Raw genomic sequence first — 1,153,433 nt, forward strand, 5'->3', positions numbered from 1 at the left:
GTGGCGTATGATGCGGGTCCTAGATTGACCAGGGCAGGTGCTCCTCTGTCTGCAGTCACATGCGCTTGGTCGACCATGATGGTGGGGTGTTGTGGCAGAGGTCCTCGCGATGGCACTGTCTGTCGTCGCGTCTTCCTAGCCTCCTCGGGCGTGGGCGTGGTCGTGGTCCAGCCGTGGGTGGGTTGATGTGGATGTTCCAGTGTGCGTTAGGTCTGCGCACAGATTTGCTGTTCGTGCTCTGCGGTGGTCTGTCCCTGTGTAGTGTGGTCAATGCGGTGTCTCTTCTTCTGCTTCGGGTGTTGGGCACCCTTTCCTTGGGCCTCTGCATGCACGTACTGTGGTGCCTGAGGCTTCACAGGTTGGTAAGGGCTATTTGGCAGTATATTTGTTGTCTCTTGTTTGCCATGCCCTGGGCCATGTGCTCCGGCCAGTTCAGCTGATGGGTTGGAGTGTGGGCTGTTGGTAACGCGACTTGGGCCCTGCTGGAGGCTTTACGTGAGTGGGGTCAGGTGTAGAGCCGTGGTGTCACTCTGCTGGTCTGTGTTGGCAATTGCAGGTGGGTGTCCCTCGTGATTGATGTGCTGTCTCTATGATTGGTGCCATGCCACTCTGCTGGACTGTGGGGGCTGTGGTCTGGTGGCACAGTGAGTGGTGCTGTGCCACTCTGCTGGTCCATGTGGTTGAGGGGCCACTGTGGTGGTAATTGCTGGTGGGTTCCCCCCGTTGATTGGATCTCATCTTTACCATGCAGGCCTGTGGCTTGTGGCTCTGCTGTCCTGTGTGGCGGAGGGGGCCTCAGGAGTGTCACGTGTTTTCCGTCATGTTGCAAACTTAATAATGAAACATTCCTTTTTCAGTGGCGCTCATGCGAGCATGTAGGGTGTGTGTGCTACAGCGGTTGTTGCAGGTCTGTGTGCTCGTTGCTGCCCTTCGGTGATGCGTAGTCGGGCTGGCGGTTCTTGCCATGCAGCGGTGGGGTAGGGGCATGGGGTCTCTTACCGCTGCATGCCTGATGCCTGCCTGTGAAGCCGCGATGGTCCTCTCTTGTTGACTGGGCTTCTCCGGTCTTCCTGACAGACTGCCGGCTCCTCATCTGCTGGGGTCACCTCTTCCGCGTTTGCTCCTTCACTGCTGCCAAGGTCACGGGCACCCTTTCTGTGGGTTTCCTAGTCTTCTCTTCTGCTGGACACACCGGTGCTTCTGCTGGGCACACCGGTGCTCCGGCTCCCTCCACTCGTGTGCACTGGGCCGCTCTTCCTCGCAAGGTCCTTCCTCTTCTTCCTCCACAGCTGGACCTCTTCTGTCCGTCGCTCTACGGAGTCTTCCCTGCTGTACTGCCGCAGGTTTCTCGACACTCTTCAGCACTGGGTGACGTCTCTGCTGCTGGGTGCACAGGCCCACTGTCCTGTAGGGGTACGTCCCCTACACTGCTGGCGCTGTTCACCCGACGGGATATCTCTGCTCGCTGACTTTCTTCAGTGGGTACACCTTTCTTGGCACAACATGGTGTACTTTGGCCTCGTCGCCAGTTGTTGGCCTTCCCTCAGGGCGAAACACGCTCTCTCAATGACACTGTTGGAGCCAACACATGTTTCACCTTCCCTTTATTGCTCTTCCTTCCAACTGCCGTTTTCCTTCTCCTGCCCCTCCCCTTCCCCTTTCTTCCCGCTCCCTCCCACTGTTCTGTGTCTTCCTCTCCTTAAAGGGGCTCTGCCATTTATTCACTCGCAACACATACTACAGACTGTAGAATTATTAGAAACGACATCATGGTGCAGACACACATGATGAAATTATATAATTTACCAGCATTGTCTGCCTTTCCAAGATGGTTCCTGTGAAACTACAGCTTTCGGTAAGAAACAATTGCCAAATGAACATTAGTCTGTCCATAATGGAGCAGCTTGCCCCCTATCAAATTTGTAAAACATTGTAGAAATAATGGCAGTGTCTTGCAAACGTTTATTGTGTTGCTTTTCCTTACCTTATGATGATGTGGTATAATATAGGATGGCATTGGATAAAAGGGTCTAAAGCACACAGGGCCTCATTACGACCCAGGCGTTAAACCATGGCGCTAATAGAGCCATGGTTGATGCCGGATTCCGCCATGTTGAATGGCGGAATTACCGCCCCATTCCAAGGTTGCCGGGGCGGTAATTCCCCATTCATCATTGGCCCTTCCCCAATCCCATTTTTGCCCCATAGGGCTCAATGGGAATGGGGAAGGCGGTAATTACGGTACCACAAATTGCGGTACCGTAATTACCTCCAAGGTCCCTTTGCGGGTCCAATCCTTAACGGCTGGTAAAACCAGCCGTTAAGGTGGGAACCCGCAAAGGGACCTCGTAATTAGGCGGTAAGTGGTTAACAGCGCTACCACCTTTTACGGCGCCGTTAACCCCTTACCGCCTGGGTCGTAATGAGGCCCACTGTCAGTAGAGTAAAAATTATGATCAACTCCGACAGACTTTGTAGTACCTAGTGGAAAATAACACATTATCATCCTACAGGAGACAGGAACCAGGCTGTGTGTGTAATAGGCCAGATTGTGTGTGTTCTCTCATAATGTAATGTTCACCATGTATTTGTATTTGTATTTTGTATTTATTTGAAGAGTGTGGATGTCGATTTCGATCATAAATGACTTACAATAACACATTTACAGATGATGAAGGCATTCCCTGGAAACGTACCAGTGAAATGGCAGGAAGATGAGAAAAATGGTGAGCCACCTTATGAGGGTGTGCATGAAAAGGAACGTAGAACAAGGACAAAGCAAAACAAAAACACCATTACCATAGAGAAGCAAGTGCTGCAAACTAAAGAGGAGCACTGCAAAAATATGCACAATTTACATTATTACTCAGCACTGGAGGGAGTGGTGGGTCCAGGTAGGGAAAATGAGTATGAGGGTGCAGGAGAACCCTGTTTGACCAATAGGTGAATTTTAAGCTGAACTTTAAAGAGATTCATGGTCAGGCTGGCTTTTGTTGTGATGAGCAGCTGGTTCCATTGAAGCTGGGTAGGCAGGAGAAAAGAGTGAAATGCCAGAGTAGACACTGTGTGAGACAGTGAAGTTCAGTGCAGAGAAGCAGTGGAAGGACCAAGATGGTGAGTTGTGTTAGATATATTTTGGGGTTATATCTAGTACTTTGTGATATTTTTCTATGGTGGTACTTTTAATAGTCCTTGGAAATATATTGTGGTAAACATGTTGGTGTATTATTTATAGTGGTGAGACTGATTTCAGAATACTGCCTAATAATTATTTTTACTTGGGTCACTACAACAAACAAATACTAGACCTAATACACTCAGAATAGATAGCTCATTCCCATCTGTGGTATCTTATGTACAATAACACATTATGCCCTTTTGGCTGTATTTCAAAATATGTGAATCATGCAAATACTCTCTGAGTAAAACAATTCACTGCAACCACACACACACATGTAACACATCTGAAAGGCTCAGCTCCCATGAGTAATTTACCTTGTTTTTGCCATATGTGTTAAAAAAGTGAATTACCGCCTGTGTCAAAATAGGTTTACCACCTGTTGGCCCTCAGACTATGTGTTTACAATAATCTGGCCACATAATAAAATGCTAGTCCAATTCGTTTTCTCTTTTAACTTGTTCTTTATCATAAAATAGAATTATGCAAGTTACACAGAATGGCATGTACACCCACGTTATAATTCACAAAGTGAGCAACATTTTCTGCAGTGACTTTGAACACTCTATCTGTGCCAAGTTCTTCTAAATCAACCTTGGCTTTGTAAAACCTGGCAAGACAAATACCCTTTAAAAAAACAGCAAGGTTTTGAGAAGTCTGAACACAGAATAACATTATATTTAAATTTGAATCTCTAATGCAGCACCTAAAATTAACTGAACTATTTGAGCTAAGCTAAATTACCACTCACTCCACTCACCCCTAAATTAACTTGATAATTACCAGATTAAGCAGGCGATATTCCCCAACTCAGCTTGGCAGTGTTCCAGGGTCAATACAATAGGATTCTCAAGATTTCACAGTATCGCCAGTCAGGGAAGAAATAGCTTCAGCCTTAGCCCAGCAGACCAGCCCTCTACTCCTTCGTCAGTTAATGCCAGGAGAGGAATGCCTCTCTACTCTGCCTCAAAACCCTTTTTTATTAAACACTTTTCAGTCACAAGGACCTCCCCATGTCCAGTTCATCCAATGAAAGAAATCACGCAATTTGCCTTTCTCATTGTGCTGACTGCATTGCTGAAGAGAAAAATGAAACATTTCTCTTGCGCTCTTTGCTCTAAAATATTGCCATGTTTTTAATAGAATGGATCTTCACATTCCTCAGCTTAAAACACTGCGCAGATTCAGCCGGCACGTTTAAAGTTCATTTTCTTTCCCATTTTCAAAGCATTATGTCTTTTCATCAGTCTGCATTCAGTTTATTTCATGAGCTAATTGCACTAAATGTTATTATGGCAATCTGTTACATGTTAAATGGGGTTGATTAATTAGCATGTTAGATTTAGGTTAGTAGTATATTAAGTGCACCTCAGTTCATTGAAATGGCATCCTGAAGCATGTGCTCTGTGCATTGGCATCTATTTAATTCTGCCTGAGACTCACACTCTTGAGTCCAGCAATGAGTTTCACACCCTTGGCCACAGTTGAAGTTCAAACCCTCGCTAAAATGTGAATGTGAAATGCAGAGTGTAAATGTATGATATTAAAGGAAATATTTGGTCCTCATTGGTGGTGGTTTAGAAGCCTACTGTCTAGAGAGACATGAAACAAGTCCCAACAAAGAAGTGTTTGCTAAAATGTTATGTTATAGAATATTGAAAACAAATCAGAAACGACCCGGCACTATCTATAGAGGACTGGGACTTGGTTATGATGAAAGGTTGACATGCTATGTATTTTATTTGTGTTATTGTTCATTTATAACGTGTTTCTAAGCGCTGGATCGGGATTCAAACCTGTCTTGCACTCCATTGTCTTATTTTCATGACAACCACTTGCCCCGGGGCTATCCTTCCTCAGGCTAGGCATTTAAGTTGGCACAGTGATAATACAAAAGATAGGGCCTCATTTCGAGTTTGGAGGTAGCCATGGAGCTATTAACTCAATGGCTGCCTCCAAACCGGGCTCCTTTACCGGGTTCCTGCAATGGGGACTTACTGGGTCATTCTGACATAGGAGGACCCGGTAAGTCCTCCTTGCAGGAACCATTCCCCATTCCCATTTGAGCCCCCATAGTGCTCAACGGGAATGAGGATGGAGGTAACAACGGGCACATTATAAGTGTCCCATTGTTACCTCCCTCTTCCCCTCGCGGGACCCGGAAAAGTCGTCTGGTTTTACCAGACGTCTGGTCCGGGTCCCACTAAGGAAACCTCGTAATACGTGCTCCCGGAATGAAGGGAGCCGGTGCCGTACCGGCCCCCCTTCATTCTGGGAGCGCAAGGGTCGTAATGAGGCACTATGTGTTTGGTAAAATGGAAATGGCTGACTGTGCCATATCTATAATGTCAAGAATTTTATGATTTTAGTGATCATGCATTGGTGACTGTTTATTTAAAAATGAATTGAGTTTATGTATGTCAAATGCAAATTAGGGATTTTGAGGTAAACCTTAGAATGAATGCAATTAAATAGACGGATAAGACCCCGAAAACAATGAGCAACCAAGTGACAGAGAAATAACATTCCTTTTTTCTCAATTGTAAAGATGCCTGTCCAAATCAAATGGTTGACTGGATTACACTATTATCATCTGCTGCTATGGCGATAACCGATAGGCGTTTATTCGTAGATGTAGAAGATCCAGGTATCCAGGCCCAGTTGGTTTGTTCAATGCTGTCTGATAGGGCTGCCGCACTCTTGGGCTGCAGCCTTACCCATGGCTCCTGTTGCCACTCTTGTCTACTCATGTTGTTCTCTGCATGCTATCTTGCTCTTTGCATTTGCTGCCTCACCCGGACCCTGCCACCTCCCTGTGGGCTCCCCAGTGACTTTCCATGCCTCCCGCTGGTTCTCTGTCTCATCTTGGAATCCAGTGATCTGCAAACACCTTTGAAACGTCTATGCCCCCCCCCATAGCCTGTCAGAACTCCACACTGTCCCTGTGCCACAAAAATACAGGGGTACAATAATGTGGCATAGGGAGGTCACCCAAGGGGTCCATGAGTGTTTACTCTTCTGGGGCTTGCTTGGGGAGCACCATGTGTCTCCTCAGCAGCACTATAATCATGGCTGCTGCACCTAATACACAAGAACCAAAAAATAACCCAGGCACGCAGTAAAAGCATAATACAGTACTTGACACTGTCCTTGCGAGAGACCCTGAGATTTGGGCAGAAATATTCAACTTTATATTCAATAACCTCATTAAGGAAGGGAATGTACAGGACTCTTGGAGGAAAGCTCTACTGCTTCCTGCATATAAAAAAAACATTCTTGCATTGGCCCGATGAACTTTAGGGTACTGTTGTTATTGGATATGTCTAGTAAGCTGTTTGCTGCCCACCTGTTAAAAGAAGTTCAACATTGAGCAGACAAAGAAAATATACAAAGTGATTGCCAAGCTGGATTTAGGGCTCAGTGTTCCATGGTACATAGCATCTTAACACTTAATGATCTGATTAAAGCATCCCATATGCACAAAACTCTGCCACTATTAATGCATGATATAGATTTTAAGGCAGCATTTCATTAAGTTGTGAGGCCTGTTAGAGATCTTTTTGGGATATAGTTAGTATCTCATAGTTTTTTGTGGTATTTTGGTATGGTGGTATTTTTCTTATCTCTTGGCAATATATTATGGTAAACATGTTGGGGTATTCTTGTAGTGGTGAGACTAATTTCAGAACACTGCCTACTAATTATTTCACCAGGCTCACTAACGGTAAACAAGTGCTGGACTTAGTGCTCTCTGAATAATTAGCTCATGCTCTCCTGTGATATTTTATCTACAATATCACTCTTATGCCGTTTCGGCTGTGCTTCAAAATACATGTATTATTTCACAACACCAAATAGTTATACTCACACACATTCCTAGCACTTCTGAAAACTCAACTGCCAAGAAAAAACATGTCTTTTATGTTTTACCACCTGCTGGACCTCTGTCTATGTGTTAACAATAATTCAGACACATAATAAAAATGCTAGTCCAATTTGTTTTTCTCTTTTATGGCTTTATAAAATGTAACAATTCAGAAAATGAACAAAAAGTAGCATTATGATGTACTCCTTTACAGTGACTTATATTTAAACATGGATAAAATTAGTTTCATTAGAGAGCTCGCACACATTAAATAGTTTTTCTAATAATGCACTTCAGTTACAGATTTGTTGCTGACAGGCCAGCGCACAGTCTGCTAAGGAAACCTTGAATATTTCTCTCACAATCCTTGGAAGTTAGGAGCCTGTTATTTTACCAAAAGCTCACTTCTTGTGCCTTGAAACACTTGTGTTTAGGCGCATTATAAATGCCATATCATATCATATCATATCATAAAGGGGAATACACATAAAATATAGATTGTGAATTACTTTAAAAAAACAAACATATTTCTATCACACAACCTGTAAGCATTTCTCACATATACTAAACGCTCCAGAGTTACTGTTATAATTACCTAAATCTGTTGGTGATCCCTGCCATGCATGGATCACACAAAACTGTAATCCAACCCCCGGGCTATGTGAGGGGGAGGTCCCTCCTCACTGCTCGGGAGTTGGATTACCTTCAGTTTCACGTCGGCGTGCATGAAACTGAAACTGCATGAAACTGAAAGCCATTTTCGGCAGCCGCAGTGAAAAGAGAAGGTGAGTGTCCACCTTTCTCTCCCTCGATCTCTGGCTGTATTTCAAGCCAGAGGTCGAGGGAGGTTTCGTTGGAAACGGGAGATTTGAAAGCATATCCCCAGGGAAGGGGATAAAAAAAATAATAAACACACGAAAAATGAAGGGTGAGGGTCTACTAGCCACCAGGTATTTTTGTGTACATGAAAGAGGGGTGGCCCTTCCCCCCCCACCCCAAGTGGAAAGGGTGGGCACCCCTTGTAGTACTCCCTGGGGGAAAATTTCTGCCCCAGGGAGGTGTACATGAGGTGCTCCCTCATCCAATTGGTGGGGGGAGAGGCCCACCAGGAAAGTGTGGGGAAGGCCCCCCAAAGGATGGGGCCTGCATGTTAGGGCTTCCTGGCCCCCATCTTCCCCTAGGGATGGGACCTAAAAAAACAAATAAAAATAAAAACATGGTTTGTTTTGTGGGAGTGACACACCACTAGACCACCAGGGATTTTTTTATGGAAAGGGGGTGTTCCCCCCACCCAAAATGGACTGGGGGCCATGTCAAGCAGCCCCCCCTGGGGGCAGTTATCTGCTCCTAGGAAGGGACATCTGAACTCAGGGAGGGCTGCATGAGATGCCCCCCTCTTATCCACCCCCAGGGATGCCCCATTCCATTTGGTGTGGGGGGAGAGAGTCACCTCCCTTTACCTTACAAAATTCCCCAGCGGTTTAGGATGACGTTGGTCTTACCATAATACAGTACTTTAGCCTTACAGTATAGTGCCTAAAAAACATACTATTCAGTAAGTGCAACATACAGGATCTCTCATCTTTTGCAGAGTACAAGCATGCGCTCAACAAATCCTGGCTACTACACAGAAATAAGCATACTAACTACATATACATACTGGACTCATGCTGCAGCCAGTTGCCCATGTTTTTATGGCCCACAGTGTGAATTACCCATAAATGTACATAAACATAAAATTGAAAAGGATGCTAGTGACAGAGACATCAAGTATGATATGATATGATAGGATATGGCATTTATAACGTACCTATACACAGGTTTTTCACGGCGCGATGAGGCAAGGGAGGGGGAATAGAGGGAAGACAGAGATAATAATCTAACTAGGCCAGGTGACATTGAGATCGCTCAAGTACATGGGAAGGGGGAAGGAGAAAAGTGTGGGAGGCAAAGGGGTGGGGGGTGCAGTACATGGGATCAACATAAAAAAATTAATAGAATTAAAAAAGCAATAAGCAATAATTGTGGCCAGCTGGAGGCAAGTGCAGGGGTAAGGGCAGACATAAGGTGTCAAGTGATGGTAGGGGACTGTAGGGATACAGAAAACAGTCCCCAAGTGCAGGAGTTGCCAGGAAGGCAGTGAAGGTGTGCAACTGGCATGGGAGGGGACCTGGGCCCGAGATCAGAGGGTGGCCAGGTGACCAGTGCAGTTTCAGTTTCAGCCAGGAGTTCAGCAGGGGAGTGGAGGGGAGAAAGCAGAACAAAAGAGGAAGGTTTTGAGGTGCTTCTCGAACTGGAGATGGTTCTCCTCAAGTTTCAGGGAGGCAGGGAGGCTGTTCCAGAGGGAGGCCCCAGCCAAAGAAAGAGATCTACCATCAACTCTTTGCTTGGAGAAGCGACTGACCATGAGGGAGTTGGAGGCGGAGGAGCAAAGAGCTTGAAAAGGAAGATAGAGAGAGTTGAAGGTATTGAGGCCCCAAGCCCCAGAAGGCCTTGTGGACAATGCAGAGGGTTTTGAACTTAATCCTTGCAACCACTGGGAGCCAGTGTGGAGATTTCAGTCCTGGAGAGATACGATCCCAGGGCTTGAGGCCGAGGACAAGTCTTGCAGTCCTATTCTGGATGAGTTGCAGAGGGCGGAGAGTAGAAGCAGGCAGATTAAGAAAGAGGCTGTTGCAGTAGTCCTGCCTAGAGAGAATCAGAGCTCTGGAGACAGTGAGCTTCTGGGGGAAAGAGAGGAAAGAAAGAATACCTCTGAGGAGGTGCAGCTGGTAGTGTGACTTCTTAGAGATGTCAGAGATGTGAGGAAAGAAGGAGAGTAAAGAGTTGAAGATAACCCCAAGGTTTTTAGCCTCACAGGTGGGAGCAGGACGAGGGCCAAGACAGACCGCCAGAGAGTGATGGGAAAGGAGGGAGCAGGTGTGCTGTTGAGGAGAATCTCAGTCTCACTGGCATTAAGGCAGAAATCATTGGTGGCACACCACTCCTGGATAGCAGACAGACAGTCAGAGATGAGAGAAGGAGAGGAAGTGGTGGAAGGGAGCCTGAAAATGAGTTGAGTGTCATCCACATAGCATTGAAAGTTGGTGCAGAGAGCGGCATTGCAGTGGCCAAGAAGTGCCAGGTATTGGTTGAACAGCCGGGGTGAGAGGTTAGATCCCTGGGGAACACCACAGGTAGAGCTAGAGATAGAGGAGTAGAATGACCCAAGTTGGACCAGGGAGGGTCAATTGGAGAGAAAAGAGGTCAGCCAAGCCAGGGCCTGATCGGTGATACCCAGATTATCATGGAGACGGTTGAGCAGGATGGCATGGTTCACTGTGTCCAAGGCTGAAGAGAGATCAAGTAAAATGAGGACACAGGGGGTGTTGGAATCGAGGTTGGAGAGCAGGTTACATGGATGTTCAGGAGAGCAGTTTCTGTGCTTATGGCAGCTATGTAGTCAGACTGATGGTCATGGAGACAACTGACAGATTCAGTGTGGAGATTAAGCTGGGAGATGGCCAGCTTTTCCAGGAGTTTGCCCAGAAAGGAGTGATGGAGATTGGGCGATAGTTGGACAGGCAGGATGAGTCGGCAAAGGGTTTTTTAAGAGGCGGGTGCACAAGTGAGTGCTTCAGGGAGGAAGGGAAGACACCATTGGTGAAGGAGCGGTTGCAGAAGTCAGCCAGAGCAAGGGCCAAGGTGTCAATGTGGTCCTTGATGGTTTTGGAGGAACAGGGGTGAACCTGTTTTTGCGAGACTTTCATAGATCGGACTTGTCTAGAAACCTCATCTTGGGAGAACAGGGGAAAGGCAGAGAAGGATGGAGGAGAGGTGGCCGAAAAAGGGCCAGAGGAAGAGCAGGGTGTAAAAGGGGCCGGGGGAGAGGAAGAGAGAGAGGACAGGATGTCCTAAGTTTTAGAGATGGAATGAGAAGCCAGGGCCGTGCAGAGGGCTGGGAGGGGACGGGACAGGAGAGTTTTAGACTGCAGCAGGATTGGCCAGCTCCTTGCAGATTTTAAAGAGTTTGGGCAAGTTGTAAGATGCTGCAGAGACGCAGACTTGGATGTGTGCGCTCTCTTCTTGGTGCAGACAGAGAGCCGGTATTGCCTTTGGAGCCGACAGCAGGCCACTTTGTCAGAGGGTGTACCAGAAGCATGCCATTTCCTCTAAGCAACCCTGCACTTGCATTAAAGGGTGCCAAGGTCTGAGTCATATCAGGAGATACACTTGGCTTTGGGCTTCAAGCGGATCCTCATGACAGAGGTAAGAACATCAGGATTATCAGATAAAGGAGAATGGAGCACGGAGCAGTACTATTAGCAATTGATCTATGTCACGCAATATGTATGTTCTTACCCAGTTGATTGGTGAGCAGCAGCCAAGAAACCTTGCTCTCAAATTTATTACAAAGCAAGGTAGATGTAATTTAGAGCTGAAGTCATCCCCATCTTGCAGAGCGCTCAGCATCTGAATGCCTATGTGCTGAAATGGATGCGTAACACCCTCCTTGTGGCCAGCAAATGAATGCACTAAGGCTTGGGCAGCATTGAGTGGCAAGGCACCACCCAGTGATTAAATGAGAAACAGCATCACAAAAGGTTGCGTTTGGCCAGTGTCACTGACGAATTAGGGCCAAATAATTACAAAAAGAGGTGCCCTATGCAGGCTTTTAAGACAATCAAGACAATAAGATTTTAACTCAATGACATGTACTATTTGGGCATTGAAGATCGAGTTAAAGTCGGACCTATTATAATCTGCATTGTGTTTGATAGTATATAGCATCTATTACTATATAGACATTTTTAGTACTTTAATCCACCTTTGTACTCTCGGGTGAGTGGGAGCAGGTACTCTCCAGGCTGCTCCACAGCGCTTCTTGAACATACAAAAGGCTTTTAGGCTATTACATATGTCATGCAATAGAAACAGTTTGCTTTGGGCTTGTAGTCCCATCTTTGGTCTACCGTAATTTTTGCACATGGTTTTCTGTGCCTTTCTAATTGTTTTAGTATTATGAGAAGCCTGAGGTCTTCTGAAGATATGCTGACATTCATCTTTGGTTGCATTCAATTATTGGTGAATGGTCCTTGGACTTTGCTGATTTTGGGTGTTATTACAAGGTGGGTGTTATCCCGGCAGTAAATCTGCCGGGATATTGCCCAGTGCACTTAGCGTTACCACAACTTGGTCTGACGCTATAAGCGCCGGATCACAAGTTGCGGTGGCAGGGTAAGTCCAGCACAGAGTTTGAGGCAAATGATTTGAGGTTTTCCCAAACTCGGAATTGGGCCCTTTGTTCCTTGATGAGGGATTATTTTAGTAGAACTAATGTATAAGATTGTTATTTATTTTCCTCAACCATTCAGTGCTCAGTTCCTCTTCTTTTGCTGAGCAACAGTAATATTTTAGGGGGTGCACTTGTGTAGTCCATTTAGATTTAGGGTTCATTTTGCATGCATTTAGGAAACAGACACAACTCTCAATGCTGGTTACGTTTTTGCAATTCTTCCTGTGCTGGGATTAGATTGGAATTAATATCCTTTCTTTTTTCTGATTTTCTGTGTGTCACCTTGTCTGTGCAGAGAGAAATTCTGTCATTCTGTGTAGTGGACACAATATAACATTTTATTTTTTATTGGACTTGACAAAGACCCTTCTTTCCCTTGGGTTATTCTTGCTGGAATTCATAGTTGTTGGTTCAAATATATCTAATATGCATCAGTAGAATAAAACATAATGTTGTCAATCTATGCAACTGCAAATTGGATCTCTCTATCCATAGTAAATATTTGATGGACACTTATATGTGCTGTCAATGGGAAGCTCATCCACCAAGACCTCTGCCTGCTAATGCTCATCTGAAATTAGCAAGAATTCCTTTACATTCAAAAACATATTCATGATGCTCTGCTTATTTAAGACACAATCTGCATGTATGATATTGTTATGATATTTTATTTGTATTGCGCTCATACACAAGTGTTTCAGAGCACGGTGAGGCAAGGGAGGAGAAAAAGGGAGAACAAAACAACAATCTTACTAGGCCCAGTGACATTGAGAACATGCAAGTGCAGGGGAGATGGAGGGGGGGAAAGTGCAGGGGGGAAGGGAGAAGTGAAAAGTGCTGAGCAAAGGATAAAAAAAAATAAGTGGTAGTGCAGCCATCAAGTGGCAAGTGCTCGGTTTAAGGCACAGACAGGGGGTGTCTGATAAGTGCCGAAAAAAAGTGGGGACTATAGGGTTACAGATACAGACCAAAGTGCAAGAATTGCCAGGAGGCAGTGCGGGTGCGTGGCAGGGTGAGCAGGTACCTGGGCCTGAAATCAGAGGGTAACCAGGTGCACAGTGCTGAGGCAGCACAGATCAGCAGGGGAGAGGAGGAGAGAAGGCAGAAGCACAGAGGAAGGTCTTGAGGTGCTTCCAGAACCAGAGATGGTTCTCCTCAAGTTTCCTCATGTAATCTGTTCTGTCTTCTTAATGGGTAAGAAAATCAATAAACAAGGTGAGACTTGTCTTGTCTTGTTCTAAGGGCGTTGGATTGCTGTTGTGAATGGCACTGCACATGACAACCACAACAGGGACGACATGACCTTACAGCTAGACACAAGAGATCTGAGCATCCACAGTTTTTTAAAAAAGGAATAGGAGGTTGAACCCTCTGTTTCCCAACAAGTCGCATATATCCTTTACTATGCTGTTGTAGCCTTCTTTACACACCACATTTTCCACACACTGTGACTTCCCACACCATCAGGGTTTCCTCTTCCCCACAATGATCCCTCTATTCACACCATCCTCACAAGAAAAAAAGAAAAAAACAGATCTTCTTCTCACCCCTTCCTACCCTAACCTATACACTTACCCCACAGCCCACCTATTATGCATTACACATATACCATTTCCCCAACTTTTTTCAGTGAAATATATTCAGTGATATCTCATTACATGGAAATGGCATTCGAAGAAATCTATGCTAACATGGCAACCCACCTTAACATAATAAAATACAAACTGTGTGAGACAGATCCAAGGTATTCACCTCTTCAACCCAAGGGGGAGCCTAGGATTGTGAGAGTAGGGATGTGAGCCTGCTGCCCAAAACCATCCCTAGGGGTTTCGGCAATCAGGATCTCGCTGGGGGTGACTGCCCCTTAGTACACACTATCTCCCAGTTAAACATAGATGTGACATCTCCCTTAACCCGAATATCTCAAATGTTATCAACCTGCAAGGTAGTGAACGATTCTGGTAATGTAATGAGATCGTTTTCCATGTCTGATACTGGTGCTGAAACCTCTTTGAAGTTGGAACCACAACTGAATTGGTCTCTCATTGTAGGGATCTGCCTATAAAGGAGAGAAACTGTAACTGTAGACGGAGACCAGCTGACCTAGAGTTAATCAGCTGGGGGGAGACATGCAGAGCATATACCGCTACTATCATGCACAGCCAGCACTACCTGGAGGTGGTACCACAGAGTACGCATGGTGGCTGAGCAGCCCACAGAAATTCGCTGTTCCCAGGTGCACTGACTTAACCAGGTGCTTCACTTGCATCCTGAGAGACATCGACATAGTGAAAAGAAGAAGCACTGCTGAGCCAGCAGGAAGGTTTCTACCGGAGGAAGCTAGAGTAAGAGACACCAGTAAGCCCATGAAAAGGCTGAGGCTAATGAAAAACTGAGAGAGCAACTCTAGCAAGCTCACAAGAAGGCTGCTGCCAGAGAAACCTGAGAAAGAGGCACTGGTACGCACACAAAAAGGCTGCCGCCACAGAAAACCAGAGAAAGAGAGACCAACCACCCCACGAGAAGGCTGCCATCAGAGAAGACCAGAGAGTGAGAGTTTGGTGAGTCCACGAGAAGGCTGTCACTAGAAAGACCTAGAGAAAACCCCAGCGAGCCTATGATGCAGCAGTGCCACCAAGAAGACTCCAGCCGGAGAACACCAGAAAGCAGCCCTATGCAAGGGCATCCGCCGCCACCAGAGCCACCAAGCTTCCCTGGAGAGAGTACCATGGAGCATCAGTTACGTGATTTGAGCACCAGAAAGGGAGGTGGGCAAGCAAGCTCTGCAACGATCACAGGGAAATAAAAGTCAGTGAAATGTAATGGAGGTGAACCGTATGAGAGTGCTAGCCACCAACCCCATAAAAACCAAGGCAAAGATATTGACAAGATGGAGAGTAAACCTTAGGAAATACCTGAGCTGGGTTTAAACAAAGGGGCTAGAGGGTCCAGTAAAGTGTTAAAGCCACCAAGCAAAGAAATGAATGATGAGGTTTAGAAGGATGTCCAAAAAGAGAAAGTTGAACATAGTAAAAGCACTAACTACAATCCTGGGAAGAGGCGTAGTTGCCCTCGAAAGGGGGCTGTGAAAATATATCCCAAGTATGTTGGGGGAGAATGAGAAAAGTAATTTTGTTTCTGCTTCAGTGAAACATTTAAGTTAATGTAGAACTGAAATGATAATCAGTTCAATGTATACCATTTGGGCAGGGAATCATGTTTTTATAAACTGTCGCAAAACTGAGTGATTTTTGTGTAAGACACTTTTGCAAAGGCCAAAAACAGAGAACTGTCATGAACATGTCTTTTCAAGAAGTGACAAGCAAGGAGGGAGAATCTACAAGATCCTAACCCTAACAGGCATTTCCTTTATTCATTTTCATTAGTTTAGGTAGGGCTAGTTAGTTATATTAGGTTTTGGACTGAGGACACACTTGTATGTTGATTTAAGATCCTGACGAACACTTCAGGTTTTCCAGTTGTAGGCAGTGAACCTTACGATAGAAGTAGGGCCAGATTCCTGTGCTCTGACTTTTATTTCCAGCACACAATATGTTTTAGACTGACAAATAAATTGACACAATGAAATATGTCTAAGGGTGTTAATTAGAGTTGTCAGCTTGGGAATGTTATGTTATGTTCAAGGTTCTTGTACTGCAAACGGTTGACACCTGCATGGTATCTTGGTTCTCTGGTCTATCTGTAAAGCAAGGGGGCATGGGGTGCGATAAGTTAGTAGGACTGAGTGGGAGAAAAGAGCAAGAGAGCTGGGATGAGCTGTTGGCAGCTTCAGTTTGGTTTACACTGTTCGGGGAGCGTAGATGTGTTTTTCAATTAGTAGCCACCATGTGCTGTTGGGTGAGGTTATGTGTGGTTTGTTTCATTGTTGTGGTGTAGTGAAGTGCCTATGGTTAGTTGTGCTGTAGAGGCATGCTTGTGTTTAGTTCAGAGTTTGAGGGGTGTATGCAGAAGGATGAGATTTTTAGTAGGGTTGGTTCGTTTGTGGTAGTACCTTATAATACCCCCTCCTTTTTTAACTGCCTGCAGCAAATATACCTTCCCCTGATGTCCATTATGGTTTGCTAAAATTGCCACTCCTATGTTGTGTGCAATGGTGTGGGTCCTCAATAGGGCTATTCAGTGGCAGCACCAACTCTACCCCGAGTGTTCAGACCAGCTGCCACCCACGTCCCTTTCCCCCAGCCCACCACCAAGTGCAGCAACCACCACGCCCAAGGGCCCCCAATGGGGAGGGCGGTGCTCCCTGTGCTCCAATGGCTCTACTGTGCAACAGTTCCGAGTTTGTGATACCTCTCTCCCCTTTTTCATCTAAGGCCCTCTATCTGTGGTGCGATTAAATCAGACCCATCTCTTTCCCCTGTTTCCGGTTTGACCTTTGATGGGGACAGGTAAACCTGGGTCTCCCTTTCATTCAGACCCCTCGTTACTACCCTCCACTTTACTCCAGTATGGCCTTCTCTCCAGTCCTTTTCAGTTTGTTCATTTCAGAGGGCGTTGTTGTTGTTCATTCGGGTTTGTCCCGTTCAGAGTTGAAGAACCAGGTTTCTAGAATTTTTCTGAATTCTTGCTGAAATTTAGATGGTCCTTCATGGGATAAACATCTATGGAACAATCTGAGCTAAAAGTGCAGCGTGGGTAAAATATGATCCAAATAAATGTAATACTCTCCATCAATTTATGCAAAATCAGAATGGATATGCACTGAAATATCACGTAATTGATGTTTAACATATTGAAACCAAATATTTACTGAAAACAAAAATAGCTAATGCATATAAGATTTTGCTTTTCTGCGGCCATTTGAAAGAGGACTATAATACAATGTGCAACTTGTATTTTAATATTTCACTACTGTACAAGGAATTGATCAAGAGAATGTGCATGCAATGCATTTAGTTAAATCTGTGGTTGGCCTGCATTTCATTAGATTGTCATTACCCACAAAAAAGGATACAAATTGCGTATTTGTCTTTTACATGTAACATCGAAATTGTCAAATTTGTCTGAACTCCAAACTGTATTTTTATGCAAGGGTCTGTGTTTTGTAAACCAGAATGTACACAATCATTATTTATTACTTTGATTTGATTAATAGACAAAATTTACTAAGGACAAAGGCCTGTGCTCAAAACTTTAAAAAAACAAGCCAAAATGTAATTCTAAAATCAGTGGGTGCATGGTCATAGTTTTGCAAGTTTATCTTGGAACCCCATCTCCCCCCGGTAAGTGATTGATTAATGCACTGTCAGTCAACAATTGTTACTTAAAAAGCATATGTTTACACAGTCTACATTGACCCTAACCTCCAACATTGCAGAGTTATAAGGTCCAATGTATGATGTTTGTCTGTTCCATTACATCAGGCTATTACTATGATAATATGTTAAAAAACAGCAGATGATTCTGTTGATAAAAGCTAAATTCTACATTAAAATGTGCTGCACAAACACATGTATGTAAAAGTGTCCCTAAGAAATAGATTTTCTGCAATAACATTAAAAACCATTTATCTGATTTAAAAAATACAAATATATGAATTCAGTAGAACATTGTGGGCTGCATGCATATAAAAAGGATGTCTCCGGTTTCAGAATATTCTTGTGTATCTGATTATATAATTAGTATTAACCTGACATGTCCACATGACTTTCACATGTACATAAATGGAGCTCTATGAAAAATGTGTATTTCAGTCCAATGTGATGGTTATTTCTTGAGTGGAGGGTTACCTCTTACCTTACACATCCACATAGACACAGACACAGTGAGGAAGATCCTGGTGGGTCTGAGTAAGTGAGGGTATCCTATCACAGACTCTGTCCAATTCAAAATTGCTGTGTCAAATGATGGTGCATGAGTTGAGTTTGCTGGGTATTTAAACTTAAATGTATATGGAGGAGGGAATATTTTGGAAAGGCAGACAAGGAAGAGAGCCGGCTTGATAGGAGACAAACAGATTAGGTCCACTTGGCAATAGGTGAGGGAAATCTTCCTTAACAGGGTAATTTCCAAATGAGACTGAATGCTGAAGCCTTTCCCAAAATAAAACAAGATTACTTGTGAAGGATTTTGGGAGCAGATGCACAGCCAAGCTGGCTTGACCTGTTCTGGGCCTTTGACAAACCAAAAGTGAGTACACTACATGTAGAACATTTAACAAATGTCTAAGGATTTTTTAAATCCCACATACAATTAAATGTATTCTGGGGGAACTATGTCACTGAAAGGTGAAATAGAATTTCTGATTGATAACTAACATTGAAACCATGGTTATTTTTGCCGTAATAAGGCTTTTATCCAGCAATTTGGCAGCCCAATAGGCCCTAGACATCCCAAATGGAAATATATAATAACAAGCCTTTGTGATTGGTGTCTGCCATAGTCAATAAAGTAATTGAAATCTATTCCTTAATGAACACATTGAACTGGGCTGTTAAGAGAGTGAACCTGATTCCTTTAGAATAATGAGAAAGTTAAGCTCTACTGACCCAGCATTTCAAAGAGTAAATAGAATTCCGAACACTATCCTTTAAAATAACTGTTACCAAGCCAATCCCACAAAAATAATTTTGTATCTATGCCCAATTTAGGAACTAATAATGTGTCACAGATAGTGTCCAACATTTTAGATCTGAATTAGTCGTAAAACAAGACAACACATGTTGAGCCAATATTCTTCTCTATTGCCAAAACTTGTTGAAGGTTACCAGGAAAACGAAGTGACTTTATTTGTTGTGTAGAGAAACCATGCATTTGTATGTTTCTCTGCATGGGTGTTTGTGAAAATGATAATGAAACCTTAGTAATACAAAAACAGGACGTTTGCATTTTCTTCTCTGTAGCCAAGTTGCCTGCATTCATGCATAACACTGTGGGTAACTTCCCCTGAATAGAAAGTTAGGGAAGCACCATTAATATCTTTATTGTTTCATTAAAATAGGATATTTAAATAACAGCCTGTTTCTTGGCCTAGATTGGGAGGTGGGATTGTCGTGGTGAGAGTTTTAGATCATGGATATTTCTCCATAAAAATAATCACTAGAAAAGTTAACATAATCTATAGATTAAAGACACAGCAACAATGAGTACGCTTCTTGACAGTTGTAAGGGATAATTTCACTGATGTCAATACATAAATGCATTGTGTAACACAGGTTGTGCCCAAGTTCAAAGATATGCATGAAGTTGAATTGTTGTGTTGAATTGATCGTCCCTGAGGAATAACATCAATAAGCATACAGTTGGAGTTTTGGAATGAGACAGATATAGGCAAACTGATAATTGTGCTGTATTTGTCTGGAAATGTATATTGATATGTAGGACATATCTAATATAAATGGAACCTAGTTTATTGAACCAAACACGGCGTGCTTGGCTTGTACCTTCCTATGCTGTTAAAACCTCTCGAAAGTTACAGGGAGGCAGATGTTAGAATGAGACACTTTTATTCTGCACAGACCTGTTGCACCACAATGATGAAAAATGTACATAATTACGACAGAAATCCAACCATGTACTTCAACATTTACTAAATTGTATTGTGCAATGCTTTTCATCTCTGTAATGTGCTAACCCATTAGTTTATAAAGCAGAAGGTTACTACATGCACTGTGTTTTCTCCATAATGCCAACTCGTAGATATTGTTTTAATGCATTTAGTCCTTTTGAAATCTGTCCGCTTCTAATGTGAAAAGATGAATAGAATTGTACTCGATTTATAGAGGAATGATATCAATATTGATTAACTTACATAGCAGATTTTCAAATGCACAGAAGATAAATTGCCATTATATAGTTATATAACACACAGTCCCTTTACAGACAAATACAGTTCAGAATGCATGGAGTTTGAAGCCTGCTTGCCTAGGATAAAAGGTCATGGGTCAGCCATATGGCAAATGTAGGCTACCCATCAATCATTAGAGGAATCCATTTGGCAGGGCTGCACACACAGGTATGCATACTTATCTTTGAAAAATAGAGATAAATAGAGCTAAAATACATTCTGCCAAAATTCATTTCATGGCCTTCTTCAGGTTTGTGGTTGAATCCTGCTTTTCACTGAACAACAGATCAACGAAATGAACTTCTTGCCAGGCTTCAACCTTCAGCTTCTAGCAGACCAATAAAGTACCATCTGTTCATGTTTGTTTTCATGGATTGGAAACCAATCCAGATTAAATGTAATAATTAAATTTAAATGGCACTCCAATGTACACAAAACAACCAGTTAAGCTGCAGAAAAATTCCCAATAAACAATATGACCCTAACAAATGTGGTTGTTTGAGAAAGGGAAGACAGTTTTGCACTCATTGGAGCACACCACACAGTATAAGTCTAAACAGGACATATTAATACATATCCATTAATGATATGTATTTTTATTTTGAATATTTGTATGAATGCACATAACCCACAGGCATCTAGGTCCTGGGTGAGATAGGGCGAGGTGGGGGTGGAGGGAGGTAGAAGAGTAGATGATCATAGCTTAGTTGAAGAGGTGAGTTTTGAGGCCTTTCCTGAAGACATGGTAGGAGTGCTCAATCCACAGATGAGGAGGGAGATCATTCTAGAGGGCAGGTGCACATGTAGTGAAGCTTGCGCCACCCGCTCTTTTCCTGTTAACGCGGGGTGTGATCAGTCGGTGTGTGTAGGCAAGTTTGGTAGGTCTGGACGACAAATGTTTTTTGATGGTGTTAGAGATGTATTGTGGTGACTCATTGAAGATGCATTTGTAGGTGATTGAAAGCGTCTTGAATATAATTCTGGCTTTGACTGGGAACCAATGGGCTGATTTTCTGGCCTCAGAAATGTGGCCCCATCTTTCAATGTCAAGTGCCACTTGCAGAGCATTGTTTTGGATATTCTTTGAAGTTGGTGAATAGTATCGGTCTGCGGACTCGAACCCTGTTTCCTTGTATTGGTTTCTATTGGTTTAGATGAATTTCTAATTACACCAGGCTATGTGGGTGTGGATGCATGGCTACATGGGGGCCAGTGTTCATCAACCGGTCTGTAATTTGAGGCTAGTGGGTTTGAGTTTCTATAATAAATATAATAATAATAATAATATTAATAATAATAACTTTGCATTTATATGGCGCTACAAACCCGCAGGTATCTGAGCGCTGCTAATTATTACCCACGGTGTGTGGTTCTCATTTATCGACCTCGGAAGGATGAAAGGCTGAGTTTGTCCCTGCCGGGATTGGAACCTGCGTCTGCGGGCCCTGCACTGCTGTGCCACTTGACCAGCCAGGCTTGGGCTCTATGGTAGCCCAAGCATATTGAGAGTATGCAAATCTGCTGCATATAGTTTTTCATCAATGATTTACTACTGCACACTAGTTAGTGACAAAAACTCATTGTTTTTATTTCAATCTAATCAGTGTATAAACATGAGTAGTTCATATCAGTTGCGTTCAATTTATAGCAGTTTGTGCCAACATAACACTGTTAGGAGGCACATGCGTTGGTTTTGCCCTTTCTTGGGGTTTTTCAAAGAACTAATACATTGGTTTAATACATTGTGTATTTGCCATAGGTATAGTGCTGTATGTACATGGTGTAGAAGTTTGCCATTAACATACCCGGATATTAGTTCCACAATCTTGTGTTCTTGAATTTTTTGATTGATCGTATTTCTGTGGTTCTGACGAGTTAGATGAGAGAGGAGAATCGGGTTAGTCTATCTTAGAGGTTGGGTGTACGGAAGGTAACACCAACCAGTAATTTCAACTGTATTCAGTTGGTCCGAACTATGTCATTGCTTATCTTCACAATTTTGGTAAGTGGTTCACAGTTGTGTGGTCTTGTTAGAGTTGAACATACGGCAACGTTTTGCAGTCCATGTTCGGTCAATTTGTCTGAGTTCTGTTTGTAGGCAGCGTTTATATCGTCCCCTAGTTTTGAAAGCACAATTTTCTTGTGATTTTATTGAAATAATATCTTTTTATGTACCAGAGTTGGATCTCAATCCACCAAGTGCGGCTAGCTGCGCATTGTGGTGTGATTAGTAGTGCCTGTTACCTGCACATATCTTGTAGGAATACAATCCACGGCAAATTCGTTTTTTGGTTTGTCAGGTTTGACCTTATGATTTGAGTTTTAGCCCAATTTATAGGTACAGCTTGTTATATAAATATGGTTCCTCATTGTGCTCCCTCGAGTATTTATTCTTGAGAGATTTTCCTACATTGTTGGAAATTCGTATATTTTCATATTGTATTAGTGGCCATATCCATGTGTGATTGACAGTGCATTACTGTGTGGCTGTCAGATTCCATAATGTTCATATCCCCTGAGAGAAGCATTCCCGTAGCAACCAGCAGTTGAGATGTGCAGTATTTTTAGCTTTCTTAGCTTTGAGAGGGGCTACGTGGTTGATGGATGAGCCTAGCAGAGAGTTGTAGTGATCCACCAGGGTGGATATATATGAAGTTGGAGGGACAGGTTGGCGAAGAATGGGCGCAAGACGGTCGCAGGTGATGTTGCGAGAGTTGAGTGTCATAATAGTAGCAGAGTTGGCAGCTGGTTTGGAGGGTGCTGCTGGTGTGGTGACAGTGAATGTGATGGTATGGTGGTCGGACCATTGACATGGAAGAGAAGAGAGAACGTTGATGTTGGTGTTGTGGTCAACAATCCAGTCAATGGTGCGGCCGTGAGCGTGGGAGGGCAATGTGATGTTTTGGGAGCAATCCAGGGCAAGTTGTGAGTTGGCGATAGTATTGGCATCGTGGTCTGCTGGGTCACTGAAGCCCAGGTTGATGTTGCATAGGAGTAGAAGTTGAGAGGACGGCTTGAGGTTGGAGGAGATGAGTTGGATGAGGTCATCTTCGAAGGTGAGGGCTGGACCCGGAGGCTGGTAGATGAGGTGGATGGTGGTGGAGGAAGTGTGTGAGCAAGTGAGTTTGGCTGAGAAGAGTTGACAGTTGGGCGGGGCGCTGGAGTTGATAGCATGGAGTGGGAGAAAGTCTTTGTAGATGAGGCCAACTCCCGTCCCTTTTTTGGGTTATCTGTCGCTACATAGCATAGCCCGGAGGGATTGCTATGGACAGGATGGAGCCGGAGGTGGGTTTGAGCCATGTTTCAGTGAGAGCTAGGAGGTAGTGGTTATGTACATAATTTAATAACGTTGTCATTTTTCATGCAACAGGGGTGTGTTACTTATCACTGAATCCTGGTATGTTTGGTGATTCCCAAAATGTACACCAGCATAGTGCGATGGGTTCAGAACAGAACATATGGGGGAAATGGAACTGGGTCCAAATCTAACAAGAGCCTCCACTTGTCAAAAAACACACAGAGCCCACAAATTAACCTAGAGGTTAATGTGTGATGATGGTCAATCTCCAAAGGCGTTTTCTTAAAATCACAACCATGCATTTGCCCACATTTCTTTAAATGTGTATGCCAAAGGTCAGCACCTTAAAACTACTTCGTCCACGCCCTTCTGAAATAACTAGTGACTCAATTAGTCTGTGATTTTCAGGACTCCGGATCACAGTAATGGATTGTCACCCAAGTGACATGATTTTATGAAGTACAGAACCCAACAAACCCCAAAAACAAATAAAATAACCCCAAACAAGAGCCTGACCCAGCTCTTATAAAAATGCTGAGCAATACTGAAGAAGAGCGTTAGTCCTTGTACTCTGGTTCTAGGCCTAACCTGGGTTACAAATATACTCCTTCCCCGAAGAGAATAACGAGGACCCAGGATCAGGTTTCCAGGTGATCCCAAACCAGAATTTCTCTTTGCTAAGAATCCCATCTCCTAAATATAATTAAGAAGACATATTTTCTCCTGCTATGTTCCAGATAACAGAACCCATAACTAGGATGAGAGGTGGCCAATCAATATCTACCAGTACAGTTTTTGGAAGTACCAAAATTACACCCTTAGAAGAGACATTTACATTCCAAGGGAGGACAAATATAAGAAAATACCATCCCACACCCAAGCTTGTGGTGAAAGGATTTCCCAACTGAAGCAACAAGTAGAAATACCATTAGAGAACATTAGCAAAATTATGAGGTCCCAGCACGGAAATCACAATTCTAATGCTCTTAGGGACACTGTCTAAACTGAATCCACAAGTGAGAGTGGACAATAACAGCAGAAAAACATTTCAAATAAAAAGGCACAGGTATAAGAGGAAAAGGGAGCAGTGTAGGAAAGATATGCCAAGTATTAGCAGTAGATTTTTTTATACTTTGTAAAAATACTCATGAATTTGCTGAAAAAGTGTAAAAAGCCAATAGTAAAAAACAAGACAGTGAATTTCAGTGAAGTGAACAATGTGACAATTACATTTGAGTATTGCTGGAGCGAGAACCAGAAATGTCCTTTTTCAAATATAGATTTCTACCTCCAAATTAACAATGAATCAAACTTAAAAAAAGAGTAACGAAAAATGTACATCTCAGCTGACATTACGCTTTCCAATCCTCTAACTACCCCCCTCTCCTTGTCTGACCACTCTCTCCTCTTCTCTCATCTGCAGCTCCCTGGGCCGCTGGCGATGCCACTGCATGCACTGCCAGTCTCCTGCCCCATCAATCGACCGATGAAGCGTGTGTCAGTCGCTGCATTTGCCGCCACCTTCATTCCTCCTCCCACCCCTGCTATTAACTCTCATTCCAACTCAGCACTTGCTAATCTCCATCTCTCCATCTACAACACTATTGACATCTTTGCCCCAGTAATGAGGACCTGCATGAAGCCTGCCTCCAAGTGCAACTCTTAGTAAGACTCCGACTTGGCCGCTCTGAAACGCAAGTGCAGAGTTGCTGAGTGGAAGTGGCAGGTGTCAAGCACATCCTCCAACAAACTGGCCTTCTGCCTGCTCCAAAGGCAATATCAACTCTCCATCCACTCCAAGAAGAGGGCTCATGTCTAAGCCGGCATTTCGGGGGCCACCAATAACACGGCTGAACGTTTCAAAATCTGCAAGGAACTTGCCAATCCTACTGCAGTCTCCTCTTCTCCCATTCAATCCCAGGCCCTCTGCACTGCACTGGCCTTCCACCTCTCCGCCAAAACTCAGGATATCCTGTCCTCACTCTCCTCTAGTCCTCTAACTACCACCCGTCGCCTCTCTTCCTCCCTTGGCCTCCCTGCCCCCATTCTCTCCTCCATTGCACTGGACTAAGTCTCTAGAGTAGCCCACTCTATGAAAGTCTCCACGAAACAGGTGCTCCCCTGCTCTTCCAGAATTACCAAGGACAACACATACTCTCTTGCCCCTGCCTTGGCTGACTTCTGTAACCATTCTTTGCCACTGGGTCTTTCCCACAACCCCTCAAGCACTCCATTGTGCACTCTCTCCTAAAAAAGCTGTCTGCAGACCCTTCTTCCCGGCTAACTATTGCCCTATCTCCATCACCGCTTTCCTGGACAAGTTGGTCTTCCCCCAACTGGCCCATCACACTGAATCTGCTGGTTGTCTCCATGATCACCAGTCTGGCTTCAGAGTATCCAGAGGCAAGGAAACTGTTCTCCTGAATACCCATGAAGACCTGCTCTTAAATCGTGATTCCAACTCTCCCTCCGTTCAGATCCTTCTCGATCTTTCCTCTGCCTTTGACATGGTAGGCATAACGGACCAGGCACTGGCCTAACTGACCTTCTTCTTTTCTAACTGACCTTCCCAAGTGCAATTGGGCCCTTTCCTCTCCACCACCTCAAACTCTACCTGCGGCGTCCATCAGGGCTCTATCTTATCAATGTGGCTCTTCAATATCTATCCTGCCCTCTGGCCCATTTGGTCTCCACCTTCTCTCCTCACTTTCAGTGTTATGCCGATGACACACAGCTCTCCTTTAAGCTTCCCTCCTCTACCTTCTCGTCTTCCTCTCACATACCTGACTGCCTGACAGCTATCCAGGCATGGTGTTCTGCTAATGATCTCTGCCTTAATGCCGGTAATACTGAGATCCTACTCATTGCGATAGATGCTCCCTGCCCCGCCACTCTCTAACCCCCTCCTTGGGCCCCCTTCCCTCTTGTGAGGCAAAAAACCTTGGGGTCATCTTTGACTCCTCTCTCTCTTTCTCCCCTCACATCTCAGACCTTGGCAAGAACTCCAAATTTCAGCTCCACCTCCTCAGAGGCATTCTCCCTTTCCTCACCTTTCCCCAGAAGCTCAATGTCTCCAGAGCTCTGGTTCTCTCTAGGCTGTACTACTATAACACCCTCTTCCTCAACCTGCCTCTTTCCATCCTTTGCCCTCTTCAACTAATCCAGAAAAGGGCTACAAGACATCTCCTTGACCTCAAGCCCCGGGACCGCATCTCTCCAGCCCTAAAATCTCTCCACTGTCTCCCGGTGGCAGCAAGCACCAAATTCAAGACCCTCTGCCTCATCCACCAGGCTTTCTGGGGCCTGGGACTCCACCACATCCAACTGGCGCTCCCTAAATACCTCCCCTCAAAATCTCTGTAGATCAGATGTTTCTCCAAGCAGAGAGGGGGCTAGATCTCTTTCTTCGTCAAGAGCGTCCCTCTGGAACGGCCTTCCTGCCCCCTTCCGACTTGAGCCGGATCTCCTTAAGTTACGTAAACTTCTCAAGACTTTCCTTTTCTCCTCCTCCTTCTGCCTCCCTTGCTAACATCCCCCTGCCGCTGTGACTGGCGCCTGGTTCCTTATGTGTCTTGTAAGGGCCAAGCCCTCCTCGTCCACTCTTCCCCAGCATCCCTAACCTGCACTTGTCCTGGGGCACCCTTCCCCGACTAGCCTGAATCTGGTCCCCCATTCCTCTTGCACTTGCCTGATGTGGTATCCTCTTTACAGAGCGATATGTAAACTCCCAAAAAGAAATGGATACACAGAAAGATCTGCTAGATCACAGGACGAGGGTTCATATAAGTGCATCTGTGCAACTTTACAATATTTTGAAAGACTGAACCTTCATTGGAATGTTTACTATTTAAACCCACCGAAAAACCTGTAAAATGAGAGCAATCTTGCTATCTTACTTCCAAGTGACTTTTTATATGTTTATTGGAGAAATGTTTTTAATGAGAGATATATTTATTGAGAACCTAAAGACAATGGCCCTCATTACGACCCTGGCGGAATTCGGAAAACGATGGCGGAAATGCAATACCGCCATCGAATAGCGCTCGGTGCGACTATGACCCGTCACCGCAAAGTACGATGCCATTAGCGACACCGTAGTGAACGCCAACGCTAACTGCACCAAGCACACGCGCGCGCGCCTTGCCAAACCGTAAACACCACCATGGCGCAACGGTACGCCAATTCCGACCCCAGCGGACATGTACCTAACGCCATCAAGCATGGCGGAATGCACCATTCCGCCATGGTGAGAAGTACGGCATCGCGAATCAACCGTAAACGGCCCCACTGACTGCCCGTACACCGCTCCCTGCCCACAAAGTACAACTCCCCGTAGGTGCAACGAAGCCACAATGCAACCAGTGAAATGCACAAGTCACCCATGCATGCCAACGAACAAATGAACCTCAAGAGGGGCCAATGGGAGCTGCAGGGCACAGATGGCACGAATACAGAAGCCATCCCAATGGACATGACCACAGTCCCCCACCAAGAAACGCACGCAAACACAGGCACCTGTGACCAGCAATATTCAGAAAATCACAACATTCCACCAGTCCACCTGGCTGACCGGCATCTGTCACACAAAACCCAATCCCCCGCCCCTGAGCATGACAACATTCAAACTGTCATATTGGCAGCCCCCATCCCTGACCTCACGGGCTTCGTAGGCAAACGCGCCCAGTACAGGACCACGCAACAAAACTCCGAAGCTGGAACCCAATGCAGATCCCCTCACAATACATCGCTCCCCAAATAGGAATATGCCACATCATTTGCAAAGAAGAACGCTACACGGCCCATATCAGAATAGAATTTTAATGCACATCAATATCACCAAGCCCATACAGCCATCAGGCCATGAACTCCAAAACACATTTCACCATTGTGGGCTGCATCCGCAAGAAATGACCAGCCACTACTTGTGTGACGCCCTGTTCCCTCATGGTACACAGAGCCACATTCACGTACGAAAAGGCAACATGGAAGCGCACAGAACCGCAGGGCCGTCCCAATGGGGAGGCACTAGTCCAGCTGAAAGGCCGAAATGTTGCTCCGAGCCACCAGTACTGCGTAAGGGCATGTGGCCCATTGGCGATCGTCCCATAAGATCGTAATGCTGCTCCACTGATTAACACGAAGCAGCAGGTGTCGGGAGTAAAAGCCATCTGCAGGAGTGGCATACAGATGGCAGTGGCAAAAGGGGAGGAGATACCTGTCAACCAAAAGAAAAGAAACAGAATAGAATGGCCATCAGAACTACATTCGAACAACTCACTTCAATGATCACACTAGATCCACAGCCATATGCATGCAAGCCCACTCCAAAGGATCATCACCACCCCAAAACCACTTGCGAATCATAACTATCTATATCGAGGTGAAAACACCATCACAAACGAGTGTACCTGTGCATGCGTCTGTGAAAACAGAATCCTTCAGATGGGATTGGTAACGTGCATGGACACAAGTGTCTGAAGGCGCGTCGAGACAGGGAGGGCTCAACAAGGCCAGATAGACGATGGTCCCACTATGGCAGCCCTGCATCACATAGCGCAGGGGGGGCGGACAGATCCCAAGAAGCCCTGTACATGGCAAACTCTGTATCAAATCACCTGCCCATGCATCCATTCATCATTCCCTCATCCCGTAATGAAAACGCCTGAATATTTACTCACATAACATTAGAAATATCCATTGAGTCTGTGCGTTATGCAGCCTGCAAAATCCACAGTGCCCCAGCACGTAATTCCAGTCTAGTGAAGTAACATGTATTTGGGAACGTCCTGCCTTATCGTCCACTACGCAATTGCGCATCCCATACTATTCATATCAATCATAGCATTCTCGCCATGGCCCCTGTCCCAAGGACATTGAACAATAGAACGTTATATTTGCAGTCAGACCTGTGGGCATCTCCTCGCCTGCAGCTGAAAACCGAAAGCGCCGCCCTTCGAATTCCTCATTTGCAACATCACGTCGAAGAGGCATCTGTGGCCGTTTGAAAACACTAATTAATCCATCGAGTGCGGCTGTGTGTGAAAATGGCAACTGCCTTCACCCACGAATGGGACGCCCCGCCCGTCGTTGCAACTCGGTACAGTGATGAATGAGGGCCCACCGTTACTCGAGTACTACGTTCCACTGACCCTTCACAACTCTGTTCGCGACTGCACAGATAGTATGTGAAACAATGGGACCACAGCAGAATGAACATATCAACCAATGTTACACGGCCATCGGGTACAAATACAAGATTGCAATAGCAAGATGCCATTCCACGAATTGCAGCGTTGTGCGCGGGACGTGCTCGGCCAAAGGGGAGAGCAGTTTGCACAGGTGGAATGAATCACCACAGGTGGAGGCCATTCAGCCTGAAAACACATAAATTGCACACCCAGTCTCCTCCCACAACCACACCCACTCCGAAATGCTACCGGCAGGACTCGCGATGTTGGCCCTGGGGGACCTGATAGCACTGCAAGTACTCCAACTCCAAGAAGAAGACGAACACCAACTACAACCGGCCGCACGGAGGAGACGCAGGAGGAGGAGGAGGCCAAGGCAGGGCCAGCAAGGGCCGCCAGCACAGCCACTACCACCACGCAGGCAGCCCGCAATCCCACGCCTCCGAGCACATCCGTTCAACCTCACTGATGAGCAGATCCACACCCTCTACCGTCTGGACCGGGACACCATAACCGCCATTGTGGACATGACACAGGCTGACCTTGTCAGCATGATAGATAGCCCAACCGCCATCCCACCCCTACTGAAGGTGGTGTCTGTACTCCACTTCCTGGCCACAGGCACCTACCAGCACACAGTCGGACAGTTGCATGGCATTTCACAGCCACTGTTCTCACGGACACTATTGCAAGTGCTCGATGCCCTCCTGAAGCACGCAGACGACTACATCTCTCTACCACGCTCGGAGCAGGAAATTACGAACACAAAAGTGGGATTCCATGCACTTGCCGGCATACCGGGTTGCATTGGTGCCATCGACTGCACCCATGTGGAATTGGTCGTCCCACATGCCATGGAGGCCCAGTACCGCAACCGAAAACAATTTCATTCTCTGAATGTACAAATGGTGTGTGACTCCAACAGGATCATTACACATTGTTGTGCCCGATTCCCTGGATCAACCCATGATTCTATGGTCTTGAGGAACTCTACAATACCACGCTACATGGAGCGACACGCAGGGAACAGATCCTGGCTACTCGGTGAGTCTCATTTCATGCATGATGATGTGGGGTATGTGATGCGGCAATGACCTGGCAGGAAGGGGGGGGGGTGCGTACGTAGCAATGGCATTCCACATAATTCATTTATCGTCCACATACAGGTGATGCCGGATATCCACTGAAGAGATGGCTCCTCACACCAGTCCGGAACCCACAGAACCAGCATGAGGAGGACTACAACCATGCCCACTCACGTACCCGTGTAGTCATAGAACAGGCATTCGGCCTACTGAAGACTCGTTTCCGCTGCCTCAGCAGGTCTGGCGGGGCACTCCTGTACCGCCATGAGAAGGTTGCAAAGATGGTGATGGCATGTGTCATGCTCCACAACATGTGCGTACGTAGAAATGTGCCCATGCCCCCTGACGCAGAACTGCAAGCACCTGAAGATGGTCATGATGAGGGTGGGGATGTGGCAGCACCTCAGGGAGTCTGCGAGGCACCGGAGGCCCGTGACATTCGTCAGCATCTCATTGATGTATGCTTCTAGCACTCACGCCTGGTGGCTGATACATGGACACGGGACTCGTGGCACTGTGTGTGTCTGGGACATGCACAATATGGACTGTACGCCTATGATGGCCTAGTACACAAAGATCAATGTCCACACATCTCATTGGTTGATCATGCACTTTTTATGGCATATGTGATATCATGTTGTACACCCTATCGACCCGCCACCCAAGTGAGCCCAACACACCCCCTCCACCCTCTCACCTCCCCCCCGAACACCAGTGTCCAAAGATGCTCATCGTCAGTGGGCAGTCGCTATTGCAAGCCCCCTCTGCGGGTATCAGGGGCACCCCTGCCTGTGGAGCGCAGGTTCCTCCCAGATCTACGTTGGGGGCTGCCCTGGACGGAACTTGCAACGGATGATGTCTCTGCCTGCTCACGTCCATGCATGTCCCTAAGGGTTTGCGAGAGCTCAGTGAGCACACGGCGCACTGCGGCAAGTTCGGCACATACGTCTTTGGACGTCGCATGCAGTTCCCCCCTCAGGCTCTCGGTGCTTCTCTCCATTTGGACTCTCAGGCTCTCGGTGCTACTCTCCATTTGTGCCCTTAGTGTCTCTGTACCTCTCTCCATTTCTGCCCTAAGTGTCTCAGTTGATGTTTCTATGTCTGCCTTAGTGCCCCCACATTCATCGGCATGGTCCTTGAGGAGCGTGGCCAGTTGCTGCTGTTGCACTATTAACTGGTCGAGGGACTGTTGCCTCTGCTGGGCCATGGCCATTTGCGGGGGTGTCACAGAGGGGCTGTTGTCCTCATGTTGCCCTGCCACAGGGCTTGTGGGGGATGGCCAGTCGTCGTCTTGTGGGTGCCCCTGCGTGGTATCCTCATGTAGTACGGGATGGGACAGACAGGGGGATTGGGACAGGTCATGGATGGATCTGACTTCGACATCCCCGTCTTCTGTGTCGGAGCATGCTGCCATCAATGGGGTGTCACCTATGGTGCTGCTGCCACCGGAGGCAGTGCCTTCTGTGGCATCCGTTGGGGGGACCTGTGGTGGTGGTGTTGTGGGCATGCTGGCTGCTGGGGTGCCTGTTGATGTTCCCTCCTGTGTGCTGCCACCTGATTTGTGCTGCTGCCGTGTCTTGATGCGTGCAGCTGAGGTGGAGGGTCTTTGGCCGTTGGTCTTGGCCCTCTTTGCAGGTGTGCTGGTAGGGGTGTCCTGCAGCTCGTCGTTTGGATCGGACCCTGTGGTGGAGTAAAGGAGGGCGAGGGTTATTGGTGGGTCTGTGGGAATTGGAATGGCATTGTATCACATGCATTGGGGTGGTACCTGAGGGTGATTTGGGTCGGGGCCTTGGAGGTGCTTCCATTTGTGTGTGGAGTGAGGGTGCAGTTGTTTGGCAGCCTGCAGTTAGGGTGTGCCTGCTGCACGTGTAGTGCGTGTTTTAGGGGTTTTTAATTATTTATGTATTTATTGTGGGTTTTAACGTGCGTTATCAGGACGATGTGTGTGGACGTTCTCCTGGACATGTGTTTCTGTTGCACTATGGGGACACATGGTGCTTCACATGGATGGACTTTGTGGTTTTGGCATTGTTTCATTAGGCCCACCTACCTGATTCTTCGGATGTCTGCACTCCTTTCTCCATCCCTCCGACTCCCTCTATGCTCTCCATTCCGATGGTGGAGGCACAGATTTCTTCCCAGGGGGTCAGCTTGATGGGTGATTCCGACCCTCCCCCGGTGGCTGTGGCAATGTTGCGGTTGGCAGAGAGTATGCTGCGGACGCGTATCCGCAGGTCGTCCCATCGCTTACGGCATTGCTGTGGGGTGCGGGGTGCGGTCCCCACCGCACTTACCCGCTGTGCCACCAGAGCCCATATGGCCTTCTTGTTTGCGAGTGCCGTCCTGGTCATTTGCGTGGAGAAGACGACGGCAGCATTCTCCTGGAGGGTCTCTGTTAGCACGGTGAGTTCCTCACGGGAGAAGTGGACCTGCCGCTTGCGGTCGCACGCTTTCTTCGCTACTTTTCCCATTTTTCTTGGTTTCGCTAGGGTGGATGACGGGTTGGGTTGTGTCTCAGGGTAGTGATTTTAGTGGTTGTGTGGTTTTAGTGGTTTTATAGGTGTACGGCGGGTTGTTTCCCGTTCCGGGCCCGTGTTTTAACTTCCGTTTCCGTATATTTCCGGTCACCGTACTTTACGGTAGGCGCACACTGCGGTGTCCGCTGTGATGGGTGGCGGTATTGCACCTAGGGCGCCGTACGGCGGCGGTGTGGGCCGTTTTGGGTTCATTTCCGCCATCGCAGACTTTGCACTTCCGCCATGCCGTGGTGCTCGTGCCCGATGGGTCGGAATGGGCCGCACTTTGCTCCTTCTTGCAATGGCGGAAACGCTATTTACGCTGTGGCGGTCCGGTCAGTCACTTTCCGCCAGGGTCGTAATGAGGGCCAATGTCATTCAGCTACGCAGATGGAAAATTGTACTTACTGCTTTATGGTTAAGAACCAAGTTGGCGTTTACATCTTTCAGTCAATCAAGGTTGCTTTGCTAACACATTTGTCTGTAGTTGTATCCGTACAATTAAACCCATGGCCGAGAAAGGTGTTAGTTTTATGTTCTATAAAACTGAATTTCATGGAGCACATTTTATGGGCCTTTGCATGGTTCTATGTCTATTCATCTGGTGTTTTCTTTTCGCACCACTTTTTGCCGAAAAAAATCTTTGACATTTTTCCCCCTCCCCTATTATTTATTACCTTAACCCCCCCCACCCCCCCCCGAACCCTCTAACGCTTATCTCTCCCCCTCCCACTCGCCAAATTTTGTTAGGATTTCTTTAGGCAGAAAACATTCAGCAAAAGTGCCGCAAGAAAAAAAACGACCAATGAATGAACGTCGCACCCGTTGTGCATATAAGGATTTGCATATAAAACGTTCTGATTGGGTGACAGCTCCATGTGTTCAATCGTTGTGGAGATTGTGGGTCAGTAAAGCTGTTTGTTGATCTGAGGCAAGATTATGAACCTATTGGCCTATTTGTCAAGTCTTGCCGTTGTTTTGTTTTTCTTTCTTTTCGTTCCTCAGAGATGTATTGCTCATGTTTGATCACCTTTGCCCACGTGGCCTTTGTTCAGGTTAGGTTGTACTCTCTTATTCATCACTCATTCGCACCAGGGAAGGGGACTTAGCCAATCAGGCGGCTGAAAACGTTCCTGGAAGCTGCAAGTTTCCCCTCAGCTTCCAATCACCTGACCCCCTTCCCTGAGTATCACCATGCTTTTTTAGTCCCCCTGGGATCCACGTCATCCCTAACCCTTCCCTCCGACTTGCTTGCAGGCCGAGGTCCGGCTGCCATGCTTTTCCCTTTTTTTGCCAGGCTACCTCAACAGAAACAGAAAAGGGACGTGGTCTCTTTCGTATTTAACTTGGAGGTGGGCATCTTTTTCTGACTGATAATTGGGTCTGAGCAAGACATGCACAGCCTGTCTCCTGTCATAAAATTATTTAAACTGATCACATCCTGGACAAATAGCTATCACCCCGCTTCATGGGACATATACGTACAATAATGGCCCTGAGCCCTCACCAAAGCCCTTGTATCGGTTGGGCTTACTTTGGTGCAGGCAATTACTGTCCTGTTTTCTTCCCATAAGTGGGGCGATTGCTATATTTCTTGCTTGTAGAAACCCACCAGAGACCAACATATAAACTGTATAGGGCAATGACATACATGCTAAAAAAGAATAAGGATATGATCAGCCCTTTGCAGAGTTTCTAATTGCATTGGTTGGGAGGAGATGCATTCATCCCTACATGTCAGGCATGCCAAAGCACTGGAGCAAATATTTCAACCCTGAAATGTTTTCACTTGCTCACCCTTCCAAGGACACTTGTCACTGTAGGATCAGATCGTGTATTTCATTAAATGTGACAGAAAGACACACATGCATGACTTATTTCATTGACAGAAGAAGGAAGTTCCCCCATACATCTAAAATTGATGCATTGGTTCCATGACCGTGGTGGTATGAGAACCGCACGCAGAATATCTTGTTTCGACCAATGGTCATTGGTGTGATGTTGCCATATTTGCCATCAACCTGCAACTTTCCAGGTGTTTTGGACTTTAACTGCTATGCTCCCTCTTTATTGACTGTTCTGACTATGGATGATGACAAATGCAGTCCAAAGCATCGGGAGAGAGGACCGCGGCAGACCCATCTTATATGGCATACATTTCTTTGTTGGTCCATAACTGTACTTAATGTTAGTGTCCAGTGGGTATTTGCGTTTCTGGTCTTGTACACACATACATCGATAAAGATTCTTGGAGGTATGTGCTTAACAGAGATACATGCAAAATGAAATGATTTCTTGACTGGAAGGGCAGGTAGAGATAGGCGGCTGAGTTCCTGCATGCGTGGATTGGTGTCTGAGTGAGTAGGTCGATGGATTGATGGATGAGTTGGAAGGATGAATGGAGTCTTGGGAGGATAGCTCATGGGCAACATGCCCGCAACGATGCAGAGCAGCAGGTTCGATCCCTGGGTCCACCTTAAAAACATCTGGCCATTAAGCACGTTATAAATAACCTATCATATCATATCAATGAGTGACAGAGACAGCAAAAGAAAGTCAAGCCATAAAATGGACCGCAGACACATTTTGTTGCACATATTTTGAAGGCGGGTTTTAATATGCGATCATTCTTCTGAAACAAAAATTCAACTGCAAAATGTTAAATCTAATAATTGCAGAACTGGATTGAATTAGTCATGTGCCATTAATACGTACAATGAAGTCATCAGCTTTTAACAGGGTTTATCTGTCCATCAAAAAAAGACCAAAAACACATGCGGAATAGTGTACTGAGCTTTAATCTAGAGAAGAGATTAAAATCAAAGTTAATCAAAGTATACGATTATCACATGAATGGTTGAAAGCTTTGTACAAAGATATATACGAAAATGTGCATGTTCTTTATTTTGGCTTCATCTAGTGGAGGTACAGCACTACAGCCTTTATTGACGAAGAACCCCTTCACAGATATTTCCGCCTCTGAGAAATGCTCTGCAATAGTCAAAGCTAAAACAACTCTTTGCCCTTGCTTCTCGCTTTTCAAAGCCATTAAAAGGCACCCAAGCTGAACATAATTAGGTTGAACCTTTCAACCTCTAACAAAGATAAACGTTTTAAAAAAAAAAAAAAAAAAAAAAGACTGATGCAGTTTGTAGATACCAGCAGCGGTCCACTCAGCGTTGTATTGATCACCCCAGGTGCACATAATTCACTGCGGCCTAGGCCTCCAACCGTTGTCAGCTTCTATGCTCTCAAGTTCACATCTGCACGTGCTTCCCCCCGCCCTATCCCCCAGGGCCTCGGGGAGGGAAAGACGCAGCAGGTACTAAAACCTGCACGGACATCCACCCGACAGCAGGAAGAGTGCCCGAGGCACGGGTGACTGGCTCTGCACCTCCTTGGAGGCAACTCTTCATGATTTCATTTAGTTTTAACTTTCTCCCCTCGTGAGCCCACAGGAGTAGAGGGGGAGGTCTGGTTTTACTGACAATATGGGCCTGTCTGTTAAGCCTGGCCTGTGGCTTGGAAATTAGTTGTGCACATCTGTCTCAGCCATGCTACTAATATCCCAGGCAGCCGAGTAGCCTGTGAATTAACGACATGATGAGGCGCGGTGTCGCCTCTGTGTGCTGTCGAGCTAAATGGAGTACTGGAAATGAGTACACCTGGATTAATACTGGCAGGTAGGTGGCCGAAGCACATGTCTGCGTGTAAATGGCAGAAGGCACTGATGCATTTGCACATTGTGTGTGCCAAACATACACAGAGTAGATTTGGAATATATGTGCAGCAGACGAACATAATTCTTTCTTGGGTTGATAAAACAACTTTGCTGAAACGAATTCATTCAAATTGTTGTCACTGAAAATCCAGTCTGATCGAGGGGAGTTGCAAGGAATGCATATAAGCTATGTTAAATATGGCAGGATACACTGGAAAGAAATTTGAGAATTTGTTTGGCCATTCTGAAAACCTGACTGGATTAAAATGATCTGGCGGGTCGAAGAGTAGAGCCCTAGGATGACACGGCCCTGCAAGTAATCCATCATTGTGGCTGATGTCTAGGTTTATAACGGGAGCTTTAATGCTTAACTAATGCTCACGCTGTTGGGTTTGGGCTCAATAAACAATGTTAGCAGAGTGAACAGTTATGAATTAGTCTAATTAGTCTAATAGTAATTAGCCAATGATTTACAGTATTTATTCAGACGCAAATCACTTAAGTGTGTTTAGTAGCTGTTTGGTGTTTTTAAGTCTGACTTCAGTTGCACCCAAGAGTGGGCAATTTGTTCAAATTGCATCATAATTCCTCTGCTGTCAAATATAAAACGAGCATCTGGCCGAGAGGGTGAGGGGGTGAGGGGGTGGGGGGCTGCTTCCTTTACTGGTGCGCCACTATTTATAGCAAGAGGCCTAGACAGAACAACATAGGCTACAAGGACTAAGTGGAGTCAGCTCACTCCGAGTAGATCCAGAGGAGTGTATCTATTACTGTGACTTGAAAGCTACTGAGCTCACCCAATGCCAGCCATGGTACTGACTTTCTCAGACTTACAGTCTCCATTTTCTTCCCGAGAAGTAGCTGAAAAAGAAAATAGTTTCTGTTTTGCGGGATCATAGCCACTTTTCACTCAGTTGCTTAGTGAGGGAGATCACAGAGGGTTTGCAGCACTTTAGCTTCCCATACAAAAATATCCTATTGAAATTTCGTATTCTTTTTCTCAAAATCCCACTAGTTTCTGGCATGTTCTCAGAAGTAACGTACATCAATCTCGTGAAACATGTTGTGTGGGTTTTCAGAAAAGGTTTCAGACATGACGTGGGCTCCATCTTTGTGATCACGATCACAATCTTCTGCGTTGTCCAATAAAACCCAAGCGGTCCGATGGCAAAGGATGTTCAGCAGAGGGCATCTCTTACATTCCCTTATGGCTTTTCACCAACGTCACTTGTACTGTACAGCACACAGAAAGCACGCAGGATTGCAAGCATGACTACATGAAATGGTGCCATTGGTTAAAAATCAAAGTAAGTGATATTATCAAAGCCCAAATACATACAATCAGAATTTTGCAGGTTTTTTTTAAAAAAAAGATTAAAATGTAAAGTTTTACATCACCAACAAGTACAGATTGCAAACGACAAAAGGCACATACATTGTATGTGATAAAGTTCCATACTAGCTGTTACTTTTTCACAGATTCAAAAGTCTGCTTAAATACCTCCATTCTACAAAGTGAATTTACATTTAAAGTACAAAAAGTGCAAATACTATGGTTGTCTGGTTGCCTGTCGACCAGGCTGTTTTCCAAATCTCGAAGGTCGGTCTCTGATTGGTAGGTCATTCAGCCTTGCTTCTTAGGAAGCCTCTGAAAGAGAACAATCAAAAAAATGGCCTCAGTCATGCCAATGTTCTTCTTAAATTCACGTTGAGCACACACGAAATCTGCATCGTCAAAGCAACATATTCGTAACATTAATAATAATATTAATAATAATAATAATAACACCACATTTTTATATAGTGCTCCATGCGGGTTTGCACCTATGCGTTGTGGACACCTTTTAAGAGCGTGCAATTTAACAGTACTCTAAGAACACTTAACATGTCTGCGGCTGCATGCACATTTAAGGCAGTTCCTGTGTCCATGATTTTGGGATTAATTTTCAGTAAGGCAAAACGGTGATTTGTTACAGAGGCCTTGTTTGTAGCAAAAATGTGCACGCACGTGAATGTGCAGGTGTGTTCACCTATGATGATTGCTACAAAGAAGGGTTTATATACATGGGCTAACCTTCACTTTCTCACCTCGCTCTATTCTGTTCTTGTGATTGATAGAGGCTGGGGCATTGCAAACGTGTCCCACTTTTACTTCAATGGTATTGGGGTGGTCTGAATGTCATGGCAGCTAAAGTAGTCTTTGCATTTTCTCAGGGACCATGAACTGTAGACAAATAAAGAACTTGATCATTCCCGATCTGAACGTGGATCATATTCGGAAGTTTCACAGAAATCACTAATGTTACAGAGGTTGACTGCCTCCAGAATCTTACAACTTTGAGATGCAATAACAACCTCCAAATGTTTCCAGGAGCACGCATGCTACTTGATGTCTGTATTGGGTGATTATATGATTACTGGGCTCTTAACTAGATGGAAATCGCAATGACCTGGGTGTATTATCTCCTCCTAGGCATAGAGGGCGCTGCTGTTGGTGCCCCTGGGGGGCTGGTTGGGAAGCTTGCATTTAGCTCTGCTGACACATCTCCTAGGCTAGTGCGTGTAGAGCTGCCTCTAGAGTATGTAAACAATAAAAAAGTAACACAACATTCGCGTCATTGGAGTGCCTGAAGTGCCCCCTACATCTCTCATCGCATGAGCCTTTGTACGCTCGAATAGAGAACTCTCCCACCCCCTGAAACTTATGGAAAAATATACACAAAACACACCATCAAAATTCTGTAACAAGAACAATGGAAACATCATAGTCAATCTCCTGAAATTTCAACTTAGAGACCACCTAAGTATTCTTTCGAGGGGTCGTTTCCACTGGAGGCACATGTATTACTCATACATGTAATGGCAGATAATATCTCGAAGGTAAACAGCAGATGGGCAGTTAAACAAGTAACAGACTTTATGTGGGCCCAATATCTAGCTCCAATCATCAGAGCACTTCAAAGTGACCGAGAATTGCTGCCCCAAATTCCTACAGAGCTTGCCAGAGACCCATGCATTCATCCAGAAGGTACCGTCACGTCAGGGATGGTTGCTCATGTGTGGGCACACTGAGCGGGGGTTGAAATGCAGCGATTCTTAGCTTGAAAAAGAGACCATTGATTACATTAGCAATGCTAAAAAAGACGAGAGGGGAATTATGTAATATATCTCTCCTACACAGCGAATGGATTGCTATTAAAGAATGTGATGTTCTGCTACATTCCTCTCTGTGACCACTCCCATGCTCCCATGCTCCCATGCTTCCATGCGCTCCCATGCTCCCATGCTCCCATGCTGTCTTTGGGTGATAAAAAAGGAAAAGGAAAATACAAAGTGGAATGTAAATAATTTGTGGTAATACAACATATGTTATATATTTTAATGCGACCTTAAATGTGCATTTCATATTTCAGTAAATGTGCACCGATACCTTAGTAATCATGTCAACGCTCCCCAACTTTCACTATTAGAAACTTTCATTTTCTATTTTGACATCTCCCATTCACAGCCACTTTTATTCTATTCTGGGGTGCAGACTGGTACTAATTAGCGATTTGAAACTGATAAAGAAGCTTAGCAGTTGGTCCAACACTCTATTGTAAAAGCTGAGGTGGAGGAGACAGAAAATGGGAAGGCAGAAGGCCCCTGAGAGGATGCGTGGTGATGGATGTGAATGGAGAAAGTCAGGGCAGTACACTCGCTCCCTGAAATGAAACAGGGATGGCGATCTGTGGGTGGAGAGCAACTTGTGTATGCCTGGTGTGTGAGGGAATGGGACCGGACCCTCATTCAAGCAGCCAATGGCCTTAACCCGAATCGTGAGAATGCAAGTGGAAAGCCAATGCAGACGATGTGAAGGAAATTACATTCTAAGGTGAAATGTCAGTGGACTCAATGGGGATAGGAAGACACAGAACAAGATACATTTCCACAAGAACTCTCTCCATTTGCGTGCCAGCGTGGCAGATGCAAGTGGAGAAACTTTCACAATGTGTGGATACTCTGCATAACACAAGGTCATCTATGGGCGCCCATGGCTGTACCCATGCAAATTCGCTCTTTGTGAAGCAGTGTGGATGACAGCTGCATAAAGTGGGTGCCCTCAGACAGGCACTACGAGATGTTAAAAGTATTCAACAGGAGTGGACTCGCCAAAGTCTTAGGCCATACTTTCCTTCCTCAGTGACGGATCTACCACGTGCAGGCAACTTCCTGGGAATTGCTGAATATTGTGTGGAGTCTGTTCAGGCTGCTTGAAGCACTTCCCAGCATGGAATAGAATGCTCATGTTTTACAGAAGCCTTTCCAATTTTTCTTATATTTTCACAATCATGAAATAGGTGTAAATATTTTTAACAAATGCATTTGCAATAACAATTCCTAAGTGCCAAGGACGAGATATCTCGTCCTTGGGATTACCTCCCTGTTGCCAAGGACGAGATAGCTCGTCCTTGGCACTTAAGGGGTTAATGGAGGAGAATACGTTAGAAGGCATTGAATGGCGAAATACCGAAATCACCAAAAAAGGCCTTGGCACTGGGGGAGATGAGGGAAACCATGGCAGTTAAAAGGCACCTGTCCCCAAAAATGCAGGTTTTGCTGGGGGGGATTCAATCTCTTGCTGAGGATTGAGAGCTGGTTATATCGACCTTAAATACTCCTCTTTGAAGTGTAGTATCTGAACAAAAAGCGGGTAACAACCACATGTTATTAATATTATTAACACAGGAAATACACCGATGCGTGACTGATATTGTTGTAGTAATAATATGTCTTTGATTTCAAAATGCACATTATATGTCATAAAATAGCATCTTCAATACGTAGATGATCGACCGCGGCAGATCCATCTGGGACGGTAGTCTGCAGCATGTGGCTCTACAGATGTGTTGAGCTATAACTCCGGTCAGCCCTAAACAACAGTGAAGGATGATGAGCCGGGTAGGCCAGAACATCTGGATAGCTGCTGGACACAGACTCCTGATGTGTTACAAGGCGCGTGCAGACAGCGATGATGGGTGCTTTCCTGAGGGGATCTGTAGCAGAAACTAGGCAAGACTCTGTTATCTGACTGCGACTGCATTCCACTATGAAGGGGCTCTGGGGATCGCTGCTAATGTACTTTCCTGGATGTTCTCGTTGACAGTGCACCACTAAAATCCCACGAGAATGGCAGACTTGAGGCAACCTGGAACATGGTGGTGGGTGTTTCATGTTTGAGTGTTCTGTATTGCAATGCAGTGGCCACAGTGCAGTTGAATGTGTGTGGGAAAATGGCAGATAACTCTGAGATGTTCATTCATTTCTAAATGTTGGACAGGCAACCATCTTTGGGCGAGTTAGTGCTGTGGCTCATTTGTTTAAGTATTTCTATCTCTTCCATCGATAGTTGGCTCAAAGTAGGTTTATCATGGATGTTGACGGCGTGGTGATGCCTTTGCAGCTTGTTATAAGGGTGGTACAGAGGAGAACGCTACTTGTTATGATCTCCTTTCATCTGGACCAACGCTGGAACCGCTGCTGATGTTTTAGCATTGGGGCATCTCCCGCTCGTGCAAGTGCATTATGGTTAGAGAGAGTTGGGGCAGTCTGTCAACCGGCATTTCTCTCAATCCCTCTAGAGGCCATATGTAAAGGAAAAGCTCAGTGCACATAACATGTGGCAGGCCACACATGCTGGAATACTATTCCTGTACACATCTCCTGCCTATCCCACTGACCTATGGGAAGAAGGTAGGCGCAGGGTACTATTGTAACTAGAGATGTGTTGGAACGCAGAACGTTGGGAAATACTTGATTTTTGGGTTAATTCCCTAAAAATACCCCAGGGCCTGCCTAAAGTTGTACGTTTTAGACATAGTCCATATTTAGCACAATAATATCACATGTTTATATTGCACTTCATATCACATATCTCACACTTCTGCCATGTAATATTGCTCAATTGAATTGCACTCAATGTATCGACCTGGGTAGGGTGAAGGACCAAGGTGTTCTTGCCAGGTTGCAGACGTGCACCCAGAAGGCTGAAGATATCTGTGCTTAGAGCCTACCTTGCTGAGCTATATTGCTGATGTGTGCAACCACATTCTGTTTGAACGTTGTACACTAGCAATGCTATCATCTGTGATTATCTGCACTCTAAGAGAGAATACTCTGCAGAAAAGCCATGTAGATGGAAGTGCAATGTAAGGGACAAGTACTTATAGCTGTGATCACGATTGTGCATGGAATGGATCTTTTAACTTCAGTCTATGCTCTCGGTGCAGTTGTGCGTAAGCATTTATTTATTTATTTGTATTTCTATAGCCGAGTACAGCCCAAAGACATCGAGGCGCTGTTGCATGATATTGTCTTGTTTACAAAAGAATATCTGGTTCATGGTAGTCGCTCAAGGGTTACATAGAGCATAAACTTCGTAGTCGTTACAGCATGAGGAGGCTGCATGTATATACACGCATGCACTGGTTGCAAGAAAGGCAGTTTGCGCAATAAAACTTGATTATAAGAATTGTTACAAGTAAACAATGCAACTCCACAGCTTCTGACAGTATCCAGGTCTGGGAAATGCGCAAAGCAGGACATGTTATGCTTCGCACGTGTACGACTTCAGTAATTGCTGTTGTATAATTAAACCGTCCCTTTGAACTGCCTGCCAGGGTAATTGTTTTCAGATTGTCCTGGTTTGAGTGCAAGTGATTTGTTAGCGTGCATGGTTTGCAGATTGTGGGAGGGGATCTTCAAATCATGAACACTTGTGCAGAGCAAATTGAAAACATGCAGCAACGTAAATCTTGAAGAAGTGGAACGTCTTTTAATATAGCCTCGCTCTGTGTGCACGCTGGTCATCAAAATAGCTATTTGTTTCACTATAAAACCTTCTGTTTCCCTGCGTCCTGAATGTGTATGTGTATAGTGCATGCCGGCAAGGTACACAGTTAGGAAATAGGTGTGCATGTGTTGTGCATGCTGCCATATGGCACGGGGTACAGAGATGTTTCCAGTACACACTTCCTCAAGGTTCGTGCAGGAACCCGGATGTGAACTTCGGACTCCTGGACCCCAGCCTGGCGCCTTAACCACTTCGCCACATGCTTCTCCTTGGGAGACAGTACACGGTAGAGTACTCAGTTGCATTCTGAATGAGCACTCTGCTAGGACTTCATCATATTCGTTTCTTTTCTGATACCTCTGTAGGAATACAGCAAGTGGCAACCCCAATATGTTCCATATTTATTAAGTGCAGACACCTTGTTTCTGCCTTGTGACGACCTTCTCTGCCCACTGCTCCCATTCCCTTTCTCCCTAACCCTATGAAATTGTCCTCCAAAATATTTTCCCTTATCAGAATGTTTCCATGGAAACTTGTTTTACTTTCATTATCTATGCCACTTTTACAGGATTTCCGAACTACAAAGTATAGTTGAAGCACACTGAAAGGGGCCAGTCAGGTAGCTAGAAGAACGACAAACATGGCGCCTGAGAGAGAGAAAGAGAGATCAGAGAGATTATAACTGAATATCACACCCCCCGACTACTCCAGGTTCCCTTCAGCTCTTTTGGGTGAACCACGAATTTCTAATATACATGACCAGAGCCAAGCACTCGTTGTTCGAATTTAGGTATCTTTATATCCAACCTCCCACTGAAAGCAGGCTGGATAATGCACGGCATGGAGCTCAGCGTTCCATATTTGCTCCACCTCCATCTCCATCATCAGGTCAATATGGATTCGGATATAAAGAGAGAGAGGGGGAGGGAGCACATGGGAGAATGAGAGAAAAAGACAGACAGAGGGCCAGAACCAGAGCTGGGGAGAGGGCTAGTTAAAGAGGGAGTGGGAAGAGATGAGAGCCAGAGAAAGAGAGAGGGAGAGAGTGACAGAGAGAACAAGAGATAGTGGGCCTCATTACGACCCTGGCGCTAAGGGGTCTGCGCCAGCGTTAGCTGCGCGGACCCCTTACCGCCAACTACGAGTTCCTGGAGCGCCATGGTCATTTTTCCGCCCGCTTTTTGCGGGCGGAAAAATCCATGGCGCTCTGGGACCTTGGTGTTAATTACGCCACCGTATTTTACGGTGGCGTAATTAACTCCTTCCCCACTCCCATTGAGCCCTATGGGGCCGAAATGGGAATGGGGAAGGGTAAATGGGTCAATGGGGACTTACCGCCCCGCCGACCTCGGAATGGGGCGGTAAGTCCGCCATCCGCCATGGCGTAAAGGGACTTTGCGCCATGGCCGGAAAGTCCGTCGATGGCGGAAAAAATCCGCCAGGGTCGTAATGAGGGCCAGTGAAAGAGAGAGAGAGAGGAGGATACTGGCACTACGCGAAACAACATTAATGATACAGAGAGTTAAAGGGGTATAGAAAGAACTAGAGAGAAATAGGGAGTATGATAAGCGATCAGAGGGGTGTTAGAGAAAATCGAGGAAAAACAGACAGATTTGGAGGCAGGCAGGTAGGCAGAAGACTGACAAACATGGCACGTGAGAGAGAGAAAGAGTAAGCTGAGAGTGTGCGTGAAAGGAACTAAAAGGGTTCGAATGTTGGCATTGTTCTAGTTCATCAACAGACACGTTTGCCATCCAAAGCAAGACGCCGAACTGTGCAGTGGGACTCTGTTCCAATGAAGGTTAAATGCATGAGCAGTAGTTGCCGATGGCATTACGGCCAGAAGCAAACTACTAGAGATTTAGGAAACTGCTTAAAACCTCACTGTTCCAATGAGTAATATTGCCCCTTTCCCAAGTATCCAATCTAACTCAAGGAGGGGAATGATGTGTTTTTGATTTTCTTCGTTCCCGTGCCCTGATGCCTGCGGTCTACCGGCGCAAAATAAGCAAACACATAATATAACATAACAAAACTATTATGTTTCCTGTTTTATTTTTTAGATAAACTGCTTATCAGATAACGTGCTCCTATTTCATGGTATATTGTCGCTTGGCACTACAGCTAGAGATCAGTGGCGGCTGCTATGATAGGGCGGCCGGGCGCCGCCCCCCCAAAAAAAGAGAGAAGCTAAAAGAGATTCAGTCAGAGAACTTCTCTGATTGAATCTCTTTTAGCTTTAGTACTGCTGCATTTCCTTTGCCAACAGCGCGGGGGCGCTGTGGCAAGGAAACAATAGTGTGTTAGGTCGGCCCAGCGCCGGGGTCCCAATTTAGTATATATTTTTTCTATAGTAGGGTGCGTGGAGCTTGTAGCTCCACGCACCCTACGTAGCCCCTTTCATTAGAAGCCTGGCGAGGCGCTTCAGGGGTGGCCCCGCCAGTCTGAAATTTGCGCAAACAGCGCACTTATTCCCTCCCCTGCCATGGATACAGTAATATCATTGGCTGGCAAACAGCCAATGATAGTACTGTATCTATGAGTCAGACTACTGGCGGCGCAGGGTGTGTGCGTGCGCCTGCGCCGCCTTCACACCCTGTTGACTGTTTCTGTTTCCAGCCGCGGTACGTCGAGTCAACATCAACAAGTTGTGGTGCTGCCCAGTGAAGTGACCAGGTGCTGCGGTAAGTACCCCCATTTCTTCTCTGGGCCCGGGGACTGGGAGTGTTACTTACACTCCCCTCCCAGAGCCCAAACTATGTGGTCCACCACATGGCCCAGGCCCAGGGCCGAGTCAACACTGAACGACGTGTAGGTCAGGGCCTACACGTCGTTCAGTGTTGCTGCCATGCTGACTGCCGTCAACTTGGGCGAGCCTTGGTGGTAGCGGGCCGCCCGCCTGGGCCTAGCCTTGTTTTGTTTACCCCCGGTCCGTGCGTGGCCCAAGGGCCTTGCCTTGGGCCACGCCGGACCGGTACGCAAGGCTGCAGGCAGGCGTGCGCTGCTGCTGCGGCTGCCCATACTGCAGCCGGGGGCAGCCGCGACCACTCCCGCATCTGCGAATAGTGCCGTTTTATATTTTAGGCATTTTTCCACAAACAATGCCGAAAATATAAAACGGCCGGTAAACGGCACAAGTCAACAGGGAGAGCCCTGGCAGGGAGAGGGCCTCTCCCTGCCAGCCAGGCTCTCCCTGGTGACTTGTGCCATTTTATATTTTTGGCATTTTTTTGTCGAAAAATGCCGAAAATATAAAACGGCACAATTAGCAGATGCGCCGGGAGTGGTCGGGGGCAGCGGCTGCATACAACCACAAACGCGTCTGTGATGTATTGAAAACACAATACATTGAAGTGCATGTATTTTAGACACAGTAAAATACTATTTAACTTATGCCAGCCCTAAGCAACGGAATGCAAACTATTTTCTTTGTGAAACGTTTAACTACTCTAAGCATGAAGATGTTAGTTGTTACAACGTAAGTATCGCATATAAAATAAAATAACACGCAGTGTTCATTTTCCCGGGCTGTTGACGTGTTATTGGCGCGTGGTACCATCCTCAGCCGGAGCTTTACGTTATCTAAAATTAGTATGGCAAACGAAAGACTGGGGATTTGATCTCTCCATGCCGGCAGCTGCGCGATGGGACGACACTGCCACCTCGTCTCTTCCTCCAGGGAACATCTGGCTGTGTTGGAAACACGTCGCTAGTTCTCCCCAGTAAATGCAGATGACAGAAGATCTTCCGTGAGGTATGCTGCTACGTGCCATGTCAGGAAGCTGGGTATCTAGAAGCCCTCGCAAAAGCTGGATGCCACGGGCCTGTAATCACGTGGTGCCATATGTGTCCACTTTTTACATCTGAACAAGGCATTCTGCTCTATCTCTTTCAATAGCGGGACTCTCCATCTGAACCAAAGCACCCCATTTCCAAGTGTGTACTGCTGCCCAGCCTGCCTGGCACCCCTGAAGCAGCATGGGTGGGTGGGAGAAACACTGGCCCACCGCCACCTCTATGGCCCCACTAACGGAAACGGTGTGGGCTGAGGGCTCTGCAGGCTCCGAGGGCCAATGTATAAAGTGTGCCTCACATTACCAGGCAGTGAAAGCCACTGTGCTTTTACTTTCAGCACCCATGAAAGGGAGATTTAAGGGGAGCGATTTAGTAGTGAAGTGGTGATGCCTGTCCATTGCCAATTACCTCTCCCCTAATGGGCACACAATGGCACCTGCCATCCAACCTTAAGCTAGATAATAATTTGTTATTTATATAGCGCCTTAAGCCAAAGGGCTTTACAGAGAACATATGTACATACATTTATCATCCCACCCGAAGTTGGTGCTCATTTATCGACCTCGGAAGGATGAAAGGCTGAGTTGGCCTTGCCGGGATTCGTACCTGCGACCTGCTGATCACACATAGATCGCAGCAGCGAGCGCTCAACCCGCTGAGCTATCTTACCGACAAATGGTCAACCCTCATAACAACTTTGAGAAAGTGCCATGTTGTGCACAACTGGTGTCAACTGATTTTGGTAGAAATAAACCACAACTTGAGTACAAGTTCACCTTTTCAAAACGGTGTTGAGCGATTGGAAGCAAAATAATGTAAGCAAGAGAACAAGCAGGATAACGGGGGGGTGGGGGGCATACCGCCAGAGACTCTGCTGGCATGTGTTTCATTCGGGTTTATCACCAATAATGACTCGAGGTGTGGTCAGATACCCCTCTGCATAGCTGAGTTGGCTCTGCAGCCTTAATTCTACAAGCAAAATCCCATTATCATCCAGGAGAGCGGCAGTGCACATCTGCTCCCCCTTTCCTCATGATAAATTTACTCCCTCTGGCACTGCGGGAAGGGCATCGCTGACTGATGCTCAATCCGTCCAAATCAAAGCTGTTTAAAGTGCTCACATCCATAGTGCCACATGCCACCTCTTCTCACATCTCATTCCCGTTGGGCATCATTTCACCTGCCGCCGCAATCGTCCATCCTTGGGGTCCAGCTGGACAGCGAGATGTGCCTCTCCACAATCATGACTAATGCCAACAATGCAGCCACCTCCCGCTACTCATCGTGCGCAATGTCTGTCCCGTCTCACCTTCCACTGATCCAAACCTCAATGTTGAGCAACTACCCAAAGGAGTTAATCGGACGAATTCTTGATTTAGGGGCCTACAAAAAAGTCACCATATATCCCCTCATTCCCTTCGAATGCCTGACCTCCTTTGCACCAGATTCAGTCCTGTGTGTCTGTCTGTGTGTGTGCTGTGCATGGACACGCCCGTCCCTTGTAGTATGTATGCAGCACTGCAGCAGTGACATTGGGATCCTAGGGTGAGGCTCGAAATGTGGCCTTAGTAGATAAAAGGGCAAACGGTTTTGTTAAGTTTAACTCTGGGTATAACTTAACGAGACTACAAGGGAAAACCTTCGTTTTATTGTAGAGACTGAGAGCCCCCAAGTGGGTGCACTCTCCATAACGGTCAGCAATACACTCTTGACACTGTTTCCCGAACTCCCAGGAGTTCAAGAACGGCATCAGGATCATTACAGGATTCCATCACAACTGGTAATTTAAATGATTCATATAGTTCTATTTCTGCTTCAACGCGTCCTTTAATTTCTTTCTGCAGGGATGGCAGAGAGCTTACTGAGTCCAAATCTATAGCACTTGTCACCATGCTGTCTCAGCAAGTCTCCAATGGTTGCTTTCTTTCTTAAGGAGAAACTAATGGCGCCTCCTGGCTTGCCATGGTGTGGCGCTAGATGCAGGCCGCCCTGCTGCCCCTGTGCGAGTGAATGGTGGTGTACGCTTACGTGCTAACGTTCCGCAATGCACTTCATGGGCATGGCGTTGGAAATGAAGTGGTTTGGGCAAAGGCCTTTAAAGTAATTTGAATCCAACCTCAGCGAACGCCTTTTTCAATAGCCTTTATTTCACTGTGTAGCTTTCTTAAAAAAAAAAAAATCATATATGCTGTCAAAGCGTATGTACAATTAGGGCAGAAATACCCTTTGCTGGAAGTTAGCCCAGGACAAGTCTACTGCCATGAATGTTAGAGGTACTCTGTTAACCCTTTAGTGCTAAGGACAAGTACACTTGCATAGAGCTCAGCATTTTCTACAAAAAAACGCTTTGTTGTTTTGGTATGATTCCTTATTTTTTTTAAACAAAGCAAATGCTAATAATTAGGCGAACTAAGACCCATGAGGGGGCCAACCCTACCCCCTGCCAGCTCATGCTGTGTGTGATAGCTCTCTATTTCGGGCTGATAACTTCTGGTCCTGCCTGTCGTTTTGACTTTTGCAAAGGTGTGGATGTATACCTTTATAACTGCAGCCATGATACCATTCCCCGTTGACCCAAGTGGGAACAGTACCACTTGGCCCTTTACAGTTGCAATACTGTGCTACAACTTATTTATGTATTTCATTTGTATAGCGCGCAAACAGCCCGCAGGCATCGAGGCGCTGTTGCAAGTACATGTGATTTGTGATGCATTCATACAAACATTATTGCATTAGGTTACATGTATAGTATATGTAGGTACGAAAGAGCCCCGACGATGCAGTTAAAGATTAGCATTAGCAGAAAAGCTAATCAACTGCACATCAAACACAAATGGCCTTGTCACATACACTTTTTCAAGACTCACTAATTCAATGCTAACACACAAATCAAACATGCTATGTGTCCCGTGACCAGATATGTGCAATGTTGTTACTGGGGTATATAATATAGAGCCGTAAAGATGATATTGTTTCTAATTTTCTATTTCACAATGCTTTTTGAAGTCTGGGTTCATGCCCTCGAAGCCATTCTGCAAAAACACTGTCTTTGGGCTGCCAATACTGTCCAATACAGCATTTATAGTTTCCTTAGATGTCTGTGCATTCGTGACCAAGCATGTGCACAGCCACTCACCCTCTTGGCCTCATAATTAATAAAATGTCCTGTTCAGCATGCATCAGTTCAGCAACAGAAATAAATAATACCCAATTTGAAATGATACTGAAGTTGCAAATGGCAGAGGACTTCTGTGCCCATATTAGGGGGGCTTTATAAGGAAGTGCCTTGCTGCTGCAGGCACGCAGCTCGTTATGCATGAGGAGATGGCATCTGCAATCCCAAACAAGTCAATGACAAATAAGCTGGCATCACGGGAATGACATAGACAGCGCTGGAACTTCACGTGTGTGTGTTTAGTACCAGCTATTATCAATACAAGCTGCTGTAAAATACACCATCACACTTGCACACGTAAGAATAGTGTACCGCCATTAATATGTAAAACCGAATGCTTTTTTCATATTTCGGTGGTTTTTTGGACAGTAAATTGCACATTTTGTAGGCCATTTTTCCCAAAATTTCGTGGGGGAAGAACCCCCCCCGCTCCCCCCCTGGGGGGTGGGCTCGCGCGCTGCGCTCGCCCGCTACTAAATTCGCCCTGGGAAATTTACGCCCCACCAGCTTTCAAACTCACCAGCTGCCACTGCTAGAGATGGCTATAATGATGAATTAACAAGTCAAGTAAACGCGTTTCCCCTTTACAAAATAAAGTCTGAAAAAAAGTACTTGACATATTGTGTGGACTAGTTTAAAATGAGCGGGCCTGATTTCCCAAATGTTTTGCATCATGCAAAGTGATGTTGTGCGGCACGCAAATCTGTATGTGACACAGTGCGGTGACACAGTGCCCCTTGAGCCCTACCCATGCACATTGCGCTCCCTGGTGTTAGCACCACATTATCGCAAAGGAAGGGCCAGGGTGGAAAATGGAGCAGAATATACACAAAGCCTCATTATATCAGAAAAAAGAGCAGTGACACGGATGTAGGGGTCGGAGGCATCAAGAAAACTCCCAAACACACCTATCAAAGTGCACAACAAACCTAATTCACGAACAATCTAGCACTCTTGTGCAAACCTAAAACACCCTCAAACATACCGTCTATTCGGAGCAGGGCAAAGTATAAATGCACCATGCAAGCACAGCCAACTAAGCATTGCTCACATCTGTGCCTCCAGAAACCTTCAAAAACCGCACCACCATTTTTGAAATGGCAGATGAGGAGGCCTATGGCACCTACAGATTTCCCCAACACATCATCCTGAACATGGCCAGGAAGTGAGAGGCTAACTTGACACAACACACCATGTGTTTGCATGCTGTACCTCTGCATGTGAAGGTGTTAGCAGCCAATCACCTTTTGGCCACTGGTTCATTCCCTCAGGCCACAGCTATTGCAGGGGGCATATCCCAACTCACACAATCCTGGTGAATGTACCAGGTGTTGGAGTGACTATTGCACATCTGCATGAGGATAGGACATGCCCCACACCCTGCAGACAAGGCAGAGTGGCACAGGAATTCTACGTCTTGGCATAGTTCTATCTGGTCATCAGAGCCATTGACTGCATGGAAGTGGTTTTGCAACCCTGCATAGAAACGAATCACAAATATAGAAATCACAAACATTGCCACTACCTCGATTTGCAGGTTATTTGCAGTGCAAATGGAAACATAATGAATGTTGATGTCAATGTTCCCAGATGCACCCAAGATAGCTACATCCTCTGTCATTCCCCTGTCTTTCATGCTCTGATATCTGGAACCTTTGTTAACATGTGGTGTCTTGGTGAGTATGACTGATCACACACATCCAACCACACACACACAAATGAGCATATGCAAAACATCCACCACCAATAGGAACAAGGCAAACTAATATTGAACTCTTACCCATTTACTGGGGATAGACCATTCCCACGATTTCTCCTGACCATGCCACTCTTCAAGAATCCATCTAACCCAGGTTAGACGTACTACAAGGCTGCACACAATGCCGCAAGGAGCACAGTTGAGGGCACCTTGGGAGTGCTCAAATCTTATTTCTGCTGCCTTGATTACTCAATTGGTGTTTTGCTATACAAACCACCAGTGGTATGCAAAATCATACTGGTGTGCTGTGTTCTGCACAACATAGCAACATGTCATGGCATATATGTGAAGGTGCAGGAAGGTTTGCAGCCCAATCCACGTGCTCCACCCATACCCCAAGTGGAGCAAAGGGCGCAGTGGGAGGCCACCCACAATCATGTGGTCCAACCATTTTCTGCATGAGCGACACCCAGTGTTGTGAACACACCCCAAACCCCCATTCTTCAATGTATTTCAATGATGAAAGCGGGCATGACCTGCCTGCCCAAGATAACCCCCTGGCAGTGCCTTTTTTGGAGTGGCAATGAGCGTGGGCGCAATGACAGAAACAACAGACTGCAAGCTCTTCTGTCTCTACATTCCACGAACATTCACGAACACATACAGGACACCCATAACACACCACTCACAAGACCACTACCTATTCACAAAGTATCGACAGCATGCAGTGCCATCATCCTATAATACAAATCCCCACAAATAGCAACAAAACTAACCTGCATGCACATTCCTAAGATACCCACACAAATCAGTTAATGACACAGTGCAACCAACATTTGAAGTACTCACCCACCACAACACCAGGAAATACAGCCCATTAACGGAGAAGAGAGTACACATAACTGTGCATTACAGTGGCAGAACAGTTTATTCATGACTGTGAGAGTTCATAAAGTACACAGCTGTTGCAAAAGGACAACATGTACACCCCTATGAGAGGCTTCACAGCACACTCTCTGTGACAGGATGTGTGCACTGCAGCTGACTGATCATGGTAAAGCCAGTGCCATGGAATATCACATTTACTAGGAGAATCATAAAACCAGAAATGCTTGACAGAGAGGCATGTAACAACTCTCCAATGGTAACCATGCACTGATGGATGCTCTCCTTCAATGCCGTCATGCTCTAGTGCATGCCCTCCTGATGCATGGTGTGCCTCAATTCCACCATGTTCTGCTGCATGTCCTCCCTCAATTGTAATTGGTTATTTGTAACATGCTTAATACCCAGAGTTGTCTAAGTGCGGACCCGGGGATGCTCCGCGTCGTCTTGCATCCAAGGTGAGCATGTTGCCCCTGAGCTATCCTCCCAAAACTATGAAGGATCTTGCTGTGTAGCTTTCCAATGGCTGTTACCACTGCATGGCACAACTGGATGATATTCCCTGACACTTCCTCCGGTATCTGTCCCTGTCTGCTCACAGGTAGCAAATCCTGGGCCTGACATCTACTCTGGCTCCTCTTTCGCTGTCCCACCAAAGGCCTGTTTGTATGTGCTTTTTCTCCGGGTGGAGGTGGAGATCCTTACAGAAGCAGGTGAGGTAGCATCCATGGATGGACTGAAGTGGGAGGTGCAGGCCTCGCACCCTGCCATGGTGCCAAGTGGATGATAGGCTGTGGTGGTCCAACAGTCATTCCAGGACAGTGCTTGGATGGGTTGCTCTCTCTGCAGCCTATCATCTTTGTGGAGGGAGAACCATTGGCTGCAACGCATTGCCAAGCACCAAGAGTTGTTGAGTCAGAAAAGTTGTGACATTCAGACAAAGCTGACCAGGAGGGCACAACAGATCTGTAACATCGCCCTTGCAAGGCAGGAGACCAGACTAAGGGTGGGTATGCATGTGGTAATTCTGTTTGCACAGATAAGCCAGCAGGAGGAGAGGTGGGCAGCCCAGGCTATAGCATGTGTGGCTTCCATTGCCAGGTCCAGGGATGGGGTGGAAGATACCTTGGTCCATGCTCAGGCTTCTATCAGGGAGGAGTCTTTCGGGGCTGACCAAGACATTGAGGCCCTATAGATCCTCCACATGGAGAGGGAGGCCCAACAACAGGTGGTCAATGTGCAGGTGGAGTTGGTCTTAGCCCAGGCATTGGCAGAACTAGCGAAGGAGAAGGACATTTAGTATTTGCATATAGTAGTGTGTGATTATTTATGAATTGGGAATTGTTGGGTCATTTTTCATTTTGACATGGGTCCTTTTGTTTTGTACATATGTTTAGATGTTTTCATTTCTTCTGTGTTTTTACGTGACATTACTAAATGTTCTATGACAATCCATGGTGTTGCATTATTAATATTATTATTATTGGAGAATGTGGTGAATGTGGTTGCTTGATGTTCAATGTGTATCTGAGTGGGTTAGGTACCATGCAGCTATGTGTTTGGCACCTAATCTCGATGTCCCAATGTCTATGGTCCGAGTGTCACAAGGCTAAATGCAATACACTGTGCATCAATGGGGTAATTTACATGTTCCTACACGTTAAGTGCCCATGGCAATGTCATTATGTATTCGGGTATCATAGCCACTGTATGTAGATGGTCACTGATTGGTGTTGGAAGGTGACATATTCTCAGCAACACATAACTTGCATTGCTCCTTCCAATGTTTGCTAGATATAAAGGCGGGTTGTTCCTGTAAGTGGTTGATGTGTGGGTGAGGAGGTGATGTGGGGCCTGAGATGGTTGGAACATTTCCTCTAATTATTTTAATTTCTTTGATTAATGATGTTGGTGCTTGCTTCAGGAAGCTACAGAGCATTTATTTGATCATATATACAGATCTGCTCATGGAAAGGAGAAGTTTGTAAGGGATCAATATAAGGGTGTGGGGAAGTTACGTTGTCAGAGTGCAAGCGAATATGCAGCAAGGAATGCACATTCAACTAGGTGAAGTAGCCAGGGGATGAGCTTGGCCAATGTCAGGTACGATCGGGAGTAAAGGACGGCCGAAGGTAGGTATTGTGGAGGAGCCAGTCCCTGTAGATAATGGTATTGGGTTCATTCCTGAGAGGTAGAAGTGTTGTTGTGAGCCAGATGTTGCTGGTGAGGATGTGCCAGGGTCTGTGGAATATTAATCTGCACATGTCTTTTTTTCTGTTCGATGCATAGGTAATCTGCAAGGTTGCTTGGGACTTGAGCGAGACAGCCTTATAGATGTTGCATGCTACTTTGAAGGTGAGATGTTTATTAGTTGCGAGCCAATAGAGTTCAATGAGTTTTTTTTAGCTGTGTTAGATTTAGCAGTCCTTTGATGAATAAGGCTTGCAACATGTAGGGCAGCTTTCTGGTGGGTCAGGGTGGTGTCCATATGGGGTTTCAACAAGGCGTAGACCTCATTCAGGTAGGACCGGACCAAGGTTTGGAAAGCAGGTCTTATGTATTTTGCTGGGATGAGAACATTGTCTTTCATTATGGATGCATGTGGTAGGTTCCAAGTTGCTTGCTAGGTGCACCTTGAAGGAGGGGTGTTTGCCATTGTGGAAGCTAAGGGTCTTTGTGCAGGTGGACTGCTGGTGCAAGTGGCTGTAGGTCATGTGACCTCTACCCCACCCACCTGGCAGCCATGCCCCTTGCTTTCCTTTTTTAAATTTTAGGTCACTACCATTCCTCTCCCATGCATCCTAAGGGTGGGGTAGACATAAAGGCTACTTAATGTGAACACTAGTCTCGACCAGGAGAAACCCCAACCAACATTAGGTGTGCACCCTGTAATAAGTTCAACAACCCTCTCTCTGCATCCATCCCAGACACAATCATTAGTGATGCCGCTGCTCACAAGTAAAATCATGGACATGGCCTCACTGACAGCTCACACATGTTACCATATAACTAATCAGCACTACAACTTCCCCCAGTATATGAGGAGAGATTCTCCTCGATGTGCACTGAACAACCTAATAGGCATCATATATGGCTACATTGAACCTCACACATGAGTATTACACCTTGCACACAACTGGAACTTGTATGTCATCCACCTGCACTCATGGGCTAGGGATCCTCACCCAAAAAAACAGATAACTATAAAGATACATCCATAGAATATGGTAAGAGGCATTGCCATCCTTTGCTATGGTTCATGCACATATACCATAATGGATGTCAACACCATTGGCTCTTTGTTAGAACTCTCCAGCCACTCCCACCTTTCAGCAACAGACACATTCAGCTTGAACAATATGTCAATCGCACTGGAGACTTCACAGAGTTACGCATCACAATGTCTCTCACCTCCCCAAAAGCTGTTATCTCAGTGTCTTCAATATTCCCGTCAATCATTGAAAAACTTAGTTGAAGGAAAGTCTCCAGTGCATTCTCAAAACTCTGAACCAAACAAAGTACAACACACAGCCAACACACATAAACATTTCTATCCCCCTTCCTTATAATGAACACCCAATACATGCACTGTCATTGGTGTCCAATCATACTGTACTTGAGAGTGAATCTGACAATTGACTTTCAGATTAGTCACATCACCCCAGGCAAGCACATCACAATCAAGACAGTAAACAATGACTTCAGATCATTCAGCCACTTCCCAGTGTTAGGTGCTAGGGTAGACCTCAGCAACATCCTCCTTGCATGGGCAGATGCCAGTGAAATTACTATTATTGCAACTCACTTATCCAAATACTATACAACAAACTTGTTTACAACATGAACCACAATGCACCTGCATGCCACCACACCCTCTAGCCTTGTTCTTTCACAGCCTGTTTCACTGAAGACATCAATCTCTAAAATTGAGACATCATTGGAGAACGAGTTCCTTGGGAAGTTTCCTGTGCCATATACATGCAGGGGGAACTCAGTTAAGTGTATGCCACACACAGGGGACTGATTAACAGTTCCAAGGTCAAGAAACAAAGCAACAACATAGACAAGGAGAGCAAGAAGGCAGATTCCTCTTGGAGCCATGATCCATTGCATGATTGTGGTCATATGCTGCACAACAGGGGGCACAAAGTTAAGGTGGACTTGCTTGAAATGTGAGTGCCACATTTCAGGGGTTTTGTTGTGTTAAGTCTGATCACCTTAACTCTCTCTTAACCAAGGTTTTGTCACTGAATTTCAAAGGTTGTGTTACTATGTTTTTTCATGTTAAATCTAATTACCTTAACTGTCTCTTAACTAAAATGTTCATGCTATAGTTTCTTTGGGGCCCACTAGCCATGACCTTTGGCCATGGCCAGTGGCCACTGCGCTTGTTGCACCAGCCAGTTTCTTTGGGGCCCACTAGCCATGGTCCTCGGCCCCATCCAGTGGCAACGGCTTTCAGTGTGGCCATTGTATATGTTCCACCAAATACATTTGTTTGGAGTTCACTAGCAATGACCTTGGGCCTTGTTCACTGTACATGTTGCACCAAACGGTTTCTTTGGGGCCCACTAGCCATTGCCCTCATCCATGGCCAGTGGCCACAGTCGACAGTCGACATGTTGCAGATTCCTTTGGGCCCACACGCCATAGCCTTCGGCCTTGGCCACTGTACTTGTTTTAGCAACCAGTGTCTTTGTGGCCCTCGGCCATGATGAGTGGCCATGCCATTTGGCCATGGCCACCGTACATGTTGCACTAATACATTTCTTTGGGGCCCATGCACCAATATGTTTCTTTGGGGCCAGCTAGCCATGGCTTCAGCCATGGCCACTGTACATGTTCCACCAATGATTTCTTCCAAAAGACCCATTGCCACTGTTTAGTAGCTGTGATCTCTGAATGTTCATTTTTTTTCTCCACTCCTTAGTCCAGTGGTATTACCCCGGTATTCATTGATAATGGGATAAACGAGTGGCAATTGCTGTGGTAATACCCCAGTATTCCCTAGATAAGGTGAAAAATGCTTGAAAATCCAAAATCCCTTCACAATCCTCACAGGCACTCATCATGTACCCCACTCCTCCTTCCTTGCTCCACCCACTCACCACAACTGCTTCTCTCACCAGCCCTCTACCATTACGTGTAACACATTTTCTTTTCTGAACGCACCATGCATTATTACTGAGATTCCCTCTGTATTCCCCCAATAAGTCAAACATGGCTGACCTGTAACTGGCTCCCCAGACCACCCCCAACTCCCGAACTTCACATGGTGCCCTCTTTCTCCCTCCCTACCTCTAGTCTGAGGTGATTGCATCCTTTCTCCTCCCATAAATAGCTTTTTGAGCACTTTTTGTTTTTGTATTCCCCAAGTATTTACGTGGTAATCGTTTGCACCGAGCAAAAAATAAATGGCGGCTTTCTATTTCTGAAAAGTCTCTCTGCTACAAAGCATCATGGGAGATATGGCTATTTTTTGGGGAACAGAGGCACACCCTTCCATGTTGAATATTTTTAAACTGCTTGACGGATTTACCCCAAACCTGTCCCTGAAATCGAGTCAATGCTTTGTGCCCAAATTGTTTCTTATCTGGTCCAAATCTGCCCAGCGGTTTTTGCGCTTCAGCCTTCCCAAAATAGGATTTTTTTCTTGATGGGGGAAAATGAATAAAAATTGGCCGAAAACAGCATTTGTACATTCTTCATAACTTTCTAATTATTAAACAAATCTCTCCCAAAATGTCCAGACTCGTGGAGGGGGGGCTCCTAATTGGTGTATGGGTTAATGCAGGAATGTTCTTTAGGACAATTTGAAGAGTGTAAGTGAGTAGAGTAGAATTCCGTACAAGTAAATTTCAAAAGCAATGCACCGATGGACAGACTCACCTGCTTGTTGGAAGCGCCGTCTGCAGTGTTTCTTGGTGCTGGCAGAGAAAAGTAAACAGAGCATGAAAATTGTGATACAGGATCATTTTACTTGCAGAATGGATAATACACATGACCCCGGCAACTGGATATCCCTCGGTAAAAGAGTTCTGTTCAAATTAATGATACAACAAAAGTATAACCTTTGGGTGTATAGTGTTTATAGCTCACAAAGCCATTGTACACATATCATGCATACTTTTTATTTGACTCATGGCACGTGCCCGTAATCATTTTCACATAAATTCAGCATACACTTTGTAGTGTAAGGGAAGTCAATTCCTGGGGAAAGTAACATTGCGTACGTATTTTATTACACAATTGTGCATTCCCAGGTAGCATTAAACAGCCAGAGTCCTGTGCCAGCAGGTGGTCGCTCATTGGGAAGTCTTTCTCGCTACCTACCCTGCCCCCAACCAGAGCCGTTGCTAGGGGGGCTAAGGGTGCTATAGCCCTGGGTCTTTTGGTTTTAGCCCCAGATAGAAGCTCAGTGGTTTCAACCAAAAAGCTATCTAGCCCCAAGTCCTGACATTCCTCACATTACCATAGCCCCAGATCTTTTCAGACCTACCAACACCCCTTTCCCAACCCACACTTGAGCACACCTATCCTCGGTAACACCTTTGGCACCTCCCGCATCAGAGTTGCAAGACCAGGGAGGCCCCTCTAGAATTAAGAAACAAATTAAGATGAGGCGTATCGGGCAGTTCCTTCAGTAAATTCATCTGACCATTCCTGTGCATCTTTCTAACATAGTTGACATTTCTTTGCTTACTCTCTGACACTTACACCATGAATGTATGAATCCTGAAAGTATGTACACTGCATTTGATGTGGCACATCTCTGACTTGCATACACAAAGGCAGTGCTCCATTTTACGTACAACTGACACAAACATACATCCTTTATACCAATGAAGATAAAGGATTTTTCCAGGCACACTTCGTGATTTACACACTGAATAAGGCCTACACATAACCGAACACCAATTTGCACTCAACATGCACCAAACTGGGTTGGCATCAACCCCAGTGGGAATGGTGCTGGGCCATGTGCACACACTACAAATAAGACACAACAAACAAGCATCTTAATCCCGTAAAGAACTCAGGCAGACGTGGTCTGTACCTAAAGCTTACTTGCCCACCGGTGTCGTCAGCAACTGCCTATGACATGTTTCATAAAAATATGGAAAGAGGAGCCAGCAAATATGAGCTTGGGAACGGGTGCCGGGATGAGTCCACTGTGTCTGCTAATTGCGTGTGGTTCACCAAACTGTGATATATTACATTTGTGACCAACCACAATACATATTGGCTTTCTGTAGCTCTGTGGGTGAAATGAGGTGTATAGAAAAGATAGACCAAATGTTCCTATGAAAAATCTGTGTATCTAAATGTGGAGCATTAAAACGAGAGTCACAAAACGGTGAAAACAATGCAACAAACAATGCTCGTATACAACTTCGCACATGTGCAAGGGTGACATACATCAGAGACTTGGAAACACGTTTTTAAAATATCAATTTCCCCAAAGTTTGACACCACCTTATATAAATACTTTAAAAAAAAGCTTTGTCTCCCCAAATTATTTATTTTCATTCTCAGATTAATCCCTACCTTCTTTGTGAATCAACTCCATTTGTGAGAGACTTGTGTGGTAGGAACACAATGTCGGGGCTTGGAAATGTGTTGTGGACAACTTGGTAAAGGTTTTTCACAAGAAGCCATTTTATTAAATTAAAGTGGTTTGATAAACGCTTCACTATCGCTAACCTAACGAGGACTTCCCCGGCCTATAAAGTAAACGAAAGGAAAACCCTCCAGCAAAAGGAATCTGTCCCTCACACTTATACATACATCAAACTCACAAAGGAAATATATGGGAGGATTGCTCAGCAGCAACGTGCTTGCCTTGCAAACGAGATGACATGGAGCAACACAGGTTCGATCCCCAGGTCTGCGCTTAGAAACCTCTGGGTATTAAGAGCGTTATAAATAACCTATCATATCATATCATATCAATTCAAATGTAACAGAGATAACAGTTACATTCTGCACAGACTTATCAACTGCATATCCTTGAATCCTGTTTCGGCGCCACTTCCACAGATTCAAAGCAGGACGTTTACTCAAAAGTTCTAATAAGCAAATTCCACTTTGTAACCAAGTTTGATTCATAAGGTTCTTCTTGTATCAGAATTCTCTCATTTGCACTTTAGCCAACAGTTCAGTTAGATGATGAGTCGTTAGCTCTTCAGTTACAGCAAAAGTTCAATACAGCTTCTTCTTCTCGAGAAACAAAATACTTCTTTATTTCTTCTGCATCAACAACAACGTTTTGTCAGGATGATGCCACAGTCCTTCATGAAACACTTGAGCCATCTTGCTACTTCTTCTTAAGAAACAAAACACTTCTAAATTCTTCATGGATCAACAGCAAAGTTTTGTCAGGATGTTTCTAAAGCGAATTCACAAAACACTTTAAGAACCTTGCCTCTTCTTCGTTACAACTACCAGTCACAAGATAGTATTTAAATGATCTCTTCCTGGTCCACAAACCTGCGAGGACTACCACTAGAATATCCCTATCCTGGTTTACTCTCCAGCCACGACCATTCTTAACTTTAAAATACATAAAAATCCACAACCTTTTCTGGGAAGACATGTGACACATTGGTGCTGCTTATTCGACCGTTGTATTTGCCACATGCAGTGCAGGTTACACTTCTATTCTCATTGATATTCTCTTTCAGGTGGGCGTCTCTCCTGCCACTCTTGATTTCCCACTTTTACACCAAGTAAATGCTGACAATGTTTCTTTAGCACAATTGCCCTTCTTTGTCTTTAGCAATGCTTTTTTGTATCTTGTTCAGCTATTGTCTCTTCCTCACTCTGGGCACAATGGTTATAATCTCCCTGTAACAATGTTCTCTGTTTGTTTAGCCAGTACGATCTATTTGTTGTTTGTAGTCTTCACCCCTCTTTACTTTGGCAATGATGGCTGTAATTGGCTGGCTTCAATAATGTCCTATCTTTACTTTGGCAATGGGGTTTATATTTTAACCTGCTTAAGTACTGCCCTCTCTTAGTCTTGGCAACAGTATTGGTGCAGGTAGTGTTGATTATAACCATTCCTTGCTTGTCTGCTTAACAGGTTCTGCTTATGCCAACAGGACTTCCTTGTATTAGTTTGGTATTCAAAATTGCTTTCTGTGGCCAGTGGTCGATCACGGAGCATACTGGGGTTACCTATTAATGGAAAAACTCACTGGTTTCAGGCAAACATTTCCACTCCTTGCCACGCTTCAATCTGCTTCTTCTTCTGCTGTCTCTCACATGGCAGCCTGCTTCGGTTTTCCTTCTTCCTGCACAGACCAGAAAAAGAGCTTCCTCTGCTCCCAGCTCATTCTGTGGCTCACTTGCCACCATGAGACGGTGCGCAGATTGGAGAGCCTCTCTTTCCAGGGGGGAATGTTTACTGCCATGCTGCTTCCTGCGACACAGCTTCTGCATTCAAGGCCCTGAGCTTCAGAGATCCTCTCAGGACCGGCACCCACATTAACAAAAGTGGCATCTCTGGTGTCCCTCTTCGTCCTTTCCTGCAATTGCTGCTGGTGACTTTTACAACACCTCCATGCTGTTCTAATGACCTGCACCTGGTGGGTGGGGGGGCTTATATATTTTAAAGTCCAGCTTAGGTGTGGGTCATTAGAACCACTAGATTGCACTTTGAAGTCTAAAGCCTATAAGCCCCTCTTCCTCGTCCCATTATCTAGGGCATTGTGGGACTTGAAGTCCCCAATGTCCTGGTTATTTTTTTCTTCACAGCTGGAAACCTCAACTTCATTATTTTCACACTGTTTAACATATAAATCTCTAGGGAAGTGTTTTATGTATTTCAATGTTTGATTCAGACTCAAGGAAGAATTATATTCATTAGAATTCAGAGTATTAATGTTTTGGTTTCCAGAGGTGTTATTTCTCTAGTAATCATCAGAGATTTCACTAATCTCAATGTGGGTAGCTTTGCAAAAGAAAATCCTACTCTGACAATAATCCATTAAATATTCTGGCATTATAGAAATCTCCTTTTCTGAAGAAGACAGATATGACATCTCCACTAACAGAATACTTCCATCCCCCTGGGGTTGTCCTCCCAGGTGATCCACCCAGCTAGTACCACCCCCAGGGTTATGATCAGATCGTAGATAAGATCGTGGCTGCCTTCCTCTGGCCACCTGGGAGGAAACTTTAGATAAGGGCTTTGTTAGGATTCATCGCATTCCCTTCCCTTAAAGACGTGACCTCCCGGTTCTGGTTATTTAGCTACCTCTGAACCATCAACATTCCTCTGTCTGTCACCACTCACAGGTTGTTTAGTGTTAATACAAGACAGGCCCGACCTCAGGGGTCCCGTGAACACTGCCCCTGTCTCAGAACTGAGTCTGTATCAGACTTACTTCACTTCTTCATGAAATAGAATGAGGCCAATCTGGCCTGGACATCTAACGCTAGCCACAGGTGTGTTCTTATAGCTGCCACCGGAGATGTCAAAGGGAGCTCTAGATGCCTTCTCAACGAATACCTCTCCATTGCTCACAACACTACAATGTCTTCTAACCTTGAATCCGTAGCAACACACAGGGTGACATAATTGCCTCCATATAAAACCCATGGATGGAGTCAAATGTACAGTGTGTAGCCAACAAACTCTTCCCTATACCATGTCTGATAAAGGTGAATATTCTAGGATGGTTTGCTTGGAAAGGGTCATCATGGCTCAGGGTTTCACTTACATAGATATTTTCACTAAAAAAACTTTGTTAAGGGGACGTTATGGTTAAGTTGCCCAACCAAAAACCTGTGCGCTTCACTAAAAAACCTATTCAAACGTGCCATTATGGTTCAAAGTAAAACCGAAAAACCCCTGAAATTCGCCAGTTATGGTAGGCTAAGCAACCATAACTGGCCACACCATTGTGCACTGCTAACACTAACACCCAGGACATCAAAGATGACATCACAAATGTCATTGATGGTCCCCTCATTTTTAAAAAAAGTCAGCGGACAGTCATGGGGCACACAAAAATGGAGGGTGCAAGCAAAGCAAAACCAATGTACTTTTCGCTGGGAGTAATTGGTGGCTCTAAGTATGCTTCAAAAACTGCAAGGTGTAAAAAATGGATTACCAAATAGGTTACTATGATTCCAAAAAAAGTTGCAATGCATGTTGTACATTGCGAAGAAAAATGTGATTGCCAGCATATGTGAGATCAGCTCCATTTCTGCGAAATATGAAAGAGCTGCGAAACAAAATGTTTTCATTGTGAATGAGGACATGCCAACATCTCTTAGAAATGCACAAACAGCCTTATTCACATTGTGCCGTGTTTTCCCCATTTGTGGGCCAAATGCAGATGAACGCAGCCACTTTTGTCTTTGAGCAATACATGATAAAAGTATATTGCAATTTGGTAACATGTCCATGACTTGCGCAAGTCCTTCCTTCATTGCAAATTGCAAAGAAATGCCAGAAACATGGCCTAAACTATTGCTGCCACAATGAATGATAAATATATAAGGATGATGCTCTGTCTGTAAAGTAATGCAGAGAGGTACCAAGTCCAACCTCCTCATTCCGCGCATGCCATGCCAGTGCACATCCACATGAGGAAATCCAAGATCTGCAGATATACCGCAACTTTCTGCATGCACCTTCAGCCAATGTATCCACGAGTCTTCCATAATCTTTTGTCGAGCACACAGAGCCATGGCTGTCTGGTCTCCTGTCAGGGAAAAGACATTCTGACTAAATATCTCCGTACAAAACACACCCACTGACCTTCACTGACCAATCCCTACCTTCCCACATTCTCATTTGCATGCGTCTCCACCCCATAATCCCCTTTGGTAAAAGGCAGCGCCTGCAAACTACCGCCATGTTCGCGGACACGTACTGCACAAGAGCGTGCCAACTGTACATTTAAATAGTATTCCCCTTTTCCCCTTGAAGGAGGGCTCTGAAAAGAACCGTTGTTTTTTTTTTTTGGGGCAGATGCCTTACAGACACCTGCTATTTTTCTTTTTTTGTGCTATTTTTTGTTCTTATTTTACTCCTACAACCATTACAGAACCTTCTCCAAAGCAAGCCTCACATTCCAAAAGAACATGGCATTTCCCAAAGAAGATAACGCAACACCATCTGGTTCGAAATAAGCCACATTACTGGGTACAATGTTCTCATGGCTGCAAAAAAACATACCAGCACGTAACATAAAAGCACACATGCCACGATTAATGTTACACCTCCCAATACGTTGATCAGGACATAAAATAGAACTATTGCCGCATTTTCCTCTAGGCAGTAACGCAGAAAAAAATTGGAAAGATGTTCATAACTCCTTCAACCAACTGTTCCAAATCTTTCAACAAAGTATGTGAACTCACGTAGCCCAAATGGCAAGCACCGTAGTGCAAAAGTACCACATGAGGACTGGTCATCGTTCGAATCTCAGTGAAAACTTGGAGAAGTGCCGCAACATTGCGATCAGTCTCAGTACTCCAAACCACCTCCACTCCTCTCACATGAAAATGGTGTGCCACATGCCTACTTTCGGCATACAGCTGTAAACCTTGGACACAAATGTCTCCAAGGAACAAAACCCTGACCCTCTGCGCATCTGCCATCTTCAGTATACGCACCATCTTTCACCACAAAGGAACAATGTGAACATCTGATTGGCTGATGGCCACAGTCCCTTTTCCATGTTCCATCTGCTGTAGATACCTGTATGTGACACGCCCTACCCGCGGACAAGCGGTGTCTACGTGCGACATGTAACTCTTAGCCAGTCCTTCTACCCTTTCCACATCACTCGCGATTCCATTTCCTCATTGGACACAGCTAAGCAGTCAATCAACCATCCACCAATCACATTAACCAGCCCTACATCTAACTCCGTCATCAAAATTTTGCTCTTCAAATGTACTACTGATCACTGTGAATGCAAGTCGCATATCATTGCAAAGCACCTACTTCAAAAACTACTGTGCAAGTGTCGTGGATTTCTACATACAGCTCCATCCATGCACATATGCATGCGTATAAACCACAGGTATGCATATTTTACTCAGAGAACATGTGCAACCCTTATGATTTCATTTAAACAAATTATTCCAACTAAATCTGCATAGGCAATACATACCAACACTCGCCCTTCAAGTACAAGATGTCTGATTTTTCATTAACAAACTGCACTACTTCTTACTGTCTTCCGCAAAACTTATACATACATTAGAACCCTCCCTTTTTAGTGGGAAACTCGATTTGCCATTAGAAAATGGCACAATTTTTTACTGTGTACCGTCTACATAAATGCTACTTCCAATATGATCGTATGAGAAAAAGTAAAAGCTCCCGATTGCTGTGGTGACATCTCCCTTCGAGGGTCTCCCAATTTTTTCAAAATCGTCTTACAATCTGAAAGTACAGATTTTTTCCCCATTTACTATACTAACCTATCGCTTACAAAGCTCTCTGCCATAGATAACACAGCTTAAAAGAAACAAGACATTTGCGTAACCTAAAAAGTGTACGCAGTTCTGAAGCACGTGCAACTGCCATACTGCAAGTAACATAGAAAGTCAGCACATAGTGCAGTGAAAAGCACACATCCACTGTGTTCAAATGTCAAAGAATACTGCAACGAAAAATACAACATTAATGTGTACTCTAACATCACAGCTTTAAACACACACAGTTACTAACTTCTTCTTTTTACAATTGCAGGCAAGCCTACTGTCTTGAAAATCAACAGCATCTACACTGCAAACGACATATCCGAAGAAACCTGGTCATTCTTCAAAAAAAGTAAGTACAGTACGACCTTTATAATCTAGCTATTTCTCAAACAGACTGTGTTGGTTATGTATTTAGTTTGTGCACCAAAGCAAACAGTGATTTCTGAACCATTCTACCCACAAATCGCCATTTACTAAACAAAGATTAACAGGCAGAATGACTCACAAATCCCCACATGTTTGGAACTCAAATAACATGCAGATCCCTTAGAATGTTATCACTAGAAAACAAATAGCTGTTTCAATTTTATGCCACTACGTTCACTATTAATGCTTCTCCTCCCCACTAGGCCAATACACATTCACACACCACCACAAAGTGCTTACCAAAAGCAAGTTTGTACAGGAACGCAGAAGTAGAGCCAATAAAAATAAAAGTTTCCAACCTAAGCATCCATCTGTAGCAGAGTTTCTAGAGAACGTTGGAACGAAACAGCTATTACATTCGTTTACCAAAACAAGGCAAGCCTCAACTACCAAACTTTACCTCCTCCAACAAAATGTGGCACAAAGCACAAAACTCTTCACAAAAAATCGGCTACCAGTACCGCTAACAATGCTCCTATTAATCCTGATTTAGTAACAAGAACCTGAGTAAAAAAAATATTTTAGCAAAAATGTTTTGCCACAGAGTCCTTCAGAATCTAATAAGAAGAGGACCGAAATCATCCACACCCCTTAAAACCTACCGTAGAAAAATAATCCTACAAGCTCTCATGGACAGTGCAATCATTCTCAAAAGGAAGTTTGTTTATATTGGTGTTAAATTTGTACCATAGCAAATGAAGGTTTTTTTTAATCCGACAATGACTTTTTTCTCCCAGACCCAAGGATTTCAAAAACAAACACAGAAACTGAGCACAATGCACAGTACACTGGTTTGTAAACTAAGTATGAAGGTAAAAAAAAGCTAAACTGTCTATTATACAATGTAAGAAGTCTTCATAAAATGCAAACACTAACATGCTTTTTTCTTTTATCACAGAAATTAAAAAAGGCTAGGTGCTCCAAGTACTGCAGTCATGTAAAACATATGTGGATTCTGCACAAATTAAACAGTAAGTATAATTATAGGCATTTCATACATATGCGAATCAACACGGCTAATCTATGGCAGTAATATGGTACAGTGACTATAGGCTAGACCTAGCATCTTTGATGTATAAACCACCACCTACACCCTTCAGGCAAGCAACCCACACTATAGGTCCTACCTTCTTCTAATTTCACTACTTTTAAGGTTAGTTTTGCGTGCGTGGTCTGCAGCCATACAACCAAGACAGTACAACATGCCCACAAACACACCACCATACCACGGCCATGTTAACTTATACCCTCACTCCCTATCACTGCAGACTTGGGTGCATGGCTTTTGGCCATGCACCCCAGACTCTGGGTCCTAGGCAGAAACAGCAAAGCATATCGCAACCATTGTGCCTTCTAATTTCACTACTTATAAAGTTGGTTTTGGTAGCATGGTCTTAGGCCATGCTCACAAAACGCTACGCCCCCCCCACAACCACCTGACTGATGTTTCATAGTACGAGTGTACCTATGCCTGTTATATACTGCAGTAGTTGTGGTCACAAGCTACAGACTTGGGTGTAAGGCCATAGATTTTTCAAAGTATGGCTATGCAGTGTATGAAATCCATAGTGGCTTACAACCGCAGTCCTTATAACTTTGTTTTGGTGCATCAGCTTTGGGCATGCACCAAACACTCTAAGTCCTCACCACAACTACCACACCATATCACGGCCATTGTGCCTTGTAACAAAACTTCAGCCATGCAGCTAAGTCTGTACACACTCTCCACAACCATTTGACCCATAAGCAATACTACAATTGTATGAATTTCTATAATATGCTGCGGTGGTTGTGGCCATGCATCCAAGACTCTAAGCCCTGGCCACAATCAGCACAGCATATTACACCCATGGTCACTTACACATGAGTGACACACCCATACAATGAAACATTATAACTGTAGCTTGTACTCAATGTGTACCCAGGACTCTAGGACCTGCCCACGCCTACCAGATTCATAATCGAATGTGTGGCTGAGATGTATGACTGTGATATCCTGCACTGCTTGTGGGCACGGTCTACACTCTTCAGTGTATGGCGTACAGCCTGGAGCCATGCACCCAAAACTGAACGTGCTGGCCACAACTACTGCACTATGTAAATTCTATGTTGGTTTATAACTTTAGAGTTGATAAGTGTGTTCTCAGGTGCATGGCCTTCGACCATGCACCAAAAACTGCTGATCCTCCCCACAACCACCTCAGTGATGTGCGGTAGTACAGGTGCAGTGATAGTTGTAGTATGCTTCAGTGGTTCTGGCCAGAGGCTAGACTCCTACCTGTATATCCATACATATTACAATTTATGGGTGTGCAGGGGCTTATACCTCCAGTGCTTATAACTTTGTTCTTAGGTGCATGGCCTGTGGCCATGCAGCCAAGACTGTACACACTCCCCACAACTATCTAATCGATAATCAATATTACAGGTGTATCCATGGGTGTGACATGCTGCGGTAGTTGTAGTATACTTCAGTGGTTCTGGCCAGAGGCTAGACTCCGACCTGTATATCCATACATATTACAATTTATGGGTGTGCAGGGGCTTCTACCTCCAATGCCTATAACTTTGCTCTTAGGTGCATGGCCTGTGGCCAAGCAGCCAAGACTGTACACACTCCCCACAATCATCTAATCGATAATCAATACTACAGGTATATCCATGGGTGTGACATGCTGCAGTGGTTGTGGCTAGGGCCTACAGTCTTGAAAGTATGGACTTCGGCCTACGGCCTATGGCCATGCATCCAAGACTCTAGGCCCTGGCCACAACCACCGCAGCATGCCACACCCTTGGCGGCGTACTAATCAATAGCACACCCATAGGAACAAATAACATAATAACAACATGTTCTCAATTGAAATGTTTGCTAACACCACGCGTGTCCTTAGAACGGTTTCAAGGTGCCTGTGCTCAGGACGGACTGAAACCCTCATTTTGTGTACACGCAAACATTCCAAACAAGGCGTGCATAGAGAATACAATATATACACCTACTGCTTGAACAAATACATGTTTTCACCTATCTCTCACAGTGTGAACCACCCCAAGCACTATTACACAGCAAATTAGGTTTCGAAATAGCATGTTGCCGCTGGTCGCCGCTGCGCTGTCAGCGGATCCAAGATGTCGGGCGCAGCCAAACAATTTGACGCACAACACGTCTCACTGCAGCCAATCCACAGAGATGTTGCATGTCCGCGGTCATAACGGCAGCACCTTAGCCAATCGGTATCTTGTCTGCGGAGCGAACAGGGAAGTGTGACCGCGGAGCAGACATAGATATCACAAATTTTTTGAGGCCTACTTTTTGATAATTTTAAAGAAAAGTACTGCATGAATTGTCACCAAATTTACAAAAGCACGCATTCGAGACCAAGCCCATGCCCCTGCTTCAAATTTGGTTAAAATCCGTCCAGCGGTTTGGCCTGTAGCCGTGCGCAAAGTTTTTCCCCCATTCAGTCTATGGGGAAAAAAAGACGGTTTGGGACCCCCCATGTAACCTTTCCCCCCCTGGACGAATCCTCACCAAACTTTGCAAAAAAATTCAGAGTGGCCCATATACCTTTTTTTTGCGAAGTTTGGTGAGGGTACATCCAGGGAGAGCGAAGTTATAAGCTGCCCAAAAAGTGCTCTTCCTATGGAAACAGCAACTTAACCATAACTACACGGCCACTACCGTGGCCACGTAATGAAGTGGGTTCTTGCAGCAATCTTCTTCAGGTTTTACCAACTTACACATCAGGACAATGCAAGTAAATAATCACAGTATCCTCTGCATACAATCTCCACTTATTGGGTCTAACCCAACTGCGGTAAGCACAGGCCTCCGAATAAATCAGGGATACCATTGAGATCCAGACTGAAAAGGAGAGGTGCCATTGGAAAGCCCTTATTTAATTTGCATGAGGTAATAATCTTCTTTGCTAATCGACTGTGCTCTCATTTTTCGACTTATCATTGTGTATACTCATGTAGGATCCAGATTAGTTGTATTGAGACAGAAGGTAGTAAGAGCGTCTATAGCTTTCTTCACAGTTTAAACCGCTTACTCAATAGGAAAATGACATAGAAGAGGACAAATCAACAGCACTGTGACTCCCCCAATTCCTTGAGCATATCGCCAGCTACACCAATATATAGAAGTAATGCAGAATGGACATATCATATCAGCTCTAAAGCCACGTGGCAGGATAGCAGCTTACTTGCCTCAACAGCACATTACATTAGATGTAGCAGTAACCATTTGGCAAACACTGACAAGGAGATCTTGCCTAAGAATCCATCCAGTCTCATCCCTTGATTTCTACTTATATATTAAATGCCTAGGGTCACTAGAGAGCCCTTTCCAATTACAGGCAAGTTTGCAAACTGGTGAGCGAATGTATTTCCACCACCATGGGTTTGTCTTCAAGATATCATGATTGCAATGCTTTTATGAAATGTGTTCCACATGCCAAGATACATTTCAGCTTGAAAGTTAACTTCTTCTTGTGCTGATTCTCAATTGATTTCTCAATTGCATGGCTGCGGTGCCAATCTGTATGTGTTTGGTCTAGAGTGGTCATGAGAGAATTCGCTTTTCTCACCCTGGAACAAGGCATTTCCTATACAATGGTTTGCATTGCATTGATCATCCTAACAATTAAACTACAGACAATCACCAGAGTTTGCATGTGGCACTGCTTGTGGCTATTCAAATATGGTGAGTTGCTATCCTCCAGGGTGTACTCAACCACTTTTGAAATGCACATTGGAGAGAACAGGGGAGAGAACTTGTGCAATGGCTTTCCCATTCGGCATTCATTGACAGGCTCCAGATGTTGGTGACCTCTCATGCTTTAACTTATACTCTTGCTTCTGATCTACCACAATAGGTAATGTGCATTATGGTAATGCACTGGAGTCCAGATTGTGCTGGTGCAGATGTTCTATTGTTCTCTGGAGAGAGGCCACATTATAGACTAATCTCTGGACAAAAAACGATCAAAATGTGAACAGGTGAAGAGCTATTGATGTCCTCGACGTAACCCTGGAAGCAGAGGCTTTGCTAAGGGGGGCATTAAGGGGCTATAGCCCCGGGTCTTTTGGTTGTAGCCCCGGATAAAATTTCAGGGTCTACAACCAAAAGGCTAGCAAACCCCGAGTCCTGACAATCCCGACATTAGTATAGCCCCAGATCTTGTCCAGACCTAGCAACACCCCTGCCTGGAAGACAACATACATGTTCCCTCATCTCTGACCAGACATGTATTCATGGCCAAGGCAGAGGTTTGAACTCTGTGACCCCTTACAGTTAGGTAAGGAAAGGCAAAGTAACCCAGGCCTAAAGCTAGAACTCTGCAGACCAGAGTAAATATGTGACATGCTGTCCTATTTGATATATCTGATGATAAGGCTGTCATATGTGGGGAAGGGGGAAAGGTACGCCCAGTCAAGCAGTTGCCTGGGTTAAGTGGGTGGCTTCACTTTAAGTGGGTGACTTCACTTTGATGTCTCTTCAACTTAAAAACGATGTCAGTGCGTATTTACACACAGAAACACAGGCGTGCAAAGGCATTCATCTAAGCATGCACACATATAAGGACACACACATCTGATTGTTTGTGGGCACACAAACACACACACACACACACACACGTGTGAGCACGCTCACACACACACACGAGCATGAGTGCCTGGCTAAATACATACTGACCCAGACAAAGCTTTAAAAAAGTGAAGGAGAGCAAGACATGCTATCATGTTTTAATTGGTTGCTACTGATTTTAAGTATTTATTTTGCAGGATATTCCATCTTTCTCCCTGGACTTGTTGTACTGTGGCGACGCCTGTTTCGGTCTGCACACACAAGGTGGACATTCTTTCCAGAAAAGTGCATCTTATTTATTGGTTTGTTTTGCATGTTTATACTTGTCTAGCTTTATTTAAGGCATTGCAAGAAGCTGAGCCAAAAAACATGTCTAGAATTAGCTAATGCACGAGATATTATTATAAATGAGACACTTTGTTTAAACATTTCATTGCAACCTGCACCTTTCATTTATTTTCTATTTCTCCAGACAGGAGCTATTTGAGCACAGAGTTACGGTAACGTTGAAGAACTGGACTTGTTCCCAGTAAATACATAATGTTTGTTCTGTGAATGTTGTCATCTGTTCAATTAATGCTAGAAACTAGTGCATATATTGTACCGGGTTCTCCCCCACACCGCCAAAGAGTCTCTGCAGTGTAGGGTGTGAGCTCATTAATTGAAGGTGCTGCGATTATCAATAATGAAACATTGTAACTGAATACAATTAACAACTGATCTTCGCTAATCAAAAAATACAAAAATCAGTCAGATAGGGGAATGCGACTTTTTAGGTTTTTATTCTGAGTTTGTTGTTCTCATTAAGTGGGTAATTCATAGAATTCAGCGCACAAGTGGCGCACGCGGCTGGCGCACAGTGTGCGCGTGCGAATCCCTGCGGCAGCCGCGTGCGCTAAAATCCATTTCCGCGCACAGCGTATTCATGGATTCCAGCCACCAAAACCAGCCGTGGCGCACAGTGGCGCAGCGACCCTGCAGCAGCGCCAGTTACGCACCCAAGAACGCCTCTCGCGCAGGGAAAAGCCAACAATATACCCAATCCAGCGCAAATGGCTGAGCTAACCCTGTACCAGCACGGCAAGCGGGCTACGTGTATCAGTGTGGTGCGCGGGAAGTACCTCACGCGATTGGCCCCGTGCGAGCAGGGTATGCGTATTTCAGGGGTGCGCGGGAAGTTCCACACGTGATTTCCGCAGGGTACGCGTATCTCAGGGGTGCGCGGGAAGTGCCACACGCGATTTCAGCAGGGTACGTGTATTTCGGGGTGCGGGGCGAATTTCACACGCGATCTCAGCAGGGTACGTGCATTTCAGGGGTGCGCGGGAATTTCCACACGCGATTGGGCCTGTGCGAGCAGGGTACGCGTATCTCAGGGGTGCGCGGGAAGTGCCACACGCGATTGCAGCAGGGTACGTGTATTTCAGTGGTGCGTGGGAATTTCCACACGCGATTTCAGCAGGGTACGTGTAGTTCGGGGTGCGGGGCAAGTTTCACACACAATCTCAGCAGGGTATGTGTATTTCAGGGGTGCGTTGGAATTTCCACACGCGAATGGGCCCGTGCGAGCAGGGTACGTGTATCTCAGGGGTGCGCGGGAAGTGCCACACGTGATTTCAGCAGGGTACGTGTATTTCAGGGGTGCGCGGGAAATTCCACACGTGATTGGGCCCGTGCGAGCACGGTACGTGTATCTCAGGAGTGCGCAGGAAGTGCCACACGCGATTGCAGCAGGGTACGTGTATTTCAGGGGTGCGCAGGAATTTCCATACGCGATTTCATCATGGTACGTGTATTTTGGGGTGCGGGGGAAGTTTCACACGCAACATCAGCAGGGCACGTGTATTTCAGGGGTGCGCGGGAAGTTCCACACGCAATCTCATCAGGGTACGTGTATTTCGTGGTGCGGGGGAAGTTTCACACGCGACATCAGCAGGGTAGGTGTATTCCAGGGGTGCGCGGGAAGTTCCACATGCGATTCCATCAGGGTACGTGTATTCCAGGGGTGCGCGGGAAGTTCCACACGCAATTGGGCCAGTGCGAGCAGGGTACGCGCATTTCAGGGGTGCGCGGGAAGTTCCACACGCGATTCCATCAGGGTACGTGTATTACAGGGGTGCGCGAGGAGCACCACACGTGAATTGCACGTGTGGGTCCTCCCAGGTGTTCCCTCTACACCCTCCACGGCCCCTGCAGGTGGCTCACACCACGCCAGGGGCCTACCCTGCACATGTCCTGCAGGCACACCATCCACCATGGCCATGACCCCCAGCCAACCCACATGTCAACTTGCACTACTGCCCACCAACGCATGTCCCCCTGCACCCCCAGCCACCAGGGGCACCCTCCACCAGGCCCCCACCCATGTCTCCCACCACCCCCACCCCCCAGCCACCAGGGGCAGCCTCCACCAGGCCCCCACCCATGTCTCCCAGCACCCCCACCCCCCAGCCACCATGGTAGCCTCCACCAGGCCCCCACCCATGTCTCCCAACCCCCCACCCCCCAGCAGTGCAGGGGCAGCCTCCACCAGGCCCCCACCCATGTCTCCCAGCACCCCCACCCCCCAGCCACCGGGGACAGCCTCCACCAGGCCCCCACTCATGTCTCCCACCACCCCCACCCCCCAGCCACCAGGGGCAGCCTCCACCAGGCCCCCACCCATGTCTCCCACCACCCCCACCCCCCAGCAGTGCAGGGGCAGGTTCCACCAGGCCCCCACCCATGTCTCCCAGCACCCCCACCCCCCAGCCACCAGCGGCAGCCTCCACCAGCCCCCCACCCATGTCTCCCACCACCCCCACCCCCCCAGCAGTGCAGGGGCAGCATCCACCAGGCCCCCACCTATGTCTCCCAGCACCCCACCCCCCAGCCACCAGGGGCAGCCTCCACCAGGCCCCCACCCATGTCACCCACCACCCCACCCCCCAGCAGTGCAGGGGCAGCCTCCACCAGGCCCCCACCCATGTCTCCCATCACCCCCACTCCCCAGCCACCAGGGGCAGCCTCCACCAGGCCCCCACCCATGTCTCCCACCACCCACCCCCCCAGCAGTGCAGGGGCAGCCTCCACCAGGCCCCCACCCATGCCACCCAGCAACCCACCCCCCAGCAGTGCAGGGGCATCCACCACCAGGCCCCACCCATGTCTCCCAGCACCCCCACCCCCCAGCCACCAGGGGCAGCCTCCACCAGGCCCCCACCCATGTCTCCCACCACCCCCACCCCCAGCACTGTGGGGCACCTGCCAGCAGGCCCCCACCGATGTCCAACTCATGTTCCCCACCACCCCACCACCCAGCCACCAGGGGCAGCCTCCACCAGGCCCGCACCCATGTCTCCCACCGCCCCCACCCCCCAGCAGTGCAGAGGCACCCACCACCAGGCCCCCACGCATGTCTCCCACCACCCCCACCCCCCAGCAGTGCAGGGGCAGCCTCCACCAAGCCCCCACCCATGTCTCCCACCACCCCCACCCCCCAGCCACCAGGGGCACCCTCCACCAGGCCCCCACCCATGTCTCCCACCACCCCCACCCCCAAGCCACTAGGGACACCCACCACCAGGCCCCCACCCATGTCTCCCAGCACCCCCACCCCCCAGCCACCAGGGGCAGCCTCCACCAGGCCCCCACCCATGTCTCCCACCACCCCCACCCCCCAGCCACCAGGGGCACCCTCCAGCAGGCCCCCACCCATGTCTCCCACCCCCCGCACCTCCCCCAGCACTGTGGGGCACCTGCCAGCAGGCCCCCACCCATGTCCAACTCATGTTCCCCACCACCCCCACCCCCTAGCACTGTGGGACACCTGCCAGCAGGCCCCCACCCATGTCCAACTCATGTTCCCCACCACCCCCACCCCACTCAGCACTGTGGGGCACCTGCCAGCAGGCCCCCACCCATGTGCAACTCATGTTCCCCAGCCAACATGTCATCACAATCTAGATCCCTGGTCCCTATGGTCAGCCTCCAAATGCAAAACACCCACCCGAGTATTTCATCCACCCACTCAGAATTTGCAATTACATCACAGAACACCAATTGCAAGTTCCGAAACAAACACATTTCCCTCACATACACCCAATGGGTGTCAGTGAATCTCAAAACACATATCATGAAATGCATGAAACCAATGAGATACCACACATTGAAGTTCACCAAAAAAAATATGTATTAAAGGAAACATAAATAGAATCAAAAATGAAGAAACAGAAATGTGAATGTACAAAAATTAAAAGAAGCATGTCCGTGAAAAAAAGCAAAACCAAAAATAAAATTCCAAAGTAATGTTGTCCAAAGTCAATGTCCACAAAACAAAATCCAATGGGAAATAAAAAAGAAAGCCATTGCTCCATGGTTAAAATGTGAAAAAAATACAATCCAACAGGGAACTATGTACATGGGAACAAGCCAGGGTCCATTATCCCAACAAAAGAAAGGAAACCTATCTACCTACACTAACTAATAAAATAAACTATATACAAAAATGTGGCCAATGTCCGAAAGGTCCAAATAAAATCAAAACAAAAATGAAACCTAACACTACCTACATAACTATGTACAAGGGCAGCGGGCTAGTTTCACGGCTCACTTGTGGATGTCCCGGGCCAGGGCATCATCGAACTCCTCCTCAATGTCCCAGAGGCGGTCCTCCTCCATGGCCCCGAGGGTCTGCAGGGCCGTCGACGTGTCCACCTCCAAACCCCTGTGGATTGCCTCGAGGCACTCGGCCCGCCTCAGGGCCCTCCGCATGGAGTTCTCTGCCCTGACCATTGTGAGCCGTGCCTCTTCCGCCCGCTGCCGCTCCGCATCTATGGCGTGGCCCAACCGCTGCCACACGTTAGACACTCTTTGTCCTGGGTCCTCCTGCCCTCCGGCCGATGCCTGCCCCTCCGATGTTGAAGGCCCCGAGCCTTCATGGCTCCCACCACATTGCTGCTGCTGCTGTGCCTCTGCCCGTGCACTGCCTCCTGCTGCCTGCACATCCTCCGCCAGCTGGGGTGCAGTCGTAGATATGGCCACCCCTGCTTGACGTCCGACTCCTGACTGTGGCAGGGATGCCTCCTCCACCAGCCTGGCCGCACCGTCAAAGGCAGCTCCACAGGGCACCCAGGTGACTGATGGGTGGGAAGATGGCACGGAGGACGACTGGCGCGTAGGGGGTCGAGTTGAAGAGGGGGTCGTAGCAAGCCCCATCAGACGGAGGAATCCGGCCTGGGTGACCTGTCCCAGCAGGCTGACGTGGTCAACGAGCCATTTGAGATGACATGCAGTCTCCTCATGAAAAGACTGCAGGTCACCTCGCATGGCCCGTTGACGCAACGCCACACAAGCCAGGACAGGCTCAACCCAGACCCGGATAGCCACGTCCGCAGGCAGAGGAAGGCCGGTTGACGTGAGCTCATCCCCTGCCTGAAAACGGGTCTGGACGTAGGCATCCCTGCTGGTGCAAGATGATGCAGGGACAGGATTGCACATAGGCACCTCCGCGGCGGCCTGTGCTGCCTCCTGTCCCTGGTCCTGCACTGCACCACTAGCACCAGTGGGATCCCCACCTCCAGACCCCGTCTCTGGTGCTTGCACGGCCTCCTCCTCCACCAAACCCCCCACCAACCTGGATGACTCCGTGCCATCTTCCCCTGTTGGGCCCTGTGGGGTCCCAGCTGCCCCTTCTGCTGCCGAGGAGTCCATCTCCAACCTCCGCCTCTTGGACCTCCCCCCGGCAGCTGGGGCCTGGGATGCGGCACCGGACTCCTCACTCCCCGATGAGATCACAACATGGGAGGGGAGCCGGGCCTTGCGTCTCCGGCTGGCGGTGGGATCCACATACCGCTGTCACATGCATCCATGTTGCATCACTGTTGCACCCTTGTCAAATACACACACATGTACACAGTGCTGATACATGCAGCCGAAAACAACATACATGCGTGACATCACGGACATGTCTACTTACATACACATTCATCCAAACATGTGTGCCCACACAACTGCATTTGGCATGCAAGCCTACACACACAAGCACCATCCATGTCTCACACATTCCAGCCCTCGCATGTTTTAGCCCCACGGCCCTGTACACCACCACCCATACTCGACCCCATACAAACAGATGTGCAACCTGCACACTACTGAATAATCACCACACGCACTGCTCACAATCAGGATGCATGTACACTCACCGCTCGACTCCAGACGGGTCTGCCTCTCAAGGACCTGGACGTGGAGCGCTGGGGATATGCGTTCCAGGACCCTCATCTGTTCTTCCGACAAGTGGCCCCGGCGCCCATTGGCATCCGCTGCCTTCAAGAGGTGCCGGGCCTTGTTCAGGGTCCTGGACCTGAAGTCCTCCCAGCCTTTCTTGACATGTTGTAAGTCGCGGACTGCCACCCCCTCCGCGTTGATGGCAGTCACGATGTCAGTCCAGATCCGAGTCCGTCCTTCCTTGTCGGCGCGGGAACTTCCGAAGAGGGCATCATACTGCCCCAGGACTTGCTCCACCAGGACACCAACTTCGGTGGCACTGTCGCTGGTGCCCCTCTGCCTCTCTGGCCGGTGGTTGTCAGTGGTCTCAGATGGTGTTTGCCCCGACATAACAACCCCAGAGGCAGGAGTGGGTGGGCAACTGGGTCCTGGGGCTGGGATGTGGAGCAATGGAATCCCAGTCGGGAGTCTTCGGTTCCAGCAGGGGTGGTCACAGCAACAGCACCCCTGGCTGATGTGCAGGCAGCAAATGGCAGGGCACGTGGGCAGCAGGCAGTCAGGCAGCAGAAGATGGCAGGTGGGAGCGTGCTCGGGGCTCTGGGGGGCAGTAGTTTGGCCTTCTGGGCAGGAGCGTGGTCTTCCCTGTGCTTACGCGTGGCCAGCTTGATATGGAGTGATTTGGCACGTGAAAAATCTGCACGTCAGCGTGTAATTCGAGGAAAGGCCCTTAGCGCGTAAGCGCATCTGCACGCATACGCATTTTCATTGGACAGAAGGCCCCTCAAGCGCAAGCGCCCCTGTGACGTGATGCGTACAGACGTGCATGGGCATTTGAGCGCACGTGAAAAACTGCACGTCCGCGTGTAATACGAGGAAAGGGCCCATGCGCGTAAGCGCGCGTGAAAAACTGCAAGTCCGCGTGCAATACGAGGAAAGGGCCCATGAGCGTAAGCGCGCGTGGAAAACTGCACGTCTGCGTGTAATACGAGGAAAGGGCCCATGCACGTAAGTGACGTGACGCGCGCGTGTGTTTTCCTCAGCACGGGTTAAAGGTGAGCGGGCCCAGCAGTTCGCTGTACGTGCCTTTCGTGGAGAACGACATGTGTTGCTGCTTCCTGTTGTTTCGCGCGCCATCACAACTTCACAGCTATCAAGGACGTATCTCTTCTTTTGGCGGGGGTATTGGCTACGCGTCTTTTTCTGCATCGCGCTAGTCAGACGGTGAGTCGCACACGCTCTTTTTCCCACTGCAGGTGCCCCTGTGTATCGCACCCATTTTCGATGTCATAGTAGCCTGCGTGTCCCACGCATATGCGTTATTCGTGTTACTGGGTGCCACCGCGTACTGCGGGAGGTTGAATCCACGCACGTAGGCTGCAGGGTTGCGTGCACGGTTTTACTGCAGTTTTGGGGTGCCTGAGCGTTGCGTGACCCGTCACCACATCACCGGGGTCACATACAGCCTTGCAGGTGCAGGGGGGCTGTTAACATCTTGCTTCCCACCCCCTTCACCCCAATTGCCCAGGTCAATTGTGGTGTACACCTCCCATTGGCACCACTCCATCTGTGCCAGCACTACTACATCTGTGCCATGGTTGGGAGGCCACCAAAGGTGAGGGGCGCCTCAGCTGGGCGTTCTCCTCGTGGCGGGCGTGGTCGAGGCCGTGGCCGTGGTGACCAGGGAGTAGGGGGACTCCAGGGTGTCCAGGGCAGCCACAGAGGGGGAAGAGGCAGGGGTGCGCCACTTGAGCACAATGTTGTGCCATGTGTCGGTGCAGCCATGCCACCACCCCCTGTGGTTCCGGGGGATGCAGCTCCTGCATCTGGCACTGGCACCCGTATGACCCGGCAGTCCGTTCCATCGACTGCCACGGGCCCAAGGGTAGTGGTAGCTGCAGGTGCAGCTGTGGACACCGCCACCCAGGCTCAGGGTCTGCCAGCGCAGGCTGTGTTGGCACTTGAAGAGCCCTTGGTAGATCTCCAACAGGCCAGGGGGGAAACCATAGGGGCACGCCGGGCTGCTCAGACCAAGACACGTGTCCCTGGGGCAGTCATGTCATCTGCTGCCCCGAACAGCCCGGTGTTGGCAAGTGCAGGGGCAGATGCACCCAACAGCACCCCGGTTGTGAGTCTGCCAACCAGGACCATTGCGGTCAATGACCCTGCCACAGCTGATGTTGCTGCGCAGGGTCCATTAGTGGGCACCCATATGCCACTGACACAAGTCAGGCCTTTGGCCATCCCTCCACCTGCCACTCCCTTGGCTCAATCCACCGAACCCACTGGCCATACTGGTCAGGGCGGCATTAGCCAGCCAGGGTCTGCGCCACAGTCCAAGAGGAGGAAGGTTGCACCTGCGGCACATGCTGGGACCCCACACACAGCCACGACCTCCTGCAAGTCGAGGAAGAAGCCTTTCTGTAAGCAGGAACTGGACTTCCTTGTGGACTACGTGCGGGGCCACAGCCGTGACATGCTAGTGGGTGCCAATAATCAGACTACGGCTGCCCAACGTGACACCCACTGGAAGCATGTTGCGGAACATGTCAGTTCATTCGGCCATGAGGTGCGCATGGCGCAGGAGTGCAAAAAGCGTTGGAATGACATCAAGCGCAGCACTAAGGCTAAGCGTGCCTCAAATTACAACTTGACTCTGGTGACTGGCGGTGGGCCTGCACCAGAGGAGGAAGAATTCACTCCGCAGGAGGCTCTCGTTGCGGAATTCATACCACCTGAATTGGTCGAAGGAGTGGGAGAGATGCTGGACTTTGATGCCCAGTCCAGTGAGTGTTGATGCGTCTTTGTTGAGGACGTGTGTGTTTCACTTGTGGGATGTGTTGTGCATGATTGCTGCTACATGTGACGTGTACATGGTTCTGAGGTGTAAGTAATGCAATGCTACCGTCATGCATGTCTCCTCTGCCTGCATGCGGGACTCCATGTGGGCATGCTCCCTTGCCCCTCATCCGCCACTCTGCACCCCAGTTCCACCTTTGCACTGGTCTGCTTCAATCTTGCCAATGTGTAGTTTCTTGTTCATGTGTCCTGTGTAGATGCTAACTTCCAGCGTAGAAACTGCCAGACATATGCCGTGTGGTACAGCCTTAGTACTCGATGCAGGGTATCTCACTTGTACTGTGCATGGGTCAGATGTCCCGCAGGGACATGAGTGCCCATTCATGCTCCATGTGCATTGCACGCATGCCCCTATGTGTCCTTGACTGGATGATCACTGTTATATGAGTTCTTGGTTACATACATTGCCTGCCATCTCATCGTCCTCCCCATGTCAACTGTGGCTCAGTCCTGCGTTGCACACATGTTTAGGCTCTGACAATCTGTGCGGCTCACAGGCCTCAGCCTGTTCAATGGCCAATGACTCTGTCCAACTCTTGTTGTGTCTTCTTCACACGTGGGCGGCCTCCGGAGTTTTCATCATGTGTCCTGCCCACTGTCCCAGCATCATTTGCAGTGTTGATCCACTCTGGGTGTCCTTATGATGTCCCAGAGGCAGCAAGCAGAGGAGAGGTTTGCACAGCTTGAGCGTACCATCTCGGCTGAGCTACAGGCTTGCCGGGAGGTGCAGCGGTTGACCAGCCAGGCCTTGCAGGAGGAACTCCGTGTTACACGTGCTACCTTGCAAGAGGAAGCACGTGTATCACGTGAGGTTCTGCATGCAGACCTATGTCACATCGCCACACAGAACCAGGCTCACCCGTCCGGCAGACTTGCTGCCGACGAGGGGCAAGCTGCGGCTAGGCGTGGCCAGGCTACTGTGCCACGTCCTCCTTTACAGGATGAGCCAGACTCGGATGACCATCTATCTCCCACATAGGTCGGGCTGTGCAGGCGTTGAGCCCATGGAGGATTTTTTTTTGGCTCAGCATCATCGCATGTGGATGTTGAGCAGCAACCTGTACCTCCCCCCTCCTGGGTGCCTCCCCTCCCCCCCCGGGTCGTATGTGGCCATTTTTGATTTTTCTTTTAGTTTAGTTAGTTAAGTTTCTGTTTGATAGTTAGTTTAAATAGGTAATGTAGGTTTTCCATTGTTAGTGTAATTAGTTAATAGTTGAGTTAGTTTAAAATTGCTAGTCTATTGTGCTTTCATGTGACGGTGCGGTGCTTTGTGGCTTTTGAAGGCATCCACTGTCTGTTCCAGCTGGGCCCTTCATGGTTGTCACATATGCCACTCCTGCCTCCCTTATCCATGGGCTCGCAAGGATAGTTCGGTGTTACAGAATATTACACAAGGGCTTTGGACTGTCATATCTGTGGCATGTCTGGTGCTGTGTGACTTGTGTTGACACCCCTAGTGGGGATGATTTAGGTGTGATTGTCCACTGTTCAGCTTTTGCTAGATGGGGTGTGTCATGATTAATGTGTACATTGATTGCTATGAATTGTGTAGTATGTTTCATACCTTTCCTGTACACGTGCTTGTTGCAATTCATGCTGTGGATAGTATTCCACACTTTGGAGGTGAAAGACGGACTGATGGTGTGATTTGTGATGTGACTCTCTGACATGGTCAAGTAATGAGATGCCTGATGAGACACACGCAGATGACTTTGAAGCATTAATCATGTGTTTCATGCCCTTTCTGAAGGGGGATGAGCCTCCAGAGCACCTTTGCCAGCAGACATGGCCCATTGGACGACGGAATTCTGGACCCGTTTGTTGGTGCCCACATGCACATGTGTGCACAAGCAGAGGCACAGTGATTGCAGACCCACATCCTAGAACTGCTGACATGTTCCAAGGAACTCCAGGCAAGGTGAGCATCACAGGGGGGCCACGACACAGCAAAGCTTGCACCAGGCGAGTTGCACATGCAGGCTTAGTCACAGCACTGAGGGTGAGCTTAGACGAATATTGGTGTTGAAGCACACAATGCAGCTCAAATGTGTTTGTGGACTGATGGCTGTTGATAGTAGGGTTGTCTGGGACACATGCAGGAGCAGTGGCACATACCCTCCGGTGCACCAAGGTCCATTGAGACACTTGTATCAACCATGTAGCCTTCCGAGACATGGAAAGGGGCAGCTCACAGGGACATACAGCAAGGGACATACTCGGGTGCAGTGCATGTCTTTTCCACGTACTTCATGATAAATGCACTGCCAACTTTGTTTCGGTCATGGTGGTACGCAACTTGCTCTGTAGTCATGGCTTGCTATATGGGTCTGTCTGCTTACCCAGGGAACATTGCATGTTGTGTGAATTGTGACACATTGGTGTTCCATTTGCCACACACCCACCAGCGGCTGACTTACTGCATTGACTGTGTATGACCCATCACAGGGGTGATGTTATATATGGGTATGAAGCATCGACCACAGATTGTCTGTTTGTAGAGTAGTTTGTTGCTATGGGGCATGTTTGGTGTTGTGTTTTTGTGTAATTGGTACATACAGGTTGTTGACTGTGGCTCTCTTTGCAGAATTGCAGTGCTCCTGTAACCAGACCTGAGAGTGCGCAGGCAGGAAGCACTCAAAACCAGAGATAAGTGTCTTGTTGTTTTTCTTTCGAACTGCTCTGCATAGGCTTGCTGGGGAGTGTACTGATGCATGGATGTATGTGTGGTTCAATTTGGTATGTTTTTTCTCCCTAATCACCCGTGATCCTATGCAATTTTGAAACCTGTACCCTCTACCCGGTGTTCCTGCTTCCCATACCTATCCAAGCAACGTTCCTTGACCCTCTTTCCCCACTGGGGTTGCGGATGCCTGTGTAAGCCCCGAACTTGCAGGTGCCAAAACCCTAGAGAGGGTGGTTGGTTCGTACCACTCCTGAGCCTGGACTACAGAAGGCCATGACAATGATGTCCAAGTTTGTTTGGATTGTGTATGTGTTCATGCAGGTTGTACATTTTCGTGCATTCCCTAGTTTCATGTGTCATTCCTCCTCCCCTCTCCTGCAACTCATTCCAGTCATCCAGTGTGTCAACACCTGTCCCGACTGCATATCCCTCAACCTCCTTCCCCACCAGGGTCTCAGGGGCCTGTGTGAGTTTGACCTTGCAGGCACCCGGGACATGGTGGGGGTGGTTGTTTCGTGACACTCCCGTGCCTGTACAGGGGACCTGTGACAGTACACATCCATTCATGGTGCATCATCCTATGCCCTGTACCACACATGTCTCACATCCTGTCGTGACATTGTTTTGCTGTGCTACCTTGGTTGTTGCATCATTGTGGTAGTACTTGGCCTTTGTGAGGTAATGCTACGTCAAGTCATCTACTAAAGGGTGTTCGGGTTCGCGTGTGCGCGTGCGAATCCCTGCGGCAGCCGCGTGCGCTAAAATCCATTTCCGCGCACAGCGTATTCATGGATTCCAGCCACCAAAACCAGCCGTGGCGCACAGTGGCGCAGCGACCCTGCAGCAGCGCCAGTTACGCACCCAAGAACGCCTCTCGCGCAGGGAAAAGCCATCAATATACCCAATCCAGCGCAAATGGCTGCGCTAACCCTGTACCAGCACGGCAAGCGGGCTACGTGTATCAGTGTGGTGCGCGGGAAGTACCTCACGCGATTGGCCCCGTGCGAGCAGGGTATGCGTATTTCAGGGGTGCGCGGGAAGTTCCACACGTGATTTCCGCAGGGTACGCGTATCTCAGGGGTGCGCGGGAAGTGCCACACGCGATTTCAGCAGGGTACGTGTATTTCGGGGTGCGGGGCAAGTTTCACACGCGATCTCAGCAGGGTACGTGCATTTCAGGGGTGCGCGGGAATTTCCACACGCGATTGGGCCTGTGCGAGCAGGGTACGCGTATCTCAGGGGTGCGCGGGAAGTGCCACACGCGATTGCAGCAGGGTACGTGTATTTCAGTGGTGCGTGGGAATTTCCACACGCGATTTCAGCAGGGTACGTGTAGTTCGGGGTGCGGGGCAAGTTTCACACACAATCTCAGCAGGGTATGTGTATTTCAGGGGTGCGTTGGAATTTCCACACGCGAATGGGCCCGTGCGAGCAGAGTACGCGTATCTCAGGGGTGCGCGGGAAGTGCCACACGTGATTTCAGCAGGGTACGTGTATTTCAGGGGTGCGCGGGAAATTCCACACGTGATTGGGCCCGTGCGAGCACGGTACGTGTATCTCAGGAGTGCGCAGGAAGTGCCACACGCGATTGCAGCAGGGTACGTGTATTTCAGGGGTGCGCAGGAATTTCCATACGCGATTTCATCATGGTACGTGTATTTTGGGGTGCGGGGGAAGTTTCACACGCAACATCAGCAGGGCACGTGTATTTCAGGGGTGCGCGGGAAGTTCCACACGCAATCTCATCAGGGTACGTGTATTTCGTGGTGCGGGGGAAGTTTCACACGCGACATCAGCAGGGTACGTGTATTCCAGGGGTGCGCGGGAAGTTCCACATGCGATTCCATCAGGGTACGTGTATTCCAGGGGTGCGCGGGAAGTTCCACACGCAATTGGGCCAGTGCGAGCAGGGTACGCGCATTTCAGGGGTGCGCGGGAAGTTCCACACGCGATTCCATCAGGGTACGTGTATTACAGGGGTGCGCGAGGAGCACCACACGTGAATTGCACGTGTGGGTCCTCCCAGGTGTTCCCTCTACACCCTCCACGGCCCCTGCAGGTGGCTCACACCACGCCAGGGGCCTACCCTGCACATGTCCTGCAGGCACACCATCCACCATGGCCATGACCCCAAGCCAACCCACATGTCAACTTGCACTACTGCCCACCAACGCATGTCCCCCTGCACCCCCAGCCCCCAGGGGCACCCTCCACCAGGCCCCCACCCATGTCTCCCACCACCCCCCAGCCACCAGGGGCAGCCTCCACCAGGCCCCCACCCATGTCTCCCAGCACCCCCACCCCCCAGCCACCATGGTAGCCTCCACCAGGCCCCCACCCATGTCTCCCAACCCCCCACCCCCCAGCAGTGCAGGGGCAGCCTCCACCAGGCCCCCACCCATGTCTCCCAGCACCCCCACCCCCCAGCCACCGGGGACAGCCTCCACCAGGCCCCCACTCATGTCTCCCACCACCCCCACCCCCCAGCCACCAGAGGCAGCCTCCACCAGGCCCCCACCCATGTCTCCCACCACCCCCACCCCCCAGCAGTGCAGGGGCAGGTTCCACCAGGCCCCCACCCATGTCTCCCAGCACCCCACCCCCCAGCCACCAGCGGCAGCCTCCACCAGCCCCCCACCCATGTCTCCCACCACCCCCACCCCCCCAGCAGTGCAGGGGCAGCATCCACCAGGCCCCCACCTATGTCTCCCAGCACCCCACCCCCCAGCCACCAGGGGCAGCCTCCACCAGGCCCCCACCCATGTCACCCACCACCCCACCCCCCAGCAGTGCAGGGGCAGCCTCCACCAGGCCCCCACCCATGTCTCCCAGCACCCCCACTCCCCAGCCACCAGGGGCAGCCTCCACCAGGCCCCCACCCATGTCTCCCACCACCCACCCCCCCAGCAGTGCAGGGGCAGCCTCCACCAGGCCCCCACCCATGCCACCCAGCAACCCACCCCCCAGCAGTGCAGGGGCATCCACCACCAGGCCCCACCCATGTCTCCCAGCACCCCCACCCCCCAGCCACCAGGGGCAGCCTCCACCAGGCCCCCACCCATGTCTCCCACCACCCCCACCCCCAGCACTGTGGGGCACCTGCCAGCAGGCCCCCACCGATGTCCAACTCATGTTCCCCACCACCCCACCACCCAGCCACCAGGGGCAGCCTCCACCAGGCCCGCACCCATGTCTCCCACCGCCCCCACCCCCCAGCAGTGCAGAGGCACCCACCACCAGGCCCCCACGCATGTCTCCCACCACCCCCACCCCCCAGCAGTGCAGGGGCAGCCTCCACCAGGCCCCCACCCATGTCTCCCACCACCCCCACCCCCCAGCCACCAGGGGCACCCTCCACCAGGCCCCCACCCATGTCTCCCACCACCCCCACCCCCAAGCCACTAGGGACACCCACCACCAGGCCCCCACCCATGTCTCCCAGCACCCCCACCCCCCAGCCACCAGGGGCAGCCTCCACCAGGCCCCCACCCATGTCTCCCACCACCCCCACCCCCCAGCCACCAGGGGCACCCTCCAGCAGGCCCCCACCCATGTCTCCCACCCCCCCGCACCTCCCCCAGCACTGTGGGGCACCTGCCAGCAGGCCCCCACCCATGTCCAACTCATGTTCCCCACCACCCCCACCCCCTAGCACTGTGGGACACCTGCCAGCAGGCCCCCACCCATGTCCAACTCATGTTCCCCACCACCCCCACCCCACTCAGCACTGTGGGGCACCTGCCAGCAGGCCCCCACCCATGTGCAACTCATGTTCCCCAGCCAACATGTCATCACAATCTAGATCCCTGGTCCCTATGGTCAGCCTCCAAATGCAAAACACCCACCCGAGTATTTCATCCACCCACTCAGAATTTGCAATTACATCACAGAACACCAATTGCAAGTTCCGAAACAAACACATTTCCCTCACATACACCCAATGGGTGTCAGTGAATCTCAAAACACATATCATGAAATGCATGAAACCAATGAGATACCACACATTGAAGTTCACCAAAAAAAATATGTATTAAAGGAAACATAAATAGAATCAAAAATGAAGAAACAGAAATGTGAATGTACAAAAATTAAAAGAAGCATGTCCGTGAAAAAAAGCAAAACCAAAAATAAAATTCCAAAGTAATGTTGTCCAAAGTCAATGTCCACAAAACAAAATCCAATGGGAAATAAAAAAGAAAGCCATTGCTCCATGGTTAAAATGTGAAAAAAAATACAATCCAACAGGGAACTATGTACATGGGAACAAGCCAGGGTCCATTATCCCAACAAAAGAAAGGAAACCTATCTACCTACACTAACTAATAAAATAAACTATATACAAAAATGTGGCCAATGTCCGAAAGGTCCAAATAAAATCAAAACAAAAATGAAACCTAACACTACCTACATAACTATGTACAAGGGCAGCGGGCTAGTTTCATGGCTCACTTGTGGATGTCCCGGGCCAGGGCATCATCGAACTCCTCCTCAATGTCCCAGAGGCGGTCCTCCTCCATGGCCCCGAGGGTCTGCAGGGCCGTCGACGTGTCCACCTCCAAACCCCTGTGGATTGCCTCGAGGCACTCGGCCCGCCTCAGGGCCCTCCGCATGGAGTTCTCTGCCCTGACCATTGTGAGCCGTGCCTCTTCCGCCCGCTGCCGCTCCGCATCTATGGCGTGGCCCAACCGCTGCCACATGGAAGACACTCTTTGTCCTGGGTCCTCCTGCCCTCCGGCCGATGCCTGCCCCTCCGATGTTGAAGGCCCCGAGCCTTCATGGCTCCCACCACATTGCTGCTGCTGCTGTGCCTCTGCCCGTGCACTGCCTCCTGCTGCCTGCACATCCTCCGCCAGCTGGGGTGCAGTCGTAGATATGGCCACCCCTGCTTGACGTCCGACTCCTGACTGTGGCAGGGATGCCTCCTCCACCAGCCTGGCCGCACCGTCAAAGGCAGCTCCACAGGGCACCCAGGTGACTGATGGGTGGGAAGATGGCACGGAGGACGACTGGCGCGTAGGGGGTCCAGTTGAAGAGGGGGTCGTAGCAAGCCCCATCAGACGGAGGAATCCGGCCTGGGTGACCTGTCCCAGCAGGCTGACGTGGTCAACGAGCCATTTGAGATGACATGCAGTCTCCTCATGAAAAGACTGCAGGTCACCTCGCATGGCCCGTTGACGCAACGCCACACAAGCCAGGACAGGCTCAACCCAGACCCGGATAGCCACGTCCGCAGGCAGAGGAAGGCCGGTTGACGTGAGCTCATCCCCTGCCTGAAAACGGGTCTGGACGTAGGCATCCCTGCTGGTGCAAGATGATGCAGGGACAGGATTGCACATAGGCACCTCCGCGGCGGCCTGTGCTGCCTCCTGTCCCTGGTCCTGCACTGCACCACTAGCACCAGTGGGATCCCCACCTCCAGACCCCGTCTCTGGTGCTTGCACGGCCTCCTCCTCCACCAAACCCCCCACCAACCTGGATGACTCCGTGCCATCTTCCCCTGTTGGGCCCTGTGGGGTCCCAGCTGCCCCTTCTGCTGCCGAGGAGTCCAACTCCAACCTCGGCCTCTTGGACCTCCCCCCGGCAGCTGGGGCCTGGGATGCGGCACCGGACTCCTCACTCCCCGATGAGATCACAACATGGGAGGGGAGCCGGGCCTTGCGTCTCCGGCTGGCGGTGGGATCCACATACCGCTGTCACATGCATCCATGTTGCATCACTGTTGCACCCTTGTCAAATACACACACATGCACATGTACACAGTGCTGATACATGCAGCCGAAAACAACATACATGCGTGACATCACGGACATGTCTACTTACATACACATTCATCCAAACATGTGTGCCCACACAACTGCATTTGGCATGCAAGCCTACACACACAAGCACCATCCATGTCTCACACATTCCAGCCCTCGCATGTTTTAGCCCCACGGCCCTGTACACCACCACCCATACTCGACCCCATACAAACAGATGTGCAACCTGCACACTACTGAATAATCACCACACGCACTGCTCACAATCAGGATGCATGTACACTCACCGCTCGACTCCAGACGGGTCTGCCTCTCAAGGACCTGGACGTGGAGCGCTGGGGATATGCGTTCCAGGACCCTCATCTGTTCTTCCGACAAGTGGCCCCGGCGCCCATTGGCATCCGCTGCCTTCAAGAGGTGCCGGGCCTTGTTCAGGGTCCTGGACCTGAAGTCCTCCCAGCCTTTCTTGACATGTTGTAAGTCGCGGACTGCCACCCCCTCCGCGTTGATGGCAGTCACGATGTCAGTCCAGATCCGAGTCCGTCCTTCCTTGTCGGCGCGGGAACTTCCGAAGAGGGCATCATACTGCCCCAGGACTTGCTCCACCAGGACACCAACTTCGGTGGCACTGTCGCTGGTGCCCCTCTGCCTCTCTGGCCGGTGGTTGTCAGTGGTCTCAGATGGTGTTTGCCCCGACATAACAACCCCAGAGGCAGGAGTGGGTGGGCAACTGGGTCCTGGGGCTGGGATGTGGAGCAATGGAATCCCAGTCGGGAGTCTTCGGTTCCAGCAGGGGTGGTCACAGCAACAGCACCCCTGGCTGATGTGCAGGCAGCAAATGGCAGGGCACGTGGGCAGCAGGCAGTCAGGCAGCAGCAGATGGCAGGTGGGAGCGTGCTCGGGGCTCTGGGGGGCAGTAGTTTGGCCTTCTGGGCAGGAGCGTGGTCTTCCCTGTGCTTACGCGTGGCCAGCTTGATATGGAGTGATTTGGCACGTGAAAAATCTGCACGTCAGCGTGTAATTCGAGGAAAGGCCCTTAGCGCGTAAGCGCATCTGCACGCATACGCATTTTCATTGGACAGAAGGCCCCTCAAGCGCAAGCGCCCCTGTGACGTGATGCGTACAGACGTGCATGGGCATTTGAGCGCACGTGAAAAACTGCACGTCCGCGTGTAATACGAGGAAAGGGCCCATGCGCGTAAGCGCGCGTGAAAAACTGCAAGTCCGCGTGCAATACGAGGAAAGGGCCCATGAGCGTAAGCGCGCGTGGAAAACTGCACGTCTGCGTGTAATACGAGGAAAGGGCCCATGCACGTAAGTGACGTGACGCGCGCGTGTGTTTTCCTCAGCACGGGTTAAAGGTGAGCGGGCCCAGCAGTTCGCTGTACGTGCCTTTCGTGGAGAACGACATGTGTTGCTGCTTCCTGTTGTTTCGCGCGCCATCACAACTTCACAGCTATCAAGGACGTATCTCTTCTTTTGGCGGGGGTATTGGCTACGCGTGTTTTTCTGCATCGCGCTAGTCAGACGGTGAGTCGCACACGCTCTTTTTCCCACTGCAGGTGCCCCTGTGTATCGCACCCATTTTCGATGTCATAGTAGCCTGCGTGTCCCACGCATATGCGTTATTCGTGTTACTGGGTGCCACCGCGTACTGCGGGAGGTTGAATCCACGCACGTAGGCTGCAGGGTTGCGTGCACGGTTTTACTGCAGTTTTGGGGTGCCTGAGCGTTGCGTGACCCGTCACCACATCACCGGGGTCACATACAGCCTTGCAGGTGCAGGGGGGCTGTTAACATCTTGCTTCCCACCCCCTTCACCCCAATTGCCCAGGTCAATTGTGGTGTACACCTCCCATTGGCACCACTCCATCTGTGCCAGCACTACTACATCTGTGCCATGGTTGGGAGGCCACCAAAGGTGAGGGGCGCCTCAGCTGGGCGTTCTCCTCGTGGCGGGCGTGGTCGAGGCCGTGGCCGTGCTGACCAGGGAGTAGGGGGACTCCAGGGTGTCCAGGGCAGCCACAGAGGGGGAAGAGGCAGGGGTGCGCCACTTGAGCACAATGTTGTGCCATGTGTCGGTGCAGCCATGCCACCACCCCCTGTGGTTCCGGGGGATGCAGCTCCTGCATCTGGCACTGGCACCCGTATGACCCGGCAGTCCGTTCCATCGACTGCCACGGGCCCAAGGGTAGTGGTAGCTGCAGGTGCAGCTGTGGACACCGCCACCCAGGCTCAGGGTCTGCCAGCGCAGGCTGTGTTGGCACTTGAAGAGCCCTTGGTAGATCTCCAACAGGCCAGGGGGGAAACCATAGGGGCACGCCTGGCTGCTCAGACCAAGACACGTGTCCCTGGGGCAGTCATGTCATCTGCTGCCCCGAACAGCCCGGTGTTGGCAAGTGCAGGGGCAGATGCACCCAACAGCACCCCGGTTGTGAGTCTGCCAACCAGGACCATTGCGGTCAATGACCCTGCCACAGCTGATGTTGCTGCGCAGGGTCCATTAGTGGGCACCCATATGCCACTGACACAAGTCAGGCCTTTGGCCATCCCTCCACCTGCCACTCCCTTGGCTCAATCCACCGAAAACACTGGCCATACTGGTCAGGGCGGCATTAGCCAGCCAGGGTCTGCGCCACAGTCCAAGAGGAGGAAGGTTGCACCTGCGGCACAGGCTGGGACCCCACACACAGCCACGACCTCCTGCAAGTCGAGGAAGAAGCCTTTCTGTAAGCAGGAACTGGACTTCCTTGTGGACTACGTGCGGGGCCACAGCCGTGACATGCTAGTGGGTGCCAATAATCAGACTACGGCTGCCCAACGTGACACCCACTGGAAGCATGTTGCGGAACATGTCAGTTCATTCGGCCATGAGGTGCGCACGGCGCAGGAGTGCAAAAAGCGTTGGAATGACATCAAGCGCAGCACTAAGGCTAAGCGTGCCTCAAATTACAACTTGACTCTGGTGACTGGCGGTGGGCCTGCACCAGAGGAGGAAGAACTCACTCCGCAGGAGGCTCTCGTTGCGGAATTCATACCACCTGAATTGGTCGAAGGAGTGGGAGAGATGCTGGACTTTGATGCCCAGTCCAGTGAGTGTTGATGCGTCTTTGTTGAGGACGTGTGTGTTTCACTTGTGGGATGTGTTGTGCATGATTGCTGCTACATGTGACGTGTACATGGTTCTGAGGTGTAAGTAATGCAATGCTACCGTCATGCATGTCTCCTCTGCCTGCATGCGGGACTCCATGTGGGCATGCTCCCTTGCCCCTCATCCGCCACTCTGCACCCCAGTTCCACCTTTGCACTGGTCTGCTTCAATCTTGCCAATGTGTAGTTTCTTGTTAATGTGTCCTGTGTAGATGCTAACTTCCAGCGTAGAAACTGCCAGACATATGCCGTGTGGTACAGCCTTAGTACTCGATGCAGGGTATCTCACTTGTACTGTGCATGGGTCAGATGTCCCGCAGGGACATGAGTGCCCATTCATGCTCCATGTGCATTGCACGCATGCCCCTATGTGTCCTTGACTGGATGATCACTGTAATATGAGTTCTTGGTTACATACATTGCCTGCCATCTCATCGGCCTCCCCATGTCAACTGTGGCTCAGTCCTGCGTTGCACACATGTTTAGGCTCTGACAATCTGTGCGGCTCACAGGCCTCAGCCTGTTCAATGGCCAATGACTCTGTCCAACTCTTGTTGTGTCTTCTTCACACGTGGGCGGCCTCCGGAGTTTTCATCATGTGTCCTGCCCACTGTCCCAGCATCATTTGCAGTGTTGATCCACTCTGGGTGTCCTTATGATGTCCCAGAGGCAGCAAGCAGAGGAGAGGTTTGCACAGCTTGAGCGTACCATCTCGGCTGAGCTACAGGCTTGCCGGGAGGTGCAGCGGTTGTCCAGCCAGGCCTTGCAGGAGGAACTCCGTGTTACACGTGCTACCTTGCAAGAGGAAGCACGTGTATCACGTGAGGTTCTGCATGCAGACCTATGTCACATCGCCACACAGAACCAGGCTCACCCGTCCGGCAGACTTGCTGCCGACGAGGGGCAAGCTGCGGCTAGGCGTGGCCAGGCTACTGTGCCACGTCCTCCTTTACAGGATGAGCCAGACTCGGACGACCATCTATCTCCCACATAGGTCGGGCTGTGCAGGCGTTGAGCCCATGGAGGATTTTTTTTTGGCTCAGCATCATCGCATGTGGATGTTGAGCAGCAACCTGTACCTCCCCCCTCCTGGGTGCCTCCCCTCCCCCCCGGGTCGTATGTGGCCATTTTTGATTTTTCTTTTAGTTTAGTTAGTTAAGTTTCTGTTTGATAGTTAGTTTAAATAGGTAATGTAGGTTTTCCATTGTTAGTGTAATTAGTTAATAGTTGAGTTAGTTTAAAATTGCTAGTCTATTGTGCTTTCATGTGACGGTGCGGTGCTTTGTGGCTTTTGAAGGCATCCACTGTCTGTTCCAGCTGGGCCCTTCATGGTTGTCACATATGCCACTCCTGCCTCCCTTATCCATGGGCTCGCAAGGATAGTTCGGTGTTACAGAATATTACACAAGGGCTTTGGACTGTCATATCTGTGGCATGTCTGGTGCTGTGTGACTTGTGTTGACACCCCTAGTGGGGATGATTTAGGTGTGATTGTCCACTGTTCAGCTTTTGCTAGATGGGGTGTGTCATGATTAATGTGTACATTGATTGCTATGAATTGTGTAGTATGTTTCATATCTTTCCTGTACACGTGCTTGTTGCAATTCATGCTGTGGATAGTATTCCACACTTTGGAGGTGAAAGACGGACTGATGGTGTGATTTGTGATGTGACTCTCTGACATGGTCAAGTAATGAGATGCCTGATGAGACACACACAGATGACTTTGAAGCATTAATCATGTGTTTCATGCCCTTTCTGAAGGGGGATGAGCCTCCAGAGCACCTTTGCCAGCAGACATGGCCCATTGGACGACGGAATTCTGGACCCGTTTGTTGGTGCCCACATGCACATGTGTGCACAAGCAGAGGCACAGTGATTGCAGACCCACATCCTAGAACTGCTGACATGTTCCAAGGAACTCCAGGCAAGGTGAGCATCACAGGGGGGCCACGACACAGCAAAGCTTGCACCAGGCGAGTTGCACATGCAGGCTTAGTCACAGCACTGAGGGTGAGCTTAGACGAATATTGGTGTTGAAGCACACAATGCAGCTCAAATGTGTTTGTGGACTGATGGCTGTTGATAGTAGGGTTGTCTGGGACACATGCAGGAGCAGTGGCACATACCCTCCGGTGCACCAAGGTCCATTGAGACACTTGTATCAACCATGTAGCCTTCCGAGACATGGAAAGGGGCAGCTCACAGGGACATACAGCAAGGGACATACTCGGGTGCAGTGCATGTCTTTTCCACGTACTTCATGATAAATGCACTGCCAACTTTGTTTCGGTCATGGTGGTACGCAACTTGCTCTGTAGTCATGGCTTGCTATATGGGTCTGTCTGCTTACCCAGGGAACATTGCATGTTGTGTGAATTGTGACACATTGGTGTTCCATTTGCCACACACCCACCAGCGGCTGACTTACTGCATTGACTGTGTATGACCCATCACAGGGGTGATGTTATATATGGGTATGAAGCATCGACCACAGATTGTCTGTTTGTAGAGTAGTTTGTTGCTATGGGGCATGTTTGGTGTTGTGTTTTTGTGTAATTGGTACATACAGGTTGTTGACTGTGGCTCTCTTTGCAGAATTGCAGTGCTCCTGTAACCAGACCTGAGAGTGCGCAGGCAGGAAGCACTCAAAACCAGAGATAAGTGTCTTGTTGTTTTTCTTTCGAACTGCTCTGCATAGGCTTGCTGGGGAGTGTACTGATGCATGGATGTATGTGTGGTTCAATTTGGTATGTTTTTTCTCCCTAATCACCCGTGATCCTATGCAATTTTGAAACTTGTACCCTCTACCCGGTGTTCCTGCTTCCCATACCTATCCAAGCAACGTTCCTTGACCCTCTTTCCCCACTGGGGTTGCGGATGCCTGTGTAAGCCCCGAACTTGCAGGTGCCAAAACCCTAGAGAGGGTGGTTGGTTCGTACCACTCCTGAGCCTGGACTACAGAAGGCCATGACAATGATGTCCAAGTTTGTTTGGATTGTGTATGTGTTCATGCAGGTTGTACATTTTCGTGCATTCCCTAGTTTCATGTGTCATTCCTCCTCCCCTCTCCTGCAACTCATTCCAGTCATCCAGTGTGTCAACACCTGTCCCGACTGCATATCCCTGAACCTCCTTCCCCACCAGGGTCTCAGGGGCCTGTGTGAGTTTGACCTTGCAGGCACCCGGGACATGGTGGGGGTGGTTGTTTCGTGACACTCCCGTGCCTGTACAGGGGACCTGTGACAGTACACATCCATTCATGGTGCATCATCCTATGCCCTGTACCACACATGTCTCACATCCTGTCGTGACATTGTTTTGCTGTGCTACCTTGGTTGTTGCATCATTGTGGTAGTACTTGGCCTTTGTGAGGTAATGCTACGTCAAGTCATCTACTAAAGGGTGTTCGGGTTCGTTTTTATGCCTTGGATTTTGTGATTTTGGAAATGAGTGTGGATTCTGAGGGTTCAGGCATCTTTTTACACACAAGGTGGGAGATGGTGACGAAGAGTAAAGGTGATCCTGTGGCCAGGTGGAATTGAGGGTTGGAGGCTCCATGACCCAGGTGCAGTTTTTCAGTGGGTCATGGTCATTTGTGAGGGAGGGGGGGGTTGTTGTTGATAGTTGCCTTGCCCTGCAGTGTGATGGGAACTCTGACATAGTAATGGTGGTATCCTATGTACATGTTGTGTTCTGCTGATCAATGCCTGTTCATGTGTTGTGTTTTCCTTTCAGGTGCGAGGGGATAGTTGTGGTTTGACATGCTGGGGTGTACACATGGTGGATGTTCACATGTGATGTGTAGGGAACACTGATGGTAACTTGAGTGCACATGCATATGTGTAGTGCATGTCCTTGCAGAACCACACACTTGCACTCTGATGCACTAAATGTACTCCCACCCTTGCATATCCACGTGTACACTGTTTGCCTTCTGGTGCCCACTGTGTCCCGGCAGCACATGTTCTGTGACCGATTATGGATCTAGTAAATGCCTAATTTGATGTTTGATGTGGTCTGTCACTTAGATGTGATGCTCAGGGTGTGCATCACACACAATGGCTGTTCACTGTGCTGTGCGCTGAGCAGTGTGATGCAGGAGTAGGACACTGCACACATGAGCTGCAGTGTTGATTTTGCAATGCATAATGTGCATGTAGACAGGCATTCATTGTTATGTTACGTCTACGACTGTTGTAATGCATTTGGAAATGACTTATTTTGGGTGGGAGATTTTGTTGGTCTGTTATTTCATCTGATTCTGGGTCAGGCATCATTGTCCGATGCCACTGTACATTTAGGACATGGCAATGTGTAGCTTATCGTTACTGTGTTGGTGTATGGGTATTGCTTGCCATGTCATGTTGATGTTTGGGAGGGTTTGAGTGACAGTGATGGCCATGGCCTGTTTTGCAGGTGTGTATGATGTACACCTTGCATGTCCGGGTCATCCGCTTCTCAGAGCAACTAGCTGGGGGTAGATTTCTCTCCGCAGCAGGGCCCTCCCCCTGGGACAGACTTCCTGCCTGACTTGAACTTGAGGGGAACCATCTCCAGTTCTGGAAGCACCTCAAGACCTTCCTCTTTGCTTCTGCTTACTCTCTCCCTCTCCCTGGCAGAATTCTTCACTGGAACTGCACAGGAGCTGCAACTGGGCCACTCTCACCGACCTCGGTCCCTGGCCCAGCCACTCTCCACTTGCACTGCCTCCCTGGCAACCCCTGCACTGCAGTACTGTCTCTCTATCCCTACAGCCCTCCCTTCCCAGCACTTGTCTGCACTTACCTTTGCAGTTGCCACCAGCCGACCTATGTATTATTTTTTTGGGCTACTTCCCCTGTACTGGACTCCCCCCCACCCTTCCCCTTGCACTTATCCCTTCCCCCTACCCCTGCACTTGCACGATCTCAATGACACCTGGCCTAGTAGTACCGTTGTCTGTCTTCCCTTGTTCCCCCCTCCCTGCCTCATTGCGCCTTGAAATACTTGTGTATGGCCCATATCATGTCATATGTCATATGTGTGCCTTTTGGTCACACAGGACAGCTTGTGTTTAAGTAGCTAGGGATGCAGACGATGTGGCACTTCCATGGCAACTATCTCAGGGTGGTAGGGTTGTGACAGTTGACTGTCTCTTTGTCATCATCGATTGTCACCTGGTATGTGCCAGGCCTGTGTGCACTCCGCAGGGGTGGGAGTTTAGGTGAAAAATGCGGCCACAAGCTGGGTCCCGGCTTCCTCGCCACATGCCCTGTCCCCTCCCATGGGCAGCGCCTGTGCCTGTGGTTGGGGATGTGGGGGCACCACCATGTCCACCGGGACGCCCTGCCTTGTTGCAACATTGTGCAGCACACATGCTGCCACAATGATCCTGCACACTACTGGTGGTGCATAGAGTAGTTGCCCACCAGAGCGGTCAAGGGAGCGGAAACGTGACTTGAGCACTCCGAATGTGCGCTCCACTATGCCCCTGGTTGCAATATGGGTGGCGTTGTATCTTACCTGGGGTGGTGTGGTGGGGTTCCGGATTGGCGTCATCATGTGGTTGCTCAGAGGGTAGGCACTGCCCCTGGGGAGGTGATAATAGTTGAGATTATTAGGGTTTGGATATTTGTCTGTGTGTGACTTGCATGCATGTGCAAGGGCATTTGTACTGACCTAGGAGCCATGTGTCGCCATGCTGTCCAGCTTCCAGGGCCCGGCTCAGGGCGGACATTCTGCATATGAAACTGTCATGGGTGAAGCCAGGGTAGTTTGCATAGACAGAGGTGATGATTCCCTTTGCATCACATACCACCTGTACATTGATGGAATGCCAGTGCTTGCGGTTGCGGTAGATGTGCTCAATGGCCCTAGGTGGACGTAGGGCCACATGGGTGCAATCTATGGCACCGAGCACTTTGGGGAAGTGTGCCACCCTGAAAAAATCCAGGACAACGGCCTGCCTTTCTGCGGGTGCTCTGGGCATGTATATGTGCCTGCGGACTGAGGGGCGCGCTGTGATGATTGCCAGTTCCTGGTGTAGGCAGCGTGACTGTGTGGCCTGTGAGACCCCCCCCCACTATGGCAGTGGTCCGCTGAAATGACCCAGTGGCCAAAAAATGCAGGACATTGAGCAGCTTCTCCAAGGGGCTCAATGTTTGGGAGCAAAGGGTGGGGGATGTGAGGTCATCTTCCCACTCCCTGACCAGGTCTAGGATGATATGGGGTGGAAACCTATACCTGCCGTAGACCTGGTCGTCAGGCATCCCAAAAAGGCTTGTCCGTGGTGCGAAAATGCGTGCCCTGGCTATTCTCCTCCTCCTGCGGTGTCCCACGATCAGTGCAACGACAAATGGGACATTCATCGTAGCTGTATATACGCGTTTGTTGTTTGCGCGCACTTTTATGCTCTGCGTGGGGACGCCTCCGCCTGCCTTCATGTGGGCGGACGCGTTGACGCCTGTGCACGTCTTTTGCCGTGCGCGGGTTTCCCGTATTCGGATACGTGGTAAGACTGTACGTCCGAGTGTCATCGCGTGTGATCGGAGGGGAGTGAGCGTACAAGCGATTGGCCTGGGTACGTGTATTTCGGGGTGCGTGGAAAGTTCCACACGTGATTAGCCTGGGTACGTGTGTTCCGGGGTGCCGGGAAGTTTCACACGCGATTGGTGGAAATCCCTGTGTGTTCTGTCATCCCGTGCAATGAGGGAAACACCCGCGCGCATCACGTCACAGACGCGCTCACGCGCTAAGGGCCTTTGGTCCAATGAAATCGCATATGCGTGCTGCCGTGCATACGCGCTAGGGGCCTTTCCTTGTATTACACGCGGACGTGCAGTTTTTCACGCGCGCTTATGCGCATGGGCCCTTTCCTCGTATTACACGCGGACGTGCAGTTTTTCACGCGCGCTGAAATGCCCATGCACGTCTGTACGCGTCACGTCACAGGGGCGCTTGCGCTTGAGGGGCCTTCTGTCCAATGAAAATGCGTATGCGTGCAGACGCGCTTACGCGCTAAGGGCCTTTCCTTGAATTACACGCTGACGTGAAGATTTTTCACGTGCCAAATCACTCCGTATCAAGCTGGCCACGCATAAGCACAGGGAAGACCACGCTCCTTCCCAGAAGGCCAAACTACTGCTCCCCAGAGCCCCGAGCACGCTCCCACCTGCCATCTGCTGCTGCCTGACTGCCTGCTGCCCACGTGCCCTGCCATTTGCTGCCTGCACATCAGCAAGGGGTGCTGTTGCTGTGACCACCCCTGCTGGAACCGAAGACTCCCGACTGGGATTCCATTGCTCCACATCCCAGCCCCAGGACCCAGTTGCCCACCCACTCCTGCCTCTGGGGTTATCATGTCGGGGCAAACACCATCTGAGACCACTGACAACCCCCGGCCAGAGAGGCAGAGGGGCACCAGCTTCAGTGCCACCGAAGTTGGTGTCCTGGTGGAGCAAGTCCTGGGGCAGTATGATGCCCTCTTCGGAAGTTCCTGCGTCGACGAGGAAGGACGGACTCGGATCTGGACTGACATCGTGACTGCCATCAACGCGGAGGGGGTGGCAGTCCGCGACTTACAACATGTCAAGACGTGCTGGGAGAACTTCAGGTCCAGGACCCTGAACAAGGCCCGGCGCCTCTTGAAGGCAGCGGATGCCAAGGGGCGCCGGGGCCACTTGTCGGAAGAACAAATGAGGGTCCTGGAATGCATATCCCCAGCGCTCCACGTCCAGGTCCTTGAGAGGCAGACCCGTCTGGAGTCGAGCGGTGAGTGTACATGCATCCTGATTGTGAGCAGTGCGTGTGGTGATTATTCAGTAGTGTGCAGGTTGCACATCTGTTTGTATGGGGTCGAGTATGGGTGGGGGTGTACAGGGCCGGGGGGCTAACACATGCGAGGGCTGGAATGTGTGAGACATGGATGGTGCTTGTGTGTGTAGGCTTGCATGCCAAATGCAGTTGTGTGGGCACACATGTTTGGATGAATGTTTATGTAAGTAGACATGTCCGTGATGTCACGCATGTATGTTGTTTTCAGCTGCATGTATCAGCACTGTGTACATGTGCATGTGTGTGTATTTGACAAGGGTGCAACAGTGATGCAACATGGATGCATGTGACAGCGGTATGTGGAAGCCTGATTGGCAGATGTGACATGGATGCCCGTCTGAACACTGCGACACTTGGCAGAGGTGTACACATGCATGCAAGTGTGGTGGTGTGTGTACATGTGTGGTGCACTTCCTGTGTTGCATGTGATGTCTGGCTCACCTTTGGCTGCTCATGCTGTTGTTTGTGTATGGATGGTGCTGGCAGTTGCGATATAGCTGTGGTATGGCTCATGTGTGCGAGTTGAAATGACATGTGTGTTGGGGATTGTGATGACATGTCTGAGGTTTGCCAATGCCACTCATGGACAACTGTCATGTGTGTATGTGCCCATTGTACAGTGCCCTGATGCCTGTGTTTTGTTTCTCCCTGTCTGCAGCGTCAACTGATGAAGAGGGCGGAGAAGGTGCTGTGGAGCACAGCGGCGGGGATCCCACCGCCAGCCGGAGACGCAAGGCCCGGCTCCCCTCCCATGTTGTGATCTCGTCGGGGAGTGAGGAGTCCGGTGACGCATCCCAGGCCGCAGCTGCCGGGGGGAGGTCCAAAAGGCGGAGTTTGGAGTTGGACTCCTCGGCAGCAGAAGGGGCAGCTGGGACCCCACAGGGCCCAACAGGGGAAGATGGCACGGAGTCATCCAGGTTGGTGGGGGGTTTGGTGGAGGAGGAGGCCGTGCAAGCACCAGAGACGGGGTCTGGAGGTGGGGATCCCACTGGTGCTAGTGGTGCAGTGCAGGACCAGGGACAGGAGGCAGCACAGGCTGCCGCGGAGGTGCCTGTGTGCAATCCTGTCCCTGATCCTGTCCCTGCATCATCTTGCACCAGCAGGGATGCCTACGTCCAGACCCGTTTTCAGGCAGGGGATGAGCTCACGTCAACTGGCCTTCCTCTGCCTGCGGACGTGGCTATCCGGGTCCGGGTTGAGCCTGTCCTGGCTGGTGTGGCGTTGTGTCAACGGGCCATGCGAGGTGACCTGCAGTCTTTTCATGAGGAGACTGCACGTCATCTCGAATGGCTCGTTGACCACATCAGCCTGCGGACAGGTCACCCAGGCCGGATTCTTCCGTCTGATGGGGCTTGCTACGACCCCCTCCTCAACTGGACCCTCTACGCGCCAGTCATCCTCCGTGCCATCTTCCCACCCATCAGTCACCTGGGTGACCTGTGGAGCTGCCTCTGACGGTGCGGCCAGGCCGGTGGAGGAGGCATCCCTGCCACAGTCGGGAGTCGGACGTCCAGCAGGGCTGGCCACATCTACGACTGCACCCCAGCTGGCGGAGGATGTGCAGGCAGCAGGAGGCAGTGCACGGGCAGAGGCACAGCAGCAGCAGCAACGTGGTGGGAGCCATGAAGGCTCGGGGCCTTCAACATCGGAGGGGCAGGCATCGGCCGGAGGGCAGGAGGACCCAGGACAGAGAGTGTCTTCCGTGTGGCAGCGGTTGGGCGACGCCATAGATGCGGAGCGGCAGCGAGAGGAAGAGGCACGGCTCACAATGGTCAGGGCGGAGAACTCCATGCGGAGGGCCCTGAGGCGGGCCGAGTGCCTCGAGGCAATCCGCAGGGGTTTGGAGGTGGACACGTTGACGGCCCTGCGGACCCTCGGGGCCATGGAGGAGGACTGCCTCCAGGACAATGAGGAGGAGTTCGATGATGCCCTGGCCCGGGACATCCATAAGTGAGCCGTGAAACTAGCCCGCTGCCCTTGTACATAGTTATGTAGGTAGTGTTAGGTTTCATTTTTGTTTTGATTTTATTTGGACCTTTCGGACATTGGCCACATTTTTGTATATAGTTTATTTTATTAGTTAGTGTAGGTAGATAGGTTTCCTTTCTTTTGTTGGGATAATGGACCCTGGCTTGTTCCCATGTACATAGTTCACTGTTGGATTGTATTTTTTTTCACATTTTGACCATGGAGCAATGGCTTTCTTTTTTATTTCCCATTGGATTTTGTTTTGTGGACATTGACTTTGGACAACATTACTTTGGAATTTTATTTTTGGTTTTGCTTTTTTTCACGGACATGCTTCTTTTAATTTTGTACTTCTGTACATTCACATTTCTGTTTGTGTGGTATCTCATTGGTTTCATGCATTTCATGATATGTGTTTTGAGATTCACTGACACCCATTGGGTGTATGTGAGGGAAATGTGTTTGTTTCGGAACTTGCAATTGGTGTTCTGTGATGTAATAGCAAATTATGAGTGGGTGGATGCAATACTCGGGTGGGTGTTTTGCATTTGGAGGCTGACCATAGGGACCAGGGATCTAGATTGTGATGACATGTTGGCTGGGGAACATGAGTTGCACATGGGTGGGGGCTTGCTGGCAGGTGCCCCACAGTGCTGGGGGGTGGCGGTGGTGGGGAACATGAGTTGGACATGGGTGGGGGCCTGCTGGCAGGTGCCCCACAGTGCTGGGGGGTGGGGGTGGTGGGAGACATGGCTGGGGGCCTGGTGGAGGCTGCACCTGGTGGTTTGGGGGTGGGGGTGCTGGGAGACATGGGTGGGGGCCTGGTGGAGGGTGCCCCTGGGGGCTGGGGGGTGGGGGTGGTGGGAGACATGGGTGGGGGCCTGGTGGAGGCTGCCCCTGGTGGCTGGGGGGGTGGGGGTGGTGGGAGACATGGGTGGGTGCCTGGTGGAGGCTGCCCCTGGTGACTGGGGGGTGGGGGTGGTGGGAGACATGGGTGGGGGCCTGGTGGAGGCTGCCCCTGCACTGCTGGGGGGTGGGGGTGGTGGGAGACATGGGTGGGGGCCTGGTGGAGGCTGCCTCTGCACTGCTGGGGGGTGGGGGTGCTGGGAGACATGGGTGGGGGCCTGGTGGTGGGTGCCCCTGCACTGCTGGGGGATTGGGGTGCTGGGAGACATGGGTGGGGGCCTGGTGGAGGCTGCCCCTGCACTGCTGGGGGGTGGGGGTGCTGGGAGACATGGGTGGGGGCCTGGTGGTGGGTGTCCCACAGTGCTGGGGGGTGGGGGTGGTGGGAGACATGGGTGGGGGCCTGGTGGAGGCTGCCCCTGCACTGCTGGGGGGTGGGGCTGGTGGGAGACATGGGTGGGGGCCTGGTGGAGGCTGCCCCTGCACTGCTGGGGGGTGGGGGTGCTGGGAGACATGGGTGGGGGCCTGCTGGTGGGTGCCCCTGCACTGCTGGGGGGTGGGGGTGCTGGGAGACATCGGTGGGGGCCTGGTGGAGGCTGCCCCTGGTGGCTGGGGGGTGGGGGTGCTGGGAGACATGGGTGGGGGCCTGGTGGTGGGTGCCCCTGCACTGCTAGGGGGTGGGGGGGTGGGAGACATGGGTGGGGGCCTGGTGGAGGCTTCCCCTGGTGGCTGGGGGGTGGGGGTGGTGGGGAACATGAGTTGGACATGGGTGGGGGCCTGCTGGCAGGAGCCTCACAGTGCTGGGGGGTGGGGGTGGTGGGAAACATGGGTGGGAGCCTGGTGGAGGCTGCTCCTGGTGACTGGGGGGTGGGGGTGGTGGGAGACATGGGTGGGGGCCTGGTGGAGGCTGCCCCTGCACTGCTGGGGGGGTGGGAGACATGGGTGGGGGCCTGGTGGAGGCTGCCCCTGGTGACTGGGGGGTGGGGATGGTGGGAGACATGGGTGGGGGCCTGGTGGAGGCTGCCCCTGCACTGCTGGGGGGTGGGGGTGGTGGGAGACATGGGTGGGGGCCTGGTGGAGGCTGCCCCAGCACTGCTGGGGGGTGGGGGTGCTGGGAGACATGGGTGGGGGACTGGTGGTGGGTGCTCCTGCACTGCTGGGGGGTGGGGGTGCTGGGAGACATGGGTGGGGGCCTGGTGGAGGCTGCCCCTGTAGTGCTGGGGGGTGGGGGTGCTGGGAGACATGGGTGGGGGCCTGGTGGTGGGTGTCCCACAGTGCTGGGGGGTGGGGGTGGTGGGAGACATGGGTGGGTGCCTGGTGGAGGCTGCCCCTGGTGACTGGGGGGAGGGGTGGTGGGAGACATGGGTGGGGGCCTGGTGGAGGCTGCCCCTGCACTGCTGGGGGGTTGGGCTGGTGGGAGACATGGGTGGGGGCCTGGTGGAGGCTGCCCCTGCACTGCTGGGGGGGTGGGAGACATGGGTGGGGGCCTGGTGGAGGCTGCCCCTGGTGGCTGGGGTGTGGGGGTGCTGGGAGACATGGGTGGGGGCCTGGTGGTGGGTGCCCCTGCACTGCTAGGAGGTGGGGGGGTGGGAGACATGGGTGGGGGCCTGGTGGAGGCTGCCCCTGGTGGCTGGGGGTGGGGGTGGTGGGGAACATGAGTTGGACATGGGTTCGGGCCTGCTGGCAGGTGCCTCACAGTGCTGGGGGGTGGGGGTGGTGGGAAACATGGGTGGGGGCCTAGTGGAGGCTGCCCCTGGTGACTGGGGGGTGGGGGTGGTGGGAGACATGGGTGGGGGCCTGGTGGAGGCTGCCCCTGCACTGCTGGGGGGGTGGGAGACATGGGTGGGGGCCTGGTGGAGGCTGCACCTGGTGGCTGGGGGGTGGGGGTGGTGGGGAACATGAGTTGGACATGGGTGGGGGCCTGCTGGCAGGTGCCCCACAGTGCTGGGGGTTGGGGGTGGTGGGAGACATGGGTGGGTGCCTGGTGGAGGTTGCCCCTGGTGACTGGGGGGTGGGGGTGGTGGGAGACATGGGTGGGGGCCTGGTGGAGGCTGCCCCTGCACTGCTGGGGGGTTGGGGTGGTGGGAGACATGGGTGGGGGCCTGGTGGAGGCTGCCCCTGCACTGCTGGGGGGTGGGGGTGCTGGGAGACATGGGTGGGGGCCTGGTGGTGGGTGCTCCTGCACTGCTGGGGGGTGGGGGTGCTGGGAGACATGGGTGGGGGCCTGGTGGAGGCTGCCCCTGTAGTGCTGGGGGGGTGGGGTTGCTGGGAGACATGGGTGGGGGCCTGGTGGTGGGTGCCCCACAGTGCTGGGGGGGTGGGGGTGGTGGGAGACATGGGTGGGTGCCTGGTGGAGGCTGCCCCTGGTGACTGGGGGGTGGGGTGGTGGGAGACATGGGTGGGGGCCTGGTGGAGGCTGCCCCTGCACTGCTGAGGGATGGGGGGGTGGGAGACATGGGGGGGTGCCTGGTGGAGGCTGCCCCTGGTGGCTGGGGGGTGGCGGTGCTGGGAGACATGGGTGGGGGCCTGGTGGAGGCTGCCCCTGGAGGCTGGGGGGTGGGGGTGGTGGGAGACATGGGTGGGGGCCTGGTGGAGGGTGCCCCTGGTGGCTGTGGGTGCAGGGGGACATGCGTTGGTGGGCAGTAGTGCAAGTTGACATGTGGGTTGGCTGGGGGGGCATGGCCATGGTGGATGGGGTGCCTGCAGGACATGTCTAGGGTAGGCCCCTGTGGTGTGAGCCACTTGCAGGGGCCGTGGAGGGTGTAGAGGGAACACCTGGGAGGACCCACACGTGCAATTCACGTGTGCTGCTCCCCGCGCACCCCTGTAATACATGTACCCTGATGAGATCGCGTGTGGAACTTCCCGCGCACCCCTGTAATACACGTACCCTAATGGAATTGCGTGTGGAACTTCCCGCGCACCCCTGGAATACACGTACCCTGCTGATGTTGCGTGGGATACTTCCCCCGCACCCCGAAATACATGTACCCTGATGAGATCGCGTGTGTAACTTCCCGCAAACCCCCTAAATACACGTACCCTGATGAGATCGCGTGTTTAACTACTCGCGCACCCCCGAAATACACGTACCCTGATGTGATCGTGTGTGTAACTTCCCGCACACCCCCGAAATACACGTACCCCGCTCAATCGCGTGTGTAACTTCCCGCGCACCCCCGAAATACACGTACCCTGCTCAATCGCTTGTGTAACTTCCCGCGCAACCCTGAAATACACGTACCCCGCTCAATCGCGTGTGTAACTTCCCGCGCACCCCCGAAATACACGTACCCCACTCAATCGCGTGTGTAACTTCCCGCGCACCCCCGAAATACAAGTACCCCGTTCAATCGCATGTGTAACTTCCCGCGCACCCCCGAAATACACGTACCCCGCTCAATCGTGTGTGTAACTTCCCGCGCACCCCCGAAATACACGTACCCCGCTCAATCACGTGTGTAACTTCCCGCGCACCCCCGAAATACACGTACCCCGCACAATCGCATGTGTAACTTCCCGCGCGCCCCCGAAATACACGTACCCCGCTCAATCGCGTGTAACTTTCCGCGCACCCCCGATGTACACGTACCGCGCTCAATCGCGTGTGTGACTTCCCGCGCACCCCCGAAATACACGTACCCCGCTTGATCGCGTGTGTTGCTTCCTGCGCACCCCCGAAATACACGTACCCCGCTCAATCGCGTGTGTAACTTCCCGCACACCCCCGAAATACACGTACCCCGCTCAATCGCGTGTGTAACTTCCCGCGCACCCCCGAAATACACATACCCCGCTCAATCGCGTGTGTAACTTCCCGCGCGCCCCCAAAATACACGTACCCCGCTCAATCGCGTGTAACTTTCCGTGCACCCCCGATGTACACGTACCCCGCTCAATCGCGTGTGTGACTTCCCGCGCACCCCCGCAATACACGTACCCCGCTCGCACAGGCCCAATTGCTGTATGTTGCCACTTTTGTGATGCGCTGGGACTCTACCGCCTGCCTTCGTGTGGCGGACGTGTTTCAGCTTGTGCGTGTCTTTGGCTGTGCGTGGCTTTGCCCTATTCGATTCCATGAATACGTGTGGTTCGAGTGCGTGTGGGCGTTCCGTCTGCTTCCCTGCAGTACATCCCCAGTTACGCCCTTATTTTCGAGCGTTGTTCCCCATTCCGCGCGTTACGCCCCGTGTCCCGCCCACTATCTGGTGTATGCGCCGAGGTTGTGCGCTTTCACTGTGCGCGTCGCGCACGCCTTTCGGGATGTTGCAGTGACTTGTGCGCCATGCACGGGTTTGGCGCACATCCCAAGGTGAACACGCGCAGGGACTGCCATGAATCGCACGCGTGCGCGTGCGACTGTTTGTTTGCGCTTGCGCCTGCTTGCGCGAAGATTTTCGGCGCACGTTTGTTCCATGAATCGGCCCCTAAATGTTCTCATATCCTCATTGCTGGTCTACAAAGTACAACGTTTTCTCAGATATGTAACTCCTGAAACTCAATTTACTTGCTCTAGACGCGCCTAACAAATGCACAATAAAATGAATACAAATAAAATAAATCAGCCGGTTGACTTTTTGCCTCTCCCTTCTTAATGCATACCGGGGGTGGTCCAAATAGTGTTGGACGTGGCCTAAGAGGGTGCAGGCATTTTGTGCTATGGCCACCAGCCCCAAATAACATGTAAACATTTTTATGGTGGGGACAGGCTAGAGAGACATTTGGAAACAACATCTTTTTTTCTGTGGTGAATAGTTGAAACACAGAAACATGTTCACTATTCATAAGCCATAACTCTTGGCTGTGTCAGTATTACACTATAGCCTAAAAAACAGGACGGAGGCTTGTTTTGAATAGCATACACAGCAAACTAAATCACTCTCAATTTTGACAGCTAATGTACAGCGAGGTTACATTATTTGACAAACGAATGCTTTCTTTCCAGTTTGCAAGTTAGGCACTTCTAGTTGGTGAAGCTATTTGTTATATGCAGAGATAGCTTGGCAAGTACATAAATCACAATATAAACCATCCTGGCAAAATAAAACTCATTATGAAAACAGATTGACTGAAAGGAGTATGATTATAGTTTAATTCTATCTGCCTTGAAGAGACTAAAATAAACACACGCTCACAGAAAATGAGAACACAAGTCTCTGCTGATAATAAAGAGACTGCACTTTCTGTCTTTGTAAAAGCAAACAAAACACAACAAAAACAGAAAAATGAGCTCTCAGAACCGTGGCTCAGAAGACTGCTCCCTTTCCACTGCCTGAGAGATACAGGTCTCTAAGGGCCTATCCTGTCTTTTTGCTCCTTGAACCACCATTTCATCCAAATATATTATTATTTTATGTTTATTTATTAATAATGCGTTATAGTTCGTACAAACCTTTCACATCAATTGTATTACAAAATCATCAATCACTACATAATACATGCAATACAATACATATGATAATACATTATTATTTCTTTTTGCTAAAAATGTCGGGGTCTTTTCCTCTACGTTCCCCATTACTCTGTTTTCACAGCTTCAAAGGCGTTTGTCCTTCTGATTTCCAGCAAGTTCCTGCTAATGACCTAGAACTGCTTCCAGCAGTGGTGTTGCAATCCGGAACCACCCATCTTGGTAGGTGTACTTTTACTTGAGCCCCTCTGGGGAAGAGTGGGTGCAAAGGGGCTATAGCCTTTAGACTGCACACTAAAAGGTTCTCTCTAGTTTCCTCAGCACCTGTACTAGACAGCAGCCCTGTCTAAATCCTTGAAAATTGCATGCATAAGAACTCTATGAGGTTCACCCATAGAAGATTTCTGAAGAAGATTCTGACCCTTGGATAGAATACACCTCCAGTTCGGTGAGGCGTGGTGCTGCTGAGTGGCTTGCACTAAACTATCATCATTCTCCGTGCATTTCCAGGGAGTCTGTTCAGAATAACTGCTTCTCAACATAGGAATCCTTAAACCCCTTCACTCTCCATTCACTGCAGAGCTGATGTTACCTCAAAGAAACAAAGAATATCCCTGTTTTGGACCTGTTATCTGTGGTTTACCAATAGCCCAACTCAAAACACTTCCTTCCCAGCCAAACATTCCTGGTTCTCTATCCAGTCACCCAACTACCCTCTCCTTCTTGGGTTGCACCGTTCCTTCACTGTCTTCATTTACCGATTTCATGTACATCATGCATCTTGACCTTGCTCCCTTCCTCCTTGTGCTCACTCTTATCCACCCCATCTCTCATAGCCTTTAGCCACAACTCTGTCTAAATGTGACTTTGCTCTCCCTGCGCATCATATTTCTCTCTACCTGCACCCACACCCCTCAAGACCAATGCTCCTGCTCCCCAGGATCACTAACCTCATCCCCTATCCCCTTCACCAACCACACAATGCCATATGTTCTCCTCCTACCAGGAGTTCACTTGGTATGTGGATTGCACAATCCCTCTGCAATAACTTTCCTTCATCATTGATCACTTCAACACCTATCATCCTCCCTCCTACTCCTGTTATGGGTGTGGCTCTCTTTCAACCCCCTTGCCCTCTCATCTCATCTCCTTCTGTGAATTTGAATGCATGCATCAAACGCATATTCCCCTCCAGCAAAGGGGGGAACACTGAGCAGACTAAACTGCATCTGTGCGCCAACCTTGGAAAAAGCAAGCATTGTTTAGATGATTGCAGTAGAAAGGATCCCAGGAAAAGATAGGTGTTAATTACAGAATCTCAAATCATATATACCTGCTTTTGGCACCACAACCACAGGAATGGACCGAGGACTACTAGAAGTACCTAGCACCCCTATATCCAACATTGTCTTAACCTCAATCATAATGTAAGATCTTACTTGGTCCGAACAACTACAACTCCTGGAAATGACAGGTCCACTAAATCTAGTGACACAGTCCTGCTCCCACCAAAGTATTACGCTTGTAATTAGGGAAACAAGGGGGATATTGCCTCAGCAAAGTTTTCATGAATGCTGTTGTAGAGTCAGCGGAGGGGAAACTAGCCCCCTCAATTAATTCATAAGAAGAGCTACCCTGGAACACATTAATTAGAGATTCAGGTGCCTCTCCCTCCCTTTGTGAAACCCAGAAAAGGGCTGGCTCCTATTTCATCTATGAAGATGTAATCCTTCCACCTACTCATAGGGAACCCATGGGAGCCTTTGTAGTATTCCAAGGTTCATTTAATAGTTTACATTACTGAGGCTTTCAACTTTGTGTGAGAGAAAAAGGTCCCACTGCCTTCTTTGGCGCTCCTTAAGGGCTGTAATCATACTGTGCCGAGTTGCAAAGAATATCTCCCTCAGACCAACCGAGTGTGGGGGATCTGTGGGTGACAACTGATAAGTCACCTCACCTTCCTTCCATAAGGCCTGCATATACTTGGATATGAAGTTGGTGCCTGAGACAGGCACATCTTCTTCTGGGAAACTACCCCTGGTAAGAGGGTCCAATAAAGCTAGAATGAATGGCTTGGCAGTCGTTTTCTGCTGACGATTATCATCAGGATATCTGGTGGTGTGATCAGCAACCACTACAATAATCTGATTGCCTGAGAATGTACACAGATTTAGAGGTGTAACTAAGTTAGGCCCCATCTCTTCAAAATATGCACCCACCACTGGTAGTGATGATTGTAGATTTTGAATCCCTCTTCCACTTTTGTCAGATTGCTGGCAAGAGGCGGAACCCCTACAGGGGTTTTCCACTAGGGCAGCTATCATGGGCCAGCAGGATTTCCAACCTCTTATAGTCTCCTCTAGTAGGCGTTGTGGGCTTACACACTAGTAACCCACCTTACTTCTGGATTGGTTGCTTCATAGGAGGTTCATCCTCCATAGACCTTTAAGTGATGATATATTCTGTTGGCACTTACTAATCTCTTCCATAGGTCCTTCTCTTCTGCGAGCAAGCTTGGTAGTCAGGAATCCCACAAGCATAGCGAGTTTATGACAAACACTCTTTTTCATCAGGTTCAGAGATTTGTCCAACTGCTTTAACCTCAGTTGTAGATATGTCAGGGAGAATACTTTCTTTCCCTCTTCTTTTATGATGTATCTCTCCTTTGGCCTTAGGCTTCCCCTTCAGCTTGCCCATAGACTTGACTAAGGCAGCATGATACTGAGAGCTACTGCTTGAAGGGACTGCAGAGTGTCTCACAGGACCTAGGTCCTGAAGTGTGATCTCTTACAGAACTCTTCTAGGATCCCTTCTCCTAAGACTGAGAGATGCCCTTCATTATTCACAGCTACAATGACATGCATTACTGGGAAGTTGGGAGAGGGATCTAAAGTTACCTGAATAGTCACCAGAGGAACTCTGATAAGAGCCTCTGGGTTTACCATTGAGGAACCTACCTGAGTTGGTCTGGGTCAGGTGTTCCAAATAGTAGAGCACTTAAAATTTCTTCTTGCACACTATCCTTCCCAAAGGTCTTTTGGGAAAGATCAGGTATAGGAGCAGAAGCTCCAGCAATGCTCTGTTCAAAGGAAACTAACTCTATCCAGATCCTTCATCATTGGGCAAGGTATCTAAAGAGAAGGATACCCCTTTAAGGGTCTCATCTTGTTCATGAGAAAAAGCCATATTCACAGATTGATCCCCAAGGTCGTACTTTTAGATTTGGGGTCCCCCTTCACATGGTCACCTGTTTCATAGGTTACACACAACCCACTGGATATGTGCATGCAGGGAGGCTTAGTGTGTCTACACTCATGCTTGGGATAGTTAGTGCCACTACCCTTTCCATGATCCTGTGATTTATTCCCCTTATGAAACATTTTGTGGACCTTCTGGGAAGAGGTTTTCTCAGTAGACCCACCCATTTTCTCCTTTTGATTCTTCTCCTCCACATGCTAACCTGAAGCATGATTGTCTTCATGGGACACTGTGTGGGAAACCCAAAGATAAGCAGCAATAGCTCGTTTCTCAGGATCTAACTCCTTAGAATCTGGCAAATGCTGCTTAAGCTCAGGCGAACAAGAGACAAACATATTTTCCAGCATGAGCAGGTTGCTAATCCCTTGAAAAGTTGTTACTTTATGGCCTTCTACACAGTCACTCAAGTTTTGTAAGGAATCTGTAACAAAAGTTACCCATGTATTATCTTTATTCTTATACTCTCTGAACCTCTTTAATTATTTGGCAGGAGTGTTCCCAAACATTAAGGGGAGAGCCTGCTTCAATATGTCAAAATCTGTTCTGAAGACTTTTGACATGCCCATAATAGCACTACGGCCAAAATGGGGTAGTCTGCTGAGCAAGCAAGAAATCTTGTCAGGCTCACCTACTTCCTGCACCTCACAAGCAGACTCAAAAGTTGTGTGCCAATCTATGGTGTCATTCTTTTCAACATTCATACTGAGCAGATCCTTAGGAAATCTAGTATGAGAAAGGTATGCTGAACCACTTCCTGAACCTCTGGAGGTGCATTGAGACCCTTGCAGTCTGGCCAGCTTCAATTGGGGATCCCTATCATTTTGTTTTTCAACCCAGCCAAACTCCATTTTAGCCATGTTAAAATCCAGCTCTTTCTGTCTCAGCCTGTGCATCTCTCTGTTAACCTCCCACATGACCTAAACTACTGAAGTTGTCAGGGAAACATTGGAAGACTTTGCTTCCTCTTCCTGTGAATTCTCAACAGTGGCAGTTGCCACAAGTCCATTGCTACTGCTGGGCGGCCCCACCCTAGCATCTACTGCATCACTATTAATAGGCAAAGGAACAATCCTAGACTTCTGGTGATCAAACAATCTCTGTACCAAACCAGCTTGGTTTCCAGAAGATAGCAATCCTCAGTCTATACACAATTATTTTAAGTTTTCTACTTTCAGTGCAGTAAGAGTAGACATAGCAAATGTTTCCATTAAAAAAAGAGTAGGCAACTGATATACTACTACTAAGTCCAAATCACAGTGTTCTCTGTAAACAGAATTAGGATACTGCACCAGCAGACAACATTGTGGTACCCAAGACCTTATCCTCACCACTGTAACACCAATTTCTTCAGATGGATTTCTAGAATCGGGCACGGTGGAGAGATTTTTGGAGGCCATCCTATTTATAGTGAACAAGGTAACTCCGAGAGGTTAGCCAAACCCAATAAATGGGAAAAAGGTAAAAAGACAAAAAAGCAAACATAGTTTCCAAGTACAGATAGTCTGAAGGATTGATCAGTTTCTGCATGCCATGACAAAATGAGCAAAAGGCCAGGGGGATGAAGATCAAGCTTTCACTTCCCTGTCAGAAGTCAGGACAAGTTCAGAAACAAAAGCAAAATATTTGGGGGTCCATAAAATATGGAGGGAAAGTTATTCAAAGAGAAACCTTTCCTAACAATAAGCGTTTAGATTTTTCTGGAATGATGAAAAGGAATCCTTTGTTTGAAGATCAATGGGGAGTGAGTTCCTTAAATGAGGACCCAAAACCGATATGTATCTGTCAGCTATGTGAACAAAGTAGGAAACAGCTGCTAGAAGATGTTTATTGGAGGATCCTAGTGATTGTGCAGGTCAGTAGGGTGCAAGTTTTGCCATGAGATAGGTGGGAGCAAGTCTGTCTAAGCATTTAAAAACAGGACAAAGAATCTTAAAAATAATTATCCGTTTTACCGGCAAACCAATGAATGGCCTTACGATGATGTGAAAAGATGATAATTTTTGGACCTCGAACAGAAGTCTCACAGTTGCACTTTATGCCCTTTGTAGCTGTGTACGCAGCTTTTCCAGGATCCCTGTAAGGATAGCATTGTAGTAATCCAGTTTGGAGTTTTTCTGAACTGACCTTCGCTTTGAATCCACCCGCCTTGAAATTAACTCACTTCTGTCTGACCACTCCCTCTACTCGCATCATGACCAGTCTAACCACTCTGGTGTGAGCTTTCTTGGCATTGTCTTCTCGCTACTTCACTCTCTTCCTCTGACCTCTCTGATCTCTCAACATCTGATCACTCGATTGTTCACTTTTAACATCTTGGCCCGACCACCCTGCACTCCTCTTAAATCTTCAAAGAGGAAATTCAAGCAAGCCTCCCTTGCCTCTTACTTTGATAAAATGAGGACCTCTTTTCTGGCTCTCCCCTATTATGTCGCTTCTATTGACTAGGATTCTTCTGACTTTCACTATGCACTTATGACTCCCTTTGACCAACACTATCATGCATGCATATTCACACCTTCCTGTTCCCTTGCCCAGCCCTGGATCACATCTGAGATCCAGACACTCAAACAAATCATGCGTTGTGACTAAAGATGCTAGCGCGAATCACAGACCCCAACCCTACACTGAGCCTATACATATTCCCTTTCTTTTCTCACCTTTGCCAAATTTGTATTCCATTTATTCATGCCATTATAAGCGCACAGAGGAAAATACTACAACACTCTATGCAACTAGCCGTAATGAGGTCCAATGTAAAGGCAGCGAATATAGAGCAACTTGAGTCGTCTACAACCATTTTGTTAACTCTTCAAATATCCATTTTAGCCTATTGAGAAAAGAGGAATGAAGGCATTTCTGATCATCTCCATGGTCACAGGAGAAATGCTCCTCTACATTTTTTACCACCCGCAGACCAAAAGCAATCAGTACTAACAAAACAAAAAAAAAACAGCACAGACACACATTAAAAATAATATACTTGTCTCAATTCGTGGGGTAAAACAGAGAAAGGGGGGGTCTATTCTGTGCGTTAAATAGAGTTTTAACAATATGCTAAGGTAATCAAGGAGATGTTTCTAATTTGCCACGATGCGTCTCGGATCGAACATTTTCAGAATGCAGAATAGTTTATAATTGTTCTGCTCCTGTTGAAACTTTGATATAAAATGGATCTGATCCAATTATTCTCAAAATCAAACACAAAAAGTGGTCTAGTGGTTATTCTGTCTCAATAACTTTAAACAGCTGAAGAGAGAAAAAAGACTTTTAATTGGCCTTTCAAGTCTTTCAGAAGAGGAGAAGAAGAAATGAGTAGCAACTTCCCAAATGAAAAGAAAACAAAACACATAGGGATCAGTGGTTGCTCATGAGCAAGATAACAATGTAAGGTCCTGCCATTGACCCATAAATGGTTGAGCGTGCCAAAGCAGGGTGCAGATCATTCGTTTCCATTGTTCTTAGATCATGGGACAGCTTGGTGCCTGAAATGTACCATCTGACCTTTATACAAGTGAATGGAGTGTACCTGTTAAGGAAATCTGTAAGGGACAGTGTTTTATTTCATGTGACAATTGAAAACCATGTGCATCGACTTATAAATGCTAAGTGTACATGCAGATAATTAAAAATAATGCATTCTACAAGTGGGGTGATTCAGAATTGGTTTGTATGGACAGACTTTGCGCCATTATTGAGCTTAATGTTGTGGACATGTGGCCGGATTGCAGGTCTCACCACCAGACACCATAGAAGCCTTTATGTGAGGACTCATTAATGGGGTCCCTCAGCTGGCTACCTAATGCAAAGAAGGCAATGCACTTATTTTACAAAATATACATACCTCGTCTTGATAAGTGTGGTGCTGAATCTATGTGCCTGCGGCCTGCCCATTGTTTACAATTGAGATCTGATTTTACCACTATTAATCCTGTAATGCACTCCCTGTTTATTGTAGTACTTACAGTTTGTGTGTTTACTATATCACAACCTGTGAAGCCTTTTTACTTTTCTTTAGTGAATGCATTGATCACATGATCACCTGGGTGTCACTGATCAGGCCCTGGCTTGGCTGACCTTGTTCCTCTCTGATCGACACTCCCAGGTCCAACTTGGGTCCTTCCTATCCGCTATCTCTGTCTCTACCTGTGGTGTTCCTCAGGGGTCTAACCTCTCTCCCTGGCCAATAACTGGCACTTCTTGCCCACCGCATTGCCGCTCTCTGCCCAAACTTTCAGTGCTATGCAGATGACACTAAACTCATTTTCAGGCTCACTTCCGCCACCTCTTCGCCTTCTCTCATTTCTGACTGTCTGCTATCCAGGAGTGGTGTGTGCCGCCAATGATCTCTGCCTTAATGCCAGTAAGACTGAGATTCTCCTCATCGGCACACTTGCTCCCTCCTTTCCTATTGCTCTCTGGCTGACCTCTCTTGGCCCTCTTCCTTCCTTCTCCCACCTGTTAGGCTAAAAACCTCCGGGTAATCTTCAACTCCACACTCTCCTCACATCTCTGACGTCTCTAAAAGTCACACTACCAGCTGCACCTCCTCAGAGGTATTCTCCTTTCCTCTCCTTCCCCCAAAAGCTCACTGTCTCCAGAGCTCTGGTTCTCTCTAGGCTGGACTACTGCAACAACCTCTTTCTAAATCTGCCTGCTTCTACTCGCCGCTTTCTGCAACTCATCCAAAATAGGAATGCGAGACGTGTCCTTGGCCTCAAGCTCAGGGATCGTATCTCTCCAGAACTGAAATCTCTGAACTGGCTCCTAGTGCCTGCGAGGATTACGTTCAAAACCCTCTGCATTGTCCACAAGGCCTTCTGTGGCCTGGGGCCTCAATACCTTCAACTTTCTCTTCCTAAATATCTTCCTTCCTGAGCTCTTTGCTCATCCGCCTCCAACTCCCTCAGGGTCAGTCGCTTCTCCAAGCAACGAGTTGGTGGTAGATTTCTTTCTTCGGCTGGGGCCACCCTCTGAAACAACCTCCCTGCCTCCCTGAAACTTGAGGAGAACCATCTCCAGTTCCAGAAGCACCTCAAGACCTTATTCTTTGCTAATGCTTTCTCTCCTCCTCTCCCCTGCTGAACTCCTGACTGAAACTGCACTAGTCACCTGGATATCCTCTGATTTCGGGCCCAGGCCCCTTCCCTCGCCAGCGGCACACCTGCACTTTCTCCCAGGCAAGCTCTGCACTTGGGGGCTGTTTCTGTATCCCTACAATCCCCCCAGCTCCTGACACTGATGTCTGCACTCATCTCTGCACTTGCCACAAGCTGGCCGCACTTTTACCTATTGTTTTAATTTATTCTATTTATTTTGTACTGTTGATCCTATGTGCTGCATTGCCGCCTCCCTCCTGCCCCCTGCACTTTTCCTTTCCCCCCTCCCCTGCACTTGCGCGATCTCAATGACACCTGGCCTAGTAAGATCGTTGTCTCTGTCTTCCCTCTGTTCCCCTCCCTTGCCTTGTCGCGCCTTGAAACACTTGTCTATAGGCGCGTTATAAATGCCATATCATATCATGAAATAACCAGAGTTGAAATACACATTTATAACCTTGAGTGCAAAGGTGTTTCAAAGGATAGCTCTGTCTGTTAAGAGATGCTGCACGAAAGATTTGGCCTATACTCTCGCTAAGCTTAATGAAAATGAGGATACCAAATGTGGTGATGGTAACAACTATTATGATTCAAAACAATATAATTGCACGAGAAAGTGCTGGTACTAAAAAGTAATATAGCATGAGCATGGTGCAGGTCTAGATTTCGGTCCCTTCAAATGTGCATTATAAAAACTGAGCAGGCACCCCCAATTAAAACACACAATGGGTGTCATTTTCTGCATTACATGGAGGCCTAAACGCAAAGAGTATTGCTTTTACACCTCCATTTAACATCCTGTCCCATTTTCTCTCTTGTTCAATGCTCAGGACGTCATCTCTGCTTTGCTTTCCACCTCCATTTTGGAGGAGCACCCATTTTTACCTGCATGAGATTTTCATTCAGGCGTACAACCAACAGATTCCAATGGAATACATCTTACATTTGGTAATTAGCAGGCAGATTCCATTGGAATCCATTATAAAACTCTGGTTGGGAAGCGTAATTTGAAGAAAGGTTTTTATTTCTCTTGAAGTGGAGAATAAAAGTGAAGAGTAAAAGCGATTTTACCTTGCTTTACTCTTCACATTTACTCTCTGCTTTGAGCGTGATCCAAAATTGCATGCTGTGGACCCAACAGCACGTAAGTGCAAACAAAGGCGACGACCCCCACTGTGTTAATTTGGAGAGGTGATTAGGAAGCCAAATTCAACACAGTGTACGCAAACTATCAATGCCTTGCCAGTGCACAATACTGTGATCCTGGACAGTTCATCTAATCTTACTGTATTGCACTGTCCTTTCTCCATGGAATATCTGTTCCTTCTCACATTATGGTGCCATTTTAGCCCATTGTTGGATGTTCTTTTCTTGTAGGCGTTTGAGAGTAAGGTATCTTAGACAGGCGCAAGCTGACTAAATATCACAGACATTTCCCCACACACATGTACCCTGTGCCTGTAACGCTCTGTAGCTCCTCTCTCCATGTCCTTCCAATTGTGACACTGACAGTCAATACTTGTCAGTTAGGAACCCTCAAAATTGACTTTACAGATCTTTTGGTCTACAATTCCTATCATCCCTATGCAGCAAAATCAATGATGAGGGATCATTACACTTTTAGTAAAATATGTCTTCGGAACAGCAGGTTCCTAACCCCTGTTCTAAGATTATTCATATAAGTTCACCCATTGACTCTATGCTTTCGTACATTACTCATTTGCTTCAGAGCTAATTTTGTGCTGTAAAAAGATAGCGCATACAGGCCTCCAGGAAAATTATTTTGAGGTCTGCTTATTTGACACAGGATGCATGCCATTAATAATCTGCCAGCATGTGCCACAAATTAAGCAGGCGAACTGATCACACAGTTTATTTTGTTGGTTAAATCTTTCATATACATTAGTCAAAACCAGATGAGCATTTTTTGGGCTCACGTACATTAGTACTCTGCTACTTGCAGACTTCCATTTAGGATGGTGAAAATAAATCTTCAATTATTATGGTTTTGCATAACATTATTCTATACTGATCTTTTTAATTGTGCATTATTGTTTTATCATGTTGTTTGTGTACTTTCCAAATAAACTCTAAAAAAACAGATTATTCATTTTAGTTCATAAAAGTTAAACATTTACAAAATAATTGTTCCTGTTTGTATGACAAGGTTCGGGAAACAATATTGTGCCAAAATGACTTCTACCCTGCAGGAGTACACGTGTGAGTAGAGGCTATAGTGCCCACTCAGCACTCACACTTCTACAAGCCAACACAATCATAAAGGTAAAACACGCACATTTAAGGAAGGGATACACCTCCTTTGCCTATTGTCATATTGTGTGTTGGGGAAGACTATACTCTCAAGAGTGGTGTGACTGTGGTTCAGTAGCATGCCAAACAACGAAGCATAACAGTCCACACAAGTGTTGCAAGTACCCACATCGAACTTCTAATGTTGTCCTTGAAATTACCGTTTTGTATTGTTCTCATTCCAGTACGTATGAAGGGGGTTATGGAAGTACATGGGAGTTCCCATGCTTATTTAAACCACTGACAGGGCAACATATGAAGCCATGGGCTGCAAACGTGAAAGGTTGTTATGTGGGCGCATGACCAGAGATTATTGGGTCCCCCATTTTTTTGGGATTTTGGTTGGATTGGGCCCAAAAAGATGGTTTTGCCCTAGGCCCCCAAATACCGAATGATTGCCATGCCAGGCAGATCCCTGATTCACAGAGAGATGCCCTCGGGAATGTGTCATTCACAGCCCCAGATTCCCTTCCACTTGGTCTCCCTATCGCCAGGCAGGCACACTGGTAACTAAAATGCAGACCGGGGCCTTTTCAGACAACAGCTTGCAATGATCTAGCCCAAATAGAAACGCTCTTGCTTGGATCTAATGTTTCTATTTATCCTTTGCATTACCATCTAAAAATGGTGCAAATCTAAAAATCTCATTAAGAGCCTTTCATTCCAATGAGCTTCCAAACCCCGCATGAGTGAATACTGTTTCTGGGGTCATTGCACATCTAGTTATCAAATGGACGCTCCACACTTCACTATGCATGGATGGATGGCTATTGGTCTGCTGCTCCTGCAGCTACTCCTTCTCCTGCACCCCAGCCCCTCTGAGCAGCACTGCTCCTTGTGCCTCCTGCAGCTACTCCTTCTCCTGCACCCCAGCCCCTCTGAGCAGCACTGCTCCTTGTGCCTCCTGCAGCTACTCCTTCTCCTGCACCCCAGCCCCTCTGAGCAGCACTGCTCCTTGTGCCTCCTGCAGCTACTCCTTCTCCTGCACCCCAGCCCCTCTGAGCAGCACTGCTCCTTGTGCCTCCTGCAGTTAGTCCTTTTTCTGCACTCGAGTCCCCTCGTTCAATCGCTGGACCTGCTTTCAGGGGCTTGCAGGGGATAGAATGCATGAACATTTGCGCCTTCCATTTCGCAGCCACTGTCTGTTATGAATCGCTGATTGGACTCAACTATGGTTTTGTTAATACCTTTCTCTCAAATCAAAGACAGATGTTGTGCTTTGGCATATGTTATTCCTAAATCTAAATCATACATGTACATTAAAGTTGATTACATGCACAAACTAATCCCTTCTCATTTTCATGTTCGTCCTTGGACAACAAGTGCACAATCTTGTGTAAATACATGTTAAGACTATTCCTTTATTTCTTGATTTCGCCATATCTCCACCTCAGACACCTTTTTCTCCTCAAACTCTTTTGGCATCCCGATCCTTCACAAAAAGCACAGCTCCCTCCCAGTACGAAGATGTATTGCACCACTTTTTCATCTACATCCACCCTGCCCACCTTTACATCAAGGTCATCCTAAAATCACAGCACATTCTTGAAAGACATTTTGAGGTAAATGTTTCAGTTCACCCCAAAAACTTCCTTTTCACCTTCTAACGGTGGTCAGTAGCCAGATGTGGTACACATCCCTTTCCAATATGCACCATCAATTCTGTGCTTATTTCGGGTCTGCAGGGCTCATTCCTACTTAAGGTAGTCAGCAAAGGTTAAAGCTGGTTCAATTGGCTCTAGAATTACAGCTATTGATTTCCTCTACTAATAAGTAGGGGTGTAAGCCCTGCTCTTAGAAGGCTGCTGTGGAGTCGACAGAAGAGAACATAAGTTATACATTCCAAAGCTCTTCTGCCACACTTACAGAGACACTCTTAAATTGGTAGGTTTCACCAAATCTTGGCTCTGTTGGTCCAGTCTAACATGGCGACATGTCAATTCGAACTTGGTAATGCAGTTCAATTTATTTTCAAAAAACTTGAATTTACTAAGGTCGCGTCTCTGTGGGCTGGTGGCTTAGCCAAGAAAAATACCACATGTAAGCATTAGTATAGAAGAGAAGACCCAGGATGAGACTGCACCCAGTTTCAAAAGAAGATTTAATATATAGAAATGTCCTTTTAGGAGGACACATGTTTCTGTCCCTTTATAGACCTTTCTCAAATCAGGGCTCGGTTTCTCTAGTTCCCCTTTAATTTAGTTTAGCAGAGATTGTCTGCTCTTCCAATTTCAGGTTAGATCCCTCTCACTATCTGTCTCGCGTTCGATCGCGTGTAACCTGAAGTCTGTGAGAGGGATCTAACACGAAATTGGAAGAGCAGAAAATGGGGGTCATTCCGAGGTTGGAGGTAAGGAATTACTGGCAACGGTAAGGGTGCCGATGCCGGTAATCCCTTACCTCCGTATTCCGAGGTCCCTTTGCGGGTCCTTCCTTACCTCGAGCTTTTAGCAGGAGTAAAGTACGGGACCCGCAAAGGTACTTCGGAGGTAATTACGGTACCGTAATTTACAGTGCCGTAATTACCTCCTTCCCCATTCCCATTGAGCCCTATGGGGCAGAAATGGGAATGGGGAAGGGCAAAAGGTGAATGGGGAATTACCGGTCCCTCCAACCCTGGAATGGACCGGTAATTACACCATTCACCATGCCTGATTTGGGACGGTTTCGGAGGCAACCATGAAGCTAATTACTCCATGGTTAGCTCCAAACCCGGAATGAGGCCCAATCTCTGCTAAACTAAATTAAAGGGGAACTAGAGAAACCGAGCCCTGATTTGAGAAAGGTCTATAAAGGGACTCTTAAATTGGTATTTTTGCTTCAGAAACTGGCCTAACCTGAACCTCCTATGTAGTTTCTAGTTTTATGAGTGCTGGGCCATTCCACATAGCACTCAGACCCCAGGGGAAACTAAGCCACTGAGTAAGCGCATACTAATTGTATTGTAACTGTTGTGGACTAAATAAGAACAGGCTCATTTAAATGGGAGGACAGTGGGCAAGGGAGGGCATGTGGGAGCAGGGAGGAAGGGGAGGGCCAACCAGGAGGAAGTTAGTTGTGAGAAGAGAGAGAATAAAGACAGTCAAATAATAACTGGGCTCCGTGTCGTTATTGAAAGACAGGAGGTTTGCCAAAACAGTAGCCACCCTTTGAATGGATGATGACAATTGTGGCTCTTTGTTTTATAGTTAGCATGTTGTTTTTTTTCAAGAAACCAGTGGGCATTCCACATATTTAAAAGACCCAGTTACAAAATATCAAGCCTCTGCTATCGTTAATTTTAATAAGGTCCTTATAGCTTTTCTATATAGGTTTGCCAGATGTATGCCCGATTGTCATAGTGGAAAGAATGACTTTACAGAGGTCACCATGTAAAAATTGAACCCCCATAAGGTCACTCTCTCCATTCCTCCCCACCTATCTCCTCTTTGGGGGGTGCATCCCAGAACCCCCAATTTTGCTGCATGACCCCCTCCCTGCTCCTACGAGTCGGCTAATATCCCACCACCTTACTCTTCTCACAATCCCTTGCTTGGACCCCAGCACTCAGGGAGAAGTCTGACATGCTTTAGTGCATCAACTACTGCAGTAAGTGTTGTCACAGGCTTTAGCAAAATTCTGGCCCAAAAAAGCAGAGGCATGTGGGCCTCTGGCGGTCAACAGGAAATAGGGCAGTCTCAACCTTTTTGACCACCGGTCGAGTACCTCTCCCCAATTCCAGCTCTTGAGGAAATACTTCTCTTGCAGTATGAGATCAAGGCACAGTTTACCCAAGAGCTGTGACATGTGGAATGTCTCTACAAAAACCTTCATGTGAGACGTTGAACAAGCCCTTAAAGGTTAACATGCACCTTTTCTAACGAACCACTGACGTATTGAGTTTTTCAACATAACCCTAAAGTTTGTTCATTGTGGAAGCCATTTGCTGCAAAGCATATGCCAAGAAAATCAAAACAGTAATTTCTGTCAACTGGCTACCCCCATGCTGGTATGTTCTTGTAAACACCTTAATGTATTTCTGATGATTAAAATAGAAGGTTGGAAAAGAGTTCTTACTATGGCGTTTGCTGGCTTGACCTTTATCCTCTTCTTTTGTCACTCCCAGGCATCCCATGAGCTCTTGAACAGATATGGATTTGTCATTGTTCACATCACAATATTCCACAAACTTCTTCACACACTTCTTTGGCTTTGATTTCTTTCGCAGTAGTCTCTTGAATGGCTTGATTTCTTTTTTGCCTATATCTCCATTAGAATTTTTATCCAGTTGCTTAAAGTACCAGTGGACCACTCGCTCCTCCAGGGTGTGGCTGGGGTCCGGCTCTGAAAGTCTTAAGTGAGAAAGAATAAGTATGAACACATGGGTGCACTTTATTTTAAAACCTGTTCCTTTATGTTATGAAATGGAGCACACTCACAAAGTACCTAAAATGACGATTTATGCTGATACCTAAGATTTTCTTATGCTTTCATATACACTTGGCCCTGGACTAATTAATCTTTATAGACCTTGCCTGAGGGCGTACCAGGAATTATTTATTTATTTTTGTATTTATTTATTTGAATTTATAAAGCGCACAAACGGCCCCCAGGCATTGTGGCGCTGTTACAGTATATTCACTTAGTTACAGCTTAAAATAGATACTTGAGAACCGGATTGCAAAAACAATATCATTTGTTCCATGGTTACGGGGGAACATCATTAGAGAACTCAGGTACAGTCTAGTTGAATACCTTGTTTTTTAGCGCCTTTCTGAATGCTGTGAGAAAGTTTTCCTTTCTTAGGCTGAGTGGGAGGGCGTTCCAAGCTTTAGGGTCTAACACTGGAAACTGGTGCCGCTGGCTTTGGCTCTATTGAATGCCGGGACTGAGAGTAAGTAGGAGTATTGGTCTAGTTTTGGTCTATGGGCAGGCGCCGGATGTATCCGTTCGGCTAGGCTGGAGGGGGCCGACTGGGAGAGGCATCTGTGTGTGATAGTGAAGGACTTGATAATTATGCACTCTTTGATCGGTAGCCAGTGGGCATCTTTTCTGGCCTGAGAGATGTGCTCTCTCCTAGGGATACTTAGAGCCGCTCTGAGAGCGTTGTTTTTCATGGTTTGCAATTTGTTGATGTTATAGGCAGCTTGCAATTATGGCAATTATGATCCCTGAAGAACAGGTTTAAGGCCCAAGCACAGCAAGGGCTTTAAACAAGGTCTTCAAGGCCCATAATTCATGGTACAGCCTGATCGGCATGGTCTTTCAAGCTATTATGTCCCTTTCGAAAAAAGGAAAAAAAAAGGCAATTTGCCTAGCGCTAGTTCCCAGCAACCAAATAAGAGGGGGGGGGGCAAGGCTTAGAACATTCCTGGCTATGACTGCCAAGTGTGGCCCAGCAAAAATTTCATCCAGTAAAGAGGACCATGGGCAGTGAATGGCAGCCACCCACACTAAGAAGGTAAGGAGTGGGGAGAGTCGGCAGGTGATTCCATGTGCTTGTAACGCATCTGTTATGTTTGGCCGGGGCGAGAATATGAGCGGTGCTGGCACAGGGACTCCATGTCCCCACCTTAAGCAGGTAAGGATCTGGGGGTGACAGAGGTGATTTAGGCTCCCGGGACTTGTCTGTCAGGTGCGGCCCAGGCAAGGAGGAGAGCCGCACTGACAGAATAGCTTTCAGCATGGCGCTCCAGTGAGATGGAGCCTGTGCTGCCAGCCATGCGGCACTGGCAGTATGGCGGTAAGTGCGGTTCTCCCTCTCAACCTGTTATGAAAGACGCTGCTCCACTGACAGCCATACCACCAGTGATACCATGATACCTTTGGGTGACCGTGCACTTTATAAGTTGTCATAACATAACATAACCAACAAGGCCATGGAATGGCGAGACCTTCCCTCACTGGCTAATCTCTGGGCTATATGGATTTTTCGGACAATGCTCATATATCCCCGAAATTGGGCAATGGAGGAGTGCCACACCACTTCCTTGGGACTAAATGCGTATTGTAATGGGATAGAAAACTAAAGAAATTCTTCACTTACTCTCAATTATTGTTCTGTGTGGTTAATTGCCAAGTGTTGTGAATTGGCTCTCTGTGAGGTGATTCTGGATTGCTTACATTGGTATTATAATTTATTGGGGATATTTACATCTGAAAACCAATTGATGAGGAGAGAAAGGGTCCTTTACATAGAATGGGAATATGCATCCTGAGATTTAGGCAGGCTTTTATTTTCTTTTCATAATTACGTAGGTCAGGTGGTTTACACAGTTACATGAATTGTGGGGTTCACAGTATATGAAAACAATTACTCATCCTGTAACCATCTTTCTGTTAGCAAAGAAAGTGAGTATCGCTCCCATGCTATACGTAGAATGTGTCTTTGGTGTAAAAGATATAGGGCCTCATTACACGGATGGCGGTGAACCATGGCGCTATTAGCGCCATGGTTCATGCCGGTAAAATACCAGCACCGCCTTGGTGGAAAGGTGAATTACCGCCCTATTCCAAGGTTGGCGGGGCGGTAATTCCGCCTTCCACCATTGCCCGTCCCCATTCCCATTTTTGCCCCATAGGGCTTCATGGGAATGGGGAAGGCGCTAATTACTTTTTGCGGTACCGTAATTAGCTCCTTGATCCCTTTGTGGGTTTTGTTTTTAACGCCTGCAAAAAGCAGGCTTTAAATTCCCCAACCCGCAAAGGGACCTTGTAGTAAGGCGTTAAGGATGTACCGGTACCGGTAAAATACCGGTACCGGTAAACCCTTACCGCCATCCGTGTAATGAGGCCCATAGACTTGTCGGAAAGCATATAACAGTGCTATATACATTAACAATTTGACTGGCAAAAGTGTTTTTTGCACTTGTGACTGGATCTTGCCCTCTCCCTGTTGCATTTGTCACAAAGGGCTGATCTTTCTTTCGATGATGTTTTGTTCTATTGAGGTAGTACTTGTATGCCTTATGTAGGCCAAGTAAATGGCGCGCCCTTTCACGCCTGTTCTTGAGGGTTTAAAAAAGGACGGTAGCTCTACAGACTCGTTGACATGACATTTAGAAATATATTTTGGTGAAAATCTAGGCTGTGATGTGAAAACCACAATTTTCTTGTGTTTAGAGACACAAGGTTCTGACACACACAATGCTTGACGTTCACTTATTCGTCTGATAGGTATGATGGTAATAAGTAGAGCAACCTTGTATGCAAAGTCTTTAAGTGAGGCTTTGTGAATTGGTTCAAAAGGTGGACTCATAGCTTAGATAGTACAATGTTTAGGTCCCAGCCTGTGGTGGGTGTGCCACTGATGGGTACATGCACTTTACCTCTTCCATAAAAGCTTTTACTATAGGAACTCTACAGCAAGATAACTTGTGTTTAGATGTTGTATACGCTGATAACACTGCTATATGCACTTTAAGTGAATTGTAAACTAGACCTGAGTCAAGTAGATGAAGGAGGTAAATTAGTATGCTTGTTGATGATAAATCAATTTGGACTGACTTGCTCTTTACTACACCAGATGACAAACCGTTTCCATTTATTGAAGTAGCAGTGCCTGGTGTCAGGTTTACGTGCCTCCTTTAGTATTTTGATACATGTGTAGATATTTGCAAATGACCAAATTCTTTGACCTCAGGAGCCACACTTCTAAGTTTGTTGTTTGAGGCTTTGGGTGTGTGATCTGTTGTTTTGATATTGAAGACTTATTGATGGCAGTGGTTGAAGTGTATGAAAATAAGTAGTGGAACTATGTTCCCTGCTGGCCTGCACCCACTCCCCACAAACCACATCGTCTCGTCCCCTCCCACACACAATACACACCACCAAACACTTGCGCCTGCTGTTTAAGGGAATGTTCAGTGCAGTGCACTGAAAGGGCAAGTTTCTACTTTTTCCTACACTTTTATTTTAAAACAAAACAATTCCTGAACAGTTTCTTTTTAAAATTAAAGTATAGGAGCTGTAAAAAGTAATTTAAAAAAGTAGAGGAGCACCGCTCCCGACCGCTCCCGCTCACTTCGACCACTGATTGATGGACATACTGACGTGTTCGGCATGTGGCTGTACCATGGCTGTCTCGCTGACATCAGTGCAATGAGAATTCTTGTCAGGTGTTCTGGGTGCAATTTGTATACCACTTTGCGCAGTAGTAGTGGCAGGGTAAAAGACTACTCAAATATCCTGCACATTGCCTAGAGACCAGTGTTGTCGGTAATGTGGGCATTTTGAATTGTGTGCTTTTGCGAAAACGTCTAATCTTGACTGGCCCCACTGAGCAAAGATCTGGTTCAGTGTACTGGTGTTTATTTATTACTCATGTTCCAGTATTATGACTCTGCTTAAGCTGTCCGCTAGGCAGTTGTGGTACCTGGAATATCTTGCACTTGAATGTGAATGTCTCACATGTGACACTACTGCTGCATGTTTTGCGTGACCTATGACAACTGGATTGAGTGTGTCCCTGCTTGTATGATGACATAAAACATGGCTGTTGTGTTGTGCGTATTGATGAGAATGGTCTTCCCCATTAATATCTTTTGAAAAGAGCTTAGTGCCATCTTGACTACTCGAAGCTCCAACACGTTTATGTGATGCGTCACCTGTTGTGCTTATGACAGCCCTTGTGTAGTGAGGTGTTCACAATGTGCTCTCAGCCAGTCATGAATGCATATGTTGTGATGGTTACCTGCAGTGGTGGGTCTGCAAAAGCTCTCCCTTTCAGCATGTTCGAATTTGTTCATCATTTTAGTCCAATCGCTAGTTCCTGCAAGCCCACCACTAGATTGTCCCACTCACCTGCTTCCTGAGACCAGTGCTTTGCAAGCCAGTGCTGTGTGGGGCACATGTTGAGTCTAGCATGGTACCATCATACTGAAGAGTTTCTTAACATAGCTGACTGTTATCTGATAACATATAACCAGGGAGTTGTGCTAGCAGTGCTTACACTATTTCCTGAGAGGGGTAAGCTATTGCTATTTATGTATCTAGCATTGCCTCTAGTAATTGCTTGTTTTGACTTGGATGTTGACTTGACTTACTTCCGTTGAGGATTTGTGTGTGCAGGAGGCATTGGAACGGTGCACTGGAATTCCCTTGCGGTGCCGGTGAACTGCTACTTTTACGACCACCTTAGTGAACACACGAGGTACGAGGTACTGGGGCAATACGAAAAAGGTGGTAACTTGAATTGAAAATGCCTTTTGTCTATTTTTGAAGTGGAGATGTGATATGATATGATATGGCATTTATAACGCTCCTATACACAAGTATGCAATGTGCTGTGTTGCCATATCTTCTCGCTTTTCTAGTAGGGGAATGATCTCCTAAAGAGACTTTGACATATTTGTTTGTTGTGCCTAGGTCTATAGCTCCTTGTTTTGTCTTTTTTGGGAACTAGAAAGTCTAGTCAGTACATTCCTTTGTTTACCTGGTTTTGAGGCATCTCCTCGATTGCTCCCTTAAGTAAACACCCTTGAATCAATTTGACATCATAATCCTTCTTGACTGTGGATAGAACACGCTTGTCTAATGTTATCCCAGCCCATGCGTGGGTGTATGGGATTATTAGACCGCAACTTGGGTGACATGAGAGGGTCATTGTTTTGTGGTGGTGGCTGCCCTTCTTGGGGTTTTCCCTCTTCTGTGACCTCTGCCATGCTTGTATTAATGGTGAGCCCCAGATGAAACTGAGGGTTGAGAAAACTCACTGCCATACCACATATTAACAGCTAATGGATATGTGTACTGTACTGCAGTTTGTGAGCACTGATGGGGATGAGAACTGCACTCGTTGGCTGAGGATCATCTAGCCAGAAAAAGTATATTTGATATTTGTTTGTGACCTTTGATGATTTCATACTCCTTTTTAGTGTATTCAAGTTCTTCTGGCACTGCTTTCCCAAACAGGTGGGATTCCCCTAGAGGCGTGTCCAGTAATGTTTCTTGTGTCTTGGGTCTGTGGCAAGAGTGCCTAAGCAATGCATGTATTCTAATTACAGTATTTCTGCTAGTAGACTTCCTGCAGTTGCAGATAAATCTAATGTATTCTTAATAACTGCATTTGCTGATGTCTTTCTCTTAGTATATATATTTATAGCCAATCTTACAGGCATCAAGACTCTTTTTAGGAGACCATCCATTTGATCACAGTGTAATCAATAATGGTATTTTTTTAAATTTAGGATAATACAGCTACAAAAATGAGCTTTTTATAGGACCATGAACCATTTTAGGTCAGTCATCCAGCAATATAATTCATAGTTTAACACAATAAACCAAATCTTATAAACACAACACATCATTATATACACAATAACCTTTAACTCCTGGATCCGTAGCCATGTGATCCTGCGCAATACAATAGATTCTTGTCCATGGCCATGCTCTCCTCATTGGCTTGTCAAAATGGTCAGTATTGAGTTTATCAACTCCCACATCTTCATCATATGATAAATAATTACAGTGTCATTATCCTCATAAAGTCTTAGCCAGAACCAATCGTAGCAACAGTTAGCTGGCACAGTCCTACCACAAGCCACTTTCATCCATCTACCAACTGCAATTAGACTGTCACATTCGGTCATGTGATGCTTTGTACTTTCCACTTTCACGTTTCCACACAATCTGCATGATCTATCCTTCTTTTCTATCCCTAATCTACTACCTTGGGCCTCCAATTTGGGAACTAAATTGAATTTAAGAAATAAATACTAATAAAAGAGAATTGCGACAAGCAAGAGGGTTGTTTACCCCGACTGGTGCGTTGATGGACATATTCACCACTAAGGGCTGTGCTAGCTAGATCTGTAATAATGATCTTGCCTTTTTCAATGCACGCATTGTAAGCAGTTGACGTGCAAACCTTGCTTCCAAGAGCATTTTCTTCCTCTCTATATCTGGGGGTGGAGAGGGAAATTCATTTGTAGCTACGGGTGTCCCACCCCTCTTACATGCTGTACAGACCACCAGGGAATCTTGAGTTAAATGGCCTTTAATATAGACTGGATCACTGGATGCAGGTTTATACCTTTTCTCTATTGTAAGTTGTACAGCCTTTGTAAGAACTGGTTTGACCAATGAAGGTGTAACCCTATTGTTGATGGATTGCAACAAAGGCATGTACTGAGCTGCATGCTTACATTCCTGCAGAATGTCTTCTGTACCATCAGTGCCTTCAGCGGATTCATTAGTTTCAATTCCCAATGTGCTTACTACCTTTAATAAAAGATTGTTGTAAATACAATGACCCTCTGTGGTCGGTGATGTTATGGATGGCTCCACCACATCTGGGAAAGGCAAAGGTGTTTCTTCGGGTTCAATGACTTATGGCTCATTTATGATCTCCTCTTTGTAAGGAAATCTCCTGATCTAACATAACGTCTTCTTTACCTATATTTTCCATCTGATTCTTTGTCTTTTTAATGGGTTGTGCACTGTCACCAAACTCTTGTTTTCTTTTAGAAGAAAAGGGTGTTTCTCTACTCATAAAAGAAGTATTTCTATTAATCATAGAATGCAACTGCTCCTTTCTTAATTGTTCTTCTTCAGCTGTGTATGGGCTCTGAAACAATGGGCTCTACATCCTCCCCAGAATCAGAAGGATGCGCTACACATTTATTTCTTTATTGTTTGTAAGAAAGTGCCCTCCCCTTCAGTTACAGTGGATGTATGTCAACTAGTCTGGTGTTTGTGTGTCTTGCCTGCATTCTGTGTTTCTTCCTCTTTGAACTGTCACTGGAGTGTTCTGAACTCAATTTCGTGTGACTAACATCCATTTTGAGTCTTGGCATCAATGCTGAATATGTTATGGTTGTTTTTTAACCACTGTCATCCATTTTGTTTTGACACCCTGCACCGAGGATGCAGTGCTCAATTTTGGACTCACTTTGCTTTGTGCTTTATTTTTAGCTGGACCAACTTTTGGATGCCATGTGTGTCTCTCTACATCTTGACACGAAGTCTGCTAGGGACCGAATATGAGGAAACATATTTTCTGTGTATTTATTGCTGTATAATGCTTGTTAATTCGTGTTGAGATCCTCCACCATAGAGGTTGACTCGCTCAGAAATGTTTCCATCTGCATAGCATGTACACCCCATATTTTTGTTCTGCGTTCTTTTAATGCTTTCACCCAAACGAGCTGACTAGATTGGCACCTTTCCTTATGATTCCTTGGTAGACACCTGTTGCACACATGGTGCTTGATTTACAAAAGCATTTTTCAATGGGAAAACTCAACTGAAAAGCCCTTTTTAAATAAGGTCCATAGTGTATGTCTTTCCAGGGAAGTGTAGTCTTACAGGAGAAACAGAGCATTGAAGGTGTATTCTCCATGGAATCCAAAAATTAAACAGGAGCATAAAACATTAATGATAAGTGAAGAATATCAACACATTTTACAAACTGCATTTTAAGTTTAGAAGGTTTGTTCCTTCAATCTGTTTGTTTACTGTTAGACTTTTGGTCTGGAGTCGATGGCTGTTGTTACCAAGACATGTCCAGCCTGACTGACTTGTTGAATGCCGGTGTTGTGCTGCGTGTCGAAGTCGAGCAAACAATATTTTCGGTTTTGAAATCGAGGGACTGCTATAAGTAATAACTTTTTTAAGAACTCTGCATTCAGCAGCAAACCAATGGCCCAAAACAAACACTCTGAGGACTTCAACGCGTCGGGATAATGAGAAGCCGTACACCTAGGGTAGGAATAATCTAACACGGACGCACCTGTTGATGCCCCCTTTTTCGAATTCAATACCAAAGACGAGATGTAACACTTAACACCAACCACTGAATGGTGGCCTATACAAAGCACGTGAACCAAATCAGGTTCAAAGCCTCATCTCATATATATAAACCCAAGAACAATCACCACCTTTTGAATACCTCTTAGTTACTCTCCACCTTAATCAACAAACAGAACCGAGAACCATCCACTCACACGTGGCTTTTGAAAAAGACTACTGCCCAAGACTTTGAAAATCACAAACGTTCACCTCCAACTGCAACTGACATAGTCAGTGGCTAAAATGTGCTCAGGTAATAGGCATGAGGCCAGCCCTCTAGACAAAGCCTTGAATGCCTCCTACATTTTACACTTAGAATGCTTCCAAGCGTACAGCGCTCAAGGTCATTCCAAAAGGCAACCCATAACAAAAGGCTCTGCAATCTCATTTGTCCCTCCCTCTACTCCCAACTAACCAACCCCGGCACACTCTCCTCTAGATGCGCCATAGCATGACAATGGCATCAGTGCACAGTACAAATCCTAATAACATAACATAACGTGTGCTGGGAATACTATGACATCAGGAATGGAATATGTGTGGCACCAGTCACGGGACAAAGAAAGACATGAATGAAGAAGGAACTTCACTTAATTCTTAAAAGTGTTGTGAGAGTTCAAGATTCGCATGAACACAGGATGATTCTGAAAAAGGTTGGTGCACCGAAGAAGGTTTGTCGCTTGGTCATCCCTTTACTTACCGTTGGCATGTTGAGTTTAGCTGAGTTAGCATTTTCCAGAGTTATAGTTTGGCTTCCATTAGTGAACTGCTATATTAATAGCAAGGGAGCTAGGATGCAAGGTGGGAGAACAATGAGCAAGTAATTCCCCTGTCGATGTAGGATAGGACACAGACTTAAATGGTAGAGGGTAAGGTTAGAGTCTCTGTACAAACACAGAGGCTGTGTACAGAGAGAGAGGGTCAGGTGGAGCCACACCTGGTGATATTTGGACCGAAACTGCCATCAAGCATTCTATCCCATGAACCGACACATTAAACATTTAAAACTGCAATTTTTACCAACCGGAAGAGGTGGCCAAAACCCTCTGCCGACTCATCCCAGATCTTGCTCCATTCCTAATTATGCCAAGCCAGAGGTTCCTAAACACTTTATTAGGGGGTTGCATTCACTCTTTACCGAAGTGTTGGACGCTAGAATCTAAAACATCTCTGCCATAAGCACTGGTGGAGGGATATTAAATCATTTTGCAGTTTCCCTAAGATGCAGTGCATCTCAACAGTCCTCTTGTCCATAATCCAGCCAGGAAGAGTGCAATATTAAGGCAATATATCCCGAGGAGGGGGGTCCTAGTTAGAAGCCCAAGTGAAGCAAAGATTTTAATGAATCCCCGGGGGCCTTACCCTACCAGTAATGACCCCCTACTTGGGTTATATGTCCATTAGTACCCCGGCACGTTGTACCGGGGTACTAAGAGCAATTTTTCTTGAGCTGAGAAACAGTGTTGTGACCGTTTCGCAACTCGAGAAAAAAAAGCCAAAAAAAATGCCTGCCAGGGGTTGGGAAGAAGGGACTACATGTAGTCCCTTCTCCCTTTCCATGACGGCCTTAACATTAATGAAAAAAAGTAAACAAACAAAATGACTGCCATGGAAGTGGCAAGTCCCTTTTCCATTTTCATGGCGGCCACTCATGGTAAAGAACTCTGGGACGCTGCAGCATCAGATCAGGTAAGGCCCGGGTGAGGGCCAATGAGCCTGCTTTTAACAAGCTCATTGACCTTCGCTGGGTACTAATTGAATATATGCAGGAGCTGTTTGACCACCATGTATCCACCACAATTCCTGATACAGAACGAGATATCATATTTAATTACGTCTCCTTTTTTGAGTACCTTGATTTGAAGAAATTGATCAAGTTTATTTTTTCTCACTGAGTTTAAGATGGAGATGCATCAACAGGTCATTCTTTTTTGAGGAAGATGGTTTTTCTATGTTTATTGGATATATATAAATGGTATCATCGCTTCAAGCTCTAGAACATGCATCATGGTTTTCTTCACTTCTCAATAAGTGAATACCCACTAATACTATTCCTTTCCTCCATCTTTTGTCTAATTTCCCTCTTCACAACCACCTATTTCATCTTCTGCTCATAATCTTGGTCTTTATCTTGATACTGATTTATTCCTTTCTCATCACATCTCTATTACTTCACATGCTTGTCGCTATTATCTGTTTAACATACGCAAATCTCGTCCTTTTGTTACGTTTGATGCCACCAAGGTTTTGTTTCTTCAATTATCTTTTCACGATTATTCTATTGCTCTGTCACACTCTTTGGACTTCTTGTCTCCTGCCTGGCCACTGTTTTCAATGCTTCTATTTGTCTTCTATACCTTCTTTCCCCCCGTGACTCAATTTCTTCGCCATTGTCTTCTCTTGGCTGGCTTTTGTTTCACTCTCATCCAAATTTAACTTTCCCTCTCTCGTCTTTAAATTTCTATATGGCCTTGCACCCTCTTATTTTCTTGTCTTGTCTCCTTTTATTCTCCTGCACATGTTCTTTGTTCTCAGTCTAACTTTCTATTATCAGTTCCTCGTCCCCGCGTACCCAATTATGATTTTGCTCTTTTACTTTTCTAGCTCCTTCTCACTGAAATGCTCTTCCCCAATCTCTTCATTCTATTACCTCTTTCTCCCTATTTTGTACTACTCTTAAGAACTATCTTCTTCACTTAGAATGACAACATGAATATCTTTTTGTAGTTTTTAACCCTGAATTCTATTGTACTGTAAAGTGCGTTTTCTGTTCAGCGCTTTGGCATAAAGTGCTATATAAGTCACAAATACAAAACAAGGTGGAATTCTAAGATCTTGGCAGTTGGCATCAAAACCACTGCTAGGGTCCCTACCAAGGACATTGCGCCCACTATCATTTTGATCCACAACAGTTCTCTGCCACTCCTACCCAAATAGATGTATGACCCATTGTCATTTCTTCTATCGAGAAGGCACCAGATGATGTGGGAGTGGCTATCAACATGCTTCAGGGGTATGGTCTATACCTGACCTGCAGGGAATCCTTCCTCCATCTTACTCAGAATCTCCTGTTCATTGAAGCAAGGTTTGCTTACGATCTGGTCATCATGATATTCCATGTACTAGGGCATTTAAGCTGCAGTCAAATACACCGAAGATATTGATAAGGACAGGTATCAGCTAGCATGTGACTGATGATACAGAGAGACATTGTATCCCATCTGTATCTCTTTCCGGCAGGCAACTCTTCAACTTCGGCTGAGAGTCTCACGTATTCTAATACATTGATAGCCCTGCCTGAATTCTCTAGAAGCACTTCTCCCAGTCTCTCCCTTGATCAAGGGATGCTCTAAATGGATAGTTGAACAGGAATGGCTCCTCAAAGGGTCACCACCTTCTCCCCAAATCTTATGGGATGGTGACAGTTGGGGGTGACAGTTTGGGGTGATTAGCAAATCTTTTGGACTCATATGGCAAAGGTCTGATAGGCATACAAGGAGTGGTTTCACTCCTCAAATGCGACAGGCTTTCTGCAGTCATCAAGTTGCGGTTTTTCTTTGTTTCTTCACTGAAGGGTCTAGCAGTGGAAATTTGAAATGATAGCAGGGCAGTAATGTCGTAAAATCTACAGAATGGAAGCGTAAATTCCCCTCGTAAATACTCTTGCAATCCGATTGAGTGACTGTTTGCAACACAACCTGATATCACGGTCAGCCCTTCAGATACCAGGAGTGGAGAATATCTCTCTCACTTCCCATTTCCCAAACTAGTGATTACTCTGTCAGAATGCACCTAAAACTGTCCATGGAAAATCTGTCTGCATTGCATTCTTCTGAATTCAAAACCCCTAGAAAAGACTAAGCTGTGGTCTTCATGATAGTCCACTACTGCACAATAATGAGTTGCTTTGCACTTATAAAGTCTCTGGTGGCAGAAACGGGATGGATTCTCCCACAGCGTCCATGTCCTGTGAAGAATACCTCACTCCTGGACTGGCGCCTTCTTTACCTCTACCTATCAGCCTACAAATTGAATGGTGGGGGCACATCGTAAGAGGCTTTCCAGGGATATAACAACTGTACAGCCTTCCAATGTTTAAGTGTACTCAAGGTAATGGGAATATTGTTGTTTCCTGGTATGAAAGGAAATCCCTCATTCCATTTCGGGCAGATAATTTCTATACTGTGCGTTGTTTCATGAAGGTGTCTCGTGTTTTCTTAGGCCTCTGTCACTGTTCTGCAGGTTCAATGACGTGCAATTTAAGCCTTACAAGAACTTTGTGCGCAGCAATCCAAGTAGAGCCGGCGTCCGCACCAAGGCGGAGAACGAAGGCTCTTTCCTGAGCCATCTTTACAGCCCTGCCGTGCCTGGAGCAGGAGCTCCCCCCTCGAGGCACACTGCTGGAGCAGTGCCCCCCTCATAGCTGGAGCCCATCTACAAAGAAGGAGGTGAGCCTGGGGTCCACCCTCCTCCCTCTACCCACCGGAGCGTGTCTGCTGCACATAACATGTGCGTTATCCCCACCGTGCCTTCCACCATATTGCTGTGCATTTCCTTTTGCTGATTGAAATGCCTCAGTGCTCGGAGGTGGCCTGACCACTCTAAGATGGCCGATCTGTAGAGCCCTCAGCCCCCTCACCCAAGCGATCCACTGATTGGCTGCCACACAGCCTATCAACTATGCCGACCATCGGCAGGCGCAAGCCGGCGTCCGCAAAAGGCGGAGAACGAAGGCTCTGTCCTGAGCCTGTCACGAGCCAAACAGAGCCCGGGGCCAGTCGCTATGCCCAATTGCCTGTACCAGGATCCAAATGTCCATCCATCAACCTAGCCAGTGATCTGGTAAGACTCCTAGATACTGTATCGTGAACACGGACTGCTATACCTAGTGCTACTACACTATCCTTATAATCCAAGAGCGCATTTGTTCTGCAGTGGTCCACTGTGCTTATCTCGATTGCTATCCACTTATGTATTGCATTACTCTGCCATAACCATCACCCATGTTAACCCAGCCTGTTCACACTTAACCTAAGAGCAGCTGCAATATTGGTTAGTGCCTACAGTAGTTATCAATTACACCAATACTAGTAGAATGCTGTGATACTGTGATTAATCATATCAACTGAATGCTACATGCATGACTGCTTGCCTGTAATTACTACTATTTTGTGATTGCTTCAGGGCTGTACCTTCAGCTTGCCTAAACTTTTGGTGAACCCTTCTGGTCTCCAGTACCTGCCTGCACATGCCATTCTAGCCTACCTGTGAATTTTACATTTTGGTGAACCCTTCTGGTCTCCAGTACCTGCCTGCACATGCCATTCTAGCCTACCTGTGAATTTTGCATTTTGGTGAACCCTTCTGGTCTCCAGCACCTGCCTGCACATGCCATTCTAGCCTACCTGTGAATTTTGCATTTTGGTGAACCCTTCTGGTCTCCAGCACCTGCCTGCACATGCCATTTTAGCCTACCTGTGAATTTTACATTTTGGTGAACCCTTCTGGTCTCCAGCACCTGCCTGCACATGCCATTCTAGCCTACCTGTGAATTTTGCATTTTGGTGAACCCTTCTGGTCTCCAGCACCTGCCTGCACTTGCCATTTTAGCCTACCTGTGAATTTTACATTTTGGTGAACCCTTCTGGTCTCCAGCACCTGCCTGCACATGCCATTCTAGCCTACCTGTGAATTTTGCATTTTGGTGAACCCTTCTGGTCTCCAGCACCTGCCTGCACATGCCTTTTTAGCCTCCCTGTGAATTTTAAATTTTGGTGAACCCTTCTGATCTACTGTACCTGGTTGCACATGCCACGTTGGCCTTACCTGTGAATTCTGCATTTAGGTGAACCCCCTCTGGTCTACTGTACTTGCTCGCTCATGCCATTTTTAGCCTCACCTGTGAATTCTGCATTTAGGTGAACCCATTTGGTCCACTGTTCCTGCTTGCACATGCCCTCTGCAACTGCTCATGTACCCACCTGCTAGACTAGCTGAACTACGACCTTGAGTCACTGATTGCATTTCCTCACCTTCCTTGCCAGACTAGCTGAACCACTGCCTTCTGATTACTATCTGCACATGTATTCACCTAGCAAACTGCACGTGGATTGCCATTGCCTGGTGGATTCCACCCCTGACCAGTGCAGAACCCCTCCATATACATCCCAGTGTTCCCTTACTCCATTGCACAGTCGGTTAGGACACTTGGCTCACAATATGCGGCCACTGTCATCTGCCAGCCACCCAATTCTTGCTACCATAGTAGGGTTCACCATTGCCACATTGCTCTGCACCCCCACCCACAGTACTGCTAAGTCTAACCACTGTTACGCCATCCCACTCTCTCTCACTATGTCCCTCAGCAACCCATACCTTAATGACCCTTCCCTATGGCTCCATCACTTTGCCACCAAACCCACACCCAATCAACCGGGCACGCTCCAAGTCAGGAATCTCAGACTGGGATCCAGATTGCCCCGTGCCCCTCGTACCACGAGCACCCAGCACACTCACAACACTCCCACTACACAGAATATACCACCACCCCCTTGTACCTCAAGGGCGCCCTCATCATTGCTAGATCTATCACAGCCCACGCGTTGGACATCTCCGACCTTATCACCACTCAAAACCTCGACTTCTTAGCCATTACGGAAATCTGGCTACATGCTGCCTCTGGCCCACTCCTTGCCCTCGCCATCCCCATCGGTTACTCTATCTCTAGAGCGGACCGTCAAACTACATCTAAAAGAGGTGGAGTCGCATTTATACACAGAAATAACATCACTCTCAGAACCATCCCCAACATTGAGCTCAGCTCCTCAGAATCCCTCTCTGTGAAACTCACCCTATCTCCTACCAACACTGCCACCATCCACCTTATCTATAGACCTCCAGGACCACTTGGCTCTTTCATAGATGAGATCACGGCCATTCTGACCGTGAATACCAAACCCAACTCGAAGGTATTGCTACTAGGCAACCTCAACTTGGGCCTTCTCGACACTAAGGATCACTTGGCCTCTGAAGTAGCTACCACATTAGCTAATTTAGGCTTCCAACAATCCATTGACGAACCCACCCATATTAATGGCAGGACGCTCGATTGGATTACCGACCTTAACTGTAACACAACCATAAGCTCCAACCACGCCTGCGCCTGGTCCGACCATCACATTATCATCTTCCACTTACCACCGACCAAACCCCACACTGCTCCTACCATAGCTTCAGCCATTCCCACTAGGAACAAAAAAGACATCACTAAGGATAAACTCCTCCCTCTCATCCTTCCCATCCTGAAAAAATGCGTGTCCCAACATAACGACCCCACAGCTCTAGTAGACATCTTCAATCAAACACTGCTCAAAGCCATTGACAATATAGCACCACTCAAACTACGGAAAGCCAAACAACAGGCCCACCTGAACTCTTGGTTCACACCGCAGCTAAGAATTCTACGAAAAGAAAAACGTAAGGCTGAATCACTTTGGAAGAGTCACCCTTGTGACCTTAACAAAGATCGCCTCATCATTACTACCCATAACTACAAAGAAGCGATTCTACAAGCCAAAAAGGAGACCTATAACCAACGCATCGTTCAAGCGAAATCCAACACTAAGGAATTATTTAAAATCCTTAAAGAATTGGAATCACTATCCCCGGCGCCTGACACCTGCACTAAAGACATCAAATGGTGCAATAACATCCAAAACGCCCTCCTCACCAAAATTACCACTTTGCAATCTAAAATTAACGCCAAACAAAATACCCTACTCTCCAACCCCCTCACCAAACCCTCCCATATTCCAACGGCCCCATTTACTCACACCCCTTTTAGTTTCACCCCACTCACCATCCTTGAGGTCGAAAACATCATTCGCAATCTAAAACCTTCCAACTGCCAAGGCGACTCCTGCCCAGCACCCATCATCAAGGAAGCAGCACACGACCTTGCTCCCTTTATAACTGCCTTCATTAACTCCTCTTTCCTAACAGGTATGGTACCTAACAACTTAGAGGACGCGTGGGTTATCCCCCTCCTAAAAGAACTGACACTAGACCCTGAAATACCAACTAACTATAGACCTATTACCACCATACCGTTCCTACTTAAAATACTCGACAGAGCAGCTTACTTGCAGATTCAGAATTACTTAGAAACTAATAACCTCCTTGGCTCAAGACAATCCGGCTTCAGACCTAAGCATAGGACTGAAACAGCTTTACTCGATCTCAAAACTCAAATTGATGACCTTAAAGACAACGGTAAATTGGCCCTTCTACTACTACTGGATCTATCAGCTGCCTTTGATTTGGTCAATCACCAAATACTATACAGGCATCTGAAGTCAGCGGCCCACTTCTCTGACAATGCATCCAATTGGATCAGGTCATTCCTTGACAATAGGCACATGAGAGTTTTCTCTCCTTCCGCATCGGCCGATCCCACACCAGTCCCGTGTGGAGTCCCGCAGGGTTCTTGCGTCTCCCCAACTCTTTACAATGTCTTCACCAAACCTTTATTTGACGTGCTTGACTATCTGGGTGTCACCTACACTAACTACGCTGATGACACCCAGATACTCATACCCATTACTGGTGACTACATTGCTGATTCCAAAGCCCTTAATGACATTTACCTTGTCATACAGGCGTGGATGGCCCAGCATGAACTGTGCCTCAACGATGACAAGACTGAGCTTCTCATCCTAGCCACACAACAGAGACTTAACAAACTAAGTCACCTGTTCGGCTCCTTCAACATTGATGGCAATCTGATTAAAGTATCCAAAGACACCAAAACTCTGGGTATATACTTGGACGCTTCCTTGACACTCACTAGACAAACCAATGCAGTGGCCTCCGCGTCTGCTTACACCTGCAAATTGATCTCAGGCTGCCGCCCTTTCCTCACGGCCCAGAACTGCATCACCTTGGCCAGGACCTTGTTCATGTCCAAATTGGACTACTGTAATGCATTGTACCAGGGCGCCAACCAGGGTAATATTAATAAACTCCAGATGACCCAAAATAATGCCATTAGAGCAGCCCTTATCATTCCCCGATCTGCCCACATCTCAGAAACCAGAAAGAACCTCAACTGGCTCTCAGTCGCCCAAAGGATCTCCTTGAAAGCACTGGCCCTCACCTACAAATGCATCAACCACCAGGCTCCCTCATACCTATCCTCGCGCTTCACTCATTATTCACCAGCACGAGCACTCAGATCTGTACAAAACCAAGGTCCTGCGATCCCCAGATTTAAGCTTCAATCTGCTGGAGGCGCCAGCTTCCCTGTCCTGGCAGCCAGGCTCTGGAACACCGTACCACTTCTGATCAGAACCCTACCTTCATTCAACCAATTCAAACACAAAGCCAAGCTTTGGTTAGTCACTTCCTACTAACAACTGCTCCTCCTTATTGAATGGGCCAGATGGGACCCTACTTGCACTGATGATCAATGTCTGATCTGTAACGCCTACTGTTTACTTGTTGCAATCGGTCAGGACTATTGTGATTATATGTAATGTACTGCTCCCTTACTTGTAAATATTATGTAATTGTTTGACTAAGATATGCGCCGGTTGCCCTTGGGCCTGGCCTGCGCTATATAAATAAAATAACTACAAAATAAATACAAATACAAATAGAGGGCTAGGCCTCCTCACCACGTTGAATGTTTGTGTTAGCTCGCCTGCCGACTATGGTCGTTCTTCATCCTTGAGATGTCCTGCTGATTTTGAGGATTCTTAAACTCCTTCCTTTAGAGAGCTATCTTAGATAGGGGGCATTGCAGAGCAGCCAACAAGATGTCTGCGCTCTGCTGAGCTTCAACACGGACCTTCACTTGCCTTATGCTACCAGCCCGAAAACCTATACACATTGCCCTGTAAACTTGAAACCTGTTCCTGCCATGTGGGTTTGAGTGCTCCCGAACACCCAACGAGCAAGCCAGACCAGGCCCCCCAGCTCCCTGCCCTGACAGCCTGCTGTGCAGGAGAGAGGCGGGGCACGTGTGGAGGATGAGGAGTGGCTCCTCGCTGCAGTGATGCATGGAGACTGTTCCTGCCCGAGAGCAGCAGACATTGCGATCCCCCGGGGTGTGTATCTCTGGTAAGACTGTGTCACCCCCACCCTCCCTCCCTACCTCCCGAGATCGTAACTACTAGTTGAGCGGGCTGCAAAGTACTCAGGAGCAGTGGAGAAGCCCCTTGAGGAGTGGAGGTGTTCTGATCAACCCGCGGGCGGGTTGGAGAAGTGTAGTGTCGCGCCGGCCCTTGAGGCGCTGAAGCATCCATTTTCTTCCGTTTGTGAAGCAGACTACCTTTTATCACCTTTAACCCTAGTGATCAGGGTCTTTCTCTTCTGGGGTGTCCTAGCATAGATGGACTAAAGTTTCAATTGTGCAGGTGGGGTGCTCTCTTTACACTGGTTTAGAGATGCTTAACATTACGAGTGACAGCCTCGTAGACGGTCCCTCCAAAATATTTGTTTATAGAGCAGCACATTGGGCCACACATAACCTTCATCTCTTTTAATAAACAGAGAGCGCAAAGTGTTTCTTGAACCTCTTTCAGGACAGGAATTTTATGCTCAGAATTCCTTAAAACATCTTGGTAAAGTGACATATATGTCCATAAACCATAAACATATGTGTATATGCTTGTTGCATATAATTGTTGCTGGCTTGTTCTGTCTTTTACATCCCAATGGAAGACATTGCTTTGGTTTTCCTTCACGTAATAGGAAAGCGCACCAAGAAGAGGAACAAGGTGAAATACTTATGATAAACCTTATTACTCCATGTACTAAAATTCCTCATCCCCATCATTATGCGTGTCCCACTCATCCCAGGGCAACTACCACCTTGGAGACTTGGGTAAGTACAAGGCATCAGGCTGTGCTGGAGGCTTCCTAGTGGATTCTTATTGGGAAGGATGTAGCTTATGCCTAAATCCTAAATTGAAGAATAAAGTGAGGAAAGTGTCCAATGGATATGCACAAGTGCCTGTTTAGCCTGGAGTCACACATTACTTAGAATGGGGCAAGGAAGGGTTGGACTCCAGGCAATGAGGGTATCTTACATAATTATTTCCCTTTTGTATCCTACCTATTCACTTAGATATTTATTTTGGTGATCAACCAATGGGCATGTCTATTTACTCATAGAAAAACATACGAAGCACATGTATCAAACCAAGAAACCACACCTTTTTAAACAGCATGATTGGTCAAACATGAACTATATACCCATGGGCTTCAGAATGAACTGGTAATGAAAAGGTCAAGAGCATATATGCAGAGTATTTAAAAAGGGGTAAGATCCATAGCGCCTTCTTGGATGAACTTTCAATAAAACTCAACAAATACATGCATTCACTGGCCTTTACAGTTGTGTGCCCTCCTTGAACTTGGAAGTGTTTGAATTATCCTGTAAAGGACGTCATTGGGAAGGAAGAGCATACCTGCTTGATGCAGACGATAGGTCGGACACCGCATGGACCATGTCTGTGGATAGCGCGTCCAGAACACTTGTCAGGAACTCGTGCTTCTTTGCCCCAGGACAGCCTAGAAACAATTCAGATATTGTGTCAGCAAAAAGACAAACTCACATAATTAGCAGCGCATTTGATTTGTCTACGCAGTTAGTTTGAATTTTCAAACAAGCAGGTGACATTGTTTTTAAAACCCCAAACCCCATGAAAGCAGTCCATCAATCGTCGTTATAGCACAATACAGGACACAAAGCACATTTCACGCTTGTAGTTTCCCATTAACACCATTATAACAGTGCTGTGAAGAAGTACACAGATTTAAGCTTCGCTCATTGAGAGGACTGGTGTCATCTGGCATCCCTGGAGTGAAGTCTGAAGAAAGTATCTGAATCTCTGGTCCTTCATCTATCAAAGCCCTCCTTGATCTCTCAAATGTTTAGATCGCTACATTGGCTGTCAGTCAAACAGAGGATTTAATTTCAAATGTTGTGCTTGGTCTTTGTATGTGTGCATGGTCCTTGCATGTTTGTATGGTCTTGAATCACCTTATCTTTCCGAGAGGATTCATGTTATACTCTTCGCCCTACCCAGAAACACCTGTTGGCTGTTGCTCCATCCTGCTTTATGCATCAAAGGGTTTATCTGTTCCATGCCCTCACCTATGGAACTCTCATCCTATTAGATTATGGATTCTTTCCTTTGTTCCGTAAAACACTTCAAACTATTTCTTACCCTTTTTTATTTTTATGCCGTAATAAATTCTTGCCAAGATGTGGTCTATTTCGCTCGGTTTTTGCACATTACAAATAAATAAATAAGTAAATAAATAACACAAATAAAATATATCAACAACAATTTAGAACATGTCAGTATTACATTTCTTATCACATTCAGCCTACAGTTCAACGGTTGTCACATGTTTCAATAAATGAACAGGTAGGACTGGGCATCAAAAGATGGCTTACAAATAGCCGGCATTTACCATTTGGTAGGTTAATGTCAAATGATACCAAAGAAATATGTTGGCCGTTTGAACAATTTAAACCCACCAGCGAACTGCAAAACACACTGCTGAGCCTCAGGGTTAAGTAGTCACGCACCACCTCGGTGAACACCAGCTGCCAGCGCGCCTTCCCACTCACATGTCTATTGCGCTTAGAAGATTTATGATGGTAGCCTGTTTACTGCCCTTAACAGATTGGTGAGGGGAGCATGCATACTGTGCTTGGAAGATGTATTGGGAAAGCTTGTCTATTGAACTTAAAATGCTCATGATGATAGCAACCAATGTTTCTGTTACTCAGATATGAGGGTGGCCTTGGCACTGCACTCTGAGGATTCGGGAGGGTGGTCTGTTTTGTGCCAAGAAGATGTATTGTGGCACCTACCTAGTGCGCCTAGAGGATTATAGCGGCAGCCTGTCCATTGCACGTGGAGGTGTCACAAGGGTTGTTTGTCTTACTGCACTTGGAGGATTCTTGAGGTGGTCAATGTTGAGGAAGATAATTGAGGATAGCCTTGCTGCTGTTCTTGAAGTGTCATGGGATAGCCTGTCTATTACACTTAGAAGGTTTCTAAGGTGAACCTGTCTATTATACAGAAGATCTGATAACAAAGCTACGTCTACGAGAAAGCTCCTTCCAAGCTTCAAGGTACAAACTCATGCACCACTTTGGTGGACACCTGCCGCAGGCAGGGCTAGCCACCCACATGCACTTGCTTCCATACCTCAGATAACACAATGTACAACACCTCTGCCATCAGAATGCAGCGACAACTTATGACAACAAATGTAGTCTAGCTGGACACATAATCGAGACTCTTGCACTTGTGCATTCTTCTGACCACCAGAGGACCCATCCAAATGGCTGACCTTCATGGGTAGCTTCACTGGAACTCGACCAGCCCCCCTGATTCCTTATCTTGCCCAAATGCACACACGCATTCCAATCCTCCGACAAAGCTCCCATATCTGGACTTTGGTCCCCAAGGGCGTTCCCAACACAAAGCGTGTTGAGGCCATACTAATGGGATACATGCGCTATATACATGACAAACTAATACGACAACTACTACTACTTCTTACTATTTTTTTCCCCAAATGTTTCACATGCTTGAAAGCGGATTCATGAAAAAAGCCTGCAGTTCGCGTTGCTACCCTCCCAATCTACTTCTGTGAACACATCCCAGGCGAGCGGAACTAAAAATATCCATCGTGGGGCTGCAGTAAATAAGATGTGAGATGAGAGGACATATATGAGAAGCACGCTGCACGCTCTTTTCTTACACGTCTTAGACACTTACAAACCTTCTTTCAAAATAAGCAACTGTGCAATAAAATAAACATGTCTAATTTGTTTGAAAGATGAAAAAAACATGTCTGCACGTCCTGCAATTAAATAAACAAATTCATGGAAAATTGCTCGGCTAGATCACATAGGTCCTTATGATTAATATCAGTATTATTAAAATCTCTTTTAAGAACTCGTTTTCTTACAGTGTCTTTGGATGACTTATAAGTGTTTACAGAAAGGTGATGCCAGCTAATATGAATGAAATCATGACTATGAAAAACAAAAGCTACATAAACATTTTCCTTCCAGCAGTAAAAGCAACATAGGGCATCAGGCTTAAACAGATACCCCCTGGTACTTTATACTTACTTGAACTAACAGGGTGACACAACTGTTTTGTGTAACAGCAACACAATGTTTGCCAAATACCTGCTAAAAAAGTGAGACAGCATTTGCAACTGCTTTAGGATTCCCAGCTTTATTGTAATGTGCTGCTTTCTAATGAGCCTCTGCCTCTTTTCCATACAAGACGTCGCCCTTTATGCCTAAAATAACCTGCCGCCTAATATGCAGTGTGTTGGTCTGTCGATAACAAGATGGAACCAATTTAACTGGTTGTGAATCTTTGTGTTATTTCCATTGCTCCGACTAGTTATATGGCGAATCACAGCAGTAAATACGATGGTCACCCACTCACAAATTCAGGTCCAACTAGTGATAGGGTAATTTAATATTTGCGTTTTTTTCATTACGTTTTGTTTCTTACATGTGAACAAAAAAAAACCTGAGTGATGACTACAAAACATATCAGTGAATGTGTGTCTTCTTTGCATTTATACTCACAATATTCATTGACGTTATACCTTTCAACATGTTTTTAAAACAGTAAGAAGCAGATTCCCATCAACCGTCCTCCATGCTCACTATTGTCCATCCAGGCAATCTTTGTGAGGGGAAATGTAGTATGCTAGTCTATGCCTGACCTGGTGCCATCTTTGTGAGGGGAAATTTATACTAGTCTATGCCTGACCTGGTGCCATCTTTGTGAGGGGAAATTTATACTAGTCTATGCCTGACCTGGTGCCATCTTTGTGAGGGGAAATGTAGTATGCTAGTCTATGCCTGACCTGGTGCCATCTTTGTGAGGGGAAATTTATACTAGTCTATGCCTGACCTGGTGCCATCTTTGTGAGGGGAAATGTAGTATGCTAGTCTATGCCTGACCTGGTGCCATCTTTGTGAGGGGAAATGTAGAATGCTAGTCTATGCCTGACCTGGTGCCATCTTTGCAAGGGGAAATGCATACTAGTCTATGCTTGATCTGGTGCCATCTGTGTGAGGGCAAATGTAGTATGCTAGACTATGCCTGACCTGGTGCCATCTTTGTGAGGGTTTCCAAGTTGCTTTCAAGTTACTATCTATCTGCATAGAGGCTGGCAAAAAACTCATCTGTAACTGCACATAAGTATTTCGTTTTTCTGAAATGTTGTCATCCAAATAAGGACACCCGTCTCCTTTACAAAGTAATTGCTTTCTAAGTTACCTGGAATTACCTACATGTCATTTGATTGGGTGGCATCTCCACTTAAAGTTGTAACTACTAATTCAACTTCTTCAATTGTATTCTACTTAGCGAAAGGTCCCTTGACATGTTTAGGGATTTGGGCGCGTTTGTGTGTTTTTGAAAGAAGGGTAGCGCAGGTGACACCAATAGTCTCAAGATCTACTACTCTTCTGTTCCTCTTCTCTTCACTACTTGCCAACTTCCCATTCTTTAATGAATTAAAAGGAGGCTGGGATTTTAATAGCATCTTGCTGGGTTACTCCAATTAGAACCACCTACCTCCTACTCCCTACAAGGTCTGTTTGCTTCCCTGTCAGAGTGAAAAGAAATGTAATGTGGCGTCTAAGAGATGTCCTCCTCCCTGTGTTAGACAAAGTACATTGTGACAATGGGAAGCTCTAGTCTTCATTGCTGCCTTTGTGGGTTTCAGGATGACCACATCTCTACATCATAAATCATTATTCGATTATGGGATGTAGGAGTCATTCACGAATGTTGCTGCAGGTTTTCCTAGAAAGCATGCGCCTGAATGACAATGCGTTTTTTAAGGGGTGTTTCCCATAGAAAAACGCTCTGTAGCTCTGTAAATCATGCCCTTTGTCTGCACAAGACCACGAGAGGAATTGTATGCAGCCTCGCCAGGAGGCTCTTCAGCAGCAAGCAAGTACTTAATCCCCCAGAAGGTGCTTGCATCTTCTCCAAACCTTGGATCCATCTTGAGGGCACGTCACTTACAGAGAATGATGGGCGCCTTCCAGAGAACAGCCTCTCTGAAGGTATTTCTGTGGTGAAAGTGCCTACATCGACCCGGGATGCTTAATTTCCTCAGTGTGACTGCGGGTGCTTGAAAAGAAGAGTGAACGTCAGAAAAACATGTGAAGCGTCGAAAAATCTTTTAGCAAAAATGCACCATCAGCAGCTGTTCAGACCATCAGTATCTGCCCGTCATACTTTTTGTGGCGGTATGGTGTATAGAAATTGGTAAATCTAGCAGTGTCAGTGACCTGTGTGCATACAAGAGATGTTGCGTCACATCCCCAGGCTTCTCAATGTGTTCAGCCCAGATTTCTCGACATTCTGATGTCCACCAAGGCCACACTGAGGAAAACTTGGAGGGAGGAAAGGAGATCTAATGGAACATTCTGGTTACGTCACTTGGGCCTGCGTTCACAATCATGTGTCTCGCCGGTGAACTGGCTGGTCAAACATCAAGGCAGGGGAGGGGTGCAGCAGGCAGCAATCCAAATCCTTGTAGTTTCACACTGTCCTCAGGAAGCATGGCAACTGGTTAATGTATTAGGAAGGGGTGGCATGCAGACCAGGCCAGCGGTTGGAAAATTGCAGCAACTTTAGAGGCACAGAGCAAGGTAGAAAAAATAGGCACAGAAGAAATGGGGTTATTCCCCAGGTCCTTGGGCAAGATGAAAACATTATGGTTCCACCAAGACTTGAGCGGCCAGAACCTACACAGCCACTGCCTGCAGCTTTCCAGCGCAACCTGTGTCTATCCTTTCGATTAGGTAGCTACTTTTCCGCCAGGCCTGGCCTCATCTCCACTTCATGGGGAAACTCCGCTAACAGCTGCTCACAGCAGAGAGCCATTGCCCAGCCGCCAGACATTCAAAGGTCTTTTCGCTGTTTGCTACGAGTTCTCGCCATCATCTGCCAGCACTACAGGTGGACTACTCTTTGTGGCTGAACAGCTTTGCAAAACTAACTTTCAGAAGTCGGCCAGCTCCTCCTACTCATCCTCGTCCCTGACTGAGATTTAATTGTACAGGTATATATCCCTCCCTACCGCCCCCCCCCCCTGCCTCCCGCAAGGTGGCAGCACACTGTGATGAATGACTTAATCTACGTCTATTACCCCGTCTTTATGTGGACCTAAGGTGCGAATACATATGGTGGCGTCCTGTAGCAAGAGGCTGTGACTTTGCATGTCTGAAAGTCAGGCCTAGCTCTGGTTCACCCACTAGATATAAATACAGATCTGAGGTAGTCACCTAATCGCCTGTGCCTCAACTCCATCCATTACATGTCAAATGAAAGCACAAGGTCCTCAAATAATTTAGTCTAAATGTGCATTTCTACCGGTACTAAAAGTGAAAGTTTAAGAATGGCGTGATATTCCTACCACAAATCAACTTGCAACAAAGCACTTCCCCAACTGTGATCTGCTGGTAAATTACTACCATTATTGACACTGCCAAATCTCTTTCATGCACCTGCCTTTTCTGCATGCATGATGGTGGTGGTGAATACTAGGTCTCACATACGGAGGAACATGGGCTTCAACACTGTGTCTTACTCAAGCTGAAAGGCTGCCCATCTCACATAATAAATGTAAAATAAAATAAATAAATAGTAGGCAGGGCAGCTGGCATTGAATGTGCTGACACTATGGCTGGAGCGTGGGATACAGCAGACTGCAATATTGGGGCCGGCACTTTGATGGCACAGAGGAAAGGTCATGGCTGCTGCATTCAAGCATGCTGAAGGTAGGGCCTGTGTTTGAAAGTGACATGACACAAGCTGTGGAAGGGGTTGTTTTCAAGGTCACAAGTTCCAGCTTGAGAGGAAAACAATCGCTCTAATATATTGACAGAAGGCCTAGTAAATGAATAGACGGCCGCAGAATTCTGTATTTCTTGAAGTTCCCCAATTACACAACGACTCACATTGCTTCTAACTTTAGCATCCTCAGCAGTGGAGTTAAGTCTGACGTAAGTAGGAACAGCAGTGCCATTAGGGATGATAGATTTTACATGCACCCACAGGTGTTGCTAGGTCTGGAAATGATCTGCGGCTACGCGACTGTTGGGACGGTCGGCAGTCGGGGCTAGCTAGCATTTTCATTGTAGCCCCTGAGCTTTTATCCAGGGCTACAACCAAAAGACCCAGGGCTATAGCCCCCTCAGCTCCCACCACTCCCCCAGTAATACCTTGACTTGCACCCATTCAGTGCAGGACCTGAAAAACATACACAGCAGCTTCCTATGCTGGGTCAACTACTCCCTCCTTGATGCCCTTCACAAGTTCAGCAGAAGCAACCAAACACAATCTCGGCAACAAATGAAAACAGGAGAACAGTTTATTTTCTTCATACTAGACTGAAAATTCATATGTAGCAGCAAGTGAAATGGGTGTCAGGCGTTTGTAGCAGAATAAACCCATCACAATGGAAAGATGGCACAAACACTTATGCCACCCCAGGTTCACTACTATTTAGGTGTCCCCTCCCACAGTGAGAAGCCAGGCGGTATGCGTGTAGACAAAATATGTCTTCTTCTGATGCTCTTCTCCTAGGAGCTGTCTAGGCAGACTCTGAGAGTTGCCTTATTTTCCAACCAGCTCTGGAGATATTCTGGTCTCCTATTTTGACCAACCAGGACAATTGAGACTATATACAGCACTCCATGGCTAGCCACACAGAGAAGAGCCTCTTTTCTTATATCACCCTGAGTGGGTGGGTGGCATGACTAGCTTTTCCCCGCTTGTTTTAGAGCTTTTCCTAAATCCAGCACGACCTGATTACTAATAAGGTCAGCACCCATGAATGCACGACACTACTGTTTTCCAGGTGACCCATAAGTTGGAACTGAGGTGATCTACAAGTTAGTAGTGCCTGCTTCCCAAATAATGATGTTTAAGTCTGAGTTTATACTTGATGCCGCGCTCAGGATACTCACAGCACTGTAAAATGTTGGCCTCTTTTTGGAAGCACTCACTCCAGAGGGAACCTTTCTTCTTGAGGTCATGAGAAGCCAGCTTCAGTGGTACTCAAAACTGAAAATAAATCTGCTCGACCGCACCTGCCGCAGTCTTTCCCTTCACCCCATTGCCTTTCACCACTTCTGCCTGACAACAGCCACCACTCCAAATGACCTTCAGAAGGCTGGACAGAGTGTCTATACAAACGAATTCACTATCATTTTAGATGATCCCGCGAGGAACGCTAAGCATTTCTTTTTGTCTCGTTATGCATTATGTTCCCCGGATGCTGACCTGGCAGATGGGAGATGCTGACCAGAACGGTGCGCATCTGAACATTTCAGACCGGAAAGTTTGAATTTGAGAGCATTTCCAGTGCAAACGTTGTGTCCTTTGTATGCAGTCCAACATGTATTGTGGCACAGGCAGATCTTCCCTCGCTGCCAATATCTAGGATATAAGAAACGATAATTGCGCAGATTTCTATGGCCATACATATATGCTTGTCCAAAGAAAGATAAGGTCATTGAGCCTCTTATCACTTATTTAACACCATCGGAATTGTTCTCAATGTCCCCATTATGAGATGTACTACGGCTATTATAACTGCCCTAAGCTCCATTTTGCTTCCTGTGGTAGTTTGCCTTTAAGAAACATGTCTATCTTGCTTTAAGGTAGAGAAAATAAGAACTACATGCTATCCAGATTTCAGACTTCCATATTTTAAGTTATCCTTTCCAGGTGGTATCACGCCAAATTCACATATTGAAATCCTATTTCAGAGCCCAAGTCCCACAAAAAGTCAGGGCCAAAAATGCTGGTTCAACAGGATCCCTGTGGTCTTAATTCATTCCTTTCATTTGAGAGTAGGCTGCTCGAAGGGCCGTTACTGCATCTGGCAAAACAGAACGCAAACGTCATGCATCACTTATGTGGAACACCGCCCATTGATCACTCGGAGCAGCTAGAGTTTGAGGGGACTGGCTGACACATAAAAAAGATTCCATTGCAAAATTACAGAAGCTTATATTTTGGAGATAGATTGCTTGAGCTTTGACTGCCAAGATTAAGATTTAGAATTTTCTGAAAAAGGGGTTTTACATGGTCTGTCACGATCCCACTCTCACGCAATGCGCGTCTTCAATATTCTATCATTAAGAGTCACTGTTTCCAGTGCATTCTGTGAGGGATACTCAGGCAGTTGCCAAAGAAATTTGATAATATAGTCAGATACATGCAATGCATGTTAATTTGATGCATAGCCCATGCAACCCATCAAACAACAACATGGGTAAGACATATGGCGAGACAGAGAAACCAAACCTAGCACGGAGCAGTGAGAACGAGGGGCAGGGTGGGTGGATGAATGGTGTTGAGGCGGACCTGAATTTTAGTGGCATCGGCTCATTTTGCAACCTGATAATCTGCTCCTTTACCTTGATGCTGGCGCTTTTGCATGTGTGTGCTCTAAATGCCGCGGCATGTCCGAACATCATTGACAGTGTATCAGTATTTCTTTCCATCGATGTAAAATAGTTTAATAAATTCACTTTTTTCTCAACAAAAAAAAGATGGAAAAAAGGGAATGGGAAATGGAATTTGTTTATTTAAAAAAGGAATTTGGTGAAATTCATCCTTTTAAAAACAAAATCCACAGAAAATCCCAAACCGTTACTTGCACTCTTATACTCTTGAAGAGGGGAGGGCTGGAGTAACATTATGACCTTTTGGTGATTCTAGTACGAGGAAGGAAAGGGGACACCCCGATGCTTGGTATGAAGAACTTGTGTCTGAAACTTGCTGAGAGCTCAGGCTATGTCGAGCACTTCTGTATAGCTTATGAAGTACCCAACAGCCCTGAGCTGTCTGTGGGCCGCGTCGCACCTGTCAGCCAGACCAACATATTTCCCACCAGCTCGATCTCTCTTGGGCACTTCAGGTCTGTTCCGTTGGTTCATGATGCTCCCTCATTTTGCGATTATGGCTGTCAGAAGCAGTGGGAACACAATATGGATGCCAAACCAGATGTCATTGAGTAGTTGACTTCCTGCCCCACTCAAACTCTTGGGTAGACATTCTTCCTTGCAGCCCCTCTATGTGGCATTGCATGCCCATACATGCCCAACCGAGGAGAAGTACCGGGAACTTTGGCAGGGTGTGGGGGGGGCAAACAGAAGGATTTGTGTTTTACAAAAACTAAGGCAGAGATAATTTATGGTGATGGTTTCAAAGGAGGATGATAGGTCTTGTCCATATTGCACGCAATTTGTCTATCATTTGCGGAGAGTAGGAATATATTAAAAGAATTATTGGAGTAATGAGACTAACAACTTAAAGTATGTGTCAAACAACCAAGGTGGCAGTAGACACTTGGAGCACCCCATTAATGGCAGTAGGCTTGAAACTGAATCCCCTACTTCACTCTTTAAGAAAGGAAGTATAACAGTTCAATGCCTGTCCTCTGACATCCATGCTTTCATTAGGGAGGGAATGGTCATCTGTGTCGTAAGCTACTCTACCATCTAAGAGGATAAGAATAGTGTAGTATTTTGGTAAAAGATTTTAGATTGTCCTGCATGGAACACATTGAGGTTTCGTTATTTGTCATAGAACAAGTCTAGTAAATCATTGTATTCTCTCAGTTGGATCATGATTACCTTCTCCAATATTTTAGCCAAACATTTGATGTTAGATATTGGTTGGGGGTTGTTGGATTTGTTAACATCTAGCAGTGTTTTTGAGGAAAGTGATGTGGCTTATTTGAAGGAACAATGGATTATTCCTATTGTGATGGAGACATTAGTTATGCTAGCTTTAGTCAAGGCTATTGAGGTTACAGACTCCATGAGTACATTTGTTTTGGTCTGGTAACCTTGTGCTTATAGTGCTGCAATGATGTTTGATATTCTGTTTCATATTGATTAGTTATGTTTTAACATCATTATAATCATTGTTTGTCAGCTGAAACGTGTTTCAACCCCTCCGGGTCTTTATCAAGGCTAGTATACTGGGGGTACACATGCAGTTCAAGTATTCTGGAGCCCACCAACCAGGGCACCTAAAGGAGAGCCTGAAGGAACTGACCAGATCTGCCCAACCAAGGGCCTCATAATGGGTATGAAAAAAAAAAAATGTAGCCCAGAATACTTACACAGCAGGTATACCTCCAGTATACTAGCCTTAATAAAGATCCTGAGCAGTCGAAACACGATATTCAAACATAACTAACCACTATTAAACGGAATATCAAGCGGCATTACTTCCCTATCAGTGCAAGGTTACTGGATCAAAACAAAATTTTACTATACTACGAGGTGTGGGCAACACCTCAACCACCGGCTATCTCGCAGCTCTATGAAACTAGCAGCACCCAAGAAACTCAAGTCGAGTCAAGATCTAGTGCCAAATAAACCCCTACTTCCAGACTCCATAAGGAGCCTAACAGGCCCTTCTTCTCCCGATGCTTTCATGCATTTCACTGTATCAACAACACTATTTGCGGTTACATGTTTAAAGTACGCGAGATAGGCTGTGTGCTCTAAGTCCTTGGCATAGTTCACTTTGGATGCTGGTTGACCGGTGGCGATGATCTTAAGGTTGTGGATTATGTTAGCAAAAAGGCCTGAAAGTTCAGGGTTTTGTGATCAAACATCTATAAAGGTTTGCTAGCAAGTGTCTGTGAGGGGATTATGTGTGTATTGGTCTGTGCAGGCTCACTCAGTTCTCAAACATTTTTAATCTGAGCATCTATTTAGTGCTAATGCTACTCTGCTGTGGAAGAACATTGGATTTGTATTTCTCTCTAACATGGTGTGTGTTACCCTCCTCATTGTTTTTAAAGGCAAGTTTATAGTCAGCAAATTAAGTTGTCCACTATTTATGTTCCACTTTTCTTGTGATAAAGCATCAAACAAGGAGAAACAAATTGTCTGTGTGGTCTGTTGAAATGTTTAAAATAAATAATGGAGCAAGTTTGAGAGTGTTGCTGCACTGCTAAAAAATGAAGGTGCTCTACCAGTTAAGAACCTGCAACCAACAAAATAGGGGGGAGAGAGGAATCCAGGTAAGGAGAGTGTGTTCTTTGATATCAGCTCTGGACATTTCAGTCCAATGATGTGACCAGATTCGTGACAGTGCCCAATCCACGGGTTTATTGAAATCCATACATGTCAGGAAGTGGCCGGTCACACTCTTCTTCATTATATTAATGTGGGTTGATAGTTATCATACTGAGAAGCATTCAGGCAAAGAAATGTGTGTGCATAGGGCTAACCACCACAATTGTGACGGTAACCAGTAGCATCTCTTTGCTGAAAGAGCTATTGCAGACTCAAGAAAACTGGACTGAACTGGAATAATACATGAGCAAACACATGCACACAAACACACACATGAACACATCATGGCATTTACAGCCGGGCGCAATGTCAAAGAATACATACCATAAAAAAGCAATGCCAATCACTGTCTATGAATACTAACTGTCTCGCTAATACTTATTTGTCTGTTTCTGTCGAGGTAACCGTGAATTTTCCACTTGTTCTTTCAAAAAAAAAAAAAACTTGAAATATTTCGCTGAGGAAGGATTTAGGCAGCCAAAACGTTATAGAGCATTGTCCAAACAAGTCAAACATGTTTTCTAAACTAGGCAAATAGCTGGGAATCCAGTAATGGTATCCATGTCACCTTGCACATGAACGTTATTGGGTTAAATGAGCTAACATCGAGAACACAGCTGCAAAGAAATGTCCTGCCACCTTATAGCCAAATAAATCCTTCCCTATTTGATCAGATGCGAGATCCTTTCTCTATGTCTTTAACAAGCTTTTGCATAGTAGTGATTGCAATGGAGCAGGTACATCCTTTCGGTGTGAAGTATGGTATGACGCCACACTCCTTGATCTTGACTTATTCTTTAAATGGCAGATATTAGAGGCGGTCTACCTTTGGCCGCAGACCTGTGTGCAGTAAAACACGAGCGGGAAAGAGAGTAGCAAAACAATTCTGGGGAAAGATATAGCGACGTAGACCAATGAAACACTGTAAACGCAGCATCAGAGGACCTAAGGGCACAGCTACACACGAGGGCCCTCATTACGACCCTGGCGGAAAGTGACTGACCGGACCGCCACAGCGTAAATAGCGTTTCCGCCATTGCACGATGGAGCAAAGTGCGGCCAATTCCGACCCATCGGGCACGAGCACCACGGCATGGCGGAAGTGCAAAGTCTGCGATGGTGGAAATGACCCCAAAACGGCCCACACCGCCGCCGTACGGCGCCCTAGGTGCAATACCGCCACCCATCATAGCGGACACCGCAGTGAGCGCCAACCGGAAAGTACGGTGACCGTAAATATACGGAAACGGAAGTAAAAACATGGGCCCGGAACGGGAAACAACACGCCGTACACCTATAAAACCACAAAATACACACAACCACTAAAAACACCACCCTGAGACACATCCCAACCCGTCATCCACCCTAGTGAAACCAAGAAAAATGGGAAAATTAGCGAAGAAAGCGTGCGACCGCAAGCGGCAGGTCCACTTCTCCCGTGAGGAACTCACCGTGCTTACAGAGACCCTCCAGGAGAATGCCGCCGCCGTCTTCTCCACGCAAATGACCAGGACGGCACTTGCGAACAAGAAGGCCATATGGGCCCTGGTGGCACAGCGGGTAAGTGCGGTGGGGACCGCACCCCGCAACCCACAGCAATGCAGGAAGCGGTGGGACGACCTGCGGATACGCGTCCGTAGCATACTTTCTGCCAAATGCAACATTGCCACAGCCACCGGGGGAGGATCGGAATCACCCATCAAGTTGACCCCCTGGGAAGAAATCTGTGCCTCCACCATTGGAATGGAGAGCATAGAGGGAGTCGGAGGGATGGAGAAAGGAGTGAAGACATCCGGAGAATCAGGTAGGTGGCCCAAATAAAACCATGCCAAATGCACAATGTCCAATCATGTGATTCACATGTGTCCACATAGCGCAACAGCAACACATGGCCAGGAGAACGTCCACACACATTGGCCTGATAGCGCACGTTAAAACTCACAATAAATACATAAATAATTAAAAACCCCAAAAACACCCACTACACGTGCAGCAGGCACACCCTAACTGCAGGCTGCCAAACAACTGCACCCTCACTCCACACACAAATGAAAGCACCTCCAAGGCCCCGACCCAAATCACCCTCAGGTACCACCCCAATGCATGTGATACATTGCCATTCCAATTCCCACAGACCCATTAATAACGCTCGCCCTCCTTTACTCCACCACAGGGTCCGATCCAAACGACGAGCTCCAGGACACCCCTACCAGCACACCTGCAAAGAGGGCCAAGACCGACGGCCAAAGACCCTCCACCTCAGCTGCACGCATCAAGACACGGCAGCAGCACATATCAAGTGGCAGCACACAGGAGGGAACATCAACAGGCACCCCAGCAGCCAGCATGCCCACAACAGCACCACCACAGGTCCCCCCAATGGATGCCACAGAAGGCACTGCCTCTGGTGGCAGCAGCACCATAGGTGACACCCCATTAATGGCAGCATGCTCCGACACAGAAGACGGGGATGTCGAAGCCAGATCCATCCATGACCTGTCCCAATCCCCCTGTCTGTTCCATCCCGTACACCATGAGGATACCACGCAGGGGCACCCACAAGACGACGACTGGCCATCCCCCACAAGCCCTGTGGCAGGGCAACATGAGGCGAACAGCCCCTCTGTGACACCACCGCAAATGGCCATGGCACAGCACAGGCAACAGTCCCTCGACCAGTTAATCGTGCAACAGCAGCAACTGGCCACGCTCCTCAAGGACCATGCCGATGGATGTGGGGGCACTAAGGCAGACATAGAAACATCAACTGAGACACTTAGGGCACAAATGGAGAGTAGCACCGAGAGCCTGAGAGTCCAAATGGAAAGTAGCACCGAGAGCCTGAGAGTCCAAATGGAGAGTAGCACCGAGAGCCTGAGAGTCCAAATGGAGAGAAGCACCGAGAGCCTCAGGGGGGAACTGCATGCGACGTCCAAAGACGTATGTGCCGAACTTGCCGCAGTGCGCCGTGTGCTCACTGAGCTCTCACAAACCCTTAGGGACATGCATGGACGTGAGCAGGCAGAGACATCATCCGTTGCAAGTTCCGTCCAGGGCAGCCCCCAACGTAGATCTGGGAGGAACCTGCGCTCCACAGGCAGGGGTGCCCCTGATACCCGCAGAGGGGGCTTGCAATAGCGACTGCCCACTGACAATGAGCATCTTTGGACACTGGTGTTCGGGGGGGAGGTAGGAGGGTGGAGGGGGGGTGTTGGGCTCACTTGGGTGGCGGGTCGATAGGGTGTTCAACATGATATCACATATGCCATAAACAATGCAAGATCAACCAATGAGATGTGTGGACAATGATCTTTGTGTACTAGGCCATCATAGGCGTACAGTCCATATTGTGCATGTACCAGACACACACAGTGCCACGAGTCCCGTGTCCATGTATCAGCCACCAGGCGTGAGTGCTAGAAGCATGCATCTATGAGATGCTGACGAATTTCATGGCCCTCCTGTGCCTCGCAGACTCCTTGAGGTGCTGCCACATCCCCACCCTCATCATGACCATCTTCAGGTGCTTGCAGTTCTGCGTCAGGGGGCATGGGCACATTTCTACGTACGCACATGTTGTGTAGCATGACACATGCCATCACCATCTTTGCAACCTTCTCATGGCGGTACAGGAGTGCCCCGCCAGACCTGCTAAGGCACCGGAAACGGGTCTTCAGTAGGCCGAATGCCTGTTCAATGACTACACGGGTACGTGAGTGGGCATGGTTGTAGTCCTCCTCATGCTGGTCCCGTGGGTTCCGGACTGGTGTGAGGAGCCATCTCTTCAGTGGATATCCGGCATCACCTGTATGTGGACGATAAACGAATTATGTGGAATGCCATTGCTACGTACGCACCCCCCCCCTTCCTGCCAGGTCATTGCCGCATCACATACCCCACATCGTCATGCATGAAATGAGACTCACCGAGTAGCCAGGATCTGTTCCCTGCGTGTCGCTCCATGTAGCGTGGTATTGTAGAGTTCCTCAAGATCATAGAATCATGGGTTGATCCAGGGAATCGGGCACAACAATGTGTAATGATCCTGTTGGAGTCACACACCATTTGTACATTCAGAGAATGAAATTGTTTTCGGTTGCGGTACTGGGCCTCCATGGCATGTGGGACGACCAATTCCACATGGGTGCAGTCGATGGCACCAAGGCAACCCGGTATGCCGCCAAGTGCATGGAATCCCACTTTTGTGTTGGTAATTTCCTGCTCCGAGCGTGGTAGAGAGATGTAGTCGTCTGCGTGCTGCAGGAGGGCATCGAGCACTTGCAATAGTGTCCGTGAGAACAGTGGCTGAGAAATGCCATGCAACTGTCCGACTGTGTGCTGGTCGGTGCCTGTGGCCAGGAAGTGGAGTACAGACACCACCTTCAGTAGGGGTGGGATGGCGGTTGGGCTATCTATCATGCTGACAAGGTCAGCCTGTGTCATGTCCACAATGGCGGCTATGGTGTCCCGGTCCAAACGGTAGAGGGTGTGGATCTGCTCATCAGTGAGGTTGAACGGATGTGCTCGGAGGCGTGGGATTGCGGGCTGCCTGCGTGGTGGTAGTGGCTGTGCTGGCGGCCCTTGCTGGCCCTGCCTTGCCCTCCTCCTCCTCCTGCGTCTCCTCCGTGCGGCCGGTTGTAGTTGGTGTTCGTCTTCTTCTTGGAGTTGGAGTACTTGCAGTGCTATCAGGTCCCCCAGGGCCAACATCGCGAGTCCTGCCGGTAGCATTTCGGAGTGGGTGTGGTTGTGGGAGGAGACTGGGTGTGCAATTTATGTGTTTTCAGGCTGTATGGCCTCCACCTGTGGTGATTCATTCCACCTGTGCAAGCTGCTCTCCCCTTTGGGCGAGCACGTCCCGCACACAACGCTGCAATTCGAGGAATGGCATCTTGCTATTACAATCATGTATTAGTACCTGATGGCCGTGTAACATTGGTTGATATGTACATTCGGCTATGGTCCCATTGTTTCACATACATTCTTTGCAGTCGCGAACAGACTTGTGAAGGGTCAGTGGAACGTAGTACTCGAGTAACGGTGGACCCTCATGCATCACTGCACCGAGGTTCACCGACGGGCGGGGCGTCCCATTTGTGAGTGAAGGCAGTTGCCATTTTCACACACAGCCGCACTAGATGGATTAATTTTTGATTTCAAGCGGCCACAGATGCCTTTTCGATGTGATGTTGCAAATGAGGAATTCGAAGGGCGGCGCTTTCGGTTTTCAGCTAGCGGCGAGGAGATGCCCACAGGTCTGACTGCAAATATAACGTTCTATTGTTCAATGTCCTTGGGACAGGAGCCATGGCGAGGATGCAATGATTGATATGAATAGTTTGGGATGCGCAATAGCGAAGTGGACGATGAGGCCGGACGTTCCCAAATACATGTTACTTCACAACACTGGAATTACGGGCTGGGGCACAGTGGATTTTGCAGGCTGCATAACGCACAGACTCAATGGAAATTTCACATGTCATGTGAGTATGGAAACAGGCGTTTTCATTCCGGGATGAGGGAATGATGTATGGATGCATGGACAGATGATTTGATACAGAGTTTGCCATGTACAGGGATTCTTGGAATCTATCCGCCTCCCCTGCGCTATGTGATGCAGGGCTGCCATAGTGGGACCATCGTCTATCTGGCCTTGTTGAGCCCTCCCTGTATCGACGCGCCTTCAGACACTTGTGTCTATGCACGTTACCAATCCCATCAGATGGATTCTGTTTTAACAGACGCATGCACAGGTACACTCGTTTGTGATAGTGTTTTCACCTCGATATAGATAGTTATGATTCGCAAGTGGTTTTTGGGTGGTGATGATCCTTTGGAGTGGGCTAGCATGCATATGGCTGTGGATTTAGTGTGATCATTGAAGTGAGTTGTTCGAATGTAGTTCTGATGGCCATTCTATTCTTTTTCTTTTCTTTTGGTTGACAGGTATCTCCTCCCCTTTTGCAACTGCCATCTGTATGCCACTCCTGCAGATGGGTTTTACTCCCGACACCTGCTGCTTCGTGTTAATCAGTGGAGCAGCATTACGATCTTATGGGATGATCGCCAATGGGCCACATGCCCTTACGCAGTACTAGTGGCTCGGAGCAACATTTCGGCCTTTCAGCTGGACTAGTGCCTCCCTATTGGGACGGCCCTGCGGTTCTAGGCGCTTCCATGTTGCCTTTTCGTACGAGAATGTAGCCCCTGTGTACCATGAAGGAACAGGGCGTCACACAAGAAGTAGCTGGTCATTTATTGCCGATGCAGCCCACAATGGTGAAATGTGTTTTGGAGTTCATGGCCTAATGGCTGTATGGGCTTGGTGAATTTGTTGTGCATTAAATTTCTATTCTGATATGGGCCGTGTAGCGTTCTTCTTTGCATGTGATGTGGCATATTCCTATTTGGGGAGCGATGTATTGTGAGGAGATCTGCATTGGGTTCCAGCTTCGGAGTATAGTTGCGTGGTACTGTGCTGGGCGCGTTTGCCTACGAAGCCCAGTGAGGTCAGGGGTGAGGGCTGCCAATATGACTGTTTGAATGATGTCATGCTCAGGGGCGGGGGATTAGGTTTTGTGTGACAGATGCCGGTCAGCCAGGTGGATTGGTGGAATGATGTGATTATCGGAATATTGCTGGTCACAGGTGCCTGTGTTTGCGTGCGTTTCTTGGTGGGAGACTGAGGTCATGTCCATTGGAATAGCTTCTGTATTCGTGCCATCTGTGCCCTGCAGCTCCCATTGGCCCCTCTTGTGATTCTTTTGTTCGTTGGCATGCATGGGTGACTTGTACATTTCACTGGTTGCATTGTGACTTCGTTGCACCTACGGGGAGTTGTACTATGTGGCCAGGGAGCGGTGTACAGGCACTCAGTGGGGCCGTTTACGGTTGATTCGCGATGCCGTACTTCTCACCATGGCGGAATGGTACTTTCCGCCGTGCTTGATGGCGTTAAGTACATGTCCGCTAGGGTCGGAATTCGCGTACCCTTGCGCCATGGTGCTAATTACGGTTTGGCATGGCGCGCGCGCGCGTACTTGGTGCAGTTAGCGTTGGCGTTCACTACGGTGTCGCTAATGGCATCGTACTTTACGGTGACGGGTCATAATCGCACCGAGCGCTATTCGATGGCGGTATTGCATTTCCGCCATCGTTTTTCGATTTCCGCCAGGGTCGTAATGAGGCCCGAGGTGATGTTATTGGTCCAGGGACATCACTAGGCCTCAGGACAAGAACAGATGAAAAAGTAGGTTATCATGTTTGTTGTGCGGTAAATCTGGCGTGTTGTGGATTGAAGATACCTTGGTATATTCAGTATGTTTGCACTGGAGCAAACGCACAGATGACCATGAGCAGCTCATGTGTGCACACGCTACCTTATGGCTGATTCACAGAGCATGGAGATGTCTGGGGAATCCTTGACATGGCCGTGTGCACACTTTTTATAAGTCACGTTTGCGTAAAAGGATCTCAAATGCATATCCTGATTAGATTCAGTCTTAGGCATTCGAAATCAGGCAAAAGGGAGCGGGTACACATTGCAGACGCTCAGGGGCATTGCTCAGTCTTAATTAAATAGAACAGTAATAGATTGTTTAGCATTAGTTCATATTGATGTGACCTTTAGACTCAGAGTTTCCTGCACTGGAAGCGGAGCCATCTTGGGAAACACACAGAACAGTTAACCAAATAATGGAGAAACACCAGGGGCTTCACCCCATTCATCATGGCAAAGAACACCCGCTTGTTGATGCTAGTTACTTGTCTCCTCCCTTGCTGATCGGGACAGAACTCTGCTGATTTTCTTTTCCATTTAAGAAATGGGGAATACAGCAAACTATAGTCATAAGATAGCCAGTAAAGCGCTCACCTCAAACCAATGGACCCGGCCTGTAGGACACCGTTTCAGATCCTGGCAAGGCCGGCATGACCATCCTGACATGCAAGTTTCAAAAATTGACATCCAAGAAAAATTGAATAAAAACGAATTCTACGGTCACAGTGTTTCTCCTAGTACTGGAGCTCACATGGTTAATTATTTTAACCCTTGCAGTCGACGTTCTGTTATGGTATCTGCTGCTAAAACTCACTAAATATAAAACCGATGGCATCATCCAGGAGACAGTTTATAAAGTGGGCTAAATGCTCGATGAACACACTAAACTACATTACTCTTTGGGACGGATTTACGGAATGTTTAGCGTGGTGTAAAGTGACTTTGCACCTGTGCAGAGTGACTTTGCACTGCCAACCAACACCCTGATTTACAGTACAGAGCAAAGTGTCGTTGTGCAGTGTAAAGTCACTTTGCACTGTTCTGTAAGTCACTTTGCGCTGAAAAGTACTGAAAAGTACTCTTTGCACTGCGCTAAATGAGCCCAATTCACGGCGCAAAGAGCACTTTGTCAGTGCAAAGTGTTCTGTAAATCACGGTGTTTGTCGCATAACTTTTTTTCTTTCTTTGGTTGAAACTAAATGAAAGGCTGGTTTGCTTGCATGCTTGCATTTCTCGCGCATCCTCCTGTCTCCATTATTGTGATCATCGATTACGCGTTAGCCATTGTTAGACATTTTGAAAAATGATGTGAACATATTTTTTTTAATGTGCAGTTCTCGTGAAAGTCTGTCATTTTCGCCGAAGCAACCAAAAGTCGCATTGTAACGATTCTTTACATTCCCGCTGCCTTTGTAAAGCTCAGATCATTTTGTATGCGCACATATCTTGCAAGGTCAAGTGCATTTTTGCTACCAAAAGTCATTAGTCAAGGCGCTACTTTAAAATACCGAATTTTCAAAAATGAGTGTTAAGTGAGCGCACATATCTTGCAAGGTCAAGTGCATTTTTGCCATCAACAGTCATTATTGAAAATGGCGAATTCCGAAAATGGGGGTTAAGTGACATGAGCGTAGTACATCATCGTACGCACTATCTATCTCAAAGGGGCATTGAACACTACACATGTTCTATAGTGCCTTGACATTAGAATGCGTCTTTGTACGCATCACGTTCCTCACAAACACATTGCTTAATGAAAACCAACAATGGAGTGCTTGTTCCAATTGCAAGGAAGTTCATCTGTGTCACAAAGAGCGGCCAGTGTGGCACAGTTTTCCATGGACACCTCAGGGAAAAATGTACATCAGGCTTTCCATGACATTAAGATCATGCCCCATGTGTCAGCATGCACAGTATCCTAATAATATATTGGCATTGGCCTTTAGAACATGACAAACGCAGCCTTCTGACACATCTATAGCTGTTTGTCTGAGTAACTGCTGGGGGTGGGCCTGCCCCCATTCAGGGAACAGCACAGGCATGGGAACCTTTGAGCATTGTATGCGCGGGCCTAGTCCTTGGAGGCAGAATGGACTGCAGCTGCGTAATTGTCTTCGATTTTTGTGCAGGTGGTGGTGGCACAAGAGTTGCTCCAACAGCCTCCCACAACTCCGACTGTTCTTCATACTTTTGCGCAGCTGGGACTAAAGTATCTTTATGAGCCTGACGTAGCTTCAAAGGTTGTTACTATCTTCAAAAACCTGCCTGCGTTTATTTAATGAATTCAAGTATTTTACTTTTCAGCTCATGAAGCCCTCATAATTAATAAATATGGCTCGTCTTATTGCTATGTTTAACTTTGTTGGTTTGTGTTTGTCTGGTGTTTAAGCAACTATAACTGTATCTAATCTTTTTATTGTCGATTATAATGTACACATATTGTTCATTGGCTCTTAATACTTGCTATATTTCTTATACCTTGTTATATTTTTTCCGTTGCCATTATGGTGTTTTTTTATGTATAAAATGTGAACTTTTCCCCCTAATTCTTATTGTTTTTTTACATGTGCCTACTGCGCTGGCTGGTGTGTCCATATTTGTATTTGTGTCCTTTACAAGGCATTACTTTTCTGACTTTTGTGCTAATTTATTTTACACTTGTCATTTTGAGTTCTGCGGAGAACTTTCCTCCTTTCTCAAGGTTTTGCTCCCATCACAAAAAGAGGATATGTACATAATAGAATACATTTATAAAATGGCGGGCACTGAATCCTGGAGCATTCACATGCCACACGATTTCACTGAAGCCAATAAGTAGTCAAATGCCATTTAATTTGGGGTTCATCAGCCTCTGCAAGCAGGTCACATTAGAGTGCAGAACAACCAGAGATAATCAGAGAAATTTCTATTGCTGTGTATTGCCACAATATTATATATATATTTAGTACCCCGGTGAGGGTCAACCAGAATGTAACAACCACTCTGATTGGCCCTCGCCCAGTCCATACCTTGCAGAGAATCCCTCGGCGGGGGTGTGTGGCAGCCCCTCAGCCAATGAGGAGGCTCGGATCACGGTAATCCCAGCTCTGAGCCTCCGCAGGGCTGGAGGCTGCTGTTCTCCCCCTGCTCTGAGCCTCCGCAGGGCTGGAGACTGCTATTCTCCCCCGCCGGGGATTCAGGTGAGTGTTTTGGTCACCCCCGCCCCCCAAACACCCAACAATCCCCTCCCTGCCCTCATAACCCAATTTACCTAGTTTTTTCGAGAGCGGGCGCACTGGGGATTCGGAACAGAAAAATATTACTATTAGTACCCTGGTCTTGTGGGCCAGGGTAGTAATAGCAATACGCGAAGTGAGGTCCTTAAAAAAAGGCCCCAGGGTATTATCTGACTTGGTAAAGGCCCTGCGCTCGAGGCCATATTGCTTAAATATTGTGTTTGCTCTTTACGGAAGTGGCATCATTACAGTTGTCCAGAATTCAGCATTCCAATTAGATATGAAAAGAATATCATTATGCATAGGGGAATTTTCGCATGTACAATATACCAGGGGTAAAATACAAAAGTAGAGTCCTGCATGAAAACTGACTCCAAATCAGGAAATGAGTCAGTGGACCGGACTCAGATATCACAAACAACACCAAACTTTGCAGAAGCGATCCGAGGGGGCCATATCCTTTTTTTGCAAAGTTTAGTGAGGATTCGTATGAGGGTCGAGGGGAAGTTATACGCCACCCAAAAAGTGTCTTTCTATGAGTTGCGCAACTTAACCATAATTAGATGGTGGCAACCGCAGGCCCTGTATTATATAGATATATATGTGGTAGCAGCCCTATAGTTATGAGGTGCTCAACTCATAGATAGAGCAAGAAGGAGGCAAAATTATAGTGGGGGGTCCCAACATTTTTGGAATCCTACTAGACACAAAGGAAAAAAAAATGAAATGTGCTTGCGTCTACAGCCCAAACCGCTGGATGGATTTGCACCAGAACTGCATGAGGAGCAGCAGCTTGGTCCAGAGAGAGTGCTTTTGCAAATTTGGTGCATATCTGTCCAGTAGTTTTTTTTAAAAAAATGGGCAAAAAAATAGGGGAACAAAATTAGTCAACCAAAACAAGCATTGACAGAGCTAGTTCATGCTTTTGTATAGGGATTTGCCAGGTATTCACCATATACCAGTTATTGCCATTGTTTGCTCTACAGTTCACTTCAAATACCAGCTATTGCCATAAAATGTCCAATTATTCACGCTATTGCCAGGTTTTGACACCAAATTCCCAGGTACTCACATCAATGTTCAGGATTGCCCTCACTCAAATGTGGAGGTATCGATTTAGTTGATAATAGAATTGCTTTGGATTCCCGGAACATGAGACCACAAACTAGAGGTCTTATGCTTTTTTTGTGCATTATTAGTTTCTTACAGCATGCCTGGGGAGACAGAAAACGTGTTTTTATGTCTTTTGCATTGTCATCGAGCCTCACCCTTGCAGCACCATGGCCCATGAATTGTACTGTACGCTTTCTCTCTCCTCTCCAATTTCTCTGACTGCTCTTACATCAAGAATGTGCATTCACACCTGAGCTACGTTAATCCAACCCCCTTAGGTAATGTATCACAGTTGACAATGGTTGCCAGTAGTTTCCATTCAACTTGCTAATGGAGGTTTGGTGGCTGTTCTCGTGTTAATAAAGCAGTTTCAGCATTCATGAGAGACCACAACCAATTATGGATTTCAAACAGCAACATACAGTTATACATGGCCAATTTCTATACACATGACTGACTACACCTAACTGATTAAGGAAATGTGACGTTCCTTCAAACATCAAAACAGTACTCCAGATGTGCTCACATACTACACTAAGTGTACCCCAAAACAGTATTTTTAAGGACTACTTATGACATAAATACACAATAAAATAAACAAAAACACATTTTTTTCATACCCGAGGTTACAGTTCATTGACTTTTATCATAACCGCGGTTACAAAATTTGGTTGAAAAGGGGGCTCACTTCAGGTTTTATACTACATTACAACTTAAAAGATCAATACAGTACAACACTTCTCATGCACTTATGTAAAGTAGCTCAAGAGAAAGAAAGCAGAGAATATTATATAACAGTAAACTAGGTAGGCAAACATTTTATAGCCACACAATATAATACCATAAGTGAGAATGCACAACCTAAAATACATTGTATGGGGCATCTAAAACTATAATACGATTGCTCCTTTTTATATTAATTTTGTCAAACTATTTTCTTCTCTTTTTCTCCATTCTCACATATACAAAAGCTTAAAAACACTCAGCCAAAATAAAAAAGACTCCCAATTACCTATCTACCTACCTATTCCCCACGTCACTATACCTATAAAAATAACTTTAAAAATAAAATAAAACACTGACATCCCAAAATATATAGCCACAGGCATCGAACTGCTCCTGCCCATGGATATCTGTAGTCCTTCATAGCCTCGAATATAGCCGCAAATATATGCGAAACAGCTGAAAAATAAAATCCTTTCCTACCCCCCAGGCCCTCAACAAGTGCCCCCTCATCTGTGCCAGCTTCCCTCACTCCCCAGATGGCCTCCTCACCTCCCCTGCCCTCTCCATTGCCCCCCACAACCAACGCTGTTTCTGTGACGCAGTTTGCTTTCAGATGTCTGCTATTTGTGGCTATAGCCTGAGGCCCACGGGCATGTGGTGCGTAACAAGAATTAAAATAAATAAATAAATAAATAAATATAATTGCCGAGGCTACAGATAGATTTGTGTTGCAAACTTGCATCGATAAAAACAAGATGCCGGTCGTTTCATTTCTAAAAACTCATGGTTTTGGGTAAATCGCCTAAATATCTCATCTATTTTTGGGACGGGCACCCCCTTCTCCATCAAATATTTAAAAAAATGACTGCACGGAATAAGCCCAAACCATGCACGGATTGCGAGTCAATGCTTCGTGCCAAGTTGTTTCAGACCTGGTCCGAATCCATCCAGCAGTTTAGGCTGTGCTCTTTGGCACACATTGACCTTGTTTGTCTATGGGAAAATGAATGGGAAGTAGGCTGCACCTTTGGAAAAAAAAATGTTTGAATGCTTAATATAATTCTCATTTCTTTATGAATCTTTACAAAACTTTACAGTCTTGGGTGCATAGGTTTTTAATAACTTTCAAAACTGTTATCAAATCCGTTATTCCAATCAAAAGTTATATCACTGCACTATTATTTATATATATATATATATATATATATATATATATATATATATATATATATATATATATATATATATATATATATGTATATATATATATAGAGAAAAAAGGAAGGTGAAAATGTATCTTCTTGACACTTGAAACAGATATGCAGAGGCAAAGGAACATATCTAACCTAGTTAAAAAAAAGAAAATGTTTCCCAAAGGCACTTTAAAATGGCTGAAACATAAAATGAGGCGAAGAATATAACATAAACAGTGTCATTGTCATAGACAGGGAGTGCCTATAGTAGCAATGGCTTCCTCATCTGGTGATTGTTCAGATATCAGTCATTTTAGGAGACTATTGTGGTCTCTGTCCATCTACCAGAAACCTGTGTTTTAGTATTGTACTGTACTCTATTAGCATTGAGGTATCGGGAAGCCGAGCTTTATACATTGACTACATGCATTATGCACATTAAACTGTAACAAATGGAGCGCCTGAACAATTTTCTTCATTTACAATTGTATTTAACATGATATCAAAGCTAGAATTGATTTTGCATTACTGCTTATTTGGGACAGGCATGCTTATTTAATGCACCATGACATTTCAAGATGTCTGAAATATGTCTGGTAGAAAGGTGTTTATGTACCATAGAATGCATGATGAACTACATAGGATCATAGAGACGTAACATTATACAAAATTCCTATTTCTGTGTTGTTTCCCTTGTACGTTATGAAGCGGTTTGCTAACCGCAAAAGGCGTCGTTGCTTGTCTTTCCCTGTCCACGGTATACTGAATAAACTATTTGTTGCCGTGGAACTCGTGGCTCTTTATTCCACGCAGAACAGAAGATTTTCTTCCATCCTGCTGCTCTGACGAGTGCAGTCCGCTAGCGTACCACGGTACATGGTTTTTTCATATATATATACATATATATATATACATATATATATATATATATATATATATATATATATATATATATATATATATATATATATATATATATATATATATATATTACATGGCCACGGTAGTGGCCATGTAGTTATGGTTAAGTTGCTGTTTCCATAGGAAGAGCACTTTTTGGGTGGCTTATAACTTCGCTCTCCCTGGACGGATCCTCACCACACTTTGCAATAAAAGTATTTGGGTCACTCTGAATTTTGTTGCAAAGTTTGGTGAGGATTCGTCCAGGGGGGGCAAAGTTATAGGGGGGGTCCCAAAACTTTTGTTTTTCCCATACACTGAATGGGAAAAATGGTTTGCTCGCGCCTACAGCCCAAACTGCTGGACGGATTTCCACCAAATTTGGACCAGGAGCAGCGGTTTGGTCCCGAAAGCGTGCTTTTGCAAATTTGGTGAAAATCTGTGCAGTAGTTTTTTTTAAAATGACCAAAAAGTAGGTAAAAAAAAATTAGTGATATCTGTGTTCGGTTCGCGGACACACTTCCCTGTTCGCTCCGCGGACAGTGTCCTGATTGGCCAATCGTCTTGCGTGATGTTCACGGACATGCAACGTGTTCGCTGATTGGACGGCATGGAGCGTGAAGCGCGTCAGATTTTTCGGTAGCGCCCGCCATCTTGGATTGGCGGACGTCAGCGGACAGCGCGGTGAAATTTTGTTCAAAATGTGTATTTTGTAGAGTGTGTTGGTGTGTAGGAGTGTTTGGGGAGGGTGAGAGTGTATGAGATAGGATGAAAGTTGTGTTTTTTATGTGTTAGACGTTCTTTTTGTATTCGATTTGTTTGCGGACATCACAGGTGTTCTGAAATGTTCTAAATAAACTGACTGGGGGGTGTTCTAAGGACTCAATATGTGTCCATTTTGTTCGCAAGCAAAGTGAAACTGTTCTAAGAACACTCGCGGTGTCCGGGGAGTGTTCGTAGGGGGTATCCTGAGGACGCTGTCCGTATTGTTCTCTGTCAAGTTGAATGTGTTCTAAAAACACCCGCGGTGTCCTGAAATGTTCGCAAATAAACAAAATGGGGGTGTTCTGAAGACGCTTCTAAGAACACTCGCGGTGTCCGGGGAGTGTTCGTAGGGGGTGTCCTGAGGATGCTGTCCGTATTGTTCTCTGTCAAGTTGAATGTGTCCTAAGAACACTTGCGGTGTCCTGAAATGTTCGCAAATAAACAAAATGGGGGTGTTCTGAAGACGCTTCTAAGAACACTCGCGGTGTCCGGGGAGTGTTCGTAGGGGGTGTCCTGAGGACGCTGTCCGTATTGTTCTCTGTCAAGTTGAATGTGTCCTAAGAACACTCGCGTTGTCCTGAAATGTTCGCAAATAAACAAGATGGTGGTGTTCTGAAGACGCTTCTAAGAACACTCCCGGTGTCCTGAATGTTCGTAGGGGGTGTCCTGAGGACGCTGTCCGTATTGTTCTCTGTCAAGTTGAATGTGTCCTAAGAACACTCACGGTGTCCTGAAATGTTCGCAAATAAACAAGATGGTGGTGTTCTGAAGACGCTTCTAAGAACACTCACGGTGTCCGGGGAGTGTTCGTAGGGGGTGTCCTGAGGACGATGTCCGTATTGTTCTCTGTCAAGTTGAATGTGTCCTAAGAACACTCGCGGTGTCCTGAAATGTTCGCAAATAAACAAGATGGTGGTGTTCTGAAGAAGCTTCTAAGAACACTCCCGGTGTCCTGGAATGTTCATAGGGGGTGTCCTGAGGACGCTGTCCGTATTGTTCTCTGTCAAGTTGAATGTGTCCTAAGAACACTCGCGGTGTCCTGAAATGTTCGCAAATAAACAAGATGGTGGTGTTCTGAAGACGCTTCTTAGAACACTTGCGGTGTCCGGGGAGTGTTCGTAGGGGGTGTCCTGAGGACGCTGTCCGTATTGTTCTCTGTCAAGTTGAATGTGTTCTAAGAACACCCGCGGTGTCCTGAAATGTTCGCAAATAAACAAAATGGGGGTGTTCTCAAGACATTTTTGAGAACACTCCCGGTGTCCTGGAATGTTCGTAGGGGGTGTCCTTAGGACGCTGTCCGTATTGTTCGTTGTTAAGTTGAAAGTGTTCTAAGAACTATCGCGTTGTTCTGAAATGTTCGTAGGGGGTGTCCTGAAAACGGTTTCCTTATTGTTCGCTGGCAAGTTCAAAGTGTTCTAAGAACACTCACATTGTTCGCGGACATTAAAAGTTTCCTATAGATCATAGTTGAAATGTTTGACTCTATGAATGTGATATGCTGCGGTGGTTGTTGCCAGGGCATAGAGTCTTGGGTGCATGGCCATTTGGCCATGCACCCAAGACTCTATGCCCTGGCAACAACCACCGCAGCATATCACATTCATATTTGCTTATAACTTTGGGTGAAAAACAAATGTATAAGGAACAAAGGTATTAGATACTATAGATGTGATATGCTGCTATGGTTGTCCTTATTATTGTATACTTACTGTTTGGTCTAGTAATGGGAGTCCATGTTTTTCTTCTTCATTTCTGTGATAAAAGAAAATAGCATGTTAGTATTAGTATTTTGTAATGACTTATTACATTGTATAAGCAATATACTTTTATTTTTTTTCCACCCTCATATTTAGTAGAGTACAAATCAGAGCACTGTGCAATTTGCTCAGTTTCTGTATTTGTTGCTAAAATCATTGGGTCTGTGGGAGAAAAAAAATCCATGTTGGATTAAAAAAAAAACCTTTTTCTGTTATGCTACAGTTTGTTTGTTTGTTTTCAGTGTTCACTTGTTGTTTCTGGCTAATGCTTTATACTTTGCTTTGTTGTATTTTTTTTGGAGCAGTAACAGATTCTTCATTTGTTTTGATATTATAAAATTTTGGAACAGTTAGATACCAATTGACGTATTCTAACTGTCTATTTTTTTAATATATTTTAGTGGTTTTGATTTATCTATTTCGATATTGTTAAATTTTGGGACAGTTAGATACCAATTGGCATATTCTAACTGTGTATTTTTTGGCCTAATTTAGTGGTATTCATTTATCTGATTAGTTGTTGTAGAATCTTTGAGCTGTTAGATAGCTTTTGGAGTATTCTAACAGTTTATATTATTTTAACACAAATTTATAATTTTGGGACAGTTAGATACCAATTGGCGTATTCTTACTGTGTATTTTTTGGTCTAATTTAGTGGTATTCATTTATCTGATTAGTTGTTGTAGAATCTTTGAGCAGTTAGATAGCTTTTGGAGTATTCTAACAGTTTATATTTTTTAACACAAATTTACTTAAAGGTTTAAATACAGTTTATTTATCAAATTTTGGTTTTAAGAACATCAAATAAGCGTTTGTAAGATTTGCTGGTAATCTCTACTTTAGAGTAATGGTACTATCATTACATTCAAACCATCCACATTTCTTTTTTATATATGCAGTGTAGTGCCCTGAATTGGTTGTGGCTCCTGCGTGGTAGATTATACCTATTGTTGTGAAGGTTTTCTTACCAAGTGATATTTGACCATGTGTGAATCCAGTCAGCTTGCAGTTGTTTTTGGTACCATCTGCATTGTAACGTAGAAGCATTAGTATTACGTATTTACTATGTGTTTGTATTACTAACGTGGAGCGATTATCTGAATTGCAGGTAGAGCATAATTTACCATGGTTTGCATTTTGTACAAGTTGCTGAAATGGAATGGATTCACAATTTGGTATTGATATATATATGAAGCATTCATTGGGGATTTCCTCTTGTGTCACATTGTTGCAGAGAGTGCATGTATGTTTCCACATGTATGAAATCTGAAAGATTTCATTTATAGGTATGTTTTTGTTTTCCAGTACTTGTAGTAAGTACATTAGAAATTCTTGTGGATCTTCCTGTGAGTTTATAGTGAATTTCACCATTCCAGCACAGTAGTCCAATTGTCGTCTTATTCCAAAAACACTATGGGGGTCATTACAACCCAGGCACTAATTGCACCAACTTTACCACCATGGTGTAAACTACGTTTACACCATGGTGGATGGCGGATTTACCGCCCCATTCCAAGGTGAGTGGGGTGGTAAATCCCCATTTCCCATTTTCCCTTCCCCATTCCCATTTTTGGCCCATAGGGCATAATGGGAGTGGGGAAGGTGCTAATTACGCCACCGTAAATTACGGTGGCGTAATTAGCATCATGGCAGGTTAGCGCCATGGATTTTAACGGCTGCTAAAAGCAGCCGTTAAAATCAGAATAGGCGTTAAGGGTTAACGACGGCGTTAACCCTTAACGCCTGGGTCGTAATGAGGCCCTATATGTGTTGTCAGGATTGTTTGCTGCATTTCTGTGAAGTACTAACATTTGCAAACACAATGGGTCTGTACTGTGTAAGTAAATGTTGTCAACAATTGGTGGTAATTGAAATAGAATATTCATTGCTACATTTGCATAGCAACTTACACCAACTATATTTGAGAATTTAAATGGTCCAGGTAGTTCTGTATCTAGCTGCTTTTTTTGGAGTTTGTCTTCCTTCTTTAAAGAAGTACCTGGTTTACTTTCTCTAATTGATTATTTTTTGTTTGTGGTACTTGATGAAGTATTCGTTTCTTTTACTCTCTTTGGAGGATGTGCAGTGACGTCCTGTTGCATTTCTGTTTGATTTAGTTTTCTTTTACAACGTTTTAGTTTTTGTGGAACAGAATATGTGTTTAGATGGGGAGTGTATAGTGAGCGAAGTCTATTATATTCTAAAATGCAAGGAATATCAGCGTTTACTTTACTTGCATCAAAGTTGATTAGAAATAGACCGTCAAGTGTACGTAAGAGTGATAGTGCTACGTAGCTCATGCCTTCTTTAAAGACTGTTACCAATATATATCATTGCTTTGTCTAGGGTAAGACCTTGTGATTTATGAATCGTGACTGCGTATGCAAGAGTTAGAGAAAATTGTTCTCTGCGTACATACATATCTTTGAAGAGAAGGAATCTAGCTGTTGAGCGTCCTATCCGTTTTACTTCTGAAAGTTTGCAAAGAGTATATTGACAAACTGAATTTTGTTGTCACATGGGTATGTTTGAAAGCCAACAACTGTACCCAGTGCTCCATTAACTAGTCCTTGGTCCACATCAAGGTTACGTTTAAGCATTACTCTGCAATTTAAGGATAATTGTAACATCTTTTCTAAGCCTGCTGTGTTTGAGATTGATTTTTCTAAATTATTTAGTCATGTTGTGGCTTGGTCACACATGGGTAGTGTCATACCATGTACATCTAGTTTGTCTGTGGTGCTAATTTCCATTATTGGTTGCATTTCTTTACTTAACATTATTTAATTGAATTTGAGACAGCTTGCAAGAGTTGGCATTAAGGCCATACAATTGACATTTTTTGTGGGCTAATTGTTCCATAACATCTGTAGCACATGCATTATCGCCATAAAGTGCATTATGTGCCGGGTTTTCAATGTTGCTTCTGCTTCTTTAGAAAGTATACCAACTCTCAAACTTTTTAAAATGTTGGCATAAGCTAGATCTGCAGATTGGCGCATGTATTCTGTTAATTCTCTGTATTGGAAATGTTGCCAAAGGTTGACATTTCCAATGCTGCCAACAGTCTTACGGCAGAGTTTGTGCCCTAATGTTTTAAAAATAGGTTCACCTTTTACTGGTGTTAATTGAAGCAGATCTCCAAAAACAATAATGTGTTTTCCTGCAAAGAGCTCTTCATAGTCTGTTTTGAGTACTTCTTGTAATCTAAGGTGAATCAAAGCTAACATCAGGTTGGAGACCATGCTCACTTCATCTATTAGTAGCATTTTCATTTGTTTCAATACTCTGCGTAATTCCATTGCAGCTTCTGCAGAAAGTTTGTAATAGTCTAATTTGTTCTGGAGTTCTACTGGTAATAGTAGTAATCGGTGTAATGTAACACCACCTATGTTGTAGGCAGCTAAACCTGTGGGGGCAGTGACAACAGCTGACAGTTTGTTGTTTGTCAATTGTTGAAGGAACTTACTAATGATTTTGATTAGGAATGTTTTGCCAGAACCAGCTTCACCACTGACGTACAGCAGTATAGGTTTATAATTATGGCAGGAACATTCTTTATTTTCATGTTTTACACCATGTGCAATTTGTTTTGTTACTTCTTGAAAAATGCTACTTTGCTCATTGTTTAGTTTTGATTGTAGTATAGTTAAGTCTTCCTTATCTTCAGACTGACACATGGTGTTTTCTACTTCTATCATAGCTAATTCTGCCTCATTTGTTATTAGTGGTTCTCCCAGTGGTTCTTGGCTTCCTGTTACAGAAGGTTGACTACTGTCAGGAGTATCCTTATATAGTTGGGCTTAGAGTTCTTCTTCATGTTGCTGTTCATTGTGCAACATTGTTTTGTACTGTGTAAAGTTTACATCAGTTATAGTGCTTTCATTTGCTTTGAAAGCATCCTCATATGAGTCATAGTTATCTAGTAATTGTTCTTCTTTTCTCCATGGTTTGAAGAGTTGTAGCAGGGACATGTAATATACTTCTTTATGTTGAGGAGTCTTCAATGACAATTTGATATGATTAATTAAATTTGGTTTAGTGAGTTTAACTAAGCTGCCTTCACAGTCTGTCACTCTATATTTAGCTTTTTTTTCATCACGTTTCATATTATTTTTGTATGTGTTGTTTTGGGCTAATTGGTATAGACACATGTTTTCCAAAGTATTACTTCTGTTTGGGTAGTATGTGTCCAATAAATTGTTTTTTAAAATGTCTTGGCTGTTGGGATCATGTTTGGCTATTGTTTCTATATCTTCATATGATTTTAGAACTCTTTTTCTAGATTTAGCTGGACCAAGACTTAGCCATACTATATTTTCAGATTTACCATACAATGAAGTACCAGTTAAACGATCAGCTGCTTCATAAGATCCACATTCTCTATGGGTGAGCATTTTTATGCCCAAGCTGTATAATTTCTGAGATACTGTTTTATCTGATGACAGGTCATTCCAGAGGTCTTGGAGCTCTGTCTTTTCTGCTTTAGTTAAGTATGCTGTGACATATCGTGCAACTGCAGTAGAATTGTCTGCAATGTACTGCACATATATGTTTGCATTCCATAAGTGGGCAATGATTGCATTATAATCATTGATATATTTTTCTTCTTCTTTTCTTTTTATGTAATATGTATTTTTAGGTGACTTACCTTTAACTCTATGTCTAACTGAAGACATGAGGTTGTTTACTTGACCTGTATTTGTAACTGGTCTAGGGAAACCAAATCGGCATTTGGTGTAGTATTTGCCTTTGTTTTTGTATTTGCGACGACAATATTTTCCACATTTGTGTCTTTGAAATTGTAAAATTTGTGCATGAAGATCACTATTTGTGGCTTCTGATGGAATTTCACAAGTGACATATTTTTCAATAAACTGTAAAACAGTGGCCTCACTGTCTTGACCAAATTTAGGAGCATCTTTAATCCATAAAAGCATGTGGATATGTGGTGCTCCTCTGGCCTGGTATTCTTTTCTCCAAAAGAAGTGTTGCACTTCTCCAAGGGGAGGAACAGTTTTATTACAAATAAAATATAGTAGCATAGCAATGAAGCGATGGTGAAAATATCTTGAAACATTAACAGGATCCAAAGAACAAAGTTCTCCAGGTGTTAGAATATCTATGTTTGTTTTGTTTTTATTTGATATGCGTAGGAAATCATGTAAATCTTCCCATGCATATTCTGCACAACTTAATGTAACAAACCAAGTGGGTGGGCCAAGGTTTCTGATCATACAACGTATATCTCCATGACGTCGAAACCAGTACTCTTTAGCACCACGCATATTTGCTAATAGATTTGTAATATTTGATTGTAAAACCTCATCCTTTTGTTGCACTTTCTCTAATAATTGTGTAGCTGTCATATTTTGAAAGTGTGATCCTGATTTTAATATGTGTGCAACTCCGTAACATAAAGTTGCTAGTTCACTTTCAAAGAGTAGGTGGAATATGTATTCCACATTTTGTCTAAATCTGGGATCTTCAGAATACATCCGTAATGAGCGGTATTCTGAAGCTGATATTTGAATAGGTCTATCATCATACCTTCCTCCTTTGCCAGTAGGAAAGAGTAGAGGAAAAGCACATGCTTCTATACTTTTTCCCCATATACTGATTGGCGATCCTTTTGTTTGACGCATTTGGTAAGTTTCCAGTACATCTTGTACGGTGTCATTACAGTGCAAAGGATGAATTGTATAATGGTCTAAAGTATTTGATATTGTAGCAGGATCTAGTAGCTCAAATTGACCAGCTTCTTGTGTCTCTTGAATTATTTCAGTTGTATCTTTCAAGTTTTCTTCAATATTAATTTCTTTGTAATATTCATTATTCTCTTTAAGATATTGGAAGGCTTGTCTAACTTTATATAAATCTACCAGCAGTTGCCATTTTTTGTCTTTTGTAGGTACTCCATTTACTAATATAATTAAAGATTGCTGCATTGGACGTTGCACTCCTAGAGTATGCACATTTTCTTTTAGATTTAATGGTAAATAAACTACTTTTCCACGAATGCCTTTTACCAATTCAGAGGGAGGTAATTTTGCTGTTTTTGGTTGAAGACGTATTATTGCTTGAAATGGGTGTACTGTTTGAATTATGATGCTCTCATATAAATTAAGTTGTTGTAGAGGTTTTGGTACTGGGTATAATTCCAAATTATTTGTGATAGAACGTGAAGGAGTTTGAATGTTGTCAAGTTTTGTAGTGCAATAACTGCAAAGTATTAAGGGCTCAGTTATTTCATATTTGTTTTCTGCTACAAGGTAGAGAGCTAATTCAAACCATTTAGAATCTTCATTGTCTTCTATTTTGTATGATAGGTCCACAGTTTTTGTGTTACTTTTATAAAAAATTCTACGGCAACATACACATACATGGTTTGGTACTTCAGCTGATGTACTTTTAAATTTTAGTATTTCTTTTTTGTATGTGCTTAGTAAAAGGTTGCCATGTTTAGAATTGTTGCTTAATTGGTTTAAAGCTATTACATTCTGTAAATGGCTTTCACTTCCAAAATTTTTTTTCTGCATATAGTGAATTTCTTCAAGTAGGTATTTTGCTGTACCATGTAGAAGGATGTTATTTAACTTTGCTAGTGCTAAAGCAGGACTTTTAGCATAGTACAGTTTATAGACTAGATTTCTTATAGTTGAATGATGTGTTGATATCCTTTTGATATCATGGAAAGTGGTTTTACAAGTAGGTCCTGTAATGCAGGCCAATGAATGTCCTTGTAGTCCTGTGTACTTGCGCACTGGACAGGTATCTATATTTTGCAGTAATTTAATTTTGATTTTGTCTTTGCTTTTTACATATTTATTGAGGAATTGGCGTAAAGATTTGAAACATTGTTTGGGAATGTTACACATTGACGTGCATGGCCATTTGTACACTAGACGTTCTGATTCAGTTGAATGGAGGGGTAATTCTAAGTTTTCAGGGCATATTTTTGTAAGAAGTACTTCTTGTTCCATTATGGTATTATTCACTTTTTCATAACCTCGACCACTGCTATGTATGGCAATTGTATTTGTTTGCTTTTGTTTGTACGCTTCTTCATTAAAATATGGTTCTGTGCTTGTAGTGTGATTCCATTCACCTCCGCTGATACCTAAGAAGTTCTTTCTGTTGATATTTCGGTTATTGAGAAGTCTTTTTTGTAATTTAGTTATTAGTTTTGTTAGTGGTTTCATTTTGTTTAGCAGTAAAATAAATAAATTTCTTTTGAGAAGAATTGCACTGTCCATCAATGCTTCTAAGATGAATTTCCTACGATAGGTTTTAAGCTTTGAACCTGATTTCTCTCCTGTTTTTATAAGATTTTGAAGGACTTTGTGACGGTATATTTTGGCTAAAATACTTTTCTTGGTATGCTTACTTTGCACTATATTAAAATTTGAAGAAGTAGTTTTATCTGTACTGATAGCTGATTTTCTGTTAATTGTTTTTTGGTTTGTTTTACATTTTGATAGAGGAAGCGAAGTTGCTGTACTTGAAACTTCTTGTGTTTCACTAAATGATTGTATTAGCTGTTTTGTTTCAACTTTTTTTACAAATTCTGCTAGAGATGGATGCTTATGTTGGACACCTTTATTTTCATTTGCTCTACTTTTGCGTTGCTTTCTACGGACTTGACTTTTGGTAGGCATTCTTTAGGGTCTGTTGAAAAAAATAAAGAAGATATGGGTTGGGGTGTTCTGGAATGTATGTGTGCTGTGTGCATGAGTGTTTGAGTAAGATGATAAAGATGTATGTAATGGTGTGTGATTGTGCATTGGGAACTAAAACTAGTAGGGATAGGTATTCTTGAATTTATGTGTTACTAAACTGGGGTTCAGATGACAAAAAAAAGTAAGCTAGTGGTGTGGAAAAGTACAAATAGTAAATCTAATGTATACAATTAAAACAGTTGTTTGTTCTATAATATGAAAATTGTAGTGGTTCAATTGGGTAATTTGTGTGTCCAAAAATAGAAATTTGTGGGCCATTCTGGCTGTAAATCGCTGTTTAAGACATGGACATTTTTGGACAAAATGGTACAAAATCTCTATTTTTAGAAACCGAAATAGCTCGTGTTAATGTTATAGTATATTTGATTAATAAGACAAATATTATGGTGATATTTTACTTACTTTTTTAAAAAATTAACAGGTAACTTCTTAGTTTTTCTTTCTTCTTCGAATTCGGCTGCTTCTTTTCAGGAAACTGGTCTTCACTGCAATTGTACAAGCTTCAAATTAGTAACTTTGTTTGTATTTATTTTTTAATTTAGATATTGATTTTTTTAATTATAATCCTCAGTGCCTTCTGTAAAACCATTAAACTAATTTATTTACATACGATACATTGCATCAGTTCAGTACATATGATATGTTCTTAATGAACAAATTGTATTGAATGACTAACTGTAGCAAAAAAAAAATATCTTTACTATGTCTTGTGAAATTTATAATATATTAGTGAATACCACTATTTCTCTAAGTAAACTGTTCTAAGTAATAGCGCCTCAATGTCATGTCTAATTTAAGGTAATTAAGTAAATAAATAAATAAAAACAAAAATTATGAAATTGTATAAGTATTTTTATAAAGGTTTAAACATAGATTGTGTTTGCATGCAATTTTGTTTGAATATATGTAGTCTATATATTTCATTTAAAAAATGTTAGTTTAACATGATTTGAGTGTGTGTATAAAGAAAGTAAATAGTATAAAGGTTTATACGTGTTTTTAGGAAATCGAAAAAAGTACAGTAAATTCATTTTACAGATTTTACAAGGTAAAAGTCTGTTTGAAAATGTGTTCATCTACTATACAGAAAATATGCATACCTGAAGTTTGTGTTCATGCATATGGATATGCATGGAGCTGCAAGTAGAAATCTTGAAGACTTGTACAGTATTTCTGGTAGATGCTGCTTGCCAATGATATGACACATGTACTCAGAGAGATTCAGAGTACATTTGCAGTGCTGATCTATGATGATGCAGTTAGATGTAGAGGTCTTGAATGTGATTGGTGCATGGTCATGTGATTTTTGAGGTACATCCAATGAGGGAATGGCAGAGAGAGTGTAGTGGAAATGGTAGAAGGGCTGTTCATATTACGATATGTCCGCGGACATGGCGGTAGTTCGCGGACATCGGGAGTTACATCCGGGGATTTTTGGGTTCAGAAGTCATGCAAATGAGAATAAGCACTGAAAGGGATTGGTCAGGAAAGTTTGGTGGGTGTGTTGTGCCAGGAGAGATTTTCTCAGATACTCTTTTTGCTGAGAGAACAAAAGATAGCTATGGCTGTGTGTTTCAGAAAACAGATTGTTTGGATTTTAGGAGATTCGTGGATACATTGGTTAAAGGTGCATGCAGAAAGCTGTGGAGTAGCTGTGGATCTTGGATTCCCACATGTGGAAGTACACTGGCATGGAGTACGTGGAATGAAGTGGTTGGACTTGCTACCTCTCTGTGCTAATTTGGAGACAGAGCAGCATCCAGACATAATTGTAATTCATTGTGGAGGGAACAGTTTAGGACATGTGACTGGAATTTGTATGCAATTTGCTATGAAAGAAGGACTTAGGAAGGTTATGGACATGTTTCCTAATTCTCAAGTGATATTTTCACGGATTGCGCAGAGACAAATGTGGCTTCGTTCTTCTTCATTTGGTCCACAAATGGAAAAAGCAAGGCGCAATGTTAATAAGGCTGTTTGTGCTTTTCTAAGAGATTTTGGCATGTCTTCTTTTCACAATGAAAATATTATGTTTTGTAGTACATACATTTTTCGCAGAGATGGAGTCCATCTTACTTATGCTGGCAATCAGATTTTTCTGAGAAATGTACAAAATGCATTGCGACCTTTTTTGGAATTACAACAACGATTTTGAAGTAGATGTTAAGCATTTACAATGTTTGCCTTACAAACACCACCCAAAGGCTCTTTTCAGAGCCACCACTTCTTTCCAGAGAAAATTACAATGTTTGTGATGGAGTAGCAACCCAATTTTTTTAATGTTCGCGAACTGTCCGCAGACTTCTAAAAAATACAAAGAGCCCTGCTTCATTTATTTTCACTTCTATTTTTTAACTGGGAAAGGCGGCTCTGAAAAGAGCCTTATTTTTTTTGATTTTTGTAATTTTGTATTTTTTTTGGTTTTTCAGACACAACACACTAGGAGAGGAGGGTAAAGGAGGGTAAAGGCGGGACACCAACCACAGGGATAAGAAAGGGCGAACTGAGAGAGGAAGATGTAGAGTGGGTTTTATTTGGGTAGTGAGCAGGTCTTCTCGTGCTCTGAGACGATAGTCTCAAAAGCACTCCGAAGTCGCTCCCCCCTGCAGAGTACTGTGTCACAGTACATACATACAACTGTGACCCTCGAAAGGTAAGGGTCATCAGCATTCTGTATGGCCTGTGAGGCAGCTTGAGGAAGATGCTGTCCCACAGAGGTGGTCCTTGTGGTGACAGGATCAGAAACAGAGGATGAAGTAGAGGAAATCAACCTGCTACGTTCTTCGCAAGGTACAACCCTGAAAATAGCCCCAGAGTGAAATGACCTCAGGTGTCGCTTCATAGTAGTGGTCCCAAAGCTGTACTTACCGTGCTTCCCGCGACTGAGTATCATTTTGCACTCATTGCAGGTAACATGGTTCGCACGAGCCTTAGGAACATTACCATGAATGGTAAATAACCGCCACACCCAAGACTCACGCCTAGTGCGGGTAGTAGGGTTTTCCTCTACCTCATTCTCATCATCCTCTTCTTCCTCCTCCGCATCCTCACTCCTGTTCCCCTCTTCAGGCCCTTGAGAGGTGGTGGTGGTGGACGGGGTGGGGGTGGTGCTGAAGCAGGTGCAGCACCAAGTGGCAGTTCAGCAGCCAAGGATGCCATCTTGATGATGGTGTAGTCTGCAGGTGGCAGCAAAAATCACTGTGTTCTGAAGAATAGCCAGAAACACAATGGGAATAAGCTCTTGGGCGTGGTCTTTTATAGGGGTGATTGTGCGCGGTTCGCGGACATGCGCACTGTCCGCGGACAGATCGAACACAAAAAAAGGATCGGAAAGTTTCAAAAGGTATATAGAAACTCAAGATTGCTATGTGGGACTTGTGCCATGGTGAGATTTTATTGAAAAATATTATGGATTAAATGAAAATGTACTTTTAAATTGTTCGGGGACACGAACAGTGTCCGCATTTCAGGAAACACGATGAGCGTGGGCGCGGTCATATGATCCGTTTGCGAACTAGTCCGCGAATGAAGCGGCTGTCCGCAGGACACCAAGTGCACGGAGATTGGTTAGCGCATGCGCATTGATGTCCTACGGACACTGTTCGGGTTCTGAAGTAATTAAAAGTGCGTCACACGTGAAACGAACATTTCAGGACACCGCGTGTGTTCTTAGAACAGTTTAAACTTGGTAGCGGACAGTAAGGACAGATATAGTGTTCTTCAGGACACGTGTAATTTCGTTTATGTACGAACATTTCAGGACACCAATTGTGTTCTTAGAACAGTTTCAATTGGGTAGCGAACACTACGAACAGGTATAGTGTTCTTCAGGACACCTCCATTTTCGTTTACGTACGAACATTTCAGGACACCGATAGCGTTCTTAGAACAGTTTGAACTTGCTAGCGAACAGTACCGGACAGGTATAGTGTTCTTTAGGACACTTTAATTTTTGTTTGTTTACGAACAATTCAGGACACCGCGTGTGTTCTTAGTACAGTTTCATGTTGCTAGCGAACACCACGAACAGTTGTACTGTTGTTCAGGACACATCATTTTCGTTTATTTACGAACATTTCAGGACACCAATTGTGTTCTTAGGACAGTTTTAAGTTGATAGCGAACATTACGGACAGATATAGTGTTCTTTAGAACACTTTAATTTTTGTTTCTTTACGAACATTTCAGGACACCATGTGTGTTCTTAGAACAGTTTCAACTTGCTAGCGAACAGTACGAACAGGTGTGGTGTTCTTCAGGACACCTCCATTTTCATTTATGTACGAACATTTCAGAACAGTCGCACTGTCCGCGGACACTTTTATTGTTTTAAAAAAAAAAAACGGAAACTATTCACAATACAATATAAAAATTAAACTTTATTTAACATATAGTAATAATTTATGACAGAGAAGGTGAGGCAGAAACATAAACAAAAACAGGAGAATTTGGGGTTTCAACATGATTGGTATTAGGTGAAGAAGGGATGGAAGTCTCATCAAAATGTTTTGGATTATGGAGAGGGTTTGGGGATAATTGACTGGGATATGGTGAGGAGGGACAAGTACATGTGGGGCAATGGTACGAGGTTTTTGGTTTGAAATGATTTTCTACAAAAGTTTTTAAATTATTAAAATTAGCCAACAATACATCCATTTTTTCTTCTATATTGTGAAGACTGTTATCCATAACAGGGTTTTCTGAAGTTTTTTCTATTTTGGTATGCTCTGTACAAAAAAATAATACATATGTTAAATGTATATAAAAAAATAATAAATAAATGGTTTATATTATAAAGTGTTTACCATTAGTTTCACTATCTTGTGACATTTCTTCATGTGGGAAATTGTCCTCTAGCCATTCCAGAGTACTAGACATTTCTGTGAGAAAAAAAGATAATATATTTTTTAATCTAATACAGAAAGTTTATAAATATATGAGTAAAATGAAGTACACTTACTATTTCTGGTAAGATAAGTCCTATGTATTCAGTGGGTCTGGTCTTGGTCTCAGTTCTGTTGTGTCTGTGAGGTAATTATGTTGGAAGCCAATTTATCTTCTTGTGGTATATTCCATTTCAGAACATATTGTATTTAAATGAATGGTTAGTGTGTTACATTTCTTATGTATTACTATATATAATGTGTTTGTGTGCTGCTTTTTGAATTTGTTTAATGTTCCTATATTATGATATAACAATCAAACATACCCCCCCCCCCACAGTTTTTAGGTAGTGGTACTGTTCTCCGAACATGTCCGCGAACATTAAATAAGTTCGCGGACATCAAGTTCATAAGAAGAGATCTAGTCAGTTCCATATGACATGTATATAAAGTCAAAGTCATTATTGTTAAGTTGTGCTACTAAAAAACTATGAAATTCAGTGAAAAAACTTTGTTAAAGGGACGTTATGGTTAAGTTGCGTTACTAAAAACCTATGAAATTCAGTGAAAAAAACTTTGTTAAAGGGACGTTATGGTTAAGTTGCGCTACTAAAAACCTATGAAATTCAGTGAAAAAACTTTGTTAAAGGGACGTTATGGTTCCAAGTAAAACCGAAAAACCCTTGAAATTCGCCAGTTATGGTAAGCTAAGCAACCATAACTCGCGCCACCACCGTGCACTGCTAAGACTAACACCCAGGACATCAAAGATGACATCACAAATGTCATTGATGACATCACTGATGACATCACATGTGTATGTACTTCTCATGAAATATGTGTACAAGGGATTCTTATTATGTTGCGAAAAAAGTGTCAAGAATCATTGCAAGAAATATACCCTAATAAGTGCCTTGAACGATGCATTGATATAAATAGCATCCTATTATGGGGTTCTATCTAGTATACTAAGCTACTCATACAGAAACATAACATTGTGTGCAGCGTACAAGATGAAGGTATGATATTCGTAATGTTAATATGTTGAATAATGAAATGATAATTGTTTTCTTAATAGATTTTTATGTACTGTGAAATATGTAATAAGTAGCTAATAAAACCCATGTATTACATAATTGCATTACTATAGACAAAACACAAAGACACAAGAACACATACCAATATGGGTATATACAGGGAAAGTGAAGTTAGCAAAAAAGCACAAGTAGTAGCAGAAACAATTCATAACTTAACTGATTAGTTTCATGCAAATAAATGATTGCTCTGTTTCAAAGCTGCTATTTACCCTATGTATATGTATCACTTGATGTGATTGGACCCTAAGGAAAGTAGTGTGAGTACAATGTATACAAATATGACCATATACAGGGAAAGTACAGCCATAAAAAAAAACAACAGAACTATCAGAAAGTGCTCATAAGTCTAGTGATTATCTTTATGCACAAAAAGGATTGCTGTCTTTCAAGCTTGTGTTTTCCCATATGTATATGTTTCATATGATGTGACTGTACTCTAAGGGAATTACTGTAAGAACCTACTAGAAGGATTCGTCTACAAATAAAATAAAATTCTTAGTTTCTGACTGTTACTGAAGAAAACCATGTGGCCTAGATATGTCAGCAAAAGAAAAAATAGTGAGCCAGACATCTGATGTCATCAGTGATGTCATCAATGACATTTGTGATGTCATCTTTGATGTCCGGGGTGTTAGTCTTAGCAGTGCACGGTGGTGGTGCGAGTTATAGTTGCTTAGCTTACCATAACTGGCGAATTTCTAGGGTTTTTCGGTTTTACTTGGAACCATAACGTCCCTTTAACAAAGTTTTTTCACTGAATTTCATAGGTTTTTAGTAGCGCAACTTAACCATAACGTCCCTTTAACAAGGGTTTTTTTCACTGAATATATATATATATATATATATATATATATATATATATATATATATATATATATTTTTTTTTTATAAATATATAGAAAAGGAAGGTGACATTATAATAATTGTGTGCCCTTCATTGAACAGTTGCAGCTCCATTTGGTCTTGAATTGTATTGGTGAACTATCCTTTGGGAGGTTATGTGTAAATGATGACAGGAAATATTGTATTATTACTGCATGTTTCAAATCTAGCTTGCTACATTTTATTATCTTCTTGACACTTCAGACAGATATGCGGAGGCAAAGGAACATATCTCACATAATTAAAAAAAAGGAAATGTTTCCCATAGGCACTGTAAAATGACTGAAACATAAAATGAGGCGAAGAAGATAACATAAACAGTGTCATTTTCATAGACATGGAGTGCCTATAGCACTAATGGCTTCCTCATCTGGTGATTGTTGCCTGATGGAAATGGCAGACAATCTGTAGAACACATTCCGAGAGTCCTGTTTTGGAGTCCATTACACAGCAGGCTGACTCTCATTCTGCACACGTCTCCTGGAGAATGAAACATACGTCAGCACGCCACATCTGTTCTCAGTGCAGTAACATCTCCTCTGCAGAGAAATATCAATCCTGTACCCTGCACAGAAGACTCTTTTTTAACATTCTGGTGAAAGCATCATCTTCAGCTCATCAGAACCTGCATCTAGTGCCAAAACATGACTGGAAATATGCGTGTAATACATGTTGGGAAAGGGTAATGATCTGGAAAGCAAGGGGAGGGGTGTGTGGGTTAAAGCTCCACAGCTACTGTGGTGTAGAGCCATCTGGAGAACCAATTCGACTTCACAGAGATATGATAAAAAACATTCCACCAGAGTTCTTCTCCTCTGAGGATGCAACTTCCTACAACTGGTTAACTTATCATTTCTCAGCAGCCAGAAAAACATCTATCACAAAACAGTCTGTGTGCCAGGGACACTGTAATAGAGAGGATCTGTCCATCACAGGGAATATTGCTGCATGGGAAAAGGTTTAGGACTAAATGCTGGCTTATGTTTAAATTATCTTTTCCACATACTTTTTCAATTGCGATTTGGATGTTTTTCCATCTTTACGGCAAGACAGCATTCTCTTACAGCAAATGAATTAGGTATTTGTGGTGTGCGGCTTTTATTTTGATGTATTGGTGTAGTGTGGGTGAATAGTGGGGGTTGGTGGTGAGATGTTATCAGATGTTATAATATTGGTACCTTGAACTCTTATGATATTTGGATCAGCGCAACATGGCAACAGAAAGAGACAATGGGCCTCATTACACGGATGGCGGTAAGGGATTACCAGCACTGGTAAGGGCACCGGTGCCGGTAATCCCTTACCGCCCTACTACGAGGTCCCTCAGTGGGTCCCGTCCTTAAGGTGTGGTCAGACCACACGTTAAGGACGGGACCCGCTGAGGGACTTCAGAGCAAATAACGGTACCGCTAATTGCGGTACCGTTATTAGCGCCTTCCCCATTCCCATTGAGCCCTATGGGGGCTCAAATGGGAATAGGGAAGGGCCATGTTGAATGGGGAATTACTGCCCCCACCAACCTTGGAATGGGGCGGTAATTCCGCCATTCACCATGCCGGACTCAGGCGGCAACCATGGCGCTACTAGTGCCATGGTTACCGCCATCCGTGTAATGAGGCCCAATGTTTGGCCGTGGGCACCAACGAGGCAATACAAGAGTGTGATAGTGTTATGAGAATGGCAGTGTGGCTGGGAGTCCTCTGAATGGCCAAGTTGGACTGTAGTTTGCACCCATTCAGAATGGGAGACCATTTACTATAAGGCAGCTGGTGGTCTCTTTAAATTAATATGCCGTTCATGGTGCAAGGCTGCTGGGAATGGATAATGCTACATATTGTGGGATTTATTGCAACATGTGCTCCTGGTACACAATTGTGCTGTGCCCAGTGCACTAGTAACATAATCACACTTGATAGGTGTGCCTTGTGCGGCATCCACTTCCACTGTGTACTTTGGGTTGGTGACGTAGTCCTGGCTCTAGAGGTAGTAAGTAAACTCTGATGGTACCCCCTGAATACAGTAATAATATGAAGCTTGCATACATGGGTTAATGACAAGTTTCTACAGTTTAATAGCACTGTAATAAGTAGTGAAACTGTCACCTCGGTGGAGGATGCGGCAGGTGGGAGCAGAGTGCATGTGACAAGGTTTTGCGCATGGGTTGGGTTGACAGCCAAGTGGGTATGGGTGAAAGAAGGTATTGTGCATGTATTGTTTTTTTTTTTTTCCTGAGTCGCTCAGTCAGTTAGATCATTCATATATTGCCTAGATTTGCTGATCAAACCTCTGCTAGAACAGATACCAAACATCTATGTGAACATATGCTGCTTCAACAGGCCTGACCGAGTTTTAGAGATGACTAGTCTGTGATCCTCCATAGAGCAAAGGTTCCATCCAGGGATATATATGCTGGGGTGCTATCTTGAAAGTAGGCAGGAGCAGCCCCATGAATGCGTTTGAAAAAGATGCAAGGATATTTAAGCTGAATTCTCTACTCTACTTAAAGCCACACCCGGTTCCTGTAAACATCTAGAATATGTTCACTTTTTCTACATCCAGAAACCAATTTGTTTTAAGTCACCTGGACTGGAGTCTGCTAATAAGTTTCATTGAAATACCCGAGGAGTGCATTGCAATAATCCAAGCCACTAGTCACTAAGGCTCCGACTACAACTTTACACTTGTCCATGAGCATGAATGGAGACATCCTATAAGGCACTTGATGATAGAAGAGTGTCCCTTTAAATGGCATTCAGAAACTGTATTTTCTTAGCATTTAACCTGGTATAACAGTTTTCCAAAAATCAGGGGGCGATGGAGTGGGAGGAGACGTTCCTTCTTAGTGTTGGCAGGACCGCTTCCATCTTCTCCTGGTTATTTACTATTCATAAATGTACGCTCAGATTTCAGGTTCGCCACAACTGCTGTAACATGATACAGTGAAGAGCTATGCTTTAACTTCAAAAAGTGCTGTTCCAGGAAGGTTAATATGGTTTTAAAAGGTAGTGGAACTGTGCATAATAAAAAATTAAAAGTAGTGGAACTTCGCTCTCGACTGTTCCTGCTCACTTCGATCTTTGACTACTTGAATTTGAACTTGCAAAGTACAGACATGCCCCATGCATGAGGCAAGGTAAGCCATCCAATTGACCACATTGAAGGAAGTGGATCCCTCCAAAGGGTGGAATGCATATGGAGATTGTCCCGTTGGCAAAGTCTCAGATGGCACAACATAAAAACCTACAATTAGCAGCAGGGTTGCAGGGTTGCAGGGTCATCTGAGGGAACGGATGCTGGTGATTTATTTATTTACCATTTGTTAGGCCCCTATGCAACACAATAGTGTTTCCAATGCAAGAGGGGAGGGAGCAAGGGGAGTAAATAATAATGGCAAAAACAAGACAGTAAATATATAATCGTGGTCCTACTATGCTTTGTGACATTCGGACGTGCAAGTGCAGTGTAGAGGGGCGGGGGTGGGGGAGGAAGCAAGGTATGGGCAAGTGCTGGTGAAGGCCAGGGAGGGAAGTGCCGAGAGGTACCAGGGGAGGAGGCCGCTGGGTAAGTACAAGGGCAGAGGAATCCCAAGGGTGGGATGCACAGCTGCCAAGTAGGGGGCCCAGCATATCTGTGCTGGAGGGGGAGGGTGCTGGTGTCAACTGGGCAGAGGCCTCGTAACCTGTGAGATTCATGAAGGTCCGGGCCACCAGTCTCAGCAGCAGTGGGGTGATTAGCAGGTGAGGGAAAGAAGGAAGAAGTATAGAAGAGCAGAGTTTTGAGAAGTTTCCAAAACTTAAGGAGGTCCGGCTCCAGTCGGCGAGGGGCAGGGAGGCTGTTCCAAAGAGAGGTACCAGCCGAGGAGAGAGAACTGCCCCCGGCTCTGCTTGGAGAAGAGTTTGACAAGCGTTCGACAAGCGTTTGATTGTGGACAAATTGTTCCAACCTTTTGGGGGACACATTGCCCTTCTTGTTTAATGCAGTGTCTGATTGCACCCCTTGGCCAGTGGCACGCCAGGGTCCATTAGACACTCCTGCCTCTTTCCTACCCTGCAACAGGAGCAATCAATCCAAGGCGTGCAATGTTAGCCCATTGGCAGGAGGTCTAATATGTGGGATTGTTAGGAGATGTTTCACTGTGACTACACAAGTTGCATTCATTTAATTCCATTAAAGATTTATTTTGGTCATAAAACCATAAAGGCAGTTCAAAAAATTTTTAAAAAATACAAAATATATTAAACATTATTAACACACATTATTTATAAAATATGATAAAAACAACTGAATATTATACAATGATTATGAGGGGAAAAAAGAAGCAAAACAAGTCTTAAGGAGAGTATGGCTCACAGCCTTAATGAAAAAAAAGAAAACAGCATCAATTACACAGAGCTTTAACAGAGGGGGGACTGCAAAATCTGAAATTGTTTTCACCCTGTTCTTGTATTGATTGTTCCTGCCCTCAGTAACCATTCTCTGTGTATATACCGAGATATTACAAATACAACACAAACACTTTGCGGGTTGCTTAGGTATAACAGTGCCTCACTTGTGTTGCAGATGCCCAAATTAATTACAATTGGTCTCAGATATCTGCGTCTTAGTATCAGGGTCTTATGGCAGATTAGCACAAAATGTAATACATCTTCTTTTTTGGTTTTTCACAGTGGGCATAAAGCAGACACCTGGGATTTCCAGAGATGTGTGAACCTCGCCACGGGGTACGTCCCTAATCCAAAACGAAAATATAAAGATTTTTCATAGGCCGAACTATTTACGTCAACATATGCTACACCAGCCTTAATCCGTTTCTAATATAGCCAGAGGCAGCAGACAATTTCAGAGCGTCACAGTTTAGATTGTTTGTTAATTTACTGTTGATGGCTGAGCTTACTGTCTTTCTTCCTACTGCCTGGCAGGAGGTCGGTTCTATCCAAAGGTTACTCAGATTAAGATTGAATAGACCGTTTTTTACATGGATAAGCCATTGCAACCCTCCAAACGTAAAAAAATGTAACAGCGCCTCCCGATAAGATATTAGACCTTCCAGGCTCCACAGTCTTATCCAGTATCTAACTGGGTCAAACTTCACCTTGATCATCACAGGTACAGCTCCTAATTCCAGATATATTAAGGAAGACGGCGAGTTTATGGGTAGAAGTAACATTTTTAAAAAATATAATTCGCTCACAAGATTGTAAATTGCTTAAATGTGTACAAGCCCATACCTCTGCCCCGTAAGCAGCTGCTTACCAAGATTGTTTCTGGGATAAATTAAGAGCTGGGGAGACTGCTACGCTGCCGTGGCGCACAAATAAATAATGAATTGATCCATTATATTTTTCCATGCTTATTTTTGATTTTGCTATTTTGTGGTTCCCATCTCCAAAATTCCTGGAATCTAATCCCCAAGTAGTTAAAGTAGTTTAGCCGCTCAAGCAGAGCTTTGCCAATTCTAAAGGAGACTGACCCTTGTCTGCATGAGCTAGGCAAGAAGGCCATGATCTTTGATTTTTCAACATTTATTTCCAATTTTAAATCTGAGCATTTAGTCTCAAATATTGATAAAGCCTTTTTTAAACCCGCTGGAGTTGGTGATAATATTACTGCATTGTCAGCGTAAAAAAGCACTAGATAAATTGCTAATTAATGAATGCACCACTAGCTATGGCTGTGGCCAGATACATCAATCACGTCTTAGCTAAAATGCTTTACAAATGAGTACAACTATCAAAAGCACAGGCATACATATTACATCATATTCTCTCAAATGGATATCTCAGTTGACCAAGGTATAATTCATCATAGAAATCACACACTCCCTATGATATCTTCAGTACAACACATATTTCACTCTCAATTCAGTTAAAATTAATGAAAGACACATACTAAGAACCCTCAACTAACTGAGAGACAATGGGCCTTAAGATCAGGCTATACACCCTGCCAACCCTGCCCCTGCACGCCCCTAATACTACAGTACAAGTCATCATTGAATTACAGATCACAGGATGGAAACTGTCCCCCACAATATATCCTTATCCTTCACTTCCAAGATCTCTAAATTGGGTAGGAGCACATCAGAATGTGCCATGCACAAATACATCAGTACTCTATGTGCACCTGCACGTGCGTTTAAAAGAAAGGGCATTGTGGCACTTGCCGGGAAAAAGGTCGTCATTCCAACCTAATGAATGCACTCCAAAAAACCGAATCTCCTACTAGGCTAGGCCGATTGCTAGCCGACGCTTGAGTCTCTCTACCAATTCACTCCTAACTCAAAACCTTGTAACTGACTACTCATCAATACCCCCACAAGTCACTCACTACTAAAGCACCCATAGCTTTAAATTTCATTTAACACGAGTATATGCTGTGGTTACTTCCAGACACATGTTGCAGATGTGTTTTTAAACCTTCTCGTCCATTGGAGAAATACGATGATATAGGACAGTTTATTAAAATCGATATCAACGGGAGGAGAGGAGGTAAGTACAGTGTGGAGAGAGAGATTATCCATACACCAAGTTTAATGGGCAAATGGAGTCAGGCCTGCTTGCAAGGGCAGGCCTCTGCCCATTGATCCTTGAAAAAAAAGAATAACCCAGTCCTCAGGGATGTCAAACATTAAGCATTGTAGAGATCATTTGGCGACTATAGTGTCCTCTGAATGGCAAATTCTAAGATGTAAAAGAACACATTAGCCCAGTGATGGCACCGAATTAAATGCAACAAGACGGTGCCATCCCTTTGAGCATTCAGTCCGACATGTTCAGAAGACATTCAGAAGATAATGGAACTTCTGAGTTGTATGAATATTCGCACTTGGCGGCGTCAGATATTTTCAAATTAAATGTTCTAACTCCTTAGAGCATGAGAATGTAACAGTCCTAAGAAAAGGAAAGGAGTCAAATGTTTGCTGCCACGACAATTGAAGAATTCATTCGTCAGGGTTTCACACTGAGAAAAAATGTTTTCTGGTGTGGCCATGTTGAAACTATTCCATTCCACAGCATGCATTTTACAAGCATTGCCACAGCCAGACGGTTGGGCTGTGGTATGGTGCAAGCATGTTATAAGATCATGTACACGGACACACTGCTAGAAGGAGCAGTGATATGCCATGGGGATGGAGATGCAGTGGAGTATTGTGGCGGGAAGGGTGCTTGAATGAATATGGACATGAGGCGTCATGAATACCTGAGAGCGAGGGAGAATGATAAATGAATGAATGATGAATGAATGATAAATGATGAATGATGAATGAAGAATGATGAATGAATAATAAATGAAGAATGATGAGTGGTTACTTGTAAGATACTGGAGGAAGTCATTTATATTTTAAGGATGAATGCATGAATGGATGAATGAACGTTTAAAGGCATGCGATAATGTTAGGTTTTTGAATGGACAAATGCATTCGTACATGTGATATGATTGAATGGTTTATTGAGTAAGCATGCAGAGATGGATGCATTAGTTTGAAGATGGGTGAAGTATGTGAATGTGCAAAGCATGCTGGAGTAAATGTGAAGACGAATGCAGATTGCTTGTGCAGTGACGATGCCTGTGTTTTGCCCATTCTCCCCAGCAGCATCACTTCCGTGTATCAGGTGTGTATGGATTGCAACGGAGTTCTGTTCCCAGGCAATATTGGGCATAACCACACTCCTGTGAGCATTGTCCCGGCATTGTGATAGAGTTGTGTTTTCCCTTAACCATTACGAATTCCCTTGCTCCAAGCTAGATTGCTGTCAGTATTTAGTGCAATGTCTGTATCTGTGTTGGTGCTAAAGTAGAGCATTAGGCTCCCCTTGCATTAGTGTTAGCAGTACAGTAACTCTGCTGTCCAAACTTGTTTCCTGCTTGTTCTTGTCTTTCTTTCTCTCGCTTTGCCTTCCTTTGTCCTGTATTTCCAGCCCATGACGTGAGTTTCCATGGCTCCAGTCATTGGCTCCACGACTTGGACATCTGTCATAGATACCCTTTCAGCCTTTCCCTGCCTCGTGAGACCTTTCATATTTTTAATTGGTATCAGTTTCAGTTAACTACCTATAGTTACCAAGTGAGGAGGAGCTTCTGCCAGTCAGTTGGTGCTTTACAACGCCTTGCGTGCATAGAGACAAACGTGGCTCTTTGCCCCCAAAGAGATGCTGGGCCATTGTGTAGAGCAGTGGCTGCAATGGTATTTAGTGCTCTAGCTGCAAGTTTGTGGTTTAGTCACATTCACTCAGCTCACAAGCAAATCATGTCTTCTTTGGTGGGTACTCCCACATGCTCTTCCTTTTTCCTCCTTTCACCTGTTCCGTTGACTTTTGTCTAGGCTCTTACCTCCTGATGTGTGTCTTGTTTTATGTTGATTCCTTGAACCTTTCTGTGAAGCTGCTTTTGTCATTGAGATATACTATTTGTATGTTTGTATCATCTTCCTAAGTGCATTACACTACTCATTCCACAGGCTATACCTGATAGCCGAAGTTAATGTAGGGCTGTTGAGGGGGGTTGGGATTAGTTAAAAAAGGATGGGAAGGGTGTGGAGAAAAAAGCTGCCAAAACAGAGGAAAAATGGGTGGCATTGAGAGCTGCTTCAATGCCTAGAGACTCTAGGGCTTTCTGGAAAATTGAGGCACTAACTGTGAAAGTGATCCCCTAGAATTTTCTATTTCTGAAGACAGATGGTTTGACCATTTTTCAAAACTATACAAAAAGGATAGAACTTCTTTTAATAGTAAGTTAGTTTCCCCGCTGGGCAGCCTGTGTGAGACATTGATTCTAATATTTTAGAATATACACTATGCAAAATATACACAGCCATCGGGAGACAGAAATCGGGCAAGGCCCCTGCCCCTGATAGGGTCCCGGTGGAACCAACTATGGGAGTACCATATTCTCTACTGTTAATTAATGCTGTTTTAAAATTGGAAAAGGTCCCAGCATCTTGGAAAGTCGCAGAAATAGTACCAATATAAAAAGAAGGGGCACTGGAAACTGTTGTCCAATCTACATATTGGATAGTAGTGGTAAGATTTATTTAAAAACTCTCTTATTAAAACTCCTGTGCATTGGTAGCACTTGGACTCTAAGCTATATGAGGCCTGGTAGAGTTGGGGCAACATAGAGGCATTAGGTTGTCCCTTTGGACTGTTCGTTTCTTTTGCAGTCCAGGTTAACACAGGATGCACACATTGCTCTGTGGCTTGCAGAGGGGGTTGCTGGAGGGGTGGCCTTGGGTCGCCTCACTCTATACTCCTGCTGGGTGCATGATTCTATAGCAAACGTAAGGAGGGGTCGCTCCTGGGCACACTAGCGTTCGGATCCCACAACTTGTCTGCAGCCTTCCCTAAAACATCGCTGCATAATCTCCCACTACTAAGCAATAGCCTGGACTGGCAGTGGGGTGTCTTCTCACTGGGCTGATTGCCTGTCACCCTTGGTCACTTGGTGGTGCAGGCGGTGCAGCGCAGGAGATCCCGACTGCCTGGTGACCCATAGGCCCACCATGACTAAAGCTCCTAAAACTGCGAAACAAGGGGATATCTCCACAATGCGGCAATCCGCAGGCAAGAGCAAGCGCTCTGAGATAGTGACTGCCGAGGTGCATGGGGTCGACCCTCTCCCAGCTATGCTTATGCAGATGTCGACCAAGTCTGACCTGCAGGATCTGCTGGCCGAGATTCGCAGAGAAATACATAAAAGTATCGAGGAACTCTCCAACAGGATCCTGGCATTAGGCAAAAGATAATTCTCAGAGACAGAGAATAGAGTCCCTGAGGTAGAGGACACCCTCTGCGAGCAGTCCTATGGGGTGGGAGAGTGAACTAATCGATTGGAGGCTTTGGAAGCCCGTTGTGAAGCCCTGGAGGATAAACAGGAGTATGGGGAAAATCGTTCCCACAGGAATAATATCTGAATTTGGGGCATCTCCTCAGTGGTCCGAGACGAAGACCTACCCACCTTTGTGGCTGATCTCTTCCAATCCATGTTTGAGCTGCCTCGGGACCAGGAGATTGAACTAGACAGGACCCACTGTACCAAATTGTGTGCTGCCTCGACCCAGGACAGGCCTGCTGATGTACTATCCCAGGTTCTCTTCTTTATACTTAAGGAACGAATAATGGCTGAAGCCAGTCCCTTGCCCTCCATATCCCTTCACAATATGTCACTCTCCCTGTATCAAGACTTGGCACTGACAACTCTGGCAAAGCAGAGGGCGTTGCGCCAGCTGACGGAGTGGATATGTGCAGGGAATGTGCCTTATAGGTGGGGGTTTTCCTACGGCACTCCATTTCACACTCCAGGGGAGGCACTTGGTGGTCAAAACACTGAAATAAACAAGCTTACTAAATCAAGGGGGTGCAAGTAGGGGAGGCCTGGTGGTTGAGCAGGACCTGAGTCATGGGGTTGACCCAGTGTCTTCTCAGAGATGGCGCAAGGTGGGCAGGGGGAGGCGGGTGAAAGGGCCAAGTAGAAAGACATGAATCCTCTGAGGTCTGGTGTGTTAACCCATTTGCTGTTTGGGGGGGGGGGCTCTTTTGGAGCTGCACCTGTTGGTGCATCCTTGGGGCCCAGGCTGGAAGGGGCTGTTGTTGGAATGCAGGGGCTGCACTGGAGGGAGAATATCTTGGGGAAAGAGCACTTTCCGCCCTCTAAGTTGGGTTCCTTACAAAGTTTCCAGATGTCTGGAATATTCTCATGTTTAAGCATGTTTTGGTGTTGGGGGGAAGGGGGAAATTTAGTTATAAATGTTTGCTATGGTCTGACAATTACTTTATGTGACTAATGTGTGGGCAATTCGTGCTGGGGTGATCAGTGTATGGCGCTTGGTTCTCTGTTGAAATGTTACTGAGTGAGGGGGCTGAAACTGAGGGGGAGGATCTGATACTAATGGCGACATGGAATGTGAAGGGTTTGAACTCCCCAGTAAAAGAAAATCAGTGTTGGGCAAATTGAGGGCTATGTCTCTCTCCATTGTGTTCCTGCAGGAGACCCACCTGTTTGTGCTGGATTGAGAAGTATATGAAAAATAGAGCATTACTGTGCCAGTTCATTGCCTCTGGGGGCGAGAAAAAATGAGGAGTTTTAGTGGGAGAACAGACTCTGATCTCTAAAACCAAGATCCTACAGAACCCGCAGGGGCGCTATGTGTGTGTAAAAGGCCTGTTGTGGGATTCGTTGATCACATTGGTGTCCCTATATGTCCCAAATGTTGGCCAAGAAGCATTTTTGGACAATGTCCTGCTCAAAGTTCTCCGGTTTGCTGAAGGACAGATCATATTGGGTGGGGACTTCAACCTGGTACCTAATCCCCTGGTGGACAAGACCCTGCCCCCCTACCAAGTTAGACTTTAAACATTCCACAGCCTTTGGCCGGTTCCTCCATGAATTGGGATTGGTAGATGCATGGCGATTGGCTCATGGGGAAGACAGGGATTTCTCTTTTTACTCACATGTTTATGGGGGTTTCTCTAGGCTGAATCTCATTCTCATTCCCAGTGTGTTCAAGGGGTGGAACTATGCACACCCACCCTGTCTGACCACGCACTAGTGTCTGTGTCTCTGGCAGTACTGGACAGGCCTGAGAGGCCCAGGTGCCTATCGAGGTTATACGACCCCGTGCTAAGAGACCCTGTGTTGACTAGAGAACTGGGGGTGGTTATCTCCTACTACTTTAAGGAGAATGAAAACTCTGGAGGGATGTTGTGTGCAATGCCACAAAGGCAGTGGGTAGGGGGAGATCATTAGCAAGTCTGCTGCATACACAAGGGCTAGGCAGTTGATCAGGGTGGGCTTATTGGGGGAGTTTGCTCGGGCTGAACAGGCACATAAGAGATTGGGGTCTCGGAAGGCATTACGCAAACTCAGGGTGGCACGGAGTAAACCTGAAGCACATCTAGCCAACAGGACAGCTCAGGCAATGCCAAACACTAAGCTGTTCTACTATGCTAAAGGGAATCGATCCAATCACCTCCTGGTGGCCAAGCTGCGTAAGCTCTAAAACTGGAACTCAGCCTTAGTCCTGCGGGATGAGCAAGGGGTGGTGCAGAGGGAAGAGGCTGATAAATTGAGGATTCTAGAGGCACATTTTAAGGACCTATTCAGGGTTGAGCTCCCCCTGGAGGAATCTCAGGCCCAATACATGAGATATGGGCACTATGCTGAGTATATCTGATGATGATCGGGAAGCCCTGGAGGCACCCATCTTGCCTGGGGAAGTAGAATGGGCATTCAAATCACTAAAGAACAAGGCTCCGGGGCCCGACGGATTCAAGGCTCCCTTTTATAAGGAATTCCGCAAACTCCTGGTTCCCCCTTCATTGATCTCTTCAACTCATTTGTGCCCATGGGAGCCTCTACAATGGTCCTGATCCGGGCAAGGATCCTTTTAGCTGCAATTCATATCGCCCCATTACTCTCACCAACATAGAGTCAAAACTTTTCTCAACAATTTTGGCCTGTTGTATAATGGAGGTCCTCCCTGACCTTATTGTCATGCACCGGCAGTGGAAATGCTGGAGCTGGTGGAGGGTGCGTTAGTATGGCTGGAATTGGAACCATATTTTGCAGTCTAGTCTTCCCCTAACATGGCCGCCGCCTCTATTTCTATGGACATTTCCTGTTGCTCAGCACGTTGTATCCGTCTCTTGGAAACTAGCGCTTCGCTTGTACTTCGCTCTTGTTGTACCAGACTTTGTAGCTCGCATTCTTACTAACTTGTTGCTTTTGTCTCTCTGTTTTCCTCTGTGCTTATTTAACTATCTTTCTGCCTTCTAGGACATTCATTCAGTTTTGGATTCATCGTATTATTTGTTTACTTTCAGTTTCTCTCTGTCTTGTTGTTCCGCGCATCGCGGTGCTGTCTGTTTGCCTTTCGCACCTTAGCGGTTATCTTTTTCCTCCTTACCTTAATTCCGCTTAGTTGTCTCCCTTGTTCACTCTCTCACTCGTAACTATGTTACGAGTCTTCTGACTTTACTTGGCACCTTGTCCGGCTTCCCTTAACAGTGCACCTTTCCTTACCGCTCCCTCTCGCTGCACTATCTTCTATCCTTCTTCCGCTCACTCTTTTCTTGCTCTTATTCTCTCTCTCTGTTCAATATTCTGTCCGCTGATCTTCTCCTTAATTTCTTACAGCTTCCTACTATCGATCTGCTTGTTGCTTTCTTGGCACTTCGGCGAGGGTTTATTTACCTATCTTATCTGTCTACTCTGTATCAATTTTCTTTAGTTGTTACTTCCTAGCTCCTTATTCTACCTTAGGTTTTTGGATTCTGGACTTACCTGGAGTTTATTAGGATTGCAAAGTCCATTGTTCAGTTGGGAACTCCCAGTTGTATTTTATACCAATAAGATCAAGAGGACTTATATGGACTTGTATGTTCAATTACCACGCTCCACAGTTTAGTGGGATTCTTCTGCTGTTCTCAACTTCCTTCAAGATTAAGGGGACTACTACTTACAAGTTCTACTGCCACGTTTAGCCTTAACAACCACAACAGGGTTTACCCACTGTACCAAATCGTGTGCTGCCTCGACCCAGGACAGGCCTGCTGATGTACTATCCCAGGTTCTCTTCTTTATACTTAAGGAACGAATAATGGCTGCAGCCAGTCCCTTGCTCTCCATATCTCTTCACAATATGTCACTCTCCCTGTATCAAGACTTGGCACTGACAACTCTGGCAAAGCAGAGGGCGTTGCACCAGCTGACGGAGTGGATATGTGCAGGGAATGTGCCTTATAGGTGGGGGTTTCCTACGGCACTCCATTTCACACTCCAGGGGAGGAACTTGGTGGTCAAAACACTGAAATAAACAAGCTTACTAAATCAAGGGGGGGGAAAGTCGGGGAGGTCTGGTGGTTGAGCAGGACCTGAGTCATGGGGTTGACCCAGTGTCTTCTCAGAGATGGCACAAGGTGGGCAGGCGGGTGAAAGGGCCAAGTAGAAAGACATGAATCCTCTGAGGTCTGGTGTGTTAACCCATTTGCTGTTGGGGGGGGGCTCTTTTGGAGCTGCGCCTGTTGGTGCATCCTTGGGGCCAAGGCTGGAAGGGGCTGTTGTTGGAATGCAGGGGCTGCACTGGGAGGGAGAATATCTTGGGGAAAGAGCACTTTCCGCCCTCTAAGTTGGGTTCCTTCCAAAGTTTCCAGATGTCTGGAATATTCTCATGTTTAAGCATGTTTGGGTGTTGGGGGGAAGGGGGAAATTTAGTTATAAATGTTTGCTATGGTCTGACAATTACTTTATGTGACTAATGTGTGGCCAATTCGTGCTGGGGTGATCAGTGTATGCGCTTGGTTCTCTGTGGAAATGTTACTGAGTGAGGGGGCTGAAACTGAGGGGGAGGATCTGATACTAATGGTGACATGGAATGTGAAGGGTTTGAACTCCCCAGTAAAAGAAAATCAGTGTTGGGCAAATTGAGGGCTATGTCCCTCTCCATTGTGTTCCTGCAGGAGACCCACCTGTTTGTGCTGGATTGAGAAGTATATGAAAAATAGAGCATTACTGTGCCAGTTCATTGCCTCTGGGGGCGAGAAAAAATGAGGAGTGGCAATTTTAGTGGGAGAACAGACTCTGATCTCTAAAACCAAGGTCCTACAGAACCCGCAGGGGCGCTATGTGTGTGTAAAAGGCCTGTTGTGGGATTCGTTGATCACATTGGTGTCCCTATATGTCCCAAATGTTGGCCAAGAAGCATTTTTGGACAATGTCCTGCTCAAAGTTCTCCGGTTTGGTGAAGGACAGATCATATTGGGTGGGGACTTCAACCTGGTACCTAATCCCCTGGTGGACAAGACCCTGCCCCCCTACCAAGTTAGACTTTAAACATTCCACAGCCTTTGGCCGGTTCCTCCATGAATTGGGATTGGTAGATGCATGGCGATTGGCTCATGGGGAAGACAGGGATTTCTCTTTTTACTCACATGTTTATGGGGGTTTCTCTAGGCTGAATCTCATTCTCGTTCCCAGTGTGTTCAAGGGGTGGAACTATGCACACCCACCCTGTCTGACCACGCACTAGTGTCTGCGTCTCTGGCAGTACTGGACAGGCCTGAGAGGCCCAGGTGCCTATCGAGGTTATACGACCCGGTGCTAAGAGACCCTGTGTTGACTAGAGAACTGGGGGTGGTTATCTCCTACTACTTTAAGGAGAATGAAAACTCTGGAGGGATGTTGTGTGCAATGCCACAAAGGCAGTGGTTAGGGGGAGATCATTAGCAAGTCTGCTGCATTCACAAGGGCTAGGCAGTTGATCAGGGTGGGCTTATTGGGGGAGTTTGCTCAGGCTGAACAGGCACATAAGAGATTGGGGTCTCGGAAGGCATTACGCAAACTCAGGGTGGCACGGAGTAAACCTGAAGCACATCTAGCCAACAGGACAGCTCAGGCAATGCCAAACACTAAGCAGTTCTACTATGCTAAAGGGAATCGATCCAATCACCTCCTGGTGGCCAAGCTGCGTAAACTCTAAAACTGGAACTCAGCCTTAGTCCTGCGGGATGAGCAAGGGGTGGTGCAGATGGAAGAGGCTGATAAATTGAGGATTCTAGAGGCACATTTTAAGGACCTATTCAGGGTTGAGCTCCCCCTGGAGGAATCTCAGGCCCAATACATGAGATATGGGCACTATGCTGAGTATATCTGATGATGATCGGGAAGCTCTGGAGGCACCCATCTAGCCTGGGGAAGTAGAATGGGCATTCAAATCCCTAAAGAACAAGGCTCCGGGGCCCGACCGATTCAAGGCTCCCTTTTATAAGGAATTCCGCAAACTCCTGGTTCCCCCCTTCATTGATCTCTTCAACTCATTTGTGCCCATGGGAGCCTCTACAATGGTCCTGATCCGGGCAAGGATCCTTTTAGCTGCAATTCATATCTCCCCATTATTCTCACCAACATAGAGTCAAAACTTTTCTCAACAATTTTGGCCTGTTGTATAATGGAGGTCCTCCCTGACCTTATTGTCATGCACCGGCAGTGGAAATGCTGGAGCTGGTGGAGGGTGCGTTAGTATGGCTGGAATTGGAACCATATTTTGCAGTCTAGTCTGCCCCTAACATGGCCGCCGCCTCTATTTCTATGGACATTTCCTGTTGCTCAGCACGTTGTATCCGTCTCTTGGAAACTAGCGCTTCGCTTGTACTTCGCTCTTGTTGTACCAGACTTTGTAGCTCGCATTCTTACTAACTTGTTGCTTTTGTCTCTCTGTTTTCCTCTGTGCTTATTTAACTATCTTTCTGCCTTCTAGGACATTCATTCAGTTTTGGATTCATCGTATCATTTGTTTACTTTCAGTTTCTCTCTCTCTTGTTGTTCCGCGCATCGCGGTGCTGTCTGTTTGCCTTTCGCACCTTAGCGGTTATCTTTTTCCTCCTTACCTTAATTCCGCTTAGTTGTCTCCCTTGTTCACTCTCTCACTCGTAACTACGTTACGAGTCTTCTGACTTTACTTGGCACCTTGTCCGGCTTCCCTTGACAGTGCACCTTTCCTTACCGCTCCCTCTCGCTGTACTATCTTCTATCCTTCTTCCGCTCACTCTTTTCTTGGTCTTATTCTCTCTCTCTGTTCAATATTCTATCCGCTGATCTTCTCCTTAATTTCTTACAGCTTCCTACTATCGATCTGCTTGTTGCTTTCTTGGCACTTCGGCGAGGGTTTATTTACCTATCTTATCTGTCTACTCTGTCTGTATCAATTTTCTTTAGTTGTTACTTCCTAGCTCCTTATTCTACCTTAGGTTTTTGGATTCTGGACTTACCTGGAGTTCGTTAGGATTGCAAAGTCCATTGTTCAGTTGGGAACTCCCAGTTGTATTTTATACCAATCAGATCAAGAGGACTTATATGGACTTGTATGTTCGATTACCACACTCCACAGTTTAGTGGGATTCTTCTGCTGTTCTCAACTTCCTTTAAGATTAAGGGGACTACTACTTACAAGTTCTACTGCCACGTTTAGCCTTAACAACCACAACAGGGTTTTTTTTGCCATCAAGGCTTTTTCCCTGGACTTTTGGGGCCTTGCTCCTCGGGGTTCCCCGCGACCTGGGAATCCAAACAGGTCGAGGTAGCCTCCGAAGGAGCTCACCCGTATTTACTTCAAAAAAAGGATAAGAGGCTCAAGGAGACTAAGAAGTCTCGAAGAAAGAAGGATTCTGAGACTTAAGAAAGCACCTTGGAAGAGTCAGGTGAGGAGGGGGCCACAGTGCGCACGATAACGTGCAGCGAGTCCTTAGCTTGTTGGAATTGGGGAAATGTTTGGATATAGATTTGAGCATAGGTGCACAGGACGCTGATGACATTGTGCTGAACACACGAACCCCATGTGGTCTAAAAAAAGAAATTAGCATTTCAGTTCTGAACAGCGAGTTAAGGAAGGAGGAGGAGCTACATTTGTCACCGGGCAAGGTGAGTGAGTGGGGGTCGGGCAGTGGTGAAGGAGAAGCCGGACCGTAGCTGCTATGTGTGGCCTGCCGTACATTCGATAAGGGGGCCGAGCTATCCACCACCCACCTTTATAATGAAGAGGGGGTGGGGTGCAGGGGATTCTCTTTGTCCGGGCTGTGTCTCTCAGGTGTGCCCAGGGCAGACTTGATAGTGCAGGAGGGGCTCTCATCCTGGCTCTCCTGTGATGAGGGGAAACACTGTACTGGGAGCCCTTCCTGGGCAGAGTTCTCAGCACCATGATCCCTCTCATTATGGGAGCGCTGTGCTAACAGACCTGACATTGGCAGGGTCTCGGCGTTGTGCTCCCTCTAAACTCTAGAGCCCAGCGCTGACAGATCAGACAGCTGTGGTGACTGGCTCCCCCTCTCAGTGGCTAATTTCTACGCCATTTATTGCATTTCCAAGCCATGCCGGCTCCTATGGGCTGGAAATTGGCGATGGGCGGCTGCCACGTCACTCCCCCAGGTTATAATACAGCATTTATAAATCAAACACTGTAACATTACTGGAACTGTTTGCGGATTGAAAAAATAGATTACATTCAGAATATTGTTTGAAACACAGGGAGGATTAGAACACGAGGAAAAATGAAATTCCAGATCTCATAGAAGTGAGCTGTGCGTTTAGTCTAATACTGGACGTATCAGATTCGTCGTATGTTCCTCTTTCAGCATGGAGTGTAGAGTTCACCAATGTTAAAGTAATGCAATTACTTTAGAACCAAGCCATTGAAAGAGGAATTAATTAACCAATGTGTATTATAGCTGCTGACCTGCAGCAGTTCATGATGCAAGTTTGTGCCGGCAGAGTAAAACATGTGGCATGGATCTGAGGGACGGTGTGAAGGTCGGCTTCCACTTCCTCCACCAGCCCCTAACTACAAATACAGTGAACTGCACAGACTGCATCTCCGCCTGCCGGAATGCTCGTGTGGGGAGACATGCTGGCATTCCAAGGGATTCTGCCTGTGTTTACATCTGTACAAAACCGGCCCTATCCTTAGGGGTTCAAATAAATGCGCTTAAGATTCGATCATCAAGAAAGGGAAGAGGTAACAGTTCTGAGAACTATTTTTATGTGAGTATTCTACGGACAACGAAAAGTGAGGTCTGCCATAATGTAGAGTTTGGTTTTCACTTCTCCCTTTTGACGGCCATTAATAGGCTGATCAGAAACACATTCCAGTATTCCGCTGACCCTTTCTGCTGGCCAAGCAGATGAAAAGTGTTGAGTGCTTATAAGTGTTCCAAATCTCTGAAGCAACAATGTCACAATCCAGAACTCAGTGTTAGAGTCTAGAAACAAAATCTCCAGCTTGCTTTGGTTCTGCGGGATTACACGAGTTAGGGCATTTTGGGCCTCATTATGAGGTTGCCGGTAAGCTGCCGGTAGCACAAGTGGCTTATCAACAATCTCGGCTCACCGGTTCTGCCGCCTGATATCCCGGTACTACTAGGATATTATGGGCGTAAATTCCCATAGGACTGCATGGGATGGGAACCACTGAAGCACCGGCACTGTTCTTAATGGTGCTGGTGATTAAATGAATTATCTGCAGGTAGGGGCCTGAACAGGCCTGCCAGTAGTTCACCGACTCTACCGGCAGACTCGGAGTATGCCGATCTGGAAAAAATGTGCCGGTAACCGTTGTTACCGGCACCTTTTTCCTGACAGGCATGCTCTTGATGAGGGCCCTTGTCCTTAATGATAGTAATCACTCGTACACATGACTTCCAGGTTCCAAGTGTGACTTTGCCTGCTCCAAAATGGCACGTATTAAAAAATAATGTGAAAAGAACGGCTCTATCAGATTGATTTGCAAGCAGCAACCTATCACTTTTTGTGCATATCTTGTTGCATTAAGTTTACACTTAAACTCACTTTGTAGAGGTATTTCTGTGCCACGTGATCAGAATGTGTACTCACTCTTTTGCATGTTTCAGGTTAGGCAACGAGATTCCAACGAGTACTCACCGCCCTGCCTATGTTTCACACTAGATAAAGGAAGGCCTTTTAAAAGAAATCCCTGTGATGAAATAGCTCTGCAACCCTTTGAAGCAACAACCTATCAAAGGGCAGGGCGCACTCACACAAAAGGCCCCATGCAAGTCACAGACCTCATGGTAATTAAGAGTTCACGTTGCAGCCGCATTTATAGGATTAGGCAAATACAATGGCAAGTTGCAAAGGTATCGAATAAAAGGGACATTGATTTACAAAGTTAAATTACCAAACAAGAGCTAACAACCTGGGAATCGTTCTGCGCTGTTCCCTTTGGCACAAGTCTGTGGTCTTTGGCTGCTCTGTTCGTCGACCTGCTTTTTTTGCTGTAGGTCTTTTTTATTGAAGGAATAAATAAATAGATCCGGTGCTGTATCTATTTGGTGCTTAAGCCGGAGATACATTACACGTCATTAGAACAGATTGTTCTGCGCATGGAACAGATTTGGCTTTTGACTTCAGGAATTCTGAGCCGAAGTTATTTTCAGGGACAGCTGCCACAGAATGCTGCTGATAGGGGGACTAGTCTCCTCAGTCTATGGGCTGCGTTCACAAAGCGTTTGCAAAGCTTGGCAGTGGTGGGCATGTTCTGAGAGACAAACATTTCACAATGCCAACTGCTTCCAAAAGGCAACATCAACATCTATGTTTTATAATTCATAAAACATGCATAGAGTGAAATCTGGAAAGTAAGATGTCCTCTTCATAGCCTACAAAGACGTTAAATAAGAAATATGGCCGCAAGTTAAGATTATTCCATTAACTGAAAGGTTATTTGAATGATTTTAGAATGTTTCTACAACCTAAAGTATTTTCGGTTTATGTGTTTGCTAAGAAAAATAAATATGAGATATGATGGAAAATATCCATGACTACGAAACTGCATTTTGTAATCCATTTTAGCACCCTGACGGGGAGAGCCAGCCAATCAGAAGGTTAGGAAAGCAGACTTGAACTGCCAGTGTTATCCCACTTTCCATGCCGCGTGACGTCTGGTTCCCACAACGCCATCTTCCACCACACTCTGTCCCCTTCCCACCCTCTATCCCCTCCCCCCAACACCTACTTACCTTATTTCAGTGTCGGGGCATGCCGCCGCCACATCCACTCCTTCCCCTTGCCTCCGTACAGAGCCCCGCCTTCCTTTTCCCTGGTGGCCATCTTGGAACAGTTTTTCCTTTGTACAACGGGATGCCACGCTGGTCCCGTGGTACGAAGGAAAATCTTTTTTTTTTAGCACCCCAGGTTACTGCTTTGGCAACCAGGGTTCTCATAGCCTTAATCCCCGTGCCAATGGCTAGAATGGGGGATAACGGCCCGGAGCCCTTGTTACCTACCCTTGCTACGCTCGGGCCGATAACTTGGGCTTCTGTGCTCTTAGGCCCTGTTCCAGCCATTGGAAAGGGGGATTAAAGCCACATTGAAGTTACCAAAAAAGAAAATCCAAGTAAATAAGGCAGTAAAGGCATATGTATAGGGGTGATGTCCCATAATAAGAAGGGAAAAGTCGTGTACAATGACATTTCATAATTCTGAAATTCGTAATGACCTGATTCGTAGCAAACAGATAGCTCTGTATTTTCACTCTAGCTGTCGAAATCATACATCTTTATTTAAGCCATGGGTAAATTGAAGCAAAATGTTTCTCACATACACTCTGTAATATTTAACTCTGTAAGTGGGAGGGTCAACCAAGAAAAAACGCAAATGCAACATAGTGTCCATTGTCCTTGGCGAAAATTCGGAGAATATGGTAGTAATTGCCTGTCAACATATTTATAGGCCAGGGAAATGCACCTTCGAAAAACAATTTGCATAGTGAAGTGTGAAACCTCCAAAGCAGTGCACCCACATCCTGCCAGCACCCTCAGTTGAAATCATCATAATGTCTCTATATCTGTCCATATTTTCTCATCTAATAATAGTCCAATCAAACATGCCAATCTGCCCTGCAAACTAATGTCCTCTTCTGATGCTGTCCCTAGGGAGCAAGTGTTGTGCCACCAATCTAGAGTTTCCCCAATTCTAATGGATTATGCAGAGGACTACACACTAATTCTACATCATTAGATATATTAAACCATTAAATTAACCATTGAAATAAACTAAAGCCAGCTAGAATCAAAGCTACCAACGTATACCAAGGGTTACATAATACTTAAAACATGTATTCATGTTCTCAATAACAGAATTCTAAAGTGCACAATCAAAAGAAGGCAAACCTCCTCATTTGTACTGCACCCAGAAATTGAAAGAACCCTGGTTAAACCATGGTATTACTGTACCTTAAAACCTTGTATTAATTAATGTACCTTACGTCCAACCTTATTTACTAAGTGAGATACTACTGTTCATGTTTTAAACACATTAGTAGTGGTTTACCGAGCGTTTTTCAAAGGAGGTTTCCCATTGAAAAAGGCGTTTGTAAATCAGACCTTAAGTCCCTTTGTCCCTTTAGTCCCTTTGCACTAACTACGTATGGTGACCTGTTTCAGCCCCATGTTCCTAGGGCCTTCCTCAGTGCTAATATGTATGCTTCTTTTGGCCAAGATTAATGTACAGCTCCTTTAGTGGAATATGAAAGTAATCTTGAACCCCATGGAATATATGTACCCAACTCAACACCATGATGGATACAAAATGTTGATTTTCCAAGGAATGTATACCTCCCTTTATTCTCAACATACGCACCAGCCCAACACAGTAGGGAACATTTCCAAGATGAGAATGGTATTTGGTGTCTCTGCACATAATCTTACATGCATTGAATCAGATTCAATCTAGTTACAGGTCCAAAAATCAATTGCTGTGTTTCCGTTCCCCATCTACCTAGGCAGAAGTCGTCAGTATGTTTAAGGAAGCATACATTATATAGCAAGGGCCTGCTAAAGGGCCCAATTCACACATGTGCCAAAGTAGAATTGCCTGAGGTGGACAATTATTTCTTTGAGAAATACCGTCCTAACTGCCTTCCATTTCACAGCCGTAGAGCCATCACATGTGGACTATATCAGCTGGCAAATGCCCAAAGACCAGGTTCAGCCATCGGAGTGAAGAAAAGACATGTTGCCCAGGCTCTAGGCATTTAAAGCCTCTATAACCCACAGTGTTGGCATGTAAGAAGGGGTGGACTGGCCTATAGAGAACTCTGTAGATGTGTCCAGTAGGCCTCGACACCCTAGGACTCTTTTGTGTGGTAACTTATTTTATTTACACATTTGCTGATAGGAAAAGGGTTGGACTTGCTGTAAAGGTGCAATATGGGCCACTTTGAACATTATTTCCAGGGCCTCTTGGTTCCCAGTCCAGCAATAGATATAAGGGTTTAGCAACTAGGCAAATGCCCTCGAAGTTCATTTTCTGGGCAGGTAAATTATATTTGCCCTCTGCATTCAAAGGGAAATAAGTATTAACATGTTACCCATACTGAAATCACCCCTATGACATTCCCACCATCGGAAAACACAAGAGGCCCAAATGAAAAAAGGTAGGTGGCTCCTTTCTACTTTTAAGTGAGAAGCTTGGGTAGCTCAGAAACACAAATGAGAGCGGTATGGAGGCTGGGGACAGAGGTAGAGCCCAGTTTCAGACTAGTGGTTTGGCAACACTCACAGGTTGCTCAGAAATGCAAAGAAATAACAGCGGTTATTGCCTGAATTCGGAGCAGCCCAATTGGTGGCAGTGCGCCTCCCATGTGGTGATAAAAAAGCATGCCCAGTAAAGTGCTTTAGCTAGAAAGAAGAAAAAAGAATGGTGGACTCCATGCACATTTGAAAACATGGGAGCAAAGTCAATTGAACTGCAACCTAGCAAGAATAAAACTAACAGCAACAATCTGCAATCTTGCATTTGACAAAATAAAAACAAAATACAGCGATAATCTTGGATAATGCACGTTGCCATGTCCTAGAAATGACCCTTCGGCTAATCTTCAATTGAAGTAAATGACTGGGAAGTGGACCAACAATAACAATATAATAAAAACCCATACATATGTTTGTCCCTGTATGTTTGTCCAATGCAGTAGCTTTGCCTTTTGTCACCACTAGAGGGAGCTTTTGCCTTAGTATATGTAGTAGTCGTACTGTGTCAATGAAAACCTGCACTTTGGCCCATGTACGCAGGCTCTTAAATATTATAGTAGTTCTGTCACTGCATTCATCGATGGAAAGTGAACATGTACTAACGTGTGAATGTAGTAGCATTATCCATCCTAACCTAGTTTGACATCCTCAACCATGTGACGCCAAAGTGTGCAGGTGGGAGCAGAGTGACTTGCCTTCATCCACGCCAAGCACACCCTGTCGATTTTCTGGCTGCACGCGCCCCCCTCCCCCTTCCCTCCACGCTCTCAGGTATAGTTGCTTCCCCAAGCTCTGACCGGACTGTAAGGTGATTTTCTGTATGGTACAAACCCCCAAAAATATACACAATTAGAAGATGCCTGAGTGTTACTAGCAGGCACTGCAAAATCCTTAGTCTAACATAGCTCTATTTTCATCTACATGCTGATGTTTACAGCAATACAGCGATTATCTCCAGAGACCATAATATGTGATTGCTGTGTTTTTGCTGTGTTTTTTCTCCTTCATCTGAGGGCAAATCCGACATGCCCTCCTGTGAAAACAGTGTTAATTAAATCAGTCAATGTGTCTGATGGTCCTTTGTAGTCCCGTGGGTAAATGACCTGATGATGACTGCTTTCAGGTGGTGCTAGGTGACCTCTTGCCTGAGCTGTGCAGTGGCATAACATCTGAAGTGGGATGCTTCAACGTGGCAATGGCTGAATGTCATTAGATAATAGGTAATGGTCATTACCAGCAAATATTTGTAACCCAAACCTATATGTGAACCCCCAAATGTCACCATTGTAAATATAATAGGGGCATTAAGATAGTTTACAGAGACTACATTGAGGTTTTCAGACAATTATTCAGAAACATATTTCTCTTATTTCAACGTAAGAGCTGCGTTGCAGGATTGAGGTCATTAGATAGATAGTAAAACCACTTCCCATGGCAACATTGTTCAAATGGTAAACTATTTGTGGCATCACTATTCCCCTCTATTAGTAACGTTCCAGTTTATTTTGATTGTTATCAATCAATCATAAAACATGCATGTTATAAAGACAAGATTAAAACATAATTACGATACATTAATTAGAAAAAAAAGAAAACTATACATCACAAATATGAAATATCTTAGTACAAAAAATTACATTACACTTGATCTGAAACAGCTAAAAGGGGTCTTCTTTGGACATAAATAGCTGTCCATTTTCTATTTTAATGACATACCTTTTGTAGAGGAGCAAGTAGACACATATATTCTAACTCCCGCCCCCTCACTGCAATCATAATGGAACAGCAGGAGAAGAGCTGCATATGGGATCCCCTGCGTTGTATCTATATCGCATTAAGTGTATGAGAGATCACAAGCATGCAGACAACCATACCGAATGTACCCTCGCACTGAAGGAGTGGAAGGATGTCTGCACGCACCAATGGATATTATGGAACACTGATTGACATCTGACAAGGGTAGAGTGATGTCATGAAGAAGATATACAAGGATATACTGAAACAATATGAAAATATTTAAGAGAGACAATGTAACTGAAGCAACAAGAGAAACATGTATGAAATGATAAAGTAATCATGTATGTAAAGAAAGATAAAGTAACCTGTAGAGCACTAAGTGTAACTATGCATTAACGCAAGATACATAGAAGATTGCTATTGAGGAAAATATAACGTGGCAAGGATTGCCGTGATAGGAAAATGGATGTCGGCTCGTGCAAAGATTCATTCCAACTACCTCAGAAATAGACCAGGGCTGCAGAGTCAGGAGATGCTGGAAAACAGCTTTGCGTGCAAACAAAGAGGAGTCTATGTTGGCCTGGGATCAAGGATGCTATTTCAAGGAATATCTGCAAAGCACAAAGGGAGGCAGACAGATAAGCTAGGAGCGTGAGACATATTTCCCTTAGATGAAAGAAGATGAAAACATGTGCAAGAGCCAAGTATTGGACAATTAACAGTGAATAAGGCTTATACAAGATGGAGTGAGCAAGTCTCTAGAGGCCAAAGGAGCAATAACACCCAGCATAATTTAATCGAATAAATAGGAGGTCGAAATGGACAGATTTGCAGTCTCCTGACATGTGATGCAGAAGTCGAAAACAAGGGCTATTCATTAAGCCACGATTGAAGATAGTGATGTGTTCATACTCCCTTGAATGTCCCAGAACACAGAGAAGACTGCAAGGTCAACTACAGATGGGAAACTTTGGCTTGTGGTCAAGCTTATGAGAGATGATGGACTCATTAGGAAAGCAGCGAGTAATCTGACATGACTCAATCACCTGGGTTTTGGTTTCCTTACGTGCTGCTAGCCGAGCTGAATGTCCATGGTTGGGTGGGAATGCCAACCAATCAGTAGGGCTATGGGGCAACCTGCTATACAATGTTGCATAGACCAATCCGCTGCCATTGTGTCTGCTATAATCAGTAGTATACATATTTAGAGGTAGTTAGAGATGTGTCTGACAGACAAGAGACAGCCAATCAAGTACTAACCCATATACATTCTATGCAAAGATATGTTAACCTAACCAATCCCTCCCGTCAATAGGTTTTACAGTTTTCCACGTAGAATGATTTCATTGATGACACATATTGGGGTATAAAACCTCTGTGTAATCAAGTTTGAGTGTGTGTGTGCAAGCATCAGTCCAATATCTGCCGGTGTACCTTGCTTTATTAAATTGAGAATAAAGTAGTACTTTGAGTCTGTTCATTTATTTGGTCTGAGATCTTTATTGGTAATTCCATCTAGCACACAAGATGCTTTGAGGTGCTAGAGCACACGTTAGTAAAAAGAACCACAGAGGGGTGGTCTAAATCGATTAAAGAAACTCCTTCTGAGTACAGGAATAATCGATTCCCAGTACACCTATATATATATATATATATACATATAGGGCAAATAAAAAGAAAATGGCCTGGGCAGTAGCACCTGGAGCATTTCAAGTGCCAAATGGGATTGCCACAATAAATGATCTCAGGTCCAAATAACCAGACGGACTCAAGGAAAATGTCAAATAACGACTTTATTATTAATTCAATAAAGTAGGGAAATCTGGTGAACAAACAGATTGCAGCTCACACACTCTCAATGCATTTCAGTTACACAAAAGGTTTTGTACCTTGACATACGTCAGCTATGACGTCATTTTACATGGCTAACATTAAAATCCTACTGGGTGGAGGGATTGGTAAAGGGAAACGTGTATACCTATAGTTTATATGAGTGTTAGTATCACCATTGGCTGCCCCTTATCTGGTAGGCACGCCTTGAACTACTTCCAACTACTTAAATACTGATAATAGCATAACCACAGCAGTGGATAGGCTTCTGGAACAATGTACGTTCCACCATTACATAGGCCCTCGTGACTGGTTAGCACTCTCTTACCCAATCTTGAACATTTGGCTCGTTAGCAGCACGTAAGCAATGAAACCAGGTGTAAGGGAACAACGTCAGGCAACTACCTTTCATAGCTAATTAGCCTACCATCTCTCATCAGTTAGGCTTCCTCTTTTTAGTTGACCTTGCTGACTGTTCTCTTTCTCAGAACTTTAAAGGTAGTGAAAGTACATTGCTATCTTTGTCTGGATCTTTGTGAATAGGCCTTGTCTTCCAATCCTCAACCACGTGTGAGGAGACCATGACTTTGTCCATTCTGCCCTTCGATTTAGTGCTATTTGATTAAATTATATTGGGTGCTGTTACTCTTCTTGGCCTCCGGAGACTTGTTAGCTCCATTCTGTATGAACTTTCTGCGTCTTTAATTGTTCAACACTTGGCATTCACAACTGTTCACTCCTTTACCTAATCTAAGATAAATATGTCCTGCGCATGTAGACTATATTCTTTGATTCATTTCAAGCCTTGCAGTTGCTTCTTGCTGTGGCATCCTTGATCTTGAGTCAAGCAAATACCTTTTGTTTTTACACAAATCTGTATTTCAGTACCTGTTAGATCTGCAGCCTTGTTGTTTCTCCTCTGTATTCATTCCAGGTTGATCACCTGAGTTCTCCCTGACCTACAGAAGGATCCAAGCCTCTTGCATGAAGAAACAGACTTGTAAAACTGTCAGAGACACTTTGGAAGGTTTTGGCACCCTTTGCCCTCTTCTGTCCCATAGGACCCTGCTTTCTTCCTTGATCAAGAAGGCTTGCCAAGGTGCTTCGTCCCTTTGGAGTAGTGGGACCAACTACTCTTGGTTCCCCTGCATACCTGCTGAACAAGCCCCTTTGGAAGTGTTCCTGGGCCATCCAGTGAACTGTCAAGTTCTACCTCAGAGTATTCTGCAGAACAGCCACCATCTTAAGTTGCAACCCAAGACCGGAAACATCACTTGCTTGTGGTTTTATGCAGTCTCTTGCAAAAATATGCAGGCCTAGCTCCTCTAGGTGCCAAATAAGGAGAGTGTGTAACGCTGCCCGCATCTCTGATTCCTGTGTTACTACCTGTTGGTGACAGTTGCTGTAGGTGCCTTGCTCATTGCTCTCCAGTGCCCTGAAGCCTGCTGCACCAGAAATGTCTCCATATCTCCTTCGGAAGCTGACAAAAGGCAACTATCCCTGGATGATTGTTCTCCTTCACAGACGTTGAGAGCCGGAGCGCTGCAAAACTGCATGACTCAAACCTTGACTAAACTGGCAAAGGTTGGTCTGGACATTACTGAGGGTCAGTGAGTACTTGCATCACTTACCGGTGGCCCCCAGGCACAACCGATCCTTTTTATGCACAAATATCCCCTAAAGGTATTCGATTTTGGCTGGGTTAACCTGCATTCCCTAGCTATTGCCACCTTTTGAAAACTGCTCTGCTCTCAACGGCAGATCCTACTCGAATAGTGGGAACATATTCTTCATTGCCTCAAGCCTCTTCCTGACTTGCTTCAACCCTCCCAAAAACACCCTCTTTTTGCATCACCTGCACAATTGTGCGCTTTTACGAACAAATTGTACTGTTGGGCCTAAGGCTCCCCACTTCTTAGGGTTTATCTCGAAAATTAGGGAACGACTCTGAAGAATTGTCTAATTCTCCTAGTGTGTTACCCTACCCTTCTCCTTACAGGTTGTGGCTGTGTTTTCCTCATTTGTCCCATTAGCAAACATATTGAATACAAGGTATCTTGTGTGGTAGCTGTTTTTGCATATCTGAAGTTTACTTTGTGTATTGGTCTGGATGACAATAAATGCATAGATATTTTTCATATACACTTTTCTAAGAGTAATTTGTGGTTCATTATCATGTGTGCTCATTGTGGGCTTTCGATCACTTTCACCCCTCATGAGATTTAGTCTTGACCGCCTGCCAAGCTACCTAGATTAGTCTGGCTTGACCAGAGGGTTCCCCTGTTTCACTAAACGGAGGGTGGTCTCCTAAACTCTGCCCACCAGTTTAGAAATCCATTTTAAAACCATCATTCTGAGGTGGGTGGAAATTGTAGAGGAGATATGTTGTGCTTTCCAGCAGCAAAAGTTGTGAAATTCACACGCTGTGAGGGAAGCCTGTCCTACAGTGACGTTGGGAGCATTTCTCAATAGACTGCTAGTTTTTTAGTTTAAGAATGTTTTCTTAAACTTTCATTAAACTAGAAAAGTGGAGCTGCAGTCTAATGCATTGCTTATAAAGGGAAAATGTATGTAGTGGAGTTTAAAGGCACTTCAAAGGTACCATATTTTTACTCCAATAGATTCCCCTGTAAATGTTTACTCCCTCTACCCATCCAGTGTACTCTTCTGGACGTAATTATATGCTGACCAGGTTTCAGGGTCAGGTTGGGTCTCGTGTTAATATAGTGAACAGATTTTACCAGCACGGGGGACGCTGACTGCCTTAACTCATCTCTCAGTTTGGAAACGATTGTTAAGATAACTGATTGTGGCGTGCCCTCTGGTGTCAAATCCAATACTACTGGATTGGACAGTCTCTGCTTCTTTCATGTTATATTTGACAATCATGTTGGTACCAGTGACCTTCCACACTGGATGTACCCACAGTACTACCCTTTGATACAGAGGTACCAGTATTGACCACATATTGTTTACATACAGCCATAATCCCCTAATGGTACCTGCCATATTCTCTGCCATAGGGACAGTAGAACAAATAAGTTAATTTGTCACAGAAGTAGATCTTGGTGCAGGACCATGTTCTGCAATAGGTACTGTAATATACAAATCCCCAATTCACTGGTCTCATGTATCAGAGTCAATCGAATCAGTCGAAGAACCAGTGCCTACAACATATGTTTTCTCCTTTGTAGTAATTACACACTTCAAACTAGCTTTATGCCATCAAACTAGAACGTCCTCTTCCAACATAAATCATGATGTGTGTGCACTCTGATTCTCCACTTGATTTCCCTATGCTCAGATTCATAGATTTTGTCATGCCATCAGAGAAACGCCTAATAATGTTCCACGATGTTGGGTGTCCTGACCCACGTTTGAGCTATCATGCTGCAACATTTGGGCTTAGAAAATCCAAGATGGCCAAAAAGCCCACAAGTGCGCCAAAATCCAGGAGAACCACGCAGTTTGCGCACACTAAAATGGTTGCCTAACTTGCCACCCACCAGTGCGAGCAGGATGGGCCGGGGTGCCATGAGTGAAATGTGTGCCAAAGGAAAAAACGCACTTTAAAATCACCTTTTGTTTCCCTGAATGCCAGCTCAAAATGCCTATTTTCAAACATTGCAACACATCCAAAAATCTCACTGAACACCAGCGGACATCTGGCAGAATGAAGCATACTAAATCTGGGAAGTTGAAGAGCCCCAAAACAATGTTCATAACAAGACTGGCTGAGCTCTGCAGGTCTGCAGCAGCCTAACTGAAACTGGATTTAAAACTACCAAAAATTGAAAATGTTTAAATTAACTGAGTGACCTACTTTTGAGTGTCACATAATTTGTCACTGTTGAAATGTCATAGTTTTGAACTTAGAATCAGCATTCTAGCTGCATATGTAAAAATTGTCTTGACTTAAACTGGGGAACAAAAAGTGACATTTTATCTGAAACCTGGCTTAATGAAACTGAATTCTGCCTGACATATACCCCCACAGGAGTTAAAACCTGCTCAGCCACTCTTCCCCTTGCCAAAAGGAGTTGTCACCTCTCTGATTAGATTAGGGGTGGAGCAGCTACAGGGAGTTGAACAAAGGTCTGTCCTGGGCCCAGGCAGATGGTTTATTAGGGTGGCCGTAAAATAGCTTCCTCTTGGCAGAGGCTGGGAGGGGCAGGGTCTCTGAGCTTGGCAGAAACTGGATAAACTGGTTTCTACACCATGTGACCTGAAAAGACACACCCCTGTTGGCCAGAATATGATTCTAAGAAAGGTGTATAACTCATGGTGCGGACTTGTCAAAATTATTTAAATGATACCATAATTCTTGTGAATTTCTGTGCACATTTTAAGACGCGTTGGGAATTTGTGTGATGTTCTGGGGCAAAACCCCGCTATTTATGGATACTACAGACTCTGTGTTTAAGCTAGAGACATGGGAATTTACTGGAGTATGTATGGACAGGCCGTGTATATGTGTATCTTTTTTAATGAAGAACCAAGGTTGCATAACCCAATAAAATCAAAAATGTTGCCGTTTCTGAATGCAAGCCCTCAGGAAGAGCAGATTTGGGACAGAGACTACCTCATGTGATAGGTAATATGTACATGCAATAACAAACCACTATGTATTTGAGAAATGTGTATTTTGATCAAATATAGATTTGTGGGCAAACTGACCAGGGGAGGATCCTCTGACCCATAAAACCTACAGCATCACTCTGACTCACAGTTCCTTCCCCAATCATGGGAGAGGGGAGAATTGGGCCAATGACAAGTTGAAAGAGGGGCTGGCTAGTGATGCTGCACACACACCCACTTTCAAAAGACATAAAAAGAGCCACTGGAAGCTAGAGAGGACATTCAATTCCATTTGCTGCAACACCCTCTGCCGGACCATACAACATCCCGAAGATACCAGATTCAACACTTAGACTTTAAAACTCCAAAGAACTTGATTCAGAACTCAAAGCAAGGGCCTAAACCCACAAACTGAGAACTCTTCTCAGTGGGCCTCAGCATCCAGCAAACCTAACAGCGGTAGCAGCATCCAGGAGCCGTGCAGATCAGCGCTGGGTCCAGAGAAAGCTGTGCAGAAAGATCCAGAAGCAGTGCTGTACCCAGATAAAGCAGAGCAGTATCCAGAACCAGAGGCCAGAGATCCAGAGTGACCCAGACCGCTGTTAGCAGAACCAGAGGGCTGACCCAGATCACTGTGAAGTGCCGAGACCAGAACCGGAGTCCAGTCCAAAACCTGACCAGATCCGTGGGGAGGCCGATTTCAAAATATATTGTGAGTACCTAGCAGAACTGTGCAGAACCAATCTCCTAGTTAAAAAAATATAATTCAATCTATTTTAAATCTAACCAGAACTGCCTCCTGTCACCTGACATTTGCAAAGCTGTCACCTGTCATTTTCTAGCTGCAAGCTGTAACCTGTCGCTTTGAACTTTTAAAATTTAAAATCCGAAAAACTACCTTTCTTTAATCGTCCGTATCTCTGGAACTCTGGAACTTGGTTTAACTTTCCTCTGAAAGCTTAGAATCTCAGCTTTCCAGCAAGCTTAGAACCGACTTGCTACTCCTCATACTTTTGCCGTAATCGTGATTCACGCATTCTCAAATTTTGCAGCGATTCGCGATTTGGTTAAAAATCCAGCCACGTGTGAAAACAGCAGCTTCCTTGCTTTCCTTTGCCAAAAATTCGTTTAACCTGCTAGTTACTCCTAGATCCTTGCTAAAGTGAGCCTGAACTCATCCCAAGTATATTTCACTCACCCTGAACCTCCTAAAAGGAATTAAAACCATTTTCAGCATATTCCTCACTTCATTGCCAGCACATATAAAAGCATTTTGGGCCTGTGTTTCAAACTTCTGTAGTCTAAGCTTGCTGGGGTGAACTGAATTACATTTGATTGCATTCTGAGAACTGTGTGCTTACCTTCCATTTCCTTGCATTGCATAAAGGGGGTGAGTGGATTGCCAGAGGAAAGTGATTACATTGTTTTGTTGAAATCATATTGAGTATTTTCTGTACTGCATTTTCATTCCACCTTGCATCCATTTGAAACCATAAAAGTATTGTTGCTATCTTATCCATCCTATAACCACTCATCATTGATTATAAAGCTAGTGCCAGACTATCCATTATTGATTACTGCTCAGATTAAGTGTGATATTCAATTATTAATTTATCATAAAGTGTGATATATATATATATATATATATATATATATATATATATATATATATATATATATATATATATATATATTGTTTAAATTCTCAAATAAACCTTTTTAACTTGCAAAACAGAACTACTTCTTGGCTCAGTGGGGTCAGGGGGATTCCAAGAGAGGGGTGTTATATAGGGGTAGTCATCCAGAACTCATGAACTGGACATAAAGATATATCAATAAGGGTTTCCATTCAGTATCCCAGACTAGGCATTGACTTAGCTGTAGTGTTGAATTGAATCCTCTTACAACGACCGCCACCAAACCCAAACGGTCCATGCCAACCATATGGTGAGGCTCTCCTATAATCTCCACAAAAGTATCTGAGAACAGCCGATTTTCTGCTGATGTGTAGCAGATACATCCTTGTTCTTAGACCTGGCCCACCATTGATTTTTCTTTATTGTCTTGATTCACCAAATAGCCATAGCTAAATCTATTATGAAACATTGAGCATTCCTTATCCATTGTTTCTGACCATCAGTACAATACCATTGGCCATCTCAACTTGGAACACAGCCAAACTGCCCTTGGGATTTAATTCCTTAGGATCTGAAGATGTCGAATTCCTATTCAGTAGCACTTTCTCAAACTCATTCTTCATCCTACCCTTCATACCATGATCACCTGGAATTTTCTTCACAACCTGCGCATTGTGGAGGAGGACTCGTTCTTTGTCTTACCCACCAGCAATGTCAACAACCATAAAGCTGTCTTCCTCTTTGTACTGCCCCAGATAACCCCACAATAACTAAACTATTTCTTATATGAAATGTGCTTAAAGTTTTAATGAATTAAACTAATTGCACAATAAAAAATAAATACAAAATAACTAAACAATATAAATGATATGACGTCAAGGTAGAGTTACAATAAGAGAATTACAAATCATTACAGCACAGCACAGCCTACCCTGTGTCACTGCCAACAAGGGAACAGATGTGCCTATTGACTATTGGTCCCTCACAATGCTTAGAGTACACTCGTTTGAGGCACACTATAAATGTATATAGATGTAAATGATAGATTACATGAGGTATGAGGTGTACCCTGCAGCATACACTCAAAGCCAAGTATGAAAGTACGTTCAGCACACGGCACAATCCACAATACAATGACCTCAACTACCTTTATAAGCACCTAATGGTCAACAGCATTTATTACAGGTATCAGGCAACAGCGTATTAACTTGTCAAACCATACCCAAACACAGTTACAAACCAACAAGATGGGGGCAAGGTGCGCAGGAAGCGTGTCACCAGGGTGCGAGCTGTGTAAGATCATTACTGTGTGCACCGCCACTCTGCCTGCAGTTCACGACTCTTTGGGTTTGTGATGCATCCGTGGGCAAGAGCAGGAATACTATACATCGTGTGTCACATGTCACACACCACACACATGATGTAGAGCTCAAGCTCCCTCTGACAATAGCATGCACGGGCCCCGGCCTAGCTCTACAGACCATGGATTGAGCAATGACCATGTGTGATGTGTGATTCATTTGCCTCCCTCTCCAGGAGTGCATGAGTAGTAAGGCTGCATTTTCTAATTAGAACATTACATCACTACGATAACTGCAATCAGTTATTCCAGTAAGTTGTGACATCATCATGCCTGCTGGTTCAGCCAGCGCTGAGCAGAATTCTAGCTTCGACTGCAACACGGAATTAAAGACGCAACTAGCTTTTGAAATTCCTTTCTTCTAAATGAAATCTCGATGGCATGTTACAGCCATCCATTGCTAAGGAACTGGTTATGGTGGTATTTATGTTTTGCAGTGCTGGAGTTTAACACAGCATCGCAAAACTGTACCTGCATTCTATCATTTGTTAAAAAGCAAAAGCCGTTTTTAGAGGCATTTTATAAAACTTTGTAAACCATTTTTTTGGCAAACCACTGAAAAGTGCATTTTAGTATTGTTTAAATTCAACATGATTACAGGTTGATCATGTATATTCACACCTGGAAGATCTCTTAAATTAGTTTAAGCAAGAGTCCAGTAATAAAGGCCTGGCGTGGTGCATGGTCATGCATTAAAAGCAAACAATTCACTAACAGTACACAGGAAGGGTCTTGAAAGTCACTGCTGTGAACCGTTACTTTAGTAAAGGAAAATGGCTGTCATTCCTTCATTTGCCTCAAAACTTCCAAATGACTTGCAATATCCTTGTAACATGTGGTGGGGGCAATGTATTCCATATATTATCCCAGTGATTGGAAAGCTATGCAATTTGATATGAATTCTTAGAGAAAAACGGATGTTATTCATGTTATATTGTGATTCAGGATTTTAATAAAATAATGTGGCCTCTTTGATGCCTGCAGGGTGGTTATCCCCGCAACCCTATATTTAATTGTTTTCTCACTAACTCATAGCAGCCAAGGAATCTTTTACCCTTAGAATACATTGTAAGTAAATTAAACGGGACCTAACTAGATGCTTGTGGTCCACTGACAAAAACGTTATGCTCTTTTGAAGTATGATTTGAATGTAGCATGACCTGCCTCATCAAGATGCAGAGTTAGACAGATGCTGTCACACTGTGCTGACTTGCAACTGATTTGTTTGGCGAAGCATACATGTTGCGGGTACTATGTCCATATACAATGTTCTGAGAAACACAGCCAACGTGCTTTGACCCTCCGTGTTCATGTTAAACAGAAAAAAGAAGAACCATATATACACCAACTAGCATGCCATTGGACAACATTAATTCATGCTTGAATGGTTCAGCAATGAATGCAATATATATATTCATAGATGTGCATTTATAACCTCATTCCAAATGTTTTTGACAATAATTGTATAACCACAGGAAACAAATGAACAAAGAAAAGGAAAGGAAGGGGAAAAAGGACAAGAAAAACATCAATAGAAAGAGCATAGCATTCGAATGTGTGTCATACCTATGACACACAGTCAACAATAGTATCTGACAAAATACCTGGGTCAGTGCTAGGTCCGCTCACCCACGTGAGCATGCCTCAGACAATTGTTATTAAGAGCCCATGTCACCTGTGCAAAACCCCTATAAAGTGAGCAAAAAGATCCTTATGGGTCAATTCCATTTTGCCAAAGTATAAAGTCCAGAACCAGTTGCCAGCCTACATCAGTGTTCATGCCGAATTAAGTGAAAAAGGTCACCGTCCCGTCACCAAAAACATCTCAGATTCCTACCAATATCTTTGCAATTTTGTAAATCAGTTGTGCATTTACAAAATTGCACATTTTCACTAACTGCTGCAGCCCTGCCTGAAGACCTGCTGTGGAGCTCCCGCTACACCCTTACATCCTGCTGCCTGAGAGCTCCCTTAGTCCCCTCTACACCAAGTTAGCATTTCTGTGGGGTGTTTTCTGCTGTGCAAATCTCAGTGAAATTGGGATTGGATTAAATGCATAAATAATGTTTGCATTTTTAATTCGAATTGACCTCCGAGGAATGCCACTTCTACCCTGATTTGGCCTGTGTGCTGCTGCTGCCACCTTGCATACTTTGCTTGCCCAGGGCATCTGGGCCCTGCAAAGATGGCCACCTTGCAGTGATGTCTCAGACCTCTGTTGCCCGCTGAGCCTGCTCCCCCTCCCAATTGGTTGGCTGGTGCTCTTCTACCAATCCCAGCAAATGGGAGGCAGGAGTCGGCCCGAGACACCTAAGACCCGCAACGAAGGCCCCTGTCTGCTCCCTGTCTTCCGACTGACCGGGTCTGTAGGGTCTTTGGGGATCTTCTCCAACACCCCCCACACACATGGAAGCCGAGGAAACCTTCTTGCTCCCTGGGCTTACGGTGAGAAATTAATCTCTGTACACTTTCCAGATGGCCAGCTCCTTTTACTAGCTACCCAAATCCTTCCACCTGCACTGGGTCTGGCTACCTCTCATCTGATCCTCATCTGATCTAGTCCTGCCAGTAACTGAATGTGTCAGTGTGTGGCAGAATGTGTCTATTCAATGTGTGCATGCTGCCCTGTTTAAAAATCGAATTTAGCCTGTCCAGTGTGCTGCATTTCACCTGCCCTGTTTAAATTTCGAATTTAGCCTGTCTGGTGTGCTGCATCTCACCTACCCTGTTTAAATTTCGAATTTAGCCTGTCTAGTGTGCTGCATCTCACCTACCCTGTTTAAAAGTCGAATTTAGCCTGTCTGTCCCCGCTGCGGTATGTATGTGCCTGTGTGCCTGAACTCTGTATCAAGTTTTCCCCCCTGTGCCCACTTGTATTTACTGCATCTTTGTGCCGCAGCCACCCTGCAATATGGGGTTAGGCTCCACGAATGTGCCCATCGAATTTGACTTTACTGCATCTTTGTGCCGCAGCCGTCCTGCAACTTGGGGTAGGCTCCAAAAATGCGCCCATCTGATTTGTCTTTACTGCATCTTTGAGTCACAGTCACCCTGAAAAATGGGGTTAGACTCATCAAATGTGCTCCTCTGATTTGACTTTACTGCATCTTTGTGTCGCAGCCACCTTTCAATATGGGGTTAGGCTGCATGAATGTGCCCACCTGGACTTTACTGCACCCTGTGACGTAGCCACCTTGCAACATGGGGCTAGGCTACTCCACTGTGCCCACCTGAACTCCATTGCAATTGTGTTATGCAATTACCTTCTCTTTGTTCCTGCCTGTCACCTAACTCTTGTAACTACCTTAATTTTACTTCTCTCTGTGATGTAATTATTCCTTTGCCTGTAACCATAAGCACTGTAACCAATCTTTTAAGAATAAGCGCCTAGATAACTCTGGGTTTGGTGCGCTATACAAAGGAATAAATAAATAAATAAATAGGCTTTTAGAAAATGGTCCATTTTCAACCAAGAATGACCTCAAGACCTAATAATGAAAGACACAAAATGGACCAAATTGTGATCACGTTGCATTAGTATACCTTGAGATAAAGCGTACGCAATACATGTTCCATGCGTACCAATACCTTCACAAATATATGGCTTCAAACATGTCCTTCCCTTTTACCGTGGGCATTGCATTCCTGATAGAGTTTGTTTTGTCAAAGCTGGGGATATTTAACTTAATGCCAATGCATTCTTTCAAATCCAAACTACATTCGAAGGCAATATGAATTGACTAAGAACATTATGATTGCCATTGCAATAAAAAACAGCTTCCACGTTTACTTTCATACTAACCGCCCACCTTCACAATGACTCCTTTTTCAACACTAACTTTAAAAAGACGTGTGCACCATTTGCTTTGGCCTTCTGCTTGATGCATTGCAATAAATAAATACATGAAGTGCTTGTAACAATTTAGAGCCAATCACAGGAGGTATAGTGCCTTTATTAAATGAAGTGGCATGCAATACATGTTAGGTGTATTTGTAAAATGAAAATATGTCTAGTAAGTAGCATTTTTAAATTATTCGGATATACATTTTAGACACATTGATATTTGAGACTCATTTACATCTCGTCTAGGCTTTAGAACACTGGAAGATACTCATGAGAGACGTCTTAGTTTTCTTCGTCCTGATGAAGGCTGTGGCATTCTTGGACTGAGCATAACCCTAAACAGCCCAGGAAGGCCGAAACACATGGTGTTGAACATCTTTTTGTCAATGTCCACAAACATTTGAAAATAGGCAACATCTAGTTTCTCAGACAGTACACATCTCATTATTTGGATGGGATAGGAGACCAAATAAATTTTCCCAAAACTCCCCCAAAGAAACTACACTCAGTCAGCCTAAAGAGGGACTATTGTCTTTTTGTCCTGTGCAATTTGTCAATAGTGTCAATTTGTGAATCTGTTCAATCACAGTTATTTGTCAACACTCATGTCAAAATGTGTTATCAAAAGGTTGAGAAGTGTTCATTCGATTATTCAGTACGAGTGCAGGGATATCATAATTATGTTCCACAAAAAATCTGTATTGTAATGATGTTTTATGACATCTAGAACGCAAAACAAACAAAATATATATTTTGAACTAAGTCAAAAAGTACAGACTGCATAATTATTCCAATCCGGAATTAGTGCCTATCTGAAGTGTACCTGATCACTTAGAATAGCTTTGAATGTTGCAGCACATGGGAGATCAGGGTCATTAAGAGGTACCCCATGTTTGGCACACCTCCCAACAATGTCATCTGGGTAGGGTGCTGACCCTAGTTCCCCACAAATGTGACATCAGTAAATTGTTGCATACATACGGTTTGGGGGTGCACCCAATGTTTGGGTATGCATGAAGTGGAGGCTATGTCGCCTATATGCTACAAGTCACATCTGTGAATCAGGGGTTGCAGTGATTCAGAGGGGTAAAAGGCTGAACTACAGCTGGATATTTAGCCCCTTTTTTATTGATTTACTTGAACAAACGCCTTTTCAGTGCCTGAACTTCTCAATGCTCCATCGTTGGTGCTATACCCAAAGGGCCAATTGCCCCACTTTAAGGGCTGCCATCTGCAAGAGGTTTACATGCATTGCATTTTTCTATCTGCATACTGTTCTCTACCCTAACATTTTGGAGTCTTTTGTGCCTTCCTTTCCTTCACAGTTTTGATCCTAGCAGAGTGCCATAATTCGTTCAGATTGTAATTTACTGCATTTGCACACTATTTTAATTATGCACTGTACTACGCCGATCAGTTTCTCTTTTGAAAAAGCTGGGATTGGGAAAGTAGAAATAAAATTAGGTCTTGGAACAGTATTATGATTAGAGCACGTGAGTCCTTTTGATGCTGAAATCTGTTGGAAAGGTTTGCATCACTTTGGCAGATATCTTTCACTGCAAATTGTGTTCTTTCTATAGGACTCTTAAGCTAAACATTTGAACAGAATCATTCAAGCTAAAAAAGAAAAACAATGGCAAAGGGAACAACCCCATGGACATGTTCCTTTCAGACACTTTCCTTAAACCCAAATGACATCCACAAGGCTGAGAAACGCAGACATGGTCATTGTGTTAAACATTAATTAAATAAATAAACAGATAATCAAATTACTTAATAAAGGAATTCACCTGATACTGCATTCTATGAGGGAAGTAACAGCCTACGCTGCTGGGAAAAGAGAGAGGTCTGGCAACACCACTGGCCTTGTCTTTATCATGTCATGATGATAAAAAAAGACATGTTTTTTATTTTATTTCTTTGTGCCTAATTGAAAATGAATAAATACTGCCTGTTTTGATTATGAACAATAACATGTTTTATTAAAGGTTGTACAATCTTTCAGTTTGATGGTGCTTTTATGTGGTTTTCTGAGTTGTGTTGAGTATGAGAGCAAATACTACTTGGGTGTCCCGCATATTATCCATTGCTCACCTAGTTGAACCTGTGGTCAATCAGTCTCGGTAGCTCAAATGTTAGCCATAGAACTAAAACAGGTAGAGTGCAGTGCATTGTCACCCAGGAAGCTGGAAGGGGCACACTCAATATAGAAATATACTTTATATGTTCAAGTTTCACAAAAAGTGTAGTGGGAATAATGAAGCAACACAAACTTTCTTGCATGAATTAGCTAATTGCAGTTCCTCACTGAGCTAGCATGGGTGACTTACTGCAACTCAAACACGACCTGGTAGACATTGAAGGTGAGTTGAGAACTATGCATGATACATTTGATGACTCAAAGGTGATTGATGCAAGTGATTCTTCTGGATCACAAGAGGTCAGAGATAACTCACTTCTGTTCAGTGCCGTTCAGTCTTTAGTGTTTTCAGGAAGTAGGCAGTGCTGGCTGACACAGCTCATGAATACTATGCTTCATGCAGGTCTGTGCCAGGCCCACAGCAGGACTCACAGGAAGCAATAATACTTTGAGCTGGTGCCTTGTACGTCACTGAAAGTGAGCACTGCGTAAGGTCTCTCTATGGTCAATGTGAAGAAAAGTGATGTTCACAAACCCAGACAGAGAGTAGCCATCACAGGAGGCCTTGGAAGTATGTTATCTGGCAGAGATTTCCCACAATTCTCCTTTTGGTGGCTACTTCATAAGCGTTACAGAATTTGTAAAAAGGCTTGATGCGATTCACATGGTTTCAATATATGCTAACAATGCAGCACGTGCTGTGTGTGATTTAGTATATTAGTACTAATATGTAGGATTGAGGGTAAACCAAGGGGGTTAGATTTGTGTGGTGTAGGCCATAAACATACTAACATCACGTCATGTGAATGGACAAAACAGCTTTGCTTGGGAAGGCTCAGTTCAGAAAATAGAAGCAGAAATTAAAGAATGAACAGCCTATTTTGCAAAGCAAAATGCGCAAAGTAACAAGATGATGAGGCCTTGGAAAATAAACATGGTCATTGTTCATACAGGAGCGCAGGAAGAGAGAAATGGGATATTTCATTTATTTTCCGAGTATAGGAAGAAACAATGGGCGGGGATACAGCTTGTCAAAAACCAGGGGACATTGGTGAACTAAGGAAGGGCTGGAAGATTCTCAAAGGCTCTGTCATGTGTTGAAGTTAGGATTGGCACAAGAAAGGGGCTGGAGTTTGAATGAGGTAACTGCTGACATCATTAGAAAGGTTGGTAAAAATGTTCAGGATACATATGAGATATACGAGAAAGGGATGGTTCTGGTGAAGGGTTTATAATGGGCTATCAGCTGTAAGGAGGTGATTTTTGCATTGGGCCTTTCTGCATGGCTTGTGGACCTAGTATTCTATATAGGGCTTTTTAGAATGGATCTTACCTGGGGCTGGGCTTGGAAAAAATCTGAGCAGGGCCCAGAGAACTTGTTTCTTGAATTTTGGAAGTGTTACAAGTAAACAAATTCACTGGGCCTGGAAGGGGCGTGAACATTGAGCTTAGCTGCCACTGCTGATTCCATCAAGTGAGAACACAGGGCTGTCTCATTTGGTAGCTGTGTTGCTCAAGGATAAGACTTCAGGACAAATCTTACTGGAACCTTGAACTGGGGACTGTGACCAAAGATGATATCTGATGGCAGCTGCTAGTGAGGGATCTCGATACTGTAAGTGTGGTTCTGCAAAGACTTTTGTCCCATATATTCTGTCTGCTGGAAGGTGGGGGCTGCCGCCGAGTGGAGCCCAGACTGCAGACAGGTCTGAACTGCTGGGTTCACCAAAGTCTCAAGTGACACACATTGAGTATGACAATGGACAAAATTAGCTGGAATCTCTTGCAGGGGTAATCTGGCATGGTGTCAAACGTACCCAGAAGGCATTATTCCGTTTGTTTCTAAGATACCCAGAGATACAGGAAATTGCCTACATCAAAATTTGTTATTGGGGTTGCTCTGCTATGCAGGAGAGTCCATTATATCTAATTTCATGCTAACCCAACCTTAGCTAAAGGGCAAGGAGTAAATGAGGATTGAAGCTATATTTATAATGCAGTCATAGTCAAAGTACTAGCTTGTGTCTAAGGGATGTGCTGAACTAAAAGTACAAAGTGTTTTTTGTTTTTATCTTTTAGTTTTCATGTATTCATTGCCAAAACTTGTTTCCAAAGTTTCTCCGCTCCCCACTGTATCAGTTTTGAGGTTTGATTGTCTTCATGTGCATTTTTCTCTGATAAATGAACATAAAAATGCCTAAGTGCAGAAAGGTGACGATGTGTGGTGGCTATTATTGTGTCTGGTTTGATTGCACAGCTGGTCCGATGTCCAATACATAATGCATAACTTTTCAGAATATGATGTTTGCCTGGCGCAGTATAAAACCTACTGGTGTCTAACCTAACCCATGGGAAAAGGAAAGTGGCAGGGAATATATCTAACACATCACTTTATACATATGAAAGCCACACAAACTGTGGGTTCTGCCACATTCACACTTTCAAGGGCATCTTCCTAGTCTTTCAGGAGTGTATTAGTAGTGGATTCCAGCCACCATTCGATCATCCAATTAGATATGATCCACGTCTGAACGTTCATGAGTATATGTATGGTAATATATGTGTCCCACTCACTCCTGCACTACAGAATTAACTGCTGTTTAACTCAGTATTCCATTCACCAAGAGGTTACCGGTAGTGGCACCCAAGGGACAGATCAGGCTGACTCTCTATTAGAATCATTCATAAACATGCTGCCTGCAGCAAGTGCACTACACATAGCCATCTGTGGATGAAGACTCACATAGAGGAAATTGTAGGTACCTAACTCTGCAAGATTTAAGATCTTGCAGATGCGCAGCCATAGTTGTGTCCCAATGAGCTCTTTGATGAGGTGTGAGGGGATGTGGGTTAATTTGCAAGACAAGAAAGAGTAACAAAATACAAGATCTTTGTCTCAGAGGTATAGTTTAGGACTTGTGGTAAAACGTGTAAGCTTAATGTCACTTAATTAGTAACATGATCATTTTTGTCAACATTTGGCCTCATTTCATCATCAGCAGTGCTCTCCCACGAATTAAAAACAAAACAAGCATGTGCAGTTATGGAGATATATGGTACATCATATGTAGCCAGGTTGCCTTGTTTGTTCTAAAGTGCAGGGATAAAGGAAGTATAGAAATTAACGTGAGATCCCTCTGATACATAGGTTTGGTGGCTTCAGTTACTTGTTCTTTCTGTGGGCCTTTTGCCACAGATTTGGAAAGCATTCGTGAAACTGCTTATTCATGCTACTCACTAACTATCCTTTCTCCAGTTTTTGGGAGTAATATTAAAATAAATGGAAGTTGTAATTAATAAGATTGCAACTAAATCCCAACATAAGTTATTCACCTATTTGCTTTGGCTAATAGTAACAGAGATTTGTTTTTTAAATAGCTGCAAGATTAACACAAGTAAGGGGCAGATTGCCCAGAAATCTGCCTAAATGTGAAATCCCATGTGAACTAGCGCTATTCTAATTGGGTAAGCGCAAATTATATGTTTCAGTCATAAATAATATTACCACATAGGCAGAGCCTCTGACACCAAAATCATAAGACAGTTAATGTCATAGAATACGTTTTGATAATCAAACAATGCAAAACAATAAAACACGGAAAAAATCAATTGTTTAGCCATTAATGTTTGCTTTTGCAAACAATTAGTGCCAAGGACGAGAATTCCCATCCTTTTTGCATAGACCTGCATAATAACCTGGCACTTAAGGTGCTAAACAACATGCTCTGCCCAGATATATATGAAGGGCCCGTTAGCCTAGCATGTTTGAAACTTGGATCAGCAATGCTGGTCTATACTGCTGAATGCTACATCTCTTAATACTGGTATAATCGTTTGCTTCTGGTTGTATAGACTTGGCAGGAAAATCAAAAAAGTATCGATATCCAAGTTTCAATATGAACTCAGAACTGTTGCTAGGTGGAGCAGATTAAAGAGTCGGCAAGGCTTTTTGTCATCAAAACAAACTGTGATTCCATTTGATAAGTGCCACTGATGACGAGGTGCTTGTGGGCAATCAATCAATTTAGTCACCTCAGCCGAGTCCCTTGATAAATAATAGTTCGTTTGCAATATAGATGTCACGTGTTGCTTAGCATCACAGGAAATGCTAGACTGTTCATGAAAGCAATGTAAAGCAGTTATGGATCTCAGATCATCCTGGAAATTAACCGTCTATGCATCCATCATCGGCCAAGATCATCCTGAAATTTCACCATCAATGCATCTAGCAGCGGCCTGGATTATCCTGAATATTAACCATCCATGCATCCATCATCGGCCAAGATCATCCTGAATATTCCCCATCAATGCATCCATCAGGGGCCAGGATCATCCTTAATATTCACCATCCATGCATCCATCAGGGGCCAGGATCATCCTGAATAATCACCATCCATGCATCCATCAGGGGCCAGGATCATCCTTAATATTCACCATCCATGCATCCATCAGGGGCCAAGCTCATCCTGGACATTCACCATCCATGCATCCAGCATGGATCAAAATGGTTTTTGCCCCATGATTTTTCTACAATCCAGCCCCTTGTATTTAAGTAAGTATTTATTGAGCTGGTCAGATAGCACAGCGCGTAACATGCTCACTTTGACATCCGTGCAGAGCATGTCGACACAGGTTTGAATCCCAGCAGGGCCAAACTCAGCCTTTCGTCCTTCCGAGGTCGATAAATGAGCACCACACGCTATGGATAATAATAAGCAGCGCTCAGATGCCTGAGGGTTTTGCAGCGCTATATAAATGCAAATTATTATTATTGTTATATGTTATAACTCTTTTTTTTAAAGATTAATGCTTGTCTAAATGGCTCGGTTTTTTTAGAGGTGATAAACCCATGAGCACGGAAACAAAGACGTATGCCACAAATCACATACAGTTTCTGCTGTACTGGAAGGAACCTGAACAAGTAGGCATTCACTATGCTCACCCTGAGCTAAAATGTCAATTGTACATACTAAAATCCTAAAAGAAAAATAAGGTCCATCATGGGTCCATGTTTTAGAGATGTTTGCCAGGAACTTTGCCATTGGGGCTAAAACCACATGAAGAAAGACCTGCAAACTAGTAGCAGATGATAGTGTTTTATTGGAAACACTTAACACGTTTTTTTCTGGTAGCTTCTGAGAGTTTCACAGGTGTAACCCCAAGAAGGGATTGTGCATGGAAAACCCATACTGGATCATCAAGGAAACATTTGTAAGCTTGTCCAATAAAAAGATATCTTGTTTGCTGACTTTCAACATATTCCAGGGTTAAATTCCCTGCACACAGCCAAATTCCTCACTGAGTAGATCTGCAAGCTAAGCTTGCGCACACAGCTTGGCGTTGACACAAATGTGCTGTACCAATATCAAATGCAGTAGACCGACCTTGTAGCTGGCGCCCTTTGTACAAGTCTTTTGTTTTGCTTGGATGAGCTCGGGCACTGGTTTCGCACTTTGGCTGTTCATATCTAGGATGAAAAACATGGTTGAGCAAATTGAGTTATATGCAGTGTTTCGAAAAATGCTAGGTTTCCATATTTATATTGAATGTATCGCATAGTCAGACATAAACGCGGGCAAACATTTGCATACATTAGACCCTAATCTTCCTGATGAGCACGAATGTATTGATAGCCCGCTTCCAGTCACACCTACAGGCATTACTTGTCAAACAGGGAGAATCGTGTGTCCATTTGATCAATTCAAATACACCCTCCCTAGGAGCAAGTGAGGCCATGCCCACCTGCAAGAAAATGGTTCTTTCACGAAGAGCCAAACAACGCATATCCCATTTATTTGAATGACATTGGAACGGTTGTTGTTGTAAAGTAAAGTCTATCACATAGGGCCTAATTTACAGCATGCGAAAGAGCATTGCTTGGATGGAAATAATAGTGTAGGGAGTCAATTCATGGAATGAAACGTGCACAGAACACTGGAGCTCAAAGAATAACTAGTAGTGCCCAGGACACCCTCAATATGCCCCAATCACAGGCAGAACATAGCAGTGTCAAACAACCTTTGTGCTGCACCCATGGAAAAATGTAATCAAGGATTACTTACCAGCAATCACCATTACTCCCACTCCACTCATGCGACTGACAAGTTCTTGTCCTGGCACCTCCACTGAACTGCGCCCTGCCCCCTAACAAAGCAGCACCCACAAACCCAGACTAAACTGCGCTGCGGCCCCCTAATTTAAGGCAGCACCCGCAAGTCTGCCCTCATCCCAGTCCCCCACATACCTGTGCCCCACCCGATCCCAAAGCGGCGCCCACAAATCTGCCCTCATCCCAGTTCACCCACTGACCTGTGCCCCAACCCTCAAACCCAAGGCGGCACCCAAAATTCTTCCTTTGTCCCAGTCCCCCCACTGACCTGTGCTCCAACCCCGAGTCCTAGGTGGCACCCAGAATTCTGCTCTCATCCCAGTACCCCCACTGACCTGTGGCCCAACCCTCAGACCAAGGCAGCAGCCACTATTCTGCCCTTGTCCCCGTCCCCCCACCGACCTGTGCCCCAACGCTCAGACCCAAGGCAGCACCCACTATTCCCCCCTTGTCCCAGTCCCCCCACTGACGTGTGCCCCAAACCCCAGATCCAAAGCAGCCCCCAAAAGTGTGCCCTTGTCCCAGTACAGTATGGAGCACCAACCCTTCTGTCCTGAGTCCTCCATGAAGTACACCTGCCAGACATCCACCTCCAAAGTGAACACATGGGAACAGTGCCAGTGAGTCCAGGACCGTACCTCTTTGTTAGCTCCCTGTTGGATCACACTCAACTACACATCAACAGCCAACCATATTATTACAGCAGGTAGATTTGTTCACTCGATGTCCATGTGACATAGTGCACATATGATGTGCGTAGCCTAGTGAACCAAAGTGAGGCCATGTCCCTCCTCAACATCCTCAATGTCACTGAGCCATACCTGTGAATGAAGTGTGAGCACATCCATATTGACAAGTAAGTGCCAAAGGGCACCAAAACATCAGTGGACCAGAAAGGAACAGAGCGTAGAATAACCTGAACCTCGAGTAGTGAATGGGTAGAGGTGAACGTGCTGTCACCAGATACAACAAACACTGAAACCTTGTGGCACATGTGAAAAGACACATGAAGAAATGAATACCCATCTCCATTGAGAACCCAAACACCATCATGAAACATCACCAAATGCTTCCCACATTGACATCATTAGGCACAATCAAAACGTCACTCAACCAACACTGACACACTTACACCAAATATGAAGAGCCCCTACACAAGGAATGACATCAGACAACCATCCCTTGACACCTCTAGCCGTCTGATGGTCCCACCCCTACATGTGAAACACATGGCCATGTCAAAGTCAAAGTCATGCCACCATGCCAACCACAAACAACCCACAGTATTATCCAACACCCAAGAACATAGTCACAAATGAAGTGCCATGTCAACCACAGCATACATGAAACACCCACACACAACAAGTACACAATTAGGCAACATGCCTATATTGCAAAGCACAGAAGTAGACAAGCAACAAACGCATATGAAAAGATGTGAAACACCTGACTCCCAAAACATGTCAACTTCCCACATCTACAATTCACCACATACGTTCATAGAACATGGTGAAACATACTAAACATCACAAGCACATGAAGTGTGCACACATGTCCCCCAACAAACAGCATAGTAACAACATGACCCACAGAGTGTGCACAAACCCACATGTATTTATTGGTCACTTGTTAGGTGCTTATACAGGAAGCAAATACAGTTTCCAAGTGCCCAAAGGGCAACACGGAGGGGACAGGGGATAAAAGACAATGTAATTACAACAACGATAATTAATTAAATACAAACCAAAAGATGCAGTGGGGAGGGGAGGATGAACCTACTATGCCTTGCGAGTGTTCAGAATGTGCAAGTGGAGCAAAGGGGAGAGGGTGTGAGATAGGTGCTGCGATGCTCAGGAGAGCAGCAGGTGAAGTGCTATGAAGTTCTATGAAGTGTAAGTGCAACTTCTAGTGGCGGAGGGTGAGCCGAGGCAAGTGCAGAGGACGGAAAGTAGCTGGGAAGATATGTGACATGACAGCCATAGGACATACTCACATACTCACAATGTTCACATGGACAAAGAGACAGCAAACAGTGTGGTTGAATCATGACATCAAAATGTATGTCCACACTGCGCTTGGGCCTTTAACTCCGTCGACATGCCGTATAACTCCCGGGACAGTCCTCAGCCTAGGTCTATAAAGCTTATCTAGAGTTGGGCCCTACATACATTTATTTGGCTATATTTATAAAAAGTTTTGATACATTTTTACAGAGCAGAAGATCTGAGATTTACAACCAAAAGGTGCTTCACTTTGAACAAATAACTTTAAAATATCAGATCCCCAAGATTCCAGGAGTTCCACCCCTTTATTTGAGATTATCCAGCTGAGATACTGTGCTTAAAGGACATATTCTTCTCTGCAGCAAGAAGAGTCCAGTGGGGCTTGTTGAGGAACGGAATTGTCTTTTCTGCATTAAAATGTAGGACCTATACGTATACCGCAAAGGGAACGCAATACCTCACTTTTACATGTATTTAGGGTCTGTGTTACACAAAGGGTTAATATCAATTCAATTGGGTACAATTAAAACAATGATCACACAAACATTATAGATGCATGTTTTGCAGTCCAGATTGACCAGAGGTACATGGAGTTGACAAGCTGGCATCCGAAACACAAAGACAACAAAATAAAACTAGGATGCCTCCACCCTCGACACCTCCCTCTAGGTTCTGTTTCCTTCCTTGTTCACATCACTGGAGAAGTCGCAGGAGAACATCAATTAATCTTTTATAGCTCCTATTTCCGGTATTCAAACAGGTTTTACTCTGCATTGTCTTGCTTCCAAGTCAAACGCATTTCCCCTGAGCTATTCTCCCGGCCTGGAGGATCGTAATACCGTATTGCACATGAGTGATGGCATAACAGGGACACACAGCTTTTAGAAACATTGTTGTGTTGGATTCAAATGCACAGCAGTATGTTTCCCTGCCACCCTTAGTTTCATCTTCAATACAATAGTAATGACTTATAATTAAGTGATCTGTCCTGGCCAGGCTGGTACAATCAGGTACCCTGCAACCCTAAGGGGATATAACCTCTATGGAATAGCAACCAAGGGAGTCTTTCAAAGTTGATCACCCGACTCTTTAGTTGGAGGACACATTACAGTAATGCAACCAGGGCACCGTTCGCCTTCTCAGGGGGAAAACACATGAGAGTGGGAGCTTCACAACTGTAGGGATAGACATACCTAAGGACAGCCCGGTTACTCGTCTGTAATGTGATTCCCGTTAAGCAAACAAACAATAATTGCAATGGGACGGGGTACAGCACAAAAAGGGTTACAGTATTGAGTGTAGATACAAGAGAGAGAACTGAAACAGATATCTGTGGCTTAGTCTCCACTTGCCTTGCCTCCTTTTTCGCAACTGATCACGTGGAGTGGTATCCACGAACATGATGGTTGGCATAGCACAGAATAACAGAATAGACCACAAGCTCCAAGGATAGGTCTAGCTGATCAAGGATAGAAGACGCTTTTCCTGCCAATACTTGGCACACACTCACATATTCACTCGAAGGGTTACAGACTGATACGCCTGCTCCACTGCTTGTAGATGTGAGCCCTATATCAGTAGCCCCCCGCCCCCCTTTATCCTAATATGGAACACAATGCGTTATTCCAGAGGTTCATTGGTCTCTCTGAGGGGCAGACCAGGTCACCTTCCCACCAGCTCCAGGATCAAATAAAATAACCCGACCCATACCAGTACACCACTAACATCTTATGGGTTCCCTTCCCCGACCATAAACATCTTCCGGGTATGTCACGCTGTGTCACTGTGCAGGTCGTTAAGGCTAATTCATGTTTGCTATATCGACCATATGTATTGTTTTTTTTTCTCCATTTTAGAAAATGTCACGATTTTGATAACACTTTAAAAGGTTACAAGTTTTGAATTGTAACTTCTCAAATCTACGCAAAAGTTCATTACAATACTCAAAAAATATAAAAATGTGAAAACGCAAAAAGTGAAGATTCACAGCAAATTGAAAAGATGTTTGTTTTAACTCTATCGCTATTAGTGGGATGTTTGAGCTTCTATTTCTTAAAAAAATAATTATCAATGGTGAGTGATTATATCAGGAATTTTTGTAAATTTTGCTTACAAAACATTTAAAAAATGAAAATTAATTTCATGGAATTGTCACCTGATTGCTCACAATTGTTATTCACTCAAATAGATTTTTGTTCAGCTTCTTAGTGTGATTTCTAAATTTGTTAAACATGTGTTCAAACCTGTTACATAATCCGAACAATGCATGCACATCGGTTTCCAAGTAGAGATAGTGAAATGCCATACAGTGAGAACCTGTGAACATCAAGATAACATATGCTGCCCGAAAGCCATTCCTGCGAGGAATCCTGGCAGCCTTCCAGAAAAAATGAATCTGTCCAAAGTGCTGGAATTACTATGAACACTGTTAGGGACTGTATGGTTTGGGTTTCCGTTCTTAATCCCACCTCTAGGGGACTCAAATAATCAGCGTTTCCTTGGCCTTGATGGAAATGGTAGTAACTGGACCCTGGCTATCCCTTTTCGCCTGCAGTGTGCACGCACATTGCAGTGTCGCAGGAAGACTGACACACAGACGGAGATAGAAAGGTTGATTTGCGTAACTCGTTGCACGTGTCGAGTCTTGAAGAAGTACTGTGTTTGCATCCGGAGTGCGGTCCTTTTAAGCTATGACAATCTTAATGCGCACACACCAACAGCCAACATGATAGATTATGACAGTTATGCCGTTAAAAGGTGGACTTTTAGGATTTGTATGAACCTATTCTAACATGCCACTGTAACGTCCTAAAAAACAAAAAAGAAATAACGGAACTTTTGTATAATTTAATTGTGTTTTTTTTATTTGTAATCATAAACTGATCTTGTCAAGTGCACAAACGAGCAAGAAAACACCATGTTTGTAATTTGTATAGCTTGCCTTGATGCCTGCGGAAGGTTAGTGCGCAACAATAAAGCCGTTGTCATGACACCTCCTCACACTCTCAAAATGATATACGAGTACAAGACGACTTCTTCCCCTGGAACGGGCGCCTTCCCGCTCTCACCAAAAGGCACTTTATGAAAGATTAGAAATGTGAGCGCAGCCTCGAGCACGTCAAGCGTGCAAAGAAATGAAATGGGCTGAACGCGTGGCCACGTATTCCACACAATTTGGGGATAAACGTGAACGACGACCACGAGTTTCTTTAAAATTAAAGCAACAACTTTTAAAATGATGGTGTGTTCTTCGGTCACAGTTTGGGGATCTGGGTGGTGGAAAGGGTTTGCTGAGAATTAAAATCCCCTATAGCCGCTGCATACATGGTGTGTAGCGTGCATTGTAGGCTATGCGGCCACTCACGCCATAATTGTCTGCTGTCATTACTTTCCACCACATCCCCCCCCCCCCCCCGCAGGATCCTGCAATGTTTGGAATAGCATGTTCTGTTACTGTTTTTGTAGGAATACTCCTTTTACATTTTTTGCATTAAGGAACTTGACAGTTATGAAAATGAAGGGAAGTTGCGCTACATTTTGGGAACTGTTTTTCTGTTCAAGCCCTTAGTGCATTAATCCGTGCATCTCTCAATTTGTCGTGTGTGCACATTTAAGGCGAAAATGACAAATCCAGCCCCACGAGGAGCCTGCAGTGTAGAATATTGAGCAAGCGAATTTGCGCAATGTGTGCAATGTGCAGAAACCATTAGGACCCCTGCCATGTGGCTTGACAACTGGGGCACATTGAGAAATATCAGCTGAACAGGAAAAGAAGAGGTTCATAAATATGCCATTTAGGAAAATATGCTGAGTTAAAAATAAAATGCATCCTGGGACATATTATGTGTCTCAAGTTATTGGCAAGAAGAAGGGAGTGGCATATAACAGTTCAGAACTATACCACCATCAAATCAGGAGAAACAATTGTGTGAAGAGGGAAACCATTTTATATAGCAAGCAAACAAACTGATGTGAATATGGTGATAATTCCGTTAGTTATCGGCCCGAGCGAAGTAATTTGTCCTTATTACAGATCTTTCAAGTATGGTAATATTGTGCCTCTCTTGGCGTTTTGCCTACTGAGAAGGTACATTTCTCAGCCCGCTAGAGTGGTGTTGTGTTTGTGAATTCCTTGTGGGTGACTCAGGCTTGAACATGATGCATTTTCAAATATGTTTCAAAGCCATTACAGCTCCTTGAGGTTGTGGATAATGTTGCATTTCCTTCATCCATCGGTGAGGGCTACTGCAGCAGGTTGCGCAGCATTCAGAGGGCCCTCCGTGTCATCTAGTATTCCTGTCACCATTCGGGTGGGAGATGAGCAGGGTCGGACAATTGTTGTGAAGCACGGGTCGGGGCTTAAAGATTTGACTTAGCGGAGGAGTGTAAGGTGTTTCTATGCTGTTTGGATTTTCATGGTTTTGAATGAGTGGTCACATTCAATGATAAAGCTGAGTGATTTTGCACTGGGTGAGAGATGAGGTGTGAATCCATCCATCTTCATGTCCCTCAAACACTTCTGGACTTGGGCATGTTTCTAGGAGAATTCATTTGGACCCTGTTGGGTTGAGCTTCGGGTAGGGTTTGACATTCATGCTTGGCTGAGGGGGAAGCAGTGCTTGATTTGACGGATGTCATTGATGCAATTGAGCTGTAGGTAAAGCTCAGTGTCATCTGTGTATTGGAGCATCTTGATGTCAGTTTTGGTGAGGAGTTCCCCCAGAGGTTTCATGAAGAGGACACAGATTTACAGGGGGGCATCTTATTCTACTCTTGATGTTACTGGACATCACTGGGTTCTATTGGGGCCCCTCTAGATAACTTGGGCTCTGTTGGCAAGGTAGGAGGACGACCACTAAAGGAATGTTTGGTCTATGTGCATGCATGTGGCATGGGCATTGATGTGAGGTTCATATGTAATGGTATTAAAGGCAGCAGTTAAGTTGAATAGGTTAGGTAAGTGACCCTTTGTCCAGGAGGTGGTCAAGATAATCTAGAACTTGGATTGTGTAGATCTCTGTGCTGAATCTTGCACAGTATCCTGATTGGTGGTCCTGTTGGAGATTCTGCATAGTGATCCTTTCATTCAAATGAATGGCAACTATCTTTTGAGCAAGCGGTGATGTGTGATTTGGTGAAAGATGGCCAGGGCATCCAAGTAGGTTTTGGGTTTTTCCAGCAGGAGTTTGGGTCTTTCCTGACAATTGTCCATCTGGGAAGGTGCCCTGTGTGGCAGATGCAATGATTATGTTGTGAAGCAGCAGTTTACATGTAATGACCTTCAGAATGGATGAGGGGAGGATGTCATCTTTTTAGGTGGTGTGTTTGAGAGCTGCAGCAGTGATGGTCAGAACATGTAGAGCAATGCACCAGAATTCTGAACATATTGATATGTTGTGAGCTGGTATGAGTGGGATGCCTGTGGACATTTGGGACTGAAATGTGTTGCTTTGGCCCTCTTGACTTTGACGGATTTGGGGCGGGCATTGCATTCATCCGTTTATTGGGGTATTGCAGGCTCGGACAGAGGGTTGGTGCAGTGTCTCATGACCGGAAAGATCATCTTGTTCTTGTTGGATGCTTACATAATGGTTGTTGTTCTAGTTTTCTTGGGCTGTGGTGAGGAATGTTCTGCATGCTGAACTAGAGGTCCCAGGGTGAGGAATTATTCTTGATGCTGGTATTTTCACCACAACATATCTTGTTTGCCCATAGGGTGCTAGTTGTTAATGGATTTCTGTGGCTTGGAAGCTGTGGAAAATGCATGTGTGTTGCTCAGAGGTTTCAGTGGAGTAGGCATATCAGCATTTTCTGTTAGAGAGTGGTCGAATGTATTGAGCTGGCCATTTACATTCTCCAAGAGGTTGGATGTGGAGATCAACATGATGAGCTTTTATTCCAGAGCATCCATGTGAATGGTCTTGAACCAGGGCATAGCATTTCAAACAAAAACAACACATAACATCACGCAGTAATAATTGGAGCAATCCCTCTGCTGAGTGCTTTATGAACGGGAAGCAGGAGTAGTGTGAAGGAAGTGCAATGTGATGAAAGCAATGGACAAACTGGGACATGAAATGGGAACACTACTGATAGACAATGAAATTATGCAAACATAACTACATACATACCTACACACAGGCTTTGCAGAAATATGATATGATATGATATGGCATTTATAACGCTCCTATACACAAGTGTGTCAATTAGTTGTACATGCAATGAATGGAGGACAGAGGTCAAAGGGGAGAGATGATGACATGGCTTTGGCGCAGTTATCCCTTCCAGGGAAAGAAGACAGACTTTTATGGCATATTTGAATGCACACACCGTGGTGATATTTTTGATAGCAGGGGAAGACAATTCGAGTGATGATGGACAGGAAAAAAAAGAGCAGAAGTGAGGGGCTGGGGAGGGAGGAGCAAGAACTTGAGTAGGGCCCTGGAATAAAGTGTATGGGATGGTAAGTAGCAAGTAATATAGGAACCCTTAGGTTTTGCCTACTTGGTCAGTCAAATTGTCAATTTTACCTTAAAAGGGTAACCATTTCTAAATGGGCATGCAGTGCTAAGGGCTCACTTGTAACAGTGATGAATTCGATTTTACGTTGTGACTGTTAAACTGCAGTACTCCTCAAGCAGGAGCTGGTGTTGATATTTATCAGGCACAGGGAATTAAATTGGTAGCCACCAGCACCTTGGTCATGCTATACTTTATTTACTGCTCAGCATAACAGTAAATGTTTGTCTTTCCTATGTTGGGGATGCTGGAACCAGTACTGGGTGTATGTACTCAGGGCCGGTGCAAGGATTTTTGCAAACCTTGCAATCACCTCATCCCAGATGTATCTTCATCACTTCACATGCATGTCTTGCCTGCCACGTGCAAAAGCAGTAGTTTCTCAATCATGGTTTAGATCACTTCAAAACATAGAACAATTAAATCACTCTCGTACACACACACATATATATATACATATAATATACAGGCTGGATTAGAAACGATGACCACATCAGGAAGGATTAGCAATACAAATAGGCAGAATCACTAAAAATGGATGATGTCAGTGGAATTCAAAATAATGATGTGCCTACATCACCTTCCCAAACTTCACTCGCCCGCCACCCACATACACACATACACACATGTGAGTGCCACTGTGAGGCAGTTTGCCGACTATTGTGAGCCACTGTAATAACAGATAGAAGGTGTCTATGTAAAGGTTGTTGGATGGTGGCTATTGCTTCCCTCCACTAATCCCACTGACTCTCTGGGAGCAACTGCAATTTGAAGGTGGAATTACCAGCGGCTTTACTTGCCGTATATCTGCCTCATCCCTGCATCCATTATGCCTCCACTCAAGGAAGCATCAGAAACTGCTGCTGGAGTTGGTGAAAGTGGGAGGATAGTTGTGGCTGACAGTAGATTTGAAAAACCACTGTAAGCTCCCTCACAACTTCCTTCCAGGTATCAGGAATGTTAGAGAAATACTCTTTACTTGACTGCATTTCCAGGCGAGTGGAAATAATTTCTTTGTCGATTCAGAGATGGAGAGAACAGTAGTGAGTTAGTAAATGCCATCCACAAGCAGGTGGTACACTACCCAAAGCACCATCTGCTGTTTCAGAGAATCCACCTAGTGAAAATTCTCTGATCAAGCTGATTACAGCCAATGGGCTGCCTTTAGGGCTGGATAAAGAAAATGTGGCAGTTACTTTCCCTCCAAGCCAGGCTACCGTAGTATGGAGTGAAGATGTGGTGAACGCTTTGCTTCTGCTAGGTTTTCTAAATAGAGTGTTTGGTGCGCTGTGCAGCTGGGGGTTTTAACCAATTTTACTTGCCCAATGTTCTTTGAAAGGTCCACTTACTCACAAACTGCCCAGAAAAGTTACCCCAGGCACTACTCGATTTGCAATCTTTAATTGTTTTTCATGAATGTACTAAATAGGTGCAGTCCAAACTTTATTCACACACAGAAAAGACAACATATGCCAAAGTTGAACCTTCCATGACATACAGAAAAGGTACAACATGGCTATCAGAGCAAGTGACTCTCACACAAAGAGCAGGAACCACATGGTGCAGCATTGAAAGCTTTAATTGCAAACTGGGCAGATACATCACGGTCAGCAACACAGCAAGTTACTATCACACAGCAAACAGGTACAGCATGGGATGTGAAACAGCAGGTCCAAATTGCAAGGCAGGCACCATAGGTCACAGTCTAGACGGCAGCTCTGTAAAGTTTCCAAATGTACAATCTTTCTTCAAACACAGCACTTGCAGTTACTGTATCAATAGGACCACACATTTCTCTCATGAACATAACAGGCATAGGGTTGAAAGGACCAGCACACGTGTTCATCAAAAAGGTACAACATAGACCAGCCTATTGCAAGCTTTCCTCAAAATCATTCTTGTACAGCATGGTCAAGTGGAAGTTGCCTCACACAAATGTCAATGCAAGCACCTCTCATAAACAAATACAGGTATAACGGGAAAGGGTCAGTGCGTGTTTCTCTCACAAGTGGGTGCACATAGACCATGGACAAGTCTATTATTTATTTTTTATTTATTTAGTTTGCATTTTTAAAGCGCTCACACAGCCCGTGGGCATCGAGGCACTGTTACAGGAATTGTTTGTTTATATTAGTTGCGTCATTGTTTTTTTTTTGTCTGAGTTGCTTATTTATAATGCGGTTAAACACCCAGAGGTTTCTAAGCACGATCCTGAGGATCAAACCTGTGTTGCTTCATGTCGTCTTGCTTCCAAGGCGCGAACGTTGCCGCTAAGTTATCCTCCCAGGATATTACATGTTTCCTTAACAAATGGATACATGGAAAACATGGATAGGGTCAAGCAAGCTTCTCTCACAAACAGATACAACATTGTCAGTGGCAGAGGAAGTACCATGAAACAGGTAATGGCACAGTATTTCAAGGCAAGTGTACGTTTCCCTCACAAATATGCAGGAGTAAAGCAACCGTTTGCAGAAAATGTTTGGTAGGTTTATAGCACAACAGGATCAGTGCAAGCTTCCTTCACACATTGGTACAGGTACAGCATGTGCAATGCCAGTCAAAGTTTTTCTTATAAACTAGTATGATTGCAGCATGGTCAGAAACAGGGCAAGCTCCCCCAACAGACAACTTGCACAGCATAGGCAGGGACAGTGCAAGTTTCTCTTGAAAAGAACAGGTCCAGTCTGGGCTCTAGGCCATGCAGCCTGCTAGCTCCCGTGCATGTGGAGAGCTCTTTTTACATATGATCCTCTACCCCAATAAGGAGCTCTTACCAGTGACCATGTGCTGGCCGGGGAGTGAGGCAGATGCTTCTCAGCTGTTGCTGGCACTGATGCACACACACACACACACTGATTAGAGACTCCCAAGCTCGCCCAGTATGCCCACTAACCAATCACAGGCTGTCCAAGGAGGTGGGCGGGGACAGCCAGGGAGCAAGTCCTAAGACTGCAGGGCAGGGCAGCATGGCTGGAGGTTACTTGGCATTTTAGGCACGCAAGTGCACTGTGGGTGAAGTTTCATCAGCAATCCTCTATGTTGAATAGCACCCGTAATGGCTTATTTGTGGCTCTGGCTGGGCTGTGCTTTTCAGTGACATCTATTGTGAGGGGCAGAACTTTTTTCCATCATCAAATCGATTGTGTGACCTTCCAAAATGTTCAATTTGTTTAATACTTCTCTCTGTAAATGGAATATTTGACGAGCATTTTAACTTCAGAAGACCCACATAATACTTTGGCAGGTTGGGTGCTATGCATTTACCCCAACATGCACATGGTTCCATGTGATTTAAACAAATCAAATAACAGAGAATGAATTAATAATGAACCTATAACAACAAAATATATCATTTTAAAAAAATATGTTGGGGGTTCCCTCCACGGCCCCTGTTTCCCCATGTTTGAAAACCCACCCCAACCTCCTCCCCACCCATTTTAACCCATTAACCCTAACCCATTTATATATATATTCACCCCAATATGTTTTTGTTGTTTTGGATTTGTTATGAATTTGTTCGTTATTTTGGATTTGTTTAAATCACTGTATACCCATGCACATATTCTCAGCCAGCATGCTTATCTTGCTTATAAGCCACCCAAAAAGCACTTTTTGGGTGGCTTATAACTTTGCTCCCCCTGTACGAATCCTTACCAAACTTTGCATAAAAAGAAGTATATGGGCCCCTCTGAATTTTTCGGACAAGTTTGGCGAGGTTTCATCAAGGCGGGGCAAAGTTGTAGGGGATTCCAAAATTTGTATTTTTTTAATAGAGGCAATGGAAAAACATTCTTGTTCACGTCTACACCCCAAACCTCTTGACGGAATTTCACCAAATTTGCAGCAGGAGCTGCAGCTTGTTCCCGAAAGCGTGCTTTTGTAAATTTTGTGTAAATCGTCCAGTATTTTTTTTTTAACAGCCCAAAAGTAGGTAAAAACAAAATAGTGATATCTGGGTTCGGGCCACAGATTCACTTCCCTGTTCGGTCTGCGCAACGGGCCTCTCATTGGTTCAGAAGGTGACGTGAGCTGCACGGACATCGGGCGTGCCTGCTGATTGGATGGAGGAAAGCGTGAAATGCGTCAGATTTTTGGAAACGCCCACCATGTTGAATTTGCAGACATCCGACGGCGTCCACGGACACTGCAGTAAAAGCCTATTAAAAAACAAAACTTTGTACTTGTCAAACTCATCAAACAGTCTCTGGGGAGGTAGGGAGGTGGGGAGTGATGAGGATGGGATGAGATATGGCCGTAAGAAGCCAAAAAAATCTTGTTTTTTACCCCTGAAGTCCACTGACAGCCTGGATTTTCAAATACAGTCCTGTGGTGTTCGCGAACACTTCAGATGTTCGGGGATACCTATGCCTATTTCTGCATTACTGGGTTGGTGAAAAGCAGTTTTTGGATGACTTATAACTTTGGCACCACTCAATGTAACTGCATGACATTTTAGAATGTTATTCTAGACCTGATTCTGAATGGTATTGGAAAGTATGGAGCTGTTTTGTCAAGAGGGAACAAAATTAGATGGGGGGTCTCAAAATATTGTAAAGGCTTATGAATGTGGTGCCATTTGACAAATCTGTATAAAAGTTTGCAAAACGATTTTATATCTATATATAAATGTGTTTGCAGAGTTTGGTGGGATTCTGCAAGAGGGGGCAAAATTAGAGGGGGTTCCCAAAATATTGTAAAGGCTTATAAATGTGGTGCCATTTGACAAATCCACACAAAAGTGTGGAAAAAAGATTGTAGATCTAGATATACATGTATTTGTAAAGTTTGGTGGGATTTCGTTCAGAGGGGGCAAAATTAGAGGGGGGTCTCAGCATTATTAGATGGCTTATAACTGTGTTACCATTGGACGAATGTGGAGAAATCTTTTCAGAAAAATTATAGACCCAACCCTGAATGTTTGTGTAAAGTCTGAATGGATTTTGTCAAGTGGGGACTAAGTTATATGACTATTGTATGTACATACATTATGACACTTTTGAAAAAATAAAACATGGGTAGATTTCCAGGAAACTCGTGTAAGGAGCATTGGCAAGGACCGTAAAGCATGGTTTTGCAAATGTGCCCGTGTTTTATTTTTTGACAAGTGTCACAATGTAGGTACAACAAATAGTGATATACCTTTGGTGACTGAGGTATAGCCTGTGGGCATGGGCAGTGGCCAGATTGTCTGGGTCATGGCATAAGGTAATGACCTGGACAATCTGGCTACTGGCCATGACAACGAGGGACGACAAATGGGATTAAAGTGGCCATGTCCACCTGGGACGGCTATGTGGTAAAGTTATTTGAAAGTGTGATAGGTTTGAAAGGGAAAACACAATGTGCTTGTGGTAATAGGGGCTCCTTCAGCAGGCTGCCATGGAAAAGGAAGGGTGGCTCTGTAGGGAGCCCCGCCTTCCCTTTCCATGGTGGCATCTTGGAAAAGGAGTTTCCTTCCTACAGCGGGATGCCACAGGCATCCCAGTTTAGGAAGAAAAATAAAAAAGTTTAGCACCTCGGTTCCCGCCTCGGGAACCCAGGGTGCTAATGGCTTTCATCCCCCATTACAGGGTCTGGAATGGAGGACAACGGCCCGGAGCCTCATTATCCGCCCTCGCTTTGCTTGTGCCGATAACTTGGCATGCCGGGCCGTTATCCCCCGTTCCAGTCTCTGGAACGGGAGATGAATGCCACATTATTTCCCATTAGCATAGAGCAAAAAGCTAATGGAAATGTTGGAAAATCTTATTGAGTCAATGTACTTGACTGAGAAATCTAAAGTAGATGGAGTCTATAAGATTTTTATTTTTAGTTCTATTTTTTAACTGTGAAAGGTGGTTCCTTAAGGAACCTATCTTTTATTGTTTTTTGATGTATTTTTCTTTGCAGGAAATGTTAGCATGTAAGGTGGGGAGGGACATCAGGGAAGAGACACCAAGCACTAATATGGAGGGGCAGGTGGACAAGGGAAGATGTTGCACAGGTAGGGGGCAGTATTTCTCATGCTCCTTGATTACAGCTTCAAAAGTACTTCCCTCATTTCACCCCACTTTTACTTTCTGACCTCTCCTGCAAAATAAAGACAAAAAAAAGACAAAATAAAAACCACCAAAAGAAAAGGTTCCTTTAGGAACTACCTTTCACAGTTAAAAAATAGAACTAAAAAAAATAATCGCATAGAGTCCATCTACTTCATTTGCATTTCTCATTAAAGTAGATTGACTCAATAAGATTCTCCAACATTCCCATCAGCATTTTGTGTTATGCTAATGGGAATAATGGACAATTGTATACTAGAGAAAAGTATAGAAGGACAGAAACACTTTTTTGTCCCAAATACTTTTCTCTAGTGTACAATAAAATTCATAATCGATGGGCCTTTATAACTATCCGCAAATCTCCACAGTCCCCTTTCCAGGCCATGGATCATTAAAAGACCTGGATGGCATGTGCACACCATCGCACAGGGCAGCCCTTCTACCCTTTTTAATGTTATATTTGTAACACTCCCTCAATTCCTGCTTTCAAAAACAATCACACATCCATCCACTAAACACTTCCAAAAACTGTACGTATAACTCTATCAACATATTAAGCTTCACAAACCAACTGCTACTACAAATCCTTTGCATCTGCATTTACCTTACTTATACAAAAAATGTGTACACAGTGCTTCTATAAATGCATATATGCATTGTGCAGTGATACAAGTGCATAAATAGAAGGGGTAGTAAGGATGGGCAACTTCTCATGAGAACCCAGGAGGAAAGTGCCAAAGGATGCCAAGGTGGGACGCCACTGGCTAACTACTGCAGCAGTGGAGTCCCAAGGGCGGGATGCATCTTAAGCGTAACTTCCCATTAATAATGTTTTTTCTGTCAATTTCATCATTTTTATAAGAGAAATATTTCATGCTTTTACATCACTGTACATAAGTTATGAATAATTCCTCTTTTCATTTATATGAAAGAACTATAAACCTCCTTTAAGAAACATATTTTTTGCAACACATACTTATGTCTGTCATTATCAGCAGCACATGCTGTGGATGCAAATAATCATTCAATTGCCTACGACATACGGCTCCAGCATGACCACAGCTGAACCAAACCACACCTATTATTCACTGCACCTACCCTGAACCGGACAATCGGGCCACTGCCCAGGGCCACAGGCTATACCTCAATCACAAAAGGTATATCACTATCTTTTCTACCAACATTAAGACAGTTTCCCAAAAATGTAACACAGACACATTTGCAAAACCATGCTTTCAGGTCCTTACCAATGCTCCTTACACACATTAGCAAAATGTACGTACATAAAATAGTCATATTACTTGACCCTCACTTGACAAAATCCATTCAGACTGTGCACATTCAAGGTTGGGTCTATAATCTTTCTGAAAACATTTGCCCACATTTGTCAAACAGCAACAACGTTAAAAGCCATCTAAAAATGTTGAGACCGTGTCTTATTGTACCCCATCTTGACAAAATCCCACCACACTTTGCAGAAATATTCACATGTAGCTGTAAAATCTTTTTGCAAACATATGTGCAAATCCATCAAATCGCACCACATTTATATGCTTTCAAATATTTTGCCCCCCTTCTAATTTTGTTCCCTCTTAACAAAACTGCACCGCACTTTCCAGAACCATTCACAGTCAGGTCTAGAAAAGTATTCCCAAGTTTCATGCAGTTTCATTGAGTGGGGTCAAAGGTATAAGCCATCCAAACCTGCAACGCAGAAATAAGCAAAGATGTCCCCGAACATCTCATATGTTCACGAACATCACAGGACTGCCCCGGACATCCAGACTGTTCACAGACATCAGAGTTAAAAAGCCACCCGGTTTTTGGAGTTGTCAGGGGCATATCCCATCCCATCCTCATCACCCTTCAGCTCCCCATGCATTGTTTCATTAGTTTGATAAGGGCAATGTTGTATTTATTAACATGTTTTCACTACAATGTTCGCAGACAGCGGTGGCTGTCCGCGAATCCAACATGGCAGGCTTTTCCAAAAATATAACGCGCCTCACGCTTTTCACCATCCAATCAGCGGGCATGTGCAATGTCTGCAGACATCACGCTGTCCTCTGGACCAATCGTAGGCTCGTCCATGGACCGAACAGGGAAGTGAGTTTGCAGACCGAACCCATATATCACTAATTTCTTTTACCTACATTTTGGTTGTTTTAAAAAAAACGACTGAACGAATTTACACCATAATTACAAAAGCACACTTTCGGGACCAAGCCGCGGCTCCTGCTGCAAATTTGGTGAAAATCTATGCAGTGGTTTGGGCTGTAGGAATGAGCAGATCTTTTTTCCCATTGCATCTATGGGAAAAATCACACATTTTGGGACCACCACTATAGGTTTGCCCCCCACAAAACCTCACCAAACTTTGCAGAATCAATCTGATGGGGCCATATACTTTTTTGCAAAGTTTTGTGAGGATTTGTCCAGGGAGGGCCAAAGTTATAAGCCGCCCAAAAGTGCTCTTCTTATGGGTTGAGCAACCTAACCATAACTACAGCCCTGCTAGCGCAGACCCTGTAATATATACACACACTGGCAAAGACAGCGAGACTTGACCAGTATGTTCCAGTATAGCTTTGAAAGGGCCAACGTATTTTAACTTTCAAATAGAGTGTGTGCCCAAAATAACGTTTTTGTAGTAGTTTTAAAGTTGCTTGAATAAATATACATTACTTCCGCTTGCGAGCAAACACTGCAACAAATCAATTGTGAAGTCAGAACTCTGAGTCAGCCCTTGCTTAAAAGTTGGATCTATCAGGTTGTTAATGCTAATACAAAAGTTTCAGGGTAAAGGTGTCACACGCACAGCACAGTTTGATCTATTCTGAGATTTGTTTGGTAAAGGTTTTAAACTCCTTCTTTCTGGACTTCATTGATACCCACCCTACCCCATCTCCCTCCTGCTACTACCTGCCTGCCCGGGCAGATCGTATGACACCAGAAATTCCAGGAGGGTTTTACTTGTGACTTACCTGGTGTCAGTGCCCTGGTCCTGACCACATTGTGTTATCAATATTTCTTCCTGCCAGGCCTCAGTGCTTTTATTTGAGCCAGACAATGTACTGTGCAGCTGAAACATGTGACAATAGCTAACAGCCCTACTACCACGTTAAACACGCATAGAAATGTGAGTACAGTAAATTGCAGGAGGACATTACGTAGGTACTTTAACTCTGATTGGCTTGCATCTCTTTTGCAATTCATGAAAGGAAAGGGAAACGCCTGCTTTAGGTGCCCCTTGCTGGCCAGCACACTGGGCAGCCGCCTAGCTTGCCTAGTGCTTGCACCGGCACTGTATATGCTGACGAAAGAGCAACACTATTCTGGTGAGGACAAATGAGAATGACATTAAGCAACCAAAATGCCCTTACACTTACTAAGTAGAGTTTTTTATCTCCCATTTGTAGCTGAACAGTCTCTGTGTGTTGAGTCACTTATGCATATGTTTCATTGGCAAAGGGCGTGTGGGAACAAGGAAAGAAAAGGTGCAACTGTAGGCGGTTTCCCAAATCTAAAATCTTCCTATATGTTCAAGTTGAATCTGTCTGGAATCAGACATTTCCAGTGTGCACATTTCATAAAGCTACGTCCTTCTTAAATAATAATATTAAATAAAACATGATGCTTTCCTTTTGCATTATTTCTACTGATGGGAAGAACATAGGCAGTACCAGGTTGTCCTGTATTTAGAATACCAAGATAATTTCCTTAAATACATATTAGGGATTCACAAAATAGATAACGTATTTACATAGTGTGTTTGCTACAAGTTGTCAGCGAGTCGCCACAAAGGCTAAACATCAGCCTTAGTCTTACATGCGTTCAATTACTAATGTGTTCCAGTTCAATTCATATGTGCAGAAGATATTTATGACATTTGTTTTTGGGAAAGCACATGTACCATCTTCAGATTCATGTGAATATGTATCTGGATAAAGGCTCTTTATGGTTCCAAAAACAAGACTGACATACTGTCTTCAAAGGTCCTTTATGTGTTCAAAATAATGTATAAATGATGTCATTAGCTTTGATACTGGGCCAAATCACCAATGTGGTAGCATCAGAGCACCTAGGCTTGCCATGGAGTGGTAAACTGTGGCCCCCGCCATGGCTATCTAGGCCTTAGTGTGCCGAAAGAAAGAACATGAGGAAGGGGAAGATAGGAGAATGGCAGAGTGGGAAATAGCAGCTATGAGCACAGGGAAAGAAAGGTGCAGCGGGGCACACATGGCTATTTCCCTGTGAGGTGGAGCCTGATTCTGCAAAAGGGAGGACGCAGATATGTTCTAAAGTGATGTGATCATTGTCTTGCGCTTCCAAGGCAGATTTGGAGAATTGTTAGTACACAAAGTAATGATGGATGCATGAGGGGCTCGAGAGTGTGCTTGGTGACTTATTTGCGCTGTCGAACTCTAGAATGTTAACTCTGTGACTGCCCAGCCTGAGCCAAGAGTGACATAGTTATGAATAAACTATGTCTAAAGGAGAATGTTGTTGTTAAGAGTCGGGAATGGAATGGAGTGGTCAAACTGGTACAGTGAAATTAAAAAGGCCTGGCCCCTTCATGTAAAAAGGTTAAACCTAGGCCATAATTCACAGAAACATGTTATAAGGGTGCAATCCCACAGGAAAACGCTCTGTGAATAAGTCCACGTCATGTCATGTTACACTTTATTTGACTTCATGGTGAGACAAGGTGGTGCTTTATTTGGAAGTATGCTATCAAATGATAGTAATACCTAGCCTTTTATAGTGAGAAAGTATAACCCATACCATAATAAATATTTAAGAATGTCAGACCATACTAAAGAAACTTTACACCAGTGCAATTACAATTGTGCACTGTTTTAGCACCAGGGTAAGAAATCCCGCAGTGAGAAAATCATATTATTTCAATGTTGGCACTGGGGTAATGTGTGCTCGCCCTAATGCAAATACTGTGGGAACTCGCACTTGCACCAGTTCTACGTTTCTGTAATAGGCCCCCTGATGTAATAGGTTTTGTATTTTAAGATATAACTCAAATCACCACTTGCATTGCACTCTGTTTCGCAGTTAAGTTTGAAAGTTTAAAACATACCAGTCGATATGCAAACAGCAGAGGATACGTTCCGGCAAAGACATTACACGTGTTTCTAGTTCATTTTTTAAAGAACACCAGGCATTTGGAAAAGTTCATTTGCATGGCAACAGTTCAAATCAAAGGTTATTATAAACTGGTCACCAGGCACTGGTCCGTGTGAAACGAGGTGGCATCTCAGTTTTATTTGAACTGAACAGGTGTCCATATTGGGGAAACATTGTCCCAATTTGAGCTAATTGGCACTCAAATCGCTGGTTTCTGCATAATTGGGGGCTGGGGGGTGATTACAAAAGCATGAAAGATGGCTGTCCTTTCGTTCGCTGGGGGGTCCCCCCCCCCGCAGACCTGAGGCAGATTGGCAGGTCAGTGTGGCGGAAGCTGCCCGGGCGCGCCTGCGATGCACCTGTTCCCTGAATGGAGAGAAGAACTTGTGCCCTCAGTGTTGCTAATCTGACACCTTTCAAGAGCAATAAAATTCACAATTAAGAAAGGTACCCTGAAAGTTATGCACATCTGAAGACGCTTAAAGCAAAGAATAGAAAAAAACCCCGGAAAAAACGGGTTGACATTGCATTTAAATGGAACCATCTTGGACATCTTTTGTTACTGAGAGTACAAGGCAAGAGAGGGATGGGTGCAGCTAAGGTGTAGGGGAACACGGTGATGCAATATATACGGTGCATTTGCAAAAACAATCTGCGTGTATTACATGCTTAATGACAATATCTATCTCAAAACACGTCATTGGCCTCATTAATACCGTTCAGGGCTCAGAATCGAGGAAAAGATCTTCAAGGAGAATGGCTCGATGGATATGTGCCACTTATTTGATATTTCATTGACGGCCACCATCTGACGAGCATATTCTTTTGAAATATGCGGAAAACACTATTATTTTAAAAAAGAACACAACGAAGAAGAAAAACAACAACAATCTTCTGCACCACAAAAAGAAAAGCAACAACAGAAAATGTAATAATGAGGTGCAACTGCAGACCATCTCGATAGGACTTTATGGGCAATGGCCTGTCAGAAAATTAGACCAATGGTCTTCAAACGATCAAAATTGAGGCATTCATTGTCAAGGCAAATGCGAGCATAATGTCTAGCGCACACAAGAAAAAGTTGCCTTTCAATCACCAGTGCCATAGCCAGGATTCTCTAGCAGCTGGGGCCTGACGCTAATGTAGTTGGGCCCACCGCAGTGACATTAACATCTGTAACATGCCCACACAGCCCTGTTCAGTTGGCATGCACAGATTGTGGGTGTATATTTCAAACCAATGGAAGGAACACAAACAACTCTCTATGTAAAAACAATTAGTGTACCCTCAGATATCAAGTCTTCAAAAAACCAACTAAACAAATATGGGCTGCATGCAGTGTATTCAATAAGCAACAGTGTTTCCTAAAACAACATTTTTAATTCATCTTTCCAACATAATTAGCACAAACATTATAAAACATATACGTGACATAGTGATGTACATAATAAAATTCTTCCACCTCACACAATCAAAGTCACACGATCATTGATCAAAAAAACAACAATGGCAACTTAACTTTCTTATTCCCCACTGTGTTTAAACAAGCCCCAGATTTTGGGTGGGCCTTGCCTGCTTAGGCCCCACCCTGTCTACGCCTCTGTCAATCACCAACAAATACGAAACAAGAACGTATGTATATAATCAAGGCACGGTTCTGGGCAACAAACGTTATTGTGCAGGGTTTTGACCCATGCTGAATCAATAGACTGAATAGACATGGGGATTAAGCCGTCGCTGCCCATTATCCTATCCCGGAACAAAAATAAATCAATAGACAGGGTAGATGTGGGGTTGATCTGTCGCCGCCCACATCCACGTCAGGATCTAGGAGAACCGCGCAGTTGCGCACACCAAGGTGGTCACCCAAGGTGCCACCCATTTTTGCCTATGTTGTGAGCTCAGAAGGGCACAGAGCCTAAAAACATTGTAAAAGGGGCAATGCTGATTGCCAAAAGCAACCCATAACTGGTGGGAATTCGTTTTCTTCAGGTCAAACATGGCTAATTTATGGGCACAAAATTATTTTACTGCAGAACTACACCAATGCCATTTGTTGAACCTGGACAATATACTTCCATGTAATATCTCTTGTTTGAAATGCTTGAATTCAAGACTGATCCAAAACAATTGCATGCAGTACCCGCTTTTGACTGAGGGCGGCACTAGCGGTCTAAACTCTGACAGGGAAACTGCATGTCAGGAGTTGCAGGAGAGGCCTTTACATCAAAGGCTGGGAGTTAATTAAAATCCTAACCACATGCTGTTCCCAGAAGACAATCTAATTTAATTAACAGGCCAAAGGCTGGGAAACCTCTCACCTCCAGAGATTCACACCAGGAGTTAGAATCTCACATGACCTCTTGATTGATAGAAGGCAGACTGGCTGGGAGTCTCCTGGAGACCACACAATAGGCTCTTGCACTTGAATAGAATATGTTGATTTTGACTGTTTCCTGTCAACAAAAGCCTGCCTGCCAGCAGAGGCATGGCCACTGACCCACCCAAGTCTTGGAGGCAGACTCCAACACTCTGAGAACTGAATTGAAAGCAAAATATATATTTTACAGAAACACTGATTACTCTTTGCAATGAAATGACAGGAATGTATAACTTTGAGAGCCTTAATTTAAAAAATGTACCTACGATTCGAGCCCAAACTCCAATTTGTGTGATGTTCTGGGGCAAAACCCCGCTATTTATTGACACCACAGACACTGTATTTAAGTTAGAGATATGGGAATTTACTGGAGTATGTATGGACAGGCCGTGTATATGTGTATAATTTTTAGTGAAAAACCAATATTGCAAACCAGTTAAAAAACGCAAAATGTTGCCATTTCTGGATGCAAGCTCTTAGAAACATCAGAGTTTGAACAGAGTATACCTCATGTGATACGTGATGGGTGCATGTAATTTCAAACCACTGTGTATCTATGAAATATGTCTTTAGGCCAAATATAGATCTGTGTGTAATTTGACAGGGGGTGTCCTTTCTGCAAGCCATTAAATGACATCATTCTGACACACAATCCTGCTCTCCAGTGAGAACGCAAAGAATTCTCCAACCTATCAGAACTCTGAAGGGGTTGGGCCTAGAAAGCTAGCCTCTCCACCCACTTTCAAAACAAATAAAAAGAGACTGCTGGGACAGGTAGAGACATTCAATTCCATTTGCTGCGGAGCATGCTGACCGACAACTTCACATCCAGAGATCCTACACTTAGACTTCCAAGCTATACAGAGACTACAGAACTTTGAACCAAGAAGGCCCACTGCAAGCAAAAGTATTTGTCAGCAGGCCCAAAAATCATTTGCAGACTATTCACAGCCAGACCCAGCTGTTGATTCTGGCCTGAAACCCTGTGCCAGAAAGATCCAGAAGCAGTGCTGTACTTAGAGAGAGCAGAGCAATATCCAGAACCAGAGGCCAGAGATCCAGAGTGACCCAGACCGCTGTTAGCAGAACCAGAGAGCTGACCCAGATCACTGTGAAGTGCCGAGACCAGAAGCAGAGTCCAGTCCAAAACCTGACCAGATCTGTGGCGAGGCCTATTTCAAAAATATATTGTGAGTACCTAGCAGAACTGTGCAGAACCAATCTCTTAGTTAAAATAATCTAATCCAAACTATTTTAATCTAACCAGAACTGCCTCCTAACTGTCACCTGTCATTTGTAAAGCTGCACCACTGTCATTTGTCAATTCTGCAGCTGCAAAGCTGTAACCTGTCGCTTTGAACTTTTAAAATTTAAAATCCGAAAAACAACCTTCACAAAATCGTTCATAACTCCGTAACCTTTTGGGCTAGGAACTTGGTTTAACTTTCCTCTGAAAGCTTAGAATCTTACCTTTCCAACAAGCCTAGAACCGACTTCCTTATCCTTTCTCCGCAATCACGATTCACGCATTCGCGAATTTTGCCACGATTTGCAATTTGGCCTGATTTCAGCCACCTGTAAAAATCAGCAGCTTTTGCCTGAACTGCTAAAATTTCGTTTGCCTCCTATGAACCATCCCTGAATCATTGCTAGAGTGAGCCTGAACTAATATTAACTAGATACCACTCACCCTGAACCTCCTGAAGGGAATTATAAGCATTTTCAGCATAACTCACCGCATTGTCACCATATTCAAAGCATTTTGCCTGTGTTTCAAAACTCCTATCTGTTGTATAAGCTTGCTGGGAATTGAACTGAATTCTATTTGATTGCATTCCTAAGAACTGTGTGCTCTCATCTTCATCTCCTTACACTGCATAAAGGGGGGTGAATCGTCCAAGAAAGTGATTACATTGTCTTTTGCTGAAATCCTATCAAGTTATTTTCTGTACTGCATTTTCATTCCACATTGCATCTATTTGAAACCATAAAAGTATTGTTGCTATCTTATCCATCCTATACCCACTCATCATTGATTATAAAGAAGTGTGCTAGTGCCAGACTATCCATTATTGATTACTGCTCAGATTAAGTGTGATATTCAATTATTAATTCATTATAAAAGTGTGATATATATATATATACTGTTACATTTTTTTTTCAAATAAACCTTTTCAACTTGCAAAACAGAACTACTTCTTGGCTCAGTGGGGTCAGGGGGATTCCAAGAGAGGGGTGTTATATAGGGGTAGTCATCCAGAACTCATGAACTGGACATAAAGATATATCAATAAGGGTTTCCATTCAGTATCCCAGACTAGGCATTGACTTAGCTGTAGTGTTGAATTGAATCCTCTTACAAATTGGGGGCTCGAGCCGGACGTTTGGGTTAGATCTATCACTTGTGCAGCTTAATACAGCGTGCTAACTGACGGGATACATACATCCAGTCGGATCACCATGCTGCATTGCGCTGTAAAGCACTCCTCAAAAGGGAAACTCTAAGGAAAAGGTCTGTTTTGCAAAAATAAAATACTAATTTCTGTAAGTCAGGACAGAGACCAATCTCTAGAATGACGACCTTAGTAGACATGAACATAGCCAGAGAGCACTTCTTACATAAGTTATTTGTGAGAGGTGAGTGGACTCACCAGGACCAAACGGTCTGGTTGCAGGCCATCACGCAACAGGTCACTGAAACAGGGTCAGATATATGGAGAGATCAGGGTCCCTTACATGTGGTCCTGAGTGAACTATACATGGCTCCTAAAGCTAAGGATGAACAAGACAAGATGGTTACATCGCGGCATATTTATATTTACATATGGGAGCCATGCAGGACAAATGTGCTGAAGGCCAAGATCTGGCGAGTAGGCAACTGCTGGCATTACAGAAGGCCCAATCTGATCTAGACTCTTCTGAGCAGAGGCTGCAGAGGAGCCAGGAGTCAGAAAATGATAGTAGGCAGTATATCATTAAAATAAAAGAGGACATGGATATACTGCAACAGGAAAATACCAGAATTCTGGCTTTGCAGAAGGAATGCCAAGACAGTTTGGACTCCCTACTGCAGAGCGAGAAAAAGCTGGAGCAACAGATCAATTTCAACAGGGCATGCACAGAGCAGGTAGCCACCCTGCAAATCCAACTAGACAGAGAGAAAGAGGAGAGCAATAAACTGATCCTGAAAGACCTGGATACCCAGGCAGAGTTTGATCAGGAGCGCCAGAAAGCTGGTGCCTTCCAAAGGCAAAGGGACGACCTGACGGCACAGATGCAGACTCTTAGTCAGGAAAGGGACACCTTAGGCCAGGAAGTCTGCCACTTAAAAAGAAAAATGGAAGAAAATCACCTGGCCCACCAGGGACTGGGTGACTTCCAAAAAGAACACCAGGACTTGCTAGAGCACACCAGGAGGGTGGAGGAGGCTCTGGAAAGACAGGAGCAGGCCAGTAGGGATGGGACTCAGGAGGTAACCCTCCTGCAGCAAAGACTGGCCCAGTGCTCCAGGACCAATCAGGAAACGCAGAGAGAGAATGAGGCTCTCTGCCAGCACAATGATAGGCTCCAACAACAGGTAGCGATGCAGGAGAGACTGATAGAGTCTAGTAAGGCCTTAACTGAGGAACTGAAAGCGCAGGCTCTTGCATTGCAACAGGGAGCAGGGGCGGATAGAGACCAGGTTTGCTGGGAAAGGGAAACTCCTGAGCATAACCTCAGGAGCCCTAGTACCAGAGGCCTTTATCTCTCTCAGTCCCTGGACTCTGCCACCCCCATGTCCCCTGGCGCACATGAGCACCGGGCCACAGGGATGGCAGATTCCTATCCAGCCAGAAGCATGGGGCTCATAGGCCAGTACCTCCCAGGAATGGATGGGCGGGCATCCGGGTATGGGCACCCAAGCACAGTGCAATTTAGTGGGGAACCCCAGGAGAATAGGCCCATTAAGGGCATCCTGAAAACTTCTGCCCAGTTAGGTCAGTGGGGGGGGGTACGCATCAAATCCTGGCAGCAAGTAGGAATCTGAAGACTCCTCTGAACGGCACAGGACACAGGAGACCAGGTCCCCACATTCTGCCAGCCATTCCCAGGCTCGCAGGATCCCGGAAAACCTGGAAGATCAGACAGGAACCTCTGGGAGCAGTGCCTCTGAGTCAGAGGATCAATGGACCAGGGTTACCCGAACCAAAAAGGCCAGTAAGGCAAAAAGGGCCTTGCTTAAGGACCCATTGAAACAGATTAAGGCAATCAGGAGTGTCATCACGCCTTATCATAAGAACGCCAAGTACTCTGTTTGGGAACACTTGGAGCTCTATGAGCAAATGATGGAGACTTTTCATTTGAAGGACAGCCAAAGCTGTATCCAATATGTAAAGTGGACATTCTCCCCAGAGTACTCCAGTTTCTTTGCGGGGCTGGAGGACCAAAATCATTCAAGGTGGTCCACCTATAAGGCGGCCATATTAAAACATTTTTCTGTTCACAGAAATACCCAAGAGGCTCGCAAGGCAGCCTACAATTTGCAGTGTGGGGAGGATCAGGCCCCACAAGAGTTTGTGCAAGAATTAAAGCGTGCTTTTGCGCAGACCACCAGAAGGGTGCGCACAGACAGCAGAGAATTTATCAATACTTTTTTCCATGCCTTGCCCAAATACATCATGACCCAGCTCGTGAGAGATTTTCACGAGAAAAGATCTTTAGACTGGGTCATTGAACAGGCTACCCGGATCTATGAGGTGCAGAAGCCCATAGAAAATAAAAATAATGCGCCCAAAAACCCCAAAACCAACAGCACCCCTGCTGCTGCCAAGGTGGCAGAGGTAAAGGTTGCCCCCGTTTTAGACTTGGAGATGGGGGGGCCTAAAAACCTACCTGCACCTAATAATCCTAAGCCCAGAAACCCCTCGGGCCAGTCACAGACAGGGAGTCGAGGAGGTAGTCCCACAAATGGGGTCCCCCGCTCTCCTGACTATGTAAGTTTCCGCTACAAGGGAAACCGACCAATCCTGGGTTATGTGTGGACTCCTCCAGCCCAAGGGGGGGATCCAGCCAAGCACCTGACCTGGGGAAATTCCCTCCTAACTTCCCCCAGGAGGGCAGAAATTCTCCAAATCCTGGGCAGAACTTTTTCCCCAGGTATCCACCCAATTTCCAGCCCCAAAATCATCCATCCTTCTTTCCCCAATTCCCTGAGCCCAGACAACCTAATCCGGGAGAGGGGAGGCCAAGGGTGGAGGGGTACCCAAATCTTCCTAACCAGGGGTACTACCAGAGAAGGGATATCTACCCTTCCCGGGATCAGCCCAGGGGAGAAAATAGAGCCCCGTATCAGCCTGAGCGGGTTTCACAACTTGAGCGCCAGGTCTAAAATATGGCACGAGATCTGAGTCACATACTGAGGGCACAACAGAACCCTCAGATGAGCATGCCACAGCAGAATGCTCCAAATCTGGACCTGGTGCTCCAGAACAATGACGGGGCAGCACCCCGATAACCCACCGGTTCCCAGGGAGGAGGCACAAGGGGAAGGGGGGTGTAAAGCCTTGAAGGAAGCTTCCTTCCCAACTTGTAAACAGCCCCTGGAAAACCAGGAACCGGAAACAAAATCTCCTGCCCCTGAATGCCTGCCTCCCAAGGAGCAGAGGGGGGGCAGGAGAAACAAAGTACCCAAACAGACCCACTTTGTGGAGGAGGTACAGGTCTTCCAATTTGAGGGAGAGGGATCCTCAGAAGATCCTGGGAAAAGGATCTTCTCCTTCAGAGATGGGGGGAACTCCTCCCAAAGAAAAATGGGTCCCAAAGGATGCCAATTCAGACTGGGGAGATATGGAGACTGAGCTACCGCCGCCCATCATCTCATCCCAGAACCCACAATACCGAAATCCCCTGGTTCAAACCCATCTTGATGACTGCCTCCAAAAAGGGGGGGGGCAGCCCAGAACCGGAACCAGGGGAACCCACAATGGCTCTGATCTCCAGTTGCCAACTTTTTCTTTCAGATTCCCAAGGTTCTCCAAAGAATTCTGCCCAAATCTCTTCGCTAGCAATGTCCAAAACCAGAAAGTTAGCCCACCAGTTGTCTAAAAATGTGCATGATCTGTGCCCCCTTGAGCAGAAGGAGGGAAGATACTATGCCCCGGTACAAGTACAGGGGCAGGGTACAATTTCGGCACTGGTGGACACTGGATCCCAAGCTACCCTTCTGTCCAAAAGGGCCTTTGATGAACTAAATGCCGGAAGGGGGGAGAATTACCATATTCCTCTCACCTCTCTTCCTGGACAACTGCAGAACTTTGACGGGAAGGAAATTCCCGTTGAGGGGACTGCAGACTTGGACATTAAAATTGGGCGACACAAGGTGAAACACCCGGTCATAGTAGCGACTCCAGAGGGCACCCCTTGTTTACTAGGGAATGACCTCCTGAGAAGGTTGTCACCCCTAATAGATTGTGTAAACAAGGTCCTCTGGACCCAGACTAGCCGACCAATAAAATTAAAACAGAGTGGCAACCATGTTAGTTTAAACCGCACCTGTCACATGGTTGAACAAAAATCTGTCCAAGTAGAATTTCACTTCCAGAACAACCAAACTCCAGACGTGAAAGTAATAGCAGTAGGACAACAGACTGGTGATGGGGGGTCCTCTCTATTTCTGAAAATCACCCTTCCTTCCAGTTTAAGGAGGTACTCCACACTGGAAGGAAACACCCTGAAATTCTTTACCAATCCACAATCAGAAACTCCCACTCCTATAGTCCAGAAAGATGTGAAATCAGCTCAGAGCCTGGCTGATATTCAGCAAATTGGAGAGCAGTTGTTCATCCCTGTTCAGTTAAATGATGGGAAGGACTCTGTTCTCGCTCGAGTGTGCGTGAACAACGGTAAGAGCTTCATCAGCGAAGCCATGTTCCGCCAACTCCCAAAAGATCCAGCCATTCCCACATTCAAACTGATAGACAAATGGGAAATGGACCTGGAAGCACCTAATTCCAAACATCTCCTGCCAAGCAGGTGTATGCTCAAAATCTCCATTGGCAACAAGAGCATAGTCCATAATTGTTGGGTCGTGCGAGACGTCACTGCCGCCTTTTACTTAGGCAGTGACATTCTCAATCGCTTTGCCATTAGTTTGGACCTAATAAACTTCAAAGCTTGGTCCCGATTAGCGGATAATCCCATGGGCTTTGATGATCCAGAAAAAGCATTTAGGTCAGCTCAATCGCTACCTTATGCAGTTTAAATTCAGATCAAAGAGGAAGTCACCATCCCAGAAAGGACCCGACAATTCTCCCTGGAAGTGAAAGTTAAAAGAGGACAACATTTGCAAAACTCTGATGCTTATATACATCTAAATGCTTCTCCCCAAAAGCAAGGGTTGGGGGTAAACCCAACTCCATTAGTCAACATAGAACATGACACCATTCTAATAGAGGTGGATAACAGCGACTTAAAGAGTATTACTCTAGCCGCAGGCACCATTATTGGAATGGCGGTTGATGACCGACATTTCTCCATTGATCTAGGAAATGAACTGTTAGGACCAATCCCCAAGGACTGTTTTGACAGTGACAGTGATGGCAAAACAACACCAGACAGGATTTTTACCCGGCATGGGGGGAACTTCCTGGTGTATACTTCCTGCTCCTATGGTAAGGAAGATGTGACTTGTGACTTCAGGAGGGATGAGGTGATTTTCCAGGTCCATGAGGGTTGCCTTTCCCACCTGAGGCCTCCAGTCCAAATCAGCACTCTGACCAGGGACTTCTCCACCGAGCTGCAGGAGGCCGCTGAGATAGCCAAACCAGAAGTCTTTCCAGGCTTCAGGCAGATGGTGGAAGAGAGAGTCAACCTAGCTGCTGTTGCCTATGTGACTCTGGAACAAAAGCAAAAGTTGAAACAAGTTTTCTTGGATTTCCAAGATCTCTTTGCGGTAGACTCATATGACTGTGGCCGCACCGACATCCACACAACAACAATCCCCACGGACCTTGGAATGACTCCAGTGTTTGTGAAGCAATATCGCTTGCCTCTCGCATCCATGGAGTCCCTTACTGAAATAATTAAGAACCTAGAGTCCCGGGGAATAATTCGTCCAATACACAGCACCTTCAATAACCCGGTGCTGGGAATATTGAAGCCAAACGGCCAGTGGAGACTCTGCGCCGACCTCAGGGAGCTCAACAAACGGGTCCATACTTCCCGATGGCCTGTGCCCTACATTGACCAAGGGCTGGCCCAGATTCAGGGGTCACAGGTATTCACTGCAATAGACCTGACCAATGGATACTGGACTGTGCCTGTCAGTAGGGAGGACCAATACAAGCTGGCTTTTACCTTTGGGGACCAGCAGTACACATGGACCCGGACTCCCTTCGGATACCTCAACTCCGGCAATGAATTCAACATTTTCCTACACAAGGCCATGCCCGACCTGGGTGCAAGGGGTAACCTGGCTTATGTAGATGATGTCCTCATAAAAAGTTCATCTGTGGAGGAACACATAGCGGAGATCCGTTATGTTCTGACCCAGTTGAGGGCCGCTGGAGCAAAACTTTCCTTTCAGAAAGCACATTGGTGTAGAACCCATGTTAATTTCTTGGGGCATGAGATTACTCCTCAGGGTCTCTGTCCCCAGGAAAATAAAGTGGAAGCACTTCAGAAAATGAAAGACCCCACAACTCTGCGGGAACTAAGGAGCCTCCTTGGACTGACTAATTACAGCAGAAAGTTCATTGAGGGCTATGCAGAGATCACCAGACCCCTGATTCATCTCCTGAAGGAAGGGGTCAAGTGGGAATGGGGTCCAGAACAAGCCGAGGCAGTAAGACAACTCAAAAGAAGCCTCTCACAAGCGCCTTGCCTAGCTTACCCTGTAAGAAACAAGGAGTTCTTCCTGGAGACCGGTTTCTCTAATACGTGCTTGACGGCAGTATTATACCAAAAGCATGACAAGGTCAATAAAGTAATCTCCTATGCGAGCAAAACTTTATCCTCTGTGGAGGAAAAATTCAACGATTGTGAGAAGACACTCCTGGCAACGGTGTGGGCATTGAAGAATTACCGCCCGTTTATCCATGGGGAACACATCATAGTGGAGACTCCACACCAACCTCTGCAATATCTACAAAGTGACAGAATCCGGGCCGGAAATGTAAGTAATTCCCGAATTACTTCCTGGATTCTGTCAATGCAAGGCTTTCCTGTGGAGGTCAGATATGGCCAAAACAAGAAGAGTCACCTCGCGCAAGGTCTGGCTGACTTGCATGATTGTGCCAGAGACAACTGTCTCGAGGACGAAAGTCTAAAAATCAAGGACAACACAGAGGCATACCTTAATTCCCCACACAAAGTCTTTGAAGAGGACAAGTGTGAGGGAATGCCCACTGTCTATGTGGATGAATACTCTTACCATGTTGACAATGACGGGGAGAAAGAACTGGTGGCTGGCGTAGGGAATGTATGGGTGAAGGAGTTCCCAGAACCCTCCGCTGGATACAAAATTGGTCCCCGAAGTAGTCAGGTGGCAGAATTGATGGCTGTGCATCAGGCCATCCTCACTGCTGTCCAGCATCAACTCCACGAACTGGTCATAATCACAGATTCGGATTATGTACGGAACGGGTTCGTGGAGCACCTGTTCAACTGGAAAACCAGAGGCATGTTATGCGCTAATAACAAACCCCTGAAACATGGGAAGTTAATCCAAAACATTGATGATCTGGTCACCTTGAATGGGATGACCATCTACTGGAAAAAGATCAAGGGTCATTCCAAAGTAGAGGGACCAGACAAAACTGGAAATGACTTAGCTGATCAGCTGGCGAAAACTGGGGCCATCCAAGGGGATCTAATTGAGATTGAGTCCCTGTTGGGGGAAATCGAGGTCACTGCTATCACTAGGTCCCAGACAAATGCTCACAATGATCTTTCAATTGCACAATGGAGTAAGGAGACCCCTGATGCTGATTTGATTACCACTCAGAAGGGGGATCCAATAATTGGTAAATTTTACCAACACATTGAGGACCTTGAGAACTTTCCCCTGACGGATACCGATTACAACGGGAAAGAGGACCTTAGAGTGTTGATAAAATTTCCAAAAATGTTCCGGATCCAAGACGGTTTGTTGGTAAGGAAATCCCAAGCTGGCCATGATCAGTGGGTGGTTCCTACCTCCTTCCGAAGCCTGATGTTAAGTCACGCCCATGATGCGGCTACCGCCGGTCATAGGGGGTTTCATACAACACTTGAAATCTTAAGAGAGGTTGCATACTGGCCACACATGGGGCAGGACCTCGACCAATACTTGAAGGGGTGTCTTGTGTGTGCACAATTTCAGCCATCATCCCTCACACACCGTGCGCCTCTCCAAAAGAGGGGGATGACCCTGCCATTGTCTGATTTACAAATCGACTTTGTAGGCCCCGTGATTCGCTCCGCTAGGGGGAATAAGTACATGTTGACTGTGACATGCTTGTTTACCAAGTGGGTGGAATGTCTCCCAGCCCCAAACTACAAGGCAGAAACGGCAGCTGCCTTGATGATTAACCACATCTTTTCCCGTTTTGGTCTACCTCAAAGGATTGAGCCAGACTGGGGTAGCCACTTCACCAGTGAAATAATGACAAAGATGTGGGAGATACTGGGGGTCAAGAGAAAGCTACACATTGCTTACAGGCCAACTTCTTCTGGAGCAATGGAACGCTACAACCGGACAATTGTGAGCATCTTAAAAAGGTTTTTGGCAGATTCTGGGCCAAGTTGGGATATCCGATTACCTCTGGTCCTAATGGCCATCAGATCTACCCCTTCATCTGCAACCAAAATGTCACCATTTGAGTTGATGACTGGACGCAAGATGGTGCTTCCTCAGCATTTGCTCTACAGAACCCAAGAGCGAACGTTGATAAATGCCTCCACAACGCATGAGTATGTGGAGAATTTAAGGAAACACCTTCAACATGCTTTTGCCTATGCTCAGCGGAATCTAGAAAGATCAGCCGAGAGTATGAAGACCCACTATGACCTGAACACTTCCAGGAAGGAATATCAGGTGGGGGACCGGGTCTATCTATACAATTTCCAAAGGAACCAGGCCAAACAGTGAACATTTTTGCCTACATGGAAGGGACCCTTTGAGATTATAGACAAGATCTCCCCTGTGGCCTACAAGATCCGCATCCCCAAAGGCGGTTTGGCAGAGGCGGAAGACAAGTGGGTCCACATAAACCAGTTGAAGTGTTGCCATCCCAGGCAAATTTTGCAGCAACTGGAGGAGTCCTCGGTAATCCCAGAGGGTACCGCTCCAGAGTAATTCAATTCCAACCCTAAAAGATCCTACATATAGCCTATCAAATTCTGTGTTTCTCAAGTTTATGTGTTCCTGTCTCTGAATTTAAAAAAATGTGCATGTTCATATCTGTTGAGTTCTAAAATATATATGCCACCCCACTATATCAATGGTGGGGGAGAAATGTCAATGAATAGGTATTGCCGCTCTTCCTTTGTCGTCCTAGGAGAAAGAAAACCTGGAGACTGGCCAAGGAGGACTATCTGGAGACCGGGAGCAGAGAACCGAGTGGCCCGTAGTACCGCCCAATCCTCCAATCAGGACCAGCAAGGAGAACTGATTGATCGACTGGAGGGAGAAAAAGATGCTGAAGCGTGCCATTTGCAGAATTGGAGAATTGGAAGAAGATAATGAGGACATACCAGTGCAAGGGCTAAAAGCCTCCATTGCACCCGACTTCCCCTCGATTTGGGTCAAAGTGTAGTCGGGTGGGGGGGATTTGTGCAGGGTCTTGACCCATGCTGAATCAATAGACTGGATAGACATGGGGATTAAGCCGTTGCTGCCCATTATCCTATCCCGGAATAAAAATAACTCAATAGACAGGGTAGATGTGGGGTTGAGCTGTCGCCGCCCACATCCACGCCAGGATCTAGGAGAACCGCGCAGTTGCGCACACCAAGGTGGTCACCCAAGGTGCCACCCATTTTTGCCTATGTTGTGAGCACAAAAGGGCACAGAGCCTAAAACCATTGTAAAAGGGGCAATGCTGATTGCCAAAAGCAACCCATAACTGGTGGGAATTCGTTTTCTTCAGGTCAAACATGGCTAATTTATGGGCACAAAATTATTTTACTGCAGGACTACAACAATTCCATTTGTTGAACCTGGACAATATACTTCCATGTAATATCTCTTGTTTGAAATGCTTGAATTCAAGACTGATCCAAAAAAATTGCATGCAGTACCCGCTTTTGACTGAGGGCTTCGCTAGCGGTCTAAACTCTGACAGGGAAACTGCATGTCAGGAGTTGCAGGAGAGGCCTTTACATCAAAGGCTGGGAGTTAATTAAAATCTTAACCACATGCTGTTCCCAGAAGACAATCTGATTTAATTAACAGGCCAAAGGCTGGTAAACCTCTCACCTCCAGAGATTCACACCAGGAGTTAGAATCTCAGATGACCTCTTGATTGATAGAAGGCAGACTGCCTGGAGCCTCCTGGAGACCACACAATAGGCTCTTGCACTTGAATAGAATATGTTGATTTTGACTGTTTCCTGTCAACAAAGGCCTGCCTGCCAGCAGAGGCATGGTCACTGACCCACCCAAGTCTTGGAGGCGGACTCCAACACTCTGAGAACTGAATTGAAAGCAAAATATATATTTTACAGAAACACTGATAACTCTTTGTAATCAAATGACAGGAATGTATTACTTTGAGAGTCTTAATTTAAAAAATGTACCTTCGATTCGAGCCCAAACTCCAATTTGTGTGATGTTCTGGGGCAAAACCCCGCTATTTATTGACACCACAGACACTGTATTTAAGCTAGAGATATGGGAATTTACTGGAGTATGTATGGACAGGGCGTGTATATGTGTATAATTTTTAATGAAAAACCAATATTGCAAAACCAGTTAAAAAACGCAAAATGTTGCCATTTCTGGATGCAAGCTCTTAGAAACATCAGAGTTTGAACAGAGTATACCTCATGTGATAAGTGATGGGTGCATGTAATTTCAAACCACTGTGTATCTATGAAATATGTCTTTAGGTCAAATATAGATCTGTGTGTAATTTGACAGGGGAGTGTCCTTTCTGCAAGCCATTAAATGACATCATTCTGACACACAATCCTGCTCTCCAGTGAGAACGCAAAGAATTCTCCAACCTATCAGAACTCTGAAGGGGTTGGGCCTAGGAAGCTAGCCTCTCCACCCACTTTCAAAACACATAAAAAGAGACTGCTGGGACAGGTAGAGACATTCAATTCCATTTGCTGCAGAGCATGCTGACCGACAACTTCACATCCAGAGATCCTACACTTAGACTTCCAAGCTAAACAGAGACTACACAACTTTGAACCAAGAAGGCCCACTGCAAGCAAAAATATTTGTCAGCAGGCCCAAAAATCATTTGCAGACTATTCACAGCCGGACCCAGCTGTTGATTCTGGCCTGAAACCCTGTGCCAGAAAGATCCAGAAGCAGTGCTGTACCCAGAGAAAGCAGAGCAGTATCCAGAACCAGAGGCCAGAGATCCAGAGTGACCCAGACCGCTGTTAGCAGAACCAGAGAGCTGACCCAGATCACTGTGAAGTGCTGAGACCAGAACCGAAGTCCAGTCCAAAACCTGACCAGATCCGTGGCGAGGCCTATTTCAAAAATATATTGTGAGTACCTAGCAGAACTGTGCAGAACCAATCTCTTAGTTCAAATAATCTAATCCAAACTATTTTAATCTAACCAGAACTGCCTCCTAACTGTCACCTGTCATTTGTAAAGCTGCACCACTGTCATTTGTCAATTCTGCAGCTGCAAAGCTGTAACCTGTCGCTTTGAACTTTTAAAATTTCAAATCCGAAAAACAACCTTCACAAAATCGTTCATAACTCCGTAACCGTTTGGGCTAGGAACTTGGTTTAACTTTCCTCTGAAAGCTTAGAATCTTACCTTTCCAACAAGCCTAGAACCGACTTCCTTATACTTTCTCCGCAATCACGATACACGCATTCGCGAATTTTGCCGCGATTTGGCCTGATTTCAGTCACCTGTAAAAATCAGCAGCTTTTGCCTGAACTGCTAAAATTTCGTTTGCCTCCTAAGAAAAATCCCTGAATCATTTCTAGAGTGAGCCTGAACTAATATTGACTAGATACCACTCACCCTGAACCTCTTGAAGGGAATTAAAAGCATTTTCAGCACATTTCTCACCGCATTGTCACCATATTCAAAGCATTTTGCCTGTGTTTCAAAACTCCTATCTGTTGTATAAGCTTGCTGGGAATTGAACTGAATTCTATTTGATTGCATTCCTAAGAACTGTGTGCTCTCATCTTCATCTCCTTACACTGCATAAAGGGGGGTGAATTGTCCAAGAAAGTGATTACATTGTCTTTTGCTGAAATCCTATCAAGTTATTTTCTGTACTGCATTTTCATTCCACATTGCATCTATTTGAAACCATAAAAGTATTGTTGCTATCTTATCCATCCTATACCCACTCATCATTGATTATAAAGAAGTGTGCTAGTGCCAGACTATCCATTATTGATTACTGCTCAGATTAAGTGTGATATTCAATTATTAATTCATTATAAAAGTGTGATATATATATATATATATATATATATATATACTGTTAATTTTTTTTTCAAATAAACCTTTTAAACTTGCAAAACAGAACTACTTCTTGGCTCAGTGGGGTCAAGGGGGATTCCAAGAGAGGGGTGTTATATAGGGGTAGTCATCCAGAACTCATGAACTGGACATAAAGATATATCAATAAGGGTTTCCATTCAGTATCCCAGACTAGGCATTGACTTAGCTGTAGTGTTGAATTGAATCATCTTACATTATGTTCACTCAGATGTTCCCATTTCAATTAATTCACGAGGATTTACCAGACAACTTATGGATTGCTACATATGTATTCCTTTCTGCGTGTTTGTTAAAGCTAAAAATAGTTTAGTGATGGTATTTCAGGATAATTGATACGCAAAATAGCAAAACACCAATATGGAGTAAGCAAAACAAGTGAAAGACATACTTCCGCCTAACATGCACATTGGTCAGGATAACAGCAGGAGCAAAGTGAGAGCTATGCTTAGGAGTGAGTTTGCTAGTAAACTGGCTGGGTTTAGGCAGTTGGATCAAAATCGTACTCAAGATCCTTCAGTTCCCCGAAGTAAAGGTCTTTTTGTTTTTGGTGCATATGCTGGCACTAGCTTCATTAAGTGGGACATCTTTGCTAAAATAAAGAGGACGCATGGGTGCTCAGAAGCAGGATCTGGTTCACATGGTAACTGGAAATGCTAAGGCATGAACATGTTGAATCAGAAAATGGTCACTTGGGTGTTTAAACCGATGCATGGGTGTTTTACAATGTTTCTCACAATCCAGAGTCGTGTTTGAAATCACATGCTTTCCTTCTCTACTGGCGTAGTGATCCTTTCTTTGCCTGCTCACCCATTGGTGTAACAGGGCCCCCTAAAGCCCACACAATTTAGGGGGCACTGGGGCAACTGGGGGCCCCTGTTTCTGGCCAGTCACACAGCAGGGACTGCAGGGGACCCTCCTTCTCTTGGCAGCCCCACAATTTACACAGGCTTCAACATTGTTCTAACGTGTTATTGGGCCATTTTGCAAAGGGAAATTGGGCTTGCTTCCATAAAAATGCAAGCCAGAATTTCCCTTAGCAAAGGTCCCAAAATACATACAAACCTACAAAAGTGATAAGAGGTGACAGGTTGAGCATCGACATAGTTTTTAACAGCGTGTTGGTGTCTTTTTCCCAAGGGAATAGAGGTTTGCATACATAAAAGTTTAAGTAAGCCCACATTCATTTAGAAATAGGCTCAATACATGTGCAAACCCACAACAAGGGTGAGATGGGTTACTATTTAACAGCAGGACAGTGCGAAGACCCTGAAGCAGCAGCATGTGAAGGTTAGTAAAATAAGTGTGTGTGTGTATGCATGATGCAATAGAAATAAAAGTGTATGTGCATGCATGCACTGTTAGAATGTATAACAAACTTTGTATGTGTAAGTGTGTCTGTGTGTGTGTGCATGCACTGTCCCTCTTGCTCTCTTCTTGCCCTGTCACACCCTCTCACATTCTCTCCTTGCACTGTCACACTATCTCACACTCTCTCCTTGTTCCTCCACACATCCTTCTTGTGCTGTCACACTCTCCTTGCACTGTCAAACTCTCCTTGTGCTGCCTCACTCCTTCAACCTACACTCACACGTTGCATGCACCTTTGCCCGCTCTTACAGACTCTCCTTTCACTGTCACTGTCTGTCCCTCTCCTTGCACTGTCACACTCTCTCTCCTTGCACTGTTTGTCTCTCTCACCGTGTACTGTCTCTCTTTCTTTCACCACAGAGTGTCACTCTCTCTTCTTGTACTGTCACTCTCTCTCTTTGCACTGCCACTTTTTCACACTTGTTGCACTGCCGTTTTCTCTTTCTCTCGTTTCACTATTTTTCTATTTCTCACTCTCTCACTTTTTGAACAGCCATACTCTCTCTGTGCTTCAACTTTTGCTCTCTCTGCATATATTTTATATCGCTTCCCTTGCAGTTTCGCTCAACCTCTCTTTTTACTGTCTCTTTCGCCTTGCAGTGTCTCCCTCTCTCTCCTTAAACGCCCCTTCTCTCTCTCCCCTTACACTCACTCTCTCCTTGCACTGTCTCTCTCTATCTCTCTATCCCCTTGCCCTGTCTCCCTCTCTCTCCTTGCAATGCAACACTCTATTACACTTTCTCCTTGCACTGTCACCCTCTACTACACTCTCTCCTTGCATTTTTACACTCTCCAACACTCCCACCTTCTGCTTTCACAATTCCACACTCCATCCATGAGCAGTCACATTCTTCCAAACTATCTCCTTGCACTGTCACATTTTCCCACACGTTATCCATATTCTGTAACACTCTCAGTCTGTGTGCTATCCTTCTCCCACACTCTCTCTCTCCATGCACTGCCATACTCTCACACACTCTGTTTCTGTGCACTGTCACTATACCTTTCTGCGAGTTTTCACACTTTCTCTATGTACATTGTAACACTCTCTGTGCACTGTCACACTCTGTCTATGTGTACTGTCACTCTTTCTCCATCTGTGCGCTGTCATAGCCTCTCTCTGTGCACTTTCACTCTCTTTTTCTGTGCTGTCACTCTCTCTCTCTCTGCGGGCACACTCTTTGTGCGCTTCCACACTATTTCTGTGTGTGTGCTTTGACACTCTCTCCAAGCACTGCCAAACTTCCTCTCTCCGTTTGCTGCCACACACTCACTGTGTGCTGCCACACTCTCTCGCCATGTACTGTCACACTCTCTATAGTGTTCTCACTATCTCCTTGTGCTTTCACTCTCTCATTTTCCTTGTGCTTTCACCTTCGCTTTTTCCCTGCACGTGTACCCTCTTGCATTCTCCTCCCATCTTCTCAAACTCTCACCTTTGCTTGCAGCGCTTACTCGTCTGTTAGCCTTGCTTTTTTACTCACCCACTCGCCGTTTTTTGCTCATATCTCCTCTAGCTCACCATCAATGGCACCCTCTCTCAATGGCTTCCTCCCTTGCCCTTCTTGTTATCTTGCACACCTGAATCCCTACTCAGACCCTCCCTTGAAACTTTGCACTTTTCTCCTTGAACATCGGCACACATCAATGCAAAGAACAGCAGTAAATGCAAAAACTATTCACATTGCAAATACTTGTTTAATCAGTATTTGTAATACAAATGTGTAATCCAAAAATTGAGTATGGAGTATGGAGAGAGGGGGAAACGCAAACATGTTAGTGGATGTATTTGTCATGTAGTGTTTGTGTGTGGGGTTTATCAGATTTTGTGGCAATGATGCTTCTGACAGGGGTTTTGTTTGGTTAAAGAACACACAGAGGCGCTTCTCTAGTCAGAGCATTTCATTGCTTCCAACTTACAGTTCATTAAGCAGTAAAGAGAATTTGATTTCATATGTGCATATTACTTTGTATTCTTTAAATGTTCACCTGATGTTTCATAAAGTAATTACCCCTGTTCAATAAAAACTGTAAAAGCAATAGTCTCACCATCAAAGTAGGCAAAACGAAATATATGTTTTTTTCACCCACCATATAAAAAACACCCAAATTATAGCTAGTCCTAGAGGGATATCTTATTGAACAAGTTAAATGATGCAATTATCTAGGTATAAAATGTATGGCTAGTGGCAACTAGAGTGGCCAACTAGATAAGGCTGACATTACCCTCGAAGGGAGTAGTGAAGTAATAATAACATGTGCCTGAAATCATGGTAATGTTGCACTTGCCCCTGCATTAAGCATCTATAATGTGGAGGTGAAGATGCAGACATCTATGGTGCTGAACTTTGGGACAATCAGAAATCATCCATATTGGCAACAACTGAAAATACTTTTTTAAAAAAAGATTTTGAGTTTGCCACTGAGTACCCCAAATACAATTCTACATTTAGAAACTGAAAGCGAACCCCATTTTACTTGGGCGCCCCTTAAATACAGGGGATCCATAATCCCCATAAACCAGAGTAAATGCACCCTTCTAGGGAATTAAAAGCCATGAATCTGTCTTGCAGATGATGACAAGACTTTAATCTTTACAGATCATGAGGATTGGGGAAATGCAGAGGACCCCGCCATTTCCAAGCCAGCATTCTGTCGTTGTCCTTCGCTGACTCCAAGATCCTGAAGACTGCTCTTGGGCCTGCAGCTTAAATACTCTTCACTTGGTCACTGGATACCCACAGAGCTCCTCCACTCTTATCCCTCTTGCCATACAAGGGATGCTGCAGAGGCTCCAGTGCAGCATGGTCATGTTTCATTTGGGACAATCTACATAACAGTATGCTGAATATGCAAGAATATTTTGTCGCTCTTTTTTAGCATAATTTACTATGTTATAAACATTCATACATAAACACATCTTCATGCCATTCTCTCAGCATTAAGTCCATAAAATTATATTTGATGTGGTCCAATAACTTCTACAGAAAAACACTTTTCTACTACTATGTCGGGCTGAGTCTCCATTGGCCTGTGATTGACAGGAACAGTTGGTCAGCCACTTCGTTCTCTCTTCAAGCCTGTAAGTAGTCTATATTTAGCACAGCCTGAAATCACTGTGTGCTTTGAGCAAGCCAAATACAATGTAACAGTTTTATAAATGAATTCAAATAATAGTTGGGATTGAAATATAACATGCAAATAACTATCTTTATTTAGTGACTGGCCACACCTCTGTGTGATTATTTTTGCATGAAAAAAGCTTTCCCAGTGCTATAGTGCTTAGAAGTCTTGACTAATTGTAAAGCACTTGAGGGGTGTAGGAAGGCGCTAGCCAAAGGCGCTCGCTCCTCCCCAACAAAATACACCGCAAATACATACAAGATGATGTTGAATTAAGGCCAGTACTATTCTGAGCACGAGCATGGTCCTCCCCTCAGCTAGAGAAGTACAGGAATGCCCTAGGAGACTTGCTAGCACAGAAGGGCGGGCAGAAGTTTCCTATGGTGCAAACATCTAAAAAATGCTTAGCTATCTCTAGGGCTACCTGGAATAGGACTGACAATATAACTAGCAACACAACTTTTAAAATCAGAGAAGCACATATTTCACTACTGATGATGAGAGCACAGGCATATTGTATCACTGGGACACTGCGATCAATGTATTGGAACATCAAACATGATCTCAGCTACGAGAAACATCTCGACTGGGTCCACTGCTCTCACACGATCGCTGTATATGAGATTTAGAATAAGCAACCTTTTGCTTACTTAACGTTTACTTGGCATATGATCCCATCAGCTGCTTGCCCGATGTGTTTCGATCCCCCTCATTTTCGTTTGCCCAGGGTACAACAAACTTAGAATTGCATATATCAAACCACTATTACATGAGTCCGACATTCGGCAGATTATTGATGCTATGCTCCTCTGTAAATCCACAGATAAATACATGCTCAGTGATCTTTCATCTTTACAGTGTCAAAATGTAAACAGAGAGCATGGATCATTAGGAGAACATTTTAATCGACTCAGCAATAGATTATGCTTCCCCTGAATTTATGTGACCCCTGTTTTAGTAAATTCTGGGTAATTCTTATATGCTGCACATTAGAAGTTTAGATGATTTGATTAATCGATTCATTTATTCATTGGACATTTGTAGTGTGCCTATACACCAGAAAGTGTTTCCAGGCGCGCCAAGACAAAAGGGAGGGGGGAACAGGGGAGGATAAACAACAAAAAATGATCCTACTAGGCTTTGTGACATTTGGATCGTGCAAGTGCAGTAAACAAAGTGCAGGGTAAGTACTCAGGGAGCCCATGGAGGGCAAGTGCACAAGGAGACAGGGGTAAGGGAAAAAAGTGTGAGGAATATGGGGGGTCCAGACTCAGTAGGCTAGTCAGGGAAAAGTGCCAGAAGGCCAGTGGGTTACTGCAGAAGACTGGTAGGAGGGACCTGGCAGCCATTTGTAACAGCAGGTGGCCATTAGCAGGGGAGGGGGAGAGGGAAGGAGGAGAAGAGGAACATCTTGAGGAGCTTCTGAAATTTAAGGAGATCCCGCTCCAGTATGAGAGGAGCAGGGAGGCCATTCCATAGGGAGGCTCCTGCCGAGGAAAGAGATCTAACCCCCACTCTCCTTGGAGAAATGTTTGACCTGCAGAGGGTTAGAGCTAGAGGACCAAAGCACTCTAGCAGGGAGGTATTTAGGGAGTGAAAGTTGGATATAGAGTAGTCCAAGGCCCCAGAAAGCCTTGTGGATTATGCAGGGGGTCTTGAATTTGATCCTTCCAGCCACTGGGAGCCAGTGGAGAGATTTAAGGGATGGAGAGATGTGGTCCCTGGACTTGAGGCCAAGGATAAGTCTTGCATTCCTATTCTGGATTAGTTAAAGAGGGCAGAGGGAGGAAAGAGACAGATTGAGGAAGAAGCTGTTGCAGTAGTCCCACCATTTTACCACAATAACCATAATAACACAAATTTAGGAATATCCCCTTCAGACAATATAGTTAAAAGTCCAGTCTGGAGAGACATTGAGTTTCTGGGAGAAGGTGAAGAAAGGGTGAATGCCTCTGAGGAGGTAGAGCTGAAAATGTGCCTTCCGGTCAAGGTCTGCAATATGAGGTGAGAAGGAGAGAGAGAGAGGAGTCGAAGATGACTCTGAGGATTTTTGCCTCACAAGAGGGTGAGGGGAGGGGGCCCAAGGAGGGCAGCTAGAGATTAGGGGGGAAGGAAGGGGCAGAAATTCCAATGAGAAGGATCTCAGTCGTAATTATCTATTTATTTAATGTATTGTGCATTTGCTAGGTGCTTATTCAAGTAAATTGTGTTTCAGTGTGCCTACATGGCAACAGGGAGGGAACATGGGATTGAAAAACAAAATTTATGTTGGGGGATAAAGACGAACCTACTATGCCTTGTGAGTATTCAGAACAAGCAAGTGCAGAGGGAGAAGAGGGGAAGAGGGAGTGGGGGTCAGTGCTGGGGTGTCCATGCTTGTGGGTGAGCAGCAGATGTAAGTGGCAAGTGTAGTAAGTGCAAGGAAGTGCTGAGCTGCAATAACCGGGTACGTGCAGGCCTACAAATGCATAGGCCAGTGAGTGCAGTAACAAGTGCTGTGTGTAAGCAGAAGCTAGAGCAATTGGGTGTGGGAGGCCAGAGCCCCGAGGACACATACGGCCTTGTTCACCAATCACAGCAACTATTAGGTTAGTAGAGGAGGGATGAAGGGAAGGAGGAAATGAAAAGGAAAGTCTTGAGGAGCTTCTGGAATTTAAGGAGGTCCGGCTCGAGACGAAGAGGAACGGGGGGCTGTTCCACAAGAGGGAGCCAGCAAATGCAAGAGATCGGCCTCCAGCCTCCAGCCCTCTGTTTAGCGAAACGCTTCACACACAGAAAGCTGGTTCCAGAGGAACCTAGAGGTCTAGAGGGATAATATTTAGTAGTAGCAAGCTGCAGATAGCTTGGTCCCTGGCCCCAGACAACCTTGTGGATGATGCAGAGAGATTTGAATTTAATCCATGCTGCAACCAGTAACCAGTGAAGAGTTTTTAGGGCAGCAGAGATGCGGTCCCTGGCCTTGAGGCCAAGGATAAGTCTTGCTGCTGTATTCTGGATTAGCTGGAGGGGTCATAAAGAGGAAGAGGGTAGATTCTAGAAAAGGCTGTTGCAGTAGTCAAGCCTAGAGAGGACCTGATCTCTGGTAACATTGAGCTTCTGGGGGAAAGTGAGAACATTGAGAATTCCTTTGAGAAGTAAGAGTTGAAAGTTGGACTTCTTGGAAATGTCCTGGATGTGAGGGAGGTAGGATAGAGAGGAGTGACTCCAAGGTTTATGGCTTCAGATGAAGGAGAAGGGGGAGAACCCATAGAGGATGGCCAGAGCGAGGGGAAGAAAGAGGGAGCAGGGATCCCAAAAGTGAGGATCTCAGTCTTGCTGGCATTGAGGCAGAGATCATTGAAAATGCACCAGGACTGGATGGCAGATAGGCAGTCCGGGATGATGGAAGAGGCAAGAGAGTCAGCAGGAAGTTTGAAGTGTCATCTGCATAGCACTGGAAAGTGGAGGAGAAGGAGGAAATTACGCATACCCGCAGAGCAAGGTAAGTGTTAAAGCGCCAGGGGGAGAAGTTGGAGCCCTGGGGGACACCACCAGTTGAGAAGGAGGTAGGAGAGGAGAAGGTTCCCATAATAACATGGGGAGGAAAATCAGTTAGGAAAGAGGTCAGCAGTCCAGAGCATCCAGAGCATCATGGAGACGATTTAAGAGTGTGGCATAATTGACAGTGTCGAATTCAGAGGACAGATCAAGGAGGATGAGAACGGAAGGAGAGCAGGAGTCGAGATTAGAGAGCAAGTCGTCACATGTTTTCAGCAGAGCAGTTTCTGTGCCTCAGGCTTCTCTGAAGTCAGACTGGTGGTCATGGAGACAGCCAACAGCTTCAGTGTGGTAGGTTAGTTGGGGGATGGCCAACTTCTCCAATAGTTTGCCCAAGAAGGAGGTAGTGGAAATAGGGTAGTAGTTAGCTTGCAGGAAGGGTCAGCACACAGAGTTTTTAATAGGGGGTGCACAAGGTTGTGGGAAGGAGCCAGTGGCACAAGAGTTGTTTTAGAACTCAGCCAAAGAGGGAGCGAGGGCGGCAATATTGTCTTTAAAAGTTCTAGAGGGGCATGGAAGCACCTGTTTGGGGGAGACTTTCAAAGAGCAAACAGTATTGGTGACCTCATCTGGTGCTATGGGTGGGAAGGAGGAGAGTAGGAGGGAAAGAGAGAGAGGGGCCAATAGAAGCCTGAGAGCAAGTGGAGGAAGGAGGGGAGAGGAGGGTGAGGACAGGATGTCCTGAGTTTTGGTTGTGAAGTGGGAGGCCAAGACCGTGCAGAGGAAATGGGAAGGAAGAGAAGTAGGGACTGTGGTAGGATTGGCAAGTTCCTTGCAGTTTTTGAAAATGTTCAGCCGTGTTGTTGATGGTCCCCGAGATGCGGGCTTGGATATGGGCCAACTTCCTGGACTGGACAGAGAGTCTGTAATGTCTTTGAAGCAGGCAGCAGGCCAGTTTGTCAGAGGATGTGCTTTTCAGCAAGGAGAGGTCGGAATCATACCAACTGTTGCACCTAGAGTCAGACTTCATGCGGATCCTCATGGCAGGGACAAGATTTGTCAAGGGTGTTGGAGATGGAGAGGTGAAGATTAGCAAGGGCTGAGTCAAAGTGAGTCAATAGCAGGGTTGGTGGGAATGAAATAGGTGGTAAAGGCAGAAACTGACACTTGTTTGATCGGGCGAATGACGGAGAAGGAGACTGGCAGTGCGGGCAGAGGCTTAGCTGGGGAGCCCTGGAGCTCCAGATGAGAGGAGAGGAGAGAATGATCAGTCCAAGAGAGATGTGTAGTGAGAGGGTTAGAGAGAGAGATGTCGCTGAGATGAGTGCATCCAAGGTGTGCCCAGCTGATTGGGTCAAACCAGAGGGAAGAATGGTGAGGGAGAAATAGTCACAGAGGTTGTGAAACTGTAAGGTGGCTACATCAGGGGAGACAATATAAATATTGAAGTCTCCAAGGAGGAAAAGCTTAGAGGTGGAAGTAGAAAGAGAAGGGGTGAGGTTGGTCCACTCCGTTAGGAAGAGGGAGACCGGCCCAGAGGGCCGATAGATGGTAGCGAGAGTGATCGAGAGGGTAGGAGAGATGCAAAGTTTGCAGATAAGACATTCAATGGAAGAGTAGGATTGAATGGGTATGATAGAGGCAGGGACCCATTCACAAGGCCCACTCTCCAGGCCGGTTGGTTCTACACTTGGAGAGGATATTGAACCACATCTCAGTGAGGGCGAGGACGTCAAGGTCAAAGTCTTCAAGGAGGTGACAGATGTCAGAAGAGTGTTTGACAGCAGAGCGAGAATTGAGGGTAGCTAAGTGAAGCTGGTTGCCACCTTTAAAGGTTTTCTGAGTAGGGGTACAGGGATGAGGGGGCGAGGAGGAAGGGGGTGGCAGATGGAGGAAAATGAAGAGAATAGAGGCAGTTAATGTGAGACAGAAGACGCCTGTCAAGAAGGAGGAGGTTGGGCTGAGAGCCCTGGGCCATGACAATTGCCATTCAAGTATACATTCATGATAAACCTGTATTATGAGTACTGTGACAAGAGCACTTCTCATTTACATGTGGCAGGAAAACTCTTAGTTTAGGATATTAGGGTTTACTTACCAGAAAATGTTCTTTCTTAATCCTCCTGTTACCAACTTCCACCTTAATTTGTTTGATAATAATCCTTTAAGCATCAACTTTCAAAATGCTCCTCTCTACATGGTTTCCTAACCTGTCAATCTACACAAGTCCTCCAAAGGTTCAAACTCCCAACTAGGTAGTGCTGCTTCCAAAAGGAGAGCATGGAGCACTTCATGTCCATCACCTGTCCTTTATAAATGGCAACAGAAATGATGCCACTACTAAACCAGGGGTGGTGGGTAGGGGAGATTAACCATTCCCCACCAGCAACTGAGTCCCAAGAGAAAAGCTAGAAACAAAGACACAGTGCTCTCACCGATTCAGACAAAGCATACATGTTTCACACTTATTATGGTTTGCCAATGCAGTGTAGTCTGAACCCGTATATATCATATATACCGAACATTACTTGACAATAAATAGACTTTCTGTTACTTATTTCCTGTTTAGAATCAAATGCCATCCATAAACTGTCATACACTTGTTGGTCCCGAGTAGCACACAGTGTTGATTTCCAAATTAAAAGGAGTTGACAACAGTGTTCTTATAAAACTACTGTACAGGTAATCATGATCTTTCATGCGTCGATGTCCTTTATTGTTTTGACACAACGTGAAGAGCATGGTCTGAGTAAAACGTTAGTGTGTGCTTCTCAGCTACCTTATAGGGAGACTGGGTGGGTGCATGTGTCTTTAAACAGATATTAGATTAAGAAAGACAATTACTGTGTAAGTAAGGTCTGCCTTCTGAGGCTTGTGAATCTCTTTAGATTCACATGCTTTTCAGAGACTAGCAAGTAGCTCCAGTTGAAGTTAGCGGGCGAACTGAAGATAAATTGAAAATAAATGCTTAAGTACCGCCTGTCTGACCTGTGTGCCTGATTTTGTTTGAGTTACTGCACAATAATGTTGTGTGAAAGTGTGCACTGAAAACAAAGTAGCTGCTTTGCAAATTCGGTTCAATGGGGCATTTACAATGGAAGCTAAAGTGGCTCTGCTGCTTCTTGTTGAGTAGCTCCAGACATGAAAGGAATAGGTTTGTATGCAATTGATTCACAGAGAATACAATCCTTCGTGCAGAGGTAGATTTAATGACTCGATACCTATCCCTTCCTGTTGCAAAAGAAATAAAGAACTGACTGGATTTACGCAGTGACTTTATTTTTATCTTGGTCATACATTCCTCCTTTGTGCAAGTCAAGTTTCTGAGGTGCCTTTTCTCCTCTTGTTTTGGGGTTTTGAAAGAAAACAGGTAATTCTGACTAATTTACATGAAAGTTTGAAAAGAATTCAGATGAAACGCGAGAGTGAATTCTAAATACAATCTTATGTTCATGAATTTAGACAAAAGGATTGCCAAAATTAGTGCTTGAAGTTTGCTTACCCTTCTTATTGATGTAAGGAAAGCTACCTTGTAAGTGAGATCATTTAGGGAAGCTTTGTGCGTATGTTCAAAGAAGGAACCCATTAGTCTATGTAAGACGGTATATAGACCCCAACCTTGTGGTGAGTGCGTCACAAAAGGATATATCTCTTTTACCTCTCCCATGAAAGCTTTGACCACTGGTACTTTCCACCAAGACAGCTTGTTTTACAAGTTGGTGTTTGTTCCTAGGGCTACTGTTAGGAAAGATTTCCCTTAGGTGCATTTATCTCTCCATCTTATTTTTACTTTGTTTTTATGGACCATGCAGCGTGTACTGCGTTTGGGCCAAGACTTTGGCCAGTGCCGAAAATGGCCATGCCATGAATTCTTTTGTTCTATCCTCTGGCCATTTTGTCCCTTTGCCTTACCCCAGGTCAAGTTACAATCTTGGGCCCAGCACAATGCAGTTTACTATCAATATTCTTCAACTCACCGGCTGTGCTGCTGAACTGTTGGAACTTTTTGTCTTGGGAGTCACAGACGGCACCACAGCGGCAAGAGCCTCTCCCCACTTCGACTATCAGCGCAGGAGGGCCCTGTGTGCCGTTGATACCTGTCAAACCACACGCCAGCTGGATTTCACGCTCTTATGATTCCCCTATCAGAGGCTTTGTGGGTCTGAGGTGAAAAGGGCAAGGACAATTCCTTCCTCATCGTCCCTCCAGGTCTCTCCACTTTTCTCCTCCATTTGAATTGCTGGTCCAGAATAGCTGCTACCTCATACGGTTTGCCTTGCTTGAAGTGTGATTTTGTGCTCAGCCTTTTATCCCTTACGAGAAGGGAAAAGGCTGTCAGGTGTGCGTAGTTTTTGTCAATTGCCTGGCTCTGCCTGACCCTTGTGTTGGGGCATGTCAGGTTAACGGCTCGGGTGTTAGTCCGTTGTCTGTCACGGTGTAGGAAAGTGTTTGTGTTGGAAAAGGTGTGGTAGAACTTCTAAAAATCCTATGGATTAGGATGGGGAAAAGGTGTTATAGGGAAGGGGTACCGTGTCTCACCCGTCGGTGTTGCACTTACACTCTCTGAGGACCCCTCATCCAGGTGATCCTCCCACACTGGTCCACCCCAAGGAACTGGATGAAATAGAGATGGCCGTGCCTGGACACCTGGATGACAGATCCCCAGGGACTAGCTGGTGAGACACCTTCAGGTTTCTCACATGGCACACATTGACAATTCAGAATGTGACCTCTGCTTTCCACTGGAAGTTATTCTTATACTGAATGTTCTTTGGGGAAGGTAAAAGTGGTTCATAAAATGTTTTCTTTTCATTGACAATGTCTACCTTATGCCATTGATGAACCCCTCTGTACTTTGTATGTGTTAACTACCACTCCCACAGTTAATGTTCCTGTTCCCACTTTAATTTCGAATACCATTCGACATCTACATGGTACTGCGACAGAAGAGCACCATTCCACATGAAATATCTAGGATTATTGGAAGTGTTATGTTTAATATTATTTATTTTCAAATCAGAGCAATGTTGGTTGAGCTGTCTGTTCTTAGGTGATTTTACAACAGTTAGAAGAGAGGGGTTTCTTGAGTACAAGAGCTTAATAAACTATATGTCCACAAATAAAACAATGGCTCTTCCCGATAGAGCCGAATGTGGGGGATGCATAAGGGAAATGTTGCCCTCTGTGTGTTGCAGGGTTTATTACTGCAGTTGAGCGATATTTCAAAACAGTTGAAATGCAAATAAAACTGGTTTTGGGATTCATATAGAGGCACCCATTTCCACACGCTTTATAGAGGAGATTAACAGGGTAATTCATAGACTTCAGCGCAAAAGCAGTGTACGCGAGCAGCGCAGAGAGGGAGCCAGCTGTGTGCGCTAAACAGCAGTCTGGCGCACTGCGTATTCATGGATTTCCCAAGGCATTTGGAGCCGTGGCACAGCGAACATCCCGCAACGCCAGTAATGCCCCCAAGAACGCCCCTTGCGCAAGGAAAAGCCATCGAAATCCCCAATACGGCGCAAAGGGCCGCGCTAACCCTGGACCAGTTTACAGGGCCGCTACACTGTAATCGCATGACAAATTACGCGTACCCCGCTCACAGCAACCAAAACACGTGGAAATGTACTCACACACCCCCTTGAATACGGGTAACCCGCTCATGGGAGCCATAACGCATGGAAATCTCGCTGCACACCCCCTTCCATATGCGTACCCCGCTCGTGGCTGCCAAAACACGTGGAAAACACGTACCCAGGCCAATCGCATGTGAAAATCCCTGTGCAACCCCGAAATACACGTACCCAGGCCAATCGTGTGTGAAAAACCAGGCGCACCCCTCCAAATACGTGTACCCCGCTTGCGTCAGGTAAATAGCGTGGGAAAAGTCCCCCCTGTGGTGTGTGCTGCCTGCGGGGCATGGGGAGGGTGGATGGGCTGCCTGCGCGTATTTCGGGGGTGCACAGGGATTTGCACACGCACATGGGCTACAGGGGTTGCGTATCTCTTTTTCTTGATTTTTTGGGGTACCTGAGCATTGCGTGACACCTCATTTCATCTAGGGGGCCACAGAATGGAACATTCATCGTAGCTGTAAATACGTGTTTGTTGTTTGCATGCAATTTCATGCTGCACAGGCCGCTTATGCCTGCTTCCTGCTGGCGTACGTGTTTATGGATTAGCGCGTCTTTTGTGGTGCACGGGTTTCCCCTGTTCGATTCCATTAATACATGTTGTTAGCGTGCGTGTGGGCATTGAGAGCGTTTACCTCCGGTACTTCCCCCGTAACGCCCATATTTTCACGCGTTGTTCCCCATTCTGCATGTTACGTCCCGTGTTCCGCCCACTTTTCTTGTGTGCGCTACACTTTGTGCACTTTCGCTGTGCGTGTCGCGCACAGCGTTTCATGACGCAAGCGCCCGTGTGCACCACCCACGGATTTGGCGCACATCCCAGGATTTACACACGCAGCGCATTCCATGAATTGACTAACGGCTGCGTGCACGCCTTTAGCACGCGTGCACTGCGATCTTCATGCTTGCGCTCCCCTTTTCGGCACACATTTATTCCATGAATTACCCTGTAAATAAATAAAGGCAATCAAAAAGAGATGTTTCCAATAAGCATATGTAAAGATAATAATAAATCAGAGGCCACTAAAGATTGAAGCATGACGGTAGAGCTTTTTTTCTGCCTTTGATTTCATTGAACAAAGGATACTCATATAATAACCCAAAAAGGTGGTAGACTTAAATCACAAAAAAAGTTAAACTTGAGCAACATGTTTCAGGTACATTTTTGCTCTAGAGCCCTTGAAGAAACTCCTTAATCTATGTCATTTTAAATGAATGTTGCAGAAAATGGGCTGATGCTAATTCCTAGGACGTTGTGCAACTGAAGCGCAAATGTTCCCTGTGCAGAGTGTCTACATGTGTTCATTAGCATGTGTGTTTCTATCTAATTATGTAGGTGTGTATGTATGAATGTATGGGATTTATAAAATGCAAACATAGCTGGGAATCAACAGATCAATTAAGCTCACATGTTAGATGTGCAATATAAAAATGGCCATGGTCCACATAACCATTCGGATGTTTTTCATTCACATTTTGCCAATAGTGAAGTTGCTCATATGTGCAGAAGGAACTATATAAATTGTATTAAAACTCAACTGAGATATGCTTGCACTATTATAGAGCAACTACTTGAAACACTTAAAGCAAATGCTATTTGGTGATGTGGAATAACCTATGCTTTTTTTTAATTTTTATAACATAATATTATGTGGGTAATTCTGTTTCTGAAATGAAGCTCTGCTAATCAGATCCTCCTTGAGTAATGTTCCATGCCAAAATTATAGCGCACACATGTGCCTTTGCTGAGACAGCTTACATGCATCCTCATCACCAGCCATGTAGTGGCAAAGATCAGGCTGAAAGGTCATGTGTGCAATCCTGGCAGCTGCTGGGATACAACGTTCCAGTAGGCAGAGATGTCTTTTTAATCTTGTGCACTTCTGGTCTAAATTATAACAAATGTATACCTTAGGTATTCTGGTGGTATATGAATCTGTACATGTAAGCAATGCCTGTTGTGGCACATTGACTACTAAGAGCACACAATTAACCAGCCACCGAAATGTGGTATCAAACTATTGTTAGCTCTCTGAGCAGGTACCAGGTATGGCAGGATTGTTGTATATTAGTTTCTAGCCTGACTGTCTCCACAGCTACTATGTAGAACAATGGCCAGGATGCTGTCATTTTGATTCTACTTCCCCCATGGCATAGGAACTTCCGCTAGGGGGTCACCTTGAAACCAGTGCTTTTAAGGCAGCACCGACATAACAAAGCCACACTCACATCACTGTGCTGACCGCTGGAGTCCTTTTGAAGTAAGAATGCAGGAGGTAGGCTGACAGAAGGGTCCCAAAATCTCGGTTTCTATTAGGGCTTTCTGCCTTTCTCTGTTGCCTCCAATTACTGCATGCAAGGTACTGTGGGTGTGATGTTCTAAGGCAAAGAGAAATTGTTCAAAGACCTGGATTGGGCCTTAAAAAGAAAATGGGAGCCCCTCATTCTTTGATTTATCTTTTGACCACCATCACGTGAAGAAGTAGTGTACACCGTTGGACATCTATTGGGAGTGCAGTATATTCCAAAGTCCTCTGCCATAGTGGTGAAGACAGAAGCCATCCAAGGCAGAGGAGAGCTCTGTCCCCTAACCATCCCAAGGGGACATTGGGCGTGTACTCTTGCCGGAATAGGGCCACCCTACTGGCTGCACTTGAACCAGGCTCCAGTTCACTGACGGTGAAGGATCCCCTGAAAACCCTGCCATGCACATGCAGTGGGTGTGCAGAACAGAAGGGCTCCCCCTGTCCCTGGAGAGAGCAGATTGGGCCTCCCATCAGCTCAGAAGTCAAGCAACAGATCTGTGTCGTAAGACCGCACTGAATCACATGTGAGCTTCACCAACCTGGGAATCACCTGCCCGGCCCAAGCTTTTCCGTACAACGTGCGGTTGCTGCTTGGACTGCAACCCATGTTGGAGGCAAACAACAAACTCACTAACCGGTGCAGAATCACGGCCTCAGGAAGCACTGGAAGCCGGGATAAATCCTGTCCATCCCACAAAGATAAGAATAAGCTATTATGAAGAGGCCCTGCAACCTTTTGCTCTACTTTGGACTAGAGTCCTCATCTGCCCTACCAAGCCTAGGCAATATTGAAGGTAGGTTTGTGGGAGTTATACTCGAAAACACCTGGTGAGCTACAAGTTGCAAACCACTGTTGTAATACATTCTTGAACATTTATATTGTGCCATGTAAGTGCCTGAACTTCCTTTCCCATCTAATCAGAGATTCATTCAACAACAGTCTGCATTTCTGTAAAGGGGTGCGTTATTGCTAGCATTTAATTTAATGGACTGCATTGTATTCTTTGTTTAAAGTGTATAATTTAATAGAACCTTGAATGGATATTGGGCCTCATTACGTGGTGGGCAGTAAGGGATTACTGCCACCGGTAAGGGCACCGGTGCCGGTAATCCCTTACCGCCCTACTACGAGTTCCCTATGTGGGTCCTTCCCTAACACCTGGTTTTACCAGGCGTTAAGGACGGGACCCGCAAAGGGATACTGGGGTCAATAACGGTACCGCAATTTGCCTTCCCCCTTCCCATTGAGCCCTATGGGGGCTCAAATGGGATTGGGGAATGGCTCTGGTGAATGGGGAATTACGGGTCCCTCCGACCTCGGAATGGACCGGTAATTGCTCCATCCACCAGAGCGGAGTTGGTACGATTTTGGAGGCAGCCATGCCGCTAATGGCGCCATGGCTACCTCCAACCTCGTAATGAGGCCCATTGTTTTGTATTTTAATATCATTTCTCTTAATTGGTTTGCTTTGCTACTGTCATCAACTCCCAAAGTCATTGGGCCTCATTACGACCCTGGCGCTTCGGAATGAAGGGGGCCGTTACAGGACCGGCCCCCTTCATTCCGTCAGGGCCGATTAGGAGGTTCCCTTTGCGGGACAAGGACCAGACGTCTTTTCCGGGTCCCGCGAGGGGAAGAGGGAGGTAACAACGGGACAATTGTAATGTGCCCATTGTTACCTCCTTCCCCATTCCCATTGAGCCCTATCGGGGCTCAAATGGGAATGGGGAATGGTTCCTGCAAGGAGGAATTACCGGGTCCTCCTATGTCGGAATGACCCGGTTGTTCCTCATTGCAGGAACCCGGTAATGGAGCCCGGTTTGGATCAGCCATGGAGCTACTAGCTCCATGGCTACCTCCGAACTCGTAATGAGGCCCATAGTCAGCCCAGGCCATGTTCTACCACACAAGGGGAAGGGCGTATAGCTTTCAGGCTGTGCCTGTTTCCCCCCTTATGATAGGGCTGCTGCTGGATTTGTAGTAGTGTGGGGCTGAGAAGGTGGGTTAGCCACTACTCATACCTATGCTACTGCAGAGCATACATCCTTTCACCACAGACATTTGTGTAAATAATGTGCAGCCGGAGAAGTATTGAAGTGGATACGGAAGGATTTAAGGAACTGCCCCAAGCAAAATAAAAGAAAGAATAAACAAATAAAACCAGATAGGCGATATGAACTAGACACGATTTTGTTGAAATGTAAATGTAACCAGACAACAAAATCGCCCAAAAATATGATAGATTTCTTCCAAAAAACCTTCATAAATCATTTGTCTCACACACATGTAAATCGAAACAAACGCGTACAACCGTGAAGGCAGACTATTAGCACGAGTAAGAAGGAATCACAATTTGGCCCATAAATACGTGTGTATGGGCCCAATACATAATTCTGTATTTTCCCAGGCAGCGAGCCCAACACACCAGTGCAGAACAGGAAGTCCGAGGATAACGTGTAAGTTGGGAGAACTAATTAATAATTGAAAGAAAAAGCAACCAAAAGCCAAGTGGGGGTATCGGATTAATGAGGCAAGCGGCAGCCTGCCAGAACCCGCATTAGTGCGCCCAGCTCAGGCCTCTCTTGAGTTCCCTGTTCTTAGCTGCTCCAAGAGGTCGTCCGTCCACTCTAGCATCCACATCACTGCCTGCCATTATCAGGGCCCCTTCTGTTCCCGTTTCTGCGAAAGGTGCCTTTCTGGCTCTTGGAACACACTCGCAGGAGCGTGACATTTCATTACGCCTCAGAGCAGCACTCGATTTCCACGGCCATTCGGGGGCTTGGGAACGTGTCAGTGGGCAAAGCAAACATGAACGAAAGGCATAACGTATCTGCGTAGCTGCATTTTCCGCTCTTTTCCGCTTCTGGGTGAACGGTGTCCGAGGGAATATTGCCGCTGCACCTGGCTAGGCTGGCATGTGGGCACAGCACTGCACTGTGTTTTGCTGCCCAGCTCTTAAGTTTCCGAAGTTTCACCACTGGAATGCAGGCGGGCCCTCCAATGCATAACTTGGCATCTGTGAGCTTGCTCACATAAACTGTTCCCAGACGCAAAAGAGAAAGGCCTTGTCTGGAAAATAAACTCAATTGTAAATGATCACTTCTTCAGGTAGTTAAACGTTTAACGTTTCACCGACTAGAAGCTCCTGGATGTATTTTTCCATTATGAATGCAAAGACTACCTTCCTCACATTTTATGAGGGGACTTATCAAATAGGGCGCCAATCTTGTCCAGATATTTGTGGTATAAGTTAAAATGCACACTAAATACCTGTTGGGTATGTTTGATTTCCTGCGATGAAACCCATATCACAAAGGCATTAATTACTCTGATATGTTCAAACTTTGACACAATGATTGCATCACTATTTAGTGAGCCACGTTACCATCTGCCGAAACATATGAAGCCATACACTGCATGTTAAGCAAATTGATTTCTTTACCTGATTTCTATCGAGTTCCCAATTGCAGCAGAGCGAGCAAGAGTGAGGGGAAAAGACACAAAATAATACTTCAGGTTTTTAGATGGCACGACATGGCAGATGCCTCCTCCTTCTGAGATCAAATAATTGGTGCTACTGTCACTTGATCTATTGAGCAGAAGGATCAAGCTCTGAACCCACCTTGACATGTTTTAAGCAGGCACTCTGCAGTATGAGCACGGACAAACATCTGACTGATGGATGTCACTAACGCAGCTATCTAACCCGCTTCAGTTTAAAAAAGGTTGAACGAAACAACAACATAGGAGAGGAGAAGAGATCAAGTGGGTGAATGAAAGCGAGCTAAGGAGAAATATGGTGAGAGAAAGTACATACAAACATGTACACATATGGGGAAAAGTTGGATAAGAGTAACGTTAATAATAGTTATAACTATTAAAGTTGATAAGAGTTAAATCAAAGTAAAGTAGAGACAATGAGCAGGCTTAGGAAGGAAAAAAAAGAAAGAAAGAAAGAAAGAAAGAAAGAGAGAAAGAAAGAATGGAAGGCCAGGAAATAAGAAAGAAAGAAAGAAAGAAAGAAAGAAAGAAAGAAAGAAAGAAAGAAAGAAAGAAAGAAAGAAAGAAAGAAAGAAAAAAAGAAAGAAAGAAAGAAAGAAAGAAAGAAAGAAAGAAAAAAAGAAAAGAAAGAAAGAAAGAAACAAAGAAAGAAACAGTTATGAAAGTAGCAGCCTGGGTAAAAAACACTGTGCAATAGCAAACATGGAGTGTTGTGGTGAAAGTGGCCTAGACATGTACAGCGAGCGACAATGATGTCATATATCTCATGTTTGTATCTAGAATTGCCATGTGTGTGACCAGATGTCAGCATACAATGTGGACCAGTCTTGGAGCCCTTACGCCCAGCCTTTTCTACCATTTGAGCAGCAGCTAGAACACATACGTATTAAGAATTGTATTTTTTGCCATAGGACCATATTCTTCCAATGCTAACAACTATTATATAGAAGAGGCTTCCTCTCAGTTGCGCTTGCAGTAATAGTAAATGTTTACACAAATAAGTTAGATACAATTTTAGAAGTGCATATTATTGATACATAATATACAATCACAGATATAATGAAATAGTTAAAGATGGAGTTCTTTGATCAACATATGCATTTTTCTTTTTGGAATCTATATTCTTTGGATATTATGGTTTGTTCTTGCTTGCACATTCCAGAATCGACAACAACAACCATGAGTGTGACCAAATTCCTGCAGTTAGAAGCAATTTTAAACTTTGAAACAAGTCATATTTCAGCTATTTTACACAACCGTGCATTAGTTTAAAAACTATATGCCAAGCATTAATTTCACACACACTTCACATTGTAAGATTGTTCACTACAAGGACAACATACTATTTCGTCTGCCAAACTCCACGTATAGTGATTTAAGTACTGATTAAGGAGTGTGTGGACTTGACACATTACACAGTAATAGTAGTAGTTAAAGTTTCTGCCACATTTGATAAAAGCAATGAAATGTTAACATACCAATAAACAAAATAACAGGAACACAATGTTAAAAAAACAAAAGCACAATAACATTATGTGGACTGAAGGCTTTAATACTGCAAGATTATTAAAAAGCATAACATTCACTAAAAAGGCATCATGTGTATGAGTGGGAAAAGCTTAGACTTGAAAGTGTTTCAACACTCAAAATCCTGTTTCCACTTCCTCTTACAATGATTAACTAGAGCAGATATTTTCACCAATTTCAAAACAGGAAATTCTAAAACAGGGCACGCATTAACCCACAAAAGTTTTCTCTTATCATTAACCCTTGATTTCCTCATTGTTAAAGCAATTTCTATAAACGATGACAATACATGCAATTTCGACTGATCATTCAAGTTCACAAGGTGACATATCCTCTCTATAGGTTCTAATGTTTGCTTCGCGAAGAATGTGAAAAAGCCAAAATCTTCCAACATAAGCATGGAAACTGTGCACTGTGAGGACCTCTCTTCCTAAACTTTCTTTGTTTTCCTTTTGCTTCAATAGGTGGAAGTCATTCAATCTCAAAAAGACAATGCATCTTCTATGAACAAAATTGGGAAATAGCTCCCAAAACTTTAACTTTAGCACTCTACCCATTTATTTGATGGCTTTATCATGCATTACAGTCGGCTTAGTTCCGTCTGCTTCCCAGTGGGCATCCAATTTGTCCAGAAGAACAGTGGCCTTGAGGATTTGCCCAGCCTGTGTAGGTATACAGGATGATTTTTCTCACCTTGGTTCGCCATGGAATCTTATTGGCATTTTAGTAAAGTAACACGGCCTCGTTTTAGGTACTATACGGGTGTAGAAGTACGAATCTGACACAGTAGTGAAAACATGGCCTGCCCTATTACTAGGAGGGGTTCAGCAAAACCTCTAAGGACTCTGTCAGGATGTCTTGTAACATAAAGGGCCCACCGTCCTGTGTTCAAATCTATTTCCGTCCCTTACACTAAACTAAATAAGGAAAACTGTGATTCTTCTTAATCCAAAAGAAGACTTTTCTCGTTCTAGATTTAGTGTTCAGTTCTTGCTGAAAATATTCAGTGACTGATTTTTTAAACACAATTTCCATGTATTAAGAGGGAGCCTCTTCCCTTGCTCTTTTCTTCAGTTCACAAATGTGATGTTAACTCTGGTTCACTCTGCTGCCAGAATTAACTGTAGACCTTCTTATCACAAAAATAGACTTTCCTTGTTTCTGGTGGGAAATGCCCTTGCCATTGTTTCTTTCTCAAACTGAGACTTGAAGTGTGTAGGCTTGACTGTAGAACTTATAATTCAAATAAATGTCTCTTCCTTTGGCAATGGGTCCTCAACCCCTTTGTTCAGCTACTTGTACCTCTCTTTCTTTCTCACATAATTCCCAGATCACTATGGGATATCTCAGGGTCTCCCTGACTTGTTCTACAACTTCGGTTTCCTCTTTGTGGGTCCTATACACCTTTATATTCTCTCAGGCTCTCCCCAACTTGCTACGGGCCCCGCCTCTTGACTGTTTGTGTTCTTGATCCCTGTGTTTGGCTTTTGTGAGCCTCGCACAACTTCATATGGGTCCCAGAACCTGGCGTGTTCCTCCGCGTCTCTCAATGTTCAACTGAACGGAACTGGTGTACTCTCCTGCCAGGCACTGTTCCACATAGGACGTTTTACAAAGTTCTTTCCAGCTTTTACAGTTTGTTATCCCTTTCTGTCTCCCAGTATATTGGCATGAATCTGTTTCACTAGTATCATGCCCGCTGCTTCCCATCAGCCAGCTGACACTTTCCTATCTTTGAGAATGCTGTTGTGATCTCCGGTCTGTCATGGAAGCAGTGCAGGACTTCTTCACTGCTGCAGTCGGCATCCAGTCCTAGGTGGCTGCACAGCGGTAAACCTTTGCTCACGTACCCCGCTGCATGTCTCTTTCTTGCTTCAGCTTCACCTGTTGGGTCTCTTCTGTCTCCGTCCCCGAACAGGCTCCGTCTCAACAGGACCTTTAACGACTCTCATGCTTGCTTGGTGGCATTTGTTTCCTTCTAGTTGGCTCTCCGGCCACAGAACCAGCGCCTGGTTCCTCAGTCCTCCAGGGCTGGCTTGCTCCGTCTCTGCTCTTGGGCTGGCTTCTTTTCGCACAAAGTCCTTCCTCAATTTTTATCTCCAAAGCAGTCTTCAACCGACTGCACCTTGTTCCGCGGTGGACTTTTGCCTCTTTGCTTGTTCTTCTTCGTGTCAGTGATCAGATTTACTCTAGCTAGATAAGCCTCACTCTTCCTCATCCCAGTATATTCTGTATGAATACAATCCTCTGTTCTACAGAGATACATAGAGTTGTGGGGTACCAGATGGTCCGAAGTGGGGTGAAAGAAAGGAGGGGACTCAAATGAAGGTGGTGAATACCCCAATCTCCCAAGGTGATCATCAGTGGTCCCATGGAGAACCACCCTTCCCATGAGATCCACCTGCTGAGTACCATCCCCAGGGGGACCATCTGACAGCAGCCTCACCTCCCTTGCCACATGGGAATGGGCTTCCCCCATAGAAGCAGTGACAATAACCTGGAATTCGTCACAGTGCTTATATAAAAATACATCCTTATCCCTCTAAAGTTTAACCCATGCTCTTGCAATAGCCAAGACAAATGTAAGCAGGTCCTTCTTCAGCTCGTTATGTGCCAATATATTTTCCACATAATTGCTAACCCTGAGTAAAATTTGAAAAAGCAATTTTCAAAAGAATGAACATGTTTAAATGATTATAGTCTCCAGATATATTTGCCATACAACCACTTGCCAACTTAACCTTAAAGTGGGAGGGACTAATTATGGCACTAGAAGCCTAATGTTTGTAGTTATTATACAAATCAATAACATACTCAGTAATTTTTCCAGAAGAGAATTTTTAAGCAAGGAATGTCAAAGCACAGGAAAATGTCTTAAGGCAGTATGATGATTTTTTTTAAATGTAACTGAAATATTAAGATGTTTGGATTTTACGAGCTCGGTTAATGGTATTGTATTTAATGTTCATTATAATTGCATTATAAATATGTTTTGATTTTATGTTGATCTTAAAATATGGGAGCCATTTTGGATTGTTTTCAAAATAACTTTTGTTTAGTTTATATATTTGAATTTGGGACTGTTGTACATTTTTGGCGAAACTTCGAAAAAATACAATTTCATTAGGAAATCTGAGCATTGGGTAAGTCCTTATACTAAGATAGGCATTGGCTGACCGCATCTACACTGAAGCTGAATGTATATTTCTAGTAGACTGCTTTGAAGGGTCACTGCTTCAAAATACAAGTTTACATGTCCCGCACTACCACAGTAGTGCAAATGTAGAATTGGATATGAAGGTTTAGCAGTTCTTTAGCATTTCCATTTAGGGCAGCTCAGGACATGGAGGATCCTAAAATTCCCTTGCTGTTCCTCTCACTGTTACTTCCCAGAATAAGTCAGACCCAACAGAGGTGAAGTGGGGTACAGGGGGGCGGTAATTCTGAGGCAATGCTATGATTCCCTTTCAGAATGGCCCTGTTTTCCCTCCATGCATACACACTGTGCTCACGCAAGTGCAGAAAAGAATTAGCCCAATGTGTTCATGATGCATAAACTTTCAAACAGTTTTTATTGCAAATCGTACTATTACGCAAACTATCTTCTTTTAATGGATTTTATTTTGTTTATTTAGACTGTGCAAATGCAGTTAGTAGTAAGAGAGGGACTAGACCATGTCAGAGCATGTTTCCTGCTACGGAGAGTATAAGTAGATTCTGTTTCCAAAATATATATTGGTCCTCATTGAATTTCCAATGTTTTCCTTGGAAATATGCGCGGAGCATGAAATGGTTATAGAAAGGTTTCAACACTGGTCTCTTGGTCCCAAAGCAGATTTAAATCATTAGGTTACACTGACCTAGTCAGAAAATACCATTTATCATTTCATAATGTGAACATACTGAGCATTATATTAATGCCCATTTTCTCACTATCAGTTAAAATATTGTGTCCTGGAGTAGATACATATGGAACATTGCATTCCTTACAAACGCTCGCTCTTCTCTCTCACTTTCCCTCCCTCTCTTTCCCCCTCTATCTCTTTCTGTCATTTTCTCTCTCTCCTCCGCCCTCTCTCTTTTTGTCTTCTTACTCTTTCTTTCTCTCACTCCTGTCCAGCATGCGGAAGACCCACAAGACTGTATTAATCCTATGCCAAAATACATTTCTGAATGTTATATGTATTGAAGGAAATAGGGACGAATAGGCATCGACAGACAATTATACAGGAAAAGATACATTGTGATATTTCAGAAAATAAGCCAAATAGAGGTTTTATGATAGGTGCGCTACAAAGGGTACTAAATGTCTAAAGGATTAATTAACAATACACTGGAAAAGGAAAATAAAAACACATACTAAAGCATCTAACCTTTTGTTGTGTATATCAGAGTACGGCCATGGCTAGTGGGCGCAAAAGAAAACTATTGGTACAACATATGCAGTGGGGGAAGGCCATGGCTAGTGCACCCTGAGGAAACTAAGATATAGCAAAACTTTTGAAATTCAGTGAAAAACAATCTGTTAAGAGAGAGTTGAGGTAATCAGATTTAATGCAGCGAAACCCCTGAAATTCAGCACTCGCATTTCAATCTTGTCCACCTTGGAGTCACAAGTATTACACAGTGATAGGGGTCAAGGGCTAGGAGGGGACCAGGGAGAACAAAGCAATTGAGGGGAATGGGGGGACCATGGAAAGAGGAGAGGGCAACTTGGTGAGTTGCATGTGAGTACAGGGAAGAGTTTGGGATTTTCGAGCATTCTCTGGGGAATATAGGGGAATTCCTCGGGAATGGGGAGAGAGTGAACAGTTATTTGACAGCTGCAGTGAACACATCTCCTAGGCAGGGGGTAATGGGTCTCTGTGGCCAAAGGCATGGCTAGTTGGCCCCAAAGAATCCTATTGGTACGGCATGTACAGAGTCCACGGCCAAAGGCCATGGCTAGAGGGCCCCGAAGAAACCTATTGGTGCAACATATACAAGTTGTTATGAAACTTGGTTTGTACTGGATTCGTCTTTGGTTAATGCCAAGTCTTAAAATATGTTGTGCTGCTCTTATCCATGTGATGGACTTAGAAGTGGGTAATGGACTCCCATGGCTTAAACATGTGAGAAGAATGTTATCTGATCTGAATGAGCATGAACTCTGGTCCTGTCCTGCTAATAAGGTTGCCCAGCGTAGAATCAAGGATGCCATCATAGTGTATAAAAGACAGAACATTATATGATAGGTTATTTATATCGTGCTTAATACCCAGAGGTTTCTAAGCGTGGACCTGGGGATCAAACCCGTGTTGGTCTGTGTTGTCTTGTTTCCAAGGCGAGCACGTTTCCCCTGAGGTACCCTCCCGAGACCATGCTATGGTAGATTCTTGCCACCATTTCAAGTTTGGCCTGGTTTATCTGGAAATCAAGTTGGAATTTGGAGTTGAAAGATATCTGGATTTATTTGAGCCCCTGTATGCAAGTATGTTGTACCTTGATTTTAGAATGGGCACCATCAGGCTGGCTTCTTTTATAGTGCCTTGAGATGCTGTTACTTGAGGATAATACCAAGAACTGTTGGTGTTCGAACTATTAGAGAAACACAAAAGTATTGTAAATTCACTAAGAACATGGCTACTGTACACCAGGCCCTACTGTTGAGATGGAAGGAGCATAAGTGGGCCCATGAGTAAATGGACAATTTTATATCATCACTTTGGGTGTGTAGGAATCACTCTTTATCACGGATTAGAAGTATGGGGGAACTGTTAAGCGGCTTCACTTCAACACTACAGCTAAGTCAATGGTCTGGGATGCTGAGGGAAACCATTATTGATATATTTTTAGGTCCAGTTCATGTACTCTGGATGACAACCCTTATATAACACCCCTCTCTTAGAATCCCCCTGACCCCACTGAGCCAAGAAGTAGGTCTGTTTTGCAAATTTAAAAGGTTTATTTGAGAAATATAACAATATATATCTATCACACTTTTATAATAAATTAATATTGGATATCACACTTAAAATATGACAGTGATCAACAATGGATAATGTTCTACTGGTAAACTGATTTGGTTACTTAGAAGTAGTATAGAGGATGAGGTAGCTGAAATGCTTTATGGTTTCAAGGAAATGCAAGGTGGAATAAATGCAGTACAGAAAATAAACTGATATGGTTTCACAAGAGATAATATGTTCACTTTTCCCCTGGTGGCAATTCACCCCACCCCCCCCCCTATATGCAATGCAAGGAGATGGAAGTAACACACACAGTCTTCAGGAATACAATCAAATACAATACGGAATTCAGTCCCCCCCCCCAGCAAGCTTAGACAACAGGTATGCTTTTTAAAACACGGGCAAGAGTGCTTTGTAATGTGGTGGCAAGGAAGTGAAAAATGCTAAAATTGCTTTTAATTCCCTATAGGAGGTTCAGGGTGAGTGGTAGACACTTTAAATCAGTTCAGGTCAGCCCTAACAATGGTTCAGGGATGGTTATTAAGTTGCAAACGAATTTTAGCAGTTCAGACAAAAGCGGCTATCTTTTTACAGAAGACGAAATCAGGACAAATCGCAAATCGTGGTAAATTTTGCGAGTGCATGAATCGCGATTGCGGTAAAAGTATAAGGAAGTTGGTTCGGGGCTTGTTGGAAAGCTTAGATTCTGAGCTTTCAGAGGCAAGTTAAATCTCGTTCCTAGGACAAACGGTTCCAGAGATACGGACGATTTAATAAAGGTAGATTTTCGGATTTAAAGTAAAACTCAAAATGACAGGTGACAGCTTGCAGCTTTAGAATGACAGTTCTACTTAGGTTAAAATAGTTTGGATGAGATTATTTTAAACTAAGAGATTGGTTTTGCACAGGGAGTACTCACACTATATTTTTGAAATAAGCCGTCAAGGTCTGGTCAGGTTGGACGGGACTTCCGGCGGGTGGTTCTGAACAGCGGTCTGGTCTCTGGTTCTGCTCTCAGCACTGCAGAGTTCTGGTCTCTCTGGATCTTTGGTCTCCCTGGATCTCTGGTCTCTCTGGATCTCTGTCTGGATGGGATGTCGGCCGTCAAAATGCTCAGCAGAAATGGAAAATGAATGTCTCTACCTGTCCAGCAGTCTCTTTTTATGTGTTTTAAAAAGTGGGTGGAGAGGCTAGCATCACTGAGCCTGCCCCTCTCTACTTGTCATTGGCCCAATTCTCCCCTCTCCCATGATTGGGGGAAGGAAATGGATTGTCATCATGATGAGGTCTGTTTATGGGTCAGAGGATCCTCCCCTGGTCAATTTGGCCACAAATCTATATTTGATTCAAATACATATTTCCCAGATACACAATTTGTTGAAATTACATGTACACATTATATATTCCTTATGGTCCATGCTTGTCCACCTCTGATCTTCCTGGGGGCTTGCATTCAAAAATGACAACATTTTGCGCTTTTTGCCTGGTTTACCAATAATAGACATTTACCAAAAATTACACAAATGTGCACCAGGGATATGGGTTACAGATGATAAAGTGTCAGATTTTTAACATGCATACATTTGGAATAACAACCTTTTTTTCCGCTACTATCCCCAGGAACATACCACAGGGTCCTAACACCTCTTAAAATGTGCACAGAAAAATCACAAGAATAATGATATTATTTATATAATTTTGACAGGTCCGTACTATGAATTATCCATCTTTTTAAAATTATGCCCTGGTAAAAAAGGTTGTTGGTTCCGACATCACATGGTGGAATAATTGGTTTATCCACTTCCCCCAAGCTCAGCTGGCTCTCACAGGCACTGCCCCTCCCATTTTCTCCCAAGAGGAAGCCATTTTACGACCCCCCGAATATAACATTTGCCTGAGCCAAAGAAGGCCCATTGTTCAGTTCCCTGCAGTCCCCAGCTGCCACTCCCCTTTCAATCAACAGAGCCATGTGATCTCCTTTTGGTGGGGCCAGAAGGATGCAGCCAGGCCTGGGAAGAGTTGTTGAGCCAGTTCAACTCCTGTCGGGGGTAGTTGTCAGGCAGAATTCTGCTAAATGTCACTTTAGTTCCCAGTTTTCTACATTCAAATCCAACTTACTTGCAGCTATTTTTTATATATACATTAAATAATTACTTCCTTCAAGTCATTTCAGAATATAGTTTTACATTGTATCCACCTCTTAGCAAGTCTTTCCTTGGCCTGGTTTCGGTTCATTTGTTCAGTTTTACACAAAAGTCTGGTGGTTTTAAAACGCCGGCTTTCTGATAGTGGTGAGTACCGGTATTGCATCCATTTTTGGGATCTGTCTTGAATTACTGCATTTCAATAGAGTGGTCTTTTGCTTGATAGTATAGGACTCTTGCTTAACATTGTTTTGATGGCATCCTTACAGTAGAGTGGTGATGTGGGACCCCCCACAAGAAGGTTGTATCTTTGGAGTGGTCTTGTGCCAACTGCGCAGTTCTCCTGGATTCTGGCGTGAATGTGGGTGGCGACAGCTCATCCCCACATCCACCCAGTCTATTGATTCAGCACGTGTCAAAACCCTTCACAGAACCATGTTTGCCCTTCAGGGCTGCATGCAAGTTTCTCTCCCTGGTAGGTGTTGGAGATTAAGGTTGCAAATGGGGCTGTGAGGATTTCCCCTCCCTTTCTCCTGATTGGCTATAATCATACAGCCATTTCCCACGTTTTTTAAAAACGTTGGGCCTGATTAATTGGAATGAATTTTCATTTTTAACCTATATTATGTGTATTATAACTGTGATGCTATTACATTTTTCTATTGGATTTTATTGTGTTTCTTTACTTGTCTTTTTACAACTGTGCTGTCTATAGTGTTTTAATGGGAATTGATAATTTTGATGCAAATGTACTGTATCCATGTATATTTTTTAACTGTAGTATTTTGTTCTATTTGTTTTAGTATCCTGATTGTGATGATTGACAAGCTACTTTTTAACTTAAATGGCTTTGTGCCAAATAAAGTTTAATATGATGATGATTATAGACAATGCCAACAGCCAAAGGCCATTGCTAGTGGGCTCTGAAGAAACCTATTGGTGCAACATGTACAATGTCTAAGGCTGAAAGCCATCACTAGTGGTCCCCGAAGAAACTATTTTTAACAGAACCCTTGAAATTGAGTTAAGGTGATCAGATTTATGGTGAAAAATAAATAGAAACGAAATGTTTGAAATTCAGTGGAAAAACGTTGGTTAAGAGAGAGTTAACTTTAATGCAACAAAACATCTGAAATGTAGCAATCACATTTCAAGCAAGTCCACCTTAACTATGCGTCCCCTGTTGCAGAGCGTGTGATCACAATGATGACATCACAGGTGACAACACTGATGACATCACTGTTCACTGAATATATAATAATTTAAATATATATAAAAACACAAATATATTCAAGGAAAAAACTTTAGATAAGGTGAAGTTCAGTTGAGCAGATTTAACGCAACATAACCCTTGAGTTTCAGCAGATGTGGGAAGTGATGTTCAGCTTAACTCGGCCCGGTCCTGTTTAAGTCCCCCATAATGCAATTTCCACCATAATGCCATTTTGTATGTTATTGTGAATCCCTTCTCTTATAATATGTATGTGTTCCTGGGCTTTGTAACAGGAACACACTTAGTGGCATCAGTGGGGAGCATATCACCTAGTCTCAGGTAGGGTGGGTAGTTGGGTGTGTTTGGATCTAGGTTTTAAAAAGGGACCATTCCTTGAAGAGGAGGGTCTTGAGTTCCTCTGTGAACAATACAAGTGAGGGGGAGAGTCTAATGTTGATGGGGAGGAGCATGAAAAGACGGCTTTCATGCCTTGGTTTGCAGACTTTTGCAAGGGGAGAAAATGGCATCTTAATGTGTGTATCAGAAGCCCACTGAAAATCAACTGGATCTTTATTTGATTGAAATGGGGGGATGCACTTGTTCAGTGAACATATATGTTCAGTGAACAAAAGCCCATATAGAATGACACTTGCCAGATGTGATGTATCTCTATATATAAATCTGAATGCATGTATGTCCGTATGTTTGGCCAGCTATACAAATCCACATCGTTGAACCTACATCTATCAAATTTTGCATGGATTCCTCTTTCATTTGGGGCAAGATTGTAGCCTATGTTTGGCAGTGGCGCCCCCAGAAATTTTTCATAGGGGTGGCCTGATGAGGCCACAGGAAATCTTGGGGTGGCACACCAAAATAAACACATAACTGAATTTCAGGAAATCTATTATACCAATGTACTATATAGTCCAGTTGAAATCTATGTATATTGCATATTGATATAATTCCATTTATTATTTAACAGTTAACTAATTAATGTATCTGATGCTCATAGACTATTACCAGCACAGTTAACATTTTGAGTTCCACAATCCTGTTTGTGCTATGTAAGGAATATGCCAAGCCTAACCTCCTAGCCAGAGGCTGTTTAAAAGGCCTGCATTGCGCTGTGGCAGGTTTTGTGTCAGCGAGTAGTCCAAACCCTCTCCTCTCCCTCTACTCTTGAGCACCCAGCTGACTTACTATTTGGGGTTCGGTGGTAGGGCCAGCAACGTATTACTCTTGTGTGAATTACCAACATTAAAAGTAATCAAATGTCCAGCAATACACTTTTCATACTAAAACAGCAAGCATTTACGCTTGCAGTTTTGTGCTTGTAGTGCTCATTAAACACAAGAACACATAGAGGATTTCTTCTCACGCAAAGATAATACACGAGCATTGAAAATAGTAGTCAAACAATAAGCACTAACTCAGAGCCATGCTGCCCTGATCGCACTTCCCCCTACCTTTCCCCTGAACTTCCCCCCTCTCCCTCCCCTCTGCACTTCTCTCTGTCACACTTGAATGATCCCAATGTCATAAGGCCGAGTAGGATCGTTTGTCTTGTCCCCCTCTGCCTTCTTCCCTTGTGGCACCTAGAAACACTTGTGTACAGGCCCGTTATAAATCTATTACTGGCATTAGGAGCAAAGAAAACATGAGTATGCCAGCACATATATGTATGGGCACAATCAGCACGAAAATACTTTGACACTGGCAGAATACTGGCATAGAGTGGGCAAAAGCATCATGAAAAGGCTGGTGTGCACTGTTGGTGACTTGGCATCTAGTGGATTTTTTCATGTCTTAACTGTACAGAACACATTGCGAACTGTGGTACTTTTTACCCAATTTTTCACATAACGTGTGCTGTAAAATGCACCATTTGAATCCATTATTTAAAATATTTCCTTATACCACCCCCAACCCCGCTTGCTGGGTTCGGGCTCCCTGGCTACGCATAGTTGCTCCTGCACATTTGGCCAGGGGGAGAACAAATCCCAATCCCTCTCTGGGCTCCCCTTAGGTTGGGCCCAACTACAATAGCATCAGGCCCCTCTTGTTAAATGACCCTGGCTATGTCAAAGGCTCATTATGTCTCTGTGCGCATGAAACAAATCCAAAACTAAGCGTAAAATAAACATGCACAGAATACTGCTCTAACTATATTCAAGCATGCACACAATCCCAAAATACAGCCCAGGAGACACCAACCTCTAAAAATCCATATGCTACAAGCAAAACACTCCACACACATACTAAATAATAACAACACTTGGTACCACTAATAGGCAATCCACATAGTTACTTCTCTTGTATTCACGCACAGCCCATCCAAAGACCATAGCGCAAAGACATGTGATATGCCACATGTGCAACTAGTCATCATGAATTCACTAAAGATAACACAAAAACATACAGGTGTTAAATTTTGTTACCTCACCAAAAGATATCCAAATCATGACAGCCTGCTGAAATGGAAAGAACTGTACACATGTATTAAGTTACAGGAACACCATTTTCAATGCAACAACAAAATAAAACCTCTACCTCTCGTGAACCAGAGACGTAAACCACTGGCCAGACCCTCCCCAATTGTTCCACTACTAAAAGCCTTTTGCGCACAACCTACATGCAGACGAGCTGAAGATGGAAACACGGAAATAAACACAGCCTGTTAGCCCGAGACAAAGCAGAAATTTGCGAATCAAGGCTCACGCTGTGTTTATTTCCAGCTGCGTGGGGTCCACTGACTGAGCATGTGCGATCAATCATCAATGGCCAATCGGGGGCCACCATCATACGTGGCTCTCTGACCCCGGGGCTGGGGGAGCTCATGTGGCGTTATCATCAAGCTATGGGGCAGCAACGTAGTGTTTGAGAAAAGTAAAAAAAAAACTGCAAATTCCAGAATGCATGTGTGATTAAAAACAGGTACGTGGAAAGTAGCGTCCACCTAACTGAGTGATCGGAACAAACATCATACACAAGTGGGGAATACTGCGCTTTACACATTTTGCAAAATCTAAATGTTGCATTTTTGATTTCCATCTTGAAAAAGTCATTCAAGTATTATTTTTTTGTTAATGAAAAGCTGGGCTGGCATCAATGCGGGTTTGCAATGCGGGTTTGCAATGCTGGTGCTCCTGTGGGAAAGAAAGAAGCCAGCCTTCCTTTTTATCAGGCGCAAACAACGACCCTCGCACCTTCATTCCCATCGTGCCTCCGCGTGGAATAGTACAGAACGACTCATTCACAAAAAACACCACCTGATGGCTTGGGCTCAGGGTCCACACGTAGAGGCCCGCATTTCCATTTCCAGTACCCTGAAAGACGTCAACAATTTTAGCAACACGGCCAGGGGACTTCTTCCACCATTCCAAAAATACAACCCACGCTACCCATTAACGCACCAAAACAGCCTCAGCTCTTTAGGCAGTCAACAGTTTAATGCTACAATCAGGGCTTTAAGTGGGGTAAGAAATCGAGGGGGGGCCCTCATTTGGGGGCGTGGCTTGTGGGGGGCGTGGCCTAAAAAGTACACAAATCGTAGGGAATACTCACAAATATATATAAATGTTATATATTTGTGTGCGTACCTTACTATGGTTTGTGTACTATGCAAGCCATCTTATCTAAACATAGAAATATGTAACATATTTCTACGTTTATAAAAGAGGGCTTGCAAAGTACACAAACCATAGTAAGATACGCACACAAATATATAACATGTATATATATTTGTGTGCATACCCTACGGTTTGCCTAGTTTTCAGGCCATCTTTTTTAAACATTTCAGGTTTATAAAAGATGGCTTGAAATTTGTACTTTCAAAGCCATCTTTTATAAACCTCGAAATATGTCGAGGAATCCTCAGGTTCGCCGAGGGTTAAAGACGCCTCAGCGACCTGGGGAAACAAAGGGACAGTAACTGCCTCTGGTGACCTCTCGCGCGAGGGGTCACCAGAGGCAGTTACTATGACTGACGGAAGTGGCAGCCAGTCACAGAGTCGCTGTGGCTGGCTGCCACTTCTGTCAGTTTGCCTTACCTCATTGCGGGCGCATCTCCCGTCGCGGATGCGGCCGCGACAGGATAATGCATCCCGCCAATGTTGCGGTAGGACGGGGGCCCCGGCAGGGCCCCGGCTCAGTCCCACCTTTTGGAGACTTCCGGGGCCCGCCCCCTTCAGGCCCCGGCCCACTTTAAGCACTGGCTACAATTCACACAACCGCGAGTGAGAAGACCTAGAAAGGCCACATTTGTTTTCTCGGAAGCCGCCCTGGCGTGTGCTTAAACTACTTAACAAAACGTCTAACGCACACCATAGTGCAGTCTGTGAAAAGGTCCTGCCTGTGCAGCAGCCGCATAGGGCCGTTCAGGACACTGCTAAACGGTCAAGTGACTTGATTCCTTGTACCATGCAGTATTTAACAAGCAATTTACCAAATCCAAGCAGGTTACCGAGAGCCAGACGTTTACTCCAAACAGACCGGACGCTGCAGTGCACGTGAGAAAGGGCAAACATGTTTGCAATTAAAATAGCTGTTTCAGGTTATGAAATTAATACTTTGGGGTGTCTTTATTCCTCGGTTACTAGACAGCTGAGAACTAGTGTAGTTGCTTGCCGGCCACAAAAGTTGTTCAATTACGCAGTTGTGTCCCTGCTTTTCCAGGAGGCTGGAGTCGAACCTGGTTCACAGCCCCATGGATAAAGCGGCGAGAAGCAGTCAGGCTTGCATAAGGCAATAGAGCCTTATGACCGGGCTTTTGATGTGCTGGGGAATATTTCTATGTCTGCCTGCCGGTGAGTGCGGGTGCTACAGGGGGGGGTGGGGGCGGGAGCGATGCAATGCCAGTCAGGGCGTGACCCCGAATACTACAGCACTTAGCACCTTTTCATCACTAAACCATCATTCGAAAAAATAGACACCCACATTTCTGGTCCTACTCCCAAAACTGCAACTCGTTTTCTCCGATTTCTCCGCAAAGGCGTGAGCACTGAATGCAGACGCAAACTGCGATTTTGAGAAGTGGTGTGCGGGTCGTTGCTTCAGGTGCAGTGACAGGTCACACAGTCGCACCCCACTCCCACATTGCTGGAGCTACCCACCATTACGCTGCCCTCCATTTTCGCCATTTTGATCATCGCCCTCACCTTCGTGTTTGCCTCCATGTTTGCCCCTGGGTGCCCACCCTTGTAATCCCGAGGCTGGCAGGTCCCGTCACTGCTCTGCCAATGCCTTCTTTCACATGTCTTGGTGGCGGCCGCGGCCAAAATTCTAATAAATAAATACTATTTTTTTCGCACTGAACTGGGCATCTTATCACTGCACAGTTCAGTGCCAACAAAAAAAGTACTTTTTTCCCCTTTTTCATGGGGTGGCCGATGGGGGGGGCCAGCATTTTTATAAGGGTGGCCATGGCCCCCCTTGGCCACCCCTTGGCGGCGCCCCTGATGTTTGGGTTCAAAAATGTACTCCGTAGACAGCCTCATTTACTGATTCTCACCCCGATTCACTACAGTAGGTGCTAGGAGGCTACATTTGCAAAAGTGTCTGAAGCTAAATGTTCGATATGTTGGTTATTCGTTCAAAATGTATTACTACTGTATACATTTTGAAAGTGTTTATTAAAGCATTTCTAAACGGAATTAAAAAACATAATTTGTATTTTTTTATCACGCCACTCCAAATATGGGAAATAGCAAGGTTACAATTCACAAGAACAGAGCACAATCAATCTTTCTTGGACATTTTCTCAAATGTGCTGAAGCCATTCAGTAACTGAAAAATGTGCACAAATAAAACAAACATCACTTGGAAAACCTCCATCTGATGCAAAATGAAAATCAATATCAAGAGCTTCTGAAACACAATAAATAGCATCACGCATTGCCGACCAGAGGACAAAACCAACTTTCCCCAGGGCAAATGAGTTGCCAGAGCAAATTTAAGCAAGCCTTGCTGACATGAGAACAACATCATCCAGGGCGCATGAAACACCAGAGCAAACTGAAGCAATACTTGCTCACAAGAGGACAAGAGCAACATCTTCCAGGGCACATGAGACACCACTCAGGCAGGACACGGGCAACGCCGGGTACCCCAGCTAGTATAGAAATCAACAAAAGGACATTCTTGCTATCACTTTCACTGAATACACTTATTTAATATGCATGTATTTATAGAACAAATGTTAGTTATTCAGTAATAGTCTTTCCTGAACCTGAATCTGTTTATAACTGTATCCCAAGCATATTCCACCAACAGGTTGTTAGTCTGTAGTATTATAACTTGTTTACTTCAAAAGTAAGCCTCGACAGGAAAGGTCCTGCCATACTTGCCCGATTCTACAAAGGCAGACATTTCATAATTCCCCTAGGCATCTATGCCCTTAGATAATTTGTTTAAAGTGTAAAACTGAGCACAGTGCGACTTTGAGGAACTTAATCTGGTGATTGTGTTAATGTAGAGTCATCTATACTCCACAAGAGAGAGCATGGGTGGGTGCATGTAATACTTATCAGATACAATATCCATAGAAATATTGCTGGTTAATGATGTTTGTCTCCTGGTGTTCATGAATCTGTTTGGATCCACATGCTATTCACAGACTAGTACACAGTACTTGTGATTAGAGGGAGAGTCTTACTCACCTGTGAATTTGTGAGAGGATGCAGAAGAGATTCATGGAGGCAGGAGATACCAGTCAGTGGTTATGCAATAGGTTTCATCAGGTGACACTTGAGAGGAGGAGCAGCAAGAGCAGAGAATCGATGCAAGCACTTTATTGAAGTCTCATACTTGCATAATTTTTGTTTTCTGTCAAAGACAGTAAAAAATATTCTGGGAGACAGAAGATACCCTTAATGTCCATCTCATGAAATAAGTGAAGGAGACACATTCCAACAGTTGTTAGTTGTTGAATGTCGAGGTAAGAGGAGATACCAGCTATTCTACATCTAAGGGCGTGTACATGAAACAGGTGCCACAAGAAACAATCCGTATCCAGCTTGTGCTTCACATTTGGGAGGGGCAGGAACAGTAGAAAGTCCATTAGAACAGACTATGCAAGAAACATTTGTGGGAGGATGTGACAGAAGTACAGGGATGTTGAAGACACCAGTCACAAGTCAATGGCCATTTCATAAAGTGGGTCTAAGAGGCATTTGCAATCATGTGAGGAGCAGAGAATCCTTGTGTGAAATTCACAGTTGTATGGTTTTTGTGTGAGGAAGTAGAATGCATTCTTGTGGCTACCAGTCAGGGTCCATCTCTTGAAGTGAGTAGATGGGAAACATTTCATCGTGTGAGGCTTGGGTGGAGGTGTAGGAGGAGCAGAGAATCCCTGAGAGCAGTTTATGGGAGGCTCTCAGATGCAAGGTTTTTGTGATAGGTAGCCGCAGAAATTCAGGGAAGTGGGAGATCAAATTCAGTATCCATTGCTTGAAGTGAGTGGATGAAACACAGATGTATGAGCAGAGGTTGCCTGAAGGTAGCTTGTGTGAGACTCACACTTGCATGATGTTCATGGGAGAAAAATGTAGTGATTCAGGCAGTCAGGAGTTTCCAGTCAGTGTCTGTTTCTTGAAGTGAGTGGATGAGATACATGCTGTCCGTGGATACTTTGTGGTATGGGCAGCAGGAACAGACAATCCACGAGGGCAGCTTGTTCAAGACACATTTTCTTATGAATATTGTGGGAAGAAGTAGCAGAAATTCATGAAGTTACCAGTCATTGTCAGTCCATTGAAGTGTGTGGCCGAGTTAAGGGACATCTGCTGAAAATTGGGAGGAAGAGAAGGAGGAGCAGAGAATGCCCCATAAGGCATTTGTGAGACTCTGCCTTTTGTGATTTTTGTGGGAGGAAGTAGCAGTGAATCAGGGAGGCAAGAGATACCAGTTGGTGCCCATCTTGTGAAGAGAGTGAATATGGCAAATGCCACTTTGGAGGAGGAGCAGAGAAGCAATAAATCCCTGAGAGGAGCTTGTGCAGCGCTCATGCTTAGAAGAGTTTTGTAAAAGGAAGTAGCAATAATTTAGGCAGTTGGGAGGTCCCAGTAAGGGTCTGTCTCTTAAGTTGTGTTCACAATGCACTTGCTATCAGATGAACTTGGGAGGAGAAGGAGGAAAAGCAGAGAATCTCTCTGGGCAGCTTGAGTCAGATCCATAATCAAATCATTTTATGGGAGGAAATAGCAGAGATTCTGGGTGGTGGGGAACAGTATGATGATGATGATGATGACATTGATGATGATCTAGACAAAGATTATCATCCATCAGAGTCCATGAATTAATGTTTTGCTTCTGGAAAGTAGTGATACTGAGGAGTAGAATAATGGCACCATAGAATCAGCAGCTGCATTAGGAATGGAAGATTTTTCATCCGTACAATCTCTTTGAGAAACCCCCTTCCTGTCACAGATCAGAAAGTACATCACATCATCACATGTCATTTCGAGTGCCAACACAAGTGCCAACACCATCATGCACAGAGGTGCCCAACCAGTGTGTTGTTAGCTCAGAATTTCAGTCAAAAGTGTGGCATGGCTTTGCAGAGAATGAACAGCAACCAGAATTGCCCACTTGCATACCCTGCGTGAATACAGCCTGCTGATGGAAGGCACAGACCAACCTGGGCACCACATATGCAGTCCCATACACCGGGTCACCATGCAGAGACATGGGAATTAGCCAAAAGATCGGAAGTGAATTGCTCCCAATAGCATGAGACACGCAGCATACAACCAAAAGTCCACATAACTTCCCCTGAAAATACAGCAGTTGTGCCATTTCTTGCGATACCAAGGCTTACTGTCTGCACGCTAGTGATGTATAACAGTATCTCTCATTATGTCAAGCAAGTATTGTGGAAGTGTTTGAGCATGGACAAAAATATCACAAGTCACATGACAGACAGTGCTCACAATTCTAACCCTGCTTTATTCTTAGCGATAGACAAATTGCCCTATTCTTTTGGGGAAAACCGCAGTATCAAGAAGCTTATGTAAAAAACAGATTACCGCTGGGAAGTTCTGAGCTGTCATTTTTCCTCTCATGAGGTGGTACTGACATTTTAAATTGAAGCTATTGTTATGGTGTGGCAGATCTGAAAGAAAGTCCTGGGTTAAAATATTCACTTCATCATGCTAATATGGCTTAGTGGTCAGATCATTGTCTACTGCACCATAACAGCACAATGGCTTGATAGTTCTTACTCTACCAGTCAAGAAGGATCCTGAAGTATTACAAAGGGGCAGCAGGTGTAAAATGTTAGGCACCTGGCAACTGTGTGTGTGCAGGGGTGCCAGGGCAGAAGCCACGGAGAGTTGACATTTGCGCAAAGGTGGAGGAACAGTTGCAAAAGCTTTGTAATTTGCATTTTGGTCCTTTCTGCCTTACTTTTCGGCAAAGCAATTAAGATCCTTTGCTTCGTACATGCCCTTCACCCCACAGTCACATGCTTCACTATCAATTGTCAGCCGGTGGAAGAAATGCATGCTCGGCACAGAAGCTCAGTTCATGTTGCACTGTGCAAACATTTACTGCGCGTGCCAATTGCAGGTGTACCAACAAAAATCCTAATGCGCAACCTGATGACCACATTGATGACACGTTGGAACTCTACTTTGCACATGCTGGATCAGCTGAGAGCAGTGGAATGCCATCAGAGATTACTTTATTACTCAGAGCATGGTTGATAGTCTGCCAGTGTCTACTGTTGTCTAATGCCTGTTCCAAGGTACAACCTTTCAATGTGGCACTGAATGTGCTGTCATCCATGACAATGCAACCCTCAGTGAGGCACTCCACTAGAGTACTGATTGAGCTGAACCTGTGCAACTTGAAGGGGGCCTGTGCCTTGGCAGGTAATGCAGTTGTTCCAGAGCTGGTGAGGGACCTGTTTGCACCCTGAGTTGGGCATTCACAGGCCATTTTGAAGCTGGTCTTCATTATGCATAGACCTTGCAAGGTACAAGAAACCACCTTTCATGCACATGTGACAGTGTTGGGGAGGCGGGGAAACAGCCAACATCATAAGGAGGAGAAGACATGGTGCAAATAGCAAGAATTCTTTTCTGCAGCACTTGCAACATCAATTAGAGAAATAAAGCAGGTAGCAGGAAGCACATTAATCATCCCAAATATTCCAACAACACTGGAAATTGGGAATATCAAGCTGAAGATTGTCAGCATCAGTGAACAGTACATTACTGATACCTTTTTAAAGCATTGCGAGAAATGCAAGCACAGTCTTTCAGAAGGGGAGTCTGTGGGACATCCTCCACAGTGATTCGGGAATCTTGAGAACAGAAATTCCTCAGGAACAGAATCGGTCAAGCAGCTGCAAAGATGCTTGATTCCTATCTACTGTACACCTTACCTGTGGGAACAGATAATGACCCAGTACAGTATTGGAAAAGCAAGAGGTCAGTCTGGCCAGAGGCACTTGTACAAGTTGCTATTGAATCGCTAAGCTGCACTCAGAAAGTGTGCCGTCCAAGAAGGTTTTTAGTGCGACTGGGTCTAAGGTTTTTAAAATCAGACAAAGCCTTTCAGTGCTGCATTTAGCAAAATTGATATTTATAAAAACACAATTTACTTGATGATGACAATGTGTTACCTGGTAGAATTCAGACACTGAAAGGTGGAGTGGGAATGTGCTGTGGTGTGTGCGGTTGGGAAACGGATAGCTGTAGTAGTCACTGAGGGGAACTGATCAATTTCTCACTTGCAGATGCCATTGCTTTTTTGTGGCAGTACTGTTTTTACGAACTACTATTTTCACAATCACAAACACCACTTGAAAAGTGGTTTGTGGATTACCCACAGAGCACGGTCATCCCTTTAAGTGCATGTTTTTCCCACCGAAAATAACTGCCAATTAAATTCACAAGCTCCCCCACAGAGAGTTCTATTCTCATGTATTGGGAATTGGCTTGAAAGGAAAGTCTCCCTCAGACACACATGTTCCTTCCTCCGCCCCATGCACAGCTACTTATGGGAGGGAAGGAAGATGCTGCACCCAGCTGAGAGGCAGCAGGCAAATCAAACACGTAGTGCCTGTATGGCTCATCACCTGATCGCATGCAATATGCTCAAATACAGCCAAGATTTGAAAGCTCAAATGTTATCATTTCGGTTATTTTTATGAGACTGTCAAAACAGGATACAATGAATGCTTTGAATGCTCGAGCAGTATTTTAGAAACATATGGGGCCAAAGCAAACAAGCCTAAGATGTTCCACAAGTCAAAAATAAGTCTTTAGGATTAGAAAGTACAAAATATTTCCTCGCATTCAGGTTATTCTAAAAATCGCTGAAGTACGCGTTTCAGTGCTTGTATAATACACATATCCCGCAGAGAAGTAGGGAGTGTGCATCAAGTGCTTGCACACGTGAAAGTAAGCTATTTTCGGTTTTGTTTAAAGGTCAGTGCAGCCCAAGAGCATGCACTCTGCAAAGTCATGGGCAATGTTACCATAACCTGGTTTCTACAGTTTACCTTTTGGCAGGAAAAGAAGCTGGCAGGGACTGGCAGATGCATGTGTGGTGTCACAAGCATGGGATCGTATCTCTCCAGCACTGAAATCTCGGCATTGGATTCCAGTGGTTGCAAGGATTAAGTTCAAGACCCTCTGCATTGTCCACAAGGCCTTCTCGGGCCTGGGTCCTCAATACCTCCAACTCTCTCTTCGTAAATACCTTCCTACTCAAGCTCTTCGCTCCTCCACCTCCCTCAGGGTCAGTCGCTCCTCCAAGCAATGAGTTGGTAGTAGATCTCTTTCTTCGTCTGGGGTCTCCCTCTGGAACAGCCTCCCTGCCTGCTTCTCTGAAACTCGAGGAGAACCATCTCCGGTTCCGGAAGCACCTCAAGACCTTCCTCTTTGCTTCTGCCTTCTCTCTTCCCTGCTGATACTGCACTAGTCACCTGGCTACCCTCTGATTTCGGGCCCACGTCCCTACCTGCCCAGTTGCACACCCGCACTGCTTCCTGACAACCCTTGCACTTGGGTTTGTATCTGTAACCCTACAGTCGCTCTACCTGCACTTTTGAACACCTGCCGTCTGCACTTACCCTTGACCTGCCACCTGCCGGCCACACTTCTTGTTATTGTTTTGATCTCATGTACAGCAATGCCCCCTTTCCCCTGGCACTTTTCCCCTCCCCTGCACTTGCACAATCTCAATGTCACTTGGCCTAGTAAGATCGTTGTCTCTGTCCTCCCTCTGTTCCCCCTTACTTGCCTCGTCGCGCCTTCAAACACTTGCGTATAGGCGCATTACAAATGTCATATCATATCACAGGGATATGTAAAAGCGTGGAAAACGGATGGAAGAAAAGAAGAGAACAGAACAAATGAAGGCGTTGCACGTGTAACGAAAGACTTGGAGCCTGATATACAAAACATTTTTCAATGGGATTTTCCCATTGAAAAGTGCTTTTGTAAATAATGCCCATGGCCTATATGATACCGGAGCATTTGTGCTATTGTCTGCAAACATGCCCATGATATTACTGCTACTATTTTACTTTTTGTGCAAAATCAGTTGTATCTGGTGTTTAGGTTTGTTCACTGCCAGATTGTTTTAACTCCCCAGATAAGGCAACCTAAAAAACATGAAAACATGCATATATATATTAACATCAACCAAACAGGCATAACAAGCTCCCTTACTACACCTAAATAAATTAGCAGCATTGTATAATGGAGTCACCATACAAATCTTGGCACTGCGACAATCCAACCAGCCTGCGTAGAATATGCCATTTGCCAGGTAGGTTCATTGCTAGCTATGGATGACTGCCATAACATATGGTTTCTCCCTATTCACAAGGGTCAAGAGCGTCCTGCCAACCTGCCGTCATGGAGGTGTAGTTGTACTGATGCAGGTGTCAAAAATTTCAGGGAAAATCTAAGATGTCTCCATTATATTTCAAAAATACTAATCATGGGCAAAGCAGAGAATACCGATCACGGGAGACGAGAAAGAGAGAAAAAACCTTTTATCCTCGTAGGTAATGTAAAGCATTCTTACATTTTGATTGTTTATTTAAAGTTTTAGAAAATATAATAACACATTTGAAATAAAGCAAGAGAGCAGGTGATGATATATGTTATGCTATTTGATATGTGTATAGTGCCTACTGCCATTGATATGGCTTTGAAGCGCTGCAGTGGATGAATGCCCTTCGGAAGAACGTAGTCTGTGCAAACAAGTAAATAAGAGGAGCAATACAAAGCGTGCAAACAGTAATTGGCATTTGGTGATAAGCAGAGATACTAGGTTAAATCATTTTAAATCAAGCAGCACATATTGTAAAGGCCTGGGGAAAACTGCTCTTTCAGTGACTGGGTGAAAGCTGGATGGAATTATTCATGGGACTCAGCAGTATTCTGTGGGTTGCAGTCTGAGAGGGGGCAAGGGTATTGTACATAGTCTATTAATCCCTAACTCAACTGTCTACAGATGAGGGCTCTGCTATACTTTACACGCAGAACACGTGCATCAATGGCTAACGTGCAGTCAACGTACAAATGACATGCACAATTGCCAGATAAGACAGATACCATCCTCTTGTCTGTCTCATCTCGGTATTGCAGTAAACGTGTGCTATATTGGATTCAAACATGGTGGTGGTAATGCAAAGTCACCTATAGAAAAAAATACCAAACTCCTCATGTGCCTTTCCCAGTCTCCAGGATGCCAGGTCCTATAGACAGAAACCACTAGCTAGCCCCCTCTCATTGACGCACCCACCTGAGTCCCTGGATCTCCATTTGTCGGCCTGGACGAGTCATACGTGCCTGATCCTTGGAAAGTGGGAGTTCCAACGAGGTAATCTGCTCCCCGATGCACCCTGCTATAGCTCTTGCAACTACACAAGCCAAATGCTAAGCAGTCCAAATAGAGACAAAGCGCAATTGACCTTGATGTCCCTCATCTGGCTTCAGTCATGACTTCTGGGGAATGATCATTCTTGACCACCTTGTCTGAGCTGAAGGAATTTCTCTTCTGCAAGCCTCTGGCATAACTATCCTGGAATGTCAGGATGAGGGGCCATCATACAGAACGTGGCGGCAAAGGCAGTAACTGTTGACTTGCCTTGGTAGCACAGACTACTCAGGCTTGCATGTGCAGCTGTTTCACATTATTTCAACCCAACGCTGCAAATGGAAATGTAGCTAAAAACAAGACAGAGGTGGACAGAAGTGCAACATGTACAGATCTCTGATCGCTCAGTTTAATGTTTCTTTGTGGTGCGTGTCTTATAAATGTTGCAATACCTTGTTGAGGTCCCTGGGATCGGACGTCCTGTGTCTACCAGAACACACCAGCAGTACCCGGTGGAAGGGTGGCACTGCACGGGTTTGTAGAGGCCCCCGTTGGCACACTCTGGAATGAATACGTTGTCTTTCTTGGGTTGTTTGGCTTCTTCCAGCGCAGTCTGGTGCTCTTGATCGCACGACGATGCTGCAAAACGATGATTAAACGTGCATCAATAGCATGAATTACATACGCCAATGGTACAACAATAATATGTGAATGGTTGATGAAAGAGTGCCCAATCATGTTCAGCCTCCTGAGCTTTTCAAATATATCACTGAAGGGAGCCCACCTTTTCTTCTCCTATGTAAACGCACTTATCCAGCCTTCCAGCCTCAAAAAGACGCCCCCAGTACAGGCGGTAAAAGCTGCACACCCCTTTAAACCAGTGCCGAGGTGGTGCCTGGCCTTTGCCAATCCCTTGCACAGGTAACCCCCGATGACTGGTTCCTATTATTGACAGCATGCTTCTGACTCCCCGCTTATTGGTCTACAACTATTGGCCCACTCTTAATTCCCACAAAAAGCCTGACTCCAGCGCCTTGAATGACGTCCTGCGGTCACCTTTCTAGAAGCGCATCTTTGTCCAGCTGTTTTCCCCAGCAGCCCGCCAAGAGGGAGGATAGCTTCCTACGTTGTGCGCTGATTGATTTTTATTTCGCACACTCGGATTACTTTCTCTATGATGGGTCCGTGTTTCGATCATTCTGTTGTTTCGCAAATGTTAAGATACGCTTAATTATTTCGTGTATCAAAGTGAGGAAGGCTCAAGTGTTGCATCGAAAGACAGCCACCAGAAACATAACACAGCCTTAAAAAAAGATATGGCATCTGTAGGATCCCAGTTGTTTCTTTTACAAAATCACACTTTTCATGTGGCTAACAGTTGTTTCCCCATCTTCGCTTTCTGTTACTCACACAATGTGCCTCATTAAAATACCACAATAAGAAAATGCTAATGGCATTACTTTTCTCAGCTCTTTTTTTTTTTTTGTTAAACTGAAAACCACTTATTATGAGCAGCAATTGCTTGGCACATTCTCAGCAAGGCACAAGCTTTCGCCACACACAGTGACATTACATGCAATCCTAACTCATAGCAGGGTGTACGCATTTTCAAACCAAGTGGAGTTTAAATACTACATGCGCTTAGCAGTGTGCAAATTATTATGCGCTATAAAATATGTTTCCAAAATCAATTTTAGTCCACGTCTATGAATGTATTTCTTCTTGAACACAAGGGACAACAAACATTAAAAAAAACCTTTTCAAATTCTTAGAGTGCTTATCATGATTCACACTTAATTCTTTTGATAATTAAGTACTTAAATATGAGGCCAAGCTCTAAAGCCTAACCAACCTTCTGTATTTTCCACTTTTAGTCAGACTTCTTTTAAGCTTTCTAGCTATAGAATTTGAATTTGTGATTTGTAAACACATTTTAATGCATGTTCTGGGCATTTAGGCATAATACTGAACTACAGGAGTGGGGACACCCCCGCATTCCCGGCAATCCCTGCTCTGCTTGTTCGGTATTATGGGCTTCGATCTTTTCTACCAGGCCGAATGCACACCAAGGGCCTGATTCATTGAAATGTTCAGAAATCCTGCAGGGGCCGCGCGCCGAGAAGGACACTGCGCAAGGATTAAAAAATGTACTGTGCAAAGTAACCATATTCGCAAGTTGCACCCAGAAAACCCCCAACACGCCCTCATGCAAATCAAAAACAGCCAGGTCAGCTACCTTTTCATGCTCCCACCGGCGTGAATAAACGCACCCTTCAAATAGTGTGTGGGGTACCCCGCAAGCAGGCCTGCATCTCTGGAACCCTGAGCAGGGTCCCCTGTAACTGTATCCGGCACCCTGACAACATGCGTATGAAAAATCGTAGCTCGGTTGAAATCTCAAAAAATCTGCATGTGAACCCCTGTAAACCATTCCTGCACCCCACTACACTGCATACGAGCACCCCTAAGTTGGATCAGAAACCCTGTTGCGTACACGCACCCGGAAATCTGACATGCAACCCACCTCCACGCTCTATGATTCCTATGCACAAGTGTACTTACACCTGCCTTCAGGTGGCGGATAGTATGAATGACTTGCATGGCCATTTCCTCGCAGAGAGGTTGCGTGCAGGCCGTCTCTCAGAACACCCACTTTTTAGCAAGCACTTCCCCATTTTTAGTGTTCCTCCCCTTCCCAGCCAGCTGTGCAAGCCATGCCCACGCTCTGAATGGAGTCATGCGCAAGGCCCTCTACGGCTCACAGAGATGTGCCAAGCCTGCAGGAACTTCACGCAAGTCCATGGAAAGTACAGCACATTTGATTCCATGAATCGATGAATGTGGATTTGCACGCAGTTTGGGGTGCAAGTACCCTATTTTCCACACAAATAATTCCATGAATCGAGCCCTTTCTTTCTCTGTATTTTGGGGTAAACCCATTTGCACAATGTCAATATTATAGAAACCCAAGACACCAGCCCTCCTGAGCCATTAGATTGGAGAATTACACGGACTGATTTCCAGCTTAAGTTGCTGTGTGGACAAAAGAGAGGTGCAGAGGTTCAGGACAGCAATCATTGGTATGTTGCTCTGTCTACTTAGTCACTTAGTTCAGTTGTAGATTTCAGAGGTGAAGTGACGTGGGGCAAGCCTGCATTTTAGAAGTTTAACTCTCAGCAGAGCTAATTCAGCCCTTCACCTTTCTGTGGTTGATAAATTGACTATCATTAAACTGGTTAATAAGACCAGTCCTTATTTCAGTGCTTTAAAGCGGGTGAAATCCAGCAGTGTGCGGTATATAGAAACCTGACATTGTTATTATTTAGCATTGACCAGGTCTAGTAGTTGCAATCCCTATGCCATAGGGCTGCCTTTAAATCTGAGATTGCTAGCTTTCCAGTATTAGCTCTAAGACATCTATCGCCTTATTCTGGCAGGAACTGCCAAACAAAGGATGGTCAAGAATTCTGTGATGTAAAAACGAATGGCAGTGGAGCCCAGTGGTCAATGTTCCAAACTCATGTCTCCACCTTGTAACTTGAATACATACTGACAATAAAAAATAAAAAATAATAATAAAAATAATAATGTAGTGGGTCTGTATAGAGTGCTTCAAGCCGGACTCCTCCCACATCTGAGCCCAGTCATAACAGCTGTTATTATTGTCCAATTGGATGAATATGTCTTTGTTCAAGTTAGATGAATATGTCTTTAAAAATGTAAGGTGGGTCTTAAATGCCTTAGGCAGGCCAGGGGAACGGAACCACAACCATAACCTTTTAGGCCTGTTCTTCAGGCACAATATTGTCGAGACAGACTTCTGTGTGCCTTACCACTGCGCAAGACAATGTTGAGACCAGTCAAGTCAGTGTTCCCAATGGCTCAAATGCGCATGAGAGACGACAAGATGATTGTTTCCAGCGGGTTCTAGTCAGCATTCCAAATCTGAGGGTCAATATCTATCAATAGGTCAAGTCAGCAGTTGGGATGAGTGAGACGATTGTTTCCACTGGGATGAGATGGCAAGTAAGACCGGCGAGTCCATTGCTTCAAGCAGGTCAAGTTTGCACCGAGACAGATCAAAGGGAATTTCACTATGGTTTGAAGTATGTAGAGTGACAAAGGCAGTTCTGGAATCGTGCAGTGGCTCACAATGACTCGAACATTGTTCAGTTGGTTCAAAGAGTGGATTGAGGCCTGAGAAAGGGCTCAAAGCTGTTTTCTTGTGCCATGTTTACTGGGGAACCCCGTCCAGGGTTTCCAGGGATAAGGGGAGTCTTTTTCCTGACCCTTCCAGCTAGAAAGGTTGCCAGAGAGCACCCCCATGGGCTATCACCTCCAGTGAGCAGAGTCCTGCTTGTTGCAGTGATCATGTAGCAGATAGGCCTTGTCCAAACATCAGTTCATCCAAAAAGTACATTTGCAATGAGGGAGCGAAGGGTCTTTGTCCCTACTTGGAGTCATTAGCTATACCTCTATGGAAGAGGATGCAGGTGCACACTATAACCAACAAAAGTTCAGATGACATCCTCTTCTTTTTTTTTTTCAAAACAAATATTTAAATTCCAGACATAACATAAATAATATCAATCAAAGTAACAATGTCTCACATTAATCAAAAAGAACAAAATGTACATAATAACATAAGCATCATAAAGAATTCATACCAGCAGAAAACCAACCCTAGCGAAACACATTCAACATATTGACATGAATATACAAAAGACAACACAAACACAAAGGACAACACAAACACAAAGGACAACACAAATGACACCACTAATGGAAAGGAGAAAAGGAGAAAGAGAAAGAGTAAGAAGGAAAAAAAAGGGAAGGGGAAGGAAACTATCAACCCCACCATGAATACCATTGCTATCAAAGCAACCCAATATCCGCATTAATCATAGAGAGCCAAAAACGGACCCCATAGCTTCATGAAATCCTCCTCTTTATCCTTATTATGAAATGGAACTTTATCATATTTTGCCAAAATATGCAACTCCGTCAACCATTCGTCAACATTTGTTTTTTTTCTTGTTTTCCAAATCCTGAGTATCAACTTAATCGCTATCATCATTATGGCCCTAACAATCCAACAAGAATGTCTCCTAGCGCTACCACATCTATCTTTACAGGAAAGTAAAATTATATTCACTGCTGATCTCCGCAAAACAATACCAAAAATCAAATCAATCCTATCAATCACTTCCTTCCAGAACGCCCGCACTCTCGGGCAATCCCACAGTAAATGCAATAAAGTGCCCCTATGAACATCACAACACCAACATAAATCAGTAGGTCGTAACCCCAGCTTAAACATCTTAACCGGTGTCCAATACAACTTCCCTACTACCTTCTGTCTAATTAAACGTAAACCCATATCGGGTCCCAAATCCAAAGTAACCCTTAAAATATTCCTCCAATCAACTTCAGAAATATCCTCCTGAACAACTTCCGACCAAATTTCTCTCAATCTTAACCATGCAAATTTCTCATTAATAGGCATACATTGCATATAAGTACGTGCGCAGTATTCCTGGCCCTCCAACAACTTACTATTCTCCATTTTTTTTCCAATAGAACCTTCAGCCATAACCATCCTTCTATTTATCACAGAAACCAAAGCCAAATATCTATTTCTCTCACTCAGCCTCAAGCTGTATCTATCTTGTAATTCCACAAAAGTCAACAACCGGTCTCCATCCATCACATCCGACATTCTCAGAATCCCCTTATTTATCCAACTTATCCAATTCAAACACTTATTATCTATCTGGATAATATCATTAAACCTTATAGAAGCATCAGGGCTGAAACCATAACGCTGATCATTTCCCTTAAACCACTCCCCCATCACCTTTATAGTTGCTACAATCGGTATAAGTTTCCTAAGTAAAATGGTGCACAAATGTCCCTTTCCATGCGCACCCAAATTGGCTCTTTTGCATTCCTTTCCCTATAGTAATATGAGCTTTTTTTAGTAAAAAGGCTTTGTAATATTTTGTTAAATCAGGGAATCGAAACCCCCCGTCTTCAACCTTTTGCATCAGCATGTATTTTGGAACCCAAGGTCTTTTTCCCGGATCCCACAAAAAAGAAGAAAAGAGTTTTTCAATTGGAATTAATTGTTTTTTATATAACAACAACGGGATAGATTGGATAACATATAAAAGCTTTGGTAAGAGGACCATTTTGATTGCATTAATCTTTGCCCATAAATTCAATTGCAATCTCTCCCATCTCTTAACCAGTAATGACATAATCGCGACTACCAAGTCCAAATTAAATTGCAGCAATTTCTTCAAATCTCCAATAATATGTATGCCTAAATATTTGACACCCCTCGGTGACCACTTACAATTCCACGAAAGGCAAAACATTACAATCACATCGGCTAAACAATGGAAAGATCTCAGTTTTGTCCCAATACACTTTATGTCCCGACAGCTCACCCACTTCCTGAAACATATTTTTTATTACATCACCACACACCTCAGGGTTTGACAGCATAAGAAGCATATCACCAGCATACGATAAAACTTTAACTTCAACTTTGTCAACCATAATTCCTTTAATAATCTCACATTGTCTAATATACGTAGCAAGTGGTTCTAACGCCAAATCAAACAAAAAAGGTGATAACGGACAACCTTGTCGCGTGCCCCTCAGTAAAGGAAATGATTCCGAAATTATCCCATTAACCAATACTTGGGCCCTAACATCTCTATGAATACACTCTACCATTTTCATGAAACTCGGGTCAAATCCCATTTTCATTAAAGTGTATTCCAGAAACTTCCAGTTAACCCTATCAAAGGCTTTTTCAGCATCAAAAAACCCAATAACGTCATTCGAGTTCTTTCCAAAACGTTCACCAACCACATTTAATACCGTTCTGATATTATCATAACCAGACCTCCCTGAAATAAAACCCACCTGAGACTCGTCAATCAAATTTCCCACACATAACCTCAACCTATTAGCCCTGATTGTAGTAAAAAATTTTAGATCTATGTTGAACATCGAAATAGGTCTATAGTTTCCACATTTAGTATGATCTTTATTGGGTTTTGGGATCATAACAATCAATGCTTCTTTCATCGATTCACACATCGTTCCTGATGCTATGAATTCATTATAGAGTTCACACAAAACTGGCGCTAATTGAACATCAAATTTTTTATAAAATTCCGAGACTATACCATCAGGACCCGGCGATTTCCCATCATTCATCTGAGATATGGCAGTACCAACTTCAGCAACGTCAATTGCAGAGTCAAGTAAAGTCTGCTTCTCTAAAGCCAGTTTTGAGAGCAAAATTTTCCCAAAAAATATTTCTAATCTATCCACCATAGGATCACTGTCTTCCCTATACAGCGTCTCGTAAAAATCTTTAAAATATTCACAAATATCCCTAATCCTATGTAATGTATTACCTCCAGCCGTGAAGAAACACAGGTATCTGTCACCAGTCCCTTAAGCTTACAAGCCAATAATTTTCCATTCCGATCACCCGATTCCCAAAACTTCTGTTTCGAATAAAAGATGATTCAACAGAGCTGTTGCTCTCACATAATTTTATTGACAATCATCCACAGTGGAATGGTCCCTGTGTAGTCCATTCCATGATGCTGTGTTTCAAGTCTTTTGTCTGGTCATGTCATCCCACAGTGTGTGGCCTTAATGAAGTGGGAAGGGGGCAAAGTAAGTGTGGGAGCCCTAGTAGATTCCAATATGGTGGGACCCATCTGTGGACTGGTACTCCTCTCCACTCAAGGCTCTCTCCTGTCATTCTGCATCAAGATGTCTCTAGTAATTAGAACCCCAAGTGATTTTCTTTGGCCCAGCAGAGCATGTCCTTTTAAGCACTGGGCCTCTGCCTGGCACCTTGGGGGCAGATAATGTTCTCCTGGAAGGTTACAAGTATTTCCAAGGGGAAATAAACAGCTTTTCCTGAGGCTGAGCCCGAATGGTCTGTTTCAGATGCAACTCAGTCCCAGACAGTGAATATTCTGAATGCCCTGACAGGAAGGTCAAAAGAAACCAAGCTGACAATAAAATGGCACGAAAACGTTTTGGTGAAAATAATTGTAGATTTTCACAGAGTCCACCATGGCAAAATGGGCATGGCTTATATTTGTATTATCTGCTCCCAGGCACTGAGTGCACCCACTTATATGATATGGATCAAGGCTGCCCACAATTAAGGCCAGTGCCTAGATCGTGGATCTTTTGGCTCCATCACACTGTTTGCAGAAAAGCACATATTACACTGTTACCGTTATGTAGCCAAACTATAGGGCAGCTGAGAGGTTCAGCAGAGTTACTGGTTTGCACTTTATATTTCAGCATGGGCATAATGAAGATGAGATCTTCTTGGCAGATCTCACTTTCAAAAATAGAATATCCAGCATCATATTATATTAATAAATCAAAACGCTCAGGATAATACTCCCGCACAGATGGCACACTGTCACATGAGAATGTCTCTAAACATAAGCAAAATAAAAACAGGTGATGGAGAAAAGACTTTGGGCCTCATTACACGGTAGGCGGTAACGGTTTACCGGTACCGGTATTTTACCGGTACCGGTAAACCCTTACCGCCTTACTACGAGGTCCCTTTGCGGGTTGGTACATTAACGCCTGCTTTTAGCAGGCGTAAAAAAACGAACCCGCAAAGGGACCGGGGTGCTAATTACGGTGCCGCAATTTGCAGTACCGTAATTAGCGCCTTCCCGATTCCCATTATGCCCTATGGGGCAAAAATGGCAATTGGGAAGGGCAATGGAGGAAGAAAGAATTACCGCCTTCCCAACCTTGGAATAGGGCAGTAATTCCCCTTTCCTCCAAGGCAGTACCGGTAAATTACCGGCATGAACCATGGCGCTAATAGCGCCATGGTTTACCGCCTACCGTGTAATGAGGCTCTTTATGTGTTCCAGAAACATCAAACACAAAGTAAAACTGTCAGTTGTGTTGTCTATATTATCCAGGCCAATGAGATGAGGCATTAAGTCAGGAGACGAGATGGTAGCACTTTGTGAACACTAAGGATTACACACAGGGCCATATTTGACTTCATGAAATTATCCTTTCGACATAAACAAATGGTGAGCGATAGAATATGGGCAAACAGCATGGGAGGGTAACTGAATGTAACATGTCTGGGTGAATCTGGGATATTATGTAGGAATGAAAGGACCTTATTACTGAAGATTCTTACTGGTGAAGGTGCAATTAGCAGAAGGTAGAAAAATTACCGGATGATATTACAGAAGAATTGCACTGCCACAAGTTCACTTAGTGTCAAATGTCTAGTCCTCTGGCCTGGTTCAATAATAATGCATTGAAATAATGTCTTTGCTCTTCAAAGACATTCTTTGGCCTAGGTATAATTGCTTTTGCACTGATGAACAGTTTTTATACTATGACCCATATTCATTTTTTGGTTGGGTTATTAGGTGGTGTTAAGTGCCACCTATAAGCTGAAACAGATGCATTGTAGTGCAGGTAGAAAGTGTGGTGGCATGTATTGTATTGTATTTGGTTATTTATATAGCGCCCTTTCTCCACTTGTGTGGCCTCAATGTGCTGTTTTCTCGGTTGGAACGCCCTTGGTGACCGTAGTTGATGTGGTGGGAAATTCTAGGGAGTTGTGTGCATGCTGCTGTTGCCATTCTAAGACTTGGGTGGCTGGCAAGGCTCGACTAAGCAGTCCCAAGAGAGGACAGACACGTGTGTGGGTGCTGTTGAGTGTTTGAGTTAGTTTTCTATTGTTGAGAGTCTATGTGAGGCCAGCTATACCGGGTTCCTTTTGGGTGATAGTCGCTGTATGCTAGTGGCAGAGATGTTGAGGTACGTCAGGTGTTTCAGTCTGGACGGCTATGTGTGATGCTAGAACAGATGTGCATTTGCATGTGAGGAGGGACACACAGCATGTGGGTGTTGTGTGCCTATTTACTCACCCATTGACTTTCCATGGCCATATTAAACCCTATAGCAATTTCCAACCCCTACATGCCTCTCCGTGCCCAAAACACATCCACCTGGGATCTCTTTGAGCTTGCTCTATCAAGCATTCACATCACCCATTAGCCTATCAGAATTATTCCTAAGAAGTCTGCTGAGAGTTAATGGCTTAACTGCAGCCGTAAATGGCTACTGATTTAACAAAAATGACTTAAACAAGTGTACCTTCAGCCATTTGATGTATCATCCATGTACTGAAGTCCTTTTAAAAACAAACAATGACAAAACCAATAGAGCTGACCAGGTACTGTCATTATATCCCCAGGCAATAACTCACTTTTTCAGTTGTTGCCATTTTATGACCATGTAGTACCATTATATCAATCCCTAGCAAATGCCTATCCCATATCAACACAACAGTCCAAACTGTTGGGGTTTTCAATGCCTGTTTAACATGAAGACATGGCCCTCATTACGAATCTGCCTGTAACACGCTGGTGCTACCGGCAGGTTAGCGGCAGACTTGACTTGTGTTTTCGACACCGGATATCCCGGTGCCACTGGTAAATTCGGGCTAGCTGTTCTTATACTAACATGACCCCATCATCCTAATAAAACACAGCTAGCTGAGCACATTCTGGCTAGCTTAGGCGTCTCCTCAGGCCTAACGCAGCCAGAACCAAGTCTGGGAGTCCACCCTCCAGATTGAACACATCCAACTGATTCCCTCAGCACCACATCTACCGCTATGAAGCAGCTATCATGCAACAACCACACCAGCTGCCCAACTGCACACATATCTGGTGCGCTCACGCACCATACCACACTCTCTCTCTCTCTACTGACTTGAACTGCGGTTCCTGTGGGCGTTCAACCTACCAGCGCTTTGAGGTCATACCAAGGATATATAAGGCGATATACAAATGGCAAGTAACATAACATAACATAACATATTAAAGGCGGCGGAGGAACAGTAAGTTCTGGGAATGGGAACACTGAAGCACCGGCACCGTTATTAACGGTGCCGGTGCTTAGTGAAAAATCTGCTGGTACGGGCCAGAACTTCCGGCATCCCCTACTGGCAGACTCGACGTGAGCCGGTCCGGAAAAGGTGCTGGTAACAACGTTTATTTCAGGACCGGCTCACTTATAATGAGGGCATATGTCTGTTTCATTTTTAATATTTTGTCTCAAAAAAGGGATGTATTACATTCAAAAAGAGGACCCTTACCCTAGAACAGAGAAAGTTATTCTAATACAGCAAATGGAGAAGCGGCCAGCTACTGCACACGCCACTTCTTTCCTCTGAGAGGGAAAACCAAGTTGCTTGAGCGCACAGCTTGGCCTAATGAAAGCCAGACAAGCAATCACTGGTCAGGTTGTAACCTACGTTTCCCCAGCGCTCTTTTAATGGCAGCGTAGCATATGGGTCGTCCCAGCGAATAAATAAAAAGTGTATAACGCTCTAGACAAGGCGCTTTTTTCTTAACTTTTTATTATTCCTGCGGTCAAGGTCTCTTAATGCCCCTTATGCTGCGTCTCGTGCTATTCACAGCTTATGAACTAGGGGGGGTTGGAGACTCCCGGGTCTCTGATTAATTGTGAAACACCCTCATGAGGTCAACCCTTTGTACTCAAAATAAATAACAGCTGCAGTCCTACTGACCAGATTTAGGAATTCTCTCTCCACATGTGCTCTGATAACGTTTAGCCAAAGGTTAACTTAAATCACTCCAACCGTTTTAAAAAAAATAAATATCAACAGTCTCTTTCATTGACTACTGTTTCTTCAGTTCGAAATATATTAGCCTTTCAGACCTAGGGGAAATAAAAAATAAGGTTTCTCAACCGCTGTGCACCGTAACATTCCTGGTTATTGCCTTGCAAGGAGGTGCGCACAGCTGGAATAGTCATTGCCTTGTCTGCAGCTAATGCTCGCTCGCGCACGGATTGTGACGCAGCCTTTATCCGCGCCACCTTCTCAGCCCATTCAAGTGTTAATGAATCATAACGGAACCACAGGTCATTAATAGGGTTATGCCGCAATAGTGATGATGCAGTATTTTGAAACCGCTTTTTAGAAACAGGTGTTCGTGTTAATGGCCGTCATCAAGAGCCCAGTTTAGCAGGTAAATTACTGCAGCATCAAATTTGCCAGCGACCTGTCCCAGCAACAGTTATGCTCGTGGACAGTAATGTAAGGGACGTCCATTGGTCGTGTATATCATATTTGTGTCACATATATATGCTGCAACGCTGCTCTAGACACAGTAGCAATATCCACATTGTCCCCTGGACAGGGTCTGCATCATGACATATTCACGCAGTCATGCACTGACCTGTGGTACACAACCATGGAGAAGGTATCAGTGTTGCGATGATGTGGCCAAGGAGCAAGTTGTCTCTCCGCCAGTAAGCCAGGGATTACGTAAGCCTGTCCAGAGCTCCCCGTATTCGCTGCAGCACCCCACTTAGTAACAATCGTATACATCTTCTGCTTCACTGATGTGAATTTGGGTATCATCTGCACACTTGTGATAACCAATGTTATGGGTTAAAATGGCACAGACCAAGGGAGCCATGTAAGGGTTGATAAAAACCTACGCATGCACTCTGCAGATAACGTAGCATTGTGTGAACATATTTTGCCTTTATGGGTGTGGGCTTCTGAAAGGCGCAAAAACCTATGACAAGGTTGTCCATCCAATCGCCGCCTCACTGACTAAGGAGTGAAGTAAAAATACTGCAACTTTTCCATTGATAACACCTCCATCCCCGTCTCCTCCCGAGTCAAAACATTAGGGTTCTACCTAGACTCCACTCTATCCATGACAAGGCAAGTTAGTGTCATAGCCTCTGCATCTGCCCATACAACCAAACTCATACCCGCAGTCTCACTTTTCTTATCCAACCAAAGCTACCTATCCATAGCTAGCGCTACAATAGGGGCCAGACTAGATTACTGCAACGTCCTCCTAGCAGGTACCTACATCAAAAACCTCAACCGTCTCCAAATTGTCCAAAAAACCCTCTTAGAGCAGCCCACAGAATCCCCAAAAGAGACCACATCTCACAGGCCAGAAGGGATGCCCACTGGCTTCCTATTAGAGAAAGGATCACATTCAAGACATTCACTATGACGCATAAATGCATTAACCTCTCAGCCCCAACATATCGCTCAGAAACCATCATTAGAGATACATCATCTCGCCCCAAAAGAACCAACCACACCAATAAAGTGTGCACCCCTCACATCCACAGAGCAAAAGCAGGAGGTATTGGCTTCCCACACATTGCCCCCAAACTATGGAACTCACTCCCAAACACACTCAGAGCAGAAACCTCACTCACAGCATTCCCCAAATCTCTCAAAACCACCTGATTCATCTAACACTGTCCCTCAACCCAGAAACCATATCTGTACCATATCAAAATGTACCATACATGTATATATGTATGTATATTGCAATTGCAACTAAGCTCAAATATCTGTAACAGTGCCACAATGCCCCCTGGCTGTTGGGCACTCTATAAATGCTAAATAATAAATAAATGAATAGTATCACATGGCTCTGATAAAACGTGTGACTGCAAAGATCATGTCCCACATCAGTTTCTTTAAGTAGTGGCGTTGGGCATTTATACCTAAGCATATTATATGCAGACAGAAGATGGGCATGGGCTTCATTACGAGTCTGGCGGTAGCCGTGCGGTGAAACCGGCAGGCTGCCACCGGACTGGTGAATTTTTCCAGTACCTGGCTCCACAGAAACACTAGGAAATTACGATACCGGTGTTACTTGAAGTCAGGTGCTGGAAAACTGTTAATCCCCATTCCCATTTGAGTCCTATGGGACTCAAATGGGAATGGGGATGACGGAAACACCAGCACCGTTAATAATGATGCTGGTGCTTACCAGAAAGTCTGAAGGCGGGGGCTGTCCCGCCCACCAGGTCAGACATGGCTGGTGGACGGCAGCCGCCCACAGACTCGGAGTGTGCCGGTCCGGTAACAACGGTGCCGGTAGCCTTACCGGCACCGTTGTTACCGGACCGGCATTCTCGTAATGAGGCCAATTATTAACTCTTGGCTACAACACCCAGCTGAGTGTAACCATTACAGGCCAGTAACAGGATGCCAGCTTCACACTAATCTGTAGCTACCGAAGAATAGAGGCACTGGCGTGTAAGGGGGTTTCACTTTTCTTTAGGATGGAAAAGACTTTTATGGGAACAGTTGCCACCTTAGGAATCCTGCAGGTATATCACATTTCTAAAGTTTGCCCCATCTTCTACATGCAGTTCTAGCCTAAGGAATGCAGTGTTGTTTCTTTCCAGCTAAGCTGGCCTAGTTTCTGTTGGCAGAGAAAAAGCAAATACAAATGTGTTCAGAACACCTAACTACACATTCTCCCATCTATGTATGTCTCCTGGCATAGGCTTAAGTGAGTGCAACACCAAGATGGAAAGCAAGAACTCAAAGTGAATGACGATTCACCAGATCACACTACCACCATTGGACAGGGGCATGGGTGTGTTTGAGCATGTTTGTTAGGGATATGAAGTGAAGGGCCATAGTAAGGTCATGTAGAGTGTTAGGATGATCAGGGTGGCCAAGCTCTATATTGGTCCCAATCTGACCATAAAGGATATAGAGGTCAAGACGAAGTTTAACTCAGTAAGATGTCTCCGACAGTCTCATGCCTGCTTCAGAGATTTGTGCGAAACCTGCAATGACAGGTTTGAATCCCAGCAGGCCTTAAATTGGATAATTATAGTACATTTACAAGTAAGAGGAATCCTGCATGACAGGCTGTATAACATGTAAGATTATATTCAATAGCAGAGGAATTATGTTTTGTTATATTATGTTATGTTATGTTATGTTATATGGCAGAATACCATGCCCTGCTGCATCTCCAGGTGCTGAAACAGATCCCAAAGAGAGGGGGCGGGTAGGTTTAGTGGACAGAGAGTGAAAAATGCACAGATGAATTTAGATGTTTATAAAGGGACATTGGGGATGGTTGAAGTTTAGAGACAAAGACCCTTTGTGAGAGAACACAAACAACCTTTCGATTATGCCTTCAGAAATAGGAAGAAGGCCATGCGGCAGGAAGTGAGAAGGATTTATCAAGGTGCTGATACTTTTGGAGAGAGAGAAGGTGTGGAGCTGAGGAGGATTAAGCAGTCTTATAAAAATTGGTTCAAATGCCACAAGATAAAAAATATAGTGAATTGAACCAAGAAATTATGAAGAATGTGATCTGTCATGACACTAAAAATATTTGGCGGGTGCTGAATAACAACAATATGTGTTAGGTATCTACTCAAACTACTTGTATTGCTGAACCCTCCTGGCTGAAACACTTCTCCAATCTTTTAACGGATGTAGATGCTTCTAGCACCCTAGGGTTGTCTCCTGCTCTGACATCATGGCCTCTGAATTTTGATCAGAAAGAGTTGTGTGATGTGATCTTAAAACTGAACAAGTCTATAGCGTGTGAGCCACATGGCCTCTTTAATGGGGTGTTCAAGGCAAATGCGCACTTGTGGTCTAAAATTGTGTTTCTTCTTTATTTACAGGTGGCAACGTCCTTGAATTGTCCTGAATCCTGGCAGAGTGGGATCATTGTGCCATTTTGTAAAAAGGGAGACACCGCCTCACCTTGTAGTTATAAGCCAAAAGCCCTGGTGGACTTCTCAGCGAAGATCTTGGCCAGTTTTGTATTGAAAGATCTAATCAGTTGGATGAACAATATTAAAAGATGGAGTGTTTTTCAAACTGGATTTAGAAAAAAAAGGGGCCCTTATTTAAATGGTTTGGTTTATACCCTTTGTTGCAATAATGCATGTTGTAGAAATGGGCCTCCCCTTTATTCTACCAGTTTAGATCTATATGCAGCATTCAATAGGGTAGACCACAGAATCCTATGGAGAAAACTAGTTAATTGGGGAATTGCACAAGATCTACTCATCATGTTGTTGATGTTTCTCTCTGAGAATAACTTAAACATTTGCTTAAGCTCAGAGGGCAAGCTGTCAAAGCAAGCAGTGGTTGATAGGGGCTTTCGACAGGGGTGTGTGCTTGCCCCAACCATTTTTGATTTGTATATTTCAGATCTCTATACGGTCTTGCAGGCAGCACCATTTTTCACTCCCAAATTAGAATACCTAAGAGCAGGTTGGTTGGCATATGCCATGGATTTGATTCTTATGGCTGTGTAGAGGTAGAGTCAAGTACCACCATCAAAAATTCCACCCTATGCTGCCTATATGTTGGGAACCGAATATTGCAACACGTGCAGTACCAATGAAGTTGCCTGTACTGCAGAAAATCCTGGAAATAAGGTATCCATTAAGAAAACCTTATATGCATTCACAAAGAAATAATTGCCTTTTGGACAGAGACCCGGATGAAGTGTGAAATGAGTAAAAGAGAGGACTGGTAATGTCATGCGGAGCAGAGCTGATGCATCCAGGCAGGATGAACAAGGTAAAGGAACGTAGACATTCTATAAGCTCTGAAGAGGAGGTGATAAAGATGAGCAACATTTCGGGCTCGAGGTGAAGATTCTCATGGTACAGAAACGCTGAATAAAATATAAATCAGTTTACACATGTACAGATGCAGTAACGCAAGTAGACAAAGTGATCTTGAGGTTGGCTACATAGTAAATAGTTTGCGGCGATGCGCGAACGTATATACATAGGAATGTATAGAACCTGGATGTTCCATGATGCACTTTGTCAAGGCCTGAAACCCAGTGATTGGAAACAGTTTTCACTTTGGTGCAGTTGGAAAATAACTGTTGGCAAAGGAGAAATTCAAAAAAGGCTTGGCTGGCCCAGCACCAAGAAGTTGAGGCCGCCGTGAGCCTGGTTGTCCATCCAGTAGTTACATGGAATTTGAGAAAGAAATAAACTTGTGTGTGAGGTGGATTGGAAAAACACTGAAGGCGTCAACAGTTCATCATTTAATAGAATTAAATGCTGCAAAAGGCTTGAAAATGCGGTCTACCAATCACATGGTCAGATCAAAATAAACATTGGGTCGAGCTATACTGAAACCAAGAAGATACTCCCTTTATTTCTCAGGCACAGAGAGCTTCTGCAAGGCCGAGTTCAAAGCCTTAATTGACTGGCAGACTGCAAGAGTGATATTAGATGTTGGGCTAATTTGGAGGGGAGGCATGATCACGCCAACCTTCCCTGCACCTGGAGTGATAGCCTGCGTGCTGCTAGCGTGTGGAATATTCCAGAATGGAACAAAGGAGCCAAACCAATGGTAGGGGTCCACGTAATAAAGAGCCCTATAGTTTGTATACCCAATAAAGTGTCGAGGATTATTATGACACAGAAGATGACTTGCCCTTGGGATGGGCTTAGTTGCCTACCTGACAGTAGAGACCAAGCACTTACCCATCAGTATGAAACATATAGATGTCCCCTGTAATCCTTTCACATCCCCAAGTAGGTTTTTGCAGTTTGCCACGTAGTGTGACGTTACCTATGATGAGTTTTGACCATAAAAGTTGTATTTTTTATAACATGCACTGAGAGAAATCGAGCAAACGTCCATTTGGGCTTTGTGTAGGAATGGGAAATGCACTTACCAAGCACTGCCTAGTGGTATTAACTGGGCAATGATGGTAGCGGGTGCAAAATGGTGCAAATGCCTGGGCATCTAATAGCATTGCCTGGCAAATACCTATGACCTATACACAAGCCAAAACTGTTGGCTTTGCCAATGCTCGGTTTAACAGGACTTCAGTGAAGGACATGCATAGTGCTTATAATTCGAGTGGCTGAAGGCAGACCTGATGAAAACATTTTTATTACACCAGAAATGGGTTTACAGCACCAATTAAGTCATTAGCTCTCAGAAGACTGCTTCGATAAACACTGGCAGGCACTTTGAGTGCAATGTTTAATGGCAAGGCTTGATTAAAGAGAGCTCAAAGAGTTCCCACGAGGAGGTGTTTTGGGTGGGGAGGGGCAGGAAGAACCGGGTGGGAATAGCCAGAGGGATTAGCATGGCCATGGAAAGTCAATATGTGGGCAAATAACCAAACAACACCTACAAGCTTTGTATCCCGCATCATATTCCATGTATGTATCCCTATCTATACTCTAATACAATCGTTTTGGCTTGTAGGTACTGCAAGCGCCACCTAATAGCCCAAACTAACTTGGGTAAGTATCCCGCATCCAAAGATGTGCGTATATTACTGTTACAAGTTGTTGTATAGCACACATCTGCCTTTGTGGCATAGACTCCTACCACCCGAGGTTGTCTCACAGCCCAGTCTTGCACTGGCCTGGGTTACCAGCTACCAGTGGTCTGATATTGCACAGTAAATCACATTTCATGCATACATTCCACTGATATGTATTCTAAGAATTGCATGCTTGTCTTACACAGACATAAACAAAACCTTGTACAATAAACTTCATAACATTGTAGTGGCACATGGTTCTATCCCTTAACCAGTTGTTTTAGTGGGATACAAAATCGAGGGTGTGGCTATAATAAGGGTTCTTGACTTAAACGATCATGGATATGGCAGGGGGGGGCAGCCTTTATTTCAATAGGAATATGTAGCTAAGAGGGGGGATGTGCACAGCGTGTGGATTACATCGTGGGCTGGATAGCAGAAAGCAAAATGGGGCCCGGAAGGTCGTGGAAACATGTAATTGTGGCAGTACTAGGCGTGGTAAACTGTACCGTTGTTTTGTGTTTTCTTGTAATGTGCATTATACATATCTATAAACTGAGGCACAGGTGGATGAAATGATTTACCCAGATTCACACAGTTGTTTCGCTCAAGTGTTGTAGCTGGGAATGGGATTATTACAAGTGAGTGCCGCGGGATGAAAGTGGCACTGTGAGAGGACAGCTACAGTGGAGATGGGGGCACTGGAAGAACCAGAGAGCGAGAGACCAGAGGAGTACAGGACCACGCAGGGGGGTGGGTGGAGGCTCAGTGTGGGATCCAGTGGCGAGATGAAGAGAGTGACACAGAACAGGGCTGCGCTGAACCCGATGTGAGAATGAGAACACATCAGGGAGACGGGTCACGGGACTGCCATTAACAAGTAAGGGTTGTCGCGGAAGAGATTAGGATGAGATAGGCCAATGGGAGGACGGGCTGCAGGCAGCCAATAAAGTTGGTATGAGCTGGAGACCGCAGTACAAACTACAAGAGCGAAGCAGGGGCAGGCACGGGGTGCTGGTGCAGAACAAGGGTATGGGGGCTGAACGCAGATAAGAAACGCCAACAGAAGAGACTGCGGATTGCGGGACAAGAAACTGCAACTGAGACTGGCACGGGAGGGATGGGAATGTTCGAGGCTGACAGGTGAGAGACTGCACCATGTAAGAGTAGCCTCAACTGACACGGGAGGACAGCAAGCAACAGAACTAAGGCCGAGATGGTCACTCACAGCAGAGCCCCAAATGGAGGGGTCAGAAATGAAGCAGCATAGACTATACCCCGTAGGGTAGGCTGAGAGAGGGCAGGGGGTGACAGATGAGGGACAGGCGGTGCAGGCAGTTGAATGTAGACAGATGGGAGGTACCAATCCCTGAACTGCCAGATTAAGTGACCCAAAATCACAGATGTGGATTTTGCTGGAGTGGGTAGGGTCAGACTGGGGCATAACATTGTCTTGTGTGTGTAGAGTCAGAAGCAGGGACGTGTGTTTCTATGAGTGGAACAGCTCGCTGGAAGAGTGTGCAGTGATCAAAACCTTGCCATAACATCCCCAACCTAGCCATAACCTCTCCCTGAACCTCATTCCGGTTTCCCTACACCCACCCTCTTCCTATCCAACCATCGTCACTCTAACCCTCCTTCCCTGCTGGGGTTGCAGAGCCCTGTTTAAGAGTTAGGTTGTAATGTAGCAGACACATGAACCCTCCATGAGTAGCATTTTCTGTAAAGTCGTGAATTGACGCGATTCACGGATGATGGTTTGAGTGCTACTTTTTTTGAGGCAAGGGGTGGCCCCCTTTTTTGAGGCGGGGGAGGGCCACTTTTTTGAGGCGAGGGGTGGGCCACCTTTTTTTGGGTGTCTGGGCCTATTTCTTGTCCCAGTCCGAACCTATGTGAAACTGAGACTATGTTTCAAAATTATAGAAGAGGGTGGAGATTCACTATTTTTTAGTCTTGGCGAGGTTGCACGCTCGAAGCAAGACCTGTATCTGAATGAATTCATTCTTTCCTGTGAACGTTTTTTGGAAGAGGCCAGGATATTGTCAAAGTACGCTCCCAGCAGTGGCAAATACAAAGTTGAGAAAGTGGGATTCATTCAAACCAGGGAACATGTACAAAACTTAAACTGTATAAAGAAGGTGGTAGATTTTCTCCTTTATGATGGCCTGTATACTGTACATTGCCAGGACCTATTTTTTAAAATGTAGATGTACATTTTTATAACTTTGGATGTCTTTGGCCTGCAAATTGGTCTTACAACTGAGAAGAAGATATGTAGTCTGTGTAAATTCGATGTCATGGAATCTCTTTGTCATTTAACTATTGACTGTAATTATTTGACATACAACAAAGATTAGTGTTTGTTGGACATTTTAGGCATTCACCATCAGCTGTTATATGGTATTTTGTTGGGGCTTTTGATGTAAGGGAATTAACTTTCTTTAATAATTACCCTTATCTTATTTGTTATAGGGTTTTAGACTTCTGGGGGATATGCCTGCTTTAACTGATTTCGTAGTAAGCATCCAGGATTGATTTTAATTAAAAGGAGTCATTTTTCTTTTCTTTTTTTTTTCTTTTAATAATGTGTTTCATATGTATGTATTTTTAATGCAATACCAGTAACTCTTTTAATATGTAAACTGTAAGAGGTTTTCTTCTTCAATAAGTTTGGATCTAACTTTTGAAAGGTTTGTCTTTTAAACCATAACACAATAAATAAAATGCACACTACCTTTGCTGTTTGTTGACGCTTGCACAGATATTTTAGAACTACTTTTAATTATACATCTAATGTGATAGGAAGTAGTCTAATAAACAACATATTTATTTATTTATTGACATTTGTAGAGCGTGCAGCAGCCCAGGGGCATCGTGGCGCTGGTTACACACATTTTTCTTAGTTACAGAATATTGTTCTTGGTTACAGTTATGGTACATTGTGATATTTATTTATTTGCAACATAGGACTTTGTGCAGATTAATAGTAGAAAATGGAGGCTCTGCCTTAGTTACTATGATCAAACTTTCATGATGTGTGATTGCATGCCCTAACATATTTGGTAGAAAACTTTTGTGTTCGAGAATTCCAGACAGGGTGTACACAATTCACTGGCACAGGAAGGCATTAACTGGATACTTGTGTTTTTATTTGTATCACATTAGACGTATTTGCTGGTGGGTTTACATTTTGTAAAATATGTTTAATGCTCAGAATCATGGGTGGATAAATGGTTTTTCATATGATTATTATTGAGTGCAGGGGAGTGGACTGGTGCTCATTTTGAAATCCTAAAGTGCAAATGGCAATGTCTGTTGCTTTTTGACAGTTTGCCCTGTCTGGCTGAACAGGGACACTGCTAGCATGTCAATGGTGGGCCTCTGATGCACCTATATTTCTATTTCTATTTTCTTGATGATGCGATAGCGACCCAGAGGTATCAAAGCACACATTGAAGGCATTCAAAGGAAAGAAAACGCTTCCCTTTTTCTCATAAAGACTGAGGTTCCCACAAGATGGTTCGCAGGACCTGAAAAAAACTCTAACCCATAAAATGGATTCAGCAGAGCAATAGGAAAATTCCAGAAGTTGGCAAAAACCTGCTCAAACCAGCATTTGGCAGTGCAGTCAGAGACAAATAAATGAAGCATATCTACAGACAATAAAACAACAAAACAATTAATGAATGGAAATTAACATATTAGGGAGAAACTTAGAAACTGACATTTTATGTTAGGTGCAGCAATATGTGCTCAAATTAAAGTCACAGGCTATGATGAAGCCCATCTTCCAAGATACAATCTCTCATTCCTATAAACAGTCTCACCAAACTATATAGGTGTATCCGACATGCCCAGCTGAAGTCTCAAATTCCCAACTACAATCATATTTTGTCCAGCTTCCTGGTTTCACTCTCTGGGTAATTGTGTGCTTCCATTCCAAGCTTACACACCCATCCATAGTGGTATTGTTTCACGCCCAACATCACTCTTATTCCCCCTGTCTACTCGTATCCAGGTAGCCTCGCCCAAATGATGGAGTTCAAGACTTTTTTCCTACTGACAATGTGCGGGACTAGTATTGTATGGAAGTCTTACCCAAGCAAGACATGGTCATCGACCTTCCATCAAACCTACCTTCTCCTCTAGGAATGACTTGTGGTTTTTCATCTCAGATATCTTCTCCGACCTGTACCTCCCTCTACCCAAAACGCTCTCCCATTGTAAGAGTCACCCACCGCCCAAGTCATGAATATCAAAGTAATGTGTAAAGCCTTTCCCAGTAAGGAGATCTCAAAACTAAGATTAATCCCTTGCACCTGCATTTTATTTGTACCCAACCCCAAAACAAAGTAGATAACAGATCATGTCACTCCCCTCCCCTTCTATTGCCGAAATTCTCCACGTTAGTCTCACTGACAGTCAACCTAATTCTATGGTCCAAAGGGAATTCAGCCCTCTGATATTGTCTCCCTCCTATTACTATGATGTTTTGTGAATGCCTACAAAATGTACCATATATGTTACAAAAACATCATTACTGACAACTTTATAAAGTGTTCTGACGCCTTTAAAAGGCAGTCTGTGATATAGGAAAACTTTCGAGACGAATACATAATATAAACCAGGAATACAAATTAACCACAGTCTACTACAACACAAGAAGTTGGAATTCAGATAGTTGGCGTGTATCACTGACTATTTATGTGAAGGAGTGGCAAATGGCGCCAAACAGCAGTGAGTCCGAAAAGGACGCCCTTCGCGACTTTTCCTTTGTCAGTCTTTTCAGACAGACTTTAAAATAGGATGGCGTGGGGTCGATAGAGCTCTTAAGACCTCACTCGACCACGAACAATGTGTGAACGGAATAACAAACCTAATAGAGGCAAATTAGCCGTTAGCCTGTTATAAGATCCCTGCAGATGCGAACAACAAAAGGCCCGAGAACGGCAACAGGCGGCCTGTACCAACCAATAACGAGCCTCTAATGATGAGCGAAAACTCAACGAGCAATACCCACTTTGCTGGACCGACATGAAAGGACTTTCGGAGACATAAAACATTTTAAGAGGGGCTTTCAAACGAAATACACCGGGGACTTCTCAAAGCCAGCTTGAAATGTTTTATGCCATGCTAATAAAAGAGGCAGCACTCGCAGCTGCTTTGTTGACGTTTCATTCGCCGTCTCTGAATGACCTGAGACGAATAACTCCTTCCTCCGCTCACGACTGAATAAGACGTTATTATCCACTTTCCACTTGATTTGATCCCGAAAACAAAGTGGCAGAATATGATATAGTTACTAAAATGCCAGTTGCATGTTTACGCCTACAATTGCAAGTGCAGACAGGTTACTAAAGTGCACGTAGCACATCACCCAGCACCAACCACAAGCAGAGAGCAGAACCAGCCGCCAGCTGCCGGCCTCACAACCTTCCACGCATTGCTAAACGGCAAACATGCAATGGCGCATACGATTATTTTACTGTTAAAGTGTTCGCTTGCCGCCTTACGGCCACGTTCTTTCACCGAGAACAACACTGTAGTTCAACAGCTTTTACGGCAGTAATTTAGAGGTATGCGGTTTAAGAAACATTTGTGAGAAATTAGTATGTACTGTGAATCGGCAACCATGTGAATCACATACCTTGCGAAACACTGTTTATCGTCGTGAAGATAAAAACAATAAGAACATGCCCTCTTAGTTGGATTTGTTAACACTGTCATGGGCAGGGCAGACGATCCCCCATCTGAATAAATGATGTACCACCCTCAATGCCATGCAACGGATATTGTCCATTACTCATGTCTGTCTGAGTGTCACATTACTCCCCATTTTCACCGTCACGTGTTCGTGTGTTATTGGGCACTATTTGCATTATATTAAACTTGCTGGAAAAACCTTGAGGTTATGTAATGCTGTCACTACATAATACGCAACTGAAGGTTGATTGGCCGGAAGATTTTGGATTAATCAGGACCTCTGACATTGCTCTAGGCAACCCTTCAGAGCATGGTTTCCAGGCTGCCATGCCATTACAGATGGAGGAAGGTCATATGCGCATCAGGCCTGGCGCCGTCCACAGAGGGGCAGTTCAGGCGAAACTGCCAGTAAACATCGCTCCACACAAGACCACAAACAACATCAAACATGTCAGGGTTGCCCAGATCACAAAGCATACCAGCCATCACCTTCAGTTTTGCTTTAAGTCACCCCAAGTGGGGCGGATATATCCCGAGCCTGCTGCTGGACTTAAAGAAAGATGCTTCCAGCTTCTACTGTTTCCCCCTTTTCTGCTTTGAAGCACAACTTTCATTTGACTTTCTTATTTTTACTTCGCTTTATTCTCTCACAATGTTCACTTTATTCCAGGCCCTTCATGTCCCTCTGATTAACTCCACCTTGGTTTCATTTGTACCCTACTGCTAACTATCTTGTTGTATTAGTGTAGTGCTTCATGTGTTAAATGATTACATGACTGTACAGGAATATACATTTTGCCAAACACAGAAATTCTGTGACATTGTTCACAATCAATTTACATTAACTGCAGAATGTCTTATTCCATTGCAGCAGAGTCATAGTTAGCATCATCTAGGGACTCAAGATAGTTTAGTTCTTTGCTATTAACTGTAAGCGGCAATGTCTCTTCATTGTGATTGTGAATGATCTGTTCCTGATAGTTCCTAAGGCAACACCAAAATCACAATGAAAGTATAATATCTGCCAATATAATGGCAATGGGCATCATGGTCCAATTAGAAGGGCCACATCAGATAATTCATGGATGTCAAGCAACAATTGGTTCAAATTCTCCAATCGATAACAATCACAATGGTCCAGTCAAGATTGATATTATACTTCAATACGATATCATATTTTGTCACTGCAGGCCAAATTACTATTGGACATGCAGTTAGTGTCAGGAGTGAAAATCCTATGTTGTACTTGACTTCATTTTTGGGGGGCACACGAATATCACTCAAAATGAAAATCAAATGTAACATTCGGTGTGAAACATTGACCAGGTTCTTCCTAACATACCTTGCCTGTGACTGTCATTATGTGTCTAGTCTTTATCTTCTCCAAACATTGAATTTGCTGAGGTCCTCTCAGCTATAGGGCCCAGTTCACGCCCAGACCAATCCATAGGTCTAGTTTCATTTGAGGCATCTTAGTACATAACAGTTTTTACTCCCTGGAATCTGTACCCCCCAAACATCCTGGTGAATGCTACAGTCACAGATACAGCCTGGCCGGATTCCAGGGGTCAACTTTAGATGTTGGAACCTATGTAACTTGAATGTGGCCGTACAAACTGAAAAAAAAACAGCCTCCCTCCTCAACAGGGCATCAGCAACTTGTATGTATACACGTTTGTCTCCATGGCCACATCTACGTCAGCAATCCGACATCTGTCCTCAGAGCCTCTAGCCACAGCTGCTGGAAGACATTATCTTGGATGGATCTGAGTTCTTTGTTCAGATAGTCTTCACTTTTTCAAGTCTATATCCTACTTGATCAACTTGCCAGAATCTGTGAAAAAATAAATGTGATTTCACAACTCTTGTGGATATGACCATCTGTTGAAATGTCTAGCGGTGTTATGGGGTGACAGCGTGCCATGTGTGTCCAGTATCCACTTCTCTAGAGTGGATGGCAGTCCCTCGTGGTCAATATAACTCATGGGGGCCAATCCAATGCCCATCCAGGCAATTCTTCCTCTTATACTACCCTATAAACAGCTAGTCTCCCCATTAAAAAGAACGACAAAATGTGGTTGGACATTTGGGAAGAGCCTCTTGGAGCTCCTGGTAAACAGAGCTGACCATTTTCACTAGCTTTTTACAACAGTTAAGTACTGGCGTAGTCTACAGCAAATGCATTGGTCTACCAGTGAGTATTTCAAATGGGCTTAGCCCTGTTACTCTGCTGCCAGGGCCCATCCTGCTCCTTGTTAGAGTGAATGGTAGCACATCTGGCCACTTCAAGGTGGTGCCTGCAAAGATCTTAGCTATTTTTCCCCTTAAGGATTCCATTCTAACATTCCACCAAAACATGGTTCCTTTTTTAGGGTACACCTCTAGCCATGTGGAGAAGACATGGACTATACTCAGTAAGTACTTAAGGTATGCCTATTTTCACATTTGAATAAAATCACACTTGAGCAGTGCAACTTGTGTCCAAAGGGAAGGGTGTGCCTCCTACTGTACAAAACTTGACTTTCTTGTACATTGATGCTGACATGTCAAGCACCTGCTCATTAATTGTTCAGCTATTTGTGGTAAAACTGGTTATATCCATTCTCTCTGTATTCTCATCACTATTCCCAGTTTGGGCATGTGTGCTATGCAAAGCAGCATTTATGCAAACTCTCTTTTCAATGCTTTGGGGACCTCCAAGTGTCATTTGAAAGATCACCAAAGAGTATCACTTTGAAGAGAACATTGTGTATTTCCCATGGCATTATTTTCTGTATCTGGTGCCTGTTTTGCAAATTTCCCAATGGTTCAAGTATTTCAAATGGTGGTTTTTCTGATTGCACTTGCTGCTGAGGCATTATTGTCTCTGCAACATATCAAGTAATTCCCTCTTGCTGCCCAAGCCGCATGTGCATTCCCTTTGCTGATGTGATCTCAAGAGTCCTATGTGTAGCACATTTCATGACCGCTATTTCTTATTCATTTTAAGAGTGCATATCCATGTCATGCAATTTGGATTGGGGTGCCTGCAGCAGTTAAACAACCCTTTTCCTTCCACAAACTACCGTAGACATGCATTGTCCTGAATCCATAACAGGAGTCTGTACAACTATTAAATTGCTTGCCTGCTACTATGATGCATTCCTGTGTTAATGGAACTAATTCTGCTATATCATCTGAATTCACACCCAGCAGTTGTTTACTTTCTAATACTTGAAAGGCGGTACATACTGCATGGGCAGAATACAGAGCCCCTTACATTTCTCATGCAATTTCTACATCCAATTACACTCACGGTTATTTGTAATTCTGCCAGCATTGTGTATGGCAATCATTTGTTCTAGGAATTGCTCAATTATATAAATTATGATATTGTCATGTATCCATATTGGCAAAACAATGGAAGAGGCAGTAACAAATATTTAGTACGAGAAGTGTGATCTAGTAAATATAGAAGCACCAACATGAAAAAAGTGAAAATATCAAAATTAATATTGTTTTTCTCTCTCTAATGAATCAATTCTGTTTCAACTGATGACACAAAAAAATATATCAATTCCTTTTGCATTACCATTTTGGAATACTTTCTGGATACTCTCTTCTCCCACCAAGTTGAAGAGTGCATTGTTAGTCAACTTTTTTCTTCTTAGGGTTTTCTTATAAACTGGCAGTTTCATACATTTAGCATGCTGGCACCTATGATGCTGAAAAAGTCACCTGTTGCTTCATCATTAAAATGAAACAGTTTATGGGCCTGATTCCCAAAATGTGTAGTGCTGGACAAAGTGACATTGTGCCCATTTTGCGTTTGATGGGCGTGGCACAAAGAACATTAGCGATTCAAAAAGCCCACTTAGCTCTGACAAAGTGCTTTTTGTACCCTGGATAAGCATACTGAACCTAAATGTATCAGCATCACAAGAACTCAATGGAAAAGCACACGCAATGGAGGACAGCGGGGCGGAATATGCAAGAAAGCAAATTAAATCATAATAGAGTGGAATTCCATGGGAGTGGTCCGAGAGGCCACAGGGAAAAAGAGCATACACCCCACCAAAGTGCAAACGTACCCTAATTCACAAAAACAATACTATCAGTGCAAAAAGTGGAAAGGGCCCGAAAGGGCCCACAAGTGTGCCCCTATCCAGAGCAGGGGCAAAGGACAAATACAGCATGCACACAGAGGCAAAGTTTATCTCAAGGCCACATGCTATGTTGCTGGCATGCATACTAGCACTCAAAGCCAGAAGGAGAAGAAGGAGGAGACTGAGGGCCTACCACATCAGGACAACTATCTTTGGAATGCCAGACAAGGAAGTGTACCACAAATACAGATACCCACCCTATGGCATAGTGGACGTGGTGAGAAAGTGGGAACCAGATTTAACATTCAACACCATGGGCCTCATTACAACTCAGGCGTTAAGGTTAACCCTTAACGCCTGATTCTGATTTTAACGCCTGCTTTTAGCAGGCGTTAAAATCCATGGCGCTAACCTGCCATGGTGCTAATTACGCCGCCGTAATTTACGGCGGCGTAATTAGCGCCTTCCCCACTCCCATTATGCCCTATGGGGCAAAAATGGGAATGGGGAAGGGAAAATGGGAAATGGGGATTTACCGCCCCACTCACCTTGGAATGGGGCGGTAAATCCGCCATCCACCATGGTGTAAACAGAGTTTACACCATGGTGGTAAAGTTGGTGCACTTAGCACCAAGGTTGTAATGAGGCCCCATGTGTTCATATGCCATACACTCATATGAAAGTGCTAGCAGCTCTGCATTTCGTTTATGACCAGCTCAATCCAGCGCAACATAGCCATCAAAGGGGGTGTATCACAACCCACACAATTCAGATGCCTACATGAGGTGCTGAAATGGATCATGGGTCATTTCCCCTCCACATAGCAATGCCCCAAACCATATAGGCAAGGCAAAGTGTAACATGGGGCCCCATGTGCTTAACAGGTAAAGAAAGTGTTGCTACAGCATCTCACTTATACAAGCCCCTCTGACGCTTAAAAACAATTCAGAAGTGTACTGTGATTCCTAAACTGGTCACTATATCAGTCTAATACTATTGGCATCATGCAAGCACCTGCAGTTTAACTTGGTATGGTCCCATCTATACATGTATACTTATATTCACTACTACTTCAGTCACCTAAACATTACTATTGACAGATTCACAGATTTCTGTGAATAAGCATTCCTTATTTCATATTGCTTATAACATGTTATTTTCTGTACGTAGAGATGTGGTAATACAATGAAGTACCATTCCAAACGTTTACAATATAGATATACATTATTACTTTAACAGAGATATCAATACATCGCAAAGCTTTATTTCAGAAAAAATATACATATTGTGTCAGACAATTCGAATATATTACACCATCATGAATATAAATAGAAACATTCTAACAAACATTCCCACTCGGCCCGATTGATTCAAGCTTTATCATTAGCTTCGACTCTAAACACATTTAGCACCATTCCTCATAGCGTAGCACACTAAAGGCTTACAAAGAATGGGTACACATCTAAGGGCGGGTCCACATAGAATATCATTTTCACTCTTAACAATGTAATGAGTACTCTTTTTCTTAAGGCACAATCTCTTACACAAACAATATCATAGAGACGTGAATCCAGAATTTCAGGATTGCACCCAAAACCAGTCCTCAAGTGCATTACTTGTCCACATTTACATATTGCAGCATTCACCGTACAATTAAATGAACATTTAGTTAATAAAATAAAGTGAATGTTGATTATTTCGTCATGTTCAATATCATGGAAGACCTGCCTGGGTTTGGAGTAGCAAATACAAACAGATCAATGTCTTTGACGGTTCATTTTCTTTGTGGTCTGTTTCACGTTATGGCCAAGACCATCAAGATTCAGCTATCAGCTGGAGAGGCCAACTTTAGCTAGTTTAGTTCAGATCTTACATATTTTAGCCAAATGATATAGTTACTAACTTATGGGCCAATTCATGGAGTTATTTCCGTGCAAAATCTGGAATTTGCTTGCCATTCAGCATGCAAAACCCCATTTGTTGATTCAGGGAATCGGCTTTGCAGCCCTTTTTCTTACTTCTGTGGACTTCCGAAGGCTTGGCACGTCTCTGCAAGTGGTCAAGGGCCTTGCGCAAGACATCACGCAGAGCGTGAGCGAGGCCTGCGCAAAGGGCAGAGCTGGGGGCAGAACTCGGAAAATAAGGAACAACAAGGGAAAAAGTGGCTGTTACGAGGGACGGGCCGCAGGCAGTACATAGCACGCCCGCAAATGTGCACGACAAAGCGTATTCATGGATGTTACCGTGCAGCCTCCCACCTACGAAATGCCCATGCAAATCCCTCCATGTCTCCTCCCGCCAAAGGCATACATAAGTACACTTGCACACAGCAATCACAGTGTAGATGTGGTTATGTGGTTTTGCAAGGCAGATTTAGGGGTGTGTGTACACAGCCGGGGATCTGATCCGACTTAGATGTGCGCGTACGCAGTGTAGTGTGGAGCAGGAACGGTTTACCTGGTTTTGCATGCAGATTTTCCACGTTGTACAAATGTTATGATACATCGTATGCATGTTGTCAGGATGCCGGTAACAGTTACGGGGGACCTTGCGCTGGGTCCTCGATTCGCAGGCATGCTTGCGGGGGACCCGACGCATTGTTTTAAGGGTGCATGTATTCGCACCCAGGGGAGCACGCAAAGGTAGCTGTACTGGCTGTTTTTGCTTTGCGTGCGGGCCTGGTAGTGTGAGGATGTGCGGTCGGGCATTTCATCAAAACGTGCGGTGCACATTTTTTATTCTGCATGCAGGATTACGCAGTATCATTCTCAGCGCGTGGCACTTGTGGGATTAATGCATTCTTTTCCATGAATCGGCCCCTTACTCTTTAAAAGTTCTTATAGCAGACTGCTCGGCAACTATGCGAGTGGGTTAGTGCAAATTCAGATGTTAATGCTTATGTTCACATTTCTATAACTTGTCGTTTTATGGCATGTTGTGTGTGACATAATTGATGATTTTGAATTCAAAGCTGCTTGAAAAAGACCATATTAAAGTCACTTTAAGGTTTTCTTAATTTTCACCAGAAGCCACTTAATCATTCTAAATGCAAGTATTCTGTCTTTTAGTGCATGCAAGTGTGTCGAGAGAGATCAGCTGTATGATGTGTTGGTGCTCTCAAACATGAATATGGCATAGTTCAAGTAGATTTTATCATTCGTCAGTCTGTTTATAATTTAGAATGTCTTTATTCATGATGCATAGTACTTGATTAGGGCTAGGTACACCGTTGCTGATTCCCAGGTGGGTTGGACATGGTGCTGCTTAGTAGCAAGCACGGCTGGTGTGCAGCCGGGGTCTACACACCATGGGCCAGATTTACAAAAGCGTTTAACAATGGGGCAATCCCTTTTGTAAATCAGGCTCCATACCTGCCATCGTTCGGGCAGCAGTGCTCAGAACCTGTATCATTTTGGAACTTGAGCATTCCCTCAGGTGCTGCATATACAACAGCCTGTAAGAGTGCAAGTGAATCACACAGCCGTATTCATTTGTCTCGAAACCTCTGCAGAGACCGGCTCTGCACTGTACATCAGTTCCAGATAAAGCAAACAATTACATATTTGGAAGCCGCTGCCCTTAGATTCAATCAGGGTGAAACAGGCAAACTACTTTTTGCAGGTGATGCACCATTAATGCACAAAGGCAACTTAATATATTTGACCATATGTCACTGCATGCCATACCACACAAGAGCTGAAAAGAAATCTAAAACGAGATGGACACAATAGAAGCTGTCATTCATTTAGACTACCTGTGGACAGTATACATGGCTCCTGAGCCTCCCTCCAGCCCCCAACACCAATACGTGAACAGTGAGTGGATCCTGAAAAAACATTACAGGGCCCTTCTAACCTTCGCTAAAGGTGTTGGCGGGCAAGAAATGGCATCTAGCATTTAAGCATGCAAAGCATGGACATTAACTATGGCGCTGCGTGGGGCAGAATCTTGGTGGCCTACGAAGGTGTATTCACAGGTTGAAGAGGAAAACACACTTTCCATGCGGCTGATTGGTGTTCCGGGAAGTACACCTACTCCTCTTATATTAATGGAGGGGGGATGTTTGGGGGTAGAATATGAGATTAGGTTGAAACCAGTCCTTTGCCTTACTTTCCTGTATGTATGGGAGCTCTGCTGGGCATCCTCAGCTCACCTGGTGTGACTAGGTGGCCCTAGATTATTCATGCGAGCCAGGCTACTTCTCCATTTGGCTTAGAAGCCCTCCTGCATAGACAGAGGTAAAGGAATTCTATAATGCATGCCATACGCACAGTCTTATTGCTCAGTATTCTGATCTCATTAGCACAGGAGTCAATCTGTATACCAAATGTCTTCCAGTCTGGAAGATTACCTTGATAGAAATGAGACTTTAAAAGAAGTGGCTCTACCTTAACTTTCCACTGAGATGTCTTCTCCGAGCCAGCCTGACCTTGAAGTGGCAAGAAGGATTGACAAACAACTGTACCTTTCCTTTGTATAACCCAGCCTGGGACTGCGGAACAATTTCTCTTAGTGTACACACTATATACCCTCACTAGAAAGACTTGGCTTAGACCAATTCTGACATATAGTGATGTCAGAACTGTGGTAATTGTGCAAGGTCTATCCAGAGCTTCTTAACTGGGCTGCGAGATCCTTGCTGTTTGCAACTATATTAGTAGAGCATTTCATTTAAGAAACAGGTATTTCTGGCTGGCTATGCAATTCCATCTATAATGTGTTGAACACATTGATTGTGTAGCTATGATGACGGGATGCAGAGTTCTACCAATATACTGTGTATATATGCTATCGGATGAGTACCTTTTTATTGGATTATATTTGACATTTCGAATGATTCCATTGTTTTGCATATGTGCAGTTTAATGGGTCAGTGAACCGCCCCTAAAATAATAAATGATGATGAGAACATTTCTGAAGGTGGCAGATAAAGTGCAGGGATGATGTATGGCTAATTAAAAAGGAGATATATATTTAGGCAATTGTTGAGTATTTACATGGATACCATGTACATATGAAAAGTTGTGTATCATCTGTGTATCATCTGTGCAGGACAGGTAGGGTAGTGAGTGAGGAAGGTATCAATGGGAAGGGGATAGCTCTTCACTGTCTATGAGGTGGGGGTTGAGCCTTCTCTTAAATAGCACAACTGAGTGAATTGCTTTGATGCCAGGGAGGGCATTCCAGTGATGAGGGCCCAGTAGAGAGAAGGAGTGGGAGTGCAAGGGTGCAGTCTGCTGGAAAGTGGCCGTCTAGGCATCAATATAAATGAAGACAAGGGGCCTTATTTGCAAAGACTGTTTCAATGGGATTGTGCCATTTGAAACCACCTTTGTTAACCAGGCCGAAGTTGTTCTAGATAGATTGTGGAGGCCGTTTGGGGTAAAGTTGAGTACTTTGTTGAAGGGAGTGAGGGCACGGAGAAGAATACCCAGGAATAGGCTGGAGCAGTGGTCAGGTTTGCTCTGGACTGGTTTTCAGATTCAAGATTTGAATGGGCAGCCCGAATACGACAATCACTTTCCCTTTCATTAAAGCAATGTATATAGCCATTGAAGAGCAAATGATACAATGTTCTGTTGACACAGCTGCACTACCTTCTGATAACATGGCCTATTGATACTAAAACTGAGATAGCGTGTGATGTCAGGCACTGACAAAGATACTACAAAGGTTGAATGCAATATGTCCATGTTTCGTCCGATTTGCGATGCATTCAAAACTTTTCATGAACAGTCCTGAACTATTTCCTCTCCCTTCTGGCAGCACATGAAACTTGACAAACCAAGTCAACATTAGTAATTGCACTTTGAATGGTCTGTCCCTTTGCCCAGTTACTCTAATTGGCCATGAAAACACAATTAGTCACAGCTGCCCTCCAGCGCCAAAGGCTTTGTTTTATTGAAACTGCAAGCTCTGTACACTTCTCAGCAGGTAAGTAATTGGCTCCCAGAGATGAGGCAGGGCGTATGTGAAGTATTGAGGCAGGCAGACCACACATTTGTAAAGCCGGGGTGGGTAAGCCTATTACACCCCTCCACCCCCGTGCTATTACAAGCATTGTTTTCTGAGAATCAAACATCTTTTGTTTTCTGTCAAGATCATTTTCAGTCAAGAAATTCCTTCTGTAAAGATGCGCTCTTAAGATGTTTCAATTGACCATCTTCTAGTTAACAATCATGCTTTAGAGCGATGACTTTTGCACAAGGCGCCCAGAGGCTCACTCCTTCAGCTAATGGATACCATGTTTCAGGTGCATCGTAGTGCAAGTGGTAGGCTTTCACAATCAATATCGAAGAGATTGCAGTCTTTTGGAACCTTTTAAACTGCAATAATTGTCCCTATAATATCTGGAACAAGGCTTTTGGTATGTTAGTGACACATGTAAGTGATATTAAGGATATATAGATGTTAGGCACTGGAAAATATGGGGATTTCAATCATGGCATATATAGTGCTGAAGACAGGGCCTCTATGCGAGTGAATGTTATTAACAAATGTTTAAAAATGTTGATGATGATAATGGTTATCAGGTTCCTGAGTCACATATCAATGTGGAATCTTGTAAGTGTTGGAGCCCAAACACAGAGGGCCTGGTTTACAGAAAAAGTGCTAAATTTGCACAAAAGTGTTTGCACGAATGATAAGATCACGTGGCGCCAATGCAATGCGCGAAGAAGCGATTTACAGAAATAAGTGCAGGCAGGGACCTACAATGCAAAGAAAAGAGGTTTGCACCAGACACAGCCACAACATGCCCCGAGTGCAAACCAAGGACCCAATGCAATGTGTCAATAGATGCAGTAAAAGAAATCCAATACTGCAGGATGATTACTCACAAGTAATCTCCATCACTTGCACTTATTCCAACCATTCACAGTCCTAGTAGTGTTACTAATCTGTGCCCGCCAAATGCAAATTGCAACTCCGCGCACTATTCCTATTCCCTGTACAGCATCCAATCTGCACCTCCCAAATGCAAATTGCACCTATGCCCACTATACATTGTAAGAGGATTCAATTCAGCACTACAGCTAAGTTAACGCCTAGTCTAGAAGACTGAATGAAAACCCTTATTGATATATCTTTAGGTCCAGTTCATGCGTTCTGGATGACTACCCTTATATAACACCCCTCTCTTGGAATCCCCTGACCCCACTGAGCCAAGAAGTAATTCTGTTTTGCAAGTTTAAACGGTTTATTTGATAAATTAAAATATATATCACACTTTTTAATAAATTAATAATTGAATATCACACTTAATCTGATATGGTAAATATTAACAACGGAGAATCTGGCACTAACACGCTTCTCTATAATCAATAAGGAGTTGACAAGAAATGGATAAGGTAGCACACTGGTAAATAGGTACAGAAGTATAATGTGGTAGAGGATGCTTTATGTAAGCTCAGGTGGATGCAATATTCAATGAATGCAGTACAGAAAATACTCAATATGATTTCAACCAAACAATGTAATCACTTTTCTCTGGCTATTCACTCCCCCCCTCTTTATGCAATGCAAGGGAATGGGAGGAAAGCACACAGTTCTCAGAAATGCAATCAATGTAATCAGTTCAATCCAGCAAGCTTAGACAACAGAAAACAGATAGGAGTTTTGAAAACACAGGCAAATGCTTTGATAGGTGCTAGCAATGAATGAGAAATATGCTGGAAATGCTGTTAATTCCCTTTTAGAGGTTCAGGATGAGTGGTATCTAGTTAATATTAGTCCAGGCTCACACTAGCAATGATGCAGGGATAGTTAGCAGGTTAAACGAATTTCTGGCAAATGGAAGGCAAAACTGCTGTCTTTTTACACGTGAAGAAATTTGCAAATCGCGGCAAAATTCGCGGATGCGTGTTCCGCGATTGCGGTAAAACTAAAAGGGGTAGGAATGCGGTTCTAGGTTCGTAGGAAAGCCACGATTCTAAGCTATCAAATAAAAGTTATTGCAAGTCTCTAGCCCAAACGGTCGCGGAGATATGAGCGATTTAATAAAGGTCGTTTTTGGGTTTGCAAATTTCAAAAGCTCAAAATGACAAGTGCAGCTTGCAACTAGAAATGACAGGTGACAGCTAGGAGGCAGTTCTACTTAGGTTAAATAGATTGAATTAGATGAATTTAAACTAAGAGATTGGTTCTACACAGTTCTGCTGGGTACTCACTCTATATTCTTGAGTGAAATGGGCCTCGCCATGGATCTGGTCAGGGTTTTGGACTGGGCTCGGGTCTCTCTCTGGGCACAGCACTGCTTTCTCTCTGGGTACAGCACTGCTTTCTCCCTCTGGTCTGGTCTCTAGTTCTGGATAGATTGAAGTCTCTAGTTTGGCTTTCTGGAGGTTGATGGAGGTAAGTATGGATTTTTCCGGCAGAGCTTTCAGCGGCAGATGAAAAATGAATCCCCTATCTGTCCTGTCTGTCTGCTTTTATGTGTTTAGAATGTGGGTGTGTTCTAGCATCACTGACCCTACCTCTCTCTCAGCTTCTAATTGGTCAAACTTCCATTTCTTACTTGATTGGGGGAATGAAATGAAGTGTCATCATGATGAGGTCTGTTTATGATACAGAGAACCCACCCCTGTCAACTTTACACACAATCTATATCTGACCTAAAAACATATTTGCACAGGTACACATTTGTTTAAAATTACATATACATGGTGTGGCTGAATTTAGCCATGTCTATGTCCAAATCTGCTCATTCTCGGAGCTTGCATTCAAAGAGTGTACATAATTGACTTTTTAACTGCTTTTCCAATTTCCGACATGGACCCAACTTTACATACATGTGTGCAGGGGGTAGGGACATTAACTGATGAAGTTTCAGATTTTTAACATGCACACATTTAGAGTAATATCCACTTTTCCGCTAAAACCCCCCTGAACATACCACCGGTTCCTACCACGTCTTAAACTGTGGGCAGAAAAATCACAAGAATTATGGTATCATTTATAAAATTTTCACATGTCCGCTCTATGAGTTATTCATCTTTTTAAAGTTATGTTCTGGCTCCAAAGGGGTGTGGTTTACCCTCAGCACAAGGTTGAATTTCTGGTTCTTTCCAGTTCTGCCAAGCCAGCTTGCTCTCACAGGCAGTGCTCCTCCCAGCTCCTGCCAAGAGGAAGCTACAATTTACGACTGTGGTAATAAAAACCTTTGCCTGAGTGAAGAGGGCTTTGTTCACCCTCTTGCAGAGCACAGATAATTCAATTATCAGATAGATGGCATATCCTTAGCCTGGGCAGCAAAAGGAAGGTTGGCCTGGGAACACAGTGGTGACTCAAGTTTCACTGCTGATGGGATCCGTTGCTAGGCAAAATCAAGTTCCTTAAGCCAGACCTTCAGCTAACTTTTTGTTGCTTTTAAAATAACTTGTAATTTTACACATGCAGCTAGACTGCTGATTCTAAGTGCAAAACTATGACATTTCAACAGTTACAAAGGCATGTGACACCAAACATAGGTCACTCATTTAATTTAACATTTTCGATTTTGGTGGTTTTAAATCCAGTTGCAGTTAGGCTTAAGCTGCTGACTCCATAGCATTTTTGTTATAAGCATTGTTTTTGGGCTCTTCATTTCCCAGATTTTGTAGGCACACAAAACTCCATTCTGCCAAATGTCTGCTGGTGTTCAGTGAATATTTTGCACATGTTGCAAGGTTTGAAATAGGCATTTTGCTTGCCTTCAGAAAAACACACAGAGTGGTTTTAAAACGCCGGCTTTTGGATAGTGGTGAGTACTGGTACTGCACTCATTTTTGGGATTTAAGAAATGAATTCCCCACACTTCTAGGTTGCATTTGGCAATCAGCATTGCCATTCCCAATGGTTTCAGACTACTGTGCGGGTAGTCCAATGGTGGTTTTAAAGCGCTTTGAAGCTAACCGGCGCTACTGTTTTTCCTTTGGCAACCCATTTCCCTCATGGCAACCCGGCCTTTCATTCTCGCACTGGTGGGTGGCAAGTGAGGCAACCATTTTGGTGGGCGCACAAACTGCGCAGCTTTCCTGGATTTCGGCGCACATGTGGGTTTTCCGCCATCTTGAATTTCCTAAGCCCACAGCACCAAATGTTGTAGCAGGATAGCTTAAACGTGGGTCAGGACACCCAACAACATACTCCCTGTACAGGCACCAATCTACACCCCACACACATAACACTGAACCCACACATCCCCCACAAACTTCAAGCACCCACAAGGAGCACCTCAAAACCTCTTGACTCCGCACCCACGCCTCTCCCTCAAATTGAAACATAGGACATATGGCTGACACATACATTTGTCTCTGGCCTGTCACCTTTGTCCCGCACTGTGTGAGGGCATAACAGTGGATGGGAAGTGTCCACCTAAGGTAGCGCCTGTGTGGTGCAGCTGTTGGACACCCCCCTGTGCCTGTACATGTGCACCAGGAAGGCACCAAGTCAACGACCCCCGAGGTGGCCTGGGCGCCCCCAGTGCAGGTGTCACCCAACGGCCCTTAGCCCAGAGCAAGGCTGAAGTGAGGCCGGAGGCTGTGTGACATGTGGCACCAGTGCTCTGGCAGGGGTCTATGAGGTGGACTGGGACACACTGGGTTGTCAGCCCTGAGCACCAGGCATCCACCAAATGGTACCAAAGGGCCATAGTGGAATGTGAATCTCCACAAAGCCCAGCAGTTTGAAGCACAGGCATGGTGAAGGCAGTCATGGTGGTAAATGGGTCCTAAACAGGGCTCCACAAGGCAGGCAGTGATGTCCCGGGTCTGCGCCACACAAGAACCCAGCCCTGTGGATACCATCCTACGATGCAGTGTGGCAGCTCACCCCTAACCCAGCTTTGGTCCTCAGGGGCCACAGCCCTCACAGGGGGGGAAAATAACACAGCGCCAAGCCCAGAGCCCTGGTCCTTGGGCAGCAGACTCATGTGACCCTGCCGATGAACCTCCAGGCCACCCAGTATGATGGGGAGCTGGGCCACCCCCACCAGGCCTCCCACTGGGCATGCATTGTTGTGTTGGAGCGACCTTCATGCTGCCTTTAGTTAGTCTATGGCGGATGCTGCCTGCAGCCGCCAGTTCTCCCACTGCCCTGGCACCTCTCGCCCCACCCAACCCTGTGGCCTCTCCACCAGGTGAGGGGGGCCACTTTCAGTGGAATTTTAATGGTAAATGCTTATTATCATGTCAATTACAATGTAAGTTGTGCGGAGTTCATGCGTCGGTAACAGATAATGGATGTGGCTCAATATGGGATGGTGTCCCCTGCTCTTTGTTTGACATTGTTTAATGGGTCATGTCCATGTTACTTTACTGGTTGATCTGTGTAGGCCAGTGGCCCTGTTATCTGTATTTATATGCTCGGGTAAGTGACTTGGGAAATGAAATATGTAATACTAAGGACTGTAGCCATGTTTTCAGGTTTTCATGTGAAGGATGTAGATGTAGGATATGAGTGTTTTTTGTGAATGAGTCACACACCATATGTCCTACCTGGACTGCCATTCTCAGGTTGTTGTTTATGGCACAACTGCAGTTGCCATGTTTCATCATCGAAGGCCATCAGGGATGTGGCTATGGTGTGACTTTCACACTGGATGTTATTCATGTGAAGTATGTCTAGACAAGCTGATTTTGTATGTGCTGGCTCCTCACCCTTTTGCCTGCTAACTGTATGGGTACTGCCTGTGGCTGCAGCCACAACCCCTCATGCATCTCTATTTGGTATGCCCGACATGCGGCTTTATTATGCAAGATGGAACATGCTAGTATGATTTTACAAGACACTGCTGGTGCATACAACAGTAGTCTACCTGAATGGTCCAGGCAGCGGAACTGTGATTTCAATACTCCAATTGTGCCCTCGATTATGCCTCTGGTGGAAATGTGGGATGCGTTGTAGCGGGCCTCCGTTGGTGTGGTGGGATTTCGGATAGGTATCATCAGGAATGCTGTTAGCGGGTAAGCACTGTCCCCAGTAAATGACGATCATCAAATATTGTTATGGTATATGATTTTATAGGGGTTTGAATTGGAAGTGACCCCCAATCAGTGTGTTTTTGGGTGTCTGCTGGTTGATACTCACCAATGAGCCACTTGTTGGCAAACGTTCCCGAGGCCAGTCCCTGATGGATAGGGGAATGACGTAATATGTAGCTATCGTGGGTGCATCCACAGTAGTTTGGGTTCACATGCATGATGTGACCCTTAGCATCACAGATAGCATGCACGTTCAGCGAATGCCAATTTTATTTCGGTTCCGATACATATGTTGTGTTCGAACTGGGCAACTGCATAGAATTCTTAAGCCGCTATTTGACTAGTTTGCCTGCACATTGCATGTCATGTATATGTGGCTGTGCACAGGTGCTATGATGCAACTTAGGACCTGTTTGAGGCAGCTGTGAAATAACCCTGACAACGACTGTGGTCCATTGGAATGTGCCAGTCCCAAGGAAGTGAAGGGCAGTTAGGACTTTTACCAAGGGTGGTACTGGCTGTGAGCACATGGTTGGGGACAGCAGGTCATTCTCCCACTTCCTGACCAATTCAAGGATAACATAGGGGGTAAGCGGTATGTGCAATATACTTCCTCAGCAGGCATGCCCAATATCATTGTGCATGTATAGTAGAATCTGGTCCTGCTCCTCCTTCTCCTCCTGCTTCCATGAAGCAGTACATATGCAGGCAATGCAGGAATGGGCGTAGTTTGTCTACGATTGCATGGCATTTTTTAAATTTAGGATTGCATGAAGCAGTCCTACTTTGCGGCTGGTCATGGATGGTGTCAAAATCGGAGTCCTTTATAGCCTGCACGGATGCGCAATTGAATCTGTAAATACAAGTCTGTTTGCACTTCATGGGGCGTGTTTGTATATTTGCATGGTGCTTCACTCCCCTGCCCACGCCCATGTTATCTGTCATTTCCCTACTTTAATGAGGACGTTTGCATATTTTGCCCCTTCTTTTACATTGCACTGGTCTTTCCCCCACACCTCGTGCAATGTACACAAACATTGCACACTGTGCGAGGGACCAGCGCAAAGTCAAATCTGTAAATCGGAGGATATCATTTTGCGTTGCGCAAAGTGCACTTTTTAGGCATAAAGTGCATTTGCGCTGCACAAAACGTTCTGTAAATCAGGCCCAGAATCTCATCACTGTAGTGATATATAAATGGGCCACCCATATAATAGGGATTTCATCCCCCCCCCTATCAAAAGCGCACAAGTGCAGAGGTGGGGGGGGGACCAGTGGAGTGGGAAAGTGCTGGAGAAAAGGTAGGAGAGGAAAAATAAGTGTGTGTGGGATGTCTCAACCCACTCATCCAAGCCCTGCAACATCACTAGGCATTGCTAGCAGCAGAAACATCATTATGGCCACTGGAAAGCATGCTGCTTGCTAGAAATCACCAGAAAATGCGCAGTGAAAACCTGAAAAATAGGCTGCCATCCACTTTTGCCTATCTTAGTGAGCACAGGAGATCAATGCCAAAAACCACCATTGGGCTACCCACAAAACAGCCTGAAACCACTTAGAAATAGCAATGCTGATTGAAAAAGAAATACAGAGCTGTTTGGGAATCACAAATCACCTAAAAGTTCCAACCTCTTTGTTGGGTGTTCCACATTACTCTACTGCAAGAATCCACATCAATACAATGTCAGCAAAAATCATATGTTCTCAGAACAAAATCCTATTTTAAAGATACTGATGGTAAGACAGCTGTCAAAATGGGTGTAGTACCATTACTCGCCTCTGTCAGGTTCAGCGATTTATAATTCTGACAGGAGACCTGTGTTTCAGAAGTTAAATATGCCAAAGAAGAGATTCCATTAAAATGCCATATAGAGGGCCATACATTGATTTAATGTGGAAAAAGACTTGATTTAAGATATGTTGCTTATTTTAAGTTTATAAATGTTATATTTTTTTACAAGGAAGTGTTACAATTGATCAGAAAGTAACTTGATGCAGTTAAAACTCCAAAAGGCTTGCTTCCCATGAGAAATGGCACCCTGGCCTGCTGCTCTCAGTCAAGACAATGGATTCTTTGGGATGCATAGAATATGCTGATTTGGGTGTGACTGGTCAAGAACTGCTCTGGGAGAAACAAGACATGTGACCCTCTGAGTGAGCCAGCTCTGGGGGCGGGGACAAAACATTGTGGATTCAAGTAGCCCAGCAAATATATGTTTTATAAAATTGTGTATAACAAATTTTACCAAGCTGACAAAAATGTACAACTTTGAGACGGTTAAAATGAAGAATTCACTCACAATTTAAGACTAAGCTGGACGCTCTGTGATGTTCTGAGATCAAACCCTGGAATTATTAATATCATAGCTGCAGTGTTGTTGCTATGAACATAAGAATTCACAGTAATATGCCCAGAGAGGAGCTGCATGCATGTATCAAATTTGGTGCAGAACCAATATTGGGAAACTCACCAAAAGCGCAAATAAGTTGTCATTTCGGAACTAAAGCTCGTAGGAACATGGGACTTGAACAGAGACATGCCTTAATTAATCTGTGATGTGTATATGTATTATGAACAACTTGTGTATCTGGGAAATATGTTTTTTGGGTAAAATTGATTTTCTCTGTAAAAGCAAAGGGGAGGGATTTCAGTTAAGCCATAAACATGACTCATTATGACACGCTGATCTTTTCTCCAGTCAGAGGACAGAGAATCCTCTAACCTATCAAATCCTTAGGGTGTTGGGCATAGAGAATCAGCCTACCCACCCACTTTGGAAACACATAAATAGGAACTGCTGAGACCCAGATAGAACACTCTTTTTTCCACTACTCACCGATTCCTGAGAAGCACTCTGCCAGACCAGATCCAGACAATATCCAGACAGAGACTCCAGACTCCAGATCTAGATCCAGAGACCAGAACTCTAGAACCCAAACTCTAGAACCTTGAAGCAGAGAGGCCTAAACCAAAAGCTGAACTCTTCTCAGCAGGCCTGTAGAATCTAGCAACCTGATTCTCACATTCAACAGCAGGGCTGAGCTGTTCTATTCTAGCCAAGAACCCTGTGCTAGAACCAAGGCCCAGGCCCAGAAAGCAGAGCTGTATCCAAGACCCGTCAGATACAGTTCAAGAGGCCGCAGACTGCCGTGCAGTGCTGAACGCAGAACCCAGAGGGCCTGCGACCTGGCCGGTGGCGAGAGTGAAGCCAAACCCCTTGACCAGATCTTTGACGAGGTGCATTCCATTCCAAAGCCTAAGAGTGAGTATCTAGTCTAGAACTGTCCATAACCAATCTCTTAGTTTAAAGTAATCCTCTTCCATCCATTTCAACCTGTCCAGAATGGCATTATAGAATCTTGTGTCCATCCTGTTGATTTCAAATCTGTAAAGCGCATCTGTCATTTCTGAAATCTTGACTTTATTTCTGAAAATCTACCTTCACAAAAACATCCGTAACTTATGAACCACACATCCAAGAAGCGAAATATAACTGTCATTTTAAAGCTAAGATCCTAAGCTTTCCAACAAATCCAAAAACGACTTTCATTACAGTTTTTTCCATAATCGCGATTTATGCAAACGGAAAAATTGCAGCGAATTGCAATTTGGCAATGTGGCTCAATTTCATTTTCTGTCAAAATAGCTGCTCCTTGTTCTCAATTGCTGAAATTCGTTTTCAATTTGATAATCATTCATGAATTATTGCTAGTGTTGACCTGAACCAATCTGAAGTAACTATCACTCATCCTGAATCTCTTCTAGTGAATTAAAATCAAATAAATAAAAGCATATTTTCACTTTCACTGCAATCACATTCAAAAGTATTTTTGCCTGTTTTAAAATCATTCCTGTGTCTCTCTAAGCTTGCTGGGGGAACTGGAAGTGAACTGCCTTCTTGATTGTATTCCTGAAACCTGTGTGCCCTCATTTCCATCTCTTCTTATTGCATACGGGGGGAGTGAGTAGTGACCATATTATCTTTTGATTGAAATCACATCAAGTTTATTTCTGTGTTGCATTCTTTCCCATTATTGCATTTCCTTGAATTACATAAAGTATTCTCTGCTACAGTATCCTCCATATTCAAACTCCTAGGTTATTAAAGAGAATGTTAATTTTGTAATATTACCCTTTGTTGATTACCGTCCATATTCATAAGTGTGCTATTCAGATATTATTTGGTTCATAAAGTGTGATATATATATTGTTTAATTCTTCAAATAAGCCTTTTAATTTGCAAAAGAAAACAACTTCTTGGCTCAGTGAGGTCAGGGGGATTCAAAGAGAGGGGCGTTATATAAGGGTTCATCATCCAGATTTAAAGAACTTTGACATATAAATATATAAATAAGGGCTTCCATTGGGCATCCCATCCTAAGCATTGACTTAGTTGGATTGCTGGATTGAAGTCACTTACATGTGGTGGAAGGGGTGGACAAGATACAGGTTAGTCTGGGAAGGGAGCCTGAGGGCAAGTGCTGGGGGAGGCTGGTAAAAAAACAGGGGGGCCTGGTTCCGGTATGTATCATAAGGGACCAGGCACCAGTCTCAGGTATAGACAGACATTAGCATGGGAGGGGGAGAGGGAAGAAGGAGGAGAAAAGGAAAGTCTTGAGGAGTTTCTAGAACTTAAGGAGATCCGGCTCAAGTCTGGGGGGGAGCATTCCAGAGGGAGGCTCTTGCCAAGGTGAGGGATCTACCTCCCACACACTGCTTGGAGAAACATCTGACCTGCAGAGAGTTGGAGCTAGAGGACTGAAGAACTCTAGCCGGGAGGTATTTAGGGAGAGAAAGCTGGATATAGAGAGGTTCCAGGCCCCAGACAGCTTTGTGGATGATGCAAAGGGTCTTGAATTTGATGCTTGCAGTTACGGGAAGCCATTGGAGAGATTTTAGGTCTGAAGAAATGCAGTCCCAGGACTTGAGGCCAAGGATAAGTCTTGCAGCCCTATTCTGGATTAGTTGAAGAGCACAAAGGGAAGAAAGAGGCAAATAGAGGAAGAGGCTGTTGCAGTAGTCCAGCCTAGAGAGAACCAGAGCACTGGAGAAATTGAGCTTCTGGGGGTAGGTGAGGAAAAGGAGAATGCTTCTGAGGAGGTGAAAGCTGATAGGTGGACTTCTCGGCAAGGTCCAAGATGTGCAGAGAAAAGGAGAGCGAGGAGTTAAAGATGACCCCGAAGTATTTTTCCTCACAAGTGAGTGAGGGGAGGGGACCCAAGGAAACTGGCCAGAGAGAGGGGAGGAAGCAGGGAGCAGGTGTCCCAATAAGAAGGATCTCTGTCTTACTCAAATTAAGGCAGAGACCGTTAGCAGAGGACCATGCCTGAATAGTAGTCATGCACTCGGGTATGAGGGAGGGGGTGGTAGAGGAAGGACGTTTATGGGAAAGCTGAGTGTCATCAGCGTAGCATTGGAATTGAGGAGAGAAGGTGGAGATCAGGTGGGCAAGGGTGGCAAGGTAGATGTTGAACAGCCATGGTGATAGGATAGAGCCCTGAGGGATGCCACAGGTAGAGAGTGAGATGGAGGAAAGGAAAGGGCCATATTTTACTTGGGAGGGATGGTTTAAAAGGAAGAAGGCAGCCATGCAAGTGCCCAGTCCGTGATGACAAGGGTATCACGAAGACGATTTATGAGGATGGCATGATTGACTGTGTCAAAGGCAGAGGAAAGATCAAGGAGGATCAGAACAGAGGGAGAGTTAGAGTAAAAGGTTAGAGAGCAGGTCTTTGCGGGTGTTCAGGAGGGTTCATAGTGATAATACCGAATAAAAAAATCTCAAAAACAAAAATCTCGAAAACAAAAGGCCGAAAAAAAAAATATCGAATTTTTTTTTCAATGCGTTTTTTTTCAAAATGGGGGGGGTTCCCCCCCAACCCCCCTTTTTTCATTTTTTTTTTATTTTACCCCTTTTTTTACTTACCTGACCCCAAAAACATATATAAATAAATAAATAAAAAATTCAATTTTTTTTTTTTCGAGATTTTTGTTTCGTGCTTTTTGTCATTCGAGATTTTGTTTTCGAGATTTTGACTGACCACCGTTCAGGAGAGCAGTTTCCATGCCTCTGGAAGCTCTGAAGCCAGACTGGTGGTCGGGAGGCAGCCAGCCATTTCAGTGTGGTGGGTTAGTTGTTGAATGACCAGCTTCTCCATAAGTTTATCCATAAAGACGGTGATAGATATAGGGGGATAGTTGGGTGGGAACGAAGGGTCTGCAGATGGATTTTTTAGAAGATGGTTCACAAGAGAATGCTTGAAGAGGAGTGGGAAAGAGCCAGTGGTGAAGCAGTGGTTACAGAAGTCAGCGAATTCATGGGCGAGAGAAGAGTTGTTGTCCTTGATAGTTCTGGAGGAGCAGGGGGGCACCTGATTGGAGGAGACTTTCATAGAGCGGACTACTCTAGAAACCTCCTCCGGTGCAATGGGTGAGAAGGAGACAAGAATAGGAGGGGGTATAGGGGAGCTAAAAGAGGCAAGGGAAGAGGGTGGAGAAGAGGTGGGAGGAGCCAGTGGCGAAGCAGTGGTTACAGAAGTCAGCGAATTCATGGGCGAGAGAAGAGTTGTTGTCCTTGATAGTTCTGGAGAAGCAGGGGGGGCACCTGATTGGAGGAGACTTTCATATAGCGACTACTCTAGAGACCTCCTCCGGTGCAATGGGTGAGAAGGAGACAAGAACAGGAGGGGGTATAGGGGAACTAAAAGAGGCAAGGGAAGAGGGTGGAGAAGAGGTGGGAGAAGATGACAATGAGGACAGGATGTCCTGAGTTTTGGTGGAGAAATGGGAGGCTATTGCAGTGCAAAGAGCTTGGGAGGGCAAGGGAGAAGAGGAAATCTCAGAAGGATGGGCCAGTTCCTTGCAGATGTTGATAAGTTCAGCTGTGTTGCTTGATCCCCCTGAGATGCAGGCTTGGACATGAGCCTTCTTCTTGGAGTGGATGGTGAGACAATATTGCCTTTGGAGCATGTGGCAGCCATTTTGTGAGAGGATGTACCTGAGGCCTGCCATTTCTGCTCGGGAGCTTTGCACTTGCGTTTCAAGGTTGCAAAGTTGGAGTCATTCCAAGAATTTCACTTGGAGGCAGGCATCATGCAGCTCCTCATGGCAGGGGCAAGGATATCCAGGGTATTAGTGATGGAGAGATGGCGGTTAGCCAGAGCAGATTCAGTGGGAGAGTCAGAAGTAGGGGAGGGAGGAGTGATGAAGGTGGCAGCAAATGCAGCGACTGACACGCTCTTTATTGGTCGAATGATGGAGAAGGAGGATGGCAGTGCAGGTAGTGCCATTATTTGTGGTCCGGGGAGCTCAAGATGGAAGGAGAGGAGCGAGTGGTTGGACCAGGAGAGAGAACTTGTAAGAGGGTTGGAGAGAAGGATGTCTGAAGTCTAGGTCTGAGGGGCCTGTAGATAGTAGCAAGGGAGAGGGTAGGAGAGAAAGACAACCTACAGATGAGGCATTCAAAGAAGGAATAGGATTGAGCGGGAATGATGGTGGCAGGAACCCACTCAGGGGAAATCAGGGCCACGCTGCCTCCAGACCTAGGATTGGAGAGGATCTTGTAGCCATAAGGGAGGAGGGTGTCAAAAGCAGTGACAGATCTGGCCTTGAACCCCATCTCAGTGAGAGCAAGGATGTCTAGGTCAAGGTCTTCAAAGAGCAGACAGGTGTAAGAGGTATGTTTGACAGCAGAGCGAGAGTTGAGGGTAGCTAAATGAAGCTAGTTGCCCCCTTTGAACGTGTTTTGCAGGTGGCAGGAAGGGGAGGGAGACTGAGGGGCGTAAGGAGTAGGGGGGAAGTTGAAGGGAGATGGTAAGTGCCTGTCAAGAAGTCAGAGGTTGGGCTGAGAGCCCTGGGCAATGATAGTGCCATTACGATAGACATTGGTGATGCACCTGGATGAAGATAAATGAGCCAAGAGCACTTCCATCGGGTAACACCATTAATGAGAGAAGACAGAGACCATAAGAGGAGGCCAAAGGTCAGGAGAAGGAACAGCAAAGAATATCAGTGACAATCTGCCTGGAGGAAGCATTGATTTAGGTGTCTGCTAGGGGGCAGACCGGGGTTGGAGACCATGAGTGCCTTCTTGAATTAAATATCTTCCTTCCCGACTTCAAGAGAGAGGGCGGCTAGGTGATGGAGAAACAGTTAGAATAGATAGGAGGAATGGAGAGAACCATAAGGAAGAGGGGGGATTGAGGGAGCACAGTGAAGGAGAGTGACAGAACTGCACTATGCACGAAAGAACTCACCAGGCATCCTAGCATCTAGGTTGGATGCACAGCTAGATCAGTGAGCAGTTTAGGGACATAACTAAATTTGAATTTCTAGTGAAGCACTAAAACACAGTTAAACCAATCAGTGAGCAGTTTTGGGGCACAGCTAAATTCAGGTTGCAGAGATAACAGAGTAAAGGAGGCAACAAGAAACAGTGCACACAGTTAGGGCAAACTGACTTCCGATCTGGAAGTAAGATAGGAGAGGCAGCACGATGACTATGAAAGTAGAGGAGGGGGTGCAATTGTGAGTGCAGTGTTATGACAGAAGGAGGAAAACAACAAGATGTAGAGATCAATAACACTGTGAAGAGGGTGCAGTCTTCCGCATGATGGTTCAGGTGAGGATTCCCAGATAAATGACAAGTGGTGCTGCATGGGAGATCATAGTCACCAGCATGGATGTTGCAGAGTTAGTGAGCAAGTCCTGAGGAATAGTGTCAATTCAACAGCACTGGACCTAGCCAAGCAAGGGAGAACAGTGCAGGTAAAAAGCCAGGCCATCAAAGGGAGTGTAGAACATAGATGTGTATGTGACAAAAAAGATTGAAGGCTTACCCTCTGAGCAAGATGGTAGTCATTATGGGGGTGTAGATGGGATCCGGGGGCAGGGAAGGTGGGCCCACATTGCCCCCAAGGCTCGGACAGTGTAGACCGTGGTCCTTTAGAAGAAGGCCTGTGAATGAGACGGTGCACCACCTTTCGGCTCCCTTGGTCGGTCAAGGAGTGGAAGGCAACCAATGAGGTGGAACGAAACAGGTTCAGGCTGCCCACAAAGAATATCAGGCAATTAAATAAATTGCTGCAACCATTTTAGAAAGATGTTAAGAGGAGGTTTAAGACTGACGTCAAAAAAAAGTCCCCCACTGGTTGCATTTTAGAAAGATAGCGAGCGTGTCGAGCTGGAGGGGCATCCGAAATGCAAAATAATGTTGTGAATTCAAAAAGCAATTTTGCTGCACTGCAAATGCATTAACAGCATCCATGGGTCAGATTGGCAGTCAGCGAGATTTCAGTGCAGCAGGAGTGTAGGTTGCTGCAAGCTCCTCGGTGGCAGCTCCAGGGAAAGTTGTTTTGGATTGTTCAGGTTACGTACATAGAATTTCTGGGTTTTTAGCGCCCAGAAAAAAGGACATCAAGCTCAAGTCATCAACGTGTACAGGAGAGGGACCATCAAAATTCACCTTTGCTTCTCCTTGGTCAGAGATCTCAACCTCTGTCCCTTCCATTTGTTTTCTCTAGCAATCTCATCAGCAGTTCCAACCCAGGTAACTTCAAGCAGCTTCCCAGGCAAGGTTAAATTCTGCAACAATCTTTCAGTATTTTCACCCAGATGATTTTAGGCAGCTCTCCCCTTTTCCATTATGCTTCCACTTTAAGAAGCAGTAGTCATACCCCAAATTATTACAAATAGGATGTGCAGTTTATATCAATCTGGATTGGGCCACTACAGTCCTTTCCTTCCCAAGGCCTAGCCTACTCTCTGTGGATAGGCTCCTGGAGTTTAACGTTAATTTGTGGAAAGTATCAGTCCACCCCTTTGAATTTACTTTTGAACACATGTCAGTTATGAACTGAAATATCTCCTACATGGCAGCGTGCTCTAATTTCTAAATAATTCTTACACTGTATACATATTTACATTACTCTCATAATGCCGCACTTGAATAAATGACTCCCGTTTCGGCATGAGGTTCCAGGTTCGAAAAGGGTTTTTTGTGATTTACACACAGATAACAAAAGTCAGTGTCACCAAATTGTACATGCAGTTAAATGATTCCATAAGCTACTAGCACTCCAGGTTTCTGCTTCATAACATTTTCTGGGGAGCTAGAAACACATTTTAGGTTGTAACTTGGTATCCAAAAATCAAATTTGAGGAGAGTTCTGGCAACAGAAAGGCTGTGTCCTCAGCTTTTTCAGTGATATTTAAATCATTTCATTGTGTGTCTATTGATTCCTGAGAAAATCAATAAACTCTGATTCTGCATACACTCATGTAACCACCTCTTAATTACTGCAAGTTATGTGCATATTTTTACTTCAGGTACATTAGGTTTAATTTATTCACTAAACAAGAGATCCGGTCCTCTCTTCTTCTATTGACTCTGGCCTGGTGTAAAACCATTAATCACTCTTGTGAAGTCAGAGGTCTGCCGGAGTGCCCTTATCTTTCAGGCCATATGGTTTATCCATTGTCCAATGTGAGGAACCTGAAAGCATCCTCCCTTCTTCTCCCTCATTGTCCGCTGCTCAAGTGGCCACGGAAATGCCTTCACTCTTGGATCCAGACCATGGGGGTGTATATGTGAGGGAGAATCACCTGGACGAAGGGAACTTGGGGAGTGAGAAGTGGATGTCTTTTGGTGAGACATGGTGTACCTCTGTCCCGTATCAAAATGAATCTTACATTCCCCCTGCCATTGTAGGCTATTATCAGTCTTTACCCTTTTCATCCACCCAAAACGTCTCACAGACATTTCACCTTAAGACTGGGATGAGGAAGAAACAACTGGGAGTTCTGCACACTTCCATTCATTCACACCACTTTGGTACTGAGACGAGGAAGAGAACTTTGGAGAAGTTCCATTGTAGCAGGCAGACATGTGCAAATAATAGGCCTAAACAAGGTCTGGGAATTGAAGTAAAGGACTTGCACCTGCAACCATTTAAGTCTCATGTGTATGAATTGGAAGACCACACAGCAGTCGAGGAGAGAAGGCTGGGAGAAAGACAGCCTGGTGAGAGGATGCGGCTTGCTGAAACGAAGTAGGCTTGAGAGGAACCGGCTGGAGTGAAGCTGTGCTGAGCATGAGTGCGAGAGAGACGCTGGGGTCAAGGCTGGACATTAGAGGGTCAGGAAGCAAGAGCTGGTAGCTTCCACTGTGGAAGAGCCGAGCAACACGCTGCAAAACCGAATGTCGAGCGCTGCTTGCTGTGGCTCCCACAAGGAAAAGACAGAGTGAGAAGAAGCCGTGAAATAGAACTGAGACAACCGGAGGAGCAGCAGTATACCGGTAAGTGTAAAGAAGAGCAAACTCATCCCGGGATGCTCCGGGGGCCGGAAGTAGGTATGTATGAATGCCGAATGAACTTAAATCTATTACAACTGCTATAGAAGATTAAACCATCGGTTGAATGTCGAACAAGCTGCAAAGTGGTAAAAGTACTTTTGAGAGTGTAATTATTGAATACAGAACTAACTGAAAGATATGATGAGCATATTTGAATACAGCATGAGACAAATGCAAGTGATGAGCACTTATGAATAAAGTGAAAACAAGGTGGTGCAAAAGGGTGAACACCACAGAGTGAGTTGTATGAAGAGACTGCCAAGGAGAATCTGAAATAAGTGTTGGCCAATGACACAGATACAGAGAGAGGGAACCTGTGTTGACAAAAACCTGAAGAATGCAGGAGCCTAACCAAGTACCTAGGATTATCAGTTGTGTAACCTGTAATGTGTGGACCATGTGGTCCGTCAACTGCACCTAGACCGAGTGAGCCCTATCTGAAAATAGCCAAGGAAAGCAAATGAAAAGAAGCTTGTATTTTGCAACAGTTGCTAAAGTAAATGATGATTGCAGAAAGCGAGCTACCTATGTGAACTATTGAAAAGCAGTATGATTAAAGAGTTGAATTGGAACTGTTTTGAAAGTTGACTAGAAACTGTGTTGGAAAGCCAGAAGATTTGAACTGGTTATAATTTTGGAAGCTGGAAGAGCTGACGTCTTGGGGAAGGGAACCCAGAGACTTTGTGATCTGTGTTGAACTCTTGGGGAAGAGAACCCCAAGGCTTTTTGGAACTGTTATGAACTTGGGTAATGGGAAGCTGAGCATAGGTCAGGAGCTAGAAGAAGCTCTGAACTTTATTTGAAATGCTATTTCTTTTGCTGCTGACATCCCTACACATTGTATATATTTGGTTGTGAGGGCACATTTAGGTTTTGCACACAGACAGACTTTTGAGTTGAACTTACTGATACAGACTATCCTTAGTTTTCTTTAGGTAGGGAAATCCCACTTCAGCATAGGGCAAGTTAGGCTTACTGCATCCTGACATTTAATAAAAAGAAACCATTAATTGAGAAAGTTGAAGCTGTTGTCTATGTGTTACTTCATGATGTCTTTACACCTCTCAGCATCTTGAGGCAGTTCTTCAACATGTCATTTGTCATTCAAGTCCAGGGCCACACCACTCATCAAATTTAAATACTTATTTTTCTTAAATGTTCCTTCCATTAAAGCGTTCTCTTTATCTATGGGGTTTTCTGCTAATCTCATAAAGTGTGCAGCCTGGCTCAACCTCTGCCCACTAATCATGGCTTCAAAAGGTCCAGGGCGGCGTTTCAACTTTGCATCTGGTGAGGGGGTGGAGGGGGCGAGGTGAACATGTCTTTGAATCTCCTCTGGACATATATTGTTGAGCTGAACACAACTCTTCTGGCACAGAAAAACTGCATTTTAATATTACATTTATATCACACATGAGGCCTTTAAATAGCTCACATCATGTCATCATTTAAATGATTCAGGCCAAGGAGTTTCAATGGTAAATAATTCCCTTTTACACATGCTGCATTTTAGAATCATCACCTTTAAAGAAAGGTATGTCACTTTATTTGAAAACAGCATTCTGATATGTGGCAGATGTGAGTAAAAGCCTGCCTTTTTGTCTGTCAGCTCACATTGAGAGTTCCAGGTTCTGCAATCTTGTTTAGGCCCATTTAATTATATTTCTCTGGAAACATCATTTTGATGTGGCAGTCATTTCTGAATGGTTTCAATGCTCGCTGTTTTAGGCCCAACATAGCCAAAAGCAGTTTTCTTTTTGTCTGGGCTGGATTTAAACCCCACATCAACCTCAATAACCCCAGTTTCCTCATCGGTCAGACTGGGTTTATCACATGTGAGTGGTCTCAATGCAGTATATGAGCTCCTTGATAATGGCATTCTTTGAACACACGAAGTAAATATTGTCCAGACTTGTAAGAAGTCTGACAACAAAAGATGAATAGTAATCATACAGCAGTGAAACAAATAACATATATTTCAGACACTTTTGCATTCAAAGTGAGGATATACGTATTATGCTATTTCGAGATACCAAAATATTTTGTTGTGATGGATTCGTGCACCAAATAAAGAGCAACGTAATGTAATATAGTAAGTAGTTGGAAACCTGAGAAGAGAAATATATCACGCCATAATGATGTGAGATGTGACAATGTAAACAAGATGCCAAAAGACAAAGTCCTTTTTTGTAAATAGTGGGGACATATTATCTTTGTTTATATATTTGCTATTAACTAAAATGAATCGCACATTAAACATTACTGGTCGTGATGCTTCCTATGTAACATAGTGTTTTTCAGGTTTTCAATATTTTATTTATTTTGTCACAAACCCATTTTCAATAGGATACTGTGGTGGATGAGAGATAGGGTGCAGACAGCTGGACAGTGTTGTGCAATAATCCAGATGTATTAAAGTAAAAGAAAATCTCTGAGCTAGCCCTTTTTCTATAGCAGAGATTCCCTATCGAATAAATGAAAAAAAAGGTATTTGTCATGACGTCATACAGAAATGTATTCTGTCCTCTGTCCAAACCTAAGTGTAGTGTCTTGTGTTTATTTGATTTCCCCTGGCACGAGATACTACAAGGGGACAGTGAAGGACTGAGAGAGATTGGAGTGCGAGGGAGAAGAGAGAACTCCAGCCTGGAACGTGAAGCGGTGGCAGTTGGCGGAAGAGCGAAGGACAGAGCTACAGATGACATTCATGTCCACTTTCTCCTTTTTGTATTTTACATATTAAGTTATATGCCGCCGCCATGCTGCCTGTCATCCGCACCATAGGGTTCCTGAGGAGCGATGCCCGCCAGCAGCTCGTGCAGAGAGCCAACGTCTCGTCCAAGCCCCCCAAGGAGATCGTGACCCCGGCACATCAAGCTGTGGCCCTCAGTGCCATGTTTCTCACTTTCCTGATTCCCTCCGGCTGGATCTTGGCCCACTTGGAGGACTACAAACACAAACCGGAGCAATAAACCATGATTCTTAAGCCAGTGTATCTGCAAGGAGCAGTGGAAAAGGACTTCACTTTGTGACCACTTATGCATATTTATAATTAAAATCTTAAACACCAAAAAAAAAAGAACAAAAAAAAAACATATTTAGTTATATTTATTTATCACAAAGTGTAGCCTAGAGTAATAAACAACCTACCTTTGAGCCCTGTGTCCGCCACTACTTCAATGGTGACGAGGATCTCAATCATTAACCGGCTGTCGAGAAGGATCTCCGGCCAGTAAGCAGGTAGGAACGGCAGCCACCCCAGCCCAACCGACGGGCACTCAGCGAAGGTGGGCCACAGCCCCTGTACTGTGCCGTTGCGCTGTGTCTCCTTGTTTCCGTCGGTGCACAACCCATCGACGGGTGTTCCCATACTTCAAATAACGCCACATCCCTGGCGATTAATATAATTGGGGCGTAACTAGTGCACCAGCAATATTGAAAGGAGCCGCGTACGGCTACTGTTTTCCCTCCGTGTCTGTTAGGGAGAATTCTCTGTTTAGGCTGAATTTCCTAACCTACTGAGTCCCCCAGCAGCTTTGCTGGATTTCTGGAGTTTTTTTTTTCATCCTGCCAAGAGTGAGACTCTTTTCCTCCCACTCTTGGACATGAATGTGGTTGATTCCTTTGAATGTCAATGTGTTCTATGGGCTATGGGGTCTTTTACTCCATAGGGTCTCATGTGTTTTGCTATGTGTGTTACACCGCACCCTCCGTGCCGTAACACTGGGGTGTCCTAGAGGATCCCCACCATAGACTCACTCCATACCCTGGGACTGACTACTGTCTCCCAGGGCATGTAAAGTCACCATTGGCTTTACTAGACCTAAATTTACTAACAGAACTAGTACAAACCATCCTATTGTGGACATACTGGTAGGGGTAATTCGATTACCCCTGGGTCTGTTGTTCGAGGGGGCACTGTCCCGTCCCCCCTCATTGAGTTTTGGCTGGTGGCAGTGGATACTACTTTTTATATTCGACCGCAAATATATTCCTATGGGATTCTTCCCAATGTTGGAGGCTAATACTTTTTCACATTAGTCTATAACATACCGCCGGTTTATTTGTCTTAAATAAATCCACCGGTTGGTATTTTTTGCCAGAACTCGGTTTTTAAAATGGCGTATGTGTTCGCCTCTGTAACCCTGAACCAAAGGTTGAGCCCTTTGTTCCACTTTTGGCGGTCTTCTGGACAGAAGCCCTCCAGAGTGGTGCCATTCTGTCTGGGTAACACAGGGGGTGTGGGAGGGGGTTTAGGCACCCTGGACTGAGTTGCCTTGCCAACTCAAGTCACACTCTGGTGTGATTGGCCCAAGTGGTGAGCCGCCCCGCTCACCACTTAGTGTGTTTGATTGACAGCAGGGCTGAATGAATGGGGGTTTTCTGCATAAAAGCAGGGCTTTTGGGACTGGATCTTCAGAAGTCACCACAGGACCTAAGAATCCGACGAGGGTAAAGCTGAGCCGACCTGCAACGACGACACCTCCGGTGGAGCCCTGCTGAACCGACTCACCACTTCCCAACGACAGAGGAAATCTCCCTGCCGGAGAGTCTTCTTCCCCTGACTGGTCGGAACAACCAGTCCCTTTGCTTTTTCTTCACTTCCAGGACGTCTAGTGGTCGAATTGCCCGTGCTGAGCACCCCGGCAACCGGATAGCCACTAACCACTGTACCGCTACCTGGGTGAGTGAAGGGTTGAAAAACTTAGAGGGATGGATTAAGCGTTACAAGGTGAACACTTATGAGGGTATGAAGAATCTTTTTATGTTGGAGTCTATTTATGATGCCTGTTCTCCTGAGCTCAGACAGCACTTGGCTGATTCAAGGGAATTGGATTCCAGGAAGCTAGCTAAGGCTGCTGACTTGTGGGTTGCCAACAGGGCTACTCACAAGGATTCAGTGGCCACTCAGAAAAAGGATGAGGGGAAGCAGCCACCCAAAGTGAATCCAGAGAATTCTAATACCTCCCATACCAAAGAGGGCCACAAACAACAACATAACCAGGGTAAGCCACCAGGGAAATCCCAGCAGACTAGTGTCCCTTCTGGCCACAAACCAGAAGGAGGTCAGAACAAGCCACCCTTCCAGAGAGCATTTGGAACATGCTATCTCTGTGGGGCAACTGACCATATCAAAGGAGATCCAAAATGTAAGGGTAAACCTACTGGGATCAGCACAGTCTCCTTAGCCTTCACTCCTGAGGAGGAAGTCCAAATGACTAGTGCTCACTTTGAAGTCTTTGCTGAAGAACCTTGGGTTCTTCAAGCAAGTGTATCAGTAGAGTCAATGGATCTGGTTAGTAATCAGAATAGGAGTGTGTATGACTCTATACCAGAAAACTCTAAATGTTATTATGTGGACAGTGTTCTTGTCAATGGCCAGGATACTCGTGCCAGGCGAGACTCTGGGGCCAGCAGAACAGTAGTGGATGAAAGCTTTTTCAGTCCTGAGGATGTTGCTAAGGCACCCAAAGGTCCCACTAAGATGTCTGGAGGCCCTGTCCAAATGGTTCCTATTCTACCACCCTCATTCACTGTAATGACATGACAGTGTTGATTCCTGTCAGTGTTCAGACTGATTTGCCTGGGAGAGTCCTGTTGGGGAATGATCTAAGAACTCTAGGAGTAGTATCCAGTACCCCCTGGCCTCCCAGTATGGAGACCCAGAACCAAACCAAATTGGCTAGAGAGGCCACCTTAAGGAACCACTCTAAAGCCTATGGGAACCTCTACTGAGAACCCCACTACAAGCCCTGGTGTTGGTAAATTGACCTCTGACCCAGGCAAATTTCAGGCTAACATGTTAGGGAAATGGGAGCCCCAACCAAGCTCCATAATTGTTCCCCCAGTTATAGAGTCTGTGACTCCCCCTGATTCTGAGGAAGAGGTGGATAGACCTACTGGAACCCTAACTAGGCCTAAGAGAACTGGTAATTCTCAGTGCTGGTGGAAGACCAGAAAAGAAAAGTCTAAGGCCAAAAACCTTCAGACTGTTGGACCTTCCACAGAAGACTCCAACCAAATTCCTAGACTTAAGGGGGAAACTCCTAAAGTAGGTAAAGGTAGATCTAAGAGGGAGGAGAAGCATGTACCTTGCTTATCTCCATCCCCTCCAACCAAGAGGCCTAAAACCCAACCTTCTCCCAACAGAGAGGTGGTGAAGACCTCTGGAGGCCCCTCTAGATCTAAGGAGTTTCTTTATAAGGACTCCTTGGAAAAGCCTATCATAGGTTCAGTAGTTGTATCAACTTCTGAGGGACTGGTCAACCAGATCCCCTATAAATTTAAAAAGACTGATGTTCCTAGGAAGGTTTGTAGGTCACATAGCTTACAAAGGAAAACCTTTGAACCCATTGAGCACAGGTCAGGGTGTCACCACCAAAATGCTGATGCTCTCTCTAGGATGTATGTCATCGACTAGAGGCATGAGATTCATCCAGGAGTGGATTAAATCCTCCTGTCCCTTAGTCTGGGGGGGGGGGGGGCGAGTGTTAGGGAGAATTCTCTGTTTAGGCTGAATTTCCTAACCTAGTGAGTTCCCCAGCAGCTTTGCTGGATTTCTGGAGTTTTTTTTTCATCCTGCCAAGAGTGAGACTCTTTTCCTCCCACTCTTGGACATGAATGTGGTTGATTCCTTTGAATGTCAATGTGTTCTATGGGCTATGGGGTCTTTTACTCCATAGGGCCTCATGTGTTTTGCTATGTGTGTTACACCGCACCCTCCGTGCCGTAACACTAGGGTGTCCTAGAGGATCCCCACCATAGACTCCATACCCTGGGACTGACTACTGTCTCCCAGGGCATGTAAAGTCACCATTGGCTTTACTAGACCTAAATTTACTAACAGAACTAGTACAAACCATCCTATTGTGGACGTACTGGTAGGGGTAATTCGATTACCCCTGGGTCTGTTGTTCGAGGGGGCACTGTCCCGTCCCCCCTCGTCGGGTTTTGGCTGGTGTCAGTGGATACTACTATTTATATTCGACTGCGAATATATTCCTATGGGATTCTTCCCATTGTTGGAGGCTAATACTTTTTCACATTAGTCTCTAACATACCGCCGGTTTATTTGTCTTAAATAAATCCACCGGTTGGTATTTTCTGCCAGAACTCAGTTTTTAAAATGGCGTATGTGTTCGCCTCTGTAACTCCGAACCAAAGGTTGAGCCCTTTGTTCCACTTTTGGCGGGCTTCTGCACAGAAGCCCTCCAGAGTGGTGCCATTCTGTCTGGATACCACAGGGGGTGTGGGAGGGGGTTTAGGCACCCTGGACTGAGTTGCCTTGCCAACTCAAGTCGCACTCTGGTGTGATTGGCCCAAGTGGTGAGCCGCCCCGCTCACCACTTAGCGTGTTTGATTGACAGCTAGGCTGAATGAATGGGGGTTTTCTGCATAAAAGCAGGGCTTTTGGGACTGGATCTTCAGAAGTCACCACAGGACCTAAGAATCCGACGAGGGTAAAGCTGAGCCGACCTGCAACGACGACACCTCCGGTGGAGCCCTGCTGGACCGACTCACCACTTCCCAACGACAGAGGAGATCTCCCTGCCAGAGAGTCTTCTTCCCCTGACTGGTGGGAACAACCAGTCCCTTTGCTTTTTCTTCGCTTCCAGGACGTCTAGTGGTCGAATTGCCCGTGCTGAGCACCCCGGCAACTGGATAGCCACTAACAACTGTACCGCAACCAAAAGGTAGTGCCTTGTGACGGAGTACTCCGCGGCTGGTCTCTTCCCTGGTGGTGCAACGATCTTCAACTTTCCTCGACGACGAGATCCTCTCATCTTCTGGCAAAGCCCCGACTTGCATCCACCACCAGGAACAACTGCCCCCGCCGGAGCTGTCTCTTCACTTGCAAGGTACTGTGTCCGCCTGGCTTCCATTGTGACGGTTAGCGTGAGGTGTCTTAAATCCTTACCTTTCCACTGGGTCGCCTCCAGACCTTCTTAACTTTTTGTTCTAAAACTGGTCCAACCTTTCTGTGACATTTTGCTCCAAAGACTCGAAGTGCATTTCCACTGTGATACTTTTGGAACATACAGCCTTGCCTCTCTCCGATTGGGCCTGGCCTCTGAACTTTGTGATTTACAGTAGACCCTGCCTTGCTCGACTTGCATTTGTTTCGTAAAAGTGTTGGTACTGAGTTGGTTTCATACCCTGCCTTTTCTCTCCCTGTCTAAAGAATATTAGAGTGCCATCTAGGTTAAAGCATTCACCTCTGTCTGCAAATAAGTGGTGCCTTTGAACCTAGACTTGTCGAAATATTGTTAGGGGATTGATATACTTATAGTAATTGTGATTGAATTTGTTTGCCGTATTAGTGCCAGTGTGTTTTTCGTAGATGTGTTTTTAAATAAATAATTATATATCTTTACACCCAAGCTCTGATCCGTGTCTGCTTGTTCTACTGTGTAAATTGCCCTATCTTGTATACTCCAAATACTGCCTAACTCATCTTGAGAGAAGTCTGACTGCTCAGCCACAGCTACCAGGTAAATCTGGGTGGTACAGACTGCTACCAATTGGGTTTACTGCTAACTCCTGTAGACTTAAACTTTTTGCAGTGGTCCCAGAGGGAACTGCACAGGTTTCTGCCTAACAGTGTCAAGTTATTCAATTGAAGCAGAGGACCCAGCTGTGCACCCTCTGAGGACACGCACATGCGCATCGCGTCACACTTCCTGATTTCCTAGAGATACACAGCGGTGTCTGCCTGCGATAACGTGTGTGGAGTTGCATAGCTGCGCATGTGCACCGTGTCTCATTTCAGACATCCAATCTGATAACTCTGCTTTAACAACAACACAAAATATATTAAGGAAATCTTTACTACTCGATCTCCTCATCTTCATCGTGGTATGTGCACATTAATGAATTCACTAGTGTTGTCCTAACAAATTTCACTTCTCCTTATATTCAGCACCTACACAAAAAAAAAGTGAGCACAATAAGGAATAAGCAAAGAAATGCAGGAAATTTTGGAGATATGGTGAAACTGTCAGCCCAGCCTACTCATGCAGTACACCAGAAATCCTTTGTTCAGGGAAAACGCCAAACCACTATTTTTGCTCTACTACAACCAGCATGAAAGGACACCTCAGAACATGGCATTACATGGAGTTCCTGCTCCTCAGTTCTTCTTGCCAGAAGTGGGAGAACCAGTTCTTCCGTGGAAGAGGTGGCTCAAGTCATTCGAACACTACGCGAATGTGGTCTGTGGTACCAATTATAGTGTTGAACAAAAATAAATCCTTACTGTTACATTGTCTAGGACCGGCAGGACAAGAAAAGTATGAAGACTTGCCGGATCTCATGGATAGAGATGCAGGGGACATGAATGAATATGAGAAGGCAATCAAGAAACTCGACAAACATTATGAGAAAAAGATTAGTACCATTTTAGAGAGGTGAAAGTTTGGCAAGAGAAGTCAGGAACAGGGTGAGACAGTAGAACAATATGTTACAGCCCTGAGGAAACTAGCACGCAGTTGTAAATTTGATCAACAACTGTAGGAGAGAATCAGAGACCAGTTCATGTTGGAATGTAGAAGTGGGAAAATTAGAGAGAGATTGTGGTCAGAGGATGACCCCTCGCTTGATGTGGTGTTGCGACTGGCCAAAGAAGTAGAACACACAGAAACATGTGTGCAGACATTGGGGAATAGAATGAAAGAAGTAACTATCAAGTCAGCAGACAGTACTGTGCAACCTGACCAAGCTGAAATCATAGGAGTAGTAAGAGGGACCAACAGGAAAATGTTGACAAAAGCGAATCCGTTTCAAAAAGATACGAGAGCGAGAACAGATAAGGAGCAAGCATTGGACAAGACAGCAAGTCAGTCTGACTCATACAGGATGGCGATCCCTGATTTTGAACACCATTTCAGAGGACTGAATTCCCAAAGAGGAAGAGGACGGGCAAGAGTGAGGGCATGTTTTAGGTGTTGCAGCCGTCACACTGGGCCAGCAGTAACGCTTGCCCTGCACTGAAGGTGATCTGCAGGAGATGTAGTGGAAGAGGACACTGAGCCAAATGCTGCAGAAGCAGTAGACGTGATGACCCAAGCATGAATTGGATTGGTGACAATGATCAAGCAGAAGAATGTGTATTTATGGTGACTGATGAAAATGAGCATATTGATAGTCCAAGAACAATGATATCCGTGAACGGACAATCCATTTTAATGATGGTGGACTCGGGTGCTAGATATACATTGATTCCTGAGGATGTGTGGAAGCGCTGTGGTCCTGAGTATCTATGTGAGGTTGATGTTAGACCAAAAGCATATGGAGGAGCCAAGATTGATCTTCTTGGTTGGTTTCTGGCTACAATCAAGTTGAAAGATAGAGAAGCAGTTGGTCGTATCTACGTATCAAAGAAAGGACAAACATCACTGCTTAGTTAGACTCACCAGAAGTTATTGAAGGTTTGTTGGGATCCCAATGCAAGCGATACAGTATCCATGGTAGAAGGAACTAGTGTGGATTGCATACAGAAGGTCAAAGATGAAGTTTTCAAAGGAAACACTATAGGATGATTAAAAGGATTCTCTCATCGAATTTTGCTCAAATCAGGTTCCAGACCTGTTGCCCAGAAGTTATGTAATGTACCATTAGCACTCAGAAGCAAAGTTAAACTAGAATTGAAGAAATTGGAAGACCAAGGAATAATCGAGAGAGTAGATGCTGTGGAATGGGTATCACCTTTGGTTGTTGTCAGGAAAAGCTTGGGGAAAATAAGATTGTGTGTGTATATGAGAGAACTGAATGAGTCCATAATACCTGAGAGGCATCCTCTCCCCAACGTTCAGGAATTGATATCGACTTTAGGTGCGGCAAGAATATTTTCCATCTTAGATCTCACTGCTGCGTATCATCAAGTGAAACTACATGATGAGTCCAAACACCTGACAACGTTTATAGCACCTGAAGGTCTTAATCAGTATGAAAGGATGCCATTTGGTTTGATTTCCGCAGCATCTGTCTTCCAGAAAGTCATGTACAGGATCCTGGAAGGAGTAGAAGGAGTTGTATTTTTCCAAGATGATGTTTTAATATATGCCAAAGATGAGGAAGAACATAACAAGAGGTTGAACCGAGTTTTGAGGAAATTGCATCAAGCTGGGATGGTGCTCAGTAAAGAAAAATAAAAAATTAACAGAAAGGAGATAGAGTATTTAGGTCATGTTATTTCCAGTGAGGGGATTTCACCAAAAAAAGAGTTGGCAGATTTCATAAAACTAATGATTACACCGGGGAATAAGGAACAACTCAGAACATTCTTAGGCATGGCCGAGTATTATGCCAAGTTCATAAAAAATTTCCAAGATCACACAGTCAATTTGAGAGCTCTTTTAAAAATGAGCAAGAAGTTTAATTGGGATGAAAAGTGTGAAAGTGAATTTCAGTTCATCAAAGAGGCACTTGCTGAAGCACCAGCCCTGAAGAGCTATGTGAGAGAAAGGAGAACCATTATCACAATAGACGCCAGTGATGTAGGACTTGGAGCATCGTTGATCCAACATCACGACGGCAAAGAATATGTGATAGCGTTTGCTTCTAGATTGCTCAAAGGTCCTGAGAAGAATTATGCTACTATTGAGAAAGAAGCATTAGCCATAAAGTGGGCAAGGGAGACATTTCGGGGTTTTGTGTGGGGTGTTAGGTTTGAAATCCACACTGATCACAAACCTTTAGTAGAAGTTTTCAGCACGAAAGGTCTGGACAAAATCTCCAGCAGGATCAGAAGATGGGTGTCTAGGCTTCAAGAGTTCAACTTCAATATCATCTACATTCCTGGTGCTATGAATCTTACAGCAGACTGTCTCTCACGTCTAACTAATTACAGTGATGATGAAAATTCAGAAGAACAAGAGTTAGTTTGTGAATTGTCAGATCAAACACTGTCAAAGCAAGAATTGGATGAGCAAATGAGCAGAGATGGAGTGTTGAAGGAAGTAATGAAAAATGTGGAGGAAGCAAAATGGAACAAGAACAAAGTGTTAGAAGCTGGAGTTGATAAATTCTGGAACATCAGAGATGAACTGTACCTACAAATTGGATGTCTGATGAGAGGAGACAAGCTGATTCCTCCAGAAGGCCTTAGGGAGAAGATAATTCAACTTGGCCATGAAGGCCATCAAGGCATTGTGAAGACAAAACAGAGAATAAGGAACACTTACTGGTGGCCTGGGTGTGACCGACAGGTAGAAGAGAAGATCAGAAGCTGTATCCTTTGTTAGAAGAGTGATAAAGTGTGTATGGGGGATGGGGTGAGTTATCCTATGGTGTTGAGAGAAATACCTGATACCCCATGAAGACAATTGCTATAGATGTCTTGGGCCCTATATGGAGGGAAGGGTGTTCCACATTTTGAATAGTAGTTATAGATATGCTAACTAGATGGGTAGAAGTTGCTTTTATGCCTCAAGTCACCACACAAAAAGTTGATTTCCTTGAAGAGTTATGTTGGCGTGAAGGCTACCCAAAAGAACTGTTGACAGATAATGGCTCGTAGTTCACGTCTAAAGCAATGGAAAGGTATTTGAGCGATAGATCCATAGTTCACAGGTTATGTGCGATATATCACCCTCAATCCCATGGTATTGTTGAAAGATATAATCGCATAATAAAAGATGGTATTAAATGGGCCTGGGCCAATGGTGAAAATTGGAAATCTGTGGTGAAAAGAACAATTTTGGCTCATAGATTCACTCCACACAGCACCACGGGTGTTTCACCTTTTGAATTAAGCAGAGGGAGGAAGGCAAATACGAAATTGTTTCCGGGTGGATGAGTGCAGTGATTGCCAATGGTGTGGAGTTAGACAATGTGAGGATGAACATCATGCAAAGGCAAGTGTCTAATAAAAGACAACATGATGGTAGATGTTTCAGAAAGGGGAATGTATCGTATGTTGGATGTTTGGTGCGGGTTAGGGTGCCTTTTCCCTTAAGAGAGAATGGATGTCATTGGTCTAGACCTGTGGAAGTAGTAGAGGCATTCAGTCATGCAGTCAAAACCATTGATGGCAGAGTATGGAACAACGAGGGAGTGATGGTATTAGGTGAAGGTCATGCTGATGATGGTGAATGGAATATGACAAGTTCTGAGATGAGAGGGAGCAATGATGATGGTGATAGTTTATCCGGATGTGGCAATCATGGTGATTGGCCCAGAGTTAGTTGTAATCGTAGTCATGTGAAATGATATTCCTTGGCGGGCAATACAGATATGAGTCCGGAGGAAACCAGAGGGAAGTCAAGAGGTGGAAGGAACTACAGACACCCCAGACATTTGAGGGACTAAATTGACTTTTAACATGTCGCATGTTCCAATTATTTTTATCATTAAGGAAAAGGGATGTGTAGTGTCTTGTGTTTATTTGATTTCCCCTGGCACGAGATACTACTACACGGGGGCAGTGAAGGACTGAGAGCAATTGGAGTGCGAGGGAGAAGAGAGAACTCCAGCCTGGAACGTGAAGCGGTGGCAGTTGGCGGAAGAGCGAAGGACAGAGCTACAGATGACATTCATGTCCCCTTTCTCCTTTTTGTATTTTACATATTAAGTTATATTTATTTATCACAAAGTAGCCTAGAGTAATAAACAACCTACCTTTGAGCCCTGTGTCTGCCCCTACTTCACTAAGCTATCTACCTGACTCTACCACTATTAAAGAAAAAAGAAATTCAGTCATGTGTTATGCTTGGTGTTGGCTGGTGCATGACCCTCTCCCATTCAATGTCTCCTGAAATGGCCCATGTTCGTTTCCCAGGTTTTCTGTTCCTTTCACAGTTCCAATGAATCTCAAAAGTTCTTATGCAAACAAAATAGAAATGTTCCTCTTGTCTTTCTCAGACCGGGTTTCCTGTTAAAGGTTCAACGAACCATAAAGTTTGTCAACAATTCCTTGAAACAAAAACTGTAAATTCCTTTGCCCCACCTCACAATTCCAAGCACCTTTACAAGTATCTTCCCTATGTCTAGAACTTTATTTAGAGGGTTCTTTGGTTGTTCAAATGTTGACTTCCAGTTGGTTTTGTTCCAAGCTGGGATAACATTTGGTAGCCTCAGATTCAAAGGCCTGTTTATAATTCTTTGTTCGCTATCTCTGGTTTTGGTTCTCTGACTGATCCAGACTTTGCTTCTCGGCTGGCTATCTCGTTCAGGAAGACTACATCTTTCACATATATCCATCTCAGGTCCTTTCGTCTTCCTCACTCTTCTGATATCCTCTTCTAGCCTATAATCTTCGGGTTCAATCCTTCCTGTTGGATCATATATTATTCTCTGGTGTCATCGATTGGACGTAACTGTTCTGCTTGGCACCGGTCTTTATTGAGATAAGGTAAATAAATGTCACTCAAGATATGCGCTGCAACATCCACTGGTTTTGCTTACAGGTAAGCTTGATGATAGATGTATTATCATAAAGAATAAGTCCATGTGGCAGTGCCAATTCACACATATAAAAGGTTATTTGTGATGCTGTTAGTAAGTGAATTCCAACTATTACATAGCTGTCCTTATTGACAGAGGGAGACATTCACATGGTTACATAAGTGTGCCATGTGAATGTGCCAACTGTATGGCCATTACCTTCCCAGATATATGTAGCGCTTGGTTGAGTACTACTCCCGGCACAGCTGCTGCTCCACCACAACCCGAAACTCACTTTAATTGGCGCAGTGTCAAGGTCGGACAACCAGCCTCCTTTAATTTATTGAGATAAGGTCTGTTTGAGTTGGAAGTCACTATGTCCACGGGGGTTTAAAATTAGGAAATGTGTGAATTCTAGAGCGGTAGCCAAAGGAAACCCTTCATGGGGGAAGAAAAACCTCTAGAGGCTTGTAGACGGCTTGCTGGAAGTCAGCGCAGAGGTGGACAGAAAAGGGAGTGTATTTTTAATTAGACAAGTTTTTATGGCACTTGTTATTGTACACAATCTTAAACTGTTTAGTTGGCAATGTTCTAATACAAATCCCTCCAGTTCAAAATATAAATCACATAGTGCAGGACAGTTTATGTCTGTACCTTAACGCTTTTATCAAAATGGAAACCAAACAATATATATGCTAACAGTTTTATACACTCATTAATCAACAATACTTGCATTCTTGTGTCTAGAAAATCTTGCAATACATTGAATCCTGCAGTAATCCATTCCCGTGGAGGGGGGGTTGGTCAATAGTACTGTCAATTCCTGTTTGAGTTGATCATGGCATTGCTTGCCTTTCTGCTCCCTTTTGACCTTATCCTTATTACCCATCCTGACTTTTACAAGACACCTCTCTATGAACATGTATATTCCCGGGAGCACTGCACCCAACAAGCATGGCTTAATTCATTATTCAGCGATGCCCTCCTTTGTGCAGTTTCAGTCCTTGACGTTGGCCATCTTGGTTGGCTTCACAGCATCACCTTTCACTAATGCCCTCAAGCATTGTTCCATGGATCCTTTTATGAAGATGAAGGCATGTTTTCTGGTCCATGGTAGCTTTTTGTGAACTAATCTAATGGATTTAAAAAATGTACGTTACTGGAGGTTGATAGGTTTTCTTAAATGTATAACTGTTAACTGAGCTAAGACCAGACTCGGTGGTTCGGTCCCTTGTTTGCTTCTTCTTGCTATCACCATGACCAACCTCACCCTACAGCTTCTTTTCCTCATTAACATCGTAGTAACATGTAATACTGGGTTAAGCTGAGCACGTGTCCATGCATTATTGAGTCATATCAAAATTTGAGCCACTGTATGTCCCTTTGCTATGCACTTTCTGCATAAGATAACTTCGATTGGTTCAAACAAGCTATTAATGCTAATAAAACAATGTTTTAAAAAAGGACCACTAGCTCTGAAGAGAGCCTCATGGCAGTAAAGCAACTGAACTCTAGCAGAACAGAACTGGAATCTGAGTGCACCCTGTCAGCTCCAAAAGGAGATATTAGTTAGGATATTTCATTGGAGGCGTATTTCCTGTTAGGAAAACGTTTACATAAATGCAAAAATAGCCTTTTTCATAAATAAACTCGGGCGACTGTGAAGTAGTAGCAATGGGTAAATATTGTTTTTAGGAAGTGTTAAGTTTTGAACTTCTTTGCCTCGCGCATGCATTTCAAATAATTAAAACTCAACGCGGAACCCTCCAGGCCGGCCCAGAGCATTGCATGCTGAATGCGCGCTGTAATAACGTCCGCCCTTCCAACAGACTGCTCCGGCAAACCCTTTCAAATAAAACAGATTCTAAATATTTAACTTTTCCAGATAACCCACATCACAGTAAACTGAAGTGCTGGCATTTGGTCACCTAATAAGGCAACGTTTTTATTTCAGTTTATATAAAGCCACGTCTTGCTGTTCCTTCCATGCGCCACCAATTTATGTGCGTGTTTTAATCTCCAAAGATAACTCGAGTCTCCAAAAAAAAGGAAACGCGGCACTGCGCATAAATCTCATTGGACAAAGTTGGAGTTGCAGAGACCTGAGTTGTTGCAGGCAGAACGTTTCCATATCACAGCACAGCTGTTAGTGCCAAAATCTACCAGCCACTGATGAGATTAAAAGAGATTTAGGGCCGCTTGATAAACACGGACCTGTTTCCAGGGCTCGCGAGGGAACGCAGTGATGATTACCTCGGCTGCTCGCAGATGTGTTCTGCTTCCTCCTGCACTTGGCCTTGACGCCGGGTAAATACGTGTGCATGCAAATGACACGAGGAAATGGTGTTCTGCTCGACCATCAACGCGTTTTGGAGAACATTTTGAGATGTGCAAGTCGTTATGAAATTCCCCAACATTGCAAAGAACTGAGACATTTTAGGCACGGCCCTGCTTTAGTAATATGACCCTCCACCTGCGTTTTTGAACCGGATCATAACAGTGTAAAGGAAACAATACTCCCACATATGGAAAGACACAGCTGCAAAAACGTGCCAGGGGCCTTAACAATTCTCACCACCAACACAAGCCTCCTAAGTCAGAAACAAGTCGTACAGGCAGCAGCACTGCATACTCTTTTTCCTACAACGCATTGAAATTGGGGCATCTGTGTGTCCCCGAATGACATACAAATACATAAACTGATTTCTACTGAGCAATGCGCCTGAGGATCACCCATTAACACTATGGCAGACCAATTTCCTTTCTGATATTCTTCATATTAGAGTTAGAAATGTCCACTACATAGGGGGAGCCATACCTCACCCGCTTCTTGGGACATCCGCTTAAAAAACATGGATGAGCGGAAGAGCAGCAAGAAATACCCCTTTGCATTTTCTTTGTTGTCTCTGCGCCCAGCCCCAGTGATTAATTTTAGCCTGAGAAAAAGATTTCTCCCTGCGGCTTTTAGGCCTGGATGAACTTTCTTTAAAAAGACCTGACCGACACCGTGAATCTTTGTGGAAAGAATCAATTGCAAAAATGGAACAGGTTTTTCATGCTGACAAATCCCAGGACACAAAGTACTTACAGGTATTGTGCCATGATTAGTCATCCAATCGCAAGCCATGGATCTCACGTTTGTTCACAGGTGTATTCATTGTGTTCATCTAGCCAATCAGAGATCTCTTGGTCTGATTCATCCTAACAGAACAGTCCTTCTCAATTAAAGGCACAGCTCTCTCCCTCATTACCCTGTGGGTTGTTATGGGCTGTGAGGGCCAGTGGTCGAAGTGAGCGGGAGCGGTCGGGAGCGGTGCTCCTATACTTTTTTAAATTACCTTGTACAGCTCCTATACTTTTATTTTAAAAAGAAACCGTTCCGGAATGGTTTTCTTTTAAAATAAAAGTGTAGGAAGAAGTTGAAACCTTCACTTTCAGTGCACTGCACTGAAAGTTCCCTTAAACATCAGGTGCAAGTGTTTTGAGGGGCGTATTGTGTGTGGGAGGGGTTGTGGCAATGGGGCTTGTGGGGAGCAGGGCCAGGCCAGCAGGGAACATAGCTCCACTACTTCTATTCATACACTTCGACCACTGGTGAGGGCAGGAGTATGCAGGGCATGCTCACACTTGGGAATGAGTTTGGAGGAGTTTTGGAAGTTTGGAGTTGGTTTTTGAGGAATTGTTGCTCTTTGGTGTTGAATATTTGTCTAGTTTCTTGTTGTTCAGCCTATTTTTGTAGGAAAAATTTGTGCGTCTTTGTTTTTAGTGTGTATTTAGTCCCTGCCTTCTGTGAAAAACCAGAGGGTGTTTCAATTCCTAGACCCCAGGTAACCCTTAGTCAGGTGGCCAGCTCACAGCCATCGCCTTTGGATCCAGACCCTGGGAGTGGACAAGTGCACAAGGATTACCAGGGTGAGGGGTCCTCAAGGAGAGGGGGAGACACACTTGATGGTGAAATACAGTATCCCCCCTTTCCCAGTACCCCTAAAAATCCTATTTTTGATGATATTCCAACTTCTCTAACCCACCCCTCCTTTGCTACACAAACACTGAGCTGAGAAAGAGGAGGTCTAAGGCTGAAAGGATTGCCACCCATGCATTACACTGGATATGTCCCTCTAACAAGATCAGGCAGGGTCAGGCACTTCACTTTAATCGCGCACACCTAATACCTATTAACTCGCCCCAAATGGTTAAAAGGTTGAACACTCTTTGAGCAAGACGGTGCCTGAGAAGGAGCAGTTCCTCCATGGCTATGGTGAACCAGGCGAAAGAGAGCGACAAACGAGGGGCTGAACCAAAGGGGCAGGAAGCTAGAGACACCCCTACCCTGGCTAGAGATCATTATTTCTGACAGGCCGTGAGGATTGTGCACGACAGCCCAGCTAGAAGGGAAAAAGATTCTTCCGAGTGCTATAAGGTTACTAGCCACCCACCTGGGTGAACGGTAGCATTGGGGAGGGGCAGAAGCAGCAGTGATAACAAACTTGACTCCTACATCAAAGGCGCAAAAGACTGAAAGCATCTTAACACAACCAGTGAGTTGAAGGAAGCAAAGAAAGCCCAGTCTGTGTTTAATTGAAATGCCTGCAACAGTATCCGAGGGATGAAGGTTACGCGAGCGCTGATAAGAGCCAAAGGAAAGGAAAATATATAAAGTGGAAGTAAAGAAAAAAAGAAGGGTTGAAGTGGTCCTGTGGAGGTGAGAGTAAGAAGCCTCCCAGTTTCGAAAGTCTTTGACAGTGAAACTAAAACACAAAAGGTGGCTTGAACCCAACAGAGGGTAGCCCATGTGTGGAATGTGAAGAAATCTTGGGGAAGGGAACCCCACCAAGGAGAAAAGGTTTTAGCCTGATGGAGGGGAACCTATAGTGAAGTGGACCAAATACTATAATTAGAAACTTTTTGTTGAAACTGTGTAGAAGCATGACGGGTGACCTGGACTTGGATGATGAGAACCCGAGTGGTTAAACCTGTGAACTTGTGTTTCAGACTTGAACGGCCAAGAAGGCTCTGGAGGGCACAGCAAGCCACCTAACTACGTTCACAAGCAAAAGTGTGTTCATCCATCAAGTGTTCCATCTAACCCTGTGCTATACAACATGGGGACGAGAATAAATACTGATTTAAATTGCCATTCTGACATTTCGTTTCATCACTGATTTTTCCTTTTTTTAACTACATATGCCTATATCACATTCGTTTGTATCAGACTGAGGGCAGGCATTAGGTTTTTGTTAGTAAAGGACTTTATTGTTTGGCTACCACTGACTAGGACTGTTTCCTTATTTTTTCGATGGTTGAGATTAATCCCATCTTAGTTACAGGACCAGCTAGGAGTTTTTCCAACCCACTTGAATCTAACAATAAAGGTTTTGAAACGTACAACTCTTGTGTTAGTGTCTACTTGTGATACCATGCCTCCCTTACACTTCCCTCAGCACACAGCTTGTTGTCAGATTGTGTAATTTAAGTTTCTGTTCACTCTGTATAAGGTACTGATAACACTTGACTTTTTTTCTGGGGCTAGCACACAGACTGCACTCATGTCGGCATGATCCTGGTGGTGATGGCGTTCTGGATAACAAATCATGATGTGATGTTCTTTCTAAATTATGAGAGGAAGGATATTTCCCAAAGAGATTGTACACAGATGGGGGGGCTGGGGGGAGACACTTCTGACAATGCTACATCCTCTGCATCTGTGGTGTCATTCTACTCCACCTCTCTTGATGAGTGGTCAGAACTCCCCATCCCTCAATATGGGGTAATTGAGCCACCAGGGACTGGGCTGATCCAGCTTCTACCCAATGTGCCTTCCAGAGGGTGGTTCAGGAGTTATGCCGACAGTTCACTATCTTCCCAGAGACACAGTTGTATCCCTTAACGAGCCATTCTAAGGGATACTGGAAAACATGGCGTGGGTTTTTATCCTGATGAGTGGCTGAGTTATTCATGGCCTATGCATAGTTTTACACTGCTTATTGGTGAGTACAATTGTAAATCAACCACTAATGTTTAGACCATAGTGACAACATTACACTACATCTGCTAAAAAGGGCTACAGAGATGGGAAAAGGTGCAAATGTTGCAACACAAATGGATCCAGTTGCCCTGTGAGCAGCGGACCCCTTTTTGGAAATCCCCATTGAAAGATTCTGAGTAAATAGTATCAGCATCTAAATTCTGCTACTTGCTTGAAGAAAAACAGTGGAAAAGAAAAACATATTTCATCTTAAAAGTATGTTGAACTTGCATCATTAACAACAATTGGCAAGTGATTGCATATGAAACATTCCTGTTATGTGAGCTTTCACTGAAGTGAAGTTTCATTTCAGTGGCTGATATGAGAGAAGGAATTTAAATGAGCTGGTGATGGGTGGCAAGAGGTCAGGTATGTTCAAACATTTGATGATCAATGCAGGAGGGAGAATCTCGAACAGTTGGTGATAGTGGTAGAATGATATGTGCCTTTATGGAGGTGCACAACAAATGGGCCATAGTGGAGGGATGCAACAAGTAAGGATGCATACATTGCAAAGTATTTTTTTTCTAGGAGAAATGACAGTCTATCATCGGAGTACATTTGTAAAGGTATTTTTCGATTTAGTTAAAATGTTGTCTGTGCACCGTATACATAGCTATATATGGTGACTAGCCTTTAGGAAAATGCTGATCCAATGCCAATGGACCGTGAGCACATTTGCCCTAATATAATTGTCATACACAGCCTTGTAATTAGGCTCACAGAGTGCTTTATAATGGTGACATCCCATTGAAAAATGCTCTTTGAATCAGGTGCATAGTGGCGTTCTGGAATCCCCATAGATTGCGTTCTATTCATCGAAATATGCTTATACTGTGCATTGTTTTAATGGTTGCGCTGGTTTGTACAGCATACCTATGGCCTCGGGACGGGTTGCACTTTCTAAGGTTAAAAAAGGATTAGTATAGTAAATAGTTTTAGCTTCAGGACGTAGATGTCATGTTCTATGGTGTCGTATGGTGCAGAAAAGTTGAGGGATATTAAACGACCAGAGTGGTCTTTTCCTAATATCCCAAGCATTTATCGACATTCTGATGAATCATACTCAAATCTAGTCCAATAAAAGGGAAAAGTTGAAGTGATTGGAGTGGTGGGCAGATTGTTCTGTGAGTGTTGGAGGTGAGGGTGCTCCAGCCAGGAGTCCACACGCTGTACCTTCCCCTTTTAGCAGAAATGCACCATCCTAAGTGCTGAGTGCTGCTGCCTGGTTTGCCACTGTTCTGATATGTCACCCCAGGTGCATTCTCCAACCACCTGGCAAGATCCAACAATTCCGATTTACTATATCATCACAACCTACTGTGGGACAAGCGACTTAAAATCTCAATTGCCCCCTTATAAATATTTCCTGTCCACTACCTCGATCTCTGCATTTTATGGGGATTTATTTAGTGTGAACCAAGCTTCAGGAAGCAAGAGGGCACTGCACATCAGAAGGAGGGATGGTTATGAGCACACATTATATAGCTAAATGGAAGAACAGACCATAGAATATAGCATATGCAGCCAACCTTCCATTAAGGTATCGGGGAACAGATGACATTTACAGTACGGGACAGGAATGCAATATATCTGGAGACGTTGAATTCATGGGGAAATGTGTTTCTTCATTTTTATTTCTTTTTATTTCCAAAAATGTGTTTTTAGAAAAGAGGAAAAATATCAAATACTTATTTTTAAAGCACCCTTTACAGATGTATATTCACTGTGTTACTTTAAGAACATACAATCTATTCTGTACAGTGGTGGCCTGGCACTATGTGTGGGTGGCAACACCCACTTAACTGAGTGGCAGGCCATCCCTCCCCTGAGTGACAGGCAACACAGTCCCCAGTGTGCTTTATTTGCACTGGGGAATGTGCTGCCTACATCTGAGCAGGGTCACGTCCGCTGATGTGCATTGTCTTGTTTATTTGTTTGTTGTAGAGCCCTTTCGGCTCCCCAACAAACACAGTGCACAACAATGAGAGGCAACAGGTTTGGAAGACTGGCCCCACCACCTCTCAGTATTGTGCTAGCAGCATAAACATGCTGTATGACAGGGGAGGAGTCCTATCCTGTCAGTCGGCGTGTTTACATTGCAGGGAGGAGGGAATGGCAATTTGCTCCTTCTTGTAGTGGTGCAGGTGCATTTGGAGGGTGCATGCAAGTAAGATAAGTGATTTTTTTGTATTGTAATGTGCATCTATGTATAAATGTATGTATGGATTTTATGCATGCATATATGGATGTACATATGTTGGTTTTTGTTCTTATGAATGCATGCATGCAAGGAGTTGTATGAATAATGTCTGAAAGCACGGGTGAAAGTATTTGTGTCACCCCATCCCTAAATTAGGTGCCCCGCTGAACGGGGCACCTCATTTTAGAGGTGATGTCTTGTGGGGGCATTGCATTCTATTTTGTTTTACACTTGATGCACAGTACCGTGCATCAATGGCAAAGTCAACATTGAAAGTGTAGTGTTATTGCATGGCTAGTCTGACCGACATTGAATGTATGCCAGTCTTGCCATATAGTAAGACTAAGGTTTGCGTTGCACTTGATGCACAGTTATTGTGCATCATGGCTAATTGTGCATCATGGGTAAAGAAAATATGATAATTGTTATTACATAGCTAGACTGCTCTGCATTGGATGTAGGCCAGTCTAGTCACATAAATAATAACACATATGTTTGCTTTACCCTTGATGCACAGTTGCTATGCATTAAGGTTATAGCAACAGAAGTGTTATGGCATGGCTAGATTGGCTTATGTTGAATGTAGACTGGTTATAACACTTATCATGTTTGCTTTACCCTTTAAACTTAGTAAATGTGCATCAAAGGTAAAGCAAACACGATACGTGTTATAATCTTGCTAGAATGTCCTAAATTAGTGGTGGAAGTCTGTATATACTTTTTTTTATTGTGGCATGGCATTTTGGCTTGGCATCAAGAGAAATGCAAACATGATAATTGTAATTACCTGGATAGAGTGGCCTGCATGTAATTCCGGTTCACTAATTATACATAATTTTACTGGATCTCGTTGAGGTGTATAAGTGTATGGATATGAGACAATATTTAATGCAGAGTTAAAGAAAAACAAGGAAATGCTTCCAGTAAATGGGAATACCTGCTGAAAACAATAGACCCAATATGTCACAAGTATCCATTTATAAGTATGTGGAGTCAACCGGTCTTCTTTTCACAACACCCTAATAGATACTGAATACCTGATATGCCAGCACCTGGTTCTAAAAGAAACTATTTTTAATGGTTCAATTGTAATATTAGGGTATTTTGAGCAAGTGGTCTAGGTGGCGTTCCACCCCTCACTATCCAAACGTAGGATATCCATGTTTGGGCAAAGCTGTAAAACATGTATACAATGTTTGACACTAGTTGATTTTATAATGGTACCTGCAATGTTTGTACTGCATGTAGACACAATGTGATTCCTACATAAATGGTCAAATAATATTCATTGCCTAAAATCTGAATAGAAAATGTAATTCTTCTACAAATAGGAAAGACGAGAATAAAGATAATTTTCTTCGAAGTAGGTGAGGGCTTTATGTGACATGTCAAATATGTTGTCTTCCCAAGTTTTGATGTCATTTTCATGTAAAAAGATATGAATGTTATATGACAGGGGATTCTCTTTCAATACACTTTAGTGATATTTACTTTTGGTGCCCCTTCACTTTGATAGAACAGTTGTACTTTCTCTGTGGGTCAACTTGACATTTCTTGTTTATCAGATTTTCCCTAATCCTTTCAAAGTTTAGCTATTAACATTGCGAAAAATAATAATTGTGCATCACAATGTAATTGCCAAATTGTAGTCCTTTGACAGTGTTTCTTAAACATATACAGTGTTATGTATTTTTTAAATGTGGTTGCGCAATTAGAACTTGGGAAAACATTGAAACATCCCGTGTTCATTCATTCATATAATGGCCCACCAGCATGCAGCAAACTAAACCAAACATTTCTTCCTTTGAGCACGTTAGAAGAGTTCCCTGAGTTTAAATGTAAATGTATAATGTCTTTTTTTCTGCACCGGTACCAATGTGGTGGTCTCACTGCGCTGAGACTTGAGTAGAGGCTGGCAAATAGAGTCCCTCTGATATTATCCAGACATTCTCTCTAAAGAAGTGGAGCAGAACAGAGTGGAATCGGCTACAGAAAAACTGCACATAAATTATTGATGAGATGTACGATAGGCAGGAAAGTGCTTGCTTGATGTGGGGTGTGTGTGGACTCAAATGTGTGACTCAAGCCATGCGACTGTATGATAACTCAGCCAATACTGGGGGGATCGTAGCTGGGGGGCAGAATATTGTACGTTATTAGGTCAAAAGTTTTTTTCATTTACCCGAAAATTAGAAAGACCAATTTAGAAAGACCGCTCTGTGAACGCTCAGAGCAGTCTTTTCACATCTTAACTTTCACGCCAGGGGCGCACATGCTGACCGAGATGGGCTTACAGGCAAGTGCGTGTTTGCGTGCAGGTGTGTATGAAAGGGGCCCGTGTTTATGGTGGAGGGGGGGTTGGGAAGGAGTGTGTCTGCGTGTGTGTGTTTCTGAGGTGTTTTTGTATGGAACAGGGTTTTGGGGAAAAGGTGTGAGTACGAGGAAAGATTTGGGTTGGGGTGGGGAAGAGGTTGAGGAGGGGGTTTAGGGCTGAAACCCCTCATTTCAAAGGGCAGGGGGAATTCAAGTATTTCCAATATTAAAGGCTGTCCAAAATCGGCCCAAGAAAAATCTGTATTTTTTTGTTTGATGCAGCCTTTAATATTCGAGATAATTACATTGAACTTGAATCTATTGTACTGCCATACCAAGTACCATTAGTAGGTGTTTGACTGAGTGATGATCTTGTGATGTTCTTAGGTGCTACATTGAAGGCTGAGGGCTTTTTTGTTTGTAAAAACAGATATTACCCCCAATTCCACCCAGCAGTTTAATCCTAGGATTGCCAACCCTGTCAGAGAGGTAGATGAGCACATGTGACTTAGTAGATCACCTGTTCTGGCAGAGTTTTTGTGAGTTCTCTGAATCTTCCATGAATTTGGTACTGGCATCCGTGGGTCCCACCTTTTGTTGGTTCAGGTGTTTTTGTAATTTGGAGGTCAATAGAAGTTGGCAGGATTACTTTTTGTGTCTAAGCACCAACCCATAAAATGTCCGGTGCCAGTGTAAGCACACCTAGAAAGGGGGTAAGGAATTAAAGCAACGATTGTCAAGGCTCCACAAAACGTACAAGTGTGCTTAATATGTATCAATACAGACAGAATATTTGTGATCTCCTCACCTTACTGCACGTCTCAAACCATACAGTACTAATAACCTAAGAGTCACTCATATTGGTTTATTATACCTTAAGAGATTTTCTTACATTTTTAAAACGTTTTGCAACAGCTCATTGGATACATGCCCTTGTTGAAGGCATCCTATGGTGACTGGAATCCAGGCTGTTGATCCATAACCAAATTATCTTTTTAATTCCACTCCTTTAAATCATTGTGATGAATCTGACAATGTCATCACTCCTTTCTCAGATGTAACCTCTACCCATGTGGTCACGGGATGGCAGCCTTTAGCTAATCCTGACCCTGGGGGTGGCTATATGAGGGAGGACCATATAGGGGGAGATGACCCTCAGGGGGTGACACAGCATCATCAGATAGGATATAGGAGATAGGGATATTCCTTCCACATCTTAAGCCCGTGATACTTCCCTTCCACTACCGTCAACACCTACTAAATATAATGTGAGTGAAACACCAAAAACTCCCTAACCTTCCTATATGTATGGAAACACTGGGACGAGGAATCTGAATGAAGTAATAGAGATCCATGAATGTGAAAAGCACAAGACACACGCTAGTTGATATTAGCATTTGATAGGTGTCAGGACATTTAAAAACCACATACAACATGACTGGGAGGAGTCTGGTAAAACCGAGAGGGAAGGAAAGTGAGAGCAAGTGGGAGATCCGAGGAAGAGGACCTCCTGGACATGCTGCCTGAAACAAGTTTCTAGCCAACCTCAGGCTTGCCGGTCGTTGGGGAACGATTTGCCGAACGAGAAAAGAGACAGCTGGGCTCAAGAACCCAGATGCAGGTGGAGAGCCAAGCAAGCGGCAGAGTAGCTGCCAACCAGAGAAGGCACCAAAAGGCCACTAACCAGACTGGGGAAAGCACCTATCCCGAGTGCTGCAGACCAGAGAAATCTGAAATGTGAACAGAGAGATGGGCGCTGATGGTCAGGGAGGTCATGGGAAGCCCTGAGCGAATGAGAGTAATGGGTCGAGGGTGCCCAGGGTCGAAACCAAACCAAATAATGCACACTCAGGCTTGACCAAGTCGTAACAGAAACAGGTAAATGTTACATTTTGAACCTGCCACTAAGTATCTTTGTAAACATTGTATGAAAAAGTCCTGGCAGGAGAGTATATAGGGGCAAAGTCAAGTGTGTGAATCAAGTATATAAAGTGAACTGTATGAGAAGCTCTGACAGAAGAGTATACCAGGCAAAGCCAAGTTTGTTAATTAAGTGCATAAAGTTCACTATACAAGAAAAGCCCCGGCAAGAGAGTACACCAGGTCAACCCAAGTCTTTGAATTAATACCAAAACAGGAGAGAAAGCTGAGGGTTCAATTAAAAAACAATTACAAAAAGAGGAACATACAGTTGATAGATGATTGGGAGAGACCGTTCTGTTGATAGATTATTGGGAGAGTTCTGTCTTCTGTGTACACTCTGACACCTTGCCAATTAAACTACTTGGCAGAAGGGGTTCCGGATTGGTGACCTATTCAAAATCACACTGAGCTCTCTGCCTTTTGGAATGATCGCCTTGCGCTTGACTTGCAGGCCCTTCTTGCAGCCAAGTACGACTCAGCTGTTTCTGCCAGGACACTTCACCAGGTTTGAAATACAGCCTTCAAAAAAGTCCCTCTGCAGCTACACCACTCTCCAGCTCAGCCAAGAAACCTCCAGAGACAGCTATGCAGGACAACCCTCTCCTTTCAGCTCGTCAGCAGCCCCTCAATCTCACCAGGAAGCCCCCAACCTCCTTCTTCCTCCTTTCTCCCTCTTTTAAACCTCTCAGTGAAAACCACCTATGTCTCCGTATATTTTCTTTACAATTGTACGCGCCTTTTCCATGGTGTCATCTGTCACACCATGTGCCAGAACCTTCCAGCTCCCATCCTGCCCCCTTTCATTATGCTCATGTCATTTTCCAGCCCCTGGATTAAATTACCTTTGGACAATATTCTGCATAGCACAACCTCCCAATAATGTTGCATTTCCCAATTTATTCTTCCTTCTTCTCTTTCTTCTCTGGATAATTAACGATTATTTACTAGGCCCATCACGCTGTTACACTGCACACTCTGCCTTGTGAAGCACTGCTGTTCAGCTTTCAATTTTGCATTATTTTCTGAACCTGGCAATGTTAGTGTGCCTGCAGCTATGCCAGCACTTTTGCAGCCTGTGACCTAACAAATCTAGCCGCCTATACTTACCAATACTAAGTGTTAGTAACCAATGCTACCCCCTTGTCACCAAAATACTGTTAGTATCAATGTTACCTAACTACACACAGCATATACAGCACAAATTATTTAGCTCATAACCTCTTCTACATGTAATGACATTCTGCCATGACGAGGACCTGCCAAGCCATGCAAAAGCCACGTGACCTGGCCCGCACCCTGGCCCAGTGGCCACTTCACCCCAATGTAGGTACATGGGACAGTGCCCCCATTGCCTAAGGCAGGACTACCAGCCATGCCCCACAAATCCCCACCCAAACAAGAGTGGCTACTGGCTGGGCCCGTGGCCAGGCCTAGTGGCCACTGCACCCCTATTGCAGGTCCCTGGGCCAAACAACGGTCAAATTCTGGTTCAGATGTGCCCAAGGTTTTATTAGTTAAAAAGTTTGAAAAAAGGTGTGCTTTTAGTTTGGCTATTAGGAGGCGCTTGCACCACCTATAAGCCAAACCTGTTGTATTAAAGCACAGCTATTAAGAAATGGCATATGAGGAGGTACACACATTTGTAGATGTGGTCTGGTTATTTACCCACCCATTGACTACTCAGGCCATACTAATCCCTATAATCATTTCCACCCAGCTCCTACCCCTCCCCGCCCAATCACCTCTTAATGTGAACCATTTAAGCTCGCTTTAAACAAGCCTTACCATCAAACTTTGCACTCGACTGCCAGTGTTTTTTCAAAGCAGTCTTCTAAGAGTTAATGACTTAATTGGAGCTGTTAACCCACTACTGGTTTAATGAATATGTCATAACCATGTCTGCCTTCAGGCATTTGATTTATGAGCACTGTGCATGTCCTTCACCGAAGTACTGTTAAAAACAAATATTGGCAAAGCCAAATATTTTGTCGTGTGTATGTGTCTTAGGCATTTGCCAGGCACTGCTATTAGATTCTAAAGCACTCATACCATTGTGCACCTGATGCCGTCATAGGCCAGTTAATATCACTATGGCATACCTGACAAGTGCCTTTTCCCATGCCTACAGAAAAGCCCAAACTCTTGGCATTACCAGGGCATTTTTACTTTTTGCACAGTCATCGAACAGGTGCACCTACTGAATCCCTGCACGGATTTGCACCAGGTTTAATTCAGGAGTGGCACAAAGTACAGATGTGCCATTTGTTGTTTCAGTGGATATCTATAAATTATTTTAATGATCAGTATGCTCTAGTTTCCAATGAGGTCATCAATGATGCAGTACCCATCTCTGGAGTGCCAGGATAGTTATGAGTATGACCAGTTTGGGGCTTAGTACCTCGTATTGCTTACCTCATCAAGAAAATGAATAACTTTCGTGAACTTCCATTGAAACCTTTTGACTCAAGAAAGGGCATGCCTACGGATGCTCACACATATATCATCACACAATCATTAACATCCAGACAAACAGCATTAGTCCTTTGTGAACAGTTAGAAACTTCATTTTCATCTGATGTGGGAAGTTTTAAGCTGAAAATGTACCCTTGCACAGATTCTACACCTATTCTTACTCATTATCCATTTGCAATCTAGGACATTAGGAGATAGCACATGTTTGAAGAATATTAATAGAACTGCTAATCATCTTCAAATGGCATCATATATAGCCATCCCTCCTCCCCAGGAGTCACTACCACCAGCTGGAGGGCCTAGGCAAAACAAGAAGCGCAATCAGAAAACAATGAAGAGGACCAGGAAGATGAGGTACAGGAAATGCTTCCTCTAGCACCCACAGAGAATCGTGGGTGTGGCAGTTATTTGCCAGTGATGGGTGTGTACCAACGGCTAAGGCTACCAAAGTGAAATGCACTGAATGCAACATTGTACTCAGTCACGAAAAAACCTTGGCAGTACTCCTACCAGACCACCTTCATGCACTGACACACCAAATCCAAGTACCGGGATGCACTCATAAATGCTGTTCCTTTCTCACAGAGTAGTAGGTTGTCTTCCTCTACCTCATCTTCCTCAACCAATACTGCAACCACAAAGGCTACTCCTGTGGGGCTCAAAATCCCACAAGCCTCCTGTGAGCTATAAAAGAGGCTGCTGATCAATATCTTTCGACGACAACAGTACTCTGTATATACTGCAACACACCAATCTGCAGGGGCAGCAGTTTTGAAGTGCTTTCAAGGCTGTAATAAAGGAGTATGAGAAGCACTGTCCCCTACCTGATATGAATAATAATCTTATAGACTCCACCTACTTTACATTTTTCGGTAAAGTAGTTATACTAAATAAGATGCTCCAACATTTTCATTAGCATGTTGTAGTATGCTAATGGGAATAATGGACAGTTGTACAGTGCAGAAAAAGGAAAAAGGACAGAAACAATTTTCTGTCCCAAATACTTTTCTCTAGTATACAATAATGACTGTAATCTGTAGATTGCGTTGTCCGTGGGCAACGGCGGCGTTCTGCAGATCCAATATGGCGAGCGTTTACAAAAATGATGACTCACATTTTTGAACATCCAATCAGTGTGCATCTTTGATGTCCGGGGACACCAAGCCACCCTCTGGTTGTTCCAGAGGTGTCCGCGGACCCCAAATCAGGAAAAGGGTCAGCTGACCGGACCCAGATATAACAAAAATGAATTAACCAAATTTTTGCCAATTTAAAAAAATAAAAAATAAAGAGTAGATTTACACCAAATTTGCAAAAGCACACTTTTGGGACTAAGTTGCAGCTCCACATGGAAGTTTCGTGAAAATAAATACATTGGTTTGGGCTGGAGGTGCAAGCAAAAGATGTTTTCCATTGTGCCTATGAGGATTTAAAAAATGTTGGGACCCCCCTATAACTTTGCCCGAGAATAAAAACTGCACCAAATTTCGCAAAATCATTCCAAGGTGGCCATATACTTTTTTTGCAATGTTTGGTGAGGATTTGTCAATCAGCACCAAAGTTATAAGCTGCCCAGAAAGGGTTCTTCCTATGAGTTGAGCAATTTAACCATACCTACACGGCCGCTAGTGCAGGCCTTGTAATATAATATGTCCCAATATGGTTTAATGATCTTGTATGTTCCCAGTGCTCTCTGTCAGTCCTTGAAAGTATTGCACTCAGAGAACATTGTTTGCCTTTTGCTGAATTGCATTCTGGTATTTGTAGTCTCCCAATGAAGATGGGGGGAGGGGGATTATACCACAAGTGTACACTTTTTCCCGAATATAGTTCAATAAGGATTTATATTTTTGAGTGACCCTATGGAATGTGTACATTTCAAGTTATCTTTATAAAGTAGAGTATTGTTGAAAGCCAGACATTGGATTGACGAGGGGAAATTATGAGAGGGAAAGTAGGTCATGAGTATTAGCCCAGGATGTGGCAAGCAGGTTGCAATCCTGGACACGGGTGCAGTTATTCTCCCCTGATTGTGGCTGCTTTTCATGGCACAAGTAAAGGACACATGTGGGTGGACAGCGTAACCTTTTTTTAGAGGGTGGATGCAACGTTTTTTTTTTTGTTTGGCAAGCTTGCTCAAGTATTTGGCTACCAGGATTTTACTCAGGTTGCCATGTTCCCGGTGTAGATTCTTAACTACAATACCACAAGAACTTGTCTCACATTGGGATTTTGTTTTCCAATCAATATTTCACTACAGATTGCTGGGTGAACACCTTTTATACTTTGCCAGCATATTTATTGGAACATTTCCTCTCTCAGGTTTTTTTTCCTGCATTCATTACCTGGCGTTCATTACTTTTTTTTAAAAGTCCAATGCTATTTTGTTATTTTCAGGGGAAGGTCAAATGAACTACATTTGTATATTTCACTTTAAGATGTATGTTCACTTACTGTGCGCATATTCATGGCCACCAGCTTTCTATTTTCGCTATGGGGGCAAAACGAACTGAGCATATGTTATTCTTGCACCCAGTCATTTATTTCACTTTTGTGTGCTGCTTAAATGTGGTTAGAGTCACCAAGAGACTGCCCATAAAACAAGGGGCTTGTAGCACACTGCTTAACCAAAGTGTGTGATCCTTGGCAAATAATTTTATCTCACTGCGCATTGCCTAAAAATATTGCTCTCAAAGCCTGCCATATTTTATACATAACAATACGACTGTCAAAACTGGTCATAATCAGTCTGTGATTGGTGAATGACTTTGAACAATGGTGGCATTAGGGTGGAGTTTGAGGTTAACCTCTCAAACCTGGGCATATGTTATTCTTGGAGCTGGTCATGAGAGATAGAGGCAATTTTTTTGCCTTTTGCCGAATTGCATTCTGGTGTTTATTGTCTGCCCGTCAAGATTGGAGAAATAATGACACAATTGTACACTTTTTGCCTAAAAGGCCTATAAAGATTTAAATATTTGAGTGGCAAGATGGTATGTGTACTTTTCTCAAGTTATCTTTATAAAGAAGCCTATTGTTGAAAGCCAGACATGGGAGTGAGGAGGGCAAAGGATAAGAGAGCAAGTAAGTAATGAGTATTTGTTCAGGATGTGGCAAGAGAGGTTGCAATCCTGGATACTGGTGCAGTTATTGTCTCCTGATTGTGGCTGCTTTTCAGGGAACAAGTAAAGGACGCAGGTGGGTGGACAGCATAACCTTTTTCCCAATGTTGACACTAGCTTAACTTGGCGTGTTCCCATTGCAAAGCCCTGAAGGATATATTTATTAGAAGAGAAGGGGATTTGTAGGATTGTTTAGCGTGTTTTGGGAGCACCACTGCACAGAATCAATGTATAGCATGTTTTTTGAAGTGCAGCACCACTGCATGGGTTTGGTGCATTGCTATAAGGTGGTACAGCAAGGCATGTGTTGCCAGTGTAACATGGACATGTAAATGAAAACAGGCTATGCAGTCAAAAACGATTTCTACATATAAAATGCAAATCAATTTTTTTCACAGTTAAAAGCATATATTTTTTTTACCTGAAATTCCTCTGTTGCAGGAGACACATTTGAGGATTAATGAACTAACCTCATTAACAAAAAACTAACATGCTAACTCATTAATAAAATAATGTGTTCTCCAGTGCAAAATGGATGGAAAAGACAGGCTCTGAAAGTCATTTTAATCGTGCATCCAGATTTTTTTTTTCTTTTTGCTGCTCTGTGCTGCTCTGTCCACAGTATTTGCAGGAAGCAAAGACTCGAATAGCAGGAAATCAGTTTTGTTACAGTTGCTTACTGTAAAAGATTTCTATTGTGTGCAGGAGGAGGATAGAACATGAGGGATTCTTATTGGACAAGCATCATATTAGAGGCTGTAACCAAGTTTTCCTGTAGAATCTGGGGGGAGAAGAAGGCAGAATACATTTTTACACAGCTCGGAGAAAGACCTGACTGGTGGGTGTGGAGTTCATGATTGAAAAAGCAGATCCCAGCTGCACTGCTGCAGAGACTGGGAATCCCAGACAATAATCCCCGGTTTGAGTAACGGCAGATGCCTGTTCTCACTAGGGGTGCTTGAAGAGGGAATTACCACATCCAGAAGGTGACCAGCCGAAGAATTTCACATGCTGAATAGATTAGGTAATTATACATTGCAAAGTACGGGGGCAGTGTGCATGAGTGCGAAACTATTCAGTCAGTGTAGAAGAAAGAATTCCAGTGTTTTATCATCAGGTTTAATGTTGCGACTGTTCTCGTCGCCCTCTTCTCATTTTGTAACAGATAATGTTGACTGTGCTATTTCATTTATCTCTGTAAAAAGAGTAAGATCGTGATTAAATGCAATTTTTATAATACACAAAAATATCTGAAAGCAGACGGGTAGTGTGTTTTATTTTCTCTTTCCTTTGTGCATTTACCATTACAGTGCTGATGATGTGGGGAGATGTTTAGACAGTGCAATTGTCATTTTTAAGGTAGCTAAAAATAAGACTTGGCTGCAGCTGTGTGCATGATTTCATTCAGTATGAGCAATTTTAAATAACTGTGTGTGTGAAATAGCCTGCTGAAGGTAAATGAGTCAGCAGAAATAGAGACCCGGGACATAGTTCACTATTGTATATAAAATAGTGAGTGTTGTACCACATGTTAGCTCGCTGTTGTAAATAATTCAGTGAGAATTGCCCATGGTGGCACACTAAAAATGAAAATGTGGTATTTCTGAAATGTAGGCCTGAGGTCTCTGTAATGATCACACGAACAATCTAAACAAAAATAAGGGGCACTGGATATTGGGGCCACAAATAAAACAAAGGAATTATGCTCACCAAAAATACCACCAACCACGCATACCAACCACGCATGTCTGTGTACTGAAATAATGCATATTCACTGTGTTATTATTATACCTAACCTAATCTGAGTACAAGTAGTGATTGTTGCTAAATTATTTTGGCGGTAAGAAAATACCGCCAGGCCCCAAATCTACACAAAATACCCAACAATTCACAATGCTATGGGGGATATAGTATTATATGATATCATAGGTTATTTATAACACTCTTAATACCCAGAGGTTTCTAAGCGTGGACCGAGGGATCGAACCTGTGTTGCTCCATGTCGTCTTGCTTCCAAGGCGAGCACATTGCCCCTGAGCTATCCCCACCGAGAGATCAATTGTGGGTGTTTTGCTGTGATACATTTTTTAAATTAACTGATTATTAACTAAAGTGTTTTCATTGAATATATAGCAAATAGGCATCTTATGATTAGGAATTCAGATTTCTGCACTTTATCAATATACAACATCTTCAAATATGTATTGTGATATATTTTGTCACGTGATACATCAGACTGTTTGGGACTCTACATTCTAATGGAAGGAACATGGAATTTATTACATGTAAAACTCTTGACTATTTATAAATTTGGGTAGTGACAACGATCCTTGTTGCAGAGCACTATGCACTTTACAAAACAAACGGGTATTTCATGATTAGGAATCCAAATTTTGCACTTTATGAATACATAGCACTTTCGAACATTTAAGGTAGTATATTTTGTCATATAACATATCAGATTTATTTGTTTGAATGATCGTTGCATGGGCGCAAAGGATTGATCTTTGTATTATATAAAACATCATTAAGTCAGAGAATTAAAGTTGAGAATTAAACAACCCCTATAAACAAAGCACTATGCACTTCATGACAAAGTCAGGCAACTTCATCAACACAAATGATGCATTTCGGGATTAGATCATATAGCACTTTGGAGTAGCATGTGTTGTAATGCAAATTTTTTAACGTATCTCTTGTATAGAGTGGAGACATTGCACATAAGAAAATAAATGCAGCATTTGTATATATTGAAGTTGCAGATGTCGCAGAAGTTAAATGCCCACATTTTCTTCATTAGGTTATCTTTGTGGCAAATACTATACATGTTAACTAGTCCGCGAATATGGCTGCACTATGCTACATAGTCTATGGGTGGTCTTTTCAAGGATTTCAATGTCAGTCCTCTTTCTATGCAAATGGTATATTGTATGTGTGGAGTTAAAATGTGTAAACCAACGAGTGGAAGAACCGTGTGACCAAGCCATCAGAAGCAGCGAAACGCGACGTACTTTGCTTTTGCCTCCCGCTTTATTTTGCTGTGTACAGATGGAAGAAATAATTTTAAAATATGGATTCATAAAATAAAGACGTTTTTCTTAAACTGAAGAACATTTCTGGACATTTCTGTTCGCTTTACGATGCTTGACTGCCTGAGCCATTAATTACTAGAGCTGGTAGTGCAACCCTTCAAAGCCGGTGGCAACATTGGTTATTTCAAGAAAATATATATATATATATATATATAGGCTTCAACAGTCTTGAGCTTTGCTTTGGGTCCTGAGGAGTTCAAAGAATTGCCAAAACACAATTACTATCTTTTGATGCACCACTTTGTCCTGCTACTTCCTCAGCACTTCTCGTTTGAACCTTTTTACAAAAAAGCAACTCGATCCCCTTTTCACTGTCACCTCCATGCAGCCCACCTGTTTGCTGTCTCTTCTCCTTTCCACTTTTCGTGCTTTCAACTTTTGCATTTAATAATTCTGCATTTCATCTCTACAAAGTCAGGTTTGGAACCCCTGACCTGGAGCCATTTTGCTTGTTCCCTCAAGCTTTGGCACTGGGAGACTATTGTGTTGGGTAGTGAGGTATACTTTATTACTATTTATTTAGAACATTAAAAACAAAACTCTGGAATTGGAAAGCATGTCTTTGTTGAGCAATTTCATATTGATAGGGAAAAGAGATTAAGGGCCTGATTTACAAATGCCTTTTACAATATTGCAATCCCATTGAAAAACACATTGTAAAGCAGGCCCTCAAAGACCAATCGTCTACTACTTTGAATGAGCTTCAGCAGAAAACAGCTATGATATGATATGATAGGTTATTTATAATGCGCTTAATACCCAGAGGTTTCTAAGCGCGGACCCGGGGAGCTCCTCTTGAGACATCTAAGGTTAAATAACTTAACCCGCCCTTATGTGAAGCGCTAAATTGTTTCCCTGCTAGGATTGCGCTATGCAAATCCCATACCTATATGCATGCACTGTTACATACGTACATTCATGCACACGGAGTGCCATAGTCCACCTCCTCCATTTCCGACTCTATTGCCCATAAGTGTCAGTTCAGCCTGCAATTGAGGACACACACACTCACCGCTTGCTCTATTCTGGCAAAGTGTTCTGCTAGATTAAGTTCATATGAATTCCTCAGTCACAAATCTGTGCATTTAAACATTGAAACGCTTGTATTATGCACCATTCTGTTGAGAACGTGAAGAATGGGCAGACGTTGGTGGCAAGATGAAATATTTGGGGGTTTAATGTGGCTCAGCAGTCCTGACTCTAGCACTCTGCTATCTTGGGAACTTAAATAAAGGAAACTGCAGCGCAGCTGAGAACGCTGCACGGTGCTGGACTGTGTCACGTTACCCGAAGACGGTTGTAATCATGTGACCATAAATCAGCGTGTTGGAGATACTTATCTTACACAACCTTTTTTATGCATGCAATAAAAATAATCAGATAGCTCCACGCTAGCCATTTCTTTTTACAGTTCACTGTGGGGGAGCTATAAAACTGTGGAACGTCTTGAGCATGTCTAATGTTTCCAAGATTGAACACACACTACAATTACATTCTTTGGGAAAGAGGGCGGATTGCAATTTTGGTTGCGTGAAGATAACGGTAATTGCCTAAGAAGGCCTCAGAAAACTGGTGTGTTGACCTCACTTAAATACCGGCCTTGAAAGGGTATAGAAACTGCGTGCAAAATGAACACCAAACTCCACAGACTATCGAAGGACTATCGAAAGGTTAGGACTAGTGCCGAAAGAAAAGAGGTCCTCATTTCCGTTCCAGACATTTGCATTTATAAAATACAAAGTACGAAGTTGAAAAAAGAGCAAAGGTTCACGGAAGTATTTCCATAGGAGCATGCTGATAGGAAAGCAAAGAGCATTTCCAGATTGGTGTTTAAGGAGAACATTAATAAGGACCCTCACAGTATTGGGATGAACGGCTCCGTAATTGCGCATTTCATCCTAAAAGTGGGCAGAGACAGTCATTGTAATGTAACTTCTTCACCTTTCGCTTACAGTATTTTCCTGTAGGTGCACTAGGGTCGGACTGGGACATAAAATTGTCTCAGGCACCAATGAAAAAGTGGGCCAACCTTGCAAATGACTATTCATTCCTTTTTTTTTTTAAACTCTGTTTATTAGTGGTCACAAAGAGATATACAGCACCTTTTCACATTGCACCTCATACAATAAAAAAAAAACATACATTTTGTGGTCATTGTATTCAAAGAAAATTACAGAGATTCATCATCATCGGAAATCATGTTACATAAATAAACACTAAATGGGCCCCATATGTCTTTGGGCCTACAAGTCGGAGGTTGGGTCAGGACGTATTGTTCTTTCGTTTCATTTACATGTGTTAGTTCACGAAGAAATTAGTTCATGTTGGGTGGACCAGTACTTTTCCATATTTGTAGGATGCATTTTTTGGCCACCGCACATGCAATATTAAACAGTCTTCTAGTTTTCTCGGAGCGTTTACCAATGTCCCCGAATAGATATTTTTGAGGTGTTATGTCGGGGGGGGGGACCTGTGTTATTTCTTCCAGCATCATTGCCACATTTTTCAGAAGCCTGCCACCACCTGACATTCCCAGTACATATGTAAGTCTCCTGCCTGCGGCATATTGCACTTGGGGCATGCATCAGATACCTCCGAGATAATAGATAGATAATTTTGCTATTTTAGCCGGTGTATAATGTAGCCTATTTAATATTTTGAATTGGATTAGCCGTAAACCAGAACTTAGAGACACCTTCTTAGTGAGTGAGCAGTATCTAGTCCATTTCTCTTCTTCAATGGGCATCTGTAAGTCCCTCTCCCATTTCTCTTTAATTGGATTGGCTGTGGGGGTATGGGCCTGCACTGCTAAATACAGGCTGGAAATTCCCAGGCCTCCTGTGGCAGTTACCAACTGTACACATGGGTGTGGCTGAGGTTCATCTGGGAATAGCGGCCATCTTTTCTGGAATACTGATCTCATACGATAATACTAAGTGGCCCACTTCCCAGTGCTCTCAGCAGTTCCCCCAGGGTCACAAATTTGCCATTAATGAACATATCCCCTATTTTCATTTTGTTATTAGGATCCCAGGATTCCTGTATAGTGCTATCATGTGTGGGGGGTATACCCGGGAAATTCCATAAGGGTATTTCGGGGTTATAGGGTGTTTCCAATTTCAGTCTCTTATATATAGCCTCCCATGCCCTGACCGCACATTTTACCGGGTTGTATTTGCATGGGTCCTTGTATTGTGCATCAAAAATGACTGATTGTATATTTGTGGGGTGTGTGGTGTAGTCGTCTATCCATGTATGGGGTGTCTCGTGTGTAGTATTATACCAATATTTTGCAAATTGTGCTTGAGTAACATAATAGTAGAACTCAAAGTCGGGGGCTGCTATACTGCTATACCACCAGTGGAGTATGATTCCGTCATCATTTCCCAGCTTATCCTAGCTTTCTTCCCGTTCCAAAGGCATGCCAACCACCATGGATCGGAGTTGGTGGAAAAAAGTCCTGCCCGGCCATATGGGGATATTGACAAAGAAGTAGAACAGCTTGGGCAGGGTTACCATTTTAAGGACGGCGACCCTGCCGTATAATGATATCGGAAGGCGCCCCCAGATTTGAAGCTTTGTATTAATGGTCTGTAGCGTGGTTTCATAATTATCTGAATATAATGTGAGTCTATCCCTAGACACAAGGATCCCCAAATATCTAATATGCTGTTCTGACCACTTGAGTCCGTTCAGCATGTCGGGGTGCTTGGTGGACGATGTGAGCAGAAATATTTCGGACTTGGCCCTATTCACCGTATACCCTGAATAAGTTGCAAATTCTTGCATTTCCGCCATTATGGGTGCTATATTTGTCTCGGGTTCACGAATATATAATAACGTATCATCGGCATATAGTGAGATCAGTTGACTGGACCCATTCATTTTTATCCCTTTGCCAGCATGCCTCAGCCTTACTGCAGTTGCCATTGGCTCTATGGTTAGCGCAAATAGCAGGGGCAAAAACGGGCATCCCTGTCTGGTGCCCCTGCCTAACAGAAATAGTTCAGAGATGGATTTATTGGTCAACACGCGAGCTCCCAGTTCAGTGTATAGCAGTTTTACGCATTTAATGAAATTGGGACCCACTCCAAATGCCTCGAGTACATCCAGGAAATAGACCCACAATATTGAAATCAAAGGCTTTCTCGGCGTCAAGGGATATGGCCACTGCGCTTCTTTTTGGATCTATCTATGCCATTATGCCGAAAAAGCCTACAGAGGTTCAGGGCTCTGGACCTTGTAGGGATAAACCCATTTTGATCAGGATGAACAAGCCTGGGAACCACCAGAAAAAGTCTATTGGCCATCACCTTTGCGAATATTTTCGCGTCAATGTTTATGAGTGACAGGGGCCTGTAGGACGATACATCTTGTGGTGGCCTCCGTGGCTTGGGGAGCACCATGATCACTGCCTTTCTCATAGATGGGGGTAATATGTTGCACTCAAGCGATTCCTCCCATACCAGCATAAGTATCGGAACGAGCTCTTCTCGGAACTCTTTATAAAATTCAGCTCCTAACCCGTCTGATCCCGGTGCCTTGCCCGATGACAATCCTTTGATTGCTTCCGAAATTTCTTTAGCGGATACCGGCTGATCCATCGCTAAGCAATCCTCATCCGGGAGTTCTGGAAGGGCGAGAGCCGCGAGGTATGTCTTGATGTCTGCATGTGATTTCTTATCTTTGTTGGCATATAGTTTATTATAAAATTTAACAAATTCCATATTTATCTCCTCCTTCCTCAAAAGTACCTCCCCTCTGGTGTTTGTATGCTAGTGATCTGGTTAGATTGCTTATCCTGTTTGTGTAGGTTGTATAGTGTTCTGCCAGCTTTGTTACCCTCCCCGTATCTGCGTGCACGCATGGGGGCCGCTATATAGCGTACTTCTCTAGTGGCCAACATATCGAATTCCTGCGTGTGTATGTCAGCTAATATTTCCCTGTCCTGTGTACGAGTGTTGGTTTCCTCTAGTTTATCTAATTTGTTTTCGATGTCCATTAGCTCGGCACGTACGCTCTTCAGCATGCCCACAGACTTAAATAGCAACACTCCTCTGATCCACACCTTGAAAGATTCCCATACCATGGAGTATCTACCCACCATTCCCACATTGTTGGGGAAAAATTCTGCTATCTCGACATGTAATGCTTCCACCACCCCGGGGTCTCCCAGCATCCCACTTGGCATTCTCCATCTTCTCGCGGGACAGGGAGAATTTCGGAGCTTTAACTCTAACATCACTGGGGAGTGATCTGAGAACGTGTGGGGCAAGATTTCACATTTCTGCAGTGCAGTAGACATGACCAAAGAAACAAACCAATAGTCAATTCGGGATTGAGAGTCATGAACCGAAGAATAGTATGTGTATCTCCTGCTCTCTGAGTGTATTTCACGCCAAGCATCCACCAACGACAGTTGTGTGAGAATGTTACTGAGGGTGAGGACTGTCCTACTCGGAGCTCTAGTAATTTTCGAGGACCTATCCAGTGCGAGGTTTAACGCCACATTGAAGTCTTCGCCCCAGATCACATTGGACACACCATAGGCAGCGATCATTTGGTACATGTTTACATAGAAAGTAGGGTGTCTATATTAGGCCCGTATGTATTAACCAGTAGTAATTGTTGGCCAGCGACCCTCCCCCATACAACAACATACAACAACATACCTGCCCTGTTGATCCACCTTGTGGCCCTCTAGCCCAAATCCCAAGCTTGGATGAATAAGAGTGGTAACCCCTCTGGCCTGAGTAGAGTAGTCAGTGTGGAAACATAGATTCCCCCATTTAGGCATTATGTGCATGTTGCTGCCTCCCATTGTGTTTGTAGCTCGCAACATCAGGACCTGGGGGCCATGTCTAGCAATGTAATTACCAATGTTCTTGACTTTCATCTGACTATTTAGTCCCCTTACATTCCACGTAAGGAATGTTATCCTCAACCCGTCACCAGTGCTTTATAGGAAGATATTTTTCCATTGTTACGACCATTAGGGCTATACCTTTGGTGCAAGCCGGTCAGCGCTAGTCTCAATGCAAACACAATTTTAACATTCAACAAACAGTTGACCTCAGTCAAGCTACCATCTGGATCAAACACCTTCCAGTGGCCCCAACTTCCCCTCTTAACCCACAATGAGTTTCTTTCCAACCCGGAATAAACAATTCCAGTCCCACATATCCTCATCATCACCCCCAACTTGACGATGTTCCTATTTGAATGTATGGAACATTCCAGGGGTAGCCATGTTGCTTCACATGGCCACCAAATAGACTCCAGCTCCACTTGACCATAGTGCGCGGTCCGCCTTAACCATTAATCAGTCGAGGCCGCAGACCCTAGGGTATAGTAACTAGCATGTACTCATTCATTCATTAATTCTTAGTCCGCCGGTCAAGGCCTGTTGTTCTGTGCTGGTCTGCCCCCTGTGGGAGGCAGGGGATGGAGGTTTCAATATATTGTACGGCCTCAGCCGGGGTTTCGAAAAAATGTGCCCTTCCCGCATGCTGAATCCTCATCTTGGCCGGGAACATCAGGGCGTATGGGACTTGACGTTCTTTCAGGAGTCTTTTGACAGGTTTGTAGGATCTTCTGCTCGCTTGAATCCCGGCGGAGAAATACGGGTAAATATGAATTCGGTTACCTTCATAGTGGAGCGTTCCAGCCTCTCTTGCTAGTCGTAGGATTGTATCCCTGTCCCTGTAGTTAAGATGTCTAGCAATTATTGTCCGTGGCGGGGCGCCTGGTTTAGGTGCTGGCACCAGTGTACGGGGTGCTCTTTCAACTAAGAAGTGTTCGGAGAATGCCTCCGGCCCAAACAAGGATTTGAGTAACGTTTCAAGTTGCTTTTCCATCTGTCCTTTTCCAAAGGATTCCACCACGCCCACCACACGGATGTTATTTCTCCTTGATCTCGATTCGAGATCCTCACATTTATTCTGTAGTTTGGAAAAAGTGTCTTTAAGTTGGGTGATGTCGCGGCCGTGGCGCGCAATGGTATCTTCATTAGTGCTTATTCTGCTTTCAGTTTCTGTAACACGTGCGCTCTCTTTATCAACTCTGGCCTTGAGAGAGCCAATAGTGGATACTATGTCATCTAACTTCATATTTACTGCACAAACTCCATTCCGCACTATTGTTGTCAACCTGTCTTCTTGGTCTCCAATTTCTGGTTCCAGGGTCTCAGTAGTGCTGGTGTGGCCATCTATGGGAGGATTCTGAGTTTGTCTGCCAGTAAAGGCATCCACAGGGCCTTTCTTCCTGTCGCTAGGGGTCTTGGTTCCCTTGCCTGATTTGTGTGGTTCGCCCATATTGTTTTCGTAATATTTGCTGTTATCTTCCTCAATGGCTCGCTATCAGGCTTGTCACCCTTCCGCGTGGTCACAGTGCTATATCTTATATAATGGTACTGCAAGGGGCCGGAGCAAGGACTCTTGTTGAACAGCGATGCTCCCAAGCTATCCCAGGGTATGGTCTGTACCCGTATACCATGAGTGGTCTGTGTCCTCCAGCATATTTTAGTGCTTAAATTTGAAATTCGTGGTAGTGCGTGTCTTGTTGATCTCATCAATATCTTTGATCACCAATATTTGCCCGGTGATTTTATATAGGCTCAGCTTCGGCCCGCCTCTCGGGACAGTATGTATACTTATGTAGTGGTGCAACTAGAGGACCATCACCATCCGAGAGTCCCCCCGTGCTGTCGCGTGTTCTCATGCATATGAGTATAAGGGGTAGCACCCCGGGGTCAGGGTGTCCGCCGTGGCCCGCAGGGGGCCGCGTGCAGGGAGGGTCCCACGGGCAGCACACAACCAACTCCTCAGTGTATCCCACGTAGTATGGGGCCCAGCTCCCGCAGGTGCTGCGGATCCAGTGAGGCGCGCTGTGCCTATATTATATTTTAAAGAGTTATCACAACGGAATCCCTAGAAGGTAAGGGCCCGTCGGCGCGCACCGTTCAGCCGTGCTTGCGGGGGAACGTTCACCCCCACCGCCTCTCCGACCCCCTTACTTGACTTGCTTGTTTCAGGGCGTTTGCTGTGTCAGCCTCGGGCCTCCTCTCCCCTCAGCGTTGCGGGGTGCAGCAGAGTCGGGGCTGGCCCGGGGGGCCAGCAGCGGGAAAGCATCACAGTCCGGGTTGTTCCCAGTGGTCCGGTAGCCCACCTCTGCTTCGCACACCTCCGCAGCCCCCACGCACCTGTGCCGCAGCAAGGATTCAGGCCGGGCGTAGGGCGCAGGGACAGGCTCCTCCTACTCGCAGCCTTCCAACCGTCCGCATCCACGGCTCTCAAGTTGGTGTGCCTTGTTCTCACCGCCAGTTCCCTTTAGGCGTGTGGGTCAGCCAGTTTTCAGTCTGCCGCAACTCCGGCGTTTTTGCACATTTTTCGTCTGGATTTTCACCGAGTACCCACAGGCACCAGGGCTGTCCGCGATGCAGGTTTTGGCTTGTCAGGCGACCTCAAAAAGGATTAGCGCAGGATTTTGCAGTGGAGCAGGAGCTCCGAGATTAGGCGGCCATTTCCACAGTGCGCAACAGTGCCCCCCTATTCATTCCTTTTCTGACACTGATGCCTACGGGCTGCTGCACTCTTTAAAATGCTAATAATAAAAGTGCTAATAATGATAAATAATGTTTGAATTGTACCCAAGGGAGAGTTTTTAAAATGTGATGCAAATTGTGCGTTTTAAAGAATATTCAGCATCACTGGTCAAAACTACTACCCGCGTACACAAAGCGAAGTAACTCATCAAACTAGCCCACATTGGCTAAAAAAGTGGCCCACTTTGACAAAAGAAAACTGCCCCACACCAGCATTTGGCATTTTTGGTAGGCCATGGGCCTATTGCCCGTTTGACCAGTCCGAGACTGGTGCAAGCTAATAAAGATCTTCCTTTATAGACTGGGGCCTGGCATTGGGCACTTGTCCTCTACTAGTGCTGCTAGACCTTATACTTGGTTTGTAATACAATCACCCATTTCAGCCAGCTTTCGGTCTGTGTAACTGTTCTAAGGGCCCGATTCATGGAATATTTGCCCGGTTCAAAGTGACTTTGGACTTTTGAAAAGTGACTTTGCATTGCTAACACAAACCCTCATTCATGGAACCCTCGCTATGGCGGGGCCTGTAACTATGGGCCCTGGGGGCATAACCTGGGGCGGTATTGGCCCGCCATCTTGTGGCTTATTGCCACATTAATAACTACTAATCAATGAAATCTGTATCCGGTGTAATGTTATGGCCTTGAGACCTTTCAAATTTAAACATGGAATTGGCTCTCTCTTTTGGTAGGCCACATTTGGAAAACCTTGTTAAACTTGCATTGCTTACTTCTGGAGGTTAGGTTTAATTTCTTGGAAAACCGTTACCTTGTGGAATAAATTGTGAGTCTATTTTAATGGTATGAACCTTAGTCGTATGTCTTTGTACGCTGTTTATTTTCTCGGGATCTACACACATAATAGCTGATCATCTGTGGCAGCGTGAGACTGTAGTTTTGTAGCTTCAGCTTGCCAAGATAATAATTATTGCCCAGCCGAAATCTATGAATTCGTCCTTGGAGGAACATGGCAAGTTTCCATTAAGACAGGTGTGACAGGGCCAGCCTTGTGGCCCTGTCAAAGGGAGGGGAGGCATCCCATCACAAACCCACACAGGATTTTGAATGCAGGCAGACCACCTCTCCACCCCTCCTCATCTGCATTGATGGCAGACTACAGGCTGCATAGGAAGCAGCAGGCCATCCCCGAAGCTGCAGAGCAAGGTCGTCAGAAATATAAGGGATTGATATGTTTTAGCAGTTCTGGGTTGCAGTAGTACTGCTGGTAACCATGTATATAGTTTGTTTATTTGTTTGTTTGTTTGTTGATTTATAAAGCGCACCAAACCCGGAGCTATCTGGGTGCATTTACAGAGGTTACAAATATACCTTGTCGTGAGTTGCAGTGGTTACAGTAAACATATCCGGAATGGTGCAAAAGAGCATACATTATACAATATCATAAGTTACAGTAGTCAAATTATATACCGAGTACAGTAGAGATGCTACAGAAGTAGTACAACAAAAGATATTAGACATTCAGTGACATTTGTTAGGACACCCATGAGTCGTGTATTCACGTCTATGATGTTCATTTGAATTGTAGATATGTTATTTGTTTAAATTGTATTTCGTTTTATATGTTTCAGTATGGTACTTAATATGTTAAACTGGATAATTGTATATTCTTATTTTATAATGATGTAATGTTTAATATATGGTAGTGCAAAGGTTTAATTAACCAAAAACAATTTTAAAACAAAAGTAATTGGGCATTAAAATCAAACTGTACAACAGTTTGTTTCTTTTGTTCAGAAATCAGTATAGAACACCCTTGGGTTTTCTTGTGGGGTTGAAAGACCTGATGTTGGGAGCTGTTTGGTTTTACCTCTGGTAAAATGGGGGTAGTAAAGGAAGAAAAACAATGCCTATCACAGTGACACAAGCACTAACAAAGCCAACAGATTCTTTTAACATTTGGATAGGCATGGACTCTACATTTTCCAAGCAGTGCCGTAATGGTACTATCTGGGCGTGAGAAATCAACGGTTGGCAAACAGTAATATTACCTTGCATAGCCTTGCAAATGCCTGTCTGATGTCAAAATAAGCGACAAAACGGTTGGCTTTTCCAATGTTTGTTCTTTTTTAAAAACAAGTTCTTATTGTAATTTTTTCAAAGCATCAACAATGTCACCTACATGTACCATACAAAGACTCTGTGATTGCCCTCCCTGCTCCTCCCTCTTTCCCTCCCCCTATATGCAGTTCAACAACACTCTTTTCATTACATCGTCACAACCAGGAAATCCCTATTTGATTCCATTGTTATCCCCCAGGGTAGGTTATCTTCCATATTTATTAAAGAAGGGCAGCCAGATCCCCTCTATGTCCATTGGTGTCTCATCGAAAAGGTGAGACAAGTATTCTATGTCATATATGGACTTCCCTTTCTGAACCCATTCCTCTCTGTGTGTACGCTCCCCCTCTTCCAATGTTGTGCCACACAGCTCCTTGCCGCCACCAGTAAAGTGTGGACCATGTGGCCCTCCTCCCTCCCGTGGTCCTCCTTCTCATGTACACCAAACAAGAGCAGGCTGGGCTCCATGGACCTATGTATCCCATCCAAACCCTTTAGCCATCTCAGGGCCTCTTTCCAGTATGTCTGAATGAGTGTTCATTTCCACCACATGGAGTAATAGTCCCCTTGTGCCCTCCTACAGTGCCCGCTGTGCGCATCTACCCCGGGGTACATCTTTGCTAATGTTGCCGGTGGGTAGTGCCATCTGTATTGGAGGGAAAACATGGACCTTTTCACTCCCCTACACATTTTACCCCAAAGCTGGTCAGTCAGTTAGATTCCCAGGTCCTCTGCCCACTTCCCCTATGCTAGTATTATGTCAATGGGTTCACACCTCCTCAGTTCCCTGTATAACCTGGAAATTCACACCTTTGTGTTGGTTTCCTGTAGCAGTACTTTCTCGAACGGGGTGAGCTCTCGACATAGGTTGTTTCCCCAACTAGGCTTCATCAGGACTACCTTCAACTGTAGGTATTTAAAGGCTGAGAGCCCCTTCATCCCCAGACATTCCTCTAATCGTGCCACTGGCATGAACTCTCCTCCCTCCCACAGCTGTCCCACCCTCGAGAGCCCTGCCTCGTACCATGATTGAAACCTCAGAGGGACTGTGATGTGATTTCATATGGGTGGCACACAGATGCAAATGAGGGGGAGGACCATGTTGAAAACTATTGGGTGGCACTTCCGTCATGCTAAATTGACCAGTACACTTCCAGGATGGGGTGTGCCAGTATTCGCCTAGGGATCTCCTTCTGTGGGACCCACAACCATTCACCCAGCATTACCGGGTGCAAAACTGCATTGTCCATATGGACCCATTGCTTCCTTGTTTCCGGGTCTAGGTGATCCACCATAATCCACAGTTGGGTTTCCCTATAATATGCTCCTAGGTCTGGGAATTCCCCTCACCCCTCCGCCTTTGACAACACCAGCACCCTATATGCTATCCAGGATTTTGCTCCAGCCCATAGGAACCCTAAGAGGGCCTTCTGTACTGTGGCTAGAAGGTGGGTTGGCACCTTCGTGGGGGGCATTTGGAAGAGGAACAGCAGCTTGGGGTGTATTGTCATCTTGACTCAAATTAACGTGCCATTCAGGATAAACCAATCTGTCCCTAGCTCGGCATTTCCTCCCCTATATTACTCGATAATGGGAGGTAGTTCTTTTCAAATAAACTCTTGGGTTCCCTTGTGATTTTGATTCTGAGGTATCTAAAGCCCTCCTACTTCATCTTGAATCCCCATTTACCAATCCAGTTGCTGTCTGCCTTGTCCCAATTCCACACTAGGAATGCCACTGACTTGGTAAGATTAACCCGGAACCACCATAGTTTCCTATACTCTTTCAGACTCTTTAAAAGAGCAGGCACAGAAGGCTGCACGGTTTTGAGGAAGAGTAATGCATCATCTAGGAAAAGACTTACTTTATATTCTTGGCTGCCTATGTGCACCCCTGTTTTATCTCTGCAACCTCCCAGGCTTATTACCCATGGGTCCATTACCAGCGCGTACAGCAGGGGTGACAGGGGCTTCCCTGTCTGGTCGCTCTATGGAGCTCTATTGTCCTGGACATGTTCTCATTAAACATCACTCTTGCTCTTGGTGTGTGATACAGGGCCCTGATCCTTCCCATCCATTGTTCTCCCAAACTTATCTTCTCAAGTACCCCTTTCAAGAAGTTCCAATTAACCCTGTTGAATGCCTTTTCAGCGTCCAGGGAGAGAACCAAGCTCCCCCCACTCCCTTTGTACCATTGGGTCATATGATATGTGTAGGGTTTTTCTTAGGTTATCAGAGCCGTGCCTATTTTGAATGAATCCCATCTGGTCTGAGTGTCTCAGGTGGGGGAGGTGTATCTCCAGATGGGATGCCAAGATTCTTGTAAAGATCTCTGGGTCTACGTTAAGCAAGGATATGTGCCTATACATAGCACAGTCTGTTTTGCCTTTACCCTGTTAGGGGATCACTGTTATGAGCGCCTCCCCGAAAATGGTGGGCATATCTCCATTCTGTCTTATGGAGGTAAAGACCTTCACCAGGGGCCCCACCAGGACTTCTTGGAAATACTTGTGGAAGCATGCTGTATAGACGTCTTCCCCAAGTGCCTTCCCAGACTTCAACTGACCTACATCCCTCTTCACCTCCTCCCTTCTCCTCTGCCGTCAGGTGGGGAATGGGGAGTTCATCCAAGTATTCCTTGACTTCCTTCTCCTCCAGTTCTGAAGGCTGGGAGTAAAGTGTTTCATAGAAGTCAGCAAAGCTTTCGATGTGTTCCTCTGATCCGTTTATCCCCTGTTCTTGTCCCCAAGCTGGTGGACCCACCTGCTTCCGCTAGATTTTCTGACCCTATTTGCCAACAGTGTCCCCACCCTTTCAACCCTTTCATAAAACCTTTGTTTGGTATATGTCATCTGTTGGGTGGAAGTTCCATATGTGGTATTGTGGGGAAGTCCAGACTGGCTGGAGCCTTCCTAGTGACTATATGTTGTGGGTACACACTTGGGTGTGGGACCTGGGTGCATGGAGTGTGTGACCAATATACATTTCATGTTATAGGTGTCTGGTTTCTAGTATGTGACACAATGAATGAGACAGCACTGCCCGAAACTGGTATGAATGCCGTGTGCAGTGCTGAATGCCTCGGTACTTGTCCCAATCCACATTTCCTATTGTGAGTATCTGGATGGAGAAGAATGGTCTGAATGCACTGTGAGCCTGATTGGCTGCCTGCCTACTGAATGTCTTTCAGAATGATTTGCTGCCTGAGCCTGGCTCAGCAGTGTGAATGAGAGACAGAACAGTATATCTGGGGACCTCTCACTTACTGGAATTGTTCAGTAGCTGAAGTCCAAACTTGATGCTTACCTTGAAGCCCAGCTGGAAGAATAAGGCTTTCTTGCTGCTTTGCTTCGACGCAATCCGAAAGCTGTTGTGTCAAGAGAGGACCTGGCTAGGAGACCTCTTCCCGAGCTATGAGGGAACATCGTGCACCAGTTAACCTTCACCAGGGCTCCCTGTAAGTTAGTCAGCGAAAGGCTGCCGACCAGCGATGGGGAACGTAGAGGAATCTGAAGTCCATTGCCGTTTACAGGGAGCCGCAACGCTCCATTGCCTAAGACATTTGAATCAAGGACATCACCGTCCACCACTTTGACTCGCCGGAGAAAGTCACGGTTGCCGCCGAACCAGGAGAATCTGATGGTAGGTTTCCCGCCACCTGAAGTCCTCAAAGACGCAGATGAAGATCCGAAAGCCAACCGTGGTCGAGTCACGATCGCCGAAAGACCTGACGTCCTTGCTGGGCCTACGTTCTTCATTATGCACTCTTTGTTGCAACAACCACTTGTCATCGAGGTGCACTGCAAACTTCATTTTCACAAGACGTCCACGACTGACCGTCAACAAGCACAGGGAAGGCCGAAGCTGCGCCCTCGATGACCGAGTTCAACTTTTCCTCGAGGAATCACAATGATCCGTGGCTCGTGCCTTAAAGGGAGTTGACTGTCAATTTCTGTAAACGGTTCCAATTAACATTTAGCAGTACAAAGAAAATTCAGATTGCTTCTTCAAAACATGTTTTAAACAAGTGTTTGTGCAAATGATGAATATGTTCTGTGGCAAGCCAGAAGACAGACTCGGACCAGAGGACTGAATTTAAACGTTGTTTTTATTTAAATTAAAAGAAAATACCTCACTGACCATGCTGCTAAAAGGGAGTTCCCTTTGTAGCAAAACCAAACTGATGTGCTTGTCGATAGTCCAAAATAAAATAGTCCTCAGTCCAAACCTATTCACTAAACTGGTACTACCACTTAGAGAACATGTAAAAGACAAATAGGTTGAATACCCTGCACTTTATCTTTTTCACCCTGATCTCTTTCCGGTGTCCCAGTACCCCCTCCTGTGTCTTGATCCAGTAATAATCAGTGAACAGATGCAGACAAAGAAACAGTTCTTGGAAGTCCATAAAGATTCCTCAAAGGCTTGGACAAAAAGGCTCAAGTAAAAAAAAAAAAAAAAAAAGTTCATTTTCCTTAAGTGGAGGAATATTTCCCTGACCCCCTCCATCATCTTCGTTGATCTCTCCCTACTCTGATCCACTATTGGGAGTCTCTGTGCACCCTGGTATCTGTTCTTTACTTTGCTTATTAGGCCCCTATGACTCCTTTGGGTTCCTCTGGCCCAATGTCTCACTTTAATATCCGGTGTCCCCAGGTGAGCAGGTGAGCCCCCTTGAGCCTCCTGGCTCCTCTAAAATCTTGGGCCTTGCCTTTTGCTGCCCCCAGGCCCCGTGTGCTGCCTTGCAGCCCCGGCTCTCCCTGAGGCTCTTTCCCCGTCCAAAAGCCCGCCTCCCAGCCCTCCCCCTCCCGTGATTGGATGGCTGCATCAGGCACAGAAGACCTTGCTTGCTGCACCTGGGGATCATGCATTTAATATCCGGCGTCCCCAGGTGAGCAAGTGAGCCCCCTTGAGCTCCCTGGCCCCTCTAAAATCTTGGGCCTTGCCTTTTGCTGCCCCCAGGCCCCATGTGCTGCCTTGCAGCCCCGGCTCTCCCTGAGGCTCTTTCCCCGTCCCAAAGCCCGCCTCCCAGCCCTCCCCCTCCCGTGATTGGATGCCTGCATCAGGTACAGAAGACCATGCTTGCTGCACCCGGGGATCACGCATTTAATATCTGGCGTCCCCAGGTGAGAAGGTGAGCCCCCTTGAGCCCCCTGGCCCCTCTAAAATCTTGGGCTATGCCTTTTGCTGCCCCCAGACCCTGTGTGCTGCCTTGCAGCCCCGGCTCTCCCTGAGGCTCTTTTCCCTGTCCCAAAGCCCACCTCCCAGCCCTCCCCCTCCCGTGATTGGATGCCTGCATCAGGCACAGAAGCCTACGCTTGCTGCACCCGGGGATCGCACATTTAATATCCGGCGTCCCCAGGTGAGCAAGTGAGCCCCCTTGAGCCCCCTGGCCCCTCTAAAATCTTGGGCCTTGCCTTTTGCTGCCCCCAGGCCCCGCGTGCTGCCTTGCAGCCCCGGCTGTCCCTGAGGCTCTTTCCCCGTCCTAAAGCTCGCCTCCCAGCACTCCCCCTCCCGTGATTGGCTAGCTCCCTGACCTTAACTGTTCCTCCCTGGGCAGCCCACTGCTGGGCAGCTCACTGCCCACCAGCAGCCCCTACGGCTAAGGGCCCCAAGACCAAGTGCAGCTCCAACAGAGGCGGCTCCAGGAAGTGTCAGCAGGTGTCTGCAGGGGAAGCCAAGGAAGCCAGCAGTCACCAACAAAACTCTGAGTGTGGCATGGGTGGGGTGTAGAGCAATTACTCTACTCCAGAAACCCCTGCCACACTACCTTACCTTGCATAGCGTACACTGCCATAGACTTAGACAATACATACTTAGGAAGACTTGTGACCACTGTAAACAGATTGTACATGTTGCCTTGTGATGCATATTAACTTACTTGCCAATTTTAGCTAGTGCCGCACCTGTAGAGAACTGAACTTTAGCTTGAATCGCATCTAGACAGAAATGTGATTCTTAACATGCACCACACTTAGAATTCTGAACTTTAGCTTACTTCGCATCAAGATAGAAATATGATTGTTAGCATGTGTCACACTCACTATTCTGAACTTTACCTTGCGCCACATCTAGATAGAAATGCGAATGTCAGCATGCCCCACACCTAGATGGAATCCATTATTGCAAGGACAGCAATGCCAACTAACCAACCAACTAACAATTTCATCCCTCTGCATACACCTCTCAAACTCTAACCGAACACAACCACAAGCCTAAAACGCAGCAATCCGCACAAACTTCACAACAATGCAACAACAAAACAAACCACACATAGACTTGCACAACAGCACACAATGACTACCGACCGTAAAACACCTCAAGCCCAGCCAATGGACCCACCGGGCTGAGGCTGCCAAAAGCACATTACTGCTCTATTGCACTTTTCCAGCACATTCCCACTAACCCACCCCTCTCCTCCCCTTTTCCAGAGCCACCAGAGCGCCAGGGGACCACTTCGGTGGTGATAGTGCTCGGTACAAATGTCCTTTAACATTAACATTAACATTAACATTAACATGAACAATTCTCTGGATTTCGCTGTTCCCTTTTTCTGCCTGGCTCTATTAGCACTCGTGGGTCCCTGTGACCCTTCTGGATGTTTCTGTGACCTCTCTCTCATTTTGACTCTCTTAGTTCTCATGGATCCCTTGACCCATCTGAAGATTCCTGTGAGCACTCTTTTCTTCTGGTTCTCTTAGTTTCGTGGGTCCCTCTGTCCCTTCCGAGGTACCTGTGACCATTATCTCCTTCTGGCTCTCTTACGTCTTGTGGATCCTTGTGACCCTTCTGCAGGTACCTGTGACCTCTCTCTCTTTGTGGCTCTCTTAGTTCATGTGGGTCGCTGTGACCATTCTAGAGGTTTGTGTTGATCAGAGTTTTCAGGCTCCCGCAACCTTCTTTCTTCTCTTTTTTCCCCTTTCTTCTCAGATACCTGTGAGCTTTGGATGGGGTTAGAGAAATTCTTCCCTCTCGCCACTCATCCGTTCCTCTCCTCCCTCTGACCTGGGCAACCCACGTACCTGCTGTGTTGTGGAGTTTGCTCTAGTGAGGATCCGTCTCATTAACAGTGGTAGCATTCTCCAGAGTTTGCTGCTCGTTCACACTGGGTACTAGCTGTTTTCATTGTTTGCTCATTTCAGCATTCTCTCACCAGTTGGCTCTCGGGTTGAGAGCTGTGGGATATATTTACCCACTTCGCAGTACTTCCTCACATCACCAAGTTGCACTTCAGCAGATCCAGCAAAATGGCTGGGCTGGCTACTGTGAGCACCATTGCCTCACACCAAAACTGTGATTTGCAGCAACAAAAGGAGGGATGCACTGTTTTGCCAAACGCCATTGGGTCAGATGGAACAGGGAGCACCCCGAGAAAGGCTACTAGGCTCTGTTCTTGTTGGTTTTAAAGAAAGGGAGTGAAAAAGCAGCGCTGCTTTGTTGCAAGCACAAAGTTCCAATTGAAAAAGGGAATATTTCATCTTTATAAGAATGCTGCTCTGATGCTATTTTGCCTTGTTCTTCATCACACTACCTTTATCAAAAAAAGACATTTTTATGCCCAGCCATATTCACATTGTGCTCCATCAGAAAAGAGCCTTATTCCTGAATGACAGGCTGTGCCAGCCAAGCCTGAGAAAACCAACAAAAGCTTTCCTTCAGCTACACGGGAAACGCTTACATTCTGCTACAACATGTCAAAAATCACTGATTGAAAAGAAAATCATAGCTTTCTGTGCACATGTCAATTTCATGAAGACTTTTGCCTTGTACAGACTGTTGTGTAAAACAAGCTGTCTACAGCTACAAAACCATATGGGAATCCAGGTGGAAGAGCAAAACCGAATTTGAAAGGAATATGCCAGCTTTCACCACATGTGTCAGAATGGGCTTTTACAAACCAGAAGAAAAAGAAAATGCCTGTTTTAAAAAGTACAATGTTGAATGAAAGCTTGTCTGTGCCTAGCAATGTAAAGGAGTTTGCTGCTGGGGAAACAATTATAGGCTGTTTTGATTCAGGACAAAATAAAATAAACATAGAACTGTTAAACTGCCTGGGCTGAATGTTGCAAGCTCCCAAAACAGGTTATTCCTGTTGGCAATGCTAAGGCTTCCCCCAAATGGAGCCACCATAAACTTCCAGGACACAAAAGTGATAATTGCTAGGTTGGAAAACTGACTGACCAGAACAAAGAAAGTTCACATACTCATCAGACCTTGGTCTGGGCAGGGGCCGCTTACAATGGAACTTCTAGGACACGGATGTGCAAAGTGAAAAATCACACTTCCTTGTGACTTTAACCAGAAGCTTCAAAGGAAATCTCTGTGAAAACACTGGATTTAGGGGGATGGCCTGGGAGCTTTGGCCATATATGGGGAACAATACTGAACATTTGATCCAAAGACTATTTTATAAATAAAACTTGTAAGACTTTTATCTTTGCAGCAGGACTTTGCTAAAATGTGAAAAGTTAACCATTTAAATGTGATTTTATGGGCTTTAATTTAAGACGTCATAGACTTCACTGACACATGGGGAATAGAAATGACAGAGAATTGGGTATTATAAGGAAAGTATCCATGATGCCATTGCGAATTTTAATACTTTCATGCCTACTGATAATCCAAACCCATGTATAAAATTATAGAATTTTAAGTAATGTAATTCTCACTGAAAAGCACGAAAAACTGGTAGAAGGGCGAAACAAGGTCCCACAACCGTGAGGATTGGACTGCTATGCTGTACCTCCAATATGTAATCTGACCATGTGATTGGTTAAAGTGCCACAAATATATAAATGTGTAAATTAGGTTATGACTGATTTTTGGCAAAAAGGACTGTGGGATGGCTTTTTACCTCATAAAATGCAACCTGATAAACTGGGACTCCTCGAGGAGGCAACCAACATTGATTGTGCTATCTGCTTCTTGGAGGTAAACCTAGCTCAGTTCTGCCCACCAATAATTCTGTGATGTCACCATGCTCTATAAATAAGAGTGGTTGACAGAGCTCCACACACACTCTCTCCTGAATTTCAAGCGCCTGTGTTCCTGATCTTCCACATTCATACTGCCAGACTCCAGATTCCCCTACAAGGCCAAAGCAAAGCTCACCAGATTTCACTGCCAGGCCAAAGCATAGCTGACTCTCCTCCAGCAAGGGCCTAGATTAAGAAAATCCCACTAAAATCCCATTAAAAAGGGGAAAGAATGTGGCATCTTAGCATCCTGAGACCAGACTGGCTTGTCCACTACCTGTGCCATCCAGTCACCCGAATTGCCCATCTGCACTTGCCATTCGGTGACCAGACCTTTGCCCAACTGTCTTTTGCCAGGAGAGTCCGCTACCTGGTGACCCGAGAGGTGCAGTGACCAGAACCCCGTTGACTGTTCCAAAATTCCCAAGCGTGGACTGTGAGTATCCCACATCCAATAACACATAGTCTACCCCTTCTTGACCCATTTGTCTTTGTTCCACTCTCTAAGCAATCCTATCCTTACCCTGGTAACTTGCTAAAACTGTTAGAATTCTCTGTGCACCCTGTCTTTGAATTTCCCAGCGTTAGTGCCACTTTCCTATTTTCCTTTTGTTCTGCATAGATCATAAGTCATTAGCGATATTTTGATTAAATTAATTAATTTTCCCTAACGAAAAGGGTTACACTGCGTGAAGGGTTACAAGTGCGGCTTAACTTTGATATTGACGTGTGGCGTTGCTCTTTTCTTAGCCATTAAATCTAGTTTAAGCAAAATTTGCCTTTCACTTATAAAAAACGATTTTCTCTTTTTCACTGCTCCATTTTCCTAAAAACGAACCTCACTCTACCTTCCAAATGTCACTCCATTCACCAGCTAGAGACCTATTTTCACCTCTATATTGTCCCTGTGATAAATATCTATACCCCAGCCCAGAAGCCGCATTGAGAATTCAAGTATTTCACCCATTTTTCCTCATATTCGTTTGTGTCATTTTAAACAGTAGTTGAGAAAATTGCAACTTTCCAACGTGTTCATTCAGCTGCTGCATGTTCTAATGTTCCACTCATTTTTGAATTTTATGCTTCTTGTTGATCCGTTGCCTTCTGATTGCTAGGGTTTATGCATTACTGTTGTCGTGAGAAGTCATATTTGTCTCAAAGATTTAACCGCACATTAATTATTTATTTCTCATTTTCCGAGTGTGATTTCACGCTATTACAAAGGGTTTTATTTTGTGAGAGAAGGTTGGATTTTAATTCTGTTTGCTGCCTCTTATCCCTGACTACCTGCTGGTTCTTTCTATCCACTCAGAATTTGGTTATTTGTGGGTTGAGGGAACGTTGCAGGGGGAAATCTTCACTTGAGTGCTATGTATCCTAATTCAAAAAGTGATCCTATTCAATTGTGCTTTGGATATGTTCTACTAGAAGGTTAACCAAGTGCATTGCTTCCATTCACCAATGGGGTGACATTATCATTATCACCCCATTGGTGATTGCTGCCCAATATTAAAATTTGTGTTATTTTATGTGTTATTTTATTAATAAATAAATATTGTATTTCACCAACCGGCCTGGTTCATGGAATATTTGTAAAAGGGGGTGTGAGCCGGTTCGGGTATCAGCTCAATTTGAATCCGTTGAAATGAAAGAAAAAGCATTCCCATTGGATTTTATTTCTGTTTGCTGCCTCTTATCCCTGACTACCTGCTGGTTCTTTCTATCCACTCAGAATTTGGTTATTTGTGGGTTGAGGGAACGTTGCAGGGGGAAATCTTCACTTGAGTGCTATGTATCCTAATTCAAAAAGTGATCCTATTCAATTGTGCTTTGGATATGTTCTACTAGAAGGTTAACCAAGTGCATTGCTTCCATTCACCAATGGGGTGACATTATCATTATCACCCCATTGGTGATTGCTGCCCAATATTAAAATTTGTGTTATTTTTTGTGTTATTTTATTAATAAATAAATATTGTATTTCACCAACCGGCCTGGTTCATGGAATATTTGTAAAAGGGGGTGTGAGCCGGGTCGGGTATCAGCTCAATTTGAATCCGTTGAAATGAAAGAAAAAGCATTCCTATTGAGCACCACATACCAAGCAAAACCAAGTGTCCTGCTCCTGTGGTATCCTTAACAGAGTGGAGGACCCAGTTGTGGCCTCTGTTTCTCGGGCGCTACTTTGCTGGGTGGATGGCAACTCCCTTGGGCATCCACTCTCTTCTGTGCTTCAACTGGCTCCTCTGGTACCTCACGTTGGAGGCTCGCCTTAGGGTAGGGTTTCTCCTCCTCCATTCAAGGGTTGTTCTCCTTTTATTCTCGCTACGAAATTCAAAAGGGGCAGATTGTTCTCCACATGTTGTCAAGCCTTTGGACAGTTGTTATGTTATGTTTAAGCCCTAATACGTCCAGGCGCTCACTCACAAGTGGAAAAAAGGACAGTGATGATGGCAGATGTTTACATAAACAATGTTGTTTTTCAAGGATTTTCTGAAGTGAAGGCTAAGTGATGTGTTTCTTCTCTAAGTACATGGGGCAAGTCATTCCATTCAAATGCATAAAGCAATGGAAAGGAGCATCCATTTCCCCGTGCTCTCTTGACCCTACCCACTTTCAAGAGCTCAGCAGAGGTTGATTGAAGATTTCTAGTGGACTGGCATATGGAAACTTTTTCCTTTAGAAAACTGGGTGCGGATCCATAGATGCACTTGTGGCAGAGGGCCAGTAGTTTAAAAGAGATCCTAGCTCTTATCGTCAGCCGGTGCAGCTCCTTCCTAGCGAGGGTAGTCGGTTCATTCTGTTTCATGCCGTGAACAATGTGGACAGCTGCATTTGGATTTTTTGCAACCTAAAAATGTCTTTCTTGCTTGCCCCACTTACATTTTTTGATGCTTTGTTTTGTGAAAGCAGACCTTTCTGCATGGGACTTGAGAGGGGCTAAGCCACACTCATGTAGACTATTTCCACCACAAATCAGAGGCTGGTGGAATGTTGTTGGATACATTTTCCTGTACTTACTTGTATTTCTTTAAGATAAGCAAATGCTCTTTATTTCCATCTGTACGTTCAGTTCAGCTTTAGTGGGCTGTATTAATTAATAGAAGGCCCTTCTGTGGCAGACAGCTGGCAAATGGTTTTCTTTTCATCATGAGAACTGCTCTTTGCCTGGGAAACTGCATCAAAGCCACATACTCTGATAACAGATCTGAGCTCGGTTTGTCTGCCCAAAGGGACCTGAACACCAATCTTCAGGCAATAGTTTATGCTTTTCTCCCACTCCAACTGTAGTGTAAGTCAAATTAACACATACATTATTTACTGCCCTTACATTACAGCTCTAGTTTCCCTATACATTTTAAAGGTGCACTCATTTAAATTTGAACATTATTTAAAGACAACTTGTATTAGATGGTGCATTATAGAGAGAAATCATTGCACAACACAATGTTTTGCAGGTTCTGCACCATTCATTTGTATAACTGCTTTGGGATAGGCATATTATGGAGGTGAACATTGTAGCAAAATACATTTTAGTTTAAATTGGTTTCATGTATCTGAAATATACTGTAGGTTAATGCCTGCAAAGATTTTCATGCAGCTGTGAAACAAATGGGTTCCTAAGAAATGTGCCCCAATTTAGCACCTGGAAAAAAGCAGGTGGATTCCATAGGAATCCATTAACAAATGTGGGCGGTAAGTCTTAATTCTTAATGATATTAAGTAATTAAAATAACAGTCACGTATTCTGCACTGTTGTGTTAGCTATGTGGCTCTTTGTGTGCATGCATAACATTGCTGAAGATGCACTGTTAGACAGTAACAGGGCTAATTTTGAAAGAACCAGTGTTAATTATCAGAAAACTGTAAACCTTCCTGCATGCTTTAGGAACATGTCACCTTCAATGATATTCACAGTATAAAAGCAATTGGTCATAGGCATAACATTAAAGAATAGGAGAGGTTGGTTTTTCTACTTGTACAATTGTTTTAGTCTAAGATGTTTACATGTTCCTTATGAGAACACATCGTTCACCGCACCTGAAACACATCTGCCTCCCATACGAGAAGCATTCCCAATGGATCTGTTTTGGCTAATGAAATGACAATCAGGCACGGCAAATGATCCATCCCTTTACCAACCCCCATCGAAGGCTAAGCACCACTCTTCTTTTTGGCACTTTGAATGAAACTGCGTGCTTCTTATGAAAGAATACAACTATCTAGCGCCTCATGCACAAGGAAAATGATCAGCCTGCAAATGAAATAGGAGAAAGATGGTCAACCAATTTCCATGGTTTCCTCTTTTGGCCTACACTGACATCAGGGCCCGCTCGCGTTTTATTTCTCTAGTGTCAGATGTCGCTAACATTTACCCGCAAGAAATAACAGGAGCCAGACACGGTGTTCATGGGGATTTATATATGCATAACAGCCCACATCATAAGTTGTAGGTTATTAAGTACAGTGACACGCTTGCCAATAACAATATTGTATTACAGAAAATAGAGAGTAAATACCAATTTATAGCTCTAGAGTGCTGCCCAGAAATACTTTGTATGCTAATGAGTTTTCCTTGTGCGGTGGACTCATAGAAGGCAGTCCATTTTCAAGAAAATGAATATGATCTACATTTTTCATTACTTTCCTATAAAAGTATGCTCTCTGTCATCCAAAACAAACCTTATCTAAAGTGTCGATTTTTAAGTAAATTGTTGTAGGATGAAAAACGTTTTTTCACCACACTGAACAGGATTCAAGTTTATGATTTGTCCTGATGGACAAAGAAATAAAGTCGAACTTTCTATTGATATATGAAAAACTATTTTAATAAAGTTTAACATATAAAACACATTTATTTTTTAAACCTAAATGATAAATACAGTTAATAGTTTTGTAAACAAAAAAATGTCACAGAGGCAGACAGGAAAAAAAGGACTAACCAGTAAGAGAGAAGTAATATTAAGAAAATTACTATAGCTGAGCATTATTCTAAAAGATAAACTGAACACACAGAGAAAGAAAGAAATGGGGGCTCTTTGGTAGACAGACAGAAATATGGTCTTGTGCATGCTTCGAGCAATGAGATCCTCAACAGAAGCTCTATTGGATTGATGAGCTCTAGTTCACATCAGTTCTGGCACTAACATTCACAGTGGTGTAATATTGTAGGCTAAGCCTTATTAGTGCTCAAGGGTGGGGGCAATGCCGGTCATTAGGCTTATTGAAGGCCAAATATTAAGCTCTGAGCAAAGCAAGGGCCATTAAATAGTATTCAGAGACACTCATTACAGAGCATTGCTGCCACTGAAATGAGCTAAAGTTTTTAGCATGTGTTACAGTGTGGGTGCAGGCCAGGTGCAAAGGAAACAGAATGTAATGAATTTGAGAGAAAAGAAGAGCTCTAGACAAGATCAAAGGATTCCGGTTAGCTTGCCATTTGGAATTCTGCTCCATTTTCTTATAAGAAAGTTGTATTTAATGCTAAAGACCCTATTGCCTGTATTTATTTAGTTATTTAACTTATTCTTTTTTCTCCTCTGTTCTGTACTTTCCACTTCTCCCACTTCCACGCAATTTCCACTTTTCCCTTCCCCATGCACTTGCGCGTTCTTAATGTCACTGGGCCTAGTAAGATAGTTGTTTTTATTTTTTGTTCTCCCTTGCTCCCCTCCCTGTGCTTGGTCGCGCTCTGAAACACTTGTGTACAAGAGCGATATAAATAAAATATCATATCATATATCATATCATTGTTCAGAAGCAAATTTCTCAAGTCATTGACACCTCTCCTTCAAACAACAAATAGCAAGGAAGACACAAACAGCTTGGTACTCATTTTCTCTCCTCTGGAAAGTCAAGCCCTTCATCCCAGAAGTCCAATCCTTGGTTCCCTCCCACCTGTATGGTGGCTATGCCCCCTTGGAAGGTCTTCTGGTGACTACTCTGGCTACACTGAGATGAGTCCTGCATGCTGAAGATCCCCTAATCAAAGGACTATGCAAATGCAATCACATCACCCCGACCCTCATCAAACTGCACTGGCTCCCACTGCAAGCCTGTATCATCTTCAAATCCTGCTGCATCCTCTACAAAGCTGTCAGCTTGAAGTCCCTAGGCTACCTCACTGGAGAAACTCAGCATCTTTGTAGCACTACGATCCACTAGAAGTAAGGACATGTGACCTTGACCTTAGGGTTAACTGCATAGCAACACCTATTTAACAGTTCAGTTCATAAGCATTTTCGTATTTAATCTTTAGAACTAAACATCTAATGGCTCTGTTTTTCAAATTCCGGCATAACTATCACTATTATTCAAATGACCCCAGGTCTATCTCAGGTGTTCGCCCTGAATGATAATTTACAGGATCTGTTTTTATGTTTAAGTGTGGTGACATCTTTAAGGTGCACAGATCAAACTCGAGCTTAGGGAGGACAGAGTCTGCCAACATTGTAAATTCAAAGAAGTAGAAAATGAAAGGCACTACCTCCTGCATTGTCCTGCATACAAAGACAAGTAGGACATTTATTTCTGCACATTTGGCCGAGAATAAGGAAATATTTGTAAGTAAATATGGACACAAATATGATCTGTTTCACCATATAAGGTAGCCACATTTTTCATTTTGTGCATTTGTGCAAGGTAGCAATAACTTGCTTTAAGCACAACTGCATTAGTCAGCCATATTTTGCATTTAGCGTATTTGTGTAAGGTAGCCAATCCTTGCTTTTAGCCCAACTGTATTAGTCGGGCATATCTTGCATTTAGCCTACATTGTATAAGGTATCCATATTTTTCATTTAGCGTATTTGTGTAAGGCAGTCATAACTTGCTTTTAGCCCAACTGCATCAGTCAGCCATATCTTGCTGTTAGCCTTAATTGTATAAGGTAGTCATATTTCGCATTTAACTTATTTGTGTAAGGTACCCATACTTTGCTTTAATACCAAATGTATTAGTCACCCATATTTTGAATTTAGCATATTTGTACAAGGTAGCCATATCTCTCTTTTTGACCAACTGCATTAGTCAGCCATATCTTGCATTTAACCTAACTTTATTAAGCTAGCCATATTTTGCATTTAGCCTAAATTGTGTAAGGTAGCCACATTTTGCATTTTACTGTACTTATCTGTGCTAGTCTCTTTCTCCCTGGATCACCAGGGTGTTGACTTCAACTCTGGTCTACCTCCACCCTATGGAACCCCCCCTGGCTTGGAAGTCCAGAAAAGGTGCTCTCTTTGGGCTCCCCACTAAGGAATCTTGTGGTACATCTCCAGTTGGTTATCTTCTCTAAGAGTCTCACTCCCCACATTGAGGTTTGGTTTCTCTCATCATGCCGTGTAATCTGGTTTCTCTTATCCTGCTTGAAGTCTGGTTTCTCGCACCATACCTTCGGGTATGGTTTCTCTCAACCCACCGTGGAGCCTGGTTTCTTGCAACCTGGCTTGGGGTCCAGCTTCTCTTACCCTGTTTTGGGTTCTGGCTTTTCTCCCCCCTCCCTCGTGGGGTCTGATTTCCCTCACCAAGCGTTAGGGTCTGGTTTCTCTCACCCTGGCTTGGGGTCTGGTTTTTCTCCCCCCCCCGTTGAGGTCTGGGTTCACTCATCCCAACTTGGCGTCTGGTTCCTATTACCCTGCCTTGGGATTTGGTTTCTCTCACCCTGTCTTTGTGTCTGTTTTCTCTCATGCCACCTCAGGGTATGGTTTTTCGCAACCCACCTTGAGGTTTGGGTTCCCTCGCCCCAACCTTTAGGGAGGGGGCAGTCTCACCTCTTTAGTCTCAAAAGGGGTGACTCCCCCTTGGGAAGAGGGTATGAATTTCCATGATTAGTCACAACACCCATTGAAAGCCGTACAACACAATGTATAGCAGCAAAGGTCAGGTCAAATTATGATCAAGGTTCACCCTGACTCCAGCGTAATAGTTAAATAGCACAGAAGATTTCTGGGAAATAGGCTCGCTCAAAGTTCAAGAAGCCCCAATGCTTCCAACAGTGTGGAGATGAGGTCTACATAAGCAAAGATAACAACATGACAATGCCAAGCCCCCTGCATATTATAACGTCATTTCTATGTTTTCCTTTTAGTGCATCTCAGAAGATAAAGTTTAAACTCCAAATTACTGTAAGGTTTTCAGGAATCCACAAAGTACACACATGATAAACATATTAGTGATTTTCAGTGAAGATATGTTATGCATATTATTTTAGTTATCTGAAACCCTTATTGGATTTTACAATTTGGGACTTGATGAACAAAGATATAAACAACCAAGTTACTATTTTACTGTATAAAACCGATCACTGTATTAAGAAAAATGTGTATAGCAAAGGTGGAATGAACATGCTATTGTGGCTAGCAATTGAGTCCCTTTTTTATTTTGATCAACAATATTGTAAAATACATTGGGCCTGATTCCCAAAGAGTCTTTCAATAGTATCCTCCCATTTATAAACACTTTGTGAATTAGGCCCTGAATATTCTTCTTTGACTGTTTAGTGAGCATTTGCTTTCCAAGTAAACCTCACAGTTGCCCTTCTGATATACCCATAAAAGGATATCTGGAATATTCACGGTTTCTGCCTGGGCACCTGTGGTTCTCTGTGACAAAGATACATGCAAAGGAAGACTTTAGAAGGAAACATTTGCATGGCGAAATCAATTTATCTTACATATATTGCAAAGCTGCTTATTCATTCAGAAATCTTTATTATCTTACAAATTGGTGTGAATATCAGTCTCCCAATTTTATTACTCCTTTAAATAGGCTTTCTGAGCTTATTACCTCGCTTTCATTGTTTGACACATCTGCTATAGTCACTTTAAATTCGACATGAAAAATTAAGCATTGCTTTTAATGCTGAAATGGTGCTCTTCACAATGTTCAAATCGTATTGTGTACCAATGTAATTTTTTCTTTAAGTTTACTCGAGAGGTCAAAGTATGAACATTTATGCCGATGTTTCTAAATTTACTTTTGGGTTTGCTATTGTTCACTGTATATTTAGAAATAAAATGTAGTTGGTAACATAAGAAGTCATGGACCATTTTACTGAACACATACATCGGCCGTAAACATAGTTTCATTAACATATTGTATGTATGCTTCTGCAGAGCTATACTGCTATATGCACTTATATAAAAACCAGGAAAACATTGTACAAAATCTGCTCACGAAAAAGCATATATGCTTACTTTTGAGAAACAACCTTAATCATCTGAAAAGCAGCGCTAATAGTATGTGATCCGTTGCAACACAATTACACATTTAACTGTGTTCATTAGTGTGAGAATCCTTTCAGTTCATCATGTGTTTATTTTCTTGTAAATGTCACACCCTAATGTAAAATACAAATAAATCTATATTGAATGTTAAGGTTATATCGAAATTTACTTAGGAAAATGCATACTCTCTTCAAACCTTTGTTCTCTCTCGTGCAGGTTCACCACATTTGGAATGCAAGTTCTTTGACAAAATCCACACACTCATGCCAACTTTCATTTATGCTTATATATTGAAAAAATGTGCTGCATAAACACCTATTTTTGCATGTTCGAGATTTTTGCCACACACGTGACTTATGCTAAAGTAGTGCATGCCACAAAAAACCTGACTATCGCAGCAGCCTAACCCAAGAGCTTCACTATTTAAAGCCTATCTAAAGTATCTATATTGCTGAGCATGCACAGCAGGCATTGTTTGGAAAACATGATGAAAATATGCAGCAAAACCAACAAACATGCCAACCAACCGTGAGACACACACAAAACGAAACAAACTATACTGTGAATTGAAATGGTTTCACAAAATGCACAAGTTGATCTGCCTTACCAGACACATGGTCAAGCACCAGTCTCTGAACAGTACGGTTGGAGAGACAAAACAAAACGAAACATATACAGCAATGTTATAAATATTCTGAAAACAATGCAGCCTATTAGAGAAACAAACAATGCAGAATAACTTTAAAAACATGCATAGAATTGCATCACATTTTCACTTTCAGATACACTTTTTAAAACAATGCAACCAACCACCCAATCAAATGCACATTTTTTGAAAATATAGGAACCACAACTAATTATCATTGGTCTAGCCTCAGATAACATGCTCTAAACAGACCGCACAACATAAAACCTCCATCCTGTTGCAAACCACGAAAAGAAAAGATACATGGCTCTGTTTAAGCTGCAGACACATTTTAAAAAAGTCTTTCTTCAAATACAGACGCCAGACATATATGAATTTCAGTAAGTCCATTGAAATATGTAACCAAAAAGCTTTTTTTATACTGGAAAAAACATTGTTAAAGGGACATTATGGTTAAGTTGCACTGATGAAAACCTATGAAATTCAATGAAAAAAGTTGTTAAAGGGATGTTATGGTTACAAGTAAAACCAAAAAAACTCTAAGACTAACACCCAGGACATTAAATATGACATCACAAATGTCATTGATGACATCACTGATGACATCAGATATCTGGACCACTTGTTTTTGTTTACTGACATGATTAGGCTAGTTAACATGGGAGCAATCCAAGTGGTGCAAGCTGCCTACAAGGGGCATTTTGATGTTGATCATGAAATTAAGCTACAAAACCCTAATGCAGGTGATTGGGTTATGGTGTGCAACTCTAGAGTGCGTGTTAAGTACATGGGGGATAGGTTCTTAGGCCCAACGACAATTTTTATGGTGAGGAGTGGGGTGTTGTTTGTGGAGGGTGGTGAGGTTTGCTCCATACGTCACATGACCAGTTAGACGGCTTTAGGTAATTTAACAGATGGCAAGGTTGTGATACTGAGGAATCCTCCCAGCAAGTGCTTCCTGGGTCCGAAGAGGATTTTGGTAGGTCAAGGTGAAGTCCAGAACTAGGTTCTTACCCTAGGGTGCCTACAGTTCAAGAGGTGGCTTGCTGGTTCCTGAGGGTAACAAATGGGAAGGACGCACACCCCAAGATGAGTGAGTGTGACTAAGTGAACAAGAAAATGTGTCTGAAAATAATAGTTTATTTCTTTTCTTTGAGGAGGGGGGGGTGTTGTGGGCATCCCTGCTAGAGATGTTCTTCAAGAGGAAAATTGGGGATTGGATTGTTGGGGAGGTGGATGCACAAGACGGGAGTTTATGAGGGAGGTTGCATGTGGATGGTTGTTGAGTAAAAGAGCCTTGCTTTGCAGATCACCTCTTAATATTGAGTTGGAGACCTACTTTCCAATGTCAATCTATATCTCAGTTGAGGCTTTCGCCACCACTTTCACACCCTCCTCGCCCTCTTTGGCTGACTCATACCCTGACACAGTCCTTTCCATGTTCCACTCTGCTATATCTGATGATCTCAATGTTCTTGCCCCTGTCATGAGGATCTGCTTGAAGCCCAAAGCCAAGTGCAATTTCTGGTACGACTCAGACCTCGTCACCCTTAAACGCAAGTGCAGAGTGGCTGAGAGGAAATGGCGTGCTTTAGGTACATCCTCTGACAAACTGGCCTCCAGCCTCTCTGTCCGCACCAAGAAGAGAGCCCACATCCAAGCCTGTGTCTCTGCGGCATCTAACAACTCAGCCGAACTCTATAAAATCTGCAAGGAGCTGGCCAATCCTGTCACAGTCACTACCTCTCCTGTCCCCTCCCAGGCCCTCTGCACGGCCCTGGCATCTCATTTCATCTCTAAAACTCAGGAAATCCTGTCCTCTCTCACTTCCTCTCCCCCCTCCCTCTACTCCCTGCTCTTCCTCTGGTCCTTCGGTGGTCACCTCTCTTTCTTCATCTGCCTTTTCCCCTGTTCTCTCCAGACAAGGTTTCTAGATAAGTCAGATCTATGAAAGTCTCATCAAAATAGGTTCACTCCTGTTCCTCCAAAACCATCAAGAGCCACATTGACACCATGGTTCCTGCTCTGGCCGACTTCTGCAACCACTCCTTCGCCACTGGAGTCTTCCCTTCCCCCCTGAAGCACTCCCTTGTGTTCCCCTCTTCTTAAAAAACCCTCTGCCGACCCATCCAGCCGATCTAACTATTCCCCAATCTCCATCACTCCTTTCCTATGCAAACTCCTGGAAAAGCGGTCCATTTCCAGCTTAATCTTCACACTGAATCTGTTGGTTGTCGCCATGACCATCAGTCTGGCTTCAGAGCTGCCAGAACCACGGAAACTGCTCTCCTGAACATCTGTGCAGACCTGCACTCCAACCTCGATTCCAACACCCCCTAGGAACTCATCTTACTTGATCTCTCTTCTGCTTTTGACATGGTCAACCATGCCATCCTGCTCAACCGTCTATGTGATAACCTGGGTATCACCGATCAGGGCCTGCCTTGGCTGACTTCTTTCCTCTCCGACCAACCCTCCCAGGTCCAGCTTGTGTCCTTCCTCTCCTCTATCTCTATCTCTTCCTGTGGTGTTCCCCAGGAGTCCAACCTCTCTCCCTGGCTGTTCAACCAATACCTGGCACTTCTTGCCCACCAATTTGCCGGTCTTTGCCCCAACTTTCAGTGCTATGTAGATGACACTCTGCTATCCAAGAGTGGTGTGCCACCAATGATCTCTGCCTTAATGCCAGTAAGACCGAGATTCTCCACATCAGCACACCTGCTCCCTCCTTTCCTGTCACTCTCTGGCCATCCTCTCTTGGCCCTCTTCTTGGTCCCACCTTTGAGGCTAAAAACATTGGGGTCATCATCGACTCCACACTCTCCTTCTCTCCTCACATATCCGACGTCTCTAAAAAGTCACACTACCAGCTGCACCTCCTGAGAGGTATTCTTCCTTTCCTCTCCTTCCCCCAGAAGCTCACTGTCTCCAGAGCTCTGATTCTCTCCAGGCTGGACTACTGCAACAGCCTCTTTCTAAATCTGCCTGCCTCTACTCTCCACCCTCTGCAACTCATCCAAAACAGGACTGCGAGACTTGTCCTCGGTCTCAAGCCCAGGGATCATATCTCCCCAAGAATGAAATCTCTGCACTGGCACCCAGTGGCAGCGAGGATTAACTTCAAAACCCTCTGCATTGTCCATAAGGCCTTCTGGGGCCTGGGGCCTCAATACCTTCAACTCTCTCTTCCTAAATATCTTCCTTCTCAAGCTCTTCACTCATCAGCCTCCAATTCCCTCAGGGCAGAGATGTTTTATGGGAGGGCAAACAGGGCCCTTGCCCAGGCCCCCACCTTGGAGGGGGACCTCACAAGGCTGTCTGATCTAAAGAAGTAAGATTCCATTGACCACCAGACTTAAATAGCACATGTCACGATATTTTATGGCATGCTGCTGAGGCTCTGAACTGATTACCTTTCTGTTTTGACAAGTACATTCTGCCTTGATCAATTCATTATGCTTTCTATGTTCACCGTGGTATACATAATATGTGTGTTCCTTATGGCACAATTGCTGGAACATTCTTTCCTTCCTGCGGGAATTATGCTGATCATGTGCAATAGTCAAAGTTGAAATGCATATTGATATATTGAGTGCCACAATGGTTCAGAAGTTAGCTCAGTGTGTTAGGCACTCATTGCAGAGATATGTGTTCATATGCAAGATTAGAACAGCACATTCGAGCAAGGCCTGCTGAGCCTTTCCTATGTTTGAGGTTTATAAACCTGCCTGCATATGTACCTGGTTTTGCAACACAACAGGTGCTATTATCAACAATGTTTCTGCACCAGATAGGAGTTGCTTTAAAAAGTAACATGTCATCTGTATGATGAAGGTCTAGAAATTGGTTTGTTCAGATGGGGTGTTGTAAAACCTAGGCAATCGCATTCAATGATGGTGAATAAGTATCCAAATTCAAGACTGTGGAACCAAAGTGTTCATGCTTGTATCCTGGCTTTGCCAGCAGACAATAAGTTAATCCTGGTCAAATCATGTAATATCTCTTACATTACTGTGCTGTCTTCTGTGATATTTGCCTTGTCACATGCTTTTGGCATAGTTTATCCCATTACCAGTGGTCAAAGTGTGTGTAAAGAAATAGTGGAACTATGTTCCCTGCTGGCCTGCCCCCACACCACACAAACCCCATCGCCAAAATCCGTCCCACACGCAATATAACCCCCCAAACAAATGTGTCTGCTGTTTAAGGGAACGTTCAGTGCAGGCTTCAACTTATTCCTGCACTTCCCTTCCGGAATGGTTTCTTTTTAAAACAAAAGTATAGGAAAAGCAAATCTTAATTAAAATAAAAGTTGAAGAACAGTGCTCCCAACTCTCCTGCTCACTTCGACCACTGTCCATTAGTTGATATTTTTTCTTATGTAGGACATTTGGGTGGCAGGGGTGGTAGACAGAAGAGAGTGGACCAGATGTTGCAGGACCCGGGCAAGCATATTTAAAGGTCTGCTCGTTTGACACATCAAACGGTTTGCTTTTCTGTAAAAGCAAAGATTTTTCTGCACATTTATAAATTAAAATTTCACAAATCAGTGTTTTGGAAGTATTTAATGCTTTAAAATACACACGACAACCTCAGATTCAATCTGTTAAATCACATCAATTGGTATGCTGGTACTTATAGACTTCCCCTGATGATTGAGAGAATTAAGCTAGAATCATTCCCATTTTGCCTAACACCCTTGTATACTATTTCGTTTTTTTTTAAATGATCATGTTTGGTAATGTGATGCGTTTACTTTCCAAATCAGTTATACAATTTGATTATTTTAGTTCATGGTAAGAACTGGAAAAAAAGTATTCAAACGTAGAAATTGCAGAGTTGGCACACATCAAAGCTTAACCCCCCTAACCAATGTGTGATCCTGGGCTTTCTCAAATTGTGAGACCTGCAGAGTGATTTCATTTTCAGGATCTGATCTTTAAAAAAGCTGCACTCATAGTTTCACTGGCTGCAGTGTAACTTACACTATAATAGTGAGCATTGATAAATTGTACACTACAGGCACATGTTCCTTCAATCTCTAAGGACAACACTATTTGAAAACAATGTCCCACTTCTAATCTCAGTCTGGATACAGACACCATCCCGGTAGCTTCTAATATGCATCCACTATCCATGCTATGGTATGTGTAGCTTTCTCTATTCTGGGTTACATGTACCTATTACATACGGTCCTGCATTAATAGTACAGGCTGCATACCTTCCTGGATGTTATTGATAAAAAGTCTCCCGTATCTATACTAGAACAGTAGTAACCTCTTCATAGACTGCTAATGTTGTCCTTCAAATGCTACCTGTTTATCATTCTGATTAAAGCAAGAATGAAGAGTTTAAGGGGACTTAAAGGGAGTAAACATGTTTATTTTGAATCACTTCATTTCTTTGGTTTGGTGGAGGGGGGCCCCATAGATGTCCGTGCCCACGACCCCAAAAGTGCTTAAGATGGCCCTACCTCAGGGTCAGTCGATTCTCCAAGCATTGAGTTAGTGGTAGATCTCTTTCTTGGGCTGTGGTTTCCCACTGGAACAGCCTCTCTGCCTCTCTGAAACTCGAGGAGAACCACCTCTGGTTCCAGAAGCACCTCAAGACCTTCCTCTTTGCTTCTGGCTTCTCTCCTCCTCTCCCCTGCTGATTGCCTGGCTGAAAATGGAACTGCACTGGTTACATGGCTACCTTCTGATTTCAGGGCCAGGTCCACTGCCCGCCAGATGCACACCTGCATTGCCCCCCTGGCAACCCATGCACTCAGGGGCTGTTTCTGTCTCCCTACAACCCCCTTCTAGCACGTGACACCTGATTTCTGAACTCACCCTTGCACTTGCCTCCAGCTGGCCACACTTTTTATTTATTTATTTGTTTATTGTTTTATTTACTATTTTTACTGTTATCCTATGTACTGCACTGCCCACCCACCTTTAACCCGCACTTTACACCCTCTCCACCTCCCTTGCACTTGTGCGATGTCAATGTCACCTGGCCTAGTGAGATCGTTGTCTCTGTCTTCCCTCTGTTCCCCCTCCCTTGCCTCGTCGCACCTTGAAGCACTTGTGCATAGGCGCATTATAAATGCCATATCATAGCATATCATATCATATCATTGGAGAGAGTGACATTTAAACAGAAGAAAACCAGCATTAGACATGTAATATTCTAAAATGCAGGTATTCACTATATTCAAATGCCATTAGCTAAAATGACTAAAAGCATGGCATGCTTTAGTTAATCATAAAATGTGCACTAAGTATTTTGTACAAGCACAGGTAAAGTTTATGAAAAAAAATATTCTGTGATGCCACAAATATGGCTTGTCCTGACAAGCAGGGCAAGCAAATCACTGAGTTAACTTTCAAGTATATCGAGTAGGACATTGTGATTTATAATCCAATTTTTATTTCCCAAAGTGAAACTCAAATGATGTATAGCAGTGGCATATTATCCAATCATTCACAAGAACAAAAGACACTTTAATTGAGTTTCACATTTACCCAATATGATTTCTCCAAGTTAGGGAGGCTCTAGCCAAGATCACTGGCCGCAACAGACCAGAAAGGACCGCACACTAGCGCCCACACTATAGAGGAAGATACCAAAAGCCACCAGACATGGAATCCTGTTATACAGTTAATTAAAAAAATCCCTAAACCAAATCTTTTCAATAGCTCAGCTGATCTAGGCCACTCCAGATTCCAAGTCTTATCAACCAGTGCGAGAACAGTCCAACAGCAGGAGAGGTTAATACAATGTCACATTTCCTCTATTCCAGGCCCCAATCCCTGGGCATACATGGGGCAGTGGAACAGCCAGGAACAGTTATCAGAAGATAGCAAAGCAGTTCTACCAAATGCGAGTCATACTTTAGATCCAAGTTGAGTCTGGATGACCTATTGTTAACTACCCCAATCCAAAGTATCTGAATAGATACACCCAAGAGCGATCAATAGAACTATGATGAATCAATTAACTAAAAACAGTAACTTCTTCTATGGGATAATTGAATTAGTTAATACCTCAGTTTATTTTTGGAGTTTACAGACTAGGCTGAAATGTGGACAGACTCGGCCTGATCAGAGGAACAGGTTATAGTTGTCAAGGGTTTTGACCCATGTTGAATTATTAGGGGACAACCAAAACTGAATCAATAGACTGGGTAGATGTGGGGATGAGCTGTCGCCGCCCATCATTCTATCCCAGAACAAAACTAAATCAATAGACTGGGTAGATGTGGGGATGAGCTGTCGCCGCCCATCATTCTATCCCAGAACAAAACTAAATCAATAGACTGGGTAGATGTGGGGATGAGCTGTCGCCGCCCATCATTCTATCCCAGAACAAAACTAAATCAATAGACTGGGTAGAGGTGGGGATGAGCTGTCGCCGCCCATCATTCTATCCCAGAACAAAACTAAATTAATAGACTGGGTAGATGTGGGGATTGAGCTGTCGCCACCCATCATTCTATCCCAGAACCAGGAGAACCACGCAGTTTTGCGCACCCCAAAATGGTCGCCTAACCTGCCACCCACCAGTGCAAGTGTGATGGACCGGAAGCGCCAGGGGTGAAAGGTGGTTCCAAAGGAAAAATAGCAGTGCCTGTTAGATCAAAAGCGCCTTGAAATCACTGCTGTTTCTCTGAAGTGCAAGCTCAAAATGTCCATTTCAATGTGTTCAAAATCCATTTTTAATTGATGTCAACAAGTTGCTAAAATCATGGGCACAAGACCAATCTAAAGATTCAACCTTCTTGAGGGGGGGTTCCACATCACCACTCTACTGTAAGGATGCCCATCAAAACAATGGCAGCAAGGATTAGAGCTGTCAAGCAAAATCCTCCTGTCAAATTCAAGAAAACTCCTAAAAAAAATGGGGGCAGTACCAGCTTTGGACACAAGCCGGTGCTAGCGGTTTAAACTCTGTCAGTAGAACTTTACTTCAGGAATTGCCAGCCTCCTGAGACAGCTGGAAACTGACATCACTCTGACACACTATCCTTTCTCAAATCAGGGACCAAAGAATCCTTTGGCCTATCAAATCTTGAGAGGGTTGGGCATGCAGAATTAGCCGACCCACCCATTTTCAAAACACATAAAAAGAGCCACTGGAAGCCAGACAGTTACTTTCAATTTCCATTTCCTTGCGGAGCACACTGACAGACGACTTCACATCCAGAGACTCCAGACTTCAAATCCATCAATCTCCAGAGACAAGAACTTTTGCCAGAACCGGTAGCAGATCCAGAGGGCAGAATTATCCAGAGAGACCAGAGATCTATGTGAGCAGAACCAGGCAGAGACCATCCGTGGCGAGGGAACCGCAGTCCAAACCTGACCAAATCCGTGATGGAGGCCCATTCCTTTCAAAATTATAGTGTGAGTACTCAGCCAGGACTGTGCAAAACCCAATCTCTTAGTTTAAAATAATCTAATTCAAACTATTTTAACCTATTGAGAACTGCATCATAGAAATCGTGTCCCTTCTTTGGATTCAAAGCTGAAAAAACTGTCATCTGTCATTCTGAAACTTTAAATGTTTCTGAAAAACTACCTTCACAAAATCGTCCGTATCTCTTGAACAGAGAGTTTTAACTGTCATTTTAAAGCTACGATTCTAAGCTTTCCAACGAGCCTAAAACCGACTTGCTACTCCTTATAGTTTTTCCGTAATCCCGCTCGACGCACTCGTAAAAATTGACACGATTTGGCTCAATTTCTTCACTTGTCAAAATAGCAGCTCCTTGCTTTCCTTTGCTGAAATTTGTTTGCAACCTGACAATCATTCATAGAGCATTGCTAAAGTGATCCTGAACTAATTTAAAGTAGCTATCACTCACCCTGAACCTCCTATAGGGAACTAAAAGCAATTTGAGTATATTTTTCACTTCATTGCCACCACCTTTAAAAGGATTTTGCCTGTGTTTAAAATCATACCTGTTTTCCTCTAAACTCGCTGGGGGGAACTGGAACTTTGTATTGCATTTGTGTGTATGCCTGAGAATTGTGCGTGTTACTTCCATCTCCTTACATTGCATAGGGGGGGAGTGAATTGTCGAAGAAAAAGTGATCACATTATCTTTTGCTGAAATCATATCAAGTTTATTTCTGTACTGCCTCTTATTCATCTTTGCATCTCCTTGAAATCATAAAGCATTCTCTGATACCTTATTCCCCTGTTCCTAGTCATAAGTCACCAGAACTGTGCTATTGTAGGATTACCTATTGCTGATTACTGCTCATATTCACAAGTGTGATATCAATTATTAATTTATTATAAAAGTGTGAGATATAAATATATATATATATATATATATATATATATATATATATATATATATATATATTGTTTAATTCTCAAATAAACGTTTTAAATTTGCAAAACAAACGTACTTCTTAGCTCAGTGGGGTCAGAGGGATTCTAAGAGAGGGGTGTTATATAAGGGTTGTCATCCAGAGTACACGAACTGGACATAAAAATATATAAATAAGGGCCTCCCTTGAGCAATACCAGACAAGGCACTGACTTAGTGGGACTGCTTGATTGGAGTCTTTAACAAAGTGCAAAAGGTTATAGGGAAGCCCATTATATGTGTACTGTGCAAAATTATTTTGAATTCCTCTCTAGATTGGAGCATATGGACTGCCTGGATCAATATAATGTGGACACTGATTTTTGTCCCTGCAGGGATGTTGGTCTATGTTGGGGACCTGATTATTATGGGTCTACCTATCAGATCAAAACTAAATTCCAAAGGATTTGTTTTTATGTCTCTCCTGCATTGGATAACATTGATAATTCTAAAAGCGCATTTTATACATTCTAGAACCTGCAGTAATGGGAGAGAACACATGTAATAAATTGGTGGGATTTGACCTTCTTATTGCCCCCATTGCTCAATGGTAATTATATTCACCATGGAGGGCTCTGTATTTGTGGAGGAAATTATATTGAGCAATTAACGGATGAATGGCAATAGACACAATAGAGATCACCTCAACTTATTAGATATGTGTATGCTCCTATGGCCAAGTCATAGCATCCAACTATTGTATTGCGGGATATTGCGGGCCTGAGTGCAAGGGCAGTGGACAAACAATGTAACTTTTCTGTCCATGCAAATGATATTCTGTTGTTACAGGAAGCATGGGCAATGCAATACATTCATATTCAAGGATTAACACCTGTCTCAACCCAAGAGGTTAGATCTCCTAAAAGGGTCATCCATCAGGAAATGTACTGACATGTTTGTAAACAAGATTGAGTCATTAAGTGTTGATACGTGAAGTAGTGAACACTAATATGCAGTGCATTATAATATAACAGGTTATTAGTTTATTATTATTGGTAAATGTTTAACATCATCATCATCATTAGGTTTAGTTTGGGAAAGCTTTAAAAGCAGATAAACAAATTCTACGTAGTTCATCAATACATATAATTGAGTTACAAGAACAAATAAAACAATTATGAGCAGCACATTCAATTAATTTTTGACAATTGCTAGACAGCCAAACATAAAATGCATTGATAAAACAGTTGTTAAAAAATGCTAGCAAAACAAAGATTTCACTTATGGACTATGCATATATGATGAAATGCATAAATATGAGCTTTTGTATAGAAAAATAAGAAAACTCGCAATTGAACTGGAGAAAACATCAAAACAGCTACTCATAGAAAATAATTAAACTAACATGTAAGTTTAAAATGCAAGAGGCATATAATCATGTCTTATGTTCCATGTCCTAACCAGACAAGAAGAGATAGCAAATGACAAATATTTAGTTGTTGCTAATTTACAAACTTTTAGTGCATCACTAATATTGGCAATATTCAGGGACCTCACTAATGAGTTTACACACTGGCCTCTACGCTTCCCATAAAAAGGGCAGCAAAATAAACAATGTTCTCATTTTGTATTAAGCAGTATGGACATTTGGCAGATTAACCTTTCTTCAAAGAAGCCGTAAAACTCCCATCCTGAATTTCAGCTTTAATATTTCTGCTGGTGGATATCCATTTAGTCGTCAAAGCCCTGGTGCATGCAAGAACAAAATATCGGCAACAGAATAATCTAAAATCAGGAGAACTTTGTCAAGTCCACACCCATCCCACTTCATCTTACTTAAAGAAATTCTGACTACCTGCAGACCAATAACCACATCAGCAAAGTGTCCTACTACCAGCACTCCATAGCCAAAGCCAACAATGGATGCACAGCTCTTTTCCGAGCAATCCAACAGTATGCCACCCCTAAACCTCACATCACGTTCCACTGAGAAATTCACTGCCATCACCAACGTCCTGGATGTTTGATGCTATTGATACTAACATCAAAGTAGACGGTGCAAACACTCTCCCTGGAAAATCTGACAAATACCATTGGATCCCCAACACAACATCCTACTCAGAGAAGACCTTACCAGTCTGCATCCTTTATACACTCCCCACAGAAGCCCTCCACCCCATACTGCCAATTATCAATGCATCCCTCATTCAGGGCACCTTCCTCAAAAACTAAAAACCAGACAAATGCCCCCACCCCTGATTATCAAACCAGGGCTGCAACCTGATGACCACAGCAATTATTATCCCGTCACATATCTACCTTTCATAGACAAAAGCCTTGAAAGAGTTGTAGTCACCCAGCTTAAAGGTAACAAAAATGCGAGCTTACTCCTACATGCTTATCACTGAGGCTTCAGACCCAGATCCAGCTGAGATAGATGTCTTCATATTAACACATTATATACTGTTTGACATAGGCACCGTCGACTCCTGGTAGATCTGAATCTCTTTGCACCCTTCACAAAATAGACCATCAAGAAGACCTTATCAACAGACTGCTCAATCAATAGGTAAACAGAAAACATGTCCTCTTCTGGACCACATCCTACTTAAAAGTCTGCCATCATTTTGTTCAGATGCATAAATCCAGATCACCACGTCTGTACCATGTGTGGAGTTCAAAACGGGCCTATGCTCTCACCCCCATTCTCTACATGAAAGCCTGTGGGAACTCTCCTAACTAGCTACAGCATCCAACACCATGAACAGGTAGATGATAGAGAGCTCTAAATACAAATAGTTTCCAGCAAAGAGATCCACCAACTCAAGGTGTTCCTCTTCCTGATGGGGACCTGTATGCCAATCAACTTCTTCAAACTGAATCCAGCCATGTTTAAACTCCTGCTCCTCACCAAAAACACCAAACACCCCAACATCCAATGCTGGCTGTTTAACATGACTTCATGCCACAGCCAATATCCTGCTTCAAGTCTGTTGTGTTCCACATATACATATGTCTCTCATTTAAAACAGACATAGCAAATGAAAGTCAGAGAGAAATGTACCAACTATCCCTAAATCAGAAAATAAAGCCTTCACTAACAGACAAAAGCTTCATATCCAAATTACAGGACCTGGTTCTATCTCATCTGCACACAGGACATTCCTTGCTTGGTAGCCTACCCACCGCCACTGCTGCACCTATCCAAAGCATCTTCCACTTCACAGCTCTTATCATCAAATCCCTTTGCAAATATGACGACATAACACCAACACTAGTCAAACATCAATGGCTATGCCTACAACCATGCATCACCTTCAGAGCCAGCTACATCATATACAGACCTGTCACCATGCACACTCCCTCCTTCAGTGCTGACAAAGACCCCATCCCTATCAGTAAGTCATCAGTCAGAGCATGGACAGGCTAAAGCAGTGTACATTAAGAAAAGAAAGAACCAGGAAATAAGCATTCTCTGTCTATGAACCCAGATCATGTAACCTCAGTCGTGTCAACGTCAAGCTTCCCCTGTCATCATGCAATTCAGAAGATAAATGCAAACCATCCTCTTTAGGAACATCTACTTGAAACCACATTAGATACAACCCCAAGCCTACACAGCAAAGTACCCCTCATGACGATTACCCTTTACAGCCTGAAGCCCTATTCTACTGCTATGTCCTCTTTCAGAATATGTACATGTTGCACATTGTTGTGGCCTGGACCTGCGGTCACACAGGCCAGCCCGGCCAGTGCTGGGGGCACCCAGCAGCTTCTCCAGTTGTCATGGTCACACATCTGGCATCAGTTGCTGGGGGCTCCCTGGCTTGCAACTGGGCTGTGATCACACAGCTGAACAGTGATTTGGGGGCGCCCAGGTTACACATACTGATCTGGGGTCACCCAGATCAGTGGGGGCTGAAGTACGGTGATCACACAGCATCAACCTGCAGGCCGGAGTAGCAGGGCCATGATCACATGTTGTTAGCCTGCAGCCCTGAAATGAGATATAGAGACAGAAGTGCCATTCATGAAGTCTGCCATCATTCTGGCGCACATGCTGGCTGAGGCTCCTTTTATTGGGAGTCAAGTCATGACAGAGTCATGACACACATCCCTGAAGGGGACAACAGCACACACACTAACTCTAACATTTAACTGTTCCCAGCCAACCTAACTGGTAGGCCATTTAAAAGTTACAGGTTGCAAGGCCAGTTCTTCCATAGCTATCTAATATATTCCCATCACCACTACTGATGTACAGCACTATTTCCGAGCGTCAAAAAACACCACAAATAAAATACATTAAATCGGTTAGGCAAAATAATTTTTTAGAAAGGTTTAATCCTGCGTTCTCCATCAGAAAAAAACCTGATAGTCGATATGAAGAGATATTTTACTGAAACTGTAGCTCCAAATGTGTCCTGTTAATTATTTTGTGTTGCAATGTTTGAATCCAGTAATGATGGCTTCATGGCAACTATCCTTTCTGCAGTCTGTTATCATTAAATTAAATAAAAATATTGTTGCAAAATACTTTTGTATGTCTTTCTTGCAAATGCATGTTATTATATTACTAAACTGGTCAATGTATATTTGTGTAAGAGATTATACAATGGATATTGGTGTTACTTTCAAACGGTGCAGATATCACATGTATTCTATTTCTCAGAACTGTGACCATCTGTAATAGAGTATTTAAGAGAGGGAGTATTTAAGGAGATGATTGTATGGCCATTCATCACAACTAAAACAATACCTTCTACTGTATGTACAAAGGATATTGCAAATTCCATTGGTGCAGTGCTGGAAATGGAAACATTTTCCTCTGGGGTTCTGCAGGGAGTGGGGGATAGAGTGATGGGGCTGGGGCAGGTGGTGGATTAATGACAGGCAAGTGTTGGGCTTTAAGTGTCAAAAACAGAGATGAAACACAATAAACATGGTTTAGGAGAGAGGGCCTCCAGCGTGCACAAATCACACAACAACAAATTGTTATAACTATATTTTGGGCAAAAATAATTTGCTTGCAGATTTATTTTCTCGATTCTGCGTGTAACGCTACTATTATCAGAATGACAGCCTATGTGACCCTATACAAATCTCATATGTTTGTTTGTTTATTTATTTGTAGTGCGCGTCAACCCCCGGAGGTATCTGGGCGCATAGCATGACAATTTCAAGTTACAGTTGCACACAAAAGTAGAAAAAGAGGACTTCCAAGTTTACACAGAAAGATAATTACAGCGACATTATATACGAGATACAGCAGGAGTCGAACAGGGAGGAGGGGCCTTACACAAGTAAAATAGAAACAGTTGCTGGTGTGTGTCTTAATGGAAGTTATATGTCATTCGCTTTTGGTGTTGTTCTAAAACTGTGGAAGGTCTCCATGCTGCCCTCCCAGCCTTTCACAATAATGGCACTTTAATGTGATTAAGTGCTGGAAACAGCGGATAGCTAGGGGGGCAGTGGGCCTTGAATTATCCCAGAATTGGGATACGGGAAGGTCATTTTTTCCAGTTCCAGAGAAATCTGGGCCATGTGTAACACTACCTTAGTGTTCTGGGACCTCTTGAAGGAACTTGGACCTTGGGTAATTTTACTATTTGGTCATGCAACTCCTTGTTGACTCTCCAATTCCTTATAACGTACCAGAGGAAATACGTTATTCTAAATATGTCAGCAGAGTGCATCTCTATGTTATAATCTGCTATTTTCATAAGGGACACAGAATATATCAATTCCTATGGTGCTTTAGTCTTATGTCTTACAGTCTAGGCAGTTATGCATGTATATTGCCCACCTTTAAGAAAGAAAAGGTGTGACAGCAATACGCTTTAGACCTGAAAATAACATAACAATAAAGAAATAGATGACTAAGATCCTTTTTGCAATTAGTTTGGCTATTCCTTCTCGAAGCATGTCAAATCCTTTGAATAATCGCAAATACACTATCCAGTGTAATCCTTTTAACCAGAACTCGACCCAACAAAGGGAAAAAGGGAAAACATCCCATTTCAGTGCACAAGACTTCCCATTGTTATCTGAACATAGTAAAGTGTACTAAAACCATTTGGTCACCCAGCAATATATATATGTGGGAGATTTGTGAACAAAACATATTAAGTGATGTTAGCTGTCCATTGTTCACATCATGTTTGAAAGAGCAGCACTGCTGCACACAAAACATGTTACTAGAACAACAATGAAATGTCAACTTCATTAAAATAAATTGGGAAATAGATTTCATAGTTTAGTCTATCGTGAAAAAGGAAGGTTGTTGGGAAAGATGATCAAAATATCGGTACAAAATAGTATATGTGAATTTGTCAATTTCAAAATTGGTTGCACCTCTTGAGCAGGATTTACCCAAGCACACCTGAACTGACCTGCCTCCCTGATGATTGGCGAGGCATGAAAGGGTACTTGGAGGAGTACAGCGGGTCAACGAGCCTATATGAACTGAGAGTCAGAGTCTGCCTCCTTTTAAAGAACACTTCCTTACAAGGGTGAGGGGGGATAGCTCACGGGCAACGCATTTCAGGGCAACACAGGTTTGAATCCAGATCCTGCGCTTAGAAACCAATCTCTGGTATTAAGCGCATTATAAAAGACCAATTATAAGTAGTCTGTTAGTGATCTCCAAGGTATCACTGGTAAATGCTTCAATCTTTTTAAATAAAATATTTAATGACAGTTCCCCATTATTTCTAACCTGTTCACTAATATGACTGGAGCCTTTGCTCTGTCTTCTTAATAGAGAAGAGAACAATACAGTATTGAACGAATTCCTGCTTCATGGGAGCACATCATTTCATGTAGGGGTAAACAAAACATTAATACATATCTCAGTTTTCAGTGCCAAGGTTTATTTTCACGCCACAAAACTAGCACCGATTTGAACATCATTATCTCATACATGTGTCTTTAATATGCGAATAAAAATGAAACCTTCCCTCGAAAGAAGGGAATGCTATGCATGTATGTGCACGTTTAACGGATAGAATTATAGAATTAAACCTCATCACAAATGTACACCCAACTAATAAAAAGAGTAACAGCAAACTCTCTATAAGACAGCAGATCACATTTGTATTGTGTAGTATATTATTAATCGGAACAACTGTTATTGTTTGCATGCTACATTATAATGTTACATTGTAAATTGTGAATTGTAAATGATAGGAAATGTTGTTCTCTCTATAACAGAGGTATGCAAGCTCCATTATGCTGACCCCTCGCGCCCCTCGAGTAAACATATGGGTGCAGGTTCTCCCAGCAATGTCTGCCTACATTTTGTATTAGAAGCAGTCGCCATACACTACACAGGGCATCTTCTGGGGGAGCCTGCCCCAAGAGGGGAGCTAGTCCCACAGCTTGAAGACCACTACTCTGTAGTGATTTATTAGTGGCTGGAGGCACAAGGCCTTTCTATTTGTTATTTGCAGTTCTGGTTAATTTGCAGCGTGTTCCTAGAGCTCCGAGCCTGGTTACTTCGATGTCAAATCATCCCAGTGACAGGCCATGTCACAGGTAAACAGTGACATTTTGGAAGGCAAAGTCTTACCTGAATTCCTGTGAGTCCTGTTCTGCCTGCTCTTGACCTGCTCCGTCCATAGGGTTGGATAGCGAGAGGCGAGGTCTGCAATGCAAAGTACATATACAATGAAATGGCTCGTGACGCAGCGAAAGGAAGGTAAAAACTACCCAGGTGCTTTCCCGTAGAGAGCACTGGCACACATTGCAGTGATGAGTAGAATTTGGAAAGCACACGGCATCCATCACAGAATCACGTTCTCCTTCCCCCCAGCAATGCCTTGCTCCTAGATTTAATTAAGATGTATGGTCTGTGGGCTGAAACATTTCACTCTAGCATCTGCAACATACATGCTTTGTTATTTATGTGACTTATGTAGTACAACATCGTACATAGGCAGAATCTACAAATAGAGATGCTAGCAACGTAAACACACATGTTAACAGGGGGCAACATAAGAGCAATTCAGTGTAGGGATTGGATAACAAATGTTGCAGTATGATCAATCTTCGTCAATTTTATTTTTCGCGTTAACCAGGCTAGCCCATTGCCGATGGCGTACCTTATAAAACACGCCTCTTTTGTGGCAATATTTCACCTTATTAGACATGTTGATGTCATCTAATGAGGATTACCTTTAAATGGGGCTCAGACCAAATGAAGATGAATGATGGTCCTGCTGTTCCAATGGCATTGATCAAGTCTGTGATGTTCCCACACACCTCCCCGCTGCCATGCGACTGCGCATCACAAGGCACAATGCATTTGCTAGATCATTTATGCTAAATGGCTAAACGCCGGGGTATTTACTGTTGCTTCATTATTTATCCCGTTACAACAAATCTTTGCTATGTGGTTTTGCTGGTGGAGTGCTCCTACCACGTGTGCTAGACCATTTCTCTAGGTTTGCCATTAAAATAAGATTCTTAGGTCATCATTATAAAGAGCAGCGAATTTAAGGAAACCAGTTCCAGTGTGTCAGCAGGTGAAGATATTAGATCACAATAATCACTTACCTTCTTCATCCCCCTGAGGCTGTGTCTCCAGTGCAGGGGCTGAGGCATCATCTTAATGAAGAAGAGAAAGCAGATGCAGTGGTAAGTTCATGTGCTGCAGCCGTTGAAATGGTGGGGCTAAGGAGAGAGTCTCCTAAATCCATTCAACCAACTGCATTCATCTGAGCCCTACTGATGTCAACACGTACACATAATTACTATTATTTCCACGTGTATTTCAATGTTCAATAATAGCAAATTGGTCCCAGAACCCATTCAGCAAAGTTGCAGGTTATCACAATGCACACTTTCTGCTCTTGATTCTTCTCAAAGTGTAGGAGTATTTTGCCATTGTCCATTACCAGTCCTTCACTGACAGATACCCAACAGATTGCTTTTTGGTCTTACATTCGCTTCCGATATTCTGGTTTGGAGAATCATATTTTCTTTTTTTTCCTCTGATTACGCATATTTTCAGACAAATTCCTTGAAAAAAAAATATCCACTTTGCTTGTCTTCCATTGCTTAATTTGGGTAGCCCATAAAGTGGGACTAATATATGTACCCAAAATTCTGCGAGTTTGAAGTGCTATCACAGAGCTCTCTTAATGTCGATGCATATTGTGGTTGGCCGAGCTCTCGACAAGGTGCCTTTCTTATTGCATAGGAGTTACCCTACTTATCATGAGCTGCTGTCACTCAAAGCAGACAACTGGGTTTAGAGCTCCCAGCGAAGCACAATAAAAAGCACCAATTTGCACCAAAGAAGCTCAAAATTACAAAACAACAAGAGACTTTGGAAATTAAAAAGCTACATCTGGGCAGGAAAAGACCTATGGCCCTGATTTCCCATTAAACACTTTTGTAAATCAGGTCTTATGTCTCTTATGACACCGACACTTGGTGAGGAGAAGTGTGTCTATGTTAAATCGCTGACATATCTTCCTGAGAAATGGTCCTGACAAAACAGGGTACCAGATCTGAGACTCTAACCCCCCCACTCCCCAGAGAATCCATCCGAGTAATTGAGGTGATGGCTGCCAGTGCTCATAGGAGAAGAAGCCTCCATGAGACTCAATCAAGCAGAACCTGCTAATATAGGTGATCCTTGTCCCTTACTGGACGAGACTTTAACAGACTATGGTGGTGGTACTGAGTTGCTAGTCCTGTTGATGTCTATGTCCACTCACTTTTGCTTTGATATAGGGGAGAAAATAATGACCTTGCTGTGGATAATCTGGGATCCAATGACAAACACCCTGTCGAGATGGAACAGTTTAGCTCTACCCAATGGCAGTTATCAAAGGAAAGAATACCTGCTGATCTATTTCATGTAGAATCTATCATGACTTTTGCCTATGGTTGGATTTGTTGGACATATTTGCCACAATGGTGCGCCCTGTTATGATAGATAATTGATGTCAAACAGATAGACCTTGGACTGCTGATAGGGTTAACGGGGGCTGCCAAACCTATCAGCAATGACTTTGACTGTGGTTTGGCCGAGGATAAAAGTCGCCAGACCTAGTTGGTGACATGAACAATCTTAAGCCGTCGATATCTGAAGTTGTGATACAGCATCTCTCTACTCCTATGTTATTGTATACCTTTGGTGGCACTGATATGTATGTGGATGTGTATGTGGATGTGGACCTGGGCCCGGCCGCATAATGTGCTACCAAAATCAATCCCAGCCCCTTCAGGATGACTCGATTTAGGAAATCAGAGATGCCACATGTTGCTGATAAGACACTGAGAGAGCTTGCCTTAGATCAAAGAACATTATCATTAATAACCTGAAGTTGCCTATAAAGCTGGAACCCAGAGAGGCTCTCAGCAATAAGGTGATGACCTGGCTTTGTGAAAGCACTGCACCAGGGATTGTTAGATGGTTTAGATTTGAAGGTCCTGCGTAGGCTTAAGTTGGAGGAGTGGTGTACACAAGCTTATAGGGATTGTATAATTATTGGCTGCAGCCACAGTAATCTTCCTTTCTTCTTGGCAAATTCTAATCATTTCTCCAACTTGCCCTCTGATCTGAAGTTTATAGTGGACCGTTGATAAACCGCTGGTATTGTGTGTCCCTTCTTGTTTTGTTATGTTTTATCTAAGATTATGTTTTTTGGATTGTTGTGTGTCTTGTTTGTGCGCAATGAGGCCTATGGGCGTGTTGTGCAAGAAATAAGAAATAAAAATAAGAGACATAGGACCTGACTTAGAAAGCAGGCTAAAATACAAACTGTATTGATATATTTTTAATTTATAAATCATGGTGTGGCAATGAGATTGAGAGTTTAATGGAACACAAGACTGAAAACAATCTCATACATTTCTTACAAGTGCAACCCATAAGCATGCAATATTGGTAAACAAAATAATGATTAAAGAGACATCCAAATAATTTAAAACAATGGAACAGATTCAGTAATATGGTTTTTCGACTTGTGAGACATCTATGGATTAGCAAGTGAATACAACACATTGATTTTGCACAGCAGCTGACAGGGTCAGACTGGGTCATAACAGTGTCTCAGGCACCAACGAAAAAGTGTCCCACAGTTGCAAATGGCAATTCATTCTTTTGGTGACAGACTGTTTGAATAATACCCAAGGAGGAGTTGTTTGAGAGAATGTGATGCAAATTGTTAAATTTAAAGAATATTTATTCAGCAACAATGGTCAAAACTACTAACTGCATAGTGAAGTAACTCATCAAACTGGCCCACATTGGCCAAAAAAAGTGTCCCACTTTGACCAAAAACACAGGCCCACACTAGCATTTTGCATTTTTGGTTCAGGCATTGCCCTATTGCATAATGGACCAGTCCACGCCTGCCAGCTGATTCATAAAAGTTAATCTGCTGCTGGTGCAAAATGCGTTTGCACATTCAGATTCTCTTTTGTCAATCAGCCAGGTGACAAATACCAGTAGGGGTGAGTTTTTTCATAGATCAATAGGCCTCTTAATTCACAATGGGATGTGTTTTAAACGAAGTGATTTGCCAAAAGCAATCGTCATGCTTTCATTGAGTGTTTAATTTGTTTTATTTAGAACTAGGGTACCACCCGGTGTTGCACAGGTCTGTAGCTGACATGCCTGTGGGGTCCTGCTATAGGCTTGTGTATGTATTTTTGTGCCATTACTTCTTCGTTTTCAAAATCCCAAACTCGGCAATCTTCCAAAATCTCCTATACTGATAGTGCAGGACGAATGGGCAGGATTGGTCAAATTTCACTATTGTTAGTACACCCCAGACTGGTATGCTGACCTTGTGTCCTAACTTCCTATCATTGGAAACGTCGCAGAATCGGCAATCTCCCCAAATTGACTATATTGACTATACTGATAGCACAGGGCCAGACCCCGCCCTGTGCAGGGTGAACGGGTGGGGTTGGTCAGCACACCCTAGACTGGTATGCGGACCTTGGGCCAAAATGTCAGTCTGCCAACTGTTATGGGGATCGAAATGTAAAGAAGGTGTTTGCAGTTATCATTCTTTTATGGTGCATCACAAAATATGTGTGGACTGAGTCCATGATGGTGGGGGGGTTGATGCAACCATCCTCCCACTTGCGGTCACGAACCAATGCATATGCAAGTGTCTGGAAACTCGTCTGAAGACAATGGGCCTGATTTACAAAAAGTTTTGCAATGGCGCAATCCCATTGGAAAACACTTTGTAAATCAGGTCCAGTGTATATGGATGGGTTTCCTTTGGATACCTTGAGCTTCCGGCCAGCCCTTCTTTCATCTCTCTCATCCCCAATGCCAATCAGTGACTTGCAGGCTGTCCACGCATCTCTTCCCCCACAGATCTCAGTGAAGGGACCCAGAGTGGCACAGAACAAATGTGTCTTGGGTGTGATTAAATGTGTTATCTTTTTTGTTATTTTGGCGAACAATGTAAAATATCTGGTCACATAAAATGTCTGGCATTTCTTAACAACGGAGATTTGCTAGTGTTTATAATGGATGCACACATGTGTGCACCGTTGCCTTGTCTTAAAAACCTTCCATATCATGGGCCATGCAGAAATGTAACCAGGACTAAAACATGGATTCTTCACACTTCAGATTCTGTATGCATGAGTGCAGAAAACATTCTCCCATATTCATTTTTTTTTTATGTTGGCAATTAGATAATAACATGTTAAAATGTAAACAAGTATGTGATTAAAAAAATAAAAAAGGAATATGCACTAGTGAAGCACGGTGAATCTTGTGACATATAGCCTCAAGCACTGGAAATTCGAGAGGTGGAGGGTTTGTAGGACACATAAGCCTTTGAAGTGATTTTTATTATGTGTGGTTTGTCGCATTCCAAATGTGGTTATTTGCAATAAGGCAGGTTCGGTGCATTCTGGGGCCTGTCATTCTGTGGGAACATTACACAGAGGCAGAGTACATTGTGTGACATTTAATTCACTACGTGGGCTTATATAACGAGTAAGACAGCGAAAGTTCAGACATGTAGCCTGGATACAATATGTTTCGTTCCATGACAATATGTTATGGAAGATGTCATGTGGACAAACCTAAACCAAGTGTGTCAGAGTGAAGGTATCTGGGGATATCAGTGATAAGTGCAGACATGTAGTGCGTGATGTAGATAGAGTGTATTGTGACAGACCTAATGCTTGGAGGCTTCTGCACTGGGTTAGGCAGAGAGCACAATCTGCCATTTATTTCTGACAGCCCATGTCTACTGAGCGAGGCATAGAGCGCACTACGACATATTGAGTGAGGGAGGAGTTCAGGAAAACAAGTCCTACACAAATGAAGAGCATTGTGATCAGGGCTTTAATTGGGCCAGGCAGTCTCTGAAAAATAATTCTGAGACGGGGTACTGCCAGGGCTCCATACAGTCTCTTGGAGCCCTATGCCGATGAGGGCACAAGAGGCAAAGCCCCTTTTTTCTCACGTGCAGCATGTGGGATAAATTGACCCACTCAACAGTATTTCATCACATCACCAAGCTGCCTGTCTGCAGAAAACAGCAAATGGCTGCGTTATTGCAGCAACAAAAAGATGGCTGCACCATCTTGCCAAGCACACTTCAGGCAGGATGGAACAAGGGGACACACTGAAGGAGTGTGCCAGTGTGTTCTGGAACATATAAATGGAATAAAGTGAAAAGGCAGCACTGCTTTGCTGAAAATCCCAAATTCCTCTTCAAAATGAAACTTTTTTACCCTTTACAAATGCTGCTTTGACGCTAATTCCATCTGTTCTCTCTTAAACTACTGTGATTAAAAAGGCCCTGCAATGCCCAGGATATTTCACTGTGCCTCAGCAAAACCAGGCATAATCCTGAATGACAGGCTCTGTCAAAGCAACTCATGCTGATGAGGGCACAAGAGGCAAAGGCCCTTTTTTCTCGCATGCGGCAAGAGCTCCAGGTTTTAGAAAAACCTACCTTTTCTTCCACAGTTGTGGCACCGGCCTCTACCATGCATCTGTTTTACTAAGAGATGAGTGGGGGCCGGCGCCACCATTATGGAAGAAAAGGCGAGGTCGCTGGAAGCCAAGGCTTTTTTTCCTAAAGTCTGACAAAATAGGTGGCGCCAGTCCCCACCAGTCATCACTTTAACTAGGAGATGATTGATGCATCTCTTAGTTGAAGGGATTCCAAGGGGTGGTCAGCGCCACAATGAAGGAAGAAAAAGTGTGGAGCTGACCTGCACCAGCCATTCCTTTCGTGAAGAAATGCAGGCATCATCAACCTTGCCCCCCAGGTAAGAGGGTGATGATCGCTGCAAAGGGATGCCTGATGAGGGCTGGTGGCACTTACCTTAGCCGCCTGCCACCCGTGTGGCAATGCTCCCTTTTGGGGCCACCCTCCCTTTATATAGCCCTCCTCGATTTCACATGCCACTTAAAGTACTGATTGTGACAAGTCGTTGGGGTGCAGCAGGATACAGGAAGATGGGGATCAGAGTGAGGGTCCGGCCATGGTGCTGAGAGATGAATGAATGGAGAATGGAATTGCTTCCTCTTCCCTTGTGAGACAAGCTACTGAAGTAAAAGGCGAGTGGCCTACTGGAGCAGAGTGCACAGTCAATTACATCACCATCTATTGGTGCTAATGGGACAGTGTCATCTAAAACTAAAAGGTAGCAACCTGCTCCTTTCCAGTGGGCAGTTGCAAACTATAATTAACATTTATTTTGTGGCCCAATTGCACAAATAGTACATACTATGCAGCATCAAGTGTTCTGACATGCAGCTTTCTCTCAAGCTAAATCTCCACACCTGTCCTCGTGGACAGAAGGCAATAAGATGTCTGCCAGCGAGAGAAGTGTGTCCCGCTTCAGCTCTCTGACGGTTACAAATGGTCTAAAGATTAGGAAAGCAACAATACTTCTTTCTCTTTACCTTTGGGGTTGGTAAGATAGAAAGAGAGCTCCAGTTTTTATTTACCTGGTGATAGCCCCTTTGGGAAGCAGAAACAAATCTTCAAGAGGAAACAGAAATGCATTAATTCAGGAGATATTTGGTTTGCACATGCGCATTCCCCTACTCACACACATCGATGTGATCTGAGTGTGATCAGTGTTTCTTTTTCTAGGGATCGCCACACGTGTGCTTGTGTTGTGGATTACGCAGCTACACCGGGTATTTGGAGTTAGATGGTAGGGCAAATCCAGGAAAGGTTGAGAGAATGGCACTCGGGATCTGGGAGAGGGGGGAAGGGCTTTGGGGCTTTTAGAGGGGGGCTACAGGAAGCCCTTGGATTTTACAGCATCCTCCGAATGTTTGTAATATGGATAATGAAATATCCTTGTGCTTTGAAAAATACCCTTTGCTGTTTGTCACATTGCGTTCATAAGGTCACGGATCTCCTTGGGGATTTGAAATATCCTGATTGCGTAAGATTGCTTTTACATTACCCCTATTTTAAACAACCTAAATATAACTTAACATATTAGATGACAATGGGTCAGTAAGTGAAAGGATAGGAGGAGCAGTAAATTAGCAGACATTGCTGTTGTAAGTTGAATACTTATGGGGTGCAACTGATATCTTGATAAATATTATACTTGGTATACTTTTGAGGTTTAAGTGACATTTTTTCTGAGTGTTTCAAAATGACATGAAGTTCTGATAATGTAAGATTTTGTTGTTGTTGTATTCACTAAGGTCTAGAAGCTTACAGGTGAGTAATATGCACATGTTGCAAGTGGTTTCAATGCTTGGTATGCTGTGCACCCCCTGAATATAAATAGCTTTGGATTGTCACCCAAATGACGAAACTGGCTACATTGACTATGAAACACAGTTACTGCCCTCCTTGTGCCCTCCAAGGGCATCCTTTCTGACCCGAGAGGGGGGACAGCCTCATGGTTTGAAGACCACTCCATTAATTAGTTAGGCACTGCTTTGGAGGCTTGAAGTTGATATGTTTCCATAGTGTCACATCCTGTCAGGCTCAGACTGGCCTGAAGGCCCAGGCCCAAACCAAACATGTAAAATGCTAGTGCAGGAGCATTTTTCTGGTCAAAGTGGGACACTTTTTTGGCCAATGTGGGCCAGTTTGATGAGTTACTTCACTATGCAGCTAGTAGTTTTGTCCATTGTTGCTGAATAAAGATTCTTTAACTTGCACAGTTTGCATTACATTTTATCAAAAAACTCCCCTTTGGCTAATATTCAAACAGTCTGTGGGCCACTTTTTCACTGGTACCCAAGACAATTGTATGCCCCAGTACGACCCTGTATCCTGTGCACATGTCGAAATGCTGCAATGTTTGACATGTAAAGTAATGATGTTTCTACTTTCTGCAAAACAAATGTCTTAAATAAAATCCCAATAAATCAACATGTACCTGATTTTCCTGCTCCCTCTCGATGTGGCAGCCTCTCTGTTACAGAACCTGTAAAAATAATAGCGCAAATGTGTTATAGGTCACTGTTTGCTGTCACGGTGCTGCATCACATAGAAAAGTGCACCCCACATGCATCCTCATTAAAGTCTCCCCATATTGTGGGGCTGCCAAAATGTTATGCTGAACAAGTGCTGATAATTGCATGCCCGAAACAACATCGACTGTCTTTTAGAAATTTAGTGCACACTGTAACCAGAGTTTATCACCTGTTTAAAGCATTAGCATCTTCGTTTTAAAAGGAGTTTAAACTGCACAGAGAGTAGCATTGCCGCTAACACGTGCGTGTCCATGTCCTTTTCCATTACATTTTGTTTTCATTCAAGGGTGTAAACAAGTATGGGAGACTGAGTAATCCCCGATTTTCGTTCTCTTTTACATCCCTAACGGAAAAGAATGTGTAACACACTTGTCTTGATGCACGTTCATGACCACCTGAATGTCAAAGAATTCCTCGCTCCAGCCTTGGCCGATTTCCGCAATCACTCTTTTGGCACTGTAACCTTCCCTTCCCACCTACATCACTCCCCTGTACACCCCCTCCTCAAGAAGCCCTCCACCGATCCTTCCTCTCCGGCAAACTATCACCGGATCTCTAGCACTCCTTTCCTGGGCATACTCCTGGAAAAGCTGGGTATCTCCAAGCTTACTCTCTATATTGAATCTGTTGGTTGTCTCCATGACCACCAGTCTGGCTTTTATCACAGCCAAAAGCACGGACGCTGCTCTCTTGAACACCCATGAAGACTTGCTCTCATATCTTGATGCTAACCTTCCATCTGTCCTAATTTTCCTTCATCTATCCACTGCTTTCGATACAGTCAACCACGCCATCCTGATCAATCGTCTCTGTGACAACCTGGGCATTATGGGTCAGGCCCTAGCCTGGTTGACCTCCTTTCTCTCTAATCAATGCTCCTGGTTCGAACATGGGTCCTTTCGCTCTACAACCTCTCTCTCTACATGTGGTGTTCCCCAGGGTTCTAACCTCTCACCCTGACTCTTCAACCATTACTTGGCACCTCTGGCGCACCTCATCTCTACCTTCTGTTCTAACTTTCAGTGTCATGCGGATGACACTCAGCTCTCTGTCAAGCTCCCCTCAGTCTCCTCTGCTCTCTTGCTCATTCCTGTCTAAATGCCAGTGAGACTGAGATCCTTCTCATTGTTATCCCTGCTCCAGCTTTCCCTCTTTCACTCTGGCTGCCCACACTGGGTCCTCTACCCGCACCTTCCTGTGAGGCAAATAACCTTGAGGTGTCTGCAACCCAACAGTCCCCTGCCTCCCTGTACTTACTTAAGCCACCATCCTGGCAGTGCTTACCGTGTTTTTGCCACTGTACTCTCCCCCGTCTTCCCCCTGGCACTTCTACTCTTCCCTCCCCCTTGCACTACAACCTGAATAACACAAGGCCTAGTATGATCGTTTGTTTTGTCCTCCCTTTGTCTACCCTTCCTTGTCATGTCGCACCTAGAAACACTTGTGTACAGGCACTTTATAAATGACTTATCATACCATATCAAATGGATACTGCCTGTTATTTAACAGTGTAAGAATAGGCAAGATCAACAGGAATTGAAGACTCTGCATCTGCCTCAAAATTAGATGTGTGTAGAGGTGCTAGTGTATTTCCGGGATGGAAATGGGGTACGATGATAAGCAGAATTTACGCTCCATAACCTAGCTCCGAGCAGAACATGTCTTTAAAATGTCAGAATACATGGTGGGACTGAAGGAGGTTGATGGCTTCGCTGTGTTGGAGGTGTTGCGTGACTACTGCTTTCTCAAAGATCTTAGGAAGGTAGGATGGGTGATGGGGCAGCAGTTGTGGAGGTCTTTTGGGTTCAGTGTTGGCTTCTTATGAAGCAGCTGGATCTGTCCAGCTTTGAGGGTTTAGTGGAAGTTGCATTGAGTCAGAGTTCCGTTGATGATTGTAAGGTAAGGAAGGATCTCTTTAGTCAGAAGTGTGCTGATTATGGAGGCTCAGAGGATGTTGTCCATGTACAATGTGGCCTTGAGGGATGCTATGGTGGAAGTGAGGATTTTCATAGTGAGTCTCTTAAAAGTTGTCCAGGTAGTGGTGGTTTTGGTAGATGAGGTGTGTTTTGTGCTGTCAGTTGTGGTGTTGGTGTCTATGTGCTGGCAGATTATGCTGATCTTGTTGATGAAAAAAGAGTTGATGGTGGTGGAGTTTTCCTTGAAGTGCAGTACGTGTGGGTCAGAAAGAGGCTTGATGCAATGATTGATTGCTTTGAAGAGAGCTCTGCTTTTATTGTTGGCCTGGGCTATGTTGTTTTGGTAGTAGTGGACTTGACAGTGGTGATCAGTCATCTGCGTGCAGCTTAGAGTTTCTTGAGCATGTCGAGGTGAGAAGAGCTGCAATAGTATTTTCCTGTTTTCTGATGGTTCTTTTGTTTCAGTTGAGTTCTTGAGAGTATTAGGGTGCAGAGGTTTAGGCTTGAGTGTGTGTTGTTTCACTGGGCCATAGCAGTTGATGTGGGCTGTGAAGGTGGTGTTGAGTCCTTAGAGAAGTGACTCTCAGTCCTAGCTCGTTTGAGGTAGATTGGCCATGTGAGGTGAATTGTGGCAAGTTGTTCCATGTGAGCCTCCACTGGGAGATTCTTGAATGATCTGCAGTCATGTTTGCTGGGTTGGTTTCTGATTGGTATGCATGACTGGGCTGGTGTGGCTAATGTCAAAGGGGATTGTCAGATGGCCCAACCAGTCAAGCAACATTGAAGAGCTGTGACAGAGTGTGGGCAGGACAGTGATGATGACTATGAGAATATTACCTTTCCTGTGAGTTTGGGCTTTCGTGTGCTGTGTGAGGTTCAGCATGTTGAGTGGGCAGTGGAGATCTTCTTTCATTGACCTGGTTCCTGGGTTGCGAGGGATGTTGAAGTCACAGTGGAAGATATTGTTGGTGTACGTGAGAGACATAGTGGTTATCAAGTCTATGAAGTCTCTGATGAAGAAGGTGTTGGGCTTGGCTGATCTGTCTGTGGAAAGTGTGTACGTTGGTTCTAGTGGGAAGTGGCAGTAACGTTTTTGGGAAAAGCTGATGATGGCGACGTTCAGTTGAGTGCATGGATCACCAGCAGAAGGTGAGGAGTAGTTGGAGTTGCACTATGATTGGAGAATGTCCTCATGCTTAGGAAAAATGGAGAACTGTGGTATGTGATGTAATCCCTCAGGTCAACTCACAACCTATGGAAGGACACGACAAAGGCCCCATTCCTGAATTGAATGCCAATGTTGCCCTTGACAAGGTGAAAAAAATCATGACTATTGCTCTTTTGTACCACCGGGCAGGTATGACTGGCTATACAAGTAAGGGGAACAATTTGATCCGTCTTGCAACTCATATCAATCTGGGGGCAAGCACCCAAGAAGTTACAGAAATCTCAAATGCATTCAAATCATGACTCAGTAAAGGTAAGATCAATGCCTTCATAAATTGTTGTACAATCCATGAACTGTACATATTTATGTGAAGCAGATAATGCTGAGTCTCTATGTTTGTCAGGAAATAAACATCATCATGGGACAAATATCTAGAAAACAAACCAATGTCCTAATAGGCATGTTACAATCCTGAAACTTGTTAAAACAACATTAGGGGAAAGAAACTGGGGAAAAAAACTCATATTGTAAAATAAGTGCAGTACATGTTAGAGAAACATAGACAAATATACAATGATGTAGTTCTCCCTAATTTGTCAATGCAAACAAATCAAAATCAAGAAAACAATAAGCTATTATGAAATTTAAGTAGTCAAATTCATAAATGTATACTTCCAGTTTTAAAAATGTAGTCGAACCAACTAAAAGGTGGACAATCACCATTCTACCTATCTTCTGTTGACATTGGTACAAGGATAAATGACAATATGTGCATAATTTAAAAAAATGCAATGTAAATGTATATGTATATATGTATTGCGTTGCCCTATAGTTAAGGTGAAAACTATCATTCAGTGTCATATTTGACATTTGTAATTTGGGACCCGGCCCTCCAGAAATGCAAAACTTTGTGTAATCCATATTGTGGTTCAAAATACATATAGGGTAAAAAAGGGAAGGGTGTGTGTTTTTCACTTTTCCATTCATTTTCCCACATGGAAAATGGCAAATTCCTTCTAAGGTGCACAGCTCGAATAGATGGACGGAGTTGCGCCAAAAATGAAACAAGTCGGGCACAAGGTGCTCAAAGGAAATCTTTTTCCCTTTACAAATGCTGAAATCCGCCCTGCAGTTTTTTTTTTTTTGTAGTGGGGTTTCCCCATACCCAAAAGCTTAGTTATATCTTCCATGATGCATTCCTGATGCCATGGATTTTCATTTCTGGAAAATCTGCATTACGCGATTTGAAAACACAGTTCTCAAATCTATTTTGGAAAGGGCTCTAAAATGATATAAGTGGTGTAAGTAGGGATGTTCTGAAGCCAGGAAGAATGTGGGAAGAGTAAGTAAGGATGATTTGTGAAGCTTTGGGGCTTGAGATATTGTAGTTTTTTGGGGGTTTGGAGTGTGTTTCAGAGATCGAGAAGCGGCACAAACGTCAAAACAAATTAAATTCTTCAAAATTATACTATATTGTGGTATAACTTAAAATGTGTGACAGGGGACTATTAGGGGGCTATTAGTGTAGTGGGGAGTTACATGTGTTCAAAAAGTTTATAATATTTGAATTACTTCAAAATAAAGTGTGCAACAAAGGACAGAGAGCAGCTGAATCTTGTTTAAAAAATCCTTTGTTTAATTGGACAAGCTTTTCACATGACTTAACAGTGAAGTTCTTGATTCACTCCTGACATAAGCATGGGAGATATCTAAATGATTGCGCCTCTTTCTTCTTCATCACAGTACCTCATTAGTAATTCTACCTGAACCTCTACATCCCTACTCCTCGTCCCAGCACTGAATAGTATTCTTACCTATATACTCCTGCTTCACTCTTCCTTGTCCCAGTACAGAATGGTAATCTTACGTTTACCACCACGTCCCATTTCCCAGAGTCGCCCACTACCCCAACCCACTCTTCCTCGTCACAGTCCCCCAACTACCACCACATCACTTTTCTTCATCACAGTACCTCACTACCACAACATCACTCTTACTCGTCAATCCCCCACTACCACCTCCTCACTCTTCCTCATCACAGTCCCACTACCATCACATCGCTCTTCCTCATCACAGTACCTCAATACCACCAACTCATTCTTCCTCTTCACAGCCTTCCACTAACATCAAGCCACTCTTGCTTGTCCCAGACCCCACTACCACCATGTCACTCTTCCTCATAGCAGACCCCCACTACCACCATCTCACTGTTTCTTGTCACAGTCGACCACTACCACCAGATCACTCTTTCTTATCACATTCCCCACCTACCACCAACTCACTCTTCCTCTTCACAGTACCACCTTCCACCATGTGACTCTTCCTCATCAAAGTACCCCTCTACCACCATATCACTCTTCCTCATCACAGTCCCCCACTTCCACCATGTTATGCTTTCTCATCACAGTAACCCACTACCACCTCATTCATCTTCTCCACAGTCTACCACTACCACCATGTCACACTTCCTCATTACATTACTCCACTACCACCAATACACTCTTCCTCTTCAAAGCCTCCCACTACCACCATGTTATTCTTCTTCATCACAGTACCCCACTAACACCATGTCTCTCTTCCTTGACACAGTCCCCCACTACCACCATCTCACTCTTCTTCATCACAGTAACCTACTACCACCAACTCACTATTTCTCATCACAGTCCCTGACTACCACCATGTCACTCTTCCTCATCACAGTACCCCACGACCACCACACCACTCTTCCTCTTCACACTACACCATTAACATCAACCCATTCTTCCTCATCAAAGTACCCCACTACCTCCAACTCACTCTTCCTCTTCAGAGTCCTTAACTACCATCACATCACTCTTCCTCATCACAGTACCCCACTGGAACCTACTAAGTATTTCTTCTCACACTACCCCATTACCACCAGCTCACTCTTCCTGATCACATACCACTACCACCACCTCACTCTTCCTCATCACAGTCCCCCACTACCACAATGTCACACTTCCTCATCACAGTACCCCACTACTGCTAACTCGCTCTTCCTTGCCATAGTCCACCCACTACCACCACTTAACTCTTCCTCGTCACAGTACCACACTACCACAAATCACACTTCCTCTTCATGAACAAAACTCTTCTTGACATAAATCAGATTTGATTGTTCTTCGGAAGGCTGTTTTTTAAAGATCAACCCTTCACATTTTAAGTGTTATGTTTTGCCTCCAACAATACTTCATGTTGACATCTTTGGCATTGGAACTTATCCTGAATCTGGGAATTGTATTCATATTGATCACATACAATACTTTCCACTCCTAAGGGTTGACTGGAAGGTAGACTAGTTAGTGTCCTTGTCAATATAAAATCATGTCTGATACTAGAATATTTCTAACAGTGGGTCTTGTGTGCACATATGTCTTAAAATAGTCACCTTGCAGCATGACAGCTACTCCCAGAAATGTAAGTGTGGTAACTCCCAATGAAAAGGTAAACTGAAATCAGTTAACAAAATGATTACACTGAGTGAAGACATTTCTGTGTGGGTATAAGAGCCCAAAAATATCATCAATATACCAAAACCAACTTTTTAACTTTGCATTCCATATGGGTTTGTGAATTATATGATCACTTTAAAATGTTTACATTAATATATTTGCTTGTGAGGGCCATGACGGCCCCCAGGATTGTCGTTGAGATCATCATGTAAGACTGATTGTTAAAGAATAAAAACATACTAGATAAAATAATGTCCAGCAATGTAATTAGAAATTATTTATGTACTGAAAGATCATCCTCTTTTAACAACATCCACAATACAGCCTCTATACTTTCCAAATGTGGAATGACTGTATGAAGGGTCTTCAAATCAATCAAAAATAAAATATCATGTTCTGTTGGAAAAATCATTGTCAATAATTGGAGACAATTTGTTGTGTCCTTCAGTAGTTGTCAACAAGTATCAATATATTGTCCCAAATGTTGTATGCCAACATTAGTGACTGTCACAATTGGCCGTCCAGGAGAAATAGGAAATTCTCTGTGAACTAAGGAAAGAAAATAGAGCATAGGAATGGACAGATTATATGTCATTAAAAACTGTGGAGTGCTATCTGGATAAACGAAAGTCATCAAGGAATGTACTATGCTATAAGAGGATTATTTTACCTAAAGTAGTTTAGATGATTTTCAAGATTGTAACACACATATTACAACATTATTTTGCAGATGTTGGCCCCTGTTGACAATGTTTGTTCTCTGGAACTAATACATACTCAGCATAATTTGCTTCACACAAATGCATAAAGTTAATTATACAGTATAATAGTGAAGAAATATATCTAAAATTCACTGAATCATGATTTGAACGGATTTGGGGCTTTCTACAACGTTTTGGGGGTTTGCGCCCCATTCTCAGATTTAGGGCAGATCAATACAATGATTGTTGACCGATATTACTGTTAAGCAACTTGCAATCAGGCAAAATCTGCACTGTTACAAGTGTCAGAATAGCATTGCTAATCCACATTTTCAGAGACCACAGGACTCTAGGACTTTATGGGGATTTGGGTGGAATTACAGTAGGTGATTATTCCATCACAGTCATTCTTTCAATGTTTGGTGATTATGTGAAGCAGACCTGCAACCAAGTGCTGGGGGTATCTCCTCCAGATTATCACCAAAGCTGCTGTACCTTCAAAAGCAAGGCTGAAGCATGGCTGTCTGCCCAAGATCTTTCCCGGCACTTACATGCCCTTAGCTACCACCTGTGCTTTCTGTTTCACTGTATAAAGCTGCTTGTGTATATATTCTGTAAACACTCTGCCTACATCTTTACTTGCACAAACTTGGTGCTTGGTGATTGGTCCTGCTTATCACTACTGCTATGACTGTAAATAATGCTTCTTTTCCCCTTACTGTATTTTAACCTATATATTATGCTTTGTCAATCTGCCATTTAACCTGTATATTATGTCTATGTCAAGCTGCCATGTAACCAAAGTAACGCGCCCGGATGCCCTTGGGCCTGCTGCGCTATATAAATAAATAAATACAAATACAGATACAGCAGCTTGGTTAAAGTTTCAGTATTCCATTACCATCATATTTTCACTGCACCGCCATACTAACACCACCTATGACATTCTGTTCACATTGCAAATGCATTGCATATGCCTTTATGCAGCAGATATACTACTCACATTTGGCTTGCTGTATACAGACCTTTAGTTATAAGAAACATGCAGCATGGTGAAGAAGATATACTGCATTGAAACATCCAATATTACTTCCTCTACTTCCTCTGTCCTTTAGATCCTGCTATTCATGGAACATCTTGCTGATGGCCCCACAGTCAAATTCCAATAACAATCAGACTGATCAAGTGGCAGATATGCCCCAATATGGATCACCATTAAACAAACAATGCAGTGCTCTTTAGGACGGTACGAACAAGACAAATGCATCCACTATCCTAGTGGGATATCCCATCCAAAACCTGGGTGAGATACATATACCATTTAAAGTTGTGTGGCACATGTGTATCCACCAGATATGTGGGGCCAGTTATGCCACAAAGTTCTGCTTTTTTACCAAACTCTTCCATATATTGTACTTTGGAGTTTATGAAGAACCACTGGCTGGTAAACAACAATAGCAGGTAGGAATACATTATAACCAGTCCAGAAATCCACAAAACCTATATGCTAACACATTATAGCAGGATAGAGGCGAGGCACTACTGGCCAGAGATATAGAGATCTGGGCTCATGCAGGGTTTCATACACACCACACACAGATCCTAACATCATAACATCATTCTGTATGAGCTCCTGGCACGGAAAGGACCATTTCAGACCTCATGGATCATGCTTGTGAGGCGTCTACTGTTTACAGTTGAGTGTTATGGGAAAAAGGAAAAACATACAGGAGCTTTATTCTGGTTCACACAAATCAATCCTGCTCACACCCACTGCTGTACTTGTTATTAATGTCCAATGGTTTGTTGGATGCAAATGTAATGTGCAGAACAGAGCGTGGGCAGGAGTGGGCAGTTCCAGCTCTGGAATCAGAGGAAGACACTGAGACCCTGGTAGTGTGTGGTTGCCCAGACACGCTGACGCTATATCTAGCATGCCTATGTGCTTAAGCGGAGCAGTGCAGGAGCAGAATTCTTCCAGTGTGGGATCAGAGGAAGGTGTTGAGACCCTAGTGTAGCATGGTTGCCCTGATGATATGATCTATGTGTAGTTTCCCTATCCACTGAAGCAGAGTGGAGTGGAGCAGAGGCCGGCTGTTCCCGCTGCTCCCTTGGTGGTTCTTCTTTGGTTTGGGGGACTGACTGCCACTTGCATTTTGTGGCTCTGTGTTATGCTTTTCTTTCTTGTGACAGCTGTGTCATTGTGTACTTACGATCACGTTGGATTTTGTAAATTGTTTGCTCCCATAGCCTAGATTCTTTGCTTGGCTCAGTTTTTCAAAAAGGTGAAATTAGTAGCATGGAAACCGATCCATGGATAGCAGCCATTGGTGATATTTGGTAAGTCTTAATACTACTTACTCCATTAAAAAGGATTAACTCGTCTCCATTATAGATACTGATTTGTGCTGATGGCTTGCAGTCTTTCCAGTCTTCCCAAATGTTTGGACACTTTTAGTTTTGCTCCATGGATCTATACACTTTCTATACATACATCAGAGAGTATATTATACCCTTTCATGCTTTTCATTATTTATAAAACAAGCAACCCGTCACTTTGACTTTTGACAGTGAACCAATTGGGTATCCCAGCTAAATATGTATTATTTGTTTAGTTTTAGAAGGCATGAAAGAACTTTCGACGAATTTGATTACTTAAAAGTACCACTTGATTGAGTTGCTGTTTTAACTTGAGACTATGACCAAATGCAAGGCGAAACCTTCTCTATACCCCGCAAAGCAATGTAAAAAACATTTACCAAAGAGACCTCTATTAATCAATCTAGCATTCTTATTGATGAAATTGAGACTGTGTTGTCTAATTTGTGTCATGATTCATCAGCTGAACCGCCACAAATGCTAAGTAGGAAGAACCAGCCAATATTGGACTCAGTGAAAAGAACAGCCACATTTAATGGGTGATTTACTCCTTATTTTGTTAGTGAAAAGGATGCTATTGTTAAATTGCTGATAGAATTTGATAGAGTTTAGATGATGAGGCAGCCTGTGCTAAGTGAGGCAATACATATAGTGACGTAGAGGCTAAAGACCAGTTATCTCAATATGAAATCCCTCAAGCCTCTCACTAAGAGGGTGATAGTAATTTTATGATTTGCATTGAAGCCCTCCTTGATGTATTAGTTAGGGACTTACAGGAATCTAACCAAGTATTTACAGTCACTAAATATATCATTATTTCAAATTGAAGTGGCCCTGCAGATAGAGGAGGAGAATGGGGTGTCTAATTCATTGGATATTGAGTTAGTTGCTACTAAGTTGACTATAGATAGCAGTAATCATATTAAGGATGGATGTCACAACAGTCACATAATTGAGTCGGTAAGTATGGTTTATATCTATTCCTCTATGCAAAGTTGCCCTTCTTGACACCCTGTGCATGATGATTTAGTAAAAGAGGTCTTGTTTCTGAGATCTGAGTTAACTCATATTTCTTCTTCCTCCGAGTCTGAGGAACAATGGTGACTCCAGCTTTGTTAAGTTTGGTGGGTAAAGGTACATCTGCTAAATTGTTTGCCAGTCCCTAACAAACTTTTTGTGTGTGGTGTACAGAGATTGACACCAGGTCATTTTGAAGACAAGGACTCCTTAACAAATACAGTTATTGACTGGTTAAGACATGGTAAGCATGTATTGAGATGGTGATAGGTGGTGACATTTTCACAGTATCAAGATTATCTTCCCATGGGGAAGATGGTCTTGATTGTAAAAGAAACGTGTTATCTGATACTTATTTTGAGGGTTTCCTGGCAATTGAATATCAAATCCTTCGCCTCTCATAATTCTTTGATCCAATAAAAGGTGAGTGCCAGCTTCTAAGTATCTTCAATTACAACTACTGCTATTGTCAACAAGATAATCCCTGCTAGATCAAACTCAAATCAGTAGAAACCTATTTTATTTGATTGGGGTTGTGCCCAATAACCTGACAGGTTGACTGAGAAACTAGAAAGGCTAATGGTGAATTACTATTATGGATCTCTAACGGGCCACAGTTGTGGTGTCACTTGATACCATCTAGAGCCTGGGTCTCCAACCAGTAGATCATGAGCTACTGGTAGCTCTCCTGGGGATTCCCAGTAGCCCTTTGCATTAGAAACCAAAATGAGCAATGTGTGTTTATTTTGGTGTCTGAAGTCCCTGGGCCTCTTCCCCTGCCACCTCGATCTCTTCTTCTTGCAAAGCTAAAAGTCAAAAGCTGCACCTGGGCTTGAAGGACTCAGACCGTCAGGAAATATGAAATGTGTGTTGTGGCCATTTTCACCAAGAGGTACAAATGATGGCTGATTAAAAAGCAAAGGGGTGCATAAATCTGCATGCCATGTGAAACAAAGCTGGGGCTGTGATCGTTTCAGTCTCACTGTGTTTCTTAAGATTTATTTTGGTTAGCATTACTTTGCATGCTAGTATTTGAAGACTTTCAATCAGAATGGGGAAAATAAAGCTACAGGTGTAATCGTTTTTTGCTCACTGTGGATGTGTGTGTGCGTGTGTGTAGAAAAAAGACAATCCGTGTCCCAGCTTGCAAGAAAAAAAATTACATCTAATGTTAAGTGTTGATGTTTATGGTGAAACAGATTTATTTTTAATTGAAGATACTGATTTCTCGGTTTTAAGGCAGTAGTACCCCCAACTCTATTCAAGGTTAAGATGGAATTTGCTGTGATATGAAGGAGTCCACATCGATGCATGACCCAATATAGCAATTCAACCGCTAAAAGCAATTTTAGCCTTGTATAAATGTGGAAAACTACTAGCAGACTGCATTGTAGTGCTTGCCACTACATTTTAAAAAACTAAACAGGAATGTAAAGTTGAATGTGCCAAAAACATGATTTGAGAGTTCTGTTTCAGGCTTTTTTTACGGAACAAGAATACAAATAAAGTAATTAGATGGGAAAGTGAGCAGTAGTTTGTATGTATATATATATTAACATGAGTAGGATTAATGTAGCTTAAATCGAGTTACTAAGTAACAGAGCAGTGTACAAAACAGGATGGTGAATACAGGGAGAGAACACTGAGGAGAGCCATGGGATGGGAGAACAATGACTAGGGTTGATCCCCTTTGGATATGGACACAAATAGGGAGATCTACAGAGATATGCGAGGAACCTTTATGAATATGTTCAAATTCTGGCACAGGGTTTTCAGCCTTTCAATACTCGGTTGAAATGGTGCAAACTATGTACAATGTTTTTGTTAACAATTGGGCAAAACACCATCCAATTTACAAGTAACTCTCTAACACATGGAACATTCCAATATGTCTGAGGGAGCTGCACTTGCAAACCAGGCATTGCATATTGGTCATGCATCAGAATGACCTGCATGTGATTCCTGCATGGAGAGGTGATCATGTGAGCTGTTCTCTGTGTTACTGCCTCCTTTATTAAGAGCAGATGGGTATCAGGTTGCTACCCATTATGGATTAGTCACCCCTCACTACAACCATACTCTTTACTTGAAATCTTTATGTAAGGATTTGTATATTGCCTGGCTGGGTTGTTATATGGTTTGTGCATGTGTCAAATTATTGCTATGCAACTAAATGATATTTTAGCCCTGTGATTTACACTTTTTGCATATAACTTGATCGCATGGTTGCCACGTGTTCATTCTTTCAATCTTGCCAATAATATTGACATAAAAACATTTAAACGTAGATTTTGTTTACATTGCTTCTGAATGAGTGATAGGAAGGTTATATTCTTAAGGGTGTAGGTAGGGTATTGCACAATTTAGCAGCTAACACGGGAACACTGCTACCTCCTGCCTTCTGTAAGATGTGGATTCACCATCCAACAAAAAGGCAAAAGATGGCCATTTCCATCCAGAGAGGGAAACCAATTGATTTTCTTCCAGCATAGAAAGAATATGTGCATCTTTAATCTACGGTGCCCAAGTCACAGTGGGAATAATTCACACAAATTATGAAAATAAAGTTCCTTAAGAAACTGTCTGCAATCCTAAAAAGTAGGTAAACTAAATACTGCAATGCAAATGCTGTTAGAGAGGCATCATTCAAAGTTGCTAGTTAATTGATGAAAAACAAATGTACTTTTATCGATGGTGAATTGTGTAGGACACAGCAACTCCAGTGACTGAGACTGTTGTAAAAGATTTTAAAAACTGTCTTGAATGTATGTCTGCCATGTCAGGTGTGCACTTAGGTGCAAACACTCTGGCAAGGAGTACATCTGCACAATGATTTTTATATCTGTGAATATGCCCTTTTCAGATGAACTTCCTGAAATCAAAACGTTGATCCCATCTGACAAGCATCTGAGTGCTGTGCTGTTTCAAGCCACACACCAAATTACTGAGCACTGGTGAATAGCAAGCTGTGTCAATCTTCACATTGAATGCCCTGAATAGTCTCATACATTCTGATATGCTTGACAATTTTAAGAAGACAGCTACTAATTAAAAAAAGAATGAAATAAAGATTGTTAATATGGTAAATGCATATGTTATTCCTTTGTATGTACATTGCAAATAAACTGAACAAAAAAATCTTGGTACACCTTCTCCTACTCATGGACATCACCACCACAGTAGCTCTGGCCAGTAGCTCATGCCTATTGCCCATTAACATGAAGGTTGGAGAGCCCTGATCTAGAGTCTTTGAGTGGGTTCTATTCATCCTTCTACAGCATAGAATGTGGATCTGAAATTGAAAGAAAGCAGGAAGCTGGGCCTTAGCCAAAGGAGATACATTCTACTAATGCAAAGGTTGTTACAAAGGAAACCATTATGGCACTTGCAACATCCCCATGTTCTATCTCTACGTCAAAACATGTATGTAACATGAACAATGTAGATATGCAAGCATCGGGCATAATTGATGAGGATAAGCCCAAACCTAACTACTAGTTGGTCTATTTTATTTGGGAATATTACAGGTATAGGACCCAAGTTAATTGATCCTGATTGTATTCCTTCACAATTTGTTTTGATATCTTTTGCATGAAACATGACTATAGATAGTCCCTTTTTACTGGTTTATCTGACTTGTATTAATCATGCCAAACCCATTTCAAGAAGCCGGCCTGAAGGGCAAGCGATGAGTATTGTCAATGTTGCCACAGCTTCAGATTTATTATTTAGTATGCACATTTTGAAATTTAAAATAGTGTCTGGAGAAAGTGGGTTTATTATTAATTTATATGATAATTGTGGAGAGGCTGCTACCAAAACTAAGAGTCTTGGTGAATTTTGTAATTTAAGCATGAACAAATTATTGTATGGCCTTATTCCACTAAGTGATTTTTGTGTTGTTATTGGTGGGGATTATAATGGCAGAATAGGTGCAGGTTATTACAGTGATAATATAGAAAATAATTTATTGGGGTTCTGGTACTTAATTTGCTTACTAATTCTGAATTCATTTTTCTTTAAACTCTTATGTAACTATAATTTGTGTTGCATTAATGGAACAGCTGAAGGGACATTCATAAGAATCCCTCAGACCTGTGATTGAAACTGACCATCTTCCTTTATTGTCTTTAGAATTGGTATGACTAAAACTCCTACACTTGAGTCAAATGTATTTGTTCCTGTGGAAATTTCCCTGAAGAATGAGAGAAGGGTTAAATGGTTGATATTAAATGACTCGTATTAATTTAAGAAAATTACTCACGAAGGTTATAATGATGTAATGCGTTGCCTTTCTTATGATAATGATGTAACAATGATTGTGAAAGCATTCACTTCCCATGTAGAGCACTACCCCTTCCCCTTTCCCCTTGCACTTTTCCCCTCCCCTGCACTTGTGTGATCTCAATGTCACTTGGCCTAATAATATCACTGTTTCTGTCCTCCCTCTGTTTCCCTTTCCTTGCCCAATCAAGCCTTGAAACACTTGTGTATAGGCGCATTACAAATGCCATATCATATCATATCATATCAATTACGTCATTAAGAATGTTGCAACATTAAAGATATGAGGTAATGCAAAGTGTGCTAAACATAATTGGTGCACAAAGAAATGTAGAATTTTTGTAAAAAGTGGGTCATTGTTAGCAAACAAAAACAAACATTCAAACAGTATAGCACTTCAGGAGGGCGGCTCCGATTATAAATGGGTTTTGGGTAGAGCTAAAGAATCCTATGAAAAAGAAATGTAGAAAGATTTGTTATATCAATAAAGGACCAACAATATCAAATATTTTTGACAATTGATAGTAATGGGCTCCAAGATTAATCCAGTGGATGAAGCTATCAAGAAACACATACCTGCAGATAATTGGCTGCAGCACTTTAGCTCAATCTATGGTTCAGATTCCACTAGTGACTGTGAACAACAATCTGATATGTTCTTCCGAAGTATAAAGAACTTGTCTGACAATCTCTTGTTACAACATGTTATTATTCTGTTAGGTTCTTCAAAAACTTGGGTCCTTGTTGTAGTTTCTGTTTCTATATAAATTGAATATAGTAATATGGGCTCCCTTACTATTGACTATTTTTTAAGCAGTTTTTATCACGCGATAATGACCAGTTACATGGCATCTCAGTTCTAGTATCCCTATATTTAAAAAGGTTCCTGTAGTTTGCCGAGTTGTTATCTGCCCATATTGTAGAGCGATGTTCTATGAAGAATTTGGGTGCATTTATTTATTCTAAACTTTATGAATGGGTGGATTTATCAAATATTCAGCATTGGTCTCAATTAGGTTTCTGTCCTGGTTTGGGTACTATGGTGCAATGTGTTAACTTATTAATTGATGGGGTAAACAAGGATATATATGGACTTATCAATGGCTTTTGATAAAGTGGACAGACCATTATTATGGTGGTATTTGATGAAACTAGGCAATTATTGAGACTTTCTAACCATTTATAACCTGTTATATTAACAAACTGAAGCCTTTGTGATGTATGATGGAGCAGAGGAATGCACTGATAGTTTCTGTATTAATCAAGGTGTATGACAAGGATGAGTCATATCACTATCACTTTTTAATTTCTATTTACATTAGTTTTACAAACCGTTACAGAAGACATACCCAAAGCTATGCAAAGGTTTATACCATGCTTAGCTAACACGGCTGATGTGGTGCTGTTAGGAAGAATGTCTACTGCACTACAAAAAGAATTGGATGGGTATGTGGATTTTATGAAATCCAAAATGATGCGTGATAGAGCCAAATCGCAATTTTTAATTTATTCAAGAAAATCAAAGTGAAGTGCAACTTTTTACGTGTAAAGTCTTGTGGTTTCTAGAAAGAGAAACATTGATTATTTAGTTATATTCACAAACGGAAGCCTGTGTGATGTATGGCAGATCAGAGGAATGCACTGATACTTTCCGTATTCAAAGTGTATGACAAGGATGAGTCATAACACTATCACTTTTTTTAAAAATGTGGTTATTTCTGAATCAGCGCACAGGAGAACATATACAGTAACATTGCTTATAACCTCATAGAACATATAAGGCAAAATGTCCCATCGCCCCACCCCTGTGTTCCCAAGCAGGCCTTGTTTCTGGGCCTCATTCGGCCTGACCAGGCGGCGAGCTATCGCCCAGAAAGTGGAGGGCTCTCGAGATCAGGTATGGCTTGTAGGTCAGGGCCAGGTAGTTCTGGTCATAGTCTAGGACTGGTGCCCAAATATCGGTGAATCGGTGGAGCAGTCCCGCTTTGGCTGCCGTGACCTTTTCGGCTATCAGGATGTCCAAAAGTTTTACCCACCAGAGGGTCATCAGGGGTCCTTCCGTGGACTTCCAAGTGTGGGCCACTGTGATTTTGGCTGCCAACAAGAATTGGGATATCAGTGTTGCTCTCCTCCCTGTTCTCGGGTAAGAGTCCGGGAGCGGAATCTCCAGTAGGACTTGCTCGGATGTTAGCGGGATTTCCACTTGGGTCATGTCCTTTATGGTGGCAAGGCATTGAACACTATCACTTTTTAATTCATTTGTAACCAAGCTTTACAAACTGTTACAGCCGACATTCCAAAAGCTATGCAAAGTTGTATACCATGCAAGACTAGATGTAATGCAAATAAAACTATTCATGTTTGTAGACATTTTATTGTAGAGTCCGCCTACCAGGACTTCAGCTCTCTAAAGTATCTTCAGTTCAGGTTCAGATATGGTGTTTAGAGTTTGGAGTCATGGTTCTACAAAGAAATACACATATGTGTATTCAGGGAGCTCAAGATCACACAAAAAAGGCTGAGGGAATCAATAGGCTTGCAGATATTGATTATATATCATTTATATCCAACAGCATCCCTGTTTGAAATGGACTTTATGAGGATGGCTAATAGTGCACAGAGAAGATAGTCAGACCTGAGGGACTTGGATACCATTCCTGAAAGCATGCAAATTTGTTTTAGTTGGTCAGGACGGTGCTAGGCATATGGTTGGTACTGTAGCCTGGGAAGAGTAAACTTTACCTTCCCTTGCTAAGCGGGAGCCTTTTCAAGCAAGCGAAAAAGGCACAAAGAACGCCCTCTATTTACTTGTGTTAATTCAAGAAATTGTTGATAACTGACTCACAAAGGTGACCTGCTTAGTTCTAGGGGGATGTGCCCTCCAGTAAATTATGTGCTGGCCTGCGACCTTGCATATATTAGTGTACGATTGGCTCCCACAAACAAATGTACATTTCCAAATCATGAAGCCTGAAAGGGCCCATCATTAAATGCTAATCAAGGAAATAAAGCATGTATATACCTCTCACAGGTATATAAATTCAAGTTGGACAACAGTGATTTGTACAGCTGATTTTCAACTTAAACAAAATGCATAGAAGGTTCAGAAACACCTCTTGTTTATTGAGCATCCCCTGCACCTGTCCCAAAACAGAAGCAAAAGACTGTTTTGGTTTTCTGCTCATTGCAAAATGCTTCCTGTACGAACTGGGGATGAATTTGAAATATACAGACACCCCCTGCTTTTTTCAGTTACTCAAAAGAAGGGCGGGGCATCTGGATGAGGGCAGGAAAAACACGCAAATTCAGATGTTTTTGTAAATTGTACGCAACATTTTGCAGAGGAAGTGAAGGAGGTGTGCTTTCACATCCCATCACTTGCTCTAGGTACTGTTTTCATAATCTGGCCCCTCGGGTCCCTGCATTACAGCACCCCTAAACCTAATTTCACTGGCTCTGTTAGTGTGTTCCCTATCAGGACAGAGAAGGATCAGGACTGTTTATTAATGGTCCAACAGCTTTGATGTACTGGCTGCACACTTATTTTAGTTTGTTTATTTGTATAGCACAGCCAAACCCTGGGATAACTGGGCACCTTAGACTTGTGAAGCAACATAGGTTACAGATGGTTGCACATGTGATAGATAGCAGAGTACAATACAATACATATCATGAGGGACCGTGTTACAGGATGGTCCCAAGAGTAGAAAGCATAAATAGTTATAGAGCGGACCGGGTTACAGGGTGGTCCGCCACTATAGATAACACAGAATTACAGCGTGCGAGAGTTCGCTGAGGACAAGGTTACAGAGTGGTCCACAGCTATAGATAACACACTGTTACAGGTTGAGAGAATTTGCTGAAGTCAGATAACTGGCTATTGCTGAGTCATGAGCAGCCCCTTCACCTTGGCTCTGAATGACCAAAATGAGGCGTCGGCTCTAATTACCATGGGAAGTGCATTCCAGCATTTCGCTAATTTCAGTTGACCGGTTAGATTGCAATAGCTGCTTTTTCTTATAATCAGTATGGAAAAGCGTAGGGAAATGCTGGGAAATGAAATGCAACTGTCTTTAGTATGTTAAGGTAGATCCTTTGCACATACAAGTGACAACACCTCGATCTGCCCAAACACTTCGGTATAATCGGTCATAAAATGGATCAATGCAGAATCAATTCTGTACAGATGGGGGCATCTCCAGAGTCGTTACTTACCAAATCATTTCTCATGGTGTTCCAACTACGCTACATATTTTTGTCAGATAATATATACATTAATGTTACCCTGATGATACTGGGAAGTGATGCTTTGGATTAGGCTTCTTCGCATGTGATATATACAATATATAGATTTTATGTGGATTTGGAATAATTATTGAAGAACTCAGTTTGGCTCATTTTTAAAAACGAATTGCATTGCAGACATTTGATGCAAATAATTCCAGGTTGAATTGAAAGCTTATGTTATATTATTGGAGCCCCCTCCTGCGAATAGCCAAGTGAATTATAGGCTTGACTATTCCTTCATGCTGTGTTTTGGAGATTACACACACACAGGCGCGCGCGCACACACACAAATACACACACGCGCGCATGGCGCGCACACACACACACACACATTGCAGGCAGAGCGTGAAGGGTGTAGGTGCAGGACAGTGAGAATCCTAGCCCACAGTGGCAGGAGTTACAGCAGGATCAGAGGTTGGCAGAATCCATGGAGATATTCTGCCCATCCTGCTGACAGTTACTTGGGTTTCTACATTTACTGACACAAATCTCTAGAATGTGTACTGCTTCATCTGTCCCTTTATGCAATCACGTCTCTTCCCTTATGGTGGCATATTATCACTCATCTGTGCAGCGAATACCTTGGAAGTGACTTCCATGTTTTTTCCCAATTATATAAAAGTTGTTTACTGTGCTCAGTAGACTGTCTTAAACCAATAATTCATTAAATAGAGCACTATTTGTTCACACTCTCGCTACATGTAAATTAGTTGCAAGATACAAAAGTGAATATGACCCCATTTGAGCTTTTAAAACCATAATATATGTGTGCTGCTGCACAGCTCGGGAATGAAACACTTCTGAAGAGCCACCGCCTACGTTCATCAGGTTACCACGTTTCAGGCACCTCTGATGTTGCTCCTAGCTATCCACACTAGCAGGCCTTTCAACTCGTCAGCACGCTGTAAAACGTCAATGTAATCACTACCCGTCCGGCTCCCCCGCCCTCCCATCAGCCCCTTCGACTTCCACTCCTCCAACCTGAAGCTTTGCTCAGCCACTGCAATGGTTCTCCGGAAAATGTGTGGAACAATAGGCAGCTTTTCCTTTCGAGAGCAGTGGTGTATAGAGTTCATCTTGCTTTTTTACTTGAAATGCTTTTATGAATGATGACCCTGTGCCTTCTCTTGCCGCGAAACCTTTGAATCGAGGCATTGTTGTTTCCCTGGCCGCATCACTTTGCAGGTCTCTTTACAGTTTGTTGGGTGCATGGCCAATCCTCCAATTTTATTTACCTAGTTTGGGAGTTTGCTTTCCTTTCATTGGGTGGGAGGCAAATAATGAATATCAAAACAAATGGTCTTTCTAATTCTGTAAGGCAACTTTTTAGAGATGCCTTAATTTGCCGATTGTGTGTGTACTGCAGGGTTCGTTTAAATGCTGAACAAACAGATGTATGTTTTCTCATCGAATCCAGATTTCTTCCCATCAGTCTTCGTTGATTTAGCATGTTCTCCTCCATTTCCCTTGCCATTACCTGCGGTTCTCCTCCCATTTCCCCTTCACTGCTCCCACCGATCGACCCTAATTATATTTTCCCCTGCCCCCCACATTTATATTTCGGCAACTTCTGAATGGGATTTTGTAATCCATCCCATTCTGAAATCACAGAAGCAGTGACAATATCCTGGGATTTGTCACAATATGTAAAACAACCTTAGTTAAGTTGCAGTTAGGATGTGCAGATTTAATGCAACCAAACCCTTGAAATTCAACAGATGTGGGAAGTCATGACCAGCTTAACTCGGCGTACTCCCGTTGATGCCCCCCATAATGTTATGTCCCCATAATGTCATTTTGCATGTCATTTTGAATCCCTTCTGTTATAAAATGTATGTGCTCATTGGCATTGCAACTGGAAAGCGCTGAGTTAAGCTGGTTATTACTTCCCTCATCCGCTGAATTTCAAGGCTTTTGTTGCATTAAATCTGTGTATCTTAACTACACCTTAACTAAGGTGTTTTCATTAAATTTCAAGGGTTTTGTTATACCATAGTTTTTTTATGGGCCACTAGTCACATGGCCTTCGGCCAAGGCCGTGTCTACCGTACATGATCCTCCAATCCTTTTCTTTTGGACACACTTAGATGCCACCAGCTCACTGTTTAGAGAAGCGCTTGACATGCAGAGAGTTGGCGCTGGAGGAACGTAAAGATCTTCGGCCTTGGCCACTTTTCACATTGCACTATTCTGATCTTTAAAGTAACCCAGTAGCCAAAGCCTTCGGCCACGCTCATTACCACCCAACTCGCTGAAGCTGTAAAATTCCCCTTTTCATTGTCTCAATCCCACTCTTTTACTCTCTCTTTCTTAAAAAATGTTTCCCCCATAATCGTAGGTATAGATGTACTACGGATATCCACAATTATCTGTAAACGCACCCAAATATCTGTGGTTATCCATCAAAATCATGCAAAATTCTAAACTCTTCCATGTCCTCCCAGGCACTCACAAAGTGCCTCCTTCGTCGTGCCAAGTTCCCCCCATTCTCCTCAAGTTCTTTTTCCCTCCCTAGCCCTCTCCCATTCCCCCCAAAACTCATCCTTTCATCAGATGCACTTACATTTCCAATCTAGTTCTCTATCATAACCGTGGTTATCTCACCGGATAACCCGGGTTATGCAAAATGTTTTAGCTCCCCTTCCCCCAAAATTATAGTGATATCTCCCATGGTGCATTGCAGCAGAGAGGCTGACAGGTTTTTACATAATGAAAAAGAAGTCATTGTTTCTCAAAATTCTATTGCTAATGATCTTTCACTTGCTGGATGGATTTGGATGAAAGTTTCAAAACAGAAAGTTTGTCAAGCCCCCTCCCCCCCAAACTTCACATTTTGGGAACATTATGTTATAATTAAAAGGTTATTAAGAAAACTAAATGCCACAGTTTCAGTTTTCAGCCCATTGATTTTCCCATAGGGAAAAAGTGCAGTTTTTGAACAGCCGTAGCTCGAAAAAAGCTATGAAGGTTTGTACCACATAAGAAACAACTTGGGCACAAAGTTTTGAATTGCATTTCTTGAATGTACTGGCATAAATCCATCTAGTATTTGACAGAGAAGGGAGTGCCCCCTGCTCCTTAAAACCGTTATGTCGGTGTTGGTGCTAATTACAGCAGAGATGCTGAGCGGGGCTAATAACTTTTGACTTGCTTCTTGCATTTGGATTTTCCAAACAGTTTATCAAGAGCCCAACTTATATGGAGATTTTGGGAGCAATTTTTTTCAAAAATGAAAAAGTTACTAAGAAAACTAAAAGCTATTTTCAGTGTACCCGCGTTCTTTTTCCCATAGAGAAAAAGTGCATTTTTTGAACAGCCGTAGCCTGAAAACCACTTGGCAGATTTAGACAAAACAAGGCATAATTTGGCCACAAAGTGTTGACTCAATTGCCTTGACTGGTTTGGGGTAAATTCATCCAGTAGTTTCTAAAACATTTGACAGAGAACGGGGTGTCCCCTGCACCTTAAAACCTTATATCAGTATTGGTGCTTTGCAGTAGAGAGGCTAATAACTTTTGACTTGCTGTATGGATTTGGATAACATTTTCTAAACCAAGGGATTGTCAAGGACCAGCCCCTACAACTGTAGATTTTGGGAACAATTCATAAAAAAATGAATGATGTGAACAGTGTATATTTCCTGCAGCACGTATAGTCTGAAAGAAACACATTGGGGGAACATGTACAGTTGACACAGCCATGGCTGGAGGCCCATAAAAATAAAATGGTATAACAAAACCCTTGAAATTCAATGAAAATAACTTTAGTTAACCCCTTAACGGCTGAGCTATTATTCAAGTCTATTGAAATAGGATGAGCATACTCGTCCTTATCACTTAAGGGGTTAAAGTGCAGTAAAGTTAACCTGATTTAACACAACAAAACCCTTGCCATTCAGCAGATGTGGGAAGTCGTGACTTGCTTAACTCAGAACGTTCCCTTTGCAAAGCCCATGAGCACATACATATTATGAGAGAAAGGATTTACGATGACATACAAACTGGCATTATGGGGTACATTGCATTATGGGGTACATCAATGGGAGCGCACCTAGTTAAATTGGTCATGACTTCTCACATCCCCTGAATTTCAAGGGTTTTGGTGCGTTAAATCTGGTCAACTTAACTTCACTTTAATGAAGGTTTTTCAGTGAATATATATATATATATATATATATATATATATATATATATATATATATATATATATATATGCATTAAAAAAAGAAATATATATATATATATATATTTATAACACGGCCTCCGGTAGTGACCACGTAGTTATGGTTAAGTTGCTCAACCCATAGGAAGAACACTTTTTAGGAGGCTTATAACTCCCCCCCCCGACGAATTCTCACCAAACTTTGCAAAAACGTATCTGGCCCATTAGATTGATTTTGCGAAGCTTGGTAAGGTTTTGTGGCATGTGGGCAAGGTTATAGGATGGGTTCCAAAATGTGAGGTTTTTCCCATAGACGCAATGGAAAAAAGATTTTGATCACGCCTACAGCCCAAACCACTGGATGGATTTTCACCAAATTTGCGGCAGAAGTGTAAATCCTTCCAGTATTTTTTTTAAATTACCAAAAAGTAGGTAAACATTTTTGGGAATGCCACCATGTTGGATTCACGGACATAGGCCGGTGTCCATGAACATCGAAGTGAAAACATATTAAAAAACATAACATTTCATCAAACTAATGAAACAATCTCTGGGGGGTGAGGGGTGATGAGGATGGGATGAGATATGGCCTTAAAAAGCCAACAAAACTGGTGTTTTTTCAACTCCGACATCCGCAAACAGTCCGGTTGTCCAGTGCAGTCCGGTGATGTTCGCGAACATCTGAGATGTTCGGGATATCTATGCCTATTTCTGCATTACAGGGTTGGTGAAAAGCAGTTTTTGGTTGGCTTAAAACTGGCGCCACTCAATGAAACTACATGACATTTTAGATGTTCATTCTAGGAGTGACTTGGTTCTGCAAAGTGTGGTGCTTATTGGCCAAGAGGGAACAAAATCAGAGGGAGGGTCCCGACATATTTGAAAGGATTATAAATGTGGTGCCATTTGACGAATGTGCACACAGGTTTGCAAAAAAGATTTTAGACCTAGATATGAATGTTTTTACAAGATCTGGTGGGATTTTGTCATGAGGGGGAAAAATTAGGGGGGGTCCCAACATTTTTAGATGGATTATAAGTTTGTTGCAGTTTGACGAATGTGGAGAAACGTTTTCAGAAAGTTTATAGACCCAACCTTGAATGTTTGTGCAAAGTCTGAATGGATTTTGTCAAGCGGGGGCTAAGTTACATGACTATTTTATGTACATACATTTTAACAAGGATCTGAAAGCATGGTTTTGCAAATGTGTCCGTGTTTTATTTTTTGAAAAGTGTCATAATGTAACTACAAAAAATAGTGATATACCTTTGGTACCTGGGGTATAGCCTGTGGCCATGGGCGGTGGCCAAATTGTCCGGGTCATGGCCAGTACTGAGAAATGGAAAGTAGATGGAGTCTACAAGATTATTTGTTTATTTCTATTTTTTAACTGTGGAAGGTGGTTCCTAAAGAGACCTTTTTTGTTTGTTTGTTTTATTTTTAGGTGTTTTTTTCCAGGAGAGGTCGGAAAGTAAGGTGGGAAGAGTAATGAGGGAAGAGGCACCGACCACAAATATGGAGGGGCAGGTGGACAGGGGAAGATGTTGCCCATGTCTTATATCTGAGGTAGGGGCAGTGTTTCTCATGCTCCTTGATTACAGCTTCAAAAGCACTTCAAAATTGCTTCCCCCTGCAGAGCCGTATGTTGCAGTCTATGTTGAGTACTGTTATATCTGAAAGATACGGATCAGCAGCCTCTTTTATTACTTTCAAGGTAGCTGGTGGGATGCTGTGTCCCACAGAAGTAGGCTGTGTGGTTACCATATTGGTTGACGAAGATGAGGTGGAGGAAGACAGCCTACAAGTTCCTAAGAAAGGAGCAAGCTTTCTGAGACCTTTACAGTGTTTGGATTTGGTGTGGTGGCGCATGGAGGTGGTCCCGTAGTACTGTCCATGTAGTCCGTGATTGAGTACAATGTTAGACTCAGTGCATTTCACTTTGGTACATTCCCATCAGTGGTAAAGAACTGCCACACCCATGATTCTCTGTGGGTGCTAGAGGTAGGCACTTCCTCCACCGCATCTTCTTGGTCCTTTTTATTATCTTTTGAAGTACTGTGCTTTTTTGTGTAGTTCTTCCAGCTGGTGGTGGTGGTGGCTCTTGGAGAGGGGGGATGGCAATAGCTGATGCCATTTTTAAACTAAATAGCAGTTTTGCTAATATTATTCCAAGTATGTGCTGTGTACTAGATTGTTAATGGATAATGAGTAAGAATAGGTGTAGGAGCTGTGCAAGGGTTCATTTTGAGCTTCAAAGTTCATAGATCAGATGAAAATGCATTTCTGTACTATTTGCAAAGCACGGACCCGTTTGAGAAGTGCAGACCTGTTTGCGGACACCTCATAATGCCGCACATGAGCATGCGGTCATAGGACACAGTCCGAAAAGTCAGCAATGACATCAGATGTTTGCAAACGTCGACAAACACAAAAAAAGAGGAAAAAGTTGTAAAAAGTGTATAGAAGTGTTAAGTGCAGTTTTAAGGTGAAACTTTATAAATTGGACAAAATTTCGCTATATTGGAGTAACTATGATATTGGTAAGTTGTAGGAAATTAGCGGGCACTGGTATAAACCCATGAAATTCACTGAACAAACTTTGTTTAAGGGACGTTATGGATAAGTTGCACTAATAAAAACCTTTGAAATTCAATGAAAAAACATTGTTAAAGGGACGTTATGGTTACATGCAAAACTGATAATCCCCAGATATTCACCAGTTATGGTAAACTAAGCTACCATAACTCGCACCACCACCGTGCACTGCTAAAACTAACACCCAGGGCAAGAAATATGACATCATAAAGTTTTGCAGCTAGGTCGGCAAGGGCCCGAGTGGTGGTTTGCATTATAATAAATGCAGGCAGTCTTAAAGAGTATTCTGGCTTGGATGGGAAGCAAGTGTAGCCCTCTTAGAATAGGAGAGATGTTGTACAATGTTTTTTTTTTCCCTTCCTATAATTAGTGATTATGCCATGTATTGGGGGGGTTATCATTGGTGGCAGGTGCAACGTTGGAATGCCAGGAAGGTTTTCCCCCCTTTGATGTTAGATATTACTAGGGCCTGTTCTGTCCTTCCAAATGCCTTGTGTCAAAGGAAGGGTTTCCATCTTCTGTCATATTTTAGCTCATACTAGTAAGTAGACTGATGATGATAGAGAAACTGAGTGAGTTGGCATTTGAGGACAGGTGAGATGTGAACCCATAAATGTTGTTTACCCACCCTTTAATGGTATCCTGCTTAAGTTGGTAAACACATAGGAAGTATTCCGACTTTGTGGGGCGGAGATTCAAGTATGTGCTTGTCACCTAGGCTTGGATGGAGGCAAAGCAATTTCGGAGGTGTGAGCGGTCCTTGGTACCAATGACCATTATGCGTGAATGGGTACCATCCATACATTGGTGATAGAGCTGTCAGCATGATTCAGAAGTGATCCCAATGGATCTGATCAATGATTTCCCATCTGGAAGACTTGTTGCCTGTCTGAGAGATCAAATGCAAACCAATTGAGGACTGTGTCATATAAGCCCATTCCGTTTGCTAATAGGCTGGGTAGTGTGAGATGGTCAACTGTGTTGAAAAGTGCAGGGAGACCAAGGAGGACCTGGATGCATGATTTACCTTTGTTCATGATTTTAAGACCACCAGTTATGACCTGGATGGTGACTCTTTCAGTGCTACATTTTGGTCTCAACCCAGATTGATAATGTTAGAGCAGGAGGTGTTGGGTAGTCTGATCTGGGAGTTGGTTGGCAATTTTCTTCTCAAAGACTTCTAATGGAACTGTTATTCAATATTCATTCCTAACCTCTCAGCTCCTAAAGACCTGGCTATTTAATAAGACGCTGTGAGAAGGTTATCTCTATCTGTGACTTTGCCTGAACCGTCCCCACTCCCTTCACCTTGGTGTCGCCTTCTGTTCTCTCTTAGCAATTAATAACAATACCCTGTGATTTTTGCTATGCAAGAAAATAAATATGTGCAAACACATGCCATGGTGAAAGCACTGATTCAATATGGCCCTAATTAATGTTAATCATAATTATATTTTGTTTTAGATAATATTTTGCAATTCAATCTTAAAGTTGATTTCTATAGTGCAGTGTTAACATTGGAATGGTTGTGTGGTGATTTATCCTTGCCTGAAAGTTCATTCACTGTGCACCTAAGTGGTCTACTCAACAGAAGTCTGGTGTTTGGATGCCAGTTGCTTGCATGTGGGAATTTACAGAAGTACGATGTGCTCCAAACAGTTGCAGCAACCTTTCGTTCAATGGTGAAATTGTGCTATGAAGGCTTGTAAAGGTGGGTAGTGTGTGGTGGCTGTTGGAGTGAGTGGTGGCTGGTGGAGTTGGGTGTAGGGCTCTTGCATAGTTTTTTTTTGTGACTCACAATGTGCACGGATAATATCCACTTGGCAGACCTAAGTCTGAGTGCAGGTGTGGCTGTTGGAGTTACCTGGAATTACGTGTACCTGTGAGTAGTGTGAAGAATGGGTCATGTGTAAGAAGTGCTCCACATGACACTTGCATTCAGCTGGGGGACAAAACAATTTGAGTTCTAAACTGCTTGAAGGGCAGATTTTGTTTTCTACAGTCAAGTTTATGAACTGATCTGCACGCCAACGTATGATCTTTGAAAATGACAACCAAGTACATTACCTCCATGTCCACTCTTCCTCGTCCCGATACTTACCTCATGAGGCCCCTGCCTCTGACAAAGGGCCTTCTTTTATTTCTTTGAATCCCTATAACTCCTCCGCCATATCCACGTCACCCAGTTCAATTTAACCCCTTGTTTCCCGGCGCAGGGCACCGGGGAACGACGATTGCCGGCCACCTGGTGGGGCTGTGTGGCGGGGCCTTCCACTCCTTCAGGTGCGGCAGTTCACCCGGGCTCCCTGCGGGGCTCAGGGCCCAGTTGATCAGGATTGCCTGGCCTGGTTTTCTGCGGGCTGTGGCCGGCATGGGACATCACAGGCTGGGTCCTGCGGGCCCAGGGTGAGGTAAGGAGTTGGGGGCATGGTGACCCAGAGGCATGGTGTCTGTCCTGATTCTCCTAACGGTTCGGCGAGCGTTGCCACGCAGCTGGGTGCAGCTTACTGGCTCCTTTTATCTATTTCTCCCGACGTTGCTCCGGAGGCGGGTGGGCTCCGTCTCCAGTGATAGGAAGCAGCATTAACATGGGACGTACTAGTGAATAACAGCAGACCTCTACTTAGGAAAGCATCGGCGAAGGAATTAAAGAGAGAACAAGGAAAAGGTGAAGAAAAGATGGGTAGTGCTAGAAGGAGCACGCCAAAGGCTAACATGAGCGGTTATTCAAAACAAAAGTAAAAATGAACGTGAGAGCGAACAGCAACAAAGATGAAGTAGAGTCAGAATAGTAAAGACAGATAATGTCAAGGAAGTAAGCACCTATGAGAAACAGAAAGCAAAAAGGAGAGTAATAATATGAATGAGACAAGGCAAAAGTGCCGGTACAACCGAACGTAGTACTAGCAGAGCACAGGTCCAGGAATGGATACAAAGCACTGGGTGGCCGGAAACGATTATAAAATAGCAGCGGTGGCCATTATTGGGGGAAGACTAGACCACGGAAAGAGGTTCTAGCAAACACTGTTACACAACCTCCACCGATTCCAGCACTTCCACGACCGCAGCATGACTCACAGACCAAGAGGTTGGCTATGAAAACAGCTCTCTCTGAATTGTTGTTGAAGGAGGCCATCAAGCCCGTTCCTCTCCCTGTTCGGGGTCAAGGGTTCTACTCACGGGTGTTCCTGGTCCCCAAACCTTCAGGGAAGTATCACCTAATTCTGGATCTCAAGGCCCTGAACTGCTTCGTCCGGAAGGAACACTTCAAAACAGAGACTTTGCAGAACATTCTTCCAATGTTGTACAGGGGTGATTGGATGGCATCTCTGGATCTCCAGGATGCGTATTACCAAGTGGCTCTCCAACCCTGGCACATGAAGTTCTTCTATTTTGCAGTGGGATCTCGACATTTTCAGTTCAGAGTGCTCCAGTTCGAACAGCCCCAGAGTGTTCACCAAGCTGGTGGCTCCCCTGGTGGTGCATTTGAACCTGCGGGGTATTCAGATTTTTCCCCTACCTTGGTTGATCAAACTGTCCTGTCATTGTTCTGCCAGGCATTGCAGGACTGGGCATTCCTGCTGAACTGGCAGAACTCTCAGCTGGTGCCTTCTTAGGATCTAGTTTTCATCGGGGCACAGATTTGCACCAGGATGGGGAGGGTGTTCTTCTCCCAGGAGAGTGTCCATCACTTGCTGGCTGCTCTGGGCAGGGTTCTCAGGAAGCAGTATGTCTCGGCTCACCTTTTGCTCAAGTTGCAGGGGCACATAACATCTTGCATGTTTCTGGTTCCTTGGGCCCATCTTCATTTCTGTCCTTTGGTGACTTATCTTCTCTCCCACTGTGGGATGTATTTACCCATGCATCCGAGCCCTACCTCAAAACTGTGCAGTACTGACATGGAAACATCATGATGGCCAGAGCTTCCCAGAAAATGCACAGGGAAATGCATGAAGAATAGGCTGCCACCCATTTTTGCCGATGTTATGGGCACAGAAGGACACTGCCTAAAACCACCATTGGACTACCCACACAGTAGTCTGAAACCATTGGGAATGGCAATGCTGATTGCCAAAAGCAAACCCATAACTGTTGGGAATTCATTTTCTTAAATCCCAAAAAGGGGTGCAGTACCAGTACTCACCACTATCCAAAAGCCGGCGTTTTAAAACCACCAGATTTTGTAGAAAACTGAATAAATGAACCCAAAGCAAGCCAAAGAAAGACTTACTGAGAGGTGGATACAATGTAAAGTTATATTCTGAAGTGACTTGAAGGTTTATAACAAGACTGGCTGCGCTGTGGATTTCAGCAGTTTAAGTAAATTTGGACTGAAAGACACTAAAAAAAATCTAAATGTTTAAATTGACTGAGTGACCTACTTTTGAGTGTCACATAGGTTGCAATTGTTTAAATGTCATAGTTTTAAACTTAGAATCAGCCTTCTAGCTGCATATGTGAAAATGTTTAGTTTTATTTGAATGCAGAAACTGGGGAACAGAAATGACAGCTTAAAGAGATTCCAATTTGCCTGGCAACTACCCCCATCAGGAGTGAAACTTGAGTCACAGCTGTGTTCCCAGGCCTAGCTGCCCTTTTGCTGCTCACACCAAAAGGGATAAGACACTTCCCTGATTGAATTACCTGGGCTCTGCAGGAAATTGAACAAAGCCCTGTCCTGACTCAGGCAAATGTTTTATTGGCAGGAGTCGTAAATGGTCGTAAAAAGTGGCTTCCTCCTGAAGGAAAGGGGAGGAGCACTGCCTGTGAGAGCAAGCTGGCTTGGCAGAACTGGAAAAACCAGAAATTCAACCTTGTGCTGGAGGAAAACCACACCCCTTTGGGGCCAGAACATAACTCTAAAAAGATGGATAACTCATAGAACGGACATGTGAAAACTTTATAAATGACACCATAATTCTTGTGATTTTTCTGCCCACATTTTAAGAGGTTTTTAGAACCGGTGGCATGTTCAGGGGGGTTTTAGCGGAAAAGAGGATATTACTCAAAATGTGTGCATGTGAAAAATCTGACACTTCATCAACTAATGTCCATACTCCTTGCGCACATGTGTGTAAATTTGGGGTAATGTCCGGAATTGCAAACCAGTTAAAAAGTGCAAAATATTGCCATTTCTGGATGCAAGCTCCTAGAAACGCCAGAGTCAGAACAGGGGCTAACATCAGTAATGCCTCATGTGTGTATGTCATTTTAAACAAATCTGTACCTGTGCAAATATGTCTTTTGTTATCAAATATAGAATGTGTGCAATTTGACTGGGGAGTGTCCTCTCTGCAAGCCATAAAATGACATCACTCTGACACAACTTAGCTCCCCCAATCAAGTGAGAAATGGAAGTTTGACCAATTAGAAGCTGAGAGAGAGGTAGGGTCAGTGATGCTAGAACACACCCACATTCTAAACACATAAAAGCAGACAGACAGGACAGATAGAGACCTTCAAATCCATTTGCTGCGGGACGCTCTGCCGGGAAAATCCATACTTTACCTCCATCAATCTCCAGAGAAAGCTGTGCAGAAAGACCCAGAGAAAGCAGAGCAGTATCCAAAACCAGAGAGAGCTGAACCAGAGTCCCGTCCAAAACCTGACCAGATCCGTGGCGAGGTCCATTTCACTCAAGAATATAGTGTGAGTACCTAGAAGACTGTGCAGAACCAATCTCTTAGTTAAGATAATATAATTCAAGCTATTTTAATCTAAGTAGAACTGTCTCTTAACTGTCACCTGTCATTTGTAAAGCTGTCACTTGTCATTTTCTAGTTGCAAGCTGCACTTGTCTTTTTGAACTTTAAAATTTCAAATCTGAAAAACAACCTTTATTCAATCGCTCATATCTACGTGACCGTTTGTGCTAGAGACTTGCAGTAACTTTCCCCTGAAAGCTGAGAGTCGTGGCTTTCCTACGAACCTAGAACCGCATTCCTACCCCCTATAGTTTTGCCGTAATCGTGAAAAACGCATTCGCGAATTTTACCGCGATTTGCAAATTTCTCCACGTGTAAAAAAATCCGCTGCTGCTTGCCTTCCATTTGCCAGAAATTCGTTTAACCTGCTAATCATTCCTGAATCATTGCAAGAGTGACCCTGGACTAATATTAACTAGATACCACTCACCCTGAACCTCTGAAAGGGAATTAAAAGCATTTCCAGCATATTTCTCATCCATTGCTAGCACATATAAAAGCATTTGGGCCTGTGTTTTCAAAACTCCTATCTGTTTTCTTTAAGCGTGCTTGGGGGGGATTGAACTGAATTACATTGATTGCATTTCTGAGAACTGTGTGCTTTCCTCCCATTTCCTTGCATTGCATAAAGAGGGGGGGAGTGAATAGCCAGAGAAAAGTGATTACATTGTTTTGTTGAAATCATATTGAGTATTTTCTATACAGCATTTCATTCATTCAACCTTGCATTTCCTTGAACCCTATAAAACATTCTCTTCCACATTATTCTTCTGTCCCTATTTACCAGTGTGCTACCTTATCCATTTCATGTCAACTCCTTAGTGATTATAAAGAAGTGTGCTAGTGCCAGATTCTCCGTTGTTAATCTTTATCATATCAGATTAAGTGTGCTATTCAATTATTAATTTATTATAAAGTGTGATATATATATCTATTGTTTAAATTATCAAATAAACCTTTTAACTTGCAAAACAGAACTACTTCTTGGCTCAGTGGGGTCAGGAGGATTCCAAGAGAGGGGTGTTATATAGGGGTAGTCATCCAGAACGCATGAACTGGACATAAAGATATATCAATAAGGGTTTTCATTCAGTATTCTAGACTAGGCGTTGACTTAGCTGTAGTGTTGAATTGAATCCTCTTACAAATTGGGGGCTCGGGCCGGACGTTTGGGTTAGAATACCACTTGTGCAGCTTAATACAGCGTGCCAGCTGACCAGATACACATATCCAGTCGGATCACCACGCTGCATTACGCTGTGAAGCATTCCTCAAAAGGGACACTCCAAGAAAAGTTCTGTTCTGCAAAAATAAAATACTAACTTCTGTAAGTCAGGACAGAGACCAATCTCTAGAATGACGACCTTGGTAGATATGAAAATAGCCAGAGAGCACTTCTTACATAAACTATTTGTGAGAGGTGAATGGGCTGAGCAGGGCCAGGATGCCTGGTTGCAGGCCATCACGCGACAGGTCACTGAAACAGGGTCAGACTTATTGAGAGATCAGGGTCCATTACATGTGGCCCTGAGTGAACTATATATGGCTCCTAAGGCCAAAGATGAACACGACAAGATCGTTAGGATAGCGGCATATTTATATTTATATATGGGAGCCATACAGAATAAATGTGCTGAAGGCCATGATCTGGCAAAAAGGCAACAGATGGCGTTAGAGAAGGCCCAATCTGATCTGGACTCTTCTGAGCAAAGGCTGCACAGAAGCCAGGAGTCAGAAAATGAGACCAGACAGTACATCACTAAAATAAAGGAGGATATGGATGTGCTGCAAAAGGAAAAGTCAGAACAGGATACCAGATTTCTGGCCTTGCAGAAGGAACACCAAGAAGGTTTGGACTCCCTACTGCAAAGCCAGAAAAAGCTGGAGCAACAACTGGACTTTAACAGGGCATGTGCTGAGCAGGTAGTCACCCTGCAAGGCCACCTAGATAGGGAAAAGGCAGAAAGCAATAAACTGATTCTGAAAGACCTGGATACCCAGGCAGAGTTTGATGAAGAGCGCCGGAAAGCTGGTGCCCTTCAAAGGCAGAGGGATGACCTGGCGGCACAGATGCAGGCTCTTACTCAGGAAAGGGACACCTTAGGCCAGGAAGTCTGCCAGTTAAAAAGAAAAACGGAAGAAAATCACTTGTCCCTCCAGGGGCTGGGTGATCTCCAAAAAGAGCATGCAAACTTGTTAGAGCACACCAGAAGGGTGGAAGATGCTCTGGCAAGAAAGGAGCAGGCCAGTAGGGATGGGAATCAGGAGGTAACCCTCCTGCAGCAAAGACTGGCCCAGTGCTCCAGGACCAATCAGGAAGCACAGAGGGAAAATGAGGCTCTCTGCCAGCACAATGAGAGGCTCCAGCAACAGGTAGCGATGCAGGAGAAACTGATAGAGTCGAGTAAGGCCTTAACAGAGGAACTGAAAGCACAAATGCAGGCTCTTGCATTGCAACAGGGAGCAGGGGCGGATAGAGATGAGGTCCGCTGGGAAAGAGAGATTCCTGACCATAACCGCAGGAGCCCTAACACCAGGGGCCTTCATCTCCCCCAGTCCCTGGACTCTACCACCCCCATGTCCCCTGGCGCACATGAGCACAGGGCCACAGGGATGGCAGATTACTATCCAGCTAAGAGTATGGGGCTCATAGGCCAGTACCACTCAGGAATGGAGGGGTGGGCATCCGGGTATGGGCACCCAAGTACAGTACAGTTCAATGGGGAACCCCAGGAGAGTAGGCCCATTAAGGGCATCCTGAAAACCTCTGCCCAGTTAGGTCAGTGGAGGGGGTACCCATCAAATCCTGGCAGCAAGGAGGAATCTGAAGACTCCTCTGAACTGCGCAGGACACAGGAGACCAGGTCCCCACATTCTGCCAGCCAATCCCAGGCTCGCAGAATCCGGGAAAACCTGGAAGAACAGACGGGAACCTCTGGGAGAAGTGCCTCCGAGTCCGAGGACGAATGGACAAGGGTTACCCGAACCAAAAAGGCCAATAAGGCAAAAAGGGCCTTGCTTAAGGACCCCTTAAGGCAGATTAAGGCGATCAGGAGCGTCATCACGCCTTACCATAAGAACGCTAAGTATTCTGTTTGGGAGCACTTAGAGTTGTTTGAACAAATGATGGAGACTTTCCATTTGAAGGACAGCCAAAGCTGTATTCAATATGTAAAGTGGACCTTCTCCCCGGAATACTCCAGTTTCTTTGCGGGGCTGGAGGACCAAAATCATTTAAGATGGTCCACCTATAAGGCGGCCATCTTGAAACATTTTTCTGTTCACAGAAATCCTCAAGAGGCTCGCAAGGCAGCCTACAATTTGCAATGTGGGGAGGATCAGGCCCCACAAGAATTTGTGCAGGAGTTAAAGCGTGCTTTTGCGCAGACCACCAGAAGGGTGCGCACAGATAGCAGAGAATTTATAAATACGTTTTTCCATGCCTTGCCCAAATATATCATGACCCGGCTCGTGAGGGATTTTCACGAGAAAAGATCTTTAGACTGGGTCATTGAACAGGTTACCCGGATCTATGAGGTGCAGAAACCGATAGATAGCAAAAGTAATGCCCAGAAAAACCCCAAAGCCAACAGCACCCCTGCTGCTGCCAAGGTGGCAGAGGTAAAGGTCACCCCCGTTTTGGATTTGGAGATGGGGGGGCCTAAAAACCTACCTGCACCTAATAATGCTAGGCCCAGGAGGTCCTCGGGTCAGTCACAGACAGGGAGCCAAGGAGGCAGCCCCACAAATGGGGTCCCTCGCTCTCCTGATTATGGAAGTCCCCGTTACAAGGGAAATCGACCCATCCTGGGTTATGTGTGGACTCCTCCAGCCCAAGGGGGGGGATCCAGCCAAGCACCTAACCCAGGGAACTTCCCTCCAAACTTCCCACAGGAGGGCAGAAATTTACCAAACCCTGGGCAGAACTTTTTCCCCAGATATCAACCCGACTTTCAGCCCCAAAACCATCCATCCTTCTTTCCCCAATTCCCTGAGCCCAGACCACTGAATCCGGGAGAGGGGAGGCCAAGGGTGGAGGGGTACCCAAATCTTCCCAACCCGGGGTATTACCAGAGGAGGGACAGCTACCCTTCCCGAGATCAGCCCAGGGGAGAAAACAGGGCCCCGTATCAGCCTGAGCGGGTTTCCCAGTTAGAGCGCCAGGTTCAAAACATGGCGCGGGATCTGGGTCACATACTGAGGGCTCAGCAGAACCCTCAGATCGGCATGCCGGCGCAGAACGCACCCAACTCTGGACCTGGTGCTCCAGAACAATGACGGGGGCAGCACCCCGATAACTCACCGGTTCCCAGGGAGGAGGCACAAAGGGAAGGGGGGTGTAAAGCCTTGGAGGAAGCTTCCTTCCTCACTTGTAAACAGCCCCTGGAAACCCAGGAACCGGAAACAAAATCTCTTGCCCCTGAAAGTCTGCCTCCTAAGGAGCAGAGGGGGGGTAGGAGAAACAAAAGACCCAAACAGACTCAGTTTGAGGAGGAGGTACAGATCTTCCAATTTGAGGGAGAGGGATCCTCAGAGGATCCTGGGAAAAGGATCTTCTCCTTCAGAGAGGGGGGAACTCCTCCCAAAGAAAAATGGGTCCCTAGGGATGCAAATCCAGACTGGGGAGATGTGGAGACTGAGCTACCGCCGCCCACCATCTCATCCCAGAACCAACAGCAAGAAAATCCCCTGGTTCAAACCCATCCCGGTGACTGCCTCCAAAAAGGGGGGGGCGGCCCGGAACCAGAGCCAGGGGAACCCACAATGGCTCTGATCTCCAGTTGCCAAATTTTTCTTTCAGATTCCCAAGGCTCTCCACAGAATTCTGCCCAAATCTCTTCACTAGCGATGTCCAAAACCAGAAAATTAGCCCACCAGTTGTCCAAAAATGTACATTATCTGTGCCCCCTTGAGGAGAAGGAGGGAAGATATTATGCCCCGGTACAAGTACAGGGGCAGGGTACAATTTTGGCACTGGTGGACAGTGGATCTCAAGCTACCCTTCTGTCCAGAAGGGCCTTTGACGAACTGAATGCAGGAAGGGGAGAGAATTACCAAATTCCTCTCACCTCCCTTCCTGGACAACTGCAGAACTTTGACGGGAAGGAAATTCCCGTTGAGGGGACGGCAGACTTGGACATTAAAATTGGGCGACATAAGTTGAAACACCCGGTCATAGTTGTGACCCCAGAGGGCACCCCTTGTTTACTAGGGAATGACCTCCTGAGAAGGTTGTCACCCCTAATAGATTGCGTAAACAAGGTCCTCTGGACCCAGACTAGCCGACCAATAAAATTAAAACAGAGTGTTAACCATGTTAGTTTAAACGGCACCTGCCACATGGTTGAACAAAAATCTGACCAAGTAGAATTTCACTTCCAGAACAACCAGATTCCAGACGTGACAGTAATAGCAGTAGGACAACAGACTGGTGATGGGGGGTCCTCTCTATTTCTGAAAATCAACCTTCCTTCCAGTTTAAGGTGGTATTCCACGCTGGAAGGAAACACTCTGAAATTCTATACTAATCCACAATCAGAAACTCCCACTCCTATAGTCCAGAAAGATGTGAAATCCGCTCAGAGCCTGGCTGATATTCAGCAAATTGGAGAGCAGTTGTTCATCCCTGTTCAGTTAAATGATGGGAAGGACTCTGTTCTTGCTCGAGTGTGTGTGAGCAACGGTAAGAGCTTCATCAGCGAAGCCATGTTTCGCCAACTCCCAAAAGATCCAGCCATTCCCACCTTCAAACTGATAGACAAATGGGAAATGGACCTGGAAGCACCTGATTCCAAACATCTCCTGCCAAGCAGGTGTATGCTCAAAATATCCATTGGCAACAAGAGCATAGTCCACAATTGTTGGGTCGTGCGAGACGTCCCTGTCGCCTTTTACTTAGGCAGTGACATTCTCAATCGCTTTGCCATTAGTTTGGACCTAATAAACTTCAAAGCTTGGTCCCGATTAGCGGATAATCCCATGGGCTTTGATGATCCAGAAAAAGCATTTAGGTCAGCTCAATTGCTACCTTATGCAGTTGAAATTCAGGTTAAAGAGGAAGTCACCATCCCAGAAAGGACCCGACAATTCTCCCTGGAAGTGAAAGTCAAAAGGGGACAAGAGTTGAAAAACCCTGATGCTTACATACATCTAAATGCTTCTCTCCAACAGCAAGGGTTGGGGGTAAACCCAACACCATTAGTCAACATAGAACATGACACCATTCCAATAGAGGTGGATAACAGCGACTTAAAGAGTATTACTCTAGCCGCAGGCACCATTATTGGGATGGCGGTTGATGACCGACATTTCTCCATTGATCTTGGAAATGAACTGTTAGGGCCAATCCCCAAAGACTGCTTTGACAGTGACAGTGATGACAACACAACACCAGACATGATTTTTACCCGGCATTAGGGGAACTTCCTGGTGTACACTTCCTGCCCCTATGGTAAGGAAGATGTGACTTGTGACTTCAGGAGGGATGAGGTGATTTTCCAGGTACATGAGGGCTGCCTTTCCCACCTGAAGCCTCCAGTCCAAATCAGCACTCTGACCAGGGACTTCTCCACCCAGCTGGAGGAGGCCGCTGAAATAGCCAAACCAGAAGTCTTTCCAGGCTTCAGGCAGATGGTGGAAGAGAGAGTCAACCTAGCTGATGCCTGTGTGACTCTGGAACAAAAGCAAAAGTTGAAACAAGTTTTCTTGGATTTCCAAGATCTCTTTGCGGTAGACTCATATGACTGTGGTCGCACTGACATCCACACAACAACAATCCCCACGGACCCTGGCATGACTCCAGTGTTTGTGAAGCAATATCGCTTGCCTCTCGCATCCATGGAGTCCCTTACTGAAATAATTAAGAACCTGGAGTCCAGGGGAATAATCCGTCCAGTCCACCGCACCTTCAATAATCCGGTGCTGGGAATATTGAAGCCAAACGGCCAGTGGAGACTCTGTGCTGACCTCAGGGAGCTCAACAAACGGGTCCATACTTCCTGATGGCCTCTGCCCTACATTGACCAAGGGCTGGCCCAGATTCAGGGGTCACAGGTATTCACTGCAATAGACCTGACCAATGGATACTGGACCGTGCCTGTCAGCAGGGAGGACCAATACAAACTGGCTTTTACCTTTGGGGGCCAGCAGTACACATGGACCCGGACTCCCTTCGGATACCTCAACTCCGGCAATGAATTCAACATTTTCCTACATAAGGCCATGCCCGACCTGGGTGCGAGGGGTAACCTGGCTTATGTAGATGATGTCCTCATCAAAAGTTCATCTGTGGAGGAACACATAGCGGAGATCCGTTATGTTCTGACACAGTTGAGGGCCGCCGGAGCAAAACTTTCCTTTCAGAAAGCACAGTGGTGTAGAACCCGTGTTAATTTCTTGGGGCATGAGATTACTCCTCAGGGCCTCTGTCCCCAGGAAAAGAAAGTGGAAGCACTTCAGAAACTGAAAGACCCCACAACTCTGCGAGAACTAAGGAGCCTCCTTGGACTGACTAATTACAGCAGAAAGTTCATTGAGGGCTACGCAGAGATTACCAGACCCCTGATTCATCTCCTGAAGGGGGGGGTCAAGTGGGAATGGGGTCCAGAACAATCCGAGGCAGTAAGACAACTTAAAAGAAGCCTCTCACAAGCGCCTTGCCTAGCTTACCCTGTCAGAAACAAGGAGTTCTTCCTGGAGACGGGGTTCTCTAATACGTGCTTGACGGCAGTATTATACCAAAAGCATGACAAGGTCAATAAAGTAATCTCCTATGCGAGCAAAACTTTATCCTCTGTGGAGGAAAAATTCAACGATTGTGAGAAGGCACTCCTGGCAACGGTGTGGGCATTGAAGAATTACCGCCCGTTTATCCAGGGGGAACACATCATAGTGGAGACTCCACACCAGCCTCTGCAATATCTCCAAAGTGACAGAATCCGGGCCGGAAATGTGAGTAATTCCCGAATTACTTCCTGGATTCTGTCAATGCAAGGCTTTCCTGTGGAGGTCAGATATGGCCAAAACAAGAAGAGTCCCCACGCGCAAGGTCTGGCTGACTTGCATGATTGTGCCAGAGAAAACTGTCTCGAGGATGAAAGTCTAAAAATAAAGGACAACACGGAGGCATACCTTAATTCCCCACACAAAGTCTTTGAAGAGGACAAGTGTGAGGGAATGCCCACTGTCTATGTGGATGGATGCTCTTACCATGTTGACAACAACGGGGAGAAAGAACTGGTGGCCGGCGTAGGGAATGCATGGGTGAATGAGTCCCCAGAACCCTCCGCTGGATACAAAATTGGTCCCCGAAGTAGTCAGGTGGCAGAATTGATGGCTGTGCATCAGGCCATCCTCACTGCTGTCCAACATCAACTCTGCGAACTGGTCATAATCACAGATTCGGATTATGTACGGAACGGGTTCGTGGAGCACCTGGTTAATTGGAAAACCAGAGGCATGTTATGTGCTAACAACAAACCCTTGAAACATGGGAAGTTGATCCAAAACATTGATGATCTGGTCACCTCGAATGAGATGATCATCTATTGGAAAAAGATCAAGGGTCATTCCAAAGTAGAGGGACCAGACAAAACTGGAAATGACTTAGCTGATCAGCTGGCCAAAACCGGGGCCATCCAAGGGGATCTAATTGAGATTGAGTCCCTGTTGGGGGAAATCCAGGTCACTGCTATCACTAGGTCCAAGACAAATGCTCACAACGACCTTTCAATTGCACAATGGAGTAAGGAGACCCCTGATGCTGATTTGATTACAGCTCAGAAGGGGGATCCAATAATTGGTAAATTTTACCAGCACCTTGAGGACCCTGAGAACTTTCCCCTGACGGATACCGATTACATTGGGAAAGAGGACCTAAGAGTGCTGATGAAATGTCCAAAAATGTTCCGAATCCAAGACGGTTTGTTGGTAAGGAAATCCAAAGCTGGCCACGATCAGTGGGTGGTTCCTACCTCATTCCGAAGCCTGATGTTAAGTCACGCCCATGATGCGGCCACTGCCGGTCATAGGGGGTTTCACACAACATTGGAAATCTTAAGAGAGGTTGCATACTGGCCACACATGGGGCAGGACCTCGACCAATACTTGAAGGGGTGTCTTGTGTGTGCACAATTTCAGCCATCATCCCTCACGCACCGCGCGCCTCTCCAAAAGTGGGGGATGACACTGCGATGGTCAGATTTACAAATCGACTTTGTAGGCCCTGTGATTCGCTCGGCTAGGGGGAATAAGTACATATTGACTGTGACATGCTTGTTTACCAAGTGGGTGGAATGTCTCCCAGCCCCAAATTGCAAGGCAGAAACTGCAGCTGCCTTGATGATTAACCACATCTTTTCCCGTTTTGGTCTACCTCAAAGGATTGAGTCAGACAGAGGTAGCCACTTCACCAGTGAAGTAATGACAAAGATGTGGGAGATACTGGGGGTCAAGAGAAAGCTGCATATTGCTTATAGACCAGCTTCTTCTGGGGCAGTAGAGAGATATAACCGAACCATTGTGAGCATATTAAAGAAGTTTGTGGCAGATTCTGGGCCAAGTTGGGATATCCGATTACCTCTGGTCCTAATGGCCATCAGATCTACCCCTTCATCTGCAACCAAAATGTCACAATTTGAGTTGATGACTGGGCGCAAGATGGTGCTTCCCCGGCATTTGCTCTACAGGACCCAAGAGCAGACACTGATAAATGCCTCCACTACTCATGAGTATGTGGAGAATTTAAGGAAACACCTCCAACATGCTTTTGCTTACGCTCAGCGGAATCTAGAAAGATCGGCTGATAGCATGAAGACCCACTATGACCTGAAATCTTCCAGGAAGGAATATCAGGTGGGGGACCGGGTCTATCTATACAACTTCCATAGAAACCAGGCAAAACAGCGGAAATTCTTGCCTACATGGAAGGGACCCTTTGAGATCATCGACAAGATCTCCCCTGTGGCCTACAAAATCCACATCCCCAAAGGTCCTTTGGCAGCGGGGGAAGACAAGTGGGTCCACATAAACCAGTTGAAGTGTTGCCATCCCAGGCACGCTCTGCAACAACTGGAGGAATCCTCTGGAATCCTAGCGGGTACTGTCTCAGATTAATTCAGTTCCAACCATAAAACATACCACATCTAGTCTCTAAAATATTGTGATTTGCATGAAACTGTCTCTTAGTTATACTGTTTGTTTTTCGAAATAAGAATGTAATGTTTTGTTATGATGAAATACTTATGCTGCCCCACTATCTCAACAGTGGTGGAAAAACGTCTATGAATAGGTATTGCCGCTCTTCCTTTGTCGTCCTAGGAGACAGAAAACCTTGAGACGGGCCAAGGAGGATGATCCGGAGAATGGGAGAGACGCAACGGGCCCGGGGTACCGCCCAATATTCCCATCAGGACCGGCGAGGAGAACCGATCGACCAGTACCGGATGGAGGAAGAGATGCTGAACTGGCCATCCACCGGAAGAAGATGAGAACTACATCCCAGATCTTGCGGTTCCCACCAGTGAAGGATCAGATGGCCACCGCAAGAAGGGGGGCTTGTGGGATGTATTTACCCATGCATCCGAGCCCTACCTCAAAACTGTGCAGTACTGACATGGAAACATCATGATGGCCAGAGCTTCCCAGAAAATGCACAGGGAAATGCATGAAGAATAGGCTGCCACCCATTTTTGCCGATGTTATGGGCACAGAAGGACACTGCCTAAAACCACCATTGGACTACCCACACAGTAGTCTGAAACCATTGGGAATGGCAATGCTGATTGCCAAAAGCAAACCCATAACTGTTGGGAATTCATTTTCTTAAATCCCAAAAAGGGGTGCAGTACCAGTACTCACCACTATCCAAAAGCCGGCGTTTTAAAACCACCAGATTTTGTAGAAAACTGAATAAATGAACCCAAAGCAAGCCAAAGAAAGACTTACTGAGAGGTGGATACAATGTAAAGTTATATTCTGAAGTGACTTGAAGGTTTATAACAAGACTGGCTGCGCTGTGGATTTCAGCAGTTTAAGTAAATTTGGACTGAAAGACACTAAAAAAAATCTAAATGTTTAAATTGACTGAGTGACCTACTTTTGAGTGTCACATAGGTTGCAATTGTTTAAATGTCATAGTTTTAAACTTAGAATCAGCCTTCTAGCTGCATATGTGAAAATGTTTAGTTTTATTTGAATGCAGAAACTGGGGAACAGAAATGACAGCTTAAAGAGATTCCAATTTGCCTGGCAACTACCCCCATCAGGAGTGAAACTTGAGTCACAGCTGTGTTCCCAGGCCTAGCTGCCCTTTTGCTGCTCACACCAAAAGGGATAAGACACTTCCCTGATTGAATTACCTGGGCTCTGCAGGAAATTGAACAAAGCCCTGTCCTGACTCAGGCAAATGTTTTATTGGCAGGAGTCGTAAATGGTCGTAAAAAGTGGCTTCCTCCTGAAGGAAAGGGGAGGAGCACTGCCTGTGAGAGCAAGCTGGCTTGGCAGAACTGGAAAAACCAGAAATTCAACCTTGTGCTGGAGGAAAACCACACCCCTTTGGGGCCAGAACATAACTCTAAAAAGATGGATAACTCATAGAACGGACATGTGAAAACTTTATAAATGACACCATAATTCTTGTGATTTTTCTGCCCACATTTTAAGAGGTTTTTAGAACCAGTGGCATGTTCAGGGGGGTTTTAGCGGAAAAGAGGATATTACTCAAAATGTGTGCATGTGAAAAATCTGACACTTCATCAACTAATGACCATACTCCTTGCACACATGTGTGTAAATTTGGGGTAATGTCCGGAATTGCAAACCAGTTAAAAAGTGCAAAATATTGCCATTTCTGGATGCAAGCTCCTAGAAACGCCAGAGTCAGAACAGGGGCTAACATCAGTAATGCCTCATGTGTGTATGTCATTTTAAACAAATGTGTACCTGTGCAAATATGTCTTTTGTTATCAAATATAGAATGTGTGCAATTTGACTGGGGAGTGTGCTCTCTGCAAGCCATAAAATGACATCACTCTGACACAACTTAGCTCCCCCAATCAAGTGAGAAATGGAAGTTTGACCAATTAGAAGCTGAGAGAGAGGTAGGGTCAGTGATGCTAGAACACACCCACATTCTAAACACATAAAAGCAGACAGACAGGACAGATAGAGACCTTCAAATCCATTTGCTGCGGGACGCTCTGCCGGGAAAATCCATACTTTACCTCCATCAATCTCCAGAGAAAGCTGTGCAGAAAGACCCAGAGAAAGCAGAGCAGTATCCAAAACCAGAGAGAGCTGAACCAGAGTCCCGTCCAAAACCTGACCAGATCCGTGGCGAGGTCCATTTCACTCAAGAATATAGTGTGAGTACCTAGAAGACTGTGCAGAACCAATCTCTTAGTCAAGATAATATAATTCAAGCTATTTTAATCTAAGTAGAACTGTCTCTTAACTGTCACCTGTCATTTGTAAAGCTGTCACTTGTCATTTTCTAGTTGCAAGCTGCACTTGTCTTTTTGAACTTTAAAATTTCAAATCTGAAAAACGACCTTTATTCAATCGCTCATATCTCCGTGACCGTTTATGCTAGAGACTTGCAGTAACTTTCCCCTGAAAGCTGAGAGTCGTGGCTTTCCTACGAACCTAGAACCGCATTCCTACCCCCTATAGTTTTGCCGTAATCGTGTAAAACGCATTCGCGAATTTTACCGCGATTTGCAAATTTCTCCACGTGTAAAAAAATCCGCTGCTGCTTGCCTTCCATTTGCCAGAAATTCGTTTAACCTGCTAATCATTCCTGAATCATTGCAAGAGTGAGCCTGGACTAATATTAACTAGATACCACTCACCCTGAACCTCTGAAAGGGAATTAAAAGCATTTCCAGCATATTTCTCATACATTGCTAGCACATATAAAAGCATTTGGGCCTGTGTTTTCAAAACTCCTATCTGTTTTCTTTAAGCGTGCTTGGGGGGGATTGAACTGAATTACATTGATTGCATTTCTGAGAACTGTGTGCTTTCCTCCCATTTCCTTGCATTGCATAAAGAGGGGGGGAGTGAATAGCCAGAGAAAAGTGATTACATTGTTTTGTTGAAATCATATTGAGTATTTTCTATACAGCATTTCATTCATTCAACCTTGCATTTCCTTGAACCCTATAAAACATTCTCTTCCACATTATTCTTCTGTCCCTATTTACCAGTGTGCTACCTTATCCATTTCATGTCAACTCCTTAGTGATTATAAAGAAGTGTGCTAGTGCCAGATTCTCCGTTGTTAATCTTTATCATATCAGATTAAGTGTGCTATTCAATTATTAATTTATTATAAAGTGTGATATATATATCTATTGTTTAAATTATCAAATAAACCTTTTAACTTGCAAAACAGAACTACTTCTTGGCTCAGTGGGGTCAGGAGGATTCCAAGAGAGGGGTGTTATATAGGGGTAGTCATCCAGAACGCATGAACTGGACATAAAGATATATCAATAAGGGTTTTCATTCAGTATTCTAGACTAGGCGTTGACTTAGCTGTAGTGTTGAATTGAATCCTCTTACACCACTGGCTCCTGATGTCTCAAGCTTACGAGGCTTTGATTCGGGCGCCCCAGCACTGCAGGACTCCCACTGTGGTGGTTGGAGGTTCTGAATCGCCGGGCAGGGGTGTCCCTGGTCCTTCCTCCTGTGACCACTCTTACTACTGACGCCAGCGGAAGGGGTTGGGGGGCAACATTGGGGGTCCTCTCCGCTTAAGGGTTGTGGGATCTGGAAGAGAGCTGTCAATCATCTAATTGATGAGAGTTGTGTGCCATTCTCTGGGCTCTGGTGTACTTGAAGGTGTTTCTGGAAGGTCGGGCACTTTTGGTCCGGGCAGACAATACGACAGCTTTGGCATATGTCAACCGCAAAGGGGGTTCTGGCTGCTCCTTGAATGCTCTGGCGGCTCAGACAGGTTCTTGGGAGGAATCGCATCTGGTGTCCATGGTGGCCTCACATGTCAGGGGGGTGGACAATGTTCAAGCGGATCTTTTCAGCTGCCGGTTTCCCTCCTCTGCGGAACTGGTTCTGTCGGACCAAGTCTCTGCGGAGATCTGTGTCAGATTCGGGACCCCTGTTCTAGATCTGTTTGCGTCTCCAGCCTCGGCAAACGTTCCCCTCTTCTGCTCTCGGCTTCAGGCCAAAGGGGAATGCGGGGTGGACGCCCTCTCTGTGCAGTGGCCTCTGGGTCTCCTTTATGCTTTTCCACCTCTTCCCCTTCTGCCCCTGGTGGTTCAGCGCATCAGAGTGTCCAGGGTGACTGTGTTGTTGGTAGCTCCATTCTGGCCCCATCTGAGTTGGTTCCCCTCTCTGTTGGAGCTTCAGTCCCGGGAACCTTGGCTGGTTCTGAAGTGGCTGTTTCCCCTTCAGATGGGTCTATGGTTGGGAGTCCGACAGATTCAATGGGCAGTGTGGCTATGGCACGGTCTAGGTTGATGTCTCAGGGATTTTCAGGTCCTGTGGTCAAGTCGTAGACCCTCTACTCTGAAGGCATATGACAGGCATTGGGGCCATTTCTAGGACTGGTGTGGGCAGTCTGGGATCCCTCCCCTGCGTTCTGTTCTCCATGCTACCCTCCAATTCCTCCAGGAGGGTTTTGACAAAGGCTTGGCGGTCTCCACGCTTCGTTCTCAATGGGCTTCCATTAAATTCCTATTGTGGGAATCTAATGGCCACCTGGATGGGTAGTTGTGGGTAGGGAAGTTGTTCTAGGGTATTTCTTCTTCCCATCCCTGTGCTTATAAAGGGCTTCCCCCTTCGGACCTCCCTCTTGTTTTATGATTCCTTCAGGGGCCTCCCTTTGAGCCCATTTCTGAGATTGTTATCAAACATCTTATGCTGAAGACTGCTTTTCTTATTGCTATCACTTCTGCCTGTAGGCTGGGGGAGATTGGTGCTCTATTGTGTCACCTCCCCTTCCTGAGGGTGCTGCCGGACTTGGTGGTGTTGAGGTGTGATCCGAAGTTCCTTCTTAAAGTTGTGCCTCGGTTTCACACCTCTCAGGATTTGGTTCTCCCGGCATTTTCTCAGGATCCGCAAACGCCAGAGGAGGTGGCTTGGCATGCCATTGATGTGCTGCAGGTGGTGTTGGAGTATTTGGCGCAGATTGCCCTCTAACACAAGTCTGATAGTCTTCTGGTGCAGGTCGCAAGGCCTCGGTCGTCTCCATTAGCTGTTGGATCAGGGTTGTTGCCTCCTTGCCTATGTGGCAGCTAAGTGGCGGTCCACCAGGGGTTTGGCGGCTTCCTGGGCTGATGCAAGGGGCTTTCTCTACAGGAGATTTGTAAGGCTGCCTCCTGGGCTGATCAAAGTACTTTCATCAACCACTATCGGCTGAATGTCTCCCACATGAGGGAGGGTTCCTTCAGGGTTGGGATTTTGTCAGTGGGGATGTGATTTTGGAGTTATTAAAGGTGTGTTTTCTGTAGTTTTTGGCTCTGTGTCTCATTGGGACCTTTTTTCCCAGTGGCTGCTATGGTATGCCTCATGAGGTAAGTACTGGGACGAGGAAGAGTGGGTGTGGAGGTAATGCTCTGATTACTTACCTGAAATCTTCATTACTCCTAGTCCTACTCTTCCTCGTCACAGCACTGACGACCCTCCACTCCCTCCCTGCGGGGAAGGTCCCATTCCCCGGCTTGGTAATGTGAAACTGGGTGACGTGGATTTGGAGGAGGAGTTATAGGGATTCCAATAAATAAAATAAGTTCCTGTGTCAGAGGCAGCGACCTCATCAGGTAAGTACTGTGACAAGGAAGAATAGGACTAGGAGTAATGAAGATTCCTGGTAACTAATCAGAGCATTGCCAAGCATAGCTCAACCTGGCGGTTTTTTGAGGAGTGTAATTGTAGCATCTACTGGGAAAGGGGCATGTCAAAGACAGGGCTTGAGGTTGACTCAATGCGCGCATTCCACGATGCATTCTCCTGCGTGTCTTTGACCGTACGCCAAAGAATAAAACGTGTGCAATGCATATTTTCAGCAATAAATGCAGTTAACAATGTAACAAATTAGGGCAAACTCTTTAGTGTCGCGTGAGCTGCAATGAAACAGGAAATTATTTTAAATGGACGTCTCGGTTGCCGTGCGCTGGCCCTTTAAGAGAAGGACCTGGCACGGGACCACGTCACAAGGGAAGTGACGTGTAGAGGGGGAGTGGAGAGTTATGGGGGTTCAGTTCCGGCATGACGGCAATAAAGAAAGGTGCAAACCACGCTGGCTCCTCCGTGTATTATTGGCCGTATACGACGGCTAACATCTGGCGACGAGGATCCATCCCCAGCCAGAGTTCCTCCTTGCAGCACGGGTGATCCCACCACATAGCTGCTCAGCTGACGGCGATCCCACCATCATCCTCCTTGTGCTCGGTGGCTGCTCAGTTGACGGCGATCCCGCCGTCGTCCTCCTTGTGCTCGCGGGTGATCCCACCGCGCGGCACGGATCCTACGCAAAACACGAGAAAGGAAACTCGTGAGCCCGCAGTGATCCCGCTGCCCGGCGCCCCCTCCTGATCGGCATGAAAAGAGCTGTGGCTCCCTCCTCCAACAAATAGGGGACCCGCAAGGAACGAGAAAAAAAAAATTGTTTTTCTCTTTCCCTTCCTCCTTCTCCCACATTGCAATATTAAAAGAAGTGGAAGTTGAAGGGTAGCACTGGTGAACCTACCCCTGGATAAACGGCCCATGAAGAGGCTAGCAAGCCCCAACAAAGCTACAGCGCTGCACCTCCAATGAGAGCACGGAACACTGAAACGCGGCCAACAAAACACGGTTCCGGACCGCCCTTTTGACCAACCACCCCTGACACAGCTGTGACAAGATGAGCAGTATGCCCAACACATCAACCGCTCCAGCGGACCAGAGCACACCGCCAGCGGCGCCAGTCACCAGGTCCACAGCCACAGCATGGCGCATGCCGCCCCCCCTTCTCCATGATGCCCCAAGCTGACAAGGGAGCGAGGTGGGTTGAATGGCTAGAGGACTTTAGAAATTTTATCGAGGCTGCCGGAGAAGAAACCTCTCCTCGACTGCGCAGCATGTTTATCAACACGGCGAGAAATGAGATAAAAACCCTCATCAAGACCATTCCCCAGGCGGAACTCACAGATTTTGCAAGCCTCATCACAGCCCTAAATAACAGACTTTTCATCGCTCCCAACAGGGATTACGAAAGATATATCTTTAATCAGTGCACGCAACGCACAGAAGAAACAGTGGATGAATTCATCGTGAGACTCAGGTTAAAGGGTGCACACTGTCAGTTCGACGCATTCTCACTAGACGAAGCCATCCGACTACGAGTGATTGAGGGATGTGTCTCGCCTGCTTTGAAGAAGCAACTACTCAAGAAACCCATTACTATCGATGAGGTGAGTGCGATGGCGCGGATACTCGAGAGAGTGGAAAAACAAGTAACACACATGTCCAACACGGCTGCCACTAAACAGGACAAAAGCGACCTCCTAGCAGTGGTACAAGGGTCCAACAACAGGAACAACGAAAGGACTGGGAATTTCGGTGCTGCGGCGACCCCGAGAATGCAGAGACAATGTTACAGATGCGGAATGACATTCCCGCACGCGGGCTCCTGCCCGGCTCTCACACAAAAGTGTGGTAACTGCGGGAGGGAAGGGCACTTTCAAATCGTGTGCAGAGAAGGCAGACCTTTTCCCACGGTTCGCTCCCCCAGCAATCCCTCATTCAGACCGGCTCAATGATCCAATCAGTCATACCAAAATCGCCCTTACCAACCCGGTCCATGAAGATACGTCAGGGTGGTGGAAGAAGTATATCCCGAAGAAGAATACCAGCGATACGAGACACTGGAACCCGAGCCGCAGACACAAGACGAATATGACGGACCACCCCCATCCAGGCAAGTGTCATACACTGTGCCTCAAGGCTACACATACTATGATGGCGGACAATATGATCCACATAGTCAAGATGAATTTGTTAACCTCATACTAGATGAAGAAGTGGCGCGGGAAGCACCCAGGATACAAGTCGAGATCTGCAACCAACGATTCTGCTTCTTGATCGACTCTGGAGCAACGGTTAACATCATGTGTGAAAAGGAATTCCAGCAGTTACTCAACAGACCCGCGCTCACCCAGACCACCTCCAAAATTTACCAATGGGGCGCCGACACACCCCTATGCTGCACTGGGTCATTCAAAAGACGCCTCACATTTGGGGGCAGAACCACTAACACCATAATCCACGTCATCAGGAGCCCAACGAAAGGCCGATGCCTGTTGAGCTACAAAACAGCATCTCAGCTAGGCCTGATCAACATACTGGTCCAGGAAGGTGATCTCATCAACTCTACTGAACCACAAACACCACAACCAGCTCAGATATGCCACATAGTTCAAGGGGCTACCAAGCCTGCCGTCCTAACAAAAGATGACATCATAAAGGAATTTCCCGACATTTGCCGGGGCCTAGGCAAGCTGAACGGGCCGCCCATCAAGTTACACATAAATCCAGACGTTCACCCAGTGCCACAACACCCAAGGCGAGTGGGATTTCACCTACAGGAGGCCGTCTCGAAAGAATTACATCAACTCCTAAAGGATGACATTATTGAACCGGCAACTGGGCCCACTCCATGGGTGTCCCCTCTCGTAATCGTACCGAAGGAAGGCGGCCGACTCAGGCTATGTGTGGACATGAGGGTGGCCAACACGGCCATACAACGGGAACGGCACCCCGGTCCAAAAATTGAGGATATGATAGTCCAACTGAACAAGGCAGTCCTGTTCTCAAAATTGGACCTTAACAAGGGTTACCACCAGCTGGGTCTTCACCCGGACTCACGACCAATCACCACATTTGCGTCCCACAAGGGACTGTTCCGTTACAAAAGACTCAACTTTGGAATATCCTCCGCGGCTGATGTCTTCCACGAGACAGTTCGGCAGATCATTTGACCCATCAAAGGGACATTAAACTACAGTGATGATATCCTCGTGTTCGGGAAGACTCGGCAGGAACATGATGAGGCACTAAGGGCCACATGCAGAGCGTTACAAAAGGCAGGTCTGACCCTCAATGTAGAGAAATGCCGGTTTGGGAAAACAAAGCTCAAGTTTTTCAGACACATCTTCTCGGCCGACGGGATGACTCCCGACCCTGACAAAGTTGCCACCATCCTCCATCTGGAAAAACCCAACCAGGCGGCAGACATCAGGTCGTTCCTGGGCATGGCTGGGTACTGTGCTTGCTACATACCGCAATTTGCCACCATCACAGAACCTTTTAGACGCCTGTTGCAAAAGGATGTCCCTTTCCACTGGACCGAGGAGTGCCAAGGAACATTTGATGACATCAAACACGCCCTGGCGGAGGCCAGGAAGCTTGCATACTTCGATCCAGAATGGCATACCGAAATCATGATCGATGCCAGCCCCGTGGGATTAGGCGCAATCCTCGCCCAGACCAGTGGCAAGGACACATACCCACGCCATGTGGTCGCCTATGCCAGCAGAGCTCTGGCTCCCCCAGAGTCGGCTTACTCACAGGCTGAAAAAGAGAGGGGAGTGGGGAGTTATGGGGGTTCAGTTCCGGCATGACGGCAATAAAGAAAGGTGCAAACCAAGCTGGCTCCTCCGTGTATTATTGGCCGTATACGACGGCTAACAGTCTCATTGTCTTTCCGCCCGGAAAATCACTGATCCCTAATAAGACCAGGAAAGCGCTAAATAAAATTAGTGGGTGTCCAGTTTTACACCATGCTGGCAGAAATGCACTCCCTTTCTGTTTCTCCTGTTGACACACAGTCCTCAGGAGTAATCTGTGTAATTGCCCTCCGGCAAGCTGCAGGAGGACGTGTTACTTTCCAGCGATATGGGAACACCTGCTTCGATGCCCTTTCCCCCCTCCCTCCCCTTCCCCTCCCAAAGTTTCACGGCTCTGGAATTTTCTCGGCTTGCTGCAGCGTTGTTGACAGATGTAGGGGGCTGTAAAAATGTCTATTTATTTTATGTCTGGGGAACGTTAGAGCAGGGGGTGATGGGCATTCATCATTTTTAGGATGTTTCTCCTTTGTAATGTCCTACGAGCACACGCGATTTAGTTATGCTTTCAGCTGACATGCTGCGCCGCCACAGGAACACGTGTAATGAGGTTTCTTACTTCTAAAATAGTCCGATTCGCTTCTTTGATGCGCTGTCAGGTAGGTTTGGGGCAGATTTCTGTGGCTTTTTCTCAGGCAAAACGTAAATACAAAATAACAAGTTTTCTTTAAACCTTGAAACAAAACACAATGCTTGGCAACGATGTTTCCTTATTCATCTGGTTTCACCGATCATATATCGCAAGTCACCTTTATAGTTTTAACACTTTTCTCACAGCAATGTAATTACCCCTTCCCTTCTAAGTCATCAAACCAGATGAATAACTGTTAACTGAAAACCTAAGATTTCCATTAAAGAACGAACTTCACCGATTTACCGACCGTTTTACACCAGGATAAGTCATCTTTTTACTGAGCTGTTGCTACATGTATGACTTGGGCTTCAATACACTTTAATAACACATTCGGTTGGATACTGGGTAATAATAGCCCGCCTTCCAAGTTGCCAGGCCTGAGTAAAGGGAGCAAACATTGAGTTTGTGTTTACTGTAAAATAACCATATGGCTCAGTTATAAGGTCCAATTCGTTGACTAAAATCGCCGCGAGATTCACAAAATCGAGCTGGGAAACCCCGAAAGCCACACATGTGGCTACTCCTGACACAGTACTCTGACAGAACTGGCGTTCAATACTTATTCAATAGGAATCTGAATTTGACATCCAAAACTGCACTTGATGCATACAGCATAAAACACAAATCATTATCATTCCTCCTGATGACGTGCATGGAAAAATGCGGGGAAACACATGTTGAGGATATTATTTTGAAGAAGTTACATTAATAAATGAGGATGTTACAATGAAACTGTGAGCCTTGAATTTTGACAAGTTATATTGATGCAACTATTGGGTTCCGATCTTCTTGGATACCTCAATTTGTTGACTATGTATAGATGAACAAACCTATGGAGACACATACAGGTTTGGACACCAATCTTACATTTCCGATGTCTAGCCATGATTCCATAGTCTGGAATAAGTGGTCACATTTCTTAACTCGGCCAGCATGCTGGACTCCTGCATAATAATATATATCTTTTAATAATTAATTTATTATATATTGCCGCACACACACAGGTCTCAGAGCGCCGAAATAACAGAAGACATTAATATTCCACAGAATGGTACTCAATTCATCGACCTCGGAAGGATGAAAGGCTGAGTTGACACTGCCCCAGCATGCTGCACACAGATATCATGGGCGAGCGCTTAGCTCACTGTGCTATCTGACCGTCTGATCCATGTGCAGTCTGCAGGGGCTCCACTTAACTTCACAGAGGTCAACATATTCATGCAGTTTGGTGTTGATGACGGCTCCCGCAATGATGTCTTTCTGTTATGGTAGGGGAGAGCAGAGATACCTGCCTCTTTAGCAACATGCAATGGAAGAGACAATTTAGAACAGCTTTGCCATCTATAGTTATTTTACATTGAAGAAGGGGGACCAGATTATTTACATTTTTGGACAGACAAGCTTCTCCTACTAGGGTGGATCCAATTAGTCAAGGCCTTGTTGCAGCGTTAACATCCGAATCAGGTGATTTCAGGTTTAGCTGTATCGAGGTGCAGTTTGCTGGTCCAGATACACTTTTTCATGTGTTCCAGTTCCTTGCTCAGTGATTCAAAGGGTTGTAAGGCAGTGGTAACCTTTAGGAAAACCTTTTTTGATGATCTGCATAAGATCATATTACTAAATCCGAGATGAGGGATCAAAAAAGTGGGCCAAGGCCCCTATTAAAACAACAGGTTAAGAATTGGGTGCTCTTGGGTATTCTGATAGTAATGTTTTTAGGTAGGAACAAAAGCATGCCCAGCCGCCTCATCTGTGATCTACCTGCCAGAACTAGCCCACATCGTGGCACAGGACCTGCCCGCCCAATGTCACCCACCCCAAAAGAAGAAAATGTTTGGTTGATGCTTTTAAACACCACAGATAGGTCCAGAAGCACCCAAACTGCCATTTTGCCCTTGTCTGCCATTCACACCGGAGTGGTCCCCTGGTGCTCTGGTGGCTCTGAAAGAGGGGAAAAAGGGAGAGTGAGTTAGTGGGAGGAAGCTGGAAAAGTGCAACAGAGCAGTGATGTGATGTTGTCGGCCTCAGCCCGGTGGGTCAGTTGGCTGGGCCTAGGGTGTTTGCAGCCGGTAGTCGTTGTTTACTGTTGTGTGAGTCTATGTGTGTTTTTGTTTTGTTGTTGCAATGTAGTGAAGTTTGTGCGGTTTGTTGTGCTGTAGGTTTGTGGTTGTGTTTGGTTTGAAGTTTGAGAGGTGTATGCAGAGGGGGAAATTGTTAGTGGATTAATTTGTTGGCATTTCTGTCTCGAAGTGAGGCGCTGGGTTTGCGTAATCTCCCCAGATACGGTGTGGGATCATTTCTGCGCCTCTGTCCTGATCTGGGCTTGTCCGGTACTCACAGTCCCTTTCACATTCGGCCTCCACTTCCATCTACCTCCTTCATAACCTTACCTGCCTTCCTTTTCCACTCATAAGGCCAGTGTACCTGCTAATGTCCACAACTCAGTTTGAGTATGGTGATTGCTAACATTTAGATAACTCTATAACAGTGTGGTACCTGGTAGCAATTGTGGGTCGAGTGACGATGTTGGCTGGGATTGGCTGGGGTTGTTGATTCTGTCTTAATGGGTATCGCTTGTGTTCTATTTGACTTCGCGTAACCGGTCTTGTTGAGGTTTGGAGTTTTAGTCAGTTCTGGGTGTTGTCAGTGTCCTCTTCAGTTTAGTCATCCTTTTTCCTTTCTGTTGTCTCGGTTTTCACTTTGAGTCCGTGGTGTTGAAGAGCCAAATGTTTAGTAATTTCCTGAATTTTAGGTGATCTTTGGTGTTTCTTATTTCTTTTGGGATGTTGTTCCAGGTTTTTGCGGCTAAGTGGTAGAAGGAGGTGCCGCCAAGTTTTTTCTTAAGGTAAGGTTTTTGTTCCAGGCGGATTTCGTTGCTTGACCTGAGGAGTCTTGTTGGCTTGTAGACTGTTATTTTCATTTGTAGGAATTCTGCTATTTGACCACCGATTGCCCTATGCTTTCTGCACATTGTTTTGAAGGTGATGCAATGTTTTACTGGGAGCCAGTGTAGTGTTTTTAGGGCAGGAGTGATGCAGTCTCTTCTGGATAGTTTGAGGAGTAGTCTGGCTGCTGAATTTTGGATCAGTTGTAGTTTCTTCAGGAGGTATTCTGGTATTATGAGGTAGAGGCTGTTTACATTGTCGATTCTTGACATGATGAGGGCGACAATTGTGAGTGTTTTGTGCGTGAAGGAGAGGAAAGGTAGGATTCTTCTTGCTGTGTGGAGGAGGAAGAAACATTTCTAGACTGTTGCATTTATTTGTGGTTCTGAGGTTAGGGTGTTGTCCATCAGGACTCCCAGATTTTATACTACCTTAGATGGTGATGGTGCGGTTACCAGTTTATAGTCATAATCTCGAATACAAATATGTCGAAAGTCATAATGTCGAAAAAATAAAGTCGAAAACAAAAATGTCGAATTTGTTTTTTTTTGTTGATTTTTATTCGAAATGGGGGGTTGCCCCCCAACCCCACTTTTTAAATTTTTTTTTTATGTTTTACCCCTTTTTTTTACCACCGGAATCCCAAAAAAACATGTAAATTAAAAAAAAACAATTCGACATTTTTGTTTTCGACATTATTGTAATTCGACATTTTGTTTTCGAGATAATGACTGGACACTGCGGTTACCATTTCCGTTGGCCACGGGATGGCAGTTTCGTTCTCTTGGTCTTTGGATATGATCATGATTTCTTTCTTTCCAGGGTTGATTTTCAGATTGTTGGCATTCAGGCATTTGAAGACTTCTTTTAGACACTCGATTAGGGTTGAGTGATCGGCTTGGGTGTCTGCGATTTTGTAGATGATTTGAGTATCATCTGCGTAGTTGTAGCATGTAATGTTGTATTTTTTGAAGATTCTGATAACTGGAGAGGTAGATGTTGAAGTGCAGTGGTGATAGTGAGGATCCTTGTGGCACTCCACAGTCGTTAACTCGTGGGGTGGATTTGAAGGGTTTAATCCATGTGGTTTCTGTTCTGTCTGCTAGGAATGATTTAGTCCAGAGTAGTGCTGTGTCTGCTATACATATGTCTTCTAGTCGTTTGGTTAGGGGGCCATGGCTTACTGTTCTAAGGCAGCAGAAAGGTCGAGCAGAATAATGGCTGAGGTTGTGTTTGAGTCTGCGTTAGTTTTTAGGTCATCCCAGATGGATAGTAGTGCTGTTTCTGTTCCTCTTGCAGGTCTGAAACCGACTTGAACTTGATCTAGCAAGTGGTGTTTCTCTATGTGTTCTTGGGTTAGTTTGTATACGTAGGTTTCAAGGAGTTTTGCTGGGTAGGGAATGTTTGAAATCGGCCTGTAGTTGGAGAGGTCTTCTACGTCACCACTTGCGTTTTTTAAAAGTGGTTTGATATATGCAGATATCTCACTCATGCTTGATTTTGTCCCATAACAGGGCGTAGCACTTGCATGCAAGTGGTGGAGACAGCAAGCTTTTCTTTCACTGGCCTTGGAGTTAACCAACTCCAATTTTGAGGATGTTCACAAGGACAGTAAGGTATTTAACTGATATATAGTTTAAAAAAACACACACGCATACTTTCTTTGGTTTTCAAGCAATGGTGCAACCACGGTACTTAAGAGCTACACTTGAACATCTTGCTCTTTCTTAAGGGTGAAACATCCATTTCATTGACACATCTCATCATTATTTTTGTCCCGAAATATCCGTGGTGCACAGCTGACGAAGCCATGATAGACATTACGTATTGTTTCATCACTAGATGTTCCCATGGCATTCAGAATGGGTAAAGTTCCTACATGTGTATATCTTGTCCACAATACACATAGACACGTTGCTGCCAGGCGCAGATGCATACTGGCACACATCATAGATGGGACCTTGGTTGACAAAAGGTTAGACCCATTTCCTTGGAGAAAAGCAGCCCGAGCAAGTGTGGGTGTAATTCTCCATACGAATGAGCTTATATTTATTGCCTGCTCCTATTCTTAATTATTCCAGAGATTATTGACCAAAAAACACATTCCAGAAAAAAATAAATACATTGCAAATTAGAAATGTGGCTTCTTTAGCATTACACGGGAAATAAAGGAAGGGCTGAGGTAAACATACATTCTGTGAAACTGATGAAATTATTATTGATGTATTTTAATTCAACAACGTTCATGTGCCTGGATTCAATTGTGCTAGTCTCTCCAACAGGTCTTCATAACACACATGGCACAGCAACACCCCACTTAGACAAAGACCAGACCATAAAACCAAAGAGCAGATACCACTGGAACCGCTTGGTCACTGCTGAATGCCATCTTCAACAAACACAGCAACGGAGGTGATATCCAGTCTGAGAAGGATGGGCAGGGATGTCATTTAGGGGTCCACAGAGGTCGCAACTGCGACCTCTGGGGTATCCGTTGCGACCTCTGTGGTCTCCCTTGCAACCTCTAAAAAAAAAAATTCAAAAAAAGAAAAAAACTTTTTTTGTAACGCAAGCTCCTGGGCTGTGGCCAGCACCATGTGGCTCTTTACTTCTGGAGTGGCTGGCAGAAAAATTAGAACAGGAGTGCCATAAGTCTAACACTTTCAGCACTGACTAAATAAGAAAAAATAGGAATACCAAATAATCTGTATTCCTGAAATTCTATACAATAATTGCTAGACTCCTCAAAGGTTTATTTCAGACACACTTCAGGGGGTGAGTCACTGATTTAATCTGTTCTCAAACGCCTCAACTCAGCCTTTCATCCTCTGAGGTCGACAAATGAGTACCAACACAGGTTGGGTGATATTGGGTGTATATTTTCTCTACATGAAGCACTTAAGCATAAGTGCTATATAATAACACATTATTATCATTTGGCTATGGACTTCTGCTTGCATTCACAGTCATTTGGTAACATGGATCTATACACAATGATCTTAACGATACATATGCCGATCCATTCTTTTATGAAATGTATATGACATTATAGTGATATCATAACAATATTTTTCGTAGTGTTCTTAGGAACACTGCTATGTGACACTACTTCCTGTTTTGTCAAAGGGTGAAACGTCGTGTTCCATTGCTTCCCGTGATATCACTTTGGGGTGGTGTTAAATGGCAACACTTCCTGTGATGTCATTAGAGGTCAAGGGTCGTGTGATGTCACTTCTGCTACTCCTGGCATTTTCGTGAAATGACCTCCCTGATTGGTCCATACATAGGATTAATGAGTCAAGCTACATTAGGTATGTTTGTCCCATTTGAGTACATTTGAGGAAAGCATTTGCACTCATTTTGTCAGATCTTCATTGCAGGTTTGAAACATACCTGTACGGTGTTTTTTGATGTAGATGAAAGCAAAATTAGCCAATATATATATATTTTTCTTTACAGGAAATGAAATTTTGAGACCTCTAATCCCCACATCCTTGCCCCCCTCCCCCCATAACCAAAACGTCACCACGGGCCTCATTACAAGTTTGGAGGTAGCCATGGAGCTATTAGCTCCATCGCTGCCTCCAAACCGGGCTCCATTACCGGGTTCCTGCAATGAGGTATCATTCCGACATAGAAGGACCCGGTAATTCCTCCTTGCAGGAACCATTCCTCATTCCCATTTGAGCCCACATAGGGCTCAATGGGAATGGGGATGGAGGTAACAACGGGCACATTACAGGAGTCCCGTTGTTACCTCCCTCTTCCCCTCGCGGGACCCGGAAAAGACATCTGGTTTACCAGACGTCTGATCCGGGTCCCGCAAAGGGAACCTCGTAATCGGCCCTGGCGGAATAAAGGGAGCCAGTCCCGTACTGGCCCCCTTCATTCCGTCAGCGCCAGGGTGATAATGAGGCCCCACATGTTCTAAAGGAATTCAGATTAAGTTATATATATTTGAAGATTTGTGATGAATCCTGGAATGACACCAAAGTTATAAGCCTCTGAATAAGTGTTTCTCTTATGGTAAGTCCAACTCAACCATAATTGCTGATTCCCAACTTTGCTTAAAGGGACGTTCTGGTTAAGCTTATCTTAGAAAATACATTTTCAATTTGTCCCAAAAATTGGTTAAGAGGAAAATATGATTTTTAGCACAAAACAACAAAACCTTTGCCAGCCATATTTTCTAAAGCAACCCTTACTCATCCACCGCCTTGCACTTCTTATTATATTTTATGTTGTGCATATTAAAATCATCAAACATATCTTTACAGACTATTTCGGCTTTATTAATGGGTTTCCTTTCAAACTAAATTAAAAGTGAGTATAACCGGTCTTGAGTACTACTGTTTTTCCTTCATTGTTTTTGTTCCTCATGCCCTGTAGGAGCTGTGGATATGTGCATGTCATGTGCAATAGGGGGCGTGCCATCATGAGCAGTACATGATGGTAGTTAGGTTAGGGTGCTTTAGGGGACATATCTGGGGAATTTGAAAGGTTTTATTATGTCCTGCAATAAAAATGTCGCTTTAACCAAATATGTTTCTAAATTGTTGAGGTTGTGTAAGGTAAACTAAACGATAACATCCCTTTAAAAAATAAATAAATAACGTGGGTTTTGATATCCAGCCTCTAAGTGTGGGACTGGGTATTGAACCCATGCTGCTTGCTTTTGTCTTGCTTCCTCGATGAGCATGTTACTAAATCTTTTTCATTGCATTGTAATGTTTTAATGATGTACAGTGTTGCTGGACAACTTTCAGGCCACCAGGTGTCCTGATCTACGATTACATCTGCCTCATCTAGAATAGTCATTGGTAAGAGATCATGGCAATTGTAGGCCAAAACGTTGGGTGGGCCACAGGTTGCCCACAAATTATATCTACTACTAACATAACTAGATTGACCACTGGGCATGGCCTGTGCCTCCTAAGTAGCTAAATGCCATATGGAGTACCATTGGCCATAGCTTGCATCCATGGCTAATGACCTCTGTGATTCTACCGGAAAGAGGCCGCTGGGCATGACCTACATCCTTCCAATTGGCCTGTTGAACCAGGTGCTAGGGCCATTCTTCTGGAATAGGCATGGCAGGTCTGTATCACTAGATTCATGGTCCTAGTCAGAGACCCAAAGTGGCAATTGGGCATGACCCCCATCCATGCCCAGTGGGTACTTTGCCCAGGGCATGGCATTTGCCCATGCCTGTAGAATCTTCAGGCCAACCATTACATCCACTGGTTATGGCCTCGGGCCATGCCCAGTGGCCTCAGTTCCTGTGGCATAACATTCAGCCCTCTTCTGAGCTGCTCCATGAGCATACTGCGCATGGGCTGTGGCCATGACCAGTTGATACTTTTTCCTGTTTATGAACTCACCATTCTGTCTACGGGGTATGGCCCGCAGTAATAACCGATGGCCACTGTGCCAGGGCATGGCCACAGGACCCACATCCTCGATGTGACCACTGGCAAGGCCAGCAGTCACCTTTACTGAGGCATGGACATAGGTAAATCCCCAGACATCTCCAAACATCCATTGTGTCAACTGAGCATCTTCTGCTGTCATGCTTTGTGAACAGAATGCCTGGCCATGATGGGCGCTCCTCCCAGATGCTCCCTTTCCCCATGCTCTAACAACAGTGGCCACATTGGCTGACCCAACGGAAGCATGCCACTAGTGGGAGACAACAGGCTTGCCATTCCCAATGGTGACGCATTACCTAAGGACAGGGCCATGGTAAAGTTACCATTAGTAATGACTGTAGGCAATGCCCAAGGGACACTTCAGGTAGTTGCAAAGTGGCCATTTTCCATGGCCACATTACATGATGAGTGGGTACTACTGGTGACATGGGGCTTTCTGAGGGTAAAGTGGCAACTGTCCATGGCTGCAAGCAATGTTCAGCATCTGCTCTGAGTGATGGGCCCGACCTACAGTATTGCTGAAGGCTATGCTCCATTAAAAGTGGTGACTGGCCATCGCCATAGGCCTCTTTGAGTGGCATCGGTATTCACGGGGCATGATGGAAGGCCACGTGCCGAGCAACCGAGCTACTTGACAAAGCCACACCATGGGTGCCTTTGGGGGCCCAGGACATGGCTGAACGCCCTGCTGCTAGCAACGTGGCCATTGAACATGGTCACAGTAGGTGACTTGGGATTCCAAGGGATTTGCAAAAGTCCAAATCAATGCCCTGCCCAAAGTGTCTCATGACCATGACCCATGGTTACGGTGGGCGCCTCCAGCGGTCTCACTGTTTGGCCAAATGCCATGCCTGAGACAAAGAGCTCACTGGGCATAGCTAAAAGCACGTTGCCATTTCCTGGCTAAGGTGTTCATTGGGTATGGCGGCAAGAACTGCCCAATTAGCCAATTGTGCAGATTTGGGTTCCCGGTCATGGTAGAAGGACATACCAGGTGGATAATATATTAAGGTGCCAATTAAATATTGAAATTCAATGGATACACTAATGTAAAAGGGACATTTTGGTTAAGTATATTCTAAAAAGAATAAATAAGTGTAAAACCTTTGGTAAAAGGAATGATATGACTGCATCAAAAAATAACTAAACCTGACAAGTTCACAAGTATGGCACTAAATTAAGCATATCTTGGCCAATACCTGCACCTTTCAAGGTGCCACTTAGGCTAATACAAAGGAAATGCACCTACCTATAGTTCCAGTAAGACTTAAAGAACAAAAACAGATAAACAAAAACAGAGGTCACTTTAATGTGAATGGCAAGCTAACACAAGTCAAAGACAAAATGACTATTAAAGATGGCTTTCAAGACCACATTTCCCATGTCAAGCAGAAACGCAGATGATGTAATGAGCAGTGCACTTTGTTTGTTTGTTTGTTTATTGATTTATTGTGCGCGCCGGACCCTGAGGTAGCAGGGCGCATGTGACAAGAGGGCTTACAGCTTGGTTACAGAAGTTACAAGTTTACAGAGCATGGTATAACAATTGTCTTGGCTCCACAGGAGGAAAGTTAGGCAATAGAGTACAAGTACAACGGTATGCTGATAACAAGTCAGAAGGCTGACGTAACATAATAGCAAATCTATATCAGGTACAATACATGTGGTAGGAGCGTGGGGAGGATGCAGGTTACATAGCATTCTCAGTGATCCATTGTATTGTGTTATTTCTAAATTTGTTGAACATTAGGTCAGATCTAAGTGCATGAGGTAGGGAGTTCCACAATTGAGCTGCCCTAACTGGGAAACTGGACCCTCCAATAGTGGAGAGTTTAAATCTGGGCACTAGAAGGCAGTTGGGGTTGGTTATTCTTGTAGGTCTAGTAGAGTTTTTTCTAGTGAATCGTTCTGTTAGGTAGCTATGGGCTTTGTCGTTTAAGCATTTGTGGTTGAGGTAGGCAGATTTGAGGTTGATTTTTTCTTGGGTAGAGAGCCATTTATGTTTCCGTCTTATTTCAGAAATATGTCCTCATCTGGGAATACTTAGGGCCGCTCTAAGTGCATTATTTTGGAGCACTTGTATTCTGTTGATGGTTTGTTTAGATGCCCCTATGTAGAGGGAATTACAATAATCTAATTTTGAGAGGATAAGGGCTCTGGATAGAATTAGGCAACTGTCATCGGATAGGAATTGTTTCCCGGCTCGAATTAATTTACATGTATAGGCCATGGATGAGGCCATTGAGTTTACCTGTTTGGTAAAGGATAAGGTCGAATCGAGATAGAAACCTAGTGTTTTTACTTCTCTGGCGACCTTGATAGAGTTCCCATCGATGATGAATGCTGAGTAATTAGGGTTGAGTCTAGAGATGCGAGCTGTGGTGCCCAGAATTATGAGCTCTGTTTTGTCATCGTTCAAACATAGGCCATGGTTGGCCATCCATGCTTGAACGATGCTATAGACTCTGTTCACCAAAGCCAGATCTTCCACATAATGCCCGGTAAGTGGTAGGAGAATCTGGGTATCGTCTGCGTAATTAGTGTAGGTGATACCCATATTGTTAAGATCGTCAAAGAGTGGCTTGGTGAAGATATTGTAGAGTGTTGGCGAGACACAAGATCCCTGGGGCACTCCACAGGTGATAGGTATCGGGTCTGCTGCCGCTGTGGGGACTTTGCTGTCCGAATCACGATTGCTTTAGGAGACCTATTTCCGGGAATATTGTAAGCTATATTCAAGAGATCCGAGTAGATATGCAATGGAAGATCTCTTCCTATGATTTCCACAGATTTGTAGGGGTGACTTAGAAAGTGGATTTGAACATTTGTTAACATGTGGTCAATGAAGCACTGAGCCAACTTAGAAAATTACAGCACAAAATCACTATTGAATACTGATGTAAGCTGCTTTTCTCAATCATTTTTCTGCATAAAATGGAGAAATGCATACATACGTGTTTGGATGTTTCACAAACTTTATTAATTTAGAATCGTTATGGCTATGATAATATCCAGGGTACTATTGAGATAATCGGAGCCAAGGACAACAAAGTTTGGGTTTGAAGGGAACTTTTTTGAAATGTTCACATTTTTATAAAAAGATGTTGATGGCAGAGCATAGACCAATAGAATCAAAGTTGAGAACATTGCGTTTAGAAAAGTTAGGTGTGAGGGATGTCTATTATCTCCATTTCTGTTTAACATTTTTGATGGAGAGTGCACCACAAATAACCACTCTAACTCGAATAGCAAATCCAAGGGCGTTTATTCTAAGATTTACAGACAGTTTGGATGCTGAATTTGGGTGTTCTCTGGGGTTCTCAGTGCTGGGTGTTTTGGTGCTAGTGCCCACCCTCTCTGGCTGAACTTCCCCGGCCTTTCCCTCCTCTCTAGACCAGGCGTCCTTATCAGGGATGTTAGTGCTAGCCAACTGTAAGTCCTAAGTGCCTGTTCTCTTTCTAAGGCTGGTGTTGGTATCCCTGATTCGATGGCTAACTGACTTCCATGGGCCTTCTAGTCTTTCCCTGGCCTAGCCCACTTAATGTTCTAAAGGACTCATTAGGGATGGTGCTTTATTTCAGCCAGAGTCACTCTCTCAACTTGCACACACGTTCTCACCTGACCCTTCACTACACTGGCCTTAAGGTGTTCTTCTTCCTCCTTACCACTGTCCCGCCATTTCTCACTTCACCTTTCCACCTCCACCCCTTTGATCTGGCTTCTCCTTTCACTTCTCAAACCTACCACTTCTTACTGTCTCTGCCTCCTGTTACCTCTGTTGTTATACCTGCGTCCATCCTACCTCCTCGCTCCTACTATTCCTCCACTACCACTACTCCTTCAACTCTTTTACCACTACTCCTATTCCTCTACTCCCTCTTGGTACTACCACTTTGCTACTACCACTATTATCTCACACTACCGCTGCACTCTTTACTGCAACTACCACTTACTAACAAAAACTACCATCCGCTACTACCAACTGCCACTATCTCCTCTCCCAAAAACTATTACTACCTCCACCACTACTACCCCTCCCCTCTGCTGCTCCTGCTCTACCACTGTTACACTCTCCCCACACATGCCCAAATACTCCACAGACCCCCTCCTTAACAGTAGCCTCTGCACTCCAATCATTCCCACCGCCTCTGGTCTCTTGGACATCCTCCTCTGCCGCCTGACCTCACCCAACTGCAACCCACACAAACAACTCCTAAGCTCCTTCTTATATATCCCTCCCTTTCTCAGGATTGTCCAAGTTACCCTACCAACGGCTTACCTTCCTCTCAGGGGTGTGACAGGGGAGGGCTTGGGAGTGTTGATAAGGGATTTATGCCCCTCCCCATTATGTACATGTCCTTTTTGCAGTGTGGACCACCCTCTTTTCTACGGTGTCTGGCCATGGTGACATCCTAGCAGGAAAGGAGGTGCTGGGAGGGGGCCTGCCTGCACATTCTCTGGTACCCAGGGTAGTTGGAGTCAGGCTGTCTCCCTCCCCAGACAGGGCTGGTTAAGCGACCTTGTCACACATTGCAGCCAAACCCCTTGCAGCTTGAACTAGAAAGTTTGGTGCTGTGGGTGGTGTAAGGATCATGCCAAAGAATAAACAATGATGTAATATGCAGATGACATGGTATTATTAATATTCAGCCCCAATTACAGCTGTGATCCTCTGATGAGGATTATGTGGACGTTTGGGAGAGCAGCACACCATTAAATTAAATATACAAAGTCCAAGGACCTTTCCTAACCTGGTAAACATAGGATTTTGTGGGGTGGAATGTTAAATGGTCCCTAAAAGGCGTCAGATATCTCGGTCTAAAATGAGTTAAGTACCTGAACATGATAGCAGTGGTCGAAGTGGGCAGGAGCGGTCTGGAGCGGTGCTCCTCTACTTTTTTAAATTACCTTTTACAGCTCCTATACTTTTATTTTAAAAAGAAACTGTTCCGCAATGGTTTTGTTTTAAAATAAAAGTGTAGGAAGAAGTTGAAACTTGCACTTTCAGTGTACTGCACTGAAAGTTCCCTTAAACAGCAGGTGCATGTGTTTGGCAGTTTGTATTGTGTCTGGGAGGTGGTGTGGTGATGGGGTTTGTGGGGAGTGGGTGCAGGCCAGCAGGGAACATAGTTCCACTACTTTCTTTCGTACACTTCGACCACTGCATGGTAGTCACTCTAAATATTGTCATGCCAATTTCAGAGTTAATATCAGACATTAGGAAATGGAACAAGATCATCTCAAATGTATGGGCCAGGAATGATACTATTAAAATGTGCCTTCTACTGAAAGTCCTTTAGGCTCTTCACATTTATCCCCTTGCAATTAATAGATGCTTCTTCAGGAAGAAAAATAAGGTTTGAAAATATTCCTTATGTGGAGAGGGAAATCTCTCACTGGTTGGCTGTATGTTCTGTAAAGGTCTTGGGGAAAGAGGCGTTTGATTTTCCCCAATGGTAAACAGTACCAAAGCCTGTTAAAGAAAGCGTGTTGTTGCCTCTGTTGGCAGGATTAGCGTGCACTTAACTGGTTAATCAAGAAAGTTCATGCAGTGGAGCAATCTTATCTTGATAAATCTTACACCAAAGACAAAGTACCCATAAAAGGAAGACAAGTAGCCATTGTTGTACATACTAAATATGTACTGACTGCTTGGTTGAGAGAAAACAAACAAATTTCTATATACATAGTAAGGCTTCATCCGGACATAACCATCCTCTTTGGATTATTAACAAGACACCTTTTCAGAAAAGTTAAATGTGCGCATGCATAGCAAAGCCAAATTCAGCTTTATGTCAGCACAAAGGGCCATAAAAGTAGCAATGTGTCATACTATCAACATCTACAGTAAAAGAAAAAATACACAGTAACAAAATTGCTAAAATCCATACTCGAAATAAAAAAATAAATTAACATACTCAGCAAAAGGTTCACAAGAGGAAGTGTGAATAGAACTAAATAAATTAACAATAAAGTAGCCCTATTAAACAAACAAAAAAAATAAACTTGCAAATTTAAAATAACAAAGAGCTAATGCATACCCTACACTACTCGGACTATCCATCCCAAGTATTTACAAAGGATTCGTGGCAATTGTGAGTCAAGTATGATCTGCATGCTGTCTATCATAGAGAGTACCTTCCCAAATAAAAACTCAAAAATAAATGTAAAAAAGCCTAAAACGTGTAAAATTCTATAATCTAAAATGACATTGGCCCTCATTCCGAGCTAGGAGGTAAGTACTGGTACTTTCCGGCATGGCAGAAAGTACGACACCGGGCTGGCGTCAGACCGCTAATTGCGGCCCATTCCGAGCTCGCGGACACGCGCTTTTCGCCATGCCGGAAAAGAACCGAGCGTCCTGCTGCAAAACGACCCGAAAAACCCCTACCGGCATGCTGCGACACGTAAATAACAACACCGCCTTGGAAGCTGCAGCGTCAGTACCTAACGGTGACCGTAATTTACGGAGACCGTAAATTACGGCCACCGCTAAAAAAAGGAACCGGAAATTACGTCATCGCACAGGAACGGGAAGGAGAGCGACGGCCATCTTTAAAAACACAATCCAGCATCCTCATCCGCCAGCACCCTTGTGAGCTAACTAAAGTCGGGAACAGGACCAGACAACTCACAACCTGCCCAAAGCACCTAAGAAGGCTACGGATCGCATCCGCAAGAGGAGATCCTGCCCCGAGGAACTCCAGGCCATGGTTGACTTCCTGGCTGAGCATGCCAATGTCGTTTTCAGCAACGACATGCGGAGGGAGTCCATCCTCCGCAAGAAGAACATCTGGGCCGAACTTGCACAGAGGGTGAGCGCCATAGGCAACACCCCCTGCACCCCCAGGGGCTGCCGCAAGCAGTGGGATGACCTGTGGGTGCGGGTGCGGGGCCTCCTCTCCAGCAACCACAGTCAGGCCATGCAGACGGGAGGCAGACCAAGTACCCCTGTCCAACTGGAGCCGTGGGAGGAGACCTGTGCGGCTCTCATTGGCACAGAATGTATCGAGGGCGTGGGGAACATGGAGTGCGGGGCAAAGACTTCTGCCGAAGGAGGTGTCCACAGTGTACACAGTGTACACTGGCAATGTCCACCCCCCTAAACCCCAACTCCACAACAAACCCACACTGCCCACCCCCTTGCCCCCCAACTCCACAGCAGTGGTCCCATGTAGGACGTGAAGCCCACATGTGGCAGAAATGCCTATTGTTTCTTGCTCCCCTTGCCCGGGGGAGGCATATCCCTGCAATGCATGGAACGCTGAGTGCGTCTCTCTGGGCTGCCTTGAGTGGCCTCACTGGATGCGGCCGTGTCCACCTGCTCTGGCAGGGTATTGGAAGGGCCTGCCTCAAGGGCATTCGCTATGCGGCCAAGGATATGACAGAGACGGGTCGTGCTGTCTGTCAGAGTGTCACACAACTGGTTGGTGCAGTCGGTGAGGGACTGCTGCATTTCTCTAACTCCATCATACCATTGAACCCTGGCCTGGCGGTTGTCCTCCATGAATTCTGCAATGAGGTCTGCCAACTGATTCACTCGACGCGTGCCAAATGATGGGAAACCAATATATTATCCATAAGGATAGCTGTTGGGTTGAGGTCAGTAGGTCGTAGTTTGGACATAATTGCTGTTGGGGCCTCAACGCAAAGCAGAATTTCTGCTTTCCTCTATTTAGAGACAGACAGTTGGCTCTCATTCTTCCTGGTCTGAGCTACAGATAGGCAAGCTGTGAGGTTGTTGACTGGGGAGAAGAGTTGTCCTTTCAGTCTCTGCTAACAGGACATCGTCATCCGTGAACAGCAAACCTACTGTATTTTTTTCTATTTCTAACTGCCACATCCAGTATTGTACCTACAGGTGAAGGTTAAACAATAGTGGGGCAAAGCCACAGCCTTGCCTCACAATTCTAAGGGCCTGCAGTAGTTTTAGGTTTTATCTACACAATTTACACAGATAACTGTATGGTTGTGACAACTTAATTGCCATGACAAAAGAAAATGATTGTATGGAAAAGGTGAAATCGCATAAACAAACAGTTCACTATAAAATTGTGGCGTTCAAAAAAGCGAACCAATTCTATGGACTAGGAAAGTCTCAATGTGTCTCCCATTAAGGTCATAATGTAATATTTGATATTGGAACACTAGACCTACTGATGCCCACAGAAAGTCTGGGTCAGTTTTACCAAAGCCCTAGGGGAATGCTAAAGGCTTGCACAATTCAAAGAGTTGAAAGGCTTCCTCAGACCTATGAATACAGCAAACATATTGCATTCTCTGATAATAACAGTTTTGTCTGTGACCAAACTTAATAGCAGGCACTGCTCCACGGAAAACAGCTTTGTACGTGTACAATACATTTTTAGGAAACACCTCCCGCTTAAAACAACCCATTGGCACTTTGCCATGCGTATTTTAGTGAGTGTCGTGGAATGAGCTTAGTTTAACATGAGGTATTTTTGCAGGTCGCTCATTATAAACAGGAGGACAATAACTGGCTTCTTTCAGGAACTGGGGAGCACTGGTGACCACGGCTGCATATGATACCCTGCACAAGACGAGCCTCATAACTTGGGCGCAAACCTGAAGAAATCTAAAAAATAAAAGGTAGCCTGCACTTGATTCCTTGTTGAAAGGTCCAGAGCAGATGACACCTTGAATTCCAGCCATCATTCTAGAAAACCATACAGAAATCCCCCAAAACACCTGTGCAGAAGTCTGGATTTTAGGTACACGAGTATGCCATACCTCCTCATAGATGTTATAGGCAGTATTCGGACTGACAGCATCTTGAGTTCTGATGAACCTCCAAACGTGAGGTCTCTAATGTGATATAACAACGGGGCATAGATACACAATCCCTTTGACTAATATGCTTGAGAGAATTAAAATGATAATGAAAAACAGCGATAGTTTTGGGGTTTTCCCATTGAACAACGCATTTGTAAATCAGGCCCTACGAAAGCGTGCAAGAGACGTTGGTCTTATTGAGAAAAGGATGATATGAGTGCCTGCAGTCATAATTGGTAATTACCACCAGCTGTAAATACTGGTCATTACAGACATGGAAAATACTGGCAGTAGAATGTGATAGCTGGCAGCAAATGCAGTGCAGAAAGTCATAATACAATTTTGAACAGAACAAAATATGATCAAACAATGCTGAAAGTCACTGTCCAAAATGAGATAAGCTTTGAACTGGACGCAGAACACTTAGAACACCATGGGCCTGATTTACACAAAAAGTGCTAAGTGCGAAGTCCACACTTAGTAGTTAGCATGAGCAAGAACATTGGGTGGAACAACTGTACTGTGCTGGGAGCTGATTCATGGAATCAAAAGCACCCAGAAACCTGCCCGTACCAGTACCCCACTAATCTGTGCCCCAACCCTCTACATTAAGGCAGCAGCCACAAGTCCAACTTCACCCCAGTACTCCCACTAATCTACATCCCCAAATCTGCACCAATCCACGCCCACTCCTCTCCCATGCAATACTTGCCCCAACAAGGTGCCAGATCACAAAACTGCACCCAAATATACATGGGGAGGAGGGATAGCTCAGGGTCAACACATGGAAGCAAGACAACACAACGCAACACAGGTTTGAATCCCAATCCCACGCTTAGTAATGACTTGCTGCTATGAAGCGCGTTATAAAAGACCAATTAGAATTATAATCACCCCAACACCCACTCTCACTCTTTCAGTGCACAGTACTGACACCAGTAGTTGGATGAAATGTGAAATGTCTGACTGAATATCCAGTGAACTATTTTGCTTAGAGAGGTCCATGATGAATTCACAGCCCACCTAAGTAGACCACATTTGCTCCCATGTAATTTGTATATGACACTTGGCAGACGACAGCTCACTGGATGCCCCCCTGCCCCCAAATCCATTGCACATAGGGACCTAACTATCAGACTACAACAGATGTACCTATCTTGTTGTCTACTGAACAGAAAAAAACATTATGCTGGCAAAGGGCACAGTCACATACCCAACAGTAATGGATGTCCACACCCATTCCCAGTCCTAGAAGGTGACAGACAAGCATGTCGGCCTCGTTTTGTAGGATGGTGTTGTTAGCCTTACAATCATTGAAACAGCAACAACACTTGCCAGCTATCCATTTTGAACACCTATTGCCCACCTGGCAGACATCCCCCTTCAACATGAACACGTGGAAGCAGTACTGGTTAATCCAGGACAATCACCTTTTTCATGGCATCACTTACCTACCTAAACTCTTCTGGCCTGTATCTTCCATGAACTACACATGGCAGACATCCTCCTCCAACATGGTCACTTGGAAGCAGAGCTGGTGAATCCAGGACAGTCTCCTCTTTCATGGCTTCCCCTTGGATCACACTAAGATGCACAACAGCCAACCATATTGTTACTGCAGCTAAACTTTGGTTCCTTGATGTTCAGGTGACATAGTCCATATGTGAGGTGGGTAGTGAATCAGAGTGAGACCACATCCCTTCTCTGCATCCACAATGCAAATAAGCTATACCTGTTTCTGAAGTGTAAGCACATCAGCATGGACATGCAAGGCTACCTAAACAACTGTGGATGCATTAAGGAACACAACATCCAAGAAACGAAAACCTTGAGAAGTGAATGGGGAGAGGTGAATGAGCTGTTAACAGATACCTCAAACATCCCTGCTCTGTGGAACATCTGGCCAAACCCCTAAGCAAATGAGTACCCATCCTCAATAAGAGACCCAAAAGATCATCATAAAAAACACCTCTCATCTCCAAATGTCTCTCTACATCACCAACATTAATCACACAATCCAAAACATACTCAAGCAACAATGATACACTGACAACGAAAATGCAATGCCCCTGCCCAAGCAATGGCATCAGGCAACCATCCCTGGTTACCCCCAGCCTTGTAATGGTCTGTTCCCTACTTGTGAAATACATGTCCACATGGCCAGAGGGGCAAGTCAATCAAAGTAATGCTATCATTCCTACTACAAACAACTCCCATGAACACATGTACAAAGGAAGTGTCATGCCAATCACAGCATACATGTTCGACACACCCATGCACAACATACCTGTACTGCAAAGCATAGGAGCCAAGCAAAAGATGTGAATGACAAAGATGTGAAACATGTGCAATTGCAAACATGCCATCTCCCCACATCTACCATTGTCCACATAAATACATTGGCTATGATGGATTCATACTAAACATCACATGCACATGAAGAATGCAGATATGTCCCCCAGCAAATAGGTCATTACCCATATGACCCACAGAGTGTTCTATAAACCTCACATGACAGCCACATGAGATACTTAGTCAGAGATCATGTTCAAACAAAAGGTGCACATGGAGAAAGAAACAAAAAAGCATGCATACACCAGCAATCCAACACATGCTGCAAATGACACAAAGAGTTGTCCAACTGGGCCCATGCTCCTTGAGAGGACAGACCGATCACCGTATTTCCACCCATGTCCCCACAGCCTCTGCTGGACGCTGGCCCTCCTACCACCAATGCGCAGGCACATTGTTAGGGGAAGGCGGTTGGGGGCTCACAGCACAACAGCAGTACCACCAGGTAAGGTTGTGCGCTGTCATCCATTTCATGTCTGGTGACATATGCATCCCAATAGTGGCATGATGTGGCACATGTAGAGTTGAGCATGTTTAATTACATATTTTGATGATTGGGTGATGGTCACTGTCACTGAAAATGTGAGTTTTCCTATACAGTTGTGTATGTGCATGTCTACATGATCATCTATGCATGTGCTTTGTGTTATTGGTTACACCTCGATGACTTGCGGCTTGGGGTCCATCTCCTTGGGATGTTCCTGTGCACATGATTTTGGTGTGGGCTAAAACAGTGTCTTCGTTTTGGTGGGGCATTACATTTACCTCCCTGTCAAATCATCCTTGCATGCCATCTCCTGACATTTTTCATGCCAAGTTACCACTCCGTGTTCAGAGGTAGACTGGCATACAAGGAACCCTAGAAATGTACTGATAGGCCTCTGCACTTTGGGCCTCCTTTGTGTGGTATTTCCACATTTTATCATAGGGTAAGCATTTGCCTTGTTGAAAAATAGTGATATGGGGCCACTTTGAGTTTTATTTCCAGAGCCTTTTTATGGCTTCTAGTCCACCACGATCCATGATGTATGGGCATGCAACACACCTGACTCTCACAATCCATGTAAGAGGATGAGTCAGATGACAAGTATGCCTGTGGATGATGTGTGAAGTATGCCGTGCATTGCTGGTGAGGTGCAATGTGGGAGGCCTAAACGTCTTTCTCATGTGTATTGTTGATGCTGTGTTTGCATTGATGTGATCAAGAAATGTTGATGGTGAAGGGATATAACCTTACATGATTGTTTTATGTTTGTGTGTTCTGTGAGTAGCTACATTCCTTTCTGAAAGATATGGAGGGCATCTTCATGACTGGAAAAGGGACTTCTTGAGGGTATCCAAGAAATACATGAAGAGGCGGTGGGCGAACAGCTGTTGATTTTCTCCATTGCAGGAGTACGTACCTGGCAGTGATGAGTGGAGGTGAGCAGGACCAGCAGCAATTGTGCAGTGGGACCCATCAGCAAGATGGCAGTCAGGTGAGCCATGTTTGTTGCAGGAGAACACATAGTATGGAGACATTGTGCCGGGGGCTGGCTTTGTAAGGTTTGGAATTGTGGGCCTGTGACATAGTGACTTTCATTTCCATATGAAATGACTGCGGCCTGTTTTGTGCACTTTATGTGATGTAGGGCAATGGGGTGGCATTGTACTTTTAATGTTATGGGACACACACTGTTTGCCAATCCAACAGACACAATCTCAGGGAGTTGTGATGGGCAAGCTGGATTAGCCCTACGTCAGCATTGAAGGCCATCAGGGATGTGGCTTTACTGTGTGTGTTCCACGGGGGTTCCAATTCATGTAAAGGAGGTTTATACTACCTAGTTGCGTTTGGCCTGTCTGTGTGCCCTTTGGCCTGCTAAAGGAATGGGTGGCGTCTGTGGATGTGGGTGGAGGCCCTCCTGCAGCTCTACTGCTATGCCATGACATTTGGCAATATTATACAGGATGCAACATGCCAGAAGGATTTTGCATACTGCAGGGGGTGCATATAGCAATGTGCCACCTGAGTGTTGAAGGGAGCGTAGGTGTAACTTAAGCCCTCCGAATATGCATTCCACTATGCCCCTAGTGGCTATTTGTGCTGCGTTGTATCGTGCCTCAACTGGGGTGGCTGGATTCCTGATCGGTGTCAACAGGAAGGGCGACAGCAGGTAGGCACTGTCCGCTGTAAGGAACAATATGGTTATTCATTGCATGCATTGTTATTTCTTGTGTTCCTGTGTGTCATGTGACTGCTTGTGTGTGCGTGATAGTTGATACTCACACACAGGCCATGTTTTTCCAAAGGTACCCGATGCAAGGGCCTGGTATATGGGGGGATGCCGGAAGATGTGGCTATCATGCATGCATCCTGGGTAATTGGCATTCACATGAAAGATATGTTCCTTGGCATCACAGATCACCTGCACATTGATGGAATGCCAATGTTTCCTATTGCGAAAGATGTGCTCAGTCGCTAGTGGGGGTTTCAGCACTACATGGGTGCAGTTGGTGGCTGCCATGACCCGGGAAAAGTGTTTAACTGCATAAAATTCCTGGCACTCTCTCTGCCTTGCCTGCATTGTGCATGTGCCTATGCACAATACCTGGTGGAGGCACCTTGATTGTGTGGTTTGTGATATACCCCCCAACAATAGCTGTGGTATGCTGAAATGATTTCAGTGGCCAGAAAGTGTAAGGCTGATAGCACTTTGACCAGAGGTGTCACACCTACCTGTGAGCACATTGTGGGCGATATCAGTTCATTCTCCTGCTCCATGTTGTTGTTCGTGGATGGAAGATTCTGACCCTCCCGCCTCCTCAACATTCTATTCCTTCCATGCGGTAATATCAGTGCTAGCAATGCAGGATCCAGCATAGTGGCAATCGTATGTTTGTTGGGGTTGCACTAGGCTTTTTATGCATGGGCTTTCATTTCGCTCTGTGCTTTGCATCGGGTGACAGGTGGAGGTGTGTTTGTTTTCTTTTGGAGTCAAAGAAATAGTGCTATTGTTTCTGTGAACAGAGTTTACTTAGCGTTTGATGGGGCGTGTTGTTTGTTTGCACAGTGCCGCCCTCTCCATAGTCATGCTCTTCCTCATTTTCCTCCTTTAATTAAGATTGTATATGTTCTGTGCCTTATTTTGCACTGTCCCTGCATGGTGTTCAGTGTCGGGCAAATCGCTCCTGCACACCGCTAAGTGAGTAGGGCCAGCACAAAGTCTGATCGCAAAGTGTATGTTTGAGGCGCAAAGTCACTTTATGCCACGCTATGCCGCTATGCCGCCACGCTATGCCTTTTCTAAATTAGACCCTACAAATCGTAGCACAATGCTAACTTTGATGTATGTTCCAAAATGGTGTAAATGTCGTTTGTGCTGCAGGGGCACTATCCCTGCCCTCAGTTTATTACTGCCAGTGGCAAATATTTTCCATATTTTTATTTAGCTGCAGAAAATACTGGAAAATTGTACTTCTACTGGATGCATTTTCACAGCTGGCAATATTGCGCCCCTGTCTGTGTTCACCACCAGAGGGAGAGTGACCTTGAAAATGGTTGCGTTCCTACAGGGTAGATTTCACAGGTGTAGGGGAAATCTTATTGCACAGGGCGCAATGCGAGATCATTTGGCCCATTGCCGATATTGCAGTCAGGCCATACACTGCTTTTTTGTGTTACTGTGATACCAAGTGCAGGTGCAAAGTCAGGCCTCCGGGGGACACTCCGTCAGTGCACTTCGTATGACTGACAGAGCAGTACTGTTCCCTCGGTAATCCCAAACTGCCTGGTGTTAAAAGGGTCGCCCACAGCAGCAAGGAAGCTGCATTTGCGCTGCTTGCAACACCCAGAGAGCGTGCGCAATATGGTTCAGCTGGTAAGGTACCCTCGGGGAATAATGCGCTCTGTGCAGAGATCTGTCTGAAATATAATGAGTACATGTTGGAATCCCAGAAGACATTGGGCCTGATTTACAAAAGCGTTTCTTAATGGGAAAGTACCATTGCAAAATGCTTTGTAAATCAGTCCCATTGGCTCCACTCGTCATCATTCCCGGGAGGACATTTTCTTTACCTTATAATGTTACTTTAATTGACAAATAGCACGTTTAAGTTACACGTGGATGATTTGCAGGTGTTATGGGATGGGAAACAAAACGGTTAGAACAGAGTTCGGTAATATTAAGATTGTTTGTTAGCAGCCCACAATCTGCAAAGCCTCTCGCAATCCGTCTGTAGGTCCAGACGCTATCCTTTGCAATTTGAAGAGTGCTTAGTTGACTTAAGTAGCCATACAATTTAAAAATGACAAGAAGGGCCTGCTGTTCACTCGCATACTGTACACCGTTTTGCGAATGCTAAGTTATTTGTACAAAGTTTCTCTTTGATAGTGGCCACCTACATTTCTATCTAGAACCGCATGTCATATGGCGGAGTACGTTTTAAGTTGAGATTTGAAACAAGTTCATTTGGGCATCATCCAGGGATGTTGTACAGAGGTACTGCAGAATGTGCACATTTAGTGCATAAGTGAAAAGGTTTCTAAACTGGATGTAGTATGTATTTATTATTAAACACACAACACTTTCATAATAACGTAACAAATGTCACATACAGTCGACTTCCAAGTATCCGATTGCATGAATGCAGCGAGTTTAGTAATTGCGTGCTAATGAGGTTTTACACAAAAAATGAAATCGTCACCTGCTGGGAAAAAGAAAATCAAGAACATGTTTATTCTCTAGAAATACGTCACAGCCGGTGTTCTCCAGCTTAAACAGAGAACATAATACACACTCTGCACTAATGTTCTATTTCCTCAAAGTGACACTATACAAATGTAAATATTGACTCTCTTCAGTGTGACGAGCGCAGGTGGCATTCATGCGTCTGGAGTCTGCTGCTAATCTCTTTACCTCTTTCTGAGATTGTCAGTGAACCTGACAGCCCCCGAGGGGGGCTCATCTTCAAAAGCACAGCTCGGGGACAGCCTCGTGAATGGGCCAGGTGGAAACAGCCCTTTGTTCGGAGTCAGCCAAGCATGTCCGGTCTTTCAGCCTGATATGAAAAGATGTTGCATCTTCATTCAACTTGGAATCATTCTGTTGTCATGGGCATCATTTATTCTTTTCACGGTAGAGCAGTGGCCTGCCCTCTTTGCAGTCAGTCGTCAGACACTGGATATCTAATCGTCACCCCTCGTTATCCTAATGTAGTCCCAGCCATTCTCCTAATGTAGTCCCAACCTTTCTCGACTTCAGTCATAAACCTCGGGCAAGCAGACAAAAGCCGGCCAACAGCTGGTATCGTATCGCCATGAAGGGGATTCGACTGAATAGCTCCAGAGTCTGAAAGGCCGACCCGTTTACAGGAATTCATTAGAACGCCTATTGCTGGGCGGAGAAGCACAGCACTGCTTCAGCTGTGGCTAGTCCAAGGTCCATTGGCCTGTGCGGGGGTGCATATATACATCTGTGCGCGTGCTTTTTTTGTTTTTTATAATTTTTTGTGAACAAGTTACCTTGTTTTTAAATGACCCTCTTACTTTATTTCTAATAATTTCCAATATACTGAGTGGCAAAGTGGTGTACACTAGTTATCATGTTAAGGCAATTTAGCAAAACGAGTAGAACAAAGAGAAGCAACGTACTCCATTGAAATGATGTCAAAGTCGTGAGTGAGCTGAGCAAGAAGGGCAACATGTTTATGTCATGTTGGCTCGGGACATTGTGTGTGTGTATGTCTGTTTGTGAAGGCAAATAGTTCATGCAGGGCATATCCGTTCCGATCGATAGTTGCAAAAATAAGAATGGATTTTGTCGGTAAACGTGCCACCAAGGCAGCTTTGGGATCTCAACCAGTAAAAGGGAGAGAAAAGCTGACTGTGCATTGGAAATTAGGTGAGTTTCTTTGAGTTTTCTGAAGGTGAGATGGATGGAGGTAGCTTAAAGTTGCCAGGCAAGTGTATCTAAAATGCAGCCCCAGACTCTGAGGGAGGAGAGTGCCTCAGCCAAGGTGAGTGAAAAGCGATTGGAGGAGATGAAGTTCAGCCTTGAAGGTCTAAGGTTTTAAAGAGTGGCACCGGGCCCTTAGTCTTGCAGATAATCCTGGCATTTTCATCCATGGCTCTATGGGTGTGACAGGTCATTTTCTAGCAAGGTCGCTCAATTGTATGGATCTAGTGGAGAAACCTGTTTCCATGTTTAATGTGTTTGTGCTTTGGCCATTTTAGTATACAGTACATGGGCCAGGATGGAGGTGCATGCCTTGGAGTGTGTGGATGACGAAGGAAGGCAATCCAGCAAACAGTCCAAACTTCATAACAGGTTGCTGATAAAACGTCTGATCTTTACCGGGAGAGAAAGGATGATGAAGGGTTTTCCTGACGGATTCCACTTTCAAAGTGATGCTGGAGGTAATTCATTGGCATGAAGCACGAGGTAGAAGATGTTGGATAAGAGGACGTCCAGGTTGCAGACTTGCATGAAGGAATGATTTGGGTCACCCAGGTTATGATGCCAGGTGATGGGGCATGGGCAAATTAGGATGGAACGGAAGAAGATGTTTTCCAGCCCAGTCAGGTACATACAGTTCTTTTTCTTTCCACTGTTAATAGCATTGAGACGCCCCACTGCATGATGGGATTCTTTAGACAGCTGATCCACTTGAAAGAAAGATGCCTGCATCATCCACATCTGAATAGCAACAGCTGTTGGAGCTTCTTAGCAGGTCAGTGGATAGCCTTGTAGAACTCTGCCGGACAGTTCAGTGAAGGAGAAAGTGAATGCAAAACTCACGCTGACATAAGAAGATTCATATAGAATGATCTAAGCCATTTTAAGCTTGCTTCATCACTAAGCAATCATTTGATTAAATGTAAGACTTTCCATTAAACAATGGAAATGCACAATGGCCTTACTCTGACATACCATTAATGGTGTAAACAGAACAATACCAAAAGTTTTACTCAAAAAGGAAATGAGTTAATGCAAAGGAGCTGTTATTTTTATGCTGCCATGTTAAAGGATAATAACATAAATTGTGCAACCTACATTTCAATATCCTGAAAGAAAGTACTCAACAGAATGTTAGTTCCAAATCACATGAGCAGTTTTGCACATTTATGAACAGAACAGTTTACTATTTAAGTGTTATCATAAATACAAGGTAAATAGCATATATCTTTTTTTACATGGGACAGAACATGTAATGTAGTTGTTATGTACTGTGTACCTAAGCGGCACACATTCATTCTCCTCAACTGTACATTTATGCAGTACTCCGCTTTCTGCAAAACAGGATTCCTTATCTATCATTGTGACTAAGGCCTTAACAAAGCTAATAAGGCCTGGGTATACATTACAGAATAATAAGTCAATATGAATTCCAAATCCAGGATTTTCAATGGTTCTATTTTTTTAAGATTTTCCAAAATTATTGAGTGTGGGTCTAGTTTCAAAAAGCAATGGATCACTTTGCAATCATATGGGGAACAACATGGTGAGAGGATCAGAGTTTCTCTGGGGAGTGGGGAGCTAACAGGAGGGAAGGGGGAAGGTGGGAAATTGTCAGCAAAGAATCTACAAGCAACCAGGGGAGGAACCAGTGAGGATCAGATCACCCAGTCTCAGGTAGGGTTGGGAGTAGAGGGTGTGTGGTCTTAGGTGTTAGGGAGTAGCCATTCCTTGAATAGGAGATTCTTGAGCTCCTTCCTGAACTGCAGAAGTGAGGGGGATGTCTGATGTTGACAGGGAGGAGGTTCCAGAGTCTTGTGGCATAGACACAGAAGGTAGAAGCTCTGTCTTCTGTTATTCCTTTTTTTCCTGCACTGGTGGAGTTCTAGTCTGCATATGTCCCTACTTTGGAGGATCATAGGCCTCCAGAGATGCTGAGTTTCTCAGTGAGGTAGATTTGTGGCTTCATGGTGATGCCCTGTAGATGATGCAGCAGGATTTGAAGTTAAAACAGACTTGCAGCAGGAGCCAATGGACATCTCAAGGGGTGCCAGAGTAGTGACCGAAAGGCATAACAAAAAGGCATTACTGCCATCCAGGTGGGAGAGGACCTAGGCTTGACAGCAGATCCGAAGTTGTTTTATGGGATGAAGGGCTTGATTTGTCATGGGAGAGAAAGTAGTACCCAAGCTGTTTGTGTCTTCCTTGCAATGTGCTGTTTGAAGGAGAGGTGTCTGTCGATGTTGAACCCGAGGGACTTGCCACAGGTTTCCTGCTGGGGTGTGAATCCCTCACGGTGCATAGCAGAGAGCCAGGTCTGGATGTCAGGGTGTTTAATGTTGTAGGTTATGAGTAGGAATTCAGTCTTGGATTGGTTGAGCTTGAGGTAAGCACTGAATGTCTTTGATGGGTGATATCTTGTGCTAGAGCTGTGTGTCATCTGCATTTTGGTGGATGTGGCTTTTGTGTAGAGCGAAGAGAGTTCCACGCGGTTCCATGCAAAGATTGAAGATCATGGGGGAGAGGTTGGCTTATTGTGTGACTCCAAAGGTGATGGATAGAGCTGGTGATCTGGAACAATCCATTTGTACATACTGATGGTGATTAGCACAGTACAATTTGAACACGCTTAGGATGATATTGCTCACCCCAATGCACCAATGTGGATTGTCAGTGAGTGTATGGTGGTCTACTTTGTCAACTGCTGCTTAGAGGTCAAGGAGAACTAGCATGCAAGAAGGGCCATCATCATAGATTTTAAGGGCATCATTGATCACCTTGATGGTAGCCATTTTTGCGGTTTATCGGGGTCTGAAGCCAGATTGGTGGAACGGAAGGATGGTGTTGGTATCGATGTGTTGTAGGAGTTGCATGGCTACTGCTTTTGCAAGGTTCGTACCTAGTAAAGGAATATGGGCAATGGGGTTTTAGTTGCTCAGGTAATCAGGTTACACTGTTGGTTTCCTGAGAAGCAGGAGGATTTGTCCAGACTTGAGGTTTGATGCGAATGTGCTTTGAGTTAGGGAGCTGTTGATGATTGCTAGATAAGTGAGGAATGCTTCAGTAAAATGAAATGAAATGAAATGATATTTTATTTAAATCGCGCTCATAAACAGGTGTTTCAGAGCATGACCAGGCAAAGCGAGGGGAACAGGGGAGACAAAAAAACAACAATCTTACTAGGCCCAGTGACATTAAGAGCACAGAAGTGTATGGTAAAGGGAAAAGGGGGAAAGTGCATGGAAGGGGGAGGAGTGGAAATTTACGGAACAGAGGACAGAATAGAATAAATATGAATAAGTACAATAAATAAATAATAAAATCACTAAACAATGGTAGTGCAGCCAGCAACTGACAAGTGCTAGGTTAGTCAGAATAGGGTATATCTGATAGTGCAGAAGAAAAGTGGGTGGGGGACTGTATGGGTACAGATACAGACCCCAGTGCAAGTGGTGGCCCAGAGGAAGTGCAGGAGGGTGGCAGGGTGAGCAGGTACCTGGGCCCGAAAGACAGAGGGTGGCCATGTGCACAGTGCCGAGAGAGAGAACAGATCAGCAGGGGAGAAGAGGGGGAAAAGGCAGAGCTGAAGAGAAAGGTCATGAGGTGCTTCCGGAACTGGGGATGGTTCCCCTTAAGTTTCAAAGTGGCAGGGAGGCTGTTCCAAAGGGAGGACTCAGTTGAAGACAGAGATCTACCCCTGCCATGTTTCTTTGAAAAATGACTCACCTTGAGGGAGTTAGAGGTATAGGAGTGAAGGGCTTGAGAGGGGAGGTATTTATGGTGGGAAAGTCGAAGGTATTTTGGACCCAGGGCCCAGAAAGCCTTGTGGACAATGCAGAGGGGTTTAAATGTAATCCTTGCATCCACTGGGAGCCAATGGAGGGATTTCAGAGCTGGAGAGATACAATCCCAGGGCTTGAGGCCAAGGACAAACCTTGCAGTCCTCTTCTGGATTAGTTGTAAAGGGCGGAGAGTGGAGGCAGGTAGATTTAGAAAGAGGCTGTTACAGGTGTCCAATCTGGAGAGAACGAGAGATTGGGAGACAGTGAGCTTCTGAGGGAAGGAGAGGAAAGGCAGAGTACCTCAAAGGAGGTGCAGTAAGAAGTTTGATTTTATTAGAAACGTCAGAGATGTGTGAGGAGAAGGACAGCATAGAGTCAAAGATGGCCCTCAGGTTCTTAGCCTCGCAGGTGGGGGTAGGAGGAGGGCAAATGGAGGCCGACCAGAGAGTGAGGGCAAAGGATGATGAAGGTGTACCAATTTGAGGATCTAAGTCTTGTTGCGATTTAGACAAAGATCACTAGCGGCACACCAATTTAGAATGGCGATTAGGCAATCAGAGATGAGGGAAGGAGAGGAGGTGGCTGAAGGAAGCCTGAAAATGAGTTGGGTGTCATCAGCATAGTACTGAAAATGTGAGCAGAACATGGAAATGCAATAGGCGAGAGTTGTCAGGTATTGGTTGAAAAGCCGTGGCGAGAGGTTAGACCCCTGGCGAACACCGAGGGTAGAGAGGGAGATAGAAGATAGGAAGGACCCAAGTTGTACCTGGGAGGGTCGATCAGAGAGGAAAGAGGTCAGCCAGGCCAGAGCCTGATCGATGATGCCCAGGTTGTCACTGAGATGGTTGAGCAGGGTAGTATGGTAGACCGTGTCAAAAGCAGAGAAGAGATCAAGTAGGATGAGGACAGAGGCAATGTTAGAGTCAAGGTTGTAGAGCAGTTCTTCATGGATGTTCAGGATAGCAGTTTCCATGCTTCTGGCAGCTCTGAAGCCAGATTGGTGGTCGTGGAGAGAGCCAACAAAATCAGAATGAAGGTTAAGCTGAGAGATGGCCAGTTTTTCCAGGAGTTTACCCAGAAAGGGTGTAATGGAGATTGGGCAATAGTTAGCCAGACAAGAAGGATCATCGGTGGGTTTCTTGAGGAGAGGATGCACAAGGGAGTGCTTCAGAGGGGAGGGGAATGATCCAGAGGCAAAGTAGAGGTTGCAGAAATGGGCAAGGACCCAATTGTTTTAGAGGAACAGGGATGGGCCTGTTTTGATGAGGCTTTCATAGATCGGACTTGTCTAGCAACCTCATCAGGAGAGAAAAGAAGAAAGGAGGAGAAAGACAGATGGGGTAGCCGAAGGAGGGTCAGTAAGCAGAGAAGGAGAGGGGATAGAAGGGGAGCGGGAAAGAGGGTGGACATGATGTCCTGTGTTTAAGAGATAAAGTGAGAGGCGAGAGCATTGTAAAGAGCCTGGGAGATGAGTCGAGGGGTAGAGACTGCAGCAGGGTTGGCAAGCTCCTTACAGATTTCAAAGAGTTCGGCCGAGTTGATAGATGCTGCAGAGACACAGGCTTGAATGTGGGCTCTCTTCTTGGTGTGGACAGAGAGTCTGTATTGTCTTTGGAGTAGGCGGCAGGCCAGTTTGTCAGAGGATGAGCAAGTAGGACAAGTAGGAAGGGTCCGGAGTACAGAGGCAGGGAGGATGTTTATCGCATATGATGTGGCCTTGAGGGATGCAAGGGTGGCAGTGAGATATTATATAGTGAGGGTCTTGAAAGCTGTCCAGGTAGTTGTCATTTTGCAAGATGGGATGTGTATTGGTGGTGGATTTTTCGATGGCATGCTGTACAAGTGGGTCAGGGAGAGAGCTGATGCAGTGCTTAATGGCTTTGAAGAAGTTTCTGCTTTGATTTTTGACCTTGACTAGGGTGTTTTGGTAGTAGTTGGCCTTGGCAGTGGTGATCAGTCATGGTGGTAGTTGGCCTTGGCACTGGTGATCAGTCATGGTAAGAGATTGATTAATCCATGGTCAGTTGGTAATTGGTAGAGCAATAGGCCTTCATGCTGAATGTGCATACTCAATTAAAATTACCCTATTACATGGGCCTTTTTTCATAACAACAGATGCTTATGTTGATACCAGTATCCTAGCAACATGTGTCATTCCAGCCAAACAGTAGAATGTGCACTAAAAAAATGTAAATTTAACTAGGGAAAACACATTATACACTCTAGTTTTTGACCATTTTGTCCATTCTGAAGACCAGAGCTAGATTTGAATTCAGCGGGAACAACACACATATACAAATATATAATCAAATGTATGAATTATTCATTTATTTTCATATTTTAATAACTCTGTTATGCACAAAGTCAAGAAAATATAAAGGATATCTCCAAATTCAGAATATTCTTGTGGATACACAACACATTGATACTGAAATCATCAGGGAAATAAATAATTAATTTCATTTTTGAATGAACATTCGAAATAAGAGGGCTAACTCATGGCTAATTGTCACTTTATGATAAAGAGAATTCAATGGGGCAATCGAACCAAAGAGGAGGATCATGGTAGGTGTGAGTTAGTGAAGGGGAATTACCACAGGCTTTGTCCAATACAAACATGCCTTATCAAATTATGTGCATGGTTGAAGTTTGCCGGGTATTTAAATTCAAACACATCTGAAGAGATGAGAGTTCAGGGAAAGCAGAAAAGGAAGAGAGCCTGTTTGACAGGAGAAAAGCGAGTTGGGATTCCACCTGTGTGTACCTGATGAAAATATCATTAAGAACACCTTTTCCAGAAGGAGCTTTATGCAAAGGTTTTTTCCAAGACAGAATCATATTATCTGAGAAGGGTTTTGGGAGCAGATGGACAGACAGAAAGGGAGAGCCTATCAGGTGGTGATTCTGGTACCAGGTTGATGTCCCAACCTGTTTGGTGCATTTAAATGGCAAACCAGTAGATAATCCCAGGGCATTTAGATAAATGCCCCAAGAATTATTTAAATCCAAGTTTGCAATTAAAAGTATTCCGGGGGAACCCTCCATGCAAGCTATGCGCAAAAGGATGGATTAAGTCTTAAAATTAGACTGTTCAGACGTATGTTCTTTTTAAAAAATAATTTTCCTACATATACAGTGTGAATTTGAATGAACATTTTAGCGAGGCAATAGCAGACAGGATTTGTTTTTTTCTATAGAGAAGCAGCTAGAATTTGTGTGGAAGTTTGTGGGTGACGTTTCCGGCATTGGACATTAGGAGAACACCTTTCATTTCTTGACATTATTATTTTAAATAAAAGAGAATATATGTATATTTTTTTTAACTTTATTTTGGTTTTTCAAACAAAAGAACAAACGACAATAAACAAATTGTGCTGTGTGCTGAGAGATCCCTGCTACCCCCCCCCCTCCGGCTCCCTGATGATATTATAATGGATATAACATAGTCATAATTCACATAATCTATGCATTGCAGACCGCATTTGATTGAGCACAGAGTCTGTGTGAAGTGGATTTTGTAGTTGAATTATGTGAGGAGTCAGTGTTCGAGGTAGACGTTAAATAGGAAATATATGGGCCCCAGATGTCCGGGGGTCGGGCGTGAAGAGGCAGGGTTTTGATGAAGTCTGTTTCCACGTCCCGGCAGAAGGTTACTTCATTTAACCATCTTTGTAGAGAGGGTGATGGTCCTCATCCCCATGACATTGCGATCCTTTTGTGCGCCAGCACCAGTAATAGTACAGCTAGCCTTTACACCGAGGACGGCATGTGTCTGGTTATGCCAAGTAGCGCTAGTGTGAATGGGATTCCATTGCTGTTCCAATTATTGGCAAAGTATTTTCGAGTACAAGGTTCCTGAATTGGGTTATGGATGGGCATGCCCAGACCAAGTGATGAAATGTGCTACTGGGACATTGCATCATTCACATGACACTGACATTGCCAGACATTGTGAGTGAAGTTCCCTGGGGTGTGGTGTACCTGGTGCAAGTCATTAAAATGTATTTGTTTATATCATGTGTTGAGCGATACCCTCTGGGTTTGACCCAGAATATAGGCCCAATCTTCATCTGGTATCATAGCCTTCAAGGAGAATATTAAGATAAATTAAAGAAGACTGTTTCTTGTTCCAGATTTTGTGGGGGGATTGTCATGGTTCATATTATAAAAATAATCAATTATTAAACTGTAAATACATTCCACAAATAGAAGTCATTACAGGCGAAAGAGGAAAGTCTATCATGTAGAATGAAGTGCTCTATTATGTTGACGGAGGATGGTAAGTCCAGAAGGATAATGTCTATGGACCCTCCTGAGTTACTGACTCTCAAAAAGTAATTCTGATGCAGTTGAGGGCATATTCTGTACCATTAACGGGTGAAAGTCACATTGTTGATCATTCATGTTGTAGAGAGATCACACATGATGTTGAGCTAGATGCTGATGCATTTTCTGTTTATTTTTGCAGAAGATGTAGTGTTGTTGATGGGTTTATAGTTTGCAGGTTTCAGGATATCCAGAGTTTGCTTCTGGAGATGCGGGTTAAGCCCTTCACTGCTTTGGCCGACTTTAAAAAGAATCTGAAGATCTTCCTCTTCACTGCTCCTTAGTTCTGTTCTTCTTTGATCCTGATTTCTCTACTCATTACTGACTGACTGTCTTGTTTTGTTCCATGTGCGCCGTGAGGCCTGCAGGCGATTTGGCGCTCTATCAAGAATTAAAATAAATAAAATATAAATATATAAATAAATAAATAATGTAACAAATCTAAGACTGAAATCCTTTCCTTTGTGCCTCCAAATAGTCTTCAGAATCTCACTTCCTGGACCGTCTACTTTCCTTCCTTTACTTCCTTCCTGCTAGTGCTTCAGAAACTTGGCAAGTGGATGAACTGAACGGTAACTCTCATCCTTCACATAAACACAGGTAAGAAGTCCTGTATCTTCCATATCAGGAGGCTTACATTACTTCCCTACAATTTACACAGAATCGTGGTGGGTGACATAATGAACTCGTGATTATACTATAGAGATTCACTCTTCGACATTCTCCCTGCCACCACAACAACAATCTCAGGTGGTCCAGAATGCAGCCATCCATCTAATTTATGGCCTATCTAAGAGGTGAAACATATCAGAGGACTAGCCTTCGTTACACTGACACCTAGTGAAGTATCAAATTAGATTAAAGATACCATGAGACATTTACAGATCTCTACATGGGAACCACCTTCCTATCTCACTGAAATGATTCACTGTTCTGTTCCCTCACGATGTGTATGACCACACCTTAATGTTACCCTTGCTATTATTAGAGTTTCCCTGTTCGACATGAGGTGTCCTACGGTTCCATGTCTGGGGCCCCAGCCACAGGAACACTCTTTACTCCTTTAAGGTGACCCCAAGTACCCTAAATTCAGATCCAGCTTAAAGACAGTTCTTTTTGACACCGAGGCACCCTGGTGTTTTCTGCACAACAGGGCAGAGATGGCGATACATCTGCAGTGTGCACAATGCATCTGTTACTACTCGCTCCTTCTGAGCTAAATGGTGTGGGATTCCACTACAGTATAATACTAGCAGGAACTTCACTAGTCGTTATTAATGCACGTGCTTTTGCTAGGCAGAGCGTATGAGGTACAAAGAAATATATATTTTGTTCAGTGCTTCTGCCCCTCCTCCCAAAAACATTCCAACCCACCGAAGTGATAAGAATCACTGATGCAGACCCATGCATATATCATTTACACATGATTTGTAACCTTTTTTAAACACTCTGGGAGATTGGAAGTTGACTTCCCGAGTGCTTAAGGACTTCGCATCTGATTCTGTTTTGGCAGCTATGCCAAACTACCACAACATATGCAAGATACACACATAGACATACGACAGATATACGTTTTCAGAAAGTAGAAACGGACTAGGCATAGATACATTAGAAATGTTCTGAGGAAGGTATTGGGAATGTGGGAGACATAAAATACGATTCATCATCAACAAAGAGCAGGGAGTATGTAGAAAGAGAGAGAAGAAAAGAGAAGGAAATTATGGAATAGAGAGAGGCAAGGAGACGGAAAGAATGAGAGAAATGGCAAGGGAGGAAGGTAGATAAGGAGAGAAATTAGACAAAAGAAGCCATGAAGTGGAGTAAGAGGAATACAGAGTTGGAAATAGGAAAACCAAAAGGCTTACATATATTTAGTAGGTTGATAAGCAGAGAAAAATACATAGATAAATAGACAGATAGATAGATAGATAGATAGATAGATAGATAGATAGATAGATAGATAGATAGATAGATAGATAGATATGGAGAGATAGAGAAATGAGATTGGGATGTGGACTGGAGAGCAATAGAGAGATGGGAGCAGAGAGAGAAAAGACAGGACGTTTTAGACGCTGTGAAAAAAAAGGTTGCTAGGCAGCCATCTGAAAGATAGATTATTGTAGAATGTCTGCATTGAAGAACCATCCACATCTAACAAATATACTTTCTCACTAAAAAGGTATCTTCCAATGAGCGCAAAGGACTTTAGGATTCATTAATTTACCTCATAAAGTCTATCCGTGGCACGGTATAGAGCTGCAGTGCTCCTCATTTAATCAGAATATGTTGAAGATATTAGTGACTTCTTATCAAATGAGGCCATTCCCTGCAAGCCAATTCCTGCACCTCCTTACTCAGGGCTATTCACTTCCGTGGTTTCTGGCACCATGTGCACTACTGTCATGTAGTCACTTGAAAGCATGACGTAACTAATCAAAAATGTGAATAGCTTGTGAACAATATGGTCTACTTGATGCATGATTTTGTGTACCCTGTGTAACACAATGAACATGCTTTGCTGAACATTGAGATATATTTTTGCTTCTCCCTCGCATACTACACTACATTAAGTATGAATCATTAAAAAGAGTATATCATTCATTTTATTTCATTTATTTATTGGATATTTGTACGGCGTCTATACAACAAAAGGTGTTTCAAGGCGCCACAAGACAAAAAAGTGGGTCAGGGTTAAAATGGAGAAAGGCACAGTAACGGTTAGGCCTTGTGACATTTGGATCATGCAAGTGCAGAAAAGAAGAGCGAGGAGAAGGGAGTGCCGGTCTGCGAAAAAACAAGTGCTAAGGTGGGAAGGAAAAGGGTGATGAAGCAAGTGCTAAGGGAAGCCCAGAATGCAAGTGTGAGGGAATGCAGGTAAGTGCAAGGGGGGTGGACTGAGTGGGGGGAGTGAGGGAACCTGAAGCCCCGCATTACTCAGCAAGAACCTGGCATCCAGTACATGAGTCAGAAGAAGGTGCTAACAGGGGAGGGCGAAAGTGAAGGAGGAGGGTCTTGAGGAGCTTCCGGAGCATAAGGAGATCTGGGCCAAGCCTGAGAGGGGCCTGGAGACTATTCCAGAGTGAGGCTCCTGTGGATGAGAGACATCTACCCTCCACTCTTTGCTTAGAAAAACATCTGACTAGTAGGGAGTTGGAGCTAGCTATCACAAGATTCAGTAATGTCCTCTTCTTCTGATGAAATCTCCGTCCCCCCTCCTTCCCCTTCCTCCTCACCTTTATCCTTTGTCTTGGGGTCTCTCTTCTTCCTTCCTTTCAGGTTTGGTTTCTCCTTTTTTTTAAGAAGGTAAGGACGGCCACGGAAGGACGCCACAGTGCCACTAGGATAGTGGGCTGTGATCAATTCCCTGTGACTGTCAGTAATGGGGAAAAAGCCAGAGGCATAAAAAACCCCAACCACAAGAATGGATGACAGCTGCTGATCGACCCACCGGAAGGCAAGTAGTTTTGATGGCTCCAATGGTAAGATGCACACAGAAAGGTAGATATTGGCAACAGTCGACCATTCAGGAGCAACAGAAGTCCACCAGGAGGAAGCACGGTAAGTAAGCAAAAGCGTACTGGTACTTGTTGAGCAAAGAGAAGGGCCAGCAGAGAACACAAGAAGACAGGAGGACAGAAGGAGAGGGAGGAGCCAGAACGGCGGACAAGGGAAGTAAGACAAAAGGCAAGCAGGTAAAACACAAGAAGGCAGCTGAAGACAGGATAGCGGGTGGAAACCGCAATGAGAAAACACTTGGAGCGTAACAACACAGGGAAGCCTAAAGTTGCAACGCGTCCGTAACCCAGAAGAGGTTGGCTAAATACTTCCAGTACGGACGCGAAGACGAAAAACTAGACCGGCCAGGCACGTAAGAAAGAAACGTGTTGGCACAAACAATAGCGGCCCCCTTTCCAGCGGTCCCAGACCCGCCATCTGTGCCAGGGCATGACACTAGCGGACTGAAGGCTCTAGCGGAGAGGTATTTAGGGAGAAAGAGTAGGATGTAGTGGGGTCCCAGGCCTTAGAAAGCCTTGTGGATGATGCAGCAACTGGGACCTAGTGAAGAGAAATTAGGGCTGGAGAGATGAGAGATGCGGTCCTTGGGCTTGAGGCCAACAACAAGTTTTGCAGTCCTAATCTGGATTAGTTGAAGGGGATAAAGGGAGGAAGAAGGAAGATCGAGGAAGAGGGTGTTACAGTAATCAAGCCTAGAGAGAACTAGAGCTCTGGAAACATTGAGTTTCTGGGGGAAGTTGAGGAAAGGAAGGATACCTCTGAGAAGGTGCTGTGATAATGGACCTTCTTGGCAAGGTCTGTGATGTGAGGAGAGAAGGAGAGAGAGGAATCCAAGATGACACCATGGTTTTTTGCCTCACAAGAGGGTGAGGAGAGGGGACCCATAGATGGCGGCCAGAGGGAGAGAGGGAAGGTGGGAGCTGGGGTCCCAATGAAAAGGATCTCAGTCTTACTGGCATTATGGCAGAGATCATTGGTAGCACACCATGAATGAAGAGCAGTTAGACAGTCAGGGATGAGAGGAGGAGGAAGAGGAGGGAAGCTTGAAGGAGACCTAAATGTTGTCTGGATAACACTGGAAGTGAGAAGAGAAGGAAAAAATCAATTGGGCCAAAGGGGCAAGGTAGATGTTGAAAAGCCACGGTGGGAGGATAGAGCATTGTGAGAAGCTGCAGGTAGAGAGTGTGTTAGGGGAGAGAAAAGAACCAAGTTGAACCTGGGCAGGTCAGTTGAAGAGGAAGGAAGTCAACTAGTCCAGTGCCAGGCCTGTCATGCCCAGCGTGTCACAGAGGCGATTTGTCAGGATGGCATGATTGACCGTGTTGAAGGCACAGGGAAGATCCAGGAGATTAAGAACAACTGGAGAGTTGGAGTCAACATTAGAGAGCAAGTAATCACGGGTGTTCAGTAGAGTAGTTTTCATGCCTCTTGCAGCTCTGACGGTGTGCTGGGTCAGTTGAGAGATGGCCAGCTTTTCCAGCAGTTTGCCCAAACAGGGCGTGATGGAGATATGGCGATAGTTAGCAGGGCAGGAGGGTTCACAAGAGGGATTTCTATTAAGGGGATCCACAAGACAGTGCTTGAGACGAAGAGAGAAGGAGCTGGTGGAAAAGGTGTTGTTACAGAAATCAGCCAGGGAAGGTGCAAGGGAGGCAATGTTGTCCTTGATAGTTCTGGAATAGCATTGGAGCACCTGTTTGGAGAAGACATTCATAGAGAGAACTAATCTAGATACTTCATACAGTGCTATGGGAGAGAAGGAGGAGAGAAGTAGGGAAGGGGAGAGGGGAGTCAATGGAGGTACGACAGCTCGGGAGGAAGGAGAGAGGGGGAAGAGGAGAGTGAGGACAAAATGTCCTGAGTTCTGGAGACAAAATGTCCTGAGTTTTGGAAAGGAAGTGGTATGCCAGAGGGATACAGAGGGTCATGGGAGATGTGGAGAATGCAGAGGAATTGGCAAGCTCCTTGCAGATTTTAAACAGTTGTTAATGGCCCCGGAGATGCATACTTGAATGTGCGTCCTCTTCTCCGAGCGAATGGGCAGTCTGTATTGCCTTTGGAGCAGGCAACAGTCCGGTTTGTCAGAGGATGAGTCTGATGCCTGCCACTTCCTCTCAGCCACTCACTTACATTTCAGAGAGGCTAGGTCGGAGTGGTACCAAGTGTTGCGCTTGGAGGCAGGCTTCATTCAAATCCTCATGACAGGGGCAAGAATATTAAGGGTATTGGTGATAGAAAGGTGAATATTAGCAAGGACACTGTCAATGTGGGGGTTTGTGGTAGGGGTGGGAGGGGGAATGAAAGTGGCAGCAAAGGCAGCAACTGACATTCGCTTCATCGGTCAAATGCTGGAGAAGGAGGCAGGCAGTGCAGGCAAAGGCTTAATGGGGGCTCGAAGAGATCCAGATGAGAAGACAGGTGGAAATAGTCAGACCAGGAGAGAGGTGTAGTGAGAGGGTTGGAGATAGGAATGTCTGAGGAGATGAAAGCATCCAAGGTGTCTCTGCCAGAGTGCGTCGGACCAGAGGGATGAATGGTGAGGAAGAGAACATTACAGAGGTTGCAGAAGAGTTGAGTGGCCGCATCCGAAGAGTCAAGGTGAATATTGAAGTCACAGAGGAGGAGATGTTTGGAGGTAGAAGAAAGAAGGGAAGAGGTGAGGTCTGGACACTCATGGAGCAAGAGGGTGATCGGACCAGGGGTCCTGTAGAATGTGGCAAGAGTCAGTGAAATGGTTGGAGAGACACTGAGCCTGCAGATTAGGCAAAGGAGGAGTAGGATTGAGTAGGAATGATAGTATCAGGGATCCAGTCAGGGAAGATCAAGGCCAATCCACCTGGAGACCAGTTAGGCCTTGGCTTGGAGAGGATCTTGTAATCTTCAGGCAGGAGGGTGTCAAAAGCAGTGACAGAGCTGGCAGTTAACCACGTGTCCACGTAGCAACCACTTCCAGAGTCCTTTGGAAAAATGCCTTCAGAAGCAAAGGTGTGTATGGAGCCAACCTTTCTGTTCTCTGATATAATTGTGTGTATAATTCAATAAGAGAAGGAGAAATGTATGTGCATTATCAAATTCACATAAAATAGCACAGGTATGTGTGATTTCTAAAGCTGTTTTATATAACAGCACGTGACATTAGACAACAATAACAAGAGGACATTAATAATACAGAAGGTCAATTAATAATAGCTACAGCCAACTGATGCAAAAGACTGGAAACAAATAAGTAAGCACAGATTTCCAACTTGTTGTTGCACTGTGTCAAATGGAACGGAAGCACATGCTTAGTTTGGCTGCACTCTCAAAACATATGTCAGACTGCACAATGCCACCTATTAACCCTGTGTGATACTCAACTGCTGTAAGCATGTGTTAGTGCCAGATTGCCTAGCATCACTAATTACCGGCTTACGGTAGGGCAATCCTGTACACTCAAGGTTTAGTGCATGTGATAGTGCACTCCTGTACACCTGGTGCTGGTGCCTGGCTTCATAGTGTTGCACAATGGCATGGCACAAAGAATACAACGGTAGCATTCCCATGCACAACAAAGGGCCACTCGCTAAAAGTGTGTCCGTGTTCAGCCATGCCTCATGGAGCAGCCGGCTCCCTTTACAAAATGATATCAATGCACATACATGAAGCAAACAGATGGAACACATATCAGTGCAGTGGTCAGGGGCGTCTCTAGGCGGTCCTACAGGTACCATTCTACAACTCGGGCCCAGATGGACCTGGTAACAAAAGTTTTTTTTTTGCAAAAAGTAGTCAAAAGCCATTTAGCTACTTTTTCAGGAATTTTAAAATGACATCGCTTTGAGGTACATCTCACTCTTTATAAGCTCTTTCAGGTTAGAATCAAGGAGGGAAATCTGCATCGTTTTTTGTGGCCATCAAGCATTTTTCTGACTGTTTAGTCATGCATTACTTGTGCCAACCTGGGCAATACCACCTATTAACCAGATGGGGTTCTGGACTATGCATTTAGCCTTGAAACAACAACTGCAAAGCCCATTTAATACCTAATTATGAGTTGTGGTTAATGAAGAAAACCCACAGATTGCAATGATTTACCCTCAGGAATGTTCCCACATTGCATAGAAAATGCGGCAGCTTCAGTGAAACAACATGCCCTGGCCAAAATGGTAGACTGCCCAAGCTGCAACTGAAATGTACTCCTAATCCATTGCAATGACTAGCTAGTGGTACTTCCCAACCGGCACAGCTTGACCCCTTGTCATGAAACGGTGTCAGAGAACAAGGATTCACTGCTCGCTGCTGTACACATGCTGCGAATGGCAGATCACGTGCAAAGTGCCCTATGAGAATGGACAACCAGGATTGGGTGAAATGGGACAAGGCCTCCCTCTTCAGAATAGCACGTGGGGTGATGTCCCAGTACTGCCTGACACCTGAGGTTTTCACCGGATATCTGTAGGAGAAGTATGTCAAAGGAACATATTGGGGACGGCCCGAACACCCCAGCACACTGAGACCGCTTGGAGGCCGCACGCCCCGCCCGAAGCATCATTCCAGCGAGCGGTGTGGGGATAGAACACATTTGCAAATTTTGAATTGAAAACATTGGGATAAAGCGGCTCTGCCTGAAAGTGCAGTGAGAGTAATTGAAATTGTCCTTGATTATGCGGGGGCTGCTGAAGAAAGACTGGAGGCACCTCCCATCTTTAAGATCGTCCTGTTCTTAAGCTGCACGCCTTTCTCTAATGTTTGCCCCTGAATGAAGTTGCTCCAGTTTCAAGAAATTGAAGTGGCTCGTTTGGTAAGGCAGACATTCTCAATTTAGAAATCTACGATTTAGTACATTTCAAGTCAAGACTGATACAAAGGGTGTATATGCAACATTAATTGACACATTATGCTGGCAATATTGTTTATGTGACATGATAAGGCAGAATGTTCATGCAATAGAAATGGATTTTACAAATATCAAGAAAAAGCATCTGCTGGGTGCAATCATTTATTTCCCCCAAACATCATTAGAAAGGGTGTGATGTACCTGGGCATCTCGGAGTTTTGTGGGAGACGGCTGTGCCACTTATTGGGCGCCCAATGGGGTTGACACACCAGCAGTATCCCGTGTAGCTGTGGCATTGCACCTGCAATGGAATCATGTTCAGCATGAGAACGTTGCAAAGCGCATCACATGATGGTGCATTCTTTAAAGAACGTGTTAACTTTTATTTCACCTTGAACTCTCTTTAAAAATATAACGAGTTAATACCATCATCAGTAAGGAAACATTTAGCAAATAGATCTCTGAGCTAATAAGGTGCTGCCTACACTAACCTGGGGATAGAGAGCAAATCGCTAGAGAAAATCAAAAGAACACAACTGTCAATCTGCAGTGTTCATCCTTACATAGGGGTGCCTATTACCACATTTTTAAGGGACTTAGTTTTAGTCACTCTGAGTTTCCTAGGGTCATCCGGACGTGGACCCTTGCTCACTGTGCTCAGAGAGGCGTTGCTTTACCTCACTGATGAGGACCAACAAGGCTGAAACACGTGTATGGGGTTGTTGTTGGTACTTTTGATCAGAAGAGATTTGCCATAGCATTCTGGTGCTGGACTGCCCATGTGTGTGGGACAAAGACTGATATGCAAATGGTTATTTCGCTTCTGTGAAAGGAACATTGTTTTTCCTCCTGAATCAGGGAGGCTCCCCTGTTCAGGGTATGAGTAGAGATATTTAATTGTTCACCAATCAGACAAAGAAGAAGCCAACTGTTGTTCGTTTCTCCTATGTCACATTGGTTTCATTCATTAATGTATATGTCCTGAATATCAGTCTTTGTAAGAATGAATTGTGAACATGTTGCTGTTTTTTTAATAAATATTAAAATATGTATATTTTTGGAAAATCCATAGTGATCTGCCCAAATCCATGTTAAAGTGGTGGAGATAACTATGTCAGGTGGCGCCTGATAACTAACATAGGACGGAAAGGAAGGAAGCTGTTTTGTGGGAATTTGTATACTTTGTATTAACCTGTCCTCACCCACACAGCCCCTAAAAAGAGGACACTGTAGCTCTAGGTAGCTGACCTTCTGTGAAAGGTACAGTGAGCTCAAGTGTGAATGCAGACTCTTGAGTGTGTACCCTACCAAAGAACAGGCCATTTTGCTGTGTTCATTTTCGCAGAGCAGCGCGATTACTATTATTTGAATGGCCAAGATAACAAGTCTTGCTTTTATTTTTGGTATACCACACTTCTGTCGAATGGCAACTGTACAGACTGCATGTGCACCAAACTTTGCAAAGCTTTTCTTTACCACAGATGATTAGTTTGAATAAGGTAGATATAAAGGAGCTGCTGAAGGGGGGGTCTCCCCCTGATTTCTGTGGTAAAAAAAGCAGTACAAACGGTGGAAACAATTTTGGTGAAAATAGGCAAACCTTCATAGAAGCTTATTTTTAATCCTCAAGAACAGTGGTGAATGCATTTGTTGTGGGGGTGTACCCTAATATGACATGGATAGAGAAAATGTGTGAGGTACTTTCCTATACTCAATGGCAAGGCAGTGCACCCCAACAACAGCCTCACAGGTATTGTCTTACTGTGAACTATGATCTATATTCTTTCATAAATAGGACAGAAATATAACTTTTTCTTTGCTTCTACGGTTCAATTTATGAACTTGGAACTCTGAATTTGTCATAGGCAATTTTCTTGAATGTTCACCTTACTCTAAACAAATGCCATACCTGCTGAAGAACCAGTTAAAAAATGGATCTGCATATTTGTCTTTGAGCATTTTTCATTCTTTAAACTGATCCTAGTCATTTTCAGCATGTTTCTATTTTACAGTTTTGTACATGCTCATTGCTGGTGTTTGCTTTTTATTCTTTGGCTGAAATCCACACCAAGCAACCTGTGTCTGGGGCACCGGTTTAGGTGCTGACATCTCGAAATTGTATGAATCATGAATCATACTATTCCCAATCTTTCCTTTATTAATGTTTTACCAGGTTGTGTCTAATTTTCCAAGTCAAATTTCCTAGAGTGTGGAGGCTGTGAGTAGTTGGGAGGCAGGATAATTTGTGTTGATACCAATAGTTGTGATGCTGAATTTGCTACACTGTACACATAACTGCAAGAAATGATAAACCACTTGCAACACCCAGCTTGTTATATGCTGACCTTTCTCTCTCTCTCTCTCTCCCTCTCTCTCTATCTCTCTCTCTCTCTCTCTCGCTCTCTCTCTCTCGATCAATCTCTGTCTCACTCTCTTTCTCTCCTTCTCGCTCTTTTTGCTCTTTGACTCTCTGTCACTCATTCTCTCTTTATTCTATGTTATTCTCTCTCATTGTGCAGGAGTTGTGTAGTGTTGTGTTCTTAGGTGCATATTTGTAGGAGCCACCAAAACCATCGCAGACAGCAGTGCCACTGGAAAAAAACGATATCTTGAAGAATTGTTTGGGGTGTACTCTGATTTTTTTTGCATTAGGAACTATTAAATAGGCCTGATTTCATCATACTAACTTTGCAAAGTGTCTCTTTTTAAAATGTTCCAATGTTCACTTCTAATGATCACTACTCATGCATTCTGTAGACATAATAAAAATGTTACGCTTGTTTTACAGAGGAAATGATAATATCAAAACCTAAAATAACCATATAAATTATTTTTCGATAAAAGTGTATCATTCCCAGGTGGACAGTCGGGTAGACTCCTACTGTACTCTTTCTAAATAGCCTTATGGGAACGCAGAATGGAACAAATAGAACCAATGAGCGTGTATGGCTGCTTTGCATACAGACCAAAAGCATTTTTGGGACATAAGAATACCCACAGATCGAAATATCGCTGTTATAAAAGGCACATATGCTTGAATCACAAAGTACATAATGAACACTGGACTTGGTGACCATTTCACCTTTCACAACATTCACTCTAACAATACAATGTCTGTAATCATGATTCATATGTATTAATTTCGACAGTGAAAGAAACTGAATTATTTTTCATCTGAGGATAAAATAGTTGTGACATCTGCAACTCAATTGGCATGCTATTGCTGTCTTTCTTCTTGCTTTTGGGAGGCACTAGGTGTCATTGCGAGTATGTCCAATCCACAATGCGCAGCTATATTTACACAATTACACACATAGCATTGTTATGTGCGTGTTATTGATCTGTTGTAACTATCCACCTTGGGGGATATATAAATGTTCACTTTCATATAGAATCTTCAACAAGTGACTCAGCTATGTATTGTTCACACTCAGTGCTTTAAGTGGGCCGGGGCCTGCCGGGGCCGGGCCCCGGCAGTCTCCAGAAAGTGGGGCTGAGCCGAGGCCCAGCCGGGGCCCCCCATCCCACACAACATTGGCGGGATGCATTATCCCGCCGCGACGGGAGATGCGCCCGTCATTATGCCGGCCAAGCTGACAGAAGTGCCAGCCAGCCACAGCGACGCTGAGGCTGGCGGCACTTCTGTCAGTTAGTGTAACTCCCTCTGATAACCCCTCATTAGGGTCATCAGAGGAAGTTACTGTCCCTTTGTTTTCCCTCCCCAGGTCATTGACTCCCCGCGGGCTCGATGATCTAATATGCATATTAAATCACGGAGCCCGCGGGTTCGCAGAGGGTGAAAGACGCCTCGGGCTCAGTGATCTATGTGCTCTGAGCAGATAGATCACAGAGCCTGAGGTACCTTTCTCCGTCGGCAAAGCTTTATAAAAGATGCCTTGAACTGTGCACGTTTCAAGCCATCTTTTATAAAGGTAGAAATATTTCTATGTTTATAAAAGAAGGCTTGAAACGTGCACAATTCAAGGCATCTTTTATAAAGCTTTGTCGACGGACAAAGCCACCTTGCGGTTTGTTTTGTCCGTCATCAACGCTTTATAAAAGATGCCTTGAATTGTTTACGTGTCAAGCCATCTTTTAGAAACATAGAAACATGTTACAAATATCTATGTTCATAAAAGGTGGCTTGAAAAGTACACAAACCATAGTAAGGTAAGCACACAAGTGTGCGTAACTTACTATGGTTTGTGAACTTTTCAAGCCACCTTTTATAAACATAGAAATATGTAACATTGCTATGTTTATAAAATATGGCTTGAAAAGTACACACATCATAGTAGTACGCATACAAACATAAATGCTCACATACATTTATATATTTGTTTGCACACCTTACTATGATTTGTGCACGTTTAGGCCACGCCCACAATGAAAGCCACGCCCCCAAACGAAGGCCCCCCTCAATTTCTTACCCCACTTAAAGCACTGTTCACACTGTTTTCCAGCCGTCAAAATGGACCATCATCCTGAATTCATACATTGCCAAACATTCCAAAACAAAATGCTGACAACCTGGTTGTATGTGCCGTCTTCATTGCACTCCGGAATGAACACTTGCTGAAACTCCTTGCGGGCTTGTTCTTGGGTATATTTTCTCTCTGCTACACATCTGGAAACTTCTAGAGAAAAGGAATACAGCAAGAACGAAGATGATGTGAGACTATGCACACTGTGGCTGGCATTACATCATGCAGATGCACACAAAAGAAAACCATTAAATGCAAAATAGTATGCCTGCCTTTGCGAGACTCTGAACATCAACAATGGAAAAAACAAAGGCTTGAAATCCAAAGAATAAACATGTTCTTTAAATTGTTTGTAAAATATAAAAGCCAAATGGTAACTGTAGCTGCTATGCCGCTTTCAGGGAGGCACGCCATTTACAGACTTAAAATAAAGTGGTACAGATTTGTACTAAGCAAGTTAAAAGCACATGGTGCAATTGTCATATTGTGTTCATCAATAGATTAATGACACCATCCCAAGGCTATTGCGTTACCGTGGAGTTCAAACGTTCTCGACCGATTATTCAATTAGAGTGAATATCAGCTTGCAACAAGGTTCTGCTAATGGAGGCTAATATCCGCCTTTTCCAGAATTTGATAGGCCAATAAAGCGCTTCTCCTACATAAACGTGTTCTGAGTCTTTTGCTGCTATGTTAACAGTCTATTCATATTCATACGGACGCAATGGCCACAGCATGTACACACTAATGCGAAGCACTCCACAACGTGCACAGGTCTATATAAACTAGCATGTTTCAGTTTTACACGTCTGTTACATGCCAAAGTCCCACATGATTATGGGCAGCTGGTAATGAGTAGTTGCACTGACCTATAAAGTATGACTTCCTGGTGAGTTTAGGTTCAGATTATTGCGTGGAAAGAGTAGTCACTTGACCTATGAAATGCCATTAGTGCTTTACAATGTGTACATTCAGCGTTACTTTATTGGAGCTTCATGCTTTCAACCTACTGTGGACATGATATGCAAACTTCGCCACAGCAGATGAAAAGATTGCTAGCAGGCGTTCAGGGCCCTCTCCAAACAAATCCACCACTGCACTTCAGGGTCCTCTGTACAGACGTGTGTTGAAAGGTGCCTTTCTTCACAGATCACTCTGAGTCCCATGTACAAAAGGAAACTTCTTTACTTCCGTTACGATGCAGATAAAAACAGCAATAGGTCGTCGCCAGGCACAGGTTAGCGGAACATCCACCAGCCACCTTGTCTATGAGGCAGTCTCTCATCAACTGCCATTCAGAGAACACCCAGCAGAGGAGACTCACACAACATTCCACTCCCAGGCACTCATGGCAGCACACACATACTGAGCAAAGTAGATAGGGAAAGATAAGAATCAACACACCCCCTCCTTATGCGCAACATACACACATATCTAGCACCACAAAGCTGTACATCCCTAACTCTCCAATTCCCATTCCAATTTCCACACTAGTATAAATCTCCACTCAGGAACAAAACCCTAACATCGTCCTCGCATGCCATTCAAATGCAGGCTCACATGACAGCGGGAAAAATGAACTACACGCACTAACTCCCCTCTAAGAACACGCGATAAGAAGAGAGGTGGCACACTTGAACTATTGAAAGAATACCAAACACAACTCTTGCACGCCACTAGAACACTTTCTAGTCTTACTGACAAGTAGCCACTGTGAGTCAGCACCCTTTAGCACAGCAAAAACACGCACGTTAGTACACCGAACATGAATCTGCTGCACAGCTCCTTTTAAAATCCATAAAACCAATTTAGGATAATCCATCACTCAGCGACACAGCCAGTGTTGTCCCAAGCATCCAACACTAGTGCCAGGGTGAATAATGCCCTTGCCAAAACAACCACTCTTTGTTATATCCTCTACACAGCTGCCTAACACCTCTCCCGCAAAATGCACCAAACGCCACTTAGGTGTGCAGCAATGCAAAATGCACCACTTGGGTTTTCAACACCTCTCCAAAAATGACACGGGTGTCCAACACCCCAAAATGACACTTGTCTAGCACCCAAAAATGAATGACACCGGCCTCCAACACCCCAAAGTGAAACAGGTTTCCAAAACCCCAAAATAGCACTGGTTTCCAACACATCTCACAATAGGTGGATAAACACCTCTACTACACATAAGTGCCCAACACCGTGGAACTTTGAGCATAGCCATAATAACATTAGCTATGTACTCCAAGCAAACATTTGCCTACCACCACAAAGTTGCACAATAGACAAAACAGTGCACTATCACTCTTTTTTTGCAAAGCCATATGCAGACATTGGTTTACCAGGTACACGTTTGCATCTCCACCCACAACAGCGCACCAGCCTCTAGTTGCCCATCCACTATGGTAGATACCTAGCTCAAGCTCCTTAGCTCAAGCTGTTGACAACCTTGCACCGTTGGGAGTATGTAAAGCTAAACCACTGGGCCACATAAATGCCTGGTTTACTCCAGATCTCAAGGTACTCCGTACTAAGAAACGGGCATCGGAAACTGCGTGGAGGAATGATCTGACAACATCTAACAAAGCACTCTTCTCCTTCTCTTCTAAAGCCTATAAACTAGCCATACTCAACGCTAAAGGTTCCATGTATAACACACAAATTGACAAGGCCAACTCATCCACTAGAGAGCTATTTGCTATAGTAAGGGAACTGGAATCTCATTGCCCTCACTAACAACAGTTTGAAAGACAAAACCTGGTGCACAAACATTCAAACTGCCCTGCTAGACAAAATATCCTCTCTCCAAAAAAGGATCCTGTTAAAGAAAAATAAGGTCATCTCAACAGTGGTTTCACCCGAATTTACACCATTCCTGCCCATCTCAATACTAATCTTTTCACTGTTGAACCTGTCTCAGAACCTCAGGTAATCAAAATCATAAAAGGTCTCAAACCTCCTAGATGCCTAGGGGACATCTGCCCGGCTATAGTTATCAAAGATTGGACAGAAGCCTTTGCATCTTTCTTCTCTTCACTTATCAATGCTTCTTTCTCTTCTAACACAGTCCCAGCTAATCTCAAAGATGCCTGGGTCCTACCACTTCTAAAGAAACCCACGCTAGATCCTAACATCCCTACCGACTACCCCCCTATCACAACTGTCCCTTTCCTCATATACATTTTAGACAGAGCAGCTTACTTACAGATTCAGGCACAACTGGAATCCAACAACCTGCTGGGCCTGTATCAGTCAGGGTTTCGACCGGGCCATGGCACTGAATCAGCCTACTTGACCTAAAGACCCAACTGGATAAGATCAAAGATGCTGGTAAAATGGCTCTCCTCTTATTGTTGGTCCTCTCAGCTGCCTTTGACTTGGTTGACCATCAAACCCTCTGTCATCACCTCTCCACAGTAGCCCATTTTTCAGAGCAAGCAACCACTTGGATCTCACCCTTTCTCGCTAACAGAACAATGAGAGTTTTCTCACCATCCGCATCTGCCCAGCCACCCCAGTCACGTGTGGCATCCTGCAAGGTTCCTTCATCTCCCCTACCCTTTACAATGACTTCACAAAGCCAGTCTTTGACTTCTGTACTCCCAGGGTATCTCCTACACCAAATATGTGGACGATACTCAGATTCCTCTAACGCTCTCAGGCAACTACACCACGGACCCCAACACTCTAGGTGCAGTCATTCATACCATCCAGTCTTGGATGGCATACCACTCACTCTGCCTCAATGATGATAAGACCGTGCTGCACTTGGTCAGCTCACAGCCCCAGCTAAACAAACTCAACGTTGCCTAGAAATCATTCATCATTGACAGCATTTCCATTCCAGTCTCTCAGGAGGTCAAACACCTCAAGGTTTATCTTGACTCCAAACTATTCTCATCTAAACATGTAAATGCAATTTCCTCCTCAGCACCGTACACGACTAAGTTAATCAATGCATGCATACTTTTTCTCTCCCCAGACAGCTGTATCACTATCACAAGCGCACTAATAGTGTCCCGACTTCACTATTGTAACTCTCTATTTGCTGGCACCGTACCAACACCTGCAACATCATTAAGCTGAAAATTATTCAAAACAAAGCCCACAGAGCAGCCTTGAACATCCCTAAAAAGATCATATATCCAAAGCCAGAAGAAATGTGCACTGGCTACCTATCCGTGAAAACATTTTGTTGAAAACCTTAGCCATCACCCACAAGTATTTCTCTGATACTGCACCACAATATCTGTCTTCCGAATACTCAACCTTCCAGACCCACTCGATCTACATACTTTCATCGCCTCACCACTCCTAGATACAAACGTCAAAGAACAAGTGCCCTCAGCTTCCCGGAGATTGTGGCCAAGAACTGGAATGCCCTCGCACTCTTGCTATGGTCAAAACACTCATACTAGCAACTAAAAACTTGCCTATTTTCACAAGATCACAACTCTAAAGACCCTACCCAGTAAGACTCGCCTCAAATGTATGTTAGTTTTGGGCTCATACTAACTTCTATGTATTATTGTATTCATTTTGTTGTTTATGCTTTTCTATCTGACCAGCGCCTTAATGCATAAGGGCTTAGCACACTCTATAAATGTCAAACTAAATGAATGAATAAGTAAGTAGGTACAACAAACATGGAAAACATAAGCACTCATGAGTCATTGTCCAGACCTAACGTTTACAACCAAGGTTGCACCTGTAGAGAAAATCATAGTTAATATTTAAACCTACATTTTAATGATAGTGCACTGTGTCTACACAATTATATCAGTATCTTTGATTATCGCAAACAGAGGCCACAACATGCATCCTATGCACCAAAATGTATCACTTGTTCTTGCTTGTTACAATCCTCTCATCACAACTCTATCCAAACTAAGCAGTATTACTGTTTATTACTGCTCACACTCTTAATAACACCCTGTGTAAAACTACCACCACCACTGCCATTTCTTCACAAATGAAATACGAACACAGCACCATTGCAACTTCCAGGTTGCATGGCACCAAGTCAGTGCTGGAAGCCATAACCACAATGCCAATGTCACTGGGCCCCCCAAACAGTACCTCCAATGCATGCATAGCCTCCAGGTATTTCAGGTGTCACTGTGACGCACCACTCAGCCCCTGCTCTCCTGCACTGCCGACACTACTTCTGCTTGTAGAACACTGTAATACCTGCCTCTCACAGGCTCGATGATGATCCAGGCTCCTCACAGCAGGTTGTCAATGGCACTTCACTCCAGAGCTCCTACAGAGGCTGGCCACTATCATGGCATGTACCAGGGTCCTTTCCTCTCTAGAATACCTGAGTGTAGGGCGTGGAATGTGCCTGGATCTGAAATGGCCCATTGGTAATGGAGCGTTACAACATGTGACATTCCCTGAAATCATAATTTGTTCTGCTGGCTCCCAACAGAATGGAGCACAGTCTACACTCCTTCAACACTGCCAAGCCCCTCTTGCCATGGCCTTTCCACTCCACCAGCCCCACAGTCTCCATACACCGGCACTCTTGCTGTTGCTGGTCTGCTCTGCTGCACAATGGCCTTCATTGAGAGACCGCCTCCAGCTTCTTACCGCAACCCTTGATGCCTTCACCTAAGGGTCTTGCGCTTCCCCTATTTCACTGCATTGTTCTATGATGCCTTCTTGTGACCTGCAAGGCACACTTCTCCTAATGTTGTGCACTTCAGCACACTGGGGACCATGTTTCATCAAATCTTGGACAACAGCTGACCTCCAGTACTTTGGTAAGTTCCCAAAGGACGCTCATACTATGTTTGCCTCCTTCTATGCAATCCTTAATTGTACACCAGTGCTCATCACACAATTCATGAAGGCCACTTAAATCTCCTGAAATGCAGCACTTTTCCGTACAGACAGGCCCCATTTATTGTAATGGTAAAGGTACCGCTTCACCTGTCAGTGGCAGTTTCCACCTGTAGACCTCCCTACTGCACAGACAACCCTGGAGGCTGGCAACCTCACACTGGAGAGAGGGTATCTTCCTGGGTTCGGCGGGTGGGGCAGTGGATGTCCTGTCCTAGGTCTGTCCTCCCAGCACAGCTCAGGTTCGTCCTTGGCACCATGCAGGCTCATCTCGTCATTAATTTTGAAAGGTGGTTTTCTTCACAGATCACTCAAAGACCCACGTACAAAAGGAAACTTCTTTGCTTCAGTTACTTCAGTTACAGATCAGATAAGAACTGGACCTGGTGACAAGACACAGGTTACATAGGGGAACATCCACCTGCCAGCCTTGCTCTACGTCAGCCTCTCATCAACTGTCATTCAAAGAACACCCAGCAGAGAACACTCAAACAACATTCCACTTCCAAGCATTCATGACATTACATACATATCGAGCAAAGAAGATAGGGAAAGGTAAAATACAACAACTTGTTGTGCTCAAACTGCCTCCTAAGTGACCAACGAAAGTGTATGGTACACACCTTTAAAAATCTGGTAATCCATTCATATTCACTGCTCACTCTGGGGCAGAACAACCTCCTTGTTGTGAACTGACATTGGTCACAAGCAAGTAACTGTTTGTAAAATAATGAGCCAGACACGGGGCCCACTTTTCGTACATCTACTTTATTTCCTTTTCTTCTTCTGCCTGACCCCTCCCTTTCCTCCGACTTCAATTGGCTTTTTTCCCTTGTCCTGAACATAGACAAAAACAGAAGGCCCGACATTACATTCCTCAAACTTCCCTAGTTGTGAGACCATCTAATTACTTGATGCTATTCTCTGCTGACCAACATTACACGTAATTCTTTACTCTGTGTTGGCCGGTGCATCCGTGGTATATACGATCTGCAGCAATGTACTTCAAAAAACTAAGAGGCTAATAAACACACAGTCCAGGAAGCAATGGTCACATCCTGGCCAGGGATGGCAAATGTCCTGGAGGAACGGAAGCTCATATTTGCACATATGAAGATTCCCCCTATGTTTAAATTGACTGTCACAATTGTTGCATTTTCTCAGAAACCACAAGCCGTACTGCATGCATGTATGTGTCCGTTTTTAGATAATTTGAGGTGAATTGTTGAAATAAAATGTATTCACCTGCGACTTCGAGAAATGTTGTGGCCAGCTAAAAGGTGTTCCTGGCTGTTATGAACATGTTCCGAATTTGTGAGTTGGCGAATTAGTGGAGGGTAAAAACAATTCCAAACAATTATGCTTTTGTAAAAATGACAGAAAATTGCTAAACTGCTGTAAAAAATGGTGCAGACCCGGCTGTTTTATTCAATTCCCCGGTATCAGGTAATATTATCCCCATATATATGGTCGCCGTAAATAATATCGCCGGGAAAAGGTTGCAGCGATATTATATGGGTGACCATATATATGGGGACAGGGGCAAAAAAAGTTTGGGGGTTGCGGGGGTGTCCCCCACATGTTTCATGCAATAATGTCGCCCCAAAAAATGGCAATTTTTTGGCAATATTTTTGCATGGCGAGATTTTTGTGGCGACATTATTACATGGAACCAATTCCCCATGATTAGCTGAGGCAGAATATGGGATACATTACTCACCGTAATCGTATTTCTGATGCTTGTATCTGCTTAGATTCACATGCTGTGCATAGGCCGACATCTAGTGGAAGCTGCGGAGTATTACAGTTTGTTTTTCGAAGTCGAAAAATGGGCGTCGACACAGGGCGTGCCAGTAATACTATCCCTAGTGTGACGTCCCCTGTACCCATGATCCCTCACGCGTCTAGGATCCCCAGATTGTGTTTTTCCTGACATGAGGTAGCATGAGGAGTAGCGTGAGTACAGATAGTCCAAGCAGATAGACAGAAAGGTAAGACTACAAGCAACCATGCGCCTTCTCTCGGAGGGGAGGAAGGGTGGGTCGCATGTGAATCTAAGCAGATACAAGCATCAGAAATACGATTACGGTGAGTAATGTATCCCTTCTGAGGCTTGTGGAATCTGCGTAGATCACATGCTGTGCATAGATTAGCGAGCAGTACCAGAAGAAGGAGGTGGGATGTGAGAAGGGTCATGAGCAAACAGGTGTCTTAGAACCGCTTGTCCCACTTGTGTATCTGCCTTGGAATGAGTGTCAATGCAGTAATGCTGAGTAAAAGTGTGAATAGAGCTCCAAGTAGCTGCTTTGCAAATGGTGTCAAGGGGAACATTTGCAATGAAAGCCAGAGTGGCCCCAATGCCTCTGGTAGAGTGGGCCCTTGGCGTAAAAGGCAGAGTTTTTTCAGAAAGAGAGTAACACAGCTGTATACAGTTGATAATCCACTTTGAGATAGCGCCCTTAGAGACGCGATCCCCCTCTCTGCCTGTAGCTACGGAGACAAACAGTTGATCTGTTTTCCTTAGCGGTCTGGTTTTATTTACATAGTATAAGACCGCCCTACGCACATCTAGGGTGTGTAGTTTCACCTCAGCTGAGCTCTGTGGGTTTTGGAAGAAAGCCGGAAGCTCGATGGACTGGTTTACATGGAACTTGGATATGAATTTTGGTGAGAATCTAGGGTGTGTGCGTAAAACCAGTTTGTCCTTGTGGATAGTAAAGAAAGGATCTTGCACTGACAGAGCCTGAATTTCACTGACCCTTCTTATGGAGGTAATGGCTACTAAGAAGGCCGTTTTATAAGTCAGGTGTTTGAGACTACTTTTATGCATGGGTTTGAAGGGGGGCCCCATGAGCTTAGATAGCACCACATTGAGATCCCATCCTGGCGGTGGGTTCGAGATAGGAGGGTGAAGTCTCTTTACTCCTTCCATGAAGGCTTTAACCACTGGTACTTTCCACCACGAAACCTTGTTATGGGATGTGGTGTAGGCTGAGAGGGCTGCCAGGTGTACTTTCAGAGAGTTAAAAACCAACCCTGCATCCAGCAGGTGGAGCATGTATGTTACAACGTTGGAAGGAGTGCAATCAACCGGGTTGATTTGTTTACTCTGGCACCAGATAACGAATCTTTTCCACTTGTCAAAGTAACAGTGCCTTGTATTTGGTTTCCTAGACTCTTTTAGAATGTCCATACACCTCTGTGGTAATTTGAGATGTCCAAACTCTATGACTTCAGGAGCCATGCTGCTAGGTTCATAGAGTTGGGTTCCTGATGCACTGTTTGACCTTGTTGCTGGGACAGAAGGTTGTACCAGGCTGGGAGTCTGATGGGCTCGCATACCGCCATCCTGCGTAGGTGTGGAAACCATGGTTGTCTCGCCCACATGGGAGCAACTAGGATGAGCGTCATCGATTCCTTGTTCATCTTGTACACCACCTTCCTGATGAGGGGAGTTGGTGGGAAAGCGTACGCAAACATCCCTGACCAGTTTATCCACAGGGCATTCCCCTGGGAGTCCGGTTGTGGGAACCTGGATGCAAATCCTGGGCATTGTTTGTTTTCGCTTGTGGCGAATAGGTCTATAGTGGGGAAACCCCACTGAGAGAAGAGATTTTCTACTACGTCTTTGTGAAGGACCCACTCGTGTTCTTCTGGGAGGGAGTCTCTGCTTAGAGCATCCGCTAGGGAATTGAGCTCCCCTGGAACATGTTGCGATGACAGGAAGATGTTCCGTCTGAGTGCCCATATCCATATTTTCTGGGCAAGCTTGGACAGATTTGGCGAACGAGTCCCTCCTTGCTTGTTCAGATAGAACATGGCTGTCGTGCTGTCCGTCCTGATCTGCACCGACAAGTTTAGTAGATGGGGCTCGAACGCCTGCAGCGCTCGGAATACTGCCAGAAGCTCTAGCAGATTGATGTGGTTCTTGGCTACTGAGTGAGACCAGAGACCCTGAGCTGTGTGGTGGAGATGGTGAGCTCCCCACCCCGTCAGGCATGCATCTGTAGTCACCACTGCCTGTACTTCGGGATCGTAAAAGGGTTTCCCCTTTGCGAGATTCTCTCTTGTCCACCAGTGTAGGTTCTGTACGGGTGATGGCGAAACGACCACTAGATCGTCCCAGTGACCACTTGCCTGAGACCACTGTTTCGCCAACCATTCCTGCATGGGACGCATGCGCAGACGCGCGTGGGGGACCAGGTAAATGCATGACGCCATCATGCCGAGTAACCGCATAGCTTTGCGTACTGTTATCTGTTGACCTGACTGATAATGCGGAATTTGCAGAAGTATGTTCCGAATTCTTTCTTCCGAAGGGAAGGTCAATCCTTTCTGAGTATCTAGGATAGCTCCTAGAAACTGTTTTGAGGTGCTTGGCACCAGACTTGACTTTTTCTCGTTGATGGAGAAGCCTAATTCGTGGAGGAGGTCGATGGTCCTCTGAATGTTTGACCTGCAGATTCCTGGGGTTTCCCCCGTTATGAGCCGGTCGTCCAGATAAGGGTACACTGGGATTGCCTCCCTGCGTCACCTTGTTATCGGAAGTGCTGTATGCCGACAGAGCTGCCAGGTGTACCTTCAGTGAGTTAAAAACCAGTCCTGCATCCAGCAGGTGGAGCATGTATGTAACAATAGTGGAAGGAGTGCAATCAACTGGGTTGATTTGTTTATTCTGGCACCAGATAACGAATCTCTTCCATTTCTCAAAGTAGCAGTGCCTCGTGTTTGGCTTCCTAGATTCTTTTAGGATGTCCATACACCTCTGTGGTAAATTGAGATGTCTGAACTCTATGACCTCAGGAGCCTTGCTGTCAGGTTCATTGAGTTGGGTTGAGGATGCACTGTTTGACCTTGCTGCTGGGACAGTAGATTGTACCAGGCCGGAAGTTTGATGGGTTTGCACACCGCTAATCTGCGTAAGTGTGGGAACCACGGTTGTCTCACCCACATGGAAGCAACCAGGACGAGCGTCATGGATTCTCTGTTCATCTTTTTGACCACCTTCCTGATGAGAGGAGTTGGTGGAAAAGCGTACGCAAACATTCCTGACCAGTTCATCCACAGAGCGTTCCCCTGGGAGTCTGGTTGGGGGAACCTGGATGCAAATCCTGGGGATTGTCTGTTTTCGCTTGTGGTGAATAGATCTACAGTGGGGAAACCCCACTGAGAGAAGATATCTTCTACGACTTCTCTGTGTAGACACCATTCGTGTTATTCTGGGAGGGGGTCTCTGCTTAGAGCATCCGCTAGAGAATTGGGATCCCCTGGAACATGTTGCGATGACAGGAAGATGTTCCGTCTGAGTGCCCATATCCAACTTTTCTGGGCAAGCTTGGACAGATTTGGTGAACGAGTCCCTCCTTGCTTGTTCAGGTAAAACATGGCTGTAGTGCTGTCCGTCCGGATTTGCACTGACAGATTTAGCAGGTAGGGCTCGAACGCTTGAAGCGCTCTGAATACTGCCAGAAGCTCTAGCAGGTTGATGTGAATCTTGACCACTGAGTGAGACCAAAGACCCTGAGCTGTGTGGTGGAGATGGTGTGCTCCCCACCCTGTCAGGCATTGTAAAAGGGTTTCCCCTTGGACAGATTTTCTCTTGTCCACCAGTTTAGGCTTTGTACAAGTGTTGGCGAAACGACCACTAGATCGTCCCACTGACCACTTGCCTGAGACCACTGTTTCATCAACCATTCCTGCATGGGACGCATGCGCAGGCGCACGTGGGGGACCAGGTAAATACATGACGCCATCATGCCCAGCAACCGCATTGCTTTGCGTACCGTTATCTTTCGACCGGACTGATATTGCAGAATTTGCAGCAGTATATTCCGAATTCCTTCCTCGGAAGGAAAGGTCAACCCCTCTTGAGTGTCTAGGATAGCTCCTAGGAACTGTTTGGAGGTGCTTGGCACCAGACTTGACTTTTTCTCGTTTATTGAGAAGCCCAATTCGAAGAGGAGGTCGATTGTCCTTTGAATGTTTGTTTTGCAAATTACTGGGTTCTCCCCCATGATGAGCCAGTCATCCAGGTAAGGGTACACCGGGATTGCCTCCCTGCGTAGGTGTGCTGCCGCCACCGCCAGTACCTTGGTGAATACCCTTGGAGCCGAAGCTATCCCAAAGGGCAGTACCTTGAACTGGTAGTGCCGACTGTCCAGCTTGAAGCGCAAGTACTTTCTGTGCGCTGGGAACATGGAAATATGAAAACAGGCATCTTTCATGTCCAATGTTGCCATGTAATCCCCCTTTTTTATGAGGGGGATTACCTCTTGGAGAGTAGTCCTGTGAAATTTTTGGGGCTTGACATACTTGCAGGCCGTAAGTGCAATACTGGGCGCATTGTCAAATCTTTTTTTGGCACAAGGAAGTAAGTTGAATAAATACCCTTGTTTACCTGGTGTCCCGGGACGAGTTCTATCACGTCCTTTGCTAGCAGATTGACGATCTCCTCGAGGAGGATCTTCTGGTGTTCCAAAGAATGTATTCTTTGTCGTGAAGGATGGTTCCGGGGACGCTCTAACAGTTCTATGCAGTACCCTGCGGATACTGTGGACAGCACCCATCTGTCTGATGTGATCCCTTCCCAAGCTTGGGTGAAGTTGGAAATGCGTTCCCCTACTGGGGTTGCGTGAGAAGGGACCCTGAACGGAGCGTCAATGTTTTGGTGGAGGCGTGCCGCCTCCTCTACTGGGACTGCCTCTACCTTTACCACGTCCTCTTTTATTACCCCTGCCGTAACCCTGGGTTGACTGTTGGTTATTATTGTTTCACGGTGTACCCTGCCCCTGGGAATAGTTAGATCCTCTCTGGGAATTTTGGCCGCGTGGGCGACGAAAATTGCCATTCTCTCTCTGATTAGGGGGTTTATTGGTTAGTTGGCCTAGGGATTTGAGTGTCTCCTACTCGTCCTTGGCATTTTTCAGTGCGTCCTCGACCGCCTTACCAAACAACAGATCCGGCTCCACCGGTTTATCTAACAATGATGCTTGGGTTTCAGCTTTGAATCCAGACTGCCGTAAACAAGCGTATCTCTTGATAACAGTTCCTTCTGCTATCAATCTGCTGGCGTTAAAATGCAACCGGACACGGCTCTTCCCTCCGCTGCAACTCATGCCAACTGGCTCTTTAAGGGTTCTGGGGCAGGGTCTATGAGTGCCGCGACTTCTTCCCAGTGATGGCAGTTGTAGCTGGCCAATATGGTGGTGGAGTTGGCAACCCTTGCCTGGTAGGCGGAAGTGGAGGCTACTTTCCTGCCCAAACCATACAGTTTCTTGCTCTCCTTGTCGGGAGGAGCTTCGGACGATTACAACGGTGTTCCAGCCCTGTTACGGGTGTTTGTAACAACCAGGGAGTCCGGTTTCAGATGCCCCCTTATATACAGTGGGTTTGATTGGGCTGCCCTGAAAAGTCTCTCAATCCTGGGGTTCACTGCCCTGGTGAGGTTAGGATTTAAAAGTGAAGGGTCTATTCTTCTCTGAATAGACATAAGGATAGGGATGGCCTGAGCAACAGGCCTCCTTTCTCCCACTAACTCTTCGGCGAAGTCCCTCTCCTCTTGAGCACCCTGGGTGTCAATGTGGAAATGTTCTGCCGCTCGGGACAGAACTTCATTCAGGAGAGGTTGATTGTCGACAGGGGAGTCGGTAATCGGGGGTTCTTTCTCTACCGGGGAATCTACTCTGTAGGTCTCAGGGTCTTCCTCTTCCTCTTCTTGGTCCTCATCATCCCCATAGTAGCCTGTACCAGTTTGCTCTTCCAACATGCCCAAATCTGGATCCTCACAAAAGGATGTATCCCCTTGATATTGAGAGTAGGGCTGTATATAGAAGGGGTCCGAAGACCATGTTGGGGCTTCAAACAGGGACTTCTTACTTGGAGGTATTGGATCCTTAGAGCCTGAGGGTGCTGACCCGTCGGGAGTATAGGAGAGAAAGTGTTCAGGGTTTTTTGCATAAAAATCTACCAATGATGACATCCTTGACATAACCCTGTCTATGTCATCACTAGACCATTCTCTAGAACTGGGAATGAACCTTTCTGGGACTTTCTCTGCCTTATCCTGACTAGACTTACTGGTTTTAGCAGGGTCCTTGGGATAGCAGAAGACTGGGACTTGTCTGTCTGTTTATGTGGAGTGGAAAGTTTTAGAGGTGTGTGAGGAGGCTGAGACTGCTTCCTTTGTTGTTTTCCCCCCTCCCCGTGGACGGAAGAGTGTTTTCCCTACTTTTTCACCCCTTCGGAGCCTTCCGACGCCTGCTGTCGAGGTTCGGGGGTAGTGTCCCTATCTTTAGAACGTGAAGGTAGGGACTCGGGAGCCGCCGTTACGGGGTCTGCGGGCGCCGACTCCTGGAGTGCTGTCTGGGGATGGAAGTCGGCTTCGTCTTCCGACGATCGAACTTCTGTTACCTTGGGGAGCGAGGCACTCTTGGCAACAGTGGATGATTGCTTGGAGTCATGCGGCGATCTAGAACGCCCAGAGGACACCGATTCGGCCCGTTCTCTATGTGCCTCTTTCCGAGAACTCGACGTGTGCGTCGAGTCTCGGTTGGACTTCATGTGCTTTGTGTAAGTGCTGTGGGTAGCGCTTGTGTCACCGGGGGTCTTCCCCAGAGCCGCCCTGCCAGACGACCTTCCGAGGTCGGGGACTTGCGCTCGGCTGTCTCTTGACGCCACATTGCCCTTGCCGTCTGAAAGCACGGTGTCGCTGCCATCGCTGAAGGCGCCCTCCGCTGCCATGGCCTCCTGACGCCTGGCGTGGTGGGTCCAACACTTGATCGAACGGTCCTTAAGTGTTTTCGGCTTAAACCTACTACACACTCTGCAGTTCGCCTCAGGGTGGTCCCTCGGCAAGCAGAGATTGCACGTGGCATGTCTGTCAACCCAAGGGTACTTGCGGTTGCACTTGGGGCAGAATTGGAAAGGGGTACCCTCCATACGCACCTTGTGGCAGCGGGCTGTTAAGTGTAGGAATATATAAGAATGTACCTATATACCAAAATAGTCTAGAGTATGTCCACCCCCCACTCTCCCTACTTGCAGGGCCGAGGCCAGAGGCCTTCCAAGGCCCGGGCCGAGGCCAGAGGCCTTCCGAGGCCCAAATCCGTCGTGCAGCTCTCGACAGTCGATTTCTTCTCCGGGCCGGCGTTGAGTGTGGAAGTTCGGTGACTCGACGTTGGGGTGGAGAATGGGGAAAATATAACGATATTTTCCAAAAGTATGGCTAAGGCCAGGGAACTCCGCGAAATGCTTCCTACCAGTATGGCGGAAAAAAACAATCTGAGGGTCCTACACGTGTGAGGGATCATGGGTACAGTGAACATCACACTAGGGATAGTATTACTGGCACGCCCTGTGTCGACGCCCATTTTCGAGTTTCGAAAAACAAACTGTAATACTCTGCAGCTTCCACTAGATGTCGGCCTATGCACAGCATGTGATCTAAGCAGATTCCACAAGCCTCGGAAATATATATATGTATGTATATTATGATATGTATGTATATTATGGCAGTTACTAGTAAATCACAAAGATTTTAACAAATAACTAGATTTGCGAATTGGGAATTGCCGTATGTCTGCTCCTGGTTCCTAAACCAATCCTTAGAGAGAGGTTGGAATTGTGGGTAGAGAGAAGGGTAACTATCCAATCCTGATTGTGAGAATTCTTACAGGGCATCACCCAGTATTGAAATATTGATGGTGTCATCACTGTTATATAAAGTGGATGCACTATGAGGAAAGGAGAGAGCTGATGAAAATGATCACCTGACAGCCATAAGGAATTGCCAGAAGAGATTTCTGAATTGTATCTAGGTGGAGCTGTCTATTGCCGTGAAGGCCTCAAAGCTGATTGTGCCCTATGGTGAAGAGCTGGGACCATGCTTGAGAGTGGAGATGCCAGACCCCTGCCCTATCCTCAATGATGATCCTGAAATGCAGCTGGCTTTCCTGAACTTTAAACCGAGGCTTTCAATGTCAGTAGAATTGGGCCAAGTGAAACCAAAAGTGTGGGAATCTGCTTGCCTTAAATCCTTTCCCCTCATAGTGGGCGGGAGGGGGCAGAACTGTGCAGATCTTTACCCTATTTAACTCAAAATATTAATGTAATTTATTCAATGTTCTGCACAGCTTCCCCAACACAGGCCCTTAAGTAGAGGGGGTTCTGAAATCAAAAATTCTCACATCATCCCAATTCATTTCTGTCCAGCTTCCACGACACAGGCCTTTAAGTGGAGGGTGTTCTGAAATCCACAATTCTCAAATCGTTCCACTTTTTACTGTCCAACTTCCCCAACACATACCTTTAAGTGATGGGGTCTGAAAATAAGCTAAATTACCCTGTGTTTATTTTAAACCAAAAGTGTGGGTGAAATCATAATTGCCATATGCATGTGTACCAATCTATAAGACAAACTGCTAGACTTTCAAAATCGAAATGGCACAGCATTACCTATGTAAATTGCCTTTGTTCCTTGACCAGTTTGATTATTTCTTGAAGTGAAATCTGTATAAATAAAGTATTGTGATTTGTATTTTTCCCAACCAAATTGTGTGATTTATTTGTTAAACAAAAAGTTTTATTGTGAACCACAAAGAAGGTGGGATGTGTAATGTTGTGATCTCTGTTACCTATCTTCCAAATAAATACAAATATGTGTCCTATACGCCGGCCTGGTTCTTGGCTCAATGTGGGCACAGCGGGAGGGGAGGATTTGTGTGACTCTATATGAGTCTTCAGTAAGGCCAATGCTAAAAAACTTACATGAGAACTGCAGGGCTCCTTGATTGGGGGTTGGCAGGAACTCCCCAGGTTAAGGTTGGTATTAATATAACGCCACAAATAACGCACTGATTTTCAATATACCTACAACCATTGCCTGCTGAAGCCTTCCAATACAACGAGACAGATTCTTAAAACCATGTGATCTATAAAAACATAACCCATTTTTGGCATGGTGATATTTTTTTTTGCCATGGGGAAATGTAATGTTCTCATTGTTAGGGTGGGTAAAGTGTTTACAATTTGCATAAGAAGCATGACATTAAAATCAAATATATCGGGTGGCAACTGTAACGACTGCCTGTTTCTTTGCAGGCATATCCACTTAGGGCAGCCTTTGTAAGCAACTCCAAAGCCCCTAGTACTCCTTGTTGCATCTGCCCAGGCAACCTTAGGGTCAAAGTTCACAGAGCCAGAACCATGAATTTAAAGCCAACAAGGCTCTCTGCGAGCCTAGTTTACTTTCTGTTTTTCAACTCTTTGCCCCATCCATTGCCACTTAGCAGCACAGCAGAGAGAACAGTGTGGCTAGTGATGGGACACACCTCAGCTTGCCACCTGCGCCAAGTCCCTGTTGTGCGACATCAAAAGATAGTTCTCCTTCAAACACCATATCAAGGAAGACACAAATGACTTGGTACCAACTTTCCCATGGAAAATCAAGCCTTTCATCCCAGAAAACATCTTCAGATCTGCTGTCCAAATCTTGGTACTCTCCCACCTGGATGGGTGCAATGCCCTTTTGGAAGGTCTTCCCGTGACTGCCCTACCACCCCTGAGATGTGTCCTGCATGCTACAGCATGACTCATCAAAGGACTCCACAAATTCCAATACATCGCCCCAAACCCAACAAACTGTGCTGGCTTCTGCTGCAAGCATGTATCATCTTCAAAATGTGCTGCATCATGTAAAAGGCTTTCACCCTGATGTCCCCAAGCTACCTTACCCAGATACTTAGTATATTTGGAGGCCTACTGTCCACCAGAATTGAGGACATTTGCAGACTTGAACTCTGACGGTTGCAGGAAGGAAAGAACCGTAAGAGAAGACTTGTCTGTCTAAGCCTCAAGACTCTGGAATCTCCCCCTGATCAATATCAGACTCACCCTCTCGTTTCGACAGTTCAGGAAGAAGCTCATATTAAGTACTAAAATGAATTGTGCTCTCGATGAAGAGATATGTTCCCGCAATGTGTTAAGCTTGCCACAAAGATGTCATATTGTTTTATTAAAAGAATGTCTTTTTGTGAATATTTTATGAACCGATTTCTTGCATAAAAGTTCATTTTTTGAATGTTTTGCATTACCTATCTTTGGACATAACTTTACTGAATATCCTGATTTTTCTTAAATGTATGGCAATACCGGCCTAGGATAGTGTGCAGGAGACTAGAGTGTTCTTTACTGTAGGACAGTTTTTCACATGGTCTGCAAAAAAGAAGCATACATTGACTATGATTACTGGATCAAAGGCATTTGTCAGACTGTCGTATATCTCTTAAGTAACAGTCCCATAGTTACCAAATTGCCCACTGTCTGACCATCTTTGATGAAATGAACCTGGGTAAAATATAGATTGTGTTTTTTATTTATTTCCTTCAATTAGCCGTGCCCTCGCATGAATCACTGCACATGAATCCTGAACGGGTACCATTCGATAATGTGGTGTGATGCCCCTCTCTCCCCATGCTGGCTAGTCTTCTTTATCTACCCCAAAGGCCACCAGAGGAATTGTGAAGATCTCTGACCCAAATGTTTGGTGACCTGCACATTCTACGGGTAACTTTTGCAGGTGGGAACAACACTGCCTCAATGGCCTCTTTTCACCACCACCCAACACTCCCCACTGCCTCGACAATGTTGTACACCTTCCTTTCTATTTCCACAGGACTGGAAATAGAAAAGAAGTTCAACGTGCCTCAGTGCCATGGAGGGCCTGCAAGGCACCAGCAGCACAGTGTGGCGTGTCATCTTGCGTCGGGTGGCAGTGACCTGTCCTCCCTCTCAAGGGTTTAATATGTAACTCCTTGGTGAAATCGAGCTCCTCCGGATTGCGCTCAGAGGAAGTGCTAAAAGTGCATGGGACTTAATGTACCCAAGATTCACACCCACCCCGACATATGACGCGGGATATGTCTTTGCCAAGTTGTGGGGGCGGTGTTGCTTTCAAGCCACGTTCACATAACTGTACTGAACTGGCTGCCCTACACGGGGGTCTTGATTATTACGCCCAGTGGGTGGCAGCATGGGCCACGCCTCTAAAAGTCAGTTTCCAGCATCTTTTGACGATCTGTTTTAAAAGTCAGAGGATGATTAAGGCATTGTGCCCTTTATAAAAGTTAAATTGTACTAGTGGAAGGCAAAAAGGCTTTCTATGAGGAAAACATGTATGGGATGAGATTGTAGTGGCAGGCCAATAATTCTACCAGTTCATATGATAATTGATCCATATCATAATTGTAGATGAGCATACATGGATGTAATGCATATTAAAGGACCCATGTGGCAAAACATGAAGCAGAGACTACAATATGAGGGTGGACAAATCATGGCTGCACCCTAGCTTATGACGGTAGTGTCTGGGCACACATGGGAATATGTATGACACTGCACCTGTATAAAGTAAACCTGGACATGAGGGGTAGGTCTGAATAGATGATGGCTGTATTTAAGTGCACCATCTGACCTAATCTGCCTGTGTTTATAATGTCTGTTAGTGGCATATGAAAACGGAGTACATGAAGGGGCACATGATGGCAGTGTCAGGATATATGAGGAGGTAGCTGGGCACATTCATCTGTCAGTAAGGTACTTCTAGTTATAGGTTGAGGTTTGACATAAGGGTGTTTTACCTAAAGGTAGGTTGGTTCTCTCTGGCTATACGAGGATGTGTGTGGTTTTATGATGACTTCTTTATGACAGTCCCCGGACAGATAAACTCACTCTGGGAAAATTAGGCTTGGCCTGGCCACACAATAATGAGTATAGGATGGTTGCTCCGGAGCTTATGGTGGTCACGCCGGGCATCGGAGGCATAGAACAGCTCGCTATTTGAAGCGGCAATTGCTATATGATGGGCGCACCTGGGTATGTGAGACTAAACTGGACATTGGGTTGTTGTCCCTGGACATATCAGGTTGTGCTGGGGTATGGTTTACTATATCAGAAACCACATACACTAAACAAATATTGGAAAGTGAGTTGTTTCAGGAAGCTATTGGCTAAGCAATTGTTTTTTGGTGTTTTAAATGTAGCTGTTAGTCAGTAACATAATTTGATTTCTGCAAAGTAAGCTGAAATATTGCTTCAAACCTTAGACTTAGAATCTACATTTGAATGCTGGTATTTGTGTACACTTTGCAACAATGGAAAAGGAAAATACTGGCACGAATAGATAGATCTGTGTATATAATTTAGCCCGTGCAAAATTAGAGCTGGCAAAAATAGCTTTACTGTAACACGTGACAAATCAGCCATACACATAGTTACATAATCAAGCTCCTGCCACCTTATTTCAAAAATGTGCCACGTTCACCTATCACCTTCAATGAACACGAATCTGTGTTTTCTACGTGAATCCCTTATTTCTGTCCAAATGTATTTTTGACATGGAAATCAGAAACAAATAATGACTTGTCAACCGGATCCATGAACCCTAACTGCACTGACAGAGTAGTGGCGGACGATATCTAGCTTACAGGGGCCTGTCAGCATTTATTTAATTATTGAGCATTTGGCGCCTATAAACCAGAATGGTGTTTCCAGGCGCCACAACGCATGACAACTTAACCACAACCCTAGGCACGCCCCAGTCACATGTAAGTATTTGGTTAATATCTGCACCATTATGTTTATTGTATGTGTATACTCCTTGCTTATAGTTGAGACCAGGGTGTTAAACACTGCTTGGTCCTACATCTTTGCCAATGTAACAGGGAGACCCGTCCCATGCCACTACCCGTCGGGAATTCACCCTAACGCTCATGCTTCCAGGGCTATACTGACCTTGCCATACATGCTCCTTTATTTGTGCTGTCACCATGCATGGAGTGAGCAGTCATTATGTGCTGCCACACTTAGCAGGCCGGTGCATCCCCCTTCATGAGTGGAGCTCATGTACAAGAGGCAACAATCCATGGAAATGATCTGACCAGAACCTGCTCTGTCCTTGCTACTCTAAAGTCCACTCCCTGCAGCAGAAATACGCTACTTCCATTTGTGCAAATACAATTGTGGTGAATTTGTATCGATGATTGTGCAAATGTGCATGAAAAGCTGCAAATGTGCATGCACAAACAATGGGCCTGATACGCAAACAATGTTTCAATGGGATTTTTCCCATTTTGAAGATCAGTCCCTAAGAGTCTGCCCACGTGTGGTTCAAAAAATCTGAAGGGCGCAAAAAGGTTCCCCTTGGAAAGAGAGATATGAGAAGGGCAATTGCCCCTCAACTGAGCTGTCCAATCGCGACCCAGGTAATTTCCTGGCTGATTGCCCTGGTCCCCCTTGCATGTTACTGTGCAAGGACTATTCAAGCAGCAGAGGCCTTATAAATGAAGTGCACATACGGTATCACTATATGCATGCAGTGTTGCAGCAGCATTGTGTTTGTGACTGACAAACAATTCTAAAATGGCTCCACATATGACAGTTGCTGCAAAATCTCTTTCACATAGTTAAGAGTTATTTCTGCCTGACGTCAAATTAAGGCAAGCAACAGTGTACACTTATAGCCTTAAAATGCAGAATAACAGCTACTTCTAAAAAAGTCATTGTGGTAACATGCTGCACAGCCAGGATAATGTAGGGAATCATATTCTTCACCTATATTGTGCTTCAAGGTCCTCTGAAATATCAAATGATGTGTTCAGTTACTTTAGCTCAATATTATAACCATTATCTCTTTTCTTAGTTTTGGCTATTAGGCGATGCTCACGCACCACTTATAAGATGAAACTATTGAATTGGTGTACAGCTAGGATGGAGACGACATGTGAAGATGGACCACACAGCATGTGAGTAATGTTTGGCTCTTTACCCACCCATTCACTGCCCAAGGACATGCTAATCCCTATGTCCATTCACAGCCACGGGGTCTGCCACGTCCAAAGCACACAGACCTGTGATCTATTTGGGCTAGCTCTACAAAGCAGTAACATCAAACAACGGTCTACCAGTGTTATTTCTAATCAGTCTTGCTGGGAGTTAATGGCTTAATTTCAGCTGTAATTGTGTGACTGGTGTGAAAGGAATGTCTTCACTAATGGTGCCTTCAACCAATTGATTCATATCTGTTCCTTGCAAAAACAAGCATTGACAAAGCCAAGGGTGTGCCTTGTGTATAGGTATTACGCATTTGCTAGACACTGCTGTCATACACCCAGATAGCCACGCGATTGTATCACCATGTCTTCTAAACACCTATTATGCCCTGCAAAAAAGACAAAGCATGTTGGCTTAGCCAATGCTTGTTTTAAATGTATTAGCCTTTCAACTTGCCAGCACTGTGCCTAATCCAGTTGGAGTTCTCAGTTGGCCTCGATTGGAGGAAAACATTTATATGCCAAAGAGTTTGCTAAAATGTTTAGCACAGTGGGTAAAACCAGTCTGAACCAAACAAGCTGCAGAAAGAAGTGGAACTCATGTTTGCTACGGAGCATAGCACACATCTTATGCGCTTGCCTCTGGCAGTCTTAATGTCACAACTTTGGATCCCAACTTTGCTGAGTTGGCCCTTCATCCCTCCAAGTTCGATATAATCAGAATCCTTCAATTGCGTATTAATAACTGTCAGAGACACTAGACATCTGCTATGGCGTGCTATAGAAATATATAGACCATATATAGCATCACTTGAAGATAGGCATGACCTGTTTTGATCTATCTCTCCTTTGATTGGATGCACACAATGAGATACCTGTAAACGGACAGGAGGTATAACCCCTGTGGGACTCCCAATGGTGTGTTAGGCAGGGTGTCCAACCAATCAAATCATTCCAGTTTCTCCTCTCGGCTGATTGGCTCTCCCAATTGCTCCTGTTTGATTTCAATCCCCTCAGCCATTGTTCAGATTCTTAAAGCAACTGGAAAGCTCAAAGAGTCCACTACACAAGCAAACATGATGAACTAATTAAACGGTCATTTAATAGTAATTATCATTGTTACTGTTATTGTCATAAAGCCAGCATTATAATATTGCATTGTATACAGAGCACACGCAAAGAACAAAGAGCAAAGAACACCAGTAAACACCAAAACTACCGGCATTGCCAATGCTTGTTTTCTAAAGCAGCAATATGCAGTAATATAGACATGGGATCAGTTCACTTCTACAAAAGGTGTCACTCTAAAACCTTGGCTGACCTGCGGTAAATGTAAGGGCGGAAGGCGACTAGGAGATGCAAAGATTTGAAAACCTGCCTATGCCCAATATAACGTGGAGACAATGAAAGTTCTCTTGTCATACCTAACCTCTGCCTCAATGTTTAAGCGAGTCAGGAAAGGACCTTTATGCCATAGTGACTGCAGCAGCCAATAAAGAATAGCAGGAACCGTGTTCATACACCAGTCAATACTAGCGTTTTACCAACAGTTGGCAAGGAATGAGTCTCCAGCACGAGGTTTTACCTGACTCTGCATTTCTTCAGCAAATTTCCTCCAGATGTCTTACCGGATATCTATGCAAAACGGCCCTCCCTGTTGTTTCTGTTTTGGCATTGTCTAAAACTAGAAGCAAAGGCAGGGCAAAGTAGCAGGATTTCGTCACGTCTACTATGAATTTGACAACAAGGCTGCTCATTTTAAGTTTGTTTTCTGATGAGAAGAAATTAAGCAGAGTTTTCTAACCTCCTTTTAAGGTGCCTTCCTTTTGAAGGATTGTGTGCACACTTCCTATCTTCCCCAAGGCGCCTTCATCAAATAACTTTCTTCATCACACTGGTGTAAATGTCAGTGGTGATATCAGGTAAAAAGCATTGAATTGGGCTTTGCTTTACAAAAACTAGCCAACGGAAGCACACACATGGGGTAATACTGTACACCTAGGAGCCCCACTCATGTCAGTCGTTGCAAGCCTGGGCACAAGATTGGTGGCAGGACTTACAGAGTCGTGACATGTGGCTGTGAGAAACAGAAGGGAATTCCCATAGAATTAGCAGCTCGAGGGCCTGATACAGCTCTCATCACGCTGCATGCTCACAAACTCGACTTCTGAGCTAGGCAAAAGGGAGACACAGCAGATTGATCAAGTTGGGGTGGCATGTGTTACAATGATTGTCAATATCAGGAAATGTCTGAGAACTACAAACGTACCCGCAGGGACACCGCTGTGTCAGTGTAGGAGTAGGTCAACGTCCTCCACGTCAGGCCTTGTATGGAGCGCTTTTCCCAGGTCAGTAACTTGATGAACACTCAGTCTAAGCTGTACATTCAAGCCCACACAGCCATAGACAGTGCTCCAGAGAGCACTCTATCAGACTTTTATCCTACTCGCGAGAGATGCGGCCAGCTCCCTCAACAAACTCAAGGAACCTAGCCAAAACAAATGCTCACCTAAATTAGAAGGGATACCTCACTCAAGGATTTAGGAAAAAGCAAGGTCATCAGTTGATAAAACTAAAGGTCTTATCCATTACCGGGTTTACATGTTGTTCGAACCCGGGAATCAAATATCTAACTTCCAATCTGGCATCTCCAATGCCAAATCCACTTTTGGACTTTCCCCAACTAGTCCTTAGCTCCCACCAGTACCCATATGTTTCCAGTCACATGGCAGAACAGAAACGGAGCAATAAACTAACAGCGTTACAACCACAAAAAGAGAAATCAAATATGCTAGACCCATCCATTCACTGCGCCAGTGCTGCAAGGATCCTGGCCATGTTCTTTCTTCCACAGCCCCAGCCTCTAACGGGAGCCTTCTTTCAGCTCTTTCTGGTCTCTGTGTTCCAAATTACCCAAGTTCATTATCACTCGTAAACCTTTATCCTTCCCTGTCGAAAACCACAATACACACAACTGTAGCTAATGAAGCCAAAGTGGGTCTCTTGGCCCTCGGATCGACAACTAACAAAATAGCACAGCTCTATCAACTCAGTGAGTTGCTGGTAAACATAAACATGCTGATATTTGTCTTCCAATAACATTTCTTCTCCAATCGCTTGCAGAGACAGCTCTCTTGATTATAATGGAGTGCAGATGATTCTCAGAGCTCACGGTCAATTGCTCTGACACTATACATCTCTCTGCAGCGTTTTGTACCATCAATCACAGCTGGTGTCTTCTGCCAAATGTGTGGTAGTCTGTAAAGGGCTACAATCCTTACCATTCTTCATGGGAAGCTGCATTGAACAGTAACCTGTATTCCAACCCCCCTCTCTCTCTCTCACACACACACATACACACACAGACACTGCCTCGCCCATCATCAACAATCGATGGATTCACAACATGTTCCAACACTTGTGTCAATTCCGTTGAACATTAGTAGCATATTGTGCTTCTCACCATCATTCTCAAAAGATGAACTGTGGATCACTACAGTTACCCTAATTGTGTTCCCGTCCACCCCAGAACACCCCTCAGCATGGATCCAGATCACACATCAGAAAATGATTTGGACATTTCCATAATTGAATGAAAAAAAATGGCTCTTCCACAACTTGTAGGCTCTGTATTAACAGTTACTATTATGATGTACCCCTTGTGCTCAGGCTATGGAACACCCTTACATCCTGGCTAGCCACCTGACAGGGGAGTCACACTGATCAAAAAGGTATGCAACTTGAAATTAACTTTGGTGCAGACTTCTTTCATGCTTGTCCCAATTAAAGAATAATTCTTCCAAAAGAACATGAGTAATTTGTTCGCTCCGGTTCCCCCAGAGCTAACCCGTTTGCCCAGGTCTAGTACCTCTGACATCTTCGTCACATAGTCCTTTGCTTACTGCGACCCTCGGATTGGATTACCTCACCCGAGAATTCACAGTGTTCATGTCCCAAAATTATTACAGTGTTGACATCTATGATGGTCTTCTGGTCAAGACATTGGCAAGCTACAAAACACGAAAACCCATTTGGAAAATATCCTCCATGGATTGATGAAATTGAACTGCATCCTCCATCTCTTCACTAGCACCCGGTTAAGCTAAGCACGGACTCACTGACTAATGCTGAAAGAGTTGCAAAGATGCCACTCCCGGATAACTCTTCAGAGAGTTGCGAATGCCTTTGGCTGATTTCCCATGACAAGCGTGAACATCGCTCAGAGAAGTGCAAAGATCACCCGCAAGGGTCTCTTCAGTCTGATGTTTTGGACTAGGGATGTGGCCCACTCTGCAGCCAATATCCAAAGAAACATCTTGAGGAATTAGACAGGAAGGCATTAAAGCCCACCAATTGCACTACTCATTCCAGTTTCTCCTCTCGGCTGATTGGCTCTCCCAAGTGCTCCTGTTTGATTTCAATCCCCTCAGCTATTGTTCAGATTATTAAAGCAACTGGAAAGCTCAAAGAGTCCACTACACAAGCAAACATGATGAACTAATTAAACGGTCATTTAATAGTAATTATCATTGTTACTGTCATAAAGCCAGCATTATAATATTGCATTGTATACAGAGCACACGCCTACTGCCTGGCAATTCTATAGTGGTGGCTTTATGGGGCCGTATTACAGGCATTTGTGATCGAGGCAAGTGCAGGTACCACCAGGGCAAACATGCCCCAAGTGCAAAAAATCCATATTCTTTGAATTTCTTTTTGCACCTCACACTAGTTCTGGGGCTACAGCAAATATGGCCCCGGGTCCAAAAACGCACCAAATCATATGTTTCTTACATGTTGGCAATGAATGCCCGCGAGTGCAGTTGCGCCAGTACAATGTTTCTGTAATACCACTTGTGCAGTGTTCTTTGCATTTTGCATTTATAGGCACTAGGGTGAAAGGGGGAGCGCATAACGCTTCAAGTGAGGTTTTGAGAAGGGATGCAGGTGAAAAGGGTGCAACCAAGATCCTGTCAGATTTCTCACCTGGGAGAGCAGATTATTTATATTCAAACAGGAAACGTAGAGTGACAGAGGACAGAAATCCACCCAGATGATATCAATATACCGTGTGATGACTAGCTTTCAAAACTGTCATCTATCCACCCGACACCCTCCAAAATAAAATGGAGGCTGGCTCCACCACCACACCAGGTCATGGAAGCTCTTCAAGGCTGCCCAGTGCTAGCCAGGGGTCTATGTAAAACAAAAGCTCCCTGCACCAACACGGGAAGCTTTTCTGTCATGAGGAGTAGGGTTGACAAGGAAAGTCCTAGATCTGCTTCAGAAGACTTGGCATGAGACTGAATGCAGAAACGGCCAGCCTCACATCCTGTTAAAAAAGATGCCCAAATTGGTATATGTGTCTTGCAATGTACTGTTGTGACCAATGAAAACAGCAGATTTCAATTTCCATTACTCACTCAAAAGCATTTCTTGCTGAGTCAGTATCACAGATGTGTTTCAGATTTAAAATTGTAGTCATTCTTTATGAGGATGCATAAAAGAAAAGAGCATTCCAAAATGCTCTTTGCTTTTATACAAAATACCAGGTTTGGGTATGACCCTTGGCTCCGCCCTTCTTTCCACTAGAGGCTCCCTATTAACGTTAACAGCTGTTCTCCCCAGCATAGGAGTGGGGTGCTTTTCACTTTGGCTGCCCCAGGCTGTCATGGCCGTGGCGCCCCATTCAAATGAGAAGCTCCCTGCTCCCATGCTGGAGCACCAGGCACCATCAAGAGACCGGGAAGCTTTTCACTTTTATAGGACACCTCCATCATGTCAGCTCAGGGGAGCCTTTGAATGGCTCCCCTGAGCTTGTGTGGCAATGGCACCCTTTGTAATAGAAATCCCTAAATCTAGCATGGTGCCCAACGTAAGTGAAAAGTTCCTCTGGGGTTGGGGTGGCTTTTCACCTACATAGGTTGCCACTGCAGAGTCAGTATTTGTGAACCATTTATTTTATATAGGGTTTCACGGTTGCTGCCACGCAAGCCCAAAGGAGCTATTTAAGCTTTTTAATGGCTCCTCCATGTTGGCTTTTCGGAATCTGTGGCACCCTATGTAAATGATATTAGTTTGGCACCCTGGGCGACTACCCAGGTCGCCCATGCCTAAGGCCAGCCCTACCTGAATGGACGTCTTTAAGTTTGATTCCTGTTTTTGACAGCATGTATCTGCAGTGATTTTAGTGAGCCAAGCCAGAGGATCCAGATAGGTGAACACAGGGCTCTGTGATTGTCAGCAGGGCGCCACAATTTAGCCACTGCCAGCTATAAAACAGGCATGTAAGGCAACTACCACAGATTAGAGAATTAAAGGTATGCTCCTATTTATGGCACATGCTGTTACTGCACATTTTGACAAGGATTGCAATTCCACCAAAGGATTTTCAAATTACTTGCTCAGGCCAAACTTTCCAAACATTCCCTGGAGGTTAGAGTAGGTGATTCAGGTGAGTTGAGCCTCAGAGATGACCTAAACGCATAAACAACTGCAATTTGTGATATGTAGATTAGGCAGAGGAAGTGGCAGAAGGTTGCTACTGTATCTGAGGTAAAGGTAGAAAATTTAAATGGGATTTAGTTGAGGTAGAGGTTGAATATTAAACAGGATTAATTTAAGGACAAGAGGCTGATTATTGTTTTTGAAAATCATATTGTTCTTTGGGGGAATATTAGAGGCTAGCAATTGCTGACTAACTGAGTATGCCATCTGTATGTGACTATTATGGAGGAGAGAACGTTACAGAGGAAGAAAATCCCACAGTTAATTGGAAGCATGAGATTTAATTCAGTGAATGTAAATGACAGAGCCAATCATGTGGCATCTTTTTTGCCTCTTACAGAGGAGAGAGTCCCAATGAACACGCTGCATGACACATATACACTATTTTTGTCAGTCACTACTAAGGGAAAAAGTCACACAGTTTGTTGGCAAGAGGATATTACTATTCAATGGCTGTAACTATGCATGCTTTGACAACATCCGAGTTACCATATGCGGGATGACCCGGAAGGACTGAATTTTGCAAAAAAGCACACTATAGGTAATCAAATCGCATATGTTCACAGTATGGAGGCATTCAGGACTTTACTCCGTCAGTGTGGTGAAATGTTTAATGATGTTTGGACTACGACCAGATCGCAGGATGGAGAACTGGCCACTGACCTCACACTGTGGGTCTATGAGGGAGTGAACAACATTTTTACAGCTGTCACCAGCAGCAGTGGGCACAGAGTCCCGCTGTTGCCCCACGAAAAGAGATTAGTACAGTGGAGTTACGTTGGTCTTCTCCACTGGGCACAGTTAAAAGGCTCACGTAGGGATACTTTCATTAACATGTCCAAATTGGTCAGGCAAAGAAAAAATAGGATTGAACTGCTACTGGCTTTCGTCAGAATAAGTGTTCAGAAAACACATCAGAGTACGTCAAGGAATGAAAATGTGTTGTTGTGATATAGGATCTGAAGAATGTCCTAATACATTTTTAAAGTGAATGAGAGGAATGAAACATGTTGGATGAGAGAGCAGAAGTTGTATTAAGTTTATGGATGTGTAAATGTGGACACATTTTGTGTGATGTACACTGTTTTTTAGTTTAATAATTACATGTTGTGCACTATTGTTTTGGAATTATCCACCATGTTGAAATAAGATGTTTGAAGGTAAGTATGGTATTATGAACTTGATTGAATCTGAGTACATAAAATACTTTAAGAGGATTTACATTTGTGTGTGATAATGTAGTTTGAGGATCTAACAAATAGATCTAGTCTGGTAGACCATCTGGAAAGTTAATGGAAGTACCCTCTTAGGAAATGGCATAGAACCATAGGAACATAGTTGTTTAGTCTTCAATCTTCATAGGGGGATCGTTTCGTTGCTTGTAAAGCAGCCCCCTTAGTCTCTCTTTGACATTGTATCCATGCTTTGCATGTGCCATCTTTTTGTGACTAGGGAGAAGTGTTTGATTTCCAACACGTTCAAGAACACACAGACATGCTTAGTGGAGAGGGATGCATGTGGCTTGAAGGTATTTAACATCAGTCAGCACCATTGCAGTTTGCCCTGGGTTGCCAGAACTGTGTGTGGCAAAATGAAGATTTCATTCTCTCCTTCTTCATGCATCACTCTGGGGATCAAGATTAAGTAGTGCAAGTTAAGGAATTGCAGGTGATGAAGTAGGGGGCTCAGGCCAATGTCTTTGGAGTAAATGTAGGAGAGGGGCAGATTGTATCTACCGACGAGGCAGGAGGAACAGAAATCATGTGAGAGAAGCAGGATAGTGGAAGTTCTTGGACTCCACCACCACCTACATACAAACATACATCTAAGCATGGTGAGCAAGATGAAGATTATGGATCAGATTTACATTATGTTTCTCAATGTGTGTTTCTCATTGAAAAATGCTTTTGTAAATCAGGCCCTTAGACTTGTGCGTGTCCCAGATGAAGTGTGTGATTCTGGAATTCTCTGATACCGATTAGGAGTAGGAGGTCACTAGCACAGATCCAGAGTAGGAAGGGATAGGCATTTCCACTCCATTCATCCACTGGTGCACAGCCTGCAAGTGAAAAATGTCTGCACGTGGCAGACCCGCCCTAAAAAACACCATTGCAAACAATGTCTGTGGCCAGATGGGCGAAGGACACATTAGCCCAGCACAAACATTCAAAGTCTGGAATGCTTTTTATGTAGAATGAAGAATAACAACATGGTACAACCTGCACTCTATGCATCAACATGGCTATCACATCTATGTGGTCACATTGGACAAAGCAATATTTGCAACACTGAGATAAACTCACAAGAACTCAACTGCAGCACTGCCAAGACCATCAACCAATCAGCGTGGCAGACAGTTCTTCCTCAGCAGTGACCTTTTACCATCATAATCCTGTGTACAAAAACCCAGTTTCTGACAACTTATGCAAATAGTCAATAATTACCGGGAAATTACCATGAAAGGCTGTGCCTGAAATATAGGATGAGCTTATTTTTATAGTGGTACAGGTATTAGTTCAGAGCAGTGTCAAAAAGCCAATTTCACATGAAAATGTGGAAAGGTGAAAGGGCATTAATAGCATGACACTCACTGCATGCACGCTGCAAGACATTGGGCCTCATTACGAGGTGAGCGGTAAGGGATTACCGGCACCGGTAAGGGCACCGGTGCCGGTAATCCCTTACCACCCTACTACGAGTTCCCTTTGTGGGTCCTTCCCTAATGCCTGGTTTTACCAGGAGTTAAGAACGGGACCCGCAAAGGGATACCGGGGTAAATAATGGTACCGCAATTTGCGGTACCATTATTGCCGCCTTCCCGCTTCCAATTGAGCCCTATGGGGGCTCAAACGGGAATGGGGAATGGCTCTGGTGAATGAGGAATTACCGGTCCCTCCGACCTCGGAATGGACCGGTAATTGCTCTATCCACCAGACCGAAGTCGGTACAATTTTGGAGGCAGCCATGGCGCTAATGGCGCCATGGCTACCTCCAACATCGTAATGAGGCCCATTCCCTTTCCCTGACAGTGAAGCGGGGTTCAAATTCATTCATCGGGGCAGCTTTTATGGCAGAAGCCTCAGGGGAGATGACACCTGAGAGATGAGGGGGTGAAGGTAGCTGCACAGTGACTAAGCCACGAACACCTTCTAATGGACATTGCTGCTACTGGCAATGTCAAGATCTCTCAGGCCTGAGTATGTTGATCAAGAAAGGAGCAGGCTTTCAACCCAATTCAGCATTAAAGCTGATGACGTCTCAAAGCTCTTCCCTGATGTTACAGGGCATGACGCATTAATAACGTGTGTTTATTCAAGTGCAATACCTGTAAACCACAACAGGAATGTCCCCGTTTGTAGATTTCAAATTTGAGGCAAGTGGCAAAGGATGTATTGAGAAGACCGGCAGTTGAATGTTCAGGAATATGAGTGTTTTGATATATGGGAGCCACAAACCTAAACATTGTTCATGTTCAGCCTGCTACACAATAGCCACATACATGAGAATGATGCTGCGTCTCCCAGATAGACGAGATCCTCAAACAAAAGAGGTTTTCAGGTTCTCTAAAAGATGCCTTCCAATTTCTTCATAAATCCACTTATTTTACTCAGGGATGTTGTAGTATTTGCATGACAATTAGACTGTACACCATCTTGGACTCCACTGCCCTGCCATACCTCCCAGTCGGCCACCACATTGCAATGCAGTAAATAGGTGTCTCCATTTTGGAACTGGCAAACATTCTAGTTGCTCGCATGTACGATATCCAAATAGGATATTACCCCAGTACTACCCAAATAGGATATTACCCCACGCCTTTCCATTTCCTTCATCTGCCTCTGAGCCTGCGCACCCGCGCTGCGCACCGGTGCAAGTACTTCAAGTACTGTTTGCTGTTCGCGGTGCGCGCAGCGCGGTGCTGGGCCAGTTATTATTCTTTTCTGATTCTATTAGTAAGTGAATTGGGTTTTTATTGTTTGTGGTTTCAGCAGTATCAAATGCGAAGGTAGTCATTGAAAATTGTCTATTGCTCAGTGCTGATTGCACTTTGACTTTTGCTCTCGCGTTGAGCGGTGTGACATATTCAAGTATAGCTGTTGCTCGGTGGGGCCCTTACTCACCTTAGCTCACCTTAAGTGTATCTTTCTTCACCATGCTTCCATACACAGCATACAAGCTTACCACAAACATGCCAACTATTGCTCCACTGGTGTTGATGTCACAGACCCAATCTTCATCACCAAAGACAGCGGATTCTATAGTGGCACCCCAAACATTTTTTACTGCTATGTCTGTCACCCCTGCAAACCTGCCTAAACAAACCCGTTTTCCATTTGAAGAGATACATGGTGGTATAAGTATCACACCTTTAGAGTCTTCTGTCGTTGTCCCTTCAAGTATGACTTCTACTCCTTCTCCTCTCACAGTTGGCAAAATCAGTTCCTCGCAGCATACACCATTGAGGTGCTCTAATCCCTGTCCAATTTCTGATCGAACTATGATTGAATCTATCAAGTCCTGTCATAAAGTATACGATGTGAACATGTCTATTTCTCCCATTGCTTTCCCACTCTTATTGTCTGATCCTCAAGTCATATCCATTCATGAAAGTTCATCTGAGTTTATTCACACGAACAGTGAGGCGCAACGTATCAGCAGTGTCCCTAATGACTCTACTGTTCCGCCCTCAGACATTACTCTTTCTATTCTCAACTCGTTTGCTCTACCAACACCGCGCCCTCTCAAACCACAGCTGCTCAACAATGCTGCTCAAACCATATCAATGATTCAACCCACATTAATAGCCATTAACACAGCAGTGTATAGTCTGTGTAAACTCTTCGAATCCCTGGATACCAAAGTGGCTCGCCAACCAACCCAATTCGAAGATCTGATGCAGTGGCTCTCGATGCAACAGCTCACCAAAACTGAGGTCCACAAAGACAAGTTAGACCAGTCAGTGGTTATGTTGCCCAGCCCGTCGATTCTTCGTGATGTTACTTCACCCATTTTACCAACCTCCACTGATCCAGTGAAAGAAGCACCTTCACACCCATTGATACCATGTCCCTTGCCCTTAATTCAAGGCATTATTGGCCGAGACCCGGTGCCTGAGAATCATGATTCCATTCCAATCCTGATTCCAAAAATGAAAACTGGGGCTTTAGAGGGTATATATGTACCATACAGCGGTGTTTCGATGGACACACAAGGACTGAGCGATTTAACACGTCCAACAGTTGAGAAACCAAAAAAGAAAAATAATAAAAAACAAACCTTTATTCCAATAAAAAAAACGAAAAACATGATTGGAATTAAGCATCCAAAGAGCACCTTGTCTGCCTTTTTTAAAGCCCTTAGTAAAAAGAAAACAACTATAGCTAACTGTGAGTTGGGTGATATGGAAACTGTTGCTCCTATACATCCTGCAGGGCCTGTTGCGGCAGGTAATCCTCTAGTTTCTCCCAATTTTGGCTTGACCCAGGATCCCCCGTCTGTGTCCCGGTCACCTTTAACACAACTGGTACAAGCTTTAAGTGAGTTTCAGAAAACACCTGCACCATTTCTAATTTCAGACAAAAGTACCACTGTTCAAAATCTTCTTCCCCCACGTTCAGTGCAAACACAGATATCACTCAAATCATCAATTAAAAGCAGTGCTGGTTCGCTCCCTGTGAAGTTATGTCCTCAGCAACTTCCCGCCCCTGCTCAAGTTCCATGTGATTTTGTAAGTCACCCCAAGATGGTCACGTTTGCGCCTATGCCCAGTGACACACATACTATCAATGCCAATAGCATTCAATCTTTGACAGATGAACTTAAAAAGAAAGTTGATGAATATCTTTCCGCCAAGGTGGCATCGGTGTTTACGCAAGCCCAGGGCGATTCTATAAGATCACTATCATACCCAGTTAATGTGAATCAAACCCCTATTAATGCACCTCCCGAGGTGGCAAGAAATCTCAGACCAAGTTGGCCCTCCAATATAAAAGGGTCCCCGCGTAACAACAACAAGCGCTGGTCCTCAGAGCAACCCAATTCGGGACAAGCTCAATGCCACACTTTAATTCTCAAATGTCGAGAGGGTGGCAATCAAATGTATGATCTTAATCGGCAAAGTGTCCTGAATATTTTTGGTGACATTGATGAATTACGTAATATCACCTCACGCGATATCGATCGGGTCGAATTTATCTCCGAGGACACCTTGTCCATAGTTATACTCTGGATTCCATCAGGCATAGTGCTTCAATCAATATGGCGCAATAAAATGGTCTTATTTAATATGGGGTTTTTGCTGGCAGAGGAACCAGAATTCGCTTGCTTGCCTTTGAACACTCCAGTCATGATCCCCAAGATATATCAGGGCTCCTGTGTTGAATCCAGAGAAACGTGGACATCTGAGAATTCTCGGCATTAACCACCAAAAGGAGAGATCAGAAACACATTGTTATTTGTCAGCTGGAACACAAGAGGGCACAAACATCTTCATTCCTCTTTTAAAGAAATGCCTTTGTTATACCACCTCATCGCTTTACAAGAGGTATGGCTCACCAAAGCTCCGATATGGGACAGCTATGAAATAGCCTTGATTCCTGCAGTATTGACTGCAGGCAGACCGGCATCAGGCTTACTGGTGGCTGTGAACATTAAATTAGGGTTTACAGTCACTGTCTGGGCATCTGTAGGTGTGCACATACAGCTTGTAAAAATCTGTAATAAAGTCCTAGTCTTTGCTGTAGTAAATATTTACCGTAATCCGCTCAGCATGCCTGATGAAACCTTTTTTGCAGGACTACATGACATGCTTGATCTAATCTCACTTGACAAATCAATTATGTATACCATCATACTTGGTGATTTGAACCTCAACTGTTGGAAGTTGGGCGCCAAAACTCAAGGTGCTCGAAAATGGGAGTTGATTATGTCCGAACGCAACTATCATATGGTCAATGGCTCAGTACATAATGATGTCCCCCCCGATTTACACTTGGCATAGAGGGCAATCAAATAGTATCATAGATTATATTTATGTTGACACCAGGCTTTTCCAACAAATAGACCACTTTGAGATTATTGACCATCCTAAAAGAGATCATTGCCTCCTATCCTTACAGTGCACATTCCAATATACAATGCCAAATAGAGATTCTTATTATTGTGGCAACGTGGGAGTAAACAACTCACGCACACGTCTCAAATGGACTGCAAACTCCTTGAATCAGTTTGAACATCTCATAACGAATAGGGCCCTCCATTGTAATAGCATCGAATACATAGATTTGCTATGCTCATTTGCTCAGACCATAAATATACCGCAATCTGACTCGATCAAACATTCACATACCTTTGATCAGGTAGTTGCCAAAAGAAGGACAGAATTTAGGATGCTTAAAAGAAAAATTTTACTCTCAATTAGTGCGGACAAGTGGCAGGCATTAAAATCTGCAAAATGCCAATATAAGAACTGGCTCAGTGGGCGCAAGTCCTTGTTATTTCAACGAGATAGTGAAGCCATGAGTAGGGCTATGAGTAATAAAAATTCGGCTGGCATGTGGTCGCTGCTGAATAGTCACTCATACCATCACCAAGCAGATGCCCAACTGAATGGGGTCTCTGAACATATGTGGATCAAGCATTTTTCAACACTATATATTGACCCTTGTTATAACCACACTAAATATTTGCCAGTGTCAACATTCAGTTGGAATTTTAAAGTCTCGGTTGAGCAAATTTTTGACCTAATCAAAAAATTGAGTTCTTCAAGAGCAGAAGGACCAGACGGGTTGTCAAACCATATGTTTAAAAATCATCCAGACATTTGGTCTAAGATCTTATTTACAATCTTTAGTGACATATTAAGCACCCGTTTGATTCCTACATCATGGAAGTCCTCAATCATAATTCCAATCTTTAAAAAGGCGACCGGTTACTACCTGCAAACTATTGACCAATTGCGTTACTAGATGCCCCAGGGAAAATCTTTACCAAATTGGTACTAGCCGATTTCAATACTTGGACAGGAAATAATAAATTCAGGGATTCCAACCAAACTGGCTTCATGGCAGGAATGGGAACCAACATCAATCTCATGACCTTGAATGCAATCAAAGCTCAGTGCCAAGAGACAAAACAACAGTTGTTCTTGGCTTTTATTGATCTAAATGCAGCCTTTGACTCTTTGAGTCGTCCTTTATTATTTAAAAAGCTCTTGAGAGACGAATGCCCAGCGTCCCTGTACGATATTATACACTCGTTGCACCATGACACGTCTATACGAATACGCATTACACTAGATGGTCTTCTAACAGACAACATATCGACCTATCGTGGTCTAAAACAGGGCTGCTCCTTAGCCTCAGCGGTGTTCAATTATTACATCCACGATGTTAAATTTGCCCTTTCAACGGTCATCTCCGATTCTCCCAGACTTTTGACCCAGGAAGTTCAATCGCTTATTTACGCAGACAATCTAGTGCTTATCTCTAGAACTCAAGTGGGGTTACAACGGCTTTTAGATACGTTCTATCAGTACGTACAATCTAATGAACTAGTTGTCAACACGTCAAAAACTCAGATCATTCAAAATTTCCCCAGGCGCTCAGGCCCAGTCTCATTTGTGTGGTCTATAGGCTGCACCCCACTCGGCGTAATTCCAAGCTATTGCTACCTAGGCATGATATTTGAGGGTCAGTTGAAACCCCATGGGCAGCTAGAGAGGATTGAGTCCAAGCTACTTTCATCCATTTCACAAGCCCGTGTCATCATGTATAAATATGGCAAATTTTCCATCCTCCCAGCATGGCATTATTGGACCAAGAAAGTCATTCCCGTGCAATTATATGGCTTGGAGACTCTTCCCGCAGATTCTGCATTCAAGTTCGAGCAGTGGGAAGCAAAATATTGGCCCGCAATTCTTCATTTACCGCAATCCGTTCCTACCTCATGGATGAGATATGAGCTTGGCCTAACCTCTCTAGAAGCCCATTACAACTGGCGTTTATGTTCATTTTTTGGGAAATGCCTGCGGTCGACTACCGCAAATGTATTGCTTGAAACACTTTCTTGTTACATTTTCTCAGCAAAGAAATCTAGTTACATCAACGATTGGCTAAATCGTGTGTATTTGATAATGGCTAAAGCAGAAGTTACAATTGATCTGTTGTTGTTGAATCCTGATAAAGCCAAATCTAAAATTTATCAAATAGATTGGATCAACACATGCGAATTATGCATAATGTATAGAGACAACGACATTGCACGTTTCCCACCAAAAAAACTCAGAACATTACCATTGTATCTGATACGTTCACCAGCCCTAAAATATAGATCAGGAATAATGCGTTTTCGTTTCAATTTATGGGCAACTTTGGAAGTAAGGGCAAAACGCAGCTTGGTAAGCCCAGAACAAAATGTTTGTAGATTCTGTCAAGAATCGCCTAGAGGTGAGACATTAGTTCATCTATTTACAGAATGTGCCCCACTTACCTCCAAAAGATAAATAGCCTTTGCAAGACATTGTCAATACCTCGGAAACATTACACAGGTCGAATGCTGGTCGGTCCTGTTGGGGTCAAATAACTTAGCAATCCAGATAGCAGCTGTTAATTTTCTCACCAGTCTTAAATTAGATACTTAACAGAAGGGAGCATTTAATTAAATGTTGTATGTGAATTTTTCTTCTATATCTTCTTTTGTTTTATTCATGTCATAATTAATGTAAATAATGTAAACAAGTTTTTTTATTTTTTTATTTATTGTGACATGTTTGATGTTTGATGTATGCTAAATCATGTTAAATGCTGTATTTCTATTTTGTCTTTTTGAAAGGTTGATTAAATTCAACCAAATCAATAAAAAAAAAATAAAAAAAAATATTACCCCAGTACACAGGTGCATAACCCTCTTTCACCGCAGGGGAGAAGAGACATAAGACAGTCCATTCCACTTCCTGTAGTTGGGGCTGTGCTCCTCACAGCACAACAAGGTGGGGAATGACCAGCATCTTCAGGTGTGCTAGCAGCTGGTTCCTCCACAGCACTGGAGCACACCCAGTAGCAGTGCAGGCCATGGCGATCTTATAGGTTGCTTTGCTCAACTGCTGTTTCACATTGCCGTGATGTCTAATGTGTCACGCCTACTCGTCTTGCTGCACCTTGCATTCTTTTAGCAGAGCTTGCAGTGAGCGGTGCATTGCAATGCCTGCATATTCCCCTCTGGCAGATGGGTAGATAAGCCACCCCCAGAATGAGCATATTGTTCACATTGAGCCGCCTTGCCTTCTGCACCTGAAAAATCTACCAGCATCAGAATGGTCAGCTTCTGTGCCCTAATGCTCTTCCAGCTGCAACTGCTCCTCCTTTGCCCTCTGACTTTAACCTCATACATGCAGCCTCGCACACTTGTGTATAGGCGCGTTATACATGGCATATCATATCCCCTTCCTGCCTTGAATACGCCTACTCATGTTTGGCCTCCTTCTAGCCCTTCTCCTTGCGCCTCTAATCCTAAAACCCATGTTCCACGTGCTATACCTGAACATTCTACCCTGCATCCTCATGGCCAACCCCCACTTCCTGGTGTTCTACCTGCTGCTCCTCCTCCTACCCTTCGATCTTCTCCTTCTCTTGCCCCACATTCTCCTCATTGTCTTCAGTCTCCTTCTACCCCTCACCCTCAGCTTACTGCTGCAACCACTCCTAATTTGCTGCAGCCATCTCCTCCCGCCTCATAGCCGGCATCTCATCCATCAGGCGCACAGCCGCTGTTGCTATATCCTTGTATTTCTGTTGAGGGGGCTCCCCCACAGACCCCTTGCTACTCTAACCCCACACCCTTTCCACCTCCTCCTACGCTATTCTTTCCCACTGCGAGGCAACTCCACTGTGTTCCAAGGTGAAAGCACCCACGGGCCGAGGACAGTCACACAGCACCTTAATCATGCCTAACACTATCCGATCTAGAGCCTCAGATGAGGTATTAGCCTTAATCGCAAAGGGCTGTGAATAGCATTCACCTTCTAATCCTAAAACGAAAAAAAGGTTTGAATGGCAAAAGTTACTTTCAGGCGGTGCTAACTGAAATGGTTTTATAATAGTTTCACAATGGGTGCACAAAGGTTTTCAGAAAGGGATTCTCAAAGGCGGAGTGAAAGTGCAAGATCCTTACAAAACCAGCACAATAATGTGTAAAATGCTACCAACAAGAAGAAAGCAAGCGCCTGAAAGCCACAGACAAATGGTTGGTGTTGCATAGTGCCCCGCCTGGGAGCATGGTAGCTCCCAGGATGTTGTCATGGGTCACGTGGCTGTAGCCACGTGACCAAAATAATAAAAGTACCGAGCCGCTTCCGGCTCAGCAGTCACACCATGCATTGACTCCGGTGTGTTTCTTTGCGTGCGCCTGCCTGGCGCAACACCGCGTGGTGTAGGCCCAAGGACCGGGCCCACCATGAGGCCGGTGCCCCTGCTGGGCAACGCCGACCTCCACCCTATGCGGGCCATGTGATCATGGCAACTCGGACGACCCCGGCCTGGGTGACCCCAGAGCCGGGGCCGTCGTGGGCTCGGTGCCCCCAGCTCTGTGTGGGCTCCAGTGACCTGGAGTGCCGTGGGGTGATCCCCACGGCATTGTCCACGGCTGAATTGCTGCACCGCAGGACCCATCGGGTGATCCCGACATGTATCTGGGGCTGCCCTGTGATCCAGAGCAGCCCCCCTAACAATGGCGACGAAGGAGTTGGGCCCCGCGTGCCCCGAAGAACACATGCAGAGGCGGGCCCATCTCCAACTGGGCCCCCAATGGAGGAAGGCTGGCGAGCTGCCCGCCCGTCCCCCGCGGGAGACAGATCGGGTCGGCAGCTACGCCGCATGGAGGAAAGGTTGTGGCCCCGGGAGGTGCGGCTGCCCCCCCGTGTGGAAGAGGGAGCGTGTCGGCTGCTACTGGGGGGCTGCCGAACAGCTGAGGCAGCCCCGACTCATGGGCGGCGTCGGCCCCATGAGGAGGAGGGTCTCCCCCCCCACCACCACCAACAGGAGGGCGGATGCTGTCTCACCTCCCCGTGGAGAGCGAGAGTGCCCTGCGGTGGCTGCAACGTGGAGGCGCTGCCCCCCCATCCGTGACCCGTGGAGGGGAGGAGCGGCTTACATCGCCGCAAGAAAGGAAAGGAGGCGGGCCCAACACCAGCTGGGCCCGTAAGGACAATGTAGCGCTCGCTCTGAGGAGCGGGCAGAGGAGATGCCCGGCGGCCCCTCCCTCAACCGCAACACGGAGGTGGGCTGCCTGCCCCCCCCCCAACAGACAGCAGGCGATCCAGAAGGAAGTCCACGGCAGCCCCCAAACACCTTGGGCCTGCCGCGGTAAAAGGAAAAAAAAAAAGACCAAAAAAAATTTGAAAATCGCTCCACACCAGAGCATCTTGAAAAAAAAAAAAGCACATGATCAGGAAAGCGGCATCGGCCACGTGGGATGCTGCTACCCCACCCCTGGTGAAGAGCAGCGAGGGTCGCTGCTGCTGAAGCAGAGGGGAACTGTCCTTTCCCCCGCTCACTACAGCATTGCTGCCCCCCCATCGTGCCCCCAATAAGGAGGCTGTTGACGCCCGAAAAGAACAACAAAGGAGTGGTAATGGCCTGAACAACCCGGGCCAGCAGTGGCCCTGAGAAGGGGGGAATAGGCAGGCCCAAATTCAACTGGGCCCGTCAAGGAAAATGCGGCGGCAAGCGGGCCTGCAGAGGCCCCCGAAAAAGTGGATCAATGAAGCGGGCCCATTACCACCTGGGCCTGTGTGAAGAACAATGAGGTGAAAAGGATAAACTTGTCATGGTGGTCACCAGCGGGAGGTGACCACCTGAGGCAGTGACACCAGTGTCAAGAACAGCGGGGGACATCATAAGGAACACGTGGGCATACAACCAGGGGGCACTCTAAAGACTAATGGCCGAGTGCGCTGTGGCCCCCTAACAACACGTGGCCCAGGCTCAACCCGGGCCCAGTGGTCAGGACTTCAGCGTTTCCACACGCAGGGGTCGCAGCTCTCCTGAATGCTTGTGCGCCCTGTCACCCAGACACTCGACCAACAGCGTCGCCCTGCTAGCTGCCCCGGGTGGGGATAAAGAGCCTGTCGCTCACCACCAGCACCCTGCCAAGGGTGCCCCCCCGAGATGCACATGGACTTGTCCGATGTGGACCCTGGGCCTCCCCAGGTGCAGCTTTGCCAGCCCCTCTTTGACTCTGGTGAACGGGAGTGAGGACACAGACTGTTTCCAGGTACGAAAGTGCAGAAGATGGATGTCATCAGCAGCGTCCTCGATGAAGACTCCGGACCTGCAGAGAGGAACTGGTGTAAAATGGCCCAAGGGGTGGGCAATGTAACATGGTGCCGGTGTCTCTGAGAGTTATTCGGTTATAGTAGAACCACTCACCCAGGTTAATAAAGTGGTGAACAATTAGTAGAGTGGTTATAGGAGTAGTAGTGTGTGTTGGTGCAAGTTTTGGTTTGTTGTTGTTAAAAAATGGAGTGGTGTTGCAAATGTGCCCCTCCTGGGAGCATGGTAGCTCCCAGGATATTGTCATGGGCCACGTGGCTGTAGCCACGTGACCAAAATAATAAAAGTACCGAGCCGGAAGCTGGGCAACGCCGACCTCCACCCTATGCGGGCCATGTGATCATGGCAATTCGGACGACCCCGGCCTGGGTGGCCCCAGAGCCGGGGCCATCGTGGGCTGGGTGCCCCCAGCTCTGCGTGGGCTCCAGTGACCTGGAGCGCCGTGGGGTGATCCCCACGGCATTGTCCGCGGCTGAATTGCTGCACCGCAGGACCCGTCGGGTGATCCCGACATGTATCTGGGGCTGCCCGGTGATCCGGAGCAGCCCCCCTAACAGTTGGAATGTCTGAAGCACAAGCTCTCCTGTTTTCTAATGTGGACCAACCCTGTTCCTCCCTAACAGCCAAGTACAACCTCCAGAGAAACAGGAGGTGGGCTGGGCCATCTATACAGTGCGGCCGTTAAACCTCCATAGAGTTTTCAGAGTTTTCAGAACTATGATTGGCCTGTAGGGATCCCCATCACTCCTGTCAGTGAGATTTGTGAGCACCAGGGATTCTCGTGCACACTCATCAGTCTGCACAATCCCAGATATGGGATTTGGTTTAACTTGAAAGTACAGCAAGGCAGACATTTGGGTGTTCTGAATGCAATAGCTTGGATGGATGTGAGATCTCCTCTATAATGAGTATTCTCCGGCTGGCATGAAGCTGATTTTAGATTTTAGTAGAGTACCAATGTTTAGAAATGTAGCAAATTTAAGAAAAGTGGGAATGTTTAGAGGAAATCTGACTACACCAATCTCCTAGGTAAACTGACAGGTTGCTTAAGTCAGAGAGAATGTAAAATACCTACCCATTGCCTCCACATTGGGGAAGCCTGGAAAAGGACTTGCCTGTTAAGAATCAGTAATATTTGCTACTACAGCTTTTCGTGTTTCAGTAGCACTTTAAATACTGTATGGATACTTTGATCAACCATATTTGGAAAAAAGGGTTGAGTCTCTCCTCCAGATACTCAAGTGGGTCCTCATTGGTTTGCATACAGATCACCGACACGAATGCTTACCACACTGAGATATTTTCCCTGCTTCAGAAGCTACAGAAAAAGTAGTGCTTGTTCCCAGGGGTCTTGGCACAAGAAGTACTGTTATTTCAAAATCCAGTGTGCCTCCATATAGTAACAAAAAGCAGCAGGCTCCTCGCGGCGTCCAAGTATCCTCGTTCAATTAATTGATTCCTTTCTTTGATTGAGTTCTGCTTAGATTGATGTCTGTATGTTTTGCCCACACACCAGGAAACGCTGGTGTTTGCATCGCCCTTCTAAGTGGAAACTGATATGTGTTCATTCAGATACTGACGAGACCATTGCAAAGACATGAGGCAACTAGCTCCGATGTAAACAATACCAAGGGTGTATTTGGCGCGCAGCAGTGCCTTAAGAAAGCTACAGACTCTAAATCAGCAGGGGTGTCATCTGGCCTCTCCATCTGGTCCCCTCATGTCTCCTTAGTGGACTATGGCCCAGTGATATATTTCTATTGCTGTCGACTGTGCACTGCGCCTCATTAGTGGTAGATGGGTGGGTGTGTGTGCATGGCAGTATTCATTGTTTCCTCATGTGACACGGTTTTGTGTATGGATGTTGGCACCTCACTGGAGTGTGTGAAACGTTTGGCATCAGCCTCATTCTGTATTCCCTGGCGCTTGTATTATTTTACTGTCTCTTTCTGAATGTATGTACCTTCTTGTATGACTCCTGATATGTGTGTGTGTGTGTGTGAGAGAGAGAGAGTGAGGGTTTATTTTACTTTCACGGTGTGTTTATTATGTGTCTGTTCTTTGTGAATGATGTGTGTTTTCTTCACGGTCGGTGTTTCAATAATGACGTATTTGTCTGCGCGTGCCCTCCATCACGCACATTGCTCGAGCACATTCCGTTTACTTGTGCGGCAGCTCTTGAAATGTTGGCACTTTGTTAATATGTGTCTGTCTTACTTGCTACGTACGAAGCCATCGAGAGTGCTGGCAATGTGCAGTGCATTATAGCTTAATGTCGAGGGCCGAAATTCACGTGTTAATGCCCACCATTGCTCACTGGTCTGAAGTTGTTTTAATTGAATGGGGGCAGCAGGGGAAGAGGGGAAGGGTGTAGAAGGAGGGGAGGGGGATCGCCTCAAGCTCTCCTTCTTATTTTGCATCATCTACTGCAGTGGTGGAAATGGAAAACAATTGGTGGGGGATGCCACAGTGGCCAGGGTGGGGGCGGAGATTTGGGTGGGGGGGTTGGTGCCCGAGGAGGCAGGGTTTAGGGGGCAGAGCTGGCAGTAGACCTCCTATCAAAGGAAATGCCCAAAATAATAGTTTAAAACCATGCTATTACTTTATTGATGCTTCTTTTCCAAACTATATACCAATTCCACTTTAAACCACTTGCTATATCAATTCCACTTTAAACCACTTCCATGGCACTGGGAATGAGTTACTTCACTTAGCGGATAATAATTTTGACCAATGTTGCTGAGTAAATATTTTTTAAAATGCACAATTTGCATCCCATTTTATAACCCCCTCCCCCGTGGGTACTATTTAAACAGGGTGATTTCTGTTTGCCATAAGCAACGTTTTCTTTTAATTGAACCACACCCGGCACAGCTCCTGCAGCTCCCCTCTGAAAGCAGTTGGGTGGCTGCATCATGTGTGATAGTTTCAATGTTAATAGGGGTATTTATTTATTCATGCATTGTTTGTCGGATACCTGTATATTTGTTTATCTATGCAATGTTTTTCGGATACAGGCATCTGACAAACAGTGCATACATAAATAAATGATCCAGGTCCATGTATCCGACAAACATTGCATACATAAATAAATAAACCGGGTCGTGGCGGTTGTGGTTGAGGACTGAAACTTCCTCTGGTGACTCCTTGCACAGGGTCACCAGAGGAAGTTTCATTTTGCTCACAGGTGCTTTCTTTCTTCTTTTTTTTTTTTGTTTTTCCCCCAGCGCTGACTCTTGGTGGATCCCGAGATCCGGCTCCACATCTAGTGCTGGATCTCAGATCTGGCGAGCGCCGGCACAATCACCAGTGCTGATCTACTGTTAGTTTCTGATGACTGCTCCTCTGCTGTGTCTAATGAGCTACCTATTTCTCACCCACTCGGCATTTTGTTGACACATTGGTCACGCTACTTTTTTCCCCCTGTCAGAGCTAACATTCTTGAATCCTCATCAAGTTACATGTTTCCTGGCTAACTTAGTTGAAACTCGATAAACATAAAACAATAATTATACCCCTAATCATCTGCAAATATAAAATGTTCAGTAAATTGGCACCCTGCCAGGAAAACTCTACACAATCCGCACCTTGAACTTTATTTTAAGCCAAGTTTGCTGCAGCTTCGAACCACGTGGCTTTAATGTGATGCATGCCCTCATTGCCACTCTAGGATAAATCATACCAAAGGTGGACTTGTATTCATCTTTTTAATTCAACACGTGGTTTCGCTGTCAACCGGAAGACATTATGTAGATTCCACAGCACAGGTGCTGCAGATTAGAGAAAGTGTTACACATTGAATTGCCACATGCACTTGCCCGGAAACTGTCCATTCTCCAAGAGGCCTGCTCCTGTACCGTACCGGTCAGTCTAGTAAGCCTTCATCTGGATGTCATGCTCCCCACATCTACAGTTAATCAATTCCACATAGTATGAAAACCAGTTTTACATTCAGCATTTATTCGAATTACGCAGACGCTGGAAACCCTCACCTTTAAAGTAGCTGTCTACCCAATTTCCTGAAAACATCGAATTTTGTTATTCTTTAATATGCTTCTATGTGCTCCTTTACTTTCAAAACAAATGTTAGGCACATTATTCCGCTCCTCGGTATCGCCTTTACTTATTTAATTTCCCCCAACTTGTTATGGAAGCTCGCTCGTAAATCTACTTCATGTGCGTACAACTCATTTTTATATTTTATTACGCTTAACACTGGAGGCCAGTTTATAAGCGCGAGACCGGGATACGAACCAGTGTTGCAATGAGTAGTCTTGCTTCCTATGCGTTGTCTTGTTTCATAAACAAAAGCGTTACCCCTGAGGTATCCTCATGGCCTAAGAGGAGGCTACTTCATATCCCACCTACTCCTATTTGTAAGGACACTTATACAACTGCTTTGGAGAGGCTTGGTTGTTGGATGTTGCTTGTATAGAATACTGCGCGACACCTGGACGCTTGTTACAGAAGAATGGTCCCATGTTCCCCTCCATTGCTCCCCAGTTCCACTCCCTTGCATTGTCACGCTTTCAATATAAAAAAAAGAAAATCCCATGCACTTACGCGTTCTCAATGTCACTGGGCCTAGTAAGATCGTTGTTTTGTTCTCCCATGTTCCCCTTTCTTGCCTTGTCACGCTCTGAAACTCTTGTGTATGACCGCAATAGAAATAAAATATCAATATCAATATTTTCTGCAGGAAGCCCAGACAGAGTGAGATGAGAAAAAACAGCCACACACTCCTTGGGTTGGTTTTATTAACTGCCTAGCAGTTGCTGGGAGGAGGGGGGTGTGTTATTCCACCGCCCACGAAAAAGACCCTCTTGCCCAGGGAATGATGTCAACTGAGATGGACAGATTTACAAAGCGTTTTTCAATGTGATCGTCCCACTGTAAAACACTTTTTAAAATCAGGCCAAAAGTCTCAAATACTTGTACCTGATTTACAGAGTGTTTACAATGGGAAATGTCATTGGAAAACACTATGACAATCAGGCCCCATAATTCTTTATTTGGAGCACTGGCTCTATAATGCTGAATTTAGAATCAGAACAATCAGTCGCTGGAGTAGAGGGCTGTAGCTGCACTGGCAATGGGCACATATTCATGTGACCGTGGAGCTGCCCGATTACTGCCCACCAGCCCACGGCATGATCTTTCCTACAGGTGGTAGCCCCTGCTGACATACTCAGTCTTTCATAAAGGGATACAGGCTGTGCCCACCACTAAGTAATGAGTACTTCTCACTGACAAAATGAGGGTCATTGTGAGCTTTTATTTTCCAATGTTTACGTAACTTTATCGACTCCTAGAAAAGGACAACATGTTATTTAAGGTTTGTATACTGACACATTTACCAACCATTGAAAGCGTTATATTATTTCCTCGGATTCTTCCAGGTGGTTTGGTTCGCAGTGCTCACTATCCATCTAAAATAATTGTTTTTCTAATATCTTCTTAAACACTGAGGACCTGATTCCCAAAACGTGTTTCAATGGGATAACCCCAGCTCAGTGAATCAGGTTTTAGATATCCATTGACAATAATCCATTGAGTCTGCAACTCATTTTCCACTCTCATTGTCAGGTGTATTGACGCATGTTCGAGTTATTATGCTGCAACATTTGGTGCTGTGGGCTTAAAAAATCAAAGATGGCTGAAAAGCCCACATTTGCACCAGAATCCAGGAAAACCGCGCAGTTTTGCGCACACCAAAATGGTCGCCTGACCTGCCACCCACCAGTGCGAGCATGATGGGCCAGAAGCGCCATGAGTGAAACGTGATGCCAAAGGAAAAACAGCAATGCCTGTTAGCTCAAAAAAAGCACTTTGAAATCACCTTTGTTTCTCTGAATGCAAGCTCAAAATGCATATTTCAAACATTGCAAGATAGTTAAAACAGGAGACCATTGCCAGACCCTCTCCTTTGGCTGCACACTGAGCGAAATCAGTGCAAAGGAATATGGTGCTGTTCAAAATCCGTTTTAATTGATGTCAAAAATTGCTAAAATCATGGGCACAAAAGCACCAAACAAAAATCCAACTTCTAGTTGGGTGTTCTACAGTACTCTACTGCAGAATCTACATCAATACAATGTTAGCAAGGATCATATTGTTATGCTCACCTGGCTCCCACAGAAGCATCGATCTGAACTGGACAGCTCCGGTCTCCACCAATGTGACGCGTAGGGCCGAGATGACGGACTGGACTGGCCCACCTAGCTTCGTTTGCTTGGCCCGTAGGAATATTCTTCTGCAAATGGAGAAAGGGAATTAACCACCTGTGGAGTTGAGTGTAAATCCCCCACCCACCGCTGTTCTCCCCACAGATCACCTTTGATGTCCCCTCCTATAGTCTCACCTGATGGTTTGAAAAGATGATCTCTCCATCCTGCATTGAGCACAGGGTCGCGTTGATAACCAGTTGGTTCACTGTCTTGAAGGAATTGGTGAGTTCCAGAACAATATTGACTCCGAAAAGTATGTAGTTCGTAAGATTTCAAATGCCTGACTTTCACTCTTGTCTGATTCCTTGCAGATTGCAGCTTGACCCTAGAGAAGAGTTCCTCATGGCAACCGGTAATATTCTGGTAAGGATTTGTATTTCCAAAACAGTTCGATAAATAATGTCAATATGTAACCTGTTGCTTTCTCCCTTATTCAGGCGCTAAGAGAAAGTATGAAGTCTCGGGGAATAATACCTCCGGCGGTTAAATCAGGTAAGTCTATTGTGGTGAGGAGGGTTCCCCTTGATAGTTCCTGTGTTTCAGCTTGCTGTCCTTTTGTTTCCCCTTAGGGGCCAGGGTTCGGCGAAGATGCAGTGGAAGCTGCGCCGACCCGTGAAGAGGAATAGTACCCCCGGTGGTAAAATCAGGTAAGTCTATGGGGGGGTAACTAATATTCCTCTGTGTATTCCCTTGGCTCACCTTGCTGTTCTTGTCTACTCCTTAGGTGCCGGAATGCGGCAGGAACATGCAGGAGGATGCGGTGGAATGTGAAGATGCTGCGAAGGCCAGTGAGTTCAGGGCGGCGCTGTAGCAGGCGAGGCAATGCGCATAAAATAACTTCTTTCTTCCAGCTCGAAGGCGCGATGGATCGGGAATTCAGGTAAGGATCAAAGGTATTGCTCTTGTTCTAACCTTTTCTCTTGCTTTCCCCCTTTTTCTAGGAGCTCCAAACTCGAGGCGGGCGTGGCAGAACACTGGATGCAGGCTTGCAGGCATGGTGAGCGTTACGCTGCTGGATGCAGAATAACGCGAAGCATGTGCTGCTCTTCGGGCGTGGTTTAAATAGCCTCCAAAGTAGTCCCAGGTAAGTATTCCTCCCCAGCCCGACCAGAGTAAAAAAAATAGTCCCCAGGTAAAATAGTCCCTTCCAAGCCTCATTTGGCTTGGAGCTCTTGCAGCATGGTCTGCATCAGGTAAGCTTGCAGCATGGTCTGCAACAGGTAAGTTCTACTCTATGAGCCTGGTGCCATAGGCGCCAGGACTGACTCTCCATATGAGCCTGGCGCCATAGGCGCCAGGACCGCACCCAAACTGCCCCTAGCAGGGGTTTTTGGGCTTGCTCAAAATAACTTGATGCCTGCTTCCGGGGTTGCTGGACCTGGTCTGGGTCCCTGAGGGTAGGCATCATGACAGCACTCCCCCCCAAGGCCCCTCCTAAAGTCGTTCTTCCCCGTGGTTTTGGTTTGTCTGGGAAATTTCGGTGGAATCTTTTCAGCAATTGTGCATGCACGTGGTCACTAGGTTCCCAAGACCTTTCCTGTGGTCCGTAATCTTTCGAGTCGATTAAATAAAAAAGTTTTGACTTCACCATCTTGGAGTCCAGGATGTTTTTAACCTAAAATTCGGGTTCCCCGTCTATAAGGATGGGGTCTGGTGGCTTGGTTAGTCTTGTCCCTGGTTGCACTGGCTTCAAAAGTGACACATGAAAGACGGGGTGAATTCGCATATTACCAGGTAAGTCCAACTTGACGGCCACCGGGTTGATAATGGCCTTAATAGAGTAAGGTCCCAAATATCTAGGGTTAAAGGTCCGCGTTCCTTTGAGAGGTATGTGTTTTGTGGCCAACCATTCCCCTATCTGGTACTGTGGAGTATCACTTCTATGCCGATCAGCATCTTTCTTATATTTCTCCTTTGCTTGTTTTAAATGTGCAGTTGCCTCCTTAAAGGCTTGTGTAATCGTAGCGTGTAGATGGTCCACTGCGGGCATTTCTAAGTGTTGGGGTGAGTCAAGGTCTGAGGTTCGAGGATGGTGCCCATATAGGGTATAAAATATAGGGTATAAAAGGGGCTTTGTCCAGTTCCAGAATGTACTGAATTATTGTATGCATATTCGGCGATCCAAAGAATGTCCTTCAATTACTCTCAGTCTGATGTAACATACAATGCAGGTATTGTTCAAGAGTCTGGTTGGTCCTCTCCGTTTGACCATCGGTCTGGGGGTGGTGACTGGTCGATAATCTCACATCGATTTGCGCCAATTGACAACATTTCTTCCAAAAATGTGAAATGAATTGACTGCCCCGGTCAGAGACCAACACGGACGGAAATCCATGTATGCGAACAATGTTTTCGAGGAACTCTTTGGCCAGAATTGAGGCTGAAGGTAATCCTTTTAAAGGAATAAAGTGGGCCATCTTGGAAAAAAGATCCACAATAACTAGAATGGTGTTGAATCCATTACAATGAGGTAGATCAGTAATAAAGTCTCACGATAAGGTGTGCCATGGTGTGGGCGGAATGTCTAAAGGTTGTAAGAGTCCAGCTGTTTTTTTCTTTTGACTTTTGTTTTGGGCGCAAATGCCACAAGACATCACAAATGATTTAATATCCTTTCGCCAGGTGGGCCATCAGAATTGTCTTTTAATTTTAGCTTTAGTTTTTGCAATACCTGGGTGCCCCTCCATTAGGGGAATATGGGAAATGATTAGCTCTTGTAGTTCCTTGTGTGGCAGAAATAGCCGCCCTTGGTAATAAGGCAGATCATTGGTGACAGAGTAGTCCGGGCCTTTCTTTACCCAGTCCTGCAGGGCTGTAGGATCAAAGAGTTGCTGGATCTTTACCTGAATGTCCTCTAGTGTCTGTAGAGTAGTCATGCCAAGAATCCTTTGTTCGGAAATTATAGGTACTGGTTCTGGGTTCACTTCTGCATCTCCCATCCCTATTCGGGACAAGGCGTCTGCTTTACCATTCTTACAACCTGGTCGATAGGTTATCACGAAATCCAACTCGGCAAAGAACAATGCCCATCGGAGTTGACGTGACGATTGGGCCTTGGCTGTTTTTAAATACTGTAAGTTCCGGTGTTTGGTGATCACAGTAATGGGGTGTCTGTCACCGAGTAGATAGTGCCGCCAACCCATGAAGGCGGTTTTAATGGCTAATAAATCCTTGTTGGTAACCGCATAGTTTAAATCGGGTGCCGAGAACTTTCTGGACCAAAATGCTACTGGGTGAAGCTGGCCAGTTTCAGGGTCCTTTTGAGACAGGACAGCTCCCATGGCTAGACTGTGTTTAGTGTCCTGACCAACGTTTGAGCTATCATGCTGCAACATTTGGTGCTGTGGGCTTAGAAAATCCAAGATGGCCAAAAAGCCCACATGTACGCCAGAATAGGAAAACTGTGCAGTACTGGCATGGAAAACATCATGATGGCGAGAACTTCCCAGAAAATGCACAGGGAAATGCATGAAGAATAGGCTGCCACCCATTTTTGCCTAGGCTGTGAGCACAGGAGGGCACTGCCTAAAACCACCATTGGGCTACCCACACAGTAGCCTGAAACCATTGGGAATGGCAATGCTGATTGCCAAAAGCAACCTAGAACTGTGGGGAATTCATTTTCTTAAATCCCAAAAATGGTTGCATTACCAGTACTCACCACTATCAGAAAGCAGAAAGCCGGCGTTTTAAAACCACCAGACTTTTGTGTAAAACTGAACAAATGAAACAAAACCAGACCAAGGAAAGACTTGCTAAGAGGTGGATACAATGTAAAACTATACTCTGAAATGACTTGAAGGAAGTAATTATTTAATGTGTATGTAAAAATCGTAATAGACTTAAACTGGGGGACAAAAAGTGACATTTTGCTGAAACCTGGCTTAATGAAACTGAATTCTGCCTGACATCTACCCCCACAGGAGTTAAAACCTGCTTAGCCACTCTTCCCCTTGCCAAAAGGAGTTGTCACCTCTCTGATTAGATTAGGGGTGGAGCAGTTACAGGGAGTTGAACAAAGGCCTGTCCTGGGCCCAGGCAGATGGTTTATTGGGGGGATCGTAAATGGCTTCCTTTTGAACTAATTCCTTCCTTGACTCAGGCAGAAGTTATATTGGGGGCATCGTAAAAGTGGCTTCCTCTTGGCAGAAACGAGGAGGGGCAGCCCCCTCTGAGGACAGGCTGAGCTTAAAGAAAGTGGATAGACTGGTTTCTCCACCATGTGACCTGGGAAGACACACCCCTGTTGGCCAGAATATGATTTTAAGAAAGATGTATAACTCATGGTGCGGACTTGTGATTTTTCTGCCCACAATTTAAGAGGTTTTAGGACCCGGTGGTATGATCTGGGGGGTTGCTAGCGGAAAATAGGGTTTCACTCCAAATGTCTGCATGTTAAAAATCTGACACTTCATCAATTAATGTCCATACTCCTTGCGCACATGTGTGTAAATTTGGGTAAATGTCCGATATTGCAAAACCAGTTAAAAAGTGCAAAATGTTGCCATTTCTGAATGCAAGCCCCCAGGAAGAGCAGAGTTTGAACAGAGTATATCTCATGTGATATGTGATGGGTGCATGTAATTTTAAACAACTGCGTATCTGTGCAATATGTATTTGAATCAAATATAGATTTGTGGGCAAACTGACCAGGGGAGGATCCTCTGACCCATAAAACCTACAGCATCACTCTGACTCACATTTCCTTCCCCCAATTATGGGAGAGGGGAGAATTGGGCCAATGACAAGTAGAGAGGGGCAGGCTTAGCTAGGCCCAGGCACACACCCATTTTCAAAACACATAAAAAGAGACTGCTGGGACAGGTAGAGACATTCAATTCCATTTGCTGCGGAGCATGCTGACCGACGACTTCACATCCAGAGATCCAGACTTCAAATCCATCAATCTCCAAAGACCAGAACTTTACTTCAGAACTTAAAGCAAGGGCCTAAACCCACAAACTGAGAACTCTTCTCAGCAGGCCTCAGCATCCTCAAAATCATTTGCAGACTATTCACAGCCGGGCTGAGCTGTTGATTCTGGCCTGAAACCCTGCGCCAGAAAGATCCAGAAGCAGTGCTGTACCCAGAGAAACCAGAGCAGTATCCAGAACCAGAGGCCAGAGATCCAGAGTGACCCAGACCGCTGTGAGCAGAACCAGAGAGCTGACTCAGATCACTGTGAAGTGCTGAGACCAGAACCGGAGTCCAGTTCAAAACCTGACCAGATCCGTGGCGAGGCCTATTCCAAAAATATATTGTGAGTACCTAGCAGAACTGTGCAGAGCCAATCTCTTAGTTAAAATAATCTAATCCAAACTATTTTAATCTAACCAGAACTGCCTCCTAGAAGTTGTCAATTGTCATTTTGTAAAGCTGCACCACTGTCACTTGTCAATTCTGAAGCTGCAAGCTGTCACCTGTCATTTTGAGTTTACTTTAAATCCGAAAAACTACCTTTATTTAATCGTCCGTATCTCTGGAACCGTTTGGGCTAGGAACTTGGTTTAACTTTCCTCTGAAAGCTCCTTATACTTTTGCCGTAATCACGATTCACGCACTCGCAAATTTTGCCGCGATTTGCGATTTGGCCTGATTTCTTTACTTGTAAAGATAGCTGCTTTTGCCTGAACTGCTAAAATTTGTTTGCCTCTTAATCATCATCTCTGAATCATTGCTAAAGTGAGCCTGAACTCATCCCAAGTATCTCTCACTCACCCTGAACCTCCTAAAGGGAATTAAAAGCATTTTCAGCATATTTTTCACTTCCTTGCCACCACATTCAAAGCACTTGGGCCGGTGTTTTAAAACTCATACCTGATTTCTCTAAGTTGCTGGGGGGGGTGAACTGTCAAAGAAAAGTGATTTCTTGTTCTGTTGAAGTCATATCAAGTTATTTCTGTACTGCATTTTATTCCTCATTGCTTTTCCCTGGAAATCATAAAAGTATTTTTGCTACTTTATCCATCCTATACTAACTCCTCATTGATTGTAAAGAAGTGTGCTAGTGCCAGATTACCCATTGTTGATCAACATCATCTGTCTAAGTGTACTATCACATATTAATTTATTATAAAGTGTGATATATATATATATTGTTTAAATTCTCAAATAAACCTTTTAAACTTGCAAAACAGAACTACTTCTTGGCTCAGTGGGGTCAGGGGGGTTCCAAGAGAGGGGTGTTATATAGGGGTAGTCATCCAGAACTCATGAACTGGACATAAAGATATATCAATAAGGGTTTCCATTCAGTATCCCAAACTAGGCATTGACTTAGCTGTAGTGTTGAATTGAATCCTCTTACAAATTGGGGTCTCGAGCCGGACGTCTGGGTTAGATCTATCACTTGTGCAGCTTAATACAGTGTGCTAACTGACGGGATACATACATCCGGTCGGATCACCACGCTGTTTTACGCTGTAAAGCACTCTTCAAAGGGACACTCTAAGGAAAAGGTCTGTTTTGCAAAAATAAAATACTAATTTCTGTAAGTCAGGACAGAGATCAATCTCTAGAATGACGACCTTGGTAGACATGAAAATAGCGAGGGAGCACCTCTTACATAAGCTATTTGTGAGAGGTGAGTGGACTCACCAGGACCAAACGGTCTGGTTGCAGGCCATCGCGCAACAGGTCACTGAAATAGGGTCAGACACATGGAGAGATCAGGGTCCATTACATGTGGCCCTGAGTGAACTATATATGGCCCCTAAAGCCAAAGATGAACAGAATAAGATTGCCAGGATAGCGGCATACCTGTACCTATATATGGGAGACATGCAGGATCAATGTACTGAAAGCCAAGATCTGGCAAATAGGCGACCAATGGCGTTAGAGAAGGTCCAATATGACCTGGTCTCTTCTGAGCAGAGGCTGCAGAGGAGCCAGGAGTTAGAAAATGATAATAGGCAGTATGTCATTAAAATAAATGAGGGTATGGACATCCTGCAACAGGAAAAGGCTGACCAGGATACCAGATTTCTGGCCTTGCAAAAGGAGTACCAAGAAGGTTTGGACTCCCTACTACAGAGCCAGAAAAAGCTGGAGCAACAATTAGATTTCAATAGGGTATGTGCTGAGCAGGTAGTCACCCTGCAAAGCCACCTAGATAGGGAAAAGGCAGAAAGCAATAAATTGATTCTGAAAGACCTGGATACCCAGGCAGAGTTTGATCAGGAGCGCCAGAGAGCAGGTGCCTTCCAAAGGCAAAGGGACGACCTGGCGGCACAAATGCAGACTCTTAGTCAGGAAAGGGACACCTTAGGCCAGGAAGTCTGCCATTTAAAAAGGAAAATGGAAGAAAATCACCTGGCCCTCCAGGGACTGGGTGACCTCCAAAAAGAACACCAGAACTTGTTAGAGCACACCAGGAGGGCGGAGGAGGCTCTGGCAAGAAAGGAGCAGGCCAGTAGGGAAGGGACTCAGGAGGTAACCCTCCTGCAGCAAAGACTGGCCCAGTACTCCAGGACCAATCAGGAGGCACAGAGAGAAAATGAGGCTCTCTGTCAGCACAATGATAGGCTCCAACAACAGGTAGCGATGCAGGAGAGACTGATAGAGTCTAGTAAGGCCTTAACTGAGGAACTGAAAGCGCAGGCTCTTGCATTGCAACAGGGAGCAGGGGCGGATGACCAGGTTCGCTGGGAGAGGGAGACTCCTGAGCATAACCTCAGGAGCCCTAGTACCAGAGGCCTTCATATCTTTCAGTCCCTGGACTCTGCCACCCCCATGTCCCCTCGCACACATGAGCACCGGGCCACAGGGATGGCAGATTACTATCCAACCAGAAGTATGGGGCTCATAGGCCAGTACCTCCCAGGAATGGAGGGGCGGGCATCCGGGTATGGGCACGCAAGCACAGTGCAATTTAGTGGGGAACCCCAGGAGAGTAGGCCCATTAAGGGCATCCTGAAAACTTCTGCCCAGTTAGGTCAGTGGGGGGGTACCCATCAAATCCTGGCAGCAAGGAGGAATCTGAAGACTCCTCTGAATGGCGCAGGACACAGGAGACCAGGTCCCCACATTCTGCCAGCCATTCCCAGGCTCGCAGAATCCGGGAAAACCTGGAAGATCAGACAGGAACCTCTGGGAGCAGTGCCTCTGAGTCAGAGGATGAATGGACCAGGGTTACCCGAACCAAAAAGGCCAATAAGGCAAAAAGGGCCTTGCTTAAGGACCCATTGAAGCAAATAAAGGCAATAAGGAGTGTCATCACACCTTATCATAAGAACGCCAAGTATTCCGTTTGGGAACACTTGGAGCTCTATGAGCAAATGATGGAGACTTTCCATTTGAAGGACAGCAGTAGCTGCATCCAGTACGTCAAATGGACATTCTCCCCAGAATACTCCAGTTTCTTTGCGGGGCTGGAGGACCAAAATCATTTAAGATGGCCCACCTATAAGGCGGCCATCTTGAAACATTTTTCTGTTCACAGAAATCCTCAAGAGGCTCGCAAGGCAGCCTCCAATTTGCAATGTGGGAAGGATCAGGCCCCACAAGAGTTTGTGCAAGAATTAAAGCGTGCTTTTGCGCAGACCACCAGAAGGGTGTGCACAGACAGCAAAGAGTTTGTCAATACATTTTTACATGCTCTCCAAAAATATATAATGACCCAACTCGTGAGATATTTTCATGAGAAAAGATCTTTAGACTGGGTCATTGAACAGGCTACCCGGATCTATGAGGTGCATAAGCCTATCGAAAATAAAAATAACGCGCCGAAAAACCCCAAAGCCAACAGCACCCCTGCTGCTGCCAAGGTGGCAGAAGTAAAGGTTGCCCCCGTTTTATATTTGGAGATGGGGGGGCCTAAAAACCTGCCTGCACCAAATAATTCACAGCCCAGAAGGCCCTCGGGCCAGTCACAGACAGGGAGTCGAGGAGGTAGTCCCACAAATGGGGTCCCCCGCTCCCCTGACTATGTAAGTCCCCGCTATAAGGGAAACCGACCAATCCTGGGTTATGTGTGGACTCCTCCAGCCCAAGGGGGGGGGATCCAGCCAAGCACCTAACCCAGGGGACTTCCCTCCCAACTTCCCACAGGAGGGCAGAAATTCTCCAAATCCTGGGCAGAACTTTTTCCCCAGGTATCCACCCAATTTCCAGCCCCAAAATCATCCATCCTTCTTTCCCCAATTTCCTGAGCCCAGACAACCTAATCCGGGAGAGGGGAGGCCAAGGGTGGAGGGGTACCAAACTCTTCCCAACCAGGGGTTCTACCAGAGAAGGGATAGCTACCCTTCCCGGGATCAGCCCAGCGGAGAAAATAGAGCCCCGTATCATCCTGAGCGGGTTTCACAACTTGAGCGCCAGGTCCAAAATATGGCACAGGATCTGGGTCACGTACTGAGGGCTCAACAGAACCCTCAGATGAGCATGCCACCGCAGAATGCCCCAAACTCTGGACCTGGTGCTCCAGAACAATGACGGGGGCAGCACCCCGATAACACACCGGTTCCCAGGGAGGAGGCACAAGGGGAAGGGGGGTGTAAAGCCTTGGAGGAAGCTTCCTTCCCAACTTGTAAACAGCCCCTGGAAAACCAGGAACCGGAAACAAAATCCCCTGCCCCTGAAAGCCTGCCTCCCAAGGAGCAGAGGGGGGGTAGGAGAAACAAAGGACCCAAACAGACCCACTTTGTGGAGGAGGTACAGATCTTCCAATTTGAGGGAGAGGGATCCTCAGAGGATCCTGGGGAAAGGATCTTCTCCTTCAGAGATGGGGGAACTCCTCCCAAGGAAAAATGGGTCCCAAGGGAGGCCAATTCTGACTGGGGAGATGTGGAGACTGAGCTACCGCCGCCCATCATCTCATCCCAGAACCGACAATACCAAAATCCCCTGGTTCAAACCCATCCTGGTGACTGCCTCCAAAAAGGGGGGGGCGGCCCAGAACCGGAACCAGGGGAACCCACAATGGCTCTGATCTCCAGTTGCCAACTTTTTCTTTCAGATTCCCAAGGCTCTCCACAGAATTCTGCCCAAATCTCTTCTCTAGCAATGTCCAAAACCAGAAAGTTAGCCCACCAGTTGTCCAAAAATGTGCATTATCTGTGCCCCTTTGAGGAGAAGGAGGGAAGATACTATGCCCCGGTACAAGTACAGGGGCAGGGTACAATTTTGGCACTGGTGAACACTGGATCCCAAGCCACCCTTCTGTCCAAAAGGGCCTTTGAGGAACTAAATGCAGGAAGGGGGGAGAATTACCGTATTCCTCTCACCTCTCTTCCTGGACAACTGCAGAACTTTGACGGGAAGGAAATTCCTGTTGAGGGGACTGCAGATTTGGACATCAAAATTGGGCGACACAAGGTGAAACACCCGGTCATAGTAGTGACTCCAGAGGGCACCCCTTGTTTACTAGGGAATGATCTCCTGAGAAGGTTGTCACCCCTAATAGATTGTGTAAACAAGGTCCTCTGGACCCAGACTATCCGACCAATAAAATTAAAACAGAGTGTCAACCATGTTAGTTTAAACGGCACCTGCCACATGGTTGAACAAAAATCTGACCAAGTAGAATTTCACTTCCAGAACAACCAAATTCCAGACGTGACAGTAATAGCAGTAGGACAACAGACTGGTGATGGGGGGTCCTCTCTATTTCTGAAAATAAACCTTCCTTCCAGTTTAAGGTGGTATTCCACACTGGAAGGAAACACCCTGAAATTCTTTACTAATCCACAATCAGAAACTCCCACTCCTATAGTGCAGAAAGATGTGAAATCAGCTCAGAGCCTGGCTGATATTCAGCAAATTGGAGAGCAGTTGTTCATCCCTGTTCAGTTAAATGATGGGAAGGACTCTGTTCTTGCTCGAGTGTGCGTGAACAATGGTAAGAGCTTCATCAGCGAAGCCATGTGTCATGATGCCTACCTCCAAGGAGCCAGGTCCGACCCAGCAACCCCAGAGGCAGGCATCATTTCCCCCAGGGAAGTGCCAGCGGGCCCAAGCTGGGGCCCTTTGGACACAGTCCTGGCACCTTAGGCGCCAGGCTCATGTTGGACCCCTGTCCTGGCGCCTTAGGCGCCAGGCTCATAAAGCTAGACATGTGTCTTGAGGCCTGAATGGAACTACTTTACCTGTGGAACTACTTTCCCCTGGGTGTGGTCGGGGAAGGATACATACCTGATCGGTGGAAGGATACATACCTGGAACTTCTTCCAAAGCTATTTAAACCACGCCCGATCAGCAACTCACGCTTCGCGTTGTTCTGCTCCTCGCAGCTGGACGCTCACCGTGTCAGCTCCTGCATCTGGACTTCAGCCACGCCTGTCAGCACCCTGGGTCACCTGCTAAGAGAGAATTGGAGAGAAAGAAGACCTTACCTGCTAAAGCTGCATCACGGAGACTTCACACCGACGATCCTGAAAGGGAAGACATCATTTTAAAAGCATTTCGTTTCGATCGCTGCAGCGCTGCATTTCACTCACCTTTCCTGGGCACCTCCATCTTCAGCAGCGATCATCCAGATCCGCAGCCACTTCCCAGAGCCTAGAGAGAAAAAGACAAGAACACAAGGTGAGAGAAGGAAGGGAATAGGAAAAGCTCAGTTTCCTTCTAAAACTTACCTGTTGGATCATTCCCATTTCCTTTCGGGTCCTGCCGCTTCCTGGCATTCTGGACCCCGGCCCCTATGGGGAAAAAAGACAAAGACATTGAATGAGCGAATGCAAAGACATTACCCGAACGCTCATCCAGAACTTGCCTGTCATTTACTGGAAATGCACGTTTCACTTCGGGTCGGCGCCATATCTCCGGCATTCCGAACCCCGGCCCCTAAGGGGAAAAAGACATAAGCGTTAGCGCTTGCAGCAATAAGACAATGAACATTATTATTAAGCTTGAACTTTTGAACTTGCTACAGAACTCTTACAGCGCCTTACCTGAATAGTCAAGCTTATTTGAACTCCCATCAAACCTCAATCCAGTGAAGTAACTGGGTTTCAACGCGCCCCTGCATCAGAAGCAGGATGGAGAACTCATCCTTCCAGACCCTAAGGTGAGACTTCACGGGGAATCGAGGAAGGGTATCGTGGAGGGTTGGAAGGGAGTGGGAGGCTTGAGCATTATTCCGTCAGTAGGTAATGCTCCCTTTTCACGCATAGGGGAATATTCCTGCGAGCCAGTGAGTCCATCTTCAGAGTCCTGCGCTTCACCATAGAAGAAGCATCAGCACTCGAAGCCAGACCTGCGCCTCCGTGGGAATCAGGTGAGCGTGACACCATGTTCCGCCAACTCCCAAAAGATCCAGCCATTCCCACATTTAAACTGATAGACAAATGGGAAATGGACCTGGAAGCACCCAATTCCAAACATCTCCTGCCAAGCAGGTGTATGCTCAAAATCTCCATTGGCAACAAGAGCATAGTCCACAATTGTTGGGCCGCTTTTTACTTAGGCAGTGACATTCTCAATCGCTTTGCCATTAGTTTGGACCTAATAAACTTCAAAGCTTGGTCCCGATTAGCGGATAATAATCCCATGGGCTTTGATGATCCAGAAAAAGCATTTAGGTCAGCTCAATTGCTACCTTATGCAGTTGAAATTCAGATCAAAGAGGAAGTCACCATCCCAGAAAGGACCCGACAATTCTCCCTGGAAGTGAAAGTTAAAAGAGGACAAAAATTGCAAAACCCTGATGCTTATATTCATCTAAATGCTTCTCCCCAACAGCAAGTCTTAGGGGTAAATCCAACACCATTAGTCAACATAGAACATGACACCATTCCAATAGAGGTGGATAACAGCGACTTAAAGAGTATTACTCTAGCCGCAGGCACCATTATTGGAATGGCGGTTGATGACCGACATTTTTCCATTGATCTAAGAAATGAACTGTTAGGACCAATCCCCAAGGACTGTTTTGACAGTGACAGTAAGAACAATACAACACCAGACAGGATTTTTACCCGGCATGGGGGGAACTTCCTGGTGTACACTTCCTGCCCCTATGGTAAGGAAGATGTGACTTGTGACTTCAGGAGGGATGAGGTGATTTTCCAGGTCCATGAGGGTGGCCTTTCCCACCTGAGGCCTCCAGTCCAAATCAGCACTCTGACCAGGGACTTCTCCACCCAGCTGGAGGAGGCCGCTGAGATAGTCAAACCAGAAGTCTTTCCAGGCTTCAGGCAGATGGTGGAAGAGAGAGTCAACCTAGCTGATGCCTGTGTGACTCTGGAACAGAAGCAAAAGTTGAAACAAGTTTTCTTGGATTTCCAAGATCTCTTTGTGGTAGACTCATATGACTGTGGTCGCACCGACATCCACACAACAACAATTCTCACGGACCCTGGAATGACTCCAGTGTTTGTGAAGCAATATCGCTTGCCTCTTGCATCCATGGAGTCCCTTACTGAAATAATTAAGAACCTTGAGTCCAGGGGAATAATCCGTCCAGTTCACAGCACCTTCAATAACCCGGTGCTGGGAATATTGAAGCCACACGGCCAGTGGAGACTCTGCGCCGACCTCAGGGAGATCAACAAACGGGTCCATACTTCCCGATGGCCTCTGCCCTACATTGACCAAGGGCTGGCCCAGATTCAGGGGTCACAGGTATTCACAGCAATAGACCTGACCAATGGATACTGGACCATGCCTGTCAATAGGGAGGACCAATACAAACTGGCTTTTACCTTTGGGGGCCAGCGTAACATGGACCCGGACTCCCTTCGGATACCTCAACTCCGGCAATGAATTCAACATTTTCCTACATAAGGCCATGCCCGACCTGGGTGCGAGGGGTAACCTGGCTTATGTAGATGATGTCCTCATCAAAAGTTCATCTGTGGAGGAACACATAGCGGAGATCCGTTATGTTCTGACCCAGTTGAGGGCCGCCGGAGCAAAACTTTCCTTTCAGAAAGCACAGTGGTGTAGAACCGTGTTAATTTCTTGGGGCATGAGATTACTCCTCAGGGTCTCTGTACCCAGGAAAAGAAAGTGGAAGCACTTCAGAAACTGAAAGACCCCACAACTCTGCGGGAACTAAGGAGCCTCCTTGGACTGACTAATTATAGCAGAAAGTTCATTGAGGGCTACTCAGAGATCACCAGACCCCTGATTCATCTCCTGAAGGGGGGGGTCAAGTGGGAATGGGGTCCAGAACAAGCCGAGGCACTAAGACAACTCAAAAGAAGCCTCTCACAAGTCCCTTGCCTAGCTTACCCTGTCAGAAACAAGGAGTTCTTCCTGGAGACGGGGTTCTCTAATACGTGCTTGATGGCAGTATTATACCAAAAGCATGACAAGGTCAATAAAGTAATCTCCTATGCGAGCAAAACTTTATCCTCTGTGGAGGAAAAATTCAACGATTGTGAGAAGGCACTCCTGGCAACGGTGTGGGCATTGAAGAATTACCGCCCGTTTATCCAGGGGGAACACATCATAGTGGAGACTCCACACCAGCCTCTGCAATATCTCCAAAGTGACAGAATCCGGTCCGGGAATGTGAGTAATTCCCAAATTACTTCCTGGATTCTGTCAATGCAAGGCTTTCCTGTGGAGGTCAGATATGGCCAAACAAGAAGGGTCCCCTCGCGCAAGGTCTGGCTGACTTGCATGATTGTGCCAGAGAAAACTGTCTCGAGGACGAAAGTCTAAAAATCAAGGACAACATGGAGGCATACCTTAATTCCCCACACAAAGTCTTTGAAGAAGACAAGTGTGAGGGAATGCCCACTGTCTATGTGGATGGATGCTCTTACCATGTTGACAACGACGGGGAGAAAGAACTGGTGGCTGGCGTAGGGAATGCATGGGTGAAGGAGTTCCCAGAACCCTCCGCTGGATACAAATTTTGGTCCCCGAAGTAGTCAGGTGGCAGAATTGATGGCTGTGCATCAGGCCATCCTCACTGCTGTCCAGCATCAACTCCACGAACTGGTCATAATCACAGATTCGGATTATGTACGGAACGGGTTCGTGGAGCACCTGGTCAACTGGAAAACCAGAGGCATGTTATGCGCTAATAACAAACCCCTGAAACATGGGAAGTTAATCCAAAACATTGATGATCTGGTCACATCGAATGGGATGACCATCTACTGGAAAAAGATCAAGCGTCATTCCAAAGTAGAGGGACCAGACAAAACTGGAAATGACTTAGCTGATCAGTTGGCCAAAACCGGGGCCATCCAAGGGGATCTAATCGAAATAGAGTCCCTGTTGGGGGAAATCCAGGTCACTGCTATCACTAGGTCCCAGACAAATGCTCACAATGATCTTTCAACTGCCCAATGGAGCAAGGAGACCCCTGATGCTGATTTGATTACAGCTCAGAAAGGGGATCCAATTATTGGTAATTTTTACCAACACCTTGAGGACCCTGAGAACTTTCCCCTGACGGATAACGGTTACATTGGGAAAGAGGACCTAAGAGTGTTGATGAAATGTCCAAAAATGTTCCGGATCCAAGACGGTTTGTTGGTAAGGAAATCCAAAGCTGGCCACGATCAGTGGGTGGTTCCTACCTCATTCCGAAGCCTGATGCTAAGTCACGCCCATGATGCGGCCACCGCCGATCATAGGGGGTTTCACACAACATTGGAAATCTTAAGAGAGGTTGCATACTGGCCACACATGGGGCAGGACCTCGACCAATACTTGAAGGGGTGTCTTGTGTGTGCACAATTTCAGCCATCATCCCTCACGCATCGTGCACCCCTCCAAAAGAGGGGGATGACACTGCCATGGTCAGATTTGCATATCGACTTTGTAGGCCTTGTAATCCGCTCGTCCAGAGGAAACAAGTGCATGTTGACCGTTACATGCTTGTTTACCAATTGGGTGGAATGTCTCCCAGCCCCAAACTGCAAGGCAGAAACAGCAGCTGCCCTGATGATTAACCACATCTTTTCCCGTTTTGGTCTACCTCAAAGGATTGAGTCAGACAGGGGTAGCCACTTCACCAGTGAAGTAGTGACAAAGATGTGGGAGATACTGGGGGTTAAAAGGAAGCTACACATTGCTTACAGGCCAGCTTCTTCTGGAGCAGTGGAGAGATACAACCGAACCATTGTGAGCATATTAAAGAAGTTTGTGGCAGATTCTGGGCCAAGTTGGGATATCCGATTACCTCTGGTCCTAATGGCCATCAGATCTACCCCTTCATCTGCAACCAAAATGTCACCATTTGAGTTGATGACTGGACGCAAGATGGTGCTTCCCCAGCATTTTCTCTACAGAACCCAAGAGCCAACGTTGATAAATGCCTCCACAACTCATGAGTATGTGGAGAATTTAAGGAAACACCTTCAACATGCTTTTGCCTATGCTCAGCGGAATCTAGAAAGATCAGCCGAGAGTATGAAGACCCACTATGACCTGAAAACTTCCAAGAAGGAATATCAGGTGGGGGATCGGGTCTATTTATACAACTTCCAAAGAAACCAGGCAAAACAGCAAAAATTCTTGCCTACATGGAAGGGACCCTTTGAGATTATAGACAAAATCTCCCCTGTGGCCTACAAGATCCGCATCCCCAAAGGCGGTTTGGCAGAGGGGGAAGACAAGTGGGTCCACATAAACCAGTTGAAGTGTTGGCATCCCAGGCACACTTTGCAGCAACTGGAGGAGTCCTCTGTAATCCCAGAGGGTACCGCTCCAGAGTAATTCAATTCCAACCCTAAAATATCCTACATATAACCTATCAAATTCTGTGTTTCTCAAGTTTATCTGTTCCTGTCGCTTAATTTAAAAAAATGTGCATGTTCATATCTGTTGAGTTCTAAAATAGATATGCCACCCCACTATATCAATGGTGGGGGAGAAATGTCCATGAATAGGTATTGCCGCTTTTCCTTTGTCGTCCTAGGAGAAAGAAAACCTGGAGACTGGCCAGGGAGGACGATCCGGAGACCGGGAGCAGAGACCCAAGGGGCCCGGGGTACCGCCCAATATTCCCATCAGGACCGGCGAGGAGAACCGATCGATCAGTACCGGATGGAGGAAAAGATGCTGAACTGTGCCATTTGCAGAATTGGAAGAAGATTATGCGGACATACCAGTGCGTGGGTCATAACCTTCTGTGCACCCGACTCCCCATCGACTCAACTTCAAAGTGCAGTCTCGTGGGGGGGCTTTGTTGGGTGTCCTGACCCACGTTTGAGCTATCATGCTGCAACATTTGGTGCTGTGGGCTTAGAAAATCCAAGATGGCCAAAAAGCCCACATGTACGCAAGAATAGGAAAACTGTGCAGTACTGGCATGGAAAACATCATGATGGCCAGAACTTCCCAGAAAATGCACAGGGAAATGCATGAAGAATAGGCTGCCACCCATTTTTGCCTAGGTTGTGAGCACAGGAGGGCACTGCCTAAAACCACCACTGGGCTACCCACACAGTAGCCTGAAACCATTGGGAATGGCAATGCTGATTGCCAAAAGCAACCTAGAACTGTGGGGAATTCATTTTCTTGAATCCCAAAAATGGTTGCATTACCAGTTCTCACCACTATCAGAAAGCCGGCGTTTTAAAACCACCAGACTTTTGTGTAAAACTGAACAAATGAAACAAAACCAGACCAAGGAAAGACTTGCTAAGAGGTGGATACAATGTAAAACTATACTCTGAAATGACTTGAAGGAAGTAATTATTTAATGTGTTACTAAAAATTGTAATAGACTTAAACTGGGGGACAAAAAGTGACATTTAGCTGGAACCTGGCTTAATGAAACTGAATTCTGCCTGACATCTACCACTCTTCCGCTTGCCAAAAGGAGTTGTCACCTCTCTGATTAGATTAGGGGTGGAGCAGCTACAGGGAGTTGAACAAAGGCCTGTCCTGAGCTCAGGCAGATGGTTTATTGGGGGGATCGTAAATGGCTTCCTTTTGAACAAAGCCCTTCCTTGACTCAGGCAAAAGTTATATTGGGGGCGTCGTAAAAGTGGCTTCCTCTTGGCAGAAACGGGGAGGGGCAGCCCCCTCTGAAGACAGGCTGAGCTTAAAGAAAGTGGATAGACTGGTTTCTCCACCATGTGACCTGGGAAGACACATCCCTGTTGGCCAGAATATGATTTTAAGAAAGATGTATAACTCATGGTGCGGACTTGTCAAAATTATCTAAATGATACCATAATTCTTGTGATTTTTCTGCCCACATTTTAAGAGGTTTTAGGACCCGGTGGTATGATCTGGGGGGTTGCTAGCAGAAAATAGGGTTTCACTCCAAATGTGTGCATGTTACAAATCTGACACTTCATCAATTAATGTCCATACTCCTTGCGCACATGTGTGTAAATTTGGGTAAATGTCCGATATTGCAAAACCAATTAAAAAGTGCAAAATGTTGCCATTTCTGAATGCAAGCCCCCAGGAAGAGCAGAGTTTGAACAGAGTATACCTCATGTGATATGTGATGGGTGCATGTAATTTTAAACAACTGTGTATCTGTGCAATATGTATTTGAATCAAATATAGATTTGTAGGCAAACTGACCAGGGGAGGATCCTCTGACCCATAAGACCTACAGCATCACTCTGACTCACATTTCCTTCCCACAATCATGGGAGAGGGGAGAATTGGGCCAATGACAAGTAGAGAGGGGCAGGCTTAGCTAGGCCCAGGCACACACCCATTTTCAAAACACATAAAAAGAGACTGCTGGGACAGGTAGAGACATTCAATTCCATTTGCTGCGGAGCATGCTGACCGACGACTTCACATCCAGAGATCCAGACTTCAAATTCATCAATCTCCAAAGACCAGAACTTTACTTCAGAACTTAAAGCAAGGGCCTAAACCCACAAACTGAGAACTCTTCTCAGCAGGCCTCAGCATCCTCAAAATCATTTGCAGACTATTCACAGCCGGGCTGAGCTGTTGATTCTGGCCTGAAACCCTGCGCCAGAAAGATCCAGAAGCAGTGCTGTACCCAGAGAAACCAGAGCAGCATCCAGAACCAGAGGCCAGAGATCCAGAGTGACCCAGACCGCTGTGAGCAGAACCAGAGAGCTGACCCAGATCACTGTGAAGTGCCGAGACAGAACCGGAGTCCAGTCCAAAACCTGACCAGATCCGTGGCGAGGCCTATTCCAAAAATATATTGTGAGTACCTAGCAGAACTGTGCAGAGCCAATCTCTTAGTTAAAATAATCTAATCCAAACTATTTTAATCTAACCAGAACTGCCTCCTAGAAGTTGTCACTTGTCATTTTGTAAAGCTGCACCACTGTCACTTGTCAATTCTGAAGCTGCAAGCTGTGACCTGTCATTTTGAGTTTACTTTAAATCCGAAAAACTACCTTTATTTAATTGTCCGTATCATATTAACTTTCCTCTGAAAGCTTAGAATCTCAGCTTTTCAAGAAGCTTAGAACCGACTTGCTACTCCTTATACTTTTGCCGTAATCACGATTCACGCACTCGCGAATTTTGCCGCGGTTTGCGATTTGGCCCGATTTCTTTACTTGTAAAGATAGCTGCTTTTGCCTGAACTGCTAAACTTCGTTTGCCTCTTAATCACCATCTCTGAATCATTGCTAAAGTGAGCCTGAACTCATCCCAAGTATCTCTCACTCACCCTGAACCTCCTAAAGCGAATTAAAAGCATTTTCAGCATATTTTTCACTTCCTTGCCACCACATTCAAAGCACTTGGGCCGGTGTTTTAAAACTCATACCTGATTTCTCTAAGTTGCTGGGGGGGGTGAATTGTCAAAGAAAAGTGATTTCTTGTTCTGTTGAAGTCATAGCATGTTATTTCTGTACTGCATTTTATTCCTCATTGCTTTTCCCTTGAAATCATAAAAGTATTTTTGCTACTTTATCCATCCTATACTAACTCCTCATTGATTGTAAAGAAGTGTGCTAGTGCCAGATTACCCATTGTTGATCAACATCATCTGTCTAAGGGTACTATCAGATATTAATTTATTATAAAGTGTGATATATATATATATCACATATTGTATATATTGTTTAAATTCTCAAATAAACCTTTTAAACTTGCAAAACAGAACTACTTCTTGGCTCAGTGGGGTCAGGGGGATTCCAAGAGAGGGGTGTTATATAGGGGTAGTCATCCAGAACTCATGAACTGGACATAAAGATATATCAATAAGGGTTTCCATTCAGTATCCGTGACTAGGCATTGACTTAGCTGTAGTGTTGAATTGAATCCTCTTACAACTGGATGCATCAGCTTCCACTATGTATGGAAGGTCAGGGCACGGGTGCTTTAATACAGGTGCAGACGAGAATTTCGCTTTCAGCTCTTGGAAGGCATTTTCAGCTTCTTCAGTCCACATAAAGCGTTTATTTTTTCGCAAGAGTGCTGTGATGGGATGTACGACATGTGAAAAATCTGGGATGAATCTGCGGTAGAAATTGGCAAAGCCGAGCATGCTTTGTATTCCTTTAACTGAACTTGGTGATGGCCACTTAAGGATTGCGTCCACCTTTCGTGAGTCCATTCGGGCTCCCTTTGGGGTCAGGATAAACCCAAGGAATTCAACTTCTGTGGCATGAAAAATGCATTTTTCTAGTTTTGCATATAGTTTGTGCTGGCACAATTTCTCAAGGACTGCTCGGACGTGCTTCACATGGTCAGATTCTGAAGATGAGTATACTAGAATATCATCGATATATACGACAACACAAACGTCAATGAGTTCATGAAGGACATCGTTCATGAAGTATTGGAAGGCTGCTGGTGCATTGCACAACCCGAAAAGCATCACCTGGTATTCCAATAACCCATACTTAGTGCGAAAAGCAGTCTTCCATTCGTCGCCCTCTTTTACACGTACCAGATGGTATGCCCCCCGGAGATCTAATTTAGTGTATATACAAGCGTCCTTCACTTGGTCTAATAGTTCAGGGATCAGAGGTAATGGGTATCGGTTCTTAACAGTTATCTGGTTCAATGCGCAGTAGTCTATGCACGTTCTGAGGTCACCTTCCTTTTTGGGCACGAAGAAGAAAGCTGAAGATGCAGGGGACTTGGATGGGCGAATAAAGCCATTGGCAAGGTACTGGTCTAAGTATTGTCGTAGGTGAAGGTTCTCAGGTTCCGTAAGGGCATAGATCCTGCGATAAGGGGGTTGTGCACCAGGTATGAGATCGATTTGGCAATCGTACGATCTGTGAGGAGGTAAGGTGTTTGCCTGTTCTTTTTGGAAGACATCCTGGAATTCTTTGTATTCTGGAAGTAGTTGCATGACTGCTGTGGTTACTGTGGCCAGGCCTGCGTTCTGATTTTTCTTTGGGTAACAGGTTTGTGCACAATCCAGGAAGGTTATTCTCTTCTCTCGCCAATCAATACAAGGATTATGTGTTTCCAACCAAGGTATCCCCAGTATTATATGGAACTGTGGGGCTTTGATTAGATCAAACACAATAGTCTCTCGATGCCCATCCTGACCCAATAATGTCATCTCTGCGGTGGAATGAGTTACAGGCCCAGAGGCAATTTCAGTTCCATCGACTGTGGTGATGACATCTGAGGTGGTTTTCGGCAGAGAGGTAGATTCATCCTGGAAGCCAATTCATAGTCCACATAGTTTCCTATGGCCCAGCTATCAATGTATGCCCTTACTGCGTGCATACGCTATGGCTGCCCTTGATCTATGAGGACCATTGGTATGATGAAATGCGAGGTCTGAGTATCCTTCTTCAAGCTCGGCAAGCGGACCTCTATGCTTGTCGGGCGTGGTCGTTTCCCCAGTCTGACTCCATATGGCTTTTATCAGCAGCTCCTACCACCTTCTTGGGTGGTTTTACAGGGCAATCCTGTAGAAAATGCCCAGAAGTTCCACAATATAGACACAATTGCATTTGCCGTCTCCTTTCTCTTTCCTTCTGGGTTAAGGGTCCTTTAACCCCTCCGATTTGCATGGGTTCTGAAGCATCTGCTCCTTTGGGGTTAGCGTGGGTTTTGACCAACACCCGATTCTCAAACTTGGCTCAATCAGCCTTTCTGTTCTGAAGTCTGTGATCTAACTGGACCACTAAGTCTATATATTCAGCACAGTCTTGAGGTGGGTTCACGACTTGAGCCAAGACATCCTTGAGTTCTCCTCGAAGCCCTCGATGAAATAACGTGATTCGTTTTACCTCAGGCCATCCAGTTTCCACTATCATCCTATTAAAGTTCGCAATGTAGGATAGAAGGTCCTGGTTACCTTGTCGTAGGGACAAAAGTTCGTTATCCAGGGCCTGACCTTGGGAGTGCCGGGCAAATAGTCTTTCCATGCTTGTTTGAAAGCCCTGAAAATCCCGAAGAATTGGGTCATCCTGAGTAACTAGTGGAATTGACCAATCAGCTGCACTGCAGCTGAGATATGACAATACAAAGGCTACCTTGGCTTGATTGTTTGGGAAGGCCCCAGGTCTGCATAAAAAGTGCAAGCGGCATTGGTTCATAAACACGGCAAACCTTTTGGGATCTCCGGCAAAGCGTTTGGGTAGGTTTATTTGCACAGGGTTACTCGATAACACAGGAGCTGGATTTCCCCCGGAACCAGGTAGGGGTGCTTGTCCAGCCTGGCTTTGCAATAGTTGCCTAGCAAGGTCATCAGTTCGCTCCTTTGATAAAATCAGTTCTCTCCTAAGAGCATTGATTTCTTGACGGGCGGAATACATTTCAGCCCTCAGTTCCCCTAGTAATTTGGCCAATTGGTCAGTCTCTGAGGTATCCATAACGCCTGAGTGGTAATTTGTGGGTAGGCTTTGCGTTCTGTTACGCTCACCTGGCTCCCACAGAGGCATTGATCTGAACTGGACAGCTGCGGTCTCCACCAATGTGACGCGTAGGGCCGAGATGACGGACTGGACTGGCCCACCTAGGTTCCTTTGCTTGGCCCGTAGGAATATTCTTCTGCAAATGGAGAAAGGGAATTAACCACCCGTGGATTTGAGTGTAAATCCCCCACCCACCCCTGTTCTCCCCACAGATCACCTTTGATGTCCCCTCTTATAGTCTCACCTGATGGTTTGAAAGATGAGCTCTCCATCCTGCATTGAGCGCAGGGGCGCGTTGATAACCAGTTGCTTCACTGGCTTGAAGGAATTGGTGAGTTCCAGAACAATATTGACTCCGAAAAGTATGTAGTTCGTAAGAGTTCAAATGCCTGACTTTCACTCTTGTCCGATTCCTTGCAGATTGCAGCTTGACCCTAGAGAAGAATTTCCTCGTGGCAACCGGTAATATTCTGGTAAGGATTTGTATTTCCAAAGCAGTTCGATAAATAATGTCAATATGTAACCTGTTGCTTTCTCCCTTATTCAGGTGCTGAGAGAAAGTCTGAAGTCTCGGGGAATAATCCCTCCGGTGGTAAAATCAGGTAAGTCTATTGTGGTGAGGAGGGTTCCCCTTGATAGTTCCTTTGTTTCACCTTGCTGTCCTTTTGTTTCCCCTTAGGGGCCGGGGTTCGGCAAAGGTGAGGTGAAAGCTGCGCCGGCCCGTGAAGAGGAATAGTACCCCCGGTGGTAAAATCAGGTAAGTCTATGGGGGGGTAACTAATATTCCTCTGTGTATTCCCTTGGCTCACCTTGCTGTTCTTGTCTACTCCTTAGGTGCCGGAATGCGGCGGGAACATGCAGGAGGATGCGGTGGAATGTGAAGATGCTGCGAAGGCCGGTGAGTTCAGCTCGGCGCTGCAGCAGGCGAGGCGACACGCATAAAATAACTTCTTTCTTCCAGCTCGAAGGCACGATGGATCGGGAATTCAGGTAAGGATCAAAGGTATTGCTCTTGTTCTAACCTTTCCTCTTGCTTTCTCCCTTTTTCTAGGAGCTCCAAACTCGAGGCGGGAGTGGCAGAAGACTGGATGCTGGCTTGCAGGCACGGTGAGTGTTACGCTGCTGGATGCAGAATAACCCAAAGCATGTGCTGCTCTTCGGGCGTGGTTTAAATAGCCTCCAAAGTAGTCCCAGGTAAGTATTCCTCCCCATCCCCACCCGAGTAAAAAAAAATAGTCCCTAGGTAAAATAGTCCCTTCCAAGCCTCATTTGGCTTGGAGCTCTTGCAGCATGGTCTGCATCAGGTAAGCTTGCAGCATGGTCTGCATCAGGTAAGTTCTACTCTATGAGCCTGGCGCCATAGGCGCCATGACTGACTCTCCATATGAGCCTGGCGCCATAGGCGCCAGGACCGCACCCAAACTGCCCCTAGCAGGGGGTTTTGGGCTTGCTCAAAATAACTTGATGCCTGCTTCCGGGGTTGCTGGACCTGGTCTGGGTCCCTGGGGGTAGGCATCATGACACGATAGGCATCATGACACGATGCCTCATGGGCTGCAAGTGCGCTTAACAAATGCAAATAAATAAATAAATAAATAAATTAAGTAAAATCCCCTTTTTGAAATGCATTAATTCAAGACAGCTGCAAAAAAATGGGTGCAGTACCGGTGTTTGACACTGACCGGCGCTAGCGATCTAAACTCTGACAGGAGACCTGTGTTTCAGGAGCTGAAAAGGCACCTGAGTCAGCTGGGACTTCAAAGCCTTGCTGGTCAATGAGAATTCTTCACACCTACTGTTCCCAGGCCCTATACCAGAAGGCAGTCTGATTTAATTAAAAGTTCAAGAGGCTTCTGTCCATGGGAAACCTTCTGCTGCCCCACCAAAAGGAGATCACACCTCTCTGATTGAATAAGGGGAGGGATACCTGGGACTGCAGGGAAACAGAACAATAAACCTCCTTTGCCTCAAAGCAATTGCTAAATCAGGGGGTCGTAAATGGCTTCCTCTTGGAAGGAACTGGGAGGGGCACTGCCTCTGTGAGCCAGCTGAGCTTGGAGGCGGGGACGAACAAGGAATTCCCCCATGTGTTTTGGGACCTAAACACGCCCATCTGGGCCAGAGCATAATTTTAAAAAGATGGATAATTCATAGTATGAAATTGTCAAAATTATATAAATAATATCATTATTCCTGTGATTTTTCTGTGCACATTTTAAGAGGTGTTAGGACTCTGTACGATGTTCTGAGACCGAACCCCGTGATTTATTAATACTACAGACACTGTGCTTACACTAGAGAATTGAAAACTTATTGTAATGTGCTCAGGGTGGGGTTGCAGGTCTGTGTAAAATTTGATGCCGAATCGACCATGGCAAAACCCACTAAAAGTGCAAAATATTGTCGTTTCTGAACCCAAGCTCGTAGGAACATGGGGCTTGAACAGAGACCTGTCTTAATTCATCTGTGATGTATACATGTATTATGAACCACGTGTGTATCTGGGAAACCTGTTTGTTATGAAAAATTCATTTTCTAAGTGAAGCCAAAGGGGCGTTTCTTCAATAGATTGTAAACATGGTAGCATCACTCTGACTCACAACTCAGTCCCCAGTCAGAGGACAGAAAATCCTCTAACCATCAGAATCCTCAGTGGGTTGGGCATAGAAAGTCAGCCTTCCCACCCATTTTCAAAAGACATTAAAAAAGAGCCACTGAGACCTAGGTAGGGACTGCTCTTTCCACTTTCTTGGGAAGCACTTTGCCGGACCAGACAATATCCATAAGGACCATATCCAGAACTTAGACTCTAGATTCCAGAACTTTGAAGCAGAAGGCCTACTGCAAGCTAAAAGTATTCTCAGAATAAGACAGCCGGGCTGTGCTGTTTCTGCTTCTTTGCCAAGAACTTTCGCCAGAACGAGACCCAGAGAGCAGTGCTGTATCCAGAACCGCAGACCAGACCGCTGTGCATTGCCAAGAACTTTTGCCAGAACCAGAGATCCAGACCAGCAGAGCAGACCTGACCCAGATAGCTGTGACTTCAGAACCACCCGCCAGAAGTCAAGTCTAAACCTGTTGATCAGATCTTGACGGCCTATTTCAAATTTATAGTATGAGTATCCAGCCAGAACTGTGCAGAACCAATCTCTTAGTTTAAAATAATCTAATTCAAACCATTTCCACTTACCTAGAACTGCATCATAGAAATCGTGTGTCCATTCTGTGATTTCAAACCTGTGAAAGTGTCATTTGTCATTTGAACCTTACTTTATTTCTGAGTATCTACCTCCATTAAATCATCCGTATCTTTTGAACCGCACGTCCTAGAAGCGAGATTTACTTTCAGTTTAAAGCTAAGATTCTAAGCTTTCCAACAAACTCAGAACGGCATTCCAACTCCTTATAGTTTTTCTGTAATCACGATCGACGCACTCGGAAAAAGTGCAGCGAATTGCAATTTGACTTAATTTCTCCACCTGTCAAAAAAAGCAGTCGTTTTCTTGCAACTGCTGAAATTGATTTTCAATCTGATAATCATTCCTGAATAATCGCTAGTGTTGACCTGGACTAATTCAAAGTAGCTGTCACCTACCCTGAATTTCCTATAAGGAATTAAAATCATTTTTAGCATATTTTTCACTTCATTGCAAATCACATTTAAAAGTATTTTTGACTGTGTAAAAGCATACCTGTTGCTCTAAGCTTGCTAGGGGGGAACTGGAATTTGTATTTCATTTGATTGTATTCCTGAAAACTGTGTACTCTCCTTCCATCTCCTTATCTTGCATGGGGGGGGCGAATTGTCAAAAGAAAAAGTGATCATATTATCTCTTGGTGAAACCATATCAGTTTATTTCTGTGCTGCATTCTTTTCCATCATTGCATTTCCTTGAAACCATTAAAAGTGTTCTCAGCTACCTTATCCTTTCTATACCAACTCCTAAGTAATTAAAGAAGTGTGCTAGTGTAATATTATCCATTGTTGATCAACATTATATTCATACGTGTGCTATCAAATATTCATTTATTCATAAAAGTGTGATATATCTATATTGTTTAATTTTTCAATAAACCTTTTAATGTGCAAAACAAACTTACTTCTTGGCTCAGTGAGGTCAGGGGGATTCAAAGAGGGGGGCATTATATAAGGGTTCATCATCCAGATTTATGAACTTGTCATAAAAATATATAAATAAGGGCTTCCCTTGGGCATCCCAGACTAGTCATTGACTTAGTTGGAGTGCTGAATTGGAGTCACTAACAGCATCCAAGTAATGGCAACTTCATTGCTTCAGGAAAGTCAAAATGACTTGAAGGGTTTTATTTCAACTTTGCAAGAGTAAAGTTATGGACACTTTCTAAAATGATGTATTCTTTCCCCGATTAAAGTATATACATATTGCCAGACATGCATACACTTGAGGTAAACCCAAAACGAGATAAATTGTCACTCCAAACGGAAAAGGAAAAACATAATAAAAAACGATCAAATATGGAAAGTTGTCCAGACAAATAGCTTACATAACCATTGTTGTAATTATTAATATTTCAAACAAGAGCATTATTAATTGGCTTTAAAGTAAAGAAAAAAGAGAGTCACGCGCTACACTCCATCATAATAATTGTTCTAATCCAAAGGAATAATGGGTAGTTTACTTTTAGAATCATTATTTAATGACTTGTGAAAAAGTACATTCAATTAGTTAATTTTGTTGGGGCAAGCCAATTGTAAATTTGCAAATGGCAAAAGTACATCAAAATGTCAGTATTTCAGATAAATTTGAAAAAGCAAAGTGACAGAAAGGAAATAGATAATATAATCTACATTGAATCCAAACAAACAATATAAGGCTGCACATTCTACCTTGGAAGGTAATGTTTTGTGGAAATGTCAGATACAGTACATTCTCTGCAAATCTGTGACAGAAAAGAGCTATAACTAGATAACTCTTCCTTTAACAATAATAGAAAAATACACTTTTACTTATGTGAACACACACAAATGAATAAAAAGCGGATAGTATCCATCAGTATACACTATACATTTGCTCAATTAAGTGGGGTACCTGTGTGAAGCCACAATGTCAGGAATAAAGCATAGATAAAAATGAATAACTTAACAAAATATCCCTCTATAAGTTTGAATTTAAAACTAAATTATTAAAATTCATGTGTGGGCAATCACAATGCCCCCAATATAGAGACATACAGCACAGACACACTATGATGCAAAACACTGTTGAAAATAAAGGCTGTGTTGCAAATACGGTCTAAACTAAGGATTATTTGCAAATATGTATACTTAGAAAGGTCAGTAGGGACCTCCTGCCCACCATGCCCCCAGACACTTAGCCACAGAGCTACCGAAATGTCAGACTCAAATTAGGTATATGTCATGAAAAACATCCAGATTCCTAAGCATGTCACTCTCATTCTCATCAAATCATCCTTTGCCTCTTGTCTCAAATATGAAATCTCCACGAATAAATGATCATGTTCTCCACACTGGTTAAGGGACATGCATGTTGTGCCTTCATTGTATTTTACACTTGATTAAAATAATATTTATTAATTTAACTCTACTTTTTCCAGAACATCATCACCTGAATCTTCTGACAGGTGAAATCCAACCCCTTCGCTTCACACAGTTCAGTAGACCAATCTCAGATGTGCTTTCATCGCACCCAGGGATGTGTAGAGCACTGCAGCATTGTCAGCAAACAATTGAATGCCAGAAGGAAGGCCGTTCCTTGAAAGAACATCACAGCAGATAATAACTTTACGCCTTCAGCAATTTTGTTTATTTAAAGAGAGATGAGTTGAGACAAAAACTCAACCTTTTCAAACTTCTTTTTCAATATTAAAATTCGGGTTGTTCTTGTATTCACAGCCTCATTTAACTGAGGCACAATTATTACTATATACAGTGATTAGTGTATCTAACAGAAAGTCAGAAAGTCACGTTTTTGTTAGGGTGCTCCAAAGATGGTCTCTGGTTGGCCATACAAGGCTGATTTAAGGTGTCAGAATGCCATGTATCGGCACATTTCCCCATCGAATCGCATCCTTGGTTGATAATTGAAGGGAGACTGTCTACCACCTCTTCTTGCAGATCAGTACTATTATTGCCTTAAAGCAGTAGGGCAGAACCTCACCCCTCATATGCATCATACATGTTGCATTAACTAACAGTGTCAAATAAGGGGACTGAATTTTCACTTCACTTTTAAACAAGTCAACTAGAATTAAATCCAGTACATGGGCTTTGATCAATGCCTGGCTTAATATAGCTGTCTCCAGCTCTTAAATTGAAAATGGGGCTACACAATATTTCTGTTGCTTGATAACCTTTTGAGGTATCTAATATATTAATTATCTTTAGTAAAATAAATGCCAACATAAATGGCCATTCATTGGAGGATGTCTTGTGGGAGTTGGGGCAGGCACATTTATAAGAGCAATACCACCCTGGTGACACATAGCACAGGTATTATTAAGTTTGCTATGCAATTTGGGCAATGTTGAAAATGAAGGATCAACATATGGGGCAATCATAATATTGACTTGGTAGTACATGCATCTATCCATTTTTGAAACAGCTGTTGGGGCTCCCCCGCTTGGCACCAAATGATGCTGTATATTGTGAACTAGGGTTGACTGAAATTGAGGCCCTTGCAGTACTGAAACCTATTGATATGATATGATATGATATGGCATTTGTAACGCGCCTATACACAAGTGTTTCAAGCCGCGATGAGGCAAGGAAGGGGGAACAGAGGGAGGACAGAGACAACGATCTTACTAGCCCAAGTGATATTGAGATCGCACAAGTGCAGGGGAGGGAGGAGGGAAAAAGTGCCAGGGTAAAGGGGAGGGGGCAGTGCTGTACATGGGATCACAACAATAACAGAGTGCGGCCAACAGGTGGCAGGTGCAAGGGTAAGTGCAGACAGCAGGTATCCAAAAGTTCAGGTAGGGGAACTATAGGGTTAAAGATACAAACCCAAGTGCAAGGGTTGCCGGGAGTCAGTGAGGGTATGCAACTTGGTGGGTAGAGACCTGGGCACGAATTCAGAGGGTAGCTAGGTGATCAGTGCAGTATCAGACAGGAAGTCAGCAGGGGAGAGGAAGAGAGAAGGCAGAAGCCAAGAGGAAGGTCTTGAGGTCCTCCCGGAACCAGAGATGGTTCTCCTCGTGTTTCAGAGAGGCAGGGTGGCTGTTCCAGAGGGAGGCCCCAGCCGATGAACGAGATCTAATACCAACCCGTTGCTTGGAGAAGCGACTGACCCTGAGGGAGTTGGAGGTGGAGGAGCGAAGAGCTCGATTAGGAAGGTATTTCCGAAGAGAGAGTTGGAGGTATTGAAGACCCAGGCCCCAGAAGGCCTTGTGGACAATGCAGAGGGTCTTGATCTTAATCCTTGCAGCCACTGGGAGCCAATGCAGAGATTTCAGTGCAGAGATACGATCCCCGGCTTGAGGCCAAGGACAAGTCTAGAAGTCCTGTTCTGGATGAATAGCTTTGAGATTTACATGTTTTATAAGATGTGGCTGAGACCAGAACCTGCTGTCTATAAAAAGGAATTGCAGGAGGGAAGGATGTAGCACTTTGGCTTGCTTTGTTTATGTAGAATCCACATTAAGAAAGATCAGACTCACAGAGATGTGCAACAATCCAACTAGTGCCAACAAGGATTCTTTTCCCCAGGTTAAGATTAAGTATTATAATTGAGTCGAGGAGACCCAGGTAGTGTATTTCTCGGGCCAACCAATATTATAATAATACCTCAGGATGACACGGACAAATACTTGTGATATTTGTCTGGATTATATAGCCTCGTGTTTTGCGTGATCATTATTTATAAAGTGTAATCTGGGTATTCTTCCAGTGGCTGTTGTATTGAAGAAATTGAATTATACCTTTGGCAACACATGCTTAGTATACAAAGGCTAAAGATAAAGATATTCAGCACTTAATGCTTTTGTTCCCCGGTTGCCTATTTATTCAGAATCAGAACAGAAATGAAAGACTTGTCTGATTAATCATTGCCTTAGCAATCTTGCATTGGTGTAAGAACATTGCATATTCATTATTAGACCAGAGGTTTTCTTTTCCATAGTTGATTATTTAGGGAGAGTCGTGCATCATTGAATCTCATTAATCTAAACACTACGAATGAGTTGAAGAAGAAACACATACGATGCATTTATTGGACTGGTAAATGATTAATGTGTTTGCATTTTTAAAGATTACAATATCTTGTTTTTAGTTTTACTGTTTTAATGCATTGCTTTCAGGGTTCATAGGGGCCTGCAATGTTGAATTGTTTTGTATAGTTTTTTATGGATTGGTTGTATTGCATTGTTCCGTTTCATGGCCTTTGATTAATGTAAACATATTGATTGATTGATTGATTATGTATTAATGTTGCACACCCTCTCTTCTGTGCTGGATTCGGTTGCTGGCCTACTCCATCCCTGACTCACATCCTCAGACCTCCGGGATCTCTACTGCGTTGCATGATTAGGTGTGAATGCCACCTCACATGGAACCTATCTGCTCTGCAGGTTTGAGGAGGGTGCGCCAAAAGAAGGTCCATCAGTGCCCATCTGTGCTAGACTGGAAATATGAGTTTCAGTTGCTAGCCTCTCAATTAAACCTTGTGCACTTTTAATATTAACCATTTGAACTCAGGTCCTTAAGTTTCTTCCAATAGAATAAACTACTCCAATAAGGCACCATGTCCTCCCTGGTGCTGAGGTACATGTCCACCTGCCCCTGCCCATAGGGCCCATAGCATCAGGAAATTCACTAAGGTCTATCGCAAGAGCTTAATTAATGCTAGATCATCTGTCAAACACTGATTACACTTGAATAGCTACATACTAGATTACATTTTTAACCACATGGGCAAGATTCCATATATGCCATCAATCATGTGCGTAATCACTGGAATCCAATTTATGTTTGCTAAAACAATATCATACCAGTTATCTAAGAGATCAAATCTCTCCGTCAGGTATGGCTTTTGCGGGGGCAGTGGAAGGTGGTTGTCTTTGATTCTGCCTAAATCCGTGACCTTAAAAGCAGATGGCAGCCAGTTAGAGTGGGATGACCTAGGCCATCAATTAGCTCATGAAAGTTTGTGCCCATAGGAGACTTCTCAGTTCTCCAATTGGTGAGCATTACCAGCAATGCACAGAGCTTCGCAGACCTTTGCTGCATATCTGGATAACAAAGCAATGCGGCTATGTGCCGGGTAACACAGATTTGAGCTCTGTACATGCTATCAGATGAGATATTTTTCTGGCAAGAAGAGCAGCTCCTAGTGTTGTCAGCAGTCTACCGCTAAGGCTAATTGAAGAGTGATGCAGACAGACCTTTTCTTTATAACTGGTGCTCACTCTAAGAGCAGAAACATTTCTCCAGATTGGCAGGTACATTGGTTTTCTTCTCATTGATCTGTTTGACTCACAGGGGAATGCACATTTTGATCTATTGTTCTAGGAACCTAGTGCTTAGTGAACAGATGCATTGAGCTTCCAGTCACCCTAGGTCTAGCTTAATGCTTTTTCTCCATTTCTCTGTTTGCAGGGGATCTCCAGAAGTATATACAGTATCATGTATAATGGTAACTCTGTCTTAGCTGAGGAGGATTTGGTTCCCGGTCAGTCTCAAGCTAGCAGTAATTTAGGAGTTGAGTCTTCATGTGATCCCTACCCAATTCGGCTACTAATAGCTGCCAGAGCAACTGTTGTCCCACCTCAGACAAACAGCTTGGAGATTGAAAATCAATGGCTGAAAAATCTAGGGTTATCTTCGGAAGCTGGTAAGGCAGTTCAGTGCACAAGTCAGGGTTTGTGGGGTGTCCCCTGCTTCCATTAGATGGAGAGCAGGAGACAGGAAAGTTAAACAAAAAGTTTTAAAAAAAGAACCCTGCAGCGCCAGCTCTGACCCAAGTAAGTTGGTGGGAACTGATACTGCAGGCACATTGAGGAATCTTCCTAGTCATAACATTCTGCTACAATGGGATCTCCACCCTCTCAGCCTTTTGAATCTGAGGAGATTTAAGGGTTGCTATAAAAAGCACTGTTTTGATGTTGTAGGGGAGGGTTGGTCCAACAGACCCCCCTTGCCAACATCCCTTCCCCAGGTGAGGGCCATGGCTCATTGGGCATCCCCTCATACCACCAGGGCCCAGGTGGGGGAGGGCTCACCTGCTGAAGACATTGTCCACACGTATTGAATTTAGCTAGGCCTCAGAAACCATTTTGTCTAATAAAGATGGTGTGAGCTCAGCGCACTGTAGCGCGGCCCCCACCCTCGGAGAGTTTCAATTGTCCCTGTTGCCGCAGCACCCTGGCAGATCCACTGTGAGCCCGTTCCCAAGAACAAGACGGACATGAGCTAGCGTAAGATACTAACACTGTAACATTTCACCTTCCGCAGTGTATCACTGCTCCCAGCATGACCCGGCCAGCGAGGCCTGGGTGATGGAGAAAACTGTAAAATGTTCATCGGATGAAAGCAGAAAAGTCCCCAAATACTAATGCCAAAACTACTTGTAATACGCGCATTCTCTTCACAAAACTTCTTCTATTAAAGAAACCTGTAAAAATGTGTAATTATAGTAGAACGCATGTTCACATGACACCAGCAATGAAGGACCCACACCCCTGCAGTTGTGTGCAAATAATAAAAAGCGTTCCGGGGGACTATTCGTTATATGTATCATTGAAGAGCTTACACTCCACGGTCCCGCGCCATAACCGAATTAATGCTGCTAGAGTACAAGGGAAGACAAGTGTAATCATACAGAGGGCTCATGTGAAGGACGCGCGAGAATGCACCCGTCATGTGTGTATGTCTAAGCCCTTATGTGCCACTACCGCCACGCACGGTGGCGGGTCTCTTTCTTTGTGCTCCACCAACCACACTACTACCTCACTTACTGCAAATGTATATGCATATAACTAAATGCTGTAGTTGTTAAAACATAGTGTACAAATAAGGTGCTCAGACTGGCTATATTTGAGAGACATTTAGCAAAGTTGAAATGTATGCTTTCGAGTGATCCAAATGAGTATTATAGAGTGTTCAAATGTTTGTACCTAAAGTCAGCAACACACGAGGAAGATACCTTTGTGAATATGTGCAAGGCCATTCCCCCTCCCACCCTGCGAAGACTGCCAAACCAGAGACCAGAGGCCCGCGCTGCGCTGCTCCACCTCCCCCAACAAGGATGGAGCCGCTTCAAAGATTTGTAGTCCCCTCTGCAGCACCCAAGGCCACGGCCCGCCACCTGCATTATTTACAGCATAGCAGTAAACCTCTGCCTGAATACACAAATCCAAAGGCGCCCCCTCTTAAACCCCACAACCCACCGGATCACCTTAGACTTATGGCCCTGTGCAATTAGGATACCTAATACTGTGGCAACATACAGCAGCCCATTCATGACGACTTCTAACAAGACAGAGAGGCATGTACCGCCCGTCCCATGCCCTGAGACTTAGCCCCTCGACCTATGGTACCGGTCAACAGGACACTGGTAACCATGCACTGATGAATGACCATCAGACCCCTCACAAGGTGCATTCCTCCTGTGTTGCATTAACCTGTAGAATAACCTATTGAAAGATTTACTAAAGAAGATAATATTGCAATAACTGAATGACTGCGGTGTGCATGGCCTAGGGCAAATAAGTCAGGAAAAGACATTCATCTCTGACACTGGCCACAATGGCACAACAACACCGCCCGGATGAACGCCAGGCCCAGCCCAACCCACAAGGCTGACCAGTGACGTCCTCCAGCCAAGGCCAACCACATCGCAGCAGCGCCTATAGCTAGTCATCACCACCCAATCCCATTGAACTTGTGCCCCTTATAGTATGTAGGTTCTAATGACGTGTTTTGTAAATATATACGCCTGTCTTTGCTATTGTCAGACAGAGCGCTCTCGGAGTTTGCAGAGTTCTTTGCATGCCCTATTCTGATTGATAAACTCCCATTTAAGCTCACCCGCACTCTGTCTTGGCTTTATTCCCAACTTGGGAGAGTCCTTCATTGTCTCTCATTGCGGGGAGGGTCGTGCTGGTTGGGGACGCTTGCCTTCAATGTCTATTTCTTTCATCAGCAATGGGGTGATGTAGGATCTCTCTGGGTAGCACCCATACGTTCGGGTTCTTCTTAAAGCCTTAACTTTAAGACATTGTCCAGAATTTCTTCCCAAAATGTATTGTTCCTGTCATCTGGTTGAAGATATGATGCTCCCAGCTCTAGTGTGCATATCTGGGCAGAAGAGAACCGAAGTTACCCCCCACCCCTACATATACAAATAGTATACAAAGAGTTGTTTTAATTTAAATTGATTATACTGAGGATATTTCATAATGTTTACATCTCTTTGTATCCTTTGGGGCGAGCAAACGAGGTTGAAAACCAGCAGTAGCTAACTTCAGTTACCATTGCGAAAGCATACCAATTAGCGGGATACCCTCTCCCTCCAATCATTCTGGGAAGGTTCAGCCAGTGGAATGACTGCATCTGGAGTAGAAGGTATGGAAGTGCTAATTAGTGACATGAGCAGAGCAAATTCTTGGGCTTATCCTTCCACATTCCTCTACTATTATAAGGTTCGACTGCCAGGGATTGAAAAATGTACTTTTTCGACTTCAGTCCTAGAGTCAGTACTCTTTTGTATCATAATAAAGTGTGTGCAGGCATTCATCCATGATGGGCCTATGTGATATTCTGGGTTCCTGTAGAACATGTGTGCAGAGAATGTATTCAGAGTGAGGAATATGACTATAACAACCTTCCATTCTTACCTTATTAAGAAATCATCCACCACACAGGGGTGTGGCCATGCTCAAGGTTCTGGATTATGACGAGTAAACCTTTCCCGTGTGGGCTACAGATTATTGGGCAAGGAGGAGGGGTGCACTCATGGAAACAGGACATCTGTGGGAAATGTTTCTGAGTTAGAGGAAAGTACCTCACAGAATGAGGAAAGTAACGGGGGAGAGGGTAGCTGATGTGACGAAGATTACCAGAAGTAATCTGGGCATTACTCAGGACCAAATGCAAAATAAATAAGCAGGGGGTAATCTTTGTGGGACATTAACTATAAACATGTTACAATCCCTATTGACCAAAGTGAATACAACGTGTTTAAAGAAAATTCCAATAAAGCACACTTAAATACACATCTTACAAAATTTACAATTCTCCGCTCTGCAGAATCAGTGTAAAAAATTTCAAAAAACGATTAATAGAAAATAGAATATTTTACAATATACAAATGGAGTCATATATATATATATATATCACTTCAAAAACATAACTAATTTAAAAATCTCCATATTTACAAAATACAGGTTGTTATTGATATATACTTCCGTTTTTATTTACTTTTTGTTTTTATAGAAGCGCACAGTGTCATTTCAAATAGAAAGGTTTTACAAAGTAAGCCACGACAGAGAGCAGAGACAGTTAGCTGCCTTTAAAAGAGCATTGTTTGATTGATGAATAACGGGTGGCGAAGGGGTAAAGGTCAAAGCATAGTAACATGATATGAGAGAAGGATGTCAGCCTGTCATGATGTACAGAGGAACATACATCTTACCATATCATTGCTACCTACCCTGTTTGGTCCTATATCCACCTCCACCTTTAACATAGTCTAATAAACGCATCCTGCATAGGGAGGACAGTTATATTTTCTTTTTCCAGAAGGCTAGGTATGATTAAACATGAATAGCCTACTTCCAAGTATACTGCCACCCTGTCTCACCTTGAACTACAATAAAGGCTTGCATGACATGACATGGAACACACTCTTACAAATAAATAAGCTTATTGACATCGTGGTGCCAGGCCTTTTTGATTTAGCCACTCAAGCAATAACATTAATCTTTATACACACTTTGTCCTTAAATAGACCACTTTCAGCTCAGGCTTGACAGTTATAGAATTAACATTCTGGGGTGTGACTTGCTATATTAATTATGATAGCACCCAGGCAAATAGGTCACCAACTTCCAGAATCACGGGAGCACACCTTGGTCCCACTCATGTATCTGACATTACACTGTGAACTAACATACAATTCTCCAACTCTGCTTTTATGACAACACTTCAGGATATTGCCAGTACCTCCCTTTTGCAGAACCCTGGCCCACCCAAAAGGTTGGAATGCACCATGCTATCACAAAACATTCTTCCATTGATGCAGCCCTCGATCCCTGTGTTTGTGTCATCTGTTATTCGCTTGCCCATCCTCTTGCCTTAACCTCACTCAATGTGTTTCTTCTAGCAGACTATGGCCAGCATACCCGTGACAAGGGCAAAGTATGCCACTGCAGAAGAACGCCTAGGCAATCTAATACCACTACAATGGTGAGGTAGCACAATATTAAAGCAAATCAACATAACATTTACCAGAGACTGGGACTGGAAGACATAATAATGTGTGTCATCATTGACAGCCTGAGACCAATATCAAAACACTCAAAAATTACAGTCTGGTCCTGAGGGCACAGCGCAGTAGATGTGGGTTAGGTTGTCATTTTTGATAGGAGCGTGAAAGGGTTTGGACGGCTCCATCCATCACTTGCAGGTAGCGTTTGAGCCATGTTTTGAAGGGTTGAAATGAGGAGATGGAGTTGATGGACAGGGGAGAGAATTCCAACAGAGTGGCGCATGGGGGGGAAAAGGAGCAAATGTAGCAAAAGGCACAGGGGTGTGGGGACTGATTAGGTGTGTAGAAACAAGGAGCAGAGTATTTGTGAGGGACAGTACAGTGAGATGCATTCAGTAAGGTAGTTGGGACATGACCATGGATGGATTTACAGGTGAGGAGCAGAAATGTGAAGAGGGGGACATTTTGCATGTAGAGCCATCCAATGGGGTGACAGTATGTAGAGATGGGGGATGATCACTGAAGTTTGAAAAAGGTGTGTGTCATAAGGTTGTGAACTCTATAAGGCTAGCAAAAGAGTAGAGGGTAGATGAAGAAGTAGGCTCCCTCAGTAGCCCGGTATTTGGAGAACTGAAGTAGTGTGGGCAGATTTTTCATTTGTTTAGTAGATTGGGTAAGGCTTTGGTGACAGGAGTCATGATGAACTGGAAGAGTGCCAGGTTGCTTTCTAAGAGAACTACAAGATTGCAAGCCATAGTTGAGGAGGTGTGGCAGTCAGAGGTAAGGGGATGGGTGAGGGGAGTATGGGATGGGATTTGGAGGTGGGAAGAATGACATCTACCCTTGTCTAGTTGAGCATAAGTCAGTGTTTGGGCCATCCAGTGGTGGAGGGGGGGGTAGGGAGTTGGTTATGCTTTCAGAGATTGCAGGGGTGAAGACGGGGAAGGGGAAGAAAATCTTAGTATCATTTGAAAAGAGGTGATTGTTAAATCTGAACTAGGTTTGCTGAAGGATGGGATGTATGGAATGAAGAGAAGTGGGCCTATGCCTGACCTTGTGGAATGCCTTCTGGTAGTAGAATTGGGGAGGAGGTGCTACATCTCTATGAAATGGTGTTGAGAGACAGGAGTACATGCAGTAGAGTACAGCTTCCTATATGATGTCCTGTTGCATTACTGCAGGAATACATTTACAAGGTGGCACAATAAGAAAATCCAAGCTTACATAGAAAATGACAATATTTAATATTTTCAATAAATAAAGATGGATCATATTTACATAAACAAATAATGTATATAGTATGTGTGTTATAAAAACTCTATAACATTCAACCACCATTTTAATAAAATGTAGTTTACTCCAAGGAAAATCCCACACTTCATGTAGACAGTCTGCTCCTTTTCCCAAGCCACCATGTATGTTTCTCCACACTGTCCCCCAGCACTGCTCTATGGTGAAAAACTAACCCTACGTATGCTCCCTTTCACCCCCTCTTTCCCAGCTTCTGCAGATCTCACTTCCCAGACACTTGCTCCACATTACCTCATCCCCCGGTCTCTCAACACCAACCACTGAGTCTGTCGCCGAGCACCAAGTGCAGGGACATAGAAAAGGCATACCTTTTCTATGTCCATATCTTCCACATTAGTTTGTAGGTAATTTAGGGAATTCAGTACATGTGTGAGGCACAATGCCATATTCCCTTAGGAACTTAAGAAAGAAATGTGATTAGAACATGGCATGCTTGCCCATGGTGCTAATATCAATATGCATCTCAGAGGGGGCATTAACAGGTGCTAATGGCTCAAAACTCGCAATAAGTCTTTTTTGGGGCCCAGGGGCCATTAGCAGCCAGTAATGCACCCTTCTTGGAATATATTGTACAAATAATAGGCAGTCTACATTTATTGACCTCCAAGAGCTGCAAGACAGGACGATTTTTGGGTTTTAAATAGGATGACATTCAGGAGTTATTGTTGCATTTGCCATGCGTGGGAATTCGGTCATTTGTTTTAAGGTGTGATGAAGAGTTTGTGTGATTAAAAATGGTTTAAAAATATCCACCTTATATGCAAAATAATAATTTTGAAGACAGTGTAGGATACAGGCTGTATCACCTGCAGGTGGCTAAATATAAATATATCTGGAAATAACGCAAATCACAGAAAATGTTTAAACCCTGATTGATCCTAATCCTTGTTAAAGGTTCATTAAGCGTAATGCTTATTATAGGTTCATAGCACATAACAGCTCAATTCTCCTCATGTACATCTAATCTGGAGAAGTAATTTCTGCTAGGAATCTGGAGAAACCTTAGAGTGTTTGTTTACTCAGTATTCACATTATGATCTGTTGCATTAAAGCAGGTACTGGACATCTGGTTCATGTCAGAACTTACATGAATGTATCATGTCAAAATGCTGCTCTTCAAAGACATTTTTGATGATCTCCTTTTAGAACCAGGACCCCTATCCCTAGCCTGTTTTGATCCAGTATTCCTGGCCATACGCCTCAGTGGGACTGAATGGGAATGCATCTACCACCCCCTGTGACACTTAACCGGCACAAACAACCACATGCCATGGAAATCTATGGGCATCTGAAAAGCTGAGTGTTGGAATGAGTTGCTTGGAGCTATGCTGCTACTTCATAAGACATCAAAAATAAATAAATAAGCGTTTTGACATCCTCACTGACATGCTTTCCAACTCTGCCAAAATTTTTGTTCAAAACATTTCCAATATTGATAGTTCATGTGCCCTTGTGCTATATACATTCTGTCATATGAATGCACCGGCTTATTCTACATCATGTTTTAATTTGTTCCATGGTATTTATTAAACATCACTTCTGCAGTGATCTCTATTCACGTTAGGAGCTTAATGCAAAGAACACTTTCCAAAAACCAATTATATTAGAACTTAAGTACTGCGCTTTCCAAAGAAAAAGTATTGTTGACCAAATAAATGGCACTTGAATTCAATTCATCTGGAGCAGGTTGAGGAGTATACAGACATACATACTTAAGGGTCATTTTCCAAAATGATTTGAAATTGCATTAGATTACATTTTACATTACATTAGATTACATTTTACATTACATTACAGATTACATAAATTACATTAGAGCAGCAACTAAAAAAAGTAAATTTGACAACACATGCTTTTTTTAAAACCTCTTCTAGCTGCTCAATTAGCATGAGGCATACATTTTCTTGCAAAGCTTTACGAAGCAAAATGACCAGCCCCGATATTATACAGAGCTGAATGCTTACCACTGAGGCCTTCATTGCAACTAGAGAAGAAAGAATCCCTAGCATTACACATCTTTCGACTTTAAGACAATCATCTTTCCTTTGCATCAAAACTAGGCCCATTTGAAATAACCTTCAGGTCTATAGGAGCTATTTTGAGGGTTAGGCACAGGTTACTTGTTGCCATTTCTACCACCTTATGGTACTTCATGTATCAAGAGATCATTTATAACAGTGAATATTAGGAAAAAACTAGGGGGTTTTATAGTTTGATTTTTTTAATAACAGTGTTGGCAAATGTATCACTGTTATTAGAGCAGTGTATCATTTATAAGTGTAAAATAAAATCAGTCAACAACATTTTATTTTGCTCACACCTATCATGATCGACAAAAGTTAGAATGTGTTTGTAGGATAGCAATTCCCTTAGTAAAACAAAGACATTTAGGTGAATTAACTATCCACAGGGTTTGGGGATTATTTATTTCTTTCTTGTCTTGTCTTCTGTCCTGTGTCAAATGTGACCCAAAGGCAATTGTTTGAATCTATTTTTTTATTCAATATGGAGAATGACAAACATAAGATCTTTACTATTTGACCCTCCGAATTTGTTTATTGTTGTAAAACCTACACATCTTTTACATTTGTGTTTACAGTCTAATGAATGCGTTGTCACACAGGTAAGTAAATTGTCCAAGATTGTACTGATTCAAAGATTGTATCACTCTTGTGTGGCTTCAATTAAGCCGCTTTATCAACAATACAGACTTGGGTTTACCAAATCAACTGTATGAGGTGGGAAATAGGAGATGCGGAGTATTGTACAAACACTAAACATTTTCCAAGCAATTGGAAGGCACAGTTCAGATATTATATGACTTAACTGTAGAACCAACCTTTAACAAATTTTAAATTTCACCAATTAGGCCAGGAATCAGCACGCACTTATTTGCATTTCAATTGCCACTCCTCAGAAAGCAACCTAATTTTCGGTAACAAAATATACTTTGCTACCTAGGTACTATATGGCAAGAGGAGAGTTTGCACTATTGCTTGGCTCTTGGTGGTTCTAAACATCTTTACTGGTATAAAATGCACCAGCAGAGTCTCAGAAAATACGGGACTTCATTTAGAGGTTCCCAGGGGTTTCAACTGCAACCCCTGAGGTCTACCTTGCTACTCCTAAAAAAAGAAGAAAAAAAACCCTGTTCTTTTTTTATTTTATTTTTTAATGCATGGTCCTGCGCTGTGGCCACCGTAATGTCTCTCTTTGCTTCTGGAGTTGCGGGCTTTCTTGTTCAGGCCTCTTAAAAAAAAGAACTGGGGTTCCACAATTCTGACAGCAGTGACCCTAAATAGGAAAGAATGAGAATACCGAATAATTTGTCTTTCTGGAATCCTGTACAATATTTGCTATACTCATTAAAGGTTTTTTTCAGGCACACTTCAGGGGGTGAGTCACTGATTTAATCTGTTCTTAAACATCTCAACTCAGCCTTTCATCCTTCTGAGGTCGATAAATGAGTACCAACACAGATTGGGTGATATCATATGTATATTTAATCTATAAAAAGCGCTTAAGTGTAAGTGCTATATAATAACACATTATTATCATTTAGCCATGGACATCTGCTTGCATTCACAGTAATTTGGTAATATGGGTCCATACACACTGATCTTAATGATACATATGGCGATCCATTCTTGTATGAAATGTTTATCACATGATAGTGATATCATAACCATATTTTTCCTAGTGTACTTAGGAACAACGCTATGTGATGCCACTTCCTGTGTTGTCAAGGGGTGAAAGGTTGTTTTCCATCGCTTCCCGTGATATCACTTCGGGTGCAGTCAAATGAACTCACTTCCTGTGATGTCATCAGAGGTCAAGGGTCGTGTGATGTCACTTCCGCTACCCCTGGCATTTTGGTGAAATGACGTCCCTGCAGAAAAGATGTCTGGCACTGTTTTTTGTCATCTGTTGCTTTCTTAAAATTCACAATTTCAAGAACATTTCAGAGTTGAAATGCTGATAATATATATTTAAAAAATGTACACTTTATGCAGCCTATTTCCAAGATTAAAAAAAGTATGGGGAACGCAGGTTAATGTTTGTTTGTTTAGAGGTTTTATGTGAAAATGTAATAAACCATTTTCCAGCCGAATCTTGCTATTGTTCTTTTTGGATGGGTTTCTGCGAGCCAGCTTCATTCCCAGGCAGCGTGTCCTGACACTAGCTGTCAGGCCGTTTGACTGGATAATGCCACCGGAGCATGGGAGTGCCCTCTCGCGAGATAAATCCACAACCTGCTGTCAGTGCGCAATGTGGATAAATGGCACCATATGCGTGGCTAGCATCTCATAAATGGACACGCGGTCAAAGTTTCAGCGCCCTGGAGTCCATCCACTCAGCGGCAGATAGAGACAGCTGGGACCGGGAAACGTTTGACATCACAGCTATAAACTCCATTCGTTTTATCGTTATGGGTATCTTTGATGCACAAAGCAGAATGTCTTTCATGTGAAATTGCTGGCATGCCTGCGTGTGCGCCCCTGCTCTTTGTGGGAACCTGCAGCAGGAGATAGTGCCTATGTTATGTCTACAGTGGCTGCGGAAGGAGTGTCATTCGCAAACACCGCGCGCTCATTAGGAAGTCATGGGCCTGTTGTGCAGCACGCGGACCCATTATGAGGACAGCGTTTGCATCACCCAAGTGCAATTAGCAACGCGACCTGCCTTCGAGGCACGGCGGCTTTCATCTCAATTATTGTAAAACGAGTAACATTACTTCTGCAGTCAATTAGATTGGAGCAGTAGCTTTGCCCACATGCATTCTGGAAAACACCAAGAGACATAACATGACGAGACTCTTGATTCAATGCTGTGATAAACACAAACAATACAACATGTCATCATGACTGGATATAACTCTGTGGAACTGCTGATGTGTACGGGATATTGGTTTAGAGTTAGAAGATTGTTTTTTCCTTCCAATAAATGTCTAGTTTAAACTGTGCCAAACATGCTATGTGCTATATGCCAGTCGAAATGGGCGATGAATGCTTGACTGTGCTGCCTCCACAATACTTCCTCCAAAGAGATATTACTTCCTGTTGTCCCGAGAGCAGCGAGTCTGGTTATTCCGAGTCTCGCGTTCATTGCTTGTTTGCTTCTGTTTCTTCGTTCAAGCCTGTGCTGTTTCAATGGAGATGTCCATCTTATCCGAGTTACATTTTTAGGGAAATAGAGCGGAGGGGCGCATCAGGGAGCTGAATACATTGGTCCTATCGTCAGTCTTCTCTTGGGTTACTAATACTCACTGCAGTAGAACAGTAGAGATTTAAAGGCAAATGTCTAAACATAAGTGGCACATTTTTGTTACATTGTTACTTTCACACAAAATAATGTGCTCTGAGGGACGTCATTACACCAAAATGCCAGGGGCAGTGGAAGTGACATTACACGAACCTTGACCTCTGATGGCATCACAGAAAGTGATGTCATTTGACCACACGCCCAAGTGACATCACAGGAAGCGAGGAAAAACGACCTTTCACCCCTTGACAAAACAGGAAGTGCCATCACATAGCATTGTTGCTAAGTACACTGTGAAATATATGGTTACGATATCACTAATGGGATATATAGTTCATACAAGAATGGGCCACCATATGTATAATTAATATCAGTGTGTATAGACCCATATTACCAAGTTACTGTGAATGCAAGCAAATTTCCAAGGCCAAATGATAATGATGTGTTATTATAGAACACTTACGCTTTAGCACTTAATATAGAACACATATACATACAACATCACCCAACCTGTGGTGGCACTCATTTAACGACCTCAGAAGGATGAAAAGCTATGTTGGCCTTGCCGGGATTCAAACCTGCAGATCACACACGCATCACTGCAGCGAGTGTGCACCCCCCCAAGCGGTCTTACCTGCTATACTAAAATTAGTAATTACATGTCTGAATGTTCTCAAAGTCAGAAAGCAAATTACACTCTGTAGTGGATACTATTAAACTGGTAACTAAGATTTAACAGCAGGGAAGTTCCTCTGCAGGTCTGGTGCAAAGTTGGCCGCATGTCAAGCCTGCGTGGATCTACTTTTCAGGCTTCAGAGGTTGGCAAAATAGGGAAAGCAGCACACTCACATGACACCCCATACTCTGGGCACTCTTTACCTCATACATGTAAACAAACATCCTGCACAGCATGCCAGGGAGATGGGAAAGAAAGACACGTTACAACAAAGCATTCATTGTGGCACTATGAAATCAATGGCCACTTGATGTTGTATGGTCAAATATTTCCACACTGTACACACGTTTTTAAGCACAAGGATTTTGTCAAATGACCAAGGACACCACGATGGAATGTCTTGTGATTATCGTAACAGAAACAACAGTAGAAAAAACATGCTGTAACTGAAACTTGCAAAAAGGAAAATACATAGTCCAAAATGAATGCTTATTCTACCCGAAATGCTTTTTTGAAGTTTTTGTCTGCATTGTGAATTCGGGTGTTTAAGGACATACTAAATCAGTGACTCAACCACTGAAGTGTGCCTGAAATAATCCTTTAATGAGTCTTGCAATTATTGTATAGAATTCCAGAAAGACAAATTATTTGTTATTCCTATTCTTTCTTATTTAGGGTAATTGCTCAAAGTGTTACACATGTGGAACCCCCTGTTTTCTAAGAGGCCTGAACAAGAATGCCAACCACTCCAGAGACAAAGAGCCACATGGTGCTGTCCACAGCCCAGGAGCTTAATGTTTTAAAAATAAATAAGAAGACAAATACTTTTTTTAAGGGGTAGCAAGGGAAACCACAGGGGAAGCGAGGGAGACATCAGGGGCCGCAGTGGCGACCCCCGGTTAGCCCAAATGACATTTGTGTGCGCTCTGTAGTTTTCCACGCATGGATACATAAGAAGCACTTGTGAAAGGATCCTGCAAGCTGTTATGTGTGGTACACATTTGTGGTGACATTTCTGCAGAATACTTTAGGGGTTGTAAACCAGCGCACCTATACCCCCCAAATGCACCCCTTTTCCGCTTTCTGTCCCGCTCCAAACCCATAGCCACCATGAACCTGCATCACCCCAACAATATTTTTTTTTCTATTCTTAGTGGGAAAGCTTGGGAAAAAGAAAAACAAGTTCAGTCAAACCCTTGTCCTGACAGGGCCGCTAAGCACAAGCAGTGCAATGCAACCTGCCATAGGAGAAAGGGAGCTCAGCAGCCTACACTCCCGTGAAGGGCTCTACTCTGTCATTTATGAACTCCAACTTCCCAGGATAAATGTTGGGTATAGTTATAAACATTTCACAGGAGCAAGAGCGCCCTAAATTGGAGAAATCTGCAATTCATCAAGCTTGTCGGCCTAGTTGTACTCCTGAGGTTCCTGGAATTTGCAGGTGAGTGTGCTACCTTCTTAGTGATTCTTTCCATTGGTGAATAGGAGCTCATTCTTGCCCTCAGGCTAAGACCGAAATTCATTTGGAATTGTCTTCCTCTATCTCCTCCTGAGCATTTGCACTGATAGCACCTCCTTTTCTGACAACAACATCTGATCCTTCTTTCTCTTTGGAAGGTCTGGTTGCAGCTGCAGTTTGTGCTCTTCGTGGGTTGGGCACTCCATCAAGGTAAATGCCAGGGACGTCATTTATCAAAATGCCAGGGGTAGCAGAAGTGACATCACACAACCCTTGATCTCTGATGACATCACAGGAAGTGATGTAATTTGACCCCACCCCAAAGTGATATCATGGGAAGGGATGGAACATGACCTTTCACACCTTGACAAAACAGGAAGTGGCATCGCATAACATTGTTCCTAAGTACACTACAAAATATATGGTTACAATATCACTATAATGTGATATACATTTCTTACAAGAATGGATCGCCATATGTATCATTAAGATCAGTGTGTATCGCCCCATATTACCAAATTACTGTGAAGGCAAGCAGACGTCCATGGCCAAATGATAATGATGTGTTATCATGTAGCACTTACGCTTAAGTGCTTTATATAGAACAAATATACATACAATATCACCCAACCTGTGTTGGTACTAATTTATCGACCTCAGAAGGATGAAAAGCTGAGTTGAGGTGTTTAAGAACAGACTAATTCAGTGACTCACCCCTGAAGTATGCCTGAAATCTTTAAGTTTGAAGTTGTTGGGTAGGAAATCCTATGCTGTTGCCATGACATTTTGAGTAAGCCACTTTTCAGTGAGGAATAGGATGTCTGTCCCTCCATTGCTTGGTGATTCATATATTTCTGTTGTGTGTTTGACATTGATCTGGGGTTGACTAGGAAGCAGTGTATACTTATTTTTTCTGGGGTTTGTTTCTCCTTTGGCAGTTGCATTGGTAGTTGATATTGATCTGTTTTTCCGTCAGATTTTGCCTTGGGTTCTGTTGTTTCTGTTTCTTCGTTGAGTAGGTCAAAAAGGTTGTATTTTGGCTTCCGCTTGTCTGTCTGCTCAAATTGGTGGTTCTTTGTGTCAGGCCAAGTTTTGTGATGAATAATGTGTTGCAGTCATTTCTTTCAGATGTGCATCTGTGGGTTTAACGTCTGTCTGTAGGGTTTCTGGCTATCCTCTTTATGTGCTCACAGTTATTATGTTTGGTTGGTTGGCCAATGAGTGGCAGATTGATAGGTAGCATGTTAAGTAGAGTGAATTTGGTCTTGTTCCAACAAACAGGCTATTTTGCAGTGGGCGGGTAGGTGTGCTATTTCGTGTTGTTGGTTGGTTCTCGGGTGTGCTGTTTTGAGATGGTTGGGCTTGTTCCAATTGGATTATTCTGTCTGGGCTATTTCTTGTGTGTCTGTCTTTCCTGGTATGGTGCATTTTGTGGTGTGGGCTTGTTGCTTGGGGTTGAGTTTCTTGTCTGATTCTGTTTTTCCTGATCAGGTTGGATGTTAGGCTGCTGTTGGATTGTCTGTTTGTCCTCACTGTATTTTTCATGGGTCCTATCACAGGGACATAACTATCCCAAGGGTGTGAGGTATCTCCGGAGCATACTCTATCCCAGGGGAGTGAGCTAGCTAAGGGGCAGGAAGTATCCCAGGGGCTGAGTCGATCTATGTGAAATAATTGCATTCTTTACTGTAAAGCCCAAAATGTCATTTGTATTTGTTCTTTTAACATATTTCACTGCATATATATGCAGGCGAGACCCACTGCACCTTACCATAACCCCTGCATTTATTATACCCCCAAAGAATATATGTGGTGAAATGCGGTTTAAAAATCATATATTTTGGGCTTCACAGTGATGGCGTGCGCAGTAATGGGGTGATACCGGCTGAGTTGTGTCAGGGCAGAAGTATCTCAGGGAATGAAATGATCCATCTGTTCCCAGGATTGAGCTATTGCAGGGCAGAACTATTCTAGTGGAAGAGCTGTCCTAGGGGCCGAACTAGAGTGGGGGTGGAACCATCCCATGTGGAAGTTACCTTAAGTGAGAGTATCCCAGTTGCAGTGCTACCCCTTGTCTCAGATTGTGGTATGGTCTTCCTGTGATGGAGGGCTCTTAGTGCTAGGAGATTGTGATGGGGAGGTCTCTCAATGGTGGGCTCTTCGAGTGGCAAGTCTTTACTGTGTTGGGGTTGCTGGTCTTAAGTGCCTGTAGTGATGGTGCCTAGTATTGGCGATTGGCTTAATGTGGCTTTAGCTTCCAGCTGCTTGTAGCTCCCCTTTTGGGGCCTGGTAGTGGTATCAATTTAACAGTGGCAAAAGCCTCTCTGTCGTGGTCGTATTTCAGTTTCAGAGTCTTGTTGTCTTTGGGAACCCCAGTTGTTATGGTTTTGTAGTGGTATCGGGTTCACAGTGGTGAAGGCCTATTTGCAGTGGTTGTATCTTGGTCTCAGAGCCTTGAGGTGCTTGGTAACCCTTGTTTCACAATGGTAGTGTTTTAGACAGGTTTTAGCCTTAGACTTGCCCAAGTCTTTGACAGTGGTTCTTCTGTAATGCAGAAAGGGCCTCTGCACACCCGATACCAGGGCTGTCTGATAAACAATACTGACCTGGCCACAGGAAGTAAAAACCACAGGGAACAGCTCTAGATGGAGTGAAAAAATCTTGGTGTATATCGAAGGTCTGGAGTATATGTTAACCCAGGAACAGTCAGCAACTCGATAGTTCCAATGTAGACAATGGAGGAGAAGCTACCCTCGGAGTACGGGTAGAAGGAAATCAGAACCCGACTCGGAGAGCTCAAGTGAGAAGGCACACTGAAGGAAAACAGAGCCAGAGGATAGCTCAGGCTCAAGCAAGGGAATGGCTAATAACAGGGACAGTAAGGCACATGAGGAACAGCGGAAAGGTACGTGTATACACAAAGTAGATCAAGAATGGACAAGGGAGCGTTACCGGCAACAGAAAAATGCAACGCAAAGCATTGTATCCTTTGGGGGCTTTTCTTGTGTGTGAATGTGGAAGCTCAGCCCATCGGAGCGTAACGTTGCGTGCTATGCATGGCTCCATCTTCTGATTGGCATAAAGGTCAGTTTGGATGGAGTGAGGTAAGATGCACCATGTTGTGGTTGGAGAATTGAATGCCACCTGTCATACAAGGACCAAGAGCGGCATCGAGCTCTATCACAGGAGGTCGAGGGTTTCCAGAATTACTAGTGGCAGGTTCAGAGTGTTGGAGTCCAATGGTTGGGTGGCAGAGTGGCTATGTTCAGAGGTGGGGAACTCTAGGAGGTGTGCTGTTGAAGGATAGATTCTAGGAATGGAGCAATTCTGGGTGTCCCTTTCCCTGCTGTGGCACCTTTAGGGGGGAGTCTAACATCAAAGTTTCTCAATAACAAAAATGGCCAAGACTTGCTTGATACTATGATTTCTAATGGTTTCATCCATCAATTTCAAACGGTCTCTGTCACCAATAGCAAGGGAAATCCCACTTTCTAGTCTCACCACTCACACAGAAACAACGTATACCCACTATAAGCTTGGTTAGATTCCAAACTGTATCATTAGACCCTACCATTGTCTTAATACCTGAGAGTAAAGTAACAACAGATAGTTTTGCTTATCTATTCTAATTTGATGTAGGCGGCCTCAGAGTGAACACTGAACCTAAAACCATGCCATAGATCTACCTACCACGAGTTGAACATGAAAACTCTAGACTACTTAGCTCCTATGATCACAAAAAACCAAAAGCACTATGGAACAATAGGAACAAATGGTTCAACACCTAACTAGCCCCAATGAAGCATCAATGTACGAATTATGAATGGGTCTCAGCCAAATCACTCAACCCAGGTGATAAAACAAAATGCCTAATGAGACTATAGTTTTACCAGCCAATAGAAACATACATCTTACCTTCATCAGCATACTTATTATACAAAAAATGAAAACAGAGACGTATTCACAACATACAAAGAATTGGCCATTCAAAGCCACAATCTCTTGCTGATGGGATGACAACGTTTTTCATCTTAAAAACACCTGAACGATCACACAACCCACACAGTCATCAAAGCCCAGCCCACCCAACTTCAACAGTATTCCAACTATGGTATGCTTCAATCTTGTTATACCTTAACAAAGAGATGGCAGATACAGGTATCGCTTATTTATGCAATGCCTCCCTCATTTTCAGGAGGGTGCCATCAAGCTTAAAGTTAGTAATCATCAAGTCCCTCCTAAAGAAGCACGAAACCGATTCCACTGACCTAATGAATGACCATCCCACCTTCTCCCCACTTTTAGAAGCCAAGCACATATCATGATACATGAAATCACAATGAACAACACCTACTGACATAGAACGAGTACATATCGACGTGTGAAAGTCTATTATGTGACCTGTGTAAATGCTGGTTCCAAGACGGACATTGAATTTTGCAAGCATAATGTAGGGTACGATCAAGAATGCAGGGCAATACAAACCTGATTGTTTGCAGAATTGAAGCAGGATAGGTGTTTCAATGGTTCTATGTGTAACAAACTCTTCTGACGTTCAGTTTAGATGTTTTACCAGTCGCTGCATTTACTTTTAAATTGACTCATGCTGCCTCCAACTATTGCCCACACTGTTGTCATGTCATTGAAACAGTTTATATTTTGAATTCTTTTGCTCTTTTTTATTCTACACTTCGAAAGCAATGTCATAAACCGCTTTTGAAGAGACATGGATTGGACAGCTATGTGATGCTTTGAGCATGTAAACATATATAACATGCTCCTGGCAAACCTACATTTCGTGTTACTGCTTGGTTGATTAGAAAACTACTTTTTGACCCACTTATGTGAATTTTGCTTTTACATTTTTTGGGTGGGTGTACAACATAATTGTTTCCTTTTAATAGCTGCTGTTTTATTTTAACTAAACTTTGTGAAAATGTATCTTTTATAATGAGATGAGTTTTATTAAATAAATCCTGAGATATGGATTGTGTATAATAGTTTGTGGTCATTTAAGTGCTGGTCTGTATTTATCTGCAATGTTATCGTTGTTTTATTATGTCCTATTTTGAAGCATAATAGATTGTTTGCTAAAAAAAAAGTATGTATACTCATGCACCTAATGTTTAATGAAAAACACTCAGGTTTTCACTCAGGAAGGAGCGCATTGAATCCGACCATATGGCACTATGGTGGGCATAATCCAAAACTTTGACAAGAGGCAAACAATAGAATCACTCTGCTGTGTCTCTCATCTGAATATGACTCTGTGGATCGCTCCACTCTGCTCAGGAGGTCGAATCACTATCTGGGGATCTCAGGCATATTGCTGGATTGGAGATCCTCCTTCCTAGTGAATGGTTCTTCAGCCATGCAATGTGGCTAGTTCATATCCAAGTCTAACTCTCCTGTGGGTTTTCCTAAGAGTCCTCTTTATACACTTGGTTTTTCAACATGAGGTGTCTAAAGCAACAAATATTGTATCACTCACTCAGAGGTGAACATCATTTTCTTGATGCCCATGGATTACTAAGAGTGATAACATTCAGGATTATGATATGGTCAGATAAAGGCACATCTCCACTATATGCCTTAACTAAATAACTCGGAGCACACCATTCTGTACAGCATATTTCTTGGTTTGGAAATCTGAAAACAATGTTGCAGCTATTGCCTGGGATGACTGGTTATAATTAGCCAAATGAAATGGATGGAAAAATGGCATAAGCTTCAAAAGAGTGTATGGCAGATGGATGAGGGATATTGAAAAGCATTACATCTATGAGTATCTTAATTTGACCAAATGTGTCATCAATTACTGTGTACTTGACCTAATCCTGTTAACTCATGTGTCACATAGAGGTGGGCATTGGAAGCTTTGAAAAATGGAGGGCTATGTCCATCTAGCACAGGTTTTAAAGAGAACAATGTGCACATTATGTTGTTCTGTCCCCAATATAGTACACATGGAAAAACATGACTGGCACTTTTTCAGCATATTTTAGACCACAGTGGTTATCAGGAGGTTGTAGGGGACTCTGCACCCTTGATACTTCTATGTGACTGCACAAGCTGGCCAGTTATACTAAATTGGCCTTATTTGTGAACTTAATAGCAGGAACTAGACAGAAAGATGTTACTGATAGGGGACAAAGAGTTTCACGTGTTTTAATAGTGGCAATTTTCCCTTTGGCTGTTTTCATTGTGGTGTTTTCACCGCACACGTTTTTAATTTGATGGGGACTCCCTCCCTAACCACCCATCTAACCCACCCCACCACCTCACCCACCTCCCTGAAACCCATACACAAACACACAACATATATATATTTGTTACCTTACCATCGTACTTGCAGGACACTGAACATTTTCTTAGCAAAATTGAAGGAATAGTGTGGGAGAAAAACCACATGTTTGCCACATTGGACATTGTTTCATTATACACCTCCATTCAGCATGAAGATAGCAAGAAAGCCTGCAAGTAATTTCTCAACAGCAAATCACTTAACTAGCTGGCCCATTGGGAAATGATAATGGAGATGATAGAAACTTGCCTCACTAACAATGCATTTTTGTTCGATAATGATTTCGATAATCAACTGAGATGAACTGCCATGGGCACATGTTTTGCCCTGTTCCATGCGAACTTGACCATGGGTTGGGTGGAGAAGTTCACAGTATGGACAGAAAGCAATAATCAGTACACCAATCAAGTGGTTCTATGTTTAAGGTTCATTGACAACCTTTTCATTCTCTGCAACGGCGAACAAAAAGATTGGCTTGACTTTGTCAAAATACTAAATGTGAACAACTTAAATCTAAAATTCACAGAAACTCATAGCCAGAAACAAACAATCTTTCTGGATGTCTTCTTCAAGACAGACCAAAGAGAGATTCTTACTGAACTGCATCGTAAACCAAAAAGTTCCAACATGCCACTTTTCGCCACCAGCAATCACGCTACATCGCTGAAGTGGAGTATTCCTTATGGCGATTTCGTCAGAATACGGCGGAATTGCAGCAAAATAGAAATCTTCTATCAAGAGTGCAAATTCAAAGCTGCAAATTTCATCAAACAAAGGTATCCCGAAGCCATTCTAGAGAGATCCTATTTCAAAGCCGAAATTTAAATCGAACTACTCTGCTCTCGACAAACAGGGTACCAGAGGTAAAAGAACAAGATGATGAATTCAGGCTTTTTCTTACATATGGAACCCATGCCAATGTCATACAAAAAATACTGAATCGACATTGGCATGTATTGCAGTCAGACGAAGCATTATCACCAGTTCTAAAGGAACATGTCAATATAACCTTTAGGAAATCTCTTTCCATCAAAGATTCATTGGTCAGCAGTTTTTTGCCCCCATAAGCAAAATCTCAAACAATAGTTCTTGGTTGAATACAAACATCAGTGGCTTCTTCAAATGTACAAAATGCAAAGCATGTATATTGGCCCTGAATAGAACTAACTAGGTACATCCAATAACAGGACATTTGGTTGAATTCAAGAGTCATATTACATGTAATACAGAGTTTGTTGTTTATGGACTCTTATGTTCCTGTAACCTCTGGTACATTAGTATCACTATTGGTAAACTTAAATTAAGAATTCTACAGCACATGAGACCCATAAAAACCTTTGATCCCTCCTACTCAATAGCGGTTCATTTCAAGGATGTATATCAAGGCAAACTGGACAATTTGAGATTTTGTGGATTACACCATGTTAAAACTAACCCTCGTGGGGGACACAGAGAATTGGCACTGCATCAAAAGGAGACAAAACTCATTTTAGACTTTGAATCTAAGAAACCAAAAGGACATAATCTTGATGGGGAACTGTGCACATACTTAGAGACTTAAGGAATTGGATCTAAAGAATTACTATTGCCTTTTTTTCCTCTCTGGTTTCTGCTTGCCTGCTATACTTGGTATTGGTCTATATGTATCTCATGAACATTGTCGACTTTTTTTATATCCTTTTAGACAATACTTTTTGCAGTTAGTGAAATACTTTTTTGTACAAGGATGTGTAATGTTATCAGTTTTCCTAACTATTTGTAGAAAGGCATATAATGGGAAATATAAAGTACCACTGCGCCACTTGCACCTGTACCCATTTCCCCTGTCCCAGCCAACCATCCCCACAAATTCCCTCCAGTTAGACACGCTATGATGAGATCTCCATCCCTTCCTCCTCTGATAACCAGCCTGTGCAAAACCCCAATTCCCCTGTGTATGTTTCCCATTCCGCTACCCCTTCCCTTTCCTAATTTATTGTTTTTAACGTATCTTAATAAAGTTGTATGTGGTTACCATTGCTGTGTGTGTGTGTGTTTTAAAAAAAAAAGCTCTGTTAGGAGTCTGCGGAGAGTGCGACTGTCCAGCCGGTCCATAATCAAAATGGAGGTGTCCTACGTACTCTGCACCTGTCCGGGATGTCCACAATCAAAATGGATGTGTCCTGCGCACAGCATGCCTGTCCGGAAATGTACGCAAAATTATGATGCACCTTTATATGATTCGGGGGCCCAGTCTCTGTCCTACGGACACCTGAGCAGATGCGCACCCAATCCCCTGTGCCCTCCGAACACCGTACCTGTCCGCAAAAGTCAGTAAAGTGGTGTTGCACTTGTAATTAGTTTGGGAATCCCGCCCCTGTCCTACGGACACCTGGGCACATGTGCGTCTATTCTCCTGTGCCCTACGGACAACGCCCCTGTCCGCAGATGTCCGCAGAAGTGTCATGTAGTATGATTAGTTTGGGGATCCCGCCCCTGTCCTCGAACACCTGGGCGCATCCGTATTTCATCCCTTGTGTCCTTCGAACACTGCGCCTGTCCACAAAGTCTGTAAAGTTGTGGCATACTTTTAATTGTCCCGGGAGGATAGCTCAGTGGCAACGTGCTCTCCTTGGAGGCAAGACGACATGAAGCAACACAAGTTCGATCCCCAGGTCTGCGCTTAGAAACCTCTGTGTATTTAAGAGCGTTATAAATATGCAACTAAGACAACAACAAAACAAAACATTCTGTAACACCGCCGGGCTGTGTGAGCGCTTTAAAAAAGCAAATACATAAATAATTAATTAGTTTGGCGATTCCGGCCCAGTCCTACAGACACCTGCACCCATGTGCTTCTACTCTCCTGTGCCCACCGAACACTGTGACTGTCCGGATCTGTCCGCTGCATGTGGCACACTTTTAATTAGTTCAGGGATCCCAGCCCAGACCTACAGACACCTAGGAACATGCGCACACCGCATCCCATGAGGAGTTGTCATACGAACAGCCAGCCCTTTCGCAAACGTTCATGATGTAATCATGTGACTGCACCCATGCTGACCATTGGTCCTTTTTCGTGAACACTGTTCTGGCCCCGAACACCTAAAAAGTGCTTTTTTGCGCAACCCAAGGTGTTTTACAGTGAAACATCCCCCCTGCAGAGGTCCTAGAGCATGCCCCAGGAAATCTAGACATTGTTTCAACTTTTTGAGCCCAGCTTGGGGTTTGAAGTATTTGAGGAGCGTGCAACTGTTGGCGGAGCATTCCCCTATACCTCTATAAACAGCCATACCCCAGTGCTGCTTCTCATTCTGTTTTGGGATTTCCAGTACAGAGCACTTGGCTGTGATTGGCATTGCTGTTTCTGGATTGCTGCTCAAAGCACTTGGCTGACATAGGCATTGCTGTTGCTGGATTGCTGCTCAAAGCACTTGGCTGTGATTGGCATCGCTGTTGCTGGATTTGCTGCTGGCGGAAATTATGGCATCATTGGTGCTTCTGCTGCTGCTGGTTCCTATGCACCACACCAACCCTCACCACCACCATCACCATCTTCTGGAGGGCCTGGGGATGGTAACAGGCATGGTGATTGAAGGTGCCCACTCCCCGACACAATAAGAGTAATTGCATAATTTCTTGGTTAGTGATTAATAAGTAATTAACACAGATTACAGTTGGGCAGAAGGGGGGATGTCTCCCCCCCTTCAGTACAAGTGAGATCTGTGCATGCGGGAGTAGTGAGGATGGCGGAATAGACCATCTCCCTCCCAACATGATGCAGAGGGGGAGCAAGAAGGGGAAGAGGATGAGGTAGTTGAATACCCCACTATCAGGTGCCAATGTGAGTCTTGGGTGTCGAGGCTATTTACCACGGTTGGGGGGGTACCCAAGGCTCGTGTGGCCGAGGTTAACTGCAATGTGTGCTACATGGTACTCAGTCACTCCAAACTTGGGTTGTACAGCTACGGGACCACCTCCATGTGGTGACAGCTGAGGTCGAGCCATAAGGCAGCAGTTCAGAATGTCATCCCCTTCGGACAGGGTAGTAGGTTGAGTTTGTCTGCAGCATCATCAGAATCTGCTCCTGTCACCACAAGGGACACTTCTATGGGATAGCGGATCCCTGAGCCAGCTTCACAGGCCATATGCACCACAGCGACCCTTACCTTTCAAAGGTCACTGTATTGTATATGTACTGCGACAGGGTACTCTGCAGGGGTGGGCAATTCTGGAGCGCTTTCAAGGCTGCGGTCCGGGAGCTCAAGGGAAAGTGCCCCCTACCTCCATGTGGTCCACCCAACATCTTCCTCTCTCCACATGCCCCTTTGTCCCTGTGGTTGATGCTCCTTTCCTATCCTCCATTCCCTTCCCTTCCCTTCCTTGTGTGTAATGTTAAAAAATACCCAAAAACATATGCTGCAAAATACACACAAAATACGTCTCTTTTCAGAGCCACCTTTCACAGTTTAAACATAGAAGTATCAAAGAGATGGTGCAGGCCCCTGTGCAGTCCGCGAAGTCCGTGGACAGTGCAGTAATTTGCAGACTTTTAAAAAATGCGGGGGTGGCGCCATCAAAAACATTGCATTATTTTCCGGAAGAAATTGGTGGCTCTGAAAAGAGTCTTTTTTTGTTGTTGTTTATGGAAGGTTTGCAGTGGCCAACACCTACTGCACAAATGCTTGCTATACTTGCAAAAAGGGCTACAAAGCATTTTGGAAGTTTTGCAAAAAAAGGTGATTGCCAGCATCAGTAAGATGGATACCATCTCTACAAAAAATGTTGGTGCTCCGAAATGTAATGTTTTCATTGTGGAAGGAAGACATGCCAACATCTCGCAAAAATGCACAAACAGCCTTGTTGACATTGCACCTGGCTTTCTCCATTTGTCGACCAAATGAAGAAGAGCGAAGCCACATCTGTCTCTGGGCAATGCGCAAAGAAATTACTCCGGAGTTTGGAAACATGTCCATGACTTTCCCAAGATACTCCTTCATCGCACACTGCAGTGAGATTCCGGTAACGTGGCCTAAATTGTTCAGTCTACAGTGAACAATAATAATGGCTGAATGATGGCGCATCACCAAAGTGGCACAAACGGGAACCAAATCCTGCAACTTCATGTCACGCACTCCATACCAGTGCACATTCACATGATGGAATCCAAGATGTCCAGCAACTCCGCAGTTGGCCAATCCACTGGCCTCCACTGTCCCATTTCCATGCCTGCCATCCTCAAAAGTCTCAGATGTGGCACGTACGATCCGCGAAATATCGCAGTGTTCGTGGATAAATTGGGCAATACAAGGGGGTGGGGAGAGAAATGTAACCCAAAGTAGGAGATTTTCTCTTTAGTGGTGGCTCTGAAAAGAACCTTTTTTGTTTGTTTCATAGGCGCTAGTGAACAAACACCTTTTGTTTTCTATTTTTTCTCTTCTTTTCCTCCTTACTGCCTTACAGTGTTTTAGGCTTTTCCCTTTGCACCCAGGTAGGTGCACCCACACATGTGAGGTACCGTTTTCGTCGGGAAATGGATGGAAATGCGGGAAGGTAGGTCATGTGTTGTTGGCTGTGTGTTTCGGTGGGTGACCAGAGTGAAATGTGCGGAAATTGTGTGGTTTTTGTTCTGTTATTTTCCCGATTTCCCCCAAACTATGGAATCTTTCCCTGCATGGTTGTTGCCTGACCTTTGCAAATCACCCCTTCCTAAACTTGGAATATTGTCTACTTTTCAGAAATGTATGCATCAAAATATGTTATTTTGGTTTCCACTCAATCTCTTCTTGAAAGCCTGGAAAATGGCTAATCCAGCACAGCAAACCATTTGTTCACAGATTTTATGTGTCTCCTGCGCCCCTGTGAAGGGGAAACACATAGGGGCTCATTATATGTTTGTTGGTGACCCGCCGGTATATCCAGCGGGATACCACCAAACAGAATTACTGTTACCGGCACATAGTCTGCCAGAACTACAGGCAGATTCCAAGTACCAGTAAGGGTAAGTTAATCCCCATTGCATGGAGTCCCGTAGGACTCCTTGTGGGGGGATTGCCGGTAATACCTGTGCCGGTAATGGCAGCTGTTTTTTGCCAGTGGGGTGCCTGACTTATCTCCAGCTCTTGGCTGGAGGTAAATAAGGCCCCCCACCGGCCAACTGGGAGTATGCCAGTGAGGTAACGTGCCGGTAAACAGAATTACCGGCATGTTAACACTGCACCAACATACTCCTAATGATATCTCTAAACATTTTCTCAGGTCATTTGTGCCATTCAGTGGGAAGAACGGATGAATGCAGATCTTGCAGGTCCTTTCTTCGAAGGGACATTTCTCAGTCAGAGAGATGGGGAGCCGAGATTGGGCTGATACCACACTTTCTCACTAACAGTTCCAGTGAGAGCATGGTTTCACACTCCTAAATTAAGAGTAAGAGGACGGGTTTAGAAAGCCCTCAGCAGAAGATAAGCAAGTTTGGAGAACATGTGGAACTTTTCAGATAGTGTTAAAGATTCTTATCCGCGCAGCACGCGACAATGTACATGCGCTTATATTTGCCTGCTGTGATGTTGAAACCAAAGAAATACTGTAGACATGCAAATTCACATTCCAGGACGAGGCTGCGTGAAGGCAGCATTGACTTCATACTGCCTTTGAATGCCATCAACTTCCCCTTTGAAAATGACTTCACTTTTGCTCGGTTGTATCTTCACTCAACCTTTGATGAATCCATCACTGATCAAATTACATAAATAACATTAACTCTCACCTCACCCCCTCCTAATTTCTTCCCTCTCCAACTCCTTCCCAAGGTTTGTTCAGTCTATTACATCACATACAAAAATCCTTATAAGGAAAACACCACAGGCTTCCTTGTACAACATTTTATTGGCATTTTCTGAAGAAAAAAAACAAATGTTCTCCTTTTTGGTTATTTCTCTCACCCCCCTACAGCAAACTAGGATTCCTAAGGTACGGCCCCCTACATGTGGGGAAAAAAGGGCCCAACTTTGGTTGAGATATCTCATGTAACAAAGAAGTTACAAGGGATTGAATGGCAACATACTTAAATCACCAAAAAAGGCCTTGGCACTGGGGGGAAACACCCATGGCAGCTAAGGGGTTAAGATGGTAAATCCCCAGAGGAGATATCATTTGTAAGGTAGCTCAGTTAGTTAATGCTCCAAATGCAGATTGTGCAAAGGAATATGTAACACCTGTGTTCAGCACCTGGCTTAATCTTCCGGTGGGATAATAGGCAGAGTGAATGGCATTCAGCTTCTGATGCAACACAGCATTTTCCAGGTCAATTGGTTCAGAAAAAGTGGTGAAAACACTATTACTATTGCTTTTTCTAATTTGCCAGATTTTCGTGCATTTTCAGGGTGGAGTTCGGGAGCCGAGTGGACACACTAGGACCCCCTGTATTTCCCTCTCCACCAGACAAATGCGGCATTACTGCCAGCATGGATTCTCATGCTGGAAATAAGAAAGGGGACTCCTCTGGGATCTGCTTGGAAATGAAACCTGGTAAAAGCAGATGGAGTCCAGAGGAAGCCATTGTCAATTCCGCAAACAATCGCTAATTGCGTGGAGTATTTACACTCTTCCAAAGTTGAAAAGTAATGTGATTTCACCTGCCTTTATGCTAAAATCTTCCATTTTGTGGCGGAAAAGTGAAAACGTGCGCCAATGGAAGTGGTCCACTCCATGCATTTTACTTTGCGCCTTGATGCTTGGGGGTTTTGCTTGATGCTACACATGTAATAAATAAATAAATACATTTAACATGACCCCAGATAAATGGCAATTCGTGATCAGAATGAGTGAGCATGGCATGTCGCTGGTAAGAGGGTGTTCTGTGCTTCTTGAGTGCATTGGCAAATGCCCTTAATTGCCATCTCGCGTTAAGCAGTCGACAGAGGTATTCAAATGGCCAATTTCCCTCTTTGGGTGGCATTGCCAAAGTGGGAGAATGTTGCCCAGCATGTGACACTTCCTCTGTGGAGTGAATTGTGCCCACCCCAAGGAAGAAGTATGAAAAGCCCACAAGGGCATTGTGCCCTGCTCTTTCTGTGTGTGTCTTCCCCACAGGGCGACAGATGCCGACTCAGACATGGGTAAGTCTCAGATGGCAAGCCTGTACCCTAGTTGATGTGGCAAAGGATTCCAGACTTCTGAGGCTGATAACATTAGTAGCATTGAGTTACATGCCACCTGACAGGTATGTGTGATAAAGTTGCAAAGCAGAGCTGTTAGTGGGCTAAAGCAGGAGGCAATGTCTGCCCACCCTCAAAGGGTACATACAACCAAAAGTAATAGCCCCGCCCCATCATGGCTGTAGGGGCCACGCTCCAAACCAGGGCAAGAATGCCCTCCAATCATCCATTCCCACGAGTAGGGTACCCCTCGGGCTCCAGGAACCCCTTTGAGCAACCTCTGTGCTTTCCAGGTGATACTAACATTATTTAAAGCCAGAAGTCTAAAAGGTAATCGCTTAATTGCAGCTGGAAATTAGCTCCTGGCGTGATCAAAATGTATTAACCAAGTGCAACATCATCCCCTTCATTTATAAGCAATATGTATGTTCTCGCGTTTCTTCATCCACTGAATTACTGTTAGAAACAAAGGCAAGAGTTGTGTCTCTTGTGTAGGCATTAGGAAGGCAGTTGCCAGCCTTTGGCATAATATGCCCACGTTCTTCCAATATTGGCTAGCTGTTGCCCTCTTATGGCCAGGTAGAACCATCATGGCAGTGACTGGCAAATGCCTTTCCCCTGCAGACATAAAAGCGGAAATAAGAGGCCAATTCAAGACACAGAACAAATAGAAGTTAAGACAGACTGCAGCTGCCATTGCTGTGTTAGGGAGAATATGTTGAGTGTTCAAGCAAGGAGGTATGTATTAAGCAAGCAAGCAGTGAGACAAGGGAGAGAAAAAGAAAGGCCAGAGGGGCTCTTTGAATAATGTAACAGGGCAGAGGACCCATGCTCTGCTGTCATAGTAACATATGAGAGAATCAAATAGATCAGGCTTTGCAGCAAATGTTAAACGAGAAAGGAACAGAGTCCAGCTCTGCATTCAGAATAACAAAGGCAAAGAAAGGCTAGGCTCTGAAGCCAGCATTAGATGGAATAAGAGGGACCAGATTCATCCTGAGAGGCAGGCCCGGCCCTCGCAGGGTGCTAGAGGGGCCTCCCACATAGCGGGCGGCCCCTCTGGCCACCCCCACGGGTCCACATACACCCCACCTACTAGGCATTCGGCCGCAGACCTGGGGAGTGCTTATAAGGGGGTGGGCTTGCGATCGCTCATCCTCCTTGTTTGCTGTACACCCCCACCCAATCCCCCCAGAGGACAGTCAAAGCAGCAACATCACACACCTGGTCCCTCTACTCCCATTACAGGGCTTACTCAGAGGTACAAACAAGATTTCCTCTTTCTTTGAAATCCCCATCCTTCCATTCCAAGAGACACACACGTCTCCTTGCCCCACACAAAAATGTAGCAACTTGCAGTTGGTAGAAAAGGCTTCAACTCCTTTAATTGGCAGGAGTCCACTTACAGATGATCTGCCTCTTAACGAGTTGCCGTCCTAGCTGTGGCCCACTGGAAGTAATTGTTATTTCCTCTCTCTTACCATGAGCTCAAAGTCAGATGAAATATCCAGAAATGCAACATACAAAGACATGTTCTTTGCTGCTGCATTCTTTTATTTTCTTCTGTTTTCTTTTCTTCTTTTCTCTTGTTTTATACAGTGATATTTGTAATTAAATCGTACTGCAATTTTAATTCTAATTTTGTGAAAAGTCGAGTTCTTTGACTAAAACACAATAAATAAAGCAAAGTCCCCAAGATGTCCCCTGCCCCCCCAGTTTTTATGTGTCTCCTACGCCTCTGCATCTGAACACCATTATGTTAACACACACTAGTTTTGTAAAAACATCATAATGCCCTTACTTCTTCAGCCAAGTAGACGGTCATACACACTGAAGCAAACATTTCACACATCAACACACAAACTTACCAGTGCAACCTTTCCAACCAGAAGTAACAGCCCATTCCACAAGCACACCCCTCTATGTATGCCTACCATCATAGTCAGACACTCATGCACAGTGCACACAAATACATGCCACAACTTCCAAACCCAAACTTGCCTTTTTTATCCAACAGACACAAGAGAATGGCTACCAAAAAGCAACTCCATAGAAAACAATGCAGAAATAGAGCAGATACAACTAAAATCATGCATAATAGCAAGTGCAATGCTCCTCAAAAGGATATTGTTTATATTAATTTTAAACATAGTGAAACCACTAACACAATTAATTTGTAAACTACAAAAAGTACTTCACACAGATGCAATATCAACATAGATACCTTTGCAAACTTCTGTGCAAGTGAGTGGATTCACACAACCAGCACAGAGCCATATTTCAATAAAGAGGCATACAAAAAAGAGCAAAGAAACCCAATTGCCCTACACAGCAGTGGCAAGGGTATGAAATGGTAGACAACACCATTATGGCAGAGGAAACGTTCATTGAAAGAATATCCCCAACAAATGTACAATCAACTCTCCAGTGCACCAAACCAATGCGTCCTGTCTACAAATGGCTGTGCACCTCAATGTGTAACATATGAAAAGAATCCTTCAAATCTTTACAGCAATTACTCAATCAGTATGTGAAAGCCCAAGAGAGAATGATAATGAAAATATTGCAAACCATGGACTCCTGTCCAGCGTGCAAATACACAGGACTGCAAGGACATTCATTATCCTGCGTTTCTGGGCCCGTTTGCAAAAGCGCCTTCCACCACATCAAAATGTTAGCAATACACCATTGCACTGTACGAAATCTCATCCAGAGACAGTACTATGCAAAAAGTCCTGCTTTAGAACTGGAGCATTAAAATCAGATTCTCCTACATGGCACAGCCAAAGAACTCCTGGAAGAAATAGACCACATCTAAAGCAAATATTTTCAAAATCCAGTAACTTTAGAAAAGAGTAGCAACAACTTCACAGATGGCAACCTTCTACTACTCACATACAAAAAAGAAATAGCAAAGTATAAAAGCATATCTGCTGAAGTACCAAACCAGGTACGTGTGTGTTGTTGCAGAACTTTTTATACAAAGAGCAGCAAAACTGTAGATATAGCATACAAAATAGAAGAAAATTAGGAATCCCAATGGTTCCAATTATCCCTCTATTTTACAGCAGAAAACAAATACGAAATGAATAACCCCTCAATACTTTGCACATACTGCACTGCAAAGCTTGATAATAACCACATTTCTTCACGGGCTATCAGTAATAACTTGGAAATATTTCCACTTCCAAAAGCAGTCCAACAGCTAAATTTGTATGAGAGCATTATAATCCAAACAGTACACCCATTTCAAGCTGTACTACACCTTCAACCTTAAACAGCCAAGTTACCTCCTTCTGAATTACTAAAAGGCATTTCTGGCAAAGTAGTTTATTTGCCATTGGATCTTAAAGAAAATGTGGACACTCTGGGAGTGCAAAGGCCACTAGATCAATCTGTGATTAGGCTTGTGAATGGTGTACCTACAAAAGACAATAAAATGTGGCAGCAGCTAGTAGACTTCAACAAAGTTAGAGAAGCCCTACAATATCTTAAAGAGAACAATGAATACTACAAAGAAAGAATACTGCATGGATTTGTTTTCCTACAGACCCAATGATTATGCAACCAAACACAGGAACTGAGCACATTGCACAGTACACTTGTCTGAAGCATAGTACTTGTAAGGTACTAATTATGAGGGTCCACAAAGTACATGAATGTCTGAAATTGTGTACAATACGACATTAGGAATTACCTTCCCTAACATGTTATGTTTTTTTTTTTCTCACAGACAATGAAACAAAGATTTCTCCTGCATTTCCACATGCAACAAACACAATATGTGCCCGCAGTGCCACAAAATTGAAATGTGCTATTTGCACTTCAATGGTATTCTGTCACTGTGCTCTAAAAAATATGCAGTGTCTCAACAATATGAAAAGTGAGTATACGCTTATTGGTGTCATGCTTCTTGGTAATGGGCACATTGCATTTCTATACACATGTTGGTACAATGCTTATGCCAGTGTGCACATTCTTGGGTGCATGGCTGGATTATGCTGTGGTGATTGTGGTCAACCCCAAGGCTCTTGGGTGTATGATCTAGACTCTTGGGTGCATGGCCTATGGCCTACGGCCTCTGGCCATGGAGCCAAGAGCCTAGGTGCTGGCCACAACCACCACAGCATAATACAGCCATGCAACCAGCTATCTGGCCAGTGGCCACTACCCACACACATAATCCAGATACCTGAGGCGCTGTCCACTTCTGTACACATACTATTAGTCTACTTGCAACCAGTGGGCGGATTCTCATGCACCCAAAAGTCTAGGAGCAGGCCACAAACATCACAGCATAATACAGCCATCCATCAGTGCCCACAACCCACACACATAAGCCTGCCACCAGAGGCCATGCCCACTTCTGTACACATTTTATTACTCTTCTTGCAACCAGTGAGCAGATGCTCATGCACCCAAATGTCAAGGAGCACACCACAAACATCACAGCATATTACAGCCATGCATCCAAGACTCTGGCTAGTACCCACAACCCACACACATAAGCCAGCTGCCAGAGGCACTATCGACTTCTATACACATACTATTGCAAAACTTGCAACCAATGGGAAGACTATTAGGTGCAAGGCCTGGCTGCCCACAACCACCGCAGGCCCTGTGCACTTCTGTACACATAATATTGAAGTCCTTGAGGCTCTGTCCACTTCTATACACATACTATTGCAATACTTGCAACCAGTGGGCAGACTATTAGGTGCCTAAGTGGTTGGCACAACCACCACAGGCCCTATCCACTTCAGTACACTACTATTGCAGTACTTGAGGGCCTGTCCACTTCTATACACATACTATTGCAATACCTGCAACCAGTGGGCAGACTGTTAGGAACATGGCAGTCTAGTGGCTGGCCACAACCACCACAACATACTACAGCCATGCACCGAATCTTGTAGCCAGTGGGCACAACCCACACGCATAAGCCAGCCGCCACAGGCCCTGACCACTTCTATACACATACTATTGCAATACTTGCAACCAGTAGGCAGACTATTAGGGGCATGGCCTCTGGCCATGCACCCAATAATCTAGTGGCTGGCCACAACCACCACAACATAGTATAGCCATGCACCCAAGTATCTGGCCAGTGGCCACAACCCACACACATGAGGCAGCTAGTGGCTGGCCACTACCTCTACAGCATAATACAGCCATGCACCCAAGAATCTGGTCAGTGGGCACAACCCACAAACATAAGGCAGCTGCCAGAGGCACTGCCAGCGATATAGAGTGGTGTCCACGAACTACCGCGGACACAACAGTGTCTTCTTCCACCTAAACAAATATATGATATCAACTATCTTTCACTCCCCAACCCATCCAAGCCCCTCTTCCCAACACCAAATGCCACAATACATGTTTCCTAGCCCTGTTCCCCACCGCGCTATCCGTGGATATCCTTGGATATCCTTGGATACAACATGGCAGGCGTGTCGGAAAAATATGACACAACTCACCCTTCCCTCCAGCCAATCAGTGGGCATGTCGTATGTCAGCGACATTAAGCGGCCCTCCGCACCAATCAGAGTCCTGTTCGCATATATCACAAATTTTTGGCGGACTACATTTTGCCAGTTTTAAAAAAAAATACTGGACAGATTTCCACCAAATTTACAAAAGCACACTTTTTGGACCGTCTAGCGGTTTGGACATTATGTCTATGGAAAAAAATATTTTTTGGGACCCCCCTAAAACAGTGTCCCCCCCTTCACGAAACCTCACCAAACTTACTAAAAAAAATCAGAGCGGGTCAAGTTTGTTAAATATTACCACAAACAGCCAACGTGAAAACTCAGGTGAAAATGCCCACTGAAAAAATTGCTGTGATTAAAACACAGTAACCTGGGACGAATGCCATGGACTTGTACATCATCAAATGTGCTTGTTTTATTTTGTACACAGATTATTGGCTATGTTTTGTGTTATATGCAAGATTTTTTAAGCAATTAAGTTTATTTGAATGAGTATTTTATGATGGCTATGTCATTAATATGTATTTTGTTGGTTATACAGGATGGGATTTTAGGGTTTTATTTGGGTATTAATCTATTTTTATATTGTATTTTTCCTATTGATATGTTGATTTATGACGTATGATTTTTGAGCATTTGCCAGGAATAAAGATTATGAACCTTAATCTCATTGAGTCACCAAAAAAATACTCCTATGGTTAAACTCCTACATAGAAGAGATTCAGCAACAATTTAGCATGTTACCTTAATCTCAGACCTTTCACTGATAAGGAGCGTCATGAGTTTCACCAAGAGCAGCATTGGGGATCACTCATTCAGGCCTTAACATGTGAAGCAAGACCCCTAGAATAATCCCTGATCAAATGTCATCAAGAGAGTGCCCATGTTTAGCAAGAACACATACACTTCGGACCAGTTTTGAGGCCCAGATTACCGTAAGAATCAACCTCACTATCATCTGAATTCTCACTGTGCTTTCTGTTGCACATTTATGCACAAAAGGGTAGGAGTTACCAGTCATATGAATACAACCACAGTTTCTATTAATGACCAATGCAACTGTCATTTACTTATTTAGTGATTTATATAGCACTAAGGCTAGACCCTTAGGCATTGGAGCGCTAAAAACAACAACAAAAAATCAAGTCACATTACCAAATCAGCAGAAGGAGATGGTTTTAAAACACACCTAAAGCAATCAAAAGAGTGACATGCTCTCAGATCAAGTGGAAGTGCATTCCAGCACGTTGGTGCAGCATAAGGAAAGGACCTTTGAGAGACCATAGACAATCTAACTTTAGGCACAGACAAAAGTGAAGAATTATTAGATCAAAGTGCCCTGGCTGCAAGTTGCTAACAAAGTCTGTGAGATAAATACGCTGGACTTATGCCACATAAACACCTGTGTGTTATGGAAAGTAAGCGAAAGTTGATTCTTGAGGACACTGGAAGCCAATGCAGGACTTTCCAGGCCTCAGAGATATGATCCCTCCAGGTGAAGGCCCTCAACAGCCCGCACTGCATTATTCTGCATTGTCAGCAATCAGGCAATTTCCCCTTTACCAATGCCATATGATATGATATGATAAGGCATTTATAATGCGCCTATACACAAGTGTTTCAAAAGACGTGAACAATAATCAAATTTAGCTCCCACTAAGGCCCTAGCAATGATAGCTCAAGTAGCGTGGCTTAAAAATGGTTGCAGCTGTGCTAGTAGTTTGAGATAATATGTGGATGATGAGACAAAACTGCTCACATGTGCCCTCATATTAAGCTCCTGGTCTAGGATTACACCGAGTGTTTTAAAGGCATGGTCTAGTAAAAAATGTCATTTAAAAAATAGATAGGCAACATAAAAAAAAAATACTAGCATTCTCTTTTTTAAAACTTCCTATGTAAAATATTGAGCTATTCAAGCTCAAAATTCGCAAAAGCAAGCACATGGGCGCATCCATTTTGTGAAATGGATGCCCTCCTGTGCTGAATTTTGCTTTTGCGGCACTAATGAAGGAAAAGCCAGCCAGCTGTAGTAAGCAAAAGCTACTGCTGGGTGGCTTTCCCTTCATTAGTGCTGTACGCGGAGGACGGGGACCGGAGACCAGAGCAGGAAAGCTGCACCTGAATCTCGGTAAGTGCTATTTATTTTTTAAAAAAAATAAGCACTAGCTGTGTTTTTTTTTCTAAGTTTTCTGGGCTGGAGGAGCCTGGAAAACTTAGAAATAAAACCGCAGCTTTAAAAACGTTGTATTTATGTTTGCGGTCGCTTTTGAAGCAACCGCAAACATAAATACAACGTTATTGTGTTGGAAAACGCGGTGGTTTTTCTTTCCGAGTTTCTCAGGCTCCTCAGAGGAGCCTGAGAAACTCGGAAAGAAAAACCACCGCGTTTTCCAACACAACCGCGTTGTGTTTCTGCCTGCTGTGGCTATCACTTTGGGTCTCCGGTGCCGGAGCACCGGAGACCCAAAGTGAAAGCCACAGCAGGCAGAAACACAACGCGGTTGTGTTTACATGCCACGTAGTGTTTCTGCCTACAGCTGATTTCCCATTTGGGGCTCTCGGAGAGCCCCAAATGGGAAATGTTAAATGCTGCGTTGTTTCTGCCTGAATCTGCTTTCCCATTTGGGGCTCTCGGGCTCCCGCAGTTGTTTTCCGCAATGCTGCATTGTTTCTGCCTGAATCTGCTTTCCCATTTGGGGCTCTCGGGCTCCCCATAGGGAGCCTGAGACCCCCAAATGGGAAAGCAGATTCAGGGAAAGCTACAAAACCATTATATTAAAAAAAGACAGTCACAAGGGGAGCCCGAGAGCCCCAAATGAGAAAGCAGATTCAGGCAGAAACAACGCGGTTGTGTTGGAAAACACTGTGTTTTTTCTTTCCGAGTTTCTCATGCTCCTCCGAGCCGGAGGAGCAATAACGTTGTATTTATGTTTGCGGTCGCTTCAAAAACGACCGCAAACATAAATGCAATGTTTTTAAAGCTGCAGTTTTATTTCTAAGTTTTCCGGGCTCCTCCAGCCCGGAAAACTTAGAAAAAAACCCCAGCTAGTGCTTATTTTTTTTTAAAAAAATAAATAGCACTTACCGAGATTCAGCTGCAGCTTTCCTGCTCTGGTGTCCGGTCCCCGTCCTCCGCGTACAGCACTAATGAAGGGAAAGCCACCCAGCGGTAGCTTTTGTTTACTAAAGCTGGCTGGCTTTTCCTTCATTAGTGCCGCAAAAGCAAAAGCCAGCACAGGAGGGCATCCATTTCACAAAATGGATGCGCCCATGTGCTTGCTTTTGCGAATTCTGAGCTTGAATAGCTCAAAACTTTACATAGGAAGTTTTAAAAAAGAGAATGATAGTATTTTTTTTTATGTTGCCTATCAATTTTTTAAATAAAATGTTTTACTAGACCATGCCTTTAATCCTAGGAAGAGCATGAATAATACAAGTAGCCAGTTTAAATTCACCAAATTCCGAGCCAAGCTTTCAGAGTTGGGCTCCCGTGCTGGTACTCATCAGCTCGGTCATGAAGCAATGGATGGAGGAACATTAAGTGAAGGGAATTATAGAGGGGGAGATGGTAAAGGGGATGGACTGCCGGCTGCAACAGCTACTACAGCTGCCACTAGCAACTTCACATCTATCCTGTTCCTAATCATCACATTTAAACAACTATTGCAGTCAAATAGAAAGGCTGATCGCACAGAGGTGAATCAGACGATGGAAGTGCATTCCCAGGTTGAAGCCATAAAAGTTGAATAGAAGGCACATACTTTCTAATCGGTTAATTCTGCTTTTGGTGGATGACAATATTGACAATTGGAATCCACAGCAGCCTCAAATTAGGGTTAATTCAATGATGTAAAAATCAGTATGTTTAAGGAAAGACAGGCAGCCAAATAGCAGCACATCTCAATGCAAACCCCCTGAAAAGTCACAGAATTGTCAGAAAATACATGATCAATTGGTAGCAATGAAGAATAGTTTCTCGGAATAAATATGAATGTAGAGTATTAGAGGCAATGCAAAACCAGCCTATAAGGAGCAGATGTGCTGAAGAGAAGTTGGTGAACCCAATTGTGCATACAGTTGTTTGGCAACATTATCTGTTACCGCCGAAGCAGCAGAGCAATTAATGATGCTGCACATACCTACTGCTGGAGTTCATCTGTAGGTAATTCTAGCAGCCAAGAGACTGAATATTGGTACGCAGGAAATTGATGTGACACTAAAATCCAGCACCAGATTCCCCAGTTAGGATGACAGCCAAACTCAGTCAAAACGCAATCAAAGCTACTGTTTTTGGGTTCCATGTGTTAATATCTCCGCAAAAATATCGCCATACAAAAATATTGCCACATATTATTGCGGTGATATTAAGGCATGGAACCTACGGGGACAACCCCGCAACCCCTGTATTATTTTACAAGGAGTGGGGGACACCCCTGCAGCCCCTGTTACCAAAAAAAACTAATATTATCCCCACTAAAAATATTGCCTATGGCTGTTATCTAACTCTTACTCACCCAATAACCAACAAAGACTAATGAACGTTTGGTTTCACACAGATTTCAACAAACAATAAATTAGACAAGTGACACCACTTATGTGAAGCAACATCAAGTATCCACAAGGATTCACTCTGTACCAACCAAAATTGACAACAAACTTAAGTCGATATGAGATAATATTAATGTCAAATAACCTCAAGGATTCACTCTGCACCAACCAATATTGATAACAAACCTAATGTGACGCAACATTAAGGACTCCAACCACTCGAAGAAGTGCTTGTAGGACATGGTTATTGGGCACATTTGGACTTTGAAGAACCCAAGTACCAAAGTGCCTAGGTGGAACAGTCACATGCCATGCCCAGTGGATAGTTTGGGTCTTTTTGAGATGCCTGTGACATAACTGTAGACATTCCCAATAGAATGTGTGTACCTATTATTGTATATCTCCAAAGGATAGCTACTGAAAGAAACTCTGTTATAGTTATGGTTGATCTTCTATATTTAAATGCTAGAAATTCATAAACACATCCTTAGTTGAAGGGAAGCTAAGTCTGAAGTGCAAAACATAAAAAACACAGACTTTGCAAGTAATGGTTAACAGCCAACTTTAACATGGCTGTACGTACCCGCATTCTCCTGTGTCATGAAGTGAAAAACATTTAATGAAAAACAGCTGTATCTCAGAATGCGTATGTACAATTTTAGATTTTATTTTTTAGGAACTGCATAAATCAAAACTCAAAGGGACCACTAATATAATTTTAAGAAAACTACTTTCCGTGTCAATTAGCTCAATGTGTGACATAGTGGCTGAGCTATGAGTGATGACTGTCTTCTATGGTTTATGTTTTGCTCTACAAACATATAACTATTTCAGTGAAGGAAAAAAACATGTAGTTGTCTTCCTGTACTACAACCAAATGTAGCTCTTTAAATAGTATTTAAAAGTATACATTGTGTGGTTATTTTATCAAATATGAATTCATAATAAGTACTTCTTAAAGGCATGCCTGCGGCAGCATCACCCAACTGAATAGCTTTGACTAACTTCCTATCCTGTGATATACATATATTTAGTTTATTTCATTTTGTAATTCCCATGACCTTACCTATACAGCAGGGCAGTTCTGGGAGAAGCAGAGTTATCCCTCTGTGATCTAGGACCCTGAAGGTGGTGCAGCAGAAGGAGGAAGAGGAGGAAGAAGTCTGCACACTTAAACCCCTTCTTACCATATTGCGGCCCTGGGGGGCTCTTTTCACGCAGCCACTGCAGTAGTCTAGGGGCAGGCCGCAGGGGAGGCACGAACACAAAGTAGCACATAGTGGGGGCTCGATTTCGGGATATAATGATACAGGTTGGAATTCCTCAATCTTTCACTAACTTTGTTTGCAACACCTAAGACAATAGAAGAACTACAACCACATTATCAGCAGGCCATCCCTATTTCTGCTATGTCTGTATTCCATTATAGCTGCATCGAGTATCGTCTCTCACCCTTCTGAGGGAAGAGAACGTAAAGATAAGTGAAGATATCGCTTTAGCTAATCAGTTTTCCACATTGTGCTGGCATTGAGTGTTTTCTTTTTTTTATTTTTTTTTTACTCGGTCAACATGAATCTAAGGAGACTAAAAGAGAAGGCCATAAAATGGTGCAAACAATTAAACATGCTGTTTCTACCACTGGCTAGACCTCAGAAGATATAAGCAAAATCCTAGCTCAATACAGAATACTCAAACCTCCAGAGAAGCAAAATATGGATAAAGATACACAAACTTCTATTTTTATTGTTATTGGTCATTTTTGGCCTTGAACCCATCCCCACTCCATTTTAGTCTTCTCTACAAAATTCCTCAAGTTATGGGGATCCAGGTTTGAGGAGCCCTATTTGGCAGAATGCCAAATCAGGGTGTAGGGTAACATTACTACTAATTCTAATGATCAGTTCACACACCCTGCTCCCAAGAGTGTATATATGTGTAGTGTTCTTAGGCTATAATTAAGTCATCTGAAAGAGAGGACACTGTAATACGTGTTGACACTGGCTGCAGAACATGAATGGCTGTCTTTTGATTATCTGCAGCTATATTTTTAGAGTTTAGAGCTTTTTTGCATGCACAAGACAATATATGATTTGATTGTTTAAAATGGACATTATCACAGGACAGCTGTTAGCAATTGAATAACGAATGCTTCCCAACCGGTTAATTCAACTGAGAGTTCTTCCATGTTCTGCTAGAGATCCTGCTTCTGCAAATGCGTACGTGAGTGAGGGGGGCACTCTTCATCCAGAGACCCAGCAGACATAGCCAACTCAAAAGGCAAAATGAAATCAAAGAAATCATCACTAAAGGTCAAACTTATTAATTTAGGGTGACAACAACATTCCCCTCAGTGCACATTATAATGTGGATGCGTCTACAACAGCTGGGTAAAAGGAAATAACTGTAATCATTATGATGAAGAACAACCAGAGTACACAAGTCTAGATATCCATCCAGCAAAAGAATATCCACATGCACTGTAGCTGTTTTTCTCCTGGGATATAGCTGGCGTGATTTCAAAACGTGTACATCCTGATTGTTGTCAATGTTCCACTAAATACATACAACATTATTTAATTACAAAAAAACCTTGGGGATTTTTGGAGGCATTACCATGGCAATAATTCTGGCCACAGTAATTCCATTGGCTGTTGGCAGTAAAGTGGAAGAGATATCACTTGCAATATGCTGGAGATATCTCCTTCACATTTCATTGAACATCATAATTCAGTAGATTGGAAACCAATTTCCCATCATTTTTTGCTACAACAACAAACTCATAAGGAGGCCCTTAGTAAAACCGTTCAGATTAAATGGATGCCTTGAGTGTTCAATTTCAGAAAACTGGGATCTCGTTGAGTGATCCTGGATCCTCTGTCTCATTATGATTATGGATTTCAATTCACTGATCGGAGCAGGGCATACACACTTATATTGTGCACTTTCTGAGTCTGAGTCCAGCCTACATCAGCACAATCCAGTTTTATGAATCCACAAAGGAAGAGCTGATTCAATTGTTGGAGTCCCTTCAGCTGTGCTTATTGAATGGATGCACGCTAACTCCTCGCTGAAAGGCATGTTTATATAAAGCTCTTTGTAACCAATTCTTTATTTCTTTACCCGAATTTGTGCAGAAAGTGATAATTTTTGTAAAAGTATTTAAAGCTAAGAATGTTATCTTCAGCTCCTAAAAGCCTGAGTAGTTAAACATTCTCAGCATAAACTTAGATGGTGTAATCATAATAAAGAAGGAGATTAATATAGATGGGCAGAGGGCCTTTAGGAAAGTGACTATCAGCTTAGTTAACAATTTTGGTGTTTAAACAGTGCTGTCTAAACTGATAAGAGCATTAGTGTAGATAGAAGCAAAAACAAGTAGTATAATGAAGATTGTCAAAGTGCCAATGGGTACTCTTGACAGGTCTTTGAAATTATAATTTCACTCATGTACTGGCCAAACTTGAGCACACATTCTTAAAAGCCTTATTGTGATTTAGGGACTCCAAGGCCTCAAAATTGATTGAATATGAGATCCGGGAAGGTACTTTGAAATCAAACTGCATATTGTCTTGGCTTTTTATGGCTGGGAATGTGGTCTAATTCCAGCTTATGTTTGGCAAGCAAATATGAAGATGGTAATTCTATAATATGCGGTACTAAGAATGTAATTAAGCAAGCCTTTTATTACCGCCAGGAAGCTGACTTTGTGTATTAGAGACAAGATACAGCAACAGTCAAGGCATATGTAACCTTTATACATATGTCAATTGATACAGATATCTCCCAACACATGAACTAGAACTCACAATAAGAATAGTGGGGATATATATTAAACCATACAAACCCCCCCCCCCCCCCCGCAACATGGAGGTACACATTAATTGTAAAGGAATTGTTATGTCTTTAATGTCTACCTTCAGAGAGAGATTTACATGGTTTAACTGATACAAATACTCATGTCAATGGATATGGATAATTTGCAGTGTTCAAATATTATGTTAATATTTAATTAATGTATTCAAACACACACGTTTTATCATCATAATGCAATTGTGCAAACAACACAAAATAATGAATATATGCAGCAATTATATCTGCTTCACACCACAAAGGCCCTGGTTTCATTCCATTAATTAAACATTGCATGTTCTTCAGGTTTAAAGATAGAACCCGGGGTTGCCCCCCTAATGTCATTTTCGGATACTTTCAAATTAACGATTTTTTATATGTTTAACCTGTGTGAATTGCAATACGTTGTCCACATATTTTATGCATTATTAATCTTATGCATCCATAACTTAATTTGTATTATATCATAGTGTTAACACATTTCAGGTACCTTTCTGTAATTTTCTAAGTAAACTGTGTTTTAACGCATTTTTAAATACAGAACACTATTTAAATGTCATCAGGAACACCTATATGTATGACTGATCAGTTTTAAGAACCACTTATATTTTCACTTTAAATACAATAGCATTATTAACTACAATACAGATCACTTCCAAGGGGGTCTCAAGCAGATCTCTTAAAGTTATAAAATATGTATGTTTAATACCACTCTACATTTCAATTTCCTTTACAATGGTATCCACCAATTATCTTTCCTACAAAGTTCAGATGAGATGATGAAATTTAATTTCTTCTTCAAAGCCTTTTTAGAGAAGTTGGACATCATAAGGCTAAATTGAAAAAAGAATCACTAAAAATATATTTAGAAATTGAATAACTATTGTTAGGATAATGTAAATTTTAAAAGGAGCCAATTCCGGAGGAAACATTGCCTTTCAATGCAAATAGTTTTACAGGCAGTCTTCAAACAGGGTCTTAGAAATGGTTTTAAGTGTAACTCATTACATCCTACATTGCTCAAAGGATTAATTTATATGAACAATTTTATGACAGAAATTAGGTAACTATCTTTATTGTTATGAAATGTTTTCAAAACAGATTTCATAGTGAAAGAACTAACAGAAATACAAAACAGCAAGATAAGTATGCCGATATCAAATGTTTCCTCCTCAATTCCTACCTTTGCAGTTGTCCCAGTATGCAATTTCCAGCTGAGGGTCTTTACACTTTGCACGCAGAAACTCACACCTGGACAAGAAGGTTCTTCCATCAGAGGCACAGAGCGCCAAGGGTGTAGAGCCCGCACAGTCCAAGCTGCATTCCCTGTCTTTGTCTTGGTCCACTCTAAGGAACTAAAGAATTCAAAAAAGAAAAAGTACAGATATTCAGAGACAGGCCAAGCATATATACCATCTATACTTATTGACTATGTGCATGTTGTTATATAGTGAAAAAGCAAAAACGGTAATTATGTTTAGACCCATCATCAGCATTACCTTTTTTTGGTTTAAAGTAATTTAAGAATGCAATCAAAATATGCAACAAAATGCATTCTTTATATATTTTCCTCCACAATTGTATAACTACAGTAAATTAGCTCATTAATGTCTACACATGTCTTTGAAAGAGATTTCCAACGTTGAAATTGGGAATACAAAGAACAATCTCTCAAAAGTGTTTCTTCAGTGTCAAGTGTCACATGGGATACGACTAGGAGAGATCAACATGAATTATAGTTTTAGGAGGATAAAGCTAAAATGTAATACCTTGAAGAAATAGAGATTTTATAGAGAACAGTAACATGGACATTTTTGAAACAGTTCCCCACAAATATTTGTAGGGGTCCCCCACACAATTCACAGGTGATTGTAGTGCTCTAAATCCCCTGACAAACATGCAGTAAATGTTGGGAGATAGAGTGTGCACTGGACCCACATGCAGGCTGGCTGCTTGTGCTAGAAACACAACAAATATGATGTCTTGCGTGTGCCCAACTACAACAGATTTATAATGAATATACTTTAGTGCATGCAGGCCTACACTTAAATAAAATGTCCTCAGAAGCTAGCATACTCCTATCCTAAGAATAGTAGATGTGCTTTTCCTGATGCAGCTCTTTGAGGGTTATCATTAAGCTCTCAAATTGTTACAAATGCAATTCCTTATCACTCTTTTTATTGCGTAGGGCAATGCAGGGGACGACAGCCTGTAATCCTCCATTTTGATTGCAAAAGAAAGCTACTATTTTCTTAGATCAAGTTGAAATAACTAGCCCTTGGAACATACAGTATATTACCTCAAAATGGTAAAAAAACAATCTAGACTTGACCCATTTCAAGTTGATCTCAATCTCCTCATAAAAGTAGACCTAGTACCAAGCTAGCTATGGTTCATTACTAAGGGATTTTCCCGACATCTGCAGTATAACATAAACATTAGAAAGGAAAGGGTAATAAGTTATGTTGACCATGTGAAGTGCATTTTGGGGATGGAAGGATAGCTCAGGCGCAACACATTTCTCTTGGAAGCAAGCTTAGAATCCACTCTCTGGTATTAAGCGAGTTATAAAATAAACAATACAAAATAAAATGTTTTTCCAAGTGCAGGACTCCACCTTACTCTCCATTTCTGGGTAAAATCCATTGTGAGTCTCTCACACCACCACATGAAGGAGGTGTGCATTTGGACACCACCTTCTTTGAGTGTCTGAGATTCTCACCGTGGACAATATTGATCATAACATTTCTGAACTTGAAACATTCGATACTTTGGGCTGAGGTCTGCTGTTGGACACTCTCATCTCACATGTTCAGGTCTTGGGAAGGTCCTGGATGATTTTGCTCATTTCTGATAGCTAAGGAACTATGAAGAGTTTTGTGCCATTGCCTGTTCGAGCGAATTGCAATGTGCCCTTAGTTTCTTTACTCAGAGACTGAAAACGATATGACCATTCTTAGCCAGATTGAGGATGATTTTCCACCTTGTTGAATGGCCTCTACCATTCTTGGGATTAAATGGAAGATAGATGTTGAAAGATTATTTCTGCTAAATAGAGACTATTATGTCAGTCTGTATCTGATTGTTAACGGTCTAAGAAGTGTGGTTGACTACAGTAGGAGCCTACACTGCCTGTGAACAGAAACAGGCAGGGAGAGCATCTAGACTCTAGACCACAGACACTGGAGAGTAAGCACGGATTAAACTTTACACCACAGTCAGGAGATTTAATACAAGCTAAGAGTCGCCTACGTGTTCAAAGCTGACAGCGCTCCCTTGTTCAAAATTGTAACTTCATTATTATTGGGTTTTTGCATATCATGGAAAAAGATGTCAGAAACTTTGGTGTGCTGAACATTCCCAATCTTGTCCTCAGCTGCCAGATTGGAGCTGGAATTCAAGAAGTCTGGTCTCTCGTAGTTTGGAAATGGAGCTGGAATAGCAGATATCAACTGCAAGGTGCACAGAATGATGTTCAACTATAATGTGCTCAGAATGATGTTTTATGGCATTTTTGTGCCATGAAGGACAGTGACACATTATCACCACCCCAGTGATCTCTTCGCTTGATACCAAAGATAAAGTGCTTTTTTTAAGATTGGTTGTTTAAGTTTAACTGTTTGCTTACCATTGACCTTCTTCACGCCCAGCAATGAGAGCTTACTAAGGGTGGCAGGCTCATACTACCCGCTATGCCCCACCATAGATGACATTCTTGATAATAGCAATCCAGCAAATCGTCCTGGGCAGCAATATATGGTTTTGTTAGCAAAGTCAAGATGACCATCATGGACATCGCAAAAGTAGCTTTAAGCAAGGGTCCCTTTGTATTTTCATTAGCAGCTGAATTGTGAGAGCAACGAAGTGGATCAGAAGAGGAACGCTGGATGAAGCAGGTAAGTGTTCATTTTTTTGAATTATTTTCCGGCAGAGGGTAGGTATGAAGACTTGGCGCACTGGGAGTGAGCTGGAAGAACTAACAGCTTGCTCGGAATGCGTGTTCGCTCCATGAGATTCAGCCAGCATTCAATGAATTTGTATGTTATCAGAAACTCTTGGCTGCAGCGGTTTGGTCTAACATGGCGACATTAGCCTTGTTGAGATTAAGTATTTTTCAAAAGAGCTTCATTAGATGCAACTGGTCGCGTCTCACCGGATTCTGGGTTTTACCAAGAAACCCCCCCCTTCAGCATAAGTATAAGGTATAAATAACCCGGAAAAAGACTGCGCCCAATGTTCAAAGAGGTTCTTTTATTTTCAAAGTGCCCTTAAGTGATGACACGTGTTTCGGTCTCCCTGAGACCTTTGTCAAATCAGGGCTATTAATCAGTCATAGCACCATATATTCGTAACAAAACAATTTTTTACGTGAAACAAATAATATAATGAGACATTCACATAAATTGGCGTGTACAGATAAACAAATTGAATAAAGTTCAGTAATTAAATAGGAGAACAAAAAAATTGTTTTCAAATGAAAATTAAATGAACGGGGGAAAAAAAATAAAAGGCCAGACAATAATTGGGGTACACGCCAATTTATGTGAATGTCTCATTATATTATTTGTTTCACGTAAAAAAATGTTTACACGTGTCATCACTTAAGGGCACTTTGAAAATAAAATAACCTCTTTGAACATTGGGCGCATTTTTTTTTCAATGCCTTTGTATTGGCTGCTAACTTCCTCCCAGGTGCTTCTTAGAAAGATATATCTACCTGCCGGGAGCTCCCTTTCCAGTTGTAAATTAACATTTGACTACGCTTGCAGTGCCTTTCCAAGTCTACGGATGCTGTCACTTTGAGGGTTAGCCCCAACTTTATGCCCATTGATAATGCTTTGAAAGGACACCCTTTTTGTTATCAAAATTATTGTTTTTTGTACCATCTGAAATCTCCCATTTGACAGTGACTATGAGTGACTTAATTTGCCATGATGTGCTCATCAGATTCAAGGAATCGAAATAAACTGCAACATTCATTTCTCTTCTGAAAGGAAAATATATCAAGGATTATATTTACTTGTCATTTAAACTTTAAGTGCATCTGCGCATTATTTATTTTTGGTCAAAGTCTAGCCATGATTTCATTGTTACTGTGAAGCTATTTGTCAAATATGAAGCTCTTTGATGACCTAAGGAGACCGATCATGTTAACAGTTGCTCCTAAGTTAGCTATCCACGTGCATGACATATTTAAGTTGTTCTTTTAAGTATGACACATTTGACATTGTAGGTGCAACTGTTTTACTTGCTAGTCCGTTCTTTGTTTTATAAGATGAGATTTTCTCATTGCAACATTTTTGTGAAAAAATGGATTTCTGTGTGAAATATAGTGCACAGTTCATTTAGTTTTAGATCATGAGATTTTGTTTTTTGCTCGTATGTATCATGATTTTAGCATCCACACCTGCTTCCCAGTTGCTCAATCACTGTACACGGCTTCATGTGCTGCCTGTGGACACGTCAGATTTACATGCACCCCCTGGAATGCCTTCCATACCTAGTTTGTCAATTCTCAATACCCGCTAACTGTCATCCAAGCAGAGGCATTACCCAACAGCTTTCATCTGTCTTTTCCCCTGACCCACTGCCATCCTCTACGGCACCCCACTTGCCTAGATCAGTCCACATTTCTGTGCTGGATCCTAGCCCTTCAGTTGGCTCCAGGAGCACTAATGATGCAATGGACAGGAACTGCCCTGAACGGTAACATGTTTCTCTGCTCCTGCAATGCGCAGCAACTGAAAGGCTCACAAACACCAAATGCACAATTCCACTGGTCCCTTGCTTGCGCCTATTGGCCACATACTTAGTGCCCTGGGTTACAGCTGTGTCCTCCACACCTCTACTCTATGGTAAAACAGCACTCCAGAGATAGGCAATGATCTCTATGCAATCCCTTTGTATAGAGTGATACATGCTTAACCTCTCTTCCTGCCCAAGGATGATTGACCATCCACGAAGAACGCTGGAAAGAGATAAAAGACTGCACCCAATGTGAAATATGCCAAATGTGATTGATGGGCACATAGAAAATGCAAGGAAAACTTTCAAACGAAAGAGAGAGAGAAGATATGTGGTAAAAAAAAACACCACTGAATTACATTGTCTACGTAATAAAATGTTTAAAGAAACGAATAACCTATGAAAAACAAAGGAAAGACAACGGACTACACACACACAAATTCCTAACTGAATTACAAGTGAAGAGCTTACAGTAGTAACAAATAAAAAAACAATAGCCAAAGATTTAAGATTACAGAACACAGACTAGACATGGAAACATCCCTTGTCCAAACAGTGCATAAACAACATTCTTGAGCTAATGGCTATTAGCACCATGGGAAGGGGCGTTGGCCAATCGGGAGGCTCAGAACGTGGGCTGTGCTGTGTATTACAAGTCCGCGTTCTGAGCTGCCTGGACAGCCAGCGACCCCTTCACTTCCCCGCATCTCCTTCACCACTTAGCACCCGGTAGTTTCCTACATGGGTGCTATTGGTGTCTTTTTTTTTTAAAGAAAAAAAATGAAACATACTTTTGTTGGATGGCCTGGTCCTGCGCAGTGCTGCTGTCAGACAAGTCTGTTTTTTATATTGATGATGTCACAGTAATCAACATGAAAAACGGCCAGCAGCACTGCGCAGCGCAAAGCCACACAACAAAGGTATATTTCTTTATTTTAACTACGTGGGTGCTAATGGTGATATTAACCTGATTGGAGGGCCGACCCTGTCGGTAACGGCACCGATGCCATCGTTAAGGGATCCTCACTTTGCTCGGGCCCTTAACTTGAGCGGCGGGCCAATACCACCAGGGTCTGCCCACCGCCTCGGTTAATATGGTCTCATTAATGAACCCGTTGGACCCCTCTCCCTCACATTTTGTTTTCTTCGGTTCTACCAGAAATGTCATCAGCCTAGTACGGTAGTCGCCTGTCTGTTTCCATTTCCTTCCCACTCTTCTTGGGCTCTACCAGAAATGTCATCAGCCTAGTACGGTAGACGCCTGTCTGTTTCCATTTCCTTCCCACTCTCCCCCTCCCTTCCTTATCTATGTCTTGGCTCTTGCACTATCTGATATGTCATCAGGCCGAGTACGATAGTTAATTTGATATCCTCACTGTTCATGGCCTGTAAAAATGTCATTGTATTTTGCCTTGTTCCCTCCCTTGCCTTGAACCGCTTTGAAACATAGGCGCTATTTAAATAAACTATCATATCACATCATGAGACAAAATGATTGTGAGTGCACAAAATGACAAAGCCTCACCTCATGGTACGGGGGACTACTTCAGGTGTGGAAACAAGCACTGAAAGACAGAATTAGTGTGTGTGCACAGACTGGCAAAGCCTTGCCTCTTGGTATGGGGGCTACTTCTGGTGTGCAGGAACACCGGAGAGACAACATTAGTGTGAGTGCACAATCTGGCAAAGCCTCACCTCATGGCAGGGGGGCTCCTTCAGGTGTGAAAACAAGCACTCAAAGACAAAATTAGTGTGTGTGTGTGTGCACATATTGCACAGGGGACTACTTCAGGTGTGAAGATGAGCATGACAGGCAGCATTTGTGCAGGTGCACAAATTGGTCAAGCCTCACCTTACGGTAAGGGAGGCTAAATATTTACTATGCAGATACAGATAACAAGTTGCATTGATCTGAGACAGTAGCAAAGGAAGGTAATTCGAAAGCATAATAGAGAGTGAATGACTTTGATTACGTTTACAGGTTTAACAAATATATCGGCATGCTGTGCTTGCAGGGTCCATATTAGTCCAGGTGGATAGTACAGCAGTGGTTCACCACACGCAAACTGGAAAAGCCTCACGCCGTGAGGCAGGGGCCTACATCAGGTGCACCAGGTGTTAGCGGACGTATACAGAGAGGTATAATGCTAGAGGAGGGATGGCGGCAGCCCACTTTAATGAAGTACTGGTGCGTGAAAACTTTGGGCAGCCTCAGGGTAAGCGCTAGGGGTGTAGGTTTGGAGAATCACAGTGGTGGGATAGTTTCCGCTGTTGTTTAGTGTCCAAACCTTAAGTAGATGCTGCGGAAGCAGATAGTAAGGCAGCTTAGTTGCATATTGGTCGCCTGTCGCACAAAGCGGTGGAAGGGACCTGATAGGATTAGGCAGCCAACGTTGGAATTGGTCGGTGTGCCGTACCTGTTTGCTACGTATAGGGCTAAATAAACAAGCAGCATTTCCAGTATGTGGCCGAAAGTATATGGGAGAGATTGAGTGCAAGGCGAGTGAGTCAGGTATATCGCAGGTATTGATCTCCTTACCTTGCATTGCAGAGGTTGTCACAGCTATAGGGCTTGCAGGTTGATGAAGGTAGCATCATAGAGTTGTAACAAACAATTATAAGCAGATAAAGATTCTTCTCTGACATGCCGTATGCACCCAGACAGGCCCAGACAGGGGTTGAAACATCATCATGGGCATTGCACATGTGTGGTGATTCAGGCCAGCCCAGAGTGTTGCACGCCCCATGCTTTGTTGTGGGGCTTGGAGGGAGCCCTCACCATGGTTCAAAGGAGGCCCCCAAATGTTGAGTTACGCCACTGCATTCATTCATAATTTTGCTTAATCCACTGCACCACATGCCTTATTTGCTGTTACTGTGGAATGTTCAACTGTCACATTGGGCCTCATTCCGAGTATGGAGGTAATCATGGCGCTATTAGCGCCATGACTACCTCTGATACCGGTACCGAGTCCGCCCTGGTTCAGTGGGGATTTACCGGTCTATTCCGACCTTTGCGGGACTGGTAAATCACCATTGAAAAAGCCATTCCCCATTCCCATTTGAGCCCCCTATAGGGCTCAATGGGAAGGGGGAAGGCGCTAATAACCGTACCGCAAATTGCGGTACCGTTATTACCTCTAAAGTCCCTTAACGGGTCCCGTCCTTAACGCCTGGTAAAAACCAGGTGTTAAGGAAGGGACCCGCTAAGGGAACTCGGGAATAGGGTGCAAATGGATTACCGGCACCGGTGTCCTTACCGGTGCCCGGTATCCCTTTGCTCCCAACTCGTAATGAGGCCCATTGTCTCAATGACTAGATATCGTTCCTTTTTCATTGGCCAAACTGCATCAGCCATTGATATTCGCTGTTCACTTATCCTTATTTCCAATGATCCTGTATTTTCACTGATTATCCTACTTCCCTGACTGGTAATTCTTCTTCACGAGTAACCATTTGCAAGGTTTTAGTGTTAGTAGTTTTTAGAAATGTGTATACATGCCCTGACAATAGAAAACCTTACGTTAGAGGTATTATCGGTGCACTGGTTCACTAAGTGGACCCCAGTGTGACCAGTGAACCAAACAGAGTATCCAATGAGATCACTGGATGACCTGTTTCAATGATGGGCGCAGCTGTTTTATTCACTTAGTTTGCCTTATTCACACATCCTGTTTCACCCACTGATGAACCTTCTTAATCCACTAGTCTGTCTCCCTCAATAACAAGTCACCTTTAGTGATCAGTCTGCCACATAATCAGTCGTCACTCTGCCATAGCTGGGCACGAGTTGCAAGATAAGCAAATGGTTATCATTGTTCCGATCATTGTAGTTCACCTTTCTCAGTACAGTTCTTATTACTGGTTACCCGTGCCTTAGAACAAACAGAACAAGCTGTTGTTTCTCGTCCTTGCCTCTGTGCTCCATGGACCGTAATGACGTCTTAACATCTACTATTACTACTCCCTGCGAGCTGAGGCACAGCGCCCCTCCCGGCTCCCTACCCTGTATGGATTGCATTTACTCCATCAAAATACGTCCTTTTATGTGACAGAATGCTGCAAGCAGGTCTAATGAAGCATGTTCCTTGATCATGTCTGATGTAGTTCACATTGACGCGGAGCATGTAATAGCTCCACTGTTTCGAATTGTGATTAAAATCCAAGCGGCCTTTACAGTATGCATCGGGCGTCACAGCAAGAGTGCTCGGCCACGTCGGGCTACTTTTGATCTCAATTCTTTAAAAAAAGTTCCAGATTTCGAAAAGGGAATGTTCAACGGATGGTTCCTATTAAAAAGATCTGGATAATTGGAGCGTTTTTATGCTAAATAGAAAACAATTGCGATCTGTTTCAAGGGCCAAAAGTCAAGTTATAGCCGGCAGAACTCAAGCACATCAGGTAGTTGAGGTCAGAAGAAGAATTTGTTAAAAATGTTGCTCATGCCATATTGCTAAGCACGTTTTGCATGGGTAATAAAGAAATATATACAATTGATTGAAAATACTTGTTTTTAATTGAATTTATGCTTCAGAAAATGCAGTCAAAAACCCATTAAGTAAAATGGTTGTGTCTGCTGAAATATATAATGATACATGTATTGCAATACAAGTTTTCAAGTTTTATTTCACTTGGTTCATTACACTTAATACCAATAGTGTCACACCTGGAACTGGGAATATGGCTGACGTGCACGAGGCAGGCATGCAGCGACCTCTGTGAAACCAAAAGCTCTACCCTGTATTGACTGACCCTTTCTTGCATTATACTCCATGCCTGCCCTTCTCCCATTTAGTACTGCGCCTGTGTCTCCTTCACTCACCCATTGCTCTGCCTGCCACTGACCAGTCCCAATCCTTATTCATCATTGCACACCCAGTCATATTCCTCTTTATTGAGATATGCTGTTTTTGTCCCTGACTCTCTCTGCCCAATTCTTCACCAGCAAAATACCAATTTCAGCCCAAATCATGGCCCACCATGAATGCCATATTAGAAAATGGACCAAAGGTGTAGGGATTGACTTGTCTCAGCATCATCATTTGTTCATCACACCGTCCCTGAGAATTCTATACTGGCTACCAGTAAATAAATGTATCAACTTCAAAGCCCTCTGCATTGCCCATAAATCACTACACAGACAGGGAGTCAAACTCCTCTAAGCAAAAATCACTGAATACAACCCAGAAGAGATTTAAGATCTAGCATCGACCTTTAAATACAAACAATATGCTTAAAGACAACACAATTCAGAGGAACCGCCTTCTCCTGTCTGCTAGCCAAACTATGGAACTCGAACCCGAGGGCAATCAGAATGACAGAAGACCACCTAAATTTTAGGAAGTGGCTAAAAAACTGGCTATTCAACCCTACACCAATCTCTACAACAACCATCCCCATGTGCCGAACGCTCCAACCGCATATGATATGATATGATATTTTATGTATATTGTGCCCACACACAAGTGTTTCAGAGCCTGACGGAGCAAGGGAGGGGAACAAGGAAGGACAAAACACAATCTTACTAGGCCCAGTGACATTGAGAACATGCAAGTGCAGGGGAGAGGGAACGGGAAAAAGCAAGGGGCAGGGGAGGAGTGAAAAGTGCTGAACATGTGATCAAACAAACAACAACAGGTAGTGTTGCCAGATGGTGGTAAGTGCAAGAATAAAGCACAGACAGCTGGTATCTAATAAGTGCAGGAAGGGGACTGTAGGGTTGCAGATACAGATCCAAGTGCAAGGGTTGCCAGTAAGCAGGGTATGCGGCTGGGTGGGCAGAGATCTGGGCCTGAAATCAGAGGGTACCCAGGTGCCAAAGACCTAAGCAGACAGAAATCAGCAGGGGAGAGGAAGAGTGAAGCAGAAGCAAGGTGTTTCCGGCACCAAAGATGGTTCTCCTCAAGTTTCAAAGAGGCAGGGAGGCTGTTCCAGAGGGAGTCCCCAGCCGAAGAAAGAGATCTACCTGCAACTCGTTGCTTGGAGAAGCGGCTGATCCTGAGGGGGTTGAAGGTGGAGGAGGGGAGAGCTCGGGTAGGAAGGTATTTCAGAAGGGAGAGTTGAAGGTATTGCGGACCCAGGCCCCAGAGGGCCTTGTGGACAATGCAAAGGGTCTTGAACTTAATTCTTTGCAGCCACTGGGAGTCAATGAAGAGATATCAAGGCTGGAGATATAAGATTCCTGGGCTTGAAGCCAAGGACAAGTCTCGCAGTCCTGTTCTGGATGATTTGCAAAGGGCAGAGAGTAGTTGCAGGCAGATTCAGATAGAGGCTGTTGCAATAGTCTAGCCTAGAGAGAACCAGAGCTCTAGAGACAGTGAGCTTCTGGGGGAAGGAGAGGAAAGGAAGAATACCTCTGAGGAGGGGCAGTTGGTAGTTTGACTTCTTAGAAACGTCAGAGATGTGAGGTGAAAATGAAAGCGGAGTCGAAGATGACCCAAAGGTTCTTAGCCTCACAGGTGGGAGCAAGGAGAGGGCCAAGGGAGGCCGGCCAGAGAGTGATAGGAAAGGAAGGTGCAGGCGTGCCGATGAGGAGTATCTCTTTCTTACTGGCATTAATGTGAAAGTGCTGTCTCACTTTGGATCCTGTACTTGGAAAGGGTCCAAGGTTGTTCACATAGAAGCATAAAGTGTTGGGGCCTTGTCAAGATCGTAAAAAGCTTTACCTTGCTAAAACAGTTGGATTGGCTTCAAAGCAACGGCTATCATCACAGTTGCCCATTCCTTGCTCGTCGCAACGGAAAGAAGACTCCCAGGACCTGAGCAGCCCTTAACTAACTGGAATATATACAAATATATTTCAGGACATTTTCTAAATGCCATTCATGCGTCCCAGCACTCCCCAGACCCAGGACACAGATATGCCTCCCCCTCCCACTGCCCGCCCTTGCCTCTTCCGATTGACGTTCCATGTCACGAGACCTGGAACACCATATTTAGACTCCCCCCCCAGGGCAGCCTTGCACGGGCAACTGGCGTAGGGCACAGTCAAAGGGTACGTCCTTTGGGCGCTTACCATCCCTTTTTGCATATTCCCCATTTCACACCAGCCCTGCATGATGCTACGTTTGCCCTCCACATCTTCTTTAAGATAAGAGATGTCATCACAGACTCTTTTCACAGCCTAATTCGACACATAGATTTCCATCCTCATAAAGTTCTCCTAATGTAGATTTGTTACACTATATCGAGTCATTTTATATCTGGCCACACATACATCCCCCCAGAATGCGCTGATTGACGATCTACTTCCTTAATCGTACCACTGTTTCATTTTACCACTTTTGCATGTTCTCTTCCCTCAGGGTTTCCAGGTGTGCCACCGCTCGTACATTTTCTCTTCATTCAGGATCTCCAGGGGTTGGTTGACATCTTCATTGAATCTCACCACTACTGTATTTTGCCACACCTGCATAGTGCATCCCAGGATGGGGAATTGTTGTGTTGAATCTCGCCACTGTTTTGCCACATTTACATTGCCTCACTGGGCTTCTCAGCTTAGATTTCTGCTTTGAATCTCCTCACTGTCTATATTTCGCCACACTCACTTTTGCTTGTCTGGGGCTCCTAAGTTAGACTGCTACTTTGAATCTCACAGTTGTTTGCACTTTGCGACACTTGCATTCCCTGACTAAGTATCCCAGTTTAGAGTGCGGCATTAAATCATGCCACTACTTATGTTTCACCACCTCTGCCTTTTACGAGTATGAGGCTACTTTGAAACGTGTCACTGTCTGCATTTCAGCACATTCTCTTTTACCTGACGATGGCTCCCAGTTTGGACTGCTGCTTTAAAGTTTGCCACTATTTGTATTTTATTTTCACCACATTCACCTTTGTCTGACTAAGGGCTACTCATTTTAGATTGCTGCTTAGAATCTCACCACTGTTTGCACTCTGCCACACTTGCACTTTCTGACCAGGTTTCCCAGTTGAATGCTCCTTTAAACCTCCCCACTGTTTTTACTTTGCCACCTTTGCTTTTTGCCTAGGTTTCCGCGTTTAGATTGCTGCTTTAAACCCTCCCCCCACTGTTTTTATTTCGCCACCTTTGCCTTTTGTCAGACTAACTTTCGCAGATTAGATTACTGCTGTGAAGATCGCCACAGATTGTGCTCCTCCATCCTTACATTTGGCCTTCCTGCTAATCTAGATGGCAGGTTTGCTGTTCCTTTGTATTTTACGACATTCACTTGTGTCTGGCTAGAGGTCCCACTTTAGTTTGCTGCTATGAATCTCGCCACTGCTTGCAATGCCTGTTTGACCCCCGAATAGCTTTAGAAATACTTTAGAAATACTTACATCTGGTGTTCTCTGCAGATAAAGCAAGTTGGTGGCAAGCTGGCAGATGGTCAGAAAAAAAGCTAGGTTACTGAAACGAAAATATCTCCTTGGTGCAAACAAATACTTTAAACTGGAAGGTGTTTCAAAAAGCAAAGAGACCTCACTGTTTCCCTGGTTTTCTTTGGACATAAATGCATGTTTTATTGATCATGCTAGTCTGATTTATATGTGCATGTCTCTATTGAAGAACTGCAAAAAGAAATACAAATATGTAGCTAGTTAATAGAAGCATTTCTTTAAGCATTGCCTCATCCTATGAACATGCCCCATCATATAGTTGAATAATAAGTACATGTGTCATAAGCCAAATAGGTAGCATTTAGGACCACAAAAGAGACAGACAGTTGTCACCTAGACATTCTACTAAGGGTAAAACAACGACTTTGAAGTCTAATTTCTGAGGAGGTTGATTTTTGAAGATAATAGAGAATGAAAAAAATAAATGCCAACAGCGAGACATATCAATATGTATATATCTATGAAGGAAATCTACAAACACCCCAGAGTACGTGCTCGATGGCGAACTGACTAGGAGCATAGTCGTAGATAAAGGAGTTTGTCAATGGTGTCTCCTTGCTCCCCTTCTTTTTAATGTATGCATTAATTCTCTTACTTGGAATCATGTACCTCTGATGTACCAAGTTGTGGTGCCAGGAGACTGCCAGCTCTCACCTATGCTGGTGATGCTGTTGTTCTGTGGCCAAGACCCTCATGCAGGTCCCTAGAGGCCTTGATTTCATCACATGCTGATTTTATGAGCGACAGAGGTCTGACGGTTAACATTTCTACTTGTTTTCTGATGTGCGTTTCTTATGGACCCAAAAGGTACCCCCCAATGCATCTTGATGGACAGTGTTTAGAACATTGCACTTCCTCTGATTACCTGGGAAAGCTGAAGTGGAGTGCCTAGATTATAAAGCAAAATGTCAAGATTAATCAGTCTATTGGAAGTATTTTTAGACTGGTTAAGACTTTAGGACACTGCTCAGTTGAACATATGTTGAAGCTATATGAGGGGAAGGAAATCCATACAGGAATTGATGGGTGAGAGATTTGGGGGTTCTCAAGGGCAGACTGTCTCCAAAAACCTGAAAATACCTACTTAAGAAGACGACTAATGGTCCCTCCTTCAAAGCCAGTCTATTCAAAGGATGTGGAAACTGCTATGATGGAACTTTCGGATGTCATATTCGTAAGACCAATTTTATTCTGGGCCGTGCTATGGGCTGATAATCATAGCCTCTTGACAAAAGACCTAATTTTGAATTTGATTGTCACACAGGGTTTTAAAAAAGTGGGCTGGCTGGCCCATATTACATTATTATTACATGAACTATTGTAGCTGACATATTTTGAGGACGCACACAGTATTAAAAATATTCATAAGACCTTGATAAAAAGCAAAGGAGGATGAAGCAATTTGCCCCTAGCTTCTGTGGACAGGCCCCCAGAATATCTGATGAAGGTATCTGTGCTCCTACACTGAGCCTGTATTGCCAACATCAGGTTTGACATTTTGTCAGTTAGAGGAGTGCTGCAGATATGGTCCTGGGGCAAGGAGGAGAACTCTAACTAGAATTGTATGTGGGGGGCCTTTGGTCTCACCGCCCAGCATTGATGTTTTATTAATTTAAACAAGGCCGGTGGTTATGTTTACAATCACTAGTTTATTTAAGAGTGCCTGGTGGAAGCGAACTAAATTGAGGATGGGCGGGGATGGGGTATTTTAGTTTTGCATGCGATATATATTTGGGAATGCTGTTATGAGAAGGCGGCCATTCAAGTAAATAGAAAAAAAGTTAAAACAACAAAATGGTCACCATGGAAAAGGGAGAAGGGACTACGTGTAGTTCCTTCTCTCTTTCCACGGTGACCTGGAGAAAACAAAAATGAGCAAACACTGACACGAGGGGCACGCAACAGCATGTGCGGGCTTACCATCTGGTAAGGCTTGCAAATGCTCCAATTGGTGCATTTGTTACACTAACAATAACCTGTGCCGGTACTAATGTTATACATGGATGCAACAAGACTAGCATCAGCTACCTTTCAACTTTATTTCATGTATCAGAATTATTTTAAATCAAGGTTCAAGATGCTGAAAATTTCTAGAAGCCAACGAAAATATTATGGAGAACATGAAAATGTCACAAAGTCAATGCCAACTCTCTTAGAAAGTACCACATATGGTTTAGTGACAAGGCAAACAATGATTCAATGCTTAAAAGACTGATAGACAAGACAGTGGGACATTTAGAGCTAACTGTAATAAGAGGAAATGAGTATAAAAAATGAATGCAGGGAAATAGATGTGGCATCCATTTTCTAAAGTTATCACAGAGGTATGGCAGCGTATCATGCCGAAAGAGGCGTGCACAGTTTTGAAAGTTGGTGTCTCATCATCATTCTTGGAGCAGCTGTTGATGTTATCAATACATAGAATGGATGCCACAGTAGATTCTTCCTGCATTATACCCATTTCCTTCATTGTGTCATGGATAAGTTGTTCTGAACAATGATGTTGAAAAATCATTCAATGATTCCATCTTTGTGACTGTGTTCTTATGTTCTTGGTCCAGGCATTTATTGAATATGCACACATTTAAAGATAGCCATAGGACAGATAGTCTTCTTGCAAGGACACATTCTGGTAGAAGTCCTCTGCACCTGCAGCCAGAGCCAGAATTCAATAAACACAGTCTGATAACAATGTAGCATGCTGAGGGGCTGACATAAGGTTTGGCATAAATAACAGCATGGTCAAGTGATAGGTCCTGACCCAGTTATTATTTAACATTTACATTAACCAGATAAATAATAGATTTTTTAAAGTACTTAAAACATAAACTATGAGCTGCAGTATCAGATAGCATCATTCAACAGCAAAGAGAATGATCCATGAAAACACATGGTTGGTATGGTACAGTTTGTGAAAAATAAGCTCTGACAGGGAGTATGGTAGCACAAAGGCAGCAATATTAGGAAAAAGAAGAGTATTTTTCAGCAGAGTGCCTAAACTGAAGAGGGATGGGGAAATGTGCCCCCTCCTCCCCCTCCCATAAGGTACATGGCAAGGAAGAAGGGCAGGAGAAACTGTGAATGCCCATACTATTTCAAAACAATTCCTAGTGCTCCACTGATCAACAGGTATGTCGAGAGGTACCCACTACGCCAGCCCTACCGACCAGGAGCAGTGCAAAACATCACCAGAGTGGACGAGGAGCCCCATGCTACAACTAAAGAAATCTCAATTGACAGTATGGACTAAAGCGCTGAGAAGCCATGTTGCTGATGTTGTTAGAGACACCACGATTTAGCAGTGTTACACAGGAAGCGCACATGCCATCCGCACATCGGGACACAAATACACACTTGAATACATGAAGAACAAGAGCGGACATTTCTATAGTTAGAGGACAGAGGACAGATTCATATACATGCTGTTATTGCTTTTATTATTTTGTCATTAGCTTAACACAGCAAGGCAGAAACTACAAGAAGCAAAAGATCCTTAGTGAAGCTTGCAGATGCCTATATGCAAATAACCTTATGGAACTGCAGGAGCACCTATGGGACTTGACAGAGCCAAGTGTGACTAACATATGGAGAACATAGAAGAGCACAGGCACTGTAGGAACCGCATAATGGTTTACGAAAATGATAGCAGGCCACAAGCCTCTTAGCAAGAGCTGAGCTGAGTTGAATTCAGGCTGGACAAGAGCAAAATGTGTTTGACAGGACCCGCTGCCAAGGCCACCAGATACGAGTTACATTGCATTCACCGAACGACAGTAACACCAGCTGCAATAAATGCAAATAATTCCTCATAGTTCAGAGCGGCAGAGCTCTAAATCATGGTCTCCGAACATATGACCCGTCCGACTCAAACAATGGACAGAAAGCAGTGCTGGGAAAGGGAGTTGATCCCACACCACCAGACAGAAGCTTGCAACAAAGATGTTACAACATGAGACAAGTGTTGCACGAAATGAATGGGCATGCTCATAGTCTATGGTGGTACACACAAGTTACAATACAGACACGTAGTCATTCTTATTACCTTGAGAAGGTAGACCTAAGAGCTGAGAACCTTTGCAGATCCCAGACCTGGGGAGGTCAGCTCTAGCCAATCACAGTTCAGGCTCCTAGGGGTGGGTAGCAACGGGTAAGAGCCAATGGTAAATCCCTCACACTGCAAAATTGTTAGAGATAGCAATTTGGGGATGAACCAGGTCAGCCACCTGATATACGAGAGCCAGTAGATTAACATGTATGGTGTCCACTATAGATCAGTACCCATTCCAGTAGTGCAATGGGTTTTCTGGAGAGGGGCCCAGGTTGTGACGTCACTATGACGCAACTGTAGGACAAAACTGGCCTGCGAGCCAGGAGACGTTGAGTGGTCCTTGGACTTCTTCTATCCTTGTACTGATCCCTGTTGGTTTTGCTGTAATAAATCTCAGTTTGAACTTGCTGTCTGGCTGGGTCTACGTTCCTTTTGGGGGAAGGTGTTGGGCCTTCCAAGAGTCAGCAAACTCCTAGTGGCCCTCAAATCTACCTGGGAGTTTGTCCCCAACAAAATTCCATGACACATGACTGAGATATGGGAACTTGAACACCTCAGGCCCACTACGTGGCAGAATGTGTGGCTCAGATGGAGGGTTATGAAGGGCCCCTTGAAAGCAGAGCTATATAAATCTGAGTGAACGATTTCAGGTGTTTGTGTGTCATGTCTTGGGGTTTTATTCAGGGCAAAAGTGAACTGTGTGTAGTGGAGTATCAGACTGATACACATAGGTGGCAGCTTTGGGAAATGGTATGGAGGAAAAATATGACCCTTTGAATGCAAGGTTCTGATATTAAAGAGAAGGCTAAGCGAGCAGTGTGACATCGTCACTACAATTCAGCAACACCAGACTTATATATTCATATGATTTTGTTCTACTCTGTTTATGCTTCATAACAAAGAAAAACCCTTCCTCCTATTAAGACAAGAGCATACCTAAGAGATGAATTGGAAGATTTCTAAACTGATAGAAAGCTTCCTCTGACTCACCCCCATCCAAGCTTTGCTGTTGTACTAGCAGTACAGGAGAATTAGAAGGATATCTCCTGACTCCACTTCACTCAGGCACCTGTATAATTGCTCTGTGCACCACCCAATCCTGGCACATAGCTATGGTCCATTGGGTAGTGGTTTGAAGTTGTTCACAAAAACATCAAATATATATATATATATATATATATGGGATACATTAATCACCGTAATCGTATTTCTGATGCTTGTATCTGCTTAGATTCACATGCTGTGCATAGGCCGACATCTAGTGGAAACTGCGGAGTATTACAGTTTGTTTTTTGAAACTCGAAAATGGGCGACGACACAGTTCGTGACAGTAATACTATCCCTAGTGTGACGTCCACTGTACCCATGATCCCTCATGCGTCTAGGACCCTCAGATTGTATTTTTTCTGACATGAGGTAGCATGAGGAGTAGCGTGAGTACAGATAATCCAAGTAGATAGATAGAAAGATAAGACTACAAGCATCCATGCGCCTTCTCTCAGAGGGGAGGAAGGGTGGGTCGCATCTGAATCTAAGCAGATACAAGCATCAGAAATACGATTACGGTGAGTAATGTATCCCTTCTGAGGCTTGTGGAATCTGCTTAGATCACATGCTGTGCATAGATTATCGAGCAGTGTTAGAAGAAGGAGGTGGGATGTGAGAAGGGTCATGAGCAAATAAATGTCTTAGAACCGCTTGTTCCACTTGAGTATCTGTCTTGGAATGGGTGTCAATGTAGTAGTGCTGAGTAAAAGTGTGAATAGAGCTCCAAGTAGCTGCTTTGCAAATGGTGTCAAGGGGTACATTTGCAATGAAAGCCAGAGTGGCCCTAATGCCTCTTGTAGAGTGGGCTCTTGGCGTGAAAGGCAGAGTTTTTTCAGAAAGGGAGTAACACAGCTGGATACAGTTAACAATCCACTTAGAGATGGCACCTTTAGAGACGCGATCTCCTTCTCTACCTGTAGCTACAGAGACAAACAGTTGGTCTGTTTTCCTTAGCGGTCTGTTTTTTTTTTACATAGTATAGGACCGCCCTATGCACATCGAGGGTGTGTAGTTTCACCTCAGCCGAGCTTTGTGTGTCTTGGAAGAAAGCCGGAAGTTTGATGGACTGGTTCACGTGGAATTTAGAAATAAACTTAGGTGAGAACCTAGGGTGTGTACGTAAAACCAGTTTATCTTTATGAACTGTAAAGAAAGGATCCTGCACTGACCTGAATTTCACTGACCCTTCTTATAGATGTAATTGCTACTAAGAAGGCCGTCTTATAAGTCAGGTGTTTGAGACTGCTTTTATGCATGGGCTCGAATGGGGGCCCCATGAGTTTAGATAGCACCACGTTAAGATCCCATCCTGGTGGTGGGTTTGAAATTGGAGGGTGAAGTCTCTTTACTCCTTCAATGAAGGCTTTAACCACTGGTACTTTCCACCACAACACTTTGCTATGGGAGGTGGTGTATGCTGACAGAGCTGCCAGGTGTACCTTCAGCGAGTTAAAAACCAACCCTGCATCTAGCAGGTGGGGCATGTATGTGACAATTGTGGAAGGAGTGCAATCAACCGGGTTGATTTGCTTATTCTGGCACCAGATAACAAATCTTTTCCATTTGTCAAAGTAGCAGTGCCTCGTGTTTGGCTTCCTAGATTCTTTTAGGATGTCCATACATCTCTGTGGTAACTTGAGATGTCCAAACTCTATGACCTCAAGAGCCATGCTGCCAGGTTTATTCAGTTGGGTTGAGGATGCACTTTTTGACCTTGGTGCTGGGACAGTAGGTTGTACCAGCACGGGAGTTTGATGGGTTCGCACAGCGCTAGTCTCCCTCTGCAAATGTGGGAACCAAGGTTGTCCCGCCCACAGGGGAGCAACTAGGACGAGCGTCATCGATTCTCTGTTCATCTTTTTGACCACCTTCCTGATGAGAGGTGTTGGTGGAAAAGCGTACGCAAACATCCCTGACCAGTTCATCTACAGGGAGTTCCCCTGGGAGTCTTGTTGGGGGAACCTGGATGCAAATCCTGGGCACTGTCTGTTTTCGCTTGTGACAAATAGGTCTATAGTGGGGAAACCCCACTGAGAGAAGATATCTTCTACGATTTCTCTGTGTAGACACCATTTGTGTTCCTCTGGGAGGGGATCTCTGCTCAAAGCGTCCGCCAGAGTATTGAGATCCCCTGGAACATGTTGAGATGACAGGAAGATGTTCCGTCTGAGGGCCCATATCCAAATTTACTGGGCAAGCTTGGACAGATTTGGCGAACGAGTCCCTCCCTACTTGTTCAGGTAAAACATCGCTGTAGTGCTGTCCGTCAGGATCTGCACTGACATGTTCAAGAGGTAGGGCTCGAATGCCTGAAACGCTTTGAATACTGCCAGAAGCTCTAGCAGGTTGATATGATTCTTGGCCACTGAGTGAGACCAGAGACCCTGAGCTGTGTGGTGGAGATGGTGAGCTCCCAACCCTGTCAGACTTGCGACTGTTGTGACTACCACCTGTATCTCGGGATCGTAAAAGGGTTTCCCCTTGGACAGATTTTCTCTTGTTCACCAGTGAAGGCTTTGTGCAAGTGTTGGCGAAACGATCACTAGATCGTCCCACTGACCACTTGCCTGAGACCACTGTTTCACCAACCATTCCTGCATGGCACGCATACGCAGGCGCACGTGGGGGACCAGGTAAATACATGACGCCATCATGCCCAGCAAACACCTTGCTTTGCGTACTGTTATCTGGCGACCTGCCTGATATTGCGGAATTTGCAGCAGTATATTCCAAATTCTTTCCTCCGATGGAAAGGCCAACCACTCTTGAGTGTTTAGGACAGCTCCTAGGGACTGTTTGGAGGTGCTTGGCACCAGACTTGACTTTTTCTCGTTTATAGAGAAACCTAATTCGAAGAGGAGGTCAATCGTTCTTTCAATGTTTGTTCTGCAAATTACTGGGATCTCCCCCGTGATGAGCCAGTCGTCCAGGTAAGGGTACACTGGGATTACCTCCCTGCGTAGGTGTGCCGCTGCCACCGCCAGTACCTTGGTGAATACCCTTGGAGCCGAGGCTATCTCGAAGGGCAGTAACTTGAACTGGTAATGCTGACTGTCCACCTTGAAGCGCAAGTACCTTCTGTGCACTGGGAATATGGAAATATGAAAATAGGCATCTTTCATGTCCAATGTTGCCATGTAATCCCCCTTTTTTAGGAGGGGGATTACCTCTTGGAGAGTAGTCATGCGAAATTTTTGGGGCTTGACATACTTATTTGCAGGCCGTAAATCCAATGCTGGGCGCATTGTCAAATCTTTTTTTGGCACAAGGAAGTAAGTTGAATAAATACCCTTGTTTACCTGGTGTCCCGGGACGAGTTCTATCGCGTCCTTTGCTATAAGATTGACGATCTCTTCGAGGAGGATCTTCTGGTGGTCTAAAGAAAGTACTTTTTGTCGTGGAGGGTGGTTTTTGGGGACGCTCTAACAGTTCTATGCAGTATCCTGTGGACACTGTGGACAGCACCCATATGTCTGATGTGATCCGTTCCCAAGCTTGGGTGAAGTTGGAAATGCATCCCCCTACTGGGGATGCGTGAGAAAGGACCCTGAACGGAGCATCACTGTTTTGGGGGAGGCGTGCCGCTGCCTCTATGGGGGCTGCCTCTACCCTCCCCACGACCTCTCTTGTTACCCCTGCAATAACCTTAGGTAGACTGCTGGTTGTTGTTGTTCCATGGTGTACCCTGCCCCTGAGAATAGTTGGAGCCTCTTTGGGAATTTTGTCCACGTGAGCGACGAAAATTGCCATTGCTCCTTTGATTTGGGGGTTTGTTGGTTAGTTGGCCCAGGGATTTAAGAGTCTCGTACTCATCCTTGGCATTTTTAAGCGCGTCCTCTACCGCCTTACCAAACAGTAGATCAGGCTCCACCGGTTTGTCTATTAAAGATGCTTGGGTCTCGGGTTTGAACCCAGATTGCCTTAACCAAGCATGTCTTTTGATAACAATGCTCTCTGCTATCAATCTGCCGGCGTTATCCGTGGCATCAAAGGTTGCTTTAGGATGGAACCGGACATGGCTCTTCCCTCCGACGCAACCCGTGCCAACTGGCTTTTTCAAGGGTTCCGGTGCGGAGTCGATGAGGGCCGCGACTTCTTCCCACTGGTGACAGTTGTAACTCGCCAGTAGGGTGGTGGAGTTGCCAATCCTTGCCTGGTAGGTGGAAGTGGAGGCTGCTTTCCTATCCAAACCATAAATCTTTTTCCTCTCCTTGTCGGGAGGAGCTTCAGACGATGATAGGGGCATTCCCGCCCTCTTTCGGGTGTTTGTCACTACCAGGGAGTCCGGTCTCAGATGCCCCCTTATGTACAGCGGGTCTGACTGGGCTGCCCTGAATAGTTTCTCGATCCTGGGGTTTACCGCCCTGGTGAGGTTAGGATTTACAAGGGAAGGGTCTATTCTCCTTTGTATGGATTTAAGGATAGGGATGGCCTGGGCCACAGGTCTCCTTTCTCCCACTAATTCCTCCGCAAAATCCCTCTCTTCCTGAGCTCCTTGGGTATCAATGTGAAAGTGTTATGCCGCTCTGGACAAAACCTCCTTCAGGAGAGGTTGGTTGTCGACAGGGGAGTCAGTAACCGGAGGTTCTTTGTCTACCGGGGGACTCTACCCTGTATGTTTCTGGGTCATCCTCGTCCTCCTCTTGGTCCTCGTCGTCCTCATAGTAGCCCGTCCCAGTTTGATCTCCCAACGTGCCCAAATCTGGATCCTCAATAAAAAGTGGATCCTCATATTGAGAGTAGGGCTGTATACAGAAAGGGTCCGAAGACCGTCCTTGTGTTGGTGGTTCAACCCGGGACTTCTTACTAGGGGGTGGCGGGTCCCTAGAGCCTGAGGGTGAAGCCCCGTCTGGGGTATAGGAGAGGAAGTGCTCAGGATTCTTGGCATAGAAGTCTGCAAGGGATGACATCTAGAACATAACTCTGACTATATCTTCACTAGACCATTCCTTAGAGCTGGGGATTACCCTTTCCTGGGAGGGTTTCCCTCTTCCATCCTGACTGGACCTATGGCCTTGTGCAGGTGTCTTAGGTAAATTGACAGAAGACTGTGGCTTGTCTGTCTGTTTTTGTGGCGTAGAAGAAGGTTGGGAAAGCTTCTTTTGTTGTTTAGCCCCGTCCCCGTGCGTGGAAGAGTGTTTCCCCAGTGTTTTCACTACTTCAGAGCTTTTCGACATCTGGCGTCAAGATATGGGGGTAGTGTCCCTATCTCTAGAGTGTGGAGGTTGGGACTCTGGCGCAGCCGCTACGTGGTCTGCTGGTGCCGACTCCTGGAGTGCAGCCTGGGGATAGAGGTCGGCTTCGTCTTCTGATGATCGAACCTCTGTTACCTTAGGGAGCGAGGCACTTTTGGCAACAGTGGATGGTTGCCTGGAGTCATGCGGTGATCTTGATCGAGAACGCACAGAGGACACCGATTCGGTGGACCTTTCTCTGTGTGCCTCTTTCCGAGAACTCGACGTGCGCGTCGAGTCTCGGTTGGACTTATGTTTGGTGGAAGTGGTGTGGGTAGCGCTTGTGTCGCCGGGTGTTTTCCCCATAGCCGCCCTGCCGGACGACCTTCCGAGGTCGGGGACTTGCGCTTGGCTGTCTCTCGACGCCACGTTGCCCTCGCCGTCCGAAAGCACGGCGTCGCTGCCATCGCTGAAGGCACCCTCCACTGCCATGGCCTCTTGACGCCTGGCGTGGTGGGCCCAACTCTTGACCGAATGGTCCTTTAGTGTTTTTGGTTTAAACCTACTACACACTCTGCAGTTCGCCTCGGAGTGGTCCCTCGGCAAGCAGAGGTTGCACGTGGCGTGTTTGTCAACCCAAGGGTACTTGCGGTTGCACTTGGGGCAAAATTGGAAAGGGATACCCTCCATACGCACCTTGTGGCAGCGGGCTAATGGTTGTAGGAATATATAGAGATGTACCTATATATTAAGGGTGTAGAGTATGTGCCATTCCGCACTCTCCCTACTTGCAGGGCCGAGGCCAGAGGCCTTCCGAGGCCCAAGTCTGTCGTGCAGCTAACGAGGGTTGATTCCTTCTCCGGGCCGTCATCGAGTGTCGAACTTCAGTGGCTCGACGTTGGGGTGGAGAAATGGGTAAATATTAAGATATTTTAGCAAAATTGTGGCTAAGGCCAGGGACTCCGCGGGATGCTTCCGACCAGTATGGCAGAAAAAAACTGAGGTTCATAGACGCGTGAGGGATCACGGGTATAGTGGATGTCACACTAGGGATAGTATTACTGGCACGCCCTGTGTCGACGCCCATTTTCGAGTTTCGAAAAGTAAACTGTAATGCTCCGCAGCTTCCACTAGATGTCGGCCTATGCACAGCATGTGATCTAAGCAGATTCCACAAGCCTCAGAAATATATATACAAAATACAAATTACTGTGTGTGCTTAGGAACTTGGAATAGTTGCCACTCTATTTCTCTTCCTAGAAAATAAAACATTATTGAGAAGGAGAGAAGATAAAGCAGTTTGGGAACACAAAAGGATTAATCGAAATGGCTCAGACTCATAAAGCAAGGTGGGAGTTATATGCCCACTGTAGGAAGAGTGGCATGTGCCATTTTGGATAAAGGACTGTGCTCTATGCCAGGCATGTGTAGTGTTTGCTTTAAAGTATTTAATGGTTTCATTAAAAACAATGAATCAAGTTAACATCAGAGTTTGAAGTGTAACAAAAAAGTAGTAGCATTGTGAATGTGGTGGTTGAAGAGGGTTCTAGCATGAAAAAGAGTAAACACCTTTCAGGAGATTCAGGTATGTGAAGGTAGATGACAAGTGGGTGGGATGGGTAAAAGAAGGAAGTCCACCAGATTTGTTTTTCTTGGATTATGGGTGTTTTTTTGGTCGCAGATGTAACTAATGTATGAGATTTATTGTGTCCAACCCTTAAGAATGAATTTCCCATTGTTTTACTGCTTAGCGGTTTAGCAGGAGCCGCCAAGTAAGTCATCAGCTGGTTCGGGTCAAAACCCTAAAAAGAAAAGACCAAATTTGCCGAAGGCAGCCATGAACAGCACCACCTGCAAGGTTGGTCTTTTGCCTCATTCCTCCTTCCCCCTGTCAATGTTACCCCCCCCCCACCCCTGCACTTGTGTCCCAATGCAAGGCCCTGCCATCCTGGTCTCTCCTTTCCCACACTTACCGAACCAGTGCCAGATAACACTTCCAGCTCCCTTCCAAGGCTGCACCACCTAAAGACAGATGTACCAGCTCGTGCAGCGGGACATGGGGCTTCATTACGAGGCTTGCTCTCCCGTAATGAAGGGTGCCGATGCGGGACCGGCACCCTTCATTACGGGATGCGCAATTACGAGGTTCCCTTTGCGGAACCCTGTAAGGACGGCTGGTAAAACCTTAGCCTGATTTTACCAGGCGTCCTTTCCAGGTCCCGTGAGGGGAAGAGGGAGGTAATAACGGGCCATTTATAATGTGCCCTTTATTACCTGCGTCCCCATACCCATTGAGCCTTATGGGGGCTCAAATGGGAATGGGGATGGGTTCCTGCAAGGAGGAATTACCGGGTCCTTCTATATCGGAATGACCCAGTAAATCCTCATTGCACGAACCCGGTATTGGAGCCCGGTATGGAGGCAGCCATGGTGCTAATAGCACCATGGCTACCTCCATACTCGTAATGAGGCCCATGGACTTGTTCTGACCGCAATCGGATCAGCTTTAAAAGAGTTCAAGTAAAATGAAGAGGTATGTTTCAGAGGTGAAAAAGAATAATTCTGGACTGTGAAAATGTTTGTAAAACGTAGTGGACTATTAACAGTACAAAATAAAACCAGTAGAACTCAGTTCCCATAAGTTCCCACCCACGTCGACCTGTGATTAACATCCTTTTTGAAGACTATCACTGAAATCAGGCCTCAGGGATGATTGACTCTTAAAGACTCACAGAACCAATTACAGCAATGAAAATCACCTGCATTTGACCCATCATCAGAAGAACGCATCGTGTGGCAACTGTGTGGAATGATCAATTTTAAAGGACATGCAGGTGAGATAATGTATAGAATATCCTAGAAACAAACACTTTCAAACGCACCTGCAGTATTAGATCTCAGAACAGTGCAAAATGTGAGGAAATGTGTGAGGTGAAGTTAGAATGGGTGTATGCTGCTGTCATGCCATAAAGACTTTATGCCATTCTACCACGTGAATACGCTTTGGAAGCAGCTGATGCTATGTCAGTGACCTTCACCTTCCGGCTATGACATTGCATGGAATTATACAGATTTTTACAAATAAGAGGACTGCGTCGTGGTAACTTTCATAGAAAAGGGGCTCAAATAGGCCATAACACATCCCACACTTTTCTGAAATGTGTGGAATATTTTATGATCTCTTTAAGCCTCTGACCGAAGAAAGTTACCACAGCATAGTCCATGTATTCCTAAAATTCCATGTAACAGAATTTACTGTCATAGTGATGCAGCATAAAGCCAATTCCCTTTGCAGGGGCGTATGGCGTATGGCATGTCCTATTGGAACACACCTAGTAAATGTGTCTGTAGTTGTAGCTTCTTGCTTTAGAACAATACTGTGTTTTAAGGAATTTGTATAGGGGACACTATTTTAAAGAGAATATTCAATCTAATCTAGGAATTTGCATGCATACAAAAATGTAATAGGATAGAAACGACCATATGCATAGCCCCAGACCGATGTAGACATTTAAGTTACATTATAAAGGAACTTTAACATGCAGATGCTGTTGTGTTCGGCGAGGCCACTAGGGTGGCATTCTAAGCCAGGATGTATTTCCTGCCAGTACTGTGTGTCTCTTAATATGCAATGAAATGAGCAAAACCATAACAACGTTGTTACAGTGATATTCCAGTGGTCGTTTACAGTATTGTGCAAGTAGATTGAGTAACACCAATACGTGCCATAAGGGAATAGTTACATCCCCATGAGCCGATGCCTCCATGCCTCTCTCTAATACACAATATCTATCATCACACCCGATCATGGATTCACTGCTCTTCTCCAGAATGCAGACAGCAGCGTTCAGGGGGTTTTGCAATATGGCGGGCTGTTGATATAATCTAGCTTAGTTTTCATTCAGTAAGCATGCATCACATAGGGGTACCCTGGCTTTCTGACGTATCTGATGATAGTTCAGTCTGGTATGCAATATCATTTCCTTCTGTTTACGCAGGATGCCCTCGTGGTATCCAAGGGTAACAGTGAACGCCATCCACCTGAAACCTCTGTGGATCTCTTTGCTGCATGTGCATACATTACAGGACAAAAGATGGAACTGCCACCAACAAAAGTGTCGTAGACACATTCATTCTGTATTCTAATTGTGTGTGACAAGCATGTGGTTTTTCAGTCAGCAGAAAAAAAGGCAATCATGTTAAATTATCTGTGTCGTATTCCATAAAAAACTTGACTTTAACACTGGTAAATATGTCGAGAGAGGCTGCTCTATGCTATATGCTTGCAATGTTTCAAAGCCCTTTGCCCAAGTCCTTTGGAGCAGATACTGTAGTTTAATACACTATATACACGTGCAGCTTTTTGTGTAGAGCGCATTTCACAGACGCATTTCCCAATTGTGGCAGCCAAAGGCAATATGACCCATTTAAGTAGAGTGGCTTGTCCCGGATTGCATAGATTTGTGAAGTGTGGTATCCAGGTTTTCTGGAAAATTCCTCAGGCAAGCCCTTTTCCCCCACGAAACACCGTAGTACATCTTCCATTTCAATGTTCTACTCGGAAGGAAGCGACAGTGTTATCAGCAAAGTAAGGGGCACTTTTGTCTGTGTTGTGCACATTATAAATGGACAATATTGTTATTATCTTTGGTGCAGACACTGCAAAACTTCCTTCTTCAGTAAGAGTTTTATTTTCAAAGCATAGCTTTAGATCTGTACCCTGCCACCACCAATAATAGTTTCACCCTAGTAAATGTGTATGGTGACCACGTCAATACTTATATTATCTGCCCGTTTCTAATTGACCCTCCAGATCATAACCATACAAGTTCGTGTTTTCTGCTCCACTCTTAAGATTTGACCCAAACATTTTAGCTATATTGCAGCACCATAAATAACCCTTGCAGAAAGTCAGCCCAAATGCTCAACACCTCTGCAGGGCCTCAGATCCTGAAATTTAAGCGCATGCAGGCTTGCAACCTTAGGTGAGCACTTGTGAGCTATATGATATGATATATGATATGGTATTTATAACGCGCCTATACACAAGTGTTTCAAGGTGCGATGAGGCAGGGAAGGGAAAAAACAGTGGAAAGACAGGCAAACGATCCTACTAGGCCAAGTGTCTTTCAGATCGCGCAAGTGCAAGGGTAGGGAGAAGGGAAAAGTGCTTGGGGGAAGTGCAGTACATGGGATGGAGGAATAAATACGATAGGTAAACGGACTGATGGTGGCAAGTGCAAGGTAGAGCAGAAGTGCTGGTGGGGGGGACTGAAGGGATACAGAAAAACAGTCCCTAAGTGCAGGGGGTTTCCGGGGAGGCAGGGCAGGTGTGCAAAGGGTGGGACCTGGCCCCAAGGTCAGAAGGGTGGCCAGGTAACCAGTGTAGGTTCGGCCAGGGGTTTCAGCAGGGGAGAGAGGCAGAGAGAGCAGAAGCAAAGAGGAAGGTTTTGAGGTGTTTCCGGAACCGGAGATGGTTCTCCTCAAGTTTCAGGGAGGCAGGAAGGCTGTTCCAGAGGGAGGCTCCTGCCGAAGAGAGAGATCGACCACCAACTCTTTGCTTGGAGAAGCGCTGACCCTGAGGGAGTTGGAGGCAGATGAGCGGAGAGCCAGAGAAGGAAGGTATTTAGGAAGAGAGAGTTGACGGTAATGCGGCCCCAGGCCCCAGAAGGCCTTGTGGATAATGTAGAGGGCATGAATGAATGCATCATTGTTTGGCATATGAACCACATTATTACATAGTAGCCAATAATATAAAAGCAGGGGTGACAGCTTTTGCCAGTAACAGCCCACAAGCCTGAGGCTCTGTAGGCCCAAATTAAACAAGGACCACGACGATGGTTTAGGGCCCTTACCACCCTATACGCCCACCCTGAGCAGTGGTGATTGCTATTCGCACGACAGGTTTGCCCAGACTGCAAATCGTTTTATATATATTTTTTTTTTTACTTGAGATGGGCTACGAGCATATTGTGCAAGCCCAATCTCCAAAAACAAAAAATAAGGAGGCAGGAGGAGTATCTGGTGTGGAGCACAAAACACCGGTCCAGCAGGTAAGTGTCGAGGGAGGGAGGAGGATGGAGAAAGGGCGTGGGATGCCTTTGGTTGGGGATGTGGGGAGCTTCCCTATTGCCTCCTCACAATCAAGATGGCACCACCCGAGGCAGTTCCTCAAATAGATTGAAAAAAAAACGTTTGGTACATAGTGTGTTCTCACCCACTTTTTCAGCCACCTGATTGGCTGAGTGCCCGTCCCCGGGTGCAAATATACTATTGGCGAAAGCTTCATGCTTCCTCCACCCTTTTAGGGTTATCTTCAAAGATGATTGTTTTGCCTGGGACCTACCATCAATATTCAATTCCTTTTTGGCTGGAGCATTCCCATCTTCTATTTGTACACTTACACGTTGCCTGCTTATAATAATAATATCTAGTTTTATATAGCACTACAAGCCCACAGGCATCTGAGTGCTGAGATACCAGATGGTATTATTATCCCACAGTGTGGTATTCAATGTATCGACCTCGGAAAGATGAAAGGTTGAGTTGGCCCGGCTGGGATTGGAACTTGCATCAGCAGGCTGCACACAGATGTCAGAAATGGGCGATCAGCTCGTTGTACTATCTGACCGGTTATGTATAGAACCTACACTCTCACCTCAAGTCTGCCTTACAGGCTCTTAATCCTTCTCCCAATTGTCCAGCATACTACAATCTCTAGACTATTACATTACAATTTAGCCATGTGATCCTGGCCAATCTCTGTTTATTGTGATCTCTTGTTTTGTAAAGGCAATATTAAACACATTTAATAATAATGAAGTAATGTAGCAGCAAAGGGCACTATTTTGGATAAACAGTTATTCACCAACTTGGCCCTGGCATGCCCTTCTTGTATTTTGGAGATATTTTAATTTTAATTTGACTGTATGGTTTGCCCACTACTTACCCATCCTCCTCAAGTACCTTTTTTGACCTTGCCCCCGTGTCTGCATCTCTACTTGCTCTCCCCCTCCAGCTCTTCCAAAAACATTTACCTGGCAAGAGCATCTCTGCTTCACTGCAGGATCTTGAACTGCTTTGCGGAGTTGTGATCTTGGCAAAATAGCATGTATTTTGATCACCAGTCCTCTATATGAACGTGTTACTTAGCATGTTAAAGATTCCCCCAATTAACACATACTGATGCAGCAATAAACTGCAGTGCTATGGTCCAAACTTACCCAATTAAACAAAATGTCATGCTCGTTTCTCCATTCCTTATTACTTGTTTTAAAGTGACTATTCTGAAGAAACGCAGCACAATACAGTGTGCTAACATGGATGGTCACAGCCCCAACTATGTGCACCAGCTCCCGCCCCTGTGCCACTAGAGGCTTTCTCGTCATCACACCCCTCGAGATGGATGCCTCACTGCACCCCCTCATATGCTAGAGGAAATTCTGAATACACCCCAGATGTGCCCAGAACAGCACGTCGGGTCATAAGCAAGTGAAAGGGGAGGGGGGCACTCCCAAACCACAGACTATCTAAGCCACAGCACTGGCACATGGGCTGTGTTAGGGTACAGGTTGGATTAGGTGGAGACTGAAGGGACGCCCCAGTCTGACAGAGCTGTGGAAAATGAACACAGAAAACATGCTAAGTACATTTAAAAGTGGTCAGGGTAGCGATCCGCAAAGAATGATAACTCTATTAGACGTATAAATATGTTTGGGTTGCTAGCTTTCAGGATCAGCCAGGCAGGGGCGGGGCCTCTTCCTCTGACGCTTTGTGAATCTACAGATGAGAACATACATGGCTGCACACTGGTGTGGCCGTTAGTCATTGTGCAATCCTTATTTGAAAGGATAATACTGAACATACGAGCAGACAAGCATTCTGTATGTTTGTTATGGCATAATATGACTGTTCCAAGCATGTAACACGGGAATAAAATCTGCGTTTTACAATTCATACATGACACCATTTTCGGCATAGTGATACGGCTATTTCCAACCTTTGTCAAAGACGTTGATGGCTCATGTGTGGTTAATCTATCATAATGAGCAAGGATATGTTTCATCAGTTCACTAATGCTTCACACATTTACAATATTTGATTTCTTTTGCACCTCGCAAGAGTAAAGTAAATTGCAATTACTTGCTATTAGCCGTGTGTTATGATGTAAGTGTAAGTTAAAACAAGTTCATAAAAATGTATTACCAGATCCTAGTTAAACATTGAGCTGCACTATGAGCTCATTAAGTTCTAAGAATGTTAGTCTAAGAATGTGGATGAGAGACAGTAGAGACTGCAGGGAGAGAGCCATGTTGGCACTCGGCTCTCATAGGCTGCTGTCGCTGTAATGAAATAAATTACTGTTTCTTCATCACTGCTGCCTGGAGCCCTTATTTCCTCACTGTGCTTCTTTAAAAACACGTGTCTTGAATGCTGATGATGCACGGCAGTGAAAAGGAACATTGCGGTTGTTTGCTTCCGGTCACTGCAATGTTTAGTTCTGGCAAATGTGGTAATATTTCAGCACCAAGCTGTTAGCTTAAACAATACCACAAAGAGTGAAGAAGGGAAGGTGATGCGAGAAGCAGACTCGTTGTGTGTGATTTTCCCTGGCAAGGTTCATGGCATGAATTGGCTGAAGTACCCATTGTTATGTTTTTCTGTTTTACACTTTATCAATCAATGAGGCCTTTGTACTACTTGTGTGCCAATCAGGAGTTAGGATATAGGAAGTCTCTCCTGTTTCAGCAGTGAAAATGTACAATAACCATGCTTCCTTCACCATGTCTCAAGAAATACACACGACAACACTTGTTTGTTACGTCATAAATGGGTCACTTTAGGCCTGCTCTTGTAGATTCCAGATTATTCCATGTTTTATGTTGCTTCTTTCATTGTGCAATGAGGGCACACCGGGTTGGCAGTAGTGGGCTGGAGAGCATGTACATGGGTTGTTTGTGAACTGGCAGGAGTTTGTGCTGGTGGCTTGTGAGGTAGGGTGACCACATGGATGGTCCAATGATCACCAGGAGATGAAAGGGACGAACCACGTGGCCGCCTCTGGGCCACAATAGAGTTGGTGAGAGGAGTGTGTGTGGTGTAAAGGTTCTATCAGAGCTGTGTGACCGCAGTGTTATGGAAGGGTGCTTTGCTCAGATCAACCATAGGGCTTTGCTGGCAATGGGTGACAGCTGCATGAACACTATTAGGCTGGCACTGTTTAGAAGGGGACTCTGCTGGAACAGCTTTTATGTGGGGGGGTCTAAAGCAGAGTGGACATAAGTGTCTGGGAAAGGGTTGAAATCCGTGGGAATGATACTTAGTGAAATGGAGCTGTGCTGTCAGTACATGTAGGGTAGGCGGTACCTTTTAAACCATGAACTGGGTGGTTGGAAGAACTCATTAGTGACTTAGTTAGGGGGCCATCCCTTCTTTAGGATGATTTTTACCAGGTGCAGGATTTAATGGTGGATTACGGTAATTCTGGGCTGTGCCGGGGGGAGTTCTGGGGCATTGTGAGGATGCAGTTCTGTTGGAGGTATTTGAGGAGTACATGTGGGAGGGATCCTGCTAGTATCAATAGAAGAGTATGGGTGCAGCCGGTTCAGTTTTTGGCTGATGTAGCTGTGAAGTAGTAACTCAGATGGAAACTATGATTTATAGTTTGAGAAAACAGCCACACTTCCACATTGAACTGGAAAAGGTCTGGACCACAGGCCAAGCATTATGCCACTTCTGGGTCCAATATCATCTGTGCGCACATGCTTCACTTCCTGTGAAGTTCATAAGTACCGTTCAGCCAGTGTTTGGATAATGGTAAAGCCAACATAATATCTTCAATACACACCAGCTTACAAGATAATTACTGGTAACTCTTGAACATGTTAAAAAACATGTCCGAATCCACATGTATATATATTCAGGAAAGCAGTAATTATACTCAAGGGGAGATTTGTGTAGAATGTCATTGAAATAATAACCCAGAAATCTAACTCGATTCCATTTGCAGCCCCTTAGCAAACATCTGTCTTTTTGCATTGTTGCTGACCATGTATGGAACACCAGTCTACGAATGAATGTGTAGCATGTTTTGAAAACAGAACAGTGGTGTTTTTAGAGATTCTACACCCATTGGTAAAGAAAGTGAAGTGCCAAAATGAATATGCTGGCCAACAGTATATTTTGAAATGTTAAGATGGGGGATACATGTGGGATACCGGGTATGCTAACTGTTAGTCTTGGAAAAATGTCCTCGTTCAAACTAAAATCAGGCATCACTGGGTATTCTGAGCTTCACTGAACCGCTGAACGTTCAGTGAATCTGCTGAAGAAGTCTGGCTGTAAAGATCCTCCTCGGCCAGGGGTGGACTGGCCTATAGGGAAGTCTGGAGATGGCCCGGTAGGCCTCTGCATCCTGGGGGGTGGTGGACTGGCCTATAGGGAAGTCTGGAGATTGCCCGGTAGGCCTCTGCATCCTGGGCAGTGGTGGACTGGCCTATAGGGAACTCTGGAGATGGCCCGGTAGGCCTCTGCATCCTGGGCAGTGGTGGACTGGCCTATAGGGAAGTCTGGAGATTGCCCGGTAGGCTTCTGGACCCTGGGCCTCTTGTGTGCGGTAACCTATTTTATTTCCACATTTTCTCATAGGGAAAGGGTTGTGCTTGCTGAAGATGTGTAATGTGGGAGCACTTTAAACATTATTTCCAGGGCTTCTTTTGGTTGCCAGTCCACCCCTGTCCTGGCAGAGGGCATTGGTATCCCCAATGCTAGAGTAACCCCTATTTCCAGTGCAGGTGGACCCACCTAAGCAATTGTAGTTATTCTTTCCATCGTTCGTTCCATCTATTTAATGAAATAGTATTTATTCTAATTCTAGAGTTCACACAGATGTTTGGTTGGTTTACAAATGTTTGCAGATCCCCTGAATGTTACCGGGGTTATGCACAAACATTCTCAAGCCACTTTTCTAAGCAGTGCCCTGGGGTCGCTTGTCTTTTTTTTGTTTTTTTGTTTTTTGTTTTTTACCATGAAAGAACATTTCACAAATACATGTATTCTGTGGTTATTGCTTGGATTAATGAACTCCCTTCTTATATATAGACCGATGGCAACACAGGTAGCAAGATGGAGAAAGACATACATAGATATAGAGGAAAAATGAAAATCAAGATAATATGTCACATCTTGTTTGTATCACACAATTATTAAATTACAACTGTTTTGTTAAGAATTTGAACAGTTCGAGTAGTGTTCATGAAGAGCTTCATATCACTGTTGCTAAAAAAAGGTCTGTTAACTAGACAGTAATGCCTAGAGTGGTAGGCTATACCAAGAGGTGGTAGGTAGCCAACCACCTGAGTCGAAAAGGCCTTTATTGAGGAAATGTGCCTGTTGCCATCTGGTACAGCCCCCCATTTGAGGCATCATTGCCATACACAAGCTGAAATAATTCCCGGGTTATTAATGGTTTGATTTTTGGGGAGGAAAAGGTTAATACAGGGTGTGCAAGCTTTTTTTCTCCTAAAAAAGCAAACATACTGTCAAGATTGTCACCCTGGAAATATCCTAGACAGCTCTAGATAGAGTCCCTTTTCCATGTTCATGGCAGCACACAACAGATGGCAGTTGCGCAGATAGGGTTGATGAATGGATGAGGCAGCAGGTGGGTGAAAGAGTGAATTTCCGAGTGATGCCATGAGGTAGCAGGAGAGAAGTAAAGGGGTAGATAGAGCAGCCAGTCTTACCCATTTTTGACAAATGGCAAGTTTACCAAATTTATTTTGTTTTTGCACTTTTTTAACAACAATCTTGGCGATGGTAAGTATGGGTAAGGTATGTAGAAAGGGTGGAGTAGGGGTGGAACGGTGGTTGCAGTGGGATTCCAATGCTGTTTGTGGTATAAAAAAAAGAGGTACAATCATTGATAAGAATTCGGGAAAGTTGCCATTCGGAGCAAAATGACAAACCTTATATCAATTAGATACTTTTTTCAGGTTTATCTGTAACTTGCATCAGAGTAGTAAAGTGGAGAAGTGTGCTTTAACTTCACAAAAAACAGTTACAGAATGTTGAAAATGGTTGCAAAAAGTAGTGGAACTGTTAACAGTAAAAAATAAAAGTAATGGAACACTGCTCCCTACCATTGCCGCTCACTTCGATTATTGCTGTTAGGTAACCATGTTATGTTTTTCAAAAAGGTATTCTGGATTATCTGTGGTCTATCACAGTTAATACATCCCCGGATATCAGCCCTGTATGTCGCTGCAGCCTTTGCTTCTATATTACACAGTTCAAGATCTGAGCAGCCAACCGCTTGCTCAGAAAACAGGCCTATTCGATTTAGCTGTAACTTGATTGGTTTTTGCAACATACCTGGGTGCTCATTTGAGATATTGATCATCAAACAACCAAAATGTTCCAAACTTCAAAGCTTGCATTTTATACAATCTCTTCCACCTCCAAACACTATGTCCATGCTGAATGACTATCAAGTAAACACCAATACCTCTTCAAGTTCTTCCGTCTGGTGTTTAGAACCCTGCACGGTCTTGCACCTCCCTACCTTGCAGATTCTGTCTCCAGGTGCCCTCCCTTCTCATACTCTCGATATTCTCTCTGTCTCTTGCCAGCCATGTGTTTTCTCTCGCTTCTGCGCCTTCTCCATCGCTGCTTCCGTTCACTGGAACTCCCTTCCTCCCCAAAATAAAAACTCAAGTACAACTCACAAATTCAAATCTACTTTTAAATTCTATCTCCCCAATCTGGAAGAGGCTGCGTCTACCTGCTCCCAGATTCGCCCTCCCCTTGATCTCATAGCGGCCTGCTCCCTTCTTCTCTGTGCAGTTCCCTGTTTATAACCACACCTTGACAATACTTTCTTTTTTATGTTTGTATTGACCATGGTTTATTTTCCATCATGTCCCTACCACCCACTGGTCAACCAATGACTTCCCATCCCACTATTTCCTACTACTGTACACTTCAGCCTCAGGGGTGGCCTGCTGTCTGCAATCTCCTTTTGTAAAGTGTTTCTGGCTGAAAATCGTTAAAATACAAATGCAACACAATATTCACTCACAATTAAATCAACTATTTATAAAAACATTCCAGAGATATATGATACCTTATATCAGATGTTAAAGGTTTGTTATACACTCTTCAGCTAGCTCTCTGACAAACCGAGAACATATGCACCATGTACCAAGCAAGAAATCATGCATTAAATATACGCAGGCCAACACGTGCACTGCTTCCTTTACAGACAGAGTAAACACTGATCAATTTCTCTCTGAAATGAAACTTGACGCATATATTTCTAGACTGAGTCTGAACAGGCATTTAAATGATTGCATACATGTCCTTCTTACTGCTACTATATACGTCTGAACTGGAATTAGCTTACAGCACATCACTAAAGAAGCACTACACAGTATTGAGCATAGCATGTTATGATACATGTTCGCAAATACCTTATCTACGTGTCGTGAACTTTAAAAGTAGAAGTCACTGGGAGTGGGCACTGTCAACTGTGCTTCATCGTGTTTATGAATATGATGGTGACCTTGATAAACGCATAACGCCGTCACTTGACGAACACGGCAGTGCATACTATATCTACTATTATTAGAGTTATTTCAAAAGGCACTTGCAACTGGTTTATTTACCAAATTGTTGCTTATTCTCTGCTCTGAACCCAGAACCACCTGCAATTGTGGAGTTTGCCAATACTACCGGACACATAATTGCCAAAACAGTAAAGCTCTCTCATATCTTTGTGTAAGATACAACAGACTGAGAGAATCATTCCAGATAAGCACAGATTGGGGTGCAACACGATCAGTACATTCTATCGAAGAACTTTCGCAGAAATAGTGGATCACTTTTCACTTTGCCTTGACAAAGACCCGGCAGGGTCATAACACGTGCTGGCTGAAACTTCAAAAATGGGCAACTTTAAGGAAACAAAATCCAAGTATAAATTCAATAATTGAACAAGGTTATTAGGAGTCTGATTCCTTAATTACACATTGACCCATCGTGTCAGTGATGTGGGAATTCCTGGCTTTCTGCATTTAAAAGTAGGGTTTACAAATCCTGTACATGAAATCAAAGGTATCCTCTGCATGGCTATCAAGCGGCTAAGATCTTTTATCAAGACAGGATGAAGGGACAATAGTTCATAGTGTATTGTCTTGGAATGGAGTGGATTGCAATATTCCAAAAATGCAGTAGATAACCTTTGAAAGAAGAATATTTCATTAAGTTCACAGAAATGGCTGTGTGACTTGGTCAAATAATGGGCAGACCAATCAATCAACTTCACTTTATTATCTCACTGTACACAGTACACAGCTCAACCATGGTGCTTTCAGAGGGCCTGCCACATGGACGACCTTCAATAACAATCTCATCAGCGAGGAAGGAAATCATAAGAATTTGATAGCAAAATACATCTTGAGTTCTTGCTGACTTTTTCTATGTTTTAAGCTGGGAAGCGGGTTCCATTGTGTCCCCAAAGTAAGGTTCAATGGAATGAATACTTTGTTTTATCTAGTTTTTGATTTCATGATCTGTGACAGAACACACTTTTCTCTTTATTCTTCAATTCTTTTGATTGATGTGGCCACACCAAACTCTCTTAACCAAATCTTGATAGACCTTGGCGTACCAGCATGAATGCTATGATCACAACTGGAGCAGATAGCAGCTTGCTAAAGGATGTCAACCTAAGGATTGTGGACGTATGCATCTGGACTGAGGCTATTTCACTTAGCTCGCGAAGAGGGCCCTCCTCAGAAAAAACAATTGTTCATCAATATTAACCAAGTCAACTACATGCAGGAGGCCTCACCACTTCATAAGGAACAGTTATAATTGATAGAAAATACTACCTATTAACTCAGGACATAGCTCATTAGACAGCACGTCTAATAGTTCATGGATGGATTGGATTTCCAGTCTGCACTAGGAGAAGTGCTCCCATGGTGCTGTATTTGGGAGATAGTGGCAGTGTGTCTGGTGCAGAAGTGTAATTTACCAGTTGTGACAGACTGCTATCTCTGAGGGTGTGCAATCCCAGGCTGTTTTGATTTTTTTCAATGCAAAGCGATTCTGGTTTTCTCTTTTTCAGAAAGTGGCCTCTGCTAAACATGCCCACTTTCAAAATGTTCCACGCTGAGAACTATGGTGCACAAATGTCTACTCTGCTGGGTCCTGTCTATGTACACACCAAGAGCTGCAAAGTGAATTGGCAACATGGTAGCTACAGAGAAACATGAGCCTTCCTAAAACAGCCTGCTGGAATCAAAATGAATTCCCACAACCATTGGCTTTGTTTAAAAGTGCTTGCACCGGATCTATGTGATCACTGCGCCGCCCGCAACTGCGACGCTGAAAATGCCGACGGCAGTTATGGCGCGGCGCAGTGATCATATGGATCACTTTGCCCGCTTCCCCTCGCCTGCATTACCCCTCCCAACCACCCACCCCACTTACCTTTAGGGCGGCTCAGTTCTGCCGCCGGCACTCTGCGATCCCTGCAGTAATATCTCTTCCCACTAATGTGGGTTGGAGCTGACGCCACAGGGTGTTTTTTATTTTTTCTTTTTTTTTTTACGTGTCCTCCGCTTTCCGAAATGTTAAGCGGGGGACACCCCCCCACAACCCCTGCTCTGCTTGGGCGCAGTAAATGGCACCGTCATTTTGTGCGTCTCCAAAGTCGCAGTGACTACGTGGGCACACAAATGAGGGCGACATTTTTGTATGATACCCTTGCACCCAAATTCAAAAGACTGTTAACTGCATATCTCCATTTGTCTGGGTGCAATACATTGGTTTAATATAAATATGATGCTATATCTGGTTAGATATAGTGGCCTGTGTGGAAATACAGTTAAAACTGCCAAAAAACAATCTCATGTCATTTTCATGGTATAGCGTTGGTTCATGGACAGTCGTTTTTACGACAGGTTTTTTTTTTACGAATATACTTTGCAGAAACACATCTTTGAAAAAGAATTGTGGGGGAGGGCAGATAAGGGGTTTGTGGGGTCGGGAACAGTTAAAACTAAACTTTTGGTGACTTTTTAAGCAACATTTATTTATAAAACATGAATCATACAATTACTGTTGATAATATGACATAGAACAATTTTTATTATCTACCTGTTTTCCATTGTGACTTAGAGCTGCAGAGTCATTTGTGTATTATGTCTGACCTGTGGATTTTCACCTACAGCGGATCATTGCATGCTCAGAAAGCACTTGGTTTTCTGCTGGGAAGCTGCAATACCTTCGCTGGAGAACAAACACACCTCCGCTAGTGGCGGAAGGGAGCTTGGATCTTCAGATGGGCTTCTGCAACATAATAGGGAAGGTGCACCAGGGAGATAATTGCTGTAGATCCTTTGATCTAAGGAAGACAGGGCACCAGGGAAGGAGAAATGTAGCTAGGAAAGGACCTACATTCTGGAGAAGAGGCCAACCTTCTCGGATATGCCACACCCGGTTGTAGGTTAAAGTTTTGAAAACAAAAGGATCGAATGCAATACATTCGAGTCAAAAGGACTGAAAAAAAGACCAAAAGCCTTTTTTTGCGGGGGGGGGGGGGTTGGGAGGTCCCCCCAAACCCCTGTTTTTTGGCCAAAAACCAGCAATTTTACCTATACCAAAACCCAAAAAAATATATATTTGGTCTTTTTTTTCAGTGCTTTTGACTCGAATGTATTGGATTCGATCGTTTTGTTTTCGAATTAATGACTGGACACCGCCACACCCATATTCCCTTCCTAGGAACCCTTACCTTGCTGCAGACAATGCACTCTGGGAGCTTCCGTCACAAGAAATGACCCTTGTTACTACAGCAAGGATTAGCCCTTTGCAGAAGACATGCAGTGGACTAATCTGCTGTGGCACACTGACTATATAAGAGGGGCTGTGACCACCCCTTTAATTCAATCATCTCCTGGCATCACCTGAACAGTCATATTTGAGATCCTTTTTGAGAATCAGCTTAAAGAGCATCTTGAAGAATCAACTTGCAACCATCTTCAAACAACTTCTGGAACATTTTTACTGTAACCTAGTTGAGATAAAAGCTGCACAAAGTCTCTTCCAGTGGGTGAAGACAAGGGCATCCAAGGAGGTTGCAGACTTTCTCCCTAATTGCTTCTGGGTAACGTTCAAAACAATCTGATATGGAGGAAGCCTGACAGCTTCTCGGTACTGGTACACTGGGTTCGGCCACCCTGCAATTGTCACTGGCCACCTCCCTGTCTTTGAAAGGCAGAACAAAGACGCAGTCGATAAAGGGAATCACAGTGCCCCAAATACCAAAAAAGCTGTCTGCCTGTCCTAAGTTTCTTTGAACCATGAGCTTTTGCTGCTTGCCGTACTGCACCACTTTGTTGGATCGAGTTTAGCTAGCTCACCGCTGAAGTTGAATCTCCCCTCTCTTCTCATATTAAGACACCTAAGGCCTTCCAGCCGCGCCAACTCAATATTGCCTGCTTTCACATGCTTTTTCAAGACAAAGCTATTGCCATTTGTTGAACTGTATTGTTTTGTTGAATCCTGCCGTGCCAGTTCACCAACTCAAACCTGACTCAATGCACTAGCAAGCCCTCATAAACTGAACTCAATGCTTTCGAGATCATGAAAGAGAATTACAAGGTATAAATAAGTGGTTCTGTCCCTCTGGCCCATTTCTATGTGCACTAGTGGCATTTAAGACATCACATTAAAGCCCTCAACAATGCCGCCCCCAGTTATCTGATGGACAAGGTAAAGAGAAAGTCCTCCATCCGACAAACAAGAACTATCAATTCCAACCGTCTGATAATCCCCAGATTCAAACTCTCCACCATTGGTGGGAACAGTTTCCCGGTGAAAGCTGCCACGCTCTGGAACTCTCTGCCTCACAACCTAAGAGCTGACCAACCATATTCGCACTTTAGAAGACACCTCATCAGTCACCTTAACTCCAATAACCCTTGTATTTAGCTGCACTTTCCTACACCTATGTATAGGTAGTGATACTCTTGTTCGTGTTTCTGCCTTCGCCTCTAACAGCCCTGCACACTTCTGTACACTTACCTCCTGTATAGATATTGACTTTTAATGTTTGAAGACTTGTATACCTCTTATTCCTTATTACCTCTGTAATCCTGAATATTCTTTTAGGTTTACCCGGCTCTAACAGCCCTGTACATATCCGTATATTTACCCCTGCATAGATATTGACTTTGTATATATGAAGATTTGTATATTTTGTATTCCTGTAATTCTGATTATTTTTATTACTACCTCAAACTGTATATTTCTGCAACATTGTAAGCTTCGAATTATCTTTTTGCCTGCGCCCTGTTGCCCCTGGGTAAGGTGCGCCATACAAATAAATACACAAACAAACAAAGAAACTGTCTGCTTTGAGGACATATTGTTGAACTTAGTTGACCTTTCTACAAGACAGTTTGCCTACACTCCTATGTCCTTCAATGTCAAAAGTATGCATTCTCTGTGTATGTCATTGCAGGGTCGGGTTCTTAATGTTTTTAATAGTTTGTCCTTTTGTTTTAATTAAAGTCGTATTTGTATAAAACCTTGATTGGACATGTCTTTTACTTTGGTACTTACCATACTATTCTTGTTTTGGATGCTTCTATGATGACTGACACTCTCCTGAAAGTATAGCCTGCCCCGGCCCAGGCTACCTTAAAGAGGATAAGGATGTCTGCCATTCATATTCTTCCAGCTTGCCCATTTCTATTGGGAATACTCCTCTTCTAGTAGTAGTGTGGGATTGAGTAGGAGTTTCAAAATATCTATTCTTCCCTCTACAGCTGCACGGCAGTAATGCACGGCAGTAATCATTGTGTCACACCATTGGTGAAGCAGCTCAATTCGTCATTATTTGTGTCCACTAAACCAGTTTCCTTTAATGCAGCCTTATATGCAGAGTCATACCAACTTTATCCTATAACTTTATTATAAGACAAAAGTAACAAAGCAAAGGTTCCAGTGGAAGCGAGACACAAAGTCTACTGCCCGACTGGCAGAGAATTGGTTGAGTGGTGGGTGGAGGTGTAACCTGTCTAGCTGTTCTCTGCATCTATATATGTATATACCCGCTATGTTTTCCCAGCAAAGGCTTGTCAGCAAGCTTCAATATTTACTACCATTAATACCATTATTGTTAATTGTGGAAAACATCCTCTGTGACAATGTCACATGGCATGGGCCTTGTCTCGTGCCCCAAGAGACCCTGGGAACCAGAAATGTTCACAAACATTGTGACAAACTACCCGTAGGTGGTAAATTATGCATTTCCCTGGGGAAAGAGCTGAGGGACCCAAAACAGACAGAACAGAAATTAAAAAAAAAAAAACACTCCAGTGCTTTGCTCATGACCTCACTCAGCTAAAACAGCATGGTGGAATCTCCCCTCCCTATTCTGTAGCCGGACCTGTACTGGCAAAACACCAATCAACCCTAGAAATATTCCAGAGAAAACGTGAACAAGCAAACCTTTGACATGTGAAACCATGAATGCTTAAAGTCATTTGTCAAAGAAGGCAGCAAACCACGAAATGAGGGACACTGGCTACTCTCCAAACAAACAGCAAACAAGCGTCACATGCATCCAAAAAGGCCAACCCCCTTTTCAAAATTCTCCCATCCTGAGATCTGGCTCACTCCCAATCACAATACAATGGAGAACCACCTCACCACCCCCTCTTTCCAGTGAGTATACACGAGGTACTAGTATCATGCAATTAACTCTGATTCTTTATTCTGTGAGTAGGTAAGCAGGAGTGCAGGTATGAGGTGGAGAGCCGCGTGACCAGAGAGAATTAGGAGGCGAGGACCACTGAAAAGTCCCAGTGATGCCTTGCAGATGCCTTGCAGAATGAGAGTAATTATTAGGTCTATTCCCTGGGAGAGAGAGAGAAAGATACAGGTGCAGGGTCACTCAAAACACTTGTGTATAGGCGCCTTATAAATACCATATCATATCATATCATGGTCAGATCTTGCAAAGAATCCAGAGGGCAGGAGAGCCAGAGTCCCCAAGAGACAGCTGCAGGCTTGCTGATAGCAATATCTCAGATACTGGTGGAAACTTAACCAAGAGAGAGAGAAAGGAAGCTGCAATCCTACTGAGAGCTACACCAAACACCCTATCAGGATGATAAAACCAGGAAGCCGAACCAAACTCCTGCGAAGGGCTAAAGTGTTGTCCCAGGGCTGTCACCGAAGCAGGAGGTTTACAATAACAGAGCATTACAATAATCTTAGGCAAGAAGTAAGAAATAATAACTGGTAGGAATGTGCCTAACATTTCATCAAGAAGTGTAAGAAGGTAACTCACAGCCACAGATTTGGAATAACTGTGCCATGGATCTCCTTGTGGAACTAGGAAGTGGGGATGAGGGATGACCTCTATATGCATGGGACTAAGCTGCTAAGTGGTGAACTGGGCATTAGAACCTTGAGACTGATTTTTTTAAAAAAGTGTCAATATAACCCGAAGACTGCACTTAGTCCAGGATTCCCTGAAAAGAATTGGCATTCCTAAATAAGACGATTTATGACTAGAGTGCGTTTTGACCACTTTGCGACGGCAGCCAAAATGGGAGCTTGGAGTAAAACTCTGCAGATGCTGCAGGTCGAGGTTGAAACATGTTGACATGTATTTATTTACCTCTCGCAATGTACTTGATGCAATATATCATAAATCATATAGCACTATATTTCATAGCATGGACATTGTCAGGACAGATCCATTTTGGTCTATGTTATTTCCAGGAGAAAGCCCCTTCTTAAATGTGACTATATATAATGTCTGGATTTTACCTGTAAAGATATTACATGGACGTAGTAGCGTCCATGTAGTTATGGTTAAGTTGGTGTTTCCATAGGAAGAGCATTTTAACTTATAACTTCGCTCCCTCTGGGCGAATCCTCACCAAACTTTGCAAAAAAAGTATATGGCCCACTCTGAATTGCAAAGTTTGGTGAGGATTCGTTCAGGGGGGGAAAAGTTATAGGGGGGTGTCCCAAAACTTTTTTTTTTCATATAGACATAATGGGAAAAAACTTTCTCACGGCCACAGGCCAAACCGCTGGACGGATTTACACCAAATTTGCGGCAGGAGCGGGGGCTTGGTCCCGAAAGCGTGCTTTTGCAAATTTGGTGCAAATCCGTCCAGTAGTTTTTTATAAAATGACCAAAACATAAGGCAAAAAAAATTGTGATATCTGTGTTCGCTTTGCGGACGGACTTCCCTGTTCGCGCCGCGGACAGCACCCCGATTGGCCCATGGCATTGCGTCATGTCTGCGGACATGCAAAGTGTTCACTGATTGGACGGCGAGGGGCGTGGAGTGTGTGAGATTTTCTGTGGCGCCCGCCATCTTGTATTCGCCGTCGACCGCGTACAGCGCGGTGAAACGTGCATAAAAAATGGTATTTAGTGCCGTGTGTTGGTGTGTAAGAGTGTTTGGGGAGGGTGGGGGAGTATGAGATAGGTTCAATGTTTTTTTTTTTACGTGCTAGACATTTTTGTTGCGTTCGATTTGCCCGCGGAGAACACGGCTGTTCTGACATTTTGTAAATAAAATAAATGGTGGGGTGTTGTTAGGGAGAATTCTCTGTTTAGGCTGAATTTCCTAACTTAGTGAGTAACCCAGCAGCTTTGCTGGATTTTTGGGGTTTATTTTTTTCTCCTTCCAAGAGTGAGACTCTTTTACCCTCACTCTTGGGCATGATTTGAGTGTGTTTCTTTGAATCTAGATGTGTTTAATGGGCTATAGGGTCTTTTAATCCATAGGGCTACCTGTGTATTTGTTATATGTGTTACACAGCACCCTCAGTGCAGTGACACAGGGGTGTCTTAGTGACCCCCCAGTATAGACTCCATACCCTGGGACTGACTACTGTCTCCCAGGGCATGTAAAGTCACCCTTGACTTTACTAGTCTTAAATTCTGAACAGAACCAGTACAAACCATCATATTGTGGACGTACTGGCTGGGGCAATTCGATTGCCCCAGGGTCTGTTAGTCGAGGGGGCACGTCTCCGTCCCCCCTGATCGAGTTTTGGCTGGTGGCAGTGGATACTACTTTTTATATTCAACCGCGAATATTTTCCTACGGGATTTCCCATTGTTTTAGGCTACTATCTTTATTTAATTATTTACGGTAGCCTCGAACATACCGCTGGTTTATTTAATTAATATTAATTCTCCGGTTGGTATTTTTTGCCAAAACTTGATTCTAAAATGGAGTTTGTGTTCTCTTCTGTGACTCCAACCCAAGTCGAGCCCTTTGTTCCACTTTTTGGCGGGCTTCTCCACAGAAGCCCTCCAAAGTGGTGCCACTATGTCTGGGGTACTTAGGAGGGGTGGAGGGGAATTTAGGCACCCTGGACTGAGTTGCCTAGGCAACTCAAGTCGCACTCCGTCCTGATTGGCCCAAGTGGTTTCACCGTCTTTTCGCTTTCCCGACGTATCTTGTGGCCGCCTTGCCCGTGCCAAGCACCCCGGCAACCGGGATACCACGTTTTACCACGACTGTGAGACAAAGGTACCACCTTTAATCGGAAAACTCCGTGGCTGGTTTCTGCCCTGGTAGTGCAACGACCTTCATCTTTCCTCCAAGTCGAGATCTTCTCTTCCCCTGGACGACGACGCAACTTGCACCCACTACCAGGAACAACTGCCACCGCTGGAGGATCCCTCCCACTTAAGGTACCTGAAGTGGGAGAATGGAACAAAAGGCTCCCACCAATCCCCTCACACCACTGGCCTAGAGGATCACGGCCCAGGCATCCACCACAAGAGGAGTTTGCCCATCTACCAGACGACCAAATACCCTGGTACAGGAACATACGGATGTGCCCACCCGCGTACCCACCCGCCTGCCCACCAGCCTGCCCTGCCCATGCCGACACCTGCGGCATGGATGGACTCGACTGAACCATCCAACACTAAATCAACACATCGTTAGAGATGCCATGACGACCTAGCCAACTGTCAGCACACCCGTGCAAACATGCACACTGGACACTCCAACACCAATCCACACGAAGAACATATTCAGTGCTACGACGTAGGAGACGGACACACCCACTGACGCGCATCTTTATTATTTTTCACATAGGCTTTTCAAAATGCAGAAACGCAAGACGCACAATGTACTCATCTAAAATGCTTGCTCACGCTTCTCATAAACCCATGCATTACAATAAGAAATATAACGAAGACCAAATACTGGGGATAAAGCAATATGATACCATTACCCAAAGCGCTGTGTATCAAACGGTTCCACCTATGCACCAGGCCCAAGTAGGCCGCAAGCAAGAGCTTCCATGAACATTGAATGAGCAAGAGTACAGTTGCTGACGCTGCAGAATGAGCCCGGCGAGAGCAGACAGTCAAGGGCACAATGTTGCAAACTCGCATGCCGCAAGCCGACGCCAAGGTCACACCTGCAAATTAAGCCAGGCACACAGTGGAAAATGCAATATTAATTGTGCAGAATTCTACCTCAACCACGGTCTCACCTCACGTGACCAAGCCGAACCTGACAGGGTGCCAGGCCCAGGAGGAGGGAGGCGCCTGGATCCCACGTTTCAAGACACAGGCAGATACAATTAAGCGACTCAATGGACATCTGCGGCGGTGGGAGTAGTCTGCCTTCCAGCATATGAATAAATCCTCACATTGTCTGCACATACCCATAGTGATACATTGTTGCAAATGATAGGTGCACCGCGAGCTGGGAACAGCGATGGTCCCAGACTGGGGGGCTCGCGAGTGGACCAATCAGAACATGGGGCTCTTATCACTGACGCCATTAACATTAACCAATCCTCAGGGGTCTTCATGTAACAATTTTCATGTATCAAATTGAAGGGACAACCCAAGTATACCACCTGACTAACCCTCGACCACTAATAACGCTCTCTATACGTATGCTATACTAACCCCACCACTCGAGGAGCCAATCCAGAGTGACGATAGGTTTTTTGCTAACTTTCCCAGGTGACGCAAGTAGCGCGTCATACTAAGGTAAAAAGGGCCTGCGAGCCCCACGATTAGGAAGAGAGTGTCAGGACGGACGCGTACGATCCTTGACCCATCCCTGCCGTTTTGTTTAATAAACAGCAGAATCACCTTGATTCTTGCGTGTGTCTCATACTCATTTATTGGGATATAAGGGAGGAGTTGGGGCCTCCCTGCCCGGAGGTCCGCGGACGGCCCAGCCGACCCCTGGAGAATTTCCCCCCGACAAGTTGGAGGCACTGCTGAGATCTGTTTGAGGTCTGCTTTTTATTTTATTTTTCCGAGTACTCCCGTTGCGAGGAGGCCCGGCGGCGCGGCCCCCTCAGCCGCTGCCCCCTTTTGAGGACTATAGGACCATCGCGGAACTTCGAGAAGACCGGACAGCGCAATCCGGATATTGGCCTTCGGGAGCCGGTTGAGAAGTATCCCGCCCGCGGTTGGCGAGTGTCCAGACGTGGTCCAGACGAGGGGAGGTGGCGAGCCGCTTGGAGGGGTGCATGCAGTCGAGCGGCCCCGCATCAAGAGAACTTGGTGAGTATGCCACGCACAACAAGCAATGTGAAATTGTGAGGGAGGGAGGAGGAACTGAATACGGGAGGCGGGAGGTGTTACACAGGTGCGCGGCGAAGGTTTGATAAATTAGTGTTGACGGTGCAATGAATGGTAGCTGGACAAGTGCGAGAGCAGTCCGCTACGTTACGGAAGAAAAGAGGGCGGAGCACGAAAACATCACTTGCGGACGCTCGTAGACACTGATTGGCCTAGGTTGCGACCACGTGTAAGGGTGTGTGTGTGTGCGGTTTCCTACGATTTGGTAATTATTGATCAATGAGTAGATGAGGATCCCTATTGATCGAGCAGGAAACTCGATAGATAGATGATGTTTCCCTGTAGGCGGTATCTAGCTGGTTGCCCAATACGGAAGATAGTTGGCTGGTTAAGCCCTCCTGTCGAGGGGCGTATCACACGCGAGGCGATGCAGCGTGCGCAGTCCGATTATATTGTTGATTACCTTGTTCTCGGCGTGACAGGAAGACAGCTGTGGGGTTAACGGGGGTAGATTGCAAGAGTATTTTGAACTTTAAAAAAAAAAAACATATGAAGAACTTACCAGTAGTTTGAAGAGATCGGTGACGTCACAAGTAGGGCTTTCATAGGATATCTCGAGCAAAACGCATCTTTCTTTCTGAGAGTGGTGGGGAAGAGAGTTGTGGTAAGGGAGTGGAAACGGAGGTAAACGGTAATGGGTAGATCGGGGGGAAGGTGAAAAGGGGGACGTGGCTGCGCACGGAGAACGCCGGCCACGGCAATTGTAGAAAGGGGAGGAGGAGCAAGTGAAAGTGAGACAGCTGTATAAGAACGTCACAAGGGACACGCAGCCGCAGGGGGCTACGTGCGCCTTGGCCACAGGGGGCCGTAAAGGTGTTCGGTAAAGGAAGAAAAGAAAGAAAAGAATATACAAATGCAACTGCTATATTTTACTAATTTTCCTTAGCGGACTATCGCAAGTCCCCAAACTTACGGGGCCAGGTAAAGATCTAAGGCTGTATAGTGTAAACTGTTAGTAAGATAACCGCTACCAAATAGGGGAAGGATAACAAGTGAAGCGCTACTATGTCATATGGGGCAGGATCGGGAGGGTGGGGGAACACCCTCACTACCCCGCTACAGCACATATGTAAAACACTGTCACCCCATAGGGAGAAACTGATCAAGTATAGCATAGAATGGACACAGGGGACGGACAACAAAATGACGACACCATGGCCGTCTAATGGCAGTTTCGATCCATATACCCAACATTCACTATTAAACCATCTGCATAACACATACAAGGGGAAGAAGTTGATGCACCACGTGGAGGTGTTTAACTTATGGAGGATGTTCCAAGGGTCCCGACCAGGACCAAACGGAATGTTTATTATGGGGGAACCAACGGAAGAAGAGAAGATTAAGGAGGAAGGAGAGAATGGGGAAAAAGAGAGTGAAGGCACACAGAACACGGGGAACGGAGAAGAGGGAGGAGAAAAGAGTAACAACACAAACGAAAAGGAAATAAAAAAGGAACAGAGCGACAATATACCCCTAGCGAAGGTAGTGAAAAAGGAGGAAGGGGGGTTAGAAGGAAGAAAGAAGAAGAAAGGATAATGGAAAAGATGAGTATTGAAGTAATGGAGGAATTGAAAAAGAAAAGAGAGGAAATTGGTAGAGAAATAGCGGAGAAAAATGAAGGGGAAAGAGAAGAAAGCAGAGGGGGGAGTGAAGTAAGGAGGTATGTATACAGAGACACAGAAGTAGCAACAACATCAGCACAAAGGGGAGCAATTGGCAAAGAAGACAAGGGAGGAATGGATCTAATAGACTTAAAATCAGTAACTAACGATTAGGGGGAAAAAGACAGACTGGGGGTTGCCATTAATGGAGGACTTTTGCAGAGAGGAAGGAGAAGGAATAGAGAAGGAAGGGAGAGACAGTGAAAGGGAAAGCTTAGATAAATTATACATCACCTGGACAAATGGAGAATCACCATGGATCTGCAGGAGAAAGGAAGAACTGGAGGGAAGTGAGGAGGAAGAGCAAGGAATAGCGGAAAGGCAGACACGTGCAGCCACACCGTCACCATCCCGTCCCACATGCTCCACTACCTCACGCTCATTACGTGCAAAATGCCCATCTAAACTCGCGCCCTTCCCACACGAACTGACACCCTACGCAGGCAGGCTTAGAGACCTCCCTGGACGCAGGCAGGGAGAACGAATACACACGCCCACATTAAATAAAGGAAATGATAAAAGAAAGGGAAGGGATGGAGGAGAAACAGTTACAAGCAGGGGAAATATGGACCCCATTGACGATGTAGAAGACAGGGAAGAAGAGGAGGGGTGTACGGATTCGATTGTGTGGGACCCAAAGGGCCAACCAGGACACAACCTAATGCCACTTCTGGAGAGGGGAGGGGTTAGACCACAATACGTCCCCTGGAAGCATGCAGACAAGGAAAATATAAAGTGCAGCCTCCCATCATTAAGTGGAGGTGCGGGAAAATGAATATATGAAATGGAAAAACACACTGCAGGACAGAAATTGGCAGTGGGGGATGTAAAGTGCCTTCTAATATCAATATTAGGGGATGCAGCAGATGACATCTGGAAGAGAGCAGGCTTCCCCGAGGTCACAATAACAAACACATCACACGATGGGGCACCATTCGCAAACTGCAGACATGCATTATGGCAGGCACTGAGGGTACAGTACGCAGACACATCAGACATAGGAGCAATTACCTCACGCAAGATGCGTGAGAACGAAGATCCTGTTGATTATATCCAGGAAATTCAAGAGAAGTGGCGCATGGAAACTAGAGAACAATGGGACAAGACACCAGCAATATCCTATCATATACTAGTACAAGGGCTCCCAGAAGCAGTCCAGAAACAACTGAAGAAAGTAGTGGGGATGGAAGCAAAAGCATGGCCAGAAATACAACTGACAATAGTGCATCATTGTAGGACATGGCAAGAAAAAATGAAACAAAAAGAAGAGGATAGAAAAACGGAAGAGGCTAAATTAGTACAGAAAAAACTTACTAAATACACGATGGAAGGTGCACTAATAACTACACCTGCAACAATGACTCAAAGCCCCACACAAGTAGTGGCTGCACAAGATCCCTCCCAAATACAATCATCACAGACTGTAACACAACAGCTGCCGCCACTCCAACCATACACGACCAACATGGGAGGAGGATACTCAACGCCAGGAGCTGGGTATTATAATTACAACAGGGGAAGGGGAGGAATGATGAGGGGGAGAGGATACGGATATAACACACAACAGCAGGGGGGAGGACTTAGAAATTTCGACCCCACCAGGCAACCAGTATACTAGGACAACCCAGGAAGCTTTCCATGGCAGAACAGGGAACCACCGGTGTGTTGGATTTGTGGATTGGTAGGGCACATGTCACGCACGTGTAGAGTGAGACCAGGCACACCATCATGGAGTGAACAGGGACAACAAGGGCCCACACAGGAACAGCAGGGCATCCAGCAACAGCAGACATTGCAACAGGGAAATGGGCAGCAACAACTAGTAACACAACAACAGCCACAGACATATTCACTGCCACAACAACAGGTAGCGATAAAACAACAACCCCAAGTACAGCAAGTACAGCAACCTGCCCAAATCCAATACCATAACATAACCTCTACCAATACACAACTACAGCAAACACAACTGGGAAGGGTGATGGTCCTGGGCCACAACCCTTACACAGGAAGTGGTCAATCATTATACCCTCAATAGGATAGCCCACAGACGGCCTTCGTGTGTCCCATCCTGTCGGTAACACCTAATAGTGCGGAGGAACCACGCATAGAGGTAACGATAGGTGACAAAAAATTATCATTCCTTGTTGACACCAGGACGACCCGGTCTTGCATAAGGGAAGGTAAATTTAAGATGTCAGGTGAAGCCATGAATACCCAAGGATTCTCTGGGGCTAGGGGTTGGTTCCCTTTACTGATAACATTCCCTTATCAATAGGGGATTATGACATGTCAGTGCCGCTTTTGTATTCTAGGGCCTCACCAGTAAATATACTGGGGAGAGACATAATGAGCAGGTTGAATATGACGATCTCCTTTACGGAGGACGGCATAATTTGCTCCACTCCAGGAATTAACATGCTCACTGCACGACAAATTATGCAAGCATACTGTGGACAGACAGTGATTAGGGCTGAGCCAGTAGATGGTGAACTGTTCCAGTACGGGACAGACATGGCATTTGCATGGAAGCCAGGATTAGAAGGAAAGATCTGGAGGAGGCCAGCAGCCTATTTGTTTAGACCAGAAACACCAGCCAATGAACCAGAAGGAAAGGTGATTTCAGTGAACATAGAGAGCATTATAGCAACTGCTGATTACATTGCAGTACATGCCTAAGACAGAGAAGGAAGAGCATGGAGGGCAGTGATAGCACTAGCAGAGGTATGTAGACTCACCCAGGTGTCAGATGAGGAGCTCTTCTCAGAAGAAAAGGAAGAAGGTGAAATGGTGTTTATGATGAGTGTAGAAATATGGCTAAGAGTGACGTACAAACAAGTGGCACAGAAAATTGCAATGGCACTTGAAGCACCCACATCCACCCCAGTTCCCTTCTTTGAGGAGGATATGGCAAAGGTACCAACATCATTATGGACTACTAGTCCCTATGACGTGGGGTGCATAAAAAGTATAGGGGGAGTAAGAATAAAATTGAAAAAAGGTGCAATACTCCCCAGAGTGAAACAGTACCCACTATCAAAAGAGGCAGACGAGGGCATATATGAAACAATAACGGCCCTTATAAATAATGGCATATTGGTACCATCAGAATCACCATGTAACACAGCTGTATACCCACTGCGCAAAGCTAAAGGGGGGTCTTGGCGCTTCATACAGGATCTCAGGCCCTTGAACAACATAGTGGAAGCAGAATACCCCATAGCAGCAAACCCGGCCACAATATTGTGTGGCATTCCAGCAGAGGCATCACGTTTTACAGTGATAGACCTCAAAAATGCCTTCTTCTCAATACCCCTGCACCCAGACTCACAAGATCTGACAAGCTTCACGTACAGAAACACAAAGTGGAAACACACCAGATTGCCACAAGGGTACTGCGAGTCACCCTCAATCTTCAACAGAGTAATACAGATGGACTTGGGTAACATTGAAGTGGAAAGCACAGTGTTGCTGTATGTTGATGACATAATAATTTGCAGCACAAACGAAAGAAGATGCAGAGAGGACTCATTGAAGATGCTGACAATATTGGCTGAAAAGGGTTACAAGGTAGACAAAGAAAAGTTACAGTACTGTCAGGAACAGGTACTTTACATTGGTCAGCTCATATCCCAATACGGAAGAAAGATTGCACCACAAAGAGCACAGGCCATTTCAAAAACGCTGCTGCCCCAAACAGTGAGGGAACTACAGCAGTTCCTGGGACTGTGCAACTACTGTAGAGCCTGGGTATTTGATTACAGCTCATACATAGGACCCCTACTTGAGGTGTTAAAAGAAGCTAATAAAGGGGAGAAAAAGTTGGGGTGGACAATGGAAATGAAAGAGGCTTTTGATGAACTGAAAGATGCAATATCAACTGCTCCGGTACTGGCCACCCCAGATTATGAACGACAATTCTTTATATTTTCAGATTGCGACTCAGCAGTAATGAAAGCAGTGTTGGCTCAAAAAACAAGCATGGGCTACAAACCAGTAGCGTTTTACAGTGGTCACTTGGATCCTGTGATGTTGGGACATTTCCCTTGCGAACAAGGTCTTGCCGCAGCTGCCTTTGCGGTAGAGAAAGCATCAGCAATCACAATGGGGTGCCCAACCACACTATTTGTGGAACATGCACTATTTGCAATATTGAACAAGCCTAAGTCCACACTAACCACGCAGAGGGCGTCAGGTTATGAGATCATCTTATCTAGACCAGAACTATCAATTGTTAGATGCAGCACGGTTAACCCTGCAAGGTTTATAGCAGAAGTAATTGAGGAAGGAGACTATGCACACGATTGTACGCAGACTACCGAAATGTACTCATGTACTAGAAAGGTTGAAGAGAACGCACTAGATGGAGGTGAGCTCTTATTCATTGATGGGTCATCAACAATAGACCAAAGTGATGGGATAAGGAGAACTGGGGCAGCAGTGGTAAAAATGACAGAGGAACCGGTGTGTGTGGCGATGAAATGCGTACAATTACCACAGCATTACTCTGCTCAAGCAGCTGAATTGGTTGCACTGATCTTGGCGTTGAAGGAAAGCTTTGACAAACGAGTGACTATATATTCTGACAGCGCATATGTCACATCTACTGTCCACTCAGGGTTGTCCAAATGGAGGAGAAGAGGGTTTAGGAGAGCTGACGGCACCCCAGTGCAACATGCTCTCTTGTTAGCTGAACTAATTGAAGTAATAAATGACCCCCAAGAATTAGCTTTGGTCAAATGTACCACACACACTAATGGAGAAGATCATATCTCAAAAGGGAATGCAGCAGCAGACGCACATGCGAAGTATGCTGCATATTTTGGTGAGGTATGAAACCCCCCAGAGTCAGAGAGAGGGAGAGGGAGGGGAATAGCTAAGGAGATGTTGATAAGAGAAGGGTACACCCATCTCCCAGCCACACAGATAATGGAGCTACAAGCGGCTGCACCAATGGCAGAAAAAGAAATATGGGTAAAAGTAGGATGTACAATGTCACCAACTGACGCACTATGGCGCCAGGGTAACACTGGAAAGATGGTAATGCCATTGGCACTATTGAACACCGCCCTGAGCCAACTACACCACCCAGCCCACACAGGCAAGGAAGTTATTGCAGCACAAATTAGGGAAGATTGGTTCTGTCCCGAGTTAAATTCCCACATGACAAATTTTATCAGCAATTGTCTCACATGTCAACAGTTCATGGCCGGTCACACGCTGAAGGTGATAAAAGGTACTATACCCCGGCCAGAGGGACCCTTCCTGCACATCCATATTGACTATGTTGATATGATCAACGTATGTCAAAGAAATAGGTATATGATTGTAGTAGTATGCCCATTCTCCAGGTGGATTGAGGCAGGACCCTGCTCACACCCAGATACATTCAGAGCAGCTAAATTTCTAGTGAGGGAGGTTTTCCCCAGGTGGGGAGTGTGCGAGGTACTGCGGTCAGATAATGGCCCGCATTTCGCTAATGAAATGTTCCAGCACATCACATTCTTACTGAACATCAAGCATAAATTTGCATGTGCATATCACCCGCAGGCCAACGGTATATGCGAACGCCTGAATGGCCTACTGAAGGGGGCAATTGCAAAGATACAGCAAACAACAAAGAAGAGTTGGTTGTATTGCCTTCCGCTAGCCCTATTTGAGCTAAGGAATAGACCAGGCTCTGATCACCACCTCACCCCTCACGAGGTGGTGACCGGACGTCAAATGCGCCTTCCTCTAACGCCAACATCAAGAGCATTCACAGATTATGAAAATACAGCAACTGTTCTTGGTGATGAAATGTACCAATATGTGTCTTCCTTGATTACTAGTGTAGTGTTTGTGTCTCAACAGCTCGAGCGCACGCGGGGCGGGTCTAAGAGTGATCAACAAGAAGACGCGGATAAAGAATTGGAAAAGGGAAAACTGTGCAAAATTGCTAAAGGTGACCACGTACTACTCCGCAATTTCAACAGAAGGTGGAACAGCCCACGCTTCACTGGCCCCCACCTGGTAGAGGAAGTATCCACGAGAGCAGTAAAGTTACAGGACAAACGTGCCTGGAATCACCTACACGACGTAAAGATCTGCAAACTCCAGACCCGCCCTAGCGTCACCAACAGGGCCATTGGAAGAACAGCAACAGCGTCACCCACGGAGGAAGAGACTTCTACCACAGCCAACGACCTAAGTGTCTCCCTACCCTACCATCCCCCCCGATTCCCCAGAGACAACTACTGAAATAGAGAAGGGTAATTCCCATACCGCCTACCCCATGGTCACACGATCAAAGAGTAAAGAGACTTCCGCCAGTTGAGCTCTAAACCCTCTGCCTATCGACGTTGTACCCACTGCAGTAATCACCCAACTGAAGGACATTATCTTGCACATATACACATGTAAACACTTGAATGTTCTCTTTTTTTTCTCTCGCACATGCAGGTACCGTGTATTATTGTACTGCTGAGAAAACAGATAACTAACAAGGTTCACTGCCCAGGAGTAGATGCTACCCTCAGACGATAACTACCCTGAAGAACTATCACACCAATTTGTCTATCACATAAAAAGGCCAAAGTACCTGAAAAGAAGGCGGGTACGTGTCTATTACACAGCATTTCTCTTGGCCATAGAACAATCAATGCCCCATCTTCACCAATACTTGCCTGTCCTAAGAGACAGATCGCTTAGATTGGCGTGGGAACAGCTCTTCGCCTGGGCACTGAACGACTACTTGATAGGGAGAGCTTGAAAACAACAACTAACACTAATAACAAGCATATTGAGAATTTTCAGGCGGGCAACTTTAACGTCGCAAGAATTAGCTGCCGGACTGCAGCAAGGTAAGAGCAAAATGCCGGTGAGACTAGCCTCTGTAATAAAGATGATAGGGATTTTGATGATCACCGGGTTCTTGGCTGCCTCTGTATGGCAGAACAGTTATGCTATCAGTATTTTGGCTGTACCCAAACCTAATATACCCCCACCCACGGCTGCAACAGGTGTTACGTCAGGTGGTACTAGCAAAATTCCACACAAGGGAAATAGAGTTAAACGCAGCACATACTCAGATAATAAAGGTATTGACAACTACATACAAGATTCAGCACACGTCTCGAACAACATGTGGTACCAACACATGACTCAAATAGGTAAGCAGATAACAGAAGACAGCTGCTACGTCTGCTCATTGATCCCATACGCCATGAGCGCTTCTCGAACTTTCGTTGCCACGGAAATAGATGAAAAGACAGCACGATGTATAATATACTTGGCACTGTTCCAAACGAAAGGGAGATTTCTAGGGAACACGGTGCACCTGGTATGGAAAACGCGAGACACATACCCATACGAAAACAACTTCCTCAAGGTTTATTTGAGTTACCACAAGACCAGTTTGCATGCTGAAGCATTCAGATACATAACAAGTGGCCCTGAAAAAGGAGAAACAAAGAAAGTAACACTACAATACCTACCATGTGATTGGTACGCCACTGAAGTTCCTGGTAAACAAGGATGTTGGGAAAGACCACTGATAATAATAACAGGGAAGGTGTACCTGGACAACAAATGGGACATAGGAGTGGTTGGCAGCAACATGGTAACGAGAGAGGATACTACAACTATTGCTGAACACAACAACAGATTTTGGACGACTTGGGTCAAGTACGTACCCATGCTAATGTGGATAGAGAAGGATGAACACCCAATAACAATACTGCCGCTGTCTGCACCAAAGGTATGCTACCAACATAGAGGAGAAGTGGACGTGGGATACAACACCAACTGTTCAAGCGTGACGGAGTTACCTGAGGGGGGAGCAGGAACAGCAGTATTAATGGACCATTACTGGGCCTGCAGAGACAAGGCATACCACACACTGCCCCCTCTGTGGAATGGTAATTTGCACAATGGTACACGTTAATGTACCATCACTAGTGGTGCCCCAGAAACATGTGAATGTGGTGAACTTCCCTAAAATGGATGAAGGGAACAAGAGGAAGAAGAGATCTGCGCAACCTCAGAAGGGGCCAGAGAACCAAAACAACGGCAACAACACTGTCCTGAATAGAAAGAAAAGACAAGGAGAACCTCTGACAGGAAATTACCTATGGGGAAGGTCAGAAACAGCACTCACTTCAATCCCACCAGAACACAGACTATTCAGCAGAGCAGCAATGTTCTTCGCCTCAATAATACATCCGGGACTACAGGCTTACGCAAACGCAAAATGGCTCCAGATAACTCGATGGGAACTAATGATGACGATTAATTCTACAGTAAATGGATTCAACGCAATAAAAGAGGAACTGCGAGCAGTGAGGATGGTAGCACTACAGAACAGATATGTACTGGACCTCCTCACAGCTATGGAAGGAGGAGTTTGCGCAAAGATAGGACAATCATGCTGCACATTCATTCCTGCTAACGATGCTGACAATGGTATACTGACAGAAGCAGTATCACAATTGGCCCAGATGCACTCCAAAATGATGGATGAAAGTAAAGGTGTGAAAAAGGATGACAGCTGGTTTTCGCTATTATGGTCATGGATGCCATTCTGGCTGTCGGACGGACTGAAGATTATAGTTGGATGCATTATTTTGGCTGGAGCTGCACTGATCATAATAAGATTTTGGAAGCCCCGGAAGGCACGCACCACAGACGAAATGATCAAAATGGTTGGTATGCACCCCTTGATGCCAGCAGATGATGGCCAACACACAGGCACAATAATAAAAGAGAGAGAGAAATTGCGCAACCAGATCATCACCAACCACCTGGACCCACCATCTGTGAAGCTCGAAAACCCAAGAAACCCAAGGAGCTACATAGGGAAATGGGTATACTGCACACCTGGAGGAACCGGTGTATATATGCATTGGTCATTTGAAGACCATGTTAACCACTATGGACATTTGGGAGGAGTAACTAAAATATGGAGAGAGAGAGGAGATAAGGAAAAGGATATGTTTGTGGTCGACAAGTCGACCAGAGGGGGGACTGAAGTGGGAGAATGGAACAAAAGGCTCCCACCAATCCCCTCACACCCCTGGCCTAGAGGATCACGGCCCAGGCATCCCCCACGAGAGGAGTTTGCCCATCTACCAGACGACCAAATACCCTGGTACAGGAACATACGGATGTGCCCACCCGCGTGCCCACCCGCCTGCCCACCAGCCTGCCCTGCCCATGCCGACACCTGCGGCATGGATGGACTCGACTGAACCATTCAACACTAAATCAACACATCGTTAGAGATGCCATGACGACCTAGCCAACGGTCAGCACACCCGTGCAAACATGCACACTGGACACTTCCACACCAATCCACACGATGAACATATTCAGTGCTATGACATAGGTGACGGACACACCCACTGACGCGCATCTTTATTATTTTTCACATAGGCTTTTCAAAATGCAGAAACGCAAGACGCACAATGAACTCATCTAAAATGCTTGCTCACGCTTCTCCTAAACCCATGCATTACAATAAGAAATATAACGAAGACCTGATACTGGGGATAAAGCAATATGATACCATAACCCAAAGCGCTGTGTATCAAACGGTTCCACCTATGCACCAGGCCCAAGTAGGCCGCAAGCAAGAGCTTCCATGAACATTGAATGAGCAAGAGTACAGTTGCTGACCCTGCAGAATGAGCCCGGCGAGAGCAGACAGTCAAGGGCACAATGTTGCAAACTCGCATGCCGCAAGCGGACGCCAAGGTCACACCTGCAAATTAAGCCAGACACACAGTGGAAAATGCAATATTAATTGTGCAGAATTCTGCCTCAACCACGGTCTCACCTCACGTGACCAAGCCGAACCTGACAGGGTGCCAGGCCCAGGAGGAGGGAGGCGCCTGGATCCCACGTTTCAAGACACAGGCAGATACAATTAAGCGACTCAATGGACATCTGCGGCGGTGGGAGTAGTCTGCCTTCCAGCATATGAATAAATCCTCACATTGTCTGCACATACCCATAGTGATATATTGTTGCAAATGACAGGTGCACCGCGAGCTGGGAACAGCGATGGTCCCAGACTGGGGGGCTCGCGAGTGGACCAATCAGAACATGGGGCTCTTATCACTGTCGCCATTAACATTAGCCAATCCTCAGGGGTCTTCATGTAACAATTTTCATGTATCAAATTGAAGGGACAACCCAAGTATACCACCTGACTAACCCTCGACCACTAATAACGCTCTCTATACGTATGCTATACTAACCCCACCACTCGAGGAGCCAATCCAGAGTGACAATAGGTTTTTTGCTAACTTTCCCAGGTGACGCAAGTAGCGCGTCATACTAAGGTAAAAAGGGCCTGCGAGCCCCACGATTAGGAAGAGAGTGTCAGGACGGACGCATACGATCCTTGACCCATCCCTGCCGTTTTGTTTAATAAACAGCAGAATCACCTTGATTCTTGCGTGTGTCTCATACTCATTTTTTGGGATATACGGGAGGAGTCCGGGCCCAGCCGACCCCGGGAGAATTTCCCCCCGACATACCGTGTCCCGCCTGGCTTCCCTTGCAAACGACTGTGCGGGATAGATTCAGCCCCCGGCTTTCGAACCTGGGTTAGCCTGGGACACCCTGGCTAAACTTTTCTAAGACTCTCTAAACTCTTTTCTGAACCCTCTGCAAGACTTTCTAAGCCTATTGTAACTGTGTGATCTTGGGCACATTTGTGCTCTGCTCTCTCTAAGAGGGGGCCCAGCCTTTGGACTTTGGCTCACCAGTGACTTTTTGCTCTCTGCCTTGCTAACAGTGTTCTTGAATCATAGAGTGGTGTACCTCTTCATATTCTGTCTTTTTCCCTCCCTTTTCCACAAACATATTAGAGTGCAATCTAGTTAAGCGCTCACCTCTGTATGAAAATAAGTGGTGTTTTACTGTGATTTTCTAATAGGGAAAAAGGGGTGTATATATCATAATAATAACTGTGTTTAGAATATTTTACAATAAGAGTGCTGGAGTGTTTCAACTGTGTGTTTTTAAATAAATAATTATATACTTTGATACCAAAGCTCTGGTCAGTGTTTGCTTGTATTATTGTATCTGAGTGCCTATTGAGTATACTTTGCATACTGCCTAACTCTTCTTGAGGGAGGTCTGACTGCTCAGCCACAGCTACCAGGTAAATCTGGGTGGTACAGACTGCTACCAAGTGGGTTTACTGCCAACACCTATAGTCTTAAATCTTTTGTAGTGGTCCCTAAGGGAACTGCACAGGTTTCTGCCTAACAGGTGTTTAGAGGACGGAGTATGTGTCATTTTTGTTCTCAAGGAAGGTAAAAATGAGCTATGAACACTTGCGGTGTACTTAATTGTTCGTAAATACACAAACTGGGGGTGTCCTCAGGACGTTGTCCGTATTGTAATCTGTCTAGTTGAATGTGTACTAAGAACACTTGCGGTGTCCCGAAATGGTTGCAATTACACAAAATGGGGGTGTTCTGAGAAAGTTGTTTGTATTGTTCGTTGTCAGGGTGAAAGTGTTTTAAGACCACTCCTTTTGTCCGCTAATAGTACAATTTCCTATGGGCGTCAACCGACTTTTTGTCCACTAAAGAAACGATAAATCCGGCTGGTGTGCACCGACATTATGTGATAATCCTATGACTGGCGCTATTGACCTGGCTGACTTGCTTTTGCAACACTAAATCATATCTCCTGCCCCTAAGCCTGATATTATCAAAGCATTCATATTCCCCACCTCTCTCCGTGACGTTACAGGGTGCGTCATCAAATGCACCCAGTCCTCTCCAGTGCTAAGAGACTTTACACAGAACCCGGAAGACAACACATATTATGTCACAACACAGCGCGCCACAATTATATGAAACAGTGATTTAAAAGCAAACAGCAAGATTGTAAATTTTGTAAAGTACATTTATTTGACATCAAATGTTTAGAGAATATTCAGCAATTTGCATTTGTCTTTGTTGTCGATCCGCAAAAGTTCATGTTGAGGCACGCGATGTTCCTTTGCGGTACAGAGGGTGTTAGATCAGCTTACACTCAGTGCGCCACAATTCAGAATATGAAACTGTGGTTTAAAAGTAAATAGCAGGTAATTTATTTGGTAAAGTACATTTATTTCACATGAAATGTTTAGTGAATATTCAGCGATTTGCTATTGTCTCTGCTGTCGATCAGCAACAGTTTATTTTGAGCCACGCGTTGTTCCTTTGCGATCGATAGGCTGTTGGTTTATGATAAAAGCAGTAAATGGTCGCTCTGATAATCGGAAGGTTGCTCCAACAACGAGCCATTAGACCACCCTATTGGTTGGTATCTTGTTTGTAGCTGCTAGTACTGCATAAGGGCATATTGGTCCTTGGCGATTGTCCCATAAAATGGTGAGGGTCATGAAGTTGCATATTTGGACCTGCACCTGGCAGTTGAAGACCCCATCCGCTGGAGTCTGTAAATCCTGACATAGGCAAAATGGGGCCACAAACCTATTTTAAAAAACATAAATTAGTCTCACCAGCCGATCTTCATTTCATTTATAAGGGGGCGTGAAACAATTTGCTATCGAAGATAGTGCAACGGAGTATGTTAATAATAAATAATAATATTTTCCCATTCATATAGCGCTAAGAACCGTGAGGTATCTAAGCGGTGCTTATTATTAACCACAGTGTGTGGTGCTCATTTATCGACCACGGAAGGATGAAAGGCTGAGTTTGGCCTTGCCAGGATTCGAACTTGCATTAGCAAGCTGTGCACGGATGTCAAAGAAAGAGTTGTACTCGCTGTGCCACTTGACAGGCTGCAGTGAAGTGGCACAGCGAGTAGAGCGCTTGACCGCCTATAGACCGGTTAAATTATTTCTATTAACCCACCCTTTGTCGTCTGCCTTTTTCAGAGCCCTCTAAACGACAGGTGATCTATTCGGTGGTGATAGTGCGCGGTAGAAAACATTATGCCACTTTCATTTGTGATGTCATCTTTGATGTCCTGGGTGTCGGTGTTAGCAGTGCACCGTGGCACGAGTTATGGTTGCTTATGTTACCATAACAGCCGAATTTCAGGGGTTTTTCGGTTTTACTTTGAACCATAACGACCATTTATCAAAGTTTTTTCACTGAATTACATAGGTTTTTAGTAGCGCAACTTAACCATAACGTCCCTTTAACAACGTTTTTTTACTGAATTTCATAGATTTTTAGTAGCGCAACTTAACCATAACGTCCCTTTAACAAAGTTTTTTCACTGAATATATATATATATATATACATTTCATGACTGATGTATGTATGCATATGATTGTTTTTTCTTTATCATTAATTTAATATTTCTTTCAGGATGAAGATTTCTATTTAAATAAGGTTGTATTTTGCTGTTATGTTATACTTGTTATGTGATGGCGCAAATGTTTTTTGTTTGCCATATCACCTAATAAACAAATAAAAGAAATAGGTTGACATACCCTTCTCTTTCATTGTCCATTCAGAGTGTTCTAGCAATAGCTTGTTTTCCTTAGATTAGATCAGCTCTTCTAAAAATAGGGAAACCTAGGAGTGAGCCCATGCCATGTTTATAATAGTTGTCCTTTTGGAGTGTAGTTGACCATGGACCCTATAAGCATTCTCAAAGTAAATTGTGCACAAGGCATTGCTCAAGTGAGAGACTGCCTCTCAACCACCCAAACCTGGATGAATAGCACATATTTGAATTGTATCCTGATGAAAATAGGGGTTGTCGTACTAGGCCACCCTTCGTAACATAGCACAATCCAAGGTTGGCTAAATTATATGCAATTAGAGGGGTTCTCACCTCAGTTGGCCATAAGCAAAATTGCTCAGGTTCATAACTGACAGTGATCTATCCTTCTGACAACATATTGTGAAACAATACCAAACCATCTGGTCCCAACTAGCGCTCCTCCAGACAATCAAATATGTTCCCCCTCATTCGTACTTCCAGCACACAGTTCAGCCCCATGTGATCTCACCCCTGGTAAATGGCAATACCATTTTCCCTGGCGTAGCTGCCTCACTCATACCCTCTGTATGACAGTACAGCATGCTGCAGGTGTGTGTAATCACCAGAACCACTTTGAACCATAATTACCTATAAATTGATGAGATTACTTGCACTGCTGACCGTGGAGAACCCTCTCACTTGGTTTGCCACCAATAAGGAATGTCACGCCCCCAGCAACTGCCAGCACTGCCTCAGCCCAGCTCTCAGACAGATTGATCATCAACACTTCGAACACACCTTGCGGCCCCGGGTTCCTCCCAGGCTACGCCTGTCTGAGGGTTGCTTGAACGTCAATCAGCAGACCTGTTCCATGTTTCACTATAAACCTTTTCAAAACCACTTAGGCTGATGACTACTATTTCCAGCTGGATTTATACCAATCTATCCAAGCACTGACATTGACCTGTTAGATTTGTATCTAGTGGGGGTTGTGCAACGAGACAGAGGTGACACCTTCGCTCTTGTTCATCACTTTAAATCCCAGTAGTTTCGAGGTAACTACTAGTCCCTCGTGTTTGCAGCAGCCTGGACCATTTGACTACCATATCTTTGACTGCTAATTGTGCCCCTTTCCACCATTATTCTTGTAGCACCAGCGCCTCGCACACACGGCATACCTCGATCCAGTTCCCAGCTCTCAGACACGACCTGGATGTCAGTGGATGTCTGTCTCCCTGAGTGGCTCCTGCACGTCTCTCTGCACGTCTGACTTGCACACCCTCTCCCAGTTTCTTTTTAAAGCCTCTCACAGTCACTCAAGGATAATCCTTCCTCTTGCCTAGCTCCTGTCACCTCATCCTTTCAGCCCAGTATTTTTCCCCTTGAAAAATGACACTTTTGCTAACTACAAATTTAACATCGCTTCCTGAACACACAATGCCCTTCTGTAACAATGCCCTTCTTTGGATAGTTCAGCCTAGCAAACAAACCCATGCTGTACATTTAAAATCCTCATTGAATGAAGCCACATGCATTTCAAATTTGGGTTCAGAACATTTATTTCCATGTAAAATAATGTGCATGCCATATTAAGGATATGGGATTCAGTTTGCTAGATGGGATTTGTAAAGTTAGTATATGCTAATGTTTATTGGTTATTAACTTGTTGCAAATTCAGTCAAATGGAATATTATCCTGAAATGAAAATAATTTTAACATGTTCATGTGCATTTCCATCTGGGGCACGCGCTGACTCTATTTTCCACTTATGATGTTGTATTTCTACAAAAGCCCACACCCCCTACATATGCATGAACCCCTGTACCTCGCTGCCCCCAGTATACCTACATAACTCACGGTGTTGTGTATTCTTTGGGTTGCTTTGTTACACCTCCTTAATTGGATACACAGGTGCAGGTGCCAATGTACTTTTTTTCTTAGGTTCCAACATTGGAGCTGATTACCAACGAATCCTATGAACCTGCCTCTGGAAAGCCAGCCACTACGTCAGCAATAAATAACACTATGTCAGAGAGCAGTAAAATGTCCGCAATATCCAAAGACCCAGAAGCAGGTCTATCAGTGTTGGACTTTGCCTTGAAGACTGAAGATGCTGTTAGGTCTCATGGTTCCATATTTGTGAGACTACAACAGTTGTACACATGACAAGCTATCACCATTTAGAAATGTTGACCACAACATTGGTACCACATACATATATGTTCATTAGTAAGGATGCAATTGATTATGAGACCAAATGTACTAATCTACACCTCTGGTGTGAGGTCCTTTTACTTTGTGCTCTTTGTCTTATTCATTGACGTTTTCCCTTTGAGGCCTTATCAAAGGTCTGATTGGGGATACGTTTCTGAGTAGGCAGCAGTGTAGTATTATATATAGCAGGGCTCTGTTGCCTAAGTGTGTCTCCTCACACAGATAGCTGTCTGAGCTTCCAATGATTGGTGGAAGCAATCTGTGGTTGATTATAGTGGGTAGAAAAGAGGGGCACCTGTCTATTCCCTGATCTCTCCAGGTAAATTAAACTGTATAAAGACAACTGACTCCGGTTATACAAAAGGACACACGACTAATTGAAATATATGTATAACATAAATCTCATACTGTGCATTGCATGCAAGCGAAATTTTCACCACAGGTAAGTGAACCTAGCACATTTCCAACAGAGAAACATAACCAGCAACATACAGAACATTTACTACATTTTTTGACTGTCTGGTGACTAACAACTTACAACCCCTTGCACATTTAAGAGGGGTTTGGCATTGGTGTTAAACTAAACATTCAGTATTTGGTGCCCGGTGTGTGTGTGTAGAGGGCACTAATATTCATAAAAAGTCGGCACTAATGTTTTCGGCCTGTTGTGTATGTTGCTGTATATGTTTCTCTGTTGGGAATGTGCTGGGTTCACTTACCTGTGGTGACAATTTCGCTTGTATGTAATGCACAGTATGAGAAGTATATTATAAATATTTTTCAATTAGTCGTGTGTCCTGATTATAGTGGGGTCATCCTGTTGTATACCCAGTGATGTTGGGAACGCCTGCCTGAGTCCAACATCCTAACTTTGTGTCCTGCAAGAGTGAGAGGGGAACAGATGTTACTATATGGCCACAATCTTTGCCTACCTCCGAGATTTAGGGCTGTTTCTGCTAGAACCCGATATGCCCAGATCCTTTCAGTGTGTCTGGAATAAACTTCAGATGGACACCTACACTAAGGGGATCTTCTAATTATTCCCAACACGTTAGGCCACATATTGTCCAATGCCCACATTGTGCATATTTTTCCTATGATCAATTTACTAGTTTGATAATGTTGTTAATGTTAAAGGATATTTGTACCGTACACTATCACCACCGTAGTGGTCCCCTGGCGCTCTGGTGGATCTGAAAAGGAAACGGCGGTGGGAGGTGAAGTTAGTGGGAACGAGGAAAACAAATCTACATATTGGCATTCTAGCACATTCCAAGCTAATGTGGCACAACCAACCAACCCCTTTCGGCAATGAGTCTCTCTTTTCTTTGAACCACAGCAGTACCCACTCCAGTATGATGGATGGCTTTGACTCCAGTCACATGACCTCTGAAAAATGTGCTTTATGCGGTGGCCATTTAATGGAGACGGGGAGAAATTCATGAATGTTAATTATTTGGGAGGTCTAGCACACCCATTTGTGGGCAATGTACTGCACACGCTAGTTTACATAACTTTTGTATGGTCCTGGTGTAGAAGGTGAAACCAAGGATTTAGACCCATATTTAGCAATCAAATTATAATTTTCCTGCTGTGGCCCTCCACCTTCTTCCTTCAGTCCAATACGTGTTAGTACATTTGAAACACAATTGAAGGTTGGTTTGCATTTTATTTTCAGAGGACCCCACTTGAAAATGTGAATAGTTGAAAGACATTTATTTAGGAGTGTAGTGAATACACATCAATGGACGGTAACATGTTGTGATTTATGCACTTTTTAAGGAATATTTACAGTTGGTAATCATAAATATAATGTTAAATTGCTCTATTGAGTCCATCCCTAATGCCAATGTCACACATCATAATCAAACTTTCCTGAATTAAGGTGCAAGAGACTTTTGGCAAGTTAAGTAAGTTCAGAAGTGGCAACGTGGAAGGGGCCTAAATGGAGGACACCGCCAGCAGCAGACGGGCTGACCTTAACTAATACTCTGGCTGTCGAATATTGACTACCACAATGTGTAATGGTGCGTAAAGCTACCACATTTTCTACTGATAACATGATGAGCAACTCGAGCAGCCACACGGTGCCGAATTGTAAGAGACAGAAACACTACTTCAATGTAGCCAGAAAAGAACCTTTCTGACAAACAAATTCTCAATGTGCTAACTGACAACTGTCGCACCTGGCCATCCCTACCTTAACCATGGGGAAAAGTCACTTCTGATGTTTTCTAGTTCTCAGTGGACATTTTGATTTCATATTCATCATCGTTTCTTTCAGAAGAAGGTTGGCCTGAGGACCCTGAACCCTCCTTTCTGATTTCTTGGTTATTCAAAACTTCCCTTCATTTCCTTCTTTCCCTCTTCCCCTGAAGCACATTGTAGCTGAAATAAGAGGCATCAGGGGGTATTTGGGATAGCGGTTGTGGTGTTGGTGGTTGTGAGTAGTGGTCAGTATGGCCAAATGCAAAGCCACCACCGGTCTCCTGGCCACAAAGGGTTAAAAAAATATAGACAGTTCAAGGAAAAGGAGAAGACCATATTGTGGAGAAATATGTGATCAAGGAGAGGGTTACTGTGAAAAATAAGGCCTCGGGGGGGGGAGGGCAATTAGAGGATCAGATCAGGGAAGCAGAAATGGCTATCTCATCCTCTATGAGCAATTTTACCTTATATACTCCACCTTTGTGGGGTTCCTCTGCGTTGGGTTAATGGGACTTATCACTAGCATTAGCACTGCCACTCGAGCAGAGGAAGGCATATTTAGTCTGGGAGACTCAGGCTCTGTTCTTGCCCCAGTGCATGCCCCTGTCTCCCTCCAGGTTCCCGCTGTTGTCCCGGTGTCTCCTAATAAATCATCTGTGGGAACCTTTGAGTGTTTAGGTGTAGAGTGTGACAGGTGGTGTTTTCACTTGTGAGGTTGCTCCCCTGTACAGCTTGGTGGGCATAGGACAGCACACAAAAGGTACTAGTCTTCTTAGCACACTAAATACACAGTCTGCAGATATGGGTCAAACCGCTTGTTGTTCTTGTGGACTGATGCCCCCTCTTTTGTGACCTGGATCTACCAATCTCACTCATCCTATTAGTTTGGAGGTACTAAAAGATTATTTACTAACTCCAATTATAAATTTCATGATGAATTACAAATCAGGTGTTTTTAACACATTGTTGATCTTAGATGACTTGTCGAGATCTTTAAAGAAGGATGGTGCAGTGTTAAATGCCTCTGAAAGGCACTGTTCGAAATGTGTTCCCCTTGGAAAGCCGGATGGTTTAGGGGCCTCAAGTGTCCAAAGCGGTTAAACAACTCAAATTGAAGGAGGTCAGGTGTTGGGCAATGGGAGGGTTATGAACCATGTTCACAATGTATCTGAAGACGTAGATGTTCACTCTGATCCACATTTGCGCCAATGCTCCTTGACTTTATTGTCATCCCGGCCTTCCGTTCAATCCTCACCGCCAAGATCCTTGCTTGCTGCCTTTGAAAAGGGACCAGATGTTACGTAGGGATGTGCCCTTGAGTGCATCGAGGAAAGTGGCTATGATTCAGAACTATCTGCAGTTCCCCCCTGAGGTTCTGCTCTTGGTGGGAGTGATTCTAAATGTGCCAATGTAGGAGGCTGGGTATAGAGAGGATTGTAAAGCCTTGATTAATAAATCAACTCAGTGGATTCATGCTAAAATTCAGGGTAGATTTATTGATCCACATTTAATCCTAATGGCCCGCAAAGTTTTGTGGGTGGCACTCACAAATAAATCAATTGACAGGGATTCTGTGGTAGTGACCTTTAAGCACCCGGATCTGGCCAACTATGTGGTTGCCTCTAATTTAGGCCTCCCTGGCCCCCAGCGTGGTGCATAGATGGTGTGTTGTACAATGTTTATCCTTGTGGTAGGGGGCAGGCATTGTTGTACCAGAAGGGCCTGTTCTACTTGTTCCACACAGTTGTTTGGGGCTCACTCGATTGCCATCCCTATAACTGCTCAGGCTCCTCAGGGCCCTGGGGTAAACGAGAGGGGTCCCAGAGGTAGAGTGGCCAATGAACATAATCTAATGCCCTTATCGAATCGTTTTGCCTGTTTCAGTGAAATGGATGACATAGAATGATTCTTGCATTCAGGGCTAACGGCTCACCATACCTCTGGGGCCTTTATAGGTACTCCCCATTTCCCCAAATTCAACAATTCAAGCTGAGCAAGTGTCATTTTTGTCATGGAATGTGAAAGGGGTTAAAACAAGGATAGCATGCTTGGCAATACATTCTCTATTTGAAGTGATGGCCATAATTCTGCTGCAAGAGACATTAATGTGCATGGCTATGTCTCGAATTTGGAGAAGGCCCAAAGAAACAAGAGGGGGTGGAATCACAGAGGTTTGTGTGTTCTGGTTAAATCCAACCTGGGGAGCTAACTGGTTGTATTGAAGTCGCCAGTTTCTTTTATATTGGTGGTTAGGATTTCCAGACCTAGTGCGTATGACTTTTTGGTTGTTCATTTCTACAATAGTCCGCACAGACAATATGAGAAAAATTATTTAAATGTCCTCGCCTCAGTGTTAGAGGACTTTATTCCTCCAATAACCTTGAAAAATGTATGCCCGGTGCTTGGGGGAGATTTCAATATGAAGTTGGCAGCATGGCCGGGTAACATTCTGTATGGTGACATGGAGGATGTGGCGACGGGGATTTCACACCCAACTATGATGGACTCTAGATTATGTGCATAAGGGCAGAGGTTATGGCACTATTTATATGACTGGGGGTTGCACACTGTAAATGGCCGATTTGGTAGGGGCATTCCAGGCAGGTTAACTTTTTACTTCACATTGGGTAGTTCCACTCTTGATTATCTCGGTGTTCCAGTCACATTTTGGGGGGAATTGGTTGGGTTTAAAGTGGTGGATAATATCTGTAGTGACCACTTCCCCATTAGGCTTGACATTCAACTGGCACTTAGGGGTGTTTCCCTTGGGCAGGTCAACCTTCCAGAGGTGTCTGTGAATGCCCCCGGACGTAGACTTAGGTGGAACCATGACAGGAAGGAGTTATTGAGAATGTCAATCAAATCCAGCCCAAACGAATTGGAGAATCTGTTGTCAGGAACTAGGGATCAGAATTTTATCTCAAAGGAATTTGTGTCTCTATTGTCTAATCTGTCTTTGGTGTTCTCCCGTGCAGCAGGTAAAGGAATGGAATCAGTGAAGGTTGGTTGGTTTGACTCTGATTGTACCAGAGTCAAGTTCCACCTGCTTTGAGTACTGAGAAGTCATTTGGCCTAAAAAACTCTATTATATGTGCTAGGTCTCTTTATAAGAAGGCCCTTGTTAAGAGAAAAATGGCCATAGAAGATGCGGCATGGAATACGTGGGTTAAAGCTTCCAAGGATAACAACGCAAAACTCTTTTGGGAGATCACGAATCGTGGTCTGCTTTATAAATAGGAATATAAATCAGGAAACCCCAGTCTGCAACATATTGCATAAGGCTTGGCTGGACCACTTCTCATCTTTATATAGTGTGTGCCGTGCAGAACTGGGTCGAAGCCCTGCTACCATGAGTAGCATGGGGAATTGGTTGGAAGGGGGCCACGCTGCAAGGATGGTATTCTTGGTCAAATAAATAATTAAAGCCATTAGCTGTCAGCATTGCAATCGGGCACCAGGACCAGATAAAATTCCGTCTGACTTGTTTGTAATGGTTCTGGATCTGTGGGCCCCTGTATTGACTCAGGGTTTTAATGACATCTGCGCAGGGAGTGCGGTTTGCCAATCCTGGTCTTGCGGCCATTATCCGGCAGATATATAAAGAGGTGCCGGCCATGGGAAGCGCCTGCTTCATATAGGCCTATATCATTACTAGATTCTCTTTTTAAAATGCTGGGTCGTGCTATACTTGCTAGGTTAGAGAAGTGGGTTGTGGGTAGTGGGGTTCCCTCGTTGGTACAGTTGGAATTCCGGCCGGGCAGGGGTACGTCCAAGCAGTCCCTCAATTTATACCTGGTAATTGCTCATTCCATCTATATAAAGGAGAAGCCAATTTATTTGGAATTCATAGATCTGAGCATGGCTTTTGACAAGGTCAATCATGCCAGGTTTTGGGACATGCTCAGATCCATGAACTGGAATTGTCCCCCTGCTCTGGTGTGTCTCAAGGCCAGATTGCATGACTCGACATAGGCTAGCGTCAGGAGTGGTGCTAATGGGAGATGCACAGGCTTTTTTGGAGTGGAGTTAGGGGTGTGGCAGGGATCTGTCCTGGCCCCTCTTCTCTTCTGTTTGTATATGAACATCTACTGAGATCCTTACCCAATGTTCCCAGGATTGGTGGCCAGTCCTTGCCGGTCTTGGTATATGCGGATGATGCCGTTCTGATGGCACGTACCCCAACAGCTCTACAGAGGCTCGTTTCTGATTATGTTTATTTTATGGATGGTCTGGACCTGGTGGTAAATTCCAGGAAGTCGGCTGTGATGTCTTGCTGGAGGGGGAGGCGCACTGCGAAATTTAGGGCTACGTACTGCAAGAATGTTTTGACTATCTTGGGGTCATAGTCTCCTCTAACCTTGGCCCTATGCCCCATGTGAGCAAACAGGCTGCCTGATTTAAGAGGCAACGTGAGGGGTCATTGGGTCTATGGCCATGTTTAGAGCTAGACCAATTGACCTGTTGCCCAAATTGTACAATGGTAAAGTGGCCTTGGTCACCATATTTGGGATAGAGTTGTGAGGTTACACCAATGTCACCTGGATTCAAGTGGTGGAGAATCACTACTTCAAGAAAATGTTGGGCTCGCCATCCTCAGCTCAGAATTTTGGATTACACTTAGAACTGGGTTGCAGGCTGATTGGTAATGTGATTTATCTGCAGCCCGTTCTTCATTGGCTCAAGTTATGGGGGAATGAGAAAGCAGTCCTCACTGACTAACTTTATGATTGTTAAAGATATCTCTGGAAACATTAGGAAACAAATCTGTTCCCACCTCTGAATGTTTTATCTCAAGGTGAAGTGAGATTATTGACCAGTCGCTTTGATGATCTTGGTGGGTCAAAAAGAGAAAGCATGGAGATGTTGAAACCCAAGAACAGAGGTCGAATGACCATTATGTCTCCTAGTGTACAGCAGGATTTATTGCGGGCAGGATTCCCAGTGGGCCATGTCCTTATAACAAGGGCACGGTTTGACTGCTTTGTTACGAGCGGTGATGGCAGCATAGTCTGGGGTGGGTGCTAATCAGTCTTGCCCTCTGTGCGATGCACCCTATGAGGACCACGGGCATTTGATTTTTTTTGTCCTGCGTATGTTATTGTGAGAGGCTCTTTGTTACCTTTGTTTCGTGAGCTGCATTTTGTTCAATCTCGACATGCCTTGATCTACTTACTTTGGGCTGAATATCCATGCGTGGGTTGGTTTCTACTAACTTATCTGAAATCAGCACTTTATATTGGAAAGCGTTTGCTGAAGAGTATGATATGATATGAGGATCTGTGTGGTTGCCAAACATTTCATGACATGGTCATTTGTATGGTTGTTAAATATGATATTCGTGTTAACAGCACTGATGAGCATTTTATTTCTTGTATTGTTTCCATGGAATGTGTCGTACATCTCCAAAATAAACATGATTATGACGATGACAAAAGATGTTCTCTAAAGCCCATTGGGGAGTTTGATATTTATGTTAAGAGACACTGGGTCTGATTTACAAAGCATGTTTACAATGGGATTGCACTATGCTTGTGTAAATCAGGCCCGCTGAGTTTGGCAGGTACTTAGGCACCCCACCATGCGCACATTGGAAATAAATGAAATGGTCAGACGAGTATAATTGCATATTTTACTAAGACAACGTTTTCTGCAATCAGGCACATTGCCCGTAGCTCAGACACTTTGCACCAGTGAAATGCAATTTTGCATGGCGTTTGCAACAGGACAAAACATGCTCTGGTTAGAAAGTTCATTGAAACAATCCTCATTTGTACTGGAGCAATTTTGAATTTAGTGCAAATGCTCTGTACAATGTCATTTCTTCTGTTTTAAGGTTTAAGTAATGCGGCCCATGATGTGATGCATATCTTTTGCTAGACATTGATCAGAAAGAATGAGATATGCCCTTTCCCGTGGGTCTCAAATTGAAAAATAGATGTTGGGACGACTCAAGGTCCCAAATCTATATGGATATTCCAATTTGATTTTGTTTAAAGTAGCTTTTATGATCTTCAACTGAATATACTGAATTTAGTATTGTACACATGATTTTAGTTAGTAGTGGAAACAGCATTTTTTTTCAGTTTCGGATATACAGTGCATTCGAAGTTGTTCTCAGACACAGGAACACAACAACAAGAAATGCATACGTTCCGTAAACAGATTGTTTTTTTAAAGGTCCTTGTATTTCCTCTGAACTTACATAATACTTTTAATATAGGGTGTCAGGATCATGTGTTTCAACACATCTGTCCAGATTGAATGAACTTTTTTTAATGTGCCAATTCAAAAAACAAAACAACATGTATGTTCTCAGGTTGGTCCCTACGCACTATGTCTGTCCTCCGGCCATGCTGGGGGTGCCGAGAGCCCATTGCATCCTTCCTTCCTTATTCGTGAATGGGGTGCATCCCCACTCCCACGGCACCTTCTTCGCCACCACCTGCCCGATGCTGTGCCTTGAAGTCAAGGATCTTGGCAGACACTTGTATGTCTTGGCGTGCTGCACTGAATGGACATACATATCCATGTGCCGCATGATCATTGCGATCCTCTAGAGAGGATGTGCTAATGGACATGTCCTGTTTCAGGTGGAGTGACCGTTAAGGTCCACACATGAACTGTGCACCTATCCACATGTGTCTGAGGGGCTGGGGCAAGTCCTTCACCCATGCACGTGCAGGGGGACACTGCATAGTTAAGTCTCAGGCTCATGCTGGACACTTGGGTATAGAAAGGGCGATTGTGCTTTGAGGCTCCTGCACTTGCAGCCCTGCCCGCCTTCTTCACGCGCACTCGATCTGTGCGGTGGGTCCTGGGATGCAAGATGGCAAAAGCAATGCTTTGAATTTAAATTAAAAATGGCGCTAACTTGCACACTTGAGTATAATTATGAGTAAGCATTCAAATGAGCTGAAATGTTAGTGAGAGAATATGCCCGAGAATACCCGTCACCATTTTACCGAATGCAGAAGCCACTCTTTGTATTGGTTCAGACCGTCATCTATTCTTTCAAATACAAATGAATTCCGAATGACACTCCTCTTCAGCAAAAATACATGACGAGAACCTGATCGTAATAGGAGTATAATGTTCTGAGTAAAAAGATCCCCTTCCTGTCCTTAAAATGTATGCCAATAGAAGCTGCACTGGATAGTCAGCCCCGCGAAATCCCTTGCATTTCCAGAAATCGCACAACATTCTGCCTAATCGGCTTTATATGGGAATTCCCGTGCGGTTGCGGCGCATGACAGGGTTTTGGCTTCCATTTTGAAGATGACTATGTCTAGATACCCATCAGAGACAGCTCTGTGCTTGTTTCCTGGACAAATAAAATGGCACAGCAAATGACCCGGCTAGAAAGGAACTTGAATAATCCAGTACAAATCCTTCTAAAAGACCAATAAAGAAAAGCTTAGAGCATCTCGATCAGTTTGCTTACTTGCATTCTCCAAATAATTTATTTCAGGAAAGTGTTTCTTAAAACAAAAATCTCCACGTTTGAAAAAAGAATTATTGTATAATCATATGGACCGAAATATCTGTATTCATTGTATTGCAATAAATACATTATACATCCATTATTGTTGTATGCATTGTTAGAATATTGTTAGGCTAGCAGGAGAATTATTAATAACACCAATAGTAGCAGAGGTCAAGACCTACAAATGACTCATCAGCAAACGCAATGGGATGTGGCGTCGCCAGAAATATCAAGGTGAAATATGCGCTTTTCATTAAATTGGCTTTGCATAACTACCGAAATTGAACAGGACGAATAGCATTTGCCTTTCATAAAATCAACACACACACAAAACCAAGACAATATATTTTCTTCTAATAGTGCTTTTGAAAATGTGAAAAGGTGTCCATGTTATAAACTCCAAGAACCAATACAAATGTTTTCCCTAGGACTTGCAGTACCGAAATGGGACATTTCACCTTTGTCTGTTATTTTTCATCAGGTCGGCCTACAAACCTGACAACTGCGGTTTGATCCCTGAGTTGGGCTTTAATTCATAAATTCAAAGAGGACATCCAATGTTTCTCTTTTAGCTAGGGGGGACTAATTGGGTGGACTCCGCCCCCCCGCGTGTACCCTTGACTTGAGCCATGAATAGCAGTAGGAGTAGTAGCAGTCTCAAATAATCATAATTAGTCATATTAACTGTCAAGAGAGTTTCAGTATTGTTGGTTTGTTGCCTTATCTCTTCCACGCGTGCACATTTGTTATTTCTCATTAAGGCATAAAGGTGCAGATGGTCCAGAACTCTTCAACCCTATTAACAGCTGTTCCTGCTCTGTAAGTGCACTATGTGATATGTTTCATACAAAAAGCACACATACAAGATGGGTAACTATCAAGGACAGAGAACACTGAGGTTCACTTCAGCTTGGAGTGGATATCTGCCCATTTACAATGTTATGTTTTGTGTGGCCATGTTTTACCATCCCCTGGTCTGTCACCATTGCCCTGAATTGGATTAAAAAGGGAGAGGTGGCACATTGGAAACACACACCACTTGGATTGGTATCTACCACGTACAACCAATGATCACACCCATGCGTTCTCCTTTCTCATCTTTACCTCATGCCTCTCCCCTTTTCTTAGCCATCTGCCACTGGATTTCAATTCATTGTCGTATGCTCCACTCCTGTAAGAACAAATGATTTTACTTCACTGCTCATGATGCCCCAACCATGGGTTCCTCCTCAATATGTCTCCCCCATCACCTTAGCACACCATCTCTTGGCCACATGCTTAGACAGCAATCTGAAGCCTGAAAAACATCAGGGTGTCTGCCCTGGCTTATCTATCTACCACTGTACTACAGCTCTCAGTATCACCCACAACTCAGCTATGTTCTAGCCTTCTCTTGGCCCTCCCTTTCTACTGCTTTGTCCCCTTGACGATATGTTCAGCTATGCAATGTGCACCTTTGACATCCGGTCCCACTCTAATTCCCTGCACGCCACCTGGCTACCCATGAATCACTGATCTCCCTGGCATTGTTTCTACACTTGTATAGACCTGTGTAAGATGTGGTACCCCCTTCATAAAGTACAATCTGGGGAAACAGCGGCATATAGACCTAGCCTGCTGAAAGATGTTATGAGAAGAAAGGGTCGGCTGCTCACTTTATACTTCCCTGGTGACTTAGCCAGCAGAGCAGAAAAGCGTTACCCCATATGCCCTAAAGCCCTGGGGGCCCTGGACACCACGAGACAACAATATTTATATGCAAGCAGCAAAGAAAACTAGCATTGGCAATGCCAAAAGCTTGGGGTTTTATGCAGGCATGGAAAAGGCACTTGCAAGGCACTGCCATCATTTCATTAACTGGCCATTGATGGTAGAAGGTACAAAATGGTGCAAATACCTGGGCATCGAATAGCAGTGAATGGCAAATGCCTAATACGAATAAACAAGCCAAAACTATTGGCTTTGCCAATGCTTGTTTTTAACAGGACTTCAGTGAAGGAGACACGTAATGCTTATAATCAAGTGCCTGAAGCAAGGCCTGGTTAAGACTTTTTATTTATTTATTATCATATACAGTTACCACAAGTCAACTTTAAATATGTCACTATACCACTGATCAATACAAACATTCTGTTAAAATATTGTGATGATAAAAACAATAGCCACATACGCCTAAAAGAAATAAAACAACAATGTCATGCCAAGATGGCCAAAATCTATAAAATCTTCCCCAGAAGATGGTAAAGAATATAAAGTATGCTTCATGATTTCCATTCATAATCATAGACCAATGTTCTTCCCTCAAAGTGGTATCTTTGATTCCAGCTGACCTTAAAGCAAGTGACGGACATTCGGCAGCAAATGTTTTGCAGGGCGTCTCCACAAAGACAGCATTGTCTTTTTTCTCTGGATATGTTTGACCAAGCTCTGATTATCTCAAAGGTCTTTACCACATTGAATTATATTTTAATGCAGTCCCAGACCAGAGAATTTCCCACACAGTGATCTATATAGCCAGGGGTATTCGCTCAGTCCTGAAAGTGGTCTACAAATTCTACTGAGCTGCTCTTGGTGGCCAGGTCAACAATACGTTGTTTGTGACTATTCCCTGTTAGAATGGCCTTCATTATTTTCTTACAGCTATTGAGCGGCAGGCTGTTGACATTCTCCGAGGCCAATGTAAGTCATCTATCAGCAATCGTCGTGAATCAACCCAAGCAGGCTGGTGTCAAAGCCATTTCTTAGCTTCTAGTACATGTTTAAGCAGGATAACCAAAACTTGACATGAATCGTAACAATAGCATATTCTTAGTATACCTATATAGAGGCTGTGTGGGGAGGGAGTCACGTGAGTCTCTTTAGTATATGACGTTCTAAGCTGGTCATCTCCGACAGATTTTCAAAGGCCTAGATCACTTATAGCAATTTAATGGCAGGCTGTTGACATTCCCCGGGGCTAACGCAAGCCATCTATCAGCAATTGATTTAATTTTCATGATACAACTTGCAGGCATAAAACCTGTTTTATTCAACACCACCTCGTGAATCAACCCAAGCAGGCTGGTGTGAAGGCCATTTTTTAGCTTCTAGTATGTGTTTAAGCAGAACAAACAAAACCTGACATGAATCGGAACTATAGTTATTCTAAGTATACCATTTCATAGGCTGTTTGTGCAGGGAGTAACGTGAGTCTCTTTAGTATATGACGCTCTAAGTTGGTCATCTTTGACAGATTTTCAAAGGCCCAGATCTCAGCACCCTACAGCTTTGAGTGTAAGATTTTAGCCTGGTAAAGTTGCATCAAAACTCCAACGGAATAACACCCACCCTTAATGGCAAAGGAGCTGATGCCCCCAGGAATCTGGGCAGTGTGGATGTTCAATTTCTTAAGGTACCGTGTGCACCTTAACTTAGAGTCTATATAAAGTCCTAAATATTTGTACTCACTTGCGCATATGCCAACTCACACTTTCCAGCTTTTTTGATTTTGGAGAGATAACCATAACTTTAGTTTTAATTTTGTTAACAACCAAAAAAGAGGTTAGTTCTGTGTAGGCTACAATCCAAAGTGGACTGCAAAGTCTGGCAAGACAAGATCCTCTGCATAACCCATCCTTTGGAAGGGGGTATGTCCCAATTTTGGTGCTATGGAATGTGGATTGTTGATGGCCTCACCTAAGTCTGACAAATAAACATTAAATAATATGGGAACAAGGATACAGCCTTGTTTTAGGCCTTCATAAGTGGCTATACAACCTGTCATCCTAACATGTTGGTTCAATGGACCTTGACCGTAGTTTGCTTGTGTAGTTGTATAATCATCTTCAATAAGCCAGAAGTAATGTCCGAGTTAATCAACTCACTCCATATCCTGCCTCCTTCTACGGTATTAAATGACGCACTTAGATCAATAAAGCCTGCATATATCGAATTCTTATGTATCATCCGAAGTTGGTTGGATAGTAGTAACCAGAGTGAAACCATTTACGCTGGTATTTAGACCTTTCTGAAACCCAGTTTGGTGAATGGGGATGACATTATTGGACTCTACCATGCCCCAAGCTCGTTCAGTAGGACACATGCAAACATCTTGGCCGAGGCAACTTGCGTTTCCAGTAGTCGGTAATTGCGGGGGCAACTTGAGTCCCCTTTTTGAACTCAGAAATGATTGTGCTATCCCTACATGAGGAGGGAATGACTTGAGTCCCATCTATCCAGCAAAAAAGCCAATATAAGGTGTGGGCCCGTAAATCCAAGTCAACCTTCATTAAAAAATGTGCAAATACCATCAGGGCCAGGGGCCCTAGATCACTTGCTGGCACTTATTAAACTACAAATATCAGGAAGGCTGTTTGTGAAAGACCAACCCGCGAGAAAGTCAGTAGTCAGACGGGGAGACCCTCATCCCTCCCAAAGATCTTCTCGACGTAGGTGACCCTTGCCTGCTCTGAATCGCCATTGATAATATTGGCCTGAGATCTGTTGGAATTAATGATCTTCCAACCCAACACGGTTTTTGGTAAGAGTAGAATATACCAGGTGATTGAACTTGGTATTTGTGTTGTTTTAGCCATTTATGGTAAATAGTTGTTACATTTTTCACTTTCAGTGTATAGTCAGCCGAGTCAGGCTCCCATGTAGCCATGGCACGTCATTCTCTTTGTAGCTCCCTCTTTTTTGTCTTTGATGTGTTTGTAAAATATGTGCCGATGTAAGGTTTTTGTGCCGATAGCAGTGTGCCAACCCTAATGAGGGCACTGTTTTTGATATTCTCCACACAGGTTTCATAGGCTTTGAGGGCCAGTTTGCCAGAAGCCAAGGGAATATTAGCTGCAACAAGCAGGCGCATCCTGGTATATTTGCTTAGTTGATCTTGTGCCACAAGATTCACATCCCCCAGCGTACCATTTCTCCAAGAGATCCAGTTCTGTGATGGATTCATTCTTAAATGCCCAGATTGAACAGAATTTTAGGAGCGATGGGGCAGGTTGAGGCGAGCTACGAGGGGAAAATGAATGCTTTCCTCTCGCTGTACGACACACATATCAGTAATTAGAGTAGAGGATTTGACAAGAAAACTGTATTCTATGATGGAACTACTGTGGAGCCCAGTTTGAGTGTATTGGGGAGGAGTGTTGGAAGGGAATGCACCATTTGCCACGGTGAAGACAACTGTGTAAAGCAGTCTTGGCAAGCTTAATCCTTGCGTGCATGTATTTTCAAGTCTACCTGACTGCATAGGCGAGGGCACATGTGCCCCTACCAACAGCTTAAAATGAGCATCAGTAGGAATGCTAGAATTAAAGTCCCCACATATCAAGACAGGAGAAGTACCTGTCAAGTTATTGATTATTTTTTCTACTTCTTTGAGTACCAACTTCGTGGTCTCTCTTGGGGGGTGGGGGATCGTAGATATTAAGAATAATAAGTTCCTTTGCTCGAGTCTTAGTGAACTACTGGGCAAGATTATACTACCAATGAGAACGTGTTCCAACCCAAGAATGTTCCGACAGATCAAGCTGTCTCTTTACCCCCAAGATAAGGCCACCTTTAGGGTGACACCTAGGACCCTGTTTGGCCAGGGAGGAAAGAGTGTTAAACCTATCAATAGCAGATCTGTGAGCCAGGTCTCCTAAAGCACCATGGGAATAAGGCCTCATTATAACTATGGCGGTAAAGTAACAACGGTGCCGGTAGCACCACCAGCACAGTTGCTACCATACCGCCATACTACGAGCTGTGCTCGCGGGTGTCTGTCAGCCCGCCAGATATGACCTGGCGGGCAGTGCGGCACCCGCGAGCACAGCATGTCGGATGAATCTGATGTCCCCATTCCCATTGAGCCCTTTGGGTCTCAAATGGGAATGGGAATGTACCGGGCCCCGGCACCCGCAAAAGGGTAATTACCGGGTCCGGCTGGGCCAGAATAGCCTGGTAATTGCCCATTTGCGGGTGCCAGACCCGGATGTGATTTTGGTGGTAACCTTGCCTGTTTTACCATCAAGGCTACCTCTAACCTCGTAATGAGGCCCAATGTGCTCTAATAGTCCACCCTGATCAAACAGGTGAAGATGGCTGTGTACTTTCCAGTTGAATAACAGAAAGGGCGTCCATGCGTGGTTGTTAGGAAAACCACTTCCTTCTCTGCACAACAATGTTTGCCAGCCATTCCCAGTGGGAGTTGTTTCCCTGGTCCCTTTTGTCCCCACAACCCATCACCTGGCCTCCTGGCTTAGGGTTCTCTCCTGGCTTACTGCCACCATTTTGTGTACCAGACGCAAGCAATTGAGGAGGATTATGTTGCCCTGAGCTTCTCACTCCTGCCCCCGTAACCATACCTTTTTGCCCTATTGAGCTTCAATCTCAACAGCAGAACATACATATCCCACTCTGTTTAAGGGTGAACAATGGTCTATATCATATTCCAAAATGTTGTTGGTATGAAAGTGTATCAGTGAGGTGACTTGACTAACATGTTCACAGATGTCAACAATTTTGATGCCACTTCTTTTAACAAAGAGTAATGGCATGATAGTTTGGAACAGCTCTTGAGAGCCGAGTGCGATTTAAATACAGTTTAATTCCATCTTCAAACAAATATTTAATTTGTAAAGCCCTAACTTTATCAATGTGAGCTGTGACTTCAGTGATAGTTTGAGTGTTAGGTGCAGTGATGACTGGTTCCGTTTGTACTGTGGCATTGTTTGAATTATGGCCCTCTGGCACCATGGCATGTGCCTCCTGATTTTTAAACAGTTCCTCAAGGTTATTCGTCGTCTCTTCTGTTATGATGACTTTTTTTGTTTTCTTTGTTTCTTTTGTTTGCATTGTGGTCTGTTTCCCTGGGTAGCAAAAGTTGAAACGTCACTTGTAACATGTACTTTCTGGTGTTTAGCAACACCGGCGTGAAGGGGGCTCCATTAAGCTGTTATAGGCTCTTCCTCCACCCCAGTTATTACTACAGTAGCACAGTTCGACAGGACCGCGCCCTTGTTTTCTGTTCTTTCCTTGCCTAGATGCTTTGCAACACAATGACTGTTTGGCGCAGTAGAACAGGACCTTCCAAGCCTCAATTTGCAGAAAAAGTCCCATAGTTAAAATGTAGATTACAGCCTTGACAGCCTGAGAAGTCCCTATGTTTGGCTTGAACCCTGGACGGAAATCCTTTTTTCCGGGTTATAATTACTGCATCCTGAAATGGACACAGTTGTGTGGGAGAAAATCCTACACAAGGAATAACACTACATAAAGAGTGAAACAAAACTGTGTTGCCCCAATAAGAGTGTAAGGAGAGGCAACCTGAACAGTCTTGCAGGGGTATGAGTCTAACACATGATTACAGCGTTCCACTGGAGTACTGATCATTGGATACATATGCAAAGGCCACTTAAAGAAAAGAGTTGGAACACCTAAAACACCCTGAGACTTTGAGTACATTGAAGGATGCTTTTCTGGGTGCGGAAACCTGAACAATAGAGATAAAGATAGGATTTGGACTTTGGAAACAGAATCATACATCCTCTTAGATTAGGTCCCTTTCACATGAACCCGCACAAACTAAAACCACTGCTGTTGTTTTTCGTGGGATGGAGCCTATGGACCCTTTTGAATCTTTGAGTGTCCTTTATTTAGTTCTATGTTCAGTACTCAGCATGCAGCATCCTTAATGCATTCCTTCTGCCATATCTCTTGCCTGAGTGGAGGGTAACACTGCCGTGAGTCAGACATGGGCAGTGTGCTCAGCACAGACAGTACATGAATTTGGTAAACATAGTTTAACAGTGATTATAAATAGTTTTACGGAATCATGTGCTTCACATGATGTTCCCATTGTACCTGAGTCTAACACATTGTAGAAAAGTGTGGCCGTGTTGTATTTAAAGATAAAGCAGAGACATTGTAGCGTGGGAGAACATATCCTAGTTTCACATCGGATGAAAAGGCTTGGAAAAACAAATGATGACACATTTTCAGTTTAGTATTAATCAAATCAAACAGTATGCATCTGGTCACGTGCCAATACTGTGTAGTCAAGGTAACAACGTTCCAACTAGAGCTTAACATGAAAAATCACTGCAGCGAATACTAAAAGGCATATTCCTTTCAAAATTGTACCTCTTGTAACCACTTTAACGGTATGGCAGTTTTTGTTATTGGAATCGTAGATTTTCACAAATTAAATGATATTAAGATATACTGAAGAGACAAACTGTGAATAAGATATTCCCAGAGGGCCTCATTTTGTTAAAGCTTCATGAGCAGCATTAACTTTCCCTGCTTCTGCTCCCCCATAAAAGGCGAGGCAGTTGTATCCCACGGTTAAGGGTAATGACTGTGCGGAAGTGCTGATAATATGGTAGCAAAATCTCTTAATTGGAAGGCCTTATCACTTTGTATTAGTTCAAGTTCTCTTATAATCTAAACATGTCCGCTTGGAAAAACTGTGCGATAACTCCAGGAAGTGAGAGTTAACAGTTTCATGCCATCCATAACAAGTCGAAATTAGCTATGCAGTAAAGGAGAAATGCACCGATTCATACGTATTGATATTCAAGAGTTGCTTCAACAGAAACACGTTAACATTGTCACATACAATTCGGCCACCTGACCTCTTGCCACGTGCATCGGTGAGGGAGGGAGGGAGGGAGGTATCGACTATGAAATGACTTCTTTCTGACGTGTTATTCTCGTTCTGCTTATCAAGGCCTACCCTGAAACGTGCTGATGATGAAGCGGTGTCAATACATCATTCCCCTCGAATCCCACGGTCACCCTCTCATGGGCACAATGCTTGGATAAAGAGGCACACGTGTTGCCCAATGTACAAATCAAAAAGGTGCGCGTGCACAAAAATCACCTTCTTAGAATCACAACGTCAGCCATGCTCTACCAAATATACTGCGTTCACTGAGTCCCAAATTTAGTACTTTTAGGGCTTAATTCACAGAACGTTTTCCAATGGGGTTATTCCATTGTAGAACTGAGAACTAGGCCCAAAATCACCAAGGGTGGGTGGAAGGATGTATGCCATAGAATCCCTCTCGCCACGTTTGCTGACACTGAACGATACATCCTGTGCAGCAGAGAACGTAAAGCTGCCTGCTTCCCAGTCTCTTCTGCGTAAGCACTGCCTCTCCACTTTGCTACCATCTGCAATCGGATCCAATAGCTGAGGATACTTAGAGGTAGTTATGACTGCTTCTCTGGTTGTCTTTTACAATGCGGGATGCCTTCGCTCAGGGGCAACGCGTTTGTCTTGGAAGCAAGACAACACTGTGCAACACAGGTTTGAATCCCGATCCCACCTAAGAAAACAATAGCTGGTATTAAGCGCGTTATAAATGAACAATAAAATAAATAAAAATAAATCCCAACATAAGCATCCATACATCCAGTGATCAGAGCCATATTCTAATAGGTGAGGCCTTATTGGATTGTATGTAGGACATGCACCTGGAAGGAAAGGTACGTTCAGGGCAATAGGTACAATGTAACGATCCAATATAAATATAAAGATCAAAGCCTGGGTTTGGCACAAGCTGTGGAGCTGTGTGTTGTAGCACAGACGTCAGTGTAGTAGCAAATAACATCTTTACTGTATTCTGCCTCCAAGTACAAGTTACAAGGTACATCAGGTGCAGACATAGGAACAGAGCACCCACCGGCATCCACTCTCAGTCACCCCATCTTCTCAACTGACATTCACAGAACCACTCAGAACATAACATTCTCTCACCCAGCATTCCACATCAGTCCCTCACAACATTCCATGCATACAAAGCAGGGTCTAGGGAAGGCTAAAGTACAACACTGTGCTCATATAGCTCCTTGGCTTTCCAAAGCCCAGTGTTCTCCTGCTGGCCCCTCCACTCCCCCAACAATACTACTCCTCTGACCCAACTCACTTGGACAGCTGCCACCTTGCCGTTCCCCGTCTCAGTGGCTGGCAGAGATGGAAATTGAAGAGGGAAACCGGATGAAGTCCAACATGACAGTCATCTTTAGTGAGTTTCTTTTTGTCTAAAACATTTGAGCGTGTAAACCTGGGATCTATTAGCAATAAGCACCCTTGCCATGGGTGGTACAAGAGGCTAATGCCCCAGAAACCCTTGCTAAAGGTCCTAACAGACCCAAGGCCACGCCCTTAAGTGCTAAGGTGTGTAAGTCCATCCTGAATTCACATAAGTACTCACTGTAGGTTCTGCCCACTTCCACACCTAGGTGAGGAATAATGCAAAGTGTTCAAACATAAGTGACTTAAAAGTCCATCCTTGTGTCAATTACGCAAACACAAAGTGCATTTCGCCTATGAAGTAAAAAGGGGTGCCAAAGTACTAAAATCTCTAAAGTAAATTTGCCTGTCACAACTTATCCTCAAACTTAAAATAAAGGTGACCTGAATCAAATGTTCCTAAAAGTGAGTTGTCAGAATAGCCAAATCAAATGGTGCAATTAAAATAATAAACATGAAGTCCTTCCCTTAGGTGAAAAGTGTTGAAGGTAAAATGTCAAACTTAAAGACCTCTACTAAATTTAAAAAGTCCAGCAATTCAAAGAGGTCTGCTCTTGCAGTTTCCTAGGGTAGACAACCAACAGGGCCCCTTAAACAAAGGACTCAAACTGGGACCTGTAGATGTCTTCCAGGTGTTGGGCCTCTTAGGTGAAGGATCAGTTGGGTACTGGGATTTGGTTTTTCATCTCAGTCCTGAGGCTGATTTGTCCCTTCTCTCCTTCTCTCTTGGCTGTTTGGTACATTGCCCCAAACTCCTGTTGGGGTTCTGGGGTTCCCTCCTTTTTACAAGGCTTAAGCTTGTGCCCCTCTTCTGCTTCCAGGAGTTATGTACCTAAACTCCTGTTAGGATCTGTTTCCTTCTTTCTTTATTGGACCATGCCTCTCTTCTTCTTTCAGGGGTTTCAAGTGTCCCTGTCTTCCTCCAGAGGTTATTGACAGTCCCTTTGGCTTCTGTCTCTTACTCCTCCATGGGGTATTCTCACTTCTAATGTGGTGACTCTTTTCTCTTGGCTTTTCGCTTGCCTTTGACTTTGCCACTCTGCTCTTCAGGGGACTGGGTGTAGCTCCTCTTTTATTCTCCCTTCTTTCTCACTCTCGTTGCCCCTCACACCTTCAGGGGACCTGGATGTGTGCCCCTCTTCTCTACAGGGGTACTGCTTCTGTCCTGTTCTCACTACCAGGGTCTTAGCAAAGTTTTGCCTTTGCCCTTGTGCCTGTCTTTTTTAAATATGTGTACTCTTTCACCCAGGCAGCAACTCCCCCTCCTTCAGAATACAGCTCTTCTTCATGCATCATCATCTGGAGAAAAATACAGGGAACCTGTCCCTGGCTGAGACAAGTTCAGAGTGAGCTGGCTTTACTTTTATAGCAACACTGCTTCTCATCCTGTCAGCTGTTCATTGGTGGAAAGTCCTCTTTATAGGGTTGGGTGGCAGGGTATTTCTACTCTGGACATCCTGTGTTAGGCTCTCTATCTTGATTGACCAGTTTGAAGTTCTGTTGTTTTAATCACAGTTTCACTTTCTTTCTTTTCTTTTATTTATACTTATTTTGCCCTGGGCCTCTTTAAATGCTATTTGTCTTTGGCCTTAGGTTCTTATTTTATTAATTAAGGTGCACCGTACATTCCCCTAAGTCCCTCTTTGCGGATTCGAAACTGGGTCCTACCACAGGTTCTATGGTGTCCCAAACATTCCTGACTTGTGCTGGTGCTGCTGAAGGGGTCTTGCAGTACCACTGTGCCACTGCCCACCTACAGCACTGAGAATGCAGCGGGCCTGGCTGCTGGTGCTGCAGTCCGGGCAGGCTGTGGGGTGGATGCCCCGCTGTCCATTCCATGTGATTTAAACAAATCAAATAACAGAGAATTAATTAAAAACAAACTTATAACAATGAAAAGTATCATTTTTTTTGTTTTGTTTACATTTTTGGCCCTCCCCCGAACACCCCTTTTTCCCTATGTTTGTAAAAAAAAAAAAAAAACAATCCTCCCCCATTTTAACCCCTTAACCCCCACCCCATATATATTTTTACCAACAAATTCGTTATTTATTGTTGTTTTGGATTTGTTATGAAATCATTCGTTATTTTGGATTTGTTTAAATCAATTGTTTACCCCGTTATCCCTTTACATGGCATGAGCCACATTATTGTTGCGCCATCTTCCCCAGCGGGCAGGGCGGTCACCACCGCCAGGTCACCGCAGGTAAGTGTATTCTAGGAGTCGCAGCACTGTGACTCATCACGCTAGCATCAGGGCATACCTGATTTATTTGTGCTCTCTCTACTGGATGTGTTGGCAGTCTTAAGTATGGCAGAAAAGGTCATCCTGATTGTTCTTTGACTGCCACAATGATAGTAGTCAAGCTCTGCATTGATTAGGTTGGTTCTAACAGATACATGTAATCAAATTGATTGGGGGAATGTTCAATCTGGAAAAAGCAAATGACATGAACAATTGTAGTGACGCACCTGTGACGTCTGTGCGATCATGGAGCTGCACTGAGCTTGGTGGAGCGATGGGCGAGGCCAGTAGAGGGAGGAGCCGGGGACTGACTGAGCACACACAACCCCATGATGCTCCCACATATATTAATATTCATGAATGTATTAGTTGGCGGATAATAAATACTTTTATTGACATAAATAAAGAATAACTGAAGCCACAAGAAGCCTCCTTCTTCCTAATGATTTCTAATGAACGTTTCTACAATGGCAATGAGAATGGGATAATCAAGACTAGGTTCTGTGCCTCCTAAACCGAGGCCCGAAGAGAAAGTCACAGGGAAAAGCAAGAAACCATGCAAGATTTCAACTGCGCACCATGCAGGGAGCCCCACCACCACCCACCATTGTCCAAACTCCAGGTGAGCCACCTATTCCTTGGAATCAATGGAAGTCACAATTTCATATGCATTTAGAAGCAGCAGATGGGATGGAGTTTGTTCTCGAGAGAAAGTCTGCACCAAGGAATCAATTAATCAAGCACCTCTTTCCATATAAAAATAAATACACTGATGTTTGACAATAACACAATTCATACAAAAACAAAGGATAATACAATAATACATTATATGACTAAATATGGAGTACACAGATAAAAGTTCTTATCGATACCTATTAAAACATGTCTACATTATTTCTTTTTTTAACAGCAAATACTTAGAGGCCAGCAGACTAAAACCTTTCCTTGCAATGAAACATCGTAAAATACCATAGCTAAGTTACACATGACACAGTGAAATATATATTTTAAATGGCTAAATATAGGTATTTCATTCTTAGAACGCAATCTCTGTGAATATATTTTGCTACTTTGCTCAGCACCACTCTACCGCGGGTTTCCTTTACTTGCCCTCAATGCTTCCTTGATCGATCTTCCTTTGCAGTCCCGCAAAAACGATAATCTCTCTAACCTACTATATATAGTATACTGCGGGCACAGTGACATGAAATGAGAAAGTGATTCACAAACATTTCCGCAGTATACACAGCAGCCAGACTTGAAGGCCTCCCTTAAATTCATAAGGCTAGCTAAAGGCAGGATGATAAATCTATTTATTTTATAAATAGAGACCTTGCAAGAGTGGGAGACACTTAATCTAAATATGATTCATAGCAGAAAGCTCGTACTTCGTGCAGAGTCAAGCATTTCAGCACGAATATTCCCTCTAACTGAGGTAGCAAAGAAACCAGATCCATGATGACGCACTGGAAGATGTGACAGCCAGATTAAAATACAGGTTTGGAAGAGTTACAAACATAGTGCTTGAATGCCAGAAGTTCTACACCACGCTACAATGTATGTCGGAATCAATATATGAATTTGTCAACATGCTTAAGGAGCTAGCGAGCAGGTGCACCTTTGGGAATATGGCCAACCAACTAATCAGGGATCATTTTAGAGAAAACCCCTAAAACTCTATGGATTAGTAGAGCTCCCACTCTAGAGCAAGCGATCCCCATCGCTAAAATGGTGGAGCAACCCTGTTCTCCATAAAGGAAGCGAACCAAGTAAATGGCAAAGAAGAAGTGTGCACAGTAAGAAGAAGACACAAAAGGCAAGAGTGAGAAAGAGCTTCTGCTGAGCAGACACCAAGGGAAGTACCACCACAAAGATATCCTCCGGACAGGAGATGGACCAAAAGAAATAAAAAATGTTTCAGATATGGAAATTGCAATCACATAGCTAGCAACAGATCATGCCCAGACACAGGAAAGGAGTGATTGCGCAGAAAGGCACAAAATAGGCCATTTGCTGCCATGTGCAATTCTAGGAGAAGACACACAGTTGCAGATGTGCAAGAAAGGTTGGATTACGATCAAGAACCGAATGAGCAATTTGAGCAGTTAGTTCGTTGAGCACAAGCCATGAGGCGACCAGATGCCTCAGGGCTTGTGTGCACTATACAAATGGAAAAATAACATAAATAAATAAATAAATCATGGAAGGCAAAGGGAATTCAAGCAAGAAACTTTTCTGTGAAATAAAGATCAACAAAACTAGCCCCAATGTACTAGCAGAGTCTGGTTCTGACTACACTGTTTTGACTAAAGAAACATATTCCCAAGCACAAGGGTTGCCTTGACTCACTATACATGAATCCAGGAGTTTATGGCGGCCACAAAATTGAGCTAATTGGTTATACGAGAAGCACTGTACCTTTTGAGGAGCACACTGGTACCATCAAAGTCAAAGTTTACATCTCTGAGAAAGGTCCAGCCAGCTAACCAAGGTTGAGATGACCAGAGACTTCCTGAGATGAAGTTGAACCCATGCTCCCCAAAACAAGTGCTCATCGTCCAACAATAAATGGTACTGGATGTACTAAACAGAGATAGATATTTTGTCAGGACATGGGGATGCTCAACCAGTGCGCCCACAAAACATACTGCTCACTGGCATTGTACCTCTGAAACATAATATGATTCCAGTTCCCCTAACTGCACGCAAAAAACTCCAGTCATTATTTGAGGAACTTTTCTAGCATGGCGTCATCGAACCAGTGAAGTTCAGGGAACTGCTGAGCGCTTTTATGGTCACATATAAGCAACACAGTCTGAAAATTCATATGTGTTAGACCGTCAGGCGCTCTATAAGAACATTGTTTTTGACTCCTACACCTTATCATATTTCACCACTGTTAGTTCAAGATGCAAGGTTGTTTACAAAGCTTGTCCTCAAGAGTGCTCATAATCAGATCTGTCATCATCTGGAGTCCAAGCCTCTCACAGCGTTTGTGACCCCAGAATGCTGTTCGGTCTCTCCTCTGCAGCTGCAGTCTTACAAAGGCTAGTCACCAACTGGTTCAAAGGCATTCCTCACATTGTGTTCTTTCAGAATGACATCCTGGTGTATGGGCAGGATGACGAATCTCACAATACCACCCTTACCGAAGCTTCACACATTCCTGATGATAGAGAACTCACCTTTCGGAAAGATTAATGGATGTTTAAAAAGTTTGAGGTGGAATTCCTGGGATACACCATTTGCGCTGCAGGAATCCATCCCAAAGAATCTTTGGTTGAACCCATCATGAATGCTCCCAGACTGACCACAAAGGAGCTACCTCGATCAATCATGGGTTTGTCGGAATACTATGCAAAGCTCGTAAAAGCGTTCTATGCAAAAAGTGAACCACTCAGACTCATGCGGGAGAAAAACACACCTTACAAATGGTGATCGGCATGCCAACATGCATTTAACAACCATCAGATTGAGTATCCTGAAGGCTCCTACCTTACACTGAAGCACACAGTCCTCATGACTGACGCTGGTGGCTATGGGCTGGGGCAACAACGATGCAAAAAGAGAAAGATGAAGATTCACTTGTAGCTTTCACTTCTTGAGAACTCACAGTCTCTGAGCAAAACTACTCCATCATCGAGAAGAAGATACTCGCGTGTGTGTGGGCAACTGAACAGTTCAGACATGACATATGGGGAAGGAACATTCAAACTCTGCACAGACCACAACCCCCTCATTCACATATTGACACCAGGGGAACACATAAAGTTACATCAGGACTAGCCAGGCTTGCAATGACACTCCAGGAATGAACTTTCACGATGAAATATGTAACATGATGGCAAAACTCACAGGCAGACTGTCTCTCCATACATCCTCTGGCCCAGAAGCTGGGGGATGAATGAGACATCCATCCACCTGCATTCTGGCATCCATCCAGGGTGCAGAGGAACATACTGCTCACAGCACATCACGTAACCAATGGCTGCAACACACTAGGGCACGCAACATTTTTCAGCAACTTGCAGAATTCATGAAAACAGGGTGGCCATCAGAAAATAATCTTACACTTCAACTGTGCCCCAGAGCATAATACAGACTGAAATCAGAGTAGAAGAAGGACTCCTACGCACAGCAGACAAGCTGATTCCACCGGCATAGCTCATGATTACTTTACTATCTCTAGCTCACGAAGATCACCTAGGTTGCACATTATTAACATGAAGGTTAAGAAAACACTATTGGTGGCCAGGCATGGACAGAGAAATGGAGACGCGCACTACTCATGTACAGCATGCGAGGAAGGTGAAAAGCCTCTCATTACCTGCACCCTGCCCCTGACATCCTTAGAATGGACCGGGCATCCCTGGTAAAAGATAGGACTACATTGTAATGGGCCAATGGACCATATGCCCACTTAACAGAAATATGCCCTGGTGTAGGAGCACTACATCTCCAAATGGGTGGAGGTGGAATTCATGAAAAAATAAGAACTGGGTTGATGACAGTTTTCAGAAGAAAAGGATGTCCTGGAGAAAAACAGTCTCGGGCAATGCTGTTCAATTTTCCTCAGGCGAAATGGTAAACTTCCGGAATGCAAACATATAAAGCACTTTCATGTAGAACTCTATCACTCACGGGGAAATGGACAGGTGGAATGTTGCCAACCACATGATCAAAGAAATGATCCAGCATGCCCGAGCGTGCAGTGTAGCTTGTCATAAAGCTGTCCAGAAGAGCATATCGGCTCACAGAGTGCCAATGAATTCTGCCACCACCAGAGTCACCACTTTCCAATTGATTAGAGGATGAAAGGCCAACATGAAACTGAATCCAGCCTTCACAACCCCAAGAGCAATGATCAATCAATAGACATACCATGAAACATGAAATCAGTTAAGAACACTCCAGCAAAGAAACCTTCAAGTCTGAAATGCATCAGTTACAAATAGCAAGGTAGGGGTTACAGTGAAAATACAAATTCCAAGAACACCTCTTCTAAATACAATTGGCCTGTGGCACTGGCAGATATACACAAGGACACCATAACAAAAGAAATGGAACAGGTTCAGGATAAAGCTCTAACAGAGAAGGAAAGGAGTTGAAGTGATGAGTGTTCACAAACAAGGAACTACAATGGCTCTCCATACGGAATGAAAGAACACAACAGCTTATCCACCGAAAAAGAGGAAGCCGCACATGGTGGGGGAGAAGTATCCAGGAGGAATGTAGAGGCACTGAAGGAGAAAGGAAAGAAACACACTCTCAGCGAAAAGAAGACAGAGAGCAAAAGGAGAAGACGTGTTCCTGAAAGGTTCAGTGGATGATGAGGTAATGCACCTGTAACATCTGCGTACCCCACCACGACTGCACCGCACCATACTCATGGCATAGTGCAGAATGTGGTGGTGGCACAGGGCGCGGGCAGTGGAGCTCAGAGCCAGGGACTAATGGAGGGCACATGTCTCCACAAGATATAAATATACACATATATTTGATGGGTGTCGGCAGATAAGAACTACTTCAACTACTTCAACTACTTTTATTAACATAAATAAAGAACCCCTGAAGCAATAAGAAGCCTCCTTCATCTTTATAATTCCAAATGTACATTTCTACAACAATGTTCCTTTGGTGTTTGCTACTTTCTCAAGTGGTCACCTTTTGCAAACCTCGCAGACATTTTTGAACAGTACATTGTTAGTTATGAAACATACTTATGAAGCACAAAACCACATCGGTCAAAGGGAATTATCTATGGCCCATCAGATGGTTAGTAATGTCTCTCAAAGATTCACTCATACATTGAGATGATTAGTTCTTTTTCCACTGTAAACATTCTGAGATAATTCTAATGAGCAAAGGTTTCCCAAGAAAGGTTGTGTATTTTTGGGATAATTCGCGTAAGGGCAAATAATTCAAAACAACAAAAGTCCTCCTTATCTATTATTCACAATTAATTGAATTTGTCAGAATAATTCTTGTCTAGTTTAGTTTGAGTTTCAGTACTCAGTGGTTTTAGGGATGTGTCATGCAAATGCCAAACATGTAGACTTTTTAGGAGTTACTTTGCATGTTTTTTTCAGAGGTTTGAGATATGAGGCTCTACTGGGTGTGACCTCATGTCTATTTAAAAAGAGTTACATTTAACTCTGAACAGTTGATGGATGGAATTTGAAGAGGCATGAGTTGCTCTTATCAGGCAATTAAATCTTAGCTAGTATATTATTGGTTAGAGTCGAATTACATTTTGTTGTGGGGATCTTAAGGCACTAGATATCTGGGTGGGTGTGAATTGTGGGTGTAGGTGCAGCACAAACTGCATGCCTTTTCTAAATAGGCAGAGGAGAAGGCCAAAACACTGAGAAACACACATGCATTTAGTAGGCAGAGGAGAAGGCCAAAGCACTGAGAAACACACATGCATTTAGTAGGCAGAGGAGAAGGCCAAAGCACTGAGAAACACACATGCATTTAGTAGGCGGAGGAGAAGGCCAAAGCACTGAGAAACAGACATGCATTTAGTAGACGGAGGAGAAGGCCAAAGCACTGAGAAACACACATGCATTTAGTAGGCAGAGGAGAAGGCCAAAACACTGAGAAACACACATGCATTTAGTAGGCAGAGGAGAAGGCCAAAGCACTGAGAAACACACATGCATTTAGTAGGCAGAGGAGAAGGCCAAAACACTGAGAAACACACATGCATTTAGTAGGCAGAGGAGAAGGCCAAAGCACTGAGAAACACACATGCATTTAGTAGGCAGAGGAGAAGGCCAAAGCACTGAGAAACACACATGCATTTAGTAGGCAGAGGAGAAGGCCAACGCACTGATAATTCGAAGAAGAAGGCAAAAGTTTTGAGAACCCCATGTGCATTTACTAGGCACTGGAAGTCATAAGTACATTTACTGGGTATAGGAGAAGGCCAGTATGATGAGAACTCCATATTCCTTTACTAGGCTGAGGAGAAGGCCAAACCCCTGGCAATCCCAAGTGCAGTTTGGGGGTAGAGTAGAAGTCCAAAACATGATTGTTTCCATGTGCATTAATTGAAGGAAAATCGTGAATTTAACTAGCATGCCTAAATGTACTGCAGGACCCAAACATGGTAAATGTCAGGGAGGAATGTTGTTGGATGGTGTATAGCTGCCACAGCAGTGCCTTTTTGTGTTGGTGAAGCCCAGGTATTACTTGAGATACTGTGCTAGCCACACTTGTCAGTCATTCAATGCATATATTTCCCTCTGCAAAGAACAGGGTTATCTATCTCTAGGGAATCTGGTGAATCAGGAAGAAATATAATCATGCAGTCAGTGACTGTACACATGCAGCAGGTGCCAGAGGATGGATTTCAGGAGCAGAATGTGGTTGTTGAGTCAGTACCAACCATGACACATGAGTTGGAAGATATGACATGACCTCAGCAACAAATAGTGCATCCTATGGAGGGGGAAGAAGGGGTGATGCCTGGCAATTCCCCCTCTGATTGCCATGGAAACGGATGACAATGATGATGCAAAGATGATGCTCTAATCCCTCATTCAATATTGAGACTCTGACACCTCTACCTTGAGAGCTACAGATAATGAGTCAGAAGAAGAGGGTGCAAGCATTGCCAAACCCATGGAATTGGCAACTGCTGTAAACAGGAAGTAAACTTCACACATCCCCCATATGCCAGTGTGCAGTAGTTGTCTAAAATGGACTAAATAACACATGCAAGTGGTTGTAAAACTTTGCAATCTGTCACATCAACAACACTGCCTATGCATAGTCATCAACACCTTCACAAGATCCTCTGCAAAATTCCTTGACCAGATGCCAAGAAGGATGGGTAAGTGCCCATGTTAGCCCTTCCACAAAATCAGGCTGGGTGGAGTTATCTTACAGTGCTGAAGCAACAATCTCTTCTTGCCACCTGCATTGTATGCAAGATAAGTCTTGTGTGTTGTGTGGAGTGTCTCTCCGGGTGTACGTGACTCAAGTCTTTAATGTAAAGTTATGTGAGGCTTACACTTAAAAAACCTGAAATGCTGATATTTGATCATATTCACGGCTTGAAAATTATTATCTCAAAATGATATCAACACTGCCTCCCATCCCTGCAGCTCTTTAAAGGAAGACCCGATTTGTTTTCTATTCTGTATAAATAAACATTCGATATAACTAGATCAAAAGCAATATACATTTGTCAAGCTAAAACAGAATGAATAAGTATGCAGTACCATGTTATTTGTAGGTGCACGTGCCCTCTCTGCGCATAAGTGATAGCCTCTTATTTCACCTATGCCAACTCAATGAAAGCCATCTCGCAGAAACGCATTTCAATAAAATCTTAACTCCTTGTAAGGCCACTTCACTGAAAATGCTTTCATTGGTTTCAACTTAAAACGCACTGAAATCCGAAATCAATTTGAAAAAGAAGCATCACTACAGTAATAAAATAAAGAAGAAAATGTGTAAAAAAGCAAAAGTAAAGGGAATTAAAGAGAGAAAAACATGATGGACGCGAAAATCTGGAAGAGCAGAAGAAAGAGAGGGGGAGATGGCATGGCACAGGGACTTTCCTGCATCTTGTAGTAAAACATGGTGAATATCACCTTTCAATGTGTTTTCCCCACTTAAGAGGTTACAGTGGAAAATCCTGCGGGAATGATGCAGGCGAGGGTTTAGGAAATAGACACATCTCACCTGAAAGTAATGCTGCCATCTAATCTAATGGAAGTACAATGTGCTTTCCTCCTCCAAAAATAGCAGCAACCAGTGTTTGTCAATAATTTGGTACAAAGGATGTCAGTACTGTGCAATTCGGTGGGATGTGCCAGCTAGGGAAGTATTGCAGTGGAGCAGGACAATAGAAGGCCATCTGAATACTTCCCTATTGAGAAGACATACTGCTTGTGCTGTGGATAATAATAATTATTTGGCATTTATATAGCGCTACGAACCCTCAGGTATCTGAGCGCTGCTTCTTGTTCCACAGTGTGTGGTGCTCATTTATCTACCTCGGAAGGATGAAAGGCTGAGTTTGGGCCTGCCGGGATTCGAAGCTGTGCTAGCACTCTACTCGCTGTGCCACTTGACCGGCTATATTAATACTGCAGCACTTAGTAGGATTACAGTACAGAGAAGTGCCGCTACTCCCCAAATGGGAACAATTTACTTGCAAGTATTCCTAATCAAGTGACTTCCCAAGGATGGTCAATATGTCCTGTTCTTCCTTCACAGTACCACGTGATACATCACACACCATTGCACTGTGGGAGGAAAACAGGAGACTAGATAGCAGGGGAGTGTGTGACATGGTGGGGGAGAGCTGCAGGAGTCCAGCAAATGTGGCACTGCTGGCAGCTCTGTTAGAACCACTGTGCAGTAGATGCCAGAGGCAGCGGCGTGGTTGTAACACTAAGAAGACTGGGAGGCTGATGTCTGATAAAGTGGCAGTGAGCAGTGGTGAGGGTCTGATGGCAGCTTGAAGTTGATGGCACCCTGCAAACACCAAGCCATGGAAAGAAGCAGAGGTGAAAGATATCCTGAACTGACTAAAGTTTTCCTGAACAAGTGACTTCCCAAGGATGGTCAATATGTCCTGTTCTTCCTTCACAGTACCACGTGATACATCCCACACCATTGCACTGTGGGAGGAAAACAGGAGACTAGATAGCAGGGGAGTGTGTGACATGGTGGGGGAGAGCTGCAGGAGTCCAGCAAATGTGGCACTGCTGGCAGCTCTGTTAGAACCACTGTGCAGTAGATGCCAGAGGCAGCGGCGTGGTTGTAACACTAAGAAGACTGGGAGGCTGATGTCTGATAAAGTGGCAGTGAGCAGTGGTGAGGGTCTGATGGCAGCTTGAAGTTGATGGCACCCTGCAAACACCAAGCCATGGAAAGAAGCAGAGGTGAAAGATATCCTGAACTGACTAAAGTTTTCCTGAACAAGTGACTTCCCAAGGATGGTCAATATGTCCTGTTCTTCCTTCACAGTACCACGTGATACATCCCACACCATTGCACTGTGGGAGGAAAACAGGAGACTAGATAGCAGGGGAGTGTGTGACATAGTGGGGGAGAGCTGCAGGGGTCCTGCAAATGTGGCACTGCTGGCAGCTCTGTTAGAACCACTGTGCAGTAGATGCCAGAGGCAGCGGCGTGGTTGTAACACTAAGAAGACTGGGAGGCTGATGTCTGATAAAGTGGCAGTGAGCAGTGGTGAGGGTCTGATGGCAGCTTGAAGTTGATGGCACCCTGCAAACACCAACCCATGGAAAGAAGCAGAGGTGAAAGATATCCTGAACTGACTAAAGTTACACTTGTAGCATGTATGCACCTCCTGTCCTACCCAATCCATGGGAAACCCATTGCTTTCCTTCTCTCCAGGTTTAATTATTGTATACATGCTAGTCCAATTTTGTTTACCATGTACGTTTTGCGTGCTTGACAGGGATATTTGCACTGCTAGTCTTTAAGAAAGTTAATTTAATAAACGTTCTCACATTCCTATTGGCTGGTAGATCAAAGATTATTTGGTAGCTTTGATATGACAATAGGGTTGAGGATACTGTTGCTACAATCTTCAATTGTGTTGTATTTTCACTGCCATTCTTACCCTCTTATTTAAAATATTTTACATTGGGCCTCATTATGAGTTTAGCGGTAACTCGCCGGTAGCGGCGGGTTGACGCCAAACTCGTAACAACGCTGCCTGAGATCCCAGTGCCACTGGGACATTAAAGGTCCTGGCAGCGCGGGATATCAGGTGGCAGAATGTGCAAGCTCCATTCCTGTTGAGTCCCTTTGAATTTCGTACTGAGTTTTTTGCATTTATGCGTAAAGTACGCCTTAATGAATATTTCAGTGAACACGAGGGTTATAATAGTAATAACTGCAGTGGTCTGCGTAATACGTCGACCTTCTGTGCACCCAGCTACTCTCACACCGCTGAATCCACGGTATTTGAAAGACAAGTGTTGGCTGAAGTTCTAAAGTTAGAATCCTGTGAGAAATCTCATAATTCGAACTTTAGTAAACCCCAGAGAGATTCTGTTCTAAAACTTGCAAAAGATAAGAATCTCATTATCAGACAAGCAGATAAAGGGGGAGCTATTGTCTTGATGAATCGCAGTGATTATGTTAAAGAATGTGAGAGACTTCTTTCTGACAGTGTGAGCTATTTGAAACTTACTTGTGACCCTACTGCTCGGCTGATGAAGATCATAAAAGAAAAAGTTACTTTGGCATATGACTCAGAGATGATTAGCAAACAAGAATTTGAATTTCTAATAAGGGAACAAGGCAGGGTACCTGTGTTCTATATTTTGCCTAAGGTGCCGGACGTCCCATAGTCTCAGGGGTCAATTCCATTTTAGAACCATTGTCTAAGTTCGAAGATTTTTATCTGCGCCCATTTGTGATGAAAATGCAGAGTTATTTGAGGGATACTACCGATGCCATCAATAAAATAGAGAACATAGATTTTGTTCAAGGCAACTCTTTATTGATAGGTTTGGATATTCAATCCCTCTATACTATGATACCACAAATGGCGACATTAGAGGTTGTTGAAGAAATTTTGCTGGGCAGAGAGGATGGACACCCTGTGAGCAGTGCCTTTATTTTGTGGTGTACTGAGTTTGCCCTTACCCAAAACTTTTTCCAGTTCCAAGGAACTTTTTTCCAACAGATAGAGGGCACTGCCATGGGTGCGCCATGGCCCCTAATTTAGCCAACCTCTATGTTGAATATTTTGAAAAAATTGTGATATACCCAGCCACTAATCCTTATATCCATCAGTTGAGGAAGTGGCTGAGGTATATAGACGATATACTCATTGTATGGGATGGTACGAGAGAAGAAGCTGAGTGCTTTATGACCTGGTTGAACCAACAGAATCTTTTTCTGAAATTAACGGGATCCATATGTGACTTTGAGACTCATTTTCTGGATATTACCATCTTTCATGAGAATGGAGTGTTAAAAGTGAAGCCCTACACAAAGACTACTGACAAGAATTCTCTTCTGCACTTTAACAGCCATCATGCTAAGCATTTGAAAAACAACTTACCTTTTGGGCAGTTTTTAAGGTTAAAAAGGAATAGTAGTAGAAAAGAGGATTTCCGTCTAAGTGCGGACGCACTTACTCAGAAACTGCGAAACAAAGGCTATCCACCTAGAGTGATTAAGACTGCTTCAAAAAGAGCATACAATAATAATCGGGAGGCTCTTTTGGAGAAAAATGTGAAAATAAAGAGAAAGATTGGTACTGTTTTTGTTAATACTTTTTCAAATTTATCGTACAAAATTAAATCTATTGTGATGAAAACTTGGAAAAGGTATACAGAGGAAAAGAAGCCTTGCCCCCTTTGGTGGCCTTTAGAAAAAGTCAAAACCTAAGGAACATTTTGATCAGGAATGATGTAACTGAGAAAAGTACACCACTGGTGAGACAAACCAGGTTATGGGGTTTACCGGAAATGAAAGGGCATTTTCCTTGCGGTAAATGCAGTATATGTGCCCAAACTAAAGAGATTAGATATATACAAATTTTACCTAATCTGAAATGGGTGTTTAATGAAATGACCAACTGTAACACATCCAATGTTGTGTATTTAATCGCATGCCCCTGTGGCCTATATTATGTAGGCAAGACTAACAGACAATGTAAAGTCCGTATGGTGGAACATCGGAGCTGCATCAGAAATCAAGTGATTGCAGCTCCTTTAGTGAAACATTTTCTTGATATGAAACATGGCTGCAATGACTTTACGTGGTTTATTTTGAAAAAGGTGCATGGCCATAGGAAAGCCGAGACAGACCAGAAATTATTGAACCTGGAACAAAAAATTATTTTTAAATTTCAAAGTAATGTTCTGGGGCTCAGTGAGAGTATTGATTGGCATCTGGTCAGCCAAACATAAATGTTTTCTGCTATCTGACTATTGTTTGCAATTTTGGCTGTGTTTTGAATTTTTTTGAATTTTCCTTATTTTGTGCCATCTATATTTGCAAAAATTTGCATATGTCTGTTGCTTGATTTTTGCAATGCTGTGTCGATTTCTTTTGAATGGTTTTGTGCCCCCCAGTGCACTTTCTTCTCAACACTGCTTCCCCTTGTTGTTGGGTGGTTTGATGCAAAGATGGCCGCTAGTTTTTTCTTACCGGCTAGTACCTAACTGAAGAGTGTAGTCCTTCCTTAGTGTTCACTAGGAAGATTGCATGTAAAAGATGGCCGCTGTATTTTCTTGCCGGCTAGTATTTAATCGAAAAGTATAGTCCTTTCTTAGCGTTTACTAGGAAGTGGTGAGCGTTTTGCTGCACTTGGGGAAAACACATACTGGTGCTGCACGGTCGTCTTTCAAACCCCGCGAGTCATGAGCGAGGAGTTTGTTTCTCCTAATCTAGAGGTGAGCATGTTGTTCTTGAACTTTAGTAGCTACATTACTTTTAGTGATGTTGGTGGCTATTATCCATTTTCTGCAGTTGTTTACTTACTGAACGTTGAGGTGTTGTTGTCTCTCACTACTTGGTCACGTTCAGCATGTTTTTACACATTTAATGGCTGTGAAGACCGCTGGTGTATGACACTACTGTTTGGAAGCATGAACTCTAATGCACGACCTAGGCTGGGCTTGAAATGGTTTCTTTTCTTCCCTTTTTTTACACATTTGGGAGCCGTGGTGTATCGGTGCATTTTAATGCTCTTTGAGATGGTTGGTGACCGCCCTTCTTATATTACAGATTGGTTCTGCGTCCTCTTTTGTAATCATCTGCAGACTTGGTTGTCATTACAAGGGATTTCCTCCCCTTGCCCCACATTGTGGGTGGCTTCACTTGCGTGAAGGTAATTTTTATTTAATATATCCTGAACAATTCATGACTGTTGTCCTGTAGTGATCTGTGGCTCATTGGTAGTGTGATGTGTCCTTTCTAGGTGTGACAATATTTTCGGCGGATTGAGACGCCTTTTGAAGTATCTTGGTTTTTCAATGAAGAAAAATTAGCCTATCTGTCATTTACAGACGTGCGTTGAAGATTCACCACATTAAGGTAAATCTAATTGGTAATTTCTAAACCTTTTTGTGGAATTGTTCTCTTGACTGAGTCAACTCCACTTTTACATTTGGTAATACCCCCTCCCCTGGGGATCTGATTAGTTTCCTCTGTTTCCCTTCTTTGCAGGCTGGTTGCCTGAAACTACCCATTCAACACAGTGTTGAGAAGAATAGTGGATGTTTTAAAGGTTCCCCTGAAGAATGTTCACCCGAAAGGGGCTTTAAAGAACAGAAACATGTTGGGATTATATGTTGTTTTAGTGACACATTTAGGTTTTTTCTATGTACTGTGATATGTGATTTCGTCTGTGTCCATTTGTAAGTGGTTTATTTGAAATTTAGCTTTTTAGATTTTGTAGGTTTTAGTGGTAGTTTTGTACACTGTGTTAGGTGTGGGTAGTATCTTATGTTTTAATTTAAATATTCTGTATTAAACAAAAATGTTTTTTGAAATTTGGAATGTTGCACGAAGTCTATGTTGTCAAGACCTGTAGTGCCGGAGAATCTGTCAGAGGTGTCTAATCGTTGGGGGAGAAGGAGGGGTGGAAGTAGAGAAAGTTTACCATCTTATCCTTCTTTTATAATATAATCTATGTTCCTATTGGTGGAGTAATATGTGGTACATATAAATAGGATCCTGTGTACCTATTTGATTACAAGAGTCCCATAAGACTCCACGGAAATGGGGACACAGAAGCACCGGCACTGTTGCTAATGGTGCCTGTGCTTCTGTGACAACCCCGCCTGCCGGGTCCGTTGCACCCAGCAGACATGCCGGGCATGATGGCCCAGGAAGGCAGAGTTGGAGTGTGACGGCCCGGAAAGGCTGCCGGTACGGTGCGACCGGCACCCTTCTTTCAGGACAGCCCCAATCGGAATGAGGCCTAATATTGACTTCAAAATTCATTCTTTCAGGAAAAGAAAAGAAAACGTGTGTGTCCCTCAGCTATATTTAAACATTTTACAATTTCAATACAGTAACTTATACATTTTCGTACAGGTAGTATTACTTCCAGATGTTTTAAAAATAAATAACATGTTTGCACTAACCACAACGCTATTTAATAATACTAAACACTAACAATAAAATGAATATACGAAAGAAATAAAAGTGCAAACCTTCAGCACATTACACAACACAATATATTTGTGTTTCAGGGCTAGTGCGTGGTAAAACAACACTTTTTGTCCTGATACAAATGCTATGCAATATAGTTTTGCACTGGTACAATCTTTTTGTCACATAGGTTTAGGTGTGTTACTTACATAAATGCACATTTTGCTATTAAGCTATCTATCTACTCAAACAGCAAAGGCTCTGACTCAGCAAAGAGAGACCCCTTCCTGTGTCTGAAATCCATAATTAGTCTAAGTCTCTTTACCTTTTTTCTCCACAGATGTTGATCCTTGAGGCCCCCATCTCCCCTTACTCATGACTCCCAACTTGGACCCTTTTCCAACTTGGACTCTCATACAGTCAACACAGAGCCATCCAACGGTGGGTGGATGCGCGGCCGCTGAGGGCATGTTTGAAGATGTCATGGGTATAGGAGGGAATGGAGAAGAAGATCGTAATGTCTTCTGTAAGTCGGTGGTGGTGAAAGCCACAGGATGAGATGGTTTTTCCTAGGGAGGTGGTGTGGAGCATGAAGGGAAGTGGGCCCATGACCGATCCTTGTGGGACACACCTTAAAAAATTGTGATGGGCGGCAGTGTTCTAGACGCGTAAGAAGCAGCTAGAGAGGTACATGACCACCCAGTCAGTGCAGAGTCTTTGAATCTAAGTCTTTGGGTGTTTCAACGTGGGAGGGATAGTAAGAGGATCTACGTTTCTCAGGAGCTCAAGTTGCATTAGAATAGGAAAGTGATGAGCAGAACTCAGAAAGTTGGAGACATACATTGGAAAGATTCTGCCATTCAAATGACAGCACAGCTGTCTTGCATAGAAATTAAAGGGCTTTACAACAAAGATTGTCCTGCTACTTTCATTACTTCATGGGCCTGATTTACAAGACGTTTTTTAATAGGATTGTGCCATTGTAAAATGTGTTTGTAAAACTGGCCTCTTGTTTATTTCTAAATGCCAATAGCGAACTTTAAAAACAATCACAGATATCTTTCCACGTCTGTTTCCATTAAAACAAATTAAATTACAGCCGGCTTCTTATAACTCATCTCTACATAAAGGCCTCTTGGTTCCACTCAAATCTATTTTTGTTCTTTTAACTATGAACTGTGTCTTTATTTGCAAGTGTTTTATTCTGTACTACAAATTGTACTTTCAAATTATAATATAAGCACTTCTTTCAGTCATAAGGCAGCCAGAGAGAGTAAAGCTTGAGAAAGACATATAAGAAAATGCAGAATAGTTGAGCAATACGGGTTGCAAAGGACAGAACAGACAAAAGGAAACATGCTACATTCTGAACTATCAGGACATTTGATCAGGTAAGCCTGGATGTGATTCTGGAAAACCAGAAATGCATTATTTGACATTCCACTATGCATGTTAAATTAAGGATAGTTTTGAATGAGTCTCCCTCCTTAGCCCTTTTGGGGCCTACCTTGCAGTGTTTAATATAAAGCAGTTTTCTGTCTGTTTTCTAATTTTCCTCACTTCCACTTTACAGCATCCCAAAGCTAAATCCTTTGTTGTCAGCGCCGGGGTAGTCCATTTTAGAGGGGTTCAGGGCCAATCAGGATTCAGAAAAGTATTTTAGAAAAACGATAACTGTGTGACAACTTGCATCATGGTCACAAGGACTGAGATAAGATCAGATAGAGCTGGGAAGTTGCTTCCATCAGGCCTGAACAATATTCACGTTGCTCTTGACCTTTCACGTCAGGATTTAGTTTACAGCAAAACATATGCAAACTGGTACAAAAAAGAAAACACAGTAAAAATGTTACAATAACCCTGCATGGAGGTGAGGTTAAATTTTGCTTTTATAGTTTACAACAATCTGCAGATATACCATACTATTACACATAGCGGGTTTGTGGTTTTGCGTATGTTCTCTATACAATTCCACACCGTTTCACCAATCTGCACTACATTTTGCAAAGTCACCTGTTAGGATCTTGTGGACATGTGGACATTACTGGTTACATGACATCTGGAAACCCCACCCTTTTCTCTGGAGTTCAGTAAAAGTGCGCATTTCATTATGGGTTTGTGGGATTGAGGCTTTGCGTATGTTCCGTATACAACTCCACACTGTTTCACCAACCCGCACCAACTTTTGCACAGTCACCTGTTAGGTCCCTCCATAACCATAGGGGTTAGCATGGCCTCAGGCAGAGAATGGGTGTTTAAATAAACAAACACCTACAAGAATCGTGTTCCTCCTAATTTGCCATCTGTCACTTGCTGTACACCAATCAATGGGCCTCATTACACGGATGGCGGTAAGGGTTTTTAAATCCTTACCGCCTTACTACGAGGTCCCTTTGCGGGTTGGGGAATTTAACGCCTGCTTTTTGCAGGCGTTAAAAACCAACCCGCAAAGGGACCAGGGAGCTAATTATGGTACCGCAATTTGCGGTACGTAATTAGTGCCTTCCCCATTCCCATAGAGCCCTATGGGGCAAAAATGGGAATGGGGAAGGGCAATGGTGGAAGGGGGAATTACCGCCCGCCAACCTTGGAATAGGGTGGTAATTCCCCTTTTCACCAAGGCGGTGCCGGTATTTTACTGGCATGAACCATGGCGCTAATAGCGCCATGGTTCACCGCCATCCGTGTAATGAGGCCCACTTTGTTTTGTAATACCAAAACCAAAAAATATGCTCTATCATCAAGGCAAATTGGATCAGGTGAAAAAGTATAGATTTTTCAAAGTGTCTTTGTGAGAAGAGACAGAACCTTAAAAGAGGTATGTATACAATGCGAAGGTCACATATTTTACTGAACTTGGAGCCTAAATTATCATTGTATATGCAAGGGATTTCTGATCATTCACATGTAGACAGGGGTTCTATGGAAAATAGACAAACTATATTCTCAATAATTCATCGGACAATTACTGTCTTAAGGACCATGCACAAGACATCCACTATTAAAGGACTGTTTAAGATGAAGACATATTCAAAATTACTTACACCCACTTTAGAAGTTTTATTTCGCATGAGTGAAACAGAAGGGCAAATAACTCAAGCTTTTATCATGATTTGGTGCTTGTGGAAAGCTAAGCAAATTAACAAGGGGGGTCTTGGGAGTCCCTCTGCCAGACATTAGTCCTGGTTGCGAGAGACTTACCCAGAGTCTTTAGCTCACTATCTTTCACAGAGAAGAAATATCCCAAACATATCAGTCTTTGTCCTGCCCTGGGGCAGTTCAGCACCGAAATGCTAGGCAATTCTCCTCTGAACAAGAGTACCAACAGCATCCCCAGACACGGGTTTCGGTCTGGTTGGACCTCACCAGTAGGGAGGAGCTATGCCCAGACGTGGGTCCCTTGCTCGCTGCGCCACAGGGAACCAGGCTGCACCTCACTGAGGAGGTCCAACAAGGCCAAAACATGTCTGGGGTTGCTTGGTTTTCTGTGCAGAGGGGACCTGGCCTAGCAGTTCGGGCTGGGCTGCTACCTTCGGTGGCGGCAGCTGCTGACTGATTTGCACATGGCTGGTCCCCTTTTGCAATGGCGCAGACGGGCTAAAAAACAGTGGTGTGGAAGGTTGGCCCAGAGCAATTGCCAGTGGTTTAGATTCATTCGAAACCTTCCACCCATCACTTTTGTGGTCAGTTTGTTTCTCCTTGTGAGAGAGGGTATGCCCAGACGTGGGTCCCTTGCTCGCTGCGCCACAGGGAATCAGGCTGCACCTCACTGAGGAGGTCCAACAAGGCCGAAACATGTCTGGGGTTGCTTGGTTTTCTGTGCAGAGGGGACCTGGCCTAGCAGTTCAGGCTGGGCTGCTACCTTCGGTGGCGGCAGCTGCTGACTGATTTGCACATGGCTGGTCCCCTTTTGCAATGGCACAGACGGGCTAAAAAACGGTGGTGTGGAAGGTTGGCCCAGAGCAATTGCCAGTGGTTTAGATTCATTCGAAACCTTCCACCCATCACTTTTGTGGTCGGAAAGCTAAGCAAACCACACTTATATTTCAGTTTGTGAATCAGGAGCATTTGAATCCTATGTCAATTGCTCCTCCGAGGTGAATTTAAGCTCTCATCACCAAGAAGCTATCAAAATCACAAGTAAGTTAAGTAGAGGAGCTTCATTTTTTAACTGCTAATTTTAACAATCCAGAAATGTGAACATAGATGGTTTCTAGATTTTGAAGTTTGATGATTATATTTAGTTGAAGAAAATTGATGTAATCTTCTGATGTCTGCTTCCTTTAGTTTGTTTTCAGCGAATGCATCTATATAGTCTAAGCTAATGCAAATAAAGAAAAATAATGGTCTATGTTATAGGAAAGTATTTTACGTTGCTGGAAAGTTGATCTCAAACGTGATCATACGACTTATCAATTCTCTACAGTATTAAAGAGATCAAAGATAACTGCGTCCTACTTTCTATGGAGGACCGCACATTTAGTGGCATGGATGTGATATCGCTTAAAATGACTAGATTGTGTGCGAAATTAAATGGCAGTGGCAATTGGCAAATGATAACCAAGAGTAGGGAAAATAAAATAAAATGCAATTTGGTGAAGGGCTGAGGAATTTGTTTTGAATGACTCTGAAAACCTTGTATACATTTAGGAATAGTTTTGAATATCTATTTCCAATATATGCTGTATTTAATGGGTTTGATGGAGATATAAGTATATTTTTAATGCACAGGAGACAATAACATTAACCAATCATAAGTGGCTCATTTTTAGTTTGGGATATTGGATGTCGCTTACAACACCTACGAACTGAAACTATTCGGTTAGAGTACAAATATAGGAGGATCGGCATATGAGGAGGGGCACACAGCCTTTAGGTGTTGTTTTGTTATTTGCCCACCCATTGACTGCCTATGGCAATGCTAATCCATGTGGCATTTCCACCTAGTCCCGGCTCCTCTCTGCCCAAAACGCCTCCTCATGGGAACGCTTTGAGCTTGCTTTATTCAACCGTACCATCAAACTTTGCATTCAAATTACCTACCAGTGTTTTTTCAAATCAGTTTTCTGAGAGTAATTTACTGAATTGGATGTGTAAACCTGCTAATGATGTAATATAAATGTCTTAATCAGGTCTGCCTTCTGCTGCTCGATTTATAAGCACTCTGCATTTCCTTCACTGAAGCATTGGCATAGCCAACATATTTGGCTTGTGTATAAGTATTCGGAATTTGCCAGGCACCGCTACTAGATGCCCAGGTACTCAAATCATTTTGCAACACAACTTTTACCATCAATGGCCAGTTAATACCACAATGGCTGTGCCTTGCAAGTGCTTTTTCCCATACCTACACAAAAGCACAAACTGTTGGCAATGGCAATGCTTGTTAAAAAATAAGTACATTCTTCAGAGGGGAACGACTATGTTTGCACATCTGTGCACTTTAGTCTCATCCATGCAATTTTGATCATTTGCATTATGTTTTGTAAAAAAGTGAAACAACAGGGAAAAACGACAGTTTTATTGCAATATGTTTTGCAAAAATTGTAAATGTGTTCTGCCATTTATGCATGGCAGTAATTAAGGTTTTGTTTACTGTCTGTGGAGATGGCCTGTACTGAAGGGATTGTTAACTAGCTAAGAAAAGAGCTAGGGGTTAATTGCACTCTTTGATGTTGAACGTCATGCAAGGTTGAGACCCCCATCGTTTTATGGATTTGATTACCTCTTATGGACTCACATGGTGGAAGGCAATGGAGGTGGCAGCAAAAGAGGTAACTGAGGGGTGGAAGAGTTAGATTGGTTGGTGGTAATTGATTTTGTGAACTTCACCTCCTCAAAGAAGAATGAAGACACAGGTGTCTTAATACTTTTGAAATGTGGGTATGCCGACAGATCTTCTTATGATTGACTGTAAAGTAGTAGACTCTGGAATATTACAAGCAGATCATCTTGTCTTCGTATAAGGGAGATCTTTGCCATTTATGTTATAAGGCCCGTTTATTTAGCTTAAAGTGGGCAAGATCTGAGTCATACCAGTTGTTTGTTTTATGGGGTGGTTTCTTCCACTTAGAGATGATGGGAGCCAAGAGACCAAGGGTTCTAGTGATCATTGCTTAGGTTGCACAGTCTCTCCACAGGAGTCCTGGAAAGATGTCAGAGTTTTTGAAGCCCTCAGTAAAGCAAAAGGTATTCAAACGTCAGTGGTCCCACTTTTAGAAACCCTGTTGTCAATGTGTGAGTTGGGGTGCTTGAGGTGTTCCAGACCTAGGCCGTCTGATCGTAAACATGGGGTGGTCTGACCAGAGCAAGCGATGACATTGATTTGGTAAAGCATCCCATGTAAGACAGGCATCTAGTGTGTTCCCCCTCGAATGTGATGTGGCTGAGCACCATATGGAGGAAGCAAGGCAGTCACATGTCCATAAATTGGGTTGTGAGGAAAACAAGCCAAATTATGATGTCATCTGTCTGCAGTGATCATAACAAAAGAAAAAATAAGTAACACAACAATGACGAATAAGAAATGACAAATTTCCTTAATAACTAATATAAATATAACTAATTTGATATTATGAAATATCGAAATATGCTTTGTCTTTAAATAATCATATAATGTTAATTTTTGTTATATTAACCTGAGTTGTAATTCTATAATTGACCATTTGGTGTTGCTTGCATATATGTGTTTTCCCATCATGATGTAAACGGAAGATGTTATCTGTCATTTTCTTCTGTTCCACAGATCTGAATGAAGGTGCTGCTGGACTTTTTGGAATTCAATGGATTTGTTGGGCTTCTTTCCTGGATAATAATTTTTTTTCGATGGATTTATTTTTCTTCCCTGGATTATGTTTTTTCTTTCGATTGATTTTTTTGGCTTCTTTCCTGGATTAGGAAATGTTTTCAATTGATTTTTTGGGATGCATTCCTGGATTATGGCAATTTTTGCGATGGATTTTTGGGATGTTGTTCTGGATTATGGACATGTTTGGGATGCGTTCAGTTTGTGCCAGTATACTTTCCTGGAACTTGTTTTTTTGGATTGCAGTGGATTTTGTGTAGACATTTCTTGGCATTTGGATTGGCATTAATTAACTATTTACAATGGATTTGTTCAGCCATCAAAACTACATTGGTAACTACATTGGTAAATCATTTACATTTTCTTTTTCCTGCCTTTTCTTGATGTATGCCATTCTTTTTATTTAGTACTTTAGGTTAAAAGCAACACTGTAGATATGAAAATGGTTAGGATGTCTCAAAGGTAAGTACTGCTTGGGCAATTTGTAATTCAGTGGCTTCCATGTTAATGCTTTGGCTTCCGTTTTGGGTTCTTTATTATAGCAAGCTGGCAACCATCAGCAATGATTTGTGTTCATTGTTTTGGATTAGTTGTTTTTGCACTTTTACATAGATATCCAGGTATTTCGTTATTATTTCATTAGTTATTTCTTTTTCGTTATGTATTACCTTCGTTATGTTGGTTTTGTTATAATTACATGTAACCGATTTGTCACCTAGCATGGGGACTTTGTTTGATGTGGTCTGTAAACTGATTCACGATGGAGTCAGACCATTCAATGAGAAAGTGGGATCCATTTTTTTTATTTTTTTTTTTTTATTTGTAATTTACAGTTTTGTTTTACAAACTTTTATTACAAAATCCTCAAAAAGAAAAATCACGTCTCCTTGTTGAGTTCATCTTTGTCATCAAAGGTCCCACAGCATCCCATCAAAAAGAGATGACAAAGGAATTTACATGGTTGAACACGCAAGAAGAGTGGAGAACAAGAAGATTTACAAGAGAAGCGTGACAGAGCAGCCTCTATTCTATTCACTAATCGGCTTCTCTGTTGTAGATATAACACTGTCCAACAGGTTTATAGTTGCACAAATTAAATGGACTGAGTTCCCACTTAGGATTCGCATCCACAGGTCTTCTGGATTTCCGGTCAATGGTGCAAATTGGCCCATAAGTAGGGATCTACTTTCTTTTAGAAATTGACATTCTGTTAATAAGTGTTTTACTGTTTCAGTGTTAAGCCCACAGAGCCTACATGCATCGTCTTTGATGTTTTCCATATGTCTTACAAGCAACATATTTCGTGTCTTGTAGATATTAGTTCGTAGACGGAAAAAGCGGTCTCTATGGAGTCGAGACGGAAATTGACAAAGATATTTTGGTGGGTTATCTAATTTGTTAATTGTCAGTCCCAAGTCCATTGCAGTTGCCAGCTCGTAGTATTTATCTAAATTTTGTATCCATAGCCACTGCCTCAGTTTTTTCTTTGCAGTTTGTGGCCACTTCAATAGCATCTCCATTGTGATGTTTGCACATTGCATATAGATTTTTGTTCTTTGCGACCATTCTTTCAATAAATTCGCTTGATTTGTTTCCCCATGCGGAGCAAAGATTTTATATGCAGGTTCTACATTGTTGATTTCCATCTTTCTTAGCATCGCCATCGATTTCCAAATAACTGTGCCATACAAAGGCTCCATAGCAAGTTCATGCTGAATTATTGTCATTGATAGGTATTTTGGTAGATGTAACACACATTGCCAAAAAATACCTTCAAGTTTTGTCCAGATTTTTTGGTCAATGTTCCAGCCTGCCTCTGCACCAAATGTGATAGCTGGAATGACTTTTTGGAGATAGAAGGTGCGGACTGGGACAAGCGTAAATTTTCCATATAGCATGTGGATTCTTGCTCCTTGTAATGCCAAGGTTCGCATTCGCTTGTCAAGTTCATTAACCCAGCTTTGTTCTCTGATTGAGGTGCTTATTGGGATTCCCAAGTAGCGGATCACATTGACTTCGTCTATTGGAACCTTATTAATATGACACTTGAAGTTCTTGTTTCTTGCTCCCTCTGTGTGACTAAATTTCATGATCTTCGTTTTTCCCACGTTGATCTTGAGGTCATTTGCTTCCATGTATCCTTCCAGGGCACTTAATAGACGCTGTAGGCCGATTTGTGTACTATCGGCTAGCACCAAGTCATCCGCGTAGATCAAGCAACATATTTGATGACCAGTTATTTTAGGCGGAAATGAATGTGTGCTGGCTAAGACTTCCGAGACATCAGCAATGTATAACTTAAATAAGACTGCAGCTAAGGGGCAGCCTTGTTTCACTCCTTTATTTGTTGCGATCGCTTCTGAGAGATCCCCATTTTCATTAAGCCTTATTCTTATTGTGGTGGATTCGTGTAAGGCTTGTATTGGGTTTAACAGAGAGAGCGGGCATTTCCATTTCTTTAGTTTTGCCCAAAGCATCTCTCTGTTTATGGTGTCGAATGCTTGTTGCATATCGATAAAGGCGAAATACAGGTTTTCCCTCTTCCGAATGGCTTCAAGCTTCAGGATGTTCACTATTGCGAGGTTGTTTTCTGTGCCCACTCCTTTCGTGAAACCAGTTTGTCTGTTGTCATCTATTTTAGATCTCCGGGCCCATGCTGTTATTTTTTTTTGTAAGAACATTGCAAATACCTTCCCAATAGTATCTAATAAAGCGATTGGGCGGTAATTGACAGGGTCTTCTCTGTTGCCTTTCTTATATATTGGCACAATTATAGCTTCCAACCATGATGCTGGGATTTTCCTTGTTTTGGCAATCTCCTTGAACAGCTCCGAAATGAACGCTGACCATTCGTGTTTATGTTCTTTTAGCATCACGTTGGTGATGCAATCGGGACCGGCTGCTCTTGAGTTTTTCAGTTTGGATATTATACTTGCTATGTCTTCTTCGGATTCGATTATGTCCCAGGGAGTGGAACATATCTCGTTTTTGTCTTCGAACTCGGTTGGTTGTGACGCAAGTAGTTGTTTAAAATGCCTCACCCAGTTGGCTTCCGATACACCATTGGCCATAGAACTTGCGTGTTTTATACTGCCTTGGTTCAAGATGTTCCATATCTCTCTGGTGTTGTTTGTTTTAATCAGAGCCAACATGGCCTCCCCTCGTACTTGATCGCGCTGCATGTTGAAGGTCTTTGACCAATTGCGATAAACTTGTTTCCTGTGCTTTATCTTGGTAACTATATTTTTTTTGCTTCCAGACCTCAGCTTTCGTAGGTCTTTTCTTAATTTCATCTTTTCCTTTTTCACAGTATTACTCCAGATGTGTAGATGATCATGTTCTTGATGGTGTTGGCTTTTTTTTGTTGTGTTAGTGTACGGCAGTAAAGCAGTATAGTTTGGTGTTTCCTGATTATCTTTGGTTTGTGATTCAAAAACCGCAGTTAGGTTCAGGATTTGCTTTGCTTTTATCCTCAGTCTGTTTCGTCCGGAATTTACTTCTAGCTCTGAACATGCCGAGCCTATTAATGTCTTACAGCTCGGATGCCAAGACATGATCAGGAGTGAGTGATCACTGTTATTTGATGGAATTATCGTCAGGTTATGAATTAGTTTTGTCACGTTGTTAGACGTCCAAATATAGTCTAAAGTTTTTTCATAGCCCATATTTCGCCAAGTGACCTGTGGCGGTATGTCTCCCTTCACATTTCCGTTAATCATTGTGCAATCTCGTGCCTCCATTGCGTCATTCCATCTTACTTGCCTGGAGCTAGTTTTGTGATCTTCAGCTCGGGATACTTTGATTAATTCTTTTTTTCCATTAAACCATGCTAGGTTTAAATCTCCGCATATAATGATCCATACATTTTGATGGGACGACTGGTTCTGGTCTATTAATGCTGTTATAGAGCTAATGAATTGGCTATTAGTGATCTTATTTGGGTTCCAGTAGACATTCAATAGCAATAGTTTTTGAACTTTATCTTTTTCTCCACTCTTTCTTTCAAGTAAGGTCGCTTGTACATACTGATTTGGGTTAGCTGATTCAGTGACTTCCCAGTTTGTTCCAATTTTTATCAGCGTTAAGAGACCGGAAAAAGGACGACCTGTTGTGTTTTTAACGGCAGGGTTGATCAATATTTGATAACCGTCCTTTATCGGCAATTTCCGCATCCAAGTTTCCTGTAGGCATATAGCAAAGTTGTTGGTTAGGTCCACTGGGAAGCCGTTGTATAAATGACTGAATCCCCTGGTATTCCAGGAAATAAGGGTGACATCAGCATCCTGTCCGGTTGTTACTAGTTAAAGTCTTCTTTTAGCCTGCGATCGCCGCTCTTCCTTTGTCCCAGTTGATGAGTAAGTACTCAAGTGGGATCGTATTTGAGCTCGGCGTTGGGTCAGGGATCTTTTTTTTGATTCAATTTCTTTCTCGCGAGCTTCTGCCAACGGTGTTGACATCTCGAGTTGTTCCGAAATCTCGAACCCCAGGCGTAGCAGTTCCTCTTTCGCGGTCAGTATAGTCTTTCTGATCGCTTGAGAGTTGATGTGTAAAAGAACACTATCAGCTCATTCTTCTGACGTGTATTCTACAATTCGTATATCATCAGACTTAATGATCCTTAGTGTCGGAACCGCATGAAATAGTCGCATAACATTGCTGGCTCGGTTCAAATTTACCTCTGAGTCATCATCCAATACATTGATTATTTTTATTTTTCCGGAGGCACCTGTGCTTTGTCCAATCCGGGTTTTTGACATTTCTTTTCTTATTTGAATTTGAGCTAACGTTTGTTTTGGGTTTAATGCCGTTTCCAGTTTCTTTTTAATGAGACGGTTATCATTCTGGTGTCTGTCAGCCATTTTTGTGGCTGCTGCCTGAGGCAATAACTTTTTACTGTCTCCCATTTGTTTTTCGACAGCTATCGACTGTTTTGTTTTGCCTCCCTGCCTACCTTGATGTTTTTGGGTGGAAACTTCCATAATGCTCAGACTTTCGGATAAAGAAATGTTGGTTTCGTCTTGAGTTTCTTCTTCTTCTGAAACATCGGAATATGTGGAGAGGTTGCACAGTTCGTGAATGTCATCATAAGATATATCACTACTTGTGTCTGAGTCAATTCTTATCCGTTTTTTTGGATTTAATTTCCCAGTTTTGTGTTCTCTTCGAGCAGAAAAATCTTTAGGTCCTATTTCGCTGTCTTTTTCCTTTTCCTTTTCCAAAGTGTCCACATTTGCTTCTTTTGTACCATTTACGATCGCAGATTTGTTGGCCATTTTGCCCCCGGCGTTCTCTCGGGCAAATAGCTTAGGTTTCGGAGGTGTGGTTAGGTTTCTAATAAATTTTCTTGAGATCGAGGTTTGGTTGTTGACTGTTATATGTTTTTTCTTTTCCTTTTGTTTTTTTCGGATAACTATTGTTGAGGTGCCAGGGACCATCGACTGTTTTGGTCCAGGCATTTGTCTTGATCGGATGTTTTTTGCTGGTCCATGGAAGATCCCAAACGATGCCTTGACGGCTGAACAACTTGGTATACCTGACAAAGGCTCCGCAGCTTGTTTCTTCGTGATCTCTTCATTTTTCTCTTGGCCGTTAGTAGAGCACTTTTCTATTGCCGTCGCAGAGGGGGCTGTGGCACTTGCCTCTTGGCAGCTAGGTACAATTTGAGTATTTGTATTTGCGTTTGCCGAATGGAGGATTGCGACGTTTGAAGCTTTTTGAGACATTATTTCCACTCCTTTAAGTTCTGATCCAGTAGATGTAGTAGTAGTATTGGGCCCCTCGTTCTTTTTAACTGCACATAAGTTTGCCACGTTTAGATCCGAGAAGGACTTTTTCATGAAGTCTAACAAATCATCCATTTGTTTTTTTCCTTCATTTGACTGTTTTTCGATTAGCTCATAAATCTTTCTGAGACCATCGTCTATCTCCGTGTATTGATTGTCTTTTTGTTGTTTTTGTATTTGTACTAGAGTTTCCATTTTCGAAACTTTTTCCACCAGATTGCTCAAACAGGCTGCATTGTTTTGTGTGGCTTCATTCAGATTATCGTATAATTTTATAAAAGGAATTAGGGCCAAGGAGGTTGCAGCAAGTACATTGTTATGTATCTGGATTGCTGCTGCTACAGATAGGTTGGATTTAGCTTCATGTTCTTTTTCGACAGCATTTGGTGATTTGTCTTTGGCTGGTGTTTTTGAATCCATATAGTCGCAGACCAAATGTAGGTCTTGAGGCTTTTGTGAATGCAAAGCGGTTTCACTTGCACCGTGATTTGCTGGAGTAGAACAATTTGGTACATTTCTATCCTTTTTGTTTTGCCATTTCTTCCCATGTCTGAGTGATTCACTTGGAGAGTTCCCAGAATTTTCACCAAATGCAAGGCTCTGTGGAAGGTGATAAACTGGTCTCTCAATAATCAACTCGGGATCCACTGTGTAATCTTTGTTCGGCTGACAATGTTCTTTTCCTTGTAAATTAACGCGGCTTGAGTCCGTGTCAGTTTCTGACTCTGCAGGTACTAGAGTTCTACAGCTATTTTTGTTGTCTTTCGTTTTATTCATATAGCTGTCTGATAGTTTTGTTTTAATATTTTCAAAATCGGCTTGTAGTCTCAGGGTAAGCCTTGCCTCTCGTCCTGCTAGATCAATGCCACTGTATTTTAGACTCTCCGTTGTATTTATTTGTTGAGCCGCTTTTGAATGGCAACTATATTCAGTAGGCAACATGAGTCGCAGTGGTTGTATTGAGTTTGTTAGACGTGCAATATCTTCTCGATTACTACCGCATGGTTCCTGTTGGTGAGTGTCAAAGTTAAATATTTTAGAATTTGATGGAATTTGTGTTGTTTCAATGTTTAGTAATTCTGCATCCGTCACGTCGAATGGTGATTGGAACAGGTCTTCGCCTGATTCAGTTCTTCCTTTTTCTAATTGCGTGCCATAGGTTCATTTTTTTCGTTTTTCTCATCAGGATTCACTTGTGTTGTAGTCAGCGCCATTGAATTTGATTTGCCAAGCAAGTCCATCTGACTGGGCGAGACCAACAAGCCTGGTACCTGTGCAAAACTTGTTTAGCTGACATTCTTTGGTAATTCAGTTCTTTAGTTTTTGCTGCGCTTGTTTTCTTTATTTTTTAATTCATATGTCCTCTGATTTGATGTTATTATGGATTCTGTACTGATAGGTGTTGTGGTCGCCGGATTGATTTCCACAGCGGCCAGCTGTAATTCGTTCATCTGAGACCAATGCTTTTCTTTCATTGATCTTGCTCCTGTTTGTATGAACACAGGTTCGGGGAGGCAACGGGCAGCCAAGTAAGCGAGCGCTGCCGGGCCATTTGTACTTTCAGAGGACGTGTGTGGTCGGGAATGCGTGTGAATAGTGGGAAGCTGCGGCGTGGACTGGTCAATTATGCGCCCGGTAGTAAGGTGAGCTGGAGGAACCGCGTCTTCACCGCGCGGTCTCTCACTCCCCCTCCCCATTTCCTGCTCACATGTTTTGTTTGCTGACAGAAAAATGTCATATGTCATTTTTGCACTGGTGCTCGCGGTTGAAGCCTGTTTTGCTTTAAGACGTGTTTGAGGACCCGTGTCCATGGTTTTAATATAATTGTAAAGTCTTACCTTCTTCCTGACGTCCTGCCGCGGACTGCAGCAGACTGAAACTCTGCACGAAACTCTGCGCGCTCCGCGCTAGATCAGAGTATTTAAAGGAAAGTTGGGCTTGTATTCCTTAAAGCCACAGTTCCAGTTCCACAAGCAAAACGAGCAAAGCAATGAGTAGCAGCAGCAGCTCCTCTCTCCTCTCTCACTGCAGCAGACTGAAACTCTGCACGAAACTCCGCGCGCGCTCCGCGCTAGATCGGAGTATTTAAAGGAAAGTTGGGCTTGTATTCCTTAAAGCCACAGTTCCAGTTCCACAAGCAAAACGAGCAAAGCAATGAGTAGCAGCAGCAGCTCCTCTCTCCTCTCTCACTGCAGCAGACTGAAACTCTGCACGAAACTCCGCGCGCGCTCCGCGCTAGATTGGAGTATTTAAAGGAAAGTTGTGCTTGTATTCCTTAAAGCCACAGTTCCAGTTCCACAAGCAAAACGAGCAAAGCAATGAGTAGCAGCAGCAGCTCCTCTCTCCTCTCTCACTGCAGCAGACTGAAACTCTGCACGAAACTCCACGGGATCCATTACTGGGGGGCTGTAGGAGAAGTGTTCAGGTCAACTAGGGAGGTGAAATTGTCTATAAACCAGGTCTCTCGTATGGCCAGCAAGGCCATCGCACACCCTTCCAGGAATTCATGTATCACTGATGCTTTCTTACCTGCCATTTAGATTTCTCATGTGGCAGAACGGCTTGGGTTTGATGGGATCAAGTGTTGTGAAAAGGTTTCATGTATTAATCTGGGTGTCCCACATGAATCTGATTCATGATGATGCAAAGGATTGCATCAAAGATAACAGGGAATAAATGCAATCAGAATACGCTTCAATCGATTGTAGAGGACGTGGGTTGCCGTGATAGGGGAGGAGCATAGAATGGAACTCTTTTACATGGAAGCTGAAATGCATACTTTGATGTTCTAATTAAAAAGAAATCCCAGCTTTAGTTATAAGGTGCTACTTTGATAATGCTTCAACATCACGACAAGAAAAGCAATCACGACCCCTTTACATAATCCTTAATGTATTTATCTGAGCTTTACACGGGAAACTGTATAACAATAATTATAAGCACTTAAAGAAGCTTGCTAATCACTTCAGACGTGGGAACTTCGCTCATCATTGTAGTGAAACCTCATGACATTTAAACATTTAGGAATGTAAACATGAAATAATAGGCATTCGGGAACACAAATAAATATTACAACATTTCAAGTGTTGTAGTATTTTATCATTTAAAAGTGGATGCATTTTCTCTCAAACGTGCACATGAAATAATGAATATACGAGGGCCTAGTCAAAATATGTTTCAGGTCAAAGTCATGTCTTGTGAGCATGATGTAAGTGTGCACAATTCATGAAGAAAATGGATGGAGTAAAGCATACATGTCAAAGTGACCAACGTGTATGCAGTACACACCGCAAAAGCGTATTATAGTATGGATGCAATATTTACTAATTAGCCAGGAAAAGTAAGCCTACCCGAGGAAGTGGCAGAGGAGGGGTGATGAGAAAACAATTGAAATGAAAGTATGGACACAAACAGGAATACATGCCACGGCAGGGTTGTGATTTAGAGAAGAGGATCATAACATGAATCTCCATGTTTTCAAGGAGACACTTCCAAATGACACATTTGTTATATTGTGTGAATGTAGTAACGTGATTTCGTTTAATTGTTTCCAAACAATTGGCCTACAGTCATGTGCACGTACACAACTGCACTGATCTGCAGGCAGCAGGGTCTATGTTCTTAAAGATTTTATTTAGCGAGAATGTCATGTGCTTTCACTGACAATTGGTGATGCATGTACATGATTTATGAACATTCCGTTGTTTTGATTATTATTCTTTATTGTGTTATAGTTCAATTTGAACTTTTCACAAATTTCATGAACAATACATATACATATTACAAATATTTTAAAAAACAAATACTGAAACAAGTACACATATAAACATACAAAATGAAGAAATATTATACATATAAATATACATATAATATTGTCCTAAAAACTATTTCAAACCATTTCATCACATTATATAAGGTTTCAATTCGCAGTCCAAAAACCTTGGTGTCATCTTCGACTCCATTCTCTCATTCTTTCCTCACATCACGGACCTTGCCAAAAAAGGCCCCCTTCCTGCTGCACCTCCTCAGAGGTATTCTACCTTTTTTCACTTTCCCTAAGAAGCTCACTGTCTCCAGAGCCCTGGTTCTTTCTGGACTGGACTACTGCAACAGCCTCTTTCTCAATCTGCCTACCTCTACTCTTTGCCCCCTGCAACTAATCTAGAACATGAATGCAAGACTTATCCTTGACCTCAAGCCCAGGGACCTTATCTTCCCAGCCATGAAATCACTCCATTGGCTCCTGGTGGCTGCAAGGATCAAGCTCAAGACCCTCTGCATTGTCCACAGGGCTTTCTGGGGCTGGGCCCACACTACATGCAACTCACTTTTCTGAAATACCTTGTTCCCAGAGCCTTTCACTCAGCTACCTCCAACTCTCTGAGGGTCAGACGCGTTTCCAGGCAGAGAGTTGGGGGGGGGGATCTGTCTCCTCTGCAAGTGCCTCCGTCTGGAATGGCCTCCCTCTCCCTCTCAGACTTGAGCCAGACGACCTGAAGTTCCAGAAGCTGCTCAAGATCCTCCTTTTCACCTCCACCCTTCTCCCTCCCGCTTCCTTGTTAACTTCCTTCCTTGCTGCGCCGACTGGTTGCTTGGTACCCTCACAAACACACTGGCTCTTCCATGACCAATGTTCCTTGCACTGCCTCTTGGCCTAACATGCACTTAAGGGCTGTAGCTGTAACCCCTACAGCCCCCCTGCATCCTTGCACTTACCCAGAGCCACGCTGCTCTGGCTGCACTTACTCAGAGCCATGCGATCCTGATCGCAATTCCCTCTACCATCTCCCTAGCACTAATCCCTCTCACTTCCCCCTGCACTACCCGTCGCACTTGCATGATCTGAATGACACAAGACCTAGTCGGTTTGTTGTCTTGTCTTCCCTCCCTTGACTTGTGGCACCTAAAAACACTTTTGAACAGGCGTGTTATAAATGCCATAATCATATCATATCACTGTCATTGCAGTGGCTCAAGCAAGAGTTAATGAGGTTCCTCCACTGACAAGCTATGGAATTCCATCAGAATAAAATAAATAATCCTCAACACCTTTCATACAGAGAAATAACAGTTTATATGATGAAAACGAGGGATATTTCTCTATTGGTTCTTATGTTTGAGTTGAGATTCATGTTATTAGGCCCAAAGACGGCATTATCAATCTTTGTTCTATTCATCTGAAGTTAACATTGCTTGATTGTTTGATTGTTTATTTGTATAGCGCCTATGCACAATCCACTCCCAAATGTTGCCAAGAAAAACAGTCCATTTATTTTTTCTGATCACCAACTTCCAATTCTGTAACATGTAGATGAGCTTCTTGCACATAAACCGGCCTTTCCAAGCCATGTCTCCTCATCACCTTCAACAAGAGGATTATGTAGAAGTTGAACGGGGCTGGCACAATGAGGCTGCTGGAAAAAGCAGGGGGTTGTCTATTTGTCCCCTATGGACACTCTGTATTGCTGTTGGTCAAGAAGGCTTGAAACCACGTTAAGGATTCCGTTTTGACTGAACATATCAACAGCCAGGCTCAACAACACCAGCAAAGTGCCGAATCCACATTCTTGCCTTTCAGAACATCATCCCACAACTTAAATCATGGGCCTCACAGTTCTGTGTTCTGTGAATGCCCCCTACATTTTAGCATTCCCATCTCTATAGTTCCTTACAAGGACTTGAATCCTGGTATTGGTGTACACCTACTGGGGGCCACATGTTTTAGTAGTGGGAGGCTTTAGCATCTTTGGGGGAGTGTGGCAAATCGGTTTCTCCATGTGAAACAGACGAGAATAGAGCCAGATAATATTTAGATGTACTCATCTACAGCGCAACTGGCCAGCTGTTTACACTAAAAACTGTTGTGTACCTTTATTACTTGAGGCCTAGCATGAAGTGAAAATATTAGTTACTTGGCCTGGAGGCCCACAGCCTATGCCTACTTTGCCCTTTTTTAATGAGATTGTTGATTAGGGCACGAGTTACGAGAACGTTTATCCTTAGGGCTAACAGATGGAATAATATCACAGCCTGCTTGGTCATTGACAACAAGTTGAGAATTTTGTAGAGCCAGAGTTGATTATGCAAGTGTGGTTTAATGGGCCAAGCACCTTTCAAGGGCACGTTGTGCAGACTTTTTTGTGCTTTTTTTACACTAATTAATCAGCACCCCTACGTTAGAGTCCTCACTGAGAATTCAAAGTTTTGTAGTTATGCCATTACCTACAGCAGTGGCCAATTGATTTTCATAGTTGGAGACACAAGCCTTCTCTGCCTACACCCTAAGACTATGGAACGTCCTCTCTGTCAGCATAAGACTCGCCCCCACGCTCCTACAATTCAGAAAAGAACCCAAGGAACTTCAAGGAATCTCTCCTCCTCAACACCTAGGCCAGAATGTCGCCCCTTGTGCCACCTGACTTCAAAAACGCTGCCTGCCCCTCTCCTGCGTGCCACCCGATACAGCTGTACCCCTCCTCTGTGCTCCTCTGTGTCCTACCCCGAGCTGTATATCTGTTCTGTTGCTACCTCTGAAAAGTGTTCCGTTATGTATCTGTATTGTTGTATGCCTCTATGAAATGCCCCGGTGCTTCTCAAAGCTAGGTTTGAGCTCAATAATAATAATAATAATAATAAGAATAATAATAATAATAATAATATGTTGTTGTATTTTAAAATATCAACCTTTCACATGCACTAACCTCTTCATCATGTTTTCTCTGCTTTGACTCCAAAGGGCTGATTTACAAAAAAATGTTACAAGTTGAAAGTCCCACTGAAATGTCTTTTGTAAATCAGGCCCAAGTGTCTTCCCTGTACTTTACTATGTTAAAGCCCTGGGTGACCAGGAGGCCTAAGGTGTTTGCACTCCCACCTTGCGGAGGGGTGTAACATCCTCTATTATCTCCAGTATTGTATTCAGACATTCCTCACATGTGATGGCAACTCCTGATTTATGAGGGAATGTCTGCTGAAAGTCTTCTGCAGGTTGAATATCATGCACGCGTTTGACTAGTTCCTTATTCCATCTAACTTCAAACGAGTTTTCTGGGTGGCAGATGAGCAGTTCTGCATGGAGTTTTTAGGGAGACCATCAGGCAGGCCACATGGTCAGATCACACGAGCGGGACTCGATGCACGTCATTCAATTCACATCCCTTCTGACATATAACATTTCATGTGGGATTGTGAAAGTGTTCAGGGGAGCTAACCATTGCTGACAGGGAAGCGTTGTGTTACTTATCCTGAGAAATTTCAACCCACATTTTTCAGTCTTCCAAAAAGAGACACTTGAGTGTTTTTGTAAACATGCTTGCAAAGCATTCAGTAATAGCACCCCCCCTAAAGTTGGCAGGGCACATAAAAAGGATTCAGAATTCCATAAGTTCGTAAACATCTAAAAATCACGAGAGCCTGCTTTTACTCACATGGTTACCAGAATACCGGGAATAAACTAAAACAAAACTAATGTGATTATTGTACTGAACATATAACTTCTCTCTCTTTATATCTGCATCCCTGATTTGTATTAGATCGAATATGTTAAGCCTTTGTCATTTTATTAAGTCTTATTGTGAGTCTGACATAATTACTATTAGTGATGGGACTGGCATACCACCATTGCAAATCCCCAGGGCTCACCAATAGTTTTAAATGACATCCCTTTGTCAGACCAGTATGTTCTGATACACCCCTCAGGACAGGGGAGCCCAGAGGAATACTCACGCCTAACATGCATTCAGTGGAGATGCCGTCAAGTAATCTTGGCAGAGGTACGACCAAAGTCCCTTGCACTTTCTTCAATGCTTTCCTCTTTATTTTTCCCTGTGACTGACTGTTCCCTGTGACAACAGCATATAGAGAAGGTATTCACATTAAGTGACATAGTTTGAAGTGCTACATGTGCTAAATTCACTCCCCAACGTACTTACAATATAATAAAGTATACAGAATTAACAAGCCAGACCAAAACCAAACTGTCTTTCCTACTTCAGAAGAAGAAACATTTTCTATAAATGACTAATTGAAAAATGTTTTGAAGAAAGAAGATGAGTGGCTCTTTTAGACCACCAGAGTAAGGCATTGGGAGGGAAGCTGCTTCTAATAGCCAGGAAGTCTGGGAAGTCGAAACATGCTGAGGATTTAGCCAAAGAAAAAAAGGCTGGCGCTAAAAACGAGAACCATGTGTAAAACGAATATCAGGGCCATCAACATTCAAATGCCAATACCTTCTTCCAACCGCTTTTTCTGCTTTTTAAATCAAATTTTGAGATTCCTATTCATACATTATTCCCATGAACCCTTCATTTCGTAATGCTAACAAGATACATTTAAAGATATTTTTCGAACCTGTAATTTAAAATCAAGACTCTGTCGATAAATATGTATGGCGTCGAATAGGAGGGCTTTGGAAAAATAAACGTAAACAGATCATTGCATTTCGCACAAGCGTTTTCATAACGGGGTTTGTGTGCACACTAGGGTAGTTGGACCGTCTATGTACAGCATGACAACACGTTAAAAAGTGCCTTAGAAAGAACTTTATCAAACACACAAGCGTGTACCAATTATTGACACACAGGGCCTAATTTACAAAAACGTTTTACAATTGCAAAATCCCATTGAAAAAGGTTTTGTAAATGAGGCCCAAGCGGTGTTGCTGATCACTAAAATCTTCGCAAAAATGTATGCATGGAAAGGCACTGTCATGAGTCATTTTATCTTAAAATATTGAAGTAATCGCTGGTGGTACCTCAGTGAACAACATAAAACTCAATGGCAGCTGGGAAAATAACAACACACTAGCAAAAGTATGTTAAATATCGCCAGAAATTAATCCCAAATTGTCTCCTGCACAGAGCTTTAAGTGGGGTAAGAAATTGAGATGGGCCCTCGTTTGGAGGTGTTGCTTGCTTGATGGGTGTGGCCTAAGACTTGATGGTTGTGGCTTAAGACTGGATGGGCACGGCCTAAAGACGAACATGTAAAAATGGTCTAGGCCTAAATAACTAAGTGCATTTCATTATAAACTGAACAACCACCCTAACATTTCGAGAATGTTCACTTGCCAGGTTGGTCTCGAATCTGCCCACACAGAGCACCTGCTCGAGAGCGCTGTGGGGCATGTACCCTAGGGGACTCTGGAATGTCGCCTTCTGAGATGAGGGTAGTGTGGGCCCGTGCAGTGCCGGCCACAAGACGTACCAGTGCAGATTAAACCCATCCGGAGGCAGGAGGGGAGGCAAAGAAAACGAACACTATTTAATAATGTACAAGCCCTGAAAATGCAAACCTGTTAGTTCAGGTTGAGAGGCCAATCATTGGTGCGCCCCTGTCTCCCGGTCCCACCCTGCAGGACTGAGCGAGGGCTTTGCATTGTGTGCTGAGCCACTCCCAGATATTTGTAATCCCTGATTGTCTGGGGCCAGCGTCCAGGGACAGGGCGAGGATTCAGGGATTCGTTGCGGGTCTGATTATTGAATGGAATTGAATTGATATTTTATTTATATTACGCTCATACACAGGTGTTTCACATTTCATACATCTCAGATGGAGCCTATGGCAGGGGGTGTGAAAGGGGCCATTCAGTGGAGAGGACTATGAGGAGACACCGTCTGGGAAGGGGGTCGCTGCCAGACCCAACACGAGCAAGGGCTTCTCCAAAAGAGCTCTGCCAACTGCAGAGACCACATGGACTCTACCAACTCTACATACAAGAGGCCCCCATCCACAAGGGCTCTGCCAAGCCATAGTGGCAGGCTCTGCCATCCCCACGCAACACAAATCGTGCAAATGGGTCTGCCAATAAAAAATCATGGGAGCTTGAAAACCCATCCCCCAGCACCCCAAACCCTCACACACCATGGGTCACCCAAAGGCAGTCTTCCAGGCCCGCCACACACAAGCAACTCCCCAGAGGCACAGCAACCCCACATGTCACACTTTGCAAAATGAAAAGACAACTAGCAACCCCACAAACCACAAGTCCCCTCATACTTCTCTCCTTCCCTCTCACCCCGTTTTTTTAACATCTTTCCTTTCCAAAATGTTTTCAATTGGCTTTTGGGAAGCACAAGGGCTACTGTCTACACATACAATCACAGGGCGTTAATGCGGCATTGGGCACATAATACCCATGAATATCACCCGCTCCTACATCCCCCCTCAGTGGCTAAGGCTTTTATAATCCACGGCTGGCTATGGCAGCCGGCTCCTGAAAAATAGACCCATTCTGTTTTCTTCCTAATGCAGGTTACTTGACGCAGCATGAATTACCCTGCATTAGGAAGAACATCGAATGGGTCCGAGTCGTTCGCCGAGGGTCAGGGGGTGCGGGTATGGTTTAGCCCATGGAATAGCGCCACAGCCCACAGGGAAGAAAGTAAAAGGAAAAAAAGGAAAAGATTAGTGATAGAGAGAAAGCCACTGAAAGAAGGGGCGTGAAAAAGGCTCAGCGATGAAATGAAACGAGAAAGCAACAGATGTTTCTGTCCCAGTTTCAGATTTTCGAGACAAACACACTTAAGGGAAAAGTTTGCCTCGACCAGTTGAAACTACGACAGTAAATTCAGGCAATCACTTACCTTGCCATGGATGTAGCTGTGGCTTGCTGCTCCTTGGATGTTCGTCGCAGCAGGCAGCGGCTCAGGGTCTGGCGGAGCAGGCAAGGAATACCAAAATGGCAACACTTTCATCAGGGCTGGCCATGGACTGCAACCTCATCTTGTGACCCTTGCGTGACGTTGTAAGCCTCATGAGGGGTCACGAAAAGAAGTTACTGTGTGGAGACCCTGCATGTTTCCTGCAGGCAGCTGTGATTGACAGAAGTGCCAGCCAGCCACAGCTTTGCTCAAACAGTTTGCACAAATCTGTGGCTGGCTGGCATTTCTGTCAGTCACAACTGCCTGACTCAATCATGGAGACGGGCTCATCTGCCGTCGTGGATGCAGCCGTGGCGGGTGACGAGCCCGCTGCCATGATTGAGTTAGGCAGTTGTGACTGACAGAAGTGCCAGCCAGATACAGCATTGTGCAAACTATTTGAGCATGTTGTGTGGGGGGACCGGGGTGGGGGGGAGGCGTCAGGGCCCCGGCAGGGCCCCTGGCTTACCATCACTTTTTGGAGACTGCCAGGGCTCTGCTCCAGCTGGCCCGGGCCCATTTAAAGCACTGCTCCTACAGGAAGTCATCTTACCTACTGCCTCTTGCGATCCCATTGCTTCTGCTATAAAGTGTTAGAAATAGAACTGATTGATCACTTAATGCCCGTTTTTACAACTCTGGTGGACAACAGATGATTTTGCAAAGTATCAGTAAAGGATTTGACTCAGGGAAACATTTTATGAACTCTCATCAGTCTTTTTTCTGTCCTTTGTTTCTCCCTCCCTAAATTCTTTATGCTCTTGTTTCTTCTTTCTGCCATTCTCCTCTTCTTTCAGTAATGTTTTCCTTCCATTTTTTCCTTCTTGCCTTCTTTCTTTACTTTCCTACCTCCTTCATTTCCTTTATTTGTTGTGTCTTCATTTCCTTCCTACTCTCTTTTGTCACTTATTTACGCCATTCCATATTGTCTTCTTTCCTTCATTTAATTATTCCATTATTCCTTCGGTATTGTCTTCCTTTCTTCATGATTACTTTTTGATCTTGTTAAACTTTCTTCATTTTGTGGTTTTCATTCCCTATTTCTTTCCTTCTATTAATTCTCTGTTCATTCCTTTTATTTTTCCTTCTTTCGTTTCATCGTTCTTCTTTTAATTCCGTCTTTCCTTCATTCACCCCGGGAAAGAGAAACCCAGCCAATGAACTTCTTCTAAGGTTGGGCATTAGTACACAGAGAAAGCCCATATATAGAGGGATCTGCTGGGTCCCCAGTGCCACAGGCACCATTGCCAGGAATAACACAGGCTATCACATTGTCCACCCACCCCCTCATACCCACTTGTCCTCCTCCATAATTAAAATTATAATTAATTGGTTACTTATAATGCGCTTAATACCCAGAGGTTTCTCCATCCCCTTGCCTTCCTACCTTCCTTACTCCCCTTGAAGCCATGCACTGCAATATCCCTCCTCCCTACTTGGCCTCTATAGACAGCGACAAGGGACTCACACTCTTGTTCCTGTTGCGTCTATAGCAGCCATCTTAAATTAAGAAAACCCATCACTTTGATTAAGCGCACACCTCTGCATGCGTCCTTAAGTCAAAGGAAACTTTTTTATTTGGGACTACATGCTATCATCAACCCGGGTGCCAGGATGCTAATGTTGTTAAGACCTGCACTAATGGGCTGGCTTGGGCCTTTATGGCCCACAGCCTTTGCAGGGCCCTCACTTCACTCTGGCCCACTTTGGTTCGGTCTGGATGCTGTTAATGCCAAAGCCCGCCCGCAAACACTATTGTTAATGGTAAATTCTGTCTAGCCTTTGTTCCATCCATCCTTCTTTCTTTCATACTTTCCCTCTCCCCTTTCAGTCTTTTCTCTCGTATTCACTTCATTCATCTTTCCACTGTCCTATCTTGGCTTTATTATATCTTTGCTCCTTTCTGCCTTTCTTTCAATTGTTCCTGTCCCTTCTTTTATTCATTTTATTCCTCCTTATGTTCTTTCCTTAGATTAATTTGCCTTCATCTCATCATTGTTTCATTCCCTTCTTTCATTCGTTCACTCCATATTTCCATCTTAACTTCATTTAATTTCCTTTCATTTGTTAGTTCTTCTTTTCTTCATTCCGTTGGTATTTCATTCCTTCTTTCTTTTTGCTTTCTGTCTGTCTACTCGTGCATTCATTTTACCTTCTTTCCTTCATGCCATATAACTTACTTTCCTTCATCATCCCCTTAATACTTGCCTTCCTCTTTTCTCAAGCTCAATCATTCTTTGATTTTTTAATTTCTTCTTTTTTCATTCCAGATATTGTTCTTTACTCAATAGTATTGTTCTTTAATTAGTGAATTATTTGTACTGTGCTTATTTCTTTCCTTCTTTCTTTCTTTCTTTCTTTCTTTCTTTCTTTCTTTCTTTCTTTCTTTCTTTCTTTCTTTCTTTCTTTCTTTCTTCTCACTTATGTCTCTGTTTTTTCGTTTCTACCTCTCTACTTTCGTTATTTCATTCCCTTAGTTGGGTTTTTTCTTTTTCTTTACTTTTTCCAATGGAAAAAAACAATACAAACCTCATTGCACTCATATATCTCCCATTTGTTATCTGTGCAGATGTCTAGCGTATGATGCGTTAGCAGATTTGGCATATTGAAAATAAATATTTGCTATTATTTGTTTTAAAAAGAAAGGGCAATCTTACTCCTGTCCCTAAATATCATGATCATGGCAACCACACATCAGCCATTCCAATGACTACTCATAAAGTCATCACAGTCATCCAAAGTGGGAAAAGATAGCAGCTGGAAATGATGCTTTTAGCAAGTGCATTTTCAAGTACTGTGCAGTTTGGCAGGAAGCCCTGCTAAACCTGTGTTTGCCGGATCTGCTACCCATTACCTTAGTCTGCCTTGGATACTCCACCGGCAGCATCTGATTACTTTAAATACAGCCACACCTTTGCACGCGCGCCGTCAACAAGTGCATTTTCAAGTGCTGTGCAGTTTAGCAGTTCGGCGGGATGGCATAGAGGTCCAGACGGAGGGTATATAGACTGACAACAGCTGCTCCGTTTGGCAGCTCACAGTGAGCGCTGAGTCTTCTTCTTGTTTGGCTTAGCACAAGAAGTTTATACTGCTTGAAAAATTACATTTTAGTTGAAACTGCACGTTTATTGAAATTAGAGACACTTGCTGGTTGGGTGCTGGTTGGGAAGGAAATGCATGATTTAAGGAAGGGATACCAGGGAAGACCCCCTAAATCTGATATTATCATGGCTCTACTGGTGTTTACTACCTGGAAAGATCGATTGAGTCTGGCTATAGCGGCACCACTTCCACTTTCACCTACAATTGAATTTAGTGGGAATACACTGGATAAAGAGCCAATGAAAAAGGGGAGGCAAAGTTAAAATAAATGAGCATTTCCCCCTATCTCTAAAAATAGAGGGGAGGCAGAGTTGCCAAAGGAGAGTGAGTTTGTCTCTTTACCAGCTTCTGTTGAAAATGTGATACTAGGGTGGACTGCTGTGGATGTAAGGGTGGGAGTGCAGCAAGAGCCTGGTGTGTTCCCCCCATTAAGTCCCTCTATATTGAACACACCACCTATATTTACAGAGAGATTCCTCATTCCTCGAAGGTTCCGTCCCCATGCAGGAAGAAGGAGATAGTGTGGCATCTGCCCGGATGTGTGAGCCGCACGAGGGGTGATTTCATTTTTGGTGTTTGCCTCTATGGCAAAGTTGTGTGAGAATATTTTTGAGGAAATAAAGGGGCAAACTCGTTACTACAGCAACATTGCTGCAGGTCTGGAGATAATGGAGAACACGTGCTGTGTTTCTGTTAGAAATAGACTGGAAGCTTGAGGGAGGGAAGATGTTTGTAGGGTCTGCTATTTAAGTGAGCAATACAAGTCCTTCATGTAAGACTGATGGATATGTTTCATTGCTGTTTTGAAGAGCCTTTCATGGCAATTGGGATGGGCTTTGCATTAAATGCTCTGATCTTACATTACTTTATTTGCATTCATTTGGACAATAAATCAGAGAGGTCTATTTGGATGTTTTTTGTATCCAAACTTCCTACTGTGATGTTGCTGTATATACGATCAAACAGGGAAATAAGTTCTCAAAGTGTTTGAATATACCTCCAAAACGGTGGTGTTGGTCTGCCACAAATCTAGGGTCATGAACATTTGTTTTCAGTTAAGCTGGTGTTGGGAAGGGGACGAACACGTCCCACCCCCCTGCGTGCTTTATAGTAAGGCAAGCTGCATTCAAAGCACTAGGATCTGCCTGGTGGCAGAGAGGACGGTATTATGACCCACTCCAATATAAACAACCACATACTGTACCGCAGGGCACAAGCAAGGCTACCATTTTGTGTAGATGTTAGTAACCATAGTTAGGAGACAAGGCCTCTGCAGCGAATGCGGCATTGAATGCACTAGGCCCTAGTTGCGAGACGAGGGAACCTTCCAGCCATGCCTGAGCTCCTCTGAGGACAACCTAAACCCTCACCGCCATAAAGCTCATTCATTGTTCTAACAGTGTTGCAAAGATGTTTATTTTCCCCGAAAAGAATGTGCCCTACAAGGCTGCGATTGGTGACCGGTGCCTGATGTGCATCTTATTTCACACTGGCCAAAGCAGGACCTAGCCCATCACCAGGCGACCACGAGTTATAGCCCATATAACTGACTAAAGTCCAAGATTCCTAAATTCCATGGCACCAGGTGCCCCTTTGCCCTCCAACCCTAAAGTGACAAGTTCTGTATGTTCCAAGAGAGCAGACATTGCATGTCTTTCAGCTACAATCACATGATTTGTATTGCGAGGTGGTGGGAGGGATACATTATAGTTCAAAATGAGGGTGGAGACGTTGGAGCCGGATGACGTGGAAGGGAGTGAGTGAAATGTGTATGTGGAGGTCAGAGTGTCCCAGAACCTGTCTTGTGTCAGTCTTAAAACCGGTCAGGTGCACAGTATAATGATAATTAGGAGTGTAGTTCATTTGTTCTTTGACCTTCGTCGGTGAGAAGAAGGTGATCTCTGCAGCACCCACGTGATGGAAGACGTACGGACTGGGTTGAAACCAATGGCCTGGCATCTCTTATGGAACAGGCGTATCATGTATAGGTGCACACCAACCATCCACACTGGTTTTCACTGTATATAATGATGTCACTTATGACGCTGTGTCTCTTTATAAGATTCTGCCTGCACCTCTCTTCTGCAGAACATTCTCGGCAGCCGAGTTCTTTGCTGTTGGTCTAATTTTGTTTGAGATTAAAACTTGTTATCCTTACAAGATTGACATGGCCCTTTCTTCCCTAGCGGGTTGTATTCTCTCTGGTGTGAGCGTTCAGGGTTGTGCCTTCACTGGTGAGGAGGTCCATCAGGTTTTAATGTTTTATTACCTTGGAATTAGGATAGTTGCACCTAATTGCACCTTGTCGACACAAAACGAGAACCAAAGTGCTTTATTTTCCCAAAGGTCAGGTGCTAGTAGGTCACGTCGTTCTGCTAGATATCAGGCTCTCTTAATTATAATGGAAGGTTATAAGGCCCAGGGCCAATCCATGGCCATCTATGGGGCTGAGGTATGGTGATATGTTTCCAACACAACACTTGAAACATAAGAAAGAAGTTATTTTTTTTAAATGTTATGTTTTCATAAAAGGGCTGCTACTTTCCAGTTTTCGTGCTGCTGGGCTTACACCCACTCTGCTAAGATGTGCACATAAGATCCATGCTGCTTTGGCTGAGAAAACACAGTATTGAAGAACGAGATATGTGGAGGAAAATCATTTGTGATGTTTGCATCAATGTTTTAGGGGAGTGGTGTATAGCGCGAAATTGTGATGCAAAAGGTATACAGCACCTTTGTCATAAAAGGCTTGGTGCACAAAACAGATGGTCTTAAACTTGATTCTGCATTAAATAGGAAGCCAGGGAATCTTTCTAAGAATAGGAGTAGCAGAAGCAAATTTAGGGAGATTTGCCACAAGCCTTGCAGCAGAATTCTGCAAGACCTGTAGTCGATTAATATGGTATTTGGGTTGGGCTTGAAAAGTGGCAGGGAAATAGTCGACAGTTCCTGAAATAGAAGCAGAAACAGAGGGGCACGAAGTTCATCAGCGAGAAAGGGAAGTATTTTTATTAGGATTTTCAGATTCAGGTGACCAGAACTGCATCTGGCACTAACCTCAAGCTCCAGAGATCATGACTCTGAAATATGTATGCCAGGATTTTTAAAAGATTGGACCATGATGGGTAAAGGGCCAAGCTCCACAGGCCAAAATTCTGCTATCGTAATAAGCAGTTGAAAGATCGAATAATGGCCATCAAAGGTCATATATAAATGTTAAATAAGAGGGGCAAGAGAGCTGAGCCCTGAGGGACTCCCTAGCATAGCGGAAACTCTTCTGCATTAAAAGGAGGTAGGGAGAGGGTCTGGGAATGGTTAGTCAGGAATGATGTTAGCCACTTCATGACCACACCAGAAATCCTGCACTCCTCTAAGTGCTATAAGAGGTTGTGATTAATAGTGTCAAACGCTGCAGATAAATCCAAGGGTATCAAAACTGTCATTTGTGATTTGTCAGCAAGTCTTGTAAGACCGTCTATGACTGACACAAATACTGATTCTGTAATCATATGAGGCCGAAAGCCAGATTGGTGTTGGTCCAGAATGATAAATTCTCCCAGAAATCTCTAAGCTGTGGGGTGACAACTGCTTCAAGCACTTTTATGACAAATTTGAGCAAAGATATTGGATGGAAATTGACAGGAACAGATGGGTCCAGAGAAGGCTTCTTCAGAAGAAGGGTGACAAGTGTGTGCTTCAGGGAAGAAGGAATATGTCCAGAATCTAATGATTAATTAATTGCTGAAGTAAGGATAGAAACTAAATCACAGCAGAACTCCTTCAAGACCCTAAGAGGAATAGGGGTGAGGTAGATCGAAGCTTAGAAATAATGATAAGAACTTGAGCTTGCGTAGCTGGTATAAAAGTTGAAAAAGTATTCAATGTATTGTTAGGGTTCCTCCATTCTCCATCATGACAACATGCTCCATTGGATACCAGGCAGTTCTCTACTATGGTGTGTGAAATACCTGAGGGTATCTCACCTAGCAAACCTCAAGAGTCCTTTATTCAGGTGGCCAAGAAAGGGAGGGCCTTCTCTTATCCTGACCCGAAAGGCAGACGAGTGTGAAAAGATCACCTGGGTAGGGGAGCCTGGGGTTATGCTCAGGAGAATGCCCAAAGGGAGGTGCAGTATCTTGCCAGAGAAGGAGAGGAGGGTGAGATATCTGAGGCTTTCATGGGCTATATTTCATCTGCCTCCCTTACCCTCGTTAGAACTCTCCTGCCCTAATCCAACATCCCCTCCGTACATAATCAATCCTCTAAGGTCCCAAATCCGGTTACACCCAAAAAGCATAATTCCCCAGAATCATTGTTTCACCGGTCTCCATTCAAATACTCCCCATCCTTCTTCTTCCCGTCCCTCTGATAATCCTTTTTTGCATTACCACCCTGATCAGACAAAACACTACGATTCCCACAATCCTCTTTGGTCAAGTCACAAACCCCACTATTTCAGCGTACCAGCAAACCCTGGCAATCCTGTCCCTCTGATAGTCATCTTTCGAAACCCCAATCGCCTATGACAGAATACTACCGGTCCCACGATTCCCTATGTGCTGTTCTACATCCCGGTCATTCTCATCCATTTTGCAAAACTTCCCCATTCTACCCCGGAGGACACTGGAAACCCCTAACACCATCTTTTCCAAGAAACTGTTTACATGACATGTCTCAACCCAAGCATCAGGCAGAGTCAGGTAATTACTGGGGATAACCACACACACCTGACAGCCCTTTCCTTTACCCACAGGGATAAAAGGTGGAGCAAGAGAGCACACTACGAGCATAGCACACAGCATGACGAGATGGCTAAGCAGGCGCGGCAGTACAAGAGAAGGTGAAAGGTGGCGGGAAACGAGAGGGTGGCGAGGAGAGAAGTGACCATGCGCTTTTCATCCCAGACCTGTGGAACCTTAGTGGAAGAGAGCCTAAGACCATGGACAATAGCACAAGTGTCTTTCCACAGATGTCAACGGTACATGGAGCGTGTTGACGCTGATAAGCGGGAGCAAGGGAAACTTCTGCTACCGTGGTACCGGACTTGACTCCAGTAAAGCAGAAAGCCGGTGAGTCAAGGGGAGAACTGATAAGAGCCTGGCTGTGTTGAATGAGGAACTCAAATGGGCAAGTTTAAACCTAACTTCAATTAACTGTGAAAGAACTGTAAAAGTGTTGAGGAAAGACCAGCTGCGTAGGGTACAGGCACCACGTGGATGTTGCTCTGAGAGACTCTGGCTGATCCCCGTCTGAGCAAAACTACACAAACCAGAAGGTCGTAGGAGAGCTGCCAAAAGAGGTCAAAGTGTTCATACTGGAGGCCTAGTAAAATCCTTGTACAATCAAAAGATTTTGATCTACAAATGTGAGAAAGTAAGGGAAGTGAATCCTGCATGGTGAAAGTAAAAAGGAATCCTGTGAACATTACAAATGAAAGTGAATGTGAAGTTGGCGAGAGTGAACACAGAAAAGTGGTGCTAAAGAGGAAGTGCAAAGTCTAAAGTCCTGAGAAACAGTGTGGTGACAAAGGCAAGGAATGTCCACTATGAACTGTTTGAAAAGACATTGAGACACTGAGGAGGGGACAAGAGAAGTACACTGTCCCGCTGGTTGTTTGGAATCGGAGCACGACTGAGGGAGACACCGTAGGACAGTAGAAGTACATTGTCCCTCTTGTCATAGAGAGTCTGAGCCCGGCAGTGGGAGATCCAGGGGTGGAAGGCTAACACCATGAAAATACGTAAAGCAATCACGTGAACCTGAGCAAGGCATATTCACAGCGAAATGTTGAACAGACTTTTTTTGTGAGAACAATAGCATGAAGACTTGTTGAAAGCCATAAGGAACCCGTGGAGGGAGGCCAACAGTTGAGACGGGTCTGAGCCGAATGAGGGAGATCCAAGGGTGAAGTAATCACCCAGAATCCATTAAGAAGAGGTACATTTTTGAAGGGTCAGCCCCAGAAGAGGGGGACGGGATGGTGAGATCATCACCTGACGTGAACTGTAAAGATAACTTTGTGTTTTGTTGTTTTGTGAATACCTCAGGCCCTTGAAGTCAGGAGACTTTTGAGAAGAAACAAGACTTGGCCATCAACGGTCCTGATTGCTGCCATTGGAACTGTTAACTCGTGCTGGGAAAGCCCGAGTGTGTGCTGGTCTCCAAGCTCCCATCTTGCCTGTGCTTCAAACACAGGGAAGGGAGTTGCAAGCTACAGCATCCTGACATATTATTTACAAACACTTCTTTATTTTCTTAGAAACTATCCCACACTCGTTTTGTATTAGTTGTGAGGTTTGGCAATAGGTTTAGCATAGGCCTTTATTATTTGGCACAACACCACAAGGACTGCCTTAGTTTTCCTTTGATGGTCAACGCTTGTTTCCATCTTAGATTTATGTTTAGATTAGGCGTTTTTCCACACGGCATACAGTTAAATAAACACCCTTGAACTGTGATCATTTGTCTGTCTTACTGTTGTCACCATGAATTCCTCACAGGTGTCACAAATGGTCTCCATTTGTTTAAGCAAAAAAGGTATAGAGGGAATCACATAATGTTTGGGATGCAGGAATTTGGTTGGAGTATTGTACTTGTGAACAGAGTTTTATAGCAACTAAGAATAGTTCCTTAGGAACATTGAGGGCATCTTGAACACTGTCGAAAAAATTGTCGGTTTTTTTTTTTTACATTTTTTTTTTATGGGGGTGTTCGCCCCAAACCCCCTTTTTCTATATTATTTTTTTTTTACCAAACAAAACTAAAATATATATATAAATAAATAAATAAAAAAAATCGACCATTTGACTTTCGACCATTTGACTTTCGATCAAATGGTCATTCAATCTTTTATTTTCGACCATTTGACCGGACAGCGTTCTTATCAGTATGCTGATAATTGATACTCCACCTGCGTTCAGCTCCTTTATAAAAGGAGCTTAAGGGAGTGTTACATCTCCAACATTACGACCATGTGAGTGTCTTAGGGGCTTGGCGCCACCATCATGCAGAAGGGGTAAAATGTGGATTCCATAGTTGTATTTGCATCAAAATTACTTGATGACTTTGAGATAAATTACTCTGTGATTGAAAAAGAAATGCTGTCATGTGTGTGGGCCACAGAACACTTCAGGAGCTACATTTGGTGTAGACATTTCTCACTGCGAACTAAACCTAAGCCATTACTGCACATCATGACCTAAGGGGGGACCACACAGATAATTTCTCGTCCCACAAGGCTAGCAGCAAAACTTCAAGAGTAAATGTTCACCATCAAGATTGTTCCTGAGTGCCAGAACAAACAAGCTGACTGGCTATCGAGATTGCCTCTTCCTACTTCAAACCATTTGGGAGTGATGTGACCACCATACATGACGCCTCAGAAGATACGCTAGCATGCAAGCCAGCTCACCAGTGGGAGACGTGTGTGAAGGAGGATCACATACACCAAGCGAGGTTGGACAGCTCAGAACGATATTTGGTAAGGAATAAGACTGTTGAGTATGCAGTCCGCAGAACTCATGGAAGAAGACTAACTGCTTGAGAGGAACGACATTAATTCCAACAACATCACTCATCAGCACTATATTGTCATTGGTGCATGAACGCCACCTATGCATCACACTCTCAAAGCACTGACTTTGTGAGAGATACTGATCACCCAGCATTGGCAGTGATATGGAGAGACACATCGGGAAGGCAACTAACCTTGTTACCTGTGCACCACCCATGATCTTAGTTTTGTGGACTGGAATTCCCCAGTAAAATATTGGGATAGATTTGATTTGTTCTTTGGAATGCACACCAATTCACTGAGATATGCACTAGTACTGTGGACTATGCCTTGGTGCATGTTCTACAGACCATCATCACTGTGATCTCGTTTGAGACCCTTGCTGATGTCTTCCACAGGGAAGGCCTTCCCTAAATACTGGTATCGCACAATGGGGTACACTTCATTTTAGGGCCCATGACAATGTTTGGAGAAAGAAATGGAATCAAACACTATTGAGCAGGGTTATATAATTCCAGGGGCCACAGACAAGTAGAAAGGGATGACTTAAGAATCCATAAAGCAAGCGTGAATGAATGCCACAAATGGCAATGAAGCAGTCCAGAAATCCATACATGCCTACAGAGTGACAATTAACCCTGCTACGGGAACCACCCCATTCACTGCATAAGAGGATGCACGCCTCGCACAAATCTCACACTAGTGCAGCATTCCCATTATGCCAGCTGCAGATAAAAATGATGGACATAGACCTCTTTTAGCGGCCAGGCTTGACACTAGCCCACTGGTTCTCAGGTAGTGCCCCTGCCTTGTTTGTTTCTACTGTTGGCTTTGAGGCGCAGAATGCTTAGGTATTTCTTCAATGCATAGACAACTTGTAGGGCCTGCCCCCAGTCCCCTGAAAACACTTAGACATGGGAGTAGTTGGCAGGGCGGGGATCTGGTGGGCACAATGAAGCCCATCCTTTAGGAACATGAGTGCTGGCCAGGCTGCTGACTGCTAAAATCATCTAGGTTTACATTGTCCACTGGCTGATTGGGCATTCAATCCTATATGGCCTCAGAGTCAGATGGGTCTTTTCCGGTGGGATGGGGAGATGAAGAACTTTAGTTTTACCATGGAACTTGTTTCTCCTGGTGTTGTTTGTTCATAGGTTGCTGTTGCACTTCGCTGGCAAAATCAAAGATCTTCCCATTCACTCTATGAAACTCCTTTCCCCATCTGAATTACTCAATGGAAAGGAGATAGTAAGGTCACATGATACACTTGTGGGAGAAATAGGAGAAGTCATTTGGAACATTCTAGAGGATGTCGCATCATAACAAGGATTACTGGAAAATGTGGCCAGTCTAGTGGAGGCAAAAGTGCACAGCATTCTCTGATCAACAATGATTTGCTTTACTACTAGAGTCTGATAAAAATGATGGCGCTGAGTCTCTGGAATCTTCAACACAGGGAGGTTGGGCTTGAGGTTTGTGGGGTGCGCACTATTTTGGATTGCTCCTTCTTATCGGACGAGCAGTTGGTTACACCATTTGAATTGTCATTTTACTATTCACACTTTTGTGTGGCATCGTCTCACTGGTGTTAGGCTGATGCGGGCCACAATGATTGCGTCCCACACTGAAAACTGTTTAATGCAGTTACGGTTAGTATTCCAGAAGGCGAGCATTGTTGGAGCAGAGAGCATGCATGGACATGAAAAGAACAATGTGTTTGAGTCATGTTCACCGATAGCTCGCCCTGGCATGAGTGGGCTTATCTAGATATTTCACAATTGAGGTGGGAGTAAATGCTTTGTGGATGTGTCTAATGATTGCCAACTAATGTATCAAATCTATTGCCCAGTGGGGCAGTGCCACTGGAATATTTCCACTTGGGGGGGGGAATTGGCCCAGCCTAATTGGGCTTTTGATGTAATCACTGAATGCAATGTATTCTGCATGCTCTTAATGCACAGAAACTAGTGCACCATTAGGTGCAAGGTAGGGCAGAATGCAAGACAGAGCGGACGTTGCATCACATTGTGGCCATTTTATCTTGGGAAAGCACAGTACTGCGTTCCTTGTCCCATCTGGAGGCAACACTGGGCAAAACCCATATCACAAATGCATGAATATGCAAAATGTCATAACTACGAACAACTTAAGTATTCCTAATATAATCAAAGTGGTGAGAAAGGGTAAACGTATGAATATATACCAGGTGCAGGGATTGGATGACATAACAACATTTTTAACAGATGGCAGGAGGCCAATATTTGCCTATTTACAAACTGCATAGAGTAATCCTGAGGGCCGAATGTGGGAGAGGTGGGTGTGGTGATTCATTTCGATAGGTTTGGGGGGGCTTAAGGGCTCCTTCCAACGCTAGCAGGTTGATTTTAAGGCTTATTTTGAAGAGATCTGCTGAAGAGACGGCTTGATGGCCGGGGGAGAGCATTAAAGTAATGGCGACACAGAGAGTGGGGGGACTAATAGTTAATAAAGACAAGTTCAAGAGGAGGAGTACAGTGAGGTTCATTCATGCATGCAACTCACCACTGCACACATGTTTAGGACTCCCATGACTGTCAAAAAATCCCTTTCTGAAACTTCCATACCAAGAATAATACTTAAGACCCACAACAAACATTGCTTACCAGCAAGGGTTCTCACATTGTCAAGTTAGCATCGCTCATGTCAGAACAACCTGTCCAATGTGGGCCATGGGAAATAATGGCATGAAAAAGCTGGCGTAGCTACTGGGTGGTGATTCACTCTGATCCACTCTACTCACACCGGGCAGTGATTGCTATGGCTAGAATTGTAACCGTATTCTGTACTAATTATGTCACATCAAATTCATTTTCTTTTGGTAATTTTGATTGCATTCAATTGAGTTCATCAAGTTTGTGCATCACCTGACTGGCACGTGTTTTGCAATTTATGCTTTTTCAGGGCCTTCATTTATTATTACACATGCAAATGTAAAACAGACCAATAGGAGACAAATAATGAAAAACAGAAATGTATATTTTTGCCTTTAAGATAAAATTAAGTTTTTACCTTCAACTTATACTTCTCAATATAACAGTGTAATAATAACCTGTGCTAATAGTCATTATGTTTCTGCAAGGCACCAAACTTAAAATACATTGATTGTGATATGATAGAGTAATGCTCACTTCCTACTATGATGGATGTAAGCAATGTATTCTACATGTTATCCTATTTATTGATATGATGCGTGAATCCATTCCATGTTAATTAAATGTGTCTAGCGGAACTCATGTTAAGTAAAGTGAAAGGAGTAACGTTACTTTAAGGTAAATCGTTTTGAATGTTCTTAGTTTGAAAGTAGTTGTTGTTAATGACGCTTGGGCGATTTTGTCATTAAAAAGTGGTTGCTTATCAAACATTTTTCAGCTGCAACAAAAATAATCATACTAAGAGACCGTATTTGTAGGAGCATTTCTCCATATTTTATGGTGAAGGCTATTCAGACAAATGAAGCCTGCAAGGAGCTTACCTTATTAACATTTCAGGAGCTCCTGTGTAGCATTTCTGCAGGTAACCTTTCTCTTCTCGTGGTGTTTACACTCACTATGTTGAATGTTACTAGTTATTTTTTCATGATGGTTACGTGTATCACATCAGCTGATTAGTGTTGGCTTTCTTATATGAGTGATGTATAACAACTTCTAGGAGAGGCTCAATATAGTATGTGGTCTATATTAAGGATCCAGTAAAACAAACTTTGTTAAGTGGAAGTTATGGTTACAAGTAAAATCGAAAACCCCCTGAAATTCGCCAGTTATGGTAAGCTAAGCAGCCATAACTCGCGCCACCACCGTGCACTGCTAAAACTAACACCCAGGACATCAAAGATGACATCACAATATCATTGATGACATCACTGATGACATCACATGTCTGACTCCTTTTTTGTTTGCTGACATATCTAGGCCAGGTCGTTTTCTACACTGAGTCATGAACGGTGGTACTATAGGTACTATATTTGTAGACATTACCCTTCTCATATGTTCTTACACTACTTTCCTTAGAGTTCAGTCGCATCATATGATGCATATACATAAGGGAAAAAGCAGGACTAAAACACAGCAATCATTTTTGTGCGTGAATACAATCATGTACATAATAAACAGTTGCTAATGATACTGCCTCTTGTTTGCTTATTGTACTCTCCCTATATATGCCTGACATTTGTATGCATTATACTCGATTTATGTTTTGTGTGTATTAGTAGAAATATGTAGAAAGTGAAGCATTATTAGCTAATTACTACATGTTTCACAGTACGGAAAACTCTAATACAGAAGCATTTACTGTTTTTTTTATATAACTTTGGAAAATTACAAATATAGCACCTCTGTGGTGTATGCTGCAGCCAATACCTACATTTCTGTATGAATAGGTTCCTGTACTAGAACGCACACTGCAATGGAATGGTCTTTAGAACACTACATCGCGTAATGAACTATGTAGTTTATTACACATCTCCCGATAATCCCTGATACTTTTTTGACAACATTACATTCACAACCCCTTGTATGAAATGTAAATGCACATGTGATGTCATCAGTGATGTCATCAATTATATTTCTGATGTCATCTTTGATGTCCTGGGTGTTAGTCTTAGCAGTGCACGGTGGTGGCGCGAGTTATGGTTGCTTAGCTTACCATAACTTGCGAATTTCAGAGGTTTTTCTATTTTACTTGTAACCATAACGTCCCCTTAACAAAGTTTTTTTTACTGAATTGCATAGGTTTTTAGTAGTGCAACTTAACCATAACATCCCTTTAGCAAAGTTTTTTTTTAATGAATTTCATAGGTTTTTATTAGTGCAACGTAACCATAACGTCCTTTTAAATGGATGAAGACCATTACCACCCTAGGTTCCCAAAGTGGGAAGGAAAATCCTTTAATAAGATGGCCACCATGGAAAGGGAAGGCGGGGTTCCATACAGGGCCCCTCTTCACTTCACAACATGTGTGCGCAGTCTTTGCAGCTACGTATTTTCTACAGCGCGTGTGCATGTTCAAATGAGGCGCGTGTGAGCTTGGATTCATGTAATTTCTGCGTGTTTTTCTTCAACGCGTGTGCATGGTCTTCTCAGCTACGTGTTATGTACAGCGCGTGTGTGTGGTCTTCGCAGCTATGTGGTATCTACAGTGTCAGCGCGTGTGCGTGGTCTTTGCAGCTACGTGTTTTCTACAGCGCATGTCCGCGGTCTTCACTAGTACGTGTTTTCCGTTAACTCCTGTGTGCAGTTTTGTTCAACGCGTGTGTGTGCTAGGGAAGGCGGGGTTCCATACAGGGGCCCTCTTCACTTAAGCTATAGTGATTAACATGGAGCAGGAGCTATTAGCCCTCACTCGCCTTTCCCCTCGGCCAAAAAAGCAGTTGCCAACTCAATTTTCTATGACACCATTCTGATTACATTAATGTTGTAGTTCTGTAATAAAAAAAAGAAAAATACAATGGCAATTCCCAAAAGATGTTAGTAGAGGTAATATTTGAATCCACCTCTCATGAATGCTCAATCTTTAGTGAGCCATTGTGCATCCACTTGCCAACTCAACACCATGCAAGTGAAGCCTGCAGTAGCACAGGTCAGTTTTAACACATCTATATGTCACCATGCACTCAGCTCAGGCAAAACCTTGCACATGCCTATTGTGGTGTTTCTCTGGTAATTTAACATGGAAAAAAGGTTGCATTTACTTTCTCTTTTGGCATATCATGACTGGGAAAAAGGAATGAATCAAAACGAGGCCACATGACGAGATAAGGGGGCTGATTCATGGAATTAATGCGCCGAAAAACAGAGATTTGTGCGCCATTCTGCCCGCAAATCCCCATTTGTTAAACAGTATGGCGCACTAATCTCTGTTTTTCGGCGCACATAATTCCATGAATCAGCCCCATCGTTTCTCGCTTACTGGCAAAGTGGTGCATGATGTGTTGGCTGATGTTAAAATGTTGAGGAAAGCAGCTTTAGAAGAACATGTGCTCCCATATAAGCTGGATTTATGCAACTGGGGAATTCTAAAATAAAATAGCAGTGATTAGTGAAATTTACGGTGCTCTCTTCCATCCCGTCATTCATAATTAAGTACTAGACACCTCAAAATAAATGTTGGTGCAGCTATTAAAGTAACCCTGGTAACACCCTGGGTTGTCAGTCAATACAGTGCACAAGAAACAGAGCTTGACTGTTATTTGGCTCATCTCTAAAGAGCATCTTTTCACAAAGGATCAAACTTGAGTGCCATGGTCAGCAATTGATTAGTGCAACTGCTACAACCCTCGGGGCAATGTTTGCTGTCCTCAAAGGTTTCTACTACGTTGCAGGGTTAATGTATCACCAACCACCCATGGTGGCACATGAAGTCTATGAGGGGCACATGATTTCCAGTCCCGTGGCCCGCTGGAAAGAGAATGAACAAAGCGAGGAATCTTCCTTGGGTTATCATCACTTCTAGCCAGCAAGGGAAGTGTATTAAGCAGTGAAGTGTAGCAAAAAGATGGGCAGCGCCCTGTGGGGTACATCCTCAAGGTTCTCAAGATTCTCATTGCTCGTGTTGCACGGATGGAGGCACATTTTCTGAGTTGTGGTTGTTTTAAAATGGTAGCGGTGCAGCTATAGTTGCTTTAGAAACCATAATTAGCCATTTTAAAGTTTGGCAATTGCGAGGTTTTTGTTTTTACTCAAGTGAGAGAGCGAGCGAGAGAGCACTTGTCCAGTGACTAGTTATTCCGGCTGACCGGGACGTAGTTCCTCTAGAAGTGATCTCCAAAGTGGAAGGACTCACGACTGGGCATAGCAACTCTCTCCTGGAAGTAGTCCCATGTGGAGGATTATTCGGAGCAGCAGGTTCCAGCAAAGATGGACTAGATTTAACAATAGCAATAAATAACTCATCTTTAAAAAGCAAACATGCTGTGTGCTCCCATGTCCACATACAGAAATCAAGGTTTCTTAGAGTGCCATAACAAAGTGGCTTATTGGTGAGTGTGCTGAATTCAGATGCCACACATATATTCCTGCAATGTTGAATCGTGCTTGAAATGTCACTGAGAGGTAATGGAGTGGGGACTGGCATACGAAGATCATTAGGGTCGTTTGCATTGAAGAAAACAGAAGAGATTGTGCATTTGCCTAAATAACCAGCTCTTAAAGCTAGACAGAACTGACAGATGAGTAGGAGTGGTTAATATACAGTAGCTGGGAAGAAATCCGCAAGAGGAGAGACATCAACACATGGATGGACTGTGCCCCCTCACCGCCTCCTAATATATACCATATCATGCACAGTTCCAACCAATTCTGCTTACCTTCAAGGGTTCAGACATTCCCATGGCACCCATGTAAAGCACAGCCAATCAGTCAAAATAGAACTGTGTCACTCTACATATGGTACCAGACCTGGTCACTTGTAAAAACTCTGAAATATTCATTTCACATTGTTATTAACATGTCTTCTTTCGAGTGCTCTGTGATTTCTCTGAGACCACTTGGGAGATTTCTTAAAACACACAACGAATGATGCATACGTAGATGTGTGCCATGCGTGCCATGTAAATTGTTGTCTCCTTTCTGTTGTTATTAACAGTGCAGTGGCCAGTGGTCATGTGCCGCGCATGCATGATTGTGTCTTTTGGCGCCCTTTTACACTGTGCTACATTTACATGTTGCCATGCACCTGTACCTTTTGTAAATACGGCATTTTTTGCGCAGGTTGTGGTGTGTGCAAGAGGCTAGTGTTGGCACGTCCCATTATTGTCGCATGTGATTGACCTGTTAGCGAGCCTAGAGCTCTGTGACTTAGTTTTGCTGCTGGAGTCCACATGGCCTGTTAGGTTTTTATTTTCCACCTTTCTCCCTTTAATACATGATTTTTTTGCACGGCATTTTTTTTGGTGTGTGTTTGTAGCTTTTGGCTCTGTCTGATGCGGAACCAACGTACTTTAAATGTATGGCGTCCTTTTGCTTATGGCAATTTTGACAACAACGTTGCATTTCTGTCATTTTTGATACCTCCATTGTGTTAATTCACGCACCCGATCTAAACGTACTCCATTATCTTAAGTCTGTACGAATGAGACCGCTGTGTTTGTAAACAACGTGTCTGTGGTCATTCAATTTGGTATAAACTACTTTGGTTTTCATTTATTTCAATCCCCTCAATGGTGCTGGCTTTATATAACATGTCTGAGTTAATGAATCCCAGCTTTCGGTATAATGTTCCTTTGCTCGCAGTTTTGTCCAGGAAATCCACAGACATTTACAACAAACACATGGAGTTCTGATGTAAAAACGCATCGAATGTTTTGCACTAGCCCTAAACATGGTTTGTTGCAAATACACGGGAACAACTAAATCCGTTTTTGCTTGCTTGATGCTTGAACATGGCAAATGCATCCCAAATTGTCATTAAAGTTATCAATGTAAAATGCACTTACTTGTATATTATTGATTGTAAATGGCTTGTGAGATACGTTAGGCAACCGTGGGATGTTTTACATATTGTGAGTCATAAAACAATAAATAGTTACTGTGTTATATTCCTATTAAACTAAGCCGCTAGGTGAGGATGTTGGCAGTTTTGGACAGGAATTTCGGCTAGCATCAGATGTTAGTCGCAGACAGTGCATTTTCCGTTCTCAAACTCTATTGTATTGTATAAGAATTTGTAGAGCGTAAACAAAGACCAAGAGGCATCAAGGTGCTGGAGTGAGTGAGGGAGGGGGCAGCTTCATACAGGCGGGGGCTAAAACAGCTGGGTTTTCCAGTTCTTTCGAAAGAGAAGGTATTCTGGAATGTCACAGAGCTCAGGTGGCAAGGCATTCCAGAGAGTGGGGGCAAGTACCGTAAAGGATTTTCCTTCAGCTCTGAACCGATGGAAACTCGGAATGCCAGCAAAAATGGATTACCTTAGCGAAGACGCCTGCAGGGTTTATAGGGCATAAGCCTAGATCGCAGAAACTCACCCCCAGTATTGTGAGTGGCACGATGGACAAGACATACAATTTTAAATTTGACTCGGCTCCTCACCAGGAGCCAGTGAAGAGGACGAAGAAGGTTCAAGGAGTGAGTAAGTCTAGGGGCTACCGGCACGAGGTGAGCCGCAGCATTTTGGAGACTCTGTAGTTGTTGTAATAAGGCCTCAGGTTGACCTAAATAGATTCTGTTACAATAGTCTATGGATCCCATGATGGATGCAGTCACAATCTTCGTCCTAGAATCAGATGGAAAAAAAGGTAGAACTTTTTTAAATACTTTCAGTTTGGTGAAACCAAACTGGTAGACAGCAGAGATGTGGGCCTCTCTGGAGCCTGATGACATTATTTGTATAGCTAGTCCCTTGATTACTGAAGTAGGTTCAGGACATGGGCCCAGGTAGGTAGGCCAGTACTCACAGGTCTAGGGCTGCCCTACATTGTTGGACCCGACTAGTAAGACCTCAGTTTTGTCTCCATTGAGTTTACACCAGGTATTGGCCATCCAGTCCCCAACCGCAGATAAACAGTCTTCCCATTTTTGGGGGGGTCAGATGATGGAACGGTGAGTTGAAAAAGAATCTGCGTGTCATCATCATATGAGAAAAAGTGTACACCATGGCTAGTGATCAAATTGTGTAGGGCATGAATATGTTGAATAGGAGAGGACATAGGGCAGATCCTTGGGGGACCACACAGTTCAAAGCTGTGGGAGAAGAAGTGAAAGGAGGAAGAGAAACTGTTTGAAGTCGGTTGAACAAAAAGGAGAAAACCACCTCAGAGGAATGCCTGAGATTCCAGCCCCTTGGAGCCACTGGAGCAGTTTTTGATGGTCAGCAGTATCAAATGCCGTGGAGAGGTCAATGAGAATCAGAGCTCCCACCTCTCTGCAGTCCTGAAGCAGGGAAATGTCATCCATAAGAGCCACCATCACAGACTCTGTTCCCAGTCTCGTGAGAATAGCTCAGGGGCAACGTGCTCGCCTTGGAAGCAAGACGACACGGAGCAGCACAGGTTAAATCCCCAGGTCCACACTTAGAATCCTCTGGGTATTAAATGTGTTATAAATAACCTATCATATCATATCATGCCGGGCGGAAACTGACCAGAAAAGGTTGGAGAAGGTGGTTGTTTTCCAAAAAGGCAGAAAGCTGAGGGGTCGCAATTGACTCATGAGAACAGGAAGCAAAGATATAGGGTGGTAATTCTCAACTATAGCAGGATCAAGATGTGCCTTTTACAATAGGGGAGAGGAATCAATTTATGAGAGATAGCTTGAAGGATGCGACGAGCGATGGGGTCAGTGGGAGAGGCAGATTTAAGTTTCAACAGTGCAGTTGAGACCATTGTATGGGTCACAGTGTTACATTGGAAAGCACTGGGATGTTTCTCTTCCAGATTAGGATGGACAACAGGGATGTCTGCAGAGACTGATCTTTCTGTGTGTATCAGACCTCAGATTTTACAGATTTCATCCCTAAAAAAGGAGGAAACATTATCACAGTGTGCTTGCATTTGCAGGGTCATGGGTGAGTCGTACAGGAGTAGTTAGCTTCTTGGTAACTCAAAACAGTTCTTTAGTGGAGCAGGACGCGGTAAGGAAATGATCAGCAAAGTGACAGGCTTTTGCCTTTTTTTTAGCGGTCTGATAAGTAGTGCATGCTTGGACATAGGCAAGTTTAACAGAGGGTTTGGAGTGCCTGTGCCACCTCTCTTCAGCTTGTTGACATTGTTGTTTCAGCATATGACAGAGAGCCTGGAAGGGGACAGGACGTCAGCTGTTTCCTTTATAGCGTTAATCAGGGAAAGACTGGGGTTTTTATCACCTGCGGTGCCCCTTGGAGTGAGAACTTCAATTGAGTTAGAGATGGACTCGAGGGAAATATTAGACCAATGTTGTTGGGTTTTAAGTAGGGACTTACGTCTGAGTTTGGGCGTTGAGAAAAGAAGGGAGAAAGGTAGCAGGGGGAAAAGGTATGGAGTTCATTAAATTCAGAAAAAATCAGATCTAGGTGGTTCCAACCCGTGTGGGTGGGACTATGATTTCTCAAGATGAGAGTGCAGACGGCCAGGGAGGAGACCAGCTTATTTATTGCTGATCGAGAGGGTTGTTAGGGTGCAGGTTAAAGTGGCTAGTTTTGAGTAAGTCAGAGATGGATCAGCAACTAGTTGTGCAAAGTCATCCAAGAATTGCTTGGTAACATATCCAGAAGGACAGTAAGCGAATAAGAAATGTGCTGAATTTTCAGGTGAAACCTGGATCCTAACTAAGAGTAGTTCACAGGAAAAGTTGTGGGTAAGGGGGATAGTGGAACAGCATAAAGACTTCTTAAACGTGATGGGAACTCCACGCCCAGTTTTGAGGGCATGTTGATCAAATTGTAAAATGCAATAGTGAGGAGGAAGCATTTGGACTATGTCATGGCCAGAAGTAGTGGCGATTCATGTGTCTGTTATACACAGAACATTGGGCTTTAGGTCTTCCAGAATAGAGTAAATGTCATCACAATGGGAAACCGCTGACCTGGCATTAATAAGGAGGCCTTTCAGAAGGGGAGTGAGTAAAAAAAATGTCTCGACTGCTTTGTGAGGAAGATTACTAGTAAAACCTCGAGGCCAGCAGAGGTTGTGAGGGGCAAAGGCTGTCAACTCATTAAGTGAGTACTTTCTTTGCAAGAGGGAGCACTACAATCACTTGACACAGTTGGTGGGGACCAGGGCCCTGAGTGGTCATGGACGGCCACTTGCCTTAAGCCGAAGGCGCTGTCGGCGTGCCCGCTGCTCCCATCCACTGTGAGGGCGTTCTCTCTGGCACATTTATGCCGCGAGGGCAGGAGCAGCTGATAGCGCACAAACGTGTAATTAATGGAAGAAGAAAGAGGACTCACTTAGAAATTGCGAGTAGGTAAAAAAAGTTAAGGAGAGAGCCTCAATCATTAAAGTTATCAGTACAATTTTAGGCTATCACAATTCATCAAGTATGATTTAAAATAATAAACGTAATGAAAACAAGCAAAGCGGGTGGCTTTAAAAAGCAGATCCTCAAGTAAGGAGAGGCCTCACCTCTCACTGTGTGAGCATGCGCGTTGTGTTCTAGCAAAGAACTGCCTTAATGACACCTTTATTTAAAGTATGAATCCATCATACTCATAAAATTGAATAGTTGCTATGCTTACTTGTAACATATTGCAAACAAAAAAAAAACACTGATTTGGTACTTCACAGAGAAATCTATTATATGCTTCCCCTTGAACACAATAATATACTCTCATTTTTCAAAACTCCCATCGCCAATGGTCAGTACATTCCTAAAAGGCTGATTAAAAAAAAGAATTCACTGTGAAATACTCAGACTTACCCTTGACTTACTGCAAGAGAGGACGATTTCAATTCAGTAGTAACTTCTTCATTAATCAAATAGAGTAACTCAGATTTACACATGGCAACTTCGCTGTGAATGGGCCTCTTTGGGCATGATTAACAAACATGTTTTGTATTTGTATTTGTATTTATTGTGTTTTATATAGCGCCTTTGTCCAAAGCGCTTTACATAGGACAGTCAACAATATAATGAATCAGAGTGCAAATCAGCGTTCATAAACAGGAACATTCGAACTGTGTTCATAAATAGTAACAATCAATTAGCATTCCTGGAAGTAATCAGTCAATCAGTGTTCAAAAACAGTAACAATCAATTAGCGTTCATAAGAGTAAGTGAATCAGTGTTCATAAGCAGATTAAATCAATTAGAGGAATGTAGCAGGTGGGTTTTTAGAGAGGAACGGAACAGATGATAGAAAGCAATAGAGCGAAGAGACAGGGGAAGCATGTTCCAGTGAAGAGGGGCTAGGAGCTGGAATGAGCGAAAACGGGATTGGGAATAAGGGGGATGTGGGACATTGAGTCCAAAAAGATTAGTAGAGCGGAGGAAGCGAGATGGAGAGTAAAAAAAAGCAGATTCAAGGCAGTCAGGAACAAGGCCATAGAGAGATTTGAACACAAGCCAGAGAAAGTTGTATTTAAGTTGAGAATAGAAGGGCAACCAGACAAGAGAGGCCAGGTAAGGAGAAATTGGGTCATAGTAGGAGAGAAGACAGAGTGAGTGAATTGAAGAATGATAGATTTAAGAGAAGCAAGGCATGAGCAGGGAAGACCAATAGAACATAATAGTCGGGAGAAGACTAGTGAGGAGATGAGGAGTTTTGTAGCATGGAAAGTGAGAAATGGGAGGACTTTGTGAATGTTGTAAAGATGAAACTGACAGGCGCAGCATGTAAGGGAGATGTTGTCAAAGGAGAGATTAGAATCAAAGTAAATGTTAAGATTGCAGGAGGGAGGGATTGAGAGAAAGGAGGGAGGAAAAAGAAATTGGAAGAGATAGAAGATTGCGAGTTGAGAGTGTTAGCAGGAAAGAAAAGGACCTCTGTTTTTTCAGCATTGAGAGTGAGGAAGTGAGAGATCATCCAAGACTTGATGGCGGTGAGGCAGGATGAGAGAGTCTAATAGAAGGACGAGAAAGATAGAAAGAGCTAGGTGTCGTCAGTGTAGACATGGTGTGACACTCCAAAGGATGAGATCATGGGTGGTGCCTTTAATGAGAGAGATTAATGATGTAAAAATGAAATATGTGCTTTCAGATGTATCCCTCAAGAAGTAAATGTGATGTTTTCTTACTACAAGAAACTTGGTTCACTACTGACTTTCATATCGATGGCTACACAATCTTTTATCGTCATGATACTTAAGGTTCCAAACTGCCCTGTTGATGGACTTGCTATTAGTGCCCAATCCAAGTATTCTTTGAAGCCTTTTACAACTGCACTGCTGTGACCTCTCCCCATGTACTTAGAGCAATTTTTAATGACCTATCTCACCGTTCTTGTTCTATATTATTTATTAACATCTATGACCCACCGGGTGGTAGCTTTACCAGAAATATATGCGCCACAATGGATCAAATTTTATTCATGTGGATGGAAATATGCCCGAGAGGTAAGGTAGGTATTGCCGGCAATTTTAATGCCCCCCAATTGCTGGCATGCATACCTATGACCAGTGACATATGTTCCTCTTATCAGTGTTGGGAGCCCCATTTGCCCTTGTATGCTAAGAGTATGAATTGGGCTTGCCTTATGAACACTTATGACCTACGATGCTTGAATAATTTGGGCCATGATCAAGAGATGCCTTTTTTACTTGAACCAATGGGAGAATATATTCTTGTATTGACTATGTTTTTGTAGATTGTAACTCCTGAGAGCAATGCAGTACCATGTCTGTATGTTTCATGCCCGCTAGCGATCAAGCTATACTTACTTGGTCATATAAAATGTCATCTCTGCGCAGAGTTAACCATACAGAACTATTCGTTTCTACTGATCTACAAGGAAATTGGATTATCTGGAGTGCAAAGATGATATGATATGGCATTTATGACGTGCCTATACACACGTGTTTCAAGAATTCAAAGAATGTTGAGATTATTAATTCATTTGTTGGTACGCACTATTTGTTCCTATTACAATTGCTTTAAACACATGAATGGGACCTTTCTGGTCTGATGAGGTTAATTAGTAAGACTTTGAGTTTGGGAACCCTTGCGTTGACTAGTGCCAATATGAACTGTACAGTCTTTGATATTGCCATCAAACAGGCCAAGAAGAAATATTGTAGAAGCTGAGGTGATTGCTCATTTACTAAATTCCGGCTCAGACCTCAGTGGAAGTGTCTGTTCAGGTGGGGGTGACCTACTAATACTGGCCTCCTAGCGAAGCGTGGGCGAAGTGTGGGGAAGTGTGGGGAAGTGTTACGGTGTTGTAGTGGAGCGAGGAGCGGTAGCGTGATAAAAAAGAGCTGAAAGCTCCGACGGCCTGCAACAATATTCCCCTCAATAGTCCGTCCTGGATCATAGAGTCAACTCAAAAAGCTGATCAGCAAGGACTGTCTCATTGCTGCCAGCACCAATAGAGGTGGCACATTTATCCCAAGAAACAGTTTTTAGGAAGTGCATTCAGGAGTGTACAAGGAAGGCTGTCTTGCTGCTTCTCTGCGATGCGAGCAGTGAGCAGTACTTGTGTACTGTTAAGGATTTCAATCAGGGGACACACACCTTAGTCTCGGCCAGAATGCAGCACACGACTGAAATGCTTATGTTTTATGTAAGATTCAATATTGAGATGATACACCACTCATATCACACCCTCTTTTCAAATACCCCGGGTCACAATGGACCATGAACCAGGCTGGTTGATAAAATGTAATATTTATTTATTTATTTTAAAATTCAAAAGAAATCAAACAATTTTAATATGGGGCAGCAATCACCAATGGGGTGATAAGAACAATAGGAATGTAAGCAATGCACTTAGTTTAACCTTCTATTGACACATCTACGACACCCCAGGAATAGGAGCACTTTTTGATTTTAGGTAAGATAGCACGTGAGTTAGAATTTCCACCTGCAATGTTCCTTCAACCCACAAATAATCAATTGTGAGTGGATAAACAGAGGCAGCAGGTAATCAAGAATGACAAATGGAAAACAGAATCGAAATCTGAACTTCCCTCCCCAAATCAGAGAGAAAAACGGATTTTAAACCCTGGCAATGCTAAAAATGACACTGAAATGGATGAATAAATGAATGAATGTGCCTAAAAACCTTGAAACAAATATTATTCCTCACTACAGCAACCATGTAGAAGTACAAACAATCGCAAGCAATGTATAACCAAGAGCATACCATTCGAAAAATGAGTGGCAGGTTTTTAAAACATGTTGCAGCAAATCACACGTTGGAAATTTACAACTTTGCAATTCCTGCCTGAAATTACCAAAACGGTTTTTAAAAAAAACAGGTGAAATATTGTAAATCGTAATACGTTTTTTGTGTTGGGGGGTAGCTACCAATCATAGAAGTGGAACACAGGAAGTGAGATTAGGTCGCTAGCTGGTAAATTGAATGAGTTATGCAACATAGAGTGAGGTGGGTTTTGAGTAAAAGGAAGCAGTGAAAAAGGAAAAGAAATCAGTTTTGACAGGAACATTTTTACTCTACAATAGAGCATTCAGGCTAGGATTCCAAAGAGGGACACAGTAAGCCCCAGGGTTGATTTGCAAATTCAACCCTAGTTCCCAAGTGCCCGCCCTTTTGGAATAGTCCGATCACTCAAAATAGGATCAAATAATTTAGGATTTACACAAGGAATAATTACTACAGAGATGGCGCTAGCACAAGAAATCAAAGGCAGAGTTTCAAGAATAATTGTGACACTTTGAACAAGGTATCAGGATAAGGATAGGATGACTTAGAGAGGGGAACTAAGGACAAGGCAAGGCAAGGTATACTATGGTTTTTTATGGTTCCTATTGATACCGACAGTCCACTTTCTAGTTTTGGATTTGGACAGTCAGCGTTCTGATAACCACACGGATCTGGTCTAACAAAGGACAGCCAGACAAAATCAGCCGGACAAGATCAGCTGGGCAGGGACTGGTAACCAGGTAGCACTTCTGACTGGCAATTCTGGTCACTGGATAATATAGGTTATCAGGGTAGCAGGATGGCAGCAGCATGCAATGAGTGGCAGCAAGCCAAGCTGGATCAGGATGCCAAAGTACCACAGTTTTTCCCTTTGGTTATTTGGGAATTTTAGTGGATTTTCAGAATTGGAGGCCTTGCTGGAGAAGGATCAGCAATGCTTGGGTTTTGCAATGGACCCTGGAGTAGCATCAGCAATGCTTGGTCTTGTAGTTGGGGTCTGGAATCTGGATAGATGACGGGTACCGGAACGTAGCGCAGGAAATCAGGAAGAGAGTGTTTTGTCAGGGACCCTTATTTATAATGCCTAGTGACATCATCCAAGTATATGACTGGGGCAGGCTTAACTAAACACACCCCTAGCAAAGGGATTGGACAAGGGTGCTAGTCTCCACCTCACTCTTAATTGGTTGGATTTCTAAGGGAATGACGTCAGGTTTATGAGGTGAGTTTTACAATGTCCAGAAACTCCCACATTTACTTTACTGAAAATCCGATTTTGACAAAAACATACATTTCTTCAATTGCAATCTCTTGGCAAATTATACACACCGGTTACACATTATGTGCAGCACAGATCAGTCCAATCTTCCAGTCTGTGCGACCTTGTTTTGCCTTTCTGATACATTTTGGTAATTTTAAACATGAAAGATTTGGCATAAAATTCCACAATTTTATACACAGATGCAAACTGTCCCCAGGGATGTATGTACACAATTTTATGTTTGCAACATTAATACTTTCCTTGGAATCTGTCATATTTTGTAACTTCTGTTCCCCATGCGGCAATGAGTTCTACCAAGTTTTAAAAGACAGCACGTAAAATTAGATTTGAAACTGCAAACTTTTTACATCTTTTCTAATTCTTGCTGCAGAGATAAAAAAGTCTTTAAAGTTTCTTCATAAAATAGTCTTTGTAACCAAAAGGTAGTACCTTTGTTGGGTCATTTTGTTTCTTTAACTTCAACTGCAACCAACTGTCATTTCATCCCTGTGTGGGGTGGAGGTTCTCCCTTGACTTGATTGCGAGTGAAAATTAAGTTGCTTCTTGATTTCTCTCAGAGCTGGTTTGGCTGGGCCTGTCATTCAGGAATTATGCCTGGTTTTGGTGAAGCACAGTGAAATATCCTGGGCCTGAAAGGGCATTTTTACTCACAGTGGTTTCAGAATAAACAGATGGAATTAGCATAAAAACAGCATTTTGAAACGATGAAAATGTTTCATTTTATAGGGGATTTTGGCTTTTGCAGTAATGCAGTTCTGCCTGTGCACTTGATTCCCTTTATAGGTTTCAGAACACACTGGCATACTTTTTCAGTGTGTCCCCTTGTTCCATTTTGCCTGCAGTGTGCTAGGCAGGACGGTGCAGCAATTTTTTTGTTGCTGCCAAAACGCAGTTTTGAGGTCCTGGTCCGCACAGGAGCCAGCGCAGCCAGGTTGCTGTTTCTTGCACAAATGCAGCTTGGTGATGTGGCGAATGCTGTTGAGTAGGGCAATATATCCCACAGTACTACATCCAAATGCATAAGTACTGTATGCATATTTATGTGCAACCGATTCACGGATTGCTATATTTCAGACACAGATCATAATTGTACGCTGAACCTTGAAGTAGATGCAACAATACACATACTCATTTAAGTTGGGTATGCCTTCACGGATCGCGGTTACGAGAGCATCGGTGCCACCAAAAACAAAACTATGAAATGTAGATATTCGTGACTTCTTATGCCCTAAAAGTGACATTGTCCAAACAGATGCAGATTGTTTTTCAGCACCATCATATACTGTTGAACCTTGTTCTTCCTCAACGCAGCAGCAAGCTAAAGAAACAGTGATTGTTGAAAACAAGACTATATCAGATTGAGTAGTATTAGCGGGTTTGAGTGATCCTTTATTACCATCTCAATGTGATTCACTAAACAATGCTATATATAAGCAAAACATCAGACACCCGTCGACAACAGATCTAGTCAGGCAAAATGTTTTTCTTGCAAATGAAATAGACATAATAGAAGTCCCAAGCTCTTCTCTGGGGCGTAACAGCTCTGACATAGTTAATGAAGAAACAGAGGAGAGAAATGTGGTGCCTCAGGATGTACAAAAAGAGAGACAGATAACATCTTCCCACAAGAGGGTTGGTGGACCGGCCATCTCACACTTTATCTCAGTCCCCTGATATTTTTGATTAATCCAGACAAGAATCTATTGATCTATCTTTGTCTTTTACCCGACCAACTCCACGGAAGAGTGGTGTGCCGCATTGTGAGTTGCCAACTCCAGTTGCAAAACATGAAATGGAGAATGCACCGACGCCCTTGTTAGAAATGACATTGGTCACTATGAACAGCAACCATTCAAACCTTGACAAAATTGTTTGAGACTTCAGATGATAAAATTACACAACAATCTAAACAGATTGACCAGATTACACAATGGATGCGTAGGTTACAAAAAGATAAAATGGCAGCGGTAATTGAGCCGCGTTCTCAGCCTTTGGAGACTGAACCACCCCCGAATCCGACCTTTCACCCCTTTCCTCCTCCTCACCTGAATATTGGTCTTGAACAGAAGATATCTGTGGTCTTCTGGCGTGGTAATCCTTCTCCTTCTTCCTTCTTTCTTTTTTTTCTGGGAAAGTGTCTTTCTCACGGAAGGAAGCCACAGTGTACTGCTAAGATAAGCACTACCTGCGGCCCCTCTTCCGAGAGGGACAATCTGGGGAAAAAGCCTGTCGGCACAAAAACCCCCAAAGGCAGAATAGCAGCGGCAGCGGTCCGCAGTGGAGATACCGGGTGCAATGTGGGCTCCGAAGGCACCGGAAAGAGGGTGAGGCGTTCAGACCAGGAGTACCAGGGAAGTAACGGAAGACTATGGTGAGAAAGCAGCGAACCAATAAGCACAGAGAAGGAGTGCAGCAGGAGAGACAGATTGCAAGAAACAACCGAGGGAGCGCGGAAAAAGGTAAACGTAGAAGGAGGCAGAGAAAGAGAAGGCAAGCGAGCCTGAGGAGGAGCAGCGGGAATCGAAGAGCGTCCCAAAGGGAAACTGAGAAGGGAAAAGAGAGAGCCAGAGAAAAGGAAAGAAAAACACGCGTACAGCAAACGGAAGAAAAACACAGCCGGTAGGGCTGACCAAGCGGGTTGCAATGCACTGTGAACACGGAGGGCGTGGCTGATAAGCCTCCCGGTTCATAGCGTTAGAAAAACTAGACCGCTACAGCAACGTCCAAAAACGTGGTGGGACGTCGCAGTGTCAGCCCGTAAGCCACGATCAGGACCATAATGTCCAAGGAAGGCGGCGCATGACACGCGTCCTCTAAATAATAAATTATTGATGTTCCCGCAAACTATGATGAGGGACTCATACTTAGAGGAATGCAGGCTTTGTTCAATCAGCCAAGAAACGCTGCCTACATTTGCACAAATAATACGTCCTCTTGCTGAAACCAAAACAGATAAAATGTTAAATGTAGACGATCATACTTTGCCTACGCGAGAAAAGCCAAAACTAATCCCAATAAAGCATTGAAAAAAGCAGAGTTTCCCCATCCGATGTTTAATACAAGACAAGAAAAACAGAATTCAAAAAAAGAGATTGAGGGTAATACAACAATAACAAAGAAATCTAAAAATGAGAAACTAACTAAATCCACATCCAAATCTAATGTCAAACAATTTATACTAAAAGTTAATATACCCAAAAAACAAATGTTGATCACGAGTGCTGCAGCGATCAATAAATATAAAAACATGGTTAATGACAAATGATGTAACAACGTTGAACAATCGACCATTCCTAGTAGTTATCCACCATTAGTTGAACTAGTAGTGGCAATAGCCAAACCTCAAGAGGACAATGTGATGTGTCCATCAGCGACAAACAGTTTAGAAGCAAACTGTAACGTTACACCCCAAAACAAGGAGAGACAAGGATAAAAAGCTCCCCAGGTGGTCGAACCAATGTTGAGCGAAATCTTATTACCTCAAATCAAAGCAGAAATTCAAAGGACAATAGAAGAATGTCTGCTAGCAAAACCGAAACAAGCAATACTAGATCAAGCAAAATTAATTCCAAAAGAAACCGAAGGAAGAAGTAAGGTGCCGGCAACTTCACAATCCAATATAAATTCCAACTCTCATGATACTCCCAGCTTCCGAAGTACACTTCTGCAAACACAGGAAGTAGATTCCTATATTAGGAAGGAATTTCAAACTGTTAAATATGGCAACAGAAAAAACAGATTCAATCATTACCATTGGTTGATAATGAAGTGTCAGACTTCACCCTATCCCACATATGACCTATGCAGAAGCAGTGTAGTTGACAACTTTGCAGAATTACAGAAACTAGAAGATATTACATCTACAGAACTTGAACAGGTAGAATTAGTCAATGACCAATATTTGTCAATAGTGTGGTTATGGATTCCATCAGGGGTTGTTAGAAACACCATTTGGCAAGCCAAAATGGAATTATTTGCTCTAGGCTTTGTGATGGCACAACATCCTACAATATTTAACCGATCTACCAACATGAATGGGTTTAATGATGTAGAAGTGCACCAACAACACAGAAGATTTAATAAATATGAACATATCATGCCTTCTAACGTAACAAGCAAAACAAATCCAGCTGCGACTCATTGGAACAAGAACAATAACCCATAACTAGATTCTCCTGATATATGTAAATAAACATCCTTAGCTAGTTGGAACACACGTGGATATCAACATTTGTGTAACGTGAGTGCTAACTCAATCAATTAATTTGATACAGTGGCATTCCAAGAAACTTGGCTCGCTGAGCAGCCAATTTGGAATGATCACAATATTAGTTTACTTTCTGCTGAAGTTGGTACAAAAGGACGTCCAACTTCTGGACTAATGATAGCAATCAAAAACAGCTCAGGTCTCAAACTTCAACCTTGGGTTACCGCCAATCAACATTTGCAAATGGTTAAAGTCAGCTTTTCTGGAGGCATAGTAGCACTAATTAACATCTATAGAAATCCTGCTGCATTAATCGATACTAAATTCTATCAAACATTTGAAAGTCTTCTAAATATGATAACCCAAAATGCAGATATAACAAACACCATAATTGCAGGTGACTTAAATTTACAATGCCTATCAGGTCAAAGGATGAAGAATAATACAATATATGATAGATGGACAAGCTTAATGAAAGAGCGTCAGTCAAAAATGTTGAACAGCTCTGTTAAAGGTGATATTCCACCACAACCAATGTGGCGTGGATGCAGAAGTAAGTCTATTATTGACTATGTAAATGTTGATCATGGCACCTATTCTAGGATTGAAACATTTGAGATAATAAACCAGACAAGCAGTGATCATGAAATGCTCACACTGCACTGTCAGCTTCACATGACATCTGCACAAATTAGACCCTCATGTTATACTGAACAGATTGAAGTTAATAACTCAGGAACACGTTTCTCATGGAACTAAAATTCTTTATATTGCCTCAATGAAAAGATTCTCAGAGCACAAGCCAAGATAATAGAGCACTCAACATCATTAGGCAAAACCTATATCAATGTTCTGCAAATATTCAAAATGCACTCTAAATCCAAGGTGGGTTTTAATTATAAGAAAAAGAATCAATTTGACCCTGAAGTCCAAGAAAGAAAAAAAATAACTTAGAAAACAAAAAACGATTTGTTTTGTTGAGACCCCTGTCTGAGAGAAGAGCAATGTTGAAGGCCTTGAGGTGCAAATATAATAATTGGTGCCAAATGAAGAAGATTTGTGAGAAAAATACAGCACAGACATGGGCCTTGCTTAATTTGTCAAATCATGTCACCCAATTACCTATACAAATAAATGGCATATCGGAAGAACAATGGATACTCCATTTTACTCAATTATACGCCCGGCCTTCTAAAATTGCGGACTTTTCTCCTGCGCAGGCTGTGACAGTGCAACAACTAAAGATTAGTGAAGAAGATGTGTCATATTTCATATTAAAATCAAGTAGTTCACAGGCACCTGGCCCGGATGGGTTAAACAATAAGATGTTTAAGCAACATCCTCAAGCTTGGGCGAAGATCCTTTGCAATATATTTTGCAATGTCTTGTCTACTCAGACAATTCCTGAATCATGGCAGCAATCAGTAATTGTTCCCATGTTCAAGAAAGGCGATCGGTCAAGTCCATCCAAATACCGACCGATCGCCCTTCTTGATGCGCCGGGGAAGATTTTCACCAGATTCATTCTTAGAGATTTCAACTCTTGGACCATTAACAACCATCAATGCAATTGTTTCCAAATGGGTTTTGTTGCAGGATTGGGCACAACGATTAATCTATTGTCTATTATAGCCATCCTGTCACATCACTTTGTCACTAGGCAACCCTTGTATATGGCCTTTGTTGATTTTCAGGCCGCATTTGATTCCGTCCCAAGGGCATTCTTATTTGAAAAATTGCATCAAGCAGAATGCCCCTCTTATCTATTGTCACTCATTGAAGCACTAAACACAAATACGAAAATGCAAGTCAGATTATCATTGAAGGGAGATTGGACCACCTTCATTAATGCATTCCGAGGGCTGAAGCAGGGATGCATCCTTGCTTTAGCCCTCTTTAACTTTTTTATCGCGGACATGGGTAACTCTTTTGAAGATATTGATAATGATGCGCCAAAGATGGACTCTTACAAGATCCCGGTTTTATTCTATGCGGATGATCTCATTCAGATGTCTAAGACACCACAGGGATTACAACGACTTTTAGATGCCTTGTCATTATATGTCAAACAAAATTTCCTGACGAATAATCTGAACAAAACCAAAGTAATGATATGCAATAGTAACAAGTGTGGCAAGATAAGTAAGGCATGGTCATTGCAGAATATTGTTCTAGAGGTAGTGCAACAATACACATATCTAGGTGTTGTAATTAGCGATAAGAAAGATGAAAAGTCATACTTTCTGAGCCTAGACAGTAAACTAACAACTGCCATATCATAATCTACCATCATACAGGCAAAATATGGCAAATTTTCAATAAGTCCTATACTAACGTACTATCGACAGAAGGTTACTCCGATATTGTTATACGAAGCAGAAACCAAAACAGTATTAACAGAAATAATGTTCTAAAAATGTGAAGGTAAATACTGGCGACACATATTAAATCTGCCTAACTGTGAACCAATTGTCTGGCTTCATCATGAACTAGGACTTACATCTTTGTATTGTAGGTATTTGTGGAAACTAATGTCCCTGTTTAGGAAGTTTCTAATGCACCTAAGTCAAATATGTTAATAAGCATATTATCCGAATATATGTTCACAACAAAACATGAATTTATGCAAACATGGAAAGACATAGTAATACAGGCCTTGGCACAAGCAGAAATCCCATTACAAGTTTTGATTGAGAATCCTAATAGATCAAAAACAAAACTATTCCAAAAAGACTGGATTAGAACCAGAGACAAGTGCCAGGACTAGCAAGATTTTAGCAACAATCCATTCTTTGATAAGAAATATAGTGTTGCAGAGTTGTATTTGCTCAAATCACCATCATTATTGCACAGACTTGATTTTTGGCGAATGGGGTTTAATGATTAGCCCATGAAAGACATCCAATACAGAAGAGGAAACATTTCTAAAACAGATAATGTTTGCCACTTCTGTCACAATTCCAAGAACAAAGAAACCTTGCAGAACTTAATAATTGACTGCATTAAGTTACAAGACACTCGCATTTCGTATTTTAAGAAACAATTACAAGACTATCAAAAAATGACCCCGGAATTGTTATGGAAAATTGTCTTTGTAGGGAAATTAACGTCAATAAGAATTGCTGTTCTTAATTTTTTATGTGCACTAAAGTTAACCGAACAAGATGCTATACGAAACCATAAATAGATATGACAAACTAGTGCAATGTATTGATAAAGCATCTCATGGCCAATATATACCGAATGGAACATGAACAATGTCATTGTAATGTACACTGTGTTATGAAATGTATTTATGATTTTAAACTGTTTATAATTGTAAGCAAAAATAAATGTTTTATACAATATGTATTATATAATGTGTACTTTTGATAAACTTTTCTTTTTGTAAAGTTGATTAATTCAGCCAAATCAATAAAAAAGAAAACAAAGAAGCAGAGCCTCCATTAAAAGAAATGTTCTTATCACTCCCAGCGAGAAAGGCAAGGTAAGTGCCTCTGCCTCTACTAAGTACAAAAATTGGCATGAGTCTCATACATATTGCATTACCAATGCTAATTGGAAATGTGTGTTTGGCTTGCTCCGGCAAAATTATAATAGAGAATGCTGGGCACATTTCAGGAATTATATGACCGGACAGCCCATGGCTGAATTCAATCCCATTGCTGCTTCATCTGGGGTTGAGGCTATTTTGAACTTTTTCTATGATCCTGTGATGGTATTGGTGGAGGCTATCCACTATGATCCTTTGGCCAATTTACTTGAGGGCATTGACCATGATGACATCTTAGATGTGACCAATTCCCTCAAGAACACAACACCCTGATTTTGGGCTGTTGTATAAGAAAATCTTTTCGTAAGAAAGCTGACTAATGGCCATATACCTGAAAGTTGGCTTAAATCTATATTAATTGCAGTTCACAAAAAAGGTTCTCAACTTAACCCTTCCAATTATCCCCTTACTGCCATGCTAGATGTTAGTCAGAACATTTTCTCAACTATTTTGTTGAAGAAACTAGCGAGGTGGGCTAAGGAAAAAAACCTTATTTCCCCATTTCGGATAGGGTTACATAGGGGGCACAGTACGCTAAATTATATTTCTGCACTGCAATGTATCATCTCTGCAGTTCGCAGTATTACTCATCGTAAACACTACCTCTGCTTTGTCAACTTTTCCAAAGCATGGACGAAATTGCATAATTTGGGGATCGACAAGTCTATCTTGTACTTTCTTATTGCTCTCCACACTGACACCACTGTAGTAGTGCGAATTAATCAGGGAGCTGGAACCACTTCTCCTATACCGACTAATCTTGGTCTTAAGCAGGGGTGTGTTCTCGCCCCCCTGCTTTATAATCTGTACGTATCTGACATGGATGAAGCCATCAATTTCCGTGACCTCTGCGACTCTCTCTCACACTCTATCCTCCACTCTGGCCTCATTTTGCAGGACACACTCTGGATGTTCTGTTCTCTACAGACCTTCCCCTTTCAATCCCTCTCACCATTCCTCTCTCCTGGACTGATCACTTTCTCCTTTCTCCCAGCTCACTCTCTCTACCCCTCAGGCCAAGCAAACTCCAGCACTGCCACCTACCTTCTCGGTTCACTGACCCATGAAGCGTGTGTCATTTGAGGCTTTTGCTGCCACTTTCTCACCTCCCGGCCCCTTCGGCTGACTCACACCCTGACACAGCCGTTTCTATGCTCCACGCTGCTATATCTGATATTCTTGATGTTCTTGCACAGTCATGAGAATCCGCTTGAAGCCCAAAGCCAAGTGCAACTCCTGATATGACTCAGACCTCGTCACCCTTAAACGCAAAGTGCAGGGTGGTTGAGAAGAAATGGCAAGCTTTCTGGTAGATCCTCTGTCAAACTGGCCTGCCGTCTGCTCCAAAGGCAATACTGGCTCTCTGTCCACACAAGGAAGAGAGCCCTCATCCAAGCCTGGACATTATTGTGCTACATCTAAAAAAGTACAATTTTGCTGGACAATGGTAAAGAAATCGTTGAAATTGTTAGTAGTTATATCTATTTCTCCTTTCCTATTACCTCTAGCCTAACTTTAGATTTCTATGGTGAATAATTTGCACATAGTTTTTCAAGAAATTGCTGACAATTAGGAAATGTATCCGCCGCAAAGGCGGTGGTAACATTGAAGGTCTCCTAATAGTCTATTGTAGGAGCATTGTACTGAGTTGCTCTATGGGTTTGCTGTATTACCTGAAAGTAATATGACCTGGCTTGAACGTCTTGAGTGCAAGTTCCTCTGTTCTATATTGAGTGTTACTAAGTCAGTTTCAGTGGAGGTGCTTTGATGTGAATAACCACTCTTCTCTCTGCTCCGGGTTAATACTATTAATCATTTATTTGCAACTCAATATTAGCAAGTTCGTTCTAATCCCTTTTTGAAAGAGCAATATCCTACGTCTGTGTCCCATTTGGAAAATGTTGGTGTAAATATGGAAGATTTACTGCTTGCCCCCAACGTCCATTTATTGATAACAAATAATATAGATTATTTGGCCAAAAAAGGACACATGGCCTCTGTAGCAGACATGGTTTTTGTAAAAGCTGACCATGTTCTTATCTTAGTAAATTATGCTCTACCCAAATTCGGAGATTCATTATATATTTATGATTTGGCATTTTGCATACATGTGAAGGCAGGGGTAGATGGAAAAATCAACCGTACGATGAAAAACTATGCGGCATGTCAGTAGAAACTGCACGCCATATTTTGACCCAATGTTAAAAATTAAGAAGGTTTTATTTCAAGAGCTATTCTAACTGTATTTATGAACCATAGTCAATTACTATTTTTGGGGTGGAGTCCATTGTCATTACTGCTGCCGCTCACTATGTGTGCAGCAGGCTTTTCACCTTCTATCTGCTACCTGCGGGTTTGGATTGGTCTATTGTAATAATATCTCACCATAGAAACATTTGTGAGATTTGTGGGATTTGATTGGTTTATTTTAACAATATCTTATCATAGTGAGGATTAACTTTTGATTTACTGTCGTGTATTTCTGAAACGATTTTAAATTGTCTGCACCTATTTATTTATTCTGTGTAAATTGTTTTAGCTTGTTTGTATATTATGAATTTAAATGTTATGAAATGTTGAAAACGGATTTTATGTTGATGTTAATCAATGATGTTTTAATTGTTTTATTAGGGCTAATCTTCGTGTCATATAACCAAATGCACAAATAAATGTTTTTTAAAGCATTTAGAATGCCTAATATATTTTAAAGTATAATATATACATGGAATTGATTTTGGAAATGGATGCCTGTGTGTGAACTGGAGAGATGTATGCAGGCAGCTATAACTTTTTTTCAGATTTGTTTCGATTGAGATTAATTATTTAAATACATTTCTAGTTTGCTTAGAAAATGTGCCTGCTCCTTTGCCCAAATCGTGGGATGGGACTGCATGAGCGGGAACATAGAGAACACTTCCAGTTCGATATGAGGAGTAGAATCTTTAACAATGTGGAGTTTAAAGCCAAAAAAGGTATTTTCGTTTCCAAACTAAAGAGAAATAGACTGGGATAACCCCTGCGTATTGGCTGCTAAAAGATGTGACAGTGTATATAATCTGTGTGTTTCAGGACTGGAGTAAGAACCAGAAAGGGATACTTTTGTGTACAATGAGCAGTTCGAGGGAATTGCAGGTCAGTTTTATCTTATTATTCTTACAATATTCTTGCGCACTAAAGAAACAAGGTATTTTTTGGCTGGTGGATCTGGCTTCATGATTTCAGAGTTAAAAGAGCAAATTGTTTTGTACTTTTTTCAGATGAAGAGTTAACACCTTGATGGTGGCAATCTATCTCCATCCGAATTTCTGAAGGTAAACAGGGGATAGTTAGTAGTGGAGGGATGGTAATACATTCTAACCTCCAAAGGAATGCATTGCTGTTTTCTGGCTTCCGTTGCAGATGTGGGTATTCACCACACACAGTCCGCTCAGGAAATATATGTCGGTGTCTGCTTTGAATTCAGTAGTGAAACGAATATTATGCCTTTGAAACTGAAACATGACATGTTATGTTGGGCTCGGATGCACACAATGATGTGTTCATAATAATTTGTCAGACGGGAGAGGTGTTTTTCTTGAATTGTTTCACAAAGTGGATTTCTTTACTGTTCGTTTTTTTCAGAAAAAAATAATAATTTCTGGTCACTGTGTGTGTGTGTAAGCATGTAGATATGGGAACAGTGAGTGATATGTGAATGATGTTTGGTTCATTTTACTGTGTGCAACTGGGTGTCAACAATTCTGTAATATATTACTGGTGTTGTGGTTTATATTTCCATTTATAGATGAAAGCATCAATTATGGACTGTGACTACGGTTGATGTTGTAATAGTTTATCATTTATTTTCGTATTTGCGCTTTTGTGTATAATACATTTGAATTGATTTGAAGAATCAGAGAATCATGATAATACTGCCGCCATACTGCACAGACTAGCAATGATTCAGGCCCTTTGGTGATTGATTACTGCATGAGTGGGAACGTGATATGAGTCATATCACTCTAATTTGAATGTCAATCATAGACACACATCTTCACAAAATGAAGAATAAGCATGTTTATTAATTTCTCTCAATCCCTAAAAACAGAAACTCAAAATGCCAAATGTTTCACAGAATCCTTTGCTTTGACATGATTCGTCCTTATTTTTGGTGGCTGCTCTAGAAATTCGAAGCTGCTTTATCGCAAATCTCATTGCAAGGCTTTGCTCACAGGTCCAGGTTTATGAATGCTGATGGAACATCTGGCTGTGCCCTTGTGGCTTCTTCCAAAGAAAGGGCTGTTTTGGAGATAAACTCTGTCCGAAGGAAAAATGGGTTTCAGTGATGAGCTACAATTCCAGACAGACAGAAGTTGCAATACTGGAGGGGACGGCTGCACGTGCAGTTGTGGAATGCAGTGAGGCAGTAGACCAGTGAAGTTCATGGGCCAGTGATTTGTTCTGCCTGCTTACCACAGGTGCTAGGCAGGCCTAGATTTCCAAGGTGTATCTTTCATGCACCTCTTGTTAAATCTGCAATGTTGTACAGTGGAATTGCAGACCCTCTTGTGCTTTGGGCTGTAATGAGACACAATTAATCCCAGTCACATACATGCTGTCTCTAATCTTATTGGAAGGTGTTATTTTAGATGTGTGATTTGGGGCAGGCCCTTGTCCTGTCCACATCTGGTCCTTTACGACTTTTTATGAACTTGTGATGCTTTTTGCAGTTCATTAAATAAACTCTTGCTCGTCTTTGTTGTTCTTTTCAATGGGATCGTCAAATGTAGATTCTCCACCAGCATGGACACCTTACTCAGCAGAAGGAAACACCGCCCTCATTTTGCCAGAGGTGGAAATTGCATGCCTGGGACCACCCCCATTAGCACGTGCATGCTGTGGGGGCACCTGCTTGCGGGTTTAAAGGACTACGAGGCTAAGTGGACATGAAAAGAGCAAAAGTGCGGCTGACTTGCTTGTACTCTCCATCTCGCGGGAAAGTAAATGTAGCGCGTAAATACACTTTGCTGGAAGCGTTTACCAATCCATTTGATGGCTGTCTGCATCAAAACCTCATGCAGGCAGAGGTGCACTCACACGACGAGGAGGACTGCACAGCCAAGATCTCATCCTCACTCCATTGCCCTCCCCCATCTTGTCAGTGCGTCAAAATAAGGGGGCGTTGTTAAATAAAAGCATAAAATCATTATGGGCTTGATTTTCAAAGCATATTTTAATGGGATGGCACCATTGTAAAACACGCTTGGAAATCAGGCCCTATTCCTCACTTTAACACCTCAATTTAGCGTGCGTACTCTTAAATTAAAACTGCCTGTGGGGCTCATTTCGATTCCCCGCATATTTGGTGACGGGCACCTATTACGCTAACACTTTAATTTAAGCAGGCTGTACTGCCAAATTTTGGTAAATTGCACAGTGGATTTCGTTTCCCTTGCACTTTTGCACTCTGCCATGCAAATGAAGTAAGTACCACCTGCCGTGCCCACCTAGCAAGCACCATTTACAATGGATCCCTCTAGAGTCTGTCTGCATTTTGTGGGCACATAAAGCGGCAGATCCCAGAAGGATCCTCAGCATTTGCGCTGGCAAGAAAATGCTGGACCATTTGTATGGCGGAGAGAAAGGAAGGCAGTGGACGTGCAAGTGCCATTCCACCCCTCCTCTCTGCCATACAAATGATTTAAATGCATGTGACATTAATGGAAGACATAAAAGCCTCACGCAAGGCTTTAGCACCTTCCATTCATGTTACTCCCCTGCACAAAACTAGCCCCAGTGTGTTTACATTTTATATCAATCCATCATTTGGAAGGAAATACAGCCTACTTGTCAAATCTTCCATTACTCCAACCCCCAATGTGCATCATCTCCCCAAATAAGGCTTCAAAATGATATGCCTTAAAGAAGGTCATTTTGTAAATTCAGGGAAGCATTTTATAATGGCGCAGTCCCATTGGAAAATGATCTGTGAATCAGGCCATTAGTGTAAAAGATTGTACAAAAGACAGGTGTAAAAGGTACAGCTCCACCTCACTGACGAGGCCCAACCAGGCCGAAACACGTGTCGGGGTTGCTGTTGGTACTCTTGTTCAGAAGGAAATTTCCTGGCATTTCGTTGCTGGACTGCCCTTGGGCAGGACAAAGACTGATATGTGGGGACATTTCTTCTCTGTGCAAAGAACAGTGAGCTAAAGACTTGGTTGAGACTCTCCCAGGGGCCATCCACCCAAGAACAAGTCAATGGGCTGTGTTTGTGCTGGTAGAGAGTTTCCCAGACCCCCCTCTGTTTTGCATACCAAGTAACTTTGGGTCTCACCCTAAGTTACCATGGGAATCCAGACGTGGACCCCTTGCTCACTGCTCTTAGAAAGGCACAGCTTCACCTCACTGATGATGCCCAACTAGGCTGAAACACGTGTATGGGGTTGCTGTGGTACTCTTGTTCAGAGGAGAATTGCCTAGCATTTCGGTGCTGGACTGCCCTTGGGCAGGACAAAGGCTGATATGTAGTGGACATTTTTCTTCTGTGAAAGGATGGTGAGCTAAAGACTCTGATTGAGACTGAAACCCGGGATATAGGCCGGTAGTAGAGAAACTCCCAGAACCCCCTTTGTTTTTGTAAAAGGTATTACACCATTCCTGATGCCTTTTTAGACTACAGGCTATTGAAATAGATTTTGGACATGCGGTAGGGGTACTGAGCGGGAGTCTCGTTCCTACAACCCCATTGCCAGTCCAGCTCCAGAAACTGTGGTTTATGCCAGCATGACATTTTCCTGCTGGTGGGAAGCCCATAGATTTCTGTGGATTCCGTCTGTTTTTTGCACCTGCATTAGTAACAGAAGTCATGTACACGTTTTACATTAGGAACTGCAAAAGGAAGATGTAGCAGTGAGTCAAATGCTCAATGCCCGCAAACGTAGGCAGTCGCCTCCCTACAATTTACACGTGATGTTAAATGCGCTCCCAAACCCCTGCATTCGGAGGGAGGGATTGATGACCACTGCCCTTTCTACAGCATGCCTGTTCTGCTTTGTTAAACACCTGCTTGTTATTGGGTATGATGACATTGCTTGTAGCTGAAAAGCCATAACACCAAACTACATTAAAATGCATCATTTTAATGTAACAGTGCTATTCAAACTTGTTTATACTGAGCCCCCACTTCAGTAAAAATAGTGTTTCCGGACCCCACACAAGCTATTGCTTATATTTTTCTATTAAAAGCAGTCACCATAATTCCTTTTTAAAAAGCCTCCCAGCCCCAAAGTTTGAAGAGTGCTTGATGGCACAGAGAATGTGAGGAAAGCTGGGAGTCCCACACACAGGCACACCTGTTTTGCTGTTTTATTGCTCATTGCTTTAGGGTTCTTCCTTTTGGCGCATCCTGCGTGCCACGGAATATCTGTTCAATATGCACTCTGACCTCTTAAACTCTGATAATCTTGACAACATTTCTCAGAAGGTTCCATCAATCACTGCGTGACCCCAGTCCCTTGCGCTACACATCTCTATTTACATTTAAAAAATCCCAGGGGAACGCGGTCCTGCCTTCACTTGACACTGATTTAAATGCTGCCAAACGAAAGCAAGAATAGGCCGCCGGATTTTCTCTCTACAGAATTCAGGACACTGTATATTTTTGGTTCATTACTCAAAATGGCACCTCCTAGCAGGAGCCGTTTCAGTAGCTCCGCAATAGTGCCTAGATTCGTGTTCCCAGACTTCAAGGAATGGAGACATGTAAAGCCGAGAGCAAGACGCATAGCATGAGCCACACACACTTAAATATCAATTCATGAATACCTTTCAGTCAGCTAAAGCCACATACGGATACTAAAGTGCAGAAGCTCTTTGGACGGGATGCTGCAAAGGAACTCCTCTATGTGAGACATTTCACATGGCTAACTGGAAGTATTATAAGAGGTTCATGCACGCAAAAGAAAATTAAAAGATTAGTAAATACATGAAGAAAAAGAAACTGAACTTTTTCTGTAGGGGGGAATGGAAAGTATGACATGGAGACAAATCAAGAGATACATGAAAAGTCAAATGGGACCAAGTAAAGAAGAGAGAAAGGCTCTACAATAGAGAGACGTTGGGAGGAAAGGAGAGGAAACGTGGTGTCTTCTGCCAAGTCAAGATGGAGGCGCATTATAGACGCCTCACCTATTAGAGCAGTTATTATGTCTTTGTGGAGGGTTAAGGCCAACACCACGCAATATAGCACTCAGACGTGTGGGAACATTTGCAGCAAGTTGGTGGTTTGAAAGAGGATCACATCAAATGTCCACCTTTAGTTGAACATTGCTATCTTCTGTGCATTTTTGGGTCTTAGAAATTGAAGGGCTGCCTTAACGTTGCTGCTATCATTTTGTAAATGGGACGTGATTTGCATACTCTCTGCATATACTTGGAACAGCAGTTTGAAGTCGTTAATTATATGATATGATAAGTCATTTATAACGCACCTGTACACAAGTGTTTCTAGGCGCAACAAGACAAGGGAGGGAAGACAACGATTTCACTAGGCCAGGTGTCATTCAGATCGCATAAGTGCGACAATGCAAAGTGCAGGGGGGAGGGAGACGGGAAAAGCAAGTGATATCATGTACACATTGAACAGCCAGAGGGCCATGGATGATGGCATTCATATTTCACAACTCCCATGAATGGTCCTAAAATTGAGCCTTGTTAGTGTTAATCCCCCTATTGCCCGGCGGTGCTAGAGGCAATGATAGAGGATCTTGCGGCTGAAGACTAATCAATTTTTAATATTAAGTTATATTGTTACAATATGTTCTGCTTTCTGTAGGTCTGAGACTACCTCCAGATGTTCCAGGGCCTGCGTACCTCTAACAGTCACTCTTCCATGTGTTTACCAGTTGGAAGCGATGTCTTTGTGACGGGTCTTTTTTGCGCACTGCTCTCCCTGAGGCGGAATGAACTGCTCTGTGGTTCCCCATTGCACACTACAGAGGGGCCAAAGAAGGAACTCAAAGTGTCATAATAGCATGTTCTTAGGATACAAAGTCTTCCAAGGTGACGTGTTGGGAAGTGACACAGATAAGCAGCATCTCAAGCACCTCCTAGCATGGAAGGGTGAAGAGGGCAAGCTCATGGGCTGGTCTTCAGCTGGTCACTGCCGTGAGCATGGAAGTCATGATGCTCACACAGCATGCATGATTAAAGGTGTCCGCGTGCTCTGCACAGCCCCCTGGCTACTGTAGTCCCTGCACGTCACGTTCCATGCTGGGACCTCCTAGGTCTGCCACTTTCTTCCCAAGCACTCCTCTCTTCCTCTACACAGGTGGGCCTGCGTGCTTCTCTACACCAAACACTGACTTCCCTAAGCCTCTTTTTCTTCCAAGTCCTTCCAAGTCCATCTTCCGATCACAGGAAAAATCTATCTATTTCCGAATCTCTGCCTGATGTGGTTAGCCTACATTTCCAGGAAAGAAGCAGGCCCAGGAACAGCAGCTGAGGCATCAGCTGAAGGCTGACTCTCTGCACATGGGAATGACCGAGGCCATACCCTGGGCTCTTGAGTCCAGGATCCCTGGGCTGAAGGCTCGACCGGCGCTTGATCAGGCGAGATGTAGGGGGCCCAGCTGGGAAGCCTTGGATCCTGGTCCACCACGCAGCTCACTGCTTCAACTTGTGGCGGGCACTGGAGGCGGTCACGGAGAGCAGAATCTGTGTAATACAAAACACTGGGAGGGAGCAGGCCGGGCTGAGGCAGCACCGCCCAGCCCTGCCGCTCGCTCCCAGTGTTTTGTAACACTGACTGCTGCTGGCGCCAGGGTGTCGCGGGCCACGGTAGTTGGCCGCCGACTCGCCGCATTTATCAAAGAAAGGTAACACTTCAGTGTTACCTTTCTCTGCATCTGCGGCGGGCCTGCGGCGGCGGGTGCGGGGCTGCAATTGCAAAGGATCTGTAAGTTACTTACAGATCCATTGCAACTTCCATCCTTCCGGCGAGGCAGAGGCCCTGGGGGCTGGTTCCTTACGTTTGAAGCCCACGCCTGGGCCGAAACCGGTCCACGTGGGCTTCAGGAACCGGCCCCCAGGTCTCTCGCCATGATTTTGCATCGGCCACGGGCCGATTGGCCGACGACCCAATCCAACCCTGGGTTGCTCTGATTACTCTCAGCTCGACCTGAATGGAGCCCATGAGGCCAGGGTCCCAAAAGTTCAGGTATCAATAGCGATCTGACAGGCAGTATATGCTGTGCCCTGTGGATTTTTAAGAAATATTTGCTCTTCCATTTTCTTTTTACTTTCTTTTGCAATACGAAGGAAGTCTGTTGTAAATGTTTCCATGATGCCACCGCTGAGTGGGTGGGGGAGATGACAAACTGCAGCAGCCATCTTTTGTAACCTAACGCAATTACTCAGAGCACTGACCATAGATATTTACAGGAGGAAACTCCCCTTCCCACCCCGCACATACACATAAACTTGCGTGCGCGTGCACACACACACACACACACACACTCTCACACACTCACATACAATAATAAATAAATGAACAGCAGTAAAGGCTTTTTTTCCTACACTTCATAGAATGTAAGAAAAAAGTACTATAAAAAGCATTGTGATTTTATTACAGCCATACATGACACCAGACATCCATGTCAAACTAGCATAGAGTGAAACCATCAACTGTCCTAGCTTCATTAACAAACACATCATAGCAATCAAAGCCGACACATTATTAGCCTACATGAATGAAAAGAATGCTACTTGTGCCAAGCTAATGCAAAAGGGTTCCTAGCAATATCCTGCCCTGGTGGACTATGCAAAAGGGTTCCTAGCAATATCCTGCCCTGGTGGACTATGCAAAAGGTTTCCTAGCAATATCCTGCCCTGGTGGACTATGCAAAAGGGTTCCTAGCAATATCCTGCCCTGGTGGACTATGCAAAAGGGTTCCTAGCAATATCCTGCCCTGGTGGACTATGCAAAAGGGTTCCTAGCAATATCCTGCCCTGGTGGACTATGCAAAAGGGTTCCTGCCCTGGTGGACTGAGGCACGCATCCACACGCACTCTCCCTTTCCACGGCCTGCCTATTTCTTACAGCAGGTCGATTGGCCATTCTACTAGACTTCTCTCCCGCAATCTCAGTGATCATGCTCAAGAAAGCCGAGTCGATTAGGTTTCCCAAATTCGAAAAATGTTTGGTAGCACAAAGTGATCCATGATGTTAGGGCCCGTGACATGCATCCGAAGCCAGAGGAGATATGTACAGCTCAATGTGTGTCTTTGCTTTTTTCGTAATTGCAAACCTCGGACCTCATTGCAGAAACTTCCCACTGGTGCAAGTGCATTTTTGCTATAGTGTACAACGTTCATTGCTTCAATGCACTGTTGCGCCAGAGCAAATTCAGAATGGCATTATCACTGGGGTCAGCATTGCCCGAGTGGAAGGATATGTTTATGCACCATGGTAATTTGGTTCACTCACGTTGAAACTCTGCAAACTTACAGGTGCACTGATGCAAAGTTCCTCTAATGAGGTCCCTGAAGGCAAACGATGCAATATAGCGAAATGGTGAACTGCAGAAAAAGTCATTTTTCATGAAACAATTGCAACAAAAAAGATACTTCGGGTCTGCATGAAATGCACAGCTGCCTACATTTACAATGTATCTTTGTGACTAAGCACGCCCAAATAAATGAAAGAAGCAGCGGTCTGGCACACCTTTTTACCTGACAGGATCCTTCGTGATGGCCTGTACACGTGACGTCTATTGAACCTGTCAGCGGGTTTCATGGAGGACTTCCTCACAGTGTCCATCCCTCACTGAGGAAGAGCAGGAGGAAACCACCCGCAGATAAGGATGTGCTGATTGCATACACCAGGCCCACCGCTAGATTGTTCCACAAAGCACCCGAGAAGACCTCCAGCAGGAGAGCAGTCCCCTCAAAGGTCAACTCTGCTGCCACTGTTCAGAGATAGGGTAAGAACCTCTTAAAATAATAGACTATAAAGGATCCATGTTGATCATGGGTAAATATGTATATGCTCTAAATGAATAACACCAGGGAGGTTTTTCTGAAGAACAGTGTATCTTGTTTGGTGAGTAGGTAGAGATGGCAGAAGGTACCTTTCATTTGGCAGTGGGGGCATTTTTGAGGGCCAGACAGCAGTTACGAATCTACACTGAGCTAGACTATCTTTCCAATAGCTTAATTTAATCGTGTCCTTTGGGATGCAACATTTCGATCTGTTCACCAATCAGGGAAGTAGTTGCATACTAGTATCACAGAGGTCTGACATGGCAGGAATGAAGAGAGACCGAAAATGACTTCTTTTGCATTCACTTGAAGGGGAAAAAGGTCAAACAGGAATACAAAATAGTAAGGGCCCGATTCATGGAATTCTTTGCACATCCATTGATCATGCTACTCTGATGAGGCCTAAGTATCCCTAAACGTATTCATCACATGCTAAATAGTGCTTGTACAGTGTGTGTCGCCAGTTATCCCATTCAACCACCTGATACCAGCCAGTGCGCCACACAGCGACAATCCCTGAACATGCACAGAAGTACACCCACACATGGTTGCATGTGTACAGAACGCGCCTGCTGATGGAGAGTAGAGTAATCATGTTCATTATGATACAACCTTCACAGAGATCAGGCTGATCCTCGCGGCTGTCCTGAGACAGGCTTGCTCTCTGTCACTGTTCACCTGTGTGGAGTTTTCTAACATACATGATCTGTTATCATTATTATTATTATTATTATTATTAATATTAGGTTATTTATCGAGTGCTGGCCTAGCTTCGGGAAGCAAAGGGGTGCTTTACACACAATAGGGGGAAGGTCACAGTGAGGGAAGCAGGGATACACAGGAGTGCAGGCAATTTGGCTGTGTAGTGTTCTACAAGCAACCGGGGGAGGAGACAATGGAGTTCAGATCACCCAGTATCAGGTAGGGTAGGGAGTGGAGGTTGTGGGCCTAGGTGTTAAGGAGGAGCTATTCCTTGAAGAGGAGGGTCTTGAGCTCCCTCCTGAAATGTAGAAGTGAGTGGTGAGTCAGGTGTTGATAGGGAGGAGTTTCCAGAGTGTTGGGGCATAGACAGACTCGGCCTTCTGGTTCTTTCCTTCCTGCACCCGTGGAGTTCAAGTCTGCACACGTCCTTACTTCTGGTAGTTCCTCGGCCTCCAGTAATGCTGAGTTTCTCATTGAGGTAGCTTGGGGACTTTAAGGTGACAGTAGACTCGTAGATTATGCAGCAGGATTTGAAATTGATACGTGCTTGCAGCAGAAGCCAGTGCAGTTCAGTAAAGGCTGGGTTAATTTGGTGGAATTTCTGGAATCCTTTGATGAGTCATGCTGCAGCATGCTCGCTCGACACATCTCAGGGTGTCCTGGGTAGTTGCTAGACGGCCTTTAAAATGGGCATTACTACCATACAGGTGAGATAGGACCATGGCTGGGACAGCAGATCTGAAGTTGTTTTCTGGGATAAAGGGCTTGATTTTCCACAGGAGAGAAAGTTGGAAGCAAGCCATTTGTCTCTTCCTTGCTATGTGTTGTTAGGGGATGACCCAGTCCACGCTGTGGGCACTAGAGGGGCAGGGGCAGCTAGCATAGTGGGCCACCCCTCTGGCCCCCTGTTTCCTGCTGCCTCGCCCAAAGGTGGTGCCTGCAGGGCTGTCCAAAACTGGCTCTGGGCCTGGGGGGCTTAAGTGCTTGGGGCAGCCCAGAGCGTACAGCATTTCGAAGCACTTACAGGTATGCATAGAGTTTATGGGGAGTCAAGCTAGTGCTCACCCTCGCCAGGCAACCCCTTAAGGGCTGGCTGGTGCTTCCTCCAAGTTGGCGCAACTTGGTGCTGCTTTTTCCCATTTTGTTATCGGAAAGAGGTGGTTCGGATGGCGGGAGAAGCCACTATGAGGGCCAGGGGTGCAAGAGTTTCTTTTTAGCATGACTTTGTTTTCGGCTTTCGACCCAAACGGCTGGGGGATTTATGGTTCTAGTTTCAGTATAGGGATGGGGGAGTATGATGTAAAAAGCAGGAGGGCGAGTGATAAGGGGCTCTGGCTTGAAGGGCAGGGGCATTTTTGGCAGGAGGTGTTCCAGCATCTGCTGTCCTGGTGTTGTCGGCACTTACATGGAGGAGAGGAGACAGAGTGGCTGGAGTATTACTATTATTACTTATTTTAACTTGTGCTGTGTGGTTGTGAGGCACATGGTGCTTGGTCCTCTTTTTAGGCAGCGCTCGCTTGCGGGTGGATGTGGTAGTGTTTCTTTTGGACATCCCTCATGGAGGTGTGGCACAGTGTGATTTGGTTTGGCATGTTATTACGGCATCCCAGTCTGGGCGCCAGAGGTTGGTTCTAAGTTTCCAGCCTACTGCGGGACCATTGTAGTTTGAGGTCATATTTACGGTCGTGCCTTTGCTGAGAGGATAGAGAGGAAAGAGCTTGGCGGTGTCCGTGGTGCCGGGTGCACACTAGGAGCTGGCACCCCTGGCACCTGGCAGTCTTTTCCCGCTGCCCTGTCAGCATCTCTGCGAGCTCCAAGGTGGCAACACCTACGGCTTGTTTGGATCGCTCAGTGGATTTGATGCTGTCTGGTGAATTTGTCTTGAACTGACCGGTCATAGCTTCATTTTTTTTCTTTTCTTTTTTAGCGCACTGAATGAACCAAATCATATCTAGGCACAGATTGGGAACTACATCAAAAGCTTGAAATAGGTGAGGATGTCCCTAATCTAAATTTCAGTCAAAATGCTGCATTTTGCGCTCTTTGCAGATGATGAACTTGTGTTGATGTAATACCTGCGAGAACTGCCTTGGAACATTTTCCTATGCCAGCAAAAGTACCTCTTGAATGTGGGTAATATGTCCTTCTCGAATGTTCTTTGGCACTATAGAGGCCTTGGACATGTTTTGATGATCTCCGATATAGTACGATGAAGGACGCAAGCATGACTGCAGCACACAATGCTCACACAAATGGAACCTTGAATATGGGTAATAGGGCCTTATCTGTAGCCTATCCTAAACATATTTACGTAGCACGTATATTATTGACAATTTATCTCGCATACACCGCAAACTGATGGTTCAATGGCACTATCGAATTTTTTGCATGTGTTGTGTTGAACTTCATTATAGTGGGCAGCACACAATCCTTGCAGCTTGAGTGTTGTTTCTGCCAGCAGGCCAAATTGTCTTGAAGTTCATTTATATCTTTGTGGGCACAAAGAGGATGGTGGGGATAAAGATATTAACACGGTATCATATCATGCTTTTGGCCATACACATCATTAGAATTAAGACTCAATATTTAAAGGATACAACAAGGTAGATCTCAAATATTAACATTTTGTTGGGTCCTATGTTTTGGTTTCTTTTATTTAACACAGGTTTGTCAAAGGTTGGACAATGTGAACTTGTACCATGAAGGGTGTGTGGCCCCCTTTGTGGTCCCCTATATGATGTAGGGGTAAAGTTCCCTGCCTGCGAACTGTCCGACCGCAGTTCGAGTCCCCAAGGCAGCGTGAATTGATCAATTGAAAAAAGACAGGAAAGGTTTAAACAGAACACATCCGCTGCATCATGGTGAAGTAGTTCCCGCTCAATTTAACGGCTTGCTGTACTGCTATAGGGGTATGCGGTCACTGTATATGCGCAGTGGCGGACTGCCCTACTAGACATTCTGCCCCTCACAGAATGCAATTTGGACTTGGGATGGCCTGGGGCTAGTTTTACAAGCCACCCTGGGGCCAGTTTGGAATATAACATTATTTTTGTGATTAAGTAACTTAAGTTACTTTAGGGAACTTAACGTTACTTATTTCCCATTGCATGAGACAGCCGCACTTTGATTAAACAATAAATTGTAACAAATTGTCCTCCGGGTTAGGAGGGAGTGAACTGAAGCTCTCCTCCTCTTGTTGGCGGTTCCTGTCCTGTGTTGTGTGCATGTTTGTTTTGGGCAGGGCGGCAGGCGGGGTGGCCTGCCTAGAGTAGATTCCTCTTCACTCTGAGCCTCGGCCGGGGGCCAGGCAACTACCAGGGGCCTGCTGTTTCTATGTGGCTTGGGCTGACTTTGCAGCCAATCACGTGAGGAGGTGTTATGGTGTGTCGTGCTGCTGGGTCTGGGTGCGGTCGGTCACTCACCACGATACCCCCTTCCACCTGGACATTTGGGAAAGAAGGAAGGAACTGTTGACATGGAGGAGCATATTATAACCACAAAAGTGATGGGTGGAAGGTTTTGAGTGAATCTGAACCACTGTTTTTTAGCCCGTTTGCGCCATTGCAAAAGGAGTCCACCCATATGCAAATCACTCAGGTACTGCCACCAATGGTAGCAGCACAGGCCGAACCGCTAGGCCAGGTCCCCTCTGCACCGAAACTCAAGCAACCCCACACATATTTCGGCCTTGTTGGGCCTCCTCAGTGAGGTGCAGCTTGGTTCCCTATGGCGCAGTGAGCAAGGGACCCACGTCTGGGTATACCCTCTCTCACATAGTAAGACAAACTATAACCACAAAAGTGATGGGTGGAAGGTTTCAAATTAATCTGAACCACTGGCATTGCTCTGGGCAACCTTCCACACCACCGTTTTTTAGCCCATCTGTGCCATTGCAAAAGGGGTCCACCCATATGCAAATCAGTCAGGTACTGCCACCAATGGTAGCAGCACAGGCCAGGTCCCGTCTGCACAGAAACACAAGCAGAACAAAGACTGATATGTTTGGAATATTTCTCCTCTTTGAAAGGTAGTCAGCTAAAGAATCTGGGTAAAGCTCTCGTAACCAGGATTAATGTCTGGCAGAGGGACTACCCAGGATCTACCTTGTTGTTTGACATGGAGGAGCAGCCTGCAGGCCTCTGGCACTCTGGCTGTGGCAAAGCAAAGCACGTGCAACATGCAAGTGTAAGGATGACGACAAGGCCTTTATTTGGAGCTCCAGAAGGCCGACAACAGCCTGCGCCTGGTCCAACCCAGCCCGGCAGCCCAGCTGAGGTGGACAGCAGAAGATATTATTGGTGCACGCCAGTGGGCCGGAATGATCACACAAAGTAATTAAAGATAAAAACACAAAATGAAGGGGTCGGTGCCCACCAGGTCATCTACCCTTTATAGAATTTGTATCTCTGGAGGACTGGAATGGGCTTGTAGACCGTATACAAGGCCAGTGTAACACTCTAATCTGATAGTCCAGAATGAGATATAAAACTCCACTAACCTGGTCGGAACGCCGGAACCGGGACAGCAGCGGCGGAATTGAAAAGCCTCCCTGAGAGTCCTGAGACCCCTACTCTGCTGGAAGGGAAGAAAGAAACTTCAACAGGAAGAGGCAGGACCCCCAGGGAAACCCTCAAGGGGGAAAAAACCCTAGGTGTGTTGTCGGAGATCCTTGCAGACAGGTGGTTTATCCAAGGCGCAGACCTCCCGATTTGATGGCTGTATCACAGGTTGGATGGATTTGGAGGAATCTAGTTGTTGCTGAGAGGTGGAGGGTTCTCGGAGTGAAAGGTAGAGATGGTTGGAAGGAAGCGCTGGAAGGGCACACTATAAGGTAAGAGAGAAAAAGGAATGGTAGATACCATGCAAGATTGAATACACTAGAATAGGGAGAGCCTAGAGTTCGAACTTACGGAGCGTCCTGGAATACAGAAGCGACGCGCGAAGGCGAAAGCCTTCGGTTCTGATATAGCGTCACATGACATGTCGTAATAGTCAGCTGGTTGCGTGGAAGAATCATGTGACCTGTCCTTGACGTGCACTGATGACGTGGAACCACAGTACCGCTAGAACTGGTGGTATTGACAGAAATAGATCGCGCATCTGCACAACAAAGCGCGGAACTGCACATTTTCCACCTATGTAAGTGTACAAAGCAGCGATGACGAAAAGGTGTAACAGTATGCCCTCTCTTCCTGGGGGGCGATCCGGGCTTCCCCGGGTGTAAACGAAAGAAACGTTGAATCAAAAGGGGAGAGTGAACACCAGAAGCAGGTTCCCACGTTCTTTCAGCCGGAGAATACCCCTTCCAGTCAATAGGAAATTGTAGTTGACCCCTGTGGTAGCGGGAGTCACATATACCGGCCACCTCATATTCTGTCCCGGTATCAGTGATCACCGGAGGTGGAATGGTCTTTGTGGAGCGTTGGAAACGATCAGCTACAGTTGGTTTCACTTGAGATAGATGAAAAACAGGATGAATGCGAAACCAGGCCGCCGGGAGAGCCAGTCGAACTGCTGCCGAGCCTACTTTAGATACCAACTTGAAAGGACCAAAGAACCTAGGAGATAATTTAGAAGGGACTAAGTGTTTCGGAAGAAACCGAGAGGCCAACCAAACCTTGTCCCCTACTTGTAGTTCTGGAAATTTGCGTCGATGTTGGTCTGCATACCGCTTGGCTCGATCCTGAGCTGCTGAGACGTAACAGCGGAGGTATCCTTCTAGAGTTTGGTTAAGACGCTCCGTCTGCCCGTTGGTCTGGGGATGGTAACCCGAACTGAGTGCCCTCTTAATGCCTAGGAAGTGACAGACTCCTTTCCAATATTGAGAAGTGTATTGTGGCCCTCTGTCAGAGACTATGACTTCAGGTAGGCCGTGTCTGGAAAACACTTCAGAAATGAAGATCCTAGCCATTTGGGCTGCCCCTGGCAATTTGACTAAGGGAATGAATTGGGCCATCTTGGTCAAGTAGTCAATGGTGACCATTATTGTCGTGTAACCTGAGGAAGGGGGAAGATCCACTATAAAATCAGTGGAGATGATTTGCCAAGGTTTCTCGGGAATCGGCATGCGGGAAAGTAAGCCAAAGGGAGGAGCTCGTGAAGCCTTAGACTGGATACATGTTGTACAGGAATTTACATAATCTTGAACATCGACCTGAAGGTTTGGCCACCAGAAATAACGTTGTATCAAATCCAGAGTAGCCTGTATTCCCCGGTGACCTGCAGCTCGGGAGTCATGGCACATCCGAAGAACCTCAGATTGAAGAACACTAGAAGGAATTAGGACCTGTGTTGCGTGGAAATACAATCCTTGATCCTTTGTAAGATGGTGGGTATAAAGAAGATTCTCACATTCAGATTGATTCTTAATGGTATCCAGCTTTAGTAGCTGAAGAAAGTCGGAAATGACTGCCACAAATCTTGCTTGAGGAAACATCTTCTCTGAGCTGAATTGCGAAACCTGTGGTTTCTTTCGAGATAAGGCATCGGCTCTGAGATTCTGGCTTCCTGGGAGAAAGGTGAATTCGATTCGGTAAGGCAGAAAGAAATACGCCCACCGTGCTTGTCTACTATTGGTGGTTTGAGCCTGCTGTAGTACTTTCAAGTTCTGATGGTCTGTACGGACCACAATGGTATGGGGAGATCCTAGTAGAAGATGTCTCCATTCTTCGAAAGCCTTCTTTATGGCCAATAACTCTTTTTCAAGAACAGAGTAGTGTAGTTCTGAGGAGGTAAACGTCTTTGACAGATAGGCCACCGGTCTCTCCTCCCCCGAATCAGTTGTTTGTAGAAGGACAGCTCCTAGAGCGTGATGAGAAGCGTCTGTCTCAAGGATGAATTGGCGGGATTGATCCGGGTTGAGTAAGACCCTGGCGGAGATGAATAAACCCTTTAAGGTCTCAAAGGCTTGTTGGGCAGAAGGATTCCAAGAGAAGACGATCCCCTTCTTGAGTAGTCGAGTAATGGGTAGAATAGTCTCAGAATAACAAGGAATGAACTTCCGATAGAAATTTGCGAATCCGAGAAATCGCTGAACCTCCTTGACGGTGGAAGGAGCTGGCCAATCTAGCACGGCAGAAACTTTTCTGGGATCCATAGAGATCCCATTTGCAGAGATGACAAATCCAAGATAGGTTATCTGAGCTTGATGGAACTCACACTTCTCTGCCTTACAATACAAATGGTTCGTCTGCAAACGACTCAGAACTAGATTAACATGTTGGATGTGGTCTTCAAGAGTGTCTGAGAATATCAAAATGTCATCGAGGTAAATGACGACACAATGAAGCAGCAAATCGGCGAAAAGGTGATCCATAAACCGTTGAAACACAGCCGGCGCATTAACCAGGCCAAAGGGCATTACTTGGTACTGGAAGTGTCCAAAAGGGGTTCGAAAGGCCGTTTTCCATTCGTCATTCGGAGCGATTCTGATGAGATGATAGGCTCCCCTGAGATCTAATTTAGTGTAGAGAGTAGCTCCACGGACGGCTTCAAGAATGTCTTTAATCAATGGCATGGGATACTTGTCAGGAATAGTGATCTTATTGAGCCCTCTATAATCTATGCACGGTCTCAATTCTTCTGTATCTTTCTTTGGAATAAAAAATAAGGAAGCTCCAGCGGGAGATTTAGATTCGGTAATGAGACCGTTCTGAATATTAGCATGGAGATACTCTCGAAGGGCACTCTTCTCCCGTTGGGACAAAACATACATTCGTCCAAACGGAACCGGTTGATCTGGAAGCAGGTCTATATGACAATCATCCCTTCGATGAGGCGGAAGTGTTGGAAACTGGGGAGTTGAGAACACCCTGAGAAAGTGTTGATGACATTTGGGAATCATACTCAAATGACCGATGGAAGGCAATTCGGTGGTAGGAGGAGACTCTGATGGTATATATAGGCCTACCGAATTGCGTGAAAGACAATGTGTGACACAGTACTCCGAGCCCAAAAAAAGTGTTCCTGCCTTCCAATTTATATAGGGGTTGTGTAATCGCAACCAAGGCAGACCAAGAATAATGGGGAAGTGAGCCGCTCTGATTAAATCGAACACCAATGACTCTTTATGAGAGGCGATCAAACAAGTTAGCTGTTTGGTCTGTTCTCGTATAAGTCCCGAGCTTAATGGACTACCATCGACTCCTAAGATAGGTGTAGAAAAGGGTTTAGGAGTTCTGCCTATCCCGTTCTTAGCTGCCCATTTATCATCAATGAAGTTTCCAGCGGCTCCGCAGTCGAGCAGAGCTGGTATGTCCATCAAGTTACGGTCAGGCAACAAGATGGTCAATGAAAGTACAACCATGGAGGGGTTATTAGCCAATGGTTCAAAAGTGGACTCTTCTTCTATCGGGGAACCCTGAAGTTGTACTCCTACCGTGGTTCCCCTTACGGTAGGGGCTTGGCGTTTCCCGACGGCAAAGGTCTGGATCTGCGAGGAGGGACAACAGGACAATCTCGTAACAAATGGGAAGAAGACCCACAATACATACACAGGTTCAAGGCCTTCCGTCGTTCTCTCTCTATGGCTGAAATAGGACCTCTAACAGATCCTATCTGCATGGGTTCCTCAGAAGGAGTGGTCTTATGTTGTAGGGCCAAGATATCAGGGTTGAGACGAGGACCTTTCCCTTTCTTCCTTTCGATAGAACGCTCTTGAAGGCGGTAGTCTATTTGCATAGTCAAAGATATCATCTCCGCCAGATTCGCTGGCCGTGGGATCTTGGACACCTCATCCTTCAAATCCTCCGCAAGTCCTCGTCGAAAGAGAGTGAGTAGTCCGTCATCAGGCCAACCGGTTTCTGAAGATAACTGTTTAAATCGAGTAATATAGGACATAAGGTCCTTCTGACCTTGCCTGAGATCAAGAAGCCTTTCCTGCGTGGCTACCGAAATCTCTTGTCGACCAAACATGGACCTGAGACTGTTGGAGAACGCTGGATAGGAATCCAATACAGCGTTTCCGGAAGTGACTAACGGAGTAGCCCAAGCAAGGGCAGGACCCGTTAGGTGTGAAATGAGAAATCCTACCTTGTCCTTATCCGTGGGAAAGAATCGAGATTTGAACGTAAACTGAATGATGCAACTATCAAGAAATTCTTTCAACTTATGTGGGTCACCATCATACTTGCCCAAGGAGAGAGTAACGGGAGGGGTTTCGGAAAAGGCCCGAGTCAACTGTTGTTTTAATTGTGCATTGTCCTGTTTAAGACTCTGCATTTCAATAGACATAGACTGCATAGCAGCCATTAGCTGCTGCATTTGTTGTTCCATCCCTGCTCCGCCGCTCCGACCAAGCTAGAGAGTTTCTTTTTAGGGCGTCGCTTACTGTAACACTCTAATCTGATAGTCCAGAATGAGATATAAAACTCCACTAACCTGGTCGGAACGCCGGAACCGGGACAGCAGCGGCGGAATTGAAAAGCCTCCCTGAGAGTCCTGAGACCCCTACTCTGCTGGAAGGGAAGAAAGAAACTTCAACAGGAAGAGGCAGGACCCCCAGGGAAACCCTCAAGGGGGAAAAAACCCTAGGTGTGTTGTCGGAGATCCTTGCAGACAGGTGGTTTATCCAAGGCGCAGACCTCCCGATTTGATGGCTGTATCACAGGTTGGATGGATTTGGAGGAATCTAGTTGTTGCTGAGAGGTGGAGGGTTCTCGGAGTGAAAGGTAGAGATGGTTGGAAGGAAGCGCTGGAAGGGCACACTATAAGGTAAGAGAGAAAAAGGAATGGTAGATACCATGCAAGATTGAATACACTAGAATAGGGAGAGCCTAGAGTTCGAACTTACGGAGCGTCCTGGAATACAGAAGCGACGCGCGAAGGCGAAAGCCTTCGGTTCTGATATAGCGTCACATGACATGTCGTAATAGTCAGCTGGTTGCGTGGAAGAATCATGTGACCTGTCCTTGACGTGCACTGATGACGTGGAACCACAGTACCGCTAGAACTGGTGGTATTGACAGAAATAGATCGCGCATCTGCACAACAAAGCGCGGAACTGCACATTTTCCACCTATGTAAGTGTACAAAGCAGCGATGACGAAAAGGTGTAACAGCCAGACCTCGAGGCACATCCAGTCCATGCAGAGACCCCTGCTGTAGAGCGATGTAAATTAACTAGTGATTGCCCTGAAGCCACTGATGTCTGAAACCTCTTTAAAACGAATAGAAATGATCCGGCTACTCCTTGAAATGGACAGATGTGCTGAGGGTCGAAGGGTCAAATGGAGAAAGAAAGCAGAGCACCCAACAATGTCCTAGACCCTTTGTAGCATTGCTGTTTTTAGAAGTCACTCTAGGGATGCCGCTAAGAGTACACCATTTATTTTGCAGTTTTTTCTCTTGTTATTAGAATTCCTAGTGCTACCAGTAAATTTGAAAATATATTTATTTGTTCAAAATGCTCCTTTGTTAAGTTAACTGAATGAACAAGAAAACAAATCCCAGCAGTGTGTATGACTGAAATTGTGAGTGCAATATCCCAGTAGCAATCTATATATCTTAAAGAAATATGTGCCCTAAAACCCCATTTCCTTATGTTTTACTAAAGTGTACGCATGGCAGCGTTCAATTATTCATTTGATCTAATACATCTAGTACACTGTCTGTTCCATTCTGTATAGTTCAAGAAATCATGCTCCGAGTCAAGTTTCTTTTTCAAAACAATTAAGTTCCAGTGTTCGGCTGGCGCTGCCAATTTCGGTAACTCTCTGTATGATTTTGCAGTACATGGAAGTTTGTGTAAACGCACTACACACCTCCACAAATTGGGGTGTTTTATGTTCATTTAAATCGTCCAAGACCAGATCTCCGACCATAGAGATGTTTTGGAGGGACTCGCCTGCCCCGTGCTGAGATCAATTTGAGACGCACACACACACACTGCATATACACACAAACATGTTTTTAATGTCTAAACTTCAATTTTTCATGAGGTGATCTTCTTTATGGTCGGTGCAGGTCAGCAACACAGCACGCTCCACATGATGACTAATATCTTGAAGGTATAACGTCCTTTCATCGACAGTTGTTATTTCGCTGTTTTTTTTACAAGTATTTTTTTATGAAAAAACTCATAAAAATATATTGGAGGGGTGAAAAAGCATATATAAGGGGTGGGGGGTCAGGAATATTTAAAAAACAATATGGTATGGGTGGCTTGGGGGCGATCGGAAAATGTTAAAAAATGGCGATCGTCAATGAAATGACATAGAACCTATCTTGACATGTGCACAAATAATCGTTGATTTATGTCACTAATGAAATGTTTTCAACATAACCTTCATCGACAACAATGAGTAGATGAGGCATCCAACAATTATTAATCTGCAGATGCAACAGGTCCGGTTCTCTGGGGAGAGTACCTTGTGGTTTGCCAGCGGTAGGTAATCAGATTGGAGAATGGTGATTCAATATGTATGCTTCTGATGAAAAGATAAGTTGGATTAGTGCATGGAAATGCAAGGCCAAAGATTAGATCCGTGGAGTTTTAGCTCTCTTGAAACGTGGCTCGTTCAGTCAGTGCCGAGCACACTCCACACAGTTTTGGACTAGCACAGCCCGTGTGATGCACCCTTCTTCGACCACTACTGCTGCAAGTGCCAGTTGTGTGCTGGAGGATCTGAGAGTTACTGGCAATATGAACTTTGCAGGCATAGAGTCCCCGTCTATCGCAGCTCAGCATGTGAGTGCACTTTACACGAAAATATCCCAGAAACTGCAGGTACATGCAGTTCACTGCAGATTTTGCTCAATTCTGTGAACGAGACTGTAAATAAGGAGCCAGCAAGTGCATTTATTTATTGTCCTAATTATGTGCATTTTTTAAGTGGACTCCCTTAACAGAGCAAATCTCAGAAGCATCATTGAGACAGAAAGTTTACATGAACTGCATGAGCTTTTATGATGCAGCTATCTGTGTACCAGCAACAGAGCTTCACCGACCAAAAGCAACTGTTTAAAAAAAACGCTCTTCAAGGTTCATGCATTCCCACCTGAATTCCTGTATGCGCTACGGAGAGACCTGACCCATGGATGGATGGATGGACTGCATAGGTTGGTGTATATATTAATGGATCCATGGATGGAGTTGAGCGAGCTGGTAGTTTGTGACAAATAATTTCCATATCAGAGTTTATTAGACCACTTATTTTATTGCATGTCTTAAATCACTGAAAGTACAGTGCGTTTACATCCATTTTTCAGGTTGGCATTATCTTGCATTCTAGGACTTATAGTTTACTATTTAAGATGTGAAAATTAAAGCCACAATGATATTCTTTTGGCTTAACAAGTTGCTATAAGGATTTGCATGTTGTCATGTGGCTCGATATGTCATTTCTGTTTTTTGTTAGTAAACTCTATAAAACAGTATTACTGAAGTCCTTGAAATCGAAACTATTTGTACCCAGTCAATCTTGGAAGATATGTGATCAAATATGAAGAGTGGTGCATTGATGATCAGCATAGGTTTACAATCCTCCGAGATCCATTCCCCCACCCGCTCCACCAGCTATTTGGCCATCCTACTCCCTCCTCTTTTGGATGCAGCCAGAGTACCACTAATTTATTTTTTCCACTTCCACCACTGCACACATCACAGTCCCCAGAATTGTACAACACATGCAATCGACTCCTTTTCATGCATAGCCTGTTCTTGCAGGGGTGAGTTGTCGGATTGCCTTGCGGTACCCGGTGGCACTAATGGAGAGGGGTAGTTTCACACAGCGTGGGCCAGCCCAGGTACTCACATCCAGAACGCGGGGTGCATCTGTGATTCTTCCATAACGGCGGGAGATGCCTGTGCAGCACACAACCTAATTTGTCAGATTTCTGCAGCATGTGTGTTCACCCACTGGATTATCATACTGGTGCATGCTATCAAGCATGACTTTTTCTTGCAGGATCTATGCCCTGCAAGTTTAGAGAGTTGTGGGATCGCCAGCGGAACCAGGTGGCACCAACGAAGTGGGGTAGATGTTGGCAGTATGGGGCAGGTACTCAAGTCCAGCTTACAGGATGTGAGATGCCGCTGTATGGCAGGTTACACCTGATACCATAACATTCCTCCACAGATTTCTGCAACAGGTGTAGTCACCCATTTGGTTATCTTTCCGGTGCATGCAAAGTCAGGAATTGATGCTATTCACGGATGATGGCCCCTCTTTTTGAGGTGAGCGATGGGCCAGTTTGGGTGCACACGCCTCTTTCTTGTCTCAGTCCGACCCTGTATATGCGCTCCGTTACGGCCTATTTTATGGAACATGTTGGGACCAAGAGAAGCATGAATTATGGTTCACTGGTTTCGTGTGCATTGGTCAGGGTCTACGCCCAGGGAAGAGTAAAGAGTTTCCCGTTGCTGTTTTGCTTAGGTTACAGGATTGTGACTGCGAAGAGGATTGGTGGTCGAAATATGTTTGCAGAGTGCCAAGTTGTTGGTATAAAAGAACAGTTGATAATGTTCAGACCAGGCATCCTGTGTGCCCGTTTTTTGTGAATGGGGCCAACCAATGGTACACCTGGCTTTCGTTTTGGTCACAGGTTTGTTCAAGTCGATCTTCCCATCATAGGATCATCACAAGTTAGTGGTTGGAGATTTATTGCTATGCCAGGTACTCACTTAATGTTACTCACTGCTGTCCTCTCAGGAGGGATCTATGCATCCGCGTTTCTATACTGGAAGGTTCAATTAATGAATAGCAGCTATGCATTACCGCACTGAACTATTTGACTTGTTTCAGCAAAAAGAGTGCTTTACAGACAATGTTGGTGCGCTGGACATTTAAGGGATACTCTCGGTCTGTTATGTAAGATGCACGAGAGTGTCGTGCAAACAGCCCCAGTGGGTGGGACTTCCGGACTGCAAGAGTGACATAGGGTAAATTGTGACAGATGACAGCCACACAAAATGGCCCAATGCTTCTTTTGAAGCTTGGTGGGTTGAAGGTCTGTTCAGGAGCATTGGCACTGCCATAAACATCCTGGCAGATGGAGCACGGCCATGGGGGCAGGTAATTGAGATGTTGCATGCTAGGTAAATTTAAAGTGTGTCCTTTCAAGGGACAAGGGAAGCAGCGGTACCTGGAAGTTTATGACTGGGGCTAGACATAACTGTCCAGTGCAAAACCTCTTGCAGTGTTGTCTTAAAGAGGAGAACGTGCAGTTGTCTTTATAAATGTGTCCTTGACAACAGCAGCTACTAGGAGCTAATTTTGGCGTTGCCGGCCTACTGATGCCAAACGAGCACACCCAGGCAAAACGTTTACAGCATTTTGACAGCTCGAGAGGATAGCTCATGGACAATGCACTCATCTTGGGAGCAAAACAACGCCGAGCAACACAGGTTCGTTCCGTGCATAAAGCGCGTTATAAATAAGCAATTATAGGAAAAGAGGGCCCACCATGGAGGGTAGGAAGCTCGGGTACAGGCAGGTGAGATTATCACTACAGTTAATGCACGTGCACCCAGCCAGGCTCAGAGGCCTGCTGATGATGTAATGATGGATGTGCTTCACTTTTGCTGAGGTATAAATGTGGGAAGTTCAGTTTATGCATTTAAGGTGTACTATAGGTCTTTTTAGGGCCCTGAAGCACACACACAGTACGACTTCTTAGCGGAAGGCCATTGCGCAGGCGGTGGCTGGAAATGTACTGGGATGCGAGCAGGTGAAGTGCAACGTTTTCTTTTCAGGATGTTTAAAACAAAGGTACAAGGATGTTAGTTTAGCATAAAAGATTATCAATAAGGATTTACAGGTTGATACACTGTGTATGTGACAATGACCTTTAAGAAGTATTATAATAGCCTTGAAATTGAAAAGTGAATACTTTTAGGAAGTAACGTTTGGAAGGTGTGACGGCAAGTGCTTCAATCGCACAGTTGTTTAAAACCCCTCTTTACTGTTTAGTTTAGCCATATTGCGACCACGAAAACATGATTTCTGGCCCTGAATTAACTGCAAACATGGGATGTGGAAATCGATATAATATTGTGACCCCAATCGCATTGTTTAAATGTATGTTGGCCTACGCCAAGCTGTCTAAAGAATACTATGTACATAGGTTCCGCGGCAAGGTCTTGACCTTAATGTATCGTGTAAGCTGCCATTTTGGATCTAGCCGCCATTTTAGGTATTCTTGCAGTGTGGAAGTCACCCCGAATCACAAAATGGAGGCCGAATGACATTGCAAGTAAGACTTCGGCCATGGTGACCTCCGCACACGTGAATAAATAATATGTCCGCAGGCTACGTGTTAGGGTCATGAACTAAGACCCTGTCCTCTGTTCAACCTTTGTGTAAATATGTAACTGTATCAGCGGAACTAATCTAATGTATGTAAATTGTGTGTTTGACCTGGCTACGAACCCTAGCCATGGTTCCAAGAATGGTTAACTCGCAAGAGGGCTGGCCAATGTGGTACAAACTGTATAAAAACCCAAGCATCCCGATGATCGGTCTCTCCCACTTTCAGTGCGAACCTAACGTTGAAGGTTCGTGTGTTAGTCAGAGGGCCGAATAGCTATTCGCATGTCAATTGACTTTGATAACTTGGTAACTTTGTAACTTTGAAATAAAGCGCTTTATATGGTCCTTTGTAACCTGTGTTAGTGTGTTTCCATTTGGGCTTCCCGGCCTCATGTCAATTTCTTTGTTTCCACAGTTGGCGCCCGAATAGGGACCCTCAAGATTGATGCCGGATCATTGAAGGTTGACGCAGACTATCGAATCGGGATCGGACGGTGTGATTCTGCGGGCCCGACCGATCGAGACGCGATACCTCGGCAGCGCTGCACGATCCGATCCTTGGGCGATAGTCGTGCGGTCTGACACGGCATCTTGACGAGGGTCCAAATCCGAGGCGGGCAGATTTGCCGAAACCACTGAACGCAGGTAAAATTTGTTAGTTGAAGTCCTTTGAAAACCGTACGGTCCTCCTTAGGTTTGGTCAGGTGTAGTCGTGACCCGGCTCTTAATTTAACCCTGACAATTTGAATTTGGCGTATTGTATCTGCAGACACAATTATTGGACCAGGTAACACCAATTCTTTGAGAAATGCCTGGGAAATTGTCTAGCTGTTTTAGGGCTCTATTCCGCAGCGATCGACAATCTTTGGAATTTAGCCGTCCGGCACCACAGGAGGGGTCGCCGGCGTGTACTATGTACTGTAAGTATGGCATTGGTAGTATTGTATTTAATGACATTTGGCACAGACAGACCAGAAATGCCTCCGAATTTCAGTGGCCAATCAATGGTAGTTTTGAGATCCCCCGTATTGAATACTTAGAGTCGATTTTGCTTAAGAAGAAGGCTAGGCCAGCAGCCTTTGATGTGTTACAAAATTGGAAAAAGGAAGCATTACAGCAGCTTAAAAGTAGGGATAAACATGCACAACGTCATAAAACGAATGCTGAAAAGGCATTGTTATATGACAAGGAAAAACGATTAGATGAAACCCAAAAAATGGACAGAGCTTTTTCGCTCGGAGTCCAGAAAATTTATCCTTCTAAAGATTTCCATGTTTCCGAGGAGTTTATAGAGAAAATATTAAACGAACGGAGGCCTGATTCTTCAGCGCCACCTCCGTATGCTCCTGTTGTGGGCGCTCTTCCCATTCCTGCTATTGCTCCTATCGTTATTCCTACCCCTCTTACACAGCCTACTACCCCTAGTTCCTTAGTTGTCGCTCCTCCGTCTATTTCGTCTGTTACTTTACCTCTTTCCCCTGCACCCATGTTAGGTTCACCCACACTTTCGATTTCGGGGAGTCCTGTGTTTATTAAATCAGATCCTGGTGCAGGGTCGGGGATGGTGACTCGTAGTACTGTTCCTGCGGGCAGGAAACAGGAACTATTTGCTTGGGCTAAACATTGCATGGAAAAAGGTGATCAAAATGAGGTATTTTCAACATTATCTAATTTGCACGATTTTCCTGAGAAAAACGTTTTTATTGAAGGACTGGGGATTCATTTAGGTGTAATGTGGGGTAGATTGCAGACTTCGGATCTCCCACAAGGGGTGAGAGATCTGAACGCTTTGGCACTCTCAAGGGATACCGAACAGAAAGTATATGGACATGTTGATAGATTGTTTGAGTTTAGACAGGATTTTGAAAGATTACAAAATGAGGATGATGAGGACGATAGGATATATATGCAGAAACGGTTCCTTTCGTATCGAAGATCAGCACCCGAGGAAGTACGGATCTGTACTAGAGATGCGGTTCGATGGATCTCGGATTCATCAATACCGCCGGACGAGGTATACGATACATATAGTCAATATACGGTAGAAATGCAAAGGAAGGTAATTCAAGTGATGGTACAGCACTTGCAGGAAGAATGTATAAGAAAGAAGGTTGGTTGCCCCACAGACTTATTAGGTATTTGTAAAAGAGCTTTTTCGCCTGACACTTCCACAGCTGCTTTAGCGCTTGATTTGGCCTTATTACTCAGTAAGCGGTCGGAGGTCCCTATATCTCAGTTGCCTATGAGAGAGGTCCCTCCGACCCTTGTCCCAAAAGTAGAAATCCCCGCCAACGCGGCGACTGGTGCTCCCGCGGTGGATATCCCAGCACACTACGTATCACAGTTTGTTCACGTCCCGTTCTCTCGACAGGAAGTGAACACGATCAGACAATCAGTCCCTGATATTAGGAAGAACCCGACAGGGTTTTATAAAGAAATAGAATCCGTTTTGCAGTCTTCCGTGTTCACCTTAAGTGACATGGATTTATTGTTCCCAGTGCTTTTACCTGTTGATGTATGGAAGCAGGTACGGACAGTAGATGATGTGCCGGGGTTAGGGGATACATGGGTAAATCTAACTAGAATAGATGGGGAACGACCAGCTGGTGAGAAACCACCACAGGTAATACTCACTTTACCTGATAGAATAGTTGCCAAATTGAAAACTTTAATTCCAGAAAAAAGGATTATTTGGGACAAGCTTACGGCCTGTATCCAAGGAAAAACTGAAGGTACCACTGAATTCTTTAATAGGTTTGAACAGGTGTTCTCCTACTTCAGTGGACAGGATTTGGGTACAGAGTCGGGGAAGAGGTTGTTTGTGGACAAATTTGTGCGTGGATTGTTGCCCGACATCCAGTCACAAATTATGTCCTCAGAGAGCGCTTGGCAGGCAAAATCTCAGTCAGAGGTTTTGCATATGGCTCAGTATTATGAGAATCGGGTTAATAACGAAAAAGAGAAAATCGAAAAAAGAAGGGGTGACCTAAAGACTAAGGTATTGTTGCAGCAAATTGTCAGGCACCCCAGAGGAGGTACGACACAAACTAGAGGTCAGTACATTCCAAGAGGAAATACTCCTCTAAATTCTATAAATATTAATCAGTGTGCTTATTGCCGCCAGGAAGGTCACTGGCGAGCACAGTGCCCTGCCCTCAGTCAGAGGTCAGGAGGCACATTCGGAGGTATGGGTAGGCGACCACGGGGCTGCCCTGGAGCGGGGGGTCCTGATAGGGGTCAGCTTCTACGCGATCCCCAGCAACCTTTTTCACAGGAAAATCAGACTTCGAGTATGGACTCGAGGAATATATTTGATCACCCTTCCGCCGTCTATCTTTCTGAGGAACTTCCCTTTGATGAAGTTCTGCCTTACTAGGATTGCCCGAAGCAGCGTTTGGAACCTTTACCTATTCCCGTTATTCAGAAGGGCCCCTATGTTGAATTATTGGTGGGGAATAGGAAACATCAGTTCTTGATCGACACTGGAGCGCAGAAGTGCTCCATTGACCATTCTCGGGTTCCAAACATTCCCCTGTCAGGGCAAACAAACGTTTCTATAGGGTTCTCTGGTATACCAACTGTTTGTCCGGTCTCTGCGCCGGTATCCGTTTCGTTGGGCCCTTTTACAGACCAGTGCCCTTTTCTTCTTACTTCAAACTGTGGAGAAAACTTGCTGGGGTTGAATTTGTTGAAGAAACTGAATGCAGTGATCCATTGTACCCCTGACGGAATAAGATTGACAGTTTCACCACAGCAACCTTTTAACTCCCAGTACTTGACCCGACCTCTACCTCCCGAGTTTGGTATTGTTCCGGAATGTTTGTGGGCAATAGACGACAATGATGTCGGAATATTGCACGTTGAGCCCGTTAAGATAGTCTTGAAACATGGGGTTAAACTACCGCGCATTCCGCAATATAAAATTTCAGTTGAGGGCGAGCGCGCTCTGAAATGCATTGTCTCCGATTTTGTACATCGTGGAGTGATCGAAGAGATTACAGGTAGCTTATGTAATAGTCCGATCTTACCGGTATATAAGAAAGGCGACAATGCAATTCCGTACCGGTTTATAATAGATCTTCGTGCTATTAACCGGGTAGTGGCCCCACAATTTCCAATCGTGCCGGATGTAACAACAATCTTAACAATGATCCCTGCTACGGCTACGCACTTCAGTGTCGTAGATTTGAAAAACGCCTTCTTTAGTATTCCGATACACAAGGAGAGCAGGTATTTGTTTGCGTTCACCTTGGGGGGACGCTCATTTACATTTACAAGGGCACCTCAAGGGTATACTGAAAGTCCTAGTATCTATAGTAGAGCCTTAAAAGAGCAGCTCGACACCCTTGAACTGCCACCTACTTGCAAGCTGCTTCAATATGTAGACGATTTGCTCTTAGCTGCAGACTCTGAGAAAGCTTGTAAAGAAGGCACTATATTGTTGCTTGTTCATTTAGCTGAACATGGACACAAAGCTTCACTTAAGAAATTTCAATATTGTTGCCAGGAGGTTGCCTATTTAGGCTACCTCCTGTCAAAGGAGGGGAGAAGATTGACACCTGAACGAATAAAACACATTTCTGGCATGTCTGTCCCAAAAACACAGAAGGAAGTCAGAGCCCTGATAGGGATGGCGTCCTACTGTAGACTGTGGATCCCGAACTTTGCCCTAGTGGTAAAACCGATGTTGGCTTTGACGAGGAAGGGCATTTCTTTGCCACTGCCATGGGAATCGGAACATCAACGATCATTTGAGCTTCTCAAAGCCGCGCTGTGTTCAGCACCGGTTCTGGGTACACCAAATTACGATAAGGCCTTTGTGTTGTTTGTGCATGAATGTAATGGATGTGCTTTGTCTGTGTTAACGCAGGAACATGGAGGGAAGAATAGGCCGTGCGGCTATTATTCCTCCGCCCTCGATCCTGTCGCATGCGCTTTGCCGCGATGTCTGCGCGCTGTTGCTGCTGCTGCTGCGTCTGTAAAACAGAGTGAGGGGATGGTCCTAGGCCACGATTTGATTTTGATGGTACCTCACTCTGTTGATATTCTATTGAATAAAACTCAAACACAACACCTTACTTCTGCCCGGTTGACCAGGTATGAATTAGTTCTATTCGCTCCTCATATCCAAATTAAAAGGTGTTGTGTTCTCAATCCGGCTGAACTTTTGCCTCTCCCGCAAACTTCTGCTTGCGGCGATGGTGGATCACATGACTGCCTGTACGCCACCGAACAAGAAACAAAGGGCAGAATAGACCTCTCAGATACTCCTTTGGAGAATGCGGAAGGGGAGCTGTTTTGTGATGGCTCCTGCTTTAAACTTCCGAATGGCACATCTACAGCTGCTTATGCAGTTACTACTTTGAACAAGATTGTAGAAACAAAAAGGATTCCGCATAACTCTGCGCAGGCCGCAGAGATTATAGCGTTGACTCGGGCTTGTGAGCTCTCCCAAGGGCATAGAGTTAATATTTATACGGATAGTCAGTACGCCTTTGGGGTGGCTCACAACTTCGGAAAATTGTGGTCGGAAAGAGGGTTTCTGACCTCACATGGGACCAAGATTCAGCATGGTCCCTTAATAGTACAGTTACTTTCAGCACTCTCACTCCCTAAACAACTAGCGATTATGAAATGTGCAGCCCATCGCAAGGTCATAGATGATGTGGGCAAAGGGAATGCTTTTGCAGGCTCGATAGCTAGACAAACAGCTACAGACCTTAGCACAGACATGTATACCTCAAGGGAAGTGAGAGATGGTTGTATAATAGATGAAGGCATTGGGTCTGTGCGAGATATGCAGACTGATGCCTCTGTTGAAGAATCTAGGAAATGGGCTGAAGGCATGGGGAAATTGGATGACGAAGGGTGTTGGGTGGACGCATCTGACGGGAAATGGTTGCTTCCTGATTCTTATGTATTAGCAATGGTCACAATGGCACACGGTCCAACACATGTGTGTGCCCAGCAAATTGCGAAGATATTACAGCAGGTTTGGGTGAATGATAGAATTTTGGAAACTGCAAAAAGACATGTTAGTAGTTGTATGATTTGCCTACAACACAATGTGGGTAAAGGGACAGTGACTCCAAGGGGAAGTTTCGGGCCCCCCTCTGTCCCCTTTGAAACCATTCACCTTGATTTCATTGAAATGGAACGTTGTAATAACTTGAAATATGTTCTTGTTATCATTTGTGCTTTTAGCAAGTGGGTCGAGGCTTTCCCTGCTAAAGATGCTACCGCCGTGACTACCGCAAAGATCTTGGTGAAAGAATATTTTCCTCGATTTGGGCTCCCGAGGATAATCTGGTCGGACAACGGCCCACATTTCATCGCAGCTGTAATATTGCAAATATGTGTTGCCTTAGGGATTGAGAAACGTTTTCATTCAGCTAGGCACCCTCAAAGTGCGGGGTTGGTAGAAAGACACAACGGTATTTTGAAAAACAAACTTGCAAAAACATGTGCTGAGACTAAATTGAAATGGCCAGATGCTTTACCTATTGTATTGTTAGCTATGCGCACCACACCCCAGACTAGAACTGGGCTTTCTCCATTTGAGGTAGTGATGGGAAGGCCTGCTAATATTTGGGGCCTCCCTAAACCTAAAGCCCTGAGGGATGTGGAGAATGTATTGCTTGTAGATTATTGTAATCAATTGACTAAAAACTTGTATTTCATCTACCACCAGGTGAATGCCGCCTTACCTGTACGGTTTACGGGCCCAGGACACGATATATTGCCTGGCAGCTGGATCCTGGTAAAGGCCTACGAAAGGTCTTCTTGTCTCGCGCCTCGCTGGCGGGGACCCTACCAGGTTTTATTGGTCACCAGGACGGCAGTGCGGGTGGCAGGAAAGAAGAACTGGATACATGCAACGCACATCAAGAAGATCCCTCACCCGACGCCACACGTTACAGAAGAAACAGAACCCCTCGCTGGTGCTACACTCTCTGATCTCGGAGTAGCAGGCAGTGTTGTGAGTGCGTCGGAGAAGTTCTCTGAGCCTGAGGAGCTCGGGGAGCCGTCCATTTTGTCTCCGCACTCCCTTGATCAATCACTTCCGGAAAACCTTGTTTCGAGTTCTGCGACTTCCGTCGCCACCGACGTGACGCCCCCCTCGGGGAGCGACGATACTTTGCTTTTGGATTCAAACTTGGGTACCATCAGGTACAACCTTCGACCACGCGCTGCACGAGTATAGTGCATTTGAAAGGAAGAAGGAGTGATTGAAATACTATTGTCTTCCCTTTTTTTTGGAACAAAGAAAGGGGGGGGGGGTTCTGTTGGCTAGGGTTGGAAAGGACTAAGAAGTCGCGCGGCCGAAGTGCCGCCAGCAACGAACATTGGGGCCGTCGATCGGGATAGCCATGATGCCTGCCGCCTTCACCGCTGCTCCTCGTATTGAACTATTAGATAAGGAGGTGACCAGTTCGAACAATGGACAATGTGCCTGGGCCCTGAAAACGTACTGTTGTGTTCTTGTTTTGATTACTGTTAGTTTTGCAACTGCTGCCGTGGGACTCTGGTATTTTGAAGAGATTTATCCTTTGAAGCCTCTGTTACCAACCGAAATTGTACCAACTGTTTTGATTCCCTCTGTACACCTTCATACTCTGTCCCCTAGGGACTCTTGGCATAGACAGAAATATCATAATAACACTTTGATGATAATAATGAATGCTACACATGCTATTCTTAATAGGAGTAATTGTTGGATTTGCACTCACTTACCACAGCATGGGAACAAGGGACTGGGATGGTATATACATCCCTTACCTCTAACGACTTCCTGCTATGCCTCTCTTAGAGCACTCTTCTTTGGCCGATGGAATGATAGCATCTCAGGGAACTTCGATGGCACTAATTTGAATGAATTTGAAAGACGTGAATTGACTCCCCTGGGATGCTCGCTTTTCGCAAATAGGAGTAGACCTAATATCGCTTCTATTAGGCCGTCTGATAAACTTTCCTTTCCTTTCCAAAATCTAGTTTCTTTCAAGATGGCTCCGATAGGCAATAAGGATGCCATGCCTCCTTCTTATTCTGTAAATCACAATCCTGATCCTGTCCCTTTCTGTGTACAAAGAAATGGCACTAGGCCAATGGGAGATTTTGAGCCTTGTATACATATTGTAAATTTGACTGGGGAAAATAGGCCTTTGTATGTAGGGGGACCCGTTTATTTTGTTTGTGGTAGTTTAGCTTTTCCCTGGTTGCCCAAGGATTGGCAGGGGACTTGTTATTTAGGGATATTGTTACCAGGTGTATTTATAGCCAGTACCTTAGAGGTATCCAAGGCTCGCCCGCGACGAGATAGTGATGGAGATACCCCCGGACAAGTGTTCGGGGATATAGCCAAATCAGTAGTCCCCTTTTGGGGACAAATAGCAAATTCAGAAAACATAAGGGGATTAGCGAGGGTATTGGAGAAAACGATCAACCGGACCACGGACATACTTTACAATATGACCTTAGAGCAAAAGGCGATAAGATTGGTAGCACTGCAAAATCGGATGGCATTAGATGTCATTTTAGCCGAACGAGGTGGAGTATGTAAATTAGTGGGGTCCGCTTGTTGCGTTTTCGTACCAGATTCTTCACCAACAATATTTAAAGCAATTCAGAATTTACACACTCTTAGTTCTGAAGTCCATATCCCTGTAGGAGACTGGAGCCTTAGTACTTGGTTTTGGGATTCTCTACGATCTTGGGGGTGGAAGGTGCTTTCTGTCATTTTAGGTATTTTAGGGACTCTGTTATTCCTTTGCTGCTGTTTTCAATGCCTCCCGAGTATATGCGGAATGATAGGGGGATGTTGTGCCCAAGTTATGAGCGCAATAGGGCGTAGAATATATACCCCGAAGACAGCATCTAAAGAGTTCATGTTGCAAGAAGTTCTTACGAACGACCTTATGGCTATTGATATTTCAGACAATGATGCGGAACCTATGGATGCTGATGCCTTCAAGTATTTTCAAAAGTATTAGAAAAATGTTTTAGCACTTGGCATAGGCCAAAAGGAGGGTCTGTGGAAATCGATATAATATTGTGACCCCAATCGCATTGTTTAAATGTATGTTGGCCTACGCCAAGCTGTCTAAAGAATACTATGTACATAGGTTCCGCGGCAAGGTCTTGACCTTAATGTATCGTGTAAGCTGCCATTTTGGATCTAGCCGCCATTTTAGGTATTCTTGCAGTGTGGAAGTCACCCCGATTCACAAAATGGAGGCCGAATGACATTGCAAGTAAGACTTCGGCCATGGTGACCTCCGCACACGTGAATAAATAATATGTCCGCAGGCTACGTGTTAGGGTCATGAACTAAGACCCTGTCCTCTGTTCAACCTTTGTGTAAATATGTAACTGTATCAGCGGAACTAATCTAATGTATGTAAATTGTGTGTTTGACCTGGCTACGAACCCTAGCCATGGTTCCAAGAATGGTTAACACGCAAGAGGGCTGGCCAATGTGGTACAAACTGTATAAAAACCCAAGCATCCCGATGATCGGTCTCTCCCACTTTCAGTGCGAACCTAACGTTGAAGGTTCGTGTGTTAGTCAGAGGGCCGAATAGCTATTCGCATGTCAATTGACTTTGATAACTTGGTAACTTTGTAACTTTGAAATAAAGCGCTTTATATGGTCCTTTGTAACCTGTGTTAGTGTGTTTCCATTTGGGCTTCCCGGCCTCATGTCAATTTCTTTGTTTCCACAGGGAGGGCTTGTAGGGGATTAAATACTGACTGTGGAAAAACACACTGACATTGTGACGCATTTACCGATTTCAGTGACACCATGGGATACCCTCGTGTATTGTAGGTCGCAGCAGGGGCATCAAGGTTAAAGGGTTGTGTGGAAATTGGTTAATACTGTTTCTAAAATGCAGAAAGCATATCCGGCTGTTATTACAGGATGCCCAAAGGAGGGAATGACGTCAGAAGGAAGCTGTCTCCTGTCACAGGAGAGAAGAACAGAGAGGAATAGCTGGGTAAGATGAACAGAAAAGGGACCTGGTGAGTCTGTCATTATATCATGTTTTAGGGCACTCTATAACACCTGTTCAAGACACAGCGTCCCTCAATGTTAGGATTGGACTTGGCAAATCCTATGTATAAAATAAATATTAAAAAATAATTAGGGATGCACCAAAATGGCCAAATTACTTAGGGGAGGGCGAGGCACATCTGAAAACAGTCAAATGTGTGGGATCAGGCACTCGAACAAGGCGCACAGTCTCCTCCATGGAGAGCAAACTACTCTACGTTGTTACCACATGTAATCAATAAACCTCCCCTGGGACCCTCAATCTCAATGACCTCCTGTCCCACTGGTGACACAGTCCTAGGAAGGAGAGTGCTTTTGCAGTACGATGCTAGAAGATTGGGGTATACTACAGGGGTCTACATTGAGGTAGTGGGCAACCAGGCGTGGACTCCCTGCTCACTGTGCTCAGAGAGGCTCTGCTCCACCTCACTGATGAGGCCCAACAGGGCTGAAACACGTGTATGGAGTTGCTGCTGGTACTCTTGTTCAGAGAGGAATTGCCATAGCATTTCGGTGCTGGACTGCCCATGTGGGCGGGACAAAGACTGATATGCAAATTGTTATTTCCCATCTGTGAAAGTAACAGTGAGTAAAAAGCGTGTGCTACAAACTCTCATCTCAGAACAGGTTATCATGCCATGTTCTATCTGGAGACGAGCGCCTGCTACCTTTTTTGAAATATTTGTAAGGAATTTGGGGTTGGTCACCCTGAGTTACCTGGGGGCAACCAGACGTGCCGGCTCACTGTGCTCAGAGAGGCACAGCTTCACCTCACTGATGAGGCCCGACAAGGCTGAAACACGTGTATGGGTTTGCTGTTGGTACTCTTGTTCAGAGAGGAATTGCCATAGCATTTCGGTGCTGGACTGCCCATGTGGGCGGGACAAAGACTGATATGCAAATGGATATTTCCCATCTGTGAAAGGTACAGTGAGTAAAAAGTGTGTGCTGCAAACTCTCATCTCAGAACAGGTTATCATGCCATGTTCTATCAGGAGAGGGGCGCCTGCTACCTTTTTTGAAATATTTGCAAAGAACTTGGGGTTGGTCACCCTGAGTTACCTGGGGGCAACCAGACGTGGGCTGCCTGCTTATTGTGCTCAGAGAGGCACAGCTTCACCTCACTGATGAGGTCCAACAAGGCTGAAACACGTGTATGGGTTTGCTGTTGATACTCTTGTTCAGAGAGGAATTGCCATAGCATTTCGGTGCTGGACTGCCCATGTGGGCGGGACAAAGACTGATATGCAAATTGATATTTCCCATCTGTGAAAGGTACAGTGAGTAAAAGGTGTGTGCTGCAAACTCTCATCTCAGAACAGGTCATCATGCCATGTTCTATCTGGAGAGGAGCGCCTGCTACCTTTTTTGAAATACTCTATAACACCTGTACAAGACACAGCGCCCCTCAAGGTTAGGAATGGACTTGGCAAATCCTATGTATAAAATAAATATTAAAAAAGAATTAGGGATGCACCAAAATGGCCAAAATACTTAGGGGAGGGTGAGGCACATCGGAAAACAGTCAGATGTGAGGGATCAGGCACTCGAACAAGGCGCACAGACTCCTCCATTGAGAGCAAACTAGTCAACGTTGTTACCACACGTAATCAATAAACCTCCCCTGGGGCCCTCAATCTCAATGGCCTCCTGTCCCATTTGTGACGCAGTCCTAGGAAGGAGAGTGCTTTTGCAGTACGATGCTAGAGGATGGGGGTATACTACAGGGGTCTACATTGAGGGAGTTGGTTAACCCCTGATTATGGTCTGGGAGAGCATCGTTAGTTTTATAACAACAGCTTCCAGGAGATACTTTTGGACCCCCTGGGCAGATTGGCGGGATTGCCTACAGTTCATGGAGTTTGCATGCCATTTCTCCTGGTAAGGGAGCCAGCGAGTAAATTGTTGCAACTGGGAATACATTTGGGATTTCAATTTCAATGGTTTGAAGATATGGGATTTTAAGGTCATAAGTTTGAATATGGGCACGGCTGACTCAGCGCTTCTTTTCCCAAGGTAGATAATAAATACCAATTCTGGTCGTATAATTAAAATGGTGTGGGAAAATGATTTATATTGCTTTGGCAAATGGGGTATATAAATAGTATTATTAGATAATAAAAAGAACTTGGTCACAGTAAAAGTGCAGCAGCTGGTGCATAAGGTTACCCTATGCACAAGGTTCCCCTGTGTCTAGGGTTTGGGAGTGCATAAGGGAAACGATAATGCGCACAGGTTTTTCTAAATTGGGTCACTGGACACAGGGACCGTACGGGTCCAGCTACTGGTTTAGGTGGTGTTTCAAGGTGGAATTTGTGAAGTTAGGGGGCGCCCCCCTTTAGAAGGTTGAATAGCAACATGACGTAGTCATTGGGATGGAGCTTGTGAATGTAATGGCTAACCTTATGATTTTGTCTGTCACAGGAACAAAGGAACAGTGAGATGTTCGGGAGACAAAGGTTCGGTATCAGGTAACAGCCCGGTTGAAGATTGATGAGCCACTGTCATGAGGATCCATTTGAAGTCCAAAGCCAAGTGCAATTCCCGGTATGACTCTGACCTAGTTAAACTTAAACGTAAGTGTAGGGTGGCTGAGAGGAAATGGAAGGCTTCTTCTTCCTCTGACAAACTGGCCTGTCGCCTTCTCCAAAGGCAATACGGACTCTCTGTTCACACCAAGAAGAGAGCCCACATCCAGGCCTGTGTCTCTGCAGCATCTAACAACTCGGTCGAACTCTTTAAAATCTGCAAGGTGCTGCCCAACCCTGCTGCAGTCTCTAGCCCTGCAGCTGCCTCACAGGCTCTTTGCAATACCCTTGCCTCTCACTTAATCTAAAAAACTCAGGACATCCTGCCCACCCTCTCTTCGCCTTGTCTCCTTCTCCTTCTGTGAACGCTGACCCTCCTTCAGCTACCCCCTCCAATTATCTCGTAATTTCCTCTTTTGTCCCCTGACGAGGTTGCTTGACAAATCCAATCTATGAAAGCATCATCAAAACAGGTTCATCCCTCTTCCTCTAAAACCATCAAGGACCACATTGATACCCTCGATCTGCCCCTTGCTGATTTCTGCAACCTCTACTTTGCCCCGGGAGCCTTCCCCTCCCCTCTGAAGCACTCTCGTGTGCATCCACTTCTCAAGAAACCCACAGCTGAGCCTTCCTGCCCGGCTAACTATCGCCCAATTTCCATTATTCCTTTTCTGGGCAAACTCCTGGAAAAGCTGTCCATCTCTCAACTTAATCTTCATTCTGATTCGGTTGACTGGCTCCACGACCATCAGTCTGGTTTTAGAGCTGCTAGAAGCATGGAAACTGCTCTTCTGAACATCCGTGAAGATCTGCTCTCCAACCTTGACTCTAACATTCCCTCTGTCCTCATCCTACTCAATCTCTTTTCTGCCTTTGACATGGTCATCCATACCATTCTGCTCAACCGTCTCTGTGATAACCTGGGTATCACTTATCAGGCTCTGGCTTGACTGTCCTCTTTCCTCTCTGATCGACTATCCCAGGTCCAACTTGGGTCCTTCCTTTCATCTATCTCCCTTTCTACCTGTGGTGTTCCCCAGGGGTCTAACCTTTCGCCCTGGCTTTTCAAGCAATACCTGGCAACTCTCCCCCACTGCATTGCCATTTTCTTCACCAATTTCCAGTGCTATGCTGACAACACTCAACTCATTTTCAGGCTTCCCTCAGCCACCTCCTCTCCTTCTCTCATCTCTGATTGGTGTGTCGCCAACGATCTCTGCCTGAATGCCAGCAAGACGGAGATCCTTCTCATTGGCACACTTTCACCCGCCTTTCCCCTCACTCTCTGGCCAGCCTCCCTTGGCCCTGCTCCTATCACCACCTGCAAGGCTAAGAATCTCTGGGGTCATCTTTGATTCCATGCTTTCCTTCTCTGCCCACATCTCTGAGGTCTCTAAAAAGTCAAACTTCCTATTGCACCTCCTCAGAGGGACTCTGCCTTTCCTTTCCTTCCCCCAGAAGCTCACTGTCTCCCGAGCCCTGGTTCTCTCTAGGTTGGACTATTGTAACAGCCTCTTTCTAAATCTACCTGTCTCTACTTTCCGCCCTTTGCAACTCATCCAGAACAGGACTGCAAGACTTATCCTTGACCTCAATCCCTGGGATCGTATCTCACCAGCCCTGAAATCTCTCGACTGGCTTCCAGTGGACGCAAGGATTAAATGCAAAAGTCTCAGGAGGATAGCTGAGGGGCAACGTGCTCGCCTTGGAAGCAAGACGACACAGAGCAACACAGATTCAATCCCCAGTTCCGCACTTAGAAACCTCTGGTTATTAAGTGCGTTATAAATAACCTATCATATCAAATAGCCTAGAATAAAACCCTCTGCATTGTCCACAAGTCTTTCTGGGGCCGGGGGCCAAAATACCTTCAGATATCCCTCTGTAAATACCTCCCCTCTTGAGCTCTTCGCTCCTCCACCTCCAACTCCCTCAGGGTCAGTCGTAATTCAAAGAAATGAGTTGGGGGTAGATCCCTTTCTTTGGCTGGGACCTCCCTCTGGAACAGCCTCCCTGCCACCATGAAACTTGAGGAGAACCATCTCCTGTTCCAGAAGCACCTCAAGGCCTTCCTCTTTGCTTCTGCCTTCACCCCTCCTATCCCCTGCAGATCTTCTCTCTCTCTGCATTGTGCACCTGGCCTACCCTCTGTCTTCCGGGCCCAGGTACCTGCTCTACCTGCCACCCACCCTCACTGCCTCTGGGCAATCCCTTGCACTGAAGTCTGCATCTGTAACCACACAGTCCCCCCTCCCTTTTTTTCTTGCACTTATCAGACATCCCCGTCTGCTGCCTTAAACTCAGCACTTGCCACTTGCTTGCTGCACTACCACTGTTTGTTGCCTTTTTTTATTATTTTTTAAAACATGATTCTGTTGTCCTTTGTTCCGCACTCTCCAGTTCTCCCTCCTTCCATGCACTTTTCCACTTTCCCTCTCCCACGCACTTGTGCGTTCTCAATGTCACTGGGCCCAGTAAGATTGTTGTTTTTGTTCTTCCTTGTTCCCCTGCCTTGTCTTGTCGCGTAAGGCGGGTTTGTGCAGGCATGGAGATGGGTCCCATTTAGGGACAAGGGATGTATTGAATTACTTTTTTTTATTAAAAAACACTCAGGACACTGAAGGATGAAGTGAGGCAATGTCAGTTAGTTCATGGAGGATGACATATCAATGTATGCTGTAATAACAGGTTGCATTAGGATATCCGTAGGATACCACTAAATGATGCGTACTGCAAACAAGGGTGTATTTGCAATTTCCAGGTAAGGCATGAGTATTACAAGGGGAAGTTCCAGAAGGGGTATCCGTAGAGTCGGGAGACAGGGGAGCAGTTCAAGTTGAAATGTTGGCAGCTGGTGATATGGACCAGATGCTCTGGGAACACTGGGAGCGTACGCTCATGCCAGGAGTTAGGTCCAGGTACCAGCTCAACTGTGTTATATTCTTGAAGGTAGTGTCTGAGAACAAAGGGACTGCCAATGGGCTGCACGCTGTATGGATGTCTCATGCTTGGGGTTGGTGCAAGATGCTTTGTAATGTGATCTTAAACCCGCAAAAGGGCGATTTCTCTGGTCAACTCTTTGGACAAAGGAATGAGTGCAGCAATCCTGGATATGGTGGGGTTTGACAGGAGAGTGGGGTAAGCCCAGCTCGGAAGAACGAAGTCCCGGGAGGATAGTTTAGCAGCAACGTCCTCGCCTTGGAAGCAAGGCGACACAGAGCGACACAGGTTCGAACCCCGGGTCCGCGCTTAGAAACCTCTGGGTATTAAGCGCGTTATAAATAACCTATCATATCATAGCATATCATATCATATCATATGCTTGGGCAATAGGGGCTGGGTTGTTCAACGGGCACTCTAACCATAGGGGTAGTATGACTTAGTCCTCTTCAACTACAGAGAGGCCTTGGGCAGCGCTCCATACAGTGTATGGGAGTGTATGACCGGCGACTGGCATAGGGTCACACGGATGGATGAACGGTAATGACAAAGGGCCACCTGGAATTGCTGGCAATGGCTAAGGGACACCCAGAAGTGAGTATGGGATGAAAGATGTGCACTTTTAACTAGAGGGGGAAGTTAGACTCAACAACTGCTAAGTGGCACAGGACTATGCTCCATACAGGTTATGGGAGGTACTTCTCAGGAATGGTAAAGAGTCACTCAGAAGTAGATAAGACCGGAAGAGACAGGTGCCCCTGGCGGTGGATGAACGGGGATGGCAAAGTGCCACACAGAAGAAATGGCATACAGACTGCTCATGGGTAACAGGTGGGGCTGGGATCAGCCATTAGTTGACTATTAGAGAGATTGACCATTTATATGGCAGTGGGTCATACCTTCGTGACGAAGGATGGCAGCACCAAGGAATTCATAGTACACTTCAGGGGTACCGACCTCTTAGACCTGGGTGGATGATGGTTATTAAAGCAAATGCTGGAGGGGATTACGATCTGGGGACAGATGCTACCAAAGACTGAGATTTGCTGTTGTAGGTAGTGCCAGGAAGCGTGTGGCGAGGAACAGACTCCAATGTGGCCACAAAAAAATATAGAAAGAGGGTGACCAGAAATATGGGAGGTTTATGAACCTGGAAGGACTGGGCTACATCAAGCGCAGGATGTTGCTAGGGGTGGGGTGCAACTGTCTGATAAGGGACACAATGTTCTCCTATTGGATGTGTTTGCAGCGCTAAAAAGGGGGAAGATGTGCGTAAGGATCTATGGTGAGTTTACTGGACTGAAGTAGATGGGGGCATTGGGGATCATGGTGGGGGCCATCCCCAAAGTGTGGTGGAGTTACTGGGCAGTCCTAGCAAGGGAGGGGCAGTCCTAGCAAGGGAGATGCTACCATGAGCATTATCTGCTGGCCGCATGAGCCAGGTTGGGTTTAGATGGGCACTGACACCCTTCCGGACAGTTGAGACTCCTCGACAACTGAAAGCAATGGACCTGGAATTATTCGCTCTTCGCAAAGGCATGGGAGACTTACTGGCCTGGCAGTAAAATAACTAGAAGCCGTCATTCCTTAGGAACTAAACCAGAAGTGACAGGGTCACCCGGAAGGACTTTAAACAGAAGTGCGTTTGTACCGGTTGTGGAGTCCCTGGAATGGCGCAGGGCCACCCAGTGAGTGTTTTAGGCCAAGTGCACTGAGCATGGCTGGTATTGGCCATTATGTTGATGCCAATAGATGTGATCTGTTTTTTTCCAATATTTGGTTTGCTGTGTTGTATTGGTGGTGTACCTGAGTAGGGGTTAGCCCCCTTAAGAGGATGGCCCAGCAAACGCAGCGGGTTCTAGAGGGACAGCCAGCATAGCAGGCTGCCCCTCTGGCCCCCTGTGTCCAGACACCTAACTTCTCCCAGGGATGGTATAAGGTGCATGCCACCAAGGCTGGCCAGAAACAGCTCTGGGCCTGGGGGGCACTTAAATACCCAGAGCTGCAAAGACTCTACCTCATTCCAGCCCAAAACAAAACACCAACCCACTCCCCATTAAGAAGTTGGGCAGGTCTTGCAAACTTGGAAGGGCTGGTAGTTCATCAGCATGGAGTTTACAAGGGGTTGAATGTTTTTTAAAGGAACTAGAAGGTGATGTAAGGATGCAAATATGTATTAACAACTTTCAATTTTTCATAGGAGGTATCGGTTTATTTCTAATTGTTCTTTTTTGTCACAGGCAGTGTTACTGGGCTGTCCTAGCCAGGGAGGAGTCACACTGCAGATGCTACCGCGGGCATTACCAGCTGGCCACATGAGTCAGGTTGGGCTTAGACAGGCACTGACACCCTTACGAACAGTTGAGACTCTTCAAAAAAACTGAATGCAGTGGACCTGGTATTATTCACTCCACACAAAGGTGTGGGAGACTTACTAGCCTGCCAGTAAAATAACCACTGGCGGTCATCCACTGGGAGAAACCCCAGATCTGATAGGGTCACCCAAAAGGACTTTAAACTGAAGTGCTGGTGCACTGGTTGTGGAATCCCGGGAATGGCATAGGGCCAAAATGGTGAGTATTTAAGGTCAAATACACCAAGCAAGGCTGGGACTGCCCATTATGTTAACTCCTATCAATGTGATCTATCTGCTGCAATATAAAATTGTCCTCTCAATATATTACAATGGTAATATTTGGTTAGTTGTCTTGCGTTGATTGGGGGCCTCAGTATGGGTTATTCCTGCAATAAAAAAGAGGTGTCCAACCCACGGGACATTACACAGGTTGCCACTAGGGGTGTAGAGCCCTCAAGGTTCAGAGCAGAGATGTAGGTCTTGATGCTGGGGCGTCTGGTGGTAGTTCGTCAGCAGTAGAAATTCGGTCTTAGGGGGTTGAGCTTCAGGTAAGCACTGGCCATCCAAAGCTGTCTCGACACCAGTAGCATCCACAGTCAGAATGGGGCATAAAGTTGTATTGTGCACAAATGAAAAAGTGGTCTACATTTGCAAAAGGTAATTCATTCGTTTTGTGACAGATTGTTTGAATAGTACCCAAGTGGGAGTTTTTTGATCAAATGGAACGAAAATTGTGCAATCTCAAGAATATTTATTTAGCAACAATGGTCAGATCTATTAGCTGCATAGTGATATAACTCATGAAAACTGGCCCACATTGACCAAAATAAGTGGCCCACTTTGACAACAAAAAAAACTGGCCCACACTAGCAATTTACATTTTTGGTTCAGGTATTGCCCTTTTGCCCTATAAGCCTGGTAGCCTCAATTTTACACATCCACACAGATCTATCACATTTCCAAATTATTGCAATGCCAAATTCAGCGCGGGAGTCTTAACAAAGCACGTCTTGAATATAATGGTAAGTGTAAGTGGCCATTCTTAATCACGTTAACACAATTTATTAGTCACACCATCGACAAATTTAACAGATTACAGGAACTCAGTTGGCTTTCCAGTTCTACATTAGTCAATATGGACATCCAATAGCTGTACAATTTTACGCAACTCAAACAAAGTATTCATGCCATCAAAATCTACTTGAAAAGTAGATCACACATACTAATCCTTGTACTTATATAGGGAACCCTACAAAGTGAATATCCTCTTCGCACTGATAACAGGTGTTATTGTTACTAAACTCAATAGCATATGATGCATGGTTGTAGACCCTCCTTAGTGGGAGGGAACCTATCGATAGAACTGGTTATTTGGCCATATTCGTTCTCGGTAGAGGGGCTCCCAGACTTTTGAATACAAGCTTATGTTGGTACTCACACCCACTCATTATCATGTTCTCTTTGATGACCAATGTTACCTACATAATCAATGCACTTTGACCGGTCAGGTTTGCTTGGTATGAGTAAACACATGCCTGGTATGAACGTTCACTGGATTTCATCCCTCAAATGTACCTGCAAGCACGGTAGATTGATGATCTATTCATGATTTTAAGGTAGTTTGGAACTACAGCAATAGTCAATGATTGCACTGTTTAATTGAATGAAAACATACATTCTAACTCAATCATTTCGCTTGATGTTGACTTTTAGGCTGCCAATAAGCTTTTGCCTAGCCAGTTACATTGTAAAGTCCAAGCAGCCAATTCTTACCCACGTTTCCACTCCCTTTCTTTGTATCGCGGCAGGAAGATTTGTTTTTCTGAATTGAAAGGACACATGCTCCTTTCCATTCACAGAAGAGCTTCTTGTACCCCAGGGGGCATTTCGAAATGCGTACATGCACTTTTAGACTGGAAGTAAACATATGAGAACTGTTTTTGTTTTTTTATATTTCACTTCATGATCAGCAGTATTTGCCACATGTGTATTGCTGTGGAATACTGCATGGGGAAAACAGCTAACATGCCATAATGTGGCTAGTGGTAAAAATAGGAGTTTTTACAAATACTGTCTGTTTTTTCATTCTTACTGGCACACACATAATGGAGGCCTATGTGTGTATCACACATGTGGCTAAACACAGAATGTTGCTGTTTCACTTTATAATTAAACTAATTTCTACTGTTAGCTTTTTGTTTTCCTTCAATTTCTTGAAAGCGGGGAGTTTGTATAAAATACTTTGCCCATGTTATTCTCTCATAATAAACACCTGTTCCTTCTAAGCCTGGAGGGGTACGCAGCTGCTATTTGTTGTGTTAAATCTGGATTGAGGGGGTTGCCAAAGCATGTTGACTAAAGCAGAGACCCCTGTAACTATGCATAAATGATCTTCAGAAATCAATGCAACTCAACAATATAATGTACATGATCAAATACACAGCTGACTGTAATCAAAATGTGCACCTTTATATTGTTTTGAAGTCAGGAATTCTGGCTTCATAGGATAATAGAACATGCTTTATCTTGCTGAAGGCTCATATGTTTGTCAAAGTATGATGTTTGTAAGTCAGTATGTGTTTTTAAGAAAGGAAAAATTACTGAAAGTATTTCAGTTTTACTTCATAGCAGCAATGCCTTCAAAACGGACATTTTCCCAAATGCAAAATTCCCCAAACACACAGGAAGGTTGCAAGGGTATGAGTGGTTGGGCAGGGGAGAGAAGTGGGACTCTTTGAGGAGAGTAATTAGGGACAACAACTTCATTAATAGAAGAAGTCGAAATACTTCCAAACCTAATGTTGTGAATATTTCGATTCTTAAAAAACAATATTATTAGGAAGTGCGTGTGGTATAATTAGTTTAATAGTTAATAGCAAATGGTCTAAACAATCTATGTTATTTTTCCACCCACATCTTCCTCGCTCCTCCTTCCCCCTTTCCCATTGTGCACTCCTGAAGACACCTTCATAACCCATAATGGAAAAGAACTGTCACCTATTATGGCCTTTACATTTCCCAGGCATCAGTCTCTTTATGTTCTCTGAGAACTTCTCAGCCTGTTATTAGATAACCACCATATTACACCTTTTAAATAAATCCCATGGCGGACCCCAACAGCCCATCTAACTATCAAACTGTTCCCTTCTCCTTCACTATTTTCAAACTTTTGAGAGTGTGGTGTTCAACCTCATCACCATCAACCTGGAAACGTGGCCTGAACAACCTCCTTTATTATGGTAACTGCAGCCACCACTCCATTGAATCAACACTCACCCACCTCCTTATCTTCTTCAATACTCTTCATTATTCCCATTTATCCTCCATCCTTATCCTCCCTGATCGCCCTGCTTCCTTTGATACTCATACAATCCACTGCTATTCCCGCCTCCTGAATCGATTTCACTTTGGATTCAAGGAAAATACCCTAACTTGGACTGCCTCCTAGCAAGCTGGTCACCTCCTTTCTAGCTCATGGAATTGTTTTTTACATCCTCTGCTAACCCTCTTCAGATGGAGTCCCTCAGTGGTCTGTGATTAGACTCCTATGTGCTCTCTACACCTTAGTCATGGCAAGCTCATTTCCTCCTTTGTGTTCTTGATTCAGCTATTTGACGATGACACACACATATTTGTTATCCTCCCCTTCCTTCACGCTGGAGTTACCTTCCAACATAACAGACTTCCTCACAGAAATAAACCACTGGAGGAATCTAGGCATATTCATGTTCAACTCCTCCAAATCAGGGATAATCTACACCAAAGCAGACGACTCAATCATTTGTCCACTCGCCTCAGTCTTTTCCCCCATCACCTCTACTGTGCCCATGGTTTACGTCTGCATTTCTTTAGCCGTTATCTAAAATTGCAGCAGCTCATTACCTTAACCACTATTGCTGTCAGGTCCAATCTCCTGAGCATTCATATAATCAACATGTCTCTCCCCTTTCACTTGGCTCTTATTTCCACCATTTTCCTCAGTAGAGTAGAGAGTTCCAGCCTCCTAATGGGTCTCTCTCTCTACAGTTGTATACTAATTGACCTTTTCACAATTGACCTCGGAAGAATTGACCTCGGGAGAATTGACCTAATGTAGAAGGTCAATTAGGACATATATGCAGGGGAACCTCCCTGCAACCTCCCACGCAATCCAAAACCCCCTACAACTCCACACCCAATCCCCTCATATTATTTATAATCCAAATCCAACCCAATACTAAACTAACTAAAATAATATAAAGGTCAATTGTGCAGAAGGTCAATTAAGACCACTATAATTAGGTAAATTGTGCAAAAGGTCAATTGTAAAAGGTCAATTTGGGTAATACCCTCTCTACTCCTTGATGCAATTTGTTAAAGCACTTAACTTAGCTACTTTCACATTCATCAACCTACCTGCATCCTCTCCCATCTCTGTGCACTACCTACATGTGGAATGGCTGTACATGTGCAATCACTCGTACTTAGAATACATTTGTCTTGTCAAAAACTCCTTGAATTGCTTGCTTCCTCTCTCTTGATAGTAAGTCCATCCCTTGCTACTAAACACCTGCACCATGGATCTCAAGCTCTCCTCAAGCTCTCCTTCACTGCCCTCCAAATGCTAGCTCAGCTTTTTCTCTTGCACACAACTTGCTCCCATCCTCTGGAACTTCCCACCCCATGATAGTAGGTCCTTCTTTACAGGACCTGTCTTCAAGACTGCCTTGAAGACATGCCTCCTCTACATTGAAGGACAACCTAAACTGTCTTCAAGAATCATTCTCAACCCATCACTCTTGCTCCTGCTCTGCTACCTGTATGGAGCTGTAACTTCTACAAGTGTATAGCATTGTAGCATATCCAAATACTCTGAAAGTGTGTTGTGTTATATGTTTTTCTCTGCGACCACCTCTTCCTGCGCCAACATCTCCCTACTACATCTGATAAATTAATCTGTCATTCCATTTCATGTTCTTTTGTAAGGCAACCAGTCTTTGGATTTCTCAGTGACCCATATTACCTATGCACAGAGTTTCTTCTTGAAGCTCTCCTTTCTATCCTAATAGGTAAGAATACCAAACCCAAAGCAAGAATATTTTCCATGCACAGAGTGCATCCATCCTCAAGCAGTCAACAATTGACAACATCAGCAAGATGTGTAGAAGCATTGATGATGACACCAGTGCATACAACGCCCTGCTCATCCTTTTGTGCAAAACAAGTAAACTGAGTATCCTCAATCCTTCAGACACTCCCCCAAAGTAGCCCTCTTCCCCATACTGTCAATCATCAATACATTTCTCAATTTAGGTATCTCCCGTAAAATTCTCAAGACCAAACAAAACTCCCCCAGGTTGAGAAACCACCACTGGACCATGATGTAGTCACCAACTACCGCCTCTATCGTACACCAGCTTTCCTAGGAAAGATCCTTGAAAGAGCTGCGGCCAAGCCCATGTCAAAGCCAAAAGCCACCTGCACCGCTATGAAAGATACTTCAAGCTGAGATGCAGCAAGCAGCTAGCCATATCCAACGTTAAGTTAAATTGTGTTATGTTAGATATCTTTCATACTGCACCAAATCACTATTAGTTTCAAAGCTCCAAATGCTTGTCTGGAAGTTGGTGCATTGTGGCCCGGCCATGATATCCATATCGTAGTATGCTGGGGAATGGAAACAAAGGGGTAAAGTGTTGGGGTAGAAAGGAAACAGAAAAAAACAGGGGTTCAGAGGGCATGGGGCAGGTTAAAGGAATAGTGATATGGTCTGTGGTAACTTTAAGGTAGGCTGACCCAGGTACAGCAAATCTTAGATGAGGGTTTCAAAAATTAGGAAAAATTAGGAAGGTAAATTCTGAGGTGCCTGAAGGAGAATGGCATGTGTATGTTACGGCTGCTTCAGAGAGATATACAGGTATATAGGTATTAAGCGCATTGGATTTTATTGCCCAGGGGGCCCATTTAATTTCTCCCACAAAACAAATGTTACAATGGACTCTTATTTGTTGATAATCAACAATCCTGATTCCTGGTACTCCTCAATCTCACTGCAGCTTTTGACAAAGCAGACCATCAATCCCTCATCAGCATCCTGCATAACTGTATGAGCATCAAGGAGAAACTCCTCAGGTGGTTCAGCTTCGACGTAGAGGAGCACCACTTGATTGTTCAGATGGATACCTCCAGGCTGCAGCTGGACAAACTAATGGCATGCTTATAATGAAGTGGAGGAGGCATTCATCCTCCCTCCGATGACCTTCAACCTGTACATGGATCCCTTGAAAACCCTCCTCACCAGCCATAACATCCACATTTATCAATAATCAGATGGGCCACAACTCTACCTGAAAATATCATCTATCAAAGACAGTCAACAACACAAGGCCAGACCCCTTCTGATCCAAACCTAGATGTGGAGTGCCTCCCTCAATAGAAACCCCACAAATACCGAATTCCCGCTACTCCCCAACACCACTGAACACCCCCAGATCGAGATCTGCTTCTCTGGCATGAAACTTGAAGGTTACACCCTGCAGCTAGCACCCTACACTAAGACTCTAGGATTCCAGAGGAGATAAAGTGCTGATGGTATTTTTTGAATTGCTAGACATTTATTGGAAGGGGACTTGGATAATCTGTGTTTATGACAGTGTCAAAAGATCCTTTGGAGGCATTGAATATTAGCCCCGTGGATAGCTGACAGGTTAAGCGCTTGCCTCTCACATAGGGGAAGGCTGCACTTTACAAGTGTGTATTTCTAGGGGAGCTGACATAGCACTCCCCTCCTTTGAGGTTTGTAAATTGAGTGCCATTAGGAAAAAAGATGCACCCTATATGCTCGGTTCCCAGTATACAGGCATATATAAATAAGGAGTCCAAAGTATACATGTGCTGCTTCTATATGAACTATGAATGTGTTTTTAAGATGGGCTCTTGGAAAACTAAAGCAATAACCATTTGGCAAGTGGGACTCAATATCTGCCGTTCGATGCCAATTGAAGATCTCATTTCAAAGGATGGAGAAACACTTGTATTCATTTATTCACACATTTTCAAACCAGATTTTTATTTTTTACAAGAATTTTCTCCTTTGGAAATAACTCACCTGGCTTGTGGCATTCAAGCTCGCAGGTTTTGTTTTTAGGTTTGTTGCAAAATCTCCATTCAGGGAAATGCACTGACACAACACATACTAGCAATGGCATGTGTGCTAAGCGTTTGCATTATATACACCACTGCATTGTGCAGCATTGGAAACACTTAGGGCCTCATTTGCAAAACTGTTTTAACATGGGAAAGTCACATAGAAAACATGTTTGTAAATCAGGCCCTAAATGAAGAACAGCATGTGTGCAATGCGCATGAGCGCAGAGGGGCCGCAGGCCAATAAGGGGAGTAGGCTAAAATGTTTGTGCCAGTCGAAAAATGCATATGCCAGTGTGTCCGCATACTACACACATACGAGATGAGCCCGCCTATAAGGTTATTAAACGAATGCATAGAAACATACAATTACAGATTGCTCTTAATCCCCCCAGGCCAGGTGCACTATATAAATAAATAAATAAATCATCCCAGGGCCACCAATAGCCTTCTTTCAGCTTACACTAGAGAAGGGGGTAAGGTCAATTACTGTCATTTTAATGTTGCTGTCTGATTGCCTGCACGGTGCCTCTTTTTCCTGTTATTTGGCATAGGCACGTCCAAATCCTCATAAACCACTGAGAGAAAATTGGCAAGAAAATTGGCGGGAAATTGCCTTTGAAGGAGTCTCGTCAGTTTTACTTTCGAGCCTCCTCTTTCCAGCGCTCTTCTTCCGCTGTCCCAGATCACAGCCCCCACATCCCTCCCCTCATGGGCGAGAGGAATGGCTCCTTGTAGGAGTGTAGCACTCATAAACAGTAATGGTGATTGCGCCTTCGCCCGTGGAGGCTGGTGAGACACGCTAGCCTGGGGACTTGCAGATCACAACATCACCCCAACTTGGAAAAGCAATTGGGAAAACAGGCCCGCAGTGATCCCTTGGCCATCTGGTCAGCACCTGTCAATCAATTGGAGATATAAAACTTTATTTCCAGCTCAGGCTTCCAAAGTGCTTCCACCTGGCAGAGCCCGACAGGTTCAGGGGAAACAATGAGGCCTCTACTGTCGAGCCAGGTGTGGGAGCAGAGCGCAGGAAAACGGAAGGTTCAAAAGGTCACACGTGGCTGGGGCAAGGGGAACCTCGGAGGGAACTGGGTAGCGCGATTCCTCCGCTGCGAGTTAAGAGTGTGGAGACCTTCGTATGTAGGATGTATTTATACATGCGAACATTACATTGGTGAAATGCTCACATCTTTACACTGTTCCTGACATAAACTCCGAAGGCAGATCACCAGAGAGTGACCGCCTCACTGCAAGTGAGCCAGCAGAATGGGAATGCGTTTGCAATATCTGCAAATAAAGCGCGCCATGATACAACAGAAGCGTGGTTTCTTCACGTTTGCCTAAAAAAAGACGGGACAAATGAAAGAGACAGCGAGGGAAGACATAGACGGAGAGAGAGAGAGAGAGAGGGAGAGGAAGAGAGTAAAGAAAAGATAGGTGCCTCACTGACGAGAAATTAAGATACAGGAGCAGGCACTAGCCCGAGACCAGAGTTTCAGCTCGAGCACTAGTCAGGAGGTGGCCGTCTTTTCATGTTACCAAGGCCTTTGTACCACACCGTGGTATGGCGCGGGTAGCGGGTGATGTGTGGTGCTCAGCCGCTTCTTTATCTTCACGCTCATGAATGACCAAGGAGAAAAGTGATCCTGACAGTGAGAGAATAATGTGTTTTTAACATACTAAACTTGCCACTTGGGGGTGGCGGGACGCAAATATCGGAATAGGAACTCCACGTATGTAAAAGCTTTATAATAAAATGTCCCTAGGGATGCTTCGAGTATACCGAAATAACCCCTTCTGGGGAGGGGGACACCAGGACAGGACTGATGTGTGGTACTGCTGTTAAAATAAGTTTTTAATTAAAAAAATAAATACATTTGGGGACAGTATATTTTTCAAACTTTTCAGAAATGAATCCAGTTGGAAGACCAAGCACAGTCTAAACAAAGTAACTACCTTGAATGTACATTCCTATTGAGAGAACACAGAACAGAGTAAAAACGGAGGGCGTTTTTAAGTTTTGGATGCAGAGGAAAGAGAGGCCCATTCTGCATTCTTACCTCCAAAATAACGAGACAATCATGCCCTTTCTGACTGCGTTTGAACGTGTTGCCAACTGCGTGGTCAGAGCTCAGAAGACTGGGAATTGAGTGAAGTGAATGGAGCAGAATCACTTTAGAATATGCAGCAGCAGCAGCCGGTGGCCTCTATCCAGAGTCCAGCTAAACTGCTCTCTAGTAGGATGTGCTGCACAGTGCATACATATATCAATAGTCAGAAGGAAAGCTACACTAATGCACTTTCTGATTTGTTTTTGAAATGCCCGCAAAACAATAGCATCATGAATCCCGAAGTTGGCCTAAGGGGTGCAGAGTTTTTATCCAAAACGTAGGGTAGTAAAGTAAGTCAGAAAATAATAACAGCTACTCAACACTGTACTCAGGAAAAAAGAACACTGAAAAATACCCACAGGTTAGTATGAAGATATACAACTACCACGCTAATAACGACTTACTCACGGTCATGCTCACAGTAATAGCCACTGCTTAATTTGTTAATAAATTGCCAGGTCCAACATATGTTCTAGAATAGCTGTGCCACATCAGGAAAACACCTCACCAGTCACTGCTGTCCCCAACTGCTGCTGGGATCCACAATGTAAACATATGTGGGGTTGCAGCTGCAACTTCCACCAGCTCTTTGTGTGTCATGTGTGCACCGGTATTGGGTCAAATTACCTTTAAAAAAAAAACGAAACTGAAAAAGATCGAACTGTCAGCCTCTGCGCCGTACACAAGTGCGTGCAGGGTCAGACAGGCACGGCGAGTCCGAGAGGACGAGCTGCGGGAGTCAGAGGTAAACGCCTGTGTGTGTGTAGTGCGTGTCTGTCAGTGCATTTGTGTCTGTTTGTGTGCGCGTGAGTGTGTTTGCGGAAGGGTTGGGGGTGGCAGGGAGCAAAGAGTGGATTTGGGGGGCGTGGGGGGTAAAACCCAAATCGAAAAAAAAACAAAAACAGCTGTGATGTCCCTTTCCGTTTTGTGAAGGCCGCACAAAATTGACCGAAAAAAATCTTTTTCATATGCGACCTCCAGAAAACGTGAAAATTACACAAAAGCTGTGCACTACATGGCAGATGTGTGATTTAAAATGACCTCTTGAAATCGACATAACGTGGGAGTTGTGCCTTGAGATGAAGCATCACATGTGTCCGTGCTTCTTAGAACACATCATGCTCATGATCAATTTCCTTTGATTCAGCAGGTGGCAAGTGTAGCATTTTAACCAACTATCCCGAGAAAACAGAGCACACACGTGTTCTTCCTATAGCAAAATGGTGGACACATGACGACAAAATCATTTCTGAACGAATAAACTTGCCCTTTGAAGACCCCAGATCCTTTGTAGGTCAACACAGCCACTCGTCCTTATCAGTGGACTTTTCTCTGACCTTTCCCTCTGCTGGTGACAGTCCAGTTGTCCTCTGTGCGGGGTGCCCCTCCACCCCACTATTGGCCCAGGGAACTGTAAGGCACTGATCTCAGTCTCGTGCCAGTGCGTATTTAAGACTCGGTTGGTAGCCTGTCATGGGCCTGTGTATTGGCGCACCTCATGCAGGCTGCATTCTAGAAGTGTCCCGGCTAAAAAATGCTCACCTTAAGCCCACTGAGTGGCCCCACCTCTAGTGGAGCAGCAACGTCAACTGGCAAATACTTGTGTGGGCAGCTTCCTGCTAGTGTGCTGCACCTTGTACAATGGATGCCTAGCTAATGCTTGCAACACACACCCAATCTACACACCCTGCTGTGGCAGTGCTGCTAGTTATTACAGTAGCGGAGCAGCGCCGACATCATGTGGGTTGACTCAAGCAGTGTGCTGGTCTGACCAACACAAGCACGTAGTGCTGCCACCTTCCAGATCATTGTTGTGCATAAAACTGTACAACTTGCAAAGCCAGCATGGCTTCCAGTGCTGTTGCTTGTGTGATTAAGACTGGCAGTTAAAAAACAATGCTACCTAAACACTGTATCGTAATGTATCAAATTCTGAGACAATTGGGGTCATTATGACCCAGGCGGTAAGTACACCAACTTTACCACCATGGTGGAAACTACGTTTACACCATGGTGGATGGAGGATTTACCGCCCCATTCCAAGGTGAGTGGGGCGGTAAATCCCCATTTCCCATTTACCCTTCCCCATTCCCATTTTTGCCCCATAGGGCATAATGGGAGTGGGGAAGGCGCTAATTACGACACCGTAAATTACGGTGCCGTAATTAGCACCAAGGCAGTTTAGCGCCATGGATTTTAACTCCTGCTAAAAGCAGCCGTTAAAATTGGAATCAGGCGTTAAGGGTTAACGACGGCGTTAACCCTTAACGCCTGAGTTGTAATGAGGCCCAATGAGTGTAAGTGCTCGGAAAGAAGCCATGGAGCTCACTCCGTGCAAACACCCCCTCCAATTAAGGACTTTTAATAACTTAGAAATAAAGAAGCAATGCCTTAATGATTAAGGTTAACTTACAACATAGAGTGTGTTTTACTGTAAACATCGGGAGTGGAGAAAGTATTTCTGTCAATCTTTATAGCATCTTCTTACTGATCTACAATCACAAAATAAAGAAAACCTATGCCAGATTTTATCTCAAAATAGAGGTCACCACCAAAACTGCTTAACACCATTACTGAGAAAAACATGCAACCACATTAGCATTTAATGAAGAGGAAGTCAAACACATTTTAGGACTAATTAAAGATATAGAAACTACTACACCTACTGTGACTAACCCTGAATGTATCAACTAGGAAGACTTATAAGTAGGGACATTTCACAGAAATTACATGCCACCACCCTAGCACAATTCTATGAAGCCCAGAGAATACCCAGAGCACTCAGAGTATACCTGAGACCAACACTCTGTAAGGACATCCCGGAGTTCATAAAACGGTGGGCACAGACTCTTAATAAGTGTTCATTGGATCTTATCTTGTGAACAATAGAAGAACTATCTAAATCTGTGACCAATCTTGGGGAAGTGATTAAAGAACTATCAGACCAACTGATGGTTCTAAAAAGCAGAGAGGAATTACAGACCATCTTGACTGATATCAATTCATCTGTTGAAGGGTATAAAAAGGACAATGAAAAGTCCAAAGTATGCAAATTCAGTGAGGAGACAAACTGGACTACTCACAGGATATTGTGTAGTCTTGGCAAGAGTATTACCATAATAACAGACCAACTCCCAACATCACACCACAATCTAAACTGCCTAGACAAGTGGGAAGTGACATTAGCAGTGATACAGCAGCGAATGGAGACCATACAAGACAGGGGAACACTACCTTGGAAAAAGAACAGACGAAGCAACAAGAAACCTCAAGTTAGGCTGGGGAGAGCGTGAGTGCAAAGAGTGTAAGTAGAAGGCAATGCATGGAGATAAATTGGAGGGTCTAGACAAGGATGGGTCCAAACTCAAGAAGAATGCATATGAATAGGGACCAATTTTACATCTTGAAGCAGGGTGTACAGAGATCTGCACAATATTCAGAGGCTCTATAGGGTAGGAATAGTAATGTGCAATTACATTTTGAGAGAAGAAAAGAAGTTAGGGGGTACAATCAGGTGGCTGCAGCAGTAATCAAGCATGTTGAGGATCAGGGTACCAACGAGTGCTTTAGTAGAGGAAAGGTGAGAGGAGAACAGATGTTACAGTTGGCCAGGAAGGTAAGTGATGCAACCATAGAAGTAATGGCGATAAAGTGTTTACATATCACGGTTCTTGTCAATGAGAACGGTTAGACTTGAGCCTTGAGGAATGGGATAAGTGGTTAGAGGGGGTGTTATAGTAGAGGAGAGAATGGTTTTGGCTTTAGTGGTTTAATGAAAGATCCCTTCAGTTTTAGAGACGTTGAGCATTTGGCAACACAGCGATATCCAGAGATCAATAGCTGTATGACAGCTAATATTGGGTGAGGGCAGGTTAGGGGTCACTGGGAGCAAGCGGGAAAATATCATCAGCAAATTGATTGTATAAGATGAAAAAATAGATGCTATGCTAAGAGAGGAAGGTTAGAGTGTGTGGAGGAAGGAACCAAGTACAGACTTTTGTTGGACCCCTACAAGGAGGTGGGTGGCAAATTACATCTCGGTTTTCCTAGAAAAGCAGAAGGAGCAGACAGCCAGAACAATGCCCCGAAAGTCAATATGTGAGGGAGTCTAAAGGATGGAGGATAGAGTGACGGAGGAGGAAGAGAAAAGGTGACAGGTGGCAGCGATGAGCCACAGGGAGATAGTTAGAGACATGCATGGGAATTGCCTGGGAATTGCCTTTATGGAAAGCCTGCCACATAACCCAGGTGGAGAGGATCACTGAATCAGTGAGCTTCAAAGGAGTTGGTAATGTAGTTGAAGAGTATGCACTTAAGAACTTATGAACAGTGGGAAAATGAAGAAACTGGTCGATAGTTGGCTGGGCTTTTGTGGTCAGCAGTGGGATTCTTCAAAATGGGTATGATGCGGGTCACTTTAAACAGGCTCTGTAGATATCAGGGGAAAGTGAAAGATTGAAAAGAGGGGGCAGGTAGGAGATGGTAAGGGGCATCCGTTCCTTGACTGTTTGCGGTGCAAAAGGGCCATTTGGAGCACAGGATGAGTTGGCAGCCCAGAAGATAGGTGGCAGCTCAACTGAGATGGTGGGTGGGAATCTTATAGTGAGGAAAGTGTGAGTAGGCTTAAGAACTGTATGCAAGGGGGAGCAGGAAAATAATTCTGACACAGCCCTTCCATTGGTCTTTTGTCAAGTGAAACCTTCAACAAGTTTATGGTGCTGAGAATCAGCAAATGGTAACAGGACACTGCCATCACCAAATCATCGAAGCCGCTGATTCCACCACTAATATGCCACGTGAGAATCCAGAATAACATAGTAACATGTCAAGGGTTTTGACCCATGTTGAATTATTAGACGGGGTAGATGTGGGGATGAGCTGTCACCGCCCATCATTCTATCCCAGAACAAAACTAAATCAATAGACTGGGTGGATGTGGGGATGAGCTGTCGCCGCCCATCATTCCATCCCAGAACCAGGAAAACCGCCCGGTTGTGCGCACACCAAAATGGTTGTCTAACCTGCCACCCACCAGTGCCAGCATGATGGACCGGAAGCGCCAGGGGTGAAAGGTGGTGTCAAAGGAAAAATAATAGTGCCTTAAAATCACCCTTGTTTTCCTGAATGCAAGTTCAAAGTGCCTATTTCGAACATTGCAGGATATTCAAAAATCTTACTGAACACCAGCAGACATCTGGCAGAATGAAGTGTTGTGTCCATACAAAATCTGGGAAGACGAAGAGCCCAAAACAATGTTTATAACAAAACTGGCGTAGCTGTGGATGTCAGCAGCTTAATTGAAATTGGATTTAAAACCACTAAAATCGAAATGTTTAAATTAAATGAGTGACCTACTTTTGAGTGTCACATAGTTTGCAACTGTTAAATGTCATGGTTTTGAACTTAGAATCAGCATTCTAGCTGCATGTGTAAAAATTGTAAGTTTGATTTAAACTGGGAACAAACAGGACATTTAACTCAAGCTTGGCTTAAGGAAATTGAATTCTGCCTGACAACTACCCCCGACAGGAGCTGAACTGGCTCAACAACTCTTCCCAGGCCTGGCTGCCCCCACCAAAAGGAGATCACACCTCTCTGATTGAATTAAGGTAGGGGTACCTGCAGACTGCAGGAAATTGAACAAAGCCCTGTCCTGGACTCAGGCAATTGTTAAATTAGGGGGGTCGTAAAATGGCTTCCTCTTGGAAGGAAATGGGAGGGGGAGTGCCTCTGCTAGCAAGCTCAGCTTGGGGGAAGTGGACAAACCAGAAACTCCACCATGTGCTTGGGGGAAACCACCCCCTTTGGGCCAGAGCATAATATTTAAAAAAGATGGATAATTCATAGTACGGACTTGTCAGAATTATATAAGTAATATCATTATTCTTGTGATTTTTCTGTGCACGTTTTAAGAGGTGTTAGGACCCTGTGGTGTATTCTGGGGGGTTGCTAGCGGAAAATAGGGTCTTACTCCAAATGTCTGCATGTTAAAAATCTGACACTTCATCAATTAATGTCCATACTCCTTGCTCACATTTGTGTAATTTTTGGTAAATGTCCGATATTGGTTATCCTACCAAAAAGCGCAAAATGTTGTCATTTCTGAATCCCAGCTCGCAGGAACATGGGGCTTGAACAGAGACCTGTCTTAATTCATCTGTAATATGTACATGTAATGTCAACCACTTGTGTATCTGGGAAATATGTATTTGAATCAAATATAGAATTGTGGGCAAATTGACCAGGGGAGGATCCTCTGACCCATAAACAGACCTCATCATGATGACAATCCATTTCCTTCCCCCAATCATGGGAGAGGGGAGAATTGGGCCAATAACAAGTAGAGAGGGGCAGGCTCAGTTATGCCACGCACACACCCACTTTCTAAACACATAAAAGCAGACAGTGCAGGACAAGTAGGGACATTCACTTTCCACTTTCTTGCGCGACGCTTTGCCGGGAGACTTCAGACTTCACATCCAGAGATCCAGACTTCAAATCCATCAATCTCCAGAGACCAGAAATTAACTCCAGAATTTGTAGCAGGCAGAGAGGCCTGAATCCACAAGCTGAATCCTCTTCAGCAGGCCTCAAAACCAACCAAACTATTCAACAGCCGGGCGAGCTGTTTGAATTTTTTGCCAAGAACTTTTGCAAGAACCTGTAGCAGTATCCAGAAAGCAGTGCTGTATCCGTAACCAGAGAGAACCACAAACCAGACCGTTGTGAGCAGAACCGGTGCTTGACAGACCCAGAGAGCAGAGCTGACCCAGATAGCCGGGATTTCAGAACCACCCGCCGGAAGTCCCGTCCAACCTGACCAGACCTTGACGGCTTATTTCAAAAATATAGTGTGAGTACTCACTGCACCAAAACCAATCTCTTAGTTTAAAATAAACTAATCCTAACTATTTTAACCTATTTAGAACTACCTCATAGGAATCGTGTGTGTCATTCTGTCCTTTTTAAAGCTGAAAACTGTCACCTGTCATTTTGAACTTTTAAATTTCAAATCCGAAAAACTACCTTCACAAAATCGTCCGTATCTCGGGAACCGTTTGTGCTAGGAGCTAAATTAGATTCTAGGCTTTCCAACGAACCTAGAACTGACTTGCTATTCCTTATAGGGCCTCCGTAATTACGCTCGACGCACGCGATTAAATTTGCCACGATTTGACATTTTGCACAATTTCAGCCACGTGTAAAAATCAGCAGCTCCTTGCTTTCCTTTGCTAAAAGTCGTTTTAACCCGCTAGTTACTCATAGAGCATTGCTAAAGTGAGCCTGAACTAATATAAACTAGATATCACCCACCCTGGACCTCTAGAGGGAATTAAAAGCATGTTTAGCACATTTCTCACTTCATTGTCATCACATTCAAAGCATTTTGGGCCTGTGTTTCAAACTTCTACCTGTTTTCTTCTAAGCTTGCTGGGGGGGAACTGAATTTCGTATTGCATTTGATTGCATTCCTGAGAACTGTGTGTTTTTTTTCCATCTCCTTATATTGCATAAAGGGGGGGAGTGAATTGTTAAGGAAAAGTGATTACATTGTCTTTTGTTGAAGCCATATCAAGTTATTTTCTGTACTGCATTTCATTCATCATTGCGTTTCCTTGAACCATATAAAGCATTCTTTCCCACTGTATTCTTCTGTTCCTATTCATAAGTAACCAAGAACTGTGCTACAGTAGGATTACCTCTTGCTGATTACTGCTCATATTCACAAGTGTACTATCCATTATCAATTTATTTATAGAAGTGTGATATATATATATATTGTTTAATTTTTCAAATAAACCTTTTAAATTTGCAAAACAAATCTACTTCTTGGCTCAGTGGGGTCAGGGGGATTCTAAGAGAGGGGTGTTATACAAGGGTTCATCATCCAGATTATAACTTGCCATAAAAATATATAAATAAGGGCTTCCCTTGGGCATCCCAGACAAGGCACTGACTTAGTGGGATTGCTTGATTGGAGTCACTTAAAAACAGTAACTCAAGAGGTACCTTTTTTTAATTGTCTTTTCTACCAACTGTTTGTTAGGAGGATAAAGAGTTTAGAGGGTTTTTTTAATACACGTTCAGATCCATGAGCCTTATGAGAAAAGCTGAAAGGCAAAGCAAAAAAGAAGAAAACCATATACACATGTATATTGATAAAACTAGAAAATAGCACTGTTTCGATAAATCTGAGCACCAAATGTAAAGATAGCCCCCTACTCATAATATAAATGTGTTCTCAAAGTGCACATAAATGCATGAATTGCATCGTTTGAGCGGAGGTCAGTATTCTGAAGAGTCTCAAGTTCATTGTGCAATATAATGTGCTTTTTTAATAAAGGGTCTGCTTCTAGAAACTCTCACTGCCCAAAACCTACTTCTAACTAACAATAATGCATACTAACCCTTTATCCTGGCTAGGCACAATTAAGTCCTTAAGAATAGAGGTGAGGCTAACCATCATTGCACGTGAAGCCCTCCAAAGGCTTAATGCTTTGCAATTTTCCTTTCAGCTTGTTTTAACATTGTTATCTTCCGACAGCAGCACTGCACCCCCAAACCCCCTTGCTCCTTAGCAGGGGCAGTTTTTCCATGTTTATACTAGCTGTTTCGCTCCGACTCTCCAAGCAGAAAGCAGAAAAGACCCTACCACCTGGGTGATGGCTTTATCGAGATTTCCAAAAAAGAAAGGTCATTGCTGTTTTCACATTGCGCATTTCCTCCACTTCCTGATGAGTGACCAGTCACAGTGAACACAGTGTAGCATATAAGGGCACATTAAAAGAACATGTTGCACATTTTCTGTGAGAGAATACTCTAGTATTCTCGCCTGTGTTAAGAAAATATCTTTAAGGCAAAATGAAACACCAAAACAGAATGTTAGTTTACAACTCAGAGAGACAGGCTTATTCCGCTGCAGCATGCCCAGCATAGTTTACAAATGACAATCTGAGTCTCCTCTCTCTCCCCCCCCCCCCATTGACAAGAGACACAACTTTATACATTTACAATTCATATAGTATTAGAACAGGCCATTGACTCAGAACTCAAATTGAACTCCTACCGTGGTTTCACTGCTCCTAGGTTAATATAACACACTGGGCCTGCTTCGAGAGCACATGTCAACAGCTGGATCCTAAAAAGGACATTCTATGTTTTTGCAGGCTAAGGGATTCTTTAAAAATAATGTTTTCACAGTTATCTGTTAAGGGAACCTGTGTTAAAAAGCCTACAAGTTTCATAAATATTGCAAACAGTTCATTCTTTTTCAAACTGCTTTTCAATATCTCATCTCTCTGACATTTCCATTGTTTCAGAATAGCAGCTAGATAGAGCTTATCGCTTCTCACCAAAGCAAAATGTCTTCCTTCTTGGGGTCTACCAGGATCCTAAAACAGCGAGGTTGATGGCCAGCTAGATTGAACCGATCCTGCCATGGGATCTTCATACTTGAAATCAATTCTGCCATTAGATTTGAATGCATCTCCTCACCCCATCTCTTTTAGGGGTCTTAAAAAAACATAATAAGTGAGTGTCATAGCTCTGCCAGACATGAGTATCTCAGCCATATCCAACAAGTATATATCAGATGTCAAGGCTCTCATGTGTGTAGGAGACTTCAATTTTTGCAAATATTCCTTGTCAGCTTTGTCAACTGAGTTGTCTTTCTCAAAAAATGCACTTCTTACTGCATATCTGGCAGGGCTAGTTCTGGCACTGGCTTGTAATGAGGCCGATCCGATGCCCATTATCAATCCCATTTTAGGGAAGCTCTTTGGTAGTAACTTTTTCCAAAAGGAATTTACATGTATCCCAGTTATATCTACTTATTTGTCTAAGTCCCACATCTCTCATCAATTTGATATTTGGCTCTAGTACCATTATGTGACCACTTGGTGTGAGATTGTGTTTTTTGTTTATGTTTTTTTTTAGTTATTGCCTATAGGAAAGTTTAACCTTCCGAATGGATGATGATAAATGCAATTTGCAGTGCAATCCTGCTGAAATTATTGTGCCTAGTTAGGGGAATTCTGAAACTTGTTCCAGTAGTTCAACACACACTTTGGCTTGAATGATTCCTCCATCATGATCTCCAGATGCTTCATATCCAGACTTGCTTTAGTAAACTTAACCCAAACCTTTGATCTCGTAGATCAAACGTTTAACAAAAAGCAACAAACAGAGAGACATATTGTTCGCAAAAATATAACCGTGCACAACATGCTGGAGAATAAAGATCTGGTCAGTGGTGAATAATCCTGCTATAAAAACCTTTTCAACTGGATTCTTAATTGAGCTTTCTTTCATCCAAGATTTCATTATAGTTAAGATTATTTTATTTTATTTTAGTAAAAGTTTTAATGTTTATGCAAAGAAATACAAAATGTGCCACAGTCTTGGTCAGTGTTGTGGTGTAGTTGCTTTTAAATAAAACAGGTTATATCTTATAATTTCTTTAACAAAAAAGTAGGAATTATGTTTTCTCTCATAAACAAAAATCTTTCTTCTTCAAGTTTTGTAGATGCAAGATATGGCTTATCTGCTTTGCTACTTTAAATATTGCTATGAAAATGAATGGCCCTATAACCACTTTTGTGCCTTCCTTTTGCTTTTTATTTCCACAGCTGTTCTCAACCATTCAGTTACACTTAAACTTGTCATGATTGTACCATATGGAGTGTTAATAAATCTATTGGAGTTGTTTTTTCCAATACCATTTTAGTGCATTCTAACTTTCTTTTATGGGTTGAATTGAATTGATATTTTATTTCTATCACGCTCATACACAAGTGTTTCAGAGCATGACAAGGCAAGGGAGGGGAACAGGGGAGACAAAACAACAATCTTACTAGGTTGTGTGTTACGTGTTTCTTCAAGCAATGGGAGATAATATCATTCTTTTGATTATATTCATTGCAATAGGTTATTTATTGTTCTTCACTTTATATATGTATTTGTGTTCATATTATGTATATATAGGGTTTTTGTCTAGCACCAGACCTGCAGAAGCATAAGCTATTTACAGTGCTGAAGGACAGAAACAAATATTTCATTCTGGGCATGCACTACGTGTCGTTCTACAATTTTTTGTTGTTATTTTCCTACAAATTTTGTCATTTGATATTTAGACCAAATATTATCTAAATGCCACCGAGTTCTACTGTTGGCAGAGTAAGAAAACATATCTATACTGTTTGCACCATTGTAGGCCAGTAGGAACCCTCATCATGTTGGCTTCACCCTTGATCCCTGCAAGAAATGCCATTGCACAGTAAGAAAGGGCTCTTATGTTATTATACTGGCCTACATTTTTTCAGATGGTGCAACCTTTGGGGACATGTTTGAAACATTTGCAGACTGGAATTACTGGCGAGTATAACCATGTAAGAACACCCATAATGGTGTTAACCTTGATGCCATTGAGAACAGGAAAGAATTACAAGGACAGGATATACACCTGTCCAGATTAGGTGCACAAATGAAGGCCCGTATTGCCATGTAAGAATACTCCTCATGTTGTCCTAGTCCATAAAAGCCAGTATCACACCCCATGCTACAGTAAGAAAATGTGTCCTTGCTTGCTTCACAAACACCCTCCTCCCCCATATGTAAGAACACTCATCATGTTGTATTTGTCCTTAATTACACTAGTAAATGCCATGCCATAGTAAGAAAGCCTGTCCAGACTGGATGCAAAAACATAAGCCGGTATAGCCACATAAGAACACTCATCATGTTGGACTTTCCCTTAACACCAGGAAAAGATGCCATGCCACAGTAAGAAGGGTTGCCCAGAGCAATGCCAAAGGTTATGATTAATTCAAAATTTGCCAGCCATCCCCTCTTTTGGTTTGCTTTGTCACCCCAAGTCAGACGGGTCAGCCCAGATGTGGGTCCGGTGCCATCTGGGCCTAGAGACCCAAGCTACTCCTCTCTGATGAGGACCAACAAGGCTGCAACATGTTTGGGGATGCTGGTGGTCTCGTGCAGAAGGGATGTGACTAAGCAGTTCGGGCTGGACTACCCCTTTTGGGGTAGCACCAAGCCTGATTTGCATATGGTCTTTCCCCTTTTGTAATGGCTTGGCAGGCAAAGAACGATGTCTGGAGGGTTGCCAGACTCCCTCTGTCCACGCAGACAGGAACCAGGAAGTAGGGAGAGTTTCCTGGTTCAGAGTGGAGCTGGAGCACCTCAATCTCCCTGCCAAAATGCCCCTAAGTGTTCAGTGAGGCACAGCAGTGACCCCCCCCTATACATTTTTAGGGTGATAGTTCACCAGGCTGCATTCGCAATGGGCCAGGCAAGGCTGGGTAGGCAAAATGCCCCAACCTTACATGGCTTATTAGGCATGACCGCTGGGGAACTGAAATGTAAATGCAAACCACATTTCTCTGCATTTGGTGGGTCCACCATGATGAGTGGGAGTTGGCACCCGGTTGCCCATTACGGACGAGCCTTCACTCTGTAATGGGCACATATTTCAGTCTTGGTTTTGAAGACTCACATAGTAAGCACTTGCAGGCAGCCATTAACTGCAGACACATGTTAAGTGTGAACCCCCTTCAGCCTGGTCAAAATGTACTATGAAATAAAATGCAGAATACAAAAGTATGTTAACTTCAAAGTAATGGGAAAGCCACTGTTCCATGGTTGCGGTCTTGCGGCTTGGGTATGACGCTTTTTTCAGTGGTGACCCTTTGTCAGATTTGCTTTTCCGTTGACTGGTGCAGTAATGACTATTTGTTTGCTCTTGGAATAAAGTTTAATTTATCAAAGTAGTGGTCTTGACAAATATATTTAGAGTGTCTAGTATTCATGTTGTATTCATGTTGTATCCATGTTTATTTATCGTTTCATATTTCATTTTGTTGTTTGTTTTTTGCGCCAAAAGCCGCAACAGTAAATTAAAATATTCAAGAAGGAATAGGGTCCACAACCTTACTTCATAGACAAAGGGACAATGCCAGACACACCAGGCGACTGTGAGCCTTTAAGCAGTCAATCCTCCCTCAAGGTGTTCTACATTCCCTACACATCAGGAACTCGAAAGGAGTGTATAATGTTGCTAATGTTTTCCAAATGTGTTGCAAATATAGGCTCAATTGGGGGTCTTAGGCGATTCGGATAAATACAGCCTCTTCAATGGTAACCACTTTAACAAAGGCCGTTTTCAGTGGCACCTGCTTGCAATTGTTATTACGCAGCAAAGAGAACAGCACTGTATTTCTGTATTTGTAAACACAGTTTTAAAATATACCTACTAAATTATGATTTGCATTCCTTGGGCATTTACTCCCACAGAAAACTCACTGTTAGTAGGCAATAGAGCACTTCACCTGGGGTCCAAATCAAGAGCAATCTCAGTGGCACACAAACAATGGGCACTCATCAACGCTTCAGGATTCACAGCTGGCCTCTCCTTCGGCTTTCACTATTCCCCACCCACCTAATATTGCAGAACCTAGAACTGCGATGTTGTCAAAATGGCAGAAGACATGCTATATAAGACTCAGTTACACTACATTGGACCTGATTTACAGAGCTCTTTTCAATGGGATTGGGCCATTGAAATACGTGTTTGTTTATCAGGCCCATTGCATTCAAGTGCTGCCTCCCATGATTAAGGGGCCATCTGCCCGAACTCTAAGCCCCTCCCTCGGCTGCCCCTCCAGCACCATTCTTCACTCGAGACATACAGACACTCACAGACAAAACGCCAACTTGATTTACACGACATTGCAGTAAAATTGAGGCGGCAAAGGAAATAAACAGAGGAGCAAAATGTTATGACACATACACCAAACTACTGCAGAGGGGAAGTCCGGATGATTTATTAACGAGCTTCTTGTAACTCACAGAGTGAACTTTTTTTCACTGTAATGTGGAATGTGTCTAAATAGTCATGGAAAAAATACTCCCCATGGCCAACCAAACCAAAAGAAAAAGACAACAGCCCCATATTTTACAGTGACTGTTTGTATCTGGGCGCAGCGCTGTGCCTGTCTCGAGTCGGCACCAACTTATATTGACACCGGTGTTTGACGGTGTGTCTCTCAAGAGCCGATTCCATATACCGGGGGTGCATGACACACACTTGTGGTCCATCAAGAGGGTCATCTACGCGCCCTGCAAAGCCACTGCCGGATTCTCGTGACTGAACAGTAGATGGTGCATGTTTCTATTGTTCGAGTTGCTGCTTCGAAAAGGTATGATAATATCATTCCAACTATCTGCGTCGACGCTGTCAACCGCCACTACCCTAGTGATTTTTAACAGCAGTGTTGTCTCCGAATTAGAATAAAGATGGAAGGCCTTCTTTATACATAACAAAAGCACACTAGCAGCAGGATTAATTTACTAAAGGAATTAGGCAATGCATCACAGACACTGAAGCAGAGAGGAAGTTTCTTTAAAAAAGGTATAATGCACTATTTAAAACAGATTGCTTCACCTCATCGTCACTGTCCCATGTAAGGGTGCGCTCGTTCTGGCACCTTCTGTTCACAGGCTGGTTGCTTTTCTTTCACTGTGACTTAACCACCCACCCCACCCCCACTTTCTATCCCATTATTTGATAATCTGCGGATTGCGTTTTATTCTCATTCACACTCACTTTCTGATTCTCGCCCTCTTTGCTTCTCGTTCATTTGCTTGTGTGTCTCATGTTTCTCTATCTCTCGTCTCACTCTCTCTTTTCCTACATCCTCTCTCTTGCACCTTCTTTTTTCTCGATAAGGCACTCCACCTTTATCCACCACTCTCCACACATCTGATTCACTTTTTTCTCACTCTCCCCGTACTTCCCTTCCCTCCCCCTTTCTATTGCAATCCAACTGGTCTTCTTTTTTCTCATTCCTCTCTCTCGCTCTCTCTCTCTCTCTGTCTCACTCTTCCCTTCCCTATGGCTCTCATTCTCCTTGCTGTACTCCATCTCCTTACTCTATATCTCTATGTCTCCCTCTCTCTCTCTCTCTCTTTCTCATTCTCACACATACTCCTCCATCTGCAAGTCTCAACCTAACCCTAAAATAGCTTTCTCTTATGCGGAACTACTGAACCTTTACAAGTGGCTACAGGGGGTGTAATTTCACCAAAATGCCAGGGGTAGCGGAAGTGGCATCACATGACCCTTGTCCTCTGATGACATCCCAGGAAGTGATGTCATTTGACCCCACCCTGAAGTCACATCAGAGGAAGCGATGGAACAGGGCCTTTCACCCCTTGACAAAACAGGAAGTGGCATCACATAGCATTGTTCATAAGTACACTAAGAAAAATATGATTATGATATCACTATAATGTGATATACATTTCATACAAGAATGGATCACCATATGTAACGTTAATATCAGTGTGTATAGGCCCATATTATCAAATTACTGTGAATGCAAGTCGACATCCAATACCAAATGATAACTATGTTTTATTATATAGCACTTACCCTTGAGCACTTTATGTAGAACAAATATACATACAATATCACCCAACTTGTGTCGGTACTCATTTATCGACCTCAGAAGGATGAAAGGCAGAGTTGAGGTGTTTAGGAAGCGATTAAATCAGTGACTCACCCTTGAAGTGTGCCTGAAATAAACCTTTATTGAGTCCAGCGATTGTATAGAATTCCAGGCAGACACATACGTTGTTATTCATATTCTTTCTTATTTGGGTCACTGATCAAAGTGTTAGAATTGTGGAACCCCATGTTTTTTAAGAGACCTGAACAAGAAAGCCAGTCAGTCCAGAAACAAAGAGCAACATGGCGCTGCTCAAAGTCCAGGAGCTTACATTTAAAAAAAAAAGAAAAAAACATTTTCTTTTAGAGTTAGCAAGGTAGAACACAAGGTAGCAAGGGAGACCTCAGGAGTCGCAGCTGTGACCCCCAAATGACATCCCTGAGAGGCTGCATTATCACGGGTCCACTTGAAATGTGAATTCTTTAAAGTTGAGTGACACTCTCCAAAGCAGAAAACTGAAAAATAATATGTTGAGTTCAACCTATACATTCTTTAGATGTGTTGATATTCTTTCTGTAAAATGTGCTCTAAAATGCAAAATGTCCACCTGGGAAGCAGGTGGGCTTGGTTACTTTCTCATAGTTACAGGGGAGGGGGAGGGGCTTGGGTAGTTTTTGACCTTGTACTGAAAATGAAAAGTAGGCACCCATACCCCTGCATGTAATGTTAAAGGTCCATGAAGCGGAGTGGACAAGGAAGGAATGAAAGTGAGGCAAACTTGCATTTACTCTTCCAATTTCCACTCTGTCTCATAGAAAAGTAAACACCACCTGCATTTACGCTTTGCAGGTGGCATTTGTGAGGGTCATTTTATAAAACATTGATCACCAACGTTAGAGCTTACATATTGTGGAGTCCCCTATGTGCATTTGTAAGGGTCCACGAGGCAGAGTGCACAACAAAGTGTAAAAGTTAGGTAAACTTGCTTTTACTCTTCCATTATGTAGTACATCTTGTGTAAAAGGAAGTGCCACCTCAAGATGTGCTTTTCAGCTTTTCAGGCATTGCCTACTAATGGAATGCACCTGGTCTTGACCAAATGCAAAACCAAGGTGGATTCAGTAGGAATCTATTTGTGAAAAATCTCATTCATCCTAAAAATGGAACACACTGGTGAGACGGAGGGCCAACGCAGAGCGGAGGTCTTACCTGAGCTCTGTTCCCCTCCTCCACATTATCACTGCTCCAAAATGGTGCAGAGACTTAAATCAATCTGTAAAAGCATTATGCTTTCCTTTTACATCCTGATGTATCACTCACTCTGCCGCATTTGAAATTAGGGTGTACTTATGGAATCCACCTGATCTTGACCAGGTGCAAAACTGAGACAGATTCCACAGGAATCCATTTGTTGTATGCCATCGTACACATCTCATGCAGGCGTAAAATGAAACACACTAACGATACTGACAAGCAATGCATTGCAGAGATTTTATCCCCACTTCATACCCTTATTCAGCTTCTTCACTGCTCAAAAGTGGGGTGGAGAGGTAAAGCAATGCATGTAATTATCACACCTAGCGTGATTTACCACTCCGCCCCATTTAAAAAAAAGTCACAGAGTAGAGAACACTTTCACTGGCTGATCACTTCTGTTAATGTGCAGAACGTCCCTTTGCTTTGCAAGCCTAAAGTGCATTACAGCTGAGCAGAATTTCACTTCCAGAGACCTGCATTCTCGATGTTTATGTTATGTACTGCAAGTTATGGGGTTGGTGATGCCCTATGAAGAAAAAAGATGCGTGGGCCCCTAATTTACATATGCTTTGAAATTATAGGGAGGGACATCATGCTTTGAAACCTGAGAGCATCATCGAAAGTTAATTTACATGAAGTTGCTATGAGCAAATCAAAAGATAAATAACTTTGTGATATGTCATATCTGAATACCAGCTTGTAATGTTGATGGATTAATACTATTGTCTATCAAATCAAAACAATGAGGTTTTTTAATAGAAAACATTGTGAACAGAACCATTTGTAAGACCCACAACTTTGACAGATAAGACACATGGGCCAAAAAAACAAGTTTGGAGGTAGCCATGCCTGTAACACAGGCAGGCTACCTCCAAACCTGCAAAAAAATCCGGCACCCGTTATTGGGCAATTACCGGGGTATTCTGGCCCTGCCGGATCCGGTAATTGCCCTTTCGCAGGTGCTGGAATGGGGATGCCTGTAGCACCAGCACCAATCGTTACGGTGCCTGTGATACAGGCATGCTGTGCTCGCGAGTGCCTTTCATTCCGCCAGGTCAGACCTGGCAGTATGAAAGGCACCCTCGAGCACAATTCAGAGTTTTCTGGTCTGGATACAACGGTAACGGCAAGCTTACCGGTACCGTTGTATCCGCACTGGGGAAAACTCGTAATAAGGCCATTGAGATACAATGATTCCTCTGTGATCATGCACTTTGGTTTGAATGTGAAGCAACAATGTAAGTACAGTCTGCAATGTCTTGGCTACATACATTCTCAGATCAATCTGCAACAAGTATGCATTCATGTTTGTCTACTGGGAGATAAAATGACACTATATTAAAACTGTGACTTGAAAAGTACACTAATCACATAATAAACCAGCCTAACAAAAATATGACTCGTATAGAAAGACGTTAAAAATCGACAGTATGATTCTTGTGTTGATTTCACCATCCTACATTGAAGCCCATGAGTACCAGGACGAAAAGCAATGTGGACCAGAACATGGTCCTTTAGGTTACACAACTCTTATTTCAAGATGTAGAGAAACATACCAAAAACAATATGTGACCTGGTCACCTGATTGTTGTCGTTATTCAAGACGACAGGGATGACAGGAAACGTGCTATTATAGATAATGTCAAGGGAATATAAAGTTCCAAAAAAGCAAAGCCTTTTTTGTGACTATCAAACAGTTGATGTCAATGAAATACACAGTTTAAAATAGAGGGTTGTGTTGTGACTCTGTTTCACTGTCTTTACTAAAGGAACATAATGGGTAGCTAAACAAAGTTGTGATGGACTTCCAGATGTAAAAGTTCCCATCACATTTGCATTATGATGAAATATGCACGATTGTTATGGTGCATTGTCACAGATCAGGGTCTCTATAATTAACCATTGCTCAATTGCTGTTGTCCAGCACGATCAAAGAGCCTCTCATTTAAATGAGCCACTGATAACAAAGATGTATTTAAAAGGATTTTGTAAGGCAGCAATGCCAGGAGCCGTGTAACGTGCTGGGTAAGTATGTGTATCACCAGTGTCCTTCAAATAAATACTATGGCAGAAATGTAGGCTGCATGGAGATCAGGAGTGTGAGGCGCTGTACCGCCGCACAGCCCATCCATGTCTGGCACTGATCCAGTTGTTGTGTTAAGTGATATTTGCAAAGTGCAATGTTCCTCATTTAGATGACTTTTCAGCCCTGATGGCTGTCACAAAGGTGAGGGGGTAGTCACCATTGTAGATGCCCTGCGACCCAAAGACACTAAATCATACACTTGATGTAATGGGCCACATGTAATTGAACACAAACGTTATAATATGCATGTCATATGTTGTGTTATGTTACTCTGCTTTTACACTGCACCAAATCACCACCGTAGTAGTTTCAGAGTACCTGCTCCTTGTCTGTAAGATATATATGCTGCACGCTACGGGCTTGATTTACAAAGCATTTTCCAATGGGATTGTGCCATTGTAGATGCTGCCCTATGAGTAATATCTCCCTACTCCCAAAGGGGCCCATGCTATATGTTAGATGTGCGCTACCCTGGAGCTGCTTTTAGTTCCTTCTCATCAAATCGTTATGGTGATTACTGCATTGGGTTTCACTTCATGATACACTCCACAATATAGGCCACAAAACGCTGTCTCTTCCTAATGTCTGGTCCTGTACAATCATGGTCCCAAAAGAAACTAATCACACTCGCTGCCCCCACCAACAGAGAACCCTCACTTGCCACCCGAATGTTCATGTGTGCGGCCTAAAGAAATCAAATCACATCAAATGAAAAACGCACTTCATTTGGCAGTTAAGTCATAAAGGTTGCAGCAATGCAAAGAACAGAAACATAACACCCACACATTAATTCCATAAACATAACACCCACACATTAATTCCAGATGATCTAACAACAATGGCACATACAAATAAAAACCAGACATTTTCAGGGCAGGTATACAAGATACAAAGAAATGGCTTTGTTCCTCCCCAATATTTGACAAATAATTATCTTAAATCAGGAGCAAACTGGGTCGATCTTGGGGTTGTGGGGGGTCTAAAATTGAGGGTTTAAATTCCTAAAAACAGAATAAAACTTTTGAATGGCCATTCAAAACTTTGGGCAGTAATTGGGACATCTCTAGAAGGGAACTTTCAAGTTCTCACTTTGTGCTTCCGAGGCAGAGGGCATATGCATTACTTGGTTTGGCCGTCTTATTTAGGCTAAGAGTTAGTTCATCATGGGAGCGAGATTTATTTTTGAATGCCCTTTCCCTACTCAACAATTCCCGCTGGATGTATTTGGTGAATTAGTGCACAGTGTTCAAATCATCTGTTCGTTTATGGTAGGTCAGGGTCTCATCCGTCCATTGAATGCCCGCATCCCTGAATATTGAGAATAGATACTTGGATTTAAAGATCCTTATATCCTGCGCAAAATAGCAAGACGTGGAGAATAGATTCCCCCTGAGCTCCGCAGATCAGGCGCTCTGGGCCCCTGAATCCTGCCAGTTACTCGTAAAGCTGGCCGTCCTCAGGGTATTAATCTGAAAGTCAATATAGAGGATGCGTATAAAGCATGGCCTAATGATGTCCAGCCTTGACTTTGCGTGCTTCCGCCATGAGAGGGATCTCGAACCTTCCAGAGTCAAGACATGGGATATAACTTCTCAATATTCTACCAAACTTGGAGTGGTTCAGATTCTTCTTATCCAAAAGAATACAGGTTTGAAGCTAAAGGTGCGTTCTATGGGGCAAAGATCGCTTTCCATGAGCAAGCTAGCATCTGTGGTGCCCTTCAGCTGCACGGGTAGCGATGATAAATGTGTTTGCGACTATTGCTAGCTCTTGAACTTTCATATGGCCCCATATTCCTGCTCCATAGAGGGAGGAGGAAAGGGCTTGAAGTCTGTATATCTTTAGTGCTGGAATAATTGCAGCCCCCATGGCTTGAGAAGAATCTCCTTATCCCACTGTTGTATTTTTCCAGTCTCACGAGTGGCGTTTGGGACGGGGTGGGCCCAGAGGACATTCTCAGAGAATCCAGTGCCTAAATAGTTGGTCCCATTGAAGAAGAAATGGAAAGATGCCATAGATTGTTTATGGGCAGCATTCCCAGCCTAGACAACATTCCCTCCATGGCTGCCAAGTGCCTACCAGCCTCCAACCTATGTGTGATACTCTAAGCCAGTCCATATTAACAAGGTGAAAACCAACTAGAATATACAGAATGAATAGGCTGGATGAACTTCTGTAAGGAATTTGACCATCTGCACGGTGGGTGTGCGCTCAACTGTGTATTGTTTATATTTTATATGAAATAGAATGATGGTAGATCAACCTCTGGAAAATGTGTCGGGCTAATCTGCACACATTTTCCTATGCTCACTGCATGACATACACATGGACCTGTGTACTCTGGGTGGACACAGCCGACAGGTGCCGTCTTCCCTGTCATATTTAGTTGATCTCTGACATGATGTATCTCAGAAGGGGAGGGCAAAAACCTTTCTCCTGCCATGGCCAGCCTAATTAACTATCAAAGGCACCATGGATCTGGCCTGTCAGTTTGTTTACCCTCTGCAGATGGTGGCAGCAATTAACATAACTAACATACCAACAGAGTATACTTCAAACAGGTCCACATGGGGCCTACTGCTAAATATTAACAAAAGACAGGAAACCCCCCCAACAACCTTTGATATGCACAGTGTCAACCTGAAGCCAGCTCCTGCCTCCCAGTATCAAGTGCACTGACCTGCCATGTCTGGGACTATGTATTTACAGTAGGCAAGCCCTGCAGGGGGACCACATTCAGAAGGTACAAGTATGTGGATTAATGGAGACAGAAAGTCTATTCTCACTCCAACTTCAAGGGAGACCTGTCGCTTTTATCAGGAACCACAGAGAGCTCCATTAACTAGAGAGACTCTTTGATACACAGCAGACAGGAAGAGGGGTGGGATTTAGTATTACATGTTTTCACCACTTTACCTTTTCTGTTACAAAGCACTTTGGTTGTGACCTCAAGCATAAAGGAGATTGTTGGTGGGGACCCAGGATTGGTTTATTAAGGTAGGCTTAGCCTACACCAATCACTGCGGCCCATTTGGCTTTAAAAGTGAATTGAGCCCCTCTTTTGCCAGATCATCTGAAGACTTTGCAAGGAGTAACAAGAAGAACTAATTTGAACCCTGGCTGAAGGTACAGTCTGCCTTACAGCTTCGGCCAGTGAGGCCAGGATTTCCTAAGAGGGAAGCAAGATCCCTCCCCTAAACATCTTCCAGGGAACAGAGGGTGATACTGATTCCAGAGGACCCTCTAGCAGCTCCAGTACCGGTACCCAGCCAGCACACAGCTTGCCATGCTAGGCTCTGCAAGCAGGCTTCCTAGGTGGGAAGTGCCAGAGAGTCTCTGAACCAAACCAAGGACGAGGCCGTTGTCTGTAACACTCTCCTCAGCTTTGGGCCCTCTGGCTTAAAGGACGACACAAGCCCAGTGAAGAAGCTAGGAGGAGTGCATTGACAAGCATCAACCAGCGTCCGCCTTTAAGGACATTTTCGAGCTAGTCAAGCCCCTCAAGCTGCAACTGAGTGCACCACTGACTGTTGTTATGCCACAGTCACTTGCGCTGCCGAAGACGCCTCGACCAGTGCTTCAGACCCACCAAGCAGCACTGAGACAACGATTCCTGGCCCCCAGCAATGTAGGCCAGCCTGCAGCCGTTCGTCCAGCTTCGTTTGCCAAACTGCCTGCTGCCTGATACCCGCTGCTCCCATCATGAACTCTGTCGCAGAAACTGAAAAGCACCCTGAAACCGACTCTACACTGTCGAGCACCAAGAACTTCTACAAGCACAGGGTACATTGTGGTTCTGTCCCCCTGGTCCTTCTCCGAAGGCCCCTAGTGGCATTTTTTAGACCTATTGTGATGTATTACTTTACCGACTAACCTCCTGTCAGTATCCAGAGTGCATCCCCTTTCCTTCTTGAAACTGTCTGTCCTCTGCATTCCTTTACAGGGTGAGTTGTATTTTGTAGTGTGCTCGAACTGTCTATCGTAATAATATTAAAGTAGAGGTTTTTTTTATACAACCTTGACTGGACAGTCCCTTTTATCATTGGGTAATAATTGTATTTTTGCTGTGTTGCAACTAACCAATGATCCACAACCTTGTGGACATAAGCCTGCTGCTTCGTCCACGTTACCAAAGTTGGACAAGGAGGTTTATAATTTGCTTGTGTTTCCCATCTGTTCGGATCCCTTCTGGTGTGCTAGAGGTGTGGGGCTGATTGATGGTTTAGAAACCGATATTCATCTCTGGACCACTGGTGTCCCGGAAGTTGATTCGTCATAACTTCCCCAGAAGTGACTAGTGAATTCTTACACCTCATAGAGCCAAAAGTTCTGTAAACCACAGATATGTGTGTGCCACTTTGGAAACAGCACTTCTGCATTGCATGCAAGCCTGGGCTCTTCCCTGGTTGGCCCTTCTTTCCATGCCCCCACTCCCTACAAACATGCATCATAAAAGAAACAAGTTTAACATTACCTCTGCCCTGCAACGCCAAAAGTGACACTACACGTAGCCGAATACCAAAAAAGATACATGCATTCCAGGAGCACCTAATCATTCACACATGACAAGCACAACTAGCAAGATCTTGACTGGATTTCTATTGGTTAGCAAGTGTCCCGTTCTCCCCATCCCAAGGCTGCACTCAACCGGTTGAAGTACCCTTCAAGTAATAACTGGTGGTTAATCGTTCTGCAGTCCCTTTATTCTGGCTGCCAGTGTTAGTAATAGCTGACACCGCCCTCATTCCACGGCATTCTACCTAAAGTCTGGTGGCAGAGTCGGACTGTCCCGCATGCGATTTCATGGTGCATCCTGCGAGCAGGAAACCTGCAAGCCGCTGCCTCAGCATTCCACCAGTCGTAAATCATATCCAACCCGAAGGTTTCACTTTTCAAAACAGATGCACGCGCTGCCCGGAAGGGCTGCATGAATCCAGGCGTTCTGAGCCACCGGCCTCCCCCTGCCCTGGACCTCCCAGCGAACAAGGGACTTTCACGGTGGAAAACTTTGACATCTTCCTACGCTCGACTGTAGTGTCCTAACAGGGAAAGACATTAGGCAGAACGTTTTTCTTGTCACTTAGATTCCGTTCTCTCGAGTCTGATGAGGGCAGCACTTGGTAGTTGGCTAAGGCGCTGGCGGCCCATTCAACTTTGCCATCACACATCACATTATACCCCTGGGTGGGGGGGGGGGGCTGCTTGTATTCAGCGACCCCCGGACGGAGAACCCGATCCTGAAACCACCCGGCCGCCCTGGCCGCCTAGATGCCAAACAAGAGCCCGGTCTCTGTGAAGCTGCTACAGCTATAGTGTGGCGATGGCTCGTGTGAGCGGAACGTAGGGGCTGGGGCGGCTCTATTGCTAACATCAGGCGGCGATACCCCATCCCCATTCACCCCCGCTGCTGGCAGCCCTCTTCGAGTCTGATGAAGTCAAGGCTTATCAGGTTGGTGACGAAAAACGCAGTGTATTTTCTTTAAGAGCGTGATCCGTGTAGCTTCGTGGAAGCGTCTTCGGGCTGTCCAGGTGCCATTTAAACTACAATACATGTCAAGACGAAAGACTTTCAGAAACGGTAGCTCTGTCCAGGGTGATCAGGATAAAACTCACCACATACATCTAAGCGCATACCGTGGAGGACAAGAGATGAGTCGCCATTGGGTAAACACGCAGCTGCCAACTCAGATGGTACAAAAGTCATGTCCACAGACATTAAGATGAAAACATATCAGGACCTGTCATGCTCGTCCAAACACCCTGCCCCCCATTACTTATGTGCACTATTAGACGCCATGAGTAAACCATGCGTACATTCCCAACGAGCGAGCTGTAACCAAAGAGGTCTAGCTGTCCCCTATACCTCTAAACAAAACCCAACACGGAGAGAGACTTTCAGACCATTAAACACGTGTGGGAAAAAATGTAAAATGTAACTCAGCTGTCACTTCTCATGACAGGCATGTCAAGGCATGCTGCACGCATTCTCTGTCCTCAGCCACCCACCCTCACAAGAACTTTGGAGGTTGCCCTGACTTTTAAAGATGAGTATGTGTCAAGAGGAAATCTCGAGCGCTGTAACACGAGCTTCCCTGCTGCCCGGCCCGGCCTGCCAGCATGCAGCTGAAATGCCAGAGCAGCGACAAGCAGGGCTGGGGGAATGCCCTGGAGCGCCCAGAATTCCAGCCACCACTGGCCATTGCATGGAAGGGGGCGCTAGGGGCTTAGAAGGCAGCTTGCCCTGCAGGCAACACTACAGACCCGCGTGAAAGCACCCCCCCCATCCGTCCCCGCACTCACACACGCATCTTACCGTGATAGCCGAGAGTTTCTGTGCTTTCCACGCTGGCATCAGGGAGAGAGTCAGCAGCAGCAAAAGGGACATCTTCGGCAGGGGAGACATCCCGCTACTGAGCCTGTGGTCACCTGTCCCACCCAACGCGAACCTGGAGCTTCCACGGGTTTAGCAGTGTCCTCCGGGGGTCCTCTCTCTGTTCGCTGCCTTCCCAAATTGGAGACGCAGTCCTGCGCTCAGCTCGCGAGTGCCTTGCACACTTCTTGGGTACAAATGATTCCCTTATGAAGTCAGGCTAAGACCGGTGCCTGTCCGGGCTCCTTTACCAGTTAACGATGCCCTGGGCACTGCCAGTAGCCTCCGGCCGGCGGTTCCCCGTGCAGGATCCTCGGGGGTCGTTTCTCTGCCCTGCGCACCGTTCTGACAGGTCCCTGGCTCTGGGGCTGCAGCACTGCAATGGGACACCTCGGAGTCCTCTCACTCTTCCCTTGATCTCCCCTCCCTTCTGCCTTATCAGATGTTGGTGCAGCTGCTGTCTATCCCTTCCTTCCCCACCTCTGGATGTCTGTCACCTGGGGGCGGCGGTGGGGATGGGAGCCTCGGAAGCCCGATGCCAGCTCTTGACTGTGCACCCGGCACGAGCAGGCGGGAGGGAGATGCTGCACTCTGCGCGTCCAACCAGAATTTGAGGGCTGCAGAGTGTGATCCGGGGGAGGCTGAAGAAGTGATGTGTGGACTCACACAGACATCCTTTTTACGCTTTCTTTTTTTTCAGTCTTGAACGCCCTTTCTCTCCAATCACGGCCCCTCCTCCGCCCCCCACCCCACGCGATTTTCAGTTCAGCCCCTCACCCTCCCTCCGCTCCCAAGAGCTGCGGATCCACGGATGATTGATTGATTAACCCTCTGACACCAGCTTAACTCGGGAGAAAGGAGCAGCAGAAAGGAAGACCAGCATCACGGCGAGTGTCCGGCTTCTTAAAAATGCCACAGATAAGAAGGTCAAGACATCTTGGAGGACGCGTCTTTCTTTTATGCTAACGCACAGCATCCTTTTGGAAACTGCGGATGCCGGTCTGCTTGGGCACAGCCATTTGTTCTGCAACGAGCACGCTTTTATTTTAAAAACTTCGAAAACCTTGATTATAGATGTTTTTCAACAAATGCACATAAATCGCGCAGGCTGTGGATTTTGTTGCAGGAATCACTTTGATTTCACCCCTCACAAGCAATCTGGCCTCCCCTGCAATCTTTTCTCCGGATTAAGCACTTGGATTGGACCCTACAAGCACCATTTCTCAGACTAATGTGAACTAGTATATAACATCACTTCTAAATATGTATATTCAGTGAAAACACGTTGTTAAAAGGACCTATGGTTAAGTTGCCCTAAAAAAAGCCTATCAAATTCAGTGCAAAAACGTTGTTAAAGGGACATTATAGTTACTTTTCACTAATAACAATCTATTCATATTATGGTTACAAGTAAAACCGAAAACCCCCAGAAATTTGCGAGTTATGGTAAGCTAAGCAACCACAACTCGCGCCAGCACTCTGCACTGCAAGGACTAACACCCATGACATCAAAGATGACATCCCAAATGTCATTGATGACATCACTGATGACATTACATGTCTGCTCCGTTTTGTTTTCTTTACTAACATATCTAGACCAGGTGTTTTTTTCACTGACAGTCAGGAACTAAAAATTCAAAAGGTACTATATTTGTAGATCTTACCCTTCTCATATGCTCTTATACTACTTTCCTTAGAGTCCAGTCACATCATATGATACATATGCATAGGGGAAGAAGCAGCCTTGACACCTAGCAATCATTTGTGTGCATGCATGAAGATACTCAGTTATGTTATGAACAGTTTCTGGTAGTACTGCTGCGTTCTTGCTTACTTTACTTTCCCTGTATTTGCTCATATTTGTATGTGTTGTTCTTACACTACTTTCCTTAGGGTCCAGTCATATCATATGGTACAATACACAGGGGAAGAAGTAGGGTTAAAACACAGCAATCATTTCTGTGCATGAAGATAATCAGTTATGTTATGAACACTTTCTAGAAGTACTGCTGCGTTCTTGCTTATTTTACTTTCCCTGTATATGCTCATATTTATATGTGTTGTGCTCTCTTTATGTTTTGTCTGTAGTAGTACAATTATGTAGTAAGTGGGGCTTCATTAGCAACTTATTACATGTTTCACAGCACACAAAACTCTACTACGAAAGCATTTATCAATTTACTATCCAACATGGCAAGAGTATGAATATTGCACCTCTATGGTGTATGCTGCACACAATGCCTATGTTTCTACATGAGTTGGTTCCTATACTGGAAAGAATTCCGTAATACAATGGTGTTTACAGCAATGCATTGCTTAATGAAGTACGTAGCTCAAGATATTTCTCCCAATGACCCCTGACAGTTTTGTGCCAACATTATACTAAGAATCCCTTCTACAGACTTTTCATGCAAACTAAATGCACATGTGATGTCATCAGTGATGTCATCAATGACATTTGTGATGTCATCTTTGATGTCATGGGTGTTAGTCCTTGCAGTGGACAGTGGTGGGGCGAGTTATGGTTGTGTAACGGTTTTAGAACACGACACACTCCAGCCAGGGACTCTTTCCACTGACAATGAATGCGGTGCACAATAAAAACGCTTTTTCTTTATTTATCCTCAGATTCCACTTTGAGAAGGCACCCAACCCATCTCACACCCACCTTAACAAACACCCAGTGTCGCGATGGACTGTTAACCAGGCCAGTGTTTAACAATGACATATTTATACAGTTTTAGAACTCAAAGAAAATTAAGCAAATCTAAATTAGGACCGCAGCCACCACTACTGTGGCTATACAATGCAACACTCCTACTACACAATGAATTCAAATTCCTAACATCATCTACATAAACCATTCATAGAAATCAGAAGCAAAATCACTATTCAAAATGACAGATGGGCTGCGGAGTCCACACTTACCCCAAGATGGGTCTGTTGCCCTTGTACCTAGGGCTGATGTAATTGGCAGAGATAAGGGGCACATTTGTGGGGTATCCTACCTAACTAGCACCTGCTTGTGATTGATCAGATGGTCTCCTTTGCCTCTGAATTGGTTGGTTTTGGGAAGGTGTATTTTTAGGGCTCCCCCATTTCTAGGTCCAAAATGGGGGCAACATTCACCTCTGCCACCTTGCCAGCACTGGGGGTGTTAATTGGTTTGGGGGTTTTGGTTACATTTTTGTACTCTACGGGTTTTTGGACCTCATAGATCCAGGTAGCTTGCTCCATTACCCAGTCCAGGGTCCTGTCATGAAAATCCCTTACCAACTGGATTATGATGTACTTTGGGAGTGCATGAAAATAGGTATTTATAAATTCCCTACTATTCGTGTGCACTGGCCTAGTAGTTTGTGCAAATGCCCGTTTTAGTTCCGGAACAAATTCTCTTGGGGCCTGATCCTCTCCATACTGCATATTGTAGGCCACCTTGCAGGCCTCCTGGGGGTTTCTGTGCGTGGAGAAGTGCTTCAAGATGGCCGCCTTGTAGGTGGACCACCTTGAAAGGTTCTGGTCTTCCAGCCCAGTAAAGAAGCTGGAGTATTCTGGAGAGAATGTCCATTTTGCATATTCTATGGAATTCTGGTCATTTGTAATGTTGAAAGAGGTCATCATCTGGTCGCCTATCTCCAGATGCTCCCAGACAGAAAATGTGTAATTTTTGTGGTATAAGGTCATAACACTTCTAATAGCTTTAATCTGTTTATTGGGGTATTTCACCACAATCCTCTTTTGTTTATTAGTCTTCTTTTGCCGTTGCACCTGAGTCTGTTCACCCTCAGACTCAGAGCTTACGCTATTTGAGGTCCCATTCCTATGCTTAAGGCGCTCCCTAATTTTTTTAGCTTGGGAGTTTCTCCCAGAATTATGGGGCTTAGTCTCATCTCCCCTGATGTGGCTTGGGCTCTCTGGGTCACTCCCCTTGGACTCCCTCTTTCGCATAGCAGAGTAGTCTTCTGACTCTTCCTTGCTTCCAGGGTTGGTGGAGAACTCCCCCCCACTTCCCTGATTGGGTGGATGTTTTCAGAATACTCTCTTGGGACCTCCACTCAGACTCCTTTTTCTCTGCAAAACAAACCAAGTGGTTCCTTTGTAGGTGATGTTTCTACAAGTATAGCTCCCTGATTTACTCATCATAGGAGCTATCCTGGACAGATCCATCAGCCATGACATGTTTTAACCTGAATAGAGACACCCGTCCATCAGTCTCTGATGGATGCTGACCTGTCAGCTCAATCATGCTAGGCATATTTAAGTCTGGCTTCCTCATTGTTCCCTGTTCTTCTGAACTGGTAGACATGAAGTCAGCAGTGCCCTGGGCATACAAGGTGGTAAATGGGGTTGAGGCCCTTGGTACAGAGGGCATCAGACTGTAATCAGGGGTTGCCCTGCCACTCTCTACCTTTTCATGGTCCCTCAAGTTTTGGTTCAACCTAGCACACTCTTTTTCCAACTTCCCAAGTTTTTCCTTCTCAGCCCCTACCTCTAGATAATAGACAAAGGCCCGAGGCTTTTGCTCTGCTATCAGGGCTCGACTGACCTCTTTTACCTTCTCATGCGCTGCTGCCTGGCTCTGGAGTCCCCTGTTCTCATCACAGAGGGCCTCATTTCTTACATTGCTTGGGAACACTCAGACCATTTTTGTTGCAGGAGATGAATCTCCTACCTATGCACAATTTTGGCCTGGATGGTCTCTTCTAGATCAGCTTCTAGTTGTCCCACATGCCCCATTAATGTTGTATACTCCGTTTTGAGGTCAGTCAGTTCCTGGAGGACTGTCTCAGGTATGGACTGTGTGGTAACACCAGGTTCCCCGACCCTCTCCTCACCTGAACTGGTATGAGCCGTTGAGGATTCTTCCGTCTCGCCTGAGGAGAGTCCTTTCCTTCTTTGTCGCCAAGTTTCGCTGGTCTCCTTCTGGTAAATCCTTCCCTTCTGCTTGTAGTTGCAGGTATGGGCTCCACCGGAAGCCACTCTGCCAGAAATGTGGGTAAATCTGGCAGCGGGGACCCCAGGGAGCCCACCATAGACCAGGGAAAAAGCTTGTCGAAAAAACCCTGGCAAGTTGTGACGGCGTATACCAGCTGAAGACTTCAATTCCCAGGATGCACTGTGATGCGGATGCGATCATTAGCAGGAGTTCGGCGAAATGGAACAGCAACAGTACAGCAAAGATTGCCAGGCAGAGAATCCAACAGAGGGAGTGGTCAGACGAAGGTAAGCATAGCACACGGCTAAATAAACAGGGAAGCACGGAACAGGTAGAAAGTACGAGACACAGGGAACAACGTACTGGGAAGAAGTCAGAAGGAGGGAAGGGCATGAAAGCCGGGAAAGGAGAAGGAAGGGATCCCGTCTGAAAACGGGAAGGAAGAAATACAAACGGAGCGTTAGGAAAAACTTTCCTGTAGCACTGGAAAGTTGCAACGCATGCGCGTTAGCTTCTTTCGGGTAATTATAGGCTGAAAGACTAGAATGCGCCTGATGTTTACAAAGGCGGTGTCCGTCTACCATTTCCACCTTCTCCATACCCGCCAGGGTCGGCTGCTCATGACAGTATGACCCCTCTTCAGTGCTCTCCTTCCCGGTTTTCCGGGATGGAGATAATGGAACTTCCGAAGCAATTTAGGAGCAGAAATGTTCCTAAGTGGTTCCCATGTACATTCGGTCTTTGGATACCCTTTCCAAAAGACCAGGTACTGCAGAACTCCCTTCTTGTATCTGGAATCGAGAATGCCGGATACTTCATATTCCTTTGTAGAATCCGGGGTCTTCTGCGGTGGTCTTTGTATCTTTCTAGAATGGGGATCTTCACGGTAGGCTTTAAGAAGCGACGTATGGAAGACTGGATGAACCCTCTTGAGACTTGATGGGAGATTTAGCTTGAATGCTACTGGATTGATTTTAGCTGTTATCCGGAAGGGACCCAGAAATCTGGGTGCAAACTTTCCTGGATGAACCCATCTGGGTAAGTATTTAGTAGACAACCATACGCGGTCTCCTATTTCCCACTGAGGGTTCGGGCTCCTTTTGGGATCCGCCCATCTCTTGCAGTCTTGTCGGGCCTTCTTGAGATTAGTGGACGTCTCCCACTGCAATCTTTGTATCGTGTCCAGTAATTGATCTACTGAAGGTGTATTGGTAGGAGGAAAACCAGGCAGTGGTATATGCTTGGGTTCGTATCCGTAGGTGCACTTAAAGGGACTCATTCCAATGGATGTATGGATGGCATTGTTATATGATAATTCAGCCAGCGGCAAAAGATGGAGCCAGTTATCCTGTTCCTGATTACAAAAACACCTAACATACTGTTCTAAGGTGGCGTTTAGACGTTCTGTTTGTCCGTTGCTTTCTGGATGGAATCCTGAAGAAAGTGCTCTCGTTATTCCTAACATGTTGCACAGAACGGTCCAGAACTTGGATGTAAATTGTGTCCCTCTGTCGGAGACGATAATGTTGGGGAGCCCATGCAGTCTCACTATGTCCTTCAAGAAAACTTCTGCGGTAACACTGGCAGTAGGGAGTCCTTTAAGTGGAGAAAAGTGAGCCAGTTTACTAAAGGAGTCCACTGTAACCATTATGGCGGTGTATCCACATGAGTCTGGTAAATCCACAATGAAATCCGTAGAAATGTGTTGCCATGGACCACCTGGAGGTGCTTCTTGTTGAAGAAGACCCAAAGGTTTATGGCAGGAGTATTTACTCTGAGCGCACACTGGACAAGTCGCTACATATTCTTTTACATCTTTGCTCAGAGAAGGCCACCAAAAATGACGGGATGTAAGTTCTATCATGGCCCTCTGACCCATATGTCCTGCTGACGGAATATCATGGCACCATGAAACCGCCTGTGTTTGTAGGTCTCGGGTAGGTAAAAACAGGGCATCGTTTTTGAAGAGAAAACCACCCTTCTCGTTAAGACTTGTTTCCGTACTGGGGTTTCTTTGTTGTCCTGCCTGTACCTTCTGTAGAAAAGAGTTGATTGTGTTGATGAATGTCTTTTCTGCTAGTATGAGTTCCTGTTCGTATGGCTCTTCTGCTTCTTCGCAAAAGCTGCGTGAAAGGGCATCTGCTAGAGAATTCTCTTTCCCTGGAAGATAGGTGATAGAAAAATCAAACTGTGAAAAATAGTAGGCCCATCTGGCATGTCTTGAATTACGACACTCCATCTGTTGTAAGACCTTAAGGTTTCGATGATCGGTGCGAACTAGGAAGGGAATCACGGAACCTTGGAGAAGATGTCTCCATTCTTTGCAGGCCTGGCAAATAGCTACAAGCTCCTTTTCTAGGACTGAATAGTTCCTTTCACTTGGACTTAGCGTCCGTGAGTAATAGGAGACAGGGTGTTCCAAATCATCTTCTTCCTTCTGTAGAAGGGCAGCCCCAATCGCACCTTGGGAGGCATCGGTCTCCACGATAAACGGTCTGGTCTGGTCCGGTTGTCTCAAAATAGGAGCACTTACAAATGCCTCTTTCAATACTTGGAAGGCTTGTTCGGTGCTTGTGTCCCAAATAAATTTGACTCCTTTCTTTAGCAAATTCGTTATGGGTAGAATAATCATTGAAAAGTTTGGTATGAACTTTCTATAGAAGTTCGCAAGTCCTAGGAATCTTTGAACTTCCTTCACGTTGGAGGGTACGGACCACTGGGTGATTGCTTTAGTCTTAGCTGGGTCCATCTGTACATTGTCAGCGGATAAAACAAAACCCAAATAAGGTACCGTGGTTGCTTCAAAGACGCACTTTTCGGGCTTAGCTAATAGACTGTGGGCCTCATTATGACCCAGGCGGTATGGGGTTTACGGCAGCGTAAACAGCGCCAACCCTTACCGCCTGAGTACGAGGTCCCTTAGCGCCATGGTGGATTTAACACCTGCTTTTAGCAGGTGTTAAAATACATGGCGCTAAGGGACCATGGAGTTAATTACGCCACCGTAATTTACGGTGGCGTAATTAACGCCTTCCCCACTCCCATTATACCCTATGGGGCAAAAATGGGAATGGGGAAGGGTAAATGGGGATTGGGGACTTACCGCCCCGCCAAGGTCGGAATGGGGCGGTAAGTCCGCCAACCACCATGGCGTAAACATAGTTTACGCCATGGTGGTAAAGTCACGGCCCAGGCGGTAACTTACCGCCTGGGTCGTAATGAGGCCCTGTGTCTTCTTAATCTGTGTAGAACCTCTATAACCAACGTGCGATGTTCGTCCAGGTTTGTAGAATACACCAATATATCGTCTAGGTAGACTACTACTGAAGAGAATAGCATATCTGCAAAAACATTGTCCATAAAACGCTGGAATTGAGCAGGTGCATTGACTAAGCCAAATGGCATAACCCTATATTCATAATGACCTAGTGGTGTCCGGAAAGCAGTCTTCCACTCGTCCCCTTCACAGAGACGTAAGAGGTGGTAAGCCCCTCTCAGGTCCAGTTTCGTGAATATTCGAGCTCCCTGAACCGCTTCTAAGATGTCCTTAATTAAGGGCATAGGGTATCTGTCCCGCACCGTAAGACTTTTCAGGCCTCTGTAGTCTATACAGGGTCTTAACTCAGTCGTCCCTTTTTTGGACACAAAAAAAGTGAAGCTCCAGCTGATGATGACGACTCCCTGATGAGACCATTCTTTAAATTGGTTGCAAGATACTCCTTTAGGGCTTCTTTCTCGGGTAAGGACAAAGGAAACATTCTTCCGAAAGGAACGACTGCGTCTGGAATCAGGTCGATCTTGCAATCTTCCTTGCGATGAGGAGGTAGTAGGCGGGGTTGTGTGTCAGTGAACACATCTACAAACTCTTGGTAGGGTGCTGGGATCATGTGAATACTATTAGAAGGGTGAAGTGCTGCTTGTACGCACCTTGAACTTTCTGCAGTAAGACAATGTTGTTCACAATACTGGGATCTGAAGTCCACTGTGTTAAGACTCCAATCGATATACGGGTTGTGTTTCCTCAACCAGGGTATGCCTAGTATCACTGGAAAATGTGCCGCCCTGATCAAATCGAAAGTTAGATATTCTTGATGGGAAGCCATTGTGATCTTAAGATCCTGAGTTTCATGACTGATGGGACCGGAGGTTAACGGGCTACCATCTACCCCTTCTACGGTTATAGGTCGTATCTTGGGGTGTCTAGGAATCTGTTGGTCCAGAGCCCATTTATCGTCCACGAAGTTGCCGGCAGCTCCGCAATCAACCATGGCTAGACATGTCACCGGTTCATGTTCGACCCACTCGATCTGGACCTTGATAACCAGTAAACAGTTATTGTTCAAAACCGGAGGCTGTGCTGGGTGACAGGGATTTACGTTATTCACCCCTTCCCTTTCCCTGTTTAAGGTTGGGGTCTTTCGTTTCCCTGTCTTCTGAGAGGGATTTCCGTACGGTCCCGTAACAGATGACCATTTGAACCACAATACATGCATAACCCAAGGTCCTTCCGTCTCTTGCGTTCACTGGTGGAAAGCGGTCCTCTTGTGTTGGATCCAATTTGCATCGGCTCTTCCATGGATCCTTTTTCAGGTATTGAGGAGGGGTTTGGACCTGGAACGAAGGTTCTTGGTCTTCTTCTTTCTGCTTTCCTTTCGGCCATGCGAAACTCTATTTGTAGAGCTAGTGAAATCAATTCTTGAAAGGTATTCGGTCTGGCTACTCTCGCCAGTTCATCCTTGATATCCTCACGGAGTCCTCTTCTGAAGATGGTTTGTTGAGCCGTCTCTGGCCATCCAGCTTAGGCAGCTATCCTTTGAAAACTCGTGACGTATGTCTGGACATCAAAAGAACCTTGGCGGATGTCCAACAGATTTTCATATGCCGAATACCCTACTTCGGGTCTTTCAAATCTGTCCCGGAATCTTTGGACAAAACCGGAATAATCAGTGAGAATCGGATCTGCACTTGTCACCAGAGGAGTGGCCCATGCAAGGGCATTTCCTGTCAAATTGGAAACCAGGAATCCCACCCTTGTTTTATCTAAATCATAGGTTCTAGGCCGAAAGGTAAACTGGATAATACAAGCGTCCAAGAATTCTTTAAACTTTTTGGGATTTCCGTCATATTTCCCACAAGGTAATGGAATGGGAGGCAATTCTCCACGATAGTTATCTTGTTGTGGGACATGCTGCCCTGCTTGTTGGATTTGTCGGACTGTTTGTCTGAGTGCGGAATTATCCGCTCTCAGGGACTGCACTTCTGTGGTCAGAGCCTGAATGGCATTTACCATTTCCTGAAACTGTTCAAGGGAGGCCATTTTTGGGCGTTGCAATCTCTCAGGTATGGACTGTGTGGTAACACCAGGTTCCCCGACCCTCTCCTCACCTGAACTTGTATGAGCCGTTGAGGATTCTTCCGTCTCGCCTGAGGAGAGTTCTTTCCTTCTTTGTCGCCAAGTTTCGCTGGTCTCCTTCTGGTAAATCCTTCCCTTCTGCTTGTAGTTGCAGGTATGGGCTCCACCAGAAGCCACTCTGCCAGAAATGTGGGTAAATCTGGCAGCGGGGACCCCAGGGAGCCCACCCCAGACCAGGGAAAAAGCTTGTCGAAAAAACCCTGGCAAGTTGTGACGGCGTATACCAGCTGAAGACTTCAATTCCCAGGATGCACTGTGATGCGGATGCGAGCATTAGCAGGAGTTCGGCGAAATGGAACAGCAACAGTACAGCAAAGATTGCCAGGTGGAGAATCCAACAGAGGGAGTGGTCAGACGAAGGTAAGCATAGCACACGGCTAAATAAACAGGGAAGCACGGAACAGGTAGAAAGTACGAGACACAGGGAACAACGTACTGGGAAGAAGTCAGAAGGAGGGAAGGGCATGAAAGCCGGGAAAGGAGAAGGAAGGGATCCCGTCTGAAAACGGGAAGGAAGAAATACAAACGGAGCGTTAGGAAAAACTTTCCAGTAGCACTGGAAAGTTGCAACGCATGCGCGTTAGCTTCTTCCGGGTAATTATAGGCTGAAAGACTAGAATGCGCCTGATGTTTACAAAGGCGGTGTCCGTCTACCATTTCCACCTTCTCCATACCCGCCAGGGCCGGCTGCTCATGACAGACTGACTCTTTTTACTGTAGGTCTGTTTTTAATTGGCAAACATCCTACCCTAGGGCTTCTCTTTCCTGATATAAGGTACCCATCTGTTCTGTCAGGTCATCTCTTTTTTTCTTATAGCACCTAATTTCTGGCGCTCTTGGTCAAATTCTGTTTGGGAATGGAGTTCCTTAATGATTAACTTATTACTCTCCTCTTACAATTTCTCAACTTGTTTTTGTAAAGTAATTATCTGTTCTGAGCAGTCTGTAAGTGACTTCAATCCAGCACTCCAACTAGATCAATGCTTAGTATGGGATGCCCAATGGAAGCCCTTATTTATATATTTTTATGTCAAAGTTCTTTAAATCTGGATGATGAACCCTTATATAACACCCCTCTCTTTGAATCCCCCTGACCTCACTGAGCCAAGAAGTAGGTTTGTTTTGCAAATTAAAAGGTTTATTTGAAGAATTAAACAATATATATATATCACACTTTTATGAACAAAATAATATCTGAATAGGACACTTATGAATATTGTTACACTCACCTGGTGACACGGGGGCGTCGGTCTGAACTGGGCTGTTGTTACCTCTGCCAGCGACACACAGGCCGCCGAAATGATGGACTGGACCGGACCACCCAGTTTAGCTTGTTTTGCCTGTATGAATATTCTTCTGTAATGGATAAAAGGGAATTAGCCACCTGCGGGGACTGGGCGCCAACCCCACCTTCCCCCACTCCTGCGATCTCTTCCCACAAATTACTTCCGAACTCTTGCTATGTTCTCACCTGATAGTTTGGAAAGATGAGCTCTCCATCCTGCCTCGAGCGCAGGAGCACGTAGATGACCAGTTACTTCACTGGTGTGGGATGTTGGAGAGTTGCAGAAGGGAATTGACTCCGTAAGGAAATAGTTTGAAAAAGAGTTCAAAAACGTCTGGCCTTCACTCTGTCCAAATTCCCTAGGTTGCCTTAATAGTTCTTGAGAAGAGTTCCAAGTGGCAACCAGTAAGATGCAGGTAAGTATTTATGGATTCTGTTCAGTTCGATAATGAGGACCTGTTCTAACCTGTGACCCTTTCCTTTTGCAGGCGCTGAATCGGTGGAGGTACGGTGATTGCGTCCTCAGGCAGTAACCAGGTAAGTCTGTAGCGGAATTCGGTTTCCCCTACTTGCGCTTTTGTGTTGCTTTTGTTTCCCCTTTGGGGCCGGGGTACGGCGGAGAAGCTGTGGAGGCCGCGCCGACCCGAGATGAGGTAAGTACCCCGTGTGGTATCAGGTAAGTCCTGGGGATTGCCTTTATTGTCTGGGAATGCTCCCTTGCTCACCTTATTGTCTTTATTTCCACAGGTGTTGGAGAGCGGCCGCTGGATGCTGAAAAGCATGATGGAATGCGGAGGATTGCTTCAGGTGAGTTCCCGCGCGGCGCTGCAGGATGTGAAGCGGCACACGTCTGATGATTTCTTCCTTCTAGTTCAGAGCCAAGAAGATTCAGGATTCAGGTAAGGATTGCAGGTAAAAACTCAGGTTCTAACCTTCCCTCTGCTTTCTTTCAGGTTTTCAGGGGCTCCGACATCCAGACGGGCATGGCTGAAGACTGGAAGCTGCTGCAGGCATGGTGAGCGTTACGCTGCAGGTGCAGAATAACGCGAAGCATGGATTGCTGTCAGGGCGTGGTTTAAATAGCCTTGGAAGTAGTTCCAGGTAAGTATCCTTCCGCGGCCCCACCCGAGTAAAAAAAACAGTTCCTAGGGAAAAATAGTCCCTCCTAGGCCTCATTTGACTTCTGGTCACTGGCAGCATGGTCTGCCTCAGGTAAGTTAGCAGCATGGTCTGCTTCAGGTAAGTCCTTGACCATGAGCCTGGCGCCCATGGCGCCAGGAATGATTCTGAACTTATAAGCCTGGCGCCATAGGCGTCAGGACTGCACCCAAATAGCCCCTAATTGGGGTTCATGGGCTTGCATTAAATGGCATGATGCCTGCTTCCGGGGTAGCTGGGCCAAACCTGGTTTCCCGGGGGCAGGCATCGTGACAAATATTAATAGTAATCAGTAATGGGTAATATTACAATCTCAACAATCTCTTTAATCACTTAGGAGTAGGAATAAGAAGGATACTGTAGCAGAGAATACTTTATATGATTCAAGGACATGCAAGATGGGAAAGAATGCAACACAGAAATAACTTGATATGATTTCAATCAAAAGATAATATGATCACTTTTTCCCCCTGTGACTACTCACTCCCCCCTATGTAATATGAAGAGATAGAAATGAGGGCACACAGGTTTCAAGAATACAATCAATAATGCAGTTCAATCCCAGTTCCCCCAGCAAGCTTAGAGAAAACAGGTATGATTTTAAAACAGGCAAAAATACTTTTGAATGTGATTGCAATTAATGGGAAAATATGCAAAAATGATTTTAATTCACTAAATGTGATTCAGGATAAATGAGAGTTACTTTGGATTGGTACAGGTCAACACTAGCAATGGCTCATGGATGATTGTCAGTTTGGAAATGCATTTCAGCAGTTGAAAGCAAGAAACAGCTATTTTGACAGAAAATAAAATTGAGCCAAATTGCAATTCGCGGCAACTTTTCCACATGCGTGAATCGCGGTTAAAAAGTTACGGATGTTTTTGTGAAGGTAGATTTTTCAGAAATAAAGTCAAGATTTCAGAAATGATAGATCACGCTTTAAAGAGTAGGAATCAATATGGATTTATACTAAGGAGCTATGAAGAAGCAAGACACTCAATGGGCAGCCACCAGAACCGTGGCGCCACCGCTCTGATCTCCATCCGTCAAAACACCTGTCCCTCTTCAGAAAATATAAGCTCAGGGATGATCATTGCTACAATTACCACAGACTTATGTGGAGGAGAGAAGGATTTAGGATAGACAAAAGGTTCTATAATACAGTTCTGGACAGGTTGAAATGGATGGAATAGAATTACTTTAAACTAAGAGTTTGGCTATGTACAGTTCCAGACTAGATACTCACTCCTAGGCTTTAGAATGGAATGGGCCTCGCCAAAGATCTGGTCATGGGTTTGGCTGGGTTCTCTCGCCACCGGACAGGTCTCAGGCACTCTGGGTTCTGCTCTCAGCACTGCACGGTGGTCTGGGTGGCCTCTTGAACTGGATCTGACGGGTTCTGGATAAAACACTGCTCTCGGGTCTGCATCTTGGTTCTAGCACAGGGTTCTTAGCTAGAAGCAACACAGCTCAGCCAGGCTGTTGAATGGTTTGTTTAGGCCCCATGGAAGTTTAGGGGTTGGAATCAGGTTTGCAAAAGATTCTGAAGCCTGCTGAAAGGGGTTCAGCTTGTAGGTTAGGCATCTCTGCTTCAAGGGTCTAGAATTTGGGTTCTAGTGTTTAGATATATCTGGAGTCTAGATCTATCTGGAGTCTGAAGTCTGGAGTCTAAATTCTGGAGTCCTGCAGGGCGCTTCACCAAGAAATCGGATGATGAGTGGAAAAAATGTGTGTCTCTGGGTCTCAGCAGTCCCTATTTATGTGTTTCCAAAGTGGGTGGGGAGGCTGACTCTCTATGCCCAACCCTCTAAGGATCCTGATAGGTCAGAGAATTTCCTGTCCCCTGATTTGAGACAGGAGCAGTGTGTCATATGTGTCAGAGGGATGCTGTGTTTTATGGTTTAACTGAAATCCCTCCCCTTTGGTTTTTCATAGAAACTCTAATTTCCCCAAAAAACATATTTCCCAGATACACAAGTTGTTCATAATACATAGACACATCACAGATTAATTAAGGCAGGGCTCTGTTGAAGTCTCATGTTCCTACGAGCTTGGGTTCAGAAATGACCACTTATTCACGCTTTTGGTGGGTTTCCCAATATTGGTTCTGCACCAAATGTTACACAGGTATACATACTCCATCTGAGCACATCTCTGTAATTATTCCTGTTCCTAGCATAAATATAGTAGCTACAACATGAATGAATTCCGGGGTTTAGTCTTAGAACATCGCACAGAGTCCAGCTTCGTCTTAAATTGTGAGTGAATTTTTCATTTTCACAATGTCAAAATTTTAATTTTTTTTCAGCTTGGTACGATTTGTTATAAGCATTTTTATAAAACATACATTTGCTTTCAATTCAATTCACACAATGGTTTGTCTCCGCCTCCAGGGTCCGGGCTGACTCAGAGGTCACATGTTCTGACCTCCTGGCAGGAGTTGTTGTCAGTTACACCCAAATTTAGCATATTCTATTCAGTTGAAAGACTCTATTGTCCCCTTCTCCTGCCAACAGAGAAAATTCCCTCCCCATCTGATTAGCATGTCCATGCGACATCCTCCCTTTTGGTGGGAAGGCCCAAGGTGTGAAGGGTTCTCAGGGGAAGCAAGCCTTTTGGAGTTTTAACTGCATCAGATTACTTTCTGATCAATTACAACATAGTTCCTTGTAAACCAAATACATTTATACATTTAAAATAAGCAACATATCTTTAAATCCAGTCTTTTTCAACATTAAATCAATGTGTGGCACTCTATATGGCATTTTGATGGAATTCTCTTCTTTGGCATATTTAACTTCTGAAACACCAGTTCTCCAGTCAGAATTATAAATCGCCAGCACCCGACAGAGACGAGTAACGGTACTACACCCATTTTGACAGCTGTCTTTCCATCAGTATCTTTTAAAAGGGATTTTGTTCTGACAGCATATGATTCTTGCTGACATTGTATTGATATGGATTCTTGCAGTAGAGTAATGTGGAACACCCAACAAAGAGGTTGGAACTTTTTGGTGGTTTTGTGAGCCATGATTTTAGCACATTTTTGACAATCAAGAAAACGGATTTTCAAACAGCTCAGTGTTTTTTTTCAGTCAGCATTGCTATTTCCAAGTGGTTTCAGGCTACTTTGTGGGTAACCCAATGGTGGTTTTTGGCAGTGATCTCCTGTGCTCACTACTGACATAGGCACAAAGTAGATGGTGGCCTATTTTTCAGGTTTTCACTGCGCAATTTCTGGTGATTTCTAGAGAGCAGCATGCTTTCCAGTGGCCATTATGATGTTTCTGCTGCCAGCAATGCACAGTGATATTGCAGGGCTTGGATGAATGGGTTGATACATCCCACAAGTCTCTATTGTATACCACCTGTTGGTTTAATTTTAGTTGACTCTCTTTTAAGGAATAAACCTTTTCCTGACACTTCTCTTTTAATGTAGCTAATTGGACCTCTTGTTCTGAATTAGTTAGTTGCTGTACTGCCAGCTCCTATTTTAAATGTTGAATGAGATTTCTCAACTCTGACTCACAAATTTGGCTCTCTTTTAATTTTTCTTCTGCCTGTTTTAAGTCACTCTGGGTTTGATTTATGAGGCCAGACTGGTTTTGTGCAAAGGTTATACCTTCTTGGTATTTTTCTTCCATAACCACCATGTGGAGGTATATGTAGGCAGTGAGTCAGAGCATTTTAAGCTGCTCTTCTTTAATATTCAGAGTCATATATAACGGTTCCATGTGTTAAAATCGCAGCAAAAAATGCTGTTTACACAAATAATCATGGCAAAAAAGGCAGTGGTTTTGCCGCCGCAATCCATGTAATGGATGCAGGGTACATTCCCTCAACCCCAGGACCATTATACCATTTAAGGGGAGCAGGGGACACCCCCACAACCCCTGCTCCCCTTAAATAGTATAATTAGGTACACCTTCACCGGGTCAAATCATAGCATTTTTTCCATGATTTTTTGTGCAGACAAATTTTTTGCCACAATTTTATTACTGCATACCTATATAACTCAGTCAAGGCTTGATGTAACAGGCCACTGTCCTGCCACACATCCATGCTTGTGGAGGTGACCTGTTGCATCATGCTGGATAGCAAGGCTTCCTGCTCCTTTTCTGGCCATTCCCCTCTAATGAATTGTTTGGTCATAAGGTGCTGCCTAGCCATGTTAATCTCCACGGTGTTCATTATGAAAAGTGTTCTTCCTTTATTTCATTATCTATGCAAGGACACATTTGTACCCTGTTTTTGTCTAGTGTAGGGTAAACGTTGCTTTATTTTTACACACAGGCCTGATACCTAGGGTAGGAATTTTGGGGTGGCGCTTTTACAGTGTAACACAGTTTTCTAACCATCAAAAGTATCACTACCTTTACTGGGTTAGACAGCTGTGTTAAGCTCTCATGGGTGGAAACACTAAGCTCAGTCAAGGCATGGCCCCCAATGTGTAATGGTTTTAGAACACGACATACTCCACCCAGGGACTCTTTCCACTGACAATGAATGCGGTGCACAATAAAAACACTTTTTCTTTATTTATCCTCAGATTCCACTTTGAGAAGGCACCCAACCCATCTCACACCTACCTTAACAAACACCCCATGTCGCAATGGACTATGAACCAGGCCGGTGTCTAACAATGACATATTTATTAATTTTTAGAATTCAAAGAAAATCAAGCAAATAAAAAATTAGGATCGCAGCCACCACTACTGTGGCTATACAATTCAATAATCATACTACACAATTAATTCAAATTCCTAACATCATCTACATAAACTTTTAATAGAAATCAGAAGCAAAATGACTCTTCAAAACGGCAGATGGCACACAGGTCATGCACTCCCCCTGCAACACTTCCTCCAAACACCTACTAACAAAATTATTTGTGGATGGAAAGTAGCGGCAAGGAGTCAGTATGAAGAGGGACATCGATTTTTAAACTGAACCCACCACCCCAGGATGGGAGGCCAGAAACAAATTGAAAACCTTCAAAAGGAGCAAAATGGCATGTTCAGATTTTACTTGTTACTTGTATATCAGTTTACAATTGCAGTGGGAAAGCTAGGCCATAAATTTGTGTGGCTGCACTTAAGAGACAAGGAAGCTTACAGACTACTGAACAGGCCATCAAGGCAATGTGCCACAAGTATTAAAAGAGCGGGATATGCAGTTTTGGGACAGGGTGAGGTGATACTTACAAGGTAAGCTTGAGTTTGGGACTTTGGACAGGCAGCAAGGTCTCTGGACAGTGGGGCCAAATAATCTGGTCACTGGAACAGTGGGTTCAAGAGATCTGACCACTGGGACAGCTGGGCTCTCCTGGAGGGGATCAGCTGGACAGGATCTGGTCACTCTGGACAGCCGAAGGGGTCAGCTGGGCAAGGTCTGGTCACTGGGCTCTCCTAGAGATGGGATCAGCTGCCTTTCCTCCTTTCTTCCTGGATGCTTGGGTATGTCTGGATCTGGATAGTGGGATGTAACTCTGCTTTCCTGGACCTTGGGGTCTGGTTTTCAGTTGCTTGTCCCTAGAGTTTCCCTGTCTCCTGTTTATATGGGCAAAGTGACATCAAAGCAGAGCATTGTACAATCTGGGCGGAAGTACTATGGATTTACCCCACCACCGGGATAGGTCAGGCTACTGGTATTGCCACCTCCCTGTGGGCTGATTGGTTCAGGGGAAATGACATCATTTTATGTGTGTGCATGTATTACTTCCTTTGTATCACCACAGTTAATTTGTATCAAAATAATTTATGAAGCAAAACCTCAAATCTATGCTAGTCATCATAAGAAACAGATATGCAGATTCCACAACTTTGTGATGTTTTAAAATGAAATCAAGAGCAAATTGCAAAGCCGTCTTGGATGTCATGTATTTAGTATTCAGAAAACAGAACAGCAAATGTGTTGTGTTCTGCATGTAGGTCATTTTCAGAAGCTTTAAATGGAGGTAAAACTATGCAGAGCACTTCTTTTGGTGGCATTCTTATGTTTAGTGCTCACCACACATATGCGCCATGCAAAGATAAACACCGCCATTTTTCCACATTATTTCCATGCGGTTTTTGTTTGAAGGGGATATCTGCAAGGGCCTTAAATGTACTCTACAGTTGCTTAGCTTACCATAACTTGTGGATTTCAGTTTTCTTTTTCGATTTTACTTCTAACCATAATATGAATAGATTCCTATTAGTGAAAAGTAACTATAATGTCCCTTTAAAAAAGTGTTTTTTTAGGACAACTGAACCACAATGTCCCTTTAACACATTTTTTTCACTGAATTTGATATGTTTTTAGTAGCACAAACTTAACCATAACATCCCTTTAACAATGTTTTTTCACTGAATTTGATAGGTTTATAGTAGCACAAGTTAACCATATTGTTCCTTTAACAATGTTTTTTCACTGAATTTTATAGGTATTTAGTAGTGTAACTTAACTATAACGTCCCTTTAACACTGTTTCTTCATTGAATTGCATAGCTTTTACCAGGATACCCTTAGTTTGTATAGACATACCATACAACATACAGAGCCCCCTAGCCCCATGCTGATAGTCTCCCTCCGGATCCGCAGACTATGCAACCATCCGCGGACCTCAGGTAGTATCCACACTGCCCAAAAGCTCAGGGGTTCTTTTATATTGCTGTAAAGTGCAACAAAGACACTCAACATGTTGAAAGAACAGCACATAAATGAATTACAAAGAAAATGAAGTAGGTCCCCAAACTCTATACTTAAGAAAGCAACAGTGCAATTGCATAGAGTATGCAACATAATGGAATTCACCAATAACAAGAATAAACTGTGCTTCCAGCAGTACTACCTCAGTGCTGCTTTACACAGAAACTAAAACAGAACTGTCAGCAGGACAAGGACAAAATACTGATAGCACAACTGAAATACAAACTGATATGTGCACTACATTGTTTCCTATAACTGCGCAGTTTGTTCAGTGTGAAATACTAAAACATAATTTCTCTTTTTTTACACAGAAATGTCAAACACCCTATAGTGGCTTGAAGACAATTTTCCTCAGGATGAAATGAGTGAAGACAGTGACACTATCGGTACACAGTACAGTTTAAAAAGTAAGACAATTAAGGTGCATTGCTTCATATGTACCTCACAAATATTGTTTTCTTTAGCAATACATACAGAAAATAAAGGGAATGACACAGAAGCAGTAGATCACCCACAAGTCCATGACCACATAGTACAGCCTAGTAACAGTGTCCAAAATCACCTACTAAGCTTGGAAGAAAAGATGGATCAATTAATGAACACTTTTGCTGATTTAAAGGATTGTGCACAAAGACATATCATGAACAATATTAAATATCACTGCCCCACTTGCACCTGTACCTCTTCCCCTGTCCGAGCCAACCATCCCCACAAACTCCCTGTAAGCAAAGACGTTGCGGTGAGGCCTCAATCCCTTCCTACCCTGATGCCCAACCTGTGGAAAACCCCAATTCCCCTGTATATGTTGTCATTTCTGCTACCCCTTCCCTTTCCTTATTGTGTGTATTGTAACGGTTTTTTAACACGGCACACTCCAGCCAGGGTCTTCTTCCACTGACAATGAATGTGGTGCACAATAAAAACACTTTTTATCTTGAATCAATTCCGGGTTCTTTCTTTTTGAAAGACCCAACCCATCTCACTCTCACCTTAACAAACACCCTGTGTCCCAATGGACTATGAACCAGGCCAGTGTGTTAGAATATATTTATTCATTTTAGGATTCAATGAAAAATCAAGCAAATCAAACAATTTGGGCAGAAGCTACCACGGTGTGGCAGTACAAATGCAAAAATCCCACAATGCAGTTAATTCAAACTCCTAACATATACCCAGGAACCTTTAAAAGCAAAACAAAAGAGAAAGTGTTTTTAAAATCAACATATGGCACTGCAGTTCAGTACTCCCCCTGCAACACTCACTCCCAAACCTCTGCTAACTTAATTCTTTGTGGATAGAAAGCAGTGCCAAGGAGTCAGAATGATGAGGGAAAAATCAGACTTAGAATTCAGCTCACCACTACAAAATGGGTGGTCAGAAACAAAATGGAAACCTTATTTATGAGCAAAATGGCATAATCAGATTTTACTTGTTACAAGTTTACAATTGTGGTGGGATAGCTATGACAGAAATTCGTGTGGCTGCACTTAAGAGATAAGGAAGCTTACAGACAACTGAGCAGGGCACCAAAGCAACGTGAACACAGGTAAGAAAAGCAATTTGAAGAAAAAGACAGAAATCCAAAATAAAACAAGGAATCTGGTCACTCTGGATGGCTGGGCAAAGAGAACTGGTCATTGGACTCTCCTGAATGGGATGCTGGACATCTAGGCAAGGTCTGGTCACTGTGGACAGCGGGATGGGATGCTGGACAGCTGGCAAGGTCTGGTCACTGGGCACTCTTGAATGGGATTAGCTGTGCAAGGGATCTGGTCACGGGGCTCTCTTGAATGGGATCAGCTTCCTCCCCTACTTTCTCCCTGGATTCTTGTGTGTGCCTGGATCTGGATGGAGGGATCTGCTTTCCTGGATCTTGAAGATGAGTTTCAGTGGATTGTCAGTGGACTGTCCCTTGTGTTTCTCTGTCTCCCCCTTATATAGCCAAAGTAACATCATAGAATCTTATAATCTGGGGGGAAGTACTCTGGAATTACTCCTATCCTAGGATAGGACAGCCTATCAGTCCTCCCACCTCCCCCTGGGCTGATTGGTTCAGGGGAAATTACATCATTTAAGTGTGTGCATTTATGACTTTTCTTTGTCTCACAAAGCTACTTTTGATGAAAATTTGAAAATGAGTTATAGAGCCACACTTCACATTTATACTAGTCACCATTATAAGAAGCAGATATATATGGATTCCATATCTCACAGGGAATTGGACAGTCCGATCGCCAACTCTATGCAATGTTGCATCGCCCTTTTGCACAATTTCGTCATTTTCAGGAAAAGCATAATATTTAAAAATCTGCCAATGGCTACACATATTCCCAATAACATTTTGCATCTTTCCACTTAGTTTCAGATTTATCCAATTTATCATTCACCCCGAAATGCATTTTTCATGGCCATTTCAGTTCACCAAGTGCTAAAAACATGTACTTGGTCTCTTTTCCTTCTCCTAAAAATCCCGTGAAAAACTGGCATACATATAAAATTACCTCTTATTCAGGCTGCTGGGAAAAATGTCATAAATACAAATGTTCTTTAAAGTCAATGGGGTGGACTTTTCACTCTGTGGGCGGTCCTGCAACCCCCCACAGCCAACTGTCTCTGCCAGGCCTGGCTTGCAACAAAGGATTTTTATGATGCCCTTTGAAGTTCTTACAGTTCCCCCTTCAGGGTGGGTGATGTAGGAAATCACACCTCTCTGTCATGCACCAGCCCTACTGGGTTCTTTGTTCCCTTCTGCAGGGATGCCTGCCAGTCTAGCGATTTACTTACAGATGCAACTTTTTCCGTGGGAGGCAGGGCATCTTTGATGCCAGTGCCTAGGCTAAAAAACAGTTTTGCTAGTTTCTGAATTTCTTTTTCAAAGGAAACCAAATCTTGTGGGGATAAATATACTGTACATTATATAGCAACATTATATAGCAAAACCCCCATACAGATATTCAATCACATTTCTGTGTGAGCACAAGCTGTCATTTGACATTTCACTTTTAAACAGCATTTTCCTGACATTCAGAAGAGCAAATTCACACGTGTGTTCTTTTCCTTGCATTTCGAGTTTCCAAATATGGTTTCCGCAGAACATAGTTTAATTTCACTTAATCTTTCGGGGGTGTTTTGCATATACGGTTGATTTATGGACTCAAAAGGATACTGCCCAGTGTTTCTCTGATACGGACAAGAGAAAAAGAAATGCCTCGTTATTTCTTTCATTTACTGCAATTTTGAGCGTAATGGTTCACAGTAAAGAAAACAAAAGCTGTGTTGAGTGGAAAACAGAATTGTTTGCCTTTCAAGTGATTTCTCAGTAGACAATGTCGTTCTTGAGATGTATTGCCTCACTTTTAGACAATCAGGAGAAATAAAGCACTCAAAGGTGTGTTTCCATGAAGGACACAACTTTATGATATTTTCATGAAATAAAGAACAATTTGCAAAGCCATTTTGGATGTCTGGCGCAGCTTTAGTATTCAGAGTACAGAACAGCAAATGTAGGGCTGTTCTAATTGCAGGTCATTTTATGATGATTTAAATGACGGTAAAACAAATGCAGAGGCATTCTTTGGGTGGCAGTGTCATATGCTCGCCAAACATGCGCCAGAAAAAGAAAGCACAGATGTTTTTATGGCATTATTTCAATGCAGCTTTTGGTTTGAAGGGGAGTTCTGTCATGGGCCTTAAATCTACCGCACAGTATTTATGTGTGTAAATAAAATTCTATATGTATACTGATGCTGTGTGTGTGTTTTCTTTTTTAAAAAGCCCATTAAAAGTCAGCAGAGCGCACGACTGTCCGGGATGTCCACAATTAATCAAAATGGAGGTGTCCTACTGATACGTGTCTGTCTGGGGTGTCCGCAATCAAAATGGCGGTGTCCGTAGGACACCACCCCTGTCTGCAAGTCTGCAAAGTTGTGACGCACCTTTGATTAGTTTGGACAGCCCACGCCTGTCTGCCAGACACCTGGATGCATGCGTATCTCATCCCCTGGGTCCTGCGAACACCACCCCTGTCCAGCATGTCTGGAAAAAGTGGTGACGTACTTTCATTAGTACGGGGAGCGCACCCATGTCCGGCGGACAACTGGACTCATGCGCATCTCAACTCCTGGGTTCTGCGAACATTGCGCCTGTTCGGAAATGTCTGCCGCACATGTGTTGCACTTTTAATTAGTTCGGGGAGCCCAACCCTGTCCGCAGGACACCTATGCATATGCGCACGATGTATCCCCTCCAATAAGTGCCCTGCGAATAGCCATCCCATCCACGAACGTCTGTGACGTCACCATGTGACTGCACCCGCGCTGTGCGCCTGCCCTTATTTGCGGACAGGGTCTGGGCCCTCGGACAGAAAAAAGTGCTTTTTTGGGCAATCCAAGGTGTTTTACTAGGAAACTTCACCCTTGCAGAGGGCACAGACTATGCCCCTGGTGATCAGGACACTTTTTGGAACTTTTTGGGCCCTTTTTCGGGAGCGAAGTGTCAGTGGAGCGCGCAGCTGTCTGCAAAGCACTCCCCAGCACCCCTATAAAAGGCCACACCCCAGAGCTGCTCCTCATTCTGCTTTTGGATTTCCAAGACAGAGCAATACTTGTGATTGGGCACTTGCTGTCATTGACTGCCATTGCTGTCATTGCTGTATTATTTGCATTGCTATTGCTAATAGCTCACCAGGACTACTGCCACAGGTTGCTGTTTAGCTACTTCCCTTTCCTGTGTTCCTGCTGTTCCTGGTTCCTAATATCTTTGATGATGGCATCCAAGGCTCCTCCTGCTGCTACTGCCTCGGCCTCAGCAGCACCCTTTCCCTCACCTTCACCACCACCTTTCCAAGGGCCTGGGGAGGAGAACAGGCGTGGTGATGTAGAGAGGGATCAAGAAGAGGGCGAGCAAGAGGTAGAGGAAGTCCCTATTGCCGCTGGCCAGCATGAGTCTTGGGTGTGGAGGCTGTTTACCACCATTGGAGATGTGCCCAAAGCTTGTGCAAATAAAGAGAAATGCACTGAGTGGCAGATGGTTCTCAGTCACGGCAAACCAGGCTTGTACAGCTACAGCACCACCTCCATGCGGCAATACCTGAGGTCGAACCACAAGGCAGCAGTTCAGAGGGTCGTCCACTTCGAACAAGGCAGTAGGTTGAGTTCCTCTGCAAGATGCTCTGTATCTGCTCCTTCCACCACAAGGAAAACTCCTATGGGGCAGCGCATCCCTGATCCATACACACCGCAGTAGACCCTTACATTTTGATGGTCACTGTATTGTGCATGTACTGCGACGCGGTACTCTGCAGGGGGGAGCAATATCAAAGTGCTTTCGAGGCTACGGTCCGGGAGCATGAGTAAAACTGCCACCTACCTAAGTGAGGCCCACCAAACATCTTCCTCTCTCCACCTGCCCTTTCTTATCCCTGTGGTTGGTGGCCCTTCTCTTCCTTTCCTTTTGTCTCGTGTATAAAAATACCAAAAAAAAAAAAACAAAAACCAAAAAAAGTCTCTTTTCAGAGCCACCTTTCACATTTAAAAATAGAATATCCAATGAAATGATGCGGGCCTCTGCTCAGCCTGTGAAGTCTGCGGAATGCACGGTAGTCCACGGACGTCTAAAAAATGTTGTGGTGGCACCATCAAAAACATTGCACTCTTTTCCGGGACAAAGTGGTGGTTCTGAAAAGAGCCTTTTTGTAGTGTTTGTTTGTTTTTGGAAGGGTTGAAGTGGCCAGCACCTACTGGAAAATGATTGCTAGACTTGCCAAAAGGGCTGCAATGCATTTAGGATATTTCGCAGAAAAAGCTGATTGCCAGCATCATTAAGATGGATTACATCTCTGAAAAAAATATTCATGCTACGAAATGTAATATGTTAATTGTGGAAGGAGTACATAACAACATCTCGCAAAAGGCGCAAACAGCCTTGTTGACATTGCGCCTCACTTTTTCCATTTGTGGACCAAATGAAAAAGAACGTAGCCACATATGTCTTTGGGCAATGCAAGAAAAAATTACTTTGGAGTTTGGAAACATATCCATGACTTTCCTAAGTGCCTTCTTCATCGCAAACTGCACAGAGATTCTAGTAACGCATCCTAAACTGTTCCCTCTTCAATTAATAATAATGTCTGGATGATGGTGCGTCGCCAAAGTGGCACAAAGAGGAACCAAATTCAGCCATTTCATTCTAAGCACTCCATACCAGTGCACATCCACATGATGGAACCCAAGATGTGCAGCCACTCCACAGTGCTATGTATGCACCTCCAACCAATGTATTCAGGAGTCCCCTAAATCCATACACTCTGCCTTCTGAAAGATACACCCATAACCATAGCCATCTGCACTCCTCTCAGCAAACAGGCCTTCTGCCACAGTCTCTCTTTGCACACTACACCCAGGAAACCTTATTGACCAATCATCTGGCCTCCACAGTCCCATTTCCATGCCTGCCATCCTCAAAAATCCCAGATGTGGCACATGCGATCCACGCACTACTGCGTTGTCTGCGGACATATCGGGCATTGCAGAGGTGTGGGTGAACACATTTCAATCAGGGTAAGGTATTTCTTCATTAGTGGTGGCTCTGAAAAGAGCCTTTTTTATACGTGCTTAAAAATTAAAAAACCTTTTATTTTCTATTTTTAAAAAAAGTTTTTTACAGCATCCCTCAGATTCCGGAAAAAACAAGCATTGCCCAAATTGGAAAACACAACTCCATCGGCATTAAAAACATACATATTACGGCAGTCAATGTTGTCATTGGAAAAATCAACATATTTGCACGCCACAAAACTATACGCATGCCTTTATTCACAAGCAGCCTTCCAAGATTTTGCTGGGGATTAAACACCTTTGGTTGCTCCCATATTGCTCTTGGTAATATTTCCTAAAACACCACCTTTGCAGATGGGAAAACTTTGCTTAGTCTATCCACACAGAACATCAAAACAGGAATCAAACTTGGGGTACTAATATACCCCAAATATTCTCCACAGTGCACCAACAAGATGTCTGGACTACCAAAAGTAGACATGTTTCTACAAAGACAGAACAGTTCCTTCAGATTGCGTCCAGGCACACTCCAGCACAAAACCTCCATGCCTGGAAACCCAAAATCTGCAAAAACATCTCTGGATGTTGCATACCTCTCCAGAACAGCAACACACCTATCACCAAGTACCTAGACACAATATCCTGCCATCTTTACCATACAACCAACAAAGCAATGAAAAGAGTATAACCCTCCCTTCCTGTAAAGCACACCATTAACACCTGATTGGATAATCCCCATAGTACACTCCCATATTCATCCCAAGCATGCTGACAAGCCCTGGATGCAGCATGTGTGATCCGTGGACTACCGCTGTGTCCGTGGATCCCGTAAGACAGGGCAGCCCTTCCTCCCTTTCCACTTCACTCTCTGCACCACTCCCTCATTGGATACTTTTAAGCGCTCACACAACCACCCATCAATCACATACAAAAACTCTACATTTAACTCTGTGTTCACAGTTCAGCACTTTGTACAACAGTAGTACAACAGTACTGTTGTGATTGCAAAGCACCTCCAGCAAAAAGTACTGCAAACCTATCCAGGATTTCTGCTTCCAGATTCATCCACATCTCCACCCATCAACACTAACTACAGGTATGAATATTTTTTGTACAGTAAATTTGCAACTCTTTTATAAATGCCTGTGAACAGGGTACCTGCTGCTTACCCTGTGTAACCTACTCAAAAAGCATACTGTCATTTGCCCCGTCACCTATCATCAAGTGGCACTTACAATGTTATGTGCTTTGAAATATTTAATTTACCCATATCACCCATTGTAATGTGCAAACTATTATTCTCTTTTTTCCTTCTGTCATGTTTACAACCACTTCCCCCACTAACACACCTGCAATAAAATTCCTATAATGCACACAGAAAAGGAAAACTGCATGTATCTTACCAAAGCATAGCAAGTACATGCATGCCTGTGAACAGGGTGCCTGCCACTTACCTTGCACAGTTGAAAGAATGCACCATTACTTAAAAAGTAAAGACGTGCATGGGTACAGTGAGAACAGTGCCATTTGTAAATGTGGATAAATAAATCAAACAACTGAAATTATTTCTCCACTCATATAGCAAGCAGCTATGTGCGGAAAAGTTAATGGAATTTCACACACGGAAACATCCTCCTTTCCAATCTTTACATCTTTTCGAGCCTTTTTCTCACCCTATTAAAACTTGCACTGATCCATTTCAAAACTAAATAGTGCTACAGCAACACACACACTTGCAACATTGTACCTCATAGGGCACCCTTATAAATAAACCACTGATCCCCTTAGCTACGATGCAATGCTCCCAAGTCCCCATTCATATACTAAGCTGTCTAATTTCACACACACACACACTAACTCTTCCTGCCAAGACATCCTCCTACAATTTTAAATAATGTGTTCTCCAAGTGAAATTACTGTGCCATTAACACACATATGAACTAACTTCCTTCTTTCGCAATTGGGGTGAACTCCATTCTCCTGAAAGCTAGAGGCATCTCAAGTGGAAAATAGGACCCAGAAGAAACCTGCTCTCAACATCCAACAAAGTAAACAAAGTAAGTGCAATACTGTTGTAGTGTTATGTCTGTTACTCAGACAGTGCAGTGTTATTGTATTGTAGGCTACACAATTCTATCAACCCACCAGCATTTGCTTCACTCTTACCTAATGTACCTCAACAGGTGCACACTTCCTATTGTCATCTGAATGCCAGTATAGTAACACACAGATACCAATACAGCCTTTCCAACCTGAAGTAACAGCCCATTCCACAATCAAATACCTCTATATGTATGCCTACCCTCATATTCAGACACTCATGCACAGTGCACACATATACATTGCACAACCTCCAAACCCACACTTTCCTTTTTCTCCAACAGACACTAAAGAATGCCTATCAAAAAGCAACTCCGTAAAAAGAAATGCAAAAATAGAGCAGATCAAACTAAAAGCATACAAAATAGCCGTCCGCCTCTAGCAGAATGTAATGTAGTGGTAATGTAGCCACAACTAAGCATTCCAAAAGATAAATGTTACAAAAAATGTTCCACCACAGAGTCATTCAGAACCTTATAAATACAGGGGAGAAATCATGCTCAACCCTTAAAACTTACCACTGAAAAGTGATCCTGGAAGCTCTCGTAGACAGTGCACTGCTCCTCAAAAGGAAATTCTTTATATTAATTTTAAACAGAATGAAACCACTAACAAAATTAATTAGTAAGCTAAAACCAGTACTTCGCAACAAATGCAATATCAGCATAGATGCCTTTGGAAATGTCTGTACAGGTGAGTGGATTCACACCACCAGCACAGAGCCATATTTCAATGAAGAAGCATACAAACAAGAGCAAAAAAAACAACAAATTGTCATACTGAGCAGTGGGCGAGTGTATGAAAAGGTATACAATACCATTATGGAAGAAGAAACACTGCTTTCAAGAATATCCTCAGCAAACTTAGCAACAACTCTCCATTTCACCAAACCAATACGCCCCATCTACAAATGGCCATGCACATCAATGTGTAACGTGCGCCAAACATCTTTCAAATCTTTGCAGCAGTTCCTCAATCAGTATGTCAAAGCCAAAGACAAAGTAAACATTTAAATACTACAAACTATGAACTCCTGTCCAGTGCACAAATTCACAGAACTACGAGGACATTCATTAGCCCACATTTCTGGACCTGTTTGCAAAAGCACCTTCCACCATATCAAAATGTTAACAACACGCCATTCTGCTGTAAGAAATCTCGTTGACAAACTGTGCTATGCATAAAGTCCTGCTTTAGCACTGGAGCATTTAAGTGACATTCTCATAGATGGCACAGCCAAAGAACTGCTTGAAGAAATACACCACATCCAAAGCAAATATTTTGGAACGAAGAGCACTTACAAAATCCAGTAACTTTGGAAAAGAGTAGCGACAACCTTGCAGATGTCAACCTTCTATTACACACATACAAAAAAAAAATAGCAAAGTTTAAAAGCACATCTGCTGAAGTACCAAACCAAGTATGTGTGTGTTGTCGCTGAACTTTTTATACAAAGAGCACGAAAACTGTAGATATGATGTGCAAAATAGAAGACAATGAGGAATCCCAATGGTTCCAATTAGCTCTCTACCTTATAGCAGAAAACAGATATGAAATTACTAAACCCTCAATACTGTGCACATACTGCACTGAAAAACTTCACAATAACCAGATGCCGTCACAGGCTATTAGTAATAACTTGGAAATATTCCCACTGCCAAAACCACTCCAACAGCTTAATTTGTATGAGACCATTATAATCCAAACAGTACACCCATTTCAAGCAATAATTGAAATGCACTGCCCATCTGCCCACTACTGCATTGTGCCCCCATCAGATTGCACACATTGGGCCACCTCATTTGCCACGATAGCAATCCAGAGCCATCAGCTGTTTTGTTTTTGTTTCATCTTGCCGAAACAAAATGTTGTGCGCTTCACGGCCCCAGAACGAGGCTCAGCTTCCCCAGCGTTGCTAAGCAACGCAGTGATATTTAAAATATACAACATCCGCCGGCAGGTGGAAGGAGCCGGAGGCCCGGAGAAGGCCAGGAAAAGGCCCTGTTTGCCCCTGTTCGCCAATGGAGCATGAGGGGGTGTCCATTTGTGACCGTTGGGTTATGTAGCATGGGACATACCAACTACAGTGGACATCTGCGAAGCTCGGTGAGCAACCGCCCGTAACTGCCCCTCAGGGCCACTCTGCGCCTCAATAGCATTGTACTGTTTACTCCCTAATACCTGTATGGTATTCACGCCACTGTATCACCCGTCCCCATGGCTGTACCATTGGTAAGCGTACCTGTTATTTGACATTAACTTGTGTGCCCTGCCTTTGATTCTCCGTTAATTCCTGCTGATTATTTGTGCACATTGATATGTACCGCCTTGATTCATTATCTAATATTACAATTTTAGATCCTAGATGGTGCCTTGCTTTGTGCTTTTTAGCCTAACTGTGACACTGCAACCTAGTTGGTGCCCTGCTCTGTGCTTTTAGCCCATCTGCGCTGTGTCAAATCTAGATGCTGCCCTGTGCTTTTTAGCCTAACTGTGACACTGCAATCTAGATGGTGCCCTGCTCTGTGCTTTTAGCCTAACTGCGCTGTGTCAAATCTAGATGCTGCCCTGCTCTGTGCTTTTTAGCCTAACTGTGACACTGCAATATAGATGGTGCCCTGCTCTGTGCTTTTAGCCTAACTGCGCTGTGTCAAATCTAGATGCTGCTCTGCCCTGTGCTCTTTAGCCTACTATGACACTACAATTCTAGTTGGTACCCTGCTCTATGCTTTTTAGCCTAACTGTGATATTGCAACCTAGTTGGTGCCCTGCTCTGTGCTTTTAGCCTAACTGCGCTGTGTCAAATCCAGGTGCTACCCGGCCCTGTGTATCTCAGCCTACTGCTGACCGGCATTGCCTAGTTAAACTCGAACCTGCCTACAGTTGATTTTGCTCCGCCCTAGTATAATCAAATTTGCCTACTGCCACGACGCACCCTCCTACACACCATGCTCTTCAGGGCACTCTTCATACTCTTCATACTGTACCACATTCTGCCTGTTGAAGCAGCAACTATAACCCAGCCATTCATACAGCCAACACACCTCCAGCCATCAGCCACCTTATTTCGCCCCAGCCTTGTCCCCCAAACCCTGCGCTTGGCGACCCCCACAATGGAACCCATGACTCATACCATAACCCTTCAGCACCCTAACACTGACATCAACCCATACCTTAATGACCCAGCCCTCTGGCTGAAACACTTTGCAAGTAAACCTACCCCGAATCAACCGTGCACCTTATCTCTCAGAAACAAAAGATTAGGCACCATATTCCGCATATGCACCACCCGTAGTAATCTCCCCAAACAAACACAACACACTCCACCATGCTCATCTACTGCACCCACCAATAGCAAATCCCCCTCTACGGAGGTGACACTGTCAATTATCAAGGGCGCCCTCATCAACGCCAGATCCCTCCCAGCACACGCGCTAGATATTGCAGACCTTATAATATCTTCTGATCTCGACTTTATTGCCGTAGCTGAAACTTGGCTTCATGCAGCATCTGGTCCTTCCTTATCCCTTGCCATACCACCCAGCTATGGCATCATGAGATGTGATCGCACCTCTGCCTCACATTCCAGAGGTGGTGGCCTAGCCATCATCCACAAAACTACTCTCGACCTAAGAATATCAACAAACACCAAACTCGAGTCCGCTGAACTACTATCAGTCAAACTCTCACTAACTCCTAATCAAACAGCCACCCTTCACCTAATTTACAGGCCCCCAGGCCCCGCACCCTCCTTCGTCGGCGAAATCACTACCCTCCTCCTCGACAATGCAAAAACCAACTCGCAAATCATTATCCTTGGAGACCTCAACCTAGGAATTGGCGACCCCAACGACCCCATTGCATTAGACTTGGAAAACTCCCTCTCTAACTCTGGCTTCACCCTGCACATCCAAGAGCCCACACACTCCAAAGGTAGGACCCTTGACTGGCTAGCCAGCTCTAACTGCAATATCAATGTCTTGGCCAATACCCCATGCCTGTGGACTGACCACCACATTATCACTTTTAATATTGAAGCTTCCCCTCGCATCCCGACTTTGATAGCACCTGCCCTCCCGACTAGAAACAAAAAGGACATAACCAAGGAGAAACTCCTCTCTCTGCTACTCCCTTTGCTTAAAACTGCCATTGACTCCAGCAATGACCCCACCATTCTAGCTGACACCTACAATTCTAGCATGCTCACAGCTATAGACGTCATTGCCCCTATCAAACTGAGGAATGCCAAACCACGGGCACAACTTAACTCATGGTTCACACCACTGCTAAGAGTACTCCGTAAAACCAAACGTAGTGCCGCAAATCGCTGGAAAAGTCACCCTTCTGACAGGCACAAAGACGATTTCTTCTTGGCTTCGCTTACTTACAAAGCAGCCATCATAGAGGCAAAAAAAGAGTCACTCAATAATCGCATCTTGCAAGCAGACTCCAATTCCAAGGAACTCTTTAAGATCCTAAAAGAGCTTGAACCCCCCGTTACCCCCCCGACACCTGCATCAAAGATAGCATATGGTGTTCTGACATTCAGGCAGCGTTACTGAACAAAATCACCACGCTCCAATCTAAAATTACAGCTAAGTAAGACAGCCTGAAATTGGACAATCGCCCTCCCATTCCAGCTGGGGCCCTTTCCCCTGACTTACCCAATCTCAATCGGTTTGCCTTTGCTCCTCTTACCATTGCAGATGGCGGAAAATATTATCCTGAGGCTCAAACCATCCAACTGCCAGGGTGATCCCTGTCCGGCCCAATCATTAAGGATTCGGCACATGATTTGGCCCCATTCATCACATCCTTCATTAACGCCTCCTTTAAAACAGGAACTGTCCCTGACAACCTCAAGGACGCATGGGTGATCCCCCTGCTCAAAAAACCCTCCCTGGACCCGAGCATACCCACCAACTACCGACCCATTACCACTGTCCCGTTCTTGCTAAAAATCCTTGACCGCGCAGCATACCTGCAAATCCAAGAGTACTTGGAAGCCAATAATCTCCTAGGTCTCAGACAATCTGGCTTCCGCCCCAGACACGGAACTGAGACAGCTCTACTAGACTTAAAAACTCAAATTGAAGTTCTAAAGGACAACAGTAAACTGGCCCTGCTACTCCTACTCGACCTCTCCGGGGCATTCGATCTGGTCAATCACCAAATCTTATGCAAGCATCTGCACTCTGCCGCCCATTTCTCCCCGTCAGCTACAGCTTGGATCAAATCTTTTCTGAGCAATAGATCTATGCGGGTCTTCTCTCAATCTGCAGCTGCTGATCCCTCTCCTATTCACTGTGGCGTCCCCCAGGGCTCCTGCGTGTCGCCAACTCTCTATAACGTCTTTACAAAACAGCTCTTTGATGTACTTGACTATCTGGGTGTCTCCTATACGAATTATGCGGACGACACCCAGATACTCATTCCTATCACCGGAGACTACTTGGCTGACACCAAGGCCCTGAATGATGTCTATTCAGTCATCCAAGCTTGGATGGCACAACACCAACTATGCCTCAACGATGACAAAACTGAGCTCCTCATCCTGGGCACTACGCAACGTCTTAGTAAACTTGAACCGTCTTACCAATCGTTCATCATTGATGGCAACACTATCCAAGTCTCAAAAGACACAAAAACCTTGGGCGTTTACCTTGACGCCACCTTATCCCTATCCCGACAAACAAATGCAGTTAGATCGGCCTCAGCATACACCTGCAAACTCATTGCAGCCTGCAGGCCATTTCTAACCACACCAAACGCGGTCACACTGGCCAGAACCCTCATCATGGCTAAAATCGACTATGGTAGTGCCCTCTACCTAGGAACTAGCCAAGAGAATCTGTACAAATTGCAAATCTCTCAGAACAACGCCATTAGAGCGGCTTTAAATATCCCAAGAAACCACCACATCTCGGAATCCAGATCCGATCTACACTGGCTACCTGTCAAACAGAGAATCTCACTGAAAGCTCTAGGGCTCACCCACAAATGCCTAGCCAACCAAGCGCCCCCGTATTATCTCTGCAACCGGCTATCTTGCCACGCGCCTACCCGCCCTCAAAGAACCGCCCAGACTCAGTGTTTAACTATCCCCAGGTTCAAACTACAAAAAGCGGGCGGATCAAGTTTCCCCGTCCTAACTTCCAAGCTTTGGAATGCTCTCCCCCTCACCATCAGGTCGGAAGAATGCTTCAGTGCCTTCAAGGCCAAAACAAAAGCTTGGCTCTTCAATCAGCCCTGAAACCTTGACTGTTTATGTGCCTGTAATGTGCCTGCACTAATCCTTAATCTGTAATTTATGTATATAGCCGTATGTTCTGAATACTTTGCATTTTACCTATAGTTTGAATATATGCATGTTTGCTATGTAACCTGCCCAAGTTGCGCCCTGATGCCTCCGAGCCTGAGGGAGCGTGTTACAAATAAAACAAATACAAATACAAATACAAATAATACGACTTCAACCAAAAACAGCGAAGTTGCCTCCCTCTGAATTACTGAAAGGCATTTGAAGCAAAGTAGTTTATTTGCCATTAGATCTTAAAGAAAATGTCGACACTCTAGGAGAGCAACAGCCAATAGAACAATCTTTGATGATCCTTGTGAATGGTGCACGTACAAAAGACAAAAATAATTGGCAACAACTAGTGGACTTAAACAAAGTTAGAGAAGCCCTGCAATATCTTAAACACATAAAGGAATACTACAATGAAATAAACATTGAAGAAAACCTGAGGGAAACCACTGAAATAATTCAGGACTCCTCAGCAACTGGCCAATTTGAACTTCTTGATCCTACAACAGCCTCCAATATTTTAGACCATTATACAATTCACCCACTGCACTCCAAAGACACCATAAAGGATGCACTGGAAACATATGAAATGTGGCAAGCCAAAGGATCTCCAATCAGCATATGGGAAAAAAGTGTAGAAGCACAAACCTTTCCTCTACTTTTTCCTACTGGAAAAGGGGGAAGGTATGATGAAAGATGCACACAAATAACAGCATCAGAATACCGCTCTTTACAAATGTGTTCTGAAGATCCCAGATTCAGACAAAACGTTGAATACATATTCCACCTCCCCTTTGAATGTGAACTAGCAACTCTATGTTATGGAGTTGCACACACATTGATGTCATCTTTCATGTCCTGGGTGTTAGCCTTAGCAATGCACGTAGATGGCGCGAGTTATGGTTGCTTAGCTTACCATAATTAGCAAATGTCAAGTGTTTTTCAGTTTTACTGTGAACCATAACGTCCCTTTAACAAAGTTTTTTTACTGAATATGCATATATATATATGTCAGTGAACAAAAACAAAGGGGCTACACATGTGATATCATCAGCGATGTCATCAATGACATTTGTGATGCCACCTTTCATGTCCTGGGTGTTAGTGTTAGCAGTGCACAGTGGTGCGGGCAGGTATGGTTGCTTAGCCTACCGTAACTGGCAAGTTTCTGGGGTTTTTCGGTTTTACTATGAACCATAGTGGCACGTTTGTAAAGTTTTTTTAGTGAATTGCACAGGTTTTTAGTAGTGCATCTTAACCATAACGTCCCCTTAACAAAGTTTTTTTTAGTGAATTTTACAAGTTTTTAGTAGGTCAATTTAAGTATAACTTCATTTTAATACATTTTTTTTTACTGAATGTTACAGATTTTCAGTAGGGCAATGTAACCATAACGTCCCTTTAACAAGGTTCTTTTGCTAAATAGTATACACCTTGCGAAGAATGCCACATGACAATATGCTGGCGTACAGCACAGTGACGTGTCCCAGAATAAGTACACACTTAACAGTAAGATCTATGCCTCGTGCACAGTGTGGAAATAGATTTTATATTGATGTAGGAACGTCCACCTTCAACATTTCCCTTACACAGCGTCAACATATATTGGTAGGCAGCGATTACCAATGCACTACACATTATATATTTTTAGCAAAAGTTCTACTTATCTGAAAATGACATCAGCTAAAGCCATCCCTCCTCCCCAAGAAACAGCAGCAATGCTGTAATGAAGAAGCATGAGAAACAGTGCTTAACTTAAAACTGCCCTCTTCAACTAACCATACCACCCCAGCCACTTCCTGTCTAATGTAGATATGCATGTAAGGATATTTGCGTCCAATGTAACACTTACGGACCTGAACTGTATGTAATTAAGTATAAGCAACAATGTAACTAGCGCCAGAATGCCTTCGGTCTGCTGTGCGCTTAACAAATTCGAATAAATAAAAAAAAAAAAAACAGTGCCGCTACCTTGCAAATAACAAACGCACAACATTTTTCGCCGTACATCTACTGGCCCATATTACCGTTTGTTGCCTCTTTGCTCATTGCCGTTCGCAAATTGCCTTATTACCTGTCGTACCAAGAAATATAGCCACCCGTAAACAAAGTAAATATTCTGGTAAGAGCGACCTTTCACAGTGTAAATAAATTAAACAAAAAAAATTGCATACACTCCATGTACTTCATATCTCTCAGTAAAATACATAGACGCAGCAATCTTTGCCAGTAATAGTCTAGATGTGCAAAGCAGTAACGTGTGCTACTAAAAACTAGGATTACTGGTTATAATCCAGGGCAGCTTTGGCGAGTCAGATTACAAAACAAAATCCTTTTTCAAGATGGCCAACATAGAAAGGGAAGGCGGTTGTTTCATACATAGCCCCTTTTCCCTTTCCATGGTAGGCTGCAAAAAGCACAAGTATGTGACGTGACGCAGAACCTTTAAATAAACATACAGTGACGTACAACATAATAACTTACATTGTGAAAAAATAGACTGGATTGTAAAAGAAAATGTTAACATTTTAGAGTTCGTAAAGTAGGTTTATTTAACAAGAAACTGTCAGAGACCATCGGAGTAATCCCATTTTCAATTGAATGATAACAATGGTTCTAAGGGTGTCATTGCAGATGTTAAAGATGAGAAACACGTTTGTTTTTTCCCATACTAAAATTATGGGTTCTTGGTTAAAGCAGCCGCTTTGTTTCCACAGTGATTTCCAAGAAGGCGCCATGACCTTCGGCCTACAGCACCATAAATGATGTGATGCTGCTCCGAATAGCGAGTTCAGCGTACGGGCAAAGCGGGCGTAGGGTGTCATCCCACATAATTGTTATGGACCGGCAACTGCTCACGAGCAGTTGTATTTGCTGTCCGAAAAAGCCGTTACTCAGCATCTGGAAACCATGGCCCGGATAGTACGGCAAGATGTACCTGGGCAGAAAACGTAACAGAAAATACGTGTCACTAACCAACCACTAGCAAAAAATTGCAAAAAAGACACATAAAATGTGCAAAGTAATACACAAATCTGAGTGGTCAAACATGACATCTTAGTGAAATGTTACTATTGACCATGTGTAAATATAGTAACAGGCAACAAACGCTGAGATTCTGCATGCGCTGTAAGATTAAAAAAATGGCAACTACACAGGAAGACGATAATTCAGTTATGAAGGCAAAATGAATGGACAAGTAAAAAAAATTACGTGATTTCAAACAAGACCAAAAGAATGTCAAAGTGATACACAAAGCTATGTGTGCAAACATAACGTTTCAAACAAGAAATATTAACTCTAAAAAAGGATGAGTGTAGTCATACCCTACAAATGCGGAACCTGTGCACTCTGCATTATTAGAGGAAAAATATAACAGCGCATACTTCAGTTATGTTGTCACAATTAGAGTTTCGTTAATTTAAAATTAAAACGCAGGTCGGTGTAGAGTGGTCAAAAGTAAACTTACATAATATTTACTGCCTCCATTCTTTTTGTCCAAGTCAGACACCAATGTATTCGCACCGAAGAATCTTTGTGGACTGATATCGCATGTGCCATACAAACTTTTTAAAACATAACCTTATCAATTGCTATTTTTTTCGACCCTTTCATTCCTTGAATTGCTTCTAAAGTTTCCCTATCGCTCAAGGTCAAAAAACAATTGCCCCTTATACATTCACTCGGATGCGTGGGCCTATTGAGCGTCCAACCAAAAAAGCAACTCGTGTGACCTTCACTCAGAAGGCAAATACATTCTTACTTTGCAACAACATATTGAAATCCAATTATGAGGACCGCTACTCCCATACACCTCCAGAATCGCTGTTTCCAGCAAACAGTGCAGATGATGGGCTTAGTTTTCAAAAATTAGGACGCCAGTCTAACGGCAATATTATTCCAAAAACATTTTAACCCACATGCACTAATTGGTAGTGGCACAGTGAGCACGAACTCCATTTAACCGTATGACTTTGGTGACAAGAAAACTCCACTTTTTCAGTTTGTGCTCCCACATCCCATCCCATCCCAGCCGCCTTAAAGGTCTTGTTCTGAAATAGTATTAAATAAGTTTGACAAGTGCAATGCTCTCTTGTTTTGTATGTGTTTCTGGCGATGTCCGCGTACACCAAAACATGAATAAAAGATGTCAGGGGCACCGAAGAAAGCTGACGTACTTCATGCTGTTCCACAACCAATCAGGGAAAGCGCCACATGTCCGCGGGCACAAACTTTTTCCCCCATTCAGTCTAAGGGGAAAAGTGACGTTTTGAGAACCCCCCCTTATAAGTTTTCCCCCCCTGGACCAAACATCACCAAACTTTCCGAAGAAATTCAGAGTGTCGATATACTTATTTTTGCAAAGTTTGGTGAGGATTTGTCTAGGGGGAGCACAGTTATAAGGCACCCAAAAAGTGCTCTTCCTATGGAAACAACAACTTCACCATAACTACACAGCCACTAACGTGGCTGTCTAATATGCTGCAGTGGTTGTTGGCAGGGCCGAGAGGTTTGGATGTATGTCCATAGATATTTGAATATATGCGTGTACAGTGGCTTATAACTTCACTGCTTATAAGGTCGTTCTTGGGTGCATGGCCTTTGGCCATGCACCCAAGACTGTACACCCTCCCCAGAACCATCTGACCGCTGAGCAATACTACGGGTGTAGGCATTGCTGTAATATGATGTGGTGTTTCTGGCCAGGGCCTAGAGTGTTAGGAGTATGGTGTGCGGCCTATGGCCTGCAGCCATGCACCCAAACCTCTACATCCTGCCCACAACCACTGCACTATATAAAATCCATGTTGCCTTATAACTTTAGTGCTTATAACATTGATCTTGGGTGCATCTACGTCCTGGCCACAACCACCACAGCATATCGCACCCATTCTCCCTTGTAACTTCACTACGTATAAATGTGGACTTGGGTGCATGGCCTTTGGCCATGCACCCAAGACTCTAGGCCCTCCCCACAACCACCTGATTGATGTTTATTACTACGGGTGTATCTATAGCTGTGATATGCTGCAGTGGTTGTGGCCAGAGGCTAGAGTCTTGGGTGTAGGACCATATATATGTGAATGCATGGGTGTCCAGTATATAAAACCCATACTGACTTATAACTGCAGTGCTTATAACTGTGTTTTCGGGTGCATGGCCTTCAGCCATGCAGCCAAGACTCTACACACTGTCCACAACTACCGCAGCATATTGCACCCATAGTGCCTTATACATTCTGTACGTACAAATTTGATCTTGTGTACATGGCCTTTGGCCATGCCTCCAGGAATCTAGGCCCTCCCCACAAACACCTGATCAATATGCAAGACTACGGGTGTAGGTATAGTTGTGATATGCTGCGGTGGTTGTGGCCAGGGTCTAGCGTCTTCGGAGGATGGCCTACGGTCTACGGCCTACGGCCATTCACCCAAGACTCTAGGCCCTGACCACAACCACCGCAGCATATCACAGCCATGGTGTTGTATAAATTAGTACCACACTCATACAAACAAAAATAGTAACTACAGCATGTACTCAATTGTAATGTTCGCTAACACCACACGTGTCCTTAGAACAGTTTGAAGGTGCCTATGCACAGCACGGACTGAAGTACTATCCTTATGAGACCCCTCATTTTCAGTACTTACAAACATCCCGTACAAGGCGGGCATGGCGAATACATCATTAACACCTGCCACCTAAACAAATACAGTATTTCACCCATCTCTTACTCTCTGAACCTTCCCAAGCACTGTAGGAGACCAAAACAGTTCCCGAAACAGCATTTCGCCTCTGGTGGCGACCGCGCTGTCGTCGGATCCAAGATGTCGGGCGCAGCCACAAATTCTGATGCACATCACAGCTTGCTGCAGCCAATCGGCGAAGACGTCGCTGGTCCGCGGTCATGACGCCACCCCTGGCCAATCGGTATCTTGTCCGCAGAACAAACAGGGAAGTGTGACCGCGGAGCGGACATATATATCACTAATTCCTTTAGGCATATTTTTTGGTCGTTTTAAAGGAAACTACTGGACGGATTGTTACCAAATTTACAAAAGCATGCTTTCAGGACCAAGCCCCTGCCCCTGCAGCAAATCCATCCAGCGGTTTGACCTGTAGGCGTGCGCAAAGTTTTCCCCCATTCAGTCTATTGGAAAAAAAGACGTTTTGGGACCCCCCCATAACTTATGCCCCCCTGCACCAAACATCACCAAACTTTGCAAGAAAATTCAGAGTGGCCAATATACGCTTTTTGCAAAGTTTGGTGATTAATCGTCCAGGTGGAGCGGAGTTATAGGCCGCCCAAAAAGTGCTCTTCCTATGTAAACAGCAACTTAACCATAACTCCACAGCCACTACCGTGGCTGTGTAATATACCTATATCCACCCTGCAGCTATATATCTGTATGTCGCTACGTACGTCCCCACCATCCTGCTCACGTGCCTGGTCTCAGGCGCTTCTACTGATAACCACCATACCATACCACTACGCTTACTCTCTACTATACATCATCATTCAACTAGAACACAGCTATACCCCTGTTAATTCGGCCTAGCTGTTCACATACAAACACGACTCCATGAACACCTCATCAGCCTAATAAAACGCAGCTAGCTGAGCACATTCCGGCTAGCTGTTCGCATAGGCATTCCTCAGGCCTAACGCCGCCAGAACCCAGTCTGGGTGTCCATCCACCAACTGATTCCCTCAGCACCACACCTATCGCTAGGAAGCAGCTACCATCCAACAACTACACCAGGTGCACACATATCCGGTGCACCCACACACCATAAGTCACTCTCTCTCTCCACTGACTTGAACCATGGTTCTCGATGGTGTTCAACCTACCAGCGCTTTGAGATCATACCAATGATACATAAGGCGCTATATAAATGCCAAGTAACATAACATAACTTCAATTCAGTGGCAAAGATGGGATTTTCGCAAAGTCTGCAATTTAGACACTTGAATACGTATCTTCTCAGCTCTGGTGGGTAAACATATACAAATGAACGAACTTGAATTGTCTACTCTGAGGAAAGTGAGGGAAATGGTTGCAGTACAGCACCAGAAATGGTGTGATAGGTATTTTTTAATGCTGACCAGTGCCTGTTTAGTTTGACACTATTTTACGATGAATGGAAAAAATGGGAAACCTAGGTAGATGAAGGTTTTGAACTTTTTGAGGCAGTCCAGCCCTACTCGCCAATTAAAATATGTTTTTTTCCTCTTGGTTGTGCAATGCATGATTTTAGTTTTCATAGAATTTACCTTAAGATTGTGAATCAAGGCAAAGTTTGAAAAAGCATCAACCAATCGTTGTAGACTGGTCTGTGTTCAACCAAATATTAAAAAGTCGTCTGCATGGGCGATCCATAATGGTTTCAAATTTTTGATTTCCATCGTAGCAAATGCAGCAGGACTTAAATATTCACCAATATCACTCATAAACATATTAAAGAGGCAAGGCACGAGAACACAACCCTGCCTCACCCCTATAAAGGTCGAAATCTTGCGAGTCAAAATGCCATTCGGATTAAGAAGGATCGGTATGTTAGAGTTAGTGCATAATCCCACAATTGGACATAGCAAACCATAAGGAATACCCCACCTCTGCAATTATGACCACAACAGCCCCTGATTGACACAATCAAATGCTGCTGAGAGGTGAATTGTTGCCAGATAGATCTAATCGTATTTCTTGTTCCATACCTGGCTTAATGTAGCTTTAAGAAGAAAACCATTCAGGGGGGTACCAAAGTGCTTACAGAAACACATCTGCCATTTTTCAATCCTACCCATTGCCTTTTTACCGGTTTTAAGATGCTCCAACAGCAAAGCCAAGAAGACCTTTCTGTCTGCATCGAGAAGCGCTATAGGTCGATAATTGGTCGGATCTGACCAACGACCTTTTTTGAATATGGGGAGAGTATGAGCAGTAAACCAGGTCTCAGGATAATAATGGGCAGTCACAATGTTCTGAAACAAAGAAGTCAAAATAGATGCCCAAGCCCCTGGCTCCCACTTAAATAACAGATTTGAATTGACAAATTGTTCGGCACTGGTGCACGAGAGGAGCTAATCTTCGCTATTATGTCTTTAGCATGTTCAAAATCAACTGTTAAGGTCCATTGGTAGACTGGAGCAGACATTAACACATCCCTGTTATCAAACCAATCAGGTTTAGAAAATACCTTTCCATAATGTTTGACCCACTATTGCTCAGAAACTGAAAAGATACAAAGTTCTGGCTGGCTAGTTTCCAATTCATTCATCAGACGCCAAAATGCCAGAACCTGGTGTCTTTATTCTACAATGTATTAAGCACGCACTTTGAATCACATTAAATATTTATTGCCCACCTCCTTGCGTTTTCTGTCAAGTGCACGGGAGTCTTCCCACTAAGACTTTAAGACCTTATCAGAACCTCCAAAGTGTGATAACTGCACCTTGTAAGGACCTATTTCCCAGCGACACCGAGGAGGCATATGCACAACTCAGTTGTGAAATTAGCATTTAGATCTGTACATAATTAGACCTCACATGTGTATCGTGAAATATATGTACCCTTTTGATGTTCATTGGTCACTGATTGTGCAGCAATGTTTCTTTTGAAAATTAAATTGTCACATGCCCATTAGAAATGGACATGTCTGTCCAACTGAACGATTCATTGTGGATATCTGTTAGTTATGGGTGATAGCATCATCCTTTAGGACATCCTTGGGCAAACGCTTGTATATTCGCATCTGCTGTAACATATGTATATCCATCTGTTGTGTGTGGCCAATCACCTTGTCACAATGATACATATTGTCCCGGACCGTGCGTAAACACGACTTAGGCACTAATACGGAATCGACTCTTTCTGGTCACACCATTGTGGACACCCATGTGAAATAATAATGATAGTCCAACAACACTGATATGGTGCTCTCGCTAGAGGATAGGCAGGCATAAATGTCAACATATATGCAACTAAAAGTATTTTCTGACTATATAAGAACCCTTCGGTTTTTCCTGCGGTGTATTCCTATAAGGAATATGCTTTCACACCGTTGCCATGGCAACGGGTGTAAACAACCCAACAATCGATGGCAAGTTGTAACAGTAGACATAGCAACCCACCTAAATTATACTATACAAGTTTGGACAGTACCACTAGACAGATATCTGTCAGATAAACCGGGATTGAGCAATGCCACTCCCAACATGGCCGCCAGTATTTAATAATTGAATGTCATAGCAACGGCGTTTGCATCGCGACTCGTCCATGCTTTGGATTCTGGTCCGCGAGGGGCTCGGTTTACTTCCACACAGCAGCTCCGGATCTCAGCCAAGCCTAGGTACTTCGAGGGATTCTATGGCGCGCACTCAGAAAGATAAAACAGTACATCAGTAAGGTACATACAGGGTCTTTGGACAGATTCTACGAGTACACCTATACAAAATGGTGTCATGACATAAGCTCCTACCATCCTAAATGTACCTCTTACCCAAAAGTAGACAGACCACCTTTTACCAGGCGAACCACCAAATGAGGCGAGCCACACGCCGAGTGAGATAGTTGATCTAGCGCTACCGGTACACAGGGAAGCGCTCTCTCTGCCATATATGAAAGTTCTTGCCAATCATTACATGGTTTAAGTATACTTTGGGAGCAGTAGAGACAATACAGTTGTCCTTTATGTCTCCCATGTGTGTATTAGGTACCCAATTACAACTCACGAACACAGGACACTACGAGTCCCATAATCCTCCCCTGCTTTTGCCAGGGACCCTGCTTTTTGTGGCTAATAAAACCTACAGGTAAGCAGTGCCTGAGATTTATACATTAGACACTTTATGATTCATTCAGACATTAATTAACACATGAACAGTCCTCTCACGCTCTTCCATTCCAATTTCAGCTTAACTTGAACATCTTGACAACATTGTCCATCCCGTTCCGACAAAGGCCAGAAAAACACAGCTTAGACAGCCCATAGAACTGGCTGAAACACCTTGGTGTAGACAAAATGTTTCCCTGTAAACCACAGTGTCACATGTTTTATAACTGTTTATGTAACAACGTTTGTAGACTTGTTTGTTCAATGTATGTCTATGTATCAACCCCTGTCGTTTCTTTTATAACTATCGACAGCAGTAACAGTATTTTGTAATATGTATAATTGTAGGTGCAAAGATGTGCATTTGTTTCATTTCATGTTTTTGTGCAAATAGATTTGCTTTACTTTATAAATAAATGATGTTCAACTTAAAAAACCACCAGTAATTGAATATCCTCATATATCAATAGAAGTACCTTACAAACAATGAGGAGTGGTGCTTTCTTTACTTGTGCGAAATGAAAATGGTGAATGAGCAGTGAGGGGCTCGAGAACTTTCACTTTGTTATTTGTACTTTGTACTTTCACTTTGTTATTTTCGATTGACCAACTCCTGCAAAGACAATTTTTATAGGTCTGTTTGATTTTTTGAATATGTGGCAACAGGCTATCATGGGGGTGCCTCTGTTAAGCTTTAATGCTTTAATCTGCGCACACATACGCTTTTTCCTATTGGAAATTTCTAAAATCAAAACAGTTCAAGTGCTTTCTAAGAGATTTCTTAATGTACATGAGATTGCAAACTGTATTCAATGAGATCCTCCGGAAAACTCTAATATTCCTCAACACGAAACACTTTATACTGCCAATCACTCGAGGTGGCATTTAGGCATGCTGACACACTATTATTCACCATTAGAACCAAGTCTGAATTCATGTTACCAGAATGATTGATGCTTTAAGCTGATATGTCCCGTACCGAATGGCCATTGCCACTCATTATAAAGAAACAAAAAATGCACTGAGTTGGCAATGTTCACTAAATTCAGAGGGGACAATCTGAAGAGAATTGCAGATGTATCCATGCAGATGAAGCCATCACTCACAAAAATATAATCAAATGTAGAATTAGAGACCCCATTAGACCAGGTGAATTTAGGAGGAATATCTGCCTCAGTCAACCCGTTTAGAATAGAAAGACCAATTCCCTCCAAGCTTTTCAACCAAACGGAACTGTGATGCTTCCCACCATTGCCAACCAGAGAAGTTAAAGTCATACAGTTGCTAGATATGAAGGAAGCATTCAAATCACCTAGTAGAACAATTTGGCCCTTAGCATCCTTATCTAGCCAATTATTAATGCATATCAGTATTAATTCAATAAAGACAGCAAGTTCAAACACTCTAGTATGTAAATACATATTAAGAAAAAGTAAGTCACACACATGATCAAACTTCAAACTAATGGCACCAAAAGTTAGGTGGATGGTTTCAATAATTGAAAATTGTGTAGAGGATTGTACCAAGGGCACCAGACCACCAAACTGGCGACCAAGGATGACTTTTTTTGCTGGCTAAAAACTAATAGCATACCCATCAAATGCTGGCAAATAAACCAGCCATGTTTCCTGAAGTGCAACAATACAATTATTTTTTAACAGCAGACCTACAAACGGAGAATCAGCAAATGAATGTGCCCCCTCGTATTCCAAAAGAAAAATATTAAAGAGTTATTTTGTGGCAGAATATTAGGGAGAATAAAAGGTCGACCCTCTCTTAGTGGCAGTCAAAGCCCTAGACGGCCAAGACCAATCCTTGTCTTGTACATTGGACTGTGGAGCAATTTGAACATCTGGATCTCTCTGGGTTGATCAAGACCACAATTTAAAGACACAACAATCTCTTTAGGCAGAGGATGACAATGCTTTCCTCCTCCAAATATTCCCCCATAACCCTGTTGAACTTATACATTGAAAGATCAAACCCCATCAATAAAATTGAGTGTAATTCATTCATGATAAGATCCAGCCCAATCTTTGATCGAAGAAATATAATTGCACAATCAGTTCTAAAATAGTCTATAAAGTCCACACGTTAAATGTCCCATGAGCCCACTGCAGCTAAAGCAGGAATTGAGCGCAATAAGCTTAGAATATTAGTTTGGTTTAAATTAATTGTTTTATTTTCCAGGAGAGCACTTTCTAACAATATTTTTGAAATGTGATTATTATCATCATAGATAGAAACAGACTTGCTACCAAAAGTGACTATTTTGTGCAAAGGAGGGGGGATCGTAGAATTCCGAGCCGGGAAGTCTCTAAAGGACTCATCACCCCTTGAACCTCTGAGGACACTATAAACAGCATTGTTGGGAATGCCGTCCATAGTGCTACTTTTTGGTTAATTTCTTAAAGGAGCATTGACCGCACTCAAAAAAGGGTTTGTAGGTGCAAATGTTACTGGGAATCCACCTTCTCACATATTCTCAGTGATTACAGTATCCAATGAGCCCCCAGCAATCCCACAATTGATTGCGGACAAGGTTGCTGCTCATTCAGTAACATTAGCAATCCTTATCTGTGAGTCCGTCTGAGTTGATTGAGCAATTTGTACATTAGTTCTCGCGATGGCAGACTCTAGAGCCCGGTTCGCTAGAATGGATGTCCCAAAGAAGCAGTAGCTATCAAGATAGCTATTGTGCCAAGGCAATGATCAGGTGGCACTATAAGATCACTAACCGCCCTTGCCTTCTGGGCCTTAAAGGCAAAGCCTGCACCCTTCTGCTCAAGTATTTCCTTAACTACTGGTTGCTTTAGAAGGGAAGAAAGAAACTTTTTAGAGGCTTCTTTGTTATTCTTTGAGCCACATGGTTTTTGCTTTTTTTAGTCACTTTACAGTAGTTTGTCTGCACAGTTCCATCCATTACAGATGATCTAGCGTATCCATCTGTCATGCCTGCGCCATGGGCGCATCCATTTACGCTCAATTTGGACTATATGTTTATCATTTATTTACAACAGACTCTTGGATCCATCTATATTTACTTTGGAAACTTTATTTCCCATTTGCGAGACTTTGCTGCTTAATTATTATTTCCAACAAACTACGCATACCATAATGCACCTGGCTACAAGCATCGATTCCTGGCTGTTCCTATTGGTTATCAATGGAACTACACCCCCCAGAAGCCCTAGAGACTTGCCCTGCTTCCACCAGCCCAGGAACAGAAAGGGAGGTGGCCGATTGCCTGCAGGTGTGCTTAGCCAGGTGCAACCAATTAGCCTGCCTCTGTGCTGGGCTAGGCAGTATAAAGGCTGCTGCCTGCAGTGGCTCAGCCTCTTGCATCTGAGAGTTCTTCCTCCACCTTTTGCATCTTTCTACGGATCCTGTATGCTGCTTACCTTCACTCCTGCTTGGACCCTGCCTTGTTGCTTGCTCCACATTGCAGCGGATCACGCTCTGCTGCCTTCCAGTCTCCGCCCTTGCCCTGCCGGGCTCTCCACATTACAGCGGATCACGCTCTGCTGCCTTCCAGTCTCCGCCCTTGCCCTGCCGGGCTCTCCACATTACAGCGGATCGCGCTCTGCTGCCTTCCAGCCTTCGCCCTTGCCCTGCCGGGCTCTCCACATTGCAGCCGATCACGCTCTGCTGCCTTCCAGTCTCCGCCCTTGCCCTGCCGGGCTCTTCACATTGCAGCGGATCACGCTCTGCTGCCTTCCAGCCTTCGCCCTTGCCCTGCCGGGCTCTCCACATTGCAGCGGATCACGCTCTTCTGCCTTCCAGCCTTCGCCCTTGCCCTGCCGGGCTCTCCACATTGCAGCCGATCACGCTCTGCTGCCTTCCAGCCTCCGCCCTTGCCCTGCCGGGCTCTCCACATTGCAGCGAATCACGCTCTGCTGCCTTCCAGCCTTCGCCCTTGCCCTGCCGGGCTCTCCACATTGCAGCCGATCACGCTCTGCTGCCTTCCAGCCTCCGCCGTTGCCCTGCCGGGCTCTCCACATTGCAGCCGATCACGCTCTGCTGCCTTCCATCCTCCGCCCTTGCCCTGCGTACCCTCTACATTGCAGCTGATCACGCTCTGCTGCTTTCCTGCCTCAGCCCTTGTCCTCTGGGCTCCCTGCCCTGCAGCCTGCCTCACTCCGGCTGCCTTCAGCCCTTGTCCTCTGGGGCTCCCTGCTCTGCAGCCTACCTCTCTCTGGCTACCTACAGCCCTTGTCCTCTGGGCCTTCCTACTTTGCAGCTTATCCCGCTTCGCTGCCTACTACCTACCTTTTCTGCTGGGTTCTCAGCCTAGCAGCTCTCTACAGTCCTCTGCTACCTTCTACGTTTATCGGCCCTGTCCCTCAGGGTTCACTCCTTACTACCCGGCCCTTACGGGATCCTTGCCGTGCAGTCTGCTTTACTCTGCTGCCCTAAGCCCTTTTCCTCTGGGCGTTCTACCTTACAGTCCTACCCCTGTGGGCTTACTCATTGCTTTCCTGCTCCTCTGAGCTCTCAACCTTGTTCCTTACTGTCCTCTGCTATCCTATCCTGTTACACGACTTTCCTTTCATTTCCTTCTGCTAGTTTGCTATCACCTCCTTTCCTGGATTTGTCTGTAGTATCTTCTCTTGTACTGTTTGTAGACCCTTTTGTACAGAGCTTGTCTGTTGGTTCCCTTCAGTCAACCTCTGCCCCTTCCCTTGTCCTGTTTCTACATTACAGACACCCAGAGCTGCTGTTCCAAGTCATGAGCAAACAGCGTGGGCCTCTGTTATAGCAAACTGTGCAGAAGGCTAGAGTATTTCCAAGGTTCGTGGAATACTCTTTTCCTATATCTGCATACACCCCAATAGGGTATTCATTCTGTATCTTTTCACTTGCTACTCTTGCTTACTCTTCGTTCTCCTTCCTTTCCGCTGTGTGTGTTCTTATCTGTCCACTTTATTTGGCACAACCACCCAAACCCTTTCTGGGTGTCCTGTGCCACTCTTAATAGAGTGCCACTCCTGACAGAATGCAAGAGCCAAAAATTTCTTGTTCCATAGGCCGGAAAGGCACACACAGAACAAAGATGCTTTCCTTTCGGGTTAAGAAACCTTTGCATAAACCTATGGTTTCCCTAAAGACAGCAAACAAGAACCTTAGTCTAAAGCACAGTCTCGCCTCAGTAAACAAGGATTTACAAGCACGGTTCTATACTCACTGGCTAGCTGACCCTTCTTCCATGTACAATTATTATGACATTTGCGACTATGACCCGCAGTCCTTATCTGTTGCAGAGCTACAGCAAGATAATGAATTCTTACAGATATTGTTAACCCAAACAGTGAAAGACACTCCTGCGTCTTCTGACAAGCCTTCTAACACCGCAACAGACAAGGATATAGCACTCATTGTGGGAGACTCTAAACCAGAATACGCTGTTGCCAGAGTGATATGCGCAAGATCAGCTTGGCAAGCTTCCCAGAATGCTGGAAACCCTTATTTGACAGGACAAGGCAGTCATTATCCTGAGGTTTGTGCATCTGGTCCTGGGTACAAAAGACCTATACTAACCATCGGTTGTCTTAATGCTTCTACAGTATCTACTAAACACAATAACCCTAAGGTCAGCCTTCCCATTGCTACAACCGAAATTTTTACCACGCCAGCTTCTGAAGCTTTAGATCAAACTAATGATACTTACCTGCTACACGAACAACTCCTACGCCTTAAAAGAAAGACCGAAGACCTCTATGATGACTTTGTTTATTTGCATTATAAGAATCTTATGAAGGCACACAAGTCACCAGACCATCTGACACTATATCCTACACCTGAACTATCTGTAGCTGCTACAGCACCCGAACTTCCAACTGCAATCCATGATCTTCCTGCTGCTGTGGTTCCTAAACTCCCTGCCACATTTGAGACTCCTCAAGTCTCTGCTGCAAATCTTGAGGTTGCTATAGCTACTGTGATTCCTGAAGCTACTGCTAATTCTGATGCTCCCGATGCCCAGATTTCTACTTCCTTCGCAGCTGTTCTCGCTGCAGCAGAATCCTCTGCTACACAACCTGATCCCTCAGCACCTTCTCTTCCTGATCCTACATCCGCCATGCTAACTGTTGCAGGGTCAGCAAAGGGTTTTCCTGTTAAGACTACTGCTCCAGTTGTTTCTGCTGGTGTATCTATAGCACTAAGACTGCCAGACTCTACTCTACCAGTCTCAGGTGCGTTCCAGCCCGCTGGCTCTCTCATGACACCCACACACCCAGTTGCTACCGCCTTGATACTCTCTACAGCCATTCAAGACTCTCACCTTGCAACCCGTTTCTGGTGCTTCATGATTTGCCTTTTTGGAGTAAGACTCTTGTACGGTGTGACAGACATTCTTCCTATAGGTCGGTCTTCAGGGAGCCTGGAGAGGGGCCTGGAGAGAGGCCTGGAGAGGGGCATACTGTCATGCCTGCGCCATGGGCGCATCCATTTACGCTCAATTTGGACTATATGTTTATCATTTATTTACAACAGACTCTTGGATCCATCTATATTTACTTTGGAAACTTTATTTCCCATTTGCGAGTCTTTGCTGCTTAATTATTATTTCCAACAAACTACGCATACCACAATGCACCTGGCTACAAGCATCGATTCCTGGCTGTTCCTATTGGTTATCAATGGAACGACACCCCCCAGAAGCCCTAGAGACATGCCCTGCTTCCACCAGCCCAGGAACAGAAAGGGAGGTGGCCGATTGCCTGCAGGTGTGCTTAGCCAGGTGCAACCAATTAGCCTGCCTCTGTGCTGGGCTAGGCAGTATAAAGGCTGCTGCCTGCAGTGGCTCAGCCTCTTGCATCTGAGAGTTCTTCCTCCACCTTTTGCATCTTTCTACGGATCTTGTATGCTGCTTACCTTCACTCCTGCTTGGACCCTGCCTTGTTGCTTGCTCCACATTGCAGCGGATCACGCTCTGCTGCCTTCCAGTCTCCGCCCTTGCCCTGCCGGGCTCTCCACATTACAGCGGATCACGCTCTGCTGCCTTCCAGCCTCCGCCCTTGCCCTGCCGGGCTCTCCACATTACAGCGGATCACGCTCTGCTGCCTTCCAGCCTTCGCCCTTGCCCTGCCGGGCTCTCCACATTGCAGCCGATCACGCTCTGCTGCCTTCCAGTCTCCGCCCTTGCCCTGCCGGGCTCTCCACATTGCAGCGGATCACGCTCTGCTGCCTTCCAGCCTTCGCCCTTGCCCTGCCGGGCTCTCCACATTGCAGCGGATCACGCTCTGCTGCCTTCCAGCCTTCGCCCTTGCCCTGCCGGGCTCTCCACATTGCAGCCGATCACGCTCTGCTGCCTTCCAGCCTCCGCCCTTGCCCTGCCGGGCTCTCCACATTGCAGCGGATCACGCTCTGCTGCCTTCCAGCCTTCGCCCTTGCCCTGCTGGGCTCTCCACATTGCAGCCGATCACGCTCTGCTGCCTTCCAGCCTCCGCCCTTGCCCTGCCGGGCTCTCCACATTGCAGCCGATCACGCTCTGCTGCCTTCCATCCTCCGCCCTTGCCCTGCGTACCCTCTACATTGCAGCTGATCACGCTCTGCTGCTTTCCTGCCTCAGCCCTTGTCCTCTGGGCTCCCTGCCCTGCAGCCTGCCTCACTCCGGCTGCCTTCAGCCCTTGTCCTCTGGGCTCCCTGCCCTGCAGCCTACCTCTCTCTGGCTACCTACAGCCCTTGTCCTCTGGGCCTTCCTACTTTGCAGCTTATCCCGCTTCGCTGCCTACTACCTACCTTTTCCGCTGGGTTCTCGGCCTAGCAGCTCTCTGCAGTCCTCTGCTACCTTCTACGTTTATCGGCCCTGTCCCTCAGGGTTCACTCCTTACTGCCCGGCCCTTACGGGATCCTTGCCGTGCAGTCTGCTTTACTCTGCTGCCCTAAGCCCTTTTCCTCTGGGCGTTCTACCTTACAGTCCTACCCCTGTGGGCTTACTCATTGCTTTCCTGCTCCTCTGAGCTCTCAACCTTGTTCCTTACTGTCCTCTGCTATCCTATCCTGTTACACGACTTTCCTTTCATTTCCTTCTGCTAGTTTGCTATCACCTGCTTTCCTGGATTTGTCTGTAGTATCTTCTCTTGTACTGTTTGTAGACCCTTTTGTACAGAGCTTGTCTGTTGGTTCCCTTCAGTCAACCTCCGCCCCTTCCCTTGTCCTGTTTCTACATTACAGACACCCAGAGCTGCTGTTCCAAGTCATGAGCAAACAGCGTGGGCCTCTGTTATAGCAAACTGTGCAGAAGGCTAGAGTATTTCCAAGGTTCGTGGAATACTCTTTTCCTATATCTGCATACACCCCAAGAGGGTATTCATTCTGTATCTTTTCCCTTGCTACTCTTGCTTACTCTTCGTTCTCCTTCCTTTCCGCTGTGTGTGTTCTTATCTGTCCACTTTATTTGGCACAATCACCCAAACCCTTTCTGGGTGTCCTGTGCCACTCTTAATAGAGTGCCACTCCTGACACCATAATAGATGATCTAGCGTTACCAAGAAACTGGTCAACAGCTACAATTTGGCCATCTATTTTTGAATGTGTAGCCATACAATTCTCTGAAATAACCCCTTCTGGATTATTAACATTTGAGGGACATGGCCCACCAGTCACGTTAACATGAATGGGGACAGGTAATATGGGTAGAGAGTGATTCACAGTGCTGACAAACACATCAGTATCCCCAGTTTCATTACCTGCCGAAACCCCATGTCACAGGCCGAAGTGGGGGCTGAGGTAAGGTTGGATTCAATAGTATGACTTTCAAAGGCAACATTGTGAGCCCCTTGGGCTAAAGACACAGGTTCATTTGCCACCACTCCAGATACCCCCCCATGTCCCACAACCGACCTTTGATTAAATAAAAAGTCCTTTGCAGTACTGCAAGATGTATATTCTCAATTTAAAAACAAGGGATTCTAACAAGAACAAGTGTTACTTTGTCTCATCCTTGATCCTTTCATACAGTGAAACCAGCACACATAAAACTTGATTAATCTCAGATAAAATCTCAACATTCGATGAGTCTGTGCATTGGTTGAACTGTTTAAGAGCTGCAGAAAGTCGCCTAGGTGGCACAAATGCCAGAGAGGAGTTAAAGATGTGAATGATGAATCAATGTTTAAATCTACTGATTGTATTTCAGGCTGAATTTTCGGCATACAATAGAGTCCTCCTCCTCCACTGTTGCCTCCAATGGTACCACCAAAGAAGCAGAATGTTCAGCAGCCACTTGTGCCTCTTCAGCCAACCCACATGCTGGCTTCTCACACAAAAAAGTTATTTTATTCAAGGTGGAAAAGAAAGCGGAACTCTTTCCAATATGATCTTGCGGTCAGGTCCCTTTCATAATGTTTAATGCTCCCACGCTGTCCCATCGGGAAAAGATCAAGGAGGTCGAGGAGTTCGAAGCTAGGCCTAACAGTTTGTTACCAGAGCACGCACCATTTCTGGCATTACTAGCCTCCCTCAGAGATGGAGGTAAAGTCATAGAAACAGCCAACAACATTTCCTGATTGGAAATAGGAGCCAAGCCTGCATTCTGCAACAGAGCTGACGCCCCTCCATTCCTCAGGTCATACATGCTGTCACACTCACCTGTGTCTCTGCAGGAGCGAAGGATGAGCCTCCCTTGACCCCGAGTTCTCACTTCCCCTGTTTTCACACGGAGGGATTCCTGCCAAATACAAGATATACACTCAGACCTGAATTCACCTGATTCCCCTGGACCCTTCCCTTCACGTTACAGTGTGCTGTGATGTCCCCTGAGGGCTTACCTTGATATTTAGTAAGGTGTGCTCTCCATCCTGCATTCGTAGGGGCGCGATTTGCTCATTTGAATGATGCCAATGTCTGTTGGCTAAGTTCAGATGCCACACACTGTTATATGCCTTCACAGCGAGGCCGATTATTCAAGGCGCCAGTTTCTTCACTGGCTAGAAAGTCTTTTCCACAAGTGAACGTTGCGCGAAGAATGTTTAGTGTCCTGAATTGTCTGTATTGTCTTGTTTGCCAAGGTATTTTGTGGGTGAGTAGCGATGCGTGTAGAAGTCAGCTGCTGGTAAGTAAGCGCAGCGTCTTAAATTCGAGTGCGCCTGGTAATGTCTCTCCCTTTTCCCTTGCAGGAGTGAATTATGTGATATTAGCGCCTCGAGTCTGGGTTCAGCGCTACCGGAGACTTGGTGGTCTGGTAAGTTTGCACGGAGGTTTTGGTAAGTATGTACTGCGGTATGAGAGGGAGCGCAGTGCAATAGTCTCTGCGTTATTGGGCAAGCGCAATGACTAATGTTTTTTCTTTCTTTTGCAGTGGTTTGTGCGCTCGTACAACTGACCTGGATGCCAACGTCGCGGGAAGATTTGGTGAGTATGCGCAGCGTTATTGAAGTGCGCATGCTAACGCTGTTCTTCTTTGTTGTTACAGGTGCTGGTGTTGAAGTCCCCTCTTGACCGGAAATAGCTACGGCGTGGAGAAAGCACAGAGTACCTGTAAGCAGAGTCAGAATGATCCTGAGCAGGTTAGCAGAAGCGGAAGGATCCGGAGCAAGTAAACAGAAGTAGGACATTCCGGAGCAGGTAAGCTGAAGCAGGATGATCCGGTGCAGGTAAGCTGAAGCAGGATGATCCTGAGCAGGTAAGCAGAAGCTGGCTGATCCAAAACACGCCAAGTGTGTTGCTGATGCAGCTCACAGTAAGCAACACGAAGCACTGGAAGATTCTTGGGTGTGGCTTAAATAGCCAGCCACACTCAAACACTAGAGAGCTCATGAATTGTCATGCACTTCCTGTTTGGTAACAGGAAGCGGTAACCAGGAAGTTACTACAAACACTAGGAAGGAATTAAGTGGAGGTATCTGCTATGGGCTTTTTGTGTGCCTATGCCAGGCCTGACAAACCTCCACCCATCTTGCCCCAACTACCTGTCTGGTACCCATGACACATGCTCATACAACAGTAGAATGTTTTAACTTAGCTCAAAGTTCTTACAGAGTTTCAGGTGATAATATTCAAAGGAGGGACACTCAACAATATAATTCTGTTCACCTTGCACACACCTCCCAGCCGTACAGCAGAACTGCAAAACTGCACACATCTCACATAACGCGCGCATAACGCGCCAGGTGCTGGCCTTAAGGATGAACATGCCTTCCAAGCTGTAAAAACGGAAAACAGACTGCAGCACCCAAGTTCTGCAGTTTCTCCACGATCTGCACAGTAAAACTGCTCACAGTTCGCGTACCACGATGGGTGGTGGTTTTAAGGATGAACACGCCTCTCAGGCTGTAAAAGCAGAAATCAGACTGCAGCACAAAAGTTTTCCAGTTTCTCCATGATATTCCTGGCACAACTGCTCACAGCTCACACACCATGTAATAATATTCCCAAAAAACATAGTGGTACTTTTGTTTTCCCAGTTGAGTTTACAAAGTTAGGATTTCAGTGCCACAAGCCTCCTCCTGGCTTCTTGAGTCTAACTGGGTGATTATATTTTGCCCATTTGCCCTTACTGGTACCTGGAATCTTCTTTGGGCCCTGAAGGTGGGACTGATTTAATACATGGAGATTCTCTGGATTTTCATCTCATGACCCTCCCTTTTCTTGAGGGGATTCCTGGGGTCTAGCACCACTTTGTCAGGGTTATTGTTTTCAACCCCTTCCCAATCCTCGTGTTGTCTTGATAGATTCCCAACTGTTCATTGAGCTGCATACCTTCATGACATTCCCACATCATCTGGAGTTCTCACCTCCTCTGACCTAGGTATGGTGAATAATGGAACAGGACATCCAGGAATAATTGACGAGTCAGCATTTCTGCTTGTTCAATTATTCCTATCTGATCTTCTGGTCTTGGAATCCCCTCATCCTGTGACTTAGCTTCCTCATCTGCAGGCATATTTCCCAAAGTCCTTAGAACTACATGTTGGTTGTTCAATCACGATCTGGAATTTGTGGTGTAGACGATCAGTGTTACTGTTCTCTTTCCGTCCCCGTAAACCTCAGCTTGTGTTCTTCCTTGCACTTCTCCGAAGCATTAGAAACTGTGCCTCTGCACTCTTAATTCCAGTCCAAACGTCTTTCAGATGCCTACTGGCCTGGTGATCTGGTGCCTTGTGGGTCATAGGGTTCTTCCTTAAGAGGTGAAATATGTCCTAGGAAATACAGCTCCTGTATGTCCTCTTGCAAGATTGTACTACCACTTGGTTGTTCTTAGACTGGTTTCCTGGGTATTTCCTATTTGTCTAATCGTGGTGGTTGTTCCACATATTTTGAATTTCCTACAGTTGCTTCTTCTCTGTTAAGTTGCCTAGAATCTTACATTTCCTTCACCATCATCAGGATGTGGGAACCACACAGGATATCTTTCAGCTTGGAGACCTTCTGAGGGGAAGTTCTTTCTTCTACCTAGTATTCTTCTTCTGGCACTTCTTTCTGTTCTTGGGAGGGTTATGTATACCAATCAGTGTCATGGTGAAATTTGGTGATTCTTAATCTTCCACTCCACTGAGTGAGAGAAAAATATAGAGCAAGGACATCTAGGTTGCCTGAATGGTTTGTGGACAGCATTGCTGTTGACACCTTGAAGGTTTTGTAGATAAATGTGATGTTTGGAGGTATAAAGTATCCACAGCAGTTGGGGGCAGCTCTACATGTAGGTCTCCTTCACGGGTGAGCTAAATGTGAGGAGGTGAGCCTGAGGAATCAAGTGGCAAAAACAAATTCAGATATTATCAGTTTCTCTCCTAACCAAATAGTCTCCAAGTCTTTCCATATTTGGGCCTGGGATCTCGTGCTTAAACGTTTGGTTGAAGCCATACTAAAGATGGGTGGAGCTAAACAATTGCAGACGAAAAATAAAAATAGAGTCCTCCTTCTCTTGTGCGGCCCTGAAAGGAGGTTTACTTTGAGCCACATGTCAAATCATGGATCAGGTTCTGCGATCCCCCGGATGTCACCATGTGTCATAAGGTTGAGGTTAATGTTTAAGAATGTTAATTAGGCAGAAATGGTGCAAGAGAATTGGTTCAGGGTAGAGGTAACTCGTCCTTCCTTGGGATCAGGGTTAAATTTAAAGAGGCGTGAAAAGGCATAACAAAGTTCCACGCAGGCACGTTCTCCTACTTAGTTTGTTCTTGTGCTCTGTGCCGGTTCCTCCTTTTCTGAGAACCACAAGGCCTCTTTCTGGATGTTGAATCCTCCCCTTGTCTATGTCCAAAGTCCTCCCCTTTTTGGGCCCTCCCATCACCTGATAGAAACTTTCAATTTGATTGTATCATTGTTTAATCACCCAGTGTTAGTGCATTGGTGGTTAGGGTCATGGGCTCATGGGGCCCCATTGGATTGGATCTGGAAGGGGAAGGAAGTCTTTAAAGGACTTTCTACCATTTTGGATTTATTTCCCTGTATTTCGAGTGCCGGAGCTGATGTTTGCTTGCTATTCTCCTCATCCACTGCAAGGAAGATCGTTTTGGAGTTCTGTAGTGTTGGGAAAGTCATCTTGACAGGCAGGATAGCCTCTAGTAAGTTTCTGAAATGGGAACAAAAAAATTCTAAGTAAAGGGAAGGTAAGCATTTCTCTCATTAAGTACAGGGGAGAAAGAGGAGGTTTCCCTTACAAGGTCTGCTGCTGTTGGGTGGAGGTGGGGCAGTTGGAAAGAGATCTGCACCTGTTGCCTACACGTTCTCTCTGAGTAGGCTAGGCTTTCCCCGTAGTGTATCTTTCTTGGGATCCCTGGTAGGTATTCATGAATCCACTATGGGCTTTGCAAATCGGAACACAGTGCATCATGGGAGATGTAGTCTTGAGTATCCTGATTGTTCACAGCACAGTAGTTATGAAGAAGCTGTTCTCCCAAGGAGTTTCAAGAATAGTCCATGTATGGTTTGCTTACTATGTTTGGTCTCGTGTAGAGGGACCATGTAGCAGGGCCTCTGGGAAGAATCCTGTGGATTTTGTCTGAAAGAGCCCCCTCTCTCTCTTACAATAGCACTTCTCCTTGCACACAATAAGACTTAGGATGCCTGACTGGCCGGGTTGGAAGTTGTTTCAAGACCTTGTCAGTCTACCTTTTGGATGGATGATGCATAGAATATGCAGTTGGCACTGTGCCTTGGTCACACATGGCAGTGCACAGTAGAGGTGAGTAATGGTGGTGTTGCTAACCACATCTGAAAAATATTTGTTTGTGTTATTTAGGTTTTGCAATTTCATCAAAACATCTGTTCAACTGAAATCTTTCTGAGAATGTATAAGATTTGTAACTTATATGGATTAGGATATTACCATATCTGAGAACCATGTCAGTGATTTTTCAATAGCATATATGAGACATGTGATTGGACATGTGAAAGTTTATTGTTTGAAGTTAGGCCCTGTGTGCATTGTGACACTAAGTTCACTGCACACAGGGCATGTCCTATGGATATGTCCCAAACACACAGATGCTTCAAGGGGTAGAGCCAACTGCCATGATCTACACACAGAGGCCTGATGTGTGGTGCATAGCAGCGCTGTGCCTGGGTATGGCATTCTTCCATTACCTGTGGTGCCTGGGCAATATGCAATGCCATAGGAATAGCTATCCTACCAGCAGTGCCCACAGGGAAGGGTCACTGATCAAGCAGACAACGTCCTTTTGCACTACACTCCTGGCATGCGTTCTGCCCATGCAGTGAGCACTGTATGTCCTGTCGCACTTTTCAAAGCGCTTATTATTTACAAGTTGTTGGCCCAAGGAATGAAGAAATATTTTGCTTTTGATAGTTCATATCCCCTTCCGTTTTTCTTGTGATCATTTGTTTTGCTAGTGGATGTTTGGTAATAAAAATAAATAGTTTGTAGAGGGTACGCAGCACACCACGAAGGGGAGGCACACTGGATAGTCATTGTGGTATAGTTGAATTGAGAAATTATACCTAATTGCGTCACTGTGCCAAAGTTTGATCTGACAAGGTGTGCCTAATATCGTCACTGTGATATAGTTGAATTCAGAAAGTGTGCCTAATAGCGTCACTGTGGTATAGTTGAATCTAGAAAGTGTGCCTAATAGCGTCACTGTGGTATAGTTGAATCTAGAAAGTGTGCCTAATATCATCACTGTGCTAAAGTTTAGTGGATGGAGTGGATATATCTCTGTATATCTCTTTATCTCCTATTCTGCTATGTATAAGCTATATACCTTCATCCCCATGTTATATGTATCACATATTTACCCTATCCATTCTACCGCTTTATATATGTATGCCGCTATGTCCGCCCCCTGTCCTGCTCTCGTGCTTGGTCACAGGCGCTTTACTGATAACCACCATATCACACTACTATGCTTACTCTCTCCTATACACCATCATTCAACTAGAACACAGCTATGCTATGACACATTCGGCCTAGCTATTCTCATACTAACATGACCCCACGACACCTCATCATCCTAATAAAACACAGCCAGCTGAGCACATACCGGCTAGTTTAGGTGTCTCCTCAGGCCTAACGCAGCCAGAACTCAGTCTGGGTGTCCACCCTGCAGACTGAACACATCCAACTGATTTCCTCAGCACCACACCTACTGCTAAGAAGCGGCTATCATGCAACAACCACACCAGCTGTACACATATCTGGTGCACCCACGCACCATACGACACTCTCTCACTCTACTAACATGAACTGCGGTTCCCGAGGGCGTTCAACCTACCAGTACTTTGAGGTCATACCAATGATACATAAGGCGCTATATAAATGCCAAGTAACATAATATAACATTACAGAAATATACACCTAAAATACAAAAAACAGAAACAAAATGAAACAAAATGATTTTATATACCTAGGTTATCGTTCATTTCATTGAAAAAAAGTGGTACAATTTTCGTAGTGAGTCTTAATTTATTTGTAGCACTATTTCTATTGATCTGCATCATTAGAAAAGAATGGGGAGCCCCAATGAATAATGTAAAACACCTTCTTTTTAATGTTGCAGAACTCCAGTAATGGCATGGAGAACCTGCAACTGTAGAGGCAATAAATATATTGAGGGTTTGAGGAAAGAGAGAACCCCCAAAGGGAAATCCTACCAAATTCCACGTCATCGTGATAATACATGGGACAGGCACCGAATTTGATCATTACATAGCTCACGTGATTACTGCGCATCGGTATATTGTGAATCTGAAAAGATTGTGTTATGGGTGGCTGCCCCTTTAAGGCAGCTCCCGCATGGGAAGACGTCACTGAAGGAAGTGATGTGGTGAAGGGGTGTTGGTGCCCAGCAGAAAGGCAGTTAATCCATGTACTTCAATAAAGAAGGTACGAAACCTCCACGCTGGTGTCCGCGTCTTGATTCAGGGCCATCCAGGCCCCAACAACTGGCGATGAGGTACGTCCTCACCAGCAGTCCTCCTCATTCAAACGCCGGCGATCCCTCCGCGTGTGGTCTATAACGAACACTAGTGATCCCACTAGCCTACGGTCCTCCACTCCTGCAGCCGGCTACATGCCCACGTGTGTGACGCACCCGGATTCCACTATCTCCGCACACACACGCGATCCCGCCATGTGCCCGGACACTCCTGCCTCCGAGATCACGTGTGATACCGCCGTGTACAAACCCCACAGCCTCCTAAAACAGGTGCGATCCCACTGTGTAATCTTCATTCTCTACTGAAACCATCTTCCTCGTCCCAGTCCCCCCTCCCTTGGGACCCACGAGGAAACTACTGTGGTGACCCCACCACCAGCAAGTGACTGTAATCACCCTCACAGAGAACAACTGGGGTGATCCCACCACCAGATAACACCAGAAAGCAATTCCAGGCTCAACCCCTGACCGAAGAGCCACAACAAGGATAAACACTGCACATGCCACCCATACAACTCTGGTTCGACCACAAGCCAAAGAAAACCAACACCAAGACCATCACAAAGTGAGTACCGCGTGAAGCACCAATCAACCAAATCTTGAGTACTGAAGGTGACCACTATGACTTGTATGCCCAAGATGAGTTTGTAAACCTCATTATGGATGAGGAGGAAGCTCAGGAGGCACCCAGAATACAAATAGACATCTGCAATAAACAATTGTGCTTTCTGATTGACTCAGGAGCAACAGTGAACATAATGGGGGAGAAGGAATTTCTACTACTTCACAGCAAACCCACTCTAACCCCATCAACCTCAAAGATATATCAATGGGGAGCAGATGCCCCGTTGCACAGTGTAGGTTCATTCAAAAGAAGGCTCACATTTGGTGACAAGGCTGCCAACACCGTCATTCATGTCATCAGGAGCCCCACCAAATGGCGTCATGTCTAGGACTAATCAACATATCCATCCGAGACAGTGATGTCATCGAGTCATCAGAGCCACATAGCAGAAAACAAGGACAAGTATACAACATGGACCTAGGATCTCCTGGCACTACCACCATCACAAAGGAAGAAATTATCAAAGAATTTCCACAACTGTGTCAGAATGAAAGGCCCACCGATCAAGCTGCACATAGACCCAGCAACCCGACCAGTCCTGCAACGCCCACGCAGAATAGGATTCCACCTACAAGAGGCAGTCTCAAAAGAACTGGACCAACTGCTACGCAATTACATCATTGAGCCAGCCACTGGTCCGACGCCATGAGTTTCCCCCTTGTAATCGTCCCAAAAGAAGGTGGTTGTCTAAGGCTAAGGCTATGCGTAGACATGAGGGTAGCCAATACAGCCATACAGCGGGAGCGTCGCCCGGGACCAAAAATCGAGGACATGATAGTCCAACTAAACAAAGCGGTTCTCTTCTCTAAACTGGATCTGAATCAAGTGTACCACCAACTCGTGCTTCACCCTGACTCCCGACCCATCAGCACGTTCGCATCACATGATGGACTGTTCCGCTACAAGCGGTTACATTTTGGGATCTCCTCTGCCGCTGAAATTTTTCATGAAACAATCCGACAGACAATATGACCCATCAAGGGGACCCTCAACTATTGTGACGACATCCTAGTCTTTGGAGAGTCATGCAGTGCACATGATGAAGCACTCCGAAATGCATGCAGGGCATTACAAGAAGCCGGACTAACACTTAACATTGAAAAGTGTCGTTTCAGTAAGGCCAAGCTCAAATTCTTTGGCCACATCTTCTCAGCGGACAGAATGACCCCTGACCCTGACAAAGTTTCGACCATCTTTCATCTAGGAAAACTTACCCAAGTTGCCGACGTCAGATCATTCCTAGGAATGGCCGGATACTGCGCTCGGTACATTCCATACTTTGCTTCCATTACCGAACCCCTCAGACACCTACTACAAAAAGATGTCACACTCGCCTCGACCAGCGAGTGCCAATCGGCTTTCAACACTATCAAACAGTCCCTGACGGAAGCTAGAAAATTAGCATACTTTAACCCCCAGTGGCACACTGAAATAGTGGTAGACACCAGTCCGGTGGGTCTGGGTGCCATCCTTGCCCAAACCAGTGGACAAGACACTCATCCGAGGCATGGGGTTGCGTATGCCAGCAGAGCTCTAGCTCCCCCAGAATCTGCTTACTCCCAGGCAGAGAAAGAAAGTCTAGCGGATGTCTGGGCATGCGAACATTTTCATAATTTTATCATTGGAAAGAAATTCACCTTGATCACAGATCATCAAGCCTTGCTATCCATCTTTGGCAATCCACGTACAAAAATGCCCCCCAGAATTGAATGCTGGGGAATCCGCCTACAAGAGTAAGACTTTGACATCATCCACCGACCAGGGGGTGAGAACAACCCTGCGGATTACCTCTCACGGCACCCGGTTGGCAGTCCAACACCAAGGCAAGGTGATTCGGAATATATCAGCTACGTCACTGCGAACGCACTACTGCCTGCTATATCAATAGAAGGCATTGCTGCTGCGTCAGCCGCAGACCCATCCATGGCTCTGGCAATCAGCCTTACGGAAAATAATAAATGGAAAGATTTCCGCAGAGCAGTCCAAAGACACCCAGGGGCGCGCAGAGACGAGATCGAGAGACTGGCCAGAGTGCATGCGGAACTAGCGGTCCAGGTCAAGTCCATTCTGCTACGGGGTTGCAAGATAGTCATTCCCACTACATTGCGCTCAGAGGTCATCAAAACTGCACACGAAGGTCATCGTGGTGTGGAGAACACGAAAAGACAGCTAAAATGCAATGTCTGGTTCCCCTTCATGGACGATATGGTCGACCGGTGGGTCAAGAACTACACAGCATGCCAGTGCACCGCAAAACCAGAACCCCCAGTGCCGCTCAGAGTAACCACAATTCCTGAACATCCATGGGAAAGAGTTGCGGTCGATTTCTAAGGACCACGGGAGGAAGGAGACTACCTGCTATTATTCATTGATGAACACTCCAGGTTTCCCATTGTAAAACGTGTCAAATCCACAGCATTTGCCCATGTTGCTGCAACATTTGATGAAGTCTTCAGTGAGTGGGGAATACCGGACACGATAAAATCAGATAATGGAGGACCCTTCAGTGGACATGAATTTGGGGTGTTCGCAAAACATATGGGATTCCGCCACCAAAGAGTAACACCAAGATGGCTGCAGGCTAACAGGATGGCAGAAAGGTTTATGTCATCCATCAAGAAGACCATACAAAGGGCACGTATAGAAGGGACAGACCCACATCAAGCACTATGCAGAATGTTGAGGGACTATCGAAATACGCCTCATGAGGCTACCAACAGAACCCCAGCAGAACTCATGGTGAAGTACCAGGTCAGGACCAGACTAGTCAATAACCCAACAGTGCGGAACGAGGCAGACCAGGAAGTCATCAGACAAGATGAAGAAAGAAAGAAATAAACACAGGAACAGACTGACAGAAGGAGGAGGGCGCAGACAAAAGAGTTCCAAATAGGAGACGAAGTGTGGGTACAAAAAGTTGTAACAAAAAAGACAGACCCGCAGTTCTCACCTGAGCCACTACAAGTAGTTGCCGTAAAAGGAACTATGATAACGGCTGCAAATGCAGAAAAAGAAGTGACTCGGAACAGTTCTAGGTTCAAACACATCACGAGAGGAGCAGAAGGCAAGCCGCCACCTGATGATCCAGACCCAGAACTCATAGACATTCATGATGAAGCTTGGGTCCCCCTCGGACCACAGGTTCAATGTCAGCCAAACCATGAGGGAGACGCTGATGGCGGCTCACACCTGGAGCCGCGAGGACGACCCCAGAGAAGCATCAGGATGCCTCCCAGGTTAGTGGAGGAATGTTGACAGCATTGCCAGACGGCTAAGTTAAAGTTGTTGCAAGGACATTCGTCTGGGGGTGTTGTTACGGGTGGTTGCCCCTTTAAGGCAGCTCTCGCATGGGAGAACATCACTGAAGGAAGTGACGTGGCGAAGGGGGGAGGTGCCCGGCCTAAAGGCAGTTAATCCATGTACTTTAATAAAGAAGGTACAAAACCTCCACGCTGGTGTCCGCGTCTTGATTCAGGGCCATCCAGGCCCCAACAGATCGAATCGCAAAATCCCATTGGGCAGTGATCACATAGATCCATGTCCTCCATTCCGCATCCCCCACCCCCACTTACATTTTTAGGCAGCACTCACAGAAGTGTGCCACGGACTCTCCTGTACCCCTGCGGCATCAGTTCCCTCCCACTAACGTGGGTCGGAGCAGACGCTCCAGGGTGCCTTTTTTGTTTTAATTTTCTTTATTGTCCCGGTTCCAATATTATGGAAGCGGGGGATATCCCTTGCGACCCCAGATGCCCATAATGCCGAACACAGGGAGTCAGGCACACCCCCGTTATCCCGCCACCCATGTTCGGTGGGCTTCAATTTTTTATTTTTTTTTGCTGAGCGAAATGCGCAATCATTGCACATTCGGATTTTTTTCCGATAATTTCGAGGAATATCCATTTGTCAGCTATTCAGATCGATAGTACGTGCGCATAGACAGAAACTGTTTGTGAAAACGTTGCATTTGAAAACGTGTGGAAACCTGTGTTCTTTATCGTCAAAGCACATCGCTCGAAGCACTTAGGACATGTGCTATTTGTTTGCTTTGTTTTGTTTTTCCCTGCTGCGAGACTGGGATAGAAATGCAGATAGTCTCAAGGTTACATACATCGCCCACAGAAGCGAATGCCTTTCTTGAGGGCTTGGAGCATTCCGGTTCTTGGTAAGCAAGTTCCTGTTCAAGAGCAGGCATATTTTACACACAGCGAGTCCATCAGCCCCTATCAGGCAATGCCTTTCTGAAAGCATGACAAGCTAAGTAGTCATTACACGTAGACATTGATTTCGGGCCAAACAGCACTTTCCTAGCACTCTGAGGCCAAAGTATTTTATTTTGAATATAGATCGTGTCTGCTTTGACAGGCCTGCATACATAAACACACGTACGAATAGAGTGCCCTTTCCATTCAAATCAAAAGACTAAACAACACATCACGCTGTGCTTCTATAACTCAAATACATGATATATGAGAAATAAAATGGCCAATGCATTTCAGTGTAATATTAATGCAGCAACGATGTGTTGTAATGGTTACGATATGCTGGGTTCACACCCCTTCTCCCATTCAAGCGTTTTCATCACAGAATTTTTAACAACCTGGGCATCCATTGCAGAAACTTCGCATCGGTGCAGGTGCATTTTTGCACGGTATTAGAAGGGGGACACACATTGATAAAGCTCAAATACGTATTGTTTAAATGCTTAAATGCATCGTTTTTCACAATGGCACTTTAACTCGTCAAAATAACATAGCACGGATACAAAGTTTCTTTAAGCAGAGTACAGTAGCAAGATCACCAAAACAGTATTCCCAGGGAAACTGTCACTTTGCACTTTCTGTACTTCACTGCTACACGAGAAGGGGCCAGAAGTCCTTGGTGGCGGATTGGTGCTGTTTACCTCAGCAGATGGACATTTAGGTTTGGGGTGCCCCTTATTTCCATGCATGCAAATGATGTAAAAGTGCCCATGAGGTATGTGCACAAACGATCAGACAGGTATATTGCACACACACACACACACACACACACGCGCATGCGCATAGCAGTGGCAGTTTTAGGTAAAGGGCCAGTGGGTAAGACTGACAGAGGGCCCTAGTTAGTTGGGACAGTGAGGCAGAATTTATGGTGAAGGGGGTAGTGCCTGTCCTGAGTACAACAATGATGAATTATGGGGCAGACTTACCATCATTTTGTTTTTTAAATTCTATTAGATTTGTGTTTCTAGGAATATGACTCAGACGGGAAATTGTATTGGGTCAATGCATGGTCGTCTCCTGGATTTACTGCATATAGACTGGCTGCAGAAGACCTTTTATCGCAGGTGGGAGGTCGATTCTTACCCTGGATGAAATATTTAAAGGATGCCTTCAATCTGTTGGGATATTATTAGTGCTGGTCAGAAGCCCAGCTTATTAGCCCAAGCTCAAAAACACGGATCAAAGAAGCCCTCATGCATAATTAAGCATGCAGACTTTTTGGTGATATCGCAAGCAATGAGAGTGGAAGGAAATACTGGGACCAGAAGCAGAGCCTTGGATATGAAAGTCATTTGGATGTTGTTTCACCAAAATCCTGCAGGGCATTACCTTAAGCTCCGGTTCGGCTTGTTACATTAAGCTGAATTACTACATAAATAGAACTGTGATTTTCCCCAAAAATGTCCCTTATGTGAAAACGAAACTGAGAAGGTAATGCATTTTCTTCTATTCTGCGGCTTCTCATCATCTCGTTAGGAAAAACATATCTCAAGCCGTTCTTTAAGCGCAGAGCAATCAGAACCATAGATGGTGCCCTGGCACTGCGTGTCAACTCCAAAGATGCTCTGGCAGTGCACTTGGTTGCACATTATCTGCTGAGTGCATGGAGGGCAAGACTATGTTGCATCAACTCATTCTGTCAACTGCACAACAATGCAGGCGAGAATTGGGTGTCACTTTGTCAAAGCTGTTCCCTTGTAACTATGAGTCTACCATTTCACCAGAATCACATTATAACTGGGCATATCATTTTTTATTACAATGCACTTTCCAAACATGTAGCCTACAGGTTGTATATGAACCATAACAATTTCTGATGATTGTTTCTAATCTCTGCAATTTTCATATTTTGAGATTTTGCAAAATACATATTGTAAATTGTTTTGATAATGTATTATGAAATTGATTGTTTGTGATTGTGACTTGTATCTTTTTACCACTTTTAGTGTCTATGGACCGAAATAAAGCTAAACTGACTGACTGACTGAAATAGCCTGGTCACCTCACTAGGTTTCAGTGACAAAGCAATTCCCAAAATCACTTCCAAAATCGCAGTCTCTTCTGTACTCCTTAAAACATCTTCTGCTCTTCTTTTCCTCTTCCATCCACTCCCTCTTCATCTTCCATAAGTACAGTCCACTCCTTCCACCATCCATTTCCTACTCTCTTCATATTCTATAAGCCCCCATCCATCTCGCATTGCTTCCACTACTCTCTTTACCTTGCATCTACTAATCCCCATTCCCGTGAGGGAAGCTACATTTGTCACAGCATGAAAAATACATACACCAGACACTCTTGAACAACAGCCTGAGAGGTGAACACCAGTTAATAATGCCTTAAGAATAAAAGCTATGTCCCTTGTTTCCAACATGTATGTATTCACTGAATTATATATAAAAAGAAAATAGTACAAATTAAGTTCACCTATCATGCAGTCTCAGAAGTGCAGCACAAACATCCCCAAAATAGGCCTGTGGGCCTTTGAACTTCATGGGGAGGGGTTAGGGGAGGGGAAGAGTTTGGCAGACAGTAAGGACATCTGCATTCTTTTCTGGTTGAGTCTGTCATCCATTTGAAAGCCCCAGACTGCCTATGGAAGATTTAGGATCTATCAGGTACAGCTTACTTGCTGTTCCTGTGTAGTTTTAGTTAGGCTATTGGAAAAAGGTTAAGGCGTTATATATTAAGGAGTAGCAAAGTTAACAAGCCAGTCACAGGGTTTCTCACTCGATTCCATTGGAAGCAGAAGAGCCAGTCTGCAGATTTTTCAACTCACACCAGCCACAAAACCCAGTGATCTTAGCCCAAACCAAAGTCAAAATCCTTATTTTCTTCTTGTCCTCTCCCTCCACCTTTTAAACCCTTTCCAACATATATATATGCCTCTATACGAATCCTTTAACATGTTCCCTCCTACTCCGTGATGTCACCTGTCAGCAGCCTTGGCATGTTACAGCCTTTACTCTGGCAACCTATGGACATTTTTGATCATCACGCCATCCTGCGGCCCAGAGGAATATGCATATTTCTACTTCTTCTATGCTTCCTACATTTGCCTTTGTATGAACAAAAAGCAGGCTCTTTTCAAAGACCATCGTGCTGCTCCATCACATGCTCTGAATCTTTCCTCCACATTTAATTCTGCTTTATTTTTTAAAGCTGCATGTTCCTGTGCCTGCCGCTGTGCTGGCACTTTTGTGGTCTAACACACATGCCCACTCTATTTACCCCAAAACTAAGCGTTAGTATCGAAATACTAAACTACACACAGAATATACTGCACACATTCTTTAGCTCATAACCTCTCCTGCATATCCCCCCTTTTCTGCTGAGGACACTAATTAAACATGGGGACCTTGCAGAACTAACCTCCTGAGCTAGAAATCATGTGCCCCGATTCAAACGTATTTTCTTTTTTTCCATGGTTATCAACCCTGTTGAATTGTTAAGCAACTTTATGGTAAGTGTCACTAACCATACCAAGATGGCAACTATCGTCACACCTACTATGATCATTGCATTCTCTGTTCACTGCAACGTCCCCCATGTATGTACATCTCCGTATGTGAAACTCAAATCAATCTCTATGTTCAATTTGACTGTGTGTACTTCCTTATGTTTCAGGAGGTGATCTATATTAAAATCCCTTGCAGGACAAGGCTGCAGTGTTGAGAAACGCAGGTGTTTGGTGACATAGATGGTCTGCGGCACAGACAGTGGGTGCAGATGATTCACTCTCCTGTCTGTGGTCCCCAGGTAAGGAGTTGGGGAGTTAGCTTGCATTGTGCTTCTTAGCTCTTCCCCTGTGCCTTTCTCTTCTGTGTCCCCCAGCCTTGCCCTTCCCCCAGCCCTAGCCCTTGCTGTATGAGCCCCTTCCCTGTCGCCCCCTACCTGCTCTTTCCCCTCCCACCCCTCCTTGAGTTCCCTTCTTGCCCCTCCAGGCAGTTCCCTTCCTGATCCCCTTCCCGATCCTCTCTCTGCGTGGTTCGTGCATTCCTTCGCGTGTGCATCCATGTCACTTCCATCCTTGGCTTCATGCACCATGTGCCCATGACATGTGTGTCCCCTTGCATCCTTGATCATGCCTTACACCTCTGACGTGCGTGGCCCCTTAAATCCTTAATCGCCTTGCTCCACGCCCCTTCCATCCCTGCCGTTGATCTGCACATTCTCAACTTGTGTGGCCCCTCACATTCTTGCAAGCATGTGTGCTGCTGCCCCACTTCGTCCTTGGTGCGCCCGCATCTTGCGTGGACCCACGTGATCCGCGATTGTGCTGGTTCCTCGCATTTCACTCCTTGGCTTGCTTGGCTTGCTCGCACTGTGCGTCCTTTGCCCATGCGTTCCCTCGCAATCACTCGATCATGTGTGCATCTGCATCCCTTCTGCTCCCTGCCTGCCCGCCCTCTACGCACCCTCGGCCGGCGCCATCCCTCGCATTCTGTGCTTATGTGTCACAGCGCCTCCTCCACCCTTAGCCACCTTGCACCTGCATGTCCTAGTCTGCTGTTCCCAGGTTATCCTTGATTGCATTGGTTCCTCGCACCCCTCATCCTTTGTGTACGCTCTGCACGTCCTTTGCCCGGACGTTCCTTCACAATCCCTCGTCCACATGAGCCTCACGCCCTTAGTTTCGCTGTTCTGCCGTGTACTTCTCTGTGTTCTGATTTGCTTTTTCTCTCCTTCTAGGTTCTTCTTCCATCGTCTGTGCTGTTGTTGCTTTGAATTGACTCTTTTACTGCTGTGCTCTTCCTTCTTTTAGGTTTCTCTCTCTTTGACTGCTCTGGTTCTGGCTCTGTGAATTGTCTTTTCTATTCTGTGCTCTTCTTCCTCTTGGTACTCCTTCTCTGATTGCTCTTGTTCGATCATACTGCCTTGTATTATTTGTGCTCCTGTGAATTGTATTTTGTACTTCTGTGCTTTTCCTTCCCCTAGGTTCTCTTCTTTGACTGCTCTGGTTCTTGTTGCCCTGCTAACCTGGTTGTTGTTAATCATGTTACCTTATGTTTTTGAGCTCTCTCCTGAGCGTTCCATCCAGTTCAGTTAGTTATCTATTTACCACTTGTTCTTGTCTCGCTCTGTTCTCATCTGCTTGCACCACCCCCTGTGTTCTCCCACAGTGTCTCCCCTCACTGCTCTCTCCCCACCCACCCCCATTTTCTCACCCCACCTCCACCCTCTCTTCCTCCCCATCCTCTGCACCATCTATGGTGCTCTCTGCTTCTCCTAACTTCTCCAACTGCTTTTCTATCGACTATCCTCCCCTTTTCACTAAGTCTGGTAAGAAGAAGTTCAAAAAGGATATCCTGGTCTCCAACCCAGGCCTCCCGATCGCTGAAATCTACACCAGCGCTTCCTCCAGACAGACCATCACTGGCATCCTCTTTCTCATTCCTTCGCCAGACATATGGACTCTTCATATGCCCTCTGTGCTTTCTCCTTTCTCTTCCTCTAATGGTGGCACCCAGTCGGAGGCCATCCTGCCTACCTTCCACCTCTTTTAAGGTCATCATTAATGTTTACCTGAATGGCACCGTCTTGGTCCAAGGCCCTCAGGCCAACCTCCTTCTCTTTGATAGACGCTTACCACGCCTTATCAATTTCCTTTCCTCTGCCGCTGTCCCTTCTCTCCCTTCTTTGGCATCCTTGACTCCATCCGCTGCCACCTCTCTGGTGCCCTCTTCCTCCTTCTCGGCTACAGTGCCCTATCCTCCTACCTCCTTTGCCCACCCTCTGGCTCCTTCTACACCTCTGCAGGGAGTACCTCTGATTTGTACCCCTCCCCAGAAGTCTTTCAAGAATAGCAACCTTCTCCACCTCACCACACTTAACACTCGCTCATCTGTCAAACACTACTCCAACATCTGCCGTCTCCTAGAAGTACTCACCCTAGATGTCCTTGGTCTCACCGAGACATGGTTTACGGCCAGCTCTGTTACAAGCTTTGACACTCTCCCCCCTGATGGCTACAAGATCCTCTCCATGCCCAGATACAACAGTTCCGGTGGGGGTGTAGCCTTGATCTTCCCAGAGTGGATTCCTGGCTCCATCATTCCTACACAGGACTTCTCCCTTGAATGCCTGGTCTGTAGGCTCTCTCTCTCTCTCCTGGCCACTCTCGCACAATGGCTACTATCTACTGACCACCTGGTCAGATCACCTCCTTCCTCCCCGAGTTGGCGGACCTCTCTTCCTCCCTCCTGGCCTCAACCACTCAACTCCTCCTCCTAGGAGACTTCAACATCCACCAGGATGCTTCCTGTCCCGCCACGGGACTCTTTTGCGACCTTTGCGACTCTCTCTCTCTCCGTTCTTCCCTCTGGCCCGACTCATTCTTCAGGGAACGCTTTTGATGCTCTGATCTCCTCACACCTCCCCCTATCTAACCCTCTTGCCACTCCTCTCTCCTGGAGTGACCACTTTCCACTCTCCTCTCATCTCTCTCTCTCTACCCCTTAGGCCAAGCTGACCCCCAAACTGCCACCCACCTTCTCAGTCATTCGACCCATGAAGCGACCCAAAAGGCAATTTTTTCCTGCATTGTTTATATTTCTCTCTAGGTTATCCGTGCTATCATTTTTTTGGATGTCAGAAGAAATGAAATATAACGGAATATGACCCTGTATCAACTTAGATAACTGGTCTTGAACCTCCCGCACAAATTTTATGAGGAGGACATCCTGTCATAGTATGATTTGGCACCCTTAGTCGCTCTTCCTAGATTCCTGTGTACAAATGCAAATGTGTGTTGCAAATGCTGCTTCCTCAACTCCTCCATGAATTGTAGATGCATTTACCAAGACTTGCTCATTGGTTCTGTACAATAAATGTTGGGGAAGTATCATCTTCCTGCCTATGATTAAATTGTGTGGCCTGAGATTTGTAGATTTGGATGGTCTCAACACTAATAGGCATTAGCACTAAAGGGAGTGGTAAATACCACCATGGCCCTGCTTGAGCCACAAACATTTTAAGTAGATCGATTATTGATCTGTTGCACCTTTCTACTGCACCACTGGAGGATGGCGATACAAAATATGTAACTTCCTCTTTACCCCTAGAATTTGCCACATCCTGGTCATCACTGCAATGGTAAAATGACTTCTGGGGTCTCATTATATTCTCTGAGGCAAGCCAAACCTAGAAAATATGTGATTCACCAACAAGGTAGACATGGTTTGTGCACTGCAATCAGGAGCAGGTATACATTCCAACCATGTTGACATTAAACAGGTAACTTTCAGCATGTACTTGTTTCACTGTGATGATCTTTGGACCAGGCCAATGAAATCTATTTGCAAATCTGATCAGGGAAGTGTCAATCCTCTCTTCATCAATGGTGGCCATATGCTGCTAATATGCATATTCCTTAAAGATTTCCAATGTTTTCTGCACACGACCGTGACCCGCTGTTATTGCATCATGGACATGATGTAACATCAGCCCCGGAAACAAAACCGTGACCACCCATTGAATCTGACCTGAAATGTATTTTCAGACCAACAGTCCATCTTGTAATTGAAACTGTTTTTAAGCAGTATCCTGCTCCCACCTGTGAGGCTAAATTCCTTGGGATCTTCTTCGACACCACACTCTCAATCTCTCATCACATCTCTGACGTCACACTAGCAGCTGCACCTCCTTAGAGGTATTCTTCCTTTCCTCTCCTTCCCCCAGAAGCTCACTGTCTCCAGAGCTCTGGTTCTCTCTAGGCTGGACTATTGCAACAGCCTCTTTCTAAATCTGCCTGCCTCTACTCTCCGCCCTCTGCAACTCATCCAGAATAGGACTGCAAGACTTATCCTTGGCCTCAAGCCCAGGGATCGTACCTCTCCAGGATTTATTTCCTCATGAAATGCCTGGTGTGTTCATTGTTCAAATTCAAAATATGTTCCAATTCTGTATTGTCTGTGGTTTCTACAAATGCTACAAATGCACAATAATGTAATTCTGCAATCCCCTAGGCCACCAGCCTTTTCTTGTTCGGCCCATATCTCACTTGTACAGGGAATCCCTGTAATGGCAATGTCCATGATGTAATTCTTGATTGGGGTAACTATCCCTATTTGATCCTCTTACTCTGTAAAATTTGTAGGGGTTGATGTGCAAGTTTTACAATGACCCACCCTCTGTGATTAATGGGGCGGGAATGTTGTAATGCCCAAACAGTCATCGAAAGTGCTTTTTCACATTCAGTACATTTGGTTTCTACTTGTGATAAAGCTTTGCTGGGATATGCAAAGTTCTTGTTATTCAAAGTATGATTTTGATAAAAGGCCGCTGCCATGCATAGGCCTGTGAATGCTAATTCTATTTAAAAAATCATGATTCTTCTTTGGATAAGCTAAACGTCATAGTAAACAGGCTTTATTCGACAGAATGTCATTAGCTTAAAACAGACACATTTTTACATACAAAGTAGATGGATCACAGACATTACAAAACGACTCGTTATATAGAATAAATGCATTCTCAATTTTAAAAGAGAAAATTACACTTGTATAGTTAAAAACATAACCTAGGTTAAAAAAGGAAGAACAGGTGCTCGCAGCCTCATAGGATAAAACTGAATTCTTCAATACCAAGTGTTACATTGACATTGCTATTTCAAAGCCTTCTTTCTAAGCAGCCATGCCCTATGGGTATAGCGTGCGGTTGCAAAAACCACATGGGGAAAGAAACACTGGATCAGAAAAGCACTGCAGGATGTGATGAACAGAGCTCTACAGCCTTTAAAGTCGGACTCAAATAAAGAAAGTTGTAAAAAATGTAGCAATGTTTCCTTAGCCGTCCTACACATTGGGTAAGTATCAGACCCAGAAGTCCTCTATAATTATGTAAAAAAAGCAACTGGGAAAGTGGCAAGTCTAAGTCATATATACAGAGATCTTTCAAATGGAGGATAAATTAGATCCAAATAGGGATTGAAAACTGTCTCCATGTTATATGCTAGATACTCTTGACCCAGTCTACACTTAGAAGAGAAGCATCTACCAGGGTTTGCTCCCAGGATCTACATTTTGATGTTGTTTTTAATTTACCCAAGGTTACACTGCTGCTGTCCCATGGGAAGTCCCACAGGTCAGGCACACCCAGGTCGCAGAGTACATTTTTCACATAAGCTAAACATGGAGCCCTTACCAAACACTCCTTTAACTTAGCTACTGCCTTACACTGTTCCTGTCCCCATGTCCAGGGTACACCTTGCTTCAGCAGTATAGTTAATGGCCGTGTGATGTCTGCATAATACTCAATGAACTTACTATTGTAACTTGTCATTCCTAACAAGCTTTTCAACCCTTTCAAATTTGTGGGATCTTTCAACTTTTTAATTGCTTCTACGTTTTTCTTCTGTCAGTTCAGTCCCTGGTCTGTGACTTCATGCCCCAAGAAATGTACTCTTTCTCTACACCACTGTGCCTTCTCCAATGATGCCTTTGCCCCAGCCCTTTTAAATTGGCAGAGTACATGTTTTATTTCATTGAAATGGCTTTTCACGTTCTCATTCTTGATCAGGATATCATCTGCATAAAAGTTCATCTCTCTGCTGCATACAGAAGTGCCTTATTCAGAAATATTCCAAACTCATTCCTACTATTGTAATGGCCTAAAGGGGATTTTTTTTTCACCATGAATCTGCTTTTCTTGGAAGGTAAATGTAAATTGGTTATGAGTGTCCTTTGCCAATGACGCACAACAATACCTAGCTGTGATATCTAAAGTGATAAAAACCTGTTCAATGAATGGAAAGGGCCACCTTGACACTGGTACACTCTTTTAAGTTATCTCAAGTTTGCACATAACCACAATTGACCATTGGGCTTCAACAGGCATAATATAGGCATATATAATGATACCTCTGGATTCTAGGCTTTTAATGATTGTCTCATTGTCATCCACCTGGAATAGAATGCAATCATCCTGGTGATGACAAATCACATTTTCGGGTTCATAAGGATACAATAACTGAATTTTGAAGATCCATTGTGGTTTGGAGTCTAAAGACTCAGGCAGTTCACCTTGTGAAGTAGAATAGCTTTCAGGAATATTCTCAACAGCTGGACTGTTCAAAGCTGCAATATAATATAATATTTGCATTGCCATCACTAACGGTGTACCTCCTTTGTTATTCCCTAGTATCCGGCTGGGACCATGCCCAATATCTACCAAAGGTGCGTACTCACAACCTAGTCCTTGCGGTCTCCTGGATTCATTGATACACACAAATGTATCACACTCCATACTTTTATGCCCCTTTCTAGGTTTCAATGATATGGTAAATTGTCTTGTGAATGCAGGGATGTTAACATCCCTTTTCACTTGGAGTTGAACTGCATATAGCATTACCTGTGCACAACAATATGCTTGTCTTTCATTATTAAATTAAGATGGTGCTCCACCCAGTCTGGGCAAAACCTTTTGATTTAGAAAATCGAAATTCATACTCATTGTGTGCATGATATAATTTCCCAGATATAATTTGGCCTTAGTTTCACCTTCAATCCATAAATTGTGATGGCTGCTTTTGGATCCTATTTTTATTTCATTTTCAGCATGCATCTGTCAGAATACTCTGTCACAAATCAGCACTGTTTAATCTGAATATTTCTTGATTTCTTAATTGCAAAATCTGGTATTTCTATTCTGCCAAGCATTTGTTTAAACACTTTCTCATTGATGAAACTCCTCTCTTGTTCTAGGGCTAGTGCTGCCTCAGTCTTCTCTGGGTACCTATCCTTGTGCACCAGTACCCATGGCTGACCCTCATGCATGTGTAACTCTGCAATGGTTGAAATATATTTCTCGTGATCTGACACTGAAGCGTCACATTATTTAGAGTCATCCTCACTTCGATAGTACCGTGATGTGTCTTCATCTACTTATGTTGGCCAGTTCTGTCTGGGATCTAAATGAATTTCTAATAACTGTCTTCCCTTTTTCTCCAGCATTTCATCCTGACATATGGGAATGGCCGTAACACTAGGAACAAAGCCGTTTTAGAACCATACCTCTACTGCTCTTTCTGACTTGGCAATGGTGTGGCTTACTTTTGCATTACTAACCTGGTCTACCACTTTTTGAGGATTATGGGGCTTTTTGGCCAATTACCACAAAGCAACATTTACCCCATCAATTAGTGGCAACAAGCATGTCAGACAATTTGTGCATAATAGGAATGGTGTCTCCTTAATTGGAGTGACTGCCAATGTTTGTCTTAATTTATGTTTCCCTACCTTAATGTTCTTCTCGGTAGAACCTTCCACAGGAATTTCCTCACCATTGAAATTATGCACACGGCCCTCAACGGGTCTTGATTTTAAAGTGTTTTGTTGTTGTTTTCCTTCATTTAAGATATCCAGAATTTTTCTTGACATTACAGTAGCCTGTGCTTCTGTATCCACCATTGCAAAAGATATTGCATTGTTCTTTTACTGTGATAAGGACATTATATTGATCTTCACATTCCTCAAGTATAAGTAGGAAATGTGAGTTGTTGCTAATCTCATTGGGCCTCATTACGACCCTGGCGGAGTGGGTTTACGCCAGCGTTATTCGCGGCGGACCCGTCCGCCCTACTACGAGTTCCCGTAGCGCCATGGAACGTTTTCCGCCTGGTTTTTCCGGGCGGAGAAATCCATGGCGCTACGGGACCTTGATGTTAATTACGCCACCGTATTTTACGGTGGCGCAATTAACGCCTTCCCCACTCCCATTATACCCTATGGGGCAAAAATGGGAATGGTAAAATGGGGAATGGGGATTTACCGCCCCGCCAAGGTCGGCATGGGGCGGAAAATCCGCCAACCTCCATGGCGCTATCGGCAGCTTTCCGCCGTGCTCCGTGGTGCATTTAGCACCGCGATTTCCGCCAGGGTCGTAATGAGGGCCATTGTCTGATTGTCCCTAATCCTGCTTGTCTTCTTGCTAAACACACACCCCCTTTTGAGTGTTTCATTTTCTACTGTTGTGTTCTCTTTGTGTATCCTGTTCTGTGATTCCATTTGAACCTTCACTATTGACTGGCCTCCCTGCATAATGGGCCTACTTAACTTCTCACCCAATTCCTTGAGCCTCAATACAAGTGTGCTGGTCCAGTAAAAATGATGAAGAAAATGCTGGTAACAGTGAATCCGGCATTTTTACCAGACCAGCACAATCTGCGTTGCTGGTAGGGGCAGTAAACTACCGACAGGACTGACCAGGAGGGAGTTCAAGCCCCCACCGGCAAGAATTATCCCAATGCTCTCCTTCATCCAGAAGCTCACTGTCTCCAGAGCGCTTGTTCTCTCTAGGCTGGACTACTGTAACAGCCTCTTCCTAAATCTGCCTGCCCTTACTCTCCGCTCTCTGCAACTCATCCAAAACAGGACTGCGAGACTTGTCCTTGGCCTCAAGCCCAGGGATCCTATCTCTCCAGGACTGAAATCTCTGCCAGATCCCAGTGGCTGCGAGGAGTAAGTTCAAAAACCCTCTGCATTGTCCACAAGTCCTTCTGGGGGCTGGGGCCTCAATACCTTCAACTCTCTCTTCCTAAATATTTTTCTTTTGAGCTCTTCGCTCATCCGTCGCCAACTCCCTAAGGGTCAGTCGCTTCTTGAAGCAACAAATTGGTGGTAGATCTCTTTCCTCTGCTGGGGCCTCCCTCTGGAATAGCCTCCCTGCCTCTCTGAAACTTGAGGAGAACCATCTCCGGATCCGGAAGCTCCTCAAGACCTTCCTCTTTACTTCTGCTTTATCTCCCCCCCTCCCCTGCTGATCTCCTGGCTGAAACTGCACTGGTTTCCTGGCTACCCTCTGATCTCGGGCCTAGGTCCCCTCACCACCAGTTGCACACCTGCGCAGCCCCCTGGCAACCCTTGTACTTGGGGAATGTTTCTGTATCCCTACAGCCCCCTTCCAGCACTTGACACTTGATGTCTGCACTTACCCTTTCACTTGCCACTAGCTGGACTCACTTGTATTTACTGTTTTTATTTATTTGAGTGTTTATTTTATTTATTGTCTTTTATTTATTTTATTGTTATCCTATGTACTGCACTACACCCTCCCCCTTACCGCCTGCACTTCTCCCTTCACCCATCCCCTGCACTTGCGCAATCTCAAGGTCACCTGGCTTAGTAAGATCGTTGTCTCTGTCTTCCCTCTGTTCCCCCTCCCTTGTCTCGTTGCGCCTTGAAAAACTTGTGTATAGGCGTGTTATAAATGCCACATCATATCATATCACCAGCACTGGTGCTGCAGGTGATTGCGTGAACTGAGAGGGTGACAAGGAGAGAAGAGACGTTGCCCTTTCCGAGCGAGGAATGAGAAACCTCCACAGAAGGAATCATAAGACCACAAACAATAGCCAGCATGTGTTGCAGCAGATGTCAACGATACACAAGGCCCTCCTCCACTGATAACCAAGCCGAGGGGATATGCTTACCACTGTGGTACCGCCCTTGACTCCAGAGACAAGAAAAAGCCAAGTGGTTCATCAAAGCCGGTGAATGGAGGGGAGAGCCGATAAGAAACCGAACTGTGCTAAACCAAAAGTAGCAAAACAGTTAATTGAAGAAAGTACAAACAACTGTTTGTTTGATACAAGAGGGGAAAACCAGTGACAGAGGAGGCAGAAACCACATGGGTGTTCACTTGCGAAACTCTGGGCAATTACCCGATGGTTGAAACTACTGTTATCAGAAGGCCTTAGGAACAGCACAAGAAGAGGGTCAAAGTGGTCATATGGGGGTCTAGTAAAATTCTCCGTACAGTCGAAAGTCTTTGACTGACAGATGAAGGTAAAGCTAAGGGAAGTAAATCCTGCATCATAAGAACTGTTCAAAGAACTGTGTGAATTGTAAAAGGTGGCAAGAGTGAACCCGATGGTGAGATGCCGATGAAAGTCTGAAGTCCCAATGTAAAGTGTGTTGACACGAGTGAACCCAGCAGAGGGTTGTCCACAGTGAACTATTTAAAAAGACATTAAGATTCATAAATGTCACAGAGGAGATTGTGTCAAAAGCCGCAGTGAACCTGACGGAGGGAGGCTAACAGTCGAGAAGGGTCTGGAAGAGGGGATCGAGGGGCGAAACGACATCACCAAACATGCGAGCAGAAAGCAACTTTTGTTTATTATTTTGGAACACCTCAGATCCTCGGAGGCAAGAGACTTTTTGTATGAAAGAGACGTAACCACTGAAGGCCCTAATAGTTGAGAGCAGACTGTTAGCTCATGCTGTGCTCCGGAGTCCCGCCTTGTCCTGTGCTCAAAACATGAGGAAGGGAGACCGACTACTGCATCATGACTTATTATTTGTGAACACTTCTTTCTTTCATGTGAACCCTATCCCACGCTCTTTGCATTTAGCGTAAGGATTGGCAATAGGTTTTTCTTAGTATAGGCCATTTTATTTTGACAAGACGCCACTAGGACTGCCTTATTATTATTTGATGGTCGTAGCATGCTCCCATCTTAGATTTAGGTTTAGATTACGGGGTTTTCCAACCCGCCTATACAGTTTAATAAACACCCTTGAACTGTGATCACTTGTGTCTGTCTTTACAGTTGCCACCATGAGTTCCTTACAGTCGCCACACTTTTCTGATTCTACGTTGTATCATTTTTTTGCTGACCTGTTTTTAGTGTCAAATTCCTCCCTGAAACTACAGGAAACACTATTGCCACTTTTGCTTCATGCTTTGACTTCTTGCATTCATTTTCAGTGTGACAAACAACCTCCCATATTTTCATTGCTTGGTTTAGAATCCAATGTATACTTTTTCATTTGTGAATTTACAGGCTAACTGCGCCACTATCAGCTGTTGGAGGCCATACATTATGTGTTTTGTTAACTCAGTTAGAGTGTTTGTAAAATATTTCTAGGTGACTCATCTGGGACCGCCGATAATGCATAAGCTGCTCTTTCTGCCTCTTGCACATATTTATAGGGTGGAAATAATCTCCTTACATCTTTCTGGTAATCATCCCACAATTAATTATGTTCATTTAAACTACGCAGAAAACCAGAATGCGTTTGGTCAATTGTTCAATAAAAAAACAAATATATTGTTGCTCTGTGATTTTTAAAGACTGATCAATTTAAACCTGCTTGATATGTTCTTCTTTGGACAAATCTGAGTCCTTTGTAAAGGGCTTTACAAGTCCCTTAAGGGATTTCATAATCTTAAGTGGGTCAATAAGCATCGCATTTGCTTGTGAATGATGTGCCCGTTGTATTGCCTTCTGCCTTATGTCTGTCTCTCTCCCTGCAGTACAAGTGCCCCTTGTCTTCTCTCGCATAGCTTGTCTTTCCCTCTGCACATGATCTATTTCCTCAGATACCGGAAACTGGCCAGTTCTTAGCAAGCGTGCTTCTCCTCGCTTGGCTCCCAGACTGTGGCCTGGCATATGTCCATTAATTGACATACTCTGCAGTTCACAGTGGCATGAGAGCAAAATGTGCCTTCTTAAATATGTGTTCTATGAGTTTACTTCCTGCAGCTGTTCATTCGACATTTGTGTTTCATCCTGAAAGTTGTCAATTTTGGATTGCTCTCTTTTTAGCCTTATGATTAAACTATTTATTTCTACAACTTGCTCTTTATAGTCAGAAATTGTTTTCAGACTTCTTTCGCCCTCTGACATTAAATGGGCGGTTTCACTTTCTAAGCACTGCACATCTTGAGACCACCATCTATTGTCCTTACATAATGATTACATTTTTGCTATGGTGACATTTCTAACCACCTGGAACTGAGTTAATTCTCCTTTTAAAGGATGAATCTGGTCTAAATCTTCATGAGCCTGCCATCTTTTAAGTTCCAGTTCAGCTTGTAATATTTGACAATGATCTGGGTTTGCCCGTAATTGCGACAATACATCCATCAAGTCATTACATCTAGCTTGCAACAGTGAAAGCACCTTTTAGCTGGCTTACCCTTTTATTTGACTCTGTCAATTCGTTCTGACACTTTACCATAGTTTGTCCATCATTTTTCATAATTTCCAGTACCATGTGCAGGATAAACCACAGCTTTGCACCTAATCGAATAATGCTGTCTTTTTGAGACTTTTTCTCATCCCAATTCAAAAGTGTGACAGGCATGGGTGTAACACTGTCCCCTCTTGAAATAATTATTCAGGCGTCTCCTTTTCTTGGCAACTACACGCTCTCTCCGCACATTCATTGTATCTGAAGACCACATCGCTAGGGCAAAGAATTTGGCTTCTGCATTCTCGCACATGTTTGCTATGGTAACCTCGGACATGTCACACACTGTCTGCATAAAGCACAATGAGTCAACTTAGAATTCACTTCAAGTGCAGCACACTAGCTGAATCTTTTCCCCACCAATGCCCCAAATATGTAAAGTGGAATCCTGACCTTCCCCTTTTCCTTTCTTTGAATACCACTAGACCTTAGGTAGGCATCTTCAGACTTCATACTGTACCTTTCATTCAAATTACCCAATTATCTGTATATGCAAGAGAAAGGACAAACTCTAGACTCAAGGAGAACCACTAAACACTTCTAAAGTAAGACACTTTATGGATTCAATTTTATCAGCAAGGGACAATCACTGCCATTATATCATTTGCATGCATGATCATACTCACAAAGAAAGAAAAACCTGATCATAGGGTACTAGCATAAAACACATCTTACATTATTATAACAAGCTCAGAATAAACACATTTTTTGTTAGTGTAGAAGAACCCCAAATGTTCAGCTGTTATGCAAGCCCTGAAAAGCATTAGGTATTCACTTATTTTCTGGATTATGTTATATGTATATGTTTCCGTTCTCTTGCTTATCAATGACGGGGTTGTTAGATAATGACCCCCCCCCAGCAATAAAGAGACAAATTAACTTCAAAGTTTTGAAACCGGCCACTGCATTACTCTTTTGGTACCTTGAAAGATTAATGAAGTTATGCCCTTCATGTCTAATATGACACCTTGCCAATTTGCATGTAGGATGGGTCCTACTTAACTGTTCACCTATTTATACTCACCCCTGAAATGATTTCTGGACTCTCTGCCTTTCAGAAGGGTCTGCCTCTGCTCTCGCCCCACAGGGTATGACCTGCCTTTTACTCAGCTTTGTAAGACACATCACTCGATTGCCCAAACTCTGCCAAGGGTCATACCTGCAGTCTTCTTGTTAGGCCACCATCCCTGAGTTCAGACACTGACTTCAATGAATTCCCTATACCGCTCTCTTTGCCAGCTTTCCAAATATTGTGAGTAGTCACATCCACCAGCAGCACAAGGCCCCAGCCTTTTCGTAACCTCCCAGTTTTACCCAGAAATAGCAAGAAAACCAAAGACTTTATATTCGGGAGTTGAAAAGTTAACGAGCCAGTGCCAAGGTTTCTCACTCAAATCGATTGGTGGCAGCAGAGCCTGTCTGCTCAAAAACACAAAGGTGTTCAACTCACGCCAGCAACAAAACTCAGAATCCTTTTATTTCTTCTTTTCGTCTCACTGCACCTTTTAAAACAATTGTCAAACAACACTGCCCCCTTCATATGTATTCTTTAACATTTTTCCCTCCTACTACGTGATGCCACCTGTGGTACAGCCCACACTCTTCACTGCCGTGGCCTGGGGCTTCTCACCTGGCAGCTATATCCTTGCTGGCGGCAAGCTGGATTTGGCCGGTGGGCTGGAGCTGGTGGACCTGGGCGCAGCAATCCTGGGGAGACGCGGTGTATGGGCACGGCCATTGGGGGATGCTCTGAATATGTGGAGAGGACCAGACATAACCTCCTTTTGCTCACACCATGCTCACGGCATCCTGTATTGTCATGGAACAGCGCCCGATGCGATGATCGTATTGCGGGAGCAGTAGGCTATTTAAACCCAGCTCTCCATGACAAGGGTGCCTCTCAGTACGCTCCGTATGTTTGCTCCTGTGGGGAAATGCCAAGTGCCTGTTTTCCTGCCTCTTACTGGCAGCCTTGCCCTTTTCCTGCTGGTTCTCCCCTGCTCTCGTTCTCCTTGTGTACTGCCTTGCCTTGGTCTCCCTTATCCTGCCTTGCTTGGTCTCCCTTCTCTTGCCTTCCCTTGGTCTCCCTTTTCCTGCCTTGTGATGGGTCCCTTCCACTGCCTCTAGCCATTGCCTTCCTGCCTTGTTATCCATTTCCAGTGGCAGTCATGTTCTGCTTCCCGGACAAACTTTCTGGTGTTAGTCAACATCTGTTGCACCAGTATTACTAGCTTTCCCCGCCAGTGCCCTGCTCTGTCCTCATGCCACGTAAATCCGGGAACAACTGCCTCGTGGCGCGGAGTGTTGGCCCCCAAGAACCTGTTCTGTTTTAACAAATCCAGGGGGGAAATCGGGGGTCAGGTCCACATCATATTGACCAGGAAGACAAAAGAAAACCCAGAAATGAAACACCCCTTCCACGGACCGAGACCAACCGTGACCAGGTACTTGATAGACTGAGATGCCCGAAAACCACTGGCAACATGGCAGCAGTTCAAGAATTAAGGAGTATGAACTATATCATCATGTGCTCGTAAAACCAGAACAAATACTGTTGCTTCCTCGTCATATACACGCCTGTGGAATAGATTTACACCCTGAGAAACTGGCACCACATGGTCGGGTGTATTCTCTGACAGTTAAAAAAAAACTGGAACTGCGCCTTTATCTGGATGAATGTTGGAAGCTGCAATATAGCCTTTCTGCAAAGTCACCTGCTGGGGCTCCCTTGCTTTGTGTTCCTAAGAAGGAGGGCACACTAGGCCCTTGCATAGACTATCGTCTTCTGAATGAAATCACAGTAAAAGATTGCTGCCCCTTACCCCTGATACATGATATCCTGGAATCACTACAATCATCTTCTGTGTACCCCAAACTGGATCTACGAGGTGCTTACCATTTGGTCCGTATAAGGAAAGGTGACAAATGTAAGATGGCCTTCAAAACACCTTTGAGGCAGTTTAAGTACAACGCCATGCTTTTCGGGTTGTGCAATGCCCCTGCTGTCTTCCAGCGTTTCATGGATTAAGTATTTGCGGACTTCATTGGAGTTACAGTTTGGGTCTATCTGGTTGACATTATGATCTTTTCATGCTCCCTGCAGGAACACGTCAGTCATGTCTCTGAGGTTCTTTCCTGTCTTGCTGTTAACCACTTATATGCCAAGGTGGAGTTGCACCAAGAATGGATGGAATTCCTGGGCTACATTATAAGCCCTGCTGGAGTACACATGGATCCTCGCTAAATCAGAGCTGTCTTGGACTGGCCTGTCCCTAAGGACATAAAAGCTACCCAGAGGTTCCTGGGATTTGCCAATTTCTATCAGCGTTTCATACCTGTTTTTCCTCGACTGACTGCTGATATTACCTGCCTTTTGAGCGCCAAGAAAGAGTTTTGTTGGGATGGGGCCGCCAATGCCTCTTTTTCTGCGTTCAATACTCTCTTTACTGTAGTTTCCAGTGTAACAACATACAGATAGGCCTTGTATAGTGGAGGCGGATATCTCTGACTATGCCGTTGGGGCCGTTCTTCTACAAACGAATCCGGAAACACATCAAGAACATCCGATTGCCTATTTTTCTCGGAAACTCTCTTCATGTGAATGAAACTATTCTGTGATAGAAAAGAGATTATTGCTATCAAGGAAGCATTCCAGGAATGGAGGCATCATCTCCTTGGGAGATTGCACACTGTTGAAGTATGCACAGATCACCACAGCCTGCAGTACTTGCGTTCTCTTCAGTGCACCAAGAGTCATCAGGCTTGCTGGGCCTTCTTCTTTTTCCAGTTCGATTTCATTATCACATATATCCTGGGAGCTTGAAACCTGGAGGCCGATGCCCTGTCTCGTCTCCATGACCAGGTGTCCTCTGTTCCCATCTTGATTGAGCCTATACTGCCGAAAAAAAAGCATTTCTTGTGCGTCATTCTCCCATTCCTGCAACAGATCAAAATCTCTTCGGCACAATCCTTATAAGTCACTGGCCTCAGGCTGGACCCGTTAGTAAGGATGAATGATGGGCTATGTTTTTGGAATGGCCGCATACATCCCTACTGTAGCCCAACGCATTGATCTCTTGGATGGTCTACATGATTACAAAGTTGCTGGCCATAGATGTATCAGAGCTACTGTCAAACTGCTCTCATGTCAGTTTTGTTCCTCATGACTTTGCCAACATGCGCAAGACTATATACACCAACGTCCAGTGTGTGCTCAAACCAAGTCCAGTAGACGGCATCCGGTCGGACTCCCTCAACCTATGGAAAATCCTCCATAAACTTGGCACACCATAGCCATGGATTTCATTGTGGAACTCCCGGCATCCTCAGGTTATACCTGTATCATGGTTGTGGTACACTGCTTCACTAAACTGGCTCATTTCATTCCATTACATACAATCCCAATTGTTGCATGCATGGCACAACTGTTTCTTCTTGATGTATAGAGACTGCATTGTGTGCTGGAGAAAATCATATCGGACCAGGGTTCTCAGTTCCTTTCACATTTTTGGAAGGCACTGAGTCAACTGATGGGAATTCAACATGTCTTGAGCTCTGCATACCACCCACAGAGTAATGGCCAGGACGAACGCACAAAGCAAACCATGAAGCAGTACCTCCAATGTTATGCAATCCAACTCGGTGGAACATCTGAACACAGCTGAGGTGGCTTATATTAATAAAGTGCAATCTTCTATCAGGGTTAGCCCATTCTACTGCACCTATGGTCATCATCCCAAGATTCTGTCCATGATCTTGCCTGTGCAGTCCATCATACCATCAGCCAAAATCTTGGTGCACCAGTTGGTCCGTGTGCAGAAGAATGTTTCCATTGCTCTTCATGATGCTGATGCCTCTCAAAAGGCCATGGCTGACTGCAAACGGTCGGTTTCTCCTGCCTATTGGATTGGGGACATGGTGCAGCTCTCCAGCAAGGACCTGACAGTTCGTAGGTTACCTGTCAAGTTGGCCCCTGAGTTCCTGGGTCCTTTTCGGTTCACTGCCCAGATCTCTCAGTGGCTTTTTGTTTGCGTCTGCCAGAATCTTGGCGTGTGCACCCAGTGTTCCATGTTTCTTTACTGAAGCCATACATCACAGACACTTTTGGTCACTCTCCCCCTTATCATCCTCCTGTGGTTGTGGATGGTTTGCATGAATATGAGGTCCAGGATATTTGTGACTCCAAGTATGAACAAGGCTGTTCATAATTTCTGATCGATTGGAAGGGGTATGCTCCTTGTGATCGTTCCTGGTGAACATGCTTCCAACATGCATGCACCTCATTTGGTTCAGCTCTTCTTTTTCTGTTTTCCATGGAAACCTGCTTCAAAGGGGGGTGCAGTGTTAGACCCCGGGCTCTTCACCACCGCGGCCAAGGGCAACTCACCTGCCAACTATACCCTCGCTGGCGGCTGTGGCATGCTGGATTTGGCTGGCAGGCGGTGGATCCGGGCAAGGTCTCTGTGTCTGGCACAGCAATCCTGGGGAGATGCAGTGAATGGGTGCAGCGATTGTGGGACAAGCTGTGCATGGGTGGGGGCTCATACACAACCTCCTTGCGCTTGTGCTATGCTCAAGGTATCCTGCCTTGCCAGGCAATGGGGCCCACTGCGATGATCGCATTGCAGGAGCAGCAGGCTATTTAAAACAAGCTCTCCATGACACTGGTGCATCTCAGTGCGCTCCATATGTTCACACCTCTGGGAAATTGCCTAGTGCACTTTGCCTGTCTCTTGCTGACACACTTGCCCTTTGCCCGACTGGGCTGTTTCTCCCCTGCTCTCCTTCTCCTTGGGGACTGTCTTGTCTTGGTCTCCCTTCTCCTTGTCTTGACTTGGTCTCCCTTCTCCATGTCTTGACTTGGTCTCCCTTCTCCTGCCTGCCTCGTTATCCAGTTCCTCTGGCAGTCATTTTCTGCTTCCGTGACTGCCTTTGTGGTGTTACTCAGCATCTCTTACACCAGCGTTACCAGCTTTCCTGGCCAGCGCCCTGCGCTGCCCTCAGGACATGTAAATCCGGGAACAGCTGCCATGTGACGTGGAGAGTTGGCCTCTGGAGCCTGTTAACTCTTTCCAAATCCAGGGGGGTCTTGGGGGTCCGGCTCCAAATCATATTGACCACTGTTTGCAATACTGAAGGACAAAAGAAGACCCAGAAACGAAACAACCTCGCCACAGACCCGGACCAATCATGACCAGGTACTTGGTAACCTGTTACCATCCCTCAGAATTTTCCAGTCTTTACTCTGGCGACTTCTGGACATAATTTTTGCTCATCACCCCATCCTGCGGCCCAGAGGAATATGCATAATTTCTACTTCCTTCTATCCAAACCCCCATTTGCCTTTGGATGAACAATAGCATACTCTTTTCAAGGACCATCGCACTGTTACATCGCACACTTTGGATCTTTCCTCCATGTTGAGCTTTTAAATTCTAGTTTATTTTTTACAGCTGTGTGTCCCTTTGCTTGCTTTTGTTGCAGCATTTTTGTGGTGTAACAAACCTACCCACTCTATTTACCTCAAAACTAAGTGTTAGTATTAATATCCTAAACTACACAAGAATATACCACACACCGTATTTAGCTTATAACCGCACCTACAGGTAGAACCTCAAAATACTCAGATGACCTGTCAAATGTTCATGTTGACTGCTCCTATATGACAGGTAGAACATGAAAACTAATTTGGTCAGTGTTTGCCTTGATTGGTGTACTTGAAACATTCTCGTGTTGTGATATCTCATTTAAAATGGAGAACATGAACATTGTAATGTTGGCAGCTGTCGTATAGTGGGTAGAATGTGAAATATTCTCATAATTGTGTTCATGTAACAGGAAGAAGCTAAACAATTTTGGCTTTTCTTGCGGAGCAGGAGAAACAAAACATTCTTGCATCACGGGGAGTACCTTAAAAATGATCAGGTGCATGGCTTTTGTGTGGTGAAGAGAACCTGATGAAAACAAATATTAGTCTGTATTGTGCAGTGCTGAAGACTTGAACAATTTCCATTTCATATGCTATACTGTAGCTGGAACAACCACAAACATTATCATATTTGTGGAGGGCCTTGTGTATCTAGGATAATTGGCAACATTGGCACTTTTGCCCTGATTTATCTGGGAGAACCTGGAACATTCTTGTGTTGTGGTGCCTATCTTGGTGTGGCAGGTAGAACTTGAAAAAGTATGATTTTTGACTGAATTCACGCAAGAGGGAGAGTCAGCATAATTCTCATGTTAGCCACTCTGGTGTAGCATAGTCTTCCTAAAAAAAACTCATGTTTGCAGTTTTTTTGTACCAGGTAGACCATGAAAGATAATAATGTTGGTGGATCTTTCTTATCATGGAAAACCTGAAAAATGCTCATATGATGTCCCTCATGAAATGGCAAGAACCTGAAAATGTCTTTTTTTGGCGGCTGTTATATAATAGGCAGAACCTGAAACATGGTCATATTTGCTCTTCTTGTTTAGCATGGAGAACCTCAACAATTGCCATGTTGGTTGCTCTGCTGCATTGGATAGAAACAGAAACATGCTCACATTGGCAGCTCTTCAGTAGCAGGGAAAACATGGAAAGGTCCCATTTTGGCAGACATAATGACAACTGAAGTTCATGAGAATGCTCATATTATGTCTCTAATATAGCATGGGCACATGAGACATTCTCATGCTTGCTGTCAGCATTTTTATTGCAACTTGAATCTGAAAAAATTGAGACTCACGTGTACCTGTGGCGATGAGCACCTAAAAACCATTACGTTGGCGTGGGAACCTAAAACGTCTGAAGTTGGTGACTCTTTTGTATCAGGGAAAACCAAAAGAATTCTCATATTGTCATCTCTCCCAGAGTAGGGAGAAACAGAAAGATTGTCATGTTGGTACCTATCGAGTTCATGTTACATGGGCAACCTGCAAAATACTTGTGTTGGTGCCTTGTGTGTAACAGATTCTGAGTAAACATGTTTCATGCTGTTGCGTCTCTTTCAGCAAGAAGAACATGAAACATGTTCATACTGGCAGCTCTCATCTCTCATGTATAAGGCAGAACCAGAAAAGTCTCGTGTGCAGTAATTGTGTAGTTGGGATGCATGAATAATTCTTATGTTGTGGGCTCAGATGTAACATTGAAAACACGAAAACCTCTCATGACGGCAGCTATAATTTAGCTGGGGGGATCTGAAATACTCTCATGTTGGTAGCTCATGTATTTGTGTAGCAAGAATAGCACGAACCTTGTCCCATTAGTGGCTCTGCATAGCAGAGAGAACCTGCCAAATGTTCATGTCACTCGTGTTACTGGAAGAACCCTGAAAAAGTCTCAATTTGGCAGCCGTTATGCAGGAAGGGGAGTCTGAAATATTCTCATATTAGCTGTTCTTGTTTAGCATTGAGAACCTCATCAATTGTTATGTAGTTGCCTCTCTTACAGTGGTTGAGACCTGAATAATACTCATGTTGGGAGCTCTTCTGTAGAAGTGTGAGCATGAACAATTCTCATGCAGGCAGCATTGGAATAGCAGCTTGAACCTGACAAATTGCCAAGTTGGAGGCTCTCATAGCAGAGAGAACCTGCCAAATGTTCATGGCACTCATGTTACTGGAAGAACCCTGAAAAAGTCTCAATTTGGCAGCCGTTATGCAGGAAGGGGAGTCTGAAATATTCTCATATTAGCTGTTCTTGTTTAGCATTGAGAACCTCATCAATTGTTATGTAGTTGCCTCTCTTACAGTGGTTGAGACCTGAATAATACTCATGTTGGGAGCTCTTCTGTAGAAGTGTGAGCATGAACAATTCTCATGCAGGCAGCATTGGTATAGCAGCTTGAACATGACAAATTGCCAAGTTGGAGGCTCTCATAGCAGAGAGAACCTTAAAAATGATCATGTTGGCTGTCCTCGTGTGGTAAGGAGATCCTGAAAAAATTCTCATGTTGACAACGATTGTGTAGCGTGGTGTACATGAAAAATCATATTAACAGTATTCAAATAGCAGAACTGGCAGGTTGGCACTTCTCATGTACAAGGGACAACCTGAACGATTCTCATGTTGATGGCTCCCATTTAGCCTGGAGCTCCTAAAAATGATCATGCTGGCAGCTCTTGTGTGTTTGGGAAAAAAGGAACAATTCTTCATGTTTTCAGCAATTGGATAGCTGTTGTACATAAAAAGATTTCATGTTAGTGGGTATCAGTTTGTGGGCAAAACCAGAAATATTGACATGTTGGCATATTGTGTTCTTCTTTTGGAGGGGTAGGATTAAAACGAATCTCATGTTGAAGGCTCTCATGTAGCATAAAGAACCCGAAAAATGCTCACTTTGTCAGACCATGTGATACAGTGATCCAATGTCATGTGTTTGCATCTTGTATGGTAGTGGTAGCCTGAAATGTTCTCATCCTGTGTGCTCTAGTGTCCTTATAGCACAGACAATATGGGAAATGCCCATATATGTGACTATTGTGTAGTGGGGAAAACCTAGGAAATCCTCATTTGCACCTCCAGGGCGTAGGGAACCTGAATAATTAATCAATTGGCTATTCTTGCATAGCTGGGACAACCCAAATAATTATCACATCGGGATCACCCATGTAGCATAGAGAACATGTAAAATTCCCATGTTTTTGGTAGTCATTTAATGGTGAGAAACATAACTATATACATATGTTGGCAGCCCTTGCGCTGGTGAACAAGGTAGAGTGTTAAAGATGTTCATGTATGCTGCTCGTGTGTCGCAGACAGAAACAAAACATTCTCAAGATGGTATATCACTAATTTCATGTTTACGGGTCTTAGTAGTACAGACGACTTGAAACATCATCATTGTGGATGCTATGAAGTAACAGAGACAACCAAAAACTCATGCTGGCTCTTGTGTGGTAGGGAGAACTTAAAAACATGTTATGTTGTTTGCTGCCAATTATTGGAGAGAATCTGGCACATTCCCATGCTGATGTCTCTCTTATGCTTGAGCAGCATGGAGAACATTAAACATTCTCATGTTGGCTGTTGCTCTGTATCAGGGAGAAACAAAACTGATCATGTAATTTGCTCTTTGTAAAATGAGACCCTGAGCAATTTGTTTATGGTTGGCTCTCGTAAAAATGTAGGAGAGAGAACAGCACACATATTAATGTGTACGGCTCTTTTGTAACCTGGAGTACAAGTAAAATTCCCATGTTCACAGCTCTAATTTAGTGTGGTGAGCATGAAAAAGTGTCCTGTTGTTTGATCTCATACAAGACGGAGAAGCTGATCAAATGCTCATATTGGTGGCTCTCATGCACAGAAAAGCTTGGACAACCAGAAACGTTCTTATGTTTGAGGGTCTTGTTTAGCGCGGTGAATCAGCAAACATCTCTTGTTGGAACTCTGTATTTACAGGGAGAACATTATACATTCTCATGTTGGTGGTGCTCATCCTGGTTCAAAAGAGATCATAGGAAAATGCACATTTGGCTTCTCTCATGTAGCAGAGAGGGTGGATTGGTTATTTGTCTGGCTTTGATAAAATGGAAAGTTCTCATGTTGGTGGACTTGTGTTCATTCAAGAGGGAGAACCTGAATAATTAGTATTTATTGAATTTCTCGTTCAAAACCTGAAATTGATCATGCTGGCTGCTCTTGCATATCGGGGAGTTCTTGAAAATGCACACGTTGACCACTTTTGTACAGCAGTGTGACCATATCAAATATTTATGTTGGTAGCAGTCATTTAGGGAAAGAACACGTTGGCAAATCTTATTCTTGTACTGCAGGGAGAACCAAAAAAATTCGAATGTGTGTTGCTTTGGTGAAGCAGGGTAAACCAAAACATTTTCATGTTGGCAGTTCCAGCATCACAAGTGAAACCTGAAAATATTATTATTTTTGTGGCCTTCGTTAGTGGACTTTGCGAAGCACAGAGGATTGTAAAAATTCAAATGTTGAAGGCTATCGAATCCCTGGGAGAACATGACAAATGCTCATGATGTTATCTCTTGTGCTTGGGTAGCAGTGCTCATGCTGGTGACTCTTGCTTAGTGGGAAGAACCTTAAATGTCCTCATGTTAGCACCTCTCATGTAGCAGGAAAACACGTCAAATTCCCAGCTTTATGGCTCTTGAGTAGCATCAGGAACCTTAGAAATGATCATGTTGCAACTCTCATGTTGTAAGGAGCACAAAAGTGAGAACCTAAAAAACGTTCATGTTTTCAGCCTTCATGTAGCAGGGACTAATTGATAAATTCCCATGTTGGTGGGTCTTGCAAATCGAAGACGATCTGAAACATTTAAATTTTGGAGGCAATCATTTGAAAAGGGAGAACCTGCAATGTTCTCAAGTTGACAGCTATTTTACTTGTGTAGCAGCAATAGCCTAATATATCCACATGATGGTGGCTCTCACATTGTGGGAAGAACCTAAAAAAAGTTAATGTTGGTCGACCTGTTTGGGGGGGTCAATCTGAGCAATGTTCATGTGTCTGACTCTCATCTCATGTAGCAGGGGTACCATTATACATTATTATATTGTGGGTTCCAATATTCTTGTAACTTTGAATAACGCATAATTCTAATGTTAGCCACTCTTTCATAATGGAGAAATCTGAATAATTCTTGTGATGGAAGCTTTTGCGTAAAACATGAACAATCCACTTGTTGGTAGCTTTTGTGTAGTGAAGAGAACTTTGCACATGCGCACATTTCATGTAGCATGGTAAGCCACTAGCATTCTCATTTTGATGTCTCGTAGTGGGGAAAAAAAACCGAAAATGACTCATGTTGTTCGCTATTGTGCAGCCTGAAGAACCTGAAATATTCTCATAGTGGCTGGGCTTCTGCAGCATTGAGAATCTGAACAATCCTCATGTTGGGGGAACTCATTTAGTGAGTAGAACCTGAACAAATCTCGTATTGGCAGCTCTTGTGTTCATGAAGCAGGGAGAGCCTGAACATGCTGACGTTGCTGCTCTGAAGTTTGTTTGTTTCTTCGTTTATTTATTTGTAATGCGCACCAAACCCAGGGTTATCAGGGCGCAGAAAGCAAAGGAATATTTTAAGCTTGGTTATTTTATTTATTTATGTGCATTATAAAGCGCACAGAGCTGCTCTGAGGCATCCTGGCGCTGTTACAGAAGGCTTGAGCTTAACATAGGTAGGATGTAACAGTCGGTAGCAGTAGTCCAATGACAGGTGGTAAGCGACCGAGAGGGTCCAAAAGGTTATACTTTACTATGGTTACAGTGTAGGCATAACTGTGCATGTTGGCTAAAAACATTAGCGGAATAGAAAGGTTTTTAGGTTTTTGCGAAAGGTGGTGTATGATTTTTCATTCCTTAGTGAGGTTGGCAGGGCATTCCAGTTTTTGGGTGCGAGGTGTTGGAAGCTAGACCCTCCAGCTCTAGTTCTTTTGAACGTGGGAACATAGATCTGGTTGGCGCGGTGTGCTCTTGTGGGCCTATTAGAGGTCTTGATTGTGATTCTTTCCGAGAGATAGGGAGGGGCATCTGATGTAAGGCATCTATGTGTGATGGCCATGGCTTTAAAGAGTATGCGTTGCTTTACCGGTAGCCAATGGGCATCTTTCCTTGCTTGAGAGATGTGTTCCATTTTGGGAATGGTCAGTGCTGCCCGGAGCGCGTTATTTTGCGTGATTTGAAGTTTTTTTAAATTGTTGACAGAGGTGCCTAGGAAAAGGGCATTACAGTAGTCCAATTTGGTACCTATTGTGGCTCTGGCGATGGATAGGCAATTTTTGGTGGAGAGGAAAGGCTTGACTGCGTTGATCACCTTGGTGGTGAGCGCTGAGGAGGAGGCTATGGCGTTGACCTGGCGGGACATGGATAGTGAGGCATCTAGGTGAACACCTAGGGTTTTGACAGTTTTAGAGACTGTGATGATGGAGTTATCGATGTTAAAGGATTTGTACTGTGGGGGGAGTTTGTTGAGAGTTTCGGTGGTCCCGACTATGAGGATGTCAGTTTTATCCCTGTTTAAGCAGAAGCCGTTTGCAGCCATCCAGGTTTGGATGGCTGTGTACATTTTGGTTAGGGCTGTCACATCTTCTTCATAGGTCCCAGTTAGTGGGAGTAGCACCTGCGTGTCGTCCGCGTAGTTGGTGTACGCTATGTTGCGACTGTCGAGATCATTGAGGAGTGGAAGGGTAAATATGTTGTAGAGTGTCGGGGCAGTGCAGGAGCCCTGAGGGATGCCGCAGTGGATGATAGTAGGGGTTGCCGAGGCAATGTCTGAAAAGACCTTCATGAGTCTACCATTTAGAAACGAGGCCACCCAAGCTTCTGGAGAGAAGTGTGCTTCATTTTTTAGGTGCATGCCTAGGATATCATGGTTGACAAGGTGAAAGGCGGTGGGCAGATCCAGTAGGAGAAGGAGTGCCGGTTTGCCTTTGTCCATGATGTCCCCGAGTTGTATTTTTAAGTCGAGTAGGGCTGACTCTGTCCTGTGACCTGGTTGGAATCCTGACTGTCTTTTACCTAGGATATGGTTGGTTTCAAAATAGTCCTGGATTTCCGTGTAGGATACTTTATCCAGGATCTTGAGCAAGAAAGGCACGGTGGTGATGGGTTACAATATTGTACATTGATATACATATATAAACAGAGGCGGTAATGCAAAGTACAAATACAAAAAGGATGCGAATAAGAGTAGTTTACAATATATACAAAAACAAAAAGAATATAAGCAACAGCAATTTACAATGTATACACCGGGGGCAGGGGGGAAGGGTGCTTCAGGTCCCAGAGTGGGTGAGGATAGATAGGTAGGCAGGGTTGAGTTAGCAGTCGTTTTCCTTGATCCAATGAATGTAGTTGCACCTAAAGTGTGGGTAGGTTTGGTCTGCCCTTAAGGAGGGTGGAAGGGAATTCCAATGTTGGGCAGCTTTCACCTGGAATTTGTTTCCTCTGCTTTTGGAGTGTTTGAACCTGGGCATTGTGAGCATGTTGGAATTTGTGGTTTTAGTGGGTCTGTTGGGGGAATATCTTTTGAGGCTATCTATGAGGTAGCAAGGGGCTGCGTTGTTAAGGCACTTATGTGTAAGTGAGGCTACTTTGAGTGAAACTTTGTCCTTTGTGGTGAGCCAATTGTTGGCTTTCCTAGTGTCGGAGATGTGTTCTTTTTTGGAGATGCTCAGTGCTGCTCTGAGAGTGTTATTTTGCAGGATCTGGATTTTATTTCTAATATATTTGTTGGCGCCTAGGTATAGGGCATTGCAATAATCCAGTTTTGACAGAATTACGGCTCTGGCCAGGGTGGTGCAACTATTGGTAGAGAGGAATGGTTTAGCCGCTCTAATTAGTTTACAAGTATAGGCTGTAGCGGAGGCCATAGAGCTGACCTGTTTGTTGAAGGAAAGGGTAGCGTGTAAGTACAAGCCTAGAGTTTTGACTTTTTTGGCAACAATAATAGTGTTTCCATCTATGATGAAGGTCAAGTAATTAGGAGTGAGCTTGTTTATATTGAGGGTGGTGCCAAGGATGATGAGGTCAGTGTTGTCATAATTCAGGCATAGACCATGAGATGCCATCCATGCCTGAATGATGAGGTACACTCTATTCACCAAGGCCAAATCATTGTCGTAATCTCCGTTCAGCGGTATGAGGATCTGGGTATCATCAGCATAGTTGGTGTAGGTGATACCAAGACCATCTAGATCATCGAAAAGGGGCTTTGTGAAAACGTTGTACAGAGTGGGGGAAACACATGTTCCCTGGGGCACCCCGCAGGTGATGGGAATGGGGTCAGTGGATGCCGAGGTAGAAAAGACGCGCATGGTCCTATTGTTGAGGAAGGATTGAATCCAACCTATCGCCTCTTGCGAAAAGTGGGCTGTCGAATCTAGGTGGTTGCAGAGTATTTTATTGTCTACTAAATCGAACGCCGCTGATAGGTCAAGGAGTAGAAGTAGTGCGGCTTTCCCATTATCTCTGAGAGTGTCAATTTGTGCCTTGAGGTCGATCAGTGCTGTTTCAGTCCCATGTTGTGGTCTGAAGCCGGACTGACGGATACCCAGGAGATGGGTTTTTTCTAGGTATTTCTGTATTTGAAGGTAAGCTACCTTGTCTAAAGTTTTAAGCAGGAAGGGGACAGTGGTAATAGGTCTGTTGTTAGTGGGTATGGAGGGGTCGAGAGATAGCTTTTTTAGTAGAGGGAGAACCCAAGACTCTTTGAGATTGCTGGGGATGATACCTGGAGAGAAGGAGGAGTTGATAAGATTTGAAATGAAGGATGAGAGGCCTGATGATTTGCGAGGGGCAAGGATCACCTTGGCAATTTGACGGTTTAAGGTTGAGAATGACTTTTTCAACCTCTAGGGTAGATGCTTTAGAGAAGCTGAAGTGGAGTGGTGGTTTAGGTGTGAGTTATTGTGTGGGTGGGCTGGGGTTGGCTGTAGGAGCAGTGCGGAGAAGGGTTTCTTTTTTTATTGGTTATCTTAACCTGTAGGCTTGCTACTTTATTGGAGAGGGCATTTTGGATGCTAGTACACCAGTGTTTGTCTTTCACACACATGTCTAGGACTGGGATGGGGGTTTCCAACTCTTTAAGGATGGTGAACAATTCTTTTATACTAGAGTGTGCTTGTGAGATTCTCTGGTTGTAAGAGTCTTGCTTGGCCAGAATGATTTCTTTCTTATGGTGGGCGGTTATTTTGTTGAGGTTAGTTTTGTTATTGGGCCTCATTAGGACCCAGGCGGTAAGGGGTTTACGGCGGCGTAAACAGCGCCGACCCTTACCGCCTGATTCCGAGGTCCCTTAGCGCCATGGAGGTTTTAACACCTGCAGGTGTTAAAATCCATGGCGCTAAGGGACCTTGTTGTTAATTACGCCACCATAATTTACGGTGGAGTAATTAACGCCTTCCCCACTCCCATTATGCCCTATGGGGCAAAAATGGGAATGGGGAAGGGTATATGGGTTAATGGGGACTTACCGCCCCACTCACCTCGGAATGGGGCGGTAAGTCCGCCAACCACCATGGCGTAAACGTAGTTTACGCCATGGTGGTAAAGGTACGACCCAGGCGGTAACTTACTGCCTGGGTCGTAATGAGGCCCATTGTCTGAAGGTGATTGTCTCCATGCTTGTTCACTTTTCTGTTTATCGAGTCTAAGAGATTTCAGATGGGGGGAGAACCATGAATTCAGATGTCTTTTCAGTTTGCTTTTTCTATGTTTCAGCGGGGCGATGGAGTCTAATGCTGAGCCCATTATTTTGTTGTATTCATCTATGAGGGTGAGGGGGTTGTTAGATTCTGTGAGTGAGTTCAGTGTGGGAATGATGAGTGGGATGAGTTTTTCGGCTGTGATAGTTTTTTTGTTTCTAGTGGGGATGGCTGGGGCTAGCGTGTTGTTGTGGGAGGTCGGGGTAAGGGCCTCAAGAGAGAAGGTAAGGAGATGGTGGTCAGACCATGGCTCGGGGGAGCCGCTGGCGATGGAAGCCCAGCAGTTGTAATCCGCCACCCAATCAAGGGTCCTCCCCTTGTTGTGGGTGGGAAGGGTCACTTTTTGATTGAATCCTAGTTCTGACAGGACATTGGCAATGAGAGCGGCATGGTGGTCTTTGGGGTCTTTAAACTCTAGATTGAAGTCGCCTAGGAGAAGGCTCTGGGTTGTGTTTTTTAGGTTATTAGTCAGGATCATGGTTAGGTCCTCCACAAATGATCCCAAGGGGCCTGGGGGTCTGTAAAGGAGGTGGATAGTGAGGGTTTGGGAGTTGGTAGTGGGCAGTTTGGCTATAAGGGATTCGTAGGAGTTGGGTGTGTCCGATGGGGCAAGTCTCATGTTAAGGTTGATATTAGCGATTATGACGTGGCCTCTGGGGTTGACAAGGAGTTGACGGCTCCGGCACCTTTACAGGTGCCGTTAACCCCTTACCATCTACCTCGTATCGACCCCCAATGGGTAGGTTCAGTTTCCTAGCAAGCAGCCGTGATGCAGAGAGCTGCCCAGTGAACACAGTGAGCCCAGGTGAAAATCAATTTCCTAGAAGACAACACAGTTATGGAGAGCAAGCGGGTAATTCGATTCATGCTAAACTGCAGAAGTTCCAAAGAACCGACTGTGGTGCAGATCAGGCGTGTGCCGATTATGGACTAGAGCAGTGATGACACACGGTGGGTGCGTTAGATGTGTAGGCTGGGCTGTCTGTAGTGGTCAGAGGAAATACGTAGCTACAGTTAAGGTTTGAAGTATGTTCAGGGGGGTGGTGGGCCTCGGTGTGAACCAGATAGCCATCAATTAGCTCACAGAAGTTCTGAACGATGCGAGTTCAGTTTGCAGGGAGATGGGCAGTTATATTTGCTGTGGTGAGCATGAAGAGTACATTTCAAACGAATGTATTCGATTTTGCGGACTGGCCGTGAGGTGCGTAAATAGGGTGCAGTTTAAAGCATATACAATTGATGAGATAAGCAATGGAGGTCTCAATGTGTATGCATAGAATACCAGTCAGACGATGTGCACATTCGGCTCAGGTGATGCTGGTGAACAGACCTATGACACGCTAGTGGTGGCAAAGTGTAAATCAGCCAGTGGCTCTTGAGTCGGATGGGCAACGTGCAGCGTTATGGGTAACATTGAGGTATATGAAGGGTAGTTAGGGCCAATCGGGCAATTCAATGAGTCAAGTAAGTACAGTATAGCGCATAGCAGGGCAAATCAGGGCAATTCATTAAATCAAAAAGTACAATGTGGCAGGGCCAATCGAGCAGTTCAATGAGTCAAGCAAGTACAGTATAGCGTATAGCAGGGCAAATCAGGGCAATTCAATATATCAAAGAATACAATTTGGCAGGGCCAGTCGGGCAGTTCAATGAGTCAAACAAGTACAGTATAGCGTATAGCAGGGCAAATCAGGGCAATTCAATAAATCAAAAAGTACAGTGTGGCGGGGCCAATCGGGCAATTCAGTGAGTCAAGCAAATATGGTAGAGTATACAGTAATGTAGTTATCATAGCTGGCTTAAAGGTTCATCAAAGGCGCAGGCTGAAGTGTGGACAGTGATTCTTGGATATAAGTTGTTAGAGCAAGTCAAGGCAAGGGAGTCGGGACTCACCATCTGCCGGTTGGGGTTGGGGTTGGGGTTGGCGTATAGCTAGTTACATGAACGGTTGTTACAGCCGCAATCCGGTGCCAGTCTTGCAAAGTTTAAGTGGGTGTAGACGGGGGACGAGAGGGAAGGGGCTAAGAGCCGGTTGTGCTCGGTCAGGCTCAGTCAGGCAGAGCCTTTTTCGTTTGCCTTTCTCGGGGCCGGCTCTCGCCTGCTGGCACCCTGAGATTGGCTGTATTGCACGAGCTAACCAATCCGGTTACTGCAAGACCTCTGGGTTGAAGAAGCTAATTAAAAGAGCGGCGGCGACCATCTTATAACGGCGAATCCTCATGGTTAATGGATGTCGTGGTGATGTGAATCAGGACAGGAGGGGCATGCTATCATTTCAAACAGACATCACCCATGACACAAATATCAGCAAGGGGAGCAGAGTGTTGAGGTCGGAATTATGGCTGCAAACAAGAAAACAGGCTGTAGTTAGATGGTCAGGTGGTAGTGCCTCCAGGCTTACCTTGGGCACAGCAGTGCCTGAGTGAAGGGGTGGTCTGCTCCTGCAGTCACAGGGGAGAGGGAGCTCCTTTTTACATTACTTTAATCAATTTATATCGCGCAGGCATGAGCCCTGAACAGTAACGATAAACAGATACAGCCAGGATCATCAGGAATGGAGGGAGGAGGCAGGTAAAATAATGGTATAAATGTCAGAGGTCAGTAGAAGAGCCAGGTCTTGAGATCCTTCTTGAACGTCGTTATAGAGGAATGCTGTCTGAGGGTATGAGGAAGTGAGTTCCAGGGGAGCAGCAATAAAGAAAGCCCCGTTCTCGACCGTCTTGAGTTTACAACACGGGAGTGCTAACAGGCTCTGGTTACTTGATCTTAATGTCCTGCAATTGACCTTTTCGTGGATTTGGTCTTGCAGATATTTGGGCATTATACCAAGTCTACATCTAGATGTACATCTAGGATCCTGCTCCAACGTCTGAGTAGTTGCTGGGAGAACCAGTCAAATGTTTATTTTGGCATCTCTCACATTGTGGGAAGAACCTGAGTTGGGGGTTCAAGCCCATCTAGTGATGTCAGAATTCTGAGTGCTATGATGTTAATTTAGTTGTAGATGAAGCAGAATGTCTTTTTTATAAAATACAACAGGGCCATGAGGAAGTAACTATTATTATTATTATTATTATTATTATTATTATTATTATTATTATTATTATTATTATTATTATTATTATTATTAGGGTATTTATTGAGTGTGGACATAGCATCAGGAAAATACAATTGACAAATATTTCTACAAAACTAGATAAATATATTTATTGGTATTTAAGCAATAACATGCATGTTAGGGGAACTCCAGGGATTAGGTGACTGTAAGCCTGATGGACCCAGGCAAGGGCCATTAAGGAGGGCTGAGAGCACTTAATTGACCACGTGCTGAGGCCGTGGTGCTTAAAGCCTCCCCAACCTTACTGGTACTAACCAGACTACATTTATTAATTGGGCCAGACGAACCAGCTTAGAAACAAATGAACAGGCCTGGATCTCCCCGCTCCTAAAATAATCCTTCACTGTAGCCCATAATCCCAAGCAACTATCACCCAATTACTAACTCACCCTTTCTCTTGAAAATCCTTGACAAAGTGGCATATCAACAAATTCAAAAATTCTTGGAGCTTAATAACATTCCCCATCAGGAATCAGGAAGCAACAGCGTGCTTTATTTATTTATTTAGAGGCTATTATACAGCTTGGAAAACCTCAACAATGTTTGCATCTCTCACATAGCATAGTAAAATTGACAAACATACAATTTGACAGGTTTCGTATGGCAGTGAGAAATGAAAATAAAAGTAATACTTTTAGTGACTTTTGCATAGCGCGGAAGACCTGAAGAAATGTCCTGCTCACAAATGTTCATGCTTAGGAAACCATGTAGCATGGGCATAATGTACAAGGCTCATGTTGGTGGCTGTCATTTGGCCGGGAGAACCTCACAAGAAAAGTCACAAGCAGAGACAACAAATACTCACGTTAGCAGCCCAGAGAAATGCTCATGTGTGTGGTCACCATGTAACATGGAGAATCAGGTTGGCTGCACTCGTGTAGCAGGGAGAACCTGAAAACTTCATATTTTGGCACCCATTGTATATCTTGGGGTATACAAAACATTGTAATCTTGGCGTCTCGCATGTAGTATGGAGAGCATGAAATATTCTCATGGTGGCAGCCATTTTTTAACAAGGAGAACCAAACATAATTTCATGTTGGGCCCTGTTGTGCTTGTGAAGTCGGGAGAAACTGAAGCATTATTAGGTTGGCTAGCAGCGAGAAATAAAACTCATGTTAATAATTCTTTTGTGGCATAGAAATGCTGAGCAATTCTCATTGGATTGGCTCTGGTTCTCTTGTAGCAAGAATCATCTGAAGATGCTTATGCATGCAGCTTTCATGAAGCATCGAGGACACAAAAAAGTCTCAGATTGGCATCTCTTATGTAGTGTGGAGGACCTGAAAATGTACCATGAAAGGGAATCCCATGCATTAGGGAAAACAAACATTCTCATACTGTTGGCTCTCATGCAGATGGTTGCACCTGAACAGTTCCCATGTGTGGCTCCTGTGTAGTAAGAAAAACTGGAAGCTCTCATGTTCGTGTAACTGCGAGAACCTGAAATATTCTCATGTTGATGATTCTTGTGATTATGGAGCATCGAGAACGTAATAAAATCACATATTGGCACTTCCCAGATTGTGTGGAGACCCTGCAAAGTTTTCATGTTATCAGCTTCTGCTTAGCAGTTCATTCCTGATATATTCTCATGTTGGCGATGCATGTGTAGCAGAGAAATCCTAATAGATTTTCATGTTGGTTGATATAATGTAGCAGGGAAAACCTAAGACATCATCCTGTTCATGGCTCTCGTGTAGTGGGGAGAACAGGGTGCATTCTCCTGTTGGCTGTTCTCATGTAGCAGACACATATCGCTGTAGGTGCCCACACCAGATGTCTCAGCCAAGGGTTGTCAAGACAGGGGCAACTACTGTTTCACCATGTTCAGGCTTGGCATGGCTTCCTCCCTCTGCCTCACTTGGATCTTCCCATATAGAAGTTCACATGTGTTTAAAACAATCTCTGGTAGCCCTACCTTTGTTCCTCTCACTTATGAGCCCCTCATTCTCTCACTTCCAAACCATACTATAATCATAACATGGACCTTTCGTCTACTTATGACTTAATCACCGAACACTGTTCAGCTGCTCAACATTCTAGACTTCAATAGACACACTGTGCATGCATAACTCGCCCGACCACCCCACACACTCTTATGCACCTAGAGTTTGAAACCCCTGGTACACTATACCTTCCACATGACTTTGCTTGCACTCTATTCATTCTGCTTTTTTCCCAATCACCACCTTCCTGTCCCTGACTTCTCTTAACTAGTTCCCTTTCTTTTCACTTACCTTCATGTTTGATCTAATAACACACCTGCAATTGCTGCACTCTTTTCATGATCTCCACTTACAAATAAATATCCTTCTATACGTTTCAGCTATGCAACCAAGCTTTTATTTGGTACTGTATGCCTCAACCCTACTGGCTCCGCACCTCCACCTTAAGTGTGCCCTTCTGTACTAACCCCTCTTTGCCCTTGCACACTGATCCCCACAGTCTACTCCAATACACTCATCAACATTTAGTGTTCCACTAATTACACCTTCTGTAGCTTATTTCCATCACTTCTAGTTTTCAAATGCCTTTCAGCTCAGATGTTGACCATGCTTCTGCCGACACGTACATCTAATCTTGCATGGCATCCTTACTAATACCACTGTAAATTGCTGGCAGTGTCTCACTACCCACATCCCTACTTCCTTTGACCTGTGTTCCTTACTACCAAGGCCCTGCACTTTCAATGGATTCATCTACATTTTCTTTGTCTCCCATACCTCTGTGTACTATATCACTGCTGCAGTTATTTCACCCTGTTGCTCATGTCACTCTCTTTGGGTTGCCTATACCTCTTCTCTGTACCTCTACTCTATAAATCACTACCGAGATTCTGGCTTCTACTACTCTAATAGCATATGATCTCCGGCTCCTTCTACATACCCCTGCTAACAAATGCACCCCAGCTCCTATAAATCACAGCAGTCCTTTCTATAGTAGCACTTCCCTATCTTAACCTAGTTTCTCCCCTGAGTCCCTAATATCATTCACTCCCTCTCCCCCTGAGGATGAATCTCCATTTAGTATCCTCTTCTCCCAATCCCCTTCACTCTTCTATCTGTAATTACATCAATACTCTCCCTCACTCTCCCTTTCTCCCTTTTCAATCATACTATGGTCATTATTACTTCATCGTTTTTCTCAAGTTGTTCTTATAACACCTTTTACCTTCCTGTACAACTGTTTCTGTGTATAAAAAAACAATAATCCTACAATGCAATCCAGGCCTGCCCATGGCAGACTCCTGCACAAACATTTAATCAAAAGTCACTATCATGTATTTTCACAATCATGGGCATTGTCTTTGCAAACTAACCTGTCTTCTCTAGGGTACATTGCCTTTAATAGAGGTAAAAGGTAGCACATCTCCATTATCACTACTAGCCACATAAGAGTGGTCATCAACATTTATACAAATTGTACTTTAATGATTCAGGGCACCCATTAACATATGCTAGAATTAAAATCCTTCCTATCTACCCTCACTTTCCTCTCTCTTAAGACTGTCCATACTACCCACCCTCAATTCTAGCACTATGTCCCCTTCTTGCCTGATATAGATGTCTTCTGCACAGCCTGACACTTTCAGACAATGATCTAACACTGAAAACCTTATGTTTTTTTCTCTTACATTCTTCCAAACTCCCACAGTTGAGAATGTTCCTTGCTATTGGAATGCTACAGTGTGGTGAGTCAGCTTACCACCATGTCCTACATTGTCGAGGAACTGAGTGCCATAGAGCTGGGACATTCTGGCCATTACCAGAAGTACCCGTAGAGGTTGGCATGAGAAGGTCTCCCTGGAGCTATTCCAGCCCAAAAGTCCACCTTCAGTAGAATATTTTCGGTGTGGGACAACAACATCCCTTGTACATCTTCTATGCAATCCTCTTACAGCTCAGTTGAGCAGCCAGCTCAGTTACCCCCATTCAGCTTCGACACACAGCCAGAGAAATGCTTAGAACTAGGGAAATGTACATTTCAGAATGCATCACATCTGGTCTGCGTCTCTGATGGGGGACACAAACTTCCATGGGACTGTGTGAACCACAAGCTCGTAAAAGAGCATGCAATCCTCAAGCCCATATGCCACACTTAGCTGGGGGAGATTTTTGAATAATTTCTTATGTAAAAATTGACTACCTCACCATCTAAACATGCTGCGGCACAGCAGAACTGTTGCTGTATGTTTCCAATATGGCAGTCAATTGCATCCCAATAATGCAGTCTCCCATTCATCAAGTGAACCAAATGGGCTCATGAGGGGAATAGACCAATTAGGAAGGTCTCCTAAAATGGGAAATGAGAACAAACCATGAGGAGTGTATTTAAACATCTTGCATATATAAAAGGATGAAGCAGCCAGAAGGAAGAAGGAACAGGAATCTCCTTGAATAGAAAGACGAAGTGGAGCAGAAACACACAGCAGGCTGTGGAATTGGCAGAGGTATGCAAAAAGACCCCAACACAGAGAACAATCCAAAGATGCTGTAGATAGGCCATGTGACAGTAGGACTACAGTAGAGTCCAGGGTGGCGTACAGAGGTGCCAAGAGAGACACTTCAACGTCAATCCTGACCCAGAGAACAACTCAGATGATCAGTCAGGTGTAGGAAACAAGGAGAGGCGCTCCACTAGCAACCCAGAGAGTGAGACTGATAGAACCGTTAGTATGTGGGCATCTGGATATCCAGGAAAAGATCTCTCTCCTTTAGTGACCAGGGCCAAGAGAGGCAACCTATATAAACAAGTCTGTAGTTGTGAACCAGAAAGTCAGCTGAGCCTTTGCTCAAGTGACCCTAGGCTGCTCACTGAAGAGAAAATCCCAATCCCAATTGAGGAACTAGAACCCCCAAACAAGTAAAGAAGTAAAAGATTGAAACAGCCACTATATTCCAGTATCAGAATCCAAGAGTGAGATGAGCATTATATACCAGCAACAGAAGTTAAAAAGTGAGATGCTATGATTAGTACGTAACTAAGAAGGAACTCCAAAGACTGAGATGCACACGAAAACCCCAGTATAAATCTAAAGGTATGACTGTAATTGTAAACTGCATCCCGGTGTCCACCGGGCCATGTCCAACTAAGGAGTTGTAGCAGAAGAGATTAGAAGAGAATGAAGACAAGGAAACCAGAGGACTTCCACTACCCTGGAATAGATACGAAAGGGCGCCAAACTATATTTTGATTTTACTTCGGCAAGAACAAGTAAATATTTATAATGTAGTTTAGGGTCAGGGAAGGGGCAGAAGGACTTATAAGATTGATTTTTAGACTTTCCTGTTGCCACTATTTGGAGTAATTTTGTAAAGAGGGAAACCGGAAGAAAAATGGCACTTGAGAATGTATACGGGACCCCACTTACAAGGGGGCAGAAACACCAGTTCCCCTTCACCTTATTAGTTACCCTAACATCCCTCACTTTACTATAGCTTGTCAATCAAACATAATGCTATTATTCATAACCGCCTATAAGGCCTGATAGATTTTTCTAAGTTTAACAGAAATGTGGTTCTTGAACAGCTTTACTAATTCAGTTCACACCCTTCTAATTCTAAAATCATTAGTAAAAATCTGACAAAAAATAGTAGCTGGTGAAGTAGAACTTATCTTCCCTGGCCATATTCCCAACTCTCTGATCTCTATGCCTAACCTATCCTCCTTCAACATGAATTGTGTGTAAATTTGTTCTGGGTACCAATAAATGCAAAACCATGATCATTATCTAAAGACAACCTGAAAATGCATCCTCTTTCTTACTTGATTCAGCAGACTTCATCCTCTCTAGTGAACCCCCCTCAGACACTATCCTAGGGGACTTTAATATTTTGTTGGACCACCCTACTAACAGAAAATCTGTTGTGATTCACTGACCTTAGGCAAACAGATGCTTCACACAATGGCCGGCACACTCTTGTCTCCATCATCTCCCCGTTCCATATCCAACTTCTTCCTACAGGAATTACTACACTTTCATAGTCTCATTGCTAACTTCTTTTCACCTTTCCCCCAAAGTCATCAAAAGTCTGATCTCCCTCCCCTTGGACTGATCCAGGCACCATCCAAGTACGCCCCATGATATGGGTCCCTCCCGAATGGTTTTCTGCTATCTTCAACAAATGTTCTGGTCTTGGTAATTACATCTTCCTCTCATGCCTGTGTAATGTACTGATAAAAACTCTGCACACAATTGTGCCAATCTTAAGTGAAATATGCAAATCTGAGGCCAACATTAATTTTTGATTTTTCATCAATTTGCCTCTACAAAACATTGATATTGATATCGACATTTTATTTATATTGTGCTCTAACACAAGTGTTTCAGAGTGCAACAAGGCAAGGGAGGAGAAAAGGGGAGAACATAACAATGATTTTACGAGGCCCAGTGACATTGAGAACGCGCAAGTGCATGGGAGAGGGAGAGGGGAAAAGAGACACAATACACAACAAGAAACTGCAACCATTATTATTATTATTATTATTATTATTATTATTATTATTATTATTATTAATATTATTATTATTATTATGAAAGAAGCTTAAAAGTGGCGCAAATCGGTGCAAGCAAAAAGGTTACTAGAGCAAAACAGTAGTTTCCCTTGTCTTTACCACCCTCATCTGAGACATCTGGTGAGGGCACCTAGGAGTCAGTGAGATTTTACTGCTACATGAGATCAGCCAGCAGGAGAATGCACCCTGTTCTCCTCATTATGTGAGAGCCATGAACAGGATGATTTCTTAGGTTTTCCCTACTACATTATATCAACCAAAATGAAAATCTATTAGGAGATCTCTGCTACACATGCATCGCCAACATGAGAATATATCAGGAATGTCCTGCTAAGTAAAAACTGATAGCATAAAAACTTTGCAGGGTCTCCACACAATCTGAGAAGTGTCAATATGTGATTGTATTATGTTCTCGATGCTCCATAATCACAAGAATCATCAACATGAGAATATTTCAGGTTCACGCAGTTACACGAACATGAGAGCTTCCAACTTGGGACATTTTTCAGTTTTTCTTGCTAGACAGGAGCCACACACATAAGAACTGTTCAAGTGCAACCCTCTGCATGAGAGCCAATAGTATGAGAATTGATGTTTTCCCTAATGCATGAGATTCCCTTACATGATACATTTTCAGGTCCTTCACACTGCATAAGAAATGCCAATATGAGACTTTTTTGGGTCCCGATGCTACATGAGAGCTGCATGAATAAGCATCTTCAGATTCTCCTTGCTACAAGAGAACCAGAGCCAAACCAATGAGAATTGCTCAGGATTTGTATGCCACAAAAGAATCATTAACATGAGACTGTTTTATTTCTCATTGCTAGCCAAGCACAGCCATCCTAATAATGCTTCAGTTTCTCCCAGCCTCACAACATGGAATTATGTCTGGTTCTCCTTGTTAAAAGATGGCTGCCACCATGAGAATATTTCATGCTCTCCATGCTACATGTGAGACGCCAAGATTAACATGTTTCATATACCCCAATATATAAAATAGGTGCCAACATGTGAAGTTTTCAGGTTCTCCCTCTTACACGAGAGCAGCAAACCTGATTCCCCATGTTACATGGTGACCACATGAACATTTCTCTGGTTTTACCTCTGGTGTGAGAGCTGCCAATGTGAGTATTTGTTGTCTCAGCTTGTAACCTTTTTCAAGCCCTCCCAGCCAAATAACAGCCACCAACATCAGTCTTTTTCATGTTCCCCATGCTACATGGTTCCCTAAGCATGTACATTTGTGAGCAGTACATTTCTTCAGGTCTTCTGGGCTATGCAAAAGCCACTAAAAGTATTACTTTTATTTTCATTTCTCAGTGCCATATGAAAATTGTCAAATTGTATGTTTGCCAATTTCACTATGCTATATGAGAGATGCAAACATTTTTGAGGTTTTCAAAGCTGTATAATAGCCTCTAAAATGTGAGATATTCTGGTCCTATGTGCAATGCAAGACCTGGCAGCATAATCATTCTCCCTGCTACATTAAGGTCAAAAGGTGAGAATCTTTAAGATTGCCCCTGAGATGGAGGAGCTGACATCATGAGACAATTTGTTTCACTCTGCTTCACAGGAGCATTTAACCTGAGCATTTTCAGCTTGTACCTGCTACCTAGGTACAGGAACGGCCAATTTGAGACTATTTCCAGTTATTCCTACTAAATAATAGCTATCAACATGAGAACCTTTTGTGTTCTCCATGGTATTTTTGAGCCGTCCATATGAAAAATTTCACATGCTCCAAACGACACAATCGCTACCAACATGAAAATGTTTAAGAGTCTCCCTTCTTTTTCAGTGCAGCAACATGAGCATTTGTCAGATTCTCCACGCTAAAAGAACAGATTTCCTTGGTGAGGCTCTCACACCTGTGTCTATCTTTATTTATTAGCTGTTGGTAGTCATAGAGCTGGCTTTTTGATTCTGACACTAAGGCCCTATTAGTGTCACGCACCCTGCTCTGAGCTACTAAACGATTTTTTGTTTGCTGCACCTAATGCTAAAGTGATTCATTCTGCCTCTGTGAGCCTTGTATGCTGCATGCATATTCAAGGCACGCTTCCTTCAGGAGGAGACTAATCTCTTTCTCTTGCTCATCCCTACCATTCACTGTCTCTGATGGATCAGCTTCTACTTGCCTCACTCGCTGTACTAGTTCATTCCTTTCTTTTCTAATTCTGGCCAGTTCCTAAGAACCTGCCGGTCCCTTTTCTACCTCCATTTCCAACTGATTTATCCTCTGTAATGGGACGCTGTTATCGTGATTTCAGGTGTCTTTTTCCTGAGCCAGTTGTGTCCTATGTTATTTACTGCCTACTGATGTATCTTCTCAAAGTCATTTTGGGATTTATTAACTATTTTCAGTTTTCAATTGTTTTATATCTGATTGGAATGAGATAATGGGCCTCATTACACGGTAGGTGGTAAGGTTTTACCGGTACCGGTAAGGGCACCGGTACCAGAAAACCCTTATCACCTTACTACGAGGTCCCTTTGCGGGTTGGTACTTTAACGCCTGCTGTTTAGCAGGCGTTAAAAACCAACCCGCAAAGGGACCAGGGTGCTAACTACGGTACCGCAATTTGCGGCACCGTAATTAGCGCCTTCCCCATTCCCATAGAGCCCTATGGGGCAAAAATGGGAATGGGGAAGGACAATGGGGGAAGGGGGAATTACCGCCCCGCCAACCTTGGAATAGGGCGGTAATTCCCCTTTCCTCCAAGGCGGTGCTGGTATTTTACCGGCAAGGACCAAGGTGCTAATAGCACCTTGGTCCTCCGCCTACCGTGTAATGAGGCCCAATGTCTTCCGAAAAGACTCTATTATGCCTGGTAATTTAGATTGTGTTGCAGTGCGCTCATATTTTCTACATACTCTTTATGTGCATTTTTCAATACAGAAAACTGTGTTTCCCGCCCTGGACTCTCCTGATGCAGTTTTTTAACTCAGCTCTGAGTTGTTGAACAAGATTCTGGGCCTGTGACAGGTCTCCAGTCTGATTCATCCTACTAGCCTCACTATTTTGCTAACACTCGTCTACTAACAGCAAATGAAAATGTAACTGAGCAGTTAGCTGAGCCATTTGTATCTGTTCATCATGAGCCGTTGTGGTCATATAAAATGCATCAAGTGCTTTTTGCAATATTCCACCTTCAAAGCAAATATCATTGCTTACTGAGGTAACCTCCCACACAATTTTGGTTTGCCAGTTTCCTGCATCGTCCTCAACCCCATTCTTCTTTTAGAAATAATTTAGCTGAAGATGCTCCCTGGCTTCACCAATTTGTACACTAGTCATTTTCACAACTGGATTTTTGCATCTTAGTAAATCTTTCTTTATGCAGGGGCAAAAATCATACTGTTCCTGCTTGTTTTCCTCACCGAAATACATTCTTACACCCTTTTAATTTTTTACCTACACACCTCCCTGGAACTCAGGGGTGGAACTTGGGGGTCAAGTCCTTGTGGCACTTTAAGAAAACAAAGATGACTTTCCCTCCACCTTAATGCAAATGCATCAAAATGAATAGTCTGTCATAATGCACTTGTCGTGAGTCAGAAATAGGCAGCTAAATCCCAGCCAAGAGCCCCCAATTTGTAATGGTTTATTGAGAAGCAACCCTCAACAGTGGAATTTTCCTTCTTTGCCAACTTAAGGAGTGACAAAACAAACTGTTTAGCAGATTATTTTCTTTAACCCTATCTCAGGCATATATCATGCCCCTTGGATCCCTCTCTCCTGAGCTAACAATGAGCCAAGAACCAGGCCAGTGTACAGGAAATATATTTGTTTTTATTGAAATAAAAGTAATAGAAATTGGCACAAAAATGTCAAACACCACTTTATCCATGGCACAACACAATCAACTTCTCTCAGCATCAATAAATCACAAAAGTGAGTTGAAAAGAACACAATTACAATGCTTCCCTTTCTACAAATTTAACTTCAGGAAATAATTAAACTGATCAATATATTTAAAAAAAGCAATAATTAATGTAGTGCTGTGCCATTTTTGATTTTCCTGCTGGCTTAAAGGGCTAGCAGTAGGATTATAGGATTGGTACAGATACATATGGCAATTATGATTTCACCCCCACACTTTTGGTTTAAAATAAAAACAGGGCGATTTAGCGGTTTGTTTTTCAGACCCCCCTACTTTGGTCTCTTTTGGGGAAGCCAGACAGAAAAATTTAAATGACTTGGGGAATTTTGGATTTCAGACCTCCCTCCACTGAAAGGCCTGTGTTGGGGAGGCTGGATAAAAAGGTTGGACTGATTTAAGAACAAAGACAGCCCTCTTCCTTAAAGATGTCAGGGTATTTGGACCAAAAGGTTTAGCGAAATAATGTATAGGCTATAGTTTTCAAACACACTGGGAAGTGTGCTTTGTTCATTTCACATTTTTACAAAATTCACCCCATAGTGTTCTGCGAAATGGGGAATTAATTAAAATAATATGTTTAGTTAAATATGCTAAGGATCTACACCCACTATAAAGGAAAATGATTCAAGACAAGCACACTCTCCCACCATTTGGTTTCCCAGGGCTCAGTTCCACTTACATAGAAAGCTTCTGTTTAAGGTTCAGGAAAGCCAGCTGCATCTCAGGACACTATGGAAAGATAGGACAGGCGTCTGGTCATTCCACTCTCAAAGATGGCCTACCGCTCTCCACCATAGGACCCAGCAGCTTTGAGACCTTCCTAGAATTAGACAGCTCCACCCAGATGCACTCTCAGCAATCTCCTCTGGTTTTTCCTTACAGCTGTCAGATGGTAAGTTTCAGAAGCCTTCCTGATGGTTTGTCTCTTGTAAGTCCCTGTGTGTCTGTTTGTTTGTCCCCTCCTCCTAGTGCAGTCCCCCTTATATACCAGCGATGACACCACCAATTTTACAGCCTTGGGGGAGTCCCTGCAATAATTCCTGCAACTATGATTGGACAGTTACCATTCTCTGTCCACCCAAACCCAGCCTCCGTGTCAGGATTGGTTTAGGGATCTGGAGCAACATATGCCAATCCCCATTTGTAATCGCCATTTGTTCTCCTTTCAAATTTTTAGCAAAAACTAGTTATGTATCACAACTTCATAATGTTACTAGCAACTGCCATAATATACATGTTTCCTGATTCAACTAATCATGCGACATCCGATAAGCTGACCACCAGGCCTGTAGCATGTAGCACAGCCATGTGGCACTTTTCTGCTGTTTCCATGAAAAGCATAAATCTTATGAATATGTACGTTATTACCCATACGCGGAGTCGAGTGCTGAGTCAAGCAGTCCTGCAATTCCTGCCCTTCTGCTGTCAGTCTGTCATTCATTGCTCTTACTGAGGGCGGACCTACTAAATGTTGCTGGTTTCCATGGAGCGGAACGCGGAGTCGAGTGCTAAGTCAAGCAGTCTTGCAGTCCTCTGCAGGCGGAGGCAGGCAGCGTCATGGGAGATTCACCGGACCCAAGCCTGCCTCCTCCGGACAGCAAGCTGAGACGTTGCTTCCGGAGCAACTCAACTCTCCCTCCTTTCCCCCCTCAACTGGAAAGAACCTCCCCCAGCAAGCGAGGTAAGAACTTTTTTACCTCTAGAGAGGTCTCACCAACCGTATGTCAACTACTCAGCCTCCTCACACATTTGCCCCCCCCATGGAGCATCGGGGGACCTAGCGAAAAACTTCACAAATCTAGATACTCTCACAAAACCTGAGGTACCTACAATCTCCGAGGAAACAGACGCTTGGCAAGCCCCTCAAGTAACCAGTCACAGACACGGTAAACCTGGGGTGGCAAACACAAAAATTTCTCACAACATACCTGATCCCGACGCCCTGGACGACGGGTTCCCGACTTCACCAGTTTGGCCTAGCGCAGGCCGGAGTTCCGCTTCGGCGAGAGGCTTGTCCGCCGAGGCTGTCGGAGGACGACCTGGGCGGGCCCTTTCTCCAGGCGCGCATGACTTCACAGGCCCTGATAGCGGATCCCTTCTGCGGCACATCAGCCACAGAAGCAGACTGGATGGAAACCTCCAGAACACAAGCCTGAACAACATCGAGGAGAGCACACCCACGGAGCCAAGGGGCACTGGACAACAGTTTCAGTGGGCAACTACAAGCACGCCACATATGCCCAAAATGAGTTCAACGGCAAAAGACCATCTGCAAAGTGAAAAACAAATGGGAAATATCGGCTCGACAACTATCCAGGCAATGGCCTCGATACACACTGAGGCTGAGCCTGCCGTCTATCATGGCACGAGCGGTTCAAACACAGCTTCTGGTGAACCAGAAAGTCATACTCCCCTGACCAATATACCTAGGCGGGGAAGCATTATGTTACGCTCAACGGACTCCCACGGAGGCGCTGGCCTGGTTCGCGCTGCTGTGACCTCTTCTAAGGTGATGCGCAGGGTTCGGAAGACGGACTGGACCAGGCCCCCAAATCTGGCTTGTCTGGCTCGCAGAAGTATCCTTCTGTAGGCGAAAATAGGGGATTAACTGTCCGCGGGGTAATGCAATCGGCCTCCCACTTTCCCCTCTCACCCTCCTTGAAACCCTTCTGTGATTTCTCGTAGCGTCTCACCTTAGGGTCTGGAAGGACGAGCTCTCCATCCTGCTTCTGATGCAGGGGCGCGTTGGTATCCAGTTACTTCACTGGATTTTCGGATTGGTGAGAACCAAACTTGCTTGGCTTCCAGGTAAGTTTTTTGATAAGAGGTTCCCCTTGTGTCCATGCATTAATGTACTAATGCTAGTGTCTTTTTCCCCATAGGGGCCGGGGTACGGAATGCCGGGGAACAGGCACCGACCCGAGATGAGAGGTGAAATCCTTGTAGGAAGGTAAGTCTTTAATGAGCGTTTTTTGGTAATGTCTTTTCATTCGCTCATTAACGCTGATGTCTTTTTTTCCCCCTAGGGGCTGGGGTCCGGAAATGCCAGGATGCGGCGCGGACCCGATATGAAGAGGGAATGAATCAACAGGTAAGTCTTAACATGGAGATTTAGCTTTCCTTATTCCCTTCTCTCTCTCACCTTTTGTTCTGGTCTTTTTCTCCCTAGGTGTTGGGGCGTGACTGTGAATCCGGATGATCGCTGCTGAACATGGAGGCGCCCTGTAAAGGTGAGTAGAATGCGGCGCTGCAGCGATCGACGCAATGAGCTTTTAAATTAAAGTCTTCCTTTTCAGGATTGTCGGCGAGATGTCTCCGGGATGCGGATTTAGCAGGTAAGGACTTTTCCTTCTTCTGTTCTCTTCTTCTCTTCCTTTGCAGGTGATCCAGGATGCTGGCAGGCGTGGCAGAAGTCAGGATGCAGGAGCAGACACGGTGAGCGTCCAGCTGCTAGATGCAGAACAACACGAAGCACGTGTGGCTGTCCGGGTGGGGTTTAAATAGCCTTGGAAGAAGTTCCAGGTATGTATCCTTCCTCCAATCAGGTATGTATCCTTCCACGACCATGCCAGGATGGTAAATTAGTCCCACACGTAAAGTAGTTCATTTCAGGCCTCAAGGAGGCCGGGATCCTACAGCATGGTCTGCATCAGGTTAGTGCACCCAAGCATTCCCATAATGAGCCTGGCGCCTATGGCGCCAGGACTGATGTCTTTTATGAGCCTGGCGCCATAGGCGCCAGGACACTGTCCAAAGGGCCCCTATATGGGGTTGCTGGGTCCTTCCTTGGGGACTGGATGTCCGCTTTCGGGGACGCCGGGCTTGAACCGGCTCCCCGGGAGCGGGCATCATGACACATTAGTCCCCAACCGGAAAACTATTCAATTCAAGATATACAAAACGAGTTAAACATCGATCCCGCACACACCGATCTCACGGGAACCTCCATGGAGGCCACTTCACCCAAAAAAAAGGCTCCACCTCCAATCATGAAAAGACCCATGTACAACAAAAGAAGAAAAGGAAAGATACAAGGAGCCGGGATCAGTGAAAGGTCAGCACCTAGAGAGGACATTATCAGTAAAAAAAAGGAAAAAATTTATTTTTGCAGGATTTTAAGAAAACTAATCCAACGGCAAACAAGAAAACTGATTCAGGGAAACCTATTTTACCAAACTCACTGATCTCGAGCGCCCTTTTCAAGTTCTTCAAAAAACAACAATTGAAGAGCAAACTAAATTCAGAAATGGAACTCTCGGATGCAGAGATCTTGGAGGCATTAGATGGGACTCTACCGGCAAATAAGTCCAGAAAAACAGACAACCAGACTAACATGCAAAATGAACTGTTGGCTGTTCAGCCTTCAAACACTGTCACCCCAATTCCTTGCCAGTTGGGCCCTTCCTCTTCTCCTGAACAGATGCTCGACAGCGCCCGGCTCGTAACTAGTCAATTAGAACGTGGGCGAAACACCCATATACAGATGGCCGACCAAATAGGCCAACCAGCGGCCATGCTGGCTCCCCAGGAGCACAGCAATCAATCTATTAGCAAACCAAATCAATCAACCTACGAGAAGTGCAATCAAGAGACACCTACAGGGGCAATGATGAGCCCCCAATCTTGGGCAAAAGTACATCTACAACAAACAGATAGGGAAGCAAAGCAGCAAATGCACATCCAGAAACCGTAACCCTGAACTCGAGCACGGGTGGTGTGCATCCTCTGCCTTCAAGATCAAGGGCAGTGTCTCAGGGTGGCATGCCGTCAGAGATACCATCTGTTCATGACCAAGTCACTGAATGCCCAGATTCTAGACACACACCGGCCAAAAATAGAAGAGAGAGTGAAGTCCTGCCTGACTCCCACAAGGCCTCGCCAAACAAAAAAGACAGACATGAAAACAATCATGTCAGCTATAACCATAGCGCTGGCCCCATTTTGCAAACTATACAAGACTATCAGCGATTCAACACAGGACAATACAGCGATGCTGGCCACAATCCAGTCAAAGCTTACGTTTATTGAGGGCTACATAACGGCTGTTGAGGCAAAAAATGCCGAACATCAAGCCTCATGGGAATCAAAATTGGCTCGCCTAGAACCTAAACTAAAGGAACAAATATGAATTTGCTCAGCCGTGACTCGGACTAGAAAAAGCAACCCAAACCAGCTCCGACAACACACAAGGGGGATTTGCCCCAATCTTCAATAAACCGACCACGACAGAGACATAAGAATCAAACATAGTACCCTCCCGGAGCTCCAAATCCTCCAGAAAGACCCTGCCACCTGTCCACTTGAAAAAACAAAGTGAAGTTCTACAGCTGGCAGGATCCAATCAATCACCTATCACAAATGAACCGACCAGAGCTCACAAACAGATCGAAGACAAAATTGAACAGATTGTAACTATAATTAGTCCTCAACAAAGAAAGTCAAAGGAGGCACAAGCACCTCTAGATCTTACCAAATTGCCAAGGACCCCTGTAGAATTCCTTGCATCAAGTACCCTATTGGATCTATCACAGCATCTAAATCCCGATTTTCCAGCAGTTAAACCTCGGGTGCAAAGCAGCCCGAAAACCTTGACAGCACCAAGTAATGACGGACCACAGAAGTTACTGAAACCCTCTACGAGGGTTAACTCCCATTCGGCATTGGAATGCGTTGACCAGCAAAAATCATCACATCATCATGATCAAAAACCCATTGAAAGCAAAACGGTTCAATCAATAGACTCATCATCGCCAAGCGCCCGCATCGGAAACTCTTTCATCTCACCGAAAAGACGTATGCCGCGCAAACACGACCCAAGATCACCAAATTTGCAACAACCTGGACAAACACCCAATGCAGAAAAGCCCTCTAGGGGGACCCACGTATTAAAATTAGAGCAAGTATCCAGTAGAAGTACCTACATGATCCTAAACAGGAAAACAGTATAGAAAACGCTGAGCAAAATAGACGCAATACAGTCTCTGAGAACAGAAAATTTTATCTTGATCGAGCCTTATCATAAGGACCAAAAAGCAAAAGCATACCTACACATCAAATCACAAGCCCTTCAAGACGTTTCCATGGAGATACACAACGACCTCAAGCGTGCTGGCTTTCTATTGACCGAAAACGAAAGGCCTCACAAAGAGACCATAATAACCACAAAGAATGACAGCCGGGAACAAAAATGTCACTATGTATAAAAACCCAAGAACTTTACAATAAGAAGAGACAGGGCTTCAGGGACCCAGAAGCTCCAGATTTTGCTCCACGTCTCAGCTGGCAATTATAAACTTATATTGGAATCCTCAAAGAACATTTACAACAAACATTTGTAATCAAGTAGCAGATGTCATTACCAATATTTGCGTGGACCAGAAAATGACACATATATTCATTTGTGGTGACTTGAAAGCAAAGTGCTCCCGTGCCGGGAGCAAGTCTAACATCTTATGCAACCAAAGCTCAACTGAAGAAAGAGGAAATGCATGGATGTCTCCAATGAACTCTTGTAACTTCCACAATGTGGCCTGGCTGAAATCCTGGGAGCACATCATCCCAACATGGGAACGTGAAAATTCCAGAGCAACTCTTGGCTATTTCTTAGTAGCCCACAGCTTTTGGCATGCATAGAATCTTTTGAAGTCACGCAAACTAAAGAGAGTGACCATAACCTCCTCTCTATGTCCTGGACATCGGTCCGTCTACGGGGGAAAATGTATACTCCATCTATGGTGGAAAACAATCAACAGACCAGGCTACGACTGACCGCTGGCAACATCAAAAACATCACAGATAAATATAAAAGAGACATACTAAACAACTACTAAACTGAAAAAAGGAACAACCTGACTACCTACCCTTTCTGCTAAAATACAAAGATCAGCTATTACTCACAATACAGAATTGGCGTGGCTAAAACTGCAAACAGAAGTTAAGAGCTACAAATCATGGCTACAAAAGCGCAGATACACTATGTATCAAAATGACGCAGAGGTCATGCTCAGGACTCTGAGCACAAAAAAATCTACTTACTTCTGGTCCCTCATCAAAAAATCACACAGGTCACTAGACAATCAATTTAACAACTCAGTTTCAGAAGACAAGTGGGTCAAATTCTTTGAAAACCTGTTCGTAGCCCCGTCTACCCAAAATCCATCTTTTTTGCCCTCGATAGATGGCTCATGGATCAACCTATCGTCCCAAGATGACATAAGAGGTGCGATCAGAAAACTGAAAACTTCAAGACCGCCGGGTCCTGATGGCCTAACTAACATTGACCTGAAACAAAACCTGGAGGAATGGACAACCTTCATCAGTATTCTATTTTCCCACTGTAGATTAACAAGATCAATTCCGAATTCATGGACTCATTCAGTGGTGGTACCTTTATTCAAGCGAGGTAACAGAGAAGAGCCAGCCAACTATCGCCAGATGGCATTATTAGATATCATCGGAAACATCTTTGCCACTCTGCTGCTCAAACACTTTCAGTCCTGGGCCAGAACATCACCGGCCAACGACCCGTTTCAAATGGGTTTTCTAAAAAACGGAGGAACAGCAGTAAACATCTTACTACTGAACTTAATAAAAGCAAAAGTTAAGCAAGGTGGACCAACAGTTTTTCTCGCCTTTGTAGACCTTTCACAGGCTTTTGACAAGGTGGACAGAAGTATTCTCTGGACCAAACTCAAAAGATGGAAGTGCCCGAGTAAAATATTAGATCCTGTTTTGGCCTTACACACGCACACCAAACTGCGAGTTTGACTAAACCGCCAAGGGCTACTTTCAAAAGAAATCCTATCTGAATGCGGGGTAAAACAGGGTTGCCCCCTTGCACCAGAACTTTTCATCACTTTCCTAGGAGACTACAAGCACACAGAATCGGCTGTCAGGTCCTTTCCGCCAAAACTAGGCAATGTCAGTGTGTCACGCATCTTATATGCAGACGACCTGATCCTGGTAGATCAGACTCAAATTGGGCTTCAGCGGCAACTCACCAACCTTGCACATATTTGAAAATAAACAACTTGGAAATCAATAAATCAAAGACGAAGGTGAAGATTCTTGAAAAACACCACTCGAAAAACTAATGCAACAGAAAATGGCACCTGGACAACGTCAATATTGAAGAGGTGTCTTACTTCAAATATTTGGGAGTGACAAATGATGTCTCAGTGACAGAGCAAAAAATGCAACAGACCCTGTGGGAAAAAACAAGGAACCTTGCAACGGAAATTAGCGCAATTGACAAGAAATATGGTAAATTCTCACTAACACCAGTCATCCAATTCTACAAGGGTAAAGTTGTGCCGACCCTAACCTATGGAATGGGAGCAACACTCAGCATGCCTGCAATATTTGGTCCAAGCTTGAAGGGCATCTATGGAAATCGGTGCTTGGCCTGCTCAAATCGGCTTCAATAGCGACGATCAGGCGTGACCTGGGTCTGTTGTTGTTGGAATCAACAGTAGAGCAAAATTCTATGCCATTATTCAGGAGAACTCTCCTACCTGATACACTACCGATATATAAGATCATCTCCACGGCGATAGCAAGCAGGCACTCAAATACTCTAAACGTACGGGTAGAGACCCAAAAAACCAAGCTGAACGAGCTAGCCTGCACGGAAGAGGATCTAATAACAAACCCATCAAGAGTTACATTTAAAATGGAATGTCAGGAATGGATTGTTACATCTGACAAAGCACAAGCTAATAAACTTGTAAAAAATCTGCCTCCAAACTTCAACAAACCGAAAACTCCATTGGCCTATTGTGCCAAATTCCCTGACAAAAGTTTAATGAAAATTTTCATGAGAGCACGTCTGAATCTACTCCTGACTCGCAAACTTTTAGCAATCAGACTGCAGACAAACAACAGGGAGTGCAGACTGTGTGCTCTGCCAAACTGTACTGAAACCCTAAGGCACCTTCTTATGCACTCTCAGGAGCTGAGACTGGAAAGAGCAGCATACTTGTTCCTGCTTTGCGCAGACCCCTCTGTCGCCGAAGAACTCGTTTGGTGAAACAGACTGATGGCCGGAGAAAATATCAAATGGACCATCGCCTCGGTAAAACTAATTGAGAAAGCCTTTAAAAATATCAACCTATCTTCAAGTCTGCTGAACTGAGCATTTGCAGTCTATGCAAGTTTTCATTAGTGGCTGCCGGGGGGGTTCTGCGGCCTAGCTCACAATTCACAATTTACAGTTCACAGCTCACAGTTTGCAGCACGTAATTCAACTCAATGAACAGTTAAATGATCAGCTCGTGTAAACATGATTACACACAAGTAAATAAAAAAAATAATTACCCATATCCCTGATCTTATTCTCCACCTGCTTACCAATTCACCCATTTAGAACATGTTCAGATCAGTCAGAAACCTAGTTTAACTGGCCATTACAGTTCCCTGAGTCACAAGTGGAGAAATGTTTCTATCCCTACAGAGTCCTGTAAATTACATACACAATAGTATGAAAAGGAAGATAATCCACCTTATGGTTGCTGAGAAATAGCCCTAGATGATAAAAGGGCTTTTAAATTAATTGTGAAAATTCATGTTGAAGAAATGGCTATTCTCCTGTTTTCCGACCTTTATTTTTCACTGGGTCAACCTGTACCAAGAAGTTTTTTTTGTTATCAGTCTGTTGGAAGCTTGCTCCTTGAAGTTGCCGCCCACATTTTCACACATATTGGTCATGTTCCAGCCAAGGGGAGCTTCTCCTGCAGTCAATGGGCCTCATTACACGGATGGCAGAGAACCATGGCGCTATTAGCGGCATGGTTCATGCCGGTAAAATACTGGCACCGCCTTGGCGGAAAGGGCAATTACCGCTCCATTCCAAGGTTGGCGGGGCGGTAATTCCCCCTTCCACCATTGCCCTTCCCCATTCCCATTTTTCCCCATAGGGCTCAATGGGAATGGGGAAGGCGCTAATTACGGTACCGCAAATTGCGGTACCGTAATTAGCTCCCTGGGTCCCTTTGCGGGTTGGTTTTTAACGCCTGCAAAAAGCAGGCGTTAAATCCCCCAACCCGCAAAGGGACCTCGTAGTAAGGCGGTAAGGATTTACCGGTACCAGTATTTTACCGGTACCGGTAAATCCTTACCGCCATCCGTGTAATGAGGCCCAATGTCTTCAGAGCCAGCAGGTCTGGAGAACACTTAATTTTGACACTTTTAGCAGGACACTATATTGCAGCTGATAATTAGATGGGAGCTGTAACATCCAGACTGGGGGTGGGAGATTTCCTTGTGAAGCCCACAGCCAGCAAAAGGCTTTGTCTTGGGCTGACATTTCTCCATGAAAACACAATGGCTTTTCAAATGTCGCTGGTGTTTTGTATGAGAAGCATAACATACATTGTTTTTTGTCAACTCGCACATCATGTTTTTTCCCTGACATTTTTCTGTGAGCAGTGATACATTTTCACATTTAAACTGCTTTTATTAGCACACATCTGTGCAAGCCATTTTTATGTCACTGTTCAAAAATCCTGTTTTCCATCTGAAAGGGAGCTTTGATTCCTCCTTCTTTTGAGAATTAAAATGTTACTTTTCCTTTGGTAATGACAGGTAGGCCCTTGTTCCACATGGTTCTTCAATTTTACATGAAAAACAAACACAGGGCAAGTCGTTTTTGGTTTGAGTGCTTAATGTCCTGCTGTTTATGTGAACAGGACTTCTGTGTGGGCCTTTGAATGCACCCCACACCGTTGCAGTATATATCCACTGTAAAGATTGCTCAGCATCCCACTGGTTAAATCAAGCAGTAATCAGACCCTAGAACCATATACGATTTGCTCCTGAACATGCTACCTGGACTGAGTGCTCTACCGTACTAAATCCTCTCTCACCTCTGTAAAGAGTTTACTTTTTTTGTAAAGAGGTGAGAGGGGATACTTGTACCTCTCTGCTGGATACTGGTACCTCTCTGCTGGATAGTACCTGACTGAGAAACGGAGGATGGTCATTTTCTCGGCTGACAGGGCAGGGGTTTCTTATAATCTGCAGGGATTGCCTCCAATGTGAGTGCCTATTAGAGCACTTAGGTCTGAGACAGATGGGCAAGGAGAGTGCTGAGGGTGGTCTTGTCCTGTAGGAAATATGGCCCTATCTAATTGGTTAATCTGAATGTTTTGATGTTAGCTATAGAACCTACCTACCAAACTGTTATAAATGAATATCAATGCCTAGCAGCTATCTCATTCATTCAGTGTCTGCACAGTACAGCGCCCCATAACATACATCTGAGTCCCATAAAAAATGTGGTCAAGCTGTTCACATAATGCCTACTAGTAGTACCCTTTATTTAGTTATTTATTCATTGGACATTTGTATGGCGCCTATACAACAAGAGGTGTTTCAAGGCGTCACATGACAAATGAGGGGGGGGATCACGGAGAAAGATACAATAACGGTCCTAATAGGCCTTGTGACATTTGGATTGTGCAAGTGCTGAACAAGAAGTGTGAGGTAAGGGCAAGTACAAGATCTGAGCGAAAAGGGCTAAGGTGGGAGGGAAGGTGAAGGGGAAGTGCAGGCGTTGCGGGGAGGTCCAAGGGCAAGTGCCATGGAGAGCAGGTCCGCCCAGGGAAAAAAAGGAGGGGAGTGGGCATGGGAGAAATGAGTGAATTAAGGCCTTGGACCCTGTAATATTCAGAGGGAACCAGGAAGCTGCTCATAGAGGAGGAGGGAGGGGCTTAGCAGGGGAGAGAGAAGGAGGAGGAGAAAGGGAAAGTCTTGAGGAGCTTCCGGAGTTTAAGGAGATCCAGCTCAAGCCGTAGAGGGGCAGGAAGACCATTACACTACACTATACGTGTAGTATAATAGAGCCCTCAATTGTGGACAGTTTCCATAGAGGTTCATAATCTTTTCTATTCCTCTTCCCTGCACCTAGAATGCTGTGCCCCATGACATACAGCTGAGTCCCACAAAACAATTTGGTCCAGCTGTCACATGGTCACTGACATAGTACTTCATAGCGGGCTTACTGACCCGAGGATGCACAAAAAATTATGTAATCACCCCAGGTAAAAGGAAGTCACGTTTTAATGTTCATTATGCAACATTAGCTACCAAACTTCTATTGCTTAATATCAATGCCCAGCAGATATCCCATGCATTCAGTAGCAGTGCAACATTTGTTATGGACACCTTCTCAACTCACCTCTCACACCTTCACTGACTCCCCATTCCACCAGCCCAATCACTACACCCCGTCAGCTACAAGTGCTGATGCCTCCTCCCCTTCCCAACTCCTTTCTCATCTACAAGAAGTGCCTCCTTACATCCCAACCCCTTTGCTGGCTTTGGCACTCCAATCAGCTCCTTATTGAGCAACCAATATCTACATCACAGCCCGCCAGTCCGTCCCTCTCCCACACAATAAAACTGCCTTGACCGAAACCACATAACACTGACTTCTTCCAGCATCACCCTCTCGACTTTGTCTAGGCCATCCCAACCCAATCGTCACTACACATCACTAACTACCTTCGGAATTTCTTTTGCTTCCACTCCTCTCTCAACTGACCCACTACTCTTCCACACACACCCTTAGCTGCCACCAAAATCAGAATAAGATTTCTCGAAACCCTTCTTCTATGAACTCCCTGTCAGCCATTAAAACAAAAAAAAACACAGATCCACACACACTCCATTTCTCCTACGCCCAAAATTCATTGAAATACCTGCACCCCCGCTCACAAGCCAACCACTCTTTCACCAAGAACAAGAAGAGAGTTACTCCTGATTGCCGTCATCCATCTGTATCTGTCACTAAAACAGAGATCTACCTCTTCCCTCTGCTATTTTTCACTACAGACTCTCACTTGTTACCCAGACAGTCTCCCTACAATGCGATCACTGACTTCCACCGTTGCCCACCACATCAAACCTTAACTCACAGCAACCAGCAATGGCCAGAGAAGTTCTGCCATCCTATTCATCCCAAAACAACCACCCAGGCCATATGCTCCATCACCTCTTCAGCCCCATCTAGCTAAAATCTAACCACAATTTACCCCAGATAACCCAGCCACCAGGCCCCTTCCACTACACAATGAGCCCCCAAAAAACAAATAAAAACCATCTTTAAATGTATAGTCATCAATGCCAGATCAGTCTCTAAAAATGTACGCAATATATATGACTTGATCAACACAGAGTGTCCCGACATCCTATTCATCATTGAAACCTTGTTCTCCCAAAACTTCCTACCAATTGCACTTCACTAAAAGCATGGCTCTTTATTTCAACAAGCAAAACAGGAAGCACTCTAGAAGGGAAACAACAAACACAAACGAAGCCTAATGAACCAAAACCTGGATACCCCAAACAAAGCATTTTAACACAAAGCACCATAGAAGAATACAAACCTTGCCAGACCAGCATAACCGTCGCATAGAAGGGCACAGACAATTAACATCAGCAACAAACCCTACTACAAATTTCCCATATCCTGCATACTCACCCTCAAACACCAAACAAAACACCCACATACCTGTACCACAGCAAAAACATAAACCAGCACAAATGCACTCACACAGCAACAGCCGAATAAACACAACAGACCGCAGAGAACTAAACCAATGACACAGAAATAATCCCACACACACTCATACAACAAGCACCACCTAACCCTTACCAACTTAAAATAAAACCATCACAGAGTGACCGTTTTTTTTCCTAACGGAGTCTACCAACACCTCATCAAAGCTCTCTATGCATTCCCTCTCTATCCCACTAACTAAACCCTCTCAGCGCTCCTTCCTTTTCGGGACAGCCAGCGCACTTGGAGACCATGAAAATTGCAGCAGTGCGACGGAGAAACCACAATACCATAACATAACATCACATTTTCTATCGGTTAATGGTAAATTTCAAAAGTAATTATTTATATTTTTGGGAAATTCGGCTCACGACGTTGTGGCCCGAATGTTTAATCCGATATTTTGAAAGTATTTATTTTCCTTAATGTCATGCCATCTTCACAGAAAGGCATCAACGCAACTGAAGTCAATAAGTTCATATCTGTATGTTGATTTCCAAGAGAGAGGTCTACTCGTTTGGTGACCATGGAATGCACTCTGAACATTGTAAAAAAAAAATTAATAAAAACTGCGATCATTTAAAGCCACACTGTATACCGAAGCACTTTGGAAATGCCTTTTAAGCTAAAAAACCTGTCGAAAACCTCACTCCAGTTAGTTTGACATGTGGTAATACCACCATGTGGGCGAATAAGGGAGAAACCCATTTCCTTAATGTGCAGTTTAAACCTATGTCATGCTCCATAAACATTAATCGCAATGGTGTTTAAAATGTCATGTCTTTACAAGCCTAGTAATGTAATGTTAGATTGTGTTTACTTCTATGTCATCACTGTGGCAGAAGAACAAAGGTTTTCTCCGTTTGAAGTGAACTTGGTAACATAAAAAGTGATTGATGGAGATATGCGGTATAGATTGCACATGAAGTGCCTTTATATATGGGAAAAGGAGCTTAGCATGTGGATAGTGGTTCTTCAAACTCAGTCGCGCGTTACAAACATTAAAATAAATAATTAAATATACTTTCCACAAAAGAAGAACATAAGACGTACTGGGAAGTTATTTTTTATAATTGTTTCGGCTATTGAATTACCGCTCTTTTAACAATTGCATGCGTGATTCAAAATACTTTTTATCTGCACAGCATTCTGAGACAAAATACTGGCTAGATTCATTAACGAAGCTTGCCACTCAGGTTAACCTAGAATGCGTTGAAATGCTCCAAATGGTTTCAAAATGCCACACCACGTACTGCCCTAGTGCTGTTTACTGTTTTATGTAACGTTCATGAATACATCATTTCTCAAAATAAAGTAAAATTCCATCGTGCACGATTTCCTATCAGTCCGTCTCAATTTCCTGCGTGAGTGCATGCTATCTTTCTGACAACAACCAATAAAACCGTTTACATGTTCCCTAATCTCGGTTCACTGTGTGCAGCTAAAACTGTCATGACTAGGGGATGTTGGGGAATGCCAGTACAGGTGAGGCCTCCCCAACGAACTAAAATACAGAGACAGGTTGCTTCTTCTGGGGCCCCGTGCTCAAGAATACCTTGTGACACTGGACTGTCCCTTTTATTCAGGACACACCATGACGACTATGCCAAGGCTTTGTTAAAGGGGCATACACCACACTCCTCCTTTTTCATAATTGAAACAAAACAAACACATGATGGAAAACAGCACTGTCCAGCTGTTACTGCTCTTGATCAACAACAACATTAACTGGTACATCTCTCAGGTCAGGGGAGACCTACTTCGAGGCTAAAATAGAATGTGATGGGTGTGACATACTCCATACAAAGGTCATTCCCAATCACAACTTCAGCATCAACTTCTTAGTGCTCAATAAGCCTCCTGGAGAATCCACAAAGTTTAATAAAGATCTAATTAATTTGGTTTGTTTAGGTTGCCGGTGTTGTCGAAGAAGCATTCAGCTAAACGAAGTGGTGCCCGGAGGAGCAGCGAGGTCTCCTGGTAAAATCCGTCCTCGACAATGGTTGCAATCCATAATTACAGTGAGGCGGCGGAATGAGGAGAGCTAAGGAGCCAGAGAAGGAGGAACACTGGGCCCGGTCAGAGGAGAAAAGCGAACTGTGATGTGCTTCTGATGAGAATGATTAACCAAACTTGGCGGTTTTCCTTGAAGTGATGCAGGAAGACACTGAAGGCAGCAGAGTTCAAACATCGAGTCTGTTGCGGGATAGCGTTCTGTCCTATCATCTTCATCGAGTCAAGAAGTTCCTTCCTTCAGGAGAGTTGAGTCGAGCAGTCCTGCAGTTGGCAGAGTCTGCTTTCCAGCTTTTTTCCTTGTGGGCGGACCCACATAATACAGCAATCCACCGTGGAGCGGACCGCGGAGTGTCGTGGAGTCGCGTAGAGTCGAGCAGTCCTGCAGTCGACAGAGTCTGTTTTCCAGCTTGTTTCCTTGTGGGCTGTCCCACATAATACAGCAATCCGCTGCGGAGTGGACCTCAGAGTCTCGTGGAGTCGCGTAGAGTCGAGCAGTCCTGCAGTCAGCAGAGTCTGCTTTCCACCTTGTTTCCTTGTGGGCTGACCCACATAATACAGCAATCCACCGCAGAGTGGACCACGGTGTCTCGTGGAGTCGTGTAGAGTCGAGCAGTCCTGCAGTCTTGCAGGGCGATGCAGGGGGGCAGCGCTATTGCGGATTCCTTATCCATCCCCCCAGAGAAGAGGAACAAGGCAGCGGCGGTAGGAGAAACTGGGGAAACGTGGACATGGTTGATGTTTTTGACTTTACAGAGCCGGCAAGGTGCCTCAGGAGCAATTTGAAGCTCCCGCCTCAGGCGGACAGAAGATCCCCGCCGTCCAAGCGAGGTAAGAGCCCCGCTGCCCCGCCTGCCGCCCCCACATATGCCACTGAAACTCTTTTTGACTTTGAACCACCGAACAAAACAAAGAAACCGTATATTTCCACTACTAGTGGAGCACAGGTGACAGCAACCTCCCTTTTCAAACCCACACCAGCAGCATGTGCAGGGTCGGGCCTGTGTGACGATGACAGGGGCCGGAGTCCTGTTTCGGCGAGAGGTTTGCAAGCTGAGGCTGCCATAGGGCAGACTGGGCTGGCCCTTTCTCCAGCCCTTGCCGCAAACACCCGCGAGCTGCACCCTTCGAGATCTGACATTAACCAAAAGATTCTGGAGACGGCGGTGCCGACAAATGAGACCACCACTCCGGTGGCTCGCCCAGGTACCACCCAGGTACCCCACATAAAGCCGTCAAACCTGAGTAAGTTTCAGAGTGATCAGCCCGCCTGTGAGGTGCGGGGAATAGGGGACCAAAACAAAACCCCCCGGGAGACCCAGATAAAAGAAAGTGGGCAGCACCCGCCCCTAGATCCCAGTTCTGGTGATACGGGGAAGCAAGGCAAAGAGGCAATACTGATAACAGCACAAATTCACCCCCATACGCATTCAGAGTTGCCAATCTCAAACCACCCAGCTAACAACTCAACAAAAGACCAAGTCACATCAGTTTTTCCCCATTCAGTACAAGGACTGTGCAGCATGGAAGACAACTCCTTATACAAACTGCCCAACATGGAGGTCAATTCGGCGCGGGCCACAAAGCCCACCACTGACATGAACCCCCGTGTCTCACCGGGAGTCGAAGGAGGTACAATCCCACGCACCAAAAAAGCACCCTCTGCAAAGAAAATATAAACAACATCTAACAAAAGACAAAAAGGAAGGACTCCAAAACCGAAAGGAATAAATAAAGCAAATCTTAACAATCTGGCCAATATAAGACATGAAGACGCAAGTCTTGGACCAAAAGACCAAAAAAAACCTAAACAGCTGGCAAATAAGAAGGCGGAGACCCAGACATCCACTTTAACAAACCCTCTGATTTCAAACGCCCTGCTCAATTTTCTTAAGAAGCAACAGCATAAACGGAAACTAAACTCAGATATAGAACATTCTGACGCAGAAATTTTGGAAGTGGTAGACGGGATCTTGCCTGCTAATAAAGCAAGGAAAACCGATGAAGCAAAATCTAACGAAGAAGCAGACATGGGGCCACAGGTGACGCCCGAACCAGTCGAGGATCTACAGGGAAATGATCCCACTCTAATGCCAAGAGGGGAAAACGCCATCCACCCTCCAAAGGATTCAAAAGTCATCCAGCATCGAGACGAGATGGAGCAAGCGACGGCCCTACCTTGCCCAAATGCCGCTGTCTCGCCAGAGAAATCCGATCTCTCTGACACGGAGACATAACAAAACGGCAACCAGAAACATCAGGAAGCAACAGACCCTATAGAGCAGAATACATCTTCAGAACTTCACGGGGGCGACAAGTCATACGAGGAGTGGGCGAGGCCACATCTCCAAGCGCCTGGGTCAATGGGGAAAATGAGTGAGCAGCCCTGGACAAAAATTCATCTACAACATCTAGAAAGGAGTGAAAACCTCACAAATCAAACCTTTGACAGAACAGTGCCAAATATGAACTACACGAAAAGTATGGGGAACAGCGAACTATGCTAACCCCTCCCCAGGTGCCCTTCCGTTCTGAAATTTCAACGCAGTCCCGCCTTCCATCGCAAAACATAGAAGTGCAACAAACGCCAGGTAAGCACAGAAGGTACAGTGAAATTGTGATGGACACGCAAAGACCATCACCCATTAAAAAACCAGACATGACAACAATTATGGTGGCAATTACGATTGCTCTCGCCCCCTTTTGCAAACTCTACGAAACAATAAACAAATCAACAAAAGATAACACAACGATTCTTGGCAAACGTCTATCAAAATTTGAGTTAATTGAAGGATATTTAACAGCTGTAGAAGTAAAAAATGAAAAACAGACAGAGACTTGGGAGGCCAAATGGGCCCGTATGGAGGCAGAACTCAAGGAAGGCACTCAAAAGAACAAATGCCACAAAAAGACAACAGAAAGAGCGTCCCAGACAACGTCAGTGAAGGAGAAAGGTGAAACGGAATCTATTTCCACCAAATCAAAATCGACGCCATGACCAGAAGATCCATCAATGCAAATGCAAAACCTGAACACCACTCAAAAAACCAAGCTTCTCATTCCAAGGCATGAGAAGAACACCTACAGGGAAAGGAGCAGGAATCCCAACAAGATAACACTGACAACAAAATTGTAGAGGCAAAAGCGGCTCTGCGGGCATCCATGGAGACCCATATAGGAGAAGTAGAAAGTGTTGTGAGCCTCCTACGTCAATCTATCCAGCAGAGTGGGAAATGGAAAATAAATTGGCGAATGTGTCATGCTCAAGAAAGCAACTGCAAGAAACAGCCCAATACTTAAAGGCGAGAGTCTGGATGCTACAAGACAGAGCTGAGGACGCAGAAGACAGGGCGAGGAGAAGCAATGTCAGAATCCTGGGGCTCCCTGAGGGGGTAGAATGTAGAGACCCAACCACCTACATTGAAAACATGCTTCTCCAAGAAGTAGGTCCAGGGGCTCTATCGCAGGGGTTCACAGTGGAAAGAGCCCACAGGGTACTAATGAAAAGACTCCCCCCAGGAGCACCCCATAGCCCATTATAGCAAACATTTTAAATTACCCGGGCAAAAAAAGATCCTGTCCTTTTCCAGGTCACGGGGAGAGATCCACTGCGAATCAGCATTACTGCCAATCTACCCGAACTATACCATTCAGGTCCAGAGGAGGAGAGGCCAATTTTCTCTGATGAAAGAAAGACTCTGATGCCAGGGCATACAATATATGCTCCTGTACCCTGCACAGCTAAAAATAATTCACAAAGGAAGATCCCTCTTCTTCAAAACCCAGGAAGAAGTGAATGCCTGGATGGACAAATATCATATGGAGCAGATGTTGGAGGGAAAAGAAGGCATCAAAGGCACCAACAGGTGGAAGGTAACATCAGTGTAAATACTTGACATTGAATGCATGACCCAGAAATACAAAAAAAAGGTGGAGGACCTAGGAACCTGAGATGCAAGACTTTATCCAGACAGAATAACCTCCGTCGTGAGCTATTGGAAAGAGTACAGTGGCTGGAATGTCCACCTCCAAGTCTTGTTCCCTCACCCAATGGGTCCGGGACTTCCGTTGTACTCCTCTAACAAGGAGTAGTATATGAAATGAAATTATATTTTATTCATATCATGCTCATACACAAGTGTTTCAGAGCACGGCCAGGCAAAGGGAGGGGAACAGGAGAGAACAAAAACAACGATCTTAGACCCAGTGACACTAAGAGCGTGCAAGTGCATTGGAAAGGGAAAAGGGGGAAAGTGCATGGAAGGGGGGATATGTGGAAAGTGCAGAATAGAGGAGAGAACAAAATAAATATTAATAAGTAAAACAACATTTAAAAAAAAAATCTATACAGTGGTAGTGCAGCCAGCAAGTGGCAAGTGCTAGGTCGGTCAGATAGGGTATAAGGGATAGGGCAGAAGAAAAGTAGGTGGGGGACTGTATGGGTACAGATTCAGACCCCAGTGCAAGTGGTGGCCTGGAGGCAGTGCAGGAGGGTTGCAGTGTGAACAGGTACCTGGGCCCGATGGACAGAGTGTGGCCAGGTGCACAGTGCCAGAGAGAGAACAGATCAGCAGGGGAGAGGAGGGGAAAAGGCAGAGCCGAAGAGGATGGTCTTGAGGTGCTTCCAGAAATGGAGATGGTTCTCCTCAAGTTTCAAGGTGGCAGGAAGGCTGTTCCAAAGGGAGGCCCCAGTCGAAAACAGAGATCTACCCTTGGCATGTTTCTTTGAGAAACGACTGACCCTGAGGAAGTTAGAAGTAGAGGAGCAAAGGGCTCGAGAGGGGAGGTATTTACAGAGGGATAGTTGACAGTATTTTGGACCCAGGCCCCAGAAAGTCATGTGGACAATGCAAAAGGTTTTAAATGTAATCCTTGCATCCACTGGCAGCCAATGGAGGGGTTTCGGAGCTGGAGAGATACGATCCCAGGGCTTGAGGCCAAGGACAAGTCTTGCAGTCCTGTTTTGGATTAGTTGTAAAAGGGCAAAGAGTTGAGGCATGTAGATTTAGAAAGAGGCTGTTACAATACTCCAATCTGGGGAGAACCAGGGATTGTGAGACAGTGATCTTCTGAGGGAAGGGGAGGAAACGCAGAGTACCTCTGAGGAGGTGCAGTAAGACGTTAGATTTTTTTAGAAATGTCAGAGATGTGTGAGGAGAAGGACAATGTAGAGTCAAAGATGATCCAGAGGTTCTTAGCCTCGCAGGTGGGGGTAGGAGGAGGGCCCAGGGAGACCGGCCAGAGAGTGAGTGGAAAGGATGGTGAAGGCGTACCAATGAGGAGGATCTCAATCTTGTTGGCATTTAGACATAGATCATTGGTGGCACACCAATTTTGAATGGCAATTAGACAATCAGAGATAAGGGAAGGAGAGAACGTGGCTGAAGGTAGCCTGAAAATGAGTTGGGTGTCATCAGCATAGCACTGGAAATTTGAGCAGAAAATGGAAATGCAGTAGGTGAGAGTTGCCAGGTATTGGTTGTAAAGCTAGGGCTAGAGGTTAGACCCGTGGGGAACACCACAGGTAGAGAGGGAGAAAGAACATAGGAAGGACCCAAGTTGTACCTGAGATGGTTGATCAGAGAGGAAAGAGGTCAGCCAGGCCAGCCTGATTGGTGATGCCCAGGTTGTCATGGAGACGGTTGAGAAGGGTGATATAGTTGACCGTGTCGAAAGCAGAGGAGAGGTCAAGTCGGATGAGGACAGAGGGAATGTTATAGTCAGTGTTATGCAGCAGGTCCTCAAGGATGTTCAGGGGAGTGGTTTCCTTGCTTCTGGCAGCTCAGAAGCCAGATTGGTGGTCATGGAGAGAGCCAACACAATCAGAATTAAGGTTAAGCTGAGAGATGGCCAGCTTTTCCAGGAGTTTACACAGAAAGGGTGTAATGGAAATTGGGCAATAGTTAGCTGGACAAGAAGGATCAGCTGTGGATTTTTTGAGGCGAGGATGCACAAGGGAGTGCTTCAGAGGGGAGGGGAAAGATCCAGAGGCAAAGGAGAGGTTGCAGAAATTGGCAAGGGTCAGAACGAGGGTATTGATGTTGTCCTTAATGGTTTTAGAGGAACAGCGAAAGACTTGTTTTGATGAGGCTTTCGTAGATGTCTAGTGACCTCATCAGGGGAGCAAAGAGGAAAGGAGGAGAAAGAGGTAGGGGGTAGCTGAAGGAGGGTCAGAAAGCAGAGAAGGAGATGGGAGAGGTGAGATTGGTCAGAGGGCCTTGCACTATAACAGTGCCATTTAGGTAGACATTAAGGATGACTCTGGAGGACTTCCCAGTGGGTGCCACCATTAATGGGAGAGGAGGAGACAGGGCAGAGCACAGAGATCATATGAGAGGTCCAGACATCTGTGGTAGGAACGACAAAGAGGATGTCAGTGAGGGTTTGTCTGCAGAGGCGCTGGAATAGGTATTAGCAATGGGAGACATGGGTTGGAGGCCAACATATCCTTTTTAAATGTCTTCTTTCCAGACTTAGTGAGAAGTTAAGGATAGTTGATAGAGAAGCAGTTAGAGTAGATTTGAGAAACAGATAACGCCATGGGCAGGTAGAGAGAGGAGGCAGTAGAGGAAATATACAAGTTCAGCGGTAAAGGAACAGTCACTGGTCTAGCAGGTTACAATTGAGGGCCAAAAGTAAATGAAAAACACACCCAAATTAGACTTTCTAAAACACACCCAAATTTGACTTCCAAAACCACACCCAAATTGAACTTTCAAAACCACACCCAAATTAGACTTTCTAAAACACACCCAAATTTGACTTTCAAAGGCAGATGCTAAGGCAACATAAGTAAAATAAATTAGGTATAAGTAGAGGTGGGAGCTGAAACTAGAGAATTAAAGAGCAAAACAAGGAGACCAGATGGAGCAGGCAGAAGGGAGAGTGAAGGAAAATGGAGAGGGGATAAAGGGTAACAGAAGGAGGGAACTCGCATGTAGAGGGGGAAGTAAGAGAGTCTTGGTAGTCCTGTTTCATAGCTGAGTGAGCTGGCAGTGCCAGGGAGGGTCAGGTAGTGGTAGTGGATTCATGTAGCATTCTGGTAGTGGACAGGGAGCAGACAGGGCCCTAAGAGGTGGGCCTTTGCTGAGGAGGCCGGCTAAAGCCTGCTTTCCCTCATTGGTCCAAAGAGGCAGCGACCCAGACAATCACTGGCCACGTTGTAGAGAGGCAGGAAGCAAACACCAGTTCTTAAAGTCCAAAACGATCCAAAACACTGTTTAACTTAGTACCAGGGAGCAAGAGCAAAAAACAGATCTGCTCCAAAGCACGATGATGAAGCACTGTAAAATTAGGATTCAAATGCCCCAAATAAATTAAAGATTTATCCTTACAGATTTTTCATGAAAAATGCCCAGTAATTCATTTGAGGAGCAGGGGTGGATCACACAGTTGCTCCTACCTCATCAGGTGGCCTGAAAGCAGCGCTGCATCAATGTGCACTCCATGGAAAATGAGCAGGCAAGTGATATGAATTTCCCTGAGGAGAGCAGGGGACAAATGGTCGTTGGGCCTACACAGGGAAACACTGGTGGGCGGTATGTTAAAGTTTATGTTGGGGAAGGTTTGTTCAAATTACAACACAGCATTATTACTTACATAAGTGGAAGCATGGTAGTGTCCCATAAGTTAATTGTAAGCAAGGGGAACTAGAGGGAGCTATCCAGTGGGATGGGGAGAATGATGGGGGATGAGGAGGCACCCGATGGCAGAGACACTTAAACTCTCCTCTTGGAATGTGACAGGATTACATAACTGTGTCAAGAGGATAGGAGTGGTGGTGTACCTGTGTCATAAAGGGATTCAAATTGCCCTGCTACAAGAAATGCATTCTACAGTGGCAAAACAATCACAAGTACTAAGAAAATGGGGAGGGAAAGGGTATGAATTAATGTATTCAAATTATGCAAGGGGAGTCTTCATTTGGGTGGCCCCGTAGTGACTTTCCATCGGATAGGAGTTCAAACAGATACCAAAGGGAGAATGGTACCGGTACACAGGTTACTTGAAAAAATTGAAGTTTGTTTGATTAATACCTATGAACCCAACCATAGCACAGTCACCTTTTTTTGTTCTTTATATGCAAGACAAGCCCCCTTTAGAGGTATGATGTGGAACTGGGGAGGAGACTTAAATTGCACATTAGATCCGCAGCTAGACAGATCAGACAACAAGGCTTTATCCCTGTCCCCCCCTGGCCAGAGACCTGAGAACACTAATAGAGAAATTAGAGCTGTAGGAGATCTGGAGATGGGTACACGGACCAGATAGAGAATTCTCCAACTATTCGATGCATAAAGTATATACTAGAATAGAATACATGCTCACGGGGAAAGACCAGCTGTGGGACTTTGTTAGTGCCTCTTATGAGGGAAGAACTCTTTCAGATCACTCAGCCTTAGTGGTTAAGTGGGTACTCGCAACCATCATGCCCGATACCCACGTGGAAAGAAGAATTGGGTCGGCAAATAGAAGAATACTTCAGTTTCAATCTAGACAGTGTTAAGGAAATGCGAACCGTATGGACGCCTTCAAGGTGGTGATAAGGGGCGTAGCCATAGTTGAGATAGGTGGGGTCCGGGAAGAGGTGGAATAACAGCTAGCAGACACAGAGGCTAATCTTAAGAAGATAGAGGGTTCTTAGAACAAGACAATGCAATCAGAGGACAGACTTCTTGAACTCAGACAGGAATGCCTGAAGCACTGGGAAAGATTAGGGAGATACAGCTCCTCAAAATACATTGAAAAATTGCATGGGCAAGAGATAAGCCTGGTAGGTTGCCTGCTTGGTCAACTAGAGACACAGGAACTTGTGAAAGGATCATTGAGATATGATATGATATGATATGATAGGTTATTTATAACGCGCTTAATACCCAGAGGTTTCTAAGCGCGGACCCAGGGATGTTGCTCCGTGTCATCTTGTTTCCAAGTCGAGCACGCTGCCGCTGAGCTACCCTCCTGGGACACAGGAGGATACAAACAACAAATGCAGGGAAACCTGGAGGTGACAAAAATAAATAAATGCGACCTTCTGGTCCTTTTACAAAAGCCTCTATGAGGATTCAAGCGACACCAAAGGTAATGAAATAGCAGAGACCCTGATAGACATTGGCCTACCCACACTGAACGCAGAGCAAAGGGAAATGATGGACATGCCACTCACAGTAGAAGAGATAAGAGAGGTGATAGTCATGCTCCCGACAGGCAAGACTCCTGGGGGAGTTCACATCCCAGCAGAGTTATATCGAGAGTTTGCTGATGTAGTGACCACAAAATGACTCCTGATCCTTGAAGAGGCATATGAAATAAGAAAACTACCTGATAGCATGGGAAAATCCATGATACTCCTGATCCTGAAACCTGGCAAAGAAGGAACATTTTGCAAATCCTACACGTCGATATCGCTAAGTAACCAAGATACCAAAATCCTTACATTAGTGTTAGCCGAGAGACTGAAGAGAGTGATCACAACATTGATACACCTGGACAAAAGAGGCTATATCCCGGGCAGAGCAACAACAGAAAACCTAAGGAGGTTACATGCTGCCATAAATAGGACACGGAAATGGCCACAGGGTTGCGCAGTGTTGGCACTAGATGCCGTCAAGGCATTTGACTCAGTCAGGTGGCAATGGCTGTTTGCATCCCTACGAAGCTTCAGCATGTGAGACAACTTCATGAAGGGGGTTCTTATGCTTTACTCAACTCCTCTGTGAGAGTACACATGGCAGATACATATCTGAATATCTTAACAGTTTCCATTCCACTGAGGCACCAGACAGGGATGTCCTTATCCCCATTAGTGTATATTCTGGCACTAGAATCCCTAGCAAAATGTATGAGGGATTAACATTCAAAGACACAGGACTATACGTAGATAGGGTACATCACATGATATCCCTCTATGCAGATGATATGCTATTATACATTAAACACCCTGAAGACAACCTAGAGTTATAGCTAGAGGTGTTTGATAATTTTGCTGCACTGTCGGAGATCACGATTAGTATGACGAAATCCTGCCTATTTCCACTATTTTCATGGATGGGGGTGAAGGAGGAGCGACTCCCATGCCTGGGGTTACAATGGAAGGTCCACACCTTCAGATACCTAGGAGTGGATATTTATCATGACACTTAAGACACACATAAATATAATACACTCAGGGCGAAAACCGGGTTGGAAGCCTCTATAAAATTCTGGCGGAAACTGCCCCTCTCAGTGATGGGCAGAGTAGCACTTTTAAAAATGGTGGCCCTCCCCCGCCTGCTATACCACTTTGTACATTTTTCATACCTCATACCCAGGGCCTTCTTTAAGGACCTAACCTTGTTGATAGGCAGCTTCATATGGGAATGCAGCAGGAGAAGGGTAGCTCTGAATGTCTTATGTAGAGAATACGCAGAAGGGGGCTGCGCCTCACGCACTTTGAACTCTACTACCTGGCAAGACACATGCACATGTAGCAAGATGGTTAGCCGACTCAGAAACAAGCGAACACATCTTGATGAGCCCAGCTATAGCCCCATTCTTTCTGAAAGAGGAATTGTGGCTTAGATAAAGAAGGATAGAAGACCCTCCGCATCCCCTGAAATTGGGTATGCGGATATGGTCGAGAGCCAAGATGATACTAAAACTCAAAGAACCCTACTCCTCCCAGATTCCTCTGGCAGCCATATATGGAGTAACTAGAGAACATTTAGCACACAGTAAAATGTACTGGGAAGATAAAGGTGTAGTGACAATTGGAGACCTTTACTCTGAAGATAAGCTCCTAACATTTGAAGATCTGAGGGAAACATTTGAGATACATACAGGCCAGTTTATAGCGTACTGTAGAATACTACACACATTATAAAAAGATGGCCAGACTTCCCGAACAAAGGGGAAGAGGATAAGGAACTCTGATTGCTGTACAATGTGTCAGAAGTTAGGCATGCAGGGATTGCTGGAGATGCTATCCAAAGATTTACTCAAAGGGAAAAGAGCATGGGAAGCAGAGACAGGCAGGGAACTCACAGAAGGAGAGTGGTTGAAAGCAATGCTATACCCCAAAAAGGTTTCAAGAAACACCAGACTAAAGCTAACCCGCTGCTACACACTCCATAGAGCATCCACAACCCCTCAGATGATATTGCACTTCCCAGATGCAGAAGTAAAAAGGTGTCCGAGATGCGGGGCAGAAAAAGCAGGTATGTTCTTGTCCTACTCAGTGATTAGAGAGTTCTGGCTAGAAATGGAAGCAAGGCTTAAGAAGGGGGTATTACAGGATATAAATGGTGGCCAGAAAAATGCCTCCTTACGGTGTAAAAACACCCCAAAAAAGCAAAGCCAGAGAATAAGATGATAGATCTGGCTTGGGAGAATAGGAATGGCATGGATGTCACAGGATAGTCTACACATAGAGAGATGGTTTGAAGGCCTAAAAAGGTGGTCCATGGCAGAAGCAGTAGTGTGGTAGGAGGCACTCTAACTAGTAAGAAGGGAAAGCTCGGAAGATATAACGACCTGGAATACCTAAGTGCTGGCCCTCTTCACCTCACCTGATGACAAACCCCCCTGAGTAGATGGGCTTACCACACATGGATGCTTAATTAGTTAAGAGAGTCAATCTAAGGATAGGAGGAGAAGTTTTGGACTCACCCGCAAATTTGACTACAAACTACCAGAGAACTTCTAGGAAATGTTAAATGTGTTTACAGTTCTGGTTCGAGATGGGGTTGGGGAGGGGCCTGTAGGGAGTGGAGGGTGGAAAGGGCGTGAGTAATATGAACAAAGAGAAATCTTGAAGATGTGATGTGCCTTAAGTTCGGATTATGTTGTAAAATCAATAAACAAATAAAAAATACTGTGAGGAGTGGAATTCAAGGAAACATAAGCAGATAAGATAATTTTGGTTTACTTTGTACAAACATATTTATCCATGAAAGCATCCATCAGAATGGTAATTTCATATACATACATTCATTATGATAAATTATACCAAAACACATCTTTTTTTAAAGCAGAACATGTTCTCAGACTTTGAGCAACATAAATTGGGAAAAAACACATAACATGCAACAAAGCATCTTAGTGCCAAACCACAAGTTTTCCTTAGATTTGCCACTCTACCATTTAGTTAAAACTTGAGTGGTAATCTATTCAACCTGAAATCTTTCAATAAGGAGCATTTAAGCATGTGTTTACTCCAGGTTAGATAAAGTTATGGCCCCAGCACAATTTCCAGTAAAGAATAGATCGATCATCAACTTGTAGAATTCACTAAATGAAACAATCAATCTCTTCCAAATGGGTGAGTGCAGAAAAGCTACTTAGATGATACAATGAACTATATGGCTCATTAGGTGGTTCAATTCTAAGGCTTGAGGCTGGGGAAAGATTTTTACTTTGCCTATGAGCAACAGGAGGATCATTCGACTTGTTTGAGTGACTCAGAGCTTTTAAAGACCTGAAACAGCTCCCATTGGGCAGGAATATCATCCTTTCTTTTGTTTACATAGAACCATGGAACCCAATGCTGTTTTGGATCCATTAACTCCTGCATCCTGGAGGGGGCATGTATTCACCCAGTACCAACATTCATTCTACACCTCTACAACATTGCACTTGAATGGACGGCAACCCTTCACTCCAAATTATCCGTGCGGAAACCTCACCCTACACCGACCCCTGCTGATCCCATTGCCCCAACACCCTCTCAACCTACTTTCGACTCTTTCAAACCCATCTCCAGAGATTAGTTCCTTGATGTATAAACAGCCAGCAGACCCTCCGGATCACCCCTCAACTCTTGCCCCGTCTCTGTTCTGAAAGATATATTCTCATCTACATGTGCAGGTGAACATGCAACAGCTATACTTAATGACTCCCTCACCTCTGGCCTCTTCCTAGAAGCATTTAAAACTGCGCATGTCAAGCCACTTCTAAAAAAGACATCCCTCAACCCACTTGAACCCAAGAATTACAGACCGATCTCAAGCACCAGATTTCTAGTAAAACTGATTGACCGGACTGCATACTCTGAGCTCAACAGCTTTGTCAAATCAAACAATCTCCTTGACCTTGCACAATCAGGCTTCAGATCCTGACATGGAACTGAAACCACTCTGATCTCGATCTGGGATGATCTCAAGGTCACTTCAGATTCTGAGGGAATGCGCAGCACTCATACTCCTCGATCTCTCTGCAGCCTTTGACACCGTAAACCATTCTGTCCTCCTTGACCGCCTCCACTCCATAGGAATCCGTGGCTCAGCACTCAAATGGATTGCTTCCTTCCTCAGCAAGAAGAAACAAACCATATTCCTTCCCCCTTTTGTCGCAACTGCTCGCCCCGTCAACATAGGTGTACCTCAAGGTGCAGGCCTCTCTGCTCTCCTCTGCAACCTCTATCTGACCATTCTACCGGGAATCATCCATGCGCGCAACCTCTCTTGTTACAACTATACTGACGATACCCAAATTATCCTATGAATCCCCAAGATTAACACCAACCCTCGCCCTGACGTAGAGGCTTGTCTCCGTGATATTGACCGATGGATGACTTTTAATCACCTCCTTTTGAACCCTGATAAAACCGAAATCATGGTGTGGAATACCACCATTCTCCCACAACCGCTCCCATGCCCCCCTCCCACGGCCCACCTGCCCGCCCCTCAGATATAGTCAAAAACCTCAGCTGCACTATGGACTCAGTCCTAACCGTCTCTCGTCAGATCAATAATGTTTCAAAATGCTGTCACTATCACCTCAAAATTCTAAGACGCATTATTCCCTTCCTCTCCTACCCCAACAGTTATGTCTATTGTCATGTCGAGACTGGACTAGGCTAACTCCTTATACCTGGGAGCACCGGCATACCAACTCAACAAACTACAAAGAGCCCAAAACGCTGCCGCCAGACTCCTCCTCCTCGCACTGGGACACAGAGACCACACCTCTCCTGCTCTTTGAACCCTCCACTGGCTCCCAGTCAGACAAAGGGCCCCCTTCAAGACCCTATGCAATACACATCGAGCAGCGCACAAGACCGGCCCAACATACTTACATGCAAAGATAAAACCCTACCTCCCATCACGTACCCTCAGATCAAGCACTGCCCTCTTGTTAGAGATTCCAACCTCCAACTCTGCCAGGATCGGAGGATCCGCTTTTTCAACCTTAGCCCCTATCTGTGGAACTCTCTCCCCGCTCATATCCAACACACCAACAACTACATGGCCTTTCGCCAAGTTCTTAAAACCTGGCTCTTTCCGTAAAGCCCAATTCGACCATCTAAGACTGCTGAAACCTTGCTACCTGATGACAAACCTTCAGAAATCCGGAGCAATAACGCCACTGAAGACGGCTAATAAATTACGAATAAGTTCACTCTGAACGCAGCAATTGCAAACACAGACCTTAATTCCAGAACTGCAAGCCCGCTAGATCAAACACTCCTCCCATACACTTACGTCTCCTATAGCTATGCTCACTCTCTTCACTACACCAATACGCAATTTGAATGCAGCTGCACCCCTCCATCAATTTGGTCAAGCTGCTCACATACAAACATTATCTCATGAACACCTCAACACTCTGATAAAACGCAGCTATACCTCTCGAATTCGGCGTAACTGCACACATAAGCGTCCTAAACAGGCCTAACTCAGCCAAAACGCATTACGGGTTACCATCGTCCTGACTGCACACATTCTACTGATATCAAATACCACCTTACCTAATGCTAGGATGCAGCTACCAACGAGAAGTCGCTTCAGCTGCACACATAATCGGTGCACCCACCCATGTCCCTATGCCACCGTACTCCCTCAAGTGTCCCCAAGGGCGTTCAAACTACCAGCGCTTTGAGGTCATACCAATGATATATAGAGCGCTATATGAATGCCAAATAACATAACATAACATCTGCAGATCCACCTAATGGCCTTTGCTCTGGGTATGTAACCAAACCTCATAATCAGAAGCACCAAAAGGACCTGTGGCATGGCCTAAGTTACATCAATGCAACTGCTAAACTCATAATCTCTATGAACATAGTTTGGGATTTATCGCAACTTGCTCCTAGTATGCCGCTAAGGTGATCTAGTGAGATGAAGGCAGCTGGTTATTGAGCATTACATCCTCTCAGTGTATAGGGTCATGCTAGTAGTATGGAGAGCTCGGTTCTGTGTGCCAATAAGCTCCCCTTAATGAAGTAAATTGTTGATCCCGCTGAAGGATTAGCCTGAAAAGACTAAAAAAGTGCTTCTCTTCCCTGGTAAAGTAGAACCTTTGGTCACAAAATGTACTGTTCTGTAGAAAGGGCATTCTTTCTGTCACCCTAAGAAAGGGGTGTGGTGCAAGCAGAGTGTGGTCCTTCTTCAGAGCAGTATGTACACAAGGCTCCACTTTGTGCACAAGGAAACAGCAGACCACATGAGGAGATTGTCAAAGGCCCTGGGTCTTTTCTAAAGGAGATATTGGGGACATATGATGGAGGCAGTAGTACTGTGTTGGGAGTGGGTTTGGGTAAACCAACTTTAACTAGAATAGCACACTGGAACTCAATCTTGCATCTTCCATCACAGGCAACATTCTGATGATTGTTTTATTGCAGGTCTCCAGAGTTGGTCAACCCATACATATTGCTTTACTAAACTTAAAGTGTGCTCATTGTATAAGTACCAAAGCTTGTTCAATTTAGGAGCCTGAATGGCACATACATCTGGTGAAGAGAATGAGCTGGGTAGATAAAAATAGGAAAATTCTCAAAAGGGTCTGTGTGGTAATCATCTCCAGGAAAAACTATATTGCTGCTAAAGATATCTTAAAACAATAGTATAATACAGGGTTCCTGATAAAAGTGGTTCCTGTGAGTTTTTTTTACATAGACCACCATGGAGAATGACTAATTATTAATGTTATAGTTGTTGTACATAGCTTTATTCGGTATGATAACCATCAACGCATCTTAACAAGACATAAAAACATACAACCACAGTAACAATTAAAAATACATGTCGGGGAGCCACCACGGGGCGCTGAGATGTTCTAACGCATCTCTGTCGGTCTCCTCCAAAGGGTGTGAAGAAAGGGAATTGAGCCCGCCGCAACCCCTAAGAAGAGAAGCCCAGACCCCCCCTGGGACATTTTAAACCCTTGGGGCACTGAATGAGAGCTACTCCAATCTTCCAACACGGAGTGTAACCTGAGATCTGAGCCTGCTGATAATAGAGGGAGAGCGTGCACTGCGTCACCGTTCCTGTGGCTCCATGGAAATCACGGATGCACCTCAGAGCGGGATGGGCTTGAGGACTTCAATCAGCGAGCAGGTTCCTGACTCCCCCACCGAAGACTGAGGTGTGCAGCGGCCATCCTCCCTGCCCCTCTCCACCGGGGCTAGCACCTCCCCTAGCCCCGATAGGGCTGGAGAGGAGGACGACGAGTGAGGCGAAGCAGCCATGAGCCTCGGTACGAGACTGGAGGCCCGCGTTCCTCTCCCCGCCACAGTTGGAGGGCTGCATCAGGAGAGCGGTGGGGAGTCTGTAAGAGCAAAATTAATTAAGGACTTGGACCACCACTGGGGTTTCCCCCCGTTCGCCCTCGAGGGACCAGCCTACATCCCAGAGCTAGAGACGTCCAGCGCCAGCACAGCAGCAGTGGTGGGTGGCAGTTTGCTTGCCCGGTTTCTCATCAACAAGGGCCACAGATGCCGCCTGAAGGCCACAGAAACAATTGCCCAGCTGGGGGTGCCCTGTTTGGATGGACCTTCATCCACACCCCACTCACCCTTGGCGCCTTCACACCGGTCTCCCTCTAGGCCACAAAGGGAGAACCCCAGTTTGACCTTGTAAACCTCCCCCGCTGCCAGCCTAGAGGAGCTCTGCCTCCAGGAAAAGAAAGACACCGCCTCGGGAGGCAGAGGGGCCCTGCTCTGTGCAAGGTTTGTGCTCCGGGGCCTCTCCCCTACCCTTCAGAGCCCTAAGGGGCTCCACCAGTCGGCCTTACAATAATAGCACTTACAGTGGAGAAGAGCTTGGAACTGTAAAAGCAAAAGGAAATATCGAGGCTGAGTACCACAAAAGGAAATACACCAAACACGGGCTTATAAAGATTCACAGATCTTTATTCTACTGCACAGTTGCAAAGAAACAAATTCAGATAGCTATCTGGCCCTCAGTACATCACAATGAATACCAGCCCTTCAGAGTGAGGAGTGAGAGGTACTGGACATCTGGACATTCGCTTATTTATACAGTTCAGTAATAATGCCCAGCCCCTCTGCAAGTTAATAATCAGTGGACTAGAGTTTGTGGCGAGTTCTCTTATGGCTCACACAATAATATGCACAAGGATTACATTTGGTTTACATTACAAACAAGTTACAATGGCAAAGTGTATTCCTGGATTTAGTAGTAAGCCTTAGCACATATCCCTTCACAATGCGTTACAGCCAGTGTCCACGCTCGACATTTGTATTACATTGTACTCGATGTATGTTCATGGATGAGGTTTGTTGGTGCAGGCAATCCTAAAACCACAAGTCGTGCTTAGGACAAGGTCTCATTACCTAGTCTAAACATTCGGCCCACGGACAGTCTAACCATTAACTTGGGCACAAAGGTCGGGAAGGCTCGGTTACAAGTTGGAAACACAGTCCATCATTTTAGAACACAGAATCACATATGAACAGAAATCAAAATGGCAGAAGTCGATCTAAAATCAGAACTTTGCAATCGGAACAGAGCGACTAGGCTTATGCCAATATATATTAGAAAGGAGGTGCAATATGTTTTCCCGTTTAACAAACCCTCCATTTGGTCTAAGCCAAGTGCTAAACTACTTTTAGTCACTTTACGAGTAACTTCACATCTCAATGTCCATACAGGTCTGAAACGGAAATTTCTTTCAACACAAATTCATTAGTCATTCTTTCCGGTGCGTGTACCTTTTGTCCTAATGTTCCCATTGTCTGTGCACAACATCCTCCTAACTCTGAACATATGACAGGAAGACATTGTATACAGCAACAGCAGAACAACAGAATACCCCGAATAATCAACAAGACCGAAATAGCTTCCATCCCCAAGATTGTAAGAAGTCCCAGAACCAAGCGCTAAGATCCCAGTTTCCCTCGGAAACGTGCACTTCTGAACTAAGGACGTGCAGATTTTGTATAGCCTCAAAGATGGTTGGGGAGGAATCTGGCACGAAAACGCAACAATCGGACCCCACTAATTTACATACTCCACCACGCTCAGCCAGGATGAAGTCAAATGCCATCTGGTCTGTAGGGCCACTAACCTTATTGCTTTCTGTTCTAAAGTCATATTATAGAGTATGTCAGTGGTTCGGTTGATGGTCCTCTCCAGTACTCTCACTAGTCTTCTGATATCCTCAGAGTTCAATATTTGTCCCCAAAAAGGTACAAGGGATTTAGCTACGTCACCCAGGACTGGTGATGAAGTATCGCCATTCTCGTCCCGCCTTGGACGAGCCTTAAAGATTTCTGTGGTGCTTGCTATGAATACCCCTGGTAACAGAATCCCTAAATAACAGGTTCCCTGCCAATCCCTAGATAGCCATGGGAAAGCTTCATTATCGCAAACGAAATAGACAGGTTCGCCTATATACAAAGGTCTGTCCTCACTGGTCAAGTTCGCAACATTGGTGCAGCCCTTGAAATCGCCCATTGACTGAGTACCATTCCTCTGTATGCAGAAAGAAACTGAATCAGGGCTGTGGTTAACAGTATAGGAAGGTGGCGTGGCATCCCTATTGCCTATAGCAGCCATCTTGAAAGAGATCAAAGATTGAAAAGGACGAGATAGTCTATCAGAAGGCCTAATAGAAGCAACATTAAGCTTGCTCCTATTCGCGAATAGCGAGCATCCCAAGGGCGTTAGAACTCGTTTCTCAAAATCATTCAAATTTGTCCCATCAAAGTTCCCCGAGATGCTATCATTCCATCGGCCAAAGAATAGTGCCCTTAAAGAAGCATAACATGCAGGAGTCAGAGGTAAAGGATGAATATACCAGCCCAACCCCTTATCTCCATGTTGCAGTAAATGCGAGCAGACCCAACAATTAGACTTGTTCAAAATGTGTGTTGCATTCATGATGAGTAGTAAAGTATTATTGTAGTAACTCTGTCTGTGCTGAGAGTCTCTAAGAAATAGCGTGTGCAGATGCACGAAAAGTGTAGAAACAGTAGGTACATTTTCAGTTGGCAAAAGAATTTCAAGCGGATGTACTTCTTCGAAATATCAAAATCCCAATGCAATTACTATTGTGAAGCCGGTTAACATTATTACGAGAAAACAATATTTTCTAAGAGACCATGCATTCGATTGTCCATTGTTTAGATTGGTCACACAGTCACTTATTTGTTCCGTACAAGTGAGAGGGATTGCAGGCATTGTTTCTTCAAATGAAATATTCCAGAGTTTATTTGCTGGCGATCTCCTGATCGGGCATTTTCTTAGTCCTTCCCTATCCCCAGCCAACAGATTTCCTTGTGTGCAAAAGACATGGCCAAAAGACAAGCCCTATGATGATTCTCCTAGTGGCACAGCCGAACCGTGCAGTATGTTTTTTTCTCCAACAGGTACTGCTGCTGCTGATCGCTTCAAAGGCATTTTCTTATTGCATGTGCTTATACTTCACGCACGGCTCCACGTTTCTTTATATTTGGTCCATTTGAAGTTGCACTGTTAAAGCATTTCTTTTCTGCTTTACACAAGTGTTACTAACTTTAACCTGTGTGTTTGCTTGTGCGAGTGGCAGAGAGATAAGCACTCTCGTTTGATTGTCAGGATTGTCCGGAAAGGGAAAGTAGTTTTCTTGAACTACATTTCCCAAGACCCCTAGGGTATTTGTTTATTGTTCAGGCACTTCAGCGCCGGCGCTTCTGGGTCGCGCCGGTCTTCACCGGTCACGCAGCGCTCCTTATTTAACCTGTGGACTCCCTGCAGTTCTTCTTTCTCCAACGGGTACTGCTGCTGCTGATCGCTTCAAAGGCATTTTCTTATTGCATGTGCTTATACATCACGCACGGCTCCACGTTTCTTTATATTTGGTCCATTTGAAGTTGCACTGTTAAAGCATTTCTTTTCTGCTTTACACAAGTGTTACTAACTTTAACCTGTGTGTTTGCTTGTGCGAGTGGCAGAGAGATAAGCACTCTCGTTTGATTGTCAGGATTGTCAGGAAAGGGAAAGTAGTTTTCTTGAACTACATTTCCCAAGACCCCTAGGGTATTTGTTTATTGTTCAGGCGCTTCAGCGCCGGCACTTCTGGGTCGCGCCGGTCTTCACCGGTCATCGCCGCAGCTCGCCGGCTTGCTGGTAACTCCCGCGTCTGCGGGGCCAGTGACTAGCTAGCCCACACATCGTCTCTCTCACAAAAAAAGTTTTAGATACTTCTTTCCACTGCTTATTCATGTGTCTGGAGAAAACACTGAGCCAGTCCACCTTGAATAGATCTAAGATTGCGCCATTGCTAGTTTTATCTCTCTCTCTTCTTAACACACGCTCGCTATACAAAAATGTCGTTGAAATCTCTGACTATACCAATGATCAGAAGCCCGATTTGTTTGGTATTACAGAAACCTGGCTCAACCCTGACATACCCACCCAGGCCACACTTTCCCTGCCTGACAACTACACTCTTTTCAGAGCAGACCGTTTGCTGGGCAAAGGTGATGGAGTGGCAATGATGTGCAAGTCAAGCCTTGAATGTCACGAAATTCCCCACACTTCTCCGGAAGGCTGTGAGAGTCTATGGGTAAAAATAAAAACTTCCCCAAACACTACACTAAGCACACTCACGATTTATCGTCCACCTAAAATCATGCCCCTTTTTGAAGAACAGTTTAGTGATCTCCTAACCCAGATCTGTGCCACTAAAGGCCCTGTTATTGTCATGGGTGATTTTAACTATTGGGCCAATGACCAGCAGGACAAAGCAGGTACCAACCTTATGGATACCATCACCTCCTTTGGCCTTACCCAGTGGATGGAGTCTCCCACGCAAAGCAAGGGACATACCTTAGATTGGCTGTTGTCCCAAAATACCAATATTTCTGACATCTTGGTTACACAGTGCATCTGGTCAGACCACTCTGTCATCCAAGCTAAGATCTCACTACCGCCTCCTCCTCCCAAACTTAATACGAACCCACGTATTCAAAAAATGTCTTGCAATCTAAAGAATTTAACAGCACCAAAACTCACTGAAAGACTGTTAATCAAGCTTCAATCCCTAGACAACTTTGATGATCCCACAAAACTGATTAACCATCTGTCTACCAATATCAAAGAAGCAGTAAACGACCTTGCCCCTCTGAAGATGAAGGCAATAAAGACTGAAACCACAAAGAACACGTGGTTCAATAATGAATTCTCACAACTAGACAAGAAAAAAGAGCTCTTGAAAGAGCTTGGAGAAAAGACCCCAATGATAACACCCTAACCAAATACAAAAAATCTGTCCACAACTATAAAAAGCTCATTACTGAAGCTAAGGCCACACACTATAATGACAGAATAGTGAACGCTAAATCTAACACTGGGGAGCTATTTAAAATCTTAGCGGAATTTCAAAATCAGCCTCCTCCTACAAACAATATTATCAAGGATGATAAGTGGTGTCAGGGTATTCATGATGCCTTTCTACTCAAGATTGATTCTCATAAAGAAAAAATCAGTAAAGCCCTTGATAACGTAGCCATTACACAACCCACTCCTGATACCACTTCACCCAACACCTGTGAAAATACTATCCCTCCATTCTTTTTCACGCACTACACTGAAGAGGAAGTATTCAAAATCATTCAGGATCTCAAAGCCACATCTTGTCCAGCAGATGACTGCCCCACCAGTATTCTTAAGGAGTCATTAGAGACCCTAGTCCCATGGATCACCAAACTGGTTAACCTCTCCTTTGATGAGGGTCTGGTGCCGGACCTGCTTAAGTCGGCATGGATCACTCCTCTACCGAAAAAAGAAGGCCTTGACCCAGCCAACAATGACAATTACCGACCCATAACTAACGTGCCCTATGTTCTCAAGATACTTTATAAACTGACCTACTTACAGCTAGAGGCCCATGTTGAAAAATACGATATCTTGGGCACCCGTCAGTCGGGATATAGGGCTCGTCATGGAACTGAGACAGCTATGCTTGATCTGAAATCCACACTTGCTAGCATAGCTGACAAAAACCAAGCTGCTCTGCTCATGCTATTGGACCTCTCCGCGGCCTTTGACCTAGTTGATCACAGCTTACTAGTGTCAAGGCTCGGAGAGGTCGCCAACTGCTCTGCAATCGCATCCAAATGGATTGCTTCCTTTCTGGGTCCCAGAATAGTAAGGGTTTGCGTGGGTGACAAACAATCTTCCCCTATCTCTCAGACATGTGGTGTCCCTCAGGGCTCCTGTCTGTCGCCGCCGCTCTTCAAGCTTTACATCCGGCCCCTTCTCGATCTTTTGAACAAAATAGGAGTGCAATATACAAACTACGCCGATGACACTCAGGTTGTTATTTAGTTGAGTGGCTCATACAGTAGTGACTCGGTTACCATTAACCGAATATATAAAGCCATACAAGATTGGATGGCTTGTAATTCCCTGGCCCTCAATGATAAAAAGACTGAACTTGAAAGCCACACATCTAAAAACACCCGGGCAAAACTGGATCCTAACTACACCTCTTTTCATATTGCCAACAACACCATCACGGGTTCAAAACAAAGTCAAGACCTTGGGAGTAGTTCTTGATGAGGTACTTTCCATGAAACCCCATATTTCTAGCATAAAATCTAGTTGTAGTTTTATAAACAAGAGAATCAGATATACTCAACCATTCATACCGGAAGAGAACTGTGCCCTATTGTCCACTGCATTGATAAATTCAAGACTGGACTATTGTAACAGCCTCCTCGCGGGCACCACAGCCTCTAATATTCAATCCTTACAAGTCGCACAGAACAATGCCATGCGTAACATCTTCAATCAGTCACGTCGCACACACATCTCTACTTTTAGGAAAAGACTCCACTGGCTACCCATTAAACACAGCATAATGCATAAGATGCTTACTACGACCCATAAATGCCTCAGTTTTAGCAGCCCAACCTATCTGTCATCCCGTGTAGGCATCAAACCCAACGTGAGGAATCTTCGCTCTTCTTTGGCGGTCACTCTTAATTATCCCAAATTCAGGACAGCCACATTTGGAGGCACAACACTGGATGCTCAGGGTCCCCTTTTGTGGAACACACTTCCAGCAGGTATACGGCAGATCCAGAGTTACACCGCGTTCAAACGTGCCGTAAAGACTCACTTATTCAACTTGGAATAATTTCCTGACCCATTTCTCCTTTTTCCACTTTTTCTTGTTTGTCCTCATGTTGTTTTTGTTCTATGTGCGCCCTGAGGCCCACGGGCATGTTGGCGCATTACAAAAATTAAAATAAATAAATAAGTCTAGCTCCATGGACGCAGATCGTACCTTATGACACCTGGTACGGCGTGATCTGCGAACAACGTGTCGTTGCTTCCTGATGGAAGTGGTGGATTTGCGACAGAACCTAACAATGGTGAAAAAGGATCTGTAGGAGAGTGTGGAGACAAAGCGGCTGTTTCCCCAGCCCCCACGTGTTCAGGGAGAATCTCTGAAGCACTCTCGATGCTGCACAATGCTGAATGATCGTTGGGAGCAGAGCAGGTAGGTTTTCTGTATCAAGTGGCAAAGGGAAGGGAATCCTCTTGACATGCGACGCGTGAATCCAGTGCTTTCATCCAGTCACTCGTACGGCAGTCTGTGTGGCCAAGAGGACCTGATGAGGGCCCCTCCAATGCGGTACGAGACAGGATGCACTTTCGAATGCTTTTATCAGCACCCAGCTACCAGGCCGAATACTGGAACCTGGCCCCTCGTATTTAATTGGGAGGGCTTCTCGCATCTGTTGATAAATCAAATACAGATTTTTAGTTAAACGGTCACAGTAGTCGGAAAGAAGTACATGTTGAATGTCCCGCAAGGCCTTAGGCTTAGGCAAGTTCCAAATGTTAGCTGGCCTACCCATAACAACTTCAAAAGGGTAGAGCCCAGTCCTAGTCTGTGGGGTTCTTCTCATTGATAATAACACAATCGGTAAGGCGTCCGGCCATTTCAGTTTGGTGCTGGCACACGTCTTAGCAAGCTTGTTCTTTATAATTCCGTTGTGTCTCTCTACCAAACCAGCACTTTGAGCATGTCTAGCCGAATGGAACCGTTTATCGATCTGTAATCCCGCGCATATCTGCAGAATTACAGCAGCGATAAAATGTAGACCATTGTCTGACCAGATGGCCCTTGGCAAATCGAACCTAGGAAAATATTCCTTAAGTATGGTTTTCGCCGTTGTCATTGCTGTAGCATCTTTAACAGGAAAGGCTTCAACCCATTTACTAAAGGTGCAGATAACAACCAAAAACATACTTATAGTTATTGCAACGCTCCATTTCAATGAAATCAAAGTGGATAACTTCAATGGGGACAGAAGGTGGAGTCGATGTGCCCTTTCCCATATTATGCTGTAGACAGATCATACAACTCTGGACAAAACATTCAGCTGTTTTCGAGATTTTATCATTTACCCAGACATTGTGTAACATTTTGGAAACTTTCCTCACACAGGTGTGGGTGGGCCCATGAGCCATTGTGACCATCATTGTAATGTACGCATCTGGCAGCAACTATTTTCCTTCTAACTTGTCTACCCAACACCCGACATCATCCAATCTTGCCAAACCCTCAGCCCATTGCTTACATTCCTCTAATGTGGCATTGGCTTGGATATTCTTTACAGATTCAATACCCTCATCCATAGTACAAACATTTGTGGCTTCCCTTAAAGTATAAATTTCTGAATAGAGATCAGTGGCAGTTTGTTTGGCTATCTGGTCAGCGAAAGCGTTCCCTTTTCCCACATCATCTATGATTTTCTGATGCGCTGCGCATTTCATGATCGCTAACTGGGTGGGGAGTGCAAACGCTGAAAGTAACCGTACTATCAAGGAGCCATATTGGATCTTAGTTCCATGTGAGGTCAAGAAACCTTGGTCAGCCCAAAGTCTACCGAAGTTGTGAACCACCCCAAAAGCATACTGGCTATCAGTATATACATTTACTCTACGTCCTTCGGAAATTTCACAAGCTCGAGTCAATGCTATAAGCTCTGCGGCCTGTGCGGAGTTATGCGTGATTCTTTTAGTTTCCACAATCGTGCTCAATGTGGTGATTGCATAAGCAGCCGTGGATGTACCATCCGGAAGTTTGAAACAGGAGCCATCACAAAACAGCTCCCCTTGTGGGTTATTCAAAGGAGTATCTTTCAAATCGATTCTGCCTTTAGTCTCTTGCTCTGTGGTGTAGAGGCAGTCATTTGACGCTTCGTCACTGCAAGCAGTATCTTGCGGGAAAGGTAATATTTCAGCCGGATTCAAGTCCGATCTATGAAAGTCTCGTCAAAACAGGTTCACCCATGTTCCTCCAAAACTATCAAGGACCACATCGACTCCCTGGCTCCTGCCCTGGCTGACTTCTGCAATCACTCCTTCGCCTCTGGAGTCTTCCCATCCCACCTTAAGCACTCCCTTGTGCACCCTCTTCTTAAGAAACCGTCTTCTGACCCCTCCTGCCCGGCTAACTATCGCCCAATCTCCATTACTCCCTTCCTGGGCAAGCTCCTAGAGAAACTGGCCATCTCCCAGCTTAATCTCCATGCTGAATCTGTTGGTAGTCTTCATGACCATCAGTCTGGCTTCAGAGCTGCCAGAAGCACGGAAACTGCTCTCCTGAACATCCGTGAAGACTTGCTCTCCAACCTTGACTCTAACACTCCGTGTGTTCTCATTTTGCTCGATCCCTTTTCTGCCTTTGATACTGTCAACCATGCCATCCTGCTCAACCGTCTCCGTGATAACCTGGGTATCACTGGGCAGGCCCTGGCGTGGCTGACCTCTTTCCTCCCCAATCGACCCTCCCAGATCCAACTGGGGTCCTTCCTCTCTGACATCTTTTTCTCTACCTGTGGTGTCCCCCAGGGATCTAACCTCTCCCCCTGGTTGTTCAACCAGTATCTGGCGCTCCTTGCCCACCGCATCACCGCTCTGTGCCCCAACTTTCAATCCTATGCGGATGATACCCTGCTCATTTTCAGGCTACCCTCAGCCTCCTCCTCTCCTTCCCTCATCCCTGACTGTCTGTCTGCTACCCAAGAATGGTGTGCCGCCAATGACCTCTGCCTTAATGCCAGCAAGACTGAGATTCTACTCATCGGCACACCCACTCCCTCCTTCCCTGCAGCTCTCTGACCGGCCTCTCTTGGCCCTCTTCCTGCTCCTACCTGCAAGGCAAAAAACCTCGGGGTCATCTTTGACTCCACACTCTCCTTCTCTCCTCACATATCTGACGTCCCTGAGAAGTCACACTACCAGCTGCACCTCCTCAGAGGTATTCTTCCTTTCCTCTCCTTCCCCCAGAAGCTCACTGTCTCCAGAGCCCTGGTTCTCTCTAAGCTGGACTACTGTAACAGCCTCTATCTGAATCTGCCTGCCTCTAAGCTCTGCCCTCTGCAACTCATCCAGAACAGGACTGCGAGACTTGTCCTTGGCCTCAAGCCCAGGGACTGTATCTCTCCAGGACTGAAATCTCTACACTGGCTCTCAGTGACTGCGAGGATTAAGTTAAAACCCTCTGCATTGTACACAAGACCTTCTGGGGCCTGGGGCCAAATTACCTTCAACTCTCTCTTCCTAAATATCTTCCTTCACCAGCTCTTCGCTCATCCGCCTCCAACTCCCTCAGGGTCAGCCGCTTCTCCAAGCAACGAGTTGGGGGTAGATCTCTCTCCGCGGCAGGGGCCTCCCTCTGGAACAGCCTTCCTGCCTCCCTGAAACTTGAGGAGAACCATCTCCGGTTCCGGACGTACCTCAAAACATTCCTCTTTGCTTCTGCTTTCTCTCCCCTGCTAAATTCCTGAGTGAAATTGCACTGAATCTGCAACTGGGCCACTCTCACCGATCTCGGTCCTTGGCCCAGCCACTCTCCCCTTGCACTGCCTACCTGTCAACCCCTGCACTGCGGGACTGTCTCTGTATCCCTATAGCCCCCCCTTCCCAGCACTTGTCTGCACTTACCTTGCACTTGCCACCAGCTGGCCCTTATTATTTATCTTGTTATTCTACTACCCCTATACTGCACTTTCCCCTCTCCCTTTCCCCTTGCACTTTTCCCTTCCCCTCTATCCAAGCACTTGCGCGATCTGAATGACACCTGGCCTAGTAGGATCGTTGTCTGTCTTCCCTTTGTTCCCCCTCCCTACCTCGTCACGCCTTGAAACACTTGTGTATAGGCGCGTTACAAATACCATATCATATCATATAATATCAATACACAACACCTCTGAATTTTGATGTGCGGTGCGAACAAGATGAATTCATATCTCGTTAATCGTGCGGAGGTGAGGTGTTGCGTTTGTGTTCTGTTTAATAGAACATCTACAGAGTGAGGTACCATCAGGGTTAAAGCATGGCCTAGGACCATACCCTTGCTCTGTTTTAGAGATGCAGCAGCAGCAGCGACAGCTCTCAAACATCTTGGCAAAGTGCATGCAACAGGATCAAGGGTGGAAGAAAAGTAGCCACACGGCCTATTCTTCCCTCCATGTTCCTGCATTAATACAGCCAAAGCACATCCATCACGCTCATGCACATACAACACGAAGGCCTTTTCATAATCTGGTTTACCCAAAACCGGTGCTGAACACAGTGCAGTCTTGAGCAGATCAAATGCTTGCTGTGTTCCAAGTTCCGCGGCAATGGCAAAGAAATGCCCTTCTTTGTTAGAGCCAACATTGGTTTAATCGTTAACGAGAAGTTCGGGTTCCACTGCCTACTATCAGAAGCAATTCCTATCAAGGCTCTGTCTTCCTTCTGTGTATTTGGGACAGACATGCTAGAAATGATTTTAATCCGCTCAGGCATCAACCTTCTTCCCTCCTTTGACAGGAGATAGCCTAAATAGACGACCTCCTGTCGACAATATTGAAACTTTTTCAGTGAAGCTTTATATCCATGTTTTGCTAGGTGAATAAGCAACAACACGGTACCCTCCGTAAGGCACTTTCTGAGTCAGCACCTAAAAGCAGATTGTCTACTTACTGAAGTAGTGTACAAGTTGTAGGCAACTTGAGTGTGTCGAGCTGCTCTTTCAAAGCCCTACTATAGATGCTCAGACTTTCTGTGTAACCTTGCGGCGCACGGGTGAATGTAAACAAGTGTCCCCCAAAGGTGAACGCGAACAGGGATCTGCTATCCATCTGTATAGGAATGCTAAAGAAAGCATTCTTAAGATCTACAACACTAATGTGAGTAGCAGAAGCCGGGATCATGGTTAGTATTGTCGTCACATCAGGCACAATAGGAAATTGTGGAGCAACAATCTTATTGATGGCGCGTAAATCAATGATAAAACGAAAAGGAATTGCATTATCGCCTTTCTTATACACAGGCAATATCGGACTATTGCACAAACTGCCTGCAATTTCCTCAATCACCCCACGATGTACAAAATCGGAGACTATGCACTTGAAAGCTTGCTCACCATCAACCGAAATCTTATACTGAGGAATATGTGGCAACTTTACTCCATGTTTTAAAATGATGTTAACAGGCTCAATTTGTAGAACTCCTACATCATTGTCATCAATTGCCCATGAACACTCCGGAACATCACTAAATTCCGGCGGCAAAGGTCTAGTCAGGAACTAAGGGACAGAAAGTTGCTGTGGTGAAATCGTTAAACGCACTCCATCCGAAGAACAATGAATTACCGCATTTAATTCTTTCAACAGATTCAACCCCAACAAATTCTCTCCACAGTTCGTTGTCAATAGAAATGGACAGTGGTCTGTGAATGGACCCAATGTAATCGGTACCGGCGAAGAAACCGGACAGACTACTGGCGTACCAGAAAACCCTACAGAAACGTTGGTTTGCCCTGACAGTGGAATGTTTGGAACCCGTGAATGGTCAATGGAACACTTCTGTGCTCCTGTATCTTTCAAGAATAGATGTTTCCTATTTCCCACTATCGTTTCAATGTAGGGACCTTTCTGATTAACAGGAATAGGCGTCAGTTCCAAACCCTACTTCGGGCAATCCTAGCGAAACAAAATGTCATCAAAGGGAAGGTTTTCAGAGAGATATGCAGCAGAAGGATGATCAAAAAGGTTTCTATTATCCACACTTGGTGCCTGATTATCCTGTGAAAAAGGTTGCGAATCTTGAGAAAAATGACTTCTACCAGGACCCCCTGCCCCAGGGCGGCCTCTGGATCGTCTACCCATGTTACCAAATGTGTTATTCGACCTCTGCGGAGGATCGGGGATTGTGCTCGCCAATGACCCTCTTGTCTGCAATAAGCACATTGGTTTATGTGTACAGGACCCAATGGCACATTACCCTGTGGAGCATATTGCCCCCTAAATTGTGAAGTACCCCCTCTAGGGCCTCTAACAATCTGTTACAATAGAACTTTATTTTTCACATCATCCTTTCTCTTTTCAATTCTTTCTTTCTCATTATTGACTCAGTTTTCATAGTACTGAGCCATATGCAATACTTCAGACTGAGACTTAGTCTGCCAAGCGCTCTCAGAGGACATGATTTGCGACTGGATATCAGGCAATAATCCATGCACAAATGTATCTACGAATAGTCTTTTTCCAGACTCTCTGCTCAAACCTTGTCCACTGAAATCTGAAAACACTTCTTCAAACCAATTGAAGAATTCAGTAGCACCCTCAGACTTCCCTTGGACACAAGCAGTAAGTTTGTCCCAAATAATCCTTCTCTCCGGAATTATAGTCTTTAATTTCGTGACTATTCTATCAGGCAAAGTCAGTATTACCTGTGGCGGTCTCTCGCCAGCTGGTCTTTATCTAGTCTAGTTATATTATCCCATGTGTCCCCTAACCCTGGTACATCATCTACTGTCCTAATCTGTTTCCACAAATCAACGGGTAGGAGCACAGGAAATAATAAATCTATATCACTCAGAGTATATACTGACAACTGCAAAACAGATTCTATTTCTTTATAGAACCCTAACAGATTCTTTGTAATATCAGGAATGGATTGTTTGATGGTGTTCACTTCCTGCCTTGAGAACTGGATGTGAACAAACTGCGATACATAATGAGCAGGAATGTCATAAGCAGCTGTACCTGTTGTGGCATCAGCTAGAACCTCGACTTTTGGGACAAATGTTGGCAGAACCTCTCTCATAGGCAACTGAGAGATAGGAAACTCCGAACGCTTACTGAGCAACAGAGCTAAATCGAGCGTTAAAGCATCTGAAGAGGTTTCAGACGAAACAGCTCTCTTATAGATATTCCATAATTCTGCGGGACAACAAATCTTTCTTTTTATACATTCATCCTGCAGGTATTCTACCATTACCTGTATCACTTTCCTCTGCATTTCTAGCGTATACTGACTATACGTGTCATATACTTCTACGGGAGATATTGACATGTCTGAAATCCATCTAATCGCATCCTTTATGCAAACTCGTGTTTACTCACTTATCGACTTACAGCAAGGAAGGAACTGTTTCTGTACAAAAATAGCGCTCAAACTATCACCATCAGTTTTTTCATTCCGTAACCTTTCTAACTCCCTTCTATACTCAAAAACCCTCTCGACGTGCTCATACACTTTCTCTGGAGTATCTCTTGAATATGCTTAAACATTCAAATCCCGCAACCCTTGTGGGAGACCTATATCATCCAATCTGTTCCACATTACACATAAATGAATTCCCAACCCTTCGATAAAAACATTTTTCTCAGGAAACCTTTCTAGATTAAAGAGTGTGGCAAAAACATCAGATTGTTCACCCTTCTCCATGCATTGACTAGCCACAGCAGTCAAATTGCGCTTTCTCTCTTTAGACACAGTATTACGAGTTACAATCTTTGATTCCGCTCCCTTGTCAACTACAAGTGGGACAGAATCACTCGGAAGAGAAAGAGCAGACAAATCTTGTACAATCGGTAACAAAGGTGCTATCACCGGTGCAGAAGACAAATCTACCAGACCAGTTACAGTAAGGAAAGGCAGAGGTGCAGGTGGAGGAGCAACGATAAGAGGAGGAACAACAGCCGGAAGAAGATGAACAATAGGAGGAACGATAGGGGGAGCAGGGATTATTACGGGAGGAGGAACGACAGCAGGAAGAGGTAAACCAGCAGGAATAGGTACATACGGAGGTGGCGCAGTGGCACCAGACCTTCATTCATTTAGAAGTTTGTCAATCAACTCATCAGACACATGAAAGTCTTTAGAAGGGTACATTTTCTGAATACCAAGCTGAAAAGCCCTAACCATATTCCTAACTGACTCAGACTGTTTATTTTGATCATACAACACCGCTTTTTCGGCGTTGGACATATGACGGCACGCGTGTTTTTCTCTACTTTTAAGTTGCTGCATAGCTTCTTTCTTCCAATTTTGTAATACATCAAATGCTGCAAGTCTAGCCTTTTTCTTTAATAATATAGACTCTAAATATTCTATACGAGGAATTTCAAAACTAGCATTGATTGGCCACTGAAGTTCGGAAGCATGTCTAGTTTGTCTGTGCCAAATATCATTAAACACTATACTACCAATGCCGTGCTTACAGTACATAGTACACGCCGGAGACTCCTCCTGTGGTGCCGGTCGGCCAAATTCCAAAGATTGTCTGTCACTGCCGAATAACGCCCTGAAGCAGGCAAACAATGGGCCTCATTACAAATTGCCCGGTATGGAAACAACGGTGGCAGTAAACCCGCCACCACCGTTGTTTGCATGCCGGGCAATCACAACTCCTGCAGGCGGAAGCGTCAAACCCGTCAGGTCTGACCTGGCAGGTTTAACACCACCCACCTGCAGGTGGACGTGGAAACACCAGCACCATCACGAGATGGTGCCGGTGTTTCCATGATCCCGGTTCCCATTGAGTCCTTTTGGACTCAATGGGAATGGGGATTAACACCATTCCGCCTCCGGAATTCCCCGGACACCAGGGTTGTAATGCCCTGCTATTTCCGGGAGTCACGGAGGCGGAATGGTAATACGAGTCCGGTGGTAACAAGGCGGTTTTACCGCCTCGGTTACTGCCGGACTCGTAATGAGGCCCAATTTCTCAGACATATCAGATTCCTGGTGTTACCTGGTCAATAATTGTACTTGTGCCAAAACAAATTATCAGGATACTTAAGAATCGGGTCACGACTCACCTGATCGAAGAACTAAGGAGGTCGATCGGATTACAAAGGACAACAAAGGAACCACGTGGTTGGTGATTTCGGCAAAACTGCCAGCCTCGATATATGGACCCTCGTCAAGATGCCGTCTCGGACCGCGGGCTCACCGTCCAGGGATCGGATCGTGCAATACTGTTGAGGTATCGAGTCTCATCCAAGAAAGGGGATCCCTTTTTCACCGTCCGAACCCTGTCTGATAGCCCCGTCAACCTTCAACGAGATGGCATCAATCGTGAGGGTCCCTATTCGGCCGCCATCTGTAAAAGCAAAAGGAAATATCGAGGCTGAGTACCACAAAAGGAAATACACCAAACACGGGCTTATAAAGATTCACAGATCTTTATTCTACTGCGCAGTTACAAAGAAACAAATTCAGATAGCTATCTGGCCCTCAGTACATCACAATGAATACCAGCCCTTCAGAGTGAGGAGTGAGAAGTACTGGACATCTGGACATTCGCTTATTTATACAGTTCAGTAATAATGTCCAGCCCCTCTGCAAGTTAATAATCAGTGGTCTAGAGTTCCTGCCGAGTTCACTTATGGCTCACACAATAATATGCACACGGATTACATTTGGTTTACATTACAAACAAGTTACAATGGCAAAGTGTATTCCTGGATTTAGCACTAAGCCTTAGCACATATCCCTTCACAATCCGTTACAGCCAGTGTCCATGCTCGACATTTGTATTACATTGTCCTCGATGTATGTTTGTGGATAATGCTTGTTGGTGCAGACAATCCTAAGATCACAAGTCGTGCTTGGGACAAGGTCTCATTACCTAGTCTAAACATTCGGCCCGCGGACAGTCTAATCATTAACTTGGGCACAAAGGTCGGGAAGGCTCGGTTACAAGTTGGAAACACAGTCCACCATTTTAGAACACAGAATCACCTATGAACAGAAATAAAAATGGCAGACGGTCCCAAAATGGCGGCAAAGTCGATCTAAAATCAGAACTTTGCAACACAGTTTTCTTCGCAGCGCGACTAGGCTTAGGGCAATATATATTAGAAAGGAGGTGCAATATGTTTTCCCGGTTTAACAGGAACTAAGGACTTCATTATGCTCTCTCTAGGCCAGTGGGGGTTCTGATACTGGCTGTGTCCCCCCGCACCTACCCCTTACTTCCTCGATTTCACCCCTGGCGGAGGTAGGAGTGCCACAGTGCACTGCCCGCACGGGCCTGTGGTGGGGTGAGGGTGCCCCCGAACCGGTCCACAGCCGGTGTGGCAAGGAGGTCTGAAGACATAGACGCATGCTCCTGTGAATGCCTGTGCATCTTGCCGTCCACCCGTTTCAACCGCTTTAACTAATATTCCCTCCTCAGTTCCCTTTGATCCAAGTGGTGGTGAATACTCTCCGCGCACAGCAACACTGCAACAGCTGAGGGGGAAAGAGCATTCTGTTTTTTGCTGAGGAGCTGGGGGAGGAGGGGAGTTATGACTGTGACCACGTAGGCACCTAGTGCGGAAAAGAAGGAGCAGCTCATGGTGCGGCCGTGTCACCGCTATTACCCTGCCTGGAGCCCACGGTACCTGAACTGGGCCTCAGTGACTGTTGGGCCGGTTCGCCCAGCTGGCCCACGCCTAAGGATTGTGGTGCACCCACCGAACCAGGCCATAGCGCCACCTTGAGCTGACCTTCTACTGCAACTGCCCAAAGGCTGTGCCCCCCCACTGTACACAGCTGCAGCGTTGTCATCAGGTGGCCGAGTGGGAGGTAGAAGAAAGTGAGAGCTTTGCCGACCCCCGACGCATGTAACCACCCAGGGCGTGAGCCCGCCTGGACCTGAAACAATCCTCCCATCTGCATACGACCCCCCTGAAACTAGCCCTGTTTAGGATCCTACCTCTCAGAGACTCCTCCATGTTTCCTTCGAGCCTGGAGTCGCCCCCACTGATCCCCCTTGGAGAGAGTCTCCCACTATGGATGGACTCTGCGCCCCCAGCTGGAGTCACCGCCTGCGGCTGCCAGCTTAGGTCTCTGGAGACATCCAAGTGGATCCCTTCCTGGGTGCCGGGGGAGAGCTAGTCTCCATTGAGCCTTAATATCACTGAACAGACTACCTCATAGGATACTAGTGCATGGAGTGGGCCCAATCAGTACAAAAGTTTCGTTATTCACCGACCCCAGCGCTGATGGCAGTCAACATGCCCGCCACCATGCAGCCAAAAGTAATGGATGCCCACTCGATGAATAAGAGGATGACAGCCCTCCTAGAGGAAATCCGTGGTTTCAGGGCAGACATCAGCAAAAGACTGGATTCCCTAGATAAAAAGGTGGACTCTGTGGAGGACCGAGTCCAAGCCCTTGAAGCAAAACAGACCGCAGTCAACTTCCTAGAGACCCAAATAGACATGAGCCTATCTGAGCTGGAAAGGAGGGAGGAGAAATGCACCCTAAAACTAGATGTCTTGGAAAACAGGGAGCGCCGGAGCAACCTGAGGTTTCTGGGAGTCCGGGAAAGAGAAGGGGAAACGCAGGCAGATATTGTCAGGATCGTCAATGCCGTGATCAGCAAACTGTTCGATGAGAGCAACACCAACTAGCTGACTATCGACAGGCACCGAGAGCGGAGGCCTCCACCAGGTCGATCCTAGTGAAATGTCATTATTACTCAGAAAAGAGTAAGATCTTGGACCTGGCACGGAAGAAGGGCCCGATCACTTGGGAAGATACCACGGTTGTGATATATCAAGACCTCTCAGCTCTCACCCTGGCATGTTGATGACTGTGTGGCCCCCTGATGAAATGGCTCCAGACTAAAGGGGTGAGATATAGATGGGGCCACCCATTCTCCCTCTCCTTTGAATATGATGGATACAAATACTCCTTGGTCACAGAGGATGACATACAAAGGGTGACCCACAAACTCCTGGGCGAACCCACCACAGGGGGCGACCAAGATGGTGAAGGAAAAGAATCAATGCCTCCCCGAAAATCCGGCAGATTTACTGAAAGACACAGAGTCTGTGGCAATAGAAAATTAAATTCAGGAGGGTGGCTCCAGCCTCCCTCAGGTCTGCCAATGAGTGATCATATTCCTGTCTCACATTGCAACAGAACAACAAGGATTGAGATGCGGCTCATTTCAATTGCCTCACAGAGCCCGAGGCTGACCCCGGTCCCTCAGCCCAGGACAATCCTGGTAACAATGACGTATCTCATATCTGGTATCTGCTCCAGGGGAGGGGGAACAAGTCCTGACATATGATGTTTTGGTTTGAGCTTTGGGAGACGGTGGGGCTCAAAGAGTTGATTTTTATTTTGATTTTCTGCCTGATGGAGGTAGGCGCTGGTGGCCTGGTCAGACGGCATCTTCTATGTTGCAGGCAGTCCAGGCGCTCAGGGAGGTCAGGGGGGCGTGTTTGGGGTTTGGTTCTTGTTGTTTATGGGTTTCTATCCTTTGACACTACCGAGTTGGGATTATTTTCTTGGAGGGGGATCTTATTACACTGAGTCAACAAGGGGACATGGTACACACAAGCACCTCAGAGGGAACTGGAGAAAATGGTGTCCCCCTGATGGCTGATGCACATCCACCACTGATGTTGGGTTCGCTTAATGTCCAGGGATTGAATTCTACGCATAAAAGATCCCTAGTGGTGAGAGAATTTAATAGGTTGAAACTTCATTTTAAAAGATCCCTAGTGGTGAGAGAATTTAATAGGTTGAAACTTCACTTTTTATTCCTTCAAGAAACTCACTGGGCAAGGGGTAGGGAAATATCTCAGGACCGAGTCTATACAGGAAGACTTCCATGCATCGTGTAAGGTTAAGAAAAGGGGAGTAGCGATAGTTCTGTCTCCTAAAGCTCATTTTGTACCACGAGCCTATCGTAAAGAGCCATAGGATTGCTTTGTAATGGTCAAGGAGGATATCAGGGGCACCAAGGTTAAAGTTCTGGGAGGGGGTTAAAACAAAGATCATGGCATTCACAGAGGATGTCCTCCTTCTGGGCGGGGACAATAATATGGTTCTCTACCCCAAGCAAGACAGGAAGTCTGATCACCCTTACACAGACACGCAAATACAGAGGAGGATGGGCGCCTCCTTTCACAATACAAATGATGAATTGGGGCCTTTCAGACTCCCATTCGACATGGCAGGGATGTGACCCCTTATTTACATTTTTTTCTAGCCCTCATGCCACATTCTCCAGAATCGATTATGTGCTAGTCAACAACTCACTTCAAGAGAGAATATCCGTCTTCGGCTTGGAGTTGATCCCGTGGTCGGATCACGATCTAGTTAGGGTCCAAATAGGGATGCCTCCGAAACCCCCTGAGAGCTTGAGGTGGTCATGTAATGACCTCTTGTTGCGCGGCAAAGAATTGTCCCAGGCCCTGCTCGTAGCCATAAAAGACTACTTCGCAATCAATGAAAATGGTGAGGTGGGGGAAGCTGGAGTCTGGGACACATTTAAAGCCACAATCGGAGGGGTTCTCATCGGTATGGGGCAAGAAGGAAGCCGGAAAGAGTAAGGAAGAGAGGGTCCTTAGGTATAAAATAGAGGCTATCCAACCGGGAGGCAAACTCAGGTCTCAGATGCTCCCGGGTAAATGGGCGGAACTCCAACAACTCAAGGCAAAACTGGCTGCCCTATTAGTTGGACAAACCGAATGAAAATTGGATTTTCTAAAGCAAAGATATATGGAGAAGGGGGAAAAGGCTGACAGGATCCTCGCCTGGAAGTTGCGGGAACTCAGAAACAGTAGAAGAGTTGACTTGTTGAAGCCACCTCGAGGGGATAAATGTCTAGACGACCCTGAGATAGCGGAGAAATTCTGCCTTTATTTTGAATGCCTTAATACTTCTGAATACTCGGGAGACGGGTCTGAGGCTGACAAGTCTTACAATCTCTCCCAATTCCCAGCTCCCCCCCCAAAAAAGCAAGCCCCCTGAAAACCCCATTACACCCCTGGAGATTGTGGACACTATAGGCTCCATGAAAGGAGGTACCATCCTGGGCGATGATGGCTTCAAAGTCTCCTTTTATAAGACCTTCGGTTCCACTCTCGCTCCTTTCCTGGCTAAGTTATTCAACGCAACCCTTGACTCTGGAGCCCTGCCCCAATCCATGTTATCAGCCCTCATAGTGGTGATCCCAAAAGAGGGGAAAGACCCAACCCAATGCCAATCCTACCACCCCATTTCTTTACTTAAAAAGGACATGAAGATCTTGGCAAAGCTACTCACTAATAGGCTGGCCCTTCACCTTTCGACGCTGGTCCACGGGGAGCAAGTCGGATACATCACGGGAAGACAGGGCTCAGATAATATCAGAAAGACCCTAGATCTTATGCACGAATCCTAAAGTAAGAACGTCGAAGCCTACCTCCTTTCATTAGATTCGAAAAGGCCTTTTACCGGGTCGAATGGTCATACATGGGCATGGTCTTGCAAAGGAAGGGCCTGGGTATAAAATTCCATGGGTAGATCGCTTCTCTGTACAATGGCCCATCCGCTAGAGTGGCTGTTAATAGTACGGTTTCTGCCCCGCTCCTTCTTTCCAGGGGGACCCGGTAGGGCTGCCCTATTTCTCCCCTCCTATATGCACTTGCAATGGAGCCTCTTGCTATAGCGATAAAACAACACCAGGAGATCACGGGGGTCCGGGTTGGGGATCTTGATTTTAAACTCTCGCTCTTTGTTGATGATATCCTGGCCTACTTAACCAATTTAAATGTGTCACTCCCGAAGCTCCTGGACTTGATACACATTTTTGCTATCTTCTCGGGGCTGAATATAAACCCAACAAAATCATGTATAATGCCAATGTGGGAGGGTGACAGCAACACTGATGGGAGGGATACAGCATGGGGTATGAGAGTTGAACGTAACGCCACTCCATACCTTGGAATCCTCCTTCCGAGGGATTTGGGAACACTTTTCGAACTGAATTTTACTCCAATCCTCTCCAAGTTAAAAACAGACCTCACCCAATGGGCTCCCCTGACCCTGTCATGGTTCAGCCATATGGTATCTGTTAAAATGAACATCCTTCCATATCTCTTTTACCTCTTCATGTCCCTTCCAACTATGATCCCAGAGGTATGCTTCAGGACCCTACACTCCCTCATCCAACGATTTATATGGAATGGCAAGAAACCGAGGGTTAAACACGCAACCTTGACTCTCCCGAGGTCCCTTGGTGGGTTTGGTCTCCTGGATTTCCGCCAAAATCTCAAGGTGGCCAAGCTTAGGGTAATGCTGGAACATACGAGAGATGAGATGTGCACCTATTGGACCTACATTGAGGATACCCACACGCACCCTAGGAAAGTCAGAGACCTTTTATTGTCCCTGAACAAAGACCTTCCCAACCATGTAAAAACTCACCTGACATTAACTGTCTTATGAGCACAATGGAAACGGAACAAAGAGAACTCGGCCCTTTCTTCCTGGCCCTCCCCTCTGTCCTCTCTATGGGGTCCCTGCTGGATCTGTGTAAGAAGGGCTTGCGTGATACGCTAAAGTGGTCGGACATGGGCCTGGAACGGGCTGCCCAATTCTTCTATCAGAACATCTTCATTGACTACGACAAACTAGCAGAAGCCATGGGGATTAGCCCGATGTCAATCTTTGATTATCTTTGTGTGAAAGGCATCCTAACCAGCCCCCAATCGAACAAGGACATCGCTCGCCCTCTTAAGCCCCTTGAGAAGGTAATTGTAGAATCCTCTTCGAGGCAGGGATCTCTGTCTAGGATGCATGGGGTCTTGATCAGGCTATGCTGCAAGGTAGGCAAGGATTCAAGCAATTCTGGGAAGCAAATCTTGGGATGATTCGATCTGGGCTAAACTCTACAGGGTTCTCTTTTTGGGTACTCTGTATACCTCGACTATGGAACATAACTACAAGGTCCTTCACACATGGCACCTCTCCCCAGTTAGGTTGTCTAAAATGTTTTCCAGAGTAACCCCCTTCTGTCCCAGGGAGTGTGGTCAACGGGGCACTTGGTATCACATTTGGTGGAAGTGCCCATCTGTCCAGATTTATTGGTCTGAGCTCTTGAGTTGGATCAAGGACATAATGGGCATCTCCCCTGCTTTGCATCCACTCGAGCTTCTCTTTGGTATCCCCTCCCCTGAATCGGATTCGAGTGGCTTCCCTAAGGTGATCCAGGGTATGTTGAGAGCTGGGAGACTTGCTCTCGCCCAGAAATGGAAAAATAATTTGGTGCCATCCAAGTCCGAGTGGCTAACTATACTGTGGGAAATCTTTGCATATGAGAAATTATCAGCACTGGCCCACAACACAATGGAATCCTTTTTACAGGACTGGACAATGGTGCTTCTGCATGAGGACTGTGGTGCACTGAGACTTTGATCATTTCCCCCCTCTAAGGCCCCATTTCTTTGTTTGTTTTGAAACATGATCTCCTTCATCTGCTCTTTTTGTATTTCTTGAACCCATTGTGTCAGACTAATTCCAATATATGATCCCTAATCTTTGTTTGCTTTTATCCCCAACCTTTGGTTGAACTCGGTAGTCTTCATATTTCAGATGTTCTTATTGTGAATGTGTTGCTTGGTATCACAATCTGTTAATTTGTCTTATGTAAAATGTTCAATAAAAAAACAAAATTGAAAAAAAATGCACGTTGATAATACACTCTAAAAATACATATAAAAAATCATAAAATTCCCAGGCAATTAGATCACATATGCTTAGCCGTATACAGCAATGCCCTATGTATTTTGCAATAAAATAAATTAGGTTCACATCTATGCTACTCTAACAAAATATTATGCCAGTTCTGTTGTCCTAACTCCATTAATCGGAATATTGTAAGTACATAATACTTCCTCAGCCTGTAATACCCTGGTAAACGTGCTTCAAATTTTCCACTATGTTACCACACACCCTACAGTGCTTTTCCCTTGCCTCTGTCCAGATCACGGTAAACTCAGTTACCCTCAAGGTATTAGTGTGCAGCTGGACAAACAGCATCCTGGCGTATGCTGTGGTTACACAGTCCAAATATGCTTCAATTCCTGCTCCTGTTTTCAACTTAGTACAGACCATTTGCATTTTACCCATGATTACCTCTTGGCAAATAGATTTTGCATTGGCTTTAACACTCACTGTTATACCTTCCGGGTTGACCCAATGGTCCATCAAACCCAGTTCTTCACTGCCCTTTTTAACAGATTTAGGCCAGGCTAATGACCTAGCCCCAGGCACCAATAACAGACTACTCAGAGCCTTCCTCTATTTAACCAGATCAGGAGTACTCCGAAGCCTAATTCAATAGAGAAATGGCTTGGTAGCAAGTACTTCATTAAGAAGTTGAAGGCCCATTTCCCATCTCACACTTGCCATCGGGATCCCTTCGGCTGCATGAGTAGGTTCTGTAGGAAGTTATTATCTGCTACACAAAGCCAAGCTAGTGGGCAATGACCCCACAGTTCGGCCCTGTACATAGTCGCTGCCCTACCTTGTTCCTGATACAATTTGATGGCCAGGGAGATAGCACCCCTCTCTAGTGTGTTAAAAAAGCATTGGCCTCCCCCACTGTATTTCTGTAGCATTGTTGTAGCCTTAACAGGTGAGCTGACCAAGAGAGATCCTCTGAAAATCTTATACCCAAATAATCGTAGTAAGGCACCTGTTCTAACTCAAGGCTATCTACTAGCACTTTCATTTTGATCTTTTTCTGCCTCTTTCTGCCTAACAGCATAACATTCATTTTTTCAATGCTTATTGTTAGTGACAAATCCTGACATTTCTCTTTAAATATTTTCAGAATGTTTTTTGAACCCATTGGTGTAGTTCAGGGGTCCCCAAACCTTTGTGCACAATGAGCAAAATTGGCATATCAAATAAAATGTTGAGCAACATCCTTTTTTTCATGGAACATATTGGCGCACAGCTGGCAGACAAATGATTGTAACACAAATTAGAAATGTGAACCTAGGGGCTCATTATGAGTTTGGTGGCATCTCAACGGTACCGCTACCGCCACTTTGTCTGGTGGTATCACTGCCGGATTCCAAGTGGTGGTTTGGCAGTGTTTATCTCCACTGATGGAGTTCACAGGACTCCAGGGTGGATGTCAGCGGTATTTGATTGATAGAAACATAGTGTAGCATAATTTACATTTTATTGGAGTCTGTGACAAATCTGTGGATGATGCCCCTTCTCCCCCAGGTGGGAGACCATTCCCATGGGGCCAGGATGGTGCATCCTCAGTACAATAGTTCCCCCGGGGTTGGTGCACGGGGAGAGGATCACATGGGAGACGAAACCTCTCCTGGGACTTGGGATGACCCACCCTTGAGAACGCTGTATCCCCGCCAATCACCAGACCCTAGCCCCCCCCCACTTCCTATAACCCTAAGACCAACTCCTTCCATAACAGGCTCATGAGTTATAGTCGCCCTGCCCTTTCCCTGCAAAGTACTGGGACTATGAATAGCACAACTGACCAAAGAGAGATCAAGGGTAGAAATACTGAGACGAGGAAGAGTGGGGAAGATATTGAAAGATATACTATTTACAACCACTGAGACGAAGAAGAAGCATGAAGGAATGTAGAGTGCACCACAGAACCAACACAAGTATTTTAGACAACTTGGAATAATTACTGGGACGAAAAGGAGGCACAGAGGCAGTAAGAGTACTCCTATGAACCACAATGAGCAGTCTATTTGTTGCTGGCTGCTCATTGGTCAATGTAGAGTAGAAAAAGAGGAGATACTTAGGAAGTTGTCTAGTCCTCCATGGAGGAGCTGCAGGAGCCAGCACGGTGCAGGAAGGTGCAATAAAGCACCCCAGGATGCCACGGGGGGAGCTGGAAGGACAAGAGCCAGTCCAGAGTGGAAGGACCAGAAGGCGAGCTGGCATAGAGAAGATCCCGGTGTTCCTGACGACTGGAAAGCACGTGAAGGGAAAACTGCACTGCCCATGGAAAGATTGCAGTGTTCCCGGGCGGACCAGAGCCCACTACAAGGCTCTCTAGAGGTAGGGGGAGTGATCAGGCTGGCTGGTGGAAAACTAAGACGGTGCAGTCAGCATCTTCGTAGTCACAGGACCTGGCAGTCAAGTGAAGCACGCCTGTTCCGCAACAAGAGAATCTTAAAGGTCTAGTACCCACCAAACTTCTCCTCATGGAGGTACTTGGGAGGAAAGGGCTCCAAGTACCTGCACACAAAGAAGAGGTATCTGGGACCCACAACATGAGAACCACACAAGTCCTCTTCCTCGTGGTGGCACTTGGGAGAAGAGGGCTCCCAGGTCCTGACAATAAAGAGGGGTCTGGGACCAAATCCCATGAGAAGAAGGGGAACCACAGAGCAATTTGCTAAGGACCATACTGGGCAGGGAAGTGAGCCAAGTTGGCCCAAGCAGAAAGAGAGAGAAGCAGAGGTCTGGGAGCTACAAGAGAAGGAACCAGGGCAAGGGAGTCATTGCCTGTGGTTGTGTTGCAAGAAATAGAGAATTGCCAAGAAAAGGAACCAGGACAAGGGAGACGTTGCCCCTGGTTTTTGCAAAGTTTGTTTAACAGAGAAATATATAAGAATGTCATGGCCACAGGCCCCAGAACACAAAAACCACACCACTAGTGATGGGGGCAATGGGCCACTTGACTCATTTATGTCCCTTTGAGACCGATAAACACAGTGGCCCTGGCAGGACTCAGTCTTTTGGCACCAGGGTCATATAGAGATGTGAGCAGGAACACTTTGTTTCAGTGCAGGAGTGCTTTTACTTTATTTCAGTGCACGAGTGCTTTTATTTTACAAGAACTTTCCAGGAGCTGAACGCCTTTATTCCAGAGAACATCCTCATGTGCTGACTCATCGGGTGTGGCTCCCTAGGCCTGGTCTTCATGTGCTGACTCATCGGGTGTGGCAGGGAGGCTGAAACTGGTGGGTGTGGCTTCAGAAGCTCAGCTATATAAGCTGCTCCATCCTTAAGGCTAGTGCTTTGCGTTACTGTGCACTCGCGTGCAACATGACGCTCACCGCCACTTGAAACAGTTTACTTACCTTTGAAACCAGGCGTTCTCCTGCATACTCACCTCCAGGAAACCGCTGCTTCATTGCTTCATCTGCAAACTCATCTCCTGACATCCAGTGATCTTGATCCCAACGCCGCAGCGCCGCACTCCCCATCATCAAACTCGGACCCTGTGAAGAAGAAGAAAGACAAGGTTAGAACATCCATTCTAGGGCCACACCACATTTGAACCCTGCGCGCCCCCTAGTTAACAATTTACCAGCTACTGTACCGATGCAGCTTCAATCCTCATTCCCTCCGGCTGTCGCCTCGAGTTCTGCAGCTTCTGCTGGGCCGGCGACATCACCTGCAAGGGAAGAAAGCAAAAGAGCATACATCAAAAGTGGAACGGACAGCAATACAAGACAACAAACTTAACAATACAACAAAAACAGACAAGGAAAGACAAAGGCAAACAGGAATACTTACTTGGAGTATAGTGGCTTAGTCGCAGCAGGACTGGACTACCAGTGAAGCAAGGGACCAGTGAAGGAACTCAATCATACAAGCGACCCTTCCAGAAGCAGCAGGATGGAGTGCTCGCCAAAACTAATCAACAGGTAAGCTTTCCAGGCACAGCGCATCCCACGGGTACCACGGTTTGGGAGAAGGGGTCTGGAAGGGGATCACACGCACAAGTTGGCATACTCACGCCCCCTATTCTCCACGCAGGAGCAGTCCCCAGCAGCATCACCTATTACCACCAGTCACAACATAAGCGCAGAGGATGAAGTAGGACCCGAGCGACCTCACCCCCGGGAGGGCTGCAACCATGCCCGAACGCCTCCGCAGAGACCAGCTGAGCGTAAAAAAGAACTTTATGGAACTTTGTTTTACATTTAAGAACTTTGGGTTTGGAACCTTTGTTATTTGGAACTCTTTGATGGAATCTACAACCTATTCTTCTGAATTATCAAGACATTTTATTTTTTTTATAGTTTAATCAATAGTGTGAGGGATGGAAATAGGCTTTGGACTTGTGACAGTGGACTATTTACGTTAGACAAAAACATCCTGACTGTTTCCTTAGTTTTGGTTGAGGTAGGGAAACCCCTCTCCGCTTTAGGGAAAGGCAGGAGTTTCCCCACTCTCCCAATCTTTTACTTTAATAAAAGTGTATGCCAATCAACATGAGCCCACTGTGTCTGAGTCCTACTTCTACACCCTTACAGGTCACTAATGGTTTGTTAAATTGTATCCAATGGTGATACGCAGACATCTCAGAATCTATCTGATAAACAAGATCAGGGAATTATACATTGTTTCCCATCACCGATAAAGGTGAAGAACAGGGATGTCAGTTGGCCCTGATTTAATCCTTTTGGATGTTGATTCTAGTGCTTCTCTTAGGAAAGATAATCCTCCCACTCTGAAGTGTGCATTTTATGGCATGCTTCCTTATGCAGGATACCCAGCTATTTTGGACTTGCCCCCGGCAGGTCTCCCACAGGGCCTGCTAAACACAAGTTACTATTTTGGGAACTATAGCTTGAAATTAAATATGATAAAAAGAAACTTCATGGTGTTCAGGAAAAGGGTGAAACCTTGTAGCTAGTTTTTAAATGAATGTAGAGACGAGGGGTCAGTCCCATTTTTATTTGAGCCTACTCCCCTCAAAGAGCGGTGCTTGCCTCAATAATTTTAAGAAGACAGCTGAAAAGGCATCATTAAGGATTAAGGGGCTTTTTTACATAGTTATTTCAGGTTTGGGGCATTTTGATTGGAAAAGTGCCTGGAGATATATAAGGCACAGTTCTGTTCCATGATTTATATGGCAGCGAAATCTAGGGTGGTTCAAACTGTCATGTCCTAGAGGATTTGTAAAATAAATTCCTGTGCCAAATAGCAGGCATCCCTGCAGATATACCTGGTAGCGTCGTGTGAGCTGAATTGGAGGTGTTCAATTTGAAAGTGTTGGGTCAGTTAAGATTTTTTATTTATTTTTTAAAAGCACATCTCAGATTTTCTGCTAATCATAAAGTGAATTTCAGTCCAAGTGTGATTGTACCCTTCCCTGGTAAAGAAAGGTACTTGAGGTTATGGGCGGTTGTAAGGCACTGTCCATTTGGATAGGGATGGGATATAACTAAATTCGGCACATTAAGTCACCTCAAAATAGCTCTAATAGCAAGAGCTTGTCCGATGGAAAAAGTGGCAGATGTCCAAAATATATATAGGCTGCTCTCTTTATCCTTATATACAGACTTGCAAGATTGCAAGGAGAAATCTGTGAAATAAGATCCCCGGAAGGCAGGAGGTTGGTGGTTATGGTAATTTTAAATGTACCATTCCTCAATAAATTAAGGTGTGCAGGAGGAAGCACAAAATGTGCTTGCAAAATAAGAGTGGAAGATGTCGTTCATGTTTTGTTAATTTGTCGTTGTTTCTCTGATTTGCATAAGCATGGAATGCATGGGAGCTATGTTTTATATAGCTCTGTGTTCTGAAATTGTGGTAAACTAGGGTTTTTCTCCCCATGCAGGATTCTCAAACTTAGGTGGCCTCTCCACTGGTACCTTACACGCATAACTGTGTTCTGAAATTGTGGTAAACTAGGGTTTTTCTCCCCTTGCAGTATTCTCAAACTTAGGTGGCCTCTCCACTGGTACCTTACACGCATTACTGTGTTCAATGGGTTCTGATATTGTGGTTAACTAGGGCTGCCGCTCTCTTCCTGTCCGCTTGCGCTCATCCTGTCTCCCCCCCCACTCCCTCCTATTCCATGGTGCTCTCTGTTTCTCCTATCTTTTCTAACTGCTTCTCCATTGACTATCCTGCTCTCCTCACTAAATCTGGTAGGAAAAAGTTTAAAAAGGACATGCCGGTCTCCAACCCAGGCCTCCCTATCGCTGACACCTATACTAATGCCTCCTCCAAGGAAACACTCACCGACATCCTCTTTTTCGTACCTTCACCTGACCTATGGAACCTTAATATGGTCTCTGTGCTATCTCCTTTTTCCTCTTCTCCCATTAATGGTGGCACCCATTGGGACATCCTCTTGGCCTCCTTCCACTCCTCTAAGGCCATCATTAATGTCTACTCTAATGGGACCGTCTTGGTTCAAGGCCCTCAGGTCAACCTTCACCTCTTTGATAGACGCTTCCCCGCCTCATCAACTTCCTTTCCTCTCCTGCTGTCCTCCCTCCTCTGTCTTCTAATACCCTGCCTCTACCCTCCCTCCCTGCCCCCTCACGTGCTCCTTCTTCACCTCTGCAGGGCGTACCTCTGATCTGTACACCTCCCCGGAAGTCCTTCAAAGATGGCAACCTTCTCCACATTGCTACTCTTAACTCTCGCTCTGCCATCAAACATTCCTCTGATATCTGCCACCTTCTCGAGGAACTGGACCTTGACGTACTCGGTCTCACCGAGACATGGTTCACGACCAGCTCTGTCACCAGCTTTGACACACTCCTACCTGACGGTTACAAGATCCTCTCCGTGCCCAGGCCCAACCATGCTGGGGGAGGTGTGGCCCTTATCTTCCCTGAGTGGATTCCTGCCACTGTTACTCCCACGCAGACCTACTCCTCTTTTGAATGTCTTGTCTGCCGACTCTCTCTCTCTCCTAGCCATTCCCTTACCGTGGCCACTATCTATCGGCCACCTGGTCAAATTTCCTCCTTCCTCTCCGAGTGGGCAGACCTCTCCTCCTCACTCCTGTCCTCAACCACTCAACTCCTCTTTCTTGGAGACTTCAACATCCACCTGGATGCCTCCTGTCCCCCCTCTGGACTCTTTTGCGACCTCTGCGACCCTCTCTCACTCTCTATTCTCTCATCTGGGCCGACTCATTCTGCAGGGCACACTCTCGATGCTCTGATCTCTTCTGACCTTCGCCTCTCTGTCCCTCTCCCCACTCCTCTCTCCTGGAGTGATCACTTTCTCCTCTCCTCCCATCTCACCCTCCCTACCCCACAGGTAAAGCCACCCTCATCACTGCCACCTTTTTTCTCGGTCATCCAACCCATGAAGCGCGTGTCAGTTGAGGCTTTCCCTGCCACCTTCTCGCCCCCTCCTCCCACTTTGGCTGACTCCCACACTGACACAGCCCTCTCCACTATCCACTCTGCTATATCTGATACTCTTGATATCCTTGCCCCTGTCATGAGAATCCGCCTGAAGCCCAAAGCCAAATGTAACTCCTGGTATGACTCGGATCTCATCACCCTTAAACGCAAGTGCAGGGTGGCAGAGAGGAAATGGCGTGCTTCATATTCATCCTCTGACAAACTGGCCTGTCGCCTGCTCCAAAGGAAATACCGGCTCTCCGTTCTCACCAAGAAGTGAGCCCTTATCCAATCCCGCATCTCTGCAGCATCTAATAATTCGGCCGAACTCTTTAAAATCTGCAAGGGGCTGGCCAACCCTGCTGCAGTCTCTACCTCTCCTGTCCCCTCCCAGGCCCTCTGCACGGCACTGGCCGCTCACTTCATCTCAAAAACTCAGGACATCCTGTCCTCACTTTCCTCCTATCACCTCCCCCCCTCTATTCCCTGCTCTACCTCTGGCCCTTCTGCAGCCACCCCTCCTCTCTCCTTCTCTGCCTTTCCCTTGTTTTCTGCTGACGAGGTTTCGAGACAAGTCTGATCTATGAAAGTCTCGTCAAAACAGGTCCACCCCTGTTCCTCCAAAACTATCAAGGACCACATCGACTCCTTGGCTCCTGCCCTTGCTGACTTCTGCAATCACTCCTTCGCCTCTGGAGTCTTCCCATCCCCTCTCAAGCACTCCCTTGTGCACCCCCTTCTTAAGAAACCCTCTTCTGACCCCTCCTGCCCTGCTAACTATCGCCCAATCTCTATCACTCCCTTCCTGGGCAAGCTCCTGGAGAAACTGGCCATCTCCCACACTTACAGGCCGATTCATGGAATTAATGTGCGCCAAAAATTCTGGCGCAGAGGTGCCAAAACGTGTGAATCGCAGTGCAAGTGCGAAAATCGCAGGGAACCCAGCGCACATCGATTTCATGGAAGTCCGTGAGCGAGAAAAATATTGGATGTGCGCTGAAAAAGTGCGCGGCGCACGACGGCGCACAGGTCATCCAACGGCGTGCGCCATGGCCACAGCAAAATCGCACATAGCGCGGCGCACATAACAAAAGTAGGCGGAACACGGGGCGTAACACGGAATGGGGAACAACGCGTGAAAATATGGGCGTCACGGGGGAAGTACAGGAGGCAAGTGCGCGGAACGCCCACATGCTCGTCTACAACTCGTATTCATGGAATCGAATAGGGCAAACCAGTGCATGGGCAAAGACGCGCACAGGGCCAAACAAGTCCGCCACAAGAAAGCAGGCGGTAGCGTCCCTGTGCCAGAAATAAATGTGCGCCAAAATGTGCACTAACAAAAAGCACCTATATACAGCTATGATGAATGAGCCATACTGTGGCCCTCTAGGACAAATGAGGTGCAAAGGGGTACGCAGCAAACACGGACACCCGCTGTGTGAAAAATAGCGTGCGTGTGTATTTTGGGATGCGCGGGAAGTTCCACACACGATTGGCCTAGGTACGTGTATTTCCTGGTGCGTGGAAAGTTCCACACGCGATTGTCCTTGGTACGTGTATTTTGGGGTGCGCGTGAAGTTTCACACGCGATTTCAGCAGGGTACGTGTATTCCAAGGTGCGCGGGAAGTTTCACACGCGAATTTGCAGGGTACGTGTATTTTGGGGTGCGCGTGAAGTTCCACACGCGATTTCAGCAGGGTACGTGTACTTCGGGTGCGCGGGAAGTTCCACACGCGAATCCAGCAGCCTACGTGTATTTCGGGGGTGCCGGGGAGTACTACACGTGAATGGGCCATGTGGGTCCTCCCAGGTGTTCCCTCTACACCCTCCACGGCCCCTGCAGGCAGCCCACACCACAGGGGTCTACCCTGCACCCCTGCACATGTCCCGCAGGCAGCCCATCCACCATGGCCATGCCCCCCACCCAACCCACATGTCACCTTGCACTACTGCCCACCAACGCATGTCTCCCAGCACCCCCACCCCCCAGCATCCAGGAGCACCCTCCACAGGCCCTCACTCATGTCCAACTCATGTCTCCCTGCACCCCCACCCCCCAGCAGTCAGGGGCACCCTCCACCAGGCCCCCACTCATGTCTCCCAGCACCCCCACCCCCCAGCATCCAGGGGCACCCTCCACCAGGCCCCCACTCATGTCCAACTCATGTCTCCCTGCTCCCCCACCCCCCAGCAGTCAGGGGCACCCTCCACCAGGCCCCCACTCATGTCTCCCTGCACCCCCACCCCCCCGCATCCAGGGGCACCCTCCACCAGGCCCCCACTCATGTCCCCCTGCACCCCCACCCCCCAGCATCCAGGGACAGCTGCCAGCAGGCCCCCACTCATGTCCAACTCATGTCCCCCTGCACCCCCACCCCCAGCACTGTGGGGCACCTGCCAGCAGGCCCCCACTCATGTCCAACTCATGTCTCCCAGCACCCCCACCCCCCAGCAGTCAGGGGCACCCTCCACCAGGCCCCCACTAATGTCTCCCAGCACCCCCACCCCCCAGCAGTCAGGGGCACCCTCCACCAGGCCCCCACTCATGTCTCCCAGCACGCCCACCCCCCAGCAGTCAGGGGTACCCTCCACCAGGCCCCCACTCATGTCCCCCTGCACCACCACCCCCCAGCATCCAGGAGCACCCTCCACCAGGCCCCCAATCATGTCTCCCAGCACCCCCACCCCCCAGCAGTGCGATTGGCCTGGGTACGTGTATTTCAGGGGTGCGCGGGTAGTTTTACACGCGATTTCAGCAGGGTACGTGTATCACGGGTTCGCGTGAACTTCCACATGCAATATCAGCAGGGTACGTGTATTACGGGGTTCGCGTGAACTTCCACACGCGACTGGGCCTGGGAGAGTGGGGTGCGTGTATTCCTGGGGTGGGCGGGAAGATTTACACGCGACTGGTCCTGGGAGAGTGTGTTTCGTGTATTCCTGGGGTGGGCGGGAAGATTTACACGGTCGCCTACAACGCGCCAAAAAAGACGGTCCAATCCGGAAACACATATGCCAGCATGAAGCAGGCGCACGTCGACTCGCAGGAAGCAGGCGTACGTCGACCCACGCAGCATAAAAGTGTGCGCAAACAACAAACAAGCTCAGACGCCAGGATGAATATACCGTTCCTAGCAGCAGTGGCCGTGGGATACCGCAGGAGGAGGAGGAGGATAGTCAGGGCCAGAATCTTTACACCCAGAACCAGCCTTTTTGGTATGCCTGATGACCAGGTGTATGGGAGGTACAGGTTTCCACCTCACATAATACTCGACCTGGTCAGTGAGTGGAAGGATGACCTCACATCACCCACCCTGTGCTCCCAAGCACTCAGCCCCATGGAGAAGGTCCTCAATGTACTGCACTTCTTGGCTACCGAATCATTTCAGCGGACAAGTGCTATAGTGGGGGTGGGGGGTGTCACAGGCCATGCAGTCACGGTGCCTACACCAGGTGTTGGCCATCATCACTGCACGCCCATCAGTCTGCAGGCACATATACCTGCCCAGAACACCTGCAGAAAGGCAGGCTGTCATCCAGGATTTCTACTGGGTGGCACAATTCCCCAAAGTGCTAGGTGCCATTGATTACACCCATGTGGCTCTACGTCCCCCCAGGGCATCTGAGCACATCTATAGAAACCGCAAGCACTGGCATTCCATCAGCGTCCAGGGGAATCATCACCTCAGTATATGTCAACTATCCAGGGTCCACCCACAACAGCTTCACTTACAGGATGTCAACCCTAAACCGGTACATGGAAGCTGGGCGGCATGGGGATGCATGGCTGCTTGGTGAGTATAAATGCCACTGCACACGCATGCATGTCAGATACAGAGTAATGTCAATACCCCACTAATGATACCCATCACCACCTCCCCAGGGGACAGTGCCTACCCTCTGAGCACCCACATGATGATGCCAATTCGGAACCCCATCACGCCTCCCGAGGTAAGATACAACACAACCCATATTGCAACCCGGGGCATAGTGGAGCGCACATTCGGAGTGCTCAAGTCACGCTTTCGCTCCCTTGACAGTTCTGGCGGGCAGCTGTTATACGCTCCCCCAGTAGTGTGCAGGATCATAGTGGCAGCATGTGTCTTGCACAATGTTGCAACACGCCGGGGCCTGGCTGTGGACATGGTGGTGCCCCCACATCCCCAATCACATGCACGCCCGCTGCGCATGGGAGGGGAAAGGGCACGGGGTGAGGCAGCCCATACGCAGCTGGTGGCTAATTACTTCACATAGAAATCACACCCCTGTGGAGTGCACACAGCCCTGGGACATACCATCTGACAATCAATGATGACTCAATCTGACAATGATGATGAATGAAGGAACAGTCAACTGTCAGAACCATAGCAGCCTGAGATTGTTCACCTGGAAGTGTCACAATGTGTGCATCCCTACCTACACAAACACCACCAATACAGTGTCATCAAAAGACACACTTCTATGCAGCAAAAATGAATACCCACTTGCAAAATACAACATGAGAACAGTGCCATGTCACCCAACCCCTCCCCGGCACCGCCACACAACACAACATGGCATGTCATGCTATGTGAGAGCAAACAAAGTAATCCCCACAACATGACACAAGTGTCACAGAGTACAGTGTCCCTAATGGAAACTGGCCACACATGAAATGCTCACAGTAATGCAGGACCAACAACACACATTACCAAATATTTAGCAATAATACAAATCACCTACACAACCTCAAACCTACCATAAACATGACAGTACGGATTAAAAAAATTGGTAGTCTCACTACCTGATAATGCCAGCACTTCGACCACTTCCAACTGTACAGTGTTAGCGCCACTCAAAAGTGTAGGTGCACTGCTTACAACATGGACTCCATTTCCAAAGTAGACCGCCTTGTGAAGACATGAGGAATGGATCTGCAAATTAGGAGGATGAGATGGATGCAGAGGCACATATCAATACACCATGCAGTGTACAATACAACAACAATATGCACTAGGAATGTATACACAGTATTGACTACAGACTGCCCACACAGCAAATGGGAGTCCAACGTCACTGTGTAAGTCAATGTCACTTGGGCACACCCTTTGCAAGCCCATGGAAACGGGAAGCAGGAGGGGTGTGTTTCACACAAACCCAAGCATCTAACCCAAATTCAGGACAAGCCTGCATGTGCCCAGCCACAATACAGCTTATGCCCACGGGAGCCACACAAGGCAACACACTGTAAAAAAAATCAAAAATCAAAAATCAAAAATCAAAAATAAAATATAAAAAATGGCCATGTATGGGCCAGGGGGGGTGGGGGAGGCCACCCAGGAGGTCCGAGGACAGAGTGCACACCAAAACCCACCTGTGTGGATTTTGGGAACAAAAAACACCTCCATGGGCTCATGGCCTGCACGGCTACCCTATTGTGAGAGAATCGCTGCTGTCGCTCTCCTCACCCTCTGCAGCTGCATCAGGAGGTGGTGGTACTAGGGAGGCAGCCCATGCAAAGCCCTAGTCTGGTCCTCCATGGCAGCAAGCATGCGGGTGTGGAAGGTCTGGTTCGGGAGGATAATCGTGCGGAGGTCCCCATGCAAGAACTCACGGGATGCCCGGACCTCCTCCCGAGTTGCCTGCATCTCAGCTGAGAGCGTACATGTGAGCTGCTCCAGCTGCTGTTCTGTCCTCATGTCAGTTGAAGCCACAAGCTCAACAAGAGTCACCCTGAGCTGACGGAGTTCCACCCTCAGGGCTTCCCTGTGGCCCTGGGACTCAATAGAAATGGCTTCCCGCAGAGTCTCCAGTGCCGCCCGTCTGTCCCTGTTGGACGCCACCATGTCCTCCCTGTGTGACTGGCAAATGGAGTCTGTTGCCTGCTGTAGTTGTTCCATAAGCCTTTCTTGGGGGACAATGGAAGTGGCCACCCTATCCATGGCCTGAGCCATCATCTCAGATGATGCTGCCTGTTGGTTTGCCATACCGTATATGGATTGCTCCCATGGGGTATTGCCAGGTGGCGTACGGCCACCGCGTCGGCGGGCACCACACCTGTCTGGGGCAAGGCGAACTGCGCCTTGCTGTGCCGGCACTTCTTGAGGCTGCAGGACTGCATTCCCCCTCTGATCTGCTGGCCCAGGAACAGGATCAGATATCGCAGAGTGTGACCCTGCATCCGTAACCACCAAAGGCGGACCTACCAACACTGACATTCCCATTGAGGGTTCTACCCCTGGTGCAGGTGGGTTGGACAGTACAGAATCCCTCCCACAAACACTTACCTGCAACGGCACATAGGTCTCATCATCCGAATCGACACCTGAATAGAGCTCGGGGGAGGTGCACCCAGAGACACCCCTTGAGACAATGGTCTGCAGCAAGTGTGGGTTCTCACCCTCCACCACACATCGTCCCTCACTGATGCCCGGTCGGGCCTGAGACCCCTCCTGGGTCTGCACCATCTCCACAACCCCAGCAGTATCAAGTGCGTCATCCCCTGCAAAGACCTGAAAGAAAAGAAATGGGAACAGGCATTAGCACCATGGCACACAATTAGGGCTGAGAAGCAACAGAACCAGTACTTCATTGACACATGTCCCACATGACTATAACCCTCCCATGCATGCACCGTCACTGCGTCTGAAGGGGAGGAAAATGGCACACATTGATGACACCAAGATGGAAGACCAACGCATTTGCTGCATGCTGGCTAGCAGTGCCATCACACATTGGCCTGTGATTGGCATGTCCAATACACATACATGACACATGCCATCACACAGATGGCATGTACCATAGCCATGTCACACATGTGACAATAGGACTGAGAAATGCCTAGTGAACGTGGTGGAATACAAACAATCAGCCTGAATGAACACAGAATAATACGCAACAATGTTGTGGCAAGATGACACTTCAAGGGCAACTGGCGTGATGGTGGGCTAAATCTCTACTGTTGCCAGAAGGGATACTGCAATACCCAGATCCTGGTGCGCAGAATGTATTGGATGAAGCACATGGGTGACCCAAACCACTCAGGCACACACACCCTCACCTGGCACTCAATCAGAAGCCCTCACACACACACCATGCACATGGATGACACACATGCATGTGCACTCACCGGACAATGCCTCGTAATCTGGCAGGTCTCCCACGCCTTGCATCTGTCCCTCCGTGACGTAGGTCCTAGCAACATACACATGTGGAGTGAGTTCAATGTCCTCTGCTGGAGACCCATCTCCAGTCACTAGAGTAGCGGCATGACTTGAGGCCAGCTTTTTCTTTGCCTTGCGCTTCAGGTCATTCCAGCACTTGTAGCAATCATTAGCTGTGCGCCTCACGAATCCAAGGGCACGTATGATGTCCGCGATGGTCTGCCAGTGTGCCAGACGTTGTGCATGTGTGGTCTTGCATCCTGCAGTAATCACCATTTCGTGGTCATGTGCGGACACATACTCCACAAGTGCATCAAGTTCGGCCTGATTGAAGCTGGGCTTCCTTGGCGGGCCGGACTGTGTAGCCGTGTCTGGGGCATCAGCCTGTACTGGACGAGCACTCTTCCTCTTCCGCTTGGAAGGTGGTGGGGATCCTGAGTGTCCTACGCCGCTCTGGACACTATGGGCAGGAGCCCCGGTGGACTGTTGACTAGGAGTGTGGGAATGAACACTCACCATGGGACTTGGTGCAGGCATTAGCTGAAGTGTGATGTAGTCAGGGGGAACTTCAGCAGGATGGACTGGAACCGACACTGTCCTGGCTGGGAGACTCAGAGCTGGGGTGGATGGAGCCGCAGCTGCCCCTGCAGCCTCCCCACCCTGCCTACTCGGGGCAGCAGATGACATAGCTGCCCCTGATCCACGTGGCCTGGTGACACCAACGTGCACCGCCACACGTGGCCTAGACTTGCTGACCTGGAAGTCAGCTATGGAGTCACCCTGTGCCAGGTCTGGTGCCACAATGGGCTGGTCCAACAAGGGCTGAGCAGGGATGGCGTCAGCCACTTTACCCTCAACCAGGGGGGGGGCATGGGTGTCCCTGACTGGTCATCCACACATGGGGGGCTAGGGGCACCCTGCAAGTCCCGGCCATGTCCCCTACCGTATCCACCACGCCCACCTCTTGAGGCTCGGCCACCTTTGCCACCCTTACCGCGTGCTCGCCTCCCAACCATGGCACTGATGTTGTTGTGCGTATGGGAGTTGCAGTAAACTATTGTCCTGGGCAATTGGGGGTCAAAGGGGTAGGGTACTAGATGGAATTCGTACCGTAGTGCTCTAGCAAGGCTGTATGTGACCCCTGGGGGAAGATGATGGGTCATGCAACGCACAGGCACCCCAAAAAAGGAAGATAATGTGCACGCAACCCCTCCTAGACCACGTGTGTGGAAAAATAAACCTGCACTACGCTGTGGCACCCAGAAACACAAAAATGAACGTATGCTTGTCACACGCAGCCTAGAATGACCTCTGAAGGGGTAAGCGACACACGGGGCAAGCACAGATGTTAAATACGTGCGCGACTCACCGTCTGCCTGGAAAAATAGCGTGAAAAAGACGCGCATTGGCAACACCCCCGCCAAAAGAAGAATTGTACGCTGTCTGAGGAGACAGGACAACAGAAGAAGTGAATGCTGTTTGAGGAAACAGGCCCAGGAAAAAGACAAAAAGACAAAAAGCTGTCAGAGGTAACAGGGAGTATGAACTTGGAACGCTGTGAAGTAAATCGCGTGTGAACCGACAAGAAGTACAGATTTCACCCACTCGCTCTCCACGAAAAGCACGTACAAGGAAATGGCGTTCTACACGTACCTTTTAAACATGCCCACAAGTCCAGCATCACTTCCGCGTGTACGAGCTAAGGCCCTATCCTCCAATTACACGAGCTGACACTCTGACGTGCAGTCATTGGACGTGTAACATGCACCCATGTACAGGGAAACACCCGCGCACGCACGTCACAGACGCGCATACGCGCTGAGGCCCTTTCCACCAATTACACGCTTTGACACTCTGACGTGCTTATTTTTTCTACGTGCCATGGAAAACACACGTGCGCGTAACGTCATAGATGCGCCTACACGCTGGGGGCCTTTGGGCCAATGAATATGCGTACGTGTGCTGATGCGCTTATGCGCTAAGGGCCTTTCCTCGAATTACACGCAGACATGCTGGATTTTCACGTGCCAAATCACTCCGTATCAAGCTGGCCACGCGTAAGCACACGGAAGACCACTCTCCTGCCCAGAAGGCCGAATTACTGCCCCCAAGAGCCCCGATCACGCTCCCACCTGCCATCTGCTGCTGCCTAACTGCCTGCTGCCCACGTGCCCTACCATTTGCTGCCTGCACATCAGCCAGGGGTGCTGTTGCTGTGACCACCCCTGCTGGAACGAAGACTCCAGAGTGGGATTCCATCGCTCCACAGACCAGCCCCAGGACCCAGTTGCCCACCCATTCCTGCCTCTGGGGTTGTCATGTCAGGCACTGCAACATCTGGCACCACTGGCAACCCCCGGCCAGAGAGGCAGAGGGGCACCAGCTTCACTGCCACCGAAGTTGGTGTCCTGGTGGAGCAAGTCCTGGGGCAGTATGATGCCCTCTTCAGAAGTTTGAGCGCCGACAAGGAAGGACGGACTCAGATCTGGACGGACATCATGACTGCCATCAACGCGGAAGGGGTGGCAGTCCGACTATTCCATCATGTCAAGAAGCGCTGGGAGGACTTCAGGTCCAGGACCCTCAACAAGGCCTGGCGCCTCTTGAAGGCAGCGGATGCTAAGGGGTGCCGGGGCCACTTGTCGGAAGATCAGATGAGGGTCCTGGAATGCGCTCCACTTCCAGGTCCTTGAGAGGCAGACCCGTCTGGAGTCGAGTGGTAAGTGTACATGCATCCTGATTATAAGCTGTGCGTGTGGTGGTGTGCCAGTAGTGTGCAGGTTGCACATGTGTTTTTATGGGGCCAAGTATGGGGGGGGTGTACAGGGCTGTGAGGCTAACACATGCGAGGGCTTTCATCTGCGATACATGGATGGTGTTTGTGTGTGTAGGCTTGCATGCCAAATGCAGATGTGTGGGCACACATGTTTGAATGAATGTGTATGTAAGTAGGCATGTTCGTGATGTCACACATGGATGTTGGTTTCAGCTGCATAATAATAATAATAATAATTTGGCATTTATATAGCGCTACGAACCCTCAGGTATCTGAGCGCTGCTTATTATTACCCACGGTGTGTGGTGCTCATTTATCGACCTCGGAAGGATGAAACGCTGAGTTTGGCGCTGCCGGGATTCGAACCTGCGTTCGCAGGCTCTGCACTGATGTCAAAGCGAGCGCTCTACTCGCTGTGCCACTTGACATGTATCTGCACTGTGTACATGTGCATGTGTGTGTATTTGACAAGGGTGCAACAGTGATGCAAAATGGATGCATGTGACACCGGGATGTGGAAGACTGATTGGCAGATGTTACATGGATGCCGATCTCAACACTGCGACAGTTGGCAGAGGTGTACACATGCATGCAAGTGTGGTGGTGTGTGTGCATGTGTAGTGCACTCCCTGTGTTGCATGTGATGTCTGGCTCACCTTTGCCTGCTCATGCTGTTGTATGTGTATGGATGGTGCTGGCTGTTGCGATATGGCTGTGGTATGCCTCATGTGTGCGAGTTGAAATGACATATGTGTTGGCGATTGTGGTGCCATGTCTGAGGTTTGCCAATGCCACTCATGTACAACTGTCATGTGTGTATGTGTCCATTGTACAGTGCCCTCATGCCTGTGTTTTATTTCTCCCTGTCTGCAGCGTCAACTGATGAAGAGGGTAGAGAAGGTGCTGTGGAGCACAGCGGCAGGGATCGCGCCGCCAGCCGGAGACGCAAGGCCCGGCACCCCTCCCAGGTTGTCATCTCGTCAGGGAGTGAGGAGTCCGGTGCCGCGTCCCAGGCCACAGCTGCCGGGGGGAGTCCCAAGAGGCAGAGGTCGGAGTTGGACTCCTCGGCAGCAGAAGGGGCAGCTGGGACCCCACAGGGCCCAACGGGGAAAGATGGCACAGATTCATCCAGGTTGATGGGGTGTTTGGTGGAGGAGGAGGCTGTGCAAGCGACAGAGACGGGGTCTGGAGGTGGGGATTCCACTGGTGCTAGTGGTGCAGTGCAGGACCAGGGACAGGAGGCAGAACAGGCCGCCGTGGAGGTGCCTGTGTGCAATAATGTCCCTGATCCTGTCACCTGGGTGCCCTGTGGAGCTGCCTCTGACGGTGCGGCCAGGCTGGTCGAGGACACATCCCTGCCACAGTCGGGAGTCGGACGTCCAGCAGGGGTGGCCACATCAACGACTACACCCCAGCCGGTGGAGGATGTGCAGGCAGCAGGAGCCAGGGCACAGGCACAGGCAAAGCAGCAGCAGCAACGAGGTGGGAGCCATGGTGGCTCGGGGCCTTCGACATAGGAGGGGCAGGCATCGGCCTGAGGGCAGGAGGACCCAGGACGGGAAGTGTCTTCTGTGTGGCAGCGGTTGGGCCACGCCATAGATGCGGAGCGGCAGCGGGCGTAAGAGGTACGGCTCACGATGGTCAGGGCGGAGAACTCCATGTGGCGGGCCGAGTGCCTCGAGGCAATCCGCAGGGAGTTGGAGGAGAACATGTCGTCATCCCTGCGGACCCTCAGGGCCATGGAAGAGGACCGCCTCCGGGACATTGAGCAGGAGTTCGATGATGCCCTGGCCCGGAACATCCAGAAGTGAGCCGTCGGACTAGCCCGCTTCCCTTGTAAATAGTTCTTTAGTGTTAAGTTTCCTTTCGGTTTTATTTTGTTTTGGGGTGCTTGGACAATGCCCCAACTTCTTGTATATAGTTCTTCATTAGGTAGGATTTTATTTTATAGGTTTAATTTAAAGGAATGGGCACATGGACCCTGGATGTTCACTTTGTACATAGTTTGACAATGGATTTGGATTGTTGATTTTTTTTCCCATGGATCAATGTTTTTTTATTATTTTTGCACCTTGGATTTATTTTCTAAGACTGACACTTTGGAGACTTGCTTTTGGATTGCTTTTCATTTGGATTTCATGCATCTTTTTCATTTATTGGACATTCTGGATTTCATTTATTATTTCCATTTTCTTCTGTTCCATTTCATTGCCTTGCTTTTCTGTTGAATACGTTATCATTTGGTACTTCAATGTGTGGTATTCTCTCTTTGGTTTCATGCATGCCACAATGTGTGTTTTATCATTCACATGCTGTCATTGTGTGGGTTTGACGGATATATGTTGATGTGCAGACTAGCCATTTGGGATGCATCATGTGCTGGTGATTTCTTTGTGGGATGGATGTCATACCTGGTGGTGTGTTCGGACTGGGGTGGCGTAGGCAGTGTATTGAGGGGAATGGGGGCCATGATTATGGATTGTCATGAGGTGTTTGGGGGACATGTATGGGGGCCTGCTGGCAGGTGCCCTGCACTGCTGGGGGGTGGGGGTGCTGGGAGACATGAGTGGGGGCCTGGTGGCAGGTGCCCTGCACTGCTGTGGGGTGGGGGTGCTGGGAGACATGAGTCGGGGCCTGCTGGCAGGTGCCCTGCACTGCTGGGGGGTGGGGGTGCTGGGAGACATGATTGGGGGCCTGGTGGAGGGTGCCCCTGACTGCTGGGGGGTGGGGATGCAGGGGGACATGAGTTGGACATGAGTGGGGGCCTGGTGGAGGGTGCCCCTGGATGCTGGGGGGTGGTGGTGCAGGGGGACATGAGTGGGGGCCTGGTGGAGCGTGACCCTGACTGCTGGGGGGTAGGGATGCAGGGGGACATGAGTTGGACATGAGTGGGGGCCTGGTGGAGGGTTCCCCTGGATGCTGGGGGGTGGTGGTGCAGGGGGACATGAGTGGGGGCCTGCTGGCAGGTGCCCCACAGTGCTGGGGGGTGGGGGTGCAGGGGGACATGAGTTGGACATGAGTGGGGGCCTGCTGGCAGGTGCCCTGCACTGCTGGGGGGTGGGGGTGCTGGGAGACATGAGTGGGGGCCTGGTGGAGGGTGCCCCTGACTGCTGGGGGGTGGGGGTGCTGGGAGACATGAGTGGGGGCCTGGTGGAGGGTGCCCCTGACTGCTGGGGGGTGGGGGTGCTGGGAGACATGAGTTGGACATGAGTGGGGGCCTGCTGGCAGGTGCCCCACAGTGCTGGGGGATGGGGGTGCTGGGAGACATGAGTGGGGGCCTGGTGGAGGGTGCCCCTGACTACTGGGGGGTTGGGGTGCTGGGAGACATGAGTTGGACATTAGTGGGGGCCTGCTGTCAGGTGCCCCACAGTGCTGGGGGGTGGGGGTGCTGGGAGATATGCGTTGTTGATCAGTAGTGCAAGGTGACATGTGGCTTGGCTGGTGGGCATGCCCATGGTGGATGGGCTGCCTGCGGGACATGAGCAGGGGTGCAGGGTAGTCCCCTGTGGTGTGGGCTGCCTGCAGGGGCCGTGGAGGGTGTAGAGGGAACACCTGGGAGGACCCACACGGCCAATTCACGTGTAGTACTCCCCGGAACCCCTGAAATACACATACCCTGCTGAAATCGCATGTGAGACTTCCCGTGCACCCCGAAATACACGTACCCAGGGCAATCGCGTGTGGAACTTCCTGCGCACCCCTGAAATACACGTACCCAGGCCAATCGCGTGTTCAACTTCCCACGCACCCTTGAAATACATGTACCCTGCTGAATTCGCGTGTGAAACTTCCCGCGCACCCCTGAAATACACGTACCCAGGCCAATCGCATGTGGAACTTCCTGCGCACCCCTGAAATACACGTACTATGCTGAATTCGCATGTGAAACTTCCCGCGCACCCCTGAAATACACGTACCCTGGTGAATTCGTGTATGGAAATTCAAGGGCACCCCGAAATACACGTACTCAGGGCAATCGCGTGTGGGACTTCCCACGCACCCCTGAAATACACGTACCCTGCTGAATTTGCGTGTGAAACCTCCCGCGCACCCCGAAATACACGTACCCTGCAGGATTCGCGTGTGAAACTTCAAGCGCACCTCGAAATACACGTACCCAGGGCAATCGCGTGTGGGACTTCCCATGCGCACCCCTGAAATACACATATCCTGCTGAATTCGCGTATGGAAATTCCCGCGCACCTTGAGATACACGTACCCTGCTGGAATCGCGTGTGAAAATTCACGTGCACCCCGAAATACACGTACCCAGGCCAATCGCGTGTGGATCTTCCCGCGCACCCCGAAATACACGTGCCCTGATGGAATCGCGTGTGAAACTTCCTGTGAACCCCTGAAATACACGTTCCCCGTTTGCCGTTTGCTGTTTGGCAGCCCTGTAAACTGGTCCAGGGTTAGCACAGACATTTGCGATGAATTGGGGATTTTGATGGATTTTCCTTGCGCGAGGGCGTTCTTGGGGGCGTAACTGGCGCTGCTGCAGGGTCGCTGCGCCACTCTGCGCCACGGCTGGTTTTGGAGGCTAAAATCCATGAATATGCTGTGCGATGAAATGGATTTTATCGCACGCGGCTGGCGCAGTGTATCGCACGGGGACACTGTGCGCCAGCCGCGTGCGCCACTTTTGTGCACAATTCTATGAATTACCCAGTTAATATCCATGCTGAATCTGTTGGTAGTCTTCATGACCATCAGTCTGGCTTCAGAGCTGCCAGAAGCACAGAAACTGCTCTCCTGAACATCTGTGAGGACCTGCTCTCGAATCTTGACTCTAAAACTCCCTGGGCCTCATTAGGACCCAGGCAGTAAGGGGTTTACGGCGGCGTAAACAGCGCCGACCCTTACCGCCTGATTCTGAGGTCCCTTAGCGCCATGGAGGTTTTAACACCTGCTTTTATCAGGTGTTAAAATCCATGGCGCTAAGGGACCTTGTTGTTAATTACGCCACCGTAATTTACGGTGGCGTAATTAACGCCTTCCCCACTCCCATTATGCCCTATGGGGCAAAAATGGGAATGGGGAAGGGTAAATGGGTTAATGGGGACTTACCGCCCCACTCACCTCGGAATGGGGCGGTAAGTCCGCCAACCACCATGGCGTAAACATAGTTTACGCCATGGTGGTAAAGGTACGACCCAGGCGGTAACTTACCGCCTGGGTCGTAATGAGGCCCCATGTGTTCTCATTTTGCTTGATCTCTCTTCTGCCTTTGACACCGTCAACCATACCATCCTGCTCAACCGTCTCCGTGATAACCTGGGTATCACTGGTCAGGCTCTGGCATGGCTGTCCTCTTTCCTCTCCAATCGACCCTCCCAGGTCCAACTGGGGTCTTTCCTCTCAAACATCTTTTTCTCTACCTGTGGTGTCCCCCAGGGATCTAACGTCTCTCCTTGGCTGTTTAACCAGTATTTGGTTCTCCTCGCCCACCGCATCGCCGCTCTCTGCCCCAACTTTCAGTGCTATGCGGATGATGCCCAGCTCATTTTCAGGCTACCCTCGGCCTCCTCTTCTCCTTCCCTCATCTCTGACTGTCTTTCGGCTATCCAGGAATGGTGTGCCGCCAACGACCTCTCCCTTAATGCCAGTGAGACTGAGATTCTACTCATCGGCACACCCACTCCCTCCTTCCCTGCAGCTCTCTAGCTGGCCTCTCTTGGCCCTCTTCCTGCTCCGACCTGCAAGGCAAAAAACCTCGGGGTCATCTTTGACTCCACACTCTCCTTCTCTCCTCACATATCCAACGTCTCTAAGAAGTCACACTACCAGCTCCACCTCCTCCGTGGTATCCTTCCTTTCCTCTCCTTCCCCCAGAAGCTCACTGTCTCTAGAGCCCTGGTTCTCTCAAAGCTGGACTACTGTAACAGCCACTACCTAAATCTTCCTGCCTCTACTCTCTGCCCTTTGCAACTCATCCAGAACAGGACTGCGAGACTTGTCCTTGGTCTCAAGCCCAGGGACCGTATCTTTCCAGGACTGAAATCACTACACTGGCTCCCTGTGACTGCGAGGATCAAGTTCAAAACCCTCTGCATTGTCCACAAGGCCTTCTGGGGCCTTGGGCCAAAATACCTTCAACAATCTCTTCCTAAATATCTTCCTTCTCGAGCTCTTCGCTCATCCGCCTCCAACTCCCTCAGGGTCAGCCGCTTTTCCAAACAACGTGTTGGGGGCAGATCTCTCTCCGCTGCAGGGGCCTCCCTCTGGAACAGCCTTGCTGCCTCCCTGAAACTCGAGGAGAACCATCTCTGGTTCCGGAAGCATCTCAAAACCTTCCTCTTTGCCTCCGCCTTCTCTCCCCCTCTCCCCTGCTAAACCTACTGAAACTGCACTGAATCTGCAACTGGGCCACCCACCGCTCTCGGTCCTTGGCCCAGCCACTCTCCCCTGCACTGCCTCCCTTGCAACCCCCTGCACCGCAAAACCCTACAGCCCCCCTTCCCAGCACCTTTCTGCAGTTATCTCGCACTTGCCACTAGCTGGCCCTTGTTATTTATCCTGTATGCTCTTAACCCTGTATTGCACTCTCCCCTCTCCACCTCCCTTTTGCACTTTCCCTTCCCCTCTACCCTTGCACTTGCACGATCTGAATGACACCTGGCCTAGTAGGATCGTTGTCTGTCTCCCCTTGTCCCCCCCCCCCGCCTCGTCGCGTCTTGAAACACTTGTGTATAGGCGAGTTACAAATGCCATATCATATCATATCATAATTGTAATGATCAGGCTTTTATATATAGCATGTTTGAATATGTTAAAGTTGCTTTTTTATTTTGGGCTTGTTCTGTGTGAATTGTATGAAAAATATGATGCATGTTTTTAAATATTGCTAACTTAATGGAGAAATATGTTAATTGAGTAAAACAGGTCACATGGTAGGCTTTAAAGAACACTTAGGTTACCTCCTAAGAATTATTTGGGAATGTCATGGCAAATGTTGTGTTTTAAAGCTCCAGTGGGCTGTTACATTGGTGAACAAGTGGTTAGGAATAAAATGAATAGCTTTCTTTTCTCTTTCTAATAGCACCATGGTCCACCGCCTGACTTGTAATGAGGGCCATTGACATTTATGGCCCTTCCATCACTTATACATATACCCTCAATGAGTGCTATAATACTCACATAAATGTTTGGCTTTACTACACTCAGATCTAGTGTTGACCATTTCAGAACTTTGTTGGAATGCACAGTTACCACAATGGGATTCCCATCCCTTTGACGTCCTAGGTTGAGGCTGCTCTTTCTTCCAAGGGTCATTGAGCAACTCAAGGGGTAGTTATCACTGTCACTACGAGTGAATACTTCCATACTATTAATCCCATCGTAGTCAACCATACCTATTGCTACATAGTCAATCCGAGACCTTGCCTGAAGTCCTGCATAGGTGTAACTTGCAGGCCTATCAGGGGAGACTCTCCCATTACAAGCAACTAATACCAGTTCACGCATCAACCTAGCTACTTCCACTGCAGCAGGGTGTGTTGTAATCAGTTTTACTAATTGTAACGGGCAAATTCCAAATGCAGCATCTTGTAAATCCCACAGTCCGTCAATGAGTGCCACTGGTTCATACTGAATATTAAAATGCCCCATTGCAAAAATCATTGGAGAGAAATTGGTCTGTAACTGTGCTTTATTAATAATCTGACTCATACACTTCAAATTATCTAAACTGTTCTGTCCACCCATTATATTATAGATATTAACTAACAACAAGTGGTTCCTATCCCTAATGGTCAGATCAAGGCACAGAAGGTCAACCGAACCAGATGGAATCCCTTTAGGTGGCATATCTAGTGATGGATTTATAAATGTTACCATTAGTGTTATTAGAGAGAATTAATTTTTATCCTGCTGGCCCTCAAGGTCCCCAAGAGGGATATATAACAAATATATATATATATTGCCACCCTATAATTAAGATGAAACCTATTCTTCATAGGAAAAGCAGAGATTCTATGGAGAATACCTTTTGAGCCATACCACTGATCAGCACAGCGTTTGACATTCCTAAACTAGGGCTCGGGCCCCCTGCCCCAAACCCCGGAATGTAAGGTTTTGTGCAAATCTGTGTTATGGTACAAAAGAAATAAAGAGTTAAAAAAGGGTGTGTTTTTCACTTTTGCATTTAAATATGTCAAATATGAAATCATGCACACAGCCCAACCCGCTGCACAGATTTGCGCCAAATAGGAATCAAGTCGGGCATACAACGATCGAAGGAAATCCTTTCTTGTTTTGTTGTAAATCCATCCAGTGGTTTATTAAATTTGGCACGGAGTGGGGTGCTCCTGTAGCCAAGCAGTTAATCATATCTCCCATGATGGATTTCTGTTGCCAAGTTTTTTCAATTCTGAAAAGCGGCCATCACGCGATTCAAGAATCAATGTCCGAATCAACATTGAACATTGCCCTAAAATGATGTAAATGTTGTTAATTAGGGAATTTTGAGGGCAGGGAGCATGTGGGCAGGGTGAGGAAGGATGATTGGTGAATGTTTGGGGCTAGGGGATAGCGCAGTTGTTTTCCATGCACTTGCCAAAATCGAGAAGCGGCGCAAACAGGGAAAAGAAAGAGTAAATACTTGTACATCAGTACGGTTGCTAGTTAGGGGAAGATGAGTATTCCAAGAAAATTTAGACATTAAAAAAACACATATATATTTGTTTTAAAAATGCTTTCCAAATTAAATAAGAATGTGGAGGGGGTTTTATTGAGGCGATTTAACATCTTGCATTTGTGTATTGAGATCGAGAACTGTTTTATTTACATTTGTTTTGTGAATATAAAGTGTGCAACTGACACGTGTTCATGGCAGAGCTGTGGTTACATTGGGCATCATTATGAGGTAGGAGATAGCCATGGTATTAGCACCATGGCTACCACCTTACCGCATTCCCGGTCCGGGTTCTTGAAATAGGGACTTACGGGTCATTCCAACCTTGGAGGACCCGGTAAATCCCCATTCTGAGAACCATTCCCCATTCCCCTTTCCCATTCGAGCCCCCATAGGGCTCAATGGGAATGGGGATGGAGCTAATAACAGGCCCCTAATAGCGGGCCCGTTATTAGCTCCCTGGCCCCTTAGCGGCTCCTGCTAAGGGTGCCTGGTAAAACCAGGCATCCATAGCGGGACCCGCTAAGGGATCTCGGAATACAGAGGTAAGGGGTTACCGGCACCGGCATTCTTACCGGTGCCGGTAGCCCCTTACCTCCAACCTCGTAATGAGGCCCATTGTGTTTTGTTTTGATTTGATTAGGTTTTCACATGATCTGAAGGAACGTTTCTCGATTTGATGTTCTCCTTGGAGTGGTTCTCAATGTTGGGATTTGTATAGAAGTTGCAAAAAGTGTATTTTAGGTTTATTTAACATTTGATTGTTTGAAGGGAGGATCTGAAGCAGATAAAGGGAATCTATGTGATCACTGCGCCTCCCGTAACTGGAAATGTCGATGCCAGTTACAGCGCGACGCAGTGATCAACTAGATCACTTCGCCCACATCACCGGCCTGCCTTCCCCTTCCTGACCGCCCCCACTACCCCACCCACTTACATTTATGGCAGCACACTTCTGTTTGCCACCTACACTCCGCTATCTCTGCGGCGTCAGTTCCTCCCACTAACATGGGTCAGAGCTGATGCTGCAGGGTGCTTTTCTTTTACTTTCTTGTCCTCTGCTAACCCCAATGATAAGCAGGGGGTACCCCCGCAACCCCAGACTCCCGTTACTGTGCCCAAGGAGCACAGGGGCACCCCTGTGACCCCCGCTCTGCGAGGGCACAGTAATGGGTATCGCCCTCATTTGTGCGCCCCCAAAGTCACAGTGACTGTGGGGGCACACAAATGATGGTGACATTTTGGTACATTTCCGATAAAGGAGGTAGATTAGTCTTGTTAGTTTTGGGAAAGAGGCAGTGGGGACAGAGATACATTTGCACTATTTTGCATAATTTCTTCATTTGTTTAATGTAACTAATGAAGAGTATAGAATGTTAAAAAGGTACTTCTGTAACCAGAATTGTCTACAGAGCAGTTCTTAAGTTGTGATTTGTACAGAAGTTTGAAAAGTTGCTTTTAGGATTGTTTAATGTGTGATTTGTTAGAAGTGCTACAGAGCGGTTCTCGAAATCAGGATTTGTACAGATGTTTGAAAAGTTGCTTTTAAGAATGTTTTATTGTTTGATTTGTTTGAAGGGTGGATGTGAGGAGTATAAAGGAGGTCGAGTAGTGTTAGTTTTGGGAAAGGCAGTGGGCACAGAGGTAAATTCGCACTATCCTGCATGATTTCTCTATTTGTAAGCTGTGAGTAACAAATAGTATACAATCTAAATAATGTTTATTTCATTGTATTCATTTTTTTAAAAAATGTATTTAAATTATCAATACCCATAACATATCAATAAATCTACACATAAGGAAAACAACCCAAATACAATTAAAATCAGAACAATTTAGAATTAATAAGCACAGGGAAAACAGCATTAACAATAAAAGAAATATCCACAGGTAATCTGAACATCAAACACAATTTTGACAGAATATCATTAAAAGTACAAATAATGCACACAGAAACACAAGACACTAGACCCGACAATCACCATCGCCCCCTACCCTCCATCCCACCCCATCCTAAAGTATGAAACATAGTCAACCCTGTTCTGGCAGAGTATCAAGCATAAAACTAATTAAATACACTCCATTGCTCTTTGTAAGCTTGTTCTCTATGCAATTTACCAAATTTAATCTTCTCAAAGCGTGAAAGAAGCTGCACATGCACTAGCCATTCTTCAACACATGGCTTTTTCCTAGTTTTCCAGACACGTAATATTTGTCTAGTAGCCACCAGAAGAACTTTATTGACCCAACACAACATCACATAATCCCGGTGCCTTACACAACTCAAGGATTTCAAAAGCACAGCTAATGGTGTTCTTGGAAAGACAATATTCCATAGCATGTCAACCCTATCTAGAACATCATTCCAAAAACCCTTTACTTTTGTAAAACTCCACAACATATGCAACTTGGTGCCCTTTTTCTTCAAACAATCTCAACACTTATCACTATCACTCAGTCCTAATCTACTCATTCTATCTGGAGTCCAAAAAAGACGCCAAAAATCATTTGTTGTATGTAGCATAGCTTCAGGTCAGCTTTTTCCCTAATCGGAACCTTTCACATGCTTTCCCATTCTTTCATTGATATACCCACTCCCAATTCCTCCGACCATGCAAGTCTCAAATTATTCCATGATACTACCGAACGATTCTCAACTGGGAAAAGTTTCAAAAAACACGATACCATATTTGAAGCATACATCAGAGAATCACACCTCTTAGGCCTCTGTATCAGAGGTGTGTCCAGCATTTGTCGCCTCTCGGACATCAAAACCTTCTTAGCTCATAATTGTGTAAACCAAATTTCCTTCAAAGGTTGGCATCCCTCCATCACACCAGATATCTTCCACCAGTAATATGCCCCTATTGATCCAACTCCTCCAACATAACATCCTATAATTGATTTGCAATCCTGGATTTTGCCAGCTGGAGACATTCTTGTACATATACAATCCTTGCCCACCCCCCAATGTCAGCAAGGTGATTGCATCCTTAGTGGCAATCATTGCTTGCAAAGTAGCTACTTGCCTAGGCACCTTACAAAAAGAGTACAAACTTTCAATACGAAATAGCCTCATTATAAACTCTTCAATCTGAGCCCAAAGTAGAAACCCTGGCCCATTCATGGAGAAATACGTAACTGATTTTTTAAACAAAAAACCTTTACAGTAGTTTTCAAGATTGGGATAACCGAATCCCCTATCATGCATGCTCCAAACCATAAGAAACTGCGGTATGCTAGGTTTTTCCCATTGCCCCATAAAAATTAATGAAAAACTTTATCCACATGGCCCAGAACCTTTTTTGTGTATCTTAAAGGAAGTGACTGAATAATGTTTAGAACCTTAGGTAAGAGTACCATCTTGATGGCATTAACATTAGCCCAAATAGACAATGGGAGCCTCCCCCACGTAAGAATGTCTTTCCGAAGAGTTTCTATAACTCTATCCACATTGAACCCAGCCATTCCTTTTACATCTCTGGTGAGATATACCCCTAAATATTTCAAATATCCATTTTCCCATTTGTAGTTGCAGTCCATCAACTGATTATGCACAGGGGTATCCCGAACCGGAAACACTACTGTTTTCTCCCAGTTAATTTTAGAACCTGAGAGCCTACCCACCTCCTCAACCATATTTTGCAAAATAGCACCCCCACCTCAGGATTACCAAGAACAATTGTAACATTGTCCACATAGGCCAGCGCTTTAATTTCGATCTCCCCTACTCTGAAACCCAAAAGACTCTGAGTCTGTCGAATATAAATCAAAAATGGCTCTAAGGCTAGATTAAAAAGGTAAGGTGATAAAGGACACCCTGGACATGTGCCCTTAAACAGCTTAAAAGCAGCCGATAGGTCTCCGTTTACCCAAACTCTGGCACTGATATCTGACTGCAACGCTCCAACGGCATTAATGAATAATGGACCAAAGCCCAATCTCATCAGAGTGAAATTCAAGAAGGTCCAGTTTACACTGTCAAAAGCCTTCTCAGCGTCTGAAAAAATAAGAAGTAGACCATCTATTTCCGAGACTGACGGATTCAAAACATCCAGAAGGGTTCCAATGTTATCGTATCCATAGCGCTGTTTCATAAATCCCACTTGAGTTCCATCTATAAGATCACCCATATACTTATCCAATCTAATCGTCAGAATTTTCGTAAAAATCTTCACATCTACATTTTTTTTTTTATTATTAAGTTTATTGAATTTTATAGAAAACATACAAGCAACAAACTTATCAGCATTGTAATCGTAGAACTCATTGCATTGAATCCACACCCCATATCCATCCCCAACCTTCATAGAATCTAAAAAGCAAAACAGGCCAACTTATTATCACATGTCATCCAAAAACCCACCCCACATATCATCAAACAATTTCAACTTTTTGTTCCTGCGAAGGATAACCTTCTCAATTCTGGCCACTTGCCTCAAGTCCTCCACCCATTCTGAACAGGTCGGTCTCTCATCACATTTCCATTTTCTCAAAACAATTTTTTTCGCAGAATTTGTAGCCCTAAAAAACCAGCATTTCTGTGGATAAGTGAGATCTTCCACTTTATCATCCTCACCCAAGATGATAGTGTTATAATCAAAATCCTCTTGCAGTAATAGAACCTCATTAATCTTTTCAGTGACACTCCTCCAAAATGTCCTCAGTTCATAACAGTCCCAGATCAAGTGTTCAAAGGAGCCGACATCATGCTTACACCTCCAACAGGACTCTGAGTCAATCATCCCTCTCGCATAAAGTCTCTGGGGAGTCCAAAACACTCTATTAAGAATTTTGATTTGGCGGCATTGTTCTCCAAGATTAATGGATGTCAGAGTTACGTTTTTACAAAGACACCTCCACCTCTCCACAGTCATATCAGAGCCAAGGACCTCAGACCACTTAGTTAACAACCCCTCTGCTGGCGTGTACTGTTGGCTCAGATTTCTATATACTTTGGACGCCATACCACCTAATGTCTTATATTCAGGTAGCCATAACTGCCAACCACCGCCATCAACAGTTCTCTGGTTCCGCAGCAAACCTCTCAATTTTCTGTATTCACCCACTGTACAGTCTCTGAGATCTTTAATTTGTGAAAGTCTTCTATAGCTGATCCATTTGCCGTCTTCCATCAGATCACTCAACCATAGTACACCACTCAGGAGCCAGTTCAACCACAATAGCGGCCTCCCATTCAGCAAAATACCTGGGTTCAACCAGATAGGGATGTAATCATTATCACATACCTTACGCTTGCTTTTCTTCCATAGTTCCCTTCAACAAGTTCTCAGGAATCTTGTCGGCGGAAATGAGCGATAACCAGATCCATCCACCGTGGACAGTATGGCCCTAGGCGGCAACGGAGAAGAACTACTTGATTCCGCCAGCGTCCAAACATCCTCCGAATCTTCAATAAATGGAACCAGATGCCTGGCTCCAAAGGCCAAATGATAATTCTCAAAGTCAGGAACCCCCAAACCTCCACAGTCTTGGGGCAGCTGCAATTTCCACAAGCTGAGGCGTGGCTGTTTGTTCTCCCATAGAAAAGACTGGATTAAACTCTCAATTTTCCGCCAATGGCCCTTCTTTACGACCAGGGGAAGCACACTGAGCACATAGTTGATTCGCGGTGTTGATGTCATTTTGATGGCATTCACTCTCCCCCAGAGACTCAATTTAAGTGCATTCCATCTCTTCAGGTCCACCTCCAAAGATTGAATCACATGTGTAATATTGACATCCATTATTTTCGAGACATCATTCGTTAGCCAAATCCCAAGGTATCTCATCTTATTCGGACACCACTTAAAGGGAAAACCCTGCATCTTCAAAACAGTGCAAGTGGTTGATGCCGGCAGCGCTTCCAACTTGGTCCAATTGATCTTGTATCCAGAAACCTTGTTGAACACATCGATCAACTCCATCAGCACAGGAATGGAGCTCTCCACATTCTGAACCACCACCAGCATGTCATCCGCATACAACCAAACTTTCTGGGAGGCTGCACCAAAGCGTACGCCCTCAATTCTATCCTCTTCTCTTATCCTCACAGCCAGGAATTCCATGGCGATCACAAACAGAATTGGCAACAGTGGACAGCCTTGCCTCGTCCATCTCCCAAGTTCAAAAATGCCCGAGTCCATGCCATTAGCCCGAACACAAGCAGTCGGCCGGGAATACAGCAGTCTTATCCATCCGATCATGGTATCTCCAAAACCAAAGCCTTTCAATGTACTTAAAAGATATGTCCATTCAATACGGTCGAAATCTTTCTCAGCATCCAAGGACAACGTCACCACATCATTATGGTGTTCTTTGCTTTCATACAGTGTCAGCAACAATCTTCTCACATTTTCTGAAACATGTCTGCCTTTTACAAATCCAGATTGGCCTACATCTATGATATCCATCAGTGCATTCTCAATCCTCAAAGCTAACGCCTTGGCGAAAATCTTGTTGTCCGTGTTCAATAAACTGATCGGCCTATAGCTGCCAGTTTTCACTGGTGATCGTCCCTCCTTCAGAAAAACGGAGATTGAAGCATGTCTTGTTGAACTTGGAAGGCACCCATTCCTCAAAGAGGCGCGCAGCATCTCTAGCATCAAAGCAAACACCTCTTCTGGGAAAATTTTGAAAAGTTCAGCTGGTAGCCCATCCGGGCCTGGACACTTCCCAGAATTCAGCGCATAAGCAGCCAACCTGAGATCCTCCACGTTCAAATCTCTTTCCATACACTCCAAGGATTCCAAACTCACTTTCTTCAGATGGCAGTCATCAATGAATTGACCAATTGTACGCTCAGATAAGTTGATCTCTGAAGAGTACAGGGTTTTATAATACGACAGAAATGCTGCATTAATCTCCACAGGATCAAAAGTCACCAACCCATCCTGTCTTTCCACTGCATTGACAGATCTGCCACTGTCCATAACCCTCAACCGATGTGCCAGAAGTCGATCACATTTTTCTCCTTTTTCATAGTAGTTGCTTTTGGTTCTAAAAAGCAACCACTCAGCCTTCGAAGAATACAAATCTTCCAATCGTCTCCTTTTCTGCTTCAATATTTTAATAGTCTCATCTGAAAAGTTTTGCATATTATTTCTCTCAAGATCCTGAATGTCCACAATAAGCTTTTTCACTTCTGCATCTCTCATTTTTTTCTTTTTGCTGGACAAACCAATCAACAATCCTCGCATATATGATTTGAAGGCTTCCCACACAAACTCCACCCTGACTTCACCAGTCCAATTCACAGATATAAAGAATCTCGCTTCTTGAACAATTTTGTCGACAATTTCATCGTCGTCCAAGAGGGAGACATTCATCCGCCAGGTGTTAGACCTAGGAACCGGGAAGGTCAATCGCAAGTCTATGGAGATTGGAGCATGGTCCGAAACAAGTAGTGATCCGATGTTACCCCTTCGGAATGATTGTGTACAGAGGCCAGAGGTCATAAAGAGGTCAATTCTCGAATAAGCATTATGCCTTGCAGAGAAGAAAGTATATTGTCTCGTAGAAGGGTTTTGCAATCTCCAAACATCTGTGAGGTTCCATTCATCAATTAGTCTCTTTAATGCTGTTCTTTTCAGAGCGTTGGCATTGTCCACATCCCCCACACTTTTATCAAGTCCAGGTTCTAAAACCACATTGAAGTCCCCTCCCAAAATCACATTAATCGCATTTACATTCTGCAACATTTGCGTTAAAGCTACAAAAAAACTACCATCACCCCCATTCGGAGCATATATATTGCAGAAACAATACTGAGCATCCTGAATATGTGCAGTGACACATACTATCCTTCCATCCCCATCCTTCACACACTTCACCCCAGTGACCTGGAGATTCTTCCTAAAAAGAATACACACACCCCTAGAACCAGTAGTGAACGATGAACCATAAACATCACCAACCCACTCCTTTTTCCACTTATCTATATCCGCATCTAACAAATGAGTCTCCTGAAGCATCGCGACATCCACCCCCATCTCCCCTAGTTTACTCAAAATCACCTTCCTCTTGACAGCACAATGTGCACCATTCACATTCCAAGATACCACTCTGAAATTCCTCTGATAAGTGTAAGACATTGCTAGATCCCGTTTCCCAATCCTTGCAATGAATTCACAAGACACAATACTACCTAAACCTATAGTCAAGTAGAGAAATAAAATAAAAAATAAAAAAAACACACTCCTGGGCTTGAACCACCCAACCATCCAGAACATCCCTTCCAGCTACACGCTGAAAGGGACTACCCCTCTCCCTCCCTTAGGTCAGCCTATAGAAAGCCCATAAAGGGTGTCACAGACCACATTTGGTCAAATTCAAATGAAGTTGAAAATACAATTTGGTCTAAAGGAATTCCCACAACTCTCCAGCAAATGAAAGCACAAATAAGAGCATTCCTGAATAGATGCAACATCCCCTACTCAAAAACGCTAAATACCACACCATGTGTCAATCACATGCCTAGACTAAACCTGAATTCTCTTATTATAACCATCAACGAATCACACTAATCCACCTACCGTCACAACCATCAGTGTAAACATCACAAATCCCAACTACTGCGGGCATGCTGAGCAATTGAGCGTGAATCATCACTAGAAAGTGTGAGCAAGTGTACAGAGAGTTGCAAAATACCTGTGTCCCTGCACCCTACCAAATGAGATTAGAAGCCAGATACAGCATTAAACTTTTCCATGGCATTCACACACCAATCCATGACTATCCCGGTGACCTTACCACTCACCTTGCCAAGCATAAAAATCAGAATCTCCGGTATTTCCTGGACACTACATTCCCCCATGTGACTTCCATGGCACAAAACTGCAACCCCCACCGTGTTAATCCAAATGTACTGTATCACTGGGCACTCCAGATATAACGTGTTGGCACATCACTCATTGCGCTTTGAGAATGGAATCAAACCCTCTCCAACGTAAGCATTACTGCAAAAAAAAACCTAATCGAAAATTCTGTCTGTGATTTGGTAAGTAGACAGAGGTGCACAATCATATCTTAACCATAGGCCTCGTCAGTGCTCACATTAGATGACAGCACTATTACATTCTCACAGCTGATTTCGTTACTGCACGAAAGGAAACGTACCCATGCAAAGTAAAGGTGTAGACTACAGTGGAACCCCAGGTACCCAATAGTGACAACTCTCACCTTCTTTATGCAGTGATGGTAATGGCATACAGTTGGCTTCGTTATTACAGTACAAGTACATGTCAAATATACCCCACTCAGCATGTCAGGGGTGTGCAACCAGGACAAGAACAACTGTTACATGTGAAGGGGATTAGCATTGGGCAGCATACTCGCAAACGTGGCATTCCTTCATCTAATTCTGGCTATGGAAACACATTACAATGCGATCAACGTACCACAGCAGTCCGGGATAAAGCCGTGCAAAGAGCATTCCCCTCCCCTCAGCCACAACACATGCACCCCAGCCTCTACACCCACTGTGCCCCCCAAACACCTGAGCATGCAGCAAGGCGCATTGCCTGGAACACGCGTGCTGCGGCCCCAAAGGAGAACACGCCACTACGCCTTAACTCAAATGTGCGTCAACAGTGGCCGGTCACCCGCATCCACCAATCCAACACACCACTGCCGGCAAGACTCCGAAGGGTGTCGCACGGCCGACATTTCCGGACAGCACGACACCTCCCGCACTCCGTCCAAACAAAAAACAAGCACCATCACCTATAAAAAATCTATAGAGCGCGTACTGCCGTAGAGTAAAGCACCCATTATCCGAGCCCACATCAAGCCTATGCTCGAGGTAAAACCGTTACAGCATATTTGAAACATTAATAACGCTCTGATACCTAAACAAACCAATTCCCATCTAACAAATTCAGGAAAAGATATAGGGCGATAGTTGCAACACCTAGATGTATCTTTCCCTACCTTGGGAATCCCAGTTACAACAGCTTCTTTCATCGAGGGACACAGAGAACCCTCCATTAAAAATCGGTTATAAAGAGCACATAACTATAGTGCTACCTGTTCATCAAAAGATTGATAAAATTCAGTCGGCAGTCCATCTGGACTCAGCAACTTTCCAGTCTTCAAGCTTTTGATAGCCTGTAAAACTTCTTCAACTGATATTGGAGCATCAAGAAATTCTCTAGCATCACTGGACAAACAGGGAACATCAATTTTATTAAAAAAACTCTTCCAGCTCTCTTTCCAATGGAATACAATCATCAGCATACAGAGTTGCGTAGAAGGAGTGAAAGCACTCACTTATCTCCTCCCTCCTAACCAACACAACACCTGAACCATTATCCAGTTTTTGAATAAAAGATCTCTCGCAAAGTCCCCTCAACCTATTTGCTAGCAGTCTACCACCACAATATCCAACTTCCCAAAAGCGTTGTTTTGTATAAAATGCACCGCGTTCAGCTTGAGTATCGATCTCACATCTCAACAATTACTTCACCTTGTCCATCTTAATGCAGTCTTCTACAGCTCTAGTACGAGCAAAGGTAGACTGTAATTTGTCCAATTCCAGTTCAAGATCTCTCAATCTGGCTTCCCCCTTCTTCCTCACCCTAGCAGTCCAGTTCATTAATTTGCCTCTAATTGTGGCCTTGAAAGAATCCCATACCAGTAGAACCTAATATTTTCATTAAAGTAGTTCACAATAGAGTTATTTAGTGATATTAAAGCATTTTCTTCCTTTAGGATAAAAGGTTTCAGTCTCCACCTGCAAGAATCTCATCTGTGCAAGTCAAACGCAATGTAACCTTAACAAACGAATGATCCGAGAGAAATCATTCACAGATCTTAGCCTCACTCACAGCCTCAAATAATCTGTCAGAGGTGTGTACATGTGTCAGGAGTGGCACTCTATTAAGAGTGGCACAGGACACCCAGAAAGGGTTTGGGTGGTTGTGCCAAATAAAGTGGACAGATAAGAACACACACAGCGGAAAGGAAAGAGAACGAAGAGTAAGCAAGAGTAGCAAGGGAAAAGATACAGAATGAATACCCTCTTGGGGTGTATGCAGATATAGGAAAAGAGTATTCCACGAACCTTGGAAATACTCTAGCCTTCTGCACAGTTTGCTATAACAGAGGCCCACGCTGATTGCTCATGACTTGGAACAGCAGCTCTGGGTGTCTGCAATGTAGAAACAGGACAAGGGAAGGGGCAGAGGTTGACTGATGGGAACCAACAGACAAGCTCTGTACAAAAGGTTCTACACACAGTACAAGAGAAGATACTACAGACAAATCCAGTAAATGAGGTGATAGCAAACTAGCAGAAGGAAATGAAAGTAAAGTCGTGTAACAGGATAGGATAGCAGAGGACAGTAAGGAACAAGGTTGAGAGCACGGAGGAGCAGGAAAGCAATGAGTAAGCCCACAGGGGTAGGACTGTAAGGTAGAACGCCCAGAGGAAAAGGGCTTAGGGAGGCAGAGTAAAGCAGACTGCACGGCAAGGATCCCGTAAGGGCCGGCCAGTAAGGAGTGAACCCTGAGGGACAGGGCCGATGAACGTAGAAGGTAGCAGAGGACTGTAGAGAGCTGCTAGGCCGAGAACCCAGCGGAAAAGGTAGGTAGTAGGCAGCGAAGCGGGATAAGCTGCAAAGTAGGAAGGCCCAGAGGACAAGGGCTGTAGGCAGCCAGAGAGAGGTAGGCTGCAGAGCAGGGAGCCCCAGAGGACAAGGGCTGAAGGCAGCCGGAGTGAGGCAGGCTGCAGGGCAGGGAGCCCAGAGGACAAGGGCTGAGGCAGGAAAGCAGCAGAGCGTGATCAGCTGCAATGTCGAGGGTTCGCAGGGCAAGGGCGGAGGCTGGAAGGCAGCAGAGCATGATTGGCTGCAATGTGGAGAGCCTGGCAGGGCAAGGGCGGAGGCTGGAAGGCAGCAGAGCGTGATCGGCTGCAATGTGGAGAGCCCGGCAGGGCAAGGGCGAAGGCTGGAAGGCAGCAGAGCGTGATCCGCTGCAATGTGGAGAGCCCGGCAGGGCAAGGGCGAAGGCTGGAAGGCAGCAGAGCGTGATCCGCTGCAATGTGGAGAGCCACGCAGGCCAAGGGCGGAGACTGGAAGGCAGCAGAGCGTGATCAGCTGCAGTGTGGAGAGCCCAGAGGAGCAGGGCTGTGAGGCAGGGAGCCTGGAAGGCTATGGCTGGAGGCAGCAGGGTGGAGCAAGCAACAAGGCAGGGTCCAAGCAGGAGTGAAGGTAAGCAGCATACAAGATCCGTAGAAAGAAGCAAAAGGTGGAGGAAGAACTCTCAGATGCAAGAGGCTGAGCCACTGCAGGCAGCAGCCTTTATACTGCCTAGCCCAGCACAGAGGCAGGCTAATTGGTTGCACCTGGCTAAACACACCTGCAGGCAATCGGCCACCTCCCTTTCTGTTCCTGGGCTGGTGGAAGCAGGGCAAGTCTCTAGGGCTTCTGGGGGGTGTAGTTCCATTGATAACCAATAGGAACAGCCAGGAATCAATGCTTGCAGCCAGGTGCATTATGGTATGCGTAGTTTGTTGGAAATAATAATTAAGCAGCAAAGTCTCGCAAATGGGAAATAAAGTTTCCAAAGTAAATATAGATAGATCCAAGAGTCTGTTGTAAATAAATGATAAACATTTAGTCCAAATTGAGCGTAAATGGATGCGCCCATGGCGCAGGCATGACAGTATGCCCCTCTCCAGGCCCCTCTCCAGGTTCCCTGAAGACCGACCTATAGGAAGAATGTCTGTCACACCGTAAAAGAGTCTTACTCCAAAAAGGCAAAACATGAAGCACCAGAAACGGGTTGCAAGGTGAGAGTCTTGAATGGCTGTAGAGAGTATCAAGGCGGTAGCAACTGGGTGTGTGGGTGTCATGAGAGAGCCAGCGGGCTGGAACGCACCTGAGACTGGTAGAGTAGAGTCTGGCAGTCTTAGTGCTATAGATACACCAGCAGAAACAACTGGAGCAGTAGTCTTAACAGGAAAATCCTTCGCTGACCCTGCAACAGTTAGCATGGCGGATGTAGGATCAGGAAGAGAAGGTGCTGAGGGATCAGGTTGTGTAGCAGAGGATTCTGCCGCAGCGAGCACAGCTGCAAAGGAAGTAGAAATCTGGGCATCGGGAGCATCAGAATTAGCAGTAGCTTCAGGAATCACAGTAGCTATAGCAACCTCAAGATTTGCAGCAGAGACTTGAGGAGTCTCAAATGTGGCAGGGAGTCTAGGAACCACAGCAGCAGGAAGATCATGGATTGCAGTTGGAAGTTCGGGTGCTGTAGCAGCTACAGATAGTTCAGGTGTTGCAACTACTGGTAGATCGGGTACCACAACCACTGGCGATTCAGGGGGTATCGAAGAAACTGAAGATGTTGATTGCTCAAGAATGTTGTCTGATAGCACAGCCACACTTTGGCAAGCCAACTCAGCATGCTCGGTGTGAACTGCGCCAGTCTCTTCAGCTGCCATTGTCATTTCAGAAGAGGTTGCAAGTGTGAGTACTGGACAATAGGCAAGGGTGAGGGCGGAACCATCCTTTGACTCAGAGGGATTTCCAATCAGAAGACCACCCTTGTTTTGTGGTGTAATGGCTGTGTGCGTGATTTGACCCACCGGAGGAGTTAATTCTTTTCTGTCAGTACAACAACCTGAGTTTCTGTGGCTGGAAGGTGAAAGAGCTGTGTCAGTCTTTAGAAGGGATAGATATGCTATATTAAGGTCTTCCATCTGCTTGGTATAAGTCTGTATACTTTTCTGTATGGCAATTCCAGGCCTTATCATGTCGATCTCTAAAGATAATATGTCAGGTGTTGGACATAGTGTCAGATGGTCTGGTGACTTGTGTCCCTTCATCAGATTCTTATAATGTAAATAAACAAAGTCATCATAGAGGTCTTCGGTCTTTCTTTTAAGGCGTAGGAGTTGTTTGTGTAGCAGGTAAGTATCATTAGTTTGATCTAAAGCTTCAGAAGCTGGTGTGGCAGAAAATTCGGTTGTAGCAATGGGAAGACTGACCTTAGGGTTATTGTGGTTAGTAGATACTGTGGAAGCATTAATACAACCGATGGTTAGTATAGGTCTTTTGTACCCAGGACCAGATGCACAAACCTCAGGATAATGACTGCCTTGTCCTGTCAAATAAGGGTTTCCAGCATTCTGGGGAGCTTGCCAAGCTGATCTTGCGCATATCACTCTGGCAACAGCGTATTCTGGTTTAGAGTCTCCCACAATGAGTGCTATATCCTTGGCTGTTGCGGTGTTAGAAGGCTTGTCAGAAGACACAGGAGTGTTTTTCACTGTTTGGTTTAACAAGATCTGTAAGAATTCATTATCTTGCTGTAGCTCTGCAACAGATAAGGACTGCGGGTCATAGTCGCAGATGTCATAATAATTGTACATGGAAGAAGGGTCAGCTAGCCAGTGAGTATAGTACCGTGTTTGTAAATCTTTGTTTACTGAGGCGAGACTGTCCTTTAGACTAAGGTTCTTGTTTGCTGTCTTTAGGGAAACCATAGGTTTATGCAAAGGTTTCTTTACCCGAAAGGAAAGCATCTTTGTTCTGTGTGTGCCTTTCCGGCCTATGGAACAAGACATTTTTGGCTCTTGCATTCTGTCAGGAGTGGCACTCTATTAAGAGTGGCACAGGACACCCAGAAAGGGTTTGGGTGGTTGTGCCAAATAAAGTGGACAAATAAGAACACACACAGCGGAAAGGAAAGAGAACGAAGAGTAAGCAAGAGTAGCAAGGGAAAAGATACAGAATGAATACCCTCTTGGGGTGTATGCAGATATAGGAAAAGAGTATTCCACGAACCTTGGAAATACTCTAGCCTTCTGCACAGTTTGCTATAACAGAGGCCCACGCTGATTGCTCATGACTTGGAACAGCAGCTCTGGGTGTCTGTAATGTAGAAACAGGACAAGGGAAGGGGCAGAGGTTGACTGATGGGAACCAACAGACAAGCTCTGTACAAAAGGTTCTACAAACAGTACAAGAGAAGATACTACAGACAAATCCAGTAAATGAGGTGATAGCAAACTAGCAGAAGGAAATGAAAGGAAAGTCGTGTAACAGGATAGGATAGCATAGGACAGTAAGGAACAAGGTTGAGAGCTCAGAGGAGCAGGAAAGCAATGAGTAAGCCCACAGGGGTAGGACTGTAAGGTAGAACGCCCAGAGGAAAAGGGCTTAGGGCAGCAGAGTAAAGCAGACTGCACGGCAAGGATCCCGTAAGGGCCGGGCAGTAAGGAGTGAACCTTGAGGGACAGGGCCGATGAACGTAGAAGGTAGCAGAGGACTGTAGAGAGCTGCTAGGCCGAGAACCCAGCGGAAAAGGTAGGTAGTAGGCAGCGAAGCGGGATAAGCTGCAAAGTAGGAAGGCCCAGATTACAAGGGCTGTAGGCAGCCAGAGAGAGGTAGGCTGCAGAGCAGGGAGCCCCAGAGGACAAGGGCTGAAGGCAGCCGGAGTGAGGCAGGCTGCAGGGCAGGGAGCCCAGAGGACAAGGGCTGAGGCAGGAAAGCAGCAGAGCGTGATCAGCTGCAATGTCGAGGGTACGCAGGGCAAGGGCGGAGGCTGGAAGGCAGCAGAGCGTGATCGGCTGCAATGTGGAGAGCCCGGCAGGGCAAGGGCGGAGGCTGGAAGGCAGCAGAGCGTGATCGGCTGCAAAGTGGAGAGCCCGGCAGGGCAAGGGCGAAGGCTGGAAGGCAGCAGAGCGTGATCCGCTGCAATGTGGAGAGCCCGGCAGGGCAAGGGCGAAGGCTGGAAGGCAGCAGAGCGTGATCCGCTGCAATGTGGAGAGCCCGGCAGGCCAAGGGCGGAGACTGGAAGGCAGCAGAGCGTGATCAGCTGCAGTGTGGAGAGCCCAGAGGAGCAGGGCTGTGAGGCAGGGAGCCTGGAAGGCTATGGCTGGAGGCAGCAGGGTGGAGCAAGCAACAAGGCAGGGTCCAAGCAGGAGTGAAGGTAAGCAGCATACAAGATCCGTAGAAAGAAGCAAAAGGTGGAGGAAGAACTCTCAGATGCAAGAGGCTGAGCCACTGCAGGCAGCAGCCTTTATACTGCCTAGCCCAGCACAGAGGCAGGCTAATTGGTTGCACCTGGCTAAACACACCTGCAGGCAATCGGCCACCTCCCTTTCTGTTCCTGGGCTGGTGGAAGCAGGGCAAGTCTCTAGGGCTTCTGGGGGGTGTAGTTCCATTGATAACCAATAGGAACAGCCAGGAATCAATGATTGCAGCCAGGTGCATTATGGTATGCGTAGTTTGTTGGAAATAATAATTAAGCAGCAAAGTCTCGCAAATGGGAAATAAAGTTTCCAAAGTAAATATAGATAGATCCAAGAGTCTGTTGTAAATAAATGATAAACATATAGTCCAAAATGAGCGTAAATGGATGCGCCCATGGCGCAGGCATGACAACATGGTCAATCCTAGAAAGGTAGTCGGGTGCTGGGGAATGAAACGAGAAACACTTTTCTCCCTGATGTAAGATTCTCCAAGCGTCCATCAAGTCAAATACTTCTAAAAATTCCAGAAATTCTCTACTAGCTTTTTGACCTGTAAAAGAACATGTCGAGGACTTATCCAACTTGAAATCTAAAATGCAATTAAAATCTCCTCCAAATATAATCAACTCCCCTCTCATACCACACTGGACAAACAGGGAACACCTTACACTTCTATTATGTTCTTACACTGCTTTCCTTAGGGTTAAGTCACATCATATGGTACATATACATACGGGAAAAAGGAAGTCTGAAATACAGCAATCATTTCTGTGCATTAAGATAATCAGTTAGGTTATTAACACTTTCTGGTAATATTTTGGCTTTTTTGCTTACTTTACTTTCCCAATATATTCACATATTTCTGTGCGTTGTGGTCTCTTTATGGTTTGTGTGCAGTAGTACATTTATGTAGTAAGTGAGGGATTTGTAGCTACTTATCACATGTTTAACAGTCCACAAAAGTCCAAAAGGAAAGCATGCATCATTTCACTATGCAACATGGGAACAATTTGGATATTGCACCTGTATGATGCATGCTGTTAATACACTGCTTACGTTTGTACATGAGTTTGGTCATGTAATGGAAAGAAATGTGTAATGCAATACTGTTTATAGCAATGCCTTGTCTAATGACCTGCTTATGTAATGATAATTCTCCCCATGATCTCTGATAGTTTTCTGCCAACATTACAATGACAATCCCTTCTGGAGGCTTTTCATGAAAACTAAATGCACATGTAATGTCAACAGTGATGTCATCAATTACATTTGTGATGTCATCTTTGATGTTATGGGTGTTAGTCTTTGCAGTGCACAGTTGTAGCGTGAGTTATGGTTGTACCTTACCATAACTTGCACATTTCTGGGGTTTTTAGGTTTTACCTGTAACCATAACGTCCCTGTAGCAACGTTTTTCCATTGAATTTCATAGGTTTTTTAGTAGTGCAACTGAACCATAACGTCCCTTTAACAACTTTTTTTGTTAGTGAATTTCATGGGTTTTTAGTAGGGCACTTTAACCATAATGTTCGTATATTATAGTTTTTTGATGAAAGGTGATAGGGTTTGAGTTGCACAAGTGAACCATAGCATTCCTGTAATAATGTGTCTTTCAGTGAATTGTATTTGTTTTTTACAGGATACGCTTAGTTTGTAAAGATGTACTGTACAACATACTGAAGCCGTTGACTCTATAGTAATAGGCACAAAGGTTGGGAACACATCGTCCGTTTGTGGAGATCGGGTGGAGTCCAACATGTCCAGAAAGGGAGGGGTGGTCATAAAAAGTAGTAACATGCAGAAAAGACAAAAAACATATAAAAACTGCAGCAAGTGTATGAATAGGAAGGGAATAGGAAGGGAAAATGCTGTAGCTGTACAAAATCTGTACTTTCGCAACAAAGTGCACAAAGGCGTAGGGAATGCAGCATGATAGAAAGCACCAACAAGAGAAGTGACGTTTTTCTTCATCAATGTTACCGCACACCTGCTGCACAATCAAACAAAGAACGAAGAGGCAGAGGAGCAGACGACAACTACCGAGAACAGAACGTCAGAGCAACGTGGTACACAAAAGTTTATGTTGTAATTGCACAGTTCTGGTAGTGTACAATAGCAGGAAAGCATGATGCTTTCTGTTTGTGCGCAGCAATGGCTTCCACCCTAGAATGGCTGGAGGAGAATGTTCTGCATGAAGAAATGAGTGATGACGATAGGCCCATTGTTACCCACATCACTTTTAAAAGGGATAGAGTTACTGCAAGGGCAAGCACCCTGGAATGGCTGGAGGAGAATTTCCCGCATGACCAAATGAGTGAGCATATTAACCCCATAGGTAGGGAGCACGGTAGCAAGATGAACACAATCACAATGTAATACTTCATGTGAATTAACCACATTTGTTGTCTTTTAACAGAACCTAGAGCAATGCAAAGCAGTGCACCAGGAGAAGCACCTTTTCCACAGGAACATACGGCCATGGAAACTGAAGTGAATGCTGGACATATACAAGTTGACCACCTGGACACCAAAATTGATCAGTTGGTCCTCCAATTTGCCACCTTGAGAAAGTTTGTAGAAGAACATACAATGGGGAAAATAAGATATCACTGCCCAACTTGCACATGCCCGCCTTCTCCATTTCCCAGCCCCTCTTCCCCGCTTATTGAGTGTCATGAGAGACTGTTCGATGAGACCTCAATCCCTTCTTCCCCTCACCAGCAGCTTGTTGACATTGGAAAATTCCCAATATATGTATCTGTTTCTTGTCCCCCTTCCATTTCCGAACAGTCGCTATGAATGTGTGCTAATAAAGATTGATATGTTAATATGTACTGATTGTGTATGTCCTTTTTTTTTCATTTAACAAGGCCATTGTAAGTGTGAAGGGCACAGCACTAGTGGGGATGATTGCAAGTAAGAAAAATTGAAGAGGCGGATGACAGTTGCACCTGGATTCCCTATGCGCAAGCACAATGAAACCATCCGTAGGACGCCACTACGGGCCGCATTTTTGCATGCACACAACCACCTGTAAATAGTTGCATGAGTGTCCGTTTATCGGTGGCACAACTGTGCACATGCGTATGTCGTCCTGTGATGCCTGGTATCACTGTCCCTGGTGAACATTTGCGAATAAATGTGTGATGTAGTTGTACTAGCTGGAAGCGTGCACCCATGTCCTGCGAATATTTTTGTACATAAACGATCCACCTACTTTATCGTGCCGACAGCAAGCGTAGGTAGAAATGTGCAATGTGCGTGTGCCATATGTTTAAGTAATCCGGGGATGGGAAGAGTATAGATAGGAGAACTCTACACATGGCCACAAAGTATAACGAGCAATGTACGTCCGGCAGACAAGCTTGCAAATGGAGAACAATGGCGACGTCACCATGGCAACGGATCAACGGTGCGCATGGTCCCTTATTTGGTGGACATGACCCAGATCCGTACACATCAAAAGAGGACATTTTTCTGTACTGTATGGAGTTTTACAGTGATAATGCACCCTTACAGATATCCTCCACTTTTCCTTCTACATGTAGATATTGTAGGGAAAGAGTTAGTGGCACTTTGTGGTGTCACATGCTCCACATCAACCATATAAAAGGGCACACCCCACAAGTGCTCTGTTTGGCTTTCTAGAGAAGAGCACTGGTGCACATTGGTTGGGGCACAAATTGCGCTCTCACCAATTGTGTGCCTGCAAACTACTTCTGCAAGCAATGGCCACCAGAGCTTCTGCTACCACCTCTGACTCACGAGCACCCACACCCTCACCACCAACACCTCCTTCTGAAAGTCCTGAGCAAGGGGACAGGCGCCATAATGTGGAGGGGCATCAAAAAGGAAACGAGAATAAAGGAGCAGGTGCAGTGCACTGAGTGCAACATTGTACCCAGTCACAGAAAACCTGACTTGTACAGCTATGGTACCACCTCCATGCGGTGGCACCTCAAAGCTAAACACCATGCAGCTATTCGGAGGGTAGTCCCCTTCCAAGCAGGCAGTAGGTTATTGTCCTCTACAGTATCTTCTGCATCTGCTCCTGCCACCACTAGGGACACTCCAGTGGGCCACCGCATTCCGGAAGCAGCCTTGGATGACATACGCAGTGCAACAGACCCCTACCTTTCAAAGGTCACTCTAGTGTGCATATACTGCGATGCGGCACTGTGTAGGGGAGAACATTTACAAAGTGCTTTTGAGGCTTCTGTCCGGGACCATGGCAAACACTGCCCCCTACTCAAATAAGGTACCCTTTGCCAAATCTCCTTTCCACTGCTGGCTTTTCTGGCGTGTCTTCTAACAACAGGAAAAATGCTAGACAGTCAGAAAGTGGGGAGAACAAAAAGGCTCTTTTCAGGGCAAATTTCAACTGTTCAAAAATAGAAGTTGAATGCAAGCATGCAGGAGGTGATGCTGCCTATAAGCGCCCCATACAGAGATGGCAACAATGGGCGGCGGGACGCCGTCAAAAGCATTGTATGCATTTTCTAAAATAATTGGTGGATCTTAAAAGAGCCTTTTTGTGCTGGTTGCATTTTCAATAGTAAAAGTAGTGAAGAACCACAGGGAAAATGCTTTCTACACTTGCAGGAAGCGCTGCAGTGCATTTTGGATACTACGCAGAAAGAGCTCATTGCCAGTATCAGTCAGATGAACATTGCGCAATGCTTTCTCCATTTGTAGACCACAGAAGGAAGAACGCAGCCACATCTGTCTCTGGGCAATGCGAGAAGAAAATATGTGTGATTTTGGAAACATTTGCATCAGTTGCCGAAATGTCTCCTTCATTGCAAACTGCAGTGAAATGCCAGTAACATGCCCTAAACTGTTCACTCCACAATGAACAACAAAAATGTCTAGATGAGCAAGTGTCACCAAACTGGCACAAAGAGGACCCACGTGGAACCACTGCATTCCACGTATTCCGTACCACTGCACATCGACATTATGGAAACCAAGGTGTACTGCTAGTGTACAACGTTCTGCGTAAAATTGAACCCAATCTATTCACGAGTCGCCCAACAGCCATATAGTCCACCTACCACCTACTTAACGGCACACCCATCCCCATAGCCATGTCCACTCCTATTGGCAAACAGACGTTCTGGCACTATCTGTTGCTACACACCACACCCACAAATTCATATTGACCAATCCCAACTCCTGCACAGTCCCATTTCCATTGCAGCCACCTTCAAAAGACCCGGATGTAGCACGTGCCCGCCCCCAAAAGGCACGGCTTTCGCCAACATATTGCCGTGTATACGGGGCTGCACAAACACCTTTATAGCGTCATAGAAAGTGAGCGGCTTCGTAGAGGTTGTGCAAAGTGTTTTTTTCTAATTTTGCTAAAGAGACGTGTAAATAAACACCTTTTTGTGTGCTGCTTGTTAAGGGTTGCTCTCGGCTTGTCCTCCGTACATTACTACACATGTGTCTGCAGCGTAGATTGCACATAGTGCAACAGATTACTAATTGCAATAGGGGGAAATAAAATTCCACCGCCACTGACAAACGTCACACTACAAGCACTAACGTTGTTATGGGCACAAAATAACATCCTACCATGGAACACAAAAGCAGACACACACACACACGTGAATCGCTAAACTGTAGTCTCATTTACATAACAAGCATATTACGAAGGACAGCATGTAGCGCGTGCAATTTCCCCAACTAACGTGAGGGCTGCGGCCCAGTAAATCAGTGCCAGTCCTTCTTCCCTTTCAAGTACTCTTTCAGCAGCACTCCCTGATTGGCTACTGTTAAAGTATTACATATGCATCCACCAATTACATCCAAGAACTGTGCATGTAATGCTATCACATCTATTGAACAGTGGTTAACAGCTGTTTAACACGCAGAGGTGAAATATCCTGTAAATCAAAAGCACCTGCATGAGAAAGTACTGTACAACGATCTACGCATTCTGCACCCTCAAACATCAACATCGCTACCCATCACCACACCCAGTAGGTATTACTATTTGTTGTACAGTACAGTGTCAACTGTGTTATACGTGCGTAGCAGCAGTGTACCTAGGAGTAAATCTCCATAAAGTGTTCAAAGTTTGTACTAAAAAAAAGTTATCGCCACATTCACAACAGTAACATTCATAAATGTGCATAATGAAATTAAAACCCAAAAGCAATGCCTGCACTCATGTACTAAGCATACATATGCAAAAAACTGCATGCAAATGGACACCCGAAAGCATTGTGCTTTGCACTCTGTACATCTTTCTGCACCTTTTGTCTCATACTTCCACAACGCGCACTACTGCATTTGTGAAGTAACTAGGCCTACACTAATACACACATGTTTTTCATAACAAGTGATACACTAAACTCTAAATTGCCCGCCTACTCCCTTAACAAACATGCTTATGCTCCGATGCGCCCTCCATATTGTACACCTTCAATTCATACACGCACACTTCGTCTTCCTGCCAAGACATGTTAGTTATGTCGCCACCATTAGAATAATGCCGACATACTAACATAGTGTCCTCAACCTAACCTTACACACCACTGCACAGCCACACACTTGCAATTAAATAGCTGCCTACCCTCCCATTCACCCACTGGCTCACAGTACACACATATACCTGTGAAAATTTGCACACCCACACTTCCCTTTCCTTGCCAACAGCTACCACACAATTCCTAGCAAATGGCAATTCCATAGACAGCAACGCAGAAAGAGAGCCATGCAACCTACAAACACAGAAAGTAGCCATCCAATGCAAGTTCAACGTGAACAGAAAGGTGAAGGAAAAGAGGTAATTCAGTCATTAAGGAAAACGGATGCGTCTACCAGTGGAGACAGTGTAGGTGATCTGGCAAAATGTGAGAATGGAAAGAAAACCACTACATACAGTGGAACACACACTACTGCTAAGAGAGCACATACAAATGGTAACATAATCACAAGCAAGTATTCTAAAAAAGTAATTTAAAAAAAACAATTCCAAAACAGAGTCCTTCAGAACCTTACAAGTAAAGGGCAGAAATCACACTCAACCCTCAAAACCTACAGCAGAAAAGTCATCCTAGAAGCTCTTGTAGACAGGGCAATAAGCTTGTAGCAGAAATTGTTTACAGTAATTTTGAAGAGAATTAAACCGCTGACAATATCAATTAGTAAATTGCAAGCACAACTTTGAAAGAAACGCAACGTGAGCATAGATACCTTTAGCCACATCTGTACAGGTGAGTGGAGTCACACCACCAACACAGAGCCATACTTCAATGAAGAATCATACAAACAACAACAAACTAACCGAATTGCCTAACATCGGAGTGGACGAGGGCATGAAAAGATACACAATACCATAATGGAAGAGGAAACACTGCTACATCAATGTGCAACGTTCGCCATAGCCTAATCAAAAATGTACAGCAATTCCTCAATCAGTATGTCAAAGGCAATGACAAAAGAAAAATGAAAATACTGCAAACAATGGACTCCTGGCCAGTGCGCAACTACACTTGAATACGAGGACATTCCCTAGTCTGTATTTTTGGACCAGCTTGCAAAATCACCTTTCATCGTATTAAAATGTTAGCAACCCACTATGCAAAAACTCCAGCTTTCGCCCTCCAACATTTCAATGATATTCTCCTGCACGATACAGCCAAACAAGTGCTTGATGAAATTCAGCACATTCAAAGGAAATACTGTGGAACTGAAGAGCAGTTACACACTTCAACATTTTCAGACAACAATACTGACAAGAGTGCAGGTATCAACTTTTTATATCACACATACAGAAAAGAAATACAAAAGTTCGAAAGCACTTTTGCTGAAATGCCAAACCAAGTATTTGTGTGTTGTCGTAGAACTTTCTATAAAAAGAGCACCAAAACTGTAGATGTAGTGCAGAAAATAGAAGGCAATGAAGAATCCCAGTGGTTTCAATTAGCTCTGTACCTTCTAGCAGAAAACAAGTATGACATTACCAACACCTGCATACTGTGCACATACTACTCTGCAAAACTTGACAATAACCAAAGGCCTTCAAAGGCAATTAGTAATCATTTGGAACTATTTCCACTGCCAAACGCACTGCAGCAGCTTCATTTGTATGAGAGCATTATAATACAAACAGTGCACCCATTTAAAGCAATAATACGTCTTCAACCAAAAACTGCAAAAATACCTCCACTGAATTACTGGAAGGCATTTGTGGTAAAGTAGTCTATTTACTGTTAGATCTCAAAGAAAATGCAGACACTCTACGAGTGCAAAGGCCAATACATGAATCTTTGATTATCCTGGTGAATGGTGTAGCTACAAAAGACAAAGAAAATTGGCAACACCTAGTCGACTCAACCAAAGTTAGAGAGGCATTGCAGTGCCTTAAAGAAAACAATGAATACTACAAGGAAATAAATGTTCAAGAAAACCTGAGAGAAACAACAAAAATAATTCAGGACTCCTCAACAAGTGGCCAATTTGAGCGTCTAGATCCTAGTGCAGCCTCCAGTATTTTAGACCGCTATACAATTCACTCACTGCACTCCAAATACACCATAGACGATGCACTAGAAACATATCAAATGCGGCAAGCCAAAGGAGCGCCAATCAGTATACGGGAAAAAAGTATGTAAGCATGAGCCTTTCCTTTACTCTTCCCCATTGGAAAAGGTGGAAGATATGATAAAAGAAGCACACAAATAACAGCATCAGAATACCGCTGTTTACGAATGTATTCTGAAGACCCTAGATTTAGACAGAACGTGGAGTACATATTCCACCTGCACTTTGAAAGTGAACTAGCAACGCTATGTTATGGAGTTGCCCACACATTAAAAACAGGTTCCCATTTCCAAAACATGTGTGCTACACAACTATTTCAAAAGGTGCAAGAGAAGGACGAAGTTTTACAGTCAAGTGTTACGAATCTCTTGGCAAACATGCGTTGTACGAAAGGTTCCGACGGCACACAGATGTACAGTGTATGCTACACAACCTTGGCCCTCCCACATGGTTTGTCACTTTAAGTTGTGCTGAGTATGCATGGGAAGACTTTCCTACGCATAGCAAAACAAAAAAAAACAGTTGTCGACATGAAAACTCCAGGAGAGCTGTGCTCTCTCGATCCAGTAAATGTTTCACGCTACTTTCATCATAGCTTCCTTGCCATGCTGCACTTCATTTGCAATAAATCACTTTCTCCCCTCTGAGAAGTGGAGCACTTCTTTGGAGAAAAGAATATCAAGCTAGACGAGCACCACACATCCACATACTTTTGTGGATTAAAAATGCTCCTGAATTTGGTGAGGAAATTGATGAAACTGTTTTGAAGTTCATTCACAAATTTGTCACTTGCAAAATCCCTTCGGAAAGTACCCATAGTGACCTACGAGCACAAATTTTGCAATTCCAAAGACACAAGTGTTGCAAGTATTGTCGATGCACATATAAGAACAGAGGCAAATACTACACCAAATGTCGCTTTGGTTTCCCTAGACCAGTTTCAACAACAGGCAAATAAACAGCTTCATGTCTTCGGTTCGACACAGTGTGAAAGGGAAATCTCCTAAACACACATACTGCATAAAAAGGAGCGAAGCGTCAAAGTACATCAATGATTAGAATGCAATAATTGTCCTCCTTTCAAATCCCACGGTTGATGTACAGTACACCACAGACAATTCCACTGCTGTTGCACGATATGTCACCGCCTACGTAACCAAAGCAGAGAAAACAGAGCTCAGAGACCTCTGGGATGACATATTCTCTGACAAAACATTGGCACAAAAACTTTACAGCTTTGGCATTAAAATGCTGTCCCATAGAGAATGTGGCAACTACGAAGCCGCTGACTGCTTAAACGGCCCAGCCTTATATGGGAAATCAGACAACATAGTGTGGCTAAGCCTTGGGCATGCTGCATCCAGAAGAAGAGTACTTAAATCATACGAAGACATACAAACAATAGCCAAAAGCGATCCCAACAACCAGGACATTTTTAAGAACAACTTATTCAACACATACTACCCAAACAGAAGTAGTACTTTAGAAGCTGTGTGCTTGTACCAGATAGCCCAAAACTTCTCATACAAAAACAACATTAGACCAAATGAGGAAAAAGGTAGGTACAGAGTGGAAAGTTGTGAAGGCAGCCTGGTGAGACTTACCAAATACAGCCTAATTATTCATATGAAGCTGTCCTTAAAAACTCCTCAGCACAAAGAACTGCACTACATGGCTCTACTGCAACTTTTAAAACAATGGATAAAAAAAGAAGATTTATTAGCCACCTATACCTTCTATGAAGATGCTTTCAAAGCCACTGAAAGTACAATTACAGATGAAAACTTTACACAGTACAAAACCATATTGGACAGTGAACGCTAAGTACAACTAACTGTAGACACTTCTGAGAGCAGTGAACCTTTGCAAACAGGCAGCCAAGAACCACTTGGAGAGTCACTCATAGCAAATGAGGGAAAATTAGCCATGACGGCGGTAACCACCACTATGCTTCAGTATGAGCACTCTACAGAAGAGTTGGAAGTACTTAAATCCCAACTTAACGATGAAGAGCGCACCATTTTTGTAGAAGTAAGTAAAACCATTGAACATGGTATACAGCACGAATGTAAAACTTGACCCTGTGACAACTACAAACCTCTACTGCTGTATGTAAGTGGTGAAGCTGGGTCAGGTAAAACATTCTTCATAAAAATTATCAGTAAGTACCTCCAAAAAATAACAAACAACAACCTTTCTGTGGTTATAACTGCTCCTACAGGTTTGGCTGCCTACAACATAGGTGGAGTCACTCTACACCGATTGCTACTACTTCCAGTAGAACACCAAAACACATTAGAGTACTATAAATCTTCATCAGAATCTGCTATGGAGCTACGCAGAGTTTTGAAACAAATGAAAAAGTTCCTGATAGATGAGGCAACCATGATCTACAACCTAATGTTGACTTTGATTCACCTCAGATTGCAAGAGGTACTCAAAAACAGACTACAAAAATCTCTATGGAGGAAAACATATAATTGTTTTCTGAGATCTTTTTCAATTGACACCAGTCAAAGATGAACCTATCTTCAAAATCTTAGGACACAAACAGTGCCGTAAAAGTCTTGGCAGCATCGGGAATGTAAATTTTTGCCAACATTTCCAATACAGAGAACTAACTCAAAACATGCGTCAGTCTGCAGACCTGCCAACATTTAAAAAAAACATACAGATTGGTGTACTATCAAAGGAGGTGCAGTCTACCCTCAATAGTAGACACATCCATAAGCTGTATGGGTATAACACATGTGCTACAGATGTCATGGAACAATAAGCTCAGAATGATATCAGCTGTATGGCCTTAATGCCAACTCTAGCAAGCTGTGCACAATTTAATGCAACAATGCTGCAAAAAGAAAAACAACCACTAGTGCAAATTCATGCCACCGACAAACTGTATGTACACGGTATGACAATAACTATGTGTCAACAAGCCTCGGAGAACTCCATCTCCAACACAGCTGGTTTGGAGAAAATTTTAACTTTATGTGTCAACTGTAGATTTATGCTAAAGTGTAACATGCTAAAGTGTAACATTGACGTAGAGCAAGGTTTAGTTAATGGAGCACTTGGTACAGTTGTTAGCCTCCAGACATACCCACGGGACAACATTCAGTTTGTAAACATGAAGTTTGATAAACTTTCAGAAATCAAAAATATAGGACGCACAACTCTGAGATACCTTCTTTTCAAATACATGTATGTACGCAGAGAACAGTTTTCTCTCTCGCTAGCTTATGCAGTAACTATTCATAAATCACAAGTTCTAACCTTAGATGTAGCATTGATTGATTTTGGCAACACAGTCTTCAAAGAAGGCATGAGTTACGTAGCACTGTCACGGCTACGTACACTGGAAGGACGGTATCTAGTTAATTTTGATGCAACTGCAGTCAGTGCAGAAATTCCTTACATCATAGAGTACAATAGACTACGTTCACTGTACACACCCCATCTAAAAATGTACCCCATTCCTCAAAAACCAAAAGGTTTGCAAAGAAGGCTCATTCCGTCAGAAGAACTAAATGATTTCGCCACACTATCATCAAAGAAATTGAAAGAAACTCATACTACAGCAACGACCAAAAGCACATACAAAAGGAGTAAAATAGACAAACCATACCCAACTCCACCCACAAAAACAATGTCTCTGCAAAGAAACCACCTCCCTTCCATCAAAGGGCTCAGACACAGAAGTACCTGGACCATTCAAATTTTCCAATAAAACATGCGTTAATTGCTATGCAAATGTAACAATCAATGTTCTATTCCAAATACCAGCAGTGGCTAAAAACATTTATTTAAATGGCGCAGACCAGTTGTGTTTTCAAATGCTTGTCCTTCACAGAAATGCATTAAGTAATCCTGACACCATTTACAGTGTCCCAGGAATAAGACAAGAATGGGACTACAGTGCTGGAATGGTGAAATTCACTTTAAACCGACAAGAAGATCACAGGAATTTCTAATGTACTTACTAGAAATACTGGAAAGAAAAAACATACTTATAAATGAAATCTTTCACATTTCCTATATGTTGAAACATACATGCACTCTTTGCAACCATGCCATTGAGGAGCAAGTCCCTAACAAATTCTTCCTGTATGTATACCTACCTGTGACTCCATTCCATTTCAGCAACTGGTGCAAAATGCAAACCATAGCATATGGTGTACATCATGCAATTCTGATATTCGTTTGACGCTACATATACACTCACATAGTCAATATTTGATATTAATGCTCTTAAGATACAATCCCAACGGTACCAAAAACAACTGCAAACTTACTGCCTTCACACACAGACAGGTATCACTAGCCAAAAAAACCTTCACAACTGTAGCCATAATCTACCACACCAATCTCCACCAATGGAGGACACTATACTGCATACATTAGAAAGCAATCGTCATGGTGGGAATGGAATGATACTTCCATCAGTCCAAAGCACAGACTACCTGCAAATCTTGCAAATGCCTACTTAATATTCTTGAAGCCAAAATGTACTTGTTGATGTACAAACCTACTACACCTTATTCCCCAGCAGCAACCAGTACCTTCGTAAGTGGACAAAAAATGTTCCTCCTTCCACACTATTGATCTAAAGCAATGTACGATGCTAGAAGCTTTGCCGAAATGCACTACAGTGTGTGTTGGACAATTGTATCTCCAATGAACACAAGGAGTACAGTCACACAAACAGTACGTGCACAAAGCACAGTACCAGTATTTTTCACTGGATACGTGCTAAGTATGAGGGCTCAAAACTATCCTTAGTAACCTCTAAAATCACCACTTATGCAAATCAGTCACCAGCTCTCCAAGAATAGTCATACAACTCCAACACATATGGATGTTTCACCACGTAAATCCGCACAGGAATGCTCAAGCTTCTCTACATACCCTTTACGAACGGGACACTGCAAACAGTTAGAATATGCCACCTGGAATCTAACTGCAACCTGAATACGACAATGTCATTTGCAGCATCATAACTACCCAACTCAACCTTCAACAACTACTGTGCTACAAACATAGCGTCAAACACTTCCAAAGTATGAGGAGTTACAATATGCCAACAGGTACATAACTACCGTCAGAATTCTGCACTACAGGGACTCCTCCGATGGAGGCCACTATACTGCATACGGTAGAAAGTAATAGTGATGGTGGGAATGGAATGATACTTCCATCAATCCAAAGCACAGACTACCTGCAAATCTTGCAAATGCCCACTTAATATTCTTGAAGCCAAAATGTACTCATTGATGTACAAACGTACTATACCTTACTCCCCAGCACCAACCAGTACCTTCGTAAGAGGACAAAACATGTTTTCCTTCCACACTATTGATCTAAAGCAATGTACCATACTGGAAGCATTAACAAGAAATGCACTACAAGGAGTAGAGTACAGTCACACAAACAGTTCGTGTACACAAAGCACAGTACCAGTATTTTCCACTGGATATGTGCAAGGGAAAGTGCTAAGTATGAGGGTTCAAAACTATCCTCATTAACTTCTAAAATCACCTTTTATGAAAATGAGTCACCACCTCTCCAAGAATAGTCATACAACTCCAACACATATGGACGTGCCACCAGGTTACTCCGTAATTGGACAGTACCGCTTCAAAATGTACACAAATGTCGAAGTAACCACAGGAATGCACAAGCTTCTCTACATACCCTTTACAAATGGTACACTGTAAACAGTTAGAATACGCCACCTGGTATCTAACTGCATCCTGAATACAACAATGTTATTTGCAGCATCACAACTACCCACCTCAACCTTCAACAACTACTGTGCTACAAACACAGCATCACACACTTCCAAACTATGTGCAGTTACAGTACGCCAACAGGTACGTAACTACAGTCAGAATTCCGCATTAGCACAGAACAATGTCATAATACTTGCAAACCACCAGCAGCAACCAAACACATAAACAAACAGTGGTACAAAAAGGAAGCAAGAAAACATTTACAAATCACCACCTATCCTACCAACATGTATAGTCCAGATATCATACATCCTTACATTTCCTCCTACTTGAAAAGTACACCTTACAAAGTGCTCTAACCACTTCCAACGTCACTATCATTAATTTTGCACCATAGTAGCAACACAATGTCGAAGGTTTCTTTTTAATCCAGCATGGATTTTTTTTCCCCACATACCCAATGATTATGCAAAGAACCACAGGTACTGCACTGATTGCACAGTACACTGGTTCAAAGCACAGTACTTACGACATAGTAGTTATGAGGGTCCACAAAATAAAGAAATGTATGCTATGTAGTGGACTGCAAACTAACAAAATACCTGCACTAACATATTATGTTCTCTTTTCCCACAGATAATGGAGCAACCAGTACCACAACATTTTACACTCCATACACAAAACACAGTGCAGGCCTTCCTCAATCGAAACAGTAAGTCTGCAACAATTGCTATTATACTTCTGTACAATATCCACAGTGCAATAAGTGCACTTATTTCTTCTATACACTTATCGATACCACCATTTACAATGCACACCTATATTACACTATGCCGCTTGTGCCTATGCCTTACACGCATCACTACACCCTGTACATTGTAGGGACTCCAGCCATACACTAAACATTGTACACCCTGCCCACTATTGCTGCTGCACCGCAGAACTATACATATAAACATCTATCCACATACCACTAACCCCACATATAACACAGCCACCTACACCTGAGCCACTACAGTTGACAATGGGCCTCATTACGACCCAGGCGGTAAGTTACCGCCTGGGCCGTGACTTTACCACCATGGCGTAAACTACGTTTACGCCATGGTGGTTGGCGGACTTACCGCCCCATTCCGAGGTCGGCGGGGCGGTAAGTCCCCAATCCCCATTTACCCTTCCCCATTCCCATTTTTGCCCCATAGGGCATAATGGGAGTGGGGAAGGCGTTAATTACGCCACCGTAAATTACGGTGGCGTAATTAACTCCATGGTCCCTTAGCGCCATGGATTTTAACACCTGCTAAAAGCAGGTGTTAAAAGCGCCATGGCGCTAAGGGACCTCGTAGTTGGCGGTAAGGGGTCGGCGCAGCTAACGCTGGCGTTAACCCCTTACCGCCAGGGTCGTAATGAGGCCCATTGGCTGCTATTTCTTCCACAAAATACATACCCTGTTTCCTACATATGCTGGTCACCTAAGCCTATCATAAGTGCACACACTGAATAAACAACCATACCGTAACCTACCCTACAATCTACACAATCACAACAATGCAACTTCATGCATGCATCAATACATCTTACATAACTGTCCTAACTGCTGCAACATTTGGCTCCTTGCCTTCCACTGGCACCGTGTAGGCCATTAGGTTGTTTTCATTGTTGTGAACACCATTTCCAAGAAACGCATCCAATCAATTTTTTATGGCAGCTCATACAGCATAGCTCCTCAGCCATATTGCACCCACTGCCTTACTGCTAAACTTTTTAAACTTCTGTTTCCCTTTTTTTATTGTGTAAAGGAAACACCATTTAAAGCCCATAACCGCCTTACAATGTTAGACAAACGTTCACACTAACTGCTTTCCTTTCCTGAACAGGAGCCTCAAACAAGGTCATGCAGCATGACACCAAACTGCGTACGATGGACCACCCACTCACGTCTTCTGAAAAAACAAACACAGACTGACATTACCCACTGTTGCCCGTTAACACACTGCACATATAACAGGTCCGTACCCACAGTGAAAGCACATTTTATGTATTTTCCCATCTGTGCATTCACAGGACCATTTGCACGGCATCATCATTTCAACTTGTACATTGCATTACCTTCACCGTAATGACATGACGAACATTTGTAAATTCATACTACAATCGAAACACATTGCCGGCTGATTCCTTCCTTTTTTTTCCTGCATCATCTCCGGAAATCGAAACTTAACATACCTCTTCTTCAACAGAACACACGCGCATTATAAAACAGCCTTGAGGGGGGAGCATGTTTAGCTCCAATGTCAGATATTGTATAGAAGTCTTGCAAAAAAAGATACAGAATTTACACTGCAGTACCTTTGTCCATGTGCCCCAAAGGTAGTCTGCAACGATCCCTTACGGCATACACTGCAATTTCACACCAACCCAATAGAAGCATGGAATTTTCCCGAAATTATGTAAGTACAACTTTACATCACATGTGTATTACGATTAATATTTATTAACGTGCTCCTCAGTATGCATATTTAACAATTTTCTCTACCGCTCACTTCCTCTCTCTACCTTACATGGACCTTTTTGACGGCAGTAAAAAACGCTGTCACACTGCCATGTCTCCATCATTGCCAGTAAATTGCAACTGTCATTGTACTTTCTTTTGCTTCCATTCTTACCTACCCCCTCCAAATGCACACATACAAGGCAAGACGAACATGGAACGCAAGTCATACAGTAAATCATCACACCTTCTGCACACTCGTACACTGCTGCATTCCCTGTTCTGTCCTTTGTATTCCCTATCACACAATTACTACATCTACGCACCCTCAGTGTACTGTACGTTAAAACGGCCACAGGTGCACGCAGTGGTCAACCGGCACAAAAACATCTACAGCTCACATTTAATTGATGCACTTCTTACCAAAGCTGCTCCTCCATTTTCCAGCAATCCGAGGTGACCCCCATTACGTTTCTTATTGTATTACTTTCTTTGCACACACAGAGACACATTGTGCCGTGGGTCCACCTACACTTGCTACCAATGCCAACTTTTGTAAAAAGAAAACACATGGAAACAGCATCTAGTCCCAATGGTTCTGAGACATTTTCTTGTGTGCAGCTGAACAATCACAGTATTACCTACAAACCAGAGACCAAGGCAGTGGGTTAACATATGATGCTACACACTAACACACAGTTCGTGGTCCATCAGGCATGCAGCTATTACTTCATTATCCTTCCCGCAAAGTTGTGTCCGGTACGCTGCAACTAATACCCGCTACTTACATCTACTCTTATTCCTATTTCTACACCTTACAGCATGTGCCACCCCTTCCACATTCCAATAGACGGCTGGTGGACCAACCATTGGAAGATAACGATAAGCAATTACTTTTCCATCGTTATTATCTGGGCCGACCGATATGGCCCGGTATGTCCACTTGCGGTTCCTGCCAAATGAACCAACCTGCAAACCTTTAATCTGTAAGCCATCACAGAGGCACCAGATGCTACCTCTGCTACCTTTCATAGAAAATATATTCTTCCACACGGGCCATCAAGCACCACTACGCACTAATTTTCCCACTTTGCTAGACGAGAACAGAAGTACAGAATTGCACAGGCGGCATTGCTCGCTGGATTTTGTTTGCAAAATAAAAGAGCGGTGAATGCACCAACTGGCATGTTGTTGTTTACATTCTGTGGCAAAATAGAGCATTTCCAATGACTCACTGTATTGTTAGTAGAGTATGGAATGCTCTGGAACTGTATACTCTGTGTGTGCAAGTACACTTTTGCTTTTTTTTATGTTGTTCCTTTCCAGGGCTACATGCTCACATGACAAAGTCTGCTATGCTTGGCACGCACATCAAATAAATACCTTGACTGAACGCAGTGAGGAACAACTGTCCACAAGTGAAGTCACTGATGCCAGAGACTACTGCGATGGTGTATGTGGCACACAGACATAGCTAACGGAAGTGATGCACACATTAAAATTGCACACACTAACAGCTCCACCGGCTTCCATTGCCCATCTCAACAAGTACGCCAAACAATGGTAACAGTCTGATTGCCTGCCATCCTGTATATAGCTGGACTTAACGTCATTCATTATGTTATCGGCTGCATATGTATGTGCGTTGGATTGTACATTATCCATACTTTACATATGTAATGCTTATTAACTCATGTCATGTCGCACTACCTTCCCTCGCTCTCAAAGTACAGGGTATTATGAGAGGTATACCATACTGCACATTAATTATGTCATCTCAGTATGTGAATGGAAAAAGGACAATGTTGTTCACCATATTCAAGTGCATTCACTTCACGCCACCTTTACTGGTGTGCCATCTGCAAAATGTCCTCCACAACCATGCTTTCACAGTGAGTACCCACAGGAGACATACATATTTCCAACCGTGTATGCTGCAGTTACATATCAGTATAAAAACTGACCAAAAGAAGGCAACATTCTCAAACCTACTTCCAAACAATGTCCACACTGTTACTTCAAACTCCCGTAGCCATCCATACATGGCAGTAGGCGCTTGCCACTCCCAACACAACATGGTACGCTGATTACAAAAATCCCTATATCATCTGCACTACATGCCCCATCCTAAATAGCCTTAGAAGGTTGTCGCCTGCGCACCTACCCCAAAACTCTTTATATGTTAGTATCTGAGTACATGGGCCATGTTGCAAATGTTATGCAGTGAAACAACCCTTTCATGTCCCACTTTCTTACTACACTCTCTGAAGCGAAGCTCTGTTCACGTCCACAGCACTCCTAATGCAAATGGTGTCTTATCTCACCCATGCTCCTTTACAAACTGAACCATGTCCTCCGCAGTGATTCTGCAAAGGCGAGAACCTTACGACACTTACATATGTACAAGTGTACTGTGTGGCACAAGGTATGCTTATAATAACTTATGCAAATGACTAAGGCAAAGTGAAAGTACTCTTTGTACATATGTCTGCAATCCACATACCAATATCACAGTATTCCCATACATAGCAGCATTGCATTGCCGGTTAGTTAGCAACAGGCTACTCCTTCGCCACAACCACTGCAAAGCAATAGACCCATGAATGGAAACATGTCACCACTTACCTTTTCTGTCCACACGTACATATCGATTCAGTAATGAACCCAATCAAGGCAACTTTCTGTTACCTACTTCCAACCAGTGCCCACCCTGTTATGTCGAAGGGCCTCAGCCATGCACACAAGCCAGTGTGGGTTTTGCAGGCACAATACAACATAGCACTTCCACTGCAAATATCCTCATATTGTCTCCGATGCACTTCCCAGCCCCAATGGAGTCTGCCTGCACTCACCAAAAAATGATAGTCGCCTCTACAAGTACCCACCGATAAAGTATATGTGAGTACCTGCGTACAGATTCCTTCCATGTGCTAATGTCTGACTGGCCTCCCTAAAACAAGGCTGTGCCCAAGCCCTATGCTCTTGGGTACATAGGCGGAGGCCTACGGCCTCCACCCATACACCCAATAGCCTACTCCTTCAACACACCCACTAAAATGCAAAATAGACATGCATGCTACCATGTGGCCACGTAGCTTTCCTGACTACCAGTACATATGGGTACACTAACGAAATCACACAACGCTACATTCTCCAACCTATTTCCACCCAGCGGCCAAACTGTTACATGCAATAGCCCTAGCCATGCACACAATCCAGTACACCTTTACAGGAACAACACACCATCATACATCAACTGAGAATACCCTCATATTACCTCCAATTCACTCCCCACCCCCAATGCACGCTACCTGGACTCAATGTACTCTTTCTATGTATGTGTGCAATTCACAAACTATTATCACAGTACTCCCATACATGCCTACATTGCGTTTCAGGTATTGTGCCGAACACCTATACTACTCTTTGTACATATGTGTGCAATCCACATACCAATATCACAGTACTCCCATACATTGCAGCATTTCATTGTGGTTGTATTGCCAACAGCCTACTCCTACGCCACACCCACTGCAAAGCAATGGAGCCATTCATGGAAACATGTGACCACTTATCTTTCCTGTCCACAGGTACAGATTGATAGAGTAATGACCCCAATCAAGGCAAAATTCTATAAACTACCTCCAACCAGTGGCCACCCTGTTATCTCCAAGGGGCCAAGGCAAGGTTCTATAACCTACTTCCAACCAGTAGCCACCCTGTTATATCCAAGGGCCCCAGTCATGCACACAAGCCATTAAGGGTTTTGCAGGCACAACACAACATAGCACTCCAACTGCAAATATCCTCATAGTATCTCCAGTGCACTCGCCATCCCCAATGGAGGCTGCCTGCACTCACCGAAAAATGATAGTGACCTCTACAACTGCCCACCGATACAGTATATGTGAGTACCTCCGTACAAATTCCTTCAATGTGCCAATGTCTGAATGCCCTCCCTACACCAAGGCTGTGCCCAAGGCTTAGGATCTTGGGTACATAGGAGGAGGCCTATGGCCTCCACCCATGCACCCAACAGCCTAGACCTTCAACACACCCAGTAAATTTCAATAGAGGCATGCATGGCACCATGTGGCCACGTACCTTTCCTGACTATCAGTACGTATGGGTATACTAACGGACTCACGCAACGCTACATTCTCCAACCTACTTCAAATCAGTGCCCAGCATGGAAACATGTGACCACTTACCTTTTCTGTCCACAAGTACATATAGGTACAGTAAGGAACCCGAGCCAGGCAACTTTCTGTTACCTACTTCCAACCAGTGCCCACCATGCTAGGTCCAAGGGCCCCAGCTATGCACACAAGCCAGTATGGGTTTCGCAGGCACAATACAACATAGCACTCCGGCTGCGAATATCTCATATTGGGCCTCATTACAACCCTGGCGCTAAGTGTTTAACGGCGCCGTAAAAGGCTGCAGCGCCGTTAAACACTTAGTGCCTTACTACGAGGTCCCTTTGCTGGACCCGACCTGAACGGCTGGTCTAGACCCTCCGTTAGAGGAGGGACCCGCAAAGGGACCTTGGTGCTAAGTACGGTACCGCAATTTGCGGTACCGTACTTAGCGCCTTCCCCAGTCCCATTGAGCCCTATGGGGCAAAAATGGGAATGGGGAAGGGCCAATTTTGAATGGGGAATTACCGCCCCGCCAACCTTGGAATGGGGTGGTAATTCCCCATTGAACATTGGTGGACTCGTTACGATACCGGCACCAATCATGGTGCTAATAGCGCCATGGTTTAGCGCCAGTATCGTAATGAGGACATTGTCTCCAATGCACTCCCCAACCCCAATGGAGTCTCCCTGCACTCACCAAAAAAGGATAGTCGCCTCCACAACTGCCCACCAATAAAGTATATGTGAGTACTTGTGTACAAATTCCTTCCATGTGCCAATGTCTTGACTGCCCTCCCTAAGGCAAGGATGTGCCCAAGCCCGAGGCTCTTGGGTACATAGGGAAGCACCCAATTGCCTACCCCTACTACACACCCACTGGAAGGCAATAGAGGCATGCATGATAACATTTCACACAGTGCTTTCCTGCCTACAAATACATATAGCTACGCTAACGGACTCAAACAAGACAACACTTTCACTACTACTTCCAACCAGTGCCCACACTTGTACGGCCAAGGGCCGTAGACATGCACACAAGGCAGTAGGGCCTTTGCAGGCACAACACAACATAGTACACCGACTGCAAATATTGTCATATTATCTCCAATGCACTCCCCATCCCCTATACAGTCTGCCTACACTGACCAACATATGATAGTCCCCTGTGCACCTAACCACCAATGCAGTGTATGTCAGCAGCTGCGGGATCACTCCACATCGCAACAGTGTGCTGCCACACAATCCTTCCATTTCTGCATGTTGTTATGGCCTCCCTTGAAGCAACAGTGTGCCCACACTCGGCTGCATATCTAACCACTAAGTGCCTCACTGCTCTCCCATGCATGGAGGCATTACGTTGCGAGGGTGGTGCCCAAGCCCTAGGCTCTTTCTACATGCCAACCACTATAAACCAAGTCAGACAAGCGTGCAAACATGTTACAAACCCACCGCCGCAAAACAACGCAAATGCACTATGTCAACATAATCACCGGCAGCTGTGTGCTACAGCAGAAAACATTGCCAATATCTTCACTTCACCCTCTTTCACCCAGCATATCCTGCAAACCATGTTTTCCAACGCCTTTCAGCGCACCACTATCCTCCGATACACCATGCGGCGTTTCCAAACAGTTTAACGCACAGCACGCTACCCTCCAGCCAACCACCAGCCGCATCCAATGTTCTCCGACATCACGGCGTCCCGCAGGCCAATGTTGTTAAAGGAACAGCATGGTTAAGTTGCACTAGAAAAACCTATGCAATTCAATGGACAAACGTTGTTATCGGGACGTTATGGTTACAGGTAAAACGAGAAAAAAAAAAATGGAAAGTTATGGTAAGCTAATCAACCATAACACGCACCACCAGTGTGCACTGTAAGGACTAACACCCATTATATCATCAAAGATGCTATCACAAATTCCATTCATGACATCACTGATGACATCACATGTGTGGCTCCCTCTTTTTTGTTCACTTACATAAGTAGGCCAGCTGCTTTCCTTCACTAACAGTCAATAAGAGTTGAAAAGGTTCTGTCTTTGTGTACGGCACCCTTCACATATGTTGCTACACTACTTTCCTTAGGGTACACTCATATGATGTCATACATATACATATAGGGAAAGACGAAAGCGTAAAACACAGCAAGCATTTCTGTGCATGAAGATAATCAGTTATGTTATGAACAGTTTCTGGTAATAGTGCTCCTTTTTTGCTTACTTTAATTTCCCTGTATATGCTCATATTGGAATGCATTGTGGTGTCTTTATGTTTTCTGTACAGTACTGCAATTGTAGTTATTACGAGAATGGTAGCTACTTCTTACATGTTTCACAGTACCCAAAAATGTAAAAACGAAAGCATTCATGATGTCACTATGTGACATGGGAACCTTTTCAATATTACAGTTCAATGGGGCATGGTGCAGAGAAAGACTTTGTTTCCACATGAGTTGGTTCATGTACTGCAAAGAAGTGTGTAATACAATGGTGTGTATAGCTATGCATTGCTCAATGAACTACTTCTCTCTTAGTAGTTCTTCCAATGATGTTTGCCACAATAAAAATAACAATCCCTTGTGGAGGCTTCCCATGAAAGCTAAATGCACATGTGATGTCATCAGTGAAGTCATGAATGAGATTTGTGATGGCATCTTTGATGTCATGGGTGTTAGTCCTTGCAGTGCACACTGGTGGCGCGAGTTATGGTTGCCTAGCTTACCATAACTTGCCAATTTCGGGTTTCTTCTGTTTTACCTGTAACCATACCTGTAACCATAACGTCCCTGTAACAACATGTGTCCATTGAATTGCAAAGGTTTTTGCTAGTGCAACTTAACCATAACGTTCCTTTAACGTTTTTTACCATTGAATTTCATTGGTTTTTAGCAGGATATCCGTTGTTTGTAAAGAAGAACTCTCCAACATAGTGAAACTGCTGGCAGCATGGTAACACAGACAGCAGTCATGAACTATGCATCTGGTTGCGCACATTGGGTGGCAACCAACCTGTTCAGGAAGGCACCTGCTCTCTAACATAGTGGTGCCAATCACCAAACACAAAAAATATATGAAAACAGCAGCATGGCAAAGAATGGCAAGAGAAAATGGAGTAGGTGTAGAAATTGTGTACATGCAAAGCAAACAGGAGAAAGTCATTGGGAGGACACCATAAGGGTATGCATCAACAGCATAATTAACGCCTGCCTTCACCAATCGTACCGCACTGCTATTGTACATGGGAACAAAGAAGTAACGGGCATAGTAACGACTGGCAAGTGCTTAGAGCAAAACGTCGGTACAAGTAGTAAGGAAGCAGAACAGTCTCTAATGATTACACAGGTGTTGCAGTATGCAATAGTACATATGTATAACATGTCTTTTTTAACGCAGGAAGCCAAGCGCCATTGAGTTACAGGAAAGAAATGTCACTCATAACAGAATGGCCTTCTACAGTAACCCCATTGGTACGCACTGTAGTCTGAAGCATACATTTTGTGCTATATATTCCTGCATGTACAGCAAACACATTATGTTTTCCGTAATAAAAAATATTGGAAACGAAATCAAGGCAGTAGAAGCCACAATCCTTGCACAACACCATTTGCACATAGCAAAAGAAAGAAACTGTGCAAATAGCAAAAAGGAGAGGCTGCAAGGTAAAATGGATCTCCTTACAGTAAGTGTGGAATTGTGCTACGCCTTCCCTTCCCTAATGGGTTGTAGGAATGTGCAAAAGTAAACATTAATAATGATAGTGATGCTAAGTGTTTGGGTGGTATGCTTTTTTTCCCTGAAATGTTGTTCAAACTCAGCGGCACAAGCCCTCCTTGCAATGCTTGCAATTAAGCAAAAGATAAGTGTCCTACGGAATACCCACAATCACAATGTATGCATCCGTATGACGGCAGCAGGCTCCGCATGGCCACATGTTGTCCACCACCTAGCAATGTGTGTGGGAACAGACGTTTGTGCGTAATGAAAGCACAGGCATGTGCATGTTTGCCTCTGTGTCCTGGTAACATCAGCACTCTGCAGCATATGGAAAGGAACGTTAATGTGGTTGAGGCGTGCATCCACGTCCTACAGATAGGTATGCAAATAAGCGTCCCACCTAGTGCACCCTATAAGTAGCCAGCATCGTCTCAAAATGGTCCGTGCACATGTTGCACACTATTACTCCATAGAAAATTGGCAACAGTGTGCATAGTACATCCACACACATGCGCACAATGCGGAAGCCCAAAAAGCGTCCAGGGCACAGTCGTCCAAAAGCATAGATGGCAACATTCTGTGCCCAAAAATGTGTAGGGATGTTAAAAAAACTGATGACATAACGGGAAATGATGCCACATCAACTTCATCCAATGAAATGACAGGGCATAACATCACAGGAATTTTTTTCACATTGACATTGACCTCAGTTGCTATATGGCCTTTAAGAGATCACA

At 44.6% G+C, this 1,153,433-nt stretch overlaps 1 protein-coding gene across 3 annotated transcripts; it reads right to left on the reverse strand.

Annotated features, from left to right (window-relative positions):
- Positions 1-35,991: 35,991 nt before the first annotated feature.
- SMOC2 (SPARC related modular calcium binding 2) lies at positions 35,992-920,018 on the reverse strand. 3 transcript variants are annotated; one of them, XM_069606961.1, is made up of 13 exons: positions 919,350-920,018; positions 678,243-678,414; positions 555,229-555,335; positions 550,900-550,999; positions 456,825-456,872; positions 449,019-449,069; positions 448,033-448,107; positions 315,262-315,448; positions 233,246-233,328; positions 144,439-144,541; positions 124,256-124,530; positions 59,209-59,246; positions 35,992-38,581 (listed from the first exon to the last, which is right to left on the reverse strand). In XM_069606961.1, exons 1-13 carry the CDS (start codon positions 919,437-919,439, stop codon positions 38,558-38,560), a joined length of 1,353 nt encoding a protein of 450 aa, XP_069463062.1. In that variant the 5' UTR covers positions 919,440-920,018; the 3' UTR covers positions 35,992-38,557. The 3 variants fall into 3 exon arrangements, with proteins under 3 accessions (XP_069463062.1, XP_069463061.1, XP_069463063.1); XM_069606960.1 differs by having other exon boundaries at positions 38,416-38,581; positions 555,229-555,332; positions 919,350-919,571; XM_069606962.1 differs by lacking the exon at positions 59,209-59,246 and having other exon boundaries at positions 38,440-38,581; positions 919,350-919,571.
- Between the last annotated feature and the right edge of the window lie 233,415 nt (positions 920,019-1,153,433).

Source organism: Ambystoma mexicanum, chromosome 4p (assembly GCF_040938575.1).
Source record: "Ambystoma mexicanum isolate Mex_15411 chromosome 4p, UKY_AmexF1_1, whole genome shotgun sequence".
Taxonomy (NCBI): domain Eukaryota; kingdom Metazoa; phylum Chordata; class Amphibia; order Caudata; family Ambystomatidae; genus Ambystoma; species Ambystoma mexicanum.

Bases quoted from the DNA above. Each gene is read 5' to 3' on its own strand.
- SMOC2 (XM_069606961.1), bottom strand. From the start codon at position 919,439: ATGTCTCCCCTGCCGAAGATGTCCCTTTTGCTGCTGCTGACTCTCTCC. The intron at 678,415-919,349 runs GTAAGATGCGTG...TGAATTCTTTAG, and splicing joins AGAAACTCTCGGCTATCACG to TTCCTTAGAGTGGACCAAGA. The intron at 124,531-144,438 runs GTATGCTCTTCC...TTCTCACTTAAG, and splicing joins CTATCGTCTGCATCAAGCAG to ACTTTCAGAGCCGGACCCCA.